General features: G+C 40.4%; 6 protein-coding genes, 1 non-coding gene and 2 pseudogenes across 11 annotated transcripts; 5 read left to right on the top strand and 4 right to left on the bottom strand.

Moving 5' to 3' along the window:
* Positions 1–20,670: 20,670 nt before the first annotated feature.
* PAQR9 (progestin and adipoQ receptor family member 9) lies at positions 20,671–30,335 on the bottom strand. Of its 2 annotated transcripts, XM_030873524.2 has the most exons (3): positions 30,198–30,335; positions 28,559–29,837; positions 20,671–22,744 (listed from the first exon to the last, which is right to left on the bottom strand). In XM_030873524.2, the coding sequence occupies exons 1-3, from the start codon at positions 30,198–30,200 to the stop codon at positions 22,710–22,712; spliced, it is 1,317 nt and encodes a 438-aa protein (XP_030729384.2). In that variant the 5' UTR covers positions 30,201–30,335; the 3' UTR covers positions 20,671–22,709. The 2 variants fall into 2 exon arrangements, 1 of the variants encoding a protein (XP_030729384.2); XR_009563815.1 differs by lacking the exons at positions 28,559–29,837; positions 30,198–30,335 and adding an exon at positions 28,154–28,474.
* A 43,178-nt stretch (positions 30,336–73,513) lies between these two features.
* U2SURP (U2 snRNP associated SURP domain containing) lies at positions 73,514–128,552 on the top strand. 3 transcript variants are annotated; one of them, XM_030873297.2, is made up of 28 exons: positions 73,514–73,604; positions 82,131–82,175; positions 83,463–83,594; positions 90,544–90,642; positions 92,721–92,835; positions 93,399–93,532; positions 96,054–96,121; positions 96,663–96,757; positions 96,841–96,873; positions 96,966–97,048; positions 98,422–98,587; positions 98,769–98,980; positions 99,922–99,965; positions 103,031–103,135; positions 104,435–104,501; positions 104,582–104,745; positions 106,072–106,234; positions 106,650–106,729; positions 107,668–107,755; positions 108,776–108,898; positions 109,961–110,117; positions 110,956–111,051; positions 111,758–111,824; positions 115,962–116,121; positions 119,004–119,114; positions 121,516–121,634; positions 122,877–123,053; positions 124,203–128,552. In XM_030873297.2, the coding sequence occupies exons 1-28, from the start codon at positions 73,560–73,562 to the stop codon at positions 124,339–124,341; spliced, it is 3,087 nt and encodes a 1,028-aa protein (XP_030729157.1). In that variant the 5' UTR covers positions 73,514–73,559; the 3' UTR covers positions 124,342–128,552. The 3 variants fall into 3 exon arrangements, with proteins under 3 accessions (XP_030729157.1, XP_030729155.1, XP_060154497.1); XM_030873295.2 differs by having other exon boundaries at positions 96,841–96,876; XM_060298514.1 differs by lacking the exons at positions 73,514–73,604; positions 82,131–82,175; positions 83,463–83,594; ... (7 more) ...; positions 98,422–98,587; positions 99,922–99,965 and having other exon boundaries at positions 98,799–98,980.
* A 43,201-nt stretch (positions 128,553–171,753) lies between these two features.
* On the top strand, positions 171,754–175,034 carry CHST2 (carbohydrate sulfotransferase 2). Its single transcript, XM_030873294.3, has 2 exons — positions 171,754–172,594; positions 172,686–175,034. Exon 2 carries the CDS (start codon positions 172,868–172,870, stop codon positions 174,458–174,460), a length of 1,593 nt encoding a protein of 530 aa, XP_030729154.1. The 5' UTR covers positions 171,754–172,594; positions 172,686–172,867; the 3' UTR covers positions 174,461–175,034.
* Positions 175,035–324,184: 149,150 nt separating this feature from the next.
* SLC9A9 (solute carrier family 9 member A9) lies at positions 324,185–862,862 on the bottom strand. The gene is made up of 16 exons (XM_030873292.2): positions 862,535–862,862; positions 846,838–847,040; positions 820,765–820,842; positions 818,293–818,369; positions 708,006–708,121; positions 675,777–675,882; positions 608,837–608,975; positions 604,398–604,503; positions 586,723–586,811; positions 537,874–537,987; positions 536,178–536,289; positions 514,672–514,825; positions 436,199–436,247; positions 423,735–423,814; positions 326,319–326,424; positions 324,185–325,049 (listed from the first exon to the last, which is right to left on the bottom strand). Exons 1-16 carry the CDS (start codon positions 862,707–862,709, stop codon positions 324,822–324,824), a joined length of 1,932 nt encoding a protein of 643 aa, XP_030729152.2. The 5' UTR covers positions 862,710–862,862; the 3' UTR covers positions 324,185–324,821.
* On the top strand, positions 493,809–493,882 carry TRNAG-UCC (transfer RNA glycine (anticodon UCC)). Its single transcript has one exon. It is a non-coding gene; the product is annotated as a tRNA-Gly (tRNA).
* Positions 551,593–572,863, bottom strand: LOC115861972 (eukaryotic translation initiation factor 4 gamma 2 pseudogene; annotated as a pseudogene).
* Positions 862,863–935,535: 72,673 nt separating the features above from the next.
* On the top strand, positions 935,536–936,276 carry LOC115862105 (cytochrome b5 domain-containing protein 1 pseudogene; annotated as a pseudogene).
* A 46,931-nt stretch (positions 936,277–983,207) lies between these two features.
* DIPK2A (divergent protein kinase domain 2A) lies at positions 983,208–1,006,014 on the top strand. Of its 2 annotated transcripts, none has more exons than XM_030873293.3 (3): positions 983,208–984,440; positions 1,000,074–1,000,377; positions 1,003,134–1,006,014. In XM_030873293.3, the coding sequence occupies exons 1-3, from the start codon at positions 983,784–983,786 to the stop codon at positions 1,003,463–1,003,465; spliced, it is 1,293 nt and encodes a 430-aa protein (XP_030729153.1). In that variant the 5' UTR covers positions 983,208–983,783; the 3' UTR covers positions 1,003,466–1,006,014. The 2 variants fall into 2 exon arrangements, with proteins under 2 accessions (XP_030729153.1, XP_060154496.1); XM_060298513.2 differs by having other exon boundaries at positions 983,210–983,311; positions 1,003,134–1,006,010.
* A 108,935-nt stretch (positions 1,006,015–1,114,949) lies between these two features.
* LOC115862127 (protein BEX2-like) lies at positions 1,114,950–1,115,310 on the bottom strand. The gene is made up of 2 exons (XM_030873523.1): positions 1,115,141–1,115,310; positions 1,114,950–1,115,097 (listed from the first exon to the last, which is right to left on the bottom strand). The coding sequence occupies exons 1-2, from the start codon at positions 1,115,308–1,115,310 to the stop codon at positions 1,114,950–1,114,952; spliced, it is 318 nt and encodes a 105-aa protein (XP_030729383.1).
* Between the last annotated feature and the right edge of the window lie 38,123 nt (positions 1,115,311–1,153,433).

Raw genomic sequence — 1,153,433 nt, 5'->3', positions numbered from 1 at the left:
CCTGGTGGTGCAGTGGTTGCGAGTCCGCCTGCCGATGCAGGGGACACGGGTTCGTGCCCCGGTCCGGGAAGATCCCACATGCCGCAGAGCGGCTGGGCCCGTGAGCCATGGCTGCAGAGCCTGTGCATCCGGAGCCTGTGCTCCGCAAGGGGAGAGGCCACAACAGTGAGAGGCCAGCGTACCACAAAAAAAAAAAAAAAAGAGAGAGAGACATGCACCCCAATGTTCATAGCAGCACTGTTTACAATAGCCAAGACATGGAAGCAACCTAAGTGTCCATTGACAGTGAATGTATAAAGAAGATGTGGTATATACACACAGTGGAATACGACTCAGCCATAAAAAAAAGAATTAAATAATGCCATTTTCATAACATGGATGGATCTAGAGATTATCATACTAAGTGAAGTAAGTCAGGCAGAGAAAGACGAATATCATATGATATCGCTTATATGTGGAATCTAAAAAAAATGGTACAAACGAACTTATTTACAAAACAGAAATAGACTTGTAGACATAGAAAACAAACTTATGGTTACCAAAGGGGAAGGGGTGGGGAGGAATAAATTAGGAGTTTGGGATTAAAATATACACACTACTGGGCTTCCCTGGTGGCGCAGTGGTTGAGAGTCCACCTACCGGTGCAAGGGACACAGGTTCGTGCCCCAGTCCGTGAGGATCCCACGTGCCGCGGAGCGGCTGGGCCCGTGGGCCATGGCCACTGAGACTGCACGTCCAGAGCCTGTGCTCCGCAATGGGAGAGGCCACAACAGTGAGAGCCTCGCATACCACAAAAAAAAAAAAAAAAAAAAAAAAAATATATATATATATATATATATATATATATATATATATACTACTATATATAAAATAGGTAACCAAGGGACTTCCCTGGTGGTCTAGTGGTGATCCCTGGTCAGGGAACTAGATCCCAAGAGTTGCAACCAAAAAAAAAAAAAAAAAAGCCCACATGCTGCAACTAAGACCCTGCCCAGCCAAATAAATAAATATGTTGAAAAAAAAAGATAACCAACAAGGATCTACCATACAGCGCAGGAAACTATACTCAACATCTTGTAATAACCTATAATGGAAAAGGTTATTACCTATATATATACATGTATGTATAACTGAATCACTTTGCTGTACACCTGAAATATCACTGATGAACATAGATGCAAAAATCCTTAACAAAATACTAGCAAACAGAATCCAACAGCACATTAAAAGGATCACACACCATGATCAAGTGGGGTTTATCCCAGGAATGCAACGATTCTTCAATATATGCAAATCCATCAACGTGATACACCATATTAATGAACCGAAGGATAAAAACCATATGATAATCTCAATAAATGCAGAGAAAGCTTTTGACAAAATTCAACACCCATTTATGATAAAAACTCTCCAGAAAGTAGGCATAGAGGGAACCTACCTAAACATAATAAAAGTTGTATATGACAAACCCACAGCCAACATCATTCTCAATGGTGAAAAACTGAAAGCATTTCCTCTAAGATCAGGAACAAGACAAGGGTGCCCACTCTCACCACTGTTATTCAACATAGTTTTGGAAGTTTTAACCACAGCAATCAGAGAAGAAAGAGAAATAAAAGGAATCTAAATTGGAAAAGAAGAACTAATACTGCCATTGATTGCAGATGACATGATATACATAGAAAATCCTAAACATGCCACCAGAAAACTACTAGAGCTAATCAATGAATTTGGTAAAGTAGCAGGATACAAAATTAATGCACAGAAATCCCTTGCATTCCTATACACCTACAACAAAAACTCAGAAAGAGAAATCAAGGACACACTCTCATTTACCATTGCAACAAAAAGAATAAAATACCTAGGAATAAACCTACCTAAGGAGGCAAAAGACCTGTATGCAGAAAACTATAAGCACTGATGAAAGAAATCAAAGATGATACAAACAGATGCAGAGATATACCATGTTCTTGGATTGGAAGAATCAACATTGTGAAAATAACTATACTACCCAAAGCAATCTACAGATTCAATGCAATCTCTATCAAATTACCAATGGCATTTTTCACAGAACTAGAACAAAAAAAAAAGTTCACAATTTGTATGGAAACACAAAAGACCCCGAATAGCCACAGCAATATTGAGAAAGAAAAACGGAGCTGGAGGAATCAGGCTCCCTGACTTCAGACTATACTACAAAACTACAGTAATCAAGACAGTATGGTACTGGTACAAAAACAGAAATATAGGTCAATGGAACAGGATAGAAAGCCCAGAGATAAACTCACACACATATGGTCACCTTATCTTTGACAAAGGAGGCAAGAATATACAATGGAGAAAAGACAGCCTCTTCAATAAGTGGAGCTGGGAAAACTAGACAGCTACATGTAAAAGAATGAAATTAGAACACTCCCTAACACCATACACAAAAATAAACTCAAAATGTAAATCAACTATATTTCAATAAAATTTAAAAATATATACATATACACACATCCTCATTTATAAGATTACATCAGCTTGAAGAACAAATATGGAAGGATGCACAATATATTTTTAACCTGGCCATATGGGCATGGAGGTAGAGGTGAGGGTGGAGAAAGAACGATGTGGGTGATGAGGAGAAGGAGGTTGCGAATAGCAAAGCAAAAAAGGAACAAAAGATGCAAAAATTTATGATTATGTTTAGGTATTTTTATAAATGTATATATGTAGAAAAAAGCTTAAAAATAAAATGCATAAACAAAGAAAAACCATATATCTCTATATAGAGATATTCAAAATAAAATAACTGGAAATTGAATCTAAAAGTGGATTGAGAAAAATGTCCTGCAGTCACATGCAAAGATGACTCAGTCTTAAGAAATATATCAACATTATTCAATATACTGCATCAACTAATTAAAAGTAAAGAATCCTATGTTAGAATAAACATACGTCCCTAGAATAGGAATTGATAAAATTCAAAAACCATTCCTAACATATAAAGAACTTCTAAAGTTGGTGAAAAAAAATATCAGCAATCAATTACAAAATAAGCCAACAACCTGAAGAGGTTAAGTGGCCAGTCTAAATATGAAAGAACAATAAATAGTCATTAAATTGTTAAGGAAACACAAGTTAGAGACCTTCAGTTGTCACATCTGCAGCAAATATTCTCTGAATCTGGTTTTCAAATGTTTTTAAAGTTGTCTTTTTATTGACATGCAGATTTTAAATGTTTCTCATGTATGCAGATTTGTCATTCTTCTTATGAGTGTGATATCATTTTTACCCTTGAGATTTGAAAAAACGGAAGAGATTATAATAACATATAGGTTATAATAACATATATAATAACATTGTCAAGGACGTGAGGAAACCAACATTCTCATCCCATGTTGTGGATGGGAATGCAAACAACAGATTTTGAAATATAATCAGCTATATGACTGCTAGCATAACTAACACCTTCTTGGACCTGTTTTAGTTCATCCTGTCCCGTCACTGATGCTACCTAGGACTATACTGTGTGGTAAATCACTTCTCTGTCGTCAAGGGCTTTGGAGTTAAGATATTGTTTAATAATTATTAGGACCAGGTGGCCTCTATGCTCTGTTAGTCTCCAAACAATGATGAAGACCTTCACTGACGTATTCCTGGTGCCCATGAGACTAGTCACCCATTCCTAAATCTTGACTTAGGAATGGATGTCCTGTTTCCAAGCACCAACCCCCATACCCTAGGTTAATTATAAAGTGGTTTCAGTGGCCCCTGGGTGGTGCTGAGTGCAGCTGCGAATGCTGGATGGTTGTCTGCCCGATCCCCATTACACCCTGTAAGTTACCCTGGAATAAATGGATCCATTGATTAGACGGAGCTGCCCGCTAATTTCTTCAGTCTCAAGATGCCTTCTCACTTTTGTGGGCACTTTTCATTCCTTCTGTCCCCCAACATCAGGTAACAAATATTAAAACATTAAATATGTTCATCTTTAGAACTTGCAATCCTGCTTTGAGGAATCCATATTGCAAAAAGAAATGAACTAGCCAATACAAGGAAGTTTCTTGCGGCACTGCTTATAATATAAAACTTTATGGGAAGTGGGGGGAGCAGAGATAGCTGAACATTCATCAGTAGTGACATGGTATACTTTATAGGAATTTACAAAAATGAGGTGGTTTTTTTCCATTATTGACATTATATTACATCGATTACTTTATATGGAGGGATGTCCATAATGTACTATTAAGTGAAGAAAGAGAGATACAGGAAGTAATGAACAATGTGCTGTTTTTGCTGACCCAGGATTCATTAACCTTTCTGGTAAATGTGGTTTTCCTTTTGGGAGTATTATGAACTGGATGTTTATGCCCATGGCTCCCACTCCGCCAAATTCATGTGTTGAAATTGTAACTACCAATGTGATGATATTAGAAGATGGGATGTTTTGGGTACTTTGGATATTAGTTCATGAGGGTGGAGCCTCACGAATGGGATCAGTGCCTTTATAAGAAGAGATATGAGAGCTTTCTCCATTTCCTCCTCCTCCCCTTCTTCCCCCTCTTCCTCCTCCTTTATCTCCATCTCTTTCTCTGTCTCTGTCAGAGACAGACTCTCTCTGAGACTCTCTCTCAGAGTCTGCAAACCAGTAAGAGTATCCTCAGCAGACACCAGATCAAATCCAACTCTTGATCTTGGATTTCCAACCTCCAGAACTGTGAGAAGTAAATACTTGTTATTCAAGCCACCCGGTCTAGTATATTTTTGTTATGGAAGTCCAAACTAAGACAGGGAGCCTATTCTCAGTCCATGTGTACCCATGACACATGACTGGAAGATCACAACGAGAGTATTCCTCTGGCCTCAGGAATGGACATTTCATCGATCCAATCAGAGGCAGTGAGTGCAAAACCTCAGGACTTTCGTTGATTCTGTTGAAAGAGAAACATACTCTTTTTTTCCCTGGTTTTGGAGCTGTGAAGATGTAAGCTATTGCCACCACAAGGGAAGATTTGCCCAAGAATGGACCAGTATAGAGAAGACCAGCACCAAGACAAAGCAAATTAAGTCCCTAGATCCAGCTATTCTTGAAACCTTCTCAGTTTAGTGAACCAATAAATCCCCCGTTTTAGTTAAACAACTTTCTGTTTCTGTTACTTGCAACCAAGAGTCCTGATTAATATGTAGAATGATGTGAATGATTTGATTCTGACTTTATAAAACGAGCCTTTACAATTATGCATTTGTGTTTGAATAAATGTACATATTTCTTTACTGAGGAGAATATACACTAAACTGTTAACATTGTGCTTCTCAGGGGGATGGAATTGGAGGCAGTGAAGGGAAGATTAATAACTTTTTCTTTATACATATCTGTAATGTTTGACTTTCACACAGGTGTTTGTATCTTTTGCAATTTTTAAAACCCTATAAATTTTCATATGTTTTGTGTTTTTTCAAATACGGGAATTTATAAAAGGGGAAATGATGCAAATTACCCAGAAAAAGAAAAAAAAGCTTAAAGTTGATACTAGAAACATTTTAAAACAAATAATCATATCAGCTGATGAAAACTTAGTAAAACTTTTCTGAGTTAATTCCTGATTCCAGAACTTAAATATAATTGATTATTGCTTTTTATATCCTTACTTTGAATGCACATGATTAAAGCTTTTTAAAAATGTCCTTATTCCTAGTTAACCTGATGCACATATGGCTTTAATCCAATATATTTAGGAATAGGAAACAGGATTTCTCCTCCACGATTAAAATATACCCACCCCTACATTAAGAAAACAAAATAATAAAGTATTTCACTATTGTCCTGGAAATTTGTCTTTCTCAGATTTGAATTCTGAGTTAAAAAACTAATTATAACTTCTTATAACTTATGAAATATGCTTTGAATGATGCCTTCTGATAATGTTTGAGACTTTTTTTCACACTGGCATCTTTTATTTCTTGATTAGAAATGTAACCAAGGGTCTGATCAACCTAAATCAAAATCCTAGATCTTGGGGCTTCCCTGGTGGCCCAGTGGTTAAGAATCCTCCTGCCAATGCAGGGGACACGGGTTCGAGCCCTGGTCCAGGAAGATCGTACATGCCACAGAGCAACTAAGCTTGTGCGCCACAACTACTGAGCCTGCACTCTAGAGCCCGCGAGCCACAACTACTGAGGCCCTCGCGCCTAGAGCCCATGCTCCACAACAAGAGAAGCCACTGCAGCGAGGAGGCCGCTCACCACAACGAAGAGAAGCCCCCACTCCCTGTATAACTAGAGAAAGCCCGCGCGCAGCAACGAAGACCCAATGCAGCCAAAAACAAATAAATAAAATACATAAATTTATTTAAAAAAAACAACTAAATCTTATAATTTTATGAAAACACAATTCGAGGCATATGTTGTTACAGTATTTACATTTGCATTATTTAGTAAGATGGTTTTTTCCCTCCTGGAAGCTAGGGAAGGGAGATCAGTGAGAACATTAATGACAGAGCCAGGAGAAAACACTGCCAGCTCTTACCTTTGAGTGGCATTTCACAGGTCTTAACCTCACAGCCTTTTTTAAACCCGCAAAGGTCATTTACTTTCTCACACAAGCCTCTAACCCACTTCAGAGATGGGTTTAGTCAAAGGTAAAGCCCCTGTGAATTGGTAACCTGGTTTTGGGAAAAGACTTACATAGTAACTAAGGTGTTGGATAAACAGACAGTTACCATTTATTTACAAAGACGCCTCATAGCTATGAGTATTATTTTGATTGTGTCTTCAGAGCACAATATAGCTGTCTTAGAGCTCCTTTTCCCAAGGAGAGGATCAGTTTAAATATAATTAAAAGTTGGTAATTATTTCCTCGAATTTGGGTATATCAGGTTATTATGTTGTATCTGCAAACCCAGTATGCCATGTTTATAGGTAGGAACTTCTAATGTACCATATATTAAATATTATCCATTAAATCCATCAAAATGAAAATCTTGACAAATGACAGTAAGTGAAATAAATAAATAATGTCCTTGGAAAAAAACACAGTAATATGTAAATAATTTTTATCTTATAAAATTAATCCCATAAGAGAGCATAATTGACTTTATTGATTTACAGTACCGTCAACGTTCTTGTAATGTAACATTTAGTAGCTAGCCTTGGACATTAAATTTTAAACTCAGAATCACCATCAATCTTTTATTTAGATCTGATAAGCTTCTGGGGTTGCTCCAGCAGTGGTATCTTAATATGGTTCTCCCACATGGAGGGACTCACCTTCAGGATATTATCTGTCCTCTTTTACAAATCTATAAGCAAAAGTATTACCTATTATAATGGAAATAAATGACTAAAATTTTTTCACTTGGCATTGGGATAAGGATTACATTGCCTTGACTAACAGCTTATATATTTTTTTTCTCAGCTTTATTAACTCTAGCCAAGTCCTTAATTTTCATGAATGGAATTGAAAATACTGTTCTTTTAATCTTCTGGGTTGAGTTCTGGATCATGCAAAGATTAAGTGAAGTGATTCCAAACCTAAACCCTATAATTATGAAATGTCTGTTTTAAGTTGATGCTGGGTCTTCTTTCTCCCTCTACTTCTAAGTTGGGAAGAGAGCTTTCTGAACTGCAAATTAAGATAGTCTTGGCTTGTTCGTCTGTGGTAAAGCAAGCAGACTTCAAGAGGCCATCTACTTAGTTACCATTTGTTTTGTTTAATCTGAGATTAGGCCTAGGTTTACAAAAAATTTACTAAATTTAGAGTAGACAGAAGGCTTTAAGACAGCATTAGTTCGTAGGAGTTTCTTCCTACAGCCTCTTCTGAGTGGTTCGTGAATGGGCAACAAAATGTAAATAAGCTTTGACAAATCGGAGGATGCAGTTTGAGAGGGAATCGAAATATCTACAAATTGATCAAATAACATATTAGAGGACTTCTAAATGCCGGCATATGCCATTTTTTAAGGAGCTGGTAATAATTCCTCTAATGATTTACTGAATGTATTTTTACCACTGACCATTACCTAAGGGAAGAAAGATCATGTGACTCTTTACTGTAATGGCTCAGATAAAGAAAACCCCGTGGGAGGAAAGACTTAGAACTACAGCCTCACTTCTTTTTAAAAAAATTTTTTTATATCTTGATTGGAGTATAATTGCTTTACAATGTTGCTTTGTTTCTGTTGTACAACAGAGTGAATCAGCTATATGTATACATATGTCCCCATATCCCCTCCCTCTTGAGCCTCCCTTCCACCCTCCCTATCCCACCCCTCTAGGTCATCACAAAGCACGGAGCTGATCTCCTTGTGCTATGCGACTGCTTCCCACTAGCTATCTATTTTACATTTGGTGGTGTATAAATGTCCATGCCACTCTCTCACTTTGTCCCAGCTTCCCCTTCCCCCTCCCCACATCCTCAAGTCCATTCTCTATGTCTGCGTCTTCTTTCCTGCCCTGCTGCTAGGTTCACCAATACCGTTTTTTTAGATTCCATATATGTGTGTTAGCATATGGTATTTGTTTTTCTCTTTCTGACTTACTTCACTCTGTATGACAGACTCTAGCTCCCCCCACCTCATTACTAATAACTTGATTTCATTCTTTTTTATGGCTGAGTAATATTCCATTGTATATATGTGCCACATCTTCTTTATCCATTCATCTGTTGACGGACATTTAGGTTGCTTCCATGTCCTGTACAGCCTCATTTCTAATTGGAGTGTGGTGAAAAAGACACTAGTTACAACTGGAACAAGGGGCCAGGACGGCTGCTTGCCTTGTCTTGCAACCAATAGTCAGCAAAGCTTTGCATCAGCATATGAGACAATTTTTGCAGTCCATTTGGGGGGTTAAATTGTAGAAACTCTCAAAGGGACCAAATTGAGGACATTTCTGAGATTTAGAATTTGACACTTGGTTTAAGAAAGACTACAATGGGTAATGTGACCTTCCACCTTAGAGATAGTATTATTAATTGATGAAGTGTATTAGTTTAGTTTTATTTTTATAACTCTAATAAACTTAAAGGAATGTCTTAGCGGTCATTTAGAGTGGGAAAACATATTTATGATACTGTGCTTTTCTGCTGTTGCTTTCTCTGCTTGAAGAGCCTGCCAGGAACAGGATGGTGAAGGAAGGAAGGAAGGAGTAAGGACTCAGGGCCAGGCAGACAGACAGATCTGTGTTCATATTTCAGCTCTACAGTTACTGGCTGGCTGGTTGCAAGTGTGAAACTGATCCTCTCTGTTTCCTCAGGGGTTCAGTGGAATCAATGATAATTATACTGAGGGGATGTGGAGATAATGAAGTAACATATGCAAAGTACCTAGCACATGGCAGATGCTCCAAAATGTTGCTTTACTTCCAGTTTCCCTATGTCTGCCCGGTAAATCACTCATCCTTCAGACTGACTCAACAAACCTCTTACCTTCCAGCTCTCACGACCCTTCTCTTATCATGAAAATGGAAAGGTTGGACTACATTTGGGATATTATTCCCAGGTAGTCTTTGGAATGCAGAGGACTGTGCTCCTTCCAAAAGACACAGAAGCAATTGTCTTCAAACAGCCAAGATTCCATCAGAAGCTGGAGTAGCAGACTACTTGGATCTGAATCAGTTAGGGAAGATTTCTTGTTCTCTTTTGTATGATCCAATCATAAATTCTGTAAAGTCAACTGACTGATAAAAAAAAAGCTCTGCCTTTATCATTGACCTCCCAACCTAGTAACATTTCACCTACTAATCTTCCCAATTGATTTGTCCTTCAGTCTAGTTTTCCACCTGCTGTTTGTCTGACTGGGAAATCTGCTATGTCTACAGAATCTGACCAGTCAGCATTCACACCAACTCAGGCTGCTACACTGGCTGTCCTTTCAAAGACTCCTCTCCTCCATCTCAGATCTTCAGAGCTATGCTCACTGCTCTGCATAGGTGTCCATCATACGACTTTGAAGAGGGACAGCTAAATCAATATTTTTGCTCTCCTTTGCTGCCAGAATTCGATGATCTGTCACAGTTCTTGCCCAATTCGTCTAATCGTTATTGTTCAAATGTTTTTAGCTTTGTTTAAAGTATTGGGTTAGGTGGTTTCATAAGCTACCTCTGAGCTAAACTTTGAAGTAGAACTTTAGCAACATTTTACTATACTTTTCCACAACCCAGAGCACATACTATTTTATGCGTAATGGTTAATCATTAATGGCATACATCTTTTGCAACTATCCTCCAAGATTTTTCCAGTATTTTCTATCTGGGAAGGTTTTTACTTATAATCATCCTATCCTGAATCATCTTACAAACGCTTCTGTCTTATATTACATTGCTCCTAACCTACAGACCAAGCACAGATTACTCTAAATAATGTTGAATAAGATGCTATGGTTCTGTAAAGTCTTTGATATTCACATCTGAATGCAATCACTTGTAGATTCATAGAATAAATCTCTCTACAATGGGAGTGTTTATAAGTTGCTTATGTTAAGCAGTTCCCCTATCATGCTTTTCACATTAAATAAAGTAACCCTTTCAAATCAATTTTCTATTGTATCTATGACGTAATCATTCGATGGTATAGGTCAGGGTTGGCCAACTTTTTGGAGGGTCAGATAGTAAATATTTGGAGGGTCAGATAGTAAATATTTTAAGCTTTGCAGGCCACGCAATCGCTGTTGCAACTACTCAGCTCTGGTGTGTAGCAGTCACAGACAATTTATAAATGGATGAGCATGGCTGTGAACAATATAACTTTACCTATAGATACTGAAATTTGCATTTCATATAATTTTCACAGGTCATAAAGTATTACTTTTCTTTTCAACCATTAAAAATGTAAAAACCATTCTTATGGCCTGTACAAAAACAGGCAGAGGGCTGGATTTGCTCTGTAGCTGTGGTTTTCTGGGACAGTATAGTTTAAAGCCAGAAGCAGATCCAGGTTTTGTGAGGAGAGAACTCTTTACAAGGGGACCTTCTTCTTCTTCTTTTTTTTTTTTTTTTAACAGTTTACCATTTTAATGTTTCAATTTGCATTTACTAAGGACAAGGATATTTTCTTAAGTAACATCAGTAAAACTAATAAATTTATGAAATTTAACAGTAATACCATACTTTCTAACCTACAACCCCCACTCCATTTTATTCAATTGTGCCAATAATGTCCTATGTAGGACTGTTTTTAGTACAGGATGCCATCCAGGTCATGTAATAAGTAAAGTCTGCACATCTCTTTAGCTTAAGGGGTCCTTCTTTTTTAAAAAAATTATATAAAATTACAAATACAAAATTAGACACAAGGCTTTGGGAGGGACACGTGCGGGTGATAGGCCCTTGAAAATGGAGTCTCCTTGGTGTCCTGGTGAATCTGCCTCTGGTGACACTTGGACAATTCTGCTGTGAGGTTCCCAGACCTGGCTCATTATTCAAGACACCAAGAGAATTTTCTAACGACAGGTTGCAAAGCCCCAACAGAGTGCCTGAATTAGAATCTCTGTCTTGTGAAACTCCCAGGCAATTCTACTGTGCAGCTAGGTTTGGAGACCACTATTTTACTAACCAATTTATAATAGCATATGAGTCCATTAGAACCAGTACCACAAACACATTTGTTGCCTTAGTTGTGTAGCCTGTCCAGAAGTAGGTTTTAACCATTGTTATTGACCCATAGCCCAAATATTTAGTTTTATCCAGAAAGCTCGTGTGTTAAATGGTCTCAGCAGAGCAGATATACATACTCTTAGGCCAGGCCATCTACTCTCTTTTCAGTGAAGGTTAACCCATCCATAGTGGATTGGCTCTTCACCATTTAGACTCAGTCTAATATTTTTATATATTAATCTTTAATTTTAAAACTCTTTTTAAAAGTCTTTGAGCTGGCATTACATTTCAGATAATCTATGAAGTAAATAAACGGCAGTTGAAGAACATCTGAAACTTATGTCTTCACAGTTGGGAGAGTTAGTTTATAACCTCAGGCACAAGGTGGTAGCTAAGTCACTTGTCATTGCCTGATGAATCGTCAGATTTATAGAAGCCTGTTTTCATATTCCTGTGAGTATAATGCATTCTTTATTCTTCAAATATAATATTATTTCCATGATGCTGAGGGATCTTCTTAGTCAGAATTGGGTAGTTCTGTCTGTAGAGGAGGTAGATACTACCACATCCAGTCATTTATTCATTTAACTCATTAACTCATACATTCAACAAGTATTAAACAACTGCCTACAGTATGCTAGGCACTGTGCTGGGTGCTGAGGACCCAAACCTGCAGCCTTGGAGCTTAGATTCTGATGGGGAGACAGAAACAGTAAACAAGGTAATTTCACATGGTGATAAATAATGTGTAGAAAATAAAATAAGGTAAAGCCATGGTGAATGTGTGTGTGTGAAGGGAGGGAGGAAACAGGGGCCACTACTTACCTAGTCAAAGGTGGTGGTGACGTTTGAGCTGAGACTCAAATAGTGACAAGGAGTCTGAGCTGTGCTGTCCAGCACATGGGAGATTGAAGCTCCTGAAATTGGGCTGGTGCCACAGGTTGAAATGATAGTACTTTGGATATAGTGGCTTAAACAAAATATATCATTAAATTTAATTTTACTTGATTTTTTGACCCTTTTAATGTGGTTATTAGAAAATTACATATATGGTTTGTGTTATATTTCTATTGGACGGCATTGATCTAGAAAGAAAGTTAATTCAATTCCATTTTTTTCCCAGACTGCACACATGCCCTCAAGGATCCTTATGGATTGGGGATGTTATGAGTTCCTAAGAGTTTGAGCTAATATAACCCTAGCTAAAATGTACTGAACAGTTAGCATGTAGCAGGCACTTAGTAAAATTGCTTTACATTCATTCCTTGAATTCTCACACTGCTAGGACATAAGAAATATTTCCAACTCGATTTTACAGATGAGGAAAGGGAGGTCTGCAGGGGCCAAGTAACTTCCTGAGATGACAACGAAATCGTGGCGTGAGAAGTCAGACCCACGTCCAGGTCTGATGAGCGAGAGGCCAGGAGTTGCAGTGGGAGGAGGCCGGAGTTCAGAGCACGAACAGGGTCGGGACCACCGCGGGTTTTCCTGCAGCCTCCCGGGTCCTCGAGTGCGGGTCCCCTGACCCCCACCGCCGTCCCACCGTCCAGCCCGCGCCCCGCGCCCCTGCGCCGGCTCCGGCCGCCCTCCCAGCAGCTCCCGCAGGCCAAGGCCAAGGGCGAGGCTCCGACCTCCCCAAGCCCACGCCGCCGCCCTCGTCCTCTGGGACCCACCCGCCCCGCGCGCCCCGATGACCCTTGGCCCTCGCCCCGCTGCCGCTCCAACCCCTGTCCCCTGGCGACTACTCCCCGAGCACACCCGGAGAGCACCCCGCATCCCTCTGGCTGCTCGAAATGTATTTCCCGAGCCAGCGTCGGCCCTGCAGGAATTCCTGCAAAAAATCCAGCGAGAGCCGATTTCCTCCCCCTTCCCCTACTGCATGCATCTCCCCATCTGCTCCGCCGGCCGTGGTTCTGAAAGAGGCCTTTGTGGGGACCTTTATCGCTCGAGGGTCATCTCGCCATCTGGAGTGACCAGGGTGTTTGGTGTGTGTATGTTTGTCCACAGCTCTTTAGATACCATTCTCTGGAGAGGCAGGATCCCCACCCCACCTCCAACTTGGGGGTCCAGCTTTTTCCTTCCGATTGTCCAGAACTTCAGGCTGCGCCTCCACAAAGTTGCCTGAGTGTGCAGTCATCCAGCTCCATGGCCGCAGCGGGGACAGTGGGGACATCGTTCCAGACACAACAAGCAGGCTGGACGCTAAGAGGCCCCAAACACCCGGGCAGCGATTCCAGAAGCGGCTTCCCGTTTTACAGGAGGGCACTGGTTTCCTCTTTGGGGCATCTTAGGAGGGGCTGTCAATAGTCACTAGCACCTCGGGGTGGGGTGGTGGAGTCAAGCAACACTAGGTGTCTTTGTCAGACCTACTTATGGCATCGAAGAGCAAGGACAGGGAGGAAAAGGTTTAGTTTTTAAAGTACTCTGCTACTCACATGACGAGCCCCGTATTGTTACGCACAGGAATAAAGGGGGAACTTCATCTTCACCAGACCTGAGTCTGACTCACAGCATAGTTGTGACTCATTCTTCCAGGACTACTTCTCCAGCCACGAAGAAGCAAATGATGGCCCCAGGGCTGAAACGATTCTGTGAACCAGTATGACGGGGAGACAGGGTAGAATTGCCACCTGGTGCTAAGAATAGCCCTCACGTTTCCTTTTTATTCTCTTTAAATCCATTTTAGCTGGATTCCATCTGTGTAACCAAATTAAAGGGAGGCACCATGATTTATATGACTTGCCCTGGATCTCCTTATGCGTTCATGGGATACATAGGCGCCTATAAATTAACAAGCTTTACATTTGGCAAGATATAGGTAACATCTGAGATCAAAATGAGGGGCTTCTGACAGGATTTCACATCTACCATTTTTTACATGTGACCCTTTCCTAGGATCTAAAAGTGACAAAAAGAAAACACCATAACCAAAAGCAAAAATTCAGATGAAAACCAAAAAAATCAAACCAAAACAAACAACAAGAGAAACTGAGGACAGGCACCTTTTTCTTACTTTATTTATACGCAAGATATGATCAGGATCTTCTTATAGTTGGTGGATTATATGCGTATATCTGTAGAAATATTTATTTCCTTAAGCTCATTTCTTTTTGTACTTTTTGAAATTTCTGTGTAACTAAAATAAGAATATGAAAGAATTCTAAACTGATATTTATAGATTACCATCAAAACAGATTTATAGATGGTAAGGATGAAATAATACAGTGAACCAGTGAATTAAGAGCAGGAGTGGGGGCTTCCCTGGTGGCGCAGTGGTTGAGAGTCCGCCTGCCGATGCAGGGGACACGGGTTCGTGCCCTAGTCTGGGAAGATCCAACATGCCGCGGAGCGGCTGGGCCCATGAGCCATGGCCGCTGAGCCTGCGCGTCCGGAGCCTGTTCTCCGCAACGGGAGAGGCCACAACAGTGAGAGGCCCGCGTACCGCAAAAAAAAAAAAAAAAAAGAGCAGGAGTAAAAACCCGCTCAGAGCACCTTTAATTAATAATGTAGCTCTCAGAGAATTACATTTTGTACCAATAAATGCTCACGTGCCTTCTCCCTACCTCTCAGTTTTCTACATATATTTTTACCATTATATAGGTTCAGGATAGGAAGGTTGGGTACTATGTGAGCAGGCAGGATATGGGACCTCTTTTATTAGTCCTATGATTTTAAGAAGTACTTATATTTGCAAAGGTAATCCAATTTCTTAAATTCTACCTTCTTTTAGGAATTCCTTCAGCTCTTGGAGAAAAAAAAAATTGGAGGTCAGAAACTGTGAGTGGACTCCTCAGACAGAAAGGAGAGAAAGAAATTATTCACAAATGCTTCAGAAGTCATCATGACTCAGCCATAAAAAAAAAAAAGAATGAAATAATGCCATTTGCAGCAACATGGATGGACCCAGAGATTGTCATACTGAGTGAAGTATAATAAGTCAGACAATCATATGATATCGCTTATATGTGGAATCTAAAAATAATGGTACAAATGGACTTATTTACAAAACAGAAATAGAGTCACGGATGTAGAAGCAAACTTATGGTTTTCGGGGGGGTGGGGGGAATAAATTGGGAGATTGGGATTGACATATATATGCTGCTATATATAAAATAGGTAACTAATAAGGACCTACTGTATAGCACAGGAAGTCGTCTCAATACTCTGTAATGGCCTATATGGGAAAAGAATCTAAAAAAGAGTGAATATATGTATATGTATAACTGATTCGCTTTGCTGTACACCTGAAACTAACATAACATTGTAAATCAACTATACTCCAATAAAAATTTTTTTTAAAAAGTCATGTCATGTCTACGTGTAGAATTTCCTTTGTACAGATTTTGCGTGGGTGTTGTATCATTCACTATGCTCTGTTCCTTTCTTTCTTTTTTCTCTGGCCTTCCTGTTACGCATATGTTATACTTTTTGTAACTGTCCCACAGTTCTTGAATATTCAGTTCCATTCTTCCCCAGTCTTTTTTCTCTTTGCGTTTCAGTTTTGGAAGTTTCTATTGATGTATCCTCAAGCTCCTTGGTTCTTTCCTGAGTGTCTAGTCTACTAATGAGTCATCAAAGTCATTCTTCATTTCTCTCACCATGTTTTTGATTTCTAGCATTTATTTTTGATTCTTTCTTAAAATTCCCATTGTTTTGCTTACAATTAGCCATCTGTTCTTGCATGTTGTCTGCTTTTTCTATTAGAGCCTTTAGCATTGTTGTCCTAAATTCCTAGTCTGATAATCCCAGTATCCCTGCCTTATCTGAGTCTGGTTCTGCTGCTTGCTCTGTCTCTTCAAACTATGTTTTTGGCCTTTTAGTAGCCTTGTAGTTTTTTATTTAAAGCTAGACGTGATGCATATCAGGTAAAAGGAACCCAGTACTTGTTCCTGCAGAGGTTTCTGCTCATGGATTCCTAACATGGCAAGTTATAATTCTCTGCATCCACCTGTCTGGATCTCTAATTTTGAGGACAATGGTTTGCTCTGTGATCTCACTTCTCTGATGGATCCAAGAAGAGTTGTTGATTTTTTGGTTTATTCAGAGTTTTAGTTGTTGTTAGGATAGAGTGACAATTTGTAAGCTTTTTACATGCCAGACCAGAAACTGGAAGTCCTCAGTCAATGTTCTTTAGTTGCAGGAAATGGAAACCTTCTGGCTAACTTAAGGGGAAAAAAATTTTAAAAAGAAGTAATATATTGAAGGCTATGGGTGCCTCATAGGATTACATAAAGTCATATGCAGGCAAGTCATGGAAAGTACAGAATCCAGAGACACTTTGGGCTCACAGGCCTACCTTGGGTCACATGCCCCACCCCCCCACTGCCAGGGAGAGCAGTCCCACCAAGGTTGAGTGGGAGGGGTTCTTCCTAAAAGGAAGTTTAGGGTACTGCTAGAAGAAGCAGGGGGATGCATTATAGGGATACAAGGAAACCAAGGGAAAGAGGAAACCAAGCACCTGCTGAAGTTCCAGCTCACTTCCGATGGCCTTTCACTGGGATAGAGGACCACAATTAATTTTTTAGATCAGAGACTCATGGAATTCCTTTCCAATGTTATAATTCTGTATATTCTTTATATTTAATGGATTTTTGGTTATTAGGAGCTGAGTCTCAATATGAAAATTATAAACACTATGCTGATACATGGGAATGTCGCTTATTATTTGTGAGTTTTGTTACTTTAGATTTCTTTCACTTGACGTATGTTCTAAGTATCCATGTTATATCTGCCTTCATCTATTTAAAGTCAACATTAAGGGAAAGAAATCTTAGGTAATTCTGTTCCTAATGTTCCTTTTTTCCTTTGCAGTAGAACCAAATCTCCGAAGAGAGTTCAGTCTCTGCCTGATCCAGAGTCTGCTTTGTCTTCCAAGGAGAATTAAGCGTGAAAAATCAGAGGCCTAATTGACTACTTGCTAATGATTGGTTTGGGGAATAAAGAGCTATGTCTTCCCATTTCCAGCACTCCTGATCACCATCTTTTTCTGCTTAGCTAGTTTATCAACTTGGAATCAGTTGCAGACAACAGAGTCCACTCAAACTAGCTGGGGCTGAAGGGGATTTGTTAACAGGCATTGGTTGGCTTAGACACCCACTGAAAGGGTTGGAGGAGTAGGCTCAAGGTTGAGCTTCCTGGAACTAGCATTACAATGCCTTGGTGAGTCAGAGACCTGACAGGAAGTGGCAGAATCAAGCCGCTAACCGAGTCCTTAACTTTTACTATACATAGTAGAGGGTCTGCATTCACACTTTAAGAACATCGACGTCAGGCGTCAACAGGGGAAGAGAAGTCAGCAAAGGAGATTACGAAAGAGTAGCCAGAGAGGTAGGAGGAAATCCAGGAAGTACAGGGTCACAGAGGCTGAGGGAAGACTTTCAGCAGAAGGTAATGGAAAAGAGGATCTAAGAAATGTCCAGGACACAATAAGGAGGTTGTTAGAAATCTTGTAAAAACCATTTTGGTGAGATTAATGAAGCCAGAATGCAGTGAGTGAAGGAGTGAGTGGGAAGTATGAAAACAAAGACAAGTGTACACCACTCTTGCAAAAAGCCTAGCTGTGAAGGAGAAGAGAGAGGGGAGTGTTCGTTAGAGTGTGACATAGTGGGGAGAGGGTGACTCTTTTTTTAGAAGATGGGAAAGACTAGTAGCACATTTTAAAATGTTCATAGGGAGAATCCTATTGAGTAGAAGTAGTTGAACATACAGGAGAACAATGTGCAATACGTGGAGTGTGGTTCCTGAAGAGATGGGAAGGGGTAGGATGAGAGATTTGAGGAAAGAGCGGAAGTGGGAAGATGAAAGACATGAAATACCTGCAATGGAGAACAGGAGGGTCACTGGGCAGCCCCGAGTCCTAACATATCAACAGAAATCTGTACTTTAAGCATATATTTCAAATACCTAACATGCAGATCCTAGAATGGGGGACTGGCTGAGTGAAGGTGGGATGGGGCTGTGCAAGTCCTATTATATAGAACTGGGACACTAGCAAACCTTATGGATCAGTTAAGATGTTTCTGATTACGTGCAATAAATACAACTTAAACTAGATTACATAATGAAGGTTTATAAGGAAAAGTCCAAAAATGTGTAGGCTTCAGGCATAGATTGATCAAGTCTCCTTTTGTGATTTACTCTATTTGACCCCACTCCATGTGCCAGCTGTACTCTTATGCTGGCTTCCCTCAGGGTTACACTTAGACTGCCAGCAGCTGCCAGGGTTAAGGATCCCAGAAGAAATTGGAACCATAAAGGAAGAGTGGGGAGGGAAAGGGAAGAAAATACCTGCCTTCTGCCGTCTCCCTTCCATCCAATCTCCCACCATTTCTCTCCTTGGCAGGACCTAACAAAAGCCAGAGAGAAGGGGGCCTAGAATCAGCTCCAATACAGAACAAATGAGGGGAGGGATGGAGAAATGGATCTGAAGGCAAACAGGCAGATATCTGGCACAGGCCCAAGGTGGACAGAAATCCTCCCAGCACACAGAACCTGAGGAACTCATCCAACAACCAGCTCATGGAGGGCTTGGCCTTCCTAGATCATGGGAGGTGACGGCTGCCAGTTACTGGTGGCACAGTATGCTATTAGAAGTGGTACAATATTGTGAGCGGGAGTTGGCCTCTCAGTGATCCAATTCTTCTCCGCCTACAGTGAGTTGGGGTGTAGCTGAGTGTCTCACTGAGAGGAACTCCTATCACATGGAGATCCTAGGTGCTGGGAGCTGGCTGCAGTTCTAAGCCAGGACTTTGGGTTGATTTGGGGAAAGGGGGCAAAAACACTTAGATTAGACATGTAACGGTTCTACTGCATAAGGCAAGCATATATGGAAAGGAGAGTGTGGGCTAGCCAGCCAGGTGCTGGGCTGTGGTTGTTATTGTTTGGGGCTGCTGGCATGCATTTTCTTCCTTCCTTCTGTAACCGGGGGCTCCAGAATTTGGACGGGAACCCCACATTGGTAAGACACTTGGCTTAGACAAGTGCCTTACATAGTGCCCATTGGCCCAAACCTTCGGTCTCCCATTGCCCTTGTCCTCACACTCCCCAGGAGTTGGGATTACAGAGGTATGCCTGTGTACCAGACAACCAAGGGACGCATGATGAGGTGGACAGCAGTTGTTTTTGTCTGCCCATCATCCCTTCCTTTGGGGAATGACTCTTCCCCTCCCTGCAGTTCTGAAAAGGGCTGTAAATCACAAGCACCATACCCTGACATCAGAAGAGTCCATGTGATCTAAGCTAAGCCAATCAGATACTCGCTCCCAGGAATCTGAACTGGGGACAGATATAACAGGGCCAGAAAACAGCTGAAGTTGCCTCTCTCTGGTAGCAGTACCCTGGAAAGACGCTGGCTTGGGGCAGGAGTTCCCAGCTGGAATCTCAAGCTCTGTCCTACTCTTTTTCCTTCCTGAGGTGTGGGTGGTCAGCTCTGTGCATTCTGGGAACTCCCTAGTATTCTTCCTACAAACCTTTTCGTGCTTAATTGATTTTTTCTGTTCCTAACAACCCCTGAAACAAGAGTCAACATGAGTTAAAGACTTAGCAGCTTAAGAACTGAAGTTGAATCTCCCTTGCTAGTATTATTTAGGACAGAGATGATGCAAAGTTACACAGATCACAGGGTTCTGGAACAGGCTGTATTTGCAGAGAAGTCCATGGACCACATGTGCCCTTGAAAAATAGTGAGGTGTAAGGAAAAACTTCATTACCTGGGTTATATGAGTATTTTCTTAGAAGATATGGTTTCAAAGTAAGTCATGAATTTTCTCTTTCTGTTGGGGGGGATGCCTTGTTGAGCTGCTTGTGGGATTTCAGGTCCCCAACCAGGGACTGAACCCAGGTCCTTGGTAGTGAAAGCACAGAGTCCTAACCACTGGACCTCCAGGGAATTCCCATGAATTTTCTTTTTCATTTAACTAAAATTGTAAATGTAATATACTAAGGGTACTTCTTCAGGACAAACTTAACATTCTTCCCTTCTGCCTGCTGATGCTTGTGTCATACATACTATTAATTTAGGGATAATCTGTTTGCTGAAGGATATCTTCTGGACATGCAGAGAGGCGTACAAATGCAGTCCTAAACACGATGCTTACAAATAATTTATTCTTATTTCATACATTTGTTTTTCAGCAAAAAATGAATAGTTATTTATACAGATGTTCACGTTCAAGATCATAGGGAACAAATGTCTCAGAAAACCCAAATCATGATACAACAGAAAAGAGTCACAATTTTGTTCAGCTACATGCACAGAACTGACCAAGTGATAGTTATTTCTATGGATTATTTTGCTTAATTTATCAGGTAACAGGGGATTATGATTAAATAATCCTTTTCTGGCAGAATACACCAATGATTTGAAACCACATCGTAGCCCCCGTCCACACATCCTGAGAAAACCTCGCCAGCTAGCTAAACACAGCTGTTTAAGATCTAGGTGGTGACTGGAGTTAAGGTAGCCTAAGAAGAATTCATTTAGCAAGCAGTGGAAAAACTAGAAACTATTAGTTTCTTTTTTCATGCCTGCATTTTCCTTTACTCCCTTCTTCCTCCATTATCACCATTAAATGAACTTAAAAAATACTGACACAACGAGGGCTCTATTTGGTCACTGTTAAATCCTCCGTGTGCCTCTGACCTGAGGAAAAAGTGAGTATGGCCCTTCAATTAATGCCCTTGACCGCAAAAGGGGACCTGCTGGTTGTACATTCTTGTAAATCTGAGCACAGTCATTGTATTTAAATCCTCAGTTTAGAAATGGATGAACCTCCTAAGGCAGATGGTTTGAGATGGCCTAAATACACATGGAATCTTTTTAGAAACCTTTTGTCTTCAAGGCTGAGTTGGGAAGTGAAGGCTTCAGGGGTGATGGCCATGGCCTGGGAGAAGGCTGATACGAAGAGAGTTCAGAGCTACCACGTGCTTTATTTAGAGAAGAGAGCGGCCACAGCGTCCTCCCCCAGCCCTGAAACACAGCCTTTTCCTGGTCTGTGGATTGATGGCATGAGGCTTTACGCTTCTTTCCGCTCCAGAGAAACTAGGAGTGGAGTGTCCAGGGCTATACATTTTACTGGCTATGTTATCCACTGTGAGTGAACCCTCATCAAACTCAACTGGGCCTCATTTCTTTACTGCCTTGGTACTCAGTTGCTTAGTTGGAACAATTTTGCTCATAGCCTCCATAAAAGACCAACCTGGTAGAAAAGTAGACCTTCTGCGCTAAGCCTTGCTGGGAGAGTGAATTTAATGATGTTTCTAACTAGAATTTTAAAAAGACTTAAATTTAGCCTTGTGACACACCTATAACATAGCTGACCTGTTTTCTTCTTTTAAAAAAATTGTTTTATCCTTTTTTAAACTATACACTATTTACATTTTTCAAGACCTTGTAGGTCTTTATCATTTGGGTAAGAGCTCCAGGTGATTAAACTCCCAGGACAAAGATGAGGCTTTCCAAAAAGCGCTGGTTCTCATCTATGTGCAAAGGCCAGTTTTTACAAACAAATTGCTATTATAAACTTTTAAAATATAAAATTAGAATTCTTCTCTAAAAATTTTGCCTATTAGTTTTCATTTTTGCATCCAGCATATTACAAACAGATCATGCTTTCTAACTGGAGATGGACCTAAAAGGAGAAATGATGTTAATGTGTCCCTGTACTCCATCTGGAAACAAGGGTTATTTACACGGGGTCCTTTCTCAATGTTGTGGTGAGCTGTGAGGGGCAGGGCCATCTCTACAGCATGGTTAAAAACCCAACCGAAGACCCCTCCACTCCTGCTTGAGTGCTTATTGCATATTTTAGGTGGAGTATAAGGCATGAGAAAGGTGGCCAGCCACTTTTACACGCTGGAGAATAACGCTGCACATTCAAGAAATGCCACGGTTGGAACAGTTTTCAGAGACTGTTCAAGAACAAAACGTATTAAAGGTCGTGCGTTACATTTAGAAGCACAATACATCGGAGAACATTTTCAAAAGCTCAAACGCAAAGCTGTGTTCCACTGAGTTCAATAGTCAATAAATGAGCATTTTGCTGCCTCTAGGTATGTGTTCAGAGCTTTCAAAAGTCACATCCTGCCACAATTAACAGCCAAATGAGCATTCCCGGCCTCTGACCTATCCGTAAACGCTAATTCTGCAACTCACTCACAGGCTCTGAAGAAGCTGTTTGGAAACAGAAGAAGCCCACGAACCCGGTTAGAAATCTGCAAACGAGAAATGCAATACATTTGTCCTTTTTTTTAACAACGACAAAAATTTGTGTTGGCTTTTGGAATAGTGACCAAGAAGAGTAGACGACCAGGGGCTTCCCCTTCCCCGGTGGTGCAGTGGTTAAGAATCCTCCTGCCAATGCAGGGGACACAGGTTCGAGCCCTGGTCCGGTGCCTCGGAGCAACTAAGCCCATGTGCCACAACTACTGAGCCTGCGCTCTAAAGCCTACGAGTCACAACTACTGAGCCCGTGAGCCACAACTACTGAAGCCTATGCGCCTAGAGCCAGTGCTCCGCAACAAGAGAAGCCACTGCCATGAGAAGCCTGCGCACCACAACAGAGTAGCCGGAGCGCTGCAACAAAGACCCCAACGCAGCCAAAAATAAATAAATAAATATTTTTTAAAAAGTGGACACCCATTTTCACAATTAAGAATAATTATTCATAATATTGAAGGAATAAAATCTTCAGTAGGAAAACATGCAGCCTATCACAACAGAATACAGCAGTACTCAGCTTCCAGCAATGATTGCTGCCTTTTTTAGTTTGTCTAGACTTGTTCGCTTTTTGTCAGGTGATATACGTCAGAGAATATTGGCAATCCTTCAAGAAAATGATCCAAAGGTGATTTACAGGGCTTCCCTGGTGGCGCACTGGTTGAGAGTCCGCCTGCCGATGCAGGGGACACGGGTTCGTGCCCCGGTCCGGGAAGATCCCACATGCCGCAAAGCGGCTGGGCCCGTGAGCCATGGCCGCTGAGCCTGCGCGTCCGGAGCCTGTACTCCGCAACGGGAGAGGCCACAACAATGAGAGGCCCGCGTACCGCAAAAAAAAAAAGGTGATTTACAATTGGCTGATGCTATCCCCTCATGCCTTTTTGCCTTATGCCCTAATTTTATGGAGACAAATTAAAGACGGTAAACCAGGAGTACATCTGCTACTCAAAATATACCTAGGCACTTGTGCTCAGGTCATAAGCTACAGGATGTGGTCATGCTGCCAAACAGAATTCCTCGCCTGCCTATCTGAGCACTAATGCCCTGGGAGTGCACACGCTTTTCTAGGGACAAAATGTAAAACTCAGGCAAAACTGTCCATAGTTCAACTTGCCCCATTCTAACTGTGTGAAGCTAATCCTCCTTGTTCTCCCTTCTCCCATGCCTGCTTCCTACCTTTTTCACATCTGGTATTTTTTCTATGTAGCTTTCTCCAGATTAATTTTTTTCTAAAACAGGTTTCATAGGTTACAACACAATGACCTGAAAAGAGGAAAAAGGCTAAAGAACATTAGGTAATCTCAGCTAATCTTTGGAGATATAAGCATTTAAGCTCACATTTTTAAAAACTTAAATATGCTATCTGTGAAATGCAGACACTTAATGATATCACGGTTTAGGCACTTTGGATGAACCTTGCTTCACAGTGGTTTAAAACCATGAAACTTCCAAAAGTGATCTTTATGAATTAGCAGTGATGATAAATTTTTCAACTCTTTGTACATACGCCTGCTCTCCCTTCACCTGGATTATGCATTAAACTTTCTAGTTATTTTTACCAAGAAAATTCACATAGGCTTAGGAGCAGACAGAAAAAAAAAAAAAAGGAATGAAATCGATTGTGGGTGAATTAGCATGTGAATTGAAATAAGATTCTATGCATGGCTCTTAGGCTAATAGGAGAAAAGAACCAAACTCAGCGGCTTGGGACAGGGATCCCTGGCCAGAGGGCCTTTCTGGTGCTCCCACCTCTGTTCCACCAGCAGATAAAAGGGTAATGGCTATAATAATATGGCTGGTTCCTTGCCCAGCATCTTACATGCAGAAGGTTGCTAATGATCACTAAACGGATTACATGAACAAGCAAGTGAAAATCAACTCAGAGAGAAGTCGGCAGCGGCAGACTTCAGCAGATGAAGAACAATCCAAGATGACAGAAAGTACTTAAGCAGCTGATAACATTTTGTTTAAAATTTTATAACCTAAATTCAAGGATAGTCATCTCTAATCTCGCTGTTTTACAATTATAAGGTAATCAATGAAAGGGGGAAAATATATAGATATCCAATTAGTGTCGGTGTGCTAGGCCAGGCATCATAGCCATGCAAACTAGTAACACTCACAATTGAGCACACAACCCTCTCCACGTTCTAATTCTGCCACCCTGGACCAACGGTATAACCTTAAAGTGGAGATAACGCCTACCTGTCTCCCACTATAGCTTTGTGCAGATTAAATCAAGCTGTGAAGAGATCTGAAGATTAAAACCCCTGTTTGTTATTGCTGTTAGCTCTCAGATTCAGCACCAAATCAGAAAAAGTTATAAAAATCACCTCCATCCTCAAATTTTGCATTCTTCAAAATGATTCCCCTGAAGTAGGATGATGAATTAAGTGAAATGGTTTTTGACTGCGATCACTTACAGGCAGGATTTATGAATGGAAACATGGGAAGGCCACTCTGGCCAGCTCTGAAGCCCTGGGCTTTCTTCCTGGGCTATTTACAGAAAGTGTATGGCCAGGGGAAAAGATCACGTTTGTTTTTACAAGCCAGTCATGACATGACTGAAGAACTCATTTCCTCTCCCTGCGAGGTCACCCTCTTCACCTGAAGGTGCAGACACAAGAATGGCAGGGAAGAAAGGAACCTCCCCTTAGCCGCCTACATCAGCCTGAGTCAATTCCACAGACCAACCCACAGGGTGACAGGCATGGAAGTCAAACACCCTCATTTCCCAGGCATGACTCTCTGATGCTGCTCCTTGAGATGTCATCCAGATCATGACTAATGAGTAAAAATAAAATGCATTACATAACGGGCTTCAAAATTCTACTGCTGAAATAGGTTGTACAGAGATAAGGGAGTGCATTCTTACTTATCATCTGTCCTACATTTCTAACAGCTGAACACAATAAACTGACTGAATTGGATGTGCCAAAATGAAGAGTGTGAAAAAATATTTTAAAAGCAATTTTATTCTGATTGTCATATTACCCCTGAAATATATAATATACCTGGAGAGTTCCAAGCAAATGTGGAGACTGAGTAAATATTTGCTGATTCTCAAATATCATCATTTATCTTGACTGAAATCCGATATCATTTAGCAAATAACATATATAGCCTCACAAATCAACCCCGGCCTTATGTAGTGTATACAGTACCTATTTGGAAACATTAGGTAAAGCCAAACCAATGTTTTCAACTAGAATGTCCTTTGTCAGTGCTGTATGTGGTATATAAAAATGAAGATGGAATGGGAAAGGGAACGTGCAGGAAGGAAGAAGCAAAGGGAAGGAAAGTCAGTCCTCACTTTGCTGAAACCTTCCAGGGAAAAAGTGTGTCATCTTACTGGGCTCATGCATCATAATCACTTGAAAATTATATGGGTATAATTTTATCCTTAAGTGGCCTCTGCTTAAGGACAAAGACACAAGGCAAGAAGAGAATTTTCTTTGAGGACCTGGAAGATCGCCAACAAAAATTTAAAATGACAAATAGAGGCTTTATTTCTTGTTCTCAAACTCATCAACCTTTTTTAGAAGGCTGTCTCTAGAGAGTTTCTTCTAGTTTACAAGGAAGATCCAAAATGCTCCTCAACCTGTTTTTCTAGCTTCCAAACCAACATTTTTGGGGGCTCTAAAAGAGACAACAATGACATGCAAATGAGTTTGCATGTGGAAATAGCCTGATTGCCACAATTGTCCTTGAATACACGTACTGAATTAAGTTACAGCTGAGGATTAACATCCGTGGCAGGCACAGCTCTCAGTCCCTGTAACCTAACAGGAATCTCCTTGCACTTTGCCAAACATGAGACACTGACACCCATCAGCAAATGCGCAAAGTGTATTTACAATCTCGTTAAGAGATCTCCTAAGTTAAATATAGACATATATAAAGTTAACTTCCGTGTGCAATTAACACACAAGGATACTGGTTCCTCCAGGGAACTGTGCCGGAGCCTCTCTGTTTACAAGTACAGTAGTGATTAAAAGCATAAACAAAAAGAGCAATTTTGGCAGGACCACCAGCCTACCAGTGCTGAGGTAAGTGTTCATCTACCTTCTGTCCTTGATCTAAATTATACCATGAAGTCAAGACTTCCCCATTCAATGACTTATCTGGCTCTTCACCCGAAGGACGTGTCAAGAAGTGTGATAAGTATTTAAATAAGCCACCTCAGTGGTGTGTGTTAGTCTAGAGCTGCTATCTCAAGTCCAGGATAACGTTTATGAGAAATGTCTTAAGTAACACTGGCCAACGTGGCTGTCAGATAGGATCTCAGGAGCGTGTTTCCCTAATTTTTCAACGATTTAGGGTGACCGCCATTCATTTCCATAGTCTGGATCCAAATGAGAATTCAGTGCTTAACTAGGCAAAGGTCATCTTATTTAACTCAAAATTTTCAGCTATAACTCAAGCAACATACTCCTGACTTTCATATTACAACTGCCATATTTACTGCTGAATACTACGATTTTAATTTTAAGCAAGGCTAGACGGGCTCAGTCTAGAACAGTGTCCTTTCACCTTCCCCGATGGCAGCATTAGGAACCACAGCCTCATTAGTAGGCTGATTTCTTCTCCTTGTAAGAGAAGCCAAATGCTCTGCATGTCCTAGGAAGCCACTACTGGTCCTACCAAAAACTTACAACCCATACCATCTTCCTTCCCTCCTGAAGAGAATGTTAAACCTTGATTTGCAATAAAGTAAGAAAAGCTTACACCTACTGCTCTCCCCATGCAAGAAACTATGTTTGAGGACCAGTCATTTGGGCATTGCTTCAAAAGGCACATTTATTCCAGTGGCAATTTGAACCAGTAGAGAAAGAGAGAATAAGATTAAAAACAAAACCGAAAAACAGGATGGGTTTTGTGGAACACATAAGTAAATAGCAATCTGGGACCTATACAAACCACTTAGCTCCTTCCCAATAGTTTAACCAGAGTCCCTAAGGTAGAATAATTCACAGTTGTATCATGACACACACAGGCCTTCAAAAAATACTGTTTAAAAAAGTAGCTGAGAACTCTCAAGCAGCTTGCCCTGATGTCCAGTTCAAGTATATGCAACGCAGAAGAGCTGCAAGTTTCCAAACTACATGATAAAGAAAATTCAGTGCAGATCACAGGCTTCGATAAATTATGAAAAATCATTGTATATATTACTATTTAACTAACATCTAAGAAACATTTTGAAATAATTAACGTGTGTTCACATTCCATGCATTTTCTAGCAGGTTAAGCCCTGGGTTAGTGTCTCTTTTAGGAAAAGTTAGCTCTTTTCCTACAAAGCTCTATTCTTTGACAAATCCAAGCATTCCTCACACTGAAACGGAAGTACCCAGGGATTCTACTTACCCTCTTTACTGCATGCCTGACCTCACAAGGGCTGCTCGTTATTACCTCTGGCAGAGAAGACGACTGGAAGATCGAACTGGTTGGGGGTTTATGTGGGGTTCTATTCGCGCTGGCTTAGAAGAATCCCTGGATGTCACAGACACCACCTGCATTTTTTCCAGGGGCAAGAACCAGCCGCCCTCTCCCTCCTGCTTGCCCCACCTCCCTCTCCCAAAGCCCTAAGTGCACTGAGTGCACTCTCCCAAAGCCCTTGTCGCACTGAACTTTTTCCCTGTGGTTTTGCAGCACCCTCCTCGAGCAAAGAAGGAAACACAACAAAACTTGAAAACAAACCAACAACAGAAACTTCAAACAAACAGGTGAGCGAGCCGGCAGCCTCCTCCAAGGCGGAGGCTCACTTTTTACCGCAGAATTCGGTGTTGTTGAGGAACTTCTTGATGACCAGCCCCAGGCAGACAACCAGCAACAACATGTAGCCCACGGTGCCCGAGAAGGTGGGCGCGTCCGGCGGCGCCTTAAGGAACTGGCGCAGGCCCTCCTCCACGTAGTACACCTGGTCGTAGATGCTGAGGAAAGTGAAGATGTGGAAGAGCTGGTGGCTGTGGCCGATGATGTCGAAGAGGCCCGGCTGGATGCGCTCGGGGATCTTGCTCACGTTGAAGAAGGCGGCCACCACCAGCCAGAAGTAGCGGCGGTAGAAGTGCACGAAGAGCGTGGGGTTCTCGCCCCGCAGGTCGAAGAGCCAGCTCTCGAGCATGATGGGGCAGGCCATGCTCAGGGGCATGACGAAGACGAAGGTGCGCAGCGCGAACGGATAAGAGCACCAGTCGGTGCGGCTCTTGCAGCAGGCCACGGTGCAGGCCACGGCCAGCAGGAAGGCCACGGGCAGCACGAGCGCGCGGTAAGCGGCAATGAGGCCCGTGCAGTCCACGTGCCAGCCCAGGCGCTGCTGCACGTACGGGGTCATCACCCTGGCGTCCAACAAGCTCAGGCCGGGCAGCAGGTAGTAGTAGTAGGCCACAGTGCTGCCAAAGCCGTAGTAGCTGATGGACGCGTAGTCCAGGTAGAAGAAGGCTGCGCGCAGGCGCAGCGACAGGCAGCTGAACACGTGCGCCGTGCAGCTCATGGCGAAGGTCAGCAGCACGCCCGAAGCGTAGCACCACAGCGGCAGTAGCCACGGATGGTGGAAGGGCACGTCGCGGCCGCTCAGGAAGAACAGGCGGCAGAACTTGCTCAGGAACAGCAGCAGTGGGATGAAGTGCGTCCAGAAGTTCAGCGTCTCGTTGGTAGGCTTCAGCACCGAGGCTAGGCACTCCTGCGCCGTGCACGGCAGCCGCCGGTAGCCCGACAGGATGAAGCACTCCACAAAGTCGTCGGGCACCTCGTCCCAGCGCAGCAGCGGCTTGGCGGAGGCCGGAGCGTCCCCGGAGGGTGAGGGGTGGGGGCGTGAGGCGGCCTCCGAAGCCGCCGCGGTCGTGCCGGGCGGGCCCTTTGTGCCCGCGCTCCGGGGCTGCAGGCGCCGCGGCATGGTGCCCGGGGCTTGGCTAGGGCGCGCACAGGCGACCTCTGGCGCCGGCTCCGGCGCGCTCGCCAGTCCCCGCCGGCTGCCGTCGGAGCCTTTGTGCACGCGCCGGGGGCGTCGCTGCAGGTTCACGAGAAGACCTGAGCCTTGGAGCAGCCGTTCCTAAAAAATAAACAAATAAGTAAATAAAAATAGTCATCGATTTCGCAGCCGCGTAGCGACCGGTAGGAGCGCACGGGGCTCGGTGGCCCCTTCCCCAGGCTCCCTGCTACCGGCTCTCGGCCGCCCGCGCTGCTGCAGCGGCGGTGGCGGCGCGGCTGACGGCGGCGCTGCTGCGGTGACTGGGCATCGCGCGGTGCGGGCGCAGCAGCAGCCGCCCCCGGCGCGGGAGGCGGGGATGTGGGAGCTGAGGCGCTGGAGGGAGGGAGGGACGGGCGCACTGGGGGAGGGCGGGGGCCTCTCTGGCTAGTGTTTCGCGGCGGCCTCGGGGGATAGAGTTGTCCCTGGGCTCGAGTTCCGTACCATCCCCCCTCCCTCGGGTCGCAGAAGCCCGAGCTGGCCCGTTAATGATTGATGCGGGGGACCAAAGGCTGCGCCCGCGACTCAGCAGCCCGCGCCGAGGGCGAGGGTCGGCGCGGGGATTCGAAACCCGACAGCCACGCGGGCGTTCGAGAGGACACTGGAGAAACGCGTCCGCTGGGGGCGGGGAGCTGCGGCCGCGGGGGGAGGGGAGAGGAGCGCAGCCGGCGCGCCTGAGCCGGGGCAGGGCGGAGGGATGCGCTGACAGTAATCTCCGGAGGGGGCGGGGGCGCTCCGGAAATCGGGGGCCTTTGAGGCCATGTCTGGATCGGGGCGTGTCATTGTCAGATACCTGGGACTGCTCCTCTCTTTCCGTGTGTGTGCGCGCGCCCGCGCGCGCGGTCCTCACTCTTAGCACCATATCAAGCATTAGTTTGTCTCCTTTCGTCTAGCGGACTTATTCAGGTGCGTCACTAACCTCCTTTCGTCCTTGTCCGGTCCAAACGAACGGTCCTCTAAACTGGCCTGTGGTCGCGCTCACCAGGCCTCGGGGGCCGCAGCTCACCCGTGCTCCTGTTCTTGTGTCTTTAACTAGGAATTTTGTTTGGAGCCCAAAGTCCTACAACTCAGAGCGGGCTGCTCAAACTCCACGTTTTAATGAAAATTTTCAGGTGAAGACCAGGCGATTCAGAAAGCCTGTAACGATCTGAGGAATTTATTAAGAAGGGGTTCCCAAGCAGAGCTGCGCCTGAGTCAAAGGCTGATCATAAGTGGGGGCCGTTGATGACGGAGGACTAAAAGGAGGAGGTGCGTTCTAGCCCTAACTGAAAAGAGAACGGAGACGAATTCGTAGAGACTCGGAGGGGTGGCTTGGAAAAAGCTTATGCATAATTTAGCAGAAGTACCTGGCAGGCTAAGTTGGGTGGCTGGAGCCCAGAAGAAAGGAAGACTGAAGAATGGAAAACAGTTGTGATGCACTGCGCTGTGAAAATATGCCCGTAAGCCTTGTGAAAAGAGGGGCTAAAAAACCTGCCTCCTGTAAAATGTTTATCATTTCACAGAAGTTTCTCTTAGTGATGCCTTGGGGATGTGACTGAGTCTGACTTGCATCACTGACCTGCTGTATAGTGTCATGGCAACAAGGGCTAACCTTTAAGGAACCAGGCACTGTTCTAAGTGCTTTAGAGTTTTAAAATTTTTTAGGTATTATTATTTTTCCCATTTTGCAGGTAAGGAGGTGGAAGCACCACAACGGTGAATAATATGCCCAGTTGGCAGAAGGGGGATTTGAACCCAGCAAGCTGCTTCTGGATCTTGTGTACTTAAAGCAGAACATCCAACAACCTGATTTGCTCAGAAGAAACTAGTAGGGAAGGATAGTCTGATTTGAGGAAAGCCTTTCATGTTCATTTTATAAGTGAAAGGCCACCTTCATCACTATAACAAACCCTGTAGGTACGTCAAGGAAGATTTACTTAGTGGTGGCTCAGAGGACTTAAGTTATGGATAAGAATTATTTATAACTAAGAAACCATTCAGTATTGTAAATGTCTAAAATTACTTAAAGGTACTAGAAACAGTCCCTTTAGAAGTTTCCGCTTTCTCTTTGAAAAAAGTGTTTTCCATTAATAACTGCTTTAGCAAACTCTTACACAACTAGACCAAAGGTACACTTGGGTCTCGAGCCTTTCTGAACTATCACAAATTCCTTATTAATGGATTTTAAATAAATGAGATTTTGCCGTAGTTACTTAACTAGTATTTTGTTTTGCCACTGTCTATAGCCTTGTTTTTGTTTTTGCGGTACGTGGGCCTCTCACTGTTGTGGCCTCTCCCGTTGCGGAGCACAGGCTCCGGATGCACAGGCTCAGCAGCCATGGCTCACAGGCCTAGCCGCTCCGCGGCATGTGATATCTTCCCGGACTCGGGTACGAACCCGTGTCCCCTGCATCGGCAGGCAGACTCTCAACCACTGCGCCACCAGGGAAGCCCAGCCTTGTTTTAAAGCAAAACCTAATTTCCTTTCACATCTGGACTAAGGATCCAGGCTAATTTGTAAAAGGGATTAAGATTCAGCCATTTATAAATCAAACCTGGGAATGATAAAACTGAATCCAGGGCAGACTGGAAAAAAAAATTTTTTTTCTATTCTCTTTGTTACTTCATAAACAACTTGAGCTGTAGAAAAATGTTGATCTTATAATAAGCCCCATATTTACCAACCTCTTAGTTGCATAATCAGCTCACTTACATAATCGGGAGAAATAATAGAAAGTTCACATCAAATGAAATAATGGAATTGACTCTAAATGAAAGTGAAAAACCTCTGGCTAGATGGAATAACATTTATCTTGATGACTAAGACTGATGAGACTGGCTATGATAAAAGATGGTGTTCTTTAAAACACTCAGTATTTTATAAAGTCAAAAGATCTGTTATAACATTCTCATGTCTTTCGGAAAGTCTTTGTGACTTCTGCTTTTCTCTTTTCTCACGCGTCTCCCACCGCACATGAGGCACAAAGTCAGCTGCTGCCTTGAAGTGGTGTTCCCGAAAGCTCTCTGATGCCAGCCAAAACAGGTGTCCTGGCTATACCTTGACAAGTCCAAGTAAAAAGGAACTAAGGAAACTGCAAAATTCACCTAACTTATTTATAAAAAAAAAAAAACCAAAAACTATGATTTTTCCTTAATTACTACCAATCTATAGAATTAATTTTTCTTAAGGTTTTTGAGATGTAAAACTGTGTTCCCCAAACCTTACAAAGGCTGGCTTTTGTAGTTTAAGTCCAGTAAATTAACTGCCTCTTGTCAGTGAGAACCACGATTCCGTCCCCTGGGCTTGGCTAAACAGATAGAAGAAGTGGGCTGGCTGCCATTCCCTGAAGGTGCACTGGGAGATAAGGCATCTCTAAGGTAACCAGAACTACCAAGTTCCTGATAGAGAAGAGTCACCAGGTATTACATTGGAAAGCCAGTGCCAGCGTTTAGAGGCAGAAACCAGCTAGTTCTCCCAATTGAAATCTTGTCAAACCAAGGCTACAAATGTGTTTTTCACAGTTCTGCGAAGGATGCTGAGGGGTCCTGGCTGCAAAATGCAGTCATAGGTAGGAATTGTAGCAAGCAGGACGAATGGCTTTTGCCCTTGTGGTTTGCTACCAACTATAAGTTTATTTGTGTTTCTCGCTGCAGTAATAAGATGAAGCATATATAAAAATTCCGCAGCAAATGTGATGTCCTCTAATAAAGGTGATGAGATATTTGTAAAGCCTGCAGAAAAAAATATGCTATGATATTTGTTAATACTACATCTGGTTTTGGAGGAAGTAATTTTTTTGCTAGTCTCATTTTTAGAAAATCAATCAACCAACCAAACGAAACCTACTATGGACCCAGTGCTTAAATGCACCCATGACTCTGTATGAAGAGAATTCTATAAGGTTTCGTCCCTCTCTTTAGAATATACAGTCTAAACAAAGTGCTTCTCTTTCCTCAAATTGAAAACAGTCGTAATGTTATCATCCAAACTCTTCCATGCTGTTTGGGATTAAAATATACACACTACTATGTATAAAATAGATAACATGGGAAAGGGACGGTGGGAGGGAGAAGCAAGAGGGAGGGGATATGGGGATATATGTATACATATAGCTGATTCACTTTGTTATACAGCAGAAACTAACACAACATTGTAAAGCACTTATACTCCAATAAAGATGTTTAAAAAAATAGATAACCAACAAGGACCTACTGTATAGCACAGGGAATTATACTCAATATCTTGTAATATGTTGTATCTTCCAATATACCTATAATGGAAAAGAGTCTAAAAAAGAAAAGATATATATATAACTGAATCACTTTGCTGTACACCTGAAACTAACACAACATTGTGAATCAACTATATTTCAATACAAATTAAAAAAAAAAACAATCACTTCCATGTCAGATGTGGTCACTACCAGATTATAGGGTCCCAGCTTCCTAATGGTGGAAAAACTTCTGGCAGCGGCATCAGGTGTATCTATGGCAACTTTTTCAGGGCAAAGTGCAATCCAAAGCCTGGGTAGAGGGCTGAAAGTGAGAGAGAGAGTGGTGGGAGATTGAGTTCTTACCTGGCACCGTTCCTGCCTGGTTACTGACATGGTGGCAGGGTTCTCTCTCTCTTTTTTTTGGCTGCACTGCAAGGCTGGTGGGATCTTAGTTCCCCGACCAGGGATTGAACCTGCGCCCTCGGCAGTGAAAGTGTGGAGTCCTAACCACTGGACCTCCAGGGAATTCCCAACAGGGGTCTCTTTTGAAGGAAAGCTAAGGGAGCCTTGTTGAGGGTGTTTTTGCCTTTTGAGGTTCTATGCCGGGAGTGACAATTCCATATGCCCCTCTCTCCACAAGTTCACCTGCTCTCTACCAGTGGTCTCCAGAGGGGGCTGCACAAGAAGACCGATGATGGTGAAGAATAAGATGTCGCAACTTCTGTTTCAATAGATCTCATCCTTCTGAATGTCCATACTCTGAGAAGGTTGTATAATACGCTTAACGTGGAACCCATGGAGGTAACTTACAAATAATACGTTGGGTCGTGGGGAGCATCTAAACACTGGCAGGTAAAGGGCACGCGATCGAAACTGTTTGACGACTTCTGCCCTGGAGTCCATTGCCCTTGTTTGTCCGGTCTGCTTCCATCCCCTGTCCCAGATCCAGGATGGACTCCCCTTTCTTGCCTCTCAGGTTGCTGGAAAGGGTGTTTCGGAGTCACCGTCTGTCGTCCTACAGTCCCTAGGCTCTGATTAGCCCTGCCCAAGCCTTCAGCCCCTCCCATAGCTTTCCTGAGCTAATGCAGTCTCCATTCTGGAGTTATTTCTCCCAATTCTGCCCTTTCTGTTTCCTGACTAGAGCCCGGATTGTCTTCCTGTAAAATCCTCGTATTTACATGTTACATTCACCCTAATTCAAAGTTATCCTTTGGGGAAGAGACTTTTTTGGTGGTGCCTTTGAGGTGGCTTCCATTCATTTAACTTCAGAAACAGTGATACAAGTGTGTAAGATAGATGACTGAGTGCCTGCTCCTGATTATTTTATTTATTTTTTTAAAAATTTATTTATTTATTTTTGGCTGTGTTGGGTCTTCGTTTCTGTGCGAGGGCTTTCTCCAGTTGTGGCAAGCGGGGGCCACTCTTCATCGCGCTGCACGGGCCTCTCACTGTCGCGGCCTCTCTTGTTGCGGAGCACAAGCTCCAGACGCGCAGGCTCAGTAGTTGTGGCTCACGGGCCTAGCTGCTCCATGGCATGTGGGATTTTCCCACACCAGGGCTCAAACCCGTGTCCCCTGCATCGGCAGGCAGACTCTCAACCACTGCGCCACCAGGGAAGCCCTGCTCCTCATTATTTATTGACAGTTTTCCTTGAGACACAGTGCTTTGCACATAGTAAGTACCCAACACGTACTTGTGATTGGGGCAATTCTTTTCAGTACTGTAGTTCTTTAAAAGGTTAGACTCTTAGAATAGGCTTGTCCTGTAACCCTTTGGTCATCTACAGAGTTGGTCATGTAGTCCACCTCTTTTCCCATTTATCATAGTTGTTTCAGTAATTGATCATACACTGTATTCAGGTACGGGGATAGGCACTTTACCTATATTATCTCTAATTCTCAGAATACTCTTTGTAAGGTAAATCCACTCTCCTCATTTTCAGACAAGAAATCAGAGGCTCAGAGATGTGAAGCAGTTGGGTGGCAGGGCCAGAGTCAAACTATTAATTCCAAACTCCCCACTCTTTCCTTTATGGGGCACTGTCCCCAGCAAGGCTATGGTGTAGCCAGCCTTGAACATCTCCAGCAAAGGCACCTATTACCTCATATGGTCTCCCCTTCCATTTCAAGCATTTTAAATGGTTGTTGTTGGAGAACTTTGTAAATAATTAAATGAGCACAACTGATGAGAAAAAAGCCACTGTTACATCTTGGCCTAAAGGTCAGCCATAAGTGTCATTGAATGTGGTCACTGGTTGGATCTGGTTAGAAAGTCCCCAAAAAGAATGATGCCAAATAAGACGTGTGTGCGTGCAGTATGTGTCAGCTGCATATTGATTATCCATGGCTGGAAGGTACATTTCATACAAAGAGCATTTTCCTGTAAACAATTAACATCTGTTGTTACCAGGGGGCTTGCCACACCCTCGATCTCTACAAAGAGGCCAATAGCAGATCCTGTGATTTCAGAGATGATCCTTGCATTTAGTACAATATTATTGACTACAGTGATTGATTAATACAGAAAGGAAAGTATTCTGCTATGGTTTCATTTAGGTTTTTTTTCTTTTTAGAAATTAAAAAAATGTTTATTTAGGCATAATGCACATGCAACATTATATTAGTTTCAGGTGCACAATGATTTGATATTTGTATCCATTGTGAAATGGTCACCACAATAAGTCTAGTTAACATCCATCACCATACATAGTTACAAAAAAATTTTTTTTCTTGCATTGAGGACTTTTAAGATCTACTCTCTTGGCAACTTTCAATATGCAATACAGCGTTATTATCTGTAGTCACCATGCTGTACATTATAGCCCCAGGACATTAATTTTTTTAACTGGAAATTTGTACTTTTTGACACCCTTCACTCATCTTGCCCACCCCCAGCCCCTGAATATGTTATTTTCTTCCTCTGACATTTTTCACTAGCATAATGTCCTCAAGGTCCATCCATGTTGTCACAAATGGGAAGATTTCACTCTTTTTTATGGCAGAATTATATTCCATTGGTGTATCCATCTATCTATCTATCTATTATCTATCTATCTATCTATCTATTATCTATCTATCTATCCATCTCTTCTTTATCTATTCATCCATCTATGGACAGTTAGGTTGTTTCCATATCTTGGCTGTTGTTAATAATGCTGGAATGAGCATGGAGGTGCAGATATCTTTTTGAATTAGCATTTCCATTTTCTCTGGATAAATACTCGGGAGTAGAATTGCTGGATTGTATGGTAATTCTATTTTTAACTTTTTGAGAAACCTCCATACTGTTTCCACAGTGGGTGTACCAATTTACATTCCAATCAACAGTACACAAGGGTTTCCTGTTCTCCAGTACAGGTTATTTCTTACCTTTTTGATAATAGCCAGTTTAACAAGTGTGAGGTGGTATCTCAGTGTGGTTTTGACTTGCATTTCCCTGATGATTAGTGATGTTGAGCATCTTTTCATGTACTTGTACATCTAGCTTTTTTTTTTTTTTTTTTCAGTACGCGGGCCTCTCACTGTTGTGGCCTCTCCTGTTGCGGAGCACAGGCTCCGGACGCACAGGCTCAGCGGCCATGGCTCACGGGCCCAGCCGCTCCACAGCATGTGGGATCTTCCCGGACTGGGGCACGAACCCGTGTCCCCTGCATCGGCAGGCGGACTCTCAACCACTGCGCCACCAGGGAAGCCCTACATCTAGCTTTTTAATGTAATGATTCTCTTTTTCTTTGAGGTACAGTGTCTATTTGTTGAAAATATTTATCAACATAATTATCTTGGGACCAATCACAAAACTAATTGAAGGTATCGTATCTTACATATATTGATTTTTTAAAGAGTGTGATCTTACATTCACCTTGTGCCCCATTCATGTGAAAACCACAAGAATGTGGGGTTACCAATAATAGGACTTTCCTCCACACACTTAATTCATTTCTATACAATGAACAAGGAGCGTTTTTTTTTTGTTTTTTTTTTTTTTTGCGGTACGCAGGCCTGTCACCGTTGTGGCCTCTCCTGTTGCCGAGCACAGGCTCCGGACGCACAGACCCAGAGGCCATGGCGCACGGGCCCAGCCGCTCCGCGGCATGCGGGATCCTCCCGGACCAGGGCACGAACCCGCGTCCCCTGCATCGGCAGGTGGACTCTCAACCACTGCACCACCAGGGAAGCCCCAACAAGGAGCGTTTTTTAAAGAACATGTGTAGTCCCTTGGTCACCCAGTGGCATGTTTCCTTTGAGCCATGTGTTCTGAGAATTCTATGGTCAAAATGCATTAGTTTTGTTTTATTCTTGGTCCCTTCCCTGCTCCTCCAAACTTCCACCAAACTCCGCTCTAGATACCTCATTCTCATACACACTTAACTCACTGATTAGAGATAACCCAGTGCTGGATAGGGATTATTGAGTAAATCTATAGTGAGCATTCAGGAGACAGGCCAGTTGTTTATTTAACAAGCAATAATAAACACCACTTATGCACATAGCTGGTACCTATTGCTCAGGGCATGGAAAGGCAGAGGAGCAAGTTGGAGCACAACAAAGAGAAGTCAGAATCATCCCTCTTCTCACTTGGAGGGGAAATGGGTCCACAATGTTTTAATGCAACCACTTTGTGATTACTTATTTAACGCAGCCATTTTGAAACAAGGAACATTTCAATGCTGCTTCAAACACCATTAAGCTTCTGATGTTTTTACTTCTAAGTAATGTGCTAGACAGACACCTGCACCCCACCCACGGAGGTCAGGGCTGGGGTGAGGGTTAAGCACCATCTGGCAAGAAAACTATGGAAAACAGAGTCATGAGTCATCCACACTTGTTCATCTCAAAGAGAACTGTCATCCCTGGATTATTTGTTTGTCTGTCCCTTGGCTTGCATCTCTGTTCTCTGATTTCTCCTTTACTGTACCAATGCCCAGGCTCACTTCTTCTTTTTCTTCTTTTTTTTAAATAGATCTTTATTGGAGTATAATTGCTTCACAATACTGTGTTAGTTTCTGTTGCACGGCAAAGCGAGAATCAGCCATATGCATACATGTGTCCCAATATCCCCTCCCTCTTGAGCCTCCCTCCCACCCTCCCTATCTCACCCCTCCAGGTCATCGCAAAGCACCGAGGAAGACCTAAATAGACATTTCACCAAGGAAGACGTACAGATGGCCAAGAGGCACATGAAAAGATGCTCAACATCACTAATTATTAGAGAAATGCAAAACAAAACTACAATGAGGTATCACCTCTGGCGGGTCAGAATGGCAGTTATCAAAAAAGCTAGAAACAATGAATGCTGGAAAGGGTGTGGTGAAAAGCGAACCCTCCTACACTGTTGGTGGGAATGTAAATTGATACAGCCACTTCTAATTAACAGCTTTGAATGCAAGAGTATGGAACTGACTTTGTTTTCCACTTTAAATTGCATGAATGTCCACTCCTATGTTTTGGAAGCTTCCTGATTATACTAACTTTATTTAATTGGGTCAGTGTTGGAAGGGAAGTGGGGTGGGAATGGAATGACTCTTCGGGTTACAATTCTATCTCATATTGCAAGCTCCAGACTGCATCGGAAATCCTCAATTAACATTTCTAACAGGTCCTTCAGTGATGTACATATATATATTCTATCTACTGGCATCAAATTCCTTTGCAATAACTTAGGGGAGACAGGCTACTCCAGGTCTGGTAGATATCAACACAACAGTTTGTTTTCTCATATTATTAAACAAAATTAAAACAAATATCGAGTAATTAGATGTGGGCTTGTCAAAACCATAAATTTGTAAGACATTTTAAACAATTCAGAAATAAAGTAGGAAATGAAAATCTCATAAAAAAGGGGATTAGAGATGGAAGAAGGGGTGAGGAAAGGCTATTTTTCTTGTTTTATTTGGTAATTTAAAAACCGGTAGTGATTTTACACTTACGTCAAGAATCTTTTGACTTTGCTGGGAAGAATGTTCTATCTCAGGAGAGACAAAGCATGGTACAAATACTATAAAAGAAGGAGTAAAATGATGGGGAGGGAGGAGAGGATTTCTCTGTGTGAGAGGGGCATGGAAATAGCCTGCCTTAGTTTCCAAATTGGAATGGTATTGTATTAGGGCTGATGTGGTTCTTAAATTCTATGTCAGCCTCATGATTGATGGCAGAAAATCATCGCCCCAGTGGGGGACGGAGGGGAGTCCCTTGTCGGGGGGAGGGGAGCTCCTAAATCCTGTCCCATGTGGTTGGTGGTTAGCTCACGGAAGGAAGGGATGTTTAATCTACACCACTCATCTTTTAAGACAGAGGTTGCTGGTTACCATGTTCCCTCATTCAATCCTCTCTCTCATCCGCTGCACCAGCCTTCCTGCTGTCCCTCTAAAAGCGTGTGCCGCCAGGAGAGGCTCCGTGTGGCTGTGCACAAGCTGTCCCCTGCACCACAGCCTGGCAGCAGGGGCAGGGAGGTATGACAGGCAGCCTGTAATCTGCCGGCCACACTCTGGGCCCAGCCGTGGGCTGTCTCCCCAGAAGAAAGGGTACCTTTCCCTGACTCACTGCTGGGCTGACAGCTGCCCCTGGGCCCTTGCACTTGCTGTTTCTCTCTGCCTCAGATGCCTTCTGCCCTGACATTGTCCCTTCATTCAGTTTTCTGATCAACATCACCGTCTCTCAGAAAACTCTGCCACCCATCCGATCTCAAATGACAGCCCCCGTCACTCTTTGCCTCCTCGCCCTGCTTTATTTTCTTCATATTCTTCTAGCTGACACTGTGTGATATATGGCATGATATATACTTCTTCATTCTTTCTCCCCTCCTGAAATATAAGCTCTGTGAGGGCAGGAACTTTGCTCTCTGCTGTATCCCCAGCACCTATCAGAGGGCCTGGCACATAGAAGGCACTTAATTAACATTTGTGAAATGTTTAAAAACACCCATTTCCAAGGCTTTCTAAGTCCAGAGTTAGGCTCAATTCAGAACATTTGTACTGACCCTGTTCAAGCAGACTCTTCTCTAATTAACTGATCTCCACAACCCAGAAAAGCTAAACCAAAAATAGAAAACACGAAAGCTGTTGGCTGAGAACCTGTGACTAGGGCTGTGGTATCTGCACTTCAGAATCAATCACTTGGGGACCTTAACAACAAAACCCCCGAATGAGGCATGCCACCCCACTCTCACCACTCCCCTCAGCTGAACCTCTGGAAAGAGCCCTGTTCACTCGGTGGACAAGTCATTTATCTGGAAAGAAACAACATATAACGTGGGCTATTATGATAGGAAGACTTACCAGTGCTTTGATTTGAATTTTAAAGGTCAATTCTAACAAAGTAGTTTGTATCAGAGAATTCCTCAAATCTCTTCTATTAATAGCATCATTTTGCACCCGGGCAGCTCTGCACAAGCTATTTAGGATTGTCTCACCATGGTTTCACCTTAACTGAGATAAAGAAGCAAATGTCAGCGTGGATATAGTGCCACAGAGATATAAAAAATTTACACCCTCTTTCCCCATGGCCTGAGCTTTTAGAACTTAACAGATCCTTTTCCTGAAAGTCTGATTTAAAATGTTTGGAGAAAAAAATAAAATAAAATAAAATAAAATAAAATAAAATGCTTGGAGGTTTGCAAATTTTAAAGAGCTTTTAGGACCACAACACTAATTAAAAATTTTTTTTTAAATTTAAGTATAGTTGATTGACAATATTATACTAGTTTCAGGTGTACAGGGTAGTGATTCAATATTTTTATAGATTATACTCCATTTAAAATTATTATAAAATATTGGCTATATCCCCTGTGCTTTACAATATATCCTTGTAACTTATTTATTTTTTATGTAATAGTTTGTACCTCCTAATTCCCTACCCATATCTTGCCCCTCCCTTCTTCCCCTCCCCACTAGTAACCACTAGTTTGTTCTCTATATTTGTGAGTCTTATTTGTTTTGTTCTATTCATTTGTTTGTTTTATTTTTCCGATTCCACATATAAGTGATAACATACAGTATTTGTCTTTCTCTCTCTGACTCATTTCACTAAGTATAATACCCTCCAGGTCCATCCACGTTGTTGCAAATGGCAGAATTTCGTTCTTTTTTATGGCTGAGTAATAGTCCATTGTGTATATATACCACATCTTCTTAAGCCATTCATCTGTTGATGGGCACTTGGGTTGTTTCCATGTCTTGGATGTTGCAAATAGTGCTATTATGAACATTGGGGTGTGTGTATCTTTTTTTTTTTTTTTTTGTGGTACGCGGGCCTCTCACTGCTGTGGCCTCTCCCGTTGCAGAACACAGTCTCCGGACGCACAGGCTCAGCGGCCATGGCTCACGGGCCCTGCCGCTCCGCGGCATGTAGGATCTTCCCAGACCGGGGCACAAACCCGTGTCCCCTGCATCGGCAGGCAGACTCTCAACCACTGTGCCACCAAGGAAGCCCCTGTGTGTATCTTTTTTAATTAAAGTTTTTATCTTTTCTGGATATATACCCAGGAGTGAAATTGCTAGATCATATGGCCTGGGCTTGCAACATGGCTTTGTTATATATCGACTGTGTGACCTTGGGCAAGTTGTTTAACCTCTCTGATCTGCAAAGGGAACCTGTAATGTTGTCTTGCAAGTTTGTTGGGAAGATTGATGCATAAAAAGTGCTAGATACAGACTAGGTATCAATAAAGTGTAGCTGTTACTGTTGTTACTATGCCCTCCCCCGAAAACCTTAGTCAAGGAAAAACAAACACAGCCACAGATATCACAAAACATTAGTTTAAGATGGTAGAGCTTTCAAGAGTGTTTATTTTTTAGTAGAAATACTTGAAAATAAAAAGCCACTGAGATATAAAGGGATGAACTTTAGTAATGGGGTGGACATCTGGGCACGGTCCAGATACATGCAGGGGGATGGGTTAAGTGTTAGGGGGACAGTTTCCCCTGACGGTGCCGGGAGGGAGCCAGTGCGAGGAGTACGCATGAACACATGAAGACAGATAAGTCCAGGCAGGCAGGCAGCCTTAGGGCAGGTAGCTAGGCATCTAACTAGCCTGAGGAGGGACATGGCACAACAACCAGAAATTTGGAGGAGTTGAGATGCACACTTGTAAGTCTGAGTAGCTGACATCAGGGCGATCCGTCAGGAGGTGGGGAGACCACAGCACCTGTTCTCATGTTCAGTCCTGGAGAGGTTGGCGGTGGGCAGACCGACAAATCCCAACAGGCAGACAACTGCTTCTGTGCTTCCCTTTTAAGTCTGGCAAGAGTAGCTTGTGTATGTCGATGTGTCAGTTACCATTTATTTTTATTTGCATAAAAGCATTTTTTTAGAAATAGAGAATTCTGGGGAAAAAAACGAATTAAATTCTAAACCGTTAGAAATAGTCTAAATGCTCTTCTAATCTTTCTCAATATTCCTACAGATGTTTCACATAATTATAATCCATGTGTGAATTCTGTCTTCTGTTCTAAATGTAGATATTTCCATGAATTAACATAGTACACATCCTTTCCATTTTTAATACCTCTGTAATCTTTCATCCAGATTATATCACAGTTCCCCACTGGAAGTATTGGGGATGCTAAGAATTTATCATAATTACCAATTGCACTATCTTGAGAATATCTTTGGCCATTTTTTTATTTTACATTGTTTCTTTGCCATAAATTCCCCAAAACAGAATTATGAGATCAAATATATGAACAGTTCGGTGGCTTCTGACATGATTGACAAATTTCTTTTGCAAAAACCTCTGAGATCTCCCTCCTCAATGCCCTGTCAACCCAAAGCCCACATAGGTCTCACCTCCCATATTCCACAGGGACATGACCCCATCTTTGCCCTGGACCCTGGATAGACACACTTCATGTGTGCGTCAAGGTTTTAGCAAGGCCGGCTTCGAGGCAGAGGTAAGAGTTGGTGCTGGGCAAGCTGGCTTATGCTGGCCTCGGCCCAAGGCTGACCTCAGCCTGAGAGAGAAGGCAGAGAAGAAATGCTGCTTCTGTTTCTATTGATTCTTAGAAAACATACGGTAGAGGGAAACAGGATACAGAACTGAACTGGAAAAGGTCTCTCCTATGTGTAGTAACAGAATTTACTGTACTATACTGTTATCAGGTCTTTTAATGATAAAAGATCCTATTTGTTCGTTTAGAAGTGGAGATAACCGATTCTTCATTCACCAACTGCTCTCCGTTTGGTTGTTCCAAAGGAAAGTGGTGAGCACATCACAATTTCATCCCAAATGTGTCTGTAAGCTCCATGAGGGTGGGTCCCTGTCCAGCTGTGCTGCCTCTCTATTCCCAGCACCTGGTACAGCACCTGAAGTGCAGGAAATACCTGTTAAATTCATAAATGAATGAATGTATTCCCAGAAATAGGAAATCAATGAGACAACCCGGCTCTTTTTCTCCAGGGGACTTTCTACCCAAGAAGCTTTCTTTCTTTCCTCTAATAGCAGTGACAGCACAACATTTAGCAGACGTAAAGTGAACATCAGCCTTGCCCTGATGTAAAGACCAGCCCAAACAAAAGGAAGTTACTTCCAGAAATTCTCTTGTGAAATGCTATTTAATCAGTACTTTTTAGGGAACCTGCAGGATTATTTTGAATTTGGCTGGTGCACGGGTTCTGGTTGAGGGAATGAAGATCTGATGAGTCAGCCGTGCAGCCAGGGCTCTATCTCTAAATGGTCTTTCGTGAATTAATCGTTAGACCACATGCAGGGCCCCACCCATGTTTACTTTCCATTTGCAAGATTATGTTTCACAAATCCCCAAATAACACAGAAAATAATTTTTCTTCCAAAAAAATCTATTAAAAACATAAAACTATGGCATGAATAGGATTTCTTTTCCATTTCCAGTTCCAACTGGTTGTTGTTAATATATAGAATAGCTATTGATTTTCGATATTATTAATTTTCGATATCTAGCCATTTTTTTCAAAATCCTTTAGTATATTTTTGTTGTTGAATCTCTTATGTCTTCTCACTATACTCACATCATTTGCTATCATCCTTTTAACACACTGCTAGATTTAATTTGCTAATATTTTATTTAGAATTGTTTATCCCCATCTTTATAAGTATAATTGTTCCATCATTTTTGTGTTGTGTATTTTGTAGTAGGTTTTGGTATTAAGGGTATGGTAAAATCATGCAGTGAAATAAAGTGCTTTCTGTCTTTTTCCATGGTCTGGGATGGTTTGGGAAGGATAGGAATAATTATGTAGTGCTTATTCCAGAATTATATCATTTTATAACATTAGGAAATATATCAACATTGTCAAGAATATTATAACATTGAAGGTTAAAATTTATGTGATTATGGTGATGTAGATGAAAAAACTTTGACAAAGTAGGTTTTCTAATAAAAATTCCAAATGTAATAGGAACAAAAGGAAGCTACTTAAATTTGCGAATAACTATGAATTACAATCGTCAACATCATATTATTGAGTGAAAAATCAAAGCTACTGTCATTAAAATCAGGGACAAAGCTGGGATAGGCACATTCACCACGATTCAACATTTTTTGAAAGTTTTAACTAATGTATTTGGGACTCTTCCATAAATTTAACAAGTGGTATAAATATTGGAAAAGAGGATAAACTTTTTGCAGTGGTGTGACTATATACCTAGAAAATTCAAGACTCTGTTAAAAACCAATTAGAACAATTAGAGATTTTAGCTCAGTTGCTGAATGCCAGGTAAATATGCCCAAATCATTGTTTCTTCTATATTAGCAATTGTCTATTAGATATGGGAGAAAAATCCCATTCAAAACAGTGACAGAAAGAGCAGATTCAATGATAAAGGCGCAAGAGTTTTATTTTTAAAAACTCTAACATTTTCTTGAAGAACCTAAATAAATGGGGCATTACACCATGTCCATGGATAGATTTAATATATGTGTCAGTTTCTGAACAAATTAATAGGCATATTTAATACAATCCAAATCAAAATGTGAAAATATATTTTCTTTGAAATTGAACAAATGATTTAAACCTTTGTATGGAATAAAAATATTTAAAATTTATTGGATAAATTTAGAAGGGTAGTAAGGGAGTACTCGCCTTACCAGAGAGAGAAAACGTGCTATAAAACAACGAAAATCAAAACAATATAGATGTGACGCAACTACAATAGAATCCAGAGATAGACTAGTCAGGCTATATTTGAGAACTTGTGCCATGAAACGTGTGTTTCAGTTAAATGGGAAGGATGTTTCTTAAATGGGATTAGCACAATTAACTGTTCATCTGGATTTTGGAAGGATAAGGTCTTGAGTGAGATTGCTTGGGTTAAAATTTCATTTTTGTGTCTTAGTAGCTGTGTAAACTTGGCTGGTTCCTTAAATTCTCTAATCCTTAATTTTCTTATCTATGTGAAGTGAATCAAGTTCTTACAGAGCTCCTGGCATATGGAAATTGCTCAGTAAATTTTAGCTGTTATTGTTGCTCATTATTATTATTTCTTCTCACTGTATAAAAATAAAGCCCAGATGGGGGCATATATTTAGAAAAGACAAAAACTCTAATTCAAAAATGTACATGCACCCCAGTGTTCATTGCAGCACTATTTACAGTAGCCAAGACATGGAAAGCAACCTAAATGTCCATCAACAGATGGATGGATAAAGAAGAGGTGGTACATATAGACAATGCAATATTACTCAGCCATAAAAAAGAGTGAAATAATGCCATTTGCAGCAACATGGATAGACCTAGAGATTCTCTAAGTGAAGTAAGCCAGATAAAGACAACTATCATATGATATCACTTATATGTGGAATCGAAAAAAGTGATACAAATGAATTTATTTACAAAACAGAAATAGACCTATAGACGTAGAAAACAAACTTACGGTTACCAAAGGGGAAGGGGGGGCAATAAATTAGGAGTTTGGGATTAACAGATATACACTACTGTATATAAAATAAACAGCAAGGACTTACTGTATAGCACAGGGGTATCTTGTAATAACCTATAATGGAAAAGAATCTGAAAAAGAATATAAATATATGTATAACTGAATCACTTTGCTGTACACCTGAAATGAACACAACATTGTAAATCAATTATACTTCAATAAAAAAGATTGTATTCTCCCCCTCAAAATAAATAAATAACAAAAAATCCCAGAGGGATTAAAGATCTGTTTCAAATGTAAAACAATAAAAATAACAGAAGGAAATATAGGAAAGTATTTGTATAATCTCAGTTTGAGGGAGACAGCCTGCAGGAAGACAGAAAACCCAGAGCCATAAAAGAAAAATCTGATGAGTTTGACAACATAAAAATTAGAAACTTCTGCCTAGGAAAAAATGGTAATCAAAGTCAGTATAGGGGCTTCCCTGGTGGCGCAGTGGTTGAGAGTCCGCCTGCCGATGCAGGGGATGCGGGTTCGTGCCCCGGTCCGGGAAGATCCCACATGCCGCGGAGCGGCTGGGCCCGTGAGCCATGGCCGCTGAGCCTGCGCATCCGGAGCCTGTGCTCCGCAATGGGAGAGGCCACAACAGTGAGAGGCCCACGTACCGGAAAAAAAAAAAAAAAAAAAAAGTCAGTATAGGACAGACAAGAAATTAATTATCTTTAAAATACAGAGAACTCCTACAATCTGATAAGAAAATAGAAAAAGAAAAAATGGGCAAAGGGTATGAATGATCAGGTCACAAATTAAGAACTTTATATAGCTGAGAAATGTCTGAAAAGATGCTCGGCTACACTAGGCCGGTGAAATGCAAATTATAATAATACTGAGTTGACTTTTTTTTTAATCCAACAGACTCACAAAAATCTGTAAATTTATCCTCCAGCTCTGGCTGGAGGATAGAGAAACAGGTGGTGCCCAGTGTTGCCGGCCAGAGTGTGTCTGCTACAACTCTTTGTAAAGTTAAATCAGTTAGCTAATTAGTTAAAATTAAACTTCCACATACCTTCTGACCCAGCAATCTCACTTTTGCAACTCTAGCCGATAGAAATGAGAGCACAAATAATTAAAGGATAGGTGTATAAGGGAATTTGGTACACCAATTTTTTAGACCATCCCCCCCCCAAAAAAAGAAAAAAAACCACTGGAAATAATCTGAAGATTTCTCAAATAGAGAAATGGATGAACAAGAGATGGACTATTATGTCTACAAAGAATACATTCCATGTTATGTATTGATCTGGAGTAACAAAAGCAAGTTCCTGAGTCATGACATGATGGCTGACATTTATTGAGCACTTACAACGTGCTAAGCCATTTAAATATGGTCTCTTCATGAAACATCGTTGTCAGGGTTCTCTCTCACCGGATCTGCATCCTCCTTCCTGGTGTATTCCGGGGTTTGGCTTTCTCTGCTCTGTTTTATCTGAATTGTCTTCCAGAAAGTATTGTCCATTGGTGACTTCCTTATCTGTTCTCTTTGTTGTTTTAATTTTACCCCTCTCCCCGCCCCACCCCCCCAATTATCTATACAGATTGTCTCTGGAACAACAGGAGACAAATGCTTGGTCCACTCTCTTGAAGCAGAATCCTTTAATTTCATGTTGTTAAACAAGGGGGAAAAGCTGCCCTGCATTTACATGCTTTGATTTACATAGATTTGTATGAGGGCAGAGGAAAGTAGGAAAGAGTACACAATTGAGTCTTAACATTTGAATTGACGCATTGGCAATCTATTGTCCTTGAGTGGAAAGCTCCCATGATTTTGTAAATAACATTATTTCACTTTACAACTGTGGATATCTGTTGTCAACGGACTGAATCTGATTCAGTTGTAAACTGATTCAGTGACCTGCATCAACTAAGGTACAATATCTATTATCATCATATTAATTGGTCAGTTTTGAATTATATACTCACAAAGAAGGTAAAACCCCGTAACTGACAAAACACATCATGTTAATTAAGGCCTCCAAGCTAAAGAAAGTCTTTTAAAATCCCAATAGCTAGGAATAACGCACCTTGTTTCAGAATTTAAGAGCACTGTTCCTCACATTTCTAGTTTAAATTTTTAAAAAATCTATAGGTAAAAACCTATAGGAAAAGGAAATTACATTTAAGAGTACCTTTGTGCCATGTTCTGAGAGCATAAGGAGATTTAAAAACTCCCTTATTCTTCTTAATGTGTATACATTTATAAAATTATTTTCTTTGCTTCTCTGCTAGTCAGTGGAGCGCACTCATTAAAAGTCAGGGGAACAGCATGTTCCATTATCAGCACACTAAACCACAGGATTAACGAATATTCTAGCAAAAGCAATCACATTTATTAATGTCCCCGTGGAGCTGTGGTCTGAAACAATAAACTTAGCCATCGTAATTTGGTATCCATTAATCAAATAAATTAATTCATCCATCCACGGTTTCGAGTATATTTACAATTTAAAAAGGATAACTTTGGGAAAAGAATAGATCCAAAGGAGGGCACACTATTAATTTGCATTACTTTGGCAGCTCCTGATTCTGGCAAACCACACGCAAAGGGTTAATGAGCTGGGTTGACTCAGTTGGTAGCCGCATTCCGTAGTTGAAGGGGGTGGCAGGAATTTAGAACCAAAATGATTGCCTGGAAAGGCAGCAGGGGCACAAGAAGACAGATGGCAGAGAAAAGGGAATGTGTTTTTTTGTGCATTTACCAAATATAATTAAGTACCTCCTTTTTACCAGTGTTAGGTGCTTTTCAAAAAGGATTGCATTTAATCCTCTGACTAACCCTTACAGATGAAGAAATCAGACGAGAGAGAAAGAGAGAGAGAGACTTGCCGAATGTAGCACAGCTAGTAAGTGGGAGAGCAGTTTTGAATGCAGTGGAGCGATCTGAGGTCAAAGCCAGAGCTCTATTCTCTGTCACACTGTGTGTGGACTGTTGTCTACCCTTGAAATTATTTGCTTAATCTCTGAATCGCTTGCTAGAGAGTAAGCTCCTTGAGGGCAGAGGCTGTGTCCCCCTGTGGATCCAGGTGTCCCTCATTGCCCTCTACAGAGTCCTCTGTTGGGAGCAGGGCACTTCCTGTTCCATTTACTTCCCATTTGGTGCAACCTGCTAGGAATTTATTCCTTCACTTTAGCCAGGCCTCTGGTGCGCCTTCTGACATTCATCCTTTCTTGGTCTTCTGCTTCCACTCTTTCCCTGGAAACCATTTTTCGTGCAGCAGCCAGACCGATCTTTTGAAATGTAAAGCAGGTAGTCTTGATCTTTGAATAAAATCCAAAATCTTACCCATGGCCTCCTGGCCCAATTACGGGCCCCTGTGAACATGTGCCCTCAGGACTCCAGCCTCGTGCCTGTGCTCCAGGCGCAGTGGCTCTCTTCCCGTTTCTCATCACTCTGAGCTTTGTTCCACCCTGGAGCCTTTGCACAGCTGCTTCCTTTGCTCTTTGTTTTAATTATCCCAGAGAAATACATGCACAAGGAAGCATGTGCAAGGACGTTTATTGAGGCAACTTTGAAATACAACAACTGAAAACAACCTAATGTCCTGCATCAGTAGAAAAGGGCCTACAATGTATATCTTCTGTACAGCCGGTGCTCCTTATCTGCGGATACCGCGAGATCATCGTCTTCAGAACATTATGCAGCAGTTGGAAACACTGAGATACATGCTGATGGGGGTATACATTGGTACAGTACCTGTGGAAGGCAATTTGACAGTATCTATCAAAATTAGCAATTAAAAAACCCTTTGTACAGTTTCCCTTTTGGAAATTAACCCTACAGGTATACTTCCACGTGGAAAGTGACACAGGTACAAAGTTCTTTATTGTAGCACTCATTGTAATAGTAAACATTGAAAACAACCCAGGACTCCATCAACATCCATCCAGGGGGCTGATTAAATTATGGCAGCCATACAGTGGAACACCATGGTGCTGAAAAAAGGATGAAGATATTCTCAATACTCTGATATGGAAGGGTTTTCAAGATATGTAAAGTCACTTCAAGGGGCAGAATAGTGCATAAAATGGGAGGAAAATAGGAATTATATTCATATTTGCTTGAAATGCATGAAGAATAACGGATGGTAATAAGAAACTAACAACAGTGATTACCTATGAAACTTGTATGGTGTAGATGAGGAGGAAGAATGGGGAGGAAAACGTCACTGTACATTTTCAAATACTTTTGGGGGGACTTCCCCAGTGGTCCAGTGGTTAAGACTCTGTGCTTCCGGGCTTCCCTGGTGGTGCAGTGGTTAAGAATCCACCTGCCAATGCAGGGGACACGAGTTCGAGCCCTGGTCCGGGAAGATCCCACATGCCGCAGAGCAACTAAGCCCGGCGCGCCACAACTACTGAGCCCACGCGCCACAACTACTGAGCCCACGCGCCACAACTACTGAAGCTCGCTCGCCTAGAGCCCGTGCTCCGCAACAAGAGAAGCCCCCACAATGAGAAGCCCGTGCACTACAACGAAGAATAGCCCCTGCTCGCTGCAACTAGGGAAAGCCTGCGCGCAGCAGCAAAGACACAACGCAGCCAATAAATAAATAAATAAATTTTATATAAAAAAAAAAAGACTCAGTGCTGCCAGTGCAGGGGGCACGGGTTTGATCCCTGGTCGGGGAGCTAAGATGCTGTATGCCACGGGGCTAAAAAATAAATAAATGAATACTTTTGGGGCTTTAACTATGTGAATATACTACCTCCCCCCGCCCCTACATACACAAAACAAGGAAGAGGTGGGTCTACCTATTCTGACATGAAAAGGTCTGCAAGACAAATTGTTAAGAAAAACAAGCGTGCTGCAAAACAACATGCAGACACTTATCAAGGTTTAGAAATATAAGGACAGGGGATTTGGAGAAGGGCGCAAGGGGGGACTTGATTTTTAGGGGTGGGCTGGCCAAAGGCAACGTTCCTTTTAGCTGTATGGGTCAATTCTTTTTTAAAAAGAAGAATGTACTATGCATTATTTATGAATTCGTTATAAATAAAGGAATAAAAAATATATCTTGGGTGGAGTACTGCCAAGTGATGACCAGATTAAGGGTTGGGTTCTGGGAGTAGGTGATTGAAATGTAGTGAAGGTGAGGGTGGAGTTAAGGAGGTACCAGACGTGTTCAGTCAAGCTGTTACCCAGAGCTACACACATGGTAAAAAGCCCCAGTGTGATGCTGGGAGCTGGGCTGGGACAGCATGGGGCAGCTCTGAAGGCTGAAAGACCCTCTGAAAGTCTTCATCAGGAGAGGCAGCTCCATGACTCCCACGAGGTCATGGCTGGAGGTTCTAGAGCTGAATGGTCTCCAAGGAGAGTTGGCTTTATCTGGTGGTGGAAGGGAAATAGAAGAGAAATACTGTCCAATATGGAAGCCACTGGCCACATGTGGCCCTTGAGCACTAGAAATGTGGCTAGTGCAACTGAGGAAATGAAGTTTTTAATTTTATTTTGATTAACTTAAATTTAGGTAGCCACATGCTTATTTGTGTTTATCACATTGGACAACACGGAGCTAGCCTGAAGCTGCATGAGGAACCGATCCTGGTAGTTTGAGGTATAAAAGAATAAGTGGCCTCTGCTAGAGACGCCCAGGGGTTGTGTAGTGGCCTTAGGAGAGGACCTGGATCCCAATGATGCAAGAAGAGGAAAAAAAGTGCTCTGGGGAAAGACTGAATATATAGGAGGTTAGAAGGTATTTATGGGAATAAGGATCTAACATTTCCATCATTGCAGAAAGCTCTACTGGACAATGTTAGTCTAGCCACATGCTGCTACTGAGCCCTTGAGATGTGCTGTGAGCATAAATACACACTGGATTACAAAGACTTAGTCCCCAAAGAAGAATATAAAATATGAATAACTTTAAATATTGATTACATAAAATTATAATATTTTGCATATATTACATCATATAAAAATATTATTTAAAGTAATTACAAAGGGGGAGGGAGGGTAGGTGAGTGATAGACTGGGAGTTTGGGATTAGCAGATGTAAACTATTATATACAGGATGGATAAACAGCAAGGTCGTAGTGTATAGCACAGGGACCTATATTCAATAGCCTGTGATAAACCATAATGGAAAGAATATGAAAAAGAATGTATATATGTATAACTGAATCACTTTGCTGTACAGCAGAAATTAACACAATATTGTAAATCAACTATACTTCAATAACATTTTAAAAAAGTAATTACAGCTGCTTCTTTTTTAAAGTAGCTCCTAGAAAATTTTAAGTTACATGTGTGGCTTGTATTATATTTCTGTTGGACGGAGTTGATCTAAAAAGTGCAGGGGAAAAGATTGAGAGGGAGGTCAGGTCAGAGCAAGGCTGAGGATTGTGGGGATAAGAGGTGCTTTAGTACATTTTGGTCCAAGGTGGTGTCTGGTCTTCTCTCAGTTTGACAGGAAGGGCCCCTACGAGACCGGCTGAGGGCCTGGGGTCCAGGCCTAGAAAGCAGTAGTATGGCTTGGGGTGATGTCGAGGGCTTTGTTTGTGGGGTCAGCTCAGGACTTTCCAGATTCTCTTTTCCCTGTGAAAGTGTACTCCCCTCTAGTCTTAACTTGAGTGATACTGTCTCCACATCCTATCCCTTTATATAGTAGAGTTCACCCTAATTGAGACTAGCCTTTCCTTAAATATGTAAAAAAGATGCTCAACTCACTTATATTAAGAGAAACACAAAGCAAAATACAAGGAGATATTTTTCACATAGCAGATTGGTCAAGATTTTAAAAAAAATTAAGTATAAACTGTGTGGGCAAGATACAGGAAAACAGGGTTATGGGAATTTAGTTAGTACAACCTTCGTAGAAGACAAATTGATAGTGTCTATCAAGACTTTAATTGTGTGGGCTGCCTGGTGGCACAGTGGTTGCGAGTCCGCCGGCCGATGCAGGGGACACGGGTTCGTGCCGCCGTCCGGGAAGATCCCACATGCCGCGGAGCGGCTGGGCCCGTGAGCCATGGCCGCTGAGCCTGCGCGTCCGGAGCCTGTGCTCCGCAACGGGAGAGGCCACAATAGTGAGAGGCCCACGTACCACCAAAAAAAACCAAAAAACAAAAAAAACCCTTTAATTGTGTATTTGCTTTGACTCAATCCTGATAGTTATTCTACAAATATACACACTGCAAAATAACCTCTGTAAAAGAGTATTCACTGCAATAATGTTTATGCAAGAAATAATTGGGAATAACTTAAATGTTCATTACTAGAGAGTGATGAAATACATGATGAGTATAATTTCAATAGGATTATAAAATAATCATGTAGCTTCAATAGCAGGCAGCCGCTAAAAATAGTAAGGCAGATATAAAGCAGATCCAAACGTACAGAGAAGGATCTCCAAGAGAATAGCATTAAGTTAAAAAAAAAAAGAAAGAAAAAAGAAAAGAAGCAAAGTGAGAACAGTGTAGGTAGCACACTGCCATTTCCGTCGGGGGTGGAGCTCAATATATTTGTTCAGCTCTATGTTTCCACATGTATAGATTTATTTGAAGGTTGTATAAGAAACTAGTAACAATGGTGGCTTCTAAGGAGGGGAACTGTATTGGGGGAAGAAGAGAGACTTAGTATTTTGTACCTTTAAGTTTTTTATGACCCATATATATTGTCAATCCAATAAAACCAAATAAAACATCTAATGACTTTTTAAGTAGGGAATTACCTCTTATCACAATACCATAGAGCATCTTTTGCCTACACTTCACAGTTTACTTCTTTCCGGGTGCTGCAACTCTCTCTTTGCTTTCTAGAGAGTTAGATTTACCCTCTTACTACTTAGCAACTGAAAGGAAAATTGTATGTATTTATTTATTTGATTGTCAAGTACAGTATCTGGATTTACCAATTTTTAGATTTCAAGGATTTTGATTTCTTTCCCTCTTATTTTGTCCCTTTCTTCATGCTTATCGTTAAGTTAATGAGGGTTTTTAAAAATATTCACATTGAACAACAGCAGCTAACACAACAATGTAAAGCAATTAGGATGCTAAAAAAAGAAATATTCACATTGAAAAATCAAAGTTCTCTTATTCTTCCTCTTATTCTTTGAGTACTCTTGAAATAAACATTTAAAATTACGTAGAAGTGAAATAAAACCAGAATACCCGATGTAGTGTGCCCTCTAGTGGTTAAAGAAAACACTCACAAACTCACCAGTCCCTTCTTTTCTCAAGAATCAAGAACTTCTGTGTTTTACTAAAAATAGAATTACCATAAAATCCAGCAATCCCACTGGCATATATCCAGACAAAACTATAGTTCAAAAAGATACATGCACCCCAATGTTCATTGCAGCACTATTCACAATAGCTAAGACATGGAAACAAGCTAAAAGTCCATCAACAGATGAACTGATAAAGAAGATGTGGTACCTATATATAATACAATGGAATACTACTCGGCCATAAAAATGAACAAAATAATGCCATTTGCAGCAACATGGATGCAACTAGAGATTATCATACTAAGTGAAGTAAGTCAGAAAGAGAAAGACAAATACATACCATATGATATCACTTATATGTGGAATCTAAAATAAGGCACAGATGAACCTATCTATGAAACAGAAACAGACTCACAGACATAGAGAACAGACTTGTGGTTGCTAAGGGGAGGGATGGACTGGAAGTTTGGGGACAGTAGATGCAAACTATTACATATAGAAAGGATAAACAATAAGGTCCTACTGTATAGTACAGGGAACTATATTCAATATCCTGGGATAAACCATAATGGTAAAGAATATGAAAAAAATGTACATATGTATAACTGAGTCACTTTGCTGTACCTCAGAAATTAACACAACATTGTAAATCAACTATACTTCAATAAAAAATAAATTAATAAAACAAGAATGTGTTTTAAAAATATGAGTGAAAACTCAGTTCTAAAGTGAAAGACAAAAAAGCTATGAGAAACATAAACATAGCAGATGTCTCAGTCTATTCAGGCTGCTACAACAAAAGCACCATAGACAGAGTGATTTAAACAACAAATGTTTATTTCTCATAGTTCTGTAGGCTGGGAATTCCAAGATCAAGGTACCGGCAGATTTGGTATCTAGTGAAGACTTGCTTCCTAGTTCACAAACAAGCGTCTCTTCACTGTGTCCTCACGTGGTGGAAGGGACGCGAGAGCTCTCTGGGGTCTCTTTTATGAGGGCACTAACTCCATTCATGAGGGCTCTACCCTCATGGCCTAACTAATCACCTTCCAAAGGTTCCACCTCCATAACCATCACATTGAAGTTTAGGATTTTAACATGTGGACTTTGGGGGGACACAGATATTCAGCCCATAACAGTAGGTACATTTCTTAAATCAGAAACAAATAGTAGCTAAGGAAGAAAACGATCAAAACATATTTAACTTGCTTTACCATCCATCTCTCTGGAGCCAAATACACAGATCAAAGGTGACCTTCCAAAGTTTTAGTTAGAAAGATAACTTAATTGGATTGGAAGCAGAAAACTAACTCTAACTTTAATTTGCCCGGGAAGGAAACAAAGGATGCATCATAAAGTAAAGCCATTGGAATTGGTTAATGAAAGAATGCCTGCTTTTAGTAAGTGATCTAAGAACAAAAGTCATAGAATTTTTTCAGAAAGTGTGTCACAGAGGGTGATTTGATGGTCAAAGCCCTTGTTTACAAAGTTTCCTTGAGTCTGGTGATGGTAAACCAGGGTCTCTTTGAAGAAGGCTGGAGACCTAAGGAGTGTTGGCATGTGGTCTTCCGAGAGCAGCTTTGTCCAACAGGATGGAAAGTTCAGCTCAGAGTGGGGGGAATGGGGGCTGTCTTGATGGAGGTGACTGACAATTCCACCCATGTCAGTGGAAGGAAAACAGAATAGATGTGGACTTCTTTTCAAGGAAGAACACCCAGTTCCAATGCCTTTACTCTGGCAAAAATGCACAGGATATTAACATGCCACATTTTCTTGGATTTACCACCTATGAAAGAGGCCCTTACATAGACTTGGTCCCTGGGCTAGCCCTTCCTTTCTCTTGGCTCTTGCCTTTTCTGAAGTTGACAATTCTTTAGTGGCAGAAAGGAACACTAGTACAGGAAGGAATGGAAGAGATGAAGGAGGTATCATGTCCATCTTTTTCATCCTGGATCTCAGATTCAGAGGTTTCAAATAATCGTACTTCTCATTTCAAGGCGCATTGTCATCGTCATCTGGGTAGGGTTCCTCTTGTGACTGACTGATTTCTTAAATGGTTTACTTACTATCTCCTCTTCCCTTATCTGCTTCCCTTTAAGCCTTCCCCCAAAGGCAACTATTATTATGTGTTTAATGTGTATCTGTGTGTATGTTTCTTGCAAAATATATATAATTGTTTTGTGTACATGTATTTTTAATTGAGTGGTACTGCAGTATATCTCTCATTCTGTTCCTTTTCTCTTGCTTCAGCAGATGTCTCTGAGATCTATTTATATTGCTGTGTGTACTTTTCATCCATTGTTTTTAACTGTTGCATAATATTCCATGATGCATATCTACCATTTTAACAATCCACTGGCCAAGAGATGGATAACCAATTGTCTCTAACTCCCTGCTACCACAGATAATGCTGTCTCTTAATGAATCTGAGTGAGAACGTCTTTGCGATATATACTGAGGGATGGAAATGCTGTGCCGTAGAATATGAATATGTTTAATTTGACTATAGTTCCAGATTGTTTTCCAGAATGGATGATCTAATCTGTACCTCCTATAGCAGAGGGCCAAAAACGTATTCACAAATTCTCATCAAAAGGTGGAAACTGTTTCTCTTCCCTTTGAATCTGATTTGACTTGTGACTTACTTTGAACTGTAGAACATGGCAGAAAATACATTATTTGAGTTCTGAGTTAGGGCCTTGAGAGTTCTTGCAACTCTTATTGCTGAGCTGGGACCTTTCCACCATCATGTGAACAAGCCCGGGCTAGCCTGCTGGAGGATGAGCGACCAGGCAGAGAGAGGACCCAGGTGCCGCAGACACTTTGGCTGAGGCCCCAGACATGGGAGTGAGTGGAGAGTAGTGGCACCAGAGAGTAGGCTGCCTGGCAGAGCCCAGTCCAGATTGCAAACCCACAGAACTGTGAGCTAAATAAAATGTTTGTTGTTTTAAGCTACTAAGTTTTGGGTGTTGTGCTATGCAGCAATAGATAAGTGATATTTCCCCCCCGACATATCTCATATTCCCACCAACACTTGACATAATCTAGCTTTCTTATTTTTATCCATCTTATAGGTATAAATAATATTTTATTTAATTTGGATTTTTAGAAGTATACTAATAAAATTGAATATTTCTGCATGTGCCTGGTGGACTTTGGGCTTCCTCTTCTTAAATTGCCTGTTCATATTCTTTGCCCCTTTTTCTTATGAAATTGCTGACTTTTCTTGATGATTTTTTGTTCTTGTATATTAGGGATATTAATCCTTTTCCATTTTTAGACACTATAAATATCTTCTACTATTCTGTAATCTATTATTTTTTATCCGTGATGGGCTTTGTTTAATAAAACTCCTTAATTTTTTTTTTTTTTTTTTTTTTGCGTTACGCGGGCCTCTCACTGTTGCCTCTCCCGTCGCGAAACACAGGCTCCGGACGCGCAGGCTCAGCGGCCATGGCCCACGGGCCCAGCCGCTCCGCGGCATGTGGGATCTTCCCGGACCGGGGCACAAACCCGTGTCCCCTGCATCGGCAGGCGGACTCTCAACCACTGCGCCACCAGGGAAGCCCCTTAATTTTTTTTTTAACATCTTTATTGGGGTATAATTGCTTTACAATGGTGTGTTAGTTTCTGCTTTATAACAAAGTGAATCAGTTATACATATACATATGTTCCCATATCTCTTCCCTCTTGCGTCTCCCTCCCTCCCACCCTCCCTATCCCACCCCTCCAGGTGGTCACAAAGCACTGAGCTGATCTCTCTATGCTATGCGGCTGCTTCCCACTAGCTATCTACCTTACGTAAAACTCCTTAATTTTTATGTAATCAAATGCCTCAAGCTTTTGCCTTATGGTTTGTGTTTGTAAATTTTTTTAATTGAAGTATAGTTGATGTACAATATTATATAAGTTACAGGTGTTACAGTATAGTGATTCACAAGTTTTAAAGGTTATACTCGATTTATAGTTATTATAAAATATTGGCTATATTCTCTGTGTTATACAATATATACTTGTAGCTTATTTTATATATAATAGTTTGTCCCTCTTAATCCCCTACCGCTATATTGCCTCTCCCCACCCACTGGTAACCACTAGTATGTTCTCTATATCTGAGTCTGTTTCTGTTTTGTTATATTCACTAGCTTGTTGTATTTTTTAGATTCCACATATAGGTGATACCATAGAGTATTTGTCTTTCTCTGCCAAGGTTTGTCAAGGTTTGTCAAGGTTTATTTAAGAAATGCTTCTTGACTCCTAGGGTCATAAAGACATCCTACTACAATTTCCCCCATTAATTTTAGAGTTCTCCCTCAGATAATTAGAACCATCATTCATCTTGAAACCACTCTGCTAGTTAAGAGGTGAAAAGGGCATTTTCCACCCTGGTCCCATGTACCAAACTGGATTTTCTTTTTCTTCATAATGAGTCAGTTCTCCTAACACCATCTGTTGAGCAATGCATTCTTTCCCCCATTGAGTTGTGGTGACACCTTTGTTGTGTATTAAGTTCTCATGTGCAAATGGCACTACGTTAGCTCTTCTAGTCCACTGGCCAATCTTTCAGTCTTGTGCTAATATAACACTGTTTTTGTTTGTTTGTTCTGTTTTGTTTTTACAATGGCAGGAGGTTTGATATTTTGTTCTTATGTTCTAGGCATTCAGCCATGTGCTTTCTTTTTTTAAATAAATTTATTTGTTTGTATTATTTTTGGCTGCGTTGGGTCTTCACTGCTGTGCATGGGCTTTCTCTAGTTGCTGTGAGCGGGGGCTACTCTTTGTTGGAGCACGGGCTTTTGGTGCACAGTCTTCAGTAGTTATGGCACGCGGGCTCAGTAGTTGTGGCTTGCAGGCTCTAGAGTGCAGGCTCAGTAGTTGTGGCACACGGGCTCAGTTGCTCCGTGGCATGTGGGATCTTCCAGGACCAGGGATCGAACCTGTGTCCCCTGCATTGGCAGGCAGATTCTTTTTTGTGGTACGCGTGCCTCTCACTATTGTGGCCTCTCCCATTGCGGAGCACAGGCTCTGGACGCGCAGGCTCAGCGGCCATGGCTCACGGGCCCAGCCACTCCGCGGCATGCGGGATCCTCCCGGACCGGGGCACGAACCCGTGTCCCCTGCATCGGCAGGCGGACTCTCAACCACTGCGCCACCAGGGAAGCCCTGGCAGGCGGATTCTTAACCATTGCACCACCAGGGAAGTCCCAGCCACGTGCTTTCACTCCAGGTTCTCACTTAATTCTCTCAGAAAGCTGCAAGGTCAGTATTATGTTTTTATTTTTTTAACTTTTGGAGGTGACTTTATTACCATGATTGTGATGATCTAGGTCAGTATTATTATCTGTATTTTACACATAAGGAAACAGAGGCCCAGAAAATTTAATTTCATTGCCTAAAGTTCATGTATATTCTTAAATGATGGAGCTAGGATTTAAACTAAGTCAATCTGGCTTGAGAGCCTGTGTTTTCCTTTCTACAACATGCCCAGCTTGTCAGCTCCTGGTCTGGTTGCTCTTTAAGCTCAATGAAGAGTCCTGACCAATTGGAAAAGGGAAAAAATTCACCATCTCAGTCTCTTGGCAAACACTGGCATGGTTCTAGGTTTAATTGCCTCATTTTTTTTTTCACTCAGTACTACCAATGCTCAAAGTTTTAAAGCTCCATATTCTGAGCTAGATTTAGGTCACTTATGTGATAATTTTAAAAGTAAAGCTCCAGGTCTTGGGAGTGATGTAGTGTTTTCTAACTATAGTATATGCAATTTAGCTCAATAGTTAAGAAAGGGCTTCCCTGGTGGCGCAGTGGTTGGGAGTCCGCCTGCCGATGCAGGGGACACGGGTTCGTGTCCCGGTCTGGGAGGATCCCACATGCCGCGGAGCAGCTGGGCCCGTGAGCCATGGCCGCTGAGCCTGCGCGTCCGGAGCCTGTGCTCCGCAGCGGGAGAGGCCACAACGGTGAGAGGCCCGTGTTCCGCAAAAAAAAAAAAAAAAAAAAAAGTTAAAAAAAAAGGCAGAAACCTAGGTCCTAACAATGTAGGAGACAGTGTTGTTATTACCCACTCTCTTCCTTTTCAGCAGAACTCAGATTTTATTCAGATGATTGCGGATTCCCTGGCAGTCCAGTGGCTAGGACTTGGTGCTTTTGCTGTGCAGGCCTGGGTTCGATCCCTGATCAGGAAACTAAGATTCTGCAAGGCGCAGGGCAGCCAAGAAAAAAAAATTTTTTTAATTCAGATAATGCACACCCTAGTCAACCAGGTGCTGCATATAAGCCAATCACGGTCATTCTACTCCCCTTGCCATCAGTTGGTTTAGGTATGAGCATCAACCCATTTCTGGCAAGTAAGACATGAAGAGAAAGTCTGATAGGGTGGCTTCTAGGAAGTTTTCTTCTTAAAAAAAATGATATACAAGCTTTCAGGAAGAAAGGAACACTTTTTCCTCTGGTGTGATGTTGGGAGCTGTGGTAGCCATTTTGTGACTGTGAGGGAAATTAGCCTGAGGAGCAGGCTGACCCACTGAAGGTGGCAGAGCAGAGTGATGGAAAGAACCTGGGACTTTGATGAGACTGAGCTGTTAAATTAACAAGTCCTGGGACAGTCTTGCCTCTGAACTTCTGGATGAGTGAAATAATAAAATTTCCTTACAGTGTAAGTCACACAAGTGACGAGGCTCCTGTCAGTTGCAGCTAAAGGTATCCTATACGTGCTTCCTAAGGTGATGTAAGTATAAGTCCTCAAATATCTCTTGTGAATTTAAGTCAAGAATGTGACCTCTGTATGGGCTAACCACATGCACTTGCCCCTGCTCGAGGTAGGGAGTAGGGGAGTGAACAGGGCATGTCGTACCACAGTTCCCATATGCCTGCCTTCTATCCCATCCCCTCTCATCTCCAAGGAGCTTACTGTCTAGTAGGGAAGACAGAAACATGACATGACAGTGGGTGAAGACCTGCCTGGGACTAAGTGTAAAGTACAGGGTAGCCCAAAGGATTGAGAGACCCACTTATCTGGGATGCATATCCAGGAACAGAATTGCTGGATTATCAGGTAAGGGCATGAGAATGGTTGGGGCAGGAGTGGGCTAAGGTGTCAGAGGAAGAGCCTTGAGTTGGGTGTTGTGCATAGGAATTATCCGGGGGAGGCCTGGGAGGAACAGTATTCCAAGTTGAGAGGAGGTGTGCGTTAAGAGATGGAGACAGGGCTTCCCAGGTGGTGCAGTGGTTGAGAGTCCGCCTGCCGATGCAGGGGACACGGGTTCGTGCCCCGGTCCGGGAGGATCCCACATGCCGCGGAGTGGCTGGGCCCGTGAGCCATGGCCGTTGAGCCTGCGCGTCCGGAGCCTGTGCTCCGCAACGGGAGAGGCCACAGCAGTGAGAGGCCCGCGTACAGCAAAAAAAAAAAAAAGAGAGATGGAGACAGAAACAGGCCCCCGAGGGGGAGCTCGAACCCTTGGTGTGGCTGGAGCACAAGGTTATCAGGACACAGAGAATGGGGCTGAAAAGAAGGCATTTTCCTGTTCCTCCAAAAAGGTGAAAGGAAAGAGTCTCTTTTTCTGTGAGAAGTGATGTGATATGAGCTCAAGTTAAACAAAGTATGAAAACGCTTCTTTGTGAGTTAGCTAATGTATGTCGACATAGAAAAAACGTTCATATGAGAATTTTAGAATGGGTCTTTGGAATGATTGTTTATTGGAGGATATTAAAAATGTCATTATTTGTCTCTTTGCTCATTTGTTGAATAAACAATAGACTGAAATAGACCAAAGGGTCTATATTAAAAAGTAAGTTTCCTCCCGCCTCTGAGCCCCAGCATCTTACATTTCCTTTCCTGATGGTGAGCACAGTGGCCAGTGTTTAAAGAACTGTATATATGCATAACAAACAAGCATTTTGTATTAGTTATCTACTGCTGTGTAACAATTTACACCACAACTTAGTGGCTTAAAACAACAAACGTTTATTGTCTCACATTTTCTGTGATCAGGAGTCCAGTGGCCTAGCTGGGCCCTCAGACTCAGGGTGTGTCACAAGGATGTCATCAAGCTGTCAGCTGGGAAGGCAGTCACCTCATAGCTCCACCCCGGAACATCTGCTGTCAAGTTCGTTCAAGGCCTTGTTGGCAGGATTTAGTTCCTCACAGGTTGTTTGGCTGATGGCCTCATTTTTTCACTGGATTTTGGCCTGAGGCCTCCCTCAGCTTCATGCCCCGTGGGCCTCTCCACTGGGCCCCTCAGAGCATGGCAGCTGACTTCATCTGAGCCAACAGTTGAGAAGAGCTAGAAAAGTCAAGGAAGACAAGAAACCAAAGATTTTTTAACCGAATCTCAGAAGTGACATCCTCTCACCCTTGTTGTATTCTGTTCATTAGAAGCACGTCAGTAGGTTGAACCCATGCTCAAGGGGAGGGGATTACACAGGGCATGGTTACCACGGGCTGGAGAGCATTGGAAGTCATCTTAGAAGCCGCCTGGCTCACATGTGTACATATTTCTATCTATTGATGGTTTTTTTTTTTTTAAGCATAAAGTTTCCTGCCTTGCTTTTGTCATGTAGCAGTGTATTTTGGAGCAATTTCCAAGTCAGTGTATAAAGATCTTCTTGGCATAGCATTTTGGCCCTGCACCACACTGAACATTCTATGGATGTGCCATAACTTATGAAACAGTCCCTTAGTGACGGACGGTCAGGGCATTTTTGATGTTTTGCTGCACATATTCTTTACTGGAGTGAGAAAGCATCCAGGAGGAAAATTCATTCTTACAAGTGGAATTGCTGGGTCAAAGGGTATGTTCACTTCACATTTTAGTAACTATGGCCAAATGGCCATCCAAACCCCAAAGCAGAAGAATTGTCTACTTCTCCACAGCTTCTTGAGGCATTTTTTTTGCCACAAGTTTTAATGAAAAGAGAAAAGAGAAATCGCAGGAGAAAAACTAGAAACCTAAGTCTAATAAGTGAGACTAATTGGAGTCATTAATTTTTAGTCACAAAAGGTGGGACACTATTTGTTTACTTTGATTTGGATTTACCAGGGTATTTTCCTAGTGTAATATACAAACAAGAGCAAGGACTCTTGAGTTGAGGTCCCAGCGTACCTGTTGATCATGTCTGGCTCTCGTCACCATAATCTTAGATAATGCTTCCCTCTCTGAGGTTTGTGTGGGTCGCTAACAGCATTCAACAGTTAGCTTCTCAGATTCCAGCTGCATCTGTGGACACGGCACTCATGAATATCGAATCAAGTTTATAATGAGTAATTATTTACTTTGGAAACTTTACAGCTTTGGCTGTTTTGTCTTCTCTACGGATGTTTCAAGCATTTGAAAGACAGGGAATGTTGGGGTAAAAGAAGTCTTAGAACCCAGATATAGCTCTCCTCCAACTGCCTTCCAAATTCTGGAACCCTTTCTACAATCAGCTTCTGTCTGTGTATTTTCATAGAGAAGTACTTATTTCATTAAGGTAGATTGTTTCACTGGTAAACAGTTCTAGAGGTTAAAAAGTATTTTGTACATTGAGTAGAAATCAGAAATTTGTTGTTTCGTGCCTCTATCCAGTGCTTCCTCATCTGTCTTAGGGAGAAACAAGGAAAAGGTCTTTGTTCCTGAGCTCCCGTAGCTTCCTTCAGTCTGCTCTCCTGCAGGCCAATGACTTTATTTTGTATCATTCCTTCTTCGCAGGAGTTGATTTCCAGATGCACCACCACACTGATCCCTCTACTCTGAACACACTCCTATTCTAAGGTTCAAAAAGATGTCAAGCATGAGGGTACCCACACTGCCAGTTTTTCTGCTGATCCCCACTTGATAGTAGGTATACTTTTAAGACCACTGATTGCTGGTATGTATAAATGACAAAGAGCTGTTGTGAATTCAAGAATGCTCTGACAGTGTCCATAGCAGCATTATTCACAACAGCCGAAAGCTGGAAGCAACCTAAATGTTTATCGATGGATAAACAGCTAAACAAACTGTGCTATAGACATACAATGGAATATTATTCAGCCTTAAAATGGAAGGAAATTCTGACACGTGCTACATCATAGCTACATTATAGGAGACATTATGCTAAGTGAAATAAGTGAGTCACAAAGGAACCAATACTGTTTGATTTCACTTATATGAGATATACAGAGTAGTCAAATTTATAGAGACAGAAAGTAGAATGGTGGTTTCCTGGTGCCGGGTGGGGGGCGGGGGGTGGGGGGAGGGGAGATGGGAAGTTAGTGTTGAACGGGTAGAGTTTCAGCTGGGGAAGATGAAAAAATTCTGGAGATGGATGAGAGTTTGCACAACAGTATGAATGTATTTAATGCCACTACGCTGCACCCTGAAAATGGTTAAAATGGCAAATTGTATGTTATGTGTATTTTACCACAGTAAACCAAATTGTATCCTAGCAGTCACAGCAGCATCTCCAAACACTTGAAAAACAAATTGTATATGTGCCTGAGATCTATTATTCATACACTCTACAGTTAGTTTTGGCCCCTCAACCCCACACCCGACATGAAATCTTCATTCGATCACACTGTAAGCCTCTGGGAGCCATTTGTACTATGTGGCCCTATTTCCCTGGGCGCGACTGATTAGACCAAGAATGAGCAGCTGATCTGAGCTGGACTATTCAGAAACTCACGGCTGTGATTTTGGAATTTGGTTTCAGGAACTTTTTGTTAGTCTCTGTGTAGGGTGAGGGGATATATGTTTGGGAGCTACAAGGTAGCCATCTTCCATGTTCATTTATTATTTATTCAACAAACGTTTATTGTTTGCTTATGGGTGCTAGGCACAGTAATAAGTTCTGGGATTCAGCCCTGTCCCTGTCCTCCTCAAGAAACAGAGCAAGCCAGACTGAAAAGGTATTACCTCTAATGTCATCTATAATATGTTTGTTATCTCTAAGATTTTGTGAACTCTTCCCTCCTCCATGAGCAATACAGTATACCATCGTTTTATCGTATTTAACTTCCCCCTCTACATTACTTCGTTAGCACTTTTTTTTTTTCAGCACTGAAGCTAGCACAACTGCTCAATGAAAGGACACTAGGAAGATTTTTTTTTTTTTTTTTTTTTTTTTTTTTGCCGTACGCGGGCCTCTCACTGCTGTGGCCTCTCCCGTCGCGGAGCACAGGCTCCAGACGCGCAGGCTCAGCGGCCATGGCTTACGGGCCCAGCCGCTCCGCAGCATGTGGGATCCTCCCAGACCGGGGCACGAACCCGTGTCCCCTGCATCGGCAGGCGGACTCTCAACCACTGCACCACCAGGGAAGCCCTCGAAAAGAGTTTTTTAAATTGAGGATGAGAAGAGATTCGTATTATTTCAAACTTTGCACAGGAAGGGAGACTTTTCAGTCTGTTTAAAATGAGCAAAATTTGCATTTTCTTAAAATGAGATAACATTGTGCTAAGGTCTCCATCCTGCTCTCCGAGAGCCTCTAGTAATTCCTGGGAGTTAGCCCCAGAAGTGACCTCTTAAGAGCAGGACAGATACCCCCAAAAGTTCTACAGATTCTTTGACGAGGCCTTCCCTGACTCCTCTTATGCAGCACCAGTCTTCTGTGTTCCCAAAAACCACCTCTGCTGTGGATTTCATTCATTAGCAAATAGTCATTGAGTGCCTGCATGATGCTTACTCTGTTTCAGGCACTGCAGACACAGCAGTAAACAAATCGGACCAAAATTTCAATCTTATTACACTTGTTGTGACACATCTGTCTCCATTATGCCCTGTAAGTCCTCTGACAACAGGGATCTGTCTCATGCCATTTCACTGGAACCATACCTTCTACCCCTTTAATTCCCCAATAACAATTTCAGAGCTCAGTTGCTTTGAGAAGACTGTATTTATTAGGACCATTCCCATGTTAGTGTTCTGGTCGGATCAAAGCTGTGCCTGCCAGCTTTCTTCTAAGATGAAGAAAGTTCATTTTAGATCCTGTGGTAGGCTGAATAATAGCCCTCCAGAGATGTCCACACCCTGATCCCTGGAAACTCCAGATACGTTAATTTACATGGCAAAGGGGCTTTGTGGACGTGATTAAGTTAAGGTTTTTGAGATGGGAAATTATCCTGGATTGCTGTGGAGGACCCAGTGTAATCATGAAGGACCTTAAAAGAGGGAGGTGGCAGACTTGGAGAGAAGATTATAAGTTTGAAACAGAGGTCAGAGAAGAGAGAGGATGCTATGCTATTGGCTTTGAGGACGGAGAAGGGGCCACAAGCCAGGGAGTGTAGGTGAACTCTAGAGGCTGGAAAAGGTAAGGAAATGGATTCTCCTCTAGAGCATCCAAAATGAACACAGGCCTGCTGGCACATTTTACACTTCTGACCTACAGAACTATAAGATAATACATTTGTGTTGCTATAAGCTGCTAACTTTGAGGTAATTGTTCTGGCAGCAACAGGAGGTTAATAGAGATTTCTACCCGTCCTCCCTCTAATCTGCTCACCCCACTGCCCATTCTCCCTGGTGCACAGAGCAGGACATTTCTACTCTGTTCCCTTACTTTCCCAAGTTATGGATGTGTCCTGGGGTTTCTTAACACAAGCCTGTAATAGTGTTTCTGTCATAGGGTTGTCTGACCATTGGCAGTCTTTGGCATATCCTCAGGGTCCCCAAGTTATCTATGAGAATTAAAAATTCTGTATTTTTAGTTCCATGCTTGGCTAAATAATTAATATATAATTAATATATATTTTAATAATTCAACTTACAACCCTAAAGTCAGCCTCATCCTCGTAAGAACACTAAAAGCATTCGCATCAAAGTCAGGAACAAGACAGGGATATCCATTAGTACCATTCTTACTTATTGTTATGCTGGATGCATGGCTAATGTTATTACACAAAAGATAGAAAAAAAAAAGTGGGACGAGAGGAGGTAAACTTATAGTTATTTGCCAATGAAATGAAAGTCCAAAAGAAAATGTGAAAATCTATACAAACAATAAAAGAATTCAGCCAAGTGGTAGGTACAACATTCATGCATGGTAATCAACATATAAAATTACCTAGGACACATATAAATAATGGAAAAACATCCTATTTGCAGTAACAAAAAATTAAAAAAACTAAGAATTAGGGTAACAAGAAATGTGCAAAGTCAATACAAAGGAAACAGAACAAAACTTAGAAAAGAAGAAAAGTATGCCATGTTCCTTAAGAGAAAGACTTACCATGATAGCACTGTGAAAAGAGTCTTATGTGCTTAAGACCACTGCAGCTGGGCTTCTGTTGTTGGCAACCAAATGAAACTGATCAGAGAAAAAGTCTTGTTTTATTTTCTCTCCCTAACTTTATTCTCCACCTAGCCTTTATATTACCTGGTGGTCCAAGCCAAGCCCCCCTTTGGACTGCCAGGCCATGCAAGTGAGTTCTCCCTAGGAGATGTTGCCCTCTGCTCGTTGTTGTGACTTGCGCTGGGCACCTTCAATCCTCCTTTGTCACACACACATACACACACACACAAACTTAGAAACACCCATTTCCACAATACCCTATCTGGACCATCCTAGGTTTTACTATATTGTTGATACAATAATTGCTACACAGTAAGGGTAATCTCCCCAGGATCAAAGCTAAAATAGCAATTTTTATTATCTTCAACATGTTACCGGACCATTCTTGGGCTATATGCTTTCTGACACTGTTTTGTTTTTTGGGTTTTTTTTTGTGGTACGCAGGCCTCTCACTCTTGTGGCCTCTCCCGTTGCGGAGCACAGGCTCCAGACGCGCAGGCCCAGCGGCCGTGGCTCACGGGCCCAGCCGCTCCGCGGCATGTGGGATCCTCCCAGACCGGGGCACGAACCCGCATCCCCTGCATCGGCAGGCGGACTCTCAACCACTACGCCACCAGGGAAGCCCCTGACACTGTTTTTTTTTTTTTGTTTGTTTGTTTGTTTTTTTTTTTTTGCGGTACGCGGGCCCCTCACTGCCGTGGCCTCTCCCGTTGCGGAGCACAGGCTCCGGACGCGCAGGCCCAGCGGCCATGGCTCACGGGCCCAGCCGCTCCGCAGCATGCGGGATCCTCCCGGACCAGGGCACGAACCCATGTCCCCTACATCGGCAGGCGGACTCCCAACCACTGCGCCACCAGGGAAGCCCGACACTGTTTTTTATATACTTCTTACCTCCCTACATCCTGGGCATTGTAGTTAAAAAAAATTCCACTGCTAATTACTATTGTCAAAGGAATTCTATATATCACCAATAAGTACATTTTTTTTGCTGGGGGGGGAGAAAAGGGAGAAGCTGTTATTGCCACTGAAATTTTACTTGTCAGGGTAGCATTGTGGGGTGGGGCAGGCGATCAGGTTAATCAGAAAGAATCTTCCAGTCCACACAGACCACAGCCTCCTTGGAGGCTGTTACCTATCCCTAGAAGCGGCTAGGATCTCTCAGCAGATAAGCTAAGTTGGATTTTTAGCTCTCCCTTCCTCCCTTTTATCTTCTTTCTGCAGAACCTGGCACATGCTAGAATTTCAGAACTGCCAAATGAACAAATGGATGGGATTGTCCTTTCACCAACCTATATCCTGAAGCCTAAAGAGCAGGGAGAGCTGCTTAAACGTTCTCTAGAAAGTGCCACCAAGTAGGAGCGGTTCATTGGCACAATAGAGGAGACGTTAGCCTGAGGGCAATCATTTTTTTTTTAACATCTTTATTGGGGTATAATTGCTTTACAATGGTGTGTTAGTTTCTGCTTTATAACAAAGTGAATCAGTTATACATATACATATGTTCCCATATCTCTTCCCTCTTGCGTCTCCCTCCCTCCCACCCTCCCTATCCCACCCCTCCAGGCTGTCACAAAGCACCAAGCCAATATCCCTGTACCATGCGGCTGCTTCCAACTAGCTATCTACCTTACTACGTTTGTTAGTGTGTATATGTCCATGACTCTCTCTCGCCCTGTCACAGCTCACCCTTCCCTCTCCCCTCAAAATGGGCAGAAGACCTAAATAGACATTTCTCCAAAGAAGATACACAGACTGCCAACAAACACATGAAAGAATGCTCAACATCATTAATCATTAGAGAAATGCAAATCAAAACTACAATGAGATATCATCTCACACCAGTCAGAATGGCCATCATCAAAAAATCTAGAAACAATAAATGCTGGAGAGGGTGTGGAGAAAAGGGAACACTCTTGCACTGCTGGTGGGAATGTGAATTGGTTCAGCCACTATGGAGAACAGTATGGAGGTTCCTTAAAAAGCTACAAATAGAACTACCATATGACCCAGCAATCCCACTACTGGGCATATACCCTGAGAAAACCGAAATTCAAAAAGGGCAATCATTTTTAAGGTCTCTACCTTTCACTGCGTGTACTGTGAAATGCTGCTATTGTTTCAGCCTCTCCACTCCATCTTTCCCTCCCCCCCCTTATTTTAAAAGAAATTAAAACATTTTGGGAGGCCCTTAAAAGTAAATGGGCCCTAGACACTGCGCCCTCTGTGCCTAACAGGTAAGTCTGTTCTTGGTGCCGGGGGACTGATTGTTAAATATTTTGATCATTACCCCTGCTGAGACTTACATTGTACATGAGAAGTAGATAACTCATAGGCCTACAAGCAGGCCTGTGTGGGGCACTTGTCCACCGTGTGTGGCGAAGCCCTGGACCCCCCTTCCCAAGAGCTCCCTGTGGCTCACCTCCACCGGATTGTTCCCAGACTTGCCCATTTTTCAAGAAAAACTGGAAATCCTGAGTAGAAAAAAGTCAAGTCTCCCAATTAAAAAATGATCAAAATTCAAAGAAAAAACCCTCCCTGCTTGAGCCAAACAAAACACCTCTGCGGACTGCATCTGGCACTACTTCGTAATCTCGGTCAAATGTAGCTTTGGGGAGAACCCTTGCAAACAGATGACAGGTGTAGTACTAGAGAACCAACACGCCAGGAAGAGAAGAATGGTATGGGTTCAGTGTGATTGTAAAAAAGTAATACTAATTGCAGTAAATTGTATGATTTTCTTACTCTTCATGTGTAGTCACTTGGCAATAATAATTGTGAATCTAATTAAAAATTTCAGGTTCTGTAAACTTCCGTTCATATTCATATTCATGCCCTTTCATCCTCCTTGATTTGTGGCTTGAGTAACAGGGCCATTTACCTGTACCTATTGAGGAGAACTCTGCTCTGAATCGTGATTGTGAGTTTTTAAGAGTACTTAATTAGGCCTTAATAAAAGCCTATGTACCATTTCTAGTCAGGTCATATTTGTTTGACTTCCTTTGGGGCTTTACTGTATGAAAAAGAAGAGAGAGAAGAAGTCTATGTTCCTTTATGTTCAAGTCTTTAGGCGTAAACATTTAATAAAAATGATTTTTACGTGAAGTAGGACTTTAGGGATCTAAATGAAAAGTATGTATATATTCACTTTACAGTGACAAAGTCAGCCTGCAGCATTGCCAGAACATGACTTGGCACGGCCAAGCCCACAATTCTCCCTTCATCTCAGCTGATGATTTCATTTTCTAATCCTAGATTGTAAACAGACAATGAAGATCTGGTGCGATGAGCATCTTGAGCGCGAAACAGGTTCCTATGGTAACAGAAGCAGTCTCTTTCTTAGGTTTGGTAGGGGAGGGAGGTCTGTAAGTCTTCCTGGAGGAAGGGATATCTTCAATAAGAGTATAAAAAGAAATCGATTAGCCTTCAATTAGCAGTCAGGACAAGGGTAGGGGGGAGAAGCCCAGAAGTGAAAAAAGCTGGGCTCGAAAATAAATTCAGCAGGACTGGAGATTCTAAAGCATCATTCCATTTCAAGTATAGCACTTGTTACTTTCTGACCATTCCTTGTTTGCTTATTTGTTTACTGTCTGTTCTTCTACCCCCATCCCCTCACACAGAACAGGAGCCCTACCTGGCCTGCTGATTCCTCAGCCTGGCACATACGACTGTTAGTCTTTCCATGTGTCAGATCCAGCTTCCCTCACCATCACGCCAACCTCCCCTCCCTCTCCCCCCCAACACCATCCAACAGACAAAATTCTACTTCCTCAGAGTTGGCTCAAATGCATCCTTCTCTGTGAAACCTCCCCCCAACTCTTTGCCCAACCCCTACCTTTACAATTAATTCTTTCAGGGTTCCCACAGCTAATGACCCTTCCTTGCAGCATAAATTGAATTCTACAGCGTTAGTTAGTTTGCTGTTCCCTTCTCTCCCCTATTCCTCATTAAATCTTTTTTTTTGGTTCCTCATTAAATCTTAAATCATATGAAGATAATGTGTTTTAGTCATCTCTGTAAGCCTCTCAACATTTCGTGCAGGCTTTTACACACAAAACGGGCTCAAAATTTTTTTTTTTAAATATTTTGAATAAATGAATTCAGGAGAAGGTCATGAACCCTTCTTCCTCCCTTCCCCCAGTGATCAGAGCAATCTTTTAAAACTTAAAATCTGACCACATCACCGCCCTACTTAACTGTGTTGAGGGCCGCTCTTCATCCTTGGAATAGAATTCTAATTCTCTAAGCACACTGGTTACCTCAGGGTCCTGTGTGAGCTTGCTCCCAACCACTTCTCCAGCCACGTCGATTCCCAAAACCTGGTCTAATAAAACGGGACTGCTTAACGTGACTGGGCTGTCCTGATTCATGCCACCAGGCTTTTATTTCAACGACTCCCTCTGCTTGGAAAGCCCTTTCCATTTTCCTTGCCTGGTTTGGCTCAGGAATGACCTCAAGCAAGCTTTCCTTCTTTGACTATAGATCCTATTAAACATTTAAAAAAACAAAACCCAAAAAGCTAAGTACAGAAAGGTTTATGGCGTTCCCCTCCATTTATGTGATTAAAAATGAAAAAACCGTAAAATGTAATTCTTAAATGACACACAACTTACATGGATGCTAGATTTAGAATACCATCTGTTTATGATTTTTCTTTCATTCACCCTCTCTCTGCATGTAGCCGTTTTGACCCAGAGTCTATCCGATAACCCCACTGCCGGAACCTCAGGTTGGGTCAAAAGCTTCCCTCCTCCGCTTCCGGACACCACTCTATTTTAAATTAACTTGAACAGACTGCAAGTTTGCCTTTCCCACTAGGGTGTGAGCGACAGAGGTGGCGCGAACACCATCTCTGTCCACGGAGCGCCGGACCCCGGTCGGCTCCAGATTTCTGAGTAGAAGTAAAGGCTCCTCCCCAGCTGACGACGCACTTCTTCTTTACGAAGACTTTCCCTCCTCGCCCAGCAAGTGCAACTGGCTCGCACCTACCAAAGGTTGGTGCTGGAAAAAGAGTGAACTATCGACCGGCCCTGAAAGCCAGGACGAGAAGATTCTCTAAATTCTCGGGCCCAATAACGCGACACGCCACAGAGACGCCCCCAAATATTCAGCGGAATGGGCGGGCCCGGGAAATGACCAGCACCGAAGTCACGTGGCGAAGCTCCTCTTCAATTTCGCCAAGTCGGCAGTCGACTATTCGGGCTTGCACGCGCCTCAGGCGGGCTCCGCTGAGATCGAGTCTTTCGGCGCTCGACTCGCCCGCGCTGCTGCCGCTGCCGAAGGAGGGGCAAAGCTGAAGATGGCGGACAAAACGCCAGGCGGCTCTCAGAAGGCCAGTTCAAAGGTAATTTCTTAGAGGACTTAGTAAGTCAGTGAGTGTATCACTGTCGTCTGGGGACTACAGACGCTTCTGGCCAGAGGGAGGAGATTGGGGTGGGGGTCCGCGTTCTGGTCGCGGTGGTAGGCCGGGCGCAGACTCACCGTGGTGCGCAGGTTGAGAGGCCTGGTATCTCCCCTTAGTCCCAGCCTGGATTCGGCTCGAGACTGGCGGGCCCAGCGCGGGTGGCGTGAGTAGTTCGGCTCCCGCTTAGAACTGGAGTGAAATCAGTGATTTAGACTGAGGTCTGAAGTCGGGAAAACGCGCCCCTGTATTTCAGCTTACTGAGCTCCGAGGCCGCGGGACAGAGCCTGGGAGAGGCGGGAATCGCTTCCCGGTGCTTAAGTGTCTGCCTCTGTTTCCTCGGCTCTTTGGGTTTGGTTCTCGCACGCTTTCGGCCTCGCTCGATTTCCTTCACGTCCTCCAGAGAATAAATAATCTCTAGGGCCGCAAATTGTGAGGGGAGGACCAATAGTGGAAGGAAGCGGGGTGGGAAGTGCAGTTCTCCTTTGCGGTGATGCCTCGCCAAGGTTAATGCTACGCTCTACACGTGGTCTTAGCTCACATAAGAGGAAGTGTAAAATGAGCCCTTCCATGGAGGGCTCGTTTTCGAGGACTCGGGGTCTTCCGCTTCTTCTGAAAGGAAAACTGTAATAGACTTGGAAGCCACCTAAGACTAGTAAATTGCTTTTGAGTTTACAGGGAACCGTGTGCACGTATTGTGAAACCACTGAGCTGTAGAAGTCGTTTAGCGTTAGTTAGGTTGTGATTAGCATCGGGTCCTAAGTTGCCGTCCTGGACGGGTCACTTAATCGTTTTTTGCTTTGAGTTTTTCATCTCCAACACGATATTAAAAGTAATAGTGCCCGAAGTAGTTGTTAAGCTTTTTGATGTTGATGCAAGAAGTGTAATACTTAAAGGTTCTAAGGACTTACGTCTTAAAGAGTGTGTATGATAGTAAGTAGGTTATGAGGAAGTTACGTTTACGGTAGAGGGGTCTAGTCTTGTGTGTACAGTTTGTTCTGGGAAACGTAAGCTATTATACACCTGCTTTCTCAGTTTCTATTAAATCATAGTCTTTATGCCATTTGGTGAATGATGTTTATAATTAGTTCGTAATTAGTAATGGATTTACCAGAAATCTTTTAGTTATGTAGAAACTGTGGTAGAGGGCCAGTCTTGGCTGCTTTACAACCTGCGTTCACTCCTTGTTTGTTTCTCCCCTCCCCAGTACATTTCTCCTTGGTGAGGAGGGGCTCACCGGGTTGGGTACATGACTGCCCGCTTCCTCAGCGGACTCTTGACAAAAACAGCCCTGCTTACTATTAGGGAACTGTTACTAAAGCTAGTGCATCCATAAAATTCATGCACAAGCCTCACTATTTTTGTTTCTACTCAAAGTAATATTTTAAGTGTCTTCTGTTTGAGGCTTTGGCTTACATTGGAAACATATTAATGTATATATATGTTCAGGCCTCCTTCTCTAGTACTACTTCTCACGGTTGTGACTGTGTGGCTGTTCCCTGTAAGTAAATTGTTGGATCTTCCAGTAATCTTTTTAGTTTATATTGCTTTAGATTATAATCAGTTGATGCTGTTAAGAGATTTCCTACCGATGTCTGTAAAATATCTCAGGAGGGTGCGTGATGTGGAGAGATTATGGATTTTGATAACAAACAAAAGGTATTTGGATTCAAATCCTGACTTGGTAATAAATTGTATTTGCGATATCAAGGCAAATTGCTTAAACTTTTCAGCCTCAATTTCCTTGTTTGTAATATGGACATAATCCCTTTTCTACAGGGTTGATGTAAGGGTTAAATGAGTGAATATCTATAAAGTACATAAAAAAACTTAGTTCCTTTCCTCTCCCCTTTGTTCTTAGAGGAAGTAAAAAGTACTTACTTTTCAAAATGTCAGGCTAAATTCTAATCCTGAGATTTAGAATCTGTTATCAGTTATCATAATGACTGCTCAGATTACTGCTTTCTATTTCTAACACAAGTCCAGAATTTATTGGAGAGAGTATAAGATCATTTTGGTTAATATGACAGTGTTTGGAATTTCTAGCCTTTGATCTCTGTTTTGATTTCTTCCTCTGGGGAGTGCAGATGAGTGACATATTCTACCATACAGATGGAGTAAAATATTCTTTAGTTTCATGTTCATTCTTACTCTTTGGTAGTTAAATTCCCATTGCTATGGGTAGGGATGCTTGTTAATCGTATTTCTAGACCCTGAGGAAAATGTTAATTTTTAAATGTACAAGAGGATGTAATGTACGGCATGGTGACTATAGTTAATAATACTGTATTGCATATTTGAAAGCTAAGAAGAGAGTAGATCTTAAAAGTTCTCATCACAAGAAGAAAAAACTCTGTAACTATGTTTAATGATGGCTATTAACTAGACTTATTGTGATGAAATTTCTGCAGTGTATACAAATACTGAATCATTATGTTGTATACCCAAAACTAATCGTGTTGTATGTCATTTATACCTCAGTAAAAAAAAGTGGAGCTAATTGAGGTAATTTAAGGTATTGAGGTAATTTAACAAATAAAATGTATAATAGGGTTTTTTGCTATTGACAATGGCAAAATTATTTGATGTGTCTTAATTACAAAATGAAGAAATTAAATTAGATAACCTCTACAGTTTCTTTTAGCTTTAAAAATTACATTTTAAGTTTGTATAGTCAAATGATTTAACGTTTATGTGTAGTTGTCCCTGATGAAGAGACCCTTTATTTTCTGTGTAATTTTGCTGTACTTTTTATTTTAAAGCCTGACAAATATAGAAATTCAGTAAATGTTTTAGGAATTAGCTAAAAATTTCCTGTGCATTTATTCTTGTATCACCAGACTAAAATGATGCTTTGGGGGAGGGGGTACCATGTTGTAGCTTTGATTTTGGGAGGAGAGGCAAAGAGCCTATAATTGTTTGCTTAGAAAAATGTTAAATTTAATATATAAACTTAGAATTTAATTTATAAAAATTAATTTATTTTGATTGTAAGAGTTGTTTGCTCAGCCAATGAGGATATGAAGAGAATGTGGTATTCTTGTTCCCTCTGCAGCTCCTGTGCTGGTAGTACTACTAATATAATGGAATTGTGTGCCCTGTTATTTCACTCTGTGACAGTGCTTATTTTTTGCCATAGTGTCAAAAATTGGGTTAGAGAGGTAAATGAGCTAAGTAGGAAATACTGCTGGCTTCCTTGGACACCCAGTGCTAAATTGGTGTGGGAACTATTTTAATTGACTGCTGATTAACAAAAGTATTTCAGTTGTACGAAATATGTATTGATATAATGATTATCCATTTAAGACTTACCATCCTTAGGTATATATTACTGCTTGTGTACATTTTTTTGGTGGTACCTGAAGGTATGTAAGAATTAAATATGATCAAAAACTCCAAACAAAACACAAACTTTGAAAAATTAGGCTCTCTTGTTCTGCATTTTAGTTTAAACTGAATCTTTATTATGATATGGATGTAAGATAAGATAACAGTCTTATCTTAAAATATAAGGTGGCTGTGTTTTGGGGTGGAGAGAGGCATTAGGAACTTTTATTTTCTTGATTGGTGTCTTTTAGAAATTCGAGTATTTGTAGCACTGGTGCTCGAATATGACTATTAATATGGTTTTAAAAATTTTCTATCTTATTGGATTGAATTATTTGTTTTCTGAAAGTCTAGCTTTTTTTTTTTTTTTTTCTCGGTACGCGGGCCTCTCACTGTTGTGGCCTCTCCCGTTGCGGAGCACAGGCTCCGGACTCACAGGCTTAGCGGCCACGGCTCAGGGGCCCAGTTGCTCCGCGGCATGTGGGATCATGTGGGATCCTCCCAGACCGGGGCACGAACCCGTGTCCCCTGCATCGGCAGGCGGACTCTCAGCCACTGTGCCACCAGGGAAGCCCTGAAAGTCTAGTTTTTATTCTCTTCTAGTTTTTATTCCTGAAGCTTTTTTCCCCTAGAAAGTATAATAAATTGACAAAAAATACTCATTTGCCAGTAAGGCAAATGAGAGGAGGGCTCATTTGGTATGCAAGTTGAAGACTCATGCCTCTCTATCACTTTTTACAAAGGACATCATTTTTGAAAAACAAAAACAAAAAAGAGCCCAAAACTTCCTACAGGATATTAAACTCAAAAATATTAATATTACAAATAATTTGCCTCTTGTACTGTTAAGTAGCTTTAACAGTTTATTGCAGATTGACCACATGCTAGATATTTTGCTGAAATAATTTTTTTTAAAAGCAAGATGCATTTGCCAATAGCAGTTGAGGCTATTTGGTACTGTTAGATGTCTCTTCCTTGAGCACTTAATTTTTTTCACCAGGCTTTCCTCATTTTAGATTACAGATCATTCAAAATGTACTTACAACTTTTCACGTGTTGGTAGTGTTTTGGATGTAATTTTAAGGATAATTTCAGGTTTATTATTTAACTCAATAGATTTGATGAATTTTTTTGAGAGGTAGACTTTGGTTTGTCTTGGAAAGTGGTATTCAGCTAGGTAGCTGTTACTTGTTGGTGAGTGGACAGCTTAGTATGTTGATAGTGAGGAGTGCAATTTTGTTGTGTAGGTACTTGTTCCAACTTGGTACGTCAGCAAGTTTATTGAGGCTCCGTCACTTGCCAGATTTTGTTTGACTCTGAGGAAGAAAAAATTAAATAAGATGATAATCAGTTTTGGGGAACATGCTGTCAAGTGGAAAAAGAGTCAACACATGATAGTTCAAAGCAGAGCCATCAGAAGCGTCTAAAACTTTAGGGAAAGAAATGACAGCTGGTTGATTGGAGGGTGGGGTGGGGAGGCTTCAGGAATAGAGGAGTTTGAGTCTTTTGAACAATGAACAGAGTTTTGAAGGGTAGACATAGAGGTATAAAAAAGAGATGGGTGAGGTAAAGAAAATAAATCACTGGCAAATGGATTGATACATGTTCTGGTTTAGCCAATGTATATAGGACATTTGCATAGGGATAAAAGTTTCTGAGACGGAAGGATAAGTTTGAGCTAAATTGTGGCGGCTTTAAAACCTATGGAATAAAATTAGAGAGCCATGGAAGATTCAAGGCAGGAAAGTCCTTTAGGAAAGCTCTTCTGGAGACATAGTTTAGGAAGAATTTGGGATTGAGGAGGATTAGTTTGAAGATTTTTGTAGTGCTGCTGATAAATATTAAAGATTGCTTCAAAATCTCACCTCAGATACTCTTTGGGAAGCTTTTCTGACATCGTCCCCACTCCCACTAAGATTTGCTTGCCCTCTGTGCTCTGGTGGTATAGCCACACTGTTTTACTTGTCTCTCTTATTTATTAGCTCCTAAGAACATTTATATCTGATGTAAGGCACAGTACCAGTAAGTGGTTGCCCAGTAAATGGGTTGAATAAAGGGAAGATCTGAACCACAATAGTGTCTTTAGTAAAAAGGGTCCCCAGAGAAGAGTTTCAGTAGAGGTGGGGTGAACAGAATTTGACTCAGTTGGTTATGGGGGAGAGGGAAGTAGTCAAGGATGACCTTGGTATAATGCTGCTGGCTAACACTCATTGAGCACTTTTATGTACCAAACACTGTTCTTAGTGCTTCACCTGTCTTTGTCCTTCACAACAATCCTATAAGGCAGGTGCTATTCAGCATTACAGGTGAAGGAACTAGGCCCAAGTTTACAAAGCTGGTAAGTGCTAAAAACAGGAAGTCTGATTCCAGAGTCTGTGCTCTTAACATTTTACTACTTCTGTATTATGACTGATTGAAAGTTACCATTCGGTGTTAGAAGTAAGAAGGTCAACAGGAGAAGCTAGTTTGGGAGGAAACTATATTTTATATATATAGGATGTGAGGAACTTGCAGATATTCAGGTGAAGATGTCCAGGAAGTTGTTTAAGAACAGATTGGAACCCAGGAGAGGCACCAAGGTTGAAGATAAGGAATTGGGAGTCATCTCAGCACAATAAAAGTGTTGATATGCTTCCTATGGGAGTGATTATTAAACTTGTGGAAATGTAAGTTGATGCTTTAGAGGATGTGAGGAGGAAGGAGGCAGATGGGAATGGAGAGCGGACTAGGCAGAGTGGAGGTGTTGGAGGCATGTTGCTGTGGTTAGCTTGCTAATTTGAAAACTCAGGTGTGGCGGTTTTTCAATTGAAGTAAAGTAGGAGCAGCTGGAAAAAAAAATTTTATGGTATCGTTTAGTTGGCTTCACCTCTATCTCCTCAGCAGCCATCAGTATGATCCTTTTTTTTTCCCTTGCTGTCCTTCCCCACATCTGTACTATATCTGCTTTCTCAAACTTGAGATAAGTTTTTCTTGTGTCTGCTTCTTTATTGCCTCAAATCTCCCTTATTTTGCCTTTTCATTTCTTGCTTTTGGGTCTTTTCATTTGGATGAGGGATTGTGCTGTGGACTTCAGAAGATCTTTAAGCATCACTAATTTACTGTTCTTCAGTAAAAACATAAAACCCAAACCCAAGACAAATAACATAGTGCAGTTCCAGGTTAAGTAGAGGGAGAGACTCTTCAGAAGTAGTGTTACGTTTACTGATTACCTGGACCATTAGCTTTAAAAGTTGGTTATTCCTTTAAAATTTTTATTTACTGCTATTTCCATCTCTTTAACTGTTCTCAAGCCTAAAATTTCATTCTGATGCTGTGTAGCGTATCAGTGGAAAATGTTTGGTTTGCACTAAATATGACCATCTTAGGTTAATTGAAATCAACTGATGCATCGTCCTAAGCCATGCTGTTATTTTTAAATCCTAGAAATGATTTGGATGTGGTGGCATAGATGAAAGAAAGGCTAGCACTTTCTTATCTGCTCTTTCGTGCTTATTCTTCTGGGTGAACTTCAGAATTATTTTTGGCAATCCCCCTTGTCCCCTTGCAGACTTCCCTTTAGGATTTTGAGCTGTGGAATGAAATTGCATTAAATGCATGAATAAATTTAGGTGTAGTTGACTTTGTCTTAATAATGAGTTTTCCCATCTAGGAATGTGATGAATCTTTTCAAAAGTTGACTTGAATAACAACCCTTTTGTGAAGTTTGTATTTTCTTCGCACAGGTGGTACATATTTCTTTAGTTGGTTTCTAGTTGTTTTATGTTTTTTCTCACTATTATGATTACCCTGTTATTTTTGTTACCTAGCAGGTTAACACTGGTATATTAGAAGGCAATTGAATTTTTTTCCCTCCTCAATTCACTCAGTCTCTTGACGGAACTTTTTCTTTCTTTCTTTTTCTTTTTTTTTTTTTTTTCCCGGTACGCGGCCCTCTCACTGTTGTGGCTTCTCCCGTTGCGGAGCACAGGCTCCGGACGCGCAGGCTCAGCGGCCATTGCTCACGGGCCCAGCTGCTCCGGGGCATGTGGGATCTTCCCGGACTGGGGCACGAACCCATGTCCCCTGCACCGGCAGGCGGACTCTCAAGCACTGCGCCACCAGGGAAGCCCCCTTTTTATCTTTTTTAAGAGGAGTTATTTATTGTCTTGTATTTTTTAAGTGTCTGCAAATGGGTGCATTTCAAACTGATTCAAAGTAGGTTTCACAGGGTTAAATTTAAATATAAAAAAATTTCTTTCATGCTACCTTGCCTTTTAGGAAAGGTTAGCAAGGAGAAGAAAGTGAAATAGGAGGGACACAGTAAAAGTTGGGGACAGAAAAAAGACGGGTAGAAAGAATGGAGATGGCTGGTGGCTCAGTGCTTGGTTGTCTTGGGCTGCTTTTGCCTAGGGTCCAGTATGGAGTTCAGAGGAATAAATTGATTCAGTATGAAAATCCGATCAGCTGTTCTTAGCCTTATGTTTCAACAAGATAAGTAAAGCAGTACTGTGTGGACCCATGGGAATCTTATTGGCTTTTTTCTACATCATACAAATCTTCAATTTTTTCTTAAAAATGAATGTATTGTCTTGTGCATTACATTTGAAATCTAGAAGTGGGAGCTAGGATCGATGAGGTACTTGTGATCTCAAGATTCTTGATTTCACTTTTAATACTTAAATATATATATAAAATAAGTAAAATCTCACTACCCAATACCTTGAAAAATAAAAACAACTCAGTGCCAGAGTTAAATTCTGGGCCTCCAATTAAAATTTCAGAAAGATACCACATATTATTTGTTTAGTTAATAGTGTTATAGCTTGGCTTCTTCATCCTTAGCTGCATAGTGAAAAATCAAATAAATTATTATATGCCATATGTAATCTGAAATTTAGATCAATTAAAACAAAATCAGGTGAAACTTTAACACTTGACCTTATTGGAAAGTGCCATTATTTGAAGACTGAACTTGACTGACACATTTATTTTGGATCACAATTTTTTTTTTGTAAGTCAGAGGTTGCCTTTGTTTGGTTTTATTAGCTGAGAAGAAATTGCTACAAGTTTGGAAAGATTGTGTAACATAAGAAATACTTGTTTTGTTAGCATAATACATTTTCTGATTATTTAAATGTTGGCTTTTATTTTTAATGCTTGCAGACCAGATCATCAGATGTTCATTCATCTGGATCTTCAGATGCCCATGTGAGTATAAAAGGCAATCGTTGTCTTTTTTCCTTAAAATTTAATTTCTTATTGTATATATCCCTACTTGATATGTCCCTTATGATTTTACTTGATAAATAAATATGATTGCGTTGTATGTGCATATTTTCTTTAACCTTTTTTGCTAGATGTTCTGTGTTTTTTTTGTGTTCTGTTATTTACGTAAGTTGGCCCCTCAAACCATGTTAGAAACCAAGTGTGTATATTTCCCTTTTTTTTTTTTTACTGTGCTTGTAAAATTTTGTACATGCATAGGTGTGTGTGCTTATACATTTTTTTTAAACAAGCTTTGCGTTATACACATTTCTTTTCACAGTGCACAGTACACCTATTGCAAATCCCTGCAAGTCAACAGATACAGCTCTAATCTAGTCTTTCTAATGGTATCTTAATGTTCCACGGGGGAGGTGCAATTATTTATTAAGCTATTTCTCTGTTGATGGGCATAGACGATTTGTTTCAAGCTTTTTGACATTTTGAATAATACTGCGATAAACTTTCCTTTACATGTGTTATTATAGCAGTGCTAAAAGTGTGGTCTTCAGACCCGTGGGGTTGCTGAGAATTTTTCAGGGTGGCTGAATTCAGAACTATTTTGTAATAACACTAAGACATCATTTGCCATCACTGTGTTGACATTTGCACTAATGGTGCAAAAACAATTGATGGGTAAATTGTTGGCACCTTAGCACGAATCAAGGCAATGTCGCCAAAATGTGCTAGTAGTCATTGTGTTCTTCCCCTCCAGACACAGTAAAAATATGCTAGTTTCACTTAAGAATGTTCTTGATGAAGCAGTAAAAATTATTAATATTAAATCTTGTCCTTGTGTATGAGTGTTTTTAACGTTCTGAGTGATGAAATGGGAGACACATATAAGGCACTTCTGCTTGCCAAAGTGTGGTGTTTGTCTTGAGGAAAAGTATAATACTTGTGGGATTGTTTAAGTTGTGGAATAAAACTGGCTCCTTCTTTCATGGAATACCATTTTTACTTGAAGGTACAACTGACAGACAAACTGTGGTTAGTCAGACTTGGGTGTTTGGCAGATATTTTCTTGAAAATGATCTTTCAAGTGCAAGTTAGAATTATTGAAAACTTCCTGTACTTAAGAACTTTTCTGATGAAATCAGAGGTATTAAGGGATAATTAGTGGAATATTTTGATAGTGTAAAATGAAGTTTGTCAATATTTGGACATTTGGGTTGATTCTAGTTTCAGTACTACATATATGATTTTTAAAAACTCGTTTTCCTTTTCTCGAAGATGGATGCATCTGGACCCTCAGATAGTGATATGCCAAGTCGGACACGACCTAAGAGCCCAAGAAAGCATAATTATAGGAATGAAAGTACCCGTGAAAACGTTTGTGACTCTCCTCATCAGAATCTCTCAAGAGTAAGTATTGATAAAGATAAGAAAGGATAGATAATGATTTTGATTTGCACTTGATTGAATTTGGTAGTTGAATATCTTGGTTTTGTGCTTGTTGTTTCATCTTGTACTATTTGAAAATAGCATTCATTATTCTATTTGGGTTAACAATAAATTCAAACTCATCTAAGGAAATGTTTTTTAGCTCATATGTAAGATATGTTTCATTTAAAAATTTTAATTTTATTTTAAAAAACCAAGGAGTGTTTTGAATATAAAATGGTTAATTTATTGTTCTCCCCTTATGCCAAACATTTACTGAACCAAGTGCCAGAGGCCAGTCACTGGAAATACACAGGTGATTAAAACACATTTCTTGTTCTCAGCTTACACATAGTCCCAGCCTGGGAAGCTAACAGGAGCAGGTGCTGTTCACTCTGGTCAGTGCAGTTCCCAGGGTGCTGCAAGCACCCAGAGAAGGAGCATCTTCACTGCCTGTATCTGCAAAGTACTCTCGTGTTCTTTTAGTCTTTTTTTAAATTTCAAATAATGTTTTCTTGTCGTGGTTAAATTTGGAAAATATAATAAGGAGGACAGTCATTACCAGCCAGTATTGATATTGATAACACTTTATTTTTCTTGTTTAATATTTTTAAGCATAAATATATTTTTACTTTGCTGAGGTCCATTTTACAGGAACACATTTTAAAAGATTCTTCAGGTCTAATTTTTTTTGATTTTAGGAAAAACTCTATAACCAAACTTTAATGGGTGATTATATTTTTTGAGTAAGTATTCCATAATTTTCTTAACCATTTCTCTCTTAGGTGTCTAAGTTTGGCTCTTAGGATATAAATAAAATTGAGGACAAAAATTTTGCTTTGTAAAATTATGTTTCTTATTGAATTTGTATGTAATTTTACCATTTGTTTAAACTTCAGCAGTTGAAATCAAAGGTGCTGAATGATGGCAGAACATTTTCCTTTCTATTTTGGGAAAAAATTTACTTTGAGTGTGTTTGTGAAACCCAGTATTGACTTTTGAGTTATGAACTGCTTTGTTTTTTTTAAAGGGATTTTAATGTAACCTTGAAGTAGTTTGCAGCAGTATTACTTTTCCATTTTGTATCTTGCCAAGGGCAAGCCTGTTTAATAACCAAGGGATTGATAGTTTAATTTCATAACTGGTTAACTTCTCATTTTGGTAGGTGAGAGAGAAACCTTCAGATTTCAACTGCAGATTAATATTTTACGCTGTATTTTTGAATTTTATTTAATTTATTGTTTTATACAGCAGGTTCTTATTAGTTATCCATTTTATACATATTAGTGTATATATGTCAATCCCAAACTCCCAATTCATCACACCACCACCACCCATCACTGCTTTCCACCCTTGGTGTCCATACGTTTGTTCTCTACATCTGTGTTTCAATTTCTGCCCTGCAAACCAGTTCACCTGCACCATTTTTCTAGGTTCCACATATATGTGTTAATATATGATATTTGTTTTTCTGTTTCTGACTTACTTCACTCTGTATGACAGTCTCTAGATCCATCCACATCTCTACGAATGACCCAGTTTTGTTCCATTTTATGGCTGAGTAATATTCCATTGTATGTATGTACCATGTCTTCTTTATCCATTCGTCTGTCGGCGGGCATTTAAGTTGCTTCCGTAACCTGGCTATTGTAAATAGTGCTGCAGTGAACATTGGGGTGCATGTGTGTTTTTGAATTGTGGTTTTCTCTGGGTATATGCCCAGTAGTGGGATTGCTGGGTCATATGGTAATTCTGTTTTTAGCTTTTTAAGGAACCTCCATACTGTTCTCCATAGTGGCTATATCAATTTACATTCCCACCAACAGTGCAAGAGGGTTCCCTTTTCTCCACACCCTCTCCAGCATTTGTTTGTAGATTTTCTGATGATGCCCATTCTAACTGGTGAGAGGTGATACCTCATTGTAGTTCTGATTTGCATTTCTCTAGTAATTAGTAATGTTGAGCAGCTTTTCATGTGCTTCTTGGCCATCTGTATGTCTTCTTTGGAGAAATGTCTATTTAGGTCTTCTGTCCGTTTTTTGATTGGGTTGTTTGTTTTTTTTAATATTGAGCTGCATGAGCTGTTTATATATTTTGGAGATTAATCCTATGTCCATTGATTTGTTTGCAAATATTTTCTCCCATTCTGAGGGTTGTCTCTTCGTCTTGTTTGTAGTTTCCTTTGCTTTGCAAAAGTTTGTAGTTTTCTTGCTTTAAGGTTCATTAGGTCCCATTTGTTTACTTTTGTTTTTATTTCCATCACTCTAGGATGTGGATCAAAAAAGATCTTGCTGTGATTTATGTCAGTGTTCTTCCTATGTTTTCCTTTAAGAGCTTTATGGTGTCTGGTCTTATATTTAGGTCTCTAATCCATTTTGAGTTTATTTTTGTGCATGGTGTTAGGGAGTATTCTAATTTCATTCTTTTACATGTAGCTGTCCAGTTTTCACAGCACCATTTATTAAAGAGACTGTCTTTTCTCCATTGTATATTGTTGCCTCCTTTGTCATAGATTAGTTGACCACAGGTGCTTGGGTTTATCTCTGGGTTTTCTATCCTGTTCCATTGATCTATGTTTCTGTTTTTGTGCCCGTACCATACTGTCTTGATTACTGTAGCTTTGTAGTACAGTCTGAAGTCAGGGAGTCTGATTCCTCCAGTTTCGTTTTTTTCCCCTCAAGACTGCTTGGGCTGTTAGGGGCCTTTTGTGTCTCCATACAAATTTTAAGATTTTTTTTTCTAGTTCTGTAAAAAATGCCATTGGTAATTTGATAGGGATTGCATTGAAGCTATAGATTGCTTTGGGTAGTATAGTCATTTTCACAATATTGATTCTTCCAATCCAAGAACATGGTATATCTCTCCATCTGTTTGTATCATCTTTAATTTCTTTCATCAGTGTCTTATAGTTTTTTGCATACAGGTCTTTTGTCTCCCTAAGTACGTTTATTCTTAAGTATTTTATTCTTTTTGTTGCAATGGTAAATGGGAGTGTTTCCTTAATTTCTCTTTCAGATTTTTCATCATTAGTGTGTAGGAATGCAAGAGATATCTGTGCATTAATTTTGTATCCTGCAACTTTACCAGATTCATTGCTTAGCTCTAGTACTTTTCTGGTGGCATCTTTAGGATTCTTTATGTATAGTATCATGTCATCTGCAAACAGTGACAGTTTTACTTCTTCTTTTCCAATTTGTATTCCTTTTATTTCTTTTTCTTCTCTGATTGCTGTGGCTAGGACTTTTAAAACTATGTTGAATAATAGTGGCGAGAGTGGACATCCTTGTCCCTGATCTTAGAGGAAATGCTTTCAGTTTTTCACCATTGAGAATGATGTTTGCTGTGGGTTTGTCATATATGGCCTTTATCATGTTGAGGTAGGTTCCCTCTATGCCCACTCTCTGGATAGTTTTTATCATAAATGGGTGTTGAATTTTGTCAGAAGCTTTTTCTGCATCTATTGAGATGATCATATGGTTTTTCTTCTTCAGTTTGTTAACATGGTGTATCACATTGATTGATTTGCGTATATTGAAGAATCCTCGCATCCCTAGGATAAACCCCACTTGACCATGGTGTATGATCCTTTTAATGTGTTGTTGGATTCTGTTTGCTAATATTTTTTTTGAAGATTTTTGCATCTATGTTCATCAGTGATATTGGTCTGTAGTTTTCTTTTTTTGTAGCATCTTTGTCTGGTTTTGGTATCAGGGTGATGGTGGCCTCCTAGAATGAGTTTGGGAGTGTTCCTTCCTCTGCAATTTTTGGAAGAGTTTGAGAAGGATGGGTGTTAGCTCTTCTCTGAATGTTGGATAGAATTCACCTGTGGAACCATCTGGTCCTGAACTGTTGTTTGTTGGAAGATTTTTAATCACAGTTTCAATTTCATTACTTGTGATTGGTCTGTTCGTGTTTTCTGTTTCTTCCTGGTTCAATCTTGGAAGGTTATACCTTTTGAAAAATTTGTCCATTTCTTCCAAGTTGTCCATTTTATAGGCATAGAGTTGTTGTAGTAGTCTCTTAGGCTGCTTCGTCTGTTGTAACTTCCCCTTTTTCATTTCTAATTTTATTGATTTGAGTTCTCTTCCTCTTTTTCTTGATGAGTCTGGCTAATGGTATATCAATTTTATTTATCTTCTCAAAGAACCAGCTTTTAGTTTTATTGATCTTTGCTATTGTTTTCTTTGTTTCTATTTCATTTATTTCTGCTCTGATCTTTATGATTTCTTTCCTTCTGCTAACTTTGGGTTTTGTTTGTTCTTCTTTCTCTAGTTCCTTTAGGTGTAACGTTAGGTTGTTTATTTGACGTTTTTCTTGTTCTTGAGGTAGGCTTGAATTGCTATAAACTTCCCTCTCAGAACTGCTTTTGCTGCATCCCATAGGTTTTGGATCGAGGTTTTTGTTGTCATTTGTCTCTAGGTATTTTCTGTTTGGATGATCTGTCCAATAGTGTAAGTGAGGTGTTAAAAGTCCCCCACTATTATTGTGTTACTCTCGATTTCCACTTTTATAGCTGTTAGCAGTTGCCTTATGTATTGAGATGCTCCTATGTTGGGTGCATATATATTTATAATTGTTATCTCTTCTTCTTGGATTGATCCCTTGATCCTTATGTAATGTCCTTCCTTGTCTCTTGTAAGATTCTTTATTTTAAAATCTATTTGGTCTGATATGAGTATTGCTACTCCAGCTTTCTTTTGATTTCCATTTGCATGAAATATCTTTTTCCATCCCCTCACTTTCAGTCTGTATGTTGTCCCTAGGTATGAAGTGGGTCTCTTGTAGACAGCATATATATGGGTCTTGTTTTTGTATCCATTCAGCAAGCCTGTGTCTTTTCGTTGGAGCATTTAATCCATTCACGTTTAAGGTGAATGGATTCACGTTTAAGGCTCTTCTTGGACTTAGGTGGCTGTTTCCTTTCCCATGTTAGGGAAGTTTTCACCTATAATCTCTTCAGATATTTTCTGGGGTCCTTTCTCTCTCTCTTCTCCTTCTGGGACCTCTGTAATCGAATGTTGTTGCATTTAACGTTGTCCCAGAGGTCTCTTAGGCTGTCTTCATTTCTTTTCATTCTTTTTTCTTTATTCTGTTCTGTGGCAGTGAATTCCACCATTCTGTCTTCCAGGTCACTTATCTGTTCTTCTGCCTCAGTTATTCTGCTATTGATTCCTTCTAGTGTATTTTTCATTTCAATTATTGTATTGTTCATCTCTGTTTGTTCGTTAATTCTTCTACGTCTTTGTTAAACATTTCCTGCATCTTCTCGATCTTTGCCTCCATTCTTTTCCCGAGGTCCTGGATCATCTTCACTATCATTATTCTGAATTCTTTTTCTGGAAGGTTGCCTATCTCCACTTCATTTAGTTGTTTTTCTGGGGTTTTATCTTGTTCCCTTCATCTGGTATATAGCCCTCTGCCTTTTCATCTTGTCTGTCTTTCTGTGAATGTGGTTTTTGTTCCACAGGCTGCAGGATTATAGTTGTTCTTGCTTCTGCTCTCTGCCCTCTGGTGGATGAGGCTATCTAAGAGGCTTGTGCAAGTTTCCTGATGAGAGGGACTGATGGTGGTTAGAGGTGGGTGTGCTCTGGTGGGCAGAGCTCAGTAAAACTTTAATCCTCTTGTCTGTTGATGGGTGGGGCTGAATTCCCTCCCTGTTGGCTTTTTGGCCTGAGGCGACCCAAAACTGGAGCCTACCTGGGCTCTTTGGTGGGGCTAATGGTGGACCCTGGGAAGTCTTACACCAAAGAGTACTTCCTAGAACTTCTGCTGCCAGTGTCCTTGTCCTCATGTGAGCCATAGCCACCCCCCACCTCTACAGGAGACCCTCCAACACAAGCAGGTAGGTCTGGTTCAGTCTTCCTTGGGGTCACTGCTCCTTCCCCTGGGTCCCGATGCGCACACTACTTTGTGCGTGCCCTCCAAGGGTGGAGTCTCTGTTTCCCCAAGTCCTGTGGAAGTCCTGCAATCAAATCCCGCTAGCCTTCAAAGTCTGATTCTCTAGGAATTCCTCCTCCCGTTGCTGGACCCCCAGGTTGGGAAGCTTGACGTGGGGCTCAGAACTTTCACGCCAGTGGGTGTTCTCCAGTTTGTGAGTGTTCTCCAGTTTGTGAGTCACCCACCCAGCAGTTATAGGATTTGATTTTATTGTGATTGTGCCCCTCCTACCGTCTCAATGTGGCTTCTCCTTTGTCTTTGGATGTGGGGTATCTTTTATGGTGAGTTCCAGTGTCTTCCTGTTGATGATTGCTCAGCAGTTAGCCTTCTACTCCACCATCTTGAAGCATTCTAGGCTGTATTTAATAAACATTCCTCTCTTTTAAAAGTTTATGACTCAGTTATCATTCAAATAAATAACTGAACAATTAAAAGTCTACAATTTGTTCAAACCATATTTACAAGGAAATTGCTTCTAAGTTACATAAATGAAGAATTCATTAAAATACTATTTTCTCATATTCAAAATTAATTGATGACTGTTTACTTGTGTGAAACCTAGAACACAGTATGTGATATTTTCCCAGCAATGAAAATGAAATTATTTTGTTCATAAACATCAGTTTTGTTGATGAAGAATTAGGTAATTTACTGAATTACAAAAGGAAGTGATGTGATTTTTGTGCCTGAATCGGGGGTTTTAGATGGTAATGATTCCTGCTACTGAACATAGATGCCTCTTTCTCCCTATTTGAATGTCTTTTTTCTATCACTGCTTCTTTTGCCCAGAAGCATCTATACTTGCCTTCCTCAAGTGCTTTTATTCTTGCCGCCAAGTAGGTTGAATGAGTTCTAAGCCTTTGTGTCTCTCTTTGTGTTGTATTTTTACTTTATGTATTTAAAAATGGCTTTTGTAAGTTATTAGCCTTGAGGTTAATAACAAGTTAAATTGAGAATGTGTATGTAAAGGTATGCTTTTTATTTCTTTTCACAGCCTCTTCTAGAAAACAAACTTAAAGCATTCAGTATTGGAAAAATGAGTACAGCTAAGCGAACTTTAAGTAAGAAGGAGCAAGAAGAATTAAAGAAGAAGGTAATGCTTAAAATGTATTTTTAGTTATCTTTATAAGTGTGTCTACGGAGGCGTTAAGTGTATGGACAGTAGAGAAATGTTTTTCAGAGATTCTTGTCCTCCAGGGTATTCTCAGCTCCCACCCCAAGTTAAGTCTATAACACAAGATATATTCGGAGAAGTCCAGCTTTATCCCTGTCCCCTCCACCATTTCCTCTCTTCTGTGTAAGTAAGAGTTTTGATTGTTTTCTGGTCTATTCTTTTTGTATAAGCAAGTTTGTATAAATGTATGTTGTGCCTGCTCTTTCTTAGATGAACAATAGCTTGCTATATTCAGTACACTTTTCTCCACCTTGCTTTTTTCACTTAACATTATATCTCAGAGATTACTGGAAGTATATTGAAATATTGCTTGTTCTTTTTTTATAGCTCTATAGATATGCCATAGTTTATTCACTAAAATCCTACATTCACTACAGTGCCTATTGAGGGCATTTGTGTTTTGGTCTTTGGCTGTTTCCGGTAGTGCACTTAGGGATAGTGTTAGGCATATGGGTTTATTCCTAGTGTATCTTTAGGGTGTATTTCTATAAGTGAGATTACTGGGTTGAATGGTAAATGCATAGCTGTAATTCTGCTAGATAGTGTTAAATTGGTCTCTCGTATATATGGGCAGGTCCATTTTGCATCCCTATAAGCAGTGTTTGAGAGGTTGGTTCCCCATAGCCTTGCCATTATTTTTGAAGGACTTTTGCCAATCTGCTAAGTGAAAAATTGTATATTGGTGCAGTTTTAAATTTGCATTTCTTTTATAAGTAAGGTTGAACAACTTTTCTTGTGTTTGATTTTGTGAACTGTCTGCTCATATCTAAACCAATATTTCTCTAAGTTAGTAGGATATCTCTGTTTTTAGAAACTTCTGTATTAAGTATATTGTAACACTTGTCTATGACATAAGGTACAGTGTTCTTATTCAGTTTGTTGACTGCCTTTTTATCTTGCTTCTGGTGTTTTTTTTCCATGCAGAAACTATTTTTTGTTATATGGTCAGATTTATTATCAGTCTTATGATTTTTTAGTTTACTTTTTTTTTTTTTCGGTATGTGGGCCTCTCACTGTTGTGGCCTCTCCCGTTGCGGAGCACAGGCTCCGGACGCGCAGGCCCAGCGGCCATGGCTCACGGGCCCAGCCGCTCTGCGGCATGCGGGATCCTCCCGGACCGGGGCACGAACCCGTGTCCCCTGCATCGGCAGGTGGACTCTCAACCACTGCGCCACCAGGGAAGCCCCTAGTTTACATTTTTTTACTCCAACCTTTTAAAGGAATTTCCTCATGTTTTTCCCAATACTTACATTAAAAAAAAATTAAATGTGATTCATTTGCAATTTCTCCTGGTATGTGATGTGAAGAATTGGTTCATTTTTATCTTTTTTTCAAATAACTATCAAATTATCCCACCATCATTCATTGAAAAGTCCATCTATTCTCCACTGTTTTGAGAGGCCCCTTTTATTGAATACTAAATTTCCACGTGCTATTGGATTTATTTCTATATTTTCTGTTCTGTTGGCCTTCCTATTCATGCATGTTTTGGGGACATTTAGAATAATTATAATTGTAATTATAATTACATATAATTATAATTTTGAGGTTTTTTTCTCGAATGCCAACTGTCTGGAGATATTGCTTCTTCAGACTTCTAATACTCATGTCTTCAGTGGTTTGTGAAGGAAATGTTTATATTCAGAGTTAAATTTTTGTGCCTTAGAAATGTCATAAACGTTAATAGAATAATATATTTTGTGTAGTCTGTTGTCATACAGTTGGACCCTTGAATTGTCTCTGAACAGATTTACTTAGTGGGTCCTTTTCTTGTTCCACAAATTACCTGTAGAGGAGCAAAGCCCCTCTTAATTCCAGTGTTAATTAGTATGTTAAATATCTACTAAGCATTAGATATTACTGCCTGTTAAGGTTGCTTAATAACCTGCTTTCCCCATTGGAGGGAGAGGTTTTGTTTACATTATTCTTGGATGAGTTTCACCGTATGTACAGTAATTTTTATATCAAGTGATGTTAATATTTTCGTGTGTATTTAGGAGGATGAAAAGGCGGCTGCTGAAATTTATGAGGAATTTCTTGCTGCCTTTGAAGGAAGTGATGGTAATAAAGTGAAAACGTTTGTGCGCGGAGGTGTTGTTAATGCAGCTAAAGGTTAGTGTGAATATTATAGTCCTTGAGCAAACCCAAAAAGTCTTGGTTGAATTGCTTTTGAGTTTCATGTTTCCTTTCTATCAGCACCCTCTAGTGGTGATAATGATTAGTAAAATTAATGGCCAAATGTGGATTAATGACAAATTGGAGCCAGATAAGTTTTAAAAATGTTTTAGTACCTTTCAGGTTTCGAGATGGCAGAGAACTTTGCAAACATTTTCAAGTATTTTATAGTTTTACTGTATATTCCTAGGAGTGGAGTTGCTACTCATATGGTAACTATTTGTTTAACCTTTTGAGAAACTGCTGTACTGTTTTCCAAAGTAGCTGTACCATTTTACAGGTTTTATAGTTTTACTATAAAATGATTAAGTTAGTAGTTCTGAGAGTAAGGCAGTAATATTTGAATAATATTTTAATTAAATTTCATATTTTGTCACTAGTGATATATCTTAATACTAAAAGCATTTTACTAAGTTGTGTTTATTTTTAATAAAAATAGTAAGTAAACAAAATCCACATAATGTGAAATTAGTTTTGAAACTTAGTATTTTAAATTTCAGAAGAACATGAAACAGATGAAAAAAGAGGTAAAATCTATAAGCCATCTTCAAGATTTGCAGATCAAAAAAATCCTCCAAATCAGTCATCCAATGAAAGACCACCATCTCTTCTTGTGATAGAAACCAAAAAACCTGTAAGTCATACTTAAATAAGTGACCATTTATGTTCAGAGATGACACTGCCAATAATATTTTCTGTACTTCCACTGTAAGCAGGACTTTGGTTTCTCGTTTCTAATTATTTTGGTAGTAGATGTTGAGTTTTGATGCTTAACCTTCCTAGATGAGAGATAATAAATTAGGACACATAGATGATACTCTTTTTATGTTTGTTGAGCAGTGAACATTTGCTGTTACAGCATACTGCAAGTTGAAAGTTAACTATAGTTTAGGCATAAATGTAAAGTAATGCGATTGTCTTTTTAAGCAATGCTGAACTTGGGTATTTAAATATCAGCATGTGTAGTATCAATTACTTTGGAAGACTGTGTACTCCAACAATGTGTCTGTTGCCTGGAACATTTTTGGAATTTATTTGGATTTACTGTCAGAACTAGTGACACTTTCCTTTAAATATTCTCAGTGTTAGAAAGTCTTTATGTTTTGAGAGTGGGAGTTTTCATGGGGGATGGTAGGTAGATGTGGGTCTTGTCATTTGGAGCCAGATTTGAGGAAATGTGATTATGCTGAATAATGAGACTGATTTTTCTTGTATGACTTTTAAAATAGCTCTGAAAGCAATTTAAAAAACAGCTTTATTAAGTGTTTTTTTAACCTATGTTGACAGTTGTGCAACAGTCACTAATCTCTAATTTTGAAACATTTTTATCATCCCAGAAGGAAACCTTATACTTAATTTCAGTCATCCCTAACCACTGGCAACCACTAATCTACTTTCTATCTCTTTGGATTTGCCTGTTCTGGACATTTCATGCACATGGAATCATACAGCATATGGCCTTTCGTGTCTAGCTTTTTAGCACAATGTTTCAAAGTTCATCTACATTTTGGTATATATATCAGTACTTTATTACTTTTTATGGTTGAATAACATTCCATTTTGCAGCTATACCTCATATTGCTGATCCGTTTATTACTTGATGGACATTTGGGCTGTTTCTGCTTTTTGGCTATTATGAGTAATGCTTCTGAAAACATTCATGTATAGGCTTCTGTGTGGACATATATTTTTAATTCTTTTATATTCCTAGGAGTGGAATTGCTGGTCATATGGTCACTAATTGTTTAACCTTGAGAAACTGCCATACTGTTTTCCAAAGTAGCTGTACCACTTTACAGTCCCATCCATCAACAGTGTATATGAGTGTTCCAATTTTTCTACATCTTCATCACCACTTGCTAAAATTATTTTAGTCAACTTAGTGGGTGTGAAGTTGTACCTAATTGTGGTTTTGATTTGCACTTGCCTAGTGATGTTGAGCATCATTTTATTTATCATCCACTTGGAGTCTTCTGTAAAGAAATGTCTTTTCAGATCCTTCACGCATTTTTTTAATTGAGTTATTTGTCTTTTTATTGTTGAGTTGTAAGAGTATTTTACAGCTTCTAGAGTCAAGTCTCTTATCAGCTATGTTGTTTTCTCCCAGTTTGTGGGTTGGCTTTGCCCTTTTTTGTTAGTGTTCTTTGAAGAACAAAAGCTTTTAATTTTAATGAAGTCTAGTTTATCAGTTTTTTGTTGTTGTTGCCTTTTCTTTTGTTTCTCATGGTGTCATATCTAAGAAACTATTGCCGAATTCAGGCTCATGATGATTCACTCCTATGTTTTTAGGTCTTATATTTAGGTCTGTGAACGATTTGAGTTAATTTTTGTATATGGTATGAGGTAGAGGTCCAACTTCATTCTTTTTTATGGGTGGATATTCAATTTCCGTACTTCCATTTGTTAAAAAGACTATTCTCCCCCATTGAATTATTCTGGCACTTTCAAAAGAGGGATTCCAAAAGCATTTTTGGAAGCAGTTTTTTTTTTTTTTTTTTTTTTTTTTGCGGTACGCGGGCCTCTCACTGTTGTGGCCTCTCCCGTTGCGGAGCACAGGCTCTGGACGCGCAGGCTCAGTGGCCATGGCTCACGGGCCCAGCCGCTCCGCGGCATATCGGACCGGGGCACGAACCCATGTCCCCTGCATCGGCAGGCGGACTCGCAACCACTGCACCACCAGGGAAGCCCTGGAAGCAGTTTTAAGAGAGGAATTCCAGCGGTGTTACTGTTTGTTTCAGTAATTCATTTCCTTCTAAGGTGATTGTTTTGAAGGGTGCATATTTTTGGTAGTTGTTCACGGCAGTTATTTACGTGGCAGTTCAGTTACCTTATGTTTATTAATTTTCCCTCCAGTACCCTTCCAACAGTATTCCGGCCTAAGTATTGTAGGCTTTGGGACAGGGGCGGGGCAGGGGATAGAGTTGGTGGCTCCTTTAAGACTGCTGCTTGTTGTTTTAATAATGTGTTAAATTCTCAGTTTTAGAAAATAGGAAGGAAAGTTCAGTGGTAACAGAAGCATTCTTTCTTTTTAATTTAAATAATTAGATCATAATTGGCACTAAAATAAAAGTTTATTTAAAGTGATCTGATTATCGAACCATTAGTTTTGTTTAACCTTGTTTTCTTTGAAGTATAACTTATCATATCCTTCGTAGCCACTGAAGAAAGGCGAGAAAGAAAAGAAAAAAAGCAATTTGGAACTCTTCAAAGAAGAATTGAAACAGTAAGTTTTATAGTGTTGAGAATGGCTCTCATAGGTATTTTGAGCTGATACTTATAGATGCAGGTATGAAGAATGTAGTCTACCAATTCGTTTTTACTAACTGGCTTACCATGAGGCTGTTTTAGATTATTTTGTGGGTTATGTTTGAAAATGAAATTAGCATTTTGTCCAGCATCTAGGTTGTTTCTGTTATGTGGATGCAATTAAATTGATTTAACTAATGTCCGGAGTCCTGTTTGCAGGGGAAACAATATAGTCACTGAGAGGAGTGGTCAACCTTTGTCTAAGAAAGAACAAATTAAGTGGTTTTAATGTTGAATTTCCTTCTCACCTTAGAAGTGGGCTTTATATTCCACTGCTTGATATATCAGAAGTTTGCTCATGACTTGTAGCTGAGGGACTCTTTAATCTTGGTTGTCAGTACTGGCATTACACACAAATATTTCAGGTTATTTCAAGATGATATCTGGATAAGTTCTGTTATTAAATGTGAACAAACAGATTTTGGCTCGTTATTAGTGATTATATATATTTTCAACAGAATTCAAGAAGAGCGTGATGAGAGACATAAAACAAAAGGCAGATTAAGTCGATTTGAGCCACCTCAGTCAGATTCTGATGGTCAGCGTCGTTCTAGTAAGTGACATTTATTTTAATGTTTGTTTTTGTGACGAACTATTCCAAAAACTAAGAATTGTTTTCTTTTCCCCCTTTTAAAGTGGATGCGCCTTCAAGAAGAAATAGATCATCTGGTGGTAATACAGTTTTTTGCTTTTTTTAATTCATAGAAATTGTCCAAACTGTGTATTTTGCAGGTTATAATTTTTTCTTCTCTTTGTCCTAGTTCTCGATGATTATGCACCTGGCTCACACGATGTTGGAGATCCAAGCACTACTAATTTATACCTTGGAAACATTAATCCACAGGTAATATTAGAAAAGTAAGATGAATGTTGGCTCATATGCTGTATACTTTTGTAGGAAAACTGCTTTGCCAGTCATTAAAAAAAATGAAGTCAAGAATCTGAAGTAAGCAGATTTGGTGGAACTAGATAAGTCTCTAAAATTATCTTGTGAAATTGAGCCTTAGCGGTATGGGCCGAATTTTCTTGCTACAATTCCTAAGGGCTTGTCTCCTCTTTTTTTCTTTTCCTTTTCTTTTTTTTTTTTTAAAAATTACATTTATTTAGCTTTTCTTTTCTTCTTCTTCTTATTTCTTTTAAAAGCTTTTGGCTGCGTTGGGTCTTCCTTGCTGTGCGCAGGCTTGCTCTAGTTGCAGTGAGCGGGGGCTACTCTTCGTGGTGGTGTGCGGGCTTCTTGTGGTGGCTTCTCTGTTGTGGAGCACGTGCTCTAGGCATGTGGTAGTTGCAGCACCTAGGCACTGTAGTTGTGGCACACAGGCTTAGTTGCTCCGCGGCATGTGGGATCTTCCCACACCAGGGCTCAAACCTGTGTTCCGTGCATTGGCAGGCAGATTCTTAACCACTGCACTGCCAGGGAAGTCCCTGTCTCCTCTTGCTGTAACTGGACTGTCCTCTGATTTTGAAATGTTTTGCTAGGTGCTGATTTTATTTATCAGGATATGACCAGTGGTAGACAATATTCTTTTGAGACTGTCCCTTTCTGATGCATAGCCTACTTCCTTATGGATTTTTTTCTTTTTTCATCTTAATAATAGCAAACTAATATTTCTGCTTTGTCTTTTATATTTTAATTCTTTCCCCTGCTTCATTCTTAATTGTTATGGGGAATGTAGTGGTTGCTCTGCATAATAAGATCTTTTAAATAATAATATATATTTTGGACCTCATTGCATACTTACCCTTTTTTGTTTTCTCTGTTCTTGATTACACTGGCAGCTGGGTGCTGGAAAAAGAAAAAGTGACCAGATCCTTTATTTCTTTCATTGCCAACAAATATTTCCTCCTTGACTTAAGTGTGGTAATCATTGCTGCCTGAAAAAGGTTGCTAAATGCTGAACAAACCATTGCTGTAGAAAGCGTATTTTAGGTGCAGGATCTCAGAAGGAGAAAGAGTGAAGGTAAAGGTGTGCTTTTGATTTCTCCAGCCACCCAGCCTCTTCACCCGGCCACTTACGTAAAACAGAATGTTTCTGGTGTGAAAAGATTTGCGCGTGCCCCATGAAGGCAGGATTTTACCCTTGTAGAGGTCCCAGTACTTGAATGGAAAGCTGTAGCATTGATAGATCTCTTCTCATTTTGCAAAAACTGCTCTGTGCTGCATAGAGTTCTTTCTTCTTTCCTCTTTGCTTACCAAAAATATCTTATGCCTTACAATAGATGAATGAAGAAATGTTGTGCCAGGAGTTTGGAAGATTTGGGCCCCTGGCCAGCGTGAAAATTATGTGGCCCAGAACTGATGAAGAAAGGGCAAGAGAGAGAAATTGTGGCTTTGTGGCCTTTATGAATAGAAGAGATGCTGAAAGAGCTTTAAAAAACTTAAATGGTAAGGAAGCCCATCTGTAGAACTCAGATATTGCTTTGGTTTTGAAAAGTATTTATAAGAACTCGAGGGGAAAAATGGACCAGAAAGGTAAAGGTTAAACATGAAAATTAATTTAAATCACCAGAGAGCCCTTATTTTCTTCTGAGAGTTACCAGGGTGACTTTTCTTTTCTTTCTTTTAGGAAAGATGATTATGTCTTTTGAAATGAAGTTAGGTTGGGGTAAAGCTGTGCCTATTCCTCCACATCCAATATACATTCCGCCTTCCATGATGGAACATACGCTTCCCCCACCTCCGTCAGGACTGCCTTTTAATGCGCAGCCTAGAGAGCGATTAAAAAACCCCAATGCTCCCATGTTACCACCACCTAAAAACAAGGAGGATTTTGAGAAGGTAATTTAAAAAATGTATATAGGGCCGCATCTAATTTGTAAATACTAAATCTGTGGTAGTATTTCTTTTCAACAATTTATAGAAAGTGTGTGTGTAATTCTGTTTGGCAACTCTTAAAGAAAATGAAATAACTTAGATGTGTTCCCTGCCTTAGCCCATGGAAACCCTGTATTGGGATGCTAGGTCATATTTTTATTTGTGGCTATCATTCCTTTTTTGACCACTTATTAAGTTTTTTTTTTTTCCTTTGTCCACTGTTGTATCCAGGTTTGCTTAAGTGTAGTATCTAAATTTACTTTGTTTTGAGAAAGTGATACTTTGTATTTGGTTAAGTGCCTTTTCAGTTAGAAAGACTCCTAAATAGTTAAATTGTTTGGATGGCAGCTAGCTAATAACTTCGTTTTCAAGATCTAAGGTATTAGAATATTTGAGAGCATATATGGTTTTTAAAAAGTTAGCTACTCTAGTAAAAGCAAAGGGTGAGTATTTTCTTTTTATTAAACATAAAACCAACTTAATTTCAAGTTATAAGAATTTGTTGGTTCTATTATGAATTAATTACACTTAAAATGACAGGGCTGGTTTTAAAGGCTTGGGAACAAAGTAGCAAACTGTATGGTCAGAGGCAAACAGTTAATGATTTCACAAATTAAAATCTTTATCTGATAATTCTCAGTGTAGTACCTATTTCAGTGCATTGATGTGCATTCTGGCAGGAATGTTCTGATTCTTTGCATTTGGTGAACGTTTACTGTTCACTGAACACATCCATTTGCATTTATGTAATTGCTTAGTGTATAATTACTTCAAATGCAGTGATTGCCTGCAAAACTTGTGATTAGATGTGTAGTATTTTCAATGCATATGTATATTTTTGCTTGTTACTTGTTAACAATACTCACATATTCTATGTTTATTATCTGATGTGACTTCATATACAGACTCTGTCGCAAGCCATAGTCAAAGTGGTTATCCCAACAGAAAGGTACATGTTTTTCTTTATTATTACTGATCTAAATATAGACAATATCCCCTTCTGAATTAAAAAAAAAAATGGTGTTGAGGAAAAGGTAGTATCTTGACTGAGCAATGGTTCCTTCCCAGTACTTTTTGGGGGGGATATGTGAAATTTAACTAACTTTAGTATACTTTGCAATTTTATGTCATTATCTTTTTTGTTTTATTGTTACCAATGTAGGGTGTTTTGTAGCTTTAGTAGTTAGAATGTGTTTAATAGATTTAATCTGGAGTTGTTAGTCTAATACCATTAGACTATTGGGATGGGAAAATAGGTGTTTTAAATGTATCTTAAATTTTAGATAATGTTACATTTTGACCCAATCTGTTATTTTTTTCCTTGGTTTCTGAATTGTCTGTGTTTAATATGCAACCTTAGTTTGAGTTTTCCTTACTGAAAGCATACCTTTATTTTTCCTAAATGATTTTAAGAAGGAATTTCTATTATTCTCATGAACACTGACCATAACTAGAAACTTTTTTCATGATAACAAAGGTGTTTGGAATTCTTTTATTTTCCTTTCTTCCTTTTTTTCTTTTTCAACATAATGTTAAAGCGGAAGAATTCATGCTGTAGGTATGCTCTTGCTCAGTCAAGCTAAGCCTTTTCCCAAACACAGGAACACAACACTGGTTGAATAATAACACAAAAGAATACCAAATTCTCTTTGACATTGGCCTTGGTGAGCAACACCAGCTGAACTGTCTGCGGCAGCGGGGGACCAGGAAAACATCATGGGATGGATTGGGAAAGTATACAGTTTTTGACCAGACATTGGTACGATCGACTCCAATAAATGTGGTTTTATTATAACTGAGAGACAATTTTTGTTGTTGTTGCCCAGAATAAGATAATTACCATTTTAAAATAAAATAATGCACTTTAAATTATACCATCTTTTTGTACTACACTGTTTCATTCTGATAGAAAAGTCACCTTTTTAAAAATAAGCACATAATCCTTAAGGAAAAAAGAGTAATTACAGTTCTTAAGAATCTTGAATTAAAGTTAATTGTCAGATTTTGATTTTAAATAATCATGAAACATATTAAAACTTCTTTTAAACTTTAAATTTTCTAAAAATAGATATATCAGTTACAAGCCTGTTTAAAACTATAGTGGGTTTTTTTTTCCACTGGTAAAGCACTCACAGGAAAGTAGTATATTGGCATCACTTAAAAAGCATATATCCAGTATTAGCTTTACATGTGGCTCAGCTTATTTCTAAACAAAATTTTGAGTGTACATTTTGCTGTAAAGTCTTGACTCACCATTACAATGAATCCTTTGTTTTAAACTTGCTAAATCATTTTTCATCTATCTTTAATATGCAAGTCAAGTTGCTTTTGACTTAATTCATACAAGTTTCTGGATGTGTAGTATTTGTCCACCTAGTCATTGATTTTATATATTATGATACATAAAATTTCCCTTTAATTTGACATATACCAGTGGGAGTTTTGGGACTGAATCAATACCATATCTCCCTTCTTTTAAAACAATGTCATTAACCACATGGATGTTGAGAATACATTCTCATTTGGTTATCAAGACCTGCATATTTGCAGACCAATTAGTACTTCTGTGAAAGAATTTTTAGATTTAAAATTGATACTTTTGGGTTTTTGCTTTAACAGTTTGAGGTTGAATTAATAATTTTAATATATAGTTTTCCCTCTGTTAAAGATTTATTAAACCTTCATATTTTTCTTTGACCTCTTTTAGGAGGTCAAAAAAATTCATTTTTTCACTATGTAGAGATTTTAGTGTCCACTTAAGTAGGTTTGTTTGAAAACTGAGAAATTTATAATCAGCATGAGATAAATTATTTTACTGTTCATGTACTCTGAAGCAGGGCTTTATAGAGCAAAAAAAATGTCTTATTCTATAACTGTATATTTATTTATATTCTAGCAGTTATATGAACTTAATTTGAGCTGGGAATGCTAAAGGTGTAATTTAGTGTGTGCCTTGTACCAAGAGCCAATATCCTTTTGCTTTTCCCATTTGTTATTTGCCAACTCTATATGGTGGAGACTGGTGAAATGAGAAATCAGAAGTAGCTGTCATAAGCTGAATCATTTTTGCCTGACACTGTAATCAATGTCTAAAATTGTGTTTGGAGCCTAATAAGGTATCAGATTTTAAAAATAAAGACTTTGTATAAGCCCAGTCAACAAAATGACGACTAAAAAGTTACATATGTTTATTTTTGGCTTAAATATTGGGAAGTAATTGTTACGAAAAATGGGAAGGGCATATCACCAATGTCCCTTATTTCAGAATATTTTGGAAACAGGACTCCATTCGTTTAAGGCTTTGGCAATATAATTGCTTTATTGATTCAGAACACACAGGCAGAATTATACATGTCATGAACTATGTGAACTAGTTTGAAGTGTGGTCCAAAGGGATGTTGCCTCATTAAAGGTCAGATTCAATAAAAACTCCATCTGCTATATGTGTACCAGAAAAGCACAGGAGTTGGATGGATTTTTTTTTTATTATTATTAACTCAGACCTTAAACTTGTTAATAGTTGTGCATTTTTATAAATTATAGTCATGTATATAACATTTCAATATCACTACAAAAGTGCTTGGTTTAGGAATGTTTTCTTTTAAAACTGAGATAGTGTGTAAGTTTTTAGATGGTTATGATAACATGTAAGCTTTAAGTTACTGATTTTATATATTTGCAGCTTTCCAGTTAGTTGTGATTCATAATTTAATGTTTTGCATTTGGAAAGTAAAATTAAGTGGGTATTTAGACATTGAAATCTTTATTACTGTGAAGCTGTGTTGTGGTTTCCCACCCTCCCTTCCCTTCCCCTCCCACTCCCTTATCCCCATTGCCCCACTCCCTCTTAATGCACAAGGTATTAACTATGCTCCAGGTTACTTTCTTGGTATAAAATTCTGTATTAGTCAGCAGAATAATCTTTTTCTGCACAATTATAGTAACTTAGGTCAAGTGTAGTTTTATTTAGTGGTAGGTCTGAATCCATTTTCTTTAACTGTGTTGTTGTTGTAGGAATTTGCTCGCCCTGATACATCGAATGATAGAGTTTGTTGTACGTGAAGGGCCAATGTTTGAAGCTATGATTATGAACAGAGAGATCAACAATCCTATGTTCAGGTGTGCATTTTTTTTTATTGTGGTAATAACATTTACATGTAACATACAACTGACCATTTATATATGTACAGTTCAGTGGCATTAAGTACATTCATGTTGTTGTGCAACCATCACCATAACTTTTCACATTTTCCATAACTGAAACTCTGTACCCCTTAAACAATAACTCCCCATTCCTTTGGTCCCTCAGCCCCTGGCAACCACCATTCTACTTTCTGTGAATTTGATTACCCTAGGTACCTCATCTAAGTGGAGTCATACCTTATTTGTGCTTTTGAGACTGGCTTATTTCACTTAGCTTAATGTCTTCAAGGTTCATCCTTGGTATATAGCATGTGTCAGAATTTCCTTATCTTTTAAGGCTGAATAATATTCCATTGCATGTATATACCACATTTTGTGTATCCTCAGATGTGCATTTTTAAAAATACTTTAAAATTAAAAATACTGAAAGAAAAAAGTCCTGAAAGTATGAGGTTATTTTCGTAATGGGGTGAGAAGGCAGTTTTAATAATTAGACTAGAATGTGCCTGGGTCAATTTTCCAGTGATTTCCATGGTTTGATTAATTAAATAGCTTTGTTTTTAGCATTCTCTAGGAGGAAAATATTTTTCATTGTGTTTTTCAATGAAAGAGTCTTTCATAAGCAAAATACGGTAGAATAAATGAGGTTTATAAGAAACTACTTACCTTCTGAATAGTTATATCTAACACTTCATTTGCAATTTACTTAAGTCATTTAAAAACCACTGCTTTTGGGCTTCCCTGGTGGCGCAGTGGTTGAGAGTCCGCCTGCCGATGCAGGGGACACGGGTTCGTGCCCCGGTCCGGGAAGATCCTGCATGCCGCGGAGCGGCTGGGCCCGTGAGCCATGGCCGCTGAGCCTGTGCGTCTGGAGCCTGTGCTCCACAAGGGGAGAGGCCGCAACAGTGAGAGGCCCGCGTACCGCAAAAAACAAAACAAAACAAAACAAAAAACACTGCTTTTGAAATTATATTTTGGGAAGATCTCTCCATTGCCCGACACAGTACCTGACACATAGTGTTCAATAAAACTGATTGTAAGACTCAGCAAGGTGCATACATACCTTCTGAGTATTAGTGTCAGTCACAAAGGCAGTCTGGGGTTGGGGTGAGGAAGGGGATAGATGGTAGTCGGTGAGGATTTCTCTTCAGGGATCTTTGCTTTTGGTTTTCTTTAGAAGTAAATAGACAAATAATATTTCTCATTCATATTTACTTGAAGATAGTTCTCCATTAAAGAATCCAATGTTTAATTTTTTGTTTGTTTTTGTTTTAGATTCTTATTTGAAAACCAGACACCAGCCCATGTTTACTATAGGTGGAAGCTTTATTCTATTCTGCAGGCAAGTATAATCAACTACTTTGTTTAATTTTGACTCTGAGGTATTAGATCTTTCTAATAACATTCTGGACACTTAACTAGGGAGATTCTCCGACTAAGTGGCGGACGGAAGATTTTCGTATGTTCAAAAATGGATCTTTTTGGAGGCCACCACCGTTAAATCCATATCTGCATGGGATGTCAGAAGAGCAGGAAACAGAAGCTTTTGTAGAGGAGCCTAGTAAAAAGGGAGCACTTAAGGAAGAGTAAGATTTTTACCTTTCTTGTTTTATATTCAGAAAAGTTGCTTTAATGGTCACTTTAATTAATGGTCTTAATAAGATGTGTTAACCCTAAAATAAAATGGTTTTTAAAATTTGTGATTGTTTAAAATAGTAACATCTCTTAACATATGCATTGTAATTTTAAAAATCTTGGCAAGTATTATAAGTGTGTGTCCTATTCAACCTGACCTCTTCCTACTGATAAAAATTATTGATGATCTCTTAAGTGATGGTACTCCAGCGGTGGAATACTTTATATATTCTTATAGGAATTATTTCATGGCCCTTAGAACTCTTGCCTCTTTGAATGCAACGTAGAGGTAAAGTTATTTTATGGCTTAGTGAAGTCAAATGGGTGACTGCAAAGCTGCTCCATGAAGTGCCGTGTGCGGCCACCATGGAAACATGTTATTATTAGTGCTCAGTCAGCACTGCTTCAGGGCAGTTAGCCTGGTTTAAGAAGCAAAAACAAATTTAACTGTTGAAATGTTTAGAGGAAATTCTGTATACCTGAAGGGGAGAAAAAGGCCAAAATAATTTTTAGCTTATAGGATTATATACTTCACTGTCAATAAATCTTAATGCTAGTTGCATTGATGCATTGTTTGTGAGAGCATTGCTGATAGAGAACTATAGCATTTGAGAGTATATTTGCTTCTGAAGATGTATGTTCATCATTACTTTTGCCCAGGGATCTGCATACTCAGCCCATAGGCTAAATCTGGCTACCTCCTATTTTTGTAAATAAATTTTTATTTGAACATGGCCATAGCCATCCTTTTACATGTACTCTGTGGTTGCTTTGGTGTTATAGCAGCAAAGCTGAGTAACTGTGACAGAGACTATGACTTTCAAAGCCTAAAATATTCACTCTGTGATCCTTCACAGAAAAAGTTTGTCAACCCTTGCTTTGTATCCTGTCCTAATCCTATGCAGAAGTGCTAAAGTAACAAACTTCCTTCAAAGGAGAGTGAAGACCATGAAGGTTCTTCAGTGTAATAGGATAATAGGAGTGGGACATTCGCGAAGACTCTTGAAAAAATGCCTATAATTTTAAATTTACTTAATTTGTAAACTAAAAGTCACTAAAATAATTTATTAGTTCCTGGGATAGTTTTCTTCCCCATATAAATTCTTTAAAAAAAGGTAACATATTTGGAATACGTAACACAAATCAGACTTAACACAATTTAGTCTTCAGAGTTTTATCTGAGTGGGTTTTAAAGAAATTAACTTGCGAGCAGAAAGTATAATGGCATTTGAAATTTGTATTTATAAATACTTATAAGTTAAAAAATTCGTATTCAGACAGAGGGACAAATTAGAAGAAATTCTGCGGGGGTTAACTCCAAGGAAAAATGATATTGGAGATGCAATGGTTTTCTGTCTTAATAATGCTGAAGCTGCTGAAGAAATAGTGGATTGCATTACCGAGTCATTGTCCATCTTAAAGACACCCCTCCCCAAAAAGGTATGGGAATACTTTCTCCTAATGGAACATTCAGTTAAGTGAAGGAGAGGTAATAGTTGACTTCTATTTGAATTGAAATTGGTTTCCTTTTTGAATGAAGAAGTTGACTGAAGAAATCTTTCTCGTGGAGTTTCATTTTCCTTCTGCCTGGGAAACTTATCTTAGTTATTAACACACAAATTATCAACAGATTGAAATGTAAATGAGTTACAACTTCTATCCCTGCCCAAGTCATGGTTGTGGTGATACTGAATTTCTTAAAACCCTTCTCATTAGTTAGGATTATTAAATTATGGCTAAACATTGGCCTTATGCTGTTGATTCAAAAAATTTCAATATGGAAATATTTTTAGTAATGTTTTTTGCTGTTGGTTTTTATTTTTAATCCATTTTATGCTATCTTTTGGTATTCTAGATTGCCAGATTATATTTGGTTTCTGATGTTTTGTACAACTCTTCAGCCAAAGTTGCCAATGCTTCCTATTATAGAAAATTGTAAGTATAGTGATGTAAGTTGATATGCCTGAACTAAAATATTTAAGGGTAAGGAGCTCAGAAAAGAGGATAGTTTAGTTAATTAATACCCTCAATAATAAGAAATAATTTGAACTTCTTCATAGTTCGTTTAATATTCTAAAAATTGGATTGTATTCATTGAAGTAAACCACTTTAAGGTAAATTATTATAATCTTTTGCAAGTTTTTCTATCAGTTTCTTGATTAACTATTAATAAAAGAACAAATAGGAAGAGTTAAAAATCACTTTATTCCTATTGTGTATTTAGCCACTTGTGTAATAAATAAGCTGAAACACTAGAAATAGTGGCCAACAAAGGAAGAAAACAAAGGAGCATTAACTATTTATAGAATCAGTGTTCTCTGATCATCATTGTATTGGTTGTAGTTCATTGTTAATGTTTTCCTAGGCAATAGGAAATTATGTTGCTGTATATTGATATATAGCTCTTCCTCAGTTCCCCACAGTTCCTTTTTGGTGTTTATTTTATGAATTAGGGAAGCTTTTCTTTAGGAACTGGCTCTGAAGGGAAATTTGGAGGTTTGGGCCCTAATCTTAGCTCTGCTATTCCTTCTTTTGCCTTGGACAGGTCACTTACCTTTTCTATTTCCTATTTTATAAAACAAAGAGGTTGGACTAGATGGCTCAAGGTATCCTAGATGTAAAAGTTCCTTGTTAATTAAGGGAACTAGTTCTTAAGGCTCTTCGTGCGATTTTGCAGAAGAAAAATTCAGAATAATAGGAGTTAAAGTTATAGTTTTAGAGTTTAAACACCTAATTCTTATTTTTAAAGATTTACTTGATTAATTTATTTATAAAATTAAAAGTCCAGAGTGGTTTTCATTGGCTAGCATGTTGAAGTAGATAAGGATTTTTAAACACATTCTATTGTAAAAAACATATTATTTGAATTTCAGTTTTGAAACAAAGTTGTGTCAGATATTTTCAGACCTCAATGCTACCTATCGTACAATTCAAGGCCATTTACAGTCTGAAAACTTTAAGGTACGTTTATTGTTTGGGTATTTTTGCCCTAGTGTTTTAAATGGGAAGTAGGCGCCGGGAAGCACATTGGTGGGCTAAAAGAGTATGTTAAGTAAGTGTAAGACATAACTTAGATGTTTCAGAAATTATTGTTTTAAAATTTACTGCCATTTTACCTTCAGTGTCAAAAAAAGTCTGAAATTTTAAAATATGTCTAGTGTTTTGTTGGGTGTCTGTTTTAGTTTTAATGGTTTTATTTAAACATTTTAAATATTGGTCTTTTCACAGAAAACACTCAGAAGATCACTTGTTTTGTAGTGGTATATATTACTTGGCTGGATTAGGAATATAGTTATTCATGTTGAAAGTATATTCAGTTGTTAATTTTTTATTAACTCTCAAGCTGTAGACCAATGTTAAGAAAAGTCAAACAGAATACCTTACTTATAGTTGAAAAAATAGATACACTTTCATGGGAAGAATACTCATTAAGGAAATTTTTAGCTTGGGAAGATGCCCAGTGACCCTACCCATTTAGGGGATTCAGACAAACAACTCCATTAAAATTTTTTTTGACCTCAAATTTTGACCATAAGACAGAGATTATAGAAAAGTTTAAGGAGGGGACAGAGAGAAGTGTTAGCCAGAATCAAGAAGTACTTCATCGGACCATAAAGGAATTCAGATCAAAATGTGGGCTACCTTGATATCCAGCTTTCATAAGTTTCTAAGCTAGTGTTTCCCAGAATGTGGCCTCATGTGTACCACCAGTGGTATGGGACCTTGATCTTAGGTGACTGAGAGCAAACAGTTACTGTTTATTTTTTTATTACATTTATTCTTAGTTTATTTCCTCTTTTAATGGGGAGGTAATATTGATTTTTTTAAAAAAATATTGTAATGATGAATAGATATTTCCCTTAAACTTTAAAAAGAATATTGGTTTAAAGGAAAATTTAGCAAATTGTGATGGTCATTATCATGAGATGACATTGGATAGTTATTGCCCTGAATGATAATTCATTGTCTTTTTCCTGTTAGCAACGGGTAATGACCTGCTTTAGAGCATGGGAAGATTGGGCAATTTATCCAGAACCATTTTTGATCAAACTACAAAATATTTTCTTAGGACTTGTAAATATTATTGAAGAAAAGGAGACAGAGGTAGGTATTCAGTGTATTTGTCCGATTATCTTAAAATTTATTTCTGGAATGCTGTGGAGGTATGATATGTTACAAATGTAACATTTCTTTGTGGAAAATGCCTACTGCTTACCACTAAACAGTGGATTTTTGTTGCTGGGATTGCTGGAGCCCAGGACTTGAAATTATATGTAACAGGAATTCTCTGTTTTGTGTCCTTATGTGAAAATTGGTGACTTTTTTATTTGATGACATAAAAGGATTTATAGTATATTAGTAGAAAAAAACCAAGTAATAGAGTAATGTATATAGCATGATTTCGTTTTGTTAAACCAAAAATAGCTGTGTAAGTAAACATATACCTGAAAAGATGCACCACAGTGGTAGCAGATTGTATTCATCACCATTCTGTGTTTTTGTATTTTTAACCTCCTCAATAGTTCTTAAATCCATCATCTTCATTTCTACCATCCTAATCCAGCTATCATATTTTCACTTTTACTGCTCCAACCACATGGTCCGTATTTCAGTTTCTTAAATATGTTTCCTCCTACCATACATCTTTGTACATGTTCTTTCCTCTTTCTGGAACATCTCTTCTTTATCTGAGACACTTCGGATCTCAGCTTGAGCATAAATTCATTGAGCCTTCTCAGACCTCTTTAGGTGGAACCTACTTATTACACATTCTGATAACACAGTGCACCTCTTTGTTATAGCAGTCATCGTGTATTGTTGTGATTATCTGATTGTCTGGCTCCTTCTCTGCCCCACTGTCCCCCCCACCCCCTAATTGTACTAAGCGCTATGACAGGAGGGACTAGGGCACCAAGGCTCATTTTTGCTCATCATTGTATCCTCAGTGCCTCACATGGTACCTGGCGTAATTAAGTACTTGGTAACTATTTGATAAATATTGCACAGATGAATGCGTCTTTGTCAGCTGGATGATAAAAATATATTCTTATTATATCCTCACATTGTACTTGGGAATGTTGGTTGGTTTATACTGGATTGCAAGTTAATCTTTTAGCAATATGACTTTAGCAAGCAAAAGAAAATGTTACAGTAGTGTTTTTATAGGATGTACCAGATGACCTTGATGGTGCCCCCATTGAGGAAGAGCTTGATGGTGCACCTCTAGAAGATGTGGATGGAATTCCTATTGATGCTACTCCCATTGATGACCTTGATGGAGTCCCTATAAAGAGCCTTGATGATGATCTTGATGGAGTGCCTTGTAAGTTCAAATTTCAAACTCATTAAATCTAGCTAATAAGTTTGATTCCAAGCCTCTTTAATTTCCACACATGCTGATATGGAAAAAGGTTATAATTTCTCAGTAAGGTTGTCAGTCATTAACTTTTTTCTGTCTTTTATTTCTGACTTTTCAGAATTGAACAACCCAGTAATACATTTGTGCCAAGAAAAAGGTTTCCTTTCTGGTCACATTTATTTGTTGGGACAGTCAGCCTCTTACAATATTAGCAGGTTTTTCCTGTCTTGTTAGGAAACTATAGGCAAAATCTTGTGTTCAATTGTATGCATAATCCCAGGTGCTTGGTTTTATCAGTTCTATTTTTATTATTAGTTTTCCTAACTTATAGATTCAGTTTTCCTATTTGCCTGAAATCATTTTTGGAAATAGGAAGTATACATAATCTTTAGTACATTTGGATTATATGTTAAAATATTGAATAATATATGAATTCTGCAGTTTAAACAATAATTAGATAAAGGTACTAAAGTTTCTTTTACTTCCTCAGCTTCTCCATTTGCTTGCAGTAACCACCTCTGTGTTCTGAGTGTGTGTGTGTGTGTGTGTGTGTGTATATACACACACACACACACACACATATGCATATGCATATGTATAAATTATATTTATACTTATATATTTAAAAATTGGACCTCAGGTGCAGAGAGTTGGATTAGTCATAATCCTTGTTCTTGACACTAGCATTATTAGTCCATGTGTGACCTTATTTAATTTTACTTTTTAATAATAAGTGAATACTCATGAGCTCCTTAAGTCATCCTCTAGTAGTCAGAATTAATGGCTCATCTTTCTTCAATAGTGGATGCGACTGAAGACTCAAAGAAGAATGAGCCTATATTTAAGGTTGCCCCATCAAAATGGGAAGCTGTAGATGAATCTGAATTGGAAGCACAGGGTAAGTAAAAATACAATAAATACAAAGCTTTAAAAACTTGAGTACTTAAAATTTTACCAAATCGTTGTGTGTGTGTACATTTTCCTTTTGTATTTTATAACATGTTTCAACCTTAAGACCCAGTGTTGTCATATTTTATGTCTAGTGGCTAAGTTTTCATTGTGGTTGCTGTTTAAATTTTCTTAGATCCTTCAGTTTGGATGCTTCAAGAGTAATCAGAGAAATCACTAAAAACCTTTTAGGTTAAGCCATTTCAGTAGAAAATGTAGATGGGAAGCTGTACCTATTTGGAAGTTTACTTAGAGGTCAGTTTCAGAAAAAACAAAGCTTTGTCTCTCTTATAATGCTTGACTTCTTAGATGCAGTTTAGACCTGTCTTTCATACTTGCTTGGACATGTATCCTAGCGCTTATAATCTGTAATTGTTAATTTAGTATTTGTAGGTTCTAATGAAATAAATCTTACCATCTAGCATAGAAATAAGGATGACAACATTAGTTGTCACCTCATGAATTTGAATAAAATTATAGTGTAGGTGTGAGGAAAGAAATACATTTAGTACATAGAAATGGCTATTCAAAGAAAAGATAAATGTAGATAACTTCTGTAATATAAACTTTCAGTTCTAAAGCTGGGCTTCTACTGTGCTGCTGCAAAAATGCTGATTTACCTTATGGAATTACATCCTTTTTTTCCTTCCATTCAGCTGTAACAACTTCTAAATGGGAGTTATTTGACCAGCATGAAGAATCAGAAGAAGAAGAAAATCAAAAGTAAGAATCTAAGTTTCGAATATACTCAGTTTCTTATTGCATATACACTCCCTTTTTCATTAAGAGGTATGCTTGAAATAATAGTGAAGAGGAAAACTTAACTCTTAAAAAAACTTGTTTTAAGAGGATCATTTTTAGTTCTTCATTGTTTTTCCAGTGAATAAAGAGCTTTTGCTTTCTGGTTTTGACGCATCTGGTTTCACTTTGCTTTTGAGTTTGTTTTCCTATGCTAGGTTATACATTCTTACTTTGTAGTTACTAAACGGTCGACTGCATTTATTTTAAATCTTTGTCATCAAGTATTGTTTTGGCTCCACAAAAAGTGTTTTTTAAAATGTGAATGGGAAGGTTATGCTCCTTTTTGGGGGGGATTGTGCATTGCTAAGAAAAATAATGCATTATGACCATTATGACCGTTATGTTATTTAAATGTTAACACCTCAGAAGAACTAAGAATAACTAAAAGAAAAAAACCATTTTACCTTTATTTTATGGAGAAATTATAGTTTCAGTTTTTGCTCTTTGGTAATTACCCCCGGTTGATTTTGAGTTTAACACTGAATGTGATTATAGGAATTCTTGCTCCCAAATTCTCCTGCAAGTTTATGCTGGTAGTTTTTTTTTTTTTTTTTAAGATAGCACTTGACACCTTTAAAAATCATTGCAAAAAAAGTTAATTTTTTTTTAATAGGGAAAGAGATGGCATCAAAGCAGAGGTTTCTGGTTTTTGGGTTTTTTTTAAAATCTTCTTTTATTGTTTTCATATGGAAGAGTGCACAAAAGGAAAAGTCCCTTTGTGTCCCAGCACAATTTGAGCATTTGTGTGGATTCAATAAGTGGGTGTTAGCATTTAGATTTAAGGCAATATGATTGATCAGCATTTGTGGAAACAGTTTGGTATGAGGAAGAAAACTTGGCAGTGGTGATGTCTTTCCAGAAACAGTGTGATCAGAACAAGTCAGCAATGATTATGACAACATGTTTACAAAATATAGATGTGGTTCGCTGATGGAAGTACCTCTCTGAGGCTGTTTAGGAGTACAGGAATTGGAAACAGTCCAGTTTGTTTTCATTTTTATGTCTGCAGTCCCATCATTAGTAACATCTCTCACCATTGTAGAATCGCTGCTTTTTAAAATGAGTATGTGTATTCATAAAATAATTATTTAAGGGAAGGGAAGGGTAGAAAAGCCATTGCAGAACCCAAATATTGTTCAAGTGGTTTTGTTTCTAAAGGTGCTAATTTTTTTGCATTGAATTTGATATTTATGTTAATGTTTGAAATGTGAAAGCATTTTTGTGTTGATGGTAATTGTACATTCATACAGTGAAGCACGGATCACTGAAAATATAATTTATATTTTTGATTTTTCCTAGGAGCTCCAAATAAGTCATGATAACATGAAAATAACTTTTTGAAAACAGGGAAAAATACTTTTTCACATATTACTGCTTTCTGGTCCTTGAAATTTTCTTGCGCCTCACTGCTGCTCTCTAGTGGCTGAATCCAAAATGCCTTTTTACCAAGGAGCTGCTTTTTTTGGGCGGGGGCGGGTCAGGGTGCTGCATTGGGTCTTCGTTGCTGTGCGCAGGCTTTCTCTAGTTGCAGTGAGCGGGGGTTACTCTTCGTTGCGGTGCACGGGCTTCTCACTGTGGTGGCTTCTCTTGTGGAGCACGGGCTCTAGGCACGCGGGCTTCAGTAGCTGTGGCTTGCGGGCTCTAGAGCACAGGCTTGGTAGCTGTGGCTCCCGGGCTTAGTTGCTCCGCGGCATGTGGGATATTCCCGGACCAGGGCTTGAACCCGTGTCCCCTGCATTGGCAGGCGGATTCCCAACCACTGTGCCACCAGGGAAGCCCTGGAGCTGCTTTTTGACACTAGTAATTATTGTCTTTGCGGCAGAAGGGTGATTAAAAAATATATATAGCACTACTAATGCTTTGGAGAAAAGTTCCAATAGTAATTTAATTCGTTTGTAATGAATTCTGTATGGGTTTAGTCTTGAATTTCCAGTTCTTTACAAGAAGAGCAAGATGAGGCTGTGATGAGATCTGAACCTAGAACTGGTAACTAAGAGCTAAAGTCAAAGCCAATTAGAACAGATCACTCAGGCCTTACAAAATTTAAATAGCAGCTGTAAAGTATGTGTGTATTTTAAATTCTCAAATTGTAGTGTAGTTCATTTTAAAAGTCTTAAATAATATGATTAGTGTTTAGTGTCTAGCCACCTATATTCTTTCTCTGTATGTATAAAAGCATGCATATCTATTTAAAGCATAAATTATGTACTATTGTACATACTATTCTGTGACCCATGTTTTTCACTCAAGTGTCATGGGTTTTGTTATTCCATGTTAGTCCATATGTTTATCTGCTCTGTATTCATCTGTGGTTGAAAGCAAGCATTCAGATAAGTGTACAAGGAAGTTTATCAAGGAATATTTCAAATTGCAAAAAATTTTTTTTGAAAAAATTGTAAATAACAGGCTGGAATTGGTTAAGTAATCTCCATTGAATAGATAACACAGTTTCATTAGCTGTGTTGCATCTTTGTTGATTAACTCTTTCCAGAATAATCCTTCAGTAAATAATCTGTATTTACACACACACACAGACACACACACACACACTTTAACCACTAAAAGCATCTGAGACACTTGTAAAACTATTTTGCACCATAAAACAAGAAATTCTCGTTCTTCTAAAAAATTAGCTAAGAACTGCATTTAGGAAGTTTCTGACAAATTAATGAGAAATATTAAGTAAAAGTTTATTTCCGAAAAGAATATGTTTTTTAATCGTTGGTTTTGACTTTTTCCTCTTTTTTTCGTCACCTGAGTATTGTATTGAGTTGTGCCTATATGTGCTACTAATGATTTGTGGGGCTCTGAGAGTATAAAGTGTGAAAAGCATTTTATTAGTATTCTGGAAAGGACCTTTAAATGAGAAATTAAAAAGCTAGTACTCTATTTTTATCTACCTTGCTTAAATTTTTCTCATTCAGTGTGTGACTCTAAAATAATTAAAATTTTATTTGGAAAGGATTTGGTTATAATTGTTTTTATATTATTATGAATAGTTTTAAATATATACTAAAAGAACTTCTCTTATTCATGGTAGAGGGTAGTTAGTACTCAAATACCAATATATAAGGGCTTATCAGGTTCAAATATTAAGGGAAAATGGCATATATTCTAGGCTGTGCCAGTAATGTTCATATCACAGTATTGTTTATGAGGAATTTTGTTTGTATATACATAAACATTTTGAGTTTGTACATGGAAGACTTGTTTTGCCCAGATCCAACATTTACACTCAAAAGGCCCAGTCCCAGAGCATACAACCTTTTTTTTTTTTAAGTCCCATCATTCTTTGTGCTTCAAGAACATTGAAGAACATTTGTTAATCCTATCCTGGCAATGATGAGCAGCTTGTCATAGTTGCTCCCCTGTCTGTTTCTACTCGATTGCTTCTGGAAGGACAGGAGAATTTTTCTTTGTTGTATCCTTAGCTATGGTAGTCACTTAGTTTATCATTTTCTTTTTATCTGACATAGAACCAATACAACTTTCATAATCAACTATGACATGAATACTAATGTGTGCTAAAATTTAAAATTAATACACTGTTTTGTTCTTAGGGTTATGTGTTAATTAGATAAGGTCTTTTACTTGCTGCATAGAAACTCTGTGACTCAAACTTACGTATTCTCTAGCTTACAGGCTCTGCTGAAGGAAGGGTAAACATTAGGCTTTTTAAACATTAACCATCATGAAATCACTCTGAACTATGAAGTATGCAGAAATCACTGATTGATTAGTCATTTCATTTAACTGTTGCAAGGAAAATTTGTGGCAGAATGAAAACCACAGAAATAACATTAACAGAAGCAGAATTTTTAGAAGTGTGATTATGTTGAAGCTCACATTTTTTCTATGGAGGAAACATAAGAGTTTTATAAAATTGTTACTTGATCAGATATTTAGTAAAAAATGTTTTAGTGATGAATTGTCCTCTTATGTTTTGTTAACATTATTTAAGCTCTAAGGCAGTGAAAAATCAAAAAGCTGTACTGTAAAATGTAATTTTTTTCCTTGCTGTTGTGACATACAACGTATTCTGCTTATTTATTTCCAAAGTCAAGAAGAAGAAAGTGAAGATGAAGAAGATACTCAAAGTTCCAAGTCTGAAGAACATCATTTGTACTCTAATCCAATCAAAGAAGAAATGACTGAGTCCAAGTTCTCTAAGTACTCTGAAATGAGTGAGGAAAAACGAGCTAAACTCCGTGAAATTGAGGTTAGTATTGCATTGAAGTTTAAACTACACTACACTGGCCTTCTTTCACTTTTCCCACCAAACTGTGCTTCCTCTTAGAATCATACCTTGGTCCATACTGTTCCCTCTCTGCCTGGAAACCTTCATACCAGCTGTCTTCCTTCAGGCCTCTTAGTTCAAGCATCTCTTCTGTCTTTCTGTTACGATTTTACATGTGTTGTGGTGTGTGTATTTTTTTTTTTTCTTGCTTGCTTGTTTAGTGTGTTCCCCACTAGGCTGTGATTTCTGCAAGAGTAAGGGACCATGTCTGTTGTCTGTTCATCATCATATCTCCAGTGCCTGGCACATAGGAGATCCTCTGCAGATATTGATGTAATGAATAGATTATATCTCGCATTATGAAATCCATCACATGTTGAGCATAAATAGTATGTAACAAAAAAAGTGAGATATTTTCTGACACGTTCAAGTTATGTATACGTGGTACTGTAGTAGGCTCATTTTCAGTGTCTGCACGAGTGATGGGGAGAGAGTAGATGTTGATTGGGGCTTAACAATAAGAAGGGGAATAACTTATTGCGGGAATCCAAACTCTCAAGACTTCTCTCTCTCCATTCCCTTTTCTATTATAGTGCCTTTTTAAAATTACCAAAGGTATTCAGACACGTCAGTGAGGGGAGGGTTGTATAATGGGAGCCTTCCTTATATCTTGCCCCAAGGTGGTAGAACATTCCCAGTAAATATTAGCAGTCGTGTAGCAGTCAGTCCAGAATCTCAAAAGTGTACGTGAGGGTGAATTTTAATACTCTGTCCGTTCATTTAACAGTATTTTATATGCCTACTGGTTGTCAGTGCTTTTCCTCTTACTAACTTATAATACCTACCACCTTAATTTCCACTTCTCCACTTACTCACTGCTGGGCTGGTACAAGTTCTTGCCCACCTCTTTCTCGATATCACCAAGCCAGAAAGTTAATAGAGAAAACGTTTTGTTTCAGCCTTACACAGAATCAGTGTGATGTCAATTTTAAGTAGAGAGGAGGGATTTTCAGAGTTAGTAAGTTGATTCATTTTTCCTGAGGTATATTCATATACATTCTTTATAAAATGGTAGGGGAATAAGATGTTGTGTTATCAGTGAATGTGCTCACCTGTGGACCTTTTTCAAGCTGCACATGGCCCTTAACTCTCAGAACTTCTCCCAGTCTTACTGAACTCTGCCTTACTGACCTGATGGATCTATTGGAGTAGAAACAAAGATTGAGTTCAATAAAAAATGTATTTTCTTGATAATTGAATTACCCTCTTATAAATGCCAAAACAGACTGTTTCTAAATGTTCTGTTTTCTTATTGACTTGAAAGAAAACCATGTGATACAACTTTTGTTAATTTGGATGGTTCTACACTGTATATGTGTATACTGATTTGTGCTATATATGCATACACAGAGGTGCACATAGCAACACACCTTATATATATACATTTCCCTACTTTATATGTTCTTTGAGAATCTGGCCTCTCTCTTTGTTAGATACTCAGCGGTGGTTCATCCTACTCTCGTAGTGGCTACCCTATCGCAATTGGGATTTGGACGTGAGCCAAATCCTGATTTTAAAATGTAGATCTTGGGTTTGTTATAGAATTATCTATTCTTCTCCCTTATTTACTCTGAGATTTAGTCGTGTGGAGTAAAGGTCCACAACTGGTGGCAAATTTGAACTAGAACTCAGGGCTCATGAGCTTTATTCATGCGCGCTCTCTTCTCTGCCCCTAAATTCAAATGTCAGTTTCTGAATTTAGAATTCAGTGAGTACCTTTTTATTGGAGAACCCTTAAATAAAGAATTAAGTTCTAATTAGTTTTATTATATACTATAGGATATATATAGTATGTATAATGTATATTTATTGTGTAGTTTTTCTTTCTAAAAGCTCTTTTTTTCCCCACATGTGTCGTAATAAAGATGTCTATAGCTGAATCTTTTTTTACCACGGGATTAATAAAAACCAAAGGATTTGTGTTATAAAATATTGACATTCTCTGCAAAGCACTTAGAAAACACGCAGCCATAAATTACAGTGTTTACTGGAAGCAAGTTCTTAATCTTTCAGATTCCGCTTAGAGCAGTGCCTAGGCTGGCATTTTCTTTTCTCATTCTGCTGTTGTCTCCGTTTCTATCAATAAGGGTTGGAGGAGTGGAACACTAGGTGGGGAGCCAGGTGAAGGGTCTTCTTTGTTGTTGAAGTAGAAAGATCCCTTTTCTGCCCTCATCCCTGAGGAAAGAGTGAATAGTTGAGGGGAAAGGTGATATACTTGGCACTGTCCCAGGGCAGCCAGGGGATAGATGGCTAACAAGCCATTCCATGGGCTACTGTCTTTTGAGTTGGGACCCTTTGTGACCTGTTTTCTGGGCGCCCTGGACTTGTGCTTGTGCCTGAGTTAGGCCACATCAGCAGGAACTGTAGCTAGGGATTTTATAATGATCTTCAAAAGGTGCTCTAGGAATGCCTTTCTTTCACCAAAGTAGCATTCAGATCTGTTGTTTGACTCTTGGATGCTTACCTCTTAAACTGATTTACCACAAATTAGAACAGTCATTTTTGTCAAGTCATCTCGTGTGGCTGTGCAGAGAGCACGTGGACCAATGTCTGATTACTTGAATTCTGCATAGTTGGGCTTGTCTGACAAGTGGCCTTCCGATGAGGGAGTTACACATTGATGTTATATTTTGACTGAGTCCTTAATCGGTTACTGTATGTTTTTATGTTTTATGTTGCTATACTTATGCTTTTCGTTTTTATACACTTGTTTCAAAGAAGAGAGTTTTTTTTAAAGGAGCAAAGCACTCCTTGAGAAGCTATAGTGATAAAAAGATTTATTTTAAATATGTGTTATTTCACAGCTCAAAGTTATGAAGTTTCAAGATGAATTGGAATCTGGAAAAAGACCTAAAAAACCAGGCCAGAGCTTTCAGGAACAAGTAGAACACTACAGAGATAAACTTCTTCAACGAGTACGGAATCAGTATACGCAGTAATATGCATTTTCCAGAGTTACTTGTTTGACTGCCTACAATATTGATATATTGGCATATTTAAGGAAAAGAATATTTAAATTATATCCTTTGTCTACATGCTGAATATTGGTAGCTAATTCGGAATGTTTGAAACTTGACGTTTTACAGTTATTTCAGCGTGGAAAGCAGTCTTAGGGCAACAGCACACTGTTTTATTCCTGATGCTACCTGTGGAGCATGAAATCCTGCTAAGAACATGCTTTCAGAACTGGAAGATACTATAGGAAGAGTCACATTTGTGACAGTGAGACACCAAGAACCCTGAGAAGTAGCACAGAGTCAGAGATGGTGTTAGGGTTTGGGAATTTCATTTAGGACTCCTTTTCCATTGTGTCCAAGGAGGGACAGCAAGTGGTAGAATATCTCATCTGTGAATTCTAAGCTTTTGAGGGACCTCGTATTCTTATACATAAAAAAGTGTTCAGGGATATACAGAGAATTTTAGAACAAGGAGGCCTACATGATAATTGTTGAAAGAACCTAGGAATTTTATCGGGACTGCTATTAATTTTTACCTATATCTTGACTGTCATTACAAATAAAAGATTATAGAGAGAAATAGAAACAACTAGAAGGGAGCTTAAAATCATACAAACCTATTAATGGTGACGGGAGCACAACAGTGTGGTAAAGCAGCTTGTTGCTGTACAACACTGTGGACCCTGGTGCCACTGTCTGCTGTGCACTCCTAGGCACGTCACTGAAACCTGCTTTTACTCTGTAAAACTGGGTTGATAAGTCCCAATTTTGCAGGATTGTGAATTAGATAATAGCTATATTAACTCTTTATTATTGAATTAAAATGTTTAAAATATCTTGAGTGTTTTAACTGTAGTCTGATTCCTATGAAAGTGTCAATCAGGAAAATGTATCCTACAGGTCACCAGAGGAAGTCAGTCTCCTCAGCATCACTTTTTAAATTTGTGCTCAGTATGTTGTATTTGGAAAAAAGATAAATGAGTTTTTTTTTTTTAAAAAAAGATGTTATGTGTCTGAACCCCATGAGTCCCTTTGGAGATGGTGGATGTTTGATGTGCATGGAAGACTACACCTTGAGATGCCCACTGGGTCTAATGTAGTAATACATGTATTACCATTTTAGTCTCCTTGCATTCCATCGTTGTAATTGGAGGGAAGAATGTACTTTTTGAAGGTACATGCTAGGGGTCAGCAGACTATGGCCATCACCTCATTTTTGTAAATAAACTTATTAAAACACAGCCATACCCCTTCACTTATTATCTGTGTATTATCTACTGTGGCGACTAAAGCGGTAGAGTAGACCGGTTGTGGCCCACAAAGAAAATATTCACCACCTGGCCCTTATGGAAAACATGTGCCAGCATCTGATGTAGGCTTTTTATCAGATATCAGTTAGCTTTCTTGATGCATACAAATCATAGAGAAATTTAATTCCTGTTAGTGGAAAGCTAAGTTGGCTTTGTGGGTTCATTGTCTATAGCCACTCCTTTAATTATCAATAGAAATCATAATTTCAAGTGAGAAGTGGCAGTTGTAGCAGTTGGGGATAAGCAAATAAGTTATTTTTTGGTTTATATAATAATATAGTCATGTAGTCAGTTTGTACTTTTATAAATTAGGATTTAACATTTCCAATATGATTGGTACTTGTTTCTCAATAGTATTAGTATTGAGTATTAATAGTATTTTAATAGTGTTTTCTGATAGTATAGTATTTTCTGATGGACGAGTATTGTGAATAGCTCTTTCTCCTTTTCAACATATTACTTTGTAAGGGCTTTCCTTTGATTAAATCAACTTGCTGTACCATTAGAATCACTATTGACCATTTTATTGCAGTCTGAGTTGGAAAGGTCATTGTTCTGTTAGCTTTTTCCAATTGTTTTTTCAAGTGGAGGGACAGCACTCTAGGTAGTAGCTAAGAGAGCCCTGGCTCTGGAGCTTTGGCTCAAATCCTGACTTCACCATCCTGTATGACCACAGGCATGGTACTTAGCCTTTCTGAGTCTCATTTTTCATCTCTAGAATGAGGATAATGCTATTCCTAGACATGTTTCGAGGAATTACATGAAATGATATATGGAAAATTGTTTATTAATTGCTTGGCCTGTGGTAGGCACTCAGAAAATGTTCAGCTGCTGTCACTGGCATCACTATTATTATTCAGTATAAGTAGAAGAGTAGAAGAAATGACTGGTTTTCTGGAAGAGTAGGTATTTTAAAAAAATAGTTATACCTTCAGTAGTAATTTAAAAAATAGTTAACTAGAAGAGGCAATATTGTTTCATAAATGAGATTAACCAGGTTGGTGTTTTTAATGGCTAAATACTTTCTCTTTAAAAAAAAAAAAAAACAGGAGAAAGAGAAAGAATTAGAAAGAGAACGAGAAAGAGATAAGAAGGATAAAGAAAAATTGGAATCTCGATCCAAAGACAAGAAGGAAAAGGATGAGTGTACTCCAACAAGGAAAGAAAGGTATAACATTTCTCATTTAATGCCTATACTGGTTTCAGGATTTGGAATCATGTTTCATTTTGTAATATTTTCATCACTGGTGCCAACAAACTGGAAAAGTATTTTTGTGTGTGTGGTAAACATGTTTGGCCTCTGCCTGCAGGAGGCAGAGTTAGCTGAGAAATGGGGCAGTCAGTTGGCACTTGGCTTAGTTATCTGGGACATCATCCCTTTACATGGTTCGTATGGTACCTTAGCCTTAGTTCGGTGCAAGAATTCAGTTACCGTATTAGGTATCAAACCTAAGGCTTAAATAACTAAACAACTTGCTAGATCTTACCTGTTGCCTCCAATATAAGCTTTTCTTCTGTGCTGAGGCTGATATCTGTAAACTTGAGTCTCCTGGTCCTGTTTGTAAAGGGAGTTTGTGTATATAGGCCATAGGGACTTGGTCCTCACTTTAAGGCTTTATTCTAATCAAAATCATTTCTCTTTTAGTTTTTATTCCTTACTTGCACAGTTCCTAAATCTCTGATTAGTAGAGAAAATTACTTCAGTTAACAGAATTGAGGTTTTCCTAATAAAAACCAAACAAATGCCAAGAAAAAAAATTTGGCTCAGTCACCCTACATATAGTTACAAATAACAGTTATACTAATTGGTTAAGTAGTAAATCTATCACTTTTTTGTTTTCTATTATTATCTTGATATAATTTCAGATTTATAGAAAAGTTGCAAAAATAGTATAAAGAATTCCCAGATATCCTTCACCCATATTTCCCCAATGTTAAAATATTTCTCCTTTTGCTTTATTTTCTTCTTCCTCTTCCTTCCCCCCTCGTCCCCAATCATTTAAGAGTAGTGTGCCTACATGATGCCCCGTTTTCATACTTAACTACAGTAAAAGTTTCAAGATCAAACAACAACAAAAGGTTTCAAGAGCAGGAAATTAACATTTTAAAAAACACGATTGTCTAATCAGAGACCTTTATGAAATTTGGTCCATTGTTCCAATAATCTTTCTTAGAGCAGGAGAAAATCTAATTTAGTTGAATTCAGTTTTTGTCTAGATCAACCTATCTTTAAGACTTATTTGTTCTTAGTATAAAAGGCTTTGAATGTTGTTGGAAAATAACATTAATAAGGTTAGTGAAAATAAAGATAGTGTAAGCTGGTAGGAATTAAAAGCTAATTTAGTAGAAGGAAAATGAATACCTGATCCTTTGCTCACTTATGGAATGTTTTGGGGGCTTTGTTCCATAGGAAAAGGCGACACAGTACGTCCCCTAGCCCATCTCGCAGTAGCAGTGGTAGACGAGTGAAATCCCCATCACCAAAATCGGAGCGATCAGAGCGTTCAGAAAGATCTCATAAAGAGAGCTCACGGTCCAGGTCATCTCACAAAGATTCTCCTAGAGATGTTAGCAAAAAGGCCAAAAGGTAAACGCAAGTCATTTTTCTGTAATATTTGAAATGCCAGTTTCCTTGTCATTCCACCAGCTTTTGAAAATAATTTGGTTGGCAGCCATTTTTTAAAGGATTTTAGAAAACCAAACAGATATACTTTCATTTTAGAATCTTCCTTCCCATCTCACCACCCCAGCCTTGTCATGACTAAAGCACAAGAAAGCTTCCAACAAGGAAAGACCAGCCAAGAATTTTAAACATCAGTTTCCTGTGGAGTAGGGATAGCTGCTTTCCTTTCCTTTCTGTTCTTTAGCTTCTATAGAATATTCTTTGATTTTTGTCAGGGCTGAAAGAAAAATACATTCTCCCTCCCCACCCAACAGTAATCTTATTAGCAAGTTCTTGGGTAGAGACTTATGGACATAGATACCATTTCTTCAGTGTTTAATTTAGTGTGTTATATACCTTTCTCCTCCTAGTTCCAGAAAGGTGGTTCAGAAATGTTTTATTTATCTAGTGTTTTATAGAAGAATTTTTCTAAGAGCTAAAACTGCTTTTTATCCTAAAACGTTTTTATTGTAACCATTTTTAGTAAAATCTTTATACAACAGATAAGTCTCTTTTTCTAAATGGTGCTTGTGCATATATTTATATACATGTTCATGAAAATTATATATATGTATATATAATTATTTGTTTTGGTAATTTTCATGAATAGCACAGAGTTATGCTGTCTTAAATGATTTCCTCAAATGATATTGCAGTAGTTGGTTCTTTCCCTTCAAGAAGATAGGCTGCAAAGCTGCTGCGTTTAAAAGTTTGTGAATGATCTTGGATGCCATTTTGAACTTTGGCTTATAATAATCTGGGGAGCTTGTTAAAATGCAAATTCCCAGTCCCTGCCTCTTGAGATTTTGATTCAGTAGAGCAGTAGTAAGGCTCAGGAGTCTGTCTTTCTAAGCATGCATACCACCAATGATCACTGATGCAGCGCCTAGGAAGTACAAAATCTGTGTGTGTGTGTGCACACGGTAGGCAAAGCATAAACTTGGAAAGTTTACATCCTTTTTTATTTCAGTGACTTTCATTGTGCTCTCTTAAAGATCACTTTAGATAATTTAAGGATAGTCAGTTTTGATCACATGAGTACTTTGGTTAAATTGTTTTTGTTTGTTTCCTCAGATCTCCATCTGGTTCAAGGACACCTAAAAGGTCTAGGCGATCACGGTCTAGATCCCCTAAAAAATCAGGGAAGAAATCCAGATCCCAGTCCCGATCTCCACACAGGTCTCATAAAAAGTCAAAGAAAAACAAACACTGACATAAATTTTTAAGATGCTGTCACTTATTGGAAATGCGATTTTGTTTTGTGCCTGAACGGTCTGTTTTTTTTAAAAAAAAACAAAAAAACAAAAAATCTAATGAAAGAGCATTCCTGGGGTTTTTCTTTGTTTGTGAATGCATGTGTAAACTCATAAGTAACTGCATCTGTAGACCTGTCGTTGTTTTATATTGTATAAATTACTTTCATTGTGGCTGTTTCTCAAGATGAGATTTTTATTGTGCTAATGAACTTCATCAAAAATGTGTATAATGGATCTGCTGGCAGTAGTAATATTTTGTTTTAGGATGTTGTGACTTAGCAAAAAATAATACAGATGTCTTCCCCCCTTTTGTAGCTTTGACAATTTGAATTAGATTTCAAATAAAATCTGAACAGAAAACTATAACGTTGTTTTTTTGCCCTATCGATGACATCAAGTCCCTTAAAGTCCTACTTAAGTGAGTTTAGCACTTCTGCTGTGTTTCTTATACCTAATGCACTTTACAAGCTCCATTGTTCAGGTAGCTAAAGTTTTATATTTACTAAGATGACTGTCAAAATTTAGGGACCTGAGACTCACATTTGGTAGGTTTGCCAACCAGTTTCTTTGGTAAGGTTCCCTTAAGTAATACTAGTACCCAGAGATCAAAAGACTAGGCAAATGTGGTGTAGTCTTTTGTTAATGCAATGCCTGGTTAGAATATTTTTTTCTTTTTTCAGAGAAGCAATATGGTTTCAATAGACTTAACCTGTGTCCTGAGCAACTACTTATTTTCAGGGAAAAATTAAATTTCCATCTCTCGATTTCATCTTCTCATTAGAAAAGTTTACTTAAAAGTTTTCTAATAATAGTTGGCCATAGAATTTTTTTTTGAAGGTTACCGTTTTACAGCCCTCTGTAGGCTGTCTTTCAAACACTGGTATCAGAATATTTCTACAAGGTTCAGTGTAAAGCACCTTTGTTGGGTTTTTTTGGTTTGTTTTTAAAGAATTTAGTTTTAGGTTTAGCTTTAAGTAAAATTTAAAAATAAAATAATTTTCAGGAAACTTAACATCCAATGGTTTGTAAATTAAAGGTGCAAAAAGTTGATTTAAACCATTTGCAGAGTTGAAATCTGTAATAGAGTGGTAATAAATTGCAGTATGAGGAAGAAATAAGAAAACTTGTGTAATGTTGAATATAATATTGCTATAATGTAATAAAGGGTTATGTAGACTTGAACTGACACTACTACTATTTGTGAATCTTGCTTTCAGTTTTTCATTTAGGCACTTTATACAATGGTTGATGTTTTTTTCCCCCTCTTAATAGAGTAGAAAACTGTTCTAATAATGGATTGTTTTGAGTTAGCTTGTTTTTTAAAAATACCTTTTCAAGTTGTTTTACTTAGTCTTGCCTAGTCACAAAATAAAAAAGCTGTACTCATGATTTGAGGAGTAGGAATATCAGCTGAGCAGTGAGGCATGTTATTGCCAAACTGGGCAGACCTACAATAGCTGTAGAAATGAGCCAATCAGATTATTTTACTTAGTGGTTCTTATCAACATGCAATATTGCTTGAAAGTTATTCCCTTATCATGCACTCTTTTGTTTGTCCGTATTGTTAGGGTGTTAATTACTAAATGTTGCTCAGAATAATTAAACATGAACATTTGGTGCTGGTTTTTAAAAACCTACAAATATAGCCATTTTTAAAGAGCATGTTTTTCTCCCCTGTTCATTGCCTGGGAGAATGGAATTTTATATAATTACCTTTCTTTGCAGAAATAACAATGTTGAATTGCTGGTGATTGCGGGCACTCTGTCATTCATTGGTATCTAGTATAGGCTTAGAAATGATAAGTCAGGAAATGATTTTGCCAGTCAAGTTGCAAGGAGTACTTCTTTTTCTCTCTTTAAAAAAATATCCTGGAGAAGCAGGAGTGTGTAGAAATTGTTAGGTCAGTTTCGGGTGCTTATATTTAGTATTTTTTCTACTGCAGTGGGACATAGCAGTTCTTTTAATCTGCGTCCAGATATAACGAACATCGTTTATCTATCTTAGAGTGGGTGAGACTGGCTTCCTTTTGGGTGATGGGTGGGGATTGCGTAGGCTTGGTAGAATATGTATTCTGTGAAGTTTGCTAATGTTCGTATTAGATTGTATTGGATTTTTTTCCCCTGGAATTGCAAATGATATTGTTAGATAGGTTATTTCCAACTTAATGAGAAAATATCCAGAGTAAGTGTGTTTAATTCTCCATGGATTCTGTGAAAGCTTAACGGTCAGAAATTGGTGAATTGTAAGGGAGGAGATATTCTCTACCATATTTTTATAATAGCATGTTATTCCTGTTTCCTGTCTAAAGAACACTTAATTAGATAGCAAAACTTCTACAGGTTGACTAAAATGTTTGTAGGTGTGGCCATCCAGTTATAGGAAATACCCTGTTTCAGCTCTGTGATAGACAGTTATCCTCACCACAGCTACATGCAGGAGGAAATCCTCTGATGGCTACTCTTTTTATAAAGGGCGTGGCTTAAACCTTTCACTCTCTAACATGCACAGGGATTCCTTACCAGGTTAATACCACTTAATCTCTCATTCTTTGACAGGTGAGAGAAAGTAAATCATGTTTGTGAATCTTTTCTTTGACTTTGTATTTCCTTATTATTGTTAATAAGCTTATGGGCACTTCTGGACTGCAACATGTTGAGAAGTTAGAGACTAAAGAACTAAAACAAAAAGCCCTGACCCAAAAGATCACTTTTATTTGGCTCAGAGTGTTCTTGGCATTTCTGCTGAAGTTTGCAGAAAGTACTATACACTGACCTAGTTTTTCTTTATTGCAGACCATTCCTGAGACTTTTATCCCAATTAAAGGAACTTAGAGGGAGGAAATACTTGCTTATGACTTTCACATTTTTTCCCACAAACTTTAATATTCTTGATCACTTGAAAATATTTTAAAGAAATTCTAATCGTGAGCTAATATAGTTTATTAGAAATATTCTGCCCATATTTGCCTCCATTGTGGTATAAGTTCTGAAAAAATTACATGGACATGATAATAGTATATGATTATTAAAAATGACATGAAATAAGTATTGTCCAAGTGACTTAACCTGTTCTGATGACCACGACAGTGTGATTTCTTTAGCAGAGAAAGTTGTTTTTAAAAATAAATAGTACCACTTTTCTAAGAAAATAAGAGCTTCTTTTTGCTTTGTTGTTTTCCTCTTCTATTATATATTAATGGAAAAGCTACAGAAAATTCAGTGCAGGTACTAATGAAGACACTAGTGTAAGTTTAAAGGAACATATGACTGTAAAAACTCATGAAGTGCTTGGTTTCTTCATATTCCACATGCATGTTTTAGAATAGATTTTAGGGAGTATTTAATTCATTTTCCTTTTGGCATTTTTCTTTATTTTGTTATCAACTTCCCAGGACTTAGATGATACACAAATACAGATCCCAGGGGATGTGTTGTGATGCTGGACTAAAAGGTGGGAATGCGCTGCTGTCCAGAGTGAGCCATGTTCCAGTGTTGAAAATTCAATGCCTCAGTGTTTATTCAGTACCACCTCATGGAGCGTCAGTGTACACGGATTATATGTATAATTGGTTATTTATATAGTTTTGTAGATCTGTAGATAAATGCCCTCATTCATTTTTATATGTAATTGTGCTTGGAGTATTTTTGTGTTTTATCCTTTGACTTCAACAGGGTCTTGTACGTTATATCTTTGGTGATTTGAAATATCAGGAAAGACAAATTTTCAGAAATGAGAATAATACAGTTGAAATCAGCTTAGCTGAAATATTCTATAGCAAGACAATTTCTTTTGGGTGAACTGATTCCATAATTAACTACTCTTGATGTAAGGATTCAGTTTATTGTGGAGTTGCTTTCCAGACTGTCACTTTATAGTTTTTCTACATAAAGATTATATAGTTGCAAACAAAGGTTGTGGAATTTCCTTTTTGTTGTTGTTTTTTGACTTTTAATTACTTTAATAAAATACGTTGTTTTCATAGCAAACTTTAGACTGTTCATGTAATTTTCTCCATACAGTTTTTCTAATGTAAGCCCAGCAAACAATATCTAGTTTTCAGCAGCGTTATCCCAAGTGAAATAAGTGATGTGTCATATTTATCAGTTATAGCTAAAATGTTACTACATTTTACATGTTTAAACCATAATAAAATATTGTCATGATAGATGATTTTTTTTGTGTGTGTGTGGTACGCGGGCCTCTCACTGCTGTGGCCTCTCCCGTTGCGGAGCACAGGCTCTGGACGCGCAGGCTCAGCGGCCATGGCTCACGGGTCCAGCCGCTCCGCGGCACATGGGATCTTCCCGGACTGGGGCACGAACCCGTGTCCCCTGCATCGGCAGGCGGACTCTTAACCACTGTGCCACCAGGGAAGCCCTAGATGATTTTTTTGATAAGGAAATTTTAGTTCCTTATTGGTTCCACTTTTTAAAGAGAGTTTGTTCTGTTTTATGGAGGCAATTTTCAAACATATATGAAAGTAGAATAATAGGATGAGCATTCCTAGTACCCATCGGTCTGCAAATACCAAGTTATTAGTCTCTAAATGTCTCTAAGTGTTTTCTTTTTTAAAACATAACCACAGTATCATTATCACATTAAAAATAATTTATTGGTTCCTTTAAAATCTTTTAAATTGTGGTAAAATACTCAACAAAATTTACCATCCTAACCATTTTTGGGTGTACAGTTTAGTCGTGTGAAGTATGTTCACATTGTTATGCAACCTGTCTCCAGAACTTTTCATGATACAAAACTGAAACTGTGTACCTATTAAACATTACTCCCCCATCCCCACACCCGGCAACCACCATTTTTTACTTTCTGTGAGTTTGACTACTTCAGATACTGCATGCAAGTAAGTGGAATCATACAGAACTTGTCTTTTTGTGACTAGCATATTTCACTTAGCATAATGTCCCTTCAGGTTCATCCATGTGGTAGCATGTGCATTGGTTCTTTTTTAAAGCCTACTTTTTCTTTTAAAATTTCTATATTTTCTTATAGAATTTGAAAAGTTTTTTCTGCAAATGGCACATTAGCATTTTCTATTTTGAGTAAAAACTTAAAAAAGAAAACAGTAATACCAAGTATATATGCCAACCACTGACTTTTTTTTATCACTTTTGTGCTGTGTTCTCTTTAAATGATTATGTATGATATGATTTCACATCAACATATCATAGCATGGGGTGCAAAATACACTTTCAAAGCATATGTGATTTTGAAATTGTAGTGTATTAATATAAATGACCATACTCAAATGCTTTTTTAGCTTATTTATTGCCTGATGAAAAGGAAACTAAAATTCTGGCATTTAGTATACTCAGTGTTTAGACAAGACACTCATTTTGCCACAAAGGGAAAAAAAAACTTTTGTTTTAATTTTTTTAAGTTATTTTTTCCTATTAGAAAACACAGAGCATGAAACTGTTTGGAATAAAGAACTTATTTTTTTTTTTCTGCGGTACGTGGGCCTCTCACTGTCGTGGCCTCTCGCGTTGTGGAGCACAGGCTCCGGACACGCAGGCTCAGCGGCCATGGCTCACGGGCCCAGCCGCTCCGCGGCATGTGGGATCTTCCCGGACCGGGGCACGAACCCGTGTCCCCTGCATCGGCAGGCGGACTCTCAACCACTGCACCACCAGGGAAGCCCTACTTTTTGATTTTTAAATGAGATGTGGCATAGCATAATGGAGGAAGAGGAAGAGGCTGGTCTGTGGCCTTATATTTGAACTTATTTGAACTTGAATACCAGCTCTTCCCCACTATTAGCTGTGTGATCCTTTGGAATCTATTCTTGCCTATAAGATGGCAATAACCTCGCCTGTTTATTTTAAGGATGAAATCACATGTAAATGACTGGCGTGTAGTTGTCATGCGGTGGTAGTTTAATAAACTTTCAGTATTCCTGGACACTAGTGATGGGAACATCTTTTAACTAAAAATAGATCAACACTACAATTCTGTAGTACTGGTACCTTTAAAAGACACATTTGTGTACTTGATTTGTATTTAGTTAACAGATTTTGTGGACTTACACTTGGGGATATGTTGCTTTGTTGCACACTGAATATCACTTCATAATTTGCTGCCAAGTCTTATAGATGACGTTTAATTCTTGATCTCCTTGGAGAAAAATTTTCATTAAGCAGGTTTTTAAAGATACTTTTTAAATTGTCATTTATTATTATGGAATTCCCCTAACCAAAGTTCCTGAAAGGAAGCTCATAAAGCAAAATCCAAATGTAAACAGCTTAAATAGGGTATATGGTGGAAAGAGCCTGGAAAATAGTATAAAATAGGATGAAGCACTCACTGGATTCTTTGACCAAGTTCAAAGTTAAAACAAAGAAAAGCTATACCAGTTACCAGAGCTGAGCAACAGTATGCGATATTCACAGAACGTGTGGACAGGGAACAGCATGAGGGAAGACCAAAAAGAGGGTTAGTGATGTGAGGGTAATTGAACTCCTGTGTTTTGTGTATATTTGCAAGTTACGATTTGTATTTTCAGATTATGCAGAAATAAGAAATGTACCCTAAAACTACTTTTAGAAAGGAGAGCTGAAACTATAGAATTTGAAAAGGAAATTACACTTTAAATTCTACTCAGAAGTAATGGCTTTGTAATAAAATACCTTTCAGGACATTTGTAATGATCTTTGGAGTTCTCAGCAGCTGCACCAACATGAATCTAGAAGAGCAAAACTTTGCTTAAAAACACTATTTCGTTCTCCATATAGCTGAAACATTGAAATCGAAACAAGTACCTCACTATCCATTGGCCACCTTAAGCAGCTTAAATAGTCCTGTTACATGAAGTTGCTATTAGATGATTTTTCTTTCAGCATATTTTGTTTCATTGCTGCAATAGCTATTGGGTGTGAGCAGTTTGTTAAACAGCATTTAGGAAGATGCTTTTCAGATGGTTTTTAGCCATGCTAAAGTTTTCGGGCCTCTCACTGCTGTGGCCTGTCCCGTTGCGGAGCACAGTCTCTGGAGGCGCAGGCTCAGCGGCCATGGCTCACGGACCCAGCCACTCCGCAGCATGTGGGATCTTCCCGGACCGGGGTGTGAACCCGTGTCCCCTGCATCGGCAGGCGGACTCTCAACCACTGCGCCACCAGGGAAGCCCCCATGCTAAAGTTTTAATAAAGGATATGTCAAACTCTTCACTCACTTCTGGGAAAGTTAGCTATCGGGGCCTAATACAGGCCTCCCTTACAGGGTGTAGTGTGGTATCAAAAACGAAAAGGTGTTCTGAGTAGGTTTTCTAATCTTCATAGTCTCTAATCAGAACATTTAGCTAATGGGAATTTCAACTCTAAATTTCAAGATCACATATGTACCTTATGTATTTCATAGGGTGCTTATCCTTAACTTCTCCTGATATATCCATCTTACTTTAAGAATGTGTCCTCTCCAGAAAAAGCAGCAGCATGTCCGAGTTTGTGCCAAATACTATATACGTGTGCCACAAAGCAGAAGTATCACTCAAGTACTTCTCAAGAGGCATCAGCGTCTACAAGTACCTGTTGAATGCTGAATTGATTGCCCTAAGAGCATGCTTAATTTTACTCAAATAGTAGGCATATGTTAGAGAACGTCTTTAAGCAGGGAATCATCTTTTTACCTGTTCTCTTGACTGACGTGGAACTTGTCAAAACCTGTCAGAATATTCTTCATTTGCATGTATTATGAAATCTAATGTATTCTTTTTCTATTACATAATAAAATGGTGACTAACAATATATGAAGAACGAGAGAAAGTTTTGGTGCTAAGATAAAGAATTACTCTGCCTGCTGTATGTTTCAGAGCTTATGGTACCATTCGCAGCAAGTTGCAGAATTCTACTAGATCTGTTTCCGTGTATTTCCAGAACAGCTTATCTTATAATAGTCTTCATGATTAACAGTCACGGCACATACACTGATACTGTCCTACTCAGTGAATAGTTCAAATGATTCTCTTCAGGTACCATAGCCTATCACAATGGAATTCAAAGTACTTAGCTACAGAGATCACATCATGGCTTTCCTTGTACCTCATACGTCCTTGGAATAAAGGAAAAAAAGCCTTCAAGTTATTTTTAGTGCCTGAGTATACTAGTACCTACCCCTCTTTATCCTAGACTTTGGCCTTTTGTCAGTTTATCTTGATGTCCTTACATGCACCCATTGGGGATCCAAAGGCCCTTGAAGACCTTGCAAAACTCCTCATGTCTGCGTGGAAGGTGTTTTACCTCTGTTGAAACAGACCCTTTTGTTGAATATGGAGGAGGATATAATGTACTTTTGGAGAAAATAGAGGACTTGCCTGACCTCCTTACCTCTTCTGATTGCCTTGTAGTGCTTTTTTTTTCCCCTCCCCACTTTCTCTGAAGTTTTTAGTTCTTTCCTTGCAGAATGTGTTGAAGACAACAAGGTAAACATGATAAAATATCTGATTGTGGCTAAAATGATATTTCTCATTGATCTGTACAGATGCTTACCTCTGACCCAAACACTGCCCAGGGCAAGAAGGAAGACTTGAGGCGAAGACACAAGATATTAGACATAATCACTTCCTTCATCTCATGTATGAATTGAGTCTAGTTGTCAGACCTCAAGACCTTAGAGCTTTTTGGATATTTTGGTGGAATGTGATTTCTAAAGAAGAATTTCTGACCTTGATCATCTTTAAGAAATCTAGATTAGCTCCTACAGGGCTTGATAGAAAGTTTACAAAAGCTGAGTGCCTCCTTGAGAACCAAGTTCTTTGTATTTTGTAGCCCAGCAGAACTTGGCCAAACAATATAATACAACACCCGGACTCCAAAGCCTCCCTTCAACTTTGCTTCGTTGCAAAACGTGGCTGCCAATCACTTCCCAGCTGTGTGGCCTTGGTCATGATGCCTCTTTCCTTATCAGCACAAGTGCACCATCCCCTTTAGAGGGTTCATCAACAAACTGAGCATTTGCTGCACACCTGGCATTGTTCTAGGCGCAGGGGGTATATGGTGATGATAGAACAAGGTCTTTCTCGTGGAATTTACATCTTAATGGGAGGAGCCAGACAGAAAATCAAACAAGATCATTTCCAGTGGTTCAAGGTCCTGAAAAACAAAAAGCCGGCAGTGAGACAGAAAGTGGATGAGAGGTGCCTATTTTAGATAGGGTAGTCAAGGAGGGCCTCGTAGTGGTGGTAATGTTTGAGCTGAGAACTGAGTAATAAGGTAGGACTGGTTGTGTGAAGATAGAGCACTGAGTGCTCCAGGCCCAGGGAGCTGCAAGTATGGCTGTGTTAAGGAACAGTGTTGGTGTGATGAGGAATGGAAAGCAGTCAGTGTGGCTCCAGTGCAGTGAGGAAAGGAAGGTGTGGAATGAGGTGAGATTAGGAAGAACTTGACAGTTTTAAGCAAGGGAGTGATGTAGTTTCAGGTCACTGGCCACTGTGCAGAGAGGCAAGAGGGGAAACGGAACTTAGGAAGTTCTTGGCTGTGAAAATTAAATGAGATCGTGTAAGTGAAGTATCTGGCATTGCCCCGAGCACATAGCAGCTCTCTAATAATTCAACCTCTCCTCTCATCATTTTCTTGGATCTTATGATTCCTTTCTTCCCAGCAGAGGCTAAGCATTCACTTTAAGATTAACTTCACTTGACCTCTCTTAAACAAATTCAACCAGATCAGGACACAGCACCCCTGTTGCTGGTATATGAGGAAATTATAAATTGTGTAGACTACATAGCATTCCTTCACTGCCACCCGCTGCTACTACTGCCTACTGCACTGCAGGGTGTTAATAGGTGCTACTTGGAAAAGGGAGTTGTGTGGTCAAATCAGTTGAGAAACACCAGGCTAAATAGGCTTCTTTACAGCAGTCCTTCTCAGAACCTTGACTATGGACTATGTATGCCCAGGCAGGAGACGTTATGTCATTTCCCAAACGTATCTGATCTCAGAGGGCTAAAGTTCCACTGAACATACTTTGGAAAACACTTTCAAACTGTGATTGGGCAACTTTATTTTTTGGAGTCTGATGAACTGATTGATGGGTTGGTTAGATTAGTCAGTGTCCTTGGGCACAAGTCAGTGAGACCATCTCTTGCTAAATTAAGCAAAAAGGAATTCAATTCAGCAGGATGTAGAGCGCAGCAGGCAAGGGAGCTGGAATCACAGTGGTGGGCAGTCTGGCCAGGCCCCCACCAGGAAGGATCACAGCTCCAGCCTTCTTCAGCCTCTTTGTTCTTCTCCTGGAGGTTTGGGTTCCAGGAAGGGGGCACCTGATGGACCTAGCTTTCCAGTCATAAGCTTTTAGAAAATGTATAACTTTAATGGCTACAAACAATCCTTTACTGTAGTTTGCCAAGACCCTGTTGTTAGAAACTTGGGTTGTTTCCACTTTTTTCTAAACAATGCTGTGATGAACATCACCATGTATATAACATTTTTGTTTTCATTCTTCAAAAAACCTTTTGGATTATTCCCAGATATGGAATAATTGGGTCAAAGAATGTAAACATTTTAAAGCTCATGTGATGCATGTTGCCAACTTTCTTTCCAAATAGGTACCATTTTAGACTTTATGTAATGTTGGGGGATGGGTATTTCACCACACATTTGCCACCACTGGGAACTTGTGACGTACAATTTAAAAAATTAATTCAAATTGGATGAAATTACTTGCTCCCAGCTGGGGAGATTTCTGGAATCCATAAAACAGAGGGTGATTTTGGCAGGCTATATAGATGAATGAGGTAACTGGTCCAGTCATCTGGAGAAACGTGTAGGTTTAAAGCAATTCCACTTGCAGGAGCCATACTGTGTGGCAGCCATATCCCTAGAGCCACACTAATTTCCTCTGACATCTGAGGCAAAAGGCCAAATACTCCTGATATGAATCAATTGTAACTCAGTTTTTTTAAAAAAAATCACTATTTTATATTATCTTTAGAAAGGAGAGAAATTATATATAATAAATGTAAGTCTTTGGGTGGCTTTAGCTGTTTTCAATTTTTTGTGTAATTTTGGCAAGTTAGTTTTCCATGTGCATACGTGTCTGAGTATGGTTATGTGTTACAGAAGGGGGCTGGGGGAGATAGAAAGGAAGACACCTCTGGTACATGAAAAAATCAAGCCAAGCAATGCTGTGTGTCCTCTTTTCCAGACCAGGGACCACCTAGGCAGGTTTCCATTTTTCTACTATATCCTGGTATGTGGTTAAGAGGAAACTTCTCCTCCCAGATGACTCAAGATGGAATACTGCGAGATCCTCCCTCACTGAGTCAATAAAAAGTTGAACCTTAAGGTTCTTATCTTCCAAATCTTGTGTTTGATTAAGCTAAAGAATAGCAATATTGAATGTTAAGCATGGTAGATAGCAAGGTGGAAAGGGGAACCATACCTCCCAAGCTTCCTACCCCCATCACCATGCACCCAGTTATGAGATACCCCCAGCTTCTGGGCCAGGAAGGAGCCAGTGCTTTTGGTGTGGGTTTGCCCCTTTAACAACAGGGGTCAGATCAGCAGTGAACCTCCCTTAAGCCTCTACCCCCATCACCAAATGTCAAGAAGAGGTCCTCACATCTCCTGTGGTCCAAAGAAAACCACAGATACCCAACTCTCCCTCTCTCCCTTTCCCTTCTCACAGCTTCTCACAACTGATTCGACCATTATTTTTCTTTCTTCCACCAAGACTGAATTTTCCCAATCCTTCAGCCCGGGTTATGTCAATTATCATGAGGAGCCCCAGACTCCCACGTCACCCTTCACCTCCAACATTCTAATACACCTCAGGCTGAATATTCCCTGTTCTGTTCAGGATTCACGGACCAACAGAAACAAAATCCCCAATGTTCTCAGTCTCCTTTCTGAATGTTCCTGCTGCCTTCTGGTTTTCATTTGAGCAGAATGTAATAGGAACATTCAGAAAAGATGTTGCAGATACAGGAGATTTTGCTACTGTTGGACTGTGAATCCAGGAGGACAAGGTTTATGACCTCTGTGTATAATCTCATTTGGAAATAACATTGGAGGTCTTTTTTTTTTTGAATTTTTGAATTTTATTTTATTTACTTTATTCTCTACATCTCTGTCTCAATTTTTGCCCTGCAAACTGGTTCATCTGTACCATTTTTCTAGGTTCCACATATATGCGTTAATATATATTTGTTTTTCTCTTTCTGACTTACTTCACTCTGTATGACAGTCTCTAGATCCATCCACGTCTCTACAAATGACCCAGTTTTGTTCCTTTTTATGGCTGAGTAATATTCCATTGTATATATGGACCACATCTTTATCCATTCATCTGTCAATGGGCATTTAGGTTACTTCCATGACCTGGCTATTGTAAGTAGTGCTGCAGTGAACATTGGGGTGCATGTGTCTTTTTGAATTATGGTTTTCTCTGGGTATATGCCCAGTAGTGGGATTTCTGGGTCATATGGTAATTCTATTTTTCGTTTTTTAAGGAATCTCCATACTGTTCTCCATAGTGGCTGTATCAATTTACATTCCCACCAGCAGTGCAAGGGGTTCCCTTTTCTCCACACCCTCTCCAGCATTTGTTGTTTGTAGATTTTCTGATGATGCCCATTCTAACTGGGGTTCGCTGATACCTCATTGTAGTTTTGATTTGCATTTCTCTAATAATTAGTGATGTTGAGTAGCTTTACATGTGCTTCTTGGCCATCTGTATGTCTTCTTTGGAGAAATGTCTATTTAGGTCTTCTGCCCAGTTTTTGATTGGGTTGTTTGTTTCTTTTAATATTGAGCTGCATGAGCTGTTTATATATTTTGGAGATTAATCCTTTGTCCATTGATTTGTTTGCAAATATTTTCTCCCATTCTGAGGGTTGTCTTTTCATCTTGTTTGTAGTTTCCTTTGCTTTGCAAAAGCTTTTAAGGTTCATTAGGTCCCATTTGTTTATTTTTGTTTTTATTTCCATTACTGTAGGAGGTGGAGCAAAAAAGATCTTGCTGTGATTTATGTCAAAGAGTGTTCTGCCGATGTTTTCCTCTAAGAGTTTTATAGTGTCTGGTCTTACATTTAGGTCTCTAATCCATTTGGAGTTTATTTTTGTGTATGCTGTTAGAGAGTATTCTAATTTCATTCTTTTACATGTAGCTCTCCAGTTTTCCCAGCACCACTTATTGAAGGGACTGTCTTTTCTCCATTGTATATAATTGCCTCCTTTGTCATAAATTAGTTGACCATAGGTGCGTGGGTTTATCTCTGGGTTTTCTATCCTGTTACATTGATCTATATTTCTGTTTTTGTGCCGGTACCATACTCTCTTGATTACTGTAGCTTTAGAGTATAGTCTGAAGTCAGGGAGCCTGATTCCTCCAGCTCCGTTTCTCTTTCTCAAGATTGCTTTGGCTATTCGGGGTCTTTTGTGTTTCCAAACAAATTGTGAAATTTTTGGTTCTAGTTCTGTGAAAAATGCCAGTGGTAGTTTGATAGGGATTGCTTTGAATCTGTAGATTGCTTTGGGTAGTATAGTCATTTTCACAATATTGATTCTTCCAATCCAAGAACATGGTATACCTCTCCATCTGTTGGTATCATCTTTAATTTCTTTCATCAGTGTCATAGTTTTCTGCATACAGGTCTTTTTTCACCTTAGGTATGTTTATTCCTAGGTATTTTATTCTTTTTGTTGCAGTGGTAAATGGGAGTGGTTCCTTAATTTCTCTTTCAGATTTTTCATCATTAGCGTATAGGAATGCAAGGGATTTCTGTGCATTAATTTTGTATCCTGCAACTTTACCAAATTCATTGATTAGCTCTAGTAGTTTTCTGGTGGCATCTTTAGGATTCTCTATGTATAGTATGATGTCATCTGCAAACAGTGACAGTTTTACTTCTTCTTTTCCAATTTGTATTCCTTTTATTTCTTTTTCTTCTCTGATTGCTGTGGCTAGGACTTCCAAAACCATGTTGAATAATAGTGGTGAGAGTGGACATCCTTGTCTTGTTCCTGATCTTAGAGGAAATGCTTTCAGTTTTTCACCATTGAGAATGATGTTTGCTGTGGGTTTGTCACATATGGCCTTTATTATGTTGAGGTAGGTTCCCTCTATGCCCCCATTCTGGAGAGTTTTTATCATAAATGGGTGTTGAATTTTGTCAAAAGCTTTTTCTGCATCTATTGAGATGATCATATGGTTTTTCTTCTTCAGTTTGTTAACATGGTGTATCACATTGATTGGTTTGCATATATTGAAGAATCCTTGCATCACGGGGATAAATCACTTGATCATGGTGTATGATCCTTTTAATGTGCTGTTGGATTCTGTTTGCTAGTATTTTGTTGAGGATTTTTGCATCTATATTCATCAGTGATATCGGTGTGTAATTTTCTTTTTTTTGTAGTATCTTTGTTTGGTTTTGGTATCAGGGTGATTGTGGCCTCCTAGAATGAGTTTGGGAGTGTTCCTTCCTCTGCAATTTTTTGGAAGAGTTTGAGAAGGATGGGTGTTAGATCTTCTCTAAAGGTTTGATAGAATTCACCTGTGAAGCCATCTGGTCATGGACTTTAGTTTGTTGGAAGATTTTTAATCACAGTTTCAATTTCATTACTTGTGATTGGTCTGTTCATATTTTCTCTTTCTTCTTGGTTCATTCTTGGAAGGTTATACCTTTCTAAGAATTTGTCCATTTCTTCCAGGTTGTCCATTTTATTGGCACAGAGTTGCTTGTAGTAGTCTCTTAAGATGCTTTGTATTTCTGTGGTGTCTGTTGTAACTTCTCCTTTTTCATTTCTAATTTTATTGATTTGAGTCCTCTCCCTCTTTTTCTTGATGAGTCTGGCTAATGGTTTATCAATTTTTTTTATCTTCTCAAAGAATCAGCTTTTAGTTTTATTGATCTTTGCTATTGTTTTCTTCATTTCTATTTCATTTATTTCTGCTCTGATCTTTATGATTTCTTTCCTTCTACTAACTTTGGGTTTTGTTTGCTGTTCTTTCTCTAGTTCCTTTAGGCATAAGATTAGAGTGTTTATTTGAGATGTTTGTTGTTTCTTGAGGTAGGATTGTATTGCTATAAACTTTCCTCTTAGAACTGCTTTTGCTGCATTCCATAGGTTTTGGATCATCGTGTTTTCATTGTCATTTGTCTCTAGGTATTTTTTGATTTCCTCTTTGATTTTTTCAGTGATCTCTTGGTTATTTAGTAATGTATTGTTTAGCCTCCATATGTTTGTGTTTTTTGTGGTTTTTTCCCTGTAATTGATTTCTAATCTCATAGCATTGTGGTCAGAAAAGATGCTTAATATGATTTCAACTTTCTTTAATTTACTGTGTCTTGATTTGTGGCCCAAGATGTGATCTATCCTGGAGAATGTTCCATGCACACTTGAGAAGAAAGTGTAATCTGCTGTTTTGGGATGGAGTGTCCTATAAATATTAATTATATCTATCTTATCTATTGTGTCATTTAAAGTTTTTGTTTCCATATTAATTTTCTGTTTGGATGATCTGTCCATTGGTGTAAGTGAGGTGTTAAAGTCTCCCACCATTATTGTGTTACTGTTGATTTCCTCTTTTATAGCTGTTAGCAGTTGCTATATGTGTTGAGGTGCTCCTATATTGGGTGCATATATAACTGTTATATCTTCTTCTTGGATTGATCCCTTGATCCTTATGTAGTGTCCTTCCTTGTCTCTTGTAACATTCTTTATTTTAAAGTCTATTTGATCTGATAGGAGTATTGCTACTCCTGCTTTCTTTTGATTTCCATTTGCATGGAATATCTTTTTCCATCCCCTCACTTTCAGTCTGTATGTGTCTCTAGGTCTGAAGTGGGTCTCTTGTAGACAGCATCTATATGGGTCTTGTTTTTGTATCCATTCAGCGAGCCTATGTCTTTTGGTTGGAGCATTTAATCCGTTCACGTTTAAGGTAATTATCGATATGTATGTTCCTATGACCATCTTCTTAATTGTTTTGGGTTTGTTTTTGTAGGTCCTTCTCTTCTCTTGTGTTTCCCACTTAGAGAAGTTCCTTTAGCATTTGTTGTAGAGCTGGTTTGGTGGTGCTGAATTCTCTTAGCTTTTGCTTGTCTGTAAAGCTTTTGATTTCTCCATCGAATCTGAATGAGATCCGTGAAGGGTAGAGTAATCTTGGTTGTAGGTTCTTCCCTTTCATCACTTTAAGTATATCATGCCACTCCCTTCTGGCTTGTAGAGTTTCTACTGAGACATCAGCTGTTAACCTTATGGGAATTCCCTTGTTGCTTTCAATAATTTTTCTTTGTCTTTAATTTTTGTCAGTTTGATTACTATGTGTCTCACTTGTTTCTCCTTGGATTTATCCTGCCTGGGACTCTCTGTGCTTCCTGGACTTTGGTGGCTATTTCCTTTCCCATGTTAGGGAAGTTTTCGACTATAATCTCTTCAAATATTTTCTCAGGTCCTTTCTGTCTCTCTTCTCCCTCTGCGACCCCTATAATGCGAATGTTCTTGCTTTCAATGTTGTCCCAGAGGTCTCTTAGGCTGACTTCATTTCTTTTCATTCTTTTTTCTTTATTCTGTTCTGCAGCAGTGAATTCCACCATTCTATCTTCCAGGTCACTTATCCGTTCTTCTGCCTCAGTTATTCTGCTCTTGATTCCTTCTAATGTATTTTTCATTTCAGTTATTGTATTATTCATCTCTTTTTGTTTGTTCTTTAATTCTTCTTGGTGTTTGTTAAACATTTCTTGCACCTTCTCAATCTTTGCCTACATTTTTTTTCCGAGGTCCTGGATCATCTTCACTATCATTATTCTGAATTCTTTTTCTGGAAGGTGCCTATCTCCACTTCATTTAGTTGTTTTTCTGGGGTTTTATCTTGTTCCTTCATCTGGTACATAGCCCTCTGCCTTTTCATCTTGTCTGTCTTTCTGTGAATGTGGTCTTTGTTCCACAGGCTGCAGGATTGTAGTTCTTTTCTCTTCTGCTGTCTGCCCTCTAACATCGGAGGTCTTAAATTTGAGTTCCTGTGTGCAGATGTGGCTCGAAAGTCCTCTTCTTCTCCATGATAGACACTGAGGTCCTCACGGATCAGGTAGCCCCATGGGACTATGATTACAGAGTGATGAAAGATCCTAGACACTTCCCAGGGTGCCTTCTGGCCACGTGTATTTAAACTGGGTCAAAGCATCATGTTGCCTAAGAGGGGAATACATTTAGGAGTGAAGGCATTTGCATTCAAGAGGCTGCCTCTTATTCTGAAAATGATCCTGGGCCAGAGTCAGGCAACTTGGGTTCTTCCATGAACCAGCTGTGTGACTTGGGCAAGAAATGTGCTGTCCTTGCGCCTCAGGGTCCTTGTGAGTCAAACCACAGTTTCCCAAACACCAGACCACAGACCAGCCACATCAGAATCACTGGGGAGATCTCAGAACTCAGATTCCAGGTCCCACCTCTGAGATCCTGGTTCAGCAGGTCTGAGGTGGGACTTAAGACCTGATATATATATATGGCTTTACTTTTAAGTTAGAAAATTCAAACATATGCAAAAGTAGAAAAAATAGTATAATGAACCCCCTGACTACGTCACCTGGCTTCAACAATTATCCCTTCACAGCCACTTTAATCTGTATAAATCCCAGACATGTTATTTTAATCATACATATTAAAAAAATTTTATTGGAGTATAGTTGCTTTACAATATTGTGTTAATTTCTACTGCATACCAAGGTGAATCAGCTATACGCATACATAAATCCCCTCTTTTTTTGGATTTCCTTCCTATTTAGGTCACCACAGAGCATTGTGTAGAGTTCCCTGTGCTATACAGTAGGTTCTCATTAGTTACCTATTTTATACATAGTACCAATGTTTCTCTACAAGATACAGACTTTAAAAATATCCACTATGCCATTATACACCAGAAAAGAAATTAACAGTAATCCCTTAATATCATTAAAAATCCTGTCAGTGTTCACAAATCCACAATTGTTTTATTAAAAAATGTGTTTTTTTCCTGTGTGTTTGAATTGAAACTCAAGTAAGGATCCTGCATTATGATTGGCTAATGTATCTCTTAAGTAACTTTTAATCCATTGGTGTCCCTCATTTTAATTTTTTTCCCCTTAAAGCTGGGTTGTTTGTCTTCAAGACTTTCCCATAGTCTGGATTTGGCTGACGGCACCTCTGCCTCCTACCAGGTTTATTCTCTGTAAAGCAGTCATTTGATCTAGAGGTTTGATGCCTTGGGTTCAAAAACTTTGGCAAGGAAACTTCATAAGAGGTGGTGTGCACTTCCATTAGGAGTACATAATGTCTACTTGTGTCTCTTTTTGTGACATTAGCCGCCACTGATGGCCATTGCCTATGTCTATTAATCCATTATGGTTGCATATGGTGATGTCCTAAATTTATCATTCCTTTTCCATTTGTTAGCTGAGATGATACAGAGAAACTTCCCCTCATCTACTGTTTGCTCAGGCCACAGAACAGTTCAGATAGGAAAGGCAGCCTAAATGCTTGATTCTTTCCCTTTATTTTCCAGTTTGCAAAATCATCTCAATGCAGGAAATATCACTACCATCCTCCAAAGTGACCATTAAAGTTTTATTATTATTATTATTAACATCATTATAACCTCATGGATTTTTAACATGTTTGATGTGCTTTTATCCATTTCTTCCTGAGTCTTTTTTGACACATGACATTGGTTTTTCATAGCTTCCTTGTTTTCTGAAATGACAGAGTCTCGAGACTCATCTTGTGCATTTTTTACCCCCAGACCTAAAACAGCCATTTCTCAAGCTTTAGTGGAACTCATATTATTAAAAGACTCCTCAGGTAATTCTGATTTGCAGCAAAGTTTGGGAACCACTGGGTTGTATGAGATTCCTTCCAGCTCCAAAATGCTATTTTTTTCTTCTTGCTAATTACAGTAGCAAAAATATATTTGAAGTGATTTTAAAATATTTATATGAAATACAAATATATTTCCATACCTGATATCCTTTTCCTTTGCTCACTGCACTTTAAATTGGTACAACTTTTTAAAATGCACTTTGACCACACCCTGAATATTGTCCTACACTTTGACCCAGAAATCCCACTTTTAGAAATCTGGTTTAAGGAAATAGTAAAAAATATATATGAATCTGGAAAAAGATGCATGCACCAACACTTTATTTGCAAACTGTAAAAAAATTTAGACATAGCTTGAACATCCAAAAATGGGGGAGCAGTTTGGTAGATTGTGGAGAATTTACTGGAAGGAGTATTATGAGGCCATTAAATAATGCCTGGGAGGACTGTGCATCTAGATGCAAAATTGTATTTATGACATTATGTTAAAATATGCATACGAAAATGTTTAAAACTGAATATATCAGAATGAGAGCAGTAGGTTAGTAGACTTACGGGTGACTTCTCTCTGCTCTCCCCCTTTTCCAAAGTTACTTAAACGCGTATTTAAAAATTCTACGAGTCTGTGATATTTCATGGTTAACTGACTTGCAGTGCCCTGTCACTTAGAAACAACAGGGCTTGGGGAAAAGGGGCACAGAGCATAAGGCACAGCCCAGAGTCGGTGGGAGGGGGGGTGTTACCTAGGGAGTGATGGGGGAGGGGACACGACCACCAGGCTGAGAAAGGCCAGTAGGGGTGAGAGTGGACGCGACTGTGGCTCGCCTTCGGTCTTACCTGAGCTTTGTCTCCATCATGCTCACGAACAGTGCAGCTACAAGCATGGGCTTGGAATCTTTCCAAGCTCCTAGTCTCCTTGGTGGACCCTCAGGCATTTCATCGGGGCTTGATGGCAGGGACGACTGTCCAGCCTCGCAGGCTGAGGAAGTTGGCTTCAATATATTCGGGTAACCAAGGGAACAAATGAACATTTGTTTGGGGTTTGCCCTTTCAATCATTTAGACTTAGAACAAGCGCCTTTGGGTTGTATTTATCGGGATGTGAAGCATCTTTTCTCAAACCACTCCTCACATCTGGAAGGCCCTCCCCTGGCTTTCTCTCTTGTTAGGAGGTGGTACCAGAGGGGAAGCTGAGGGTGAGGAAAGGGGTGAGCCCAGGCCAACGGCCAGCACCCTTTGACCCCATCTTTTGAACTCTAGTCATGTGCCCTTATAGCCCCAGGATTTCCCCCTCACGGGAGAAAAGACACAAGAGGCTGGGATGGAAAAGCAGAGAGAAGCCACGTTACCGGACTTGGAATGCCAAGCTGAGAATTTTGGACTTTCTTCTCTAGGGACTACAGGGGGTTTTGAGCAAAGAAGTGATGCAATCTGACCTATAATTTAAGAAAACCACTCTGGCAGCTGAGAAGGAAAGACACTGGCATGAGGTAAAGTCAGTGGGAGGGGAGCCAGAGCCAGGGGCCAGGTGAACAAAGGGAGCTTGGACGGACATGGCAGCAGCAGAAAGGGCAGCATGGATTTCCCACCGAGGGACAAGGCTGAGATTATTTACCAGCGTCTGTTGCCTTTTCCTCCTTGGCACACAGCTGGGCCACGTGTATTAGTCCCAGTGCTGCTGTAACAAAGGACCACAAACTTAGTGGCTTAACCCAACACAGATTTGTTCTGTTACAGTTCTGGAGGTCAGAAGTCGAAAATCCAGGTGTTGCAGAGAGACTCTGTGTCCTTGTCTTTTCCAGCTTCTAGAGGCAGCACCTTGGCTTGGGCTACTTCCTCCATCTTCAAGGACGTTACTCCAACCTCTGCTTTCATCTTCACATCTCCTTTTCCTGACTTTCACCCTCTTGCCTGTCTCTTCTTAGGACACTGTGATTACACTGGGCTCACCCATGTCATCCGGAACAATCTCTTCATAGCAGGATTTTTAACTGAATCGCACCTGCGAAGTCCTTGTGGCATGGAACATAGATCACAGGTTCTGGGGACGTCTTGGGGCCATCATCTGCCTACACACCACTCATCCCAGGCTCCCACAGTTAGGTGGGGTTATGAGGCCAAATCCCGGCCATTGGAATGTGACCAGATGATGTGATTTCTACTCTTCCCTTCCAGGCCTGGACATAAAGTCTCCCTTGTTGCCCTCCATACTCTCCCTTTTCCTGTGCTGAGGACACAAAGGAAGGAAAAGGCAGAGATGGGGACTTCCCTGGTGGCGCAGTGGTTGAGAGTCCGCCTGCCGATGCAGGGGACCCAGGTTTCGTGCCCCGGTCCGGGAAGATCCCACATGCCGCGGAGCGGCTGGGCCCGTGAGCCATGGCCGCTGAGCCTGCGCGTCCCGAGCCTGTGCTCCGCAACGGGAGAGGCCACAACAGTGAGAGGCCCGCGTACCGCAAAAAAAAAAAAAAAAAAAAAAAGGCAGAGATGTACGTACCTGGGACCCTGGATGGCCAAGCAGAAAGCCATCTGCCACCAAGGAACAGCCACATTGGACCTAGTTGAGTGAAAAATAAACCTCTGTGTTACGCCACTGAAATTTGGGAGTTTGCTGTTAGCATCACTTACCCTAATACCTCAACTGGCTGACTGTTATTCAGGATCGAGAGGGAGACAGAGGGATGGTTTAGAGTCTTAGGAGGTGGGGAGGCTGGAGGTCCTTAGTGAAGATAAAGGTTCAATTTGGGGTGTACCTTGAGACACTTTTGACTGAGGTGTCGGGTGGGTGTCCTGTTCCATATCCGAAGTCCACATGTGAAAATAAGAATGCATCCATAAACACACACGCTACCATATATAAGACAGATAACCAACAAGGACCTACTGTAGCACAAGGAACTCTACTCAATATTCTGTGACAACCTATATGGGAAAAGAATCTAAAAAAGAATGAATATATGTATATGTATAACTGGATCACTTTGCTGTACACCTGAAACCAACACAACATTGTCAATCAACTATGCTCCAATAAAATGAAAATATTAAAGAAAGAATACATCCGTATCTCAGAGTGAAAGCTAAATAAGGCAAAAGGTCTGAAAGACATTCTATAAATGCTGCTTCTCCTTTCAATATTCTCACTGGGTTTTTAGAGGAGCCCATTTCTGGGAAGTACTGCACGTATTTAGATGCAGCAGATTCAGCTGTAGTCTTGCTTCAGTCAGGCACCTGAGAGGTTTCATGGCAGCGAGTGGAGAGTTACAGGGCTGGGACGTGCAAAAGAAGAGAGAAAAGGGACAGGGCTGAAAGGAAGACGGGGGAGCGGGGAGGTAGCAGCCTGGCTGGTGGTCAAGGTTTCTGGATGAAAACAGTTCTGGTGAGGGTTTTAAGTATTTTTTTAGTTCTACATAAGCTCAGAAATAATAAAAGAAGTAACTTTAAAAGTTTAAAATTTAGAGTGTAAGAGTGAAAATTCCTGGTGGCAATGGCTAACAATGTATTGTTTCGATTTTCTGATTTTTTTTCTATTCATGTGCTAACACACACCCACCCATTTTCAACTTGCTTTTTATACTAACTAGATCTTGAATATACTTCCTTGTCATTACCTATAAATCTGCCTCATTCTTTAACTACAATTGATAAACATTTGATTCCAGACACCATATCAGTGAACATCCTTTGAGCCCCGGGAGACCACTTCAAGGAATCTATACACTGCAGGACAAATAAACCCCTTGGAGTGGGATTGCCATGTCAAAGTGTAGAAACACTTTATAACTTTCACAGGTATTTAAGTTTCCCTCCAAAAAATATACCAATATCCCCTTTGTGAGGGGCAGAAGTTGTGGAGTCAAGGAGGTGAGGCGTGGTGTGGAGGGAGGGTGGATTTTGTGTGGAGACATGAGGGAGACAGGAGGATGGGGCAGAGAAAGACTCAGGACTTGCCTGCCTGCCGCCTGGGGCCCAGGGACCAAGCCCTGGGAAGAAGGGTGCGTGCTTGGCTTGATGCTCTGTTGTCACTGTACCGAAGCTCTTAATTTTTAACAAGGGGCCCCCCGTTTTTATTTTGCTTTGGGGTCCACAAATTATGTAGCCGGTCCTGGCGAAGGAGGAAACGGGCAGAACCAGTGAGCACTTGTCCTCGTGGTGACGGGGTGCTGCATGGACAGCCCTTGGCCCTGAGGTCAAAGTGAACGGGACTTGGGCCGGTCCAGGGATGTCTGGACTCCTCAGGAGGGGGGCTCACAGTGAGCAGGGGGGCCCTGAAGAGAAGCTGGATTGGGGCGCCCCGCAGAACCTGTGTCCACTGGCCCCCTTAGAGTGTCCTAAACCAGTGACCCATCTTGGAACCCCACTGGTTCTAGACTGTGGTCCCCAGGCCAGCAGAGGCAGCATCCCTGGCGACTGGTTAAAAACGCAGATTCTATGTCCATGCCTCTCTCTTGCTTTGTCACAGCTCACCCTTCCCCCTCCCCATATATACACTACCAAAAGTAAGGTAGATAGCTAGTGGGAAGCAGCCGCATAACACAGGGATATCAGCTCGGTGCTTTGTGACCGCCTGGAGGGGTGGGATAGGGAGGGTGGGAGGGAGGGAGAGGCAAGAGGGAAGAGATATGGGAACATATGTATATGTATAACTGATTCACTTTGTTATAAAGCAGAAACTAACACACCATTGTAAAGCAATTATACTCCAATAAAGATGTAAAAAAAAAACACAGAAAACCCCCGCAGATTCTAAGGCCCCACCCCAGACGAACAGAATCAGAGACTATGGTGGGGCCCATCCATCTATGCCCCCGCCAGCCCTCCAGGGGTTCTGATGGGCCCTGAAGTATGAGAACCCCCGTCTAGACCAACTCTGGTCCTCAGGACTCCTCTTGGAGCTGGTTTCCAGAATAGCATAAATCTTCTGGCCTCTGAAAGGCAGAAGTGAGCCCAATGAGGGAACCTGCCTTTTTTCTTGCCCAGGCTGGGGCTTCTCCCTCCTGCTTCAGCCTGAGGGAAAAGGTTTGGACCATGACAAGTCTCCTGGGGTATCAGTGTGCTTTCTCTCCCTCTCCATCATGAACATAATCTATTGGGCTAATGAAATGCTATGCAGACCTCATTTCTGTGGTTCCCTCGTGGATCCAAGATAAAGTCTATAATAAGTCCTCCTCACATAGGGAGACAGAGGAAAGCTAGGCGGAGATGAATATCCTAAAAGACATATTAATTATGTGCGTTCTGCTTTGGAGAAGCTAAAAACCACTGCATTCGCTAATAGCTTTATGATCGTCTTTTAGACTCCTGGAAGTTGCACATGTCTAAGGTAAATATCTTTGTCAGGAAAGGGGCCTCTTGGGATGCACGGAATATGAGACTATTAGAATTAGAAAGGGCAGCTAGAGATGGTAATAAAGTTGTCTCTCATCGAGGAATAATATTGAAAACTGCTAGCACGAATGGTTTAAACTCTCTGAAGAGTCAGGACGGACTGTATAGAATGGAAATTACAGGCACGTATTGGGCCCTATGTTGAGTGCAGGTCTGCACGGCCCCCTCCACAGCTCCTTGGGCTAGGGAGAGCCGAAGCTATTTGAACTTGTAGAGGCTGACGCTCCGGGCTGCACATGTTTTGAGTGCAGGCGAGGGGAGTGCCCATCTCTGACTGAGTGGGGGCCTTTCACTGTGCCTGGGCGAGGGGCACTGTAGGCTGAGGACAAAGCTGGGGCTCCCGGTATCCCCTATTCTGGGAGCTGGGGCACCCCAGGCCTCTTGCACCACGTTCAGCTGATGACTTCAAAGGTGCAGGGAGAGGTTGGAGCTGGACCCTGCCACTGCCTGTCTTCCTCTTTTTTTTTTTTTTTTTGCCTGCATGTGGGATCTTAGTTCCCTGACCAGAGACCAAACCTGCACCCCCTGCATTGGAAGTGCAGAGTCTTAACCACCGAATCGCCAGGAAAGTCCCTGTCTTCCTTCCTCTTAATCCTACAAGTGCTTGTGAGTTTGTCCGTCTGCTGGGCACTCCCTCCAGGAGTGTGGAGGGATGAACAAAGTCAGCCTCTGAGGGGGAGCCCAGCGGTCCTCTCTCTGCCCCTCGGGCCCTGTGCCCGGGGTCTGGTTCTGTGCAGACAGCAGGAGGTCTGCAGATCCCTTCTGGGGGCCCGGGCCTTGACAATCTTTTGGCAGCCACCTTCCCCTAAAAGAAATCTCTCTTTGCCTCCAGCCAGCTGCTGCAGCCCCATCTGTGCCTGTTAGAGATGTGCAGAGGGTGAGCTGGTGACAGACTGATTCACAGAATTGTCCCTAAGCTGCAGGTGTGAAAAGAAGATGGGTTCAGAGCATCATAACAGAGGAACAAGGCTAAGTGGAATAGACGTGACTTTCCAAATCATTGACACCGGCAGGAAATGTTACCTCTGGTCCCAGCAGCTTGTTCTGGTCTGATGTCCCGCACTCCCTGGGGCTCCCTCCTCCCCGTGGGGTCACCCAGGGCTGCCTCTTGTTCCTTGTCTGCAACACATGTGCAGCGAGAGGGGACACGATGTCCTTGGATGGATTTGCAAATCAAAGTGTGTGATATTCTCTAAAGGTTGTGGGTACCTTGACCTTACAGGCTTTAAAAGAAAGTCTTAATGAAGCAATAGTCTCCAGATGCTCATTTCCTTTTTTATTTTTACCTGTAAGTGACCTTTTCTTCTAAGAATGGGCTTCTGATGTGCAAGGTTTTCTTGTGTTTGCTGCTTTCTTTTTTTTTTTTCCTTCTGGGCTAATTCTTCGTGACTTTGTTACCATGTCCCTAGCCTCTACCTTGGATGCTACAATTGGAGGTTACAGCTGGTGAGAAGAAAAAGCCTCCACCAGATGAATTCTTAAGAGACCGAGGTTCTGTATTTATCTCAGCAGCTTAAAAAAGATACAGGGAAGGGAAACACAGAGATGCTGTGACACACAGGTGGAATTATGGCTAGGTGGGATGCTTTTCAAAGCTTTAGATGGCTTTGTTGGGTCTGTGAAAAAAACCCGTCTCTTCTCCTAGGGGGCTCCATAAATTCTGAAGTCCAGTCAGGTAGCAGCGCGGGCTGGATTTCCACTTACTGCCTGAAGGATCTAGAGCAAGGATATTCTGTGCGGCGTTTCTGTATGGAGGCTTTTGTTTTCTCCTCTAGCTTTGAAATTTGCATTCCTTTTAATAAAACATGCTGGTACAAAAACATGTACGCGTATGTGTTTTGTCTATGTTACTTAATTTAAAAAATGTTTGCATTTTTACAAGTTATTCTTTTCAAGAATTCAGTGAAACAGAGTGGTGTTAGTAGCTCCATGTTTTAGGTGGGAAACAGAGGCACATTTGAGGTCTGGTGTCTTGTCCCAGCACAGTGTTCTCACATTCCTTGTTCAAAAATGAACGAGTCAGTTTTTTTTTTTGTTTTTAATTTTAATTTTTTTTATTGAGGTAACATTGGTTTATAATGTTATATAAATTTCATGTGTACAACTTTATGTTTCTATTTCAGGATACCCTGCAGCATACTCACCATGAGAAATTTAGTTTCCATCCATCACCTTTATCTATTCTCCCCCACCACCTCCATGGCCCCCTCCTCTCTGGTAACCACTACTCTGTTCTCTGTATCTACATGTTTATGTCTGTTTGTTTTGGCTTGTTCATTTATTTTGTTTGTTTGTTTTTTAGATCCCACATATGAGTGAAATCATATAGTATTTGTCTTTCTCCTTCTGACTTATTTCACTTAGCATAATACCCTCAAGGTCCATCCATGTTGTTGCAAATGGCAAGGTTTCATCGTTTTTATGGCTGAGTAGTATTCCATTGCATATATGTACCACATCTTCTTTATCCATTCATCTGTTGATGGACATTTAGGTTGTTTTGATGTCTTGGCTATTGTAAATAATGCTGCTATGAACATTGGAGTGCATATATCTTTTTGAATTAGTGTTTTCGTGTTCTTTGGATAAATACCCAGAGTGGAATCGCTGGATCATATGGTAGTTCTATTTTTAATTTTTTGAGGAACCGCCATACTGTTTTCCATAGTGGCTATACTAGTTTTCATTCCTACCAACAGTGTACGAGGGTTCCCTTTTCTCCACATCTTTGCCAAATAAGCCAGGGTTTTTAGTTGGATGCAACAGAAACTGACTAGTGCTGATTAGTGGGGAAAACAGTTACTGGGCACCTCCTAGAATCCCCAGGACGGCAGTGAGCCAGGCGCACAGCATGAGTGGGAATAGAGGTGCTAAGGGCACAGACAGCTGTTGGGCCGGATTCTCATCTGTTCTGCATCTGCGAGGCTGGTTAGTAGAACTGTAGCCAGAGTCCTGGGCCCTCCGTACAGAGCTGGCGAACGTGAATTTCAGCCCCCCTTTGGCTCCTCTAGTGGAATGGACTCATGTTGGGGAAGATTCTGAATATGGGAAAGGGATTTGGTTGCTGGTGAAGTATCTGTTCCTATCTTTTGCCCATTTCTTTATTGAGTTGATAACTCATTAAAAAAAAATTCTTTCTGAAAAGTTCTTCAACATCTATCTTTGGGAAATTTCTGGGAAACAATAAAAAGCTTAAGAAGCTGAGAGCTAGCTTATCCCTAAACCATACATTTATAATTACATATATTTATTTCTCAGACTAAAATATTTATTGTCAGTGGTGTATTGTATAGGGTTATTGGGGAATGTTTGGTGTGTAGAATTAATAAGGGGCCCTGAGATGCCTTGATCTCTCATTTTTCTAGTTATCAGGCACAATCCCAGGGGTGAACAAAAAATAATTAAACAACTGGAGAAAAAGAATCGCATTTGCTGTGTTTTTGATTTTCAGAAAAGGTAATGTTCTCAAGACATAACCTCAGAAAACTAAGGAACAGTTTGTTTGGAGTCCCTTCTCTGAATCTCTTAGTTTTTCTGTAATTGTAATAAAACACTTACCCCAGAGTGCATTGATCTGCTAGAATTTCATACCACTTGTTTCAACAGCACAATCCATTCTTCCTACCGCATCTATGAACATGTATCGAACATTCAGTACAACCTATCATTAAGGAGACGTAGAAACACCCGATCTCGAAGCGTTTACCAATTAGTTGAACTGAGTCGGTTCCCCGTGAGAGCCCTGCATTTAGCTACTGCAGTTCATGAAGGAGTGAGGTTGCTGAACCTCCCAGCCTTGGAGAAGTCAGGCAAGGACCTCACCACTCGATCTCCGGCTTGAGGACCTGGTCAAGAGATTTCACAGGCTTTTCTAAGGGTTATATCTTGACATTTCCCTGCTTCCTGGGCCCACCACCATTCTGCTCCTCTACTTTCTCCCTCCCCCTTTCCCTCTTCAGACTCTGTACATACCTGCCAGCCCCAGGGCAGTGCCCTCTGTCAGCATGCTGCCTGAGAAAAGGGGAGGATCTGTCCAGTCCTTCGCCTCAAAGGGCCAGTGCGCGCCCAATGCAAACAAGGGAAAACTCAGATAGCTCCCAGATCAAGAAACAAAATCTGAAGATTCCCTGGGCATCTTGGTGGAGTGGCGTTTTGCTAGATGTAGACCAATTCTCTGGTCCAGTTACAGGTAAGAGTTTTCATTTCGTTCCGTGATAGGCTTTCTCGTGGAAATCTCCGTACACTTGTATCCAGGGACCCTGGCACCGATGCTGTGTGAAGAGTTGATTCCTATGATCTCAACTCTGTGGGTTAAGATTGTGAGTTTGTGACACAAACAGACTCACAGACTTAGAATATGCCAAGCGTTCTTCCCTATCTCACTCCTGCACTCTCGCCCAGTCTGTGCTTGGCCAGCTCCACCCATCCTTCCATCTTGGTGTCCTGGACGTCCCTTGCTCAGAGACGCACCTCTGACCACTCTCCGAAATGCTCCAGCTCGTCTCATCTTCCACGGTGCCTTCATAGACTCACAGACATAGAGAACAGACCTGTGGTTGCCGAGGGGACTGGGGGATGGAGAAGGGATGGATTGGGAGTTTGGGATTAGCAGATACAAACTACTGTATAAAGAATGGATAAACAACAAGGTCCTACTGTATAGCCCAGGGAACTCTATTCAATATCCTGTAATAAAGCCTAATGGAAAAGACTATAAAAGAGAAAAACAAATAAATTACAAGAAAAAATTGATCTGAAGTTGAATAGGTAAAACCCAACTTCCTTAGTTATTTAAAATTACTGGGCTAAATCACCAAAATTAATGTATAGTCAAGGAAATAAAAAAGAACAACCGAAGCATCTTTTTCATAAAAAAACGACTGTGAGTTTCTGGTGTGTTGAGAGCGTAGGAGTGCCGAGGACTAAGAAACCACTTATTCTCTCATCTTGTCCCTTACAAGCCTCTGACTTCTTCCCATAGGAGGAGGGAGAGAAATATTCTCTCATCTCTCTAAGAGCTTTCTCCATCATCTCTCAGCTTCACCCCTTTAGTACCCTCAAGGTGGCACTGGGCTAAAGATTGCCATTTTTGAGCCCCTCTTTTGCAAGTCTTGTATGGGGGTGTCTAGTAGCAACCTGTGAAATGTGGAGAGTACTTGACACTTATTGATTTGTTCTTTTTTTTAGAATTTTATAAATTTCAGTTTTATTTGACATTTAAAAGAGCTATGTTGACAAATACTACAGTAATACACAAGCCTTCGATATCATAATGTATATTGTATTCTTCAACCTATTCATTTGTTCCTGACCATATGGAGTTTTGGCCAAACCTGAGACTGAAAGAGGCCCATCTAAACATGCTGTTGTGTGTGTATATTGTATTTGTATCTTCATCATCATCACCTCCCAGCTGGTTCTGTATCATATTTAAGGTACCCTTGAAGGATACAAAAAGCGAATAATATGGTGTAAAAGGAAGTAGGTAGAGTTTAGGAAGGAGTGATACAAACAAGAAAAACAAGCATGAATATATAAAAATGGAGTGAGGCTAAAACCAACACAGTTTCCGTCCGTGGACCAAAGTTTGGCTCTGAACTTTCTGGTTAAATGAGGAGGTCTTCGAAATGTGACCCAGAAGGAATTTCTTTTGGGTCCAGGTAATCAGTAGATTGTGATGATCAGAGTACTTTTAACCTATTTAAATCAGATTTATTTTTAAAAGCTGGACAATTATAGTGTTATTAAATATCGTCTCTGATGTAATCTTCCTCCTAAAAGACTCCAACATCAAACCAATAAACAACATAAGATTTCCCCAAAAGAACCAAGTCTGCCCAAAAGACACAAAAGTATTTCCACCTTCAGAATAAAGTTGGTGAAATACTCTACCCATGAATATTTCTGCAGAGGCAGTTTTCAGTAAAGAAGGAAATCAGAGTGGACGGTGGGTTTTTTGATGGTGCAGTACCCATCTTATCATTGCACCTGAACCAGTTGCTACGAGGTGGGCAAGGGACCCAAGCAGGATGAAAGGACTTCCCTCCCTGGAATTTGAATCACTTTTTGATTTGACCTAGGGACAGAAAATGCTTGGCGTCATTCACTCCAGCGGGGCTGTGCCTGGCGGAGGCTGGAACACAGTCTCCTGGGCACCCCCTGTCCCCTGACCAGACCGGACTGGCTCTGTCCCTTGTGAGCCTTGGACTTCCGCCTTCCTCTCTCCTGTGACACTGCCCTCCCCTCTCTCCCAACCACCCCCATAGCTTTCTAATAAAATCTCCATTCATTTATGATGGTCAGACTCTGTTCCTGTTTCTTGACTCCCAAGTATTCTGACGCTTTCTCAACGTGGCTTCAGTGTCCTCGGTCTGACCAAAAGGTTAGAAAGTTTTTATCCCGGGTTGTTCAAAATTCTGCTTATAAAACATCCCCAGCACGGAACACTTTCCCACAAAGAATCTATCTGTTTTATCTGTATGCTGAATTTCTAAGGTAGCTAATATGCCTTGCGTCTAGATGCCCAGTTATCAGGAAGAAGATGCAGCCTCTGCGCATTCTTTGGTTAATTAGATCTGCTATGAAATCATTCATTTGATGTCCACCTAATGAAGCTAATAAAAGCCTCCTCTGAAGCGGGCTATTCTTCGTACCTCAAGTACTGTATCTCACGCTCAGCCACGCTGGCAGCCGAGCTAACAGACTCATTATCTTCCAAATTCTGATGTCTATTTTCACGCTCCGTTGATTTCATTAGATACAAAATAAAATCACTACTTATTAAAATTGCATTAAAGTCCTAACTTAAACTGACAAAAGCTTAGAAACTTAGAGGCCAGGCTGTTGTTCAGCCTCCCGTATACGAGAAATTCCTGCATTTTGCAGACTGAGTGGATTGGGCCTGGCCTGTACTTTAGGGCCTAAACATTCGGTGTTTCCCCAGGCTGGATGGGGAGCCAGCAGAGCGAGCTGCCAATGAAATTACTTGGTTTCTCACCAGTCAGTGATTCAACCATATTTTAATAGGTCAGCAGTTATTTTCTGATTTCCGGAATCAAATGAGGCAAACGTGAGGATGGGAAGAAAGACCATTTTTACATGGCCAACTGCAATGCCTTCAGAAGAGATCACCAGTAGAGATGTTTCCACTGTTGATGCTTTGGAGCTGCTTATGGAGAGGCCAGTAGATTGGTTATACTTCCATATCACATCATCAATGTTACTTCCCCCAGAGAATGTCAAAAACAAAAAATAACCAAAACCAGCCTTGGTTCTTATGGAAAACAGGAACAGAGGGTTAAGCGGCCACGACTTTCCAAAACCAATGTGTAACCTGCCTGTATCCGGGGGAGAGAGGCAGAGTGGGCATCTGAGGGACGCTTGGAAGCACGAAGCTGGCGGTTGCACAGGGGAAAAGGCGTTGGCTGAGAAAAGAACTCTGTCCCGGGTGCGGATCGGGGGGAGCTTGTGACCTTCAGCCAGTTATTCTGTGGACTTTAGCGTCCTCATCTGTAAAATGGAGCTGTCGTACCACATTATACTATTACTCTCACCAGACAACTCAGTGTGTGCGTGTGTATGTGTGTGCACGTGTGTCTTTGTGCATGTGTGTGTGTGTGTGTGTGTGTGTAAATTCTAAAAGCTGCCCTCCTCAAAATTGCCCCTCCTCGAATTGAGTACCACTGTTCTAACCCATCCTTCCTGCGGCTGCCAGGGAATGTCTCCTTTGGTCCCCACATGAGGAATTTTGTTCTGATCACCTTGAAGACTGCAGTTCTGACAGCCTCTAAATCAGTGTTTAGGAGGACAGTGGCCAGTCATCACACACATCGGAGAAGGGAAAACTCTGCCTCTTCTCCTCCCCTCTTCCCACACTTCCGCATCCCCTGATTTCCATTTGAACTCTCCCAGTTGATTCCTGAAGTTGGGACCTCAAGGCAAAGATCCAGGAGGTGACAGGACACTGTCCCTGATGCACTCACTGAGATCCTGGCGGGTGCACAGCAGCTCTCTGGGTGCCGTGACATTCTAATGAAAATTGCCATGCAGTTGAAGAATGATACAAAAACGTTAAAGAAAAACTGACAACAAAGCCACTGTTTATTGACAGCTTGTTATGTCTGAGGTGCTGTGATAAAATACTTATATACACTATCTTGACTCTTATGACAACTTGGTAGACATTATTATCCCATATTACAGATGAGAACACTGAGACTCAAAGAAGTTAGGCAATTTTCCCAAGGCCTCAGAGCTCCCTAAGCGGTTGATCCAGAATTGGAGACAAGCAGAGCTCTTTGCCACCTGGCCAAAGAGGAATCATGGAGCAGACTGTTTTTTGGTCTGTGTTACAAACAATTTATGGGTCACGAAAATAATTCAGAGGTTAAGGACAGTATTAAAAAGGTAGAATAGACTAGAAAATATCAGAGGACCTCTCATGTTTCGTGAGTGGCACACATGCACAAGAGTTTGTGTGTGTGTGTGTGTCTGTGTCTGTGTACAGGGTTGTAATGGAAAATCGGTTTCCTACTGTGAGTTGTGATTTTAAAAAATGTTTGTAAAACTCTGGCTTGGAGAAGTTAATGAATGAGATGGAGTGAAAAGGGCTAGGTGTTGGGGAGTCTAGGTTTTTCCATCCAGAAATTGACCATGAATTAGTTTTTTCATTTCAAACGCTCTCATTACATCTCTCTCTTCTTTTATTATCGTTCTTTCTAGCTCTGACATTCTATGATCTTTTGAGAAGCACACACAGTTAATTTGTGTCTTAGCAGTTTAGAGCATGACCAGGTCACTGGACACCGAGGAGCTTTATGCGGGATGTCACCTGAGCAGAGAGGAGGAGGGTGTCTTTCCTGGGCAGGGCGACCAGCCGAGTCAGGGCCTGGAAGTGGGGCTCCAGGAGTACAGGAATGCAGGGGTAACACAGGAGGGGTGAGAATGCAGCACTGCCCATGCTGGGCTGAGGGGGCTGAGGCAAATCTTGGCAGTGGGGAGCGAATGAAGTCTTTGGGTCAGGAGAACGGATTGATAAAAGTGCATTTGATGCTGGGATTGCAAATTTCTCCAAAGCTAGGCAGGTACCATGAACGAATGAAGTGCACCAGGTGTGGGCTCTGGTGAGCTGTCCATCACATGGTCCCACTGAGGGGACAGCCACCCCTAAGCTCTGGAAGATTACCTTATGAGAATACAACTCCAGTGTTGCTAGATCTTCTGATTTTTGAACAGAAATCTGAATTTTTATGTGAAATCTCTGGATTGGCAATGTAGACAACTGTATTAGTTATGGTAAAAGGCAATGCTGCTGTAACAAATACATTTCAAAATACAGTGGCTTTAAGAAGACGGACATTTATTTCTCTGAGGTTGTGGCCCAGGCTGGTGGGCTGGGAGGTTGGAGGCCAGCTGAGCTCCACATGGTCATTCAGGGACCATGCTCCCTCCATCTTGCTCTGCCATCCCTTAGGGGACCACCCCTAACTGCACGATCAAAGCTGGGTCATCCGCCTGTCTGTGGTCCAGCATCTCTGCAGCTGCGGTCTTTCTGCCTTTGATGGCTCTCATTTCTCCCTCCCTCACTCCTTCTTTCCTTCTCTTCCCCTCCATCCCCCTCTCCTTTCTTTCCTTCCTTTTCTTGCTTAATCTTCTTCTCATTTTACTCCCTCTTATAAAATATACCACACATAAGAAAAGTACATAAAATATACATTATAACAAACACCCTCTATGTTAAGGAATGTAATATCGTGAGCTCCTTGAAAGCACCCCAACATGCCTTCTCAATCATCATTTGCTTTCTCCTCCACAGAGGTAACCACTACTGACTTTAGTGGAAAGTATTTTCTTGATTTAAAAAATATATAATTAAAAAATGTGTAAAGAACATAGTGTAATTTCTCCTGTTCTTGAACTTTGTAGGAATGAGACAATACTGTATGTCCTGCTTCATTTTTACTCAACAGTGTCTGTAAGATTCATGTTTTTGTTCATACTCTAGTTCATTTCTTTTCATGTCATATTCCATTGTCTGACCATATAATTTATTGATCTGTTTTGATGTTTTGGATTTTATAAACACTTCTGGCCTGTCTCCTGGTGCCCATGTCCACAGATGCTCTAGCAAATATGCCCTATGAGTAGAACTGCTGGGTCAGAGCAATGAACTTTTTCAAGTTTATTAGATAATGTCAAAACTTTTTTCCAAAGTAGCAATAGTTTATGATTCCCACCAGCAGCGAATGAGAGTTCCCTTCCTCACCAACAGTTGGCACTGCCAGATTTTTTGTTTTTAGCACTTTTGTGGTGTGTAGTAATATTGCTTTCTGGTCTTTAATTGCATCTCCTTGATTACTAATAAGATTGAGCATCTTTTCCTGTATATTGGCAATTTCAGTTTATTCCTTTGTGAAGAGCCAATTCAAATCTTTTGCAGTTTTTTCTATTAGGCCACCTGCCTTTTTCTTACTGAGCTGTGAGAATTCTTTGTGTAAAGTGGATTGAAGTCCTTTGAGACTTACATGTGTTGCAATATCTTCTCTCATTCCACGGTTTGTATTTCCATTTCCTTTATGCTATTTTTCTGCTGAACAGAAGCTCTTATTTTTAATGTAGTTAAATACATATATATATATTTTTTCTTCATGGTTAGTGCTTTTTTATGTTTACAATTTTTTTTCCTCTATTGAGATCATTAAGCTATTCTTCTATGTTATCTCCTAAGAGCATTAGTGTTTTACCTTTCACATTCAGGTTTGTAATTTAGCTGGGCTTGAATTTTATGTACTGTATGAGACAGGTGTTCAATGTCATCTTTTTCCATATGGACATTCAATTGTCCTAGCATCATTTATTGAGAGACTGTCTCTGTCCTACCCCTTTGCAGTGGCAACTACATCACAGCTCAGGTCCATATATGCATGAGTCTGTGAAGGAGCTACCTGGTCTATTCCAGTCCATGCTCGATTTTTCTGTTCCTGCACCAATATCACACTGTCTTAATAACGAGAGCTTTATACCAAGTCTTGATATCTGCAACAGCAAGTCTTCCTACTTGTTCTTCTTTGAGGTTTGCTTGGCTTTGCTTGGTCCTCTACACTGTATATCCACTGTGAATGAAAAATGGTGCTTGCCTTCTCAGTAAATAAAGGATGCTGTAGCCATCAAGTCACTACAGCCGCCCGTGAAGGTGAGCCTGGAGGGAACTCAGGATGGAGACAAACAGGCTGCCCATGAAGTCACCCCCTATGGTGCACCCTGAGGGGACTCCGGCTGGGAAAGCACAGGATAGTGACCTTACCTAGCTAGCTGAGATACATATCAAAGGAATGATTTCAATGAGCCCAGACTCTTGCATCTTCCCATACATTAGGAAAGTGCTAATTTCATTAACTTGAGGTGGCTGGTTTTCTTTAATTAGCAGTAATCTTTTGATGTTCCAACTACCTGGTGTTTTGTTGCAAAAGCCCCTATGTATCCTGGGTCCTTCCTTCCTTCCTTCCTTTATTTATTTATTTTATTTGGTTGTGCTGGGTCTTAGTTGCGGTAGGCGGACTCCTTAGTTGCAGCATGCCTGTGGGATCTCATTGCCTGACCAGGGATCTAACCCAGGCTGCCTGCATTGGGAGCGCAGAGCCTTAGCCACTGGGCTACCGGGGAAGTTCCCTCCCTTTCTTCCTCCAGTCAGTCCCTCAGAGCTATCTATTGGCTGCATCCCAGGGTTAACTCCTCAGTTTTGTCTGCCAAATAAAACATAATTCTCAACTTTTAGGCTGTGCATTTTTTTTTCAGTTGACACCACGAACTTTCAGTAAGTGGGTATGTTAATCCGAATAACCAAGTTTGTCACTAATGAAAGCAGTACCTTCTGAGTAGAACATTTATAAGGATTTACATATGTTACCCCCAAATGGCACTCTAGAAAACACGATACAAATGTGCACCCCCAAAGCAGGTCAGAACAAGATTTAGCATGGAGAAGGACCATTTATATGTTTTGTGATTTAATTTAGGTGGTGGTATAATGTTGACCTCATGCCTCTAGTAGCTGTTCAAAAAGTATGTGCTGAATATAAGAATCTTTTGTATGAATAGAAATACCGAGTGTAATGGCAAGCAGAATGTGTTTTCCCTTCTCATTGTAACTGTATGTGTGTGGTACTCATGTGGTTTTGATGTTTGAAATAATTGATTATATACTATTCTGAAAAAAAGAACGAGATACACTTAAAAGCAAATTGAGTGTTTTAAAAAGGTCTTTCTTAACTCTAAACCTTAACAACAAAAGCCAGTTGTATGTATGTATATAGTTCACAGAAGCGTTTCAATGGAATTATCAGATTTGGGGTGCATGGAGTTTGCCAGCATCTTTTGCAACACTCATGAGCCTGGAATGGAAATGTTTACTGTTAAGTTAAGAAGGAAATAGCATGAAGTTGTTCAGTGAGCTGGAGCCAGGGCTGCAGGTTGAGCATAACTGCTTTGGGTTGCACAGGCGTAAACACAAGCCCTCAGCAACGGAGAAGCTAGAAACTGGAGGATTAATATTAGACATACAATCCTAAACGAAAACCGGAACATAGAAACCAATCAGTGGCTCTCATAAACCGTGTGGTTCATGACCTAACATAAGTGAATGGGGTGATCTGGGATGCCAGATGGAAAGTGTAATAAACAAACAAAAAACCCCACTTCAGTCTCTGTTAATGAGCATTCTGACCCTAATCTAATCACATGCAAATCAGGAACTCACCACACAGGGGAAGGAATTCATGGGGTAGAATCTGCATTGTACCAGGAAGACCCTGAACTGGACCCCTAAATGTTAATGGAGTAATTAAATGGAGGAAAGTTGTAAAATCAAATTTTACAGTCAAGATGTTTGTACATTCCCTCATTCATTCACTCAACAAATATTCAATCTTTGTTCAGTGCCTCCATAAGCAAGGCACTTGTGCTAAGTCCTAAAGCAGTTTTAAAGATGTACATGATGGTATTATAAAACGTTCAGACAGATTTCTTCAGTGGCAATCTACTTTTAAATTGTTACATTTCCCATAAAATACAGTCCTTGTCTTTGAGAAACTTCAATTTCTGACATGGTGTTTCTTAAATACTAGGAACCCTACCACTCATGGTATGTCAGATTGTTTTCAGGAAAATGAGGAATAATTTTCAATTTTTGCCTGGGGCTGGTCTGTCTTTAATACTTACTAATTTCCCCCTCCTTTTAAAAACAAAACAAAAAAGCAAAAACAAAACAAAACAGGACAACAAAAACAATAAAAACACACAAAAAAAACCCAAAAAAGAAACCAAAAACAAAGGAAGGCTATAATCTAATTGAATTTAATAACTTTCTTTTGTTTTTTTGTTACATTTATATTTGGTTACTTTTCATTTGTAAAAATTGATAATGGTTTTCCATCTATAGTGGTGATATACAATTTCTCTCTAAAATAAATATAGGTTAGCTCTTGAACAGTGAATCAGATAAAATAAAATATTAAATAAACAATAAAACAGGTGGTATCTGGCCATGACAAGGAGTGAAAGTGGAAGAGGAATGAATGAGGTTTGGTAAACTGCCAGAGGAGAAGTAAGACACGCACATACATATCTGCTCAGCTAACTCAGTGGTTCAGACATGAGCTACAGACAGAAAGAGCTCTGGGCATTGGCTGCTTTTCTTCCTGTAGTAATCATGGAAGGCTCCCTGGAGGAGGCTTTTCAGCCTATCTATGGATGGGGACTAGCATTGGAGCCAAGGGCCTTGCAAAACGGGGGAAATGACTGAAAGCCTGAGGGTCAAGGCGTGTGCTGCAGTTGACAGTGGTCCCCCCATTTAAGTGCATCAGAATCAGCTGGAGAGCTTTTCCAGGACTCTGCCCTTGGAGATAGATAATGATGCTGTGGGTCGGAGGAGGGGAGTGTTTAAACCTCACTTTGAGCAGGTCCTTGGACCACAATTTGAGAGGGCCTGTGAATCTAGAGACTAAACACAGACCTGGAGGTCAGAGCCCATTGAGCACTGAGTCAGCATCCCTCTTGTGGTCATAAACTTGCAACATGGCTGGGCTGCTTCCACTTTCCTGTGTCTTCACTGCAATCCCGGCTAACATCAGTTTCAGCACTCTCACGTGGCCCATGAGGCTTATACACATATTTGCTACCGGTTTGGTGGTGTTTTTGTGGGCGAGATTGGGAGGAGAATGCTTGGATGTGGGAAGATGGAGAGAGAAGATCTGCTATGAGTTTTCTGTTCATGCTTTCTATATAAGCCTCGTGCAGGGCTAGGCATCCAGTACTGGGTCCCTGGAGGACAGGATGAAATAAGGATGCTAAAATTCTGCTGGACCTAGCTATTCATGGGTAAAATTAGTGCCTCATTTCCAGTCTTCGTGAAATTTCTATCCTTCTCTGGTGGGAGGTTATAAGGACAAGCTTCTGTAAAGTGCTTTGAAAGTGAACCATGATTATGCAAATAGATGACATTATCTACCTTCTACTGACAGCAAGAATTGGTGATGTGGGGAGTCTTGCAGGTAAATAAAGACTTTTCGAATCAGGAGGAACCATGGGATTAGACTAAACGTGAGCCCCCAAAGCACACAGTGCGTATTCAGCACTTTGACTTGAACTACCAGATGGATAGTAATCTGTTAGGCGATATTCTGAGTGGGTTATTTAAAAGGATGTAAAAGATTGCTGACCCAGGCTGGGACTGTGGGAAAGCTGTGGGCACATCTGCAGCTATTGAGTACATATTTCTAAGGGTTTCCCGCAGAATATAAGTAAACAATTGCCTGCCTGAGTGATATGGGAGTTTCATAATAGCCATAAATACTTAAGGTGATGGCCAATGTGGTTGGACATATGCAGCTGTGTGCAGAAACAATGTCGTCCAGCCAAAACATACCAAATGGCACCATCTCTCTTGGGTTCTTCTCCAACACAGCACACCAGGCAGAAGGGCAAAACTTGAGCCATGGATACCCAAGTGCTCTGATGTGGTGACACCGGCAAAAATGCTGCAAATAGGGGAAGATGTTGTGGCGTTCACGTCATTATGGACAGAGTTCAACAGGCCAGGGATCCAAAAGCTTGCAGAGCAGTGCCATGCATATTAATTGAGAAGGATTAATTTTCACCAGAAGGAGAGGGCTTTCTTCTGTCATTAGTGACCATTATTCCCACTTTGTTAGTACTGCCATTCTGTCCAGCACATCATCATATGTTATGATGCTGTCCATCATATCTTCATTCTCTGGGTACAGAGTCCAGGCAGTGGCAATGGCTGAACGTTGCGTCTCTATAATGAGTATAAAGCCATGACCACTATGGTCTGGGCAGAGGAGATCTGAGGGAAAAAGAAACAAAACATCCATCATTAAAATGATAATGGAAAAATAAATCTGGATGAACCCAGATGTTTGTCATAAAAATAAAAACAGAGAGTTTAGTATAATAAATTCCTAATTTCTTATGTTGTACTGAAATTTCATCGAGTCAATTAGATCCTGAAATAAATGAGAAGTGGGGCATTGGCTGGAGATGAAGAGAATAATGTACTTTTGTACGAAGGCTAGGAGTTTAGACATTTATTGGATTGGAATTTGACCTGTGGCATTAAAATGTAGATTGTCTCCCAAAACTGTAAGTGGGGCACGGATTTGCAGAAGAAACTTTTCTGCATAAAAAGTTGTGTCCTAACAATGAAATCTTGCATAAAAATAGACAGCTAACAAGGCGAAGGAAAAGAAACACTCAACAGATCAACAGAACATTTTGTGCTCTCAAAATGGAAGTGGCAGAAACCATACTTAAGCCAAAAGGTTGCTCCTTTGAAGGAAGTAAAGCCACTCGTGACTGAGAAAAGAGAAATCTGTCGAAAGACAAGGATATATCATCTGAAAACTAATGAGACGTTACATTCTGAGCCAAAATTGCATCCCACTTTTCAGCGTGTCACTGGGCAAGATCTGAGCCAAAGCATAAAGAGTTGACCTAAAACTTTGGGAATTCAGAACTCAGAAGCTGCCATAGAAGATGAAAGTGGGGCGTGGGGCAGGGAGGGGGGAAGACCAACTATAGACGGAGGAGATGCAGAATGAAACTATCTAGGTTAAGACCTACTTTCTTTCTCCGATATTTTCCCCGGTTGGATTTTCTATCTTGTGACTGCCAAAACAATGTATGCATGAAATTCTACATTCCCCTGCATTCAGCGACATACCATAGAAATTACTCACATAAGCGTGGAGGTGACCCATGGAAAATCACTGGCTCTCTGCATCATAGTTTTTCTATAAGTTACAAGGACGGAGATAACTTGGCCCGGAATAGAATTTGCTTTTGTGCGTGGCGCTGAGTACCCTGAGACTCACAACATGCCCAAAACACTCATCTTTCTTCAGAAAAAACTGATGTCACTATGGGTTGCTACCGTAATCAAGTGCGGGCATAGTTTCTTTTTTTTGTTTCTATTTAATGTCAGCAAAGCAGCTATTTCTATGGCTTTAGGTAAATACAGAAGTTGAGAGTGAAGGACTAGTTCTGGAAATTTGTATTAATTTTACTTATTTTTGTGCCAAGAACGTTCTCTCGTGTGGTTGTGCAGGTTGTATTCTGCACAGTTTCCTGCATCTGCTCCGCTGGCTGCGCACCCTGGCCTGGGGCTGTACCTGGGGTGGGGACGGTGGGGAGGAAGCATTTCTTATTAATATGTGTGCTAGCAAGTGCTCCAGAAGGAGCCTGTACTAGCCACCTGATAATCCTGCGCGACAGAAAAGGGAGTGAAACACCAGTCACCCACCTGCGTGACCTTAAGTTATTTATTTAGGTGTTCATTCATTAACACCAGAATGGTTGCTACCGGGCTTCCCAAACTCTAATGTGCAGACCAGTCACTCAGCGATCTTGTTAAAATGCAGATTCTGATGGAAGCCGTTGGGAGGCCTGAGATTTTGCATTTCTAACAAGCTCTCAGGTGACCTTGATTCAGCCAATCCACTGACCATATTTTGAGTAGCAAGGCCCAGGGGACGTCAAGGAGAAGATGCCCTTCACCTGGGGTGGGGGGCAGGGACTGTTATTTACTAACAGCTCGGAGCCACGCTGTGTGTCTTCCTCCTGCACTTGCCCTGGCTTTTACTAGCCATTCGAGGAGACAGCTATTATTATCCCATTACTACAGATGGAAAACTGAGGCCCAAGGAGATGACATACTTTTTCTGGGAACATAGAACCAGTAAGTAAACTTGCAGGGAATTGAATCCAGGGCTGATTTCAAATTCTGTACATGAACCACTATATCTTTTTTTTTTTTTCATTTATTTTTTTATTTTATAAATTTATTTATTTATTTTATTTTTGGCTGCGTTGGGTCTTCGTTGCTGTGCGCAGGCTTTCTCTAGTTGCAGCGAGAAGGGGCTACTCTTTGTTGTGATGCACGGGCTTCTCATTGTGGTGGCTTCTCTTGTGGAGCACGGGCTCTAGGCACGCGGGCTTCAATAGTTGTGGCTCGCGGGCTCTAGAGCGCAGGCTCAGTAGCTGTGGCACACGGGCTTAGCTGTTCCGCAACCTGTGGGATCTTCCTGGACCAGGGCTCGAACCCCTGTCCCCTGCATTGGCAGGCGGATTCTTAACCACTGCGCCACCAGGGAAGCCCCATGAGCCACTATATCTTGTTTCTCCATCTCAAGGAACTTAATTTCTTCTGTCAATAAAGAGAAGGTTTTCCAATTGACGGCCTTTTATCAGAGACTGTGTTACCTGTGGTAGAAGTCACATGGAAGGCATGGGGGTATTACACTAGACAGCTCTTTATTTGTTTTAAGCAGAATTCTATTACTGCACAGACATGTGGATGTCCCACGGAGTTTCTACCAGTGTGACATTATCTCTGCTTCCTCATGACAGTTGATTTTGGTGACTGGTTGATTATTTTTAAAGTACTTCCGATCATGGACTAAAACCCCAGTGGCAAAGCTTCTCCGGTTTTTCAAATGTTGTGTTTCAAAAATACAGTGAAAGTCATTGCTCCTGACCGACTGGGGCCAGGTGAGTGATGTGTCCAGAAGGTCCACAGTGAGGCAGCTGGCCATCTCTCAGGGCCTATAGGGAGGTCCAACTTCCAGGCATCCAACTTTTGGGGGACAGGCTCTCCATGGAGAGAACAGATTTGCTCCAAGGAGCAATTCCTGCAAACTGGAGCTCCAGCCTGGGGATGAGGGTGGTGGCTGCAGCAAGGCACGCTGCCCACTCCCAGTTCAACTCCATTTAGTGTGTTCATAGCTCACAAGTCCTGGGCAACTGAGGGGGAGAGCGGGGGTGGGGAGGGGGAAATGAAATGATTTTCCAAATGCTTCAAGACCACTTTCTAGCTGAGGATAGCACAAGACACAGCTCTTACTGCTGTTGGGAGATGTTTGGCATGGAGATGTGAAAAGAGTTGACAGAAGCTGAGTCTCTTGTTTCCAGGCAGTCATTTCTCCAAGAAGCCTCTTCCTAGAAGGGATTCATCCCTACACACTTGGGCATGAGGAATAGCTTAATGCAGCGTGCTGAGATGAGCCATCAGGCCAGACCATCAGAGTGGTAGATGTAACCCACACTAGTCTACCTTTCCTGAACTGAGCATTGATATTATGACATTAGATTGCATTGACTGGGCTTATAAGAACCAGCACCTACTGCCCCAACTCTATAGTTTTTTAAATTGTAGATCGTGGAGACATATTTAAGGACATAGTACACTTTCCATGCTGCGTAATTCCTTTTTAAGGACCCACAGTAATTAGCCAACAAATAGTTATTGAACGCTTATATGCCAGATAGGGTGCTAGTATTAGGAAAAAAGCAGTGAACAAAGAAATCACATGAATGAGTCTTACAATACAAAGAAGAGAAATTATTTTCTTAGTTCTTTATGTCAGGCAAAGCTGTCAATCTCCTGAGCAACTTTCCTTCTTTACAATGCCTACTAGGAAGCTCAGAGCCAATTTTTGGACTCACCTCTCGCAATTGCACAGGACCTCATGAAATGAATTGTTGTACAGACCATACCCCTGGCTTCATGTTATTTTCCCCTTTGATCATTTTTCTTGTGTTTATCTCTGTGGGCTACCTCACATTCCTGCTATTTTTTTTTTGAATGGGAGGTTATAATTAAATAATAATAAAAGAGCCCAGCAGATCAGGGGTTATGAGTGAGCAGCCCAATCAGTGTTAGTGTGAGATAATGAGAAATATACATATATTGGTCTCTGTCCTTGGTTCCCAGCACAGGACTCCTAAAACCCTTGCAGTTTCCTAAGTGATAAGAGTACTAGGAGCATCTTTTGTTCTAATGAGTGACTCTGGGTGGGCTTCTGAGTGGCTCCTGGATAAGGGCTGGTCACCAGAAGGACAAGCCGTATTAGAAACTTAGAATTCTCAGCCCCAGCCCCCATCTTCCAGCGAGGGAAATGGAGTTAATCATTGGTCATGACAACATGAGAAGCCTCCATACATTCCAACAGGAGGGGGTTCAAAGAACTCCTCGCCGGTGAACATGTATTGGTGCCGGGAGAGTGGTGAGCCCAGAGAGGGTGTGCAAGCTCCGTGCCCCTTCCCACATACCTTGCCCTGTGCATCTCTTCCATCGGGCTGTTCACCCATATACTTTATCGTATCCTTTTACGATAAACCGATAAACGTAAGTAAACTTCTCCTGAGTTCTGTGATCCGTTCTAGCAAATTAAGTGAACCCGAGGAGGGGGTTGTGGGAAACCTCTCACTTAGGACCGATTGGTCGGAATCCCAGGTGGCAATCTGGATTTGCGATTGGCATCAGAAGTGGGGGGCAGTCTAGTGGGACTGAGCCCTTAACCTCTGGGATCTGACACTATCTCCAGGCAAAGAGTGTCAGAATTGAGTAAAGTTGCTGGACACCCAGCGGGTGCCACAGAATTGCTTGGTGTTGGGGAAAGAATCCACACTTTTGGTGACCTGGAGTGTCAGAAGTGAAGTGAGTAGCAGAGTGTTCTGTGGAGGAGAAAGACACAGGTGGCAACCTGTGGGTTCTTCTCATCCAGCTGGTGATGAATAAGGCCAGGGAGAGGTGTGAGCGGTGAGGTCACCGGTGCTGTTTTAGAGGCTGGGCTGGAGTTCCTCAGGATGACTGGTGGCTACGTACTAGAATTTGAAGGTGGGAACTCAAAAGAGTTCCTTCACAGCCGTCAGACGATTCAGGTTATTTTCTTTTTTGACAGTTAAGGCAAGCATCTCTCCCCGCCACCCCAAACTTGACCATTTCATTTCAGCTTTTAAACTCAATTAAGCAGAGCGGTTACCTCTGGAGGTTCATGGGCTCTGCAGTGGGTTCATGAGTATTCATTATATTATTTAAAATCATATAAAAAAGAAAAGAGCCACCCTTGGACTAATGACAACAGTGTGTTTTAAATCAAGGATTATGATTAATCCAATTCTGTGTACTCAAGTTCCCCTGACAATGCATATTCGCTGAAACGATGACTGACTGAATCTATCTTGGTGCCCGGCAGGGCGGGGTGGGGGGGCAGGCATTCCCCAGAGGGGAATCTTGTGGGTCCACAGTGACACAGACAGGCCTGGATGGAAACTGGCTGGGTAACCCAGCCTTACATCTTTTCTCAACAGACTATGGAGGAAGGTCTGGGAAGATCTCTCTGCCACATCCCACAGGCTGGGCCCTGGGCCTACAGCACCTCAGAACGTTTGGCCTCCTATCTGTCCAGGATTAGGTAAATGCCACAGCAAGTTTCCAACAGCAGTTTCCTTTCCACAGCCCAGACCGCAGAGGATGGACTGAGGAGCCTCGTGGAAAAGACTCTGAATTGCAATAAACTCAACAGTGAGCTGAAATTAAGGACAGCCCTGTGGCCTGACTCCTCTGACAACAAAATTATGTGACTTCTTATAGGTCTGGGTCATTGCTATGCTAACGGGATAAGTGGCTTAAAATGAAAGGACATCCTGAACCCATGTGGGAAGACAGGCATTATCAAGTCTTTGGGTGACATTAGTTGTGACGAAGGCTGGAATTAATCATGACACTGTGCAAAACGGTTTAAACATTTGCAAGCAAGGAGAGGGTGGAGATGCTGGAACCTGTAAATTGATGCTAGCTGAGCACTCACTGTGGGGGGGGGGTGTCCAGCAAATGGATTTACTATTTTGCCAACTTCAGGAAAGTGTTACAGAATGGCAGACAAAACTGTTTCTATGCAAACAATTGTTTAGAAAAGGGTCCTTACAGCAAATAACTGCAATTCAGGGGCTTTCTGAGTAACCACAAAGCCAGGGACTAAATTTTAAATATTCGACATTATTTTTCTTGGAACCAGGCTGAATACTGACGTCGAGGTTTTCTTGCCTCCCTAACTCCGTCTCTTCCACCAGTCTTTTAATGTGTCAATATCACTTCAGTTTCGTGGGGAAAGGGTAGAGGGAAAAAGGGAGAGGGGTAGAGACAGTAGGGGGAAGGGCAGTGGGTGGGCCCAGAAATGGAGAGATGGGAAGTCACTCCATTAAACTATCATCTTCGTCTGTAAACAGGGATTAAAAACGTCTGTCTGTCCTGACACGCTCCCAGGGGAAATGCCATGCTGCTTGAGAAAGCTGTGAATAAAATTCGATCTCTACTCTCCCTCCCTCTATTTGCACAAAATCTGTCCCAGAAACGTCTCACCCTTACATTTTATCAGAACCACGGGAGGGGGGGGAAATATTACCTGAACTCTACCCGTGGCATTATGGATTTTTCTGGAAAACGAGGCTAGGTCAAGTTCTTGGAACATATTTCTACCCTGAAAACTCATATGAATTAAGTCACTTTCGGAATTAAGAATGGAATTAAGAATGGAATTAAGTGCACTCCTTGCACTCCGAAGATTCGTACTTCAGTAAGACTCACTGAAGAATAATGGCGCAAACAACATTTTTTAATTTAGAAGAATCTTGCTGAGAAAGGCTGCCCCAAATAGTACAAACATAAATTCGCAGTAACTTTGTCAAATTTCTAAAAACTCCATCAGGACAGGAGGCTGCAAAACGTCTCCAGGAGATCAGTCTGTTACCAGCGGCCCGTGAGCTTCAAGACCGGTCGCAGTTCGTAGCGATTCAGCCCAGGACTCGAGTGGGGTTTAATCATCTGGGCGTCTAGCTCCCCATCACCGTTCAATTACTGGAGGCTATTATAATTGTCCCCATTTTGCGGATAAAATTGAGCTACGGCTTAGTCTCTTTTGGTGAGAGATTGAGAGAGAAAGAGAGAGGAGGAGGGGGGGAGGGAGGGAGGGAGGGAGGGCTGTTCCTCATTATCCTAAAAAAAAAAAAGTACTTAAACCTTAACATAAAAAATGATCTACTTCCAAAAACTGCGTTTCCTTTAGGGTGAAATCGTTTGATCTCATCTCTAACACCAAGGAGCAAAACAAGTATTTTACTGTAAATTGGAACAAAGAGTTACCCCCGACCCCTCATCACCCCAATTCCTGAGGACGTCAGTCACAGCGGACGCGTCATTACGATCGGAGGTGGGGAGAGCGTCTGCTGGGGGCTAATAAAACCGAAGAGGCCCTCTCCATGGGTGGAGTAGAGCGGGGAGAAGACGCCCCGCTGGCACACACCTCCGGAAAACTGAAGCTTCTTCTTTGACCCAGGGGTCAGAAAGATTTATTACTTCCTCGGTGAGGGAGAAGCCTCAGGCCAGCTGGAAGGGACGAGCCGGGAGTGGGGAGCCTGAGAGCCGCGCTCGGCCTCCTCGGAGCGCTCCGGGGCGCGGGTGCGTCCTCGGTCCCCGAGAGGCCCGGCGGTGCCGACCCCGGGGGGAGAGCGGAGTGGGAGGCCGCTGGGGGATTTCTGCCCAAACTTTATCACCAACTCTTTTCCGAGAGCAAAACTGTGCGGTTGAGCCCGGTAGCGGCACGGAGAATCCAAGTTTCCCAGAGGTCGGGACGCCCGAGCGCTCCGAACCCCGCGCCCGTACCCTGGCGCTTGGCGCACGGATTGCTACGGCCTACGCCGCGCGGACGGCGGCCCAAGCGGCGCCGCTGTAAATCGGAACCCGCATCTCCAACCCCCAAGGTGGCGGCGGCGGGAGCTGGGCGCTGCAAGGGGGGGCGGGCGCGGGACGCGCGGAGGAGGAGGGCAGCGCGCCGAAGGGGAGGAGCCGCAGCGACAGACGGCGGCGCGCACCAACCCGGCGCCGGCTGGCAGGAGCCGCGCAGAGGCTGGACGGAGCGCGCTCCGCGTAGGGAGAGTCGGGTAGCAGCATCCTCCCCGGCGCCGGCTTTCGCGCGGCGGCGGCGGCGGCGGGGTTTTCTCTGCCCCGGTGCCTCGTTGACCTGAAGAGGCTGGTGCTGCGGGGGAGGCGGGCAAGGGAGCGCTGCGGACCTCGGCTCCTTTGCCTAGAGCTGTGTGTGTGAGTGTAGGGGGTTTCCGGGCCAGTCGGAGGCTGAGGAGCGGCGGGGGCTGCCGGCAATGCCCGCCCGGGCATCCTTCGAGTGATGGAAGAAGCAGCTGCTGCCGCCGCCGCTGCAGAGTCGCGCTGCGCCCCATCTACCACCACCAGAGAGATGGGAAGATTCGGGGAGCGGAGGCCAAGAGCAAGAGAGGCGGAGCCGCTTTGCCGGGAGCTGGGTCCCGTATAAGCCCCCTCCCCCTCCCCTCCCTCGGCCAGCTTCACCCCGCCAGAGCGAGGAAGGAAGCTACAGTCCCGAGAGGGCGGCGGAGACGCCGATGGAGCCGGGCGCACTGGACTCAGCGGAGCGCAGAGCAGGGCTTCGGGCCCGGTGAAAGTTTCCCTTCCCCAGCCGCAGGGCGCCCGCTGCCCGCAAACTCTGCCCAGGGCTTGGGCTGCCAAGTCCCTCGGCCCCCTCGGAGGCGCGCGGACCCCGGGCGGAAAACAGCGCTCGAGAAGGCGGGGAACGAGTGACAGCAGGACTGACCGCCGGGCCGTGCTCCCGGGCCGCTCCGGGGAGCGCCCGTGGCTCCAGGTTAGCGGGGTAGCCAGGCAGACCCGAGGGTGGGCGTTAATTAGGGGGAGGAGGATTGGGGCGCACGAGCTTACTCCGCTTCCCCTCGCAGGTCCTTCTCAGAGCCGCTGCCATGGGAGAGCCAACCCTGGGCGCCGGGGACCAGCCGCCGCTGCTGCCGCGCCCGCCTCGGAGTCGCGGCCCAAGTCCCAGCGCCCGAATCCGGGCCGCTGCGTCCTCCTCCCGGGTTGCAGGGCCGCCTCCGCCGCGCTGCCGGCCCGGGTTGTGCCTGTGATGAGCCGCAGCCCGCCGCGAGCCCTGCCCGCGGGCGCGCCCCCCCGGTTGCTCGCGGCCGCGCCTGCCGCCGGGCCGCGCGCCTTGCTCCCGCCGTGGCCCCGGCGCCCGGGTCGCCGCTGGCCCCCGTCCCCGCTCGGAATGAAGGTGTTCCGCAGGAAGGCGCTGGTGCTGTGCGCGGGCTACGCGCTGCTGCTGGTGCTCACCATGCTCAACCTCCTGGACTACAAGTGGCACAAGGAGCCGTTGCAGCAGTGCAGCCCCGACGGGCCGCTCGGTGCCGCGGCGGGGGCGGCTGGGGGCGGCTGGGGGCATCCGGGGCCTCCTCCGGCCGTGCAGCCCCGCGCACACACCCGCTTGGACCCCCGTACCCCATACCGCTCTCCCGTCGCCCCCGTCCGGGCGGCTCCGGCAGCTGGGGCGGGGGCGGCGGGGGCCGCAGCCCCTCCGGGTAATGGCACTCGGGGCACCGGGGATGGCGGGGACAAGAGGCAGTTGGTGTACGTGTTCACCACGTGGCGCTCGGGCTCGTCCTTCTTCGGCGAGCTTTTCAACCAGAACCCCGAAGTGTTCTTCCTCTACGAGCCAGTGTGGCACGTGTGGCAAAAACTGTACCCAGGGGACGCCGTTTCCCTGCAAGGGGCGGCACGGGACATGCTGAGCGCTCTCTACCGCTGCGACCTCTCTGTCTTCCAGCTGTACAGTCCCGCTGGCAGCGGGGGGCGCAACCTCACCACGCTGGGCATTTTCGGCGCGGCCACCAACAAGGTGGTGTGCTCGTCGCCACTTTGCCCCGCCTACCGCAAGGAGGTCGTGGGGCTGGTAGACGATCGCGTGTGCAAGAAGTGCCCCCCGCAGCGCCTGGCGCGCTTCGAGGAGGAGTGCCGCAAGTACCGCACTCTGGTCATCAAGGGCGTGCGCGTCTTCGACGTGGCCGTGTTGGCGCCACTTCTGCGCGACCCGGCCCTGGACCTCAAGGTCATTCACCTGGTGCGGGATCCCCGCGCCGTGGCCAGTTCACGCATCCGCTCGCGCCATGGTCTCATCCGTGAAAGCCTGCAGGTGGTGCGCAGCCGGGACCCCCGAGCGCACCGCATGCCCTTCCTGGAGGCCGCTGGCCATAAGCTGGGCGCCAAGAAGGAGAGCATGGGTGGGCCTGCAGACTACCACGCCCTTGGCGCCATGGAGGTCATCTGCCACAGCATGGCCAAGACGCTGCAGACGGCCCTGCAGCCCCCTGACTGGCTGCAAGGCCACTACCTGGTGGTGCGGTACGAGGACCTGGTGGGAGACCCCATCAAGACCCTACGGAGGGTGTATGACTTTGTGGGGCTATTGGTGAGCCCTGAAATGGAGCAGTTTGCCCTCAACATGACCAGTGGCTCAGGCTCCTCCTCCAAGCCTTTCGTGGTGTCAGCACGCAACGCCACGCAGGCCGCCAATGCCTGGCGGACCGCCCTCACCTTCCAGCAGATCAAACAGGTGGAGGAGTTTTGCTACCAGCCCATGGCCGTGCTGGGCTACGAGCGGGTCAGTAGCCCTGAAGAGGTCAGAGACCTCAGCAAGACCCTGCTCCGGAAACCCCGGCTCTGAGACGGGTTCCCGGGAGACCAGACTCCCTGTGGGGACACCCACAGAAGGATTGTGGTGTGTTTCAACAAAAACAGCCCAGATCCAAACTGAGGAAGCCCACACATTCTGTTATAGATACATAATATAAATAACCACACAGGCACTTACTGTCAGTGTTTTGAGTCATTGAATTTCAAGGAACAGCCACAATACACACACATCTCAGAAAAGGCAAGGCTTGAAAGTGCTGACCCGCCGCCCTTCCTCTTCTCTCCCCTGCCTTTTCTCCCTTTTCCTACCCTCTCCCCTACCTGCCTTCCATTTTGAAGTGGGATGTTGATTAAATCAAGATCCAGTAACCCAAATCTTGTTTCCAAAATTTTCGTGGTATCTGTGAACACGTAGAAGAGTCATTTGGATGTCGGGGGTAGGGTGGGAGGTGTGGGAGGGTGGAGAAAGGGGAAGTGGTCCAGGAGCAAAAGCGCCACTGGGCACGCTAAACCAAGGAGGCATTCTTCTAAGTAGACTTTTGTGTAAAAAGCAAAGGTTATATGTGAGTATTAATAAAGAAAATAATAAATAATATTCTTTTTTATATTTGCCTCCATTACTTGGATTTGCCTGTGTTCCTTGTCCTGTGCAGCTTCAGACAGAATCTGCTTCTCCTCCCCCCACCCCCTTTTCCTGTCTGTTTCCTAGAAAACAGCTAAGATGGGTGGGAGCAGCTTCAGACTCCTTGATAAGAGCCTTGGAGTTGTGTTCTCCCATGTAAATCACAGCCTGTCAGGTGCCCAGGAATGGGGACAAATCTTCAGATTCTAAAGGCAAAAACCAAGCAGGGCAGTGGGGGAAAAAGCACAGCGCTACTTTCCTGTTCCACTTGGAGCACAGAAAGGAAGAAGCAACCCCTTGAGGATCTAAAGGCATTCGGTTTTGATTACTCTTGAGTTAACACTGGGAAACCTTGAAGCAGAGACCAGTGTTTTGGTCCTGAGGTTAGTTCAGAAAAAGGATTTTTTAAAAAAGAGAAGTATGTAGTTCAAAAAACTTCTGATGATAAGAACACAAACCTCAAAAATTAGTGTGAACGTTTTGTTGGCAACGGTAGCAAGTTCTTTGGTTAGAAAAGTGACAGAAGTGTTTGAGTTTGGAGCGTTTTTCTGCCTCTGACACAGTCCACGGAGGCATATGAAAAGGGAAGTTTGATCTGGGAACTGTAAGGGCACCCACAGGTTATCCCCCTTATTCCTGGCTGCCCACCCAAATTAGTGCAAAAGAGAATGTGAATTTATAATGGTTTACTTAGGTTGCTTGTGGGGGTACATTGCTTTTCTTTTTATGTTTTCTGAAAGTAGAAAATTGCAAAGAAGCTACGTGTTGCTGACAGTATAAGTCTTCAACCAAGAGCTTCTTTTAGATATGAAAATAAATTATGGGAAAGAGGAAATGAAAATGAATTAAGAGTTTGTATGTTGGATTGTGAGATTTGGTATTTTCCAGGGAAAAAAGCATTGCAATTTTCCTGTAGTGGTAATGGTGTTGCTGCTGTCCTGAGCCCATTTGTACTGAAGCGTTCTGCAGAATGTTGTATTATGATAAGAAGTTATGAAGCTAAATAGGAAAAGGAGAGTGTAGTTGTATATTACATTAAATACGATACAAGTTCAAGTTCATCATAATTTTATTTTACTGTAATTTATTGTGAGATTTGTGCAAGCCAATCTGTATAGGTTAAATGCTGAGGATTTCATTTTAAGGCAAATATAATGAAAAGGAATATGTACATGGGAAATACTTTAAGTATAATTTTTATTACAATGTGAAATCTAACTACACTGTTAAGAATTCCGAGAGTTTAAAAGCACAGAGGTTAAAAAAAGGGATGTATTTAGCAGTGGATTTTATAACACATTCTAGAATGGTTATTTCTTAATTTACTAAAATTGTTTATAGTAATTGTGTTTATTAATCCAGATTACAGCTATAACACGTTGATCATGGTTTCTATGATATTTTCATGGTAGCGCCTATGCTGAATTATCTTCAGCAGTAGAATATTTGTAACAACTTTAATATAAGAATACTTTCAAAGTAAATGAACAAAATAAATATTAATGTTGGATGACTAGAGATGAAACAGGTTTAGCGGGAAATTAAGGCAGCATCATTAAAAGGCAACCACTCTGAATTAAAGAACCATTTAAAAACAAATTTCATGTGACATTAGAATCAACTCGTTTCACTTAATCACAGTAAAATTCATGCTTAGTGTTTGAGTGAAGGATCTTTAGGCAGTTGAATTCATTCTTCTCTCTGGATAGCTAAGGACTTTGATTGCATTAAAGTGGAATCACGATGTTTTTGGATCTTGTATTTAAAAAATGTGAGATGCCACGTAGAGGCTTTGTAGCCTGCAGCACGTTCACGGTCTCTGCTCCAATGAAATTTTAAGCTAAACACCAACAGTTCTCCCCTTGCTGTGTTTGAACGAGGCTTCCGCCCCTAATATCCTTGTTTTGTAGCAGCTGCCTTCTCTCCACTCTGCCACTCCTGGGCTCGGGAATTTGACAGGGTGAATTGTTGCTCCTGAAGATTTGTACCTCGCTGCATTCTAGGAAAGCGAGACAGGTGTAGTTCCCACAAACAGCCGAGATCGTCATATCAGTGACATTCTCCTTCTACAAGTCTGAGAAGGAGAGAAGCAATTTTGGGTGTTAATCAGCTTCTGTCAGCACCTGGAGCAAGCAGACTTGTGCCACAACAATTTGTGACAGAGCCTGTGACCATTTCTGAAGCAGCAAATGTGAAGGAGTTTCTTTCACCGTTCCCAACTTGGCAACATGTCCATCAGCAGGAGGACATATTCTTTAGAGCAGCTTATCAGAGTGATTTTTATTTTCAAATTCTGCTTGACTGATAGCACGCCTGATTTACCCCATTGACTTTGGAATCCCTTTGTTAATTAGAGAGCTCTATTTGTAAAACAAAGTCGACTCAGTGCATTTAGCCAACAAATATGAATTTGGAACAAGGGCAGCAGCTCAGGCTGGGTGCTTGAGTTTCAGGGAGCTCAGGGGCACTCAAAGGCCTCATTCAGACTGACCCGTGGGTACCCTGTGGGCGGGCATGGGGGCAAATCCTGCACCCTTCAGTGTCTACTACACAGTGGGTACTTGGTAACTATTTATTAAGTAAGTGAAATATGTAACTATCCAATTTTGAAAGTGCTCAGAAGGGAAAGAGTGGCAAAATGAGTTACCTGTTTAGAGAAAGTGCCAGGCTGTTCTTTAAAGTTTGCTGAAGAGAATGGGCCTTAGGCTCTATTTAGATGTGGGGCATAGGCACTAGGAACACCTTCAAGATTTCCAGGAGGATCTGTGTTTAGTTCAATATTTCCCGCTGATGAATTAGAATTTCTGAACACGGAGAGGTAAAAGTCTCCAAATGAGGAATTCTATTTCTATTATTTGTTTTTCCAACGGCATGAACAAGATAAAAGGCAGGGATCAGAACATGCCGGCAGAATAAATGCTGCCCTGGTACCTAAGGGATGTTGTTCATGATTGCAGAAGCCTGTGATATTTATTTATGGTTTCGAGTGCTGTGAATTTCACCCAGGCAGAGAATAGTTACTTGCAGGAAGTGAGTCCTGTTGTGGACAGTGGATGAGACAATGGCTGCCTGTCCCCATGCACCCCCTGCCTGGCGGTGGCCAGTTCTGTCCAGCATTGCTGTTGCACGCTGGAGAGCTGTGGCTGAATTACGCTGTCTGTTTGAAATTACTGTGAATCTGAGTGAGGCCGTTAAATGAATATTCCCTCCGTCTGAACAGTGAAATAAACATCATGTTGGAAGCCCAGTCTCTAGAGATGACTTCAGAAAGACTAAGAGGGAAGTAAAAAGGCGTGTCTTATCTGTAGTCGTGAATAAAGATGAGGTGTCACTTTACCACCCTCCTCTGACCTCCTTCCCTTCCCTCTCTACACACAGCACACACGCCCGCCTGCACATACAAGTGTGTTTGTGCACTGTCTTGAGGTCTGGAAGAGAGAATGTTTTTATACCAGCTAATGGGTGTGTGGGGAGGGACACTGTTTGATCGCAGGCCTCTGAGAGCTCGTGGGTGATGATTCTGTCAGAACCAGTGACAGTTCTGTGTCAGGATCCAGTGTGGACAGGTAGAAAGTGACCGTTGCAATCTGCAGAACGGCTTGAGGTAGGTGATGGGATGTCCCAAGGTAACTGCACAGCTTATAGACCCCTTTTGTCGCTCACCTTGAGAAGGACCCTTTCAAATCCGTCACGGCTAAGAACACAGTTGGTTTCCATACCTTCCCTTCTTTCTGGCAATCCAGCTGCTACTTTTGCAGTTCAAGTACAAGCCACTGAGCTGCTTGGGTATGGGCTCTGGTACAAGTGTTTAATAATTGAAATTACAGGGCTTGACTTTTATTACATCTGATACAATTCTGCACACCCTTCATCAAATTATGCTAAGGAAATGGTTCAATTCTGAATAACACATTAAGTTTGTAGAATGGGAAACTTTATGAACCAGTGTTGGGGGTGGTATTGTTTATAAACTTGAAGGAGCCTTGAAGAAATAGGGCCTGTCTGTATACCTGGCAGGATGAGAGAGGATGGCCAAGGCCGAAGCTTAACTTTTGACCAAGCCAGTTATTTGTAATCAGACATCAAATGTGTTCTGGGGCTGTTTGAACTTTCAGGTTGGTGACAGTCACCCTGCCAAGTAAATGACTGTGAAAATGATCACTGGAACCAAAAGCTATACTCAGAACCATTCAGTAATGGCTCCCATCCTGAGTGTGTAGACAGGGCTTGATAGAAATTCACCTTGAGGCAGTGAATCCTCGAGACAGGACCAGCTACATAATTTGTGGGGCTCCGTGCAAAATGAAAAGGCAGGGCCTCCTGTTAAAAAATTCTTAAGCGTTTCAATTCTGCAGCAGCAGAGGATTAAATCAAGCATGGACCCTTCTGAGTGTAGGGCCCACAAACTGTACGGGTATTTACCATGAAGCCAGTCCTGCATCCAGATACAGAAACGAAATGCTTAATTATAGGAGAGAATAAATAACAGTGGCCTACAGTTTCTTGGAAAGTGGCTGCAGGGTATCGTGTGTAACTATAATTAAAGCACAGACATCCTAGCGAGACAAGTGCACTCTGCATGATGGAGTTCTAAGGAGGTGAGTGTGCACATGACAAATAATCCTTGATGACTGTAGCAAATGATTGACAAGGCCCTCTGAGTCATCAGTTGGGCTTGAGACAACTTGGGACCAATCCTGTTCAGGGTGGATATTGCTTTATTAACTTCTGGTCCTGATTTTTCTTCCCTTGTAGCTAACTTGTTTATTCTTTTTGTTTGTTTTATTTTGTTTTCTTCCTGACTTCCAGAATTCTTTTTATGAAATATTAAAATTTCAAACTACCACAAGAACTAGTCTCTTTATGTTAATTTTGTCTAGTATTCATCAAGCCCATTTGATCTGAGTATTTACTTCTTAAGCTCAAGAAGTTATTTTCTATAACTTTATATAAATATAAATGTATAAATATATATAAATATAAATAAATAAATAAATATATAGCCTGTGCCGTCAGGGGAATCCTTCAGGCAAGAACACATCAGATAGTCTTCCATGAGGATGCAGAGCTTACCTCCTTGCCCTCAGCGTGGGGATACTAGCAACTTCTGCTGACAAGAATATTTCCTTCCTTCTGAAACGACTGTGGGACTCTCTGCATTTGCTTCGTGTATAATAGAGAGGGAGAGTCTATGCATAGAAAAGCAGCAGATCAAGTTACAGTGAACGCAAGGAGTAAAGGTGCAGGGTGTGCTAAGCCATCAGCTAAGCCTCCTTATTGTGTGCCCAGTCTGTTTGGCTAAGTTTATTTCATTATAAGTGTGGGATGTCCCGCTCTTCTCTGGGGAAATTTCTCTGCCCTCTCGTACCCTCTCCTGCCTGCCATTTCTTCTCTACTTTGTAAATTCCTACTCATTATCTAAGAGCCTAGATGTGTTTGAAGCTTTTATTTATCAGCCCTGCTCCAAGATGCAGACGTGTCTTTCTGTCTCCTATTCCCTCTGACCGCCTTGTGCATAGATCCATCGGTATGTATCCCTGCAGATTGGGATTCTTTGTTTATAATCCACTTCCTCTTCTAGTCATGGTCCTTCGAGAGGAAAGAAACTGGATCCTATCTGTGTGTGTGTCTCCCCAACACTGAAGCAGCATCTTGCTCGTAGGTCTTTAAAAAGTGAGCGCTGGGGACTCGTCTGGTGGCGCAGTGGCTAAGACTCCGATGCTCCCAAAACAGGGGGCCTGGGTTCGATCCTTGGTCAGGGGACTAGATCCCACATGCATGCTGCAACTAAGAGTTTGCATGCCACAGCTAAGGAGCCCGCCTGCCGCAACTAAGACCCGGCACAGCCAAAAAAAAAAAAAAAAAGTGGAGTGCTAAATAAAAGAGATCACCCAAGAAGCCACCGCAGCAGAAGGGATTGAGGGGAGCAGACACTGTCAGAGGCTTTTGAGTTGGGATGTGACATTCCACCATGGTCTGAGATTCATATGTGTGCCAGACAGAAGGCGGAAAAAGCCAGACAAATCAATACGGATGAAAAGGAATTCCAAAAACTCCTGTGGAAGGCCTCAAATGTGGTCTTTCCATATTAATGTTTGAAACAGAGGAACAATAAATTGGAGCCCCCCCAAAGAAAGGTAACAACTGAATTACAGTCAATAGAAATGATACAATTCTTTTGGTCCTACCCATGCACGTAATATATATGTATTCTTTTTACATATTAAAAAATTTTTAATACAATTTTTAAAGGTTACTTTCCATTTACAGTTATTACAGAATACTGGCTCTATTCCCCGTGTTGGACAATACATCCTTGAGCCTACCTTACACCTGATAGTTTGCCCCTCCCCCTCCTCCACCTCTACCTGCCCCTCCCCACTTGCCTTGCCCCACTGGTAACCACTAGTTTGTTCTCTGTATCTGTGAGTCTGCTTCTTTTTCGTTATATTCACTAGTTTGTTGTATTTCTTAGATTCCACACATAAGTGAGCTCATACGGTATTTGTCTTTGTCTGACTTACTTCACTTAACCTAATGCCCTCCAAAGTCCATCCATGTTGCTGCAAATGGCAAAACTGCATTCTTTTTTATGGCTGAGTAGTATTCCATTGTGTCTATCTACCTACCTATCTATCTATAGATATAGATATACATACAATGGAATATATATATATATACACAACAGAATCTATCTCTAATATAGATAGATATATACACAATGGAATATATATATATATATATATACCACAGTTTCTTTATCCATTCATCTGTCGATCGACACTTAGGTTCCATATCTCAGCTCTTGTAAATAGTGCTGCTATGAACATTGGGGGGTGCCTGTAGAAATGATACAATTTTTAAGGGCCCACTAGGAAAATGTATTGCGGTAATATAGGCTGAGCCCGTGTATTTATTTTGACATGTGGAGCTCATGACTGGTATGATCATCTTTTGACTTTTTCAGGGACTGGAAAGGTTTCAAGGAACAATGTGGAGGTCTGAATATTACATTTCCATTTTCAGATGTCCCAGTTACTCTGGCAAACTCTTATTCTCTCTAGGACTGAACTAGCTCCTGGGAGGAATTAAAATATTTGATGTTCTCATATTCGTGCTCAGCATCTTTAGATAAAGGAGGGTATTATGTTATTTCTTTCTAAAAGAAAAATAGAAATGAAGCACATTTTCTTTCTGAAAGAACGGGCATTCGCATTTATAGTTTTTAGCCCTGTTATTTAACCAGCCATACTTGCTGGTGAGATCAGTATCCTTCCAGGCTGTGAGCTCTGAGTGCACTTTTTTAGGTTAAGTCTTCATTTATATTTTTACATTTCCCAAGTGACTTCTCGATGTGTGGTGCTTTTTATAACTTTCTATCACCATTTTAGTTTCACTTTCAAATGCCCTAATTGTGATGGTGATAATAATACTAATACTGTCATTTACCCTTTGTAGAGCATTTGTTATGTGCTAGTCACTGTGCAAAGTACTTTACATGTATGATTCTATTTGATTCTCGTAACAATCCTGTGGAATAAGTATTACTGTCTCCATTTTTTCCTTCCCATTTTATTGAGGTGTAATTGACATATAGCACTGTATAAGTTAAATATGTACAGCACAGTGATTTGATTTACATCCATGATGGAATAATTACCACAGTAAGTTTAGTGAGCGTCCATCATCTCACATAGACACAAAGAAATAGATTTTTTTTTCATTGTGATGAGTGTCTCCACTTTACAGAAGGGAAATATAGGTTTAGATGCTTAATTTTCCTCAGGTCACGCAGCTATTTAAGTGACAGAGCCTCTTTCTTTTTGCTTGGTACATGAGAGGTCACACTATTTCCATATAAGGGATACGAACAAAATAGCAAAGCTTTTTATTCCAGCCAAATGCTTTCCGAGAAATGCTTCCTAAATGCTGGAGGCATTATGCCTTCAGCCAGGGAACAGGTGTTATCAGTATTGTTAGAGATGCGTTTTTTGCAGCAGAAAGAAAGAAGCAATTGTTGGTCAGAATTCCTCTTGGAATGACCTTTGTTTAGCAAAACATGTAATAGGCCATTTTGGTGGTGGGAAGAAGGCGTGGAAAATCTGAACAGGTAATTTGGGGATTGGGAGAAAGAGTTTGAAAGGAGAGGGGAAGAGGTGGAGGGAGGATACAAGCAACACGATGGGATGCTGGAGCCCAAGGAGGGGACCCTGCAGTGATGTTCCTGGAAGAGAAGGGAATGGCCAGTAACAGGAAGAGCCATGTTCAGCCTGGAGGTATTTGCTTTCCTCAGCTGCAGTGTGTAGTAGCCTCTGTTACTCCAAGCCTTCAGCAAGGCTGCTACATGCTTTGCCTTGAGTGGGTGGTGCTTTGCAGGCTGAAGGGATCAGAGTGGTGCCACCCAGGATGACATGGGGTGAAAAAACTACAGGAGGTGAAAGGCAGGGAGGCAATTGCAAATTCAGTGGAAGCAGGAACTCAAGCTAGAATTGACCTGTGGGAGTGTGGGCTTACCCTAGGACTCCCTGGAGGCGTTGGGCAGGGAAGGACATTTCTCTCCCACTGTGAGATGGAGCTTCTGGGCAATCTTATTTAAAATTTCAAGGATGAGGGGGTGTGAGCACTGCTCAAGGAGTAGGGATGTCCAGGAGGTGGATGTATGGCTTGTGACTCTAAGGCTTTGCAGGTAGGGACTCAGTGGGCAGGTGGAGACCTAGCGAAGTTAGGAAATACTGGCATGTCGTAAAGGTTGATGTGATAGAGACAGCTCAGTCATCTACAGGGGTGGAAATCGAGGTGCAGAGAGGCTGGAAGATGTCCTCTGTGTCTCTAGTCAGGGAAATTGCACAAACTAGAAATCACAGCTCTTGGTTTCCTGACACATCCTTGCCCTAAGACTTATTTCCTTGGCGCCTACCAGTTTTTTGGCCACTCCAGTGTTTCACAGTATCTCTATAGAATGTCTGGGAATCAGAGAAGAAGTGTCCTTTGGGATTCTGGTCAAGTTTTAGTAGGAGATGAGGTTGAATCCAAAGCAGAGAGCTGAGTTTCTGGGTGGTCTGCAAGTGTCATTCTCATAGGCACCAGTCAAGGTTCTTTGGTTGAAAAACAGACTCAATTACAGTAAGCAAAACAGGAAATTAGCTGGAAAATATATTGGGAGGCCACAGAATTGAAGAACAGCTAAAAAGCAAGGCTGGATACACTGGCTTTCTTGTTTCTTTCTTTTTTCCCTCCCTCCCTCCCTTCCTTCCTTCCTTATTTCCTCCCTCTTTCCCTCCCTCCTTCCCTCCCTCCCTCCCCTTATCCCTCCCCCACTCCCCCCCACTCCTTTTTAATCCCTCTCTCCCTCTTCTCATCCTCTCCCTCTCCCTTTCTCTCTCTTTCAGTTGCCTTGCTTCAAACATTCAGAATTCAACGTCTAGGAAGAGAGAGTTGCACTGGCTGAGGTTGGGGCACCTGAGCAGGGCACCTTGACTGACAGTCCCACTGAGGCAGGAGATAGATGGGCCCCAGGCTGAGCAGCTGAAGTCTGTCCCCTGTGGACAGATACTCCAAGGTAAAGATAATGGCGGGAGCCAGGAGGAGATGAGTCCTGCCGAGATAGAAGATAAAAGAGACGACATATTTCTCATTCTGGAGGTCAAGGAGACCTCCTGACTACACATGCGCAGAAAGGCTCCTTGGGGGTCAAAAAGGGAGGGACACCATCCCATAATAAGTGGTGTCAACCTTCCCACAGGCCTCTGTGTTGGAATCCATCTTGGCTAAGAATGTGTGTGCATGGGGTGGGGGGACCATGAGATAAACCAAATATGGACTCAGAGCCAGGCAAAGCAAGATGATTGGCCAGGGGAAACCTGGCAGAAATGCCCCATATAAGTGATTCAAACTACCACAAATCGTGACTCTCTCTCTGAGCCCGCCGGTGTGTGCCTATTCACAGGTACTTTTTCCCTCCTAATAAACACTTTACTTGTTTTACTGCTTTCTGTCCCTTTGTTGAAATTCATTTCTCCAAAGCAGACAAGCCAGGGCCTTGTCACTAGCCACTGGCCCTTATGGTCTAGTGGTTAGGATTCAGTGCTGACTCTGCTGTGGCCTGGCTTCAATCTCTGGTCGGGGCCACTGCAGGTCGAGGCCACCTGAGTTCACCACCAACCTGCACACAATGTGGGAAAGTAGTTTTCCACAAGAAAATCAGGGTGCAATGACCAAAAGTAGGTGAATAAATTCCAGGTGGCCTTAAACCAAGAAAAGTCTTCTATCTTCATTTACATACTTTCTTATTATCTCCTGTTACCTTGAATAATTGGGACCAATCTTCTTCAGAGCCCACTACACAAAAGGTGGTTCGCTCTGCATTGCCATGTTAAAATGTGGGCAGCGATATACCTTATTAGTGAATTGGGCAGCCATGCTCGTTGGATGTAAATAAGAACATTCACTTATTTAAGTGATGGGGATTAATTCAGGTAATGAAATTCATGTAGACAGTGCATTTTGTGATGTGCTTTCAATTCAGGTTTTAATAATAACGCCACCTTACACTTCTGTAATGCTTTCTAGTTTACTAAGTACGACAGATATTGCTGGTTTCCTACCCACTATCCATTATCCCCTTCTTTCTTACTCACAGAATCTTAGGAGGCAATATGCTCAGCTAAAAATATTTCCCAGTCTCCCTTGTAGGTAGGAATGATCCTGCGACAGCCAATGAGATGTAAATGGAAATCTGCTGGGGACTTTTAGGTAAGTGTCATGTTTCTGATTGAGACAGAACTTTTTCTTGCCTGCTGTGTCTTCCTACCTGCCTTCTTCCCTTTCTCCCTTCCTGCTCTCCCCCCTCCTTTCTGTCTATCCATCTGTCTGTCTTGAGTCTGGAAGGGGAGACTCTACGCTGTGGCTGAGAGGTGGCCATGAAGGTAAAGGCCACTTGCAGAAAGACAGAAGCCAGGGATGTTGATGAGATCATGAAGTCACCACACCAGTTGTGGACCAACTGTGTTGTAGGAAAAATAAACACCTAATTGTTTAAGCTGCTGCTGTCCAATTTTTTGTTACTCACAGTGAAATACAATCCTAATGAATACACTGAATATTCTCACTAATACTTTATTAGATTATTGGAAACTTGCCACCACCAGGCAGAAGTAGGATTATGACCCATCTTTTATAGGAGGAGGAACTGACTCTCAGAGAGGCTAGTGGCTTGCTCAAGGTCAAAGTACATAGAGTAAATGTCAGTTCTGAGATCCAAATGAGTACTCTTTCCACTCAGCCGCTGGTTCTCACCTGTCCTTTCAATCTACTTGGTGGGGAGGATTGAGGGCCAGCCTTTGGACAACTGTGTGTGTGTGTGTGTGTGTGTGTGTGTTTGCCATGACACTGGCATTTAGTGGGCTGGGAGCAGTATTGCTGAATATTCTGTTGTGCACAGGACTGTCCCAGGTAATGAAGCATGGTCCTGCTCCAAATGCCAACAGTGGTTCCTTTGAGAAATACTGAGCTAAAGTAAACCAAAGAGAATTATGTACTTACTGACTCAGAACCAACAGTAAAGCTGCCTGATAATGATACTCCATAAATGTTAGGTGATAAGGATATCACCACCATCATCAACATCATCGTCATCATTGCTCTTGGGGGCATTTAAGGCGGGAATGAATTTAAAGTTTGCATGTTTCTATAGCTACATTCTGCTGCTTTAGGTCAGGTGTAGAAAAGATGGCTGATTGGATGATGGGTAAAGGATAGGGAAACAGTAGCAGTCAGGAATTCTTGAATCCTATATTTCTAAGATGGTGCAGTTGTTCTCAGTCAAGGGCTAAGGTAGTTGTGTGGATTGAAGGTGAACATGTTAAGGCGATGAAAAAGTCTAGGATATCAGATAGGTTCCCAGCGTGGACACTCAAATCATGGATAACGGTGGTCTATGCCATGGTCGTTGATCTGGGCGCTCAAATCTTGCACTTATCCCTGGTGTTTGAGATTGAAACTGTCCTCTTCTACAACTTGCTTAGTCTCTTCATGTCCCAATGCACAAGTTAGCTCATTACTGCAACTCTATGTTCATGCCTGTGGAAGCTCTGTTCCAGCTTACACCAATGCCTCCTTTCTTTGAGGATAAATAAAACACAGTATTTTGTATTGGCTTTAAAATATTTGATGTGTCATTCTGGTCTATATTCCAATTTAATTCTAATCTCAGAAACAATTAAACCAGACTTTTCACTTCTCATTTCCTGCACGGAAAGTAATGAGTGAAATATTTCTGGAGTGACTGAACTACACCATTGCTGAGGTAGATGTGGAGCAGTGTTATGTTAAAGGCCCCCAAGAAACCAATCAGCAGTCTTTTCCAGATTGGGCACTGTGTGTGCTTTGCCTGTGGCTGGTGACACACACACACACACACACACACACACACGTGCGCGTGCGCATGCGTTGTCAACAGTATTTATCAGGTGCCAGTGTTCTTCTCTATGCACATGCTTCTATCACGCCTCTGTTGTGGTGACTGTGGCCTTTTGGCGGCCTGGCATCCAACCGCTGATTTTCTTTTGGGAATCCATGCGTCCTGCTCTTTTGATGCATGTGGTTCTGCTGGGGCTAACTCCACCCGAAACACTAGTGTTTGCCATGGTGGAAGTCTGACTTCCCAGGACACAGTGATCGGTTAAGTGTTGAACATGTGACCCAATTAGAGCCAATGAGATACCTTGAGATTTTTGCTGAGATTTCTGGGATAAGCGGGCACTCTCATTAAGAGGAGAAGAAATATGGACTGGTAACCACATTGCCTCCAAAAGCAAAGAGCCAAACCACAGGAAGCAGAGCGAAAAGACTGAAACCAGGTACTGGTGGAGAAAGAGAAACTAGGTATTCGTGATGTCATTTTAGCCCTGCATCAAACCAGATTTGAAGTCACCTCACCCGAGCTTTACAATTCCAGGAGCCAGTTACATTCCCTTTTCACTTGAACCACTTTGGATGGGTGTTTCTTGCTTGCCATGCAAAGAATCCAAACGACAGCTGAATTTTCCCAGAGTGTTTTAAGCTGTCTCTCTTCTGACACCAACTTCTCAAAGGAAGGGCCCCTGTCTTATCTTTGTATTTCTAGGAGAAGGCACAGTGCCTGGCGCCTGGAATGCCTCCAAACCATGTTTATTTAATTGTGAAGGGAAGTGGGGTCCTCAGGACAGTTGCATCAGCCCCTCTCTATCCTGCCGGATTGGAATCTGCATTTTAATAGGCTCCCTGGTGATCGATGTTCACACTCAAGTTTGTGGCCGACCTATAGGCAATTTCACTTTGCTAACATTCAGCCTGGAGTGGTTCTGTACGAGGAGCACCATCGCAGTTCAGTAATTCTGGCTGCACGCCAGGCATCTCGCTCACGTCCATAAATGTATAGATGAAGATGCTCAGAAAGACAGGAGCAGAATGCGTAGCTGGTCCAGTCCCATGGAGCGAGGGACGTGAAAGGCCCCCGTGGCTTCACCAGGGATACCTGGATCCCCCCCTGCACCACATCCTGGCCACCTGTCAAAGGACCAAACATTTGTTTACTTATGAATATGTTAACAGCCCACTAGATTTTTCTTGATTTGGAGAGCCTGAAGAAAGCTAATTGAAACCTGAATTCCGTCACAGTCTAGGGAATACTACACGTTAAAATGAATTCTGGGCTTCCATCCTGCAGCATCTTAGCCCTGTGGCTGACTCCAGAATTTGATTTTGACTCTCTTTGAGTGTGCATTTTCAGAAGGACCAAAGGCAAACAAGCATTGTATAAATAACAGAAAAAATGATGGATAGTCTCATTTCTTAGCATGTTTTCAGGTGATAAGAAAACTTGACATAACAGACCTGCTAAAGATTAGATGCTGGTTAAAAATGACAATGTCAATCTTGTTCTTTTTTTCTGATTTCTGCTCACCTCAGTTAATAAGAGTATATTTCTACCATAAGAGCTTTACACCCAATCATAACATGAATTTTGAGTAAATTTAGAGTCTCATCTAAGGGTCATATATGCATGCTTCATACATATGTACATGTAATGTAAATAATGTGCATAACTTTTGATTGACACAGGGCAGAAAGAATGAGTCATTTCTTTTCTGTAACTTAAGAATTTGTTTAAAAATGGCTGGTTGGAGACTTCAAGCTGGGGGTAGGCGAGGAACACAGTCATATGCTTCCTAGCTGCGGTTTGATCTCCAGGACGAGGAAGTGATGACTGACTCAGCATTATCCCCAGGGGAGACGTGGTCCTGGCATTGCCATTGGCAGTTGCTCTTCAGAAATAACTTCAGACTTTTGGCTTTCATTGCTCAGTGTAGAGTTGAGAGTCAGCTGTGGATCCGTTATCTGGGCTGCTGTGATGTGATGATGCCTGAGGCTAATAGCTAAGGACTTCCAGGAGTTCCTAATGGCCTAGAGATGATGCCCTAACCACTCTGATGAGAGCTGCCCAGTGTGGTAACTTACATTTTAATATCCAACATGTTACTCATCCTTCGTTTCTTGGTGGCAGGTTAAGTACCTTCATTTCCACAATGTTTGCCAGCCAACATTGTTTACAGCTCCAATAAATGGTAGAGAGCAAGGACACCACAACCTAAACACGACACACTGTGGAGCACACTCAACCGGCCATAGCCTGGAGGAACACTTATGGGGTAAGAGCTCAGGACAGTTGGCCACACCAGCTCTCATTGCTAAGGCTGAAGCCTCAGAGTGTGGGGAAAATCAAGATCATGGCAATAGATGGTTATGTATACATTATATCCATTTATCTATATAGATACATACATGTATATGCTTGTGTGTATACATGTATTTTAAAGGAAGCCATTTTAGGGACAGACAGCACTTTAACATAACAGAGCTGAGCAAAGAGGGGGAAAACACCCCCCTTGGGCGTGAATGCACCTCCCAGGTGGTACCTAACCTAACAGCCTAGGGCCTGAGTGTACCTATCAGCCAGCTGGTGCAGGCAATGCCTTCTTCCTACAGGAGAGGTACCAGCCCTTTTAGATTTGCCCAACTGGTGGTTGGTTGGTTCACTTTTCAAAAGCAACTTCATACTGACAGTGAACGGGTAGAAAAGATCCTCCTGCCTCTGACCTTCAGAGGATGATAATAATTTGCTGACCTCAACTGAGTGTACTGTTCTGGCCACTGTGCTATGCATACACGTCATCCACCCAGTGAGCCTCTAAGGTAGCCACTTCTCTTAGCCCCATTCACAGACAAGGCTCAGAGATACAGTAACCTGCCCGTGGTCACACAGCCAGCAACCGGGAGAGCCAGCAGTCTCAGCCCAGAGCCCAAGATCTTACCGTGCAACTCTTTTTCCCAGTTAAAGAGTTTGTAGTTGTTCTCATTTCAGACCGACATAACTACCTTCTAAGTTGAAAACCTAGAATAGACCTAACGATCTGCCACAAATAGGAAAACATCACACAACTCCTTCTTTACGTCTGGGTAATTATGGAGGGATCTTTGTTTTTTCAGGCTTTCTTTTCTTTTCTTTCTTTTTTTTTTTTTTTTAAAGAAAACTTCAAGTTGTTTATCCAGAGACCCAATTAGGATCTACTTTCCTATTTGAATCATCATCATGTATCATACCTATTTTGAATCAAATGAACAGTTTGCATGGAAATGTCCTATCTGGATGCGAGAGGAAAGCAATTATTTCTGTTTTAGTGCCATTTCGAATCAGCTGACAAGGAATGATTTAGGAGGACTTATTTATGTGTTTTCTTAATCAGAGGTGTGAGCGGGGGACTTCAGTGACCCCATTGTTAATAAAGGTGCACATTGAAAACTTAGTCACAGGTGGATGTTGGCTTTTTAGAGATTGAGTCCTCAAGTCATTACGAAAATATCCGGTGACGTTCTGAGCAGGTTGAAAAAAATATTGCCAAACCTGTCATCTTCCACAGCATTATGTACTTAAAAATAAGGATAAAGACATTGCCTGTGTGTGACAACTGTTACTGTTTCATGTCATAGCTCTGTGTTCACCGACGGGAGACGGCCATGGAGCACAGATTTGGTTATCCAGGGAGTACACACAAATCGCTCTGGCCTGTTGAACAACCAGTAAGAGGCAAGGAGGTAGGGAGATTTTATTTTATTTTATTTTATTTTTGCGGTACGCCGGCCTCTCACTGCTGTGGCCTCTCCCGTATGCGGAGCACAGGCTCCGGCCGCGCAGGCTCAGCGGCCATGGTTCACGGGCCTAGCCGCTCCGCGGCATGTGGGATCTTCCCGGACCGGGGCACGAACCCGTGTCCCCTGCATCGGCAGGCGGACTCTCAACCACTGTGCCACCAGGGAAGCCCAGTAGGGAGATTTTGATTAAGAGTGGTGTTATGGGCTGGTGACATCACAGACTAGTATGGGCTAAGGACCCAGAATGATGTATGGGCTTATTAACTTCCTCGAGAAAGAGTTCTTGGGTTTTCCTTAACTTTCCTTGAGTATTCAAAGAAAACATTGTATCTTTGGCTTCTTTTCCCAGGTGGGAGGTGTCTGATGAGAAGACATTGTCATTTACCAGCTGGGGACCATTCTGATCCCTGTTTTGTTATTGATCTTCTATCATCGGCAAGAAAATTAAAGGAGGTGAAACTTCTGCTGCAGCCCAACGTTTAGAGGGCTTGATGTCTAATACTGAAAGAACTCTTCCTCACAAGAAAAAAAAGCAAGCCCTCCATTGACAGACTCATGTTCAAAACTCTGATTTGGGGGTGAGGGAAACGGCGCTCCGTGAGGAAAGGATGGTGAGCTGGGGTTCTAAGCCCGGTAGTAGAAGGAGAGTTAGGATTAGGTTTAAGATTAGGTTTCCTTCACTGCAGCACCCTTAGCAATCGGTAACCTTCTTTATTATTTTTTTGAATACATAATTGCACGAAGGAGGAGACAGAGCAGAAGCACATTGTTCCTATCCCCAAAGCTAAAGCTAGAAACAGAAAACAGTGTTGAATCCACAATCCAAAATTTTGACTGGAGGATGTTGCTAGCTGTGTTCTTCTAGGACTTTCCTTTGGTTTCCCAGAAACCCGCAATCCCTACTCTGTTCAGAGAGATGCCCCAGACCAAGGGATGACCAGGCTTCCAATTTCCTTCTCTGTCTTGCTTCCAAAGTAGTGATTAAAGGTAGACGGCTGGGAGGAGTGAATGAAGGACCCTCCAGTGAAACCTTTAAGACACTCACAAATGGTAAGTTTTTATTCTTCCATCTGAGCTTATTATTTTTCTCTCTTCCCCTTTGTTGAAACTTGGACAGCAAACAGCCTAGAACTATTGATATATCCTTCGCTCTCCTACCTCAAACAAACCAAAACAAACATTGAATCCACACACATGTATTTAAGACACTGATTTGGGACTCACGGAAATGGTATCAAGCAAGGATGTTTAGAGTTTTGGTTGAAATGCCCTTTCTCCTTGGCTCATACAGTTTTGTGTACAGCTTGCAGGGCACCGAAGGAATTAATCTGGAAAAAAAACAGTCAAAGGCTTTTAACATGAAACAGGCTTTTCATGTTCATAAGCCATCTGTGCTGTGACCTCAACCAGCAGAGTCCTGATGTTGCCACCCGAATGCTCCTTGCCCAGGAAGCGAGCCTGTGCTGTCCTGAGCTAGAGACGGCCCCCAGTCTGGCTGATTTCACGGAGGGAGGCATTGGTGATGGGGCTCTGTCGTCCTCCAGGTCAGCCGGATGGAAACAGGAGTCGGGAGCAGGACAAACATTGCCAGGGTCCTGTGGGGCCCACAGCATCTGGATTCCTTTCTTTCTTAAGCAGTGGGTCTGATTTCACTGGTATCTTCTCTACTACCTGCCTGGGTCCAGGGTGGTTATGTTCATGCCAAGAATATTCTTCCACTGGGCAAAGCAACAGTGACTTGGAAATTCAAATATATAAAAGTATATATACTTAATAATTCAGCAGAAATTTAAAGCACTGTAATGTGCAAGGGACACAGACAAGCATATTCTCTGCCCTCTTGGAGTGTACTTTGTAGTAGGAGAGACAGACTAATAAACAGTTTAGGTACAGTGTGACAAGTGCCACTGTAGGACAAGTTCAGGGACAGTGAAAGACTTGCACGGAGGGAGGAGGACCTAATCTCTACTGGGTGGTGATGGGGGTGCTAGAAGTCTTCCAAGAGGAAGTGACGTCTCTTCAGGGGCCTGAAAGGTGAAACAGGATTTTCTAAAAGGTGTGGGGTTGAGGCCAGGCTAGGGCACCAGGCAGAGTGAACAGTGGGTGCAAAGGCCTGGGAGAAGTGGAGTGGTGCTGGCGTCTACAGTGGGAGAGATGAAGCTGGCGAGATTGGAAGTACAGCTAGTGGCTTCTGAATAGCATCATCCTCTTCATCTACAGTAATAGAACCACCAAATGCTAGCAAGGCATATGGCTGCCCAGAGTAAAGACTACATTTCCCAGCCTCCCTTGCAACTGGATGTTGCCCATGTCTAAGTTCTGGCCAGTGAGATGGAAACAGAAGTGAGTGTATATCCTGTTGGTTGTGCCCTTAAAGAGTGTGTCCTTCCTCCTGCCCTTTCCTGCTTCCTGTGGGCAGGAATGTGAATGAGGTCATGAGACTTCTGGGAACGGCCCTGCCCCAAGGGTCCTGTTCCTGGAAGCATCTTACAGTTATGGGCCACTCATACTCAGATGACTATGTGAGAGAAGAATAAACTTCTCTCTTATTTAAGTTACTGGTCTCTTGGGTCTCTGTGACAACAACTGTATTTCTGTTCAAAATAATTCCAGAGGGAAGCTGTGCCAGATGTTTCTTTCTTCCATTTGAGTAGCATGCCTTATTGAGCATCTGCTCTGTGGAGGGACCATGTAAAGCTGGAGTTACTGAGGTCACCACGCTGGACAGAGTGCCCACTCCCATGGAACTAGACCCTGGTGAGGCTGTTTGTAAGGCTTGGCAAGCAGAATCATAATAATGATGATGATGGTTAGAGCAGCTAACATTCATCAAGAGTTTTCTCTGTGCCAGACACCATGCTAAGTGCTTTTCATGTTATGTTCTGTAACCCTCACAACGGCCCTATGACCTACCTGCTATTATGGCCCCATTTTGTAGATGGAGAATGAAGAGGTTAAGTACCTTGTTCAAAGCCCCATTAAGGAGTTTGTTCTCTATTTGGAGAGCAGTTGGAAGCAGGGTGAGGGCTGAAACATACGTGGGTATAAATAGGGGTGGCCAAAGGTGTGGGTTCGGGTTAATAGGTTAGTGCAGGGTTTAGGCTTGATCTAGACCTTGCTCTTTCAGGTCACTGCTGCCTCCTGTTGGTGGCTGACTCCTTAGCTCTCTGCCAGACCACACAGTTTAGTCTATACAAAGCTAGTTGCCCCCTGCTTACCAGCTCCAACCACAACCCCAATGGGAACCATTATAAACATTTTATCTTATAATGCTTAATTTTGAAATAGTTTCAGACTTACAAAATGTCACAAGAATAGTACAAAGAATTTTCCTATCCCCTTCACTCAGATTCCCCAAATGTTAATATTTCACATAGCTACAGTAAAATGATAAAAACCAGAAAATTAACATTGATGCCATACTGTTATGTAATCTAGAGACCATATTCACATTTCTCCAATTGTCCATCTAATGTCTCTTTTCTGTTCCAGGATCCAATCCGGGATAGCATGTTGCATTTAGTTGTTATGCCTCCTAGTTTCCTTTAATTTGTGACAGCTTTCTCCTTAGTCTTTGTCATTCATGACGTTGACCTTTTGTGGAGAGTACTGGCCAGCTACTCTGTGGAATGTTCCTTAATTGGATTTGTCCAGGTTTCATGATGACTGAATACAGGCTATGCGTTTTTGACAAGAACATCACGGAAGTGGTATTGTGTCCTTCTTGTGCAACGTATCAGGAGGAACTTGAGATTGATTTGTTCCATAACTGGGGATATTAACTTTGAAAACTTGGTTCAGGTGGTGTCGGACAAATTTCTCCTTTGGGACGTTACTATGTCCCCCTCTGTAACTAGTAGATATTTTAGGGGGAGATACTCTGAGACCATGTAAACATCCTGTTTCTCATACTCGTGCCTATTAATTTTAGCACCCATTGATAACTCTTGCCAGAAACAATTATTACTGTGGTATTTGTCAAATTCTCTACTGTCATCATTCTTTCTACATTTATTCATTAGAATTCTACTGCAAGAAAGAGCTTTCCCTTCATTCTCATTTATTTGTTTATTCTCAATTGTTTATTTATATCTGTATAGATTAATGGCTTTTATTTTACTCTATGGGCAATTATCTATTACTATCTTTATTTATTTTATTGCTGAAATTGTTCCAGATTTGGCCACTAGGATCCTGTGTCATTTTGACATATCTCTATCATTTTTTGAGCATTTCTTACTCTTTGGCACCATAAGATGGTCCAGGTTCATCTTCCTCTTTTCTTTCCCTGTCCTGGAATCAGCCATTTCTCCAAGAAGCTGTGATTTCTTTTATTGGAAAATGGTGTTTAGAAGTTAATATCTGAGTGGTAGATCGGGTCATCAACTAGAACAAGTGTAAGCCTCTATACAAGGGGGCATGGTTGCATGTTGCCACTTTTCATTCTTTTCAACTTAGTTTTATGGCCTGTGAGATATTGGGATAAAAGCCACACAGAAATATCAGTGTGCATATTTATGTTTATTTACTATCTTTTGACAAATATTTATTGAATATTTACTGTTCTAACAATTCATCTTTTTACCTGTGAGCATCAAAATTTATTGCTACTAGAGCTGAAAAGCACATAGATTATGGTTAATCTAACTCTGATTATATACATGTATGTGTTGGTGTGAATAGACTAGATCTATTTAATGCCTTATCACCTGGTTAACTCAGCCCATTTGCTCAAGCTACTGGTCAATTTAGTAAAGCAAAAATCAGCTTGGCTAGTTGTTTGGCATAGTTAGATCCTAATCAGCTAACTACATTTTTCATTTTTTAAATAATTGTGCTGTTGTGTAGAGACAGCTTTAGTTCGAAATTCAATTTCCCAGTTTGTAATACATTTGCCAAGATGGTCAAATCAGCATAGCTACATGGCTGCCCAGAATAAAGACTACATTTCCCAGCCTCCCTTGCAACTGGATGTTGCCCATGTCTAAGTTCTGGCCAGTGAGATGGAAACAGAAGTGAGCATAGCTATCAAATCAGCATAGCTAATACTCTTTCTCCTGATGGATATCGTAGTTATATGCATAGTCAACAGGTAATTTATGAACTCTAAGGCCAAATCTCCCAGTGCAAAAGCTAATGCTGGTCTGTTTTGGTGAAGGATGTCTCTATTTCACTTTCGATGGATTCCTAAGCAAATTCACTCTATAGATCAAACAGAAGTGCAGTGAGGAAACCCTTGGAACACGGTTCAGACATGCTGCTTTAGCCAACAATTTCCCACATGGGTAATGCGGTTAGAGCAATCATATAAATCGAAACACCTAATTCTTCTTATCCAGAAAGTCAAAGACTTTTCTACATTGTATTTGATGTATTTGGTGGCACATAATAGATTAAGAAGGAAAAATACAAGGTTTCAAAAGAGAAGTTAGGACGAATTATATTCTTATAAAAAGACTTTGTTGTGTGGCTGTTGTCCAGAGCTAGTTCCCCAAAAGATGAGCAGTTCCTGATATGATCAAACCCAGGTTGTGATTATAAAAATAGTTGCTGTTCAAGAGATACATCTGAATAGGTCGTGTACCAGACTCGACCATGGTACCATCCTTCCAAAGAGAAGGACACCCCCAAAAGCCTTGGAAAGATCACCCAGATATCTCTATTACTTCCTGTGTGCCTCACGGGACTATTTCAACAGAACAGTGCCTTCTTATGGGTAGTTCTTCCCTTAAAGTTGTATTTTGAAAAAATAAGGTCCATTCAAGTCTTCCATCTTAGCCTTTTGAGACACACTGTGATACCATTTTGAAGCCCCTTGGGAGCATCATTTCTTCATTCAGAGCTCCTGATGGAGGGAAAGTCAACTTCTCTCACCCCAGCACAGAGACTCCTCTTCCAGCTGGCTACTGCTCCAATGGCTAGTCCTCAGCTCCAATTCTCCTTCGTAGATTACCCCCGAGGGCAGGTGTTGCTGCCATCATGAGAATCGTGGGGAAGAAGAAAACGCGAGACCGACCCAGATCAACCAGTTTGGCCACGGAATATGCTATCCCTTAGTATTTTTTAAAAACCTAACAAACAACCTGGTGCTTGTTAAACACCTTCTCAGAACCACCCCCAGCCCCACATACATTTTGAGTCCGTGTGTCGTTTCTGTTGGTAAGTGCCCCTAGAAGGTTCAGATGGGGTTCTGCAAACCAGTTCTTGCACCTTGAAAACAGCACTTATGTTCTCCTACTCTCCTGGGATTCTGTGCCCTTATGATTCTTTAACATTACATTCACTTCTTCAAAAAGGTGCTCATTTTCTATGTCAGAAACATGCACATGTTCTACCCTGGAGAGCTAGGCCATCTGTTCAAGAAATGCTGCAGTGAGAATATATGACATGACATGGACCCGTTTTGATGGTGAAAGGAAAGGAACATGGCACAGACTCACCCCAGGGCCTTTGCACTTGTGGTACCTTCTGCCCAGAATGTTGTTTCCTGAGATCTTTGCATGGCTGTTCCTCTCTGGCCATTCAGGTCTCAGCTTAAATATACCGTCCCTGGAGAGGCTTCCCTGACCACACAGGCACTCTCTTTCCTGTCCCAGTTTTATTCTCTTCATAGCACTCATCATGACCTAATATTATTTTGTTGGTTGATTTGTTTACTCGACACTTGGGGGCCTAGAATAGGAAGCCCTTGGGAGCCGGGACCTTGTCTGTTTTGGTCGTGAGCATATCCCTCTGGTTTAGAATAGGAACGGTGAAAACTTACCACATGTTCACGATGCTTGTGTCAATTTGTACACAGAACCGTCAACTTTACCTGGAAGAAACAAGTATGTACCTCTTTCATTTGTATGCTGTGGTCTCAGGTACATCCCACATTGTAAATCCACATGCCCCTGTAAGCTGCCTGTCTTTTGGAATTTTATTATTATGATCACCCTCTTTGTAAGAGATTAGAAAAGATGGATTTTGGTGGCAAGTGAAGGGTCATTTGCCTCTTACTTACTTCCAAGCCTTCTTCCCTAGCTGAACAATTACATAATGCAGTTGCAGTGTCCAGGCCAGCAAGCTGTCAGCTGCGTGCCAAGTGTACTTCACACTGGAAGTCAGTTCATAATGCAGGGGTGCCGATAGGATTTGCTTTACTCTGGCATCTGGGTCTGGCTGTGGCTTCTCAGGGGCAGAGGAGAATCTGTGCCACTGGCCACCTCCCGGAGTAAGCCAGCTCTGAGCCCTGCCATCTGATGTCTCTCTCCTAGCTCGTCTCTCCTCATCCCAATTAATATCACAAAAGGGCAACATTTATGTAAAACCACATGCCGAGCGGCCTTTCGCTCCTAATTTAAACTATTAAAATGCCATTAAGAATTGCACAGCACGTTTCAGCACTGTTTTCCTTCATTATTTCTTGTTGAAGAACAGCCACGTGGAAAGGAATGCGTTTTGTTTCTGTGCAAAGTGGAGCTCGTTTTTTTCAGGATGGTTTATGGTACCCGCTGGTGGAATTTATATCCCCAAATCCAAGCCCCCACTACCCAGAGATGGAGTTAGTAGATACACTTTCTGTCAGAGAAACTCAGGCCAATCAATACGAACATACCAGGGCATCTCTTTTAAACATTTGGCTGAATAAATCATCGTGGTCACCACGCCGAAGACAGCCTTCATTTCAACTGTGGAACGTTTTGGAGCCTGTGAAATTTCTTTCCTGTTTGCTTGCTTCTTTTCGATAAAGCGTCAGCCTTTGCTGTACCATGGCAAATCCCTCATCAGAGGTTACACCTGCTGCTCCGATGCAAAGCTGGTTATCCAAAGACCAGTTCGTATGTCACGGGAAACCCTTCATGAATATATAGTCTACCCGCAGGGCTTGTTATTTTTGAAATTTTGGCCCAATTTTCATTGTTTGGAGATTAAAACACACGCAGTTTCATCTCAGCTTTGACCTTTTAAGTTGCTACGCGTTAATCTTCGGCTAAAAGCATGGAGAGTGGGAAATATTATATTTTGTGAAGGAAGCAGCCTATGCGCACAGAAGGGGACCGCGGTTATGGAAATGTGTCTCTTACACAATGTTTCAATGCTAGAAACGGTATCAACAAAGACAGTATTTTCGTGCATTTTAAAAATTGAAAACGTGTACTTAGATTCTGGACGGCTGCTTTGCAAGCAAGCTGCTCTTGGGTGTTTTTCTTTGCCCGGCTTGTCTTCGTGGGAGAGATGGTGTCCCCGGGCAGACGCACCCGAACGGTTCATTCAGGGAGCCAGTGTGGTTGCATCTGAAGCCAGGGTCCCTTTAGGCAACGTCTTCCTGACCTTGGAAGGAAGAGCAATTTTTGCCTCCTCTGCCCTGTTAAGGACCCCACAGCTAGCTGGGTGGTAGTGGCTCCCCTGGGACCCTCCATTTCCAGCTGAAATAATGGCAAGCTTGTTCAGTGCCTGCGCTGAGCTCAAGGCTTTGCATCCTGAGTTCATCCAACCCTCATATCCACCCCTGAGAAGTGCACCATCTACCCCACTGTATTCACCTGGTGGCTGGCAGAGATGGGAATGGAACCCTGGGCCGTCTCACTCCAGAGCCCATGGCAGCCTCCATACCATCGTGTTAGGTGGCTTGTCATCTAGGGAATTCAGAAGGTCCTTCAATGCCATCATTTGCTAGACTGAGGAGATGAGCAGAAATCCTAGAACTCTCTACGCCCCGGTGTCCAGGGGAATACATTCTGCAGGGAGAGCCTGATGATACTTTCTCCCTGGGGATAAGGACCACCAAGCCTTCACGTAATGACATCTCAGGAGTTGTGACTATGAAGTAAAATCAGTGGCTTTTTAACACACATGGGGATGGCGTCCTCCACCGTCAAAGCCTGAGCCAAGATGGGCTGATTCCAATGACACCACCAGTTCTCTCTTCCTCTGTCTCCTCGGCTTCTGTATCCCGTCCTGGACCATGAAGCTCCGCTTAGAAATGGAGGAAAAGCACAGGGTTTCGTGTCCTAAGATGAGAGGTCAAGCCTGAGCTCCACTGATGACAAAATAAATGACCCGAGGCCATGGAGTCAAGCTCTGAGCCTTCACTTCCTTCCTTGTAAATTGCAGGTAATTAGAACCTCGTCATCATCTCCAGTGATGGGCCAATCTTTATCCTTTGAAGGTGGGTTTGATTTTTGGATTAGAGCTAAAAATTCTTTGCGGAAAGTGGCTGTGAATAAGGTGAGCTTTCTCTCTGGGAGAAGCTGAGCTTATATGATGAGGTGGCCAAGTCATAATGCTCCTTTCCTCGTGTGATTTGTGAATTGGCTCTATGGAAATTTCAGAAATGCCTTCCTCTTGGCATAATTACTGGAAGAAGTATAGCACCTTTTTTTTTTTTTTTTGTGATACGCGGGCCTCTCACCGCCATGGCCTCTCCCGTTGCGGAGCACAGGCTCCAGATGCGCAGGCTCAGTGGCCACGGCTCCCGGGCCCAGCTGCTCCGCGGCATGTAGGATCCTCCCGGGCCGGGGCACGAACCCGTGTCCCCTGCATCGGCAGGCGGACTCTCAACCACTGTGCCACCAGGGAAGCCCAGAAATATAGCACCTTTTAAACTAGGATGAAACTGTTCTGTTTGTTAAACTCTCTTATGGATCATATGATGCTTTCTGGATCTTTATTTCCTTTGAGACTGTGATTGAATGTTTACTGCCTCTCAGATTTTCCTGGTGAAGATCTCAGGCCTGGGAAGGCACTTAATTCTTTCACAAGATGGTGAAACTTGGTGAATAGGAATCCCAATCCTCCACCCCCTCTTGATGACACAACTTTAGACAATTCATTGAAACTCTTGAAGGCTCTGTTTCTCAATTTAAAAATGGAAAAATGCTGCCTTCTTTACAGGATTGTTGAAAGGATTAGAAATAACGTACGAACAGCATACAGCACATTGCTGGCATGAAGTAGGTACTCAAATTATATCTGTCCTTATTGAAATTGCCTGAGCAGAAAAAGATAACTATTTTCACAGTTGGCTTTAAAAATATAGGTTATTTCCAACACACGATGACTCTCCCGAGCATTTAAGGACAGTCATACAGTTTTTAATAAATGTTTACTAGTGCCTATTTTGTGCCGGATTCATGATGAGTTAAATGAGGCCTGGGGTCACTTCCAGCAGCGGGGAGAAGGGAGAAAAAGATGAAGAAGTAAGGATAACTGAAGAACTGAATGACGTCCCTGAACAGTAGACAGGCCCTGTTACAACCCATCCCACTGTGTGGTGGAAACTTCTACAAGCTGGAGGCAGAATAAAGCAGTGGCTTACGTCTTTGCTCCGGAGCCACTGTCTGGCTTTGAGTCCCAGCTCTGCCGTTTACTGTGCAACTTTAACTTCACTGAGCCTCCGTTTTCTCATCTGAACATGGGATGACAGCATTTACCTCATAGGGTTGTTGTGAAGTTTAAATGAATGAATGAATGTAAAGCACTGAGAATCATGTCTGGTAATATTTGATAAATGTTTACTTAGGAGTGATTGGACTGACATTTATTGAGCATCTTCTCTATGCCAGGCACTGGTCCAGGCACAGGAGAGAGTGTTGGCAGAATACTTGACCTCGAGGAGCTTTTAGACATGTAATAGAAGCAGCAGGCAGGAAAGTAGAGGACAAGGAAACACCACATGTATTAGGGAAGGTGGCCAGGGAAGGCCTCTCTGAACGAGTGACATTTGATGTGACATATGATGGATGTAGGGTGATCTTAGAGTCTAGATCAAGGATTGGAGGTGGAGAAAGACTAATTTTCACGAGAGTTTCACCTGTGACATAATCCTGTGGTCAGGATCTCCCTGAGATATTATGTTGTTCCACAGCCGCTCCTTTCAATGGAATTAGAAACTTGGTAATTATGGGAACACGTCATCACAAATGGTAGACTCTAGGCAGCGGCGGAGGAGAACTAAATCAGATACATGTTCCACACTGTTAGGAGGGCTATTTGCCCCTTCTCCTCAGCAGATAATTCTAACTCCGCTTAGACCCATTTCACAGATGTAGAAAACTGAGCTACTGACAAGACTAACTCATATACGACACACTTATCAGCATTATACATTAATATAAAATGCCAGTGTTCTTCAGATTACAGTTGTAATCAGCAGATTACAACACAGGAACTGTACGACAGACCCACTAATTGTCTGGGCTGGTGCCTGTGATCGCACATGGTATAATTAGCTCAACTCTTGCGGTGGCCCTGCTGTTGCCTATCCAATATGTATTTTAACTTTATTAATAGAATGGTCATTTTGTGTGGGGTTGGCAATGTGTCCCACTAGAAACGCACACCTCTCAGACTCCCTTGCAGCTAAGAGTGGTCATGGGACACTATTGTGGTCACTGAGGTGTAAGCAGAATGCTGCTAAGGGGGTTTTGGAAAAGCATTCACTTTCTGGATGCAATGCTTCCCCTTTCTGTTTCTTTCTTTTCTTCCTGCCTAGAATGTATATGTGATGACTTAAGATGCAGCAGCTATTTCGGAGCCATGTGGCAACAAGCATGAGAACGGAGACCTAAGACACAAGACTTGTGGGACAGGAAGAAGAGAAGAACCTGGAATCCTGACACCAGTGTTGCGTTTTGGCACTATTGTGAGACTGCAGACCCCCAGATTGCTTCATTCATTAGACCAATAAATCCTTATCTATTTAAGGTAGTCCCTGGTAGTCAAGATTTCTTTTATTTGCATCTGCACATATTTCTAACTGATACAAATAGCTTCCATAACAATGGGCTAGCCGACAGCAATAAATTTCCCCGTTTGGAAATTGGCACTTGATTTTATGTGAAAACAGAGGGCATATGAGCAGATAATGAAAACAGTATACAGTCTAGTTCTCTGTAGGAGAATTGGCTTTTCTAGCTACTGCTTTGTCTTAACTTATGGCTTCTGGCTTCCTATGTCTTTTGTTCCTTAACAAAATGGAAATTGAAGCAATCATTTGTGAGGACGCCGACAGGCCGCTTACATCTCCAGATCTGGCAGGGTTTCTTCTGCCCCCATTTAGCCTGATTTCTTGTCCTGACTCTTTTCCTCTGGGTCACGTTCCCCAGCATCTTCTTGACTCTTTCTGCCACCCAAATATCGCTCTCTCTGCAGTTAATGATTTCAGAGGCAGTTCTTGTCTCTTCATTTTGACCGGGAGTGACTTGACCTAAAGCCATGAGAATGGCCCGAGAGAGACCAGCGTAGTCCTAATTGCTTTTCCTGGCCCTTCAAAAAAGAAATTCAACAGCCAATACATTCGGAGGTGATTGTATTATCTCAATTAACCCCCTTGTTTTAGCTCCTGGTTTACTGGATGAGAAAGAGGAACGTGGTTTTAGGCAAAAGGCTCCTGGTGTGCAGTTACAGCTCGGAGTCTGGTGCCCCGCTACCCACTCTTCCGTGTAAAAGCGAGAAAGTGCCGGGAACAGCCTATGCCCGCTCCTTTAGCTATCAGCAAGTAGGGACTCTGATGTCTGCGAAGATGTGACCAAACCTTCAGATTCCTCTTTGTTTGTGTCCACATCTGCCCAGATTAAAGAAATTCACATATATCCTTTCCTGAAGTGATGAGGGTCACGTGGAGACAGGCTGGGGTGAAATGCAGAAGTGAGTATGGTTATTTACGAATGGCTCTTACACATGGGAAATAATCACCTTCCGAGTCCCTCCTTTTCCAATAAACGTATAATTGCATTCTAAATCAAGAAGTGCCAATACCTGCAAAAGCTGAAAGTGGTAAAAAAAAAAAAAAAAATCATATGAATGGGACTCTCCAAAGACGTTTTGCTATGCTGTGTGTGTGCTCTGGTAGCCACTGCCTACCAGAGGAGCATGCCTCATCTAAACTCCTGGTTGTGTCAAAGAGATTTTTTTCCTAGTCTCCAATTTCATTTTTTCCCTCCCTTTGTCCTTGTGTTATTTATGGGACAAGGCTGAGAGTGAGTTGCTGAGGCACTTTTCAGCATATGCTTCATAAGTTTTATGAACCTCAATTGAATTTGCTTTTCTGTCTCCCTAGTCTAGGCTGAATAATTCTTCTCTGCAGTATAACCTATCAGCCTGCTGAAGCCAGTGGATACAACCCGCCAGCCCTTGCAGCCAGCCAGCCAGCCTAGACACTTCCCAATCATTTGCCTCATTTCCTGATGCAATGGGGCACCTGAAACGGGGCTCATAGTTTCAGCTGAAGGCTGCGGGACAGGGCATCGGTCACCCCCTCTGCCCCTCAGCTCAGTAAATACTCATCTTGTGAATGCTGCCACTGATGCCATCTTCAGAAGTGAAGGCACCTCTTCTCTCTGGAGCCTCCCTCCCTCACGTGGTTTGTGAAGTGCTAAGCTGACTTGAAGCGCTGGAAAATCCGAAGCAAATAAATTTGTTAGACCAAGGCAAGTGGACCGGCAGGTGGGGCATCTCTTCCATCATCAGGCAAAATCTGAGTTGAACTACCCAAGTGTGGTTGACAGTCGTCATTGTTGGCTTTCTCAGCATCAAAGAACCCTTCTTATTTGAGACAAGCCTCTGCTCGTGGGAGTCTTGGGGATGGGCAGGGCCCAGATGCCCATGACAAAATCAAGGAGAAGGAAAGATACTCTTTACTCCTTACTCCTTGCTTGCTTGGCAGATAAGACGCTTCCCTCAAGGCTTGGAATTTCCAGGGAGTGAGGCAAGGATGGAGCTCCATGGGAGCAAGTTGTAGCAGGCAGAGGTGGGTGCTTTTGGCTCTCCTGGGGGTGACCTGACAACACCCTGCCCGGATGGGAACTTGTCTATGTTCTTGGGCTGCCCAGGCTGCCTTTTTCTGTCTGTTTTCCAAGCTTACATCTTCAGTCTTCCAATGGATTCAGAGTGCCTCCATCCTTTCAATACATCCCTTTTGGTAAGACCTACAACCATAACTGGCACGTGAAGGAAAAAGTAAATCCCCATCCCTCCCTCCACCACCCAACCCATTAGAACAAAATCAGGAGAAACGGATAGGTGTTCCCTTTCAGTCATCATTTCTACCTGAGATGGACAACAGCCCATTTCTTGTATGAGAAGAATGGCACTCCTCACCCATCCCTATCGTATCTGAATTAAGGTCAGGGTTGTTTTCTTTATTGCATTTTAAGGAGAGGTTTGGAGGAGGTGACCGATTGCTCATGTTTTTACCACACTAGTAATACATGAATGCATAGTCCTCATAAAAGACTCCAACAATGCAGGAATATTCAGAGGGAAACAATGCAGGAATATGCAGACAGCCTCCCTGAGAGCATGCCCCCAACCCTCTTGCTTCCTGCCCCAAGAGACAAGCACTGTGAGCATTGCTCTGCATTCGTTCAATCCATGCACTTTTAAACACATAAATGGGACGTACTGTGGGCTTTGCTTTGTGACTTGGTTTTCAGTTAACAGTTTGTCTGGAAGATCTTTCTATAAAGGCTCAATATTTTCTTTTAACAACTGCACAGTATTCCATACCATGCTTAATTTAACCTCTTCCATTTAGGAAGTAGGAAAAACTTTTTTTTGCTGGTAGAAAAAAATGCTGCCATGAACAACCTTGTATATCTTTGTGTTTATACATAATCTTCTTTTCTAGGATAGATTTTTCTAGAACTGAGTGTTTTCTAGAATGGATTTCCTAAATCAAATATTATATGTATATTTTCAACAAGGACCTACTATATAGGACAGGGAACTCTACTCAATATTCTGTAATAACCTATATGGGAAAAGAAACTGAAAAAGAATGGATATAAGTATATGTATAACTGAATCACTTTGTTGTACACCTGACACTAACACGACATTGTAAATCAATGATACTGTAATATAAAATAAAAATAAAAAATACTGTATACATGTACAATTTTGATAAGTGCCATCCAACAGCTTTTGAAAAAGGTTTTACCAATTTACAGCCCCTTTAATAGAATGACCTAGAGCCCAATTCTCCAGCCCTTTCAATGATTTTATAGGCACTTAATTCTCTTTCCACTTAAAATTGCCAAAGTGGTTTTGATTTCCTGCAACAGAATCCTGCCTGATATTCCATGCTATGATCACAGGACTCCACTGCTTAAACCACTTCTGTGCAAAAAAAACAAACAGGGCTTCCCTAGTGGCACAGTGGTTGAGAGTCTGCCTGCTAGTGCGGGAGACACGGGTTCGAGCCCTGGTCTGGGAGGATCCCACATGCCGCGGAGCTGCTAGGCCCGTGAGCCACAACCACTGAGCCTGCGCGTCTGGAGCCTGTGCTCTGCAACGAGAGAGGCTGCGATAGTGAGAGGCCCGCGCACCGCAATGAAGAGTGGCCCCCGCATGTCACAACTAGAGAAAGTCCTCGCACAGAAACGAAGACCCAACACAGCAAAAATAAATAAAATAAATTAATAAACTCCTACCCCCAACATCTTCTTTTAAAAAAACCCATACAAACCAATCAAAAAATGGGCAGAAGATCTAAATAGACATTTCTCCAAAGAAGACATACAGATGGCCAACAGGCACATGAAAAAATGCTCAACATTGTTAATCATTAGAGAAATGCAAATCCAAACTATACAATGAGGTATCACCTCAATCCAGTCAGAATGGCCATTATCATCAAAAAGTCTACAAGTAATAAATGCTGAGGTGTGGAGAAGAGGGAACCCTCCTGCACTGTTGGTAGGAATGTAAATTGGTGCAGCCACTATGGAAAACAGTATGGAGGTTCATTAAAAAACTAAAAATAGAGCTACAATATGATCCAGCAATCCCACTCCTGGGCATATAGCCAAAGAAAACTCTAATTCAAAAAGATACATGCACCCCAGTGTTCATGGCAGCAATATTTACAATAGCCAAGACATGGGAGCAACCTAAATGTCCATCGACAGATGTATGGAATAATGGAAAAATAAGTGAAAATGGCTGGCATCTACCCACATGTACTCCTGTCTTCCTGCCTTTGCTTCTTCCCCTTTCCAGCTCAATTGTGCCCCACAAGCCCCATCCTTTCCTGGTTGGTGCGTGCCACGGTCAGGACAGTCCCACTGCTCTTGAAGGCTGCCCAGGGGATGCTGGATCACATTTCTCCCTTCTCTACCTTTGTTGGGTTGTGCTCTGGTACACACTGTCCCACTCTCAGGTGAACGCAGCATTTGATTATATCAGAGGGTAAAGCCATTCTTTGGTCATTATTTTACACCTGTGTACATTTTGTCCCAATCTAGATTATAAGGCCCTAATGTAAAAGGGAGCACATCTTGTTTTCCTTTTGTATTGTAACATGCTTAAAACAAGAGAAAAGAAAAGAAAAATTCACTGAATACCTACTATGGATAAAGTGCTTTCTTAAGCATGACCTCATTTAATATTCAAGACAACTCTGGAAAGATCTTATTGAATTTCAGAGGTGTGAAACAACTTCCCTCTGACAAATTCCCAAAGTTCAAACTCAGATCTGAACTCAGATCAGCCCAGTGCCACAGTGCTTCCTAAATCCATTGCCTCATCAACGGCCCCTTAGGGCTTTACACTCCTAGCGGGGAGAAGTGGTGAACTCCTACTGTGAGTTACTAACTCATGAAAAATGAAAGTGTGCCTTCTTTGCCTAGAAAGACGATGTCTCAGGGACTTCCCTGGTGGCGCAGTGGTTGAGAGTCCGCCTGCCGATGCAGGGGACACGGGTTCGTGTCCGGGTCCAGGAAGATCCCACATGCCGCGGAGCAGCTGGGCCCGTGAGCCATGGCCGCTGAGCCTGCTGTCCGGAGCCTGTGCTCCACAACGGGAGAGGCCACAGCAGTGAGAGGCCCGCGTACTGCAAAAAAAAAAAAAAAAAAAAGATAATGTCTCAGGACTCTCAAAGTTTTCACTCTGTGTGCCTGTATTTTTCTTCAGATATTTAAAAAACGTTTAATTTTGAGATAATTTTAGAAGTTGCAAAAGTAGTACAGCGGGTTCCATATACCCTTTATCAGGCCATCCCTTAAAATCCTATAAAAATGTAGTATAATTATGAAAACTCAGAAATTAACATTGGCACATTACTATTAACTAAACTACAGATGATTTTAGAATTTCCTGAGTTTTTCTGAGAATGTCTTTTTCTGTTCCAGAATTCAGTGAGAATGTACTTAGGCATAATGTCCCTTTAGTCTCCTAGATCTGTGACAATCCCCCAGTCTCTCCTTGTTTTTCATGGCTTTGATAGTTTTGAAGAATACTGGTCAGAGATATTGTAGAATGTCCCTATGTTGGGGTTTGTCTGATATTTTCCCGTGAGTAGACTGGAGCTATGGGTTATTGGGACGAACACCACAGAGGCGATGTGCCCTTGTCAGTGGGACATGTTGGAGGGTACATGGTGTCATAAGGACATCACTAGTGATATTAACCTTGATCATTTGGCTAAGGTGGTTTCTCTGCTGTACAATGACCATGTTTACCTTTGAAATGAATTAATATTTGTTTGGGGGGAGATAGTTTGAGATTATGGAAATATCCTGTTTCTCCTTAAATTTTCACTCACTAATTTTAACAACTATCAGTGGGTTGTTCCTCTAGTGGGCACTATGGTGGTGTTCTAATAGTGATTTCCTATTTCTCTCATTCCTCCTACACTTATTTACTGGAATTCTTCGGTAAGGAAGTGTTGTCCCTTCTCTTCTATCTATTAATTATTTAATCATTCAATCATTTATTTATCTCACTATAGACTCAGGGAATATTTATTTTAATCTTTGGATTATGATCCAATACTTTTGCTATTTATATTGTTGCACACATTGTTCCAGCTTTAGCTATTTCAGGTTGGCTCCTGTGCTTTGTAGCATGCCTTTATCTTCTTATTTTTTTGTAAAAAAACCCTTTTTAACTTTCTGCGAGTGTGAGATGCTCCAAGTTCATCTTTTTTTTAAATAGCAGAATGGAGTTTTACTTTGATTTACTGAAAAGATAGACATTACTAAGCAGCCAGTTGATAACTAGTCACAAAACATAATTGTTGGGCATCAAATTATTCTACCTTTCATTGTAAGCTAATCAGGATTTTAGACACAATGCAGATTAATGGCCATCTTATATTCTTCCTGCTCCAGCCCTGGAATCAACCACTTCTCCAAGCGGCGTGGGTTCCTTTCATGGTAGCATGGTATTAGAAACCAAGATCAGGGTAGTAGGTGTGTTCATTGCTACTGGGTTATTACTACTCCTAGAGTTTTTTTTTTTTTTTTTTTTTTTTTGCGGTACACGGGCCTCTCACTGTTGTGGCCTCTCCCGTTGCAGAGCACAGGCTCTGGACGCACAGGCTCAGCGGCCATGGCTCACGGGCCCAGCCACTCCGCGGCATGTGGGATCTTCCCGGACCGGGGCATGGACCCGTGTCCCCTGCATTGGCAGGAGGACTCTCAACCACTGCGCCACCAGGGAAGCCCTAGAATTTTTTTTTTTTTAATTACAAAATTAAAAAAATTTTTGGCTGCACCACATGGCACATGGGATCTTAGTTCCCCAACCAGGGATCAAACCCCTGTCACCTGCATTGGAAATGTGGAGTGTTAACCATTGGACCGCCAGGGAAGTCTCTATTACTAGTTCTAGAGTCTCTCAGGAGACACACTGAGCTAGGACACACATGTGTGTTTACTAACCTATGCATACATCTATATTTCCTTCTGTATTTTTGTAGCAAAACCAAAGACACTACAATAAAAAAACAATGGGACAATAAGAAGTTGTCATTTAATGGGTACAGGGTTTCAGTCTGCGGTGATAGAAGAGTTCTGGAGACGGATAGTGGTGATGGTTGCACAACAGTGTGAATGTAGTTAATGTAGTTAATATTTTAACCACACACAGAAAAATAGCTATAAATTCACGTTGCTACCTCCCACTCCCATCTAGCAGGACAGGGATTATTCTAGCCTCCTTCTTGCCTTATTTGGAACTTTTTCCTCTAGCAGTAGGAAATTTAGCTCTCATTATCAGCAATACATGTTCTTGTATGTTCAACTCTAGCATACATAGAAAATGGTTTCAAAATTGCTAACCCAATACTCCCGTGAGAAACAAAGTTACCAACTAGAGTACATTCTTTCTGTCTTTAGCCTTGTAGTATCCAGTCAAGATATTGTTTTCCAGAGTTACTTAGCTCAGTTCCTTCCTTCCTCACCATCTTCAATGTGGTTATGTCGTTCATTTGTAATATACTTGGATTCATTTGTCCCAAGTGCTGGCTTGACGGTCAGTGAGATAGTGCATGTGAAATGCCTAATGCACTACCTGGCATGGCTCAGGGTCTTAAGAAATATGAGCTGAACCTGAATTTGTGGCAGTGATAAGTGTTGTCCATCAGCTTCATTACTCCAGCCCCGTGAAATGTCAAAAGAGCTTTGATCGGGTTTCGAGGGCCATTCTTGGCTGTGACTCAGAACTAAGGTAACCAGCCCACAAAAATCGTCAGAAGTGCTGCCCTCATTAGCATCATGCTCTAGACAGCTGAGTTACTTCTCACAGGACGATAACTCTATGGGCTTAAATGGTGAGTAACCGTAGAAGGTGTGAATCATGGAAGGGACAGAGAATTTCAGGGGTTAAAAGCTATCTAGAAACCCAACAAAATTAGAGCTTATTCCTTCATCTTCTTGTCTCTTGAAACAGCCCCATTTCTCCACTCATTTGCTGTCCAGTAACAGTCACCCTGTGATCTCTGTAGTGGATTCTAAGCTCAGACTCACCAGCGTCAAGGGATGCCTCCCCTTGGGCAACTTGATATTCAGTTAGGATTTTTTTGGTTGCAGGCAACAGGAAAAAAAACCCCTAGCTACCTTAAGCAGAAAAGGAATGTGCTGGAGGATATGAGGTTGCTCACAGAATGGAAGAGAAAGCTGCTGGACCCTGTTTCAGAACAACAGGGACTTAGAAGCTTTGGGAAACTCCATAGCAGGAACCAATTGTCACTGTGTCCAGGCCATGGCTGCCAGAATGAATCAATTCCAGAAATCTCTCTTTGTGTCTCTCTACACAAGACTCGATTTCTGGGAGTGTTCTATTGGTCTAGCCTGGGCCACATGCCCACCTTTGGTTGTGGGAAGGCAGAGCACCTTGAATAGAAACCCACCAATGGGGAGAGGGGGGTAAACAGCCAATAACAGAAGTCCAGTACTCTCTGTGATATGGTCATCTTTCTTCCATCTATTGTGAGCTCTAAGTTAATTTAGCAATAAAAAAAAAGTTGAGCAATAGGCTGTCTTTCCCCATATTCCCTACATGCATTCTCTGTAAATCCTACAAAGTTCTCCCCTCCCTGCCAGGGTAAGTGTGAGTCAGATGATGACACATGGTTGGCTTTGCTGTTGTCCAAAATGTGCTCTGGGTCATTCTTCAGGGTGGAGTGTAGCAAATGGTCAGGGTGTGTCACTTGGACGTTCACCCAGCTTCTCTTGAGACAGTCCTTTACTGTGGAATTGGGTGTTGGTTTGAAGCCCTGGGATTCCCCTGATTTCACATTTTATGAAATCCTCAAATAAAATGCAAATAGAAGTTAGGTTGGGTGTGAAAGTCAATTTACTACAATACCAAGTTGCAGAGCGTGGAAACTTGGAATTAGGATGACTGGAATTCAAGTCCTGACGTGGCCACTCACCAGCCGTGTGTTCTTTGATGTATTATCTTCTCTAGGGCTCAGTTGTCTCATCTGTAAAACGTGGGAAGGCCTTGTAGTCAAAGGCACAAGCAATGGGATCAGATCCTTGGATTGATTCCGTGCTCCACACTCCCTAGCTATATGACCATGGGAAATAGATTTAGTGTCTTTACATTTATTTAATGTCTTTAAATTCTTCCCTTGTCTGGAAAATGGGATAATGATAGTGCCTCCCTCCAAGGCTTGATCTGACAAACAAATAAAATAAGTTACATAAGTTGCCATTGTTATTATTATCACAGAATTTCTGTTTTGTTTTAGTTTTTGGCTGCGCTGCACAGCTTGTGGGATCTTAGCTCCCAGACCAGGGATTGAACCCTTGCTCCCTGCAGTGGAAGCACAGAGTCCTAACCACTGGACCTCCAGGGAAGTCCTGATTACAGAATTTCTTGAGGATTAAGTTCCTGTATGGGAGGTGCTGGGCATAGGGCCTGCCCTACTACAGTAAACATTTAATAAATGGTGGCTGTTGGTATTACGTGGCTTAATGACAGTTTGTGAATTACCTGTTCTTCCTTTCATTTGTCTGGGTAATTAGTTCCTGTGTTTGTACATATATTTTAACCAAATTGCCTTGTATCTGGGGAGAAACTCTATGTTGCTTTTGTTTTCTTCAGAGACTAATAAAAGATTACAAAGACCTCAGGATATTTTTTAGAAAAAAATGTTTATTAAACTGATTGGATTCAACAATCTAACCTTCTCTGGAGCTACTGAAATGGTAAGCCTTGTCTTTAATTGCAAGGTTCTATTTGTAGAGCTCTAAAGGTAACACTGAAGATACATTCTAATAATTCGGATGAAGAGAGCAACAGACAGCCCTTTCTTAAAAAACCTGAATCCTTTGTCCCCAGTTTCCCAGGGATGTGCTGAATTCTCTGCTTTGCTTGTGGAGACAGGAACGTTTGACTGTGTCCTGATAGTAGGAGTGGTCCACAGATCCCATGAAAGTGATTTTCTTTTCTTTCTTTTTTTAATTGGAGTATAATTTCTTTACCATGTTGTGTTAGTTTCTGCTGTACAACGAAGTGAATCAGCTATATGTATACGTATATCCCCTCCCTCTTGGACCTCCCTCCCACCCTCCACCCCTATCCCACACATCTAGGTCGTCACAGAGCACCAAACTGAGCTCCCTGTGCTATACCGCAGATTCCTACTAGCTATCTATTTTACGCATGGTAATGTATATATGTCAGTCCTAATCTCCCAATTCGTCCCACCCTCCCCTTCTCCCCACCCCCCATGTCCCCATGTCTGTTCTTTACATCTACGTCTTTATTCCTGCCCTGCAAATACGTTCATCTATACCATTTTTCTAGATTCCACATATATGTGTTAGTATACGATATTTGTTTTTCTCCCATGAAAGTGATTTTAAAGCTAAACTCTTCATTGGCTTCTGCATATGAGTGTTTCTCTTTCTACCGCTTAGATTTCATTCTTTGTCATGAGTTCTACCACTTTTTTAAAAATTAATTAATTATTTCACACACACACACTGTATTTTATTTTTACAAGAGATAAATAGACTGACACCAAGCATTGTTAGTGGATGACCACAACAAAAGCAACAATGACTGCAATTACCAAACACGAAACACACTCATACTATGTCATAATATTGACATTCAGCCCAGTAACCCTCCACTGTAACAGCTTTTACTTTGCAGTGAAAATTGATTTGTATATTTTTTGCCTCTGAGTCCTTGTGGGATTTTTTTTTTAATTCAAACAGAAAGTCACAAAAATTATAATCATCCTCATCAGTTCACTCAGTCCCATGTAATTAATTTTTTTTTCATCTTGATCTTTTGTTAGCACTTTTATGAGTTCATCAGTTTTCCATTAGAGTTCTGAAAATGCTTATTCATTCAGTTCATCTGTACAGTCAGTTACCAGAAACCTGTACTTGTCAGAGTCTTTTCCATGAATTCCTTGAAGATGAAACCCTTTTATAGGAACATATTTGCAAAAGCCTCAGAGTACATCCAGAACTGTCTGTAAATGACAAAAGAGTTAAAAATGACCATGGTCAAAGATTTGATGAAAGTTCATAATAATGTAATTGACAAGGAAATTTAGTTATTTCTGAGATATACATTTTAAAGTAATAACTAGAATTATGACTTATTATACCAGAACATATAAGATTTTTAGAAATTTCATGCAATGTCTGAAACATTTATATTAACATATTTCCATACAAATAACCCAATGAAAGTTGAGTATTAGTTGTTTTGTTTGTTTGTTTGTTTTTTTATACTGCAGGTTATTTGTCATCAGTTTTATACACATTAGAGTATACATGTCAATCCCAATCGCCCAATTCAGCACACCAACATCCCCACCCCACCGCAGTTTTCCCCTCTTGGTGTCCATATGTCTGTTCTCTACATCTGTGTCTCAACTTCTGCCTGCAATCCGGCTCATCTGTACCATTCGTCTAGGTTCCACATACATGCGTTAATATACGATATTTATTTTTCTCTTTCAGACTTACTTCACTCTGTACGACAGTCTCTAGATCCATCTACGCCTCAACCAATGACTCAATTTCGTTCCTTTTTATGGCTGAGTAATATTCCATTGTATATATGTACCACATCTTCTTTATCCATTTGTCTGTTGATGGGCATTTAGGTTGTTTCCATGACCTGACTATTGTAAATAGTGTTGCAATGAACATTGGGGTGCATGTGTCTTTTTGAATTGTGGTTTTCTCTGGGTATATGCCCAGTAGTGGGATTGCTGGATCATGTGGTAATTCTATTTTTAGTTTTTTAAGGAACCTCCATACTGTTCTCCATAGTGGCTCTATCAATTTACATTCCCACCAACAGTGCAAGAGGGTTCCCTTTTCTCCGCACCCTCTCCAGCATTTGTTGTTTGTAGATTTTCTGATGATGCCCATTCTAACTGGTGAGAGGTGATACCTCATTGTAGTTTTGATTTGCATTTCTCTAATAATTAGTGATGTTGAGTAGTTTTTCATGTGTTTTTTGGCCATCTGTATGTCTTCTTTGGAGAAATGTCTATTTAGGTCTTCTGCCCATTTTTGAATTGGGTTGTTTGTTTCTTTAATATTGAGCTGCATATATATTTTGGAGATTAATCCTTTGTCCATTGATTCATTTGCAAATATTTTCTCCCATTCTGAGGGCTGTCTTTTCGTTTTATTTATGGTTTCCTTTGCTGTGCAAAAGCGTTGAAGTTTCATTAGGTCCCATTTGTTTATTTTTGTTTTTATTTCCATTACTCTAGGAGGTAGATCAGAAAAGATCTTGCTATGATTTATGTCAAAGAGTGTTCTTCCTATTTTTTCCTCTAAGAGTTTTATAGTGTCTGGTCTTACATTTAAGTCTCTAATCCATTTTGAGTTTATTTTGGGGTATGGTGTTAGGGAGTGCTCTAATTTCTTTTTTTTGCATGTAGCTGTCCAGTTTTCCCAGCACCACTTACTGAAGAGACTGTCTTTTCTCCATTGTATATTGTTGCCTCCTTTGTCATAGATTAGTTGACCATAGGTGCATGGGTTTATCTCTGGGCTTTCTATCTTGTTCCATTGATCTATGTTTCTGTTTTTGTGCCAGTACCATATTGTCTTGAATACTGTAGCATTGTAGTATGGTCTGAAGTCAGGGAGTCTGATTCCTCCAGCTCCGTTTTTTTCCCTCAAGACTGCTTTGGCTATTTGGGGTCTTTTGTGTCTCCATGCAAATTTTAAGATGATTTGTTCTTGTTCTGTAAAAAATATCTTTGGTAATTTGATAGGGATTGCATTGAATCTGTAGGTTGCTTTGGATAGTATAGTCATTTTCACAATGTTGATTCTTCCAATCCAAGAACATGGTATATCTCTCCATCTGTTGGTATCATCTTCTTTAATTTCTTTCATCGTCTTATAGTTTTCTGCATACAGGTCTTTTGTCTCCCTAGGTAGGTTTATTCCTAGGTATTTTATTCTTTTTTGTTGCAATGGTAAATGGGAGTGTTTCCATAATTTCTCTTTCAGATTTTTCATCATTAGTGTATAGGAATGCAAGAGATTTCTGTGCATTAATTTTGTATCCTGCAACTTTACCAAATTCATTGATTAGCTCTAGTCGTTTTCTGGTGGCATCTTTAGAATTCTCTATGTATAGTATCATGTCATCTGCAACCAGTGACAGTTTTACTTCTTCTTTTCCAATTTGTATTCCTTTTATTTCTTTTTCTTCTCTAATTGCCGTGGCTAGGACTTCCAAATCTATGTTGAATAATAGTGGTGAGAGTGGACATCCTTGTCTTGTTCCTGATCTTAGAGGAAATGCTTTCAGTTTTTCACCATTGAGAATGATGTTTGCTGTGGGTTTGTCGTATATGGCCTTTATTGTGTTGAGGTAGGTTCCCTTTATGCCCACTTTCTGGAGAGTTTTTATCATAAATGGATGTTGAATTTTGTCAAAAGATTTTTCTGCATCTATTGAGATGATCATACGGTTTTTAGTCTTCAAGTTGTTAATATGGTGTATCACATTGATTGATTTGCGTATATTGAAGAATCCTTGCATCCCTGGGATAAATCCCACTTGATCGTGGTGTATGATCCTTTTAGTGTGTTGTTGGATTCTGTTTGCTAGTATTTTGTTGAGGATTTTTGCATCTATATTCATCAGTGATATTGGTGTGTAATTTTCTTTTTTTGTAGTATCTTTGTCTGGTTTTGGTATCAGGGTGACGGTGGCCTCATAGAATGAGTTTGGGAGTGTTCCTTCCTCTGCAAATTTTTGGAAGAGTTTGAGAAGTATGGGTGTTAGCTCTTCTCTAAATGTTTGATAGAATTCACCTGTGAAGCCATCTGGTCGTGGACTTTAGTTTGTTGGAAGATTTTTAATTACAGTTTCAATTTCATTACTTGTGATTGGTCTGTTCATGTTTTCTGTTTCTTCCTGGTTCAGTCTTGGAAGGTTATACCTTTCTAAGAATTTGTCCATTTCTTCCAGGTTGTCCATTTTATTGGCATAGAGTTGCTTGTAGTAGTCTCTTAGGATGCTTTGTATTTCTGTGGTGTCTGTTGTAACTTCTCCTTTTTCATTTCTAATTTTATTGATTTGAGTCCTCTCCCTCTTTTTCTTGATGAGTCTGGTTAATAGTTTATCAATTTTTTTTATCTTCTTAAAGAACCAGCTTTTAGTTTTATTGATCTTTGCTATTGTGTTCTTCTTTTTCTATTTCATTTATTTCTGCTCTGATCTTTATGATTTCTTTCCTTCTGCTAACTTTGGATTTTGTTTGCTCTTCTTTCTCTAGTTGCTTTAGGTGTAATGTTAGATTGTTTAGTTGAGATTTTTCTTGTTTCTTGACATAGGCTTGTATAGCTATTAACTTCCCTCTTTGAACTGCTTTTGCTGCATCCCATAGGTTTTGTATCGTCATGTTTCCACTGTCATTTGTCTGTAGGTATGTTTTGATTTCCTCTTTGATTTCTTTAGTGATATCTTGGTTATTTAGTAATGTATTGTTTAGCCTCCATGTGTTTGTGTTTTTTTCCCTGTAATTCATTTCTAATCTCATAGTGTTGTGGTCCGAAAAGGTGCTTGATATGATTTCAATTTTCTTAAATTTACTGAGGCTTGATTTGTGACCCAAGATGTGATCTATCCTGGAGAATGTTCCATGTGCACTTGAGAAGAAAGTGTCATCTGCTGTTTTTGGATGGAATGTCTTATAAATATCAATTAAATCTATCTGGTGTACTGTGTCATTTAAAGTTTCTCTTTCCTTATTTATTTTCATTTTGGATGATCTATCCATTGATGTAAGTGAGGTGTTAAAGTCCCCCACTATTATTGTATTACTGTTGATTTCCTCTCTTATAGCTGTTAGTAGTTGCCTTATGTATTGAGGTGCTCCTATGTTGGGTGCATATATACCAATAATTGTTATATTGGGTGCATATGTATTTATAATTGTTATATTTATAATTGTTATATATTCTTCTTGGATTGATCCCTTGATCATTATGTAGTGTCCTTCCTTGTTTCTTGTAACATTCTTTATGTTTTATTTTTTTAACGCCTTTATTGGAGTATAATTGCTTTACAATGGTGTGTTAGTTTCTGCTTTATAACAAAATGAATCAGTTATACATATATATATGTATATATGTATATGTTCCCATATCTCTTCCCTCTTGCATCTCCCTCCCTCCCACCCTCCATATCCCACCCCTCTAGGTGGTCACAAAGCACTGAGCTGATCTCCCTGTGCTATGCGGCTGCTTCACACTAACTATCTATTTTACGTTTGGTAGTGTATATATATCCCTGCTACTCTCTCACTTTGTCACAGCTTACCCTTCTCCCTCCCCATATCCTCAAGTCCATTCTCTAGTAGGTCTGTGCCTTTATTCCTGTCTTACCACTAGGTTCTTCGTGACATTTTTTTTCTGAGATTCCATATATATAACAATCTTTATTTTAAAACTATTTTATCTGATATGAGTATAGCTACTCCAGCTTTCTTTTGATTTCCATTTACATGGAATATCTTTTTCCATCCCCTCGCTTTCAGTCTGTATGTGTCCCTAGGTCTGAAGTGGGTCTCTTGTAGACAGCATATATATGGGTCTTGTTTTTGTATCCATTCAGCAAGCCTGTGTCTTTTGGTTGGAGCATTTAATCCATTCACGTTTAAGGTAATTATCAATACGTATGTTCCTATGACCATCCTTTTAATTGTTTTGGGTTTGTTTTTGTATGTCCTTTTCTTCTCTTGTGTTTCCCACTTAGAGAAGTTCCTTTAGCATTTGTTGTAGGGCTGGTTTGGTGGTGCTGAATTCTCCTAGCTTTTGCTTGTCTGTAAAGCTTTTGATTTCTCCATCGAATCTGAATGAGATCTTTGCTGGCTAGAGTAATCTTGGTTGTAGGTTCTTCTCTTTCATCACTTTAAGTATATCATGCCACTCCCTTCTGGTTTGTAGAGTTTCGCTAGGAAATCAGCTGTTAACCTTATGGGTGTTCCCTTGTATGTTATTTGTCATTTTTCTCTTGCTGCTTTCAATAGTTTTTCTTTGTCTTTTATTTTTGCCAATTTGATTACTATGTGTCTCAGCATGTTTCTCCTTGGGTTTATCCTGTATGGGACTCGCTGTGCTTCTGGCTTTGGTGGCTATTTCCTTTCCCATGTTAGGGAAGTTTTTGACTATAACCTCTTCAAATATTTTCTCTGATTCTTTCTCTCTCTCTTTTCCTTCTGGGACCCCTATAATGCGAATGTTGTTGCATTTAATGTTGTCCCAGTGGCCTCTTAGTCTGCATTTCTTTTCATTCTTTTTTCTTTAGTCTGTTCTGCAGCAGTGAATTCCACCATTTTGTCTTCCAGGTCACTTATTCTTTCTTCTGCCTCAGTTATTCTGCTATTGATTGCTTCTAGTGTAGTTTTCATTTCAGTTATTTTATTGTTCATCTCTGTTTGTTTGTTCTTTAACTCTTCTAGATCTTTGTTAAACATTTCTTGCATCTTCTCGATCTTTGCCTCCATTGTTTTTCCGAGGTCCTGGATCATCTTCACTACCATTATTCTGAACTCTTTTTCTGGAAGCTTGCCTATCTCCACTTCATTTAGTTATTTTTCTGGGGTTTTATCTTGTTCCTTCATCTGGTATATAGCCCTCTGCCTTTTCATCTTGTCTGTCTTTCTGTGAATGTGGTCTTTGTTCCACAGGCTGCAGGATTGTAGTTCTTCTTGCTTCTCTAACATTTTGTTTTTAATGTCTTTTCAATTCTTGGACAACTGGCCTTCTGTCCTCATGATTGATCACCTCTGTGTTTTTCTAGAGGCTGCTTTACCTCTTCCCTAGAAACCTTAGCCTCTAGCTCTGATTACCCCATGATTTTTTGCTGACAGTGTCTTTGGGATGGAAATTGCTCCATCATCTCTTCTGAGGGGCAGGCTGTTTTGAAGAATTAATTTGACTTCTCAGTAACCACACTCACCCCCTGTGTGGGCTGTGGCTTTTATGACCCTCAGACACCCTGCCCTACGAGGGCATGGCTTCTTAGCTGCATTTCTTGTCGCCCTTTGAGCTTCCAGTGTGGGCATCTGTGGCCAGCAGCTCAGCTCGATACCTTATATCTTTGGGACTCCTTAGAAGCTTCCTTTTCCAACAGTGCCCCATGATTCAGTCTTCAGTTTCTTTTTTAATTTCTCTGTGTTTAGTGGCACATACATGTTTCATATTTATGACAAAGCTACAGTTTTCTGGAGACTTAACTATTTTTGAAGGGAATTTACCTATTACTTTCTTTTTCTTATTGAAGCATAGTTGATTTACAATATTATATTAGTTTTGGGTGTACAGCATAGTGATTCAATGTTTTTATAGATTATACTCTATTTAAAGTTATTACAAAATAATGGCTATATTTTCCCGTGCTGTACACTATATCCTTGTTGCTTATTTATTTTATACATAGTTGTTTGTATCTCTTAATCCCCTACCCCAATATTGCCCCTCTCCCCTTCCCTCTCCCCAGTGGTAACCACTAGCTTGTTCTCTGTACCTGTGAGTGTGTTTCTGTTTTGTTATATTCACTAATTTATTTTTAAATTCCAATATAAGCGATAACATAGAGTATTTGTCTTTGTCTGACTTATTTCACTAACCATAAAACTCTGCAGGTCCAGCCATGTTGTTGCAAATGATAGAATTTATTCTTTTTATGGTTGAGTAGTATTCCCCACACACATGCACACACACACACACACACACACACATATTCTTCCTAATCTGTAAAATAGGTAAAATGCACCACAGGATTGTGAAGATTAAATATGATAACATGGTAATTGACTTATGTGCCAAGTCATTTCAATGCAAGACAAGAAATTCTTTTCAACAAACTGTTCTGGAACAATTGGATAGCGCTGCAGTGGGAAATGAGCCTCGACCTCTACAAGTCCACATTTAAAACTAATTTGAGATGAATTATAGACATAATATATAAAATCAGAGTGCTAAATCTTCTAAAAGAAAGTATAGGAGAATATCTTAGTCAAAGAGTTCTTTGTCAAGTTGTGGAAAGCACTAATCATAAAAGATAAAATTGGTAAGTTAGACCACATCAAAATTAAAAAATTTTGTTCATCAAAAGATACTGTTAAGAAAATAAACATGCAAGACACAGACTAGGAGAAAATATTTGTAATACATGTATCTGCATAGATCTGACAAAGAATTCGTATCCAGAAAATACCAAGAATTTTTACAACTCAACAGTAAGACAAACAACCAAATAAAAACATGGACAAAAGATTTGAGCAGAGAAACTCACAAAAGGAGATATACAAATGGACTAAAAATACATGAAAAGATATTCAATATCTTTATTCATCAGGAAAAGACAAACTAAAATCAGAATGAGATACCACTAGATATCCATTAAAATGACTAAAATTAAAACAACGGATAACACCAAGTTGTAGAATACCTAGAATATTCATATGCTGCTGGTTGAAATTTAAATGGTGCAACCACTATGGAGGACTGTTTGCCAATTTCTTATAAAGTTAAACATACATCTACTCTATGACCCAGTAATTAAACTTGTAGATATTTAGCTAAGAGATAAGAGATATGAAAACCTATGTTCACAAAAAGGCTTGTGCAAGCATGTTCATGGCAGTCTCATTCCTAATAGCCAGAAACCAGGAACAACCTTCATATCCATCAACAGGTTGAAAAGATAAGCAAATTATGGTATATCCATGTGATTGAATACTGCACAGCAATAAGGAAGAACAAATTATACATAACAACATGGGTGAACCTCACTATGCTGAGTGAAAGAAAACAGATACAAAAGAGAACATACAGCATGATTCCATTTATGCTAAATTCTAGGACAGAACTAGATGAATCTATAGCGATAGGAATCAAACAATCGTTGTCTTCATGGGAGGGAACTGACTTGAAAGTGACACAAAGCAACACTGGGGTGTGGTGGACATGATTTTTATCTTTACAGGACTGATGGTTGCATGAGTGCGTAGAACTGTCAGAACTCACTGAGCTGAACACTTAAGATGTGTGCATTTTACTGTATGTAAACTATTCCTGAAAAAAAAAAGGACAATGTGGTAAAGGGCACAGTATAGGGTAACTTCTCAGGAATGGTGGCTGTGGGTATTACAGGCATGGACAACAATACCAGTAGTTTTAGTTTTGGTCTGCTGCCCCAATAAGTCAGAGGCTCTGCCAGCCATCTCTTTTGCCTAGCAGGGTCCTGTGGACTCACAGGGGACTTTTAGTAGATGTTTTGATTTGATTATTGTTACCCACAATGATGCACCTGAATTCTTTTTTTTTTTATTAAGGTGTAGTTAATTTACAATGTTGTGTTAGTTTCAAGTGTACAGCAAATGATTCAGTTATTTATATATATGTATTTTTTTCAGATTCTTTTCCATTATAGGTCATTACAAGATATTGAGTACAGTTCCCTGTGTTATACAGTAAGTCCTTGTTGTTTACCTATTTTATACATAGTAGTGTGTATATGTTAATCCCAAACTCCTACTTTATCTCCCCCACACTCCGCTATCCCCTTTGGTAACTGTAAGTTTGTTTTCTATGTCTCTGAGTCCCTTTCTGTTTTGTAAATGAGTTCATTTGTAACATTTTTTAAGATTCCACATATAAACAATCTCATATGATATTTGTCTTTCTCTGTCTGACTTACTTCACTTTGTATGATAATCTCTAGTTGCATCCATGTTGCTGCAAATGGCATTATTTCATTCTTTTTAATGGCTGAGTAATAGTGCATTGTCTATATGTACCACCTCTTCTTTATCCATTCATCTGTTGATGGACATTTAGGTTGCTTCCATGTCTTGGCTATTGTAACTAGTGCTGCCATGAACACTGGGGTGCATGTATCCTTTTGAATTATGGTTTTCTCTGGGTATATGCCCAGTAGTGGGATTGTTGTGTCATATGGTCATTCTATTTTTAGTTTTTGAAGGCACTTCCATACTGTTCTCCATAGTGGCTGCACCAATTTAATTCCCACCAACAGTGTAGGAGGGTTCCCTTTTCTCCACACCATCTCCAGCATTTATTTGTGGACTTTTTAATGATGGCCATTCTGACTGGTGTGAGGTGATACCTCAGTGTAGTTTTGATGTGCATTTCTCTTATAATTAGTGATATTGAGCATCATTTCATGTGTCTGTTGGCCATCTGTGTATCTTCTTTGTAGAAATGTCTATTTAGGTCTTCTGCACATGTTTTCATTGGGTTGTTTGTTTTTTTGATATTTAGCTGTATGAGCTGTTTGTATATTTTGGAAATTAATCCCTCATCGGTAGCATGGTTTGCAAATATTTTCTCCCAGTCTGTAGGTTGTCTTTTTGTTCTGTTTATGGTTTCCTTTGCTATGCAAACACTTTTAGTTTAATAAGGTCCCATTTGCTTATTTGCACCTGAATTCTTAACTCACACACATTCTCTCTCTTTCCCCTCATCTCTCTCTCTCTCAAACACACACACACACACACAGAGAAAATCATGATCCTCCCTTTCTTTCTTCCTTTCTCCTTCTCTCCTTCCTTCCTATTCATTTCTCATCTTTATTCCACCTCATTCCAAAGTCAGTTTAATGCGGTTATAATAAGAGTCAGCTACCGGATAAAATGGTGTAGGAAACAAATGTAAACCTAAAGCCGGAAGGAAATAGACACCATTTGGTTCTCAGCCCTTGCTCGAGGTAGGCTACAAATTGGGCTCTGAGCTTCCTAGCCACAGCAACGAAAAGGGAAATATGATTAGTCACTAAACAGCCCACAGAGCAGATTCACAGATGCCCTCAAGCAGCATCTTGAGCTGGTATCTGTTATTCAGAGCCCCAGGTGTCCAAATTTGTTTGCCCGAGTGGTGGATTAGTGGTGAGGCGAGAAGGAACTAGAGGTTTATTTGCTCTTGGCTCAATTTTCCTGGCGGGGAGACACTGAAGGTTTCCTTCTGGAAGTTAGTGTCGCCAGGGCTCTCCATGCAGTGGAGATCACATTATTTGTATTCTGAACCTCTGTGGTCATCCTCTGGGTGAGCAGCCCACCCCATTGCCCAGTTCATCCTCCCACTGTTTTTCTGCAGTTTCAGTTTTGATGTTGACACCTTTTCTTGAGTGGTATTCTGGCAAGACAAGCTTGTTGCTGAATGGCCCTTCCCAGCAGAGATCTCTTTCATTCATCTTGGCTATTTTTCTTTGATTATGGTAGACTTATCTTTTCCCCTCCCCTTCTCAGAGTTATTTTAGACTTTAAAACCTCTTCTTAGGGTTTCAGCCAAGCTATCAAGTACATGGATGCAGGAATTTTTTAGACGGAGAGCCCTCTCCCATTGACCCTTTTAAGAATGAGCTTCCTAATTACAAGGAGTCACTGGCCTTGCAAGATATTACAGATCCATCTCCCTCTTGTCTTGAAGAGTTACTTTCCCTAAGAACCTGCTGTTTCGTAGCTGGAAATGAGATTTTCAGGCTGCTCACTGTAATTAAATCTTGACTTCCAAGAATGAGCAACTTGTAGTGTCAAGTACACCAGACTGGGTGTTGGCAGATGTAGATTCCAGATGAACTTCCAAGGCTGACCCGCTGTGTGATGTTAGGCAAGTGCTGTAAACTTCCTGGGCCTGCTTTCCTCATGGTGCAATGGAGGAAGTAATCTCAGAAGGTCGTTGTGATGATCAAACAAGATATAACACTTGAAAGTGTTTTGAAAATCTCAGTGCTTTAAGTTCTAAGTCTGTAATGGAGAGGAAATGAAGGAAATAGATTTTCAGTAGTATGGAATTTGCAGGTTGTATTCAGTGCCTTGGTAGGGGAACAAAAGTATTAGGAAACACAGTTCTTATCCTGAAGAGTTTTAGGCAGAGTTCGAAGGTTGTGTGTAAAATGTAAAACATTTCCTCTTGATGGCTCTCTGAAGTGTTTTTTGTTTTTGGTCTGAAGATTTTGGAGTCAGACTTGCTTCTTTAACCTCTCTTTCTCTAAATATTTAACTTCTTCCACCTCACACTGATCTCTAGGCATTACAAAAATAGCTCTTACCTCCCTTTAATAGTGTGTTTCAGATAATGAGAATTTCAGAACTCATCATGTTTCTCTTTTTGCTTTGGCTACCAGCAACCCCAAAGCTATAACTGTTGCTTAGTTTAAATAACCATGATATTCATGGTACTTGAAGCATTTCCTTTTGCTTCTTCTTTTTTCTACCTGATGTCTGACTTTTTTTTTTTTTTTTGCATTTGAATAACCTTACTGAATATATCTTTTTTTTTTTTTGCTGCAAGTTGTTATGGATTATTTTTGGCAGTATAAATAATTTATAAATTAATTTGGAAGTATAAATAATGCCAGCACATAACAACAGATAACAAGCACTGTCCAATGGGAAAAATGCATTCTGAGTTCTAATTCAGCATTCCTCCTGCTGTCTCAGTGGTTGAAAAGAGGACTCTCTTGAATTCTAAAGCATCAGCTCTGGCAGTCAGTGACTCCCACTGAAGGAACTGGGTGCCAGGTGGGAGTTACTGACCACTTGAGAATTCTCTAGATTTGTAGAGGAGAAGGACAAGTTTAGGACTGGTGCTTTCTCAGCAGCTCAGAATGGTCTGTTCAAACAGATTTCCTGGTCTCCATTTGTGGATATATGTGTAGCCAATGCTTGGCACTCAGAGCAGTTCTCCTCAAACTTTAACATGCCTATGAGTCACCTGTGGATCTTGTTAAAATGTGGATTCTAATTCACTACTTGTGGGATGGGGCCCAAGAGCCTGCATTTCTAACAAGTTCCTAGGTGATGCTGATGCTGCTGGTCTGGGGACCAGGCTTTGAGTAATGAGGACTTAGAGGTCACTCAACCCAATCTGTTGAATGGGTGAATCTGACCTGTGCATGAGTCATACTTCCTAATTTTAGAACCACTATATTGCTAGACCTGTCTTCTCTTAAGAACCCTAGTTCTTCAACGTTCCTAATTTCTTACTGTCAGTTGAGCGTCTCTTCCACTTCTTGGTGAGTTTTCGCCTTTCTTTTCTTCCCTCCTGGCCCGCGCCAAACTCAAGTCCATTCCTAAAGGGAATATACTGCGGGCTGTAGTGTCACTGGATGGGTCCAATCTCTCTAGTCTTAAAGGTAGACTAGCTTGTACTTTTCCTTAGAACTGGGGTGATAGGGGCAGGGGTGGGGTGGGCCTGCAGGGTTTTGTGCCTAGTGGGTGCTTCTTAGATATTTGTTGCTTGATTGACTTGCCTGTGACTGTAAAGGTTTTCATTAATGGAGACTGAAAACTTGACAAAAATTGGCTATCCTTTACCGACCTCTCCCTGCCTACAGAAGCAGAGGTTAATGGATGCAGTAGTGATTTAATAAATCACTGTGAAGATTAAGGCCCTCATCAGCAAGGGACCAAGGTGAGAGAATGGGTACTGGGGTCCAAACACTGGTGCATTTGGGTCAGGCTCTCAGGCTGTTCCTATAATGTTGGTTCACCACAAATTAGGCCACAGAGACCAAAGGTATTCACAACTCAGTGGCTGGAAAATGTTACAAAGTGTACTGTGAGGGCTGCATATTTGAAACCATCAATACTGCCTCTATACCACTTGCTCTCTGCCATGGTCCTTTTCCACTCTCGTGATTCTCCATCACTTTCCTCCCTGCCTCAGTCAGAGAGGTGAATCAGAAATGCAAGGTGGGGCTTCCCTGGTGGCGCAGTGGCTGAGAGTCCGCCTGCCGATGCAGGGGACACGGGTTCATGCCCCGGTCCGGGAAGATCCCACATGCCGCTGAGCCTGCGCGTCCGGAGCCCGCGCGTCAGAAGCCTGTGCTCCGCAACGGGAGAGGCCACAACAGTGAGAGGCCCGCGTACCGCGAAAACCAACCAAACAAAAAAGAAATGCAAGGTGCAATGAGCCAGGATTCCTTTACCTGCCCACATGACATGCAAATTAGTAATACAAAGTAAGACTTAACACTGGCATCTTAGAACGTACATATTTGCATAAATGACTCTCTCTCTACTGAGTCCTTCATCTTGGAATAAGATTATAGTTGTCTCCAACAAGGAAAGTTTCCATTTATGTTGCAGAACATCAGTCATGAGGTGTGTCAAAACAAACTTGTTATTAGTCATGCTTATAGCATCCAAGTTCACTAACAATGTATTTAAAAAACTAAATGAGTAGATTCAGGGATTTCTGTCTCACCATTGCATTCTCACTGACTTGCATGTGATATGGTCTCATGAATGAGTGGGAGAGAAAGGTCTTGTAACAATCAACGAGTGGTAACTTGCGTATCCACCAGGTGCTGAATGGCACTTCTGACATCTTGAAAAATTCAGCTAAAGTCCCAAAGCCAATCATGATTGGGTGATAAGTTCCTAGGGAGTTGCTGTTAGCCATGTCCCTGCAGCGCCTACTGAGAAGGAATCAGACCAGCCCAGTGAACCTCAGCCCAAGAACCACCTCCAACCTCTATGAAGAGAAGATGAGAACTTCAAAAGGATCATCAAGGAAATGAGTGACGTGGCTTTGGCTCTTCCTTCCAAGCCTGGGATGGGGGCTCCCCCAGGGCACCAACACTGAATCACAAAAGCACTGATCAGGTATGTCCACTTTGCCCCATCCCCCTTTCCCTGCTCCTACCCCAAAAGAGAACTGGGTGGAGGTGGAGGAGGTGTGAAAGGGTGGTGGAAATACAGACAGCTCTCCAGCCTCTGCAGGTCAGTGCTATGCTTGAGGGGACAGGGTATCAGTGGTTGAAGGAGAGGAGGTTGAGCCTTGAATTGCGTGGGACTGATATTTTGATTTTGAGTGGACCAGGCTTGAGAGGGAGTCTTGATGGCCCAAATGAGGCTTGTTCTTAGAAGTGGCAGAGACAGGAAAGTTATGGGATCGGTCAAGTATGGCAAGGGGTAGAGGAGGGCGGTCTGATAAGGCAGATCTGAGGGCAGCAGCTAGAGGAAAACAAAGCTGTTTCCTGTTTGAACCCTGCTTGCTTCAGACTGTTCCATGAGATGGTTTCCCACGTGAGCCTGGGTACACCCATGGGAGTATGTTCTGTCCGTGACCATCACCTGACCTGGGAGTCTCAGGGGAAAAAGTGTAGGGAGATTTGGGGCTAGAACTCCTTTATCTCCCAGCCTCAAGGAAGACCATCCTGGTGTGGAAAGGGTTGTCTGAGGACTAGTTGTGTGTGCTGTCCCAAGATACGTCCCTTGAAGATATTCTCTCATTTGACACCTATTCCTTTGCATAAGCAAACACATTTTTTTTTGCCTTTATGGAGTTTTTAAAAAAATTTTATTTTATATTGGAGTATAGTTGATTAATAATGTTGTATTAGTTTCATGTATACAGCAAAGTGATTCAGTTATACATATACATGTATCTATTCTTTTTCAAGTTCTTTTCCCATTTATGTTGTTACAGAATATTGCACAATTTGTATTGTGCTGTACAGGGGGTCCAGGAAGTTTTAAATTGAAATATAAATATTTCCAGGAGGGCAGCACCTGAGGCAATATTAATTAGTGGCTTTGGGGAATTGTTTGGTGGGATCAAGTCCCCATCCCTGCTCAGAAGCCTTCAGTGTCTCCCCAGTGCCCATGTGATTAAGTCTGAATAGTCTAGCCTGGTCCACAGGGGCTCTCAGAACTAGTGCCAGTCTACTCTTCTGGACCGGACTCCTTCTGAATTCTCCCATCCTACCCCACAAGTCAATATTACAGCTCTTCCGGAGTCCGTGCATCTTCCTGAATGTGCTACTCACTTTTCCCATGGATTCCCATCCTGCTGTCCTCCCATCACTGTCTTTAAAAAGTCTACCCATTGGGCTGTGTTCGGATGCCACCTCCTACAAAAAGTCTTCCTTGAGCTTCCTAATTCATTTTTCTCTCCCTTAGTGATCCTTAATGCATAAACCAGCACCTACTTTGATAACATCGCACATCAGGAGTTAGAGAGAGAGAAGTAAAGTTTCAGCAAAATGAAAGCTCGTGAAAATTTTATCCGACAAACACTGAGACTTTTTTCAAGTGTATCATCAGCAAATCCCCTTCCTCCCCCCCCCCCATTTTTTTCTTTACAGTTCTAGGGTTTACCCTTCCCTCTCTTATGCAGTCTAATGAGATCTCCTCTCCCCTGAGTGTCATCTGGGTCCCCTTCCCCTGCTGACCACAAGGCAATTCTCAGAGGGCTTTGCTTGCAAATTCTATGTGTTCACTGGTTAATGAGCACTTCCCTCCTCCCTTCCCTGCAGATCTTAGCACCACAAGGCTTTAAAAAAATTCCTGTGTCTGTAGCCATAATATTTACATCACCCTATAGCTTGGTCTGTACACAATTCTAGCACATAGTACTCCCTGCCAGCCTTAGAATTTTCTGTCTGCTCCCCTGACAGATTGTATACTTCTTGGCCGTCCCTTCATGCGGTACACACGTTCTACCTACTTCATGTAGAGAACTTTGTAGGGACTTAGTAAATATTTGGTGAATGACAACTCATGAGATCTAAATCTGCAGGTGAAAAACTCCAGAGAGAGGCTAAAAGAGAGCTGTTGGAGGAGGTGTAGAACTAGCCGTTCTGTGGACCAGCTTCCGTCATGCCACAATTTTGTGAGAGATTGATCTGGAATCAGGCTGCAACATCCCTATTCACATAAGGCTACAGACCTCCAGCATATAAGGAACATTACACCTTTGTCCTTGATTTATCTCTTCATGCCTGCTCAGGCACCCACGTTGGTGTGTGTGTGTGTGTGTGTGTGTGTGCGTGCGTGTGTGTGTGTGTGTGTGTGTGTGTGTGTGTGTGTGTGTGTGTGTGTGTAAGATGGGGGCAGGCAGCACATGTGGGCTTGGGAGTGAGGGAAGTTGTAGTTTTGACCACTTACTCCAGTGTTTGAGGAAGAGGGTTTGAGTTTTCAGTCTGGTCTCAAAACCAGGTCTAGGATATTTCATTCTTCCCTGGCTGGCTGGCAAAGTGCAGTACACATGTTGTACCCAGACTAAAGAGCGTGTGAGAGACACACGAGTGTTTCCAGGGTTAATTCTCCCTTCTCCATGAAGCCTGCAGAGTTTTACAGTCTACACACATCACCCCTTTACAGAAGATCCTACAGCATTTAATACTTGATACTACTCCAGCCCTTGATTATAGCCATTTTTGGTTAGTTTCTTTAATAACGTCTGTCTTTCATTTGCTTCAAAGCTCATCTCTTCCACTGCTCCCTTGCTTCCTGTCATATGAAGGAGTGTTGAACATGTAGGAGGAGCTTGGTAACTATTAACTGTTTTACTCTCTAATTAGATCCACTATGCAGTAGCTACCAGAGGGTGCTGGGTTTTAGCGGGTGTAGGAAAGTAATTTGGGGGAATCATCTCCAAAGACCAAATGTATGAATATTAACTTAGGTTGCTTCTCTGCAGGCCTCATGGGACTTAGATCAGATCAGCAGACTTTTCAAGAAATAAACCACAAGTAGCTGAAAAACACAAAAGTTCAAATTGCATCCGGTGTAACCCTGTGAGAGAATTTCTACAGCAGAGGAAGTCTGTTATTCTCGACCTGAACTTCAGTCTTCTGCGATAACATGGGGGCTGCAAAAGTGTTTCTAATCTCACTGATAAAGTTATATTCTTACCCATAAATCTAACTGAAATGAGAGGGACCAACTGACTGAGAGCAGAGAGAAAATTTCCCCAGTGACAGTACACAGTCTCTGCATATGTGTATATATATTTAAGTCTCTGCACATATATATATATATATATATGTGTAATTGGTTAATATTATGGAAACTTCATCTCGGTTTTAAGTGGTGTTTTTCTTAATTTGATGTGCATTATTTTAAAAACATGGCACAGATGTAGCCTTTAACAGCCCCCGGCCTGTGGCATTATTCATACTGAAGCTTTCAACCAGCTGAATAGGAAAGCACTTTTAACTACAGTCCACTTCATTAATGTTTCTGCTGTTTAAGCAGAAAAAATTGGGATGTGGCTCAGCAAAAGGCTGAGGAAAACATAAAATAGGAAGAGTAATATATCTATTTCTCATAGAGTTTTCCTATGTAAGGAGCATCTTAATGATTTTCTTTCAATTAACATAGTTTCACACATCTGAGAATGAGAAATGCAAGAATATACTGTTAGGATAATCCGTATTTCCCAAGATGTGTTCAGTTTGGAGTCGCTGGTCTTTATTCAGCTCTTGCTCTGCCAGTCTTCCCCTTCTGGGCCCTCACAGCTCGATGTCAGCTCCTCATCTTGCTTCTGGGCTCCAGACTGAACTTTTTAGCTCTCTAATAAACATTTCAGAAAAGTCCTATTGAAATTTCTAACTCATCAAGCTAACAGTGACCTCATGATATTATCTCCAAGCAATATTTGCATCAATACCATTGACATCCTCCACATGCCTGAGTCAACTTTGACTTACTTTTCTGTGTCCTACAATCAATCCATGGTGGCTGAGTCTTGTTGATTCTGCCTTTGAAATGTCTACAGAACACGCTCTCCAGTTTCCATTTCTACTTCCACTGCCATAGTTCCTGCTTACCTGGGTCATGACAGCAAAGAATTGTCCTAATTGGTCTCATGGGCTGCCATCAATTCCCTCTCAAAAGCACCCTCATGAGGCCTCTGGGTTGTCTTCCTAAAGAATGACTTGGGTGATGCCCTTCTTCTGCTGAAAAACTTGCGGTGGTTCCACCACTGCCTATTGAATCTGTTTCCAACCTAACTTTCAGCCTCATTTTCTGCAACTCCCCACCATCTCCCCACACTGAGCTCCAAAAGACAACTCACTTTGCTCAGTGATATGCCCGCTGTGCCTTTGCCTGGGCTGTTTTCACCCACAGGAGCCTCCAGCAAGACAACATGCAAATATCCTGCATCTTCCCCTAGCCCCTCACCCCCGTCTGGTCCAAGCATCATTTGTTCTCTGTTTTAAAAACAGCCCTTCTTGGCAGGCTTTCTGGAGACTTTGTTTACATTTCCATCTCTCCTGTGCACCAGATTTGAGTTCCTGGAGTGCAGGGACTATGTCATTTTTATCTTTTTTTTTTTATTTAAAAGATTCAAATTAGTGAGGGATATGTATTAACTGCTCAATGAATTCTTCTTGTTGAATGAATGAATAAATGAATTGTTACCTCCTTTGTGAATATCTGATCCTCTAAAGCAAAACTATTTTTCTCCTTTATGTGACAATAACATTTTGCATATTCTTCCAAGATTTTTCTCTTTGCATTTGGCTTTTAGCAGTTTCCTGTGATGTGGGTTGGTATATTTTTCTTGTATTTATCCTGTTTGGGGCTTGAGGGGCTACTTGAATCTGTAGCTTAATGTCTTTTTTCAGCTTTGGAAAATTCTTTGTTATTATTTCTTCAAATATTGCTCTACCCCTTTCTTTCCTTCTTCTCTTTGGGACTCTAATTCCATATGTTAGATTTTTCTACTGGGTCCCCTATATCTCTTTCAATGTTTTCCATCTTTTTTTTCTCTCTGTGCTTCATTCTGGATAATTTCCACTGTCTTATCTTCCAAATTATTAGTCTTTTTTCTAGCTGTGTCTAATCTATTATCTATTTATTGAGTTCTCAACTTCTGATATTAGTTTAGAATTTCCATTTGATTCTTTTTTATAGATTCTAATTTTCTGGTGAAATTCTCAATCTTACCATCTATTTTTATTAACCTATAAATCACAGGAGTTTTAAAGAATTTAAATAACTCCTTGGATTGCTGTAGGGGGTAGGTCTGTTTCTACTGTCTTTCCCCCCTCTTGGTCATCTCTCTTGGATGTCTGAAACATTTTATTGAATGCCAGATATGCATATAAAAATTTGTAGAAACTATAATAACACTTTCTTTTTCCAAAGAGAAATTTAAAAATCTTCCAGCGCTCTGGTGCTGCTGATAGCTCTGCCCAGCTTGTTATAGTCTTAGAAACCACTATCTGCCTTTCCTTAGGTGCTTCGTATGTATCAGTAAATGCCTCAGGGTAAATGCTGCTCAGATTGTTGGGTTCACCCCTCTGCTTCCCTCCTCCCTGCATCTTGGCCTTTTAACTCCTGGCTGTCTTGCTGGCTCTGAACTCCAATTTTTGTCTCCCTATCTTTGTGAGATGGTGAAAACTCTGCTCAGCCTTTTTGTGTCAGCAGTTGCTTTCTGCTTGGCTTCTCAGCCATCTCACACACACTGTGTATGAATTAGAAAATATTCCAAAGAGAAAAGTGATATGAAATATTGGGCTCACCTCAGTGAGTTTCTCCTCTCTCTGGGCTCCTGCAAATCCTGGCTTCCTTAAGAGTTTCCAATGTCTTCAAACAGATTTTTTTTTTTTTTCATTTTAGCACATCTTTGCAGTTTGTTCAGGGGGATGATTGCTCTGCTATGACATAGTCTGCTGTAGTTGGAAGTGGTACTCTGTGTATTCTTCTATTACAGCATGCTCTTACATTATACATTTTCAGGTGTGTTTCTTTCTCCTCATTTATGACTTCCCTGAGGTCAGAAACAGTATTTTCTTTCATTTATCTTTCACGAAATGCCAATTCATCCATCAATTCATTCAATGATTTTGTTTTTGAGCAGCTACTATGGTACAAATGCTGAGGATACATCAGTGAATAAAATAGACTAGGTCTCAGCTGTTATGGAGCTCATGTCCTAGTGGGGGAGAAGGTACACAAACAAACAAATGAATAGCAAACACCGCCCCCCAAACCAAGTAGTAAAAGATGTTATGTGCAGGATTAAATTAGAATGCTGGGGTCCAAGGTGGGTCACCACTGAGATCTAAATAATAAGAAAAAGTCAACCATAAGGAGATCTGGAGAATTGCAGGTAGAGAGAGGAAGCAAGGGCAAGGAAGGACCCAGCATGTTTGCTAAAGTTGATGAATTTTATGAGAGTCTAAATTAAAGATTTCAACATAAGGTTTTTCTTCTTTTTTTTTGAGAACATTAATTTATACATTTTGAAACATTTCGAATATTTGGTAAATAGCTGTCTCTGAGGTACTTTAACTTATTTAGGAATCATGAATGTTACTTATGGTTTTATTTGTTTGTTTGTTTGTTTTTGCGGTACACGGACCTCTCACCGCTGTGGCCTCTCCCGTTGCAGAGCACAGGCTCCGGACGCGCAGGCTCAGCGGCCATGGCTCACGGGTCCAGCCACTCCACGGCATGTGGGATCCTCCCGGACCGGGGCATGAACTCGTGTCCCCTGCATCGACAGGCGGGCTCTCAACCACTGTGCCACCAGGGAAGCCCACTTATGGTTTTTAAGAGTTAAAATATCCGCAATAGGCATAACTCCCTATAGGAGGGTCCCTTGCTCACCAGGGTGGCAGAACTGAGTAGAAACAATAATTGTTTTTTTCTTACCTTTGAGGTTATGTGTATCTGCAAACATGCTATTTTTGTTTAATAATTACATAAAAGTATTATATTTTTAGTACTGCGCTGTATCAGTCAGGATCCCAACAGTAAACAGAAGCCCATTCACATAGTTCAAGAGACTGAAAAGAAGAGCCTGCTTAGAATAAAAAAGAATGAAATAATGCCATTTGCAGCAACATGGATGAGCCGATTATCACACTAAGTGAAGTAAGCCAGACAGAGCAAGACAAATATCATATGATATCACTTATATGTGGAATCTAAAAAAGATGATGCAAATGAACATACTTACAAAATAGGAACAGACTCACAGACTTCAAAAACAAACTTATGGTTACCAAAGGGGAAAGGGCAGGATAAATTAGGAGTTTTGGACTGACATATACACACTATTGTATATAAAATAGATAATCAACAAGGATCTACTGTATAGCACAGGGAACTCTACTCAATACTCTGTAATAACCTATATGGGAAAAGAATCTGAAAAGGAGTAGATATATGTATATGTATAACTGATGCACTTTTCTGTACATCTGAAACTAACACAACATTGTAAATCAACTATGCTCCAATATAAAATAAAAATTAAAAAAACTTTGATAAGCAAAAAACAAACAAACAAAAAGATGAGGCTACTTACAGGGGTATAGACAGGGCTAAGGGAACAATCAGGGATGTGAGGCCCCCAGAGATGAGCAACGGCAGAGCCATTACTGCCCCAGATCTGGAGGGACACAGAGCAATACAAAGTGCATTGCTTCAGTTCCGTGCAAGCTGCAGTCAGGGAGGGATGCAGCCACTGCCAGAAAACATGGCCTGGGGCAGGGAGGGAGCAGGAAAATGTACCCTGTCTTCTCTTTCCTCCTGCCTTGCTTTAAGGTGTCTCCCTTGGCCAAACCCACCCAAGAGCCAGCTAGCAGTGGATCCTGGTTGATCCAGCCCATGGGAGTCAGTCTCCAGGACTCAGAGCTGCAGAGAGAAGGGCCAAGATGGACCCGAGGGGAGGCAGCCAACCAAACACAACACCCAAACGCTCAGTTTTGCAAGCAGTAATGAATTTGAAGAGAGTTTACAGGATTCATTTGGAGCTCCAGCCTACTAGATTTTTGTGATATAAAGTATATACATACAATGGAATACTACTCAGCCATAAAAAAGGATGAAATAATGCCATTTGCAGCAATATGGATGGACCTAGAGATTATCATACTAAGTGAAGTAAGCCAGGCAAAGACAGATACCATATGATACCACTTATATGTGGAATCTAAAAAAATCATACAAGTGAACATATCTACAAAACAGAAACAGCCTCACAGACATAGAGAACAGACCTGTGATTGCCAAGGGGGAGGGGGTGGGGGAGGGAAGGACTGGGAGTTTGGGATTAGCAGATGTAAACGATTATATATAGGATGGATAAACAACAAGGTCCTACTGCATAGCACAGGGAACTATGTTCAATATCCTGTAATAAACCATGATGGAAAAGAATAGAAATAAAAGAATATCTATATGTGTATAACTGAGTCACTTTGCTGTACAGCAGAGATCGGCACAACATTGTAAATTAACAATACTTCAATTAAAAAAATGTAAAAAATAGTGCCTTTCCCAAATCAAGGGTAGAGAACCCAAAAGATCTTCAGTCATGTCTTTAAAGACAGAAAATTATTTCGAAGCACGTTGAAACCAACTTGGGAGAATATGAGGCTATGAGACTGGAGTGCTCAGTGGAGTTTTGAAGGATTATTTTAAGGCAGAATCTTGCATTTGTGATGACGAAGGAAGAGATAGACCAGGGGAGAGCGGGCATACATTGGCAGGCCCGAGAGAGGGAAGAAGCGTCCTGCGGTGGGACACGGATTTCTCAAGGTATAGTCATCAGTATACGAAAAAACCCCAAATCTAGTCATATCCTGAAAATCTGCTTGCTCATGAAGGGTTTGTGGCATTGATATCAGTATGGTTTTATGACACAGAAGTAGTTATCATTTCAATTCAGCAATTTAAAATACCAGAATCTTAAAAATGTTATTGCCCAGGGTACACAAAAGCACCCGGACACACTTGTCTGCACACCTTCCTTGTCTGTACACCTGAAATTAACACAACATTGCAAATCAACTATACTCCAATATAAAATAAAAATTAAAAAAAAACTTTGATGAGGAAAAAACAAAATATAAATATAAATTAAAAAAATAAATATAAATGTTCCTTGGCCTGAAGACTTGGTGGACTTGGGCTAAGTCGTGTTTAATTCATGCCCCGTGTTTTTCTCTAAAATATCTCAAACTGAACAATCTCTCATTTCACATCTGAATACTGTGTAACTTTTCAGTCAATATTTTTTAAATGTCTAACTTAAATTTCCATTGTTTCTTTTTCACATTGAAAATGGGACAGTTCTTAGATGGGGTGTGGCAATGGGATAAATCTTATTGGTTCAAAGGGTATGTATACTCTTTTGTTCCTGGAAGTTTGAAACAATTTATGTCACATATTACTTTTCAAAAGCTTAGTGTTTACCATTCTAAGTACTTTATAAAATTTTAACTCATTAAATTTCCAGCAATGCTGTCAGTAGGTACTATTATTATTATCGTCCTCATTACACGTATGGGGCAGCTGAGAAGTGTGGCACAGAGGGTTTAAGTACCTAACACAAGGCTGCACAGTTAATAAATCGGATTAAAACTGGGATTCAAACCCAGGAAGTCTTGCTCCAGAGTCTGTGCCCTGAACCACTACACCAGGCTGTCTGTATTCAGTGGAGGCTTGAGTTTACAATAATTCCACTACTGTGGGGTTCAGATTTCCATACTATGAATTGAAGTGTTTATCAAACAATTAAACCAAGATTTTCAAAAGTGCCTAGTAGATGAGTCCTCACCTTAAAAAGACTGTTGATTAGACTTTTACCATTAGAGAATCCTTTAATGTTTCTTTGGGCCAAAGAAACATTAATGAATTCTCTTACAGTAAAAGGGAAAGATCTAATTAACATTTCTTAAAATGTGTTCCTTGCAGGAATGCCCTTATAGGATTCTCCCTGTAAAAAGGTTTCCATCATCAAATAAGTTTGGAGAACCTCACATGCTATATACATATATTTGAGATTCACAACACACATATTAAAGGTACGGAAAAGTCCTTCAGGAAAGACACTTTCTTAACTTTTTTCAGCCTAGAATTTACCAAGTTAAACTGACCAAAGGTTTATTTTTTCACAAAATTCTTATTAACATCCTATAGCACCAGTGTCGTACAATTTTTATCAGGTTCCTTAAAATCAAAGTGTTGGCTCTGAGGCTTCTAGAAGGCAAGCAAAAAGGGGCTGAAAAAAATGACCAAGAAGTGAAACAATGAAACAGACTATTGCCTTTTTGCTTATACTGTCTGAAATTCACCTTTTAAGTCTATGATAATCTGCTAAACTGACATTTCCCATCATGGAATAACATTGTTGGATTTCTTCCTGATCTTAGTCAGCTCTAGATGTAAGCTTGGGAAGTACTGTGGAGAAGCTCACTTGCCCTCCCCATGTGTGCTGTGGATGTCTCCTCAAATAGCCTTGCTTTGTTTGATATTTTAGAGTGATTTTTTAAATGCTCAAAAAGGGCAGATTCTAAATCCAGATCTGGTGAGAGACGCTGTTACTTATCTGAGAAGAACAGCTATGGAGTGCGCACACATATGTGAAAAGATCTTTTTAAAACAAAGAAATGAGACAGAGAGAGAGGGAGAGAGAGAGAGAGAGAGGGAGATAGAGAACTTGATATAGAGATTTGTCATGTATCAAAGACTGTATTCGTCATATCACTTCATGCTTTGTCTACATCTGGGGACTGGAATTCCCAAACACATTCTAAGAATACTGTTAAGAACATTGTATGCTCCCTTCTCTGCCAAACACTCTCTCTCTCTCAAAACAGTCAGGTTTAAGTTCACTGCATTTTGGACACCTGGTTCTGACTATGGTGTTGAGCCCCTGGCTTTGTCCTCTCTCCCTACCCTTTCCTGATGGTAGTCACCTCAACCCCAACGTTTTGGTTCCAACAATCCCAAGAGCAACATAGAGAACAATTTCCCTTTCTCATGGTCATTATTGCTCTTCCTGTTTCTCTCCCTCAACCGAGTTCCCAAAGTCCAGGACGGTCGGGAACCACTGTCTGCAGGGACCCTGGGTACTGCCCTTCAATTGTCCATGAGACTCGGGCCTGCTTGGGCAGGGAGGAAACTGCTCTCTGAAAGTGAACTTGTGACCTGTGCAAAATGAATTCACTTTTCAATGGCACTAGAGGTCTATTTAGTAAATGACTTTCCTTGCACAGAATTCCACCCTGGTGTCCTGGAAGACAAGACTGGTGTCTCACAGGTGAGCTATTTTCTCCCTGGGCAAAAGTGTTCCTACACAGAGGGCTCTGGGGGGCCCATGAGCCTGAGTCTTGTAGGTGGACTGAAGGATGTTTGGCTGAAGGTCTGCTGGGACGGGGCAAGCATGGGGATTGTGTTTGGCCCCTGAAGTTTCTAGACCTGGGTCAGAAGGGTTTTCTGAGGAGCTCTGAAAACTGAATTCTTGACCACCTTTTGCTGTGGCAACATCAGTGACGACCACAACAGTGATAACAACTCCTTATGTGGCTCCTATCAAATTCTGGCATAACTGAGGATACTTCACACACATTACGTTAATTTAGCAATAGAAATATGAGATAGGTTCTGATATCATTTTATGGATGAAGAGATGAAACTTGAGAGGGTTAAGCCCCATACTTAAGGTCATGCACATAGAATACGATGGAGTGAGGGTTCAAATTCATTCATTTATTCAACAAATATTGACATTCTAGGAATAGTTTTAAATGCCAGGGATGTAGCAGGGAACAAAATCCCAAAGTGAATATAGTCTATTAGAGGATGAGAAGACTAATGGAGAAAATCGGAGCCGGATGAGGAGATAGCATTTATGTGGATGACTGTTCTATTTCATGTGGGAAGGGGTCAGGGATGTCCTCTCTAACAAGGTGACATTTAAGGACAGAGTTGAAGGAAATGTGGAAGCAAGGCATTTACATATTCCAGAGATAAGGGAACAGTAAGTGCAAGGGCCCTGTGGTGCGTGTGTGCTTGGCCTGGTCAAGGATGGAGAAGACCAGTGTGACTGGAGCAGAAAGAGTGAGGGGGAAGTGGGTACTAATTGAAGTCAGACAGGTGGCCAGGTCATGTAAGGCCTTATAGGGCACTGTTAGGGCTTTGGTACTTACTCGGAAAGCCATTGGAGAGTTCTAGCAGAGGCATGGTATTGAGGCCTTACATTTAATTTTATTTTCATGATACAATAAAGGACATTTTAATCCAACCGTAATTCATTTCTATATTACATACTTTGAAATTTCTCTAATTTCTTAAATGTAATTAACCAATTAACCACCAGAGATTCCCAATAATGTAACAGAAAGAAGATAATTTGTAAATTTCTGTTTTTGAAACTATGAAAAATTATTAAAACATACCAGATAGAATTCTTAACATCTTTTCTTTTTCATGGTATTTGAAAGGCATTATAAAATATCATAAAAGCCCTTCAGGAAAGAAATCAAACAAAGTGACAAAGGGACTATCATACTTTACAAATGCAGTATAGTATTGTCTCTCGGGTCAGAGGCCTTACACTTGAAGAAGCTGATGTGCAGTATAGACTGTCAGGAGGCAAGGACAGAAGGTAAAATACCATTATGTATTCTTGTAATAATCCAAGCAAGAAATGATGTATTGAGGCCAGGATGGTGGCCATGGAAGTGACGAGAAGTGTTTGAAGGCAGAGGCTACAGGATTCGGTGATGGTTTGGATACAGGATGTGGGGAAAGGAGAGGAGTCAAGGATGATGCCGAGGTGTTTGTGCCGGGAAACCAAAAGGATGCCATTGTCACATACTGAGATAGGAAGACAGTAGGAGGAGCAGGTGGGGGGAAGGGTTGGGAAGGGCAGATCAAGAGCGTGGATTTGGAGGAGTTAAGTTGGAGATGTCTAGTAGACACCCAAGTGGTGAGACTGAGTAGGTTGGTGTACATATAAGTCTAGAATTCAGGGCAGAGGTCTGAGTTGGAGATCACGAATCTGGGATTCTTGCTGTTTTCTAAACCATGAATCAGAAGAGATCACAAGGGAGTGAGTGTAAATAGAGGAGAGAAGAGGTTGGAGGCCTGAGCCCCAAGTTAGGGACATGAGATGGGCATGAACACAGGAGACAGAGAAGAACCAAGGGAGGGTGAAGTCCTGGAAACCAAGTACAAAGGTGTATCAAGGAAGAGGATGTGATCTTCTGTGAAAAAATGCTGCTGACAGTTCCAGTAAGATGAGAGCTGGGAATTGACCACTGGATTCATGCATTCAACAACAACAGATGAATAAATTCAGTAGAAAGGAGCTGTTTTGGCAAAGTAGAGAGGCTGAAAACCTGTTTGGAGTAGGCTCAAGAGAGATGGGAACAAGAGGAATTGGAAGCAGTGGATAAACAAAACAAAACAAAACAAAACAAACAAAACAAAACAACCCACCAAAACTCCTTTGAGAATTTTTTCTGTGAAGTGGAATTTTGGAATGGCATGGGGAGCAGAGTTAAAAGATTTATTTTTTAAAAGATACTTGGTATTAGGGCAAGTTTATATGCAGATATAAACAATCTAGCCAAGAAAGGAAAAAAATGATGCAGAAAAGATGGGGTAAATGGTGGAGCAATATCTTTGAGTGGGCAAGAAAGGAGGGGGAAATCTTGGGCACAAGGGGAGAAATTGGTCTTAGAAGTATGGATGGTTTATCCACTGAGGGAGAAGGGAGGCACAAAATAGAGGATCACATGGGTGGGTGGTAGGAGCATGTGAAAATTCTTCTCTGATTGATTCTATATTCTCAGAGAAATTGGAAGCCAAGTCGTTAACCAAGAGGGAAGATGGGGAGGAGATGTTGGAGGGTGTAAGAGAGGAGACAGGAGAAATCTAGGAGTGAGGAGAGTGAGTGGACTCAGGAAACGAACGCGGTGGCAGCATGAAGGGCTGTAGGTAATGGTCTTGAACTTAAGTTGGGACCTGTCAGGCTGGTTGTGTGCTTTTCTCCAGCCACATCTAGCTGGAGTGTACGAGTGTGGATCAAGGAGGGTATGAGGTTAAACTAGGGCTGTGTTTTTTTCCAGATGAATAAGAAGAAAGGAGGAAAGGGCAAGAGAATGATTACAATGGTGAACCATAGAGTCTAAGCTATGTAGAGAGGGAAGTGAGAATCTGAACAATAAAAGTGGTAAGATCAATAGATTTTATCCTGGTGGGTCAAAGAGTTGTTGCAATTGGGGTACCAGAGGTAGTGATGTAATTGGTGAATGGGCAGCAGGAGATTTAAAGTGAGATTGCAGAGAGCATGTAGTTATTGATACTGACAAAATTTAGGGCGACCATGTGACTGAGCAGTTGAGGTAGGTCAGCAGTGGTGGCTGGGAAGGAGCAGATCATTGGAAGAAGGGTAGGTCTAGGAACTGGGAAGCCAGAATACTGGAAGGTTCATTTCCATGGATCTTGAAATCAGCGAGTATTAAGACAGGCAGGTGCTAGTTTGTGTACTTGTAGCTAAGAGCAGTAAATAATGAGGGAGTGTGACGAGGGTCTTGAGATCATGGCAGCAGGAGAGGTAGTGGACGTCTAGGCTGATAGCTGGCTGTGCAAAGCTGGGAGAATTTTAGGAGATGTGAGATGTCAGTGAGAAGCAAGCAAGTCACCCAGTCCACCTCCAGGCCCTGTGAAATGATGACCGTGAGACAGAAAATAGCTCTCAATGCCTGAGGGCTGAAGGGGAGGCAGCGTCCTCAGATGACAGGTGGTTTCAGATGGGGCAGGGAGGTGATGGAAATGTTTAGAAAAGATGTTGCGATGTGGGATTTTGTGGATGTTCAGTGAGCTTCAGAGGACACAGTGGGAGAGTTTCAGGAGTTGGGGAGGGATGGGAGGGAGAATCAGAGTAGAGGATGTCTGGGATGAGGGCTGGGGTATAAGGGATGACCTGGAGTAACGCGTCTGTAGAGGCTGGCACACAGGGATCCAGATGGTCTCTACAGCAGACAGCGATGTTGAGGCTGTGAGTGTTGGTGGTGGGAGGGGGCGGGAAAGGTGTGTGTGGTCTTCCCAGGGACACACAGAGCTTTGGAGCCCCCTCTTGTCTCCTGCCAATGAGGGTGTGGAGACATGGCTGGGTGGTGGTATCCAGAGCACCTGAGCTTTTGGCCTCATTTCCATTCCTGTGGGCGGAGGCCATGAACTAGGTGCCAGAGTTTGTGCTCAGCACCGAGGACCAAAGCTGGGGTCAGCGGCTCCTGTGCCACACCATGGTGAGCCTATCAGATGTGGGTATCCTGCACAGGAGAAACAAGATCATCTAGTCACCATCTCTCTTCATTTCTTCACTCTGCTCTCCACTGAGTTGTCTTCATTTTCAGGAAGATTCGCTCCATGCCATGGTAAAGTCAACCTAGCAGCTCCAGCCTTGCATCCATTCACATGACCACCCCTTCGGAAAGAAACCTCTCCCCCAGTGATTCTCCAGAAAGATACCTTGGGTTCTTCTCTCTGGCCTAGCCTGGTTCATATTCCCATTGTGGCCAAGAAGATGTGGGACTGCAACTGGCCAGGTACACCACCCCCCATCCTGGAGCTAGTTCACATGAACTGAGAGTGTGGGAGGATAGGTCCCCGAAGGAAAAAAATTAAATGATTTGCATCACGTTTATTTGGAGGAAATCTGAGTGAAGAGATTGAGGGCTGTGGGGACAGCATGTCCAGCCTTCCTCTGTTATCCTGAACAATTCAACATTGGCCCCAGTTTTGCATAGACGTTCAGCTGAACAAAAGCCCAGCAGTCCATCAGACCTATCCATTTTGGAAAGCAAGTTAGGCATCATCCATTGTTAATTACCTTTTTCCAACATCAGTCAAGATAGTCTAGGTTTTGTCACTGTTACAAATAACCACCAAAGTCTTAGTGGACTAAGCTTAATTATTGCTCATACAAAGTCCACTGTGGGTCCCGGCAGCCATCTGTCATGTGGTTCCTCAGGGACCCAGGATGTTTTGGTCTTATATGGTTTCACCATCCCAACACGAGGCCTCCCCGAGAGCATTGTACCAGGATGAGAGGAGACTGGAGAATTGGCGGGGGTGGTGGGAGTGGGGGAGCTTGTCACTGTCTCTGCTTGACATTACAGACTTCACTTCTACTCACTTCTCATTGGCCAGGACTTGTCACATGTCTGATGGGAGACACAGGGACTCCTCTTTGCTTCCATAGATACCTGTGCACTCCTTTGTCATAACACCTGCTTTACAGTGTGGGAACTAGCTGTTTAAGTGTCTGTCCTCCCCCAAAGACTGTGGGTATCTAATTCATCTCAGTGTCTTTGGTGCCCAGTACCAGCCAGACACATTACAGCGTTAAAAAAATGTATTAATTGAATTAGTCCAACCTATTCATTTGGCATATAAACCAAATAAGACCCCTAAAGATGAATGAGCTCAGAGAGGTGAAGTGATTGACTCCGGTTTGCATAATTAGAACCAACACAGGAACCCAGGGCAGCTGACGTTTAGTCTGCTTCCAGCCTATGCCACCATGTATTACGTGCAGGTTGTGCATTATAAGGGGGACACCTGGCTGAGCCCATGTCAGGCTTGGTGCCCTTGTTATAGGCTGTGCTTGCTCAGAGGAAGCAGAGGACTTTTCTTTCTATAAAGCACTGTGTGCTGGTCAAGCCAGGTACCTTGGAGGGTGCGTCTGATGGGAGAGTGTCTTTTCCTGATTTGCATTAAGGTACTGAAACATGGACTGAATGTTTGTGTGCCCTTAACATTCATATGTTGAAACCTAATCTCCAGTGTGATGGTATAGGAGGTGGGACTTTGGGAGGTGATTAGAGCACGAGGGTGGAGTCCTCATGAATGGAATTAGTGGCCTTATAAAAGAGACCTCTGAGAGCTTCCTGTTTTTTTTTTGTTTTTGTTTTTGCCATGTGAGGACACAACGAGAAGACAGCTGTTTAATTACCAGGAAGTAAGCCCTCATTAGACTCTGAATCTGCTGGTTCCTTGATCTTGGACTTCCCAGCCTCCAGAACTGCAATAAATAAGTTTCTTTTGTTTATAAGCCACCTAATCTATGGTATTTGTGTTATAGAAGCCCAAACAGACTGAGATGTACTGTAAAGACCAGTAATGGTTCCTCTTTTGCCATGGGACATGTCTAGCACCTAATACACTTTAATCACCCAGGGTCAGGTGACCTAGCCTCTAAGGCCTAGGAATAGGCCTAGGCCTAGCCTCTAAGGCCTGGGCTTCCAAGAATAGATCACAGATAGATGCTCTGATTCTTCACCCTTCCAGCCAGGGAGAGATGGGAAGACCCCCTTTATCCCCCCACCCTTGTACCTTTCAAAACTTGCATAGGAACTGAGTTGCTCAGCAGAGCAGCTCTGAGGAGGTCTCTGCCATCCCCTAGACCCACGCACCACTTTGAGCCATAAGAATGGCCAGCTTGTTCTGGATCTTTCCATATTTCTTCTTGAGAGACTTCTTGGACCAACCCCCTGTGGATCATGAATATTTTTGCCTTAATCCTTACTCCCCATCTGATAACCCCTCACTACCTGCATGTTGCCTTATCCCTACACTGCTCTGTACATCCTAAAATATGACCCTTCTTCCATGCCTTTGCATCTGTCCAAATCCTTCCACTGTGCCTTTTGGAGCTCCTGGTTTGTCTTTATCAGACATAAATTGTCATTTTTTCCCCAAAATGTTCCCTTTACCTTCTCACTCTAACTGGAACCTGGCTGTCCCTGAGGACTCTGCTTCCTCCACAGTCCTCTCAAGGAGAGACTTTGATTTCATACCCCATGGATCTGAAAGCCTGGAAAAAGGGTAAGTCTCTTCCTTTGCCCCCTTTACTGCTTCTAATTAATCATTGCTCTTGCTTCTAACTTCAAAGATCTGAGCTCCTTTGAAGCACAGCGTCAGATGTTACCACCTGCTACCCCACCTTGCTGCTGTCATTCAGCAGCAAGTCCTTGGGTCTTCCAGCATCTGCTTTGCTGTCTTTATCTCTACTGCCAATGATAATGACAATGATAGTTAGCATTTACCAAGTGCTCTCTTTTCTCCTGGAACTCTTCTAAGCTCTCTAAAAACATTATTTTATTTAACTCCTATAATACTATGAGATGGGTACTATTATCATCCTCATTCTATAGATGAGTAAGCTGAGGTGCAGAGAGAAATCAAATATCACATACAGTTAGTGACAGAGTCAGGGCTGGAAATACAGTCGGGCTCCAGAGCAAGTGCCCTTAAATACTACATTAAGCTATTTCCCTGTCGACGTTCCTGACAACCTTAACATCTCTGCAGATGACCCACTTGACACCCTGGCCGTTCTGCTGCTTAATCTCCTTGGTTTCCTTGTTCTACCACAGTTGCCCACTCCTGCGAGCTTTGCTTCAGTTACAACGGCATTATCTCCAAATATGGATTTCAAGTTCCCTCCTGTCTGGCATCAACCCCTGTTTTTCTTTCTTTCTTTCTTTTTTAAATTTTAATAAACTTTAATTAGCATACAATAGGGAATCACTGGAGTTGTTTTTAGTAGGAGCTTGGCCTGAGAACATGTTAGGAGGACCGATTTCCAATACTGAGCAGGCTGGATCAGAGAAGAAGAGGAAGAAATCAGAGAAACAATTCAGGAATGTGTCCCAATATTCCAGGAGCAGAAGTGAGGAGGACTAAACTCAGGAATGAAATACAGGGAACAAACGCAAAAGATGTGGTGACTGAAGAATCAGTGACTTGGTCTGGTGTGACAGAAGAGACTGAGGGTATCACAGGGGAAACCTAAGTTTCCCCTGAGGGTAAATGGCCCTCAGAAGAAGAGCTGATTTGAGGGACAGTGAAATATTGTCTGGCTTTGGTCAAGTTGTCAACTCCTGTTTTTCCAACCCTCTACTGTAGTGATCCCACTCCAGAAATTCCTCAGCCTCATGGAAGCCTAAAATCCAACAACTCCGTTGACTCTATTATTTCACTTATAATAACACGCCCTGAACTCCTCATTTCCTTTTGGTGGACGATGGCAACAAGCTAGGGGAGCACTTCCTGTTTCAGTTACATAATGCCGTGTAACAAATCACCCCAAAGCTTAGTGGTTCAAAACAACAAGCCTTTTATTCGCTCACAATCCTGTGGGTCAGAAATTGAGCAGGGCTTGATGGGATGGTTCTTCTGCTCCAAGTGGCATCAGCTGGAGTCTCTCATGAGGTTGTAGTCAGATGGTGACTGAGATTGGAGTGTCCACGATGGCTTCTGTCTCATGTCTGGACCCTTGGTGGTGATGGCAGGTATCTCTTCTCTCTCTCTCTCTCTCTCTCAATTCATACTGCACTTTAAGTGTCCATCCTGGACTTCTTTACATGGCAGTTGGATCTCAAGAGTGAGTATTGCAATTAACAAAGCTAGAAGCTGCAGAAGTTACACAGCATCACTTCTGCTGCATTTTCTTAGTCTGAAACAAAATGTATGGTGAGCCCAGATCCAAAGGGAGGGGAAATAGACTGTGTCTCTTGTGGTGAATGGCAAGATTACACTGCAAAAGAGCATGTGGAAAGGGGTGGGGGAAGACTGTTGACACTATCCTTGGAAACAATTTAATTATGACACAGCATTACAATTTCTCCTTCGAATGGGCTTGTACCTCCCTTATCCTCTTTCCCTTCCTTCTTGCCTGGCAATATTTTTTAAATATTCTTGCCTGGCAAGATTTTTTAAATATTTTTGCCTGGCAATATTCCTGGCAATATTCATAAAGCAACTTACTTTATTACTAGTTGGGTAAAGCCATCACTACGTGGTTAAAATCACAGTGAATTGCATCAGACTGCCTGATTCAAATGACAAACTAATTAAAGAAAGTGAGAGACAGCTTATTAAGGAGAATATCAGGCTATCTCACTCTCCTACTTAAATCCCTTTAATGACTTTTCATTGCAATTGAACAAAATCAAATGGTTAATCATGGCTGAAAAGGCTCCTGTCAAACTTTCTGAACTCAGTTCCTATATTCAACGTCCCCTTTTCCTACTCCGTTCCAACCAGCTGGCCTTTCTAGAGGCCTGAGAACATACTCCTTCCAGTCTCAGCCCTTTGAATGTGATACTTCCCACATGGCTGCTCTGAGAGCATCATTCACAACTCAGTTCAAGTCACCTCCTCCAAGAGGCCTTCTTTGATTACCGTACATAAAGGAGATTTCATGTGACCCCCTTGTAGACTCTATATCAGATTACTCCATTTTCTTCATAACAATCACTATCTAAAATTTGCTTATGCATCAAGTTCCATGTTTATTGTTAATCTTCCTCACCAGAATGTTAGTTGTTTTTTTTTGCGGTATGCGGGCCTCTCACTGCTGTGGCCTATCCCGTTGTGGAGCACAGGCTCCGGACGCGCAGGCTCAGTGGCCATGGCTCACGGGCCCAGCCGCTCCGCGGCATGCGGGATCTTCCTGGACCGGGGCACGAACCCGCGTCCCCTGCATCGGCAGGGGGACTCTCAACAACTGCGCGACCAGGCAAGCCCAGAATGTTAGTTTTTTGAGGCCAAGGACTCTCTCTTGTGATTCTCGGAACCTAGATGAGGCCTGGCACAGAGTATGTATCTAAATATTTATTAACTAACTGGACCTGTGCTTTTTAATTTATTGAATAATATGAGTAATTCAAACACATGAGAAAATTTTCAAATAGCATCAAGGCATAAAATAAGTAAAATTATCCATCTGTCTGTTCTCAGAACACCAACCCCCTCACCCCCATCCGGTTCTCACTCCCAAGAAGTAAGTTGGTTTTGGAAGTTTGTAGAATTTATCATATTACCATTACTTCTCTCCTCTTCTTTGTCCATTTTTTAAAGTTACATTATTGTTTGAAATGTCTTCTTTTGGTTAACTTTATAACCATAAATAGCACACATAAACCACTATTTCTTGTCTCCCCATTATGGAAGAGGAGAAAATATACACAGATACTTCCTTTCCCTTTTCTCTGGCCCCTCCCCTCTTAGCTTCAGTCATTACTTTCACATGATCAAGGTTTATTACATTTATATTCTGATCTGTAACTATAATTAAGTCTTCTGTGCTTCGATGATAGGTTAGTTTCTTAAAATTGAATACTATTAAATGGCAATTGGAAATTATGATTATGTAAATATTATTCAGTGTAGAACCAAGTAGTTTGATTAGACTTGTAGAGAAGGAAAAATAATCCCAAATTACCAAACCCATGACATGCAATGGAGAAAAATCCAAACTTCAAGGTCAAATTAATTCTCTGTTTTCCACTCCATACTCTTTTACTTGCTAAAGTCACCCTGCGGTTTAATTTGCTTCGACATATGACATTTCTTGACAGCTTTGTTTTGTTTCTTCCAAAATCTCTAATTGCCTTTTTTTTTCTGTTGATACGAAAATTATAACAATAAAAAACTTACTGAGGGCCAGGCACTAAATATTTTGCATGTATTATTTCATTGAATACCCACAATGACCTATGAAGTAGAAATTATTTTTATACCTATTTTTCAAACAAGAAAACTGAACCAAAGAGAATTTAAGTAACTGCTCAAGGTTACACACATAGTTTGTAATTTGAACCAAGCAGTCTAATTTTGGAGACTGAGATTTTAATCACTTTGTGATGTCTTTACCCAATTAGTAAGCATATCAAACTTCTTAATTACACTGTTATTGAAGTAAATATTTTTTTCTAAATTGAAGACCTTTTGTGGGAAGGTTTGACATCCTGTTTCAATTTAAACTTTCAGGTTTAGTACTGCTGCACAGTTGTCGTCTTGACATTTTATTTTTATTGTACTTCTGGTCTGGTCCATATCTTCCTCTTTCTTTTATTTCATTTAAATTTTTGCTGGCATGCAATGACAGGTAAGTTCTTCAGAATGGGTAACCGGAAAGTACAATTTCTGAGTCATTGTATGTTTAACAAGTTCTTGCATTATGTTGCCCTCACACTTGACTGATAGTTTGGCTGGTTATAAATTTAGGTTGGAAATAATCTATCAAAACTTTGCCAATATTGCTCCACTATCTTCCAGCATCTGATGAGGAGTTTTATGCCAGTTCTTTTGAAGATATTTTTCCCCCCTGGAAGTTTTATGTTCTTTTTATCTTTGATGTTTCAAAATTTTATAATAATATGTTTAGGTGCGGGCCTTTTTGTTCAGTATTTGGTACATCCCAGACTTGTGCTTCCTTCTACTCTAGGAAATTTTCTTCTATGATTTATTTGATGATCTTCTTCTCTCCAGTTCTTTTTTTCCCCCTCTCCTTCTAGAACTCCTGTTGGATTGGTGTTGGAATCCTCAGAATGAAGTTAAATCTACCATGTTGCTTACGTTTTTCTTAATTTTTTCCATCTTTCCTTTCTTGTTTCTTGCTTCTTTATAATGTACAATCTTTCTTTGACTTTGTCTTCTAGCCCTTCTATGATTTTTCTTTTAACAATTACTTCTTTAATTTCTGAAAGGTTGTAGTTGTCTCTGCACATGTTCAAGTGTCCTGTTCAATTTTCATGGATGTGGTGTCTTTTTGAATCTCTCCATGCGCCCTTGGTAATCAGTTACTCTGTTTACCTTAGAGTTTCTTTCATGCTGTTGATTTCCTTAACTGTTTGCTGAGGCTTGGCTGATTATTTCTCTTTGTAATAAAAGGATTAGATTTCCTACTATGGGCCACTAAAGTAAGTTTCTTCTGGAGCTGATTAGATCTGTTTCTATAACTGATATCATCCTCCTCTTTCAAAAAAAATGTCTGAGTTACTCATCCTCCGGGGTCAGTATATAACCCCTTGTATTTTTATCCAGGTGAAGCCAGAATAAAGTGAGTCTTGTGGGAAGATTTAAGAGAAAAAGACATAACAAGTTAACGTGTGGCTTGAGGGATAGATGTGCAGAAGGGGAGTCTGTCTTATAAGTGGAGTTTCTGGCATGGGTTAGTATTTAATGTGGCTGATTGTGTACAAGGGAACCTTAGAGGGTTGTTTTTGTTTGGTTTGGTTTTTTAAAGAAAATTTTTTTTAGAGCAGTTTAAGGTTCATAGCAAAATTGAGGGAGAGTTACAGAGGTTTCCCATATACCCCCCTCTCTCCTTACAAGTGTAGCCTCCTCCATGATCCACATCTCCCACCAGAGTGGTACATTTGTTACAACTGATGAACTGACACTGACACATCGTTATCACCCAAAGTCCATAGTTTACATTATGGTTCATTCTTTGTGGTGTACACTCTATGGGTTTGGACAAATGTATAATGACATGTATCCATTATTCTAGTATCATACGGAACATATTTACTGCTCTAAAAAATCCCCTGTGCTCCACGTATTCATCACTCCCTCCCCCCAACCTCTGGCAACCACTGATCTTTTTATTTTCTCCATAGTTTTGCATTTTCCAAAATGTCACGTCATTGGAATCGTATAGTAGCCTTTTCAGACTGGCCTCTTCCACTTAGTAATATGCATTTAAGGTCCCTCCATGCCTTTTCATGACTTGAGAGCTCATTTCTTTTTAGGACTGAATAATAGTCCTCATCTGGATGTCCCACAGTTTATTTATACATTCAACTATTGAAGGACATCTTGTTTGCTTCAATTTAGAGGATTTTTGGTGGTTGTGAGTTTAAACCCTTCTCAAAACTCAGAAATCAGAACCGTCTCCTCCAGCCCCTGGGCACCTACAAAGTCACTTCCCAGCCATAACCATTAAGAGCACAGCAGACCTCTAGGACTCAGAATATAGAGCCACTGTTTAAATCTATATTGTCTAGCGAAGGGGATGGGCATGCTACCCCTGGACCAGCTCTGGCCTCTTCCTAACTTGGTATTCTGTATTATTTTACTAATAACATTTTTCTCTTGTGAATATAAGATCATTGTGAAAAATTTGAAAAATTCAGAATTTAAAATATTAAATATCACTCAATATTCTACCACCCAGAAAAAAGGTTACAAATTCACTGTATACCTTTCCAGTTTTTTGAGAAATAGATAGCATACGATGTACATAGTTTTTATTTGACTTTAGAAAAATTTATAGTTTATGTCTTTAAATATTCTTCAAAACATGATCCTTGATGTTGCATGATATTTATCACATGTCTACAGTACAGTTTATTTGCCTATTCTTTACTTTTGATTTTTGGAGCATTTCTAGATTTTCTATTATGAGTCATACTATGAGAAATATCCTCGTTCATACAGCTCCCCCGGCCCCCCATCTCTTAGTTCCTTGGATTAATTCTTAGGATGGCAGATATAGGCCAAAGTGTTTCAGCACATTTTAAAGCTTTTGGTACATACTGCCAAATTGTCCATCTGTTGAGATAGTATCAATGAATACATTTTTCTGTTAGTGTGTAAGAATTCCCTAGCATCTAAACTTGATGTTATCTTTTAAAAAAAGAGAATGGGAAAAAAGATTTTCTATCAGCATGATAGAAGAACATGATTTTCAATGTTCTTTTGTGTTTTTTTGATTCTTACCGAAATTAAATATGTCTATCTATCCTATTTGCATTTCTTCTTTTTCCTGCTCAGATCTTTTTGCCTATTTTTCTGTTAGTGTGCCTCTCTTCTATTATTTATAAGACTTTTATGGATTAAGAATTCTTCTCTTCCATATACATGTATATGGAAGAGAAGAATTCTTAAATATATGTATGTGTATACATATATGTATATATATTCAAACAACTTTTTTAGTCTCTGAATTTCTTCCTAATTTTGTTTAGGACTTTTTTTTTTTTTTTTGCGGTACGTGGGCCTCTCACTGTTGTGGCCGCTCCCGTTGTGGTGCACAGGCTCCGGACGCGCAGGGTCAGCGACCATAGCTCACGGGCCTAGCTGCTCCGTGGCACGTGGGATCTTCCCAGACAGGGGCACGAGCCCGTGTCCCCTGCATCGGCAGGCGGACTCTCAACCACTGCGCCACCAGGGAAGCCCAGGACTTTTTTTTGAATAGAGAAGTTTTAAGTTTTTTGCATGAATCCTTTTTCTAATGGGTTTACTTCTTTGGCACTTTTGAAATTTAAATCTTTAAACCATCTGGAATTTACCTTTCTGCAAGCGTGATATAGAGATCTAACGTTATTGTTTTGCTAAACATATGGCCAACTGTACGAACACCATCCACCATATAATATTTTATTTATCCACCAAATAGAAATGTTATTTTTGAAATATACTTAATTCTTACATACGTTGGGATCTGCTTCAAGGATATCAATTCTTTCCTATCACTGTATCTGCTCACTGAAGTGCTACTACAGTGTTCTAATTATTGTATTTTTACAGTATATTCTTAGAAATGGTAGTGAATATTCCAATGACTTGCCTTTCTCAAATATTTAAAAGCAATTCTTGCCTACTTATTCTTTCATATGAACTTCAGAATAATTTATTCACACTCTTTCCTATCCCCAGTCTACTTAATCTAATGTGTTAAGCCTATAAATTAATTTGAAGAGAAGTAGCATCTTCTCATTACCCAGGCTTCTTTGCCCAGCATGATCTATCTTCTCATTTATTCAAATAGCTAACTTGTTGTTATATTCAGTAAATTATCTACAGTGTAATATCTTTGATAAACCCATAAAATCATGAAGAAATGTGATTTGACCCAAGCGACCCTGGAACAGAAATCAGGAAACTTGGATTCCTGCTCCAGCCCTGCCACCAATTGGCTGTGTAAACTTGGGTAATGAGCATCTTTGGGGCTCTGTGTTTTCACCTGTAAAATGAGGAAGGCTTGATAAAGACTTCTCTAAGATCTCTCCAGCAACAGCATCTGTGAGTCCCTGAATCATGATGCAAAATTTGTACAGCAAGTGGTCCCCCGCCAGGAGGAGAATGTTACTCTAGCTCCCTGCACTGGCATCACAGGCGTGCACAGAACTTTGAACACATCCACCCACCATTCCTTACATGAAAGTCAGTAAGAAAGAGAAGAACTGTGCACACTATGGAATTAGTTTCATTTCTTACATTTTCTAGCTTTCAGTGCTGTGATAAAAACAAATTTAAAACCATCTTACCAGGCCATTGTTGCTGTTCCAAAGCAGGGTTGAGATGTGAGCTCTCAGTGGGAGGAGGGGGGCCTCATGGAGGGGCCTGGAGCCGTGGGCACTGTTACCATTTTGCAAAGCTCCAGGGAAGCGAAACAAAAGAAATGGAGCTGCTTTGAAGGTCCCTGCCAAGCTCTTCTTAAGAGCAGCCGGATTAGGAGGAAAATAAGGCTTCTATTAGCATGACCAAGCATTTAATACCCCCTGGAACCCACAAAACAAAAACACAGTCATCTTCATCTCACCATTAAAAAGAAAACACGAAGGACAGTGGCTTTGCTTGATCTCATTAATTGGATTATAAAGTTTTTATGGAAATTCTGTTGCAACGAAGTGACCAAAGCTTTATGGCCAGGACAGAATAACTCAGAGCAAAGCTACAGGTCCACCCAAGATCCTTCATCCCTAGAAAAATGGGGCTTAATTTCCACATCATAAACGGTTTGAATCTGCACAACTTTTCCTATTGCTTTTGAAAACAATTCAGTTTCAAGAACAGTGGAAGATTGAACTCAGTTTGGTGATGACCATTAATAGTTCTCATTTAGAAGGATATTTTGGAAAGCTCTTTTTTTTCCCATTGTCACAAAAAAATGAACTGGTGATGCCTAAGCAAGCACTAGAAGAAGAGCTTAATATATTGGCAGATAAAAACACAGCACATACTGAAGGAATGTATTATGGACGTAAGCCATAAAAATGTTTTCAATTTCTTTTGGTGTTAAGCTACAGTGTAAGAAACGAGTCAATTTCTGGAGACTCACTTGAGGCAATTTGCATATAGAATGTTTATTGCAGGATGGCAGCTGTGACTATGAATAAATGCAGCCAGTTCTTGAGAATGTTGCCTCCCATCTCTGTCCAGGCTACCAGCATCTGGAAGTTGTGACCATGCTGCATTAAGAAAAATGATTCAAGGGACTGAGAGACAGTGTTCAAAGTTTATATAATTTTAACTTAATTTGCAGCTAATTCATGTAGCCCTTTTTGAGGTTTCTGTGAGTCCTCTTAAGGAAGTCTTCCAACATCAAGAGAAATAAATGTTTTCTCCCAACTCCAGAACCTTCCTTTTCTTTTCCTTCGTTCTGTTTTTAAAAAGATAAATTCACCTTGTCGGTACACATTAAGATCCTGTCCCTTTTCTTTTTGGAAAATAGCTTACTGAGAAGACTCCTTTACAACTGGATTCTGGGGAAGCATTTAATTACACACCAAGGGAGGAGGGTGTTCACGTGGATAAAAGAATGATGAAAATGCTATGAAAAGTGACAAGGATTGAAAGAGAGGATAATATGCCAAATTATAAAACCAAACAGACAAATGTCTTTGACTTCATTCTAGACCTAAGAAAGAGGGAGTGTTTACAAACCATCCTGCAAGTAGAAGGCTTGTTTGCCCTGGGAGCCCTGGGAAAGGAAGGGGGCGGAGGCAGCAGAGCCAGCCCACGGGTTGCAGCTCCTGGGAATTTCTCGGTCCAGATGCAGTGAGGGCAATGGACCAGCTCCACTTCCTCTTCCGGTTGCCTTTGAGGTCTGGTTCTCATGCTGAGCAGCCCGCAAGCTCCATGCCAGCCTCTCTTCCCGCTGCCCTCCACAGGCTCCCGGTGTTTCTCAAGAGCAAATGTCACCAACTGAGGGTGGCCTTCCACGACCTGCAGGTCTCACTCAGCTCTCCCACTTGTATTTGCTCGTGGCATCCTGTGGGTTTCCTTCCCGGCTCTCACACCCGTCTGTAAATGTGCATTGACTTGTGTGCTTACTGGTTTCTCTGGCCAGGTTGTACATCCCCGTCAGGGCTCCGCTGTGGCTCCCCAGCACCTGGAACAGGCTTGGCACACAGCAAGTGACCAGTACATCCTCGGTGACCAATGAGCGAACTTTGTGGTTTTCCGAGGAAGACCCATCTCCACTCCCGTCCTTGCCTTGTCTTGGCAGGATTCTCCAACAGCTTGATTTCCATCTGTCTCCTTTTTACTTTCTCACTCCCTTCCTCTGTCCTTCCCTCCTTCCCCTATTCATTTGTAACAACTTTATTGGTTTCCTTGTTTTTTCTCCCGTACAGCTCTAGAAGGAAACAGATGGGTAGAGGATTTCGGATGAATACTGAATATCACATCCCCATTGATGAGATCATTTTGGAACTTTCTAAAAGTACTCTTCATGGTTACATGGCCAGGGAGAAAATATCCCTGGGTTTTTGAGAGTGGGGATGCTGCTGCCAGGTTTAAGTCATTATTAAAGAGACAAAGACTCACCAGGATAAAGCTGCTGCAAAGTTTTCTTTCTTTCTTTAGCAGTAGAGCATATTCAATAAATAGCACTCACCTGGAGGCACGCTGGATGAGAGCTCCTTCTTTTGTGTGTGTGTGTGTTTATGTGTAATTACTTGTCACTGTATCGAAATGTCATATCTGGGAGAAATTATCTTCCTTTAGACATTTCCAGTAGCATCCACCTTGGGACTGCCAATAGGAGATGACTCGGCCCCGGAAAGAAGATTTTTTTTTTTTTTTTTTTTTTTTGCGGTACGCGGGCCTCTCACTGTTGTGGCCTCTCCCACTGCAGAGCACAGGCTCCGGACGCGCAGGCTCAGCGGCCATGGCTCACGGGCCCAGCCGCTCCTCGGCATGTGGGATCTTCCCGGACCGGGGCACGAACCCGTGTCCCCTGCATCGGCAGGCGGACTCTCAACCACTGCGCCACCAGGGAAGCCCCGGAAAGAAGATTTTTAATGGCTCATATTAATAGCATATGATTTTCCTCCTCCCTTTAAAAAATGTGGGCAAATGTGTCAGAAAGGCAATGTCATGCCTTGAGCATATGAAAGACGTTCCAGGTATTATTGCCTGCTTGTTACCTTTGATTATCTCATCCCTTACTCTCCAGAAAATGACGTGCATATGGACTTGGCTCCTTCAGAGAGGCAATCTCAACTTTGTCAGGGTTAAGCCCATCGGTTGGGTGTTGGGCCATCTCTAGCATTGATACTACAAGCTGGGTTGTTAGATTCAAAGAGCAAGTGGACACTGCCATGGTACTTGGTGGCTAAATGCCCTCTCTTCCCAGTGATGTCCACAGCAGTTTGACTCTAGGTCAACCACCTCTCTCTCCCACCTTCATCTCAGCTTGAGAAAGGCTGCCCTGGTGCAAAGCTGCAGTGAGTCTCGAGTCTCGACATTTCAGTGAAGACAGGGAGATCTGTCGGTAACCTAGCAACGTGGCAACATAAGCATCCACGTGCTGTTTAGTTTCTCAAATAATGAAATGATAGTCGCAACACTTTGCATTTAAACAGCACAGTCTCCAAGGACCTTACAGACTGTTGTAAATAGAGAACAGGGGTCACAAGAACCTGCTCCTCTGGAGATGGCTAGCTCTATTTTACAGATGGCTAAGCTAGAGCAAACACAGCACAAGAGACCATTTTACATGAGCGGCAGAACTAGCTAGGAAGCATGCAGAACTTCCAGCCAATGGAAAACGCTAAAGAAAAGGACCTGTAAACCAGCTCATTTTTTCTCATTAAACTTTTCAACTCCTAGGGAGCAGAGAATGTGTTCTTCATATATTTTGAAAAGTAGTTGCCTTACTGATTGCTAAATTGTAGATGAAGTCAGTGGGTAGGTGGTCTGCCTTGCAGCCTCACTGCTGAACAAAGAATCAGCTCTAGGAAGGGTTTGCAAGATGTTGTTAGTTTTCTAAACTTGTGGTTATTCTGGGATTATTTTCTGAAAATGAAATTTATTTCTGATCCGAAGGCAGATGCTCTTATTTATCTACTCCTTTTTTGCTAACAGTGTGGTTTTAAAAAATTGCCACAATGTTTTTAATGATACTCCTTCCGTTGAGAGATAGGGTCTTTATAATCTCTCCTTGAGTCTGGTAGCCTTATGACCGATTCAACCAATAGACTATTGTGGAAGTTATGCTAGATGACTTTCTAGGCTGACTCATACAAGGTGATACAGCTTCCCTCCTGTTCACTGGAACATGCACATTGGGAGCTCAGGAAGCCATGAAAGAAGTCCAGCTACGATGAGGCCGATATGCTGTGTGGAAACCGAAGTCGCACTATGGGGCTCTGTGTAGGCATTCTGGTTGACCCCCCCCAGCTGAGCTCAGCCTTCCAGTCATTCCCGCCTGGGCACCAGATATTTGAGTGAAGAAGCCTCCAGATAATTATGCTGTCCACCACCCAACTCTGCCATTCTCATTGTCCCATCTGAAATCCCAGACCTTGTGAGACACAATAGCCGTCCTTTCTGTACCTTTCTAAATGATCAGTAAGAATGATTAAAGCATCATTATTTTCTGCCACTACGTTTAAGGAAGTTGTTTAAGCAACAGTTATAATGCTCAGAACCCCAGTCGTCCACGTCCACGTGTATGTCCTGAAGGAGAGGCTGTGGCCCTTTCTTGACTCCTGAGGGTGAGTATGTATTTGTCTAAGGCAATTGTGGCCATCTCATTTCTCTTACTATGTGTTTAGGTTGGGTATGTTCAGGAGATGCAATTCTGGTCAATTAAGTGAGTAGAAGAGTTTGCTGGGGCTGCTTTTGGGAAAATTTCCCTTATTCTCCATAAGATTTGAAGGACAGACTGGTTCTCCATGCTACCTTTGGATGCTGTTGTCTGCACATGAAGCCTACACCCGTGGTACCCATCCTAGGACCATCAGGAGAGCAAAGAGGACAAGCCACACACTGAAGGGGCAGGTCAAAGAGAAGGATGGAGAATCTACGTCCTTGATGAGCTCAACACTGAAGATGCTCAATCCTGGAACTACATCTGCTTTTGCACTTCTTGCTATGCTAACATTTTCCTCATTGTTTAAGCCTGTTTGGGCTTTCTGAGAGCTTCAGCCATAGATTTCATATTTCAGAGCATAGGATTTTTTTTTTTTGGTACGCGGGCCTCTCAATGCCGTGGCCTCTCCCGTTGCGGAGCACAGGCTCTGGATGCGCAGGCTCAGCGGCCATGGCTCACGGGTCCAGCCGCTCCGCGGCACATGGGATCCTCCCAGACCGGGTCACGAACCCGTGTCCCCTGCATCGGCAGGCGGACTCCCAACCACTGCGCCACCAGGGAAGCCCCAGAGCATAGATTTTGGTCCTAAAGATCTAGATTCAAATTTTGGTTCTGCCACTTATTAGCTGTCAAACTTTGAGTTGTTCTCTGTTTTCTTAGGCTAAAAAAGGTTTTCATCACTGAATTCTTGTGAAAATAATATCAGTCACGCAATAGGTGCTTATTGAGGGCCTGTTGTGCGCCAGGTGCCATTCTCAGCTCTGGGGAAGTGGCTTTGTATCAGATGGATAAGCTTCCAACCCTCATTGTGGCTACATTCGTGTGAAGGAGATAGATTGTTAATGAGGACACAAACAAGATAATCTCAGCAAGCGCGATAAAGATAACATAAGATGAGGTCTGCAGAATGCTTAGCACTGGGCCTGGCACAGTGCAAGCAATCTGTGGTGGCCTCTATTACCTTTATTATTAAAGTTAATAAATAGTATTGAAATCGCCATTAGGGAAAGTAGTCGCACGAGTGAACTTTGATTTTGGTCTGAGGATTATAGAAACATGAAGCCTGTTTGTCCCCCCTCTCCCATTTCCATCCATTAGGATTAAGGGGGTAAGGCCTTCTCTGCAATGCACTGGCCTGAATTTTTACCCTTCAGGATCTTGTCATTGGCTCTTCCTGGGTGCCGCCCCTCCCCAAGTGAGCCGAGGTGAGATGTGTGGCTGGTGGGAGAGCTCCATGGACAGGTCTCCACTGGCTCTCTTCTGACCCTTGGGCAGCCGGGGCTATTGAAGCATGTCAGATGGAGGTGGCCAAATGCCAGCACGTTCCCCTCCACGGTCGTCCCCTGCCTCAGGTCTCCCAACCCTGCAAAGTGGGTAGATGGGTAACACTGGCTCCTAGAGTCCACACTGAGGCTGTGCGTTGGAAGGTGTGAGGGCCTGGCTCGTGATGAGGCTGGTTTAGCCTTCAGAGCAGCAGTTCTGTGTAAGTACCGCACGCTAACCGATTGTGCCGCTGGAGCTCCTAGAGCAGCAGTTTTCATTCTGAGTATCCCAAATACCTAGAAATTGGAGAATAATGACAAAAACAATGCACTATGGATTTTTGGTAGGGACCTATGGGCCAGGCATTTGTGAAGTATTTTTAAATTATAGTGGTGTCTAAGAAAGGTTAATGTATGAAATGTCCTGATTCCCAGCTCCAAGTGGCAGAGCAAATTCTCTCATAAGATGGCCCGCTGCTAATCCCCTTCAGTGACAGAGGCTGGACCATGTTTTATGCATTGTCTTATTTCTCTGTTAAGGCATCCAACTACTCCTGTTTGCTTTCTCCCTGATATACACAGCTTATCCATGCTAAATAGTGCTGAAAAGCAGTTTTGAAACCTACCCACACCTCCAGCTGAGAGATTTAGTTGAAGGGTTCTTTGCCCGTGTGTTTCGAAACATTGCTTATGCCATGCACTGCCTTGACCCTGGTTATCCTGAAGAATATCCCCTTCTCACATTTCAGCTTACTGAGCTGGGTTGGAATTCAATCTGGCTGGCTTGCCAGGCAGCGCTTCAGACCTGACTGAGGTCTTCAGGCTGCTGCTGTCAAGTGTGGAGAAGAAAAACAAGTCATGTCTGCCCAGCCCTGTCTGCTGGGCTCCTGAGAATGGCAGCTGTGTAGCCCTGGTGTCCTGAGTGATGGGCCACGACCACTCAACTGTGCAGAGTCTCCCCTCCAAAAATGCACATGCGGCCCTTTCATTTTGTGTGTGCATTTGCAGCGGCTCACTGAGGCATTTCCCTGGAGCTCAGGGTAGTGCATTTTTTGTTTAAAGGGGATTTTTGGTCTCAAGCGCTTCTCGCAGTCTTGTGGAGGCAACCTGTTGAATCATCGCGGGTGGCCAAATGCAGTGGCCAGAGGTGGCATCTGATGGTGTTTCTGATGGAGGGGTCACTGACAGTGCCAGCCTTAGGCCTCTGCAAAGGGGTGAGGAGGTCTTATTAAGAAGGGGTGTAGGTAAGTAGTTGCCCTCTGGGACCCTACCTGTCATCGCACATTTTCCATCTCCTTTTTTGGTTATAGAGAAAATCCCTGGGCTCTTAGACAGACCTAGGTTTGGAAGCCGAACTTGGCATCTAGATACGGTTTGACCTTAAGTAATACACTTAATCCCTCTGAGTCTGTTTTTTTTTTTTTTTTTTTTTTTGCCTATGGATATGAAAATAATGTTTAACTCACAGGATTGATGGAAGAATTAGATGAGCTCACTGCATAGCACGGGGCTCAATAAATGTCTCATTTTAGATGTCCTCTTTGAAAATACAAGTGTCACATCAAGGATTCCTACGATACAATGAGTGCTTAGCAATGAGCACTCACTCAACACTTAACGAACATTAAAACAAGGATTGGCAGGAATTAAGTGGAGAGGGTCAAAGGGGAGAGATAGAATCTTGTAGGAAATGGGTAATAGCACCAAAGACATTGATTTTCTCACCTCACAGCTTTCCTGGATGTCAGGCCTTTTATGGAAAGCTAGTATGTATGTATGTATATATATATATATATATATATATATAAAAAATATGTTATATATGTTAAAATCAGTTATAAAGTATATATATACATACTATATATAATATGTATATATATTATACATATTTTAAAATCAATTCTAAGGTACACATTTTAAAAAGTTAATATCTCTGAGTTTTGAATTCATTTGACAATCTATGGCATTTATAATTACAATTTTTTAATGGTATTTGAAATAACATCTCGTAATGGATGGCATCTGAGTTTGGACGAATAGGGTAATACTTTTTATAAACAACAATAGTTTCAGGAATCTAGGGCCTTCTTTAGGATCTCTTAGAACTGCACTGCCTAAAACTGTAGCCACTAGCCCCATGTGTGTTTTGAGCACCTGAAGTGTGGCTCGTCCAAATGGTGATGTGCTGTAGCACAAAATATTCACCAGAGTCTGAAGACTCTGGTATGGAAAAAAATAATGCTAAGATATCTCCTTAAGACTTTTCTGTTGATTACATGTTGGAATGATAATATTTTGGCTATATTGGATTAAATCAACTATATTATTAAAGTTGATTTCATCTGTTTCTTTTTCCTTTTGTAAGGCTACTAGAAACTGTAAATTTCCACACATAGCTCGCGTTTCTTTTCTCCTGGACGGTGCTGCCTTAGAACAAAGAGCTCAGAGTTGGTCTGCTGTGACCACCTGGTAGAAGCTGGATGGGCTTCAACCCCAAATTTGGTTCAGAGATTGAGACTGATTATGCCACATAAGAAGAGGGTATGAAAAGGTTTGCTACTCACGTAATGAGGCTTTCTGGGGAGAACAGTGTAGGTCCCAGGCAGTTCCAAAAATACCCTGAGAGCTGAGGGATAGGAGACTGGCTTGGGGGTTTTATGGCCGTTCGGGAATGGGACTGGGGTGAGGGTTCCCATGTGCTGGCAGAGGCTTGAGTGACTAGAAAGTCCCCGGAGGGAACATCTGGGCTTTCTTTTCAGCTTTTCCAGATGTGGCGCAGAAGGGGAAGAGGGAGGGTGAGGTTAAACGCTGTCAATTCCAACTGCTGATCATAAAAGAGTCAGATTTCTTATTACATGGTCTAATCCTGTGCCTTCATTTTACCAGTGAGGATTCAGACGCAGAAAGGGAAGGTGACTTGCCAAAGGTCACACAGCCAGCTAGAGGCAATGCTGGTGCTGGAATCCAGGCCTCTGGAGACCAGAGATTTTTCCTCCCCTTCACAGCACCTGGTGGAAAGTCTTCTTGGAGAACAAGGAAGTTCTTTCTCCGGGGGACAACAGTCTCCATGTTTTGTGGATCTGTTGGGAAGAAAGAAGTGCTGCAGGATGGCAGTTGGGCTCAGCCTCAACCACCTGGGACTCTCTCTCTCCTCTCTCTCTCTCTCTCTCTCTCTCTCTCTCTCTCTCTCTCTCTCTCTCTCTCTCTCTCTCTCTCTCTCTCCTCTCTCTCTCTCCCTCTCTCCCTCTCTCCCTTTCTCGCTAGGGCAGCTCCAGGCCAACTTTCCTGATGTTTGCTGACAAGCTGGCTCAGGAAAGTGACTTGAAAAGTAAATACTAACTCAACCTAAAATGAAAAGGAAATCAAGAGCTGAAAAGGAAAACAAAAGAGAAACCCCCCCCCCCAAAACAAACAAATCTGTGAGAACAGAGTAGGCATTGTGCACTCACTTTTTTTGATGTCCAAGTGGCTTTGAATCAAGCCAGAAAGCTCTCACACCTACATTCTATGCGGATTAAAAACTTCCACGAGAGGTTATGAGTCCAGGGACAGAGGGTTCCCATTGCAGGTGCAGAGCTTAAATGCTTCACAAAGGAAAGGAAGTAAGCTCATTGGGGTTTGTTTGAATACTTCCAGGAGAGTCGTTTCAAGTTGACAGCATGCATTTTGGAAGCCCGAGTACTTAAAAACACACTTGAGAAGGAACTGGTTTTAAAATCTGAAACTTTGCCTGGTTCTCGGTTTCTCTGAAGTGTCAGTAGTTTTGTGTTTTCTATTTATTGTTTCACACAAAAATCAGTCTGAATTTGTTTTGATTTTTCTGATTTTCTCCTACCCAGGGAAATTGAGCTACCTTCTCAGTGGACATAAGTTTGCATAGAGTCTCCAATAATTGTCAGTTCAGCTGACACTCGATGGGACCCTGGAATACACTCTCTCTGCTGCCTCTAGGAAGAACAAAGGGTAGAAGGGGTTGACTGAGAAGCAGATAAAGAGCTCCTCCTGTGTCATGGCCAACCAAGAGAATTTCATCCCTATGTGTGTGTAGGTTCAGCCCACAATTGTCAGGCAAATGAGACATGATGGATAGAAAAATGTGACAGCTGTGGATGATACCCAATTACTTATATTTAGCTTTGAACTGTCTTTTGTTGGGTTGTGTCTTTTGAATATGGGGAATTTTATGGTTATAGCAATACCAGCATATATCAAATTATATATTCTATGCCTACCCTGGGGAAATAATTTGTGATATTGTCTCTATTGATTCTATTATTTACTATCTGAAGGGCATTTTTTTGCTTGGAGAGGAATACTCGCTACTACCTAGCTTTCCTTTCATGCTCAATTTATTAACTTTTTGGACGTTATAAAACAATAAGCATTAACATAATTAAATAATTAATATTCTTCTAAATATTTGCATGCTATTCAACACAGCTAATAAGTCAAAATTTAGGAGTTTGAGAAGATATTTCCCCCCCCCACAAACTTAGAAAATTATTTGATTAAATGTTTTCACACAGTATACCTTTACAAGTCCTATGTGCCAGGATTCTCCTAAATGCTCTACACCCAAGAGGGAGGTAGAACACACAGAATATCACAACGATTGCAGCCCTTACTCTTATACTTACACTACTGATTTCACTGTTTTATTGTTTCTCTCCAAATCTGTATCCTCATTCTCATCTGTATTCTTATACCTTCCCAGGGTGGCAGTAAGTTTACCAGACCCACTTAGATGCCAGGTTCTGGGATGCATCCCCGGATTCTTGGTTTGGATGTAGGACCTGTTTTTTAAGTTCGAGATGATTTAAACCAGAACCCCGGTCAATGGCCCTGGCTGGGTCCACTTTTTAATTGCTTCTCTTGCTAGTCATGAGATTTTAGATTTCTGAGGCTTTTAGGCTTTTGATATTTGGTGTCTTTCTCACTATCCTGCCATTATTGTATATCGGCCAGGTCTTTAAATCTTATTGGAACGTAGTTATGCATTCCTAGAATCTCATTCTTATTAATAAGTGCATTTAGAAGATTAGGTTTGTGCGGTAAGTTCTCTTCTTTGGGTTACATCGTGGATGCTGTGATGTGCCTTCCAGCTCCTCCCCTGATGACTGGGGCACTCATTTCCCAGTGGGTAGGCATGTTGCTTGCTGACGGCTCAGCAGAAACTGTCCTTGGGCAAAGGGAGCTGCCTTGCCCCAAAGACAGGTTGGTGTAGTGGTACCAATGCTGATCCCCTTGCTTCAATATTCTAAATCTTCAATATGGGAGCCATTCCGGTTTTGGAGCTCCCCATGGGGTTGGCTTACGCTTTGCTTCCATGCATCACAATTCAACTCCCCCCACCCCATTCGGCTTTCCTCACTCGCTTACAGGAGTCTTTTCCAACAAGACACCCTAACAAACCTCTAGTTCAGAGTTTGTTTCCAGGAAGCCCACCTACAAATGTTTGTGCCAGGCATAGTCCTAGCAAGTGGCATCCAATGTAGAATCTTGGAGCTGGATCACTGATCAGGTGGCAATGAAGACCCCATCATTGGTGGTAGCCCCCTGATATGTGGTGCAATTGCTAAAATGTCCCTGGTGGTGAACAGGGATGGGGTACTGGTGGAAGGGAATTCACTGGAAGATGCAATACCTCAGCAGTCGAGAGGTTCAGGGAAAGTAAACTTTCTTAGGATTATGGAATTGGATGGCGGTTGGTTGGAGATCTCCAGCTACTGAGAGAAGGAAAGGCTGAGGGTGATTAATCACCAATTTCAGATGAAGTGTGAAAAGCAGAGCCAGCCCACATGTCTGGCCGCATGTGAAGAGATTCTCATTTCCTATAGCCAAAGGGCAGAAAACAGTCAGCATCAAATCTAGGACTTAATTCTAAGAGTGATGGTGCTCCAGAAGAGGTTGAATTCTTAAACATGGCAAGTCTGCCACCCCAAGTTTAGGGTTCTGAGGAGAAAGGTGTAGGACTCTGAGACTTGGAATGGGGCCCTCTGGGTTGATGTAATTAAACTCAATCCCTGGAGTCCCCCAAAGTCTCTGAGCTTGTAGAAATGGTCAGAGTCCTCACTATTAAAGACTAGTGTACTCCTGTCTTGAAGACAAGGAGGAAGTCTCTGCCTTGAAAAACAATACATCAACCATGCCCGCCATCCCCAGGATCTATCTCCACCTCTTCTCTAGACCAGTAACTAGAGTTAAGCCACAGTATAACCTGGCCAGAGAAGTGCTGTGTCTGCTAAGGGAGGAGAGGGAGTAGCAGTACCTGGCCAGCATGTGGTTCCCAGAACTGGGAGAGTATGAATGAGAGGCTGGATCAAGCGGGGGTGAAGGTGAAGAGGAGATACAAGGTTGGTTGAAGGGAAGTTTACGGCTATGGGAACACTCTCACAGGATACATGATTTAACACCTTGGCAAGGACCCTGGGGGATGAGGCTGACACGCTGCTAGCACATTGCTCTTAGAAGCTTAAAGAAGGTGATGTTCTACACTAGGTGAAGTAGAAATTCCAGAACTGTGGCAGATGGTGGAAGGGATCAAAGGCTCAGAGAATTGAGGATGCTAGAGAGAATACACTAAGTAAGGATAAAAAAGTACCAATTAACTTTCTGGCGTTCCATGAGAAAGCCAGAAGAATAAGGTCAGAAGGATACCAGCCTCACTGAGCAGTTCAGTGGTGGCTGTGTTCTGAAGGCCAGGGCTAACACAAGGTGATGCTGTTATAGCACCTATTTTGGTGACAGAAATGGGGCTGATGGGATCCACAGGGCTTCACTCTCAGAAGTGAGAGGGCACAATAATCCTAATTAATGGCAAGATCAAAGTGCCAGCCAGAAAACCTGACCCACTGAGAGCTATGGAGGTGGTTAGTAAAATGTAGCATCGCTGCAGGTGAGATAGATGGGCAGCCACAAAGTATTGCTCAATCCATACAATCAAAAACCATCAAGGCTAGATTATCAGGAAGTTGAGGGAACTAATCTAATAAAAATTCATGATGTCCCTTGTCTAGTTTCCAGGCCTGAGCCTGTTTTTGAACTTGGAATTTTTCGACTGAAAGAGAGGTAGAGTCCGTAGGAGGAAGGACCCTGCAACACCATGGCAAGTGAATATGATATAATTCCTCTGGGTAATGATGCCCCAGAGGGCATTCCAATCATTTACTCAGTTAACTGTACACTGGATAAAGGGGAATACCCAAACATTTCAAAGACTGTTGGCAACAGAGTTGATATTAATACCTGGGGTTCCTTCCTCTTCAATAGCATAGTCTAACTCACAGAGTACGTTGAGTGCATGGACTCATCCAAAGGTCTTTCCCTGGAACAGACATACTTGGTAGTTTGCAGAACCGCCATATTGATTCCTTGGTTCTAAGCTAAGAGATGCTGTAGTGGAAAAGGCCAAGTGGAAGACTTCGCTGCAGCTGCTCTCCTCCTAATGGTCAATCAGGCAGTAACTTTGGTGGCTCTGAATGCACCACACGTCCCAGTATTCACAGCTTTGAGTTGTCCCCTCCAACACTGAGTTTGAGCTTGGGAAAATGGGTATAAACAGGCATGATACAAGCAAAGGCTTGATAAGAGTTTGCACATAAGGGCTTGTCTTCTTGGAATGCTTGCTTTTGGGATTGGCTGCCATGTAAAGATGCTCTAGGTAGCTACATGAAGAGATGATGTGGACTGCCAGCCATCTCTGCTAAGATGCCAGCCATGTGAATGAAGATATCTTGGACATTCCAGCCTCAGCTGCCATCTGGTTGCATCTGCGTGAGAGACTCCAAGCAAGATCAACAGAGGGATGATCCAGTTAAGCCCCTGTTAACCCACAGAATTGTGCTAAATAATAAAATAGTTGCTGTTTTAAGCCACTACATTTTGTGGGAATTTGTTATTCAGCAAGAAATAAACAATTGTAAATAAAAAAATATAACATCCTGGGGGAAATGGCAGCAATTAGCATAACTGATAAAGACCTAGACCCTCTCAAAGGGCAGAATTTTGAGTGTTGCATCTGGTCTATACTTTTATGGAAAGAGAAATGGTTCAAGGCAGGCATACGAATGGACTCCTGGGCAGTGGCAAACGACTTGACTCGTTGGTCAGAGGCCTGGCAGGAGAAAGATTAGCAGACTGGGAACAAAGAGGTCTAAGAAAGAGGTGCCAACTAAAAATTGGCATTTGTCATCTGCCTCTACAAGGATTAAGCCACTACAGCCACTGACCTTCAACACACCCTGAAAGGAGTTCAGGGTGGAGACCAGGAAAGAGGTGCTCTGTACTCTGGGAAAAACTGGCAGAACAAGCCTGCAGTGAGTTAGATATTTTCAGGAGAAGATTTTATAAGCCCATTTTTTTGCATCTCCTTCTGTCTAGAAGAGCAATAAAATCATTCATGGTGACATCTGCTGCTTGTGACTAGCAGCAACTTCCTGCAAAACTCTGTGCTTGATTCCATGTACCCCCCTTCACCAAAATCACATGTATACTGACCTTCCCCCCTGCCTCTTCGGAGCAGTTTCTCAGAGCTATCTGAAATGCTGTCTCCTGGGCTATAGTCCTCATTTTGCCCCCAATAAAACTTAACTCACAACTCTCACGTTGTGCATTTTTTTTTCAATCTACAGAGGCGTGTGGTTGGACCTACAGGAGTGGCCACAAGGTGTATGCTGTGGGTCCTGGAGGACATTTCACTTCTCTGGTCCAAGCAGCTCTCCTCCATGCTGTATGTGAGAACTACATTCCTACGTTGAACGACTCTGTCATTTTTGTACTGGTTTATACCTTCCCAGGAGCAGGTAGGTCATTATATGCCTAAGGCTGAAATGACTTTCCTGATGGTTGGGTCTGAATGTGGTGAGAAAACGCCAAACCTTCCTTCCTGGGGGAGGGACTGGAGTTCAGATGATTGTGCAATCCCTAATGACTTTTTTCTGATCTATTGGTTTGAACTCTGAGGTTTGCACAGATTGTGGACGAGAACTGCTACGTCAGTTCTAATTCATCCTTAACTATGTAATCTGAATCTTGAATCCAAGAAACATGTCCAGAGATAGCCAGGATCACACTACAATTTATATTATTTGAGGTAGAAGGTCTTATCTTTCCTTTATTAAGAGGCCTGAGTAGGTTGTTGGCTTGGCCTTTAACTTGAGTAGGTACCTGGCTGCCTTCCCAGCTTACACTTCATGGAGAAGGACTCCTGTCCTCACAGGGGTCTTGTCCTGCCCTCCAAGTTTATTCTCCTGATGCTGTTTTTCTGGCCACGGTTGATTGGAGCCAAGGTGAGCAACTGATGCACGCTGAACCAACCATATTTTTTCTCCTTGGAACTTGGAACTGAGCTATGACACAGTTAGTCCTGGCTGCTCTATTGAAGCGCGAGGACAGAGACTTGGGAGCTGAGACATATTCACCCTTTGCTCACATACGCACAGAGACGCATCAGAGGCCCTTCAGAGGGAAAAGAGAAGTGGATTCCACAGAGCTTTCCTCCTTTTGGCTTCCAGATCCCACCTTCCTTTTGCTTCCTGAATATTCTTTTATCTTTATAAGAATTCTTATATCTTTATTCCTATATCTTATATCATTTTTTTTTTTTTTTTTTTTTTTTTGCGGTACGAGGGCCTCTCACTGTTGTGGCCTCTCCCGTTGCGGAGCACAGGCTCCGGACACTCAGGCTCAGCGGCCATGGCTCACGGGCCCAGCTGCTCCGTGGAATGTAGGATCTTCCTGGACCGGGGCACGAACCCGTGTCCCCTGCATTGGCAGGTGGACTCTCAACAACTGCACCACCAGGGAAGCCCTATCTTATATTTTTAAGCCAACTTGAGTTACTTTCTGTGACTTAAAACCAACGAGATTTAACTAGCATAGACCCATTTTCCTGAACATACTTCTGGTGCCTGGATATTGCTGCTTGATTTTCCTTTCTTCCTTCTTCCCTTCTGCTCTTCTTTCCTCTCTCCCTCCCTCCCTCCTTTCCTCCCTCCCTCCCTTTCTCCCTTCTCTCCCTCCCACGCTTTTCCTTGTTGCTTTTCATTTACCCCCAGGACTGCATTGCCATTGTGTATTCAGGTTACAGAGAATCCCTGTTCTAACCCAAAGTGGTTTTCTTGCCAGGAATCCCATAGGTACAGACCCTCAGCTTTGAAGGCTAAATTAAGCTTAAGGGTATACCTCCCAGAATATAGCTCACAACCTATTATCTGAAGAAAATAAGCAAAGTCATTGTTCTTCCCTAAAGGCAGCCTCCTCTTAGTTAAGTACGTATGTCTAGTTCCATTTGTGCGATCTTCAACAGCTCTTTGCACTGAGAAGGGAATAACCAACCCCCAGAGACAAGGGACAACAAGAGGGCCTTTCACACGAGTTTCTTCATCTTTTCTCAATGTTCTTTAGTAGAGAAGAAGAGAGACTTGACAGTCCCCTCACCTGTCAGTCCAGGAGAGGTAAAAATGAAACACATTTGTTTAAATATATTTGCTAAATCTCCACTCAAATTCAAGTACTCTTGCTTATCATGGCAAAGAGAAAACAACAAAAGACTGGAAGTAGGACTCATTTTCAGAAATAGGAGGATGGTTGGAAAAACTATGATCACCCACACTTTAGACAATTGAGCAATTATTAAAAAGATGATTGGGGGCTTCCCTGGTGGCGCAGTGGTTGGAAATCCACCTGCCAGTGCAGGGGACAGGGGTTCGAGCCCTGGTCCTGGAAGATCCCACATGCCACGGAGCAACTAAGCCTGTGTGCCACAGTTCCTGAGCCGGTGCTCTAGAGCCCGCAAACCACAGCTACTGAGGCCCGCGTGCCTAGAGCCCATGGTCCACAACAAGAGAAACCACCGCAGTGAGAATCCTGTGCACCGCAACGAAGACTAGCCCCCGCTCACAGCACCTAGAGAAAGCCTGCACGCAGCAACGAAGACCCAGCATAGCCAAAAATGAATAAATTAAATCAACAAAATTTAAAAAAAGAATGATTGGTTATTAAAAAGAATAGTTATTAAAACCAGCAATATGTATTATAGTAAGAGCTTTATCTGGGGTAAAGTCTGTGCATTACCCCCACTCCCCCACCATAAGTCTATCCCTTTCCATGAAATTTAGCCGGCCACATAGCTGCCTGGGGAAAAGACTACATTTCCCAGCTTTCCTTGTAGCAAAGTGTAGTCACATGACCAGGCCCTGGTTAATGACGTATGTGGAGAAGTGAGATAGGCAACTTCTGGGCATGTCCTTTCCTCCCTTCTTTCCTTCATCTTATTTCCTGAACGTGGCTATGATGGCAAACTTAGGTCATGTGGATGAGGGGTACTGCTTGGGGAGAATGGGTAACAAGATAGAAAATTTTGGGTGCCTGGCCCACGGTATGGGACAGAGCTCCAGAAGGCCCCTTGACCATCTACCTAGGAACTGTTAAGTCAGATAGAAAGAAACTTCTGTCTTCTTAATTTGGATCTCTGTTACCTGCAGTCAGACTTGTAGCCCAATTAATACCTCATATAAGGAGGAAAAAATTTTCAGTTGTAGAGTCATGTGTATAGTGTGATATGGTTTTAAAATATCTGTGAAAGAATTTGCCTTGTATGTATGCATATATGCTTGAAATGTTTAAATGATCTTCAAGAAAAGTGGGAAAGTATATGGCCAAGCTTCTAACTTTGATTTCCTAAGAGGTGGGGTAGAGAGAAATTGTTCACACTTTCAACATCTTTTGTTTTTTAACTTATTATAACAGTCAAAACATTTTTTTAATTTATAGAAGAAATTATTTCAAGTCTTCCTGAAATAGGAGTAGCTAACATGAAGGTGCTAATTAAAACCATGCAGTGGAAGGCTTTTGGGCTAAAAGTTCAGGAACAGAAACACAGCCTGCTGTTCTGCTGTGGCAGGATGCTATATCTGCCTGAGAGACTTATGTGTGGGGGGCTATTCTTTTTGTTTTTGGGTGCATTGGGTCTTCATTGCTGCGTGAGGACTTTCTTTAGTTGCGGTGAGCGGGGGCTACTCTTCGTTGTGGTGCGCAGGCTTCTCATTGCGGTGGCTTCTCTTGTTGCGGAGCATGGGCTCTAGGCGTGCGGGCTTCAGTAGTTGTGGCTCACGGGCTCTAGAGCACAGGCTCAGTAGTGGTGGCGCACGGGCTTAGCTGCTCCGTGACGTGAGGGATCTTCCCGAACCAGGGCATGAACCTGTGTCGCCTGCATTGGCAGGCGGATTCTTAACCATTGCACCACCCGGGAAGTCCTATATGGGGCTATTCTTACAAACTTCTTTCTAGATAGAGGTCCTGCTGGCTCTTTTATGTGGTTGAGTAAATGCTACTGAGGAGGACTGATTATTTTGTAGTAAAAAGAGAGGAACTATTGTGTTTCATACAACATTATCTCTCTATTTGCTTCTATTATGGAGCAACTGTGGGACGAGGTGGACAGAATGAGTGAGGGAAATAATTAAACTGTGGAAAGACATCTCCCTAGTGACTTCTGACCAGCTGACCACATGGCCAAAACTCAGAGTGCGAAGGGGTGTCAGAGAGCCATGAATTTACTGCCTGCAATGAATACAGCCACATCACCTGCAGGACGCAGAGAGATTTGCACATTTGTTGATACGGCCCCAGTTGGAAATGAAAATTTGGAAATCCTGGGCTTCAGAGTCAGCAACCAGCAGCAAAAGCTTTCAAATTCTTTTTCTAAGCACTTGTTGGAAGATATTGTTTCTTTTTGTACTCCGCCCTACCTCCCTATTTTTCTAAGGAAAGAATGATGCCACAAGACTATAGTTTGACAATAGTTAAAATGGCACTATTCATTGAGAAGAGATGCTAGTTAAATTTTTCCACTTGACCAAGGAAAGGGAAACTAATAGCTTCCTTTGGTTTTCCATATCTGGGTAAAATGGACAAAAATCACTGAGAAGAGAAGGATGTGGCACAGACACATTTGAAAGGACATCTTTTCCAGGACCAAAATGAAGATTATTCAAAAAGTACTAAATAAATTCTAAATGGAATTCTGAATTTGAATTTGGAGGTTGTCTGGCATAATAGAAAGAATAGGGAATTTGGAATCAGCTAGGTGTGGGTTCAAATCCTGATTTTCCACTTATAGCAGTGTAATAGGACGTTAAAATAAAACTTTTTTTTTTGGTGTCACTTTTGGCCAGGGCTTTAAGACCATGATATTAATTTACATTACAAAGTGGGGTATGACATCACCATGTAGGACTTGCAACAAAGTGTTTAACACCATTGTGGGACTCTTATCCCCTCAGCATCAAGGATATAAAAGGGTTGAATGGAGATTAGAAGATTTTTATATGGAAAGGTGGGACATTTTTCTTTTACCTCAAGCCCAGGGAGAAGGTCTTCAGTGGGACCACAAGTGAGTTTGACATGTGTCCCAATGGATTGATGTTTGAGTCACGCTGAAGACATCAGAAAGGAAAGAGACTGTTGTTGTTTCGTTTCACCAAGAGAAGAGTGAAAAGATGCTGCATAAGGATGACTTTCACTCCCCAGGCTGACTGGGGCAAAGAGCACATGTTTCCTTCTGACTAGGTGTTGCCCAGGAGGGCTGTCTTAGCTGCCAACCAGGAAGGTTGCCTGAAAGGGCAAAGTGAAGTCAGGAGAGAGTGTGGTTGGGTCCTGCTGGGTGAGGTTTGTGGGAGAAACCCAGTCTTTGAGGAGTCTCTGAAGAACCCACATAAGTGCCCCTTGAAACAAAGAGTCAGTTGTATACAGCTGCCCGTCCTAGGAAGTGCTGGTGTCACAGCACTACGGTGGCAGGTGGGGTAGGATTGCGAAAGAAGACTCAAGGGACCTCAATAGTCAGCGCTTATCAATCTACAGTTCATTGCAGGAAAAGGATGAAATAGAGCATCAGCATTAAAGCCAGGACATACATCGCAGCCAAGGGCGGCCTCACAGCAAAGGGTCAGGACAGCCCAAGTTCCAGGTGTCTTCCTCTGTAAGGGCTGAGGTGGGATGCCCCTGCTCTCTCAGCTCAGGAACCACTGATGTGTGCACAGAATACTTAGAAACCAGGGAGCCCAGAGGAGAGTCTGGGCCAGGGTTTCTCATACTCTGCTGGTCACATGGGTATAATTTTGCTATGCAGTCAGCTCCAATGTCCAAGGCTGGAGGGGGGGCTCTCACCAAGACCAGGTGCAAATCATCAGCCTCACTGTTATCCATAAAGATGCTGACAAGCTTGTACAAACCACCCCAAACTCCTCAGACACATGGTTATAAAGTGACACTATTAATCATGCCTTGGCATGTCAGCATCTCATATCTGAGTAAAACAGCTCAGCCTTCTTCCAGGCTTGCTGGCATTAATCCTCTCCATGCACCAGCTCATGACAATCTCTGTCTAATAAGAACATTTCTGCCCCTGGCTTCTCCCTGCACTCTAAGCCTAGAAGAGGTGAACGCAGCCTAGGGATTGGAGGGGAACAGAAACCCAAGATGAAGAAACAGAAAAGGAGCTGACCACAACTATTTCCTTCTCAAAGCATGTCTGACAGGAAGAAGATGTCATTCTAAACGTAATCGAATCTTGTGACTCTTCCGTAAGACTGGATATTTTAATTATTGAACTGAGACTATTTTCATGAACTATACATAGCTGGAAAATTCTCTTTTTTTTCTTACTGGTGATGATTGACCATAAAACCATGAGACTTGTCTTCAATTTCATCTAGCAAGCAGGGCAAAAATTAGGCCTCACAGGATGTGTTTGAATAGGTAGGAGGAGAAGATCAAACCACATATGAGCTTGATTCTTTTCATATATGGATTCCATGAGAATATCAAAGGTGAAATTAGACAAGTGTTAAGGAATGCCCAAGAAAAATGAGAGGTGTTAAATAAGTAAAAATTGATGGTTAAAACTCTCCCTTTCCCACTTCAAACCTAACTAGAAATAAGCACTGGAATCCTATTGCTTTCTTTTTTTTCAATTTTCAATTTCAATTTAATTTTTTTATTGAAGTATAGTTGATTTACAATGTCTCAGGTGTACAGCAAAGTGACTCAGTTATACATATATATATATATATTCTTTTCAGATTCTTTTCCATTATAGATTATTACAAGATACTGTGTACAGTTCCCTGTGCTATACAGCAGGTCTTTGTTGTTTGTCTATTTTAGGTACAGTATTGTGTATCTCTCAATCCCAAATCTCTAGTTTATTCCTCCCTCCCTTTTCTCCTTTGTAACCACAAGTTTTTTCTTTTTCTTTTTTTTTTTTTTTTTTTACTTTTATTTGCATTTATTTTTTGCGGCATTTATTCCCAGGCCGTAAGTAAGTTTTTGTTTCTTCGGTTTCTTCTGGGATATCTTTTTCTTCTGGGCAACCTCCTCTTCTGGTTTAGGAACAATCTGTTCTTTTTCTGTGAGGATTATCTCAGTGTGGCAGGGAAAGCTCATGTATGGGTTGATCCAACCATGAGCTCTGTAAGTCCTGTGCCGTATCTTGGGGGCTTTGTTCATCTGGATGTGCTCAATGACCAGAGAATCTACATCTAAGCCCTTAAGTTCAGTATTACTCTCTGCATTTTTGAGCATGTGCAGTAAAAATTCAGCACTCTTTTTGGGCCACCCACCCTGTGTCCAGCCCCATTGTTTGGCCTGGAGCACACCTACCAACTCCACCATTGTAACAACGTAATGGCACACATGACTTCCTTAAAGTGACATCCTTCAGATACTTGGCGGCTTTTCAGATATGCATACCCTTAACGGCCTGGGCAGTTTCACGAGTGTGCTTAAAGTGAACACGAAGATTTGAACCTCTTGACTTGCATGATTTTGTGGGGGTTTCTGGGCCAAGTGAATAGAGGACAGTTTTTAGAGGTCACCTCAGGCTGCTTACTGGAAAAGGAAGCACAGGTCTTTTCTTAACAAAGCAAAATGTTTACTTACATCGTTTGATTTTATGATGAAGGAAAAGGGATTAAGATACCAGTTTCATGAGTTTAAGAGCTGGTTTGCAGGATTAAGAGAGATCTTGAGCAGCTGGGAAGATTGCAGGGTTGACACATGGAACATGCTCTTTCAGGCCGTTAAGTCACGTCACCAGGAGCGGAATGATAGCTCTTTTTCCCCAGGCCCCCTTGCAGTTTTTGGTTTCTGGCCGTCTGATGAGGGCGGAAGTGGTGTAAGCCACTTGCAGTCCTGGCTCTTAAAAGCCCAACAGACTCTCCAGATTCCTCTTTCTCTGCTACTCTGAAGTTTTCTAGATGAAAACAAGACAGAGGAAGTTCTCCTGACCTGTATAGGGCTTTGTGTGAGCAAGTTCAGCCATAGAAATGTTGGGTTAACTGTAGGTTAAACCATCCTGACTAATCTATGGGAAAAGACCTAGGAAGAAAGGAAGCAGCCAAAACATAAAGCAGTTTTCCCAAAACAGATCTAAAGGTGGAATCAATATTTCTTGTACATCAATATTGGTTGAAGAGAGCAGGGATTAGGGAAAGAAAGAAGAATTGGCATTAAATAATTTTACCTTGTGGTTACACTAAAAAATGAAAAACTTCTAAAAAAGAATAATATATAAAAAGAAATGTATAAAAATCATACAATTTTCACAAACTGAATATGTCCATGTAACCGAGTGAGTAGTAATAATAATAATAGTAATAATAATAATAAATCAAGCCAGAGTATTACCAGGATCCTAGAAGCTCTCTTCATGACGCTGTCAGTCACAAGCCCACAGAAATAGCTCTGTTCCGACTTCCGACGCTGTGGTTGCACCTGAGCTCTGCTTGACCATGTGGTTACAAAAGGACCTCACTCCCCAGACCCACTTAAGTTTCCATATTACCCAGAAACTCCAGGCTTCTCGAAGTTTCTTAATTTTTTTGCTTTCATAGCTAGTAGAAAAAAAATAAGTTAAAACAATGAGGAATTGAATGAAACGATTATCAAACTGATTTTAATTCTTAGTGGATTTTATTTTCATTAATTTTAATTTCATTTTCTTGGGATAAATATCATATGTGTGTATGTCCACAAAAATTTATAAAACTCGTTATACGTTACCAAAAAAGGTCATCTTATTCCATTTTGCTTTTGTTTTTGTTTTTTTTGCGGTATGCGGGCCTCTCCCCTCTGTGGCCTCCCATTGCGGAGCACAGGCTCCGGACACGCAGGCTCAGCAGCCATGGCTCACGGGCCCAGCCGCTCCGCGGCATGTGGGATCCTCCCGGACCGGGGCATGAACCCGCGTCCCCTGCATCGGCAGGCAGACTCCCAACCACTGCGCCACCAGGGAAGCCCTACATTTTTAAAGGTAGAGATTTTACAGGCAAATTGTATGGTCGTAATTCAATACAATTAAAAACAAAGACTGGAAAGTTATCAAAATATTACTGCATGGAGAATAAAAATTAATAGAAAACACTTGGTACAATCCAAAATCAAAACTGAAGTTACAGTCTTTTCAAAACCATGAAAATAATGCTTTATCTTAAAACCTAATAGTCACTGCAAAAGCTATTCTCATAGAAAAATCCATAGCCTTAAATATCTTTATTATTATAGAAGTACTGAAAATAAACCTTGTCTATCTTAGAATAAAATACAATAAATCAAACAAAATAAGCCAGGAAGTGAGGATTACCATATTGCATCAATTCTATTTTTTTTGGTGCGGTACGCGGGCCTCGCCCGTTGCGGAGCACAGGCTCCGGACGCACAGGCTCAGCGGCCATGGCCTCACGGGCCCAGCCGCTCTGCGGCATGTGGGATCTTCCCAGACTGGGGCATGAACCCGTGTCCCCTGCATCGGCAGGCGGACTCTCAACCACTGCAGCACCAGGGAAGCCCTTGATATCTCTTAAATCAGAACATGTCCTCAATTTCTTTTGACCATGTAGCAGTGTGACCTTGTTATTACCTGTGCCTGTAAGAACTTGGCTGTTCTTCCTGGTGGCATGATTGAAATCCCTTGAGATGTCAGTCAAAAAACCATTTAAGCACTGTTTGAAGAAGGGCTATGAATACTGGTTGATGTCTGAAATACTTTGAATGACACTTCCAGTAAGAGAGAGCTAGCATCAAAACTTGAAGACTGAGTATCAGCAATTCGGAAGAAAATCTTGGAAACAGTTGTGGGACGCTCTTAGGAAATGCTGTGTCACCAGCACGGAGGACAGAATTGTGTGGAAAAATTGGAACATTGATGACTGAGTGGATGATGATTTAAAAGAGCTGGTCTCTCAATCAGAAGACATCTTAGAAGTACTTTAAGTGATTTTATGTTTTCTTTTATGGATGCATAAGAGAAATATGATTAAAATTTATGCCTAATGAGTTTCAAAGAGCTCTTCCAATAAGTAAAGAATAAACATTCTAAGTGATAAGAAAGCCTTATGTCCTAGACCTAGATAATGTCGAAGAGTTTTTTTTTTTTAGCAGTGTCCAAAATAATGATGAAATGTGGTTACACAGCCAAAAGTTAAAGTTATGAAAAATAGAAATAGAAAACTGAAAGAGTAGAATGTATATATAAATGGAAAAACGAGATTTTTGCAAAGATTGGTAATGTATAAATAAATTCTTCATGAGCCTGATTAAGGACAAAAGTGTGGGAGCAAAAATATACAGGATTAGGAGTAAGAAAAGACAGAGAACTAACAGAGAAGGTAGATTGAAACAGTAAGAGAATATTACATGCAAATCATCAGCAACCTATCTGAAAATCAAGAAATGGGGTTGGTTGGACCTAGAGTCTGTCATACAGAGTGAAGTAAGTCAGAAAGAGAAAAACAAATACCGTATGCTAACGCATATATACGGGATCTTAAAAAAAAAAAATGGTACGGTTGAACCTAGGGGCAGGGCAGGAATAAAGATGTAGACATAGAAAATGGACTTGAATGTAAAGCAATTATACACCAATAAAGAGGTTAAAAAAAAAAGAAAAGAAAATGGACTTGAGGATATGGGGTGGGAGGGTGAAGCTGGGGTGAAGTAAGAGTAGCATCGACATATATACACTACCGAATGTAAAATAGTTAGCTAGTGGGAAGCAGCCACACAGCACAGGGAGATCAGCTCGGTGCTTTGCGATGACCTGGAGGGGTGGGATAGGGAGGGTGGGAGGGAGGCTCAAGAGGGAGGGGATATGGGGACATGTGTATGCATATGACTGATTCACTTTGGTGTACAACAGAAACATAGTATTGTGAAGCAGTTATACTCCAATAAAGATCTATTAAAAAAAATACCAGGGGTTGGCAAACTTTTTCTCTAGGAGGCCGGGTAGTAAATATTTTAGGCTCTGTGAGAGGTAAATCGAGGCTATTACGTAGGTATTTAAATAACCATTTAACTATTTATAGAGAAAGATGTGGCCAAGATGGTGGAGTAGGAAAAGACCCTGAGTTCATCTCCTTCCATGGGCACACCAAAATTACAACTATTTACAGAGCAACTATTGATGAGAATGACCTGAAGGCTAGCAGAAAAGATTTTCCACAACTAAAGATACAAAGAAGAAACCACAAAGAGATGCGTAGGAGAAGCGGAGACACAGTATAGTCAAGATTCATCCCCCTGGGGCAGGCAATTCACAAACAGGAGAACAATCACAATTACAGAGGTTCTCCCCAAGGAGTGAGAGGTCTGAGTCCTGCATTAGGCTCCCCAGCCTGGGGGTCCTGCACTGGGAAGATGAGGCCCCGGAATGCCTGGCTTTGAAGGCCAGCAGGGCTTGCGTACGGGAGAGCCAGAGGGCTGTAGGAAACCAAGACTCTGCTCTTAAAGGGTAAACACAAAAATCTCACATGCTCGGAGTCCTAGCACAGAGGTAATACTTTGAAAGAAGCCTGGGTCAGACCGCCTTGCTGACCTTGGAGAGCCTCCTGGAGAGACAGGAAGCAATTTGGACACCCCCTAGGGACACAGATGCTAGCAGCAGCTATTTTGGGGGAGCTCATTCTATCTTGAGGACACTGGTGATGACAAGTGCCATTTTGGAGTCCTCCCTCTAGCCTACTAGTGCCAGAGGCTTACTGCCCACCGGCAGGCCAGCACCAGTCTTGGGATCCAGTCCCCCCCGCCCCACACACACACTTATGGGCCGTCATCAGCTCTGGACACTCTGGGCTGTGCAGCCAGCTGCACGGGGACCTGGCCTGGCCCAGCAGGAGGCTGGCAACCACCACACGAGGCAGGGCCTGGCAGCTAACTGGGTTGAGTGCCAGCTTCAGTGACCAGTGGGTCCACAGCAGTCACCCCTACCACAACAGAAAGGCCCACACAACCCAGATGAGGGGCACCTCTAGAGCATAAAGCTCTGGTGACCAGCGGGGAGTGTGCTGCTGGGTCCCACAGGAGGTCTCCTATATAAAGCCACTTCTCCAAGATCAGGAGATGTAATTGGCCTACCTAACATGTACAAATAAATACAGCAACGTACCGAGTGAATGGTATATTATAACCAAGGAGAGAAGGCAAGGGTGGTTGCCTCTAAATTATCAAGAAATTTATCAATAATTAACTATATCAGCAAATAAGAGAAAAGCAACTATGATCAGAGCAATAAATGCTAAAAAAATTTGATTAAAAACAACTGCAGCAGTTATTCCTAAAAAAAAACCCTCTAAATAACTGGCAGTTAAGAAAAGCTATTTAAATATGATTAATGAGTGAAGAGGGTCAAAATATACAAACTTCCAGTTATAAAATAAGTAAGCCATGGGGATGTAATGCACAGCATGGCGACAATAGTTAATACTGTATTGCATATTTGAACATCGCTAAGAAGTAGATCGTAACAGTCCTCATCACAAGAAAAAAAAATTGTAACTATGTACGGGGACAGATTTTACCTAGACTTATTGTGGTGATCATTTTGCAATATATACAAATATTGGATCATTATGTTGTACACCTAAAACTAATATAGTTATAGGTCAACTATACCTCAATTAAAACAAAAGACTGTTTTTAAAACAAAATAAGAAACATCACTCTATGTACTGAAATGATGAAGGCAAGTCAATGAAATTCAAAAAAGACATGCCGGGCTTCCCTGGTGCCGCAGTAGTTGAGAGTCCGCCTGCCGATGCAGGGGACACGTGTTCGTGTCCCGGTCCATGAAGATCCCACATGCCGCGGAGCGGCTGGGTCCGTGAGCCATGGCCGCTGAGCCTGCGCGTCCGGAGCCTGTATTCCACAATGGGAGAGGCCACAACAGTGAAAGGAAAAAGACGTGCCAACTATTACCTTTATCATTCTATATTATTTTGGAGGTTCTGTTGTATATACTAAGACAAAATAAAAATAAAATACAGTAAGTTCCCTACATACGAAACTTCAAGTTGCAAACTTTCGAAGCTGCGAACGTGCATTCCATCAACGTCAGGCGTGAGTGAAATTGCAGCTTGCCCTCCGTCTCCTGTTGCTGAGGATCCTTCAGCTCTACCATCTCCCACCTCCTCTCCCTCCTCCAGTCAGTAACTCTTCTTGCCTGTTCACTCGATGCCAGCCCCTGGATGCCAGCTGTTGTACTGTACTACTGTACTTTTCAAGGTACTGTACTGTAAGATTAAACATGTTTTATTTTTTGTGGGTTTTTTTTGTGTATTATTTGTGTGAAAAGTATTATAAACCTATTACAGTACTATATAGCTGATTGTGTTAGTTGGGTACCTAGATTAACTTTGTTGGACTAATGAACAAACCGGACTTATGAACGCACTCTTGGAACAGAACTCGTTCATATGTAGGGGACTTAACTTACTGTAGTAAGTGTAAGCAATGGAGAAAAAAGAGGTAAACTGATCATATGATTCTACACCTAGAAAAAGCAAGAAATTCCAGTTTTAAAAATTTCTAGGAAAAGACTTTTTCCTAGAGAATGAAGGGGAAATAAGAGAATTTGGTGATGTGGGACACAAGCTTTTCTTTATTCTAGAAATAAGACATGGAAATGGGAAAACATTTCATTGATAACATCAACAATAATTTAAAATATAGATAAGAATGGTACAGAACCTGTAAAATAAATGATAGTATGAGATGGAAGGATGTAAATCAACACCTGAATAACTGGAAAAACTTTCATGTTCTTGGATTGGAAGTGTTAATATCAAACAAAATCAATTATGTCATTACTCATGTCAATGCAATTTCAATTAGAATTCCAATGAGAGATTTCGGGGGAATGATTGATTATGATGATATTACATTTCATATGGAGGAAAAAATGCCTATGAACAGCCAGCAAAAGTATAAAAAGAAGCATAGTAAGGAGGCATCTGCTTAAACTAAAAAGCCACCATAATAAATCAGTATGATACAGGCATAGGGATGGCCATATAGATCAAAACACAGATGGACACTTCAGAAATAGATCTCATTTTATAGGATTTAAAAAATTTTTTTTATTGAAGTACAGTTAATTTACAATGTTGTGTGAATTTCTTCTGTATAGCAAAGTGATTCCGTTATACATATATATTCTTTTTCATATTCTTTTCCGTTATGGTTTATCACAGGGTATTGAATATAGTTCCCTGGGCTATATAGTAGGACCTTGTTGTTTATCCATCCTATATATAATAGTTTGCCTGTTCTAGGATGATTTTACATATGAAAATGTGGTATTTCAATTCAACGGAAGAAGAATGATTTATTTAGTAAATAATGTGTGCAACAGGCTATCTATCTGGAAGAAAATTAAAGAGGACTCGTATCTAGTATCATTTATAAAAATAAATCCCAAATAGATTAAAGGAATGAGACTTGTAGGGTCTCTTTCAATGGATGGACTTCACATTTTGAAACTCTGCTTTGGCCACTGTATCTGGAGTCAACTCTGTCCAAATTCCTCACAGGATGAAGGGGAAGCTGGCATCTTCCCATCTGCCTAGATGCAAGGGAGTGGAGGCTTTGAACACAATGAAGGAAGACAAAGAGAAGGCATACTGAGTAGGCGACTGGTGGTATCTGCTAAAGAAAGCCAACTGGAGAGAGAGAGAGCGAGAGAGAGTTTATATTGGAGTATTTTTGTCATTGGCTGGGATCCACTGCTGTTGCTGTTGCTTTCCCTTGCTTTGATTAGTTTTGGCTTCTGGCCAGGTCTTTGCTGTGGTACCTGCAGCCCCTAGGAGGACAGGAAGACTGACTTCTATCTTAGGTACCAAGGAGGAAAGAGTCCAAATATCATGTCTAGGACACCCACCACCCCCTGCCCCCAACTCTCTAGAGCCGCTCTTTTGCAGGAGGGAGAAGAAATGTAATTACCGCTGCCTCTTCCTTCATACTTAATACTCTGAAGAAAAGGGGATGAAAGCCAGGAAACTAAACAGAAGGCCAACTGCTTTCTTCACCCACTTTTAAGGGATACCCAAGACAGGTGTGGGGTCATTAACCATTTCCCCAGCATCCTGCACAGGATGAAGGCCCATCAGATAGTCGCCCTTGAAAGACGTCCTATTCCTGGTGCTTCTGCATCTGGTCCTGAGAAACAGAGGGCTCAGCATCACCTGAGGAGCGGTGGGTGTGGGGAGGAGAGAAGAGAGGCCAGCTGAGCAGAGAGCCCGGGAGAGGACAGTGCACTGTCCTCTCAGGCCTGGGGCTTGCTGGGGGAGCAGCTGACCTGAGCTGAGGACCTCAAGGAAGGGAAGGAGCCCTCTGCCATGCTGCTCACGGATGTAGAGGACGCTGAGCTCGGATCCCGAGGTGATGCATCGCTGCAGCCACAGGTAACCATCTGAACGACTAGAGGTGCTGGCGAGGGCAGGGGTGGCATTCTCCCCAGATGCCAGATTACCCTGCCCTGGCCAGAGAGCTGTTTATTTAAGGGCAGAGGCCAGGCACATCCAGAACCTTCAAGGCTTCTGTCAGGGGTTCTCTGACAGAGTCGGGGCCTGGGTGGGACCTCTGTGCCCAGGAAGTGACAAAGAGGCACAGCACTAAAGTGACCCCCCCCCCAACGTTGCCCTGTCTCTGGCTCTCACCAACAGTGCCAGCTCGGGGAACTTGCCGAGCATGCAGTGATCAGGGCAGGCTGCCCCGCAGCAAGGGTGTCTGAGGGAAGAAGTGTGGTTTTGGCGTCAGACAGACCTGGGCTTGAGTCCTGAGTGACCCACTTGCTAACCAGCTGTCTGATCTGGGGCAGGTCTCAGTTTCCTTTCTGTTCATTTGTGAATTAAGAGACCCACAGAGCTGTGGGGAGAGGTCAACAGGAATGAATGACATGGCACTCAGCACAGTCTGGCACAAAGTAGGCACTTAATCAATGTGAATTTCCTTCCTTCTCTCTGAGGACGCAAGGTGGCCTTCCACGGCAGGCATCCTGGAGGTCCTTTTGTTTTCCTCTTGTTGGGCTCACCTGGCCCTGCCTCTGGTGGGTGCAGCAGGCACAGCTTAGTGAGCTCCACCTCCCGGTACCTTACCTTACACTGCTCCCTGCTGCTCTATCTAATTTCTTTACTGTTGTATTGCTTTGCCTAGGACAGTGCCTGGCACATAGTAGGTGCTCAGTGAAAGTGTTCAGTGAATGAATGAATGAGTTCGTCTCTTTTGTCCTTAGACTGCTTTGAGTGAGACCCCCAAAATTATATAATTTGCACCTGGACAATTATTGTCACTTGGAGATCCATCTCTGTTTTTTGGTTTATAGTTTTTCACAAAGAACTGTCACATTCTAAGGTCAGTACCAGGTTTCAGACCACATTCAGACATTATACGTACTAATACACACCCAAAGCCTGCATTAGAAAGAACTATTTTGCTGTAAAATAAGCCAAAGGTTTCTTTAGAAATTATTGGCTACTGGAAACTTATTTAATTGACAATTTGCTAGGATTTCTTAGCAACCATCGTGCCTGCTCAGGAGTTTCTGCAAAGTGAGCAAATCTGACTTACAAATGGTTTTCAGATGTAATGGAATTTTTATGAATACTAAACTGAACAATTAACGAGGTTAAAATAATGTTGTATTTTGGCAATAAACATTTATTAATTTATGTTTTGCTGGTTTCTTTTCACATTTGAGAGTCAATGATTTTATTTTTTATTTTTTTTTAACTGGTGGGAGCTAGCTTTTATTTATTTATTTTACATCTTTATTGGAGTAAAATTGCTTTATAATGGTGTGTTAGTTTCTGCTTTATAACAAAGTGAATCAGTTATACATATACATATGTTCCCATATCCCTTCCTTCTTGCGTCTCCCTCCCTCCCACCCTCACTATCCCACCCCTCCAGGTGGTCACAAAGCACCGAGCTGATCTCCCTATGTGCTATGTGGCTGCTTCCCACTAGCTATCTATTTTACGTTTGGTAGTGTATATATGTCCATGCCACTCTCTCGCTTTGTCACAGCTTCCCCTTCCCCTTCCCCATATCCTCAAGTCCATTCTCTAGTAGGTTTGTGTCTTTATTCCTGTCTTACCACTAGGTTCTTCATGACATTTTTTTCCCTTAAATTCCATATATATGTGTTAGCACACGGTATTTGTCTTTCTCTCTCTGACTTACTTCACTCTGTATGACAGACTCTAGGTCCATCCACCTCACTACAAATAACTCAATTTCGTTTCTTTTTATGGCTGAGTAATATTCCATTGTGTGTATGTGCCACATCTTCTTTATCCATTCATCTGTTGATGGACACTTAGGTTGTTTCCATCTCTGGGCTATTGTAAATAGAGCTGCAATGAACATTTTGATACATGACTCTTTTTGAATTATGGTTTTCTCAGGGTATGTGCTCAGTAGTGGGATTGCTGGGTCATATGGTAGTTCTATTTGTAGTTTTTTAAGGAACCTCCATACTGTTCTCCATAGTGGCTGTATCAATTTACATTCCCAACAACAGTGCAAGAGTGTTCCCTTTTCTCCACACCCTCTCCAGCATTTATCGTTTCTAGATTTTTTGATGATGGCCATTCTGTTTGGTGTGAGATGATATGATTTTATATTCTGGTCTCAAACATTTTTGTAGGTCCCTGAAGAACTCATGTGACATGAGCACTGGGCTGAGAGCATCTGTTGGAGAAAATAGTCTCAGAGGATTGTAGACTCAGAATGTCTGTAACTTATTCTTATCTAGAGTGGGTCATGGGCTATCTTGATAAGGGGAAAGGACATCTTAGGAGATTGTCTTTTAGCTCTAGCCTCTTCGGTATTCAGCCCTGATTCTCCTTTTAGTGTCTTTTAGTATCTTACCCCCTACCTATTTCCTTTTGGTTTCCACCCTCTGCACTGAAACCTGTTGTATCATTTGCCCTCAAGGCCACAATTCTTGGCTTATCAGGCTCGCTGATCTGCATTATTAAGTTCTTGCACCGGTGGGCTGAGTCATTCATTTTTGTATTCCCTTAGAAAGGAAAGTTAGTAAATGTAAGTTGAAGGTAAGAAATAGTAGATGAAGTCTTTACATCAACTAAAAGGCATCTTCCCTTCCCAGGTAATGTGGCTGTATCCCATGGCCTCTGGTGGAGGTGCTGCTATCTGGAAATCCCCTCATTCTGTGTCCCTCTTCCTCATTCTGGCAGACGCCTCCGGTCTTTTCCCTTTTCAGAGAGAGGACAATGGGATGAGGGGGAAAGGAATGGAGAGTGAATACCTGAGAACAATTTATCAACTGCTTTATTAGATTGCTACGCAGACTATGGTCTGAGGACACGTAGCATCTGTACCCGCTGGGGGCTTGTTGGAAATGCAGAATCTCAGGCTCCACCTCAGACCTGTGGAATCAGAAGCTGCATTTTAAGAAAGTCTCTGGGTGAATGTGTGTGAACATTAAGGTTTGAGAAGCCCTGGAACCAGACATCATCACCTGGATGTCCCTAAGTACTCAATGTCCACAGGTCTGAATCTAAGCCCATCATCTGCTCCCACAACTTGCCCCCTCCTGAGCTTCTTCTCTTCTTCTACGTTTCCGGGGTGCCTGAAATTATACTTCATCATAGGACTTGTTTATTGTCCATTATGTTACTTTTTTACTGTTTTCTCCCCATTAGATTGTAAGCTTCTTGAACACAGGTATTAAGTCCGTTTATTTTCTGTCACCAACAGTGTTCGCTGAGCCTGAAACAAGTTTTGGCTTCTTTAACCTCAGTTTCCTCATCTGTAAGATGCAGCGGCTGGGCTTCATCTCAAAGACTCTGTTCAACCATCACATTCTGGGACTCTATGATGTGCTCTCAGAACTGCAAGTTTGAGAAACACCTTGGAAGTCACCTAACTCGACAACTGATCCCCAAATCCCCATATTGCTCCATGATATTCTGGCTAAAGTGGAAGCCCCTTCAGTCACATCCACATGTAATGACTGTCCCACTTAAGCATGGACATCTTTAGTGACAGAGAAGTTAGGACCTCTGCGGTCAGTACATTCCATTTTCAGAAGGCTCTACCTTTTTAGAAACTATATTTTTGAGGCTTCATAGCTAAATTAAATGAGAATAGATATTGGAATAGGATAGAAGTTGTCTCCAATTTCACGAGAGTTATTAACTGTGTCTAAGATGAGCCCATGAGCCCTGTCTCCTGGTGTTCATGCCTTTGTGTAATTCACTTTCCTTGAGTGTAGGTGAGCCCTGTGACTTATTTCTAAACAACAGAGTGTGGTAAAAGTAATGGGTTGGCACTCCTCTGGTTACATTATGCTATGTAGCCAAGGTGATGTCACTCCCATACCTACGATATATAAGACTCCATGTCCCTCGCAGACCACTCTCTATCTTCAATGCTGGCTTTGAAGAAGTAAGCTGTAATGAGTTTTACAGCCACAAAGAAATAAATTCTGTCATAGGCCTGAGAGAGCTTAGAAGTGGAACCTTCTCAAGCCCTCAGATGAGAACCCGTCTCTGACTGGCACCTTGATTTCAGCTCTGCAGAGGACCCAGCTAAGCCATTCCCGACCTCCTGACTCTCAGCAACTGCAATAATCAACGTGTGTTACTTTATGCTGCTATTTGTGTAATTTGTTACACAGCAAAGAAAATGAGTCATATACTGTATAATCTTGGGCTTGCTTCTTAACTTCATTGATTTTCTATAAAACATAATAATACCTACCACCTAGGGTTCTTGTAAGGACTGGAGACAATTTGCTTGCCGACAGTGGGTACCATCAATGGTAGCTTTTCTCCTTGTTATTGTTATTTTCTCCTTGTATCTCCTGAGACTTTTCATAGCCAACTTCATGAGAGAGTTGTCTTTGGAAGCCGTCTCCAATTCTTTGCTTCTCGTTCACTGGTCAGCCTTCTCCTATGTAGTTTTTGTCTGCGTCGGTCCATTGTCAAGATTACCAGCAACCTCTAGTTTAGAAATCCAATGTCTCCTTTATTCTGTCATCGGTTTACTGACCTCTCAGACGATTTTGTTATAGCTGACTGCTCACTCCTTCCTGAGATACCCTGTTGATGTTCATGATAGAACACTCTTCTGGCTTTGCTCTTTGATGCTTTTTTTTTTTTTTTCTATTTGGCTGATAACCCATCTCTACCCAATCTCTAAGTTCTAATACAGCATGCTCTTAAGCCCTCCATTTCCTTACATACTGCTCCCTTACATTATTCATCGGGGTTTTTTTCCATGGTTTTCATTAGCATCTGCAGGCTCCCAAATTTGTAGGTCCTTCTCTGAACAATCCTCTGAGCTCTAGACTCATATATCCAACTGCCATCTTGACTCCTCCATCTGGCTACCTCACAGGCATCTCAGATTGACATGTCCCAAACTGAACATTCTATCCTCTTTAGCCATTCCTCTGTGGATGGACACTTAGGTTAGTTCCAGGTCCTGGCTATTGTAAATAGTGCTGCAATAAACATTGGGGTGAATGTACCTTTTCAAAGTATGGTTTTCTCCAGATATGTGGCCAGGAGTGGGATTGCTGGATCATATGGTAGCTCTATTTTTAGTTTTTATAGGAACCTCCATACTGTTCTCCATAGTGGCTGCACCAATTTACATTCCCACCAACACTGTAGGAGGGTTCCCTTTTCTCCACACCCTCTCCAGCATTCGTTATTTATAGACTTTTTGATGATGGCCATTCTGATTGGTGTAAGGTGGTATCTCATTGTAGTTTTGATTTGCATTTCTGTAATAATTAACAATGTTGAGCATCTTTTCATATGCCTTTTGACCATCTGATAAAGAAGATGTGGTATATTTATACAATGGAAAATTACTCAACCATAAAAAGAATAAAATAATACCACTTGTAGCAACATGAATGGACCTAGAGATTATCGTGCTAAGTGAAGTAAGCCAGACAAAGACAAATATCAAATGATACTGTTTATATGTGGAATCTAAAAAATGATACAAATGAACTTATATGCAAAACATAAACAGACCCACAGACATAGAAAGCAAACTTATGGTTACCAAAGGGGAAAGGTGTGGGGAGGGATAAATTAGGAGCTTGGGATTAACACACACACCCTACCCTATATAAAACAGATCATCAACAAGGACCTACTGTACAGCACAGGGAATTATACTCAGTATTTTATAATAACCTTTAAGGGAAAATAATCTGAAAAATATATATGTATATATGTATAACTGAATCACTTTGCTGTACACCTGAAACTAACACAACATTGTAAATCAATTATACAAAACAAAACAAACAAACAAAAACCCCCAAACCAAAACTGAATGTTCCATTCCCCACCCTCCCAGATTATTCACCAGCCTTCTTCCTCATCTTGATAAATGGTATCACCGTCCACCAATTTGTTTCAACCAGAATCACCCTTGATTTCTTGCTTTCACTCATTCTTCCTGTCCCCCTGTAAGCAAGTCCTACCTATTACAACTAAAATAGTATGTCTTGAATGTGTCCCCTTCGCTCCCTCTATACTGCCACCACTCTGTCCAAGCCCCCAGGAGCAACCCCTTGAACAGGGACAACATCTAACTGCTCTCTGCTCTTTCCCTCAGGCCTCTCTTCAAACCATTCTTCAGGCCACAGCCAATGATCTTTTAAAAATTTAACTTGAATTATATCCCTCTACTTTTAAAAAACTTTAAAGGCTTTTCTTTTGTATTTAACATAAAATTCAGACTTTTAAATGGCCTAAAGCCCTATATAGTGTGGGTCCTCCCACCATTTTCCTGTTCTTTCTTTTCCTGTTGTTACCTCACCTTAAATATTCTTCCCCTTGTTCTCTTTATAGTGTCTTCCTTTCAGTGTTTTGGCTTCAGTTTAAACATAACTGCCTTAGAAACATCATTTCTTACTGCTCTATTTACTTTAGAATTCTGCTCCTCTTCTCTAATTCAGCACCTTGCTTCATTTCCTTCTTTGCACATTTTATACTTTGTAATAATCAATTTGTTTGCTTATCATCCATCTGTCCCACTAGCCCGTAAGTTTCATGAGGGCAAGTTCTGGCTGTTAGGTGGCAACTTGGCAGATCTTTATTAAATGAATGAATGAATGAATGAGTGACAATAGTGTATTCTATTCTTACCCTCTGGGTCCACCCAGAAACAGTGTCATCCCTCTCACGCACTCTGCCCCTTCAGTTCCTTGAAGACACACTCCTCCCCTATACGAAACAAGGCTTCCTTTTCCCTAAAATAAAATATTTTTCAGCTTTCCCTTTGTCACGTGATTTTGATGTCACTTTATAATCCTTGCTATTCATTCAATAAATCTACTCAATAAAATAACAAATATTATTCACTCTCCTTTGGACAGGTCTCAGCTCTATTTTGTCAGGTTCTTATTAATATGTGTTCCCCTGCCCCCAGTAAATGGGTATTTCCTAGAGTTGAAGAAACTCTTGTAGATGTTGACTGACTAGTCCAGCTCAGAGTTGACGAGGACTGTCATATCCCTCATTTCAGAGTCCATACTTCTATTGATTCATCCCAAGTGGGAGTTTCAAGAAGTCTAGAAGGGAAGGTGACGTCATCACAGTAGTGGGGAAGCGGGAGTGTATCAATTACATGACTTTGGGTGAAAGTAACAGAAAACTCAACTATTAACAATGGATTGAGCAATATAGGTGTTTAATATCTCATATAACCAGAAACCAGTCTTTAGGCTTGGTTAAGAAAGTGGTTCAGTGACGTCATTAAGGACCTAGGTCTTCAGTCCTTCAGTCTTAGGTCTTAGTCCTTAGACAAAGTCCTTAGTCCTTAGACTAAGTCCTTCAGTCTTAGGTCTTCTTTGTCCTTCAGTTTTCTTTCCTATTGCTTGCAAGATGGCTGCAGTAGCTCCAGACATCACCAAGCCCAGAGGTAGAAAAGGCACCTTTCTTTTCTTCTCAAGAATCTTTTTTTTTTTTTGGTCTGGTAAGTTTAGGTTGAATTTATTAAGAAACATTGGCAAGTTTATAGCAAAACTAAATTCCGAAATCATTCAGTACTCACTAATAGTGTCTGAGGACAATTCTCATTCAGAAAAAATTCAGTCTCAGTCTTAAGCTCCAAAAATTAAAATGTAACTTTACCACCATTAAGACATTAAGCTGCTATAGGGTAGGACAAGTCATTATATTCACCTTCTACTTCTGACAAAAATTCATGGAACTGATGATATTTAAGTCCATAAGAGCAAGTAAAATACCCCACGGAGAGTACTGTTTCAATAACACATAAATACTTTACACAAGTGCTGATAAATAGTAGAATGAATAAAGATAGACTTTTAGAATTTTACATTTTAATAAATTTAAAATGTAAAATTTATAAATTTCTCTAAACATTTTTCTGCCCCACATGTATTTTTATCACCATCAGTTGTAGGACATCTTAGTAGATTCCACTTCAGGTTGTAATAAGTTAGTGCTTTTTCAACTTCTTTGAAAAATATATATATATTTAAAAATTTTATTACTATTCAGAAAAGCTTAATCCAAATAGTGTTAACTGAGGCACCAATTAACTTTTGACCTAGTAGGAAAAGATGCAATAAAAAAATAGTAAAACTAGGACAAAATCAAATACACGAAGCACTTACAAACGTAAGTAACATTCAAAAGCAAGCTAATTGTAAAATGTCTCAAAATTCTACTATTACATTATAAAGTCACAACTAATATAAATCTAAAAAATGTACCTGGATGCTTTTTTTCTTTTTTTAAAAATTTTAAATTTTCTTTTATTTATATTTTTATACAGCAGGTTCTTATTAGTCAACAATTTTATACACATCAGTGTATACATGTCAATCCCAACTGCCCAATTCATCACACCACCACCTCCACCCCCCTGCTGTTTTCCCCCTTGGTCTCCATATGTTTGTTCTCTACATTTGTGTCTCAATTGCTGCCCCGCAAACCAGTTCATCTGTACTATTTTTCTAGGTTCCACATATATGCGTTAATATACGATATTTGTTTTTCACTTTCCGACTTACTTCACTCTGTATGACAGTCTCTAGATCCATCCACATCTCTACAAATGACCCAATTTCATTCCTTTTTATGGCTGAGTAATATTCCATTGTATATACGGACCACATCTTCTTTATCCATTCATCTGTCAGTGGGCATTTAGGTTGCTTCCATGACCTGGCTATTGTAAATAGTGCTGCAATGAACATTGGGGCCATGTGTCTTTTTGAATTATGGTTTTCTCTGGGTATATGCCCAGTAGTGGGATTGCTGGGTCATATGGTAGTTCTATTTTTAGTTTTTTAAGGAACCTCCATACTGTTATCCATAGTGGCTGTATCAATTTACATTCTCACCAACAGTGCAAGAGGGTTCCCTTTTCTCCACACCCTCTCCAGCATTTGTTGTTTGTAGATTTTCTGATGATGCCTATTCTAACTGGTGTGAGGTGATACCCCACTGTAGTTTTGATTTGCACTTCTGTAATAATTAGTGATGTTGAGCAGCTTTTCATGTGCTTCTTGGCCATCTGTATATCTTCTTTGGAGAAATGTCTATTTAGGTCTTCTGCCCATTTTGGATTGGGTTGTTTTTTTTAATATTGACCTGCATGAGCTGTTTATATATTTTGGAGATTAATCCTTTATCCATTGATTTGTTTGCAAATATTTTCTCCCATTCTGAGGGTTACCTTTTCATCTTGTTTATGGTTTCCTTTGCTGTGCAAAAGCTTTGAAGTTTCATTAGGTCCCATGTGTTTATTGTTGTTTTTATTTCCATTACTCTAGGAGGTGGACCCAAAAAGACATTGCTGTGATTTATGTCAAAGAGTGTTCTTCCTATGTTTTCCTCTAAGAGTTTTATAGTATCTGGTCTTACATTTAAGTCTCTAATCCATTTTGAGTTTATTTTGGGGTATGGTGTTAAGGAGTGATCTAATTTAATTCTTTTACATGTAGCTGTCCAGTTTTCCCAACACCACTTACTGAAGAGACTGTCTTTTCTCCACTGTATATCCTTGCCTCCTTTGGCATAGATTAGTTGGCCATAGGTGCATGGGTTTATGTTGGGGCTTTCTAACTTGTTCCATTGATCTATGTTTCTGTTTTTGTGCCAGTACCATATTGTCTTGATTACTGTAGCTTTATCATATAGTCTGAAGTCAGGGAGTCTGATTCCTCCAGCTCCGTTTTTTTCCCTCAAGACTGCTTTCTCTATTTGGGGTCTTTTGTGTCTGCATACAAATTTTAAGATTTTTTGTTCTAGTTCCGTAAAAAATGCCATTGGTAATTTCATAGGGATTGAATTGAACCTGTAGATTGCTTCCCATGTCATTTTCACAAGGTTGATTTCACAAGGTTGATTCTTCCAATCCAAGGACATGGTCTATCTTTCCATCTGTTGGTATCATCTTTAATTTCTTTCATCAGTGTCTTATAGTTTTCTGCATACAGGTCTTTTGTCTCCTTAGGTAGGTTTATTCCTAGGTATTTTATTCTTTTTGTTGCAATGGTAAATGGGAGTGTTTCCTTAATTTCTCTTTCAGATTTTTCATCATTAGTGTATAGGAATGTAAGAGATTTCTGTGCATTAATTTTGTATCCTGCAACTTTACCAAATTCATTGATTAGCTCTAGTAGTTTTCTGGTGGCATCTTTAGAATTCTCTATGTATAGTATCATGTCATCTGCAAACAGTGACAGTTTTACTTCTTCTTTTCCAATTTGTATTCCTTTTATTTCTTTTTCTTCTCTGATGGCCATGGCTAGGACTTCCAAAACTATGTTGAATAATGTTGATGAGAGTGGACATCCTTGTCTTGTTCCTGATCTTAGAGGAAGTGCTTTCAGTTTTTCACCATTGAGAATGATGTTTGCTGTGGGTTTGTTGCATATGGCCTTTATTATGTTGAGGTAGGTTCCTTCTATGCCCACTTTCTGGAGAGTTTTTATCATAAATAGGTGTTCAATTTTGTCAAATGCTTTTTCTGCATCTACTGAGATGATCGTATGGTTTTTAGTCTTCAATTTGTTAATATGGTGTATCACATTGATTGATTTGTGTATATTGCGGAATCCTTGCATCCCTGGGATAAATCCCACTTGATGGGATTTATGATGTATGATCCTTTTAATGTGTTGTTGGATTCTGTTTGCTAGTATTTTATTGAGGATTTGTGCATCTATATTCATCAGTAATATTGGTGTGTAATTTTCTTTTTTTGTAGTATCTTAGTCTGGTTTTGGTGTCAGGGTGATGGTGGCCTCATAGAATGAGTTTGGGAGTGGTCCTTCCTCCGTAATTTTTGGGAAGAGTTTGAGAAGGATGGGTGATAGCTCTTCTCTAAATGTTTGATAGAATTCACCTGTGAAGCCATCTAGTCCTGGACTTTTGTTGTTGGAAGAATTTTATTCACAGCTTCAATTTCATTACTTGTGATTGGTCTGTTCATATTTTCTGTTTCTTCCTGGTTCAGTCTTGGAAGGTTATACTTTTCTAAGAATTTGTCCATTTCTTCCAGGTTGTCCATTTTATTGGCATAGAGTTGCTTGTAGTAGTCTCTTAGGATGCTTTGTATTTCTGCAGTGTCTGTTGTAACTTCTCCTTTTTCATTTCTAATTTTATTGATTAGAGTCCTCTCCCTCTTTTTCTTGATGAGTCTGGCTAATGGTTTATCAATTTTTTTTATCTTCTCAAAGAACCAGCTTTTAGTTTTATTGATCTTTGCTATTGTTTTCTTTGTTTCTATTTCATATATTTCTGTTCTGATTTTTATGATTTCTTTCCTTCTGCTAACTTTGGGTTTTGTTTGCTCTTCTTTCTCTAGTTCCTTTAGGCAAAAGGTTAGAGTGTTTATTTGAGATGTTTGTTGTTTCTTGAGGTAGGATTGTATTGCTATAAACTTCCCTCTTTGAACTGCTTTTGCTGCATCCCATAGGTTTTGGGTCATCGTGTTTTCATTGTCATTTGTCTCTAGGTATTTTTAAATTTTCTCTTTGATTTCTTCAGTGATCTCTTGGTTATTTAGTAACGTATTGTTTAGCCTCAATGTGTTTCTGTTTTTTATGTTTTTTTTCGCTGTAATTGATTTCTAGTCTCATAGCATTGTGGTCAGAAAAGATGCTTGATATGATTTCAGTTTTCTTAAATTAACTGTGCCTTATTTGTGACCCACAATGTGATCTATCCTGGAGCATGTGCACTTGAGAAGAAAGTGTAATCTGCTGTTTTGGGATGGAATGTCCTATAAATATCAATTAAATCTATCTGGTCTATTGTGTCATTTAAAGCTTCTGTTTCCTTATTTATTTTCATTTTGGATGATCTGTCCATTGGTGAAAGTGAGGTGTTAAAGTCCCCCACTATTATTGTGTTACTGTTGATTTCCTCTTTTATAGCTGTTAGCAGTTGCCTTATATATTGAGGTGCTCCGATGTTGGGTGCATATATATTTATAATTGTTATATCTTCTTTTTGGATTGATCCCTTGATCCTTATGTAGCGTCCTTCCTTGTCTCTTGTAAGTTCCTTTATTTTAAAGTCTATTTGTTCTGATATGAGTATTGCTACTCCAGCTTTCTTTTGATATCCACTTGCATGGAATATCTTTTTCCATCCCCTCACTTTCAGTCTGTATGTGTCCCTAGGTCTGAAGTGAGTCTCTTGTAGACAGCATCTATATGGGTCTTGTTTTTGTATCCATTTAGCAAGCTGGTGTCTTTTGGTTGGAACAGTTAATCCATTTACATTTAAGGTAATTATCGATATCTATGTTCCTATGACCATTTTCTTAATTGTTTTGAGTTTGTTTTTGTAAGTCCTTTTCTTCTCTTGTGTTTCCCACTTAGAGAAGTTCCTTTAGCTTTTGTTGTAGAGCTGGTTTGGTGGTGCTGAATTCTCTTAGCTTTTGCTTGTCTGTAAAGGTTTTGATTTCTCCCTCGAATCTGAATGAGATCCTTGCTGGATAGAGTAATCTTGGTTGTAGGTTCTTCCCTTTCATCACTTTAAGTATATCATGCTACTCCCTTCTGGCTTGTAGAGTTTCTGCTGAGAAATCAGCTGTTAACCTTATGGGAGTTCCCTTGTATGTTATTTGTCATTTTTCCCTTGTTGCTTTCGATAATTATTCTTTGTCTTTAATTTTTGCCAATTTGATTACTATGTGTCTCAGCATGTTGCTCCTTGGGTTTATCCTGTACAGGACTGTCTTGGCTTCTTGGACTTTGGTGGCTATTTCCTTTCCCATGTTAGGGAAATTTTTGAATATAATCTCTTCAAATATTTTCTCTGGTCTTTTCTCTCTCTCTTCTCCTTCTGGGACCCCTATAATATGAATGTTGTTGTGTTTAATGTTGTCCCAGAGGACTCTTAGGCTGTCTTCATTTCTTTTCATTCTTTTTTCTTTATTTTCTTCTGCAGCCGTGAATTCCACCATTCTGTCTTCCAGGTCACTTATCTGTTCTTCTGCCTCAATTATTCTGCTATTGATTCCTTCTAGTGTAGTTTTCATTTCAGTTATTGTATTGTTCATCTCTGTTTGTTTGTTCTTTAATTCTTATTGGTCTTTTTTAAACATTTCTTCCATCTTCTCAATCTTTGCCTCCATTCTTTTCCCGAGGTCCTGGATCGTCTTCACTATCATTATTCTGAATTCTTTTTCTGGAAGGTTGCCTATCTCCATTTCATTTAGTTGTTTCTCTGGGGTTTTATCTTGTTCCTTCATCTGGTACTTAGCCCTCTGCCTTTTTATCTTGTCTCTCTTTCTGTGAATGTGTTTTTTGTTTTACAGGCTGCAGAATTGTAGTTCTTCTTGCTTCTTCTGTCTGCCGTCTCACATCTTTTTTAATCCTAGAAGTCTTCCCTCCCCTCCCACTCCCATATTTTCACATCTCATTGGTAAGAACTGGGTCACGTGTCACCGCTAAAACAACCAATGGGAAAGAGAAGCAATCATGATGTTGGGATTGATTAATGAAGCTTCTCTGGGGTGGAGAAGGAACAAGTCTCTTCTGAAGCACAAGACCCCGTCACCCTTGAATCAACTCTGGGTTCTGCTAGCAAGGAAGGCAGGGCAGGGGATGACAAGCAAGAGCAACTGCTGTAGGGCGGGTGATGCTTTTGGGTATGCAGACCTGTCTCTATCTCTCATCAATGTCTGCAGTGGCTGCCCTCTCCTGAAATGTGAACATATCTTTTTCAAATTCTCAAGCACTTTAAAGGGTTTTCTTGGGGGTGAAACTTATTCTGGACATACTATATTTCATCAAACCTAAGAAACCATAGACTACAAGATTCACCATTGTCTAGTGAACTTCTAAGATAGAAAAAGTTATTTTAAACTCTTACGTAATGTCTTAACAGTCATTCTGCATGGTCCTTGATTGGTCATACTAGCCTGTGCTGCTTTGAAATTTCTTTCATCTCTTCCGAAGGATTTGTCAATTTCTCTTGCATTCAGTTGCTTTGCTGGATGTGGGGCAAATATAACTGCTTAATTTCTTGTAGATTTCATCCTTTTTGAGGTCTTGAAAGAAGTTGATTGTTGCTTTGTGAGAAAGTATAGAATGGCGGTTTTCCTGTAGCAACAAATACTTGCTTCACAAATGTCAAATTTACAGCCCCTTCCTCTGTTTCTTTTTGCATCCACAATAGTTCATTGTTCGAATGCCAAAATATAGGATAATCTTTGGAGGGCCTTTTAAACGGCATTGAACCTCCACACCCGTCCTTGCAGCCATGCATTGAACTCAGCTGAAAGTATGATAGCATGAACAGCTGTGACCAAGTTTGCCACACAGAGGCCAAGACGACTATTCTGTGATTGCCTTGATTCTAAGGCACATTTTGATTTTAAAAGATGTTAAAATGTGGAGGGCAGGGAAGCCTGTCTTAGAATCTGTGAAACATGGCACATCTAAATAGCATGGTAGTCTGTGGCTTAATCAAAGCTGTTGATGGTTTCATGTCCCTCATTAATGGCCAACTCGGGCATGGGCCCTGTGTGGACTAAAAATGCAGAGACTGGCTGGGCAGCCATGGCCTGAGTGGTTCTAATTAGATCAGAGAGACGTGGAGCAGGGCTCTTTGCTGAGCTGGCTGTGCGACATGAATGGTCACCACTGGAGCCTGTGATTTTCTTATTGCTAATTGGACAAAGGCTTGTGTCGTCTGTCACTTCCTGCATTTGTTTTCTGCTTCACTGCACTCTCTGCCAAGGCAGTAAGATGTGGCTAGAAAGGAAGAGGGGTGTGTGTGTGGGTGTGTGTGTGAGAGAGAGAGAGAGAGAGAGAGAGAGAGAGCGAGCGAGCTTGAGTTTAGTGAAGAAAAACACTCACCTTTAAAAAATCGGTTCTGGACTTCCCTGGTGGCAGAGTGGTTAGGAATCTGCCTGCCAATGCACAGGGGACATGGGTTCAAGCCCTGGTCTGGGAAGATCCCACATGCCATGGAGCAACTAAGCCTGTGTGCCACAACTACTGAGCCTGTGCTCTAGAGCCCGCGAGCTGCAACTACTGAGCCCGAGGGCCACAACTACTGAAGCCCATGTGCCTAGAGCCCATGCTCTGCAACAAGAGAAGCCACTGAAATGATAAGCGTGCACACCACAACAAAGAGTAGCCCCCGCTCGCCACAACTAGAGAAACCCCATGCACAGCAACGAAGACCCAATGCAGCCAAAAATAAATAAATTGGATAAATAAACTTATAAAACAAAAATAAAATAAAATTAAAAAACAAACAAAAACAAAAATCGGTTCCTGAAATGATGGAATCCAAGCCCTGGGTGGGATTCTGGCAAAGGGGCTCATGGGCACAATTTTCCTCCAGGACCCCCTCTGAGGCAAGGTTGGGCTCCTGCTGTGGCTGGGTCTGGACACTGCAAATCATGGAAAACAAAACCAGACCCAAGATCAGACTGCCTTCTGATGAACCTAGGGACAGGACAGGAATAAAGATGAAGACGTAGAGAATGGACTTGAGGACACGGAGTGGGAGTGGGTGGGTTAAAGTGAGAGAGTGGAATTGACATATATACACTACCAAATGTAAAATAGATAGCTAGATAGCTAGGAAAATAGATAGCTCATGCGGCTACAGCCGCATAGCACAGGGAGATCAGTTAGGTGCTTTGTGATGACCTAGAGGGGTGGGATAGGGAGGGTGGGAGGGAGACATAAGAGGGAGGGGATATGGGGATATATGTATATGTATAGCTGCTACACTTTGTTATAAAGCAGAAAGTAACACACCATTGTAAAGCAATTATAGTCCAATAAAGATGTTAAAAAAAAGATGATCAATTAAAAAAAAAAAAAAGAAAGGAAAAATACATGTGTGAGAATCGTCTTGTCTGATGTCAAGCAAGTGAAAAGGCGCTCTCGATTCGGATGATTCGCTGAAAAAAATGTGCCCTTTCGGCCAAGCTCCCTTCTGCCTTGAAGTCTGTTGTTTTCAGCATCTCAGTCCCTGGCCCACCCACTCTGCATTGTGTTCACAAACCATCCTAACATGTCAGCGTGTGCTTGTCAGCTTCAGAAAGGAAGGACCGCACTGAGGTCTATTCCCTATGCTGCCCTTTTTGCCCCCAGCACAGGCAGGCTGGGGCAGAGGCAGTTTCTGTTTCTGCTTTAGTAATCCACGCCCTCCTTCTCAGTTCTCCTCGCCCCCAAATCATTGTTTCTTCTTCTAATGTTTGCATTGCAAAATTTCGCCTCTTGGTAAGGAGCAGAGGAAAAAAAATAGCTCTTTTCTTTCTGGAAATAGTAAGTGGGGTTTGCACCGCAGGTTAACGGTTTGTGCTCCGCACTCTGATAAAACTGGTGGCAAAACCCGGCTCCTTCCCTTATAATGCATAACCCTGGGCAAGTCCCTTAACCTCCACAAATCTAGGCTTGCTTATTTGAAAAATGAGGACAGAAATGGGAGACATGTCTCTGATTGTTTGGGGATGACGTGGGACCACTCATGCACTGCCTGGCACCTGCTAAGTGTCCAACAAATGATAGCTAGCACTGGGTATTATTTTTATGCATTTGAGGGGCTGTAAGTTTCTTATCAACTCCTCTGTTTCCAGAGAGGATTCTCGCCTTGACTACGTGTGCATCTCACAAGCACGCTTTCTGTGGGCAGTAACATCTCCCTCCATCCTGTATCCCCAGTTTTGTATTTCTATTGTGGTCAAGCCTATCATCCCAGCCCCAGATTTACACATTCACCTGCTGACAGGACCCAGCTTGCAAATAACACTAAAACTGAACTCTCCCCAAACACGCTTTCCTCCATGGTTTCTCTCTCACCACCATCTCCCAGTAACCCAGGGCAGCCATCTGCTCATCCCAGCACCCACTTTCTCTTGTCCTCACTCCTGCCTTGGTGCCCCTTGATTTCTACCATTTTCTGCAACGAGCATTCCCAACTGGCTTCCTCATTTCCATTTTCTCCATCTTCCAATCCACCCTTCACTGTGTTGGGCTTACCCATTCACAACACTGTTTAAAACCTTTGGTGACTCCATGTTACCTTCCGTGTAAAATCCAAACTCCTTGATGGGGTCCTCCAAAACCCTGTGATTTGGTCCACCCCTCCTGCTCATCCCATCTCTTTCCCTTTGTCTTTAAATTCCTCACACTCCAGCTGTGCTGGATTGCTTGAAACATTCTTCCTGATCCATGGACATGTCTTGGACTTTGCATAAACTCTTCCCTCTGCCTGGAACGCAATTTCCATAACTTTTCTTTGTGTTATTTATTTTATCTCAGTTGATACTCCCATAAAGCCTTTCCTGACTAAACCCCTCAAATCTGGCTTTCGTTCCCCTCACATTGCACATTGCATCCTAGGCATTCCTTCATTGCAGCTCTTTCTGAAATGGAGCAGGAACCTATGGTCCTTGCCCCCCTCCCCATGTCCTCCGCCTGTCTTTTGTCTGTGGAAAAACTTTAGCCAAAGAAGAAGTCTAATCAAAGAAGTGAGAAAATGCAGAAACAAAGGAAAACATCCAACAAGACTAAATAATAATAGTTTAGTCAGTAAGCAAGGTCAAGAACCTTGAGTTCCTCCTCAAGGGCTATAGATAATATTCTGAGCCGTATCCTGTGAGCTGTCTTATAGACATTAAAACCCCCGCCAGGTGGAAGATGTTAACTACATGATGACCAGACTGTAACCATGACATAAGCTGCCACAATTCCAAGAATTAGCTTCAAAGAAATGGGAAAAAACTGACCCTGGAACTGCAGATTAATTGTGCTTAAAACAATCAAGATGATGCTGATCAGACCACTGGTGACCAATTTCAAGATGACTGTCAGAGCTGACTGTGCTGTTTCTGCATGTGACCCCCTCCCTCCATCTATAAAAGCTCTTGCCCACTGATTGTTAGTGGTGGGGAGTTGGCCTTTGGACAGGAGTCCACCCTACCCCCAGTTGCTGGCATCCAAAATAAAGCAAACTTTCCTTTCGACCAACCTTGCCTCTTTAATGGCTTTTGAGTGGTGAGCAGCCAGACTCCACTTTCGGTTACATTACCATACTCCTTGAATGAAGGGAATTTTTTTTTTAAGCTTGGTATCCACCATAATTTGCATTAGGTCTGGCACACCGTACAAATATAGTATGTTTCCTGAAAGAGTGAACAGAAGAAGGAAGGAGGAGATGAATCATTTTGATGGGAATAAATCAAGAAGGTAGGGACTTCCCTGGCAGTCCAGTGGTTAAGACTTTGCCTTCCAAAGAAGGGGGTGTGGGTTCAATCCCTGGTCAGGGAGCTAAGATCCCACATGCCTCACAGCCAAAAAAACAAAACATAAAACGGAAACAATGTTGTAACACATTCAATAAAGACTTTAAAAATGGTCCACATCAAACAAACAAACAAAACTTAAAAAAAAACCCAAAAAACAAGAAGGTAGATGGTTCTCCAGGGTAGTATGTCTGCATCTTGGTGCTTGCCACAGGGGATGGCATCATGAGATGAATTGCCTGCATTCCATCTCGGTTATCTGCACACGGAGAGAACCCTAGTTGCTTCTTGTGCTCTCCAGAATCAAATGACATTGCCCACTAGGGTCAGATCCCCAGCCTGGGAGGAATTAACCAGCCGACTTCCCAAGTTCTGTCCTTCTGACAATGGCGGTCACATAAAGAGTTTAAGTCCACTTTCTCAGCTACTTGACCTTGGAGTACTGAGGACTTTGGAAGAATGAAGGCTAAGCTGCATCTGTAAGTCAGTCCTGACCCTGGTCTTTCTCACTGGATATCATTGTTTAGTTTTTGTATCGGTTTTTATTGTTAAGAAGGCTTGTCATGGTTAATAACTTTCTACCCTTATTTCCTGTTTATCTGTAACAAGAAAGAAATTTTGACAAGGCACGAATTCATCTGTAGATAGGGGGTACTCTTTGAAAGCTTGTGGGTTTTTATGCTTTTTTAAGAGATTGTTGAGACTTCTGACGCTCTGATTTACCCTGAACGTATTTCAACTCTTGAGTAGCTCTGATCAGCTTAATTTTCAAAACATTTATCTTCAGCGCACTGAGGGAGCTTTAATATGTCCTTAATCTAGTTTGGTGCATTTCCAGTAGTTTTGTCTCTTGTTTCTGTAAATAGAGAAGTAAAGCAATGGGGAGGAAGTAAAGGTAGCATTTATCAGGAGGAATTGTCCTTCTCTCCCATTAACAACTTCTGTGGCCTGTTTTTTCATTCATTCATTATAGGTCAAAAGTTACTTTTTGATGAGAGCTAATGCCTTTTGTTTCTTTAAAGGATCTTTAAAGGGCCAAGAAGGCCATGCCTATTCCTCAAGTGGGTAAACTTGACAAGGGAGGTTAATAGATTTATCCAAGGTCATATAACAAATGAGTGTCAGAGTCTGAACAAACACCCAGACCTAGACATGGTGTCACTGTGAGATTTTGCTAACTGTACCCTGGTGGTCTGATCCTTTGTAGCTTAGGGGACAGGCTTCCTTTATCTGTCAGTGTCTTCCTTTGTGAGTAGACAGTTTTTTTCCGCATAAGCACAGATTTGCCCTCCTTTAAAGCTGACCTCAGGATCCTTTAATTCTTAAGCTCATCATCCTCAGGTATTCAAGACACAATGAACGGGACACACAGTTCCTAGGACATTTGTAGATGTCTCTTCCCAGGTGACACCAGCCTACAGATGAATCAGAAATGATGATCTGGACTCATTCCTTAAGAACCCCAGCATCTTCTAAGCCAGGTGTCCCCAACCCCCTGGCCGTGGACTGGTACCGGTTGCAACCTGTTAGGAACTGGGCCGCACAGCAGGAGGTGAGCGGCAGGTGAGTGAGCGAAGCTTCGTCTATATTTACAGCCTCTCCCCATCGCTCGCATTACCGCCTGAACCATTCCCCCCAACCACTCTTGCCGGTGCCTGGTGCCGGAAAGTTTGGGGACCGCCGTTCTAAGCAGTAGTTCTTAACTTCGCTTCACATTTAAAAGAAAATTCCAGAATTTAGGCCCCAACCTCAGAGATTTGTATTTCATGGGTTTAGGGTGAGGTTCTGGCATGGTAATTTAAAAAAATCTCCTTGAATGACTTTAACGTATAACCAGGGTGAAGAACGAATATTCTTGGCTATCTTGCCGATTTGCTTGTATCCTTAAACATGGGCTTTGCTTGTAGAGCCATGGCCAAACGGGTTGGAACCTTGCTCTATTTTTAAGTTAAGCCACCTTTATTGTACTCTGCAGATGTTGAAGTAAAAATCTCATCCTTGGGAATTACAGACTGATGATATAACTTCTCTGTAACGAGGCTGAGACAGATAAAGCAAAATGAATCACTCAAGAGTCTTCTGAAGCACCTGGATGGGTAGAATTTGAATGGAACAAGCTGGCCTGAGTAAAATTATGCCTCTTGAACCTGTCAGAAGTCCTTGAAATAAAGCCATGGATAAAAGGGACTAGTGGCTATAATTTATTTAGTTTTTCCAGAAGCCATTGATAAAGTTCTTCATGAGAAGAGAACCTGGTAACTGGGGAGGGAAACTGCAGAACTGCCAGGGATTAGGACTGATTAGGAACTGGGACTCCTGGGGTCAGGAACAAATGTCTGTTTTCAGTGTAGCCAGCTTCAGCGGGGACCCGCACAATGATCTGATCAACAAACTTCGTGATATCTAAGATTCTTTTTTGTTTTTATTACCCAATTTTACAGCATCTTTTGAGAGACAAGGGTTCTCGAGCAAAGTGGTTAATGACCAGCTCTCTGCCCTCTTCCTTGCTTGTCCAGGACAGGGTGGCAAGGTTGAGTGGCTATTTGTCTGGCTTTGACCTCTGACCTTGATTCACACTCTGAAAATGTAAGATCCTCTAGAGTGCTCTAAAGAAAATGAATCATGGGTATTCCAGAGACTGGAAAGGCTGATGGGATGTGGTAATCTACTTAATCAAAGGCAGACAGGGCAAGAACTGTAAGCAGAAGAGCTGCTAGGAAGCTATGTGTCTCTCCTCCCATCTCTGGGGTCTGCTGTATTTGCTGGGGACCTTTTGTTGCTCAGTGAACCCAGGCCCCCCGTGTCTTAAGTCCCCCGGAAGGTTGTGTTTCGCCAGAGTCTACTTCTTCTTCTTTTAACCTTGGCACTTTTCACTTTCTTTGGCAAACTACTCATCACCCACTCAGTCCATGGAGCTCAGGAGGGAGCTGTGACTCACCCGCCCTCCCAGCATGCACATATATTAGCTCCAAGGTGAGCACGTTCCCTCAGCCTGGCTATTAGCATATTCCATCTCTTTGGCCTCAGTGACTTCAATAGGGTTGGTCACCTTGCCCAGGTTGGTCCAGTGAATCCCAGCCCAGGGATTTTGTTGGAACTCTCTGAAAGAGGCTCCCTCTGTCCATTGCATTTGCTAAGCTGGTGACCAGGGGCCACCCTGAAGAGGGCAGCTTCTTGAGATAGAGAAACAAAATGGAAGAAGGCAAAGCCAAGAGGTGGAACATGCCACACTTCTTGACAACACCTTTGGAGTATCCGGATCTGGGTGTATTTACGAGATATGTCCACTGGACTTTTCTATTAGTCAACAGATTTTTCATCCCACATAGTCTTTCCTTAAGCTTCTTAAAGCTGTGTTTCTGTCACTCACAGGATCCTTTCATAAGAGGTCCCTAAGTGAATACCCTCCTAACACACCTTTGTGGCCCATCCCATTAAAACTAGTCTTTCCTGTCTCCTTAGGGACAGGCTCTCTGGACAGTGGTAGTGGCAAGCTCATCTAAGAAATGAGTCTGTGTTGATGAGCCAGTCAGGGGGTTGTCTCAGGTGAAAAGTTTACATTAGAAAATAATTATTTTATTGACGTATAGTTGATTTACAGAGTTGTGTAATTTCTGTTGTACAGCAAAGTGACTCAGTCATATATATATATATATATATATATACACACACACATGCACACACATATAAATATATATTCTTTTCCATTATAGATATCGCAGGATATTGAATATAATTGCTTGTGCTATACGGTAGGACCTTATTGTTTATCCATTCTATATATGAGTTTGCATCTGCTAATCCCACATTCCCACTCCATCCCTCCCCCACCCCTGACCCTTTGCAACCACAAGTCTGTTCCCTATGTCTGTGAGTCTATTTCATAGATAAGTTCATTTGTGTCATATTTTAGATTCCACATATAAATGATATCATATGATATTTGTCTTTCTCTGTCTGACTTACTTCACTTAGTATGATAATCTCTAGGTCCATCCATGTGGCTGCAAATGGCATTATTTCATTCTTTTTTATGGCTGAGTAATATTCCATTGTATAGATATACCACATCTTCTTTATCCGTTCATCTGTCGATGGACGTTTAGGTTGTTTCCGTGTCTTGGCTATTGTGAACAGTGCTGCTGTGAACATAGGGGTGCATGTATATTTTTGAATTATAGTTTTGTCTGGATATATGCCCAGGAGTGGGACTGCTGGATCTTATAGAAACTCTATTTTTAGTGTTTTGAGGAATCTCCATACTGTGTTCCATAGTGGCAGCACCAATTTACATTCCCACTGAAAGGTTTACATTTTGACAGCATTTTTCTGGAGCCAATAGTTCTTCTTTTCAGTTAACCCAGCAGAGTGATTGTGAGGAACACAGGGAAAGAGGGGTTAGGGAATGAATTTTCACTGAACATTTTCTACACGCCGGGTCCTGTGTCAGGTGCTTAACATACTGTTACCTAATTCTTACACAAATTGTGTGTATATTATTATCTTTGTTTCACAGATGGGAAAAAAATCAATAACAATAATAAACAGCTACAATTTATTGAGTGCTATGTTCTCATGTTAGCTATAATTCTACTTTATTCATTACGATAATAACCTGCAAGGTAGAGATTAGAACCTATATTTTATAGATGATGAAGCCAAGGTTCAGAAATGTTAAGTTCACTGTCATGTAGCTAAAAAGCGGGCAAATCTGAATCCAGACAGACTCAAGTTGGAAGCCAAGCTTGATAGGAAGCAGATCTTCATTATAGGCTTGTGATGGGGCTGGATGGGGAGATATTTGGGGCTAAGGAGGGACTCTTGCCATGGACGCGCAGTCAACAGGAATAAGTCACAGATAGTGTTGACCTGAGCTACCTGACCCAAGCCCTGGCATACTGACCACAAACTTTAGTTGGGATCTCTGGTCAGCTTACTTGCTTGATGAGATCTAAAGGAGTTTTCTACTTGGGACTTTATAAAGAAAAGAAGAAAGTATAATTAAGAGCACAATGTAGAGCACAGTTGTCATCTAGCCTATATATTGTAAAATAAACCCTAAACATACTGGATACTCCTTAATTTGAGCATCAGTGTAATTACCAGTTGGTAAATGTGGAGCTGAATGGGGCTCGGGATGTCTGCCGGGAGCTGTTAGTATTCTCTCCTAGGTTGTGCCAGTCCTGGGAGTTCTTTTGGTCTGTGCTAATGTCCTGTGGTGATTTGTGTCCCACATGGATCCATGCCAGCCCCTTTCAGATGTGCAGCTCCTTTCTCAGTCAGAATCGATATCCAAGATACAAAGAGTTCTCTGTCTTCTAGAATGCAGCCCCTTGGAGCTCAGTCTTTAAGGTTTATCAATTGCATTTCAGTTGTGCCATTTACTCCTGTCCCAACTGTTACATTAATTAAACAAGGAGGCCATTAGACTGGCTCCAACACCTTGATGACCTATGTAAACCGACCAACATCTGAGCCCATAAATGCCTCCAGGTTACAAATCCAAAATGCTAAGGACAATGAGGACTTCCCTGGTGGCGCAGTGGTTGAGAGTCCGCCTGCCGATGCAGGGGATATGGGTTCATGCCCCGGTCCGGGAAGATCCCACATGCCGCGGAGCGGCTGGGCCCGTGAGCCATGGCCGCTGAGCCTGCACATCCGGAGCCTGTGCTCCGCGACAGGAGAGGCCACAACAGTGAGAGGCCTGCATACCGCAAAAAAACAAAACAAAACAAAATGCTAAGGACAACGAATCACAAACAGCCAACCAGGCTTTACGCTACAGACAATCAAATCATTTCCTTCCTTTGCTTTTGCACCTTCTCTGCACAAGTCTTTCCCACTGTGCCTGTCTGCAGAGCGCTCCTAACCACTTCTGGTTTGGTGCTGCCCCAATAGAAGAGATTTTTGATCAAACTCTTAAAATTTTAAACATCTTACTTTAAATATTTTATCTTTCAACACCACCTATGGCTATGATGCTGTTGTAGGCTGGAAATGGCTCCCACAGACATCCAGGTCCTCGCCTCATCCCTGCAACCCGTGGATGTTGCCTTACGTGATGAAAGGGATTTTGCAGGTGTGATTAAGTTAAGGCTTTTGAGATGGAGAGATTATCCTGGATTATCCAGGTGGGCCCAATTACAAGGTCCTTCTAAGAGGAACGGTCAGGCGGCTCAGAGTCAGGAGAAGGAAATCCGATCACAGAAGAGGTTGGAGTGATGCGGGCAAGGGGTGATGAACCACGGAACATGGCAGCTTCTAGCAGCAGAAAAAGCAGACAGACTCTCCTCCTGATCCTCCAGAAGCAACCAGCTCTGCCGACACCTTGACTTTAGGCCAGTGAGGCTGATTTTGGACTTCTGACCTCTAGCACTACAAGATAACAAATTTGTGTTGACTTAAGCAACTGAATTTGTGGTAGTTTACAGCAGCAATGCTCCAAACCATAGCTTAGATGCTTGAGGGACTTTTTTGTTTTCCTCCAGCAAATGCCTTTAGCAAACACATGCCACACATTGTTTTACTGGTGTTCGTGAAGGTGTACAAATGACTTCCCCTGAGCCACCTGGGGAGGGGGGTTTCAAGGGTTCTCCTGGCTTGAAGAGGGGAGAGGATAACTTTTGGTGTGTGTGCATCCTCAAAAACGCTCCCCTTCCTTACAAGGCCTCGACTCTCCACTTGCTTCCTGTGTTGCACTAACAATCGCTCCCCTTGCCACAGCAGCGGTCCGTAAAAACTGTCCCCTTGCCCTTTCACTGGGTTTTACTGTGATAGAAGAGTTTTCGTCAGTTGATGGATACAAAGTTAACCATTTAATTCACACTTACATGTTGTAATTTGAAGATAGTGGTGGAAGGCCAGGTTCTACTGGGTTACTGAAGGCCTCGGGGTGGGGGTGGTGGTGAATTCATCACGGGACTGGGCTTCAGCTGGACAGGAGGATGACTTGACTTGGGATATGACTTGGGTGTTATCGGAGCCAATTAAACTCAGAAGAGACTGATGATTCAGCTGGATTTTATACATCCATAACTGAGCGTATTGAATGCTGCCGACTGATATTGATACTTGCCATTTGGAGTCTAAGGAAGAAGAATTATCAGAAGCTTCCCTGGTAGACATGAAGTCAGAGCAAAGGGAGGTATTAATATATCAGAGTTTGGGGACATTTAATTCAGGACAGTTTTCAAAAGAAGACACTTAAAAAATGTTTGGGGAAGTCTAGTATGTGGAAGCTGGTGCATCAGGGGTGGAGGTTCCTCCACACCTGTGGTGACCCCCAAAGGCCCTCAGAAACCCACCAGGGCTCTTCCAGGGACAGGCCTGGTGTGTCAGCCCTGTGCCATGGCAGGATATGCCTCCTTGCTGATGCCAGCTTTGGGATCTCTCCCATCTAGCCTGACAGAGCTGAACAAACACTGTCAATGATGGGGTCTCTGGGCTTCCCTGCTGTGTGCTCCAGGCCATCCACGCCCCCTGAGTTCCAGAGACTGTTCTTAAACTGGGTACAATATAATTGATTAGGATTGATTTTTCTAAATTACAATTACAGTTTGGTTTTGTTTCTTTAAAATTACACTCTGGTCCCCTTGATTGGAGTTTTGAATATTCCCAATCTTTTCAGTTACACACTTACAGTCTCTGGGTTTATTTCCACAGATGGCTGAACTCATGCATTATGTATGGGTTTTACAGGTGGTGTCTCGGAGGACGAGTCTATTCTTGAATGTTTGCTGGGTCCTATGGTCAGTCGCATGTTTTATCCACATGTGTGGTGCTGTCTCCCCGTTGAGTGGGGCTGCTGATTCTCCTCATGGGAAACCGACCCCTTAGCATTGCCAGGCTACCTGTGAGGGAGTCAGGATGTGTTTTCATCTTCCCCCCAGATTCCTGTACGGGGAGGGGATTGTAAGTGTTGACATTGGATCAGAACTGTCAAAAGCGTATAAACTCAGCTTCAGAACTTGAGAAACTTGAGTTGTGGTTCTCTTTGTTCTGCAGCAGGGCTAAATCCCCCTGTTTCTCAGCAATCTAGAACAGAAAAACAAAGAAACACATGGACCCCTCAGGTGCAACTCAACTGATGAGGACACTTCCATCCCAGCATCCCTGTCTTCAGGGTGGCCGTGCTCACTCAGCTTGGGTTCGCTGAGGACCCAGATTTCTTACTCTCCTTTAATCAATTGCGATTTCAGCTGTGGTTGGGTGGGACTTCTTGTAATTGTGTTTAATTAACATTGATGTCGAAACAAGTGTTCCCCCCTACCCACAGCCCCGGGCGTCCTTCGGGGACTGCGCCTATAGTAGAGCTTCTGGTCGCCCTCTCTGCTTCCTTTTCTCTCCCACCTCCACCAGCTGTTCTCTCCCCTGGTTCAGAACTCCTGTGAAAGGCTGAATGGGAGGAACAACTACACCAGCACATGTGCTCCCTGTCCCCCATCCCCAACTCCCGTCAACACTTCAGTCACACACTGTAAGGTTCAAACTATCGTCCTGTCTCCCAGGGCATCAGTGTTTGCTCAGAGACCCTCAGGGCTGCGGCCCTCTCTCCACAGAGGGCTTGCTCTCATCTTCTGCAGCTGTGCCACCTGCCTTCCTCACTTGAACTTGACCTACTAATGCTGTCCTCCAGAGGATCAGCACAGTGTGGGAGATGCATCAATGGGCTAATTACATATGGTGGAGAAAAGTTCACCCCTCAGAGCAGGAACTCTTTTGAGGTTAAAGCCACCATAAGCGCTTATGAAATGCTGATGCCTGGACAGAGAGAGAGAATCATTCCTTCTGCCCCCTCCATCATTTCCAGGCCACAGGAGAAAGCCAAGGCTAGTGGGTGTTGGCGGGAGGAGCTGTCATTGGAATAAGTGTGATGGCCAGAGGTCACCTTAATTGAGCTGCTAAATGGAGTTGTGTGTTTTGTCTCTTTAATGTGGATGGGTCACTGTTTTTATGGCTGTACTTATGTCATCTTTCTTATAACTGGCCTGGCTTATTGGCACCGCTGGGTATTGTGGACTGAGAATTATTGGGAGTCATTTTTTTTCCTTCAAATGAAAAGCCTGCCCTACTTCTTCCGAACTTATCCATCAAAAGTACTTAGTATAACCTGACTGGTTGTAGGTGAGTGACTGAATTGGGTTTACTTGCAACTTCTTGGCATGTGTTTCGCAGAATGTTAGCCTACCAGAATACCTATCAGACATTTGACACACCCACGGACCACCGTTTTCATAGAAAAAAGATGCCACACAATTTTTAAAATAGTAAAGTGAAAACTGCATTCAAAATGGAAAACAATGTTTGTTTGTTTGTTTGTTTTCCGGTGAGAGACGTGATATAGTTTACCATCTTTCACTAATGTGTCCATATCCGAATACGTATCTGTTCAGTGGGAGAGAGTTTGAGCCACAGATGAGTTTCCCTATAATCTATTGCCTTTTGGTTTGTATTTCTCCTAAATTTCAAAATCCTTATTCATAATTATGTGTTTGGTAATGGAGGGACATATAGGGTGACTCTATCAGATAGTTCTGGATATCTGCATAGGAAGGACAAGAACCCCAGATTACGGGGTGCCTTCTCGTTATTGTCTTTCTGCCCATCAGCCCCCTTGTCAATTAACACGTCCTACTAATGGGGGTGTTTCAACAAGGAAGATGATGGTGAATGAATTCCTTATTTCTTCTTTGGTTTTATTTGTAAGTTTTCTTCGTATTCTTTTGTAATATTCAGATATGGGTTTTCAATATGCCCATTAATAAGCCATATATTTTCTCTCTATCAGAAGACAAGAGAAATTGTTTTGGAAAATAGCTACTTCCAAGGATGGAGTTGTCTGTACCACTGTTTGTTTCTTAAAAATCCAGATGTCTCATTTCCAATATTAAAAGTGATGGCATTTCAGCTCTGAAGTGAGAGTTGCAGGCTGTTTAAGACACTGAAAGTTCAAGTGTGATATGTAACTTGAACAACACAGTTGAAATGATTGGTTACAGAAATGGTTCCTACTGGAATCCAGACTCATGAAGTAAAAAATCATATTATCCATTAAAAAAAAAAAAACTATGTGAGTCCCTTTCTCCTTGACATTCAGGATATTTTGGTGAGTCAAACACAGAGGACTCCCCGTCCATGCTTTAGGTGGTACGTGGAAAAACTCTATACTTGGTGACCACAATTTGATTTGATATGCCACTTTTTATTGTTAAATCAAGATCATGGCTTAAAAGAAAACTACCATCTGTATGCCAATGATTCTCCTGAAAAGAAAATTCCAGGTCTAGCCTGCTGGTCCCAGAGGAGGATGGGGTGGGAGGCACAGCAGGGCTAGACTGGTGATCACCCCAGTGGGACCCAGCCTGGAATGACAGACATGCCCCCCGTCCCCCAACAAATGACTCATGACACATGAGCTAAGTAAATGCTTACTGTTTGTATTGCTGAGATTTTTGTATTTGTTTGTTATGTAGCAATAGTTAACCAAAATACCTTATTTCTATCATTACCTTCCTAGAGTCTATTTTCAACACAGCAGATGGAATGATCCTTTTAGAAGCCAGATTTTGTCAGTTATGGGCTGCCCATGCCATCGGTTCTCATCTCACTAAGGGTCAAACAAAAATTTTTACAAGAACCCATATGGATGACCTCTTCGCCCTACTCATTTCCTCCTGATTTCATCGTCCACAAGCCTCCTCCTTGCTAGCTGTCCTCTAGTCACACTTATTTCCTTGCTGTCCTTAAACATTCCAGACAAGACTAGAACTCTCTCCCTGCAGGTATCTCCACGGTTTTTGCTCAAATGCCATGTTCTCAGAGAGGCCACCTCTGATCATCCTACTTAAAATCTCAACTTTCATGCTACTCCTCATTCTGTAATCTCAATCTCCCTTACACTGCTCTATTTCCTTCCCCTATGGTGTTATCACTCAGTGATCTACCACTCAGCAATCTACCGGACAGTCATTGTTAAAGTCTTTCTTTTTCTGCTAGAATGTAAGTTTCAGAGGGCAGGAAACTTTGTTTTGTTCACTCAGTATCCTAAGCGCCTAGAACCCTGCCTGACATAGTGTAGGTGCTCATTAAGTATTTGTAGAATAAATAAAGGTCAAGAGGTATACTGGTGACCAGAGAGGTTCTCTCTGAATAATGCAATGTGTGGATGGACATTTCTGCTTGCTTGTCAAAGCCCTCTCTGGCCACCTAACAGTATTTTGTCAGTAGGATCCAAGCACACCTTTCCTGGTCTACCTCACCAGGTACGAAACAATTATTTCCAAAATAAAGAGTCTTTTCTGTAGCAAAGGTTTTTAGTAACAAAGAGAACAAAAACTTGCAGGGCAATTTTTACTTCATTTATTTATTTCACATAAGCCTAGAGCTGATTTATATTCTATTCAATGGTGGTATTATCCAAGTGAAAACTGAAATACCCACTCGCAAACTCACAAGATCACAAAGACGTTTCACCTTGAAAATCGTGTCCTAAAGTTTACTCTTGTTTTCCCTCTAAGCGGAGTATTTATAATTAAACTGGTTTAACAAACATTTTGGCGAAAAGTATAGTTTGACCCATTTTTTTGCTGTTAGGCGTACAACTTTGTTTTTGTTTTGCGGTACGCGGGCCTCTCACTGTTGTGACCTCTCCCGTTGCGGAGCACAGGCTCTGGATGCGCAGGCTCAGCGCCCATGGCTCACGGACCCAGCTGCTCCACGGCATGTGGGATCCTCCCGGACCGGGGCACGAACCCGTGTCCCCTGCATCGGCAGGCAGACTCCCAACCACTGTGCCACCAGGGAAGCCCAGGCATACAACTTTGAATGGTGTTTCTGTGGCTTATAACTCTTCTTCAACTTTGGGCCAAATTTGTTAATTTTGTACTGGAATGTATTATTTTGTATTTGTTGTAGAAAAATGGAAAGATTTTACCACAGAAGGAAAAGAAGTTTCCCTCTGTTCTCTGAAGTGGAGGTAAAATTTTCTGCCCTCCTCTGACAAGTTTTTTAAAGAGATGATGCTCTTCGAGGGAGGGGTGACCTGATAATTGAGTTTCAGATACTTTTCCTTTGTGTTGCTTGTGTGCAGTTGTCATTCGATGAATTCACCTGCCTGGTCAGACACCAGAACCGCAGAAGCAAGCTCTCGCTCGAGTCTTGTTTGCTACCTACGTGTATAACATTTTGAATTATAGTATTTACATGATTATTTCTATCCCTACTTTTATGCTCCAATGAACTACTTTTGAGCCATCGATCCATCTTTGGGAATGTGGTGACACCCTACTAAGGACAAAAATGCATATAGGACAAACATAGCCGTTTTGCCCAAATAAGGAGACAATGTATTAATTAAGATGAGTTGCGCCCTGGAAACTGAAGATTAGATAACTGAAGGATTAGCTAACTGAGAAATAGCTGGGGAAAACTGAGTGATACTATCCTTACCAGATACGGACACACTTTAAAAATAGAAGAATTTTTGGGAAGATCACAGTTAATATTACATTTCATATGAGTGCCCTGGCTGCGAACCAAATGGTTCTGTCACTTCATTTCTGAAGCTGCCAAGCTGCTTGCAGACCCCTGGACAGATAAAGACTGCCTGTTAATTGCATCCCAAGCCTGAGAAACACTGCTCTGGCCTCCAGCTACTTGAAGTGTGGTCCAGGGACCAGCAGATCAGCATCACCCAGGAGTGGCTGGAAATGTAGAACCTCAGGTCCCATCCGAGACCTTCAGCATCTGAATCTGTATGTAACACGGTCCTCAGAGCATCAAACGTCCTTTAAAGTTTGAGAAGTGATGCTCTAGACAGCCCTTCTTAAGATAGGTGTCAGGAGGGCGGGGTTACTCTCCTAATAAGCACAGCAGCCTTGCAGGCCTTCGAGGATGGCAACGACACCAGCTGAACGGGCAATTGAGGGGGAGCAGAATAAGCCACCCCAGAAGGCATCACTTGGGCTTGTGGATCATCTCAGCCTGAAGACAATCGGGGCCCAGCGGGCTCAGGTAGAGCTTTTTACCTCCCCTTTAACTCCTAAAAGAATTTAGAGAGGGGGTCTGTACCAGGAAGAGAGCTATTGCCAGAGAGCATTTTTATATCCAAAAGACTCATCTGCGTGGCGAGGCAAGCATTTGTTCCCAAACGTTGGCTCTTCCCATCTTCCCGTGAATTGTCTTCCTCCTCTTTGAAGCCCCAGATCCCTACTCCCTTCTCCTTAGCTCAGGATGCTATAAAAGCCTCAATTGCCTGACTGCGGGGGGGTGTCATATTTTTATGGGGCTCCCATATGTAAGAAATTTGTTTTTCTCCTGTGAATCTGTCTTACGTCAATTTAATTATTAAACCAGCCAGAGAACCTAGAAGGGAAGGAGAGAAGAGTTTTCCACCCTATGCAATCCCTGACTGTATCAAGAGTCATCTCTTGGGCTTCCCTGGTGGCGCAGTGGTTAAGAAGCCGCCTGCCAATGCAGGGGACACGGGTTCGAGCGCTGGTCCGGGAAGATCCCACATGCCGTGGGGCAACTAAGCCCGTGCGTTGCAACTACTGAGCCTGCGAGCCACAACTACTGAAGCCCGCACGCCTAGAGCCCGTGCTCCGCAACAAGAGAAGCCACCGCAATGAGAAGCCCGTGCACCGCAAGGAAGAGTAGCCCCCGCTCTCTGCAATTAGAGAAAGCCCGCGTGCAGCAACGAAGACCCAACACAGCCAAAAAAAAAAAAAAAAAAAAGAGTCATCTCTTCATTTCTAGCAGGCGCAGACTGTTGGGGGAGGGTAGGAGGGGCAGGGCTGGCTCTTGGTCAAGGTTTCACCAGGAAAAGGATGCACTTGGAGACCAAGTCCAGCTCCTGATGCAGTTCGTATCTCTGGATCCAGTGGTATGAAAAGGAGACAATTTGGAGTGATTTGGTGGGTGACGTTGCATGGTCACGGGGGCTTGGAGGGAGCAGGTATTTTTTCTTCTTTTGTTCAGGCAGCAGCTGTGGCTCCCAAATACGTTGCCTGCTGGGGATCTAGAACTTGATGATTCACAAGTTTTGTGAGTTGGTGCTTTTCGAGCTGGACCGTGGTCTCGGCCGTGCACGTGGTTATAGCCTGAGGATTGAGAATTAGGCACAAATGAGGACAGCATCCTCATCACCTCTGTTACTTCTTAGCCATTGTGTGGTTCCTTGTTGCCCCAGCAAGCAGGATGCCAGGGACGCACCCTCCGGCCCCTGCCGTCACAGCTTGCCCTTCTCTTCCCCTTCCTTAGACTGTTCCCCCCGCTCCACATTCCCAGCTTGTACTGCCCATCCCAATCACCACTTCCCCTTTGATGATTTTCTGCAACTGGGTGCTATTGCTTCCTCCTCCCAAATCCCTTTCATCTAGTGGTTTGCAACCTTGGCTACACAACAGAATCATCTGAGAAGCTTTAAGAAATCCTAACGTTCAGGCCACAGCCCAGAGCAGTTAAGTCAGGATCGCAGGGGGTGGACCCAGGCATCAGGAGCTTGTAAAGCTCTCCCGGTCCCTCCAATGTTCAGCCAGTACTAGTACCATAACACTTGTCTGATCACTGTGAACCGCATGAAGCTGAGGTACATCCGTCTGGTTTTCTGCCCCTGATGCTGGGACATCAAGGGTTCTTAGTGCATCTTGACAGACTTGTGCTAAGTCTGCCCGCAGCCTGGTATAATTGGGGAAGAAGTCATGGTCTTTGGAACTATACGGTTCTGGGTTCAAAACTCCCCTCTGCCATGAATCAACTGCGTGATCTTAGGCCAAGACTTAACTTTCTCCCAGGTCCACGCACGTAAAGCGGGAGTTGAAATGTGATGCTCCCAGGGTGGTTGTGAGGATAAAATAAGATACTGTATCTGGAAAAGCGAGGCCCATATCAAAAGGTCAACTAATATTTGTTTCCTTTTCTTCCTTTTGTCATTTTCCCTTTTTCCCTTTAGGCATGGTGCCAGGTACAACCAAGCTCTACCAAGCCATGACTGAATTCAGCTCAGTTCTGTTAAGTCAGCGTATCCCGAATGCTGGCCATCTGCAAGATAATGAGTGGACAGTGGGGTTTCAGGGAGGGGGACCTGGTGATTTTGGTTAACTGAAGGCTGCCTGTAGACCAGGAAAAGGATGGGTGAGTTTCACAGTATGACTGCATTTCTTAGGCCACATCCTGAAGTAGGGGGCATTTGAATCTGATCTCTTGTGTTTGGTCCTTGCTGAGCTGCTCTCCTCCCACTGACCAGTTCCCAGTGGGGAGGGGGCACAGAGGAGGAGGATGATCTGCAAAGAAGCTGCCTCCTGTAATGCCAAGGTGCAGATGACCCAATCCCCTCCTTTACCTCCAGGCTGGCTTGGTGGATCTCCCCTCTCCTCTGTACTCGCTGCTAAAACGAATCAGTCTGCCTGTTGAGGTGATGCAATGAACCAAGATGTCTTTGAATTCATGTGCCGTCTGGACTCATCATTAGTCATCTGTGCCATCTTGACTGAACCCATTAATGATGCTGACACTGGCAATTCCTAACCTGGATTATCAGCAGTATATTGTAAGCCTCTAATAAATGTTTGTGAAACTGAAGGAATGACAGGTTGATGGACACTATTTGGGAAGATGATGGAACCTTCCATAGGCAGGTGTCTTATCCTTGCAACCTCCCCAAACCTAGCCTAACGGCTGCCCACGCTCAAGGATAAACACACCTCAAGGCTTCTCGGCTAATCTCACAAGTACTTCAAGAGTGTGCTTCAGAATCATCCTTTGAACATCAGTTATCCTTGAACTGTGCTACGTATCTCCACACACAGGGATAAGAGATTGGGGCAGCACTATGAGTAAATGAGAATACAGCACAGAAGGTGGTTTATTCAGAAACAAATCCCTGAAGTGCTCCTTTCAAAAACATTGGAATTGATCAAATAAACTACCTGTTTCGTTTATTTTGTGTGAGCATTGCTCTTATAGCCTTTGTCCTTCTGTTCCAATCTGGAAGGAGAGGGGAAAGGAAGAGGGAGGGGAGAGAGATCAGGTGAGGGAGGGCATATCTTGGCAGGCAGGCCATCAGAGTGGGCAGTTTGGAAGTCTCTGGTATGAGCTGACACTGCGGTCACAAGCAGAACTTCTTCTCCTCAGAAACCTCGGTTCTGCTCTGAGGGCCTTTAACTGATTGAATCAGGCCCGCCCAGGTTAGCTAGCCTAGTCTCCTTTAAAGTCAACTAATGATGGATGTTAAGCATATCTACAAAATATGCATTCATAGTAACACCTAGACTAGTGTTTGAATGACTGGGGATTATATCATAGCCGAGTTGACAAGCAAAGCTATCACAGCTGAGGAGAGGTAGGGCCGTCGTACACCACCGCTAGAACAGTAACGGTAGAAATCGATGCTTCTCTGAGCTAGTTCCCTGTCCCTGGAATGCCAGAGCTTCTTGAATTCTCCGTGAGGGCTCATCCAGGCTCTTTTCACGGGTGCACAATCTGTCTATCCACTGAATGTAGCACTTAGCCTCTGTCCGATTCTCTCTTTCTTCTTAGTGTCAGTGGTTCTCCCCAGGGATTGAGTGAGAATCATCTGTGGCGCCTTTTGAGGAAAAATATGCTTGTCCTCTTGGAGATTCTGACACGGTCCTTTTGTGGGGAGGGCATATCAGAATTTCTTTGCAGGAGTTAGAGAGAGGTGATGAAGGTCCTGTGGCATTTGAGAAACTCTTCAGTGAAGCTGTGATGCACATCTCATCCCTCCAGACACACACCTCCAGCCTGGACATTTTCCTTAAAATTCAGATTCTTGTAAACCTCTGGATAGCTCCATGAAGCTCTACACGGGAACCTCAGGCTCAGCATGTCCAGAGCTGAATCCACTGGCTTTTCCTCGTTCCTCTTCCTAATACCCTCAGTGAATGGAGCCATCAACCTATTGTCACCTAAGCCTTAAACCTGGGATCGTTCTGGGCTTCCTCACCTTCCATAGCCAATCAGTTACCAGCTTCGTAGATTCTCACTCTGAAATCCATCTGGAAGATGCGCCCTCTCCGTCCTCCTTGATTCCACCTGAGTTAAGCCTCTTATCATCTCTCTCCTGGGCTAGTAAAATAGCATCCTAACTGGGTTATTGCACCAACTCCCAGTCTTACTTGCACTCTGTCTCCTCACAATACATGTAGTTTTCTTCCCTGTTTAAAATATTTCAGTAGCTCCCCATTCTCAAAGGATCATGACCCAGACTACTTCATTTGATCTACGTCTCCAGAATTATCTCTTATTCTTCCATTTTCTCACACTCAAACACATAAACAAGCCCCACGTGGAATAATTTATAGTTTCTCTAATGTGCCAGGCTGCTTCATACCCCTTTGTCTCTGCCCAGGCTCTTCCGTTTGATTGGAATGCCTTTTCCATATTCTAATGATCCACCACACCTCTTGCCCCACGGGCCAGCACCCATCATGTCTGCTTGGTCATATTCTCTCATCTTTCAAGACTTCACTCAAATGTTAGTTCCTCCTTGAAGCCTTGCTTGACCATACCTTCACTCCCCACCCCCGTCTTGAAGCCAGAGCCACTCTAAGAACAGATCATAAATGAAAATGGTATCATTGTTAAAACTAAAAGTAACGCGGATAAACCAAAAGGCTCTCTTGATTCAGTCCTCCTATTCCCACTCCTCTTTTTGTTATCAGTCTGCTGTGGATCATCCCAAACTGTTTTTTTCACTAACAATTTATCTTGAAAATATTTCCATGTGAATGCATATGTATGGGTCCATCTCTACATAGAGTATAACTAACTGCTGCAGAGTATGGGTATAATACAGTTTAGTTAACTCTTCTGCTATTTTTTTTTTAACCTTTTAAAAGGAGTTTTATTGATGGTGTGCTATGCAGGCATTAACATTTCTCAAAAAATTTCAAATAGAAAGAATTAAATTGCTTTGCTTAGCAATCTTTTTTCCACTACTTTATCTTGTTTTTTTGAATTTTATTTTATTTATTTTTGTATACAGCAGGTTCTTATTAGTCATTAATTTTATACATGTCAATCCCAATCTCCCAATTCATCACACCACCGCCTCCAACCACTACCGCTTTCCCCGCTTGGTGTCCATACGTTTGTTCTCTACATCTGTGTCTGTATTTCTGCCCTGCAAACCAGTTCATCTGTACCATTTTTCTAGGTTCCACATATATGCATTAATATACGATATTTGTTTTTCTCTTTCTGACTTACTTCACACTGTATGACAGTCTCTAGGTCCAACCACGTCTCTACAAATGACCAAATTTCACTCCTTTTTATGGCTGAGTAATATTCCATTGTATATATGTACCACGTCTTCTTTATCCATTCGTCTGTCAGTGGGCATTTAGGATGCTTCCATGACCTGGCTATTGTAAATAGTGCTGCAATGAACACTGGGGTGCATGTGTCTTTTTGAATTATGCTTTTCTCTGGGTATATGCCCAGTAGTGAGATTGCTGGATCATATGGTAATTCTATTTTTAGTTTTTTAAGGAACCTCCGTACTGTTCTCCATAGTGGCTGTATCAATTTACATTTCCACCAACAGTGCAAGAGGGTTCCCTTTTCTCCACACCCTCTCCTTTGTTGATTGTAGACATTTTGATGATGGCCATTCTAACTGGTGTGAGGTGATACCTCATTGTAGTTTTGATTTGCATTTCTCTAATAATTAGTGATGTTGAGCAGCTTTACATGTGCTTCTTGGCCATCTGTATATCTTCTTTGGAGAAATATCTATTTAGGTCTTCTGCCCATTTTTGGATTGGGTTGTTTGTTTTTTTTTAATATTGACCTGCATGAGCTGTTTATATATTTTGGAGATTAATCCTTTGTCCAACTTCTCTGCTATTGATGGACATTTTCCCCCCAGTATTTTGCAATAACAGTGTCACAATGAATATCATTTTGTACACTTTCTTATGCATAAATGCCAAGTATTTCTTTTCTACAGGGATGCCTAAAATAGAAGTCTGGATAGAAGGTATACATATTTGATTCTACATTTCTTGATATATTTTTTTATTTGGTAGTTTTTTTCTTTCTTTTCTCATGCATCAGTAAAAGTTCTTTGTATATTTTGAAGAATGATCCTTAGTCGCACAAACAAAAAGTATATATATATATATATATGTATTTCTCCACTTCATTTAAAAAATTTTGCTTATTGTGTCTTTAATTATAAGAAATTTTGTATTCTTATGTAGTCAAATGTATCATTCTTTGCTCTTGGTTTGTATCTCTCTCAGGAAGACCATCCATATGCCAAGGTTATTTACATATTCTATTTTATACTTTGTGTTATTCTGTAGCTTTATTTTTTACATTTAGCTGTTAAAGTTACTTGGAATTTAATTTTATGATGTTTGAGGGTATTACCTAATTTTCTTTCTTTTTCCAAATTGAAAGTCTACTTGGTCCATACTATTTAATGAATAATATTCTATTCATCCATGTCCCCAAGTTGAAATGACATGTTTTATGTATTAAGTTTCTAAACATATTCATGAGTCAACTTCTGTCCTTTGTAGTAGATTTTCTTGATCGCTTTGCTTATTTCCGGGTCAATACTACACTGTTTTGGTTACTATAGCTTTATCGTATGTTTTGATACCTTATAAGGAGACATTATTTTTTAGCTGTCTGTCTCTACTTGATATGGGCCGGATGGGACTGAGTCACATGTCTTTGAATTTTAAAGATCTTTTACATAGTTTGCATCCATGTGTGTTGAATGATGCAAATGATTAAACCAGAAGCTATTGGTGCTATTGTTGCTATACTTTGTATTCTCAAGGTCTCAAAGATTGCAACGTAAAATAGCTTTTCCAGTCCTTACTTCCTATTGCAACTCAGTACCTTAATGTGTTGCTTCATAGGAATCTTCTTATTATTATTTTGAATAAATAGTGCTTTTACAGTGTACAAAACCCAAAAGCTGCAAAAGTGAGAAATCTCTCTTTAATTCTTAAGAGGCAATCATACTACCAATTTCTTCTTCAACATCCAGAATGACAGCACACCATCTGTTCTGCACCTTGCTCTTTTTGTTTAACAATATATCTTGGCGATCATTCCATATTAGTACTTATGGTGCTGTTTCATGAGATAGCTGTGCCATGTTTTATTTAACCAGGATGGCAATTCAGTTGTTTTAATAAATATCCTTTATATGTATACAATTCTCAAATATCTGGAATAAAAATTTTGCTTATGAAATTGGTGAGTCAAAGGGTATTTGAATTTTCAGCTTCCATTTATATCATTAAGTTGTCCTCCAAGACGTTTCCAGAAACTTCATGAATGAAGACCGCGATGGCATTTGCCACCAGGCTTCGGACTTGCTCAGACGTGTGCCGAGTACCAGGGAGAACACTACAGAGGCGTTAGCTGGGACCTGACAGTGAAAGGAACTCTGTGTGTGTGTGTGTGTGTGTGTGTGTGTGTGTGTGTGTGTGTGTGTGTATGTGAGTGTGATGTATACACGGTAAGAAGTTCAAGGAAGAACCTTAGGTGAATTAATTAGGGTCCTGTTTAAAGCTCTAATAATGAATGCAAGCATTAATGGTTTGAATAAAGCTCCTTTGTCTTCATTATTCATTAGAAACTGGCAGTAAATAATAGGTTTGAATTCCACCATCCTGATGCTGCTAATCAAAGCACAGAGCATTTCTTAAGATCATAAATTATTATTCTTCACGACAGGAGCAGAGAGGGAATTTGGTTTTATGAATTGGTAACTGGGACACTAGCTAGCCTCTATTCTGGTCTTGGTCTGATTCAGAGGGAAAGAGGCTGGTTATCACATCTTGAAGCTGGAACCCTGTCCAATTGGGCGGGACACACGTTTCCTCAAACTCACAATATCATACCTACCTGGAGTCAGCTGGGATAAGTGGTCCAGTCCAGATTAAACAGCCCTCATTCTCCTTGTGGGTAACGGTTCATGATGTTCAGATGCAAAGAGATTTTTTTCCAAGCAGGAAGAGGGCTTTGCCTGTGGGCCAGGAGGCTATTTTTGGTCTGCCCTCTTAGCCAGTTGGTACTGGCTGTAGACGGTGTATCTTCCCCTACCCGCCCCCCCGCCCCCCGCCTCATTTCCATCCAGTGTGTCATATTTCTTTCCCTTCTCTCCACTCCTTCCCTCACTAACGTTTGTCTGTTTTGGGGGGATCTTCTCCTTCCCTGATGTGTCTTTCTCCACGCAGAGGAAAAGAAACAAAACACTGAGTTCTCATCCCTCCCTCTCACATGATAAAGGCAGAAATAAGATGAATCCTGTCTCCCGCCTTTCCTTCCGTCCTTTCTCCTCTAGCACCTCCTCCCCTGTTTTGGAAGTTTCTGGTCCCCTGCAGTGTGAAAGGAGGAGGTGCTCCCTCTGCCTGACTCCGCCTTCCCTTCTCATATCCTCCCAGCCCGCTGTGCTCTCTCCACGTGTCACTGACTAGGCCAGTAGCCCCCATGGCTCTTCCTGGTCCAGAGGACCCCAGCATCGCCCTTACATCCCTTTTCAGTCCCCCTTCACCTGGCACTTCGAGAGCAAGGGCTTAGCACTGCCAATTGGCGTAGACAGTAGAAGATGGCTTTAAATACATAAATAAAACAATTGTGCTTTTTAACAAAATTTTATTAGGATTAAGTCAAATTAGAAAACTTCCTGCTTTGCCATTTGCCATATTTACCCGGAATGACCATGTTATACTTAGCTGAGGAGAAAACAATTTATGTCCCCGGATTCTACTGTTTGGAAAGCAAGAGAATCTGCATAGTGGCATGCCCGGCACCACCATGGTTCATGTCTAAAGCCAAATAACTGGTCAGCAAAGCCTATGTTACTTCCAAGCTTTGGGCCCCAGGAAGGTGTCATTCCTACCTACCTCCAGGCACAGACTCAGCAGAGCCTGGGCACCTGTGACTGGGGTCTGCTTTTTTAGGAGTCTGATATTAACATTTGCATTTCAAGAGAAGCTGTGTTTGAGGTATCTTAATGGCTTAAAAGTTGCGCAGCTAAATTAAAAGCTATTGCGTTGGTCTCCCCGCCATGGGCCACGAGCCGTGCCTTGTAAAAATGCTCCTGATGCTGCGTCCTTGTCTCCTCCGTGTGGTCTCTGCGCATCCTCAGCCCCGATGCTCTCGCTCCTGCCCCTGCACTGCTGTCGAGCTGTGAGAGTTGGAATTGGAGGACAGGTCAGGGTTCCTGTCCCGAATCCTGCTGCGTGCAGAGGAACCTGTGCTAAGGAATCTCATCACTCAGCAGACAGAGGGACCTGCCGTGGAGCCAGGAAGTGACTCAGATGCAAGCGAGGACAGGAAGGCTGAAACATGGTATGGAGAAGAGGACCCCGCTGTCCCTGGAAGGGGTCCTACCAAGGTGAAGAGTGGCACTGCATTTAGTGCAGAGTACAACAAAGCTGTCACCCACAGCTTCAAGCGACGGGAGGAGCAACTTGAAGTGAATGCGGAGAACCGCGGGTCCCCAGGCGGCGTGGGCTCTGTGAGGCCGTCAACAGCGGTATCAAGCAAGCACTTATGTGGGCAAATATCCGTGGGTCATTCGGAGCGAGTGGGAGCCTAGGTTCTAAACATATAAAACGTCTCACTTCCTGAAGAACCGGGCATTCCCTCCAGCTTAGGAGACACACATTTAAGCTCAGAAACTCTTTTTCTGATTTTTTTTTTTTTTTTTTTTTTTTCGGTACGCGGGCCTCTCACTGCCGTGGCCTCTCCCGTTGCGGAGCACAGGCTCCGGACGCGCAGGCTCAGCGGCCATGGCTCACGGGCCCAGCCGCTCCGCGGCATGTGGGATCTTCCCGGACCGGGGCACGAACCCGTGTCCCCTGCATCGGCAGGTGGACTCTCAACCACTGCGCCACCAGGGAAGCCCTCTTTTTCTGATTTTTAAACTCTCCTTAATGAAGGGAATAGAATCCCAAATCTGAGTGAAGGGCCCAGAGAGCTGCACACAGAAAAGAAACACCCTGCAGACACAGCACATCTGTCTCATCCTCCCAGCAGCTAGACTCCTCCCTCCCTCCCCTCTGCATCCTTCCCACCCCACCCAATTCATTAATAAAAATGGCGCTATCAAAACTTAAATGCAGTTGCGTAATATAGAGGGATGATAATAAATTCTCATTTCTGCAGGCACCAGAGGATACACGTGATAAGGTTTTGAATCTCTCCAATTGATGCTCTTCGTACATCTTCCAGCCTCTCCTCCACGCAGCCTCATCGGCTTGGCTTGATCCTCAGTGATCCCTCCATTACCTGTGATTACCTCGGTGCTGTTCACGCCCATTAATTCAGCTGGGACTGACCCGGAGTTTGCTCAAGCTTGAGTCCGTAGCCTCCTAGGCCAAGGTCCCCCTCATAAATGTTTTCCTTGCTTGGAGTCTGGGGTGAAGCTTTCTGGTCCAGACCCGGCCTTGCAGGAGGGCTGCAGGGTGAGGTCGCTTGCTCCTGGTAATTCATGGCCAGTTCATCCTGGTTTACAATACATTCTACATCGTCCTCTTTGAGCTGTTCCTGGTTTTGGAAAGAAAGAGAGGTCACTTCCTGATAAAAGCAGAAAACAATAGCAGTCCTACAGTGTTAGAAACTAGGATGTTTGTTTTCCTTTTTTAACTGCCCTGTCTTGTCTCAGCTGACGTTGCTGGTATGGCAGATGTCACGTTTTCCCTCCCTGTGGGTAAGAGAACATGTGCTAATTGAGCACCTCTGTGGATAAGGAAGTTAAAATAAAATGCAGTGGATTTTTTTGAATGGATACCTAATCTGGGTGAGAGGAGTTAGGAGTTTGCAGAATCCTGTGACCTCAGAGTACGGAATGATTCTCAATGTAGGTTTTGTAACACTCCTGCCTATCACAAAATTCTTAAAACTCAATGTCTGTTATATTTTCTCTACAAAGTATATCCTCACAGCATGTTTCTTGGGATGAGTGTCACAGGGCTAAAAAGGGTTGGAAGTTACCATAGCAGATAATAGTGGAAATGAACTAGATCCGGCCACTAAAGTTTTCCTCAGACAGAAGTTCCCTTAAGGAAAGGAATTAAAATCTCAACTCTTCTTCCATTGGTTTTTGGAAGACCACACAAAATTACCTGTAGAATGAACCCTGGCTAGGTGACCTCAGCTCAGTGGTTTCCAACTTTGGCCTGTCTTGGAATCACTTGTTGAAGCACAGATGCTGGGCCCCTGAGACCAGAGTTCTGATGTAGGGCCTGAGAACTTGCAGTTCTAACAAGTTTCCAAGCGATGCTGAGGTTGCCGGTCTGAGGACATACTTTGAGAACCACTGGCTCAGGCTGTGGTGTCCTGAGCACGTCTGAGATCTGAGACGCCTTTTTCTCTGTTTAGACAAGGGGTCAGCCAGCTGGACAACCTCCAAGGGTGCCACAAACTCCAAGATTCTACTCCTCGCCAATCCCGGACACTCTGATTTACTGATAAGGATTCTAATTGCTTCTCAGCATTTTTGATTCCACCCCCTTGAGCTATAAAGCACAGGCCTGATATTCTAAATCTCAAAACACAGCACTTTGTGAGGGCACATGCCTTCTTTTATATTTTCTAAATTCATCTTATGGTTATAAATATTGGTCACAATAAAAAATTTGCATTTTTAAAAAGAAGAATGAGCCCACATTAGCAACAACTGAAAAGAGAAGAGAGATGATTCTTGGTGCCGTGAATTTTAAAAACGCTTCCTCCTCATGCTGGGAAGAAATAGCTCTGAGGTTCCCGGGCTCATCAGTATTCACCATGCCTGTCCCTCTCGGGATATTTACTCACCCCATAGGCCTGAGGACTGGTGAGCAGTCTGGAAATTGGGCCGCACCATTCAGGTAATGTTGTGGTCAGCGGAGGACCAGAGTGGGTTAAAATTGGTTTCAGATATCTGCGAGGCCTGTTAGGGAATACTTGCCAAGAGGAAGCCAGGATTTAGTTTCTTACACAGCACAAACATTTGCATGCCGCGAAAGAGACAGTTATTTTTACATTTAAATCGCCTACTCCCTCATTTAGGAGGTAATTTGGCCCGCAGAAATGCCTAGTTATATTCTTTGCTCCACACACGTTCCCAGCCCTCCTCGTGGTCTTTGATGATGGAGAAATGGCGCCTCGACCTGAATGACTTGAATAGCAGCATACGAGACTGTGTTTTCCTAAAACCGCACACACATCTTAAACCAGAGGTAATTGTCACAAAGAAGCAAGAGGTATTTCATAAAACGTTCACTCATTCTAGGACTGGGTAGTGAACAGAGATTGTTTACCAAAATACTTTATTTTCACTATTCAACACAGTCACTTTATACTTCATACATCAATGCATCTCCATACGAAATAATGTAAATAAGCTGGGTTTATTTTACTGTCTAGCACCTGTCTTCCCCCACCCCTTCATCCCAAAGTGCTCTAACAAGTTAAAAGTAAAACCTGTTCATCTAAAGCCGTGATGCTTCCCTCCAGTCTAGCAATAATGAAATCCCTAGAGGCTGCCTCAGGTCGCCTTATTTATTTATTTATTTTCCTCCAAGAAAAGTAGTGAAATTATTTCACCATTCTATCAGAAACAGCTTTTAAGCTTTGTATTATTTCCTCTTCTGGAGAATAGGTCACCTCATCAACTTTCTGAAATGCTCTAATAAATAGGGAAAGGGAAAACAAAATGGAAGGCAGTTACCATCGGCTTGTGAGGATGTACAGTCACCCCCAGGCACTGAAGACAAGAGGGAATCTAGGCGATGGCTCTACTGCAGCCCACCCACCGCTGGACGGTGACAACATTCTGTCATGCCTGGGATGCTCTGACAGTGTGGGACAGAGGGAGGATGCAGCCCACGTGGGCCGGGAATCTGGTTGCCTCTGGCTTCAAATCACTCACCACCACAGTGGGGACAAAGCAGGTGAGGCTCATGAACACAGCCTAGTTATGACGTGAGGAGAGCGACTGAAAAGATGCTTAAGAGGGTTTGTAATTGCAACTGCGAATAGAAAACTTGACGACTCTTTTCAGATGAGCAGCTGTTGTGCTCAGTTAAGGACCGGGAAGATATTAAAGCTCAGAGCCTGGCATTCTCTGCAACATCGTGTAAGTCTATCTACAACTCTGGAAAGTCCTTGATGATTTGCCATTAATTTTTATTACAGAGTGTTATTACCTTCATTTTATGGATGAAAGAATTGAAGCCTAGAGATATGATGATTTTAAATAATCCGGAGGCTCCCTTTGCTATTTGAATCCACCACTGTCATCCCCTAGTGAAAGGTAATTTATCAGAGCACAATCGTGCATGTGACCAGCTGGTTCTCTAGAGAGAAAAGCTTGCAGACAGCACCCCTGCTGGTGAGCTGCAGACCCTCTCAGGCAGGGGGCATGTGGTCTTACTAGGTTTTATGGTGTGCATAGGTCAGGGAAATTTTTTTTTTTTTTTTAGGGAGGTGAGGTGGACGATATATATATATATTATACAACTGAAGTATAAATCAAAGAAAATCCAGCCAATTTTATTTCCAGATGGAAAAGTGACAGCAAGTAAGCAACATTTTTAGCAATGTTGTGTAAATAAAAATGAGGTCTGTTGTTTAAGAGAGGCCTGGGCAACTTCCATTGTTTGAGGTTCTCAATATCATGAAAAATCACAATGCCAAAATCATGCTACAAAAGGAAAACACAAATTTAAACTTGCACAAGGCACATTTTCTTCTTTTCATCCTGATGAGGTATCTCTTCAACTTTATGTGTCTTGTTATTGGAGCTAACACTTAATGACTTCCTTTGTAGCTTTCTGTGACTGTGAGGCCTGGACCAAATGGGCTACCATCTGGCCCCTCTGGACAAGCTCTGGGATTTTCGACTCAGAAGACTTGGGCACAGCTGCCAGCTCTGCCCCTTCACCGACTCTATGACCTGTGGTCTAGTGATTGACCCCTGTGAGCCTCAAGCGTTGCCATGGATATTAACTGAAATAACATGGAAAAGAGGTGTTACACTTTCACATGCCATTCAAATGCTATTTTATTTAAAAACATTATTTTCTAAGCAATACTTTCTGGAGACAGTGGTGTGTCAATTATTGTGCAAATAACAGAGAGGAAATGATATGAGGGTAGAGGTGAGAGAGCAGCACTCCTGGCATTTGCTGCGGCATTGGGAGTCGCAGGCTAGTTAGTGGTTGGAAGATTTGAGCTGCTCCTACACCAAAAATAGCTATTTGGGTTAAACATTGTTGTATGGGGGGGCTGGCGTCAGGTAGTAGGTGAGAGGTGGGAGAATTTGCTGACATAAGACTCTTCTAGGAAACTCATGATGCCATTCTGGCTGTGCTGGAGTCTCAGTAGCGGCAAGTCAAAGGAAGGACACATACACCGCGTGGCAAAAGTGAACGGAACATGTAAGCACCATCCGCAGACACGAAAGATGTGGACCAGAGTCTACGTTCTCCAACGTCTTGGTTTGCCCAATGCTTGCCATATATAATGTGCTCAGTGGATGTTTGTTGAATTTATAGTTTAGGAAAATATTCATGGGTATTATGAGTGATGGAGGTGGATTCTGAGTAACTGTGTCAAGGGAAGAATGAAGGGAGCAGATTACAGCCAACAAATGAGGATTTCCTGAGGATAAAAGCCTAAGGAAGGTCAAGTCAGAGATGGATCTCTTGGGCCTAGGTTATTAGAGAAAGGGGACCATGTGGTAACGGCATAAAATAAAGTGGTTAGAAAACAACTTTGTGCTTCACTCATTCAATCATTCATTTGTTCCTTCATATACTCACACGTTTTTATGTTATGTGCTAAACTACTGAAGTACCCACACAAGGAAATTAACAATTACATTACAGAATGGAAAGCTCCCTTGTCTCTAGACGGTGGTCTTCTTGAGGGCAGGGCTGTCCCCTTCAGCTGGATACAATGCTCGGCACATTTTAGATGTTCAAGAAATAGTTGTTGAATTAATGATGAAAACAGGCTCAAAGAGAGGAAAAGAATTTCTCAGTGGAACACAGCCAGTTAGTTATTGGCAGAGCTGGGCCTGAGACCCCAGACATTTCCACCACATTGGGCACCTTCCTGCTGGTATAGAGAAACTGAGTAACAAGTCTCATCTAATTGGATAACTTATTTGGAATTGGGGACTCAGTGACTTTCTGAGTTCTTCATTGCTGAGCAGTATCTGGAAAGTGGCTGGATCTCCAGGATTACCTGAATTATTAAAAAGTAAAAAAACTCTTTTGATCTACAGGAAACCCCAACTGCCGATTTTGCAAAATGTGTTATTTTTCTTATCAGGTTCTAGTATATGTTCGGAGAGAGAGAGATTCCCCATTGGGTATTTCTGGTACAGCTAGTTTTGCTTTTCTAATAAGCTTGAAATGCATTGAGATGAAATGTTAAGCTCTGGGGGGGGGGGGAAACAATGACTTTTCTCATCTTTAAAGGGCATAAGTTTGGGAAGAGCAGTCTGTTTCAGGAGATGTAAGTAAAAGCTGGAACCCTACCTGGAATTTAACATGTGTGAAATAGGAAAGACAATTAACTCAGGCCAAAGGAGAAAATGCATCTGCTATCAGCAGGTCCAGAGCTAAATTTAGTGCTTAACTGAACCAACATCCAAAATAGTGGTGACATTGATTTCTCTCTTTTGTTAGTTTCTGTTTTGATTATTCTAAGTCCTCATGTTTTGTCCCTTGTAAGTTGCCAAAACCAATGGGTGCACAGCTTGCTCCTGCCTATGCCTCTCATAACACGGTCCTACATAGATTGGTCAGATGCAGAAACCCCAAGCAAAGATCCAGCTCCACAAAAAAATCTGCCCCTTTGAAGGGAGTAAGCCCCATTGCCCTGTACTATGGACTGAAAGTTTGTGTTCTCCCAAAATTCACATGTTGAAGCCCTGACCCCCACTGTGATAGTATTTGGAGATGGCACCTTTGGGAGGTAATTAGGGTTAGATGAGATCATGAGGGTGGGGCCTTCCTGAGGGGATTAGTGTCCTTATAAGAAGAGAATCCAGAGAGTTTGCTCTCCCTCTCTCCACATGTCCACAAAGGGGTCATGTGAATACACAGTGAGGTAGTGCCTGTTTGCAAGCCTGGAAGAGAGTTCTCACTAGAACCTGACCGTGCTGGCACCCTAAGCTCAGACTTCCAGTCCCCAGAACTGTGATAAAATAAGTTTCTGTTGTTTAAGCCAGCATTTTATGGTATTTTGTTATGGCAGCCTGAGAAGACTAACATGCCCCTGTTTCTGGACTTCTTGAAAAGTCTTTGATTTCAGAACCCTGAAGAGCTATGTTCTATCTTGGCTTTCTCTAAACATGCCTCATCATGAAGACCATCTTGGCATTTGTTAAAAATTCAGATGTCCAAGTCTTGCCCTGGAGATTTTGATTTGGCAGGTCTGGGAAGTTGCCCGGGACTCTGAATTTTCAATGGCCCAGGCAACTGATGATCAGGCAAGTATGGAACACAGTGGTCTCTCTCCAGAGTACTGCCCTCCATATGAGATTTAGATCTTAAATAGGAAGAAAAAGAACATGGCCTCTTATGTCCATAAAGCCATCATTTTTAGGGTGAGCATAGGTATAAGATAAGCCCATTTTGACCAGAACCCAGACCTGACTAAAGCCAATTGTTTCAACTTGTCCCTGGGGGATGGGTCAGCAACTTGGCTCAACAAGATACAGTCTTGATGATGTTACACCTGAGAGTGGAATAACGAAGCATTGCATCTTGGCTTGAGTAGGAAGACTTTGTGTCTATTGGGAGCATTTGCATGTGTTTGTATGTATAAGCTTGATAAATGGTCTTGTTATCAGGAAAAAATTCTTGTTAATTCAGAGGTGTGTAGAGAAGGAAAGCACATTTATCTTTTTAGGAATACACCCTGCATCTTTTTATTTATAAGACATTTCTCTATACCTTATTTTCTCTTTACAACTGTAGGTGGGTATTATAGTCCCATTTTAAAGATCAAGAAATGTGTAATCAGATGGCTTTTCGATTCTCTTCTAAACAATCTTTAGCTCCCTTTCCAGAGCGCATTTAACTTCCAGGGCTGACTTGCTACCAGAGATGGTCAGGGATCAATGGCAGGTGAGTAGGGAAGGGTAAGTGCATCCCAGAGTGGGAGCTGACCTTGCCCTCCAAGCCCATATGTTACTGCAGGAAACCAGGTCCCATTTGCTATGGACTTGCTGAGTCTCCACACTGGTATTTACTCAGCATCCATGAACAGAACAAGTAGAGGATAGCCCCAAATTGTACACACCCCATCATTCTTTGATTCCAATATACAAATCACACCCTTTATGCTTTATTTCACAGGAAATGTGGGCTAATAAACTGAATTGAGTGTGTTCTCCTTCTTCCTTAGGATATGTTGGATTCTGTAATTTGACACATTGTCTTGCCATCTTGTTTAAGTATGTGATGAAAAATTTTGCTGAGGTGTATTTGGGGTTCAGGTTGGAGGAAGACTTTAAGAGTCCAACCAAAAGCCCTCTTCTTTAAGCTGTTTTATCACTCTGTTCTCTCTACCTTGAGGGAGGACTTCCCATTCTGCACTGGCACACACAGAGAACGTAGAGGTGTGGTCCTGTCTTTGCAGCAGCCACTCTATTTCAAGAACAAGCTATCAAGAATATACAATGGAATATTACTCAGCCATAAAAAAGTACGAAATTGCATCATTTGTAGTGATGTGGAAGAATCTAGAGTCTGTTATACAGAGTGAAGTAAGTCAGAAAGAGAAAAACAAATATCGTATATTAATGCATACATATGGAATCTAGAAAAATGGTACTGATGAACATATTTGCAGGCCAGAAAAGAGACACAGGTGTAGAGAACGGACTTGTGGACACAGGGGGAAAGGGGAGGGTGGGACGAAGTGAGAGAGTAGCACTGACATATATACACTACCATTTGTAAAATAGATAGCTAGTGGGAAGCTGTTGTATAGCACAGGGAGCTCAGCTTGGTGCTTTGTGATGACCTAGAGGGGTGGGACGGGGGGGTGGCAGGGAGGCTCAAGAGGGAGGGGATATATATATACACATAGCTGATTCACTTCGTTCTACAGCAGAAACTAATACAACATGGTAAAGCAATTATACTTCAATTTAGAAAAAAAAAGAAAAAAAAAGAAAAACAAGGAAAACGCAGAAACCCGCTATTCACATACAAGGGTGAACATGTGTTCCCTTTTGGTTGACTATCCTAACCTTTACCATTTTAAAGGAAATTGCCCTGGACAAGTGCTAGGGCAGAAAGGAAGCCCGAATAAACACCCTGAGGGGTAAGCAGAACTGTCTGGAATAAGATAGCAAGGAGTGACTGCAAGCCCCTTCAGCCTGGTCTTTGAGCTCTGCTACTCACATGTCTGTTTGGAGAATGGCTCTCCCTTCAAGGCCAGGCTGGTTTGTCCCTTCCTCCCAATAGCCATCTTAGATCTGCCACGCTGAACTGCTTCAGCTCCATGGCAGATCCAGAGCAACATGTATAATACATACCTGCCTGACAGCAGTTATCACATTGTCTTAAAGCTGATTGTTTACATCTCCATCTTCCTCTTTAGACTCTAAGCTCCTTGAGGGAGCTTATAAAATAAAATCTTTTTATTGTAAAATGAAAAAGTGATACATCAAACATCATAAATCTAATGTGTATCTTAATCGATCATTATAACCTTCCAGATTCCAGGAAACGGAACTATGTCACCTACCCTTGAAGCCCTTTTCAGGTGTCTCATCCTAATCAAAACTTCTTCCTCTCTCCAAAAGGAACTACTATCCTGATTTTTATACAAGTCACTTCCTTGAGTTTTTAATTACAGTTTTGTCACTTAAATGTACATTCTGGCACACTACAGTTTGGTCTTGCCTATTTTTAAAAATGTGTTATGTCTTTTAATCTATAGATTCCTCTTCCACCCTTTTCTTTATAATTTATTTGCTGAAGAACCTGGGCCATTGGACCTGTGGAGTTTCCCATGGTCTGAATTGCTGATTGCAAACTCATGTGCAGCCCAGCATGTTCCTCTGCCCTTTGTATCTCCTGCAAATGGCCAGCTGGATCCAGAGACTGGATCAGATTCAGGCTTTATTCTACCCCTTCTGCAAGACTAAAGAAGGCACATCATATCTGGTTGTCTCTCTTTGTGTGATTTTAGCAGCCACTGATGTGTAATAACTATATCTATTTGCTCACTGGGGTGTGCAAACAGTGAAATTCTAATTTTATCTTTTTATTATTTTATTAGGTAGAATACTTTTATAAAGAGACACTTTTCATTTGTCCTATTGGGATATTCAGTGGAATAGTCAATACAGGAAAGGCAAGATAAATGTTTGATTTATTCCCTCTATTTACTAGTTTTCCAGATAATGATTGGTTATGACCCTCTGAAAATGACTGATTCTTTGTTTAAATATCACCATAAAGTAATGGTGAATTTAAATGAATTTGATTGCAATTTTTATCACTGTTGAAGCTCAAACTGAAGCTCTTTGGTCAATGGGAATCTTCAGATCAGCTTCTGAGTCCTATTGACATGATGCCAGTATCTTTGATAGCTTCCTTGTCATCTGCATGGCAAGTTGTAGGTTCATCTTATACATTTCTGTTTCAGACCTCAAAGAAGCTATTTCTCCAAACTTCTCTGAGTTTTAGTTTCCAGTGGGAAAGGGTACTTTAACAGCACAACCTGGGCACCAAAGGTTGCAATATAAAATGGGGTGCTGGCAAATGTATAACAACTGACTCTCGTAAAAAAAGGGCAGATTTGTAGCATTTCCTGATTTTCATGGTGTAAATACTCCCATTATGGCTGATTCCAATATACCAACATGGAGTCATTAAATGTGGAGTTGGGACAAATGTGTACAATCTGTTCTTACCAGCTCTTGTAAACCAGCTTCACCACACCACTGATTATATATCTCATGAGTTCCTATGGATACTTCCAATTCAAGTTCAAGAACTTCTGATTCTCAGGGACATAGGGGATGATAGCATTAGAATACTCCACAATGACTCATTTGTTTTATCCGTAGTATTATACTTACAGTCGTCGCATAATCATAATATACTACCACTGTAATAATTACATCATATATTAAAAATGTTTGCTTATCCTTCCTCCATTCTAACTTCTCATTAAAAAAAGAAAATCTATAGTAGAACTATTCATAGTTGTACTATATTTACATTGTCAGAATATATAACCATTACATTCTATACTCTCTCTCAGCCCTCATGTAATCTTAGCACTACAGGTAACTATACGTTTAATGTTCACCTTCAGGCCTTATGTCAATGTCTTTCTAGTCATTTTGATTCTTTGAAGCTTGTTCTTTAGTAGATTCCTTAGGAAGGACTCATGGAAACATTTGCTGAGTTCTCGAATATTGATAAGAGTTAGTGCCCTTTATATATTGAAACTGTTTTTCTGGAAATAAAATTGTTGGCTTATACTTTCTTTATTTGATTACTTAAATATGTTTCTATTTTCTTTTAACATAAGGAGTTACTCCTGAAAAGTCTAATGAAAATATAATTTCCTCTCCCTTATAAATCACATTTTTTTTCTCTAAATGTCTGAAGGACTTTTTAAAATTTTTCATTAATTTCACTAATTTTTTCCTGATGTTTGCTGTTCCTAGTTGATAGCCTCAGGTACATGGTGTGCTCTTTCAATGTGTCGTTCCCAATGTGTTAAATGTGTGTGTTGTATTTCAGGGAAGTTCTCTTGAGCTAGGACTTGTTCTGTTTCCTTGCTTTGCTCTTTTTTCAGGGATTCCTGTTTTCTAGATGTTCCATCTCCTGTGCCTATCTTCAATATTTGTCACTTTCTCTTGAATCTTTTTAATCTTTTTCTTCATTTATTTTTGACTTAAAAACTTCTCTTTCTTTTCACTTGCATTTTCTCTTAAGGTATTATCCATTGTGTTTATTTGCTTTTGTAGTCTTTCTAATTTACTATTCATTTCTGAAATAATTTTTAAAAAATTTTAAATTGTTTCCAGAGCTTTTTTCTAATTCTGATTTATTTCGTTCTTTCATAGCTTGTATCATTTTTTTTTTTTTTTGGTTTGATTTTTTTTTTTGCAGCATGCGGGCCTCTCACTGTTGTGGTCTCTCCCGTTGTGGAGCACCGGCTCTGGAGACGCAGGCCCAGCGGCCATGGCTCATGGGCCCAGCTGCTCCGTGGCATGTGGGATCCTCCCAGACCGGGGCACGAACCCGCGTCCCCTGCATCGGCAGGCGGACTCTCAACCACTGTGCCACCAGGGAAGCCTCTCGTATCATTTTTTTAAGGTCTTTTAACTTGCTTTAATATAGCATGTTATAGTTTTGATTTATTTATGGGCACATCTTTCTGGCATGTTTTCATTATTTGTGGAGATGTTATTCTGCTCCTCATCTTCTTATTTGTTTTTTTTCCCTTATAATAAGTCTCTATGGGATTTGACTTCTATTCTTTTCTGTTGTTCGTTCTTATGTAAAATTAGTTTTCCTAAAGTTATAGAATAAGATAGGGTTCAGGAAAGCTGTTCTGACTTCACAGGGTTTCCTCTTCTGTTGTTTTTATATAGTGGTAAACATGGTGGCTTGCATTCTGAGATTTCCTGCCCTGTTTCCTGTGCCCACTGCACTTCCCCCCACCCCCAACTGATCTGGACCTTGTCTTTCCTTTATCACTGTTGTCTCTATGCAGCTCAATTTTAACTCCACTCCAAGGCCATTTCTCCTGAGTGTAGGGCCTGACCTTGAAGGGAGACTTCTGAAAAAATGCCCGTGTGCTCATCACTCGTGTACAATTTTGAGAGCTCTCAGGGGTCTCGACAGCCCATTCAGTCCTTCTTCCTGGGACCTTCCACTTATTCCTCTTAGAGAAAACTACATCCCCCACTCCCTGCCCTAACACCAGGTTTAGGGATGTTTATCAAATTGGTCCAACTACACTTTCCAGGAAATACTATTGGCCATTCAGTTCTCCTGATTTCAGATGTTACCTCAGATGTTACCCTATTGCTTCCTTTTTCCTCCTGAATGGACACTTGTACTATTGGTAGTTTGTTTCCCCTCACTTTTAATTTGGAGTTTGTGAGAAAACTTGCCCCTAGTTTTGCTGTAAATGTGTCCATGGATTTTGGTTTTGTTACCTAATTGTTCTGCCTATTTTTTTTTTTAACTTAAAATTTTTTTACTTACTTTTTAAAATTGTTCTGCCTTTTTTTTGCAGTACGCGGGCCTCTCTCTCACTGTTGTGGCCTCTCCTGTTGCGGAGCACAGGCTCCGGATGCGCAGGCTCAGCGGTCATGGCTCACGGGCCCAGCCGCTCTGCAGCACGTGGGATCTTCCCGGACCGGGGCACGAACCCGTGTCCCCTGCATCGGCAGGCGGACTCTCAACTACTGCACCACCAGGGAAGCCGTGTTCTGCCTATTTTTATGTAGGGATTTGGAGAGATTGAGAGACTGCTGTTGATGCCACTGCCATCTTCCCAGAATCCTCCAGGACTGAATTTTATTTGATCTTCTATCTTTGGTGATTAGTATCTAGCACATTACCAACGAATGGGGATGTGGTCTAGTTAGATTTGTAAACTGTGCTCTGTCTGAATTGCCTAAGCTAACTGGGGGCTGTCCATAATTCAACCAATGTGGCTTAGATTTATCAATATGGACTTCCTATGTCACAGCCAGATGAGCTGATGGTACCTGGAGCCATGATTCCCAACCTTCCCTGGCCTTGGACTGGCATCTCTGAAAGAATGCCTGTGTGCTCGTCATTTGCGTAAAATTTCATGTGACATTTCAGAGAGTTCCCAGATGCCTTGAAATGCATCCATGTTCCCCTAGAGGTCCTGAGCTAGGAAACTCTGGTGATTAAGTATTAAGGACAAGGGCCGACTAAAGGCCGATAAAATGAAGTGCTTGCTATCTTATTTGTACCGGGAGTTGGTTTTATCAGCGATATCTATAAGATCTAACTATCAAATGTTAATTCTGTTGGGCTTCTCGGTTCCAGATAGACAATCCAGGGACGGAGAAAGGGCAGTGGAGTTTGCTGAAAGGTTAAAGGAAAGAAGACAGTTGTAGGATACCAAAGCAGCCAGTGTAAGTAGGGCAAGTGGACAGGAGATAAACAGGGGGAAATATTGGAATCATGAAGCTGGAGGAAACCTGAGAGTTCATCTGATCCACAGCCTTGGATCTAAATACAAAAGAAAGTCTAAACCTGGGTTTTTTCCAAGTGTGGTCACCTGCTCATCTGCGTCAGAATCATTGTGGCTTCTTAAAATGCAGATTTCCAGGCCCTGACCCCCTTAGGTGGGGGCCTAGCAATCTGCATATTAAGAACTCCCTGAAAACCACTGGTCTAAATGATGCAGAGCAGAACGGCATCCTGTCTCTTGAAGAACTCTGGATGTGGAGGTACAATATCTATGAGCTGCACAGTGCAATAATAACCATGATGACAATAGTATTACTTTCACTCTTACCACCATTGCTTCTCCTCCTACTACTGTGGCCTTAACATTTTTCCCTTTGGGCACAGGATGGGCTCACAGATTTCCAGGAATCTTTGCTGCCTATCAGACGCAGTTAAATCCATTTGCACCATATGGGAGGTTGCATCTGGCTCATTGTTTCGAGAGAAGACAGTTCTGGAGAAGAACGCTGCTGACACTCACATGGAGTGGGTCTTGGCTTTTCGTGGCCTTCTGGTTGTTAGGGGAAGTGCTGCCCCGGACCGGGGCATGAACCCGTGTCCCCTGCATCGGCAGGCGGACTCTCAACCACTGCGCCATACTTTTTTAAGCACAGGTCTGGCCACGTAATAAGCACTCAGCAAATATTAGTTAACGTTATTATTTTCACTGTGTCCTTTGAGGAGTTGTGTGTATTAGAAACATATTCCAAATATCCCCAAGTCAATTTACTCACGAAAACCCCTCCCTGTGCCCCAAGGATTTCCTAATATTTCTTCTGCTGGCTGCTGGAGCCCAGAGGAAGTTACTGCAAAGTTTCTCTCAGAAGATTCCCTTCTGTTCTTGGAGCTGTGCCCCACGTGTTGGTGCCCAGGGAGGATCTGCTCACTGTTTCATGTCAGCAGGGTTTCAATGGAGCACTTACATTCCAAGGCTCCTGACACAGGAACGACCTGTCTCCACGGGAGTGAGGCACTCGCTCAGAAGGGGGCTGTTTTCATGTTGGGCATCGGGTTTTTAAGGTCGCCCTAGAGCAGCCCTTTCTCATCATTGTATTTGTTTCTCTGGGCTCTGGTTGTCCTTGAGGCCAATCCAACTTTCCTATACTCTGAAGACACTGTCTCTTCCTGGCCATTTATCGAACTCCTTACTATTGAGAAAGACAAATCTCTGTCGCTCTGTCTCTCTCTCTCTCTCTCTCTCTCTCTCACACACACACACACACCAGCAACACTGACTGCTGTAACCCACTGAGTCAGTTACGCATATGGGAATCAGGGTATGTGACACTGGGTTATTTGAAGCTATGAAATGAAGCCCCATTCAGGACACATTAGAAACTCCTTTTCCTTTGACTGAGAGGACATAAGAGGAGAGCCCTTTGTTGTTACAGGGTCACATGTCATAAATAATCTCATTCTGCTCTCCAGGCACATTTTTCTCTCAGATGCAGTCACTTTCAAACTTTTTTCCCCCTTTAACCCCTACCTGGAAATACATTTTATAATTGCTTCTCAGTACGTGTCCTAACATCTGCCGAGTCATAAAAGTAAAAATACTGCTGTGATGCACTTGGGTCTATTCCTATTTTTATTCTTTGTCCTATTCTCCATCCTATCCTATCCTACCCTATCCTATCCTACCCTACCCTATCGTATCCTATCCCATCCCATTCAGTCTGTCTTCTATATATCTTTCTCCTGAGCATTGCTAGGATTCACCAATATCCAGGTCTCCTCGTCTTTCAGGTACATCAGCATCTTTGAAGAAGTTGCCTCGGCTTCCTTGAAGTAGGTGGGGCTATATCACTAATTCTGGCCAATGTGCTGTGGTCACGGTGACTAGTGTCACTTCTACGCTGAAACATCGGAAGCCAGCAAACCTCCAGCTCACTCTTTCCCTGATACAGTGATCCCAGGAGGCCTCAGGTTGAGGTGGTGGACGCACAGATCAAAGCTGCCTGCATCACTGAGTTGCCTCATGGAGGTCTGTTGCCCTAGAGGGTCACCTGCATCCTTAGCAGCCTTTAAGTAAGAGAGAAATAAAAATGTTTGTTGGGCCACTGAGATTTGGGAAGTGTCTGTTACCACAGGATAGTCTATCCTATTTTAATATGGTATTCTTGTGTATTTCTTTCTTTCTTTTTTTTAAGAAATGCTGGTCCTGGGTTACTGAAACGATTCCATGACCCACCATGGGTAGCCTCCTACAATTTGCAAATCTTTTTTTCAAAGCATCTGCCACATCGACAGCCCCAAAGTTTAGGTAGAGAGAGAACGCCACAGAGGAGGGCAAGCACGTACCAGTACCGTCTCTCTTCAGGGTTCCAAATACGGAGGATTGGTTGACTTAAGGACTACTTGGTTGTGTGATGTGGGACCTAGAGAGTTAGGTTACAATAGTTTTGGTGGGGAGGCACCAGGGACTAGTTCCAAAGGTGACTGAGTAGTGCATTTACCCTTTCTGTGGGACATTTTTTTGCCTTTTGGATGTACGTGGATCCAGATTCAGGCCTCATATATATTGCATTTTATCAATAGTCCTATGTGCGCTGAGAACCCAAATAAGTGGTGTATCCTGCTTATTATTAAAAGAACTTGGAGTACAATCGCATGACTGCTACTACTGTACTGTCAAGCGGTGAGATCAGAGGCCTCTATCATGGCTGCGTCCTCGACTAGATACTTGAATTTCATCATCCTCTGTTGATCCTACTTACTTTCCCAACCCTATTCCCCATACTTTTCCACAATCCTTAGTTTCTGATAAATGTAGTTGGGCACTGATTCCTGTTTTCGTATCACTGTCTCTCTGGGCCTTTGCATATGCCGTTCCCTCCATTTAAACAGCTTTTCTTTTCACCTTGGCACTTGGAAATCCTACATCCTTTCAGACACAGCTCAACTGTCACCGTCTCCGAAATCCCATTGATCTTTTATTTACTCCTCTTCTAGGACTTACCACTCTCTACCTTATGATGATTAAAGTTCAATTCTCCTCCCGCCATCCTACCTTGAGCCAGAGCTGCTCTCTTTTAGCTTTTTTGTCTTGGGGCTCCTCATAAAATTCCATCCAAATAAAAGGCTGCCCATGAACAACAATAACCACAACACATACCCTAAAGTTAGAAACTCCACTGACTTAAAAAAATAACGTTGAGGGACTTCCCTGGTGGCACGGTGGTTAAGAATCCACCTGCCAATGCGGGGGATACGGGTTTGAGCCCTGGTCCAGGAAGATCCCATGTACCGCGGAGCAACTAAGCCCGTGCACCACAACTACTGAGCCTGCGCTCTAGAGCCCGCGCGCCACAACTACTGAGCCCGCGTGCTGCAACTACTCAAGCCTGCACGCCTAGAGCCCGCGCTCTGCAACAAGAGAAGCCACTGCAATGAGAAGCCTGCGCACCACAACAAAAGAGTAGACCCCGCCCTCCACAACTAGAGAAAGCCCGTGTGTGGCAATGGAAGACCCAACGCAGCCAAAATAATAATAATAATAATAAAAAATTAAAAAAAAACCAAGGTTGATTTATTAAGACATGGAAGGCCTTTGTAGGCTACTCACTGTTCCCATATTTACCAAATACTATACGGACTTTTATCTTTGCATGCTCTGTTTCTTTTACAAGGAACGTCCTTCCTCAATATCTTTGGGGGAGGCCCATTTATTCTTTAAAGCCTATGGGATAATTGCTTTTTGCCTATCCAATGTCCAGTCTCCCTTTCTCCTCTATGATAGCAAGAGGTTCTATTTCCTCAGCAGATTAGGTGTCCAATGACATTGAAGAAGTTTGTTGGGTAGAATTTCTAGAGAAACTCTGCAAAGAGAGCTTCAATTTTGTCCTTTTTCCTTTCTTGCCCGGCACTTGTATGCGCTGTCTGAAGCTCCAGCAGCCATTTTGGAACCATAAGGTAAACTTGAGGATAGAATCTGTATACTAAGGATGGTAGAGGAGAAAGATAGGAGGACCATAGGAATACTGATGACATCATAGAACTCTGTTACCAGCTGTAGACTGTTTAATGCTGGACTTCTTTTACATGAGATGAAACCTCTATTTTGATTAAGCTATATTTTTTGGATTTTTGTTATATGCAGCAAAACATAATCCTAATGGATATACCGCTCAAATTCTTCTTTGTTACCATCCATGTATCCTAACTAGGGAATTTTTTTTCCTGGGGCTCCCACAGCCTTCACTCAACTTTCTGAGTATATTTATGTTGATATATAAGAACTATTTGACTATATATCTCCTCCCCTGTAAGACTGTGAGCTCCTTGAGGGAGGAACATTGTCTCATTCCTTTTCGTGTCTGCGGTGCTTAATGTCCAGTAGCTAGAAATGAGTCCTCTCAATTGATGTTTGTTGAGTTGAATTGAGACTTGAAAAGGATTTCAGGTTTTCTGTTAACTTGCAAATTCTTTGGGAAAGGGTATTATCTGAAACCCGAACCTTATTTGGGATTTAGTTGGCAAGACATAAAATCATGGGAAATGACACTGGACGGGGGCCTTTGGGATGAGGGTGTGAGGGATGAGTAGGGCTGAACTGGCCACAGGAGGAAAGGTGGGAAAAATCACAGCCATGGATTTCAGCCCATCTGGATCTCCCTAGGGCAGCTCTTGTTTGCTGTTATGCTTTTCTGTACACAGAACCTCGCTCCCTGGAGAGCCCTAGAGGAGGCTGCCTGCATTAGGAATGCTTTACCTCATCCCTCCTGCCTCTCTGAGAGGCAAAGCTTCTCTCCCGAGACCAGGTATCACAGATAACTGGCTCCTTGGGCATAGCTGCGAGTGCCTCCTGCATGCCCCAGCCCTGTCCCCTTGGTCCTCCCAAACCACTTTGGAAGGGTCTGTCACTCTTGAGTTGCAAGATTAAATGAATGCATGTTTGGATAAGATGCCTTTGGGCCCTAGATCAAAGTCTTACCTACCCGGGCTCTAGACCCCTTTCAGAGCGAGTATAAAACCTGCCCCCCGCCTTTCAGTGAATTACGGGTGCAGAAGGAGAGAAGTCCTACATATCCACCGTATCAACACATCTTCTCAGGAGCAGAGCTCAGGTGGCGTCCTCTGAAACCGGTGCGCTGAGAAAATGGAAAGACGCGCTTTCTATTAAAACCGTTCAAAAATTTTATTGGCGTGGACAAATACGATCTTTTGGCTAAATAAAACCACTGGGGGGCCAATTAAACCATGCCACGTGATATGATTCTTCTCTCCTTGTAAAAATAATAAAAAATGTTTCGGGAGGTTTGCTGTGCTTTTGTGTGTCTGCTTTAATAAACGGTTCCAGGGTCTTTCTGTTGTTGTTAAGTCACAGATCTGGATATAAGCCAAACCAGTGGCAGGAGCTGTCCCGCTTGCCACAGAAAAGGAAGAAAAAGCACCGAGTCGTTGTACAATTTCACTCTCCTAAATCAAACCTTCCATTTGCCACAATTATTTACCATTGCTTTGTAATTGTGAGGAGACAGCTGAGTGGAGCTGGAAGTCTATTCGTTCTTTAAAGTGACATAAAACGGCACTTGGAGTGCCAAACGATAATTGTTCTTTTCTCCCTGTTAATATCCAGCCGCTGCTAGGAGTTCTGTGAAAGGTTCATTTAATGCCAGCTCCAGAAACTTCTGTGGGATTTGGTTCTTGGCCTCTCTTTTGAAAACCAATTTGAAATCACCCTCAGGAATTGGGAAGGCTGAATTGGTTGTGACTTTCAGTCAGAATTCCTCTCTAAATATTTTAGCAGGATGGAGAAATCTCCCTCATTTACAACCCTGTCCTACTCAGTAGGGGTATGGGTGAGAAATAGTGGCAGTTTCTCAGACATACGATTACTTCAAGGACATTTCCAGCTCCACCTGAATCTTAGGAACTGGAATTTGGTAAGAAACTAGATCTTATGAGATTTTCACCTAATCTAATAGGACCTTGGTGGCGAGACAAAAACTGGAAGTCCATGGGAACCACTCTGCAAGGATGGGAGGGTCCTTGCTCTTTGGCTACGCTCTCAGGGGTTCCCGCACCCCACAACGAAGTGACCATGTATGGGTAATCTGCCAATCCAATGAAACTTTCTGCTGACAAAATGAACGATACAGGGCTTCCCTGCTGGCGCAGTGGTTGAGAGTCCGCCGGCCGATGCAGGGGATGCGGGTTCGTGCCCTGGTCTGGGAGGATCCCACATGCCGCGGAGCGGCTGGGCCTGTGAGCCATGGCCGCTGAGCCTGCGCGTCTGGAGCCTGCGCTCCGCAACGGGAGAGGTCACAACAGTGAGAGGCCCGCGTACCGCATAAAAAAAAAAAAAAGAGCGATACAGATTGGCTGCGTCCTTTGGCTCTACGTGAGTTTCCAAACACCCTTGAGATCCCTGTTGATTGACTACAGATAGGGCAGGGAAGGTAAAGACGTGCTGTTATCAATGGGCCTTTCTACTGTACGGATGAGTTCCTACTACTCCTGCCCTCCAGTTTCACATTCTATGCAACACTGTCGAGTTTCTGACCTGGGTTAGAATCAAAAGCAGCGAGCTCATGCCTCTCTGACCCTCTGGCTCAGAATTGCAATATTAATGGTGTCCAGCATTTATTAACACTAAGTATATTGGAAACTCTGTGTTAAGTGCTTTACGTGAATAATCTCCTTAAATCCTAGGAAGTAGCTTTATCATTATCCCCATTTTATGGGTGAGGAAACTGAGGCCCAGGGAGTTGAAGCCATTCAGCTAGGAGATGGTGAAGCCAGAAGGCACACTTGAGCTGCTGCACTGCCAGCCTCACTTCCCCTCGCTTTGACTCTGGAGCTCAGAGCACGACGATCACATCTCTGGCTTTGGAAAAAGTCAGCAGAGGTGCCTCTTCGAAAAGACCTTCATTTTCTGCGTTCTCTGAGCCTGCTTCAGCACCATTCATACCTGAGGCCATCAACGCAGTAGGTGACTGTGACCCAGGAACTTTGTGGCATGATAATGGGCTTAGGTTAGGAACAGAATTATTGGTGTGAAAGATTTGCCGTGGGGCAGACTTCCATTTGCAATGGTTGGAGTTTTAATAGTTTGACCCACGTATCCCTGGTTCCTTGAGTTTTGAAAAAGAAGAGAAGGAGAGGAAAGCAGAGACACCCTGGAAGAGGCACTGTCTCACCCTCCTCCCTTTCTTTCTACTACGTATAGTTTTGAGGTTCTATTCATGAGCTGTAGTGTTTTGAGCCTTTTAGGAATTGAATACACAGTTGAGGGAGTATGAGATGTGACTTAATCACCCAGAACCCGGGAGGGGTTGGATACAGAGTTTAGTAATGTCCTCAGAACTGAAAGATTCTCTTCTCTTTCAACCAAGGACATTCAAGAGTTGGTGACTTTGGAAGTTGGGGGATTTTCACCTTCCACGTGCCATCTGCTGATTGAACGGTAGTTGTTATTTTCTCCTGAGCTTCTTTTTTTGAGGCTGATTTTAAGTGTTTGCAAAGGAAGGCAAGTGTGTGCTCTGGAGGTGGTAGGGGTAGGAAGCAGCGGGGTCTCGATAAACCTTCCCAGGATCTGCCTGAGAGCTTCGGCCAGGCCCTGGCCCCATGCACACAGTGTTGCCAGACATAGCGGCTCTGCGACCTTCTTGAGGATTTGGAGGAGGCCAAGCCAGGCATTCTACGGCTCTTTCTGTTGGCTCCTTCAGGGCCAAGGGCTTCTGATGCCATTCAGAGCCCTTGGAGTAAATCTGACATTTGAAAGGAGGCCAGGGCATTCTTGGTATAGGCGGTGCCCGGTCTCGAGCCGATTACCGAGATTTATAGCCTGGTGACATTCCCTCCGGCTCCCAACTTTCCTCTCGGCCAGGGCCTCACAGGGTGTTCTTGTTCAGGCTAAGGCTGCATTGTTTTGTGCTGTGGACGGACATTCTTTTTCTCCCATTGATTCTTCCCAGTTTAGGGATGCAGCTCTGTCTGGACATAAATGGAGGTGGAAACAATCACACCAGATTTCAGTGACTTCAGATAACCATCACAGTGGCATCTTCTGGGGTTTCCCCCAGGAAGTAAATAACTCAGATTAACTCCAAACTCTTTAGAATAAAACTTCATAGTGTCTGCTAGACTGTGAAGTGCAGGTGCCAATGCAGGTCACCTTTGAGTCATCATAGCCCACGACATAAGAAGTCTTAAAGCAAAATGTGGCTCCCCTATTTCTGGACCTCACAAGGTAGGTGTCAGCAAAATTCTCCATCTCTCAACCCCTTCTCTGTCCTAGTAGCTGGGCTGGTGGGGAATGGGTGAGAACCACTGGCAAACAGGGGAGGCCCAAGAATGCCCGGCCAGGCAGCTCTAGAGGGGCCGCTGGCGTGACCTGGACGAGGCAACAAAGCAGATACCGTTTCCTAGTCTCTGTTTGACCTGAGGCTTGGCCAGCTTATACCCTAGGCAAAAGTCTTGCATTGCCAATTTAGAAGAGTGCTAATACAGCAAACTATGAATAATTGGATGACTCAGAAAATAGCGTGTTAAGGGGCAGACATCAAAGGGTGCAATGGACCAGAGGGAAAAAATTCTTTTCTCTCTTCTTTATCCTCTGGGAGCTTCTCTTCCTGTGCTTACCATTGCTAGTTCTCTTGTGATCTCGCGTCTCATTTCTGTGATTCACAGGTGACTGAAGTGGAAATACGAAGCAGGAGCAGATCGCCCATTGTTTTGAGTTATCCCTGCAAATTCACTCTCTTTGCCGACACGGTGAAGGAGCTGACTGTGTAGCTATTCCCCCTGGGTTTGGAATAATTCCCGTTGCTGCTATTCATGCAGCCCAGGACAATCATTTTCCCATTTTCTGCTCAGCACCTTGTCCTTCAGTGGCGATGGAATAATAGTGAGTTAGTTTATAGAATCGTTGTACCTATAGACCTTTGCACTTTAGTTAGGAATGGCCTGGGGTAAGAGGAGAATTTGCATGAAGTGGATGCCAAAGGGGGTTTTAGAGATTAAAAAATGTCCCAGAGGTAAACTATTTGGTTTTTCCAGAGGGCTTAAAATGATGCCAAGTGCTTACACTTAAGTATCGCTAGGGTGCTATTCTCCAGTAGATTCTGGCCTGTCCCCCCAAAATGTCTTCCTGGAAGAAAAACAAATTGAGGCTTTTGATTGATTTGTTTTTGTTCAGAAAAGCTGAAATGGAATTAACTTCATAGGTGGAGAACTGGTCTCTGCTTCTACTGCTGACAGTAAGTACTACAATAGGAAACAAATGGAACATTTCCTTCTGAACAGAGCTGTAGTGAATTGAGAACTAAAGAGCTTATGGAAAATAGCTTTCAAATGATTATTTTTGTTTGCTTAAATGCTTGATTATGATGATTGTGCTTCCAGCTATACACAGAGACAGCATGGGAAAAAAGCTAAGCCTAGACTCCTGTTATAACAAAAACCACAGAACACATCACACTTCATAAAATCCAAGTGCTCATAGGTTTCCTGGGACTGCTAAGTAAAGTATAAATACGCTGTTCAAGTTCTCCTTGTTTGCATTTTCAAGGCCAAGAATTCTTTTTAGGCTTTCTTTAAAAGGTTTACCTTGGCCTTGGGTCACTGTAACACTTATGAAATGAAACTTGAACTTGGAATTTTCTTGCTTTGCCTGCAAAGGTTGGCCCTCTGGTTTACAACATGAGGCTTTTGGGGGTGACGAATACATCCGCTGATGGCTCAGGGTTTCAGACAACAGGATCATTCCAGCCCCTGAACTGGACAGTTCTTGGTGGGATAATTTCATCACTGTTGCAGAGGCAAACCCGGCTACAGCACCACTATCAAGCAGAGCCCTATTGACAGCCATGTTCCGTGGAGTAATTTTTCTTGTTCTTTGCTTAGAAAGAGTAGGACCATTACAGGCATGCAGTCAATTTAACTTCTCAGACCATGACCAAGATGAATAATATGAATAAACCCTGAACCAAGAACCTAAAGGCAAACATGATGGGACAATCAAGTAGAGAACTTCAAATGGTCTTGGAAGATCCAAGTGCTGCCTTGGCAGTTTTAAGCTCTGATCTTCTCTGGCCAAAAGCAAACCAAATCCCCTTGCCTCTGCCCTCATCCAACATGCACAATGGCCCCAGGGATGATGAGGAAGCAGTGGCAAGAGAACTGACACTGTTGGTGGATGGTTCAGGGGGCTGGCAAATGGCTTCGAGAGCATTCCACCGTCAGCCTGTAAACCTGCCTCAGCCTGAGAAAGACTGAGATCACTTGATAACTGCTGGTTTGCTCAGTGGGGCTCTCAGTGGTAGCACAGCCTGGGAGCAGAACGTTCTGTGCTCAGGGTGAATGGGGCCAGGTGATGCTTACAGGGCCCTTGTCTACACCTGCTCTGTTTCAGAGTGAAACAGATGAGCTTGGTGTTGGAGGCTCAATTCACTGCCCCCCAGAAAACCAACAGCCAGTGACACGTTGTGCCAGTAGCAAGGCTGCTCTGGTACACTTTGACTTGGCTTTTTGTTTCATTCAGTTTCAAGAATGTTTGTGAATGTTTTTTAAAGATGCCCCCTTGTCTTTACCCTTTCAGCCCTGAAGCTCTTGAAAAGGCCAAGACACGGCAAGGACACTTCACATTTCTCCTGGCCCAAATCGACCTCCTTGTCTCCCTCTCCCTAAGACCTGTTCCTCCCCTTATACTCCCTGTCTCACTGAAGAAGACTCCATCCTCCAGTTTCATGCTCAAGCATGGGGTTGACCTTCAACTCTCTCTTCTTCCATCCCCACCACAGCCAATCAATCCATCAGTCACCAAGTTCTATCTATTCCACCTGCCAAAGACTTCCCTATACATCCATCCATCCATCCATCCATCCATCCATCATTCCATCCATCCATCCATCCACTTCTCTCCAGCCCACAGCTGCAGTCCTCACCCAGGCTGCCAGCACTTCTCCCCCGGGTGCCTGTAACAGTCTCCTCACTGGTCTAGGGGCTCTGCCGACTGACCCCAGTTCACTGCCCCACTTCCACTCCCAGTCACAGTAAGAGTGGTTCTTCTTCAATGTTGACTAGATCATGATACTTCCATGCCTACAACACCATCAAGGGCTTCCCATGGCCCTGAAAAGTCTCACCTCCTTAGCCTGATGCAACTGGACTCTTTGAGACCTGTCTCCTTCAATGTAACCACACGTGCTGAGTCCTATCTTTTCTCATCCTTTGCACGTGCTCTTTCCTCCACCTGAGTGCTGACTCCACCACTGTCCATGGCTCCTCTTCTTCCTCAGTTTTCAGGACTCAAGGGTCAGTTCCTCCCAGAAGCTTCCCCTGACCCTCCCTCCTCTGGACTTCCACAACCTGCACCCATTGTAACTAGTGGGACGTTGTAATCTAATGTCAGAACTAGGACACCTATGAAAGTGACAGGGTCACTTGTACATATTATGCACAGACAACAGGCAAACCCAGGCTGTATGGTCACCCTTATCATGGCATTTATCACACCTTCAAATTGCTTATTAACTGGCCAGGTCACTCCCCGCCCTGGCCGGCAGACGGCAAGGTCCCTGATGACAGAGAATGCCCAGTTTTCAATGTAGTTGCTTCCATAGTAGGTGCTCAATACATATTTTTTAAATGAATGAAAGAAGGGATGAAAATGACTGAAACAAATAAGAGTCTGGTCATGTGGTCCCAGACTCCAGAGTCTGATGTAAAGTCATTTGTCCCCAAACCCTGCTGGTAGGCCTTGATGTCTAATGGACCTAGATTTTCTCTCTGTTTCTCCTCTGAAGATGCCCTCAGCCATCACAAAGAGCACAGAGAAAGGATGTACTAGACTTCCTTGCTAACACTCCCAAAATTCTTAATTCCAAAGCACGTCTGGCTGAAATGAAGCAGATGGGTCGGGTCTTGAAGTGTGTTTCCTGGTGGATAAGCACCTTAGGATGTTGCGACATGTTAAATGGGTTCTGGGCCCAAATGAGTCACGGAAATTAAGCATGTCTCTTTATTGCTAAGGTTCACTGTGAAATAAGCAGTGTTTCTGAAGTTTAGATAGACACAGAACCTATCCTCCTTACCTCTCCCATCTCCCAGCCTTCATATTCCATGGAACCTGCTTTGAGAACCAATAAAATCAAGTTGCCAGGCCGTCTCTATGTAGGTGAAAGCTTTGAGTCCCTCAAGGCCAGGCCTGTACTTTACTCATCTCTCCCCATTGCCTAGACCAGTTGGCACACAGTTGACACTCAGAAAAAATGTTTGTTGCATGTGGACTGGAATGCCATGCACTCAATGGAAGACAGAAGAGCTTGGGGTTGGGGGAAGCCATGTCACCCTGCCACACTGGCCCTGCAGGTGGCCTAGGGAAGGGGAGGAGGCTGACTTGCCTGAAAATGACACGGGGAAGCGATGAGGCTGGTGAAGCTTGTCTGTCACGCTTTGAGCCGTGCCCTCCTTGACCTCATACCCTGTTCCCATCCCACCTCCCCCATGGATTTGGTTGTCATTGTCTGTTCACCAAAACACTGAGCTGGTGAAGCTTAGTCTCACTCAGTGGTGTTTGCTTAGATGGCTCCTGCTAACACCCTCTGGCCTCAAGGGAGAGCAACTCGAGTGGCAGAAGGCCAGGTGGCAGGACTGATTTCAAGCAGGCTCCTGCTGCCCCACTAAGGTATGTTGTATTTCTCGCTCTGCCCACTTGGGAGGTTGGCCCTGATCGTGCACCAAAGCCACATGTTCTGTCTATCGCCCAGAGGGGGGCCTCACGGGTCAGTGTTCAGAACGGAAGAGGATGGGGCTGTTGATGTTCCTGAGACATCAGGAAAGAAAAGCACAAACCCAACTGAAAACCTCCCAATGAGGGAGGAAAAAAAAAAGATGGTGCTCAGAAGTTAAACGCTGCTCCTTTGGAGGAGGTTTAAATGTCTGTCTTGAAGAATTTTTTGGCAGTGTAACTTCTGTTTCCTTCTGAGATGCTATTCCTTCTTCCAAATTAATTATTTATTATAGAATGACAAAATTTCATGAAGCTACAAGCTGAATCTTCTCCTTTTTCACTGTCCTTTTTCCAATCTAAAAGGGGAAAAACAGTCAGAAAATGCCATCCTGAAACTCTGCAGTTGAGCCAGTATGGGCTGCAAGTGAGTCCAGTGGGAGGGCCTGTCACCCACAGGGCTACTCTAAGCCAGTGGGGGTGAGGCCAAAGGGACTCTCCTAGGAAAGAGGAGGGTCCATCTGCAGGGAAATGAATTACTTGAAGCTTTTAGAATATGAGTCAATCTGACTTGTCCCTCTACCTTACTAAAGAATGCTTTAGACTTTTAGATTTTGCTCCTATAAAGAAGAGCCGGCCTCTTGGCCTAACCTGCTACCACCCAGAACAGCAGGCAGGAGCCGGGGGCTTAGAAACAGCAGAAGCTCTTCATTGAGCACAGGGGATGAGGACACAGAGCCTAAGGGCTTCCATTCGGCTTAGAAGCCCCTGGACTGGCCCCTGGCCTGGTGCTCGGCTGCCATGGGATTAATAATGACAATATGTAGCCTCGTCCCTTCAGGTCGGCTTTCACCTCTAAGTAAGTTCAGTCTGGGCTGACTCTGCTACCAAATGAATTAGGAAATGCTTTTGCTTCTCAGGGCAGTTTAGATTTCTGAACTACTGATGACAGCTTGTGGATTTATACTATCATTTCCATTGTAGAGGTGAGTAACCTGAGGATCAGAAAGGTTAGGGATTTGGTGCAGTTTATACATCTGTGATCTGAACACAACTTGGCCTAGGTCCAGAACCCATGTTCTTGCTACTACATTCTGCCTCCTTCTGGCCACATGGAGGTCCCCTACTTGTGTTTCCCTGTGTCTATGTGGCTGGGGGATGTCCCAGAGTTGTAAAATGAGAGCTGTGGATGGGATGATCTAGAAGGTTCCTTCTTGACCTCTCATTCCATAACTCGAAGCAAACACGTGTTCCACTGTCTACAATGGGGTATATACATCCAAGTGGATGCCTAGGAAGGGAAATCTGCCCCCTCTAAGACCTCTTTTCCAAAATGTAAGACCCTGGGCTTTTGGACCAAGTGATATATGTGAATCCCTTGATCCCTCTGTGCCTTGATGGCAGTGCTCTGGCTGCAGCATGGGTGATCTTCACTGAGACAGGGGACCCAGGCTGGTTAATGCTACACTTGCTGGGGGGCAACATAGAAGACACTTAAGTGCAATAAGGCCCCAGAGCTATAAATAAAGCTCCGATTTTTTTTTTTTTTTGGAGGAGTTGGGGGTGAAGGTGGGGGAAGAGACCCTTTAAATGGAAGAACTTGTGGGTATAAATCTCTCTTCTCATCTGTCTTTATTTTGGAGTGTGTTTAAGGATATATATAATATGCATTCCTCTTCCCATATATCTCTATGCTTATATCAATTCATAAATAAAATATACAGCTGCTCGGCTGAAATGTATTACTTGTCTGCAAGATTCCTCCTGCAGGTTAATATCTCCTGCCAGGGGAGCTGCCCTGGTTTGCATTGACTTTCAGTGACCTACTTGCATGCACTGGTTCAGGCAGGGTTTAACAAGTGGTCTGGTAGATGTGTGCATCTGCATGTATTCTTCATTTTCACGTTATTTTAGTATAAATTGGCTTCACTACGCCAAAAATCAATAGTATGTGCATAAAGTTAATCTGGCAATTGCACCTTTAGACAGGAAACCTGTCATGAACAGATACTTAAAAAAATGTATTTATTTATTTAGGCTGCATGGGCTTTCTCTAGTTGTGGCGAGCGGGGGCTACTCTTCGTTGCGGTGCGCGGGCTTCTCATTGTGGTGGCTTCTCTTGTTGCAGAGCACAGGCTCTAGGTGTGCAGGCCTCAGTAGTTGTGGCTCATGGGCTCTAGAGTGCAGCCTCAGTAGCTGTGGTGCATGGGCTTAGTTGCTCCGCTGCACGTGGGATCTTCCCTGACTAGGGCTCAAACGCATGTCCCCTGCATTGGCAGGCGGATTCTTAACCACTGCGCCACCAGGGAAGCCCTGAGCAGATACTTTTGGAAATGGCTCCGGAGGGGAGACTAATTCATGCCGTTTATCATTCTACAGCTGTTCTGTTATTGGCATAATCGGCATTTTCCCGATAAGTGCCTTCAAGATCCTCAGTGCTTATGGGAGAGAGAACCTTGAAAATGGAACCCACCTGAGGATTGCACATCATTGTGCAAGTTCCCTTTCTGTTGTTGAATGTGATCTGAGACTGAGGTTGGCGGCTGTGAATTTTAGTATGTTACTGTCAATCACGGGAGCTTATCTGAGTCTATTTGGCTTGGAATTGGAAATTCCTGAATAATGTGACACTTACGCCTTGGGTAGTCTCAGAATCAGAAGGCAGTTTGATCTCCCTGATCAGATTCTAAAATATGATTCCTACAGTATTTACTAATTCTGAAGAATTCCATCTTTGAGCACAAGTCAGTGTTTTGAATGTGCCCGTAACCCTTGCAGGAGGTATTTCTTGTTAAAGCCAGGCGTACAATTAGGGACCAGAGAGTAAAAAAAAAAAAAATTTATAAAACTCTTTTCTTACACACATCTGTAAAAACAAATAGAACAAATAATATGAGATGATGAAACGTAAATTCATATAAAATGTTGTAGAATATTCTCGGCCAAGTCAAGCACTTGGTGCGTTGTGAATAACTGTTTCTTGTAAACTAAATTACAAAAAATTGGATTAAAAAATCAATGGACTATTATTTATGTTCCATTTAATCTAGGTGCTTTAATAATGTCTATCTGGCCAAATACAATATTGATTTTTCATTGCTGTGGGATTCACTTAACCTCAAACAAAACTAAAGAAAACGAAACCCCAACTGCTTACCCTCTCTTGTAATTGTTGGTATTTACAGTGGGAAAGAACAGTTGAATTTAGGCAACTGATGGGGAAAGGGGAAGAGATGTAGGAGCCTTGGTTTTCTGCCTGTTTTCAACTGACAAACACTTAGAGATTTTTGTGTGAGATCATAGAAAAAAAAATATATATGTATTGGTCTTTGACCCTGGTTCCTGACACTGGGCTCCTGAATCCCTTGTAAATTCCTAAGTCATAAGAGTACTAGGAGTATGTTTTGTTCTAATGAGGTGACTCTGGGTCCTGAGAGGAGACAGGGGCCAGAAAGGAAGTTAAAAGTTGGTCATGACTACGTGAGGACGCCTCCATAAATTCCCTACAGTAGGGGGTTTGCAGAGCTTCCAGGTGGGTAACCACATCCGTACCTGGAGGGTGATGCATCCCAACTCCACAGGGGCAGAAACTCCTGTGCTCGGAACCCTCCCAGACCTTGCCCTATGTATGGCTCCATCTGCTGTTCATGTGCATCTTTTATCATATCCTTTAATAAACTGGTACATGTAAGTAAGTATTTGCCTGAGTTCTGGGAGCCTCTCTAATGAGTTAATCCAACCTGAGGAGGGAGTCGTTGGAACCTCCTATCTACAGCGCAGGTGATAAGCTGGGCTTGTGGCTGGCATCTGAAGTGGGGGTAAGGGTAGCCTCCTTGTGGAACTGAGCCCTTACCTGTGAGATGTGACGCTATCTCTTGGTAGGTAGTGTCAGGATTGAGCTAAATGGCAGGATACCCCGACATCTGGTGATCGGAAGTGTCAGAAGTGAAATGAGCTAGGTGAGTAGAAAAGGAGATTACCAGGAAAGAAGCACAGCAGAAAGGAACTGGGTTTCCTCTACTCTGGAAGGAAAAATCTGGTACGAGTAGGGTAAGGCTCAAATTCGTACTGTGCATTTTCAGATATATACTAAATGATAGAGCAAGACTATTGCCAAACAAGGTACCCAGTAAGTGTGTGACAAGGAAGCACAGAAATCTGGTGGAGGAGGCTGCTTCAGACAAAAGCAGAAGTTCCAGTTTCTATTTTACATTAACTTTTTGAGAAAATCCGTTGTATTCCAAGTGGGTTGTCCAAATACTGAAAGAAAAGAAATTTTCAGGTGAGGGAGGGTAGACGGGTGGAGGGTGGGCATTGGCAACCCCTAGGGCCTTGCCCAAGCTCTTTCTGACAGGCCTTGTGCCCTATAACTTCTAATAATTGCCTAATTTAAATCTTATTTCGATTTTATAATTCACATGTCAGTGTCTCCATTTTGCAGATGAAGAAACTGAATACTCAGAGAGGTTGAGTTGCTTGCTTTAAGGTCACACAGCTCTTGCTTAGCAGGACTGGGGTTCTAAACTTGATCGGACAACATGTTTTTTCTACACATGTCCCATGTAGGAAATAGATAGAAATATGTCAAAAATAACATTATCATGGGGATTAATATTTACATGTACAAGATGGAGGAGCTGATCAGAAGATCATTGATTGAAGTTCTATCTGTGATAAAGTTTAATGATTTGAGAGTGGTTTAGAAAAAGCTGAAGTCACCTCTGGAAGTCCATGAATGGAAATTAGTTTGCAGATAGGTTTTGTTTTGCCTGTTGATGAAACAGGTAAACATCTGAGGTTAAGATTTTTTTTGAGCTAACATTAAAGCAAACACTAAACCTTATATAAACTTTATATAAAAATCTGAATAATCAGCAGATGTGGCAATTGAGTCTGCACTCCTGAAAGGTAACAAACAGTTGGTTCTGAGTACCAGCTGTTCACTTTAGATGTTGTCAGCAGTTTTCCACTTTGCCATAGTCCCTAACAATCCCTAATGTCTCCCTGACACTGAAGCCATGTATCGATTGCTTTTACTTCTTTTTATCCCCTCAAACCTGGCAGCTCCCTTTATTTGTCCTGCCTGCTTTGTCCCTGTAGGCACTTTTAGGTGGGTTTCTTGATACAGAAAGCAGTAGAAGCTAAAAGAAGAGAGACTTGCATTCAAGAATCTACCATGGCACTAATCAGTTCTGTGATCTCAGGTTAATGCATTAACCACTCTGAGCCTCAGATTCCTCATCTGTTATGTGGGAATGATGAACGATTTGGGGAAGATTAAATTTAAAAGTTTATGAGGGCTTCCCTGGTGGCACAGTGGTTGAGAGTCCGCCTGCCAATGCAGGGGACATGGGTTCGTGCCCCGGTTTGGGAGGATCCCACATGACGTGGAGCGGCTGGGCCCATGAGCCATGGCCGCTGGGCCTGTGCGTCTGGAGCCTGTGTTCTGCAACGGGAGAGGCCACAACAGTGACAGGCCCGTGTACCGCAAAAAAAAAAAAAATTTATGAGATTAGGCTCAATAAATGTTAACTGACTCTAAGACATTCTTAGAAAACAGTTCTTAAAGAAATTTTGCCCTCACCACTAATTCACAGAGGATGCTAAAACTGACAGTGTACCAACAGCCTCTCACATCCATCTTATAGCTAACTTTTCAAATCACCTACACCCTTTTCTAGACCATTTTTTGCTCTCTTTCATTCTTCCTTTAGTCAAGTGATTTTTAATTGTGCTTCAGACCGTTTCCAACATTACTGTAATTACATAGCAACATCTTTTCATAATATGAAATGGAGCAATTGAGCAAAACACGCAAAGACCTCTGCCTCCCCAACACCCCTTTCACACAGCTGCTCATGATACCCCTTCTTTGCCCACTGGGAGATGAGGCGCCCACACTTTCTGGCATGTGGCTACCATTTTAGATCTTTCCATCATCACTCCTGTTTCAAGGCCCTACAATTGTTAATAATACGGTATTGCCCAATGATGTCTGAATAACTTTTTTCTTGACTTCAATCTAAGACTCAGCTACAGTGGTGGTGTATTTACTTGGAAGGTACAATGGGAAGTGGGATTTGGAGTCCCTGTAGCGACAGGTAAGCGGTAACCCTTGGGCTGGATGCAGGTTTTCAAAGAGTCCCTGACTTAACCTCAAACAAGAGGGAAAATGGCCCATGGAGGCCCTTACAGAAATAACTGACCTGCATTTTGGCAAAAACGTATAATTCAAATAAAATTACTCAGGGTGGAAAATGGCTTTCTCCTTGCATGAATGAGAAAGGTTGAAAGGCAATTTTTGTTTTGCCTGCTTATTTCTCCATAGAACTGATCTCTTTGGACCAAGTGTTGGAAGGGCTTCCCACCTCTTGGGGTTCAGGTCAACCAGTGTGTGTCCATCCTGTGGATAAACATGGCGATCGGGAAGAGGGTGCTTAGAGGTTGTTCTGGGCAGGTGCTGAGGCAAGCAGACAGCAAAGGAAGTCTGTATGGATCCACGACCCCATGCTAACCTTTAAGCAGGTGTCCATCTCATTCTGCGATTGAATTAGCCAGTGTCCTTTTTGTTCGACTCGTCAGATCATAGCTCAGAGCCTTCTTGCATTTAATGGCATGAACGTGAGCTCTTACTGGGGATGTAGGGAGGACATGGCTCACCAGCACTATCTCCCTGTGCTCCTTTCTCTTGGGAGTTCATTTCCCAGGTTCTAGGTGTGGCAAAGAGGTTCCCTGGTCTTCTGAAGAGTGAACCTCAAGGCTGCTTAGCAGGGCATTGGCAAAGCAGGACCTGCTAACTTGGAACCTTCGCTGCCGGTTAAGAATAGATTTCTAAGTGTTTCAGGGTGCTCAAGCACAGCTGAACTATTTCACTTTCCATGGCTGATCTATTCTTATGCTTTGAGAGCAGCTTCCATAGTGCAGCCAGAACACAGAAGAGGTTTGTTGAGCTCGGCATCCCGGGGCTTTGAGTAGGCGGATCTATTTTGGGAGCTTGCTGTGAGAATTCTGAAACCCAATCATTCCAGATACTGAGTGCGCCCTAAGCTCTTCACCTTTCCTGCTGGAGGGTAAGGAATACAGGAGCACAGGCTGTTGGAAAAACCCTGGAGCTACCATTGCCACTTCGTGATTTTAGGCAAGTCACATCATCTCTCTGAACCTCAGTTTCCCTATTTCTCAGACAGGGATCACTCTGTTAAATGAGATGATAGGTGAGCAGGGTATATAGGCTGTATTGCTGTATGCCTGATGCCTGGCATACAGTCGGTGCTCAAGAACTGCCAGTTCTCTTTTCTTTTTCTGATGCTCCCATGTTTCTTGCCCTAGCAGAAAGTGAGCTGAAGGCATGGAAAGAGTGCTTAATATTTAATCTGTTATCCATCATTTTCTTTCTCTTTTCTAGAGCATTACAGTTCTTTCCTGAGAGGTGAAGAAGGCCCTAAAATAGTCAATCAGCATGTAAATGTCAGGTTCGTTCCAAGCTAAGCCCCTTAAGAAATCTTTATTTTGCAGAGGGTCCCCTCCTGTGGCAGGGGCTCAAGCACAGGAGTTGTGGGCAAGCACACTGGCAGAGCCACTGGGGCTGCTTGCCTTAGTGTGCTGGCTCTCAAAAGAGCAAAATCAGGACGGCCTGGAGAGCTTGTTAAAACAGCTTGCTAGGGCTTCCCTGGTGGCACAGTGGTTGAGAGTCCGCCTGCCGATGCAGGGTTCGTGCCCCGGTCCGGGAAGATCCCACATACTGGGGAGCGGCTGGGCCCGTGAGCCATGGCCGCTGAGCCTGCGCGTCCGGAGCCTGTGCTCCGCAACGGGAGAGGCCACAACAGTGAGAGGCCCGCTGGTTGCACATTAGAATCATTTGGGGACCTTTAACAACCTCAGACCACACTCCCAGCCAATGAAATCCCAGTCTCTGGGGTGGGGTACAAACATCAGTCATGGTTGAAACTCCACGGCTGATCCCAACATGTAGTTTTGACAGTACTGGTTCTCAAAGCTGGCTACATATTGGAGAGTTTTACAACATAATGTTGCTTGGGTCCCACTCCCAGAGATTTTGATTTGGTTCAGGGTGAGGTCCGAGCATTAAGGTTTTCAAAAGCTCCCGGGTATTTTAATGAGCAGTAAAGTTTGCGAACCTCTTTCTAAAGTCCAAGGCACTCTTTAGTAAGGCAAAGGGAGAAGTTAGATTGACTTGTAGTCTAGGAGATTGAAGCAATTAATTTCCTTTCAAATGGGCCCCCTTTTCCCCAGGAGATCTGCCCTGAAATATGGCCAAAATAAGAATATTTTTTACTCTTATTTTAAAGGCAAAAAATTGTTTTAACGTCTGTATTCAGGAAGCTGTGTTGTACAGTAGCTCAGAAATAGGCTCAAGAGAGAGCATTCAGCACCTAATTCCTTCCATCACCACCTTCAGCGTGACCTTGGAAAATCTTTTCATGTTTACGTTTCCATATTTTCTCATTTGCGAAACCCGGCTAATCCTACAAAGTGACCACAAGACTGCTGTGTGGTCAGCTGCGGCTTCAAAAACACTCCTGCTACACTTCTCCCGAATTGTTCTGATTTGCTGACTACATTTGGACATTTATGCCAAATGCCTACTTCGTGTGTCTTGAAAATCTGTCACATTTAAACTATAGTATTCTATCTCTCTCTCTCTTTCAAGGGTACCAATTGCTTCCTGTTCTATTCACACAAAGTTTAGGCTTAACACACGCCAGGGATTCAGAAAAATCAGCAAGAGGGCGGAAATGGTTTTTGAAAAGCTGTGGTTTTGCAGGCTTGGCAGGGTCAGTCTTTTTCTTGACCCCCTAAGCGGAAACGTCCCACAACTTTCCAGTGGTCCACTTGGTCCCCCGGCTCGCGCTTCTTCTGGATGATTGCCTATACTTTAGCTTTATGAAACAGGCTCATACATCTTTGTTTCCCTAGCGCTTAGCATACTGCCTGGAACGTAGTAGGTGCTCAAGAAGTGCTGGTCCAACAAATGAATGAAGTGGCAGGAAGAAGTAAAATCGGACAGTACAGAGGAACCAAAGGATTCCAGGAAACAGAAAGGAAATGATATTTAATGGAAAAGTAGGTAAAAATAAGGTATTGATGCTAATAAATGTTGAAGGGAATGAAGTGAAGGGCTGAAAAAGCTCAGTAAATGAGAGGCAGGAAAGGCCAGGAGGCCTGAGTGAGGTTTGTGAGGGGCAGAGAGGATGAAGGGGCCCCCGGGACAGCTAGAGAAAAAGGGGAAAATGACCGGAGAGAAAGAAGTAAAGGTGTGACTGACAAGGGACCTCGGGCAGTTGAAGGTAGAGGAAGGGAGTGAAGGTAGGAAGAAGGAGGCAGGGGATGGGGGGAGATGTCATGGGGACAGAACCTCCCAGGACCAGGACAGCTGGTCCCCTCGCTGAGGACAGACAGGGGTGGCTCAGGTCTGACTGAGGCAGGACTGGAGGGAAAAGCCAAACCGGTGGGCATGAAGTGGGCCACTGTCAGGGTTCATCACGTTTTCTGGAATCGGATATTTTCAAACTGCATAATTCTCTTTGTTTTCAATTATCCTCTGCGAGAGAGCACAGTCCCTGCCACCTTACAAATCCACCTCGGTTAAGCCCAGACAGCCACTGCTAACACCGGGATGATTCCTTGGCCGCCTCCCGGCCCTCCCTTTCCAGCCACCGCATCCTGCCCCTCGGCCCCCAGAGCCTCCGTTGCATCTCCAGTCATTTCCCCTCCCGACTTCCAGGCACTGCCGGCCAGCGTGACACACGGACTCTTAAGCCGCCTTCCTGTCCCCATGGACCCTCGTTCCTCCAGGGTCACTGCCAGCCTATCCGCAGCCTTTGCGCAGTTTGGAAAAAGGTGCCCGTGGGGTCCTGGGCAGATGAGTTGGAGAAAAGGGCCGGTGGGATAAAGCAAGACTTGTGTCGCAGTCAGCAACTCTGCGACGATGATGTGTGTGTGTGTGTGTGTGTGTGTGTGCGCGCGCGCGCGTGCGTGCGTGTGTGTGTGTGCGGGGAGGGGTGTGTATACAGAGGTGTTCGGCGGAAGTTGCTCATAAAAAGGGATATTTGAACTGCGTTTTCAAAGATGAGCAAATGTTTTCCCTCTTCCAGATGGTTTTGCGGGGGGTGGGGGGTGGAACAAAGGGAAAGAACTGCTTTGGGGCAGGAATAGCGTGTGCAAAGGAGCAGAGGTGGGAAGCAGTGTGATTTTCAATATTGCTGGAGCGTTTGTGTGAAAGGTGGTTAAGAGGGGACCCGGTGATGGAGTTGAGGTTAGAACAGGGAGGAAGGATGGGGTCGTGAAGGAACTTGAATGCCAGGCTCAGAACCAGATATCACTTTACAGGAACTAGGTAGTGTCTGGTTCGAAGCAAGGATGAGATGTGAGATTTGCATTTGAGAATGACTACTTTGGAAAGGTATTATTATTTAGTTTTTTTTTATATATGATCAAACTCAGCCTCAGAGGGGTATTTATAAATGACATGCTCCATGTCACATAGCTGATGGCAGAACCAGAACTCGACTCCGTTTTGTTGTGCTTAAACCTGGATCTCTTTACCCAGACCTCAGGTCTGAGTGACCTGTGAGATTTTCCGTGCAGAATTTGCTAGCCCCATCTCACCTTCAAAAGCCACAAAGGACTAGATTCAGGCCAGTTCAGAGAATGCCCCTTGGGCCCCTAAAGAGATACTTTAAAAAATCTAGTTGCTTCATTTCTTAACAGAAAAACTTTATTCATACTAGTTTAGTTCTTAGAAAGCTGAACCAAAAACTGCTCCATTGGGCATTTATTGGCACTGATTTCCAGAAAATATTTATATTGTCAGCTGGAAAGAAGGAAATTGGGGGAAAGAGGACTCAGTGATCTCTTAGATTTCTGTGGGAAGACAGCAACTACAGTCAATCGTTAGTGGCCACTGGATGGTGTATCTACTGGTTTTGGTCTGTGACCTCAACATAACTTCATTCCAGGTCTGCTTATGAAAACAAAATGGAATTCCTTCAGCGTTTTTCTCCTTTTCCTGTCTCCTATACCTAGGTGAGATTTCTGCCAAAGACAGATGGCCTCAGGGAGGAGAGAAATGATAAAGAGCTTTGAAAATCCAATTTCTGGGGTTCATCTTCTGAATCACTGGTGGCCGAGGCACCCAGGAAATAGCCACCTTAATGACTGTGCCTGGGAAGTGCCTTTGTTCAACTCCAGCAGGGAGAAACTGCTTCCTGTGTCTAAGACGTGAAACTGAGAGAGGAACCCAAATTCTCTTAGTCATCTGGAGTTCTGCAAGAGAGGCACTTTGGGATTAGAGGGGATGTTTTTACCTTGTTTACACTCAGCTTCATCTTGGTGGCATTCAGGCCTCGGTTAAGAACTTGGTTTCAAGTTGACAGACTTGATAGAAGTCCAGCCAAGGCTGGCTCATGAATGAGACACCCAAGGTCTATCTTCAGACCAGCCAATAAATTACTATTATCACTGCTGATAAGGCTGAGTTCTTTGAGATTTCTCTAAATATAGATAATACGAACAATAATGAATTCCCAGAATGTTCCCACAGACATTCAAAGTACATCTTCTATTAGTAATTTTTTAAAAAGCTTTGGTTTAACATCCTCGCCTTCCTTCTAGAGTATTCCTATTAAAATTTAAGTCCAGTGACATTAAATGCGTTAGTTTTACACACAGATTTTTAAAATTTTTTTATAAGTTATCTATTTTATACATATTAGTGTATATATGTCAATCCCAATCTCCCTATTCATCCTACCACCCTCCCCACCCCTGGCTTTCTCCCCTTCGTGTCCATACGTTTGTTCTCTACATCTGTGTCTCTATTTCTGCCTTGCAAAACGGTTCATCGTACCATTTTTCTAGGTTCCACAAACATGCGTTAATATACGATGTTTGTTTTTCTCTTTCTGACTTACTTCACTCTGTTGCTGTTTCTTTTTTTTTTTTTTTTTTTTTTGCGGTACGCGGGCCTCTCACTGTTGTGGCCTCTCCCGTTGCGGAGCAACAGGCTCCGGACGCGCAGGCTCAGCGGCCATGGCTCACGGGCACAGCTGCTCCGCGGCATGTGGGATCTTCCCGGACCGGGGCACGAACCCGTGTCCCCTGCATCGGCAGGCGGACTCTCAACCACTGCGCCACCAGGGAAGCCCTTACTTCACTCTGTATGACAGTCACTAGGTCCATCCACATCTCTACAAATGACCCAATTTCGTTCCTTTTTATGGCTGAGTAATATTCCATTGTATATATGGACCACATCTTCTTTATCCATTTGTCTGTCGATGGGCATTTAGGTTGCTTCCATGACCTGCCTATTGTAAACAGTGCTGCAATGAACATTGGGGTGCATGTGTCTTTTTGAATTAACACACAGATTTTTTTTAAGGGTTGACTATTTGCAAGTCCAGGTGAAGAGCAACCCCACCCTTAGGTCACAACAACCCTGTACACACACACACACACACACACACACACACGCACCCACACACTGGCATTCTAGCTCCTCCTGCTGGTGGCCACTCAGCTCTGCTTATAATTTTATAACAGGGTTAACCAATTGATCTGGGTCTATAGATAACAGCTTTGGAGAATATTTTATATTTTGATATCTGATCCTGGACCAGATGTCAAAATTAGATTTTTGGGATTAAGAAAAAAATTCCCTTTTCCTTTGCTCAGTAAGTGACAAGGCAAAGTCACAGCTTTTTTATTAGTATCTTGGTGCTCAAGAATCCTAATGCCAACTGTTGTGGGCCATTTGGGTAGATAGGGAAAGGGAGAGTTGAGGCCAACTTTTTGAGAAGCTCCGTTAGGCTTTTTTTCTGCTGCTTCTAACTCTGTTCCAGCAGGTGACCCCTGTCTCCTCTTCTAAACCTCTGACTGAATCATGATTATTTTGTTACGCAGCAGTGGCTACCAATGGTGATGCTAATAGCGATAGATACACTGAGTGCTAAGAACCTCATATTCTTTACCTCGTTTATTCTTCTTGACAACCATATAAGGTAGGTAATGCCATTTTACAGTTGGGAAACTGAGGTTCAGAGAAGTTAAGTATATTTCCCAGTCACACAACTTGAAAATGGTGGAAACTGGTACTGGAACCAGGTCTATCTGACCTCGAAGTCTGAAAGCAATTTTGTTGTCTTCATAAAAGTTCACGACTATTTGGATTTCACTTTCTTTATGACAGGGTTGCTGGGGGGAAGTGAATTGATAGGAAGAGAAAGTCTAGGGAAGGGGCTGCAAAGGAAAATATAAATATTAGAGTGTGGATTTGTCTCAAGGAAATGTTTTGGCAAATTTGGTGGATCCGGTCAATGACGGTCAATTCTATTTAAGGCCTCTGATCAAAACTAACTGTCCATCACTCCATAAAAAAGAAATGACTGAAGATAAAAAGAAATATATTTTTGACCAGAAGTGGATTGGCAGAAAACCCAGCTCAAGTTATAGAACCATCTCCTCGGCTTCCTTCCTGGCTTGTCTCAATTTCTCAGCTGTCAGGTGGTGAAGAAGAATGTTTGCTATTTGTCAAAGTCATATTTATTTAAGAGTGAGCAAAACAGTCTAACAAAACCTCCTTTTGTGGTATATTCGGTAATTTACTCAGATTATGAACATTTGTTTTTTTGTCTTTGGCACGTATGACCTGAAAAATCATAAAAGTGGAATTCCTTAAAAACATTCTGAGACACTGACAAACATGGACATTGTTTTCCTTACTGTCCCGCTCGAGCCTTATTATTTCCTGAAAGATTTTAATGCCCCTCAGAAGCACCATCAGGGAGGCTGTGGGGAAGCGCAGCAGGGGTGCTGGACAAGAAGGCAGGTGTTTGCTGGATCCCTGGAGGACCCGGCCTCTTTCTGCCATCACACCGGCATCCCCCTGCCTTCCAGCTAAACCCAGGCACCTGCACCATGAACCTACCTGCTTTCAGTTTATGACCTAATACTTCACGCAAGGGTAACATTTAGGGCTCCCCTCTAGAATTATTTGAGAATTAATGAGGCAATGCATGTAAAATGGTACTGCATACCATGCCTGCCATGCAGTAAACACTCCAGAGTTAACTATTATTAGATCTTTTAAAACAATTTCTCCACTTGCCTAGAAGATCCATGAAGGCTGGGGCAGTATTCTCATTGATGAATCACCAGGACCTTGCACAGGTATATGTATATGGCACAAGCTCAATAAATACCTGTTAACACAAATATATAAAACCTGGCCCAGGACGCCAGCATCTTCCACCTGGGATACTGCCATGGCCCGCCTGGTCTCCCTGCTTGCCCGCTTGCCTGTAGACACATTGCCCACACTTAGCCAGAGTGATGGTTCTAAAATATAAGTACTATGTCCGTGGCTGCCTTAACACCCAGCTCTGGAAGCTGGTGAACTTGGCCCCTGCACTGTCTGACTGTCTGGTCTCTGCTTCTCCACAACCTTGTCTTTCCCTGCCCCAGCTCTTTCTCAAACATGCTTTCCTTTCTTCCTCCTTCTCTTTCCTCCTGGCCTGCAAACATGCTGTGTCCTTCCCCTGGTCATGTCTATGGTCTCACATCTATGTCTTCAGGTCTCAGTAGAAATCTTCTTCCTCAAGGAGGTCCTCCCTGCTCTCTGTCCAAAGTTATATTGTTTCCTGCTCTCCTTTTTCTTCTGTAAAACTTTCAGTGCTATAGTTTGTTCTTTCTGATAGATGGTAGCTCAGTGATATGCTGGCATAGGTTCCCTAGAGCAGATTCAGCACAACTTTTCCCAACTCTGTATTCGGTGACCTCACATTGGTAGATTGATATCAGCCATGGTGGGAATATTTATACCATGGAAATTGGCATATGTGACAAAGCAATTTTTTACTTTTTCTCCAGAAAGCTGGTTGTTAAACATTTATTAGCACACCATTGGTTAGTCCCACAAGAGCTGAAGGTACCCTAGTCCCTCCCACAGAGGTTGGCTCATAATAGGTTTCTTTAGATATTTATGGAACTAAAGTATAAATTGAGACTTTCAGGGTGACCATACTGAACTGTGCACTCTATCTATCTATCTACCTATCATCTATCTATCTATCTAATGTCTCATTTTGACAATGACCTCACGAAGTATGTACTGTGTCTCTTATTTTTCACATGAGGAGAGTTAGGCTCAGCAAAGTAAGTGATTTCCCCAATGTCACAGAGTGAGTCAGCTGAAGATCCCTTGTGCCTGCACCTTAGGGCTCTGCTCCAGCCTGTTGCCCTCTGCTCCTGGCTGTCTGCACCCACACTGTCTCGAGCCTGGCTTGGGTCTCTGAATATGGACTGAAGCCTGCCTGTTCCCAAATAGACTGGTTCCTCTGCATTCACTTGCCTGGTCCCCAGTCTCACAATGACAGCTGGTTGGTTGCCCACCCTCTGCTATGGTCTCCAGCCTGTCCTCTGGGTGAGCCCTGTCTTTGGGGACCTACATGTGGCCCAGTGGGCACAGGACATGGCACAACTGATAAGGTCTGGGAAGCCTCCAGAGTCCCATGCCTGCGACTGCATAGTAGGGTAACCAACTCATCTCGGTTTGCCCTGGACTTTCCCAGTTTTAGCACTGAAAGTCCCATGTCCTAGGAATCCCCTACAGCCCCAGGCAGCCTGGAATGGTTAGTCATCCAACTTAGGATACAGAGATGTCTGAGGCCAGCAGAGGAAGGGAAATCCCAAAGGGGCTTTGAAAGGACAGCATCCACTTAGCCAGTCCCTTTGGTCACCTTCACACTGTCTGCTGACTCTGCACATCTGTGTCCCTATCTTTGTGAGCGGCTAGGACCAAGGGCAAGGCATTTAATTTCTCTAAGTCTCTGTTGATACATCTGTAACATGGAGATAATGAGGGCCAGCTACATAATTTGTGGGGCTCAGTGTGAAATGAAAATGGGGGATCCCTTGTTCAAAAATTAAGAATTTCAAGATGGCGATCGCAGAGCCCAGGGCCCTTCTGAATGGTGTCTGTCTGCGACACCACTGGTCTCAAGCCCATGGAGCTACTGCTGGTTATCGATAACACCTATCATCCAGCGGTGTGGGGATTCCGTAGCCCAAAGCATTGACAGCATTGAGCATGGTTGCTTGGCCCAGGGACAATGTCCAGAACGTGGAGGTGATTGTTTCTGTGGTCTGGCCTGGCTACCCCTGGCCTGCTCAGCCTTTTCCAAAACAAATCCTGAATTCTTACCTTGAGGGTAATGTGAATTGGGTGATTTTTTGTGAGTCATTTCATCTTTTCTAGGCTCAGATTTTTCCCTCTATAAACCATGGGGATTGCAGGAAACCTCTAAAGAGCTCACCAGCTCTAAATCTGTTTTGGCCAACGCCGTGACATTTGTGCATACGAGCAAAGTCTTAATGTTCTTTTGAAAGCAATTTCTCCCTCCCTGGGTTTGCTGAGATTCTATTTGGCCCTCAAGTTCATTTCATATCAAAGAGTCTTTGCAACCCTGAATACATAAATCAGGGTATGTATTCTTCCTAAAGTTCCTCTAATTCAAAGGTCAACCCATCTTCCGCGTGAGCAGTCTGAGGCTTGGGATGGCTGAATGCCTCTCCTGGGGCCGTATAATGAGATGGAGGAGGGTAGGAATCAAGACCTGCTCCTCCACAGGATTATACCGTTTCTTTCCTGGCGAAGGAAACATCAGAAGACATCTTTATAATCATATTTTGCAATTATTCTCTTCTGAAAAAGTTTTCATAAAAACAAAGAAGTAGAAAAGCAAAAAAAAAAAAAAAAAGTAAATTTTCCTTTAAATTTTCCTTTTCCTTTCCTCACTGGATGATATTTTTTTCAAGTATGTTCCTACTTTCTCAAATGCAGGCCACCTGACCCAGGCTTAGTTTCATGATTTCTCCAGTAATTTCTACTTAGTAAGGATGAGGGTTTCTTCCCTTCCCACTTCAGTGTAGGATTCCCAGACCCTTTCTTCTCATGTTTCTGTACTCCAGGGTGAATAAACAGATGTTCCTTTAAAAGCACATCTTCTTTTATTTATTTAATTAATTTTTAAAAACATCTTTATTGGAGTATAGTTGCTTTACAATGTTGTGTTAGTTTCTGCTGTATAACAAAGTGAATCAGCTATATGTATACATATATCCCCATATCTCCTCCCTCTTGTGTCTCCCTCCCACCCTCCCTATCCCACCCCTCTAGGTGGTCACAGAGCACTGAGCTGATCTCCCTGTGCTATGCAGCTGCTTCCGACTAGCTATCTACCCGTCAGAATGACCATCATAAAAAATCTACAAACAATAAGTGCTGGAGAGAGTGTGGAGAAAAGGGAACCCTCTTGCACTGTTGGTGGGAATGTAAATTGATACAGCCACTATGGAGAACAGTATGAAGTTTCCTTAAAAAACTAAAAATAGAACTACCATACAACCCAGCAATCCCACCACTGGGCATATACCCTGAGAAAACCATAATTCAAAAGAGTCATGTACCAAAATGTTCATTGCAGCTCTATTTACAATAGCCAGGACATGGAAGCAACCTAAATGTCCATCAACAGATGAATGGATAAAGAAGGTGTGGCACATATATACAATGAAATATTACCCGGCCATAAAAAGAAATGAAATTGAGTTATTTGTAGTGAGGTGGATGGACCTAGAGTTTGTCATAAAAGCATATCTTCTTAACTTTTTGTTTCTCTCTATCTCACTGGTCTTTTGGGGATATCTAATCATTCCCTTAAAAGAAAAGGTTGAAAAGAAGGAAAGAATGTTCTCAGTCATTCCCTGGGTCTGGTCCATGTGAATTCCCAGTAGACTGCTCCATGGGGCATCTGGTCATGTGCCTAGTGGTTGGAAACTTTTGAGCTTTTCCCAAGGTTGAGAGTCAGAGACAAAAAAAAAAAGTCTCTGTCTCTGGAAATCCTGTTACTTCCAAAAATCATACCCACTCCCATTTGTGCTGGTTCTTTCACTGAGGGAGCCCTGGCTGGACAATGGATCCAGCTCCTTTTTGAGTGATATATTTTTAAATTTAAGGTTGTACTTTTCACATGAACTGGCTCAGGGCCAGACTAAACATGTATTGTTTTAGTGGGAGTGAAGACTGTAATTTTATCTCTTCTCTTAGTTTAATCTGCCCTTCTTCTGCTGCAGTGGTCCTGAACTGACAGATACTTCAGAGACAAAGGGAAAGGGTTTTCTGTGCCACTCTCAACTTTCATTGAGATTTAAGGCCATATGCCATTTCCTCCATTTTCAAACAGCTTAGAAAGGAAGCCCAAAGGCTCAAATTCTAAGGAACTGTGATTTGCCAACCAGTTTGAACCAGCCTGTGAATCAGGTTTGTAAACTAAGAACAGTTTCCAGTGGGCACTCTCTCCCTTCTCCATAGGCTGTGTAATAATCTCCTTTCTAGAAGAAAGTCACAGAAGTCTGGGGCTGCTATGAAATTTTCAGCTGGCATCAGGCCAGAATGAGGGCTGAGAAGCTTGGAGTGAAATGTGGAGGTGGTGTGGCCTTTACAAAACAAACCCAGAAAGTCTTGCACTTAAAAAAAAAAAAATCCCAATTTAGAATCTAGGTTTCCACCAATTTCAGAAATGGATACTTTCTGCTTCCTGCCCCCATCCTGACACAAGGGATGTTTTCTAGTTGTAGGGATTATAGAGTTGTAGGGGTAGTTATAGCTGTGCAGGCAGATGGAGCATTCCTTAGAGGAACTAAGAAAACTAGGGGGCAAATCCTGTGTATGCAGGAGAGGGAAGTGATGAGAATTGGTGTAACCACAAGAATTTGTGTCTCACAGGCTCATGAGATCATGGAGACACTAATAAGCACAGGTGGTCATAATGTTCATGAATAGAAAATCAGAAGAAAATTTCAGATCCAGAAAGATATTCTGGGCCTAAAATCCTTCAGGGCTAAGAATGTCCTCAAGTCAAACCGGGTTGTTTATTTGGGAGGACGTCAGATGTCCTTAGACCTCACATAGTTTAGAGATCAGAAAATGGGCACCCTGAAAGGTTGAGTTACCAGAGTTTGTGAAAGTTCTCTGTGTAAACGACTTGATTTCCAGAGAAATTTTCCCACCCAGTTTAGCCAAGACTAAAACTGGCTTCTTACCTACCCTTCACGGTCAGTGGGAGATGGTGGTCTTTTCTTTAAAAGCAAGTCCATCGTGCTCTAATTGGCCCCTGGTCAGCTGCCTTGTCTTTAGTGGCCAGGACTCTTCTTAGCTGCCTGGTCTCTCTCTTGTAGGAGGGGTTATACTTTGCAATAAAGGGAAGGATGTCTCAAGTGAGCTGAAAAGACAGTGAAACATTCCTGGTAGCCAGAAACAAAAATCAATACTAATGGTCCAGGTTTTGATAATCTGGGCCTACCTAGGGAAGACCTTACATGACTGGTGAAGTGAAATGGCATATTATTTTGGTTTGGGATCATAAATATTCTACATTAATAAATTAATGTGCCTGCTTTCCCTATTGGTTATGACCTTCTCTTACAGTTAGTAGGGAAATGTAATGGAAGAAAAACATTTAAATATCATTCAGTATTATACATTTGTATAGCACTTAACAGTTAATGAGAACACAGTGTTTCATCTGCTCTAAATGTCTGTTTTGTGAGGTATGTGTTCCCGTTTTCACAGATAAGGAAATTAAAAACATAGGGAAGAATTTGCTCAAGGGCAGTAATTAAGTGGCAGATGTAGGGCTTGACCCAGGAACTTTTTATTCCAATTCAAAATTTCCTTTCCATTTTAAAACAATTCAACTTTTCCAGGTTATGAGAAATTCTTCTCTAGGACCCTGGTGAAAGCAGACTTCACTCCCAGGCAGGTTAGATGCTTCTACTAACAATAACTACGTCTTTTACCCTGCAGAACTAAACAACAGTAATGGGGGAGATGAGGACAAGTAAAGTTGTATTAGAAGCAGGTGATATGTCAGGTCTTATTACATAAAATTTAAATATTGGGAAAAAATGTCTCTTCTAGTTATGTTGACATAATTAGTGGGGAGGGGAACTATGTTCCGAATGTTCTTTTGTCTCTACCTGTTGCTCTGGCTGACTTTGCTCCCCTGTGTACCGAATACCAACCCTAAACATTATGAGACTGAAGAGTGATGGTGGCCCTTCCATATTTTAGTTTCTCTGAGATCGTCCTAAGTTCAGCCTTAGAAAATAATTTGAAAATATATTATACTTCCCTGCCCCATGGGCAAAACAAAAACATTAGATGAGTTAGTCCTTTTGAGGGATGAGAGACATGCTATTTGTCTACCAGAAGGTGAAAAAAAAGCATTAAGCTCCAATCTTCACGCAGAAACAAAATCTGAATGCTGACCATTTGGCCTGTTAAATCTTATTTAAGTTACAGAGAGTCAAAACACCCCAGGAAAATACTCAGTTGCCCTCTCTCCATGTCAGAGGACACGGTGTAACCTACTTCTGTCATTTGCTGAGCAAGGATTGATGTGTGGGCATGTGGGTGAGGAATCGTGGTGGATGGTTGAAAATGTATTGCAACAGGGCTCAATCCAACAGCAGGTCAAAGGAACCGGAATGAACTTTGGAGGAAACACAGAAACGGTTGCCAAAAAGTTAACGCGCAATTGTAACGTCACAAAAGCACCCCTTCATAGGGCTTCCCTGGTGGCGCGGTGGTTGAGAGTCCGCCTGCCGATGCAGGGGACACGGGTTCGTGCCCCGGTCCGGGAAGATCCTACATGCTGCGGAGCGGCTGGGCTCGTGAGCCATGGCCGCTGAGCCTGCACGTCCGGAGCGTGTGCTCCGCAACGGGAGAGGCCACAACAGTGAGAGGCCCGCGTACTGCAAAAAAAAAAAAAAAAAAAGCACGTCTACAAAAGGTCTGGCCGTGCTGTTTCCGGAAGCACGAGCATTTGTCTGGAAAAAGACTACTCTCAAATCTCTGCTCCAACCTCCATCTGACTCTCTCTGAATCTGCCCCAAAGGAGAGAAGCAGGTTAGCTGCTTGATGTCACACCAGGGCGGAAAAGCATGGGTTTTCCAAACTGGACCGTGGCTCACCAGGCCTGAGGATGAGGTGGGACCCAGTGAAGTCATCTGTTCCATCATCCTGCCTTTCTCTAGTGGATGAACTACCCTGCTTTCCGCAGCTGGCAGAGAAGTAATATTCTACACCTGCCTTCAGGCAACTCATTCCTTGGGGTAGCAACCCCACCTTCCTAGAAGGTCTTCTCACTTTTGAAACTGAGTTCCTCATGTCGCATCTTGTTTCAGTGCAGCTGGCTACCGTTTTCTAATAATATCAGACATTTGGGGACTGACGTTATCCCCCTCTCACCTCTGATCAGTGCTCAGACCAAGATGGCATCTCATGCTCCGTGACAACCCGTGCCTTATGCTGCTGACTCAGAGAGCTCCCCAGTGAATCCTCCATCCCAGAGAACAAGCTCTTGTTAAGACTATACCTCCTCTTTTTTCAAATATCCTCTTTCAGGTCATTCTCTGGGCAAGAGAGCTAATGAATTCGTCTGGTGAGACTTCGATAAAGCTAATAATATTACATAGGAAACAGCACAAAGGGTCAGGAGGTTAAAAAAAACCTTAAAAACTAGAATTAATTGATCTTCTACTGTGGACCACATGGACCCTCACAGTTGATCCTCAGGATGGTTCTTCAAGGTGGCTTTGGCCGGTGCTAGCTTTGTGCTTGAGGAAATGGAGCCTCAGTTCCATAGTGAATAGAAAAGCTGCAGTTCAGCGTCTTACTGATTCTAAGGCTACACACTACAGGAGGGCAGGGGCCCAATGATGGGGAAGGGTTCCATGCCCAAGATTACATCCTGTCCCTGCCTCTTCTTTTTTTGTTTTTTGGGCCACACCGCGTGGCTTGTGGGATCTTAGTTCCCCAGTCAGGGATCGAACCCAGGTGAAAGCGCAGAATCCTAACCACTGGACCACCAGGGAATTCCCTGTCCCTGTCTCTCTTTGAATTTTTTGGTCCCCTCGTAGCCATAGGGACATAGCTCCACAAAACACAGCCAGGGCCCAGCTGGTTTGGGATTGGCCGAGTCCTCTAAGCTACAGCCATGCTCAGACCCAGAGCCACTACAGCCGGGACCTGCTTGCCGCCTGTCGTGAGATTCTTCATGCTCTCTCACCAGAATGCCAATACTTCTGTTTTCTCCCTGAATCCTCCCCAAATGTTCTCAGTGTTATTCCCATCCTACAGATGGAGAAACTCATGTCCTGAGAGCAATGAAGGAGTGAAAGTTCACACTCTTTTTACCTCTTGGCTTTTGGGGGCACACTTGGGTCTTTCCCTATCTTCCATTCTTGGTAGAGGCAAGGCAGCATGTCTCTCTTCTCCTGGACTGTCCTGGAGAATGGCCCTGCCTGGGAGACTGGCCTTCACAATGCACCGAGCTGACCATGCCGCCAGACCTGCTGCTTTGTGGGACTGAAGATGTGGGTGTGCTCGGGAGGGGTGGAGAGTAAGTTCAGCAACCCTCCTGGGAGCTCCCACTGCCCTTGTGCCCACCTCCATCATGGGACTTAACTCTGTGAATTATGAATTTTTAAGCCCCTGTCTCCCCATGGGACCATGAGCTCCTTGAGAACAGGAGTTGCATCTTCTCATTTCCATCCCGAGCAGGTAGCATAGTTTGTTAGCACATAGTAGCTGTTCAATAAATATGTCATGGATGAGCGGAAGGAGAAATATGGCTGCCTCCTACCTTACTGCTGAGATCACAGAGTGCTCTATTCCATATGTTGTCAGGACCCCACACTCCCCTTGCTCACCTACCTCTCCCCACATTTTGCTGGCCCTTCTCCTTCTGACCTGTCCCCATAGAGGGGCTGGCCCCGGGGAATAGAGGTAAGGAACCCAGCAGACTGAGCCACGTGCATGAGCACGATGCGTCGACTTGGGGGTGAGGAGAGAATGGTTTGAATTCTACTTTTCCAGGGTTTGAAGGGGAACTGTGTGAGTGACACACAGCAGCTGTTTCCACTTAAAATTGATTACCAAGTATCACTACAAATGGACTCAGAATTTAAAACAAAACTCTATGGAAATGAGTCATTCTCAATGGGTTGAAGGAAAGAAGTTTCTCCAGCTGAAGACCAGAGAGATCTCTGTTAGTCCTGCTTTCCCCCTACTGGACAGTCCTTCTAGAGGCTACGGTTCCCCTTACGTTACAGAGATAAAACGAATCCCAATTCTTTCTTGCTGGCTGCTTGTCACGAATTTTAACTGGTCCTGAGCAAATGCCCTGGCACTGTCGGCAAAGCTGGAAGTAAAATGTCGCCGGAGACGGAGGCGGCCAGGCTAGCCTCACTCTACTCTGGGGCAAGAGCCACACTCTTGGAGATGAACCTCAGAGCAGCCCTTGGACTCTATCACAGCCCTCAACGGTGAGTAGCTGATAGGCTGGTGGGCAGTGCCATTTCCATTAGCCCTTCAGCACCTGGGAAGTTAAACGTAAAATACTGTTTGGTTTTTGATTTGTTCTTATTAGAGAATTAAGAGTCTAATTCATAGAAACAAATAACCTCAAGGTGTGATACTCAAGGAAATTTCAGAGAGCCTGGGGTTATTAATGACCATACCATGGGCGGTCTTCGTAGAAAGCCTGATAGAGGCGGCAAATCAAATAAAGAAAATCAATTTTTGAGAATAAATTAAATTTAAAACGCATCAGCTGTAAGGCCCCAGCAAAGACAAGTTATAGTACATCTTCTGGTCATCTAACTAATGGAAGTCACATTTTATTCCCATTGTACTGGCCACACATTACCGAGCTCTGATCTCTCTCAAATTAGATCTTTGCAAAGATATAGTTGGCTCGTCTTGACAGGGCTGATGGGTGGTGAGAGCCTCTAGCAGCAACACACTCCATCTGGGAAGATTCTCTTCTGCTCAGCTCTATAAAGCATTCTTTGTGTTGCAAGAATTGATGTACGGCTGTGCGGCCTGAGAAAACAAAACCCAGCGGTCCACTCCTCTTTTCTCCGCTGCTTAGCTCATAGAGTAGGTACACGGCTGGCCCTAAACAACATCCACGTCACCTCCAAGGAGAACAGAGATGCCACTTAGTCCCTTTCCTACCTAGACTTGTTTAAAACCACGTGTGGCGATCACAAGTCAGGAACCATAAGATACTAAAGACCCAGGGGGTTGCTTGTCCTTTGGTCAAGGAGACTTGATAACACTTGTTGTCTGTACCGGTTTTAGGCTTTTATATTATCTTCCTTAATTGGAAGAATTCCCACTTGGGTAGAGCTAAAATAAACCCAGGGTTTAAAGGTTCCCTGGGGTAATACTAAAATGCGTATTCGTTGTGTGCCGGTAGAGTGAACGTGATCCCACGGCCCTGTGCTGTGGAAGGTCCTGGAGAAGACGGAGCCTGGGATCTGGATGGAGAGAAAAAGCCTCCAATGGCGGCCAGGAAGGACCTCTAGCTGATGAAAAAAGCCAGGAGGCAGCGAGGGGAGATGGTGACTCCTAAGTCCCCTCGCCCAAAGCTCTATCCAGAAGGTTCTGGGATAGGTATCTGAGTGTCTGAGCCAGACAAATTGGGTTATACTTAGCTGAGGCACCCAGCACTGAGGGATGCTGGGGCGTTGGAGGGCGTTGCAGTTTGTTGAAACTGCACAGGCGGAAACATTCCCACGTCTTTAAACATTGAAAACCACTTGCCACTCACGAGACCACAAAGGGGATTGCCAGCTTTACTTCATTTTCTTGATCGATCCACCCAACATTTACGATGTGCAATTACTGCATGTCAAGGAGCTTGCTAGGTAATTGTGACATAGTTCTTGCTCTCAGGCTTTCTCCTATTCTGGTGAGGAGACAAAAAGTAAACAGGCAACTTCAAGTCCTGTGCTCAGTGATCTGAGAGGGTCTGGATAGGAGTCTTCGGGAGCACACAGGGCTGGAAGTTATTACCAAACTCAGTGGCAAGAGGACCTCTTCTACATTCCCAGGAGAGCTGGTATGCAACAAAGTGCCTAGCAGACAATACTCCATGCAGTCAATTGCTCTGGAGCTGGGCCCTTAAGACCGCACTGATGTTGATACCACAATGATATTAATAAAATGCCTAGTTGACCCCATATCAGGTGTGTAAATACGAAGTAATGCACTCTCGACATTTGATAGAACCCTGACCATCTGACTTGGACAGGCAGTGAGAAAATCAGCCCTGCTGGGAATCAGCAGGATACAATGGATGTACTAAGGAATAGAGAAGAATGACGCTGGCAATATTAACTGCAAATTCATATTGAGCACTTAAAACAATTTACAAGTGTTACTGCATTTAATTCTCCCAGCAACCCTCCCAGGAAAGAAATGATCGTTATTTCCATCTCATAGATGAGCAAATCAAGGCTCACGGAGGTCAAGTAGCTTGCGTGGGCACTGTATCACACAAATACTAAGTGGTGAACATAGGAGTCGATTTTAATTCTGGTCTTAGGGTTGTCATGAGGACTAAGTATGTGCGAAGTGCTAGGAATGGGGCCTGAAACGTAGCCAGCACCCGATGAGAGTGAACCATTATTACCAACACAGATAAATCTCGCCTGCAGATCTCTTCCAAGAGAAAAATAAATGATCTCCCCTCAAACAACCAACTTCATGCAGACCTCTCAGTGATTAAAGGCACTGATTACCTGCGCCTAAAGGAGAAAAGAAATGAGGCGAGAGCTTGCCAGCCCCCTGTGTCCAGCCAGGGTCAGGCTTGTGGTGTGCGGTGTAGGTGACCCTCCATGGAGCCGGCTCCATGATGCTTCGTGCCCAGGTAGAGCCCAGCGGGGGCCCTGGGAGCCCAAGGCGGGGACAACTCCCACCCCATTTGTCCCTCCATTTTCTCTTGGGCTGGATGTTTCAGTGTTACTGATTAAAAGACTTTCTTCAGTCAAAATCCTCCTGATTCCCACGCCAGCAGGAGGACGTGAGGTCTTTGGTGGGGCTTGGGGAGGGGGAGGGGTGGGGACATGCGGGGAACAGGTGAGATGTGATGAACCACACTTCCCAGCAGTGTTTTCCAAGAAGTAGGCATTCTGGGCACTGGAGAAAGCAGACATCTATTTTCTTTCTTTTAAAGAAAGCAGTTTCTACCAAATTCATTATTTCTAGAGAATTGATATGTTCTGTATTTCATTTCTTCCTTCTCTTCCCATCCCAATCTCTTTATAGGCTTATGCCACCCAGCAGGATTTCGAGAAGTTTGTTACAACCGCCAGCAGTGGGGCTGGATGTTGATATCTAGTCATCTTTTTATTTTTACGTTTTATTAGACAATCTACCTTTAGAAACTCTACCTAAGGTTGTTTCTCCACTGACTAATAAATACTCCTGCATGCATTTCACCCTTCTCTCAACAAATCAAGACTGGGATATTTCAAAGGGAAGATGAGAAATCAATTAAAATTGTATTGAGAAGAAGCTGTCATTATTGCAATCTTTAAAATAAGAAAGATAAGCAGCATTTTTATATTATTTCTCTGAGGAACTCAAAGTAATGTTCAATTAGCCCTGTGAAGTACATACGAGAGAAATGTGATTAGGTGCCCTTTTCTCACGAAGAAACAAACATGGAGAGGGAAAGTGATGTGCTCGTTCAGAATACACAACCCAGTCAAGCAGAACTTGTAACTACACACAGACCTCACAATTAGCCAGTAAATGTAGTAGGCCACCTCCAGAAGCACACATTGGACCAAAGAAACCAAAACAACTCATCAGTCCCAAATGGCTGGCCTTTATGGGGCATGAGCCTTGGACTTGCCAGGGTTCCCACCCCTTCTCCCAGACATGGGGTGGAGCCTCACTTGTCATTCCTGGTCTTTACTTAGCCTGTGATACCCATTTCTGTTGCCTGCCTGAGAGTAAGGTACAAGCAGTGGACACAGGTTGGACACAGGACCAACTCAAATAATATGACAGGGAAGCAAAGGGACAGGTGAAGACTATCAGCCCATTTCAGGGTTAGGAAAATAGAAACACGTAATAGGAAGTCATTTACCCATAGTTCCTCCAGGCTTCTACTCTCTCTGCTACCATTTTGCCCTGATAATCTTGCAGATGTTTCCTGAAGATCTTAAATTTCAGTTGCAACAGAAATCCTTAGTGCTTGTTACTCTCACCACTTAGCTTTCCCCCCAGTATATCTATCCTTTAGGAATTTGTGGCTTGCAACAGACTGCAAATGTCAGATGGGGGAAAAGAAAAATGATAATAATACACTGGGAGTTGTAGCCTCTTTGCTAATTCACAGAAGCCGTTTCCAGAAAAATATTGCCTGCTAATTAAACAAACCCTTTTTTTTTCTGACAGATGAAAACATGGGAAAAATCTTATCCCATCAGTTGGAGAGCAGCCACTGCCCTGGGAGGTGGCTTCTTTTTCTAAGGGAATTGACTCCTTGGGAACAGCCGTAAAAAGCTTTTACAGTAGGTAGAGCTCTGATCTTCAAGCCACATGACAAACCTTAACTAATTAATATACCCACATATATGGGGAGGTATCATTCATTAGCACCACTGCTTCAAGGTCTTTGCCATGACGCCCTACAAACACGAGTTGTCTGTCATTGGAGGTCCACACAGTTCTCTGCCACCTGGATGGCCACTCTGTGCCTGGGACTGGCCTGGTGTATAGTAGTTGCTCAATAAATACTGCTTGAATGAATTTACTGCTTATCCTCTATACGCTACCACTTCAATGACAACAAGCTCCTGTTTAGAAGAAGAGGAAGTTCCTGTGTTTGAAGTATTGTAGTTGAATTGTATCCCCTCCAAAATACATATTCGAGTTCTGATCCCCCGTACCAGTGAATAGGACTTATTTGGAAATAGGGTCTCTGCAGATGGGATCAAGTTAAAATGAGGTCATCCTCATTGACCTCATAGGGCGGGCCCTAACTCCAATGACTGTTGTCTTTATAAGAAGAGGGGAATTTGTACCTAGAGACACAAATGCGCGGGGAGAAGACGACGTAAAGACGAAGGCAGAGATTGGAGCAAGGCATCTACAAGCCAAGGAAGCCAAAGAGTACCTGACAGCAACCACCAGAAGCTAGAAGAGGCAAGGAAGGATTCCTCCCAGGGCCTTCTGGAGGCAGCATGGCCCGGCTGACGCACTGATTTCCAAGGTCTGGCCTTCAGAACTGTGAGGGGATACATTTGTGCTGTTTTAAGCCACCCAGCTTGTGGTGCTTTGTTACAACAACCCTGGGAAACCAATCCATGAAGCTTATGACAGATCAGCAAGAGACCCTTTGGGGAATGAGACAGGAAGCTCTGCTCGCTTTTGCTTGGAAGCTCAGTTTCCTTATGGCCTCCACGGCAGGGCAAGGCAGTATCATAGCAGCTCTGTCAGAGTGGTGGTAAGAGATACGGAGGGGAAGAAAGGGAAGTGTGTGAAATTTACCGAGGCCTTCCCTTTGTGCCCAGGAGCCCTCTGACCCAGGTGGGTCTGTCTGGTCTTCAGATATGGCCCCCCTGAAGTCCTTCACGTTCCAGGAGGTGTTTCTCCCCGGGTTAGCTCCTCTTGGCATGTTCACCGTCATGGATACCACCAGCCACCTATTGAGAGGCTGCCCTTCATTTCGGAGCTGCAAGCTATTACTCTGCGTGATCTATATTCTCTGTTTCTGGTGAGACAAATGGGTCCGCTATGGGCACCGCAGTCTGTGTGTCAGGTATGTTCTAGGACATTTCCCCTCACATTAATCATGATCACTGAGGTCCAAAGGGTCAGCTGAAATAGTACATCCATTGCTCTGAAGTATATTCCTTCTTGTAACTAAGGAATATTTAGAACTTTAAGTAATTTTGGAATGTCAGTGGTTCCTGATCATGATTTTTAGCTCCTTAGGAAGACTCTGGAGCACGACTCTTAGACTTTTTAGGGGCCAGACGCTTTGAGACTCTGATGATGTTATGAAGTCTCTCTAGGTGGACATGCATACAACATCTGGATGATGCTGTAGGCCCTGGACCCCGAGCTAGGAATTCCTGCTCTGCCCTAGGTGGACCATCTTTTTCTTCATCTCAGCTTATCAAAAGGAGAAGCTGCTTGGCCCTTCCAATGACTTTTCAGAAGAGGAGTCCTGGCCTCTGGCTTTTGGGAAGTTAGTGGAGGAGCCCTGACCTTTTGGTTGATCTCAGCTGACTTTTTCCTTGATTTACATAATTCCCCAGTAGGAATGGTTAATATCACCAGAAATTTGGTCAAACATTATTCTGGGTGTATCTGTAAGAGTGTTTCTGGATGAGATTAACATTTGAATCAGCAAACGGAGTAAGGCAGATTGCTCTCCCCAGTGTGTAAATATGTATGGGTATCTCCTGCTTATTCTCTCTTTCTCTGAAGAGCCCTGACTAATATAACCAGGGCGAGAGGAGTCAGAATCTGTACCTCATTTTGCCCGTGAACTGCTTCTTCCTCAGTAGATCTAGGCCCTTCGTGTGTGTGTGTGTGTGTGTGTGTGTGTGTGTGTGTTTTCAAAGTAGAAATTCCAAGGCTTACTTTTAGGGTGTTAATTAGTGCAAAATAGATTGCCTACAGATTAACAGAAAGAAGAAGTCTTCCAGACCAGAGTGCCTGACATGGTCCTCACAAGCTGTGATCATAAAAGATGCTTGTGTTTGCTTTGTTTCCGGCACATGGATCCATTTATGATACGTATGCGCCCTGAGGAAACTAATATTTTTTAAACGGATTCTTGAAGCTGGTTTATGTTAGTCTTCAGTTTGGCAGCCTAAGAAAATGGTTACTTAATCTTCCAATTATTTAGTTGGCCCCGTATACTTGGTCCCAATGTATCCATTTCTCTTTGCATTATATTTATCAGTCTGTTTTTGGTGGTGGAGGTGACAGTCCAGGTTGAAAGTTCCTTCCTGTGCTGTTCTTTGCTGTTATCATCACTTCTCTCCTTTGCTCAACTTAAAACTCCCGCTCCCCTGGGAAAGGACAGAGACGGGGTCAGGGAAACCACAGCAGCCTTCCTTGAATGAGACTTATTGAACAAGTGGGAGCACCGTGGGGTCGTTGTAACGCTCCCCAGGCAACCGGTGAGCCCGGTCTGGGTCTTTCTCTCCATTCCCACAGCCTCCCTGCTTCCCTGAAGCTCCACCAGTATAGCCCGGTGGGAAGCACCCTGCAGTCAGACCAATCTGGACTTTAACTGCAGTCGGGGCCCTTCCTCTTACTAGTGTGTGGCCCTCGTTGGGTGAATTCCTCCATCTCTGGAAGCAATACCTGTCTCCTGGGGCTGAGTGAGGACAGTGTAAACGTAAAGGCCCTCGGGTGGTGCTGATACAGTGTGGATCTTAGTAAATAGTAGCTGCTTCTCTGTTCATCTGCATTAAGGCTCTCAGGGCAGCCTCTCAGAGGCTACTTCTCCCACCTCCAACACGGCTGTCAGCTTACTCTTCTTAATGTCATCAAAAATCTTCTATGGAAAATATGTAAAAATTCCCCAGATCCTTTACTCTGGCTGGTCAGATTATGGACGACCTGCTGTTTTCTTTCTTATGTGTTTCTGTCTCTTCTCACTGACCAGAAAATAAATAAATAAAAGCCAGGCTCTATCACTTCTCCTTTTCCCACGGTGGAGAGAACAGTTCCAAGCCTGCTCTCCATTGGCCCTGGTTGAATTTGTCCTCATTGGCTATGTCACTATGTCACTTAACCTCCCTCAACCCTAGTTTCTCCTCACTTACAAAAGACTGTTTGTGCAAGGACTGAATGGGAAAATGCACGTAAAATACCCAGCACAGGGCTTAAGCAATGAGAGCTTTGAGCGCCAGGAAGTGCCTGAAATACTGGCCTTGCTAAGGGTTTGTTAACAGATCTGCAGAATATAGTCAATTATGTCTCTCATTTCTTCACCCTCCATAACCCAAAACTTCTCCCTTGGCCTCAGTTCAGACAGAGCTTACTGTCAGATTGGGTTCTGTTCCGGCAGGGTCAGCTTGGCTGTCCTTTTCGTGTCCCCTCTGTCTCTGACTGCAGGCTCCCAAGACCAGGGACCTGCCTTATGTGCCACACGTGCAAATCAGGATCAAAAGCTTCCTTACCTTTGCTAAGGGTGAAGGTGCTGTGGGCAGGAGTAACTGAGAGGAACAGATACACCTGGACGGCCTTGGCCTGTTCCATAGGACAAGACATCCCCTTGGGCTCTGCAGTGCGTTCAAATCTTTGAAAGCCCGTGGCCTCGTGCCACTCAGGATTATCAGCAGCGGCATCAAAAGGTACAGTAATGGACTGTTTATTGGTGCCTTGTCAGCAACTGTTTAAAGCGAATCCTTCAGACCTGGTCTCTGTCTATAGGATGAGCTCAGGGCAGACACAGAGGGTGTGTCAGCCATCACTCGCGCAGGTTCTGAAATGTGCTGACATGCCCTCAGTCCGTCCTGAGGCACTGCAAATGTGTCCTGGCTTAAAGTTTTGCTTAATGTTTTCGCTTTAGGAAGGATGAATCTATTTTCTTGTAGTTGAAGCTCTGATACCACTTGGTTTTCTCTTCGTGCACGCAACTGTTCTGTGAGTGCTTTATGTATTCGCTTGCACGTGAACATTCACAGAAAATTCAATAAAAAGCTCACAATAATGAAAAGAAAAAAAACGTACAAATCTTGGATGTGCAATGAAAGGAGGTTTCGACTGTCTTTGGACCCAATTATTGGAGAGATGAATACTTTGAAGGAGCGGAGGAAGGATTAGAAGAAATTTCTCCCTACGTCCATTTCATCCTCTGTCGGCCTTTCTGGGTATCTCTTCTTCCCAGGTACCTGTGGGGCATTTGGGTTTCATTCTACAAAGAGTTTCTAGTTCTGTAGGCGTTTCTGATATGACTTAGTGTTAGCACCTGAACAGGGACACATTTTGTGGCAAGTAAAGAGGCTTCTTCTGGAGAAAGGAAAAAAGATCTTCTCTCGGAACAGTATTGGAGGAAATCATTGACCTGAGTTGTGGCAACAAACCTCAACTGGGTACTTAACTGTGCTAGATGACCCTATTGTGTGTTTTTTTTTAAGAAGATTTGCTTTCCTTCCCCGAAATGACTTGCCTTTCTCCCCTTCAGCTTCCTGCTCCACCTTCATTGTCAGCTGATGACCTCGCCATGTACTCTACTGAAAATAAAGAGGAACCAGAAGCTGTACCAGATGGGAGCCCCTCCCCTTCCCACCATCAAACTCCCACCCGTCTGGCCTGCGCTCTCCTCCTCTGCTCTTCTTTCTTCTGAGTGTTTGCCCTGCCCCCTCAAAGGCCAGTCCCTCCTCCTGGGATTGGGAGTCCATCCTCTGACACCTTTTCAGGGAAGTCTTTTTTTATTCACTCTTCAGCACTGCTGTCTCCCTCCCTCCCGAATCATTTCCATCAGCTACAGACCAATGTGATCTGGCGTCTTCCATATTTAACTTTCCTCCATATTTTGCCCCATTTCTTTGATTCCTTTTAGAGCTCCGATACTCAGAAGAGTTAATTTATGCTCACTACCTTCACTTTCTCATTTGTGTTCACTCCTCAATCTAGCCCCAGCCAACTTTTGCCTCTGTCGCTCCATTGAATTTGCTCTAGTCAAGGTCAACCAATGACTTCTGTGGTGCTAACTCCAAAGGACGCTTCTCTGTGTCCCTCAGCCCCTGGCACAGTGACCCTCCTTCTCCACACACCCTGCTACCTGACTTCTCAGGTTTCTGCACCCTCTTGCCTCCCCACCTGCCATTCATGGGCCTATCCTTTGAAGTCTTCTTTGCAGACTCCCATCCCTCTACTTAAGTCTAAAAACTGGTATTCCTGGAGGGTCTGTCCTGGGACCTCCTATCTTCCCCCAAACACCATCTCTCTAGGTGATCTCATCTATGGTTTTAAATAGTGTCTAGAGATTAACAAATCACATATAACGAATATTATATCTCCATATGTTTTCTGAGCTCTAAATGCATATATCCAGCTGGCTACTTACCTTTTCCACTGGCCAATCTCAAACTTAACTAATCTAAACCTGAACTCTGGATTCCTCCCTGCCCCCACCAGTCTTCCCTCTCTCAGTAAATGACATCACCAGTCGCATGGTGGCTGCAGTCAGAAACCTGGGAAGTCAGTCTTGATTCCTCCTTTTCCCTCACCCCACTCCCCATACCAATGCCTGAAAGTCCTGTGATTCCACCTCCAGACTAGTTTCAAGGCACCACGATTCCCTGCATCCAGGCCACCGTTGTCTCTTGCCTGGACTAATACAACTGCTTCCTAACTGGGCTCCCAGATGCCACACTCACTCCGCACAGCATAACCGGAGTGATCTGTAAGAAAGTAAATTAGATCCCAAGATTGCCCTGCTTAAAACTCTTTGATGCATGTTTATTTCACTTAGAATAAAGTCTACCCTCTTCAGCCTCCAGGCCCTGCGGGATCTGCCTTCCTCACCAGATTTCCCTGGGACCTTGTTCCTCAATCATCCTCTCTCTCAGCCACACTGGCTGCCCTTCTGTTTCTTAAACATGCTAAGCCCTTTCCCTGACAAGTCTTTGCACGTGCCGTTCCTTCTGCCTGGAACCCTCCTCTCAAAGCTCCGCAAGAGCCTGGGTCCTTCTCATTTTTAGTTTCTGAAGGAAAGCTCTTCCCCGACTGCCTGTAACGTAGCTTCTCCCCACTATGGTCCCTCTCCATCACGGTAAAAAATGACCGACTCTGTAATTATTCCACTTGTTTGATTTGTTTTATTCCCCTGCTAGATTGTTAGGCTGCAAGCTACATCGTAAGAGGGGCCGTGTCTTCTAGCCCCAGCCCAGGTACAGAGGCTGGCGCTTAGTAGGCACTAAATAAATACTCGTAGAATCAATAAGGTGTTATATGTTTGCGCACTTAAATCAACAGTCACGTGTGTCTCTGCCTCAGGGGTCCATTTTCTCTTGCCTGTGTTCACAGTTCTTACAAATGGTGATAGAGGCCACTCATCTACCTTGTGGTGAAATAAAGTAATTTTTTTTCATCAGCAGTCATGATCCCCTTGAATCTGTCAGCAGACGTGGGTTCAGAGATAAGTCTTTTTAGGATAATTTCAGTTGAAAAAGCTCAGAAAGGGTCCTTGCAAGTATTCTGAGAGTACAGTGGAGAGCTGGAAACACATTTTCCCAGGACTTCAACTAGAACTCTCACTTGCAGAAGCTCTTTCAGACAGGAAAGAAAGAGGAAGGAAGTCTAAAGTCTCCAAAAATTGCAAATGATAAATCCAAGTGAGAGCTAAACTTCCTCTCTTAAAAAATCACAACCTCCCACAATGAAAGAAAAAAATCTATAAAAGTAGACTTGTGGGTGTGAGGTAGAGTGGGGCGAATGAACAGTAAGGGAACTTGACTAGTAAATGTGGGCAATAAAGAAGAAAACCAACTTAGACACTGGATCAGACAGTGCGAAAAGAAGTTCCTCAGTACAGCGCCATATGGAACAACTATGAATTTTAATTCAAGAGAAGGAAACAGAGGTTTTGTCTCTTTAACTTTTTCCATCTCCTCTTATTATTACTAGTAGATTGATTCCATTTCTTGGGCCCTGAGGCTTTTCTTGTTTCCTGTCATTAGAACTCAGAAGTATTTTCCTCTGTTCCCCACCCCCCCCTTCATTATTCTTAGTTCTTCCACAAACACCTGTGGTCACCTACTGGAGATAGAGAAACAGCCTCTAACATGTTTCATGTTCAGTGTACTTGAGGGTAATACTCTGAATGTCACACAGGATTAACAGGACATTCTGATCACACAATTTTTGTGTTTGCACACTGCCCCAGAATGTGGTAGTAACTAGATTTTCCAAGCTATCTAGGGTAAAAATCAAGTACATGTAATAACTTTTGTGAGAAGCAGTGCCAGTTCTTCCAAATCCATTCTAAACTCTTTGAGCACTAACTAGTCCAATCCCCAGCTTTCACGTTCCACTAAACGTTGCAAACCTGGGGCTTCCCTGGTGGCGCAGTGGTTGAGGGTCCGCCTGCCAATGCGGGGGACACAGGTTCGTGCCCTGGTCCGGGAAGATCCCACAGGCCGCGGGGCGGCTGGGCCCGTGAGCCATGGCCGCTGAGCCTGTGCATCCGGAGCCTGTGCTCCGCAACGGGAGAGGCCCCAACAGTGAGAGGCCCGCGTACCGCAAAAAAGTTGCAAACCTGGATGAGCTATTCTTACTAAGAAAAGAAAGGTTCTGAAAGGCTCCTCTCTTCCTGATTGCAATGTGTGTCAACAGAGGGAGTTTTTCTACATAAACGTTTCTGCTCCTTGTACAAGTACTATCTGTTTTTCTTGCCTGCAATAATACTTATTTTAATCAATAATAGATAGATATCTAGAAATCAGAGTCTCAGCTGTCTTTAAAAAAGTAAACTATTACATATCTTACTGTAATGGTGGGTACATGTCATTCCATATTTGCCAAAACCCATAGAATGTACAGCAGAAAGAGTGGAACCCAATGTAAACTATGGACTTTAGTTAATAATAATGTATCAATATTGGCTCATCAGTTGTAACAAATGTACCACACGAATGCAAAATAATAATAGGGGAAACTGTGCAGAGAGTGGTGAAGTATATGGGAACTCTGCTCAACTCTGCTCAAAATTCTGTAAACCTAAAAACTGCTCTAAAAAGTAAAGTCTAGTAATTTAAAAAAAATACACAGTAGTTACAATCCCTCTGGTTTCAAGATCTTTCATGATATTAAAGATTGTTTCACAGAACCATTCTGAACAGCCTGAAAACACAGCAACAGTGAGCCATAAAGAATCAGGTGAACTCTGCCATCTTAAATGGGTGCTGACGTAACACTGGAGTCTAGATGCCCCGATCATGTCCGACACATGCCCCTTCCTTCATCTCCCTGATTCAAAACCCTACACAGTATTCTCAGCCCAGTTCCCTGAGATCCTCTTTTTCAGAACATCCAGTTCTCCACCTGGAAGTAATATTGTCACCGTTGCTGGAACTTTCCCAGCTTCCACAAGTTGTACACAGGGCCTCTCCTGTTTCTGGCACAAGTTAGCTTTAGCTGCTGGAGGATATCTGGGTTGTTCTCCCTGATTAGCTTGATCTGTTCCCCCATTACCATATTTGTTATGGACCCGAAAGATTGTGAGAACAGTACCTGGGTTTTTCCTTGCTGATAATGCTGTTCTTGCCTGTCTGCAAGTGTGCTTGTTTTGTGCTGTTTCAGTACTCTGCATCAACTTTGCTTGACCACATATGACCCATTTAAAGTTCTCGTCAAAAAGCCCTGAAAATATGACCTTATTGCCTGATGTGGGCCCCAAACTTTCCACTCAAGTTGATCTCTGCATGTGGCACTTGCTCTAACAGGGTCAGGAATGCCAACAGCTGACTTTCAAGAGTCCAGCCATTTAAGAACAAGGACCTGTTTCTGAGCCTCAGTATAGCTGTGACCCAAACAACACATTGCTCCATAATGCTGACAAAAAATCCTACCGTATAAGGAATGTTTCCTATTTAGGGCAACCTTTTACGGATCTAGTAATTTATTGTCCCTTGAAGTGTGTGTGTGTGTGTGTGTGTGTGTGTGTGTGTGTGTGTGTTTGCGCGCGTGCGTGCGCGCACACGTTTGGGGTGGAAGTGGCGGCAGGGGAGTTGATGCAAAAGGTGAGAAGCTGAGCCCGGGGCAGAACAGGGTACTCAGTAAAGCCAGGAGGAACAAAATAGCAAAAAGGAAAAAATGAATAACTTGCAGACTCTGTAAAGGAAACTCCCCTGTGTGTTGGCAGCAGTGGATCTCTATTGACATGAAATTTAAAATCGTTGATTAGCGAAACAATTTTGATTTCCCATCAGATTCTTGGGGGGGAGGGTGGTTACACGGGAGAAGCTGGGCACACCTGTGTGCACGACCCTCTGCCTCCCGGTGCCCGCCTGGCGGGGTCTCGGGTCTCCTCCCGGCCCAAGGAGCACCCTTTCTCTTCCATTCGTCTGCGCAGCCTCCCAGCTGTTCCCCTTCGGGAAGGGCTGATCCCGTCCTCCGCGGGAACTACGGGGTCCTCGCTGGAGGGACCTCAGGAGTCCGGGGCCCACGTCCCTGGGCACGGCTCCCTTTCCCCTCAGCTTTTCTTCGGCCCCCGTACCTGCAGGCTTGGCTCTCTGGGGTTTTTTCCTCCGTAATATAGGAGGGAGGGTAATTAGAAGGAAATCCTGAGAAAGAGCTTTCAAAATACTTTTTACAAAAATGCTGGAGGTGCAATTCTAGGAAAAGTGGAATTTGACCGGGCTATGACCCGCCACGCCAGGCTTTGAGTCCGAGGTGGAGGAAACAGATGGTGAGGTGAGGGACCGTGTGTGCCACCTGATGGGCTGGCCAGGGCCATCGGCGGGACGGCACAGCATCAGTGGGAGCCGTGTGAGCAGAGGGCAGCCCAACTGCGTTTTAAGCCAACATGAACTTGAGGGCAGGAGAAGAAAAGGATAAAGCGCTATTAATGGGAAGTCAAGACGTTTGTGAACGGAATGAGCTCAGTCATTTTATTTTAAATTCAGTGCCAAGCGGTGGGGAGTGGACTTAATTAGTTTCAAGTCTCACCTTCAACCCTGGGGACAGGTAGGTCATCAGAAGCCAAAAGGGACAGTCTCGACCGTCTTGGCCCATTTCTGACGACTGTGACCAACAGTCAACTAATCAGACCTGAGCTGTGGAATAAATGACACGTGGACATATCTCTTTTCCATTAATTTTCATCTAAACGTAGTTTGGGTATTATTTTGAGAGTGTCTCTTTAAGCACAAATTTATTATTAATGGCTAATATTTTAGGATACAGTTAGCTACATTTCCTTGGGTGTCAAGCACATGCTGTTTCCTGAAAATCATTAAAGGTCTTCCTTCTGTTCGTAGGAGTGACACATCCCATTGTCTTGTTTCCACAATGCTTAACTGTGTCACAGCAAATGCCAATAGCGAACTAACTATCCCTTTGAATGCTTCAAATGTGACTTTTAATTAAGTGTATTAACCTGATGAATCATCACTTGAGCAGCAACTAAAATAAGATTATAGGCATTTTCAACTTTTGGATGTCCACAGAACATGAAAAGCACTTTATGAGGCTGCATTAATGCATATTTCATTATAATGTAATTCTATATTAGATATTCCCCTTATGCATAGAGCCAAAATAGTTTCTGCTCTGTAGCGATGCTGATTTAAATGAGTAAACCACAAGGAATCGAGAAAGCTTAACTCTTTGTGTATCTCAGCATGGTCGTGCTTACAAAAGAATTCTCTGGGAGCAGAATTTCACCTTTAGTTAGTGGAGAGAGTACAGCATTTATGTGTCAGGTGGGATGGGGTAAGAAAGAACGGATGCAGCATTTCTTCTGCACGTTAACTGATTAAGGGTAATCCTGAGCAAACCCTGAGCACTTTCCCTTTACTCCACATAGACAGCTGATCAGTTTCGCTGCACCGAGCAGTCAGCAAGGCCAAGTTGCACACAAGAGGGTTGTGAGGGGCTGGTGGGCTGCCTTGACCACCTGGATAAGAAGAACACCTGCAACAGAAATGCATAAAGAAACCCTGGGAACTAAATGGATGGCTCTCTGCAAGGCTGCCATAAAGCACCCTGCACAATATTACTAATAGACCTTTTACAATTTTTATAGCTTCCCGAGTTATTTCTGAGCCAGTGCTAGCATTCAATTATTTCCTGTTGAATAAGGAACAAAACAGGCCTAAAGACTGAAAGGAAAAGCTGCTGAGGGGAGTGATCTCTCCAGATGGAAGTTTTCTGGCAGATCGTGATTTGTGACTCAGAATGAGCCCAGATCACTGCGCCATATGGATGGCAGCAGAGCCTTTAGACACTGACTCAGTCACTCAGCAGACTTCTGAATTCCTACTATGCGTCAGTTATTAGCTGGGCATTGGGAAACAAAGATGAGTAAGCAACGGTATCTGCCACCAAGGAGTCCGTTCATTCATTCATTCATTCATTCTTCGACATTTACTGAGCAGTAGTGATGTGCATCGTATATTGGGGGACTTGCATGTGTAAACAGAGAGTAAATTACCATATGGTACTATGACAAAATCAGTTATAAAAATAGGGGAAAATGCTTCGCAAGGATGGAGGTGGAGAGAGAGACTAATTATATCTGGCGTCGTCATAGGAAATTGATAAAGTGACCTTCAGCCTGAATTTTGAAGATGGATTAGTGGACTAAGGAGTGGTATTGGTGGGGTGGGAGGAGGGCAAGGCCCTTTCCTTTCCTAGCAAAGGAGTAGTAGGAGCAAAGTCACAGACTTAAGGATTCATGCTTGGGAGGAAAAATAAGAAAATAAGAAATTGATCGTGGATAAAGCTTGTGGCTTCATAGACAGGAAGTGGAACTAGAGAAATAACCCCTTCAGGATCTTCAATGTCATGTTAGAGTTTCAGCTTTATTCTATATACTGGGAATGGCAATCCCAGAGGTTCCCCCTTTCTACCCTCATGGCAGATGTCCCCAGTCCGCCATGAATGGCGTTCTTTCCTGCTGAGCCCAGGCCGACCCATGGAATCTTTCTCTGCACAGGGCTTTAGGAAGCCCCCTCCACCTTGCTAGGATTGGCACATAGGAAAAGTATATTCCCTCTCTTTGCTGCAGGCAAAGGAAGTATTCTGAGGTTTTTAAATCTAGGAATGACAAGGTCAGATTTGATTATTGGGAAGCCTATTTTACTAGTACACTAGAGAATGGATTGGAGTGGGCAGAATCTTGAATCAGAAAAGTCATTGGTTCTCAACCCCGGGTGCACATTGAAATACCTGAGTGCTTGTTAAAAATATCTTGTACCTAGGTCCCACCCCAAACCAATGAACCCAAATGATTCATGTGTGCCCAAGGGTTGAGATCCACTCGTCTGGGTACTAGTTAATGGGAACATTTATGAAACGTAATAGGTTTTATCTTCCTTCATGATGATCTTGGAGAGGGGAGAAGATGACTTGGGGAAGATGGGAAAGGATTTACCCTTGTTTGGCCTTTATTCAAATAGTATAACTAATAATGACTGTGCTTTCTTGGCAGTCTTCTGTGTGTTTATGTGTTTGCTAACTTATATGCAGATGTATCATTTCACTTGATCCCCACATTAATCCTGTAAATATGTATTTATTATTCCCAATTTACAGCTGAAGTAACCACATCTCAGAGACCTTAAGTAACTTGTTTATGATCACAGGGTACTCTGATGCCAAGAGTTATATTCTTTTCACTCCTCCATGTTACTTTCAGGACTTTTAATTTAAATCATATATAAAACGCAGGAAATACATTAGAAGAAATAAGAGCAGTTGAGGAGTGTATTGTTACTCTTAGGTATGATCAAGTTCACTTTCGGGAACTAAAACCTGAGCCTCTTGCTCTGTCAAGTAGGCTGGGCTGGACCTGTGGCTCAGGAAATGGGTGACTTTTAAAAAAATTTATTTTATTGAAGTATAGCTGATTTATGCTGTATAGCAAAGTGATTCAGTTATACATATATATACATTCTTTTTCATATTCTTTTCCATTATGGTTTATCACAGGATATTGAATATAGCTCCCTGTGCTATACAGTAGGACCTTGTCGTTTACCCATTCTATGTATAATAGTTTGCATCTGCTAGTCCCAAACTCCCAATCCATCCCTCCCCCAGCCCACTTCCCCCTTGGCAACCACAAGTCTGTTCTCTATATTTGTGGGTCTGTTTCATAGATACATTCATTTGTGTCATATTTTAGATTCCACATATAAGTGATATCATCTAGTATTTCCTTCTCTGTCTGAGTTACTTCACTTAGTATAATAATCTCTAGGTCCATCCATGTTGCTGCAAATGGCATTAAGGAAATGGGTTATTTTACACCTACTGTAGTCTTTTTATGGAGGACTGATGGGAACATCAGTGTTTCCCTCTGGTCCGGACAAGGTAATTCCCACCCACCAGGAACTATCTTTCACTCTGTGTCCTGGCTGGCCTAAATCCTCATTGTATGCACATCACATCATTGCCCTGACTAGCTGCGTTTGCTTGGTTGTGATTCCTGTGAACAGATAGTACAATGAAACCTCTAAAATTAAAAGACACATTAGGTCCTTTTGCAAATGTATATAAAACTTGGATTTGTCCGACCAATTGTTATTTAGCAACCAATTAATGCTCCGTGGCTACCTAACTATCCAGATCATTTCAGAACTAATAAGCTGGAAACTAGTGATTCACAGGAAGCACTAAGTTCTGACTTGGTCTGAAACTTCAATTCTATTATCTCTCTCTATACAACAGAGACAGCTAGAATAGCCAGCAGCCATGACAGGAGTTGAATTTGACAACCTGTATCTCATCTACAGTCCAGCAGGCTGCTTCCTGGCCTGGGTGATTGGCCATGAAGGTTGGGCTTGAGGAAAGCATGTTACTGCAGCTAGGTGAGCCCCATGGCTTGCCCTGGTAATAAAAGCCGCCAGCAGAGGAACACACCACAGAGTGCAGAAGTCCCTAACTTTGTCTAAAGTCTTCAATTATCAGATTGTATTAATTCCTAACAACGGAGCCAAGTAAGGGGTGTTTTATTCATTTGTTACATTTTACTCTCTTGACAAAATCTTATGCATTTCGTTAGCGTCTGTTTTTTTTTTTTTTTAATTGCAAGGAGACCCTGGGACCTTGGCTTTCTAGCTGTGTTCTGTGGAGCCCCAAGATTCCTTGCTGTATGGGAGGGACCTCAGTGGATGTCATGGGGAGGAGAAGAAGGTAGGAGAGAGGGTTGGACTCTAGGCTCTAGGATGTTCATCCCATCTTCAACCCGAGCAGTTTTGCTTTTACTAATTTTATATTTGAAAAAAAAAAAGGCTATAATTGGTGTGAAGAGCACTGAACTAGACATAAGAAATCCCTGGGTAAGCATCTGCATGTGTCGATCAATTGGACTTCTTTTAATTTTAATTGTCTGGAAATTCAATTTTGACCCTGTGCATGTCTGAAAAAGTGACCTGAACATAGCAGAAAAGAGGTGTCACAAAGCCCATGAACTTGACTCCCAGGAGAGATCTGGATCGACCTACATGCCCTTATACCATGACCATGGAGTTAAAATGGGTTTAAAGTCAAGGTTTCTGATTTAACAACCCTGGTTATTACATTTCAACAGCATATATTAGTAGAGAGCTGTTGGAAGCTGACATGTGGAAAACTAATAGAAGCCACAGCAGAGGAAGTGGCATGAGACTCAGTCACCTGCTGCACTGGAGGGACTATCTCATTGTGGGTCACAGTGTGGACTATGCAACCTAACAGATTTTGATTCATGAGCCAATTTGGCCCCTTACTTACTTTGTGACTTTGAGCCTCAGTGTTCTCTTCTGTAAAATGGGCACAGTAGTCAGGCTCTACTGGAATCTGACAGGGCAGCTCCCTCAGAGGACTTCTGGACTTTCCCAAAGCTTTCCTGTTGACCTACTCTAGCAGAATCCCCTGCAATACTGGTTAAATATACAGATCCCCTGGGCCTTACACCCAGGCTGCCTGAATCAGAATCTGCAGGGGGAGGACCAGTGATCTGAACTTTTAATCAGTGCCTCAGGGGATGCTGAGCTGCCTCCATGCTTAGAAACTACTACTTTAGAGACAGCTTGACAAACCCTGATGAAGATTCTTGTGAAACTAAAGAGTGGGAAGGGGAATCTCCAGCCTATGGAGACCCTGGCCTTGTACCCACACCCCTTTCTTCCTAGACCTACATCCTCTCTGTTGGCAGAGGAGCGGGTACTTTGAAAGTCAGAACCCACTGCTGCTTCTCGTCAGGGCCAGAGTGGAAGCAGTCATGACCCCATGAAGGAGAATCACATGCTTTTTGCTTTTCTCTCAAGCAAGGAGGGATCCTTGAACGCCAATTAAGTGACTCTTCTATATTATACAAGAGACTAATATGGATGTCTCTTTAAATAAAAAGCCCTATTAAAACATATACTCATGTGGTTTTGGAGAGGTACGGAATGTGTATTTTTTGTACCAGGCTGAAAACTGGCCACATTACCGTAGTGGTCTTGCAGAGTTCCAAGAAAGAAAAGAGCTCTCATTTTTTATTGCAATGTCAAAGTGTTACGGTTGTCAACCCAGTTGTGCCTAAATCCACTCTAAGAGGCTTCATTATAAATAAAACTGAATCCAGTTTTCTGTAATCTTTCAGTTTGCACAAAAAATGTGGCAAAGGGAAAGGCATTGTAAACATCTTTGGCCTGATTTGGTCTGTGTTTTTCTGTGTCAGACTGGAGCTCCTGACAGGGAGACAGGGCAGTGTTATATTAACAAACACCTTTGTGAAACCCATAGAGAGAGGGAGAGAGGGAGCAGGTGGGAGCCAGTCAGCTCTGTTTAATCATTTAACTCATTCCTAGCCTAGAGTGTGTGTACAGAACTTGGGACATGCATACACATATTTTTAAAAGATTCTTTAAAAATAATGGCACACCTGACTGCACCCAAACCAGGTGATGGCCTTACACAGGTGTTTGCTTCCACTTACAGCTGCCACTGGGTTGAGGAAAACAGTCAGAATGGTCCAGGGTAATCAATCACCTTTATGTTAAAAAATGACTTAAAGCAGCCTGAGGATTGTATGTCTAGGCTGCCAATTGATTAAAATAATCATGCATGTGGGTATAGTGCTTGATACTTTGCCATTATGACAATAGCTTCTTCCCGTTTTGAAGATTACGAAAGAGATTTGAAAAGTGACTTGGCCAAGTCACTCAGTTATTAAGTGAAAGAGACAGGGGTCTGAACCCATGTGTTTTGAATCCAAAGACCTTCAAAGTTCCACAAGTCACACCACCTTAGCTAATAACATAAAAGAATGCCATGTGATCTCTTCCCTATTAGGCCTTGTTGGAATTATAACCAAGGAGTGGTTAAGAATGCTGGAAACCTTCAGATTCCGTAACTTAAATCTTACTGATGCCTTCTACACAAGGCTCTGTGTCACCTGACAGCCCGAGGGACGGACTTTTGGCTTCCCTACGCCACTACCTGCCACCGAGGGCTTCACTCTCAATCATCATCGATGATTATCTGTGTGTCCCTGGAATGCCACCTTGCTCTGTCTCACAGTCTGCTCATTAGTGCCCCTCCTGGTGTGGAGGCTCATCACATGCTCCTTGGACAGGTGCCCTCAGCCTCCTTCACTGCTAGCGTGTGTTGGCTGTCATCTCTGGCTTTTGTAATTAATTACAATTTGCCGCATAGGAGCTGAGTGTCTGGAGGGAAGAAATGCAGTTTCCAGCTCTCTCGCTCACCTACTCGGCTCAAGCCTTGGATGAGGATCTTCTCCAGTTGTGTTCCAGCCTGCTTGATTCTCGCTCAGTGCACAGAATTCCTTTTCCCTCCTGCCTTCCTTTATGTCACATTCCCTCCTTCTGCACTGACATACTACTTTGTTTCTAATATGAATACATGATTCTTCAGATCCTTTTCACTGCTGTTCTTAAGGCTCTCCATCATATGGCATTGGCCCATCATTGAAAACCCTTGTTGCGCCTGGTGAATGACAGTTGTCACTAAAAGAGCAGATTGTTGAGGTGTTCTCTGGAGTTCTCAACAATCACACGACTCTGATCGTTTCCTCTCCTGTTCCAAAGCCGAGCTTGGCTGTGTTCAGTTCTGATCATTAGGTTCATGTTTACAACTGTTGCTCAATTCACTGTTTTCTCACAATTATTAATACGACTCTGGGAGTGACAACTGCTTCTGTAAAAGAATTGCGCTGGGCTTCCTTGGTGGCGCAGTGGTTGAGAGTCCGCCTGCCGATGCAGGGGACGCGGGTTCATGTCCCGGTCTGGGAAGATCCCACGTGCCGCGGAGCGGCTGGGCCCGTGAGCCATGGCCGCTGAGCCTGCGTGTCTGGAGCCTGTGCTCCGCAACGGGAGAGGCCACAACAGTGAGAGGCCCGCGTACCGCAAAAAAAAAAAAAAAAAAAAAAAAAAGAATTGTGCTGCCTGAATTATGGTGTGTGCTACATACAATTACAGCTCCCCAAAAGGTATTAACTGACATGGAAAAAAGCAATCAGGTCAAAGACGAATGCATAGGAGAACTCTAAAGCGCACTAAAGACACAACGTGAGAACTTGTGCATCGTGACACTGTAAACAAAATAATAAGGGTCTTGGAATCATGGTTGATTAAATTCCTGTTAGAAGCCCTCGGCACTATTACATCCTGCTTAGTCTCCTAGGCACCCTTGCGCATTCTCAGCCAACAAACTATAAGTTCGTGCTTGAATGGCCTAATACGGTCTTAGGTTCCAGATTCTGTGCACAACCATGCTAAGCCAGAAGAATTAAGTGCAAAGCAAATACATAAATAAAGCAGTGGGCAGAGGTCAAAAGCCAATGCCCAACACCAGCCTGAAACAGAGCAAGCCTTTTTGTGGAAAACGTTCGTGTTTTTACTATTCTTTAACTGAAGGACCTTTCTGATTACTTGCCGATTAAACATTTACTAGAACACCTGCTATGTGCCAGGCACAGTGGTAGTCCTAGAGGCTATCATGGTGAGCAAACAGTTACTGATGAGCAGCTGGGATTTCTCAGCGGAAAAGCAAGATGGGTTCCTATCTCAACCATTCTATAGCAGAGTCTGAAGAGACACTGTCAATGAGGTTTGGGTTTGGGCTTTGGCAGCTTTCCCAGGGCTCTCTGTTTGCACCCTCTTCAAGATTGCTTCTGGAAAGGGGGCACCAATCCTTTTCCAGACGCAATTCATAATAATTATTTGCCCTTACTATACTCATCTGTCTGTATTTCAGAATATACTCAGAAAAGGTCTTCTGTTCAGATCTTATCTCCACTCAGTAAAGGTTCTCTTAAGATCCCAAAACCTGTCTGCAGGTGCCCTTTCATTTGCTCTTTCTAAGATGACAGTATGAATGGCTTGGTATGAGGAATGTAAAAAAGAGAGCTGAGGAATTTATTGAAATTTGTCAGTCATCAGGACAAAAGTTTTTATTCATTTCGACATATTTTGTGCAGTTAGGATCATCTGAACTTTACCACTCTTGCTGGTAGCAGAATCATAATTAAAGCTGAAAAGGGTACTTAATTCAAAGAAAATTCTTTAAGAAATCCTTAACAAAACTCTTAGGACTGCCCCTCCCACTATCCTTTAGGCTGAAAAATCTGCCCAAATGCCTTTTGGCACTTATATTGCATATAATCAGTTCTTTTCTCTGGGTTTATCTCAGGATAGCATTAATTTGGTATGACTGGGAGGTAATTTTCCTTCATTAGGCTTTTTGTCACTGTTCTTTAGTGATTCTATCGTGCAGACCCTTTGGAGCAGAAGGCTCACAGGTGCCGAGCTCCCATGAAGTCTTGGTCATGAGAACGTATGCCTGAGATGGGACCAGTTTGGGAGCCTCCAATGCTTGAAGTTAAGGATATGTGGTCTGGGGTGGTTTGGGGGATCCAGAGTGAGATTTCAACATAACCATCAATTCATAACTGTACCAAGTGGCAAAGGAGGGCAAGAGAGTCATTCTGGGTCATTGGCTGTACAGTGCAAATTTAGACTGAAGAATGAAAGGTATTGGAGGACATCCTGGAAAAAAACATGACTGGGTACCTGTGAATTTAAGCACACTTTTCAGGAGGTGACAAGGTACTTGCCATAGTGTGATGAGCAGGAGAAGCTGTGCAAGATGGTTGGGGAGAGGTGTGGAGAGGAATAACATTAGTTTCAGATACCAAATTGAGGATTGAACTTCCTGAGGAATTTTTGAGCCCTGCGGAAGTACATTGAAAATATATTATTTTACCGAAACTGCTCCAATAATGCAGAAAATGGTGCTAAATGGGTACTAGAGATTGAAATCTTTCACAGTGATGTGACACATGTTATTACAATAAGACTCACAATAGATCGTATTTGCTGTCTTGCTTACTCAAATGAATAGGAGTGGATCCAGATTTTGTGGAGCCTGAAGGTTATCCAATCTGGGGGACCCTCCTTAACAAAGAGGATATAAACTTTGAGTATAAAATAAGGACAGATTCTTCACAAGGGGCTCCCTCGAGGGAAGGGCCCTGAGAGTCGAATGTCACCGATTCTTGACGAATCCACGTCTGGATGTAGAGCTGTGTTATGAGCCATGTCATGGGAAGGGCCCAGCTCCCCTGCCACCTTCGTAGGAGGCAGGCAAAGGTGAATGTGGAAACTGTGGTTCCAAGTTTCAGATTTTACTTAGCACATCTGAGTGCTTTGCTGACCATGTTGGAAGCTGCCTGTTGATCCCTTAGGAAGGGAACTCTCAATGAAACAAACACCAGAACGTGTGCTTCCTTATGACCAGAAGGCCCTCATCCAGAATTTACTGAGCTGGGAGATTCCTCCTGAGGCCACTTACAAAGCTTTTGGGGATGTGTTCCTGTTTAGCATTGAACTACCTTAGATTTAAAACACCCCACCCAATGCGATTATCTAGGTAGCCACCAGAGCAAATAAATAGCCACAAATAAAATAACCTTCAAGGCCACACAGCTGCCAGGAACTGGATTTGTCAAGATTAACCTGAGCAAGTTAATCTGGCAATGCTGCAGACACATGCCCCTGTGGAGACCATAGCATATCACGTTATTTCAAAAGACCAAGCAGACTGAAAATCAGCTGCAAGAATTCCTTTTGGGTGATCTGTTTAATCACTCAGGTTGGGTACAGTATGTCTAGTGCACGTTCAAGCCGGGACACATGTGCATGCACACACACAAACATGTCTCTCTTTGTGAAAAGACTCTTCCTTCTTTCTATCTGATCTCTCTTTGAACACATTGTCAAAACAATCCTCAAATGCTATATAATATAGTCCTCAAATGCTAGTAATATAAAAATGACTGTAATAATACAAGTGGTATTATTGCCATTCATGGCACTGACACTTTTGACTGTTTCTCAAATCTGCAACTATCCTATTTTCTAGTCTTTATTCTTTTATCCGCTGAAATGACTGATACAGGCAGTTTAGACACGCAGAGAAGGAGATAATGGTTTTGACCTTAATAGATGGTTTGAATGGGTAGCACATCCCATAGACTTAATACCAGAAGAGGTTATGAACGCTTTTTTTCCTTGGTTCTCTCCCTTTTTATTATGAAGGGACTAATTTTGTGTGACCAGGCTCACATGAGTACATGTGTGACAGGAAATATTAAACTCCTTTTGATTCCTCACTTTGTGGTGACAGGAACAGGAGGGCATTCTTTTAAAATTCTTCTCTTTTTCTAAGCAAAGTGTGGGAATGAAGGGCAAGAGTAAGCCAGTTTTCAGAATGAGATGTTTTAGCAAGATGTTAAGAGGGAAACAAAATAATTTTCAACAGTTAAGAGAGAACTGCCACAAGTGGTAGTCGATCAAATCAATGATATGGCTTCATAATGTGGTCTTGGATTCAGCCAAAAAAAAAAAAAAAAAAAAGGTGCTGTAAAGAGAAAACTGCAGGAGTCCCCATTGTGTCCCCACAGCATGAATTAAAAGGGTCTGCTGGAACCTGGAAGGCTGTGAAAGTGGCCTGTCTACCACTGATTCTTCTGATGGTGTCAAAGATGATTCATGTTTATATATAAAAGGAAGCACTTTTGTCTGCTATTCATAAGTTAAAAATGACAGAGGGTATACATTTTCACTAGGCTATTTACCCAACACTGCTGCCTTGGAAGCCTGGTTCTAGGTCCTATGAGTTCCCATGAGTTCTCTCTCTGTGATCTGAGCTCTGAAAAAGGTCCTGAGCTGACTACCTGAGCAACATTATATCTAAACTAACAGCCAGATGTACTGATCAATGATCTGAACAGCTCGCGAGTTATGGCTGAAGGAATGGCTTACCCATCAAACCCACATAATTCTCAGAATAATGATTCCAGCTTTGGGGCTGGAAATTATTTAAATGAAAGATTATTTACAAAGGGAACAGCAGGGAGAAGAATCATGTAAATTAGATTCATTAAGTGGACAGATTCATTCACAGTTCATTTTGGGATAATTTATGCCCGTTTTCTCTGATGTCATCTGTTGTTCAGGTTAATAATTAGTCATGCTCATTATTAACTGATGGAGGTTGTTTTGTATTTTGGCAGAGGGAGGCATATTATTTGAGAAAGCTCCTATCAACATTCCTGTGAATACTGAGCTTTCAATATAGGTAGAGGGTTTACTTGCAAAAATATACCTCTTTCATTTTTCCAAACAATGCAATATTCTGATGCATTTAGTTCTATATTCTTAGGAGGTTTTGCAGAAGAATATATCATTCTTTCCTAGTGTAAAAACAGTCAAGACCAAAAGAAAACAGGGTAAAATGTTCATTTTAAGTCTTTAGTGCTTTCTGCTTAGAACCAAAGATAATATTTTAAAATATATGAAGACATCTCTTTTACAGGCTAAGTTACAGATCTCTTGAGAAATCCAATACAATGAGGAGGCCCATTTAAAAGATTTTATGATCAGAAAATGAACTTTAATACTCTGTTTTACAATTCCTCCAAATGGAAGAAATGTATGTATCTAAGAAGATATGACAATCCATTTAGACCTCTTGAAATTCTTGGGTGTAGCTGTGAGAATGTGTCTCAGTCCTGTGTAATTTAGTGACTCTGACCTCGAGAACGTGACAAGAATGATGCCCACTATTAATGTTGTTTTTCTTTAAAAAAACAAAATATTTCCTGGCATGTAATTGTTTTTTTTTTTCCAAAAAATACTTGATCCTGTGCAGTATTTACACTTACATCATTTCCCATTTATAATTCTTGTTTCAGTGTGTTGGAGGAAAAAAAAAGGTGTTAGGTAGTTCTTCTAAAAAACTCAACCAAACAATAACAATCAGAACATTCTAAGCTATCCTGAACGTAAATTCTGAAGGTAGTAAAACTGGTGAGAGATGATTTACATAACAGCTGGATAAAGGAGAGGGAATCCAAGAAAATGCTTGAGTTTTTTGTCTGCGTTAACAGTACGGAGGGGACACTGGACATGGATTAGGTTTGCAGGGGAAATTCCTGAGTTTAAGGCATATGTGTGGGGCTATCAAGTAAGTTGCATCTACGTACCTGGAGTTTGACAGAGGTTTAAATTTGTGACTTATCTCTGTTTCCCTGTTATTTTAATACAACAGTATAGATGGACACTTAGGGATAGAGAACAGAGTGAGAAGAGGGCCTTGGATAGAATCTTGATTAATCCCGGCATTTAAAGGACAAAGAAAGATGAGCCTGAAAACGATTGGCCAGAGTGACAGGAGGAAACTCAAAGAGAGTGTTGAGTCAGGGAGGACAAGGGAAAGAGCATGACAAGCAGGGAGCCATCAACAGTACCACATGCTGTGACAAAGTGAGAGAGTGGCATGGACATATATACGCTACCAAACGTAAGGTAGATAGCTAGTGGGAAGCAGCCGCATAGCACAGGGAGATCAGCTCGGTGCTTAGTGACCACCTAGAGGGGTGGGATAGGGAGGGTGGGAGGGAGGGAGACGCAAGAGGGAAGAGATATGGGAACATATGTACATGTACAACTGATTCACTTTGTTATAAAGCAGAAACTAACACCATTGTTAAGCAATTATACTCTAATAAAGATGTAAAAAAAAAAAAAAAGACACGTCAGAAGAGAACTGAAAAATATCTGTATGGTTTAGAGATCTGGGGGTCATTGTGGACCTAACAAACTGCTTTAATAAAGTGGTTGAGATGGAAGCCAGAACTGAGTGGGATGAGGACTGAGTAGAAGGAGAATAAATGGAGACAGTGATTATAGTCATTTTTTCTGAGAATTTAGACTTTAAAATGGAAGGTGAAAGAAGATGATTGATGAAGGGGTTGTGAGGTTACTGAAAGTTTTTATTTATGTAGTTGGTGTTAAATGGTTAAGACTTCTTAAGTTTGGGGGGGGAGGGATAAACTGGGAGTTTGGGATCGACATATACACACTACTATATTTAAAATAGATAACCAACAAGGACTTACTGTATAGCACAGGGAACTCTGCTCAATATTCTGTAATAACCTAAATGGGAAAAGAATTTGAAAAAGAATACATACATGTATATGTATAACTGAATCACTTTGCTGTACACCTGAAACTAATACAACATTGTTAATCAACTATACTCCAAAATAAACATTTTTAACAAGTCATTTCAAAAGATTTAGTTGAGAAGGAGTGGTTGACAATATAAGAAAAGAGAAAGTGTGGAAGTAGGTTGTTTTGAACGTTTGACAGATAGATGAGAGGAGTTCCCATCTAATGGCTTCTATTCTCCATTAGCCTCCTCTCTCTATTAGGAGGGGAGCTCATCTGTTGAGAGCAAGATGGGAAAGTTGGGGCTTCTCTGGTGGCACAGTTGTTGAGAGTCCGCCTGCCGATGCAGGGGACACGGGTTCGTGACCCGGTCCGGGAAGATCCCACATGCCGCGGAGTGGCTGGGCCCGTAAGCCATGGCCGCTGAGCCTGCGCGTCCGGAGCCTGTGCTCCGCAACGGGAGAGGCCACAACAGTGAGAGGCCCGCGTACCACAAAAAAAAAAAAAAAGGATGGGAAAGTTGGAGAGTTGAAGTTTCAGGAGAGCAGACATAGGTTTGAAAGAGTAATTAAAGATCAAAGTTATGAGAGTTGTGAAGTAGGAGAGTTGAGCAGTACAGATCCATTTGAGGTTGGTATTCAACAGTTTAATAGAGACGAAGTCTTCCCAGGTGTGTAACTCTAACAGGGCTCAGCGACTCAGGCGCAGTTTCCCCCAAAAGCAGAGAGTTGGGTCCACCACGGCTTGGGGTTTTGTCAGATGGGTGTACCAAAAGGATAGTGGACAAAGGAATCTAGAGTGCTTGGAAAGGTGTTATTGAAATGGTGGAGCATGGATTCCAATCTAGGTAAGTAGAAAAGTGGGGAAAGGATAGACCTTAGTGAACTGGAGTCTCTGTCACATGAAAGAATCGTCTCATCTATGCATATGCCCCCCTTAATATAGCTTGTCTACAGAAGGAGGAAAAATAATGTCTTATTTAAAGTTATAGATATTTAAGTTCACTGAATATAAAGAATTTCTTTTTGATTAAACTAAAGGGCAAAAGAGAACTAAATCCAATTTTAACTACTCCCTCTCCCTTCAAATTTGTAGGAAGGTCCAAGCACAGACAAAACGGATTTCAAAGACAAGCTCAGACTTGTATAAATTCTTATCTGAATATAGATTTCTCCCTATATGCCAGTTAAAACTCTCTCAGCATAATAAATTTGTGGGAAAAATGTTCTCTTTTCATTTGGCTAAGGGTAAAGGAACACCACTGTGTACAAAGAACTGGAGACCAGACGAGGAAAAAAAGTGGAGAGAGAGGATGAAAAGCATAACTTTACTCAAAGGGGAACCTCATTTAATTTTTCCATTATTCTCATCAAAATGAGTGCTGAGCCAATTGCAAGAGAAAACTGATACTTGATGTTGTAAAAAATACACTTAAAAATAATCATACTAAAGTCTCATTTCTTTCTCAGCACTCTGTGGCCTTTTTGTATTATATTATTTTTATTAAAACCTTTGGATAAAATGAAAAGAAAAAGAAAACACTAGCTATTAGAAAACAAGAGAAAAATCGTGAGGAAAAAACATTACATTCAATCTCCACAAAACTTTTCAGATGACTGTTGTCAATTTCCTTCACCAAATAATAAGTAATATCACAGCCAAGGGCAAGTCTAACTTTTCTTTTTTTCCAGAAAGGAAAATGACTAGTTATTCCGGAAAAGCAAATGAAAGGAAACGGAATTTCTCCTCACCAGCTAAACCTCAAATAAACAAAAAGCATCTAACAATCCAAGGACATGAACTTGGACCTGGTAGGGGACATAACTGAAGCAATTGCTAGAACCGCAGAATGTGCCCATCTGTGAGCCTATGAGATAATGGATAGCGTTTTTCTCAGCAAGGAGCATTGAAGATATATTTCATCATTGAATTTGGTCATGTACTGGTTCAAGAACGTTCCCAAGCATGGCAACTAATTTAGGGCTTTAATAGAGAAGCAACTTTATGTATGGTTTAATCAGATGGCTGCATGGGAAAGGAGCATTTGTTTGCGTTAACAAATGGAATGATGAGACAGATAAAAGGGGAAATCAAGAAACTCACTCAAGGAAACAGATACATGAAGGAATAAAAGTGAAGTTCAAAATTCCTCCAAAGAGAATTTGTTATAAGCACTTGTAGGTGTTTTCGGCTAAACCAGAAATCAAACGGCAGCTACTCCCAGCTGAAGTCCAGAGCGATAAAACACAGATAGGGAAAGAGCCCCTGGATGGGGGTGTCCCATGCCCAGGGTTTCAGTCTCAGCTCTGCTGAGCCTCAGTTTCCCTACGTGTAAAGAGAGAGGAGCCTCCTGCTCTGTGCGAGAACGAAGAGGCCACCACCGTTGTCATCTGCCCACTTTTTTTTTTTTTTTTTTTTGCGGTACGCGGGCCTCTCACTGCTGTGGCCTCTCCCGTTGCAGAGCACAGGCTCCGGACGTGCAGGCTCAGCGGCTATGGCTCACGGGCCCAGCCGCTCCGCGGCATGTGGGATCTTCCCGGACCGGGTCACGAACCCGTGTCCCCTGCATCGGCAGGCGGACTCTCAACCACTGCGCCACCAGGGAAGCCCATCTGCCCACTCTTATCCACAGCCAGACGTAGCAGGGCAGCTATTTCTAACTCTGTCTTGAAAGAATTATTTCGAAACCAAGATGATGAAGAGGATCCAGTTAGAAAAAAAAAGGTGAGTTCATGGCTTGTCAAAAGGGATTAAGATTTCTTCCTTTGTTTCTAGCAGAAATAGGGTAAAACCAGGTCTTGCTGGAAGCTGGATGAGACGGTAAGCAGCTATTGATGGCAGCGTATTGGACTTTATTTCATTTCTTTCTTTCATTTTCACATATGCTTCCTCTGATTGAATCATAGAAAGTCACTATGTCAATTATTTACTTCCTGGGAGTCTAAGAAAGTACCTTTATTTACTACATGCCATCCAAATGGGATGGTACATCTTGTTAAGTCTGCAAGGATAAAAACATGACAAGTGTGCCCTATTTCTGAAAAATAGATTCCAAGTTTGCCACAGAGAGCCAGGAATGTCTTTCCTTTCTTCACTCAAAACCACGGGAGAATAAATACTCCTTTTCATAAAGGTGGCTTTTGGGGGGGCCAAATTCTCACAGAAGAATTTGTTTTAAGCACTTTCTTTGTGCAGTATGGTGTTGGTTGGAAGCATAAATAGACATACAAGACTGAAAAAATAAGCTCTAATTTCCAAGCCTATAAAGATAGTGGGGGTACTGTGTGGGAATCATGGGTTATCAAAGCTCCGGGTTCCTGAACTTGCACGAGGAGTGCTCTGTGTTGGGGTAGTGGTCTCCTTGTTAAAGAACAGGCAGGGGCATTCCAGGTTCTCACAGCTAAGGAGACTGGGGCTGGGAGGGGTTGCCTCAAGCTCACATGGCCTGCAAAGCCAGGACCCATATTTTTCCTGCTTTGTGACCTCTGGGGCCCAACTGCATACTCTCTGATTTCTGGTTTAGCTGACTTTCTCAGAAGGAGCACTCTATTCACATCAATAATTGCTTGGATGTAATGCTTGCAATCATATTTTATGATAGAAAAACAGGCACGTTATTTTCATGGCCAGATGGGATTCCCCAAAGATTATTCTGATCATGCGGCAGGAGGAAGCCAGCTGCCCCAGGTCTCAGCTGACTGCAGCCATGGGAATCCTGTCTTCCCCCAACCCCTGGCTACTGGGTGACTTGAGTGGTACACATGTAGGAGTCCTATTTCTGTTCGCTTACTCCCAGTGAGGGACACCTGGCATTTTTGGACCACTGTTGAGCTGGAACAAAGTAATTTTGCCTAAAGAGCCTGTAGGTGGGCTTAAAGCAGAGGGGCAGTGATAGCTTTTTTCTCCTGCAGACATAGGTGCTGCCAGGTCAGTCCCGGAAGCCCCTCTCTTTGAGCAGAGGCTGGGTAAGCCTCATCTTGTGGAACTAGGGAAAAGCTGTAGTGTGTGGTTAGGAAGGAGCGTGGAACACATCCATTCATATCCTTGAGTAAGAATAACAATAGCAGCCCTTTACTGAGGGCCTATTTTTTTAAGACCTTATTCTAGGTGTGTGTTTAACATTTTGAATCTTACAACAATCCTGAAAGATAGGTATTATTGTCATGGTCATCATCACCATTTTACAGATTAGGAAATTAAGGTTCAGAGAATTCAAGTAGATTCTGCAGTGTCACACAGCTAGTAAGTGGCAAAGATCTAAACCCAGCTGTTTGACTCATCCTCCATGCTGCTCCAACCTAATGAGTTTGAACTTGACTTGGTAGGATATGGTATCAGGGCTGTATTCATAACATAAGTTAACCTGAGGTTTAATTTAAGCAAAGTCTACAAATAGAAGACAGATTGATGAGACCGAATTTTCACAAAATACTATAATAAGTGTTTTCCCTCTTTTTGAGTAGAATTTTTTTTAAACATCTCTATTGGCGTATAATTGCTTTACAATGGTGTGTTAGTTTCTGCTTTATAACAAAGTGAATCAGTTATACATATACATATGTCCCCATATTCTTCCCTCTTGCATCTCCCTCCCTCCCTCCCTTCCTATCCCACCCCTCTAGGTGGTCACAAAGTACTGAGCTGATCTCCCTGTGCTATGCGGCTGCTTCCCACTAGCTATCTATTTTACGTTTGGTAGTGTATATACATGATGCCACTCTCTCATTTTGTCACAGCTTACCCTTCCCCCTCCCCGTATCCTCAAGTCCATTCTCTAGTAGGTCTGTATCTTTATTCCCGTCTTGCCCCTAGGTTCTTCATGACCATTTTTTTTGTCTGTTTTTTTTAGATTCCATATATATGTGTTAGCATACGGTATTTATCTTTCTCTTTCTGACTTACTTCACTCTGTATGACAGACATCCACTTCACTACAAATCCACTACAGACATCCACTTCACTACAAATAACTCAATTTCGTTTCTTTTTATGGCTGAGTAATATTCCATTGTATATATGTGCCACATCTTCTGTATCCATTCATCTGTTGATGGACACCTAGGTTGTGTCCATGTCCTGGCTATTGTATATAGAGCTGCAATGAACATTTTGGTAGATGATTCTTTTTGAATTATGGTTTTCTCAGGGTGTATGCCCAGTGGTGGGATTGCTGGGTCGTATGGTAGTTCTATTTTTAGTTTTTTAAGGAACCTCCGTACTGTTCTCCATAGTGGCTGTATCAATTTACATTCCTACCAGCAGTGCAAGAGGGTTCCCTTTTCTCCACACCCTCTCCAGCATTTATTGTTTGTAGATTTTTTGATTATGGCCATTCTGACTGGTATGAGAGGATATGCCATTGTAGTTTTGATTTGCATTTCTCTAATGATTAATGATGTTGAGCATTCTTTCATGTGTTTGTTGGCAATCTGTATATCTCCTTTGGAGAAATGTCTATTTAGGTCTTCTCCCCATTTTTGGATTGGGCTGTTTGTGTTTTTGATATTGAGCTGCATGAGCTGCTTGTAAATTTTGGAGATTAATCCTTTGTCAGTTGCTTCATTTGCAAATATTTTCTCCCATTCTGAGGGTTGTCTTTTGGTCTTGTTTATGGTTTCTTTTGCTGTGCAAAAGCTTTGAAGTTTCATTAGGTCCCATTTGTTTATTTTTGTTTTTATTTCCATTTCTCTAGGAGGTGGGTCAAAAAGGATCTTGCTGTGATTTATGTCATAGAGTGTTCTCCCTATGTGTTCCTCTAAGAGTTTGATAGTGTCTGGCCTTACATTTAGGTCTTTAATCCATTTTGAGTTTATTTTTGTGTATGGTGTTAGGGAGTGTTCTAATTTCATTATTTTCCATGTAGCTGTCCAGTTTTCCCAGCACCACTTATTGAAGAGGCTGTCTTTTCTCCACTGTATATTCTTGCCTCCTTTACCAAAGATAAAGTAACCATATGTGTGTGAGTTTATCTCTGGGCTTTCTATCCTGTTCCATTGATCTATCTTTCTGTTTTTGTGCCAGTACCATACTGTCTTGATTAGTGTAGCTTTGTAGTATAGTCTGAAGTCAGGGAGCCTGATTCCACCAGCTCCATTTTTCTTTCTCAAGATTGCTTTGGCTATTCGGGGTCTTTTGTGTTTCCATACAAATTGTGAATTTTTTTGTTCTAGTTCTGTGAAAAATGGCAGTGGTAGTTTGATAGGGATTGCATTGAATCTGTAGATTGCTTTGGGTAGTATAGTCATTTTCACAATGTTGATTCTTCCAATCCAAGAACATGCTACATCTCTCCGTCTATTTGTATCATCTTTAATTTCTTTCATCAGTGTCGTATAATTTTCTGCATACAGGTCTTTTGTCTCCTTAGGTAGGTTTATTCCTAGATATTTTATTCTTTTTGTTGCAGTGGTAAATGGAAGTGTTTTCTTAATTTCACTTTCAGATTTTTTATCATTAGTGTATAGGAATGCCGGAGATTTCTTTGCATTAATTTTGTATCCTGCTACTTTACCAAATTCATTGATTAGCTCTAGTAGTTTTCTGGTAGCATCTTTAGGATTCTCTATGTATAGTATCATGTCATCTGCAAACAGTGAAAGCTTTACTTCTTCTTTTCCAAATTGGATTCCTTTTATTTCTTTTTCTTCTCTGATTGCTGTGGCTAAAACTTCCAAAACTATGTTGAATAAGTGTAGAATTTTAATTGCAGAGCATCTCCCTGTGAGAGAGCAGCTCGGGAGAAAAAACTAAGTTCACTCAGAGGTCAAGAGAACTGTATTTGCAAGGCAAGACTGGGCCAGTGGCTTGTTTTTCCCAAAGAACAGGCTCAGCAAGAACACAGAGCAGGTTCATATAAATAGGTTTCCACCTGTGGGGTTGTCAACCGCTTCTCCCCATGAGACTAGTCTTCCTGCCTCCTGTTTCTGTGACTGGCAGAAGCAGAGGGTTGGAACACCCCCAGCTACCCACAGCCCACCACTCCCTAATAACTGCACCTCCTGGCCCTTCCTCTCTGCAGCCCCAGTACCCCCAGTACCACGGCATCAGATTCTATGGATTTGGGGCCAGGGTTTTCTAGCATCTGTCCCTTTTCTTTCTAGTCCCGTTGCCACTAGTCTCATTTAGGCCCTTGTGACTTCTCCCTAATCAATGCTGTTAAACCAATCTTTCTGAAACAGGATTCTCTCACTCCTGTGTCTACAAATCATCCGCTTCCCCATTATCTACTGAATCAAATCCAGACACCTTCACCTGATACTCAAAAGCTTTACAGATTTCCCTAAACACAGCTTTTTAGCCCCTTCCTCTCTCATGGCCAGCCCTACATGTGCCAAGCTGCCATCCTCCGTCTATCCCAGGCACAGTCTCACCTTCACGTGTGACCTTTGCTTTGCCTGGAAAAACTTACTAAGCATATCTTGCATTTGTTTGATATTTCCTAGTTTTCAAAGTGGTTTCACTTACCTTATTCCATTGGAAAATTGTAATTACTAAGCAGGGCAGATAGCAGATTAGAAAATATTGGCTCTGAGCAGGCCTAGAGCCTGAGGTTCCACAGCCGAGAGGCAGGCCTAGGAGCCAGATCTTCAAATTCCCTCTCTCCACAGCTCTGGGTTGCTTTTCTCTCTCCTCCTTCTGCCTTTCCTCTGGCTCCCTCCAGTTTCTACTTGTCAAGTTCTGCCTTCTTTCCAAGTCCAGCTCAAATCCACTAGCACCATGAACTCTTCCAAAATAACCCGTAAGAGTCAATGGCTCTCCTTTCCATATGCTCTTACAGCTCCTCACCCAACTACCCTGGCACTTAAAGCAATTAGGTGAAAAGGCCTGAGAGTTCCAGGATAAGGGTTTGAGGCCAGCATAGATCAAGGTTTCAAGTCTTTTTGATTAGGATTTCCATTAAGAAACACATTTTATATCACAAAGTAGAGTACACACACACACACACACACACCCCTGAAACAAGTTTCATGAAACAGTATTTCTAATCCTGCAACGCATTAACATATTTCTCTAGTCTATTTTTTTTTTATTATTATTAAAAAGTACTAGTTAGGAACCCAGTAAATTGATTTTGAGGACTAATGAGTCCTGGTCAGCAGTTTAGAAAACTGATTTAAATTTAATCTGTCATTCTAAATGGCCTAGACAACATTTTCAAAGATTTGTAAAAGACTGAGCTAGCAAGAGAACTATGTTCATTGGGGGTTTAATCTGTGATTCTTATCAGGAACACAAACATCTCTCACAAAGGCTAGGCCAGGAAGGAAGGGCCTCAGCTGGAGAGCACCAGCTTCTACTTGCTGGAAGGTCAAGAACAGGGATTTTTTTCCCCAGCTTTATTCAGGTATAGTTGACAAATAAAAATAGTATATATTTAAGATGTACAACGTGATGTTTTGATGTATGTATATATTGTGAAATGATTACCACAATCAAGCTAATTAACAAATCCATCACCCCATACATTTACATTTTTTTTTTTTTTTTGGTGGTGAGAACACTTAAGATCTACTCTCAGCACATTTCAAGTATAGAATGCAGAATTATTAACTATAATCACCATACTGTACATTAGATCTCCAGAACTTACTCATCCTGCATAACTGGAACTTTGTACCCTTTGACCAACACCTCTTCATTTCCCCCAATTCTGCCCCTGGTAAACACCATTCTACTCTCTGCTTTTATGAGTTTGACTTTTTTGGCTTCCACATGCACGTGAGATTATGCAAGGAGAGGCTTCCTAACAGGGGCTAATTGATGGAAGAACGGGATGCATCCATTTCACAGTGGATCATCTTCAAAAGAGAGTGTCAGAGATCTGGGGAGAAAGATTTCTCAACGAGGCACATCTGTAGACTGAGAGCAGATTTTTGTGCTCGTCATAATCTTGACTAGAGCAGGAAATCAGCTAGAATTTAAAAATAGTAAAAATGTAATAAAATTTTTTGTTTATATCTGCATAGTGAGTCTGAGGGCCTTCAGGCCTATAAACCCGTCAATGAAGTTAGTATCTTTTCAACTTTATGAAGCACTTGACGTTTGCAAAGTGCTTGTACAATTACCAATTACCATAATGTTCATCTTCCAAACATTACAGCTCAGAGAAGGCCTGAGGACTTCAGACTGAGAGTAAAAATTTAAAACAAAAAAAGTAAAGGGAAAAGAATTGGTCAAGCCAAAGACCAGGCTTCTGGGCTTATGCTGCCAGAGCTGTTCAAGATGTGGTGTACCTGCTTCTGAGTAGGGTCCCCTCTTGCTGCAGTGCATGCAGCCAGCCTTGGTACGCTGCTCTTGGAAGCTCCAAGCATGATCTGCGTGTACATGAAGCAGGGGAGGGAAAGGCAAAGGGCTTGGCACCTGCAACCCAAGTGCTCCTGGTGTTGAGGGATGTAGGAAGAGGTGTTTGCGACTGCTGGGAAAGGGTAGTGAGGAAACGGACAAAGGAGTTATGGCCTTTCCTGTTCCAGCTATTAAAGGCTGTATGTATAAGCTGGAAAGCAGCTCTGGCTATGTTTACAAGCAACAGGTCAGTGAAACTCAACACACTGGTTTACTTCCAGGAATTCCAAGGAAATGGCTTTAAGGAATGTCAAAGGCAATGCTTTGAGGATGTGTCTGTTTCCTCTGGAGAAAGGTTAGCTCTCCTGTGCTTCTTCCCCTCCATTTAAAATCATCAGTTACCACTGGCAAGTGGCTGACCCCAGGGCTGAGCGTAGCCTGAGGGCTGGTGGTGTTCGAGTTTATCAGTTTAGGAACAAAAAGCAGCCTTTTCTTTGGAAGTGATTTTTAATCCAACATTTTCTGCTAGATTAGTTCAAACCTCTGTCAGAAGTGCTCCCTTTCCTGACCATGGTTAGGTAACTGCAGTACCAGAAGCTGAGCTGAAAGACTGAGTTGGCTTTTGAACCAGAAAACGTCCTGGTAGACCCTAATCGTTTCACCACCGGATTTTCCTTAGTGGAAGTTAAAATAAAATCAATCTCTTAATGAAACGATACCTTTCTATGTTAATACGCTTGTGTTTCGAAACACATATTGAGCGTTCCCAAATGCTTTTCAAAGGAGAATGAGGACATTCCTGTCCTCATTTTTACCCACATAGAAAACGGGTGGGTGATTTTGAGAGCAACTGTCCAGAATCATCCTAAGTTTATTGTTCTCTCAGCCGCCCCCTTCCACACAGCCACGAGTTCTCTTCATTATAACAAGCCGGACTGTGTGACTCCGTGCTTAAAGCGCGGCATTGGTATCCTGCTGTCAGTAAGATAAAATCCATTTTCTTGACCGTGACACACGTGGTCCAGCCCAATCTGTCCACATGAGAACTCTTTAGTTTCACCTCCCACTGATCTAGCTGCACTGAATCTCTTACCATTTTCCAAATACCTCACACCCTGTTTGTGTCTCTGCCTGAGCTGTTGTTTTTTTTTTTTTGCGGTACGCGGGCCTCTCACTGTTGTGGCCTCTCCCGTTGCGGAGCACAGGCTCCGGACGCGCAGGCTCAGTGGCCATGGCTCACGGGCCCAGCCGCTCCGCAGCATGTGGAATCTTCCCGGACCGGGGCACGAACCCACGTCCCCTGCATCGGCAGGCGGACTCCCAACCACTGCACCACCAGGGAAGCTCTGCCTGAGCTGTTTTATTGCCAAAATGCCATTCACATCCTCAGCCCAGTTCTTTACGGATTCTTACTTTTTTTCTCCACCTGGTTTCTAAGTTACTTCTGTGTGGCTTCTCTGATTCTCCAAAGCTGGTGAGTGCGTTGGCTACACCCGCCTCTGGCTTCCATAATGCTTTTTGCTCATAACTTTTATATAGTTCTTAGTGCATTGGTGGCTGCTGTCTCTACCTCGTTAGGTTACTGGCATCTTGAGGGCAACCACCATTTCTTATTTATCTCTGTGACTTCAGAAGCCAGAAGACAGGCTCATATTTTTTTTCTAGGAAAGAAGTATTAAAACTAAAGTCATTTAAAACAATTAATGAAAATTTAAGCAAAATACTTGTTTTATTCCAGATTTAATATTAATAAATTAAATATTTAATTTATTAATATTAAATATTAATATAATATTTAGATTAAATGTTAATTCTGGACACATTAAATGTGTAGGTACCTGACAAATGACCGTCAGACAGATGAATCAGATTTGCGACAGAAAGGAAACTTTAAAGGCTCTTCAGCCTGTGACACGCTGCCCTACCTTTAGCCATCTGAGTGACCAAAACAAAGAAATAAAATGAATCCCAGTGGGAGAGAATTCTGATTGTGCTAGGTGTCGGGAATAAGAGTCTCCTCCTTTCTTCAAAGGCTGACACTATAGTTCTCTGGAGATCACCTGCTTTCTCTTCTCCCAGTTCTGTGCCTTACAGGAAGCCTTACTCAGGCTTCTCTGAGCTATTCGTGCCACACTTGTCATGGGACCATCCTCCATGGTATTCCCTCCATGCGGAACGCTTTCTTCACTTCCCATTGTTTAATTTCATGTTAGGAAATCCCAGTTCCTCCATGGACTCTTTCCCACATGATTAGAAGAAGAGTAGTGATTTCTCCTGTAATCCCTTCTTCCATTCACCGCCAGCGCAGGTACCTCTTTGCCTGCTCTTATTTATGCATTGAGAAGGTGTTATTATGCGTTGAGAAGGTGTTATCACCATCCACCTTGTGGAGTGAACTTTAATCAGGGTGGGGTCATGTCTGCCCACATGCCTTGTACTGTGTCTACCACAGCTTCACAATCAGACAAGGGCTGAGGACTGCTGTCCACGAGATAGACTTGGCCTCTGTCTCCCTGTCAGGTGAGAATATGTGAGACCGGCAGCCAAGGCTCCTGCTGCTAAGGTGTCTCTGGTAGCTCCCAAATTTGTTGGCAGCCTGTAAATGCCTTGTCTCCTACGGCTGAGAAGGAATGACCAAGTAGCAATTAAAGACAATTTAAGCAAAATACTCTTTTTTTCCCATGGGGAAGAAATATTGAAACTAAATTCAAAACTGGCAACATTAAGGTAATACATATGTTTTTGTCAGTCTTAACATTATTTCCTTCTCCTTTATTTCTAATAAAATGATTCAGTATGTACTGACCTAGAAACCTTCAAATGTAACATCACACTGCTAATGACAAAACATGATGGCTTCACCTGAAAGGTGCAATTAAAAGATTTCCTTTATCACAAGAATGTGCAAGAGGAATAATTATCATCAAAGGCTTGTATTGCTTCCATTGCTGGACAGGAAAACGGTTGCACTTTTCTATCAAGCGAAAATTGCTTTCTGTGGTGTAATTTCCAGAAAAATACTATGGGACGAAGTACTGTAACTTAGGAAAATTGTAAATGAAACAATCCCATGTGCAGAACAGGAGACACAAGGAAGTGCCGAACACCCAGCTACTTCCATCTACTCAAGATCAAATCAGAAGAATTGTGTCTGATTTATAGCCTGAGTGGAATCTTTTGTTTCTGGAGACTGAAGACTTTCCTATGGTATTAAAATAGGGCTGTTACAACAAAAAATTATTACAAGCATATAAGACCATAGATATTTTGGTCACTCAGAAATAATAAATGACAACGAACACCAAATACATTACATGATGCTACCCTTTAAGAGAAGCAGACATCAACAGGTAATAATGACAATAATAAAGCTCACATTTTTGAGCACTTATCTGAGTGCTTTAACTCATTTAATCCTCAAAACAAACCTATGACGTAGGGACTTGTATTATCCCCATTTTGCAGCTGAGAGACTGAGGCACAGAGAGGGTAAATAACTTTCCTAAAGTTACACAACTAGTAAGTGGGTAGGCTACAGTAGCAAATCAGTAAATCCTGACCACTGAGCCAGATTTCCCTCTATTTGATGAAAACCAGTACTGGAATGTCTAAGTGTATCTTTCTTTATACCAAAGTCATTTCCTGAAAAGACATCTGTAAGTCAGAAACTCAAAGACAGAACCAGATTGGAATGTAAGCTCTGTGAGGGTTTGTCAACAGCTGTATCCCTACTGCCTAGTATAGTACATGGCCCGTGGTAGCCTCTTGATAAACATGTGATGAATACGTGAATAAATAGAGAAAAGAGGAGAGTCTAATACAGTGCTTTGCAATGAGAAAGTGCTCAACAGATTTTTAAAATTGGATTTAAAGGAATTTGTTTTATGAATCCATTCGAGAAGTGGAGGATTCATCTTCTGATTTCCTGTTTGTGTAAATCCAGATTTTCATATTGTTTGCTTACAGTGAAGATGAAATGAGAAAGCATTCTCATTTAAGAGACATATTATTAAAACTTTTACAGGGGAAAAGGCAAAACAAATCAGGGATGCCAAAACTCTTGGAGAATCCTAGGATTATTGTAGAAAACTCAGTTATTGTCTTGGGAGCCACAACTTTTCACATTCATAGCAGAGTATCTACCATGTTTGGGCAACAATTCACAATGCCATGCTTGTAGTCACTTGTCAGGACTCCAGAAGAGCTTAAGTCCAGTTATGGAATGTTTCAACATATTTAGGCCACAGGGTCTTAAGAAAATTGCACTATTTAACTGGTTTAAACATGTTTTGGCTCTGAGAGATAAGTGAACAAGGTACCATCAGTAGGAAGCTGTTTTAAGAAATAGCTAAATTTTCCAATGGATTTAGCCAAAACAGAAGATAATATTTATTGTTCCCATTATACGGATGAAGAAACCATGGAAGACCCAAGTTATGACCTGAACAAAAGACAGCTCATGTTTCAAGGCACGGATACCACTCCCTACATTGGTTCTCACCAAACAGTCAAGGAATATAAGGATCCAGGAAGCTAGTGTTTTCTTTTAGTGAATTTTAATTTCATTTCACTTAGGTGCTAAGTCAAGGGCTGTCTACAAGGTCTTTCTACACTAGCATTTGTGAAGACAAGGAAGACCAAAAGTCAAGCTGCAAACGCAATGGATTAACCACCCAGGGGGGAGTGCCGGCTGCACTACTGCCCCATGCAAGCTCAGCTCCTCCCTATAGCCAGCTTCCCAGGAGGGAAGCAGTTATAATGCCACATACATCCTCACGTGGGATACCACTGGGGATGTATTTAGAGAGAGTCTTTAGAAAGCTGATTGCTTATGTTTCTTTCAAATATTTTGAAATATTGGTGCTTTCTGAAACCGCTTGTGGAGTTATCTGGTTACATTTTGCAAGTGAGGGTTACAAATTATTTTAATTCACGGCTCTCTAAAGAGTTCCCCCATTAAACTCTGGAGATGCCAAGGTCTCTCTTTCCTACACTAAGGGCCACCTGCCATTTCAAGGGGTTTTGGGGTCATGACTCATCTGAATGAATCAAATAAGCACGACTTCATGAGAGTCAGCCGTGCCTACCTTGTTTGCTGTTCGCCTCAGTACCTCCTGTATTGCTTGGCGCATAGTAGGTACTCAATAAGTTGAACAAAAGGCATCTTACTTACATCCTCTGCTATCCCTCTGGCTTTCTACTTAAAGTAAAACACACCCTGCCTCCGGACTGGTGAAGATTTTGATGAGCCTCCCAAGAAGCTATCACTTCGAACTATCAATTGTATGCCAGGCACACTTACCAATAAGCGCATCACACACATATTAATGCCACCAGAGCTCACTGGATGGACTACCCGAACCACAACCCGTGGATTCTTCAGGTGGACACAGCCCAGTCTTTGTTGATTACGAATGCTGCCTCCAAGTCCATCACTGACCTTGGGTGTGTCTTTTCCCTCCTTGGGGCTCAGTTGCCTCATCGATAAAACAGGAATCACAGAACTAACATTCCCTGTTCCTCTGAGAGTTTTTTTGCTAAGTGAACTCAAGTCATTCACAAGGCCACAGTACCAACCCAACAACTAATTCATAGATGCTTCAGCTAGTCAGAATAAGAAAAAGCGGCAATGCAGTGATCATCATTTAAAATGGAAATTGCCGCTCACAATATTCATACCTATGATTTAAAATAAGCATGACTGTGTGGGATATAACGAATTCTGTCAAGTTTTAGGAGGAAAGGGTTCTTTTCCCTTGTTTTTTTTTTGTTGTTGTTGTTTAAAGACTACGATGCCGTTACATTTAAATCCATGAAATACTTGTTTCCAAGGATCATTCTGAGTGATCTGGATGTTCACGTTTATTTTTCCTGGAATGCAATCTGTCACACTTTGGTTCAGGAAGGGGTCTGGCATCTGCCACTTTCCTTGCCAGACTTTTTAATGGAAAACTCAAGAGCTGCAACATCTACACGTCTGCCATGGCCTTTCATTTTCTTGGTAACATCTCAGTGCACAATTCATTTCAAGCCAGTGATGGGAAGGAAGTCTCCATCCATGTGACTTTGTAATTCTGTTACTGTGTCAACTTGCCAGTCCATTGTTATCTTTACACTTCTGTAAAATGTTGGCAACCACAGGATAACTCCTTATTTTCAGTTGATGTCGGCATACAGGAAGCGCTAAAAATGATTTTAGGCTGCCTTTTTTATTTTGGAAGAAGTCATTCTTATCCTCTGTCATTCACATTTGTAGAACTAATATATAAACATGCTTTTTGTTTGTTTGTTTTGTTTTATTTGCGGTATGCGGGCCTCTCACTGTTGTGGCCTCTCCCATTGTGGAGCACAGGCTACGGACGCGCAGGCTCAGTGGCCATGGCTCACGGGCCCAGCTGCTCCGCGGCATGTGGGGTCTTCCCGGACCGGGGCACGAACCCGTGTCCCCTGCATCGGCAGGCGGACTCTCAACCACTGCGCCACCAGGGAAGCATGCTTAAGGGGAGAGATGATAAATGATAGAATGGATAGAGACTGTAGAAAGTAGACAGTCCAGCAGCATCATTAGTCATCTACGAATAAGGCAACCTACGATTCCTATACCAGCTGCAACACTGCGAATCCAAGCAAACCGTTTTATCTGATGTCTTAAAATCTGAATAAGGGGACATCAATTTCTAACCTTCTCATTAAAAGAGATTGTTAGTGAGGATGATAGGTGGCTCTAAATTCTGATTTCTATATACAAATAAAATCAACACACAATCGGTGAGATAAGATACAGTCACCCAGACAGAGAATGGCTTCTAAGCCAGAGCCAGGCTTGAATATATGAGATCAGGTGTACGAATTAAACCTAAGGAAGGATGGACCAACCATAGGAAGGAGGTCAGTGAGGCAACAGGGATCCAGCTCTGCCGTGGTGGCTGTCCCTGCCCAGGGAGAGGGACCCTGCCGCTGAGGGAGGGGTGGGTGTGCACCCGGGGTGTGCCTTTTGGTGTCGAAGGGCAGCCTGGATGAAAAACACTAAGATTATCCCCTCTGCCTTGCTCTGCTTTCAGACTCACTTAGCAACCCTCAGATAATTCATTGGATTTTTCTGCTATATCAACGTTTTAGAGTAAATGTGCCCTGGATAGAAAATATTGCTTTCTTGCTTGATTCATTCATTCAGTGAATATTTATTGAGTGTCCACTATATGCCAAACACTGTTGTATGCTTTGATTACAGAGCCAAATCCCTGTCCGCAGGAAGCATACATCCTGGTTGGGGGAGAATATTATAACAAATGCAAAAAGTACATACAGTGTCAGATGGTGATAAGCATAATGGTGACAAATGAAGCGGGGAAGGGGAGAGGGAGTGCTCCTGTTGGGACGGCTAATTTAAATATGGAGCCAGGGGGCTTCCCTGGTGACGCAGTGGTTGAGAGTACGCCTGCCGATGCAGGGGACGCGGGTTCGTGCCCCGGTCCGGGAAGATCCCACATGCCGCGGAGCGGCTGGGCCCGTGAGCCACGGCCGCTGAGCCTGCGCGTCCGGAGCCTGTGCTCCGCAACGGGAGAGGCCACAGCAGTGAGAGGCCCGCGTACCGCAAAAGAAAAAAAAAATGTATATATATATATATATATATATGGAGCCAGGAAAGTCTCACTGCCAAGTTGGATGAAAGAGGTGAAGGAGGGAGGCCTGCGAATGTCTGAGAGAAGAGCATCCCAAGCAGGGGGAAGAGGAAACAGTGCGAAGGCTCTGAAGCAGGAATGTGCTTGGTGTCTCTCAGGAAGGCCGGGGTGCTGAAGCAGGGTGAGCCAGCGAGCGACAGGGAGAGAAGGGGCCGGAGGGACACTGGGGACCAGACTGCGACTTGACCCTTCTAAGGGCTGGGAGAGAATATCCCTCCCCATGAGGACACATATGATGATTTAGGAATTTGATGTCTGGTTTCTACTTGTGCCTCCCTGAGCTTGGCTAGAGTCCATCCGTTTCTATGAAACGAAGCCATTCTCGGATTCTTTGGCATATTGAACTTTCTGCCTTTGAAAAGTTGAGAACGTGATTCAGAAACTTGGAGACTCCTTTATGGTGGTGTTCTTAGGGTGACCGACCAGGACCCCTAACCTTATCACCTCCTATATCTTCAACAGCTGCTTGGGATGTGAACTCTGTAGGACATAATGTAAGCAGTCATAACAGTCATTGCTTTAAGAGTGACATTCTGGACGTATGGAAATGGGGTATATGTGTAGATAAGAGCTATCATGGACATAGAGCTGTCAGTGAGAGCGTTCATTTAAGTATATTTATGGATTTTATCGTTATGTGATGCCTTTCTTTGTCATTACGGTCTTTGTTTTGAAGTGTTTCGAAGTCTATTTATTTATTTAATTTTTGGTTGCATCGTGCAGCATGTGGGATCTTAGTTCCCTGACCAGGGATTGAATCCAAGCCCCCTGCAGTGGGAGCGCAGGGTCCTAACCGCTGGACTGCCGGGTAAGTCCCTAATTTAGATTTTGACAGATCCGGGCTTGGATCATGGAATTGACATTAGCTATGGAAACCTAAGAAAGTTATTTAAGTTCTTGGAGACTTTGTTTCTTCCATCTCAAAGAGAGTCTTTGTGAGAATGAAACCAAAAGGGTGGTTATTAGGATTAAATGAAAGAATGTTCTCGATGGCAAAGCACTGGTGCTCAGTAACGTGGTTCCCTTTCTCATAGCCCCCTTCTCAATTTCTGCTTTGCACCGCAAGACTCAGAATTGCTGCCCACAGGGAATCATAGTGAAATCTTAACTAATCGTCAATTTTGGCACCATAGGCTTCCGGCTTATTTATTTGTACTTGTTGCGGTGCGTGGGCTTCTCATTGCAGTGGCTTCTCTTGTTGCTGAGCACGGGCTCTAGAGCGCAGGCTCAGTAGTTGTGGCACACAGGCTTAGTTGTTCTGCGGCATGTGGGATTTTCCCGGACCAGGGCTCGAACCCGTGTCCCCTGCCTTGGCAGGCGGATTCTTAACCACTGCGCCACCAGGGCAGCCCGCACAGGCTGTTTTGTCAGAGGCCTAGACAATCAGCAGTCCATTTGTGTGGTACTCTACCCTTGGAGCCACCCTCTTACAGAGCTGTGGAGGTGACATGAAATTATAACGTAAAGCACTCAACACGGTACTTGGCCATGGTTCATCCTTATGGAATGTTAATTTTTATTATTTTTATTTTTCCGTAGGTTTTGGGAAATTTTTATGGGAACGCATATGTATTAATTATGCTATGAAAAAAAGAAAACAAGACTATATGAGCCATAGTGACTTGTTTTATTGATACCGATGGTGAGTTAAGAGCATCTTTGTATCCTTGGGTCTGAATATTGGGCATAAGTTCAATGTGAATATGTGAACACAGTGTCAATACTGTGACACTTAGTTTTACATGTTTACTTGACTAGGCTACCTCGTTATTCAATCAGACCCTAATCTAGGTGTTGCTGTGAAGGTATTTTCTAGGTGTGGTTAGCATCTACAGTCAGTTGACTTTAAAGAGATGATCCTCAATAAGGTGGGTGGGCCTCATCTGATCAGTTGAGTGGACTTAAGAGCAAAACTGAGGCTTCCCTGAGGAAGAAGAAGTTTTGTCTTAAGATTGCAGCATCTCAGCTCCTACTGGCGAGTTTCTAGACTGAGAGCCTGCCCTGCACATTCTGAACTTGCCACCTTCACAAACAAATAAGCCAATCCCTTGAAGTAAACCTATGTGTATGTGTATTATATGTATATGTATGTATGCATGTGTGTGTGTGTGTGTGCGTGTGTGTGTGTACTCCTGACTGGTCTGTGTCTGTTTCTCTGGAGAATCCTGACTTACAAAGGTGCATATGAAGGCTCATTTATTCTTCTTTTTCTTTTGTCGGTAATTCTTTATGATGCCTCATTTGCATGATGCAATTTTACTAAAATGAAACTTGAACAGCTCCAAACTGCATAATCCATTTCTTTCAGCCTCACGCTTTCTTTTTGGCCTCAGCCAGGCAATCTGACCCCAGAGTTGGGGGGATCATCCCTACATTGACAGCAGCTGGCATAGTCTACCCATGAGGTCCATGGGGCACATCGCCTGGGTTCTAGGTGGCCAACAGGATGACGGTAAATGCCAAGGGGATAATTTTTCTCTAAAAATATGGATAAATCAAGAGTTTACAGAGTGGAAACTGGTTGGTTTGCTACACTCTGGGTATGAATTCAGAGCATAACTAGGATATAAAAACTCTGTTGTCTAAGTGAAAATATATTTATGCAGTGATGGTAGCCCCGCAATTTCTAGGATGAATGCACAGGAGGACAAATTACCATGAGAAGAGATATTACTGAGAGTGTAAGCCTGCTTTCATTTTTTGCTAGTTTGTCCATAATCATATGGAAATAACCCCCCGGTAAAATGTGAGACAAAAACTATGACATCATCTGAATTTAGTGTCACTGCTCTAAGCTAAAAATTTGGGTGGGTTCCTACGTACATTTCCTTGTCTCCAAGTTATCTTTTCCATTTTGCAATGCAATGCAAAGCATTCCTTACAACACTGTCAGAATTTGAACAAAACATCTTTTATCTAATTTCTGATTTGCCATTTTGTGATATTGTGATTTATAATAAAAAATAGAAATTTGGTCTTCATCCCCAGTTTTGGCAGAGAGCTCTTAAAACCCTTGAATTTCCTAAGTGATGAAAGCAAAAAGGCATCCTTCTGTTATGTTAATGATGACGTTTGGACCCTAACTAAGGTTGGGTGCCGGATGCCAGGAGAACCCACCATTAGATTAGAGGGTTGGAACTTTCAGTTCTCACCCTCACCACCTCTGGGGAAGAGGAGAGAGGCTGGAGATGGAGTTCAGTCACCAATGGTTAATTATTCATCAGTTGTGCCTATGCAATGAAGCCTCCATAAAACCCCAAAAGGATGGAGTTTAGGAGAATTTCCAGGTTGGTGAACAGGTGGAGATTCGAGGAGAGTGGTGCACTCAGAGAGGGCATGGAAGCTCCATGTCCTTTCCCCGTACCTTGCCCTATGCACCTCCTCCATCTGGCTGTTCCTGAGTTATATCCTTTTATAATAAACCAATGATCTAGTAAGTAATGAGGTCTTCTAGCAAATCAATCAAACCCAAGGAGAAGGTCACGGGAACCTCCAACATGTAGCCGATAGATCAGAAGCATAGGTAACAACCTGGGCTTGTGGCTGGCTTCTGAAGTGGTGGTGGTAGGGGCAGCCTTGTGGGACTGACCTTACCTGTGAGATCTGACTCTGTCTCCAGGGACATAGTGTCAGAATTGAGTTGAGTTGTAGGACACTGACCTGGCGCATTGCTTGGATGGGTGGGGAAGCCCCCCTTCCACAAGTTGGAAATGGGGTCCTGGAACCCCAAAAGACACTTTCTTACTGAACATCTTGTCATAACCAAGCAGCCTTTATATGTACTCTTTAGCCACATTTTTATAACTTCCTACAAATTTGGTTATCAGATACTTTAAGCAACGGCAGGAGAAAATTGTGTTTCCAGAAGAGAAACAAACTGGAACACAAAGCAGCGTAACCTGCTAAGAACTGGCTTCCCTCAGAGAGACCAGTGACTGGTGAGTGAGGTACCAGAACCTCCAAGAGGCAGGTAATGGCCAAGATGGACCACTTTTAGGGTGGTGGCAACCTACACTGTCCATGAAAGCGCAAGATTGAGTGAGGCAAGGTATTTGCCCATAGATAACAGAAGTATGGAAAAGCAAAACTGTAGCCTCAAAAAGCCTCTACCTTCCACATCTCATTTCATAATTCTTGGAATGTTCTACTATTTCAGAATTGCTTTCTAATTTTAACCTTGTTTTACTTTTGCTTATCTCTGCAATCTTCAATGGGCTTCTCTTCACTTCACTCTTACTTATTTTTTTTTTCTACAGTCATTCCTCGAATTTGCTTTCCTTTCCTTCCTGCTGTGAATTTCCTGTATTTCTCTTGCTTCTTCTCCCCTTTCCATTTTTACCTCCTCTTCATCTTATTCTTTGAATTTCTTTCCCCTGTTCTTAATTCTTCTTCCTTTCCCTCTGATCTGTTGTGGCTTTAATCATTGCTGAGCTGCTTTAAAATCGCCCAGTGACTGACATTTTCTCCCTGAAAGGAGAGGGATTTGTGACTGTGGAAAACTAACTACAAAGACCCAACACATTCAATTTTCAGCACAGTTCTTTCCTTTCTTCTGTGGCGCTTTTGCCTGGGATTAGAGGTGGACCGCTTACTGCAACTCACAATGGCAAAGCCCTTCAGGCCTGACTTCTCAGCTCTGTGAGTCGCATGGCAAGGTGTATCTGAGCCGCTCTGTTTACACTGATTGCTAGAATTTTAAAATTGCCCGTCACTAGAAAAAGCTTACTCAAGTGTTTCCTGGAAAACAAAGTAGTATTATTTCACAATGTGATGACCGGACTTATTCTTCTCCTTGGACTATTCATCCTCCCTCCCCCCTCCCCCTTCATTTTTTACAGCATGAAACAAAAACAGACAAATGTGTTCCTGGCAGAAGGGTGAAGGAGCTTTGTCACCCTAGCCGACTCCACCAGAAGTGAGATTTTTACAAAGGGATGAACAGTAAAATTAGTAAAATAGATCAGTTTTTCAGGACTCTATGATTTTATCATAGGGCATTAGGAAATAGTAGATTGCCACAAGCACACCAGATTCATTTGCCTCTGAGAGATTTCACTTTAGCTCTTTGCAACACTTAAGTATGGACTACACAGCTTTTTATGTTTTGAAATCATTCTTTTGGCTAAATTTGCTCGTGAATTCGCTTTACCTTTCTGCGTTTCTTGAAGAGCAGCAGCGCAGACCTCAATGATTAAGTGCTCGAAGTCAGTGTCTGCCATGTAGCAGGACCTGGGAGATTATCATTATCAAAGGATACTTGTGGTCAAAGCTGTACCACATTCTGAAGAGCCAGGCAGTCTCTGTTTTCGTCGTGCTTTTGCCAGAGTTGTTTGCTTCCTAGCGAGTGACAACAGAAAAAGGCATTGGATAAATGATCACTATAAATATTGAGATATAATATCAACATTAATACATAGTATTAATTATTAATACATTAATAATGTATTAATGTATTAATACATGTATATAATATTAATATATTTTAACTATAAGAATATGCGTCAAGCTAAATTAAACTTAACCACTTTTAAAAAATCTTTCCAGATACAGGTATTTTCATCTAAATGTTGAACCTGCTGCCAAGCAGATTAGCTCACGGATCTTGCCATATGGGTGAGGTTCTTGTGGCATAATTCAACGTTTACTTTTTTTCATAATTCCTATTTTATTAAACAGCTAAGAAATGCCACTTTGTTGACACCAGTGAACATGATATTTCTGTCAGATTGCTGTTGTGGGGATTTTGCAGTTATTTCTGTCAGATTTGGATGGTATTTATTTACGATTTACCAAAAGGTCAAGACTAAAGGGATAACAGTCTAATAATTGTTAAACTAGTTTTCATTCATTTTATTTTTGATAGATCACTACCAAAGCCTATGGTTAATTTTTGATATCTTCCCCCTTCGATTCTTAAGTTTTGAAATAGATATTCCGGTTAAGAAGCCTGTAATAATTTAATAACTGAATGAATGTGTTTGTCTCCCCCAACCCCATGCTCACTCACTCTTTTTTTTTTTTTCCTCAAAGGACCACAGTGGGAAGGAGGAAGAAAAGGACAAAAGAGATAGGTGTTTATGTAACAGTAGAGGATGAAAATGTGAGAAAAAGGTGAAAAATTTTTGTGAACTTTAGAGAGATGATAATGGACATTGCAATGTGGTGTGAAGGAGATTCCGGGACATTTTTACCTCTTTTGTGTATCTCATTTTGCATATTAAGAGAATTCCAGACTTCAATCAGTTGTAATTATCTTCATCATTAAAAGCATTTATATCTTAACATGGACTTCATTGCTTTGTTTGGGCCCTCGGTTTCCATGCCCAAATTGTATCAGGAGTTCACAGTCCAGTAATAATGTGAACATTCTCAAGAAATCATGAGGCATGGAAGACAGTGAGAAACCACTGGCTGCTCCAAAGCTAGCCCTTAGTTGAAACCAAGGTGATTTACTTTACTTTGTTTATTTACTTTTTTGCCCCTTTCCAGACAGTTCCACTGATGGGTAATGATAAATAACTGAACACAAAAGGCTGTATTCTGCTCTCTGAAACACATGTAGAAGCAGACGCTGCAGGTCCATGCCCCACAAACAGAAGGGGAACACAAGGATGCTAAGTGTGGTCCCTCCCTTTCTAGGCCGCCACTTATCCTTTGTCTAAAATGGTTGAAGCAGACACTCCACAATAAAATGAAAACCCAGACTGGCAGCCTTTCTCATTGGTTGTTTTAAGATCTCTGATTTCCAACACTGAACAGTTTCCTGAAAGGCGTTCCTAAGTATGCCACTGTCCTACGTGATGTTGATGGAAATTCTGTGCCGATCGTTCAGGAAGGGATGGGTTTGAGAGTGTTAACCAGGTTTGTTACATTCAGAAATTTTTGGAATCTTTCGTTTGTAAATGAGCATTGTAAATCTTTGAGAGGGAAGCCTTTCTCAAACTTACCTGGTCATGGACCACATGCCCCATTCCCAAGTCCCACAATGGGACATCTATTATCTTTTCATGGATGATGTCAGAGTTTCATAGATCCGTTTTCTGATAGACCCAGAGTGCCATGCCCTGTTATCTAGAGCTAGAATGTACCCATGGCATTTCCACAGAAGGGAAACCAAGGTGTCCAGTTCAATTTCCATCTGTCCCTGAACCTTTCTCTAGCTATTTCTACCCCAAGAAAGGTGTCAGATTTGCAAAGTCACTGCTATACTTAGTGTTTTCTTCATCATCTTGCAACATTTGCAAGTCGTTTCTGAGTCACTGTCTCTCAAACAGGTCAGCACGTTGGGGCTCAGCTGGCAGAGTAAAACTGTTATCCCTGAACTAAACTAGGTAGTAACGCTCTGGGCTAGCCCTGGGGAGTTCTCTCTCTCTTTTCTTTTCTCTTCTTTTCTTTTTTCTTTCCTTAAGAACAATAAGCAGTTACACATTTTAACCATGCAGAGGCACAGGTAATTTTGATAGCTGACAATATCTATGGATGACAAGACAGTCACTGAAGAAAATTAATAGAAAGGAGTGTAAGCAAATTTCTGTTTTTCTGTTTGGTTGTTTGTTTCTAAGTTAAGGTGGGCTGTGTAGTGTTGAGATTGGCTGGCAGTCAGGGGCCCAGGATTCTAGCACCCACTCCACAGCAGCCCGGCTGAATGACATTTGTAATAACATTCTCCAGCTGTGGAATGCTCATTCATTCCTAGGCAAGGCGCTGGTCACATTATCCAGTCACTAACTTTTTCAGTCATTGTTTTTCAGTTTTCACAACAAACCCTCAAGGTAGGTTGCATTATACCTATTTTACAGGTGAGGACCTAGAGAGGCCCAGAGAAGGGAAGAGCTGAGTCCAAAGTCACATAGCTAGCAAGCTATAGAGCTGGAATTTGAACGTAGGACTAAAGGACTCCAAAGGTGCTGTTCTTTCTGCTGGTATCTCACGCAGCCTTTGAACTTCGGAAAGCACACACACCGTATGATAGGCTATTGGGCTGCAGTCTCCTCGCCTGTAAAATGAATTGAGGAAATTGGATTGGCTGGTCTCTGAGGTCCTAATCGTATGGAAAATACTGTTTTTTCATTAATGACAACAACAACAATAACGGCTGGCACTCCTTGAATAGATGCCATGTGCCAGGCACTGTTCTAAGTGCTCTTCATATATTATTATTTCTATTTTACAGATGAGGAAACTGAGGCAACTGGAGCACAGAGAGGTTTCCAAGCACAGTTGTGGCCTCTCAGCAGCAGCCTTGATTCCTGTCATCTAGGTGGGTGTAAGTGGAGAGCAAACTAGGGCAAATGGGTATCTGAATAGATGAGGTCGGGATACTGAAGGTTGAGATGCAGCAGCTATATATCCCCCCAAACGTAATGAAAATGCATGGCTCCCCTCAGCTGGGTGAACGCTAATGGGTTGGAAAGTGTCCCTGAAGAAACTTAACTTCAGTGTTAGAAATTTCTCTAGACTCCTAAATACTGGTTTCAGGGATTTCTGAAGGTCTTGGAAAACCTCCCTGCCTTTTACCCCCTTTTTCCTCTCCTTTTTATTTTATTTCCTGAGGGGAATAGATCAGAACGTACAGGCACTCCTGAAAGAGCTTATACTCTATTTCTGGGAAATCTTCCAAGGTTATTTTTTGCCAGCTGATGAGAGCAACACATACTAGGTAGCATTTTGGAAAAAATGTTAACACTTGTAATCTATTTTTCAAACTTTAATTTACTTGGGATACTGGAGATGTTATTCATTTTACTGCTTTGTAGAGAAATAAACTGGGCTCCAATTAGAATGAAACATAGAAAATGTTTTTCCAGGTAAGGGAAATACCATGGATGATCCAGCATTGACGTTTCTGCTGATCTGAGATAAAATGTTCAGTGTATGTCTTAAATAGCTGTTGGCCCAATTCTGGATCCATTCATTTATTTCTCTGAAGTTATTGATGACTTAATAACTGGGTTATGAAAGGCCATCAATAAATGAGTAGAAATAAATGAGTTAGTCCACTGTGTGCTCTGCTTGTTCACTGGGGGCTGAGGATAAATGTGCCAAGGGAAGGCCAGCCTTTGCAGTCACCCTGGAACAGGGAAGGTATCCAATGAGGCAGCGCAGAGGGCAAGCCCCTGGGAGGGCCCAGATGGGCAGAGGACAGCAGGTAGCATCAATTTACCTGGATTATTCTGAAGCAGTGATCAGATCACACCCAAGGACAAGGGATATAAGCAGTCATCAGAAGAAGAATCTGGAACTTGGTGATAGTCCCTTTATTGCTAGCAATATGTCTTCTTTTTTTGAGTTCTTTGATGCCAGAGGGGCAGTGGCATCCATGTTGGAACAAGCAGAGGATCCAGAAACTGAAGACCAAGATTTGAGTTCTGACTCTCTACTGTCTACCATTGAATAATAATGATACACTCTCCAGAGCTGAGCCTCATGTTTCACAGCTGTAAATGGGAACTGGAGATCCAAGGGCATGAATGTTAGCTTTTATTTGCCCTTGCTACTTCTAAGAAGCAGAGTGTTTGATATATGCGTAATTTCTGTTTCCTTTATTATCCTCCATTTCTGGGAAAATGTAAAAATGACTGGGGCATTTGATATCTTTCCTTTTTCTCCTGAAACAAGGGAATAGATCAGAGGTTGGGAAGTGGCTGAGCACGATAAGGAGTGAGTAGTTGTCTTTTTTTTTTTTTTTTTGCGGTACGCGGGCCTCTCACTGTTGTGGCCTCTCCCATTGCAGAGCTCAGGCTCAGAGGCCATGGCTCACGGGCCCAGCCGCTCCGCGGCATGTGGGATCTTCCCGGACCTGGGCACGAACCTGTGTCCCCTGCATCGGCAGGTGGACTCTCAACCACTGCGCCACCAGGGAAGCCCAGTAGGGAGATTTTGATTAAGAGTGGTGTTATGGGCTGGTGACATCACAGACTAGTATGGGCTAAGGACCCAGAATGATGTATGGACTTATGAACTTCCTCGAGAAAGAGTTCTTGGGTTTTCCTTAACTTTCCTTGAGTATTCAAAGAAAACATTGTATCTTTGGCTTCTTTTCCCAGGTGGGAGGTGTCTGATGAGAAGACATTGTCATTTACCAGCTGAGATTCCTCAATCCTACCCACCAGGGAAGCCCAGTAGTTGTCTTTTAAGTGACCCCTCTAGCACCACCCTAGAGAGGGAGCAACAGGAAAATTAGGAAGGTACTCTTTGTTTTATGCTTATTTGGATCCCTGAAAGAAAACAAAGGCTCTGGCCAGAAATCTTTAAAAAACAGACACTGAAGCAAGAGGGAATTGCTTGCTGTATTAACCTTAATGAAAAAGAGCTAAGCAAATGTAAATACATTCCTCTATCAATATTCAAAGGAGGGGCCTTTGCTAAGTGAACCGGAGGAACTCTGCTCTGGGCTAGTCATATGGGATTGCTTCTCACTTCACGGGGATTCAATGGATTAAGAGAGAGAAGATTTTCCTATTTCTAAGATTTCATATTCAATACTAATGTCAGTGGAGGTTGTACAGAATGATGACAAAGACAGATAATTATCATAACAAATCTGTAGAGTCCCTTCTGGGTTCCAGGGCACTTTTTCAAGTAGTCAGTGTGAATGGGATTTGACAGCAGTCCTTTTGCCCTGCCACCTCCCAGTGTGGAATGTATTCATGTAATAATTTCAAGTTTATTGCCCTGATTTTCTGATTACCAAGGAGAAGACCGGATTCTCTGTCCCTAAAGAGAACGATTTCTAGATTCTGAAGAAGGGGGACATGACACAATTGGGAGTCAATAGGAAATTTTTTTCAAATTTATGTTTTAAAAGGTAAAATTAACTCTTAGCCTCCACATAGAGAGTATTTTATACAAATATTTTCACCTTCCTCACACTATGATAAATTCATAAACGTTCCCAAGAAGGTATAGTCACAAAATACATGCTTAGGGAGAAAGAATGAAGGAAACAACTAGATAAGGATGGGTAAAAATGCCAAGAGGAAACGTAGACATCACAGATACACTACCAGATGGGCTAAACTCATGGTTTAGCTACCAAAAAAAAAAAAAGGTCTGCTTCAAATAACTTTGTCCGTACAAGAGATTCAAGTTAATCCAGGGAAAAATAAATTGTTTGGTTCCGGTAAATATAATATTTTGGTGAGTTAAAAATGTATATTCGGGGCTTCCCTGGTGGCACGGTGGTTGAGAGTCGGCCTGCCGATGCAGGGGACACGGGTTCGTGCCCCGGTCTGGGAGGATCCCACATGCCGCGGAGAGGCTGGACCCGTGAGCCATGGCCTCTGAGCCTGGCGTCCGGAGCCTGTGCTCCGCAACGGGAGAGGCCACAACAGTGAGAGGCCCGCGTACCGCAAAAAAAAAAAAAAAAAAATGTATATTCACAAATTCTTTGGTACTTGTCCCTTTAAAAGATGGAGACTAATTTCCCTTCCTATTGAGTGTGGACGATATATAATGACTCATTTTTAATCAATGGAATGGAGCAGAAGGGATGGTGATATACAAGGCTAGGTCATAAAAAAACATTGTGGTTTCCTCCTTTCTGTCTGTGTTGAACCACTTGAGGGAAGTTAGTTACCATACTGTGAGGACTCAAGCCACTCTATGGAGAGATCCATGTGGTAAGCATCCGAGTCTCCCTGCCAATAGTCAGCAAGGCACTGAGGCCTCCTGCCAACATGGAAGTGAACCTTTCAGACCCAGTCAAGCCTTCAGATGACTAGCTCTGGCTGACATCCTGACTGCAACGTCATGAGAGACCCTGAGCCAGAAACACTCAGCTAATTTGCTTTCAAATTCCTGACACTTAGAAACTGTGAGATAATAAACATTTGTTATTTTAAGCCACTAAGTTTTGGGATAATTTGTTCAGCAGCAACAGAAGGCTGATACAATTACATATTGGAATTATAAATTCTAGATGTAAAAGGCACTGGAGTAGAAAATGCACCTTGGAACAAGAAGATCCCAGCTCATGCTGTTTCCCAGTGACACTGCCCCAAACCACAAACACCATAGCAAAGATAAGGGTTCTACATTTAGGCCTGTGATTTGAGTATACAGTATTATATTTTTGTCTGAAAACAAAACAAAACAATGTTTCCCCCTACAAAACTACTTGCAAAATACATAATGGCTGGTAAGAATAACTGGTATCATAGATACATGATAGAATTCAGATATTGGGCAACAGGCAGCAAAGGACAAATGAGGTAAGCCCTAAATTCTCTTTTCTTTCTGCCCTTTCCCAATTGTAGTACAAGGAGCTAGAGTCCAAGCACAGAACAATTCAAGCTGAGAGCAACAGTCTCACTGAGTTGAAGAACTACAAATTGGAGATTGGGTGTTATTGAAGCGGCTGGAATTTTTTTGTTGTTGTTGTCTTGGGAAAGTTACTTTAATTCTTTGAACTTCAATTTCATCATTTATAAAACGGGGTTTATAATATGTGTCTCGATTGGTCAAGGTAAAGATTAAATGTGATTTTACATACAGCACCTAATTGCTAAATTGAAGCTATCATCTTCCTGCACTTCCTCTTCCTCATTATTTCTGTTTTCTAGAGCATGTAATTATAGAATCTGTAAATATAGATTCTATATTCTATTCTATATATATATATATATATAGAATTTAGTCTTAAGCAGTAAAAATGTAGTGGGGAGGGTGTATACTTTTGGGTGTATAAGCCGTAAGTAAAACCAAAATAAATTCAGTGTTGGCCAAGGGAAAACCCAAGATACTTGCTCTGAAATAGTCATTTTGTTTTTCTCAAAGTACTGTTAGTTACAATAACATAAAAAAAACCTTCATCTGGGTTAGGTCAGTTTTAGAGCTTACTGTTCTATTTCTGAAATATTTGTTGGTATAGCATGGAATTTACATTCTGTGAGGCCAGCTCCAACAGCATGGGGACATAGTATGGAAAAATATTGATAATTGTTAGATCCGAGGAACATATACGTGGGAATCTTTATTCCGTTTTCTGTAGGTTTGTTAGCAATATCTAGAAAATATTCACAAGGCAAAATTAAATTTTATTTCATGACTAGATGACCCTACCATCTGCTAATCTCCTTCCCTCTTGAACCTACTTATATCTCCAGCATTTAAGTATCAATTGTGCAGAAGAACACATACTTTTATTCTTCTCCAAATGAGCTCTTTCAGTTTTAAGGGTGTTTTAAGTTATGGTTTTCTGGGATTTGGCAAACAAGTCTTTGTTCACCTGACTCATACCCTCCATATTTTTACAGACACTTTGTTGTGTCCCTTCTTAGTGGTAGTCGTTCTGCTGGAGAAATCGTAATTCGTTTAATCTCCCTCTGCTCATTGAAGCTGCTCTTCTCTGGACCTTTCTCAGCTCTGCTTTGACTTTCTTGAGCTGTGGTGACCAGAACTTATCCACCCAGGTTACACACAAGCATAAATGACAACCAAAACCAGAATTCAATGAAGGGACTTCTCGAAGCAAAAATAAAAGTGGAAGTTAGCATTAAGAGAGCACATAGAGAAGCCAGCATAGTGTTCAAAATAAAATTATGTTAGAAAAGATGAAAATTAGCCTCACTGTAACAGTTGGCAGAGTCGGAAATGGAAGAAAAATGAGTTTTTAAAAAAGTTGATTCCATTACTTTTAAGTTCCAAACCTGCAAGTTTTTGCTGCCATCACACATAGAATGAAATCAAAATCACCACCGTGGCCGGTGATCTGGCCCCTCTCGGTCTCTCCGAATCCACCTGCACTGGCTCCCACCTTGCCCACTGGGATCCAGCCACACTGGCCTTCTTGCTGCGCGTGGAGCGCACCATAACCCGCTGTGAGGCCAGGGCCTTCATCCTTGCAGTTCCCTCTGGCTGGACTGTTTCCCCCCAGAGCCCACATACACATCTCACTTCTGCACATCGTTCAGGACTCTGATCAAATGCCACTTCTTCAGAGAGGCCTGCCCTGGCCAGCCATAGCCTCTCCTCCATTGTTCTCCATCCTTGTACCTGCTCTACTGTTCCCAGTCTCTGAACATATAGTATGTAGCTGTTTACCTTTTTGTTCCCAGTGTCCCCCATTAGAGCGTAAGCTCTGTGAGGGTGAAGACTTTGAATTGGTAACTGCTGCATCTTCCTCACACTTAGATTCGTGCCTGACACGGGTGGGTTGTATGAATGAATAAATGATTGAACGAATAGATGCACGCACACCAATTAAGAGTGGAAGTTCTAGAACCAGATTCTGGGGTTGAATTTCACAATGTGTCCTTTGGTACGTTATTTAACTTCTCTGTATACAGTTTCCTTATTTAAAATAGAAGCATAATAACAGTACCCACTCATAGGTTTATCTTGGAAGATAAATGAGTTAACACAGATAAAGTGCTTAGAACAGTATTAATAACAAGAGTCAGTACTCCACAAATATTAGGATGATCATGAAAAAGGGCAAGAAGGGAAAAAGAGAAGCAATCGTGGCAGCCCTTCTTGGGTAGCGGGAATTTTCTATTGAAAGATTAAGGGGGGCGTGGCGCTCCAGCATGGCTCACCTTTGGAATGCTGGGCTGCCAAGGACACAGAATCAATTACAAGGACAACTCCTTGTTGGGGCGAGGGTGGGGTGGTGGAATTTTGTCTGAGGGCTTTTTTTTTTTAACATTTAAGAGACATAAAATCACAACTGCGATACCTTCCATTTCTCAAAGTGGCACATTTGCATAGACTATATATTTAAAGTTTAATACTTGCTTGTGGAACATTCTTTTTAAAGCTTCTGGGTCTGGTATGAGTAAGAGTGTAACACCATTCACACTTTCAAGGTACTACAAGGCAAAAAGGAAAATTGTGACATTGCTGGTTAGTCACAGCCACAAGTTCATATTTCCCAAAGGTTATTTTACTCTCCAGAAACAGAGAAAAAGGAAATTCCTTCAAAAATAGGTACATGACGGGCTTCCCTGGTGGTGCAATGGTTGAGAGTCCGCCTGCCGATGCAGGGGACACGGGTTCGTGCCCCGGTCCGGGAAGATCCCACATGCCGCGGAGCGGCTGCGCCCGTGAGCCATGGCCGCTGAGCCTGCGCGTCCGGAGCCTGTGCTCCGCAACGGGAGAGGCCACAGCAGTGAGAGGCCCGCGTACCGCAAAAAAAAAAAAAAAAAAAAAGTATATGTCATTACATATGCTTATTATTGATTTTGAGAGTATATGATCAGTAATTGCCACAATTATCTGAAAGTTTTAGCTTTGGGCAAGTAAGAGTAAGGTCTTTTTTTCAGAAGTTGACCAGTGCAAAGATTATCCTATTTGTTAATGCAAGACCAATTTAATAAGTGCAAGCTGAGTGGAAAAATGCAATCCACCTAAGAATTAGGTTTCTGGTCTTTAGTCAGAGCAACAGGTGTTGATAATAAGCGAAGAGTCGTCAGGCAAAATGAGGGCTGACAGGTTCTTGACACATAGTTTGGAAAGTACCAAAAAACCCCCTCGGTCCAGGTCAAGTGGCAGCTGCATGGACGCTGTGGTTTGTTACTTCTGGCCTGACCCCACCATTTCCCGTACTTGACATTGAACATAAGAATTATTCCAAGGGTGGAAAAAGCCTTTTTCTGAAACGTAGTTACCTCGGTAGTCAACCATCATGAATAAGAACACTTCCAGGACACTTTTAAAAAACAATAGCGGCAGAAGATCAGTAGGAACCATGTAAATTATACCAGGGTTAGTTAGATAACTCTTTATGTGTCCTCTACAGGAAGCCCCAAGCGAGAAATTGTGGCCTGTGAACTTCTGTACAGCTTGAGGACAGAGTATAATTTTCCCCTCTAATTATAGTAATTTAGTATATTACTGGTTATCATTTCCTTTCCCCCCCTTTGGTTACCAGAAAGCTCACTTGTGGTTCAACTTTAGCAAGTACATAGGACCTTATGATCTGCTTACTCATGATTCTTTTTACTCCTCTGGTTTTGTTTCTGCTTTCGTTAATTTTTTTAACTGAGTTTTAAAGTTTTTAAAAAATATTTTACTATTATTTTATCATATGTGGTGGTGTAAGTTGCTTCATCAAATCCTTCACGAGATAAGATGGTTTTAATGAAATTGATTAAGTTAGGTCGTTTTCATAAATATAATTCTAACAACCTGGAGAAGTAGACATTATTATCATGCACGTTTTACAGTTAGGAAAATTGTGATTCAAAGTGTAAAAAACTTGCCCAAGATCCAAATACCACGTAGTTTTCACTGTACTATGTTGTACTATCTCATTTCTCTAATAACAACAGCAACAAAAATACTTTCTACTGGTTTAAGTATCTTCAGGTAAGAGTAATTACTAAATTGACAATGGTATGAATGAGCTAAAATAAAGTACATTTAAATTACAAAAGAAAAAAGTTAAACTAGCAGGTAACCTTACCAATAATTATATGTAATTGTAAAATATTAGGCAGTTAGAGGAAGATGAAGAATTTTCTTTGATGAATTTTCTTATTCTATCACTTTTCTTTTAAAGAAAAAGATATGAGAAGGACAAAATTTAGATAAAAGTTCTACGTGAAAGTAGAAGAATGGATTAGTTGATCTATATGAGATAAAATGCTTTGTGAACATCTGTACCAGCCCTTCCTAAGGACTCATTACAGCCCACCAGTGTAAGGAGATGGACGGGCTTTGATCCCCTTTCGAAGGTCACCACTCTGGCCCTAATCCCAGTACGCTGACACCCTGCTGGGCTCAGTCCTGCAGTTAAGTGTCTTTCCTGGGCAATAAAGTCTGTGAAAACAGCACCAGCATGGGCTTGGAACACATGTGACAAAAAAATTCAAAGTACATATGAGCCAGGATCATTGCCAACTTCATTTTCCAGCCCTTTGTGTAGAGCATAGGATCCTTCCCTCTTTACATGAACCAGGAAAGCAGCAGCATCTTGCCTGGCGGCACTAACCAGCTGTGCCTCACTGATGGGACTGTAGGAAAAAAACCCATGAAATAAAAGAGAGATGGACCCTCTTCAGATCCAGATATGATCAGGACACAATTCATTAAGCAGCACCGCTTATTTAAGATGTTATTCTGTCATGTCTGTCTACCTGCAATTTCAGCAAGAGGTGCAACATTTCTACACAATTGTTTGCTTTAAGTACTGAGTTAAAAATGACCAAAGCAAAATTGCCAATGACAGGTTTTACTCTGATGTTAGATTCAAGTCCAGAATTTGCGGAGACTACGCTTCCCTTACTCAAGGCGAAAGCACGTTGTTCTGAATAATTTTCCCTAAGAATTTTCAGGCTGTGCTTTTGCAGATTTTCAACATTTCTGTATTTCTGTATACCTGGACCTGGTAAATGAGAAATCATGCAGGAGAAGCAGGCCCATCTGTTGTGTGCCCAACATGCATCGAACATGCATCAAGTACATTTCACTGAGATGACGGCGCTAGCAAGTTGCTGGGCAGGGATTTGAACTCCAGGCTGCCTGATTCCAAGAGCTGTGCTCTTGCTCATACACTGCAGTTTCCAGGCTTCCTGTAGCCACAAAGAAGGCATGAGTGTATGCTAGTTCTAAGCACTCTAGAGGTTATGCAAAGGTTATCGACACCCTGAATGCCTGCGTATTTTATAGTCATCTGATTTATTTTATCTGCGGGGCCAGCCCCCTTTAGAACGAGTCTCCTGGCTATGGAACACAAGACCTCATATCGCTGTACTCTATGCATCGGCTTCTTTGACTTGCCTGGTGTGAAGAGGGCTCCTTCGGATCCTCATCCAGGTCCACACCAACCCTGTTAAAGAGAACAGAGAACTGGTAAGGGCCTTGCTGCAGATGAGATGACACAGTCTCTTGGGTCAGATCACGTGAACCAAAGACAATATGAATCAGACGAAAGGTTTACCAGAAAACCCTCCTACCTCTCCCTGAATCGAAAGAACTTCAAATAGATTTATGGCAAGAGGAGAACTTGTACAGCTGGGCCTCTGCACAGCTGGTGAGATCGGGCATCCACAGCTGTTCCCTGCTGCTGTCTTTCCCAGCAAGAGCAGAAGCCTGAGAACCTGGGACAGGAGCGCTCAGGAAAAGACCTCCATGGCCCCCAAAACAGGGATCCTAGAAGGAAGGCCATCTGTTCTTCCTGCAGGACTCACTGACAAAACTGCTCTGGGAATGTGGTGGCCCAGGCTGCAGCAGGCTCCCCAGGACAGAAGAAAAACAGATCCTTTGTCCAGATGCTCATGGAGGCTGGCAGTAGGGAGGATCCAGGTTTGTGGGGCCTGAGACTTATACAATTTGGGGGGCTCTCTTTAAGCAAATTAATACAAAAATACAAATACAAAATTAGGGATGAAAGTGACTCTTTAAAGAGAAAATAAATTATAACACATTTTATAATCTTAAAATTGGCAAATGCAACAGACATCTCAACATCTATAAAATACATAATATTCGAATTAATTTACTGCCTGACATACCTCTAAAATAACCTTTTCCTCCTAAGTTTTGCCTGCATACTTTGTTACTCTCTTTATATGATATAATGATTTTGTATAAGACAGTATAGGAGGGGGCTTCCCTGGTGGCTCAGTGGTTGAGAGTCCGCCTGCCGATGAAGGGGACACGGGTTCGTGCCCCCGTCCGGGAAGATCCCACATGCCGCGGAGCGGCTGGGCCCGTGAGCCATGGCCGCTGAGCCTGCACATCTGGAGCCTGTGCTCCACAACGGGAGAGGCCACGGCGGTGAGAGGCCCGCGTACCGCAAAAAAAAAAAAAAAAAATAGAGAGAGAATAGGAGGACAAGGTAGTCTCTCCTCTAGCAGAGTCATCACAATTATTAATAATTGGGAGGCATTAAAACATGGTTCCTTACAGACATGCTTGCTGTGTGCAGTACTGCTAAAGGTTTATACCCCGAAAAGACAAGATTTCTGATAAATTTCACTGCATGCAATTCTCGTCAACAATACCCAGTACGCTTATCAGTGTATACGCTGCATCACTGAATGTATTCCTGAATTTCCGTTTTGACAGGGCCTCAATGAGAACAGAATCCTCCACTTTGAATTGTACACATCTCATGACTGGAAGAATTTTCCACAGACTAGCTTCTGGCTCAGTGCATTTGAAGCCTTGTTTTTCCTCCACTACCCCCAGACTTGTGAAGCCAGTCACCATAGGACATGTTCATCTTCCATCCAGCCTCGTGACACGCTGCCTGTAAGCCGGCGCTGCAGGAGGCTGGCCAGCAGTGACTTGCCCTTGCACAGAAGTGACTGCAGACCACACAGCCTCATCCCACTAAATACAATCTAAATGCGCTCCCAATTCGGCTTCCCCTTGGTCGGACCCCACAGCTGCCCAGGGCCACTCCAGAGCCATCTGACCAGGCGAGAAGCATGACGGAGGGGAAACTGTAGCACAAAGAAACAGTGATCAAACCCAACAGTGGTTAAAATATATTCCTTTTGCAAATCTTACGAAAACATAGGACCATGGGAACACAATGCTGGGGCTCTTCCCAGGGCCTTGGAAGGGCCGGAGCGTGTGAGGGCCTGGAGCTTGAACTTCCTCAGCTCTGGAGGGTGGGCCTCTGCCTGTGGTGGGCGGCACGGGGGTGCAGCTCAGGGCCTCAGCCACCTGGCTGGGGCTCCGCCAGAGCCTTTCCCGAGAACGTCACAATTTCTAGAGCTTTAGCGTCTTTCCTTCCACTCCGGCCCCTGTAAACACTTCTGCAGTGCCCTTGTTCTGGTCCCTAGATATGGGGAGGGGAGGCAGGTTAGAAGCTACCAGGCCTGCAGATGTGTTAGCCTGTGAAAGGAAAGCCACTGGTGGAGAGGTGGTTTGTTTAAAATACCTCTGATTCTTCAAAAATTAGTGTCCTCTGGGCATGAATAGCCCCTTTTCTCTAACCCAGAGGGTGAAATGGGCGACTATTTATTGTGTGCTGAACCTTTTGGCCTTTAGGTAACTAGAAAGGGCCTCTGCTGGGGACTAACCTTTGATTTTCTTAGAGTAGAAAGAGCTATTTGATCTATTTCGTTGAAGTTGGAGGGAGAGAAGGACAGGACGAGGAGGTGGGGGGAAAGGGGGTCAGGAAGGAGAAAGGAGGAGGGGGAAGGAAAGAGAAGAGAGAAGGGAGGGAGGGGGCAGTGTAGGGATGGGGGGAGGAAGGAGGGGCAGGGGGGAGAGGACTGGGAGAGTTGAAGGGGGGAGGGGGGGAGGATAGACAAGAAGAGAGGGGGAGGGAAAGGAGGAAAGGGTTGGGGAGAGAGAATGGAGGGGAGTTAAGGCCCAGCCTCTCAAGGTGGGTCTAGACAGTGACCTTGGGGTATGGGTGGCCTGAGTCCAACCTCTATGAATAGTGGGGTCCCAGTTGGAGGCACCCTGGCCCCCTTTCTCGTGGGGCTGGGCCACCTTCAAGCCTCTGGTGGATCTGAGCTCTCTGGCGGATGCTGGGAGCCCCTAGGAGCCTTTATTATTGAGCCCTAACCCCTTTCCCAACACCAGAAGCTACAGGCACCCATGCAGGCTGTGAATTGAACTGAGGGTCCTGAAGTTCCCACTGCTGCATTTGCTTAGGGCCTTTTTTTTTTTAAGTCCTCTGTCTAGAAAACTAGAGAGAACAGAAATCAAATTTCACAAGAAACCCAACATTTAAAGTTTGAGGCAGCACTGAGGCCTTTCTCCCCAGCAGCAGTCATAGCAGACATTTCTAGTTTCAATTATTCTAGAAGCCAGATGGAGCAGAGGAACGGTAGCAGTGGATTAAGTGCTTCAGTTTTATGTGGGACTCGGTGAAAATCATCTCAGGGGCCCGAGAGATCGGCTGTTTTCCTCGGAGCAAGAATACATCTCCTCCCTCCTGCCGTTTCAGGGAAGCTCAGGGTCTGCTCCTGGGGCCAGGCCTGCAGCCCTCTTGCCTAGAGCAGACGAAACATCTCAAGAGGCTTGAAGAAAGAGAGACTGCATATGAGTTATTCCCTCCTGGGGCAGCGGTGGGGAACAAAGCAGATGTGGTCCCTGCCCTCACAGGGCATAACGGTTAGGTACGTTTAATTAGAAAAATCTGAAAAGTTTCTTATAATTGTTTTGGTTTTATTTTTTTAATTAATTTTTATTGGAGTATAGTTGCTTTACCATGTTGTGTTAGTTTCTACTGTACAGCAAAGTGAATCAGCCATACATATACATATATCCCCTCGCTTTTGGATTTCCTTCCCATTTAAGTCACCAAAGTGCATTAAGTAGAGTTCCCTGTGCTGTACAGTAGGTTCTCATTAGATCTCTACTTTATACATAGTATCAATAGTGTATATGTGTCAATCCCAATCTCCCAATTCCTCCCACCTCCCCCTTCCTCCCTTAACCCCTTGGTATCCATACATTTGTTCTCTATGCTATAATAATTGAGGTGCTATGAAGGAAAGGCACCTAAGAATGACACCTTCTTTCTCTTACGATTTTGCCTGCTTTTCATAGCAATCTTGCTAAAATATATTACCTGGCCCCCTGCTTCCTTAAACAGAGTGTGATGGGGTTACTCGGAACTTTACTGGAGGTTTCAGTATCGCCACTGGCCCCATAAAATCTAACACTCACTTGTTATAATGATTTCCAAGAGGTATGTGAACCTCTTTATGCCCATATTAAATGGTCCCTGGCTACTATTCTTTTTCTTTTTGAAATTCTTGTATCTGCCATTTAGATTGCCTTGATTTTCTACCTGCAACAATATGTTAGAATATTGTCTCTATGCTTGCCCCCTACTTGTTTTTTTTTTTAACATCTTTATTTGAGTATAATTGCTTTACAATGGTGTGTTAGTTTCTGCTGTATAACGAAGTGAATCAGTTATACATATACATATGTTCCCATATCCCTTCCCTCTTGCGTCTCCCTCCTTCCCACACTCCCTATCCCACCCCTCTAGGTGGTCACAAAGCACCGAGCTGATCTCCCTGTGCTATGTGGCTGCTTCCCACTAGCTATCTATTTTACATTTGGTAGTGTATATATGTCCATGCCACTCTCTCACTTTGTCACAGCTTACCCTTCCCCCTCCTCATGTCCTCAGGTCCATTCTTATGTCTGTGTCTTTATTTCTGTCCTGCCCCTAGGTTCTTCAGAACCATTTTTTTTTTTTAGATTCCATATATATGTGTTAGCATACGGTATTTGTTTTTCTCTTTCTGACCTACTTCACTCTAGGTCCATTCACCTCACTGCAAATAGCTCAATTTCATTCCTTTTTATGGCTGAGTAATATTCCATTGTATATATGTGCCACATCTTCTTTATCCATTCATCTGTTGATGGACACTTATGTTGCTTCCATGTCCTGGCTATTGTAAATAGAGCTGCAATGAATGTTGTGGTACATGACATTTTTTTTTTTTTTTTTTTTGCGGTACGCGGGCCTCTCACTGTTGTGGCCTCTCCTGTTGCGGAGCACAGGCTCCAGACGCGCAGGCTCAGCGGCCATGGCTCACGGGCCCAGCCGCTCCGCGGCATGTGGGATCTTCCTGGACCGGGGCATGAACCTGTGTCCCCTGCATTGGCAGGCGGACTCTCAACCACTGCGCCACCAGGGAAGCCCCATGATTCTTTTTGAATTATGGTTTTCTCAGGGAATATGCCTGAGATATTGGGATTGCTGGGTCGTATGGTAGTTCTATTTTTAGTTTCTCAAGGAACCTCCATACTGTTCTCCATAGTGGCTGTATCAATTTTTATTCCCACCAGCAGTGCAAGAGGGTTCCCTTTTCTCCACACCCTCTCCAGCATTTATTGCTTGTAGACTTTTTGATGATGGCCATTCTGACTGGTGTGAGGTGATACCTCATTGTAGTTTTGATTTGCATTTCTCTAATGATTAATGATGTCGAGCATTCTTTCATGTGTTTGTTGGCAGTCTGTATATCTTCTTTGGAGAAATGTCTATTTAGGTCTTCTGCCCATTTTTGGATTGTCACCCCCTACTTTTTAATTTAGTGTGGGACCAATAGCCTGAGAGTCAAATTTAGTACATGTTTTTTCTTTTCAAGTTTATAATACACACACAGATACGTAACAAAATAATACAGTTGAAACATTACAGAAGGGCTTACAAGACAACACAGTAGTCTCCTGCCACACCCTGCACACCCACATACCGACTCCCCTCCTCTGAGGGCAATTTTCTGCCTTTTCTCCACTGTGATGTATAAACTGGCATCACCATGCATGGCACCTTCACACAGCATTCCCAGGGTTAAGCAAACATGCCAGCTGCGTCTGTGTCTCTTACTCTCCTCTTCAAGAAAGCAAGTCAGAGTGTGAAAGTAACCCCCTAAAGGGTTAACCTTGAATCCACTCACTTTTATGCATAAGAGATCATTTACACACGGTGGGTTCTTGAGAGGTTATTAGAAAGAAGACACAATGAACCCTGGCATGTGGCACCACAGGTGTACACATACAGCAGCTCCCAGGTGAGATCACAGGTGTATGGGATGACGTGCACCCTCCTTAGGTGTTATCCAAGGCTCTTCAGCACCTTTCCCACAGCCTCGCACCACCCTTTCTGCTCATCTGATCTAGACGCAGTGTTCCAGGACTGGCAAATGGACCTGTCCTTGTTTCTGAGCCTCAGTACCCAACTGGGCCCCTGAGCTCTGGTCCTGCCTGGATCAGTTCCTCTTCCGTCGACTGAATCCCCTCTCTCCAAACTCTAGTTGGTGGTTGGGCCATGCTGGCCATCACTGGCCATCTGTGATGCCCCGCCTCCTATCCTGAAATTCCCTCTCCTGCCCTTCCTCTTCTGATCACCACCGTGGACCATGCATTTTGTTGCCCTGACTTGGTTCAGATGCCCCATCACTTAAAGTGTTCACTGACTTGGATGGCAAGTAGCCATACACCTTCGACTCTGTTCTCTGCTTCCCGACAGAACCCCTTCCAGGGTGTCTGTGATTGTCCTGCTGTGTCCCTGGCCCACCCTGTGTTCACCTCTTTGGTGCCAGCCAGACGAGTGGGGCTAGCCAGGGCTCTTCAGGATACGCCAGCCCTGGCTGGAATCCCGGGACTCAGGATCACCCTGTGGTTGTTGAGGGGTGAGTGAAACCCCACTGTGAAGAGCCTGTCACTACTGTGTGACCTGCATCACTCACTGCCTTGGTTTCCTTGTTAGTACAGTGGGGATAATGACAGAACCTGCTTCTTATAGTTGTGGCGAGGATTAAATGAGAAAATACTTGTAAAGTGTTAGCTTAGGGCCTGGTACCCACTGAGCTCTCAAGACACGTTAGCAGCTATTGTCCATGTTATTATTTTTATTATTATCAGTACTTTTTTAAAAATCAATGGGGCCAGAGCTCAGTACTGCCGTGCTCCCTGCTCAACCCTTCTAGTCCCTGGTTCTGCATTGGACAACCCTCAGGTATAAACTAACAGGTACAGCTGAGCCATAGGGAGTGGCCAGTGCACAGCAGGAATTTCCAGTTTCACAGTAAAACATCATTTCTATTTACAGAGGGCCAAGCTTCCCAGATTGGAATTCATTTACAATTTACTGGTAGGCTAGGGAGGTAAGAGGGCAACAAAGAAGGAAAGGAAGGTGTCTAGAGAGCAAGGGGAAGGAAGGAAAGCGTAGAACTGAGCAGAAAGAGAGCAAAGAGAAGGCAGGTGCAAAGGAAACAGTATCTTACTATAAAGAATAGGTACAGGGGGTGGATAAATAACCACAAAGGTGCGTGCAACTTTAGAAAGGGAAGCCAAGGCTGGGTGGAGGAGCAACTGCACAGCCCAGGAAAAGCTCTAAAAATATAGAGAATTGAAGAGCCAGTAAAGGAGTAAAAAGCAATGGAAGAGTCTGGTTAAAATTTTATACCATGTTTTGCATTTTTGATGTACCTTTTAATTTTAAACAAGTCGAGGCCGCCTCTGTGGTATTCAGATGAAAATGAAAACGAGCTTTGCACATATTCCCAGCTGTGCCCTCCAATGCCTCCCTCCGGGTTCCTCATTTACGGCGAGCAGCCAGCGCCGTTTTCAGAGCCAAACACAACTCTGTGCACCGTCGTGCACCTCAACTCCATGGCACCTCCATTCTTTGGTGAGTTTTATTAGACATATTAAAGTCTCAGGATGCTCCCATAACCAACCACGGCAAAAAGAATGCTCCAAAGTTGGGGGTTTTCATAGAGGGGAAGCAAGGTAAGTAACTAACAAAAGGCTCGCTTTTCCCATTAAAGCCAACAAAATCCATTCTGATCCTTATCACTTAGCACCTCCGGAAAGGGAGTGAAATATTACCAGGGCTTAGTCTCATTGTGTGAATTCCAATAGTCTTACGTTCGGTTTGGTTCTTTTTGACGCCGCCCCCCCTCCCCCCGCTGACAGGGGCCAGGTGGTGAGGGAGGAGAAACCATTTCCTCTAAGAACTGTATTTGATGGCTAAATGTAAAAAATGACATTTTCAGTAAGGGAAGAGCGACTGGATATTGAGTGCAATAAATACAGCAGGACAATGGAGGAGTCTGAAAGACACCCGCTGAGGTTTGCGGACTATTGTGTAGCCATGAGAACATCCCACAGGGGCCCAATTCCGGTACTTTACCCCATTTTCACCCTATATTATTTGAATAAATAGTAGTGGGGCTTGTGTATGACCCAAATCAATCTAATATAATCACTCAAATATTTTCAATTTATTTTGGGGAATTAAGAAAATGGACTAACGTAATTGGAAAGACTCACCTCAGTTCAGTTTGTAGTTCCGGCGCGGCGCGGTAGCTAGATGAGTTAGGAGCCTGCAGCCAGGCTGTATGGGTTCAAGTCTCACTTCTATGATTTACTACACTTGTAACTTTGGGACAAATTACGTAATCTCTCTAAACCTCAGCTTTCCCAATTGTAAATGGGGATATATATATATGAATGTAGGGGTTATTATAAGGATAAAATGAGTTAATACATATAAAGTGTGTAAAATATTGGCTGCCACTTAGGAAACACTCATGAAACATTAACTGATATTCTTGGTGTGATTAGCAAGAAACGGATGTACCCCAAATTGAGTGGTAAATAGGTTAAAGCCAAGAGTAGATTGTCTATAAATGATAGATGCTAAGCTATAAAGAGCAATGACAGGATTGCTGCCATCAATGACTCCAGATCTAACGGCAAAGACAGACATTGGAAGCAAAGAACTCGAGTACAGTGAGGTAGGCACTGTACACAGAATTATTGGAACACACACACAAAGCGCCCAACCAAGATGGGTTCTGGAGGGATTGGGCACATTTCAAAGAGGAGCTGGGTAAAAAAAAAAAAAAATCATCCCCAAACCATATTCCACAGCCAGGCTAATGAACTTTCATTCTTTGTACACTGCAATATAAATTGAAGAGTGTAATTCAACTACCTAATTGAATATAAGTTGGAGTTTAGAATAGTATTAAAATTTAAATAGCTTCATCAAGTTAAAACAACAAAACAAAAAACCCAAAAATGAAGAGGAGCTGGGTACTGAAAAGGGAGTATAGTGTATGTGCTTGACATTAAGATCTGATTGCTGAGGCATCCGTTTCTAAAGACATCCATCTTCTATAAACACATTGCCTGCTATATGGTACAGCTCCTAGCATAACAACCAGACTAGGAATTAAGCTGCCCCACCCATAAAGTTCCCTCTTTCAGAAAGCCCTGGGTAACCCGATGACTGACTGCTTGCGTGACCCAGGTTCTCCTTTCCCATCCTCAAATTCCTACTCTTATGCTTTAAATTAGCCAATAAAGAGTGAGCACCCGAAAACCTAGACACCCCACCCTCAGACCTAGTAAAGGCAGAGACCCAGGTCCATTCTCTCTCTCCCCCCGCCCCCATGACCTTGTTGTGTGGCCTCAGGGGTGTTGAGTTCACTCTGTGAGCAATGAAACTTGTTCCTGAAAGTTCCCTGATGGTTTTTGGAAGTGTGTCATGCAATCATAACAAAAACCACAAGGGCTGGTCCAGCCAAAACATTGGCCCCAGTGGGAGAAATGTCTGTGGGGTCTCTCTACGAGGAATATGGGTGAGTGAGTGCCTCAGGCATTCCTAACTCAGAGCATCACTATCAATAGACTGGGACCCACACCACATGAGGATTTAATGAAAGAGAGGTTGGGAGAGTGTACTCCAGGCTGAGGGCACAGCATGGGCAAAAGGGCTAGAAATTTAAAAGAATGAAGTAGACTTAGGACATGGTAAATAATTGTGTGAGTAGATTGTGAGGGCTATGCATGTTGAGGTGGGCAGAATTGCTCTGGGTGAGATCAGAAAGTAATTTGAGGCCAAATTATAAAGGATCTTGAATGCTATGCTTATGAGAGTGTTTTTTGTTTTGTTCTGTTTTCCTGTAGGCAGTAGGAGTTGAAATAACTAGATTTATGTTCTAGAAAAACAACTGGTGGCAAAATTGTGATATTAAGAAACTGGAGGCATGGAAGTCATTTAGTAGACGACTGCAAGAGTCCAGCCAAGAGTCTAAGCTAAGACACTGGTGGTGGAGAAGAGATGGATTTGAGAGAGGTGTACATGGAGGGGCGGGGGTGGTGGTGGTGGTATGTGATGGACTGACTGTGGAGGGAAGGAGAGGAAACTACCGAGATGATTCTGAGTTTTTAACTCAGCACACCTGAATGGTTCACCCCTGCTATTAACCATATACAGGAGGCATATGTGTGGATTTTCTTTCTTTCTTTTTTTATAAAATTTTTATTGGCGTATAGTTGACTTACAATGTTGTGTTAGTTTCAGGTGTACAGCAAAGTGAATCATATATATATATATATATATATATATATATATATATATCCATTCTTTTTCAGATTCTTTTCCCATATAGGTTATTATAGAACATTGAGTAGAGTTCCCTGTGGTACACAGTAGGTCCTTATTAGTTATTTATTTTATATATAGTAGTGTGTATATGTTAATCCCAGTCTCCTAATTTATCACTTCCTCCCATATTTCTCCAAGGTCAGCCCGCTACATTCGTATCAGCTCAAGAAAAGTAGCCCCTCCTCCTTAAGAGTTTTAGCTATTTGCTTGTCTGAAGTGGAGGTTGAGACTAAATGGAAAATCCAAGGAATAAGGTAGGGAAAATGGGTGTTTCAAGGCCAAGATCAGTGGACTGGGAATGTTCACAGAAGCTGGAGAAGGGTGTATCACAATCTGTATTTGAAGACAGTTTGGACATCTTATTTAAGAAAGGCTACAGAGAGGCTAAGGAAAGAGGCTCAGGAGAGTAATTTATCATAGTCTTGAAGAGAGGTGAACATTTTCTGGATGAAGGCTGTGGCAATAGAGGTAGAAAAATTTCCGTTTGGATTAACATCTGTTACATGAGACAGACAGTACCACATGGGAATTACCCAAATGTAGACAATGTGGGCTCAGAATCAAGAAAAGCACCCCACCTCCCCATTTCTTGTTTGCTTTTAAGCAAAGAATGATGGATCATGTCAGAGGCGTGATAGTGAGTCCCTTGGTCAGTAACTGGTAGATGGTTTAAGCAAAGAATGATGGATCATGTCAGAGGTGTGATAGTGAGTCCCTTGGTCAGTAACTGGTAGACGGTTTACACTTCTATCAGAAGACTGGATTTAGAGTGCACAGTGGCATTGAATTTGAGGAGTGATAAGATATCTGCCAATGAAGTGAAGGGAGAAAGGGAGGTTCCATAATTTAGGGACATGAAGCATTTGACATGACTGTGAACTCCATAGACAAGTAAGATACTGGTGAGTCTGGGGATACTGCAGGGAGAGCAGAGCTGGGGATACTGCAGGGAGAGCAGAGCTGTCCCTCTGGGTTTCCACCAGTGCATGGACACACTGTCATCTGTTGGTCTCCTGTATGCTCTGCTAGATTATACTTTCCCACCCTTGGGACCTGGCTGATCACTAAATTGAAAATGGCTAGATCAAGTGTTCACGTGACATTCCTGTCCTGGTGTCCTGTGGCTTCCCGCATGATTTTTGTTTTTTTAGGAGATTATGGATGTGGAACAGATTCCTTGGGTCACTGTCACGCTGATCAGACTAGAGAAGGGTCTGATCTCTCTTTAACTCTTTGCTGATACAGTTTACTAAAAATACTAGGTAACAGCTAACATGGCATATAGCCTAATCATTAGGACTTAGACACCCTGACAAGCTGGTCCCACCATTTACCTGTGTGGCTATAGGCAAGAAGCTGTGCCTCGCTTTCCCTTTCCATAAAATGGAATATGAATAGTAACTATCCATGAGGTTGTTGTGAGTTGGTGGATGTAAGGGGCTCAGCAGGACTTCACCAAGAAGTCCTCAGGAGTGGTAGCTGCTGTTATTGTTGTGTTTCTTTTTGATGTTATCCTTGCTGCTTAGGCCTTCTGGATAGAGATTTAACTGTGAGTGTCTCCAGCATGGGAGTTACGTTTCACCCTTCGTCACCTGGCCTTAAAGTCCCTTTTCCATGTAACTCCCGGTTCCAGCAGAGGCTTATTTACAGGGTAAACACTGAGAAGAGGAGGTGCTTTCTGGATGCATAGATGAGCCATTGGGCTCGTGTTTATAATCTCTGACAATTTAGAAATACATTTGGGAACATATAAGTATGCTGGAAACGTTATTTTCTTTGAAAAATAAACACCAATAAACAAGTACATGTCACAGACACAAACCAGATCTATATCCTATTCTTTAAGTTTGGCAAAACGTCCCTTGAGTTTGGAGTGTTTAGTTTTGCCAGGATGTAAGCTAATTTCAGGCTACAGATAAGAGCCAATTAGAAAAGGGACTGAGACTGAATACACGGACTAATTTCTTTTGACCTAAGCTGCAAGCGCACTGACACACTTTGGTGGCAAGACAGATGTAATAACTTAGCAAGGCATCTGGTCTTTCTTCCCTAAGGCTTCACTCTGGGTGCCCTGTCTGGGCAATTAGGGATTTATCAGAGCCAAGTGCTCATCCCCTTTCAAGAAAAGCCATCCTTTCAAGTGGATTAGCTTGTTTAAATTCTAGTGTGTTACCAGGTGAGGCGTCTTCTCAATGTCAAACTGAAGACGTTTTATGAGAAAAAAGAGAGACATTTTATTACCGGATATAAAGAGGTTGTAGGAGCCTGCTTTAAATGTTGGTGTGAAACCAAAAGTGGTTGAAAATAAATCCCAGACTGTCAGCTGTCTGAGTGAGAAGTGGAAAATTTAAAACTTGGAAACTGTTGTGGTTCCTTCACAGTCAAATAGCCTCCCATGGCAATACCAGAATTGCAACTCCTTCCCTCACTCCAAACCACCCCAGCCTCTAAGGAACTCAAGGTGGAACTGTGGCCTAATCCCTGCTCTCCAGGAAAGACCACACTTGGTATGTAGCCTTGGTCTAGAGGCCATCTCAGAGTAAGACTTCACACTGCTGTTCTCTGATGTGCTCAGACTTCAGTGGGAAGGAGCCTGGATGGAGATGTGTCCTCTTGATGCAAGGAGCATATTATCCCCATGAGAAATCACCCACAAAAATCAAGAATGGACTTTGACGATAAGGGGGAAATACATGAAACATACATTTAGGGAACCATTAAATTTCTTTAAGCAATAACCCAGGAGAAAAGTTGACCCAGCCAAAGTAAATGATGGCCAGGAGACATTTATGTGGAATGATGTCCTGGAAATTATCCTAAGAGGAGAACAACAAAGCTTTGCAAAATTGATGGATGTTTACCTATAGTACAGCTGTTGCAGGAGGTATAATTCCAGTGGCTGGTTCTGAATTCTCCAACCGAAGTTGGCTTTACCTGTTGGTAGGGCAGGTAATCTACAAGGTGTTTTGAGAAGGCTACCTCCCCAAATCGTGACCTTCTCTAACTTCTAATGTCTGAACTTCCTTAACATGAGATAAAGTGCTTCATTCACAGTTGAAGATTAGACCTAAAGGCAAGGACTTGGTAGAGGCCATATTTGGACTTGTATTCACACAATGTACAAGTGACTGGATTAGGCTTATCCCTGAGAGCAGGAAGAGGTGAGAACAAAAGCCCAAAGGGCACCAAGGTATTGAGAGAGGGCATCATGGAACGTGGAAGTAAGGGCGGCAGAGTGTGAAAAGGCACCTGGAAAGGTAAACTTAACAGTAGCAACTAATATATATTGAGTGCTTAAGGAGTGTTAGAATAAGCATTCGGTAATATTCCTGTTTTATCTAAAGCATATGGAGGTGGGGAAGAGGATCGTAAGTTATCATTGTAATACCATGTATTTTAATAATAATAATTAAAAAAAAGATTTATAACCCATTTCTTTAAGTTAGCCATTAAAAAGCACTTGCAACTGGGTCCTATGATAATTTTGCACCAGTAAATCTGTTGCTTTTGGCTATCCATCACCAACATCCTGCAGATAGTACAGAATTATTAAACATGTGGACGTAAACCATGAAAAAATAGAAAATTGTTTCACCAACACTAATAAATCACTAAAATTGAAATTAAAACAGCTTTGGGGTAAATAATGGTTGCCCAAATCATTACTTAAGCCCCAAATTGGAAGTAGATTGTGATCCACAATCTCTGCAAACAACTGAAATCTTATTCTCCTTTGGGGTGGTTAACACTTTTTAAGGCCATGTGATGCTATTAACAATTAATACTCAGCCTTCCGATATACATATTTAATTTTTTAATGAGAAAACTTCTTCCTTATCCTCAGAAGAGAGTTAAGTCAGAAATACCAGTCTCAATATAGCATTATAAATGAGTAAATGTCAATTTTAAAAGGGAAATTCACAGGAAGAGGTAATGGCTAAGCTAGGAAGCTGTTACTGCATGACTCATCAAAAAGAAGAAAATAATGTTAGTTTCTTGCAGAGAGGGATTAAAGTAAATCGCTAGAAAAATAATGTTTTCTCTGGCCAAACCAGCTTCTATTAACCATGAGACTGAGGTGCATGCCTGCATGCAGGACTGTTAAAATGAAATGAAAATTTTAAACTTTAAAGTAAAAGAATTCATGGTTAATGCTAGAATTACACTGAAAACTGCACTTTGATTTCAGAATCAAAGGCTTAAAATCAGGGATGTGAATTGAGAATTAATGAAATGCCATTGGGAAGAAGTTATCTTAGAGCAGATGAGAAAGAGGAAGATGAGAAGAGTGAGTGAAAATCTGCTGTAAAACGGTTTCAGATTGTCGTGAAGACTACAGAAAGTGCCCAGCATGGACACAGAATTAGTGTCAACTTGGCAGAAAATGAAACAATGAGAGTTAAGTGAATGCTCATGGTGAATGCAACATTCAGGCTTTTTTAGCCTATCATTGCAGAAGATCGTGATGATAGCTTAAACTTTTGTATACGAGCTAGTATTTTTCCTAACACCACACTATCCAAGCCCTAAAAGGACGTATCAGCTGGAACAGGAGGACTCTCTCATTCATTCCCACCTTCACTCACTTATTCATCCATTCATTCATGAAATCCTGGTTGAAGATATACCATGGCCATTATTACACCCTAAGTTTGTGTTAAATCCAGATACATGCTCGAAGTATTTACACTGAATTTCATCAAATCAAAGATGCCATCAATTATACGGCACACTATTACTCTGTATACCTCTAAGAAGAAAAATGCTGCGAATTGTACTTCTGACGTCATTGATTATAAGACAAGATTGACTTCAGCAACGTTAAGATGTGAAAAACTGTGCAGTTGGAATCAATGACACACCCCCACAAAATAATCAAAATGCAGGGCTCAATGCCAATGCCAGGCCGTTAATCACACTAGCCTCTGGACATTTCATGTATGAATAGTGTATTATTTGCCTGGACCTCGGGGTGGGGGGGGTGGAAAGTCTAAAGAGATATTTTTTAAATCTCTAAAGAGATATTTTAAAATCTTTTAACAAGAGCTCTTCTTATACTTACAGATTAAAAGGTAGAACATTCCCTCTCTTAATTGTATTGCAAACAACTCTAAGTCCCTGGGTGAATCAGGCCTGGGTCTAGGCGACCCCTCTTTCCAGGTCAGGAAAGTGCTGAACCTTAGCCTGATCCTGAGACTCAGCACCTTCTTAAATTTTGCATCCTAGGTACCTTTCTTGCTTCACTCTTGTCTTGATCTTGGATAAAATAACCTCACAATTGTTTTCGCTGCCCTACCCCTGGATTTGGGAAATGTGTGACTTTTTCCATTTGCCCTTCTACCTTCTCCACGCTGTCCTGGGCTCCGGGATGCTCACCATTGTGAACAACATTAACTGTGTTCTCTCGCCCTCTGACGTTAGATTGGTTTTGGCCAAAGGGAAGCACCGGCAGGATATTGGAAGGAGGGAGGAGAGTGAAGACAGGGTATTTATTCCTTAAGCTCCCTCCTTGCTAGGTCACCACGGCTGTCTGTGTCCCTCTCCCAAAGCCTCAGCTCCTCATTGGCAGCCTTGTCTATATAGCTTCTCTCTCTAGGTCCTGGTCAATACTCCTCTCCCTATCCATTTGGGTGGTTACTTCTCTCCACTGCTTCGAGTCCTGGGGTACTGCACTATTCCTGGTTGGTTTTCTTAGGCCAGCCCATATCTTTGTAAACATTCCCTTTATTAACTTTCTTTAAATGAGTCAGTTTGAACGTGCTACTTGTTTTCTGCCTAAACTCGGGCTAGTATAAAATATTCCACATCTGTAAGCATGCAGCTGCATGCTTACTTTGAACTGGGAATTTTGTAGGCACTTGAAATTTCTTAAGGAATTCATGAATATAATAAACAAATCTTAAACAGAGTTTTGTTTCCAGCCTTAAAAGTTAAAATTGCGTTTTTAACTGTTTCTCTAGGGCACCTGCATATTCATGCCCGGCTTGCCATAAACTGCTCTCAGCCCTAGGCTGGCTTAGATTTTTCACTAGGGAAATGTGCTGACTGCAGATATTAGGAGTGCATATCATACCACAGACAGGACCTAAACAGGAGGAACTGGGAGTTTCGGATTGACAATAAACACTGCTGTACTTAAAATAGATAACCAACAAGGACGTATTGTTTAGCACAGGGAACTCTGCTCGATATTCTGTAATAACCTAAATGGGAAAAGAATTTGGAAAACAATAGATACATGCATATGTATAACTTAATCACTTTGCTGTACACCTGAAACTAACACCATGTTGTAAATCAACTATACTCCAATAGAAAATAAAAATTTAAAAAAAAGTGTTTCGGAACCGAATCCACTTATTACAACCAAAGGCAAAGTGTGCTTTATTAAATCTGCATAAACTACTGAATTCTGTAGAAATGCTAAGAGTTTGCAGAAGTCTTTCTAGAAGCTGAAATTGTAACCCAGTGAAGCAGTGAGGTGGACCTCACCAACTCAGCAATCAGGATCCTGCTGACCTCCTAATGGTAAGCTTGGTGAAACAGTTCACACCAGGCTCAGAAGAGACCTCAGATGGTCTCATTCTACCACATCGTTTAAAAGATGAGAATGCCAAGACCCATAGAGATTACTTGGCAGAGGCAATTAGGTTGTAAGTAATAGAAACAAGATTTAGATCAGTTTTTAAATTTAGGTTGTTTCAACTTTGTATGTTGCCTACCTTAAATAAGCAAATGAACAATGATGGGGGAGATTATAAAATCTTTTTTATCTTTTGGTGAGAATGGACTTTTAGGAGAGGGAAAGATTAAAATGAAAAGATTAGTGGAAGATACTTATTGTCTGAGACGTCAGGATATAACAATGCAGAGTGAACTTGAAATTTGAGAACAATATAGACTTAATGTGGCGTGAGGTGGTATTTCTCAAACTCTAGTAATTTGCTTAGTCCCTTTGTGATTTTTTTACATTACTGAAAGCCACTTGTACACTTATTTCTTTAAATTAACTTTTCTTTCTTCCATTCTGTCAGTTTTGCTTCATGTATTTTGGGGCCTTATTGTTCAGAACGTGTGTTTATAATTGTTATATCTTCCTAACAAATTGACCCTTTTTATCATTATAAAGGAGTCCTCTAGCAACGTGTGTGTGTGTGTGTGTGAGACAGTCCATTTTGTCTGCTATTAGTATACTTCTCCAGTTCTCTTACAGTTACTCTTTCCATAGTGTATCTTTTTCCATCTTTTGCCTTTTAGCCTATTTGTATCTTTGAATCTAGTAGGATCTTGTCTTTTTAAAATCTAGTTCAATAATCTCTGCCTTTTGATTCGATTGTTTAGTTCATTCAGATTTAATTATTGATATAGTCAGATTTACCTCTGCCATTTTGGTACTTTTTTCTATATCTTTCATGTGTTTTTTATTCTTCTGTTCTTAATTTATTGCTTTCTTTTGTATTAAATGGATATTTTCTGTGTACCATTTTAATTCCTCTAATAACTTTTAAAATATTTTTGAGTAATTTTCTTAGTGGTTGCTCTGGGGATTACAATATGCATTTTAACTTATCAGACTCTATGTCAGGTTTATACTAAATTAATTCCAGTGAGATATAGAAAGTTTGTTCTACTCTATTCCCTCTCCCCTCTTGTGTATTATTAATACAATATATATCACATCTATATATGTTACAAGCACAAAAATATAGCATTATACTTGGTGCTTTATATAATCTTACGTCTTTTTAAGAAACTAAGAAAGCAGAAAAATATATTTATAAAGTTGTTTATTAATCTTCTGATTTACCATTTCTGGTATGCTTCATTTCTTCCCGTGGACTCGAGTTATCATCTCATGTTACTTCCTTGCTCACTATAGGTAGCTTCCTTTCTTCCTTTCCCCTTTGTATGATTATTATGCTATAGGCCCCATAATTCAATTTTATATTGTTTAATCTTGTTGTCTTTTAATTAAGAGAAGAAAGGAAAATAAATATGTAATTATGTTGTCTTTTATGCTTAATACATGATTTCCTCTGCCAGCACTTTTTGTTTTTCATATGGATTAACTTACAGTCTAGCCTTAACTTCTTTTCAGCTTAGAGAATTCCTTTAGTAATTTTTGTAAGGCAGGTCTGCTGGCTACAAATTATCTTAGTCTTTGTTTATCTTGGAATGTTTTTATGTTTTCCCCACTTTTGAAAGATATAGTGTTCTTGGCTAACAGGTTTCTTCTTGAAGCACTTTAAATATGCTATCCATTGCTGTTTGCACTCTACCATTTCTGATAAGAAGCTGTAATGTCATTGAGATTCTCTCCTATGTGATGACATTTTTCTCTGCTGCTTTCAAGATTTTCTCTGTCTTTTACTTTCAACATTTTGACTATGATATGTCTAGATATGGCTCTTTTTTGTTTTTCCAATTTGGAGTTCATTGAACATGAATGTGTAGATCAATGTTTTTCATCATACCTGGGAAGTTTTCAGCTGTTATTTCTTTGAATATTTTTTCTGTCCCTTTCTTTCCTCTCTTTCTGGTACTCTCACTACATGCATGTTTGTGTGCTTAATGGTGTCTCAGAGGATCATTCATTTTTCCTCATTCTTTTTTCTTTAGGTTTTAAGATTGTATAATTTCTAATGACCTATCTTCAAGTTTGCTGATTCTTTTTCCAGTTCAAATCTTCAGTTGAACCCCTGTAGTGAATTTTCCATTTCAGCAAGTGTACTTTTCAACTCCAGAATTTCCATTTTTCAATCTCCTTATTGATATTCCCTATTTGATGAGTCATGGTCATCATACTTTCCTTTAATTTTTAAAAAATGGTTTCATGGTTTTAGTTGTTTGAACATATTTATAATAGCTGCTTTGAAATCTTTGCCTCCTTCACCTGGGCTCCCTCAAATGCAGCTTTTATTGCTTACTTGTTGTTGTTTTCCTGTACAAGGGTCACAATATCCTGTTTCTTTCCATATTTTATAATATTTTGTCAAAAACTGGACATTATATTGTACCAATTCTGGATTGTGATCAGCCCTCTTTCCCACCCCCAGGGCATGATGATGTTGCTATTTTGTATTAGTTTATCTGTTTAGTGGATTGCCTGGACAAATTATGTAAAGTCTGTTTCCATTTTGGAAGTCCTGCTCAATTGATGTTTTACAAGCTTAGTCTATCTTAAGCAATAATATCTATGAAATTATGGTTTGATATGCTAGCTATGTATTTTATATATCCCTTTACCCTCAGTATGCCATCAGCATTCATTGGATCTAATTTTAGTTTTTGAGTTTATTTTTTCAGTAGTTCTATTCGTAAGTATTGCTATTTCATGATATTTTCCTTCTTTCTTATAAGTCTTCCAAAGCTCAAGGAGAAATCATACATATTAAAAAAATAAAATAATACCAATTTTTCTCTTATAATTCTAACATAGGTCCCCTGGACCCTTTTAAAAAGCTAAAATATATTTTAAAATCTTAGTGATCTTATTTTTCTTATCTTGAAAAATTTTGCTATTCTGTCATCCTACAAATTATGTCCTCATCACTCATTATTCCAAATGATGCTATAAAATACTAAATTAAGAAGAAAACAAGAAAACTGATGGGATCACCTAGATACACTAGTGATATGAGTCATCATTATTTTATTATCCTTTAGCTTTCTTATTATGTTGTCTAAAGTATTGCATTACCTGTTGAAAAGGTGTAAGGGAAGATAGAAGACACTCTCTTTGTAGTTGTAGTCTGCTTTTAGTTTTCTTTGGACACAACTGAGAATTCAGAATTTTTTCATTTCTCACCCATAATGATAAAAAGAGTAGAATTTACAACAGAAGACATTTCACAATTATTAGACAAATGAGAAAACAAATGCAAAGAGACAGCAAAACTCTATTCTCTAAGGATGATGGTCAAATTGATTGTATTAGCAAAATCTTAGACCATAATTCTTCCAATAACAATATCCTAGATGAATTGTTTTAAACTCCAGAATCCATGAATGACGAATATAATTCTAAGAGCACAAAGGAAATATGGCATTTTCATCAATTTAGTCATTGAACAGGAAGAACTTTATCATGTAATATTTTGCAACAAGAACTTGAATTATCCCATGTTTCTAAAAGGACATATCCATTATTTTTTTATCTTTTATGATGCATTTGTGGCAAAATTATTTGATATGATTTGTAAGTAGACAAATGCTGAATCAGATATATATACAAAGATGAATGAAAGAAAATTAAAACAATTCAATAGACATTATTATTTTAATTGCTGTTTGTAAATCTAAAATGGAAATGTTTTGTAATGTGGAATTAAAAATATGGCCTCTTCAACGAAATTATGATTAATCAAAATTTTAAAAACTCTTTACATTTTCCATTTTCATAATGCAAATGCAAAAAGAAGACCCATAAGTAATGATAAGCTAGATCCTCTTAGTGATATGTTTGAAATCTGTAATATGTTCTAGGTGCATGCATGACAGTTGACAAGCAATTAATTGAACTAAGAGAATGTTGCCCAGTTCAGATTTCTCTCTCTCTGATTTATGTACCTAGAGAGAGAAAGGGAGGAAAAATATATAACAAAAATTGTGTTTTATGTGTTTGTATTCTTAATAAAATTTTGAATAAAGTTGCTTTTCACTATCCTTTTTTTAAATATCTTTATTGGAGTATAATTGCTTTACAATGTTGTGTTAGTTTCTGCTGTACAACAAAGTGAATCAGTTATATGTATACGTATATCCCCATATCCTCTCCATCTTAAGCCTCCCTTCTACCCTTCCTATCCCACCCCTCTAGGTTGTCACAAAGCATCGAGCTGACCTCCCTGTGCTATGCAGCAGCTACTCACTAGCCATCCCTTTTACATTTGGTAGTGTATATATGTCAATGCTACTCTCTCACTTCGTCCCAGCTTCCCCTTCCCCCAGTGTGCCCTTAAGTCCATTCTCTACGTCTGTATCTTTATTACTGCCCTGCCACTATGTTCATCAGTACCATTTTTTTAGATTCCATGTATGTGCGGTAGCATATGGTATCCTTTATTTTTCTGAAAATTATTTATAAAATGTTTTAAAATATAAAAAACAAAAGCATATTTATCTAGATAGTAAATGGTGATGAATATTTTTCCTATTGTACTAGGGATTAAACACAAATGTGTAACTTAAAAAAATTTAAAGTTCGTCATTGTACCTCTTAAAATACTCCTGCATGCATGTGTATCACACTTTAGGCAAAGGGATGTGCTAGGATGCCTAATGGTTTTAGAACCAGGATGACCCAGGTTTGAATTTTGGCCCCACTCCTTTTAGCTGTGTGACCATGGACAAGAAACATCCCTTCTATAAATTCTAGTTTATTCATCTATAAAAAGAGGATAATAGAACCTGCTCTGCAGAATTAACATCATATTCAGAGATGAAGACAAAATACCCAATGTATTTACTAGGAAACATTAGGTGCTCAATAAATACTCTCTTCTTCCTTCTTTCCTTTTGGTATTAATAATCTTTGTTGAGGAAGATTCATGACTAGACTAAGACTAATGGAAAAATAGGTCTGGCTCAAAAGAAACATTATAAATAGAGGAATGGCACTGTGTGTGTGTGTTTAAAGCATATAATTAAGTGAAAATAAACAAATCTTAGTGGAAAAATGAGATGAAGAGTGTTTCTGCATGGATGAAAGAGAAGTGGAAGGATTATATCCTGGGAGTATTACACAAACTTCGAGGCCAGGTAAAGGCCTTGACATACCCTCTTAGTATTGTATACAGACCCGTACAGAGAAGAGCTCCTACAGCTAGATCTTCAGTCCTCCAGATATCTGTTGGAAGTTTAAGGTTTTTTTTAACTATAAGGCATCTGATTATTTCTTGGTTTTCCCTGCTGACAATTTCATTATCATTACTGAGAAGAAAAGGAAAGTAACAAGAGGGATTTCTATTTTGCTGTTAATACTGACCAAGAAATCAGAACAGTGATGACAAAGAAAGAATGGAAAATTTAGGGAAGGTTTGGCACATTATCCTGAACTTTATTAATGTGAAGGGAAAAAAATGATAGGCTCAATTAGGTACATCTCTGGCTTTAGGAAGGCATACTTCATAACACTCAGGAAAGACATGGCGAAACAGTCAGTGGTATTAGAAATTGCTACAGCTCTTTTGTAGAACAATTAGGCAATATGTAAAAGTCATAATACTGTTTGGCACCAAAAGCCTACTCCCGGGAATTGATTTTATTTCAAATGCCCAACTGACATTTCAAATAAAACCTAATCTAAAAGCATAATCATGTTCACCATAGATTATCACCGACTGTCCAAAAACCTATCTAGAAACAACTTAGGTTTTGTCCCTTGACCTCCACTCCAATTCCCCTAGAACTGCAGTCAGCAAATGCTTTCTGTAAGAGGCCAGTAGTGATTTAGGCCATACTCTGTTGCAACTACTCAACTCTATCATTGAAGCATGAACCCGCTCATAGACAATATATAAACGAATAAGTGTGGCTGTGTTCCAATACTTTATTGCTAACTCTGAAATTTTAGTTTCCAATAATTTTCACATGTCAAGAAATATTATTCTTTAAGAAATGTTTCTTCAACCATTTAAAAATATAAAAATCATTATTAGCTCATGAGCCATACAAAAACACGTGGCACATCTGCCCAAGGATGCTCCCACTACTGTGGTAGAAGAGAGTCTTGGAGAGGGTGGAGCCCTTCTTTCCTCCCACTCCAGAATTGGGTCTGGATTTTTCTGGTACCATCCTGTAGTAACATGTATCTCTTGCTCATTTGTCACTTGAGATGCCAATTCCTATTTGTAATGTTCTTTTTGAGAAAGACACATTTGTCCAATGATAATGTTCTTCTGGTCATGCATCCTATCTCATCAAATATTACTGATACCAAGGAGAAAGAAGGAAGAAACAAGTATTTATTGATTACCTTCTATAATGGAAAAATATTCAGATTTCTGAAAGGGAGTAAATGTGATTCCAAACAACATAGCCCTGTAAACGTGATGGACCCCCCAAATAGACTGAAAAGCAGACTGATGCCACATAAAAATAAATGTACCTGTAGGATGGGAAGCCTCTGGTATAATCTAAAGAATTGTGCTATTGGTTCAATTTTGCACCATACAATCCCTCCTGACTCTCTTTTAGGGTCCTCCTGAAAAAGGACTGTAGCTTTCTGTGCTCACAGATGTGTAGGGTTTTTCAAGGAGCACCTCTTCCCTCTTAACCAGAGAACCAGGATTCTCTTCATTTCAGAGATTACGTGGCAAATTGAGGCTGGCAGGAGTCTTTAGAATCAAAGAGTCAGGGCCTAACCAAGCCTGAGGCTCATTTCAAAGTCCATCCCAGTCCGTGACTCAAGTTCTTTCCATAGGAAAAAGACAGAACAGGGAATGGGCTTAAATAACATCTTGATCAAGGTTAACTAAGCAGTGTCTTTCTCATAATTTAATATGCATACTCATCATCTGAAGATATTGTTAGGATGAAGAATCTGATTCAGAGGGGTTTTAGTCAGCTTGGGCTGCCATGACAAAATGCCATAGACTGGGTGGCTTAAACTACAGACATTTATTTCTTACAGTTTTGGAGTCTGGGATACCCCAGATAAAAGTAGTGACTGATTTGGTTACTAGTAAGATCTCTCTTCCTGGATTGCAGATAGCTGCCTTCTCACTATGTTCTCACATGACCTCTTCTTTGTGTGTATGGCAAGAAAGAACACAAGCTCTCTGGTGTCTCTTCTTATAAGGACACTAATTTGATTAGATCAGGGCCCCACCCTTACAACGTCATTTAACCTTTATTACCTCCTAATAGGCCCTATCTCCAAATACAGTCACATTGAGGGTTAGAGCTTCAAAATATGAATTTGGGGTGGTGACACAATTTAGTCCATAGTAGTAGGTGTGTGGGGGGCCTGAGATTCTCTATTTCTAACAAGCTCTCAGGTGATATGGATGCTATCTGCCTTTGGACCACATTTTGGGTATCAGAGAACCAAAGTTAAAGGTCCCAGGTCTTGCTTTAGGACAGAATCAGGGTGCTCAATGATAAATGGGATGACATGGCTAATCATGTTAGTAAAGCTTGTTCAGGAATGATGCCAATGAGAATAACGGCACTGTATCCTATTGATGTGTAAAATGTCATCAAAGAAAGCACAAAGACATGAACAGATTAGCACAATGGCAGTCAATTCTTCAACAAATGACCCTAAGTGAAACTGCCTTGAACGGTATCTTTCAGATTTCTGGATTTTTTCTAAGACATGTGAAGTTCTCCCGATGAAATGTTTTATACCTCCAAATCTGAAAGCTTCTTACCAAAGACCCCTTCTCTGGAGCATTATTAAATTTTCAGCAAAGAGACAAAAACACCATTACTATATGAGAAAAATAATCTTGGCACATAGAGGGGAAAGAAGACTCCGCCTGAATTTCCAAATTTGTACTACTAGTAACTCTACAGAGACAGGTGCAACTTAGAAAAAGATGAAGAATCAGGCCATTTTGCCATCATTTTATTTGGGCTGCTGATAAGCATCACCAGCCAGGAGAAATGAGGACTGACTTTACAAAAGAGCTGCACACACACACACACACAAAAAAGGAAAAGAAAAAGAAAAGAGAATGCCTGCCCAGATGTATTTTGACAGTTTCCTACAAATGAGGCAAGTTAATTCTGGGCTCAGGAATACCATTTTTCTCTAGTGACATGTCAGTGGTTCTCAGAACTCCTTTGGGTATCTGTGCCTTTATTTTCCTTGGGCATGAATCAGGCTCATTTGGATGTGAGGTCAGGCCACTGTGCCCATTAATGTTCTTAACTCAAAGACAAACTTTAGAGACTTCAACTGTAAATAGTGTGATATCCTGCTATTTCTTCTGACTGAAAAGTGGTGGGTAAAAATAATTATCTGACCTTCCATGGCCTGAACATGGAAGAACACTTCTTGGGATACTGCACAGATATTCTCAGATACAGGTTCATGGCTGGAGGACCAAACTGAGTTCTCCATGTTTTAAGCATCTCTGGGAGTCCAGAATAGTGACTTAGCCTCTCAGCGACAAAGCACAGCCTCAAACGAAGGACCAGAAAGGTTTGATTAAAATCAGCTGCCAAAGCACTATTCACAACAGCCAGGACATGGAAGCAACCTAAATGTCCATCGACAGAGGAATGGATAAAGAAGGTGTGGTACCTATATACAGTGCAATATCACTCAGCCATAAAAAGGAAAGAAATAGTGCCATTTGCAGAGACATGGATGGACTTAGAGATTGTCATGCAGAAGGAAGTCAGAAAGAGAAAAACAAATATCGTATGATATCTCTTCTATGTGGAATCCAGAAAAATGGTACAGATGAACTTATCTGCAAAGCAGAAATAGAGTCACGGATGTAGAGAACAAACTTACGGTTACCAAGGGGTGAAGGGTAGGGTGTGACGAATTGGGAGAGTCGGATTGACATATATACACTACTATGTATAAAACAGATAACTAATGAGAACCTACTGTATAGCACAGGGAACTCTACTCAATGATCTGTGGTGACCTAAATGGGAAGGAAAGAGGGGATATATGTATACGTATAGCTGATTCACTTTGCTGTACAGCAGAAACTAACACAACATTGTAAAGCAACTATACGCCAATAAAAAAAATAAACAGCAAAAATAAAGTCAGCTGCCAATATTCAATGTTTCCATTTCATTCACAGGTTAAACCTCACCAAAAGACTAAATTAACGTGGCACAAATCAGTGGTAGAGAATTAAGCAAATATACTTTGCCTGAACCTATCCTTCTCCATCAAAGAGAAAAATCAAGCTGGCCTAAGTAGAGGCACAGAACAGAAGAGTCTTTCCTGGATGCTTAACTGCCTGACTCTTTATTTTCACCCAAGCAAATATCATCATCGACTTGCTGCTTTTCTAGAAGCTATGCGGGAAGATTGACTTGGATGGAATCCAGAACGTTTGTTACCAGTTTTGTTTGAAAGAGTTATCTGAATATTAAGAGATCTTGACCAGTGATTCTTTGATTTGATTCCCAAGATCTAGATTTCTCAGTGATGTGTTGTTAGGGTTCTGGACTGCAGGGGCAGAAGGAAAGAAGGACAAAGAAAACATAAATTGAGCTGAAGTACTAAAGCTGTATTAATAGTCATTGAGTTACAACTGTGAAGTTGTGTTTAATTACTTTAGGAAGAAGTCTCTTGAGCAGCTCAGTTGTTCCCTAAGTAGGACATTAGAGCTGAGTAAAGAGGCCTTGAGGAATAATAATGAGGAAATGCTGACCTTGCTTGTTTCTCTCTGTCCCCACCCTCCATCCCCAGTCCCCTAGGATGAGCCCTCTGAACTGTAGCAGAGAGGGCTGGAGAGGACGGAGCTCTCTTCTCTCTCACTCCAGAGCTTGGCTGGGCATTTCTGGAATCAGTCTATATTAAACATATATATTTTTGATTATTTATCACCTTTATATGCTAACTGCATCCCTGGACTGGTGACAGAGGCATCTGGGTGAGCAGGGGCATATTCAGACTTACGGTGAGTACAGCGCCTCATAAAGTGCCTTGCCCATCACAGGCACCTCAAACGCTATGTATTTGAAATTGAACTTCATGTCTTCCCTCTCCAACTTATTCTTCCTTCTCCATTTTCTGTCTTACTAATAGTATCACCTTCACCTGATGACCCAATCTCCAACTCTCACTCCTCTTTGACTCCTTTTACTTCCTATTTTCTGCTTCCAAATGCCAGGATCATTTCATTCCAGAACAGCTTCTCAATCCAGCTCTTCTTTCTGATCCTGCTGCTTCGGTATTTTAGGCTTTCATCACTTTGCTGCAGAATTATCTCCACCCTTATCTCAGGGCATTGCTGCCAGAATTATCTTCTTCTGCACTTTGCTATCCCTCTTCTAATTTCTTAAGTTGAATAGGTACAGTTTATTTATCTTCAGTCTTTCTTTCTTTCTTTTTTTTTTTGCGGTACGCGGGCCTCTCACTACTGTGGCCTCTCCCTCCGCGGAGCACAGGCTCCGGACGCGCAGGCTCAGCGGCCATGGCTCACGGGCCCAGCCGCTCCACGGCATGTGGGATCTTCCCGGACCGGGGCACGAACCCGTGTCCCCTGCATCGGTAGGCGGACTCTCAACCACTGAGCCACCAGGGAAGCCCTCTTCAGTCTCTCTTTACTTTCATTTTAATTTTTCTAATATACTAAAAGCATTTAAAGCTTTACATTTTCCTTTTGAATACAGTTTTAGCTGCGTCCTGTACTCTTTGGTATGAAATGTATACTTTTTTGTTACTCTCTAGATAACGTCACATTTTTGCTAGGACTTGCCTATTATGCCAAAGAACGTTTCTTAATTTGCAGGTAATTATACTTGTTTTGGGTAAGCATTTGTTGTTGATTTACATTATACAGTAGACCCTTGAACAACATGGGTTTGAACTGCATGGGTCTACTTATATGCAGATTTTTTTCTTTCAGTAGTAAATACTACAGTACTATATAATTCATCCGTGTTTGGTTGAATCCCTGATGCAGAATTGCGTATATGGAAGAACCTTGAATACGGAAGGTAGACTACAAGTTATAGGAAGATTTTCAACTGCACTGAAGGTCAGCACCCCTAACCTCCATGTTGTTCAAGGATGGGGACTATGATATTCTTTCCTTTCCCTCAGGTGAATGGTACTTAGGCTGGATAAGATTTTAGGATCAGAATCTGCTTTTATTAATAATCTTTCTTTCTTGGGGCTTCCCTGGTGGCGCAGTGGTTGAGAGTCCGCCTGCCGATGCTGCGGACACGGGTTCGTGCCCCGGTCCGGGAGGATCCCACATGCCGCGGAGTGGCTGGGCCCGTAAGCCATGGCCGCTGAGCCTGCGCGTCCGGAGCCTGTGCTCCGCAACGGGAGAGGCCACAACAGTGAGAGGCCCACGTACCGCAAAAAAAAAAAAATAAATAATAATAATAATCTTTCTTTCTCTATACAGGTGTTATTTCAGTGTTCTTTAGATTCTAGTATTTCAGGTGATGAGGAAGTGACCTGTTCTTTCTGTCCGAAGGTCTGTAATATTTCCTCCTTATCTTTGAAAGGTAGAAATTTCACTAGAGTATGTCTCAGGTTTTTATTGTTGTTGCTTTCCCCTCTTAATTCGTCTTCTCTAGGACTCAGTGGAGCTTTCAGTCTGAAGGAACAAGTATTTCTTCAGTTTAGGGAATATTTTCTTCCATTATTGGCTCATTGTTCTGCACACGTTACTTCATATGTTAACACGGTAGGTCCTCTGGATGTGTCTTCTAGGGCTCTTTTCTCATTCCACATGACTTATACTTTGGGGACTAGTTCTCTGTGTCTTGAGATATTTCTTTAACTTGATCTCCCAGAACATGAATTCTATTCTCAGCAGTGAGCATTCATTTTTTTTCAATTTGTCTACTGAACTTTTAAAATTCAGAAATATCATTCTTGTTTCCAGAAAGTCTTTCTGTGCTCTAATTAGATCTTGCTCTAATTACTGTTATTAATGTCCTCTCTCTCTCTTCCATTAGTTCTAATGTAAATGAAGTTGCCAGCTTTACTGCTCAGCCTTGTCTTTCTCCCTCTGTCTACAGAGTCCCCTTAAGTGGGTTGTAATTTTTCATTACCTACTGATGTTGTGTGCTCCCTCAACCCGTGTCCCCATCAGCCCGTTGGGGAATTCTATCAGTGATGGCAGAGCACGGGGCAGGAGGCACGCCGGTGCCCATTTTTAGCGACTGGCGGCCAGCAAGCCGGTAAAGTGTTACGTTCCGCTGAGGTGCTGATCGAACTCTCTCTATTTAGAACAGATCCAGCCCATCAGGGAAGCCCCACGTAGGTCCAAGAGGGTGAGCATAAATCGGTGACCTCTTCGAATTCCACATCTGTAGCCGGGAGAGACACGGCCCCCTTCCAAGGGCACAGACAGACATCTGCCAGATGGGCTTCTCTGGGGAGTCGCAAAATCCAAGGTCCTCACTTTATGCCTCCTGGTCTGCCACTGGTCACCAGGCCTTGCTGGTGGCTGCCAACTACAAATTGGCACTTGACATCTGCCTCTACCAGGGTTAAAGTATGAGCCGCTGCAGCTGCTGACCTTCAACACCCCCTGAAAGGAGTTCAGGGTAGAGATCAGGAATGAGGCCCTCTGTGCTCTGGGAAAAAACTGGCAGAACAAGCCTTCGGGTACTTAGATATTTTCAGGAGAAGAATTTATGAGCTCAAATTCCTGCATCTCCTCATATCTAGAAAAGCATTAAAATCCTTCACGGTGACGTCTGCTCCTTGTGACTAGCAGTAACCTTCACGAGATTAGAAGCAACCTTCTGCCAAAAATGTGCCCTTGGTCGCACATTTTTGTGCGATCGCATTTATCCCCCTTCACCAAAATCACGTATACACTGATCTCCCCACCACTTCTTTGGAGCAGTTCCTCAGAGCTCTCTGAGATGCCATCTCTCTGGCTATAGTCTTCATTTTGTCCCCAATAAAACTTTAACTCACAGCTCTCACGTTGTGCATTTCTTTTCCAGTCAACACTGCCATGGAGCCTGAAGTCCCCAGCATGCTCTCCCTCATTGTGTCCTCTGGACTCTGGCTCTAGTCTCACTGCTATTGAGAAGGACAGGGGACAAGGCCATGCTTTCTCTCTGGCAGTCCCCTTCTCAGATTCCAAGCTATCTTCCTAAAGTGTAGGCAATACTAAGACCTTCCAGTGGCTCCCCTCTCCTATAGCACAATATCCAAGCCCTAGGCCCTACGAGCCGAACCTTCCTTAAATTGGATGCACTGAACCAGGCCACACCCCCTCTGTTTTCTTTCATACCTGACTCCTCGCTTTCTCCAGACCCATGCCGTGTATTCCCTTTCTGTGTTGACGTGCACGTTCCCTTCATCAGGAAGTCCCACCACTTCCCCTTGCTCTGACTTCCGGCAATCTCTTCATTCTCTGATTCAGATACCACCTTTTACAGGAAGCCTCAGTTGGAATTTATTCTTCCCTCCTCTGTGACCCTATCATTCCTAGTTGTTCCTCAGTGGCGGCACTTCATACAACCAGCCTTTTCTTTTCATTTGGCCGTGCCGCGTGGCTTGTGGGATCTTAGTTCCCCAACCAGGGATCGAACCCGGGCCCTCAGTAGTGAGAGCGCCGAGTCCTAACCACTGGACTGCAGGGAAGTCCCAACCAGCCTTTTCTTAAATGACCCTCTCTCCCTCTCCCACCCCAGACCCTAAATAACATGAGGGCAGGTTCTAGGTCTGTCTTATTTGATCTCTTCTCACAGTGTCTTCCATGAAATGGATGCCCAATATTTGTAGTGCTGAATTGACAATGGAAAACGATTAAACTAGACATTGGTGGAGCAACCCTGAGCTTTTTTTTTTTTTTTTTAACTACTGGTGAAAGATAGTGTCCTTAAGATCTACTGGAGTTTAACAGAGGGACTGATGTCCTCAGCATCAGTTTACAGACTTGCACCTTCAGAAAAGGCCTCTGAATCTCATGGGAAGGACTTCCAATTATTTTCTCCTACCCCACCGAGGTGTTATTGTAAAGAGAGAGATGGGACGCGGGTAACAGGGTTTGTGGTCAGTCACAGCCACTGCATGTCACGCAAAGCCTCTCCTCGGTTGCCTGGAAGTATGCAGCTTAGTCAGGTAGAAGATGGCCGGCGAAAGACCAGAGGTTCATGCTTTTCAGAAGACCTGTCTGTCGTCCATGAACCATTGCAAAGATAAGCTTTGAGGGGGAAATGCCTCTGACACTTCAGGAAGTTTGAAAAGATTCATGATGTTAAGAAGGCCTACAGAATGTACAAGAAGAGTTGGGAGGTGCCTTTCCCAAGGCAGCTGATTATAAGGAAGCAGGACTCACCCTACTTCCACCTGCTTGCAGACTCCCACTTCAGAGAGAACCATAACTTTCTGAAGAACACTTCACCTGTCACCAGACCTCTGTGTGACTTGGGAATGAGCAAAGATGACACAATTGGATAATCAACAGTCTAACCTTGACTAGTTTAACCATTTTCCTGCCTGGGGCTCCTTGAAGTAGCTGGTCTCATGGTACCACTTTCTTGCTCTAGTTTAGAAAGCCAAGTTGAAGGTACTAAAATACAGAGACCTGTATTATTAACTGAGTGTGTGTTTATTGTAAAGATGTATTCTCTTGGTGAGAATATATTGCAGCTCTTCCTGGAAAGGAGCCTATTGGCCCCTTTAAGAATCCCATTAAGCACACTGTCACTTTAAATGCACCATTTAAAGGCAAGGGCCAGTGCCTCATCCAGGGCCAGACACATAGCAGACTCTTGAAAAATGTGCTGAAAATGGAATAGTCAGCATTCAGCGGAAAGGCAGAGATTCAGTCTGATCTTTCCTTTCTTTTTGGCCTTTACACCATTTGTTTTTATAATTGCATTCCAATTTCTCCTTTCCTCTTCACAACCTCTTCAAGACTACATGTGTGTGTTTGTATGTGTACGTGTATATGTGCTTATGTGGGTAAAGTTGTATATGCTTTTATATATGTGTGTATATGTGTATATCTGCATATATGTCTGTGTATATGTGAGTATCTTTTTGTGTGGAGGAGTATATGTGTGTAAATCTGTACATATCTGTGTATGTGTATATACTTGTATATAGCTACATGTGTTTATGTATGTTGGTATGTATATATGTGTGTGCATGCACACATTTAATTTTATATTTTATAATATTTTATAAATAAAAAATGTGTATATCAGATACCCACTACAGTTGATGATCAAGCCATTTCTTCATAGAAGCTAGCCTGAAAAAAGAGTCTAAATGACATCTTGCTTAAGTTTACTCCTTGACTCTTGTAGCATTACTGGAGGAGGACAGGCGAATGGGGTATAGGAGAACATTTGGGATGCTGATATTAGCCTTCCAGTCTAAAGGGAGATATTGATGGTACAGGAAAAAGGGAGAGGAGGACTGAAGGAGGGAAGATCTGAGAAGTGAGAGAGGATAGAATCCAGAGCTCAGGGGAGAGGTTGCTTTAGATAGGAGAAGGGGCAAGCCTTCTACTGGGTTAGGAGGCTCCTTCCAAGCTGCGTGACCCTGTTTCTGTGCTCTCAGGGCAGTAGCAACTGTAGCAGAAGGCTCTGAAATTCTCCTTGCCATGCACTGAATTGGATCCCCTAAAATTCATATTGAAGCCCTAACCCCCATGTGATTGTATTTGAAGATAAGGCTTTTAGGAGGTAATTCAGGTTTAAATAAGGACATAAGGGTGAGGTCCTAATCCCATAGGATTAGTGGCCTTATAAGAAGAGGAAGAGAGATAAAGGTCTCTCTCTCTACCTGCACACACTGAAGAAAGGCCATGTGAGGACATAGTCAGAAGACAGTCATCTGCAAGGCAGGAATAAGGTCCTCAATTGGAACTGAATCTGCTGGGACCTTGATCTTGGAATTCTCAGCCTCCAGAACTGTGAGAAATAAATTTCTATGGTTTAAGCAACCCAGTCTCTTGTATTTTGTTCTGGCAGCCTGAGCAGACTAAGATGCCCCTCCTAAGGACTCTTACCACACAGCCATTGACCTGTGAAAGAGTAGCTTCCAAGGCCCAGAGGGACTCTAGCTTTGGAAAGAGCACATCTTTGCTTTGTGTGATGGTCACAGAGGCTGGGACAATGGGAGACTCTCAGAGGAAGGAGTATCAGGATTCTGTAGCCTTACTCTCCAGTGCAAGGAGCTTCATTACATGCATTTCTTGTGCTCCTCTACCATGGCATTCTATTTGGTTAATTCCTACTCAATACCCTCAAGAAGGAAGCAGACCCAGCAGGAGGGTCTGTTCTGAGCACAAAAAGGTTGACATAAAAATTCATGATTTATTGCCTCTTCTTCCCACTTCTGCTACCCATGCTTCATGGTGAGGCTGTACTGGTTTAAGAATTCAGTCTCTGGAGCCGGACGCCTGGGTTCATCACTTTACTGGTATCGTGACCTAGGGCAGATTGCTTAACCGCTCTGTGCCTTTGTTTTCTTATGTGTAACGTGGGGACAATAACACCATCCACGTTGTAGGCTTGCTGTGGAGAGTCAAGAAAGTTAATATGTGTAAAAAATCTTAGCACGTGGTAAATACTTAATGTTGGCTCTTATTATTTTTTTCTGTTCTTCTTCCTTGAGTTCATTAGCAGGGGACCCATGGCAGTTCCTGGAGCTGAAGCATGGCCAGCTCAGTTAGTCCAAGGCATGTGCTTCTAAAGGAAAATGGTCTTGACTGTATCGGGAGAAGAAGATGGGAGCAAGTGAAGTTGCGGTGGCAGGTTTGGTAGTGGAGGGTGAGAGGGTGTGTGCCTGCTGGCGGCTGTTTTCTCAGTGAAGCGTGAAACAAGGTCATCAGCTGATGGGCAGCGTGGAGGAGGGGCCGTGGGAGGCTTGTGAAGGCTGGAGAAGGAATGAGTTAGATGTCTAAGAGAGGGGGAAAATGAACCTTCTAGAGAAACCTAGCAAGCTTGCTGAGGAATATTGAGTGCCAATTTGAGTCTTGAGATCATGAATTTAAAGTGAAAACAGAGGCTTGATTGTGTGAGTTTCTTCCAACATCCAGCAACCCGGGTGATGCAGGGAGAAGGCGTGGAGCTGCCTTCTGATCGACTGTCCTCGTTTGCAGGGCTGTGTGTCCACTGTGCACTAACACCTGCTTTTATACATGACGATTTTGCTGGTTTTGTTTATAACATACTATGTTAATGATGAAGGGAAATATTCTAGAATCTTCTCACCTTCTTGTAGCTTCATTTTCATTTCCTTGTCCCTTTCCCCTGAGACCACATGTGTAAATTACCAGTTTATGGTAATTTAATTTGTAGAATGCTTTGGACAAAGAACTCATTTTCTTAGTTCATGTGGCTTTGGGTACTGTATTTTCTTTTTATTACCCTATCAGGGTCTTAATCTCTTCTTGCCAAAGCAACAAAGGCACAAGATGACAACAAAATCTCATACTTCTATAGCACTTACTATGTGCCAGGCACTGTTCTAAGCACTTTACAGATATGAACTCATTCATTTTTCAGGTAGGGCACAGAGAGCTTAAGTAACTTGCATGAGGTCACACAGCGAGGAAGTATCAGAGCTAAGATTCAACCAGGCAGCCTTGCTCTGGACTCCATGCTTTGTACCTCTATGCTTCTCTAGGGCACCCTTGAAAAGAAGTTTAAAAATTTGTGTCTCTTTAAAATATTTACTTTCCGAGAAAATTTATAATAGATCTACCCGCCTCTAACTAGGCTCTTTCCTTACCTTCCTCTCACATTGCATGTACCTCCCTGCTGTTGACATCATTAAGGATAAAGATGACCAGTACCATCTCTCCAACCAGCCAACATATATTTATGAAAGGCCTACCTTGTTTTAGCACGAATGAGATAAAGATGACCAAAACACTCTCCTTGCATCCCCAGAACTCAGTCTAGCTGGGGATCAGAAAAATGGACAGGGAAAGTACAACAAAGGATACAGGGAAACCCCCAGAGACACAAGATCCTGTGAAAAACAAACTACATAAGGAAAAAGAACAGGTCAATGGTGCTGAATTTATTTCATTCTCAATGGCAGCCTTTTTAGTCCCTGAGCAGATGCCAACTCTTCTGGTTGTGTTACAGAAATACTCTGGCAACAAGATGCCAAAAACTTTAGTCACTGTGCTCTTGAATTTCCGGAACAAGGGGAATGTGGAATGCTGGGAACTGGAGGTGGTGTTCTGAGCTCATTGTTAGCAATTTTAATTTGCCTCTTTGGCCAAGTGGGGCATGGTCAGAGTTCCACAAATCAACTGGATGGGGTCACGTCCTGGGCATATTTCTCTTGACGAGTAATGTGACAGTGGGCTGAACAGAAGGTGGGTCTGGAGCCCCTCACACATTGGATCCAATCTGGACGCAGTCATTTACTGGCTGTGCAGCCTTGGGAAGACATTTAAGTTGTCCTAACTGCAGTTTTCTAATCTATGAAATGGACCTTCCTTGCAGGGATGTTGTAAGGATTAGCAATGAGTTTGCAAATTTCCTAGTATTATATGCATTCAATCAACCCAAAGCCATCATTATTTATTATTACACAGAGTTAAAACTCTATGGTAAAATTGTCTTAAATGCATCCTTTATTGCTGGAGCAGTCATCTCTTCCTCCGAGTTCTATCGCACCTTGGAAATATTCAGAGAGGGTGAAAATGCCATAAAAATGCAACTTATTATACTCAATTGCTCTTTTAGAAGGTTATCTCACTAGACCATACTTAAGAAATTACGTGATCATTTTAACTTCGTTGCCCATTTTTTAACTCTATATAGGTATAATTATAGTTGTATTATTTTTGTTATTATTATTATTACTTAACATTGTGGTGAGGGGAAAGGTGAAGGGAATAATTATTTATTAATTGTTTCTATCTACCAGGCACTCTGCCAAATAGTTTTGCATACAATTAAATATCACAACCACTTGGGAGCTTGGTGGTAGCATTATTTACATTTTAAAAATGAAGTAACAAGGCTCAGAGAAGTTGCGTCACTTTTTCAAGTTCACACAGCCAGTGGGTGTCAGAGCCAGTCTGGCCACAGGCCTTTTACTCTGACCTCCATCCTGTGTGTCCTCCTGAAACAGGTATTATGGTCACAGCTATTTTACAGATGAAGAATGGCAAACCGGAACAGTTAAGTGACTTGTTCAAGATCATACAGCTATTGAAGAGGAGGCCCGGGACTCAGTCCCAAGTTTCAGTGCAGTTTTCTTCCTTTTCCTTGAACCCCGGGGGGCAGACAATAGAGTAGAATGGTTAAGAGCACAGGCTGTTAGGTTTCTTGCTGTCAGAGATGGAAATATGGAAAGGGAGAAACTAGAACGGTATTAGACTAGTTTTGAAGGCATTGGTATGAACTCATATATAAAGGTATATGTAGCCACACCAGAATAGAAACGAACGTGTATGTAAATCTCTCTTTCTTCACGTATACACATAATGCCTAATTCTTTCTACCTAGAGGGCCAGCTTTGAAGCAGCAATGAGCACACCAACACCACATCTTGGTTTCTAAATACCGTTCTTCATTAAAAGAAACCAGGGATCCTGGGAGAAATGGTTGATGCCAGGGCTGGAGCAGGGAAGGTACAAGATGAGCCTGGAATATCTTATTGTGCCAATTCGCAAGGAAGTGCTCTAAAAATGATAGGAAAATTAAAAAAGACGAAGCAGACAGGTTGAAGGCGCTCCCAATAGGCAAACTGAAGACAACTGGAATATCAAAATAAAAAATAGTAATACATTATAATCCACTGAATAAGTAGAAAAGCACAAGTCTATGCTGGTATTCATAAAGAAATGAATGACTTGAAAATTGATAAGAACTGGAATATTTACATAGCTTCAAAATACCCCCCCACACACAAAAATACTTGTTAATTATGGAGGGTAAAATGCAATGTGATAAGTCCAAATCATGAGCCCCCGATAGCATGCAATGAGAGGAACTCAGCATCACTTCTGTGATATTCCCGCTAAAGATGAAAATCTGAATCTAATCATGAGGAAATATCAGATACCCACCAAAGGAAGGATCTCTACAAAAGATCTGGCCTGTAATCTTCAAAGGTATCAAGGTCATGAAAGTTAAAAGATTGAGGAACTGTTCCAGATTAAATGAGACCAATGAAATGTGACAAATAAATGTAACACATGATTTTGCTTTAAGGGACGTTAGTGGTAAACTGGTAAAATGTGAATGGGATGTGAGAATTAGATGGAAGAAATGTTTTGAATGTTAAATTCCTGACCTTGGTGGTTGTGTTGTGGTTGTGTAGGAGAATATCTGGTTTATTGGAATTACATGCTAATATATTTCAAGGTAAGATGTATCAGGTGAACGACTTACTCTCAGATGGTTCAGGAAAAAAGAGATCTGTGTATTGTATTTGTTTTCAAGATAAAAAGTTATCTCCCCCAACAATAAAAATCTCAGAACAAAAACAACAATAAAATGGAACACAGGTGGTACATGCAGAAGTTATAGTAAAGTGGTTAAAAACATTCTTTAGGCTCTGGATTTGAATTCCAGCTTTGCCACTTACTAGCTATGTGAACTTAGGCCTAAGTTATCTGTGACTTACTTTCTTGGTCTGTAAAATGGGGATAATAAAAGTACCAACATAGATTCTTTGTGGATTTAAATGAGTTAGTAACCATAAAGTACTTGATATCATGAGGTCTATAATCAGTGCTTAATACCACTGGTTGTTCTTCTTACATGGTAGGCAATGATATGGTTCTCTGTGATCCATGTTCCCTTCAAGGTGTATGCCAGGGAGAGAGATCTGGTGTACTCCTTCTGACTTATGCAGCTAGAAATAGAATTCAGCTAGAAAGCATGTGCTATGTGGTCAATCCTATTATACAGGCAGATGGCTGTAGATTTCACAGACTGAGAAAGTTTAAAATAACACAGATGTGTTTGTAATCTTTGGATATATACTTTTTGATGTAGGGCCCAATGGGGATTAGTTTTTATTTTAACTATACATAATTATCCTATCAGGCCAAGATATTGTGTTAGGAATAATCTAGGCATTACTATGAAGAAAAAGTGATTATCACATTGACAAGATGTTTCTTAAGCAGTTTAAAAAATATACATGCATGGCCTATTATGAAGGATTAAAATGTATCCACTACCAACAGCGGCTAATTCAGTTAAAAATGGAAATAAAAAATGGAAATTAAAACAATGTTCTGGTTGGGAAGGAAGCACAGATTGCACTTTGATGTTGATTCTTTGAAATTATTCCTTTTCGGCCCTTTGGATACTTAATACTGAGCAGGAATAACACAATATGAGAAGCTGAGTGTGGGCGTGGGGAGTAAGACTAGTATTTTGCTAGTTATCTTCAATGCATATTTTTTTTGGGTCCGTCTCCACTAATGAAATTGAGTTTTAAGAACCCTGAGTTTTTTTTCAGTTAGCTTTGGTTGACATGAGAGCCGATGGGCTCTGACAAAGCCTCTTTGCTCTCTCATTTGGCAGTCTTTTAAAATGTTACTTTAAAACATTTTAGAGGTTCACAATGACCACTGCTAACAGGACAAAATGGGATCCACCTCACCCCTTGGAAAAGAGTGAAAACCTCCAGCTGGGCTGAACTCTAACCTTGACCCTGGGATGTCCACTTGAATATGCCCGTGTTCTGAACTAAAGAGCCACATTGGCTTTTTTATTTTCTTCTTCTCAAAAGGCAGAGAATTATTATTATTATTTTTTAGTTTTTAGTTTTTGCGGTACGCGGGTCTCTCACTGTTGTGGCCTCTCCCGCTGTGGAGCACAGGCTCCGGACGCGCAGGCTCAGCGGCCATGGCTCACGGGCCCAGCCGCTCTGCGGCATGTGGGAACTTCCCGGACCGGGGCACGAACCCGTGTCCCCTGCATCGGCAGGCGGACTCTCAACCACTGCGCTACCAGGGAAGCCCCAAGGCAGAGAATTTTTGACGCACCTTCAAGATTCCATTTATATCAGTGACATAATAGCGTCAGTTCTTTGAAGGAAGACAGAAGAACAGGCAGCAACTGGTATTATATTGTTAAGTGCCCAAGAATCAATTACATCCTTGCTGAGACAAGAGGCAATTTTCCCATTTAAACTTCACAGATGCACGGACTGGCAAATTATTGTTGGGTTGTTGCTTCTTTTATTATAATTAACAATTAAAAAACACACTTTATAATGTAATTAGCTGTTTACTGGCTGTTACTGGCTCAGGTCATAGCCGGGACTTTACTTTCAAGGATATGAACTACTAAAAAAGTATTTTAATCAACTCTTTTAAATTCAGTCACTAGTGTGGAACCATTTTGGTCCCTCACAATTAAGCCACCGGAAATTTCCAAGCTGATCTGGGTTTATAAGAAGCATCTTGTGGAAACCTATCAGTTTCCTTTCTTAAAACATTCAGCTGGGAGTTCACTGATTCTTCATTTCTGGGAAATGTAGCAGCAGTTTTCTTGCCTTCCCCTTCCCCCAACCTTTTTCCTCTTGTTCATCCTTAAATAAATTCTTTTATCTCAATGTAGGCTCATATTCTTAATATTTTTCAAATACACACATACATGCAGAACACACAAGAAGCTAATTTTGTTCAAGGTCAAATAGAAATTTTATGATTACCCTTACACGGACAACCTGTTTGAAAGAAGCTAATAATTTAGATAATAAGCAATGCCATGTTGGAAAACGGCACTAGAAATGGAAACTGTTAAGTGTAACAATGGATGACTGTTCATAATTATAAAAGCTAACACTTATAGGGCACTGATTATGTACCAGGCACTGTTTAAAGTACTGTATACACTGTCCACAATTCAATTCAGTTAATGACCTCACAATGACCCTCTGAGGTGGTTTCTATTATAGTCCCCAGTTTAGAAACAGAAAAGGGAGATGCTATGGAACGTGCAAGTGGCAGAGCTGCATTCAAACCCAGGCAGCTGGCCCCAGAGCCCATGCTTTCAGCCACTACAGTCTACTAGTAACTACAAAACATGATGACTGTTGAAGCAAGGTCGAAGCTTTTTGTTTGTTTGTTTGTTTTTAAATCCATAAAAATGAAGTAAAAGAGATTTGAGAAGCAATGTCTTCATATACTGATTGACAATCCACACTGATGAGATTCCTGGGGAATACACATTTGCTTACCATGGACCAGGCTAAAGCATGAAGTGGGTTAAATGTCCAGGAAATATCCACGGAAATAATGGCAAAAGTTATGCTTGTGTAACACACTCGTGCACATAAGGTTATTGAAGTTACCCATACCTCCTTATGTGGCCTCATACTCTAAGAAAAGAAACCACCAAATGTTGCCGCATATTTAAAACTATTATTGTTATTATTTACAAATTTAGGCTACTTTTTAGGTATTGAAATCTATTCTTGGATCTTCTTCCTGTTGCATCAGGGCATCTTGTGTCGAGTAAATGGTCTCTAATAATGATCAAGTAAGGTACTTCTTACCCACACCCTATCCTTTTACAAAATAGGAGTTGAGGCCACTTACGATAGGAGGTCACGTAGTTGGACAAGGACAAGTGTTATGTCATGATGATGGGGATGGAGGGAGGGGTGGGTAGAAAATGATGGTTTTAGAAAACTTAGGGCTGGAAATAGTTACTACAGCTGAGCCCAGCATTTCGTGCTTAATTGGCACAAAGCAATGGTGTGATGTTGGTGAAATGTGTCTTAGCTCCTGATATTCCACCTTTTATCTTCGTTCCCTGCCCGGCTACTGGTACTTAACGCTGATATTTCTCTCCACATGTCTCCTGAGGCACCTTCCTCCCAGGGTCTCTCAGCTGGCTGTCAGCTCATCTCTTAGAAGTCACGGCTTGATGTCGGTTTGAGAAACTACCTCTCCCAAGAGAGCGGGGTAGAATAAATGAGGACACTTGGAAAACTTGAAAAGCTGTTAGAGGTATTTATTGTTATTATTAATGGGACAGTCAAAGGAATAATACCTTTAAATTAGGGGACCGATTCAAGTGGTGACTCGGGCAGCTGTATAGGCTGGGAGGATGTCTGGGTGATGTTTGGGGTAAGGGGTCAACTTGGGACTCCCTAATAAGGCTGTATGTAAAGCAGGCATTGACTTGTATTAGGAAGAGAGGAGAGAAGGCAGGTAAAGGTAGAATTCAAAGCTGCACTGAGTCTATCTGCACGGAGAGGAGTGGAGGAAGAGGTCTATCCCTGCTACCTTTCTAACCACAATTAGGGCAGTTCATCTTTACAACATTTGTTGAATGCCTCCTGTGTGTCAGCACTGGGTTGGATGCTGCGGTACCATGGTGACCCAGACACATCCCTGCCCTCAACAGGTGGATGGTCTAGTGGATGACACTAAGAGGCAGCTCCTCTCCATGGCTGTCCACACCAAGATACTTACTTTCAGAGGAAGTCAGACAGAGGTCTGGGAGGAAGGGCTTGCACACCTGGCTGGAGATCTCCCCTGAAGAAGGAGAAGCAGAGTATCTGTGGTCCTGGTCGTCAGAGAGTTGTAGGACAAAGCCTGCATCCACGATGGCCACTAAGGCCCAGCGGAGGCCAGAGTCACGGTGTCCTGGGTTCATTACTTGGCTGTATTGGCCTTAGAGGTCATCTCCTCCAAATCTGTTATTTTACAGATGAGGCAACTGAAGCCCGCAAGATATACTGATGGACTGGGCAGTGAGTGGCAGAGCTAGAAATAGAAACCAGATGCTCTGATGCCCTATTCATGCCACACTTAGGTCTGAGCCACAGGGGCTTGGCAGTTACGAAAATAAGGACACACTTAGGGGAGGGGCTATTTTCTGTCTTATGAGTCATTTATACTCCAGGGCTAGTGACTTCATCAGAGCCTCTAGGAGAATAGATTTGGAAAGAGGGTGAAGAGAGATAGGCAGCAGTCCCCTGGGTTCGGGGAGAGCTGGTTGCGGCCGTTGAGATCAAGTTTTGCAGACTCATAACGTGGCTCAGTCACACACAGCCACCGGTGCCCTCACACGGGCGCCTTCCTGCTACATCACTTAGGCTGACAGGACAGAAGCCTCTTCTGACAAAACACAAGCGAGCTCTGCAGGCTTAGGGAAATTTTGAGTGTTATATACACGCATATATCCCTCTTCTCTACTGAGAGGCAGACCCCAAAGGCAGCATAGGAGTCCAACCCACGGCTGAGTCAGTGATGCTCACAGACACACAGGAAAGGCAGGACTTGGAAGCCCCAGCTGGCCCACCTGGGCCCCTGTGGAGGGGGCGGGGCAACGACAGCCAAGGCGGGGAGTGGGTGCTTCTAGGCAACTCTCCTTTCACTGAACCTGCCTACAAGGGGTGCAGAGGACGTGCAGCTGCACGTGGCCTTCTGGGAAAGCATCCTCTTCACTTGCATCAGCTGCATGAAGAGCTCGTGGCAGCGCTGTTAGTCATGGACGCACCTGGTCCACCCGCCCTTCTGCTCAACTGTCTTCCAGGTAGGGATGGTCATGTGACCCAGTTGGGCCAAAGATCCATAAGCAGAAGCTGTTGGATGGGGCTTCTAGGGGATCTGCTCTCCTGGTTAAATAAAGGAGGTGACAGACTCATGTGCTATACACGCTCTCTTCCCCCCTCTTCCTTCTGAGGACACAAATCTGTGGCAGCCTCTTATGACTGCGACAAACTAACACGACAGAGATGATGGAAAGAGCCTGAGTCACCATTGTCATCATCGATTTTCTGCACTAGTTCTGGACAGATCCTCGGATTTCTTAATATGTGAGAAAAAGAAGACCCTATTGGTGTAACCCTATTGGTGTAAGCTACGTAGTTGGGTATTTTCCTGGTCTCAAAACAAGTAACAACCTTGGGATTCAAGGCCTTTCACAATCCGATGCCACAAAACCTTTCGCGTCTCACCTGCTGCCACCTCCCTCCCTTCTCAAAACCCCATTCCTCTGATCCAAATATCACAGCCCTGAGAAGTCCTCCGGGGAACTGGTCGCACACCCTGCTATACACTCTAACCTTGTTCGTACCATCGCCACGACACACAAAACCATGTATTATTGGCTGATTTGCTTAGATTCTTTCAACTCCCTCCTAACTTGACTCCCAGCCTCCACCTTTGCCTCCCTACAGTGTATTCTCAGGATGAGAGGTTCCTTTGAAACACCAGTCAGATATATCCCTCTTCTTTGTAAAATCCGCCAGTGACTCCTCGTTCTTTCAAAGTAAAAGGCAAAGTCCTTACAATGGCTTGTAAGGCCCCGTACGACCTTCCTGCCCCCATTTTTTCTCCAGGGTCTCCTTCTAACTCTAATTCTTCACCCACACTGGCCCGTAGACACTGCCCCAACGTGTCAGGCTCACTCTCACCTACAGTCTGCATAAGCAGCTCCCTTTGCCAGAGCTCTCTTCCTTCTCTCCCTCCTTCAAGTGTTTGCTCAAGAGAGACCTTCTCGTTAGACCTACCTGGACCACCCTAACTCACACTGCAATCCAACCCCATCCCCTGTATCCAGTCCTCCAGTTTCCCTTACTCTGCTCTATTTTTCTCTATAGCACTCAGCCCCTTCTAATATACTGTACCTATTTATTGTGCTAATTGCTTATGGTTTACTTCCTCTTGCCAGAAGGAAAGCTCCCTGAGGGCAGGCATTTTTGTCTTTTTTCGATAGCTGACTTATTTCAAGTGCCCAGAATTGTGCTTTGCCCATAAATATTTGTTGAGTGTATGAATAAATTGATTCGTTTACGATTAATATGGCACTGAGGACCTACCATGTGTCACACCCTCTCAGGTCCTAGGGATGTGGTGGGAATGAGCTACGGTCCTGGCTCCTGCAGAGTCTGCAGCTAGATGATTGTTTACCATCCCAGTTACCCTACTTAGACTAGTCTCACTAATAGGTAGAGGGTATATTTATCATATCAAGGAAGAATAAGAATTAAAACATTAATTTCTGGAGGGCTCCTTCATTACAATCCCATCCATAATTCATACAGAAAGGGAGACAGATTGGGTCCAGGTTTTGAGGAACTTCACAAAGAAAGATGTTATTACAATGAGCAGGCTGCCCAGGAATCAGTATTTGAAGGGCTTTTATTCCTTGAGATGGAGGCCAGCTGGCTGGTCTTGCCCACATTTTATCTCATCTGAAGGCACTCTCGCCTTTTTGCCTATGGCTGGAAATCGGCATCTAGGACATAATCTGATTGGAGCGACAGCATCAACCAACTCCCTTGGGAATGAAGGTACAGCCCTGGTAATTTCTTTGAACTTAACAATGAAAAGGAGACTTTAAATAAAACCCTTGAGACAGCATTCCTTTTCATGCACGTCTAACTGGACTTGATCATAGGATTCCGTCTTGATAAGTCTGCTCTTGATTCCCTGGAAAGGTGGACAGCTCCCGTAATGACGGCAGAGGTTTCCTCCCTTTACTCAAATGTGTCAGGGCAACAAGAGCACCTCTTGGTTTTGACTTTATGGCTTTTTTAAACGAGAGGGTCACTTGGTCTTTTTTGGGGGGTGGGGGGATTATAGCACAAGCATCATGGAGATTTATTTACTTGTATTCAAAAACACTGTGGTGAATAATTTGTATTGTGTGTTTTGACTCTGCTTACCTCTTTGATGGAAAAGTACTTTATAACTGATAGGCATTTCAGCAGATCAAGGAGATTCATTACCCTGGCGGTTTTTCATTTTCAGATAGGAATGAGTAGAAATTATCCAATTTCTCTTTTTATAATAACGTCCAATACATTTAGTGTCCAATTTCACACTGCCCCTTGATTTATAGCATTTGCCAGATTAATCAAGATCTGCTGATATTATAAAAGGTTGGTGTCTCTTAACCCTATGAAGCCCAGGAGGCAGGCATATAGAACCACACAAGGATTAAACCTGTCTGACTCTCATACACGCTCCAGAAAGCAATTCATTTATACTCTGTTTACTCGTGTGTTTCTATCTTGTCCTACCCTGCCCCACATCTTGAGGAAATGTGCAGATTCTTGGCAGCAGCAGCAGTTTCTCAGAAACCTTGATTAAAACCACCCATAAAGTAAAGTAAGTGGGGAGTTGCATACCAAACCTTTAGTGTTTCAATGGTTTTGAAGTTTAGATAGCCTGTGTCTTCCTTATCTTTGCACATCAGGTTTTCATTTAGGTGTCTTCCTACCTGATCTCTGCCTCACTAGAGGGCGATGTGCTGCAGAGGGCCTTCGGGGCAGGCTCTCCTGGCTCTGCCAGAAGACATGCGGATGGCCAGCACACACATGAAAGGATGCTCAACATCGCTAATCATTAGAGAAACGCAAATCAAAACTACAATGAGGTATCACCTCACACAGGTCAGAATGGCCATCATCAAAAAATCTGCAAACAGTAAATGCTGGAGAGGGTGTGGAGAAAAGGGAACCCTCTTGCACTGTTGGTGGGAATGTATATTGATACAGCCACTATGGAGAACAGTATGGAGGTTCCTTGAAAAACTAAAAATAGAACTACCATCTGACCCAGCAATCCACTACAGGGCATATACCCTGAGAAAACCGTAATTCAGAAAGACACATGCACCCCAATGTTCACTGTGGCACTATTTACAATAGCCAGGTCATGGAAGCAACATAAGCGTCCACCAACAGATGAATGGATAAAGGAGATGTGGTACATATATACAATGGGATATTACTCGGCCATAAAAAGGAACGAAATTGGGTCATTTGTAGAGACGTGGATGGATCTAGAGACTGTCATACAGAGTGAAGTAAGTCAGAAAAAGAAAAACAAATATCGTATATTAGCTCATATATCTGGAATCTGAAAAAATTGGTATAGATATCTTATTTACAAAGCAGAAATAGAGACACAGACTTAGAGATAGAGAACAAATGTATGGATACCAAGGGGGAAAGGGGGGGTGGTGGGATGAATTAGGAGATTGGGAATGACATATATACACTATTGATACTATGTATAAAATAGATAACTAATGAGAACCTACTGTATAGCACAGGGCACTCTACTCAATGCTCTGTGGTGAGCTAAATGAGGAGGAAGTCCAAAAAAGAGGGGATATATGTATACGTATAGCTGATTCACTTTGCTGTACAGTATAAACTAATACAATATTGTAAAGCAACTGTACTCCAATTTAAAAAAATGGGCACAATAATAAGATAAAAAGCATATGGCACATAGTAGCACTACACTATGATACATGCATTCCTCTCCCCAACACACACATACTTAGTTTCTTCTAATTTATGTAATGTTTCAAGTTTGCTTCAAGTTCCAGCATCTTTTTCAAGGTGGCCTTTATCATGAACTATAGTATATGATGCTATGTTGACATGTGGATGTGGTTCTATCTCTGCAAATATATTGAGAGTCATCTGAGAACAGGAACTAGGTGTTAAGTTGTGTTTCTTTGAATAATGTGACTGCTTTATAGATATTTAGTGACTGATGACTTAAAAGAGAGAGAGAGGCAAGAAAGGAAAGTGAAAGAGAAGTTTTATAGGTTATCTTTCTTGCTTATTTGGAAATCCTATGTTTAGCTTTCATTATGCTGGCATCTCCTCTAGCACCTCTGAACTGGAGAAGTTCTCATGGAAGAACATCCTGTAATTTTTCCTTTCCAGCCTCTGTGTTGTGCTGTAATTTTCCTTTCCAGTGTTCTATTGCAACTACTAACCACCTTGGCCTCCTCTTGCTGGCCCCATCCAATCTGAGGGCACAGGTTGGAAGAAAAATCCTTATTTCTCCAGAATCTACTGGTTCTGTCTTGAAAATGCCTCTTGTGCCTGCCCCTTCTCCCTATCCCCACAGCTACTCCCCTAGGTCAGGTATTCATCTCATCTCATTTGGATTCAGTTCCATAACCTTCCATCTCTCCCCACCCCAATCCATAACCTCTGCTGCTGGACCAGTTGGATATGGGTAGAGTCCTTATCATCTCAATGCCTCTGATGGTAGAATCATCTCCCTCAGTCTGGTCCCCAGCACCCTCCATGACCTCTCCACACCCAGCTCTCTCAGCCTTACACCCATCTCTTTATGTCTCCTGGGCTTCATGTGGTCCATCCCATGAGCCTCTTCTGACCTCTCTCCTACCGTTCATGTTAACCCCTTTTGTGGTCACCCAATATTGCCCTTGACTACGGCTCTGGACCCTGTTTTCTTTCAGGCATGGCTCCTGTGCTTCTTCATCATCAAGCTTTCCCAACCTTCAGCTGGAATAAACACCTCCTACTGGCATCCCTTAGACCTTATCAAGATACCTTTTAAAATATTTATCCCTCTCAACCTTGTCTTATGTTTAATATAATATTTCATATATTTTGCATTATAAAAAATTCTATTTGGGGATGTCTTTTCTCTCCTACCTTTTTTTTTTAAACATCTTTATTGGAGTATAATTGCTTTACAGTGTTGTGTTAGTTTCTGCTGTATAACAAAGTGAATCAGCTATATGTATACATATATCCCCATATCCCCTCCCTCTTGCGTCTCCCTCCCACCCTCCCTATCCCATCCCTCTAGGTGGACACAAAGCATTGAGCTGACCTCCCTGTGCTATGTGGCTGCTTCCCACTAGCTATCTGTTTTACATTTGGTAGTGTATATGCGTCCATGCCACGCTCTCACTTCATCCCAGCTCACCCTTCTCCCTCCCCATGTCCTCAAGTCCATTCTCTACTTCAGTGTCTTTATTCCTGACTATCTTGTAAGCATCTTGAGGACAGAAGGCATGACTGTGTCTTTGCTTTTTAAAGAAGTTTTTTGGGTTTTTTTCCCATTATAAACCCAATGCACCTGATTCTCTGAGTTGGAGGAAAGGCATTGTAGATAATGAGAAAGTTGGAGTCCAATAACCTTGTATTTTCTTGATGAAGAAGACAGTAAAGTCAAGGTTTTAAAGTAAGAGTTTCAAGTAATTTTTTAAAAAAAGTAATAATTTGCTTATGTATCTAATAACTGCTTAGCTTACATATCCATTTTCAATTATAATTCTACAGCAAATCCTACTGTCCAAAAAACTTTGCAGACTCATTACAGAAAATTTGGGAAATTCAGAAGTCAAAGCAAGGGAAAATGTCTTCACTTTGAGTCTAACACATTGCCTGACACCTTAGACTTGCAGTAAATTATCTTTAAGTAATTAATCAATGAAATCAAGCTTTCCAGGGGATAAGGGCTTTGGAATGAGAGGGCCAGGGACATGAAAGCCTAGGGCAGATTTCAGAGCAGCCAGTAGAGTGGCAGGATCTGAGGGGTGACAGAAAGCCCCACTTAGATCTCTCCCAAAGGGCCCCAGCTTGAGTGCCACTCAGTCTGAAATGGCACACGAGAATCCATCTCTCTACTCCGCTTAGTCAAACCACTAATACACCTGGAGGACTACCATAATTATATACAAAACAGGATTGCTCCACACATGTTACATCCTTTCTTCCCTCGAGGGACATAGTGGGGCTGGAGATAGGACCGGAAGGAATCGTGTAGAAAGAGAAGTCACAGACCCTGACGCTAAACGTTTAAGATGATTGTGCCAGCCTTTATGTCACTGTAATCAACCCCCTAGGCCCTTTTTCCTTACCCTCCCTCATCCTCAAGGCAGGCCTTTCCTGCTTTACCTCTAGTCTCTCTTTGCCCTTCTCGTGCTCCAAGCTCCTGTCAATCAGCCCTCACAGCACCTCTTCAGACACAGGGGCCATGGGGGCTCCCTCCTCCATGGGGAGAAGTAGGTTCAAGTCTGCAAGAGGCTCACACTCGGTGTCTGTGGTGAGAGACTGGTGGGCACAGGGTCTGGTCTTAGCTGACAGGCTCAGCTCATTACCCCATCCCGGGCATGCCCCTCTCCCACCCCAGGTGACTAAAGAGCCAGACCCTGGCCTGTGAACATTTAATATGAGAGCACTTAGCATTCATGTGACACCCTGTTACCTGTCATGCTCACAAAACATCTTGAGGTCTTCAGGTGGAAAGTGCTATAAATGCAAACAGCCTCAGTCAGACCTTATTCAGTCCATCAGCAAATGAGAGGTGAGTTACTGTCCTGTTCTGTCGAGCCCCTTGCGATTTGGTCAGATGATTTGTGAAAATCAGAGCAGAAGCAAGGGCCTCTCCCTTGCTTTCTTCACGGCGCGGATGGGAGAGGCAACAGTGAGAAGTACAGCTGCCCTGACTCTTGTCTAATATAGCAAAATAAAATATTTCCTCTTCATGGACAGTAATTTGTGACTAATTAGGCATCAGTGCTTTCTGGCTGACCAGCTCCAATGCAGAGGTCAGCTGGTGTGTTTCCTAACACATCAAAAAGAGAGAAGGCAAATGCTTGTCACGGGGAAATGAGCTTCCTTAGCTGGGATGCTTGGCCGAGTCTGTGGTAGCATTGCTGCTCTGTCTGCATGGGTCTGCCTGAGCCACCTTCCTCCTAGTTAACTCACCTTTTATGGGTTCACTCAGAAGTCACTCCCTTCCAAAGGCCTTCCTCCACTCCCTGGTTTATGTATAGCCAGGCACCTAGCTAGGTCCTCCGGTTATGTTTCATGGTCTTGTGTGCCCTTTGTGTACAGCTCTAATCAGAGTATTATCATCTCACACTTGATTCCGCTTGTTCCTCCCACCAGACTCGGAGCTTCCTGATGGCAGGACTGGGTCTGACTCGGTTCCCCACTATTGCTCCAGCCACAGAGGCTGCCGCTTAGCAGATGCTCAATAAAACTGAATGAAGGAATTGCAGACTGTTAGCACTGGAAGGGACACTGAAGCCCCCAGAGGTGACATAATGCGTCCAAAGACACAGTGTCCCTTATAGCAATCACATTTTCCTGATTTCGAATTCCAGGTTCCTTCCCACATTCACTTGTGAGGCCCCCTGCCTTCAGAATGAAACGGGTCACTTCCAGAGCTACCCTGGTCCTTGGCCTCAGGCTCAGGTTTCAGGATGGTAATCAGTGGACATAGGGTGGCTAGAGGAAGGGGATGCCCAGTGCGGGTCCTGTCATATTCAGCACCTTCAGATGGTTAGTGCAACCTGCTTCCTTTGAGGACTTGGGATACTGTATTGAGCTAAAGATCTAAGACTTTAACCCAGAAAAACAGCTGATCTCTATTAGAAGAACATTTGAGGCCCGAGGCAACTCAACAGGCAGAAAAGTAGGTCAAGTTAAATTCTGTACACAGGGAGATCTGTGGCTAAATGATGGGAGGCGTGTTATGATCCCACTGATACGGTCTCAGGGAAAGAAAGATTCCCCACCCCCTAGTCACCAAATTGGAGGAGGAAAAAATGAAAGGGTTTTACTTACTAGAAACATCTTTTCTGTCCAGGGAAGAAAAATAGCTCTTAAGAGTGTTCAAGAAATAATTTCAATCAAGAGCAAGGCCATAAACATAACAGCATGAACAGTACAGAAGGATGTAAGAGCCAGGTGCACCAGGAAACACACTGTCTTTAAGTTAAACGGCTGGGTTCCCTCTTATGGTCAGTAGAAAATCATAGAGGGGAACTGTTAGCTTGGCATTTCTTTTTTCAATAGTAAATCAATGGATCCTTCATTTTCACTAAATTGTTTTCCTGCCCTCCAGGGAAAATATGACACAAGCATAATGCAGATGAGGAAAGGAAAGGCCAGGCTGGGACAAAACCCCCTTTTATAAAAGAACCTTCCTTCAGCTTGACAAATGGATGAAGCAAAATCTGCTTATACAAGCAAAACAATTAAACAGGTCCATATGGTTTAGAACTCGCATGGATCAGTCGCAGGTGGTAATTCAGCCCATTGCTCGTCAGGTGTGCGCTGTGGGGAGGGGCCGGGGGCAGGAGGCCCAGTCTCTGCAGAATGGTGGCTTCAGAGCAGCAACTCTGCACTCCCTTCACAGAGCAGAGGTTTATGTGGGATTTGGCAGTGCCCAAGTTTCTGTGTTTCTAGAGCAGGGTGGAAACGGATTCTACCAAGTGTCCCCCTGGTGCGCATGTGTGTGTGTGTGTGTGTGTGTGTGTGTGTGTACGCATGCGCATGCACACGCGAGGTAGGGGCTGGGAGGGAGTGTGGTGGAATTCTGCAAAAGAAGTACACTCCAGGGTACAGCCCGAAAGCCATCTCTGCCTTCCAGCCTGAGAAATCATCTAGCTTAGTTGTTCAGAAACATGTGTCTGAGATTCACAAACACATGAGATTTAAAACCTGGGGAGTTTTTAAAAATGCAGATCCCCAGCCCCACTCGAGACAGCAGAATTGGTCTCCCAGGGAAGAGTAAGAACACTATCTTACAAGCCCTTAGTCTGGAATGACCCACAGGGTTTGGGGCCCTTTGGTCCGTCCAGCACCTGCCTTTGGCAGCTGAGGAAACCAAAGTTGAGATTGTTGGAGCAACACGGATCTTGAACCTCTGATCAGGGAGTGGACCCCAGTCTTCAGAGCCACAACCCACCGCCTTTCTTCAGCAACGCGGTTGCTGGAGGACTCAGGGGCTCATTTGACTGAGGAAGGTCACACTGCCGCTGGCTGAACTCAGGCTTCCCCGTTCCAAGCCCAGGGCTATTGCTACAAGATGCTGCTTCCTTTGTCCTTGCTAAGGTCCTTTTGCTTGTTGATTCAGTCATTTATGCAGTTGTTCAATTTGTACAGTGTTAACCTTGTGTGATTGCCCACTCTGTGCCACTCACAGCTGCAAGGGGTGGGGATATAAAGTTAAATGAGCAGTGTCTATATCCTAGGGAATAACACAGCCTAACACGAGTGACAGCAGTAATAATGCACAACAATTATAGGAACTTATTACTTGCAGGGCACTGTTTGGAGCCTTTTCTGTTTACTTAGTTAATCCCTCACAATAACCCTGTGCAGTAGGTGCTGTTATCCCATTTTGCAGATGAGAAAACAGAGGCACAGAAAGACTTGCTTCAAGTCACACAGCTAAAGAGACCTAAGATTTAGTACCTTGGTAGTTGGGCCTCCGAGCCCATCTTCCTAGCTAGCCACAGCCTCGCACTGCCTCTGGTTAAGCTCGCTGTACCTTGAGAGTCCAGTGGAGGCACAGGGTCAGTTCTCCGTGGGATCAGGAAAGGTTCACAGATGAGAAGTCACCACAATCAGCACCAGGTGGAAAGTGGAGTAGGAAGAAGAATTAAGGCGAGAAAGGCAGCCTGAGCTCTGGGGGTTCAGGAGCAGAGGATAGAGGAAGGACCTCGCAGTAGGTTACCTGTCACTTCCTGGTTTGTGGAGTCATGTGGCATTCATGTGTAATCTGTCCCCCTAGTAAGGGGCCACCTTTTGGGACCATGCCATTCCTCTGTGTCGCCCACCCAGAGCCCCCAATAAATACCAGGTGAATGAAAAGGAGAGGGTGGGGCAGAGAATGCAGGGACCCTGGCTCTGAGGAGAGGAGACAGTTCAGGGGCAGCTGTGGCCACAAGGACGAAGCAGAAGCCAGTCCTGCTAGGGGCAGAGGTGGCTCTTCTAAAGCTCTGGCACCTACGTCTGGGCTTTAAAGGTAAGCCCACAGTGGCTCTATGGGTTCAGGAGTTCAGAGGCTACCCTGGTGCCAAATTCAGCCTGCCCCTGACCTTACGGGCTTCCCAGGGCAGCAGAATTAGCCAATGCAAGTTGCTTTGTCTTCATGCTCACTTAAGCCACATTCAAACTGTGCTTAGAGCAGGAAAGGGACCGTTAAGATGGAGTGAATGGTGCAGGAAACAAGGGGAACACAGGCTGATGCTAGTGGAGAGTGTGTTTGACCTTGGTTTGCCGCTTTCCTCGGCAGGGGAGACCCACCTAAGGATTTTACGAGCTCTGAGAACACAGCGACTTCACATTTCCTGTGAAATCAAAAGGTCCTTTAAGGCATTCTAATGATCTCTTTAATCGCCACCATGCTAATGTGGTTTGAATTCTGGGAGACTTCCCTACTGTTTATTGTTGACAGAGTGGGGACACATCCCAATGGGTACATGAAGTTCTTTATGAAATGAGCCCTAGGAACCCGGAGGGGTTCGCCAAGGGCCTCAGCAAGCCTCTGCTTCCCAAGGCAGGGTCTTCACTGAACATCGAGATGCTCTTTCTCTCTTTGATGAGAACTCCCAGAATGATCACAGAGGGCTTTGTGGTAGAAAACTACTTGAACGGTACATCCCCCAAAGGAGCTTTGCTGGCAAAATGGAAACTGTTTAAATATGTTCATACAGAAGACACTTTAAATTAAGCCTGGCATAACTTTTGTGGGTTGGTATTCTACAGAGCTTGGTCCAGAACTATAGATTTAAAGATGCTGTTACTGGGAATTCTGTTCACTGAATTGAGCATCCTGAGAGGTTTGGCCCCGCTAGAGTGAGAGAAGGTGGGAGGGTGGAACCGGAGCCAGGGCTGCAGAGGCAGGCGCTGGCACAGTGGAACGCTGCCTTTTCAGTACCATATGAACCAAAATGGACATGCAGTGACAATTTCACACAAACAGCAAGTTGGACTTCCTACAGAGCAGTTTCTGAAAGGACTCAGTGTGTTGTTGGAGAACAGCCTCTTGGCGCCCTGGTTCAACATAACGGAGATAATGTACTTTCAACTCCCCAGTTGGGAATGTTCACCGAGCTTTCACATGCCTAACAGCCAGACAATGGCGGCGTGATCAGCTTTTGTAAACTGCTTGCTACCCACGCAAATCCTAACTTCTAAAAGCCACGTCTTTCAAGTATCCTTCATTAACAGGGGAAAGCGAAACAGGCTGGGTGAGGCCAGTTAGTCGGCTGGGTTAGGTGTGTGACGGGCTGCGAGGGCCCGCGGGGTCGTGTAAGGAAACTGGGTGGGTTTGTGGGACCCGGTGAGGTAGGAGCTGGTGGTGAAGGACAAGGCTTTTCCTATTTCAGTTGGTAGAATGTTCTCTGAGGTTATAATCCTTTGTTTCCAGTACTTAAGCATCATCAACGGCCCTTTAAGCCGTGTAAAGTATGACTGAGGACTCCGGTTACAGCCTCTGGGAAAGAAAGGAGTTTCTGAACCCTCTGTAACCCTTTCTGGCTGAACAGACACGTGAAAGCACAGTGTACAGCAAGCCACCCTCTAGGTGAACAGAGTAGGGCAGAGGTGGGGAGGGATGGAAAATTACATTTTGAAGCAAGATTTAGGATAATTTTATCATCATGTGCTTCCCATGTATGATTTCTCAAAGCCACCCCAAGTCTCCTGTGCACTGCTTGCGTAGGTGCCTCCTATACTGATGAGGGGAGCATTGTGTTCAGGTTTTAAGCATAATAGTGTTTTAAGATGTAACCTTATTTGCTGCTCTTTTCATTGCTGCTTTGCAGTGTTTTCTCTATTTTAATTACTGTTTTAATGTGCTGCCTGTATCCCAAGATGCTTCTGTGAAGGGTACCATTTTAAGAAGTGAAGAACTAGATCAATAAATCCACATAAGGATAAGATGACATTAGTCAAACCTGTGTCTAAATGAGCGTTTTTTAATTTGCCCAGTGTTGAGTGCTAATGAGCGATAGTCTCTCTTTCAAGTGTAAGGACTGAGGTGTGATATCCAAGGTCAGACATGGAGCATGGGTAGAACTGGGAGTGGAAGGCAATATTCCCAAGGGCTCTCTTCGTTTCCAATAACTAGAATCCATGCTATCATGTTTGAGTTTGAGCTTCTGTTCTCAACAAGTCTTTAGAAGTAACAATAGCTCTAATGAAGGCAAAAGTATATATTTTCCACTTAACTCTAGCAGCAATTGAATTGTAGTTCTCTTGGCCAGGAAACAAATTCCACAGACCCAGTTCTTAACCTGAATCATGTTACCCTTGGTCACACACTCGACTGCGTTCCTTCGCTTAGTAAAGTAGGAAACGGATGGTGGGTTCAGAGTTTCCTGAACCTGAAGTAGGTGCTGTAATGACATAACGCCTCTCCACTCCCCCACGGCCACACCAAGCTTTGTATTTCTGGATTTAAGCACAGGCAAGATGAAAACAATAGCTGAAATTTCATAAAACAGTAGTAGTTACGCCTAAATGTTTTTACTGACTTCCTAAAAACACGTTGGAATCAGCTCCAACTGTGTTTATAAATGAAAAAGGAAATGAAGTTCAACACCCCCACTGCAAAATTCTTTGGTCCTGAATTGGCCAGATGCCTAGATTTCCTTTACGTAAACGGGGTCAAGTGTGAGGGCAGCCAATTGTAAACTAAGGTTCTGGCCTCCTGGAGCCTCATGATCAAAGATGTCAGTGAAGACACCATGAAGTCGTGATGTAACTTCTTAGTATGGAGAAAACCCAGGCCGGTGGAAGCAACGAGCCCAGGGGTCAAGAGCCCTTGGAGCGAATGTGGCTCATGCAGCAAGAAAGAAAACAGCTTTCTCAGGCCTCTCTCCCCTCCACCCAACACACACACACACACACACACACACACACACACCTCTGCTTCTACAGACTCCTTCTGTGGGGCTGGTCCTATGACTTTTTATTACTCTCAGATAGCTTAAAAAATGGTCCTCTGATCAAAACAATGAGGTGTCACCTCACTCTGGGCAGAATGGCCATCATTAAAAAGTCTACAAATAACAAATGCTGGAGAGGGTGTGGAGAAAAGGGAACCCTCCTACACTGCTGGTGGGAATGTAAATTCGTGCAGCCACTACAGAAAACAGTATGAAGGTTCCTCAGGAAACTAAAAATGGTGTTGCCATATGATCCAGCAATCCCACTCCTGGGCATATATCCAGACAAAACTATAATTCAAAAAGATACATGCACCCCTATGTTCATAGCAGCACTATTGACAATAGCCAAGACATGGAATCAACCTAAATGTCCATTGACCCATGAATGGATAAAGAAAATGTGGTACTATATATATATATATATATACACACACACACACACACACACACACACACACACAGTGGAATAGTACTCAGCCATAAAAAGAATGAAAATTGCCATTTGTAGCAACATGGATGGCCCTAGAGATTATTATACTAAGCGAAGTAAGTCAGAAAAAGAAAGACAAATACCATATGATATCACTTATATGTGGAATCTAAAATACAACACAAATGAACTTATCTATGAAACAGACTCACAGACATAGAGAACAGACTTGTGGTTGCCAAGGCAGGAGGGTGGGGGAGGGATGGATTGGGAGTTGGGATTAGCAGATGCAAACTAGTGTATATTGGATAGATAGACAACAAGGTCCTACTGTATAGCACAGGGAACTATATTCAATATCCTGTGATAAACTATAATGGAAAAGAATGTAAAAAAGAAGGTATATATATGAAGCACTTTGCTGTACAGCAGAAATTAACACAATGTTGTAAATCAACTCTACTTGAAGAAAATACACTATAAAGAGAGTGTGTCTAGTATGTTATACATATGGGTGGGGCAGACTTACTTTTCATTATTTACTCTTTTGTATCTTTCAAATTTTGTACTTTATATATGCATTTCCTATTCAAAAAGAAATAAAATAATTTAAAAAAGAGTCCTCTGGTCACTTGTAATCACAGAAATAGTCTCAGGTAATAACTATGTTCAGTCACATGTAATAATATCAGAATCTGAGTTTCATTCCAAGTGAGTTCCCTTCACCAGCTTGGGCCTGCTGCAAGGATCCATCTTTCTTTTGATCCTCCTGATGTTTCCCACTCCACTCCTACTTGCTAGCTTGTCTTCTCCAAGGTTAGGGGACAGGAGAAGGAGGAGAAGTAAATAGGCAAGAAAGGTTTCATTTGTCTGGCACAACTAAGGTGCCATTTCCTTTGGCTGTGACAGATGTTGGAAGTTGACCGGTGTGGGCATTTGTGAGGGCTCTTCAGGAAGCCCAGAGGGCTCTCTAACCTGTGGTTTCCTACATGGTTTGTGCGTTTCATCCACCCCTCCTTTGGCCCCTGAACAACCAGCTGTATAGCCCTGGCTTTCTTCCGCTGTGATCTCTGGCCTCTCCGGGTGACATTCTAGGGCCAGGTCTACGACAACTCAACACAACAGGATCAGCCTATTATACCACATGATCCGTCAACAGGAAACATGCTCCTTAGATGCGTTCTCAGTGGAAACACATCAGCTTCCTAAACTGTGGCTCTCACTCTGTTGCAGGCTGTTTCAGCCAGCTCCTGGCTCTTCAGATTTCTCCAGGTGAGTCAGGCAGCAGGTCTGACACTGGGTCTCTCAATCCTCTGGGGACATTCATCAAGCCTGTCAACGGTCTCAATGAACCTCGTCTCAGGGGCTTAAGGGGAGGGGCAAGCTTCATGTGTGTTATCCCTTTCTTATACATGATGTGACCCACAGATTTACTTTGCCCAGTGGAATGTGAGTAAACATGATACACACTACGTCCAAGTGGAAGCTTTTAGAGACTTTGGAAGTTTCAGCCCTTTCTCCTGTCGTGGGAGAGAAGCATGTTCCAGATAAGGCTGCTCCTTAGCCTGGGTTTTAGGATGAGAAAACAGATGGCAGAGCTCCAGCCAACCGGCAGCCAAGAGGAGTGAAGCCCAGCCGAGCTGCAGCTAAGTAGAGCCCAGTAGAGTCAGACAGGTAGGTGACTCCTAGCCTTTACATAACTTGCACAACAAACATCAAACATCAGCAAACATCTTTGTGGTTGCAGATCACTGAGATATTTGGGCTACTGTCCCTGCTGCAAAAACTGACTAGCTAAGTAGTGGCACAGTAGGTATTAGGAAAATTAGAGGGAGTATGTCCTAGAATCCAAGTGAAGAAGGAGGTTTCAAGTAAAAAGGAGGATCAATTGAGTTAAATGTTGTTGATCGTACAATAAAATGAAAAGTGAGGCTTGACCATTGGATTTAGCAACATGCAGGGGAGCATCAAGACTGGTAAGAACAGGGACTTCCCTGGTGGTCCAGTGGTCCAGGACTCCGCATTTCCACTGCAGGGGACCCAGGTTCGATCCCTGGTCAGGGAACTACTGCAAGCCCCGCAGCCAAAAAAAGAAAAGAAAAAAGAGTGGTAAGGACAGTTTGGCAGAATGATGCGGGCCACTGCAATATCAGAGTACATTCAAGAGAGATCGGGAGGAGAGGATTTGTAGATACTGTGATTTGAAAACGCTTTTGAGGGATTTTGCTATAAAGGACAGCAAAGAATGAGGTTATAGCTGGAGGGGGATGTGTGGGCAGGAAAGGTTTTCTGTTTTTACTTAAGATGAGAGTGATAACACTAGGTTTTTAAATTATTCAGGGAAGGGGGCAGATGGGGGCAAATGATGATATGAGAGAGAAGAGAGATAAATGCTGGAGTGATGTCTTCCGGTAAGTGAGAGAGGATGAGAGTAACACACGAACAGGAGGATGAGCCTTAATTGGAGCAAGATTAGTTTGCCCCTTGTAATACAACAAGGTGGAGTTTAAGGGCGTTGATACAGGGAAGTAGGTAGATAAAGGGGGAGCTTGTGAAAATGATCTTCTGATTGCTTCTGTTTTCTTAGTGAATCGAGAAGATCATCAAAGGAAAGAGAAAGCTGGGGAAGAGGTGATGGGGGCTTGTGGGCAGGAGAGAAGGTACGAATGAGCTTGTCTAGCAGAGTGGAGTTGTTCATGGGTTAGGGAACTTTAGGAGTATCTCTGCACAGCCCTCAAAGGCCCTGAGTGCCTTCTGAGTGCCAAGCATGATGCTAAAAGCTAGGAGACAAAGGGAAGTCTCACGGTCTAAGGTAGAGAATGCTGCCATCAGCAACATTCTGCCTTTTCCCCATTTCCATTTGATGTGCGTCACATGCTTGAAACTACCTCTGTATCCCTCCCCCAAGCCCCACCTATCACAAATACACTTGGCAGAAGACAAAATTACGATGTTGCTATTTATTTTTATAGCATGTATTAGAAGTTATGAGACACACTGAAAAATCCAAAGAGCAGTTAACTGTAGGATGTAAACACAGGCCAGATTTTCATTTCACCTTAGTATCCTACTGAGTTAGACAGGATTTGGCTCAGTGACAGAAAAAAACAAAATCACAGCCAGATGTTTGTGTTCAGGATTGGAGGCAAAAATATTAAGTAAAACAAAAAAATCAAAACTATACTATCAATAATCATCAGTAGCTTTACAAAATATATTTATTCCTATACTTTTGTGCTACTTTTGCTGTGTTGCCAACAAAAAATTTCTGCGAAAATGATTGCCTCAAAGTTTACCTTGAATAAAGGAAACAGAGCAAGTCGAAATTTGCAAATGCCTTGTGTGACTTCTGTTTCAAATGGTTTCACGTTAGCAGTCCCTAATGGTACCCCTCCTGGTTTCCTACTAAACTGCTTTTGAAGGCCCAGAAAAGGCAAACAACTCCAATACCATTGAAAACCTAAAATAACGGGCAGGCTAGTGCTAGAATCTCACAGGAGTTTTCAGTAATCATAAGCTGGAGGAGGGACCTTCAATACGGTGGAGGGGTAAGACGTGGAGATCACCTTCCTACCCACAAATACATCAAAACTACATCTACATGTGGAACAACTCCTACAGAACACCTACTGAACACTGGCAGAAGATCTCAGATTTCCCAAAAGAGGCCTAAGGGTGACCTACATGCAGAGGCGGGGCCAAATCCAAAGCTGAACCCCAGGCGCTGTGTGAACAAAGAAGAGAAAGGAAAATTTCTCCCTGCAGCCTTGGAAGCAGTGGATTAAATCCCCTTGATGTACCCTGCATCTGTGGAATACCTGAATAGACAATGAATCATCCCAAAATGGAGGTGGTGGACTTTGGGAGCAAATGTAGACTTGGGTTTTGCAGTCTGTGACTGATTTCCTTCTGAGTTTTATGTTTATCTTAGTTTACTTTTTAGCACTTGTTATCATTGGTGGATTTGTTTATTGGTTTGGCTGCTCTCTTCTTTTTTTATTCTTTTATTTTAAAAATTAAAAAAAAATTAATTTATTATTAAAAAATTTTTTTTTCTTTCTTTTTTTCTCCCTTTTCTTCTGATCTGTGTGGCTGACAGGGTCTTGGTGCTCTGGCCTGGTGTCAGGCCTGAATCTCTGAGGTGGGAGAGCCAAGTTCAAGACATTGGACTACCAGAGATCTCCCGGCCCCACATAACATCAATCAGAGAGAGCTCACCCAGAGATCTCCATCTCTCCTTCATCTGGACGCCCCATGCCAAACAACTAGCAAGACAGGAACACTACCCCATCCATTAGCAGAGAGGATGCCTAAAATCATACTAAGTTCACAGACACCCCAAAGCCCACCACAGGATGCAGCTCTGCCCACCAGAAAGACAAGATCTAGTCCCACCCACGAGAACACAGGCACCAGTCCCCTCCACAGGAAGCCTACACAACGCACTGAACCAACCTTACCCACTGGGGGCAAACACCAAAACCAATGGGAACTATGAACCTGCGGCCTGCAAAAAGAAGACCCCAAACACAGTAAGTTAAACAAAATGAGAAGACAGAGATACACACAGCAGATGAAGGAGCAAGGTAAAACCCATCAGACTAAACAAATGAAGAGGAAATAGGCAGTCTACCTGAAAAAGAATTCAGAGTAATGATAGTAAACATGATCCAAAATTTTGGCAATAGAATGGAGAAAGAACAAGAAACATTTAACAAGGACCTAGAAGAACTAAAGAGCAAACAAACAATGATGAAAAACACAATAAATGAAATTAAAAATTCTCCAGAAGGAAGCAATAGCAGAATAACTGAGGTACAAGAACAGATAAGTGACCTGGAAGATACAATAGTGGAAATAACTACCACAGAGCAGAATAAAGAAAAAAGAATGAAAAGAATTGAAGACAGTCTCAGAGACCTCTGGGACAACATTAAACGCATGAACATTCAAATTATAGGGGTCCCAAAGAACAAGAGAAAAAGAAAGGGACTGAGAAAATATTTGAAGAGATTATAGTTGAAAAATTCCCTAACATGGGAAAGGAAATAGTCAAGTCCAGAGAGTCCCATACAGGATAAATCTAAGGAGAAACACACCAAGACACATATTAACCAAACTATCAAAAATTAAATACAAAGAAAAAATATTAAAAGCAGCAAGGGAAAAGCAACAAATAACATACAAAGGAATCCCCATAAGGTTAACAGCTGATCTTTCAGCAGAAACTCTGCAAGCCAGAAGGGGGTGGGAGGACATACTTAAAGTGATGAAAGGGAAAAACCTAAAACCAAGATTACTCTACCCAGCAAGGATACCATGCAGATTCAATGGAGAAATTAAAACTTTTACAGACAAGCAAAAGTTAAGAGAATTCAGCACCACCAAACCAGCTTTACAACAAATACTAAAGGAACTTCTTTAGGCAGGAAACACAAGAGAAGAAAAAGACCTACAAAAGCAAACTCAAAATAATTAAGAAAATGGTAACAGGAACATACATATCTATAACTACCTTAAATGTAAATGGATTTAATGCTCCAACCAAAAGACACAGACTGGCTGAATGGATACAAAAACAAGACCTGTATATATGCTGTCTACAAGAGACCCACTTCAGACCTAGGGACACATACAGACTGAAAGTGGGGGGATGGATAAAGATATTCCATGCAAATGAAAATCAAAAGAAAGCTGGAGTAACAATCTGGTTTTTTTTTTTTTTTTTTTTGTGGTACGTGGGCCTCTCACTGCTGTGGTCTCTCCCACTGCGGAGCACAGGCTCCGGACGCGCAGGCTCAGCGGCCATGGCTCACGGGCCCAGCTGCTCCACGGCACGCAGGATCCTCCCAGACCGGGGCACGAACCCGTGTCCCCCGCATCGGCAGGCGGACTCCCAACCACTGCGCCACCAGGGAAGCCCTGGTGTAACAATTCTTATATCAGACAAAATAGACTTCAAAATAAAGACTATTACAAGAGACAAAGCAGGACACTACATAATGATCAAGGGATCAATCCAAGAAGAAGATATAACAATTGTAAATATTTATGCACTCAACATAGGAGCACCTCAATATATAAGGCATATGTTATCTGCCATAAAAGGGGAAATCAACAGTCACACAATCATAGTAGGAGACTTTAACACCCTACTTTCACCAATGGACAGATCATCCAAAATGAAAATAAATAAGGAAACACAAGCTATAAATGACACATTAAATAAGATGGACTTAATTGATACTTATAGGACATTCCATCCAGAAACAACAGAGTACACTTTCTTCTCAAGTGCTCATGGAACATTCTCCAGGATAGATCATATGTTAGGTCACAAATCAAGCCTTGGTAAATTTAAGAAAATTGAAATCATATGAAGTACCTTCTCTGATCACAATGCTCTGAGACTAGACATCAATTACAGAGAAAAAAAACTGTAAAAAATATAAACACATGGAGGCTAAACAATACACTACTAAATAACCAAGAAGTCACTGAAGAAATCAAAGAGGAAATCAAAAAAAACCTAGAAACAAATGACAGTGAAAACATGACCACCCAAAACCTATGGGATACAGCAAAAGCAGTTCTAAGAGGGAATTTTATAGCAATACAACCCTACCTCAAGAAACAGGAAACATTTCAAATAAACAACCTAACCTTACACCTAAAGCAATTAGAGAAAGAAGAACAAAAATACCCCAAAGTTAGCAGAAGGAAAGAAACCATAAAGATCAGATCAGAAATAAAGGAAAAAGAAATGAAGGAAACAACAGCAAAGAACAATAAAACTAAAATCTGGTTCTTTGAGAAGATAAACAAAATTGATAAAACATTAGCCAGAGACATCAAGGAAAAAAGGAGAAGACTCAAATCCACAGAATCAGAAATGTAAAAGGAGAAGTAACAACTGACACTGCAGAAATACAAACGATCAGGAGACTTTACTACAAGCAACTCTATGCCAATAAAGTGGACGACCTGGAAGAAATGGACAAATTCTTTGAAAAGCACAACCTTCCAAGCCTGAACCAGGAATAAATAGAAAATATAAACAGACCAATCACAAGCACTGAAATTGAAACTGTGATTAAAAATCTTCCAACAAACAAAAGCCCAGGACCAGATGGCTTCATAGGCGAATTCTATCAAACATTTAGGTAAGAGCTAACACTTATCCTTCTCAAACTCTTCTAAAATATAGCTGAGGGAGGAACACTCCTAAACTCATTCTACTAGGCCACCATCACCTTGATACCAAAACCAGACAAAGATGTCACAAAAAAAGAAAACAACAGGCTGATAACACTGATGAACATAGATGCAAAAATTCTCAGCAAAATACTAGCAAACAGAATCCAACATCACATTAAAGGGTTCATACACCATGATCAAGTGGAGTTTATCCCAGGAATGCAAGGATTCTTCAATATATGCAAATCAATCAATGTGATACACCATATTAACAGACTGAAGGATAAAAACCATATGATAATCTCAAAAGATGCAGAAGAAGCTTTCCACAAAATTCAGCACACATTTATGCTAAAAACTCTCCAGAAAATGGGCATAGAGGGAACCTACCTCAACATAATAAAGGCCATATATGACAAACCCACAGCCAATGTCATTCTCAACAGAAACCATTTCCTCTAAGATCAGGAACAAGACAAGGTTGTCCACTCTCACGACTATTATTCCACAAAGTTTTGGAAGTTTTAGCCAGAGCAATCAGAGAAGAAAAAGAAATAAAAGGAATCCAAATCAGAAAAGAAGAAGTAAAGCTGTCACTGTTTGCAGATGACATGATACCATACATAGAGAATCCTAAAGATGCCACCAGAAAACTACTAGAGCTAATCAATGAATTTGGTAAAGAAGCAGGATACAAAATTAATGCATAGAAATCTCTTGCATTCCTATACACTAATGATGAAAAATCTGAAAGAGAAATTAAGGAAACATTCCCATTTACCACTGCAACAAAAAGAATAAAATACCTATGAATAAACCTACCTAAGGAGAAAAAAGACCTGTATGCAAAAAACTATAAGACACTGATGAAAGAAATTAAAGATGATACAAACAAATGGAGAGGTATACCAGGTTCTTGGATAGGGAGAATCAACACTGTGAAAAGGACTATATTACCCAAAGCAATCTACAGATTGAATGCAATCCTTATAAAGCTACCAATGGCATTTTTCACAGAACTAGGACAAAAAATTTCACAATTTGTATGGAAACACAAAAGACCCCAAATAGCCAAAGCAATCTTGAGGGAGAAAAATAGAGCTGGCGGAATCAGGCTCCCTGACTTCAGACTATACTACAAAGCTACAGTAATCAAGACAGTATGGTACTGACACGAAAACAGAAATATAGATCAATGGAACAGGATAGAAAGCCCAGAGATAAACCCATGCACATATGGTCACTTTATCTTTGATAAAGTAGGCAAGAATATACAATGGAGAAAAAACAGCCTCTTCAATAACTGGTGCTGGGAAAACTGGACAGCTACATGTTAAAGAATGAAATTAGAACACTCCCTCAGACCATACACAAAAATAAACTCAAAATGGATTAAAAACCTGAATGTAAGGTCAGACACTGTCAAACTCTTAGAGGAAAACATAGGCAGAATACTCTATGACATAAATCACAGCAAGGTCCTTTTTGACCCACCACATAGAGAAATGGAAATAAAAACAAAATAAACAACTGGGACCTAATGAAACTTCACAGCTTTTGCACAGCAAAGGAAACCATAAACAAGACAAAAATACAACCCTCAGAATAGGAGAAAATATTCACAAACGAATCAACAGACAAAGGATTAATCTCCAAAATATACAAGCAGCTCATGTGGCTCAATATCAAAAAAATAATCAACCCAATCCAAAAATGAGTAGAAGACCTAAATAGACTTTTCTCCAAAGAAGATATACAGGTTGCCAACAAACACATGAAAGGATGCTCAACATCACTAATCATCAGAGAAATGCAAATCAAAACTACAATGAGGTATCACCTCACACCAGTCAAAATAGCCATCATCAAAAAATCTACAAACAATAAATTCTGGAGAGGGTGTGGAGAAAAGGGAACACTCTTGCACTGCTGGTCGGAATGTGAATTGGTACAGCCACTATGGAGAACAGTATGGAAGTTCCTTAAAAAACTACAAATATAACTACCATATGACCCAGCAATCCCACTACTGGGCATATACCCTGAGAAAACCATAATTCAAAAAGAGTCATGTACCAAAATGTTCATTGCAGCTCTATTTACAATACCCAGGAAATGGAAGCAACCTAAGTGTCCATCATCAGATGAATGGATAAAGAAGATGTGGTACATATACACAATGGAATATTACTCAGCCATAAAAAGAAATGAAATTGAGTTAATTGTAGTGAGGTGGATGGACATAGAGTCTGTCATACAGAGTGAAGTAAGTCAGAAAGAGAAAGACAAATACCGTATGCTAACACGCGTATATGGAATCTAAAAAATATATATATGGTTCTTATGAACCTGGGGGCAGAACAGGAATAAAGATTCAGATGCAGAGAATGGACTTGAAGACACGGGGGGGGGGGGAAGGGTAAGCTGGGACAAAGTGAGACAGTGGCATGGATATGTATACACTACCAAATATAAAATAGATAACTAGTGGGAAGTAGCCGCATAGCACAGGGAGATTAGCTCGGTGCTTTGTGACCACTGAGAGGGGTGGGATAGGGAGGGTGGGAGGGAGACACAAGAGGGAAGGGATATAGGCATCTATGTATACATATAGCTGATTCACTTTGTTACACAGCAGAAACTAACACAACATTATAAAGCAATCATATTCCAATAAAGATGTTGAAAAAAATAATAATCATAAGCTATTTTGAGAAGAGCAACCAGTGGCCTATCCCTACCCCTACCCCACTTCATGGAATACAGCATCCTTGCCTGTCTGCAAGACAGCTGAAACACACTATGTTCTTCGCCCCACTATCTGCCCCAACCTAGAGAACTTGTATCAACCAAACCACCTAGAGAAGAAAGTCATAGGGTGGGATACAAGGTGGCAGTTGGGGGTGTTGTGTCACCCTCACAAAGGCAGGGACTGTGGTTTCTTGTATTCTATGCTTTATCTGGTGGCTGGCACAGAATAGAAGCTCAATAGATATTTGCTGAATGACTGTGAATGAGTGAAGGAAAGGATGGGGGACAGAGGTCAGCATTTGCAATGGCACATTGCATTCCAGGGGTATAAGTGTCCCATAAGTAAAGTGGTAGCCAAGGGTGCAGGTGGGGAGATGCCAGGAGCAAAGTGTGTAGCATTGGTTCAGAGGGCCTCAAGACTGAGAAGTGAGGATGACAGAAAATTCTACACATAGGTCATAGCTTCAAAGAGGAATATTTGCTTGATCCTAGAGCCTAGGTTACAGATGTTGCAAATTGACTTGCTTGCTATGGCTCCCAGAAAATAATGTGATGAACAACCAGATGGCTGTTTAGGGGAGCCTGGGGCAATCCACATACCTGTCTGTTGGCAAATACCAGGTCTGGAAATCTTTCTCCATATTCAAATACTACTGGAGGCAAGAAAAATCACACAGAGCTTACCAAGATGTTTTATAGAATGAAGAAAAAGGAACATCTTCCTGAAGACCTAGAAGAAATGAGCTTCTGGAATCAGGATAAAATTTTAGAAAACTGTTAGGCATCCTCAAAACATGCAGTAATCCTGGACTATAAGAAACAGGTTGGAAAGTCACCAAGGAGAGAATAGATTACATTGTTCGTGTTTAAATTAACCTGACCTTACTAGAAACAATTTGGCAAAATATATTTTGAGCTGTAGAAAATATTCTACCCTTGATTCCTTAATTTCATTTTTATTCTAAAACAAATCAGAGACACTAAAAGTTTTATGCAAGTATGTATGAAATAATTACATCATTTATAACAGTTTAAAATAAATCTAGTCTAATCTAATGCCGATGTAGATAAATAATTTTGGCATATTCATATGATTTTGTTATTCAGTCCTTGAAAACATAATTTCAAAGGATAGCTAATAAAATTGGAAAGTTATCATGCTATATTTTAAGTAAAAAAATAACAGATCTGAGTTTTGTTTTAAAAAAATTGATTTCCATAAAAAAGTCTATAGAAAAATGTACTACTGTTAGTAATTATCTCTGTATAGAAGGACTTCAGATGAATTTCATTTTTTAAAATAATTTTTTAGTTTTCTAATTTTATATAATAAGCATATATTAGTTTATATTCATAAAATTTAAACACCTGCTTAAATGCCTGGTAATGGCTCATGAAAAATAGAATTAAGATTACTGTTTCAAACATTTGTATTTTCTCCCCTTTCTCTGAGAATCCCTTTGAAATGCTAAGAGTGCTGTATAAAAATGAGTAGATCCATGGCGACAGTAAAATTTAAAAAAAAGAGAAGGGTGGGATTATTTTGCTGGCTAGACCAGAATAAACTGCAACCCACGTGGACAGAGGCTGCAGGCAGGCAGCTGCACTCCCTGGCAGAGCCCCAGGAGGGCCACGCAGAGGGGCAGGTGAGGAAACCCAGGCTGTGGTAGCCCCAGAATGGACTGAACCAAACCCATTCCCAGCATTTTAGCTGGAACTTTCCAAACAAAGATGATCATTTGCTTGGTTGGGACTCATGTGTGGGTGCTGTGCCCAAGGAGAAAGAGCGACAAAGAACCTCAGGGGGACATGCAGTGACCTTTGAGGTACGTTTTGAATCCTGCAGAAAATAAGAAATAAGCAGCCAGTGCCACTGAGAAGTCAACTGTTGAGATGCTTTTCACCCTCATCTCCAAACATGAGTGTTGCTTCATAACTGGCCAGTTATACTCTGCACTACAGATCTAGCACTGGGAAGCATAGAACACTCTGCCCATTAAGAAAAAGAAGAAAAAGAAAAGAAAACAACAGCTAAGACTCTTCCAAACATTCCTTGTACCGAATACAATGAAATCTGCATGAAAGCATATTTTGCCTCTAATGGGCAATTCCCTGTCTTAAGCAATTTCTTCCAAGTGACTCTGTGTGATAGAATTCAACACTTATTTTTAAAAACTCCAGTTAAAATCCCATATTTTGGCTTGCAATTGATCTCCAGGGTAGATGCTAAATGGGAGCTTTATTGTAATTCTTTGGATTTTACACATTTTAAACCATAAGGTTTAAAGTGCATACTAGCAGGTAAAAGATTATAATAGATTAAAAAAAATAAGACTTTATTTTCTGAAGAGAAGTTAAGGACTTCAGGGAATGAAATGATGTTGATCAAAACACTGAAATCTACTAGCTCACTGCTTACTTATAGCCAGAATGAAATGGAGGAAATAGGGAGTCCCCACTGTCTAGTGCTAATGAAAATGACTTTGCTGTATTACTTTTTAAGATTCCACATTATGAGAACTAGAGGATAGAAGAGGGGCATGAACATATAAGAAGGATACAACCATTTTAAGTTTCATTTCTGGGATGAGAAAGACATACCAGGCAATTTGAAGATTCCCTATCATAAAATGGTGTACTACACACAACACATCAGAAATATGTGAAAGACTGTATAAAATTAGAATGCAAAACCTTGACTACAAAAAAAAAATATAGTGGGAAATTTAATGTACCTCTTTCAGAATCTGACATCTAGTAAAAATATAGATAAGGATATAGGGAATTTGAGTAACATAACCAAGAAACTCAATACATATGTGCATAACTTTTTTCTTAAAAATAGCAAATATACTTCTTTTCATGTCCATGGAATATACACCCAAATCAGTCATGTACTTGATCACAAAGAAAACTTATATTTTGTTATTTAAAAAATCCTTTTTGATGTGGACCATTTTTTTAAAGTCTTTATTGAATTTGTTACAATATTGCTTCTGTTTTATGTTTTGGTTTTTTGGCTGCGAGGCATGCGGGATCCTAGCTCCCTGACCAGGGATCGAACCCACACCCCCTGCATTGGAAGGCAAAGTCTTAACCACTGGACCACCAGGGAAGTCCCGAAAATCTTACATTTTAAAAGTAGAATTATTACTGATAACATTCTCATAATTTGATAAATTAGGAATAAATTTTTAAAAAGGTGATCAAAACTGTGATCATTTGGTAAACTAAGAAATTGTCAAAAAATTACCTATCAAAGGAAGTCAGAACTGAATCATCTCAAATGTAATCACTGAATCAGAAAAGGATCATCAATGGATGCTAAAAACAGTGGCTTACAGAGAGATTGGAGGCAGGAGATTCACACAGTGCTCAAGTATTGCCCCATAGGTTAAAAACTAATTCCAAAGGTAAAACTATACTTTTACAATGGGGGTTAGCGCTGTAACCATATGAACAAACTTAGCATCACCGAGAGTGGGACAACTTGACCTTACGTGCCTGTTGATATGAAATACGCATTATTAATTTTTTTTTTTGAAATACACATTATTAAGCATAAAGCATTACCAATGAATATTCTTTTCTTTTTGGCTTAAACAACAGACATTTAATTTCGTCACAGTTCTAGAGGCTAGAAGTCTACGATCAAGGTCCCAGAATGGCTAAGTTCTACTGAGGGCATTCGTCCTGGTTTGCAGACAGCCACCTTCTCCCTGTGTCCTCATTGCATTCCATGGAGCATGTATGCAGAGAGACAGCGATTGATCTCGATCTCTCTTCTTACAAGTCCACCAGCCCTGTCAGCTAGGACCCTACCCTCATGATATCATTTAACCTTCATTACCTCCTAAAAGCCCTGTCTCCAAGTATACTCACACTGGGGATTAGGGCTTCAATATGTGAATTTTGAGAGGACACAGTTCACTACACAGCAGGGTAAGTCTCAGTTCGGACTAGCCGCATCCACATGGTCAAAAGACATGGGGCTACCAGGTACCGTGTGGAATAGTACAGTCCAACAGTTGTACTTGAAACATACCCCTAACGAGTAAGAAAGACTTGTGCATTTGCCAATGAATATACTTGTCTAAAAGGTTCAACCTGAATTTCGAGCCTTGACCTAATTTCTAGTTTACAGGAAATATAGCAGAGAGAAGAACATATTAATGGATGCTGGGAGGAAACAAACAAGTCCAGAATGTGGAATAGTGTGCAAAACAACTGACCTGGTTTCTTCTAAAAATCAATGTCATGGGGAAGAAAACGAGAGAAACTGGTTTAAAGAGACTAAAAAAAACCCAACATTGGCCAAATATAATACATAATCTTGATTTGATCATGAATTAAGAAACATCTATACATAATTTTTTTTGCAATAACTGGGGAAATTTGTGTATGTACTGATAAAATTATTAATTGTTTTTAATATTTTTAGACACAGTAATGGTATTTTGGTTACCTAATAGAATGTCCTTGTTTTTCAAAGTTGTATCCTTTAGTATTTAGATAAGAAGTGTATGTCTGTTTTTACATTGAAATGATTCAGTGAAAAAGAAAAGAATAAATAAAAACACATTTAATATATGTGATATATATATATGTATATATGTGATATATATTTATATATAAAGGCAAGAAAGCAAAACAGGCATATTATTAACAGTGGATAAAACTAGGTAAATTGTATATGGATATCCTTTTTAGTTGAACTATATGAAATTGACAATACTTGACCATTTTTGAGTTTAAAGAAATGACAATTTTACATTTGAATACACCAATTACCATAGGAGACACTAGAAGGGTGATTAAAAACCCACCATTAAAAGAACTCCAGGAACCAGATGGTTTTACAGCTGACTTCTAACTAGCCTTTAAAAATCTGATCATTTCTATGCTATGCTATTTCAGGCCATGAAAAAATAGAAAAGTCTTTAGCTCATGCTATGAATGTAGTACATCCTTAACACTATTTAAACCCAATTAAGACAGCCCCCTCAACCCCTCAAAAGAAAAAGAAAAGTATAGACTAACCTCAGTTATTGTTATAGATAGCAGAACTGTAGGAAAATATCAATACCAGGATATCTATCAATATATTTCATCACATCAATAACGTAGAGGAAAAAACTATGTGATTATCTCAATATATGCTGAAAATACTATTAAAATTTATCTGACATTTCTAATAAAAGCTGTGAGTAAAATAAGGTTACTAATGAGTGCTTAGTTCTGCTTAATGGACTTTAACATGTATTTTCTTATTTAATGTTCACACATTTAATCTTCAGAGACAGATCCTGTTATCCCCATTTTGCTCTCTAGGCTAAATGTCTAGAAGAGGGAATGTTGAGTCCTATAATAATTGTATGTTGAACTTTATAAGAAACTGCTAAAGTGATTTACAGATTGGCCATACCATTTTGCATTCCCACCAGCAATGCATTCTCTTTAAGTGTGAGTATGTAGCTTGTATTTTCATTCTCTTAACAGTGTCTTTTGCAAACCGAAAAATATTCATTTTGATGAAGTCCAGCTTATCATTTTTTTCTTTTGTACATGATGCTTTTGGTACAATATTTAAGACTCCTTTGCCTAATTTACGGTCATGAAGATTATTCTCTTATGTTTCCTTTTAGAAGTTTTATATTTTACATTTTGATCTATGATCCACACATGTCCTGCATCCAGTATATGTCCTGTGCCATCCAGTATATAGTCTGGGACCTGAGTGATGCTCTGTCTTGTAGCTCATGTCTCACACTTTGGTGTGCTGTTTAGGCTTACATAGCTTGGAAGCGAGCCCAAAAGTTTATACACAATTTTATCGGATCACTTTCTTGTGCTCCCTCTACTCCACAATGTCTTCCACGTTTTCTGGCTTCCCAAAGCCCAGGGCTTTCGTTTCCCTACACTGCTACATGTTTCCCATGATTTTTCCATAATATTGGGCCTGTTTCCAAGCTCAAGCAATGATAAGATTAGGAGAGAAAAAAATGCAGTGGGACTTCTTCCCAAGGCCTCTGGACCTCAGTTCCTCTGGTTGGGAATTTGGGGTCCACCCAATTGTTGCTGCCATCATTACCACTGCTGCCTTAGGTTTGCCTGGTATTGGGATGAGAATGGAGTAAATGATAATAACAAACAAAACAGGGGATTTCCCCGACTCTTTTGCCCCACAACAGTCCTCTGTCCTGTTCCTTATGTCCAAAACAGATAATTTCTTTTGCAGTTCTTCCTTGTTGTGCAGTTCTGGCTTTTAAACTGCCTTTGAGTTCAGGTCAAGAGATTCCAGAGAGGAAAAAAAAAAAGGGAAATTCATCACTGTTTTAATAGTACTCTGAATTCTGGTTTCCTTCCCCAATCTATCTGCTACCACTTTCTTTTAAGAGTCCTTAGATGACTGCTACATTCATTCTGGCCAGGGATTTTAATTGCATTCGTTGGAAGAGACAGAGGGGAGTAAGTGTGCGTACACCATCTTGACCAGAACTGGAACCCCTCCATAGTCTTTTGGATCACAATTTCCATCTATTGCATTTAAAATATTTTTTTTTCAGACTACACCTATTACCCAAAGTAAAGATACATCTATTACTTAAAGTAAGGCACCTATATTTGATCATACTTTATGGTAGCGAGCTAATAAGTTCTCTTTGATAGAGCAGAATGTTCACTGTTTGGTAAACTTAATAAATGGGTGAAGCTTATTAACATCGATGTTCTCAAGAGCATGTTGGAGAAGATAAATAAGAACACGCCTAGTGGAGGATAGCTGGCAGTTATGAACATAAAGACTATTATCTCTGAAACCGGCAAGATTCAGTACATAGAAAGAAAGCATATTAAAGAACCCAGATGGCATTGGAGGCAAATTTAGGAGCTGCTAATCCCTGCTTGTTAAAAACCTAGGATATATTTAGGTTAACAATAGGTTACTAGAGTTATACAATAGCTTTAATAAAATATGTCAAACTAGATGGATTTAAGCAATAAATATTTGGAGTTGTGAAACATTTTTTAGAAGAGCCTATGGAAAGTAGAACATAATTTTAAATGGGGGTCAGAGGTAGGGGATATTAAGTACAAGTTTACATTCAAATGAGTAAACTGGTTTTCCATGTTTCTTGACAAAGGGTATTTCTCGGACCTGCCAATGAATAAAAATTGAGACAAAATGTACAAATTGGTACACAGTCAATGCAAAATAATGAATTGATACACACTGATGAAGCGGTGCAAATGAAATATCTGAAGAGATCCTAAGCAAAGATTATCATGTTCAGAAGGAAATAAAGCATGTTCTAGAAAGAATCTTTCTGAGCTGTTGGATGAATATAACGCTTTTTGTGAGCATTTTTCCTTAAGAGGTTTATCATTTTGAATGCAGAAATAGGAGCTGCCTGTAAAACTGATGAATCTAATCATTACAAAAAATGAACTAAGCTCCTCAGAGGCTATTTCTTTCTATTCCCCATGTAAACCATGCTTTCATAAATACAATTAATTAATAACACTTTATGTGTATGTATGTGTGTGTGTATATATATTCCATAGGCAGAAGAAGAGTGTTTGGATAAGAAAAGGCTCATAGGTGGTCTTTTTGGTAGTGTTACAGCAACATTTATTGAGCGCTTACTCTGTGCCCTAAATTTATACATGCAATACTTAATCCATATAAAAATCTAAAGAGGTAGGTATTATTATTGTTCCAAGTTTACAAATAAGAAAACTGAACCATAGAGAGGTTGAATTTCTTGCTCAAGGTCCCACAGCTAGTAAGAGAGGGAGGCATGGTTGGGCCCCATACCGTCTGCCTCCAGAATGTGTGCACTGATCTACTATGTTAATACACCAGTGAAGTAAATTGTTAAGCATGCATGAGACTTTGGATGCTAGAAAGAAAACCAGGCAGAACACAGTTGGATATGAAGGGAACTTGATTATATGTATTCTTCCATTATATAAAATTGACATTGCCTCACCTCAGCAATAAAGGAAGTCTGTATGTAAGCAGGTGTATTTAACTCTACTGTTAAGATTAAAAAATATTACTAAAGACAGTTCTCTCCTTACCACTGTTTGCATTCCCATGGTGGCTGTTATAAACTTTGTAGCCAGTGGGTATATATGATAAAGGAATCATTCTAGGATGACATAAAATAGGATGGGCCATAAACCCAAAATAAGTTTTAAATATTTAACTAAAATAATGGTAGTGGAGACGTTGCACTAGTTAAAAGTTATTCACTCTGCAATGGACACAGGGCAGTATGTGTGATTTTTTGTTTGATCTGAGGAAGGGGCTGACAGCAGGCTGACTTGGGATCCCAAATGGGGTTGGGAAATGAGCCTGAGGATAACACATTCTTCTAATTCCAAATTCCTATAATTGAGGAAGGCAAACGTCCCTGCTTGGCTACCTGAGATCAGGGCTGGCCTTGTTTACCTTTAACTTTTCTAGGTCAAGGAAAAAAATCTGCAGCAAGAAACTTCTGTGCGGCACTAGCAGGTCAACCCCATCACTCGTGAGGGATGAAGATTTCCTGTGTTTGTTTTTAACTGGCCTGTCTTGCTTATAAAAGTACATCTCTTTTTCCCCAGAGAATTTGTTAATCAAGGTAGCTTGCAGGCTTCAGGAATTAGCTCATTTATTTGGGGCAGCAGAAGAATGAACCAGTTGGGAGTGCAGGCCCTGGGCTCAGGCTGCCTGCCCTTGTAGTCTGACTCTGTAGCCGGACAGTGGGGTGACCCTGGGCCACTTTGCAAGGCCTCACCCACCCTAGGAGGTAGCTACTGCTATCGTCCCCGTTTTATAGATTAGAGGCTGAGTCACAGGGAGGTCTTATGCCTGGCACTTTATTTTCTAACTATCTGGCACAGAGTAAATAGTCAATAAAAGCCAGTTGTTACTCTTTGAGATGTTCGAAGCAAAAATCTGGAAACTGTAGAAGTCATCTTGCTGGGGGGCACTTTCTCATATTGTCTGGAATACAAGTTCTGAATTGCTCTTGTGTGCAAGGCTTTCTGCACTGTGGTTGAGGTATTTCGAAGAGATGGGTCCAGCATTCCTATCTGGGAGAAGCCAGGAAAGGTTTGCACTGTGGTATGGGCTCCATTCTCATGAGTTCTGTTAACTCCATGTGACACCCTACCCTAAACTAAGGATGGGGTGACCATCCCAGATTACTTACCACTGCCGGAGAGCTCTGCCTCACTGGTTCCTGAGGTGTATTTGTAGGCATGTGTAATTATTTGGTGGACAATACTGTTTACTGGCCTCTGTAGGGCAAAGCCTGACACCTTTGATCTCTTGTTTCTTGGCTAAAAGCAGAGCTAGTCCTCGGAGACTGGGAGCTGGGTTTTCCTCACCACCAGTATTAATGTAATTCACAGAACGGAGGAGATCTGGATTCTAATCGAGAAACCATTCTGCTTTCTTTTACATGAAAACCTCCAAAATAATACTGGGGGGAGTCTTTTCTTTTTCTCTAGAATTTTAAGAAACAAAGGTTCGTGATTTATTTCAAATGCTGCATTAAAAATATTTGTTATTATTAAAAAAACAACAGCTTTAGGACAAGAAATTTGAATGTGCTTAGGATAAAACTTAACCAATGGAGAATTTGTTTCATATGTTAAGATCATGCTGAGTCTCTTTAAGCACGAAGTCATTGCTGTTTTAACGTTTTTCTATCAAAGTGTAATTCATATTAATATTATCAATTTTTACCTTACATAAAACGTTTAATCTGCATCTTACTGTGGTAGTTTTCAGCTGAATGGCAAATTTTATAGGGATTAAAAAATAAATAAATAAACTCAAGTACATACCTAATAACTTAAGAGAAAAAAAATGTAGAAATTTAAAACAATCAAAAAAGGGGGCTTCCCTGGTGGCTCAGTGGTTGGGAGTCTGCCTGCCGATGCAGGGGACATGGGTTCGTGTCCCAGTCCGGGAAGATCCCACATGCCATGGAGCGGCTGGGCCCATGAGCCATGGCCGCTGAGCCTGCGCGTCCGGAGCCTGTGTGCCGCAACGGGAGAGACCACAACAGTGAGAGGCCCGCGTACCGCAAAAAAAAAATGATGGACAACTACCATTTAAAAGCGATAATGAAATGAAGGATTTCTTTGATAGCATTACAAACCACAGTGGAAGTGGAGCATATGCTGGTATCACTATAACATGGTCAAACCAAATTTATGTCGTGCTTGTGTGTGTGTTTGAACACACACTAACTTATGATCCTATTCTTTTATGTTTATTCTATTGTGCTCTAGTGCCTTCTCGTTGATCAATGCACAATGAATTTTTCTCTTCAAGTTAGCCCCTGCTTCCCTCCAGCATAGGTGCTAAAATTTTTAAACTTGAGGCTCAGGTGTGGGGCCCTGGGCAACCCCAGCCAGATCTGACAGTATTTAATATTAGCCCCATCTCTATGTGGGGTTATAAGTCTAAACCAGTGATTCTCAAAATGTGGTCCTAGAGCAAGCAGCATCAGCATTGCCTGGAGTGTGGTTAAAATGCAAATACTTAGGCCCTGAACCAGACCTACTTGATCAGAAACTCTGGGGCAGGGGCCCAGCAATGTGGGCGTTTAATGAGCCCTCCAGTTGGTTCTGATGTTCATTAAAGATTGAGAGCCTTTTGTCTTAACTTGGTCTTGCTGCCCTGTATCCTGTCTACCTGGGTTGACTTCCTAGATACACACATACCTATAAAGCTCAGTTATCCCCTCTGATTTCCTAATGACTGGGTCTCTGTCTCTCTGACTGGGTTTATGCCCTGATTTCAGATTAACACTCTAGCTCCCAGCTGGGATTTCCACCTGGCCTGCTGGACCAGAGCCCTGTCAGCTCATTTCCTTAAATATATCACGGTCCTGCTTTTACTCTTCTCCCCTCCTGGCTGGTGGACAAGTCTGGCATGGAATCAGTTGGGCCATTTGGAGCCAATTCGCACTGGGGCATCTCCATGACCTGGGAACTCCACGCTGTGCCTCCCAGCAGGCCATAATAGCACTGGCCTAAGATGACCTCCAGGCCCCTCACCTGTGGACGTTATAGTTGACATTACTATCCTTCTTTATTAGTCCCTGTCCTATAACCTGATAAACGTTCTAACCTGCCTAAGGCCCCATTTTCTATTACCTTGTCCCTACTGATCTGGATATCAAGAGACTGCATGAGCTGTAACATCTATCTGAAGTCAGTGGATACCTTTGGAAAACACTACAGTAGAGTTAGGTAAACATTTTAGGGTAAAACATGTATTGATTTGGGACAAATCCTTCAGAGTAAAGAAAGACAATAGTAGAAAGTAAGTTATATTTGAATTACTTTAAGAAAATGTTGCCACTTTATGTTCTGAAATAAAGCACCACTTTATGTTCTGAATATTCTAATTTACCTGATAGAGCATTCAATACATTTATCTTGTGAGGATTGGTATCCTCTAACTTCTGCTTTCCAAGTCCTAATTGTTCCACGCATGGATCCACCTACTGAATTTATTTTCCCGAAACCTGAACACACCATTATCTTACTATCAGTTTACAGGAGACTCAACACCATAGCGTTTAATAAAATATTCGTGCTCATCCAGAGGAGCCTATAAGCAGCTACCACCGTGAAAGAAACTGAAGGTCACATTTATATGCCTAGAAAATAGTTCAACAAGTATTTCAAAACATTCTCCGTTTCAACCTTTGCTCAAAGCCCTTTTATGTTTTAGCAATATTCACAATACTTGAAGAGGTCCTTTTTTCCTTGAATTGCATTTAATGCGTAACCACTTGGCCCAGTTTAGACATAAGCTTTCTTACCCTAAACTCATGAGTCCTGCTTCTGCTTCTATTTGTCAGATGGATAGAAATTTGTCAGTAAAGCCTTAACAAAAGGAATTTACATGCGTGGTTATATTCATTCAATTTTTCATGGAGCAATTATTTATTCCATTCTACAACGTGCCAAGCACTACATTGGTGCTGGAATAACAGAGTCCTTGCCTGAAAAAAAATCTTCTTGGAAATCCCCTCCCAGTCAGATGGATCTTTTCTTGTCAGAGATGGTGGGTATAGATTTGCCTCACAGAGAATGGGCGGGGACCAGGGAGGGGCTGCATGATCATCAAGATGTATGGCTTTGGAAAGTAAAATGTGACTTATGAAAGCACTGTTACATTCTGGGATGTGAAAATGAGGACCCAGATCAAAGAAACAAAGACAACAACATTTTACTTTTTCACAATTGGTACAAGCTATTCATTTTTCATCAAATCTTCTACTACCTGCATACTTTGGGTTAATAGCAATCATCTTCCAAGCACGGCTTACTGGATGGCCCCTAACTGAAGTCTTGACCAGATTTTCCTTTAAGAAATTGTCTAATCTGTGTCTATAGCATCCCTCTGGCCAAACATATGGTTGAATAATCAAATACATTTAAGCATTTCCTGTGTCTCTAATTCTATCCTAAGTGCTGTGACAAATTAAAAACAAAGCAAATTCATTTTCTTCTTGGTATTATAGATTTTTCTCTATAAATTCTACTGTATCATAAGTATCTTGAGGACAAGACTCATGTCTCACTCATTTTTGTGAACTCCATAGATTACCACATTATACTCAGTAAATATGATTGAATGGAAAAATTCATAAAGAAATTCATTTCTAGGGACTGTAGACTATAAACATCATCCTGAGATTTCTAGAACTCTTGGAAAAGTCAGTTCTGTTGGTGATAGGTCATACTGTTTCACCTTGTGAATGAAGGTCAACTTGACCCCAGGGAAAGTTAGTGTACAGACATGCCATTGTACTCTTGACCAGTCAGCAACATCAGAAACAGTGCAGCCATGCCTCATAATGATTTCCTTTGTTAAGCAGTGTCACTCACCTGATCTGAAGCCAAGTCAGCATGGGGGTTGTTCCTCCTCCGAATACCCAGACTGTGAAGAACACGAGGAGCAGAGTAGTGGTAAACATCATTTGCTTGGGCTGAGATTCTGTGTTCCGAATAGCTAAGGCAAAAGCTATCGCTCCTCGCAAACCTGATGGAGAAAAACCAAAGAAGGAAAAGAAACATCTGCACGAGTGTCATTCTCATTTCATTGAATTTATCTTTACAATTTACTGACAAACACAATTATATTTTAAAATTAAACTTTTAATTTTGAGATAACTGTAGACTCACATGCAGTTTTAAGAAATAATAGGGACTTACTGTGTGCCCTTTCCCCATTTTCTCCCCAGCGGTGATGTCTCGTCTTGCAAAACTGTCTAGTACAACATCACACCCAGGATTTTGACGCTGATATAGTCAAGATTCAGTACATTCCCAACACCATAAAGATCCCTCATGTTGTCCTTTATACTCACACCTACTTCTCTCCCACAAACTCCTTAACATCTGGCAGCCAGTAATCAATCATCCATTTCTATAATTTTGCCGATTCAGGAATGTTATATAAATGGAATCATGAAATATGTAGCCTTTTGTAATTGGCTTTTTTTCACCCAGCGTAATTTTTGGATACTCATCCAGGTTGCCAAATGTATTGATAGTTTGTTCCTTTTTATTGTTGAGTAGTATTTCCATGGTATGGATATTCCACAGTTTGTTTAACCGTCATCTGTTAAAGGACACCTGGGTAGTTTCCAGTTTTTGGCTATTACAAATAAGACTGCTGTGTGAATGAATGTAAGTTTTCAGCTCTCTGAGATAAATGCCCAGGAGTGCAATCACTGAGTTATATGGTATTTGCATGTTTTTTTAAATTAATTGATTTTAATTAAAAATTTTATTGAAGTAACATTATTTAAATTTATATGTATAACATTGTATATATTATAACATGTTTCACGTGTCCAACATTATATTTCTTTTTTTAATTTTATTTTATTTATTTTTTTATATAACGTGTTTTTATTTTATTTTATTTATTTATTTATTTATTTTTTGCGGTACGTGGGCCTCTCACTGTTGCGGCCTCTCCCGTTGCGGAGCACAGGCTCCGGACGCACAGGCTCAGTGGCCATGGCTCACGGGCCCAGCCGCTCCGCGGCATGTGGGATCTTCCCAGACCGGGGCATGAACCTGTGTCCCCTGCATCGGCAGGCGGACTCTCAACCACTGCGCCACCAGGGAAGCCCCTATAGCATGTTTTTAAAAGAAATTACTACCAAACTTTTCCAGAATGGCTCTAGTATTTTACATTCCCAGCAGCAATAGATAAGTCATCCAGTTTCTCCGCCTTTACCAGCCTTTAGTGTTGTCATTATTTTATATTTTAGCCATTTTGATAGCTTATTGGCGTTATAATTTCCATTTTCCTAATGGCATTGTACATTTTTTAATGTGCTCATTTGTGATCTATCTACCTGCTTGGGTGAAATGGCTCTTTGTGTCTTTATCTCATTTTCTAATTGAATTGTTAGATGTTTGTTAAATTTTGAGAGTTCTTTATATATTCTAGATAATAGTCCTTTGTTGGATATATAGTTTGCAAATATTTCCTCCCACTTTGTAGCTTTTTATTGATAAAGTCTAATCTGTTGATCTTTCCTTTTATAAATCATCTATTTGGAGCCAAGTCTAAGAACTCTTTACTTAGCTCTAGGTCCCAAAGATTTTCCCTTATATTTTAAATTTTTTTCTAAAACTTATTTAGCTTTACATTTTACCTTTAAGCCCATGCTCATCTTGAGTTAATTTTGGTATAAGCGGTGAGTTTCAGGCTGAGGATCTTTTTTTTTTTTTTTTTTTTTTTTTTTTGCCTATGGATGTTTAATTGCTCTATTGAATTGCTTTGGTACCTTTGTCAAAAACCAATTGGGTGTATTTGCGTGGCTCTGTTCCTGGGTTCTCAATTCTGTTCCATTGATCTATGTGTCTATTCCTGTTCTGATGGTACACTGTCATGATTACTGTAGGTATATGGTAGGACTTAGTATTGGGTAGACCTCCTGCACTGTTGGTGGGAATGTAAATTGATACAACCACTATGGAAAATATTATGGAGGTTCCTTAAAAAACTAAAAATAGAACTACCACATGACCCAGCAATCCCATTACTCGGCATATATACCCTGAGAAAACCATAATTCAAAAAAACAGATGTACCACAATGTTCATTGCAGCACTATATTTACAATAGCCAGGACATGGAAGCAACCTAAATGTCCATTGACAGATGAATGGATAAAGAAGATGTGGCACATATATACAATGGAATATTACTCAGCCATAAAAAGAAATGAAACTGAGTTATTTGTAGTGAGGTGGATGGATCTAGAGTCTGTCATACAGAGTGAAGTAAGTCAGAAAGAGAAAAACAAATACCTTATGCTAACACATACATATGGAATTTAAAAAAAGAAATGGTACTGATGAACCTAGTGGGAGTGTAGAAATAAAGACGTAGACATAGAGAATGGACTTGAGGACACTGGGTGGGTGGGGAAGGGGGAAGCTGGGGCAAAGTGAGAGTAGCATCGATATATATACACTACCAAATGTAAAATAGTTAGCTAGTGGGAAGCAGCCGCATAGCACAGAGAGATCAGCTTGGTGCTTTGCTATGACCTAGAGGGGTGGGATAGGGAGGGTAGGAGGGAGGCTCAAGAGGGAGGAGATATGGGGATATATGTATGCATATGGCTGATTCACTTTGTTGTACAACAGAAAATAACACAGTACTGTGAAGCAATTATACTCCAATAAGGATCTATTTAAAAAAAAAATCGGGTAGAGTGATTCTTATTTTTCATTTCCAAAAGTCTTTTAAATATTCTAGATCTTTTGCCTTTCCATAAAACTTTAAAAGAATATTGTCTGTATTTACAAAAAAAATCTTTCTGGGCACAAATACTTTTAGAAAATCAAGTGTGTTAGACAACAAGGAAAACCAAGCTTATGGACCATTGAAAATTAATAAACGATTAAATGACATTTAAGAGTTATTCCAGCCTGAGAACATACTTTGACAAAGTCTATAATCTAAACTGACCTATTAAAACCTGCTTTTTTGTCTATTTTTCTTCTTTAATAATAATATGTTAATTGAATTTTTATGAAGCCATATTAAATATATTTGCAAGAAGATGTTAAAGAAGATTAAATGCTACCATTTCAAATCAAAGTGTGATGACATTATAAAAACAGATGTAGACTTTGAAGATAAGTAAATAAAAGCACAAGTAGTAAAATAAAAAAGTTAAAATTGAAAATCTCTCTTGGGTAACACAAGACTTATAAGACATTTACAGGCTCTGTTACACCACGTAACAGGGCAAATAAACATTTATAATGACAGCAAGTATAAGTCAAAGGTAGTGATTTTTGCTACTTTTATAGGAAGGTTTAAGTCACATACATAAAATTTCAATGGTCCATTTTTTATAATATTTATTGTAGTAATATCATCTAGGTTTCTAATTTTCTAAATCTTTATTCATACATTAAGAGACTTTTAGAAATTGGATACAGGTCAGGATGAGAAAAACTATAACTACTTTGGTCTTTATCCTTGGCTTTGCAACTTAGAATATAATGCTCCTTTCTCATCTTTACACTGAGAATATACAAGAGACAAGTGGCATAACACAAGATCCAGGGGATTAGAATAGAGAGACTTAATATATTTTGCCTGAAAGAAGGAAGCCTCAGAAAGAGAAAGGAACATGCACTCTGATTATAAAATTACCTTCAAGGAACAAAATGTAATGGAGGAAGAAAATTATTCTAAATCTCCATGTAGACAAGGAAATGGCCTGAAGATAAGAAAGATAACATTTGAAGTAGATATTAATAAAGAAAAAAAATTTTTTCATCAGAAATTCTGAACACTTAGATGGCTGTACTCAAGAAGAGTACACCAGAGACGTTCATGCACTTAGACCCAGCTGGGGACAAGAGAGTGGGGATATTAATAACCCTTATTACTGGAGAATATTTCAATAATGTTCTCTCCAGGAAATACAAATGGTGTCATTAGGGAATGAGAACTGAAAGAAACAGTTTTCCAACAGCCTTCTATATCTGAGGAGAAAATGTATAGGTTAAGGTAAAGCTCCTAGCAGTGTTTAATCAGGACAAGATTGGAGATAGAAAGTGATCTTTTCTTTTTCTCTTTTCCTCAAGCTCACATTTCCAGAAGTGTCCATAAAGAAGCATTATTCCAGTTAAGTGGTGTGTATTAGAAATATTAAGTGATAAGACTCTTAGTATTTGTTTTCATTATATTGAATATTTGTGTGTGTGTGTGTGTTTGGCTTTGTTTTTTCATTTTTTGTTTTTACTTTGAATTTTGTGAGAAAGAGAAAAATAGAGACTGGAATAAAAGTTAAAACTTGCTACGTCATGTTTATTGTAAAGTTCATGTTAGTTATCAAGGGCAAGGAAGGACATAATCATTTATCTTCCTGAATATGTTTTATAATGTATTGTTATTATGTTAAACTAGCATAACTAGGCTCTTAAATCTAAATTATCTATACAGGAGCAGTTCTTAGTTTAAAAATATACTCAAAAGATATATGTTATTCTGACTTCTAAAAAAATCTGTATCCTATAAATAAAGCTCTATATTTACAGGAGATGCAATGTAGAGATCTCTTTAAAAAAAAGAAGAAAGAAAAATGCAGCCACTGCCTTGTACTTGTACTTGTGGAATATTAAGAAACATTGATATTTAGAACCAACTTCAAGATGGCTCTATAAGAGGAGCCCTCCCCCATATAATGGTCACCTAAAAAAACACAGAAACAGTGTGTTTTTGGAGAAGAGAGTATCTGTCTGTAGCCCTGGCCACTTTTCGCAAATATGGCTCATGCCACGTGTGAGATGGCCTAGTAGCATGGGAAGCATGGAACTGAGAAAGGTGAGGTCACTAAGTAGACAAAGTGAAGCTCATTTAGAACTCTAGATGAGAACAACTGCCTACATACCATTCATCCTTTATGATGCCAAAGTTATTGATCACACATTTGGCACCTAGACAATTGTCAAATCAATGGCCATTCATTGCTTCATTCAGCACATATGTGTCTTAGCCTGACATAACAAAATACCACTGTCTGGGTGGCTCCAACAACAGAAACTATTTCTCACGGTGTGGAAGCTGAGATGTCTAAGATCAGGGTGTCAGCATGGCCAGGTCTGGTGAGAGCTTTCTCTCTGGCTTGCAGAAAGCTACCTGCTTGCCAGGCAAGAGCAAGCTCAGTGGTGTCTCTTCTTAATTCTATCATAGGGCACCCCACCCTCATAACCTCATCTAAACCTAATTGTCTCCCAAAGGCTCCATCTCCAAATAACATCATATTGGAAGTTAGGGCTTCAACTTATGGATTTGAAGGGGACACTATGTGAGGGGAGTCCATAGCAATATGTACTGATTATCTGTTATGTGGAGGCTCTGGGCACACTTATCCTATCTCCCTCACACCATGGATTTGGGAAACAGAGGACTTTAGGACTGAAATAAATTACTTAGGCTACCAGCAAAATACTAGAAATTAAAGATTAGTATTGACTTAGGAGTTTCTTTTAGCAAAACACTATTTTCCAAGAACACATTGCCACTTTGCTTACAAACCAGGAAATTCAGAACTCATTACCAAAACTTGTGTTTTATTTTGTTTAATGGGTACTTTGATTCTTTGGATTTACCTTTCTTTTTCTCTTTGTCTTGGCCAACTAATGGACATAATTTTATACTTTGGGGGGTTATAGACTATTCCATCTCATTTTAGATGGGTTTATTGTTCAGAGACTTGACATATTTCACATACTCAGTTGGAAAGTTAGCATCATCTTGTGGAATAAAAGAATTACCTGAAATTAAATGTGGTTTCATTTAAAATTGGCCTCTAAGGGATTCTTATGTTAATTATGTCGATGTTCTATTCATAACAATAGAAGACTATTGAACCAAGGAAAGCTTTCAGTCAAGGACCCCTGCTGCAGAAAAAGTGCAGCTTCCTGTTTATCTTTAAACAGCAAAAGTGAAACTTAATCTGTTATAAATTTGCAAATGTGTTCTGAACAGGGTGAAGGTCTATTACAGCTACATTTAAATCACAAGAATACAAGTACCCCCTAAGGCATCTGCATTGAAGGTGCAAAGCAAGAGTCTAAACCTAAACGTTTATTGAGCACTCACTCTGTGCTACCTGTTACCCAAGGCACGGTGGGGGGATGCAATGGTGAGGAAGCTTGGGCTCCTCTATTTTAGGGCTCATGGTTCTACAAAAATGAGTCTCTTAACAGGTAAATTATGATAAAGTATATTAGAGGTATAAAGAGTATGCTTTGCATGTATAGTCTGTTGAAGAAAAAGGTAAGATTGTTAAATTGCATGAGGGCCCAAATCACGGCCAACAAATGTGCAATGTTTAAGGCACTGAAATCAATGGTGGGGTGAAAGAGCTCTTTGCACATGTGGTTTTCTATGCTTGAATCATTTTTCTCCCATTCAAATTTTCTCTAGTTCTTTCTTCTATAACCCTCGCCCAAATTTCACCTAATTCCAATGATCTTCAGAGCTCTGCTGAGCCTCTGATTTCTCTATGAAGCCTCCACTGAGGTCTGGGCCTGGGTTAGGCTAACTGACATTCCCAGTACAAACTGTGCTTGGCCTATCAGGTGACTTATGACATTACACTGTAATTGGCTGGCTCTTTGTTTATCCACACACGTAGAGCAATGCCAAGCACATAAAAGGTCAATGAACAGATGAATGTTCTGATTCTTCATGATTCTTGATTACAAATGGAAGAGTGATTGATATCTCTTAGTTCAATGGAATGGTTGAGTAATTGTTTCTTCAAGTTTGGCTTTTGCCCTTTTATTATTTATTGAGACCCTTATAGCCTCGTACTGAGAGTCAAGAGACCTGGGATCTGTTTTCAGGCCTGCCCGACAGGATGCACGATCATTAGCCTCATCTGAATCTGTGTTGTCTCATCACTAAATGGAGGTTTTAAGACTAGCTTGTGGTCTTTACCCAGAAGTGCACATCAGCATCAACTGTGAAACTTAAAAATGTATGAGTTACTCATGCTAGTGTCCTGACTCTAGAGATTTGGATTCAGCAGAGAATGAGTTACCTGAAAGCTCGGGCTCCTCTCTCTTCCCTCTGTACCACCTTGGTCCGAGGCCCATCACCTCACACTCTGACTGTGCCCCTGACCAACACCCTGGTCTCTTGGCCTAACAGCCTCCATCCTTTCTTCCTTCCAGACTATCAACGTCCCTCTGAACAGTTTCCTCAGAATCTAGCTTTTTGAGGTGGTGATCTGACCCAGAAACCATAAGTGGCTTCCTACAGCCCACAGAAACACTTCAATCAGAATTTTGCTCCCCTTTCCGGGTCTACCTCCTCTTGTCCACTGAGAGCTTTCTATACCAACAAGGTGGTCTTCTTTCTCTCAGTAAACAATTGTTATCCTTGCCCCTACGCCATGATCCCACTGTTAAGCCTGTGTTTCACTTCTTTCTGCCTCTATTCCAACCCCATGAAGTTTTCCTGAAATACTCCAGTCCACATTGCTTTTTCTTGGAAATCCTATAAAACACATTGCTCATGTCACTCATATTATTAAATGATAGTCTGAGATGAATCAGTAGTTTAATATGATCTATTCTTTACTCTCAATTATTAATCTTTTAAAAGGTTGGAATTACAACTTCTTTACACAACTTAATATCTCTCATAGTATCCAAAACATGAAACTCAGTAAACGCTTTTGAATGAATGATTACAGTGGCTTCAGGCTCTCGAGATATGAGGTGGTGACGTTCATGTGTTCCTTCATTCATTCGGGCTCTAGGGGACAGCAGAAAACAAGAGATAGTTTCTGCCTTAAAGGGGCTTCCAGATTAGTTTAAAAAAGAAAAAAAAAGTAATATGTAAGTTGTTGTGAAGAAAACAAAAATAGGATAAGAAGATAGAGGATATATTTATGTGAAGGGTTGGAGTGTTTAGGGTGGTTAGGAAAGCCACTTTGGTTAGGTGACATTTGAGCATAGACTCTAATGAGGGAGAAGCCATGTGGGTGTCCGGAAGAAAAGCACTCCAGGCTTCTGGAACAGTAGGCGCAAAGGCCCTGAGGCAAGGATATGCCTGATATGTTCGCATAGCAGCAAAGGGGCTGGTGTGGCTAGAATGGAATCAATGGGGGGCGGGAGGTGGGGGGTGAGTGGAAGGAGATAATGCTCAAGAGGTAACCGAGCCAGATCATGCTGGGCTCTTGAACAGCAAGCCTTTTGAATTTTATTTTGAGATGGAAAACTTCAGGAAGGTTTTTGGCAGGGTAGCGCTAGGATCTATTCTATGATTAAAGGGATCACTCTGGCTCTGTTATGAAAAACAGATCTCCAGGCTGGAGGCAGGAGGTCAGTGAGAAGCCTGCTGCATAATCCAGGCAAGAAGTGGAAGTGGATCAGAACAGGATGGTAGCATGGTAAGTACTGGAATAATGTCAAAGGTCGACAATATTTGCTGATGGGTTGGATGACGGGTATGAGAAGAAGAGAGAACTCCAAGAACTTATGGCCTGAACAACTGGAAGAATTGGGGGAAACTGTGGGAAGAGCATATTGGGGTGTCTGGGGGAGATCAAGGGTTATATTCCAGCCATGTGGAATCTATGATCCCTAGTAGTCACACAAGCGCAGAGGTTGAGTGGGTGGTTGGAGCTAAGGGTCTGGAATTCAGGGGAGAGGTTAGAGTCATTTTTACTGGAGACAGTGGGGAGTTGGGAGGAAAGTTAGGAGTTTGAAAAGTGTGGGAAGATAAAGTTGATTTTAAACCATGTTTTCTCTTGCTTTAAGGACTTTGTGCTGCTTCTCCCACCTCCAGTGCTCTTCCCAGGCTTCCCCTCGCCCCCTTCCCCAGTCTCCCCCCTGCCGGCCCCCAGCCCTGGCTGCTCCTCATTCATTTCAGTCCTCAGAAAGGCTGCCCTGACCATGCCATCTAAGTGCCCTCCACTCGAACCCAGGCCTTTTTTACATGTCATTTATTACACTGATCACCATCTGAAATTATATGTTTGTTTTTTAGCCTTTAAGACCTGTGTCCCTCCGCAAGACAGTGAGCTCAGTGACAGCAGGCCCAGTGCTAGGATGGTGCCTCTCATATAGCAGGCACTCCTTAAGCATTGGATAAATGCATGAGTGAATGGATGAGGGAAAGATCATATTTTGCCTTTGAAACACAATTGGAATCCAAAGGAAAATGAACAGTAGTTGGACAGGGATGCAGAAATGTCTGTGAGAAACTGACCCATTCTTTAAAAGAAATATCCCTTAGATAAGTTATTTTGCTGCCTTTCTTTTCATTTGGGATATAATCCATTGCAATACCTTTTTTTCCTTTCATTTCAAGTACTGTGAGGGGGTTGATTTCAAAGATTTAACACATTCTCATCAGTCTGATAAATCAAACCCTAGTTTGAGTCTACAATAGAATTATGTATTGCTTTTACCTTTGCTGAAGTCCCATGACCTTGCAAAAGGTAACTACTTTCAGCAAAAACGTCAGCCTGATTTCAAAATACATTTTCCAGGACAGTACAACCTTGTTATACAGTCCCATTTTCAGTTCAACGTCGTTTTATCGCATGGAAGCGAAGCCAACAGATTGTTTCAGTGAAAAAGCCTCTGCATTCAAAAATAAATTGAGTTTTTCTCGAAACTAAGTCTGTGTTAGACAAGCAGAACTTTCTTTCCTTCATCTCTCTTCCTGAACTTGAATCATTTAAACCTAAGCCCACTGAGAAGGAATGCGACATAACTTCAATGTATTTTTGCATAAAATGAAGTTTGTTTTTGGACACCTTAGGCAGCCAGGAAGGGTAATTGTACATAGGATTAGCTCTGTCACAGCTCTGAGTCAACATGCGTAGATGCCTCTGTCTTTGGAAGTTTATTTTTACGTAGGGAAGGTAGATGCGGTAGGAAACTGTGGAATAATCCTTGCCACTAGCTGAAATCTCCAATGGAGGGTTTCAAGAGAAAGGCTAAGAGAGATCAGAAGAAAGTCAACTTTCTGTGAGCAGTACCCAACTTATGGCCAGCTTGTGTTTCAAAGGTCAACTTATAAGTTTCCTATTTGACCAGTGGTTCTCAACTTGGGTGAGTTTGTCCCCCAGGGACTATTTGGCAATGTCTGAGGACATTTGTGATTGTCCACAACTGGAAGGTGAGAGGCGCTAATGTTAATCTAGTGGGTAGAGACCAGGGGTGCTGCTAAATATTCTACCATGTACAAGACAGACCCCACAAAAAGGAATTATCAGTCCCCAAATATCAATAGTTGCTGGTTTGAGAAACCCTAGTTTAGACACTGGATTGCTTTTTTTCCCATAGGATCAACGCTAAAAATATTCCTACTGCAGAGGGCTATTTTGGCAAAGATGGCTATCTGTCCACCGGAACCTATTTTTATCATCCATGCTATGCTGTTATAACTGCATAAACTGCATTTCCTAGCATCTCTTGCAGCTAGGAATACAGCTGGTTCTCACCAGAGAAATGAGAGCAGAGGTGATACATGTCATTTCTGGGCCCAGGCTTTTAAGAAAAGCTACCTACCCCAGTCTCTCTTTCCCATTGTTCCACCAGCCAGTTATAAATCATTATGAATCCCTATAGCAGTGGTTCCCAGACTTTAGCTCCATCAAAATTACCTGGAGTACCCGTTCAACCTTAGATTGTTGGGCTCCACCCCCAGAGTGTCTGATTTCAGTCGGTCTGTGGTGGGGCTTGAGGATTTGCATGTCTAACAAGTTTCCAGGTGTTGCTGATACTGCTGGTCTGGGGACCACGCTTTTAGAACCCTTGACTTAGGGGATTATGATGCCACAAGATGGAAGGAGCCTGGTGATATCTGAATCGCCACCTGGAGGAGAGGCATCTTTCCCCCACCCTCATGTTAATATCAACCCTACCTGTGACTTGAATGAGAGCGGATTTATACTGTGGTTCAACAACTGAATTTTAGGAGTCTGTGTGTCCTAGTAGCTTAGCCTATCATAAGGCTGTCTACATCTACCAAACCTACATCTCTCTCCCTTACATGTCCCTGTAGAATCACAGAATATTTTCTTAACAGATGAGGGAATATGGGCTGGGAAGGATGGGGTAGCCAAGGTTACACAGTAAATGGTATGGCTTGTTATTCAATCTGTTTCATTCCCCCCATTGAATATATAACCCATAACAAAGATTAAAAAAATCATGATTATCTTAATAATTTGAATTTTTAGGAAAGATGCGAAGAAGAAAATTTTCTTCCCCTTTCCCAGGCGGACGATCAACCTGAGGCAACATTTTGAAAAAGATGTTTTGCCTTTTGCTCTCCCTCCCCAATTCTTTCTGCACCTTCTCTCTCTGTGTCTCGGTGTCTCTGTCTCTCTCCCCCTTTCCGGGCATTACTGCCATCATGCTGCCCTCCCCATCCCAGTCCCAGACACCCGACTCTAAAATGATCGGTTTTTGACTCTCCAGTCAAAACCCCCATTTCCGCACGCAGCCAAAATGAGCTTCCTGCCGGGAAGAAAACAATTGGAAGGAAGAAATCTGCTGGGGAAGGGTAGCACACAATTCTCCTGAAGGGCGTGCTTTTTAAAATAGTTAACATGCGTGCTTTCACGTTTACTTGTGGAATTTAAAACAGCTCCAGGAAGGTCTAGTGACATTTTTCAGGCACTGAGGGAAGTGGACGGTGAGTGGGACTGAGGATCCTGTAAAGGGAGAGCAAGGCTGTTATTCCCAGGCAGGGCACCTCTGGTGTCTCCTTCTGCCCTCAAGTGCCATCACAGGTCTCTAACTTTTGGAAGAGGGTCAGTGGGAGGCTGGGCAGTGCGGCTGGGACCCAGCCCTACTCACAGAGGTTTGGTCTGTCTGTGAAGGATTTGGTTGCCCAAACAGCACTGCAATGTCCCCAGTATATTAGAGCAAGTGCCGATAATTCCTAAATGATGTAATGGCCCTATGGAAATGTAGCACAAGGCATTTTTAAATGTAAATGCTTCTTGCTCATTTGCACATAGAACTTACTAGAGTCAATCCTATTGACTTCTTCTGAACTCTATCCACAGAACCTGAGGGCAGAATTAGAGGGATTTATGCATGGTACAGACAGACTTATTTTTTGAGCCTGGTTCGTGTGTATTGATAGTTTTCTAAGGTTATGTCTACCTAATGCCCAAAACAAGCAAGCAATTAGTAAGCAAATTCAGGCAGAAAACAGGGAAAAACAATGTGGTCCTTTTGTTTGCCTCAGCGGACAGGTTAGCTTGGTTAAAACTATCAGTCAGATATTTGTGACATCTGTGACACTCCTGAAAAACTGAAGTGCACACAGAAAGTTCCCAAATTAAATAAGATTATTTATTTTTCTGTATCTAAGACCTTATCCTTGAAACACAGGGAGAGGTGACACGTATTCTGGGTTGTCCCCTTTCATTACTCAGTGTCTCTCAGGGGCTAGAGTGTTCTTATTGGCTACTCTCTCTCTATAGTGCGGCTGGGTAATCTACAAGGCCTTGCCACTTTTTCACACTCAATAAATGTCTAAGTAGATGGTGGCATTTTGCATGTGTCCACTTGTCCCAGAGGGGGCTCCAATATATTTTCCTCACAAAAACTGGTATTTTGAGTTTCACTTTGAGTTGACAACGTTTCACATCTTAGTGCGAGGAGTAGGTCACTGCTGCAACTAAAAGTAGAGTATCAGCAATTGTCCTTAAATGAAGGGGAGGGGGTGGAGCCTCGGATCTCGCCTTCCACAGGTATGTCACTAGCACTTAGCATTGGCCTCAGACTAGGTCCTCAGCAGTGATCTGAAGGTCAAACCTTACTTAGAATAAAAACCTTAATCTCCGATAGGAGGTTTTTCCGAGAGCAGTTGTGAGTTTATGTGAATCATGTCTCTGTGAAGCACTAACGGCTATCGCCTCTCGGGTGGTTAAAGGGAGTGATGGAAACTCCCAACTGTCGAATGTGGTCTAAGTGGCGGTCCCTGTGCCAGGCATTTTATATACACTTTCTACTCTGGTTTTCAACACTGACCGTCTAACGTAAGTACCATTTTATAGCCACGGGAGCTGAGGTTTAGAGAGAGTTAACCATATAGCGCCCCATGGCTGAGACTGCTTCAAAGCCTGAGCCCTCTGCATTTCACCAAAATGGTAGTTCCTATTTAGAAAATATGTGGGGTGCCCAATAGAATCTAATATGCTGCTTAAAAATGCAAGAGCTAATAACTTTTACTATAAATTTATTTTGGAACTAAGTGAAGAATAGGCTATTTTGACCTAATCATAGGAGAACATTATGGGGCTGTCTGTAGCTCAAAGCTAGTTCTCAGATGTTCTGAATTTGTCATCATCACATAAACTTTTCTCAGCATTTGAAACTATGAGGACTTAATGGGATCTTCAGTTCATCCGGACCTGCCGTGCTTGTCTACTTTGTCACAGCAACGCGGCACGTGGTTACTTGTTATTCAAGATGTCTTTTTTCTGACTGTTTGACACACTGGTTAGAACATTTTCATGACTCATTTCCTGCATAAGCTGGTTAACCCTGTCCCGTTTGAAGACCTCAGAAGACCTTCACCGGTCAGCCACCTGCTCACTAATGCCTTCCCCGGGCCACAGTGGGTGTCACGTGAGAGAGGTGGGGACTTGGTAGATGTTCATCCACTCTAATGGAGAAAATGTTCTCAGCCTATGTCCCATTAGCTGGTTAGTGACCTTGTACTGGTAAGGAAGAGACAGTGGCCTAATTAACTGCACAAGATACACCCAGAGCAGGAAGGAGATATACCACCACGGGAGCGGGAGGGAACCCTGGACTCCGGGGGAGGGGCTGAGAAGAGGAAGGCTTGGCAAGGAATGCTTGACAACGTGATGGCGTCATCTGGGCTGTCGCTCTCTGGAAGGATGAACAAAGGAAGAGACGAGGAGAGAAAGAGTCCTGTCGGGAATTCCCTGGCGGTCCAGGGGTTAGGACCTGGTGCTTTCACTGCCAAGCCCGGGGTTCGATCCTTGGTCGGGGAACTAAGATCCCCGCAAGCCAAGAAAAGAAACAGTCCTGTTGCTTAGAAGACTCAGACTCTCAGACAACCCTTCGACATACATTTAAAGAAATCTTTTTCCTGAGCTGAAGTCAAGCCTGATTCTTTTTTCTTTTTTCTTTTTTTTTTTTTTTTTTTTTTTGCGGTACACGGGCCTCTCACTGTTGTGGCCTCTCCCGTTGCGGAGCACAGGCTCCGGACGCGCAGGCTCAGCGGCCATGGTTCGCGGGCCCAGCCGCTCTGCGGCATGTGGGATCTTCCCGGACCGGGGCACGAATCCGTGTCCCCTGCATCGGCAGGCGGACTCTCAACCACTGCGCCACCAGGGAAGCCCCAAGCCTGATTCTTGATTCAAATCATTTGGCTCATATAAAAGTCCCAGGGTTTTTAATGAGATCTTAGGTCTTTAACTGGAAATCATAAACATCCATCCAACACAAAGCAAGCAAAGCTTTGAAAAATAGTTTCATATCCGAATGCTACTGTTGAGGAAGTATTAACAATGTTTACTGTTATGAATGCTCAGGGAAGGGTTTTTTAGCCAGAAGTGAGTAGGTAAAAAATATTTTCTTTTATTTCAAAAACAAAAGTCTTTATTTGTTGATCTCTTTCCTTAAATTTATTGTTGCTTAGCTCCCACCTGGGCAAACATGGTCTGAGAGCTGCCTTTGGGGTCAATTCTGGATTCAGAAGTTCCCAGGCTGATAAAACAGGAATGGATAGTCCTTAAGTGAAATTTTAGTGAAATGTACAATTTTAGTTGCATAGACATTGTTGTAGGTTGTTCATTCATTTGCCTATTCATCCGTTAATTATTTGTGGAAGGTTCAAGTAGTGGGCTGGGTGCTGAGGTACAGAGTGAATGAAACAGATAAGTATTTGGCCTCACAAAGCTCCCTGTCTAGAGGGGCACACAGGCAGGCAAACCGAAAATCATGGTAGAATGTGATGGGTGCTAGGAGAGGAGAAGTATTGGGTGTTACGGAAACAGAGGAGAGGGACATCAACCCAGACTTGAGGAGTTACAAGGTTTCCTACAGGAAGTGATGTCTAAGCCAAGATCTGAAGGATAAAAGGTATTAGCTGAGTAAAAGAGTGAGGGGTGGGGGGGGTGTGTGTGTGGAAAGGGGTCCAGACAGATGGAGAGCCTGCGTGAACAGGGAAAGAATTCCACATACTCGAGGAACTGGAGGAGATTCTGTAACTGGGTAAACATTGCTGTGCTGATCAGACGGCAAGGGGAAGGACAAGAAGCAATGGACTTGAGGATATGGGGAGGGGGAAGGGTAAGCTGTGACAAAGTGCGAGAGTGGCACGGACATATATACACTACCAAACGTAAAATAGATAGCTAGTGGGAAGCAGCCACATAGCACAGGGAGATCAGCTCGGTGCTTTGTGACCACCTAGAGGAGTGGGATAGGGAGGGTGGGAAGGAGGGGGAAGGGGAAGGGATATGGGAACATATATGTGTGTGTGACTGATTCACTTTGTTATGAAGCAGAAACTAGCACACCACTGTAAAGCAATTAGACTCCAATAAAGATGTAAAAAAACAACACCACAAAATAAAAATTGAAGTTCTTCAACTTGAATGCTAAAAAAAATAAAAAAAAAAAAGCAAGCCTGGCACCCAAGGGGGTCCAAAGCAAAACAGAATAAGGTGGGAGGGAGGGATTGAAGAGAGAGGTTCAGAACAGAAACCACGAATTTTGATTACGTTCTGGGATGCACTTCTCAAAGTTTCACATGCATGCGAATTGCCTGGGGATTTTGTTAGAAAGCAGATTCGGATTCAGCATTTCTAAAGAGACCCCAAGTGATGTCCTAGCTGCTGGTCCCTGGACCACACTTTTGGGTTTGAAGGATCAATGAAGCATGGAAGTGTCCCTTTTACATGGTGGCTGGTCGTTATTGTGGGACAGTCCTGGTGGCTTAACAGCGTTCCATTAATTTGGGTGGTCATGGACACAGAGTCCTGTTCCTAGGCACTGCTGAAAAAACAACCTGGACTCTTCACTTTCATGAATTCCACTTATGTTTTCTTCCTGGGTATAACTGATAAATCAAGAAGCCCACTTCTTGGTCAAAGTCTCAGACTGGCTCTGACAATGGCCTGATTGGTGGCTCACCAAAAAGACACTGAGAAAGGCTGTCACCTACACCTGGGCAGTGGTCCTTAAGCTGTCCTTCTGTAGAACACTGAGGTTCTATACACTATTTCCCAGAACTTGAATAGTAATGGCAGTCTTTTTACCATTAAGGGGGAAAAAAACGGAATGCTAATGGGAAAGTTTTCCTAAAGTTTTCCTTCCAGGCCTTTCTCTCAGTTCTTTGGTGCCAGCAGCTGTCTGAATGCCAATGAGTGCTGGGGACGATCAAATGAGCGACAAGCAACATTAGCAGCAAAGCCTGGCCACCCTTGGTGCTGTTGTCTTTATGGCTATGTAAACTCTTGGATGAGGTTTTATATTATATCCATACACTGAGGTCACATTTCCCCGGGTAAAAACCCTTCCTAGTTTATGCAATAGGACACATCAGGGGTGCAATGTCTCTTCAAAGTGCAACAGAAATGGACAAATTGGAGAATTATGTCCTGTGACCCACCGTTGGGGCCCTTGAACCTGCCCGGGTGCTTCAGGGCCTCCGTTCCATCCGGATCAGCACAGCAGCTCTGCATGGAGCCTCTGAAGCCCAGTAGGCTAAAGTCCCCAGCCACAGTGGTTTCAGGAAGGCTGCCGGGGCTCAACTGGGCTTGGTTTTTCCTCTCCTTCAAGCAATTGCCAGCTCTTATTTAGTTTTAAATTAAATCAAAATTGCAGCACATGGATTTGAATTAAAACAAGAGGCCCGATCTTTGTAATATGCACCACATCAATAGGAAAGCTAATTTGTGCAAAGCACATCTCCTCCTTTAATTTAAACCACAGAGCTCCGCTTCTCCGGTTTCAAGGGAGCTGAGAACTGGGCAGGGCAGCTCACCCCAGGCACTAACTAGGGCTGTGCTGAGAGGGACAGGAACAGTTTCAGGGGAGCTTAGCGGTCCTCTTAAGCCCTTTGTTCCGGGTGTCACATGATACAGCAGAGCAGTTGTGAACTCCTGGCCTTGAATTTAAAGAAGGTCTGAAAATGTCTCAGGGTAGACTCCCGCAACTGACTCTTAACTGAAACCTAGCTACCAAAAACAGAAATTGCATTATTAAAAGCTTCTCAGGGCAAATGAGGCAGAGAGACCACACTGCTCCTGACCTTGAGACCTCATTTTAAGGTTCCAAGGCTGCATGTGTGTGGATTACTAGACTACACAAAACCAATCGGGTAGGGTCTGTGCTAGGTGAGAAATTCAATCTGGGTCCTGACAGTTGCTTCGCTCAGTTTAACTGGCTCTAGAGGCCAAAGGTGGAGACGGTGGAGGGGCGGGGGGGGGAGGGCACAGGGTGGTGGAAGTGGCAGTAAGGTCATCAATGAACAATGTGTGCTTTGCTCAAAAACACTGCTGTACCCCAGCCATCGACACAGCTCCACGCCTTGCTCCAATGCTCACTGCCGGTAGTGTGTGCTCCCCAACAGGAGGTAAGTAATAAGCAGCTGGATCCCTCTGCAAACTGTCTCCTCCAGGTGCATCCAGATTTGGAAACAGGTCTGATTCAGGTTTTATGGGGCCTGAAACTTACACATTTTTGAATCCTCTTTAAGAAAAATGATACAAAAACACCTTTCACAAATTTTATATACCATTAGGACACACTGCTAGCGCCCATCCCAGGGTCTTGGAAGGGGGACACGGGGAGCTTAAAACTGAAGCTTCTTTAACTTTACAAGTAAATCCACTTCTGCTTGAAATACATCACCAGTTCTCTACCTGCCCAGTGCAAAAAGGCATGCACAAGGTGAGGGTAAAGGTGATGGAAAAGGCTTTGTCAAATAGTAGGTGTAATTGACTAAGACAGAAGTTCTGGTTCTTATTTGATTGGTCTTTGAAACATCTGTGGTGCAGCGGCTTAGGGAACCAAGCTTGGCCCAAAGCCAAGTTCTCTCTCTTAGGCTGCAAGCCACCTTAAGGGCAGGGTTCTCATCGCTGTCTTTGTTCACCCAAATACCTACCAAAGAGAGCCTGTCAGGGAGTGTCTGCTGAATGAGTAGCTGGGTGACTGATTGAGGGATTGTGTAAATAAATTCACGCTCCCATTTTAGATCGAGGGTCATTGTTGTTTATCTTCTCCAGAGGACTCTGAAAAATGTTTTAAGTTATGTAAAGAAAGGCTCCATCTAAATTTATTAGTGAAGCATGGACAAGTGGTTTCCACCAGAGAGCTTCCAAACTTATCCTTCTTACTGGATGACCAAAACCACAATAGACATAATTAAGAACATTAAGCTACATTATAATGCAAATATTCTTTAAGGGGTTTGGCTGTTTCTTCTGGTTTCAGCAGCTGTTGTGCCCACACACTCAGAAAAGGCTAGACAGTGTGTTTTTTGATCTGCTTTTTCACTTCCTCCTCAGGCTTACATTACCTTACGTTGACCTTTTAAATTCTGTACTTCCTGGCAAATATATTTAAAACTTTAGGTCCTGAGTGAGGTATGGCATATCAGAATTCATGCAGAAAATCAAAGCCCAGTCTGGACCATTCTCTTTTGAAGAAAAAATACTGCGCCGCACATGGTAAACTCCATTGGTCCTTCCTACACTCTGAAGGGGGTCAGTGGGTGCAGTGTAGAACCTGAGCCTATGGCTGGGAGGGGTGTCACCCACGTGTGTGGTTTACTGTGAACAGGATCGGGGTCAGGTTTGCATGAGAGGCATGTTAAGACATGCTGGAGTTGGCCTGGGCTAGGAAGGGCACGGTTTTGATTTAACTTTTGTTCTCATGACCTTGAGGGTAAATCTGAAGTTGTGTCAAGACAGATGAGAAGGCTCTAAATTCAAAGTCAAGAGGCCTGGGTTCAAGTCTCAATTTCATCTCTTATGAGTTGTCAGATCGTGAGCAAGATACTCAAAAACTCTCCATGTCTTTCTCTCTCTGTTTCTTTTTTTTAATCTGCAGGAAGAGACCAAGAGCGCCTATCTTATCTTGCCCTGGCTATGAGTCTCAAAACATTACCCACAAAAGGTCTTAGAAAGGTATAAAGTGACTTTGGAGTTGAGCATCTATGATTCCATTACCTAACCCTATAACATTACAATCTCCTCATTTTTAAGAAGACAGCTTTTTGGTGGAAAATCCAATGTTCTTAATGCTAGGAACTAGCAGATGGATATTCCCTTGAATTAAACTATTAATGTCAATCCCATTAAAGTGATGGGGTTATTATTTTTCTTCTAGAGGATGAAGATGATCTAGAACAGGGCCAGATAGTAAATATTTTAGGTTTTGTGGGCCATACAATTTCTGTGGCAACATTCGCCTCTTCTCTTATAGCACAAAAGGCAGCCACAGACAATATGTCAACAGAGGGGTATAGCTGTGTTCCAACTTTAGTTACAAAATTCCTGTGGGCTAGATTTGGTTCAAAGGCCATAGTTTGCTGACTCTCTGATTTAGGATATCATAAAGGTATCACCGAATTCTGGGCTTCCGCACATCCCCTGGTCATACACACCATACTGCTGGCCTCGGTTTTTAATGCAGCTCCAATCCAACAGCTAAGCAAACACAGAAGGTGCCAAATCCAGAAAGCCACGAGGTTATTTGGGCAGACGCTTCACATCCCAACATGGCTATCTAAACCTTGCACTTCTCTCACAATCTTCTTTGGGAAAAAAAGCATTGTTTAAAATATAATCTCCAAGTTTTAAAAATAAACCACCATTCTCCAGAGTAAAGCTACTGATACTTTGATGGGAACGAAGGAAAAGTGCTTCCCACCTCCTAGAAATGCTTTGCAAAAGTGCAACCCAGTGCCGACTTCTTATTTATGTGATCCAATTTGCCTTTTGCTTTCCCACAATGGAGTCAATCATTACCAAAGTTCATCACTGCTCTAAGTCAAAGATCACCTATCGGTACGAATTATCCTCTGTATGACTCCCTCTCTCACCCCGCCGGCATGTCTGGAAATGTAGAGAAGCACTGTCAGAGGCCTACAGAAGGGCATTTTTAAACTCTGGGTCTCCATTTGCCAGTACTTGATTAAATGACTCATTCTCAGCCTGAGAGCTCCCACCCTTTACTGTGTGGAACAGGCTGGGAGGGACCTGAAGGTGAAACAAGCCTTTTATTCCTACTACTACTTCTAGAAATGTGGATTTGGGACACTTAGTTGGGTTTGAGGTGAAGTCTCACAGACCTGGGTTTAAGGATGAGTTCATCCTTGGCCAAGTTACTTGACCTCTTTGAGATCCTGAACCTCAGTTTTTCCATATACAAAATGGGTTAATATCTGCTTTATAGGATTGATATATAGTGAGTGGCAAACAGCAGATATTCAATAAATGATAGTTTTCCTCACTCTTTCCATATCTCCCTGAATACCCCAAATTTTGTTTGCTCTATTCTGAAGCAGTTTTGTTTTACTCTCATGCATCTTCCAATGAACTACCTCTGAGTGTAATATAAGTGCATAAATACATAGAAGGCATGTAAGGGGAAAGGTCTCCAAACAAGAAAAGGCTGATGGTAGGAAAATTAATTGAACAGAGAGAAACAGAATCCCCAGGGTAGTTCAGGGTCAGCAAATTCATTTTGTTTATTTTCTTTGGGAAAAAAAGAGCCTTCAGGTATGGTTTGAGAGCAGAGATCCTGTCGATCTCATCCACCTGTGCCTAGAACGGCTCTTGGCATTTGGTGAGAGTGCAATTAATACTTGTTTTCTCAACTAATAACTGATCACACTTAGATATGATTTGCTTTTGTATTAACCATAAGAAGTTGCTGGAGCTTGGCATTAGGGAAGGAGCAGGGGTTCTAAAGAGAAGGAGCTTTAACACTGAACAAAAATGGTACCATTTACACACTATTTACCTGCAAGTATGCAATTTATGAAATTATTAAATTATGCAAATTCTCCCAAGTGAAAATTGATCTGAAATAAGTCAGGGGAAAGTCCAATGCCTATTCCAGCCCAGTTTCCGGCAGATACTGAACCTTGAGGCCATTCCAACAAGATTCCCTTTAATTTCATTTCCCTTCTGGAAAAAAAAAAAATCCCATTGTTGTTCAGAACTTATGGATATCCACATGGCAGTATGTTCAATGGGATAAAGAGAAGTTATGCTTCCCCAGAAGGTCTCTAAGTATCCTCATGGTTTTCCAAGTACTGGGAAATTACGAGAGAAGACGTGCACTAACACACAATGTAGTTCACATACCTGAAAACATCATCATGTGCTGAAAGTTCCAGGGGATCTTGTGTTTCCGGCCCAGATTCAGGAGGAAGGAGAGGGGATATATGTTGCATGCTCTGGCTACAAAAATTGCTAGCTGTGGATAAGCACAGGGAAACATTGAGGAAAATGTTGCTGCAATAAGGGTGAGAGTTCTTGAGCTTTAAATATTATGTCCTTAAGCTTCTCTATATTAGGACCCAGAAAACAGGAATAAACATGTCAATACATGTATGTCCAACTTGCTTCCAAAATTCATTTTTCAATGTCAGTTCCTGTCCAGAAACAGTAGAGAACTCTGTCTTCTTTGAACATATACTCGGTTTAAAATTGTTAACCCAATACCATTTCAATCACTGTAAATTTTCTCATCATATTTATGCTGCTGATAACTGACTCTACACTCAGTTCTGCTGCAAAATGTGAGGCAGAGACCATTCTGAGGCTGTGGCATCATCCTCTCAAGCAGCACTTTAGAAAGGATAAATGTGCTTCAGCTCACGATTATCATCTTACTTTCCATCAGTTTATACTCCTTAAACCTAGCAAGTTTCACTTATTTTTTTTCTTTTAGTGGATTTAATTTTGAGAGGAACTGCCTGTCTAAATGTATAACACAACTTCTGCTTTAAGAGATGTTTCACTAAACTCCAAGCTTTCTAGGTTAAAAATCTGTGAAAATATTTGTGGTAGTCATCTCTCCTCTTTTGACATCTTGGACTCCTTCCCTGATAGTCTGTCTATTCTAGTTTGTCCTCAAATGGGATGGAGTTATTTGGGAAGAGGGAGCTTCCTTCTAGGATCCAGGTTTCGGATGGAATTTGAAAATTCACTTGACTGCTCAGTGAAAAGAGAACAAGAGGTAGGTGCAGGTGCTTAGTTGGACGCTGGCTTCCAGAGAGGAGTCGGCTCTCTTGGCTGTTACAATCGTCTGCCTGTGATCCTAGGGGGCATCTGCCCATTTTCCAGGTGGGAACAAGGACAACAGCTGCTGACTGTCCTTGGGGACATGCGCAGTGGCTCAGTATCCTTTCTGATAGACATCCCTTCCTACTGGGAATGCTTATACCCCAGACCTAGAGCTAGAAAAGCCCTCTGCATTAAAACTGAAGTCTAGATTTCACCTGTCCTTTTACTTACAGGAAAGGGGCTAGCTTATTAAAATAAACTTACATGTGCACAGAGCTTAAGACATTAAAAGCACATCTATCATGTTAATTTCACTTGATCTTTACTATCTTTTTTTCAAAGTCCTCACTGGAAAAAAAGATTTTACCATCTTGCACTGAAAGTATTTCTGAAGTTCTAAATCTTGGCTGTCTTCTGATACATTCTAATGCAGATTAAATATAAAAAATGGATTGACATACTCTTTATATAAATGATTCATAATTTGAGTTAAACATATTTTGAATCTTCAAAAAATGTCATTTTCTTTTAGTTTTTCCCCCTTACTTCCCTCAGTATTTTCCAAACTTTTTATCCTGAACCATAACATTTAATAAAGGCCCCAATTTCTTAGGATAATTTCCACCCCTAATTAGAATTACTTGTCTGCCTTGAATTTGAGCTTTGCAGTAAACCTGAGGAAATTACTTTAACAATTTAACAGAATAATCACTAAAGGTAAGTAGTTTGTTCTCTTTTCTCATCACCCATTGTTCTGTATTTCAAAGGATACAAAGGCTCCAAGTATGAAAAGAGCATTAAAGATATGATTCTGGAACGTGAACAGCGCCAGGCCCATGTAACAGAAGATGACGTTCTCAGCCAAGAAGTTCATAAATTCAAACAACTGAAAACAAAACAGAAAACAAAACCCATGAATTACGACTCAGCTTTGAGTCCATTTAATTTCTTGTGACTTTATTTGGTGACTGAAGGGTCCTCCTGTAACTGGCAAGGCCATCCTTTGGCCTTTTGCTCAGCCTCTGGCGGGGTGCAGGGGCCCTGCCTATCCTGCCAGGTCAGCTGACTCTACCCTGGCTCTCTACCCAGTGACAGATGCTGCAGCCGTGTCAACATCCCACCCTCCTTTCCAACGGCAAGGCTGCCAGAGGTACCCCAGGGTGAGATTAACTGGCATGATCCTCCATGGAACAATTCCTACTAGGACGAAAGAACAGTCCCTGTTACAGAAATTGAAACTACACGATTTGCTTAACGTGTACCATAGTGAACGATGCAAGAATTGTTTAGTAGATACACGTGAGTTCCCAGACCCTGAAGAACTAAATAAAAAAAGGAAAAAAAAAGCTTTAGCTAAATTACCTTCCTCAGGCAGGCAGGAAGGGCAAACCTGGAAAACTTAGAAACCTGTAGTGAGGACGAATGTCGATTATATTTCAAATTAGAATAATCAGTATATTTCAAACTTCAGACAATGCGACTCATTAAACTGACTGACGTAGGTATATCCATTAAATGTCTACAATCTCTAGCTGGTAAAAAGGAAATGATTAATCCCAGGGATCAGTTAATTCAGCAAGAACACAATCAAGACATCACATTCAGTCAGAGGGATAGAGTAATAACATGTTATGCTGAGGGATGGCCCCAAGAGTTATTCTTAGACCATTAACTAAACAATTGAAGTTGAACAAGAAAAACATTCTCCAACTTCCAGATTAGAAGTGAAAGGGAAATGTGTCCAAGGGCTACAGCAAAGGCAGATTTAGAAGAGATTTTAGTTTATGATCCAGACTATTCATTTGGAAGTTCTGAAACTTCTTTCCCAGACCTACATAAATCACCATGTTAGGTAGACGTCTCCAGAGACATTTCTCTTGATTTTTTAAGGACTCATTATTTTTTCATGTAATTTATTTACAGCTCCACAAATAATGCCCAATACCTGTTCACCGACAGCTGACAGAAAGAAAAGCAGAATCTTGTCAGACGCATTATTTAAAACCAGTAATAGAAAGGATGGATTAAAAAAAAAATCACAGCTCTTTTGGTACAGGATGGTCTTTCTGCAGGGGTTAGCGATCGTCAATTACCCTGAGTACTCACTTTACATTCTAGGCCAGCCCATCAAAACAAACACCGTCACTCAAATAACCACAGACAGCTTGAAAATATAGGGGGAAATGTAGGAGATGGGGGACACTTTTCTATCTCATTATGTCTTTACTTTTTCAAAAAGTGAGATTTGGCTGCTGTCTTAATCTGCCATAACATGTCAGGCTGCTATAATAAAATACTATAGACTGGGTGCCTTGAACAACAGAAATTTATTTCTCATAGTTCTGGGTCTGGGAAGTCCAAGATCCAGGTGCTGGCTGATTTAGTTCTGGTGAGGGTCCTCTTCCTGGTTTGCAAACAGCAGCCTACTTGCTGTATCCTTACATGGCAGAGAGAAAGAGAGATCTTCTCTCTTGTGTGTCTTTTTCTGAAGGCACTAATTCCACTCATGAGCACTTCACCCTCATGACCTAATTACCTCCCAAAGGCCCCACCTCCAAATGCCATCACACTGGGGATTAGGACTTCAACAAATGAATTTGAAGGGGGTTAAGGGGAGACATTCAGTCCAGAGCAGCTATCCAGTTTTTGACATTAATAATCACGTATCAAGGTTAAATTCATAGGGCTTCTCCTTCTCCGGTCCCCATCCCAAGTGTCTTTTACTCTAGAGGGGACATTTTGCTGATTAGGATCCATTCAGCCTCTTGTTAGTGGTCATACCCCAATTTGCCTCTGGGGTCCACCTCTTTCCCCACGCTCAGCCCAGCGTGTTTGGTTCAGAAATGTGTGTGATGAATTCAGCAGTTATTAGCTGGAGTTAGGACTTCTGATTGTGAGACATTAAAAAAAAAAAGTAAGTTAAGGAAACAAAGGATATGTCTGTACACGTATGAATCCATCGTGTATTAACATATACATATACACATAACTTGCACTCCACTTTACAGACGTTTGACATTCCTATTAAATTTTGTTTTTTACCATGAACATGTTACTTTCATAGCTTAAAAAACTGAATTAAATTATAACAAAAATTTTAAAGTGGAATAAAATACTTCCCAAATGTTTTCCTTCTTTAGCCTTGCTTAAGCTCCAACTCTTTATCTTTTTACTTTCAGGAAGTTATCAAGCATTCTTATCTAATATTTTTCTTATTTTCTTTAAAAGTTGTTCTTGAGTGCAGGAAAATACAAACAACCACCAAAAAAAGCACTTATCTTTTTGTGGAACATCTTTTTCAGTGATCTCTTTATTCACAGATCTATAGATTATATAGACGACATGCATAATGTTACATAAATCTGACTGTATTTTTATATAATTTACTTTAATTAACTCAGTAATATTTCACAAGCCTCTTTCCATGGCAATAAATCTCAATCTACTGAACAATTTTTAATGGCAGCACAATATCCCTTTGTATCTTCATACCCAATTTTATTTCACTGTATCTATTATTACCCATTATTAGACATTTGGTTGTTTCAGATTTTCCCCTTATAAACAGTGCTGCACTGAGCATCTTTATACAAATCTCTCTCCCTAGCTGAGTGATTACTCCTTAGGTGAAATTCCTAGATCTGGGCTACTTCTGTCAAAGGATATATATTAATTTTTCTTTTTCAACATACTACCAGCCTGCCCTTCAGAAAGATTATACCAATTTACATCTCTAATAATGGTGTAGAGGCCGCCCTTTCCTCACACTCTTGCCAAAATTAATTTTTATCAATTTTAAAAAAACCTTTGACAATCTAATAGACTCACTTATTTTAAATTGTAGATGGTTGTTAGCATTTTAAAAAAGATTCCCTTCATAGCAAGGCAGCAGCACTGATTAGCACTCCTTTGTCTACTTATATCATGTAACAACATTCCTCTGAATGAATAGGCTTCATAATAACTTCCTTCTCAGGGCACTTAATGAAAATGTGTGGGCAAATTCAACTTTGTGTTTCACATGCAAAAATCTCCTGAAGACGTGTTTCAGAAAGAGAATGTACCTTAAGGCCAAGCTGACAGAAGCAACCAATTTGACCATTAAACCTTCATTGCCTGAGTCTGGCCCAGAGTAGTCAATTACTGAGGGAATAGATTTACTGGTCAATTTCGGAAAAAAGAAAAAAGAACAAACTCCACCCCCAAACCAATAATAATAATAAATGTCTAACTAGTTAATTCAGTATTTAATATGAATAACCTCGAATCTACTTCCTTCCCACTCAGGGTCAATGAAAAATAACTTGAGTCAACATTTTATTTATCCAGTACAGTAAGCAACATTTGTTTTATTTCCCTTAATTCACAGTTTGGGAGCCTGTGGAGGGGACCCAGGTTAAAAGTAATATTTGCTTAGCAGAGCTTTTCTTTAGGACAAAAAAGCACGTTTAATAGGGCAAGCAAGACTAGGGAAATATTTAAACTGCATAAGAGGACAATCTGTGTTTAAAAACTCAGAAAGTTCATGGTAACAACTTACATGTTAAACAACATAATCTGGTCAGCAAACCGTGTTCTCTAAAGACTTATTTGATACTATGTTTTTCAGTTGGTGTTACTCACTGTACTTACCAGAAAGTAAGAAAAAGTCATATCTGTTTCATAAAATATGTTTATTACTAATTCTGATTGACTTTTTCTCCTATTAGTAAAAGAATGAAACAACCATATTACTGTGGTTCATGTACAGAAATATTACAGCAGTTCACTATACCCTGCTTTACTAATACTAATTAAATTCACATGAACTCCTCAGTATGGCTTTTATTTGACTTACAGTTTGTTTCAACATATTGACTTTCATTTACTTGGCCAAGTAATGCACTGAAATTCATTTTAATTGGGATGTTAAAGAACCTACAAAACTATAATAAAAGTGAAAGGAAAGAAAGAACTAACTATATTCTTTTATTTTCCCCATAATTTTGTCCTGGGATTGATTTTTTGTTTGTTTGTTAATAAAATTTACCCTTATTCCTAACTGGGAGCCTTCTTTAGAGAATATCTCAGATTTCATTTTTTTACACATTATTGGGTATATCTATAACTATTCTGAACAAACTGGAGTACAAGTAAACAATTTTTATTCCTATATTGGGGGATTTGCAAACAAACATTACAATATATTCTATTAAAATTATAAACTTTTGCTCCTGGGATTCTAACATTTGCTTAGTCCCAAGTCCTGAGGAAATCTGTTCAAGGTGAACCCAATAATTCCTGTGGGCTCTACAGGTAGCATAGGACTTGAATTGTGCTGAAGACCTGTGACCTTTACCACCAGGACATAAGGGATCTGAAAGCTTTGTTGCCAGTCAAGGTCATGGTTCCCAGAGTGAAGCCTCTCCTTACAAAGCCGAAGATCTATAGTTACAAATAAGTACAAGTGCAATCCTTTGAGATCCTCTTCTAGATTTAGGACACTGTCATAATATCAGTATTACTACTTCTAAAATAGTAATAATGCTAATGGGACTCATTTTTTTAGGACTTAACTTGTGCTAGGGAACGAGTTAAAGGCTTTTGCTTACTTTAAACATTTTTAGCAATTCATGTCATTATGAAAAGAAAACTCATAAATTGATAATATTATTTCTATTTTACAGTTGGGGAAATTGCACTCAACCATGGTAATGCATTTGCCCACGTAAAGCTCAATAAAGGGAAGAACTGAGTTGTCCTGAGTTTTGTCCAAGGCACATGCCACTTCTGCCAGACTAGGCTGCCTCTCCGTTAGACAAGATTCAGGTTCAGGGACAGCGAGAAGTTTGTAATAATAGTATTGGTGAATATTTGTAACACATTACAGTCTGCAAAGTATAGTTTCATACATATATACATCCTGTTTGATCATCAGAGCAACTCTTCCCTAGATATCTTCTAGGGAAGATATCTGTGACTCTGACCACATTGTTTTTCAAGTAAAGAAACCCGAAAGGTAAATTTCCTCGTACCCAACTAGTGGATGCAGGGGGTGACTTGAGGTAGGGGATACTTATCCCCCCCGCAATGTCTATTACCATCTGCTCACCCAAGCTGATTCTTCCAACACTCTCCCTCCTCTCAAAGTACAAAAAGTAAAAACAAAGGTCTTGCCATGCATTTGTAACTTCAAGACAAATCTCCTTCCCATTCACCCCTTTCCCCTTAGAGAAATTCTGGACTTTTCACTGTGCCTTATATAATGATTGTATATGGTTTTATATGTATATTACGATACATATATATATCTTGATATCTCTATGTATCTAGGTATCTATGTATCTATCTATGGCCTAAAATAAGACAAACTTCATGCAATGTCTCTGCCCCATTTGCAGGAGGTGGACTGCAAATCCAAGATCAGATTCTTCAAGGTTAGGACTATACAGGCCCTGAAGTAAAGGAGGTTCAGAGACCTCCTTTACTGAGCTAACCAAGCTGGTGCAAATGATTTTCAATACTTGATTTGGGTATTTTGAGCATGTCGGCTATCTCCCGCGTGGTATAACATCGATTGCTCTCAAGTAATGTCTCGATTTTGTCGCGATCAACTTCAACTGGTCTACCCAACCATGGGGCATCATCGAGCGAGAAATCTCCAGTGCGAAACTTTGCAAACCACTTTGGACACGCTCAATCAGTCACAGCACCTTCTCCATACACTGCACAAATCTTTTTTTGCATCTCAGTTGCGTTTTTACCTTTCTTGAAATAAGAAAGCATAATATGCTGAAAGTGTTGCTATTTTTCTTCCACCTTCAATATTAAAATGGCTACACAAAAATTCACCAATTTTGATGTCTTTTTAAAATGCATGCTGTCACATACAATCTAACAAAACTGACATGATATGACAGCTGTCACATACAATCTAACAAAATTGTTTCGAATGAAGTTAAAGACAGCTAAGTGCTACTAGAGCCATCTTACAGGAAAAAAAACAAATGAAACTTTTGGCCCACTCAATATTTCTTTGTTTGAGAATTCTTGGGTTCCTTATGCACTCCTGGCTGCTACCCAGCTCTCTCCTGTCCCCTGCATCTTTCATTGTTTTCTTTTAAACTTAATTAGACTTTTTAAAAACATGAGAATTTCAAAAGCACAGCCTATAAAAACACAACAGAACACATTTTATGAAGATGAATAGGCATCATTAAGTAAGTAAAGCTAATATAGGAAATAAATGTAGTTACAGCTACAAGGAACTGAGCTTCATTAAACTGAATACATACTATAGCCAGATTTTCTTGAAATCCTTAAGCTTATAACTTAAGGGGAAGGTTATTTTCTATGAATTTGCTAAATTACTTTAGCCAGTAAACACTGATAATAGTGTTCTTATTTCTGGAGGTTTTCCAGTTTTGATTCTTCCTTTTTGGGGGGCTATTAAGGTAAAAGTGTAGAGTTTTGTAAGGTTGCATTTAAGTTAATACACTATTACGTTAAGAATAACTTCTCAAGTCTGCAACTTCAAAGTTCTTATTATCATGATATTGATCAGGAATATTGGTTCACCAAATGAGACTGGCCTTAGATCTATTTTGATGAATTTAAACACACACACACACACACATGCACATACACAGGCACACCAGAATATAGGAACACAAATTTCAAAGGTAGAGTCACCTTGTGATGTATGTAGTCCAGACATCTAGCCAATGCTTGATTGCTCCAACACTCTTGTTAACGGTCTCTCCAGCTTATAACTGAACACAGCCAAAGGCAGAAACCTCACCACTTACCAAGGAAGCAAATGGCATTTTTAGACATCTGTAACTGTAAGAAAATCTTTCCTTATGTTGAGCTGAAATTTCATTCTCTATCACTTTCAACTACTTCTCCTACTTCTACTTCTTTAGCTCATAAAAAAAATAAGTCAAATAGGGTATCATTTTATTCCATACTGCTTTGCTCTAACAGCAGAAAGGGGATTTCCACCAGAAGAGTTGCAGTTTAGGCAATTTTACAGTGTAGGCAGCAAATGCCATTTTTCATCCTACAGTCTTGTTAGTCTTGAAAGTAAACATTTTGCTAGGAGTTTGTGGTTGGCATGTGGAGCCTCTAGTCTAGAATACCTGCAAAGGCTTGGGGGGCTAGAGTAACCAGAATTATGTTCAAATAAGTGTTCTCCAGAAGGATCTTCTCAGCAAATCTAATAGTACTGGCCTTTAGGGAAAAAAAAAAAAAAAAAGGAGACGGCATAACATAATTTCTCCGTGGTTTGGCCAACAAATAAATTAGCTAGTTGAAACAATATATTTTCTTTGAAGAAATTAAAACCATGCTTTAAAAAAATCTCTTAATGAAAAAACCAAGAGAAACATCGATATTGTTAAGCATTGGTATAAAAAAATTCACACTTCACACATTATCAAAAATTTTAAAGGTCAATATCCCATTTCTTCTACTTTTTCATTTAGCTATTCTTAATCTGTTTTCTTATTCATCTTGTGTCTTTTTATCTTTATAATTAGCCTATGCTGAATTCTTTCTTGAGCGGGAGTGTGAAGAATGTACACAAAAAGGAAGATTTCTAATGATGTCATTTCTTTAGGTCTCTGAGTTGAATACCAATACCCCAGCCCTTGCCACTGATCTGAGTGACAACCACCCACAACATGGCTGAGGATATATTGCTCCATCCACCATGAGAATATTGTGCTCTTTCTACATGAAGATTTGGCACTGGCAACATACAGTATATTGAGCCCCAAACACTGTGAGCTGTGTTCAACTTCTTCCTGCCATCCCATTTTCTTGATGAAAGTGTTACAAATGCCTAGGATTAAGGACATTACTCAGTGTTGTTTTATGATCAGCTATTTCACAATGTAATGCATAGAATATCAGGACAAATGCAAAACACTAGAACCAAACCAGTATTCACTGAGAAAGGCTTTGCCTCAGTATTTCAGATTGAGAAGTTGAAGCATGTGTTTGGAATAACACTTAGTTGTAAAGCTAGCTTGAAAATTTCCAGAGATTCTTTGCTTCATGTTATGTTACACCTAATAAACACTGGCATTTATGTTAGTGCATCTATCATGTTTGAATTCCTTTGATAAACTTTCTGAATTAGATAATTTTGAATAATTTACTGTAATGGTACGACAGTAACCAGAACTTCTCAGAAAAAACTATTTTACCACCCTTACCCCATCTCCTATTTTTGAGGGAAAGTAATTTGAAGACTAATCCAACTGATTTGCTATCTAACCTGACCAAACTCTTTGTTCAACTTTTCCTTTTGCTTTGAGGTCATCTCTTGTACAATACATGGAGGTAGGTTTTTCACAATTTAGAATGTAAAGAGGTATATATTTTTTCTTATGTATTTCAATCTGATTTTAAGTCTGATACAAGTATGTAACACAACTTTATATTATACGTAAATAGTAATATTCAAACTCTTAATTTTTTGTTTTCCAGATGGTTAAAGAGTTCATTGATTTGACTGACAAAGAAAATATCACAACGAAGGGTTAAAAAGCATTTTAATTAGGAAGAAGATTTTGAATTCAATTTCTGAACTACGGTGGATTAGATTATGGAAAGGCATTCAACAGAAGGTTTGAAGCTTAGAGTAGAACATTGTGCTAAACATGATAAGAAATTGGAACATGCGAAAGAGTCTTTATAAATCAGAGAGATCAATGAAAATGAGACAAAAATATATGACAATTGAATAACGCCATGTAATTAGAAAACAGCTGCAAATGATTTTTATGAAGGCACGAATATCACTAAATCAATAGCTGATGAAAATTAAGTTTGCTTGCCTTGTTTCTTTGTAATGGAGAGTTAAAATGTAGTGAATGTAGATTGTCAGTGCTTGTACTGAACTCCAGAAAACTCTTATTTTACACCGATTAACTTTGTTGAGCTTCTTTTTCAGCAAGATTTATAAAGCCCCCCTCCCTGAAGCCTCTTTGTATTGAAGCTACTGCACACCCTTGACAATATAAGTAAAATGTCAAAAACTATGAATGATTACAGTACGTGCATGTATTTCTATTTGTTTCCAAGGAAGGCAATTATATTTTCACGTAAAAACCAGGCATGCCTAAATCGATTCTGTATGAGAGTTTTAGCTTTGACTTACTTTGGTGGTTTGGAGCTAATTTTATTTTTGTTCCAAACTCTTTGGGTATTTCAGAGTTACCACACAAAGATCCCTCAGAAAGTTCTCTTGGGCTACATGTGTATTTTCGATGATGTTCAGAATGAGTTTGTATGCAAAACAAATCATATTCAAATACCGAGGGAAAGACTCAGCTGTAGATATGCACTAGAAGATCTTAATCAGTCTCTACTCTCTAGTTTAACCCTCCATTCCTTCTTACCACATAAATTTTTAGGCTTAATGAGAGTCAGTTCCACTTGTTCCAAAGTCTGTTTATCTTTGCTTTAAATTGGTATTTGTAATTGCTAATTTAACTACGTAGATTAAGTGTGACTATGAAAGAAAGAGTTGATGTTTTTCAAAACTAAGTTAAATATGTAGAAAAAACTTGGTAAAATTTAGTTGCATAGAAAATGATACTAAATTAGTGGTGAGCGGGACAACTATAAAACGTTTAAATACAGAAAAATTCTTAACGTATATGCTTTGCTGATGTCTTTAATTCTTGGCTCTGAACTAAAGACACAGAAATAGAAACTGGAAGTTCTGGTAGATATATTTTGGGTGTGCTTTGTGCAAGAAAGGCATCCTAGAACCCTAAGATTCAAAGAAAAGGCATTGAATCTTTATCAAAAGATTGGCAAATTAATATGCATTTATGTAAGTGATGATTAAATGTTGGAGGTATTTGTGTCATTTTAAAATGATTCCTTGCTTTAACTGACTTTTCCATTAATTGACTGATGCTAATTTTGTTTTAGATAAAAGTGGTGCCTGTTTTTCTCTCTTTTAACACTTTTCTGTATTTAATATTTCCATTTGATTATTTTTTCCAACCTCTTGTACCTGTTCCAAATGACTAATATTCTTCTTTATCTCTTTAAGGATACTAATTATACGTATTTTAAATTGTTGGCTTGCCGTTTCCAATAGTTTTGCTTCTTGTGGTCTATGTCCAGACTTTGGTCTCTGTTTTAAGTGGTTGTGCTTTTCTGGGCATTTTGTTATTTTGGCCTGTGAGCCCATATCTTCCTGGGGTCAATCCTGTCTGCCAATGTTATGAGGAAATGTTACGAGGGACACACACTAGAGTTCCTTCAGTGATTTTTAGGAGATGCGCGGGGATGAGCTCCAGGGTGGAGGAAGCCCTCAGCACCATCAAACTTTTGATCACCCCCCAAAACTGAATTGGTTTCACTCCTCTGGCAATTCGTCTGTCAGGGATTCACCCTTAAACCCTTAGAACATAGCAACACTGGGAAGAGGCAGAGTCTCTCTAGGTCATTTTCCATCATCCTGAGGGTTTGGAGGCACAGGAGATGGAGGACAGAGGATGTTCAAAGGCAGGGCAACTGGTCATCCTGCACTTTTATCAACTTCTTCACTGCCCAGATGCTACTTCCAGGGCTACCATGATGGATGCTCTAGGCTATTGCAATGAGGCGGGCGAAGATCATCCCAAAACAATAAGGGCAAGAGGCAGATGCAGAAGTTAAAATCTCTAACTGATTCTCTCTTCCGACTTCTGCTTTCGCTGCTGTGCAGGTGTGGCCATCCTTCATACCACTTTGACCACCTCTGGCCTCTCCAGGTGTTCTTATAGTTTTTATTACTTGCTTGGTTCCATGTTTTCTCTCAATCATGTAGTTTCTCCAGGTTTCATTTGGGAAGAAGGAGCCAGCAGCTGAAGCTAGTTTGCTATTTTGTCATCACTGAGTTTTGTATTATTTTTAAAGTTAAAGTTGCTGATTGAGAATGATAAATGGTATTGAAGTGTTCTCCTCCATAGGGGTTTCTGAGTTTAATTTGAGTCAAACTACTGAAAAGCCTGCTCAAGGCAAAACTGGGGATATGAGGTTGTCTATGGCCTATGCCCTCGGCCTCTTTGCGTGTGGAAATTCCTCCCTTTCCATGGGTGAGGAAATCATATATTTCAGACTTTTGAGGACCGACCTATTTTCAGACACTTTGTTCTTTTGTCCCCATCTAAGTACTATTGTGCTTTTCTATCCTCTATTCTATTTTTGGTTTGGAAAACAAAGTTACTGTACCCCAAGAGATTTCACTCCTTGTACCCCTTATACTTCAGATGCCAAATATCCTAGAATTTTGACTTCTGGAATATCAAACCAAAAATTCAGAAAAATAGATAAGTCACAAACAAGCAATTTCTTAAAGAAGATATACAGAGCTTCCCTGGTGGTGCAGTGGTTGAGAGTCCGCCTGCCGGTGCAGGGGGCGCGGGTTCGAGCCCTGGTCCGGGAGGATCCCACATGCCGTGGAGTAGCTAGGCCCGTGCGCCACAACTGCTGAGCCTGCTCTCTAGAGCCCGTGAGCCACAGCTCCTGAGCCCATGCGCCTAGAGCCTGTGCTCCGCAACGGGAGAGGCCACCGCAATGAGAGGCCCATGCACCGCCATGAATAGTAGCCCCTGCTCGCCGCAACTAGAGAAAGCCCGAGCACAGCAATGAAGACCCAAATAAACGTAGCCAAAAATAAATAAAATAAATAAATTTTAAGAAGATATACAGATGACCCCAAAACTAATCTGTAAGTTTCAGAAGGGCGCCTAGCACACTTGTTGTGTTTGTCACTGAACACCAACTCCCAGCAGAGAGCTTAGCATATCATAATGCTCGATAAATATCTACTGAATAAACAAAGTGAATAAAAAGGGAACTCTAAGGAATTGCCTGTGTCACTGTAAGTTTGCACAATCTTCCTTCATGGAAATTTAGGAAAAATATAATAAAATTTATAAGACGTAAAACCTTGATCTGAACAATTCTACTTCTTGGAATTTTTCCTAAGCAAATAATGTGACAAGTATACAGAGATTACATCAAGATGTTCATTCCTTAAAATAAAAAGATATGGAAGACAACCAAAACATACATCAAAAGAAGAATACTTAAACAATTTAAAAGGGATTACACTTCTGAAGGTTCACTGCCATGTATGATGTTTCCTATGGCTTTTTACCAGATACATTTTATCAGATAAAGGAAATTCTTCCCTTCTATACTTTGCCAGGAATTTTTTAAATAAATATTTGTTGAATCTTTCATATCCAATGCTTTTTTTAAATCTACTGAGATATTTTCTTTTCATTTGTTTATGTGGTAAATTATACTTACAATATTTTAATATTAGAGCATACTTACATTCCTGGGACAAACCCAGCTCAGTCATAACGTACTTTTGTTTTACACTGATGAATTTGGATTGCTGATATTGCTTTCACAATCTTTGTATCAATGTCCATAAGTGAGATTGGCATACACGTTTCATTTTTATTACTGCCATTGACTGGTTTTTATTTCAGGAGTATTATAATAGTGTCATTAAATGACTTGGGAAGCATTCCTCCTTTATCTTTTTTCTTAAAAGGTAAGTATAAAATTGAATGATCTGTTTCTTGAAAGTTAGATAGAACTCACCTATGAAACAATCTGGGCCTTGTTTTTTTTTTTGGTGAATGGATTTTTAGCAACTGATTCAATTTCTTTAATGATGATAGGTCTACTTAATTCTTTTTCCCCTTCAGACAGTTTTTTTTTTTTTTCGAGTATCACAATGTTTACTGACAGATACAAGTATATAAAATCAGGGCATGAACAGGACTTGATAAATTAAGTAGACTTAATTTCAATACTATAATAAGAGGGACCAATTCAAATTCTCACCATTTGTTTCACACCCACAAAGACCACGTCAAGGGCATTTATGATCTCTCAAAACAGACCAGTTTTGTGCAAGTAAACCATGTTTCTTTTAAAAAGACTTGTGCACTTGCCCAGGCTCAAGGATATTAAAATCTAGCAAATAAAGCCCATTACTAGAGGTAGAAATACAGGCAATATACTATTACGGCAGCAACCATCAATTACAGTTAAGAATTTTTCTGTAACAACCAGATGGATAATCAAATATTGCAACAACTCAAGTATTACTGAGCAGAGTGCATTTCTACAGTATTCAGTGTTGCTATTCAGTTTTCTAACTTAAAACAGCCTATGATAACTGGCAGCAAAGAAGGTCCTTGCAATAGACTGCCTCTGCTTGAGAACTTGATGTAATTATTGCATGCTGCTAATATACTATCTAAACATTAAAGATACTCCTAAAATATTTGACGGTAGACTATGATTAAGACATTACACTACAAAAAGACCTTATGCAGAAAGAAATCCTAACTGACGTGCTTCTGCTTTAAATATTGTGAAAATGCTACAGCAGAATGAATTTTCGTAGTGGTTAGGTCAAATGGAGTTACATCATAGCAACAGTATGTTTTGCATGATTTAAGGCTTTGGCTGGTTTTTTTAGTCAGCTTCTTCCTCTGATTCTTCTTCAGCAGTTTCTAGCCAGGTTAGCCACTGATTCACCTGGAACAAAGCTTTGCGTTTCCCTGGAAACTCATGGGTTATATCTTCTTTCCAAGCCAAGAAAGCTTCTTCTTCAATAATCTCCATGTCATAGAAGTGAACAAAAAAGTGAAGTAACATGGCTTTCGGGAAGTTGCTATTGTAGCAGTGTACCTGAAGAGCACAGAGGGCACTGACTTGTAGATCAACGTGATCATGAAGGAATTTCTGCATTACTGGCTTGGAGGAAAGAAACAGTTGTTTTTCCTGCTCTAAGTATTCTTTGGAAGGAGCAGAGGAAGAATCTGTTTCATCACTGGGTGGGTTTACTTCACTAGAAACGTACTGTAAGAAGCTAGTCGTTAAGATGTTCACAAATCCTTTATCTACATGAAGTTTGGGAGAGATGTTATCTTTAATCCACTTATATATGGTTTGAGGAGATGGATCCAACTTTATTTAGCTTTAACAGTTCCTTCTCCAATTGGAGGAGTGGGAGTAAGAAACTGTCCCTTTCCTTCCAAGATCTCCAATATGTGGTCCTTATTCTGATCAATTTCTGGGAGCATTTTTTGCATATTGACTTGCTTTGTTGGAAAAGCTCTGTTGACCATTCTCGATCTTGTAATTTAGTTAAATGCTGAAGACAAAGTAAGAAGAGAGGAAAACGGGTGCCACTTTCCAGTGGTTGAGCTAGTTCTGAAATGCTCACCAGCGCCAAAATGATAGCATGAGCTGCAAACTGTGCTAAATATGATTTCACCAAGGGGATGTGAACCTCCAGTTTGGGGCACTGGTCCAGTACATTCAGGAAAGCCTGCATGAAGTTGTCACTTGTGGTTATCCCTTTCTGTTTGAGGAAACTGATCAAAGAACTTGCTTTTTCTTTATCTTCATCACTTCTCTCTAGTGACAGGATGATTACTTTGCTTAACATCTCGGGGAGAAAATGTTTAGGAGCCCTCATCTCTCTTACACCATTGACAGCTTCGTTTACATTTCCACTATTCAAATATTCGGTTACAACAGTTTCGGTTAATTTAAGCAGCTCTTCCTTTGATGGTGGTGGCTTTTTACTGGTCTTGGCAGGTTTTTCCTGAATAAGTGGTGGATTAGTTTTGAGACCAAGCTGAGGTGTCTGTCCCAGAGGTGGTGTCTGAGTGCGTGGTGGTTGTGCACTATAGGAGGAATCACAGTTATCTGGCACTGGATTTTTATTCATTAGGAAAGACTGAGCAGGCCTCAGGCTAATCTCATCTGCATTAAGCTGTCCTTAGAAAACCGAGGTGGTATATCCTTCGACTGTCCTTGCAGCTGGGATAAGAGTCCCTGACTCTCATTACGGTAGAGCTGGCTTAGCCCCTGGTTTTCATAAACTTGCCTCCCATCTCCCCAAACTGCGATTGTGTGGGAGGCATGATGTGTCCCCCGTGGCCACTGAAGAGTTGATTTGAACGATGACGCCCCAGGGTGGGTGAAAATCTATCCTGGATAACTCCTGGACCAGTACCAACTCCACTACCTGGCATTTGTCCAAACATATCAGCAAGTCCTCCAAGTGCATCCCTATCCATTTTCATCCTGGGTGGCATGAACCGTCCCTCCAACAAGAAGTCACTTCTCATCCCTTGAGCCACAGGAGCAGGAATAAACACTCCTAGATCTTTTAATGCATCTTGACGGATTTGATTGATCATCTTTAGTCCATTGTCAAGAAAAGCCTTGCGAGGAACTCAGCGGTGTTCTCTCAACTCTACAGTATCCTGCAGCGGCAATTCCTTACTTAACATCAAGGAGCATATTTGGACAAAGTACTGATCCATTAAGGACTTGGCTCGTTCATGGTCTAACCTAGGTCCCACTGTCCTCATTACCTGACAGAGGCACTCTAAATCCTCTCCCATATCTTTGAGTTGGAATCTCTTCTTTTTTTCCAAAAGTGTTTTGATGCACATATAAGGATAGATTCATGAATAAGATCAAGCTTTCCAAGTTCTCCAGTGAATTTGATGTTCCCCAGCATCTTGGTCTTAGCAATGGCTCTCTGTTCCTCCTCCGCGGGGAGGAGGGGATTTTCATGCTTATCACAGACATCAACGTTTCTGGCTCGGTTGTCAAATTTATCTTGTAATTTGGAAATTAGGAGGTGTCTGAATGTTGTGCTTTGCTTCTGTCCTGGTTGACCCTCTGCTGCTGGACCATCAAAGTTTGGTGCATCTTCTGCCAGTCGCACACATAGCTGAGCATACAGTGAGCTATATTTTGGCTCTTCTAGGGCTTTGTCCACCGTCAGCAGTATGACCCCTTTAAGGATGAGTTTAGGCTCTACACCCACATTGAGGAACTCAAGGCATAGGTTGTTGAACTTCTCAGGAGTAAGCTTATTCAGTATGCCTCTTACTTTCCTGAAGATTGCATCATGTCGTTCTTTTTCATTTGCAGAGTTGTTTGCTGCGGAGTTGTCATCTCGTCTAGTGCTTGATGCAGGAATCCATTTCTGAGTGTTTTGCCCTGGGGTTTTCCCCAGGAACTGGCTGTTGCCAGCAGTCTTGGGGTAGTGCTGAGGTGCACCTTTACTTCTCCTCCGCCCGAAGAAGCACTGAAACGAGAAGCAGCCGCTTCTACCATCGCACTCTCCACTTTGGCAGCTTGACAATGAAGAATCTTCAAAAGAATAATATTAATGGATGGGGTGGGGAGAGAAGGGGATGGGAGAAATGAAAACCCTTCACCGAGAACTCAGCAGCTGCCTCTGCAGCTGTCTCCTCAGGATCCGGTCTTCCGGGACGGGGAAGGGAGGGGGAGGGGAACGGAAAACAAAAAACGGGGAGCCCCTTCAAACAGTTTTGGTAAGTTATATGGTTCTAGGAGATTGTTCTTTTCACCTAAGTTTTTAGGTTTATTTGCATCGATTGTGCATGACATCTTCTTATCTTTTTAACCTCCACAGCACCTATGGTAATATTCTCCTTTTCTTTTTTAACATTGTTAATTTTGGGGTTTTTTTGCCTTATCCAGATTGTCCATTTTATTGGCTTTTTCAAAGAAACAATTTTTGGCTTTGTTGATCCTCTCTATTGTAGTTTTGCTTTCCATTTATTTTCTTTCCTTTTTACTGCTTTTACCTTTATTTTTTACTTAATTTTGTTCTTCGGACTTGTTCTGCTTGTTCCTTTTCTTAACTCTTAAGCTGATATTTTTACTCATTAAATTTAAATTCTTTGTAGTTTTTTTTTTTTGCGGTACGTGGGCCTCTCACTGTTGTGGCCTCTCCCGTTGCGGAGCACAGGCTCCGGACGCGCAGGCTCAGCGGCCATGGCTCACGGGCCAAGCCCCTTTGTAGTTTTTAACATAAACATTAAAGGATATAAATGCTCTAATTTCATTTCAATACTACATTTAATTAGTTGCAAATTTTGATGTGCAGCTTTAATTGTATTTCTTTGGTAAAATTAAATACAATTAAACAAACAATACATAAATATGCTTAGAAATAATTAGAACATTTCAGATGATAGAGTCCCCTTTGACTATTCCTCCTGGTCCCTCCCACATCCATCCCATGTAGTCTATTTTTTATCTAGAAAGGTATTCTCATTAAAATATATTTTTTGTACATGTTTTTCAAAAACAGTATTATTTTGAAAATATGCTGAAGGAAAATATAGCATCATTTTAAAAATTTGCTGGTTGTAGGTTTACATATGACTAATTTAATAGATACTACAAAATAGCCCTCTAAATTAGTATATTTTTTACCTTTTCATGAGTAGTTTATTGGAATATCTGGTTCCCTAAAACCTTAAAACACCTAGCCTGGTCAACTTTTAAAAATTTTGTCAATCTTATGAATATTATATTATTATCGTTTTATTTGTAGCCCTGATTAATAGAGAGTTTGGGCAACTTCTCATGTTTATTGACCAATTGGAATTACTGTTCAATGAATAGCCTATCTTTTTCCTTAACCATTTTCTTTAGATTTTTGTTTAAAATTATTCTTGTTATATATTGAGTAGACAATGTGGAATACTTATAACTATAAAATATAAAAATAGATAATATAACATATGTCTACACATTCCCCATACTGTTAAAGAAAAAGAACATGGCCTTTATACTTCAGAATTGCTCTCTGCTCCTCTGATCCCATCCCTTCCTTTCTGTCTGTGTGGTAATCACTATCCTAAATTTTGTGTACCTTATGGCCTTGTTCTTTATACTTTTTCTGCAAATCTTAATATCTCTAAACAATATATTATTTTGTTGTTATGTTTTTCAAATTTATTGTTATGTTTTTCAAATTTATATAAATGAAATCACATGGAATATATTGCTCAATATTTTGTTTTTGAGATTCATCGTGTTGTTTTGCTAGAGTTCTGATTCATTCATTTTCCCAGCTGTATGATATAAGAAATGGAAATGCAGTTATCCATTCTACTGTTGATGAACATTTGGGTTGTTTCTAGTTCTTTGCTTTTATAAACGGTGGAGCTTTGACTATTCTTGTACCTGTCTCCTGATGCAGGTATGAAGCACTTAACCAGAGAGTATCTACTTGGAGTGGAACTACTAGGTCAGAAGGGACATCGATCTTTTGCTCTATGGGTACTGTCAAATTGCTTCTCAAATTTACCCTCCCACCAGCAATGTGTAAATGTTCCAGTTGCTCCACACTCTTGCCCAAACTAGGCATTCACTGATTCATTCATTCATTTATACATTCACTCAACAAAAAGTTATTGAGGACTTACTATGTACCAGCCACTATTCTAGGTGCTGGAAATGCAGTAGTGAACACAACTGACAAAAACACTTGCCTTTTGGAACTTCAATTCTGTAGAGGAGACATTAAACAAGATAAACAACTAAAATATATAGCATATTAGTGATATGAACTAAGGTTAAAAAAATAAAGCAGGAAGAGAGATATAAAATAGCAAGGTTTTTTTTCCCTTCCAAGGAGTTCACTCTGCTGCCAGGGAGATGAGAGCCACAGCTGTTAGACCGAAGTCCTGATACTCTTGCCTGCAAGAATGAAGGCTAGAGTTAACGAACACCCCTCCCCCCAGGAGAGGGCAAAACCTGATGGAGAAATATTGAGAGTGAAAGTGCAGAGGTCAGAAATGATCTGACGTGCCACGTGGCCAAGACAGGAAGCTAAGTAGGAAAAAGTGGGGTTATTCAGTGTGTTGGCTGAACCACCCCCTTCTTCTCACTGACTTTGTCCCAGAAATTTCAATAGCTCTGGATTATTTTTGGCTTTTGGTTTCCCCTCACTGGAGGCTGAAAAATAATTATCAAGGTGGATGTTGAAATTTTAGATAGTGTCCAATGAAACTATTACTGACTTAAAGTAAAGACAAAGTAAAGATCTAAAAACAAAGTGAAGATGCAAGCCAGGTAGACATCTGGGAGAGAGACAGCCCGATTAGAGCTAGCAGCAACACAAAGGCTCTGAAGAATATCAAGGAACCCAGTGTGGTTGGAACAGAGAAGCAGAATGCAAGAGATCAGAATGAGAGCCATGAACACGGTGCTCTAGGAACTTGAAGGACTTAGTGAAGGATTTTGGCTTTTACTGGGGAAGATGAGAGGCACTGGAGGGTTTTGAGCAACAGAGTGACATGGTTCTGATTATGCTTTAACACCATCATTCTTGCTACTGTGTTGCAAATAGAAGCCAGTGATGAAGTAGAAGGGCCAGTCTGATGGTTATTGTAATAGTCCAGGTGGGAGATGTCAGTGAACCTGGACTACAGTGGCAGTGATGGGGCTGGTGAGAGGAGAGAATATTCTGAATATATTTTTAAAATAGAAGTGAGATGATTTGCTGAAGGCCAAAGATGAAGTCAAAGATGACACAAAGATTTTGGCCTAAACAAATAAAATAATCCTAATGAGGTTAATGTCCCTACGAGGTAGGAAGAATTAATAGCCTCATTTAATAAATGAGGAAACCAAAGCCCAAAGAAGTACAGTAACTTGCCCAAGACCAAATAACTATGTATGTGGATCTGGGATTTGAACCCAGCTAGGCTGACTCCAGAATCTGCACTCTTAATCACTCAATTATATATGTTAATTTTTTTCAACCTGGTAGAATGGTTTGAATTCCTTATGTGACCACTGATTTGAACATTTTGTGATATATTGATGACTATTACGATTTCTTCTCATATGAAATATCTAATATCTTTGTCTAGTTTTCAAATCAATGGGTAGTTTATCTTTTTCTTATTGATCTGTAGGAATTCTTTATATATTCTGGAATATATGATCCTTTGGTAGTTATATGTCAAATTGCAAATATTTCCTCTTGTTTATCACTAGCCTTTCTCCTGTTTTTATGATGTCTTTTGATGAACAAATGTTCTTTATTTTAGTGAAGTCAAATAGATCGAACTTTTCCTTTATTTATTTTTTGTACTTTAGAAGTCTTCTGAAATAAAAGGAAAAATTAATCTATGCTGTTAGAGTCAAGATAGTGGTTACTCTTTTGGGGAAGGGCAGGGAGGTGACTGTAAGGGGCATTAGAGAGGCTTTTGAGGTGCTGATAATGCTTCTTGACCTGGGTGCTGTTTACACAGTTGAGTTCAGTTCACAAAAATTCAGCAAGTTGTGCACTTATATGTATTTAGCCTATGTATACTATAATACTTCAATTAAAAAATTTTTAAGTTAAATCTGACAGTCCCTTCCTTTTAACTCATGAGTTTAGTCCATTTACAGTTTTGTTCACTATTAATGTATTTGATTTTATTTCTACTGTCTGCTTTCAAATTACTCTGACTTTTCTATGCTTTGGGGGTTTTGTTGTTGTTGTTGTTCCCATTTCCTGCCTGCTTTTGTATTGATTGACTTTTTTCCTTCTTTATTTCCCACTGGGTTGGAAGTTATGCATTCTATTATAACATACATATCTTATGTAAAGTGAATTTCTGTTAGTACGCCCTTTCAATAACTTAAATTAAAATGCTTTGATCTGTTTGTGCCTCATTTTAATAATTTACTTTGGGGCTTCCCTGGTGGCACAGTGGTTGAGAGTCCACCTGCCGATGCAGGGGACACGGGTTCGTGCCCCGGTCTGGGAAGATTCCACATGCTGTGGAGTGCCTGGGCCCGTGAGCCATGGCCGCTGAGCCTGCGCGTCCGGAGCCTGTGCTCCACAACGGGAGAGGCCACAACAGTGAGAGGCCCACATACCGCAAAAAAAAAAAGATGGAAGCAAAAATGAGAAAATAAAGTAAATTTTTTTTTTTTTTTTTTTGGTGACATCTTTGTGGCCTTTGTCTAGAATGTGGCTTGCCAAAGATGCTTTGTTTTTGCCAGTTGTTCCACGCATATTTCCAACCTGGACCACATTTTAATTTATATTTTAAGTTTGGGTATTGTGGATATCATACGCAGTATAAATTTAAACCATAAACTCTCATAAGGTCAAGCCTGATGTCTAAATTTCTCAGGGGATACATCTTTCCCCACCTAGAACCCACCAATGTTTTCTGAGATATTGTAGATATAGTAGCTCACATGTAAGAACTATTTAGGAGACAAGTCTAGCCCGGAAATTAGACTTGAAAATAGTTTAAAATCATTATTTGTATCCTCTTAATTCAATTCCCATTTATTTCCAAATATTGGTTGACTGTTTGCCTTATGTTAAAGATGTGCTAGTCACTGGGGATACAATAAGAAATAAAACATAATTCTTATTTTCAAGGAAATAATAGTTGGATAGAGAAATTTACAGTCTTGTTACATAGAAATGGTCAAAACCTAGTAGGTACACCACAAGTTCTCCCTGGTATGCCCATGACAGGTATTTAATTGGTCCCAGCTTTCGTGTCCATTGATTTTGGAAACAGCCATAAAACTCCACCTCTACATCATATTGTCAGTTCATCTGAGTCTTCATATATCATCCTTTCTTGCCTTTCCTGACCTAGAAGAAAGACCTGAAGCATCTAGTATTCCCTCCAATTATAACCAGCTTCCAAGGTCAGAAAAGACTGGGCACCAGGGTGGCATAGAAACAACCAGATCTAACAAGGATTTCCCTGTGCTACTTCAACACTGCCCTGGATATTTACCTACACTGTGGCACAACCTTGCCACTTCATGCCATTATATTCACTATATTAGAAACTTATAAGAATATAAGAAAGCATAAGTGAAAATATGCTTAAAAATTCAGTAAAACACAACCTAAAAGATTACCCTGAAAAATAGAAAAAAGGTCATAGAAAGAAACAGGATCTGTAAAGTTTCTCATTAGGCCAACTGCCTGCCTCTCGTTACCCACACCTGATTCTCATTGGGCCTGCCCGGATTTCATTTGGTTCTCAGGTCATTGCTTATATTCATATGGGGGCTACATAACAGGGTCTCTTCCAGTCCCAGAATTCCATGGAGAGAAAAAGAGAAAATGTCAATAATTAATGAACTGTCAGGGAGACACAGCTTCAACACATCCTGAATCATGTAAAAATTCCTACTCTACAGCTCTTAGGCGTGACCAGCGAAAGGCCAGCATTTAACTTTTCTGAATGTATTTTAATATAATGCTTATCTTTGCTTCCAAAATGCACAATTTCATAAGGTAGGAAAAAACTGATATCTAAATTAAAATGAAAAATGTGGATAGGAGTGACTTATTTTTACTTTTCACAAAACTCAAACTTTGCAGAACTTCATATTTTTCTTAATTTTTAGAAAAACAAATGAATAAAATTAAAAAACCCATATAATTAATTTTATCAAAACGCAAAGCTAACCCCAGTAATCACCCCTCCTAATAATTTGTACCTCTTAGGAACTGTTACACTTAACATTGAGTCATAAAAAGAAAGTGTTGGGTTATAAAGACACAGCTTGAATCCCAGCTCTTTGGTTGCAAGCTGTGTGAAGTTGAAAACTTGAAGCCTCAACATTATTCCATGTAGAATTGGAGAATTTAATACTTACTGTGCAACATTGTTGTTATGTAAACCTTCCGGCAAATATGAGGGGCTCAATGAAGGGTAACTGTTATCATTATATTTTTCTGTAATCCCCTCAATGTCTAGCACATAGGGATTCTCAATTATTCATCGTTGAAAGACAAACAATCATGACAAGATTGTGTGTATTGTGTATAGCTAGGGTAAGAAGGTAATGAGAAAGAAACAAAATATTTATGGTACATATATTTATTTTGACTTCTGCCGCATAAGCTATGTAAAAAGAAGAAAGAGTTGAATATAGATGTCTCCTTTACCCAAGTAAAACAATGAAATCTAACAATAATGTTACATTTCTTTGATATGATGAAAGGACATGACATTGAGGGGGTCCTTTTTTTTTTTTTCTTCTGTTTTTGGCCTCACTGTGTGGCTTCTGGGATCTTAGCTCCCCGACCAGGGATGGAACCCTGGGCCCACAGCAGTGAAAGTGCCAGGTCCTAACCACTGGACCACCAGGGAATTCCCTGGGTGGTCCAGGGAATGGATGCCTTAGCAGAGCAGATGGAAGACTGAAAAGGGAAGACCAGAAAGAAGGAGGAAGACCGGGAGGGGACTGACTGTCTCAGAGAAACCAAGTAAAGAGGTGGATTGAAGAATGTATCTGTTGTCTATGATGAAAAACCCTAGGCTGAAGAGAAATAGCTAGAAGGGATCGAGAGGCTGAAGACACAGGGGGGGAGGAAGATAACTGAAGTCCCTTAGGAGATCCAAGTCCCTGCTCTCACAGGAGAGGAAAAGGATAGAGGCTGAACTGAGATGAGGGATCAAGGTTAATAGATTCCCCATCCAACTAACAGTCTCAGGTATCAAAGTCAAGCTGAAGGCAAGGGTGGCATGGGATTGGAGAATGTGCAGAAAGAGGAAAAAGTGTATCAGCTTTAATAATCAGGGAAGAATGTGTGGTGGCCACATTGTTTCTTCATACGTATATAGTTGCTTCGAAAATACTTGACTGTACTAAAATCAGTTTTTGCATATATTTTCTGAAACAAGACCCTAGAATTCTATCTATACTAATCGCTTGGGTTTCCAGAGTGCCCGTCATTATGACCAATGAATGGAATTAGATTTCTTGAGACCTATATCCATACTCAACCAAGATGAACAAAGTATACTGAATGCTATACAGATGTCAAAAGAAATTGTCAGCCTAGACAAAAAATGGCTACCTCTTCTAAAAAATGCTGGCTAAAGGAGGATGCAGTTAAGGAACTGGTTCTTATGTTTTTAAGGCTTTTGAAAATGTCATTTGTCTATTTTTATATTGTTTAAATTCACACAAATCCATTATGAAAAAGACCTCATCTTGCATAGTAAGGACAGAGCTCCAACAAGCGTCGATTACATGCTAAATAGTGTCCCTGCGTGAGGTAAGTATTATTTCTCCCATTTCCCAGATGAAGCCTCTGTGGCTCAGATTGTTGAGTGACATATTTAAGATCACACAGCAAGTGACAAGTAAGGACCCTGGCTCTGTCAGATGAGTGGTGGATGCTTTCTCTAGAATGCTGAAGTAGCATATGAATCTCATCCTTCAAATCTCCCTACCACCTTCTCTTTGCTCTGTGAGTCTCTTGGGGAACCGTTTCTTCTTTTACTTTAGGAATTAGCATTCAAATGTCACTACAACCTTAAGAGCATATTTCTGGGTCTATAATGAAGAACAATTTTATCCCTTTAAAACATACCCTTTCACTTAGATGGTACCAATAAATTGTTGTGGCATCTGATTTAATCTGATATATAAATAAGAAAGAATGAAATGATAAAAATCCACAGGTTGTAAGAGCAGAAAAGTAGATGGATCTAGATACATCTCTTTGGCCAGTAATGACAAAACAAAGAAGAAGACTTAAAATTAATGGGAGATACTTAGTTTGTAACTGTCAAGTAGATGGTGCAGGATACAAAATTGTACACACACAGTTTAGTCTTGGCTAAATTAAAATAGCTACGAAATACTAGCAGAAAAAAATACCAAGTTCAGGTAATATGCAATGAATTCTTAGCATACATTTGTAAATCCTGGAATTGTGGGTAAATACTAGTTTAAATATTAGTTGTTCTGATCAGGAATAGAGACACTGTGTTGGTTCTTTGGGAATATAATGATATTCTAAAAGGCAAAGAGAAGTGATGATTTGAAAGAAAAGCAGCTTGCAACAGATCAGCATTAAAAAAAAAAAAAGAAAAAAAAAGCCAAAGTATTAGCAGTTACAGTGGTTGCTTTTAGGCAGTAAGATTTTCTTTTACTCTCATTATTCTGTTTTATATTTACTGGTATACTACAAGAATTATGTTATTTTTATAAATAGAAAAAATAACAAAGTCAAAGCCATTACCAAAAGCTTTTGGCAGGTGGCTTTGAAGTCTGGGTCTTTTAAGTCCACAGGGGGAACGGCACCAAACCATCAAACCACAGAATCCCTGCTTGTATGGGTCAGGGAGTGACAAAGCAGTCGTCAGAAGCACCACAAGGAAATGTCTCTTAGGCTTGTTGTCTTGTTCCAAGGAATAGCCCGAATGCAGGTCTACACAGGATTGTTTCAATTCACCTGTCATAGTGGCGAGGACGTGAGCAACAACCCAGAAATGCTTGGGAGCAGGCTGCTCTGTGGGCACGCAGTAATCAAAGAAAATAGGCAGTAATCGTCCAGCAGTTCCAGCTGTCTTTAATGTAACTCCAAGCTAATATACTTACTTCCTGTATTTTAGCATCTACACTGGGTTTAAAGAAACCGATCTGCCAATAATTTAAGAGAACAAAGGCCCCTCTGAGCCCACACACACCCCTCCCCAGCATTGCATGCTGCCCCCTCCCAGCCGTGCTCACCTCCAGCAATCAGTTCCATTTCTAAGGAGACGGAGAACAATTTATTCAGCTTCAATTTGCTGAGAGGAAAACCTCTTATTCTCTAATATTAATTCTTGAAGCAGATTCAAAAACAATTTTTGTTCCTTGCCAAGGTTTGGGGCTTTGAAAGATATTAATGTAGACAGTCTTTGAAATATTAGGAGTTGGCAGCCATTGTAAGGATCTTGAACTTAGCAAGGAAGTCTCAGTGCAAAGTATAAGTTATCTTATGTGTTGAAATATATATCAAGCTTCCTGTGCAGTGAAGGGCTTGGGCACCCTTGCGGAACTATGGACGTGGACATGGACAATCGTTGCATTCATTTCAAGCAGATCTACCCCGTATTAGGGACCAGGGTTATTTGGGGAGATATTTTCTTATTTTAAAGTAGTGTTTTACATTTCCAGTTCTGAAACTCCTTCCATGCAGTTTTAGGCAAATCTACTTGGAATCCACAAATATACCCAGAACAGTGATGACCTGTTTCCTCTTCACAGATTTAACATTTTCATTTTTGCTTTTCACCATTTTTCATAGATAGCATGAAATATGTTCTGTCATTCCTTTTTACGCCTTAACATAAGATGAATAGACTATCATTTTAACTAAACATATTAGCCGTATTGGAGCACAGGAGGATCCAGTACAGCGAAAAGTATTTAATTGACCCTTGACAAAACTTGACAACTTGTGTCTTTTCATCGTTAGCATTTTCTATCGGTTTAGGAGAGTGGAAATCAGGGGACATGATCACAAGGCTGATGTAACTGGATTAGGATGATTTTTTTCATCTAATTGACTAGTTGTCTTGGTGCCACACAGTATACGCTGAGCGCTATTGCATCAGAATTCGCCGGCTCTCATATAATGAAAGCAATCCTAGAGACTCCCTGCCCCAGTCCACCTTCTGACTTATCTTTCTAAAACACTGTGTGCTTCTGCCGTTGCCCGTCAACTTTAGCTGCCTCCTTACTGCCTGTCAAATAAAAGCCAAACTGCTTAGCATGACTTTGAAGACTCAACACTCTCCAAGATCTAGCGCCAGGCCCATCTCCTGATGCTTAGCCCTCCTCCCCTCTGCCCCTTAGTAGCGGGAGCAGAGCCAAGGGGTGGTGTGGGCCACATATGAAACTGTTTTGTAGGGAGTGGTGGTCCAGGCAGAGGTGAGGGACAGGCTTAGTGGACAGAGGGTGGCACCTCATGTTAAGAGCCGGGCGTGTGCACCTGGGACAAGGTGACGAGAATGCTACCAGGTTGGGGCTAGGCAGTAGCGTGACCAAGGCTAAGCGGCTGTAACGAAAGTAAATATCCAGGGTGTGGAAGTGGGAGGGAAAAAAAGAAGACTAAAGCTGGAGAGGGATGGAGAAAACTATATCCATTCCTTTTCCTCAGAAACCACTTTCATCAGCAGACTTTGCAGAAACCATAAGACACCCAAGGAAGGGAGAAGTGAATATTTCTCCTTTGAGCACTAACTTTGAATTCAGATTCTTTGCGCTCAGCTCCCTGCTCCACCACTGCAAGCTCTGTGACCCCAGTCAGGCAACTTTGCTTTTCTGTGCCTCCTTTCACCCACTGGTAAAATGGAGATAAGAAGAGTTCCTACCTCATAGAATTATTGGAAGGATTAAACAAATTAACTGAGGTGTCTGCGCATGGTGGGTCTTCAATAAGTCTTACTGATGATTATATTTTTATGATAAATTTGGAAATGTTTTTCTTTACACATTTCGGAAATAAGAAATCACAGAAAGCAGAATTTGACTGTAGTATACCGACTAGGGTGACCAACTAGTCTCAGTTTGCTGACATCTTTTCCTGTTGTAGCACTGAAATCTCATATCCTGGGAGCCCCTCAGTGCTGGGCTAACCAGGACCATTGGTTGGTCACCTAGTAATGAGCGTGGGAACTCTTTGCAAACAGAATGCCCAGCTGCTTAGCAGCATGGTGTTAGTTGAATCATATGAAATTGCCATTTCTGTAGTTGAAAACATCAAATAGCCACAGTTTCATGTCGTCCAACAGAGTAAAAAGTCGTAACATGGCTAGGAGTGGGTAAGGAGAAGAAGGTGCCTTCTTTACTTGTCCCTTTAGCTTAAAAGAAATAAAAGTCAACAAAGGTTTCTTGAGTATTTACTATGTGGTAAATCAGGACTTTATCTTGACTTTGGTTAATCTTCACGATTCATAAGTGGGGAAAATCAACAACATGAAACAATGGAAATATAAAGCCACCAAGAGCATTAACTCGAAAGGAAAAGAAAAAAAGCCTGAAGGAGAACACGTGCATCCTCAAGATGAGGAGAGAGCCAGGGCCGTGGTGGGAGGAGAGAGGGCGTCTGAACAGGGTGCAGTGACCCTTGGGGGAACCTAACTCCTTGAAGTTCTGATCCAGAAGCCTCTGGAGCAACAATCACAGTATCTCACTTCAGGGTGGGAAATGCCTTTCTGGAAGGAAGTCAACCTTCCATGGCCTAAACCACAACACTGAGATAGTTAAGAAAAACATAAGTTAAACTTAAAAAATTTTTTTTTATAAAAACACAGGAGGGAGAAAAAGTCCAAGTTCATTGGCTTTTGGAAAAGACCTAGAGGATTTCTTATTCATCTGAAGCATTTTGGCCCCATTTCTACTAAAAAGTTTTAATTGTCTTTGATATGTAATCCTCTCTAGGGGTTTGGATAAAACAAGGGCATTCTGAAGTTTTGTTTGGGGAATGTCATCCCATAAAAGGATCTGTGAGTGGATTTTGGAAGGATCCAACACTGTTTTGTTGGATAGTTTTATATGTTGGATGAACTGAACACACTAGAGCAGGGATTTTTAACTCTTAAGAAAACTCGAAGTACATTTTAACAGAGAAGAAAACAGAAGTCGTAGCTTTCAATTCCAAGGACTCTGTGACCTATGAATGGTTACTGGCTTCAAGGGAGAGATTGAGATTTATATAAAGTATTTGATATTTATATAAATTTGCATAGTATTTATAAAGTATAAAGTAGTTGATATATATTAAAAAGTGAAGAATCCAAAAATCCAAAAATATATTAAAAAGTGAAGAATCCAAAAAAGTGAAGAAGCCTAAAAAAAAATGGACGCTATATCTGATGCTGTACTTTTAGCTAATTTCTCAAAAGCAAAGTCTGTCCAAGGAGTGCCTTACTTCGTTTTAAATTTATTATGGGAGGAAGGGATGCCACCCCCCATGACTCCAGGATGGAGGTGTGAGAATGAGAAATCTGGGGTCGTGCTTGCCAAGAGTCTAGCCTGAGTATCACCTGTTCTTAGAGCCTGGAAGGCAGCTGCAGCCTCGTTTAAGCTTTATGGTTTATTTCAGCCTGCATTTATTGAGTCTGTGACACACACTGTGCAAGCAGAAGGGAAGGAATACCTGCCTTTGAGGAATGGAGAGGTTTGTGGCTAATAAACAAGAAGTGGCCACTAAGCAACTGAATTATCATGGTTGGTAGAATATCCAAGTTATTTTATCTGGTCAAGGTTTTCCCTTACTGACCAGATGGAAAAATGCCCATGCATTTTCTCAAGTCTGTCAGAAGTCTTGAAAACACTATCCAAATAGTTGTTGCAGCACACGGCAAACAGAGACAAGAATCAGGCAGCTAAAGGGCAGATATGGTCTCTCACTGCTCTGTCAAGACATGCGTTCCCCACTACCTGTTTTCTGATCTAACCAGCTTCAGATTGGTTGCTGCTCTACCTAAGTTCATTGAAAAAATTGCTATAATGTGATCCATGATTTGCCTATGTCAACTGAGCTTCTTCTAGCATTTTAAATTTGATTTCATGGAATAAGATAATTCTATTACAGATCAGAAGCTTGAACTGCAAGATGTAAATACGAGTCCTAATTCTAGCACTCAGAAAACAAATAAGACAAAACAAAAACAAAATAACCAAAACCAAACCTAACATTCATATAAGTGCCACAAACGCTGTAAAAACGAGTGTGTGAAAACTTATTTAAACCTCCCCACAATTCTATTCATTCGTCAACAGCTATTTGGTGAACTCTGTTACCGATTCTGATGCCGTGAAGTAGAAGCTATCATTATCCCCAGTCATGAATGAACCTGATTCACCCCCTCAGGCCTCCTTTTGGGTATCCTGGCCTCACCGACCTCTTGAGATTTTGAATGCTCTCTTGGCAAGGAAAGCAAACTGCAATCCCCAAACTTCCTCTTTTCCTGAGAGTTCTGCTCTGGACTCTCCTGAGCCCACAGTGAATTCAGCTGAGTTTTACTTATTTGATTCTCTTCAAAAGAGTAGTAAGGGCACCTTTTCTTGTCCTTGGGGACTGGGACTCAGATGAGGGGATGAAAGAACCCACACTACAAGTGGTCCACAGTCCGTCCTCCTGCTGGAAGTGCAGTAAACCAGGGAGGACATGACATGTGGGAAGCTTGTCTGAAAAATCTTTAGAGAAGAGGCAGTCTATGCAAACCTTCCTTCACTGGGTTCCTTCTCATTTCCTCTTTATAGCTTAACTCTCTATAAAATACAAAATGTGGGTGTAGATGATGAGAAATGGTAGGAAAAAACAAGACCAAATGATCTAGGTAATTGTTGCTCAACATATATCCACAAGCCTCATTTTAATGAAGGATATCTATATCGTGGCCTGGAACATCGCCCATGACATAGTAAGTTAAAAAATAGTAAGAAGTAAAAGAAAGGGCTTCCCTGGTGGCGCAGTGGTTGAGAGTCTGCCTGCCGATGCAGAGAACACGGGTTCGTGCCCCAGTCCGGGAAGATCCCACATGCCGCGGAGCGGCTGGGCCCGTGAACCATGGCTGCTGGGCCTGTGCGTCTGGAGCCTGTGCTCCACAACAGGAGAGGCCACAACAGTGAGAGGCCCATGTACCACACACACACACACACACAAAATAAAAGTAAAAGAAAGAATCTTTGGTATAGGGAGATACCACAAGTGCACGAGCAGACCCATGGGTCTCCCATGTCCAGTGTCAGTTGCCCTACCTTCTCTGCTTCCCAGATGCCAAGATTGTGTGAAGACTGACTTGGAGACACACAGGATAATTCAGTACCTGTATTCTCTCGCTTCTGGGAGGCATTGTGCAGATGTTAATAATTCAAAAAGTCATGGCTCTAACCCAGCAGAGGATGCTTTGTAAAGAACAAACACACTGGAATCTGGGAAGGTGCAGTAAGTGAGGCTAAACAGGTAGAAGTAGTCAGATATACGAGCATATCACATGCAAAACATAGCAAAGCTGACCTTTGTTGTGTTACTGATGCATAACCATGAAAAAACCCTACATATTTAAACATCATATATCTTCGAATCATCTGGAGGTAGAGGTATTTTAAAAATGTATCTGAGAGAGAGAGAAAAATATTTCAAACAGACCATTGTAGCCAATGTCCCATTGTCAAGGAAAGGTCTTTGTAGCTAAAGTGAAATGGCATTTCTTTTTTAATGAGGTGAACATTTGTGAAGAGCTATTATGCATATTTTTCAAAAAATAATAGTGTAGATCTCTCCTATAAAGCAATAAATGTCTGGGTTTAGTCCACCTAACCTATTGTCTAAAATATAATGGAATTTTTAACATAAGCATCTACAAATAAATTGGGTTATATACTGCAAGTTGGAACAATTCACAAAGCTACAGCAAAAAGCTTTTCTTATTACAGATTTCATTTGGTAAAAACTGAGTGTAATAATTATCTTGCCCAGATTTCACTTAAAAAAAAAAACAGTTATGTTTGTGGGAAGAAAGCCCATATTTTACACATTGAAAATTAAATCAGTTGTCAGATGATACTTTGAAACTCAAGACCAGCTCATAGTAATTAAAAGATAATAATGTTTCAAGAATCAAGTAAATCTGAAAGTCAATAAAACACAAAAATAATTTATGGGTGCTTTTAAACATTTGAAAATAAATTCTAAAAAATTATTTTAAATGATGTGTAACTTCTGTGCAGCAGAACCACAAATCAAATCATCTCTCTGTTCACCTAGTTCAAAGTTTGAAAGGGAAAGCGTGACTTTTTGAAGTTGACTGACCGTAAAATGTGAATTTTTTAACTGGATTTCTCAATATTCCTGTGGTAACAGATTTCTCCAGGAGCCCACTGCATTTGGGCACCTCTCCCAGAACCCTGGAACTACACCCCCAGGGTCAGGCAATGATGTTTTTTGGATGCAGGTGCTGGGCATGTTTTAGCAGGAGGATCATTTGTTCACGTTAAAGATCATGGGTTCATTTAGGGACCCCAGACTCTTTTGGTCCACAGAGCTCGGGTTTACTCCTAGGGCGGAGCTAGGGGTCCTGGCGTCCCTCTGAGTCTTTTGTGCTGACCAGCAGGGTAGATTTAAGTGTTTCTTTATCAACCCTAGTGGTTGTTTGTCTTGACATTTGGAAACTGGTGGAAGAGTTGGGATGCTGGACGGTGGGATCAGAAAAACATATTTGGAATAAATAAGTTTGGCATGAGGTTTTCTTTGAACTGCAACCCTTAAGTCATTGGGAAACTAATGGTGCAACTAACATTTTACTTAAAAAAAAAAAGGCTTAAAAAAGTCACTTTTGTGTTCTGTGGCATAAGCTGAAGCTTCTGTTGCAATTTAAAATCAAAAAGCATTTTCTTTTCAAATGGAATTTCTAGGTTGAGGGAGGCCTTTTAAAAAATGATAGAAAAAGGCGCTTTGATTGCATAAATCATTAAATCCTTAGAATATTCGGATGAACAATAGAAATGGAATCATCTCTCTTTTAAAAGCAGATCTGAAGTTTAACTCCTGTAGGTCACCACTTAAATCATCATAATAAATCACAACCAAGGAAAACACTTAGGAAAGAATCACTTAAAAGCACTTAAAAGTTCTGAGAAGGCATAGAATATATACATTCAAGTCAAAGTAAAATTAAGATATTGACGAGCATAGAGATTGGAGCAAGTCAGTCTTAAGGCAGCTTAGAAGACTTTAGTGTTCTGTCATATAAGTTTCTATATCACAAAATCAACTAGCACATACTGTTTCTGAACAAAAGATTCATGTTAGAAGCAGAACCTGGAGTCAGCTTCAATCCTATCACTTTCTGCCAATGATACCTGGGTGTTTTTATTTTCATGTCCAGTTGAACACTGTCAATGAATTTACTTTTTTTTTTTTTTTTTTTGCTTAACTCTGAAAAACATGGTGTAAATTGCTTGAAATTAAGTACTAATGTACACTTTTGGAAACAGCATTTTTTTCTATCTATTTCCAAGTAGTTGAGTATGTTCCTTATGGTGATATGAGCTTTCAGAGTACTGATAACTTATGACACAAATGTGTTTTTTTGTGGGGGGAGGATTCAGTGAATAGAATAAGGTTTTCTAAGATGAAAGCTCTTGAGAATGTTAAAGAATCCAAAATTCTTGGGACTTCCCTGGTGGTCCAGTTGTTAAGACTCCACGCGTCCAATGCAGAGGGCACGGGTTAGATCCCTAGTTGGGGATCTAAAATTCTTAACCATGTACAATAATTGCACATAGATTATAACTTTAGACACACGTTTGATTCTTCTTTACGCGTCTACCTCATCATATAGAAAACATTAAACTTTCTTTCGTACGGTTCTGAAAATTATCAACGTGTGCCTTAGCCACAGGTTCTGAGAAATAGACATGGCAAGTTTTCTCTCAATTCATACATGGTAGAGCACAGTAATTAGAATCACTGTCATTTAAAAATACCACCTCCTTAGCTGAAGAAATTAGAGATTTGATTTCAACATTCTCAAGAGTATTGACTCTAAAAAGATATTATTTATTGAGGCTTCAAATAATTTTAGGTGGAAAAAAATTCTCTATCCCAGAATTACCTATAGTATGGGATACTGTAGGTACGTCTAGATTCAGATGGATCGTACACTTAGCAACTTTCCAAAGGTATTTCATGAAATTCATCACAAATTAGTGCTCCTATGAAACTAAAACTGGAAATGAAAGTTAACTTGTGGGATACTCTTAAGTCAATAAGTAGGGGTGGAAGAAAGGCAGCTTGGTGAGGTGGGAAAAAAACCCTGAACTTGGAATCTGTCCTAAACCCATCCAGGTCTATTTGTTGTATGACCCCAGGTAAATGAGTTAGCTCTCTGTGTGCCAGTTTCCTCCTCAGTAAAATAGCTGCTCTTAAGACCTAACTGACCAGTTGTTGTCATGAAGATTAAATATACTAATTTTCAGTAAACCACCTTCGACAGTGATTGGTACCTATTAGATATTCGATAAATATTCATCAAATCTGCATTCTCCCAAGTTAAAGATGAAAGAAGTGAAAATAAATACCCCTAAATAGCTCATTCTAGTTGAAGGACCATTTTTTATGTAGTGCAACAGTTGTGCAATCTGTGATCACTACAGTGAATCTGTGAATCTTAAAGTGAAACCTCCATTTGTCTGCTTCGGACAGCTGAGCAACTCACCCTACCAGGGGGTCTGTCAATTGTTCTCTTTGGCTTGTCAGTCTGACTGCCTTCCCAGATCCAAGAACTGTGGAAATACTTATCTGGGTAATGTCCCCGAAACATCCTGACTGCAAATATAAAGGCATTTGTACAAACATCTAAACCCTGATGGCTCTGAACCTCCACCTACTCACACAGAATGTAAGATCCCTTCCAGAGTTTCCTTTTCTCTTGAATGTTTAAGGGAATCCCAAAGGGGAACCTCATGAGTGATGTTAATGTCCCCCAGGTCACTGGCTCTCAAGCGTTGCTGTACATTAAAGCCACCCAAGGAGATTTAAAGAGCTCTGCTGCCTGGTCCATCCCACCCCATGCCAATTAAGTCAGAATCCCCGGGGGAGGCACCGGGCACAACTCCTGGGTAATTCCAGCGTGCAGCCTGGTTGGAGAAGGGCCTCAAGCCCACCGGCGTGCAGTTCCCACCCCACGTGAAGTCACCTGGACAGTTTGGCTTCTATCTGCTGGATCAAAACCCCACCTGCCAAATGACAGAACCTCAGCCCTTCCCCGTCCAGTGTCTTTCTAGAGTCCCAGGTTTGGTCACTCATTCGAATCACTTAGGTAGAGTTAACAAATACATATTGCAGCCCAAAGCCCTATACCACAGAGTAACTAAATCAGAGCTCCCAGGCATCTGGGATTTGTATAAGCTCCTCAGTCATTCTAACAGAGTCCAGGGTTGAGAACGCCTGCTCTGAGGGCTTTCAGGAGGAGGGAGCGGGGGTGGCACGTGTGACCAGAGTCTGGGACTTGCCACGCCTCAGCTCCAGCTGCCCACGTGCTTGCTCAGCTCAGCCACAGCCATGCTACCTGCGCCCACCTACTCTCGCTGTACTCCGCGCTGCTGACTGTGCTCTCCATGCCGCCTGCACTGCAGCTGCCTGCTGCCTGCAATTCTAGGACAGCCCCATTCCTGAGGGCCCCTGTTATTTTTGCCACCAGCACCTGAAGCTCTATTTCTGCCTGCCTCCTGGTCTTTGCCGCTTATCTCTCCCTCCAACTTCATTTCCTTGTGTCCAGTTCTTTTAGAGATGGTCCCTTAGTAGAGGTATTTGGACACCCACTTAAATTCTTTCTAGTTTACCAGCCAGCATTCTGGGAAGAGAGGAGGGCCCCAGCAGGGACACAATGCTGCCTCCCCCTCTCCCCATTTTACCAATTAGTGCTCTTGTCCTCAGAGTATAGGCAGGCCAGCGGGCGGGTGGGTTAGGAGGGCCACGTCCATTCTCACAAAGTCCCACAAAAAGATGCTGACCCTCAGGCTGTACTAGACCCCTTCCCATTTATAGGAATTTCCCACTTAAGGGTTTGGTTATTCCTCTCTGTGTCTGGCTTCTGTCATTAACCCCTTCCTCATACATATATCACTACATGCCTGAAGCCCAATCAGGGATAAAATTCAAGCTCCTTCCCTTGGGTTGTCTGGACCTTGGACAAATCAGGAACTAGGGCTAGATGCCTGTATTAGTGCCTGGGAACATTCTAGAGCCTTTAATAAGGTACTTTTTTGCCCAGAACATAGGGAAGACCCTTAAGGAATGGTGCTTTATTCCACAGGCCAGTGTATCTGAGTCCTAGCAACAGTTCAGCCATTACATGAAACATTCAGTAGGGCCAAACAAGCCAGAAATGTTCCTTTAAAATCAGACTACTTTTCCCTGGAAGGTTAGATGGTTTCAAACTCTTTTGTCTCTAATAAACTTGGATGAAGCAAAAGACCCCTGTAGACTACCTGCCCCCACTTGGTACTATAAAAGCAAGCCAAAAACCAAACAACAGATTAGCACAAAGGGGAAGAATGGTGGTGTTTTCCCTAAGAGGGTGGTGTACATCATTAATTTATGCCAGCACTGAGTACAGGCAGTGTCATAAAATTGAATCATTATCACACTAGCCTACAAACCACCATTGGGAACACCTGCAGAAGGAATAAACAGCTGAGATATAGTTCGCCTTGTGACCCTAGGAAAGAACCCAGAGGCTGCTCATAGAACTTCACAGTAACTCTCCAGAAACCTGCTGTGTCAGAACTCATGATAGTGCAACTCAGCTTGTTCTCATCTCATCCCACGTGCTACCTGGAGCGCTTCTCTGCCTGTCTGTTTCTAGTTGGCCAAGAGATCTACCTCGGCCCTATGTTGTAGGTCCCTGTGCTATCATCAGAGCAGCATCTTTAGACAAGAAAAGCAAGTCAGAGGATGACTAGTGCTGAGGTCTGAAGTCATTGTCCTAGAAACCCAAAATAACATTTTTTCCAGATCTGAGTCCCAAGGACCACATTTTCACAGATCTCTGGGGAACAGAAGAGTTGTGTAAATTCAGTTACCTATTATGTCAGAAAAGATTAGACGTTCTTTCTCAACAGAAGAATTCCTTTATTTTTCCATCAGGCATCTTTGCCCCTCTAGTTTGTCCTTGAAAATTTAATTGGAATGGAACAAGGCACAGTACGAAAAGGGAAAAGAAGTATGTTTTCAAGCATAATTTTTAACATCTTGGAACCAATGGAAAAATACATCAGGAATAGTTTGCTGTTTGGGTGTTCACTGCTAAAGCAGTCCATAATAAGGGACATTCTCTTCTCCCTCAAGAACAGATCGGTCACTGCTGACTCCAATCAAGTTCTTTCTCAATGCAACCCAGAACAATTGCATTAAGTGACTTTCCTAAAACCAAAGTCTTATGCTCATTTATTAGATTTTCCTTTCGGGTAATTTGGAGTTCTGTATCATCTCTCCACTGATGAGATTTTTTGGATTTTTGAGCTGTGCCTCCAGAAGCAATTCAATTTCTCTTCTGAAGGAATTGCACAAAGACTTAACATTTTATTAAATCCATTTGCTGCATCTTTCAAGACCTTCAAGAAAATGGCATCCTTAAATTTGGCAGATTCTTTAACAAACACACGCTCTGGTGCGTGTATCCAGCCTTGATGTTTTCTGTGCTGCATCAATCAAATTTAATTAAAATGAGTAGAAAGATTACAGTAATTTCCATTTATCATCCCAAAATGCCATTATGAGACTGAAGCCCTTCATACCTGCACCTGTCAAGCAGGGTGATAAAACTATAATGGGCTGTTCAAGGGGGTTATGTCATTGCCATCCTTAGAAATTTTAAGGTAATAATGAGCAACCATCTGTCTTGAATGTCATCAAAATGGGGACCAGGCCAGCTGATCTCTTAAAACCTATTGAGATAAATTTTTCCCATTAAGCAGTGAATCAGACTCATACATAGAAGGACATGGATCATATATATTTATATGTTAATACTTAAGCATTAATAATGATTTTTTTTCTTGTTTTCTAAAGGTGAAAGAAATGAGAGAAAAAATTGAGACAAAGGGCAAGAGAAAGAGAGAGAGAGAGGACCATCTCTCTGAAAGACTGAAGCTCTACATAGTGGTAAAGAATACAAAGCCATTATTTTGGGGAAAACGTAGTAAAAAATTAAATTTTAGAAAATGCCGAATGAGGTAAGTATACTTTCTTAGGGTTAAGATAAGACAAAAATTAAGAGAAGGCTTTGAATCTTGTTGGCAAGAAATGTCATGGTGAATTAATATGGATCCCCAAAATGTTGCCTATTGGGTAGAGATAGACAGTCCTGGCAGGTGACTCAGATATAGAACTGATGAATCCTGAAGAAAGAGGAAAACAACAGCAGCAAAATGGAATAAAATATCTGTCACAGGATAAAGAGGTGAATAGGATAGGAGATGTGACAGCATCGATACTTTGGTGGAAAAAGAAAAGTCATTCTTGGTTCTACCTATCAAGGCCATCTCTGGTTAGTGTTAAGGCTGAGAAAGGAAAAGAAGAGAAAAGGGAGGAGTGTTGGTCGGCAAGGACAGGGTTACTTGGGTTCATTGTCATCTACAAAGGGGACAGGGAGGAAGAAGCGAAGCCCAAGGAGAGGAAGAAAATGACAGTGATAAAAGGAGAAAGGAATGAATTAGAGAACATGGTAGTAGAATAGATAAACAAATCCAAGTGCTATTTCTTAAAATGATCAGTATAATATGCAGTTTCATAAATTAAAGAAGGGGGAAAATACATACACATCACTGTCTACTGGAAAAGTCTACAATCAAATATATGAAAAAGACATTAAAATAATAATGGGTTATGGTGCACAGCTCTATCCTTTGGGTGACCTTTTTAACTTCTCTAAGGCTTGTAAAATATGACTAATATTATTATTTACCTCCTGAATTTTTTGGTGAATTTTAATTGGAATAATTTATGTGAAATATATATTTATAATGCCAGGTAATAGTGTTCAACAATTGTTGTTATTAAAATTTTTGAAAAGCTGGAGAGAACAGATGGTTTACTAGGAAAGTAAAGTTGACTGAGGAAGTAGAAAACCTAAGTATTCAATCATATAAGAAATTGAAACCATAATCAAAAAATCACTTCCCAAAATGGCATCAGGTTCCACGGTAGTTTTAAAATATATTCACAATTCTTTGAAACTCCTCCTTCCAAGAGGGGGAGCTTAATTCCCCTCCCACTGAGTGTGGACTGGTCTTAGTGACTTGCTTCTAGCAAACAGAATATGGCAGAAGTGACAGTGTGTGACTTCAGAGAGCAGTTAATAAAGAGCATTGCTGCTTTCTTCTTGCTCTGGGGGAAAGTTACTTTCACACCATGAGGACACCCAAGCAGCCCTATGGAAGGCGCATGGTGAAGAACTGAGGCTTTCTGCCAATGGCTATGTGAGTGAGCTATGTTGGAGTGGATCCTCCAGGCCCAGCTGAGTCTTCAGATACTGCAGCCATGGCCAACAGCTTGTCTGCAACCTCATGTGAGACCCTGAGCTAGAACTACCCAGCTAAGCTGATGCTCCTAGGCTCTGATTCCTCAAAAACAATACAAAATAGTACAAGTTTGTTGTTTTAACTGATACATTTTAGGGTAATTCATTACACAGCAATAGATAAGTAATACACCAAAGGTTGCTTTTTGGAGGTGGGTATTTTTAGCTTGCAGGGCATATCCCTTGAGCATTGGTCTATGCCCAGGTTGGCCCCTGGGTTGCAGAACTGACTCTACCCCTCAGGCCATCGAACTTCCTTGGGCTTCAGTTTCCTCCAATATAATTCTGGGTTTAAAAGTTTATCTTTATATTCCCACCTTGCTCTGAACTTCTTAGATTTTATGACTTAAAATTCTCAACTGCAATTATATACTATGATAAACAAACACAGATGTGTGGTTAAAAGAGTAGCTAAAATTTAATCGAGAAGTTACGGTACCTTTATGTTACAACTTTATCAGACAAGAAAACTTACATGAAAAATTTTCAAGGGAAAGCACATCTCATGTCTTACTTGGCTTTATTTCTCCCTGGGCCCTAGTACCTGGCATATAGGAGATATCTACTACGGAGGGCGCCTAAGGGTCATTTGTGGCCCCTACTCTAATCCAAGTTGGTTGTGGCATACGGCTTCTTAACTAGGGGTTCACAGACAATAATTCTTTCTGGGCACCGAAAGTACAGTGTGTTCCTGCCATTATGTGGGAGCTCCACTCTCATTAGCATTTAAAAGAAAACACTTATTAGCTGAACTACTAAATGTCCTTTATACAATATAATGAGTTTCACTGGAAAGAATCACCAGCTTAGCTAAGGAGAAATTTAAGCCCTTTGCCATCATTTATGAATTCAACCCTTCTAGGATGGTATTTTTAAACGTACTTTGAATGAAGGGAAGAAGAAAAGTGGTAGAAATCTTGACAAAAGAAATGTAATTAGAGTTTTTTAAAAATGGCAATTCTATGCTTTATGAAGATATCTTTGATCTTACTTCTCAGAAGCCAGGGAGACAGGGGCATTGTTGCCCCCGACTTTCTCTCTACTCTGTGCCTCAGAACAGGTAACTGGGATGAAACGAGCTTGCTTTTGTTAAAAGTGATGGAGAAAAATTGCACAAAACCATAATCAAAAACCACTGTAATGCAAATCAATAAGGCAGAGGCACACTGCAGGAAACAAGCAATGGAATTACACTTGATCTTTCTTTCAATATCTCAAGATTACCCTAGACATTTGCTTTGTACATCCAACTCATTACATTTAAATTAATGCATCATATCAGAATTAAATAAAACTATTAATTAGCATACATTGTTTCCCCTCTCTATTTTTTATCTTGGAATGTTAAAGGTCATAATTCATTCACTCATTCATTTATTTATTTATTAATTCAGCAACTCCTAAGTTCAAGACAAAACTAAATGGTAAATTTCCATAAACTTTTCATATAGACCACAACATCCTAAGAGATCAGACAGGACAAAAGTATACCTAGAGCCACAGAAGGTTAAGATAAATTTAGACGTTACATATGTAAGCATTTATCAAAAGGAAGTGTGGTGAGCAGGGAGATTGATATCATGGGTTGATGTCATTTTCTTCATGATCCTACCTTCATTATCTTTGTAAGGCACAAATCTGATTATTATCATCATCTCTATGTCTAAAAGCCTTAAGCAAGTATGAGCCTTATAGAATATAGTTCTCCTGGGCTTCCCTGGTGGCGCAGTGGTTGAGAGTCCGCCTGCTGATGCAGGGGAAACGGGTTCGTGCCCCCGTCCGGGAAGATCCCACGTGCCGCGGAGCGGCTGGGCCCGTGAGCCATGGCCGCTGAGCCTGCGCGTCCGGAGCCTGTGCTCCGCAACAGGAGAGGTCACAACAGTGAGAGGCCCGCGTACCGCAAAAAAAAAAAAAGAATATAGTTCTCCTAAACGCAGCACAATGAGACACTAAAATGTCCACCTGAACTCACCTCTCCATTTTAATCCTCAACCTTCTCCCACACCTTTCCCTTTCCTGCTCCACAACCTACACCAGCAGCCCAAACCCACCCCTATCTACTTCCCCAAGGGAACCTGAGCTCCAGGCAGAGTGCGCTATCTCTTTGTCTCTAGGACTTGTCAAGATCATTCTTAGTTTTCTGCTTTTGCATACTCTTTTCTCTTTGTTTTCATTTCCTATGAAATCTGCATGATAATCTCCTAATTATCTTTATAGCCATCTCTAAAACTCCCAACCCACAATCACATTGCCTCCAGGGAGCAATTCAGTCTCCTGGTTGCCTTTTTTTTGCCTTTGTCTCCCTGGATTCTAGCATGGTGCCTGCCATGCAACCAGGTGGTGCTTAGTCCACACTCAGACCATGCTTGAAATGAAAAGCTGGGAAGCCCTTCAGTCAGACCCTGACACTGAGTGGTAGCAATGTAAGCTTTGTTCTCTCCACCCCAAGGAAGCAGGCAGTCTTTGAAGAACCCATTACAATCACTCAGGTAGGAACAGAGAATTTTTCCAGGAAAAAGTACCCAGCCGTCAGTGAAACTTTTCACTCCAGGAAAAATCAAGGACTTTGATGTTCTACAGCTTCATCCTTGGATTTGATTTGACAGCTTATTAAAATGGTCTGCCCAACAATTTGTCAACAAGAGCAATGGCAAACTTTGACTGCTTCTCTCATCTTTATGCATTGCACTGTAATCAAGTGATCCCTGCCCATTCCAGTCTGGAAGAGGGAACCAGATGCGTGTTTTATGCTCTATGTCAAGTCAGAGAATTATTAGGTTTACAGCATCCTCCTTAAAACCCAATCATGTAGTTCAATCATTCATTTCACAAATGAGAAAACTGAAGCTCACAGGTGTTAAATTAATTATCCAAGGCCCCACCATTAGTTGTAGAGATAATGAGCAAACTAGCTTTCTGGACTCTCGCTTAAGTGTTCTTTTCACCATATCACCTGGATTCCCCCACATTCCTGTTCTTTTTCTTGAATTTTCTTTTTACAAACTCATGCACAGCACATCTAATTTGGCTCCCATTGTCTTTTTTTTTTTATTGGAAATTTAAATTTGGATTTGCATTGCTGCTTTTCCATTCAATGGTGATAAACACTCAAAATATCATCTGGGGGGAATGGAAATAAAATAAGCATCTGGAAAGAATGTGCTGTAATGAAGATGTCATTGTTTGCCAATAAATGCTAGGCAAAGAATCTGGCTTTTCAAAAATAAATGCACGAAAACATCTATGTCCATCTCGATCTATATTTTAATAAAAAAATTAAAATGCACTGAAAGACTTTCAAAGATGACAGAATTAAATATAAGATAAATGACTAAGTAGCTAAAAGGATAATAAAGATAGCCAAACATTCATTCATTCACTCACTCATTCATTTATCCATCCACTCAAGGTTTTCTGAATAAATGATGCTAAGCCCCCCAATTGCTACTAAACCCATTTACTAATCAAAGAATAGTAAAAGGCAAAATAGTTTGAATACAAGTCAAAAAATCTAAGTTAAAAATTTCCCTCTGCCACTCATAAGTCTTGGCAAACCCTCTAACACACGGCCTTCTACTCTGTATTATTCCCATCAGCATACAAAAGTACTGTTATTTCTCCCATCTTAAAAATAAAACGGGGCCTCCCTGGTGGCGCAGTGGTTGAGAGTCCGCCTGCCGATGCAGGGGACACGGGTTCGTACCCCGGTCCAGGAAGATCCCACATGCCGCGGAGCGGCTGGGCCCGTGAGCCATGACCGCTGAGCTTGCGCGTCCGGAGCCTGTGCTCCACAACGGGAGAGGCCACAACAGTGAGAGGCCCGTGTACCGCAAATAAATATAAATAAATAAATAAATAAATAAATAAATAAATAAAATGATTTGTCTTTCGGCCTCACTTTTCCCTCCAGCTATCATCTCATTTCTTTGCTCCCCATCCTTTGAAAGACTCGTCTATACACACAGTTTCCAATTTCTTTCCTTCCATTCTCTCTTGAACCCATTATATTCAGGCTTTTACCCTGACACTCCACCGACAGGGTTCTTATCAATGTCATCAATGATGTTCATGTTCTTCACATTACTTGACCTTTCAGCAGTATTTGGCACCATTCATCATGCTCCTTCTGGAGACTCTTCATCTGACTCTCAGGACACCATACTTTCTTGGTTTTCCTTCTTCCTACTGGCTTCTCCCTCTAGGTCTCCTTTGCTGGTTCCTGACTCTTCTTATCACCATTGGAGTGCCTCAAGGCTTGGTTCTTGGATCTCTCCTCTAGTATTTCCTTAGAGATCTCATCCAGCCTCATGTTTTCAATATCATCTCTATCCTGGTGACTTCTAAAATTATACTTGTAGCCTAAACTTTGCTCCTGAACTCCAGAATTCTTTGTCCAACTGGCTATCCACAGCTTTGCTTTGTGGACTAACACACATCTCAAATGTAACAAATCAGCACTTGGTTGTCGATTGTCCCTCAAACGTGCTATCTTGCAATCTTCTCCAGCTAATACATGACACCTCCCTCCTTTTAAAATTTAAATCGTATCATGCCATGCCTGAACTTAAAAGCCTCTGGTGTTTTCCCACCTTGTTCAGGCTTTCCAGGACCCGTCCCTTGTCACTGCTCTGATATTGTCTTTCATGCTCTCCCCTGGTACACTCCACCTCAGCCACATTGGTCACCTTTTTCCAGGGTGCCATTGTGTACGTGGTTCCCAATTTCTGGGTAGCTCTGCCCCAAATGTCCACATAGCTCCCTCTTTTCTTTCTTTCAAGGATCACCTTCTTTTTGAGGCCTTCCTTGGCCACGTTGTTTAAAGTAGCAACCCTGCCTTCCCATATACACACACTCCTTCCTCCCTTCCCTGTTGTATCATTGGCCTTATAACTTACCGTGAATGCGCTGTATGTTTTGCTTATTTATTTTGATTACTCCAAACTCCTCTACTAGCAATTCTTTTTGATTCACTCTTGTATCCCAGCACCTTGAAGAGCGGCTGGCACAAAATAGGCTCTCACAAAATGTTAGATGAATGAATGAAGGTAATCAGTGATAATAAGAAGAGCTACCACTTAGGTAGAGAAGTAAGTAAAAATTAAATAAGTATTTTGTACACATTAATGCATAATAGATGTTAATTATTTAAATTAACATTGTACACCCATGTGTATCTGTAGAAGTAATTTTTAGGTGGAAACTGCAGGAAGGGAAGGAGAAATTCTAATTAAAAGGGATGGTAGATCTGTGATAAACCATAATGGAAAAGAATATGAAAAAGAATGTACATATATGTATTACTGAATCACTGTGTGGTACAGCAGAAATTAACACAACGTTGTAAATCAAATATACTTGAATAAAATAAATTTAAAAAAAAATACCCAAAACCTTGGAGAAAAAATTAAAGGATACCCTTTAATCTTTAAAAAAAAAAAAAAAGGATGGTAGAGAAGTACATGGGTTTGCAAGTTAGCTTCAGGCCAGGAAGAGACAGCTGATGGAAACACCCTGGAATCTGGCCCAGATTATCAGCTCCCAGGCCTGCCTAGCGGGTGAGGGCATGAGGGAGGAAGGGGTTGGGAGGCAGGCCTGGACATGTGTGAGTGGGGTCAGGAGGTTGGTATGCGGTCTTCTGGACGCTTCAGGGTGAGACCTCTAGGCTCACAGACTGTCGTGTGCTGATGTCCATCTCGAGTATCTCTAATGGTTCTCAGTTTCTAGGTCAAGAGTCAGGGCTTGCAGTATTTGTCTGTCTCTAGAGCTAGATGTGCACACCCTAAAGTAAGCAAACGGCTTTGAGTCCAGGGAAAGGGTTGCCACGTATGTTCATATACTCTTTACTAGAGGGCTTTGCTATGAAAATAGAAGTCCTCATGGTGGGTAACAGCACAAGAACGTCTCTATTATGCTGCTTTGTGCCTAACACACAGCGATGCTACATGTTTCTTCATGGATTGGAGTGAAAATCAATTCACCGGCATCTAGATGGTCATTATCAGTTACAAGACATATTTTAATGTAAATCTGCAGTTTAAAAAAGGACTCTAATTCTTGAAGCTACAAAGGATATATTAATTCTCAAAAGTCTTTGTATCCAGACATAGCCGTTTCATTAGCTGATCTAGGCACAGTCCAGGAATAAAATTCTTTAGTAAATCATATTACCTAAGGATTTTTTTTTAATATATACATTTATTTATTTATTTATTTTTGGTTGAGTTGGGCCTTCCTTGCTGCACACAGGATTTCTCTAGTTGCGGTGAGCGGGGGCTACTCTTCGTTGCGGTGCGCGGGCTTCTCATTGCTCAGTAGTTGTGGAGCAGGGGCTTAGCTGCTCCGCGGCATGTGGGATCTTCCCAGACCAGGGCTCGAACCTGTGTCCCCTGCATTGGCAGGCCGATTCTCAACCACTGCGCCACCAGGGAAGCCCATAACTAAGGATTTTATAACACAAAGTTGATTTTCATTGATTTTTTCCTACACTTCACTAATTGACTTCCTTCACTCCCATTAAACAGTCCTGGGGACAGAGGCAAAGAGGCGATTTCTCCCACTGACAATGAACACAACTCAGGGAGATGCAGAGGAAGATAATGTATTCTGTAACCATGTGTTGTCATATAATACTTTCTAAACCTTTGTCCGTTTCAAAAGGAAACAGTGGCAATCTCTATAATACCTGCCTCAGCTTTTCTTTACAATTTATAATTGGTTTCCCACATGGAGTTTAAACTTTGCTTGCTACATTGGTGCAGATGTGGCCAAGGGCTTTTGATCTGTGAAGTTCATTAAAGTACTTGATCTCATTGTTTTTTTAAAATGGTGACCTCGGACTCTATATGCTAGAGTGGGGAATATATGTGTAGATGTATGCATATATATTCATGTATAAATATGCACAGTTGCTATGTATGCATATATCGCGAGAAAAAATAAATAGAAAATGAGAGATCCTGAAAGAAAAAAAGTGAGAAAGGTATGAGAAGGGAAGGGAAGGGAATTAGCATTCATTAAGCTCCTACTATGAACCAGACACCCAGGAAAGAAGGCGATGGGAAGAGCAAAGATGGAGGGATGCAATTATCTGGATGTTAAAGAATGAACTTGTAAAAATCTCCTTCCCTAAAGGAGACTGCTGTAAAAATGGATGCTGGCAGCCCATCAGGGAGTGCTTGTCAAGCCATTCAGAGGAGAACAGAAGGCTGTGGGGCACTGATTTTGGCTTTGTCTCCCCTAGGTGCTGGGCTGCTGTCTCGCCATGAGATGAGTTATCTTTGAAGTTCTGCTGAGTAGTCTAGATAGCGTGACTTAAAAGTGCAAGTCTCTAAACAGAGTTCAGCCTTTCAGAATATAAATGCTCAGAGAACCATATGAGGTCAGGAAAAACCAGCCCAGGATATTTCCCTTTAAGTTCTAGAGAATGCTAGCAGTCTCCATAATTAAAAGGATCCTAGGAGACTATGTATAGGAAGTTTCTACGTACTGGTATCAGTTTTTTGGTTCATTTTTTGAAATTGGGGCTCCTTAAAATGTCTGTAATTGCATCTTCTGTGTCCTCTGATGGGCAGAGATAAGGGTGACCTTGCAGAATCCCTGCTGGGTAGGTAGGAGATGGGCTCAGGTCCAGCTGAGCTTGGGACATGACAAAGAGAGAAGGATGAAAACAATAGCCATTTTACAGAGCTTTAAGGTAAGTCTTCGAAAACTGTTTAGGAATGCCTAGCCAATCACAGGTTTGCTTAGATGTCTTTTTGGGTTTTTTCCACTCCCACTGCCCCAACATCAGATGTTCTCAGCATCACTGGGCTTATTATAGGAGCCTATCTACCTCCATTTGCATTTTGGGATAGATTGCAATAATTTGGTTCTATTCTTCATAATTTTCTATATCCATGTTCCTTGTCATGTAACTTTACAGTGCTCTCCCACTGTGAGCTAGTGACCTGCTCAGCCCCTTGACCCTGGGCTCAGCCATGTGATTTTCTTTACCTATAGGATGTTTAGGAAATGTGATGCAAGCAGAAGCTTGAAATGAACTGGCACACGGGGGTTTGTTCTTCTGCCAGGAGAAGAATGACAGACACGGGGCACTGGTTAAGGTGCTCCAGACAAGCCCACTCTAGCATAGAGCCCCACCAAACCCACAGACAGTGAATCATCCTAGTTGAGACAAGTAGAGCCACCCAGATCAACCCAGAACAAAAGAGCTAAGCCCTGCAGATGCACGATAAATAAGTGTTTATTGTTAAATGCCAGTGGGGTTGCTTGTTATACAGCACAAGCTAGTTGATACAAGTGCCATTTGATCCATGCTCTTCTTGTCTGTCAGTTGATATTTCTAAAATGGAACTTCAATTATCCGAAAATTACTCTACCTACGACACTTCAATGACTTCCTGTTATGGGCTGAGTGATGTCGTTCTAAATTCACATGTTGAATTCCTAACCCCCAGTACCTCAGGATCTGACCTTATTTGGAAATAGGGTCCTTGAAAATGTAATTAGTTAAGTTGAGATGAGGTCATACTGGAGTATGGTGGGTCCCTATTCTAGTATGGTTGGTATCCTTATAAAAAGGGTAAATTTAGAGACAGACATGCTCACAAGGAGAATGCCATGTGAACATGAAGGCAGAGATTAGGATAATGTGTCTACAAGCCAAAGAACACCAAAGATCGTCAGAAAACCACCAGAAGGTAAAAACAAGGAATAGAACAGATTCTCTCTCAGAACCCTCAGAAGGAACTAATCCTACCTATACCTTGATCTCAGACTTCTACCGTCTAGAAGTGTAACACAATAAATTTCTGTTGTTAGAGCCACTCCCCATTACCTTTAGGTTAAAGTCTAAGCTTCTTCACAAGGTATGAAAGTCCTTCAATAAGCTGGTCTCTAGCTGTGTGTGCAGTCTCATCACATACTATATTCCACTAACTTCAGCCTTACCCCATTCACTAGCCACATAGAACTATTTCAAGTGCTCCAGTAAACTGCTTCAGAGCTTTTGTCCATGCTACAACCTTGGCTTCGAATGCCCTTCCTGCTACCTTCTCATCCCCCACTGGATCCCACATCTTTACCTAATTAACTTCTATTTGTATTTCAAGCTCCAGATTGGGCTATCATCTCTGGAAACTTTCTCTTCACCTTCCCAGGCCTAACCATGGGAGGAGGCCCTATTGAATTCTCCCCAAACAACCTATATAGACATTTCTATCTCAGTACTTATCACACTGTGGATAATTAATTGCTCACTGCACATCTTTATTCTCCTCAACAGACTTGATAATGAAGCACTTAAAGGCAGGTTCATATATTATCTGCCCTTTTATTCCTTGTACCAAGCACAGTGCTTGGCACACAGGGGTGATGCAGCAAATGTTTGTGGAAGGAATCTGTGAGTGTTTATGCGCCAATATCAAAACAGATGTGTTCCTGGCATATGGGAGACACATTCTGCTTATGTGACAACTGGCAGATGAGTTTACTTGAAAGCAAAAGCACCCAATTAAAGACCAAACATTACTTCCTTATCCTTCTTCATTTCCTTCTTTCTATAAAACTACCCAATCTCACATGCTTTATAATGCTTTGACATGTAAGTGACTGCGAATTATTACTGACGGTGGGCCTTTCATCTTCAAGACTGACAGTCTACGTTCCACATTTTTCAGGAGGGAGAGACTATTATAACTATATTTTTGCTTACCAAGAGAATTGTTAATAGTTATCCTGAAGAAAAAAAAAATCTATAAATATCCAACCTATAACGAAGCCTTCAGCTTACTGCCTTCCTTTACTAATGAAATTCTTTCCAAGTGCCCGGCCAGAATTGCCACATAACCATTACACTGAGAAAAGAGACAAAGCCTGTAGTGAGTTTTTTCTTTTACCTGTTTAGTTCTCATTTTGGAATCCAACGACAGATTGTTGTAGGTGTAATGTGCCTGTGTGACTCCACAGAAGAGAACAGCAACTATCCCTGAAATTTAAAAACATACCAGTCAAAATCAATTTTCTTTCCCATCTAAGTCAAAGGGGTAGGGCTATCCCAGCTGGAAAACAGACTTGGCATCAGTAGAGTTAAAATTGCTAATAATTATGGTGATGAAACCTTTGGTAAACCTGGCTGCTTACTTTAAACATGGAACTTAACAGGATTAAAGTTAAAGAAAAGCGTTAAGAAATAGATTCTTCCTGGGGAATAAAGGATTCTCTGGTCATGTGTTAGGAAAGTTATACTTGGAAACCCATGAACAAAAGACTGTATAGTCAATTCCAGGCCTCTCACAGCTAGTGCCAACCACTCGGCTGCATTTTATACTAAATGCTGGCATATTTGCTTAGACATTTGCTTTCCACTGTGTACCTTCAGGAGCCTGAGAAGTTCCTATCATTCCATAACTTAGTATTAAAAACCACGAGTCATAAACCTAAGACATCTACAAGGGTTCAGTTGCCTCTGCCAATACTCCTACTTGCCAAGCCCGGAAAGAGATCCTTGTTTGCCTCTACACCTCCTTGGCAAAGCTGGGGGCTTTGTCTTTCTAATGCTGGATAATCTCGTGAACATATCCAAGGCACACACTCCTCGAAGGTAAGCTGGTCTGTTCCTGTGTGCTTCTTATCCACAGTGGGCCCCCAGCTGCCTCTCGGCTGGTTGCAGGATTTATTTCTTAAGCCATCATTATACCCAGTTTCAAATGCTACATGAAGCCAAACATACACTAGATGCTGCCTGGGGACAGAGGAGGAACAACCATGGGACAAATGTGTTATTTGTCCCTGCGCTCTGTTATTCTCTGTGTTATTGCCCCTGAGCTGGGGTGGGGAAGTGGTAGGGGCTGCATTCTACCTTGGATTAAAGATTTGATTAGCTATGGGAAATTGGGCATAGAGGAGGGCTTTGGGAAAAACACAAGATGTAAGTAGTCTTCAACCCAAACCGAGGGGATTGAATTGAATTTTAAACAGCAGACTCTTTCCAACTAAAAACACTCATAAATTAAATGCTGATGATTCTTAAGAGCATAGAGATATGTGAACTGAATACTGACATTTCAAATGAAATAAAAATTCTGCAGTAAAGAATTTTAAAGAACCAAGCATATTTTTTATATGTACACTGTATGCTTCTATTTATGTGTTGGTTATTTTGGGCGTTGGCTTTGGATAAAATATTGCTAAGACATATTTGTCTAATACATTTACATCACTTATTTCCTTTTAATATTATGCTTCAAACTTTTAGGCAAAAGAATAAAAACAGCTAGGAAATTGTGCCAAGAAATAATATATGCAGTAAGCATTTATATAGTTGCTTTGGGTAACTTTTCAGTTTTCTAGCCTCTCTTCAGAAATTCAAAGAAAAAACTGCTTATGAAATACTATATTTCTCTCTTCACAGAATTTCTATTAAAAAACAACCAGTACCAGGGAAACTTTGGGGGTACTGAAGTACTTCAAGGACTTCGAGGAACTAGAAGGATTGCCATGCATGTTGTTTTGTCATCAAGTAGTTTTCTTTCTTTCTTTAAAAATGCAATTTATGTACCTCTGCTGATTCAGCAGTCTGTTGGAAGCTTTTCTGGGTGAGGTTTAGCCGACCTCCCACTGTTGTGGAAATGTTTTGACTATATATTGATCTGCAGAGAAGTAGTGAATAAAAAGGGAGGGGCATGTGGGTAGTGCACAAATGCATTCCGAGAACAAAAAGAAGTAACAAAGAATAAAGGATAGGTAAGGGCCGTAAGATTGGCTGAATGCTTATGGTGGGCAAGGAACACACTAGTTTTATTCACATCATCTCATTTATTTCATTGATTTATTATCTCACAACAGGCTTCACACGATTCACCAGCCCTTCCCGCTCTCTTCCCCTTCTCAGTAATAGTATCTCCATTCTTCCTGCCATCCAGGCAAAAAACTCTGGAAAGGCCTTCCCTGGTGGCGCAGTGGTTGGGAGTCCGCCTGCCGATGCAGGGGACACGGGTTCGTGCCCCGGTCCGGGAAGATCCCACATGCCGCGGAGCGGCTGGGCCCGTGAGCCATGGCCGCTGAGCCTGCACGTCCGGAGCCTGTGCTCCGCAACGGGAGAGGCCACGACAGTGAGAGGCCCGTGTACCAAAAAACAAAACAAAACAAAACAAAACACTCTGGCAACACTCTTTACTTCTCCCCTCTCTGTACATCAGCAATGTTGTTGACTGGTCCTTCAAAACCTACCCGGCATGCCATCACCTCTCAACACCTTCACACTGACACCCTTTTCTAAGTCACCATCATTTTCTGCCTGGATTACAGCAAGAGCTTCCTAATTGCACCTCCGACCCCGTCTCCCTTGTTGACTCTCCACAGTCTACCTTCCACCCAGCAGCGCTAGTGAATCTTTTAAGACAGGTCAGATCATGTTAGTCCTCTGCTCCCAGCTCTGTAATGGAAACACATAACAAACAGGCCCTGTAGGATCTAGTCCTGCCTCCTCCTCCCCTCCCCGCGGCTCCCTGACCTCCGCTTTTCCCATGACCCCCCGCCCCCCGGCCCTCACCTCGTCACACACCCTCTTCGTCTTCGCTAAGCAGGTTCCACTGCAGGGCCCTTGCATGTCTGGTTCCCACTGTTTGGAAAAGTCTTCTCCAGACACCCACATGGCTCCCTCCTTTCCTTAAGATGTTACATTATCAGACTGGCCTCTGCTATGCACTCTATAAAACTAATCCCTCTCGTCGTTCTCTACTTGCCTACCTTGACCTATTTTTGTAATATTATTTACTGCCACCTAACATTTTATATATTTATAGGTTTATTTTCTGCCTTTCTGCACTGCAGTGGAAAGCTCAGGGAGTGCAGAGTGATTCACTGGTCCCCAGCCATTAGAGCAATGTCAGGCGCATGGTAGGCACTCCACATATTTGCTGAATAAATAAATGAACATTCCTATCACCAGGTAACAAGAAACCAAAGTAATTTACTCAAGGTCACCTTGAAAGTGGCAGAGCTAAGATTCAAAATTCCACAGACTCCCTGTACTTTTCTGCCTGTATTAGACCCTCCGGGAATGTTTTAAGGTAATCTTAAGCCATCTAAAAAATATCATTTCTGATGTCCCAGGGAAAGAGTCAGAGATTTGATGATGAAGATTATATACCTGAGTTGGCTGGACATCTCCTTTGAGGATATTTTCTCCAGTAGCTCCATTGGTTTTCCCATTAGAACACTAATAGGCAAAGTTTCTGCTAATACTTTTTGACTTTTGTCTACAGATATGTCACACAAGCAGCAAACAATGGAGAGTCTGCCTACATTACCAGAGTCTTGGTGTTGTAATTAAAATAAAACAACAAAGCTGATCTGACCCTTAGTATTAGCATACATAATCATAATTCTATAGCTTGGTAATTAATTCACTCACACAAATTAACAGTTGCCAGTTTTCTACCTTACAAAAGTATATTTTAATTGCCACTATATTTTTACATACCTGTGCCTGCTAGCCCTAGTTGTACCACTGTTATGTGAGGCCCTAGACCACTCTCTTGCATGCTCTGGATCTCAGACTCTCAGTTGTAAAAAGGACGGGGAGGGGCACTAAGTGTTCCTTGTGCCAGGCTGTGAGCTAGTGTCTCAGCCCCAAGCCCACCCTCCTGTGCTGGTCTGTGATCCCGAGGCTGGGGCTCCCCAGAATACATCTTCCTTTGCCTGATGGGCTCTGTCAGTATAGAGCCCCAGGAGGAGAGTAGGACGCAGGAGGGGAGAGAAGGCCTTGCTCCCTCCTGTTTGCCTGCTGGTCCTGTCAGCTGCATCTCAGCAATGGTTCTTCACCACAGCTTTGGCAGTTGGTCCCAGCCTTCTGTTCTCTTTTTGTTTTTTGTTGTTTTCCTTCACTTGCAGACCAGCCTCCTGGGACCCCCTCAGAGAAAGCAGCAGCAGTCAGGCAGTGTCCTCAGAGGTCTGAGTCCCAGCTCCGTGGTTCCTTCTTAGGAGCTTCTAGATTCTCTTCCCTTTGCTCCTCTAGTCCAAGGGGTCACACTTGCTTCTTGCAGTGACTACCTCTGTGTTGCCTCAGTGCCCCTTTTTTACTTTCGCAGCTCTTGCTAAGTATAAAAATGTTTTTAATTATATTTTTGTGTCTTATTCTCCATTTCTTCTTTCTGTGACTTTCTAGAATTGACATGATTCCATGAAATAATTTTAGGGTCATGGAACAATTATCTATTAAGAGTGTTTGAGGAGTTACAATTTTTTTTCTTTATTTTAAAATTATTTTTTAATCCGAGCAACACTAGAATATAAAAGAAATTAGTTAACATGGAATAAATTGATGATATATTTTACTATCAAATAGTTCAAAAATTCTTTCCCCCTCTAAAAATCAAAACAAAACAAAACAAACAAATTGCATCCTTTGATCAAAATGTTATAAAACTGGAAATTAACAAAAAGCACAGCTACATAAATGTATCCATTAGAGATTTTTAACTGTATTCTTTTCAATAAAATTGGAGTTGAAGACGAAACCAAATTTGAAATTTTAGCTTATGTAGAGATAAATGACAGTAAGTGTATAGTACATTTCTTATCAAAACCAATGGGATAAAACCAAAGGATTATTCAGAGGAAAGGTTATAGTCTTACATGCATTCTATTAGAAAGAAAAAGGGAAATAATGGACTATTTACCTAAAGAATCTAGACAAAAGACATAAAAATGGAACCAAAGACAGTAGAATTAAAAACTTAATAAATAAAAATGAAAAAATACAGCCAAAGAGAACATTCCTAATAAGCATATGGTTCATGCCTCTCAGGCCTTGGGGTCCCTCAGGTGTCCATCCTCCCCAGGCTGCCGTTCTTTGGCCGTGGCTGCAGGTATGTAATGGGTGATGTTGGCCAAGGGCTTCACCCACCTAAGACTCAGTTTTCTCATTTGGATAGGGCCCACCTGTCTCACAGGTCTGTTCTAAGTATAAAGCAATACAATGGATTTTAACATGATTTGTAAACTAAACGCTAAGAAGTAAATATAAGGTTTTGCTATAATTACTAGAAGTAGGTGAAAGGAGGAAGCCATGAAGAGAAGGAATGACTCAGAGAAGCTCATTACAGGTCTAAACACAACAACATTTCCTATTCAACAAGTTGCTGGGGGAAGAAATACAAAACATCTAGCACGTCTCACACCTTTTATGTCCTTAATCATTATTTGTTGCCTTCTCTTCCACATCAACTCCTGCAACAAGGAAAAGCAGGAGAAAATGTGTGCCTCACTCCTAGAAATCCAAACTTAGACCATTCTCAGTAATCCTACAGTTAAGGTATCCGATTTTTGCAAGTTCTATCTACTGAGATATTCAATGAGGAAAGCATGGGTTATGGATATGGGGAATGCAAGGATGAATAAACCCAGTCCTAGACCTCAAGTAGCTTTATGTCTCCTACCAGAGACAACATATACACAGAGATATCTAAAAGCAGGTAGAAGTAGGGGATAAGAAAATGGGAATTCTGAGGGAGTGATTTCTTTTGGGCTGGGGAAAGTGGGAGAGAGATGGGGAAAGTTTTCTTAAAGGACACAGAGGCATTTAGGTCTTGGAAGATAAGAAGAATTTGGAGGTGCAGGGTCGGGGGTAGGGAATTCAATGTGAGTGAAGGGTGAAGGCTAGGAAACTATGTGGCATGTCCCAGGAACATGCAGTTTACCTGCACACTTTGGGTTTGCATCTGTTATAGGTTAGGGAATAAATACACGTTGAATTAATTAATTACATTTTTCCAAATATTTCAAAACTTAGAAGAAACATCTAATATGATCTATGTTTAAAATGATCAAACTAATTATTATAAGTATGAAAGTATTTCTCTTACATGCTGTATTAGTCCTAGTATCCATAAAATAGAACTATGAAACATCTAATATGTTGATCTTCTGCTGGCAAACATTACTGCATTTTCTTTCCTAACTGAGGTAAAATCTGATCATTCTGCTTCCACCTCTTCTGAAAAACACAAGCGGTCATTAGATGCAACTACGAGGGTTGCATGTCTAAGGTTTGGGTTTCAAGTTGTATTTATGGGGCCCTGTAGCAATGACAAGTGGAACCAAGTACATACATCCAGATCCACAGGGAGGGAGCATGCTCAAAAATATCTGAGAACTAAAATAGATAAGGAGCTCTGAAAGAAATTAAGAAGTGGCTTAGAGAAAATAATAATAAGAGTTTCTGACTCACGTGTGTGCTCAAAATTGCCTATCAGTTTGCACAGTGAGCTTTCAGTGGTGGACAAGATCGCTGAAGAGCTGTCTGCAAGGACCCATTTGTGCAATTTTGAATAAGAACTAGAACCGATACTTCATGACACTAACTAAAAGAGCTGTATGAGAAACCACAAAGAGGTATACAGTTAAATTCAAATTATTGGCAGGCAAAGAAGTTTAGGAAACAGCATGAGGAGGTCTGTAATTCTTTGGGAAGAATAATGATTCTGCTGGCAAGTAAATTCTTTCCAGAGAGATCAATTTTTTTTTTAATAAACTTATTTTATTTATTTTTATTTTTGGCTGCATTGGGTCTTTGTTGCGGTGCGCGGGCTTCTCGTTGCAGTGGCTTCTCTTATTGCGGAGCACGGCACGCGGGCTTCAGTAGTTGTGGCGCACGGGCTTAGTTGCTCTGCGGCATGTGGGATCTGCCCGGGCCAGGGCTCGAACCCGTGTCCCCTGCACTGGCAGGCAGACTCCCAACCACTGCGCCACCAGGGAAGCCCCAGAGAGATCAATTTTGAGAGGACAATTAGCTCCTTTTGGTTAACAGAACACCATTTACACTGTTCTCCATGATTCCCACTTCTGGACCTTCTCAGAAAGCATTAGTGTTACTAATGCTTGTGTATATACAATATTTAGTAACATTAACCTATGCTTACACACATCACACACAAACCTATGCTTACATGACATCAAGGTGCATTGTGTGGTTGTAAATTATGTAAGAAAAAATGTACTACAATGGGTGTCAGGAGACCTGGGTTCTATCTGGCATAGTTCAGACACTTAACTAGTTGAATGACTAATGCAATTCAAATTCATTGCCTGGTCCATTGTTTTCTTCTCAAAGAACTAAAGAAGATGGTCTGCATTAGTGTTCTTTAGATTGGGGTACGCAAGAAACCCACTGAAGCGTAGAAGAAAATATAAGAACTTCATAAATTTTTTAAAACTTTTTATTTTATATTGGAGTACAGTTGATTAATAATGTGATAGCTTCAGGTTCATAACTTTTAATTAGAACTTTTGTGTATTTTAAGGTAAGTAAGTACCATTGTGGGCAAAAAAATATGCTCATGTGCATATAAGTGCATGATAAAACTCTTATTTTTTTATGATAAGGGTCAAGAAACTGTGGTAAATACTGCTCTAGATGATCTCTAAGCACCTTCCCGTCTTAAGTGTCTGTGATCTGAACTGCTGTTTTTACATTTGCTTCAAGGACTGCATATATGGAATTGAAGAATTACATGGTACCCCCACGGCCTCATGTGGACTTCCTGGCAACTAGATTACCTTCTCGACCTAGATTTCCTCAAGGGCTGGGTCTATGACCTCCTTCTTTTTATTGCTCCCAATCCCATAACAGTGCCCAGTAGACATCAGACACTCAAATGCAGGTTTGTCAAAGTAATGAGTCTCTATTTCAAGAAATATTTAGCTGCTCTAAAAAGAGAACGAAGGAGAAATTATTTTTGATCCTCACATACAAATAGATGTTTATCTGGATTCATTAGTGGCAGAGTCTATTTTCTTCTAACATTTAAATTTTCTTATTCAAGACTATTGTCACGTACCGTCTCTGCTACTGATAACATTATTCAGTGGTTCTTTTCTCATTAAAAGTTGATGAAGACTTCAGATACAGAAGCTGAAAAATAAACATCTGTCACATGGAGGATGATTTTCTTTGACATTAAATGCAGACTTGAGGGGTTTCTAAGACTGGAGAATATTGCGTTTTTGGACAGGAAATATTGATTATATCATCGGAACACAGAAAAAGAGCGAGTGAGAAAGAAAAAAATGTGTCTTGCTCTCAGGCAGCACTCTGAGGGGTTTTAAGGTTGATGGGTTATTTTTCCATGCCACACTTTTATTTGTTTTTGATCTAGTAAAACGAGACATTTCTGACAGGTTTCCTACCACCACTGCTGAACGTGAACCTGGAACTGAGAAGTCAAAGATTTAACGAAATGGAAAACTCCTTCAGGGAATATGAAGGATTCTAAGTTTGCAAATAATACAATTACTGTCTAGTTTACTATATTTGGCAATGCTACGGTTGGCAGATGAATGATGAGTCTGTGGGATACAAGAATATCAATATAGAAAACAGCACAAATCTATGTTCTTCTTTCTAGATCCTCCAGTGCAGAGGGTAGGCATGCATTTAAGATTACTTCCTGTCTGTGTTGCAAGGTTTATAAATTTCCATTTAAAACAAAAAATTCCTTAAATAATGTAGTAGTGAGTACTTATGCAAATTAACTTGAGGTCTGGAGGAGAAGAAAAATATCCTTTTGTTTAGATCCCTGGCTTTCCACCTCAAATGTTGGTACTGTCAGGTTTACTCCTTCTTTTCAGTTTTCATTTCCTTGGAGTCGCTTAATACATGTACACCAATGTCACCTAAATCTCTAGTCAGCAGTCTCATCCCAGATATCCATGTCCAGTTGACCACTGTACCTTTCCATGTAGAAGTTCCACACGTGTATAGAATCCAGAAGACTTTCAAATGGACTAATTTTTTTTTTTTTTTTTTTTTTTCCGGTACGCGGGCCTCTCATTGTTTTCTACACGCCTGTGCAGGACATGAGCAACTTTCTCTTTTCCCTATGGCTGCTGGCACCGTGAGGAGATGTTAGGTAAAGACAGAAAACATTTACAGTGAAGAAAGCAGAGGTAAATTTGTCCACTACTCAAGTTACATGTGCAAGATTGTTTGAATATTGAAATGATGAGCTATTTGGTTCAAGAAAGTGCAGGTGTGAGTTAATGAGTTATCATGCTAGGAGATGTATTTTACACCTGTGTTTATTGAGATGGCATCTTTGCGTGTTTGCCCTTGGTTCAGCAAGCTAGTTAATAAATCCCCTTGAGAATTTTGGGTGTCTATTGCTACAGCTTGAATGCCTAGTATTTTGAGCCTCTGGCTCTATTTCTGGCTTGGAAAACACTCAGTGCACCTCATTTGTTGGTGAATTGTTGGCTAATTAAGTTGGATTCATATGGTCCTGTCAATATGAAAGCAAGAACAGTTTGAAGCTGAGATGTCAGCTAATGACATGTATTTAGAAGCTAAAACCGGCCAGATTTGATTTGAGAAACAATTTAAACTAAGTCCCTCCTGGTGATTTGTTTTATTTACTGAGATCTAGAAATATATTTCCCATCCAGTCATGCAATGCATCAGTGGTAAGCCAAATGGAACACATTTATCTCTGAACTAGAAGCCTTCTTAAGAGTTTCAGACAAGTATTCGCCAAGTCGAGAGATGGTGGAGATGAGAAGTAATGAGCCAGCTTACTTACTCAGATCAAGTAAAGTCTCAACGTGTCCAGTAATAGTCATTTCATTTGGAAATCTTTCCTCGTCTGTTGCCAAAAAGAAAGACATTCCCAGTTTCCCCTTTTCCCAACTACTTATTCTACAAAAGCCTTTCAAGAGCTGACCGGACAGATAAGCAGGACCTGAGCTTTCAGGTGTCAGCTTTTCCTTATCATGACAATGTAATTAGGCCCTTGCCATTTGAGACCAATGGGGGAATAAGGCTGGGTGACGTCATTGAGGTGAATTGACTGTTTATGTTGTGCTTCATGTTTGTGTGTGCTGAGCTCTTCTCTCGTTCAGACATGTTGGTCAATTCCTTAGTGAATGAGCCAGAGCGGCATTTGTTTTTACCCTTCTACATTCAAAATTTTTTTCAGAGTTTCTTACTCTCTAGAGTCAGACTACAAAGCCCAATAGCATTGCTTAGTACAGTAATCAGGACTTTTTTTCTTTCAGATTTTTACACGTTTGTTTTCTTAGATGGAAACTATTCTAAGTTGAGTAAATAGTGGGCTATACAGTTTAACTTTTTGTATGAGAAAGTGAGGGATGCCAACGGCCTCCCTCCTCCTCCTTCACTTCCAGCTGACATAAAATATGCCCCAGGAACCTAAAAATGGAAGCTGCCTTTATTACAACAGTGCCTGGAAGCAGAGAATTCATTAGATGCAGTGTCAATGTTGCCATTAGAAATCTTACTCTTTGGGTGTTTAATGACAGTCCCTGAAAGTTTGCCTCTGGCAAAAACCTGACGTCCAGGGCTTCCCTGGTGGCGCAGTGGTTGAGAGTCCGCCTGTCGAGGCAGGGGACACGGGTTCGTGCCCCGGTCCAGGAAGATCCCACATGCCGCGGAGCGGCTGGACCTGTGAGCCATGGCCGCTGAGCTTGCGCATCCGGAACCTGTGCTCCGCAACGGGAGAGGCCACAACAGTGAGTGGCCCGCGTACCGCAAAAAAAAAAAAAACAAAAAAAAAACCTGACCCCCAAAGTCTCAGCTGGGAAACAAATTATAAAAATGAATTTTCAAACCACCTGTCCAGCTGTGCTTTTTGGTTATCTTTATAAACTGAAAAGCAGCTTCTATGACAGGATTCAATGCCACCAGAGATTATGCTATAAATAATACTGCTGAATTATTTTCAATATTCAATTTAAAATAATGGCTCAGTAACCTAATGACTTTTAGAAAACAGGCCAAGAAAAATTCTACGTGATCAGAAATCAGGTATGCATGTGTACCAGGTACCTGACAGAGAGAATACCTCAGGTCATGTATTTATTCAAAAGCCACATTTTGTATGTGTGCCATGTCCTTCCACTACAAAATAATAAAATCTTTTTACCTCAGCAGTAAAGAAAACTGAGATACCAATTAACAGGGTGACATTCCTATCCCTCAGCAAGTTAGCAGAAGAACTAGAAATCTGAGACATACCCCTTAGTGGCTGATTTTGTAATTAGGGCAGAAACTTCCATATACATTCTCTTCCTTCTATGCTCTCCCAGCTTGTAAGGACTCCCTAAAGTCCATTTCTGTCTACACACCCTTATCTTCTAGAAAGACTTCTCACTTGCATTTGATATTCTGCCCAGTCTTCGTAAATAAAAGTTTTCTCAGACAGCACTTGTACATTTCCAGTAGCAGAGCATCAGACCTTTGGGTAATAGAAATGCCAACCTTCATTTGCATGTCTAAAAGCCACTTGTTTCCATAAAACTAAGTGCTTCTGTGTGACTATTGAACATTTGCAGGTGCAATTTCTAAGAGACTGAGATGAGGCGGCTGCAAATGTGGCCCTTGAAGTAAAAGATGATCAAAATAAATCAAATGATCATCATCAAATTAGTAACAACTAAAAGTGAAAGCAGCAAATGTGGTCATGAGCAAGCCCCGCCCACCACACTGAAGTGTGCATGATGAATCTTATAAGGAGGCGAATCGAAAAAGAATTATGAAGACTGTGCAAACGGTCTCTGTAAGCTTGGTTCTTTTTGTTTGTCTATCAGTATGCACCTGGCATGAGATGGTCCCAAGCTTCCTAGCCTAGAGGCTGTGCTGTCTGTGAGCCTCTCTTCCCTTCTGAATTGTCACCAAGTTATGCAGCTTCTTTTGTTGAAATACCTCATAGATTATTCCTTCCCTGGTACTATTTAGATTTCTTTGTTTGCAAGCAATAAACACTGATTCTGGCAACTGTAATCAGAAAGGAATTTATTGGAGGGAAGAGGCATAAAGGCAGCTCCAGGGATCTGTGGCAGGAATAAGGAGAGGGTCCCAATAGGGTTTTGCTGTTGGAAAGTCTGGATGCCAACAGTTGTATATACTTCTAACTCCCTCCTAAAAGTTCATATCACAGGGAAGGAGTGTCTGTTAGACCTAGCTTCGGTTGCCCCTATTCTCTTTGGCAGGGGAGAGTGGGGTACCTTGGTTAAGAAGATGGTACCTGATGGAGGAGGGGTAGTTCCCCAAACAACATCAGGATGCTATTCTCAGTGAAAGGGAGAACGGGTGCTGGGCAGCCAAAGCCGACATATGCCCACCATATTCTTTTAGATTAGGCTCTTGTTTCCCAAGGTCTCCACGTCTCCATTTTAACCTAAGAGTTAGGGAAGTGAAATTGCAGATCAATGTAATTTATGATATATCCTTTAGTTGATGTATGAATCTGCTCTGAAATACCCTGACCAGTGGACATAAAGAATCTACGACGGCTTCCCTGGTGGCGCAGTGGTTGAGAGTCCGCTTGCCGATGCAGGGGAGGTGGGTTCTGTGCCCCGGTCCGGGAAGATCCCACACGCCACGGAGCCGCTGGGCCCGTGAGCTATGGCCGCTGAGCCTGCGCGTCCGGAGCCTGTGCTCCGCAACGGGAGAGGCCACAGCAGTGAGAGGTCCGCGTACGGCAAAAAAAAAAAAAAAAAAAAAAGTAGAATCTACAAGAATATTATCAGGCATAAGGCACTCACTAACTCATAAAACAGTCTGTTATTCAGATTTTAGAAAATTTTCATTTTGTTAAGCTAAAATCATTCATTCCATTGCTCAAAAGATATTGAATGCCTAGCATGCTTCAGCCACACTGCTGGTGTTGATATAGTCCTCACAAACCTGATAGTCTAATATAATTTTGGCCCATCAATCCAAATTCTACACATCAGCTATGGTTCTATATTTCAGAACTGCAGAGAGTAAATCAAATAGCATGGTGAGGTCTAGATGCACATAAACAAACAATAGCCTTCCAGAAACTATAATGGAAGAAGTTTCCATTCATCATAGTATGCCAAAATATAAAATAGCTTAAAAAGTACTTAACAAGAAATTTGTAGGTCTAATGTGAAGACACCTATAAAAATTTACTAAGGGCCATAAAGGATGAGTTGAATAAATGGAGAGACATAACATATTCCTCTGTGGGAAGACTCAACACTGTAAAAACACCATTCCTCGTCAAATTAATCTAAAAATTTAATACAACCCCAATCATAATCCTAAAGTTATTTTCTGCTTGAAACATAAGAAAGTTATTTTAAGTCATTCTGGAATATAAATATGTGAGTATAGCAAAGAATCTCTTGAAATTGCTATTAAAAGGAACCATGGAGTTGAAATGATGAAAACAGTAAAGACCAAGAGATCAGTGGAACAACAGAAAGCCCAGAACATATATACACATATATATACCTACATACATGGACATTATATTGTAAATTCATAGGTTAAGTTTGAAGGGTGTTAGGATGAGTGAATAACAATCTAGGAAGAAAATCAAATCCCTACTATATCTCGCACCTCATAGCAAGACAAATTCCAGATGGATTCCAATGCAAAAATAAAACCAGACGAATATTAAAAAAAGTATACATTATTATTAATAACAGTGGGCTTTATAAGTAGAAGTCAATAAAATCTTGGGCTTTCGAAGGAAGAAATAAAATTAACCACATGAAACTTGAAAATGTCTATACCAACATTTCCCTTACATAAACAAATAAAGCATAACATATTTAAAAGTTAAAGCCGTGAATTGGAAAATATTTATAGCCTACATGACAGTCAAAAGGTTAATATTTTTTAATAGATAAAGAGCTTCTAAAATTTAACGTGACAAAAATAAGCACTTCAATAAGAAAAAAGGACAAAGGTCATAAACAGGTAGTTCACCAAGGGAGAACTACAAATTGCCAATGACATATAATTAAAATGATTTCCTCAGTAAAAATATAATGAATTTAAATCAGAATAAGACGGAACTTGATTATCAAATTAGCAGGGGTGAATATGAGTTCGGGTGATGAAGATGTGAGTGAATGAGCTCTCTCTTACATCGTTGGTGGACGTATAAAGGAATGCAAATTTTCTGGAGGATAACTTGGATTCATTTTTCCAAGACATTAAAATGTTAGCATTCTTATTAACCCAGGAATTTTATTTTTAGTCAGTTATATAAGTAGAAGTTCATACATCAAGCTATAAGGATTACCATTGCAATCATATTAACAATGTTGAAAGCTATAAACAATCAAAAGGTTAGTATAATAAATTATGGCAAGTTAATATGATATAGTACTAGGCAGCAATTAAAAATAATAATATAGAAGAATATTTAATGCCATGAAAAACATTCACTATAAATTGTTAAGTGAAAAAAAGCAAGTTACTTAAAAATAAAAATGTAATTACATATATGTATGCATGTATATATTTAATTACGTATATGTATTTGCATATAATTAGATCAATTCAGACAAATACTAACAATAGTTATTAATAGGCAGTGAGAATACAGGTAACTCTAATTTTATTTCCTTCTGTAAATCTACATTTTCCACATTTTCTACAATGTATATGCCTTACCTTGGTAGTAAGAAAAAATAAAAAATATATTCTTAAAACAGATATATTTTGTTTAAAGCAACAGAAATCCTTTTTTTTAAATGAAATCTTAGGTGAAAACCCAATCTATGGAACCAATAAGAGGGGTGAAGTAGGGGTGGTAGGCCTAGAGGCCTGCTCCCTTGATGGGCACCCTTGAGCCCTCACCTAGCAATGTCAGGGCTGGGGGAATTCTGCTGAGAACCCATTGTGTGTAAACACCATTTCTAGGGTCCTACATGATTTGTTCTCAGTGAACCCATACACGGCCCCAGGATGGCTGGTTACCACTACAGTTACTCATAAACTATTTAATAGCTCATTTCATTTAATTCACTACATTCATTGTCATATGTTCATTCGTTAAGCACTTTCTGAAAATTTTTCTAGATTTTAGCTTTGCGTTATATTAGTTTATTTGTGGATTAGAGATAAAAAGATTTTCTTACTGCATGAAATATCCTCAGAGAATATAATTTAATTCCACACCATCAGATTTTATTGAAGGTTGATATGAGAAATGATTACATGAAGAATGAATCTCCATCTTCCCTAAAACAATACATTGTCTGTTATGATGCTCAAAGGCCCTTACATAAAGATGTGTGTGATAAATTCCCCTAAAGTTTTAGAAAAAAAGGTTGCCCATTTTTATAAATAATTGTGACTTCCTTTTATAGTACTGTATTATTCCTATATAACTCATCATGTTTCCCTTTTGGCTTTGGCTGCCAGAAAGCTCAGAGCTATATTTATTGCCAAACCACAGCAATGAACAGCTGCCTCATTTTGCAGAAAAACTCTATCCCAAAGCACTTGAGTGTCTAGCCTCAACTAAATGGTCCCATGATATGCATGGCTCAGGTTATGAGTTGTCTCAAAGCCAATTTAGAAATAGGCAAGGATTAAATAATAAACAAACAAACACATAAGTAATTTGGACTTAGCAGGCTTGGTCTTGGGCGGTACAAAACGCTCACACCTGAAGTTTGATTTGTATCAAATGCCTTTCGGGCACGTTGCTTAATCTGGAGTACTGTTCTGGATGAGCGCTCCCCTGGGTGCAGACGTGGACACTTGGGTCTTTCTGCTACCAAGGCCCACACATGCGTCCACCCACCCCATGATGCTGGCTCCTTAGAAGTGATCTGCATGGTATCCAATAAGGATATCAGGTCAAAAGCATAGCAAAAGCGCAAGGCACAGATAAACTAAGAGTTTATACGTGGACCATAACCCTAAAAACATTTAAGAAAACAAGATATTGCTGAATTGATCAGGAAATAGACAATCTTCACAAACAGAAACAATCTTAAGCATTGGGATATGTGCGCATAAGTGTGTGTCTGTGTGTTTATTACAATGATCAACAGTAGACTAAAACATATCAGGTGAGTTAAGGTACTTCTTTACCTTTCCAGAAGGTCAAATATGTATTCTTATTGTTAACATTACTCACATCATTTTACAATATGGTAAGTGCTGAAAAGGGCATGGAATGTGGAGGAAAGGGGACCACAATTTTCTGAATGACGTATGTAAATTGTTTCCTCCATTATTTCATTTAAGAGACACCAGTATCCTTTTTCTTTGTAATGCATAAGCTCTTTAGCAACCTTTCTAATAACACAGTAAGGCTCTAATATAATGGATGTTGTGTTAGAATGGTTTGGAATGATACTGGGCCTGGTAGGGTGGACTCTGGTAATGCAGTCTTGATTATAGTGTGATAATAACTGGCAGGTGGCTGTCTGTATCAGCAACAGACACCCTCAAAGCCTGTGGAAATAGCTTGGTTCCCATGGCTATGAAGTAAGGTGGGTCAGCTGCCCAGAGCAACAGATTATCATTACAAAAAAGATTTGCCATGGCTTTCACAGGAGAGGCCAAACCAGCCTAGAAGCAAATGGACGAGGCAGGCTTCTGGGGCCCCAAATATCTTCCTGCTCCTGCGGGCCTGCCTCATATTCTATAGATAGAATTTCATCCAGGGTAGCAATGCTTGGTACCCATGAGCCCAGGCTCTAGAATCAGATCTCCTTATTTGAAATCCCAGCTCCACCACTTACTGTTGGCTGAGTAAACTGGGCATAGTCCCTAACTTTGGGTCCTTCTGTAAATGAATGAGAAAATCCATGAAAGGCAGTTAGCCAGCACCTGGCTCATGGTCTGCTTTCACTATATATCAACTTTTATTATTATTTACACTTAAAGTACCACCTTTTAAAATGCAAGTACCCAGGGAGGCATACCTTATTCCCAGTTAGTACTTCGGAGGGGGGCGGGGGAATCTCACTTGAAAGTCAATTAAGATGTAGTGAGCAGCAAGGGATCCAGGACTGAAACCCAGGAGAAGCAAGGAACTAAGCCAAGGGAGAGAAACAGCTTTGAAATTTTGCTCAGAGCCACACTGATTCTTCTACATGGAAAAGTACCCAATCGTTGCAGCTAGCCAAGCACAAACCCTCGCTGTTGCAGAAAGGCAATCCAGATACAGGATGCCTGGCACCTGGGACCTTAGGGACTGCCTCTCTCTATCAACTGGTCCATCTCAGAGGACTCTACATACAGACTTTCTACAGTAAGAGACATTAATTAAACCGTGAAGCCACCAAGTTAGTGCCTTGTTTTCTGGCCTGCCATGGAGTGTATGCAAAGATTTATAAATACGGTCCGTGTGTGGAGATGAGCACACCAGGAGAGGCTGCCTTCGTGGGCGTTGCTGTTAACAGCCAATGGAAAGTCACCACCCTTTCCCACAAAGCGGCTGTGCATCCCTTCACACTCTGAGCAGAGACTCTTATTTGTAAAGTCATCCATCACCTCAGTATACCAGTCATTCATAGATTTCAACATCCCCTTCCTGACCAGCAAGGAGAGGAGAGGAAACGGCAGTTTGGAGACTTCCAGTTGAGCTGTTGGATAAATGGATGATAGTTTTTCTTCTCCCCAGGGTGCCCAGGAGAGGCTGATTCTGACACAAACCCATAGAAAAGGGCCTCCATTTCACCTCCGGCTGGGTCAGGGAGGGGGGCATGGGGAGAGGTGGGGGGAACACATGTGTTCACACATCCAGTTTGCTGCGCTGGACGAAACACTGACCTGTTAGGCCAGCGGCCTCGGCAGACAGGAAGGCGCTCCAAGACAGGAGGAAAAACAGGCCCGTTTCCAGCATAGGGAACTCACACAGTTTGGTAAATTTGGTCAAGTGACAAAGACGCGTTAAGGGAAATAACAACTGCTTTTATGAATAAATCTCCTTTTTGGCTGTGAAAAAATCTGGTTGTGTTTTAGATGAGAGAACTAATTTTCGGAGCTGGCTGTAACTGACTGAGACTTGACTTTGAAGGCCAGCAGGAATCATGCTTCATTGCGGGCTGAACACTCCTATAAAAATGCAAACTGGTGTTCAGATAAAAAAGATGTCTTACTAAGAGGATAAAATCAGCTCAGTGTAGACACAAAACTTCTTAAATTTGGACTCAGCCCTTGGGGTGTGCCCCTCAGAATACTGGCAGATCTGGGAAAACAAAGCCAAGGGGAGTGAGGCTGGGTGAGATGCTGCCAGTGTGTCAACACTGAAGGAGGCCACTGCTCCCCAGGGAGTGCTGGTCTGTGGACAGATCACCTTGAAGAGCCTTCTCTCTTGGGGATAGAAATTGAATCAGGAGGAGCATGTATGTTCCATGAGAGGGAAGCTGCCCGGACTCTCTGTAAAAGTAGGATGGAGGAAAATGGGTGTTGCTTCTAGGTCAAGCAAGATACCCTTTGGCGGGCAGTGGTTCATTTTGGCCAGGATGACACTTCGTCAATAGTCTATAAATTGCAAATAGAACAAAGGCACAGTGATCTGAGTCAGGCAGAGAATGGGCTATGGGGAGATGATTAGGAGTTAGTGATGGATGGGAAAGGGCTACCTTGTAATTGTGTCCACCACTAGGCGGAAAATGCCCTGACAGGTAAAGAGATGTTAATGATGTTGCATTTTTATGTTTCTACAACAAAGTGTAAGGAAGATTCCATATTAAGAGATGTTTGGCAGCAGGGCAAGGAAGCAAAAAGTATGACCTCTGCGTTAGTAGATCTGGGTTTGAGTCTTGGCTCTGCTAGTCACTGGCTGTGTGATTTCTGAGCAGTATGTTAACCTCTGTGAGCCTTATTTGTATCCTAGGTGAACTGGCAATGAGAATAATACCTACTTATACAATGTGCAGAGTAACATGCAATGAAGATATTAAAAATGTTTTGTAAAGTCTTAGAAAGCACAAAATACTAAGGATCATGTCATGGTTGGGAGTGTGGCCTCTGGAAGGCAACTCTACCTGGGCCCATATTCATGGTATCAGCTTAGACGGGTCACTCTGCGCTTTGGTTTCCATGTCTGAAAATGGGCATAATAGTGCAACCTACCTCCTAGGTATATAAACCACTTACAATATGTTAAGCACTCAGAAGAGTGCCTGGTATATAACAAAGGATGTATAAGTTTTTCAATTAGTGTGATTTAAATAAATTTGTTTTGTAAAACATCTTTTCTGGAAAGAGATTCAGTAAGGGTCTGGAAGCAATTCTTTATCTGGAGGAAAACATGGGCTGCCCTTTGACCCTTTTCCAATGTCCCCTCTTCTTACTTGGAGGGAAGGCTTTGTTTCTAATGGGGTTTGTTCCTCTGAATTCCCTCTTCTAGTTTGTTGTAAAGAGAAGGCTCAGGCCGATTTGAGTAGCAGAATACCAACTGGGCGTAAAGTGTTCTTCTCTTTCCATGGCCTCCAGAAAGTTGTTAGTTCTGAGTCAAGCCCTAAGCTTGTCCAGAGCCCAGGGGCCCACAATCTGAGGAGCCTCTGCCTCGTTGTGGACAAGGTATCCAGGTGGTTATGGTGGAGGAATGGACTGTGCCCCTGTCTCCTTCACAGCCTGAGTTTGTGACCCAAGGCCATCAGGTGTTGCCACTATTACTGAGGCCCTGTCTCTTCCTTTTCTCCACCCCTTTCCCCAGATCTGATCCAATATCAGAGCAGACTTCCAACCTCCAGGAATTTTTACCTTCCTTATCAATTTGTTTACTTATGTGTCCATATATTCCTTGCACACTGGGCAGAAAAAAGTTCCAATCTCAGCCCTTCCACCTCGTGCCGTCCCTGGGACCAAAGGCCTGGTTTTAAACCCCTGCCCTGAAATGTCCTAGCTGTGTGGACTTAGACAAGTTGCCTAACCTTATATGTCAGTTTCTTCAGCTGAAAATTGGGGGAATAACAGTATCTCCCTGCCAGGGTTCTTATAAAAACTATCTGAGATAATCTATGCAAAATACTAAGGACAATGGCTGGCACGTGGTACAGTTCTGAACATATGTAAGATGACATAATTAATATCATGTCCATTATTACTGATATGTGACTCAGAGTGAGCTACTTAACCTTTTTGAGCCTCGATTTCCTCCTGTGTAACCCGGTGTCTTACAGGGTTAATTCGAATAAGAAGATATATATAAAGGCCCATGCTAGACATTCACTAAATGTTGTGATCATTACTATTACTCTACTCCAAACAACATGTGATCTCCATCGTCATTCCACTTAATAATTAAGAGGCAACAGGGAGTAGTGATCAAGAGCATGGTCTGTCTCTCGGTTTCACTCCTTGGGTTTGATCTTGGCTCTACTTCCAAGCTGTATGACCTTGGGCAATAGCTTACCCTTTCTAAGCTCCAGTGTCCAGTAAAAAAAGATATGACCATTGTGAAGGTTAAATGAGTTATTGCATGTAAAACAAGTAGTAGGGGGCCTGACATGTCTCCAGTACTGGGTAGATCGTTAATCATTATTTTTAGTTGGAAGTCAGCCCTATCTTTTCCGACTTACTTTTGTCAACGGAGTTGACATTCTCCAGGGTTTCCAGGACATGACTTTGGGGTGGTCTTTTGATTCTCTCCTCTTCCTTATCTCTTAGTACCAACCAATCACTAAGTCCTAGAGCTTCTTCTAAACATTGGCCTCCTTCCCGATTTCCACCCCCCACAAGTTATCATCACAGTTTTCCTTGATCTTAATCTTCCTTCTCTCATTCACCCTACATACCAGTTCCTTATTTATGTTTTAAAAGCAGGACTTTCATTGTGTCCCTCTCTGTGGACTATAGAAAGATGCCCAGGCTCCTTTGAATAACACTCCAAGATACTCCACAAGCTGACTCCATCCCACCTGTGTCCCCTCATCTTCCACCGCTCACCAGCCTGAGCCCTCAGGTCCTTTCAGGCACAACTGCCATGTGCCACGGCAGTGCCCCCTCCGCCACACCTTCATGAATGCTGGCCTTCTCCTGAATCTCTTATCATGTGGCTTTTGCCTGTATCCTACCCATTTTTCAGGTCAAGCCCAGGTCCTACTCTGCATGTAAATACTGCTTTTCAGATGATTTTCCGGAATCATAAGATTGGCCAAGAGTCTATTGGACTATCCCAGACACAGTGGCCTCATCAGCATTTGAATTTTTATAATCTTACTAAGGTGGCTCTGCAGCTTTAGCACTCACTTTCCATCCAACTCTTACTGTAGAGCTTGTCTTTCCAAGTTCGTCATTAGTTGAAGGCAGAGTCCATGTTTTATTCATCTTCTGACTTATCTTAGAAAACTTTAGTAGAACCTAGCCTTTTAGCAGTTGTTCAGTGAACTGTTAGGCTAGTCCTCATGAAAAGAGACCCCAACATTTTGCTTTCCTTGCCTTGATCCCTGACCCTTCTTGTATCTTTCTCCTTTCTTACTTCTCTTTCCCCCGCAAGGTCTCTGGTCCTTTGTTCTGCCTCTTCTCTGTAGCCTCAGTTAACACTTGACATTAGCCTTCTGGCTTTCCTCTTCAAATCTGACTTATTTTTGCCCCCATCCAACTGCTGTGAGTGAAGAGCTCACCAGACCAGCTTCTTTCCCCGGCTCAAATCCTCTAGGAATTTTACCCATCCTCCCACCTCTCTGCTGAAAAAGAGGGAGTAAGATGACACACTTGCCTGGATATGGCAAACATTTCTGCTTGGCTTGCTGTTCCCCTTCCATAAAAGAGCTATGCATGCTCGTTTAAACTCACAGTCATCTTTGGCTTGGCCAACCCTGTGAACTAGTGCTTGCTACAAGTTTGAAAAGGAGGCAGAGAACACTTAGTTTATCATTCCCAGTCAATCATGCTTTATTCTTGACCTTAGATCTTCAGTTCTTCCTCTTGACCTTAATATATCCAAGCCTGATACGCTCTGGTCACCTATATTCCTAGGTGGGAATTTTTTTAAGACTGTTGCTATCCTAGGGTCAGACAGTATGAGCAGTGCTAGAACTGGCCTTGGACAGGAAAAGAGCCTGGGCCCCTCTTCCACTGGTACCGACCTGTGCTTCGAGGGGTGGCTCGGAACCAAGATGGCTCCAGTGGTGCCGTACTGCGCTCGAACGAGACTATCTAACCATTTCCTAGCCTGGAATTTGTCAGTCCTCAGAAACATTCCGGGGAAGTTGACTGCTCTGAACAGTCCCCAGCTTTCCACACAGGACAAAGGATATCAGTGCCGTGACAACAGCATACGCAGACCCCATTGCAAATGAGCCGGCGAAGATTCCCAGGAAATTCCCCACGGACTGGAAGAATGCTGCAGCATCAAATGCGTTCGGATTCTCCTTGGGACTGTAAATGGATATAGAACTGAAACGAGAAGAGGGTGACGGTTAGTCAGCGACTCCCATCTCATGGCCCAAACACCAGAAGTCAGAATTTAGCACCCACTTTTGGGAAGGGCACGTTTTCCTATGAGGTTAGGTGCTGGTTGGAAGCTTTCAGGGGAAATGGATGAGGACAGAGAGAGGTGGAGAAGGCAGAAAGCTTTCCGCTTCCTTACAACCCAATCCCATGGTATCTATATATTGCTGCCCTTCAGTAAACATTTTTATATAGGAAGGATCGTAAGGAATATTGTTTCTGAGCAAACTAGGCATTAAAACATGGTAGGCGTATAAGGAATCTGCTGAGGAGATAGATAACTGTGAATTATTTAGTGGCCATATGTCTTCAGTGCTGTTAAATATTCACAAATGTTCCTGATAAAAAGTGCGCTTTTATGGCCTGTGCACAAATGGATGATACAAATCACAGCATGCACAAAATATTCTGCTGTGATCTTGTCATAAACCACAAAACATTGCTCCTCTCCAGTGTAACCCTTCAGAAACAGAGCCCAGAGGACGTTCAGAGCATCACAGTATTAACCCCTGGGGAGAGACAAACCCCTCATTTTCCCCCTGAAACAAATGGCAGCAGCTGCCTAAGGTCATCTTTTATACCCCAGTTCTGATGGCTGCCAATAGATTTATATCCACAGAGAAAAATCAATCCACCAATAGGCAGTCTGTTCACTTAAATAGTTTTGAGGATGTCATATTTGCTATTTTCTTTTTGTAACCAGGGCCTCAAATCCCACAGTGTTAATGTAAGGGACAAGGTGTGTCCTATTTTAGGAAACATGAGCTCCGTATTGTAGCATCAAAATGAACAGATGTGCTAGAACCAGTAGCTTTTGGGAGACTAATGAAGTAACTTTTCAGATTTTTTTTTTTTGCAGTTTTTATTTTAATACAAGGTCTTTAAAGCTAATCAGACAAAATCAATAGTTCCTCAGCGGCTGCTGGGAGGGACCTTGTAGCTCTTAGAGAGCAAACAGTACACCAGACACACTGACTTGAGATTAGATAGGATTTTACAGAGATGTAACTGAATCTCTTGTGACTTGGATGACGAGAGTACGTTAACTCTCTGACCTGACGTTTTGTGTCTAAAGACTAGTTAAGAGAGAACAGGGGGAGTGGGTTCCAATTCTCCTCCAGGAAAATGTGTGGCATAAAAAAGGTAGTTTTAAATGTTTCTAGTTTTTCCCTGGATATCTTTAAACCCCCAAAGTAGGCCAAACACTTCTGCTTTTTTTTTTTTTTGAATTTTATTTATTTTTTTATACAGCAGGTTCTTATTAGTTACCCATTTTATACATATTAGTGTATATATGTCAATCCCAATCTCCCAATTCATCACAACACCACTTTCGCCCCTTGGTGTCCATACGTTTGTTCTCTACATCTGTGTCTCTATTTCTGCCCTGCAAACCGGTTCATCTGTACCATTTTTCTAGGTTCCACATATAGGCGTTAATATACGATATTTGTTTTTCTCTTTCTGACTTATTTCACTCTGTATGACAGTCTCTAGATCCATCCACATCTCTACAAAGGACCCAATTTCATTCCTTTTTATGGCTGAGTAATAGTCCACTGTATATGTGGACCACATCTTCTTTATCCATTTGTCTGTCGATGGGCATTTAGGTTTCTTCCATGACCCGGCTATTGTAAGTAGTGCTGCAATGAACATTGGGGTGCATGTGTCTTTTTGAATTATGGTTTTCTCTGGGTATATGCCCAGTAGTGGGATTGCTGGGTCATATGGTGATTCTATGTTTAGTTTTTTAAGGAACCTCCATACTGTTCTCATTGTGGCTGTATCAATTTACATTGCCACCAACAGTGCAAGAGGGTTCCCTTTTCTCCACACCCTCTCCAGCATTTGTTGTTTGCAGATTTTCTGATGATGCCCATTCAAACTGGTGTGAGGTGATACCTCATTGTAGTTTTGATTTGCATTTCTCTAGTAATTAGTAATGCTGAGCAGCTTTTCATGTGCCTGTTGGCCATCTGTATGTCTTCTTTGGAGAAATGTCTACTTAGGTCTTCTGCCCATTTTTTGATTAGGTTGTTTCAAACACTTCTGCTTTGATCATGTAATTGGATAAGGAAGATGAATGTGGATCTCAAATGGAGCCCTGTTATGTATATGAGAAAGGGATTGCCTTTGAAGTGTTCTTCTTTTTGTAAAGTGTTGTGCTTTGCAGAAAAAAAAGGAAAAGCAAACCCATATTTGGGTCCTTTGTAGCTGACAGTCCTGGGAAAGGGTGTAAAACCCCATGGCCATTCGGAAACTTGGTGCCCATGGCTGCGTGTGTAAAAAAACACAGTAGTGATGAGGAAACATTCCAGTTGCTATCTGTCTTTCAAACAAAGGTTTTTGCACAGTAACACAGTTTTGTAAATAATTCTGTTAATTCCTAAGGCTGCTCCCAGCAGATCTGATCCTTAGAACAGGCATCTCTTCAACCCCATCTTCACCTTTGCACTCGCTGGAAGTGTTTTCTCTGTCCCGATGCTTCCCTAGCTTGAAGCACCACCGTCACTTCTTTTGGCCATATTCCGTATCATTACTTATGTAATGTTTGTTCTTAAATCAACTCATTTTTATTCAAATGCAAAAGCTTTTATTAAATAATATTTACGAAATCATAGTTTTGAGTTGCTTCATATATCGCTTTTTAATACACATGAGATTATGTAATTATTAAATTTGAGAAACAAAGTTCCCCTTTGTGTCACCTAAAATCATCTGGGTATCTCCACTGGTTCATAGTCTGCGTTTTGGGAGATGCTGTTTTCTTCCTGGGCTCTGATCCCCACCCAAAAGGGTGCAGTCAAATTTCATACTTTCCCTGTGAGATCTGATTGAACTGAAGGGAAGAGCTTACTTAATTCTCCTTGACCTATGGAGACTCGTTCATTGATTTGCCAGCCCTAAAGCACTTCAGGATGTTAGTCGAGATGCATGGGGTACCTGCTATGTACCAGGTGATGGATTCGATGCAGGGAGTGGCGGGCGGGCAGGGAAGGGCATGGAAAGGAGAAGCAGAACTTGAGTCAACAAACATTTTACTGACCATATGCAAGGCATAGGCGGAGAAGCCTAAGATAGAGAAGACAGCTAGCTCATGTCAGTCACAGTGCTGAGAGTGATTGTGAGAGATGTGCAACATTTAATGGGGCAAATGAGGAAAGGGGCACTAGTTTAGAATAGAGGGGATGGCATTTGATCAAGTCAACAGTCAGTGATGGGCAGCAGGCATTCCAGGTAGTGGAAAGGGTGGAAGCAAAGGCAAGGAGGCAGGAGAGTTGAGGGCACTTCAACTTGGAACTATATAGTGATGGCTGGAGCCTGACAGCACATATGTGGGCACTGGCGGAGGGGCAAAGGCAGGTAGCTGGCATCACTCAGAGCTTTAAATTCCACCTTAAGAATATACAAAAGCCCTCACATTTATGTAATATTTAGTCCTCTTATGCCTGCATTATAACTGTATTTGATCCTATAACATCTCTGCCAGGTAATTAGGGCAGGTATATGGTCATCCGTCTTTTTCTTTCTTTTCTCCCCCCTCCTTTTTAAAAATAAAATACAGAAACGAAGAGTCAGAGAAATGAAGATCATATAGCTACTAAGTTCAAAATGTAGATTTCTTGTTTCTCCCTTGAAAAAGTGATCTTGTTGGGAGGCAAACATGAACCCACATCAGGACCGTTGAGTGAGTGTGGTTCTGATTCGAAGGGCAATAGGAGTTCAGGCACCAGAACCTTGGATTCCATGTGTGGATGGAACACGAGAAGCACTCTCCCATGTGCCAGGAGAGTGTGGAGCACCTTGCATGGGGTGACAGAGCCCTCCTCTCCCATCCCACTAGCAGGTGAGACGCAGGGCTCCTCCTGGAAACCTGCTTTCGTGCCTGCCTTCTGCTCCTGGACTTCAGCTTTGCTAGGCCTGGCCTGGGTCTTTGTCCTGCTTCTATGCCCAGGACACAGCCTGACGCCCGGCCCGTGGCAGGCTATATACAGGTTGAGGGAACGAGGGCAGGCTGACTGGAAAGCAGGAAGGAAATAGGAAGAAATGCAGGAGGAGAAGCGGCTTGCAAAAGCTAGTCATCTTTCAAATGGATCGTCATCTACAAGAGTTTTTATTAGGCATTGACTATATGTAGTCATGTCGTGGGTAATTTTAGGGTTATCAGTGCAAGCTTGAAGTCAACACTTGAGACTCAGCTTGAGCCTCAAAGGTCTCATCCTTATTGGCTGTATGGCCTTGGTTAAGTTACTCCATCACTCAGGCTCAGTTTCAAAGTCTATAAAATGGCCATAACATTACGTATCCCACAGAAATGTGTGAGAATATGAGGTACATTTAAAAACCTATAAAAAAAAATAAGAGGGACTTCTCTGGCAGTCCAGTGGTTAAGACTCCATGCTTCCATTGCAGGGGGCACGGTTTCGATCCCTGGTTGGGGAACTAAGATCCAGCATGCTTCAGGATGTGGCCAAAAAAAACCGATTAAGATTAAAAAAACCCCCACAAAGCCTATATATTTATCTTATAGGTTGTAGGGCCATTCATTGAGTGCTGATTATGTGCACAAAAAATAGGCTCTCAATGAATGCTGGCCATCATCACCATCACTGCCATGATCATCATCATTCTGCTAAGAACTTCCACAGGCTCACAATGAAAGAGGGCAGAGCGCTGTGGCTGAACAAGGCCTTGGTTCCAACTACGGACCGATGGGGTGTGGGTCCCCTCCCAGCACACTGTGCTTCTAGGTTGCTGCAGAGGGAAAAGTCACTTTTGCATGGGAACATCAGGGTCTCCAGGGAGGAAACGGCCATAGAAGTGACGCCAGTAGGTTGTCACGTTTTGCGCGGAGCTCTTGGGTCCGTGGATTAAGGAGGAAAGGAGCGTCCTCAGCAGCCTGGACAGGGATGTGCTCCAGGACAAGAACAGGCCAGGAGACTGAACTTGAGTTACATCTCCCCAAGTTTAGCAGAGGACATTCTGCAGGCAAAGCCCGCTGGCTGCTGGTGAGGAGTGAGGCAAAGAAAGCAGGGGCCTTATGTCCCAGAGACATTGTATCTCTCCTGACTGCCAGGATTTTAGGAAGTTGTTCCTCCAGGCTCTAAGCCCTGGAAAGGAGGCATCTCTCTGGGCTCTGGTTTTCAGCTTCAACACTAAGCCTCTGGATTATGGAGCAGCAGTTGCAGCGGGTGTTTTCAGAAATGACCAAGGGTCTGGGTAGCATCTGTAGAGTTCTCTAACTTCAACCTGAGAAAGGACGGAAGATCATGTTCTAACGGTTTCAGCACTTTGGACTTAAAAAGGAAATACCTCCTCCCGTGCACCAAGGGAGATGCTTGAACCATTCGCGGATGCAAATATCAGAGCGGGGAGAGGCAGGGAAGAGGAACTGGACTTTCTGCTAATCTGTGTGGTGCTTGCTCTTTGGGACACCACTCTGAAGAGGCACTGTTTACAGCACATGCTGGTGAAGATAGATCTGTGATCTGCAGATTTCTGGAAAACAATGTTTGAGTTGGATAGAACCGATATCCTTGAAAATGACATGACCGGAAATACACAGTGGTGTTTAAATATTCATCTTATAAATTGGATATAAGTCCAGGTTATTGATTCTGAATCATTCTGTTCAGGAACAGATTATTCACCAAAAACTGTTTTGATGGTAGTGTATTGCATACAGTCTCAGAAATAAATATGCGTATCTTTTATTCAAAATTTTTGAAATGGATGAAATATCCTAAATTCCTTTGATGATAGCCACATGAATAAGGATCACACTGCTCGTTGTATCTTTTTTTTCTTTTTTTCTTTGCGTTACGCAGGCCTCTCAGTGTTGTGGCCTCTCCCGTTGCGGAGCACAGGCTCCGGACGCGCAGGCTCAGTGGCCATGGCTCACGGGCCCAGCTGCTCCGCAGCATGTGGGATCTTCCCGGACCGGGGCACGAACCCGCGTCCCCTGCATCGGCAGGCGGACTCTCAACCACTGCGCCACCAGGGAAGCCCTTCGCTGTATCGTTTAAGACTCACAGACACCATCGAAACTCCAGTGTTTCTCAACAACCCATCTTTTCATCTTTACGATGTTCCTACAGGAACCCCCCTGGCAACTTAGGTAGCGTTAAGGGCATAGTATCTGAATCTGAGATCTGGGTTGAAATCTCAGCTCTGCCACTTACCGGCTGTGTGAACTTGACCAAGTTACTTAGACTATATGCACCTCAGTTTCCTATGATGATGATAATTTAAAAAATGATACTAAAATGAGGATGATAATAATAGTACATATCACAGAAGGTTGCTATGAGAAGTCAATCAGTTAATGTTTATAAAGCATTCAAAATGGTACCTGGCACATAGTAAGAACTACATAAGCATTTCTTAAGTTAATCATCCTTCTTCAAATAACCCATCTTCCTCCCCCTCCCCCTTCCTCTTCTTCTCCTTCTTCTTCGTCATTGTGTTGTTTGTCTGTCTTTCCGTCTCTTTCTCAAACTGAGAGATTGGTTTAGTTCTAAAAGAAGTATCCCAAACTAGATGTCTAATGACTACCTCAACCAAAACAGAACTGAGATGTCATCACCTGTCTCTCTCACACTCTGACTGGTCCTTGGTCTAGAATCTCTTGGTATCAGGGATCATTTGATCATACAAATTGTTTTGTGTAGAATGGCATGTGGCACATATGCTCAATAAATGCCAGCCATGAGGAAGAAGGAGAAGGAGGGCGAGGAGGAAACGAAAGAAGAGGAAGTAGGGAAGAAGTTATTGCAATCATGCTGAGAGTGAAGATGAGATCATGTATAGAAAGTATTCTATAAATGGAACCACCATCACTGCCGCCAATGCCATCCCTTCCAAAACTCTGGCCATCTTCCCATTCTGGACCCTACAGAGTCATCGCTCTCCTGATTCTTACAATCTTTCTCAAGACCACCCAGCTTCCATCACCACCCACTCCTGTTACTCTTTACTGCTACTGCTAAAATATTTTCCCCATTATTTTCCCTCACAGAAACTACTCAACAACCTCAAGCTCCTGGGCAGCCTTCCTTCATAATGATGTTCGCCTCTGACAGGTCCTCCCAACTCCCACAATCTACTCAATATTCTGGGTGCCTGATTGGGACAACCTGCTTCTCTTATCTGCCAGTCCAGTCTCACTTCTCTTGTTAACATGAATCAATGCCACTTTAAAATTTTAAAAGGAAAGTTTTAAGCATATACATCACATCCCTTTTTGAATTTCTATGAATGTAATCAAGAAAAAGATGGGAAGATGATTACTATAGCCAAAGATATACAAAAAGGACCTTCCATTTTCTCTGCCAAATCTTTAATCCCTAACAAAAAAATTTAAACTACTAGCACCAGTTTATTACAGAGCTCTTGATTCTTCCAACTGTACTATATTGAATCCTTCTTTGTGCTGGGTGTATAGTTTCATCAATGATGTCTTGGTCAAATTCCATTATTCAGTTCCTTTCGGTTATCACAACTTAGTGCTGTCCAGCTTAAAACCTAAATCTTCAAAGCAAGCTTCTTCTTCTCCCTGCAGAATATTCTAGAGCAGCAGGCAGGATGACTTGAAAGGGAGGAGTGGCACACTTGGTGGCACAGTGGTTAAGAATCTGCCTGCCAATGCAGGGGACGTGGGTTCAAGCCCTGGTCCAGGAAGATCCCACATGCCGCGGAGCAACTAAGCCCGTGCACCACAACTACTGAGCCTGTGCTCTAGAGCCCGCGTGCCACAACTACTGAAGCCCGTGAGTCTAGAGCCCATGCTCCGCAGCAAGAGAAGCCACCGTAATGAGAAGCCCGCGCACCACAAGGAAGAGTAGCCCCGCTCACAGCAACTAGAGAAAGCCCACGCACAGCAACAAAAACCCGACGCAGCCAAAAAAAACAAAGCAAAGAAAGTGCTCAGGAATGCTCCCCTCCACCTCCCTCCTGAGCACCAGCTCCCCCTGGTGTTAGAGGCATGGGGGAGTGATGGGGAGCCAAGCTCTCCACCTTTTGTGGCCAATTGTTTGGCCACAATGGACAGGGTCCCTGGCCTCACTCTTGTCCCTGCTTGGTCCGTTTCTTGGAAGCCCCTGCTGACATGGTGGCACCTCCAATTTATGAAGAATCTCCTCACAGGGACCATTCAGTTTTCCTTCTGCCCTGCCAGCTGTATATATTCCCAGCCCTTTTCTATGGCTTGGATCAGGGTCCACTTGGGGAATTCGGTGGCTCTCACACCTCCCTTGATCTCCAGTCCCCTTTAGTTGGGGCACCCCTGAGCACCCTCCATGGACCATGGAGCACTCTTCTAGGAGGGCTCACCTTGCCCACTCCCCAAAGACAGCAAACTAGGGAGCCTTCAGGTCCTGCTGACACAGAGGACTCCAGCTGACTCCTTCCAGAAATCTGTAGGCCAGTCCCTGTGTTCTTCTGCTCTCTCACTCCAAGAAGACACATCCAAGAACCTCCTTCCCTGCTCTGTTTTGAGAGGGGCTCAGCCCCTCTGCAGTTCCTCCCCTGGGGACAAGCTGGCAGCCTTCCTCTTGCAGGCAGCCTCCATCTATTGGGGTGATTCCAGTGGCGTTCCTTCCACTTGACTTAGGGGAGAGGAAGCTCCCTCACGGGGAGGGGTGAGAGCTTCACACCTCAAACACTGCAGTCTCTCCAAGGAGGACCCCCTTTCTTTCCCACTCCTTTCATACACTGTTTTGAGACCAAGGAGATGGGGTAGGAATTGGAGGAAATGAGGCTGATGCTGTTGCCAATTAAGCCTGTTGGGAGGTGTGTGGTTCTAAGTGCTGGGGAGCGCTGATGCTCCTTTTAGTAGGGAGGCATTTAGCAACTTTTGTTTCAGGTCTGCTTCCTAAACCCAGTTTGGAAAACAGGCAAAAACCCACAGGATGATGCATCTTGTGATCTTTATGTCCGGATGCTTCTAGTTTCTTTTCTCCCCATCTATCTAGAGTTGCCTTGTCATTCCGCTCTGAAGGATACATTTTAAGGAGAAATGCAACATAGAGGGGTGATGGAAACTTGTAAAAGCTGCTCTGTTTGGTTGGCCCTGAGTTTCACAGGGAAGAAAGTAGAAGAAAAACTAATTACAGTGCTATTTTGTGTTTAAAATTGTTTATCTCCCTCCCGAAAAAGAAACAAGTGGATTCTTATTTATTATTTACCCTTTAATAACTCTACCAACCTGCGCTTTCTCAAGAAGTTGCTTAATTATGAATAAGGAATTGATTTTATGGGGCCAAGAATTGTGTGAACACGTTGGAATTCATTCTGGCATCTGCTTGCCCATTATTCTGGCTTATGTCCTGCCAAAGGCTGATGAAGTTCTGTCAAGAGAACCTGCTGTAAAGCATAATGACTTCAGGAATTGGGGGCATTCCAGGCACCCTGGGAAGTTAGAAAAGTTGCCTTTTAATAGTAAGTGGTTCTGGCCAGAAGTTCACTGAGCTTGAGTTAGAACCACAGGGTCTCACCTTCCCAAGGGCAACAGCCCTGCAGGGTCAAGGGCTGTGTTTCAGGAGGCACATTAATGAACTCTTGCGGCTGCTGAAGGACTGTTTAGTTAATGACCGCTCCCTTAGGGTCCAAATTCACACCAAACAGTGATTTTTCCAAATCCTTGACAAATATCACTTTGCCATTTTGACGTCTGGCACCACAAGACACGGAGAATTTTGTGGGAAGTATGAGTTAGTATATCATGGCTGCCCCCAGAATAATATGATCTCAGGCTGAATTAATGGATTCATTCTAACAACAAATGTTTCTTGAGCACCTACTATGTGCAGACATTTTTCTAGACACTAAAGATCCAGCAGGGAACACAACAAACCTTCTGACCTCATGTTCCTTACGTTCCAGTGGAGAAATCAACATAATAAATAGCTAAGCAAGTAAACATACGATTTAAGGGCAGAGGAGACAGAAAAGAAAAAGAAAGCAGCGTGAAGGGATGGAATAGAGAGTGATGAGGGTGCTGTTTTACTTAGGATGGTCAGGAAAGGCTTCTCTGAGAAACATTATTAAGTGGAGTCCTGCATGAAAAGAGTGGGGAGAGTTTTCTAGTCCTTGAAGCAGAGGCAGTGTGGCTGGAGGGGAATGGGCAAGGGGAAAGTGGTAGGAGACAGGGCTGGAGACTGGGCTGGGGCCAGGTCTGGTGGAAGTTTTCGGGACTTTCTTAGGACTTAGGATTTTCCTCTAGGGGTGAAAGGGCATCCACTGGAGGGTTTGGGGTAGGGGAGCATGGTATAGAACATTCCAGGTGAAGGCTATGTTAATAACAGTAGAGGAAACTGGACAGGAGTCAGCATGGTCCCGTTGTCCTCCCCCATGGCTGGATCAGACGGGGCTTTCTTCTTTGGTCTGGGTGGCACCATCTGAACGAAGCCTGACAAACCATAGCAGACCACAGGAGAAAGAGTAGGGTGGTGGGGAAGAAGAAGTAAGGAAGGAGGGGAGTTTAAAGGATAGATGAGTTTAGCAGAAACAGCTACAGTGAGCATTTGAAAGGCGGTCATGCAGAGGAAGGACTGGCCTCGTTCTTTGTGTTTCCAGAAGGCAAAGTAAAGTCCACGAGTGAAACATCAGAGGGAGAAAGATTTCAGCTTTATATTCTATTTCAGAATTTCCTAATTCTTAGATCTGATGGAAAACGAAATGAGATCTATAAAAGTCAAGTTCTCTGTCGCTGGAGATACTTAAACATAGAATGAAAGAGTTACCTGTCATGGTGTTATGGAGAAAATTCATGGACTAGACAGTTGGGTAATGTGGCCTCGAGAAACCTCCCGCCCCCAGGGTCATTGACTCCCTACCTATTTCCAGCTTCCTCCAGGACTATCAAGAGAGGGGTGGAGGGTACTTGGCTTTCTGGGCTACCCAAATCCTGCCATTGGAAATGGCTGAGTATTCAGCGAGCAAGGGGCAGTACTTCAGTGGGGATGCAATGAAGGCGCCGATGATTTAGGTGGGAGCCATGTTGATAATGACATCAAGAACAGTTACAAATTTCAGCACGGAATAAAGTCTTTGACAGATTCCTAAGTGGCTCTGGTCCATTAAGTTCCAACTTTAAAGTGACAAAGAGAGCTCTGAGCTTAAAATTGGTTAAAAGGGAAGAAGAGTTAAAGGAGGTTTGTTATGAATTATATGTACATTTTCTTTGAAAGGACATCTTAAATTACTTTGCGATTCAGCCTGAAAAGTCTTGTCAGAATTGTATTAGTCTGCGGGCTTTGAGAAATTTTCTCCTGCACCTAATATTGAGAGGAAAGTGAATCAGAGATAGTCCTAAAGATAAAATAACTCGCAAATACTCTTCTTATTTGGTTTGCTCTCTTTCTTTTCTGAAGCAGAAACAGGAATTTGAATCCCACCACTGTGAACCTATTTAAAAGAGAGAGAGAGACACTAATTCTCATGATCTAATGGGAACTTCAACCCTTTCTCCAACTTTTCAGTTCCTTTAATCCTCACTAATGAAATCTTAGCTCCAAAGAGTACTGTAATATGTGAAACTTTTAGTCATAATAGATATAAAAAGATGTAGAAAAGTAGGTTAATTGCCACTAAAGACGGAAATCTAGTTAAAATTAAAATACAATCATTAACAGGTGTAAGAAAGACCAAATATTAATCCCCAAGGTTGAAATGGAGAAGGGGGTCAGGTGCTCCAACATTTACTGAGAACTCAAAATACAGATTATTCGCTGTATTTGTTACTATGGAGCATTCACTATGTGTCAAGCTCTATGTTAAGCATTTTTATAAACATTATCTCACTGAACCCTCACAGTGACCCCCTGAAGTAGGTGCTATTATGATTTCCATTTTATAGATGAGGAATCTATGGCTTAGAGAAATGAAGTAACTTTATATATCTCACCTCATTTAATCCTTCCAAAAATGTAATGAAGAAGAAAGTATTTGCATTTTAGAGATAAACAGACTCAGGGATGGTAAATCATTTGCCCCAAGTAACTCACTAGTAACTGGAGCGGCAGCCATTCAACTCAGGTCTCACTAGTGAAAGCCCATGTGCAACGTAGACTGGGAAGGGAAAACACTAGGATCCGTCGCCTGAGTGTACACACAGATAAATAACTCAACAAACGTTTCACGTTCATAGGATAGAGGCAAAGACTACTCACAGAAGGTTAAGATTTTAGGACTTCTGGTACTAATTTGTAAGAAAAAAACTGCATTAATGAATCTATTCATTTCGATATGAGGAGTTTTGCTGACCACCTACTGCTGCTTGGAGGCCAGGATTTCTTCATGGAGGGCTCTTCTCCACATCGAATGAGTTTGTTATGAAACTATGTACACTTCATGTCTCTTGATGTTCATGGCAGCACCGACTCAGGCCTCACATCACCTCATGCAGGTGTTCACGCTGTGCTGCCATGTGGTGACTACTGTCTCTTTATAGTAATTACTTACTTGTGTCACAGTGTCTTCATCTAAAAAATGATGATAATAACAATTGTGCCTCCTTCATAGAGTGGGGATTAACTGGGTTAATACGTGTACAGTGCTTCTACTTGGAACACAGAAAGCACTCCATAAATGTGAGCTGTTATTATTGTTGTTACTGTTATTTATATCAATATTACTGTTGGAATGATTATCGTTCACCATTTGCTCAAAAGAAATCAATAAAAACTGAGCTCTTCTTCTAAGAATATAGAGGCATTCAGGAATTCCAATTAAGGTGTCAGAACATTATAAGAGTCTTCTGAGGTGGAATGAGTAATACATTTAGAGTTAGATCATGTACTGAATTCATCTTTTTCTTAATGAGGTCTGTAAAGCAGAAGGTTATTGGGATAGTATCAAAAAAGAAGATGCATGTAAATTGTTAATAACAGTTAAGACCAAAAGATCCACGGATTTTACAAATCCAGCAGAGTTTAACTTCCAGCAGCCTTGCTGGAGAAGGGGACACCACGATAGACATACCACAGAAATCCCGTTGCTATACCTGAAGCAAAAATGTTCATGAACAGAAAGTATCTAATGAAGTTGTATAGAATTGTGGGTCAGCAACAATCAAGAAAAAATCATGAAATCGATGGAGCTGCTTTCATGGCGATCACCAATTCACAGCTCACTGCACGCTACATAGAGATAAAAAGAATCCGAAAACAGGCACTTGCTTTCATTGGGGCCTGCAGTGCTTCACAGATGCTGTGGGCTGAGGACAGAGAGATGAGGGGCTGAATGACACACTAGCTTCCTCTGGCTGGGTCAAAGGACTTTTCATAGACAATGTCCTATGAAAAGCTTTCCTAATCTGGGTGCCTTTCATTCCTGTGTTAAACAAAACTCACTCCTGTTATAAACAGCTTCCTCAGACAGCCTGATGGAGTTTCACCTGGTGACAAGCCAACTCCCAGAAAATATTTGCACTGATCAACTCATATTCCCAGATCCTTCTCCTGTGCTTCTATTTATTAGCAATTAAGTGAGCATCTGGGCCCCAAATCACAACCTAATTGAGAATCTGCATCCCTAAATAGAGCTGCAACTAAATAGAGTTGCAGATAATTTTGCTTGAGTACAAGTTTATCTTTGGGAGCAAAGCACATAGGTATGTTGCCTCCCCTCTACAGATTTTGATTTTATGTTTGAAGCATGGGAGCTGTGGACCAACAAATCTTACCAAAGTGGGTTTTGCTTTCACATAATGCTTTTAAATTACATTATATGTGTCTAGCAGTTGCTATAAAGTATATATTGCAGAATGCTAAAGTTCCACAGTAGAGTCGTCTCTGATACTGCATCTTCAGGATACAGCTTTATCTAGAATAACAATGTAGACTTCACAGTATATTTGAATCTCAAACGAATACAATTTGTAAAAATCGAGAGATTTCTAACTCAAGCAATTAATAGGTTTTTCCCACCCATGTAATAAAGATAGTTACTAAGACTTGGAGTCAGATGCCAAGCACCAGGATGAACACTTCATTTACCAAGGCCATTGCTGAGCCGTGAAGGAGCACAAGCTCCTAGGGCTAGAGCCCTGAGCCCTGGGCCCTGAAGCAGTCTTAAAGGTTCAAGAAGATAGGTTTTGCACATCTAGGTGGACAATAGGTCAGAGGCTGGGGAAAATGCAGACTGGAAGGCTTGGTGGAGGACTGGGGTGGAGGCAGGTGAGTACAACACTTCAAGTTAGACCCAGGTGAGCAAGCCACAATGAGTATATATACAACCAGCAAGGCAGCCAGGGAATCAATGATTCAGGGAGTCCAGGGATGGATGTGAACCCAACTTAAATGCACACAAGCGCTTTGCTGGAAGGAGAGTCCTTAACTTTCATACACCTTCACCATTTATTCCATGACCTCAAAAAGGTTAAATACCACTGAAGTAGGCGTACACAAATTCTGATGGCACAACAAGGAGGGAGTGGTCAGAAGCTGAGGCGAACAGTGATCTACAGAAGGGGAGATAAGAGACAAAATCAGATAACCAGACCAAGGTACAAGAAACAGGAGTGGGGTCATGGAGGAAACCCCGTGCTTAAGCCATGGCCTTTCACTCACTGCCTGCTCGGGTAGGGGTCGTATATGGCAGCTGTGGGCTAGCAGGCAATGCACGGGAGAATGTCAGTAAATAATGACATCTAAGTATATCTGGAGAGAAAGGGGATGTTTTGAGAGTTGTATTTATACAGGAATAAATGACAGAGGAAGTATAGCAGATAACATCGTGAAGCATAAATTAACTGTGGCCTGAATCAATCCTACTCTCTCTTCAGGGTTTAGCTTATGTCAACTTTATTGATTCAAAACATCCAAAGTCACTCACCATCACCACCACCACTACCAGGGCTTGGCTCTCCTTAGGTCAATCAGAATGTGTGAGACACAACAGCTCCCAGGCCTTGTTCAGCGCACGCATGGCAAGATCTTCGAAAGATCTACTGTCTTTATTTATATGTCATGAGAGCACATGGGAGAAACAGGGAATTTGGGAGAGAAATGTTCCTTGATGGCTCAATTATGAAATAAGTAACATGTTGGTAATAAAAAGCATTTGGGATATAGATGTCTCTCTGTAAGATGGGTTAAAAACTAGTGAATTGTTCATATTGTTTGCAAGGGAAGAAACTGGTAGCCAGGGTGGGTCAGAAGGAGGTGCTGGAGATGCGGCCCCTCCTATTTGGAGGGCAAGTGGCAGGTGGGGAAGGCTGCTTTGGGATAATTCCCCTCTGCTCCTTTTATGGTAGGGGGTCTCTCTCGCTCTCTCATTTTGTTTTTTTGTTTTTTGGATTTCTTTGGTCAGGTCTATTTTGTATTACCATTCTACCCACCACTAACTGGGTATGCTACCAGCTAGTGTTGAACTTTACTACTTAAATGGGACTAAGGTTATACAGAAATTACAAAGTCTTTGAGATAAAGGGTGAAATTCAATAATTATACCTCACTGTCTCCTCTGGATTAAGTGTATTCATTAGATTTTTATTCAAACCTATTGCAAGGAATCCAAATCGGAAAAGAAGAAGTAAAGCTGTCACTGTTTGCAGATGACATGATACTATACATAGAGAATCCTAAAGATGCTACCAGAAAACTACTAGAGCTAATCAATGAATTTGGTACAGTGGCAGGATACAAAATTAATGCACAGAAATCTCTGGCATTCCTATATACTAATGATGAAAAATCTGAAAGTGAAATCAAGAAAACACTGCCATTTACCACTGCAACAAAAAGAATAAAATATCTAGGAATAAACCTACCTAAGAAGACAAAAGACCTGTATGCAGAAAATTATAAGACACTGATGAAAGAAATTAAAGATGATACAAATAGATGGAGAGATATACCATGTTCTTGGATTGGAAGAATCAACATTGTGAAAATGACTATACTACCCAAAGCAATCTACAGATTCAATGCAATCCTTATCAAACTACCACTGGCATTTTTCACAGAACTAGAACAAAAAATTTCGCAATTTGTATGGAAACACAAAAGACCCCAAATAGCCAAAGCAATCTTGAGAACGAAAAAAGGAACTGGAGGAATCAGGCTCCCTGACTTCAGACTATACTACAAAGCTACAGTAATCAAGACAGTATGGTACTGGCACAAAAACAGAAAGATCAATGGAACAGGATAGAAAGCCCAGAGACAAATCCATGCACATATGGACACCTTATCTTTGATAAAGGTGGCAGGAATGTACAGTGGAGAAAGGACAGCCTCTTCAATAAGTGGTGCTGGGAAAACTGGACAGGTACATGTAAAAGTATGAGATTAGATCACTCCCTAACACCATACACAAAAATAAGCTCAAAATGGATTAAAGACCTAAATATAAGGCCAGAAACTATCAAACTCTTAGAGGAAAACATAGGCAGAATACTCTATGACATAAATCACAGCAAGATCCTTTTTGACCCACCTCCTAGAGTAATGGAAATAAAAACAAAAATAAACAAATGGGACCTAATGAAACTTCAAAGCTTTTGCACAGCAAAGGAAACCATAAACAAGACGAAAAGACAGCCCTCAGAATGGGAGAAAATATTTGCAAATGAAGCAACTGACAAAGGATTAATCTCCAAAATTTACAAGCAGTTCATGCAGCTCAATAACAAAAAAACAAACAACCCAATCCAAAAATGGGCAGAAGACCTAAATAGACATTTCTCCAAAGAAGATATACAGACTGCCAACAAACACATGAAAAAATGCTCAACATCATTAATCATTAGAGAAATGCAAATCAAAACTACAATGAGATATCATCTCACACCAGTCAGAATGGCCATCATCAAAAAATCTAGAAACAATAAATGCTGGAGAGGGTGTGGAGAAAAGGGAACACTCTTGCACTGCTGGTGGGAATGTGAATTGGTTCAGCCACTATGGAGAACAGTATGGAGGTTCCTTAAAAAACTACAAATAGAACTACCATATGACCCAGCAATCCCACTACTGGGCATATACCCTGAGAAAACCAAAACTCAAAAAAAGTCATGTACCAAAATGTTCATTGCAGCTCTATTTACAATAGCCCGGAGATGGAAACAACCTAAGTGCCCATCATCGGATGAATGGAAAAGAAGATGTGGCACATATATACAATGGAATATTACTCAGCCATAAAAAGAAACGAAATTGAGCTATTTGTAATGAGGTGGATAGACCTAGAGTCTGTCATACAGAGTGAAGTAAGTCAGAAAGAAAAAGACAAATACCATATGCTAACACATATATATGGAATTTAAGGAAAAAAATGTCATGAAGAACCTAGGGGTAAGGCAGGAATAAAGACGCAGACCTACTAGAGAACGGACTTGAGGTTATGGCGGGGGGAAGGGTGAGCTGTGACAGGGCGAGAGAGAGTCATGGACATATACACACTAACAAACGTAGTAAGGTAGATAGCTAGTGGGAAGCAGCCGCATAGCACAGGGAGATCAGCTCGGTGCTTTGTGACCATCTAGAGGGGTGGGATAGGGAGGGTGGGAAGGAGACGCAAGAGGGAGGAGATATGGGAACATATGTATATGTATAGCTGATTCACTTTGTTATAAAGCAGAAACTAACACACCATTGTAAAGCAATTATACCCCAATAAAGATGTTAAAAAAAAAAAAAAAAACCTATTACCACCTTCTTGGAAAATCCAGTTTTTGAAAACATGCCTCAGGGCCATTGCTAGAAAGCATCCAAATGGAAACAGAGGTGAGCCAGTGATAGAAGAGGAGAATGCCATTCAGATGAAAACAACAGAGGATTGTACTGCTTTCATATCCATTTTGTGTGTGTGTGCGTGTGTGCGTGTGTGTGTGTTAGAGAAAGAGAGCGAGAGTGATAGCAAGAGCAAGAGAGAGAGAGAAGCTCTAAAAAATCTTATGCAGAGAAATAGCAAAATCCATGTTTTTGCGTGTGAAAAGCCTGCTTTATCACTTAATGCTAATGAAACATCGTCAGGAGGAGGTCAGTGCATAATTAGAGATTACAGCACCATGGATGCGTATGGAGTGTAATGGTGAAGCCCCAGGTAACTTCATCACAGGAAAAGTATGATAATCCCCACAAACTTAATGCCAGAATTTGGGGAATGTAATGAAATGGAAGGTCTCAGAGAACCAGACAAGCACCTCTACCATCTTCTGCCTTGGATTGCCTGACAATCTTTGGCCCTGGCACCAACCGGTCTGTGTAGGTGGCAGTGGAGAGGAAAGAGAACGCTGCTTCTATTAAATTATTTACTTTGAAAACGTTTTGCCTTCAAACTTCTGGATTTAAAAAAAAAAAAGGACTCAGTAAATTACCAAAATGACGACCGAGAAAAAAAATAATAATTTCTGGCTTTTCAAACCATAATAAAATAAACTAGTAAGATATAAAAAGATAGTTTGGGGGCTTCCCTGGTGGCACAGTGGTTGAGAATCTGCCTGCTAATGCAGGGGACACAGGTTCAAGCCCTGGTCTGGGAGGATCCCACATGCCGCGGGCCTGTGAGCCACAACTACTGAGCCTGCGCGTCTGGAGTCTGTGCTCCGCAACAGGAGAGGCTGCGATAGTGAGAGGTCCGCGCACTGCAATGAAGAGTGGCCCCTGCTTGCCACAACTAGAGAAAGCCCTCGCACAGAAACAAAGACCCAACACAGCAAAAATAAATAAATTAATAAACTCCTACCCCCAACATCTTCTTAAAAAAAAAAAAAAAAAGTTTGTTGGTAAATTGAGTGATCAGTCCGTGCAATGCCAGCTTAATTTTAGAGTCTTAAATACTGAATTTGGAAAGCATATATGGTATGTTCCTGCAAAATATTCAGTGTTAAAATCCTCTTGGACTTTGTGCTTTCCACATTGCAATGCTAATAGCTGCCACTTATTGAAGCCCTCTTGCAAGCCAGAACTGTCATCAGCATTTTGTATACATTATTTGTAATCGTTCCCACAACCCCACAGGAGAGATAATATTATCTACATATTACAAGGAGAAACTGACGACATTGAGGAAGGTTAAGCTACGTGGCCAAAGACACGTGGCAAGTAAATGGTACGACCAGCGTTAGAACCCAGTTCTAAACCTCCTGTGTTGCCTCTCCCTTACGGCCCCCTCCCGAGTAAACTGTCCTCAAGTGTGCATCAACAAAAGGGTAGCTATATGTGCTGGTCCCAGTAGGTAAGTCCTTCCCTTTGGTAATCTCTACTGGTGAGGTGAGGTCTTTAAAGTATCTATCTGCATATTTCTTTAGTTCTCCCTTTGTGTGTTTATTTAATAGCAAACCAGCAGATAAAAAAAAAAAAAAAAGGTCCACAGGGCTACTGAAACTGAAGTTGAACAGGGTCAGCTCTCCTCCAGACTTTCCCCTAGGCTTAGCAAAATGTTTGTGTTTGAAAGGTACAATGTTTTGCCTGTTATCGGGCAGGAAGTAGCATATCTGTCCTTGGCTGCTGCTAAATTCTATGGATAATCAAAACATTATTTTTCTATCAGAATGGAATGTAGTACCAAACGGAGTACCCAGTGATGGAAGCCTACACCACCAAAGCAGACTTGAAGACAGATGTCACCCAAAAATGCAACCCTTGATGAGTTCTCCTTTGAACACACCAGGTTTGGGGGTAGTGGTTCCTTGTGACCTAAGCACAGCAGCAAATGTGGATCTGATCCACCTTTCAGATCCAAGATCCTCCCAACAGAATCATATTCCTTTGGCTTCAGGGTGGTCCAGCAAAATGGAATACATTTATTAAATGAGAAATTAATTATACTAAGATGCATTTCATGCCAGATGGTGATTCCTTCTCAACCAACAACTCTTATCAAACATCTGCCTGAGGCTACCAGATCCAGGAAAATGTATTGACTTCTTATGAAGAGAATGATTATCTCCCTTCTTTACTGCTGCATTCCTCTCAGTGTTCCCTTTCCTGCATCAGGATTAAATCAGCACGTCCTCCCTTTTTGCCTAGTTCAGTGAAAATAAAACTGTTAGAGTCACCTTCCTCTTGAGTCTCTCAAGTAAGATATGATGCAATGCCATGAATGCACGGGTTCGCGTGGTATGGGTGGAGTGTAGAAATAAGGGGAGGGGTAAATCACAAGCACTGAAGATTTCTCTGGAGAGAGTCCATCAAATGGTGTTCTAATCCCAAATTCTGGCTTACTATGTGTAACAGTTGCTTGGTTGGCTTGAATGGGAAACAAACTTGGCAGCAGAAAGGAGAGAGATGGGACATACGGCTTGCTGCACGATAGATTCTAATATGCTGCCTTGTCTTCTAATAAACATAAAACAATCCCTAGTGGCTGGGCTTAACAGGGGAAAAGTTTTTGTTTTTCAGTCTCGTTTCCTGGAATAGGATGAGATGGGGCCTTTTTGCAATGTTGCCTATAGCCCAGGGCAAAAACTTTCTCCATGGGCTTCTCTGTTTCTTCCTAGTGATGGGAGGTAAACAAACCATGGCACAACACAGTTTAACCAAGTTCAGATGAAGTATAACTTTGGTGGTGAAATATACACTCTAAAACTTTAGGGTCCAACAACCAGAAAAATATATGGAATAACTTTTATCTAAGGGATTTGAACTTTGTGAGAGAGTGAGCAGATCATATAAATCCTAATCTTTTCTCAACACACACACACATAGACACACACATTCAGAGACATAAGTAGCCACACCCCCCTGCACAACTGAAGCACCTCATCACGTGTCAGAGTTCTTTGGAAGTGAGCGAAGGATTTGGGTTTTGACGGATGTTTGTGCTATGCTCAAGGCTTATTTATCTGTAGTCTTAGAGACCACAGCTTTTGGAGGTTTTATTATTTCCATGAGGTACCCCAAATTGGTATTGCTTTTCTGTTTCCTTAGAATTAAACACTTCCTGTCGAATTATCTGGCTGCTTCCATCAAGAACATGGTCTATGGGATCATTAAAATGATGTGACATCATGCTTAGGGAATATGAAACACTTGTTCAAAACTCAGCATGCAGATGCTCCCCCCATAACGTACAAAGTCTTGAACATATGTCGTGGCAATCTTCTTTGCTAGCTTCCCTTTCTCTACTTCTTAATGCTTAGCATAGAGAAAGTGCCAGAACATGTAGCATGAGCCTATGAAATATGTCACTAATCTCAGAGCTGAGTTAAAAGAAAACCGAAACTTACTCTTAAACTACTTTACACTTATTGGCTGAGATGGAGCACATTGGGTCCTACAGCCCCAAATTCAGAGGTTCCTCAAAGTTCTAAGGAAGGTGTGGTGCTAAAAGAAGCAGAAAACTGGCTTCAATTAATTCTAATCATCACTATCATTGCTATTAAGCAATTCTATTTAGAGTACCATATTTAGGTACCATGGAGCTAAAAACAAATAATGAGCACTGCTCTCCCTAGAATCCCATTTTTGGGAGCTAGCAACAAACAGCTGGACTTTAACTCAGGGGCCACAGATGAAAGCCTCCATTCTTGCTTACCAATTCCCTGAGCTCTCCAGTTCCCTGCTAAATTTCTTTTGAACACACTCTCATACTTTTGTATTTTTTAAAAATGGAAATGTTAGCAGGAAAAATCCACTCCACTGTAAGAGGCACATTATTCTGAGAGCATAGCTTTCCTCAGAAATACCAGCAACACTTCCACTGCTCTGTAATAAGTGGCTGCAGCTGTTGCCATGGTGATTTTCATTTTTAAAAAACTGTATCCACACAAAGACAGGCAACACAGCTGTTTCCAGGAGGAATCATAAAACACGTCCAGATGTAATGATGCTACTGTCTTTTGCTGTGATAAGAGGGACATGCGTATAAGTCTAAGCAGAACTAAAGATGGGGCTGTAGCTATGTTCCCATCAGGGCCTATCGGAGGGTAACTTAAAGCTGATGAGAGTTCAACTTATACCCAGTTTTCTCAGGCAGATACCTAGCACCAGGTTTACATAATTTTCTCCAGTAGCTGCCTTTCCAAAACATACCCTCATCCCCCAAATCTCAACGTTACCCCAGAACATTCCAGAAGCAAGCTCAACTGACACTCACTCAGTCCTTGTTTATCTGAAGTTCCATGGCCTCCTACCTATGTGTTATTAAAAGGCTGCAAGAAAGTCAACACAATGTATTTAAAATCATTCCCCACTTTCCAGTTGGGGAGAGTGTGCTGCCTGCTGCTGTCCTGGTCCTTCAAGAGCCAAAAAGTTTGGTCTTCTCTGTGTGGGGTGCAGTAGGCATCAATAAAGACACATAGATACGTGTGGAGCTGCCATTTCTTTAACAATGACATTATGTTTCTCAGGGAGCAGGACCCTTTTGCTTGTTGTTTTGTTTTTTGTTTTTAAGGCCTTGATTTGCTTAGCAAATCAGATGCTGAAAATTATGTGAGTAGATTCAAAATGTTGGTGGCCTCAATCCCTCATTCTAAACAAGATTCAAACTAGTTATCCCTTCATTAACCTGAAGGGACAGTTCTTGTTGTCACACAGGCGCAGTGGGACTCTGGCAGAAAAGTAGGAAAGGAAAGCTTACCATATGCCTCACAGGAAAAGAGTTAGAAAAGAAATTATATTCCCTGTCTCATATCACTATTTAACTCTTAAAAAACATAATTATGTTTCTGGAATCCTCTGTATTTTATCAAGCAGTTGGTTACAGCTATTTTGTTATCACTAAGAGCATTGAATTATAAATGGTATAAGTCACCAAATGCCCAGGAATCTAATAATAAAAGGACCTTACTTGGAAAGCATAATTGGTCCTTTTATTCTGTGAGGAGGGCCTTTGTTTGCAAAGAAATACGGCTGTGCTTAACATCTGAGTAATCAGCAATCTTTGTGGCGGTTATTGTTATTAAACATAAGGTTCAGATGCAACCCACAAATAATCCACGGGAAGCTGTGGGGCTTTATGAGCTAAACAATTGCCTGTGTTTGGTCCTAACTTGTCACTGACATTCTCTGTGACCCAGCAAAATATCACTTCTCTCCTTTGTACTACTGCAATACAAATGGCGCTGAGGCTGACCACAGACAAGGCTGTGAGGAATAAGGAGTCCAAGTTCCTTCACAGTGCCCTGAAGGGTTCAGTGTCATCCATAATGAAGTGTATAATAAAATAGAAATCAGACAAACTCGTCTGGGTCCCTCGAGACCTATAAGAAATCAGTGTCGCAAAATATTCCATTTGTCTTCTCACGATGTCACAAAGTAGGAAATCAGTGGCTCTTTCCATTTTTTTTTTAAACTCAGAAACCAAAGGAATGATGGAGAATGAAGTCACTTGTCAAGGGTCATGCAGCTAATCAATAACTGTCCCAACTATCATTTTCTTGGCCTCTTACCTATCAGTCCAGTGCTACCTGCAGATAGCCTGCTGCCCTGAAAGGCAGCAAAAACAGAGAAGTTTCCTCTAGACAGATTAGAATTCTTTAAGCGTGCAAAAAATAAACAAAAGTAGAACTCATTCACTTATCAGATTTAAATATTAACCTTGGTAAGTCAATCCTTAAAGCTAATAAATATTATTAGCTTTTAAAATATTAATGATGTACAGAGATTGGTGCCTTTCCTGTTCCTCAGTGGATTTGAGATGACTGTCCCCAGACTCAACTCCCAGCAAATCAAAAAAACTGATCAGTATGGAAACACGTATGTTGATCAGCAACCACGGCTAAGGAAAGAATTGGGAAATTATTTCATAGTCGTCGAGAGGAGCTAAGGTCATGAAATACGGGCGATACAGGTTGTCAAATAGACCAGAAGGCTGAAATATTTTTTTTCACAAGGGCTTTCAACTACTTCAAATCCTCTTTTTCACTGTGCCCAAGGCTGAGAGAAGAGACCCACTGGGCTGTCCCTCTAGCTCTTGGCAGAGCTTGGTGAAGATCAGAAAACAATATGGGGAGGAAGCTCTGTGTGATTTATTTTAACTGAGCACAAGAAAGTGGCAATTGGGGATGTAAGTGTAAATGCTGCAAGTGTGTATTTGTTTAGGTACACATTTCATTTCCCCTAGACATGGGACGCTGAGGGGAGAAACAGTCTCAATAATGATAGTAGGGGAGTTATTTTTCAAAATTTCTTCTCTTTAATTAAATTCCAGTATGATTATTTCTACTGGTTTTCATGTTTATTCATTCAATGAATATTTGCTGAGGGCTTACTAAGTGCCTGGCACTATTGTAGATGCCACAGGTGAATATAGAGGGGGGAGGCAAAGAGACAGAAAATAAATATGAAAATCAACAATCAATCTTTTGAGATGGGGAATGATCTGTGACCCTCCCCACACAAAGATTAGAATTTAGAATTATAAAGTGGCTTCATAGACAATGTCTTATCTGAGTTTCATCATATTCTAGTGATATAAGTTTTGTGGCGAAAGCTCCATTTTGTAGATTTGGGGATTGAAATTAAGAAGTGACTTGGTCAAATCCATTTAAACAGTGAATGTTACGGGCTGGGGGGGTGGGGGGGTATGGTGAGGGGGAGGGATAGGTTGGGAGTCTAGGATTGACATGTACACACACTACTATATATAAAATAGATAACCAAGAAGGACCTACTGTATAGCATAGGGAACTCTGCTCAATATTCTGTAATAACCTAAATGGGAAAAGGATTTGGAAAAGAATAGATACATGTATATGTATAACTGAATCACTTTCCTGTACGTCTGAAACTAACACAACATTGCTCATCATCTATGCTCCAACATAAAATAAAAATTAAAAAAAATACATAAAAAACAATTATCAAAAACAGTGAATGGGGAAGCCAGGGTTTAAATTCAGGACACCTTTCTTCAAAACCTCTGCTCTTTTACTGTATCATACCACCTCCAAGGATTGATTTAAAATTTTATGTACCTATGTACAGTTTCCAAATCCAGTATTAAATAATTCTCCAAATTCATGTATTTAACCCTCCCACTCCGTACTGCTAATTTATAGCTTTGCAGTTTAACCATTGCTTTCAAATTTCACTGTGCAGAGATAGGAGGGCTGGTGCCAGACTCTCTGGGTTTGAGAGTAAGTTCTATCACCCTGGAGGCAGCAATTTACTGGGCACGTCACTCAAGCTCTCCAAGTACAGTAACTTACAGGACTGCAGTAAGGATTCAATGGGATACGAGGCAATGCATAGCACATGCAACATGATGGTTACAGATGTAACCCTGGGGAGTTACCACTACTTTTCTTTGCCTCTGTTGGCTCACTGGAAAAAAGGGAACGATAATTACGTTAGTTTACCTTATTAATCTCTTAGGGTGGTCATAAGAAACATATTGTACAACAGACGTAGGAAGCCTTTGTGAATGGTGAAATGTAATTATCGCTAAAGGAATCCTCTAAATCAGATGCCCGACAGAAGACACGTAGCTAGACTAGGCTTCTCGTTATTTCCATTCATGAAGAGGACCCAAGTGGTCTGCTGAAGTTTGGGGCCAATGCCATGGTGTGAGCAAAACTCCAGCTAACAGACCAGGTGGTCTAATTCCTAGGTTCTCAAGCCCAGAGGGCTGCAAGGTACACCTTTTGGGGGGCTATTTAATGAGCCCATTATCTAGCTCTCATATGAAGTCACCCAGAAGGAAGACCTAGCTCTACATATTCTGAAAAATGCCTGAACTCGATGGGATGTGTCCACGTGTTTGCACAGGAGCACTGCTCCCTCTGTAGACTCTTCTGGAGGAAACACCCTCGCTGGGCCCCAGACCCTCTCACTCGCCCTCCCCTCATCCCGCACGGCTCCCACACTCATCCCCACCTCCTGCACCCCGAACACTTACCACCATCCCTCTGAGCTCTCATACTCCCCTGGCTAAGACTTGAGGCCCTGCTGGGGAGACTTCCTGGAGAAATTCTCCTCTATTACATTTCCAGCCTGTATATAACAGCTTTCCAGTGTTCTCTTTCCTATTTATTTTAAATTTTTCGACAATGCCTTTCTTCAATTTTTAAAAACTTATTACTCCTGCAGGCTTTATTCGTCCTTAACACTATCATATAAAAAATTAACTTTGCTGTTGTATTATTCAATGTTTCAAAGCAGCCAAGAGTCAGGGGAGAGAGAAGCCCTGTTGGACCAGTTTGCTTTGAAAAATCGCTGGCTTGCTCATTGTGGGACCAGTGGTACGTAGCCAGCCCCATAGTCATGGGCCTCCTTGCCGTGCATGCTCCTGACCCGGGCTGGAGGCTCTGACGCAGATCCAAAGACTCTAGGTCAACACTTCTCAAGATCTCAATGGTGAGATCTTAGCTAAAGTCTGCCCCTTAAGAAGTTCTTGCCCGTGAGGAAAGCCAGCTGTGTATCATGTCAGTTGCTACAAACATTTACTAGTTGCCTATAAAAGGAATTAAAGCAATTTTTTTACACGCTAGAAATTCTTAATATTCAAATACATTACTTTAACTCTATTTAATACTAGCTTTTGTGCTTCTTTTAATTAATATTTCATTCATTTTTAATGGGTTAATAAATCCTTTTAAAAGGCTAAAGGAGATATGGATATGAGTGGGACAATTCTGCATGTAGTCTAAAATGAGAGCACTTAATCTTTTTTCCTGGCTGAATATATCTGATGCTTAGCTCTGTAATATTGGGTAAATTACTTAATCCCCCTGTACAATAGGGGTAACAGTACCTGGCTTTCTCCAAGAGTCCCTTTCACATTTTAAGACAGTTCCCTTCTTTAGCTCTGTCCCTGAGGACCATTTAAGATGCAGTCCTACTGAAAGTCAAGCATGTGAACTGGCATTTCTAAGACCTGTGGCTGAGAATGCCTGTGACCACACATGGCTTAAAAGTTTTAAAGCCAAGAGTTTTTCTTCCATATTTTACATGCAGAAATCTATGTGCAGCCTTTTTGAGTAATTAAACATAATCAGATTTCTTTCAAGGAACCTGTTGGCTTTATCACTGCAGGGGTAGGAAAGAAATATGAGCATCAGGTCTGCACATTTTCACCCCGTACCAGGTACATTAATCTCCTGAGACTGGAAGTACATAAATCTCTCATTAATTGCAACCTCAGAAGTCAATTCTGAATGGTCTTCATGCACTACTTATAAGTGCTCACATGTGAGATTCCAGAAGGACCATCTAAAGTACATGAGAACCAAACATTCTTCGGTTGCTTTGGCAGCCATCCTTTGAGATGGCCTCCAATGACCCCTGACACTTGGTATCCGCACCCTTGTGTAGTCCCCTCTCCCATTGTACCAGGGCTGATCTGTGTGATCAACAGAAGTGACAATATGTCGTTTCCGAGACTAGACTGAAATAGTCACCACGGCTTCCATTTTGGTTGCTCTTTCTTTCTCTCACATGTGCTACATCATAATCTTTCAATCTTTCTCTTGGATTGCTCTCTGTCAGGGAAGTCAAGTCATGCCCAGCCCTGTGAAGGAGAATGTGCGGCATGGAAGTTAAACATTCTGCTGACAGCCACGTGAATGTGCTTGCAAGTGGAGCCTTCAGTTCCAGTTGAGTCTTCAGAGACTGCAGCTCTGGTCAACAGCTTAACTGCAAAGTCACAAGAGACCTCGAAACAGAACACCTGGCCTCAACAGCCCTTCAGGAATGGTGAGATGAATGTTTGCCATATTAAGCAGCAAAGCTGTGGGGCAATTTGCTCCCCAGCAATGGATAACTAACAGTCACTTAAGCTCTAACTTTGTTTCACATCAGATCATCAGGAAACAACTTTAAAGAGCTATTATAGTAGTGGCTTTATTTAGTTAGGGATTATTGCTCTACTTTTAGCTTTGGCAGAGGGCGGATCTGAGAAGGTCAATATGAAGAATAATTTTGTGTCTTTCATAAGACTGTAGTCAAGAACATTGTCTACTGTGTCACCCTATGCCCTATTTCTCATGGAGTTCAATAACAAACAACACTGGCAGATGATCTGTGTGTTTTCTCTAGCTGGCTCGAAGAACTATATAAACTGATGTACTTCCCTTTTCACTTTGTCGCCAGGAGGCTCTGAACAAAATTTAGTGCTAAATTAAGTAACTAAGTGGTGCCAGATACTCATTTTCTTGTTTCCTTTAAGAGACATCTTTTCATCTTTTACTTATTATCCTTTTTGAAAGTAAATATTCCTTAGTCCCGTAAACTAACTCAACTCCTTTCTGGACATAATTAAGTCTAATTCAAGATACTGTGAGTTTGTTGAGTAACTCTTAGGTGCCAAGCAGGGTACCAGGCCCTAGAAATACAAAGATGAATAAGACAAGAAGTAAGGCTTGCTTTTACGAAGCTCAAAATCTGGTACTGAACAGCTATGTGGAGAACCAGTCATAAAACCAAATGACGGTCATGCTCATCACAGAGTGAATGAAGCAGGATGAAAGTGTTAGCCAGAGAAAATGACTCCTGACTTGAGACAAAATCAAAACTGGGCCTGACAAAGAGGGAGAGGCTGGCGTTATGTTTCGGGGAAAATAAGAGTCATCTAGGATATGGTGAGGAGCTTAGTGCGGCTCAAGTGGGGGTGAAGTGGAGGTGGAAGTGTATGGGGTACAAATAAAAATAAGTAATATGCTTCTGAGTATCTGGGAACACAGTTTATATGGAAGAGGTTGTAACACAATAGAGCCTATTTTTTCCACATGAGTACTGACCAAATTAATAAATAGCTAACCTACCAGGAAATAATAAAGCTATTTCATAACAGTTTACAGCACCCCTACTTGGCTGTGATACTGCTGAATTCTTGCAAAACTAGAAAGAAGGAATAATTTAAAATTGGAAACATGTCCAATTATTATTAATTACCCACAGATTCTATCAAGTTTCCAACAAGGGGCCCACTGGTTGAAACAAGAGTTAGAGAAAGTTCTGGAGGCTCTGCTTCCAAAGAAACCACGAAACCTCACAAAGATACAAATGCACAAATACAAAGCAAAAATGAACGATTTTCTGCTCTTTTCTGCTTGTCTGAATCACACTGGAACCCATTTTGTTTATATTTACTAAAATTAGTGTCTGTGTTTTCTTTACAGGACCTCGGATTACTCCCCCAAATAAATATGCTTCCCTTGGAGTATGTCAAAAGAGCAGATCATCTTTCTGACCTTAGCGAGTTAAAGTGCCTACATACTAAAGCGAACTAACCAGATTAATCATCCCTTTACATATTTATTAGGAGCTGAATGGTGACGTATTTTGTGGCACTCCACAAATTTTTTACTTCCTTAGACCAGAAGTTACAAACTCAGGCGCTTGCAAGGCCATACTTAAAATGTAAAGGAACTAACTGTCTATGGAAACAAGGGAGAGGGGTGAGAACTCCATCTTTCAGTACTGGCACAGGCATGCAGGAGGACCTGCATTTTTTTGGTTACTTTGTTTGTAAGAGACACTAAAAATCTTAACCGTTATATAAAATTGGCCAATTTTTAAATGTTGGAAACTAATACAAACTTTTAAACATTGTGTGGACTAAACAAAATGTGTCTGAAGATGGGATATGAGCAGTGGACCATGTGTTTGTAACTTCAGCCTTAGAAAAATATATTAGCAGGTATTATCTTTAGCACATATTAAAAAATTGTTCAGAAACCACTTTTAAGATTTGTATTTGTTTTCAATAACTTTATGACATCACTGAGTGCTGACAGGAGTACAGAGCAGTGTTAAGGAAGTTAAGTGTCCTCAGAAAGTCATTAATAGGGGGTTCATGCAACCAGTAGAACTAAACTAATGTAGAGTTTCTTCCCGTATTAGTGTATATAGACTTAAACGTGAATTATAACAACTTTTTGAACTCATAGCTGAATGTGAAATAAAGAAGTGGAAATCCCTAGGAGTAAGAAACAAAAGGAAAACTGAAGGCAAGAATCAGCTCCACTTGATGCTACTAAAAAAAACAAAACCTTCACAAAAGACAAGTTTGTATGCTTTCTTTAACCTACTTGGAGGACAATTTAAATCAATATCCTTCACTTTTCATTCTAACTTGGTTTAACAAAAAAATTTGAAAATATATACATAGTGTAAAAAGAGAAACCACTATGAGGGAGAGGCAGAAAACTAAAAAATTAAAAAAGGGAGAACTAGAACCATAAGAAATAGAAATAGGGCTTCCCTGGTGGCACAGTGGTTGAGAGTCCGCCTGCCGATGCAGGGGACACGGGTTCGTGCCCCGGTCCGGGAAGATCCTGCATGCCGCAGAGCGGCTGGGTCCGTGAGCCATGGCTGCTGAGCCTGCGCGTCCGGAGCCTGTGCTCCGCAACGGGAGAGGCCACAACAGTGAGAGGCCCGCGTACCGCAAAAAAAAAAAGAAATAGAAATAGCAGCACAGTCTGAAAAACCCTTCAAAATAGTTACATTTAAAACGATTAACGGTAAGTTAAATATAAAACATAATGAAAGAACATAGCCAAATTTAAAAAGAAACAGACCAAAATCTAGAAAGTAAACTGTAGACAATGAAATTAAAAACTCAGTTGGCACAGCTCAAAAGAGATTTAGAGAACAAGATCTGAGGAAATCACTCAAGTAACATAAAGAGAGAAAAAATTTTAAAAAATAAGACACATGGAGAATAAATTGAAAAGATCCAATATATATCTAATAGCAGTTTCAGATGAAAGAAAAGAGATGAGGGAGAGACAATATTCTAGGAGAATTTTTATATAATTGAATAATCATTATTCTGAGTGGAATAAAGTAAAATTAATGCATACTTAGACTTGCTGCAGTGAAACTGCACAATTACAGTATATAAGGAGAAAACCAAAAATCAACCAGACAGAAAAGATAGATTCGTTTTAAAAAGATAACGCTTATAGAGCATATTGTTAATCAATACCAACAAAGTCCAAAATACAATTTTCTAACATGTCTAAAGTTCTGAGGGAAAATATTTGTCAACTTTGAATTCTATAACTGGATAAACTATATTTCAAAAGTGAGGACAAAATAAAGAAAATTTTAAGCCAAAGGCTAATAATTTACTGCTAAATTACCATTACTGAGATAATCTGCTAATCTAACATCTTTAGTAAAAGAATCATTACAGAAGAAGCTTCAGAAAGAAGAAAACTGGACACACAAGAAAGAGTAGGTTCATGAAGCAATGTTAATTAAAGAAACTATTAAACATGAAGATGAACCAAAATAAGCATTAATTGTAACAACAATAATTATTATTGAATGGTTAAAAATGAGGTGGAATTAAAATACTAGCCAATTAATAACATGAATGATGGGAGAAGCAAGAAGAGTTAAGGCATTTTAATTTCTTCGTATTATCCAGGATGATGCTAGAGATATTTATTTATTTCAGACTTTGTTAATTATGAATGCTATGTGAATTATATATTTAAAATTTAAGGATAATGACTAAGGTAACAAAAAGAACTGAAATGAATCACTCCACAGTAGTGTAACAACGACAATATAAAAGGGACATAGAGCAGTCACTATTCCAAATGAAAAAGCAAAGGAGAAAAGAAGAGACATAGAAAAGCATTTACATTGAAAGCACAAAGTAAGGTATGTGTATGCACACACGTGTGTGTGTGATCAGAGATGAAAATGACATGATCTATTGTCCTATTTCACTATTTAAAGATATATTTTATATGTATTCAATAATAATATATAGTATACTATATATAATATAGTATGTAATATATGTATTATATATTACATCTTTATGTAATCTCTATGTATTATATATACAATTATCACATGAGTACAAAGATAGATAGATATATATATATACATACAAGGATTTCATTTTTGAAATAGTGAAAATATGGCAACAACTTAAAGGTCCATCGATAGGAAAATACTCAAATAAATGTTGATATATTTATATAATGAACTATTACTCAGTAGTTAACATGAATGGATTATATCTAGAATTACCTATATCGATAAGCTGAAAAAAAACAGGATGGCAAATGGAAAAAGCAACTTTTAAAAAAATAACCTAGCAGACATTATGACTAGCTACTTAAAAGTTAATAACTCCCCCTTTTCCCAGTGACTTTCTCTACTAAGAAAGCTGCTGCAAAGCTAAAAATATTCAATACTTTGCCCTCTCTTGTAGTGAAGGGTGTATCAGTTCTAGCAAATGAGATGTAGTGAAATTCTCTGGGTGTCTTTTCCTTCCCAAATAAAATGACAAAACTTAACAAGGAAAAGGCTGTTGCCTTCCCTCTTTGTCCTCCCTGGAATGTGAAGTCCTGAGGTTTCGTAGCCAACTCACCAGCAGGTGAAGAGTTACCCACTGCGACAGTGGGGCAGGATGACAGATAACATCACTATCATCTCAGATGACATCACTGAGCCACTGGATCACCACAGGACCACCTTTCCTTAGACTTCTTGTTTTGTGAGACAAATAATACTCAATTATTTACTACCTTATAGTGTATTTTTCTGTTACTTGCAGCTGAATGCAATCTAATTGAAATAAATAAGTATAATACCATTTATGTAAATTTTTACATAAAATTTACAGAAATGTTATATGTTGTATACAGATACATACAGACATAGGGCATAATAAAAAATGGTCGGGGAGGGTAAACACTGACTTTAGGGTGGTTAGTGGTTACCTTCGGGGAGAAGGGAGCTGGGGGAAGAAAGAGAATAGGAAGGAACAGGACTACAATAGTAGCTGTATTTTTATTCCTTTAAAAAGAGTTCTAAGGTAATATCAATCTTTTGAAAAAAAATCTGAGTAATGCGTATATTTTTTTTCTGTATACTTTTACATAGTTGAATCATTTTAAACATTTTCTCTAAAACAAAAGAAATGTGAAATCATGTAAAATCTCTGGTTATCTATGCTGGAACATGGTTTGTTGTATCCCTTGTAGGTGGTGATCTATAACTCCATTATCTGACCTATTTCCACACTCCAGGGAGTTAAAGCAGGGGAGAAGATAAGTCTATTCTCAGTCTGTTCCAGGTACAGATCTGCTACAACTGTAGCAAATGACCTAAGAGAACAGGTGTCTGGGAAACTTTTATGTTGCAACAGAGTAAGCAAATAAAAATTGTGGAGAGAGTGTTCTAAGAAGCAAGCAAGAAAGCATGATGATTGGCAGCTGGAGTTGGCGTAGGCAAAAATATGGGATGATGACAAGCCTGAAGAAATCCCAGCTCGTGGGCCAATTTGTTACAGGGCAAGCCAGCCTAGAATCAATATTTTTTCAATTACATTTAAAAACTGTTTCACAATCTAGTATTTGGACAGCAAGCTAGCAATGTTGTAGTTATTAATTTTTAACAAAATTTTAGCTATACAAGATATGTATTCTCATGGGAAAAAAACTGAAAAAAAAATTCAAAGAGTGCAGAGGGTGTAAAATGAAAAGTGAAAGACTTTTCCTTCCTCTCCAGGCCCCAATTCCCACTCCCAGAAGTACTATTAATATTTCTTCTGCTTCTAAAACTTTTATGTATGGATTAGCAATATATACCCTCTCTTATTTTTAGAAAAAATATGAGAAAATACCATACGTATTATTCAATAAATTGCTTTTTAACTTAAGTGATATATTGGATATCTTCCAAATCAGCTCACATATAATGATTTCATTCTTTTGAACAGTTGCAAATATTGTATGAAGTGATCACGTTTATTAAACTAATTCCATATTGGTGGACAATTAGGTTGTTTTTAATTTTTTGTTTTTATAAACAATGTTTATAATGCAATGCAATAAACATCCTGTTATTCACCTTTTCCCTACAGATATGAGCAGCCACTTTTATCATATCTAAAATTCCCACATGTGTTTGTTTGGATTTTTTCTAACTCTAGTCTTCCATTAAGGCTGCCAGCCTTTTCCTTCACAGCACCAAACTTTGATGGCTATAGCCTCACAATACATTTTAGGATCTGGTAGATCATGTACCTCAGCATTACTCAGGACTTTCAGAATTTTCCTTGAATGTTTATTTTTCCAGATGAACTTTAGCATCATTTTGTTAAGTTTAAAATATCCAATCTGGGGCTTCCCTGGTGGTGCAGTGGTTGAGAATATGCCTGCCAATGCAGGGGACACGGGTTCGAGCCCTGGTCTGGGAAGATCCCACATGCTGCGGAGCAACTGGGCCCGTGAGCCACAGCTACTGAGCCTGCGCGTCTGGAGCCTGTGTTCCGCAACAAGAGAGGCAGCAACAGTGAGAAGCCCGCGCACCGCAATGAAGAGTGGCCCCCGCTCGCCGCAACTAGAGAAAGCCCTCGCACAGAAATGAAGACCCAACACAGCCAAAATGAATAAATAAATAAATAAATAAATTTATTTAAAAAAAAATCCAATCTGTTTCTCTGAGCTGTCAGTCATTATTGTGCACTCCATCTCCAGAGGATTTACTTAAGAAATTGAGGCTGGGAGGGTCTGGACTGGGGACAGCAGGCACAGGGGAGGAAGACTGGGATACAGAACTGAATAGAGGTGGGTTAAATAAGAGTCCATACCATAAACTGTGAGAACTCCTAGATCCTTTTCCATGCAGTACTCTCAGCATGTTGGCAATCTACTTACACCTCCCATTAGAAGGACTATTTGTAGACGCTGACTGGTTCACAGGTACTTAGATTTGGAGGTGCCCCCAAATAAAGGCCAGGTTCCCCAATTACCCTACAATGAGGCTCACCAGTTGACAGTCAAGACTTGCCCCTAGCCCACATCCTGTGCCTTCTTAGGCTTTTTCTCCCCACTTTACTCTTAAATATAGATATTCAGCCAAGCCTCTCCAGAGAGATGAGAAAAACTGAGAACAAAATTGAAAAGACAGGAAAAAAAAAAAAAAAAAGAATTTTCAGAAAACAGACACAACTTAAGGTACTGAAAAAAATCTTCCAAAACCTATTATCAGTATTTTGAGGCAAGAGAAAATATTGCATTCATGAAGCAAGCATAGGACTCTAGAAAAAGAAGCAATCAGAAAACAAGAAAGGACTTTTAGAAAGAAAAATACAAGGACTGAAATGAAAATTTCAAAACTGGAACATAAAGTTGAGTAAATCTCTTCGAAAATGTTTATATTAATAGATAGATGTTTAGCTAGATATGATAAAGAACTGAAAAGTACAAGAGAAAAGATGAGAAAATGAGATGATCAGGTCAACATTACAAAATGGGCTCCATAAAAAGAAAGGAGAGAGAAAAGATGAAATTATGAGAGAAAATGTATGAGAAAATTTCCCAGACTGCAGAGTATGTTTCTAAATTGTAGGGCTCACCAAATATGAAGCGCAATGAATGGAAAAGAGCACTATACTCAGATACATTATTGTGGTATTTCAAATAAAAGGAATAAAGAGAATGTTTAAGTAATTCTTTGAGAGCCAAAAGAAAGAGCACAAACGAGTGGGTGGAAGTCACACAGCAGTGGATTTCTGAAAGCAGCAGTTGGAAGACAATGAAACATGTCTTGAAAATTTTGAAGTAATATGACTTCTAACCTAAAATTCCATAGTCAGCCAAAGAATCATCCCAAGCATGAGAGAGGAATACAGTTGAAACTGGGTATCTGCAAGGGATCGGTTTCAGGACCCACTGTGGATACCAAAACCTACGGAAGCTCAAGTCCCTCACATAAAATGGATAGTATTTGTATAATAACTGTTTATTTTATTTATTTTTAACATCTTTATTGGAGGATAATTGCTTTACAATGTTGTTTAGTTTCTGACGTATAACAAAGTGAATCAGCTATACGTATACTTATATCCCCATATCCCCTCCCTCTTGCATCTCCCTCTCACCTTCCCTATCCCACCCCATAACTGTATATTTTAAATCATCTCTAGATTGCTTATGATACTTAATACAATGTAAATGTGATGTAAATAGTTGCCAGCTTGCAGCAAATTCAAATTTTGCTTTTTGGACCTTTTCGAAAGTTTCTTTTCCCCAAATATTTTCCATCTGCAGATGTGAAATCCGTGGATGTGGAGGGCCAACTGTAAAGCCATGTTTACTATGCAGTGATGCAATATCTCAGAATAATTGCTCTTTATGTTCCCTTTGCAGAAGCATACTGAAGGATATGCTCCATGAAAATATAAGGGAAAGATGAAATAGAGCAAGGATGTGAAACTATGAGAAGAGATAAGTTATTGAAGGGAGTAAATGCCAAGAGAGAAATGGAGGTGAGGACAGAGACTTAAGCCTCATAAACTTGGGACCAGGAGAAAGATGCAGTTAAGACAAAACAAAAGGTGGTTTAGAGAAAGACAGATGGAAAGCTAGGTTAGTTCAGAGTTGAGAATGGACGGAAGTGGAGAGAGTCCTAAAAACTAGGTGGTTAAACAGTTTTTGAGGCTTCAGAGAAGAAGTCTGAATTCTTGGAAAGCACAGTTTGAATAGGCACTAAAGGAATGGAGAAGCAGGTTTGTTGAGTCAATGGGATGGAAGTCAGTTTACAGGGGTTAAGGAGGGATATGAGAAAGTAGAGTAGAACAATTCATTTACTAGATTGGTGATGCAAGGAAGAAGAAAAATATATTCGTAGTAAAAATAGTAGAGACAAGCAAAAGTACTATTTAAGGAGGGGAAAATAATGGCATAGCTGAAAGAAAAAAATAAAGGAGATGATACAGAAGCAGAGCTACAGCAAAACAGAGGAAGAGATGAGCTAAGAAACAAAGTCTTAAAAGGGACACAAAGGGATGAGAATCCAAGTGAAGTCAGTCACTCTAACAAGAAGGAGAGTTTATCTGAGACACATGAAAAGATTAAGAAGGTAAAGGCAGGAACGATGATATGTTAAGGTCTGGTTGACTGTGTAAAAGTTAATTTATACGCAGTGACTTGGGTATTACTATAAATCAATGCCTGAAGGAGAAACTCAGCAGGAGGGTAAAAGAATCAGAGGTTTAAGGAGCAAGGAATAGATCTGAAACGTTAAATGGCAGAACACTTGGGGCTCAGGAAGAACCACTCTCCTCATGAGAGACAGCCTTGCAGCAAAAAACTTTAATGGGAACCAATAAAGGGACTTGATGATAGGAAATAACTAGTTCACGAGAAATTTGTTATACAAGATAATTTAGTCAAAAGAATGAATTGCTGAAAATAACTATCAAAAACACTTTTTTCCCTCACAAATAGGTAACTTGGGTGCTCCTTCAGTTTTATTTATAATGTTTCACTGTGAAATATTTTTGTCAATTTCCAGAATATTTTTTCCTTTTTCCCTTCTTAAGTTTTCAATATCTATTTCTATAATTATTACTGTACTTATTTGTAATAGTAAAAATTTACCAAAAGACACACACTCACAAATAAAACTAATATCCAACAATAGATGATTGGTTAAATGTTCTCAAACACTAAGTATGGTATGAGATAATTTCTGAATAAGGTATATATGTATATGTTATTCATATGTATGAGCAAAGAAATGGTATATCTATAATAGTGGTTGTCTCTAGGTTGGATCATGGTGGGGTTTCTGATGTACGTCTTTTTGCTTGTCTGCAATTTATGATTTTCTTCTGTAGTGCCTAAATTACTTTTATTTATAGGTGAAAAGAAAAACACAGAAAAGGACAAATACTAAAATTTTTCAGACTTAGGCCTTTTAGATATTTTTCTTTAATTTATAAAGTTTGAGTTAATTCTTAGTCAAGTGTGTCTACTCAGCTGTTAGGCCTGTTCTGTGGTCTCCTCATATACTGCCTCATGACCTTTATACAAAAAGTTATAAAGTCTTGACATAGTGAAGGGAAACATTCACTTTTTTACCCTCAATCCGTTAAAAATTTTTCCAAACAATTATGGCGGGTGTAACCCCCAACTGTTGAGTATTTAGGTTTTTTCAACTTATCAATAATACATTTTTTTGAACATTTAGTTCCCCTTGTATTCTGGGGGATATAGGGGTGGGGTGGGGAGACTTGGAGGAAACAGTAAAAAATCAAAAAGAGATGATCAGAGGAGAACAAAGCATTTTTTTTAATAAATTTATTTTATTTATTTTTATTTTTGGCTGCGTTGGGTCTTCGTTGCGGTGCGCGGGCTTTTCATTGCAGTGGCTTCTCTTATTGCAGAGCACAGCGCGCGGGCTTCAGTAGTTGTGGCGCACGGGCTTAGTTGCTCTGCAGCATGTGGGATCTGCCCGGGCCAGGGCTCGAACCCGTGTCTCCGTGCACAAGACAGTGATTACCATTGACAGAGCAAGCTTGAAGAGAGGTAGGTATCACTATATATAGCAGCACAGCAGTTAAACTTTGCATTTTTGGCCTGTTTCAAAGTCTCAAACCCTGAACCCATGTGAATTTGCATGAGCGCAGCCCAGTTAAATGAAATATTGTCTGCAAGGTGGAAGCAAATCCTATGCAATCCTATTGCCTTCAGACAGTCTGTCTCACTCATGGGCTACTCTTACATAAATGAGCAAGGATCTGGCTTGGCTTGCAATCACACTGACCTTCAGGGCGGTGCCCTTGTGCTCTGACAGGTTGGCAAGAGGAACGTTGTTAGGATGCCAGACCACCAGTATGCAAGCCGATTGAATACAGAGGTAAATAATTTCTTCCCTGAGGTGATTTCAAGGTTCTCCGACAGAACTGTCTGTTTATCAAACCTCCATTTCATAGTATTCTTTTGTTTATAGAAAAACAGACCAAAATGCCTGCAACTGTCCTGAGCGGATTTTAAATGACATGCCGGGGAATTCCCAGCTAATTTGCACCAATTACATTTTCATACATCCCTGAGGGCAAACTCTGTGACACCTGGCACTGAAATGTTCCAGCTGACACTTAGAGAGGATGACTGTGATTTCAGTTTGAATATTACATGTAAACAAAAGGAATTACCTCAATAGCAACTTACTTAAAGAACTGCCTTAGAAACCTGAAGCACTTTAAGAAAGCTAAATCAAACCAATATGGATTTTTTTTCCTAATGTAGAAAAAAAGAAAAAAAACTAACACAGCAGGGGCTGAAATATGTGACAAACAATTTGGAAACAGCTGTGCGGATCGCAATAGTCTCCCAATAATATACTACTTGTATTTTCTTCTCAGTTTGATTCCTTGACTCCTGGAAGTACTGAAAAGTTAACAAAACATTTTCTTACGGCAAGGTGTTTTACTGTGATCAATTACCTTTCCTTCTGTGTGCTGTGCTGTCCTTAGTCACATGATTAATGTCTAAGGGGGCAGAAGGGCGGGGCCGCAAGGTATGCTTGTTTTTTTTCTTTTTTTCTTTCTTTTCAAAAAACATCTTAAAATTGAAAAGTGTGTAAAAAGAATTCCAAATGTCAATAGCAAATGATTAATCTTCTGGCAGTTATGGATAATAACTTACTAAAAAGAAAATTAAGCATGGAATTATAAAGAATTTGTGAAACTTTCTGTAATTTTAATATGTTTGAAGACTTGGCAACCAGTCTTCAGAATATATCAAAACCTCTCAAAGTCTGCAATTAAATCTTATGGCCACAAAATCTTCCACAAATATATTTATGAAGTGCTACTAGCTAGTATTAAGTTGTAGTAAACCTAGTATTTCTGGTGATTTTACGTACATTTTTTTACATGCCATCTGGAATTTGTTTTCATGTAAGGTATGACAGTAGAGTTATAATCTTTTCCTCTTGTCTTTTTATAATTAGCCAGCAAAATGTCCCAACTTCATCTTCTTTTTCATTTTTCACTGAATTGTAATGTTACTTTAAACATAAAACAAGTGTGCATACGTGTCCACAGACACACCTCTGTTTATTTCTGAGTGTTCTATTTTTTTTATTTGACTTGTCTATTCCTGTACTGGTACCATATTGCAATAATTATAATTGTATCATTCCATTAGGCTTTCTTTTTCAGGATTGTTTTAGACATTACTGTAACTCATTTATTCTCCTATACAAAATTTAAATAATTTTATCCAGTTTTAGTAGAAGTGGTCATGTTACTTTTGGGAATTGCATTACATTTTAAAACTAATTTGGGGAGAATTAACGTTTTTAATAATGAGTTTCTTATGCAATAGTATATCTTTCCCCTCTTCAAATTTTATAATTCTCCTCCTATAGTTTCTGAGCATTACCTCTGCTTGTGTTTTCCGTCGCCCATCTGCTCCAGAGCAGCACCCAATAGCTTGAATGAGTCTGGGTTATTCCACTGTTTGCTTTGGGGGAGTCTTCAGCGAGTCATGTGATGAGTATGTCATTTCTGAGGAATAACACTATAGTTTCCTAGGCTCAGTTTCTCTCTAAAAAAAGTCATTCTACTCATTTGCGGTATGCTTGTATCAGTTTCTGATCCCCTTTCCCCCTCCCTCCACTCTTGCTACGTATCATTTGGCAAGCTGTATATTTAGTTCTTTGATCAGTCTTTCTGGCTCTCAATCATTTCTAACTCTCCTTTCTAATGAACCACAAAACTTATTCAGAGACACCTCTAGCTTGGGAGAAAATAGACTATGCAGAGCTCTCTTCTGATTCCAGGCACTTTAATTCACAGTCCTCCAACAGACAATGAGAGTACATCTTACTGATTGCCTAATAAAACCAGGAGAAATTGCTCTCTCAATGTGCTATAATTGGATCATGTCTTTGCTCACGTGGCATTCAATAGGGATCCAGGACAATTTAAGGCTTTTGGGTTTTTTGGGGTTTTTTTTGGTTTCTTTGTTAGCATAAGAAAGATATAAACCATGGTTAGGACATTGAAAACTTTCCACTCCCATGATGGGTGGTGGAACTATCAATTCAGATTCTACATTCATGGGATCTTTTTATGTGTCAGATGGGGTACTTCTTCCCTCAGATACTATCTGGCTTTATGACAATCTCAGTTTTTCAAAAGGTAGCTGTAAGCCCAGACATTTGAAATAAAAAATAATAGGTTACGAAAGCTTAAGTCCATGTATTAAAATGATCACAGGAGATAAGTCAGAGCCAATAGTAATAGTAAAATAAATGTAGCAGGCATCACTTGTTGAGTTTTTATTATGTATTAGATGCTGTAAATAATTTATCATCATTGTTACAACAACTGCATGAGATATGTAAAATTAGCCCCATTCTATAGATGAGGAAAACATCTCAGAGAGATTAGGTACCTTCCCCAAGGCTGTACGTTGTGAGTGAAAGAAGGAAGAATCTTCATCTGACTAATGTTTGTGTTCTTTTCAGTACAGTATTTTGCTTCCATTCATCCTTACTATCTACACAATTCTAAGAAGTTTAGAGAAGTTGATTGTCCAGTTTTATACTGTAAAACATATTAGAAATGGCAAATTGGAAAGAGTTTGAGACACTTTTGGAAGTACAAAAGATTACACTGTACAACAATGACAGAGTTAAGTTGCCACAGAGACCATATGGCATATAAACCTAAAATATTTATCATCTGACAATCTACAGGAAAAAGTTTGCAGAACCCTGGATTAGAGTAGATGGAAGCAGGGGAGCAGATTATTCACTGATGGCCTATGGGCTTCAATTGATTGCCATGTTTTATTTGGACTATACATTGTTCTTTTGTTTGTTTAAAAGAAAATATGAAATCTTTTCAACATTTAAAATTGAGATCACACATAAAAATATCCAGATTCCTAGCTACTCTTGAAAAATCAGAAGTTCTAACAATTTTGGATGTAATTTTCTGCATAGCAAGAATTAGAGCTGAGGGCTTCCCTGGTGGCATAGTGGTTGAGAGTCTGCCTGCCGATGCAGAGGACACGAGTTCGTGCCCCGGTCCGGGAGGATCCCACATGCCGCGGAGCGGCTGGGCCCGTGAGCCATGGCCGCTGAGCCTGTGCATCCGGAGCCTGTGCTCCGCAACGGGAGAGGCCACAACAGTGAGAGGCCCGTGTACCGCAAAAAAAAAAAAAAAAAAAAGAATTAGAGCTGAGTAGGGGCAACTCCCTGCATGGGCATGAGCTCTCCATTTTCCCATTGTCCTTCCACTCCCAGCCTAATCCACTCGTGTATCTACCTCTGCCCTGCAGGAATCTAAGTGTACAAACTCCAAAAGAAGCTGGAGATAAAGGTAGTAGTGATTCAGTAAAGAGCTAGGAATGCCCTGTTGAGGAGTTTGAACTTGATCTTGAGGTTCCAGGGAGCCACTGAAAGGTTTGAAAGAGACAACTGACTTGAGGAGACTGGCCTTTAAAAGAACAATACTCTGATAGCACCATGAAGAATGAACTAATGGAAACAGTGACTGGAGGCAGTAAGACCAGTTAAGAAGCTTTTGAAGAAGACCAGTAAAGAGTTGAGGGAGGCCTTAACTTGGTGTCAGAGGGAAAGTAAAGAGGCAATGGGTATTAGGAATATTTACAAGGCAACCAAGAGTACAGCTGGGACTGAGCTACAAAGAGGAGATATTAGATTGACAAAAGCCCACCACTGCTACTTGTACTAGAATGGTGTGGGGAAAAGCGTTAGCATTGACCATTTTTTGAACACCCACTTGGGGATTGTCAACAAACTCTTAAAGTCAATAAGGCATAGGGCTTCCTTTGTATGGTTGACTGATCGACCTTGGGTCAAGACAGCTTATGTATCAGGAGTTTTGGGGATGACAGGCGTTGAGGTGGGGCAGAGAAACTCTTCAGAAGAGACTATAAAAAAAATATCTGGGGCCAGTGGCCTTCCATTATAGGTAGGTGTAGAATATTAGAGTAGTTGAAGGGAGAAATGGCTTTGTTGGGAGCCTTGGGGTCCAATGTACATCCTGGATTTGGAAAGTCTGGTAGATACAGATAGATATAGAGACCTCACAGGGGCTCAAAGATAATATCAAATCCACGTGCCTCTTTCTACTCCTTCCTAATTCTGCCTCCAAAACCAAGCATGGTTTCTGATGGTGGAAGAGCAGCTGCTTCAGGACCAACCTAGGACTATGAAAGGAGACTTACCATTCCTCTCAGCCTCCTTAGATGCACAGCAGACGAGTCACTTCTTGCCTGCTGGAAAGACCCTCACGAGCTTTCCAATAAGGATCTATTCCCACCTAACAGTAAGGAGAACTGAAATGCTACTTTCACTTGTGAATGGAGAGATAATCTCAAAACAGTTATTTATTTGAAGAAAAAACAAGTACTCAATAGCATTTTCTAAAGATTTTGACCAAAAGGAGAATGAAAGACACAGAGGGTTTAAGCCGTTTCTCTGAGGAGAGAAGACATGGCAGTTTCCATGGAGCATCACATCAAAGGAACTCAAACCACAGCATCCTGAATTTTGAAAATAATGGTAGCTTCCCCAATCAAGTTCATCATTAACAGTGAACTGAATCTTACAGAAGAGAAAGGATTTTTCCTTAACAACCCACACACCTCTGTCGAATTCATTCAGAAGAGTAGCTGAGGCAATTTTCTAAGCCCTATATTTTACCAGTATTATACAGAGGTGCTGAAGAAAGTCCACAAGGAGTAACTGGAAGACAAGGGGAAAAGCAAAGAGGTTGAAAAGGAAACCTAGAAAATGCTGTCACTGTAAAGATGACAGTTTCTGAAGCAAAATCTCAGACAATGCTCCCTGTTGGAGAGAACTTGTGATAACTGCTCTAAGCAGAGTAATTTTGTTTGTGTATGGAGAAAAAAGAAAGAAAACACATTTTGAAACAGTAACTGATATTTAGAAAGGAAACTTACTGGAAGCAAACTAGAACCATTATGCTTGTCTGATTAAAAATGGGATTTTCAAATTTGCAAAAATTTTCATTTTATACATAATGCACACACATTTTCCATGCACAGCATTCAAATATTAAAATCTTTACAGAGCCTTTTATTTAGTGTCATGCATGTGTGTGACATTTTGCACTGCCCCAGATCAAAATTCATCTCGCGGTGCCATGCTGTGTCGATCCCGAGGAAAGGCACACAGACCCTCATTTTAACAGGGCAATAGCTTTGGGTAAGAGGAGAGACGAGTCCTCCTTAATCTCACTACCCTGCAGCTGACTCTGGAGGGCCACCCACATGGCCAGAGATCTGAGGAAGAACTGAGGTGAAGCACTTCTAAGAATGGCCTTTTCTTTCTCAGTATCTCAACAACTTCTGGACCCACTAAAAGAAGAGACCAAATAATAAATCCCACTTTCATGGTGTTTTACAGTCAACAGAAAGCCCATCTCATTAAGTTTTCATAAAAGTTGCTGTTGATGACAACAATGCTGGTCAAATAGATTGAATAATTGTCCTGTATCATTAGGAGGTGGCAGATGTGGGGCTTCAACCCAGGCAGTGTTTGGGTTGTCACAGCTGTGCCTTGGCCATGGAACAGCAGCAAGAGTGGGGGAACCCCTCTTCCTTTCAGTGGCCCCTGTGTCTGGGAGTCATGACACGATACTTCAGTTCATTTTCAGGGAGGGTCCTTCTCTTGCAGGTCCTCTTTCTTTTGACATTTATTCTATAATATTTATAACACTTCAAATTGTACCAACTAACTATCTGTGCAGTGGCTCCATTACTAAGTTCTGCCACTTTCTAATTAAGGAGTTTTAGGCAAGTAGCTTAACATCCCTGAGCCTAGGTTTTTTTTAATCTATTAAATGGGGATAAGAAGTATCTATCACATAGCATTGTTGGGAGGATTAAGTGTAATGGTGTATGCAAATCACTTATGAATACATAACATGTACTAAACACTCAATAGATAAGAAAAAAAATTCTTTTTAATTAGCAGGAAGCTGGTAATATGCAAGTTCAGTGGAGAACGTTTACTTCTCCAGTTAAACTGTGAGCTGTCAGGAGGACCGGCCATTATTTATTTAATGTATGTGTATTTTATTTATTTTATTTAATGTAGTCTGTATTCTACCCTGGGGCTCTCCCTAAGAATATGTTAATCCTTCCTACACACTCTTAGGAAAACACTACTTTCTCACCTCTTAGAAGGAAGATGGTCTTGTTTAGAATGTGAGAGCCTAGGGGGCAGAAGCTATTTCCCTAAGGGACAGATGGATGGGGATGGAGAGATGGAAGGATAAAAGGGTAGAGAGAATAACATAATAGCTCACTCTTTAATATTCATCGTTAGTTAGATGGAATATAGAGACCTATTTGAGTCACTTAAATTGATTATTTCTGTGAGAACAATCATTTTCTGAACTAAGTTATCTCCTGAACTATACTTTGGGATGTCAGAGTTCCACCACATAAAATAAGAGGCATTTCATTAACAGTCATTTTGCAGATGACGTAAATCAGGCCCAAAGAGTATGTTCAAATATGTCTTTGAAATGTCGTAGTTAAACCACCTTATTTTCTTCAAGATTAATGTATTCCAAATTTCTTCTTGTGCAAAAACAAAAAAGTAAAATACATTTAAAAATTTAAAATGTAGCTTAGGGAATTCCCTGGTGGTCCAGTGATTAGGACACGTGCTTTCACTGCTGTGGGCCTGGGTTCGAGCCCTGGTGGGGGAACTAAGATCCCACGAGCCGTGCGGTGCAGCCAAAACAAAACAAAACAAAACAAAATGTAGCTTAGTTAAGTATTTTTCTTTTGCTAACAAGATTAAAACAGACACAAATACCAGCATCAGAGGAGCTTCAGTATCAGTGGTTTACTAATCCAAATCTCTTTTGGGTAAGTTCATGACCATTTCTGTTTCCTCTGGATCACCTGCACTTAGGCCACTTTTTTGGTGATGTCATCAAAAAAACAGGTAATATTCTTTTTAACATCTTTATTGGGGTATAATTGCTTTACAATGGTGTGTTAGTTTCTGCTGTATAACAAAGTGAATCAGTTATACATATACATATGTTCCCATATGTCTTCCCTCTTGCGTCTCCCTGGTAATATTCTTTTAATGTAACTGACTGCAGTCACCATGTGGTGGGGGGAAGCACTAAGCAATAAACGGTCTGTCTACGCAACTCACCAATCAATTAATGAAAAATCATTTATTAAGCTTGATAGCTCATCTGATCTCCAATCAACTCACTCAACAAATACGTATTAGGCATCTACTAGTGCAAGGAAATGTGTTGAGTGATAATGACATGTTGGTAAGGAAAACAGACATGGTCCTTGCCCCCATGGAGTTTACATCATAGTAGGGGATAAGAGACAATAAATGAGTAAATAAATGAATATATAATTGCAAATCATGATAAGTGCTATGATCAGGGCACCATACTTAGGGTTGCCATTATTAAACTTACATATACTAAAAGAAATTTTCATTGCTGATCTGAAGTCCAAATTTAACTGGGAATCCTACATGTTCATTTGCTAAATCTGGCAACTCTACCAGTATAGAAAATAAATGTGTGTGTGTGCATGTGTGTGTGTGTGCACGCATGTGTGCGTGTGTGTGTGTGAGTCAGGGGAGAGATACATTAGATAGGATAATCAAGCAAAGTTCACTCTAGACACTCTATTTAAATTGAGACGGAACAGATGAAAAGGAGCCAGCCAGGAAAGGAATAGGGTGGCATATGGTGGGATGTTGTTGCAGGTATGGGTGGGGGGTACAGAATTCCAGACAAAAAGGGGTTCATAGAGGGTTCAAAGGGGTTCAAAGGCCCCGAGATGTTCATTCATTCAGCAAGTATTCACTGAGTGTCTATTATGAGCCAGGCCCTGTGCACTGGGGGTACAATGGTGAGCAGGACAGAAGCATTCTCTACTCTCATGGACCTACAAGTCTATAGTACCAACTGAGGACGACAGGGCACAGCAGCAGTGAAATCATATTTAGCATGGGGATGGAAGAAAATTCAACTATACCATTTTTATTCCCTTAGCTGCTAATATGAGGCTCAATGAAAAAACAAAAATGTGTATTTGTTGAATTCAATAACCATTTATCCTGAACTTGGCCACGGTAAAAAAAAAGAAAAAAAAAAAGAAATTGACAGACAACCTTTTGTTATCCTTTAGGATAATTGTCTTTGGGCTGCTCATCAATAAAATGCCTCAAAATTAATGAGAAGTAAAATAAACTCTCTAGAGAAAATTCATACTCATTTAAATAACTCCCTAAGCCAATCAACTCAAGTGGAGAAAAAAGGCAAAAGGCACAAAGACATGAACACAAAACAACCACTTGGTTGATCCAGTGTGCCTCAAGAATAGCAAAGATGCTCTGGATGCGAGAAAGGACCAAAAAAAAAGATAAATTCTAGAAATGTAACCATCTGGAAAGTTCCAGGATAACCACAAATATCTTTTACTCCAGTGAATTGTGTTTTTGCTCTGAAGATCAGTTCATCTGGGGGAAAGGAGTGATTCTTGTGGGTAAGAGCACAGAGACATCCCTCTCATCATAGAAGCTAAGGCAAACTTTTTCTGCCTTGACAATTATCTGAGATTTTTCAGATAATATCCATTGTATTAATGGTAATGCAGTTCAGGAAAAATGATCAGAGATTAGCTTTCAAGCCATGAGTTGAGTTCACTATGTGAAAATCTAAGGGGAAGAAATAGAATCCGATTTAAGGCTCAATTTTTAATTTGCTTATCTGAGCAAATTAAAAAACGAATTCATATTCCAATGTATTTTATGAATATTACAGACCTTTGCTTAAAGTATATTTCTTTGGAAATGCTCTTACCTAGGTGTATTCATCAATTAATAGCCCAAAACAAAACAATCTGATAGGATGATTATGATATGATAATAATTCAGAGACTAGTTACGTCAAACTAACCTTAAATACATAGGGTAGTCTATTTCTCCAGCCTGCTGTTCTCTCTTGGAATCTCAATATCATATTCAGTCTATTTGCTATACCTCTTAGAGTCATATCAATTGCAAATTTGACAAGTCTGCAATCTGTCCTTCCATGTCAGTCACCGATAAAAATGTTAAACAGAATAAATCCCTCAATCGAGCCCTCTGCCAAGCTACTAGAAATACGGACTTTTATCGCTACTTAAATCAATACTCAATTATTCAATTTTGTTTCTTACTAACTCTAACTTCTCCATATTATTCCACAAGTTTCTGATGAGAGGCCAAGTGCCTTGCATAAATCCAGACGAAATTTAGTAGGGATTAAAAATAATCCCTGCATTTGGGTCAAAAATTCTAATGCACTTTTGAAAACATAGCAGCAAACTCGTTCACAGTAGAGCAACTAGGATGATGAATGAAATCAGAACTATGTCGTATGTAGAACAGAAATAGGGATTTGCAGAGAAGACATTGAATTTTTTTTGATAGGTTTTTTTTTTCTCTAACGTATAAATGGCTTTCATATGAAAAAGAAGGTGTTCGTCTTCATTGCTAAGGTGGCAAATTCAAACTTCCACAGAGGTCTGGCAGGCAATGTGAGTGAGGGAGGACAGCCTTACTTTTCCTTTTCCTCCCTTGATAGAGACAGAAGCACAAGAAATAATGCCTTTCCTCTTAACTCTCCTGTAAAAAGACACTGTGTAAACTCAATAGCCCATGGCAGAGGATCCCTGGGCTCAGTTTAGGGGCAACATGGAATGGTGGGAACTGTGACTAACTGGGGTATTCTGCGCGGATTAAAAGCGGGGGCAGTCATTTCCTAATGCCAGCTAATTGTTGTCAGGGGAGATGTTATCTATGCACTCCCAATATTCGTACAGCTAACAGCTTTTTCAAAAGTAATCAGAAATCTGGGTTTTTATGTTAATTCTCGTGATTTTTAAATCTGGGCAATAAATTCAGAGTTTAAAAAGAAAACAAAAAACTTTGCCAGTCAACACTGGGGAAGCCCAACAAAACCAAGCTTCTAGTTACTATAGGATTCCCAGAGGTGAGACCAGGACCGATGATTTGCAGATACAGGGAATCAGGTAGGAGGTGAGTGGAGAGAAGCACTTGCTGCTCCCGGGAGTTGCCCTGCTTTCCCTCCAGATCACCAGCTCTGGGTGGAGTGACCTCCTGCTGGTCACGACGGAAGGCAGCCTTATCTGAAACTGCACTGATTGAATTTTAATGCCCAGTCTCACTCTGAGAGGCTATGGTTCCAAATAAAACTTTCCCTGGGGGTTCAGAGAAAGGAATCTATGGCTGGAAGGTTCTTGATAGTGTTTGTTGGAGAGGTAGGATGTAATCTCAGCTCTGCAAAACAATAACCATTTGGACACAGAAGACTTGGGAGGGAATTCCTAACTGATAAAAGAGCAGGCACAAAAGAATTAAGGTAGAAATGAGGATAGCCTGAAACGCAGATGGCAATGAGAAGATTCTAATGGAAGTGGATTGCTTATGTCGCTTACACCTAGGGTCACAAACTGGCCCCCTCCAGCTAGGCTTGGCTATCACAATGCTTAAAATTAAAATTGAACCGAAAGTACTTTTGGAGGGCATGCATCCTCCACTTAGTCACTGGCCCCACCACTTTTTGTTGTCTTGTGTCCTGGACCATCACAAATTCGTATTACCTGCTTTGTTCACAAACTCCTTAGAGCTGTATTATCATTAATACAAAGGCAAATTTTTTTTGATTTTATGTGAATATATTTTCCTGAGTCAAGTTCATGATGCATACATCCAATACGTCTTAAACATTCTTATATGGTTAGGAATTTGGAACTTCGAAAATGATCTAAATGAATTGGCCAAAGATTTCAACTTTCAATCAACTGTTCTGGCATCCGAGACACACACATTTCTAGGGTTTCACTCTTATAATTTAAAATCAGGTTTTTGCTGTCACACAAATACCCGTGCTTGTATAAGCCTTTTACAACCATCCTCCCATTGGATTCTCACCAAATCCCTATTCATTCATTCATTCAACAGAGGCCTACTAACTACAGATGGCCAACTATTCTGCCAGTTGTAGGTGCTCAGAATGTAGCAATAAACACAACTTAAAACCTCTACTAAGTAAGCAGGTAAGGCACTTTTTTTCCCACTAAAAATGCATTTACTACAGAAGTAAAACAGAAATACGCCCTCTGTATTGAAGATTAAGTCAATGCAGAAGTGTACAGAGCAAAATGTGAAAGCCACTCCCTTACGTTTATATGCATTTATATACAAATGTCATTTTTGCATAAATGCTATTATACAATATGCACTTTTCAGAAACATTATTTTGTAACTAAAAATGTTGGTTTTTCCATGTCTTCTACTTTTTATAGGCTCCAAAGTCTTCCCTAGTTTGTATGTAGTACTATATATATATATATATATATATATATATATATATTTAATCCTTATTGGAGAATAATTGCTTTACAATGTTGTGTTAGTTTCTGCTATATAACAAAGTGAATCAGCTATACATATACATATATCCCCATATCCCCTCCCTCTTGAGCCTCCCTCCCACCCTCCCTATCCCAACCCTCTAGGTGGTCACAGAGCACTGAGCTGATCTCCCTGTGCTATGCAGCTGCTTCCCACTAGCTATCTGTTTTACATTTGGTAGTGTATGTATGTCAATGCTGTATATAGTACAATATATTTAATCTCTTCCTTATCAAGAGACATTTTGGGCTGTTTACATGTTTGTTGTCATTATACTGATGACTATATAGGTATCTTTGTCTGCATAAGGAAATATTTCTTGAGGTATATTACTAGAAGCAGCTTAACTGAGTACATTTAAAATGTTCAGTGATACTGACAAAAATGTGTATAAGAACACCTGATTCTCCTCATTCTTGCCAACACTGAACTGAACATGACAAAACTCTTTAAATCTTGCTAATCAGATGGATGTAAAATGTCTCATTTGAATTTGTATTTTCTCCATTTGTAAATAAACATCATTTTACTTGGCTATATACGTGTGTGTGTGTGTGTGTGTATACACACACATACAGAGATCTGCAAATTATTTTTTCATATTTTTATTCAACTTTGTATTGAAAATTTTTCATATTGATTTGTAGGTGTTCTTTGTGTATTTAAAATATTAAGACTGTAAAGATGTTGCAAATATTTTCTTCTAGTCTGTTATTTGTCTCCTATTTATGCTATTTACTTTTAAAAATTTGTGTATAAATTGGTTAATTTTTAATTTTACTGTTTTTAAGTTTTGAGTGGTTTTTTTTTTTTTTTGAGTGTTATTTAGGAAGACCATCAACATTCCAAAATTATAGAAATAGCTCCTGGTATTTTTATAGTTATTTCTTAACATTTTGTTCTGTAACCCCTCTAGAGTTTCTTTTTTAGGAATAATATGAATTAGGCATTTAACTTTGTCTCCCAAAGGAATAGCCCATTGACCCACACTATTTATTAAAACACCTAATCTGTTGCCTTTATATTGGAAGAACAATTTGGCTTGGGTTTCACATTCTGTCCCTCAGAAGTAAAAATGTGCTGCCTTTCCATCTTCTGAAATTGAATGTCACTTGGCCCTTGGTCAAGTCCCAGGCCAACCTGATTATTCCTGCTTTTGTAAGTGACTTGGATTTTCTGCTTAGATGTCCTCATAATTCTTTCTTTAAACTTGAAATTCAATAACTTTGCCAGATTGTCTCATCGTGTTGATGATTCCAAATGAAATTTTCCTGGCATCTGGTGGGTCCTTTAAGTCTTTCCATCCACTTATTACATCATTTCAGGAGAATATTGTTTTATTATGTTTTAAAATAATTTCCATGTGCTTTCTTCTTCAAAGATACTCAACTATCTGTCATTCACTTCTACCGTATTCCCTATAGTCATTACTATAACTTTGTTCTTTTCTACTTTGCTTCATGTTATTTCCTCAAATCTATCTTCTATGTCCCTAACAGTGCTTTCAGAGAAGTTCATTCTATTTTTGTTGCTTCTAAAGTCTTTTTTATCTCTTAAGTGATTTTATTTATCTCTCCAACTTTTCTCTTGAGCTCTGCTGGCACAGTTTTAATCTCCCTTGATTTTTTTATGTCTCTTCTGTGAAATCTTTAATGATATATCTATATCTATCTATATCTACATCTAGAGAGAGAGAGAGAGAAAATTCACGCTGTCCTTCATAATAATGGAGAATTCTTTGTCTAAACTTTTCTTTAATACTTTGGTAAATTTGTTTGGGGGATTGTGGGCTCTTCTTTGGCTTAAGTTAAAAAAAATATTTTGCAGTTTTGATGAACATGTCCCACTCCCTCCTTTTTGATTATTACTCATCTTTAAAAGAGACTGGCTACTTATTAAATAATAGTATAGTGCAGGGATACAGGGAAATGGGTGGAATAGAGTTGAGTAAGCGGAAGCCAATTGCAGTTCTAATTTGGATTTTGTTCTGGTTATCTATCATTGCAAAACAAACCACCCCAGAACTTAGCGGTTTAAAACAACAATCAGTTGCTTCGTTTACAAATCTGCAAATTGGGCGGAGCTCAGCAGGTTCACCTCATTTCTGCTGCATGTGGTATCAGGGGGGCAGCTCTAAAGAGGTTGAAGGATCCGCTTCAAGGATGGACCACCCAAAGGTCTGGGAAGTCAGGCTGGCTGTCATTCTCTCCCCAGGTGTCATTCTCTCCCCAGCCTCTCCCCAGAGAGGCTTGACTTCACAGTAAGGTCGCGGCGTTCCAATGGGGAGTGTCACAAGGAACAGGAAGTGGAAGCTGCTAGTTTCTTAAGGCCTGGGCCTGGAAACTGGCACAGCATCCCTTCCTCTGCATTTTATAGATTTACGGGGACAAGGGGAGGGAATATAGACTTCACCTCCCCATGGGAGGACTGTCAAAGAATTTGGGAGTCATGTTTGAAAAACTGCCCCAAGTTGTCGGTCTCAAGCATTTGTTGCTAAATCTGTTTTCTTTCTTTTGGGAACACATCTTTTTGCAGTCCATGGCATTCAAATTGAGTGCCATAGAGAAAAGATCCATAAGTTACAGATAAAGTATGTTTTGGTTTGGAAATTTTTGCCTCCCTCCCTCCTGCCCGCCCCCATGCAAACAGCCTCCTGCAATGCCCTAGCTGGGAAACTAGAGTGTAGGTCAGCATGATTTCTACTCATCTTGGCATTTTGAAGGGTCAGATTATTTTCCTCCATTTCTTCCTTGGCCCATCCAGCCTGATCTTATCTGTGTTCTAAACAACAGAATGTTAGCTAGGCCTGTCAGTGATGTGATATGCTGTCAAATCTGAGAGGAATTGACCTGGCTCAGCATCTTTCCATCTCTTGTTCAAGATTTTACATTATTTGGCAGCAATACTTCATACGTAAATATTTCATAGTTTGTGGTTTGGAGCTGTGACTGTTTCTATGTTTCATTTGCTATGAAAATTTCCTATTTTTCAATGTTTTTAATAATTTTAGTTTGTTTTGAGGGCATCTAGTAGAATAAATATCTTATCCTCCTGTTTTAAGCAGAAGCTCCATGTGAACTTTAGAATCACCTTAAAAAAATCTGTTGGGATTTGAGGAGGCAGATTATTCTGAAGGTACAGATTACTTGGGGGAAGGGCTGACTATTTTACAATATTGAATCTTCCCATCCTATTTTGTAGTAGGGCTCCTCATTTATTGAGATTGTCTTTTTTGTCCTTCGCTAAAGTTAAGACTTTTCTTCTCACATATCTTATAGGTTTATTATTTAGGGCTATTCTAATTATTTTAGATTTTAAAATGTTATCATGAACAAAATAATTTTCCCATGACATTTTATCATCAATTGTTACTGAAGTCTAGAAAAGCTATTGATTTTTGTGCATCAGTCTTCTGTCCAGCCAGATTTCTGAGCTCTCTAAATTTTTCCATTTGAGTCGGTTGTATTTTTAAGTAGACAATCATATCAGCTCATCTATTAAGTATTTAATTTTAATATTTTAAATCTGTATGATTTTACTTTTAAAATTTCAGCTTATCCCTGTCTTCAGGATATAGTCTTTTACCCCATCTTAGTAAATAATTATACATGTTTTGGGCTTTGGTTTTCTAGAGTTTTGTTTTCCCACGACACTGATCTTATTGCTTTCATAATCTATATCTTCAGTGCAATCTCACTTCTAAAATCCCAACAGATTTTTATATTTCAAATTGGGATAGATGTGTATACTGAGGCTGCATCTTGATGAAATTAGAAAGCAGACTTGCAGAAACTGACTGACTTGCTCAATGGGATAAAGCTAGTAAATGATAGAGTCATCATCCAGACTCCCAGCCCGGCCTTCGCTTCTTCGTGGAAAAAGTAAAACACACAATCCACACATGAGGTGTGTTCTAAGATTAAAATTCTTCCACCAAAACTTTTACCAGAACTCCTAATAAAACGAAATTGAATGCATACGTGTGTATATTTTTTATTTTTCATAACTTATTCTTATAAACATGCTGATGAAAAGGCTAAAAGCAGACTGCTGTTAGAACAATAGGCAATGTCTAAAAATCTAAATGTTCAATAGTCACATAATGAAAAATTAACTCTGCTTTGAAGATATTCTGACGTCCATAAAAACAAAGTAGGCAGATGAGGGTGGGGATGGGGTTAAAGATAAAAAAGGATAAACCTCCAAATATATTGGGGTCAGGATTTAATGTAATGGCATCAGGGATAGCATACTCAATCAATGGCATTAGATCAAAGTTGACAATTTAGCTGTCATTCTGGAAATAAGTTAATTGGCACAGGCTCCAGAATTTGACTTTCATATACTGAGTTGAATTAAGTACCTTTAGAAAACTCAGATGGAATTACATAACGATTCTGACACTATAGGATAATGCCAGCAAGCATGTGGTCTGGATTTTATGTGTTTCACTTCATAAAAGAATTCACTGGGCACTCACTCCACTATCTTTTGAAATGAGAAACTCTTGATGTTAACCCATGAAGAGCAACGTAAATACTGGAAGAATTTATTCCTTTTCCCTTCAACACTGCCTGTCATTCTGGCAATGAAAAAAAATGATGTATTTGAGGACCCCCGGGACAGGAAAATTGATAAGAGCCCCCAACTTCTTTTCCATACACAACCGATCTTTTAAAGCTATTAACACAGGAGCTGGGCATTCAAAGACAGTTCATTTATCATCTAATAGCAGGCCAGGGTATCAGCCATTATGGTCATGTTCTGAAAAATGGGTCCTGAGTTCACCCACTATATAGCAGCTGAACAGCTGCTCCTTCCCAAAGTTTTAATCAGATTCCCAGAGCATTACATGCCCCAGGAATGCAGAGCCCACATAAAATCTGCAACAAGCCTGCCATGTAAATTCATTATGGAGCCCAAATAACATGAACAGATTATATTCTCCAGCCCAAGAGAGAGCTTTTAATTTAGACTAAAATTATGATCGCATACTGATTTGACCCCTTGTTCTCTGGAAAGGTTTTTCTTGGGAAAAAACTCAGAATTGATCACCTAAAATAAAAGGCATTTTCTTGGTTGTTCAGAATGAGAAGTCAAGCTTAAACACATTGGAAAGAAATATGCTTTAGGACAAAAAAAAATCTTAACCCAGAGCTCCTGAAATATAAAGTTTTGTCTTTTTTTGTTTAGATACACTTCCCTCTCTCTGACATGAGAGCCATAGCTTTCTACAGATTTTAAAAAGAAGTTTATGACCTCCTCTCCAAAAGTTTAATGTGTACTGTTTTAGATCTTGTAATGAACAGAAGCTAGTTTGGCAATGTTGGAAATCTTATCTCACGTGAAGCCAAAGCCATGATTGGTTCTTCTCATAGATGTCCCTGATACCTAGTTATGAACTATCCTCCATCACTAGGCCACTGTCTTGTGAATGTATGTCACTGGTCACAACACAGAGAAGGAGAGACAATCACTATTAATTCCCCTACCAGGTATTAAAGGACATTAAACAGAGACAAAGGCATTCATGTGTAGTGACAAAAGTGCAATGTATCAATCAGAAAAAGGACAGACTAGTCATAGAAGAATTGAGAATCACAGAATCAAACACTGCAACTGACCATCCCAGGTTTATCTAGTGGGGAGAGAGCAAGGTTTAGTTATCCTAACAAATGTAGAATAGCTTTAAATGTCTTAAACGTTGGTATGGATTTGGGGAGTGGTTGCCATTGCCTACCACTTCAAAATTCCAAGTTCTGTTGGGAAAAAAATACCTTTTGTGTGAAAGATGCAGATAAACATTTGATTCATCAATCTACCCTTCTTCTGTCCCCATGCAGAGCATACAACCCTTTGGATATTATTTGTCTTTATATGCAGGTCAGCGCACAGGAAATACTGCTTTTATCATGTGATCTTTGGGGTACTTGAAATCCCGGTGACAGTAATTTCCTGTGGTGAATTAATAAAGTGGATGCTGATTATGATTCAGCTTCCTAAGTAGCTTGACTACAGAAAGAAAACGAGCTGATCATGCTAGCATGGAGAGTCTGGTCCATGGGTCAGTAACTTCTTGGTGTTTATTATAGCAGCACCCTGGTGTCCACCTCTGCCTCATGCATACTTGGCTTAGTGCAAGTCATTCTCTTAGTACATGGCTGGTCATGCCAGGCCTAAACAAGAGAACATCACCAGGTTCTTCAGTGTAGAGAGAGAGCCAAAATTTCAAACAGGGGCCAAAATAAATAAGGCACTACTATGACTTGGTGACAATGTACATCAAAAGACAGAACTACCTCTTTCAACTCTCTCTCAAGACTGGCTTTTTGCCTAAAACATTAGCTCACAGTCATTTGTGCACATAAAGAACAACTTTTAAAAGAATCTCCATCACACAGCATATCAAGAACTGGTGTGGTAGAAAACGTCCCCTGCTTTCCACCCATGGAAGTAATCTCTTCTCAGGAATTGGCAAGAACTGAATAGATGAATTCCTAGTGTGGATCATAAATCTGACAGTAAGAGAACATGAAGAAATCAGAACAGAGAGTAAGCAAAAGTAGGAAGACAATGAGAAAGATGAAGGACAGCCTCCAGAGAGAACACGACGAGTCCCACACTTGAGACACTAGAGGTACAAAGGATACAGCCTATAATCTTCAACAGAAAAGTGGAGGGATCCCAGGGAAGATACTTTACCAGCTTCCTAATGTATAGAAATACCTCGTAGAGTTTGAAATTGTTAAAGACTATCTAAAGTTTCAGAGCAAGTATAAATTGATTGCAGCATTTCTAAACCAAACTGAAAAAGATTATTTGTTGTCAGACTCTTGCACCATTTTGAGAAACATTTCGATAAATACGGCTACTTGAGTGAAAATTGGATTGCTTTAAAACAGCTCTTTTGCTGTATCTCCACTTCTTCTGCATACCATCCATCATCTCTCAGTTCACTATCATTCAGTGTTCACTATCTCTGAATATTGTAGTGGATAATATAGTGCTTGTTTCTTCCATAATTTACCCCTCCTCATTAATCATCATTATTGTCATCACAGTCATTGCTTATTAGATTTATGATTGTTTCACCAATATCTTTGCTCACCACTCCTCGTCTCCCAAGTCTTTGTGAGTTCAGTTTCTTATTTCTATAATTGATTATCTATGAGTGGTAAACTCTATTTACCTGAAAATGTCTTTATTTCATTCTTTCCCTTGAATAGCATTTTAGTTGAATTTAGAACCTCGTTTGTAGGTTATTTTCCCTCATAACTTTGTACATATTATTCTACTGTCCAAATTGTTTTCCACTGTAAGTAATTCATCTTTCCTCTCTGGTTAATTTTAAGATTTCCACTCTGTCTTTGATGATCTCATATTTCATTATAATATATTTGGCTGTGGGTTAGTTTTAATTTTTCCAGCTCTGGACATAATATGATGTTTCAGTTTTTCTCTTCAACTCTGGAAAATTATCATCCATTATCTCTTCAAATATTGCCACAGATTAATTCTGCTCTGCATTCTGGGTCATTTGCAAACTTTACTTCTGTTTAACCAGCTGCATTTAATAGGACATTTATCTCATCCGTTTAGTTTTTAATGTCGATATCTGCATTATTCTTTCCTAACTTGTTTTCTGTTCCTCCATTTATCTCTTTAGTCATTTTAATATGCTTATTTTATAACATATCTCAAGATTTTATAATTTTTGTTTAGTTCCTTAGGGTGCTTGTTCTTCTGATTTACTTTTATCTTCTGACTTTTCTTCACCGTGGAGTTATTTCCTTTTGTGGCTTGTAAATTTTTATTGTGAATTTACTTTCAGGAAGGGTTGTTTTTTTTTCTGTGGGATTTCCATGAGTCTGGGTTGAGATAGTATCACTTCAGAGAAGTTTAGCATATTGAGAAGTAAGGAAAGGGAAATAATGCTGGGGCAGATGTTTCAATAGTCCTAAAATCTTTTAATCTTAATTCATTGGCTTGTATTTCCTACACACAACTTCCCAGGCCAGGGATTCTGATGCAAAATCCAGATAAATGACAAGTGTCCTCAACATTTTTTAAGGCTGATGGACAGAGTCTGTGACGGAGGGATCACTTTGAGAATCCAGGCTTTATTCAAAGAGCTTTGCTCAAGTTTATTATCATGAGTGAGGCTACAAGAGAAAGCGCTCTGATTTCCACATGGAAGTGGGACTCCAGCTCCAAAACCTCTGAGTTTATATCCTATACAAAATCATGTGGCTACTGACAGTGGTATCTTCCCACTCTTGCCTTGTACACCTGGGGAATTTCCTTTTCTCTCCTTCAAATTAATTCTACATTTAGCAAAGATTTTTTGCCTTTTTAGATAAAACTTTTTTTTTAACATCTTTATTGGAGTATAATTGTTCTACAATGGTGTGTTAGTTTCTGCTATATAACAAAGTGAATCAGCTATACATATACATATATCCCCATATCTCCTCCCTATTGCGTCTCCCTCCCACCCTCCCTATCCCTTCCCTCTAGGTGGTCACAAAGCACCGAGCTGATCTCCCTATGCTATGTGGCTGCTTCCCACTAGCTATCGATTTTACATTTGGTAGTGTACACATGTCCTAGAGAAATGGAAATAAAACAAAAATAGATAGATAAAGCATTTTTTAAAGTTTGTAAATGCATAGGGCCTATGTGCTTCATTTCAATTCATTATGTTCTGAACATTCCATTATTGTGAAATATGGTAGTTGTTGTTCTGGGATTAAACTTGACTTCCAATCACTTTCTTCTAATAAAAGATTCCATGCCACTGGCCACAAGGATGGGGATATCATTCAGATCTGGCCGATCACCATGTTTAATTTCCATAGAGTACTATGTGATTGGCCTAGAGGTGATCTTCTGATACAAGCAGAGCCAATAGGAGTCCTTCTCTATGGCTGATATGCAAATATTGGGAGAATTAAGTGTTATTTTGAACTCGAACAATATAAGCCTGGAGATGCCATAGGTCACTCTCTCCTACTTCGTAGTCATCTATCTGTGCAGTCATCTGTCTGTACTAGGAAAGAATGACACTAGCACTCAGAGGGAATCAGAGCCAAGAAAGAAAAAGAAAGAGTAGACAACCACATTTGAATCCTTAAATCCTGGCATGCCCAGAGTCAGCCCAACTCGTGTTAAATAGGCCAGTGAATTCGTTTTGCTTAAGCTAACTTGAATTGGGTTTCTGGCACTTACATCTGGCACTTACATCACTTACACTTACATATACTTCAATAAATTAAAGTATAAATGGAATTGAGATAAGAAACCATCAATATGGATTTCTTTTTTATTCTTTTTTTAAAAATTTTAATTTATTTATTTATTAAGTTTATTTATTGATTTATTTATTTTTTCGCTGCGTTGGGTCTTCATTGCTGCGCACAGGCTTTTCCCTAGTTGTGGCGAACGGCGGCTACTCTTCATTGCCGTGCACGGTCTTCTCATTGCGGTGGCTTCCCTGTTGTGGAGCACAGGCTCTAGGCATGCGGGCTTCAGTAGTTGTGGCTCGTGGGCTCTAGAGCACAGGCTCAGTAGTTGTGGTGCATGGGCTTAGTTGCTCCGTAGCATGTGGGATCTTCCCTGAGCAGGGCTCGAACCTGTGTCCCCTGCATTGGCAGGCGGATTTTTAACCACTGCGCAACCGGGGAAGTCCCAATATGGATTTCTTTTATTTAGTTATTTTTGGCAGTTCAGTCTGTAGTGTGTGGTTTGAAATGAAGCAAAGCAAGTTCTGAGTTCCCGAGAAGCAGTGAGTAAACGTCAGATCTAATCTGAGAGGCAAGGGATTGGAGTCACAGGATAAAGTCAATGTCAATTCCCAGTAATCTGAACAGGGACATGAAAAGATAGGGTAGGGGAGATGCCAGAGTCATAGCCAGGAAACAGGAACCAGGGATCAGGAACAAGGAAAAGCAAACAAGGCCGCAGCAGCAGGCAGGGGTGTGGGCAGCAAACGCTGGGCGTTCTGAGCTATGCTGGAGGTCAGCTGAGCTTTGCCTCCCAGTAGCTTCTTAAAGATGCCAGGACGCTGTCCCATTCCTGCTAGGTGGTGCCACCTGGTGTCCAAAAAATGAAGTTGGCTTGGATTGACTGTTAGGGCAAGGAGTCCTTAAGCAGAAAGGACCATAATTCTTTTTTTTTTTCCTAATTATGTATCCCAGCAGTATCTAGACAGGCATCAAAATAAATGTATTTTATGCTGATTATCAGTTTCCAAGGCAAATATCAAAGTGACTTACCCTCAGAAAGATGTGTCAAGATATAAGAAATTTGTTTTTAAGTTAAGCAGATTCATGAGAAATATTATACTTTCCAGTGGTAATAACAGTTTTGGTTCATTCTCATCAAAAGGAGACATCTCCTTATCACCTCTATGTTTACAGCTACGGGTAAAATGGGAGAAGTAGCGCTAGTGAGGATAACTAATAAGGCGTTTCATATATTTAGAAGAAGCAGTATGAAGAATATTAAACATCCATCCTCTGGAATGTATTTTAATGAGAGGATTAGTAAAATGTCCCCACCTGTGTTTGAAAGGTTGAGAAACTTCCAGATAATTAGCTGCATGTCATGGTGGATGGAGAAAAGTATGTCTTTCGTTCAAGGAGCTTGTAATCTACTTAGAGATGATGGTACCAAGAGAATAATAGATTTCCTTAACGAAATATGTTCAGAACCAATCCCTACATAGCTATTTTCTGGGATAATTTATAGAGCAAGTTTTTGTTGCACATATTAAATCCTGCTTTAGCTATCATTTGCCTCGTTTCGGTGAGGAGCTGTTGAGAGTAGGGATGAGTGACTGTGCCCATCCATCTACATTACCAACGCTCAGCATAGAGTCTGGCACATACAGGTCCTCAGTACATTTTTGTCAAATGGCTGGATGACATCTCAAGGTTCCTGTTAGTCACATGGTACTTGGAGTCTCACAGCCATCCCATTAATTTCCATGTTAAATTTCCCTTAAGATGCATCGACTATAAGAAATGTGGTCTTTCAAAATGTCACTCACTCTTAAGTGCCAAGCATTCACCAGTATCACACTTGAAATGACATTTTCTAGTAAGAGCCTCTAAGCAGCATAATACTCTTATTTGAAATGAGAAAATGGTGTCCCTTTCTCCATCTCTTTCAATAATCTATATTAAATTTCCTTGTAAGCATTTGCTTAACAGAAAATAAAGGCACCTAGTACGTGTTTATTATCATCCAGGAGCCAGCTGTTTAATGAGGTTCTTATTTTATCTCTAAGAAAATCTGGAGGCATTTGTATACTGTGGAATTATTTTACAAGAAGATGTTTCAGTACAATACTGGCAATATTTCAGTTTCGCAGATAAATGGCTGAGAACAAATCATCATCCTCTTTCTCACCTTTCATGGGTAGAAAAAAATTTCAAACTTAAACCTCTGTAGAATCTGCATTTAAATGAAGATTGCCAATTATCAAGTATGTTAATGGGGGATTCTTTGGACCAGAGTCGATCATAAGTAGTTTAATCTATTTCCAATACATATATACAAGTAAACAGAAGAAATTAAAAATCACCTGTGATCCCACCTAACACTCTGATTTTGTATATAAATAATAATGTGTTCTAATTATACACCCACATGCCTACACACACATGAATTTGGCTGTGATTTTTTTAAACCAAAATAGATCTTAGAGTATACAACATTTAACATTTTTCCTATTTTCTTAAAAAATATATTGTGAGTATCTTTTAACATCAACACTCCTTTTCTATCATTTTTCAAATGTCTGCGTAGGATTTCATGATCTTAATATATTATAATTTACTCAACCAACTAGTAACATTTATGGTTTTATTTCTTCCGATGGCTGCCCCATGACTCTAAATAATATGTATATACTTCCATTTCTTGATTTATCAACTCCACACATATATATTGATTTCTTACTGTGAGAGATGTGACATTTTAGGTAACTTAGCCCTGCCTTTCTCTCTCTCCTCCTCCAATTAACTTCCACAAGTAGTATCCATTTTGGTTGTGAGTACCTGTATAACTTTAAGTAATATACTTCAACCTCTAGTTCTTTAGACAGTGTACCTTAACTAAGTGGTTCATTCTTAATGGGGGAAATCACATGTAAAAATGGTTATTCTCTCTATTCCTTGGATCATAAAATGCCATATTTATGAAGGAATGCTTCCCTAGAAGCAGGTCTATCTTTAGTCATAACAATGAAACCAGAGAGATCTGTGTAAGTACAATGAAAGATACGGATATACGTGACTATATAAATTATAATAAGTATATATATTTATAAGCATAGATTATGTAGATTATATAGATTATAGAGCCTTTCCAAATATATTGCTTTATTTATTGCCCAGAATAATTTTGTAATGTATACAGAACAACTATTCTTACATATTATAGGTAAGGAAACAAGCATGAAGAGTTTATGGCCATTTGAAGTCACTGTCGTGGTCTTTTAGGTTCTGTTCTGTTTTGTTTTGGTTCTGACCAGCATCCACTTTTCCTTTTCTGTGGCAGTATTACTCTGAGCAAGAATCCCATATTTCCCCAGTCTCAGTTCATGTGCTTCCAAGTAAAACCAATTACTGCCCTGAATTTATGAACAATGTGACTTAGACCTGAGACAGTAAAGGAAGCACATTTCCCTGGCCACAAGTGGGTCTGGAACAGCGTCAGAATCTATAAGGTGTACTAAGATTGATGTTGGGAATAATGGGACAAAGATTCTTGCTCTAACCTCCTGAAGAAAGAGGCAGCCCTGGGACTCGCTGGCAACTATCTAGTGACCGGGTGAGGGAGATAACCCTGAAGAAGCTGAGCGAGGTGAGAGTTCAGCTCATTTCACTGGATCCTTTCCTGAGCCATTTCTATTCCTGCTGTTCAGTTACATCAGCCAACACAGACTCCCCTTGTGTTGACTCCAGTTTGGGTGGATTTCATGTCAACTGTAATAATTGTACAGTTAATTCGTGACAATCCTGACACCACCACTTTTGACTTCAACCTAGGGCTCTTTCTACCCTACCATGGTGCCTCTGAAAGTAATGTCTTTGTTCAGGATTCAAAAACACACACCTTTCAAGATGTCTTCATTGTATCTTTTGCCTTCCTTCACAGTCTATTACACAATCTTTAGAAGTGCAAATCCATCCCATGGAATTCATTCATGAACCAATACACATACATATTTGGGTATGACATTCCCCATATACTTGAAATAATAGCATGGATCAGAGAAAAGCTAATTTCAAAACTTTTTCGTTAAATAAAGTTACTTTTATCTTAAGATAATTCTGGATCATTTTAAGCCTTAGGGACACCACCCACCACATGCCGCTGTGTACAAGAGTTATGGTCATCAAATTCAATGATAAATTAGTTGTCTGAAATTCAGAGCACATTTAACCTAAGAAAAAGTATTATAATTAGTTCGCTTCTTAGATTAGCACAGAAAAGCTGATTTAATCTAAAATGTGGCTAAATTACTTTGTATTTGAATGAGGAATACTAGAGCACATTACTGTCAAAAAACTAACAATAAAACTTTTTTAAATACTAAGAGGATGGTTCTTAAGCAAGGAGATTTGCTTGTAGAAGATGGAAAGACAAATGAAAGTGTGTGGCTATTCCAAAGAGGCTCCGGAGTCACTGCCAAGGCCATAGGGGCTGATGATTTAGGTCATTTACTGTACTTGATTTCACATCAAAATGTGTCTTTTCCTTTCCATGGTACAATAAAAGCTCTACCTCTATTCTTGAACTTCAAAACCACACGAAGATGGAACTGAGAAAGGGAAAATACAAAGGAGGTTTTCATTTTAATATACGTTTCAAGTGCAAAGTCTCCATCTTCAGAAAGTTACTATCTAGAAAAGCAAATATACGTGTAAAGCCAAGATTTCATGGCTGAGCTAGCAAGGAATCGGTGGGGGGCACATACGGAGGTGGAGGAGGGACTTTAGCATGTGAGCTAGTGGTTCCCAGACGAGGAGACTGAGGTACATGGTGAAAGACTTGATGGGGCAGAAGCAGGACCTGGGAAGAGAGAGCTTTGCGCCTGTGAAGAAAGGCATGAGGCTACAAGCCAGAGAGATGTGTCTGGCTACTATGTGAAGTTAGAGTGAAGGAAGAGAAGAATGGAGAGACAAATGTTTGAACTCCTGGTCTGAAAGTCATGGAAAACTGTTAAATAGGGTTCTTCCATAGGAACTAGAAGATAGTTGGAAGATAGTTGGGGATGCAGCATTAAAGGAGAGGGAATGTGTGTGTAAGTAGATGTATAAAAAGAGATTGACACGTCGCACAGGGAGATCAGCTCTGTGCTTTGTGACCACCTAGAGGGGTGGGATAGGGAGGGTGGGAGGGAGACATAAGAGGGAGGAGATATATGCATACGTATAGCTGATTCACTTTGTTATACAGCAGAGCTAACACAACAATGTAAAACAATTATACTCCAATAAAGATGTTAAAAAAAAAAAAGATTGTCATACATGCTGCAAACTAAGTTTAAGAAGCAAGTGAGAAAAGTGAAGAGTAAAACACATGGAGGATTGTGTAAGGTGAAAGAAGGAGTGGTCAACAGACGGCACAGGGGGACAGAGAGCTAGACCCAGGGTAGCCTAGTTACAGGAGGCCCTCCGTATTCGCGGGTTCCTCATCGAACAATCCGAGGTTTAGTTAGTTGACTCAGCAGACATGGGGCCCACGGATAGAGAGGGCTGACTGTACTACGCCATTTCATATAAGGGACTTGAGCACCTGTGGATTTTGGTATCCACAGGGGGCCTGGAACCCATTCCCTGTGGATACAGAGGGACAGCTGTACATTAACGCTAAGTAGAGCTCCTGGAAGAGGCTCGTGGAGTCCAAATGCACCAGGTGGAAGAACGAGCTTGCAGGTTTGAATGTGTGGAAGTTTCCGTGTCAAGTATTCCTAATTTAGAATTATCTTTATTTTAAAGTTGAAACTCACTGGGGTCACTCTGCACAATACCTGAAATGCCAAAGCTGGGAAGCACAAGATTTCAGCTAGACTGGCAAGTGTCTGGTGCCTAGAAAGGAAAGGATCTTGCCATGGTGGGAAACACATTTTATTAAGACATGCAACGCACAGATAGGGGAGTAGAAGAGGCGCTACCAGTAATAACCACATACTGACCTGGGGAGATCTTAAACGGACTGTTTCAAATGCCCCCCAGGCTTGTGCTCAACAGTGTCAACATTCATCCTTGGAGTCTGCATTTTGAATGGAAAACTACTGTGCACGGTAGTGCTGAAAGTAGAAAGGCCAAACCTTTCCTTGGCTGTAGCTGCATGATTCTTTCCCAAGGCTCATTTGTGCTTTAGTCGTTTTGCTTTGCTTGGCCTTTTTACAACATGGCAGCTCAGGAAGTGAAGATGAGGGACTCAGCAGATTTTTAAAAATTTTTCCTCCAAATGTTCCTTTAATACTAGTATATCTTGGACAAAGATCCCTGATGTTTTAATTAATTGTTCTTGGTGTTTCTTTAAAAGCATCCTTTGGCATTTGTGAATCTGCCATGGCTTTTGCTCTTAATTTGCACTCACTGGTATTTTCCTTTAATGCAGGAGAGGCACTTCTCAGTAGCCAGGTAAAATATAAGTTTTTTTTGGAGACTCTTTCTTGAAAGTTGCTGAATTCAGTGGTAACTTTAGGGTGGCAGCCTTAAGAAATGTCAGCTGGCAGAAAAAAAGAATAGTGCTGCCCTGTTGTTTCCTACTCCCCTCTGGGCGATCTGACTTTTAAAAATCCTTTGTTACTTTGCAATACATTTTCAAATGCATTTGAAGTAATTAAAACCCTGAATTGAATCTTGTTGTCACATTTAATTATTAGATAGCTACATTCCTCTAGGGTATCTGACTGCTGCCCAAAATGTTGGTCTTAATCTAAAACCAAGAAGAGACCTCTGACATAGTGAAAGCCACCAAAGTGTCATTTATTAAATATAAATGGTAAGCATCTAAAGGGGAAAAGATGAAGGGAAAATTACATTAACTCTTAGCAGACAAAGCTGCATCATTTTGACTTGTCACATGATGATTTTAAAATGTGTGTGTTTCTATAATGTGTTACATTTGCACTGATAAATAAAGAATATTCTGACTCTCAACGTCTATCTCCAATTTGCCAAAATTAGTATAAATACAACGGTTTCTATTAGTCTATTATCTGGAAAGTGACTTAAGGAAAAAAATTAAATGATATTGATTTGAAATGAAGAAAGCTTATTTATGTGCATTTTAGGAAGCCTAAGTGAATCAGCTAAATACATACACCGAGAAAAAAAATATTACCCTTTGAGTAGTATCTTGTAATAAGCTGGAAACATGAAGCTTATTAAGGTGTTAGAAATTAAGCGGCTAATGAAATGTTCCTACTCTTGGCGCTCTTCTGTGATAGTAATTCCTTTAAAGTTAGAAATTGACTGTATCTCTATGACATAACAGAAAAGACACTCTTAAAGCCACTAGGAATTATCACCAAGTAGAAGCATATTTTACATGGTCAAAGAAGCACAGGCCAAGTTCTGGTACTTACTATGTAAGGACTATGGCAACTGCATCATTCAACACACTCTCCCCAAACAAGAGTGTGTACAGGTCGGGGTCGACATGCAGTTCATGGAAAATGGCCAACACCGTCACTAGGGAAGACACACAGATACGCAGAGTTAGCTGGGACGTAGCCAGGGACTTGTCCTTGGTTGTGGTCACCTGTATAAAGCACTCATTAAATGTTCATCTTCTCAAATCCATCACTATACACGCACCGAACCTTTAATCAAAGAACGATCTGACTGTTCACTTCCCTGCTTAGAGATTTCTCTGGGCTCGCTCCTCCCTGCTTACAAGAGAAAGTCAGCTCCTTGGTACGAGTCTTCTATAATCTTCATGCTCTTTACCTTCCAGTATCTCTTCCTGCACCACTCCCACCCCCTAACCACCCTTTGCTGCCTCCCTCAAGCCACAAGGAACTTGCCATAATTTCCCAAACTCGTGTCATTTTTTAATTACCTTGGCATTTTGATTCACTTTACCAGAGCAGCTATTTGTTTCCCATCCAAGTGCTACTGTTCCCCTCCTTCCTTAAATACGTAAACACAGACACACACAGGCACACACACATGCACACACACACACACACACACACTTCTTGCTCTCCAAAAAAACCAAACCAAACCAAAACAAAAAACCTTTATTCAATCTTTAAAAGCCTTTCAAATTTCCCCTCCACACCCCTAATCCCTCAGCAAAGACCTGGGTCACTCCTGTTTGATGCATGAACGACTAAGTGAATGAATGAATGAATGTTGTTGCAGCGACTTATTCCTGTGAAGGGAGAGGTAGTCGGCACCTGGCTCTCATTCTCTCGAGATCACACTCATCTATAAAGATGGACTCAATGTTCCTGAAAGCAAGACCTAAGGATTCATTTTTGGCAGCCTGCTGCATGGCTACTATATACCTCATATCTGTATGGAGCCTTTGGGAGTACACCAGGGCAGTAAATAATCACACACTGATTAGCTGTGGTCATCAAAACTATTCAGTGCCTTGATACTTGAAGCAGTCATGCAAAGTGTGAACAGCAATCATTAGGAAAATGATCCACTGAGTTGACTGCCAAAGGGGAAAAGAGGGTGGTTGAAAATGACACTGACGGTAAATTTTTAAGGCAGAGTGGGCATTTTCATTTCTGCTCTTTCTTTTCCTATTTCATGGGCCGTGAGGTTAGTAACTGTGTTGTATAAAAGAGTGCTGGGGGGAGAAAAAGCTGAGTTGGACTGTTTTGTAAGTAGAATCAAGAAGTTTGGCACTTGTCCTGCTATAATGGAAGGGTTTTAGTCAGACAATGACACAATCTGATTTAAACTTTGGAAATTAAGTTCAGGCAGCAGGGCAGAGGGCAGAATGGACGTGTGGCTAGAAGCTTTCCTAAATGTTCTGGCAAGAGATGAGTTGTACCAAGACAGGAAGAGTCCTAGATTCAGTCTCCCAAATTCTTGCACATCCTGCTCTGCCCTGAACATCCACCACCCTGGGTTCTGATAGGTCAGTGGCCACCGTGATTTGCATTTTACTTACTCGTTGGTTCTCATCTTCCCTCTGTGTCACTAGCCCTTAGCACAGTGCTAGAATATAGTAAGCCTTTAGTGAGTGAATGAATAAAAGATAACGTCAGGGAGGATAGAGCAGAGGGGACAATACCCACAAGATATTTGGGATGGAGAATTGGTGGGTCTTGGTGCTTGAGAGACAGCAAGGAGTGATCTTGGTTTCAACCCTGGGCAGTTGGTAGATGGGCTGCATAAGAGAAATTAGTTTGTAGACAGGGGTATTTTGTAAGTTTGGTTTTTGACATGTTGACTTAAATAGCCAGGTAGAATTTCCAATGGAGATTTCAATAAGAAAGCTGGAAATAAAAGGCTGTAAGCCGAGTTGGACAGAGTTAAAGCAGAAGAAAGATTTTAAGTGTTATAAGCATGTAGATGGAACATAAAGCCACAGGAGTGGCTGAGATTGCCTGGGCAAAGTATATAGAAAGAGAAAAGAGTTCATGAGAGATCCTTGGGGAACACTTACAGCTAAGGGGTACGTGGAGAAAAAAAGGCATGAAACATACGCGTGGGATATTTGCCAAACCTGACCCTAAGCATGAACAAGTTGGCTGAAAACCATATTCATCATGCATAGAGTTTTATTTACTAAAAATTATCCTGGGGAAAGGAGAATTGAATTCAACAACTAGCTCTGAGGTAAAGAGATAACAGATATAAAATGTCATGAATTGGCATGACAATTAGCCGGCTCCCATTTTACTAGGCATAGAGTCAATTTCATTATTCTAGCTGAGTAGATCCTTAATCACGACAGGCAGAACGGCAGAGATGTCCTCTCTACTAGCATGTAGCTGTTCACATTTGCCACCACCCTTAGCCTTTGCAGGCGGTCGTAGGAGGGGCTAACAATTACCTCTGCTAAGTAACCTCTGTCTACTGCTAGGATAGTCAAGACCCTGCATCTAATCAAAACAAAGAGACTTCCATTGGGGGTTTTAATTAGCAACATTTTCCTTTTGCTAGGTTTTTGTGGAATAAAAGTAATTTTTAAATTAGAAAATTCTATCATGGAAGCTCTATTGAATATTGGATGTTGTTTTATTGTGATTGTTGATTTTCCAAGCTTTGAAGATGACTCCCAGACACACAGGTTTCCTAGGCTCACAAATAGGGATGTAAGGCCCAGGGTTTCTTTCCCCACATCCCCAGTTATGAAGTCCACCCTGGGCTGGGATGGACTCTGCACTTTTCCAGTGAGAGCTCTGGGCCTTAGAAGGGAAAGGCTCTTAGTTGAATATCCAGTTTTGTTCAAAACTGTTCTGACATTCCCACAATTCCTTTTTTTTTTTTTTTTTTTTTGTGGTACGCGGGCCTCTCACTGTTGTGGCCTCTCCCATTGCGGAGCACAGGCTCTGGACGCGCAGGCTCAGTGGCCATGGCTCACGGGCCCAGCCGCTCTGCGGCATGTGGGATCTGCACGGACCAGGGCACGAACCAGTGTCCCCTGCATCGGCAGGCGGACTCTCAACCACTGCGCCACCAGGGAAGCCCCCACAATTCCTTTTGCACAAAGAACTGAACTCCACTTCATAAACGTTATCCCACACAAGAGAGAAAGCTATTACTCTGTGCATTCCTATTTACCCTGTGAAGAAATGGAACGGCTTGGAAACAGAGCCAGGCAGTGTGTCCTACAAGAGGAAGTATTTGCTAGGACCACAAATGAGTTGAATAGGTGAGTCAGGAAATTAGCCGCCCACTCTCGCTGCTAAGCTTAGAGCTTTTAAAAAACACATTTAATTAGCTCGTTGGCAGGGCTCAATCTCACACACAATGTCCAAGACTCTGTGTCACCTTCCCAGGAGGGAGTCTCTTGGAACAGCTGTGGACATGCTCACACAAGCTCTGCCCACGTGTTGCTGGGTTTGTAAGGACAGCCTAGATCCGAGGCTGGGCTGAAAAGCAATGCATAGTTAGATAAGCCTTCTTGTGACAGTATGAGGAGAACATTCTAGACCCCATGTGGATAAGAAGGGGAGAAGACACAATCCAATTTCTTAAGCCTCTGATTTTATCAGGGGATTCAGTCATATTTGCCTTTGTCATGCTGTAGTTGCACCCATCGCTTAGTGATGGGTTGGAAGCTCCGCTTGGGGCTCAGGACCCCTCCCTCCCCAACACATCCTCTTTCTACTTGACTTTTTAGCTGGAGAAATATCTGCTTTGTCTCCCAAATTGGTAGTAAGGAATACAAGCACACATAACTTTATGCCCAAACACACATACACACACACACACACACACACACACATAACTACCCCCAGGTAAGAGCAGTGGATGGTTGAGAAATGTCACTGACTCACTGGAGATATCTGAGAAAATAGTTTCAGAAATCAAACAGCGAGGGGTCTTGGGGGAATGAATGAGGCAGTGGAGTGGACAGCACTTCTGAGAAGCTGGTGATCAAGTGAAGCCTATGGAGCAGAAAGCCAAGAGAGGCTTTCTCTTCAATTTCTAAATTACAGGTTGAGCAGAATAAGCGGATAAAGAAGTTGAAGAGAGAGGAAAAAGAGGGGAACCCCTTTAAAGCATTGAAACTATTATTGTCTCATCTCAAGTGTAAAAACCATACTTGGAGATAAAAATTCAGATAATGACTGGCTGACCCCATCAGTACCTCAATGTGTTGACTCTTAAATGATGTTTTGCTTTTTTTCTTTTTTTACTGCTAGCTTTTGAACTAACCTCTTTCCTAATGCTCTTTCAGTCACTTTTTTTTTTTTTTTTTTTTGCGGTACACAGGCCTCTCACCGCTGTGGCCTCTCCCATTGTGGAGCGCAGGCTCCGGACACACAGGCTCAGCCGCCATGGCCCACAGGCCCAGCCGCTCCGCGGCATGCGGGATCCCCCCAGACCGGGGCACGAACCCGCGTCCCCTGCATCGGCAGGCGGACTCCCAACCACTGCGCCACCAGGGAAGCCCTCTTTCAGTCACTTTTAAGTCTTCAGGGTGATTTAGTGACAGTCCCTTCCCTAGACTCTCCATTAGCAGCTCTCTGACCCATATTTTCTTGGTGTTTTACAAGGAATTTAAATTTCAAATGATATGGGTCTATGGACAACATCACACCATAGTTCCTACCCCTGTTGCTCTAAGTCATCACTGAGCCTTGTCAAAATGCTGGCTTTCCCTGGAGAGTGCTCTCTGTGGTTTTCTGTGCAAATCAGTATGTGTGACACTTGTCCCTGACACATGGAGAATCAAAAGTGTCTCTGGCCTGTGCAGCTGAACCATGTCAAGCCTGACAGGTGGAGAACCCTGGTAGTCTCATAAATAAGGTAGCATTTTTGCATTTCCACAAGTGATTATTGGGGAAATGTGGGATTTCTTGTTACTCATGTGATTCCTATAGAAAAAATTCTCCTGTAACTCTTCCCACTTTTCTGAAATATTATACAGAGTGAGATTTCAAGGAGAGGCTTCCAAAAAAGTTGAGGTATCCTAGTACAGGCTCGAATACTGGAATTATTTTGAGCCTAAACCTTCTCAGTGAAGCCTTGGCAGCAGAATCAGTGCATGTACTGGTTTGGCCGGTCAAGCTTTGCCAATCATATCCTAGAATTACAACTAGAAAACCTAACCCTTCTGAAATAAGTCAGAGAAACTATGCCAGATCTAGAAAGCTAACCACTAGATTTACTTCTTTGAGGTTATTCTAAATCAGAAGGTACACAAATCATCATGGATGATTTAACCCTAAAACGCTGCAATTTTATTTTGGCCATCAATAGGATATGTTATTTTGGTACCGAGTTAGGAGTGGAGAAAGTACCATAGGCAAGCACACTATTGAAGCCCTCTTCACCAGGGATCCTTGGGAGAAACAAGCCCTAATATCCCAAGGCAATGGTTTCAAAGTATGGTCCAGGGTCCTTTGGGAGTTCCTGAGACCTATCCAGGAAGATTCCCCAAGGTCAAAACCATTTTCAGATTAATAGGACAATGTCACTTGAGTTTTTCCTTCTTATTATGTCATCTGTGTACAGTGGAATTTTCCAGAAGCTATATGATGTGTGCGAGTGCAACTGAATGCAGAAGCAGATGTGAGAATCCAGCTGTCTTCTACTACACCACATATTAAGGAGATTTGAAAAGATGTAGAACAATGTCCCTCTTCTCAGTAAATTTTTTTGTTTTGGAAATAAATTTATTTTTATAAAAATATGTCATTTAGCTTATAAATGGTTTATGATGGCTATTTTAAATAGATCGATGAAAATATGTTAAAAAATTTAAAGTTCTAACATGGTAAGAATTGATAGATGTAACACCCATAAACAAAAAGCTCCTTGAGGTCTTTCCTAATTTTGAAGAATTGTAAAGTGGTTGTGACACCAAAAAGTTTGAGAACCATTGTCCAAAGACACTTGTTGTACGTAATGAATTAATTTACATCCTCTGCACTCAGAATGATACTGGCTAAGCATCGTCTTTGAGAGAAATGAGAAAATAGTTGCTCAAATCATTTTCTGTAGAATTTAGCTCTCTTGGATTCCTGTTGAGAAAGCCACCCTAGATCTTAATATCTTTTGCCACACTATAACCAGCTGGCATATAGGTAGAGGATTTCTAAAACTCCCACATGAGGAAAATTATTCTTTTCATATTAATTCCACTGGCACATTTCTGGAATCACAGTTCTGTCGTGAGTGTTTCTGTTTGTTTAAGTCCGTTTTTGGAATGTAAGTGCTTTGTGGACAGAGATTATTTCTTCAATATATGAATAATAAAAACACTGACAATCCTACATCCTTTCCTCGACTTCGAACATGGCTGAATGTTATTCCAGAAGAATCTACTTCCTCTTTTGCTTTAAAACCAGGAGTACAGTCCTTAGCAGTTACTGAGAATATAAAAAGGTAATCAGAAGATCACAAGGTTTGGTATTAAGAAAAAAAAGATATTTAAAGATTAGGAAGGGAGAAACCTGAGAATAAATACAGGGGTCGGGGGGATGTTTCCCAGATTCCATATTTGGGAACTTATGGGCTGAAATCTGTTGGCACTTTAGCTGGTGCTTTAAAAAATTTTCCCAAAGGTACCTGCAACAGAAATATTCTAAACTTAACATTAGCACGGGACATAAACATTTAAAATAAGGCCCAGTTTTCTCACCAATGGGGTTTAATGAGCCATGGTGCAGTTTAATGGGGAATCTCTGCAGTATGCTCAATATCTGAGTGAAGATGACTCACCCTGTCATCAACAAGCGTTCTCCAATCAGGATTACGACAAGCATTTTGCCATTTTAAAAATGAACACAGTAGGCAAGGGTTTGCCTACAAATCATGAAATAAATTCAGAGAAAAGCTCAGTGGAGCCATAAGGCAGACAAAGCTTGGATGGGTCATCAATGGAAGGTAAAAATATCACTGTGACCCATGAAAAGTAACAATTGTAGGAAAAAAGATGGTAGTGTTAGTCATGATCCTAAGATAAGTGGATTTCACAAATAAATTTTTCTCTTGCTACAAAAAGATATGAAACAAGCAGGTATCTTATACCATCATTGCCCAATCTGTGGATCAAGACCCTGAGGGACATTACAGAAAGGTGTCAAAGTAGAGGGTGCATATTCCTGCTTTCTAAGCAGTTTAGACAAGCTGCTAAGGGTGAACAAGAGTAATATCGAGACGAGTCCACACTGGGTCTATGTGAGAGAGAGGGGAAAAGGGACAGGAGGAGAGGGATCATACCACGTGTCCAATCATTCATGTCATCACTCTGTGAGGTAGCCTGGATAATGCCTGCCCTCCCCACCCCCACCACCAAAGATGTCCATGCACTAACCCCTGGAACCTGTGCATATATAACCTTACATGGCAAAAGGGATTTTGCAGATGTAATTAAGGTTCCCTTAAAATGGGCAGATTATGTTGGATTATTCAGGTGGGTCCAACCTAATCACACAGGCTCTTAAAAGCAGAGAAATTTCTTTGCCTGGTCAGAGATGCAGTTGAAGGCAAGGCAGAAGAGAGACTGCAAAAAAGAGGGAGTCAGGAAGATTCCAAGGGTGCAAAGGATTGAACACTCCATTGCTAACTCTGAGATGTAGGGACTCACTTGCAAGGGCCAGAGGGAGATCTCTAGAAGCCAAGGTATTCCCAGCTTTCAGCCAGCAAGGAAACAGGAACCTCAGCCCTATAACTGCAAGGAACTGGATTTTACCAACAAACAGAATGACCCTGAGAGAGGATTCTTCCTAGAGCTTCCCTGTAAGAGCCCTACTAGCCAACACCTTGATTTTGGCCTTGTGAAACCTGGAGTAGAGACCCCAGTTGAGCCAACCTGGACTACTGACCTATAGAACTATAAAATAATAAATTTGTGTTGTCTTAAGCTGCAACATTTCTGGTAATTTGTTATAGCAGCCCTAGCAAACGAATACACTCTGCTACCCTCTCACCATAGGAACTACAAAATGGCTAAACTTCCAGGCATTTGATTTTTCAATATATGAGTTACTGAGTGGGGATGTAGCTAGAACGGCCCTTCAGTCCTCCCGGCCCCTACCCCACCATGGGTAGAAACGAAGTCACTTAGACAAATCTTTTAGCTCATGCTTAGCAAGGGAAAACCTGGACCAATGAGAAGGCTGTGGGTTTGAAAATCTTTGTGCGTATGGGGCCCTCTGTGCTAATTAATTACCCATGCGAGTTACCCTTGGTACGATCATCACACACAACAGATCACTCGTTTACTCAGAATGTATTACTTTATAGCTCATCAGATCACTTTATTTTCCAGTGTTTATTTTATATGACCTACACTGTGAAGAATTGGTGCTGAAGTGGGAATGATGACTTCCAAACCAGGGTGGAAAGTTAACACAACTGGGTAAGCCAAGTCTAAAGCGAGCAAGCCAAAAGTCATAAAGCAGCTCTCAGGATAATTTTTATTTTTCTTCTTTGAACTTTGTTTTGTATTTTATAATTTTTTTTACAATAAGCATGCACTATTTTTAGAATAAGAAAGGTAAAAATCATCTTAAAAACTGGCCAAACTTAATAAGGAGATACAGCATGGAACCCGAAGTCTCTTCCCACGGCCCAGGATGCCATATGTGAGGACCCCTCACCTCCTCCCTTTCTCTCAGAACTTCCTCCCTGGGCTTCCAGATTGTTGAGCCCTCTGTGTGACATGACACTGTGGACACTTCTTGTCTTTCCAAGTGCTCTCCTTTGTGCTGGGGCTACAAGCTTCACCTAATTTCCCTTCAACCCCTCTTGTCTCTTTTTCTCTCTCTCCTGGGTAAACTCAAGCAGATGCTGCCCAGGAACTCCTCCTCGGTTCCCTTCTCACTCGACCAGCTCTCCCTGAGCAATCTCATCCACACTAAGTGATCTCAATCTCCAGCCCATCTCTTCCTCTCCCTCAGCTACAGACTCCCGTATCTAGCCACTGCCAAGACAACTCCACCTGGAGTTCTTCTACTGGAACAAATACTTGTTAAGCATCACTGTGTGCCTGGCACTGGGCATGGATGTGCTATAGATCCCCTATCCCCCAACCAGCCTTTGTCAATCGGCTGCTCTTGCCCTTGAACTACCAATCTCAAGGAATGGCATCATCACCTACCCAGAAACACTTTGTTTGTGTTAAAAAATGTGACTTATCTTATTTACAATGGAAAAATCTCTGGCATTATAGGATATAATTTCAAGAGACAAGCCACACTTTGCAGTTCAGTGGTTTACAAGGTCAGTCAAGGAAAGAAAAAGAAACCAGTTCAAGAGGTGCTATATTACATCAGATACTGCAGTGTGAACTAGCTTTGTCATCTCTGAAATTTTAGTCCTCTACAGTAATCCTTTCTGGATTGGAAAATAATATAAGCGGGCAGAAGTTCAGGTGCAGGTAAATGTTTTTTCTTATGTGAAAGCAGTATTAAAAAACAAACAAACAAACAAAAACACCTCCCAAAAAACAGCCTGCAAGCATTTTTACTTTTCTTTAAATTGGTCCCCTTGGATAAAATGTTGGTCATCACTGGTATCGGTTATTCATCTATATATTTGTTGATGCCTTTGATCATTTTGGCAAGCAACAGGCAGTTAATTCTGTTGACCTAATGAGTGAACAAATGAATGAAACTTGAAGGTCATGCGCCATATGGCTAACTCCTTGAAGATCAGACCGGCTCCTGCCTCTCTTGTGTCCTCCCATTGTGGTCAATGACTTCTTTGCCCACTCACTGACCTGATAGCACTTGTTATAAAAAGCTGTTTTTGTTTCAGTTCAAAATAATACATTGAACACTACAATGTGTTTTTTTTATAGTACCCAGGTAAAAGTTCAGTCCCTGTCCTTTCTTGGCTGTGTTCTAGAAGGAGGGAAACCACTTTTCAAGGAATCCTAACCCCAGGAGCCTCTGAGAGGCTTCGTAGAGCAAAGGCACTCAACCCAGGCTGCTACTTGGGGTGCTCTCCTGGCTCCTTAGGCATCTCACCCTTCAGGAGGTGCTCATTTTCAGGTTGTGCAAGTGCTGACGCTGCATTTATGTGACTCTGAGAGTGAGTGCTGCCTTCAGTGTGACTCAGTAGTTGCCTCATTGCCCCATGGTTTTGACCTCAGTCAGTCAAGCCAAACCCTAAAGGGAGCCAGAGGGTGCTCTTGTTCAAGGAAACACTCTCCAAGAAATTTCTGAATCCAATTTCCCCCCATATGCAATATCTTCTTTAACACATAATTGGAAAGTGTGGGCTGGCCACTGACTTTCAAAACTTCTGTTCTGCAGGTCTGTCTTTGAGCGCTGCTGAGAATGAACTGCTTTCGTTTAAGCAGAGCCATTCTGTTCCCCAAAGCAGTGAGCCAGAGAGGTCTGTCAGCCACAGCTGTTTCCCAGCTGTCCACGGAGCTGTTGAATTGCTTCAAATGGTTTTTCAGTGTATTCTTGAAACCCCATCCTCAGAACACCTGGAGTCTTGCTTTATCCACTCTCAATATCCCGGGCATTTATATAGTTGGTTGTCACCCACTATCTTTTCTAATTCTGTTCTGTGGAGCTGACTTTCCATAACTAGGCTTCCAATTGCTGAAGCAAGACCTTTGCACCAAGACCTTGCTATTCACAACTCTGTTCTGAGGTAGACATCATGGTTGGGAACTTGACTCTGACGTCAAACCAACCTCTGTTCGGATCCCAGCTACAATGCAAATGAACTTGGTGATCTTGAGCCAGTTACTTAACCTCACTAAGCTTTCAGTAAGCTTCACTGGCAAAAGGGAGATAAAAATATTCCCTCCCTCGTAGGTTTTTGGAGAATGATTAAGTGGGATAATTTATGTAAAGTGTCTGGCATATTGTATTTCAGTAAATGGTGGTTACCATTAATGCTATTATTCATGTCATCAAAACCATCAGAGGGTTTGTCCATTATAAAATGGAATGACACCTTCTACTTGTGTGTTTCCCCTTTGATACTCAAAAATGCCTTCAAGAGACGTAAATAGATATTATCAAGCAGAGAAGTGACGAAAACTCTTCTCTGCCTCCTTCCATTTCTCACAAATTACCCCTTGAATTTCTGCATTTGGAAAGAACACCTACTCCTACCCAACGTACATTTACTTTCTCTTTCTGAGTCTCAAGGTCCCTGTCTAAAAAAGAGATTGAGAGAGCTTGTCTTTAAGGTCCTTCCAAAACTAAAATTCTATGGCTCTCAGACCTAAACTCCAAACTGTAGACTCTGGGTGTGGAGAGTGCATATTTTCCTAATTATGCCAATGGAGCCTGGGTGGGAACTGAGATCAGGGGTTGCAGAGCAACAGGTGCATAATAGTGTCAAAGACAAATGATCATGAGCTTGACTCTTCTGCATAAGTGAGGAGAGAGCTGTTATAATAGCAAGAGTGTGTGCTCTCGATTTGACCCTGGCCCCCAGAATTATCAAGCCAGGACACCCCCAAAGGGAGTCTGAGCCTAGGAAGATCTTGCTAGTATTGAGCAGGTCATGCCATCTGTGGCCTGAATGGGGATTTTTTTTAAAAACCTACTCATACGGCCATCTCTTATAGGAGAGAAACATGGTTTGTGGTTCCTCCAACTGACATGTTGTCTTCTTCAATCAAGCAAAATACTGTCTTGAAGGAGGTCCTATGCCTTCCCAGGACCCTCTTCTCACCAGAGTGATACAAGAGTTCATGGGGCCCTTCCTCCGAGCTCACAAAGCTGCCTGACTACCTCTGTCTCATCTTTTAAACTTACTGCCAGTTGTCATATTTATATCCCCCTTTAGACTGGAGTTTCCTGAGGGCAGGATCAGTATTTTGCTTCTCACTCCCTCCCTCAGTCACTCCTTTAATACCTAGTGCATAGCAGGTGCCGAATAAATGTTTGTTAAATGAAATCAACAATAAAATGAGAACTTGACTATTAGGTTTCATTTTGTGCTAAGCCTAATGGGCACATCACTGTTCTATAATATTTTGAGAAATAACAGTGGTGTAGGACAAAGAATGTTGGATACACTTTGTCTCCCATCTCTGCCACTTATGACCCTTGCAGACTTAAATAAACCACTTAAGTATTTATAATCTTAAGTTTCTTAAAATGGAGATAATTGACTGGCTGTGGTGATGATCAAATTATATGATATATGTGTACACACTTAGTTAATTGTTGTTATCACTAAATGGGATACTCTCCAGGTAGAAAAATTCAGATGGAGGTTTTCGTTTGCTACCAATTGGTGGCTTTGGGTTCTAAATTTTGACTTAATAGACTCTTTGATGGTTAGAATAAGGACATTACTGATTTTAGAGCTGGCTGCACGTTAGCTGAAGTCAATAATACACTTTGATCATACAGATGTTAATGTCTTACAGAAAACATAGTCTAATCATCTAAGAAAATAGAAGTCCTGGCTTTTGTGTCAATCTTTCATGGACTTACTATAAAATCTTAAGAAAAACCCAACATTTTTCTGTGCCTCAATTATTTCATCTAAGAAATGGATCCTCTCTACCCAAGAAAACTACATGAAAGTAATTGAAATACTGCGAGTGGAAGCTATTTCAGTTCACTGAAAGAGATACATAATATAAATTCAACCTGTTCTTTTTATTTCTGGGTAAGTTAGCTCAAGAAAAGAATCTGGGTTTATATGATGGTGTTTTATAGACCTGGGTTTATGTAGAGACTTTTAAACTGATGCTATCCCAGTGTGTTTAACATGGAATTGGACAGACACACAAAAATGCAACCGAATACTATTAAATGACACTGTGTACAGGTTTGAAGCACAGATTGCCTCGTAAAAATGGCTGGTCTGTCTGCAGTCTCTAGAAGCCTGCTACCTTCTATGGGAAGTACGCTGGTCTAATATCCTCTGACTTCCTCGGAGGTTTAATTTTTTTCTACCTAGAATTCAATGAAAACATATGAAAAGACCCCGAATGATCCCTCACTGCTTGCCTTCTTCCACAGCAATACTAATACAGTACTTCTCTACCAAATATTACACAATAGAAGTAGAGTCACCCAAGTTTCTCTACAGATAACTAGGCAAATGATTTAGGGACATAACCTTATGCTGTAGGTGAGCTTTTTTTTTTTTTTTTTTTGAATATGGGAATAAAACCATCTCAATCTCTTCCTATGCTGCTTAAGAGATATTAAATGAATGTTGTCTTTGTTCTCAAAGCCAGTCCTGGTGCTGAAGAGACTGCTTTGTAAATTACATCTTATTTTTTTTGTCTGCAGATAGAAAGTTATTCAGTTTTCTCTTGAATTTCTGTGTAGAATGCTGCTAACACCAGTGCTGAGAAACCACAAACTTGGTGTATTCTGAAACTCTGAAATGCAGAGGCAGAGAGGACCAAAGAAGAAAAAGAACAATATATATGACTGTAAAAAAAGAAGCTATAGGGCTTCCCTGGTAGCGCAGTGGTTGAGAGTCCACCTGCTGACGCAGGGGACACGGGTTCGTGCCCCAGTTCGGGAAGATCCCACATGCTGAGGAGCGGCTGGGCTTGTGAGCCATGGCCGCTGAGCAAACATTGTCATAATCAGAAGACTTTTCATTGTTTAGTTCTGTTTTTCTAGGTCCCTTTGATCACACATGCTCTTCACTATTGTTTTTCAATATTTAATTGTGGTCTTCATTCATTTCTTTTGTTTGTATTATAGCTTTTTTTGCGGTACGCGGGCCTCTCACTGTTGTGGCCTCTCCCGTTGCGGAGCACAGGCTCTGGACGCGCAGGCTCATTGGCCATGGCTCACGGGCCCAGCCGCTCCGCGGCATGTTGGATCTTCCCAGACCAGGGCACGAACCCGTGTCCCCTGCATCGGCAGGCGGACTCTCAACCACTGCGCCACCAGGGAAGCCCGACAATGTTAATAATCATTCCTCCAATATTAAAAAAAAAAAAAATCAGGGCTTCCCTGGTGGTGCAGTGGTTAAGAATCCCCCTGCAAATTCAGGGGACACGGGTTCGAGCCCTGGTCCAGGAGGATCCCACATGCTGCGGAGCAACTAAGCCTGTGTGCCACAACTATTGAGCCTGTGCTCTAGAGCCTGCGAGCCACAACTACTGAGCCTGCGCCCACAGCTATTGAGCCTGCGTGGCACAACTACTGAAGCCTTGCACCTAGAGCCCATGCTGCACAAGAGAAGCCACTGCAATGAGAAGCCCACGCACCGCAACGAAGAGTAGCCCTTGCTCGCTGCAACTAAAGCCCACGCACAGCAATGAAGACCCAAAGCAGCCAAAAATTAATTAATAAATTAATTTAAAAAAATCAAAATTCTAACCAGAGAGTTCAATGACAAATGAAAAAATATGAGAGACAGCCCGATTAAGTCACCCTTACCGGAGAGGCTTTTCTCCAAAAATAACAGTTCTGCTTTTAATTATAGATTCTTGGGTCTATTAATCAGCCGTCTTCCTCAAGGCTAAGCTTGGTGCAAATAACAGAGAAGGATTCAGCAAAATGCCTTGTTTAATTAAAAAGAATTTAATTAAAAATATTTTTATACACATGACCAATCACCATTATTTATGCAGATGTTCCTTCGTGCTTTGGAAAGGCTTTTTTTCTTTCTTTTCCTCCTTTGTCAAAAAAATATGCTGTTCTTCTGCAAGAACTACTGTGAAATGAGAAGCACTATGATTGGTAGTTAATACCTATTTTTATCAAAACAGCAGTGTAGCTCACACATCACCCGTGCAGCCGTAACCATAGTAACCCCAAATAGAAAGGGTCTTCTTCGGATTATCAACATGATCAAAGGTAAGATAGTTCATGTGCCTCTGGAATAGTTACACTGCAGCAAACTTTAAAGGATAAAGGTGGCATTTTTCCCCTTACAACTTAAATGTTAAATGAAAATAGTGACTTGCAAGTATGGTATATAAAACCACCTTTCATTTTTGAAGACTCTTATTTCCTCAAAGTGTTAATAATAGAAAAGATGAAAACTCAATGCTATTCATTTGTGCAGTGCTTCCATCTGATTATGCTGAGGAGACAATAATAATCATTTTGCCAAGCTGGAGAATTTGTTACAGGTAAAACCCTACCCTTGGGCACCCTGTAGGATGAGAAGTCACATTTTGTGCCCATGTACTCAGAGGGTGGCTTTGGTCAGTGGTGATTGTAGACACACATTACGTGGGATAAGCTACAGTCAGTGACTCAAGGTGTGGACTGGCAGTCAAATTATGAAGAAAAGGAGCCTTTAATTAGAGAAGTGGAACTCGTTTGAAAGAGCAGTGAAGTACCAACCCAAACACAGATCTGAATTTGGCTTTATAATTTGTGGTAGTATTAGAATGGGGTGAGGAGGGGATAAAAGGCTAGAGCACTCATTCTTAATTATTCCATGATCTATATAATCCAAAACAGAGGCTGGTATTCAAGCCTTTCTACTACATTTTGCAATGCCTGATATGACTCCAGGAGCAGCATCTGGAAGCACAGGGAAACTACTCTGAATTTTAAATATTCAAATAACGTACACGGGGAAACCATCCACAAAATGAAAAGACAATCTACAGAATGGGAGAAAATATTTGCAAATGATGGGACCGACAAGGGCTTAATTTCCAAAATATACAAATAGCTCATACAACTCAACAACAAAAAAACAAAAAATCCAATCCCAAAATGGGCAGAAAACCTAAACAGACATTTCTCCTAAGAAGAAATACGGATGACCAATAAGCACATGAAAGGATGCTCAGCATCACTAATTATTAGAGAAATGCAAATCCAAACTACAATGAGGTACCACTTCATACCAGTCAGAATCACCATCACCAAAAAGTCTACAAACTATAAATGCTGGAGAGGGTGTGAAGAAAAGGGAACCCTCCTACACTGTTGGTGGGAACGTAAGTTGGTGCAGCCACTGTGGAAAACAAGAGGTTCCTCAGAAAACTAAAAATAGAATTACCATATGATCCAGCAATCCCAATCCTGGGTATATATCCAGACAAAACCATAATTCAAAAAGATACTTGCACCCCTATGTTCATAGCAGCACTATTCACAGTAGCCAAGACATGGAAACAACCTAAATATCCTTCAACAGATGAATGGATAAAGAAGATGTGGTACATATATACAATGGAATACTACTCAGCCATAAAAAAGAACAAAATAATGCCATTTGCAGCAACATGGATGCAACTAGAGATTATTATACTAAGTGAAGTATGTCAGAAAGAGAAAGACAAATACCATATGATATCACTTATATGTGGAGTCTAAAATATGACACAAATGAACCTATCTATGAAACAGAAACAGAATCACAAACAGAGAGAACAGACTGGTGGTTGCCAAGGAGGAGAGGTTTGGGGGAGGGATGGAGTGGGAGGCTGGGGTTAGCAGATGTAAGCTTTTACTTATAGAATGGATGAAAAACAAGGTCCTACTGTATAGCACAGAGAACTATACTCAATATCCTGTGATAAACCATAATGGAAAGCAGTATCAAAAAAGAATGTATACATATGTATAACTGAATCCCTTTGCTGTACAGCAGTAATTACCACAACACGGTAAATCAACTCTACTTCAATAAAAATAAATAAATAAATAATGTACGCTGGATGCTACAAAAAGTAGATAATCCACACAAAGATATATACAATTTAATTGTTGTTTCTCTTTAATCCTTTTACATTTGGGATTTACCTTGAAAGCGGATGGGGAAGTAATGAAATATCATGAGACAACAACTGTTTCCTCATGGTTACTGAAGAAAAGAGTGGATACTTGGCAATTTCACGTTCAATTATAAACAAATGTTTTGGCAGTGTCATCTAAAAAGTCAATAAAGTGATTTAGAACAACTCATTGTGAGTAAAAATTTGTTTAAAAATAATACCTAGCAATTTACAAATAACAACATTTCTTTTGATCTCACAAGAATTCTGTGAAGAAATTGAAGGTACTTGATGTTTTGTTTTTACAGTATCTATTTTAAGGACATGGAAAATGAAGTTCAGAGAAGTTAAATCACTAAAATGTGGCTATCCATTCACCCATGACACTAATCTTGCCTTAATGAACATATACTTTCAATATCCAGGATAATTTGGCCACTGAAAGGCCCCGTCCTGACCTCATTTTTAGGTAACTCTCCTACACCATCACACACCTATTTTATTTTTAGTGGCAATTCCTCTTGGGATTGAAAGTTTATGATCCATCCCTAACTGTGATCCTTTTATGTGGAGAATTTCCTAGACGATCTCTTAAATGCTTTAACCCACAAACATAGGCGTTGGTAATGTATTCTCCAGTGCCCTGGCTCACTCTAGCTTTCCACTTGAGACCAGCTAGTCCCAGAATTAGAGTGACACCTAGCTGTGATTTTAGGTAGCACATGCTGGGAAAGCTGGGCAATGGATGCTGCCCTGCCAGGAGACAGTCAGGTGTGTCTCAGGAGGGAGGTCACCACCTCCCAGAGGTGGAAGTCTCCGAGGTTTTCTATACTTCTGCAATCTCCTGGGAACTAGGACATTTATAGTTCACATTCCCTGAGGAGGGAACACATATGGTGGTGAGAATTTATCTTTACTACAATTATCCTAAAAAGTTCATTTTTGCCACCCTTGAAATTACATACATATCCTATAAGTGCGTAAACCGATATTTACCTCAACCTAAAAACATCAGTACTGAGCCTACTTCACTCTCTATGATTCACCATGTTTACTCAGGATTGCAAATATTTCACTCATCAGTTCTTAGATTCATCAGGCTTCTTTCTGGACTAGCATCATTAGCGTCAGTTGGACATTTGTCAGAATTGAAGTACTGGACTCCACCTGGACTTACTGAATCAGAATCTCTGGAAGGAGAGCCCAGTAATCTGCACTTTAACAAACTCTCCAAATGAGATTTACATACGCTCAAGTTGGAGAATCACTAATGGAGAACAGGAAGTGAGTGACCTCAGCAATCATCTAATTCCTCTAGGAATATATGAGGAAACTAAGCCTAGAAAGGTTAAGTGGCCACCCGAATTTGCCCTGTGAGTTAGTAGCAGGAACTGAACTAGACCTTAGATCTCCCAATGCCCAGTTACAAAAATAACATGGTGCTACAACACTTGTCAAGAAGATGGTTGGGCTCAGTATTAGCAAAGCAGAGACTTAGGCTTTGTATCTATATTCCTCTTGGCTTCTAATTTCAATAGATGAATTATCCATGCATTTAATTTGGGCTCCAGACAGGATAATGCCAGAGTGAATATTGTAAATTCAATTAACATGAGCCAGTAGTCTCCTTATGAAAGCCAACACCCAGGGTCCAGGGCTTCATCAAGCACTTGGGATCCTTAGCACACTTCAGCTGCCAGATCAAGTCAAGATGTGTGACTTACATGTAATATGCAAAGTCGCTGAATTTTTTTTTTTACTCCATAGTATGCATAATATCATATCGAGTTTGAAGATTTTCTTTTAAGATGTTCTAATTACACTTTATAGTGGTTTAATAACATGACATTAAAAAATGCATCAATTTTCCCATTTCTATGAAATTTTGAAGTTTTCTTTTTGCATACATAGATGTGCTTCCATATAAATGCATAAATATGTAAATGTCACATTATATTTATACACTTTTTGTTTGCTTTGTTTTAATAGTCTTTTTTTTTCTTTTCCTTTTTGACATGTCTCCCTTTTCCCCATCTCTTCTTTTCCTTCCAAAGTAACCTAACTTTACAATAAGTACATGTCCCACCAATGTCTCTTCATACGAAAATTCTCTTTATATTAATCACATACACACACATTTGTAACAGATTAAATCAGAAGTTTAAACTGAGGAGAAAAGAAAAAAATAACATTTTCCATAGTGAGATGCACAATTTTAAAGTACTTATCCAAAACCCAGTTACATGATTCCTTTAAACCTCTCACCTACCTTAAGAATGTGAAAGGGTCTCTAGACTCTAGCCTAGCAAGTTAAGATTTGTGAATGGTGTTCCGCTACTTGTGAATTGTGAATCTCACACTCCCTCATCTCAAGCCTATGAAAAGGATCTTTGCCTAGACCGTCAGACAGCTTAAGATGTGACCCCTGGAGTTGGGAAACACAGTGGAATATTGGTTGACTCTCGCCTGAGAAATCTAATGGGATGTGGCTGTCCAGCTGCTCTAATGGTGGCTTACTGTTAATCAAATAAAAAATTTCCTTACTTCATCTCTGCCTCCGTCTTGTAGGAGTCAGGAACTGCATCTAGCAAGGGGTAGATGAGGCATGTGAGAAAGAAGACCCCAACCAACCTGCCTTCAACGGGCTGGGAGATATGGGGCAAAGTCTTAAATTAAATTGAAAACATGCAATATTACATGATACTGGACATATTCATTGCTGAATTGAGACTCTGATTGCAACTTAAAGACCAAAAGTTTTCATCCACGTGGGAAAGGAGTAGTCTTTTAAAAGAATACGTTTAAAAGAGCAATGGGAGAAAAAAAGCAGTTTCTACAGTTATACCCCATGAGTCCTGCTTTATACATATATATGTATATGTAAATACAAATACAGGCATTCCCATGTATTTATGTATGTACATTATGTATATAAATACATTTATATACACAAATATACATAAATACATGGGAATGATTGTTGTTTTTAAAAAATTTGAATCATATATATACTGTTCTGCATTTTGCTTTACATAGTCAACAGTGCCTCCAGGAAAGCCTTCAAGTCAGCTGGAAGAGCACTGATTTTCTTTTTTAATGGCTACATGACATCGTGTAGATGTCCTGCAACCTATCCAACAATTCCCTTATGGATAGGATTCACTTTGCTTCTTTTTTCTTTTCCCCTCCACTTAAAAAGATGTTGCAATAAACATCCCTGCCCATATATCCTTAAGAACCAGTCTTTCTACTTGTGTGGGATAACTTCCCAGGAGTCAGATGGCTGGGAGAAGGGGCTATGTATTTTAAATTCTAATAGCTGTTGCAAAATTGATTTCCAAAAGTCTGTTGATGATTTAAATTTCCACTAGAAATGTGTAAGAGTCCACTTTTCCCTGCCTCCCTGACAGCAATGACTGTTACTTGGTGTTAACAGTTGTTGCCAAACTGCTAGGGGTAAAATGATATGCTGTTACTTTATTTTACATTTCTATGGTTTCTGATGAGTTTGAATAACTTTTCACATTTGAGGCCCAAGAGGATTTGCACTTCTATGAATTGTCTCTTTATTGTCTTTGTCCATTTTTCTGTTATTTATTGCCAGATTGTCCTTTTTAAGTGTCTTTGTATATTAGAGAAAATAATACTCTGTTCTCTATATTTAAATGTTTTTTCCCTAACAATTTAAAAATTGTTTTAAAACAATTTTATATAGTCAAGTATGTCTATTCTTTATTTGTAGATTCCAGGTTTCCATTCCTTGTTAAGAAGAATTTCCTTATCTATAATCTGCAAATATAAATGTACAGATTTTTTGTTTTTTTGTTTTTTGTTTTTTTTAGCTACGCGGGCCTCTCACTGTTGCGGCCTCTCCCGTTGCGGAGCACAGGCTCCAGACGCGCAGGCTCAGTGGCCATAGCTCACGGGCCCAGCCGCTCCGCGGCATGTGGGATCTTCCCAGACCGGGGCACGAACCCGTGTCCCCTGCATTGGCAGGCGGACTCTCAACCACTGCGCCACCAGGGAAGCCCTCTTCTTTATTTTTATTTTATTTTATTTTTTTAACATCTTTATTGGAGTATAATTGCTTTACAATGGTGTGTTAGTTTCTGCTTTATAACGAAGTGAATCAGTTATACATATACATATGTCTGCATACCTCTTCCCTCTTGCATCTCCCTCCCTCCCACCCTTCCTATCCCACCCCTCTAGGTGGTCACAAAGCACGGAGCTGATCTCCCTGTGCTATGCGGCTGCTTCCCACTAGCTATCTATTTTACGTTTGGTAGTGTATATATTATTTAACTCAATATTCAATTAATATTATTATTTCAAAATGTAGTCAGTATAAAAATTATCAGTGAGATATTTTACTTTTTTCACATTATGTCTTTGAAATCTAGGGTGTATTTGATACATACAGCCCATCAATTTTGACTAGCTACACTTCAATAGCTACGTGTGGCTCATAGCCATCACATTGGACAGAGCAATGCTCAAGTAAGCCCTATTTGAGGTTGCCTAAGACAGGACAACCTGGATTAATTTTCTTGAGACAAAACAGGACAAGTCTACACAGTAAGAATTATTTTCTAGTTTTAAATACTGGACTAATACTTCTGGAGCTCAAAATAGCACAGCTGTATTTGAGTCTCAAAGTAGCTGCATCACATAAAATGAAAACATTTTAATCCAAATAGGAAACAGGGAAGTTGATGAAGTGAGAAAATGCACAGCCCACTGTGCATTTTCCTGAATGAATGGCTTCCTTGAGACCTTGGAAGAAATGTCAGTCCTGTAAATACCAGGATGAGTTTCTGTCATCTTCTGGGTGATTAATATTTAATGTATTGTGCTGAGTTCTTCCTTTTCCTAAAGGAACCTCCTATTTTGGACATCTTTCAACCTGAAAAAAAACCCCACACTGTTATAACTGCTTCTGCAAGTCTACAATCTATGGCTTGGTGCTCTCTGGAAAGTGTTAAGCTACTGACCACCGATGAAAAGGGGGAAAGAAATATTGGCTGCATGGTTGAACAAAAAGAAAGACACATTTATTTTTGTTTTAGCTGAATATATCTTTTTTTTTGGAGGACAGAAACTAATATTTGCACTCAGCTTGTGCTGGAAGTTCAGCTATGTGCAAGGAGTTCCACCTTCATCTTGAGTCACTGTCCTTCCTGGGGCCATGAGACTCCTTATCTCCAAGGGTGAGCTGGGATATTCAGCTGCTTCACATTTCACATTTGAGAATAGATACCCTTTCAAGCTCCACACTTTGCTCTAGCAGTTTCTTCCACAAATTTATTAATTCATTAATTTAACAAGCATTTATTGAAAACCTACTGTTTTAGATACGAGAAATATAAGAGTGAAAAGATAGGAAAAAAACCCAGAAAAAATAGAAAAAAAAAGCTCCTCTTTCAGAGGGACAAAGAACTAAGGAACAATAAGGAAATAAAATAAATAGTAGATCAATAGTGATTAGTGCTGTACAAGAATGTAAGTCAAGGAAAAAGGATGGGAAGCACAGTGATTTGGGGCGAACTGTGTTGGGGGGAAGAAGGGTGTGATTTTTGATAGGATAGTTAGGGAAGGTCTGATTGAGGTGACATTTGAGAAAAGACCTGAAGAAGGTGAGGATGGAGAAACAACAAATGCAAATGCCTGGAGGCAGCAGCAAGACTGGTGTGTTCCAGCTAACATCATACTCAGTGGTGAAAAGCTTAAAGCCTTTCCTTTAAAATCAGGAATAAGACTAGGATGCCTACCCTCACCACTTCTATTTAACACAGTATTGGAAGTCCTAGCCACAGCAACCAGACAAGAAAAATAAATAAAAGGCATCCAAATTGGAAGGGAAGAAATAAAACTGTCACTATTTGCAGATGACATGATACTCTATACAGAAAATCCTAAAGTCTCCAAACAGTCTTCATGTATTATTAGAACTAATACATGAATTCAGTAAAGTTGTAGGATACAAGATTAATATACAGAAATCTGTTGCTTTTCCATATACTAATAATGAACTATCAGAAAGAGAAAGCAAGAAAACACTCCTGTTTAAAATCACATCAAAAAGAATAAAATACCTAGGAATAAATTAAACCAAGGAGGTGAAAAACCCATACTCTGAAAACTTTAAAACACTGATGAAGGAATCTGAAAATGACACAAGTAAATGGAAAGATATCTCATGTTCTTAGAGGATTAGAAGAATTAATATTGTTAAAATATCCATACTACTTAAAGCAATCTACAGATGTAATGCAATCCCTATTAAAATACCCATGACATTTTTCACAGAACTAGAACAAATAATCCTAAAGTTTATATGGAACCACAAAGACCCAGAATTGCCAAAGCAATCTTGAGAAAAAAGAGCAAAGCTGGAGGTATCACACTCCAGCTTTCAGACTATACAAAACGACAGTAATCAAAACAGCATGGTACTGGCACAAAAACAGAAACATAGATCAATGGAACAGAATAGAGATTCCAGAAATAAACCCATACACTTATGGTCAATCAATCTATGACAAAGGAGGCAAGAGTATACAGTGGAGAAAAGACAGTCTCTTCAGTAAGTGGTTCTGGGAAAACTGAACAGCTGCATGTAAAGCAATGAGATTAAACATTTCCTCACACCATATACAAAAATAAACTCAAAATGAATTAAAGAACTACATATAAGACTGGAAAGCAGGAAACTTCTAGAAAAGAATATAGGCAGAACACTCTTTGACATAATTCTTAGCAATATTTTTTTGTATCTGTCTTCTAAGGCAAAACAAATAAAAGCAAAAATAAAAAAATGGGACCTAATTAAACTTAAAAGCTTTTGTACAGCAAAGGTAAACATTGACAAAATGAACAGACAACCTACTGAATGGGAGAAAATATTTGCAAATGATATGGCTAATAAGGGGTTAATACCCAAAATGTATAAACAATTCATACAACTGAGCATCTAAAAACAATCAACCAATTAAAAAATGGGCAGAAGACCTGAATAGACATTTTTTCAAAGAAGATGTACAGGTGGCCAATAGGCACATGAAAAAATGCTCAATGTTGCTAATCACCAGAGAAGTGCAAGTCAAAACCACAATAAGATATCACCTCACACCTGTCAAAATGACTATCATCAAAAATTCTACAAATAACAAATGTTGGCAAGGATGTGGTGAAAAGCGAACTCTAGTACACTGCCGGTGGGATTGTAAATTGTTGCAGCCACTATGGAAAACAGTACGGAGGATCCCCCCAAAACTAAAAATAGAACCATCACATGATCCAGCAATCCCACTGCTGGGTACATATCCAAAGAAAATGAAAACGCTAATTCCGAAAGATACATGTACGCCGATGTTCACAGCAGCATTATTTACAATAGCCAAGATATGGAAGCAACCTAAGTGTCCATCAACATACAAATGGATAAAGATGTGGTATATATACACAATGGAATATTGCTTGGCCATAAAAAAAGAATAAAATTCTGCCATTTGCAACAATGTGGATGGACCTAGAGGGTATCATGCTTAGTGAAATGTCAGACAGAGAAAGACAAATACACCATGTTATCACTTATATGTGGACTCTATAAAATAAAACAGATGAACGTATATAAAAAAACAGAAACAGACTCAGATATAGAGAACAAGCTAGTGTTTACCAGTAGGGAGAAAAGGGGGAGGGGCAAGATAGGGGTATGGTATTAAGAGATACAAACTAATATGTATAAAATAAATAAGAAACAAGGATATATTGTACAGCACAGGGAACTATAACTATTATTTTATAATAACTTTAAATGGAGTATATTAAAATATTGAATCACGATGGTGTACACCTGAAACTAATATTGTAAATTGACTATACTTGAATAATAATAATAAAAAAAAGACTGGTGTGTTTAAGGAATAGCACATGGGTATAGTGGGATTCCCAAGTATCTTTACATACCTTAAGGACCTCTCTATGTCACTCACTCCATATAAAGGGATATTTCAGTCTTAATAATAAAAATCGTTATCTTGGATAATCTAAATATACCAAACTGGGACCCAAGTCAGTGATGAAAGAGACAGGAGGATAGTATGAAGTCGGAGAGACTCCTAATGGGCTTTGGCCATTTGTAAAAAGAGGGATATTAACTATAGCATCTATTTCCAGTCGTTGGGTCTCTTACTCTATTACCATTTTGTTGATTGTTTCTCTCCCCTCCCCCATTCTCCTATTTTTCCTTGTCTAAACACACCTGAAGATGTGTGTTTATCGATCAAGCCCTGCAAGTACTTCTCTCTTCCCATACCCTGCAGTTTATCATACATGGTCTCTTTGGGGGCTCTGCCTTTAGTTATCCACTCTTTCTGTTAAGGGATGCTGATGACGTTTACATCAGCAGCAAGATCTTCATCAGTGAGGAAAGGAGGAAACTAAATCAATCAAATAATATCTAAATCACCCTAACTGGAGGTAAACTGAAAACTGGCTGAAGAGAGTCTGAAACGTGCAGGAAGAATTAGATTTAAGTCTAAATATGTAACTGTAAAAGAAAAATATGAATAGTTAATAATACCTCGCTGAGATTTAGCTAAGGCTAAATGGGAGAGAATTAATTTAAAGAAGGCCATGAAAAATCAGACCTGGAGAGCACAGGTTCTCTTTCATAAATTAGTGAGTCACAATAACTTAGGCAATAAATGAATAATTGTAGGGTAAGATTAACTAGGTGTTTAAAGGTTGTTGAAGATCTTAAATAGCACCAATTTAGCAGAGAGTAGGTTCAGTGTGTTTTAATATAACAATTAGCTCCCAGAAGAAAAGGGTGCTTAAGTATTCCTGTTCACGTGTGGGTCTCTGCTATGTGAGACCTTCTCTAACATTTGCTGAGTTGGTGTAAGAACCCCCAAATGTCTGGGTGGAGGGCTTTGGGTTCACTTTTAACTACTTTGAAACAAAAACTTGTTTAAAAATAAAATTAAAAACAAAAAAACAAAAAACAGTCTCACAGAAATAAGCACCAAATGTTAGAGCTGGAAAGGCCTCTAGTCGAAACTTTTCATTTTACAGATGAAGAGTCAGTTTCTTCATCTGTAAAATGAAGGGGTTGGAAAAGATGAGATCACATATCTTCCACTTTCAGTAACCCATAAAATCTAGAGAGGCTAAGTGGTGCCCAAAGTTGTACAGCTGGTCTGTGCCAGAGTTGGAAAGTGGACTTGGTTCCCAGGATTCTCGTTATGGCTGTGAGTCAATTCTGCATTTCAAAAAATTCAGTCAGCTCAGTTGTTTGATACAATGTAGATAAATAACCATCTTACTGAGCTAGATTATTTTTTTTCTATTTCAGTCAGTTTTCCTGTGTCATGTAAACATAACCTCAGGAATATCACTAGTCACAGAAGGAGCAAAGCTTGAACACCACACACTTGGAGCTGGCTGAATCACTCCATAAAATGCAACAACTTGGCCATTAGCATGGGGACCAAGAAACAATGGATGCAGTGCTTTTCAAAATGCAGATTTGTGCACAGGTGACCTAAAATGGGACCTGACCATGAAAAGCAAAGTATCCATATATGGCAGAAGAGAACAACCTGAACTAACTAGAAATCACTGATGGATTGAAAATAATTTACTTGAGGCCCCATTTCCGTGGATGCCAAGGGACTTCTGCATTTCCCTGGGTTTGGGGGATGGTAGCATGAAATGTTCCAGCAATGATTTAGCGGCCAGGTCTTCTCTAGGCCTGGAGATGGAACAGTCTCTCCCTGTACACCACTCTGGGACTCTGATCTTCTAATCGACACCACAGGTTCTAAATCTGAGACATACTTTCATTTCATCCTCTTCCAGAGAGCAGGTCAACATCATACATTAAAAACTGCTTTTTCCTCCCCCATCCCATAAGCAAAATAAGACAGACAAAAATGTGCAAAATATATTTGTAACTTATATTACAGACAAAGGGTTAATATCCCTAGTATATTAAGGACTTCAGAAGCATGAACAATAAAAGATCAACAACCCTACTGGAAAAGGGCATCTTATAAACATCTGCTTTTCAGAAAAAAAATGCATATGTTCCCTAAACATATATTACTCATATTAAGAGAAATATTAAGTCAAGCCACAGAGAGATACAAATCCTCACTTATTGTATGGGCAAAAACCCAAAACTGTAACAGAATTCTGCATTGGCAAGGCTGTACAGAACAGATACTGTCATACATTGCTGGTGTGAAGGCGAAATGGTACAAACTTTATGGGGAGGAAATTGGCATCTAGGAAATTACAAATACCTTTTAACCCGTTTCTACAAATCTATCCCAAAGAAACAGGAGCAAAATGTGGAAAGCTATTAATTTTAAAGTTATTAACTGTAACATCATTCATAATTGCAAAAGACAAAAAACCCAAATGTCCATTAACAGGCAACTGGTTGAATAAACTATGGAATACTCTGCAGCTATAAAAGAAAATGAGAAAACTCTTAATATGTTGCTATGGATTACTCTTCAAAATACTGTTAATTAAAGAAGAGCAAGGTGATGAACCATGTGTGCTGTAGTATATAGTCGAGCGTGTTCATGTTTGTTTGCTTAGAGTTAAAAATAGAAGCATACCAAATGTAAGGCCAGACACTATCAAACTCTTAGAGGAAAACATAGGCAGAACACTCTACGACATAAATCACAGCAGGATCCTTTTTGACCCACCTCCTAGAGAAATGGAAATAAAAACAAAAATAAACCAATGGGACCTAATGAAACTTCAAAGCTTTTGCACAGCAAAGGAAACCATAAACAAGACAAAAAGACAACCCTCAGAATGGGAGAAAATATTTGCAAACAAAGCAACTGACAAAGGATTAATCTCCAAAATATACAAGCAGCTCATGCAGCTCAATAACAAAAAAACAAACAACCCAATCTAAAATGGGCAGAAGACCTAAATAGATTTTTCTCCAAAGAAGATATACAGGTTTCCAATAAACACATGAAAAGATGCTCAACATCACCAATCATTAGAGAAATGAAAATCAAAACTACAACGAGGTATCACCTCACACCAGTCAGAATGGCCATCATCAAAAAATCTACAAACAATAAATACTGGAGAGGGTGTGGAGAAAAGGGAACCCTTTTGCACTATTGGTGGGAATGTCAATTGATACAGCTACTATGGAGAAGAGTATGGAGGTTCCTTAAAAAATTAAAAATAGGGCTTCCCTGGTGGCGCAGTGGTTGAGAGTCCGCCTGCCGATGCAGGGGACACGGGTTCGTGCCCTGGTCTAGGAAGATCCCACATGCCGCGGAGCGGCTGGGCCCGTGAGCCATGGCTGCTGAGCCTGCGCGTCCAGAGCCTGTGCTCCGCAACGGGAGAGGCCACAACAGTGAGAGGCCCGCGAACCCCGCAAAAAAAAAAAAAAAATTAAAAATAGAACTACCATATGACCCAGCAATCCCACTGCTAGGCATATACCCTGAGAAAACCATAATTCAAAAAGAGACATGTACCACAATGTTCACGGCAGCACTATTTACAATAGCCAGGATGTTGAAGCAACCTAAGTGTCTATCGACAGGTGAATGGATAAAGAAGATGTGGCACATATATACAATAGAATATTACTCAGCCATACAAAGAAGCGAAATTGAGTTATTTGTAGTGAGGTGGATGGACCTAGAGTCTGTCATACAGAGTGAAGTAAATCAGAAAGAGAAAAACAAATACCGTATGCTAACACATATATATGGAATCTAAAAAAAAAAAATGGTTCTGATGAACCTAGGGGCAGAACAGGAATAAAGATGCAGACGTAGAGAATGGACTTGAGGACATGGGGAGAGGAAGGATAAGCTGGGGTGAGGTGAGAGAGTGGCATGGACATATATACACTACCAAATGTAAAATAGATAGCTAGTGGGAAGCAGCCGCATAGCACAGGGCGGTCAGCTTGGTGCTTTGTGACCACCTAGAGGGGTGGGATAGGGAGGGTGGGAGTCAGACGCAAGAGGGAAGGGGTATGGGGATATATGTATACGTATAGCTGATTAACTTTGTTATACAGCAGAAACTAACACAACATTGTAAAGCAATTTTACTCTAATAAAGATGTTAAAAAAATAAAAATAGAAGCGTAAACTAAAAACCAACCAAAATGGTTGAAAAATTAGGATAGAGAGGACAGGTCTAGAAGTTAGATTTCTCTTCTTTTGTCCTATGGTTTTCATTTTGGAATTCTGTAGATATTTAATCTAAGTTTAAAACAACAATTAAAAGCAAAATGAAACAAATGAACATTATTGTATAATTGACTTGTGGCTTACCCACACAGAGGATTATTTCAAGAGCTCTTAAAACAGAGTAATTTTTAACTGTTCATCCTAGTGGCATATACACAAAGGTTAAAAAGAACCACAATGTAATCTAAGCAGTTTTCAATAATCATATTTTTAGTAATAATATGTGCACTGTAAATTTGAAAATATACATTTAAAGGAAGTAAGAAATTATATTAATGTAATAGAAAGAAGAAAAGTAGGCAGAAGAAAAATTTAAATGCAAAATAAATTCAAGGCAGTTAAGTAAAATTTCTATAATCCTAAATTGGAAGTAACAAGATTAATATGAATTTGTGATATTATTTCTCCTTCAAAACAAATAAAAATATGTAGAAACAATGACCAATACAATAGTAATGAAAACACCCAGTGTCCACATTTTGTTCTCTAAATAAATTTCCCGCTTAGAAAGAACCAAGCCTTCTTAGAGAAACGTCTGGTTCTAAGTCAGGGTACAGGAAACATACAAAAGAAGGTTGGAACATCTCGTCCTGCTCCAAAACAAGAAATCTACGAGAGACTATTGGGTTTGTGCCAAAAGGATATAGGAGAAACTTGAAGAGGCTCCCAGTTGTCAAAGATGGAATATTTTGTTCAAAAAGTATAATTACAATAGTAGATTGAAACATATCAACTATGTTTAAATCCATGTGTTGATATGATACTTTAGAAAAGCCCCAAACCACCTCCCTGATCATATGTGGGAGATGATAAACAACTCATTATTTTGAAAATTAGAACATTAGTAAGTAAACAAAAAGAATAAATAATTTATCCTGATTTTTTGTTCAAATAATTATCACAGGGTACTCAAAAAGTTGATCTGGAAAACTGCTTCTTTCAGGAGAGTACCAGCTAATACATGCAAAATGCAGGACAGAATTAGCATACCACTAGTTTGTAAGCCCTAACAAATTCTAGACTAAGCATAACCATCAACAGGTACTAAAGCCATTAGCTAAAATGGGGAAGTCTAACATTAAGAGCTTCTCAAACTTTACTGTGCATATAAACCACTCAGGATATTCAATTCTAGAACCTGATTCAGTAGTTCTGGAGTTGAGCCTGAGATTCTGCATTTAAAACAAGCTACCACATGGTGCCAATACTGCTGGTCAGAGGGCCATTCTAAGAAAGAGAAGAGCAGCCCCTAGTATCCGGGAGCTGGCCTGGTACTATCAGCTGGGCTTTGTTGTTCTCTTGTTGAATGTAAACAATTTCACAGAAAACATCAGACAGGTTTACTCTGTGACCATGATGGATCAAGACAAAAACAAGCCTACTGTGTAATCACATCTAAACACAAAAAATGAACACTGTCCAAACCACAACATCCCTATCTTGGCTATTATAAGTGGCCCGGCTTCTTTACAAATTGTAGCCTTAGTCTCTATTCAGTCTTTCCTCCTGCCGGATAAGACTTACTAAAATGCTCAATCACTCATGCTTTCTGACAGCATCTAATCCAGAGCAAAGACCCAATTCCTTAAGTCTTCCCTAAAATCACCAAGCATAAGCCCAAGTCCTATAACAAGTCCTTTCTAACACTCTCTGAGATGTCCCATGGTTCCTCTGGTGAGCATTCTCTTCATTACAACATGTAATAAACACATCTTGTTCAACTACAGGTGTGTTCTGGTGGTCTTTGCCGGAGTAGCAATTCAGTAGTGTGATGGATCAGGCTGACAGGTGAGTCACTAAACAGTATGTGCTTCCTGATGTGATGCTATAGAGATTCATAGCAAGCAAGTAATCTCTCTTTTTTTTTTTTTTTTTTTTTTTTTTTTTTTTTGCGGTACACGGGCCTCTCACTGTTGTGGCCTCTCCCGTTGCGGAGCACTGGCTCCGGACGCGCAGGCTCAGCGGCCGTGGCTCACGGGCCCAGCCGCTCTGCGGCATGTGGGATCTTCCCGGACCGGGGCACGAACCCGCGTCCCTTGCATCGGCAGGCGGACTCTCAACCACTGCGCCACCAGGGAAGCCCCAAGCAAGTAATCTTGCCAAAAAAGATGAACGCTGATCTGATTAAACCTCTAGATTTAACCATCAGTTTACAAGAAATACAGAAGCTAGAGGAACATTTTAAGCAACCATATTTAATTCAACCATGAGACAATTTGCCTTTTTTTCCAACAAATAAGTGACAAGAAAAATAGAAGATGGAAGGGGAACATATAGATGAAAAGAAACTCAATAGTCATATCCACCAATTGTAATGTGTAGCCCTTATTTGGGTCCTAATTTGTACAAACTACTACACAAACTAATAATGACAATGACAAAAAGACAATTGGGGCTATTTGAACAGAGCCTAGCTCTCTGATAATATTAAAAAAGATTATTAATATTTTTAGGTTTCATTATGACAATGGTCATTTTTCAAAACATTTACAAATAAAATGATATGCTGTCTAGGATTTGCTTTAACATAATTCAGTCATAGTGAGAAGGAGTGTAGAAGGGTATACATAAAAACATTGGCCATATTTGATAATCATCATAATTTGCTAATTTTAAGGGTATATGACAATTCTTTTTATTATTCTCCCTATGTTTAATATGTTTAAAACGTTACATAGTAAACAATTTTAAAAATTATTTTTTACCATTTAATTCAATAGAGCTTTTTTTTTTTTTTTTTTTTTTTTTGCGGTACGCAGGCCTCTCACTGTTGTGGCCTCTCCCGCTGCGGAGCACCAGGCTCCGGACGCGCAGGCTCAGCAGCCATGGCTCACGGACCCAGCCGCTCTGTGGCATGTGGGATCTTCCCGGACCTGGGCACGAACCCGTGTCTCCTGCATTGGCAGGCGGACTCTCAACCACTGCACCACCAGGGAAGCCCCAATAGAGCATTTTTGAAAGAAGAAAGTTAAATAGAGAGAAATTAAGGACCACAGCTCAAAATGGCTACATATTCTACAGAAATAAACAGTAATGAATTTTAAAGAGTCTTTCCCATTACTGAAATTGATTTCAGAACTATTTTTTGAGAGGTGTTAGAATATTCACCTGTTTCTTTTCTTTTTTTTTGTAATCACTAACAGATATGTCAACTGCAAGTGAAAAGGAATAAGGAATATTATGTAGACTCGGGTGATGGTCATCAGAGAAAAATTCAATTTAAATGTTTGAGTCTTAGAAAGAAGGCAACATATCATTTGGGCAATTACCTGGATCTGTAGCAGACATCAGTGAACCAAAAAACAAACAGTCAGTGAAATGAAAGTCTCCATTTTTCAGCTGGTCAGCATATACCATGGCCTTCACAAAGCCATACATAATTAACCTGTTGAAGAGAAAAATATGATCTTCAAACATCAACATAGCTGACATTCTAATGGGCTTCCTGAATAAGCATGAGGCACAAATTACCACTATTCTGCCTATTTGTAGCCATGCTAGTCCTCACTACACTGTACCAAATATCACAGTTTATTCACCTGGCAAAAGGTGAAAGAACATTTTATAGTGTACTTCAGTGAAAACAAATCTCAAGGATATAAAAAATTATCTGTGAAATATGGCATAGCAAATCATACCCACAAATATAGTGGCTGGGTTGACATCTGTAAATGGATTGCTTTTCAGTTTTACTGTTTTGTCTGCTAGGGTGTCTGCAAAGGGTTCAAGTTTCAAGTCTGTCACTGTGATGAGAAGGATACTGGCCACTCACAGGGCACTCAGTCAACCAGTTACTTTACAATAGATGAGTCTCTACTACTGGTGGTGTCACGACACTTCCACACCAGGTAGAGAAAACACTGTTAGGTTTAGAGCGCCTGTAACTTCAACACATAGTTGAAAATGAATCTTGAAATGGTTACATTTTGATCTTGCAAAGAAAGCCATTCTTTTCATGAGATTATGTTTACCAAACCCATGGAATGCAAATTATCTGTTTTGGTCATCATTTGCCACCCTATAGCTTTTAAATTGTATTTAATTAACTGATTTTTCTAAATCCTAGTGGAGGAAACACAAAAATTGGTGAACTGGACCACGGTAGAATCACTGAAAGTGACTGTAAGAGTCCTTAGAAACCACTGACTCTCAGACCGATAGACTGTTGCTTAGATATTCACACGTATTTAAATTAGTTTCTTGAAAAATGTTCTAGGGTTGTGAGCATGACTAAAAAGACTAGAAATCAGATATTTGAAATTTTAATGACAATGAGAATGTGGATATTTCAAATTCTCTTATGAAAAATTTCTCTATGAGAGAATATTTCAGACACACTTGCATTTAAATCCAGTTTCTACCACTTACTAGTTATGTGATTTTAGGGCATTACTAAAACCTTCTGAGGTAGGGAAAAGAATTATGGTTAGTCTACAGAGCTGTTTTAAGGATTATCTGAGGTAATATAAATTTGGGTTTTGACACATAGTAAAGTCTCAATGAGATTATGACTGCTAATAGTAATTATCAAAATAGGTAATATTCACTTTCTATATCTATTTCTTCACATGTTTTAACTCATTTCATCCACATATTGATCCTACAAGGTAGGTACTATTTGCATTTTACAGATGAGAAAACTGAACACTGTGTGATCAAGTAACTTGCTCAAGGTGACACAGCTATTAAATTGTGGAACCCAGACTTGAACTGAGAAATTTGACTCCAGATCCCAGGTTTTTAATTCCTACATCATATTGCCTACATGAACAGTTCCATATTGTACATTATATGTTATCTCATACAGTATACTCTTAACTAGTCCATAAGGTGGTTGTTCTATATAGGACAAAGGTGCAGCAACGGAGTATCCCCAAGAACTTGGAGATAATACTACCCATGAGCTGAACTATTAAGACAACCACATGGGTTCGAGCAGGGACCCAATATTGCTGTGAAGTGTGTGGATTCTAGCAGGGGAGGCTGAAGCTTAACTAGGCTGCAAGTGTTAACATATCTGAGAAAGCCTGTGTCATGCGACACAGCAATTGTTTCTGGGAAGAGGCCTCAATCATGGCAGCTCACCTACACTTATCTTGGGGAGGGCATTCTGCTGGTATGCAGCCTCTGGACAGGTTAAGAGTAGAGTCATTCAGCTTGTTTATTCAATAGATATTTATTACTGAACCCCTACTATTGTCAGGCTCTGTGCTAGGTGTTTAGAATACATCAGTGAACAAGACAAAGATCCCTGTCCTTATGGAGCATGTCGTTTACAGCAAGGCAGATGGCAATAAATATAATCATAGATTTTAATTATATATGTTATCCGCATCACCCTCTGTCTGATGAACACTGAGACTTTCTGGACAGTCACAACATTACCAGGGAAATGCTCTCCGAGAGTCATCCCTTCAGCCTCACTTGGTGTTAACCTGACTTCACCACAGTTCTTCCTCATTTGAGCTACACTTCCAATATGGGGCATGGATAGGCTCTGGAATCAGTATCAACTTTATGACCTACGACTATATTTCTGAATTCTATACCCATTAGTTAATTTTACAAGTTAGGAATCTGAGCCTCAGAATTAAAATGACTTGCCCCATATTGCCCTACAGAAGCCAGGGTAAGATTGGGTAAGATAAAAAAAATATATGCATGCATATATATTACCCAGGCTTGGGAAGATTACTTGGAAACTAGAAGCCTCATATACTATTGATGAAAATAAAATTAAAGTCTTTATAAAAGCCAATTTGACAATTTATTTTTAAAGTATTAAATTTTTTATATTCTGTAGCTTATTAAATGATTTTCTATGAATTTTTGCCAAGAAATTAATCTGAATACACACCAGAAGTTATTTAGTTTATTTCAGATTATTACTATTCATGAGTGAAAAATTCAAAGCAATCTAAATGTCCAGTGAATAAATTACAGAACACACATATAACGAACTAATATGCAACTATTAATACTATATACAAGAGTGTATATTAGGCATAGAAAAGTAAATTGATAAAGCAAATTATAAAGTGGTAATATATAATAATTTCTAATTTTATAAAAATTGAATATATTTAAGCACACATATAAACAGAAAAAGGTCAGAAGCATATAGTCTGGGATGTTAATAGTGGTTATAAAGTGACATGTGCCTATTTTCTTTTTTCCTATTCTGCATTTTCAGTTCTTTCTAAATAACAGTCATAATAAAAAAGTAACAATGTACATTAGTGAGTGCTATTATGTGACATGACATTCATTATGTCATTTAATCTTCATAATACTTGAGTTAGGTACTATAATTATTCCTTTTTACAAAGGTGAAAATCAGGATTCAGAGAGGGTAAATAAGTTGCCTTAGGTCACAGAAGTTAGCTTATGACAGAGCTGGATTTGAACCCAGGCAGTTGGATGTCAAAACCTGCATACACAACCACCATTCTATAGAGATTCGGAATTGTTTTGAAATCAAGAGAAACACATGTGCATGTACACACACACACACACATGCACACACATATACACATACCCCTATACACACAGCTTGTTTTTTTAAAAAAAGAAAGTAAATGATTTGTTTACTCCAAGTCAACCCCTGGACACAAAATAACTATAATTCCAATATCTTCCTTGAGATAATACCTTAAAAAGCAAGAAAAACAGAAAAAGCCCAGTGTAGTATGAGCTCAGTATGATCATTTTGTTATTATTACCAATAACAATGGTCATTGTCACTGATAATTATAATGTCAATAATTAGTGTGTATCTATTATGTGACAGGCACTTTTTTTAAATAACTAGCTATTGTTATTGTTGCTACATTATTGTAACTAACTAATTATAACTGTATTAACTGGGAGGATAAATAAATGAACCCATTAGCAACCACCACATTCTCACAGGGTGGTATGTTCTATCAGCACTTCACAGAAACTATTTCAGATGGCTCAGGATACAGGAAAGATGTGGTCTGATGGGGAGAGGGAAGCCAGTGAATTCCAGTGCACGCAATGCTGTGAAGATGGTGGACCCAAGTGAGATGTCCTTCTGGGGTCAGCCTGTGCTTAGGGACAGCCCAGGTCACAGGGATGGGCAGAAGCAGAACTGCCATATAAAAAGCAAAATTGCTGATAACATTGATTTCAACAAATATCCACTTAGTGCTATTCTTTAAAAAGCAGAGTGCTTATGCTACAGAGGATACAAAGGTGCAAATCCATGACCCGCCTTCAAAGAGTAGAGTTTCACAGGATGGCAGTCATGTCACTTATAGAAGGCATTGGGTAAAAGAGAATTTGAAGAAATGTCCTACACAATGCTCCACATACTCACTTTATTGAGTGTTTGTGACACACGTACTGATTTTAAATTTCATGAGCTTGTTTCACACTATTAAAGTTCCACACCTAAAGGCATGTTGCAAAAATGTTTCAAAACAAAAAGTTCCAGAAGGCTCAATTGCTTGGATGATTTTTAAGTATGCCATCTTAGTCTCTCTCAGTATTTTTTAAAAAGAATACATCTTCTTTTTTAAAAATAGTCTTGATCAAGCTATGAATAGATCTACTGGAAAAAGCAGTTTTTTTGAATTGCTAGAGATACGCAAGGGGAATTGCTGTCAGTTTGGAAACAGCTGTGTGGACCAGGCCTCTTAACTGTCAGAAGAGCCACATTCCTGCCTGTGAAAGCTTGTGAAACAGACCATTACATGGACCTCACTCTGCAGTGGGAAAGCCCAGCACCAACAGGCTCTGATAGCAAAACAAAGATTATAATCTGCACCTAAATTTCTGATTTCTATACTCAAACATTTCCTCTGGATAAGCATCTTTATTTATTTGTTCACATTTTACGGATAGTTTCAATCTCACAGTTTCTTTTTTTTTCTGGGGCATGCATTCAAGAGCAATACCCCACTAGAGAAGTCATAAATTCTTTTATTTTTGGCGGTACGCGGGCCTCTCACTGCTGCGGCCCCTCCCGTCGCAGAGCACAGGCTCTGGACGCGCAGGCCCAGCGGCCATGGCTCATGTGCCCAGCCGCTCCCCGGCATGCGGGATCCTCCCGGACTGGGGCACGAACCCGCGTCCCCTGCATCGGCAGGTGGACTCCCAACCACTGCACCACCAGGGAAGCCCCATAAATTCTTTTTCTTTACAGCTTTACTGAGATACAATTCACATATAACATTGTGTCAGTTTAAGTTATACAATATGATGATTTGATATTTGTATGTATTGCAAAATAATTACCACAATAAGGTTAGTTAGCATATCCATCACCCCACAGTTATCATACTTTTGTATGTGGCGAGAACTTTTAAGACCTACTCTCTTAGCAACTTTCAAATATACAAGATAGCATTATTAACGATAGTCACCATGATATACATTACATCCCCAGTCATCTTATAACAGGAAGTTTGCACCCTTTGACCATCTTCACTCACTTCTCCCACCTCCCCCTTGCCCCCTGCCCCTGGCAGCCACCTATCTGCTCTCTGTTTCCATGAGAGAACTCATAATTTATTAATGTTGGGGTGGATGGAATTGGGAAGGTCTCCTAGCCAAATTCATTCACTCATGCATTCATTAATTTGCTCATTAACTCATTCATTCAACAAATAAGTATCAACAGACATAATTCCTCCGCTCAGGGAGCTTATATTTTATTGGGGGAGCCAGATGTTTACTAGCTAATTTATAATTTATTATTTTAACAGTATTGTGGTTAAGTCCTATGGAGAGAAGTACAGATTGCACATGTCCACACTTCTATTAGCTGGGAACAATAAAGGGGGACTTTATTTTATAGGAAAGATTACACGTTCAACTTGAGAAATGTTGAGATTGAGAAGCTGGTGAGCCTGTTGGGTATTCAGAGTTGGGTGTGAACGAAAATGTGAAGAGAACATAAAGTGGACGAGGGCCCACGATTGATGCCTGGGAACTCCAGCATTTGAAGATGAGGTAGAGATGATGAGGAAAAGAGGATACAAAGAATCGGTCAACAGAGACATGAGTGGAAATCTGGTAGAGTGTCACAAGAGTCAAGAGAAGAGTGTTTCCAGAAGGAGGGTATGATACATAGGATTGAATATTGCCAAACGAGCCCATTCATTTAATGTCATTAGGAATGTGGGAGCTAAAGCGAGATTAGAATGGGTTGAAGAGCCCATGGAAAAAATGAGGAAATTGAGACAGGCAACATACCCATCCTTTTGGGAGGTCTGGCTATGAGGGAAATCAGGTCTGTCTCCAGAAGGGGGTTTAGGGTGAGACTTGAGTTGATCTTAAATATGTGGGGAAGAAGCTGTGAAGAAGCTCACATCTCATGGGTGCTCACAAACAGGAGATACAAAATAAGAATTCTGCTTTGTCAAGAGTAGTGGCATGAGATGGTGAGTCTGATTTTAGGGGAAACGATATGGGCCTTAAAGGGTCTGTAGGATCATTTGCTCCTAGGTATCAAAGAAATGATTCTCCTCTTTTGTCACTGTTTTTCAGTTTGTGTGTGTGTGTGTGTGTATACACACACACATATGTTAATATATATATAAACTCATACATATATATGATAGTAAATTCTCTCTATATATATATATTTATATATATAGTATTTAATATCATAAAAGCCTTTACTAAGGCTTATGAGAAATGCAAAGATAAGTCAGGCATGATTTCCATCCTCAGGAGGGTGAGACAAGTCACCTACAAAAGCAGAATACGTGATAGAAAGTGTTACGTGTCCTAGGTGAGTTGCAGATCAAATGCACTGAGTTCGCAGAGGAGAAGCAGCTCTCTTGGGGACTCAGGAAAGGCTTTGAGAGGAAGGTGGCATATTTGATGAATCTGAAATATACACTCAAGGAAGGAGACTGCCAGCAATATCGTATCTATATGTGAGATGCCCAAACTACTGATTTTCTTCCCCTAGAATGCAAAACTGTTCCTACTGAAGGTGGTTTCTTCTTGGATCAATAAAAATACAATGGCCAAAAAATGAAATCTCTCCTTTAGCAATCCAGGAAACCACATGCCATCTGCCACCCACTACAGAGATGGCGGGGAAAGGCTTGTCCTGACTGAACTGTGACTCTATTTATGGCCTTTATCTCAGCACCCAGAGTGGGCTGCTCGGCCCAAGAAGCCCACGAAGCCTGTGGGTCCTGCTGTAGCTGAGTCAGGTGCTAAGATTTCATACACTAGATGACCCCTTGGCCCATTCTAGTTTTCCCACCAGTCCCAAGACTTTGTTCCTTCTGTTTTAGTGAAAGCTGAGGAGAGGAGGATGAAGGAATCAACTGGGTGGCTTGTGGGCATGTTAAAAGAAAATAGGGGATCGGGTGAAGCCCCACTCAGCTTTGTTATGGTGACAAGTGAGCTCCTGTCCAGTTCCTCTATCAGATTATCTTGTACCAGCAACTAGGAAGAGTGCAGACTGCCTGTCCTTAATCCTCTTTCCTCTGAAAGGGGTAGAGGGAGAGAGGATTAGAGGAAGGGAAAGGTTGTATCCAACTTTTCTGTCCCTAAGTGGAAAGAGGAGGCTGGTTAGGGAAGGGGGTGGGGGTAGGAGGAAGAGGAGAGATGAGGGGAGGGTTCACTGTCAGGGGCATAAATGCATGTGTCAGGGCTGGGAAATTCTATGCCGGAACATTTGACCGCTCAAAAACTTTGTTTGCGACAGCCATCAGCAAGACAACTGTACCCCCATGGCTTCTACTCTCCTACTTTCTTCTTGGCTGCCAACCCCATGGAACTTTAATTCTTTTCAAGGTGCTGAACTGTCATTGGGTAGGTGGCTCTCTGGCCCTGAAATTTTAAGGAATAAAAGTATTAGGAATAAAAATGGGGGAAGGAGGAAGGCAATGAACATATGAACATTTGAGTTCCTACTCTGTAGAGCTCCCATGTGAGTGCATTTTCTATATTTTTTAAATCTTCACACACACACACACACACACACACACACCACACACACCAGTTGGGCAGCCATCAGGAATCTTATATTACAGACAAGGAAATCCAGCTAAGGATAGAAATGAGATTTAAATGTATGTTCCTTTCTACTTTTTAGTATAGGACACTGTGTAGAAAATTTAAGATATCTTTGCCTTGGCTTCCCAAATTTTAAAAGTCAATTACTATATTCTTTGTTTCTGAAAGAATGTTTTTAGCATGATACATAATGGGACCAGCTTTTTAAGTGTTAGAAATGCCTTGAAGACCTTGCTTTTCGGCATCAAATTTGGCTGTAAGAGGGTTTGGAAAGCACCATGCCTTCCATGATTTTCCCTTTAAGTCAGTTCTATATCAGGCTTCCTATGGGCCTAGAAGAAAACATGGTCACCATGTCTTTTCAAGAATGGAAAGGGTGCAGAGAGGAGGTTGTGATGAAATACACTGTTTTTTAACCATGGCTGGGGTCTGAGGCTTTGCGACCTTGGGATCCTTGGAACAAAGTTAAGTGAGTCCATTTTTCCACATACTCTACTGCTCACTTGCCTGTCAACTTGTCACTTTCTTGGACCTCCCCAGAGGCCCTATAGCAACCTACATAGTTGCCTGCAGGGAAACAAGCTTCCCTCCTGTTAAGTGCTTCATAGTTCTTGGAGGAAATGTGGTATAAATCCCAAGCATGAATTTGGAATGAGCAGAAGTCACAATGCTGAAATGCAGTAAGATGTTGAGATCTACTGAAAGGTGAACTAGACACAGGTGAGAACTTGACCAGGCATCCTAATTGTGTGTCTACTCAGATCCACTTTCTGGCAGTATGCTGGCTCATCCAGGGGTGAAATAAGATTGCTTTTGAGAAGACTGAGAGGAACAACGAAGGCAGTGTGGGAGTCAGTCACACTCACTAAAAGCATCAGGTACCCTAAATGACAACCTCCCTTGCAGTTTGTCAGCCTACGCCAGCAGCCAGGGATGCGTGGCCCTTACAGTGCTCTGAGTCATCTCAGCTCTCTCTACAACCTGGGCACTCTGCCTTCTCCTTTCAGAAAACCATGCCTAATACTTACTGGATATAATCACTGCTCTCTTGCTGCCATTCCTCTTTCAACTTGTATCCCCACTGTCCACCCTTTGATGTGGTTAACAAACCTCTCTTCTTTATTTCATCCAGATCCTACATTCCACTCACGCATTCTTTGTGTGCCTATCTTACCTGACTAATTTGAAGAAAGACAGCGCATCTGGACTGTTCTGCCTTCTCCCCTCTCTGTTCCCATCTCCATTATGCACACATTACCCAACCTTGCTAGATACTAAAGGTTACAAAGATGAATCTGATACGGCTTCTGCCCTCTAGGAGCTAATAGCTCCTAGAGAAGGGACAAGCTAAGTGTGTAAATAACTGGACTACTAAGTAAAAAATAACAAGTTTGGTAAGACAGCTAAAGGGATAGCTCAGGGGAGGAAAGGAGAACTACGGTCTGGGGGAAGAAAGCACTGGAGGTGCATATTTCTTGAAGGACCAATGGGGTCAGACGCGAGTTGTAGTCATGTAAAGGGGTGGTCACTAAGGAAAAGTTAACATGGGCCACCAAAGCAAGTGGGTGGCAACACACGAGGTGTGGACAATGAAAGTTGGGTAATTTAGTGTGATGGATTCTTCCACTATGAATTACTACATAGTCTAATTCAACAGTTCTCCAATTTTGGTGCATATTAGAATCACATAGGGAGCTTTGAAAATCATGATGCCCAGGCTACATCCCAGACCAAGTATATCAGAATCTCTGTAGGTGGGACATGGGCATTAGTATTTTTTTAAGTTCTTCCACTGTTCCACTATGCAGCCAGATCTAGAACAAGTGTTCTACATCACATCATGTCTCTAGTGTCCAGACCAGTCACCTAAGGATCAGCCAGTAGAGTGTGGCCTGCCTTCTGCCTTTCTGATGAGCTCCCAGATGCTGATACTGCTGGTCCCATGGCACACTTTGAGTAGGAGACCCTAAAGGAGGATGCTGCTAACTAAGCAAAATCACTGAGACACTTGTATACATTCTGGCTCTAATGGTAAACCCTAGGCAGCACTCTGAATTCACACATGGAGCTTGCCTGAGATGCAATTAATACAGGTTCACATACAGATAAGCACCTAATACTTACTACCCACTGCCTGGTGACTTGGTCTCCCTGCTGATTTGTGGATGAGTGAAGAGGCTTATTGAATAACATATGAAGGTTCAAGTTACTGTTACCTCTCAGTTCCAATCTGGAGCTCTTTGTAGAATAAAATTTAAAAAGAGGTGGGGAAGAGGGAGTGAAAGAATGTCTCTCCCAGTAAAATGTAAAATTGAACAGACTTCCATTATGCCTTTGATTTACAACTCCGGAGACTTCTGTCCTAGGTACAGAGACCCACCCTTCACTGACACAGGGAAAGAGCTGGGTGACTGCTTTGGTCTCATCACATCTGAGGCTGGTCACTGCAAAGTTTTACTGAGTCTTCAAAAGTGATAAAGCGTATCTTCAAGCTTTTCTTTTAAAATTTTTTTTTTACTCTTAGCAGAAATTTGCATGTCTGTTAAAGGAATACTATGCCTGTTAAATAAAAAAAACCATTTCTTTGCTTTGGGCTGAACTATATCAACTCAGAAGCTCTGATTGGCAGTACAAATACGTGTATGTACGTGTGTGTGCATCTGTAATGCACACATGCACACACACATATATGTATACACATATATACATATAATCTTTGATTAATAACAAATGAGCCTGTACAAAATATCTCTAACTATGAAATTCATCCCGGCTAAAGCAGCAAGAGAAGAGCCTGCTGCCCTGTATAATTAGGCCCTTAGCCACTACTTTTCATCTTTAAAAACACATGCATGACTGTTGCCTCACTTGCTCTCACCCTTCCTGAGAGGTGGATAAAGTCAAGCTCCATTATCCTACTTTCACAGATAAGGTAACCGTCCCAAGGAGCTTAGCAGCCTATTACCACCTCACAGCATTTGCTCCACCATTTTTCCTCAGATGTGAAACTGAAACACTTTGGAACCAGTTGTTTAGATCTTGGAAAAAAAGAAAAAAAAAACTTAAAAAATTATTCAACTCAGAATCCCTATTTAAAAATATAAAAACCACGACTCACCTAGGTTAGTGGCTTGGTCAAAGTCACACTGAACTCGGCTGGTAGGGGAGCCAGGACTGGAACGCCAGTTTTCTCCTAAAGAGGTTTTACCAGAACTGGCAGATACCACAGATGCTCTGCTGCCTAGGATCTCAGCAAAGGGAATAGAACCTGTGATTTGAATATAATTTGCCTAATCTATTATTCCCAGAAAACTTCTCATCCCTTTTCATATTCCCTAAAGCATATTTATGTTCTTCAGCTGTACCATTTGGAACCCTAAAGCCAACTGCTGGTTGCAACAGAATGTAAATAACCAGAAAATGCAACTCTCAGGATTTTCCCCAATCAGATGAATTTTCCAGCAAGTAGGAAGCTCATAAATAATGTAGATGTTTAAAACATATTTAGCCCAAAGTAGGATGTTACACTATTCACTGTTTGACTGATGGCTTTAAAATATATTATCATTATTGGTGACAAGATAGAATGAACAATACATCTTGTGAGTGACGAAAATCAAACATTAATTCCTTGCCCTGATTCTTCTTTTCCAACCATGTCAATATATTTTTGAAAAATTTTTGATCTAGAATGGAGAGTTTCCAATGGTCTGTTTTGCTTCTGATGCATGTAATACAACTTCTTACTTGAAATTCCTTTGTAGTTGTAAAGTGAATTTCTTTTGGAATATTTCAAATCAATTATCAGAGCCCCGAGACAGATTGTTCTCATGGGCTTCTCTACTAATAACAGAGTTTACCAACTAATCAAATATAGAAAAAAAATCACCCAAATGATTTAGGGAACAAGAAAACAATAGAATACTTAGTGCCATAAAGAAATTATGTATTCCCCTATAGATCCTGAGCCTTGAGATCACTACTGCTGTTCCCCATCAACCCAGCAACACAAGCATTTCAAAAAAAGGCCATTTGATTTGTTAAATCTTGTTACTCCCAAGTGTCCCTGTCATAATATTAAATGACCAGACTCCAGGGCTAGATCTACCTGGGGCCAGCCTGACCAACCTATAGGAACATTTCTGACAATTACCCACCTATCTGGTCTACACAGCACCAGACAATTGATATAACTACTCTTCATCTATGCCCCTACTTATTGTCTACTAACCCCCATCCTACCTGACATACAGACTGCTTTACACTATTAGGCACTGAACTGAAATGTAGACAGTTGGGCATGTCCCCATGTGATTTGAATTGAATGGGCTTTTAATTCAGCTGTAAGACAGACATGGTGGTATGAACCATCTGCAGAGGACTCACCCAAGTAAATGGGCCAATAGTTAATGATTTAATTTCTTAACAACTCTATACCTCTGAAGAACAAAGCACCTGCTATTATCAAGCATAATTTCATCTTTAAAAACTCAACATATCAATAGAAGGAGTAAATGCTTTCTTCTTTATAGAAAATGAGGCTCAGAGGGAGAGGTAAGAATCAAGTTTATTTATTAAGCCATACAGTACATTTTTAATTGAGTGCCTACTATATACCCAGAACCCTGCTAGGTGCTAGGCATAAAATGGAAAAAAAAGATAATGAGGAGTCTACTCAGGTATGTAGAGAAGTAAACGGATTGTTAAAGTCTGTTATGGTAGATGCCTCTGCTGCTTTCTAGCTCTTTGACTTTAGGCAACTTGTCTATCTCATCCTTTCCTCAGTTTCCTTGTCCATAAAATGGGTATAATAGTAGTCCTCCTTTTGTACAATATTATTACCAGAGAACCACTACTGAATGACCCAAGGGCTTGTTTAGTTATTCCAGCTCTTACTTTTGTTGAGAAACACAAAAGGCCATTTAGCCTATGAGACCACCTCCCTCAAAGAATCAGCAAATTGAGAAAGGCTCAGATTTGGAGTTATCAAGAGAAGCCGTTAATAGGTTGTTTTCAACATAGAAACATACATTTTCAACTAATTTCATTATAGACATTTGCCAAGACCTCATTGGCAAAGAGATTACTCCTTTAAATGATTCTTCAACCGGATCTAGTGTTGTCAGCACAGCACACAACTGAGAGACCACCTCCCCTGACCCCACCGCATCCAATTTTGGGCGCCCCTGAAGAAAGCAGGCAAGTAGCCACACAGAAGATGGTGAAGAGAAGCTTGCCAGGAGGTCACGAATAGCTTAATAGGTTTATTCACCCACATAATGAAAATATTCAAACAAATATCACAAAATTCCCAAAGCTAGTGACGTGACAAGAGAAGATGATAAGAGAAGACAGATCTATGGCAAAAGAAGTAGTGGAGGGGAAAGATATCTGTATCGATGAAAGTATATTTGTGCAGACCTTGAGACATACTAATTCCACTGTATTCAAAATTGGTCTGATCTCAGCTAAAATATTTTCTTATTCAAAATACCCCATTGGAAAATGGCTCTTAAGATACTGAGGGGTTAGAGACATGTTAGATGGGCAGGAGATGTAGAGCTGGGTTTGCCACCTGAGAGAAGGCCAAGAAGCAACATGGTACCCAGAGTTTAGAATTGGAGGATGGTCATTGGAAGGGAGAAAGAGAATTTAATCCATGTTCCTCCAGACAACCAGGACATTACAAAGAGTCAGATCAGCCTATTGAAGAACTGTCCACAGTGTGGTAGGAATCCACTCTGGTGGGAAGCAATGAGTTTCCTTCCCTGTAGGAATTTAAGCATCCCTTAAGTATTCTACAAAAAGGATGCTGGCTTATTATATGAAAAGGATACAGGTGTACTTGAGGGAGTGAATTTAGGGGGTGGAGCTAAATAAATTTTAAGGTGATTTCAAACTCTAAAATTTCATGATTTTATAAAAATCTGAAGAATAAAATAAAAGCAAAGACCAAGAGAGGAAGATGGGAAACTTCGTAATTGACAATACTTTCCAGCATTCAGTCAGTTATCAAAGTAAAAATAAAGACAGATTTGACAGGACCTAAAGTCTGGCACCAGGAACTGATTTTATTAACCAGCACTCTTTTCCTAACTTGACAGTAGCTCCTTCACAAATGCTTATTTTGGAATAGAATGCAAACAGATGAAGTTATCCTTGCCTGTGTCAAATACTTCAACCTTCCCAGGAGATGGGAGGAGACATTCACAAAACTCATTGAATTCCCCAAGACTGGGGAACAACTCATTTTTATTTCCCAGATGACACTGAACAGAATGTCTAGCAGCCTCTCTACCTTATCTAATACCCAGGCTCCTGTTCTGGCTTCTAGGAGGACCTGTAGGCACCTCAAACTCACTAGCTTTGAGTCTGAACATAGGATCTTCTCCAGAACCCTGGGGTTATTCCAGTGACTTTTTTCTTCTTTTTTCTTCAGCAAAGGCAGCAACTCCTACCCAGAAGACTGGAGGTCATCTTAGACGTATCTCCACCTCCTCCCCATGCCCCTCCCTGTAGGCAATCTATCACTAAACTGCTCTTTTGCCTCTTGAGTTGGTTTCAAATACCTCTGTCTAGCCTAGGCCACATCTCCTCCAGATATCTCTATGCTTGCTGAAACTGTCTCCCTGTATCCCTTCACTTCCCACCAATGTGTAGCCAGAATCATTGTAAAACACACATCTGACCATATAGCTCCATGTTCAAAGCCTTTTCGTGACTTCCCATTGCTCTTAGATTAAATGCCAGAATACTTGTGGTGGCTATTCCTTTCCAGGTCCATTCTCCATGCTTTCCACCCTGCTCTGTGCTCCAGGAGGCTGACGTGTATGAGCTCTATCAGTGAGCTCTCCTATTCTCTGGATTTTGGTTCGATTTGACCAACAGGTCAAAGGGGTGAAGGGACACTGGCAGGAGATCAGAGTGGCAGACAAGCATAAGGTTGGGGTATTTATTCTTTATGCTTTCAGTTCTCTCCCTTCAGGGTCTATATGTGCTCTTTGTCCTTCAATAAAGGTCACACCTAAATTCAGTTTGTCCTGTCCACACAGATCTCTTCAGATTCTAATACCTCTCCATCACTTCCCCCCTCAGATAATTGTGCCCCACTATCACCAGCCCTAGGAAAACAGACTACCCCTTATGTCTTTTCTTTGCCCCGCCCACATCTTTTAAATAGTCCTCAAACATCACTCTTTCAATGAAACTATTCTGGACCATCCTGCAAGAGTCTGATCTGCCTAATAGAAGCTTTTGTCATGCCTTCTCTTCTTCATAGCACTCATCATAGAATTAAATGATTAATTGTATAATAGACTGTCTAATACCTGTCTTTCCTGCTAGAATGAGGGTAAGGACCATCCTGTATTAGCCATCCCCAAATCCCTAGGACACTTACACATAGGTGCTCAATAATTATTTATCAAATAAGAAGGTTGGTGAGAGTGCGGAAGAGGGATAGGTGGAAAGGAAGGCCAAGCCAGGAATGAAAGAGCCCCAGTCAGACCAGAGCCATCACAAACCAAAAACTTCCACACTACAAGGCCAAGAAGTGAGGGCAGCATTGACTGTTCTCTAATTGTCATAGAAAATCTGGGGAAGGTATGACATCAAAAAATTTTTTATGACATCAAAAAATTGTTTGTAACTCCTTTTCACAAGGAGATTGTCAAAGAGAATATCTTCAGTTAAATGCATTTTCAAAATGTGAGGTTTATACCCCAAAGAGTAAGTCATTTTCTGTTACTGCACACAAAGCCACCACATGGCAGCTTGGCTGGAGGTGACATAGGTGTTGCTTTGAGTTATTTTCAAAAGAGAAATGGTGTTTTTCCTTCAAGACCCAAATATCAATATTTTTCAGAAAACAAAAAACCCACATACTTAATTTCTTATTAAGCATTGCTTGTTAATTATCAGTTCATATCAAAGAAGAGATTAGGGCTTCCCTGGTGGCGCAGTGGTTGGGGGTCTGCCTGCCGATGCAGGGGACATGGGTTCGTGCCCCGGTCCGGGAAGATCCCACATGCCGCGGAGCGGCTGGGCCCGTGAGCCATGGCCGCTGAGCCTGCGCGTCCGGAGCCTGTGCTCCATAACGGGAGAGGCCACAACAGGGAGAGGCCACAACATTGAGAGGCCCGCCTACCGCAAAAAAAAAAAAAATAATAAGAGATTAATTAAAGTGTCTCATTCCAGACTCCTGCCAAGTAGCGAAGAGTGGCCACGGTTAGCCCCAGAGCCTATGCTGAACTCTGGCAAGTTTCTCCTGTTATGTGGCTGTGAGAGGAGAAAGTACACTCAGAAGAAGCATCATCAGAGAGCACAAGGTCGAGGTTAGGAAATCAGTCCAGCATGCGGTTGTCAGCTCAAAGGGTGATGGACAAAGGCTGAGGCGAAACGAAACAAAACAAAATCAAACAAACAAAACCAAGCAAGATGATGACCAAGGGAGAGATGGTACGTGAGGCAATGTGCAGCAGGCAGAGGGAGAAAAAGGAGAGATAATTACAGAGTGGAAGTGGAGGAGGTTGCTAAAGCCCTTTATGTGGCTCTTTTGCTGTTGGCTCGGATGTCTGGGAGATCTATGGGGAGCAACAGCCATGCTTCCTCCAACCACAACGGGTGAGACCCGGAATGGGGCAAAGGAGGACGAGCAAGAGGATGAGGGAGAGAGGACTGCAAAGGAACCACAGCCTTCAGCTGCTTTACCGGCTGTAGCTCCTTGAGCTTAATAAGCCTCTTCCGGTGCCTCCCATGGTGGGTGAACATGGTAGAGCCCCTTTCCAGAACATCAAAGTTGTCTTTACACTAACCATCACCTTACACAGATATCAATGCTTCTTAATCTGTAATGCACAGATCGATCACTTAGGGACCTAGTTAAAATGCAGATTCTGATTCAGTAGGTCTCAGGTGGGGCCTGAGATTCTGAATTCTAATGCATTCCTATTTGAATACAGGTGATAGGAATACTGCTGATCAATGGACCACACTTAAGGAGCAAGGTCCCAAACTACACACATGATAGGCATTTTCCAGTGAGTGGCACTATCTCAGCATGGCACCTCTATTTCATTCCTCACCTACCACAGAGACTGTAATCTGGCTGCTGAGAGGCAGTGGAATGCCTTGAAAATTGTTAGGATTAGTGGCTAACAGTAAAAGATCACACATAAAAATTCAGACTATGAGCTTCTCTTGGAAAATAAGAAGATCTAGCAACGTTGGACCATGTTTCCCTCGTGGAAGCAACCCATTGGAACTGAGCGGTGGCTGCCTGCTTCCCTACCTGACCACAGTCTGAGCTACTCTTACATCTAGCTGGCTTCAATCTTTACATCCCCTGCTGCATCCCCCTCTGCATTTGTGTCTGTGAATTCTGCTATATTAGTCTGAACTGAGATGCACCCCGTATTTTTAAAGAGAATTTTGCTTCCAGTCAAGTCTTTTTAGTCATCAACACGTTTCTCCATTTTAGAAAGCTATATCCCTAGTATTAAGGATGCAGACAAGTTCAGAAAGAACACGTTTTCTATGGCAAGGTGGCCTTATCCACTTGCAGATAAAGACAGAAAAATGATTACTTGAATAAACAGTGGCGGGTTACTAGGTCCACATGTCACAGTGTGGATGTAACATTCTCAAGGGGTAAGAATTAAGCAGCTAATCATGTTCAGTGATGACTGAAGGATCCAGATGGTGATGGAAAGTTCAAGTCACAGAAGTTGAACATCAAATAGGTTATGGGGAGTTAAACAGGGGAGAAGAGAATGACTGAAGCTAAGAAGAAGGAAACAAAAGATAGCGCAGTCCAGCTGAGCCATTTCTTAGGAATTGGCAAGTTTACAAGTCTCTGACTTGAGAACATTAAGAACAAAAAAGAAACATTCAGAGAGAACAATATAAAGCTGAAATAACTCCTTTTTGCTCCTTGCCATCTTGGGATGTGCAGGCTCGCCTACTGGTTTGATTTGCACTGTTTACTTACATTTTTCTGTTCTTCTCACATATTTCTCTCTCCCACATATACACACATATTTGAGGAGAAACTCAGGGGAAAATGTTTTCCTTGCATAATGCTTTCTTGTTTTTGTTGAAATGGTATCCAACAGAGTGCCTGCAGAGTGAACATTTCTGCCCCTGCTAGGGAATCAAGAGCTTTGAATGAAAAGCACAGGCAGCAAAGTGCCAGTGAGACTGGATCAGGCTCAGTTACGTCCCTGCTGGACCAGCACCTCTCACCTGGAGCTGAACCCCTCATGGGGTGAAATACCTGGGCTCCACTCCTTCCCAGCCCATTCCCACTTACCACCTGGACAGGCAGGTTCTGCTATGGCTCTCCAGCCCTTCATAGCTCTCCTACAAGTGGCCCATGCCCAGCCCTGCAGCAGCTCACCTGGGTCAGCCCACCCTGGTGGTATCTCATGGATTAAAAATGTCCTTATCACTCCTCGTCTTATAAAAATGATTTAATCTTGAATTCCATTCCTTAGGATCCTGCTTTCTGAGTTTAAAGGTGAGAACTGAATATAGGGGAAAGAGCATTTGACTCGTCATAAACTCTGGGTTCAACTCCAAGCGCTGCTATTTAGTAGCTGTTTAAACTAGGACAGCTCAGCTTCTCAGAAACTCAGTCTCCTTCTCTGTAAGATGAGGATAACCACACCGACTTGGAAGGCTGTTACACAGCAGGTAGCCAAACAAATGGCTGTTGAATCTTAAACAGAGTTTTGAAAATCCATGCTAATGTGTTCATGGACATTAATTTCTTAATGTGTTCTTTCAATTCGCATTTGCTTCTTTATAGAACGTAGTGCACGTTACTGAGAGGCTCTAACTGTGGAAATTTGTATTCCATGGCGGATAAAGGGCTCAGAGTTTCCTCCTACAGACAGGTGACTTGCCACCTTCTATTTTACAAGATCTTGGGCAGGACTCGTAGCTCCCTCAAGGCACCTCCATTCCTATGGGGAGACATCTGGGCTGCAGCAGCCCAGGGGCACCAGATGCACAGGCATGATGCTTGATGATGATGAAGTAAATTGTAAATTTAAACCCTGTTTTTACTTGGGAAAAAAGTCCCTTTTCTTGTGTCTTTAATAAAAACACAGGCAACCAAAACATATCCTTTAGCTTTCAAATAAGCCCTTTCAGGAATGGGAGAAATTAGTTTACAAGACAGTTTTGGATCTTCAGCTTTTAATTATCTTTGCCCTAATTAATCTAGTCACTATTTTATTTGAGTATTGGCTTGTTTTTCCTAATAGGGAGATGGTGAGAGTCTTAACAATGTGGAAGACGTGGTACTGGAGAAATACGAGTCCCTATTTTTACTTGAAAATAAAGTATATGCAAATATGTGTGTGATGTTCCTTGTTGAATAACATGTCAGGCTGATAAAATTGCACCTTGGTACTTGCTGTTTCTTTCACATGGAATACCCTCTACCTCCACCACTCCCACCCTTGGACAGCCCCTGAAGTAGTGCTACTCATTCTTCAAGTTTTAATTCAGGGGCTGCTATCTTTGGGAAGCCATCTGGACCTGTCCACCGTTTACACTGGGTCTTCCAAGGTAGTGTTCTCTCCTTCTTTCTCCTATCCGTGATTCCATGGTAGATGTAGCTTATCTTGTCGTTTGGTAACATTTGTTTACTTGTTGTTTCTAGGCTGTGTATGCCCTCTGCAGGCACCATATTTAATTCTTCTCTTATCTTCAATACTTAGCACAGTACCTGGCCTTTAACAGGTGCTGAATAATTGCTTGTTGAAAACACATATGATAAATGAAAAAAACGGAATACTCTGGTAGCTGTATTGAACTATCTCCAATCCTAGTCCTGTGTATGCCCTCTTGTCATTCTGGGATATCACCTTCCATTTTTCACTCAGCCACCCGTATGTGTGTAGGTCAAACATGGTAATACTTTCAATCAGAGGATCAGAGGCCCTCCTACATGGAGACTCCTTGAAGTTCCCTCCTGAAAAACTGCTTCTACTATTGCTCCTACTGTAGAGTAGACGCCCAATAATTATACAATTAAATAAATAATCTACTTTTCTTCTCATGCTTGGCTGTAATTCCTAACCCTAAATGACTGGCAGTATTTTTAAAAGGCTTCCAAATGAATGTTCTAAATTAAACCCAATTGATATTTGTAAAGATTCTGATACACACACACACCAACGTGCCACATTTGGGTTCTCTACTGGAATTACGAGGCAGATATTCCAAGGGTTCTATCCATATAGCTATAAACATGACAAATGACTTGAAAAAACAAAAGAGATTTCTACCTAGGCCCAGGGTTTTTCTTTGCTGTTCTTTGCCCAGCAATCAAAGTCAAGACTAACTGTGAGGCTGGAGGCCATCTGAGGAGGATGCATTTGGCTGCCAACGACTCGGGTCTCACTTGCTGAGGAAAGAACAAATGAGCAGGTGAGGAGTTTTACTTTTTTAAATTCAAGTCAGACATACAGAGATGTCAGGAAATCAGGCTCTCCTGCCAGTATAAGCCTCCTCAAAAGGTTTAGGCCTAGGTCTCCTAGGCCTATGGGTGTCCGTTCACACCCTTGCAGGGATAACTGCAAAGAGCCAGTATCCCTTTCTACCTCCACCTTCTGTTGCTTCCAACAGCCTCAGTTTCCCCCTCATTTCCACCCCTGTCTCTGAGGAACATATGTAGCCTTCAACGGGAAAATGTGCAGAGCATTAAAAAGTGCCTTCTTAGGTTCTCATGTTCAAGTCTTTTCTAGGTCCAGTTTAGGAAGGCAAAAGAATGGGTAAATGAAAATGTTAGCTGTCTAGGTACAGGAAGAATTGATTTAATATTTTGAGGCTATAACCCATGTATAGTTCAGTCCTTAAGTATTTTCCTTAAGCTTTATCTTTGTTACAAGAACAAAGTCCAGGTCATCAGACATAATTTTTGAACCTAAAAATGTCCCAACAATACCTCTTCAAAATCCTCCCTTACATCTCCCACCTGCTGCAATCACGTGCCACATCCTCAGAGCTTGTGGGAGGAAGCTATAGGAGAGGCCCAAGTCAGAAACTCCTCATGTGGAGGAGGGACAGAGAAAGGAGAAATGCTAGCAACTTCCATTCATTAATCCTCTTAATGGCATGGTGTAAAGAAACAGAAGTGGTGAGTTCTTTCTTTAGATATCAGTTCAATTACCACTTTTTTGGAAAAGCTATCTTTTACTCCCTGACTATATAAATTCCCACTATTAGATTCTTCTCAGCACTTATCAGTGTTATGATTCTACATTTATTTGAGTAGGTCTTTTATTAATGTCTCTCATTGAATTCAAGTTCCATGAGGAGAGGAAATATGCTCTTTTATTTTTTGTCCTCATCAATGTATCCCCAGCACCTACACAATACTGAGCATCTAAAATGAGTTCAACATGTTATCATGTTATCAACAATCAACATGTTACCAACAGAAGACTGTTAAATGAATTAGAATTCATCCACAAAGACTTTAAATAGAAGGAGGAAGCTCTTCTTCATACACTAATATGGAAAGATCTCTAAGCTATGTTGTTGAGTTAGAAACAAAAGAGGAGGCGGAAAAGGTATGTTCTACTATAAAATAAATAAACCAATGTCTAACTGAAAAAAAAAAAAGAAGTGGTGAGTTTCCACTCTCTGAATCTGAGGATGCCTGTGAAAGTGTAGGAAGGGAATCTCTGGAGAAGGAGGTAGTTAATAAGAAGAGAGTGGAGGGGGGCTTCCCTGGTGGTGCAGTGGTTGAGAACCCGCCTGCCAATGCAGAGGACATGGGTTCGAGCCCTGGTCCGGGAAGATCCTGCATGCCACGGAGCAACTAAGCCCGTGCACCACAGCTACTGAGCCTGCGTGCCACAACTACTGAAGCCCGTGCGCCTAGAGCCCGTGCTCTGCAACAAGAGAAGCCACAGCAGTGAGAAGTCCGCGCACAGCAATGAAGAATAGCCCCCGCTCGACACAACTAGAGAAAGCCCGCGGGCAGCAACGAAGACCCAACGCAGCCAAAAATAAATAAATAAATAAAAAGAAGAGAGTGGAGGGGAAGAGCTGAAAGTGTGTCTCAATCATCCATCCCAGGTCCCGGGGAGAGGCCTTGTTACGGTGGCTGTGGAGGTAGGTAACTCCCCTCCAGCCGCATCCCCCTAACTTCTTCCCAGCAGCCCAGGCTTTATAGAGTCCCTTGGGTAGAAGTGAGGCACTGAATCACTGGTGGTTGTGGTTGTACGGCTCAGCGGTGGTGGAGACTGAGGAGAAGGGAGGAGGGCGAGAAATCCCCACACAGTAGCAGCTCAGCACAAGGAGAGAAAGTGGCAAGCCCTTTCTGAGGTGACCTTTAACACCGAGGGTTGGATGGACATCAGACAAAGACCAGATGAAGAAGAGCCCAGAAAAACATTTTTTAAACAGAACGTTTGCTTTTATGTCTCAGCAATCTGACAAGTCAGTGTCTAAAACAAAAGTATTATTGAAAACATGGCCTTTACGAAGATTTTTGTGAGCCAAAACAATTTTTTTAAGTGAACGAAGAAAAGCAGTATCATGTTAAGTTTTAAAGAATCTGATGAATGGAGGGGTGGGGGGTATGATGGGGAAATAAGGTGCAATTTTGCCAGGTGTAAATCTGGTAACACTCTCCTTCCTCCTGAATTCAACAGTTTTCTGCAGGCTAAAATGAGTCGTAGTCATCAATAAAACTGATGGCACACCCTAGGGCCAAGCCAGTGTACCGAAGGTCTGGCTTCCTGGAGTCTCACACAAACTGCAGAACCACGTAGAATGCAGGTTCCCCTCTCTCTCTCCTTGGTCAAAAATTCTCTGGCCTTAACTTCTTTTTCCTTTTGTTCCCCTTCTTTGGGAAGAGGACATTTTCTTTTCACTCCCCAACTCCCCTCCAATTTCCTTTGCATTTTTGGTCAATTTTGTCTTCAGTGGCCAGTAAATAGTCTCTGTGTTATGTTTCCAAGACCATTTTCTGTTTATTTATCCATTCTCTATTCCTAAGGACCAATTATTTTTGAAAATTGGTATTTTAATATTTGCTGAGTACAAACAGGGCTCAGAACACCAATAACTTCACTGTCTCCTAACTTTCTCCCCAGCCTCCTCACTATATAGTTTGACGATTACTGTCCACTTCACTCCTAGCTAGTCAACCCTGCAGGCTGGTTGAGTTCCGGTACCCCTACAGATAAATAAACCCAACAACACATAAATCTGCTCTGAGTTTCAGTATCTGCCTTCTTTATGTGATAAAAATAATATGTCTTCCTGGTATGTGATTGATGGAACAAAGATTGCTTTTAGAAATCAACAAACCAATAAGCAGAAAACAAAGCAAAACAAAACAAAAAAACCCTGTGTTCCTGAAAACCACAGTCAGGAGAAAAAATTGGTCAGACTCTTGCACACAGAGAATTAGAAGCTAAACTCCAAAAACAAGTGTCCTGGGTAGAGAGACCCAAACCTGCCATTGCCTCAAGTTTAAGTCCATCAGAAGGCCAGGATGGTGATGGATGGGGCCTCTATTTCCTGTATACAGGTCCCTGGGGTTTTAGGGAGGAGATAATGTTCATATTTTTCATGTTAATCCAAAGAATGAAACATTTTCTAGTCAGAAGACTAGACTAATGGGTTGGTTGCCCAATGGAAAATGTGTGCTTCAATGACATTTTCAGAGGGCTGCCTCTATATTGGACTCAACTCTCTATATTGGACTCGACTCACAGGAAGAATATTCCCTGAATAAGTTGACATTTCTAAATTATGCACCTTTTATAACATAAATAACTTGAAGTAGAGCAGTCGGTAGGTCAGTTATCCAGGAAAGGTGACCCATCTAACACTTTACCACCTCAGTCACCTGTCCAAGTGTGTCCTTGGTCCAAAAGCACCCACACCACCTGGGAGTGTGTTAGAAATGCAGAATCTCAGGCCCCTCCCCAGACCTGCTGGCTTGGAATCTGCATTTTAACAACATTCACAGGCGATTAGAATTTGAGAAGTTTAACCTGTGAAAGTATGTGAAGCCTAATGAAGAAAAATAAAACACCCTTAATGGTCAGAGAAGCTAGAATAATGTCTAAATAATTGCCCAATTCTTTACTGGAGATGGAAGCTTTACCCTTGCTGGAATTGAAGACCACAGTGGAGATCTCTTTTCCTCTGTCTTCACTTGCTGTCTCATTTCCTGTTTGAGTTGTAACTTTCTGGAGATTTAACTTTTTGGAAAGCCACCTTTGAGTAAAGGAGACCGGCCAGCAGGGGAGATGATGGACAACTGAGGACAGTCTCTTGCAGCTATACCCTGGCTAGAAAACATCAATTAACATATTTCTCAAACTGAACCAAAAAGTAGCTCCTTCAAATTATTTCAAATTATTTAAATAGACTGAAATAAAACTCCATTGATTGCTTTTGATGAGAAGATCCTAATATGCTAAACACCAAAAACATTAACTTTTATGAAAATGTGTTTGGTGAGTGAAGTCAGACATTTTACGTACCACAGAGTAATTACAGACTTCCACACCAGTGGTGGTCCCATGGACTTGAGCACTCACTCCTCACAAGTAAAATATAAAGGCAAGACACCAGAAGGGCCTTTAGAGGTCAGGTGGTTCAAGCTCCTCATGTTATAGTTGGGAAAACCAAGACAGAGGGTTAGAAATAGAGTCCATACAAGAAAGAGCCCAGGCCTTGTATGTATTGCTTAATCCACGCCTCTTCTCACCCCAGCACTGCCTGCCCCCAACCCCCGTGATTCTTGAGTATGTTACTATCTTGCCGCTGAATTTCTTCAGTGTCCATTTTCCCCTCTCCCATTATGGCATAAGGGCTTTGAAGGCAGGAGATGTGTCTTGTCCTTTATCCTGCCCAGTGATTAGGAGAAAGTTAGAAATACAGAGCTAATCAATGTTGCCTATGGTGAGGATGAGGGTGACTGACTGCAGAGGGACACCATGGAAACTTTTGGGATGATGGACACATCCTTCATAGTGATTGAGGTGGTGTTTAAATGAGCATACATTTGTTAAAGGTTATCTGACTGTACACTTAAAATGGGTGCCTTTTATTGTATGAAAATTACACCTTGATAAAGTTCATTTTAAAAGGTAAAAGAAAAGATCATCAGACATAGATATCACACATAATGATACCACATCATTAGATTTGTGCTTGCCCCTGAATACAATCTGTGACATGTCTTTTCAGTGGATAAGCTACTTGTCCATGAATAAACTATAATAAAAGTTTATTCAGATAGGAGGCAAGGAGAGGTGAACTCTGGCTTTTGTAGTCAGAATTTAAAAAAGTATCGACCCAGTTAATTGAATAAGGTCTTCAGAGACGGAAAAAAAATCCACCTCCTTTCTAAAATGCCTAAGGAAAATACTCTGGGAGAATATGGTTGACTGGAAATATAATAACAAAGATAGCAGTTATCTTTACTTAATTCTCAAGGAATCCATCTTTCCAGCATAAAGTATAAAGGACTCATCCCAGTGCCTCAAAATTGGACTTACTGCATCAGTTGGACTATTTAATAATCACTTGAGGATTGAGATGAGTCACAGAAGATTTTAAACATAAAAGACCCCGACCCCAAAAAAACTCCTGAGTAATTGTAAAAAAGAAAATGAATAATAAAAAAAGAAGATCCACTAGAGGGCAGACAGCAGAAGCAAGAAGAACTATAATCCTGCAGCCTGTGGAACAAAAACCACCTTCACAGAAAGATAGAAAAGACGAAAAGGCAGAGGGCTATGTACAGGATGAAGGAACAAGATAAAACCCCAGGAAAACAACTAAATGAAGTGGAGATAGGCAACCCTCCAGGAAAAGAATTCAGAATAATGATAGTGACGATAATCCAGGACCTTGGAAAGAGACAAAGATCGAGAAGATGCAAGAAATGTTTAACAAAGACCTAGAAGAACTAAAGAACAAACACCCAGAAGAATTAAAGAACAAACAACTAGAGATGAACAATATAATAACTGAAATGAAAAATACACTAGAAGGAATCAATAGCAGAATAACTGAGGCAGAAGAACGGATAAATGACCTGGAAGACAGAATGGTGGAATTCACTGCTGCAGAACAGAATAAAGAAAAAAGAATGATAAGAAATGAAGACAGCCTAAGAGACCTCTGGGACAACATTAAATGTAACAACATTCGCATTATAGAGGTCCCAGAAGGAGAAGAGAGAGAGGAAGGACCCGAGAAAATATTTGAAGAGATTATAGTCGAAAACTTCCCTAAAATGGGAAAGGAAATAGCCACCCAAGTCCAGGAAGTGCAGCGAGTCCCATATAGGATAAACCTAAGGAGAACCACACTGAGACACATGGTAATCAAATTGGCAAAAATTAAAGACAAAAAAATATTGGAAGAAGCAAGAGAAAAATGACAAATAATATACAAGGGAACCCCACCTAAGGTTAACAGCTGATTTCTCAGCAGAAACTCGACAAGCCAGAAGGGAGCGGCATGATATATTTAAAGTGATGAAAGGGAAGAACCTACAACCAAGATTACTCTACCCGGCAAGGATCTCATTCAGATTCGAGGGAGAAATCAAAAGCTTTACAGACAAGCAAAAGCTAAGAGAATTAAGCACCACCAAACCAGCTCTACAACAAATGCTAAAGGAACTTCTCTAAGTGGGAAACACAAGAGAAGAAAAGGACATACAAAAACAAACTGAAAACAATTAAGAAAATGGTCATAGGAACATACATATCGATAATTACCTTAAACGTGAATAGATTAAATGCTCCAACCAAAAGACACAGGCTTGCTGAATGGATACAAAAACAAGACCCATATAGATGCTGTCTACAAGAGACCCACTTCACACCTAGGCACACATTCAGACTGAAAGTGCGGGGATGGAAAAAGATATTCCATGCAAATGGAAATCAAAAGAAAGCTGGAGTAACAATACTCATATCAGATAAAATAGACTTTAAAATAAAGAAGGTTACAAGAGACAAGGAAGGACACTACATAATGATCAAGGGATCAATCCAAGAAGAAGATATAACAATTATAAATATATATGCAACCAACATACGAGCACCTCAATATATAAGGCAACTGCTAACAGCTATAAAAGAGGAAATCGACAGTAACACAATAATAGTGGGGGACTTTAACACCTCACTTACACCAATGGACAGATCATCCAAACAGAAAATTACTAAGGAAACACAAGCTTTAAATGACACAATAGACCAGATAGATTTAATTGATATTTATAGAATATTCCATCCAAAAACGGCCGATTACACTTTCTTCTCAAGTGCACATGGAACATTCTCGAGGATAGATCATATATTGGGTCACAAATCAAGCCTCAGTAAAGTTAAGAAAATTTAAATCATATCAAGTATCTTTTCAGACCACAATGCTATGAGATTAGAAATCAATTACAGGGAAAAAAATGTAAAAAACACAAACACATGGAGGCTAAAAAATATGTTACTAAATAACCAAGAGATCACTGAGGAAATCAAAAAATACCTAGAGACAAATGACAATGAAAACATGACGATCCAAAACCTATGGGATGCAGCAAAAGCAGTTCTAAGAGGGAAGTTTATAGAAATACAAGCCTACCTCAAGAAATAAGAAAAATCTCAAATAACAATCTAACCTTACACCTAAAGGAACTAGAGAAAGAAGAACAAACAAAACCCTAAGTTAGTAGAAGGAAAGAAATCATAAAGATCACAGCAGAAATAAATGAAATAGAAACAAAGAAAACAATAGCAAAGATCAATAAAACCAAAAGGTGGTTCTTTGAGAAGATAAATAAAATTGATAAACCATTAGCCAGACTCATTAGGCAAAAGAGGGAGAAGACTCAAATCAATAAAATTAGAAATGAAAAAGGAGAAGTTACAACAGACACCGCAGAAATACAAAGCATCCTAAGAGACTACTACAAGCAACTTTATGCCAATAAAATGGACAACCTGGAAGAAATGGACAAATTCTTACAAAGGTATAACCTTCCAAGACTGAACCAGGAAGAAATAGAAAATTTGAACAGACCAATCACAAGTAATGAAATTGAAACTGTGATTAAAAATCTTCCAACAAACAAAAGTCCAGGACCAGATGGCTTCACAGGTGAATTCTATCAAACATTTAGAGAAGGGCTAACACCCATCCTTCTCAAATTCTTCCAAAAAATTGCAGAGGGAGGAACACTCCCAAACTCATTCTATGAGGCCACCATCACCCTGATACCAAAACCAGACAAAGATGTCACCAAAAAAAGAAAACTACAGTCTAATATCACTGATGAGCATAGATGCAAAAATCCTCAACCAAATACTAGCAAACAGAATCCAACAACACATTAGAAGGATCATACACCATGATCAAGTGGGATTTATCCCAGGGATGCAAGGATTCTTCAATATACGCAAATCAATCAATGTGATACACCATATTAACAAATTGAAGAATAAAAACCATATGATCATCTCAACAGATGCAGAAAAAGCTTTTGACAAAATTCAACATCGATTTATGATAAAAACTCTCCCGAAAGTGGGCATAGAAGGAACCTACCTCAACATAATAAAGGCCATATATGACAAACCCACAGCAGATATCATTCTCAATGGTGAAAAACTGAAACCATTTCCTCTAAGGTCAGGAAAAAGACAAGGATGTCCTAGCCATGGCAATCAGAGAAGAAAAAGAAATAAAAGGAATACAAATTGGAAAAGAAGAAGTAAAACTGTCACTGTTTGCAGATGACATAATATTATACTGAGAGAATCCTAAAGATGCCACCAGAAAACTACTAGAGCTCATCAATGAATTTGGTAAAGTTGCAGGATACAAAATTAATGCACAGAAATCTCTGGCGTTCCTATACACTAAAGATGAAAACATCCGAAAGAGAAATTAAGGAAACACCCCCATTTACCACTGTAACAAAAAGAATAAAATACCTAGGAATAAACCTACCTAGGGAGACAAAAGCCCTGTATGCAGAAAACTATAAGACATTGATGAAAGAAATTAAAGATTATACAAACAGATGTAGAGATATACCATGTTCCTGGATTGGAAGAATCAACATTGTGAAAATGACTATACTACCCAAAACAATCTACAGATTCAATGCAATCCTTATCAAATTACCAATGGCATTTTTTACAGAACTAGAACAAAAAATCTTAAGATTTGTATGGAGACACAAAAGGCCCCGAATAGCCAAAGCAGTCTTGAGGGAAAAAAACGGAGCTGGAGGAATCAGATTCCCTGACTTCACACTACTGCAAACCTACAGTAATCAAGACAATATGGTACTGGCACAAAAACAGAGATATATAGATCAATGGAATAGCATAGAAAGCCCAGAGGTAAACCCATGTGCCTATGGTCAACTAATCTATGACAAAGGAGGCAAGGATATACAATGGAGAAAAGACAGCCTCTTTAATAAGTGCTGCTGGGAAAACTGGACAGCTACATGTAAAAGAATGAAATTGGAACACTCCCTAGCACCATACACAAAAATAAACTCAAAATGGATGAGAGACCTAAATGTAAGACCGGACACTATAAAACTCTTAGAGGAAAACATAGGAAGAACACTCTTTGACATAAATCACAGCAAGATCTGTTTTGATCCACCTCCTAGAGTAATGGAAATAAAAACAAAAATAAACAAATGGGACCTATTGAAACTTTAAAGCTTTTGCACAGCAAAGGAAACTACAAACAAGACGAAAAGACAACCCTCAGAATGGGAGAAAATATTTGCAAACGAATCAACGGACAAAGGATTAATCTCCAAAATATATAAACAGCTCATGCAGCTCAATATTAAAGAAACAAACAATCCAATCCAAAAACAGGCAGAAGACCTAAATAGACATTTCTCCAAAGAAGACATACAGATGGCCAAGAAGCACATGAAAAGCTGCTCAACATCACTAATTATTAGAGAAATGAAAATCAAAACTACAATGAGGTATCACCTCACACCATTTAGAATGGGCATCATCAGAAAATCTACAAACAACAAATGCTGGAGAGGGTGTAGAGAAAAAGGAACTCTCTTGCACTGTTGGTGGGAATGTAAATTGATACAGCCACTATGGAGAACAATATGGAGGTTCCTTAAAAAACTAAAAATAGAATTACCATATGACCCAGCAATCCCACTACTGGGCATATACCCAGAGAAAACCATAATTCAAAAAGACACATACACCCCAGTGTTCACTGCAGCACTACTTACAATAGCCAGGTCATGGAAGCCACCTAAAATGCCCATCAACAGATGAATGGATAAAGAAGATATGGTACATATATACAATGGAATATTACTCAGCCATTAAAAGGAACAAAACTGGGTCATTTGTAGAGACGTGGATGGATCTAGAGACTGTCATACAGAGTGAAGTAAGTCAGAAAGAGAAAAACAAATATCGTATATTAATGCATATATGTGGAACCTAGAAAAATGGTACAGATGAACCAGTTTGCAGGGCAGAAATAGAGACACAGTTGTAGAGAACAAACATGGACACCAAGGTGGGAAAGTGGCAGGGGGGTGGTGGTGGTTGTGGTGGGATGAACTGGGAGATTGGGATTGACATGTATACACTAATATGTATAAAATGGATAACTAATAAGAACCTGCTGTATAAAAAAATAAATTCAAAGAAAAAAAAGTAGAAGCTGCCTCCCTAATTATAGTGCAAACAACAAAAAAAGGTCTAGAGTTTTAACATGACAAAGGAGCAACAAACTTTAATTAACACTGTCGGGTACATAGCAGATATTCAATAAATATTTGTTGTCTGATAAGCAGGAATAAAAAAAACAATTTCTGAGTACTTTGAGAAGAGGATACAACTGTCTAAAATCTTATCTTTATTTCTAACCAAGGTAGCTCAAACATAGACTGCGTATTATCCAAATATAAAAGGTGAACAGTAAAGAAAATCTGCGTTATTAAATGCTTTCTCTATAAGTGCTACTTGGGGCATCAGTGGAACCATTGTTACGTTTTAAAATCCAACTTCAGTGATTGGATTGGTATGTTGGGCTGTTTGTTTGTTTGCGGTACGCGGGCCTCTCACTGTTGTGGCCTTTCCCGTTGCAGAGCACAGGCTCTGGACGCGCAGGCTCAGCGGCCATGGCCCACGGGCCCAGCCGCTCCGCGGCATGTGGGATCTTCCCGGACCGGGGCACGAACCCGTGTCCCCTGCATCGGCAGGCGGACTCTCAACCACTGTGCCACCAGGGAAGCCCTGTTGTGCTGTTTGAATTATAAAATTTAGAGTTAAAATATATCCCTATCCATGCATTAGCCTATGCGGACCAAAGATTCTCTGGCCACTCTTTAGCCTTGACACTTGTTTCTCTCACTATTTTTAGATTACTCTTAGTGAATCATATTTTATTTACTACCATGGGAAAAGGCTTCTGCTTCTCTCCTGCCAAAATTTTATGGCTAGCAGGCTCATCTTCCGTAACAAATTATATCTTGGCTTCAAATTTGTATAGTAAAGAAAAAAAGACAGCTGAGAAAATAAAACAGATTAATTCACTGAGTGCTTTCCCTTCACAGATGAAGAAAATGCTTTAGACAGTGACCCACCTTGGGCTATTACTTCTACTTGCCTCTATGAGGTCTGTTAGTATTGGATTATTCATCTATGTCAATAGATTCAATTATTTAGCTAATATTAATTTATTTAACAAATACTTATTGATGACTATTTTGTGCCAGGCGCTGTCCAGAGGAGTTACCATGTCCCCATGCCTCCTAAATTGAATTTATCCTCATGCTTTCCTATATTTCCTGCACAAATTTTTATTTCTTCTCCATATTCCTCTATATCTCATACTGTCCCTTAGAGTTGTTTTTAAGTCTTCAGTTATTAGTTGATGGAGCTGTTATTAAACAATTAATGGGAGACAGCCACATTTCTAAGGACTGTGGCTATTCTGGGCCAGGCATTCAGGGTAAGGTGTGAGCAAACCAACATGGTGCTGTCCTCTTGCAAGTTTACAGAACAAAAGAAGAGACAGATATTTAATGAGCAAATAGCATGGTGACTTCTTGTGGTGAGGATGCTACGAAAACCACAATATCAATGATGGAGAACAAATCAAAGTAGGATGGAGAAGAATAGATAGAGGAATCAAATAAAGCACTGTTTAAGCTGAAATCTGAAGGATGGAAAGGAGGAAGTCATGTAAAGATCTGGAAGGTGATCATTGCAGGCAGGAGGACCAGCACGGACAAAGACCTCGAGGCAAGGGATATAGCGTATTCTAGGACCTTGAAGGAAGTGGAGCAAAATGGATGAAGGGGACAGAGGGGTGCGGTAAGCTTGGAGAGGAAAGCAGAGCCTTTACAGCCATGGTAAGGTATTTGGATTTCATCTGAAATACAGGAGAATCCACAGGAGGATTTCAAGCAGGGATGAGGAGGTAGGTGGTCTAACATTTTTAGAACGTTGCTGTGGCTGCTAAGCAGAAGTGCAAGGTCATGAAGGAGGCCCTCACCATATCCAGGTGACGAATGATTTGCTCAGAGTTGGGAAGTGGCAGTGAGGATGGAGCGGGGAGAATATTAGAGATATATTTAGAAGGAAGAAATGGCCTCAATTTACTCTTGATTCATTGGATAAGTGGGTAGAGGTATGGAAAAATCAAGGAGGACTATCAAGGTCTAGTCTTAATCGAGTAGATTATGGTTCCAATAACTGACGTGGTGAAGATATTTTGCAGGAAGCTGATGATCGTGGCATGGTTGAAAAATGTTTTTTGGTCAATGTCCTATCCTTATAATATAAAGGCATCCATAATCTGGTCGCTGCTTACATATTTAGACTCATCTCCTTCCCCTCTTGCCTCATAACGTATGTGACACCAACACCTAATTCCCTCTACCACCAGGCAGTTCCTTACCTCCACACCCTTGTTCATGCTCTTCCCTCTGCCTGGAATGTCCTTCCTTCATCACCTAGACAACTCCTTCTACTTTTTAAAACTTAGCTTATACATCATCTCCCTAAGGAAGACTTCCTTGATCCTCAGTCTAAGTGCCGCTCTATTGAGCTTCCAAATTTATACATTATTGTGTTGGCTCTGGAATACAACAGACCTGAGTCTGAATCCACACTACTTGTTATTTTAGCTGTGAGGTCTTGGAAAAGTTACGTGACCTCTCTGTGCCTCAGTTCCTCTTCTGTAAAATCAGAATAATAATATTCTATTATTGGTATGTTGTGAGGCATACATCATATAATTGAGGTAGAGTGCTAGCACAAGGTCAAGGCTCTTCAAACATTAACTCTCCTCACTCCTGTCCATGCGTCTATCTCTTCCACTGGTCCAGGCCTACTGGAGAGTAGGGATTAAAACTTGAAATTGTATCTGTGGATCCTAAAACTCCTGGGCACATGGGAGACACTCAACATACATATAATCAATGAAATTCAAACTCCTCAAGACTGCATACAATACCTTTATTGGTCCATAAGCCTTCTCCATCTTGTCACCTCACACCGCTCTCTCATCCACTTCTCTGTGCCACCCCCGCAATTCACCTCATTGTACCTTCTTGCACCCTAGAAGATTCTCACCTTAGATGCCCTCTTCTTCTGGGGTTCCCTCTTTTTGTTGGTCCTTCTATCTGAAAGTACCTTCCCAACTTGGAAACTCCTACTATTACTTACCATTCAGAATCAACAGAAATACTATCTACTCTCTATACGTGGCCAAGCTCCCCCCATTGTATCCCTCAAGGATTTCACCTGTGTACATACTTTCATGGTAATGTTTTCTATTGTATGACAGGTATGTGTTATGTGTGTGTTTTCTCTTCTATCCTGTGGGTTCCTTAGGTACGAATCCTGGTATTTATCTCCGTATCTTGTTCTTCAAACTGTGTCACATTTAGTAAGTGGTTGATTACATAAATGTTTTCAGAATCGAAGTGCACATGTTAAGGCCAAGTGTGGTGGCCTTATATAATTCCGACAATCACAACCAGAAAGAGGATCACAAAAACTTCAGGGAGCATACTCACTGTTGGACCACCTTTGAAAGGGAGGTACTTTGGAGACTTTGGCATGACTGTGTAACTCAAGAGCAAGGATTAGTCTTATAACCCATCATCCATCATTCCTCAAACCTACCTTCTTTCCCTTGCAGCATCTAAATAAGTAAACTGTCTTCCTTTTTTGTTCACCATTCTCTGAGATTCTCTTATGATGCAGACAGTCCATTTCTACGTAGCCTGCCTTTCTGAATGGATTTACATCTAGGGGTGAAGCAGTTGGGCTTTCCTTACTACCTCTCTTCGCTTTTTCAGTTCCTACTCCCTGAAACATACTTTCTGCTGGGCAAGTTCTAATCAGTCTCTGTATGTCCTACTCTACGTCCGACCTGGAGATTAGAGCTCATCACTACCCACTCTGGACTACCAAGACATTTTGTACATTCCTATCTTACAAGACATATCATACCATCTGTTAATAGGGTTATGAGCACTGCAAGGGAAGGGGCTATTTCCAATTCATCTTCATACCTTCAATGCTCATCGAAATGCCTGGTATACTGTAAGCACATAATAAATGATGGATGGATGGATGGATGGATAGATGGGTGGATGGACAGAGCAGAAGATAGAGCCTTGCAGACTAAGCCACCTCCCCTCCCCCAGACCTCTACTAAACTTTCAGAAAAGTTAGCATGACTTAAAAAAAAATCTGTCACTTAAGATGATATAGGTTGCAAGTGACAAAAAAACCCCACAAACCTTGATTCCTATTGGCAATTTTCCAGCTCAGCCACTTTCACCTGATCAACATAGACCGTTTCCTTGTGGTCACAGCATGGCTGCAATTTCTTGTTCCAACCCTTATATATAGACACAATTACTTTCAGAGATGAAAGGGCTATCTCCCCTTAGGAGAGAGGAAACCTTTCCCGGAAACCCCTCAGAGGCTTTCCCCACAAGCCATGGGCCAGAACTAGTTCACATGCCCACCAGTCTCTGGCAAGGGGCCTAGTCATGCCTACAGAGATTTACTCTTGAACTAGGGAAGAGATCACCATCCTCAGAGCCATGTGGATAATGGGTAGATGCCTAAACAAAATAGGAGTTCTGGTAGCAAGGGTAGGAAGAGAGGATGCTGGGTAGATATCTGTTCCTCAGGCCGAAGTTCCCAATTGATTCCCTTATTCAATATGCATACCCAAACAAGTTTGAGTTTGAATTCTACTGCTCCTTCCTGGCCTGTGCAAGGTCTAGAAAGGGATGAGGACAGTGTTCCTGCTTGTTGTCGGCCCTCACTTCATTCCCTCAGTGTCTTGATTCTCATACTCCACAGTTGGTTCTCACTCATCTTCCCACCTGTAGGCTCAACCACATAATGTGTCCTCAGACATACTTCTGAGCTAGGAAGTGCTTGAATATACCTGTCCTCCTGGAATATCAAGCATTCTTACTGTTAAGATGACTTGTGATGCAGAGCCCCACAATGAATATAATACCCTTAAGATACGAAAAAGTCCCCTTTGCTACACTCCTGACCCAGGATAGGTCCTTGGTGCCCAAGCTGCAGTCACCTCTCCATATCACCTTGCCCTTTTCTGAGGAGATCCTACTGTGTATTTTGCTCCAGTCATCTTTGAATGAAATCATTCCTTTCCAAGTGGTAACACATCCCCATGATCTGTTTGCTTCTATCACTCTCCAACTGTCAAAGGATGTGAGACATCACTTGAAAGTGTGCTCCAGTGGCTCCTTTAAGCACTTCTCTTGCCTGCCATCTGTTCAGCTATAGCAATATGCCCAGGAATTGCCTTGATGTCTTAGTCTGGTTCCCTCTCAGTGCATGACCTGCTGAACAGAGTTTATTTACATGGCTTCTGTTCTTGAGGATTGGATCTGCTCCAGGAACCCTGTGTTGGTTAGTGACTGGGAGCTGTAACTTGATGTTTACTGGAGCATGTGCCACTGATTCAGAGGGTGAACTTGACGACAACAGAAGGCCCAGATCTCACACTTCAAAAGATAAGCACACGGTGCCATGAATTTAAAATATTTCACTTTGTCTGAAACTTGGTGGCGGTTTATGCCTCTCTGTCAAAAATCCACAAGTCCCTTAATCTGGCCTCCTAAATTCTATTTCGCATATTATCTGTAAATATCTTAATTTGCATGTAATCTGTGATCTAATCATGGACAATGTAGAGAGTTTACAAAGTGGGGCAGCTCTTCATCATTCTCTCCTTATGTGACAGAGATCCCTCAGGTACCATTAATGACCCTTTTCTCATAAATGAAAGTGTGTGTTTATGGTGTTAACCTCAAAGAAAGAGCTTTAGGCAACACTGCCTTCAGCTGCATGTGTGAATGTCTCAGAGAGACACATGGGAATTGTGAATGGGGATTTAAGGACAGCCTCTGACCCCTTTAACTTCTCATTAACAAAGCCTTTGCTTAAATGTTTAATGTCCAATTTTACAATAGACAAATCCATGCTTCACTAGAGTCCATCTAAATACTTCATGAACCTCCTCCCTTGCCACACCTCCTGGGAATTCAAGGCACCGCTGAGTTATCTCCTCTAAAGGAATTTTGTTGCTCACAGAAAATAACAATGACCAGTTTGTGAACTCCAGAGAAAGGAAATTTGGATCAGAGATAAGAAAAGTGGTAGAATATGACATGATAATCACTAGAACCAGTGCAGTCGGACCACATGGCTGTCTTCGACTGAATATGCTGAGCGGTAACTAGCACTTGGAATGGTGAAACGGAGCTAAAAAGTTATCAAAACCCTCAACTGACCTATCAGTTAGTAAAGACAATACTTTGCCATACTCTCTACATCAACTGGATATTTTATTTTTTCCCTAATTGTCTGTTCCATGAACTATTATTACTTCTTTCAGGTTTCACTTTGGCTCAGCTTTTGGCTTTATAATTCTCAGATTCTGAACTTTAAAATCGACAAACGTTGGAGAGAAAATGTCTTTTGAGTTTTTCTCAAAAGCTTAGGTTTGGAATGTCAAAAGCAAAGGCCTTGAAGGCTTCAGTCATAATGAATAGATATGGAAGGATATGATTTCAATCATATGCCAGGTTTTCCAATCCCTCTACCCTCAGCACCAAATCCAGATGAGGGACAGTTTTCCAGACTAAACGAGAGAAGAGATGGGGATGGGAGGAGGGGAAAGAAAAGACTTTACACATTGGTTCGTCCCTGGCTGCATGTTGGGAGTGGGGATGGGAGGATAGATGCCACTCCTCGGGTAGACTTGGGGTATTTGAGAGCATAGGCTGTATGGATTGTTTTCTAGGTAGGTCCCAGTGAGGGCACCTACCTCACCTTGGTCACTGGTGGAGCATGCCTTGAGAGATGTCAGGTAGAAACAGAGGTGTGAGGTATCCACACACACAGGCCTAAGGCAACTCTTCCTAGATACCGTGGTGTGATTCTTGGCAAACAGGCAGATAGCCAGCAGAGCCAAGAGGTCTCGCTATACAAACAATGAGGACATGGTCATCAACTATTTGAACCAAAGATGAGAAACTACGCAGGATTCAGATCTAGCCATGGACTGCGGACAGAGGACAATGAAATAAAAAATGTCCTGACTTTCCATTTTTCTCCTAAATTCCAGGAGTCCAACACTGTGACTCCTGGAATTTAGAGAATCCCCAAGAAAAGAGAAAGAGAACATCTTGAACTGACTGAGGATAACTCGGATTGACTAATTAAAACCTTGAATTGATTTGAGATTAATGTAACTAGTCAAGATTTTGGTTTTGCCCCCAGGCATAATGGTGATTTGAATTATGGAAAACATCAAGTTACATGGCTTATATAACTGAGATTTTGACAGATTATATATATCTATAATTTATGGAAAAAGAAAAGAAATATACAAAATAAACCCCAGGATAGTAGAATTATGTCTTATTTTTATTTCTTCTTCATATATTTTTTATTTTAAACATGTTTCAAGAGGCATGCGAACTTCAATATTGGAAATAAAACTATTAGTTACAAAAGAAAGAAGAATTTGACGTAAGTAACCAGTTTGTGAGCATCAGAGAAATGAAACATCAATAAGAGAAGATCCTATCTAAGCCCTTCCTACTCTGCAAGCTGTTTAGAAACCCTGTGAGCACTTCTGTCCCAGGATGTAACGGGATGCGGTTGCTCACCTTAGGCCCTTTCCTTCCCACCTTTCTTGCTAGCAGAACCCTGAGTTTGTTCAGGTAGCCTCCCTTGGTACACTCTGGGTGAGAGGCCGCATGCCAGGCCCAGGGATGAAGCAGGACAATCTAAGCCAATGAAACACGAGGGGAAATCTGCTAGGGGTGGTGGGTATTGTGGGAAATGTTCCTTAGCTCTTAAAAGGAGACTCAAGATGGATAGAGTCCCCCTCTCAGCTCTGGTCACTTGTGTGTGAGAAAAGGCTGCCTGGAACTGTTTCAGCTATTGTCCAACCTCACAGCTATTGCGAGGAGGGGAGTTAGCTTGGTGGGAAGAGACTGAAGATAGCAGAGCAAAAAGATGAGAGGACACTGGCCTGGATTTAAGTTGCTCAGTTAACCAACTGTGAGAACTCCAGATGTCTGGTTATTTGAGACAGTAAATCCACTTATTGTTCAAGGCATTCTGAACTGTTGTTGTTGTTTTTTTTTCTTTTACTTGCAGCCCTGTTACATGGTGCACATACTTAGCACATGGTACGATCAATGATGACTGATTTACTTGTTTGTTTTCCACTTTCCAGGAGTCCTTCCCTCATCCTGCCCTGCATCATGACCATCTTGAGAACACAGATTATGTATAATTTATTTCTTTGTATGGCTGACCCAGGACTATGAAAATGTAGCTTATGCTATACAAAAATTATTCAGTCATAAAAAGGAGTGAAGTTCTAACACGTGCTACAACATGAATGAACCCTGAAAACTTATGCTAAGTGAAATAAGCCAGACACCAAAGAACAAAGATTGTATGATTCCACTTACACGAAATATCTAGAATAGGCAGATTTAGAGACAGAAGGTAGATTAGAGGTTACCAGGGGCTTGGAGGAGGGAAGGATGGAGAGTTATTACTTAATGGTTACAAAGTTTCTATTTGGTATGTTGAAAAAGTTTTGAAAATAAATAGTGATAATGGTTGTACAACATTGGAAATTCAATTAATGCCACTGAATTAGATACTTAAAAATGTTTAAAATGGTGTTTTACGTTACAAATTTTTTTCACAATTAAAAAATAAAGAATGAAGGAACACTGTCCCTACTACCTACCACTCATGGGTCTTACACTCAGGATGGCCACAAGGAGGATTTTGACAGGGATCGGGGGCGGAGGGGAGGGGAGTGCAAGCTAATGGTCACAAGGCTGTAGGAAGCCTTCTTTAGGGGCTCACAATTCAGAGGAAGGAATGAAGGGGGATAATTTGTCTCTTCTTTGTCCTCCATTTGTAAGGGCCCAGGAATCCCACAGTAACCACCTGTGATTTACAGGCATTTTGACCACTGGGCAGATCATTCCAAATAGGTACTCTGAGAGAAGGACCAAATTGGAACCAAAGGTGGAAGCAACTGCCCAGTGGAAACAGAGAGAGGAAAGTCTGTCTACTTGAGTCAATAATACTCAAAACTGTTAATTGTTCATATTTCTTTACAGTTTTATTTTTCAGCATTTGGAAAGATGCCCTATTTTCATTCACTCAACACTTAACCACCTCTGAGCACTAGTTTAAATTTGTGCTAAGATAATAGAAAAACACATAGAAGCATGATGGTAGCTGTCACCACTACCGACTGCCAAGGGGAAAGCCTGAGGTCGCAGCCTGTCATGTTACATGCTCAGAACTAGCCCAGCTTCTCCTGGGCCCACCTCAGGAGCTATGAGCAGCAGAATACCCTTCTCTCCTGCTTTGCTGCAGCCTCGATTCCAGGGCAACTACCACAGGGCAGTGGAACAATGTATATCTGGGGCCCAGCCCCCTGCATGCTGAATCCTGGGTAGCTAGTACAGCAAATTCCACAGGTGCCGTCAAAACGAGCATTTTGGTATCCTTTTCTCCTGTTATTCCTTCTCATCACTAAGCCTCATTGCCAAAGAATTTCATCCTCTGAGACATCTGAATCTATTTTAGTGGGTGTGGTTATTTTAAAATTTATTATGCAATATTTAACATATTCAGAAAAGTAAGGAATAAATCAACGTACAACTATAGTAACTACATACCCCCCCAGCTCAGAAATAACATGTTATCAAGACAGTTGAAGGCCCCTCTTTAATTACATCTCCATTCTTTTCATTTCACCAGATAAAAGAGTTTTTCAACCCCTCTCAGTAATAACCCAATGTTCAAGAAACATAAATACTAGGAAATGATTCCACATTTGCTCATTAATTCATGTATGTTTTCATCCAACTAGTGCATCAAGAGTCTAGTGTGTGCAAATATCACGGGAACAACTTACTTGTCCCCTACTCACCATTCTGTATCGTAGGCTCCAATTATCCTACTTTGTATTCAGTTAAATGGCAAACAGCCAATTGCCATCTTTGGGATAATAACCATATTGCTCAACACCATTAAAAACTTGTCTCCCTCCTTCTCATCTCTAATATCATGAACCTCAGTCTCTATAGTCTTCCATTCCAAAGCTCATTCTTCAACCTTCAAATTAATCTTGTGGTTCTTCTCTAACCCTTTTCCAATGTTCTCATGTGCTCCCATGTACATGTGCTGTTACACTGATGAGTAAAACATCTATGGTTCCTGGAAAATAATGTCAGCACTTACTGATTACTGATTATGTTCTGGTTACTTTACATATAGCTACTATCTTTTATCTTCATAAATACCCTTCATAAAAAAACCTGGGGAGGTTTGTGGATGAGCAGACTCTATTATGGAGAGATTCAGTAATGTGTTCAAGGTCACAGAGGTGCCAGAGTTGGGAGGTGAACTAAGGTGGAGTAACATGGCCATGCTCTGTCCTCTACTCTCCCTCTCTAAATGGCTAAAGAAAATCCCTGGTGAAGTATCTTGTGGTTAAGTCATAATAAAGATGATCAGATTGTGAATTGTGTTGTCACATGCACTTTAGTAAAGATGCATCAGTCAGTCTGGCTACAGTTCAATCAGATCCATTTAACAAATGACAATAATTAGTGTACTCAGAGTCACACACTTGCTTTATGTAGAAGGAAGGGCCTGTTCACTAGAACACAGAATGCAATCCCTGACAAAATAAACACTAATACATGTGAGAGCCACACTTCCTGTCTTGTTGGTAAAATAAAATTCCCCATTCCTCAAAGAGAAAGCAATCACTAGAATGGCTTTTGAGGACCAACTACCAAAATGAAAAGCTTAATAATGATTAAAGCTTCTGCAATCAATAATGTGAAGCAGAAAAGTAGACAACAGACCTCTAAAGGCCTCAAATAAAAGAACTCCTACCCTTTGGGGAATCCCAGGAATTACTCAAGTAATATTTTGTTCAACCTTGGAATCCTAGATTTAAAAGATATGCTATCTGTAAAATTAGATTTGCAGGAACACTCCAGTGAGCCTGAGAAAGTAAAGTTGGAAATTAAGACCTTCTCATGGTCTGTCCCACAAAGCCCAAGGTAAGGAGTGTTATAGAGTCAATGCTCAGCACAGTGCCTGGCATACATGAGCTATGAACTGCTGACTGAATGAATGAAGCAATGAACCTGCGAAAAGCTGAAGGGAAAGTAAGACTCTGTAAAAACATTCAAACTATAGGCTTCCTTCTTTAAGACTTCATGCTCACCAAATAGGGCTTTGAATAACTAATCTAATTTCTCAGGTATAATAATTCAAGGAAAAAATTAACTAAGTGGATGCCTCACAGATACTGCCAAGAGTTAGTGTGTAAGATCATGGGTTGTAAAGAGGGATGAATTCAAATCCCTGATCTCCCATTTGCTACTTGTCTAACGTTGAGCAAGTTACTTAGCCCTCTCTGAGCCTTAGTTTCTTCAACAATGATTTTAATGTGCCTCTTTCAGACTCTCCTGGCAACTTATTTGTTCTTTCCCATACCTTGTCATTTTTCTTTTTGAAAATCACGACATGAAATCTCAAAAGTTAGTGGGTTATGCAGACAACTTTCCTTGAGATATTTTTAATAGAGGATGCTCTTCCAGGAATCCATACCTTTATATATGTTGTGTTCTTTCTCTGGAACCTTTCATTGGGCTTGTGGAGTTCCTAACGATTCTTTAAAGTCTATGCATCTCCATCCTTGGAAAGTTTGCTCTGCTCCTACCCCACCCCCCGCTCTTGACACAAAACTTAGTCTCTCCCTGACTCATGTTCTTCCTTGCACCTGTATTATAATAGTTCATCACCCACTACCGTATAGCTATTTGCTTATGTGTCTGTTTCTCCTCTAGCCTGGGAGTTCCCTAAAGGTAAGAACAATGTTCTCTTTGCCATTATGCACGAGCATCCTGTCAAGTGTTCATTTGCTCATTTACTCATGTTTACTGAGCATCGACTACATCTCAGCATGTGGATTCCAAGGTGATCAAGGTAAAAATCCTACCCTCTTAGAAGTTATGTGCTAGAGGAAGTGGATATTCAATAAATGTTGAAGAGACACAGAGTACACCCTAAATAGGGGGCTCTGTGGAAGTAACTATTTACTCCCTCTTTCAAGTTTTATCTAAATTTCTGGGGTTTGTTTTAACCAATAGCAAGAAGGTCTAAGACTGAGAAATCTCTGTCTGATTTGCTCTTAATTCTCAGGATATTCACAATAAATGACTATGGTAGGTGACATCTGTAAAAGACAAACACACCACAATTCTACGCTCCTGCACACTAAGGAGAAGGTAGTTAATTGGCTCACTAATCAGTTTTTGAGCAAAGGGCTAACAGGATAATGGGCCAGTAATGAGATGACTCTTCCAAGCCAGGCTGCCAGCTAATCACATCTGGTTTGTAAAGTATTAATCAGCTCTGAGTCAGTGGGTAGGGAACATTAAGAATGCGGTTACTTCCTAAACAAATTATTTTCCACTTACTCTGACAATCATAATTGGAGCATTTGAAAGAATTATTTTTAATACACTAAGTAGAGAAAAGCTCAGATATTGAGTCATTCTAATAATATTCTTTGATTAAAAAACCAAGTTATAATATTTTATATTATTAAAGATTTATGGTAATAATAACTCAATAGACTTCATGCCACATTAAAAATGTCAAGGCAGTATGTCGCATTTTAAGATTTGCTCTGGAAGTACCAAGTGTTCTAATCTAAGTCTTTACATCATTTCATCATGAAAACAACATTTTCTGCCCCAGTATTTTAATTAGTCCTTTAACTGGAATTGTCTCCCTGGGTTCACTGAAAAATTAGCTCTTTTCATTTTCCTATTACTCTTTATGTTCCAGGTACATTTGACGTTCTTCCTGTTAGTCATTTGCCTTTTCGAATTTTTACCAAGATATTCTCACAGGAATTGGATGCACTTTTATTTTTGGAAGACAGCAGGTAGAATAATTAAGTTTGAATCACAGAAATAAAGGCTTGATTCAGAATTCACTCAATACCTAAAATAAGAACCCCACTAAAGGGAGTTTTAAAACTCCCATGAATGGCAAAGCTAGTGAAGACTGTGCTGATGGCATGTTTCAATCTCAAGTTTCAAACATGTGCAGGATGAAGGTCAATGTATTTCGTTTGTGCAGAAAACATATTTTGCTTATGAGTTTATATACGATTTCTTCTAATATGCTGTCCTATACTAATATTTTTATATACACCTACAGAAAATATGATTTCCTAGCATTTATGTTGACATTTAGTTTTCTTCTAAATATATAATAAGCTTTTACTGTAGAAAATTTGAAAGTGGGGGAAAAGTATAGAGCAAGACATTATCCATCTTCTCCCTCACCCTCTAAGACCTTATCATCATCATCATCAAGAATGTTTACACTAACTCAATACTTAAAATGTGTTCACATGCTCTGTTAATGCTTTACATGAATTTCTCACTTAATCCCCACAAAATCCTATGAGATAGTATGCTGGATTTTTAAAACTATTTTAAGTGATTAGTTTATAATATTCCCATGCTTCTTTGTGCCTTTCCTTTATCACAGGGGCTGGAAGACCAAGAACTACATGTCCTAGACTCCATTACCACTTAGGTTCTGCATGTACTTTATATTTTGCTGTTTACTGAAATACTCTAGCACTAGATCTGGGAGACAAGAGGGAGTCAGAATTCATTCTTCTTTCTCCTGCAGTGGCAGATATGTGGGCCTTAGGAGAAATCAGTCTTCAGGGGCTTCTGAGTCCCCTTCCAGTCACATGCCATAGGAGACACAGGCATAACTGGGATAACAGCAAGGTGTCCTATAGTCCCTCACCACTGGATGGGATCTCTGGGACACAGTTGTAAAATCTAATGGCCACCCTCTTGACTTCCCTCTCCAGCCCTACCAACAGTATTGTAAACCCCCAAATATTATGACATAGTTTCTGCTTGAAATACCTAGAGTGGATCTGTTTTCTCAACTGAACCGTTAGTGTTATAGCTAAATAATAATATGACTCCTGGGGCATTTTACAACATCAATAACCAATTCTCCAATTATTTGGACACCAACTAGATGTCCAATAATTTAATTTAATTCTGACACTATCTACTTGGAGTTAGCATCAAATTCTACAAGTTAAAGGGCTCAGTTCCACAAGACTGCCCTCAATTCAAATTCCAGTTACAAGTCCTGAAACACTTTTAGTTCTGACCCACCAGCTATAAATCGGGAGTTTCCACAGCCCCTTCTTGGTTCAGTAACATGCTAGAATAGCTCAGAGAACATGTAAAAACTTTTTACTCACTATTACCAGCTTATTATAAAAGATACAACTTGGGAACTGCCAAATGGAAGAGATGTATAAAGCAAGGTATAGTGGCAGTGGGTCGGCAGGGGCAGGGGGTGGGGTGGAAAGGCACACCACCCTCCCAGCCCTTTGATGTGATCACCAACCTGGAACACATCTTTGAACCCCATCATTTAGGGCTTGCATAGAGGTTCTATTATATAGGCATTGTTGATTAAATCATTGGCCATTGATGGCTGACTTAATCTCTAGCCCTTCTTGCTTCCCTGGAGGTCATGGGGTAGGGCTGAAAGTTCCAGCCTTCTTTCTGATCATGTCTTGGTCTTTCTGGCAATCAACCCCTGTCCTGAAGCTATCTAGAGGCCTGCAACAGTCACCTCATAAGCATAAATGCAGGTATAGTTGAAGGGAGCTTATCACAAATAATGAAAGACACTCCTATCACTCTGAAAATTCCAAAGATTTTAGGAGCTGTGTGCCAGGAAGCCAGGAAAAAGACCAAATATATATTCCCCATTGTACGACAACTCCCATTTCACAGTGCAGAACAAAAAGAGACTAACAAACTCATTCAAGGCCACACGACTAGAAGGTGTTAGAGCTGAGGTTTATGTCCATTCAGTCTGCATCCAGAGGCAGTACTTTTCAGTCCTATGATAAATTGTATATAACTTTAGCACATTTTATGCCAATCTAACTTTTATGCATTTTAACCCATTTGTGACCCATACCTTTTATAAAATGTTGCAAATTGCTATTTTTCAAATAGTACATGATTTTCTTTCTCGTTTACACACTTATAAGAGTCATACAACATTTCATTTTACTTAACATAATATATTAAACAGTCTTTTAATATTGGACATTGAGACAAATTCCAGTTTTTACTCTTAAATAATGCTCTCAAGCTTTACCTGCATTTCACATTGTACCATAAAGAGAGACTCCTAAAAATTCGGTTACTGTATTTCAGGCTACAGATTTCTTTAAGATTTTTATACTTATATTTTAAAATAATGAGCAAATGAGCAAATGAAACATGAAGCAAATTTGAGGTATATTTCCAAACTAAACAAAGTAAAAGAAATTTCTTGGTGCCCAAACCTCTTGCTCCTATTAACCGCCACCCCCCAAAAAACAACAAAATGTTCCTGATTAGAAAGGTCAAACCCAAAGAGAATAGTTATTTAATACTTACTTAAAATCTGCCATGAAAGGAAACAAAGATGATGATGTTGATAATTGTCACGTTTATTAAATTTTCAGGTTTAATATTTCCTTACTAACCTTACCTGATCTTGTGATCAGTGACCACAATAAAATTTAAGGAAGCTCCAAAGTTCAAGTTTAATTTCATTTAGATACTTAAAGTGGCATTTGCCTTCAAGCAATGATATTTTCTATAATAACATATACAGGGTTAATCTGTTCTTTTGCTTCTGTTAAGCCACTGCCTGAACACCTGAACCAATGGTTCTCACAGTGTGGTCCCTGTACCCCAAACTTCAGTATCTCCTGGGAATTTGTTAAAAATGCAAATTCTTGGGACCCACCTTTACCTACTGAATTAGAAACTTTGGGGTGGCACCTAGAAATCTGTGTTTAATAAATCCTCTAAGATTGTTTTGTCTATTTTTTAAATCTCTATCCCTATCCTTGTCCAGGTATCTTGGTCTCACCTATGCTCCGTCTGAGATGCTATTTCTCTTGGTTGGGTGTCTGTAAGGTGAGTTAGAGCATTAGTGTTGTCAACCAGGACTGTCTTATTTAAGATCTGACAAAATCCAGCTTCCTCCATTTGGAGATCCTGGAATTCTCTAGAGTATAGCATTTGAAGAAGTTGTGAACTTAGTGAGAAGTTGGCCAAGGTTATGAATTGACTGTTGCCTCATGTGTTGTAAAATTAAATGAGACTAGATCAGAGAGAACACCAGATTATTTTGAACTGTTGAGAATGTTGTCGGTTGAGGATCTGAAGTTGAAGCAGGATTCTCAGTCGGCTATGCATTAAAAGTAGATATAGGTATGATTTTGATGGGCCTTGTGCATAAATTAATTCAGTTTTTCCCACACTTCAGCCTTTCCCCGTCACTGCCAATTTTCATTAATATGACCCAGTTTTAAAATTAAATATATTTACCTTTGTCCTAATCAATAATTGTCACGAAATCATAGTTTTGTTAGTCTAGTTATATACTTTTTTCTAGTACAAATTAAAATAAATGCATATCAGTGATATGTTTGGTAAATATGAGATTAATTAATTTATTAAATTATCACATCTCCTCATTAGAGAATCTCTGGAAAGAATGCAGACTTTGACAAGAGTATCTAGCTATATCACAAATGTAAGAAACAACTCACTAAAGGAGGAAGGAGGAAAAGGCTGACCTAAAACTAAAGGTAAAAGGAACTGCACATAAATACTTTAATTGATAAAATTGTTTTCCATGGAGGTAGAGGTTAAAAACTCTGATACTGCTATACATGTATATTAAAATTAAATAAGTAAATGGTTCTCCCCTTTGGAGAGAAAATTTATAGGTCAGCAAGGGGAGGAGGCTAGAACAACCCTTGTGGTAATAGAGTTGGAGACTCGGTAAGAATTCATGTTTAAGTTAATATAGATTCAGAAGGTTACATATAGAGATATTTATAGATATATGCATGTAGACAGTATACACACATGTATTTCCTTGCTCTGTCAGCCGAGAGGCCTAAAAGAGAGGACCCTGTAGCAATGAGTACACATAGCCCTCAGATTTGGTTTCTAACATCATTCTCCAACAAAAGAAACCAGTGTTCCCTAGAGAAATGGCTGAGTCTAGCTCTGGACAGGAAATATACAATCTGAGCCTGGAGCATGTTGTAGCCCCAGAAAGTAAGGAAGTGACCCACCCCCACTCAAGGAATCCCACAGTGATGGGAATATGTCAACAGGGTATAGGTGCCAACTGAAAGAGCTCCCAGTGGCCAAAGCTAAAGTAATTTGAGCAATAAAATAAAGTAGTATTAGATTATCAACCAAAATATTAAATAAATATCCATGAGTCCATACTGAAATAAATAAATCATTGAACAAATGAATAAATGGGGGAGAAGAGACAAATCTCTCCATGTAGAATTCCAAAAATCGATGCAGATACTCCATGGAAAGGAAAAGGAACATAACTCTCTATGCCGTAAGTGTGGGCTGTACATAGTGACTCCCTTCCAAAGAGTAATTGGAAGGAGGGGAAAAGAGTAACTTTACAGTGGAGAAACCTGACAAACACTAATTCAGGCAGGTGACCGAGGTCAACATCAATAGTCAAAAATCATGTTGAAACTTTGTACCCTTGATATGATATGATGAAAATGACAATTTACCTTTGTGATCTTTCTCCCTAAAACATATAACCCCAGTCTTAATCATGAGAAAAATATCAAACAAATTCCAGTAGAGGGGCATTCTATGATATATTTGACCAGTACTGGAAATTGTCAGTCATGAAAATCAAGAAAAGTCTGAGAAACTGTCACAATTAAGAGTAGCCTAAGGAGACATTATAACTAAATGTAATGTGATATTCTGGATGGGATCCTGGAACAGAAAAAGGACACTAGGTAAAAACTAAGGAAATCTGAATGAAAGCATGAACTTTAGTTAATAATAATGTATCAATATTGGGTCATTTGTTGTAACAAACGTACCCAACAGTTAAAAAGGAAACAACAGGACCAAATAGAGTCACTTGTGGTATGCCTCATGTCAGCAAATCAAGACTTAATACCTACCCTAAATGCAGCTACAACCTCTCCCAGGAATGTCGTCTTAGCCAGCCCGTCTGGAGTTCTAGTCAGGACCAATGCGGTAATCTGCCACATGTGCCCTTCCATCCCCCATAGGGAGGAGGGACCTAAGCCTGAAACCTACTGTTCCTCCCCCTCTGCCTATAAAAGGCTTCCACTTTGTACAACTCCTCAGAGATCCTTTCTACTTGCTAGAGGGGTTGCTGCCCGATTCATGAATCGTTCAGTAAAGTCAATTAGGTCTTTAAAATTTACTCAGTTGAATTTTTGTTATTTAACAAAACTAATGTAAGACGTTAATTATAAGGGAAACTGCATGGGTGGGGGGTATGGGGAGACATAATGAGAACACTCTGTACCAGCTGCTCAATTTTTCTGTAAATCTGTAACTTCTAAAATATAGCCTATTATTTAAAGAGTTAAGATAAATGTATCACAGCTCTCCAAGAGAGCCTGCTGCCTGTTCCCAGGAGGTTCTCTTCATCTCCTGCCAATTTATGCCAATTTAGGAGGGTGATTGGGGGCTGAAGCCCAACTCCCACTCTGCTTACACAGCCCATGGCCCAGGTAATAGACTGCACCCCTTCAGAGGGGTCAACTTTGTGTAATTTGTAGAAAGGCATTGGTATATGCGTGTAATTTGCATAGATGCCTTGGTATGTGCTAGTTCCTGTGTTAGTTTCCTGTGGCATTCCTAATTATTTCGGGAATGAAAGCATGAGGGTGAGGAGAATATTTTTTCTGCTGAACAATTCTTTAGACATGAATGCAAGTGAGAAGTTCAACTTTAATATATTCTGACACTTTTAAGCCCCTAAAGGCAGAAGTCTGGACCAGATGACCATCTAGGCTTTAGATGGTCTGAAGAATTCTGATTCTGTGGATGCAGGTAGTGAGTAGCTAATATGATCAATAGTAATAATAGTAGCACCATCAGTTAAATACTTAACCACATCCCAGGCACCAGCAGTATAGAGTTCAAAGTAATTTTTGAAAGGTCCAGAGTCTTTAATGCCTCCAGGTTAATGCCAGTTCTCGGTTTTGCTTTAGAGCATCACAATGTTCCCGTTGTGCCCTAGGCTCCGGTGTCCCCAAACGTCGGCTCAGCTGGTAGAAACCTGTTGCTGCCCCAGTCCTCTTCAGGAACACTGGCAAAGGCTACTTCACACCCGCCAAAGACATCCCTCATGGCACCTCTTGCCTGGGGAGACCGAATCTCTAACAGGCCCTGAATGCGTCTCCCTCATCACGGGACTCCAGGCTGTGCTACTCAGAAATGACAGTTACCTGTACATAGTTATTTCCCACACAGGTGTCCCTAACTCAAAACCGCTTCAGAGCTGAGCCACAATAATAGAAAACTTGACTCCCCCCTCCCCAGGGCCCCATCCACTCACTCCCCAGCCTACCCAGGCCCTCCCTGCATGTGTTCCTCTCACCATTAAAAAGAACTTCCTGTTTCCTTTTTTTTTCCCCTGTCTTATTTAGATAATAATTAGAATTCACCATTTTATGCTCTAAAGGTTTTAAAAGGCTTAAAAAAATCTCCACTGGTCTTGTAGCTTTTTTAGTCAAAATGATTAAGTGAAAAACAGCTTTAAATGTTTCCTGAATTAGGCAAATGAATAATGATTAAGTCTGATTAAGTGGAGAATCAGAGGAAAGGGGTGTGAGCCAGGGGTAGCTTTTTATACCAGGTATTTACTGTGCCAGTATCCAGAGGAAGTCTTTAATGAGAAAGGAATTAGAAGATACTTATCTGCAGTGAGCCCACTAAGAGGAATTACCTTAGGTTTGGTGGATACCCAGAATGCAGAGTTAGGCATTCGTTTTTAAATCAGTCCAAGTCTAATGGCCAGTTAAGCCCCATTGGTTCAACTCTGCCATCGTCTTTTGTTGTTTACTGCTTCGACTTTGAATGCCAAAAGCTTTTTAAAGAGAGCTTGACCTTTACACAAAGGAGATTTTTCTGTTTAACTTCTAATTTAATATGACTGGCATACAAAATATACTAGTTTGATGCTCAGGCAATAACTCACAGGAGAGAGAAAGAGATGGAGCTTCCAGACAAAACACGGCATAGAGACTGATAAATGAAAAATACTGACCAGTGAGCATTTTCAAGCAACCAAGATATGTTTTTATAATAAGCTTCTTTGATTGCAAAGCATTTATAGATATTTTTATTGTTACAGTACAGAAAAAAGCCTCCAGAAAAAGAAAAAAAGAGAGATTTTCAAATAACTAATTCAAATCTTCACAATTGTATCTCCTGGATTGTTCTCATTTTAAAGTGATACTGTTATTTTTTAAGACCATTTTTACTCCTGTGTCATAATTCTAGCTCAATGACTAGCCTAGAAGTCTGCAAAGAACACTAAAATCATCCTTCATGAAAACTTTACAGCTGTGCAACACTGCCTTTATGGGATTAACTCTTAAGCCTACTTAAAGGATTGGGATAACAATGTCACCAATACTTAGAACACTAGGGCTTGCTGTACATTTTTCTGGAAATTCTCTTCATTAAGGTCCTGACTTTGGGCAGTGTAGATTTAGAGTTTTCATATCATGGCAGGCGTCAAAGTTTACATCTAGCTTGAGACAACCAATAGGGATAAAATGTGTAAGATTAACAACATCCTGCCTCATGGAAATTGCATTTCAATTGAAAAGAGATAAAATAAACACAGGAAATCACTTTGGAAATTGATACTTGCTGTGTGTGATCAGACGAATTCCTCTATCAGGGGGACGCCTGAGCAGAGACTGGATGAAAAGAGAAGTTAAGGTAGAACAAGGGAAACTGCAAGAGCAAAGGTCCTGAGGCAGGAATAAGCTCAGACTTTCCAGGAAGAGAAAGAAGGCCAACGTGGCTGGAGAAAGTTGACCATAAGCAATACTCTAAAGGTAGGCAGATGCAAACTGGTATATACAGGATGGGTAAACAACGAGGTCCTACTGTATAGCACGGGGAACTGTACTCAATATCCTGTGATACACCATAATGGAAAATAATATGAAAAAGAATGTATACATATGTATAACTGAGTCACTTTGCTGTAGAGCAGTAATTAACACAACATTGTAATTCAGCTATATTTCAATAAAAAATTTAAAAAAAAAAAGGTAGGCAAGGTAGGCAGAGGGTAAACCATGTCACTTAGGCCATAGCAAGCAGGTGGAATCTCATTCCCAATATGCTGAGAAACAATTAGAGGTCTTAGGCAGAGAAGACATGGATTTCCTGCATGAAGAATAGATCTGGTGGGCTAGTTTGTAAGGTCTGAGAGTGATTCAAGCAAGAAATGGTGGCTTGAACTCGGAGCAGGTGCAGGAGGTGTTAGGGAGGAGACAGCAGTGGCCATTCATTCAAGTATTTACTGAGTGCTCCTTGAATGTCCAATAGTTTCCTATGTTCTCTTTTTTCTCCTCCTGAACCTTCAGCCTCAGCACTTCCATCATATCCCTCTCATAGCACGTACCACATTGTACTTTCATTTTCTTAACTGTTTGTCTCTGTGTCTCTTCTCACATGCTGAATTGTGAGTTCTTGAAGGACATGTATGGAATATAATTTACCTTTCTATTTCCAAAGCCCAGGGCCTGGCATCTAGCGGTGTCTCAATAAATGTTTTTGTGTTTAATTAATATGTTGAATTGAATTCAAGACTCCTATCTCAAATTCTCAGGAAAAAAGCTTGTCATCAAGCCCTGACTATCTGAGTACATTCACCAATATTTTAAAGTGCTCAAGTAATTTCCTTCCAAGGTAGCGTGGTTTGCCACCTGTCCATTCCAAATAAAAATAGTGCTGATTAATATAAACAAAATAGGAAAACAGTTGGCTAGAAATCTTTGCTTTCTTCTTCATCTGCTATTAGTTTTCCTCCATAACCATGGAAAAAGATGACCAAATAGAAATTTTTGTCTTCACTGGTGATGGTGTTGACAACACCCAAGATGAAAATACTTATTTCTCTATATTAAATCATGTGACAAAGCTAATTGCTTTTTCCCTCAAGAGTAATATTTTTAATTCTTTTGGACCAAATATTATAACTTGAACCATCAGACAAAGACAGTGCAGTGGTAGGCTGAACAGTGAGCCCAGAAAATGTCAGGTCCTAATCACCAGAACCTGTAAACGTTACTTTATACAGACACAAGGATTTTGCAGCTATGATTAAGTTAAAAATCTTGAAGTGGGGAGATTATCCTAGATTATTCAAGTGGGTCCTAAATGCCATTACATATATCCTTATAAAACAGAGGAAGAGAGAGATCTGAACACACAGAGAAAAGGACAGGTGAAGATGGAGCAGAGAGATTTGAAGATGCTGGTCTTGAATATCAGAGCGAGGCAGCCACAAGCCAAGACTGCCAGCAGCCCGCAGGAGCTGCAGGAAGCAAAGAATGGATTCCCCATTAGAACTTCCAGAGGAGACGCAGCCCTGCTAAGACCTTGATTTTAGACCAGTGAAACTGATTTCAGATTCTGGCCTCCATAACTGTGAGAAAATACATTTCTGTTATTTTATGCTTCTAAGTTTGTGGTAATTCATACAGCAGCCATAGGAAACCAATACAGCAATGTTAGGCTTTGAGTTATTTTTTTAAGAATTCTCCTTGGGGATCTGGTCTGCTTTCTGTCCTCTGCAGCATCCCACTTTACCTCTCAGCTCACTGGACAGACAGCACTGCTCTCAGACCTGGTGAAATGACCACCTGTCCAAGATCCTGTGCCCTAGAGACCCAACTATCGACCTTGTCCAGATGTTCCCTCTCCCCAGGGTGGAATGTGTATGGGCCAATGAGATGTGGCCGCCCTGAACCCATAATCCTGCTATCCAGGCCACACTCTTGTTCTGAGACTCCAGGATCCCCTGCCACTAATGGTGCCAAGCCAGCTCCTGGGATTCTATGGGCCTTTTTCCTAAGGCTGAGATGAGCCAAAGTGGGTGGCAGCCAGGGACCAGAGACTCACACTCTCACTGCCCCTATGTTCTGGCACTGAACTTGGCGTCTTGAGAATTCCAAATTGGAGCTGGCCTTCCAGGTCATTATAAAGGTGTATTTGTCAAGGTATAAGCATGAACATATTTATTTAGCAGTCTTCGGGCCTGCCTTTTACCTTTAAATATGTAGGCTTATGATATGTGGGTGTCCGTCTATGCTCTTGTCCTGGTCCCCACAAATGTTATAGACCCAGGAATAGGTCTGGGCTTACCAAGCTGACATCTTGTGATTTCCTCTTCCTTGCCCAAGTCCTAGCGTCTGGTAGCTAGTTTAAAGAGCATTCCATGTTCTTGAGCTCCTCGATCAGAGTTCTTGTATAATACAAGTTCCTGGCACATTACTATAACCAACAGGGGAGAGGATCCAATAACAGAAAGAATTGGGGCTTTGGAATCAGACTTGGCATCAAATCTGTGCTCCACCACTGGTGGCACATTCTTTAAGTTCATGGGGCTTCAGCTGCCTGTCACTTGCCCCACTGCAGTGACCTCAGAGTCTCTACTCTTACCCCCCAAAGCCCATTCCCCACCCAGGAGCTGGAGAGATATTTTTAATAAGACAATCAGATCATGTCACTGGCAAAGACTCTCACCTTTGTCAAACTTAGTCAGGCTCTTGCCCCTTTTCGATTAGGCCCTGTTTGGGGTCCTTGTCCTCAAGAGCAAGAATCCTTCTAAGTCAATTTATGGAGAATCCTTCACCCTCAATATCTGATCACCCTGGCCTGCCTTCAACAAGAAGCCTGTTGAGTTAGTTTAGCCAGAATCCCCGCTTCAGCCCTAATGTTTCCTCTAATAATATTTTTGTCCACTGACCCTCACCCTGCTCATTGGTTGTAAATCCCCTCTTGTCCTTGTATTCGGAATTGAGCCCAGTTCTATACTGAGGTCTCTTTCCCCCATTACAATAGTTCCTGGTTAAAATCAGTTTTGACCGCTTTACTGTGCAGCTCTGGTTTTTCTTTGGCATCAGTCCTCTGCAGAAAACTACCTAAGGACTTCCCACCACACTTAGAAGAGTCAAACTCTCCAGGACAGCCCACAGTTGGGGTGTGGCTCCTGTCTGACTTCCTCTCCTCCCTGCTTCTCCTTGCTCACCTTTCTGTAGACCCACCTTCCTTCCTTTGTTCCTTGAAGATGCTCTATTCATTTCCATTTTAGGGTCCTTTGTATCTGCCTGGAATGTTCTGCCTTCACATTGCCTCAGGACTGGACCCCTTCTTCCAAGTACCTCCCAGCTCAACTATCACTTCCTGAGTGCCACTCCCAGGCTCATTCTATCACATGTTCACTTGTTTGTTTCTGTATTAGCTGTCTGTTTCTCCTAATGGAGTGGAAGCCCCGTGTGGGCAGGGATTTGCTGACTGTTTCCGTGCTGTATTCTCAGTGCCTAGCATAGTGTTTGCTCTGTAACTATATCCTGAATGAACACTTGTCAAGGGCTTGCTCTGAGGGTTCAATGAATCCGTCACCCATCTTACATGAGATTTTTTTTTTTTTTTTTGCGGTACGCGGGCCTCTCACTGCTGTGGCCTCTCCCGTTGCGGAGCACAGGCTCCGGACGTGCAGGCTCAGCGGCCATGGCTCACAAGCCCAGCCGCTCCACGGCATGTGGGATCTTCCCGGACCGGGGCACGAACCCGTGTCCCCTGCATCGGCAGGCGGACTCTCAACCACTGCGCCACCAGGGAAGCCCTCACATGAGATTTTTAATAAATGTCAGTCTTCCTCACCCCCTTCCCTTTGACAGGATGTGTGATTTATTATCCCCTGGGCTCACTACCTCTTACTTGTTTCAGGAATGTTCATGCTTTATCTGGTACCCCAGTGCTTCTCTTTCCCATCATAAACAGAAAGAACCTATTCCTTCAATGAAGCTCCAAGAGTTGATTATTTTACTCTTGCTGCTTTGCATTTTGTTGCCTTGATAACAGAGAGGACCTTTCTCATGGAGAGTTCCTATTCTTTCTTCAGGCCTAAGCACAAGTATTTCCAGAACTTATCTCATGGAACAGTGATAGCTTGTACACTATTCTGTCCTTTCCATGACCACAAGCTGACTTAAAGCAAGGGTCACATCTTCTCAATCATTTCTTTCTTGCAAGTGAGAAGCATATCCAAAAATCCCAATGAATATGTAAGTTAATTACATACATTTAATATATATATGAAGTCTAAGAACAGCTTTCTTCCTGATTGCATTCATTTGTTTATTCAAGTACAGCCGTGTAAGAGGTGCAGGGCCATGTATGCCTCTCTCTCTCTCTCTCTCTCTCTCTCTATATATATATATATATATATTTTTAAGATGTCTTTGTTTATTTACTTCCTTGCTTGCTACCACTATCCTCTTTCCCAAACACACACACATGCACACATATATATATACACACTTTCTTTATAAAAAAAAGATTTCAGAAGTCTTAAAGGGGTAATGTAAAATATGAAAGATTTATTTCAACTATATAAAATAGTTGAAAGAAGGGTAAAAGAAGATATAAAAAAAGGATGGTACTAACTGAAGACAGGAATAAAACTAAAATTGCACACCAAATAAACCCAAACATAATAAAGATGTGCATAATAGAATTATACAAGCATGTGAATAATAAAACTGTCATTTTTTATAGAAAACAGTTAAATATGGAATATATATTTTCTAACTAAACTTAATTTTTAAAATATTTTTTTCTAGACTTTCAAGCATTTTATGGATGCAAGTACAGACTATTTAAAAATTTAAAGCATTTTATTACTATAAATATTGTGAACACATGGTTTTACTCATTTGCTTGTTCTTTTAAATTGATATTCATAAAGCCTACATAAATCTCTTTGCCTTGTTTTGCAGGAATTGAAACTGTTAGGAGGTTTAGAACAGACAGCTATGGTGTCATTCTTTATCTCACACAATCAAGATGCTTTCTTCCTTTATTCTTTGTTTTTTCCTTTTAGAAAAAATGAATCCATGGTTCAAGTTAAGAAGAAAATTAACTGCAACATCACATTTTAGAAACACTACAGTAATTTGAAAGACAACGCACAGCAAAATGCTGCAGCATTAAAGAGCTAGGCTAAAAACTCTACGTCTGGAGACTTAGCTGGAATTCCTTTTATCCCACTTAGGAAAACATTCCTAGATGCCAAAGATTAAGCATGCTACTTTATGGGACTAATGTTTAATGTTCTCTACTTCATTCAAAAGTGAAAAGCAAATCATTCGTAAAGCTTAACAGTTTATCAGAAGCCTAATATTTGTGTTACATCTTAAAGCTAGAGTTGAGGAGAATGGCATTTTGGGACAACACTTTTGATGTTTAGTTGATTTCAAGGCCTAAGTGGCTCAATAGTTGATTTGCTTCTTCTTATAATTCTCAGATAGCCAAAATTGCCCTTGAACGCCCCTTATTGGTCCATGAGGTATAACTATCCTGGCTTCAAGAACATATTTCTGTACAGTAATCCTTGAGTATACCATTAAAGTTTCAGAACCACTGGTCAGACTAAAATAGGGAACAAAAGGAAAATCTATATGCCGATGCTTAGGCATCTAAATTATTCTGCCTTTCAGATATGATTAAACCCTAGCAGTGAGTAGGGGGAGAAATGGAAATTATGCAGGCTCCTCTGTAGGTGCTACTCCATTCTTTGGTAAGACTAAGCCTTCATGATCTTAATATTTGTTGGTAGATTTATCGTTGTAAGGATAAAAGTAAGTCAGCTTATGGTTAACTGCATGATACTGTATTGTCTTGATTTTGCAGTTAAAAGTGGCCCTAAATTCAAATAGAAGACAATTAGTGCATCAATACCATTTTCAGTTATATCCATTTATTTTGAACTTTGTTCTAACTTTCAATTGAGCCTTTAATGGCTTAGTAAATGACAATGTGTTTAAATTTTCACTGACATTTTCTATTTTCACAAGCTTCACGTTTCTTCAAAGAGCCCCAAACTCAGTGGCATGTTTTTTGTAATACCTGTAATCAAGGCCTTCACCCAGGTCCTAAGCAAAGCTAACAAATAATTATTCTTCACAATAGAGCTAAAAACAGGAGTCTAATTAATTAAAGTACTAATTGAACTTCCCCATTACTGATGCATTAGTTCCTGCTCTGACATAAACATTAATCAAAGTCGTTGAATAATTCAGCTCTCCACTTCCCCCACTTGTGTAGACAAATCTACCTGCTATCCTATAATGATAACATAGAAGAAAATGTTTCATAATGTTGTTTGGTAATGTCTTTGTTAAGTACCAATAACCGATAACTACTCTACAGAAAAGTGGGAAGAAGGTACAGGGTAAAAGCAAATTGTAGTCATATATATGACTACATATGGCATGTAAAATATATAGTTAAATAAAATATATTTCTTATTTAAATAAAATATATTAATATTACATATAAATATATTTATATATTTCCTCTTTAAAAAAATAAATCCATGGAGGAAAGAGTCTTTTCAGGAAATATTTTTAAGTATTTCACAAAACTTTTGCATTTTAATGAAGTGGGCCATTTAGACTGCAACTGTACAGGGAGGGACAGTGGATTTCCTTTAATTATGTGATTAGATAAATATTTATATGTTTTTCTCTGTGTTGAAATTCAGACTTCCTGTTGAGTCTAGCTGTTGGCTCTCTCCTCTCCAACTGGCAGAACCAGTTTCCAGGGCTGCTGGAGGAGATGCACATCAGATGCTGCTTCGATAAGATCGGAAGTCACCATTATGGAAAGTTCTGCTTTTGAAGCCAGGCTGGCGGGGACCCCAGTCTGGCATTGCAGGATGAGTTGTGGTGGCTGCTCTTGCCACACCTCCCTCAGCTTCTTGATATGTGGACAGGAGGATGCGCACTCTCAGAGGGCACCCTCCTTTCTAAGCATCTATCACCTTAAAATCACTAGTAGGATGTTCCTAGAAGGACCACCTAATAGTTTAACATGGAGACTGTAGTACATGATATGATGCATGGTCTCATCTCCCTTCAGGAATGCAGGACTTATTCCCCTGCTGCTGTCAGCTCCTTATAGGGATTGCCCTGGTTGAAGAGACTCACCTTGTATAAGGTCATACTTCCTTCCAAAGGCAGCTTACATCCAGTGCTGTAAAGGGTATAAAGGCCTGGCCTCCTTGTGTCAGTTTGGGGCAACTCTGACGGGTGGTCCTGGCTCGAGGGTCTCCCATCCCCTTGGGGTCAGCTAGGGCCTTCCTTGGGACTGCGTTGTAGCTCAGTTTCTCACTCTGCCCCATCCTACCTCCTTCCACAGGCCTGTATCATGAGAACACTTCCTAATCTCTGCATACTAACCTCTGCTTCAGAGTTGGCTTCCTAAGGAATTGGCCTGTGACAGAAACGACAGGAAGTTCCCTTCCAGAAGAATTAAATGGTTTTTATTCTTCACTTTGTTAATATGGTTTATCACATTGATTGATTTGCGTATATTGAAGAATCCTTGCATCCCTGGGATAAACCCTGCTTGATCATGGTGTATGATCCTTTTAATGTGCTGTTGGATTCTGTTTGCTAGTATTTTGTAGAGGATTTTTGCGTCTATGTTCATCAGTGATTCTGGCCTATGATTTTCTTTTTTTGTAATATCTTTGTCTGGTTTTGGTATCAGGGTGATGGTAGCCTAATAGAATGAGTTTAGGAGTGTTCCACCCTCTGCAAGTTTTTGGAAGAGTTTGAGAAGGACAGGTGTTAGCTCTTCTCTAAAAGTTTGATAGAATTCACTTGTGAAACCATCTGGTCCTGGACTTTTGTTTGTTGGAAGATTTTAAATCACAGTTTCAATTTCATTACTTGTGATTGGTCGGTTCATATTTTATATTTCTTCCTGGCTCAACATCACTAATTATTAGAGAAATTCAAATCAAAACTACAATGAGGTATCACCTCACACCGGTCAGAATGGCCATCATCAAAAAATCTACAAACAATAAATGCTGGAGAAGGTGTGGAGAAAAGGGAACCCTCTTGCACTGTTGGTGGAAATGTAAATTGATACAGCCGCTATGGAGAACAGTATGGAGGTACCTTAAACAACTAGAAACAGAGCTACCATATGACCCAGCAATCTCACTACTGGGCACATACCCTGAGAAAACCATAATTCAAAAAGACACATGCACTCCAGTGTTCACTGCAGCACTATTTACAATAGCCAGGTCATGGAAGCAACCTAAATGTCCACTGACAGACAAATGGATAAAGAAGATGTGGTACATATATACCATGGAATATTACTCAGCCATTAAAAGGAACAAAATTGGGTCATTTGTAGAGACGTGGATGGGCCTAGAGACTGTCATACAGAGTTAAGTAAGTCAGAAAGAGACAAACAAATATCGTATATTAACACATCTATGTGGAATCTAGAAAAATGATATAGATGATCTTATTTGCAAAGCAGAAATAGAGACACAGATGTAGAGAACAAATGTATGGATGCTGAGGGGGAAAGGGGGGAGGAATTGGGAGATAGGGATTGACACATACACACTATTGATACTATGTATAAAATAGACAACTAATGAGAACATACTGTATAGCACAGGGAACTCTACTTAATGCACTGTGGTGACCTAAATGGGAAGGAAATCCAAAAAAGAGGGGACATATTATATGTATAGTTGATTCATCTTGCTGTGCAGTAGAAACTAACAGCATTGTAGAGCAACTATACTCCAATAAAAATGAATTAAAAAAGAAAAAGAAGTTAAATGGTATGACACTGATCACAGTCATTAACAAGGTGGGCATGGCGTCAATAGGCAAATGATAAAAGGATGTGAAAGAAAGTAGTTGGAGGTACGGGGGAGAAGTAGGTCACACTGGAGACTAAAATGAAATAGGCAATGTTTTCCTTTCTCCTCAGGCTGAGTTTAGTCAAGCGGATTCTGGACCAGAGCCTGGGGCCTCCTCAGTGAGTCTCACTATTGAAAAATCTGTTCTCACCAACGTGGCCCGCTGTTGAGAGGAAAGGACAACTAGGTCTGGGAGGAGAGACTATTCCTCCATCCACAGTCTATTTAATCACCTCTCAGACACTCATCGAACTCTTCAGAATCAGCTTCAGAGTTACTTCAAAGAACCCTTACTTCAAAGTGATGTTCAGAGATTTGCAAATAAACTCCAGAGTTCTCAGAAATCTCCTCAGCAGCAGCAGCAGAGTGGGCACCTCTCCTGCCCTTACTGTGGATGGGAGATGGCAGTCCAGGGATCTGTCTCCTTAGCAGAGAGAACAGCAGCCCACCTTTAGCCCTGCTGATATGGACACAAACCGTTCACAGGTTTCTAGCAGAATCTGGCCACCATCCCGTCTGTTTTGAATTCTCCTTTTTATCACCTTCACCATAGGTGGTCTAGTAAGTCTCCAGATGAGACCATGGACTTTAGACACCACTACGTGATGAAGGTGAGACATGATTTAACACAGGAGATCCTCACTGGGCTTTACTGACCAACATGCAAAGAAAAACCATCATAGCTGCCGGCATAGGCCTACCCACCTCGGGGGAGTGAGGGTGGGTGTTGTAGGAAGGCAGAAGGTAGAGGCAAGGGTATGGCAGCAACTTTAAAGAAGAATAAGTGCAGACCTAATACTTGGTGATGTCTTTATCCCCAAAAGCCTGGCTGTCTGCACACATGAAAAGGCACTGGGAGAGCTGTGTGAAAAGGTTCCGTTTCTGTTCTTTTTTTTTTTTTTAAGTTGTCTACCAGATGCTCTGAAAAGAGCTTTTGGTGTTGAGCTTAAGGCAGTTTAACTAGCAGTAGGCAGAGCATTGTTAAAATGGATAAAAATGGGAGATAAGCGTTGCTCCCACAATCTGCTTCCAATGGATATGGAAAAGAAAAGAAGTGGCTCCTTGGAGGCACATTGTTGCTGCACTTCCTGGGCTCAAAGGCCTTCCTCTAAAATTAATATTTACCTCCAATTACAGTTTCCTGGGGTAAGGAGTCCCCACTGATGATCCTGTTCTGAAAAGCTTTGATTTGTTGAAGGGGTAGGCAAATCTACTCACTTAGGTACCCCCTCACAGAAAGCGGCCAATGAAAAAGATTAAAATCAGAGCAGGAGGAATGTGTTATTTACATTTCTTTGAAGTTCAGGCCTTCATTCCTTCTCTTTCCCCACTCCCTTGAGCAGAATGGCTCCAATAAGTTTTGCTCTGCTTTTAGAAAGCTCACATCTGCCCCTTGGCTGTAGTTTTGCTTTGTATTTTGCCACATTTGGAAGGCTTTTCTGTCTCCTTGAAATTAGGATTTGGGCCATGTGGAAAAAAAAAAAGAAAGATGTAGATGTATGACTTTGCTGACTCCACATGCATGCAAACCGGGAAGTAGCAGACTAGCTGAACTTTGCAGACATACCAAACGTCATTTGAAAGCTTGCTTTCCCCTGCCCACCAGCCCCATTTTCTGTTAACTGCAGCCATACAGAGCTCCAATCCCTTCTTTGGATGGGTGAAAAAAACGAGGTGGAATTTTTCCTCCAAGAGAGGAAAAGAAAGGAAGCCGACGGAGGCCGTCCCCTGGGCCTGATGAAGCACCGGCCTTTGCTCCTTCCTGGTGCCCTCCAGGACCCTAACAGGTTATTACAGCTGAGTTTTGGAGTGGTGGCCATCCATGGCAACACTAGAGGATTTCCAGGGATGATGCTGTACTCCACTGCAGCAGTCCCGGCAGCTTTTCAAACCCCTGTGGCCCCTCGCTGTAGACGGACATGGCTGAGTGTGGAGGGGATTTAGTCCTCTCAGGCCTTCAGCCTTGCTGAGACCACTTGCATATCTACCGGGGCTGCCCAGAATGGTGTGTAGTTATAACAGATATAAGAAAGTATCTTGAAACTAATCTTTTTTTCTTTCAGGAGTCAGTCGTTTTTTAAAATTTTATTGAAGTATAGTTGATTTACAATGTTGTATTAATTTCTTCTGTACAGCAAAGTGACTCAGTTATACATATATATGTATATATATATATATATGTTATTTTTCATATTCTTTTCCACTGTGGTTTATTTATCACAGGATATTCAATATAGTTCCCTGAGCTATACAGTAGGTCCTTGTTGTTTATCCATTCTATATATAATCGTTTGCCTCTGCTAATCCCAAACTCCCAATCCTTCCCTCCCCTAACCTCCCTCTCCCTTGGCAACCACAAATCTGTTCTCTATATCAGAGTCTGTTTTTGTTTCATGGATATGTTGATTTGTATCGTGTTTTACCTTCCACATATAAGTGATATCATATGGTATTTGTCTTTCTGACTTACTTCGCTTAGTATGATAGATCTCTAAGTTCATCCATGTTGCTGCAAATGACATTATTCTTTTTGATGGCTAACATTCCATTGTATATATATATATACCACATCTTTATCCATTCAACTGTCAATAGACATTTAGGTTGTTTCCATGTCTTGGCTATTGTAAATAGTGCTGCTATGAACATAGGGGTGCATGTATCTTTTCGAAGTATAGTTTTGTCTAGGTAGATGCCCTAATTCTTTATGTGGAGAGAGGAAGGAAAAAGGGATACTGAAGAAGAAAGATTTTTGATAAAGAGAAAAAGTAAATAACTTACCAGATATTGTCTGCCAACAGGGAACAGACCAAGACATGTGCTGAATCTTTCCCTATAATCTGGTATGTCTGGATGTCTCAGGATTTCTCTTTCTCCTCCTAGGAGCCAGGAACCCAACCATCCTCCACAGTTTTGGATAGACCTTTCAGAGATCACGTCTGAGAGACTCTTAAGACAAAGGTATGGAAAAGAGATGGCCAGCTGTCAGGATTAGCCACCTGAATCCAGAATAGGGGAAAAGTGAGACAGAAGAAATAGAAAATACAGAAAAATGTAACCACTGAGCTGATAAAATAAGGGAAAGTGTTCTTGCAGCCACCCTGTCTCAGTAAAATTTAGTTCCAATGTGGGAACCCCAGGGTCAGGTTATCATGCTTTGGGATTTTTTCCTGCTCTTATCCCTCTGAACAGGAGTTAAGGTCTATGGCCAGGAAGCTCCTGCCAATGAATATTTTCTATTCTTCCTTTGTCAGGTTTTCCTTTTCAACCTCCCAACAAGATCATTTTGCCAGGGGAGTGTTTTTTTCTTGTGTGTGAAGGGTTTGGGGGACTGTTTGTTCTGAAAAGCATCTGCAGACAATAATTGGGAAATGTGTTAAAGCTGCCATCAATTTGTTTTATTGATATGGAAGCCTCAGTGGGTCCCCGAGGAGAACAGACTTTTTCCCCATGTGAGCAAGCGACTGAAAAGGCCGAGCCACTGAAAAGGACGAGTCAGAGGCAGGAGCCAGGAGAGGAAAGGGACAAGGGGAGACAGAGGGGCGGAAACTGAGCCAGCAGTCCTAAGACAAAGCCCGCGATGAAAACAAAACCTTCTTGAGATGTTCAAAAGGAAAGCTGGTTATCACAGAAGCTCCTCCAGAAAAAGGAATTTTCAGGGATTAAGACAAGGGTGGGTGGAGACAAGAGATGAGGGAATATGTGTATCAAAAGAACCTCAACTGGATGGCACGGTTCCCGTCTGTTAAGCAGTTTAGTTTTTACAAAAGCTTTCTCCCCCCATTACAGCATAGTGTTTAGTTCTGCCATAGAGAAATCCAAAGTCTCTTGACTTGTTGTTTATGGCACCTGGACAAATGGTAATTATCAGCCTATAATTCCCTTGAGGGGAACGGATGTTTCAATAAATTATAACAGCGGAGTCTGAGTGGTTTACAGCAACATCAAAACCTTGCTATGGACGTATAATCTTATAACCACAACTTGCTAGTGAACAGGTGTTTGCGCAATGGGTGATCTAGGAGCTTCCGGCCCTTCTCAGGGAGCAGTGTGGGCTGCCGGGCTCTCTCCAGCTGCCCCCAAGGCACCCTAGAATGAGCTGAAGACACTTCCCCTCTCAGTAGGTTGCCAAGGCTCACTGCCTTGGCTTCTCCAAGGTGAACACGTTTGGATCCGCACTGGTATACACATCTATAAGATTTGTTGATTCCCTCAAAAGAGTACTCCCCAAAATGACCACAAGTGTGTTCTCCAGCATTTAACATGTTCACAGGTATCTCAGAGCAAGGAAGAGCTCTACAGATTATATTCGAGGACAGAGCGAAAGAGGGACTGCCTAAATCAGTATGCAACCTTGCTCGTGGTGATTTAATAGTAAAACTTATAAGACCTGTTTTGAAAATGTGTTAGAGCCGTATTAGAAGCATTGGGTTCAAGATGTTCAAGAAATATTTATTGTGAGGCTCCTACGTGGACAGGACATAGAAGTGTCCTGTTAAACGGTCAGGCGTAAGATAGAAATATGGCAGGATTGCTGAAAAGCACTAAAAAAAATCATAATTCATTTTCATAGTGTTTCATTTTCATAATGTTTCATTCATTTTCATAATTCATAGTGTATTTAAAGTATATACTCCTGTGACTTCCAAAAATAGTTTGAAGTTGCTTAGAATATAATGTCATAATATATATTATGCCAAATATATCTATTATATATGCAAATATGCATGCATGTGTGTGTATGTAATTTTTTAAACATACCAAGGAAAGAGTGGGAGAGAATTGTATTGGATATTAAAAACTAAGTTAAAGCAATTTGGCTCTAAGTTTCTCTTTGAACTTCCTTGAACAAGAAAAGAAATGGGGAAAAAAAGAAAAGGAAAGAAAAAAGAAAAGATGATGGATATAACTGTTGAGGAAACTGAGGTTCCAGTAAGAAACCTGATCAGTGGCGCCTCTTAGGTAATGCAGTGGGGACTCCAGGGCCCAAGTCTCTAAAACACCATGGCAGGTGGAGCACCATTTCTTACCAATCGGGTCTTCTTCCTCCTCTCTGCACACACACAAAAGCAAACAAATCACTTTTCAACCATCACACTGTCTCATAAAAAGAAAATATCTACAGGCCTTTCTGCACCTATGGTCACAAAACATGAAGGCCACAATCCCACAATTAGACCTCAGTATTCAGGAAAGAAAAGCTCTTCTTCACAGAATAGTGGCAGTATCCAGCCCTTATAAATCCTTGGAATAAACCAATTAAAGCCACTGACTCACCAGGCAAGGGCTTTAGCATGAAAAGAGAGTTATTGCTGTCATTTCCATATACTATCTCATTTTAGTACCGTATTTTTAGTGTGCTTTCTTAAAAATATCTATGCTCCAAATTGCCTGACAAATTTTAGCACAAACATCCATTTGCCTTATAATCTTTGCCCTACGTATGTTAAGCCGCCAAAGATTTTCAAAAGTACTTATTTTCAAAAGCACTCATTGGTCCTCCACACCTTCACACTTCAGAAACTAAGGCACTCTGGGGAGAGTGTTGGTTTATTGAATGGATAATCCATTTTTGTAACAATAAATAGAGACAGGTTGAACATATTAATAGGAATTATCGCACTATAAGAACTTCTGCAATGAAATATTTTCAGACTTCAATGTCAGTTCAAGAGGTCTGTCCTTCCAAACAAAGGTGTATATGCTTCCATTAACTGGGCAAGAGAACTCTATAGTCTATTCTTTGATTAATCCAAAGCACAGAGTTAAATGTCTGAGTGAAGTAACAAATTAATCCTGGTAGTTCTACTCCTTTTAATTGATCTCTTAAATGGTTCTGTTTCTATTTTTAATTGTCCTGTTACTGTAAGCTGCCTCAAAGTCTTTTTTAAAAAGGTGTAAATCATGTATAAGCAAATGTAATAAAACACAAATGCTTTCTACAGGAACTTAGGTAAAATGCAGGATGAACCAAAAGATGCATATCAGGGTACAAGACAAATGAGGATAAAGTTTCCTTGTGATATCCCAGAAACTGTCCCCTGGAACAATATCAGGTCCACAGAGCCAAACAGTTTACATGTGCTCGAGGAAGAAAAAAACCAAACCAATAACAGGGAGAACTCAGGGTTCTCTTTTCAAAGATATAGATTTGTGACACCTGAACCAAAATCACTGGGCAAATTTAAATGCCTTCAGGTTGGAAGTGTGGGTATAAATGAATGAAGTGGTGAAAAACCACAGAGGGTGGGCCTTATGGGGAAATGGAGAATGTGCCTTCCCACCATTCAAATGTAAATTTTTATAAAACATGCCTCAAGACAGACAAAATATTGTACATCTGTTGACCACAGTTGTTGGCTCAGTGGCTATGTTGTGACCCCTGATCTAAATAATCAATATATTTCACGCCACTAAAGTTTCTCAACAGTGGAACTACTGGCACTTGGAGTGGAACCAACTTTCACTGTGCAGCACTTTGCTGTGCATTGCAAGTCTACGGTCCTCCGGGTCTCCCAGGAACCAAAAGTTATAGCACCATTCAGGCAACTGAAAGTGTTCCCACCACCCCACAAATTTCAAATGTGTGTTTCCCACCCCTCCCCCACCCCAAGGTGGGAACTAGTGTCTAGTTCCATGCCTAAACTATTCTGCCTCTTGGTATGTTCATATCTCACCTTGTATTTTTCCTTCTTCACCAAATGATTTTCAGGATTTAAGAAGAACAGTATAGGGCTTCCCTGGTGGCATAGTGGTTGAGAGTCTGCCTGCCGAGGCAGGGGACATGGGTTCGTGCCCCGATCCGGGAAGATCCAACATGCCGCGGAGCGGCTGGGCCCCTGAGCCATGGCCGCTGAGCCTGCGCGTCCAGAGCCTGTGCTCCGCAACGGGAGAGGCCACAACAGTGAGAGGGCAGCGTACCGCAAAAAACAAACAAACAAACAAAAAACAGTATAATAGCAGGCCCTTTCCTTTGTCTTACAGCGAATTAGAAAGGGTGCTATGAAGGGGTTGGCAGGAAATATGAAGATAATGAGATGAGGAGGAAGAGAAAATGATCAAGGGCAAGTCAATACAGTCACTAGGCAAAGGAAACAGCAGGGAAAGTATGTGGAGATGGAGGCTGGACTAGTGATTTTTCTTATTGCTACCACCACACAGTTTTTCAAAGCTGCTCTCTTTCATCCTCTTCCATCACCTTGGAACTTTCCCAGAATGCCCAATTTGAGAAACTTTGCATTTATATCTTTGGCCCCTAAATTAAGTTAGAATCCTGTCTTAATGACCACCATTTATAACATCCAGTTCTACATAATGAGGCCATTGCCAACTCATGGTCAACAGCCCACAGTAACTCAAGGTTGCTGTTATGGATATAATTAGCTTCCTTAAATGAAAAACTCATGTAAGACAGATGTATTCCCAAGTCATTGTTCATTTACCAGTCAACCTAGTTAATACACCTATTGATATAGTGTTTCATTCATAAATAGAAATTACTTTTGGATGATTGCATGTTATAATATCCTGTGTAAATCTGGCATCAGTTCTCAAAGTTCAGTTTTTTGTTTCCTCTGAGTGGAGAATGTTGTAAACTATAAGGACTTGATGACTGTAGGGTTCCCCCCGATGGAGAAATGGCCCTCGCATTTTTAAAAATGGTGGAAAAAAAAAAAAAAAAGGTCTCAGGGATATGCAGATTTGAAGATGTTTGGAATAAAACTGTTAACAGAGAAGAGAAAATGAACCAAGGTGGGGGTGGGAATATAGGTGTCAGACAATTTCAAAAGTTCAGAATAGAAGAGTGTCAGACATAGGTAAAGCAGGATGGAAGAACCAGTGTAAGGAAAGGTCAGGAGGTATAACTGACACAGCTTGGTTCTAGCAGAGAAGCAAAGACTAGCAGACTGGGCCTGTGTTGCAGGGGAGAGAGGGGATACGGGGGAGGGGGTGGGTTGGGGGGAGGAAGGCGTCCTCTAAGCCTTGGTATAAAGCTGGGCTTTTAAATGTAATGTCCACGCTTATTGACAAGGAAGGGAGGATTACAAAATAAGAGGTCACTAACAAGTTCCTACAGCCTCAGAAACTGATTCAAAGTAACTCTTGATATGTTTTTAAAACATCTGTACTTTTTAATAATCATGATAATATCAACAACTAGTTGATAGTTCATTCGTTAAGCTGTAGGCAATGTTCTATTAACTTTACGTGGATTAGCTTCTTTCAGCTCAACACTATGGGCATCCTCATTGTGCAGCTGAAGAAACTAAGGGGGAGAGGGTTAAATAACTGGCTCGACTCTGTCACATGGGCACTAAGGGGAATTTGAAGGCAGACATCTGGTTCCAAATCCCTGCTTTTAACTGTCAAGTGACACTGCCTCTTTTCACATCTGACACTCTCTGTTATTCCCAGGATGACAGACCCCTTGGGAACTATCCCTACCCCACCAAGAGTGGACCCCAGAAGCCCTGCATGCACTATCCCCTCCTCAGGACAGAATTGTTCAAATCAAGGTAGGCACCTTGCCCCAAACTAATCCCTTCAGATTCTCCCCCACCCCAATAGTTTGGAATTGGGATAGAAATAACCAGTGAGTTTGGTCCTTTATGCTGAGAAATGTCAGTGTAGGGGCTACCATGTATCTGCCTCCTTCCCTTCAGGTCTACTGAGAGACAGAAGATGAGGAATGAGTGGAAGGACACAGAAAAGAGATAGAAAGGGAGCATTTCCTAGGTCCTTAGTGAGTGTCCAGCTCCTTTTTTCCAGGCCAAACTGAGGCCAGCTCTTTTCCTGCCATCAGATTCAGTAAAATGCCCTCTATCCTCATAGTAAGAATCCCTTTTTGCTTATCCTGCTCTGAGTTGGTTTCTGTCACTTACAACCAGAGATGTAACTAAAATAACATAGAGACCTCCAATCTGTAGTTTCTATCTCTTCTTCTGTATTTTACTGTCTTAAGCATTTATCCCTTTCATCAACATTTTCTGTCTTCTTTCAGATAAGAAACCCTTTCCTAAATCCCTCTGAGATTTAGTCTTAGAACAATAATAATATTGCAGACATCAGCAGACCTCCATCTCCTACTAGAAAGACTGAGAACAAAATAACCACAGAGTGTACAGTACATATTTGCTTTATGGAAATGATTTTTAAAATGATAACAATAGCAGCCACCACTACCACATCTGATATCATAAATACCCTTTTTATTTGTAGAGTAGACATTAATTTTAATGGTATTTGGGTTCTTTTGATAGTCTACCAATTTCATTAAAATGGAATTCTACTGTAATCCCTGATAAATAATTAAAATAGCCCCTGATAGAAGCTTAACTTTTATACTCGCAAATAAAACTTTGCAATGGATTGCTTTAATAGCGTGATGATCTCCAAAGCAACTTTCCCACATCAACTATGTTTTTATGAGGGGGATGGAGGCAAGGATACTGCCTATGGTTATTTTCTCAAGTTGACCTGAACTGGCCTGAGCAATTAGTATGCCTGTGACTAAACACAGATAGAACGGATAGACCTTCTCCATCATTCTCATTTTGCAGATGAGGATGCTGAGGCCTAAAGAGCAAGGTCACACAATTTAGTGGCAGTGTTGGCACTGGATCCTGAGTCAGCTAATATTCCTGATTTAAAGCTCTTTATATTTCACCTCTTTGAGAAGGCTTTGTGGCTTTTACAAGTTTCAAAACATTAAGAGGCGACCTAAGGTTGAGGAACTCAGATCCATTCACATGAGAAGTATCCAGTAGAATGGCCAGGCACTGGATGGGGAGTTCTGGTCCAGGCTCTGCCATTTACAGAGCTGTGCTTTTGGGTCCCATTTGAGAGAAAAAAAAAGGTGAGGAGACAGAACTAGTTCCAATGGTTTCTTGACATTTTGGAGCGTCCTCAGGTGCCTCTAGAAAACCTGGCTAGCCTCCCATTGGGGCTTTTGGTGGCAGCTTCTACTGGCTTTCCTATACAGTGATCAGAACTGGAAATTCACAGAGTCTTCTTGTGAGCCAAGGGAGTTCCCCACCCTCTTCCTTCAGAACCCAGATAATGTGCGTGAGATTCAACCCGCAATGACATTCAGATATCTGTGTCAGTCACTAACGTCAGAGCCATTTAGTTTACAAGCTTTGGAAATTTACATCCATCTACTTCTTTTGTTTAACTTGACTTTATCTTACTAGTTTCTTTACTGAACAAAGAAATCTTGAGTTCAAAAAAAAATCTCTTAATCTGACTTAAGGTAAATGTCTTTATAAACAGATAAGTTCAAATAATAGACGTGGGATTTGGTTACTGTGGTTCTAAAACAAAGCACAAACCCCTGCACTTCTCTTTTATAAAAAAATACCATCATGGATTTTGTACTCCTAGTTTCTGGTATCAATTCAGCCTCCTGCGATATGTGTTACTAAAAATCTTTGGAGTGCTTGTTTGTACATGCCAGATTTTCTTTAATATATCAACCAATAAATAGTTCCACTCCGCAATCTTTCAGAAGAAAAAAAGCTGTGAAAAATGAAGTAAAAAGCAAAATAAAATATTTTTCACATTTCTTCATATTTGTCCTAAAGCATGGAGTGTGGCTCAGGATCTCCACCTAGTGGAATCTTTAAGGTGATAACTCTGTTGTAAAACCTCTAAAACTTAAGAAATTTGAGGATGGGACCATCAAGTCAGACGAGTGATTTTTTTCCTACACAAAATGTATTTATTGAGAGTCTGATATGATAAGTCAATATTGCTTCTTTTTTTTTTTTTTTTTTTTTTTTGCGATACGCGGGCCTCTCACTGTTGTGGCCTCTCCCGTCGTGGAGCACAGGCTCCGGACGCGCAGGCTCAGCGGCCATGGCTCACGGGCCTAGCCGCTCCGCGGCATGTGGGATCCTCCCGAACCTGGGCACGAACCCGTGTTCCCTGCATCGGCAGGCGGACTCTCAACCACTGCGCCACCAGGGAAGCCCTAATATTGCTTCTTTTTAAGTGGGAGGGTTCACATTTCCTAGGTTACTATTAAGAGATCTTTTTCACCTAAGATCTCTGACCCATGAAAGCCATCCTTTGTCATATCATAAGCAGGGTACTTGGGTTCTTCCTCTTTCCCTTTGCCAAGCTCATATCAGAAGACACTGCTTTATAAAAAATCCACTCTGAATGGGTAGGGAAAAGAAAGGGACTGTTGCTCAGGAAAGGACATTTTTTCCTAGTTATTAATTCTTATCAAAAGGTTGATGGAGAAAGTTGCTGATAAGGTATCTAACAAGGTGATGTGAGTGCTCTCAGATAGATTAAAGGGACATAATATATCATGGGGCTCTCATCTACTTCTCAGGATGAATACAGATTATATCTGTGTAGACAACTGAATGAATTTCAATGATAGCATGTAATTTTCGAGATAGACCACTTCTGATCATTTTTCCCTTTGAAAGGTAAAACATATGCAATGCAAGTTCCACTTCCACAAGCAGTGCTAACTGCTGCTCTCAGAGTAACTTCTGGAAAATCTTGAGGTGCACAGTCACCACCTCATGTGTCCACCTCAGTGATCTGGAAAGGCTAAGACTTCCTTTGCTGAATTTTCCATCTTCTCTTCATCACGTCTGGTATTTTGTTTCTGGCACCTGTGTTCATTACCAATGATCCCTGAGAGATCACTGAACCAAGAGGGATCCCTGAGTTCATATCCTATGAGTCTGTCCCACTATCCATATGCTGCCTAGAAAGATGCGGGGCATTTGGGGTTCAGTAGGGATCTTGTTATAATTATGCTGTTCAATAGACTAGCTGTTTATTCATGGCCAACACATAATTTATACAATAATTGTCCTTTACTCCAAAAACAAAAAGCATCCGTGGTCAATTGGTATAAAGACTGCTACCTATGAAAAATATAAGCCTGTGATTGCTGATATAAATCACTGACATAAATCTGTTTCATGGTCACCCTGAGCTCTGTGCAGCCAAATTCAAATTACTTTCCTGTCATATTTTGGTGTAATGATTGCATTAATGGCCCCAATTCCTCACCCTTCCATCTATTTGCCACGTCTGTTGTCATTGAGGCAATAGATAACTGATAGAGGATGCACACTAAATTTTGGGATGGCTTAGGGGTTAACCAGAGGAAGTTCTTATTGAAAAATAGTCATCTGAGAGCAAAGAAGAACTGTAGTTTGGGATTTTGAAAAATGAGAGCTACAGGGAACAAAAGTGAAAAAGTACTTCATGGTGAAAATAAGCAGACATTTAAGAAAGTTGAAAAGGATATAGTATCAGGCAACAAGGCCAGAACCAATATGACCATGCTTAGTGAATGTGTATGGGAGGAAGGGATTCTGATGGAAGAGAATGGCTACCACACAGGATTTGACCTCACCACATATTTAAAAATAGCGGGGTGAACATAGGCAGAACACTCTCTGACATATATCGCAGCAAGATCATTTTTGATCCACCTCCTAAAGTAACAAAAGTAAAAACAAAAATAAACAAATGGGACCTAATTAAACTTAAAAGCTTTTGCACAGCAAAGGAAACCATAAACAAAACAAAAAGACAACCCACGGAATGGGAGAAAATATTTGCAAATGAAGTGACTGACAAGGGACTAATCTCCAAAGTATACAAACAGCTCATGCAGCTCAATATCAAAAAAACAAAAACCCAATCAAAAAATGGGTGGAAGATCTAAGTGGACATTTCTTCAAAGAAGACATACAAGTGGCCAAAAAGCATATGAAAAGATGCTCAACATCCCTAATTATTAGAAAGATGCAAATCAAAACTACAATGAGGTATCATCTCACACTGGTCAGAATGACCATCATCAAAAAAATCTATAAACAATAAATGCTACACTGCTGGTGGGAATGTAAATTGTTACAGCCACTATGGAGAGAAGTATGGAGGATCCTTAAAAAAACTAAAAATAGAGCTACCATATATCCACAATCTCATCCTGGGCATGTATCCAGAGAAAACCATATTTGTAACGGTACATGCACCCCAATGTTCATTGCAGCACTATTTACAATAGCCGGGACATGGAAGCAACCTAAATGTCCATCGACAAAGGAATGGATAAAGAAGATGTGGCACATATATACAGTGAAATATTAGCCATAAAAAAGAATGAAATAATGCCATTTGCAGCAACATGGATGGACCTAGAGACTGTCATACTGAGTCACACAGAGAAAGACAAATATCATATGATATTGCTTATATGTGGAATCTAAAAAAAATGGTACAAATGAACTTATTTATCAAACAGAAATAGAGTCACAGATGTAGAAAACAAACTTATGGTTTCCAAGGGGGAAAGTTGCGGGAGGAATAAATTGGGAGATTGAGACTGACATATACACACTATTATATATAAAATAGATAACTAATAAGAACCTACAGTATAGCACAGGGAACTCTATTCAATACTCTGTAATGACCTATATGGGAAAAGAATCTAAAAAAGAGTGGATATATATATATGTATAACTGATTCACTTTGCTGTACAGCAGAAACGAACACAACATTGTAAATCAACTATACTCCAATAAAAATTAATTTTAAAAATAAAATAAAAAACAAAACCAAAAAACATAAAAATAAAAATAGCGGCATGATTGCTTTAACCATTAAGGAATTGCAAATTGCATTTCTACAAGTAGGTCTTGGTTTTTTTTAGCTGTAAGTGGAGGGATAGACTAGAAGAGTTCCAAAGCTCCTTCCACATGTCCCATAACCCTATTATCTCAGTATACCAATTCATTGTTTTGAGAAACAATGCATGGTAGTCATGCCCACAATTACTGTATGCAATTAGAAAGCAGTATCTGTAGCATTAATACCACTATGATTTGAGTGTGTCTGAGTTGAAGAATACTTCATGAGAATTATGCTAATAAGATGGTTAGGGGTTTAGAGCATATGTCTCATTCAGGAGGTAAGCCCCTTGATTGGATCTCCAGAAGTTTCTGCAGGGGACAGAGTGAAAGAATTGATGTTTGACTACAATAACAAGGCCAAACTTCATGCATGTTATTCATGCCTTCATGCCAGGGTACCTTCAGACAGGATTGGGCAATAAGACCTCTGAAGATGTGGATGATCTCCCAGCTACAAGCAATTTTCCATACTGAGTAAAGCTATTTACTCCTTCCCTATGATATACACACATGAGCTGGCATGGCCCTTCATATGATTTGGTTACTGAAACAGAAACAGAAAAAGAGAGAGAGAGTGCAAGAAAGTGAAAAAATAAATTGACTTCAAAGGCTACCTTAACTGACTATCGTGTTTTGGGAGAGGAAGGATAGTTTCATGGGCAAATATCTCATTAACCTCAACTAGAAAGCTCCCTGTGGCCAGGGACTCATCACACTCTTAAATACCTGTAGCATTCAACCCCATTGGAATGAACATTGTAGACCCTCAACAAATATGTTCTATTTTTTCTCCTCTTTTGTACTAGGGGACTTTTAGTGCAGCCTTGTTTTTTTGTTTTTGTTTTGTTTTGTTTACAACTTTATTGGAGTATAATTGCTCCACAGTGTTGTGTTAGTTTCTGCTGTATAAAAAAGTGAATCAGCTATATGTATACATGTATCCCCATATATCCTCCCTCTTGTATCTCCCGCCCACACTCCCTATCCCACCCTTCTAAGTGGTCACAAAGCCCCAAGCTGATCTCCCTGTGCTATGCAGCTGCTTCCAACTAGCTATCTATTTTACATTTGGTAGTGTACATATGTCCATGCCACTCTCTCACTTAGTCCCAGCTTACCCTTCCCCAACCCCTGTGTCCTCAAGTCCATTCTGTACATCTGCGTCTTTATTCTTGTCCTGCCCCTAGGTTCATCAGAACCATTTTTTTTTTAAGATTCCATATATATATGTTAGCATACGGTATTTGTTTTTCTCTTTCTGACTTACTTCACTCTGTAGGACAGACTCTAGGTCCATCCATCTCACTACAAATAACTCAATTTTGTTTCTTTTTATGGCTGAGTAATATTCCATTATATACATGTGCCACATCTTCTTTATCCATTCATCTGTCGATGGACACTTAGGTTGCTCCCATGTCCTGGCTATTGGAAATAGTGCTGCAATGAACATTGTGGTACATGTCTCTTTTTGAATTATGGTATTCTCAGGGTATATGCCCAGTAGTGGAATTGCTGGGTCATATGGTAGTTCTATTTTTAGTTCTTTAAGGAAACTCCATACTGTTCTCCATAGTGACCGTATCAACTTACATTCCCACCAAGAGAGCAAGAGTGTTCCCTTTTCTCCACAGCCTCTCTAGCATTTACTGTTTGTAGATTTTTGATGATGGCCACTCTGACCAGTGTGAGGTGATACCTCATTGTAGTTTTGATTTCCATTTCTCTAATGATTAGTGATGTTGAGCATCCTTTAATGTGTTTGTTGGCAATCTGTATATCTTCTTTGGAGAAATGTCTATTTAGATCTTCTGCCCATTTCTGGATTGTGCTGTTTGTTTTTTTGATATTGAGCTGCATGAGCTGCTTGTATATTTTGGAGATTAATCCTTTGTCAGTTGCTTCATTTGCAAATATTTTCTCCCATTCTGAGGATTGTCTTTTTGTCTTGTTTATGGTTTCCTTTGCTGTGCAAAAGCTTTAAAGTTTCATTAGGCCCCATTTGTTTATTTTTGTTTTTATTTCCATTTCTCTAGAAGGTGGGTCAAAAAGATCTTGCTGTGATTTATGTCACAGAGTGTTCTGCCTGTGTTTTCCTCTAAGAGTTTTATAGTGTCTGGCCTTACATTTAGGTTTTTAATCCATTTTGAGTTTATTTTTGTGTATGGTGTTAGGAAGTGTTCTAAAGTCATTCTTTTACGTGTAGCTGTCTATTTTCCCAGCACCACTTATTGAAGAGGTTGACTTTTCTCCATTTTATATTCTTGCCTCCTTTGCCAAAGATAAGGTGAACATATGTGCATGGGTTTGTCTCTGGGCTTTCTATCCTGTTCCATTGATCTATATTTCTGTTTTTGTGCCAGTACTATACTGTCTTGATTACTGTAGCTTTGTAGTATAGTCTGAAGTCAGGGAGGCTGATTCCTCCAGCTCCATTTTTCTTTCTCAAGATTGCTTTGGCTCTTCAGGGTCTTTTGTGCTTCCATACAAATTGTAAAATTTTTTGTTCTAGTTCTGTGAAAAATGCCATTGGTAGTTTGATAGGATTGCATTGGATCTGTAGATTGCTTTGGGTAGTATAGTCATTTTCACAATGTTGATTCTTCCAATCCAAGAACATGGTATATATCACCATCTGTTTGTATCATCTTTGATTTCTTTCATCCGTGTCTTATAGTTTTATGCATACAGGTCTTTTGTCTCCTTAGGTAGGTTTATTCCTAGGTATTTTATTCTTTTTGTTGCAATGGTAAATGGCAGTGATCCCTTAATTTCGCTTTCAGATATTTTTTTTTAGTCTATAGGAATGCAAGAGATTTCTGTGCATTAATTTTGTATACTGCTACTTAACAAAATTCATTGATTAGCTCTAAGAGTTTTCTGGTGGCATCTTTAGGATTCTCTCAGTATAATATCATGTCATCTGCAAACAGTGACAGTTTCACATCTTCTTTTCCGATTTGGATTCCTTTTATTTCTTTTTCTTCTCTGATTGCTTGGCTAAAACTACCAAAGCTTGTTGGATAATAGTGGTGAGGGTGGGCACCCTTGTCTTGTTCTTGATCTTAGAGGAAATGGTTTCAGTTTTTCACCATTGAGAACAATGTTGGCTGTGGGTTTGTCATATATGGCCTTTATTATGTTGAGGTAAGTTCCCTCTATGCCTACTTTCTGGAGAGGTTTAATCATAAATTGGTGTTGAATTTTGTCAAAAGCTTTCTCTGCGTCTATTGAGATGATCATATGGTTTTTATCCTTCAATTTGTTAATATGGTGTATCACATTGATTGATTTGCATATATTGAAGAATCCTTGCATTCCTGGGAAAAACCCTATTTGATCATGGTGTATGATCCTTTTAATGTGCTGTTGGATTCTGTTTGCTAGTATTTTGTTGAGGATTTTTGCATGTATGTTCATCAGTGATATTGGCCTGTAGTTTTCTTTTTTTGGTGACATCTTTGTCTGGTTTTGGTAACAGGGTGATGGTGGCCTCATAGAATGAGTTTGGGAGTGTTCCTCCCTCTGCTATATTTTGGAAGAATTTGAGAAGCATAGGTGTTAGCTCTTCTCTAAATGTTTGACGGAATTCACCGGTGAAGTAATCTGGTCCTGGGTTTTTGTTTGTTGGAAGAGTTTTAATCACAGGTTTAATTTCAGTGCTTGTGATTGTTCTGTTCATATTTTCTATTTCTTCCTGGTTCAGTCTTGGAAGGTTGTACTTTTCTAAGAATCTGTCCATTTCTTCCAGGTTGTCCATTTTACTGGCATATAGTTGCTTGTACTAGTCTCTCATGATCCTTTGTATTTCTGCAGTGTCAGTTGTTACTTCTCGTTTTTCATTTCTAATTCTACTGATCTGAGTCTTCTCCTTTTTTTTCTTGATGAGTCTGGCTAATGGTTTATCAATTTTGTTTATCTTCTCAAAGAACCAGCTGTTAGTTTTATTGACCTTTGCTATTGTTTCCTTCATTTCTTTTTCATTTATTTCTGATCTAATCTTTATGATTTCTTTCTTCTTCTCACTTTGGGTTTCTTTTTTTTGTTGTTTTTCTTTCTCTAATTGCTTTAGGTATAAGGTTAGGTTGTTTATTTGAGATGTTTCTTGTTTCTTGAGGTAGGACTGTATTGCTATAAACTTCTCTCTTAGAACTGCTTTTGCTGCATCCCATAGGTTTTGGGTCGTCATGATTTCATTGTCATTTGTTTGTAGGTATTTTTTGATTTCCTATTTGATTTCTTCAGTGATCTCTTGGTTATTTAGTAGTGTATTGTTTAGCCTCCATGTGTTTGTATTTTTTACAGTTTATTTTCCTGTAATTGATATCTAGTCTCATAGCGTTGTGGTCACAAAAGATACTTGATATGATTTCAATTTTCTTAAATTTACCAAGGCTTGATTTGTGACTCAAGATATGATTTATAGTGGAGAATGTTCCATGAGAGCTTGAGAAGAAAGTGTATTCTGTTGTTTTTGGATGGAATGTCCTATAAATATCAATTAAGTTTCTCTCCTCTAATGTGTCTTTTAAAGCTTGTGTTTCCTTATTTATTTTCATTTTGGATGATCTGTCCATTGGTGAAAGTGGGGTGTCCCCTACTATGATTAGTTATAAGATAGAGAGGTATGATAGTCCCCTACTATGATTGTGTTACTGTCGATTTCCCCATATATGGTTGTTAGCATTTGCCGTATGGGTTGAGGTGCTCCTATGTTGGGGGTATAAATATTTACAATTGTTATATCTTATTCTTGGATTGATCCCTTGATCATTATGTAGTGTCCTTCTTTGTCGCTTGTAATAGTCTTTATTTTAAACTCTATTCTGTCTGATATGAGAATTGCTTCTCCAGTTTTCTTTTGATTTCCATTTGCATGGAATTTCTTTTTTCATCCCCTCACTTTTGGTCTGTATGTGTCCATAGGTCTGAAGTGGGTCTCTTGTAGACAGCATATAACAGGTCTTGTTTTGTATCCATTCAGCCTGTCTATGTCTTTTGGTTGGATCATTTAATCCATTTACATTTAAGGTAATTTTCGATATGTATATTCCTATTACCATTTTCTTAATTGTTTTGGGTTTGTTTTTGTAAGTCTTTTTCTTCTCTTGTATTTCCTGCCTACAGAAGTTCTTTTAGCATTTGTTGTAGAGCTGGTTTGGTGGTGCTGAATTCTCTTAGCTTTGGCTTGTCTGTAAAGCTTTTAATTTCTCTTTCCAATCTGAATGAGAACCTTGCTGGGTAGAGTAATTTTGGTTGTAGGTTTTTCCCTTTCCTCACTTTAAATATGCCCTGCCACTCACTTCTGGCTTGCAGAGTTTCTGCTGAAAGATCTGCTGTTAACCTTATGGGGATTCCCTTGTATGTTATTTGTTGATTTTCCCTTGCTGCTTTTAGTATTTTTTCTTTGTATTTAATTTTTGATAGGTTGATTAATATGTGTCTTGGTGTGTTTCTCCTTGAATTTATACTGCATGGGACTCTGCATTTCCTGGACTTGATGGACTATTTCCTTTCCCATGTTAGGGAAGTTTTCAACTATAATCTCTTCAAATATTTTCTCAGCCCCTTTCTTTTTCTCTTATTCTTCTGGGACCCCTATAATTCGAATGTTGGTAAGTTTAATGTTGTCCCAGAGGTCTCTGAGACTGTCCTCAATTCTTTTCATTCTCTTTTCTTTATTCTGCTCTGTGGCAGTTATTTCCACTCTTCTATCTTCCAGGTCATTTATCCGGTCTTCTGCCTCAGTTATTCTGCTATTGATTCCTTCTAGAATATTTTTAATTTTATTTATTGTGTTGTTCATCATTGTTTGTTTGCTCTTTAGATCTTCTAGGTCCTTGTTAAACATTTTTTGTATTTTCTCCATTCTATTTCCAAGATTTTGGATCATGTTTACTATCATTACTCTGAATTCTTTTTCAGGTAGACTGCCTATTTCCTCTTCATTTGTTTGGTCTGGTGGGTTTTTACTTTGCTCCTTCATCTGCTGCATATTTCTCTGTCTTCTCATTTTGTTTAACTTACTGTGTTTGGGGTGTCCTTTTCCCAGACTGCAGGTTCACAGTTCCTCTTATTTTTGGTGTCTGCCCCCAGTGGGTGAGGTTGGTTCAGTGGTTTGTGTAGGCTTCCTGGTGGAGGGGACTGGTGCCTGTGTTATGGAAGGTGGGGCTGGATCTTGTCCCTCTAGTGGGCAGGGCCATGTCTGGTGGTGTGTTTTGGGGTGTCTGTGAACTTAGTATGACTTAGGCAGCCTCTCTGCTAATTGGTAGGGTTGTGCTCCTATCCTGCTAGTTGTTTGGCATGGGGTGTCCAGCACTGGAGCTTGCTGGCCATTGGGTGGAGCTGAGTCTTAGTGTTGAGACAGAGATCTCTGGGAGAGCTCTCACCAGTTAATATTCCATGGGGCTGGGAGGTCTCTGTTGGTCCAATGTCCTGGACTCAGCCCTCCCACCTCGGAGGCTCAGGCCTGACACCTGGCCAGAGCACCAACACCCTGCCAGCTGCACAGCACAGAAGAAGAAGAAGAAGAAGGAGGAGAAGGAGAAGGAGAAGAAGAAGAAGAAGAAAAATGAACATACATAACCCCAAAACAAACGTTAAAAGCAAAACTAAACAGACAAAATCACACACACGCACGCATGCACACACACACACAAACACACTCACAAAAAGAGAAAAAGAAAAGGAAGAGAGCAACCAAACCAATAAGCAAACCCACCAATTAAAACAAGCACTAACAACTAAACTAAGATAAACATAAAACCAAAAACAAATCAAATGCCGAAAGAAACCCCAAGTCTACAGTTGCTCCCAAAGTCCACCCCCTCAATTTTGGGAACTTTTGTTGTCTATTCAGATCTTCTTAAAATGCAGGGTTTATCAAGTTGATTGTGAGGATTTAATCTGCTGCTCCTGAGGCTGAACAGAGAAGTTTCCCTTTCTTTTCTTTGTTTGCACAGCTCCTGGGATTCAGCTTTGGTTTTGCCCCCACCTCTCCATGTAGTTCATCCTCAGGAGTCCGTTCCTTGCTCAGACAGGAGGGGGTTAAAGCAGCAGCTGATAAGGCTCTCTTGCTCACTGAGGCTGGGGAGAGGGACGGGTATGGTAGTCATAATTGGAACACAGGGTATGCCTGCAGTGGCACAGGCTGGCATGATGCTGCAACAGCCTGAGGCATGCTGTGTGTTCTCCTGGGAAAGTTGTCCCTGGATGATAGGACCCTGGCAGTGGTGTGTTACACAGCCTCCTGGGGGAGTGTGGGTAGTGACTTGAGCTTGCACACAGGATTCTTGCTGGCAGTGGTGGCAGCGGTAGTGGTCTATGCCTGCCTCTGGGGTTCAAGATGATAGCCGTGGCTCACACCTGTCTCTGGAGCTTGTTTAAGCAGTGTTCTGCTGTCTGTGGGCACACAGAGCAGGAATCCCCTCTCCTTGCGCACCCCGAAACAATGGTCTCTTTCCTCTCTGGCAGGTCCAGACTTTTTCACAGACTCCCTCCCAGCTAGCTGTGGCGCACTAGCCCCCTTCAGGCTGTGTTCACGCAGCCACCCCCAGTCCTCTGCCTGGGATCCGAACTCTGAAGCCCAAGCCTCAGCTCCCAGCCCCCATGCGCCCTGGCGGGTGAGCAGACAAGCCTCTCGGGCTGGTGAGTGCCGGTTGGCCCTGATCCTCTGTGCAGGAATCTCTCTGCTTTGCCCTCCGCACCCCTGTTGCTGCGCTCTCCTCAGTGGCTCCGAAGCTTCCCCCCTCCGCCACCTGCAGTCTCTGCCTGAGAAGGGATTTCTAGTGTGTGGAAACCTTTCCTCCTTCACAGCTCCCTCCCAGAGGTGCAGGTCCTGTCCCTATTCTTTTGTCTCTGTTTTTTCTTTTTTCTTTTGCCCTATCCAGGTACATGGGGAGTTTCTTGCCTTTTGGGAGGTCTGAGGTCTTCTTCCAGCGTTCAGTAGGTGTTCTGTAGGAGTTGTTCCACATATAGATGTTTTGGTGATGTATTTGTGGGGAGGAAGGTGATCTCCACGTCTCATTCCTCCACCATCTTGAAGGTCTCCTTCAAGAACCACGCTTTGAGAACCACCATCCTTCTGGTCTTGGAGAGTCTCTGGGAGAGCAGAGGGCGTGCAGCTGTGGCTCACCCTGGTAATGTGAACACTGGTGGAGGACACACTGAGGAACATTCAGCTGCAGGAACACTGCTGCTGGAAGCTAATTTCTTGGCTCATTTGCACTGAGACCTGGCAGCACCCAACAGCCCGGAGGCAACAGTGCTGGGACACCTCCAGCCAAACAACTAGCTGATTGTTTTTATAAAGGTGAAAAGCTTTAGAATTTTTTCAACAGTAAGTATGAATCTTCCTTCGTCCTTTACAGGATGATTTTTTTTTTAAAAAATCATGGAATGTTTAAAAGTAACCGCCTATTTCCTTAATGAAATGGCCATTTAGATGTCTGGTTTCCCAATCATCTTTATCACTTCATGCATTTTTGTGACGCCTCTCTATCTTATAACTAAATGATTCTAAAGGAGAAGCCTAATGATTTAGAATTAACTACACAGACAGTAATTATATCTTTCCAGTCTCTCACTTCCTCAGAATTTTTTAAAGATCAAAATACATTCACTTGAAGAGAGCTGGTATGAATTCTCATGTTTGCTCTGTTTGTTGCAAAGTTTGTACCAGGCAATTAAAGGTAAGTAGATGACAGCTATAGAGATACTCTCCATAACCACCCTGTTTGCTCTACCCCCTCCAGCTGGACTTTTCCACATTTCTTATCATTTCCTTTCCCCTCTTATTCTTCACACCACCCCCTCTTCTTGCTTGCATGCAATATTCACCCATTAACTGCTATACACTAAGTTTACACACCTGAAGGGCTCCTCTCTCAATGATTCTCAGGAGGAAAAATCATATAAACATTTCTACCTATATATAACAGTGATGGCTGTGATAATAAGCAATCAGAACACTACTGACTGAGGGGACAAAATGTATCTGGCATTGTTCTAAGAACTTCTTATATATTAATTCATTTAATCTTGACAACACCCTGCCCTATATTTTGTCCCTAAGTTATAGATGCTGAAAAAGGTTGTTCTATTTTTTTTAAGGAATGAAACATGGTTCTCTTGGAATCAGATGCACCACATTCCTCTGAGCATGTGAATCTAGTAATAGAACACGATTTAATGAGGTATTGAAACTGGATGGAGTGTACCTCATCTAACCAAACACAGGAGGAACTGTGTTTAAGATACCAAAGGGCTACTTCAGGTGAAAGAACTCCTACTCATGTGTACAAAAAGACACAGAGGGCTTCCCTGGTGGCGCAGTGGTTGAGAGTCCGCCTGCAGATGCAGGGAACACGGGTTCGTGCCCCGGTCCGGGAAGATCCCACATGCCGCGGAGCCGCTGGGCCCATGAGCCATGGCCACTGAGCCTGCGCGTCCGGAGCCTGTGCTCCGCAACGGGAGAGGCCACAACAGTGAGAGGCCCGCGTACAGCAAAAAAAAAAAAAAGACACAGATTGTTTATAGTGAGGTTACTAAGATATCCAGTGCTATATACATAATAGGTGCTTTAAAAGTAATTGCTGAATAAATGGTATGGCATGTTAATGCTCTATGAATGTGTCTCCATTCAGTAAAATGTGGTAAATAAAGGGAAATGGTATTTCTTGGTAAAGTTTCCAATTCCAAAGTACTAACGCTATTTAAAACAAGATTATATACCTCTATGCAACATTTAGTACAAATGTTTATATTTTGTCACTTTGAGTAAATGTTTCACATTAAAATATGAATAATTTAAAATAATAAGGTTTTTTAGTCTGTTATAAAAGGTTAAGCATGGATTAGTGGTTAAGTGTTTAAACATTCACTCAAGTTCCAAATTATTTAACTTTTTCAAGCCTAGATTTCCTCATCTACAGAGTGGAAAGAAACAACATGATAGAGTTATCAGATTAAAGGAGAAAATGTAAGTAAAATACTTAGCAACTGGCACATAGTAGATAGTAAATGTTGTTACTACCAGTAATTAAAGGTGAGGCAAGGAGCTGTCAAATTAAATGAAAATAAATTGTATTTTATAATCTTAAAAATACAGGAGTGGCTTCTTCAACTCTTACTACAACCTGAACTTGCTTTGGCCCCTGCTCTGCATCAAGCTTATCCTATGCCCAGAAACCAACACTTCTCTTTATTCCCCTCAGTGGATTTATACAATCCTTATCCATGTTAACATTAGTGAAAACAAGCCCATGTTGAATTCAGTTGCTGATACCAGCCTAGTCTTTTTAATGTTTTATTCTTCAGTACCTAAGGTATTCCTCTGAAACAAAAGCAAAATCAGAAGAAAACACTAGAAACTGAGAACGCTTTCTTTTCCACACTATTACAAATGTTCTTTTTTGCTATCTTCTAAGAGTAGCCTTGCGGCCACCAAATTTCCAGCAAGCTGTGCTAACTTGTAATTCCATGTAAGCTAATGAATAACAAGTACAAACAAACACACAAAAACTAAAAATATAGCAGCGAGTTAGGCCAATACTGATCTGAAAAGGTAGCACTCCAGGAAAAGGTCAAGAAAGCACAGCAATCTCTGTTAGATAAGGAGCATAGGCTCTGGCTAAAATTCAAAACCTTTTTCCTCCCAGTGTGACACAAGGATGGATGATATTTACATGAAGAATACACACCCTTGAGTACAGAGATAAGATATGCCAAGAGATGAGTGGAATTCCTAGGGAGCTAGCTGCAAGCTTGGTTTCTTTTTCCCCAATTCAAGAGAAGATATAGCTGCATGCAAGTAAACATGAATGTTTATGGATAGCCTGAGAGTCATTCTAACTATATAAAGCATATAAATTATTTCCTCTATGGATACTTTATCATTCAGAATAAATTACTTGCAACATATCTTGTTTCTCGAATAGGAGGACTCAACCACATAAATATACAAATTTTTCACAAGTTAATTTATAAATTTAATGCAATCCTAGTAAAAACACCTAGTTCTGGATGATTTTGGTGCAAGATTATACTGGTGATTCATAAGTTAATATTGAAAATAAACAAACAGGAATAGTAAGAAAAATTCTGGGGAAAAAAGGAAGAGACACTAGCCCTTTCATATATGCAAACGTATTTTACAGCCATAATAATTAAGAAGAAGAAGAAGAAAAAGATAGTGAGGTACTGGTGGTGCTTAAAAAAAACAATCAATAAAACAGACTATACTGTTCAGGAATAGACCCAAATAAATGTATAAATATAGTATATGACAAAAATAGTGTTTAAAATAAGTGGGCAAAAGATGAGGTGTTCAACAAATACTATAGGAATAAATATTTATTGGGGGGTGGTTGGATGGAGGGTGGATAAAGTTAGAGCCTTACATCATAACTTTTATGCCAGATATTGAAGATATACCAAATAATTACTACAAATACAAACAGGCATGAAAGCACTTGAAGAAAATGCGGGAAAAAATTAATAAAATTTAGATTGGGAAAGGCCTTTGTGAGAAAAATCTAAATGCCACAAAATAAAGGATTGATAACAACAATTATATGGGAAAAAAATTTCCTGAAAATAAAAATGAAATGACAAACTGGGAAAAATATTTGCAACTCACATCACAGTAGACTAATCTCACTAATGTATAAAGAGCTCCTACAACTCAATAGAAGACAAAATAAATAAAAATTATGAAGAAGACGATTCACTGAAAGGAAATATAAATGGCTCTTAAACAAATATAAGATGCTCAGCCTTACTCACAGTAAGAGAAATGTAAATGAAAACTATAAGCTTTTTTTTTTTCCACCTATCAAAATGGCAAAGATCAGATCAAAAGGTCTGTAGAAGGGAAAATGCCTCCCCTGTTATGTTCCACTTAGTGCCCTGATTCTAAGCACACACTATATAATATTCCAGCTTGGCTGCTATAACAAAATGCCATACACTGGGTTGCTTAAGCAATAGATATTTATTTCTCATAGTTCTGGAGGCTGGGAAGTCTAAGATCAAGGTGCCAGCAGATTACATTCCTGATGTAAGCCCTGTTTCTGGCTGGCAGATAGCTGCTTTCTTGCTGTGTCCTCACATTGGTAGAGAGACAGACAGCTCTGGCCTCTCTTCTTCTTATTATAAGGACACAAATTCCATCATTGGATCCTACCTTTCTGTTCTCATCTAAATTTAACTACCTCCTAAAGGCCCCACCTCCAAATATCATCACTTTGGGGTGTTAGGGCTTCAACATATTAATTTTAGGAAGGGGACACAAATATTCAGTTCATACAACACAACAATGCAAAGAAGCAAAGGGATCTCATAACAGGGCTGAATTGAAATGGCTGATGAGAGCATCTGTAGGGAACTGGGAAAGGAGTCTCCTCTACACAGAACCAATGTTCATTGAGTGCCAACCATGTTAAGGAGGAGGAGGTATTCTTTATGACATTTATTTCTTTCTTATGACGTGTTGGGTGGGATTCTGATTCAACTGCAAGTGGTGCATGGCATGTACCAAAGAAGGGAAGTGATGGAGTGACTAGACTGAGTGAAGCTTGCTTTTTCAGATTAACACTGTCATTATTAGTCACACACACATACACATAGACAGACACCCTGACCTTGCAGAGAGTAGGTGTCATGGGGGAAAGGCTGAGATCTCAAGCTCAAGGATAAAGAGACTGAATGGGAATTTATCCTCTACACTGAACTGTCCACTTTTAGGCTAACTTGTCATTGAAAACCCAGGAAACTCCTTAATTATAAACAGGAATTTTATTGACATTGGGGTGGACTTGGTTAATAAGACATTATGATTTCCTCTCTACTCCTGTTGCCATTCCTTGTCATATTTTTGGCTGTGGAAGTAGTGGAAACCACTCAGACTCTTTTCTCTTCTTGTCATCACTTGGAGAAGTGACCACTTCCCCTTCTTGAATTGACAGAGAGGAAGAAGCAGCCTTCTTTCCAGACTACCCTCCAGTCTGGGTAGCAGAAACAGAAGAAGAAGTGCTCAAGGATGGCCAGATGGTCAGCTGAGCCACAGGTGGGCTTCCAGCCTAGGCAGATGGGTCCAAGGCAGACTCAGAGGAGCTCCCGAATGTGTGTGTGGAGGGGCAGCAGAATGTTTCTCATGGGTCCCAGAGTGGCACACTCATGACTCAGACTGCCGGAAGCCCTGGCGAGACTTTGCTGCCAGGACAAGGAAGGGTATACAAACGAAATGTGTAGACCAATGCCTGAAGTCCAGACTATGGTGTCTCTGTGAATGCCAGCATGCCCTGATAACATCCAGGAAGCCCCCCACGCTGACACCTTGGGGCTCCAAAGTCTCCTAGTATTGGACATGATCCCAGGGAGAGAGATTTCGTTTCAGCCACCCAGACAGAATATTAAAGCCTCAAAACAGAAACTAATTTTAGTTACAGAAAAAAAAGTAAAGAAAAGTTTCTTTCTGGTACACTCAAGCTTGTGGATTAAAGGACAGTCAGTATAATCAAATATAGATATTTGAGAAGGAGGGTTCTAGTTAGAAGGGCCTCAAACTCCAGGTTGGGTCATATGTAGTTTATCCTGTAAGCCCAGGGACTCCATGGTTGTTTCCGAGCATTCTCTCTGCCTAGTTGTAACCTGAAGTGAAAGCAGGTTCTGGAAGGAACTGTAGCACTTAACCCCTATTAGTTAAATACTACAAACAGCCTTTTCACTTCAAAAGAAGAGTTGTGACCACTTTTGTGAAGTGCTAATTAGCAAGCTTATTGGTTGCCCCAAAGTCCAGTTTGTGGAAAACTGTCAGATTGGAGCTGTGACTGGAAACATTTATAGAGACACCACTGCCGCCAAGAGGTCCTGCCCAACTGATTCCAATTTCAGAAGTGTGGCAGCAGTTCTGTATTTCCACCTGCAAATTCCAGAGAAATATGGAAATGAAGTTGATTTTAACTATGTTGAAAGGTAATACTTTAAAATTATCATTGTTGGAGACCATGGTGGGTTTTGGTGTTTGTTTTGTTCAGCTTTTTTTTTTTTAACATTTTGAGTGTGTGTATTGCTCAAACAACTAGTTCCATTAGACCAAGAATTCTTTTTTTAGTTGTATATTAATCTTCACTGTATCTAGTGGTGTGCTGCTACATGTTCAAAAACTAGCTCTTTAAGAAGAAAAGCCCTGATTTATAGCCTTTGCCAATTTCTATGATGTAAATACACAATAGCCAATTTCAAGCTACCAATGTGAGATCTCTGAAGTAGAGTTGGGAAAAAATGCACAGTTGCTAGCACATTCTTACACTGTATTTCTACCATACAGATACACTTGTAAATAACCTCAAAAGTACGAATCATAAAATGTAGCAAAAATTAAGAAGTGATGTTTTTACTATTAACTTTGTTTTAATATAATTTATATATTTGCATATTCACATAATTTAATGATTTTTAATAATGGATGTGTTTGACAACTGACTCACAAAAGTCCTGAAACATTAACCATTGGCTCTTGTGAGCCAGTACAAGCCACTTCAGTGTGGCACTGATCGTCACACTGTCCCTAGCATGGTGATTGCCACCTAGTAGGTGTTTTACATATGTTTTGTTAATTACTTTGTTCATTAGTTAATGAGTAACTCTCTGAGCCTAAAAGTCTTCCAAATGTAAATGCAATAAAAGATTCAGGTCTGTTTAAAATCAAGTAAGGGGTGGAGGGGTTGACCCCCGCATATAAGGCAAAAATTCTGTTTTCTTGGCTTTAATAAATAATAAATCAACTAGTAAACTTCTACTTTTGCTACCATGTAGCATCCATATAAACTCAACGGCTGAGTGTTAAACTCAGCGAGATATAATAACCAACTGTGGGACAGTCACTTAGCCTTTCTAAGAAAGGAACCTTCACTGGTTGAGGGCCTCACTGGTACCAGTGATGCCTTTCACTTCTAAGGTTGAGCTAAGGGTTTATAGGTGCTTGATTTATTATTATGCTTCATAATAGGCATGGCATATTGGTTAGGAGCATAGGTTGAAGCCGGCTGGCCTGGGTTTGAACCTCAGCTCTTCACACGTACTGTCCATGTGACATCTGTCATGGTTCCTGTTCCCGTTGAGCTGTGGTCTCCTCACCAGCAAATTGAGGACAACACCACCATCCACTCCATGAGGTGTTTGTGAGGACTGAATGGACTAAGATATATGAAAGGCTTGGAACAAAATACATACATAAAAGATGGCCTATAAGGTTAGCTATTATATTATTATTATGTGTATCATGTATCATATTATAAAGAAGGAAAGAAGACAACCTTTAAAAAACCGAAAGTTGAACTACATATTGTTGCAACATTTTCTAATTCTAAAAATGTTCATATTATGTACATATTTGCCAACTCTGAGCCTTTCAAACGGACCTAGCTTATGTGGACAAGCCCAAGGCTGGGTGAAAATGCCCCATCGTGTTCCAGCCATCCCCTACCCCTACCCCTACCCCAGGACTCTCCTCTCCCCTGCCTCCTTGGTTCATTTTCACCTCAGCTTTTTCAGCTTCACAAGCCTTACTGTGGCCCACTGCCATGGACTTCTGTCCCCACCTGGCCCCAGATAGGTGACCTGGAGTTGGATTTCCCAGTCCCACTGCTGACTTGTGTGAAGGACCCCAGGTCTCACTAGTCAAAAGAGAGCAGCACCTCCTGGGACCCACCCCTACCCTGCTGGTCTTGCCCCTCCTTGGCCCTCTCTGAAAGGGGAGAGGAAGCAAATAACATTTAAAACCTGTATTTGCAAATATGAGTAGACTGGAGATGAGGTTTTAGCTCTGGGAAGGCCTTAAGGTAACAGGGAAATGAAGAGGGAAAGATTGGACTGAATTCAGAGTTAATGAGGTTAAATGAAATGATGATTATATAGTGTCTGGCACTTAAGAGGTATTCAATAATTAATACTTTCCTGGGACAAAGGAGAACTGAATAATAAATAGTTCACTTTTTTTTAAGCCTGACTAAATTATTTATCATCTCCAGGTAAAACCGGGAGGTTGGATTAGTTGATGCCATAGGCAGCTCTGCCTCAAAAAAATCAGTACATATTCTCCCTTAGGTTAAAGTTTGATTATACATAAAGCCCAGAAATAAGAAATAATAAACCTTGTTGAGTCAGTTCGAAACTGTTAAAATTGTGATTTATAAATTTTCCCACCAGAGGGCACAGTATAAAAGCCAATGGCTGCTGAGCTACAGCTGGTGTATCGTTTACTGTGTATAATTATTTCATTCTGTTGATTTTGGAATGGAGTTTCAGCTTCCTAGGTGGTGATAGTTGCCCCCTCCTGTTTAACATCCATTTTAATATAATCCACACTCCATTCTTCACATATTTAGGGTTTGCCTTGAGTCTGAAATCCACAAATAATTTTACCGAAATGGCTTTTCACATCTGCTTATTGAAACAGACTTTTTTGAAGTTCCAACTTTTCTTTCCAATAGGCAAAAGATTGTAACTTTGAAATGATCTTGAAATGTAAACTTATGATAACACTCTACGGTGCCTTGAAACACTGCTAAAATCTGGCTTCAACTCTGTGTGGGTGTTAGTGGTTAAAAAGCAAGGGGTGTAGCTTTATCAATCTGTTTTGTGCTCTGAATCTAGTTTACATGCAAATTCTCGGGACACTGAGAAAATATACACATCCTTATCATGTTCTAAATAAAATCTATCACCTTCAAAATTTAAATGTATGTTCTTTAAATCTAAAACATCACAATTTAAAAAACTAATTTACTATTCTGCTTTCTCAAAACATGTGTTTATTTAATATAATGGCAGTTTGAAAGGATTTTAATACATGTAATAATAAGCTATATATTATTCCTATCCTTCAAAAGGAATAGGTATAAAGATTATATTAGATCTTTTATTTATACCTTTGTGGCAATTGTATAATTTTTCTCCATCTCTTCAAACCAGATTTTGTTAAGGGAATTTCCCCCTATTGAGATGTTCTTCATAGTGATTTAATGGACTTATCCAGTGAAGTTGTAAACTAGTAAGAAAACATGTGAACATCTGAAAAAATCTGAACAGCAAGGCAGGTGATGAAAACAAACTCTAAAGCATTATAAAGTCAACTCTTCCATTCTAAGGAATATAATTTGTAATGTTTTCTCCCCCCCTTTATTTTATTTTTATTTATTTTTAAAATATATAATTATTGGGCTTCCCTGGTGGCGCAGTGGTTGAGAGTCCGTCTGCCGATGCAGGGGACACGGGTTCGTGCCCCGGTCCGGGAAGATCCCACATGCCGCAGAGCGGCTGGGCCCGTGAGCCATGGCCACTGAGCCTGCGCGTCCAGAGCCTGTGCTCCGCAACGGGAGAGGCCACAACAGTGAGAGGCCCGCGTACCACAAAATATATATATATATATATATATATATATATATATATATATATATATATATATATATAATTATTTATTTATTTTCTCCCCATTTTTTAAAAAGGATAAAGCAGGAATATGCCATGTAAAATAAAAGCTATTTCCCATAACTATAACTTCTTCTACAGACTTATGGACTTTTAAAAACCGTGTAACTGGAGGGAAAAAAAAGACTAAAATTCAAATTAATAAAACAAAAAGTCTTACAAATATTATTAGATGTTAAAATTTGAAAATATGAGGGGGGGATATTTTTCTAGATCAGAATTCTTTTCAATTATAAGTAATGTTTTGAAGCAATATTTTACCAATACTTTCCCCTTCAACATGAATGAATTTCACACCATGGTAGGAATGTTGCTTCAACTGAGGAAAATCTATCCCTACATATGTTTGTTATTTTAGAAAGACTGCAAATTTTGAACATTTCCCATCATAAGAATTTTGTAAACTCACTTAAGAGAATGCTAAGATATATTTTCAATATAAAATTTTTCTTCTGGGGAAGCAACTCACAACATTCAGGAATTGAATATCTATCTGGTGAAAGATGCATTAGTTTAGTTCTTTGGGGGACTAAGGAGGCCACCAAAAGGCATTTTTATCACCTCTTCCTTGGCCCCATTCTCTCTTAAAAATACTAGGCTGGTGTTGGTGTACCCATCACAGAGATCATGCCTGAATCTCAGTTCTACTGGACCATCTTGGAAAACAGCCATTTTTATTAAAAACTAGATAGCCAGAGTTACTTGAAGTCCAGCTGCCTCAAAGAAATTTACTCAATATGGAAAGTTTACATCAGGAAGAAACGTAGTCAGGTTAGATTTCAAGTATACAACTGAACTGCCTGCCTTTCCTCCCTGACTCCAATAAAAGAAAATTTGAAGCAAAGTTTATCTGAGTTATATTTTTATATATATCTTAAATTAAAAATCTCCTTCTTGAAAAACTGTCATCTCATAAAAATGCTTAAGCAATTTTCCAATGAACTTTAATGGAATTAAGATTTGTTCTGAGAAACTAGTTACCCACCTAGTGGACTTTAACCAAACTTTTTTTAAACCATAACCTAGCCATTTAAACCATAACCTAACCATTTTCTTTTCCTCTATGAAATACCCCTACCATAAGGACATTTTTGAATTGACCTCCTTGAGCACTGCTTCTCAAACTCTCTGTGGTGAAGGAGCATTAATCAATTATTAATTATTATTATTATTAATTCCAAACTACTGCCACTGATACTTTTGTAAAATGCAATAAAAATGAAATGCTGCATAAATTGTATTTTTACATTACACAAAATGCAAGTCCAAATATTTTATTATTAAATTCAACAGATATCAAATGACTGTGGATATTCCTAAATGCTTATTCTCAGTTTTTGTAATTATTTTTCCAAATCTAATAGAACCCAGCTCACAGACCAGCACCAGTCTGCAGATAACACTCTCAGTAGCATTGTGCTCATGGCCTTTCCTCTTACAGCAGGTTGTAAAAAACTTGACATGTTCTCATAGCTACATTGCCTGAAGAGTACTAACATTGCTCAAAATACGTTTCAAAGTATCTAAATAGCTATGAATAACTCAAGGTTTAAGTAAAGTCCCTTTTATTTGTAAAACTTTAAAACAAAAATCCCATAACTATTACTGAATGCTGAAATTCTTCAAAATGGGAGGAATGGAGTCAGAGAATGGCTTTTGGAACTGTATATCCGTGCTTAACTATGTCCCTTGTAAACGTATCCATCTGGGAGGCAGGGAGGAAGAGAAAAAGGAGGGTTGGAAATCATCTGGCAACTATGTAAGAAAATATCTTTAAAAATAGCTGTATTTTCATAACCTGATATATGGAAAGTTAGTTAAATTTAGAAGGAAAGAGAGAAAAACCTTTGGGGAAACTTCTGTACTTTTTCCCAACAGGAAAATCGATTTCCTTACAAAGAATTATTCATTAGAAGTAGCCAAGCTAAACTGAACATCAGTGGAAGTAATAGAACAGTTGAATCTAAGATTAGAGACACAGCTCTTAAAAAGTATAATTTGGGCTGCCATTGAGTGAGTTAATGCTGGTTGACTTGCATGCCCTGTGTATGTAATTTCCTCTAGAGATCAACTAAATACAGTTCTCCAAAATTCTGTGAACACAGCACTATTTCTAATGTAGGACTCTTGCAATGACATGAAATTACACCTCCAGTGTCCTAAACAATCTCACTGGATTTATGTTCATTTCTGGATCTAGCTCAGGGATGTCTTTGGGGGGAAATCTCACATCCCTGCTGTCTTGATAGGCAGTTAAAATAATAGATATAAAAAAATTTAATTAAAAATGGAAAGTGGTGTGTCTGTGTGTGCGTGTGTGTGCATGCGTAGGTATGTATATATATATATTATGTACATATGTGTATGTATTATACATATGTATATATGTATACCTGCAGTGTACGTAATACACTGTTATTATTTATCATGTCTATTATAAGTCTCAAATTTCACTTGTTGTATTGAATGATCAGCAAGAGAATAGATTTCAAGAGTGGGATAGCCCTTAACCAAGGATGTAAAGCATTTGAAGAGATCTAGGAATTAGAAAAAATAGATATTATTTCCAGTTTTGACAAATACTAATGAACAAAAGTATCTTAGAAAGTAATTTAACTTCTCTAATATTCAGTTTTCTTATGTATAAAGTAGGATAATTTCTGCCTCTGCCTGTCTGGTACGGTTGTGGTAAAATGCAAATGAATACACTTTGTGAGGAGGGCAAGGGACTACGAGAATAGTACACTTTGCTCGTATTTCTAACATGAGTATCATTTCTATGAAAATGGGCCATTTGAAAGTAAAATGTTTTCCTAAGGCATGTGCCATCCACAATAACCACTTACATTCTCCCAAATGAGTCTCCATCTACCTTCCACCCTTAGAGGATAATGCTTACCTTTTCCTATACTCTTAATTTCTCTCTGCTGGGATAAGGCTGTAATTGTATTTAGCCCTGTGAAGCACAGTGGATGACTTGTTAAATAATCAGGTTATTGATTCCTGTAGAACTCTTAAATTTGTGACCTAGAAGAGATATATTTTTGCTGCAAATTAAAAGCAATGCCTTCACAATCATGTAAGCAATTTATCTATTACATATACATATACATATGTTAGAAGCCACAGGTCACCTGGATAGGGGACAGCTCAATAACAGAAGCCAAGCTATACAAAATCAACAGGAAAAACTAAACACATAAGTAAACTTTGAAACAGAAGTGGCAGGTATTACGCAGAGAGAAAGAATCAATTAGTAACAAATGACTAAATTATGGTTAGTACTTTGGAGGGAAGAAAATGTTGGCACATTACATGCAACCAAAAAACATAATGAAGATATTATGATCATAGCCATGGAGAAAATGATCTTGCGAAATGTGATTAGTGAATCACAGCCAATTAGGGATTGATGATACATTATGATCACTCTCATGAAAAGTTTTGTTCAATCATGACTTTGTCAATAGTGCAGTTTGGACACTGAAAGAGGAGAAGCAAGAAACTCACAAGTGCTAATGTCCATTCTGTAAAATAGAAGAAATATGATTTAACTTGGGCAATTAAGAAAGCATCATCCTCATAACACCTATTCTAAGGGATTGGGGAGGTGGCCACCATATAATGGAGGCTAACCAGAGGGAAAGTTTCCCATCAGCCATAAAGAGTTCAGCTTCTAGTTCTATTATTCTTAGGACTCCTGGTACTATGATAGAGACGAAGTGTAGTAGGGCCATTGCCAAACTGGTCAACTAAGGTGCTACCACTAAAACAGGCTAAGTGGACTTTGGGAGTCCATGAGCCCAAGAGTTACAGTCCTAGGTTTAGATAAGGATAAGAACCTCTAGTTTTCATCCAATATCAGACCACTAGGGCCATAGGAAATATCTGGTATATTCTATATGTTATCAAAGAAAGAGGTTGTGTAAAAGATTTTATAGAGTGGACATTCTTTTTTTAATTAATAGACTATTTTTTGAGTGGTTTACAGAAAGATTGAGTAGAAAGTATTCAAAATCTCAAGATAGTTACCCATATACCCCTTCACTCTCCTCCAGTTTCATCTACCATAATCCAATATTGATACATTATTATTAATTAGTCTGTAGATTACATTGGGGTTCATTGTTTGTCTTTGTGGACATTCTTACTTAAGAACCCTAAGCTTCTACTGTATATTAACAAAATTCCAGCAAGAGTCTGTTCCATAAGTAAGAATGTTTATGAAAGTATTTTGCAAAACTTTTTAACATTCTAAGGAAAAATTAAAAATTGTTTTAGTAAAAAATATGGAAATGTATATTCTTATGATGAGAACAATCTTTAAATGGAGGGTTATGATAATGAATGAATTTAATGTGTGTAAAGTGCATGTCAGTGGCTGGCACAAAGTACATGCTCAATAAATGCTAGCAATTATCATCATTAGAGTTGATAGTTCTCATAGTTGTACACCTTATTTGAAGAGGGGGACCAAGTGATATGGTATCCTTGAGAAGCTAAAGAAAAGATTGAGTAATCCACTTCACCAAGCACTAGAACAGAGTTGCCAAGAAAAATCCAGTCAAAAGCAGGTCAAATTCATATAGATGTTGAAATCACAAGGAGGAAGGAGATGCAACCACAGGGCAAATAGTCAAGAATCATATAAAAATAGATAGTAGGTACCTATCATCCAGTAGCATGACCTTCAAGTTTAAACTTGCTCATTGATGCTAAAAAAATGATGTCATCATTCATATTCATGATTCTGTTGATAATGTAGCTTACCTATTGGAAACCTTTATAGCTGCCTCTCACGTGGAGGAAATTAGTAAGTAAGGGTGAAGTAGAGCAATAAAGCATCTCAGAGCTGTGGTTAAGATTGACTTCTATTCCTTTTATTGGGGCCATTTCATTTTAATGACACCAGAGCGTAATTGCTAAATCAGGTAGAGTACCTCCCACACTGATACTGCTGAAACACTTAGACCAGAACTTTGGGCATTTCTCACTGAGATGGCTCTATGTGCCCCACTAACAGTAAACTACCAATTACCTTCTACGTAACACACATACAATATTTGACTCAGATATGTGCACAGACACAGATAGCTATATAAATCTTGTGGATATAAATTCTGAAATTAATTGATTTGGTTTCGTTTCAGTGATGCCTGGGTAATATGAATTAAACGCAAGTTAAAATCATCTTGATTCCTATAGTCTGTTCTTACTAAATCCCTAAGTAAGGTATTAAATCTCACTACCAGTTTGGAAGTGCAGCATAGTAAATTTACCTAGGGCTTTTGTTAATATGCAGATTAGGACTCAGGAGGTCTGGGATGAGACCCAAGACTCCACATTTCTAAGAAACTCCAGGTGTTGCTGCAGGTACAAAGATGCAACTTAAGTTGTAAGGATGCGTTTAGCGTAGGAGCTCTGGAGTCAGTCACGCCTTGGAAAAATTACTTAAGCAATATGAGCTTCATACCTCTCACTTACCAAAAGGGAACAACAGAAATTATCCATCTCTGCTGTTAGTTGTGAGGATTAAATGAGATAGTAAATGCAGAATGGTCAGTTCAAGGCCAGGAACCAAAAAAATGAACCAAAAATCTAGCTTCTGTTGAAATTTTTGTTACTTCTACTACCTCTTTGTCAACCAAAGGATATACATTTCTCAGATCTTTTCATTAATTCATTGATTCACTTGGCAATATAGTTATTGACTTTTACTAAAAGTAAGGGCATGATTACCAAGAGGTTAATTCTTTATTTTTTTTTTGTGGTACGCGGGCCTCTCACTGTTGTGGCCTCTCCCGTTGCGGAGCACAGGCTCTGGACGCACAGGCTCAGCGGCCCCACGGCTCACGGGAGCGTGGGATCTTCCTGGACCGGGGCACGAACCCGTGTCCCCTGCATCGGCAGGCGGACTCTCAACCACTGTGCCACGAGGGAAGCCCCCAAGAGGTTAATTCTATTAGGGAACATAAGACAAGGATGGAAGGGGATAGCACATAAGGTCCAAACTGCTAGATTTGACAGTCAAATTCAGAGTGAGCTTATGGTTGAAGCCAGAAAATTGAGTTACCCATGATGTCCTTTATTTCTCTAAATCTGACGAATGGCCATGTCCTGTCAGTTCCATCTCCCAGTCAGCTCTCAAATCCAACCAAGTAGTCTCCAGCTTTAAAGTAGCATCACCTCCTAGCTGCTCTCTTGTTTCCCACCTTGACTTTCTCTCATCCATTTTCATATTCCAATTGGAGTGAAATTTTAAAAGTGCTTATCTCCTGTTGAGCACTCTACAGCCTACAGAGTTATGTCCAAACTCCAGAACAAGGTCTCAAGTTCCCAGAAAAAATTTTGCCCTCACCCTGTGTATCTCCTACTGCTTCCTGTCCATACTCTGGCCCTGGACAAAAGCCAGAACTCAAGTTTCACCTTGCTGCTGGCCTCCCACGTGCTATACTCTCTGCCTGAAATGTCTTCTCTCAGATCTTTTCCTGGGTTCCTCCTTTGAAATAAATGTAAGATCTCAGGTTAGAAGTCATTTCCCTGGAAGCCTCTCCTGGCTTCCTTACTGTGCTCCCACATCTCCCTCTACCTACCCCGTCAGAGCTCTTATCACTCCAGACCCAAGCCTCAAGCAGATCCTCCAAGTCTCTGATCTCTTTGCAGCATTCACTTCTCCTTGCTCACACTCTCTGTAGCTGTGCTTTTCCATGTGTTTATGTGATTCCCTCATGAATGCCTCCCTTGTAGACTGTAAGCTCCAGGCCAGCTAGAAGTGGGCCATTTTATTGCTTTTCAAAGACTGCTAAATTGCAACACTAAGAAAATGAAATGTTGAAAATAAAACCATTTATAATATAATATAATATTCCTAGGAATAAATTTAGTAAAATTTGTGCAAGACTGTTATTGGAAGACTTAAAGAAAACGTAAGTAAAAAGAGATATCAGATTTTAAGAATAGAAAGGCAATATCATAAATATGTCAGCTTTCCCTAAACTGATCTATAGATTTGATGCAATTCTAATCAAAATACCAGCACAGTGAGTCAAAGAACCTGATGAGATGATTCTAAAATTTTTACAGTAAAATAAAGCGATCCAAAGAGCTATGACACTCATAAGGAATATTGTAGGGTGTGTGCGGTGGGGAGGAGGGTAAGGTTGTTCCTATTAAATATTGAGTTAATTACTAGAAGGCAACAATGATTAAAGTAGTGTGATACTGTCACAGGGCTAGACAAATTGATCATGAAGTCTGACAATACTAAGCACTGGTGAGGATGTGGTGCAATGGAAACACACCAGCTGGTAGGGATACCACTTTGGAAAACAATGTGGTATCACACATTCCATTTCAAGTTCACTGTTTAAAGAATCTTTTACAAGAGCCGCAGGTGACTTGTACAAGAATATTCATAGATGGGACTTCCCTGGTGGCGCAGTGGTTAAGAATCCGCCTGCCAATGCAGGGGACACAGTTTCGATCCCTGGTCTGGGAAGATCCCACATGCCGCAGAGCAACTAAGCCCGTGCGCCACAACTACTGAGACTGCGTGCCACAACTACTGAAGCCCGTGCGCCTAGAGCCCATGCTCTGCAACAAGAGGAGCCACCACAATAAGAAGCCCGCACAGCAAAATGAAGAGTAGACCCTGCTCGCCGCAACTAAAGCCCACGTGCAGCAACGAAGACCCAACGCAGCCAAAACTAAATAAATTAATTAAAAACAACAAACAAACAAAAATAAATGCAGCTTTATAAAAAAAAAAGAATATTCATAGATAGAAGCAACTCCATCAATAAGAGAATAAGTAAAGCGTGGAATATTCTCACATTTGCATGTTACCAATGACAGTGAATAAGCTACAGCTAAAAGCCATAACGTGGATGAATCTTAGAAAAGTCATGAGTGGGGGGAATAAAGAAAATGGCTTGATGACATAAAGTATAATACTGTTTTTATAAAGTTCGAAAGCTCATGGAAAGACTATAAATAAAAATTCAGCATAAGATTTACCTCTGGGGATGGGGGGGAAGGAGAATGGGGAGGAGCACACAGGTAAGTTGGACAGTTTTGGCAATGTAGCTTATAGTTTAGTGAAAGATTCATGGGTTTCCATTTTTAAGGTAATTTTCAAGGCCCTGAAAACATGCAATAAAGGCCATGTGGCATAACTCCTCAACCTTATTTCTTCTTAAACTGTTCAAGCAAAATGAATAAGCTGCCAAGATCAAGCTTTAGTCGTCTCCAAAGCTCCACCCTTTCCCAAAGCACCACAATCAGTCAGACAATAGTGGATGCAAATCAGGTTTGTTATGACAGCCATTGGCAAGGGATGTGCAGTCGTGAAAGAAACCTCCTCAGCAAGGATGTTGTTGCCTTTACAGCTAACATGGCCACACCTTTGCTTCCACATTCTCAGCATCACTGGTGGGAAACAGAGCAACTGAAATTCTCAAATGAAATAAAACTCTTCCATAATTCTCCACTCTAGCTGAGCAGGGCTCAATTTTCCACGAATGTTATTTGCTTTGGTAGCATAAAATCTTAGTGAGCCATGCTCTCTACTTTATTTCCTTTGAACTTTTGTATATTTTTGCATAAAATTTTATATCCAAACATAGAATGTTATAAGATACTTCTTCGAAAGTCACAAGTCATCAGGGTACAGATTCATTATTACTCTTTTCAGAACATCGGGAAGTCTAACAGAGAAGGCTGGTGAGTTAGCCTTTCTAAGGTCAACTTGATTCTCCATCATGTTTTCCTTTCGTAGCCATAGGTTTCACACCAAGTTTTGAGTCCCATTTTTCAATGCCAGCTCTTACCTTGATATCTCTGAAGATATTTTATAGTTCCTTCCTGTGGTAGAATATTTGCAAGGATGACCACAATAATTTTCCCATCCCTGTATGCATACCACTTTGTAATGTGACTTTATCACAACCTGCATCAAGAGCTGAAGCCTATTTCCCCATGCCTTGAATCTTGGCTGCTCTTGTGATAATTTGACCAATAGAATGCAGTGAAAGTGATATTGCAAGACTTCTGGGACCAAGCCTTAAGAGTCTTGCACTTCGGTTCTCATCATCTTGGAATGCTGCCCTGAGACCATCATGGAAAAAAGCCAGGGCTAGCCTACTGGTGGGTGAGAGGTTACATGGAACAGAACTGAGTCCCCAGACCAACCAGCTAATAATCAGAATCAGCCACCAGACATTTGAGTGAACCCATGTTAGACCACCCAATCCCTGTCAAGCCCCAGATGATTGTGGTCACATGAGTGACCTCAGATGAGAACCACAGAACTGCTCATCTGAGTCCAACCTAAATTGTTGAGCTACAGAATTGTGAACTAATAAAATAGCTGTTTTAAGCCACTAAGTTTGGGGAGTGGTTTGTTACACAGCAACAGATAACTGATCTATTTTCCTTACTTTTTTTTACCTTTTGTCTGCAAGGGTTGTGGTGTGTGTGTGTGCATGTAGAAGTGGAGCCACATTTAAATCTTCTCCATCAGATTTTGGTCAAATTGAGAAAAATGTTTGACTTTGTGTCCAAGGGTAGTGAAGAATGAAGAAAAACTAGGTAATTCCAAGACTTGAATATTTCATTTAAAAGGAATCCCATAGTTAGAATCTTTAGAATACATTATTTAATAATAAGACTTATCAGGTAAATTCTTTTTCAGAATAGATTGTTTCAATTATTTTTATACTTTTTTTATTATTACATATTTCTCTTTTTCCATGTCAACAATCTCACATATTTTGTTCGTTCTACATGATTTTCAGCATTTCTCTTCCTAATTTGGAGTTAGGTTTTATTTGCTTTCCTTTTTGAATCTTTCAGAATTTGTTTACTTTTCTCTGTCCTGTGCTGTCATTCTTATTCCTGACATCTTCAAGGCTGTGATAGAAGGAGTAACGTGGTAACTAATGCATAGATCCATATGGCGCTCTGACAGCTTCACCTCCTTTACCTCCAAACTACATCTCTGATGTTCTCCACAGTCCCTCCCTCCCTCCCTTTTGTTTCTTTTCCTCATAAACTTCACTCTCCTCTTTGCTGCCAGAAATACAGCCCGTGCCTGCTGTGATATGGATATGAGAAACCACACTGCTAAGCAGCTCGGGCTGTACTTGACAGATTAGAGATTATTTTTTTCTCATTTGGCTGTGTCAGGGCAGCAGCACATTTATTTTTCTCTTTGACATCAGTGACAGCTATTACTGTGCCAGCTCCGTATCTAGAGAGTAAATGAATGCACTGAGGAGGCATGGGGCCTTCTAGGCTGACTCAACACAGCCTCCCGAGCTCTGCTGTGTTGCAGCCTACTGAAAATGGAGTCTCAGAGAGCAGCAGCCCAGACAGAGTCTCAGGGGACAGTGAGAAAAACACGGTTGGGATGGAGGGGAAGAGAGTGGGGAGAAAGAAGAGAAAAGGTGAAGATAGATAAGGGAAGAGAGAGGAAAAACAGAGGGCTTTGTGGTTGATAAGAATTAACCAGGGGATGCGGGCAAATACACTCTTGGCACCTTTGCATCTCTGCTACTGCCTGCCAACCAGAGTTGCTCTTATTAAAACACACACAAAGAGAAACAACAGAAGAGTCTGAGTTTCCCACAAATGGAAGTAAGCAACGTAATCAAGCTGCTTATATTTATAAATCTATTAAATAGCTCCTTCAACTTGTTTTCCCTTTTATTTTCTTTTTAATACAATTGACACATGCAAGAGAATATATAGAAGATATATGCAAGTTATAAATTATAGTAGTATATTGAATACCTGGAAACCCACTCCAGCCCATGAGCCAGAATATCACCAATAACTTATTTCTTCTACGTGTTTCTTTCCATTCCATTCTTTTCCCTGTTTCCCAGAAATTACCACTTGGCTGAATTTTGTGTTCTTAATTCCCTTATTTACTACACATATGCATATATGCATTCTCACCTATATGCATGTATGCTTATGCAACATTGTTTAATCTTGGTCATTCATGAACATTATAAAAAAGGTCTTACGGGACTTGATTTACTGATCTTACCTTATGCTTCCAAGATTCACCTCCATTGTCATTAGCAATTTTATTTCATTGCTTTTCACTGCTGTATAATATTAAATATATTTATTTCTCTTTTCTCCTTTTAATGAAATATGAGTTATTTACAAGTTTTTGCTATCATATAATATATATATTAATAATATATATAACTATATATGATAATATATATATTATTATATAAAATTGCTACAAATATTTTTATGCATGGTGCACAGGTACAAGGGGGTCCCTAAGGAAAACACTCAGAAATAGAGTTATAAGTTATACAAATATGTACAAAGTATATACAAATGTATTTATAAATGTTAAAATATATACTCATAAATATATACATTGGAATAAATTTATATTCAAGAGTAAAGAAATAATAATAGACAAGGTACTCATGAAGAAGAGTTTCTTTTTAAGACATAAAGACTTATTATAAAGCCATCATAATTAGGACAGTGTGGTACTTGTGCAGGGATAGATTAGAGACCAATAAGATAGAATTAATGGTCTAGAAACAGAAACCACAACATATGGTACAGAAGGAACTGTAGATACTGGGGAAAAGTGAGACTAGACAATAAATGATGTTAGAATAATTGGCTGTCCCTCTGAGAAAGAAAAATTTAATTGGATGTCAACTTCATATTATACACAAAAATCGATTCTGGAAAATGGACTTACGGCAAAAGGCAAAACTTTAAAACACTTTAGAAGAAAATGTCTTTCTGATTCTGGGGTAAGGAAGGATTTTTTAAATAAAATACAAAAATGTTAACCATAAAAGAAAAAAATATAAATTTAACTACATTAAATTTAAGAAATTCTGTTCATTAAGAGACATCATGGAAAAGTAAAAGCACAAGACACAAACTGGAAGAAAATATTTGAGGCATATGTAACTGAATACAGACTACCATGCAGAACATACAAAGAAATCAGGCAAATTAATGAACATATGGTAAAACAACTCATTAGAAAAATGGACAAAAAGTTTGGTGAGGTATCATATGAACATACAGTCAACTTCATTAACAATCAGAGAAATACAAATAAAGACCACAGTATAATTTCACCTCACACCTATTAGATTGCCAAAAATTAAGAGGAAAAATTGGTACTAGTGCTTTGGAAATGATTTTGCATTATTTTGTAAAAATGAGTAGCATTTTGCAGACCCTACCACCTGGCACTTCCACTCTTAGGCATGGATACAGAATGGCCACCAAGTCGGGGACCATGGACAAATACGTAATAGTTAGTTTATTGTTATTACATTATAGTACATGATAAGATAATAGCATGCATATTTCCAGACTTTATGGCCACACTGAATGCAGTCTAGAGAATTCTTCAGTTCTAATTAAATATGGAGATATGTGAAATCCTTCCTTTCTCAACCTTCTCTTTCCTTAGGCTCTTGAAAAACATACTTGTTCTTTGTCAACTTCAATCTCTTAGCAAAGCTGATGAAACAGTGAAATCTATGCAGACTCTCTCCCATGAAAAATTCATGGACAATTTAAGGGGGTTGAATGCCCCACCCTGAAGTCCTTTTATGAACCATTTAAGGGTCTGTGTTTCCTGGATTAAGAACTGGATTAGGAATTAAGAACTGCTCTAAATCATTCTCTTCCCAGTGTTAGAGCTTAAGGCACTGAGGTATCACTCGGCCTCCATTTATGAACTAAACCTCTTCAGGTTTTGGTTCTAGACCCTTGTTCCTTCTTCCAGGCTTAGAAGTCAGCCTTTTGAGACTTCTGAACCTCAGCATACAGTATCTCATTTAAGGACAGAGCAACAGCAATTCTAGAACCAGCGCCATGGGCACTTAGACCTACAGGTCCCCAGCTCAGCAGGCATGATGACACAAGAGGGCAGTGTCAGGCATGCTTCTGTGGTATATTAAGGAGCCCAGCAGGAAAATCAACATTCCTGAGGAATGTTGATATGAATAATATAAACAACCTCACATTTCTGAATCCAAGTTTTCCAGAGTGAGTTACACAGAGTCCAGCAATTCTAAGCAAGTCAAATGGATTCATACCATCCCTCCAACTACCTCCAGTAAGAAAAGACAGGTTCCATTTCTACTTTGCAATTATATTCACAGCTCATTCTTTTTTTTTTTTTTTTTGTGGTACACGGGCCTCTCACTGCTGTGGCCTCTCCCGTTGCGGAGCACAGGCTCCAGATGCGCGGGCTCAGGGGCCATGGCTCACGGGCCCAGCCGCTCCACGGCATGTGGGATCTTCCCAGACCGGGGCACGAACCCGTGTCCCCTGCATCGGCAGGTGGACTCTCAACCACTGTGCCACCAGGGAAGTCCCACAGCTCATTCTTAAACATTCAGATTTTTCATAATTGCTAGTCATAATGATAAATACAAGAATCTGAAATTATTGAGGACTTGGTTTGTCTGGCATGTATAGTTATTAATTGCAAAACACTACAGGAAATGTAACGCGTCATCTTAGGAGGAGGAAGAGGACAAGGAGATTCTAAGTGTGTCTGTTCTAAAGTCAGACTGGCTATGCCATTTAATACCATTTACTTACTGTGTAACCTTGAACAAGTCTCAACCTCAGCATCCTTGTATGTGAAATAAGGATAATAATAGTACCTGTCTCATAGGGGCATTATGAGAATAAAATGAGATAGAAGCATAGGTCAGTGTGTGGCACATGGGATGCGATTTAAAAAGTGAGCTAGTTTTAACATTAACACCCCATTCTTCATTTAGATCCATGTCCCCTTTGTTTGTTTGTTTGTTTGTTTCTTTCTAACTAAATTATTATTTGTTTATTTATTTTTGGCTGTGTTGGGTCTTCATTGCTGCGCACAGGCTTTCTCTAGCTGCGGAGAGCGGGGGCTACTCTTCGTTGCGGTGTGCAGGCTTCTCATTGCAGTGGCTTCTCTTGTTGTAAGTATGGGCTCTAGGTGTGTGGGCTTCAGTAGTTGTGGCACGCCACGGGCTCAGCAGTTGTGGCTCATGGGCTCTAGAGTGGAGGCTCAGTAGTTGTGGCTCATGGGCTTAGTTGCTCTGCAGCATGTGGGATCTTCCCAGACCAGGGCCCGAACCCGTGTCCCCTGCATTGGCAGGTGGATTCTTAACCACTGAGCCACCAGGGAAGTCTTCCATGTCCCTTTTTTCCAAATATTTTTGAAACTGTGGCATTTGTTTTAATTCCTCATTAACAGAGAAGCTAAAAGGGTATCATTTTCATTGCTCTTGAAAAAGAAGCACTTCATGGGTACTAATGAGTTCTTAAAACAAAAATGTATGTGCTGACAGTAAGCATTAGGTAGGTAGTCATTGTGATGACACATCTGTGTGGCCATAGACTGGAAACATGAAGTCAAAGATAAAGGAATAGTCCCCAAAGATGAAGGAGATGAATAGCAAAATAATTCAAACACATGGGTTTTATTTAAAAACAGATATGTATTTAAAATATTTCTTAAGTGATAAAATGGGGGAGAAAACTAGAAAAGATGGTTTGATCCTTTAAGAACAATCCATCCTATAAAAAAATGGTTAAAGGTTTCTTTGACTTTATTGCCAGGAGGATACTGTTAAAATTTCCCATGTAATATGAAAGATGATTTACATCTAATTTTTGAAACAAAATGAAGTTAATAAAGGTTAAGAACTCTTTCATTTAAATGGACCCAATGATCTAAATTACTAAAGTCTCTGAATCCAGCTCTAAAACCAACCTGTAGTTTGATTACAGTGTTTACCTAAAGAAGACCACGACCCACTAGCTGAGTTTTCATTCATATTCCAAAATCACTCTTTGTGACCTTCACATTCTCATAAATTTCTGATCCTGGGGCTTTCCTGGTGGTGCAGTGGTTAAGAATCCACCTGCCAATGCAGGGGACACGGGTTTGAGTCCTGGTCCGGGAAGATCCCACATGCCGTGAAGACACTAAGCCCGTGAGCCACAACTACTGAGCCTGCGCTCTAGAGCCCAGGAGCCACAACTACTGAGCCTGCGTGCCACAACTACTGAAGCCCGTGTGCCTAGAGCCCATGCTCTGCAACAAGAGAAGCCACCGCAATGAGAAGCCCGCGCACTGCAACAAAGAGTAGCCCCCGCTTGCTGCAACTGGAGAAAGTCCGCATGCAGCAACGAAGACCCAGCACAGCCAAAAATAAATAAATAAAATAAACAAATTTAAAAAATAAAAATATAATATATTTCTGACCCTGGGCTTCATGGCCATCTGCCAGTTGACCCTCCAGTATTTTAGTTCCCACATTCTCTTACATTGCTCAGTGAGACTTACTCTCTAACTTGGAAACTTGCACAATATTCCCCATACCCACCAGGACTAGTGCACTTGAGAGTATGGAAAATCCAACTACCTCATCCCTCTTCACTAAATAACTACCCAGAATCTGCCTCCTTTATAAAATTATTCTCAGAGTCCAATCTAACTGACTGTCCTGAATCCCTCCTCTTGCCCATTTTATAAACAGAACTGCATAAACTCAGGCCTCCCCCTTCTTCCCCTTAAAAATGTGGATTTCTTTTAGATAGGGTTCCCTAATAAAAATCTCTCATGTCTGTGAGAACTTTTAAGGGGATAAATGAAGAAACAAGGGGCATGTTAGTAAATATTGACTGATTTACACCATTTTTTCTTTAGCTTAATATTCTAAATGCTATTTTTTAGTGATACCAATACATAGAAGTAAAGCACATTTTTTGGCATGAAGAATTTGACTCTGGAGCCAAATTCTTTGGTTACTAATACCAGCCCTATTACTTACACTGTGTTATTCTCTCTGAACCTCAGCTGTCTCAACTGTTAAGTGAGGATAATAACATTATCTACTTAATAGGATTATTTGGAGGATTAAATGAAATAATCCATGTAAAGTACTTTTAAAAAGGGCATGGCACATATTAAGCACTGAATAAATGTTTGTTGCGTTGTTCTTACCACCATTAATTTATCAGAAAATGTAACTGGTCATTTTCTAAGACTTAAGTGTAAGTCTGAGTGACTCACAACAGGAGTCACCAAATTATGAAAGTGTCTGTTTGGTCTGAATTTAAGTGTGTGCCTTTCTTTCAAAATTTCTGATTGTATCTGGAGAACAGCATCAAAATAAATGATTGTTTCTCATTGTACAGTACCCCAAACAACTGAAGCTACCAATACTCTTCCTCTATTTCTGCCCATAGCATAAGTGTGGAGTCGCCCATCATTTCCTAGAGGTTGAATCCAATGGACCTACGCCTATCCCACTTGACCTCTCCTGTGTTAGACACTGTCCACCCTCCATCTACCTTTTCCTTTAACTTCCAGATACATTCCCTGCTGGTTTGCTTCCTGTTTCTTGGGCCCAGTACTTAGTCCTTTGTGGGCACCTCTTCCTTTCTTCAACTAGTGCTGTTGTATAAGTACCTTCCTTTCTCACTCCACCTACTTTCCCCGGATGACCTCATTCTCTCAAGATTTCCACAAGTTGATAGCTCATATCCACCTTTACTGCCACTGCCTAAGACTAGGCCCTCATCACTTCCAACCTAGCCTGGAAATTGCCTCTAAAATGGTCCCCCTGCTGCCTTTTTCCTACTTCACATGGCCACCAGAATGTCCTTCCTAAAGGATAAATCTGACCTTGTCACGCTCAAGCTAAAGCTCTTCAAGGGTTTGCCTTACCTTGCTGGATAAGATCCTAAAACCTTTAAACTATCTAACCCTTCTGCACTTTAACCTAATGACCCACATTAGGAAGGCACCCTACAAGTTTTTGTTGTTCAAACAAGGAACATGGTTCTAAAAGTTTTGCCAGGGCTGTGCTTTTTATTCAAATCACTTTTCATTATAAATTATTGATCACAGCCTTAAAAATCAATTAGAAGAGTTTCTCAACTCCAGTAAATACATATCACTAGATCTCTTGAATTGAAAATTTTAAGAACAAGTCAATTATATACAATACGCAAGTGCAAGCATACACACACACACACACACACACACACACTATACATTATTGTGCTTTAAAACTAGATGTATAGATTTTTAATAATAGTAAAGTGTATTATATCAATGCATACACTTATATATACTTAAAATCAGTTATGCAAAGGAAACAGAATAATAATGAAACAGATTATGCCATAATTTGACAGCATTGTCCACAAGTTTAGAATTTGCATCTACTGTAAATCTCAGATTTCCATATTATAGAACTGCTAAAGATCAATCTTGCTATAAACTGATAATCAATCATTTGTAGATGTAGACATCTCAGAGTCTTGTGTCAATGTATAGGAATAATATTAGGTATGTATAGAAATTCAAGATAAATTGCTAAATGAAGAGGTAGGTGATGGAAAGAGCTACTGGATCAAGAGAAGAAGTTCTGAATTTTGTCCTGACCAAGGTCCTACTTCTCATAGATGGTGAGACTGAAACAATTAATTAGCCTTTCAAGATGTTACATTCCTCCATCTCCAGAAGGAGGGGTTTTAATTACACAGATCTCTGAGGCCCTTGCCAGCTTTGAAATTTGGATATTTAGCTATGGCATACCCACAGAACAGAGAAGCCTGCCCTTGAACAAGCTTTGAGAAAGATCAAATCCACTGTGACTCTCAATCACAAACAGTTGATAGATCTCTTAGCTGTCCAGATTTTATAAGGCTCCCCAGTCTACATCTCTGCAAGCCTCCACCTTCAGGTGCTAAAATCTTCAGCTTCCTCACCGCCTTAACCATGCTGGACATTTTCATATAATGTAGCCTGAGTTGTTCTAGGCTTGAATCAATAAAAATTTAACAGAGAATTCAAAATACCCCCCCCCCCGCTCCCCACTTTCAGGTCCAAGTAATGAGAGCTCCTTAGCCTTCCAGTGACACACACTAAATGTTTCGTAAGGAAAAGGCTGGATGAGTGACTAATGTGTGTTTTTAGCCTCAGTTTCTTGTGTTAGGGATATAACAGCTGTGTGCAGTAAAATTCCAGGGTAGAACTGGCTGTATCGACAATTTAAGACATCCATGCCTTTGTAGTCATAGCAGCTGTACATGTTTTCTGCAGTGGAGATTTAACGTATTGGATAGGATTATGAGTGAATTGGAGTGGCTTCACTATTTTGTACCACATTTTGTTTTATGATGAGCTGCAAGCCAGAGTCTGTATAGTTAGACTTGGGGCTTAGCAGCATAACCAATAAAATATAATGAGAAAAAAAAATACACTGTGTCCTACAGTGTATCCCAGCAGTAAACAACTCTGCTAATATTTAGAGATGTCTGTCTCAGACTGCTCTCTTGTAAACTTTCCCTTAGAAAGAAAACTCTTAATGTATAGCTACTATTTTACTCCTATCAACTATATATAGGTAAGGTTCTGCCAAGAAGAAGGAAAACGAATGCAATGTGCATATCTGCGTTATTTAAGCCAAAAAAGTCAACGTGCTTCATATAACTCAAACCAAATTATCCATAGTCCCTAAGTCAGAAGTTCAAAACTCACAGAGAAAATCCAACAGTCTAATTCTAGTTTGCTTTGATTTGAAGACTTGTGTTTGTCAGAAGACATGCAAGCCTTGGAATTGAGTCAGAAAAATATGTAAAGAGGTGATATACTGAAAAAAATAGACAATTCACCCAGTCAGTGTGAGTCCAGGAAATGTGAGATTGCTCCCACATTTCGAGAGCACCGGCCCTACAGCCTTCTGGAACTTGAGCTCCGAATGTCACTTACCCTATGACGATACAGGAGATGGCAGTTCCCAAGAAGGCATATGTTAAAATAGATCCTAAGTTCTGAAAAAAGTGTCTCTGGGGAGAAAAAGATACATTTTATATAGTACGTCAGCATTTTTCTTCTTAGTGTTAACAGGAAATAAAAATAAATGCAATAAATTGCCCCACCCTTCCCTCACTGTTTAGGCAAATTTTGTTTTTGGAGCATCAGTTCCTGGCCCTATTGTACAAATAAGGCTTAACTGATTTACACAGAAAAGGACAGAGGTTTCCAAAAAATAGAGGAAAAAATACACCTGGAAGGTGACAGGGTAGAGATGAGAGAAACTACTGCCAGAACTGGCTGGACCTGAGAGAGAGGGAAGGGACTGGAGCAATGGCCATGCAGGATTCTGGGATGATTAAAGGAAGACAGAGTTTTTCAGAAGTTTTGTTGTCACTGAAACCCCTTTAGCACTTTAAATATACTATTCTAAAAGATTTAAGTTGGGCTTCCCTGGTGGCGCAGTAGATGAGAGTCCGCCTGCCGATGCAAGGGACACGGGTTCGTGCCCCGGTCCGATATGCCGCGGAGCAGCTGGGCCCGTGAGCCACGGCCGCTGAGGCTGCGCGTCCGGAGCCTGTGCTCCGCAACGGGAGAGGCCACAACAGTGAGAGGCCCGCGTACCGCAAAAAAAAAAAAAAAAAAAAAAAAAAAAAATTTAAGTTGTCTTTTGACTTTTATTGGATCTCTGATTTACAGTTCTTCTGAATGTGGTGAAACAAAACCTTAATCACCTACAACAGTTTATTCTAATGAATCACACAAAATGATACCTAGTCTTGGGGCTGGGGATGAGGAAGGATGACTGGAATAAGTCTAGCTTTCTAAATCTTTTCAAATGCTTGCTTGGGAAAACTCCCTTCCAGTTCTGTAAGTGGCATCTAAGTAGCCAGAACTGACAGAAAGAGGGAGCCTGGAGTACACAAGAAAATCAGGTCTGTGCTGAAAAAGCAAAGGCTGCTGGAGCCCATAGGCCAAAGGAGGAGAGCCCTAGGAATCTCTGGAGTGGGTGGTGGGCAGCAGAAAAGCAACTGCACTACCTCTGCATCTCAAAACTCATTCAGGCCAGAACCTCACTCTGCAGCACTTGGGATGCTAGCATCTAAACTTCTATGTGAATTACTAATTTAGGAAATGTGAGCATTCAGGCTGCACCTAAGTAATGTTTTGCAAGTGCATAGAAACTGCAAAACCAGACTTTGTCTCTATCAGCATCAACAGCTGAGTATTAGCAAAACAATCTTAAGTTTTCACCCAATGGGTGATGGGTAAACCCAATGTAATTAACAGCAAACTCTTTGGTTATAATCATCTAGAATAATATTGCCCAGTAGAAATATAATGTAAACCATATATGTCATTTAAAATTTTTCTAGTAGCCACATTAAAATAAGTTTTTAAAAAGTAAAATGAGGGCTTCCCTGTTGGCACAGTGGTTGAGAGTCCGCCTGCCGATGCAGGGGACATGGGTTCGTGCCCCGGTCCGGGAAGATCCCCCATGCCGCAGAGCGGCTGGGCTCGTGAGCCATGGCCACTGAGCCTGCGCGCCTCTCCGCAACAGGAGAGGCCACAGCAGTGAGAGGCCCGCGTACCGCAAAAAAAAAGTAAAATGAATGTTGATAATAAAATGTTTTATTTAATCCAATATATTCAAACATTATCATTTCTGTATGAAATCAATATAAAACATTATTGAAATAATTTACATTATTTTTTGATACTGAGTCTGTAAAATCCAGTGCATATTGTACACTTAAAGCACGTTTTCAGGGGCTTCCCTGGTGGTGCAGAGGTTAAGAATCAGCTTGCCAATGCAGGGGACATGGGTTCGAGCCCTGGTCTGGGAAGATTCCACATGCCATGGAGCAACTAAGCCCGGGTGCCACAACTACTGAGTCCGAGCACCACAACTACTGAAGCCTGCGTGCCTAGAGCCCATGCTCCACAACAAGAGGCCACCGCAATGAGAAGCCCATGCACCTCAATAAAGAGTAGCCCCTGCTCTGCGCAACTAGAGAAAGCCCGCGCACAGCAATGAAGACCCAACACAGCCAAAAATAAATAAATAGCCAAAAACCACAAAAAAACTATTTCTATGATAACTGTAGAAAAACGACTGATTAAAACGCCCCAAATATTAATAAATAAATAAATAAATAAAAGTTAAAAAAACAAACAAAAAAGAAAAAGCACACCATTCAGACTAGTCACATTTCAATGGCACGTGGCTATCGGTTAGTATACTGGACATAGCAGGATTTAGAAGAATTCTAAGCATGTCAGATTTGAATCTGTATCACATATGATCTAAGATAATGATATTCTTACCAAATAGGCAAACCCATAAAATAAAATAATTGTTTTCATTAGTGCTGGCAAAATACTCTACTTAATGATACAAGAAGAAAACAATCACTGTATATTTACCTTCTTTAGGCTATATCCGGCATGAAATATAATTGGTGGCAGTAAAACATTGAAGAAGATTTCTGGATCAAATGTCATCTGCCAGAAAAGACAAAAGTATAGTTAAGAAGATGCTCCTTTGGGCTACTAAAAATAAGTTTAAAAAAATTGTTACAGTCACCCTTGCTAAGGTTGTCTGAGGCATATTAACATGATATTAAATTAGCAAAGATGAAAATAAGAGAAAATGCAAACTTAGAAATTCATAATTGAATACAACTATAAATATTTTAAATGTAAAACTTTATTCTGCAGCTAATAAGAACATCAAAAAAACCTCAATGAAACCTCTCTAGGCAAAGAAAACCTTTTCCTTTTACTTTGATTAGTTATTCATTCCTCATATTTTCAATGTTTTTATTCTATTTTATTTTTTTCTGGTTGAGGAGATTGGTAGTGTTCCAACATTTTAGCTCTGACAAGGATTTATCTAAGGTTTTCCCAAATAAAACATTTTTAGAAATTTAGTCTTACTTTTCCCACTTTATCCCACTCTGAAGTTCAAAATATTTTCTGGACTCTGGAAAAACACATTTGAAAGTGAAACTGGATTTTTCTAGTATTTGTTTATTGGCTTTTACTTAAATGTTAAAATAAACTTGGCAAAAAATTCCTTGGTGTGAAATGCAATGAAATGAGATGGAGAAATTCTTGAATCCAATATCTGCTATTTGCTGGGTAGTCTGAAAATGTTAACTCATTTAATCTTTAAAACCTTCCTTAGGCTCATTCTCTTCTTCCACACTTTCCCTCTCTCTCAATCTCTCTCTCTCTCAATCTCTCTCTCTCTCTCTCTCACACACACACACACACACACACACACACACTCACTGCCATTCATTATTTCACCACTAAGCCTTCTTACCATTACAGCACTCATCAAAATCTTTGAGATGTATGGGTTTCACAACTATACTTTCTAATTTCCTCCCCCTTTTTGCCTGAATTCTTACTCATCTCTGAAACTGGATCTCAAAAGCTACTCCTCTCTGAAACATGCTTTGATTTCCCAAGTCAAAACTGACTATTCTTTCTTCTATGCTCTTTCAGCACTTTGTACCCTCCCTTGAAGGATATGTGTTTCATAACATATTTTACACAATTATTGGTTTCCGTTTGACTGTTTTCCCAGTTAAATTGGGAAGCCATCAAGGATCACAATGATGCCTTAGTCAATTCTGTGTTGCTTTCATCCCTCCCAGTGCTAGCCCATTGCTCAATATATATTTGCTAAATTGGAAAAAAAATTAATTGCCTTTGAGAGACAAATCTATTAAAATGGAATGAATTATATATATCCCTAACAACCTTACACATTACAGGTAAGAATTACTTAAGTAAAAATTAAGAAAAGCCTTTCTTAACTCCCATTTTTTACTTTGGGCCTAATTGAGCATTGCCAGAGTCCCTCTTCGCTTTTCTGCATACTGGCCCCTCAACTCTACTCTTCTAATATTTGGAAAGGGGAAGCGGGGGAAGTAGGAGCCACCTAACTCAGCTGGGCACCCTCTCATAAACCTAGTTATTCCCTCATTGATGCTACAACTTCTTGTACCAGTGAGCATTCAGATAGATCAGCTTGGCCTATCCCCAACTCTCTGTGCCAGTTTCTTCATCTTGAAAATGAATACAATAATCTGGTACCTAATTTTAAGGTGGTTATAAAAATTAAATGAATTAATACTTACAAAGCCCTTGCAGCATTGCCTAACATCTAATAAGCACCTTTAAGTATTTATTACTAAAGAAAATGAAATATCTGAATTAATATTTTGAAGTTATACTATTTGAAGAAGTTGCCCTATTGTTAGGAACTCTTGAGTGTTACAACTGTGTAACATTTGGGCAAAGATATTACTTTTCCTTCTAAGTTTACTCTTTTTTCTAAGATTATCTGAAACACCATTATTGATCTATTTTTGAGGCCTGTTTGAGAGTGTATCAACTGCATATTTGAAAGTTTTTAGCAAAGAGATGTATTTCTGAGTTCTGGAGGAGAGAAGCAATGCAGCCGTGATCATCTGGAAGAGAGAATTACAGTGGCACAACATCTTGGACAGAAATATCCCTCGTCTCGGCAGTTTTTCTGCAAAAATCAGGTTAATCACTCAACCAGAACATTTCAATAATCAGAATGCCCCATTCCCTGCATGCAGGTTAACTAATGTGTTATTGAATTATATTTTCTGGAGCAGCCAGATGAAACTGGCAGGCTGAGAATGGCATGCAGCGTACGAGGATTTATTTGTATATACAAAACAGATTTGTGTTCCTTTCAGACTTGCTATAAGCTTAGGAACTGCTAAATCAGAGTTCTGGGAGTAACTCCAAACCCAGACAATTTCTCAGAAATGGCTGGATCTGCCGCTGCACCGACCTCCAGATGGCGATTCCACATGTCATTTTCCTCAGACTTTGTGTTCAAATCATGGCCTTGGAGGTGAGACTGTTTTTAAGGCCCAAACTATTAAAATTTTTCATTATAGTAGGAGGGGGGAAAAAACCTAAGACAGGTGTGAAAGGGAAGAGCAGAAAGTTAAAAATCTTTCAGCTAAATACATTAGTCTTAAGATACAAATTTTATAGACCAGCACTGTCCAGTAGGACTTTGTGTGATGTGAAAATATTCTATTACTGTCCTGCCCAATACAGGAGCCATGGGTCACATGATCTACTGAGCAATTGAATTGCAAGCTACTGGAACTGAGGGACTGAAATTTTTTTTTCTATGGCTAGTAACTGTTGGACTGTACATTTATAGACAGTTACTAGAATTAAAAAATTCAGACCATTCAATTCTTAGATGGTTTACTGTCCCATATAAGGAGTGGCTAATTTGGAGCAACTGACCTGAGACTCAGGTGGTAGAATTATGGATGCTTCATGAAAACTGTGAGATTTTTAAATACTGAGATTCAATTCTTAAAATACCAGACAATATGAGACAGAAAAATACCAATATGTTCAACTACTACAAGGATGCAGTAGTTTTACCTATTAACTCAAACATGCACCGGTATTTGGCTAGGAATGGCCTGGACACGTTGATAGAGATAATCAACTTGAAAACTTCCAAAAGCAGAAAGCAAAGGTACCAAGTTTAATTCTCATCAGAAGGTTATAGATACGGAAATTCTGTTTGGGGCTTCCCTGGTGGCACAGTGGTTGAGAATCTGCCTGCCAATGCAGGGGACACAGGTTTGGGCCCTGGTTTGGGAGGGTTCCACATGCCGCGGAGCAACTAGGCACGTGAGCCACAACTACTGAGCCTGCGCATCTGGAGCCTGTGCTCCGCAACAAGAGAGGCCGCGATACTGAGAGGCCCACGCACCGCGATGAAGAGTGGCCCCCGCTTGCCACAACTAGAGAAAGCCCTCGCATAGAAACAAGACCCAACACACCCAAAAATAAATTAAAAAAAAAAAAATTCTGTTTGATCCCGAGTATTAAGGCTTCCAGCAACTCAATATGAACTATCTAGGAAGAAATATCAGTGTTCTAGCAACTACTAAATAAATAAGCACTAAAAGAACCACTTTAATAGGGGACTGTGATTTATGTGGCATATTACTCCCAAAGAGGCCTTTTAAAAACATAGTTTCATCAACTCTGACAGCATTCCTGCGTGGTAACTGGCAAATGCAATTATCCCCTTTTTCCAGAGACAGGAGAAGAAATGAATGGCGTGCCCAGTGTCAATGAATGTGTCAGGGATACTGCTGGGAATTGAGTATATCTACATGGTAAAGCTAAATGTGTGATCTCCAAGGGAGAACCAGGCTAACATAACTACTTAAAGCAAGACTTAGGAGTGTTGAAGAGAAGTTGGGACTCAGAAGTAGGCTTTCATTATTTTGGCAATTCCCAATTCCTTTGGAAAAGTGTTAACACAATAATGCGTTCACTTATCTTCAATGCTTTGTTCATTAGAAATCTAACAAGCCTCTTCTCTGTTGCAAAGTTCTTGAAGATATATGATAGATGGACTGAATCCATGAAGGTTATAGTCAAAAGAAAGACGCTGTGTACTTTCAGTACAAGGCACAGGGTTACGTTGTAGTTCATGGTTCTCTAGAACAGAGACACCACTCTGGGCTTGCTAACCCTGCAGGGAGGCTTGATATTGAAGCAGCGTATGAGCTGGGTTTTGAAGGTTGGGTAGGAGCCTCTCCATGGGACACCAACATACAGAACCATGATCCTTTGTCTGCCCTGGAAGCAGTGGGCCAGGGTTCACCAAGCCACAAGGGAAACTGGCAGCTTCCTGGAGTTTCAGTTATACTTGATAGCAAGCAGTTTGAAATATTTTAAATATTTTTAAAATGCAGATATATTTAAAAGGGAAAATCAAAACCTGTATGCATTTTTAATGTAAATATGAGAATTCAAAGAAAACTTGGCTTGCTCGGGGGAGACAGCTTTGGGATATACATAGAGACAACTCAAGGGTGTGTGTTTCCTTTCCTCTGCCCTAAGTTTTGGTATGAAAAGCACCAGAGGGGGAGAATGCAGAACAAATTCAGAATATCTGATGAAAATATACCGCCTACTAATTAGATAAGCTTAGTCCACTTAATCTCTCTGAGGCTCAGTTTCATCATTTGTAATATGGGCATGCAAATGCCTACTTCCTAGACTTGCTTTTGAGGATTAGATGTAATAAGAGGTGTAAAGTGTTCTACTTGGTACCTGACATTGATTGTTTCTCAAGAAAGGCTCACTATACCTGAATTGAAATGGAAGAAATCGCTGAAGGAATGGGTTAAGGATTGGAGGCACAAGGCGCACTTGGGGAACAGAAGTAGAAAATGTAGACCTCCTGAGTGATGTGGGAGGAGGTTAAGGCCTGGCTATGCATACTGCCCAGACTATTTACCTCTCTAACCCAGCGGTAATGAACTGAAACTATATTCATTCAAACACGGAAGAAAGTAGAGATATTTTTGCACAGCAGGATTAAACAACAAAATGGCTATTGGGAGTATAAATTTGTATAACCTTTTAGTAGAGTAATTTAGCAAAAGGCATCAAAATGTCAAATATCCATAACATTTGTTTTGTTTTTGAAATTTATTTATTTATTTATTTTTGGCTGCGCTGGGTCTTCGTTGCTGCACGCAGGCTTTCTCTAGTTGCAGGGAGCGGGGGCTACTCTTCGTTGAGGTGCGCAGGCTTCTCATTGCGGTGGCTTCTCTTGTTGCGGAGCACGGGCTCTAGGCGTGCGGGCTTCAATAGCTGTGGCTCGCAGGCTCTAGAGTGTAGGCTCTGCAGTTTTGGCACATGGGCTTAGTTGCTCCGCGGCATGTGGGATCTTCCTGGACCAGGGCTCGAACCCGTGTCCCCTGCATTGGCATGTGGATTCTTAACCACTGCACCACCAGGAAAGCCCAGATATCCATACCATTTGATTCAGCAACACCTCATCTGAGAATTTATCCTGCAGATATGCTTGCACATGTGTAGAATGACATGAGGGCAAGAGTATTCATTGCAGATGAATAAATGGGAAGAAAGAAAGCATTGAGGATGATTGAAAAATGGACTGGTTAAATAAATCACAATATTCAGCTGACCCTTGACCAAGGTAGAGGTTAGCGGTGCTGACCCTCCATGCAGTCGAAAACTGGGTATAACTCACAGTTGGCCCTCTGTATACGAGGTTCTTCCCTTTCTGCAGTTCCTGCTTATCCACGGTTCTGCATCCGCAGATTCAACCAACTATAGATCATCTAGTACTGCAGTACTTGTTATTGAAAAACATCTGCATATAAGTGGACCCACGCAGTTCAAACTTGTGTTGTTCAAGGGTCAACTATAATCTGTAAAACTGAATACTATGCAACTGTTAGAAAGGCTGAGGAAACTGTCTGTGAACTGATATGGCTGCTTTCTAAAATTTGCTGTCAAGCTCAAAAAGCAAGGTGTGGAACAGTCTGTCTGGCATGTGTAACAAACACTGCTATGGCCTCACCACACCCCATTTTCTTTTTGTCCTGGCCAGACACTTAGACCACATTTCCTTGTAGTCACGTGGGGCCATATGACAAAGGTCTGGCCAATTGAATATGGATAGAAGTAATATAAATCATTTCCAACCCTGGTCTCTAAAAATCCCCTAAATCTTCCATGTTCTCTGTCTTTCTGCCTTTGTTAGCTCCTGTAGAACATCTGGCAGAGGTCCCAAATACTAGCGACTGGCAGAACCACTAGATTAAAGGAAGTTGGGAATGATTAATGGCCCCTGGAGAAGACTACAGTGGTCCCCTCATGGCCCAAAGGTCACACTGGATTGGAACACAAGCAAGAAATAAACCTTTATTGTGTTAAGTCATAGAGATTTGGGGGTAGTTTGTTAAAGCATTTGGCCTATTCCATGATTTGTGTGGAAAAGGAGGACGTGTAGAATATTTACCTGCATATTATAAATATGTGTGTGTATATATGCATATATATATACTATCGTCTATTGCATATTATATATACAAGTTATATATATATATACACAATCAGTTGCTTCTGGGGAGGCCAGGGAGGAGAACTTGGTGGCAGGAAGTACGGGGGTTGGGAGAAGGGTTTTCTGTATGTACTTAGTGAGGGACGACTTTCTTTGCCCTGGCTTCATATCTATGGATATAGAGAGGACTGCTGCTTAGAGCAGGGCATCCCAGCATTTTTGCCATCACGACACACACAAAATGAGTATATTGGGTCAATGGGGTAAACTGTGGGGAAATTAGGGTCCTGATGAGACTACTCAGGGATGAAAAGATGAGACTAGGACTCTGACCATCCTCAGCCTGAGGATGAAGGGATTGATACCTCATGGCACACCTGTAACCCATCAGCACACCAGTTGGGGAGCACTGTACAGGATTTAACACTCCTGGCCCTGGTCCCACCTTTCACTCACTCTCCCTAGGAAACAGAGAGTGACTAGCCTAATTGGTAAGCTGGAGTAAACGAACTGAGGGTGTGCATCTCAGCTCCCTCTCTCTCCGTGTTGGAACCGGCCTGCTTGCTCAAAGTGGATGCCCCCCGCTCCTCCCAGACCTAGGGAAGGCTCATGCTGTCCAGCTGGGTCCGTGGCTGGGTGGGTCAGTCTTTCTAATTCTGGGGTGAAAGACGAGCAAGCCAGCTTACAGACTGAGACTCATTATTTTACCTAGCTTTTGCTCTCTGTCTTTCTCATTCCTGTACCTATGTCTCAACTAGCTATAAAATCAGATGGGCAACTATACTGCAACAACAAAACGTCTTTTTTTAATAAATACTATCAAGTTAAAAATCAGATGGGCAAAAGAAATGATATTGAATAATGTCTTCAAGATTCCAACCCACCTTTTTGGTACCTTTTGAACGTTAAGCCACATGAATGTATTACTTACTTAAAAAATAAAGTCATTTAAAAAAAAAGGTGTCTCATGTAGATTAGTTTGAAGGGACCTCAAGTTTAGCCTGGATGAAGGGAAACCATTGTCAAGAACCAAAATGAGCACAAGGTAAGGACAATGTGAATGAAGGTAACTGTGACAGAATGGAAAGAAAGGACCAAACCAAGGAGACATCCATTCATTCAACAATATTTACTTAGAGTAAGTAAGATCAGGACAAAGAATGGTAAGGATATAAGTTTAGGCAGGTAAGGAAGCCATACAAGCAGCAAAAAGATAATGAATTACTGTTTTTTAAAAATGGGGAGAAATCCTGCTCTTGACATTCAAATCTGTGGAATGGCCAGTTTAGGAGATAGTTATTCACAGTGAAAAGCATTCTTCCATTTTTCCAGATGGTTTCCTACAGAGCTCTTATATGTGGCAGGGACTCATCAGAGAAATAGGCTTTACCTCCTGTAGGCTGTTGTTTAAGAAATACAGAGTGCCACAGATACATAGGCTGTCAGAAGGAGAAGCTGCCTGAGACGTCACCCAACTTAAGGGTCTGCAAACTGATTTCTGCCAATGCCTGGGCTCCACGGAGGGAGTGGTGGTGATGGGAAATGGAGACAACTGCGCTGCGTCCACCCTGGCTCTGCTCTCCAGGTTCTGCCTGAGCAGTTTTGATTTCACCTGTTTCACACATTGTGAAGGATTTTCAGATTTTCTTTGAATGAAGTGTTCCTCTGCTAAAAAATGTTTGAAACCCTGACCTAATGTTGTCCCCCAGAAAGTTCAAGGGACATGTGGAAAATCACAGGATCACTCAGAGGCACCACTGAACTTTGAAATCCTAAACCAGAGCTGTTTCTCTTTTTACTATATTTATATTCTTCATTTTGCTTCAAACAAGTTTTAAATGATGTGTCAGAGTTGAAGACCCTTCCCCAGAAGTGACCAATACCCTGAAGTTAGAAAGTGCTTTCCTTCCATGACTGTATTCTTGTACTTCATATACATGTATCCATAGAAATAATTAGTATTATTTGTGTATTTTTAAATTTTACAGAAATTTAGCCATAACTAGCCTTTTGTATCCTGCTTTATACATTCAGAAGCGTTCTTACAATTTATCTACATTAATACATGTGGATCTTGTCTATTCGCTTAAACTGCTGTATAGCCTTCTGTTGGATGAATATATCACGATTGTTTTTTCCCTTCTCTGATAAGAGAATTAGGGCAATTAGGTATTTTCCTATTTTCACTATGACTAAAAATAATGCAATAGATATTCTTGTACTTAAGCCTTTGCATACATGTGTAAATTTCTCTAAAAGAGGAAAATACATAGCAGTAGAACTGCTGGATGATAAGGTATACGAATCTTCAACCGTAGTAGGTTGAAGTAACTTTAAAGTGGTTACACCATTTACACTCCACGGGAAAGTATAGGAGGATTTCTCTACCTTCTAGCCAACACTTAGTATTGACAGATTTCTAATTTTTACCAGTAAGATATATATGAGTTGCTACCACATTACTGTTTTCTTTGCATTTCCCATTACTAATGAAATAAGCATATTTTCCTTGTTTATTGGTCTTTTGTGACATCACTTTAGTGATTTTTTTGGATCATACCTTTTACCCAGTATGACTTTTTCTTGTTTATTAGTTCTTCACACAACCTGATTACTATTCTGTTTTGGTTATTTACACTTCAAATACATTCTTCTATTCTCTCACCCCCTTAAACTTTTTAACATTGTTTTTTAAATTTGTCAGTGGTGTCTTTTCATGCAAAAGTTTTTCATTTTAATGTAGTAAAACTTATCCCATTTTTACTTTGATTCAGCTTTTGGTAACTTCTTTAAAAAAATCTTCTCTTATCTTGATGTCATAAATATATTTTCTCCTAAAGTTTTATAATTGGCTGTTTACCCTAAACTTTTAAAAGCCTGAGGAAAGGTAAGGGTATAATAATAAATAAATAAAGCAAGTTGCAAAGTTTGAGAGACCATCTGATTTAAATCACATAGAAAAATATGTAAAATATATGTAAATATATTTTATTTGTAATAATAATTATAAATTATCATTGAGAAATTGTGAGATTTCTCACAAAACTATGATGACTTTTCAAGTAATTAAAATTCTAGAAATACATTATTGTGAACATTATACATGCAAAAATGACAGATATAAGCACTGGTATTTCATTGGAGGTAGGTAATGTTTATAAACCCAGGCAAACTTAAGTGGAGAATTGAGAACAAAACATTCATATAATTCTAAATATTTAGCTTGGCAACACGGAGTTGTGGAAACAACACTGAACTCAAAGTCAGAAGACTTGGTCCTAAGACCATTTGGGCCACAGATTAATCTTGACCAAGTCACATAAGCTTTCAGAGCCTCAGTTTCTGAAACACAGGGGCGATATCTGATCACCTCTTGGAATAATGGTGAGACTGAAATGGAAATAACTACCATGGAAAAGGGAATGCACAGTCATTATAATTCAGGCAGGGCTGAAGCTCAGGGTCTGTCTTCCTTACTTATAGACTACTACAGTTACCACTTGTCAATTAATTACAATAATAAGTAATAATTTTTAAAAACCCTGACATTTCCATAAGGCTCTTACAGTTTTAAAAGTGCCTTCATACATAGACTCTCATTTTTTCTTTAAAACAACCTTTTGAGGTAAGTACTGTGAACACCCCACGTTTACAGAGGTGGAACCGAGGCTCAGAGAGATACGTGGCTTTCACAGAGTCACACCTTGTAAGTAGTAAGACTTGGACTCAAACCTTAGCTTCTGATTGTGAGTCCATTGCTTTGTTGATAACAATAAAGATAACAAAACTAACAGTTAATATACCTTGAACACTTACTATGAACCGGGCACTATTCTAAGTGCTTTACATGTATGTTCTCATTTGCAACTCACAATGACCCTACAAAGTATTGATAGTTAGGAATATCCCATTTTACAAATGGGGAAATTGAAGCATAGGAAAACTAATCATCTCATCCAGCATCACACAGCTGGTAAGCAGCATTTGAACCAAGTAATATGACGCCAGGGACCACCTTCTTAACTAAAGTAGTCCATCTGCCATCCACCTATGGTTTCAGGTTATCCACTCCACTATTGGATGTGTCCTCATGAGCTTCAAATACATAAAGACCACCCACATTTTCCAGATCATTGCCACAGCACCTAGACACCGATGGGCAGACAGTCTCCTATGTTTCTGCATAAGATTCTTGACATATGAACTTACCTCTGTTACCTTTGTGACCCTTTACTAAGGTAACCATACCTTCTGGTTTGACCAGAACAGTCCCAGGTAATACCTGTTGTCCTGGCCTAATTATTTATCATGCCTCACTTAGCTCTCAAGAGTTCCAGTTTGAAAATCAAATGATATGGTCTCCTACTCCCGACCCTAGACACCCAGACTCCTGAACTTTTAACTCCCTACATATAGCTTGGATTGGCTGCTGGTGCCCTTTGCTGTGTGGGTTGCCTACCCGTCTTTACCTCCACTAGCTGTGGTATTAACACAACAGGGGGACTCCCTGGCTACAGATCAGCAGGGGAAGAGAAAATAATAGGTGTGTGTGAGAAGGGCCTGGTCCCCCATCTCACCAAGAGTATTCATTCCTCAGTACCCAGGGGAGGGTTGCAAAAGGAAAGACATCCAACAGAACTGAAAACCTGTGCCTCAAGAATGATTTCCCCCCTAATCTGGAATTGATCTTAATCTTGGCCAATTTTTTATATTATAAGCCAAAGAAACTGTGCTTTCCAACCCTCGGAATACACAGGAGCATCACAGTCCCACAGAGTTTCTTTTTTGCCTTACAATTTTTCTGAGTTTGCATTATCTTTTTGGTCCTTAGTTTTGAAGTGTGCTTGCAGCTTCCCCGTCACAAGACCTCACCACAGAGCAACTGGCCTGGGGAAGCTGGACAGGAAAGGGCTGAGTCAGCAAGGACTACAGTCATAGCAGGCATGCTTGAAGGGATTTGGGGGAAGTGGGGTGGGGGGGAGGTGCTGAAGTCAGCAGAAAAGGATACCATACATCTTGATTTAAAATTAAAATGATGTATTTTTCAAACAGTGCATTCACCTTAAAAATGATGCATTAAAAAAACAACACCAAACTTCCTTCAACATGCCTACTTCAAACTTTGTCCCAAGGAGGAAAGCCATGCTTGCCAAGAGCCGATGTTAAGGAAGCAGAGTAACATTTACAGCACACCTAACACTAAATAACTTTTTCTCCTTTATTTTGTAAACCTAAAGTGGGTATCACTGATCCCTGTTTTATAGATAAAGAAAAATATGAGAAGTTAACTTCTCCAAGTCTCAATGCTGAAAGTGGCAGAGGTAGAATTCAGCCCTAGGTGTAACTGCAAAACTGCAATGGACTGAATATTTGCATCTCTTCAAAATTCATATGTTGAAATCCAACCCCTAAGTTGTTGGTATTAGGAGGTGGTGCCTTTGGGAGGTGATTAGGTTGTGAGGGTAGAGCCCTCATATTTTGAGGGTAGAGCCCTCATACATGGGATTAATGTCCTTACAAAAGAAAACTGAGAGAGCTCTCTCATTCTTTCTATCACATAAGGACACACAGCAGGAAGATAGCCATCTATGAATCAGAAGGCTAGCTCTCACCAGATACCAAATATGCTGGTGACCTGATCTTGGGCTTGCCACCTTCTAAAACTGTGAGAAATAAATATTTGTTGTTTAAGTCATCCAGGCTATGGTATTTTCGTTATAGCTGCCCAAAAGGACAAAGACATAAACCTTACGCATTTCTCTATATCACCTTAGAGGTAGTCAGTTCAAGCTGAAGATATGAAGCTCTAATAGTGAAATTTTAAGACAATCACCATGTGAGAAAGAACTTTTTTGTGAGATGAAACATGTGGTGTGTGGATATTTTCAGTTCTCCTAAAAATGCAATGGTATAGGCATATATTCAGTGGTGTGCTAGTAAATCATCTCTCTGGAGTAAAAAAAGCCTACAAGCCCCGATTTGCAGCAGTTGACAATTTCTGTAGTCTAAATACTCCTACCAAGGCCCATTTCAAGTTGCCAATGTTTGATCAACTGGCTTGCAGATTCCTGGATATTTAATAAATAATCAGCTCTCAGAGCACAGATTCTCAGTACTCCACTGCATTATTTTACTTCAACTATGTTTTAACTCATCATTTGGGTACTCTTCTTGCACACATAACCTATATAAAGCTTCTCAGACTATTGAAGGTATAGGAGACCAGAATATATTATATCCCCCAAAATATGCCTTTTTGGCCTTAGAATTATTTTGATCTGATTATTTTGAGAAACAGCAGACACAGGAGAAGCTCTGAAAACAGACTAGAAGTTACCCTTTTGTAAGGGAAACTTACATTAGGAAACCTCCATTTGTAAGGGTGTTTCCTTCTAGGAAGAGAAGGATGACTCTAAATCATATGAAACTTATCAATAAAAAAGGCACAGACTTAAATCTGCATAATAACCTTACCCTCTTTACCATACATGTCCTAGTCACCTTCCTAAAACTTGCCTCCCCTACACACTTCGTTATTTTAGCTAAAGATGGTACTGAAGCCTGAATTCTAAGCCATCTCTTTGGGTTACTCATTCCCTAGATTTCTCCCAGGTATACATGAAATAAATACATTAATAAACTTCTGTTTGTCTTTCTCTTGTTAATCTGTCTTCTGTTACAAGGGCCCTAGTCAAAAACCTAGACAGGCAGAAAGAAAGATTTTTCTCCCCTTCAAGGGTCAATGTGTTAGACACGGGGATTTTCCTTCATTGAAGGCTTTGTCACCTCTGCTGCTTAGAATACTGTCAGCCCCTTCAGAGATTGCCAAGACTGAAAAAAGCCAGCTCACGCAGAGTCACGCCCTTCCCAGAGTAGCCCACATCCAAAGACAAAATGATTTGGTATTTTAGAGTCCAGGTCATCTCAGTTCAACTGCGGATGACTCTGAAGAGCCAGTCTAACTCCAGAGCTTCCCAGGGAGTTAGACAAAATTGTTGGGCCTGCATCACAGCTTAACTTCTCCCTTGGCCCTCTCAGGCTTTCTTCCTCTTCCATTCATAAGGTGTTGATCTCAAGGGCACTTAACCATCCCACTAAACTCCACCTCTGAGTCCTCTAGGAATCCAATAGTCAGAAAGAATGGTGAAGGGGGGACTTCCCTGGTGGTCCAGTGGTTAGGACTCTGTGCTTCCACTGCAGGGGGCACGGGTTCTACCTCTGGTTGGGGAACTAATATCCTGCATGCCATGCGGCATGGCCAAAAAACCAAAACAAAACAAAACATAAAAGGAGCAGTGAAGAGAACCTGAATTTGTAGACATTCTCGATTCAAACACCTCCACCTCAGGCAGAACTCTGTAAATCAGACCATGTCTAGTTAGCCTTATAATTAAAAATGGATCTGAGAGGAGCAGCTGAGAGACTCCTAACACAAGACAGGCTCACATGGCATCAGGAGACAAGCCAGTTAAATGCACAGCTTCCTTAAGGTTCTCACCTCTCTTGATGGTCCCCACCCTTCCTGTGCCACTGATGCCTATCCTGCCTTCAGGCTGTATAAGCTACCAATGAGGAGCTTCTTAATGACCTTTGGGAGGAACCAGGAAATGCAGTTGGATGGAACCTTATGTAACTACTCACTGCAGCCCAGCAATGATAAATGTGCACTCTCGCCACAGTTTAACGTTTTAGAAGGAATAAAGCAAAGAGGAAAGAAATTGAAAGATCCATGTTAAGTTTTATCTACTGAGACTATAAGCCTTATGAGAAATCTCTCTTTCTTCCTCCCTCCTTCTCTCTCCCTCTGTTTGTCTCTCCTGTACCCAGCCTCCTTTTCTCCCTCTCCCTCTATCCTTACTTAATTATTTGGAGATGAGACTGCCAGCAATTCAACCCTCTGAGTAGCAAAAAGCCATCACAAAGCCCTGGTACTTCACTCTGAGGAGAAATCTGTGATAAATCCTTGGGTATAAAATGGCTGACAACTAAGACAGGACAGTAGCAGTGAGAAGTTGCAACTGAAAAGCAGAGAAGAATACTTCATTATATCACCCACTCACTTGCCAGGGTCCACAGAGTATCAACCATGTGCCAGGCACCAGCACACATGTGCTGTCAGCTGGGAATACAGTGTGACCACAGACAGACCTGGTCCCTCCTCCTTTCCTGGGGCCTAGAGTCTGGTGAGGAGACAGACATTAATCCAACATCATCGATATAAATCTTAATTTACAACTCAGCTAAGATACAGTAGGAGAACACCCGCTGGAGCTTTGAGACGACAGAACTAGGTACTGAAGTATGGCAGTGTGGGATCACTTAGGGTGGGACTGAATGTTCTCACAAAGCTAACAGCCCCTAAGAGCATCCCTACCTCAGGCCAAGAGCCCGTGTACGTACTGGTGCTGCTGAGACTCAGAATATAGTAAGATTTCAGAGAAGAGCAGAATTTTTCAGGAAACATCAAAAATAGTTAAAATAAAAATAAACTTTTAATAAAATATGAACTATTCTATTGGTCCTTATGTTGAGGTGTACATATGTTAGGAAGTAAACAAGGTGATCCACCTGAGTGTGCAAAAAACTTTTTATATTTTATTTTTATCTCATCCTTTAAAAAATTCTAGTTTGATACTGCTTTTTAATATACACAGTACATTGGTACAATAGTACTTTCATCTCATTTGTAAATAAATAGGCATATATTAGGTACACATAATAGTGTTTTACTGATGCACATATCAAAGTATGGAAATCAGTGTTTTAAAGTACTTAGCAGTTAGCTGGTGCCTAATAATAACAATTAATATTTACTGAGGACTTATTAATGCTGTAACATATTATCTGGTTACATGAATTATTTAATTTAGTCCTCATAATAACCTTTTGAGTTTGGTACTAGTATTGCCTCATTTGACGAAACAAAGGCACCAACAGTCAGGTCACATGCTAAAGATCAGGTTAAAGGTAGACCAGGGGGCTTCCCTGGTGGCGCAGTGGTTGAGAGTCCGCCTGCCGATGCAGGGGACGCGGGTTCATGCCCCGGTCCGGGAAGATCCCACATGCCGCAGAGTGGCTGGGCCCGTGAGCCATGGCCGCTGAGCCTGCACGTCCGGAGCCTGTGCTCCTCAACGGGAGAGGCCACAACAGTGAAAGGCCCGCGTACCGCAAAAAAAAAAAAAAAAAAAAAAGGTAGACCAGGGATTTAAACCCAGGTATTCTGATTGCAGCGTGGGGCTCTAACCATATTATGCTGCCTCATACACGCCAGTTCCCAGCACGTATGTGTTGATGTTTAAAAGAATAACATTTTGGTGTTTTTTGGAAAGATCACCTAGGAGGAATATTTTGTTCTAACACACAATAAATACAAGACATTAATAATTACAGAAAATAGAATCAAATAACAAGGTATAAGTCATTCTTTTAAGATTGGCCTCCCATGGAATATATTTCACCATGATCTTGAACTGAGTAGGATAGGGAAGTGGAGAGAATAGCTTCAGAGCCCTCAGCCACCCCCATCCCCCCAAAATAGCTTTGAAAACCTGTCCTTTGATAGCTAAGTGGATGGCTACACGGCACCCCAAAATGCTAGTCCACAGTGTGGTCTGCCATGCTGGCTCCCATATTTCCTAAAACTGTGTCTGTGCTACCACTTTAAGTCCCTTCTGGAACCAGGCAAATGGATGACCAAATGGACGTGCTAAGATGGTCCAAGACCAGGCAATAGTCAGAAGGCAGAGGTGATTGGAAGATGGGTGGGCATCTCAGTTGTTTCTCTCCATGGTGGTCTGGGATATTTTCTCAGGCTTGAAGCCAGGAATCTGAGAAGCTATCCCTTTACTCCATAGCTGCTCTCCTCTTATCAAATTTTGTCATGTTAGAAAGAGCACCATGCCAGTGTTCATCCTACTCATACACTTTCACATGACTTCTTTCCTTTCCCAGCGAAGAGTGAGTATGAGAGATATCAGTCCAATCTGTGCTCTAATCACATGACACTCCAAGAGACCATTGCCACCAACAGTTTTTACATTATTTTGAGTAGCTAGGCTTTTTGTTAAGAAATAAAATCAGACAGCTGGTTGGAATGCAATCCCCGCCACAAATAAATGTTCCAGTGGTCAGTTTCCTTAGAACATGAGTCCTGAGTGATGATCTGTGAAGCAGAAGAAAGGAAGTCCTAAGAGTTTTTGAGTGCTGCCTCCATAGCCCTGTGTTAGAAAGCCGAGCTGCCTTCCAGGTGGCAAGGGCTTAATCCAAACTCTACCACATAGATCTGTCTAGGGTAATTCCTAACCCTGCATTAGGGGTGCTCCAAGTTACAATCAAACTGTAGTAGAAGAACTCCTTCGTGTCTGGACTGTGCCTTCTGAAGGCCAGACTGCAAAAGTTGCCAGGATGCTAGGCAGAGCCTGCCTGTCTTTGGGGCACAGTGTTCTGTTATTTCTACATTTTCTGCATTTTCACTGCCCAGTCCAAGTGGACGTCTCTCTTCTTCTCCTCCACCCTTCTCAACCACAACAAATAGAATTTTTCCAGAACTTTTTGTATAGACAAAAATGGTCTTGGATGTTGATGAAAAATATAGCAAAGAACTGGCAAGGGAAGAAAATGACCTCCAGAAAGCAAAGGCATCTAGTCTTATTTAGTTTTGCCCTCTGTTTTGAAATTCTCTGCTTACAGATCTCTGCGTGGCTCACTCCAACTTCATTCAGATCTTGGCTCCAGCTTCACCTCCTCAATGAGACCTTCCCTGCAGGACATACCTAAATACACTTCTCTCACCATCCCCTCATTTTGTTAACCTTTCTTTATAGCACGTGTCTCCACCTGGCATTAGATTATGAATGCTTATGTTGAACTGTACTTCATCTATCTCTCCCCTAGAACCTAAGCTCCATGAGACTGAGGACTTTGTTTTGTTCACTACTGTATTTGCATCATCTAAAACAAACTGGCAATATGATTAGTGTCCAATCAATAAATATTTGTTGAATGACTAAATGACTAAAGAAAATCTATGTTGTTCAATGACTAAATTAAAACCAAATGGAACTAATCACCAGGGAAATGCAAATCAAAATCACAAGGACACAGGAGATATCATCTCACACCTGTTAGAATGGCTATTATCAGAAAGACAAAAGGTAACAAGTGTTGACCATGATGTAGAGAAAAAAGAACACTTTTCACACTGTTTGTGGGAATGAAAATTGGTGCAGCCAGCATGGAAAACAATATGGAGGTTTCTCAAAAAATTAAAAAATAGATCTACCATATGATCCAGCAATCCCACTTCTGAGAATATATCCAAAGGAACTGAAGTTAGGATCTTCGAGAGGTAGCCACACACCCATGTTCATTGTCTCATTATTTACAATAGCCAAGACATGGAAATGACCTAAGTGTCCACTGATGGATAATTGGATTAAGAAAATGTGGTGTATATATAGAGATATATGCAACTGAATTATTCGACCGTACAAAAGCAGGAAACCCTGCCATTTGCAACAACATGGATGGACCTTGAGAACATTATGCTAAGTGACATAAGACAGGGAAAGGCAACTACTGTATGATCTCACTAACTTGGAATCTAAAAAGAAGAAAAACAACGAACTCATGGAAACAGAGAACAGATTGGTCGCTGTGAGACCTGAGAGATGAGGAGTGTGAAAAATGGTTGAAAGTGGTCCAAAGATACAAAGTTCCAGTTATAAGGTAAATAAATCCTGGGGATATAATGGACAGCATGGTGACTCTAGTTAATAACATTGTATTGTATATTCGAAAGTTGTTACAAAGTTAAAAGTCCTCATCACAAAAAAATTTTGTAACTACATGAGGTGATGAATGTTAACTAAACTTATTGTGATCATCATTTTGCATTTGATATAGATATATAGATATCTATATAAAATCATTATGTTGTACACGTTAAACTAATATAATTTTATATGTTAATTTTATCTCAATAAAATTGGGAAAAAAATTTAATGGAATATTTGGAGTCGAGACATTTCTGAAATCATTTCTCAGGCCAACGTTCTACAAAGAAAGTTGAACAAAGGTGGAAGAAAACAGATAAAGCAAATTTAAAATGTCAGCTTTCTTTATTAACGACAGATCTCTTAACTAAGATTTATGATGAAAGTAGCTAAGTCTATCCAAACAGCCTCATCCCATGCTCTGCCAAGCTTGAGATCCTCCAGGACAATCTCATGTGTAAGAGTCAAGACTTGTCATGATAAAGAAACATAAATCACGAATCCCTGTTCTCTACAGAATGGAGAAATAATTGATAGTGTCCTACAAATGTTTCTCCAAACCCAAAGTGCTGATTTATCGTGATGCTTGCTTCTCTCATTGTGCCTAGAACAGTTTTAGAGATTTCTTTCCTGTCTTTTCTTTATCTTCTCCAAAAGTGTCCCAGCACTAACTGCACATATTTATCTCATGGTCTGATGACTCCTTCTGATCAAGCTGTTCCTGTTACTAGAAGAGCTTGCCTCTGAGCCAGAATAATCAAGCAAAAAGAAAGACTGGAAAGAACAGAAATAATTTACAAATAAATATGTGAGTATTAAGACTGAACGACAAACAGTCAAAATCACCATCAGAAAAAGTTGGACAGTGAGAAAAATATTAAGACACTGATGTTTTGATACTGCAAATACAAAATTATTTTTTAAAGTCATATAATTAGCTGTGGCTATAAGGACTTCCTTAAAATACCTCAAAAATATACAGTATTATCAACACAATTGATAATAGCTTCAGTCTGACCTATTTGCCTGGTAATTCTCTTTACTGCAACAATAGGACAGATTACTCAGCAGTGTAACTTACTCCTTACCAAATGGTAACTTTCCTTACCAAATGATAGTGTCATTTGTCACACAGGAAGTGAAGACTTGGCAAACATTTCACTGGGTAGTTTCCTTCGATTTTTCACATTACAGTCAACTGACTTATAAATTATAGGAAGTATAAATTTAACCGTGCTGACAACTTTTTGAAAACCTACTGGGTCTGCAAGACTTTTCCAGCCAAATGGTCTGCTGACCTTTCCAACTCAATGTGGAAAAACATAATGTGTTAAGTCAATGATAAATAAATTAATGATGAGACAAATTAATTCATTCATCAGTTTTAAACTATACTTATGATTTTCACCTACAAACCAGCTCCTTCCCTTAACTTTTAAGGTCTCCATTTCTGTCCTGCCACTCTCTGTGAACCCACAAGAGAGGGTAGCAGAACTAGCTATACTCTCTTCCTCCTTGTGCCCAATTGGCCCAAACTCTACAGCGCCTTCCTTCCTTGCTTCTCTTCCATCTGCCTCTTGGTTACCATTCAAGCTTAGCCTCATCTGTCTCTCTGCTTTCATTCTCTACTTTGTACACAGGAGCCTAACTATTTCTTTCCTTTTGTCAACATTGCACTCTTCCACTGACTACCAATAGAGTAGGCATTACTCAGCCTGGCATTTAAGGGATTCCGTAACCAAGATCTGCCTTTATTCCCACACTATGTTTCACTGGTCTTCCGTACTTCAAATTATCGGAAATGTTTTTCTTTCTTGGAATACTCTCTACCCCTTTTTCTACCTCCACATCATGCTTTTATCTCTGCTTGGAATGACTCTCCTACCTTCACACACTACATATATCACCACCAGAGTTAATCAGCTATCCTTCTTTGAAATCTTTCCTGTCACCCTAACAAGAAATAATATTGCCCCCTCTGAATGTCTGTGGTATCTGACCCACTCCTTTGATAGCTGTCTTGTGGTGTATTTGTTCATTTATTCATATGATGTGTTTTCCCCAATTTACTAATAAACTCTTTGAGATCGTTCTTTATTTCAGAATTGAAACGGATGAGACTCACTCAGTTCACTTGTGTTGAAAGAATGAATGAATGAATGAGTGATGGAGAAAGTTCTTTTATCTCCTGCTCTTCAAGAGCAAGATTTAAACTTCCTATTGATATGAAATTCAGAAATGCTTAGTAGACATTTTAGTATGCCTAAATACTCTGTAACAAATTAATGTCTGTAAAGCCACTGTGTAATAGAATATAGGCCCCACTCAGTTAAAACTACTTAAGGATACATTAGATCCACAGAACAGTGTGACAAACAGTGTTGGAAACATTAACTGGATAGATACAAAGCAACACGATCTAGTTTTATTCTCTCAGAAGGTTGTTTTGAGATCATCAGCTGCTCCTAACATATAGAAAAATACTGTTTTCACATATCTTTAAGCGAAAATATTTTTTCCTTATCTGCATTGAGCATGACCAAAAGAAGCTTGGCATATGGTATTTCCTGAAATTTTTATATGTTTATAATGTGGCATAAAAGCACAGTACACTGCTGCATATATACGTGCCAACAGCTCTCACATTTTCCAGTTTTATACCTTCTTATTGGAAGAAACTCAGGGAGCCATCAAGCCCAGAGCTGTTTCCAAACACATCAAGGCCTAACCGTTTCAGAAATGCACGTGCTCTTACAAGTACTCCAAGAGATGATTCTATAGCACAGGAATTTATTTCAGCCTCTTCAAATCCTGAAGTCAGAAATTTCATCCAAGCCCTTAAACTACATTCTTCTGAGAGTAAAACTCATCTCCTCATCCTGTAACTTTTGGAAACAAAGGCCAAATACTCCCTTAAATCTGTACCACAAAGAAAAAGGTCCCAGTGGAGCCGCACCAATGGCTTCTGTAACACCATGGTGCTAGACCTCTTTCTGTAATTCTGACCATCCTCTTCTCTTTCCAGCACTGGTCCTCACCTCCTTCCACCCATCTCAGCGTAAGATAGCCCAGGCCTCAGTCCTTCTCTGTCCACAGGGCCACTCAAGAGCCTGTCCAATGGTGTGGGATATGATACATCACTCAGGACTCAGAGTAAAGTGCTATGGGTCTCCGTTCTGCCTCTGACCAGTAGTGGGGCCCTGGACCTACCATGTAATTTCTCTGGATATGAATTTCTATCTATATGTACACAACTAAGATTAGATAATATCTTAATCTCTTCAACCATTAAGTGTGCAGGACACTATTCTACCAACTCCAAGATGATAACTTCCAAATAGTCTAGCTGTATATACTCCACCAAGCTCTCAGATTCTTCCATTTACTCATTCATTCATTCACAAGCTACTTATTTAGCAGCAGTATGCATCGGGCACCGTGGTAATCTTTGGGGATACACTGGTCAATAAAAAAGGCATGATCCCTGCCTTTGTGAAGTTTACAGTCTAGTGGACATCAAACAATGTAAGAATGATAATTAATAAGCAAGAAAATACATATAAAATTTCATATGGTGCTAAGTACTTTGAAACAAAAGAGAGGGCAGGAGAGAAAGAGAGAGAGGGGATACAGTGTGAGAAAATCACAGCGCAAGCCCTCTCTGAAGGGATGGCATTTCAAGATTCTAGGGATAAGAAGGAGGCTGACACCCAAAGAGAAGGAGTAAAACCATTTTAGGCAAAAAGAATAACATGTGTAGAGGTCCAGAAGCAAGAAAAGTACTTTGTGTATAAAAGGGGCTGATAGATCTGCAGCAGTGGAGGTGAGGAGAAGAAGCAGAAAAGTGGCATTTCTCTCCTCACTATATTCACCTGAACACAACACAGGACCAAAATCAGTGTTTCCCAAACTTGTCTGCACATTAGAATCACCTGGTGAAAGGGGGAAAAGCAGGGGCGGGGAGGGGGTTGAACTGAGAGATTGGGATTGACATTTATACACTAATATGTACAAAATAGATAAGTAATAAGAACCTGCTGTATATAAAAAAAAAAAAGAATCACCTGGTGATCTTCGAAAAGTTCCAAAGCTCAGGTGGCACCCCAAACCAGTAAAATGACAAACTCCAGGGGTGGAACACAAGCATCAGGATTTTTTGCAGCTTCAAATGATTCCAAAATTCAGACAAGTTTGAAAATCACTGACTTAAATCAATTTTAGGGCTTAAGTTCTTCTTTTACTCTTCTCTAAAATGATGGAGTTCAACTTAATCAAGTCAGGGCTCTTTCTTTTTTTTTTTTTTTTTTTTTTTTTTTTTTGCGGTACGCGGGCTTTTCACTGCTGCGGCCTCGGGACGCGCAGGCTCAGCAGCCATGGCTGACGGGCCCAGCCGCTCCGCGGCATGTGGGATCTTCCCAGACCGGGGCACGAACCCGCATCCCCTGCATCGGCAGGCGGACTCTCAACCACTGCGCCACCAGGGAAGCCCAGGGCTCTTTCTTGCTCTAAATTAGATGATCTCTCTCCAGATGCAGATCCACAGTCATTTTCACCCATCCTCTTCCACAAATCTTCCTTCCCTCCCTTGCCTCTATCCTAGGACTCCCACATTCTCCCAGCCAGACCTGAAGCCTTAGAATCTTAGATTCTTCTCTTCACAGTGTTCCTATAAATCAAGCAGGTTCTGTTGATCCAAAGCGTTGATGAAGCCCTTCTTCCCTTTTCACCTAGATAATCACTTCCTGCAGCCTCACCCTCCAGTCCTGCCCACATCTTTCTGAACTCAATCCTGCTGCCTATTCAAGCCATAGCCACATTTCCAAGCCCTTCTCAAGTTCCACGTCCTCCAGGAAGACTCCCTAACAAACTCAAGTATCTATGACAACTAATCCGTAAAGTTTCATAATTCTCATTGTCTATATGATACAATTTAGAACTGAATTATATACTAATGTATATTATACATTGGTCTTATCTCCTCAAGGGATGTTAAATAAATGGAAAAAAATCCACATATTTTATTAATCCCTGGCATATATTAAGCATTCAAATATTAGTAGCAGCAATGGTAGCACTGGTCTTGGAGGTAGTGCAGTGGTGATGGTGTTGGCAGTGGTATTAGAAGTGGCAGTGGAAGTAGGAGTAGAGGCAGTGACAGCAACATAAAGGGCCTTACGACAGGTACTTTATATACATCATCTCATTTAAACATTAAAACAATCCTACAAAATAGTTCTAATCTCCCCACTTTACAAATAAAAAAGTTGGAGATTAGGAAGTTCAAGGAATTTACTCAGGATAGATGGCAGATCTATCTGGTCCTGAATTTTTTTCCCATTACTCCATGTTACCTCCCTATAAGCCTTCCAATAAACAGGCCCTTTTTTGGAATTCTTTTGCATCTGACATAAATTAATTGTTCGATTGATATGAATACTTGCATGCAGTGGACAATTCCCAGTAACAAATACAGACTATGGGCATTTCATTTTTGCAGACTAACTAGGGTCCCCCAAAATTGGCACTTAAGCAACAAATGTGTGTTAAGATATACTCTGGCCATTTATAAAAATGATCCTTTCCACCTAAAGTTGTCTAATATGGTAAGTGTACCAGTGGATGCCCCTTTCTCCACCAGCAAGGAGCTGGAGGATTTACCCTGGGTACTGAGCTGCCTATTGCCAACCTGGGATGCCACGAGGAACAAATGTTAATTGTGAGTCAATAAGTCACACAATTTAGAAGGTAGTCTATAAAATACTTGAGCCTTCAAGGTCATTGAAACATTTCATGTGCAGAACTCATAATCCACCCAATGAAAAGATCAAGAAGGCCCCAGAAACTTAGACATTTTCTCCATCTCTTGCCTTAATTTTTCAAAAGCAAACATTGGAGTTTGGCTGCTAATAAAAACAAATCAATAGGTGAACAACACAGTAACAAAATGTCTGATCAGGTGTTTGTAGGCTCTCCTGTTAGAGAACAATTTGCTATAAATAAAACAGAGATAATTATCAGCATCTTTGGGACGGGGGGTGGTGGTGGCCAACCTGTTTGGAGAAATAGTGCTGCTTAGAAATGCAGATTAAATAGGTAAGAGAATGAGGAGGGAAATAATTTATGTTCTGATACTAAGCAAAGTAAAACTGAAGACAGTGTTTAAATTATGCCGCTGACAAGGTCACTTTAAAAAATTATTTCAAGATAGATAGTTTTCTATTATTCATGTAAATAGAAACAATCTCATGGAAGAGATCATCCAAAATAGCAGATCTAGAAGTTGCTCCTATTTACTTAAGAAATACATTATTTAATTTGCTTTTTTGTGCTTCACTTCACTTTACTAAGTCTGATTTAGGCTAGTAGTATAATCAGTTTGACTTTCCTGAGCCCTCACCAAGTGCTAGGAGGAAGTTAATCTAGAATGTGCTAGTGGAAGATAATGTGAAAAAAAACCACTAGAAATTACTCATCTTGAATGAAGAAAAATCCAGATCATGTATCTCCCCTCCTGTCTCAAATCTCTTGAAATGAAAAAAAAATGTGTATTTTAAAAGAAAACTAAATTTATATGGGATAAAATTGATAAAGTGCACTTCCGTAATAGCAAGGAAGTTCTCGGCTCTGACACAAAACGATCTAGAATAAATCTCATAAGATCCTGATTCTTAGCATGTACTTGTGTTGTTAAACACAAATTCACTTATTCCAAAGACTGATCCACACACAAGACACCACAGAAGGTAATCTCACCTGTTTTCTGACCCAGAGTCCTGATAGTAGAAGAAAGTTTCCCTCCTAATAACTGAAGCAATTCACGCATTTGCAATAATAAAAACATTTTTAAAAGATGAGTAACTTCACAATTCTTTTTTCAATCTAAGATTCCCTAACTAAACTGATGGAGTCAAGATCTCTTGAGATTGACTGTGTGTCAGTGTATTTATAAACAGCCAAGTGGCCAATGTTTTGTGTTGGCAGCTAAAAGTCAGCCATTCTAGATCAAGGCTTGCAAGTGAAAATTTTTTTATTCTCCTCCATTTTCCTTTTGACTTAAGGGAGATTTAAACTGCATAGCCAGCTGGTAATACATACAACAACACTTAAAACACACATGTGGGACTTCCCTGGTAGTGCAGCGGTTAAGAATCCGCCTGCCAATGCAGGGGACACAGGTTCCATCCTTGGTCTGGGAAGATCCCACATGCCGTGGAGCAACTAAGCCCGTGCGCCACAACTACTGAGCCTGTGCTTGAGAGCCCGCGAGCCACAACGACTAAGCCCAACTACTGAGCCCAAGCACCGCAACTACTAAGCCCGTATACCACAACTATTGAAGCCTGCGCGCCTAGAGCCTGTGCTTTGCAACAAGAGAAGCCACTGCAAGAAGCCCGCGCACCACAACAAAGAGTAGCCCCTGCTCACTGCAACTAGAGGAAGCCCATGTGCAGCAACCAACGCAACCAAAAATTAAAAAAAAAAAAAATGTGAAAACTTGAATCAAGTAACATGAAAGGCAGAGTCAGCTTAATTACTATTATCTTTTTACCTAATGTAACTGTGGCTTGCAAAACAGTTATAATAAAAAGCATTATTTTTCCAACTTCTAGAAAAAAAATACAGACAACCGAGCTTAAAATCAGAGTATATCAAGGCATTAACCACTTAGCTAAATCACCCCATTAGTGTGGTGTTGAAAAAGGGCATATGTATGTGTATGGATGCGTTACTTATGGTGGCTCATATATGATGCAATTATTTATACTGGAAAACAAAAATATGTGACCAGAGAGGGAGGATCCTTACCTTTTCAAGTATAGCGTTGCCTTGATGAGGATTGATGTTGTGCCGGCTTATTTCTCTCTTGTATTTATATTCATAAACTTGGTCAGTGATATTAATCAGCAGAGTTGAAGGGCTGAAGACCAGTTTTCCACAATCATACACAGTTCCACTTTCAATATCAGTTGGTGCTGTAGCGTATCGTAAAATTAATCCCATTACAAGGCCTAAAATAAAGAATAAATAATTGCACTGGAGAAATGTAATCTAAAATGTTCATCACTAGATGCTTTCAAATATATGATTTGTAACTTGTGTAGGTGGCAGGAGAAAGGGTCGTTGCCTGGTTTAGAAAATTGTTCACTCTTCCATAGATACCAGCTCAACAGACTGTATTGTTAAAATATTTGCGATGGACACTGTTAATACTTCTCCTTTTTTCCTTCCTAATGGATCCACAGGTTTTGGAGAGAAGAGCTACCCACCTCTTCTATCCATCCAAGTGCTCAAGAAAACCTTGGCTCCATGAGAGATACTGTAATCTAATCAGTCAGGAGATGGAATTCCCCTGGAGAAAGTTTCTGGTCCACAGATCAGCACATATCTGAGACAGCCCCATCAGACTAAAAGGTTGCACTTATATACTGTGGTTAGGGGACAAGTGTTCTTATTCTCTCCCTCAGGATATGATCAAGACAATATGTTTCTCTATTTTTTGCTGGCAGGTATCTTGTGACCTTGAGGGGATATAGTCCAAGGACACAGTCAATATCCTGAGGATGGTTGGACTGAGATATAGACAGAACCCAGGTCCTGGATGCCTTCACTGAGCCCTGGATCAACCTATCCTGGAGCTACCCTAATTCTAGACTTCCTGTTATGTGACATAATACATTTTCTAATTTTTCAAACAATGTAAAATCAAGTTTCTGCTTACCTGCAGCCAAATGCATTCTAATGATACAATATTCCCTTAGCAAAGAGTTGAACTCAAGTGACAATCCTTGACTTTTGAGTTTACAGACTCTGTTAGGATGCTCATGATAATCTGATAAATGTGAACTCTCTTAATATTGTGGATTTATTAACAAAATCACAAAGAAACTTTAGAGGTCCACACATTCCTCAATTTAAAATTAGGATTGATGTATTTGTTTTAGGATAAATCCACAGTTCACTCATTAAAACATCAAAGTTTGGAGGTTTTAACCACTCTTTTGTAAATCTAGTCATCTAATGGCCTTTCATTTATTCAATAAAACATTTGTTGGGTGCATATTTTGTTTCAGACATTTATAGACTTAAAATAAAAATACAGTCCCAGTCCTACAGGAGCTGAAGTTTATAAAGTGAAGATCCATAAGCAAACAACTATAATACAACGTGACGTGTGCTATGACCGCTGGTAAGTGCCCTGTGTTATACGAGTATAAAGAGGAGACACTCCAAGGCTCTGTGAATGATGCAAAGCTTTAGATGAATCTTAGAAGGTCACATAAGATTTGTCCAGATGACCTGAATCAAGGAATGAGTTGGGATCCAGGCTGCACGTGTGGGTGGCAGCACGTGAGTTACGGCAGAGACAGATAAATGTTCCCTAGGATTTTTGTTTGCCAGTGTGTAGAATAGTTGTCAGGAAGTGGCTGCTTGGCCAGAGATTGTGTTTCCAGCTCTCTGGCGTTTGGTTGGGTTCTCATCGATGGAATATAAGCAAAAGTGATGTGTGCCACAGCCCTGAAGAAGTAGGTGAGTTTTCTCCCTTCTCTTTCCCATTTATCATATGGATGGGGCAGAAACAAAGGCCCTATAGGTATAGGTAGACAGAGTCACCACATTGAAGAAATCTGCGTCCCTGAGACACCAGGTAGGGGAAAGCCATCCGCCAACCAGGAAAACCTGCACTGGACTGTTACTTGAGTGAAAAGTTAACTTCACTTGTGTAGTCACTGAAATGTGAGTGGTTCTGTGTTAACAGTCACTAGGATAACCTAATAATATAATGTATAAATACAGAGGAATTTAAGAAATCTGATGGATTTAGGGAATCAGCAGTGGAGTAAGAAGAGAATAGGTGGAGAGAGACAGAGACAGAGACAAAGAGAGAGAAAAACTCTAGACCACAGGGGCCAGGTCATAAAGAGACTCCTCTGTCATGCTAAGAAGTTTTTATTTTTAACCCAATGGTAATATAGAACTATTGAAAAATTTTAGGCAGGACAGTAAAACAGTCAGATTTTCATATAAGATCTATCACTTTGGCAGTAATGTAGAGAGCTAGAGTAATAGGTGAGAATGAAAGCAGATTTCTGTCAAAAATATTTTTACCTTACTTGTTCCTGCTTCAGTATTTGGCCCACTCCCCCATAATAGTGAGAAATATTTTATCTTAACCTTTGCCAGCAAGAAAAAATAAGTGATGGGTATGTAACCACCACGAGCACTTGACCCATCATAGAACAGTGGGCAGCCTTCCATGTGCAGTGTCAAATGACTACAATAAAACAAGTCAGGAAAGAGAAGGGAAGACACACCACATACACTGCACATGGTTTAGGGTGCCTGTGTAAGAACATCACTTTTCCAACACTCTAGTGGAATCCTAGGAAGGACTCGTTTTCTAAAAGTTACTTGGCAATTACCATGGATGATGCTATGACCTCTGCTTTCTGCTAAGTGGAATATAAAGAAGGGAAACAAGGTACTACATGCATAGGGCCTGAATGGAGAGAACCTGTATTGGTAATATCTGAAATTCCCAAAGGGTGAGCCGTGAGCCGCTTATTTTTGCAATATGCTTTCAGTGCGGTAGCAAGAAGTAAACATGTAGTGTCCACCATTTTTTCTCAAGCAGGGGAAACAAGTATTTGTCATAATAACAAGTGCTCAGTACCTGGGTTTCTGTGGTTAAATTCATACAATGCCTCAAAAGCTAAATGGCTGTGCCTGGCCCTCTGTACCATCTCTGGTTCCAGCGTTCGAGAACGGCACACTGGAGTAAGTGGAGTAATCTCCTCGCTGCCAGAGGTGACCAGATGTAATAGCCATGAAAATGCACCTTGCAGATAGATCTCCCACCACGAGGAGTGTGTAGTCTGACCAATGGTCTGGAATTCATGACTGCAGTCATCCTGAACCCAGCCAATGACTGATCGCAGCAGGGGCACTAAGACAGGGATATGGGACTCCTCTGAAGGGTCACCATGGCTCAAAGACTCCGCATCAGCTTTGCCCAACCTTTCTTAGAACTGCACCGCAGCCTAAACCTTTTCCTACGCAGCCTCCCCTCCTTCCCTCTCTCCACAGGGTTTGGTTGGGCTGCTCCAAGACCTGATAGCTGGCCCAGCATCCGCAGTCTCCCTCCCCATTTTTCCTCAAAGGGATTTTCCCCCAATAAACATTTTGCACAGCTAATCTCTCTCCAGCATCTGCTTCTTGGAGGACCCAAATTAACACACTAGACAGAAGGCCCTGGCCCTCCTTCTTCCCAATCCCAAGAGTTGAGAGGAATCAACATCTTGGCACAGTACAAGGGCCAGTGGGGAAGTTGCAGCCTCACCATGCACTCGGTTAAGAAATGCATCCAGCATTTGTGTGCAGTAGCAGCAACGAGAAAATCCTTAATGTTGGAGGCCAGACACCTACTCATAGAGCCTCATAATGCTTTTGACAGCCACTCAGAGCTTTAGCTGTATGCTGACACAAATGCAGAATGTTGAGTTAACACACTCCAGCCCAGTATTGCAGGACAGCAGGTGACAGATAAAGTAGGATTGCTAGTAGGAAGAAAATGCTAATGAAAAGGGGTTATTGTTATACTCCCACAAAGATACAGGGTAAACAGAGCATCAACCACTTGTGCACAGAAGAAGAAAAGAGGGGACTGTCTACCATGACTTATGGACACAAACCAGTACTCTCTTTGGTAAGCCACGAACCAGAACCCTACCTGCCCGAGGAGAAAAGGAGGCAGCCTGTCCCAGCAAAGCAATACCACAAACACATGTGTGCATAGCCCTGACCCCAGGTTGTATCCTCACAAGCATGACACTTTGCTGAGCTCTGTCACTTGGCCGGCTGGTGGCATTACCTTCTCCAAGCAGAAACTCTAGTCCAGATGCATCCCCTGGGTCTACAAGTTTGAGCATCTGGGCAACTAGGGTGACAGCAGTGGGAACTTGCTTTCTAGTGAACGCTGACCTTGCCCCAGAAGCACACAAACCCCCAAGACAGATCTTGGAAAACAGACCTCATCCCTAAGGTCCTCACAATCCTACAAAGTCCATCTCAAGTCCCAGCTGGGGGACCTGTGCTCTGATGCAGCCTGTACTCACTAAGTTCCCTAATCTTTGAGTACTTATAGTTTGCACCACACCCTTTCTGGCCCCATTTCATATAAAGATATATATTGTTCAGCACTGCTCTGTAGAGTTTGGCTTTGTCACCCCCATTGGATAATGAGACTGTTTAGGGCAGAAGCTGTGCTATTCTTCATCTCTTTTTTCTCTAGAAAAGCCAAACACTTTAGGCAGTTATAACCCAACTTTCTCCAAGTCCACAAACTCCCTTGGATTCAAGAAGAAAAGGATCCTCTGAGTTTATGTAGTTAGTCAGTGACCGACATTTTAAAATGTCACATGTAAGGAGCATCACACCAAATGTTGTGATGTTCCTGTCCTTACAGAGCTTGCAATATAACTCTCATAGCGGATGCCTGACATACAGTTGACATGGTGATGTCTGTGGGAGAGGAAAGGAGGGACGCAGGAAGGAAGGAGGAAAGAGCCTCACGAGCACTCAAATGCGAAACATTTAGAAATATGAGCCTCCTCTTTCTGGACTGGCCCTCCATTCTCCACTTTGAAAATATGAGAAAACCCCACTCCCTTCCTCCCTCCTTCTGCTTTCATGCTACAGACATGGAAGGCGTTGCTCTAGGACTTGTGGGAATTATAAAAATGAATAAAATATGGCCCTGATCATAAAATATTAAAGTATTTTAATCCTACCAGGCGTCTTCCTTCTGCCCAATCCTATGATCCTGATTTCCAGTGAGAATAAGGTACAAGGGTTTCCTAAGTGTCTTCTTATATTAAGCCTGCATTTCATAACCAGTTCCCCTGCATCTTATTTAGTCATTCTACATGATGCTGAAATGTTATCTTAAAGAGAATTTTCTCAGAGGAATATAGATGGGGATTTACTTTTATATATAATGACCATATTTATATATAACGAAATGGATAACAGTATGGTTTTTAAAACACAACATGTTGAAATCTCTTTGGCTATGTTCAGACCAGTGATTGTGTGCACACACTATCACGCACACTGCCACACTGCATGGCACACTCCAGCGGGCTCCTTTCAGATTCTCTTCCTATACACATGCATCAGACTATCACACAGGTATATTTAAATGCCACGTGACATTGGAGAGAATTTAGGAGCCTCAAGAAAATGTAGTTAATACATGAAGATTGAAGAACTGAGTTTTGTAGTTCTTTCACTCTCTATGCACAGAGTGGCTACCAAGAATAATCTAAATAAATGAGGTATTGTCTCTTACTGAAAAAACAAGATAAATCCTTAAACTACGTAAAATGATATTTCAACTTAATAAGGGTATCAGACACTGCTGATTGGCAACTCAGCATCTATCCCCTCTTTTTCCCAACAAAACCCTGATTTCTTCCGCTAACCATCCCTCCCCACATGTGCTCGGGGTAAGGTGACCTCTCTCTCAGTTCCAAGGGTGTTTCTATTCCCCTTGCTGATAATTGGTACTAGAAGGCATGTAACTCTATTCCTGTCAATAAAATGTGAAGAGAAGCTTGCTAGGAGGCTTCTTAGAAAAGTTTTGACATCCTAAAAGAGGGGACGAGGAGAGATGAGCTCTCTTCTTCCTCAGGCTATTATTGTGCCTGGTCAGGACACCAGGAACTGCCATGCCCACCTTGCTCCCAGCCCGGCATTGAAGTCAGCACTGGGAATGGCAGAGCGGAGAAAAGGAAAAGAAACCTGCATCCTTGAAAACAACAGCAGTTGCTGAATCAGCCAGCCCTGAAGACTACTCTTCTCTGGACTTCTAGTTATGGGAGATAATAAATTGCCATGTTGCTTAAGTCTGTCTGAGTCAGGGTTCCTGTGACTAGCAGTGGAACACATCCTAACAGATACCGTTTTTTTTTTTTAACAAGTGAATGTACAAAGTCCCAAAGAACCCTAAAGGAGAGATCAACTAACTCCACCCCCTAACGTGTTAAGGAAGGCTTCGCAGAGGATCTTCCTAAGGATGCACTGGATTTGCAAGGGAGAGAAGAGGGCGTGGACTTTATAGGGAGAAGCACATGGAAATAAATAAGTGGGGTGCTAATCGGGAACATCGAGCAGTTTGGGTGGCCCACTAGGGCACCTGAGATCAAGGACCCCAGTGAGGGTGTTCAAGAGGGAGAGATGGTTGCCAAGAAGATCCTGAGGAAGAACAGAGTGAGCTCCTTTTGAAGAGGCAGATTTGTTCTGTTTCGGGGCAGAGGAAAGAGCGTTTGGAGAAAATTATCCGAAGAGAGAAAAGAGAATTGAGAAACAGTGGGAACATGGAGAGGAAGTTAACATCAGAAAGAGTGTCTATTTATGTGAAAAAGAATTTAACAAAGGAATTTGAGAAGAGGAATTTCAAGATGACAGGAATAAAATAAAGCCAAGGAAGAGTGTTCTTTACCACTCTTAAGACTTTTTATAGTGGGAGACTCTTTAAGGCAGGGAATCTAAGATGTTATTTCAGTCACTCAGATTAAAAAATATGAACTAGGGATCCAAATGTGGAAATGAAGAAGGAAAGGGTGTGATAAATATTCGAAGGAAGCCAAATCGCTGGACACCATTTAACTGTAAGATAGTATTCACAAATATTAGATATTACGTGTTATCGCTACAATTTTTAACTGTTTACTTGATATTTATCCACCTCTACCGTCTTATCAAAGCCTTTGTCAGAACACTGATTTACAGGGATGATATGGGTTTGAGTTTCAAATGCTAAATGCATTCCCTAACATTTTCCTTTAGCAGTTTAGTTTTACACTGAGATTAGTCAGGGATAGAACCAAAAGTAAAAATATACAATGCCTTCTGGCTATTTAGGACTTTTGTTCTCTCTCTGCCCTCCCACCAACCTTCTAAATTCAAAGGACTAAAGGAAGGTGTGGGTGTTGCTAAAAGGGACATAATTTATTGCTTTGTGCTGGCTCACTACCAACTTGCTTTGCTGAAGAAAAGCATCCCATAACGATTTCAGAACAGGTCTGTCTGGGGCATCTGCCCACAAGAGTATCCCATGATATTCCAAGGTGGAAAGTGGTCCATGAAGCTGTTCCACCTTGGGATGCTTCATCCATTCAAAGTTCTATCTTCTCACAGGTTAGAGTCATATGTGAAATGACAGAGTCCCAACCATGAGATCTTCCACCATGGTAGGCTGCCCGATGTGCACAACCATCCTTGGTGCATACCAGACAACACACACATGCACACACTTGTGCATACAACACACACAAACACACACATTTCACAGCACTCCGGGATTCCTAACATAACACTATAGGTAACTTTTCTCTAGAAACTATCTCAGCCACAGCTTATATGTAGCTAATACCCTTCCTTGAAATCATCTTAGAAAGTTTACAAAAGAAATATAGAGATATCTACCTAGATAAATACTGACTAAAACAAAATGATTTCTTTTATAATGTTTACACAGAACAGTCTATTTTTTCTCAAACCAGAGGTGGAAATGTCACGAAGTATTCTAGATAGTGAAAGAGGAAGGGACTCTCCAATACATGGAGATTGTCTCCCAAACTCTCTCTTCATCACAGCAGGGTAATGAAGTGAGAAAGAAAAAAGATAGGAGAAAAGGAGACAAAACTAGAAACTGGATGTTTCATTTTCCTAGTGGAGTAGTTCTCAGACTTTAGTGCATCAGAAACCTCTGAAAGTTTCATTAAAACACTGCTTTGCTGGACTCCAAGTTTTTGACTTAATAAGGCTGGGTTGGGGGCTACATATATACATATCTAACAAGTTTTCAGGTGATGCTGATGCTTCTGGAACCCTACTGTGAGAAGCACTGTCTTGTAAGACAGCAGTTTCTACCAATACGACTGCCATCACAGTCATAGAACTCCATCAAAATCCATGTCACCTCAGGTTCATGCACACAGGTTTCATCAAGCTTGGAGAGCCCAGAGGTATAAGTAATTTTATCTTCAGTCTCTTCCAAAAATTTAATTCCATTAAACTAAGGTGAGATGAAAGCCTAGTTTTGCACACTCCACCTGAATAAGGCATTTGTAGTTCCTTCCCCACCCATCCTGACAATCACAGGCATTTAAAACCAGAATCACCGTGGACTTGCAACACCGCCTTCCCTGATGCTGGGGCAGGTGTTTCCGGGGCAGCCTCATCACTCTCACTGCGACATTTCAACCCAGCTGCTTGGCGTGGATGTGCTTTCACCATATTGCCCCCACTGTCTTTCCCATGCTGGGCTTTTGGCTATGGACAGTATAATGTTTCTGAGGCCTCAAGGTAAAAAGAAAACTTAACGATCCACCTCCCTTTCCCAACCTCTCCGCACTCCTAACTTCCTGGGAGAGTTAAATACCAACAGCAGACTTTGACGAGAGGACAACTGTGGCCAGAATTTGAGAGCACTAGCTTCCAAAAATGGTGTTTCTCCCAATTATTGCGGGCAGCCTTGGCCATAGTTGTAAATTTTTTGTTTCTGTTTCCTTAGATACAAACTGAAGATCCTCAGACCTTTTCTGCATGGATATGGTGATGATTAGCCATGAGGGTTAATGTGTAGTTAGATCTTTCAATCTCTTTCTTTTATAAACTTTCTAAAGTACTATCACCTGGCACAAAATAGACATTTATTAAGTAACGGCAACACTTCTAGGGCTAAATGTGTGATACAGGTGAAAGAATATGGGTTTTATGATCGTGGGTTTGAAGTTCAGCCCTGGTGGTTACCAGCAAGTCACTTTATGTCTCTGAGTGTTGGTTTCATCATCTGTAACATAAAAATGACAATATCTCCCCCGTGCAACACACACATGCACACACAAACACACCCATGTTTGTGATACCCAGTGGCCTTATGGAGCCAAACTGCCAAGGTATGAGTCCCAGCTTAGGTACCTAGTACGTGTGACCTTAAGCAGGTTACTTAATTTTTGGTGCCTCAGTTTCCCCACATAAAAAATGGTGGTTGGGCTTCCCTGGTGGCACAGTGGTTGAGAGTCCGCCTGCCAATGCAGGGGACACGGGTTCGTGCCCCGGTCCGGGAAGATCCCACATGCCGCGGAGCAGCTGGGCCCGTGAGCCATGGCCATTGAGCCTGCGCGTCCGGAGCCTGTGCTCCGCAACGGGAGAGGCCACAACAGTGAGAGGCCCACATACCGCAAAAAAAAAAAAAAAGGTTGTTGTGAGGATTAAATGAGTTAATATATGTAAAGTACTTATGACAGCATAATTCATACTGTAAATGCTATTTGTGTTAGCTATTTTTATTATTGTTACTTGTTATATTGTTATTTTTATTATATGTTATTTTGACATAATAAATGTTTAGCAAATATTAGTTTATCATGTTACCACTTGCCTAACCATTTAGACTATATATAATATCTCCATAAACAGTTTAAATCAAAAATTCATTTTCTTGATGTGCACACTCATTAGCCTTTAGAGTCTGAGATGGGATCCTTTGAGGCAACACAGTAGTTTGCTCTACGGGCTTCCTCTGTAGCTCCTTAGTGATTCAGAAGCACAGCAGGATACATAGGAGGTTATTTTCTTAAAATCAACTTTGAAAAACCTACACAGAGCTATACATCTTTGATTTTTTTCCACTTTTTCGAACTTTCCTTGGCTAACACTTTACAGCATGGAAAACCTGGCCCTGATCTCCGAAGCTTCTTAAACCCAACCTCTTTTTCCCCCAAGAGGGAAAGCAAGTTTAATTCATTAGGTTCTTAACCCTAATTACCTTTCCTGCAGATCCTTTCAAATTAAATCAGAGCCACTCCGGTTTTCATATGACATGCATCCACAGATCCCCAAACCCACAGCCAGACCTCACTGTTCGGATGGTACAACTTTCTCTCTTTGCCTTGCTAACAGGAATTCAACAGGATTTACTGAGCATTCCATATAAAATCAGAGCAGAACTGGAAGAACTAAGAATGGTAAAATAACACTAATTAAAATCCCATCTGGGAGAAAGACTCCGATGTCATTATAGGCTGGTAGGGTTCTGGGAAAAAAAGCTATTGGTTTGAGTTGGAGTGGCTGAGAGTTGCCTGATGGCTAATGTCAGTCTTAGCCTGAATTTTGAAGGACTTTTTTTTTTTTTTTTTTGCGGTATGTGGGCCTCTCACAGCTGCGGCCCCTCCCGCCGCGGAGCACAGGCTCCGGACGCGCAGGTCCAGCGGCCAAGGGCCACGGCCCACGGGCCCAGCCGCTCTGCGGCACGTGGGACTCTCCCGGACCGGGGCATGAACCCGCACCCCCTGCATCAGCAGGCGTACTCCCAACCACTGCGCCACCAGGGAAGCCCTTGAAGGACTTTTGAAGCTGGAAGGAAGGTTAGTGAAATCTATTTCATTTCTTCCTCATTTTATAGATAAGAAAACTAGGGCTAGAGATTAAATTGCTTGCCCAAAGTAATGCATCTAGCTACTGAAAAAAAAGAAAATCATAAGGATTTAAAAACCCAAATCCCCAAGAGAGCATCCAATGCTTTCTCCATAAAGCATGCTACATTTGCATAAGTAAAAAGCCTCAGGAGGGCCTTCCAGGCAGGGAGAAGGGTGTGAAGTCAACATCTCCTATGGGCCTGGCAGTCAAGGAGGCAGGGCTGGACTGAAGCAGAGTAAAATGCATCAGCAGGGGAGAGCCACACCATGTCCACCAAGACAATTTTATCCTGAGGAACCTCCAAGCAGTGCTAGGATAAAATTAATGCCTTATGATTTTTTAAGAAAAATAGCTTTTAAAACCTTAGTGCTTGACTAGGTAACTATGTTTTCTTTAAATCTTGAAAAACAGGCCGTTGAGTGAACTCAGCTGGCCTTATGAAACCGCTAAATATATTCTTAGAGCATCAGACATAGTCTAATAGGTTAATATAATATAGTTTAATGAATTCAAAATCTAAACTTTGTGGCTTAAAATTTCCCTTCAGCCCACTAAACAGTGAGCAAGATTTCCCCTTGTATTTGGAGACTGTCCCTCATATTATAAGCCTGTGAAATCAAAGGTAGAATTCTAAGAGATTTAAATTGTTCTGTCCCTAAACTCAGATCCCAACCCTCAAATGCATGGCATTATGAATGTCCTACAAAGGGAGCCCCCAGTGATGTGTAATGGAATTGTTAATGCTATCAGGGAACAAGGAGCAATTTTTCTTTTATGAACAACGAGCAATGGATACAGGGCCCTAAGTGAGCAGCACTAAGTGCACCATCTGCTGCCAGTCAATATTTTGACCATTAATAGTCTCTTAAGCTTTTAGTCCAATTTAAGTGAATATCATCATGGCTTATACTTTAAGCCAGTTATGGAATCTAATCCTTTGATTTTGAAATAATGAGAGCTGTAGAATGTCATGAGACACAATTACCAACCACTGTTCCTGGTGAAGCAAAAATATTGTTAAAATGCTGCCACTAATTTTTAAAAGCATCCTAGGACGCTTGATACCAAGAAAGATAGATTATTTGTATCTGGAGTATCAGAATTATCTCCAAGGAACTCCAGAGTCAAACCAGACACCACCCATGATTTTTCTTGGCCTCTACAACACTTCATATAATATAAGGTTAACAACTTGGAAATTGTTCCTAACAATAACTATAAAAGAGCAGTTAAATGTTCTGTTTGATCACTTTTCTCCTCACTTTTATTTAATTGCTCATTTCCTAAGACCCTGCTCCCTAAAATTTTTTAATTGGATTTCCCCATATACAGATAAAATGCGTCAACATCTAGTGTGTCTTCTAAAGGATAACTGACACATATCGGCAGAATAGTGACAGAAAGCAAAAGGCTGGCTGGGCTGAAACAGGAAATCCAGGGCCTTAGAGAAATATTTATGGTCCTAGATGCAGAGGAAAATGAAACGTTATATAAATAGTTGACGAGAGTAAGAGCAGTAGTCAGTCTAGTAGGGGAACTGTTAGTCAAATTCACTGATAAGCGTCAGGTACAGGACCAAGCAATTTTAGAAGATGTTTCATTACAAGCATATCTGTCTGTAAGATGGAGATGACTGAAGTACAGTTTACTTTCAAGTGTTCATCTTCTTTAAGATAAAAAAAAACTTTTAAAAGTTCAACGTGAACCATAGTTTTGTTTCTTTTCTTCCCCATTGATTATCACCAGGCCCCTGGCAGAACTCTCACAAGAGCCATGGCTTCCATCCTCTGGTGATGAAGGGGTTTATTTGGTCTTACTCTGAAATTTCATTCTTTTGGACTTTCTGGAAAATAGAATCTATCTGACTAATCTTGAAAGCATAAACAATATGAGGATGCATCTGGATCTCACAGATACATCTTCTCTCTACGACAATCATTGAAAGAATTTATTTATTTTAAAATATCTTCAGCATCTCTTAATAGAGATAGCCCAGCTCGGTGGCTAATTACATGACCTTCATATCTCTAAGTCTTCATTTCCTTACCTGTGAGATGAGGAAGCTGGACTTACAATCTCTGACTCCTTCCCAATATATGAATTTCAAATTCAGTTACAGCTACTGGGAGATTCATTCACTTGGCATCTCCCTTCCCCTTACCATGCTAGTGGGAACCTGCTGTATAGCGCAGGGAGCTCAGCTTGGTGCTCTGTGGTGACCTAGATGAGTGGGTTGGGGGGGGGGAGGTGGGAGGGAGGTCCAAGAGGGAGGGGATATATGTATACATATAGCTGATTCACTTCGTTGTACAGCAGGAACTAACACAACATTGTAAAGCTACGATACTCCAATAAAACAACAACAACAAAAGGTTTATCTGAATGTCCCTCTTATTTCTCTGTTGTAGTTTCAGATGATTTTATTACATCACTGACAGAAAGTCCCTAATAAATATTTCAGACATAACATTTAGATCATCCCTGAAGAAGACATATGAGATGTCACCAGTGCTATCCATATGGACTATTTTCAGAGATTGTCAGTGAGAACTCTTTTGAGATGAACATGAACCTTATTAGACCTGTGGATGAGTCAAATCACATGGACGCCGCCATGAGTAGCTATTCAGTTTAGGGCAAGTTCACTTCTTTGAGATTTAGTTTCTTCCTCTGTATAATGAGGTGGCTAGAGAAAATAACCTTTAAGATCTCCTTAAATTCCAACAATTATAATTCTATGCCAATAAAAAAAAACTAAACAACACTAAAATAAAAGTCTTTTCACTGATTTATACAGCTCAAGATAACTCAAGGATACTAAAAATTCTAGTAATGGGATAGTTATACATATCTGTGGATGTCTCCATAATTTTTATAATCCTTATACATTGCAGTGTTTCAGAACTTGTTTTCAATAACTCCCATATAAAAAAATTTATAAAAGAAGGACAGAAATCAGACAGCTCAACTTAATCCCACACAAACCTTAAGCTTAAACTGCCTTAAGAATAGCAATTTAGAGAAACACTATCTCAACTATTGCTCAATGTGCTAATATTTTTTCTTCTTTATTGAAGTATAGTCGATTTACAATATTGCATTAGTTTCAGGAGTACAGCAAAGTGATTTGGTTTTACATATACACACACACACACACACACACACACATATATAAAACCGAATCTTTTTAAAATTCTTTTCCAGTATAGTTTACGACAAGATATTGAATATAGTTCCCTGTGCTACACAGTAAATGTACTAATATTTTATGACTTCAACCACAACTTAAAAGTATTTCCTGCAGTTTTTAAGGATTAAAAGTTAATCTGGGAATTTTCATGTTAAAAAGTAAAAGTTACATTTATGTGTCGTGAGTACAAAGTATGTCTGAATTTTAATAGGTCAGCAAAATTTAATCAAAAGTTTTACAAAACAGTGTCTCCATCATAGATAAGCTGAAATTGGTAAATAAGTCATAGTTCAATCAAATTCAGGGCTGTGAAGAAATCTTCCCCTCTAAGAAAGGGTCATAATTTTAAAACCAGTGTTGTTTTGCTAAACTATATATAGCCCTTTAATTTAATGCCAAGAATTACATTGTTTCTGGCTTCTCAGATTACATCCTATATCCTCTTTGATTATTTATTAGAAGAGTCAGTAGAAAGCCTGGTCCACTGATGGTGGAGAAGGGCAGTGACTGGCGCCGAGGGCTTTACATCAGCTGGTGTCACTTCCCTTCTCTCTGACCATTTCTCTTTAACCTGATTGTAAGTTTTTCCCCTCAAATGAGAGTTTTGTTATGTTTTTTAAGTCCCTCAATGGAAAGGAACTTAACTGTGCTCTGAATGGACCAGCACATCAGTCTCCTGAAAGAAATTACACTGCTTAGCCTAAAACTTCTGCCTTCTAGCTCAAGTATCTCACAGTGGGATCCAGCTAAGGCATCCGATTTCTTATGGTCTCAAATCATGACTGTACATTGTTATCATCAGGACATCATATGGTTAGCATATAAAATGTGCACGGATCCTGTTCCCTGAACCTCGGGGGTATAAAAGGCTTTAGGACCTCCAAAATAAGGGAAGTGAAATATAAAAGTATATTCTTTACTATGACTTATAACAATGCCTCAGCTGTTTCCACTGTGTTCAAAGTTCCTATCCATTATCAGGCTAAGAGTGGTAAAGCAAACTATTTCATAAATCAGATCAGTTTTAAAACCACCAGTGTCTTACACTTTACTTTAAAAGATGAGAGTACATACTGGAAAATCTCTGTCACATTTTATTAAGCTTTCTGAAAGGAATGACATGGTAAGTTGCACAGAAAGAGCAATACTTGGGAGCTTAAAAGGTTAAATTCTTTTCCACACCTTGTCCCTCCCTCCAAAAAAGACGATACATAGTAAATCATACTAATAATAACTATAAACTAGAAATTATGAAATCAGGCTAAGAAATGAAGAGCACTGCATAAAGAAACTTGTGTATTATAAGAAAATAAAACATGCTCATATAATTAAAATAGATTTGAACAAAATTACTCCAATAGTAGGGGTGGAATACATACGTTCTGCAAGTTTTCTTCTTGAAACTAGTTGATGTAAGAGGATTTACTCAATACATGTTTAAGTGATGTTATTTCTAGAACTTTATAAAGCCCATCAGCCCCTCCAGTGAAAGAAGGCTGCTCTCTGTGACTTCCCAATGTCTATCATTACAAAAACAAACAGCTAGCCCTGTTTGTCTCCCCACATGACAATGGACCTGCATCTGTCGACAGGCTCGCATTATGTGCTGCGTGAGAACATGACTGTGACATTTACTCTTGTGACAAGGCAAATTTTGGCAGCTCATCTGGATAGAGATGAGCATTCATTATGCTGCAGCACCTTTCATCAAGCTAATGACATTTCAATCAGCATGTTTTCTCCAGTTTCGGTACTTTGCCATCTGAGCACAAGTCTCTAATTACGCCCAAGCAACAAGTTTCACATCAATCCTACAGTTTCTGCACTCACCGTACACCATCGCTCCTCCGGTTTCATGCAAGAAGCGAAATCGATGATTTTTAAATAACCAGATTGTCAAAATGGTAAGGATGAGCAAAAAATTAAAGACAAGCAGCTCCACCGCTCCCTGATGTTGAAACTGATACTCGTCCCTCTCTGACATGAACCTTTGCTGTCTCTCCATTCTCCAGTCTACTCGGGATTCCTTAGATAAAAACCTGGATAAGGACTGTTTTATCAAGGTTTGCCTAAGACGGTCTGGCTGCCTGAGGATTTCAGGATAACACTGCCACTTAAGTTGCTACTTCATGAGCATTCTGCCTTGGCTTAGTATTCAGATGGCTTCTAGTTACAACTTCCTGTTTCTCTCTTAAAGCAGCCTCGTCTCTTTTCAAACTCCAGAGTGTGGTTTCATCATCAACTCTTACTGTCTTTAAATGATTCATTCCATGAAATTAACTTTCATATCGGACAAACCTGCTATCAGTCATTCTGAGATCTTGAGTCATGATCTTATCGTTTAGAACAAGTCTTCTTAAGCTGCATAACAGGTGAATTGTAGATTAATAATAAAGCAGATCACCTTACATCACCAACATTTTCTAAATTCAAAAAGCCAATTCCTGAATCATAACCTCACTCACATGCGAGATTTTTCCTTTCCAACCAAAGCCTAGCAATGTGATGGGGACAGACTGAAAATGATTTCACAAGGATTTTTTTTTTTAAGTTTAGAAGCAAGAAATAATTTTGTCTATGAATGTCCCTCTGGTTTTATATAACTGGTAGTCACAAGAGCAGTATTTAAACTCTGAATCAATTGCTTTTCTTTTAACAAGAATAAATGAAAGCACAAGACAAAAAGAATTTTGTCCTATCTCTACAGCTGTGTGCTGTTTTTATATGTTGAGTCAAAAAAGAAAAGAAACTAAAGACGTGTCTTTGAAGGAAGAAACCATACAGCCATTCCCAGTAATGCCACATTTGTGGATTTCTCTTTGTAAAGCTCCTGGTCCAGACATTCAGGACCCACAGAATCTGCCACAGATCACAAACCTCCTCTGTCCTATATGCAAAACAATGTGGTTCACTGAGGAATAGTCTGCCACCAATAATGAAGCTTCCAGAATTCCAGGGCACAGACAGTGATGATTCTTCAGATCATCTTGCATTTGGCAGGTTAGTTCTGTTTGAATTAAGATTCTTAATGCTTTTTGAAAAAGATCAAGATAACGCTACCACAGGCTCTGCTGTTTTCTTAGTAATTGTTATGATTTGTTTGCCTTATTGGTCTTATGATACAATTAGATACAGGGTTAAGTGAGGTTCTTCATCATTTCATGATATTATTATAACTCAGGGGTTGTAATAATCATCTAGTATACCCATACTTGACGGAATTAGTATTCAATTTATATGGTGTAAGTGATTCATTGAGTAGGAGGAGTCCAAATAGAGCCTCAGAATATCTTGTCACCAAAAGCTAGAGGTCAAACACATGATATATTGGGGGCTAAACTAGCTCCTCAATAACAGTTTTACCCACAGAGAAAGTCTATCAACCACTTAATATAAAATTCTGCTGTTTCAGCTTCTTTGCCTTCTGCAACTTTTGAAGCTGATTTCCTGAGTTTAAGTCAGCAGGGGGTATTTATGTGGGTTGCAGATGTTCTTTTAACACACTACCCTTTTTGGCAGACATATCCATGATGACTAATATTCAAACTGTTTTGAAATCTGTCAGATAATGCTTGCAAGCATTTCATGAAGCTTTGCTAGCAGGTTCTACCTTTACAGTTTTGCAACCCCACAGGTTTAGTCTCGAGTTGTTAGATTTACAAGATAACCCAACTTCAAAACGTGGCAATTTCCTATCTTTTTTTTCTTTTTCTTTTCAGTCACCATTTAATTACTTTGGTTTCCTTTTAATAATGATGATTATTCCATCTGGCCAGAATAAACTTTCTTCGGTTGTCTTATTACGACATCCAATTTCACGCTCTTACCCAATGAAGCAACTCAGTGAGAGGATTAAAGACCTATGGAATGTTTTGATTGGCTAATACACTGTTTTTAAAAGTCCTAAACTTGATGTCAACATATGAAAAAAGGTATATTTCACATAAAAATATCAGACACATGGTTTCTCTAGAAAAAAACTGGTAAGATCTGGCACACTGGACCCTCTTCCCATGTGGCCACAACCTGTGAAGGCTGAGGGGGTTCCTGTTTGCCACAAGTCCCATTCATTCTATTTCACTCATTTATGTTCCCTGCATGACCCCTACAGTCATTTGAACATGTGGCCCCTGGTTCACTCCAGGAATGGAATACATTCACCATTCTATTGTCCAGTCCTGATACTGTTTAACATTAGGATGGGAAGCTGAAAAGAAAAGGGGGTTTAGGAAACTTTTCCAATTCTTCCATTCAGAAAAGTATTTCAATTCCTCCTATCTTGTGTTTTCTTCTCAGAATATCATTTAATATTCTTAGGTACCAAGAAAAATAAGAAAACTAAGTAGAAGCACATATTACTTTGGTATCTACTATAAACCAGGAAATATGCTGGGAAATTTAATTTAATGTAATAGTCATAAAAACCCTACATGTGAGGCACTTAAGGCTCAGAGAGGGTTGGTAATATATCCAAGGTTGCACAGCCAGTAAGGGTTAAATTCACACACAGGGTTTAGTGGCATTAAGATGGCATTTTAGCTGGGGTGATCAATTCACCTTGCCTTGTTAGAGACTTTCGTGGTTTTAGGACTGAAAGTCCTGTATCCCAGAAACTCCTCAGTCACAGGCAAACCAGCACAACTGGTCACCCTAATAGCCAAGGTTCTCCAAATTTACAAATCCTGTACTATCAAAAATGACTGCTCTTTATGAGATTCCTGAGGGAGATATCCACAAAAAGAAGAATATCTATTAAAAATTAAGGCAATATTTTATTAGCTGGTGACATAAACCTTAGTACTAGGGCTCTGACGAAGTTGGGATCTCAAAACTTAAATACAAAACTTAAATACTCCCAAAGAAGAATTCTTGATTGTCCCTTAATTCAGATCTTAACACCTATTGGCCACTGAGTCAAAGGTTCTTGCTGAAAGATACAACATGCCAGTAAGAGGAAGGAAGTAAAGAGAAAAACAGGATGGCCGAGCTTATGCAGTGAAATTCCCCTGACTCAGCTTGCCCATCTAGTCTCATGGAAGGAAAAACTTGAAGAGAAGAGACTTCCAAGCCAAATAACGTGGTGTAGCATAATAACCCCACCCTTAGTGAATGTGACCAGTTAGAACCCATAGACTGTGTTTCATAATCTAGCCAATCATTTGAGAGTTCCTTGCTCTTGGAGAGGACAGTGGAGATTGTGGGCTCAGAGGATTGAGAAGGGAAACTTTCCTGGGGTGAGGAGAGATGCTGAGGGTTCCTCTTCCCTGTTCCCTAGAGCCCCCACTCTGACCAGTCTTAGTTCTCTCTCAACCATCGGGCTTAACGGAAAATACTTAAGTCAATTCAGGCCCTGGGTTAGAGGAAGATCCCATTTCCTCATTCACTTGGCCTTTCTCCTGACACGTATCCCTCTCTGAGACCAGTGAGATGGCCGTTTCATATTTTGCCCCCAAAGGTTCTAAAATAGACCAGGACAGGACTGTAATTAAGTTTACTTGAAGGTCACACAATGCACTAAACTGAAGATTCACCCCCTATTCTATTTTCAAACTTGCCATAAATCCATCTGTTAAAGTAATTACATGAGGCAACTATTAGACTGGGGTGACGCTAATGCCTTGGTCACCTATGCAAGCAAACCAAACCTAAGCCAGAGTCAATGTGCTCAAATCCAAGAAAATGAAATTTAAGAACAACTAATCACAAACGGCCAACTAAGATTTCCCAAATAAGGCAACCATGAAAGCTACAGCAAATCAGATACTGCCCTTGCTTTGTTTCCCTATCTTTTCTACAAAAACTTCTCTCTAAGCTTCTGTTGGTGGAGTGATCCTAATCACTTTCAGTTTGGTGCTGCCCCAGTTTGAATGGACGTATGCCCAAATAAACTCTTGAAAATGTTAATGTGCTTCAGTTTATCTTTTAACACATCTTAGCTTTCCCTACCCTCCAAAAGTCACATGTTAGCATAAAAATGTCCCTGATTTGAACAATATGAACTGCTCCCATTAGTAGATTCCCACAGAGAAATGAAAGTTCAAAAATTTCACAGAAAGTTAAATTCCATGTAAACACTTGGACAGTATTAAGTCCCAAAGACATTCACTGCCTAATACCTGGTTTTCCTCTTCAGACTCTGAGTCTATGGGACCAAGGACCATGAACCCAGGACATGACCCCCAAGTGCATGTTTTTTCCACTGCTCTTCATTATGGCGGCAAAGTGAAATAAAGTTCACTGAAGACTAGTGAGAATGAGAGGGCTTGTGTAATTGCATTAAACAACTCATATATAGAAACACGTGTGCATGAATGAGGATCTCGTCCTTCTTCTGCCCCACCAAGTTCCAGCCATGCTCTGAGGAAGGAAAACTGGGGTACAGACCTTACTGTTTTCCAAGGTGAGGTCTTATCTCTAGATTGATCATCCTTGATGTACACAAGTACATAATGAGGACCCCAAACCAGTGATGACCAGAGAAAAGGGGAATCGCCTTACACTTGCACCAGATGCCACTTGCTGGCTTTGTCCCAGCAAACATATACTGGATCCCACTTTTTTTATTTAAGCATTGCTTCATTGAAGGCTGTACAGAGCTGAAGAGAGGCAAGGCTGGCATTCAAGAGCATTGAAAGCTGTACAGAGCTGAAGAGAGGCAAGGCTGGCATTTTGCCTGTGATCTAGCCATGTCATCCCTGTGCCATCAAAGGGCCTCACAGCTAAAGCCTCAGAGTGACGAGGGTCCCAGATGAATATTCCTTGATTCCTAATTCTGCCTCTTCTCTTTCTTTGTTCCTAGACTTCTATCCATAGCATATCACCCTTTTTCTTTTGTAGAGGGTACCACTGTAAGAAATAATAAATGTTACCTGTCAATTATATCTCAGTTTTTAAAAAATTAAAGAAAAAGTAACAAGCTTCGGTCCATTGGTCCTCTCTTCTGTCTTGAACATACTGAAGGGTAAGTTGTGAGAAAAATTTCACTCACTGCCTTTTCATTTTGTTCAGTCAGTTCTTCACGAGGCAGGGTCAGTGCAGGCTGGCCACAGTGGCTGAAACCTCCCCACAACCCCAGATGGAGACTTCAGAGCCGGAAAGAAGTATGAGCTCTGGAGCCAAGGACAGGGAGGATGAGATGGAGAACTGACACTCCAAGCTGCATCTACTGATACTTTTAATGCAAAGTTTCTGTGATCAAAGACCTGAGAAAATTCATTCCTTTGATCTCCTAAGTGTCTACAAGATAAATTCACATTCCTCTTAGGATATAACTTCTCTTCTGTGTCTTACAAACTAATAACTCTGACCTCATTAGCTGAAATATATTGATAGTTTGCCCTATCACTTCTCCATTAAATTATTAAAATTTTATATAAACTAACGAAGAAAGGCACCATGCCCCTCACCTCTCCCTGGTCTCTGCATATTTCTCCAGTTAGAGAAATGTACATAGGAGGAGAGAAGACAGAGTTCCCAACAACATGAAGTTGTATAAACTTGGAAATATTTTTCTGAAATGAAGTACATAAATGCCAAGCAGATTTTGACAGAAATGTCTCTTAGACACTGGGTGGTGGAAGAACTAGTCCCCAAAATATCATCAGGGCTTATAAATCTCAATTAAGCTGTAACAGAGAACATTATGTTACAGCAGGTCTTCCAGGTTCCCAGATTCTTCAAACTTACTTTTAAAAGAATAGATAACTTTGAATATTTATTCACTCTTAGTATCCTTGTTAAAAGAAGAATTTTTCTTCAGTACATTTGGGCTTCAAAATTGAGGGACTATAAATTATATAAGTTTTTAAATGTTAAATGAAGACCCTTTTTTTTAAAACAAAAATGCCTTTCTAACTCTACTTTCAACTTAAACCTTGTCTGTTAAGGCACTCTAATTAAGAAATATTGAATTTGGAAAGAGCAGAATCAATTGGTTGTCAGCAATTTGAGATAGAAACAGTATTGGATTCCACCAAAATCTACTATAATAGCTAGATTCATCTCCATGTGAAAAATGGAATTGTTCTGCTGGAATTGTTAGGCTCCATGAGCAGCCTAACCTCACAGCTCCTCCCTGCCACCATCTTAACCAAAGGAGAATACATGTAAAACAAATAAATGAACAAAACAGTCACATCCGAAATATAAAATTTTTGTGAACTATGTTTGAGAAGGTGGCTTAGACCACAAGTCTCCCACCTCATCCCAAATCTACAAAGAGGCTGAGGAGAGCACATTCAGAGACACACCTAATGATGTAAGACCTTATCAGCAGAGCAGAATCCACATCCATGCACCCAGCCTGTTTTAAGGAGGTCTCCTGCAGAGACACACCAGGAAAAAGAAAGAAAGAATGTTAGGGCTTCAACCACCCCTTAACCTTCTGGGCTCACCTTGACTGTAGTAGTCAGAGAAAGAAACGGTTCAGACTTCTCTGCTCCTAAGCCCAGGAAACTCCCCTCTAATAAGGTGTGGCCCAGCCCATGTGATGCCTAGATCACCCACTGACCATTCTTGTTCCAAGGGATCAAGAGTGAAGCAGAAGCTCCTTCATGGCACTTGCAAAAGGTCAGAAGCATAGGTAGAAGTTTTCTCCTGCATGAACCAGTGTGGAAATGTGGTGACAGGAGCAGAAATGTTCCCCATAAACTCTCCCCAGGTATTTGTTAGACTTCACTGCCAGGCGTGTGATCAACCAGGAGCAGACTGACCCACTCCAGAATGGAAATCAGCATTGTACCTAAGCAATCATGCTCCTGTGTTCAAGAGGATGCTTCTTTTGAATACACCTGGGACAGTGTGTTGAGTGGTCTAACTATTGCTCCCAAAACCTGTGAGGAAGGATAAGAACTCATTAAATTTGCCTTAACTCCACCACACACCAAAGGAAAAAAACTCACTCCTATACAATTCTTTTTTTTTTTTTTTTTTTTGGTAAGTTGTGTTGATCCACATTGTGCAACTCACAGCTTAAAAAAAGTATAAAAGTTCCATGTGCCAACATAAAACTACTCAAAAAAAAATCATACAAACAACACTCAAATACCCCAAATTTGAATATTAATTATTTGATTGTTAAATTATGAGAGAAAGTACTAATATTCTAAATCAAATTCCCCTTCTTGTAAACTAAATTCAAATTTTTTTTCTGTCTCTTTCTGGTTTTAATGGATTCATCTCACTCTGATGTGGCCAGCTTTCTTTTAGCAGCTGCAGTGTTTTGCGCCATCTCTGAAGCACTGGAATAATTATAGCTTCTTCAGCAGCTACAAAGCTGAATTTACCCAATTACAAATTACTCATGCATTCTGCTGTGCCTGAGAATCACAGAACCAGACTTATTCTAACAAAGTTTAGAAAATACAAGCAAGCAACTCCTGTGCCACCAGAGCATTATCCCAAGCAAAATTATCTGTCCAGAGTTTTGTAGACAGTACAGTCTAGTTCTGTATTTTTGTTATCTGCAGAACATTGCTGAGAGTTTTATCCTAGGGAAAGACAGGCACATGAAGAAAACACAGTTATAGATAAAATATTTTGGTTTCAGGCTAACTGACAGACATCAATCTGGGCATGTGGTCCAGAGGCCATTTCCAGCAAATTTAAACCCACAAGGGAGAAATTGCCCATTAACGGTCATACCGTGTTTCCTGCAACGATGGGAAAATTCACTCGGATATATTGTCTCACCATTAGAGAGAGGCATTTAAAATGCTATCTTCTTGCAGAAAAAGCATTTGATAAAATTCAACGTTCATTCATGATAAAAACTCTCACCAAAGAGGGTATAGAGGGAATATATCTCAACATAATCAAAGCCATTTATTACAAACTCACAGCCAATATAATACTCAACAAAGAAAAACTGAAAGCCTTCCCACTAAATTCTGAAACAAGCCAAGGAGACCACTCTCACCACTACTATTCAACATAGTATTGGAAGTCCTAGCCACAGCAATCAGACAAGATTAATAAGAGGTATCCAAATTGGAAGAGAAGAGGTAAAATTGTCATTATATGCAGATGACTTGATACTTTATATAGAAAACCCTAAAGACTCCACACAAAAACTATTAGAACTAATAAATGAATTCAGCAAGGTACCAAGATACAAGACTAATATACAGAAATCTGTTGCATTTCTTTACACTAACAATGAAATATCAGAAAGAGAAAGTAAAAAAAAATCCTGTTTAAAATCACATCAAAAGAAAACACCAAAAACTAGGAATAAACCTAACCAAGGAAGTGAAAGACCTATATGCTGAGAACTATAAAACATTCATAAAAGAAATCGAAGATGACTCAAAGAAATGGAAAGATATCCCATGCTCTTGGATTGGAAGAATTAATATTGCTAAAATGGCCATATTATCCAAAGCAATCTACCGATTTAATGCAATCCTTATCAAATTACCCACTGACATTTTTCACAGAACCGGAACAAATAATCCAAAAATTTGTATGGAACCACAAAAGACCCAGAATTGCCAAAGCAATCCTGAGGAAAAAGAACAAACCTGGAGACATAATCCTCCCAGACTTCAGACAATACTTCAAAGCTAAAGCAATCAAAACAGCATGATACTGGCACAAAAACAGACATATAGATCAATGGAACAGAATAGAGAGCCCAAAAATAAACCCACACACCTATGGTCAATTAAGTTTTGACAAAAGAGGCAAGACTACACAATGGAGAAAAGACAGTCTCTTCAGCAAGTAGTGCTGGGAAAGCTAGACAGCCTCATGTAAATCAGTGAAGTTAGAACACGCCCTCACACCATACACAAAAATAAACCCAAAAAGACTTAAATATAAGACATGACACTATAAAACTCCTAGAAGAGAATATAGGGAAAATGTTCTCTGACATAAATCATAGCAATATTTTCTTAACTCAGTCTCCCAAGGTCAAAGAAGTAAAAGTAAAAATAAAGAAATGGGACCTAATCAAACTTACAAGCTTTTGCACAGCAAAGGAAACCATAAGCAAAACAAAAAGACAGCCTACAGACTGGGAGAAAATATTTGCAAATGATGCAACTGACAAGGGATTAATTTACAAAATATACAAACAATTCATATAACTCAATATCAAAAAAACAAACAACCCAATCAAAAAATGGGCAGAAGACCCAAATAGGCATTTCTCCAAAGAAGACATACAGATGGCCAACAGACACATGAAAAGATGCTCAACATCACTAATTATTAAAGCAATGCAAATCAAAATTACAATGAGGTATCACCTCACACCAGTCAGAATGGCCATCTTCAAAAAGTCTACAAATAATAAATGTTGGAGAAGGTGTACAGAAAAGGGAACATTCCTAAACTGTTGGTGGGAATGTAAATCGGTACAGAAAACAGTCTGGAGATTCCTTTAAAAACTAAAAATAGAACCATAAGACCCAGCAATACCACTCCTAGGCATATATCCAGAAAAGATGAAAACTCAAATTCAAAAAGATACGTGCACCCCTATGTTTATAACAGCACTATTTACAATAGTCAAGACGTGGAAGCAACCTAAGTATCCATCAAGAGATGAATGATAAAGAAGATGTGGTATATATACACAATGGAATATTACTCAGCTATAAAAAAGAATGAAATAATGCCGTTTGCAGCAACATGGATGGACCTAGGGACTGTCATATTGAGTGAAGTAAGTCAGACAGAGAAAGACAAATATCATATGATATTGCTTATATGGGGAATCTAAAAAATAGTACAAATGAATTTATTTAAAAACAGAAACAGACTCATAAACATAGAAAGCAAACTTACGGTTACCAAAGGGGAAAGGGTGGGGAGGGATAAATTGAGAATTTGGCATTAACAGATATACACTACTATACATAAAATAGATAAACAACAAGGATTTCCTGTATAGCATAGGGAACTAGATTCAGTATCTTATAATAATCTATAATGGAAAGGAATCTGAAAAAGAGTGTGTGTATATATAGATAGATAGATAGATAGATAGATATCACATATATATAATTCATCACTTTGCTGTGCACCTGAAACTAACACAATATTGTAAATCAACTATAGTTCAATAAAAAAAATTAAAAATAAAATAAAATGGTATCTTCTTCTAAAAGTTTGAAATGTGCAAGGGTGACACCTCTAGTCTAGTACTGTGGGTTAACCCAAGGCTTCATTGGTCCGCTCTGTGTCTGTCCTGTATGTTGAAAACCTCTTAATTATTTATTAATGAAATAATAAACATCTGGACCTTTCATGTACTCCACCATAAAATCATGTGAAGGAATAGTTAAAATAAGAATGGCAACAATTTTATGGTTGCTGTGACTGCATAATGGGAATGTTATATTATTCTATTTTTATGTGTAATTCAAAATTTCCACAATAAAAAAATTTAACTATATTTTTATTTCCTTCTTGATTGCTGCTTTTGGAGGATCCAGTTCCTCCCAGAGCCTGAACTCTGTCTAGTGATACTGCCTCCATCCCCTTCTAAGCACATTCATGACCTAACATTCTATGTAAACTCAACCTCTTTCCTTCTCTATTTCTGCATCCCCAGTAGAAACTCAAAAGGATTTTAGCCTGTGCTGGAGCAGATTTGGAGCTGGAATTCCTTTAACCTTAATCTAAGGAACCATATCTTATAGATGCAGTTCCCTCTTATCACTTGAGGGATGGCCTCATTTAAAGAATTATCCTCAGTACACCCCTAACTGAATTCTCTGTGGATAGTTCTAAATAAGCACCATCGTGTTCTTTTTCACGTCCTTTCCCCCCAAACCTTGCCTTTCCTTGGCTTTTGGACTTTTCAGACCTTGAACGTCTCTCTTCCCACATCATTGGTAGCAGAACTATTCATTCAGCTTCATCTTTTCCTACAGCAGTTTAATATCCCCTAATGTTCCATTTCCTTCTCTTCTTCCATGAACTCTGCAGGCTCAGCAGAGCTTTGAATTTTCTTTCCTCCTGGGTAGCACTTATTGCTGGATCAGAGTTCCTGAGTTTTTTTTTTTTTAAACCAGACAGTTGTTCTGGGATCCCCTACATGGAATCAGTCAGTTCTGGGTCAGCCAAATGTGTTCACTGTTCAAACATATCCAATTACCTTCACCATCCCAAGCTTGATAATTCTAACCATACCCATAAGTACCTTCCATCAGCCTAGCACCTGACCCTGGCCTGGAATTGATCTCTTTTAAACCTACCAGGCTCGCCTTCACTGTACCTCATCTTCCCTAAATCTTTGTTCAGAGTCCTAACCCTATGATTTTCTTGGACATCTTCCCCCAGACAATGGCCATATGAGTTTGCCACCTGAAATGACTATGTTACCTTCGGACTCATCAAACAATGTTTAATGTATTCTCTGCTAATCTTTCCAGTCCTTCTATCATAAATGTCCACTTTTTCTTTCTTTTTTAAAATATTTATTTGTTTTTGGCTACATTGGGTCTTCGTTGCTGCGTGCGGGCTTTCTCTAGTTGTGGCGAGCGGGGGCTACTCTTTGTTGCAGTGTGCGGACTTCTCATTGTGGTGGCTTCTCTTGTTTCGGAGCACAGGCTCTAGGCGTGTGGGCTTCATTAGTTGTAGCTTGCAGGCTCTAGAGCGCAGGCTCAATAGTTGTGGCTCACGGGCTTAGTTGCTCCGCAGCATGTGGGATCTTCCTGGACCAGGGCTCAAACCCGTGTCCCCTGCATTGGCAGGTGGATTCTTAACCACTGCACCACCAAGGAAGTCCCCGTACCCAATTTTTCTGCAACCACCCAATACAGCACTTCCATGAAATGTCCATGAATATATGGATAATAATATACACATAATATAAGGAAATTATTGTTAATATTTTTAAAGACAGTTTTTAGAACAGTTTTAGGTGTTACAAAAAAATTAAAAGGAAGGTGCAGAGATATACAGTTTGCCCCCCCACACAGGCATAGCCTCCCTATTATCAACATCACTCATCAGAATGGTATAATTTTTACCAAGTATGAACCTACATTGACACATCATAGTCACCCACATCATAATCACCCAAAGTCCATAGTTTACCTTAATGTTCACTTATGGAGTTGTCCATTCCACGGGTTTGGACAAATGTATGATGGCATATATCCATCATTATAATATCATACAGAATTTTTTCACTGCTCTAAAAATCCTCTGTTCTCTGCCTATTCTTATTTCCCCTCTCCTCACCCCCTGCCCCTCACTAGCAATCACTGATCTTTTTATTATCTCCATAATTTTGCTTTTCCTATAATGTCATATAGTTGGCTCATACAGTTGGCTTCTTTCACTTACTAATATGCACTTAAGATTCCTCCATGTCTTTTCATGGCTTGATAGCTTATTTCTTTTTCGCACTGAATAATATTCCATTGTCTGGATGTACCACGGTTTATTTATTTATTCACCTACTGAAGGACATCTTGGTGCTTCCAAGTTTTGACAATTATGAATAAAGCTGCTATAAGCATCCATGTGCAAGTTTTCGTGTGACGTAAGTTTTCACCTTCTTTGGATAAATACCAAGAAGAAGGATTGCTGGATCATATGGTAAAAATATGTTTAGTTTTCTAAAAAACTGCCAAACTGTCTTCCAAAGTAGCTGCACCAACAATAAATGAGAGTTCCTATTACTCCACATTCTCCTCAGCATTTGGTGTTGTCAGTGTTCCAAATTTTGACCATTCTAATAAGTGTGTAGTATCTCATTGCTGTTTTAATTTGCATTTCCCTGATGACATATGACATGGAGCAACTTTTCATATGCTCATAGTACTAAGCATATAGTCATACTGATGGCTAAGATTTATTAGAGCAAAACCAGCAAAGGGAAAAGGCACATGGGACAAAGTCTAGAGGAAACCAGGTGCAAGCTTCCTAGAGCTCTCTCCTGGTAGAGTCACTCAGGTGAGCTTAATTCCACCATGGTTGAATTGTGACATGTGAACTGTTGTCTCCGGGGGAACTCGTTCGAGATTCAGTCCTCAGACTTTTAACTGGGAGTCGGTCATATGGCAGCCTCTGCATAGCATGTACCAAAATTCCAGACTCCCAGAAGGAAAGCAGGTATTGAACACAAACCACGTGGTTTACCCAGACAGTTTAGGTGCAGTGAGCAGCTCTCATCAATTAGGGAATGGCAGGAATGCTCCCCAAATCCAGGTTCTGATGCCAGCTAAGGGCCAGCCTTGTAAGCAGGCCTTTCTAAGGAGAACAGTGTCAGGCCTGCCATGGTAACTCTTTTCTGCACATGGACACAGTAAAAGTTATTATGTATTTAATAACTTTATAATAATTATGTGTTCAACCAAAGTTATTATGTATGCATATTGGGCCTGATGTCATGCTAGTGGCATCTGTCAGTCACAAGTACAGCTGAATGATTTTTAAAACAACTGAGCGAAGTATATGATATGGTCATTATTCATTGACTTAGTGGTTCTCAGTTACATTTATTAATTCACACTTCTGTTGTAGGACTTAATGATTGTCTTGACTTATTGGTCTTGTTTCTAAATAATGGCAATTTTGTAACAAAATTATCTATAGTCGGACATCAGTACTCTTGAATAAAATGGCTAGTTCTTATTTTACGAAGGAAGGTGCAGTATGTTTTAGTTTTAGAAGTTAAGCTAAATCTTTAAATGACTAAATTAGCAGGGAATATTGTCAGAGCAGATGAATCTAGTATTTTTAACAACTGATTTATGCAGCTCATCTCGGAAGGTATGAGTGAAAAGTCTACATTTGAACATAAAACCAAAAAATTACATGGCTTGAAACTTAGAAATATTGTTAAGATGAATAAATATTATTAATAAAAATGTGAGTTATAACTTCAAAAAAAAATCAGTTGACTGTATTTATGAGTGGCCTTTCTGGGCTTTATGTTCTTTTCTATTAATCTGTTATTTGCCAATACCAAATTATTTTTTTTAATTGAAGTACAGTTTCTGTACTATATTATGTAAGTTATAGGTTTACAATATAGTGATTCAGAATTTTTAAAGGTTATACTCCATTTATAGTTATTATAAAATATTGGTTATATTCCCCATATTGTACAATATCAAACCATCTTGATTACTGTAGCTTTACAGCAAGTGTTGAAGTTGGGTTGGGTAGTGTCAGTTCCCCAACTTTGTTCCTTTCCTTCGGTACTGTTTTGGCTATTCTGGGACTTTTTCCTCTCCATATTAACTTTAGAATGAGCATGGCCATATCCATTAAATAACTTGCTGGAATTTTGGTTAAATCTACAGATCAAGTTGGGAAGAACTGACATCTTGACAATATTGAGTCTTCCCACTCATGAACATGGAATATATCTCCATTTATTTAGTTCTTCTTTGATTTTATTCATCAGAGTTTTATAGTTCTCTTCATATAGGTCTTATACATTTTTTTTTTAGATTTATACCTAAGTAGTTCTTTTAGTGGGGGGTGCTAATGTTAATGATATTGCATTTTTTATTTCAAATTTCACTTGTTCATTGTTTGTGTGTAGGACAGCAATTGACTTTTGCATATTAACATTGTATCCTGGAACTTTGGTATAATAGGTTATTAGCTCCTAGAATTATTATCAATATTTTTAGATATGAAAGAACCTCGTGGTTCAATTTTGCTTTTTAAATCCTTATTTCTTTAAGACAATACAAATGAAATTATATGGTGTCTGAAATTAACTTTAAAATAATCCAGCAGGGGATAAGGGGCTGGGGGAGGAATGGAGAGGTATAGATGAAATGAGAATGACCATATGTTTATAACTGCTGGAGCTGAGAGATGAACTCATGGAGGTTCATCATATTATTCTCTCTTCTTTTGTGTTTGTTAGGAAATTTCTGTAATTAAAATGTTTTTTTTTAAATATGAAGGAAGAGGATGAGAAAAGAAAGGGAAAGGAAAAGAAGAGAAGAGAAGGGAAGGGATGGGGAGGCAGGGGAGGGGAGGAAGGGAAAGTTTCACTCTCAACAGTATTCTCTATCTGGGCTCTCACTGGGAGAATTAACCCAGTTAGCTCTCTCAATCTCATTTCCTTTACTTGGTTTCATGAGCTCCCCAAACTCCTTGATTGAGTAACAACTAAAACATTTCCCTTTTTCCCAGTTACATCTTTTTTCAAGAATTCAACCTTTCTTCACAGGTAGAAGTTCATTCTCCATCTCTATCTATACTCTCAGCATGTATGCCTTCATTTTGCTTTTACGTTTTCTCATTGATGTTTTGATTTTAAGATCAAACCTCTTTCCAGTTTTCTTTCCTCAGTATATCACTAAGCAAACCAAATTCCAAATGACAGAGTTTCCTGGAAGGAAATCTTGAAATTGTTCCTACTAGCCTTCGGTTCATAATGAGGTTGGTTTTGTTTTGAACTCTACTCCAGCTTAAAAATGTGACATAGCTCCTTTGGAGAAATTCCATATTCCTCTTTGCCTGTTGCAGTACCCTTCCATGGTTGAAGCTGTAGTTGGGATAAATCCACACCGATGAGCAGAATTGCTAAAATACCCATTTCAGAGCCAATTTACCACCCAAAGGTAGAGGTTGTATATTTCCAAAATCCTATAATGGAGCCTTATGAGCCCCAGAGACTATTTGTAAGATTTGGAACTCATCTAGAGCTTCTACTCAGGCCTGATGCTACCAAACTGCAGGTCAGAATGAACACATTAGTGTCCTGTGCCCCAAGCACTATATGGAGAAAAAAGACACTATGAAAGTAGCAATCATTGTTTCTACAAATGTCTAAAAAGGCCTCACAGAGTGAAGACCACATGTTTTGAGGTGGCATTTAACCAGAACTCTGCTTCTGAGCATCCCGTGCCTTATGTACCAGCTATGGCTGTACAATAAACCACTGTGAGCTGCCCCAGCCCAAGCGGACCACTGAGTCTTACCTTGAGATCCTCAGTCTCCCTAGGTTGCCTTTTGCTGCCCACATGCCCATCTTATGTATATACTTGCTTCCCAGCCTATTTTAGAGGTCTTTTAGATCTAAAATCCTATTCTGCTCCCCTTCAGAGTGCTGACTGATAAAGCAAACACTTAAAGAACAGATAGCCAATTGTATGAATGGTTTAGCAGGGCTTCTGCTAAAACATGTTGGAGACTACAGCTTTGACCTGAAGTTTTCTTGATCTAGGATCTGCACATTTACCCTGGGGCTGTGTCCAGGTTGCAGATAGGACTCTGTGTCCACTTACCCAGTCAGCTGCAAGGACCAGGCTACACTGTGTAATGTCTCCAGCAGGGACTGATGCCCATGGAAGGGCACTACCCAGGTGGGCTTACTGCTTGGCCACAGAAGTGCAGGTAAGCCTGTTTGCACCTGAGAGCCCAGGGGGGTCACAGAGATTAAGGTGGCCCCCTCTTCTTTTTATGGGCACAGTCCTCACAACCAATATGGCCCAGTGAGTATCACGCTCTGTCCATAGCAGGTGGAGGGAGGGGCACAAGCTTTCTCACCAGAACTATTCTGAGAGGACAGAAATATTGGTGAATGCGTCCTTCTCTCTGGGCCAAGATGGGATCATGTGAAGAAGAGGAGAAATTTTTCTTTACAACTTTTTGGTTTTAATTGAAGTATAATTGGTTTACAATATTGTGTTAGTTTCAGGTGTAATACTTCCTTCACAACTCTTAAGTTTGAGGTTTTAAAATTGAGGAAACTACAGTGGGAAGGCCAGAATTTCAAGTGAGTCATCTAATCAGAGAAAGTCACAAATTCAGAAACTTTCCTGAAAAAAGTCATAGAACTCTTTGATTTTACTATTGATAAAATAATATAATTGATAGTTTTGTATAGTAATGCTTCTCACAGTTTTTCTGAACTCTAAACGTTCCATCCTTGGAAATACAATCTTGTATTTTAATATCTCTGCAGTAATAGAATTTGCACCCAGTAGGAACACTCTATTATTTATCAAATACTGTGGTTCTCTAAGCAAGGTCTGGACCAGCATGGCCTGGAAACTTGTTAGAAATGAAAATTCTTCCACTCCAGACCACTGCATACGTAAGAAACTCTGAAGGGTTTGAGCCCAGAAATCTATGTTTAACAAGCCCTCCAGATGGTTCTGATGCTCATTATAGTTTGAGAACGACTGGTCCAAGAGGTATCTTGATAGATGTATGAATTGATAGAGTAATAAATGACTCATCTCATAAAGTAAAAGGAGCAAATATACAAATGAAAAAGTGCCAAAGCCTGGTTTAAAACTCGTAAAATAACTGGTATGGAACATCCCATGTAAGTAATAACACACATGCCAGATTCTCAAGGCGACACCCAATCTCAGATAAATTGGACGCCAATATGTTCTTCTTTAAGAAACAGTTGTGTGTAGCCAGTGCTATCATTTTTTTTCTTTTTTTTTTTAAATTGTGCAGAAAGATAGTAAACATCCTGCTAATTTTCACAGGCATTGCATCACTTTCATTTCCAGGGGTTCAGCATTAGCGTCTCCCTGTGGTGTCTTGCAGGACTGGCTTCCTATCTCTTCTTTCATCATTCATCCAATTTCTCCTCTCCTTCATACACTCTGCTTCACCAAAAACCATCATTATTCTGAAACAGTATTGGATGTGGTTCTGCCCACAATGTCACTAAGAGCTTTGACACAATAGACATAAAGATGATTATTAATCCAGACATCTAGGATAACACACAGTGTTTTCTTATTCCTCTAACCTCATTTTCTCCTACCTCCTCTACTCTCAAGAAGTTCCTCCTGACACAGTGTCTCCTCTCTCCATTCCTGTGTCCGATTCTAGCTCAACACTCCAGTCCAAGCATCCTAGTGATGTCTCTGTGATTCCATGCTTGTCCCATTCTCATGCTTTCATCTCTTTCTTCTTCATATTATCTCACTTTCTTCCTTCTTTTCCTTTCTCTTTCCCTTCTTAACTTTCCCTTGCTCCTCTGTATTCTTCATTGGTTCCCTCTTTTTCCTTGTTGTCTTCTCTTCCTCACCCTTCTTTCATCGTATTTCCCCTTTCAGTGTAGCTTACTCACGAGAGACTGAGCCACCTGGGAGGCAGACAGGAAACACTAGAGGTGCTCTTGGAACACTGAGGACACTTGGTGAAGGGCCCTGCCCTGTGCTCGGTGCTCTTGGCAGTAACAATATTTAGAAGTCAGGGTTGGCCTGACAAGTATGTTATGCACATTTCTTTCCTGGAGTTTACCCAGTTTAATTCTTTCAGTTTCAAGCACTTGACTTCTCTGGCTTCATTTTCCTATCTCTCCCGCAATCCAATTACACTACATCCTGAAAATATCTCTTTTCTAAAACAGGCAAGATTGTTACCTCACTCCCCTGTTCTAATTATCATAAAACTGTTGCAGAAGGGGTAGTTAACAGGGACTTCCCTGGCGGTCAAGTAGTTAGGACTCCATACATCCATGACAGGGGGCACGGGTTCAATCCCTGGTCAGGAAACTAAGATCCTGCATGCCACATGGCACGGTCCAAAACATAACAGTAATAAAAAAAAATAATTTAAAAATAAAATTTAAAAAACTTATTTGTTAAAAAAAGAAAAAGAGGTAGTTAACAAATGAAATGTACATATACAACAGCCTTTAGAACATCAGGTGGCAGAGATTTAAATATCTTACAAAATTCTCATTTTCCCAGGGTGTGTGCTCTTCCCATAAATTCATAAGCCTCAACAAGAATCCAGAGGGTTTCTCAGAGTTCCACTATTTAGGCTTTCTGGGAAGCCATCTGCTCCTTGTTGTGACCAGTAATAATCCGTTAATAATTTGTGATAATTTTCTCCCATTTACAGTGGATTTCTGCTCAGGAACATCCCTGTTTCTTGCTGAACACCACCTTCTTCATTCCTCAAATTCAGCTATGTCCCCTTGAATCCAGTGACCATTGTTGCCCTTAGGAATAGCAGAACTGGACAAAAGTGTGCTCTTTGTCACCTCTCAACAATCTACCCTTTAGTATTTTACAAAATGTATTTGACATAGGTCCTGCAACTTTGTAGTATGTGTCGTAGGTGTCCCTGACTTAGTTGTGCTTATTGTTTCCTGGTTTTTACAGACAATACTAATAGCTAACATTACTGTTACAATACCATTTCATACAATCCGCTTAACCACCCAATGAAGTAGGTACTATCATTAGGTCCATTTACCACTTGAGGACATTAAACACAGAGAGAGCCACTTGCCCAAAGTCCCATGGCTAGGAAGTAGTAGAGCTGGGGAAGGAAATCTCTATATCATCCATCTCTGGATTTGAAAATAAAGATAGTAATAATATAGACTTAATTAAGGCCTTTTTGTATTTCTGTTTGAGCTTTTTTTTTCCTTTTCCTCTCTTTGATCTCATGTCATGTAAATCTTACTAAGTCGGAATTTGGATAAAAGGCTTTGAAATGGATAAATTTTTTCTTGAAAATAACACCATTAATTAAGGGCCAAGTTTCTTTTCATTGAACATAACATTATTAAAATTGCCAGAACATTTTCTTGGGTTGAAGGTGGAGGGAGATTCTCAGCAGCACAATTCTGAATGAAGTTTTGATCACCGATGATTTTTCTTCACTTCCTTTTTAAAGCATGAATCCACTTCCTGTTTAGGCAGTTAGATATTCTCCTTACTTTGCCCCTGTTTTTTTCAACATGTAGTATCAAAAGAACCCCCTTTTTACTGCTTATAACAATGTACATCAGGAAAATAACAAAGTAATATGACCTCATTTCTTTTATGCCAGGATAGGATGATGCTTTCAGTGTGCGTCTTAGTTTGGGTAGCTATAACAAATTGTCATAGACTGGGTGATTTATAAACAACAGAAATTCATAGCTCTGGAGGCTGGAAAACCCAAGGTCAGGGCACCAGCGGATTCAGTATCTAGGGAGACCTCCTTCCGGTTCAAAAACCGCCATCTTGCTGTATTCACGTGGTAGAAGGGACTAAAGAGCTCTCTGGGGTCTCTCTTTTTAGGGCTCTAATCCCATTCATGAAGTCTTCACCCTCATGACCTAACCACCTCACAGATGCTCCACTTCCAAATATCATCGCATTAGGGATTAGGTCCAACGTATGAATGTGGGGGGCACACAAAATTATTACACAGTAGAGAGCAGTGTGTAAATAGACTTAAGTTCATTACTGGTAGAGAATAGTATTTCCTTGTTCTCTTCTAATGTTGTGCATAAAGGCATCTTATTCACAAGGATAAAGAGGATAAAGTACATGGTTAGCTGGATCTTAGTTTGAATATACATATACTATGAAACTTTAAATGCTTAGGGCTTAGGGCTCCCTTGGGCTGTGTCATGTCCTGCATATCAAACTTACATGAGAAAGCCAATTACACACCGGACTGTTAGATTCTTTGATTTTTAGTTCTGAGTCTGCCACAGGCATATGTGTCTCTGAGAAAGTCTTTGAAAAGCCTTGTTTTCACTTCTACCCTTGTAAAATGAGATTTTACAATCTGCTAGGGAAATTCTGAGGATTAAATATCAAATGATAGCAAAGCACTTTGAAAGTACTAAATGGGGTTATTAATAATTTAAGAGAGAAGCAAGCCTTCATCTGAGTTGTTGAAAGGAATATGTGGCATATTTATTTCAATCACTTATCATTTCATTGAAATTTCCTCTACCTTGAGCTACACAGAAAACATCTGATTCCCTTAAAAACAGGACTTTAAAATTAGTTCTCTTTTTCTTTTTTGGGGGGGCACGCGGGCCTCTCACTGCTGTGGCCCCTCCCACCGCAGAACACAGGCTCCGGACGCACAGGCCCAGTGGCCATGGCTCAGGGGCCCAGCTGCTCCGCGGCATGCGGGATCCTCCCAGACCGGGGCACGACCCCACGTCCCCTGCATCGGCAGGCGGACTCTCAACCACTGTGCCACCAGGGAAACCCTAAAATTAGTTCTTTTTTTATAGTTTTTCAAAGTACTGTCACACCAGTTACCTTGTTGGATCCCCACAAAACTCCAGGAGATATAAATAACACCTTGTATAGAAATTTTATAGACTACGAGGAATAGAATACCCTACAAATACTTGTTTAAATAAATAGAAGTTTATTATTCTCACTTAAGGAAAAGCCCAGGGGTAAGAAATTCAGGGCAAATGCAGAGACTCAATTGTGTGACCAAAGATCTTAACTCCTGTCTTTTTCCCTCTATGGTCTTTGGTGAATTGACTTGTCACCTCATGTTTACAAAATGGCTGCTATATGACTCCAGGCACCATATTTATTTTTAAGGTAGGAGAGAAGGAAGGAGGGAGTCCTGTTAATCATATCTTTTTTTTTTTAAATAAGGAAAACAAAAGCTTTTCTAGAAGCTACTCCAGAGTTCTACTAGAACTGGATCATATGATCCCTGCTAGGGCGAGAGAAGGGAGGGCAGTAAGTGTATGGCTTTCTATGCTCTGTGGCAAGGAAGAAAGGGGCTGAGAACATTTGGGGAACCCAATGCTAGTGTTGATGAAAAATGACAGGCATTAAAAAGTCAGTTTCTCAAGGTGGCACAGCAGAGGAGATTAAAACAGATCCGAATAGCTCTGCTCAAGTGGAAAAATCTAACAATAAATTGTAAAATCAACTGAAATTCTTTTGGGGGCAATCACACAGAGGACTACTCCAGGTACCCTCACTACATGACCCCAGTGCACTCCCATAACAGTGCAGCAGCAGAGGAATGGCTTTCTCCCTTGGGCACATGATGAACTTGTCTGTTATTTTTTGAGGAATCATCCTTTATCAGCAATCCAACTCCTTAGCCCGCAGCCTCCTTTTCTTGTTCTCCTCCATTAGCTCAGCAAGGTCACATGGAATAAGTTGGAAAAATTAATCACTTGACAGAGGACTACCATGGGGAAGATAACTTCTGTGGCTTCCTGTCTGAATCAGTCAGAGTGTGGTTGCAAGAAAAGGAGCTGAAAGGATACAGTGTAGGAAATTGGGTGCTTCCGTTAGTGGTGGAGGAATTACTCCCAAACAACGTCATGCAACAAGCCCTCCAAGACAGCTGCAACCTCTGACACGTTTGGAAATGTGGGGCTTCAGGAGTTGACGTTTGGGTTGGTTGACCTCAAAACCCACTGCCACCTACTGCGATCCAGGGATCAAGAAGCTGCAGCCACTGCCCTCCACATCACAGCTGCCTCTCAACACACATGGAGCTAGTGAAGGGATCCAGAAAAATCTCAAAATCCTCACAATGATGTTAGCCAGCAAGATCCAAAGCAACAGGAAGATGGCACCCGTCTCACGTCCACCTTAAAGACTCTGCATAAGTGCGTCAGATTAAAGAGTTAATCTGTACCCAGAATACCAGCTGTGTGGAAGTTTAGGAAAGGTAGGTTTCAGTATGCCAGTCTCTGCGTAACTCCAAGCACGTGCGGAGGAGTTTGGAACTAAGGCTGAAGGCCAATCTACCATATCCGTAACATCCCACCACTCCCAAATATCGACGGAGACAGGAACCAAAGGGCGATAGAAAGGAGTCTCCCATTAGCATCTAAGTTTTGGCTGGGACTTGCTCACACTTGATGAATTCAACTTGATTGTAAGTTCCAGTGACAAAGACTTAATTTAGGATAAATTCTACAGGATATCTGATCTGATGTCTGGAATATAAAAGCATTATTCATTGAGGACTCATTTTGTGCCAGCCACTATTATTAGTGCTTAGCATGTAATTTATTAAAACCCACAATAACCCCGTATGGCAGGAAATGTTGTTAGCGCCGGTGTTCGGACGAGAAAACTGAGGCACAGAGAGACTACTTGCTAAATGTCATAAAGATGCCAGTGGTGGAGCCACATTGAGCAGAGCCATCCGGCTCCAGAGGCCAGGTTTCTAACAACTATAATGTATTGCTGCTCCATAAAATTAGTTTACATTTAAAGCCATACTGGATAAATTTGCCCTTCACAGTCTCGCCTTCGATTAACTATTAACATCCTGCTGGCTCCCTAATCAATTGATCTTGATGATTTTTATTGAAGATCCAAGATGGTACCATTAGAAGAATTCCTGTTCAGCTAATCCTATTTGACACTGATTCCCATCATAAAATTAGACCTACCTTTTGCTTGAGATTCTGAGATTTAAACTCACGCAGAAAGCAATTTATTATTTTCCTAAGAGTTCCCCCAAAGTCAAAAGTGAGGACTACTCGTTTTGCAATTCTCTCTTCTCAAAAAATAGCCCCAATTCTCTGGAGGAGCCCCTAGGGCCAAACATTATAGAACCCTCCCTTTAGGCACATTTGATTGGTCCAAAGTTGTTTATAGGATATTGAACCCTGTAACTAAGAAAAGAGGCTTAGTTCTTCTTAAAGGGCCAAGTTAGGAATTGGGAATTGGGGAAGCATACCATGCAAATGAAGCCAAAAGACCTAAGAGAATGATATCCAGGAAAAAAGAAGCAGCAATGACCAACGGGTGGGGAGAAACTGATATAGAGAGAGGAAATTGTGGAAGTGACCAATCTGATTCTAGCTGTGCCCGACACCAAGCTGTATCCCTGCCTTTATTTCATGAAAGTGCCGCAGAGGTCTTCTCAAAGGCTTCCAACAACTTCCCCTCTGTTCTAGTTATTCATTCATTGCTGTGTGACAATAAACCATCCAAAACTTAGTGGCCTAAAACAACGTATCATTTATTTTGCTTATAAATCTGCAGTTTGGGCAGAGCTGGGAGGGGACAGTCTGTCTCTGCTCTAGTCAACACCAGTTGAGGTGGCTTGAAGGCTGGGGGCTGGCTCACTTAATCCCAAGTCTGGCAGTCGGTACTGGCTGCCACCTGGACCTCAGTTGGGGCTGGGGTGGAAACACCTTTACAAAATCTTTCTAAGGTGCTACTTGACTTCCTCACAACAATGTAGCTAGATTCCAGGGGCAAGCGTCTGTACAGAGAAAGAGAGACTTGAGCAGCTATATCACCTTTTATGAGTTAACCTTGATATTCAAATAGTCATCACATGGTTCCAGGCCCACCCAGATTCAAGAGGAGTGGCAGCATCATATTGTAAGAAGACCTCGTGAGATGGGATACATTGATGTAGCGACCTTTGGAAAATATAATCTGCCACATCCTCTGTAAAGTGATATCGTGTTACTGTGATGGAATAAATATATGTTTGGTCTTTGTCTGTGGTTCCTGGCACACAGCTCCTAAAACCTTTAGAATCTCTGGAGCCAAAGGGTGTCTCTTGTATGCTAATGAGATGACTGCTGACTGAGGGCCCCTAGATAGCTTCGGGATGGGGTCTGGTTGCCAGAAAGACCAAGGCACTACTTGAGGGTTGGAAATTTCAGTGCCATTGCCTAACCTACAGGAAAGGGACAGGGGCCAATGACTGAGTGATTCCTGAGTTACACCCTTTATAATAAACCAGTAATCGTAAGTAAAGTGTTTTCCTGAGTATTGTGAGCTGTTCTAGCAGATTATCAAACCTGAGGAGGGAGTCATGGGAACCCCCAATTTATAACTGGTTGGTCAGAAGTAAGGTGATCCGGAACTTATCAATACAATTGGTGTCTGAAGTGGGGGCAGTACTACCCTGAGAATGAGCCCTTAATCTATGGGGTCTGTGCTAACGCTGGGTAGTTAGTGTCAGAATTAAAATGAATTGTAGAACACCCAGTTGATGGCTGAAGAGTTGGAGAATTTGTTGGTGCTGGAAGAACACCATGCATTTTATGTCAGAAGTGTTGTAAGCAGAAACAGCTCACAGTTACTTAAAAGTGTTTGCTACTTATAAACAAAAGTGTGTGTAAGATTTAAATAGATAATATATTTGTGTGGTCCAAAATTCAAACAAAAATTAATTTGTGTATTTATACACAATAGTATAGTGAAAAATGTCACTCCCTCTCCACACCCGAGACCTCCAGGTGACAACATATGCCATCAGTTTCCTGAGCTATTTTTTGCTACTATAAGAAAATGCTGTACATAAATAAAGACCTCCCCTTCAACTATTCTATACATATAGTAGCCCCCTTTCAATACTTTGCCCTTTTAACTTATATTTAGAGATCATTATGTATCTATGTACATTTTCTCAGTCTTCTTTTTAACATCTTTATTGAAGTATAATTGCTTAACAGTGTTATGTTCGTTTCTGCTGTATAACAAAGTGAATTAGTTATATGTATATATATATCCCCATGTCTCCTTCTTCTTATACCTCCCTCCCACCCTCCCTATCCCACTCCTCTAGGTGTTCAAAAACCACTGAGCTGATCTCCCTGTGCTCCGTAGATGCTTCCCACTAGCTATCTATTTTACATTTGATAGTGTATATATGTCAATGCTACTCTCTCACTTCATCCCAGCTTACCCTTCCCCCTCCCCATGTCCTCAAGTCCATTCTCTACACCTGCATCTTTATTCCTATCCTGCCCCTAGGTTCACAAGAATCACTTTTTGTTTTTTTTAAGTTCCATATATATGTGTTAGCACACAGTATTTGTTCTTCTCTTTCTGACATACTTCACTCGGTATGACAGACTCTAGGTCCATCCACCTCACTACAAGTAACTCAATTTTGTTTCTTTTTGTGGCTGAGTAATATTCCATTGTACATATGTGCCACATCTTTATCCATTCATCTGTCAGTGGACACTTAGGTTGCTTCCATGTCCTGGGTATTGTAAATAGTGCTGCTGTAAATAGTGCAACATTGTGGTACATGCCTCTTTTTGAATTATGGTTTTCTCAGGGTATAATGCCCAGTAGTGGGATTGCTGGGTCATATGGTAGTTCTATTTTTAGTTTTTTAAGGAACCTCCATACTGTTCTCCATAGTGGCTATATCAATTTATATTCCTACTAACAGTGCAAGAGGGTTCCCTTTTCTCCACACCCTGTCCAGCATTTATTGTTTGTAGATTTTTTTGATGATGGCCATTCTGACCGGTGTGAGGTGATACCTCATAGCGGTTTTGATTTGCATTTCTCTAATGATTAGTGATGTTGAGCATCCTTTCATGTGATGGTTGGCAATCTGGATATCTTCTTTGGAGAAATGTCTATTTAGGTCGTCTGCCCACTTTTGGATTGGGTTTTTTGGGTTTTTTGATATTGAGCTGCATGAGCTGCTTGTATATTTTGGAGATTAAGCCTTTGTCAGTTGCTTTGTTTGCAAATATTTTCTCCCATTCTGAGGGTTGTCTTTTTGTCTTGTTTATGGTTTCCTTTGCCATGCAAAAGCTTTTAAGTTTCAGTAGGTCCTATTTGTTTATTTTTGTCTTTATTTCCATTACTCTAGGAGGTGGGTCAAAAAAGATCTTGCTGTGATATATGTCAAAGGGTGCTCTTCCTAGGTTTCCCTCTAAGAGTTTTATAGTGTCCAGTATTACATTTAGGTCTTTAATCCATTTTGAGTTTAGTTTTGTGTATGGTGTTAGGGAGTGTTCTAATTTCATTCTTTTACATTTTTCATTCTTTGTAGTATAGTGTGAAGTCAGGGAGGCTGATTCCTCCAGCTCCATTTTTCTTTCTCAAGATTGCTTTGGGTATTTGGGGTCTTTTGTGTTTCCATACAAATTGTAAAATTTTTTGTTCTAGTTCTGTGAAATATGCCACAGGTAGCTTGACAGGGATTGCACTGAATCTGCAGATTGCTATAGGTAGTAGAGTCATTTTCACAATGTTGATTCTTCCAATCCAAGAACATGGTATATCTCTCCATATGTTTGTATTGTCTTTAATTACTTTCGTCAGCGTCTTATAGTTTTCTGCATACAGATCTTTTGTCTTCTTAGGTAGGCTTCTTCCTAGGTATTTTATTCTTTTTGTTGAAATTGTAAATGGGAGTCTTTCCTTAATTTCTTTTTCAGGTCTTTCATCATTACAGTATAGGAACACAAGAGATTTCTGTGCATGAATTTTTATCCTGCTACTTTACCAAATTCATTGATTAGCTCTAGTAGTTTTCTGGTGGCATCTTTAGGATTCTCTATGTACAGTATCATGTCATCTGCAAACGGTGACAGTTTCACTTCTTCTTTTCCGATTTGGATTCCTTTTATTTTTTTCTTCTCTGATTGCTGTGGCTAAAACTTCCAAAACTACATTGAATAATAGAGGTGAGAGTGAAAAACCTTGTCTCATTCCTGATATTAGCGGAAATGGTTTCAGTTTTTCACCATTGAGAACGATGTTGGCTGAGGGTTTGTCATATATGGCCTTTATTAAGTTGAGGTAGCTTCCCTCTATGCCCACTTTCTGGAGAGCTTTTATCATAAATGGGTGTTGATTTTGTAGAAAAGTTTTTCTGCATTTATTGAGATTATCATATGGTTTTTATCCTTCAGTTTGATAATATGGTGTATCACATTGATTGATTTGTGTATAGTGAAGAATCCTTGCATTCCTGTGATAAACCCCACTTGATCATGGTGTATGATCCTTTAATATGCTGTCGGATTCTGTTTGCTAGTATTTTGTTGAGGATTTGTGCATCTATGTTCATCGGTGATATTGGCCTGTAGTTTTCTTTTTTTCTGACATCTTTGTCTGGTACTGGTATCAGAGTGATGGTGGCCTCGTAGAATGAGTTTGGGAATGTTCCTCTCTCTGCTATATTTTGGAAGAATTTGAGAAGGTTAGGTATTAGTTGTACTCTAAATGTTGGACAGAATTCGCCCATGAAGCCATCTGGTCCTGGGCTTTGGTTTGTTGGAAGATTTTTAATCACAGTCTCACTTTCAGTGCTTGTGATTGGTCTGTTCATATTTTCTATTTCTTCCTGGTTTAGTCTCAGAAGGTTGTACTTTTCTAAGAATTTGTCCATTTCTTCCAGGTTGTCCATTTCATTGGCATATAGTTGCTTGTAGTAGCCTCTCATGATCCTTTGTATTTCTGCAGTATCAGTTGTTACTTCTCCTTTTTCTTTTCTACTTCTGTTGATTTGAGACTTCTTCTTTTTTTTCTTGATGAGTCTGGCTAATGGTTTATCAATTTTGTTTATCTTCTCAAAGAACCAGCTTTAACTTTTATTTATATTTGCTATTGTTTCCTTCATTTCTTTTTCATTTATTTCTGATCTGATCATTATGATTTTTCCTCCTGCTAACTTTGGTTTTTTTTGTTCTTCTTTCTCTAATTGCTTTAGGTGTAAGATTAGGTTGTTTATTTGAGATTTTTCTTGTTTCTTTAGGTAGGATTGTATTGCTATAAACTTCTCTCTTAGAACTGCTTTTGCTGCATCCCATAGGTTTTGGGTCGTCATGTTTTCATTGTCATTTGTTTGTAGGTATTTTTTGATTTCTTCAGTGATCTCTTGGTTATTTAGTAGTGTATTGTTTAGCCTCCATGTGTTTGCATTTTTTACACATTTTTTCCTGTATTTGATATCTAGTCTCATAGTGTTGTGCTAAGAAAATGTACTTGATACGATTTCAATTGTATTAAATTTACTGCGGCTTGATTTGTGACCTTATATATGACCTATCCTGGATAATGTTCCATGAGCACTTGAGAAGAAAGTGTTGTTTTTGTCTTCTGTTGTTTTTGGATGGAATGTCCTATAAATATCAATTAAGTCTATCTGGTCTAATGTGTGTTTTAAAGCTTATGTTTCCATATTTATTTTCATTTTGCATGATCTGTCCTTGGTGAAAGTGGGGTGTTAAAGTCCCCTACTATTATTGTTACTGTCAATTTCCCCTTTTATGGCAGTTAGCATTTGCCTTATGTATTGAGATGCTCCTATTTTGGGTGCACAAATATTTACAATTTTTGTATCTTCTTGGATTAATCCCTTGATCACTGTGTAGTGTCCTTCTTTGTCTCTTATAATAGTCTTTATTTTAAAGTCTATATTGTCTGATATAAGCATTGCTGCTCCAGCTTTTTTTTGATTTCCATTTGCATGGAATATCTTTTTCCATCCCCTCATTTTCAGTCTGTATGTGTCCCTAGGTCTGAAGTGGGTCTCCTGTAGACAGCATATATATGGGTTTTGTTTTTGTATCCATTCAGCCAGTCTGCATCTTTTGGTTGGAGCCTTTAATCCATTTACATTTAAGGTAATTATTGATATGTATGTTTCTATTCCCATTTTCTTAGTTGTTTTGGGTTTGTTATTGTAGGTCATTTCATTCTCTTGTGTTTCCCGCCTAGAGAAGTTCCTTTAGCATTTGTTGATTTGAGGAAGAGAGGAACCAAACCAATAAACAAATCCACCAATGATAATAAGCACTAAATACTAAGCTAAGATAAACATAAAACCAGAAACAAATTAGATGCAGAAAGCAAACCCCAAGTCTGCAGTTGCTCCCAAAGTCCACCACCTCAATTTTGGGAACTTTTGTTGTTTATTCAGGTATTCTTAAAATGCATGTTTTATCAAGTTCATTGTGGGGATTTAATCTGCTGCTCCTGATGCTGCATGGAGAAATTTCCCTTTCTCTTCTTTGTTTGTACAGCTCCTGGGGTTCAGCTATGGTTTTGTCCCCGCCTCTGTATGTAGGCCACCTTCAGGCATCTATTCCCCACCCAGACAGGAGCGGGTTAAAGCAGTGGCTGATTAGGGCTCTCCTGCCCACTGAGGCTGGGGAAGGGGAGGGGTACGGTAGTCATGATTGGAATGCGGGGCAAGCCTGAGGAGGCAGAGGCTGGCACGATGTTGCAACAGCCTGAGGAACGCCATGTGTTCTCCTAGGGAAGCTGGACCTGGATCATGGGACCCTGGCAGTGGCGGGCTGCACAGGCTCCCAGGGGTGTGTGGATAGTGACCTGTGCTTGCACACAGGATTCTTGGTGGCAGCAGCCTTAGCGGTTCATGCCCGTCTCTGGGGTCTGAGCTGATAACCACGGCTGGCGCCTGTCCCTGAAGCTCGCTTAGGCGGTGCTCTGACTTATGTGGGCACCATGGGAAGGAATCCCCTCTCCTTGTGAGCCCCGAAACAAAGGTCTCCTGCCTCTCTAGCAGGTCCAGACTTTTTCCCAGACTCCCTCCTGGCAAGCTGTGGTGCTCCAGCCCCCCTCAGGCTGTCTTCACACAGCCAACCCCTGTCCTCTCCCTGGGGTCTGATCTCCAAAGCCCAAGCCTAAGCTCCCAGCCCCCACCCATCCTGGTGGGTGAGCAGACAAGCCTCTCAGGTTGGTGAGTGCTGGTCAGCACCGATCTTTCGTGAGGGAATCTGTCCACTTTTCCCTCCGCACCTCTGTTGCTACGCTCTCCTCCATGTCTCCGAAGCTTCCCCTCTGCCCACCCCACGTCCCCGCCAGTGAAGGGGCTTCCTAGTGTGTGGAAATGTTTCCTCCTTCACAGCTCCCTCCCCGAGGTGCAGGTGTCATCTCTATTCTTTTGTCTCTGTTTTTTCTTTTTTTTTTTTTTTGCCCTACCCAGATATGTGAGGAGTTTCTTGCCTTTTGGGAAGTCTGAGGTCTTCTGCCAGCTTTCAGTAGGTGTTCTGTAAGAGTTGTTCACATGTAGATTTATTTTTAATGTATTTATGGGGAGGAAGATGATCTCCACATCTTATTCCTCCGCCATCTCGAAGGTGTCCCCCTTCTCAGTCTTTTTAAGGCTGCTTAGTATTCCAATGTAGGGATGTAGTATAATTTATCCAGCCCCTGATCTATTAATAAACATTTAAGATTGTTTCCAATAAAGCTATTAAGAGCAACTCTACAATAAACTTCTACATCTGTCTAAACCATTAGCCAGATTTATCAAGAAAAAAAGGGAGAAGATTCAAATCAATAGAATTAGAAATGAAAAAGGAGGAGTAACAACTGACACTACAGAAATACAAAGGATAATGAGAGATTACTACAAGCAACTCTATGCCAATAAAATGGACAACCTGGAAGAAATGGACAAATACTTAGAAATGCACAACCTTCTGAGACTGAACCAGGAAGAAATAGAAAATATGAACAGAACAATCACAAGCACTGAAATTGAAACTGTGATTAAAAGTCTTCCAACAAACAAAAGCCCAGGACCAGATGGCTTCACAGGCAAATTCTGTCAAACATTTAGAGAAGAGCTAACACCTATCCTTCTCAAATTCTTCCAAAATATAGCAGAGGGAGGAACACTCCCAAACTCATTCTACGAGGCCACCATCACTCTGATACCAAAACCAGACAAAGATGTCAGAAAAAAAGAAAACTACAGGCCAATATCACTGATGAACATAGATGCAAAAATCCTCAACAAAATACTAGCAAACAGAATCCAACAACACATCAAAAGGATCATACACTATGATCAAGTGGGGTGTATCACAGGAATGCAAGGATTCTTCAATATACGCAAATCAATCAACGTGATACACCATATTAACAAATTGAAGGAGAAAAACCATATGATCATCTCAATAGATGCAGAGAAAGCTTTCGACAAAATTCAACACCCATTTATGATAATAACCCTCCAGAAAGTAGGAATACAGGGAACTTTCCTCAACATAATAAAGGCCATATATGACAAACCCACAGCCAACATGTGTTCAACGTTGAAAAACTGAAAACATTTCCACTAAGATCAGGAGCAAGACAAGGTTGCCCACTCTCACCACTCTTATTCAACATAGTTTTGGAAGTTTCAGCCACAGCAATCAGAGAAGAAAAGGAAATAAAAGGAATCCAAATCGGAAAAGAAGAACTAAAGCTGTCACTGTTTGCAGATGACATGATACTATACATAGAGAATCCTAAAGATGCTACCAGAAAAGTACTAGAGATAATCAATGAATTTGGTAAAGTAGCAGGATACAAAATTAATGCACAGAAATCTCTTTCATTCCTATACACTAATGATGAAAAATCTGCAAGTTAAATTAAGAAAACACTCCCATTTACCACTGCAACAAAAAGAATAAAATATCTAGGAATAAACCTACCTAAGAAGACAAAAGAACTGTATGCAGAAAATTATAAGACACAGATGAAAGAAATTAAAGATGATAGAAATAGATGGAGAGATATACCATGTTCTTGGATTGGAAGAATCAACATTGTGAAAATGACTCTACTACCCAAAGCAATCTACAGATTCAATGCAATCCCTATCCAACTACCACTGGTATTTTTCACAGAACTAGAACAAAAAATTTCACAATTTGTATGGAAACACAAAAGACCCCGAATAGCCAAAGCAATCTTGAGAAAGGAAGACGGAGCTGGAGGATTCAGCATCCCTGATCTCAGACTATTTTATTCCCCCAAATACTGTCTAAATTTACATGTCCTCAAGCAGTATATGAGAGTGCCCTTAACAACTAGCCAATGATGAATTGTATCCTTTCTTTAAAAAAAATTCTTCATAATTCAGTGGTCTCTTTTCTTCTAGTCATCCATCCATTAATTCATTCATTCAAAAAAAATTTAGTGACGGTCCGCTCTGTGCTAAGCACTGTTCTGAGTGATAGCGATAAAGTTCCTGCTCTCACAGAGGGCTAGGGTGTGAATAAGGTCAGAAATGCATCCAGAACCAGATGGCATGAGGCTTTCTGCACCATGGCGTGTACGGCCTTTGGATTTCATTTTTAAATGTAAGGAAAGCCATAAAGAAAATTCAGGTAGAGCAATGACATGATCTTGTTTACATTTTTAAAGGATCATTCTACTGCTGGTAGTGAATAGCACATAGGCAGACAAGAGAGGCGTCCATTAGCCTAAATTGCTATGCTTTTGGGCCCAGAAATTGGTAAGTGGTTTGTACAGGGGAGGTGGGGTACAGGCGGTGAGAGGTGGACTCTGGATTATTATTTGTAAAAGTGTTTTTTTTTTTACATAATTATGTTTATTAGCTTCTTATTTGTTATTTTGTTGGAGATATATTCCTGGTTGTCATTTAACTTTTAAATTTGTATACAGTTTTTGATGTACAGATACTTAACAATTCCATGTTATCAAATCAATTATTTTAATGCTTCATAATCCTCTCTTGCCCTGAAATTTTCTTTTTTTCTGGTTTATGAAACATGATATTAAAACTCTAACTCTTTTTATCACAGTTTCTTCTGAAGCCTAAAAAGCTCATGACAAAAGAAAGTGCATGGCAGGTGCTTCTACATTCCAAAGTGGGATGCCTAAACTTCAGTGACTCAGCAGCACTGCAAAGAAATGACAAACACCAGTGTGTGGCCCCTAGCCAACTGTAGAGAAAGGCCTACAAGGACAGACGATGAAAAAGCCAAGGGAGGGTAGCTTTCTTTAGAGAGAGTTGTCAGTGTGGGTCCCACACCTAGTCTGAAGGGAGAAACTGGGGACTCTTCCCTTTCACCACAATCCCAGTTGGGGGCTTCTAGGAGGCCACTGTGAGAGCCTGGTGCATAGTTCCCTGGTATTTGGGAACACAGTGGTCCAGAGTAAGACTCAGGTCACTTACCAGTAGTGATCCATGGCCTCAGAAGGCTGTGTTTGGGACGTTATTACAAACAAAAGGGCTTATTTCTTAGGAGCCGATGCAGACAGGCACGGTCGTACAGAAGTGTTTAAAAGGCACCTTTGACAGTGACCAATCATCCTGATTTGTCCAGGCCTGTCGAAGTTTTAGCGCTGAAAGTCTCATATCCTGGGAAAGCCCTCAGTCCCAGGCAAACCAGGGTGGCTGGTCACCTTACACATTGCCCAAGAGTTATGAAAAAAGAGGCAAAACAGCCCTCAGGAGAGGCTAAGGTGGGAGGCAAGAACCAGGCCAGGAGGAACTCTGCCCCTCAGGGGATCTGCAGTGGAATGGATCCAGCAGGGGCCTGTTAGGGTAACCACCCCCCACCCCAAAAACTTTTGCATAATAAGAATCCAACTTTAAACGTCTGTGACAGCCAGGGGGAGCGAATATCAGAGGACCTCTGCCTGTCAGTTAGAACTTTCTGCCCCTTACCACTCCTACTTCTATGACTGCATGTGACTAGAGGACTTATTACCTAAAAATGGTTGAATAAATGATGGGACCTATCTGCCTAGGGCAGCTCTCAAGTACACAGGAGAAAAAGGGGCTGATGTGGCAGGTTTCCCAGGATGGCAGTGAGAAAGTATGCAAGTGATGTCGCCTCCCCTCTTCCAACGTCACAGTCACAGTGAGTCACAGGGAGATGGGGGTCTCACTGGATTCTTCCCCACCCAGAAGCCAGTTTTGCAAGGGTGCATTTGTCAAGTTCTAGATCTTCTTTTCTACGTTTGTATATTAAGCTCTGTTTAGAGCTATATTTGATTCCTTGTTGATCCTTATGGAAATGTGCTATTTCAATTATTGGAATTTTATTGTATGTAGTCGCATGTTTAGGCTTCAAGAAAAGCTTTGGAAAAATCTTACAAATTCTCAATACTCAGCTCATTGGGATTTTACCTGAGATTGTATTAAGATACATTAATCTTATGAGAACTGACATTTTATTTATTTTTTAAAATATTTATTTATTTATTTGGCTGTACTGGGTCTTAGTTGCAGCACGCAGGATGTTCGTTGCTGCGTGTGGGATCTTCGTTGTGGCATGTGGGATCTAGTTCCCTGACTGGGGATTGAACCCTGGTTCCCTGCATTGGGAGAGTGGCATCTTAACCACTGGACCACCAGGGAAGTCCCTGACGAGACCCGACATTTTAAAAAGCACGGTCTTTCCAAACTGTCCAGATTTAAATGATAGCTTTACCACTTGCAAGTTATGTGGCCACCGGCAAGCTAGTCTCAAGGCTCAGTTTCCTCATTTATAAAATAAGGCTAATAATCATACCTACTTCAGAGAGTTGTGGTGAGAGTTAAAATGAGTTAATAAATGTAAAATGCTTAGAAAAGTGTCTAACATGTAGTTAATGGTATATATTTGCTATATTATTATTGTTGTTATTATTATTATCATCATCACCATCATCATCACCAATATCATCATCATTCAGAGACAAAGTATGTATGGTTGCTTTATACAGGGTCAACTTAGCTAAGCTGGAACTATGCTTCACTTTCCTCTCCTGTATGGTTCTGCTAGCGTTGGCCAAGAGAAATGTGTACAAGATTTGAAGAGAAGAAATGAAGCAGCATCTGGACCTATGGCTCTACCAGTTAATGCTGGACCTCCTCCTCCAGCTCTCAGAATCAGCTTCATGTGCCAGGTTCACATTGAGGTTGGAGGTGATAAGAAGAAGAAATGCAATTTCCAGTCTTTCCCTGCTCTCCCCCACTTAAGACCATCTTTCTTTCCCATTTGCCAGCTCTGCTGACATGAGGCCAGCACCAGATGCAGAAACAACTGCTGTACATTGATTTCTCAACTAGTTCCCACAGTTGTGTAAGGTCCAATCCTTGAATAAATCCCTGACTCTCATCACTCGTAATGGTTCTGCTTCATTGACAGAACCCTGACTGGTAAAATGTCTCTCCATTTATTCAATTTTTTCTTTATACCTCTCAGTAAAATATTGTAGTTTTCATCATGTATGCTTTACACATTTCTTGATAGCCTTATTCTTAGCTATTTTATGTCTTTTGTTGACATTGAGAATGGGATCCTTTGTTTCCATATCGTGTCTTCTAATAGGTAAACTTAGAGAAATTAATGTTTTGTATATTTTATATGATATCTGGGCACTGTAGCAAACTCTTATCAGTTCTAGAAGTTTTTTCAGATACTCTTTACACCACTTAGGAAAGGAGAAAGTATTGGAAGTACTATAACTATGCCCTTCACCCTTAGGCATATTTCAGCCTGTTCCACCATAACTCCTTTATGTTCCTTTTCCATTCTTCCTTCTTTTTCACCCTGGCAGGAAGTGTTTCTCCCTCCTCTGTTCTTCAGCAAAAATCTCAAGCTTTTTTCAGTTGTTCTTTGGAAAATGTTTATAAAACTCTCCCATGATATTCCCCTGTTGAGAGATAAAAAGCAACTACCCTCCAGACTCCCAATTTCTCCCAGTTTTACCCAGCCCTTGGAATGGATTATCCAGTTCAGCCCACATTAAAAAGCCCTTAGTGTTTCTTTTCAGCCAGTGATAATCAGATCAAATTGCAGACTTGAAATGTAAATGACCCTGAATCTGAATGAACTCACCCCTGGTGAAATTTCAGCCCCACAGAAAATTGGGTCTGCTTCAGTCGGAAGATCCAGTACCGAGCCGAAAGAAGACAAGAAGGCTAAAAAAGGGGACAAAGATTAAATAAGCAAATCATAAACACTTAAGAAAAAGAATAATTTTCCTCAGTCCATGAGCCTATTAAAAATTCAGTTCTTAATGACTGGAACACAACAGCACTGCTTACATAAAAAGGGCTATTCTTCATACACAGCTCCTCTTAGCTGAATCACTGAATCACACAACACAAATCATACTGTAAAATGTTGTAAGTTAAAAAAAAAAAAAAAGAATAAATGGTTTTGCTGAATGAAAGTACTGTGCTTCCTTTAAAAGAGATGGAAGCAAAAACCTTTCTATTCACTGGGACCATGGGCCAAATCAGGCCCAATACTTTTTATTGTATGGGTTGCAGGCTAGAAATGGTTTTTCTTTTATATTTTTAAATTGTTGAAAAAGAAAAACATCAAATGAAGAATCATATTTTATGACATATGAAAATTATATGAAATTCAAATTTCAATGTTATTAAAAGATAAACTGATTCATATTAAAAACTTTAAGAGTTTATTCGAACAAAAATTGATTCAAATGGGGCACTGCCAAACCAGAAGTGGTAAGGACAGCTCTGCTGACAGGAGCTCAGGAAAGACTTTTATAGAAAAGAACGCGGAAGCAAAGAAAGGAAATTATTGATGGGTACAGCTTAAAGCCTAGTTGGCTGTTTGTGATTGGTTGGCCTTAGGTTTCAGTTTTGTACATTTGTGGTATTTATAGGCTTAGATTTGGGTTTGCTTGTGCAGGCAGTCACAGCATTAGGGCTACCTCAGCCTAGTGGCTTCCTTGCTTAATTAATTTAACAGTGTTCATAATACAATTTCATTCAACACAGCCACACTCATTTATTTACATGTTGTCTATGGCTAGTTTCACGTTACAACCGGAGTTGAGTTGTTGCAACGGAGTATGGCCTAAAATGCTTACTAACTGGTCCTTTACAGACAAAGTTTGCTGACCCCTGGGTAGACTAGTTTCAAAACCTTGGCACTATTGATATTTTGGACCACTCCCTAACCACCCTTCCATCCCTTATGAAAAAACATCTCCAGACATTGCCAAATGTCCCCTATAGGGCAAAAATCCCTCCTGGTTGAGAACTGTCACAGACCAAGCCCACTGGGGACTGAGGTGGGGGGAATAAGATGGAATCTAGGGGATAAAATCTTACACCTAAGTTATGGATTAGCATCCCCAGCACAGAACCACTGCGCCCCATACCCCAACTTGGCAGACCACGTGCAGAAGCACTGCCCACAACACTGCAGTTCAAGGTGGCCACTGCATGCTGTGTGCAGAGATGCTGTGCCCAATACTTCAGTCTGGAGCACTGTGAGCAACATGACTGCAAGGACCCATAGAAACTCCATCCATCCCTCCCTCCATAGCAAAGAACCCTATAAAGAAGCCCTGCCAACATGTACTCTAGCGAACACGTACTCTAGAGTCAAGCTCGCACCTCTCCATTCTTTGGTCAAAGGATAAAGCTTTCCTTTGCTTCTGAATGGAGCTTGATCTCATTCTATTTACTTGATTGACACTGGGCAGAATGCTTCTTGGGGGCCGACTCAGACTCAGACAGGTCAGTAACAGAACCACTGCTGTAAATGATGAAAACACCACCCCCACCCCAGTAATTTTCACAAGGCTATAAGGATGATTCAGGTTGCTAAAGACAAAAAGGAGGAAGGAAGGGAAGGGAAAGAAAAAGGAAAATGTTACTTTATCTCTTGCTGAGTTTTTTGAATACTATTTTTAACTTTAAAACTCCCCAAGCAAAAAATGTATAATAGTATTTAAAAATACAACTCACATGGACTCTAGGTATGCAGAGATTGTAAAGTTACTTTTGGTTCTCAAGACATCAGCCTTCCTCTCAGCAGCCCCATCAATATAATGTAGCACCTCCTACTTTCAAAGACTCCTTACATGTTAATTTTCTGATAAACTTTCAGTTGTATGTGGAAGTTGCTACACATTTATTTTGCTACAGGCCCTGGGCCTTATTTCTTTAGGTTCCAGAAAGTTCTATTATGAAAGAGAATTTCCCCAGTCCCTTCAGTGAGAATTCACTCTGTGGAGAGTCTTTTCTCTCAGATTCTTTTTGGTTTAACTTTGTTGAAACTTTCCTGACTTCAGCTAACCCTTGCTGTGACCTCAAAGACCAGCTTCCCACCTGTCTCTTGGGGTCCCAGATTGAGTTTAGCCTGGCATTTCTGGAAATTGTGCAGTGGGCTCAGTAGCAGCCTGTTTCCCTGAGGACTAAGAGCCTCCTGAGGGAGAACCCATGCTGAGGGAAGTAGATGCCAGACACAGGGGGCTTAGCCAGGAACACCTGAAGGGAGAGAAGACTGTGAACACAGTGAGTCGTCTGCCATGCACATTTGTCTCTGGGTCCAGTCCCCACTTGACTGGGAGGGACTCATGTCCCTAAAATAAACTCAGAAGAGCTACCACCCTAAACCGTCATAAGACACTGGGCACTTGTCTATCTAAATAACAAATTTTGACACCTAAAAAGGGTTCAATTTTCTATTTTAATTTTCAAAAAGCTAAAAACATAATTCTTATACCAATATAGTGAGCATGTGTCAAATAATTTTTTAATTCCGTAATGAAGGAACTAACATCTGTTTTGAAAACCTGGTTCAAAATAGAACATGAGAAACTAATACAATAGACCCTCATTACTCACAGATTCCATATTTGCATATCTACTCACTAAAATTTATTTGTAATCCCAAAATCAAGCCTTGCAGCACTTTCGTGGTCATTTGTGGAGTGTTCAAGGCCACACAGAGGTCATGTGCAGAGAGGCAAAAAATTTGAGTCTCCCAACATATAAGCTCCCAGCCAAGGTCAAATAACTGCATGCTCTGCCTTCTTGTTTCAGCTCTCATACTGTAAGTAAGTGTCCTTTTTGAGGTCTATTTATTGCCACTTTTTTTGCATTTTTGCATTTTTCTTGGTGATTTTACTGTTCAAAATAAGTCCTACATGCAGTGTTGCGATTCTATCTATTGCTTCTAAGCTCAAGAAAGCTGTGATATGCCTCACAGAGAAACTCCGTGTGTTACATAAGCTTCGTTCAAGCACGAATTATGGTGCTGCTGGCTGTGAGCTCAATGTTAATGAATCAACAGCATATACCAAATAAGTTGCCCTTTAAGCAGAAACACATATAAATCAAGGTTAAATACTGATTAAAATGTGACCAGAAGCTTGAAGGAACCTAACCCTGTACTCCCTCTAGGAGCAATGGTTCAGTATTCACTAATTCAGAGTTCAGAGTGACCTTATAGAACATAACTACCACAAACAATGAACATCAATTGTATATATATTCAGAGGAAAAAAAAGAATGCTGGAATAAATTTCAAAGTTAGATTTTAAAAAATGGTCAGTGACTACTAGGACAATAAAACTTTTGTACTAGACAGAAATCATTGGCAGTTTATCAATCTTCTGTAAGTTAACATCCAACTTTACATAGTCTAAGAAAATCAACAGTAAATAGAAAGTCAAACGAAGTTATAGTCCCCTGGAGCAACAGCTGACCCTTAGTCAGGCTTGGTAGACAATGCTCTAGAGTACAGGGTTCCTCAGCCTTGGCACTACTGGCACTTTGGGCTGCATAATTTGGATAACTGTCATGGGGGGGTTATTCTGTGGTCTGCTTAATGTTCTGCAGAATCTCTGCCTCTTCCTACTGGACACCAGTAGCACCTTCCCTCCCAGTCATAACAATTAAAAGTGTTTCCAGATATTGCCAAATAACCCTGGGGGACAAAATTGCCCATGGTTGAGAATCACTTGTCTAGTATGATTTTGAATAAAGCACACAGTTACCTGTTGCCTTTTCTTCTGTTTTAGATTTTTTTCTTAATATATTCATAAAAAGAGGGAGAAAGATATACTTTTCCCCCTGTAACACACAGGTTTGAAACTTTAAAACATGTACCATAATTTGTAGTTATGTATATAATACTTCACTAGTTATATTCTGTCTCACCCATTGTGGTAAATGAAGCACAGTGCCAGGAACACAGAAGACATTCAATAAACATTTCCAGTAGGAAGTCATGAAGTTTGAAGGTTCCAGGATCTAAGCTTGGTGTGAAGTATAGTATTTGGGAATGGAGAGGACAGGTACCTTAGGAGAGACAGTCTTACTGAAGCTGAATTATAGTTGCCCATAGGAGGTATCTGCTTGCCATCTCCCAGAAGCACTGGAGGGCTGCAATCTGAAAGGGATGAGACCCTGAATGAGCAGGAAAGGAGAGATCTAGTGGAAATTTAACTTCATTTATAGAACAAGCTGCTAAGGCCTGGGGGATTAGGTGATACTGACATCAGCCAGTGATACTGTCCCAAGGATGGCTCTATGAAAGTCATATGGTCTTCCAGAGATCAGAATTTGGAAATGGAATGGGTACAATTCCTGGCTCCTCCACTGATTAACTGAACCTCTCAGAGATTGATTTCTCCATCTATAAAATGGAAATAATAATAGTGCTGCTATGAACTGAAATGTTGTCTTTCAAAATTCATATATTGAAACCCTAATGCCCAGTGTGATTGTATTAGAAGATGGGGCCTTTGGGAGATAATTAGGTTAGATGAGGTCATAGGGGTGGGGCCCTCATAATGGGATTAGTGCCCTTATAAGAAGAGATACCAGAGAACTTGCTCATTCTCCCTATCCAAATGCACCAAAGAAAGGCCATGTGAGGACACAGGGAGAAGGTGGCTGTCTGCAACCCAAAGAGAGAGCTCTCATCAAACATCAACCCTGATGGCACCTTGATTTTGTACTTACAGCCTCCAGAACTGTGAGAAATAAATTCTTGTTTAAGCCACCCAGTTTATTGTATTTTGTTATGCCAGTCTGAGTTAAAACAAGTATCAACCTCATAGCATTACTGTAGGGATTAAATGAGAAATATATGCACATTTCCTAGCACAGTGTCTAAGAATTCTCTACATCTTAGCAAATGGCAAATATAAGAACTCTCTACAGTTTAACCAAAAAAAGACAGAACCTGAAATGACAGTGGATAGAGGCTGACTTGGAATTGCCCCCTATACACAGTATCCCTTTCCTGTTTTGGATCCCATGGTGCATTTACAGCAGCAAAAGCTGATATTTTTACTAATTTATTTTGAAATTAGAACTGTGAAGCAATACCAGTCCCCAGTATGCAGCTGGATTATTTTTATAGCTATCAATTTCTATAACTACCAAAAATGTATCAGGCCCAATCTATAATAATAGATAAATAATAATCTAGTGTTGCATTTTTGAAGGGGTGCTGCATGTTGTATTCCATTTATGCCACACCTAATAGAACACCCAGTAGAGCCATATATTATGTGACTTGACAGAGTTCATCTATGTGCAGAAAGTGAGGAGCTGGGGCCACTGCACAAATAATGTAAAGCTAAGTCTTAGACTAAACTTGGCAAGCTCTGTGTCAAATAGTTGTGTGGTCTGGACACAGCAGGATATGAATTAATGATCCAGTGTGAACACCACACTTTAATAATAGGGACATTTTCCACTTTCTTTCACAGTGGTTTATCTCACTGTCAATACCTGATAAGTATTTATAAACCTTATTTATGTCACCTTCTCTTTCTACTCTCAGGTCCTTTAAGTATAATGACCAACTCCTTTCATGTTTCTGTGAAAATGGCCAGAAAATAATTCAGAAAACAGACATTATTCTTGGCTATGCTTAGAACTTCAGTCGATAAAGAACAGGCCAAAGCCAAAATGAAGGGTAATTTTGAATGGACAAAGTAGAGCATTATATGAAATAGTCCAGATACTCTGGAGATTTCCCTGACAAGTTTCTCAGAAGACACTTTGTCCCAATAAACACGTTATTTGGGTAAGTGTATGGAAAAAAAGTTTGTTTATAACATTTGGAGAGTAAACATTTCTGATTGAGAACTTTTGTTTTAAACATCTCGGCCATTTATACAAAATGGCCTTTTGTTTGGGAGAATTGAGGAACAACAGTAATTTTTGCAAAAGTTTTCCACTGTTGCTTAAATGAAAACATGTTTATAGAAGTGCAGCAGCTCAGTGTAGCCCTGAGGTCTAGATAAAATGGAGGTCAGCTGAACTGGGGTACCAGGTCCCCTCGCTCATAACCTCAAAACAGCTGTGCTGGCAGTGCTGGATGGGCAGAGTCGTGGGCATGATCTTGGCCTCCTGCCCCAGTCCTCTTCCAGAGCTAAATCACAGGGCTTGTAAGTGACCTTTTGAAGTACTCTCCCTGTGGCCTTGGAAAGATGTACAGGTATAAAGAGAAGGGTTAGTGCCCTAAGCCAATCCCTGAAAGCAACTTAGTCAATGAAGCATGTTGGAATTTTACCCTGTAGCCCCAGATGTGCAAGAATGTCATTTTCTTTATTCAAATCATAATTCAATCTCCATCTTGATTGGTCAGAGCTGTTGGAAAATTCAATCTCAGCATTATTAGGTCCACTCACCAGGGTCATGGGAAAGTCCTGGGGATCTTACACAGAGAGGAACATTTCAAAGGGTGAGAAGCAGCCAGGAGTTCGGTCCCTCTTTGTTATGTGCGTTAGCAAAGCCCACGTGTCCTTTGAGGGCAGGGGCACTGCTCCTCTTTGGGAGAAGGCAGGAGGCTCTGATGCAAGCCATTGTCTGACATCTAGTAGGTCTCAGGTCCCTGGGGCCTCTGACGCCTTCTCAGCCTGAGGAAATTGTTTTCCTTTCTTATGCTGCTTCTGAAGTATTCTTAGGACACTCTCCTTCCTACCTTACCTCTCTCACGGGGGTTCTCTAAGTATGATTTTGAGAGCAGCAGCAGCAGTACTGGGGGAGCTTGTTAGAAATGGAAATTATCAGAATCTCGATGTAGACGACCAGAAGGAAGTGTTTTAACAAATCCTCCACGTGACTCTGATTTGAGGCTACATTTTGAGAAAGACTGACCTAGCACAATGCATTCAATTAACTCAAAGTTTTGAAAGCAAGAACTTAGGTAATTTCTGGTTTTAGCCTTCAATATAGCACCCCACTCCAACTCAAGGCCACGGAAGGAACAGGCCTGGCTATAACCAAAAAATAAACACTCAACATAACACATAAGTGTCTTGCACAGCAAAGGATCTGAATAGACATTTTTCCAAAGAAGACATACGGATGGCCAACAGCCATATGAAAAGACATTCATCATCATTAATCATCAGGGAAATACTAATCAAAGCCACAGTAAGACATCACCTCACACCTATTAGAATGGCTATTATTAAAAAGACAAAAGGTAACAAGTGTTGGCAAGGAGGTGGAGAAAAGGGAACACTTGTGCACTGTTGGTGGGAACGTAAATTGGTGCAGCCACTATGGAAAACAGTATGGAGATCCCTCAAAAAATTAGAAATAGAACTACCATATGATCCAGCAATTCCACTTCTGGGTATTTATCCAAAGAAAATTGAAAACACTAACTCAAAGAAATATATGGGGCTTTCCTGGTGGCGCAGTGGTTGGGAGTCCGCCTGCCGATGCAGGGGACACGGGTTCGTGCCCCGGTCCGGGAAGATCCCACGTGCCGTGGAGCGGCTGGCCCGTGAGCCATGGCCGCTGAGCCTGCGCGTCCAGAGCCTGTGCTCCACAACGGGAGAGGCCATGACAGTGAGAGGCCCGCGTACCACAAAAAAAAAAAAAAAAAAAAAAATATGCATCCCCATATTCACTGCAGCATTACTTACAATAGCCAAGATGTGGAAACAAACTAACTGTTCATCTGTCGATGGATGAATGGATAAAGAAAATGTGGTATATATAAAAGAGACAGTATTCAAGCATAAAAAAGAATAACATCTTATCCTGAAGGCATTATACTAAGTGAAATAAGTCAGACAGAGAAAGACAAATCCTGTGTGATCTCAATTATATGTGGAATCTAAAAACAAGTGAGCTCATAGATACAGATTTCAGATTGGTGATTACCAGAGGTGGGGCATGGGAGGTGGGCAAAATTGGTGAAGGGAGTTAAAAGGTACAAACTTCTAGTTATAAAGTAAAAAACTCATGGGTATGTAACACAAAATATGGTGACCATAGTTTGATATACCATATTACACATTTGAAAGTTGCTAAGAGAGTAGATCTTAAAAGTTCTCATCACAGGGAAAAAAACCCTCTGTAACAATGTATGGTAAAGGATGGTAACTAAGCTTAATGTGGTGATCATTTCCCAATACATACAGACATTGAATCATGCTGTACATCTGAAACTAATAAAATATTATATTTCAATTATATCTCAATTAAATAAATAGATGCTCAAAAACTTTTAGAGAATAAAAAACAAAAACATAAGCACCTCTCTGATTTTTCTGAAATTGGAAAACAAAACCACAAATGAATATCTCAGTAAATATTTTAATAAATTATCTGGCCACAAGGATTAACTTTAATGATAATAGATTTCTGAGCAAGCAAGTTCCAGGAACAATGAGATGTGGTAGAGTTGGGGTGATCTGGGGTCAGGAAGAGTCTAGGAAAGTGAGATAATAGATGAAGGAAAGGTGCTACATCAACTATGGGGAAGAAAAATGTCATTTTCCTGGACCAGCATGAAATTCTAGAGAAGCTGGTCATCAAAACCTTTATTTCCGGGCTTCCCTGGTGGCGCAGCGGTTGAGAGTCCGCCTGCCGATGCAGGGGACACGGGTTCGTGCCCCGGTCTGGGAAGATCCCGCATGCCGCGGAGCGGCTGGGCCCGTGAGCCATGGCCGCTGAGCCTGCGTGTCCGGAGCCTGTGCTCCGCAGTGGGAGAGGCCACAACAGTGAGAGGCCCACGTACCGCAAAAAAAAAACAAACCTTTATTTCCAAAAGTGAGGCCTCAGGATAGCTCTGCAGTTGTGATCATAAAAAGGCAGTGACGTACACTGCTCAAAAACAAAGTGCAAAGCATAAGAAGCCCTGACTGTCCTGAGGCTGTAACAGACAAATTTCCACTCTTCCCTTTCTGCATGTGAATGCAGTTGTACCTGCATATGTGGCCACTTAGCTATGGGCTACTGAGTCCCAGGCCTCTTTGCATCCAGGTGTGACAATGGAGTGTGAACAGAAATGATGTCACTCCAGACCTGGGCCTTATAAATAGCCTCCTTCCCACTTCTCCTTTCTGTGAACTGGAACAGGTTGGTGCTTGTGATCCACCTTTGACCATGCAAATGAGGGTGACAACCTACAGTGGAAGCCAGAGGGAAGGAAGCTGGGTCCCTGAATAGCCATATGGTGCATAGCAGCTCAGCAACACACCCTGGGCCACTAGATAAGAGAAATAATTTTCTTTACTCCTCTAGTTTATTGGCTTCTTTGTTATAGCAACTTAGATTTTCATGTAACTAATAGAAAAATCAAGGTCCCATGTGAAAAATCAAGGCAATGCTTAGAATTCACTGAAGCCCAATAACACCAAAGCCCACACAGCAGGTGCTTCATAAATAGTTACTAAATGAACGAGTGTGGCACCATGAGGAGCTGTTGGGGCAAGAGATGCCAACCGTCTCATAAAATAATCTGCCTGAAAGTAAATCTAAGTGGTGGGTTGCCATCTACAGTGAGAAGAACAAACAGCACACAAACAGCAGCAGTGGGTTAAAACCAAGTGGGCATCTTTGTGTGTACAATGTAGAAATGATTGCTAATTATACAGTAGTCACTTAAGTGATTTGCAGAGAGTAATCACAGTCACTGTCATTTTCCAAAACAAAAGAGTTATACACGCACAGACATATACAGACAGGTAAACGCTCCTTTTAACAAGTTTGATGAGACATCAAGATTGCTATTCTGTTCATGGTCCATAAAATAATGAAAAGCCATTGCTACAATATGCAGATTGAATACAAAGTAGCTTTTTACGTACTCTGTAAAGGCAGTTTTTGGTAGTATATGGCATATAACTCCAACTCCATTTGCTGAACCTTTGGAGGGCCTACTATGTTAGAAGTATTGCAAAGAAAAATTCAAAGATACCAACAAAAACATTAATAAAGATATCAGAGGGAGAGAAAGTTATATAAAACAGAGGTTTACATTTCTAAGAAATGGCAATTAAGGAGTGCCTGAACCACTCTGGCTATGTCGAAACTTTCTGTGGTGTCTGTGATTAATGCCTATCATAGAAGTTGTTCCGACACTTAAATAAAATAACATACATAAGGTACACGGTGAATTAAATGAGCTCCAGAAAATGTTAGTTCCTTTCTTCATACCCTGTAATATAGTTTTTTTTAAAAAAAAAATAAATTTATTTATTTATTTTTGGCTGTGTTGGGTCTTTGCTTCTGTGCGCGGGCTTTCTCTAGTTCCGGCGAGCAGGGGCTACTCTGTCGCGGTGTGCAGACTTCTCATTGCGGTGGCTTCTCGAGCACATGCTCTAGGCATGTGGGCTTCAGTAGTTGTGGCACACGGGCTCAGTTGTTGTGGCTCGCAGGCTCTAGAACACAGGCTCAGTAGCTGTGGTGCACAGGCTTAGATGCTCCACGGCATGTGGGATCTTCCCAGACCAGGGCTGGAACCCGTGTCCCCTGCATTGGCAGGCAGATTCTTAACTACTGCGCCACCAGCGAAGTCCCATACCCTATAATGTAGTATCTTAAAAACTTGAAATAATTTTCAAAATGTTTCATTGGTGATTTGTTCTAGAGCCATAAAATTAGTTTTACCTATCTCAAGCCCAACATATATGCTTATGTTAACACACACGCTCCATCCAGAGCAAGTAAAGAGTAATGCATTTTGCAAACCAAAGGATAATTGGCTACGATGGATATCAAGGTTTTCTGATGTAAGCCAGGAAACTCCACTCTGGTTATTTATGCTGACAGCTGACTTACTGGAAGGAAATCTGGTATCTTAAGGATCCACAGCAAGCTACAAAATGATTGCGTATTTACATTTTTGCCTAATCATGGGGACAGTTGTTATAGTGTCACTGTTGGCATGGCCACCTTGGGACACGAGATATGGCCTTAAATAATCTTCAGTGGTTTCCTTGACTACTTCCTAGTGCCAGAGCCACTTTCTGTAACACACCAGAGCTGCTGGGCCCTCATGCTCTCAGGCCTGAGCCACTTGCCTGGCTTCCTAGACACATAGCTCCAGAGACAGAGCATGCTGTTTCTATGGTGCTAAACCTTTGCTGCAAACATCATCACATCTCCTATTACCATCTACCTTATCAGTCTCCGCTGAGATGGGATTAGGTGTTGTATGTCCAAAGCAGCTCCAGGGCCAGTCCAATCTGTCCACACATACTGAGCCTTCCCCAGAGCTGCCCCTGAGGGCAGGTTATCACAAAAAGTGCAGGAGATTTAACACCCAAATGAGGAGGACTTTGATCTACAGGAGATGGAAGATAGGAAGAAGCTGACAGGTAATTCTTCCTCTTCTCTGCTGCTGCTGGGCTGTTCTGAGACAGACCTCCGTGCACATACTGTGGTCATGTCTCACATAACTGAGCTACCAATGGTGTCTTCTTGAAAAGCTGTGGCCAGATCTGTAATGCATCACTTTGTATTTTCTTTCCCTCCTGCTCTGCTTCACTTCCCTTTTCCTTCTCACTCTTGTTTCCCTGGCAAGCAAAAAAACTTGGCATCTAAGGTTTTCTTCCAGGCCCTTTTATTGAGGGAACAAGTGTTATGTCAGTGTCACAACCTTAACTTTCAAATTTCCAGGCTGGAGCAGTCGGTTGGTTGATATTGGGCTACAATGCTCATGTCCCACGCCAGTGAGCTGGGAAAAGGCACTTCTGCCTCACCTATGATGCTGTGGTGAGAGGTGGGGGTCCTGCTTCTCATCTATTTGGAATTAACCCCAAACAGGAAAAGTGTTTGGATTCTGAACAGTCACAGAGGTGACACATTTCCCCTCTGAACCGGCTTGGCCTTTGTAGTTCCCTCCCCTCCCCTGGGTTTCCCCATGTGGGGTGTCTTCCCTCTATGCAGCATCACCCCGAGGTATCTCCTCCACTTTCACCTCCTGACCCTGCCAAATCAGTTTTCACCTGTTCTAGACTCTCTGCTTCTGATACGCTTGTTGTTCCCATTTTCCTCATTAGACCAAATATTCCAGATTGACCCATTCTTACTAGCTTCCCTCATTCCCAGATTCAGAATTCATTTCTCCTTTGCATTTCATAGTCCACAGGCCAACCAGCTATCTCTCACACGTAGCCCTGGCATTGGTCCCTTGTCTCGGTTAGCATTCCAGTTCTTTGCTGCCTGAAAAGTAGGAGTAGATGGTTTCAGGTATAAATAGAAAATGCTGGACATCTAACATCTTTCAGGACAGAGGAAGATTAAGCCAGATTCAGCAAGGATCCAATTCTTTGGATTTGCACAAGGTGACCAGACATCTCATCCTTTTTTTTAAAAGAAGTGTCTGGGGAAAAGTCTTGGACTGCTTTCAAAGGGGACTTTCTAGTAACTGTAGATGCACTAGACTATAGTGTCTATGTAGTCATCTATATTGCTGTCCAGTATGGTGAAAATATACACTGTGTGTGATTGTTTAAAAACATCATTCATTCATGCAAACAAGTGGTAATGTTCTCTTTAGCCAATCCTAACCTGTGCTGATTAGCAGGTTCTCACTCTCAAATACTTCTGGGGATTTCCAAGGTATGCTAATGTACTGCATCTTTCTCTCGTGACCACAGATGCTGTGTACGGTTACGCAGGTCTGTAATGTATAGGGGAACCACACACAAAGGGGAATCATTCCCACTGCGGACACCACAGAGTTATTACAACACTTCTTCTGGCAGATAGACATAAAGTGTTTTGTTTTAACTAACTAAGGTATCAAGAGTTTAGCTAAGCTACTCCACAGCATTGTTGCCTCGGCATCCGTTTTGTTCAGCCAAGCAGCCTGCAGTAACCTTAAATGGACACTAGCCCTGGCATACAAGTACATGCCCCAGATAGCAGCCAGTAGAATCAGAAGCGGAAGTCAGTTCCCGATAAGACTTCCCCAACAGCCCACGTGATCAAGCCCCCTGCCTCCCAGTGCCTGCTTGCCTTATGCACCCCTTAGATAAGACCCTCATGGACTCACAAAAACGCAGCTCTTTTGGTTTGAATTGGTCAATCTGTCCCTTACTTGGGAACCCCAAAGCACTCCACCAGTGCTTAATAAAGGCATGTGCCCAAGGTCCTGTCTCTTTCTCTCTGACTTGACCTCCCCATGTGGCCCCTTGAGATGTCCTGGGCACTTCCTCCAGGACCTATGAGTAATAACTTCTCTATTTCAGTTTCTCTTGGGTCTGTTGTTGAACTGCAACTCATCATCCAGAACCCTGGGCTGCACTTAACAAATGTTCATTTGTTTACGTAAGTAAACAAATTAGATTAGATCAATTTCCTGGCAAAGGTAAGTAAGGGGTACTGAAAAATGGGCACCTTCTTCTAATTTTTACAAGGGTGCCGTAAGAGCTAGTGGCAGCTCTTCTTTTTCCCCATACAATTTATTTGGGCTGGTTTAGACATTCTCTTTAAAAAAAAATTATTCCAGCAGGGGTCTCTCTACGCATATGGTACAAAAAATTCTTAGATGTTGGAATGGAATATTTTCATTTTGCTTACCAATCTTACAATGTAAATGGATGTGGTTGCAAAATATATCAAAACTCTTTTCTTACACTATTAGAAAACCATTGAAAATAATACAGTAAAATTTATTCCACTATATTATAATATAGTGTATTATAATATATAATATAGTGTTCCATATCGTGATTTGGATGATTAAACAGGTATGTTCACTATGTGATAATTCATCAAGCAATGCATTTACAATATGATTTTTAGGTAGTTTTCTGTTTATATGTTATACTTCACAAAAAGTTTTATTTTTTTAAGATATAATCCATAATTTGACTTCTATTTGCATGTTCTCTCACTTTTTTGTTTCATTTCTTAAGTATCTAGAATATTAGAAATTGGCTATTTTATTTATTCATTTAATTGAATTTTATACATATTTTATAAATTATGATGCTTGGTGTATGTGTTGGTAGAAAAATATGGAAAAATTAAAACATAGCTGTAATATTAAAAAGAAAAATGCAACTTGTTTGAGAGTATTATCCAGGAAAAAGCTTTGCATTGGTTTTTGAATCACAGACTTTGACAAAGAGGCATAATCGCTGTTGGCATCCAAGCTTTTGGGAAGGATCCCAAAGACCAGATGGATATTTGTCCTGTGATATGCTCTGGGGCTTGGTCTGTACTTCTGGTGGGAACAGGTCAGAAGGGGTCAATGGCTACTGAAAATGTGGACCTTCCTGAAGAGTTTTGCTCATCTCTGGTGTCAACCAGTTGACTTTTTCTGAGCAGAAGAGAAATGGCCACAAACCACCCCTTGCCAAGTTAGCAAATGACACCTGAAATACAGTGCTTGAGAGAAATACTTGTCATTAAAATAGAAAACAGAAAAAATTAAAATTCTATTTAAATTCTTAAGTACAGATTTATGCAAAGTACCCAGACTGCTGGTTTTATTTCTATGTTTTAATTTCAAGCTTTTGTTATTTTTCTTTTGCTTTATTTCTTTATGACTGCACCTATCACATCTTTCCCTGTCTCTATTTTCATTCCTTCTTTAATCTCTCATTTCTCAAAATCTTCTCTTAATTCTAAAAAAATGTAACAACATTTTAGTGGCATCTTTTCATAAAGTAGATATTTTCCATTTACAAAAATTAATATTGGTCCATGAGAAACTTCAATCTGTCCGAGCACTAATAAAACAGAAAACATTAAGTGAAAATGTTTTATTCCAAATGGCATTGCCACTTACTTTTTAAAGTATTAGAGTAATTACCTTAATTCTCTCTTGGAAGAAAACATCCATTAAGATACTTTAATGAAGGAAATATATATTTGTAATGGACCAAATGGCAACATGCCCTTGTCTGAAGCAATCACACTGTCCAATAAAGGAAGCTCCATATTTAAATGTGGTGCCTCTGAACACCAAGTATTACAAGAATTCCGAGTCAGAAGGATTCTATGCCAAAAGCACTCCATAAATTTTTATTTATTTATTTATTTATTTATTTATTTATTTATTTTTGCAGTACGCGGGCCTCTCACTGTTGTGGACTCTCCTGTGCGGAGCACAGGCTTCCTGACACGCAGGCTCAGCGGCCATGGCTCACGGGTCCAGCCGCTCCGCGGCATGTGGGATCTTCCTGGACCGGGGCACGAACCCGTGTGCCCTGCATCAGCAGGCAGACTCTCAACCACTGTGCCACCAGGGAAGCCCAGCACTCCATAAATTGGTTTACCCTTTCTTACTATCTTGTGGCCTCATTCTAAATATTTATTAGTAATGGTAGTGTGTTGGATAGTTCCAACAATATAGACCTTAATATCCTATGTTTATCTCTGGGCTATTCAAATCAATAAATATTACAAATCCTTCACTGGAAACACTTTTTCACCATTTTATCTTTACCATTTTATGTTTCTTCCTGCCTTCCTATTTCTTATGTGAGCCATGTCTCTGCCCTCTGTTGTTTTTTTTTTAATTTATTTATTTTATTTATTTACTTTTGGCTGAGTTGGGTCTTCGTTGCCGTGCATGGGCTTTCTCTAGTTGCGGTGAGCGGGGGCTACTCTTTGTTGCTGTGCATGGGCTTCTCATTGCGGTGGCTTCTCTTGTTGTGGACCACGGGCTCTAGGTGTGCGGGCTGCACTAGTTGTGGCATGCAGGCTCAGTAGTTGTGGCTCACGGGCTCTAGAGCACAGGCTCAGTACTGGTGGCCCACGGGCTTAGTTGCTCCACGGCATGTGGGATCTTCCCCGACCAGGGATTGAACCCGTGTCCCCTGCATTGGCAAGCGGATTCTCAACCCCTGTGCTGCCAGGGAAGCCCCTCTGCCCTCTGTTTTGCTTATTGTTTCCTTGCTCTCTTGTTTGTTCGGCATCTGTACAATCATTTCTCTTCGCTCTGCCCCTTCCTTCAGCCTCATGTTCACTTCAGCCTCCACATTTTTTCCTTCACAAACCTCTTTGATTCCAGCTGACAGTTTAAGGGGTTTTTTTTCTTTTACTTTCCAGAGGCTCCTGTTGCCATAGTGATACTTGGTGATGAAGACCATGACTGCTTCCATTGGCACTCTGGTTGCTATAACAATGCCAGTTGGCCGATAATTCTGCGGAAACTTGTGAGAAGGATGCTAGCTTATACCTTTGTGTGGGACAGCCTGCCCGGAAATGTTTCTTAGTTAATGGTTGTTTGTAGCATAAACTTAAGGGCACCCCTTTCAGGAACTGAAAAACCAAGACACCAATGTTTGTATCTTCACACCCTGAAAAATTTCTCTCCCTTCCCTGTCTTTGTTTGTCCTCCCTTCCTATTCTAATTATTCTTGATATTAAAAACATACCTGCTATGGACTGAACTGTGCCCCCACAAAATTCATAAAATTGAATCCCAGTCCTCAGTGTGACTGTATTTGGAGATAGAGATTTTAGGAAGTAACTAAGGTTAAATGAGATTGTAAGGGTGAGGCCCTGATCCAATAGGATTGGTAGCCCTAAAGAAGAGGAAGAGAAAGAGATCCTTCGGCTCTCTTTCTACCATGTGAGGACACAGCTAGAAGGCAGCTGTCTGCAATCCAGGAAGAGAGTCCTCACCAGGAACTGAATTTACCTGCACCTTGTTCTTGGACTTCCCAACCTCCAGAACTGTGAAAAATTAATTTCTGTTGTTTAAGCCACCCAGTCTATGGTATTTGTTATGGTGGCCTGAGCTGACTTATACAATACTTTAATATTAACATTTATAGATCTTGTTAAGTGCTTTTGCTTTCAGAGACATCAACTTCTGGAAATATAACCAAATAAGAAGTTATAGAATATCGCAATGTACATTATCAATATTTCATTCTTGAATACTAGATGAACAAGAATAAAAAGATGACAACATTTATTGCCACTTTTGTGATCCTTTTTGTTGTTGTTACAACTTTCTTATTCTCAAGAAAATATAAAGAAATGTGTAATTATCTTTGTCTTTATACACACTATAACTCATGAAAAGCTAGACAAAGTATTTCTTTTATTTTGTTGCAATTGTGTCACCTCCCTAGGCTGTAAAGCTAAGCAGCTTACAAGCATTCACACTGGTCTTCTCATTTGTGCCAACTCGTGTGGAGGACAGAAGCAACTATAGCATCAAAGCTTCCTCAAAGCCTCCTCAGGACTGATGTCAAAACAGCTAAAACTGCTTTAAAAAAAATAAGGTCTATAAAAAAATATCTTTCAAGTGACAGGTGTTCCAGTACACAAAATGCCAGAAGAATGTCAAAAACTGACCATACACAACCAGTTATGTAATTCATGATGTCCCTTTGGGAGAAAGTATTACTTCTGATTAATTTTTAAATAATATCCCTACAAATTTTAATAGATAAAAAGTTGCTCTGGGGAATCAAGTAACCCATCATCCTGATGACTGTCAGTCAAAAGTTTGATAAAATTTTACCAAATATTCTTTTCTTTTTGATCTGATTCAACAATAACTACCCAATCATTCTTTTGACTATAAAATTCCTTACCAAGAAAGAATCTTTAACCAGCATACACACTCATAGACTTTTTCCTTGCAGCAAAGTTGTGATGAAACTTTGACACATACTCATTACTAAATTGGCTGAAAAGTAGCACCAGGTGCCCATCAACAGATAACTGGATTAAGAAGATGTGGTGTATATGCACAATGAAATATTACTCAGCCATAAAAAGAGTGAAATACTGCCTTTTGCAGCAATATGGATGGACCTGGAGAATATTATGTTTAGTGAAATAAGTCAGACAGAGAAAGACAAATACTCTCTGATATCACTTTTATGTGTCTAAAAAATAATACAAATGGATATATATGCAAAACAGAAACAGACTCACAGATATAGAAAACAAACTTGTGGTTTGTTTTCTATAAAAGAGATAGAGACAAAGATCCAAACTACTATGTATGAAATAGATAAGCAACAAGGATATACTATATAGCACAGGGAATTATAATCATTATCTTGTATAATCTGCAAAAATACTGAATCACTATGCTGTACACCTGAAACTAACACAATATTGTAAATCAACTATACTTCAGTTAAAAATAAAAAAAGAAGGGCTTCCCTGGTGGCGCAGTGGTTGAGAGTCCGCCTGCCGATGCAGGGGACACGGGTTCGTGCCCCGGTCCGGGAAGATCCCACATGTCGCGGAGCGGCTGGGCCCGTGAGCCATGGCCGCTGAGTCTGTGCGTCCGGAGCCTGTGCCCAGCAATGGGAGAGGCCATGGCGGTGAGAGGCCCGCGTAACACACACACAAAAAAAAAAAAAGAAAAAAAAGAAAAGAAAATTACTAAGAGTTGTAATAGAAGTTAGCACACGGATATGGGGAGTATTTGAATTTTGGGTTTAAGAGTGGGTGGGCATGGGGGTGGGAAAAATTCCTCCAGAAGTGACATCTAGATTAAATACTACAGAGGGAATAGGACAAAAGGCGTTGGGGAGATGAGAGGAGTCTAAGAGTAGCAAAGAAAAGAGACCTAGAAGAGGAAAAGCACTATCTGTACAGCAGGGCTGTGGCTGCCTTGTCTATGTCCCTTGGCTTGAAAATTGCCTTGTTCTCAGGGCACTTTCACCTGCCTATATCTGCATCTCCACCTGATAGTTTTCCTCCAGGGCAGCAGAAGGCCATTCTTCCCTCTCTTGGGAAATGCTGGTAAAAAGCTTGAGAGGACTAATACCCCCTAGAGCAGCCCTCAACCAATGACAGAGTGGTGCAGCTAATATGAAAACACCCCAGTTCCTTCTTCCCTCAGGTGGGATAATTCTAAGTGTGTTTTATGTTTCCCAGAATTTCCCCAGGGATTTAGCTCCAATCCCCCACTGTGGGCAGTGGCTTCCTTTTCCTGTGTCATTTACCCACTCCTTACCAGTGTTTTCTCTGCTTCTCTGATAAAGTGCTTTCCCTCCAGTCCTTGTCACAGGGTCTGCTCTGGGGAATCCAGACTAAGCAGCCTTATTGGGTGAGTTGGAAACAGCTGAGCAACAGAGAAAACTTGTAATATTCAAAGTCCAAAGAGGTTAAAGCAAGGTTAGGCCAGAGTATGCAGGGCACTGAGCTGCCAAATTTAGCATATAAAAATACAGAATGCTCAGGTAAGCTTTCATTTCAGATAACTAACAAGTAACACTGTCGCATAAGTATGTTCCAAGTATTGAAAAAACTATTCTTTGTTTATCTGAAATTTAAATTTAACTGGGCATCCTGTATTTTATCTGGCATTGCTACATGATATAGAAAGGATTTGGAGCTTTATCTATAGGACACTTTGATTGCAGTGTGAAGCATGGATTTGAGAAAGGCTGGGGAGACCAGTGAGGAAGCCTGGGTCTGGGACTGTCAAGGAGATGGGAAAAATAGACAGAAAGCATAAGAGCATTTAGAAAGCTACCTGCACATCTCAGACTAGCTGCCAGGGCAACAGAACTATCTCACTGGATACAATGGGAAAAGACTTCCAAAAACAAGTTCAAGATGTCCTGAAAATACCCTCACGCTGTTTACAGAAAGACATCAAAGTAGCAGTACAAGGCCTCCTTTCCCCGCCTCCCCCATGTGCTTATGCCCATGGAGTGAAACACTCTTCCTCAGGCCCAAACACCTCTCCCTCACCCTCGAATTCAGGGTGCAGGGGCCCTTTGGGCCTGACCACTCCTCCTAAGCTGTTCTGAAGACCTACATTAGAATGGACTCAGCTCAGCCCTGTCCCCAGACAAGCCTCTGACCAGAGCTTCCGGGAATTACCAGCTCTGCATGGCAAAGGGCACTAAGGAAAAGCAAATTCTCTTGTTGGTCATTTTCTCTTTGTTGTTGTTTTTCCTTGAGATGGACCTTGCCCTATTTGATAACCCCAGCCGTTATGCCCACATTTCTCAGTGATGTCACAGAAAATTCATCCTCATTATGGAGATGAATGGAAACCATATTTGGAATCACACAGCCTTCTCTTTGTGAAGAGCTCTTCAGTTTCATTTCAACTTTCATGAAGGAAATTCTATTCCTGGGGGGATCTACTTCAAAAACAATATGTTAAAAGAGAAAGAAGAAAAATGAAAACTATTATACCAATGGTAGATTCTTTCTTCTGTTTCATTCTGTTTCTTCAATTTGTAAACTGCACACCAAAGACCATTAGGGAACATAATTTGAATTGCTTTACTCCAAAGTTAAAGTGTCGAAAGATTAAGAAAAACAAAAAACTGCACCAAAGTGAAAACAGGCTTTCCTTCATTTTCTAACACCTGAATTTGACTGCAACTTTCATTTCTGAAATTGTATAGGGTTTTTTTTCAAACTAAATTATAAATACTTGTGTCAGACACTAGAAAGGCACATACATGAATGGTTATTTAATGGTGAACTTTTTTTGTTTGTTTGTTTGGCTGCGTTGGGTCTTTGTTGCGGTGTGCCAGCTTTCTCTAGTTGCGGCAAGCGGGGGCTACTCTTCGTTGTGGTGCGTGGGTTTCTCATTGCAGTGGCTTCTCTTGTTGCAGAGTACGGGCTCTAGGCACAAGGGCTTCAGTAGTTGTGGCTCGCGGGCTCTAGAGCGCAGGCTCAGTCGTTGTGGCACACAGGCTCAGTTGCTCCACGGCGTGTGGGATCTTCCCAGACTAGGGCTCAAACCCGTGTCCCCTGCATTGGCAGGCAGATTCTTAACCACTGCACCACCAGGGAAGCCCATAAGTGGGTATTTAGAAGTCATGTGTTTTCTACCCATATTCACATATACACACACAGGCACCATAGTATGAGTGATTTGAATTAGCGGAGTTGTTAATCACACATTCAGGCACCCCACAGTAGTCAAGCTGGCATCCCAGGGTCTCTGGAATGCCAAGGATCATTTTGGTTATTTACATATACTATATGTTTAATTCTCATAATAACTTCATAGGGTGGTTATGCCTTTCTCCACTTTATAACTGTAGAAACTGAGACTTAGAAAGATTGAATAACTTTTCCAAGGTCACACAGTCAATAAGTGACAGTTATGGGCTGAATTGCATCCCCTCCAAAGTTTATATATGTTTAAGTCCTAACCTCTAATACGTCAGAATGTAACTGTATTAGGATATATGATCTTTAAAGAAGTAATTAAGTGAAAATTAAATCATTAGGGTGGATGTTAATCCAATATGACTGCTGTCTTTATAAGAGAAAGATACCAGGGATGGGGGCCCACAGAGGAAAGACACTGTGAGAAGACAGCCATCTGCAAGCCAAGGAGAAAGGCCTCAGGAAAAACCAACCCTGCCAACTCTCCTTTATCTTGAATTTCTAGCTGCCAAAATTTTGAGAAAATAAATTTCTATTGTTTAAGCTACCCAGTCTATGGTACTTTGCTATGGTAGCCCCAGAAAAATAACTACAGTGACTAACCCACAGTTTTCACCTGGCCTGAAATCTTTTTTCACCAGGGAATCAGGCCTAGGAGGAAATGGGGTTAAGGGAGAATTGATTTTACTTAATATCCAACATCCCAAGGCAAACTGGGGATTAGCTCAGGCTAACTAAGTTATCCAAGATGACCCAACGTGGTAGCTGTGGTGGTGATGTTATGATGGTGGGTATTCTAGGGAGGAAGGACATCGCAGCATAAGTTCCTAGGCAACTCAGCTCAAACCCAGAAGAGCAGGGAGTAGCACTGTCCTTCCAGATAATCAGTTTACTGAGTAAGATCCCAGACCATGACCTGATTCTCAGAAGCAGAATCCAATCCCCCTCATGTAACCCAGCACAAGGGACTGGCAAAAGTGTAGTGTGTGGTCCACATTCTCTTCCAAGGCACCTCCTCTCCCACCGGTATCCCAGGTATTACCCTAGAGCCTTGACGGCTGAAGGATGAGGCCTCTCTCCTGGTCCAGCACAGATTAGCTGGGGTGGGGCAGGGCAGTGCAGAAACTGGGCCCAGGCCCAGTGATCCAGAAAAGATCCCCAGAATGTTGAAGGGGGCCCAGTTCTCCTTCCCACAATGAACTTTTTCTTCTCAGAATTTTTAGCATTTCCCAAAAAAGAAGGAGGGAGTACAGTTATCTATGGAATCCAGTTTGCATAGATGCCACTTTGAATAAATAGCAGCCAGCTTCAAATAAAAAGCAGCTACTCCCTCTCCCTGGTTCCCCAAGGCAGAGGCTGTGATTTTATTCTACCCACCCCTTCCCACCCTCACCACCACATTTACAGGCGAGGGTTCTCAGCCCTGCATCTTCTGGGCTGGATGGACGCCCAGTTCAGCTCATAAATTCCTCTCTTATAACTCCCATTTGTTCCATCAGTTACCAAACATCCAAAAAACATTCTCATAATCTTTGCAGTTTGATATGTCTGATATTCAGGCTGTCCAGAGTTCAGGGCTCAGGGTGGGGGCCCTTTCTGCCCAGGTTTAAGGGCTATACTGGAGTATATAGGCCCCTAGAGAATTGGAAAGCTGAACAGAAAATTGAGGCAGAAAAAGTACTGACTTTGACCAGACCCTTAGTGCAGGGACTGACCAGCATGGAAGGCCAGAGCTTTCAGTACGTGGAGGCCCAAGGCTTGCTGAATCCTGAACCTAAAACTACGTCCAATCCAACTCCACCCACCACTGGCAAGACAAAAGTTCCTAATGCCTCTGTTCAGTCCTACCATCATCAGAATCAGCCAGAGTGGGACTCCCCAGATCCATCAATGATGGCCTTTTTGCCTCACAGGAGTGGGTCTGGGGGTGAGCAGTACTTGCCATGGTTAATATAATCAATAGGGTCCTCTCATTTCCAGAAGAGTCTAATCTTGGAGTGGGGGACTCTCTGGAAAAAAACCCCAAAGAACTGAGATATTGAAACTACTCCCTAAAAGCTCCTGGTGGGTCAGATGTACAGTGACAGTGTAACATCCATGGCCTTGATGTACTAAGTGGAATCTAACTTCTCTTAGAGTTGTTACGAATTACAAATGTAGAGCCATTTCCATTAATACGCGCACCTCCCTCCATCACACATACATTCCTGAGGGGTGAGGTCTCTAGGTGGGTAGCTGCATTGGTCCATTGGTTCATTGGGTCATTGTAGGTATGAATGCTTTCTCTCTCCCAGGAAATTGTCTGGCTGTTGTCATGGAGCAAATTGTATTGTCAGAGTCAAGTGGGATCCAGAGCCTCAACTTTCAAGTGTGTGGAAAACAGAGCAATGGCTCCCTGCTGAGGAAGCAAGGCCATCCAGCCATGGAAGCCTGGGGTTCTGCTCTCTGTGGTGAGGTGCTCCTATTCTGTGACTATTTCACCCAGAATTACTTCTCTTCACACTCTCGGTATTATTGGATATATGCAAATTAGGCTAACCTAATACGTTACGTGTTGGAAAGCTAAGGTGGCCCTCACTGACAGTAGGCAGCCTTTGTGTGTTGGTATTGATGAATTTCTGTGGCCAGAACTGGCACTTACAGTCATAACTCATATAATCTTATACTCTACATACTCAATATTGTTTTCCTCAACTGCTTCTCTATATTTCAGTTGCCTGTGGTCTCTGTCCCCTGCTAAGATGTCATACAGAACCAGAAGATCCATGAATGTTAGAGTTATAATGAACAGTCAGATGTCATTTGAGCCAAAGTAGAGGAGAACTCTACTGACATGTCTCTAGAAGTTGCACCCACCCCTTCTTCAATACTTACAGTGTCAGGAATTTCACTGCTTTGTGAAGGAACCTATTCCATTGTTACACAGCTCTAAATGGGATGTTTCTATTTCTTTTTCTTTCATTTTCCAGATTATTGCCTAGTCTCATAAAGCACACAGAGAGACTGTCCTGATCTTGCACAGTCTTTGAGCACATGCGATGGGTATCCACTCTCTAGGAAAGCCTGACATGGCAAGCTTAACCTGGCCCATTCCCACAAGGTAATTTACATAAGTGAAAACAAGGGGCAAAGAGCAAAAGCATAATATGCTTTATAGCTTGTCCTTTGTTCAGCAATTTTGCATGCTTCTGACCTTGTAAATTTGTCAGAGAGAAAAGAAAGGTGGCCTCTCATTACCACAAATGAGAACAGGAAAGTTACTGATGATTTCCTCACTGTCAATTATCTTTCTTGGGTCTGAAAGGGAGAGATACCTCTTCTGAAGCAGGAGGAAGAGTGACCAGACTGTGCCATGGATCTTGACCATGGATGACCCCCTTTGGATCTCTCCTTCCTAGGATAGGTTTCTCAGATCTTTGAAACAGTTGGAAGAAGCAAAGCCTCATCTGTCAGGGCTGTGAAACCAGTGCAGGTGACATCTGACTATTACCTCACCTTTTCTTAAGTATATAAATAAGCAACTTTATTCAAAACCTTGACTGATGACTGTCTCTTGGCATTTTGAACTTTTTTATCTATTGCTGTATAAAAAGAGTTTATTAATTTATTTGAGGCCTGGCATAGAGAAGGGAATCTTCCCTAATCTTTAGCCAAATGTTCCCTTAAAACATCCTAGAGGAAAGAGAAGAAGTTGGGGCAGAGGAAGAAAGTGGAGAAAGAGAAGACAAAGAAGGGGAAGAGGGGACAGGGAAGTGGAGGGGTGGGGAATAGGAAAGGAGGGAAATTTTCCAGCTCTTTGTGACTAATGGACTAAACTGCTTCAGCCGTCTGTTAGAGGTGAGTGGTCTGTTTGACTGAAGCTCTACTTAGATAATATCTGTTGTGCTTTGATATGGCAGCCCTAACAGACTAAGACAAAAGAGCAAAACATATGCTTGTTTCACAGTTTTTCAAAGAAAACATAAAAATAACACTGACTTCCATGTGTATATCATCAGACATTTTACAAAGGTTGTCACATCCAGTATTAAATCAGATTCTAACTGCAGACTTAACTGGTACATTATGATAGCCATTTTCCAAAAGGGAAAAGCAGACAGACGAAGGAAGGTAATTTGTGCAGTGTCACACAGAAAGGTCAAAGTCTGGACTTGTACCCAGACCACTGTTCTTTGCACAACACTAAACTGCTCTCATAACAATCAATCTTCACACCATGACATCATTTATAAATCTAACAAGAAGGTTTCAGTGTTTTCACACAAACATCAATAAAAGCGTTTAAAAGGGAATTGTCAGTCATACCTTCTAAACTAAAGATGACATATGGATTTTATCTTGCAAGCCAACTATGATCGCTTGGGAGGGGCTGCCAATCCTGTTTACTGATGAGGATTCTGAGGTCATGAGGATTCTAATACCCAAATTAACTAACAATGTCAGCCATAGGCACAGGAAATGGGGTGTGAAACAGGTGAAACTGGGATTACAAATGCTACTCCAACCCCGAGAACAATATGGGGTCCTCAGGGATGAACAAATGAGTTTCCCAGTGGGAAGAACAAAAATATAAACAAGGTTGGCCAAGGACATTTTTGTTTTTAATTCTTTTTTGAGTTGCTTCTGTCGAGTTGCCTCTCTCTGACCTCTCATTTTCTTTCAGTATGGAAAGTTGGAACCTCAGAACTAAAGTCTAAAAGAAACTCCTCACATGAAGCTTTACATGTATGGAAGATAATGAGTTTCTGAGAGACAAGGTCTTCAAGATTTTACAGTAAATGCAGAAGCAGATTTTATGAAGGACTGATAAGGAGAAGCAAAATTGGTTCTCAAGAACATTCCTAGCAACTGTTTCATGGTTGGTAGAACAATTGGATATATAATCAGGGAGTACACAGCTTTGATTATAGTGGATTATACCAAAAGACATAATAATACTGCTATAATTACATATCAGCAGTTAGGCCTCAAATTCTTTTTTAGAAAATAGTTACAAGTTTTATAAAGCTACAAGTTTTACAGAAATAGATCCAAGATAACAAGAAACACAAGGATCACAGTAAAAATCCTTTGTGACTAAAAAAGTGGCATCCTGTTCCTCCCCACTCCTCCATCTTAAACATCCTCAAAAATAAGTCCTTACTGCACAGGACAGTAAACTGCAAAGCATATTCAGATTTTAACTTAATTTTTTTTCAAGGATAAGCTAGATGCCTGCTTTCAAAACAGATAACACACTTAAAATGATGTAAGAAGTTAAATGGCTCAAACAAGACTGACCAATTTAGCAAAATTTACTAACAGAAGTAACTTCATATAACTGCTTTCCTTACCAAAGCCTATAAAATGCCACTTTCATATAACAAAAAGGATGAAAGCTTTTTTATTGTTATGGAAACCAGAAATATATGAAGATCATTTTAGAATAAAATTAGAACATACTTTAATTCAATCTTGTTGACTTTTAAAAAGTTATGATTCTTGAAGCTAAGGCTTTTCCCATTAATTTTTTTTTTTTTTTTTTTTTTTTTGCAGTACGCGGGCCTCTCACTGTTGTGGCCTCTCCCGTTGCGGAGCACAGGCTCCGGAAGCGCAGGCTCAGCGGCCATGGCTCACGGGCCCAGCCGCTCCGCGGCATGTGGGATCTTCCTGGACCGGGGCACGAACCCGTGTCCCCTGCATCGGCAGGTGGACTCTCAACCACTGCGCCACCAGGGAAACCCCCCATTAATTTTTAAAAGTAATTTTCCTAAAGGTCTTTTTTTTTCAATATTTATTTATTTTGGCTGCGCTGGGTCTTAGATGCAGCACGCGGGATCTTCACTGTGGCATGCAGAATCTTTTTTTTGTTTGTTTTTTAGTTGCGGCATGAGGGATCTTTAGTTGTAGCATGCTGACTTCTTAGTTGCCACATGCTGACTTCAGTTGGGGCATGCATGTGGACTTCAGTTGCAGAATGCATGCGGGATCTAGTTCCCTGACCAGGGATCAAACCCGGGACCCCTGCATTGGGAGCGTGGAATCTTACCCAACCGGACCACCAGGGAAGTCCCCTCAAGGTCTCATCTGAGCTATGAGCCAGATATTTGCTACTCCTAGTAATTATATTCTTGAGAAAAGCTCTCTGGTAACATAAATAATAAAGCTGAACTTCTAACGTGGTTCTTTGTAAAATGAAGGTAATAACTAAATTACAAAATCAAATACAGAAAAATTGAGCAACTGTGTGACTCTAGCAAGAACACTTACATTTCATGTAAAAACAAAGTGAGGAAGATTCAAACTCACTCAGTGACAGGTTTTACTTCAATAAAAACATGGATTCTTATTTAATAAAGTACTTATTTCCAAGTTAACAATCGATTACTCAAATATATTTTTTCTTTGAAAATAGGCCTCAAATGAGATAAAAGAAAATTAATCTGAGTTATAAAAATACAAAGGGTCTGAAACATTATATTTTTAAGTCAGAGTAGGACACTTAAAATACTCCATTGTATTTGTATCAGAAGTAGTTAAATTTTTGATACAAGTTGCTCGATACAAAGTAATAATAATTAAATTAAATAATAACATAGTCTTAACTTTATGAAGTGCATTAGTGTTGCCAACTCTCATGCTTATGGTCCACATGTCATCTGGGCCCCCTTCCCATGGAGTCTGGGAGAGACTGATCTGACCTCTGCTTGGTGCCATCTCTGAGCCTTCCTCAAGTTTCCCAAAAGTACAAGGCAAGAGAACAAGGAATAATCTATATTCTTAAGGGCATGTTGGCCTCCAGGTTCCTTCTGACCCAGTCCCAGTGTTAACTCAGATGAAAAACATGCCCCTCTTGAGTCGCCCAGAAAATTTTGCTCTCCCAAAGCATGTGAAAGTGTATAGAATTTTCTGAAGATTATGCCTGATGGAAGATTTGGAAGGGCTTATCTTGAAGCACACAAGTAATTTCATATGAACATATTCCTCTCTGCTTCTTTCCTGTCCTTCAGTCTCTCCATTACTGGGAATGTGCACTGGCTCTTCTCCCCATGGAGATTCTTTTTTTTTTTTTTTTTTAACATCTTTATTGGAGTATAATTGCTTTACAATGGTGTGTTAGTTTCTGCTGTAATAACAAAGTGAGTCAGCTATACATATACATATATCCCCATATCCCCTCCCTGTTGTGTCTCCCTCCCACCCTCCCTATCCCACCGCTCTAGGTGGTCACAAAGGACGGAGCTGATCTCCCTGTGCTATGCGACTACTTGCCACTAGCTATCTATTTTACATTTGGTACTGTATACATACCCATGCCAGGACATGGGGAGGGGGAAGGGTAAGCTGGGATGAAGTGAGAGAGTGTCCTAAAGTCCATTCTCTACATCTGCGTCTTTATTCCTGTCTTGACCCTAGGTTCTGCAGAACCATTTTTTTTCTTTAGATTCTATATATATGTGCTAGCATACAGTATTTGTTATTTTCCTTTCTGACTTACTTCACTCTGTATGACAGACTCTAGGTCCATCCACCTCACTAAAAATAACTCAATTTCGTTTTTTATTATGGCTGAGTAATATTCCATTGTATATATGTGCCACATCTTCTTTATCTATTCATCTATCAATGGACACTTAGGTTGCTTCCATGTCCTGGCTATTGTAAATAGAGCTGCAGTGAACATTGTGGTACATGACTCTTTTTGAATTATGGTTTTCTCAGGGTATATGCCCAGTAGTGGGATTGCTACGCTGTATGGTAGTTCTGTTTTTAGATTTTAAGGAACCTCCATACTGTTCTCCATAGTGGCTGTATCAATTTACATTCCCACCAACAGTGCAAGAGGGTAATATGTTCTCCACATCCTCTCCAGCATTTATTGTTTGTAATTTTTTGATGATGGCCATTCTGACCGGTGTGAGGTTATACCTCATCATGGTTTTGATTTTGCATTTGATTTGCATTTCTCTAATGATCAGTGATGTTGAGCATCCTTTCATGTGTTTGTTGGCAATCTGTATATCTTCTTTGCAGAAATGTCTGTTTAGGCCTTCTGCCCATTTTTGGATTAGGTTTTTTGGTTTTTTTGATATTGAGCTGCATGAGCTGCTTGTATATTTTGGAGATTAATCCTTTGTCAGTTGCTTCGTTTGCAAATATTTTCTCCCATTCTGGTGGTTGTCTTTTCATCTTGTTTATGCTTTCCTTTGCTGTGCAAAACATTTTAAGTTTCATTAGGTCCCATTTATTTATTTTTGTTTTTATTTTCATTTCTCTAGGAGGTGGGTCAAAAAGGATCTTGCTGTGGTTTATGTCACAGAGTGTTCTGCCTATGTTTTTCTCTAAGAGTTTTATAGTGTCTGGCCTTACCTTTAGGTCTTTAATACACGTTGAGTTTATTTTTGTATACAGTGTTAAGGAGTGTTCTAATTTTATTCTTTGTTATGTAGCTGTCCAGTTTTCCCAGCAGCACTTATTGAAGATGCGGTCTTTTCTCCATTGTATATTCTTGCCTCCTTTATCAAAGATAAGGTAACCATATGTGCAGGGGTTTATCTCTGGGCTTCCTACCTTGTTCCATTGATCTATAGTTCTGTTTTTGTGCCAGGACCATACTGTCTTCATTACTGTAGCTTTGTAGTATACTCTGAAGTCAGGAGCCTGATTCCTCCAGCTCCGTTTTTCTCTCTCAAGTTTACTTTGGCTATTCGGGGTCTTTTGTGTTTCCATACAAATTGTGAAATTTTTTGTTCTAGTTCTGTGAAAAATGCCATTGGTAGTCTGATAGAGATTGCATTGAATCTGCGAATTGCTTTGGGTAGTAGAGTCATTTTCACAATGTTGATTCTTCCAATCCAAGAACATGGTATATCTCTCCATCTGTTTGTATCATCTTTAATTTCTTTCATCCGTGTCTTATAGTTTTATGCATACAGGTCTTTTGTCTCCTTAGGTAGGTTTATTCCTAGGTATTTTATTCTTTTTGTTGCAATGCTAAATGGGAGTGCTTCCTTAATTTCACTTTCAGATTTTTCATCATTAGTGTATAGGAATGAAAGAGATTTCTGTGCATTAATTTTGTATCCTGCTACTTTACCAAATTCATTGATTATCTCTAGTACTTTTCTGGTAGCATCTTTAGGATTCTCTATGTATAGTATCATGTCATCCGCAAACAGTAACAGTTTTACTTCTTCTTTTCCAATTTGGATTCTTTTTACTTCTTTTTCTTCTCTGATTGCTGTGGCAAAAACTTCCAAAACTATGTTGAATAAGAGTGGTGAGAGTGGGCAACCTTGTCTTATTCCTGATCTTAGTGGAAAAACTTTCAGTTTTTCACCACTGAGAATGATGTTGGCTGTGGGTTTGTCATATATGGCCTTTATTGTGTTGAGGTAAGTTCCCTCTATGCATACTTTCTGGAGGGTTTTTATCATAAATAAGTGTTGAATTTCATTGAAAGCTTTTTCTGCATCTATTGAGATGATCATATGGTTTTTCTCCTTCAATTTGTTAATATGGTTTATCACATTGATTGATTTGTGTATACTGAAGAATCCTGGCATTCCTGAGATAAGCCCCACTTGTTCATGGTGTATGATCCTTTTAATATGCTGTTGGATTCTGTTTGCTAGTATTTTGTTGAGAATTTTTGCATCTATGCTCTTCAGTGATATTGGCCTGTAGTTTTCCTTTTTGTGTGCCATTTTTGTCTGGTTTTGGTAACAGGGTGATGGTGGCCTTGTAGAATGAGTTTGGGAGTGTTCCTCCCTCTGCTATATTTTGGAAGAGTTTGAGAAGGATAGGTGTTAGCTCTTCTCTAAATGTTGGACAGAATTCGCCTATGAAGCCATCTGGTCCTGGGCTTTTGTTTGTTGGAAGGTTTTTAATCACAGTCTCAACTTCAATGCTTGTGATTGCTCTGTTTATATTTTCTATTTCTTCCTGGTTCACTCTCATAAAGTTGTGCTTTTCTAAGAATTTGTCCATTTCTTCCAAGTTGTCTATTTTATTGGCATATAGTTGATTGTAGTAATCTCCCATGATCCTTAGTATTTCTGCAGTGTCAGTTGTTACTTCTCCTTTTTCATTTCTAATTCTATTGGTTTGAGTCTTTTCCCTTTTTTTCTTGATGAGTCTGGCTAATGGCTTACCAATTTTGTTTATCTTCTCAAAGAACCAGCTTTTAGTTTTATTGATCTTTGTTATTGTTTCCTTCATTTCTTTTTCCTTTATTTATGATCTGAGCATTATGTTTTCTTTACTTCTGCTAACTTTGGGGTTTTTTGTTCTTTTTTCTCTAGTTGCTTTAGGTGTAAGGTTAGGTTGTTTATTTGAGATTTTTCTTGTTTCTTGAGGTAGGATTGTATTGCTATATACTTCTCTCTTAGAACTGCTTTTGCTGCATCCCATAAGTTCTGGGTCATTGTGTTTTCATTGTCATTTGTTTCCAGGTATTTTCTGATGTCCTCTTTGGTTTCTTCAGTGATCTCTTGGTTATTTAGTAGTATATTATTTAGCCTCCATATATTTGTAATTTTTACACTTTTTTTCCTGTAATTGATATCTAGTCTTATAACGTTGTGGTCGGAAAAGATACTTGATATGATTTCAACTTTCTTAAATTTACCAAGGTTTGATTTGTGACCCAAGATATGATCTATCCTGGAGAATGTTCCACGAGCACTTGAGAAGAAAGTGTATTCTGTTGTTTTTGGATGGAATGTCCTATAAATATCAGTTAAACCCATCTTGTCTGATGTGTCACTTAAAGCTTGTGTTCCTTATTTATTTTCATTTTGGATGATCTGTCCATTGGTGAAAGTGGGGTGTTAAAGTCCCCTACTATGATTGCGCTGTCAATTTCCCCTTTTATGGCTGTTAGCATTTGCCTTATGTATTGAGATGTTCCTATGTTGGGGGCATAAATATTTACAATTGTTATATCTTCTTCTTGGATTGATCCCTTGATCATTATGTAGTGTCCTTCTTTGTCGCTTGTAATAGTCTTTAAAGTCTATTTTGTCTGATATGAGAATCGCTACGCCAGCTTTCTTTTGATTTCCATTTGCATGGAATAACTTTTTCCATCCCCTCACTTTCAGTCTGTATGTGTTCCTGGGTCTGACGTGGGTCTCTTGTAGACAGCATACATACAGGTCTTGTTTTGGGATCCATTCTGCCAGTCTATGTCTTTTGGTTGGAGCCTTTAATCCATTTACATATAAGGTAATTATCAATATGTATGTTCCTATTACCATTTTCTTAGTTGTTTTGGGTTTGTTATTGTAGGTCTTTTCATTCTCTTGTGTTTCCCGCCTAGAGAAGTTCCTTTAGCATTTGTTGTACAGCTGGTTTGGTGGTGCTGAATTCTCTTAGCTTTTGCTTGTCTGTAAAGCTTTTGATTTCTCCGTTGAATCTGAATGAGATCCTTGCTGGGTAGAGTAATCTTGGTTGTAGGTTTTTCCCTTTCATCACTTTAAATATGCCCTGCTACACCCTTCTGGCTTGCAGAGTTTCTGCTGAAAGATCAGCTGTTAACTTTATGGGGATTACCTTGCTGCTTTTAATATTTTTTCTTTGTATTTAATTTTTGATAGTTTGATTAATATGTGTCTTGGCGTGTTTATCCTTGGATTTATCCTGCATGGGACTCTCTATTATTCCTGGATTTGATTGACTATTTCCTTTCCCATATTAAGGAAGTTTTCAACTATAATCTCTTAAAATATTTTCTCAGTCCCTTTCTTTTTCTCCCCTTCTTCTGGGACCCCTATAATTTGAATGTTGGTGTGTTTAATGTTGTCCCAGAGTTCTCAGAGCCTGTCCTCAGTTCTTTTCATTCTTTTTTCTTTATTCTGCTCTGCAGTAGTTATTTCCACTATTTTATCTTCCAGGTTGTTTATCAGTTCTTCTGCCTCCGTTATTCTGCTATTGATCCCTTCTAGAGAATTTTACATTTCATTTATTGTGAACAATAGTTCTTCTAGGTCCTTGTTAAACGTTTGTTGTATTTTCTCCATTCTATTTCCAAGATTTTGGATCATCTTTACTATCATTACTCTGAATTCTTTTGCAGGTAGACTGCCTATTTCCTTTTCATTTGTTTGGTCTGGTGGGTTTTTACCTTGCTGCTTCATCTGCTGTGTATTTTTCTGTCTTCTTATTTTGCTTATCTTATGTGTTTGGGGTCTCCTTTTCACAGGCTGCAGGTTCGTAGTTTCCATTGTTTTTGGTGTCTGCCCCCAATGGGTAAGGTTGGTTCAGTGGGTTGTGTAGGCTTTCTGGTGGAGGGGACTAGTGCCTGTGTTCTGGTGGATGAGCCTGGATCTTGTGTTTTTGGTGGGCAGGACCACGTCCAGTGCTGTGTTTTGGGGTGTCTGTGAACTGATTATGATTTTAGGCAGCCTCTGCGCTAATGGGTGGGGTAGTGTTCCTGTCTTGCTAGTTGTTTGGCATGGGGTGTCCAGCACTGAAGCTTTCTGGGTGTTGAGTGGAGCTGGGTGTTAGCGTTGAGATGGAGATCTCTGGGAGAGCTTTCGCTGATTGATATTACGAGGGGCCAGGAGGTCTCTGGTGGACCAATGTCCTGATCTTGACTCTCCCACCTCAGAGGCTCAGGCCTAACACCTGGCTGGAGCACCAAGACCCTGTCAGCCACACGACCAGGTACATGGTTGTTTCTTGCCTTTTGTAAAGTCTGAGGTCTTCTGCCAGCGTTCAGTAGATGTTCTGTAGGAGTTGTTCCACATGTAGATGTATTTTTGACGTATTTGTGGGGAGGAAGGTGATCTCTATGTCTTACTCCTCTGCCATCCAGAAGGTCCTCCCCAAGGAGATTCTTGCCCCATACTTTCAGTAGGTTCTAGCTTCCTGCTTCTGTCTCTTCCTGCCTCATTCCCTCAGGGGTAAACAAACTTGTCTCTCCATCTCCAGAGTCACAAGTTCTCCAACAAGATGCTCACCAAGATACTAAATATGCCTGAACATAAGAGACCCAAGAATGTATTTTCCAAAAGAGAAGATCCCCTTTAAAGAGTTTTTAGCCAACTTAAATATGTATATAAATGATTGATATAGAAGAACCCGTCATATGTCTTCTTACATTATTGAATTTACCAATTTAATCACACAATCATACTTAAAAGAATGCATTATAGAGGACCTATATTGCTTTTTTTCTAATTGGAGTATAGTTGATTTACAGTGTTGTGTTAGTTTCAGGTGTACAGCAAAGTGATTCAGTTATACATGTACATATATTAATTCTTTCTAAGATTCTTTTCTCATATAGCTTATCACAGAATACTGAGTAGAGTTCCCTGTGCTACACAGTAGGTCTTTGTTGGTTATCTATGTTATATATAGTAGTGTGTGTATATGTTCATCCCAGGCTTCTGATTCATCTCTCCCTGCAACATTTCCCCTTTGGTAACCATACGTTTCTTTTCAATACCTGTAAGTCCGTTTCTGTTTTGTAAATAAGTTCATTTGTTTCTTTTCTTTCTAAAAAAAATTAGATTCCACATATGAGTGACATCATATGATATTTGTCTTTCTCTGTCTGACTTACTTCACTTAGTATTGTAATCTCTAGGTCCATTCATGTTGTTGCAAATGGCATTATTTCATTCTTTTTTATGACTGAGTAATATTCCATTGTATATATGTACCACACCTTCTTTATCCATTCACTGTCAATGGACATTTAGGTCGCTTCCACATCCTGGCTATTGTAAATAGCACTGCAATGAACATTAGGGTGCAGGTACCTTTTCAAAGTATGGTTTTCTCCAGATGTATGCCCAGGAGTGGGATTGCTAGATAATACGGTAGTTCTATTTTTAGCTTTTATAGGAACCTCCACACAGTTCTTCATAGTGGCTGCACCGATTTACATTCCCACCAACAGTGTAGGAGGGTTCCCTTTTCTCCATACCCTTTCCAGCATTTATTGTTCATAGACTTTTTGATGATGGCCATTCGGACCCATGTGAGGTGATACCTCATTGTAGTTCTGATTTGAATTTCTCTGTTAATTAGTGACATTGAGCATCTTTTCATGTGCTTTTTGGCCATCTGTATGCCTTCTTTGGAGAAGTGTCTATTTAGATCTGCCCACTTTTTGATTGGGTTGTTTGTTTTTTTGATATTCAGCTGCATGAGCTGCTTGTATATTTTGGAGATTAATCCTTTGCTGGTCGCTTCGCTTGCAAATATTTTCTCTCATCCTGTGGGTTGTCTTTTCATTTTGTTTGTGGTTTCCTTTGCTGTGCAGAAGATTTTGTTTAATTAGGTCCCATTTGTTTATTTTTGTTTTTATCTTCATTACTCTAGGAGGTGGAACAAAAAAGATATTGCTGCAATTTTATGTCAAAGAGTGTTCTGCCTATGTTTTCCTCTAAGAGTTTTATGTGTCTGGCCTTACATTTAAGTCTTTAATCCATTTTGAGTTTATTTTTTTGTATGGTGTTAGGGAGTGTTCTAATTTCATTCTTTTACATGTAGCTGTCCAGTTTTCCCAGCACCATTTATTGAAGAGACTGCAGAGGTTCTCCCACAAAAGTGAGAGTCCTGAGCCCCACATCAGGCTCCCCAGTCTGAGGGTCTGGCATCCGGAGGAGGAATCCCCAAAGCAGTTGCATTTGAAGGCCAGCAGGGCTTGAGTGCAGGAGCTCCACAGAACTGGGGGAAACAAATTCTTCATATTTGACATAGGTGTCTTTGCCATCAATAGAGCCATTGTTGAGTCATCTAACACAGTTCTCTAAAACACATGAAGTTCATTTCTTTCTAACTAATTTGAAGTACAGCATACTGAATCCAGTCAGCCCAAGCCATAAAAATCAACCTGTTATTTATGTTCTCCATAATGTAACCACTTAATTTTCTGCTTTTTAAATTGACCTTTAAGCCTTATTTACAATGACATTCAACACTTGCAAGTGAGAGCTTGTACTGGGGAATAATGATTACAGCTGGGTTAAACTTCCTTGTGTCCTTTTTTGTAACCAATTCTCTTGAGTGACCTTTATAAACAACTGAAATTAACATTGATTGAAGTGGTTTCAGGCTGATCTTCCCCGCAAATAGTTTTTGTCCTCCAACATGATACTACTGAAATAATGTCCTATGAGATTTGAATGTAAGGTTGCTGTCTTTTTTGGAGGGATAAATAATTTTGAGGGTAAAAAAACACAAACTCTCACCTTATGTTCTAGCATATAGGCAACTGTCCCTTAACTTTCTCCCTAGGAAGGACTGTGGTATCAGTTGTTAAAATTTTCTTTATTACACATATATTAATAATATCATTTAATCTCCATAGCAGGGCAAATATTAATCCTACATTACAGATGAAGAAAATGAAGTTCCAAGAAATGTAGCATCACATGGCTTGACATTGGGCCAAGTCTAGCCAAGTGGTTTTCCCCAGAATACGATAAAAACAAAATACAAGGACCTCTGCAAGTTGCTAAGAGAGTAAATCTTAAGTATTCTCACCACAAAACAGAAATGGTAATTATGTAATGTGATGAAGCTGTTAGCTAATGCTATGGGGTAATCATTTTGCAATATATACATGTATCTCCAAGTCCATATGTCAATTATATCTCTAAAGTTGGGGGGAAAATTGTGTACAATGAACTCATAGTACAGTTATAATGTCAGAAATATAAAAGACCTCCAAATTAAATATATTTTTAAAAAATACAGTAACCTGGAGTGGATAAACGCGCTCACCTTAGCTCCTGGACGAGAGGGAGGATGCAGCAGTGACTGCATGCTGAAAAGCGAAGAAGCTACTAAAGGAGTCGGTGACAGATAGAGCAAGAGCCATGCCACGCCGGGGCCTAGTGGCCGGGCCAGACTTTGACTATTTTCAGCGTCACTCTTTCACGCCAGCAGAGGTGGCCCAACATAACCAGCCGGAAGACCTCTGGGTTGTCTTACCTGGGAAACATGTACGACCTAACGCCGTTATTACAGGAGTACAAGGGAGACCTGCTGCCGAAACCCATCGTGGAAGTTGCGGGCCAGGACATCAGCCACTGGTTTGATCCAGACACCAGAGACATCGGCAAAGCACACAGATCCACTGACCGGTTCCCTGAGATACCACACCCCCCGGGGCTACTTTCTGCACGTGCCGCCTCAGCTGCCCCTTGCGGACTGGGCCAATGATTTCGGGAAGCCTTGGTGGCAGGGGTCGCGTTACGAGGTGGGGCGGCTGTCCGCCAAGACCCGGAATACCTGCATCATTAACACGCTCACATCGCAAGAGCACACACCGGAGGTGGGGGCCCGGGAATCAATGTGGGAAATCCTACACAGCTATCTCCCCTATGCTGCACATGCTGCCAGCTACACATGGAAATATGAAGGGGAGAACCTGACATGGATTATACCCTGGAAGAGAATGGCATCCGGAATGAGGAGGAAGAATTTGATTATCTCAATATGGATAGTACACTCTACACACCTGCAGTACTGCTGTACTTCAATGATGACCTCACAGAGCTACAGAAAGGGAGATGTATGCTCACGTAGGCTCAAGAGATATTTTGAGTTTAGCTGTTTCTGTGCCCTGTAGGAAAAGAGGTGGGGATGGGGCGGGGAGGGCAGTACCTGGACCTAGACCTCCATTCTGCTCTGGGAGCTGGCCTGAGGTTCCCATGCCCAACTGAAGTGTAAAGGTCCTATTCCTCGGGTTAATTACAATTTAGTCTGAGAAAGTTAGGAAGAATGCTAGAAGTGAATTAATTTTTAGAACTGATACAAGAAAATAAAGTATCTTAGATCAGGGAGATGTAGAAGAGGATAGTCAGAGAGAGCTCAGGCAGAACTTTTCAATAGTAAGAGAAAGAGAAGTCCAACACAGGGATGAGGGATGGAAGAACTTTTCTGGCAATGATGGAAATGGGGTGGCTGCAGGAAGACGGGATTTACAAAGACAGGAATAGGAAATGTCTATCACTGGCCATATAAAACTGGCTAATCTCTCTTCTGAATAGTATTTGGCAGCTGAAACCCAAGAGGAATGAAGGAAGTGAATGGTCACCAGGTAATTCAGGCTAGATATTATGCTATGTGCTTTATATACCTCATTTAATACAACTACCCATAAGACAGATACCATTGCCACTATTTTACAGATAAATATTCTGAAGCTTAGTAAGATATAATAGCACAAAAGGCACACCAGTTAGTAACCAGATTGCAAACCCAGGTCTTCCCAATTCCAAAGTCTATGTTCTTCTCAATGCCCTGGCTCACTGCACAATGGGAACCTACAGGCCTATTGTGTAGTCAGCTGTGGTGTTGTGCTTTTTTGTTTTGTTTTTTTAGTTATTGTCTTTGCAAGGGACATAGCAGAGTTCTGCAGTGGCAGAGAGGACACAGGGAAGGCTATGTGTCAGCTGAGTCACAGCTATTGAGGCTACTTCGTGGTTAATCCCATAGCAAAACTTTCCTCTGACTTTTCTGAGGCCAAGAGGTGGGTATATACTGACTCCAGGAAAATTAGAGTGGGAAAGGGCTTTTGGATTGGGACCATTTAGAAGGGGGAGCAAAAAGGAGGCAACAGCATGTATATTCATGATGAGCCTGGGCCTCTGAAGGGAAGATGAGGAAGACAGGGTTGACTTTGCCAGATGGTGACTCTACAAGGAGGGGCTTGACAGAGGTGATGTAAAGAGAAGTGCTAATTAAGTCAGAAAACTTCTGGTGTTCAAAAGAGGACAACCATGGAGGGCAGTGGCCAGATTTGGTCCCCTATGACCTAAGCAGGGAAGGGGAATGAGAATCACAGGTGAATTTCTTGACAGTAGCAGGCAAAAAAGCAGGGAGATGTAAGCGCACCTTTGTGGAAGGTGGCCCCCTATGAGACACTGGGTAGGCTGCAGAGGAGTGTGCTGAGGGGCTGACTATGAACGGCATGGACAGAGGTGGAGACATCTGTATCCACCTGCAGTTGTTTCATGTGTATCTCGTTTGCTCAACTAAACCCTAAACTATTTGAGAACCAAATATGCTATTGCTGTAACCCCAGCCACAGGGCCTGTGCCTATGGGACCTGCCCAAACTCATCCCTCTTCCAGAGTTTCCTACCTTAATACCTCTTGCTAGAAACACATCCCTCTCCTCACACACCCAGTCACTCTCCAAGTAGATTCTATGTCCTAAACATCTCTGGAATCCATCTTCTTTTCTCGAAGCTGTTATCATCACCTCTGGTCTGGGACTGCTGCAATAACTTCCTAACCAGTCCTCCCAACTCCACTCTGTCCTCCACACACAGCAGAGTGAGCTCTGAAAAACAAACCTAAACACCTAACTTTCCTCCTTCAGATTCTTCAGTGGCTTCCAGTTGCTTTTGGAATAAAGTCCTAAATACAAAGACCTTGCATAAATCAGCCTCTATCTTGCATCATCCCTCTTTTTTCCCTGGCTTTCTGTTCACTAAAGGTTTTCTTGCCTCAGAGCCGGCACACAGGCTGTTCTCCCTGCTTACAACACTCTTCCATTTCCCACCTTGCTGATCCTAAGTGTTTCTTCCTCAAAGAGACCTTTTCTGATTTCTTGATGCAGGTCAAGACTTTCTGTTAAATCTTCTCTTAGCACCATGCCTATTTCAGAGCACTTATTACAATAATAATGTTAAAATTATGGATGTAATTGGCTGGCTGGCTGCTAGACTGTAAGTTCATGAGGGCAGAGATCGTGTCCATCTTGTTCACTGCTGTATTCCCAATGTTGGGCACACAGCTGCTGCTCAGTAAATTTTGACTGAATGAACTCAAAAAAATAAAAATTAAAAATAAAAAAATAAAACTACAGTAACCTGGGTAATGGCTTGAGATTAAGAGGAAGGTTTTTCTAGCAATTACCTCTGTAATATCAAAAATAAACACAATTCTGGGTTTCCCTGGTGGCGCAGTGGTTGAGAGTCCGCCGGCCGATGCAGGGGACATGGGTTCGTGCCCCAGCCCGGGAAGATCCCACATGCCACGGAGTGGTTGGGCCCGTGAGCCGTGGCCACTGAGCCTGCGTGTCTGGAGCCTGTGCTCCGCAACGGGAGAGGCCACAACAGTGAGAGGCCTGCGTACTGCAAAAAGAAAAAAATACAATTCTTTTATTTCTTCATTAGTAAATACTTTCAAATATCCCTTGGAATTCTTTTCAAAGCCCTTTTCTTTTTTCCTGTGATAGGGTCATTTGTTACCAAATTCAAAGGTTTGAATAATCAATCTCTCAATATGCTATTTTCATATTTTTAAAGAATTTGTGCCTATGCTAAGGTAAGAAATCATCCATCTGATACTTGCTTATTTTTAACACAAAAGTGACACATCATGTCAAAGACTATTTCTAAGGAGGTTTTTGTTTTCACTGCTGAGCTGAGGTAAAAGGTTTTTTTCTCCAGCATCTCAGGGGGACTGCTCAGCGTGAGGAATGCACTATTCTCAGGAGAGGGCAAGCCAGATGTTAGGTGGGATTTTGGAAGGGTCTGGGCTGAGGACTGAAATTCAGGCTATGTGGGTGATAGAACTACTTGCAGAGAAAGGCTGGGGAGAGAAACTCATTTTTAAATAGCTGCTCAAGGGTGAAAACGTGGAGAAGAAGAGCTGCTAATAGATATGTGTGTGGGGGGGTGGCTTGCTATATGATGCACAGTGTGAAATAACTGTGCCACCCTTTTAAGAAAACTCATAACACATGTCCAAGTTATTCTTAAAGTTTTTTGTAGTTTCTTTGTTCTTTTACACAGAGGTGAAAGGACTCGGTGCTTTGTGTTCAAATTCCTTCCCGGGTAAGGGAGAGAGAGCACAGAAGAGGTAGCCAAGCTAAGTTCTTTAAGCAAAGGCTGGTTCATCGGACAGACAAATCCTGGATTCAGTCCAGCCTTTCAACATTTTGCAATGCCAAATATTTCACTTTTATCCTCACTGAGGAATGATAAGACCTGAGCAAGATTCATGGTTCCTAAAATGAATGTGAACTAGAAGAAGACACCAGTTCATGCAGAGTAAGAACTCTCTTAGATTGGACTGCTGGGCTCTTCAGCATGGTCACCTTCTCAGCTTGAACCCCAAACATCATCAGAAGCCACTTAATTAGTTTAAGAAACCACTATCACAGGAATCAGGAAAAACCCAAATTCATAGAATCAGTATATTTTTCTCCTTGTAAGTGAGCCCTTGTGAGCAGCCAAATCAGAAAAAGGACTTTTGTTCAGAAGGCTCCTTGTTGGGATGAAATCAGATCAGGCAGAAACACTAACTTGAACCTCAGAAGGGGGAAGGTCTTGCTTTAAAAAAAAAAAAAAAAAAGCAAAAACACACCCTTTAAAGTTCACTGGTAATATTCCCTGCATCCGTAACTATACCAGGACTCACTGGAGATCAAACACTACGAAGTCCAGCTGCTAGGTCAGCGGGTGCTCCTTGACTGAACAGCCCCACCTTATTGGCAAGCCTTTCTTTGGACATGGTGATTCATTCAGTCTGGGGACAGCCAAGACTCCTGTCTTTCTAGTTACTTTGCATATGTCCTCTGCTTTGATCATCAAGTTTAACTGTACATAAGCAATCTTATTTCCTTCCTTTCCTACACCTTGCTGAGGACCACAGTGCAGGTGCCTGAGAAAATACTCGCATTCCCTCCTAAACAGCAGGGCTATAATTTCTGTATGAGAAGCTATGCAGTCACTCATTCCTTTCTAAAAAGAACTCTCCCCTAAATTTCTATTTCTCCGTATTACTTAATTTTAAAGACTCTAAGAAACCTATATAAACTTAAAGGTATAAAGATCTATAACAAATTTAAATTATATTCCTTCTTAAGGTTTAGGCTTTGAACATTAGCAGAAGATATGGTTTTCTATCTGTGTCAACACCTCATTTTGCTCCCTTACCACATTTTTAGAGTCAATAGTAAATTCTTCCCTAATCTCCTCTTCATTAAGTCCAAACGGAATTCTAGCCTATCAACCACTTATGTTTATTTATTTGTTTTTATTTTTGTTCTTATTCTGCATAAAGTTTAAAAATGGGGGGGAATGCGTTTTAGAAGGCTCTGTGCTTCCTGGGGCAATGCAGTATCACAGCAATCACTAAGTCTAAGTGTCCTGAAAAAAAGGTCTGGAAAACATTTACTCTGGGCTTCCCTGGTGGCGCAGTGGTTGAGAGTCCGCCTGCCGATGCAGGGGACATGGGTTCGTGCCCTGGTCTGGGAAGATCCCACATGCCGCGGAGCGGCTGGGCCCGTGAGCCATGGCCGCTGAGCCTGCGCGTCCGGAGCCTGTGCTCCGCAACGGGAGAGGCCACAACAGTGAGAGGCCCGCGTACCACAAAAAAAAAAAAAAAAAAAAAAAAACATTTACTCTGCCTACTTATATATTGGGCCTGTTTCCATGGCATTCCCAGATTTAAGTAATGCATGGGGCCCTTCTCTACCCATTCTGATTAATTATTCATTCACAAATATTTACTGAGCATCTCTACTCTGTCAAGCACTGTATGAGGTAAAAGTCATACAAAAGAGAACAATGAAGTTTATATCTAGAGACAGTGTCTACAAAATTTTTAAACTGAGCAATACTATTAGGAAAAAAGAAGCAGTACATCCATTATTTATTTATAAGTAACATACATGTGTTCCTGTACTAATATTGTATATATTATAAGAATTCTTAAAAATAGCCATTTTAAATGGATCAGATTTTCAAAAGTTAACAAGAAATATATGTTCTAACATTTTCTCCCCACATACCACTGGACCAATTTGCATAGCAATTAAGGTGTGGCGGTGCCCTACTTTGAAGACCATTGAAACTGTTGACCAATGTTCAATGCATCTGTCATTGACATTGAAATAGTGAATTTGTAAAGTGGAAGTATATGTTTTGAACTATTTTACAGATGAATAGACCTCTTTCAAAATGCTATGTGAATTTAAGAATTATATGTCAATGTAGGAAAACAACTTAAGAAGAAATATATTTTTCTTCAAACTTCTGCAATTTCCCAGACATAAAATTATGCTACGTTATGATTTCTGATCGGTAACAAATAATACATGGCATGAAATGAGTATCTCAACTTGGAATTCAGACAGATAATATAAATATTTTATTTTACAGTTCTACTTCTTTACCTCTGTATTAATATGAATTAAATTTAATGACATGCCAATACAATATATAATATAGTCATTACACAGAATCTTGTAAACAAATAAGACATTAACTGATTAATAATTGTGATTCTTTACTAAATTTTTCTTTAGCAAATACTGGAGGTATTGTTACTTGTTGTCATAACTCATCTTATTGCTGCACTAATAACTGTTTTAAGAAAGACTTTTCAGAAGATGAATAAAAAAGGCAACAGCCATAGGCCTAATTGCTAAGGATGTGTTGGGTAAAGGGAAACTTCTTGTCATTTTTTAAATATACTAAAATCTTAAAATTTAAAATTATATACATATTTGTAAATAAATGTATATTTGTGTATGTTTGTATCTATAAACCATAGGATTTGTAAAGAGAATGAAGTGATGCTACATGGGAAATTCCCTTAGTAGGAAAGCAAATCTTCGAGATTAAGTATGAAAATAAAATAGTGGAGGTCAACAGGGAGAAAACAGCTCCTTGAGAAACTTTAGTAATCAATCCCCAAAGCTTTTAAAAGCCTCACTTTAGATCTGATGTGGAATCGGAATATTTTAAATGGAAAAAACATTACTTCAAGTGAAAATTTTTAGCTGGACTATTAAAAAAGGGGATGGCTATATTTGAGCTCTCTTGATCTCAAGGAAACTGAAATTCATATTACTACGTGAAAGAAGCTTTACCTAGAAAGGTTACATACTGTATGTTTCCGATTATATGACATTCTGGAAAAGGCAAAACTATGTAGACAGTAAAAAGATCAGTGGTTGCCAGGGGTAGGAGGGTGGCAGGGATGAACAGGCAGAGTGCAGAGGATTTTTAGGGCAGTGAAACTATTCTGTATGATACCACAATAGTGGATACTTGTCATTACACATATGTTGAAACCTGTAGAATGTACAACACCAAGAACAAACCCTAATATAAAGTATGGACTTTGGGTGCTTATAATGTGTCACTGCAGGGTAATCAATTGCAACAAATGTACTACTCTGGTGGGGGATATTGATAAAGAGGGAGGCCATGCATGTGTGGGAGCAGGGAGTATATGGGAACTCCGGACTTTCCTCTCAACTTTGCTGTAAATCTACAATTACTCTAAAAAAATAAAATCTTAAAAAAAATAAAGCCTACTTAAAAAATCTATAAGCTCTTGGATGCTACCATTTTTTAAAAGGAAGTAAATTTTTTCAAGTAAAATTGTAATATTGTTTCCTCAGGTTTTAACTAAAACATTCCACTCTTGTGATTTTTAAATGAAATTATATTACTAAAATGAGCCATTTTACACATAGATGGCCCAAAGAGTGTAAAAAATATTGACCAACTTTTGGTTGGTTGAAGTACCTTTCTATAAATGCCATTGACTTTTTCCGTACTCTTGTTTGAACAAATAAAAGCAACAATTAATTGGAAAACATTTTTAGTTTTGTATGGGCTCAGAAAGACAACTCAAAATATTCAATAAAAGACCATTTTGGAGACTGTACTTTGAAGTAAAGCAGAAAACTGAATGAAAAGCAGGTAACAGACCAGGATAGAGGGAACTGTGAGACAAAGGATCAAATAAAAATTATTGGACATCCCCAAGAACCTTCTAATGGCTTACATGTGCCCTACAAATAGTTTCATAGATCTGTAATTTTTATCCTTAAAGCAAGACCTAAGGGGGGAAAAATGCTTTGCTTTTTGTGTTTCTATAGTATTTACCTCACTACATAAAAATGTTAACATGAATTTCTCCTCTTATCATAATGATGTCTCAGAAGTTTTGATGTTGTAACAGAAAACTAGATGTAAACCGTGTGACACACTGCTAGTTGTCTCCTAAATCTATCTCCCCCTTCTTGCTTAGTAATCAAGTTTTAGCTAGGCATGCAGATAGAGACTACAGTTCCCAGTCTGCTTTGTAGCTTGATAGGACCATGTGATTAAATTTAGACCAATATGTGAATAGAAATAACGTTTGCCATTTCTAGGCTTTGGTCTTGAAAACACTGGGGATATATCTCTCCAGCTTCTCTTTCCCCTTTTCCTATAGGCTGGGGTATAGACATGGCAGTGACCCAGCTTCAACTATTCCCCAAAAAGAGGTAATCCTAGTGATAGCAGAGGAATAAAATGGAGAGTTCTTGGTCCCTGGACAGCCTCATGGAGCAGAGCTGCTTCCTCAGCCTTAGATGGTCAAGTCAAACTATAACACAAGAAAGAAATAAACTACCATCTTATTTTAGCAACTAATTCTGGGTTTCTTTTTTTTTTTTTGGTCTATTTGTTATAGCAGCTTAATATTTACCCTAAGACAGAACAAATTTAAAAATAAAAGGGATTTACTGACTAATGAAACTAGAAAGTCTAGGGTTTCTGTGGGCTTCAGGATTGGTTTGATCAAGGAGTCATTCCTTTCTAGGTCTCAGTCTTCAATGTATTAGCCTCATTCTGAGTCTGGCTTTCCTACAGTGGTACAACCATTAACCAATCACTGAGATCCAAACATGAGAATATAAAATCTACTTTAAGCCTGAACTTCATGCCTCACCCTAGAGCCAGGGGTGTATGAAGTCGTTGTGTCTACCAAAATGAAAATTCAGGGAAGTTTCTAAGAAAAGAAAAATAGAGGCTGGAGAGAAAGTCACACCACAATATTCACCACATGTGATTCTCAAAATTCTCATTCACTGGGAATTTTTTTAAAAAAAGAAAGAAAAGAAAAATGTTCCCAGGTCTGCCCTTTCTCTGTAACCCCAGCCACTCTGAGAACCTCTGCCTAATAAACTGTGAGCTTCTTATTTGTTGTTGCTTCCCCAAGACTCAGGATATGTGCCAGGCACACAATAGAACCCAAGAGATATTTGTTTAATTGAGTTCATTTAAATTAAGTTTGAAAGAATAATTAGGAGAAAAGAGAAATTGTATTTAGGCAAAATTTCAGATTAAATTTTTTTAACTTCAGTTTTAAGTTTGGGATATTAGGGGACTAGGCTGAATGAAATATCTTTGAAGGAAAACAGGAGTCTCTTGGATAGATTAATAATTTTTTTTTAAATGTAAAGGGAAGATATAGAAATCATTAACCTTTCTTTCATGAGGCTTTTGTTACACTCCACCAGGGGAATAGTGAGGTGGGATGCTGACTGCCAACAGCAATAGGCAGTATGGAATATTTGCTGAAGGGATTAAAGTTGCAGAGGGTATAGTCCATCTCTAGCCAGGACCCCAGCTGACAATTATACACAGAATTGTGTTCAGAGTTGGAGAGCAGGCCAGGAAAGCAGCACCATAAGAATGCTGTCTTGAGGAACCTATTCCATTCACATTCTGCCCCTTCTCAAAAGCAACTTGGAGGGCTTCCCTGGTGGTGCAGTGGTTGAGAGTCCACCTGCCGATGCAGGGGACACGGGTTCGTGCCCTGGTCCGGGAAGATCCCACATGCCGCGGAGCGGCTGGGCCCGTGAGCCATGGCCGCTGAGCCTGCGCTTCCGGAGCCTGTGCTCCGCAGTGGGAGAGGCCACAACAGTGAGAGGCCCGCATACCACAAAAAAAAAAAAAAAAAAGGCAACTTGGAAAGCAAGAAAACTCTAGACCATACAAAGTATAATTATTATCATTCCAGCCTCTGAAGTCCATCTTGTCTGCGCAGACACATTACAGAAAATCACACCCTTCAGGCTTCTCCCAGAAACCATATGTTCAGGGCCTACAATGTTCCACTTGAGCAAGAGCATTTGGCTTTGTGGCTACATCCCTGTGGCCCACTGTGAAAGGAAACATCTTTTCTTTTTCTTTTGACTAGGCTGAGCTAACCATAGGGTAAGTGTTGTGGAGAACCAGATTCCAATCCTCAGCTGGCTTTAAACATACTACTTAGGAGAGAAAGCCTAATAAAGCAAGCAGTGGTGAATGATGAAAGATATGTACATCCTATAGACATTAGATCATAAACTTCTTGACAGAATTGTCTGTCTAATTTGGTCTCTTGGTCCTCTAACAATGAGCTCAAAGAATAAAAAATGTTTCTTTTTATGAAAAGTTCTTCATACAGAATGGCTATGCTGTTTAAGTGAACTGTAGGCAGAGTAAATAAAATTGTAGTAGCTAACTACTGACAAGTCCTAAGAGGTTCCTAAAGATATTTTAAAAATCACCTTAAGAAAGCATGGCTAGATGCCTGAAAGTGATATCTAATCATTATTATTAATAAATATATAATCACTAATCTGTTTTATATTCATTTGCCCCAAACTAGTCCTCAAATAGTAATCATTCCATTTTATGTATTTGTTAACAATAAAAAAATAGACATAAAATATGTCTTTTACAGGCAAAATTAATCTATTGTGGTAGAAGTCATAAAGATAATATGAGAAGGATGGGTATCAACAGGGAAGGGGCAGAAGAGAACTTTCTGGCAGGGTGGAAATGCCTATATCTTGATCTGGTGATGGTAACAGCGGTTTATATGTTTGTGAAAATTCATCAAGCTTTCCTTTTAGGATTTGTATATTTTACTGTATGTAAAAGATATCTTATTTTTAAAATATTTTTAGAATATGTATTTTGCTTAGGTGAAATCCTAGATTTAGATGCTTTTGGCTTCAAAGATTCATTTTATCTGTAACAGCATGAGCAGAAATACTACATGGTACATTGCAGAGGCAGCATTTTCTTCACGTATGGTCTAAAACTCCTGTTGAAATTCTCATCACATTCCACACAATAAATTAGTTCCTGAGCTTGATTAATATCACTGGAAATTAACAGTCTTTTAAGGTAGTTTTTTTTTAAATGGTAAATAAGGAAATCCTGCAACTCCAGCTAATTTTGCTGCAGTTTTGCAGCAGTGAAAATACATCTTTGTCTGTAGTCCAACCACCATAAAATCCTGTATCCCTGAGATTATAAACTTGTGGCTATGATTATGTCACTGGTTTTAATATAACTCTTTCAATATAGTTAAATTTTGAGAATAAATACAAAATCACAAGGAAAAAATAATATATGGTACACCCAAAATTCTGAACACAAAATTCAGTGTTAGGATCAACTCAAAACATGATTTTGTTTTTTTCATTCCTTTTTGACACTCCCACTGCTACTCCTCAAAACACAAAGCCTGTTTAGGACATCAATCCTTCCACATACAATTATTTATTCAGTGCTTATAAGTTCCTAGGCACTGGGGCAATAAAGGTAAAGAAAGTAATGGCCCTTTCCCCAGATAATTTGCAATCTAAATGAGGAGACAGAACAACTCATTTAAAAATCATTACTTTTAAAACGTTTAAAATTTATTTTATTTTATTATTATTAAATTACCATTTAATGAAAAAAATGATAAAAGATATCATATATAGTGGTATGCTGGTAAATGTTTAACAACTGGCTCTCCAAGAAAATGAAAAAGCCTTGATTTGTAGCTTTTGCCAATTTCTATGTTGTAAATACTCTCACCATGGCCTGATATCAAGGTACTAATATGAAATCAAGTGGCTGGCAAAATTCCTCCAGTTTTGACCACCTGCTCTCATGAGTTGGTATATACCAGTTCTGGCACACCACTGCTTCAATATCTAGTGAGAATGCAAATTATTTCTATAGCAGCTTCAAACCATGTAGAATTATCAAAAAATCCACTTTATTAAGCATCTACTAAAAATCAAGTACTGTGTTAGATATTAGGAACAAAGAAGATTAATTATAGTCTCTACCCTCAAGGATTTTATAATCCATGAGAGTGGGATTAGATAAGTAAGCCACAGACTATAAATACGATTAGTAAATGCCATGGTAAGGGAAACGCAAAGGAGGGAGCAAGTAACCGTGGTAAGGGAAATGCAAAGGAGGAAGCAAGTAACCGGATCATGGGTCAGAAATGCTTCCAAGTGGAGGTGATACTTGAGTTGAACGTTGGACACAGGTAAGATGTACTTCCTCTCAAGCACTATTGGTGACCTGACTTCAGCAGATCTAACACTTTGAGGCAGGCAGAAGTTATTTACCAGAAAATTTGGGAAATGCCTTATTATTTTTTCCTTATAAATCTGTTCAAAGGTAATAATTTTAAATAAATATTCAAATCAATTGATAGATGACAAAAATAATCAAGTGAAATAGTAGCAGTTTTCCTAGTGATTAAGCCCAAATATCTTAATACCTTTTACCAGCATTTCCTAAAGTAAGTTCCATGGGGTGTTAATAAATCATGTTCAAAATAAAATGTCATGGTTAAGTAAGCTTGGGAAACATTTAGTGAAGAAAGTTAAACAGGTTAGTTACTGCCAATACTTCCCAGAGGCTTTAATCTTCTCCTGTGCATTGTGATCCTTTAAGAGCAGGTTATAACATGACTCTTTTGCAGAGACTCATAGGAATTAGTGTTCCAGGAAGTGGACTTCAGGAATTATAAAAGTACAAGTGGCTCATTAAAAGAGTTTTAAAGAGATTTTTTCCCAACAGATTCTTTGTAGACACATACCTAGTCAAAACAGTAATATCTCTAAATGTCATTAAGATACCATGAAAAAAATCACCTCTTTAGTTCTACTTCATCATCTCTCAATTATATCATGGGTAGTATAACACCTGACAATTGAGAATAATTTAAAATATCTCTAGAATTGGAACTTCCCTGGCAGTCCAGTGGTTGGGACTTCGTCTTCCAGTGTGGGGGGATGCGAGTTCGAACTCTGGTTGGGGAGCTGGGATCCCACATGCCTTGGGGCCAAGAGACCGGGACATAGAGCAGAAGCAATATTGTAACAAATTCAACAAAGACATTTAAAAAAAAAATGGTCCACATCAAAAAAAAAAAAATCTTAAAAGAAAAAAATAAAGTATCTCTAGAATGGTAGTAAAGGTGGTACCAAACGTGAATAAAAACTACACCACTTGTTAAGCCCTAATGGCATTTGGTGAGATGACACAACAAACCTGTGCCTCCAAGTCTTGGTTCATTGCCAGTATCAAGGCTGAACTTACGAATAATGAATTTTCTCTATGGTAGGAATTGCCAGAATGGCTCTTTTGCCCTCATTTTCCACAGGGCAGCTTTTGGTACCATCTTTATAAATTCCTTTCTTATTTACTTTTTAAGGTATTTCTTGGAGTCCTCTAATAAAGAGACATCCACCACCCACACATCCTAGGTTTAGTCAATACTTAGCAGATTTATCAGCTGTTTTCTAAGTGACAATCAGCAGGAAGCTTGCCCTGAGAGAATATATAGAGAAGCAAGACACTTGTGTTTGGAGGAGAGGGGAAAGATTTGTGCACAGTATGGGTTTCCCTTAGAACACAGCAGTCAGGTTTGGTAGGCAGTGAATTATCTGTGTCTGGGAGAGGCACTCCAAAGTTGCAAGAATTTCTCCCTACTTCTAGCTTCTCATCTCCTATTGGTGTCACCCAAATGTCCAGTGGTGATGTAGTCTGTTAAGGTCAGCCTCCCAGGAGACAGAAGAGGGCAGAGAAGGGAGAACAAGGAAGTGAGGGAAGATGAAGCATAATCAGCACATCTTCAAGGCCAACTAAACAGTGATAGATGCTACCATTTTGAAATTTCTTCTCCTGAATTTATGTTGACAGATGTTTACTTATTACCCAAAACAGAATATATCTAGTATCTTCGGTGTGTTTAGACCTAGGCCAAACAAATGCAGCCCACTGTTGCTTGCTTTGGTAAATAAATCTATGTTGGAATCCAACCACGCCTATCAACTCTACAAAAGGCAGAGCTGTATAGTTTCAAGAATGATTTTAGGCTTGCAAAGTCTAAAATATTTACTATCTGGTCTTTGACAGAAAAAGTTTGCCAATCTTTCCACTCAAATTTTCTAAAGTGTTTCCAAAGTGACTTAATGTTTATATTTTTGAAATCAGATTTTCTCTGTGAAAAGATTCAGGTTATTTTACACTAAAAAGCAAATTATAGTTAAGTCTGATAATAGCTAGGCTAGCACATGCAGCTGAAAAGTGGGAAAATAAAATGTTTGTTTTGAAAATATCCTTTTTTAAGATCACAAACATCTGGATATTCCCCCAAACATCTGGAGCACCAACTGATTGACTCATTATGTTTAGCCAGGCGCATTTTGTAAACACTAGCAGTCAAAACTAAGCATTAGAGGTAAAAAATAATAATTTCATATAACACCCTTATACAAAATACTTCACATTGGCTTTCTTGTTCTTTTAAAATGCACCAAGAAGTACAAAGACGTCTATAATTCTGTCAGAGATTTTGGAGAATTTAAAGAATATGATATTGTCTTTTTCTTTATATCTTATTCGGTTATGAAATCTCTGTAATCTCATTGTCTGAATGATAGAAGATAATATCATTATGATGTTTTTTAAAAAGGCCTCAAAACTTAGAGTAAACAATGTACTTTTCAGTAACTATATAGTAGAGTATCAGCAAAGTGGTGTGAGGAATTTACCATCTCTGAACAATTAAATTGAAATAAAACTTGTTCCTTGGTTGCTCAATGTCAGCTCTTTTGATGTCAGAATAGCCATTGGTTAGAGCCAAATAGATTGTCATGAAAGTGTCTGGGGCTTTGGAACCAGCCTGGGGTTTGACTGCTGGCTCGAATTCCTTTTAGGCTGTTTGGGCCAAAGTTTCTACTTAATAAAATGGGGATAATATTTTTATTGGTGACAGATATAGTGTATATGGTACCTGAAAAAAGAATAATAATAACAATAAAACAATCGCTCCCATTTATTGACTTGCTTACTATGTGCAGGCCACTAAACTCAGTATGTCATATACTTTACATCATTTAATCCTCACAAAAGCCATAAAGGTAACTACTGTTGTTATCTGTCCTTCAGAGATGAGTTCATTGAAATGTTAACTTCCAGTTTACAAATTCTACCCTTAGAAGAGCAGCTACCAACCATCTACTGCCTACTACATGCTGGAGACTTGGCATTTATTTTCTCTTAAGGTTTAGAGAGATTAAATAGTTTGCCAAAGTTACACAGCTAATCAGAGACAGAGCTAGGGTCAGAGCCCAAGAAGAAAACCCCTCAGGGCCATTGCCTTTAACCTTTACTGTACTACCTCAGCAAAAAGTAGCTATTATTATTATTACCATAGGTATCAGTTTAAAAAAATAAACATAAAATCAATGTACTAAAAAGATACACCTATGCATATGTTTGAAACTTGACAAATGTAATTAGGGAATCAAATAGTTTCAGGTATAACCTATTGAATTGAGAGCATCTATCTTTGTACTGAATTGCAAAATAAATATGAGGACAACTTGTAAAAGTCAAAATAGAGCTAAGCACGAAGCACTCCACACCTGAATCTACTTTCCCAGGACAATCCTTCTAAGAAACAGAATTTGAAATTTTGAATTCCAAAGTTATGTTCACATCTGCATCAGATATCTTAAATCGTGTGTGTTGCTGAAAAGTGATAAAGCCTGCAATTATGTCATCTCAAGCTCTGAGAAAGTAAGGTGCAGTAATGTTTGTGAAAGAGCATAGTGCCATATGCAGTCCATGTCAGAAAAATCAACTTGAGTTCCTATGTTCTTGTATCCTCACTTCAGATTGTCAGCCAGAGCGATATGCAGAAAATATATAGCTTGTCTGAGTTTGCCCTTGCCGAAATAGTCTCAGACTTGTGGGATAAACAGGTTAAAACTTCTATCTGAGAGAGACCTTTTCCCCTCCTGATTTTTTAGTTTTGTTTTTTTTAATCCATCATTGGATTTAGGGATGGCTGCCTGCTAACATATCTGCAAAGAAATGGCATATAACCAAGAAAAGTGCAGCAAAAGTTTGGTTTTTATTACAACATTTGGGCAAGTTTTGAAGAAGATGTCTTCAAACAATAAAAGGTAGTGTTCCAAGAAAATAAAAAATTTTGACCACCTAACTCTCAGCAAGCCATTTTCTGCAAATTCTGCAGGAAGCATAGAAACCAGTCCACACTGTGCACTTCAGTTGGGGACAGAAAACATTACAAATGTGAACAGCCTTTTCTGTTCTGTCTTTTCATCATTCTATTCTTTCCACACTGATAATCAAACAGTAATTGATCCTTTTTTGGGTCACCCATTCATTGGAGAGTTTCTGAACATATGGGCATGCCACCTTCTGGTGAAAGGTGTTTATCTGCCATTTACAAAGGATTGGAACTTTCACGGATCCTTCAAGAAAAAGGCAATGTCCTTGATACTTCTGCTTGCATGACAAATTATTCAACTGATTTGTTTCAATAATTTTCTTTTTCCAGAATTAAAGTCAAGTATTATTCATTATTATCATTTAATCTTAGTTTTAGCTAGTCAGTATAATGAGCAGAAAATAGCTAGAGAGAAATAAAGTCTATAGCCTGAAGGATTCCTCTCTTTCTCACACTTCCTAGGGACCTGTGGAGAATTCAAGACACAGCACCTTAATGTAGCCCCTGATTTAGAAGTCATGCTGAGAATGTACTTCATAGGTCTTAAAAAGTGTCTGAATTTTGCTTTTCTTACTCTATGGTACAAGATTTGATAGCTTGAAAATAGATACTGAAGAATTTAAATTCTAAGTTCATTTGGAAAATCTATAATGCACAAGAACTCACCTCATTTTTATGATTATTCTATCAATAGCTTAACAGTGCAAAATTAAGTTTATTCCTAAGGATAATAGACTGTTTCTATGGTAGCTTTTTATAGCTGAAGATAGGAGAGATTAAATTACCACTTTAACAGTGAATTGTTGGGCTTCCCTGCTGGCACAGTGGTTAAGAATCCACCTGCCAATGCAGGGGACACGGGTTTGAGCCCGTGTCTTTATTTTTGCAATACCGGCACCTGCCACCAGGTGTGTCCATTAATGCTTGATTCACTCAGCATATCAACTCTTTTCATAGAAGCAAACTGCATACAATTTTAACTAATTGAGATTTTTCCAAAGCAATATAACTTTTTTAAGCAAGCACTATACATTTTTAAATTAAACTATTTTGCCTCAATTTTAAAACTATGAGTATTTAAATAAATGCATTTATACATTCATTCAAAAATAGTTATTTCTGTCTAAGCATTGGGCATTGTACCAGGCACTGGGGATGAAGCCATGAAAAAGACAAAGCTACTCTTCTTACAGGAGGGACAGACAATTAATATGGAAACAAAAAATAAATACTTCCTCTGAAGAAAAAGAACCAAGGAATACAAAAAAAAAAAAATTGAGTAGTGGAGAAGGGTAGCATTGTACAATAAAGCAATCAGGAAAAGCTTCTCAGGGGTACATTTAATCAGACACCTGAATGAGGTGAAGGACTGAATCTGCAAAAATATCCAGTGAAAGGTAAAAGAAATAGCAGGTAGGAAGGTCCTGAAGCCAGAGAAAGCTTGGTGTATTTGTAGGAAGAGTTGGAAGGATAGTGTGGCTGAAGCAATGGTATGGGGAGAGTGATATCAAATGAGGCTAGACAAGGGTATGTAGGCCCTTAGGCCAAGGTAAAGACACTGGGCCATATTCTGGGCTATGGGGCAACATATATGTTCTAATTTACAATGTAAAAATATCACCCTGGCTTCCGTGTAGAGACTGGATGGTAGGGTAATGGTCTGGCAGGAGCAGGCAGACATTTAGGAGACTACTGCTGTGGTTTGAATAAGAGATAATGGCAACTTGGACTAGGATGGCAGGGGTAGTGGTTTCAAGAAGTGGTCGGACTCAGGATATATTCTGAAAATAAACCAACAGTTCTTGCAGATAGGTTGGATGTAAGGTGTGAAGGAAAGAGGAAATAAGACTGTCTGAGATTTTAGCCATCTACAAAGATGGGGCTTAAAAGGCTGACACAAGAGTTCTGTTAGGGCCAGGTTAAACTTGAGGTGCCTAATGCTCATCCCAGTGGATAGGTCATAATGGCAGATATGTGTGTATGGGGCTCAGAGAAGCAATCAAGGCTGCAGATATAAATTAGATCATCACCAGTACTTGCAAGTGTACCATTTTTCTCAAGTTTAACACATTGTACTGTTTTTAAACAAAGTGGTGCAGTCATTTCCTTTCAAAGTGAAATACTTTTTCTAGGAGTTATACCCATGACCTTCTCAACTACACTGGCACCTGATGACTTATAATCCTTTACTACAGAAAGTGTATATAAAAGGAAACATTGCCCCCATAACTTTTTAAATGTCCCTGGGATGAACACAAGAAGTAATTGTGAAAATTATATTGGATGATGCATGAGGCCTTTTTAGACTATAACTAAAAAAACCTCTCATGACTAAGAAATGATAATTTTCAGCTGTAACTGCTTTTTTCTTGAAATTGTTTTATCACACATTTTAATATTCAAACAATCCAGTGGTATTTTTAAAATAGTAAGTAAATTATAAATAAAAATTAGATTTTTTATACCATTATATCTTTTAGAATGGGGTTCATACAAGTAGCATAATTTTTGATAGATTAAAAGGAGAATTTTAATATACCAACTAATCTTTATTATAATATTCACTAGAGAATATTCAGTTTGTAATGTTGTTGGAAAACTGAATTTAGTAGAAAAAAAGGATTTTGAGTTTCTTATTTGCCACTAAACTAGTTATATGACTGAACACAAATTGTTTAGCTGCCTGGAAACTTAGTTTTCTTATTTGAAAAAAAGGCTACTTCTAAATCTACTTCTAAGGGCTTTTGATTAGGTGAAATAGTGTGTGTAAAAATATTTCATAAATAATAAAATTATACATGAAAGAAACTGTAAATAAATCATGGACTACTGTCCACATTCTTTTCTATTAATAAATATCACACATCTAGTACTTAAGAACTCAAGGCAGATGGCAATGACGATAACATTGCTGTGAAAAATTAGTCACAAAGTGTTTTAAACTCAAAAATATAAGTCTAAAAATCTTACCTCTTTTTTTCTTAACTTCTCTCGTGTTATTAGTTTACTTCTTTTTCTTGAGTTGTTAAGGTGACTGAGTTTATCTTTTTTTTTCCTCTCTATCGTTGATAAGGATAAATGAGGAATTTGAGATGGTAAGATTAAGGAGTCAACACTGACAGATGGAGAAAGGAGAAAACTATGAAGAATTCAGATAAGGCACAAATAAACTTCAACTCAGCTCTCTTTCAAAATTTATAGTATAAGCAATATATAATTATGTGTTTACATTAGTGATTAAAATATTGCTAAAAGCTTTTTTAAGAGAGTTAATTTTAATTAATCATCAAAACACTATTATTGGTCAACTTAGTATGGAAACAGTTGTATTAAACAGCAATAGGATTCATTCCCATTTCTACCTCTGATACCTGGCCCTGTGAATACTGGCTATGGAAGAAACAATACCATATATTGGATGCTGATTCAGACGTAAATAGCCTCCTGAAGAATATGAGAGTGGCACCACTTACTATTACTCCTAGTGATCCACTAGCAAAATTTTTGCTCCCTATACCTGCAACCTTACACTCTGATCTACAGGTCTGAGTTTCAAAGGGAGGAATGCTTCCAACAGCAGACACAGGTAGAAAACTATGTGAAGACAGAGAACTGGAGCAACACATCTCCAAGCCAAAGAATGCTAAAAATTGCTGTAAACTACCAGAAGCGAGGAAGAGGCAGGGGAGGATCCCCCTGTATGTTTCAGAGAGAGCATAGCCCTGCAGACACCTTGATTTTGGACTTCTAGCCTCTAGATCTGTGACACAATAGATTTTTGGGTAATTTTTTTAAGCCACCTAGTTTGTGGTACTTTATTATGGCAGGCTTAGAAAAGTGAGACAGCCACTGTTTTAATAAATCTTCTAGATTTAACAGGGCGCAGAACTTGTTTAGAAAGATTTACTATTTTCTAGGAACTATTAGCTAAGGGGCTATGTCTCCTGTCTTTCATAAGCAGTTAAGAAGGAACAAGAAGGTAAATCGAATCAGGTAGTACAATCTTTAAGTAAAAAAAAATGTTCATGCTCTCCACAATAAAGCACATTTTATTTTTCTCAAGACAACATTAGAAGATTCTAATGTTTTTAAGACATTAGACAACATTAGAAGATTTAAGACAACATTTAAGACAACATTAGAAGATTCTAGATATGTAACAACATTGGCAAGTAGACGTGGAGAACATGAGCCAGTTTTATAAGTAACAGAGGATGATTTAACGTCCAAGGATGTACTTTTAAACTTTATGCAAGCCAAGGGTCTACAAGACAGGAGAGGTCATTTATGTTGTCTCAACTCCTAGAGCAATATTTGATTTGGGCCAAAGAAGTACAGACACTCCAGATAGATGGGAAAAGGGAAACGGGAAATTTTAAATAATATCAGAAGGAAACTTTTAAAGGAGTATAACATCCATCATTTTGTCAACAGTGATCTGGTTAAGGCTGAGATTTTAGAGCAGTTCAATTGGACTTTGAAATCTAAAATGTGGTGTTATTTTACTGCTCAAAACACATTTTAATACATTGATATAATACAGTACTTTATCACTAGTTAACAACCACCAGAAAATCTGAAAAAAAATCTATAAATATCATAGTCAGAAATTCTTTAGAACTTCAAGAGAAAAAACAAAATTCCATTTTGTGAGAAAGAAAATCATGGCATCTGAGTTAAAGGAGAGATTCGAAAAGTGGTTCCAGGAGATAGTAACAAGAAAGATATATTCAGTAACAAAAGTGGTAACCAGAAGCTAGCAACAACTTTTTAGTTAAAAGATCATGAAAAGGCTGCTGGAAGAACCAAAAATCATAACCATATGTCAAGAGTAAGTACACAACATAAAAAAAGAAATTATTTAGACAAAGGGACATGCTAGGAATTAGATCATTCTCATCAAATGGTTGGACTGACTTGAAAATATTAATAGTTGGACAAAGCTTTGATGATTTAGAACCTTTACATGGTGGAAAGTAGGTGAATAAAAACGGTTTTTATACATATGGTTACCAAAGGGGAAAGGCGGGGGAGGGATGAATTGGGTATTTGGCATTAAGAGATGCACACTACTATATATAAAACTGATAAACAACAATGGCCTACTGTATAGCACAGGGAACTATATTCAATATTTTCTAATAACCTATCATGGAAAAGAATCTGTATATTATATATGTATAACTGTATAACTGAATCACTTTGCTGTACACCTGAAGCACTGTAAATCAGCTATAGTTCCATTAAAAACAATGGTTTTTATATTGCACTACCCAGCAATATTTCAACATTACCTTTCCCTTGAAGCTTAAGGATATCTGATAGTTGGGATTTGAGCAGATCAAGGCCCCAGAACTAGGAAATCACCCCCAGAGATGCTATCTTCTGGTGTGGAGGACCATATTTTCTAGAGGAATAAGTATAAACTATCATCTTTATATATTTATATTTAGAAAAGAGTAAATTAGTTCAAGCCACCTACTATGACCCTCTCAGAATTTTATGCTGGATCTTTTGCTTTTAGCTGGCTAAGAGAAAAAGTGAGAAGGCTGCATGAAACATTTTGCTGTCAACCCTGGAAGTGGATGTATCCCATCTACCACACTACTTTGTCTAGAATCCAGTCACAAGGCCATATTCATATTGCAGTTTGGGCCAGGAAAGGCAGTATTCCTATGTGGAAGGAGAAGTGGGATTGATAAACACCTAGCAATTTCTGCAAAAAAAACTGATACATGCACAAATATCCCCTATTTTCATTTTGTTGGCATTTGCAGGTATGTCTGTGCCCAACTATTAGTTTTCAGCCTTTCTGGATTAGATTGGCTTTAGATGAATCTCTTGAATCTACAGTTTATACTTGGTTTTAGCTCTATGATTTGACCTAAGAGTTTCCTCTTTCACTAGGTGAGTTTTTTAATTTAAATTTATTGATCTGATAGCTATGTTTGTTCTTAGTTTTGTCAAATTGTTTTGTTTTCTTCTTTTAACTTGTTAATGTTTACTATAAGGTTATCTTTTTTCTTTGGTTTAGTTTTAAGCTTATTTTCTTCCTAAAATTTCAACGGTTTTCTTTTTAAAATGAATATAATCTATCCTCTGATTTTTTAGGCTTGAAAACTCTGTTTGTTGGCTTTAAACATGTATAATAATTTGGTTTTGTAGTAAATTCTTCTGATGTTCTTTCTTTTCCTGAGGAAAATGTAAATAATGTTGTATCATCTTCTAGCACTGATTGTAACTGGGATGAATTTCTATATAATTTTCTCTTTATTTTTGGAATAAGGTAATTCAGGCTATTTATTTCTGTTGCTTCAAATCCTTGCCAACTCTTGTTATTTCTAGTTATTTTAATCTTAGCCATGTGAAACGATGTGTAGTAATAACTCATTTGCATTTCAGTTTGTATTTTTCTGACAACTATTGATAGTGAGCATTCTTTCATGTGTTTGTTGACTACCTATATTTTTACATATTTATGTAATACATATAGTTTTATATAAAATATAATATAAATATATATTATGTGTATTATACATGTATAATTATACACACATATATAAAATTTGATAGATATAACATTTTCTCCCAATATGGCTTACCTTTTCATTTTCTTAATCGTGTGTTTGAAAGAGCAGAGGTTATCCTAAAAAAGAAGAATAAAGTGGGAGGCATCACTTCCTGATTTCAAGCTATCTTATAAAGCTAAAGTAAGTAAAACAGTATGATACTAGCATAAAAACAGACACATGACCAAGGGAACAGAATCGAGAGCCTAGAAACATAATAAATCCACACGTATATGGTCAACAAATATTTGACAAGGGAGCCAAGAATACTCAATGGAGATGACAGTCTCTTCAATAAATATCACAGGGAAAATCGAATATTTCTAAGAATGAAATTATACCCCTAACTTATACCTCTCACAAAAATTAACTCAAAATGGATGAAAGACTTCAAAATGAGACCAGAAGCCATAAAACTTCTAGAAGAAAACATAAGAAAAAAACTCCTTGACATATGTCTTGGCAATAATTTTTTGGATATGACATCTAAAGCACAAGCAACAAAATCAAAGATAAACAAGTGGGGCTACGTCACTAAAAAGCTTCTGTACAGCAAAAGAAATGATCAACAAAGTAAAAGGACAACTTACAGAATGGGGAAAAGTATTTGCAAACTGTATATTTGATAAGGGGCTAATATCCAAAATATATAAAGAACTCATACAACTCAAGAGTAAAAAAAGCACATAATCCAATTAAAAATGGGCAAAAGACCTGAATAGACATTTTCCCAAAGAAGATATACAAATGGCCAACAGGTACATGGAAAGGTGCTCAACATCACTAATCATCAGGGAAATGCAAATTAAAACCACAATGAGATAGCACATCATGCCTGTTAGAATGGCTATCATCAAAAAGATAAAAGATAAATGCTGGTGAGGATGTAGAGAAAAGGGAACGCCTGCACACTATTGGAGGAATTGTAAATTGGTATAGCCACTATGGAAAGCAGTATAGAGTTTTCTAAAAATATTAAAAATAGAGCTATCATATGATCTAGCGATTCCACTTCTGGAAATATATCTGAAGGAAATGAAAATGCTAATTCTAAAAGATACATGCACCCCAATGTTCATTGCAACATTATTTACAATAGTTAAGGCATGAAAACGACCAAAGTGTCCATTGACAGATGAACGGATAAAGAAGTTATGATATATATATACACACACACACATATATATATATATGATAGAATATTATTCAGCCATAAAAAGAAGGAAATCCTGCCATTTGTGACAACATGGATGGACTTTGAGGCATTTATGTTAAGTGAAATAAGTCAGACAGACAAAGACAAATACTATATGATCTCGCTTATATGTGGAACTAAAAACAAAAACAAAAAACAAATTCATAGTAAAAGAGATCAGATTTGTGGTTACCAGAGGTGGGGCTGTGAGGGTAATTGGATAAACAAGTAATAGGGATGTAATATACAACATGATGACTATAGTTAACACTGCTCTGTGGCACATTTGAAAGTTGTTGAGAGTAAATCCTAAGAATTCTCATCACACACACACACACAATTTTTTTTTTGTATCTATATGAGATGATGGATGTTAATTAAATTCATTGCAGTAATCATTTCACAAACATGTAAGTCAAATCATTATGCTGTACACCTTAAACTTATGCAGTGCTGTATGTCAGTTATATGTCAATAAAACTGGAAAAATATAACAAAGATACTATTACAAAATCTAAAAATAACTCATTTATTAAAACCACTCCAAAAGGAACCAAGACTGTGACTGTGTCATAACAAAACACATAGTAATACAGGTTTACACCTAGAAAATGGATAATAAAACAACCCTGGGTGGGAAGCACAGGAGAAAAGAAGAGGGGCAGTTATCACCATGAGATCTTTTGGCATCTTTACATGTCATTTAAGGAAGAAAAAACATCAAGCAAGGAAAAACAAGTAAGGATAAACTGGGTGAGTATTGTAAACCAACAGCTAATAATTAAGAAGAAACTGGAATAGAGAAAAGGAGTAGGAAAGTCAGAATCATAGAATAAATGTTAAAAAAAGAATATTAGTAGATTTCAAACTAGTCTTAAAACATATAGCTGCTCTCACATTCTACCCTGGGATGAAGTGTGGTCTTACCCTGCCAAATAGTTTTAAAAGCTGCAGTAATTTCCTGGTATGAAGAATTACTTCAGGATGTTAACGGAGTCAGGATGCTCTCCTCATTAGTACCTGCAATTTATATTCAGACAATTAGATCTCAGAATCCACATGCCCACTCTCTCAATAACCTTTGTAACCAGTTCTCCAGTTACTTTAGTTCCTTACCTCATAAAATATATTTTATTAAATAATTTGTTAAACTATAAAATTTACAATAAAAGCATTTAAAACAAAGTTTTTAACTTTGATAAAATAAATTTAGCCTTTTTCTTTTTTTTTTTTTTTTTGGCCGCACCTTGCATCTTGTGGGATTTTAGTTCCCCAACCAGGGATTGAACCTGGGGCCACAGCAGTGAAAGCACCAAGTACTAACCACTGGACCACCAGGGAATTCCCCAAATTTATCATTGTTTTTGATTTCATGATGAGAACTTTTGGTGTTTTATCTCAAAAACTTTTTTCTACTCCAGTTCTGTGAAGATTTTTCTCCTAAGTTTACTTCCAGAAGTTCTATGATGTCTTAGCTTTTATGTTTAGATCAATGACCCATTTCAAATTAAGTATCTGTAGTTTTTGAAAATTAAATCAATCTTGCATTTCTAGAATAAGTTCCACTTAGTTATGATGTATTATTTTTATATATTGCTGAATTTATAATATTTTGATAAGAATTTTTGAATCTATGTTCCTAAGGGATATTGGTCTGTAGTTCTGTTTACTTACAATGTCTCTGTCTGGTTTTAGGGTATTAGGATAATGTTGGCATCATAAAATGAATTGGATATTGGTAATAGTTTCATTACCACTATTTTCTGAAGGAGTCTGTATAAGATTAGTGATGTTTTCCTTTTAATATTTGTTTTAATCTACCAATCCAACCGTGTGGGACTGCTGTTTCCTTTGTAAAAGGGAAGTTTTAAAATAATCGATTTCAATTTTTTAAATAGGAGACTTAACATGTTTTTCCCCCCATGCCAGTTTTAATTTGGCCTTTCAGAGTATTATATTTTATCTAAGTAGTCATAGTTTTTAACAAAATATGTCTTTACTATTTTTTTAATGTATGTAGGCTCCATAGCGTTTTCTCCTCTTTCATTCCTGTCTTTGGTAATTTTTGTCTTTTTTCATTCTTTCCCGATCAGTCTAGCAAGAGGTTTATCAATTTTATTGATCCTTTCAAAGAAGTAGCTCTTTGTTCAACTGATTTTCTCTATCATTTATTTTCCACTTAATTTATTATTCTATTCCTTATTTCATTCCTCCTACTTATGGTGGGTTTAATTTTTTGTTTGTTTGTTTTACTTTTTAAAATAGAAGCTTAGATCATTGGTTTTTAAATGTTTCCTCTTTTCTAGTATCAGCACTTCAAGCTATAAATTTCCCTGTAAGTTACTGTAGTTGCACCCTACAAATTTTGATGTGTTATTTTCATTATAGTTCAAAAATAATATCATTTCATTCAGTTCAACATTTTTTCTAATTTACCATGTTATTTATTCATTGACCAATGGGGTATGTAGAACTGTGTACTTTAATTCTAAAATATTTAGATATTTATTTCAAGATAAATGTTGTCATTGTTTTCTAAATTAATTTCATGTGGTCACAGAATACATGCTGTATGACTTTGATTATTTTACATTTATTGGAACTTCTTTTATGGCTCAACATATGATCTATCTTGATGAATATTTCCTGCCCATTCAAAAATAAGATGTATTCTGTGTTGGGTGTAGTTTTCTATAAGTCCAGTTAGGACAATCAGGGTGCTATTGTTATTCATGTTTTCTATAATCTTAGAGAAATTTTCTGGCAACTTATTTTATGAATTACTAAACTGTGTTGAAATCTTCAACAACATTTATGGATTAATTTATTTTTCCTTTCAGTTCTCTTAGTTTTTGCTTCTTGCATTTTGAAGCTCATTATTAGGCACACACACATTTAGAATTATGTCTTCTTGATTAAATGATCCTTTAATTATTATGAGATGACATTCTTCACTTTGGTAATATTGTTTGACCTGAAATTGATTTTGTCCTATATTAATATAGCCACTTTATCTTTTTTACGACTAAAGACCTATAATTGTCTTTATATTTAAAGTGATTATTGTGGACACCATAAAGTTTGGCCTTGCCTTTTTATCCAGTCTGAAAATCTCTACCTTTTAATTGGACTGTAAGAATATTTGTGTAGATCCAAATTTCCATCTAAATTTTTATTTAGCCAAAAATAACTTCCTTTATTTTTGTAGTGCTTGTAGTGCTGGACTGTTAATGATATATTTTCTTAGCTTTGTCTGAAAATGTCTTTATTTTTGCCTTTATTTTTGAAGGATATTTTAACTAGATATGGAATCTGATCAATAGTTTTCCTTTTCTTTCATTATTTTGAAGATTTTTTCCATTGCCCTCCAGCTGATATTGTTTCTAATGAGAAGTCAATTTTAACTCTTATTAATTCCAAAGCATGGAAAAGGCCCCCCCCCCTTTTTTAATCTTTGGTTCACTAAAATTTTTCTCTTTATCACTGATTTTCAACAATTCGATTTTATGTCCCTTGGTATGGTTTCTTGTGTTTGCTCTACTTGGGGCTTATTGAGCTTCATGGGATTGTGAGTTTATAATTTTCTTAAAATTTGAAAAAATATTTGACTGTTATTTCATCAAAAAAATTTCTGCTCCCCTCATTTGGAACACCATTTGTACTTAAGTTGGATCATTTGATATAGTCCCATAGCTCACAGAGTGAATATGTTCATTTATATTCAGCCCTTTTGCTCTCTGTGTTTTAGTTTAAACAATTGTTAATTGCTATATCTTTAAGTTCATTGTTTCTTTATTTTACACTGGACAATCTGCCATTAAGCCCATTTATTGTTTCCTGTATTTTTTTTTTCTTTCATATTGGATATATTTTTCAGGTCTCAAAAGTTCATTTTAGTTCTCTTTTCATAACTTTCTTTCCTCATTATAATTCCTTAAAAATATTTCTAATTGCTATTTTAAAGAATGTGTCTGCTAATATTATTTTATTTATGGGTTTGTTTCTATTAACTAATTGCATTCCTAGTTATTACTTGCTTTTTCCTGCATGTCTAGTAATTTTTGATTCAATGCTGAATATGATAATTTTCATGTTGTTGAGTCTGGATTTTTAGTTTTCCTCTAAAGAATGCTGACATTTTTTATGTAACACAATTATTCATCCATGTGAGGTTGTTTAAAAAGTTTTGTTTGTGAGGTGCTAGACTAGCCTTAATGTGGATGTAATTTAGCCTTGTTACTAAGGTAGTACCCTTTTGGGGTCTCTGCTGAATGCCTGGACTGTTCACTAATGTTACTACACTTTGGCTGGTCTGAACTCAAATATATCCCAGGTCTGTCTATGCTCTACCTTCCTGCTTTTCATTCTGGAAAGTGCCTCCAGTTAGAAAGGGAGAATGATTGCTGGACTCACTTAAGTACTTTCCCTTCTCTTTAGAATCACAGCCTTGTGCTGCCTGTTTTCTGAAGTCTGAAAACAGTTGTTTCCTATACTTTGTCCAGTTTTTTAGTTGTATGCCAGTCTAGTACTTTTTACTTACTTTTTTTGTGTGTCTTTTTATTGTAAAATAAAATAAAATTACAGAAAAAAAACACAAAAGAAAATGAATCTTAGTGGATTATTATAAGGTTAAATACCTGCTATGGTCTGAATTTTTGTGTCCCCCCCAAATTCATATGTTAAAATCCTAATCACCAAAGGTGATGGTATTAGTAGGCGGGGCCTTTGGGAGGTGCTTAAGTCATGAGGGTAGAACCCTCACAAATGGGACTGTGCCTTATAAAAGAGGCAAAAGAGAGCTCCCTAGCCCTTTCTGCCTACTGAGAATACAAGAAAAATTCTGTGACCTGGAGGAAGGCCCTCATCCAGCCATGCCAGTGCTGTGATCATGGACTTCTGGCCTCTAATACAGTGAGAAATAAACTTCTGTTGTTTATAAGCTATCCAGTTGTGGTATTTTGTTAGAGCAGCCCAAACAGTCTAAGACTATACCTTTGTAACTACTGCTCTCGCCAAGAAACAGAAATTGACCAGCCATCCTAGAAGCTTCTCTGTGTGCTGTTTCCCTCTCACAGCCCCCTCCCACCCACATCTAGTTTCCCAACTTTTAAAATACTCATTTCCTTGGAGTTTTTATGGTTTTCAATCACTGAAGTGGGCACCCCTAGACCCTTACCCATTTTTGTTAACTTGAATTGTCTTATAAGTCTCTTTTTATATACAGGTGTTCCCTTCATTCCTTTCTATTCTTTACTATTTATCTGTTGAAGAACTGGGCTGTTTGTCCCGTCCAGTTTCTCACAGTATGAATTTTGTTGATTACGTATTCATGGTGTAATTCAAATATTCTATTTTTTTCTATTTCTTGCAAACTGTCTTCGGGATCCAGAAGCTTGATAAAACTACCTTTTTATCCCTTTGGTAAGACTATAATTTTCATCTGAAGGCACTTATAGATTGTTTTCACTCGGTTTTGATGTGTGCAGCCATTTGTGTTCAATGCCTAGATTCATTAATTCATTGGTGTTTGTGAAATAGTGATAGCCTAATGTTTTTATTAGCTGAAATAAGTTTATAAGAAGACACAAACTTATTTACTATTTACCAAGTGGTATGGTTCACTTAGGTAGGGTGACATGAATGCTTGCTGTTTTCCTTTCATTGGTTTTTAAGATAATGATTTGCGACTATAATAGTTTCCTATGGCTGCTGTAACAAATTACCACAAACTTGATGATTTAAAACAACATATATTTGTTCCCTTACAATACTGGAGGCCAGAAGCCTGAAATGAGTATTATGGGGCTAAGATCAAGGTTTCAGTGGGGCCACACTCACTTCAAAGACTCTAGGTGAGAATCCCATGTCCAGGTGCTTCCTCCGTCTTCGCTCTTTGACAATGTTTCCATCATAGGGCCTTCTTATTTTCTGTCTGTAGTCAAATCTCTGTCTCCCTCATAAGAATACTTGTGATTATGTTTAAGACCCACCTGGATAATTGAGAATAATCTCCCCATCTAACTATTCTTTTTTTTTTTTTTAATATTTATTTGGTTGTGCTGGGTCTTTAGATGAGGAAGGCGGGCTCCTTAGTTGTGGCTCAAGGGCTCCTTAGTTGCGGCATGCATGTGGGATCTAGTTTCCTGACCAGGAATCGAACCCGGGCCCCCTGGATTGGGAGCGTGGAGCCTTAACCACTGTGCCACCAGGGAAGTCCCACCATCTAACTATTCTTAATCACATCTGCAAAGACCCTTTTTCCATATACAGTAAAAACTGTGTATCTCTGGAGGCCTACCACAGTGACCAATGAAATCTTTAAAAAATATTATTTAATATTATTATGAACTCACAAGTTTAAACATATCTGATTGGCTTCAATCTACTGCAATTTTTATACAAACTATGGCCAATTAGAGCCTCAATTTGACTTCTGAATCCTTGTGACATGACCCTTGTAATTTCTGATTGTTTTTCTGCTATATAATACTTCAAGATGTTCTAGCATATTTTCTGCTGTAGACCTGGAATCAATCATATCTTGAAGAAGCCTTTATGGTTTCCTTCAAAAGAAAATGATATGTCAAAAGAGTAGTCTGGAAGCTAGGGTTGCTATAAAAAATCACTGGTTGGTGATTTTTTTTTTCTAGGATTTTTCAAATTCAGGACTACAGGGTTTTTAATTAACCTTTTTTATTTTGCATCTTTCTTTTCACACTGAGGATCCCCATTCTCAAGGTCATTTAGAATATATCACAATTGCTCATTTATTTTATCCTTATTTTTTATCCCATATTTAAGTATCTTAAATATGTTGTTCCATTTCTTCCTGCATAAAGCATTGCTGTTAAAAAATCTGATAATTTTGATGCCCTTCTGAAATATGTACTCTTTTGCCTAGATTCCCAATGATTTTTTTTTCTTTTCCTTTAAAGTCCAATACCTTTACTAGAATATTTCTTGGTCTTAGTTCTTCTGGATATTCTCATGTAAAAGTGTGCTCTTTTAATGTGTATTTCACAGTAATATTTTTCAGCAAGTTTTTTTTTTTTTTGCTGTACGCGGGCCTCTCACTCCTGTGGCCTCTCCCATTGTGGAGCACAGGCTCCGGACGCGCAGGCTCAGCGGCCATGGCTCACGGGCGCAGCCGCTCCGCGGCATGTGGTATCTTCCCGGACCGGGGCACAAACCCGTGTCCCCTGCACTGGCAGGCAGACTCTCAACCACTGCGACACCAGGGAAGCCCCAGCAAGTTTTTAATATTTGTTCTATTCCCTAGATGTTCTTGTTTCTTTTTTTAGGGACTCCTATATCCGTATGCTGAATCTTCTTTTTAAAGCTTCAATATTTGTCATTTTCCCTCAAATCTTTTTTTATTTCTTAATTTTTTTTTTAAAAACTCCCTCCCTTTAATTTACTATTTCTTGTAAGGCATTATTTGTTGTATTTGTGTGTGTGTGTGTGTTAAGTGTTTTTCTTCTAATTTATTCTTCAGTTCTGAAATATTTTTTCTTTTGTTTTTTGAGCTTTATTAGCTAATTTCTGAGTTTTTCTAATTTTTGTTTTCATATCTTGTATCTTTTCATTAAGCAACATTAAGTCTCTTAGCTCATTTTGAAATGGTATGTTTCAGTTTGCATACACGTTGAGCATGTCTTTCTAGTATGTTTTCTTTGCCTGCAGGGTTATTCTGTTCCTTGTTGTCATCTTTTCTTATAGTTACTTGTATGTTATTTGACTTCAGTAGTTTTCCAATGTTCATTTTTACATGGATTTAATTTGCATAATTTCTTAGATTTGGTTCAGATAGCTTTTCTAACTTCTCATGAGCTCCCTTTTCTATAGTTTATTATATTAGTAAAACTATAAGTGCTTGCTTGGTGCAGTTACCAGCTCCGTTTCCTTCTCCCTTTTCTCTGGATCTTCTTTTTCCTTTGTCTTAGTTGTTCCCATGCTTAACAATTTTGTGTCATCCCAGCAGTTTCTCTTCAGTATGAGACCTTGTACTTGAAGCAAGCCCTAGTCTCAGGTATGAGAATTTATGGGAATGAACCAACTCTAAGACTTAGGTCTGATTACTGGAATATGCTACACCTCTCCCAGTTTTAGCTGCTGTTCTCAAATTGAATTGCCATGATTTCCAGTGAATACTTTTAGTTTATGTGGGGTTTTTCTGTTCTCAGCTCTGTCAGATGTCCCTTGGCTTCACACTGCTTTCCGCTACATAGACATTGATAAGACACAGGTCTTATGACTATTGTCCCACCTGATTGTATTCTGGGGTTTGTGAGGACAGCCAGCCTGTTGTTTGTTTGTTTTTGGCTTTGTCATCTAGTTGCAATGTCTTTTTATATGGGGATTCAAAAGATCTCAAACATATGCTACCATCTCCATTACCACCTTCTCAGAATCTCACAGTTATTTAAGTGAGATGACTTAATATAAAAAAGTTATTTAGATGTTAAAGAACCAAAAAGCATAAAAAGAACTCTTTGTGACAGCCTGGAGGGGTGGGATAGGGAGGGTGGGAGGGAGGGAGACGCAAGAGGGAAGACATATGGGAACATATGTATATGTATAACTGATTCACTTTGTTATAAAGCAGAAACTAACACACCATTGTAAAGCAATTATACCCCAATAAAGATGTTAAAAAAAAAAAAAAAGAACTCTTGAATATCACAGAGCTAGAAACTGCAGGAAGCAACTACCATATCTAGAACTGGGAAACTGGAGAAGTGTTTATTGCTTGGCTGGTGCTGGCATTTCTGAGTTCAGATGAGGGGACTCATGGAGTTGGGATCCAGCTCTAAGAGAAGCTGGAGCAACATTCGTGTTGGTTTCCCTGAGGGGGCATAATCAGCATGATATGTTACAGTCACTGTACAGTATGTTACAGTCTGTTACAGTCAACTGCTGCTGCTGAAAGGAAATGTTAGTGCCACAGTGAAGTTTTATTGGGGTGATGCTAATAGGAACAAGAAGAAAATAGTGAGAAAAAGAAGAGCTTCTTTCCTCTTCCTTCTGGCCTATGATCACCCTATACTTCTCCCTATCGCCAGAGCTTAACAGGGAGCAAGCTGACAAATCAGAAGTGCAATTTCCAGAGGTCTAGTTCCAGCATCACAAAGCAAAATATACAAGGGTCAATTTGAAGCTGAGAGATAATACCTTAAAAACTGGCTTATAACTGTTATATTCTTTGTAAACTGTGACTTTTATCACTGCATCATCTTTATCTTAGTACTTTTAACCTTTTTATTTGATCTGACATGAATGTTGCCTTTCCTCCATTTTTTTTGTATGCTGTTGCTTATCTCTTTTCCTATTTTTTATTTCCAATATTTCTTCACTGCTTTAAGTGTGTGTGTGTGTGTGTGTGTGTGTGTGTGTGTGTGTTTAGGAATACACTGATAGGTTTTGTTTTTATCAACTCAATCTGAGAATCTGTTTTACACAATAGGGAATTTAAACATTTGTTAGGATTTGTTCCTTTCACCTTATACTTTGTTTGCATTCTTATTTTTTGTTGTTGTTTGCGGTACGCGGGCCTCTCACTGTTGGGGCCTCTCCCGTTGCGGAGCACAGGCTCCAGACGCGCAGGCTCAGTGGCCATGGCTCACGGGCCCAACCACTCCACGGCATGTGGGATCTTCCTGGACTGGGGCACGAACCCGTGTCCCCTGCATCGGCAGGTGGACTCTCAACCACTGCGCCACCAGGGAAGCCCTGTTTGCATTTTTAAACATTTTCCTTTTTTCCTTCTAAATATTTCCCTTACTAGTTCCCTCTCTGATCATTACTATTACTTATATTTTTCCTCTTTATAATCAGCAAATTTTATTATACTTTTCCGTTCAACTGGTGATTATCATTTTCATATACTCAAAAGGAAACCCATATGAAAGGGTTATATGAAAATAAGAAACCAATTAATTCTGTTTTTAGGTGCTCTGCTCCTTCACTGGATGAGCCCTTTAGAATACTTTTACTTCCCCTCTCCCCACCCCCAAGGATTTATTAGCATATTTTATTGATAATTACCTTTAGTTAGTCTATTATCAGGGATTCCTCACATATGCCACTTCTATTTCAAGAATCAACAGTCTGTACTCATATTATACATACTCAGCCTGCATCTCTGTTTAGATTTCTCTTCAGGTAACAGATGTGTCAGAGCTCATCACTCTTTCATCTAGTCCATCTTCCCATGTCTTGAGGGCTGTATTTTCTTTCATTTGTTTGTGGTTTGATTACAGTCCTTTCCTTTACTATTTCTTCAGTTGTACTACTGAGTGATATATTCTATCAATCTTCACATATTTCCAAACAACTTTCTTTGAAATTGACAATTAAATGATATCTTAGTTATATTAGCATTATTGGGTCATAGTCCTTTTTTTCAATATAAATGATACTAAATTTTCCTCTTGCTTCTCCTATTGTAAGTAAACGGTGGTCTGATTATTTTTCCTTCATGATTTATTCTTTTACCAAGGAAGACAGACTTTTTTCTTTATCCTTGGAACTTAGAAATTTAAGATTATTTCTAATATGTCCATAACAAGATAGTATTAAAAGTCAGCATGTGAATAAAGAAAGTTGAAACCTCAACAAAATGACAGGTCCTTAAGATATTAATGAATAGATTCTATGACCTTTTCTAATTGCATGATATGGGCATATCTTTCAGGTAGTCATTTTTGTTTGCTCATTTGTGACTGCTGATATTTCCTTTCTCATTGTCACTGAGGTCCTTTCTTCTCTTTTGCCTATAATGCAATTCTTGGAATTGGGCTTTCATTGTACTGCTGTGTAATATAAACCATGATAATTTTGATGTATTAAGACATTAGTTATGGTTGCTTTGCTATAGCTGATGGGAACTCCCCTCCTTTTCTGCAATGTCATTCTTAGTAAATAACAAAGTCTTATTTAAAATTTGGAGTCTGCGGTCTTATTTTCCACAACAATGTTTTCATTCATCAATCCTGCCTGACTGAGATCTTTTATTCTGCAGATGAATGTCTTTCTCTAGTTCAGGAACATTTTTTCTATATTTTTTTATATGAAATGCTACTCCATCTTTTACTCTTCCTCCCTTTGGAACTCCTGTTACTCACTGTTGGGTCTTCTGTATTTGTCTTTCAGTTCCCTGGTCTTTTTTTTTTTTTTTTTTTGCGGTACGTGGGCCTCTCACTATTGTGGCCTCTCCTGTTGCGGAGCACAGGCTCTGGACGTGCAGGCTCAGCTGCCACGGCTCACAGGCCCAGCAGCTCCAGGGCATGTGGGATCTTCCCGGACCGGGGCACGAACCCGCGTCCCCTGCATCGGCAGGCGGACTCTCAACCACTGCGCCACCAGGGAAGCCCTGATCTTGTCTTTTATGCTTTCCATCCACTTGTATTTTTGTTCTGTGCTCTCAATTTTCCACCATTTGATGTTTCATACTATTAATTCTGATATATGATTTACGTGCTGAGTTTTTGGCTTTTTATGTGCTGAGCTTTAAAGCTCAAAAATTATGATTCAAATCCTTGGGTTGGGACAGCGTGAGATAGGGATAGTAGTTAATGTGCTCCTAAAATTTCCAGGCTAAAGATTCAGGCCTGAAATAAGCATATAAAATCAGCAGAAATGAAGAAGGAGTAATAAATTGTGTTAGTTCGCTGGGGCTGCCATAATAAAATACCACAGACTGGGTGGCTTAAACAACAGATATTTATTTTCTCAAAGTTCTGGAGGCTGGACGTCTAAGATCAAGTGCCAACAGTATTGATTTCCTCTGAGGCCTCTCTCCTTGGTTTGCACATGGCTGCATTCTTGCTGCCTCTTCACACGGTCTTTTCTCTGTGTGTGCACACCCCCTGGTGTCAGTTTTTGTGTCCAAATTTCCTCTTCTATAAAAGCAAATGACTAAGGCCAAAAATAGCTTCTCTTATGTCAAGAAAGCCATGCCTGTTTAGGCCCAAAATAGCTTCTCTTATGTCAAGAAAGCCATGCCTGGTTCTCTTTCTCCAAGGATTTCCCCCCTACACTATCTGCTTCACTTTCAGTCTTACCTCCCCAGCACACCAGTCAGATTGGATTAGGACCCACACTAATGGCCTCATTTTAACTTAATTACCTCTTTAGAGACCTTATTTCCAACTATGATTATACTCTGAGATACTGGGGATTAGGATTTCAACAGATGAATTTTGGGGAAACACAATTCAGCCCATAACAATTGTCACTGTAAAAGTAAATACTTGCTGTTTATTCACATCAACTAATTCCTGTATCAACTAGGTTTCCAACAATTCAATTCAATTCTGACACCAACTCCCAGAGTTAGCATCAGGATCCACAAGTGTCTCAGTTCCACAAGAGTGCCCCCACTAGAAACACTGGCCACAAATGGGGTGCCAAAATAGTTACATTTCTGCTCAGCAGACTAAACATTCAAGGGTTCCCTCAACCCTCTCAATAGGTTTGGTAACTCACTAGAACAACTCACAGAACTTAGGAAAGCATTTACTTATGACTACTGGTTTATTATAGAAGATATCATTCAGGAACAGTCAAATGGAAGAGGTGTGTAGGGCAAGGTATGGAGGTAGTTGTGTGAAGCTTTCATGCCTTTTCTGGATGTGTTACCCTCCCAGCACCTCAATGAGCTTACCAACTGAAAAACTCTCCAAACTCCATTGATGAGGGTTTTTAAAGGAGGTTTCATTAAGTAGGCATGATTGATTAAATTATTGATAATCGGTAAATAACTCAATCACCAGCCCCTCTCCCTTCCTGGAGGTTGGAGGGTAGGGCTGAAAGTGTAAGCAGATAGGGTAGGAGGTCCCAGAGAAAGAGAACCAGGCATGGCTTTTTAGACATAAAAGAAACCATTTTTGGCCTAAGTCCTTTTGTGATCCAAGCCTGGCCACACTGTTTGCCCTTGAACAGGTCTCAGTAATTAATGATCTTAAGAGAAGTGAGGCAATGTAGGTACAAAGGAAAAGCAGTCAAGAAACAATAGTTCAGCGATAAAAGAGTCCTAGTTCCTCCTCAAGGGATATGCAGAACACTGTTACATTTCTTTGAGTTCCACAGGAACTAAGGCCCACACCCAGGTGGAGGATAGTAACTACATGCTGAGACCTCAGACTGGTGGAACCTAAGGAATGATGATGTTGACCTCTTCTGACCCTCAGGACTTTAATCAACTAAAGCTTGGACTTGGTTGACCTTTGCTTCAATTCAATGTTAAATTCTCCTCTGCTTAAGCCCCTTCATGAATATGCATACACTGCCCAAGCCCCTTCATGAATATGAATGTACCCTTAGCTTAAAACTTCCCCAGTTTTGCTGTTTGGGGAAGAATGCTTTGGGAAGGATCCCTGGTGTTCTCGTTACTTGCTGCAAGTAATAAATCCTTACCCCGCTCTTTGGCTTGTTTGTTTCTTTTGGCACTCACTAAAAGGCGAACCTGTTTTCAGATAACAAAAGTTCCAAGCTTCTAATCATGGATTGCTCTTTCTGGTGACCAGAACCCATCCAGAAGCCATCTAAGGGCCTGCCTTACCACTAAGGAAGTTCCAGAAATTTTGGATTTGTATGAGAAACTGGGGACAAAGACCAAATATTTTTCTATTACACCACATTTATGCAAAAAGGTGACACACTGGACTACAAGATGCTTTTGAATCCTTGATGAATACAGACTGAGAAAAATGCCATTTAAATGTTATAAGTATGTCTGCCTTTTAAGAGGTTAACTTTACCTTTAGATTGTTTCTTTGTTCTAAGAAAGCCACAAAGTGGGCCTGTAAACTAAATCAAGTCATCTATCTATTGTTCCTGAGAAAACCACAAGAATCTTGAATGTAAATATCTTAGAGCAGCTAAGAGTTTTGTTTTGTAAATTAAACGTACCTAGGTATCAGGTTTCTACAAGTTTTGTGGCTTCCTTGGCAAAAGTATCCTTTTCTGTTTGGATCTAGATTGCCCTGTGTATTATTTTTGTCCTTTTTCTTTGAACAGTTGTAGGAACTCTAGTGGTGTAAAAGAAGAAAACTCTAAGAAGAGAAAGCTGACTGGAAAGGTGACACAGAAATCAGTTGCAAACTCAGCCAACTTTAGAGACCAAGCAGGTGACATAAATGTGTGTGAAACTGTTCATTCTGAAACTATATTTAGTGGTGAGTAGTTTAGGGGTAAAACTGGAAAGTTTGTGCCTTCTCAAGGAATTTAATTTCAAAAAAGTTTTTGAAACACTCTGAAGTAAGTTTAGTTTCCAGCTATGGTGGAGTAAGAGGGACCAGATTTTATCCTCCTGCCATAACAAATAGAAAATTGGACAAAATATATGAAACAATGGTTTTCAGACTCTGGGCAATGTCAGCACAGGACAGTGATCAATGACCCTTTTAAAAAGGAAATAAGGAAGGTAAGCCCTATTTTGCCCAAGCTTATTTCTGGAGTTTCCAGGTTGCATCATATGAAAGGGTACCCAAACAGAAATCAGCAGTCACACTAAATTAGGGAATTGGAATTTGGTGTTTAAGGATGCCAAGTTTTCTATAATTTGCAAGATATAATGATGTTGAGGAGATATAATAATGTATAGAAAGCACTGCCGAGATCTGTAGAAGGCTGACCTAGAGTCTTGCTGAGGATTAACCTGCACATTGAACTGTGACTTTTAAAAATACCTGTGGAATTTGAAAGTAATTTTTAAAATAAATTTTTTCTTAGTATTTTCTCTGAAATTACTTCCAGTTTTAAGAGAGGAAACAATGTAAAGAAAATGTAATTCACTGGTAGTCATTTTGGTAGAAACAAACATTCCAAAAAATGAATAAATGTACATGTTACGATTTAATGATTTTTATAGGAAAGTTTTTACTATTTACTGTTGGTCATTGCTTTGGTATTTAAGACTTTAACACTGAACTAGTTTTTCTCTCTTGATATTGAAGATTACTTAACTGTTTTTTAAATTGTCTTTCATTATCTACAGTTCCATACTAAGTACTAGTGTCTTAAAGACTTGGGAATCAAAACCAAGTCCAAAAAAGCATTAAAATCTGCCCTTGGGAATTCCCTGATGGTCCAGTGGTTAAGACTTTCACTGCCAGGACCCAAGTTCGATCCCTGGCGGGGGAACTAAGATCCCACCAGCCACGCAGTGTGGCCAAAAATAAAATAAAATAAAATCTGCCCTTATATAGAGTTTAAAGCTTCTTTTAAAATACATTCTAGAACGTCAATTACTGTATTTACTACTGAGTCTGCAAACTAATAGCTGCAACTAGGTACTACCTTATGTTAGAATGATATAACATTTATAAATATATAAATTATTTTTACATTTCAGTTTAATCCACTAAGTTGCTATTTTTACTTTGTCAACAAGTTCTAATAATTTTTTTTTTTTTGCGGTATGCGGGCCTCTCACTGTTGTGGCCTCTCCCATTGCGGAGCACAGGCTCCAGACGCGCAGGCTCAGCGGCCATGGCGCGTGGGCCCAGCAGCCCCGCGGCACGTGGGATCCCCCCGGACCGGGACACGAACCCGCGTCCCCTGCAGCGGCAGGCGGACTCTCAACCACTGCGCCACCAGGGAAGCCCAAGTTCTAATAATTTTTTATCATTAATTAGATCACTACACATGTTTTACTTATACAATTATTTCAGTCCTATTTTCTAAGTATCAGGCAAATCTTAAAGGAAGCTTAGTTATATTAAAGGATTATGTAATATTTCTAATCCCTTTGATGTGATTTAAGATTTTAATCCCTGACTTTGAAACTGAGCAGGATCCTTCCGGCCCCTCCCAGGTACAAAAACCCCTCCATGTCTCCTGGTTCTTGTTTGCAGAAAAAGACTTTAGTCTCCTAGGCCTTCCCTGAGTTCCAAAGAACAGACTCAAATAGTTACTAATTAGGGAAGTTAGGGGACACAGAAACAAAGGAAAAAGAGTAAAGTAAGAAAAGTAATGATAACCTAAACCAGTGGTCCCCAACCTTTTTGGCACCAGCGACCGGTTTTGTGGAAGACAATTTTTCCATGGACCGGGGTAGGGGGATGGTTCCGGCAGTAATGTGAGCAATGGGGGGGATGGTTCAGGAGGTAATGCGAGCGATGGGGAGTGGCAGATGAAGCTTCCCTTGCTTGCCCCCTGCTCACCTCCTGCTGTGCAGCCCCAGTTCCTAACAGACTGCGGACAGGTATCGCCTGCGGGTTGGGGACCCCTGGCCTAAACAATAGTTCAGTGAAAAAAAAAGAGTTCTAGTTCCTTCTCCAGGGAGATACATAACCATCTGATGCATATCTTCCAGTTGTTCTGCAGAAACTAAGACCCCCTACCCAGATGGAAGAAGGTGGACTACATGCTGACCACGAGCACATAGACCCCAGACTGGCTGGAACCAGACGGCTGACGGTTAAGATTCCTGAAAGGTCATGCTGTTACCTCACCACCAACCAATTAGAAGAAAATCCCTGAGCTGCAACCCTCATCCCAAATGCTGCCTTTAAAAACCCTTCCATGAGAGCCATTGGGGAGTTTGGGTCTTTTGAACATGAGCTGCCATTTCTCCTTGCTTGGGCCCCTGAAAATAAATGCTGTAGTTTCCTTAACCACAACCTAGTGTCAGTAGATTGGCTTTGCTACAAGGCAGGCAAGCAGACTCAAATTCAGTTCAGTAGCAACTTCTCAAAAAATAACCAGAGCTTTACTATTTCCTGGAAGAAAAAAAAAAAAAAAAAAGGAAAAAAAGGGAAAAAGCATCAGTTTGTTATGTATATCCTTTGAGGAGGAACTAGGACTCCTTTTTTTCACTGAACTATTGTTTAGGTTATCATTACTTTTCTTGCTATACTGTTTTTCCTTTGTTTCTGCATCCCCTCTACTTTCTACAGAAAGTATAAGGCAGCATAAGAAGTACAGAAAAGTAGTAAATGATCTGTCAAATTGGATAGACCAGTGAATCAAGTATATCTCTATTGTGAACTCAGTTCTATTGGCCATACTCTGTAATTAGATTATACTGGATAATAAGACATCTCTACAGTTAGTTCCTGTGACATAGTGATTTATAATAAAAAAATACATATTTGCCTTTGGTTCCTGGCCCATAGTTCCAAACCCTTGTAATTTCTTGAGCAGAGAGCAATGTGAGCACCTTTTGTTATAATATTTGGTCTTTTGTCCTCAGTTCCTTAAATCACTTCAGAGCCATCAAGGTGAAGTGGGTATCTTGTTATTCATAACAAGCCCCCTTCCACCACAGCTGGCTTTTGTTAATGAGGAGACTTTTGGAGAGCACCTAAGGATGCAGCTGGTTGCCAGGGGAAACAATTAGAATACAGGATTGGAACTTTCAGTCCCTCTCCGTGATGAGGGGAGAGGCAAGAGGAAAGGGACTGGAGGTGGAATCAATCACCTATGGCCAATAATTTAATCAACTGTGCCTATGTAATGAAGCCTCCATAAAACTCCAAAAGGATGGGATTCAGAGAACTCCTGGGTTGGTGAACATGTAGAGAGTCGGGAGAGGGGCACACTTGGGGAGGGCATGGAACCTCTGAGCCCTTTGCCCATACCTTGCCCTACGCATCTCTTCTATGTGGCTGTTCCTGAGTAATATCCTTTTATAATAAACCAGTAATCTGGTGAGTAAAACGTTTCTCTGAGTTTTGTGAGCCACTCTCACAAATTAACCCAACCCAAGGAGAGCATATGGTAAGAAGCATAGGTGATAACCTGGACTTACACGACCGGCTTCTGAAGTGGGAAGGGGAGTCTTGTAGGATGGACCCCTTAACCTGAAACCCAAAGAGGGGGTCGAGGGAACCTCTGATTTGTAGCTGGTTATCAGAAGCACAGGTAACAACCTGGGCTCACAAATTTCTTCTGAAGTAAACAGCAGTCTTGTGGGACTAAGTCCTTAACCTGTGGAATCTGATGCTCTCTCCAGACGTACAGTGTCAGAATTGAGTCAAATTGTAGGATATCCAGCCGGTGTCAGATAATTGCTTATTTATGTGGGGAATGCCCTCCCATACACATACACCCCACACACAGGAATTGGTGACCAGAATCTTTAGGTCCCCAAAATGGGATTCTTAATTATTTACCTACAGGGTTTATAAACCCTTTTATAAGGAAAAAACCAAAAATGTCGATATACATCAACAACATAATTCTGAATACTAAATACACACTACATTTGATATCCAAGTGCAAAACATAAATGGCCTTCCTCAGCTGTGGCTGACCTTTATGACGGGCACAGCCATTAGGCTGAAGACTACGGCAGATCTTTTACCTATACATGTGGTTTCCGTGAAGGGATCCTTACTTAGAAAGTAGTCCGAGCGGTAGCTACCCAGAAGATTCTGTTGTTCTGAAAAGGGCAGTTGTGGTTCTCCCAGCTTTCTGTCATGCTTGCTTAAGAGGAGCAATGGGCTGCAGCTGCCAGCATCCAGCAGAGGTGGCAGGAACATCAGGTGCATAAGCCAGTAGATTCAGAGGGGTAGGAGACATAAAATGTGAGGCTTATGAGGAAAAGAGACTGTCAAGGGAAAAAGAAGCAAAATTATCCTAGTGCACAAATTCATAAATAAGGAATTTCTTCCTTATTTATGAATCTTTAATATTTACTTATATCTCAATATTTCTCAAACATGTAATAAAGTTAATATGTATGTACCTGTCTCTCCACTGGACTCTGAAAACCCAAACCCTCAGAATCTTGTACTTGGGTGGAATTGAATAAGAGGCACTTCCAGTATGTATGCCAACTCATAAAGTAGATAATAAAAACGCTAATTTACATAAGTTTTGGTTTAACTTTTCAAAAGTTCTTGACAACTGGGTGTGTAAGTGATCTCTCATTGAAATGGTATTAATTTTTTTTGTCTTTGCATATCTTACTTTCTTTGCTGAAAAAAGCTGGGAAAAAAACAGAAGTACTAAAAATTTACTAAGAGAAAATGTGCCTCTCTGGATTAGCGTAGTCAAGGTAGAAAACTCTTATGTAACACTACATGTTAATCTGAATTAATATACATCAATAATTATAAATTGCAGTTGAGCTAATTTGAATTATTCTGACTAAGTCAGAAAACTATGATTCAGTTATCTCAAACAAAGTCATGGTTTTGAGGTTTATTAGTTTGAGAAGTCTATTTTTTACATCCAATGAAGCCAACTGTTTGATATTAAACTTGTCCTAAAAACACCTGTGTATAGTGTCATTGATTTAAAATACAATAAAATGTGCTTAAAATTCTATTGAAACATTGAACAGCTTTTAACTACAAAACCTGTTCTTATGGTACATCTAATACACATAAATGAGATAATTAACATTACTTAGTAGAAGAGTTACAGTTAACATTGTCAAGTGTTTGAATTTTAGGTATTGGAGTTGGAAACAGGGAAAAGACCCCATCATTTTGTGGGAAAATGACAGGTCTTTTAATTAGACTGAAAGTAATATATATTATTATTATTCATATTTTGATAGGTAGCTACAGGTTTCAACAGCTAAATTAAGCTTAGAAACACAAATGTGGCACTGAGGTAAATGGACATGGAAAATTTTACTTGTATCTTCCTCATTCTTTTCCTCTCAATCTCCCCCATCTCAGTAAATGGTACCTCTTCCAGTAGTTTGGGACAAAAACTATGCAGTGATAGCTGATGCTTCTCCTTCTCTCACATCCAAACCTTGAGTAAATTCTGTTACATCTGTCTTCGGAATATAACCAGAATGTTCTTACCAGCTTCCTTGCTATCAGCTGTCATTTCTAGTTTGGATTATTACAATAATATTTAATCCTAAAGTGTTCATTGCTTCAACTGTTCATCTATCCACCCATCCAACAACTACTAATAAACAACCACTTATATCAGACACCGTTTGGGGTACTTATGTACACAGAGAATTGCCCCTTTGGCCTTTACAAAAGGAATACCTCTTTTGCATCCTAAATTTACTATGATGCATTGTCCCAGGACATAACTACCAGGGGACTAAACAGTCAATAATGAGAAAGTTAATGACTCAGTAAGGAATCACTTTCCAAGTCGAGATTCCAATGCTTTGCTTCTTAACCAGACTAAACTGGAGAACCTAATTGATATGTCATTAAGAATATTCTGATAGATCACTGTCAGTAATGATTTTTGGCACACAACATTGAAGGAATATAAAGAATTGAATGACATTACTTTATAATATTCTTTTACTCCTCTCAGCTTAAATGAACAAGATGTTTTGGCCTTTATATCTCTAAAACTGAAAAAGAGAAAAAGAATGTATGTTGAACTCTGTCAGATTACAGCAATAAATAATACTCATCCATGAAAACTTTACCTAAATGATAAAAAAACCCAATCTCCTAAGAAATATATTTCAATAAAATATTACTTTTTATAATACTCAAAATTGTGACATTTATACTTTGATCAGCTGTATACTAATAGCAGTTGTAATGATAAAAAATTTCTCTGAATTGACAACGTTCAGAACATTATGATCACAAGATACGCAATAAATGTAAATATACACACTTTTTTTGCTGCAGAAAACAATAACCAATAAAACTTCCATACGTAAAACCTTACTACCTAACAGTGGCATTTTGTAGGTTAAGAGTTTCTCAATAGTACAGCACTATTGACATTCTGGGCTGGATAATTCTTTGTTGTTGGGAATTGCCTTGTGCAATGTAGGATGTTTTGCAATATCCCTGGCCTCTCCCCACTAGATACCAATAGCCCCTACTCCCTAGTTATGACACCAAAAATGTTTCCAGATATTGCCACATGTCCCCCCACCCCACTGAGAGGCAATATTCCCTAATTGAGTGCCACTGCTGTAGGGAATATAACAGCAATGCAATGTAAAACTTTATCAAAGAGCTAGTTCATTTTTTAAAAATATATGATGGGTATCAAAATACTATATTTAATCCCATTGCATACATTTAAAAGAGTGAGTGATTGTAAAATTACATTTTATGATATACTGGAAATTACATTATTTATCATTATCTGAACTTATGGGGAGGAACTTTGGATGTTAGCTCACAATCCATTAGCCAAAGGCATTCAGTAGTTCATAGGATAGGTGGGTAATGTACATTAACATTCATTTACAGATCTTTTCCCAAACCCTAATAGGTACCTTAGAACACTCTTGAGTTTATCTCATATAGCTCTAAGCCTTCTTTTTTTTCCCCTTGAGGAATGTAATAAGTTCTTGAAGACTATCTTTCTTTGTAAAAGTCTAGAAAACTGAACTGAAAGAGTATCAAGGCTTTTGAACACATGTAATATATTTAGATACAAATATTTTTCAAAATTCAACTTATATAGGCTAGTAATCTTTTTCACTTCCATTCTTCAAATGATGCCTATACAATTGCAAAGATTTGGAGACTGAAAATAGCTTAAGAACTCCAAAGATCTTTTCTATACATAGAAGCAGTATTTCCTTAATCCTGTTACAAGGCCCGTAAATAGTGTCTCACTGCGCCTCAATCCTCTCAGCTTAATCACTGGCAAAAGTGCCAATGGAATCATTCATTCTAAATAAAATTATAAAAATGTATGTAGTGCTTTTATTGTTTTAAAGCAATTCCACATAAATTATCTACTATTAATTGAACACATCTAAATGACAGGTAGAAAAGATGTTAGGGATAAGAAATTTGCATTTAGTAATAACTTGCCTAGACAATTCAGCAGAGCTGACATCTCCAGACCAATCGCACCAAACTCTTTTCTTACGAAATCCTGATTTGAGATATTGCTCATTTTACATTTTATGAAGTTTTGGGATGCTTTGAAGGTAAGTTAAATCCAATTACTGCCAAAGGCTTCAAAAAGTCCTTAGCTTTATCACATTTCTTAAGCACTTTGTACAGGCTTTGTACAAATTGGAAGACCAAATTGTCCAACTTGTCTGTAGTCAATGTAACACCATTTAAAAGTCGATTCTGTGTTGAATACATTTATTAAATTGTACAAAGGTTTTTTGTTTTGTTTTGTTTTTTTGCGGTACGCGGGCCTCTCACTGCTGTGGCCTTTCCCGTTGCGGAGCACAGGCTCCGGACGCGCAGGCTCAGCGGCTGTGGCTCACGGGCCCAGCCGCTCCGCGGCATGTGGGAACTTCCCGGACCAGGGTACGAACCAGTGTTCCCTGCATCGGCAGGCGGACTCTCAACCACTGCGCCACCAGGGAAGCCCAAAGGTGTTTATTTTTTCTTTTTCAAAGTTTGAATTCTTATATCATGAAGGTCAAAACACTGACTTCAACAGTACTTCTCAAAAGAATGGCTCTGCCTTTTACAATTAAACAGCTATTGAGAACAACATGGAGAAATAAATTTGATAATCCAGTATAGATGTTTCTCATTAAGCCTTCCAGAGTTCATGTATACAGGCCAGTTAATGGTTCTTCTAAAAATCATTGTCCAATCCCTATCATTAACTCAGTTAAAACCCAGATATTTAATGTCACATCAGGAATCACTTGTCCATCAGAAAAACAACTAGTCCTCATTTTAATTATTCTAGCGCTAAAACTGAAAAGCATATTCCAGCTACTTTAGAGTCTGGGTCCCCTAAAACGTCCACCAAAACAAGGCGCTGTAGTTCAGCATTTCCGAGTTATTTTTGCAGTTGTTACGTGAATCTGAGCCAAGGTGCCCGTGTGGCGCACCAGGCGGCCCCGGGTCCCCATGGCTACCGCCACAGCAACGCGTCGCGCGTCCCGCAAGGCAGGCCCCAGCTCGCGGGGAGGGGCGAGGGCGCCCGCCAGCGCCTCAGAGATGCTCAGGGGAGGCGCCGGGACACTGTCTTCCCCGAGTTGAAGGAAACGGCTAGGGCTGGGAAAGCTGGCGGGGAGCAAGCCAAAAGCTCGTCCCTGCTTCTTCGCAATGGCTAGGGCAGACCTCCCAGCGACACCAGGACGCGTCAGTTCCCTCTACATTCTTCTTTCCCTTTTTTATCATGGTGCCTTGCAGACTTCGTTTTTTCCGTGCCCACGCAGGATAATTTAAGCTGCCTCCACAAACGTGACAGACGCCAAAGGTGAAGCCCCCAAACAGTCCCGCCAAAACTCACGCCTTTTCCCACGTTTTCTCCGCAGGGCCGCCCGCGAGTGAGAGGTGTGCGGGCACAGGGGGAACTCGAGCTCCCGCCGCGGCCTCGCTTCGCCCCGCCCCCGGGCGCGCGCCCCACCCGCATAAGGTTCGGGGGACACGCCGCTCCGCCCACCTTGCCTCCAGCCCGCGCGCGCGCGCCGGGCGGAGGCAAGGGGTTGCAATAGGTTTCCGCAGTTCCTTTCTTTTTTTTTTTTTTACCCCTTAGAAGACTGTTTCCACAATGGCAAAAAACAGGCCCCAGTAAAAGTCAACAATCATAAAAGAGTAACTGTTGCTAAAAGTAATTACAGCACAGGAGCTCGCGAGTTTACCCCGCCTCCAAAAAAGCTTGAGCTCCGCCCCCATAGGGTCGGGCCCCGCCCCCCCCAAAGCCGCCCCTGGGAGCCCGCGCTTACGTTTTCCGGGCGGTGCACGACGCGCTCGCTCCGCCCCGCCAGCCCCGCCCTCCGGCCCCCCTCTCCCTCCCTCAGGAGAGCCTTCGCGCACGAACTAGGGCATACGGCGTCAGAAACGTGCGGGCACCTCATCCTTCCCACCTTCCTACACAGTTGCTACTTTTCGATGTGAGACATTCCAGCTTCTCATCCCCTTCCGTGAGTCCCTCTTTTCCTCTTATTAGACCCCATTCGCTCGACGGGCGGCCACCAGCGCAACAGCTTTCGCGCCCCAAGCAACAAGAGCGCGTGCGCGCACACGGGCGGACGCGGCCGCGCGGCCGTCAGGTCCCCGAGCTCCCTCCCCCTCCCGCTGCTGTATAACTTGACTGGCTTGGAGGAGGCGCCGCCGGAGTCGGAGGGCGGGGAGCTCGGAGGAGGGAGCTCGAGAGTTGTGGAGACTAGTGACTGGGAGAAGTCGCAGCCTGCTCTGGTCGGCTCCTTCCCGCTCCCCGTCTCTCTCTCTTTCTCTCTTTCTTAACACACCTACTCCGCCTTCCGCCCCAGCCTGCGCCCTCGCTCCTTTTCTCGCCCGGGGGCCCCTGCCAGTCACTCTCCGGGTTTCGGCGCGGCGGGGGCGCCCCGGGGGTGCCCTCGCCCTCCGGGAGCGGGCGGACGGGCGGCGGGCGGGATGTGGCGCCTGGTGCCTCCGAAGCTGGGCCGCCTGTCCCGCTCGCTGAAGCTGGCGGCGCTGGGCAGCCTGTTGGTGCTGATGGTGCTGCACTCGCCGTCGCTGCTCGCCTCTTGGCAGCGCAACGAGCTGGCCGACCGGCGCTTCCTGCAGCTCAATAAGTGCCCGGCGTGCTTCGGCACGAGCTGGTGCCGCCGCTTCCTCAACGGGCAGGTGGTGTTCGAGGCGTGGGGCCGCCTGCGCCTGCTGGACTTCCTCAACGTGAAGAACGTCTACTTCGCGCAGTACGGCGAGCCCCGTGAGGGCGGCCGCCGCCGAGTGGTCCTCAAGCGCCTCGGCTCGCAGCGCGAGCTGGCGCAGCTCGACCAGAGCATCTGCAAGCGGGCCACCGGCCGGCCCCGCTGCGACCTGCTCCAGGCCATGCCCCGCACCGAGTTCGCGCGCCTCAACGGCGACGTGCGGCTGCTCACGCCGGAGGCGGTGGAGGGCTGGTCCGACCTGGTGCACTGCCCCTCGCAGCGTTTGCTCGACCGCCTGGTGCGCCGCTACGCCGAGACCAAGGACTCGGGCAGCTTCCTGCTCCGCAACCTCAAGGACTCGGAGCGCATGCAGCTGCTGCTGACCCTGGCCTTCAACCCCGAGCCGCTGGTGCTACAGGTAGGCGCGGAGCCCGGGCCGGGGGCGTCCTGCCGGGAGGGCCGCCCGGGGAACGGGAGTCCGGAGAAGCGGCCCCTCCCAAGCCCGTCGCCGGGTCAGGACCCGGTGCGGCGCGGCGAGGCGAGGCGAGGCGGCGGGCGTGGGGAGGGGGCGGCGCTTGGGGGACCCCTGGCGCTGTGAGGGATCGCGGAGTGCGACCCGGCTGCTGGAGAGTCTGCTCTTCTCAGCTGGGCGCGGGCGCATCTCGGGTCTGACTGCGGATCCTTCAACGCCAGAGGGAGCGCGTCTTGTACGCTCGCAAAATGTCTCTCCGCCGAGTTTCTTTCGGCTCTCCTCCCTGCCTTTCTGCTTTGATCCGCCGGAGCTTGCGCTTCCGCGGCGCAGTGTGTTCACGAGCCCTTGGACCTTTCTTAGTTCTCCAGTGTTTCAGTATCGCGTTTGGTCTCGTCTTCAGCACCCCGCGCGGCTGGCCTCACTTCGGCCCCAAAGTCTGTCTTTGTTTTATTCCTTAGCTCATTCACCTGGCACATCATTGGGGCCGCCAATTTGGGGACAGACTCGGGAGGATGAGGTCAGAGAATGGACACCGGGGTCCGGGGTGGGGTCAGTCTGCGAGCCGTGCTTTGGGTGGAATTAGAAAGAGGAAAAAGTAAGGCCCGTTGGACTTGGGGCTGCGAGGCTTTAAGGCCAAGACGGACATTCTCATCCTGATCCTGTGACCTGCTCTATTCATGCGGTAATTTGGCTGCAGGAAGGTGAAATGTTAGGCCAGGGTTAGAAAACAGGGAAAGGAGAGTCATCTCTCTTCTAGCTGACTTATTGGTTCTCTCGTGACTTTATTTTGAAACCAAACGAGCCGTTTAGGGGAGTAGGTTGGGATCTTTTTACTGGTGGTGACAGCCAAAAAGAAAACAGAACCTCTCAAAACTGTGTTTACCTTGGGAAAAGTTGCTGAGTTTATCCACATTCCCACTCGCCTTTAGTGCAGTGTCCTTGGATAGTGGTTACAACTGTTGGGGTTTTGATCTAGCCCGATAACCGCAGGGAAAGTTACCTTGCTCATTTTCCATAACAGTTGTGCTGTATTTCAAATACAAAGGGGAAAAAACATGACGTAGAATTAATCACAAGTAATTTTGAGTACTTCACGCCCTTTCGGCGCTGCTAAGAATGTCACTGATGGCTGGGGGGTTTTTACAGGGTTACATTTTTTTAAATTCTAAAGTGCATCAGTAGGAATGTGCAGTATTCATTTCTATTGCTGGCTTTTCTCAAGTTCTCCGCTGCCCAGCTTAACTAAGAGAAGCCAGCATCGTTTGATTAGTTCAGCCAAATAATTTTAACACAAAATAAATACTTTGCCTCCAACAAAACCGTAGTAAATTTTAATTCGTCCTAGGATGTATGTAACGGGTCATTTAAAGTACAGATTGTATATTAAATGCTTCTCTTTAACAGTGAATGGTATATAAAACTGGTTAAGAAATTACATTATTCGGTAGTTCCAAAACTAGTCAGCCTCTAAATTTTAAGTCCATACTTATGATACGCACATTTGATTTGAAAGTTTTTTTTCCATTTAAGCTGCTTTTTCTCTGTGAGAAATAGATGTTTATGTTAGCAAGGCTAGTCCCTGGAGAAAGCTCTAGCAGTATGGTTTGCTTAGCAGATAGTCTCTCAAATTCTCTGGGACCCAACAATTTAGTAAAGAGCTATCTTAGTAATACACATTTTCTGCAACTAAAATAGTGGCTTCATATTGAAAGGTTTTTATCAGTTAACTCTACTTATATTAGAACCAATATTTTAAGAACGTTGTATATCCAGTTCTATAAATGTATGCATTTTAATATGAGAAACGTTGACATTTGATTTGCACTAAAGTAAATCTGCTTTATTTGGGAAACTTACATGTTTTTGAAGCTTGAAGTTGTCTTGGTATATTCAGTTTACTTTATAGTTGAGACAGTCAAGTGTACGTATATCTTGTTTTCTGATGAACTCTTCGCTTAAACTTTTCTTCTGTTTTCATCTTTAGTGATAAAAAACTTTTAAAAAATCAGTTATATTTTTGTAATTTAAGCTTACTTGACACAATTGCAGTGAGCAGGTGGCTAGGTGGGTTATAGGATAAGAGTTTGTTTTCAGTATGTGAGGAAATATCTGTATCAACATTGTTGACTGTGGTATTTGTAACTTGAAATTTTAATTTAGTTTTATAGCTGTTTACATGCTGTGTGAAATACAAATTTGGGGTCTTTAATACCAGTCAGTCATTGGTATTTTTTTTAAACTGTTGAGCAAACAAGTAGAATAAGAAGACTTATTTTAAATAGAAGGTCTTCATAGAGCTGCTACTTACTTTATAGAACCACTTAATCTTTGGTAAAAACTAATGAGTTAAGTATGAACAGTATAATTAAAATTTGATGACAGTATAAAACCAGTGAAGTGAAAGGAATCTCAAAATTCTTTGGTCAAGTACAAAGATTGTTAAACACTAAGTCACATCATGATGTTCATTACTTTTTGTTAGCTAGACAGACATACACAATTTTAGTATTTATACAGGTTTCTGTGAAACTGTTAACAGCTGTTTATGGTAGTATTGGGATAGTAATTGATAATGGTAGAAAAACTCAGATTTGGCTCTCTGTATATTTTGGGGTTCATGTATTTTTAAAAACTATTTTTAAGGGTACAAGTGTGTGTTTTATAGCTTGAAGAGGAACTTGCTTTTTTTTTTTTTCTGTTTTTTTTTTTTTCCAGGAGAGGGAGCTACTTATTGAATTTTTGGACAGTTGATAACAAACTAGATTTTTCTTATATTGCCCCCAGATTAACTACTTGAGAGAAAAAGTCTTTTGGATCGGATTCATCAAGCTATTCTTAAGAAAAGTTCCCATGTAGGAAACATGCTTCCAAAAATAAACATTTAAGAATCTCTTTTGATAAGGTACTAAAGAAAAAAATGAAAAGTATATATTAATTTAACCCATTAGACATGCATCTTCTGATTTTAAGAAACAGTAACAAACTGAAGTTTCTATTATGCCTTGAAAGGAGACATGAATGGTATTAAATGTCTGCAAGATATGTTTTGGACATACCTTACCTATGTAAGGCTATACAGATTTGTAGTATAGATTTCCCAATATGAAATGATACAGAAGTACAACTCTCTTCCCATTGTTAGATAGTTTTACTAGCCTTCAGCAGCTTATCTAATTCTAAGGAAAGTTGTTCTGCCATAGAATTATCTTCTAAAAAATTTTTATAAGCATCAAGCAACAAGATAATGCTAGAATCTTTATTTTCTACTTTTTCTCTTCACATTTTTACTTCACCCAGAGGTATATTTTAATTACAAGTATGCTAATCTTACTGGAAAAAAATGTGGAGAGGAACTTTGTAATATTCGTATGGCATTTTTGGAATAGTCAGAAATTGAGGTGTTGAAGTATTTGGCAAGATAGTAGGATATTTTCTGTTATTGATAAAATTTCTACCAGTATTTGTACTTACTTATCCTTGAATTTATAAAAATTGTGTGTATAAGGGAGAAAAATGCTGTCTGGATTTCCTGAGGCCCAAATTGTCTCTCTGACGTTATGACTTGGAGATAGTGAAGATGGTCTTGTTTATAGAAATAAGAAAGCTCTTGGTTGTTTGGGGCAAGGAGGTGGGAATTTGTCTTATTATATTTATAGAACTTTGTCTTAAATTTTCTGAATCATGGTTTTAATGGGATTTCTTTAATATTTACAGTGTGTAACTATCATTGTTTAAGCTATAGATTTTAAACTTTTCATTTCTATTCTTATAAATGACATAATACATTGAAAGCATTTTATGTAGTGCCTCATGCATAGTAAGCACTCAATAATTAGAGTGCTTAGATATTAAATAAGTAAGTGACTTAATTATCCAATGCATTTGATTAGTGGTTTTGAAGCTTGTTTGGAATATGAATCACCTTAAAAATAGTTTTGCTTCTGATTATCAACCATATCTTTAATTACACTGATTTATTCCATTCCTACAAGATGAATTTTATAATTAAACTTTGAGTGAATGTTGTTTTTGTCCTTAAAAATAATTTCTATAGGAAAAGAATGTACTTTTAAGATGCAGTTTTTGATGTAAACAAAACATTATGGCCATTTATCTAATTGTCTTACTTTGGACCAGTTGATAAACTTTTTATGGGACTCCCTTTACTTAGCTATAAAGTAAGACTATTGGATTAAATTCTTTTCAGCCCCAACATCCTGTGACTCTCAAACTCTCGACTTGAGAAATTATTCTTCTGAGCTTGACTTTAAACTGGTGGGTTTAAGCTCTTATAAAAGGGAGTTAGGCGTTTTTGTACTTGATCCCTGCTATGGGTTGGAGGCCAGGATAGATAGTCCTTTTAAAGGCTTGTCTTCCTAGCCTCAAATTTTTACACACATGAAATCAGATTAAAACAAATCAAAATTCGAGACTGCCTTTAAAGGAAACAAATCTGGAGCTAAAGGTAGCTAAGGGTCTTGTGGGGTATTGGCACCTGGAAAGGATGTTCCAGACTTTGTCACGGGAATTTCTTTTCAAGCAACAGTTTAAGGGGCTACCCCCTTCTCTCCTCCTGGCTGCTGCTGTAGTAACCACACTCCTGCACTCCCCTATTTAGGCTTCAGAGATGGTTTTGACTAGGTAGTTCTGAGTAGAGCACTTTTTATCTAATAAATGAATGAGCTTAACTCTAGAGGGGTTTTTTTTTTCCTGTTTTTCTTGCTTTTTATCTGAGGTTTCATTGACACTTGATTGTGCTTCCTGACAAAGCAAACAAAAATAATAAAACCTGTGTAACTCAGGTCCAAAAAAGAAGGAGACTTTTATTTTGGAAATATTATAGAAACAGACAGTCACCCATAGGAAAGCACCACTTCCAGATCAGTGGAGCAAAATCATTTGACACCCTAGCCTATTTTCTGGATATGTTCATATCATTTGACTATTATTAGTTCTGAGATCCTTTCTGTACTTTTGTCTAATCTTTGAACTATTTTCCCTCATATTTCCATTGCTTGCATCAGCACATATTCTTCACGTATGTTGGTGGGGGGTAGAAAGCTTACTTTTGGGGGATCTACTTTCTGGACATAGGTGGTCAGTTTCTCAGTGGCTCATCAGGCTGGTTTTTATTCTGATTTTCTGGCTTATGTCTCTGGTCTACTTCCTATATTGCAGTTATTGCTGCTGACTCTTCACAGAATGCTGACACGTTTTCTTTCTTTACTCACTCATTTTGTATATATTAAACTAACATGGGCTTAGAATATAAGCCCTGCATTTTTCCTATACATGCAGTGAACTTTAGTACATGATCGTAAACTGTCTTGAGACTGTAAATTATTGGTGTAAGATGAGGATAGTTATTCATCCTGGTCATAGACTTTTAAAGGTTTTAAATTATGTAATCAAATTTTTTATCCAATTTTTATGTCTTTTTGTAGATTATAGGAGGAAGTTATCTGTAAAATACCCAGAAGCTCTTTGGACTTATATAGCCCTGGACTTAGAGTCAGAAGAACTGAATTTTGTTTCCTCATTTGCTAAATAGTCTGTTATAAGGCATTTGGATTGAAACCTTTCTAGGCAGCTACTAAGTAGCTTAGCTGTGTAGGAGGTAGGTATATAAATGACTAATTACCATTAATTATTATGCTATCATAATAAACCCTACAAAAAAAAAGGATATTGTGCACCCTGTCAGATGACTTATTTAGGGAGGGACATCTGGGTGTATCTTCATAAGAATGGATACCAGGGAAGATTTCACAGAGGAATTGAATTCTGAGGATAAATGGGATTTTGCCCATAGATTTGGGAGGTGGGGGTTTGGGGGGGCCCAGGAGGTGTGGTGAGGACAGTATTGAGATAACGTTCTGTACTACCACAAAGCTGTTGGGTGGCAATGAACAAGTCCCTTAATGTTTCAGAGCCTGAGTTTTTTTAATCAGTAAAATGGGAATGTTAATACTGATCGAAAGGATTATTTTATTTATTTATTTATTTATTTATTTTTTTGCGGTACGTGGGCCTCTCACTGTTGTGGCCTCTCCCGTTGCGGAGCACAGGCTCCGGACGCGCAGGCTCAGTGGCCATGGCTCACAGGCCCAGCCGCTCCGCGGCATGTGGGATCCTCCCAGACCGGGGCACGAACCCATGTCCCCTGCATCAGCAGGCAGACTCTCAACCACTGCGCCACCAGGGAAGCCCCAAAAGGATTATTTTACAGGAGATAGGATTATTCAGATAATATACGCAAAATATCCTTATTTGTGAAGTTTTTTACAGTATGTTATTACTTTGCAAATAAGCTTATTCCAGTTTTAGACATCTATAGTAAACTTCCTTAGTACACTGTGTTGATATCTTAGAAATATGAAAATTTTACTCTTCCTGTGGCAAATGTTCAAATGTCACCACCCTTACATACACATACACACATCATAAATACCTATGTAGCTGCTGCTTCAGGCTATAGTTTTTTTGGAATAGTAATTAAAAGGGGGTTAAGGATTTGTCCCATATGATGAATAGAGTGAATATTGTACGAAACATGGTTTTTCGTAAGGATTCACCAATACAAAGCAAGTAGTTTAATTTTTCTCTGTAAATCATTATTAAGCTTAATAATTTTGTTTAGTACATTGATGAATGATAATTTTAAAACTAGAGGTTAAGTCTGGGTTATTTCTAGACATTCTTAGACTCTGAGACAGAATGTTAGATTTATCATTTGAGGTAAGTTTGATGTTTAAGGGTCTTCATAATTAAGGTGCTTATTTGGAATTTTAACTATGAACTGAAAAGATCTGACAGGAATTCCGTAGCATTGCTCTGTAGTACTGGGAACTGACCTGTATGCCCTTAGGATGCAGTAAAGATGACATGCCAGGGCACAGTTTGTGCCGTCTTTGCTTTCTGGGGCATTAGATGTGGGCAGCAAATAGAGAACAAGGTAATCTTAGATTTTACATGCTATGAAAAGAACAAAGCAGATTCCTATGATGGAGAATTGGATTGGGGATAGAATTTTAAATTTGGTGGTCAGAATTTAGTGACATTTTAGCTGAGGTGCGAATGATGAGAAAACGCCAGTGGTGCAAAGTTCTGAGGGCAGAGTGATTTTAAGCAAGAGGTATGACAAAATTCAGAGGCCCCAACAGGATCAAGCATGGGAGTAGCAAAGCATGGTAGAACACAAGATCATAGAAGTAGGCAAGGTCCATATCCCGTAGGGCCTTGGAAACATGCTTAATGAGTTTAGAATTTTGTTTTCAGAGCGCTGGGAAACAGTAGAAGTGTTTTTAGTAGGGCCTGATCTGTGGAGAATGGATTATAAGAAATAAGACAGGAATCAATAAGAAAGGCTTTTGCACTGGTTTGTAGCAGAAAGCTTGGTGGTTTGTATTAAGGTGGTTCCAACTGAGGTTATGAAAAGCTGTTAGACCCAATATGTTTTGGAGAAATAGCTGACAGGACTTGATGATTGGGATTGGTTACAGTATGAGGGAAAGAGAAAAATAAGATACCTCCAGGGTTTTTGGTCCGAGCGACTGTTGATGAGGAAGCCCAGAGATGGAATGGCTGTTGGAGTAGGGGGAACCAAGAGTTTTGTTTTGGCTATGATATAGTTAAGACAACGGGAATACAAATCTAAAACCAGGCACCAAGTGTTTAATGCAGAGATAGTATGTTCCTAGCAGGTATTTTGCTTTACTTCTGAAGGGCTGTGTTAATTCAGTTAAAGGGAATGGGGGAAGTTAGTATTGTTCTATTGGCAGACTTTTTAAAGAAATCAGGTCTTGACTAAAGAAAGTAATGTAGGTTATTGGGTTCAAAAGAAGCTGCTTATATCTTTTTTTCTTTCTTTCTTTATTTGACATTTTGTTTTACTGAAAGTAAATATTTGAGTATAGTGTTTCTAGGTATATCTTTCAACTTAGAAACATGGATCACAGTTGCTGGTTCTCATGAGGTAAGAAAGGGTCAGTTGAGACTAGTTAAATATTTAAAATTTTACATTTAAAATTTGTGGCCAAGTGATTTTTTTTGGTGTGGGAGAGCATTTCTTAAGCTAGTCATTCTAAAAGATGAGTTATTTCTGTTAAACTTAGTAGATTTTTTGTTTTTGATGTGTTTTGACGTTAGTTTCCAATTTTAGATACAGCTGTTGGACATGATATTCAGTGAAATAACACAACCATGCTATTTTCAAGGCATTGCTTAATATTGTTGGAATTCTAGGTGGGTGGAAATGGCATTCAGAAAATTATTTAATGAAATAAATGGAACATATCCTGTGACTTGAAAATCTTGAGATTATTAAGATTCTACAGTGTTTGCGATGTATAAATTAAGTATAAATTAAGAAGCTGAGGTCTTAGAGAAATTTTATCAAAAATTAGGTAACCATTAAATCATCCCAGTAATTTTACTATATTTTCCCTCCAGACAGTTCACAAAACTGTGAACACATTAGTCTGTCACCAGTGCATTTGAATAATCTCTATGAACAGCTGTTACAACATGCGTTACTACAATGGGATTTTGTTCAAATTTTGGCTTTTAAAAATAATTTTGAAGCTCAAATGGAACCTTTAAGCATTTTCTATGCTTTTGTTAATTTACTTTCTAAAAATGTTCTCAAGTTTAAATTTGCGTGTACGTGTAGAAATGCCAGTTCTTTAGAAAACCTATTAACTAGATTTTAGATTGCATGTTTTGACTATTAATGGATTTTTTTTTTCAAGTCAGTGTCTTTTTACTAGGAATTTTCTCCTTTAAAAAAAAGGAGCCATTCTTGTAACACATTTCCTTCTTAGGCGAACTGCAAAGTTATATTCCTTTTAATGGAATGTTGTGAGATAATAAATGGCTATAAAATATTCTATGTTTTTTGTATAAAAGGAATTCAGATCTTTTAAACTTAGTATGCAAACTACTTTTGGTCATGTAAGGAGAGAAAAAGATAATAGAACACAAACTCTTTAGAGCTGACCTTACTTTGTTCTATCAGTTTTTCTTATACATCCCATATCTCCTTTTTTAGGACTGTGTTCTGACATAATAGAATAAAATGATGTAATTAATCTGGTAGGACAATCAATGGCTGTTGATTAAAGGATATTGTGATATTGTAAAAACTTGTTTTTCGGAATGATGTTACCACAGGATATTGACTAACTCCAGTAAGTAAGATGTTTCTGAATGTTAAGGCTTGGACACATACTTTGTTTTTTTATGGCATGTGGACCATGTTGAGGAATTTGTGTTTTGTTCTGTAAGTTCCAACTTACAGAAGTCTGATCCCTACCTCGCTCTCCAGACTCCATTACCTCAAGCAATTCCCTCCTCATTTCACTGCAGCTGCTTTGGACTTTTTTTCAGTTCTGAGAGGGCAGTTTCTGGCTCTAACATATGCCTCCAACATTCTAAACTGCCTCATCCCCAGTCTACGTAGTATTATACTTATCCTTTAGATCTCTCCCTAAGTGGCACTTCCTTAGAGAGGCTGCCCTTTACCACACCATCTAAAATAGATCCCTACTCTTCTTTCCCAACATATTGTATACTTTTCTGTGATTTGCAACAAATTCCATAATTTATTACTTACACATGTTTAATAATCATCTTCCTAACTCAGGCTAAAAAGCCTTCCTTAGAATAGGGACTATGTTTTATTTACAGCTCTTTACTTAGCATTTCGTGATGGAGTTAGGCTAGATCTAGGATTTTTTAATTCAAGATTTGTATTTTTTCATTCTACAGTAACTGTCTCACTACCTTTACTCCAGCTGCTTGTAGTACTCAATGAAATGTGGGTTGACCTACAATCCCTTATCTGTAATTCCAAATTTAAAAATCTGAAGAAAAGTAGGTTTCATCAAATTAAAAACAAACAAATGTGAAAACACAAGGTAATTTATGTGCTTTATCCCACTTAGGATGAATAAGCTTATAGTATTTTTGCAGTGTAATATGTTTTCTTGTGAGGTGCTACCCCAGACTCTCCTTGAGGCATTGCATAATATGAGTATGAAATATACGTACTGTCACCTTTCCAAAATCTGAAAACTTCTGAAACAGGGATATTGGATTGAGGGGTTGTATTAGCCTGAGTTCACCTCTTAACTACCTGTGTGACTTGAGGCAAATCACTTAAACTATGCTGATAAAGTTGAACTGTACTTACAACTCAGGTACCCTCCAAATCTAGAATTCTTAGATTTCACATCCCATTTATTGGTCACATAAAGTGTCATGACATTTGGTTTTGATCAATAGATATGTGATAGTTATGTCAGCTTTTAGAATTTAAAAAAAAAGAGCCAGTCTTGTAACACATTTCCTTCTTAGGCGAACTGGAAAGTTATATTCCTTTTAATGGAATGTTGTGAGATAATAAATGGCTATAAAATAGCCATTTTGTGGTGCTTACCTATTATAAATGAAAATCAAATTACAATGCTGTGTTTATACATATTACCAAGTTTTAAATTTTTTATATTTTTAGTCCTTGTGGATGCCTTATACATTTCTCATAGCATTGAGCCTTTTTAAAGTTTGGTAACTAATTTATACATTCCTTTGTAAATTAAAAACTACTAGAGGACAGTGAAGATAGATTTCTAGTTCAGTGGTTCTTGGCTACGTTTGGAAGGTGTTGATTATTTATAGATGCCTTTTCAATAGGCAGTTTGCAAACAAGCACCTCTATTGATGAACATCTGGACTTATATAAATAGGAAGATTTAAACAGGCAGTATAAAAATGTTTTGGTAAGCAATTCTTTATAAAGCAGTAGTAAATTGTACATTTCATACTTTTTTCTTTGATCTTACATTGCCCTGATGAATATGGGGCAAATATTATTCCAGTTTTACAGAGGAAGAGACTAAAGCTCTAAAAAGTTTTGGCTTTGCCACCATCACACAGCTAGTGAGATGCAGAGGTGAAGGTGAAACTCAAAAGCTAGACTTGTGATATCAAGTCCATTATTCTGTTCATATACTGTTTTACACTTTAAATATAGAAGTTTTATGAAATATTATGTACCTTAAAGAGTATAAAATAAATTTTCTCTTTATTGATACATGTTTTATGTCACCTTCATTTTATTTTCTCATAAAATGAAGATGATCCTAGTGGTTTTGTTTGTTTCCGAAACCTTGGCTTTAAGCTAAAAGATACCTAGACATGATGATTTATCTTAGGTTTCATATTCACAGTACCTTTTATTATGTAAATTAACAGTGAAGACATTTAATGTTGCTTTAAATCCTAGAGTTAAGCATGTTTGACGTGATACTTAAATTTCCATTTTTAATTTTTAAATTGGTAATAATACTCTGTAGACTTTCTTTGGGTAGTCACCCACCCAATATAAAAAAAAACAGTAATAGAGTAGTAAATACATTGTTTGTAACTATTATGTGCCTTTGTGTAATCTTAGACTAATAGTTATAAAAACTTCACATACTACACTTTATGTCATATACATTCAAGCCTGATGAAAAGCCCTGAACAGTTAATCGGAGTGCCTCCAATCCAATTAGAATTTAAAACATTCCAGGTTGAAAGTCTCTTTTCTTCACATGAAAAGTGTTTGTACACATTTTTTCAGTAGTAAATAATCCTGTAAAATACACACATTTTCTTACACAGCTCAATATCAGAAAAAAACAACCCAATAAAAAATGGACAGAAGATCTAAGTAGACATTTCTCCAAAGAAGACATACAGATGGTCAAAAGGCACATGAAAAGATGCTCAACATGACTAATTATTAGAGAAATGCAAATCAAAACTGTAATGAAGTACCACCTCACACCAGTCAGAATGACCATCATCAAAAAATCTGCAAACGATAAATGCTGGAGAAGGTGTGGAGAAAAGGGAACCCTCCTACACTGTTGGTGGGAATGTAAATTGGTGCAGCCACTATGGAGAACAGTATGGAGGTTCTTTAAAAAACTAATAAGAGTTACCATATGATCCTGCAATCCTACTCCTGGGCATATATCCAGAGAAAACCATAAAGTCAAAAAGATACATGTACCCCTCGTTGCAGCACTATTTACAATAGCTGAGATGTGGAAGCAACCTAAATGTCCCCCAATAGATGAATGGATAAAGAAGATGTATATATATACACAGTGGAATATTACTCAGCCATAAAAAAGAATGAAATAATGCCATTTGCAGCAACATGGATGGACCTAGAGATTATCATACTAAGTGAAGTAAGCCAGACAGAGAAAGACAAATGTCATATTGATATTGCTTGTATGTGGAATCTTTAAAAAAAAGAAAAAGATACAAATGAACTTATTTCCAAAACAGAAGGAGACTCACAGACTTCGAAAGCAAACTTATGGTTACCAAAGGGGAAGGGGGGGGCGAGGGATAAATTAGGAGGTTCGGATTAACATGTGTACACTACTATATATAAAATAGATAACCAACAAGGACCTACTGTATAGCATTGGGAAATGTGTGCAATATTTTGTAATAACCTATAAGGGAAAAGAATCTGAAAAAGGATATATATGTATAACTGAATCACTGTGCTTTACAATTGAAACTAACACAATATTGTAAATCAACTATACTTCAATAAAAAAAAAAGTAAAAATAGAAATAAAAATGAAATACACGCATTTTATTTCAGGTTACTTTAAATTGTGTGCCTGTTGTGCTAGGCAGTTTGAAAATCTGATTTTAAGATTTTGTTTAAAGAAAAAAAATGTGGACCTCAGCAGTATACTTCTTATCTTAGCTACTGTGGTTTTGTGCACCGTGCGAGTTGGGTAGTCAGGAAGTCAGAAGTTGTGTTTCTTATTGCTTGATATATTTAATAAATCCAAGCAGTAACATCTTAAAAGTTTGTCTCTCAAACTCTCCTTCATCATGGTAATTTGATCCTAAGCCAGAATTGTTTTAAATACAAATTATAAATATTTTGGCTTCCTTGAAGCATTTTCAATAGAATGCTCAATAGAATTCTGTTCTCATTAATGAAGTCTGACTATTTTGACTACACAATGAACATTCTTCTCATGAGCAAGTGATGTGAATTCATTTGTTAAAGTTCTTCCAAAAGATTAGGTAGCAAACTGTATGAAAGAATTGTAGTGCTCTTCTTAAAATGAGGTATAACAGGATTTCCGTTAACGTTGTCAGAAATTACTGTATGAATGTAAAGTTGCTCAGTATGACATTTGTTCATATATTTTATCGTCTTCCATGAGGGACTTGAGTAATGAAGTGTATATCTGACTGTCGTTTGCCAGTTGGAAAGCCTCCAAAAACAAGGAGGCATTTGTACATGTGCAGAGGTTGGCAGGGTTCCCTTTTCTCCTGTTGTCAAAGACCATTTTATTTTCACAAAGATAAGTTTGTATCTGTTCTACAATATGGCATGTGAATAATATACCAATAGTGTATGGAGGAGTTTTTTCATTTACTTTTTGCATGACAAAACTATGTAATCTCACATATTTATGTATTTTCAGTGCTTTCATTTATATGTCAGGTTTTATACATGAATACTGGGAAATAGTTAAATCTTTTGTAATCATTTTGTCTAAATAAATTTTCAAGTTTGTGGAGGTATTTTAAGTTGGGAGGAAAGGTTGAAAATAACATGTGGTTAGCAGTTTTTGCATGTCACATTGGACATGAGCAATCTGTCACTCTTCCCATTGCCCACAAGAAATTTTAAAATCTCAGGTAATAAGATTAAAAACGCATTTTCCTCTAATTATTAAAGAATCAGTAGATATCGTCTCTGAACAAAATTGAATCAATTCATTTACTATATTTAAAGATTCATGCTATCATATCTAAATTTTTAATTTACATAATTAGTATTTTATCACAAAACTCCAGATCTTAAAATTTAAAAGAAAAAAAGGTATATGTACCAAGAACAAATACAGTTATTGTACATTGATAGTGTTGAAAGGAAACACAAATGAACATAGGTAATTATGGATGAAGTTTGGTTCTAAAAATCTTTTTTGTTTTAAAGTTGATAAAAGTTTTAATGTAAGGGTATTGAGTTTTGTCAATTTTATAAAAGCTCAGGGTAAAAGTACTTACTTTTCTTGAGAGGCCCAAGAAGAGCCTCATCTCCAGCTCTTGTATGCAGATTGTTCAATTTTTAGCAATAGAAGTAGGCTACATTTATATTCTGTAGTGTTTTGCTTTGTTTCCCCTGAAGTTTGTGTAAACATCATCTTTATATAATTTCTTCCCCCAACTTAAGGAAAGGTACTAGACTGAAAAATTTCTCTTAAAAAACGCCTCTGGTCATGTGATCTTCCAAAAAGTTGTTTAAAACAATACTTATCACCCTTTTGCACTGCATTGCTCATCTTGTAGTTGGGTGTTTTAGCTTTGGAGAGTGAGTACCTTAGAATAAGCCTGCCATTTTACTTAGGTTGAAAATGACTTGTTGATGATCCTGGAAGATTTTTGTTTTAGGATGTTAATCTTCCTAGTAGTTATAAAATCCATTAGAAAATCTTGCCCAGATTAGGAGAACAAATAATTTTGTATTTGGGTTAAGGTGAATAGACAATGTGATGGCATTGGAAAGGGAAGCAAGACTTAACTTGGGACCAGAGGTACTTGGAGTAGAGATTGTATTGATAGGTTATCAGATTGCTCTTTACCAACCTTTGGGTATAGATAGAAGATACTTCCCAAGAATCCTTCTTGAATTCCACCCCTGCTTTCCTCTGGACTAGATAAGGCCCCTATTAAAGACTTTCTTAGGACCTGTACCACCTTTTAGTAACTAACACTTATCACACATAATTATTTGTTTGTTACACGTCTTTTCTTCTAAAATTTTTATTTTAGAGACTGTGTAGTTCACTCTTCCAGCATAACACAGTGCCTGGTGCCTGGTAAACACTTGCTGGCTAATAGGCCTACAGTAGTCCTGTTCATTCAGAAGAAAGGATTGGTTGATTGTACTTAACAGGAGTCAAAAAGATAAAGGAAAGCATACATACTTTTAGATCTGGTAATAAAGAAGGTGTCTTGTGTCTTGTTGATCAATTTGGTTCTGAGATTTTGATAAGAAAGACTTACTTTATTTTAGCTTTATAGTGTAATCTGTTAAAAAATTTTCACATCCATGGTAACGGTATGAGTTAAAGAAGAAATAAAGTTACTCACAGACATTGGGAACAGACATGTGGTTGCCAAGGGGAAGGGAAGGAGTGGGGGAGAGATGGACTGGAAGTTTGGGGTTAGCAGATGCAAACTATTACATATAGAATGGATAAACAGCAAGATCCTACTGTATAGCACAGGGAGCTATATTCAGTATCCTAAGATAAACCATAATGGAAAATAATATTTAAAAAAAGAATGTGTATATATGTATAACTGAATGTAAATCAAATATACTTCAAGAAAGAAAGAAAAAAAAGTTGATCTCTATTGAACTATTGAATATAAAAAGAAAATCCAAGCTCATACCTAGTAGAAATCCCTACGGAGGATCTGGGCTAGACCTAGGATATCTTCATCAGAATCTCTTATAATAAGATAATTCTTTTGTAGAGTTTTCCATCTGATGAAGGTTGGCCATTTGCAAAATATCTTGGAGCTTGTGGAAGAATGGTGGCTGTAAATTATGTTGGAGAAGAACTGTGGAGTTACTTTAATGCACCATGGGAGAAACGAGTTGACCTCGCTTGGCAATTAATGGAAATAGCAGAGCAGCTGACAAACAATGACTTTGAATTTGCACTCTACCTCCTGGACGTCAGCTTTGACAATTTTGCAGTTGGTCCTAGAGATGGGAAGGTGATCATTGTGGATGCTGAAAATGTTTTGGTTGCTGACAAAAGGTTAATTAGACAAAGTAAGTATTATAACTTTTAGATTTTCTCTGTGTCAAAATAATGTTTACCTTTATGTGAAGCAAACTTTTAATTTTCTCCTTAGAGGGCAACCTTGCATCTTTCTTTGTTTTATTTGACCAGTATCAGTAAACAAATACTGATTTATTATACTTACGCTTGTACTCTTAGTCACAGTTTGTCCTTATTTAGAAAATATCCTTCAGGTTCAAATGGACGCAGATATACCGTGTGTGTGTATGTGTGTGTATACACGTCTTTTTCATGCTTTATGCTGTGGTTTAGGATCTAATGCAGAATTAAGTTTTTATATAGTTAAAGGCCACCAGAGAGACTATACTGCTTTTGTGGAGTCCATATTTTTCTGTGGAGTCTCTTACAGAGTTACTCTGTGTTTCATTGTTCTGTGAGGTCCCTTCAGTGATTTTTTTTTCTTTTTAACCATTTAGATGATTCCTAGCACTGCAGAACTCTTAACTTTGGTTTGACATTATTACGTCTCATCCAAAACTTTGCTCTCCGTTCATTTATGAGCTCTTCAAAGGATAGGTGGGCACAATGGCTGAAGTGTTTTGAAAATTAAGTGTCATAGGAATTTTAAAGTTTCAGGGACAAAGCCTGTAGTTCTATAACTAATGTACTTAGTAAAAAAAAATCCCGAAGGGTTGTTATTCCATGGTGAAGGTCTTGTATTCTTAATCCCCTCATGTCATGTGGGGGTCTGTTGATAAAGAGACCAAAAATTTGTGTCACCTACGGAATGCAGTGAATGTAACAGCAGTCTATTAGGTTTATACTTTTTACATCAGCTTGATCTTGTTAAATACTTAATTTTTCTCAGTGCCTTGATCTGATTCCGTACTCACCAAACTACTTTCTGATTATTTCTTGACCTGCCATGTACATCCTTTCATGGAGAGTGGATACCGTGCTCTGGAGTGCTTCATTTCCTACTTATCTCTTCCTACATTTGTGAATGTTGTAGCAGCTTACACCATGCTTTTCTTTTTCAAAGTGTACAATTCAGTGGTTTTATTATATTCAGAGTTGTGCAACTTGCCTAAACTTTAAAACACTTTTATTCCAGTATTCATAAAAATAATATTTTTGAAATTTTTTTTTCTTTTTGATGTGAGCATTCCTGGAATACATGTTACAGTTTTATACCAACTAATTCCTGACCTTGAATGAATACAATATAGCTTCTGTATTCTCGCATTTCATACAGTGAGCTCCAGTGCTACTTTAGCTCTGGCTAATTCTTTTCAAATGTCTCATGGTAGGGCTGTCTAAACAGACACTTTGCAAAAGGCCATATTTAGTTATTCACCCTCTTTTCTGAACTCTTGTAAATGACCTTTACAGGGAAATTGTGATTTTGTTGTGGCAACTCCCTCAATGTCCTTCCCTTTATCATCTAAACTAGTAAAAACAATACACATTCATTTTTTTCAAACAGAATAGATCCTTCCTTGAGAAACTGTTGCATCAGTTATCTTCTTCAACTTTCTACCCTCCTCCTTAAAATCCAATTTTTCTTACCTTCCCCAAAACAAGTATGCATAAGATTCTTTTCTGCTTTCCCAGCATTTTTAAAAGTACTGCTTACTGCCTGTCTCTGCTTCCTCAGCCTCCATTCATTTCTCAACCCATTAAACCTGACTGCATTACCATCTGCAACCACCCAGTTGGCAAATTCGTGAAGTGACTGATTAGTAACAACTTTCTGAAATTCTTTCCTCCTTTGGTTTCCTTCTATTCAGGTAGTTCCTTTTTTAAAACATAAATCTGATCTTAGCACTTCTTTGCTTAATGCTTTTAATGACTTCCCATGGTTCTTCGAGTAAAATTCGAACTCCTTACCAGAGAATAATGTGTATGACTTGGAGCTGTTCTGCTTCATTTTTAACATCCCTCCACTGCACTTAATGCTTCAGCTACAGTGGCCTTTTAGTTTCTTGAATGAACCTTTCCACTGAATACCTTACAGCTACTTTATATTACTCTGTATTTATGTATAAAATATTAACATTATGTTAATAGTGTCTATCTTGTCATCTAGTTAGAACCTCAGACTTTACTCATACACTTCCCTGTTAATTTTTTTCTCAAATGTTTCTACAGTCTGGCTTTTTTTCCTAGACCATCTTAGTCCCTCCAGTCTTCAGCCCAGATTTACATTTCTATTAGACAAATCATGGTCATGACCATCCAAGGTACAAACTATTCTCTAGCCTTATCTGTACCTCCTCCCTAGTTATCTGTCTCATGCTCTAGCCACAGTGAATTTACTGTTTCCTGAACCAGCCGGACCAATCCCTTAAATCCATGCCTTCGTACATACTGTACCCTGGGCCTAGCATGCTGTATCCCCTCTTTGCTTTTCAGACTTGCTTATCTTTCAAGACCTAAATCAGTTGTTCTCCTCTGTGCAGCTTTCTGCAGCCTCAGGCACAGGTACTGCATCCTCTGTACTCACGTCGCACTATGTCATACTTCTGTGTGGCACTTTCTCTGTATCATGGAGAGTTTCACTCTACGCTGAACATTTTAGTAGCAGGGACCTTTTCTGATCCTTCTGCCTGGCATTGGTGGACTCCTAATAAACGTTTGTATATAAATTAATATATTTAAGTGTTTAATGTTATACAATTTTAAGAACAAATACTGTGTTAATTAGTCAAATGTTATATTTTGGGAAACAATGAAAACTCTCTTAAAATGTATTTTTCTCTTTCTCCTTTTTCGCTTTTCACAGATAAACCTGAAAATTGGGATGTATGGTATGAAAGCAAATTTGATGACTGTGATAAGGAAGCTTGCTTATCATTTTCAAAAGAAATTCTTTGTGCTCGTGCCACTGTGGACCACAATTATTATGCTGTTTGTCAGAACCTATTATCTAGACATGCCACCTGGCGTGGCACCTCTGGAGGACTGCTTCATGATCCACCAAGTGAAATTGCCAAAGATGGCCGACTAGAGGCCTTGCTGGATGAGTGCGCCAACCCAAAGAAGCGCTATGGCAGATTCCAGGCTGCAAAAGAACTGCGTGAATATCTAGCACAATTAAGTAACAATGTGAGGTAGTCTATGGTGAAGTTTTCTTTGCTTTTCTTCATTTAAATAGCACTGGCTAAAACGAAACCACCAAAAATTATCTGGAAAAATGAAATTTGGAAGTAATACATTCAGAGGATGATAAACTTGCACTGATAGATCTTAATGTTAACATCCATCAAAGTAAGACATAATTTCAAAAAATCACATGTTGCTTCTGCAAATAAGTTTGTTCTTACACTTTGGAGGCTTGAGCTATCGTTAACCGCTTTACCCCCTGAATGCCTGACTGGATTAATGAGTATTGTTAAGCTATTGGAAATGAGTCTGATAGTTATATTGGCTTGTGTATCAAAGGGTACTTGGTACTTGACTTAGTTTGCGTTATGATCATGATTTTGTGAATCTCTTGTATTTACTTTGAATGTCAAGTTAGATTGGCCTGTTTTATAGGCTACTTTTTCCTTCTCACGTGTAGGTTTGTTTTTTTTTTCCCCATTTTTATGTTTTTAATTAAATTTTACACATTCAGGTTACTATAGGTATTCATTTATGTCTGGGCTAGTTTTCATTCAGTGCTGTAAGGTACACATTTACCGTTAGGGCAGGATTCCCAGGTTTACTGTTTTTTCAGAAAGCTGAATATTTTATTATGTAAATACATTTCTTCCCACTTTCTGTGGTTTCACCATTGCATGAGATCATTTAAGGTTGTTTAACAGTTACATCCCTCTATGCCAATAAATTATAAGTGTACTCTAAACATGAACTTTGGCATATGTTGCAAAATGTCATTTTTGTCCCTTAAAAGGCTAGCAATCTATACCTTGATGTTAATTTGATTGAGGGGAAAAAAAAAAACAGTATTTTTTAAATGCTAACTATTTCAGGATAGTAATGCATATGCCAAAGAAATATTAGACCTAGTCCTATGGTTAGATTTTAAAATTGGTCATCTACCTATTTTTACTATCCTACTTCCAGTACTTCGACTCTGTCATTATTAAATTCATATCTTCCTGATTATTCTTTTACATTGAAAAGTTAAGCTACTGCTTGCAAACATATGTAAAAGATGTACCTCTTATTCATTGGTAGTTTTGCAAAAGTCAGTGTGGTAGTCATTGTTTGAGTTTAATATGGCGTCATAACTTTTTATTTATTGATGGACTAATAATTCTTACTATAAAGCAGACAGGTTTAGGCAGTCTGTCCAACTTGATCTTCATTACCCAATTGTTAACCATAAAAAACATCAAATTTAAGTCTATGGGTAAAAGTTAAACGTGTGAGATTTCTGTGGGCTGTTTTTAAAGTTACAATATATATATAAATTGGCTATCACTAACGTAGGTGATATTTTCCTGTTTGAAATTACAACTTTTGTTTACCGCAAAGTTTGGTGTAGTGTGCGGTATTTAGTTCTAGACTGACCTTACTCTAATCAGAAAGTGATTAAATATGCACAACCAAAGCCAAGTTTTTCTTTTCTTTTTCATTCATTCAGCAACTATTTATTGAGCATCAACTCTGTGCCAGGTACATTACTAGCTGCTACACACTGTCTGAACGTGACATACGGTTAAGTAACTTTAAAATGATTATCAAAGACTTCGATGTGGGTATTTCTTAAGTTGAAAGAGCATTCATTAAATTGGGATCATGCTTTCATGTTATTTTACTGTTGTGATGGACATTCTACCTGTACCATCTACAACTGGGTTGCTACAAAAAGAGCAGGAGGAAATCAATAAAGTTAATCCCAGTTTAAAAACTGGAAGAAGGGTAAGATCTCTTCGTTGTAAAGTTAATTTTTATACATCAGTACATTACATACTAAGCTGACTTTACAACTTTGGAAAACTTTTGAGGGGAGTAGGTAAAGTTACGTGTCAAACATTCGCCTCTTACTCAAAACTTCAAATAAAATACACATTTTCAAAATGGAGCACCTTTTATATTTGATAAGTATTCATTACAAACCTTAGAATGCCAGTCATTAGAGGAGTTGTCTTTCTGTGGTTTAGCAGACATTTATCTTACTTTTGGGAAGAGTGATTGTGATTGCAGAACAGGAAGTGAGAAAACACTGCCAGCAGTGATTGCAACTTGAGGTCGTTTTTTATAACTACCATTTCCCCCTTGAGATTACGTGTAATTTCTTTTATCTTTGGAAAAGTTGAGGAGAAGATAGTAAAAGAATTAGGAATTTAAAATTACAGGGAAAAATATGTATGTGAAAAGCAATAAATATTTTGTTCACTTTGCTATCAAGATGTTCACTATCAGATATTTATTATACAGCAGCAATTTATATTTTTAATCATTGCCCATTAATAGACGCAGTAAAATATTTTTGAATCAGACATTTGGGGTTTGTATGTGCATTAAAATTGTCTTTTGTACTGTAAGTTACTGCTTAATTTGAATATTTTATCAGAACTGTCTCCCTGTGCCTTTATAATATAAAGTTGTTTCTACAACTTTTAATGATCTTAATAAAGAATACTTTAAGAATCACACTTTTCAGACTATCTCTTAACTTCAAATATACAACTTTTTCTTGAATGGAAAGTGGGGTTATATAGATAAGTTTTTTTTTTTTCTCTTGCATATATTTTGATATAATTTTCAGAAACTATCTGGTTGGGTGTGATCCGAACTTAAGGTGTTTGTTTTCTTCTGTTTTTCTGTAGTAGTTGGTGACTTTTTAAACTTTTACTACTAAAATGGGATAGAGAACTTAATTATGGAATTTTTCAGATGTATACAAGAGAATAATATAATGAACAATAATAAACTGTGGTTATAGTAATTTCAAAAGTGAGCAACGGGTGGCCAAACTTGTTTCCTCTGTACCCCAGCCTACTTGCCCCAGCTTATTTTGCGAGAGATATCATTTGATTCAGCCATGCACATTAGGCATTTTCTCCTCAACAAAAATTTCACATCTAAAAACTTAATACCTCAATATCACCAAAGCAAGAGAGCTTTCGGAAACTCAAAGATGTTTTCTCAGAAGCTCAAGATCCGACTGCAGGGACTTTAAACCACTGGCGATATATACGTGGAGTAATATGATAAATAAGGATAATAACTGAAATGCAGTGAAATTCATTAAATATGTAACCTATGCATTCAAAATGATAAACGTGAACAAAAACAAAACAACTCAGTTACCTTTGGAAAGATGTTGAGGAATTATTCTGAAAACTGGAAACCTGGAGAGAAAGAAGCATTTATCCTGCCTTACCCCCAGGATAATCAAATAACTGAGGGGAAGAATTTGTAGAATTGTTCTAGTTAGTATGCAGAAGGAGTATTGTTAGAATATCACCGTTTTTAAATTCCTAATGAATTGGCAAGAGCTAGGCAATGCACATCAGTGGCAGCTGAAGCTATTAATTGAAAAGCTGATGAGGAACTTTGGATGAATGGATCTGAATGGCAGCACCTGATGAACTCATTGGTTAATCTTAATGATGTGTCTTCTAATACAGCTCAATGAAAAAGTACCCAGCACCACCTATGAAGTGTCTTGACAGGGAAAAAAAAAAAAAAAAGCCTGAATCTGATCAAGCCCCTAGATCTACCCATTAATGGGAAGAACACAGCACAAAAGAACATGTTACAGAACACCATGGGAATACAATCAACAAAATCCAGAACACGGGGAATTCTACAGGATAAATGACTTGGCTTTGTTTAACAAATTGCAAGGAAAAGGAGGGGGACCCTATACATTAAAAGAGACTTTAGTAACAAAGTAAATGCAAATGTCACCTTTGTATCCCGATTTGAACAAATGTACTTTAAAACCAAGTGGAAACAGAAATTTCAACAATTAAACAAAAAGGTGGATGTCTTGAGTAACCTCATCTACTTTAATTTTGCACTTGCCTTAATATGTGGAAAAACCATAAAACTACCTATACTAGGTCTAAATTTTGTCTAAATTTGTCTATATGTCTAAATTTTGGATAAAGACATTTTAGTTCTTTTTTTTTGAAAAGTTATTTGCCCATGGTCACAAAAATAGGTAGTGGCAGACCTGTGGCTCAACATTGATTTTCTGGTTGACTTCAACACTCTTTCTCCTATACCATGTGGCAACTTTTAAGAACCAGAAGCATATAGTTGAGGACAAGAGCATATGAATATAATTGCATAAAACGTTTACATCCATATTCTCAATTTTTAATAAATTAGTGGAGGGGAAGATTTGTGAGGGCAAGAAGTAGAAAAATCCCAATTAAGATACAACGTAGGGGAGGGGAAAGGGGAAGCTGGGAGGAGGTGAGAGAGTGGCATGGACATACATACACTACCAAATGTAAAATAGATAGCTAGTGGGAAGCAGCCGCAGAGCACAGGGAGATTAGCTCGGTGCTTTGTGACCACCTAGAGGGGTGGGATAGGGAGTGTGGGAGGGAGACGCGAGAGGGAGGGGAAATGGGGATGTATGTATATGTATAGCTGATTCACTTTGTTATAAAGCAGAAACTAACACCATTGTAAAGCAATTATACTCCAATAAAGATGTTAAAAAAAATTTTTAAAAAATACAAGATAAAAAAAGTCAGGAGAGAGTTGTGGGGAGAAGAGTAGAGAGTGAGAGAAATACAAGGATAAGATCTTTTCTACTTTGACCTTGAAATGTTAGGCCTCATAGATCTATATAGATTAGATTACTCTTCCCAACATGAGTTTACTAATATATTCTGTCTCTAGGGATCTACCTCAGCCTTTCAAGTTTTTTTTTCCCTTTCACCTTTATTTATCCTACAGATAACTTGAAGCTGTACATCATGCCTTATACTCCCAAGTTCTAAGACTATATAGACCTATAAGAAAGTCGGCCTTGTAAGGTGATAGACCATTAAAATAAGCTCAACATTTATGCAGTCAGGCTTGGGATTTTGTTAATTTCTTTTCCTTTTAGTTGTATATCTCTGGTGTTCCGGTGACTCAGAATACTGAAAGAGGCCACCTGTAGGCTGTTAGATGAAGATAGGACAAGCAGAAGCAATGCTCTCTGTATTTCACTTTAATCCTGAAACAAAACCAGTGGCTCTCCAATGACATTGAGTGGTCTCACCATTTTTCCATTTTTTTTATACTTAAAGACATTGATTATTGGTTTTAGTTTCTTGTAATATGTATTCATTTTTTTTTTTAGCTACGCAAATTACTTAATTATACTTACAGTCTCCTAAGGACTTCTCATGTAGGTTATCTTTACGTTTTTTAAGTAATCACTTCGTAATATTGGGTTACCCAAATTATTTCCTGAGACTTGCTTTGAAAGGTGTTTTCAGTTGTCTCGTTAACAATTCTAAAAGTCAACCTTCTAGAATTTTTTTTTTTAATCAACTCCTGTATTTTTGAGTTTCTTTGATTTTTTTTTCCCCACTATTACTGGGACACTATATTTTTGTGGTCCTTTTATGTAATGATTTTCAGACATAACTTATTTTCAAATATTGTGGAAGTAGAATAAGGTAAGAATTAGAAGTTACAGGCAGATGTTGGTCTCATGAAACTAGTAATGATACTGGTGTACTCAGATGTAATGAAGGTTTTTTTGGTTTTTTTTGCGGTACGCAGGCCTCTCACTGTTGTGGCCTCTCCCGTTGCAGAGCACAGGCTCCGGACGCGCAGGCTTAGTGGCCAAGGCTCACGGGCCCAGCTGCTCCGCGGAATGTTGGATCTCCCGGACCGGGGCACAAACCCATGTCCCCTGCATCGGCAGGCGGACTCTCAACCACTGCCCCACCAGGGAAGCCCTGTAATGAAGTTTTGAGTATAGTTCTTTTCTATCTTCCTCTGAAACTAATATTCTCTTTTAAAAGTCATTTTTTGTTGTTAAAGCCACAAATAGAAATCTCAAACACTTAATACTCACATGTCCCCCATGGAAAAATGTTTCTCTGATGTCATTTGAGAAAAGGCAGTGAAAAAGAGAAGAAAGACATCTTTGAATTATTAAAAATGTACACTTAAATGTTTCTGAGAGAGTTTGAATCTCTTCTTTGACACTTGCCAGTTGTTCCCCTAGACAAATCATTTAACATCTGTGAGATAGTGTTCACATTAAAGTAACACAGAATTTCCTCTTTTGACTCTTACTACAAGTTTACTGGCCAGATGCAGTAATGTATGGGAAAACACTTTGTAAGCTGTGAAGTGCTATACAAGTACATGGTAATAACAAATAAACATTGATGGTTTGCCCAGAGAGAAAGAAGAGGCTTCATTCAAGGATTAAATAATTGGCTTCTTGCTAGCTGGAAGTGCACAGGCACCCATGACTTTTACCTCTTTATAACTTAAGGCTCTAAACTAGTTTTAGCAGGAGGAAAGGCAGTAGATATTTTTAGAAAACTTCCTGTGGTTTAGATGAAATTGCCAAAGATATGATTCAGCATGAGAATTTTAAGTTTCCAGGTTCTTGTGCTTCACAGGATAATAATTTATAATCCGCAGGGGGAAAAAAAAATCACAAACTTCTTTCGGGGAGGGGACTGTTCCAAGACTTTTGTCAAATTAATGATCAGTTTTGAAGCTAAATTTTTGCATCTTTTGTTGAAATATCAAAAGGTAAAAAATATCAGTTACCATGATACTTAAAGTACGGCTATTTATTTTCAGCTCATGGTTTTACTTAGAATCTTTTTTGATCAAAAATAATGAAACCAGTATAGTATATGTAACTTAAGTCTTAACAGTTCTGAAAAGAGGAAACATAATGGGACTGACATGGCAAAATATGCAAACTTATTCATAATCAAATAATAAGCCACTTTTCCACACCCTCCTCATTGGAAGGAAACAGTACCAGTAAAAATGGTACAGAAGAAGATGAAGAGTTTTTCTTCTTGGCTTGGCAGAACATGGGTCTAGAGCAAGGATTTAGTAAAGGGCTAGGGAGGCTAGAAGGCAAAGAGAGAAATCCCTGGATGGATCCAGACATTTTCTTTGCCCTTTTTGATGCCTGTATAAGAATTCCAAAAGTAACACATGAATATATACCTATTAAAATCACCCCTCTTCCCCTACCCCAGCTCTTCTCCTTCAAATAAGTAACTGCTGTTCATACTGTTTGTGTTGGATTGCATTTATGTAGCCATACAAACATATTTTACATAATGGAGATCACATTAACTACATAATAGGCATCATACTAGTCTTAAACTGGATTTTTTTTTGGTAGAACTCAGAGCCTATCAGTCTAAATCTACTTCATTTTTCTAAATCGGGTTGGCAAACATTTTCTTTAAGACTTTGCAGGCTATGTGGTCTTTGTTGGAATTCCTGAACTCTGTCGTTGTATAGCAGTTGTATAGCACAAAAGCAGCCGTAGATAATACAAAAACTCAGGAGCGTGGTTGTGTTCCAATAAAGCTCTATTTGCAAAAATAGCCAAGTTTGGCCCATGGGTCACAGTTTGCCAACTCCTGTTCTAAATTGTTACATAGTATTTCTGCATAAAAATAACCATACTTTGGGCTTCCCTGGTGGTGCAGTGGTTGAGAGTCCGCCTGCCGATGCAGGGGACACGGGTTCGTGCCCCGGTCTGGGAGGATCCCACATGCTGGGGAGCGGCTGAGCCTGTGAGCCGTGGCTGCTGAGCCTGCGCGTCCGGAGCCTGTGCTCCGCAACGGGAGAGGCCACAACAGTGAGAGGCCCGCGTACCAAAATTAAAAAATTAAAAAAAAAAACAACATACTTTATTTTTGTAATCATGTCCAATTTTTCACTATTAAACACAGTTGTTTTGACTATCCTTATACAAATAACACTATACATATATGAGTACTTCTGTAGGACGTGAATGCCAGGTCAAAGGTATGCATATTTAAATATGGCAATATAGCTTCCAAACTCTCCAAAGGCTTGCCAACTTATTCTCCCCAAAACTGTACGAGAATATGCTTCTTACTGCCTGCCAACACTGACTATAACATATATATATATATATATATATGTATATAGGCTGTGCTGTACACCTTGTGGGCTCATAGTTCCCCACCCAGGGATTGAACCCGGGCCCTGGCAGTGAAAGTGCCGAGTCCTAACCACTGGACCACCAGGGAATTCCCTATTTATTTTTATTTTTACGCATATTATATGCAAAATACTATTCCCCTTATTCCTAATAATTAGTTGATGAAGCTTGAGAGAACTAATAACACCCTCTTACCTTCCTGCCTGATTTAGAATAAATTGAGAGGCAGATGCAGGAATCAAGAAGATGGAGAACATCACCTATGCTATTTATCAATATAAAGCTGTTGGACAGCACGGCCTATATCCGTGATAACAATAGTCTTCTGGATACTATATCCTAGAATTAATCTTCCCCACTTTTATCACAGGCAGAGTTGAAAAATGACAGACCTTCTGCCATTGTTAGTCTCTCCTTGGAAAACATACATGGAGAAGCAGAGAGTTTGTGATTCAGAAGACAGTCATACTCCTTAAGGAAAGAGAAAGTGTCTGACCACACATGTCCAGTTCCCTTTCCCAACTCACCAGTTAGATGAGTCACTGGAGAAGGGGGGAAGACAGATCGGGAGTGCCCCTCTCAGGCAGTCCTTCCACTTGGAAACATGAGTTAATGTCTTCCCCCAGCACCCCAGCTCCAGCCTTAGTGAGGTTAACCATCTTTCCAATAAGTTTGATAACCATTTAATTTTTTTGTGAGTGAACTGCTTGCTGTTATCCTTTGACCACTTTTAAAAGCTGGTTGATATTTTCCTATTGATTTGTAGGAGTACTTCATCTTATTAAGAATATTAATCTTTGGTTATTTACCACAATTACTGCATTGATTAAATCTAAGTGCCATTGCTTGTGAGATACCATTATTTTATATACTCCTAAGGGGAGTAAGCTTAAAAAACAAAATAAAACGCTATTAGTGAAGCTATGTCACAGTGAGTCTTATCACTTACAATTTTTATTTTATATGTACTGAAAGAGCTTGCTTAGACTTTTTGAGGGTATACTTAAGAGGGAAAATATAAGCAAAATAGATTGGCTAAGGTATTTGCAAAACATTTTATATTCAGAATTCATCCATTCTCTTGACTCACTTTTCAGAGCCCTTGCTGTACACATTTTTCCACACTATATGTCATCCTCTGTGTCACCAAGAACATGGGTGCAGCCACATTTCTCCAAAGAGTGCTTCGGTGCTGTCTCCAGAATTTTCTTCCAAGCCATAGCCACCAATTCTTTAAGTTTTGATGCTGGGACTTTCTTGAATTTACCAATAGAAGTAACAGGGTTTCAGACAAAAAAAAACTAGAAGTCTCATTCTTCTCCATAAATGGTTCTTGAATAGTATGTCAACCCTAGTGTTTTGAGGTTGCACCTTTCCAATAACAATGGGAGTATCAACCACATTTGAACATGTGCAGGCAATGGCTTCATTTCACAACTACAGCCTGGTAGACAGCACACATAAGACGCTGAGATTGTAAAACAAATGTTGGTTTCAGATATATTAAAATTTGAAGAAATGTTTGTGTTCTAACTGATGAATTAGAGTGCTTTTTTTCCAATGTGCCATGACTCTTCTTTTCTTTCTATGGTAAAATATATAAAACAAAATTTGTCATTTGACCATTTTTAAGTGTACAGTTCAATGGTATCAATTACATTCACAATATTGTACAGCCATCACCACTGTCTAGTTCCAAACTGTTGCATCACCTCACACAAAACTCTGTATATATTAATCAACAGCTCTGCGCTACCCCTTTCCCCAGCCCCAGGCTTCTAATTTACTTTCTGTCTCTATGAATTTGCCTATTCTAAATATTTTATGTAAGTGGAGTCATACAACATTTGCCCTTTTGTGTCTGGCTTCCTTCACTTGTTTTCAAGGTTCACTCATGTTGTAGCACGTACCAGAATTGTATTCCTCATTAAGAATATTGTATTTTATGTCTATACCACATTGTGTTCATCCACTCATTTCTTTTTATTTCTTTCTTTTTTTTTGCCTCACTGCATGGTTTGTGAGATCTTAGTTCCCCGACCAGGGATCGAACCCGGGCCCTCAGCAGTGAAAGCGCAAAGTCCTAACCACTAGACTACCAGGGAATTCCCCATCCATTTATTTCTTGTTGGATGCTTGGATTATTTCCATCTCTTGACTATTGAGAATAATGCTGAAAGTAATGTTAGCCTACAGGTGACTGTTTGAGTCCCTGATTTCAATTTTGGGGGTATATATATGAGTGGAATTGCTGGGTTACATGGGAATTTTATTTTTAACCTTTTCAGAAATTGCCAAACAGTCACATATCTTTTAACTTTAACATCTGATTGACACCATGGAGATGAACAGAAATTTGTCCATTGTTGTCCCAGACTTGGTAAGGGTGCAGCAACAGCCGTGAGGGAACTGGGAGCAAGAGTGTCCACACAGGTGTCTGTCTTATGAAGTGCAAGAGCAGCCAGAGGTTCTTTAATTGTATCTTTAGAAACAAAGATATTAGCCGTTGTAAATAAATCTAAGGAGTAAGCCTATGCCCAGAGTTACTGAACAATTCATCTTTTTAAATTTGGAAAAGCAGGTGGAAAGAGCTCAATGGCTCTGCCTAAGAAAGGAGAGACTGAGAAACCACAGAAATGACCTGGAGCTTGGGGAGTGAAGAAGCTACCAAAAGGAGACAGACAGAGAGAGAAGAAGCAAATGATTTAGGTCTATTAACAACATTTTAAATACCACTCCCCTTGAGCACACACTAAGTGATAGGCATTGTGCTTAACACTTTATATCTAATCTTTAAAGAAAGAGAGGTATGCTATTTCCATTTTACATACTGGAAACTATGGTCCTAGAGGTTAAGTGTCTGCCCAAGGCCACAGAGCTAGTGAACTTCAAAGATGGGATGTGCCCCCTCCCCCAGCCCTCTTCACTGTGCCGCTCTGGCCCTAAAAGTTTCACATTTGAAATGCTTTCTTTAACTACCACCCTTTCCTGCCTACCGTTGTCAGAAAGAGCGAGGTCCCTCTTCCTTGCAGGCTTGCCTTGCCCTTCCTGGGACTGGCTGTTGTTCTGTTGTGATCCTGCCGGGAGCTGTGCGATTCTTCCACTGTGTCTGGTGTCTGGTTAGTGACGTACAAGGCTTCATTCCCAAACTTAAACCATCCCTTGTGCTGCTGGTATGAATTTACTTTCTTATAACCTCCTCTGTCGACTTAGTGCATATTTCAACATCAAACTCCTGTCTCTTCCTGCATAACGGGGCCTCCTATTTTCACAGGAGAAAAAAAAGGTAGCTTGTGGGGGTACCTTTCTAAAGTGTACGCACCCACATACCCTATCCCTGCCCTCTCAGCAGACCCTCTATTTCCTATTTATTTATTTACTTATAGCTCAAAGATTGTGTCTCCTAAGAGCCATGTCAAGGGATCCTATGCCCCTGGGGTTGCAACTGCTACTGTCACAGTTTCTCTTTTTCCTGTTACTCTGAGAGTTACATTTGCAAAGCACACACACACCATACTGATTTGTTGATAAAATGATTGTCATAATAACAGTCTCCAAACACAGCTTCCTCTCACTGACCTCCTTCTCAAGAACTTGCACTTATATCCTGTGGTCCCAAATTTACTCCCAGTTCTCCCCTCAAGACGTTTAGGGGCCAGGGGCACCAAGGACGGGAACACTAGCTAGGAGCCTGGATTGAGCGCGGGGCTTCAGGGCTCAGAGGAAGCATTTTAGAGAGACGCTAACTCAACACCCAAGCGCAGATACTGAGTGATAATTCCAAAGAGTTAGAAAAGCTAGACATCTCTTTAAGGGATTAATTGAAAAAAGGATGGTCCGTCCATGCAGTCAAATACTATGATGCTTTCTGGCACTTAAAATGATAATGCAGAGATACACTTATTCACATGGAAGTGAGTGAATCCAGGTATGTAGGGCCTGAGGTTTACACAATTTCTTTAAGAAGAAGATAGATTCAGATACCTGGAAGGGGTCTATGCTTATGTGGGGCTTTAAAGCTTAAACTTCATAAATACACATTGTGAAGAAAGTAGTTTTCTCAGTAGCATGTGAAACTTTGTTCTTATTTCAGAAAAGCCTAATAGGCTATGCAGAGGGCTGCTAGAAGTGGTTATTTGTTGTATTTTTACTTTGGGTATATTTCTATTTTGTATCTCTGCAATGTGATTATATATGTGTGTATATGCATATATGTATGTGTGTGTGCATTTCACATGTATATGTGTATATATATATATGTATATTTAAACATATATATATATATATATATGTTTTTCACTTGAAAATCAATGGGTCATCCAGACTTCAACCCAAAGGGCTAGGCAGATTAAGAGACTCCAGGTCCAAGATGGTAGGATGGAAAGTTGGGAAAGCAGATGTAAGTAAGGTTTAAACCAGAGAGTAGGAGCCAGGTTTGTTTTTTAATAAGCTTTTTATTAAGCCTTTTAGAGTTACAGAAAAGTTGCAAAGGCAGTACAGAGAGTTCCTGTATAACTCTCACTTGGTTTCCCTATCTTCAGCATCTTTCATTACAATGGTAAATTTGTCACAGCTAAGGACCTAACGCTGCTACATTATTAGTTGGACTCCATACTTTTTTGGATTTCACTAGTTTTTGCCTAATGTCCCTTTTCTGTTCCAGGATATCACATTACATTTAGTCCTCATGTCTCCCCAGCCTCCTCTAGTCTATGACAGTTTCTCAAACTTTCTTTGATTTTAAAGATCTTGGCAGTTTTGAGGGGTACCGTGTGATGTTTTTATCATGGTTATACAGGGATTTGGGGATTTGGGGAAGTATGACCACACGGGTGAAGTGCCATTCTCATCTCATTAAGGTTCCTGTTCATACCAAGGGTTCATGTTACTAGCATGACTTATCATTGTAGGTGTTAACCTTGATCACCAGCCTGAGGTAGTTTTTGACAGGTTTTTCCACTGTAAAGTTACTTTTTTTCCCTTTCCTATTCTGTTCTTTGGAAGCAAGTCACTAAGCACAGCCTATACTTGAGGGGTGGGGAGTTAAGCTGTGTCTTTCAGAGAAGTATCTATATAAATTATTTGGCATTCTCATGTATGAGAGATTTGTGTCTTCTCCCCCATTTATTTATTTATTCAATCATTCATTTATATCAGCACAGACTCTTGAATATTTATTTTATATTTTGGGCTATAACCCAATACCATATTATTTGTTTTATTGCTTGAATTATTTCAGCTTTGGCCATTGGGAGCTCTTCAGATTGGCTCCTGTGTTCCTTTGACATGACCACATCATTTATTTTTTCAGCGTTTCCTTACTTTCTGGCACTACAAAACACTCCAGGTTCATCTGGTATATTCCCTGCCCCAGCCCTAGAATCAGCCATTTCTCCAGAGAACACTGGTTCTTTAATTGGAGAATGGTACAGAAAGCAACATGTGGGCCCTTGGTGTGCCTGTTGCTACGGGAGTGTCATTGCTCCTAAGACTTTTCAGTGCAGAGAGCTAGGAAATACATGTATGTGTATTAACATACATGTACACATATGTGTACACACATATCTATAGTTATTCATATATCTATCCATCTGTATCTATACTAAGCTAAACATGAGTTCATGCTGATGTCGCCAAATTTAATCCAAGCCCACACGGTTCATTCTAGCCTGCCGCTCTTGTTAGCCTGTAGCCTTCTTCTCCAACAGGGAGAAACCTGGCTCCCACCACCTGTCCTGCCTTTACTTATTTGCTCAATCTCAGTATATATGTAGAGTTCTTTCAGAAATGTTAACCTCCACAGGAAACAACTTTATCAATCTAAGTACAGTATTTATGCACCTTTCCTTTCGTCTTTAGTCTTAACAGTTTCCAGACAAAACATATTCCAAAGTTACTAAGGTCAGCATCATTTATTTAAATGCCAGGTTCCCTTCCCTTCCCTTCTCTTCCCTATCCTTTCCTTTTCTTTCTATATTGGGAGCTGTCCCTCCAGGTATGAGTGAGGAAAAATGCATTAAAGACATTGTGGAAGATAATCCATCCCACTTGTACACAAGCTCCTTTGCAGTGTGGCTTTTCTCCTCTTCCCATGAAGAGGTAGATTCTGTTCCCCCATTCTTTGAATCTGGGACTGGCTTTGTTACTTGCTTTGGCTGATGGGTTATGGCAGAATGGTGTAATCTTGAACCTAGGCCTCAAGACGGCTTACAGTTTTTGCTCTTGCCCTCCTGGTGCACAGCTGCTGTTCTGTGAAGGAGCCTGGGAACACAGCCTGAAGACATGTGACTCAGCTGACAGGCAGTACCCGCTGCCAGTTATGTCTGTGAAATAAAATTCACATGTTATGGCAAGACAAGAAGAATTTAAACATAAAAGATTTTCTCTCCCCTTTGGCCTCCTGTCTACCACCTACTGTGCATTGTGGATCTGTGCATTGACCAAACCTCCCTCATTGTCAGAAATACCTGATCAACCATAGGAGCAACATTCTCCTAGCATCAAAAATACAACTCCTTAAAAGATAACATTCCTTCTTGATCTTGTAAGGGGACACCATGACGCTTAGATCTGGATTATGTAAACTGCCCATAATATGTCATTTAACGTACAACCCTTTGTCTCAAAAAACCTTCTATAACTGTACCTTGACTTCTAATGGGCAGAAACAGTTCTCGGAGCCTTCTGAGATGCTGTTCCCGGGTTATAATGCTCAGTTTGGCTTGAATAAACTTTCTCATTTCTTTCTTAGATCGACTGATTAATTTTTCATCAACATGCCCGTGAGGTCATCATAGACCATCCTGTCTCAGTTGAGCCACCTAATACCTGCAGCCACATGAGTGACCTGGCCAAAGCAACAGAAAAACTGCTCAGCTGAGCCCAGCCTAAACTGACTCACTGACTCATGAGCAAATAATTGATTTATGCTTATTTTTTAAAGTCATTAAGTGTTAGATACTTTTGTTTAACAGCAATAGATAAATGATCCAGACACTGATACAGCCTGAGTATTTTTTAACATTCAAGGAGGTTCTACACCTTACCCCACCTAAGTTTTTTTTTTTTAACATCTTCATTGGAGTATAATTGCTTTACAATGGTGTGTTAGTTTCTTCTTTATAACAGTGAATCAGCTATACGTATACATATATCCCCATATCTCCTCCCTCTTGCGTCTCCCTCCCACCCTCCCTATCCCACCCCTCTAGGTGGTCACAGAGCACCGAGCTGATCTCCCTGTGCTATGCGGCTGCTTCCCACTAGCTAGCTATTTTACATTTGGTAGTGTATATATGTCCATGCCACTCTCTCACTTCGTCCCAGCTTACCCTTCCCCCTCCCCCTGTCCTCAAGTCCATTCTCTACATCTGAGTCTTTATTTCTGTCCTGCCCCTAGGTTCTTCAGAACCATTTTTTTTTTTTAGATTCCATATATGTGTGTTAGCCTACAGTATTTGTTTTTCTCTTTCTGACTTACTTCACTCTGTATGACAGACTGTAGGTCCATCCACCTCACTACAAATAACTCAATTTCGTTTCTCTTCATGGCTGAGTAATATTCCATTGTATATATGTGCCACATCTTCTTTATCCATTCGTCTGTCGATGGACACTTAGGTTGCTTCCATGTCCTGGTTATTGTAAATTGAGCTGCAATGAACATTTTGGTACATGACTCTTTTTGAATTATGGTTTTCTCAGGGTATATGCCCAGTAGTACCCCACCTAAGTTTTTAGACTGTTCCCAGTAGGCTGTGTAAACTGAAAGGAAAACACAGAACGTAGAAGTTGTTAGTTAAGTTTTATTCAGGGACCTTACTGAGGACTATAGCCCAGGAGACAGCCTCTCAGACAGCTCTGAGAAACTGTTCTTAAGAGGTAAGTGAGGAGCCAGCATATATATACAATTTTGCTGGGAAAAAAAAAAAATGTCAAACATCAAGAGATTACTGCTAATCACAAAGAATGGACATCTCAAGTTAAAGATTTTAGTGCTTTTCTATGTATGGGAAGATGCAAGAATCTGGGGTCATTGAAATTTTTCCTTAAATATGTATCTTAACTATCTAGAGGCCCATCAGTCCAAAGCACAGAATACTTCCTGTTTTTCTCCATCCTGAATTGCCCTCAGGGTGCACTGTCAATGGGTGACTGCAGTGGCTAATAATTTGATTCTTGTAGAACTGTTATGGCAGGCAAAATTTTTTCTTTACAGCTATATCATATCAGCCAAATTAAATCATTGCAGGTCACATGATAAATAGCACTACTATTTCTATAAACAAATATTGTGAAATCAAGCCATTGATTTCACATTTCTCCATCATGTATGACTTTCATAAGGACTCCCAGTGTTGGATCTTTAGAACATCAAAAGATTGCTAGAGGTTCCATTTGTGTACATACATGGCTAGGTAGAGCTTCTAACTCACAGCACCTCCTCAGCCATCATAGCTTCTCTGCTATCCCTTAGTAACTTTATTTTTAACTTCTGGATTCAGCTTTAAAATTGAAAGCTTTCAACACTTTCTGATTATTCCCATCTTTTCTGTTCTTTTTCACCTTAGTTTGTATGTAGATGATGATGGTGATGATACTGATGACTGCGCCTTTACATATAATGCTTATGCTACTTCTCTCCAGTATCAGCCTGGACAGCTGGGACCTGCTAGGTCAGATTGGCTAGGACAGTGCTGACACAGAGCTTCTCATTTGATCTGCTCCCACTCAATAATCTTTCATGATTTAAGTCCATATCACCAATATTTCAGGGTCTCTTACTCATATTACTTTGTTAAGATTTATTTAAAATGGATGTGCTTTTTATGCGCATCATGGTAGGATGATAAATATTAAAAAGGAGTAGAGGGCTTCCCTGGTGGCGCAGTGGTTGTGAGTCCGCCTGCCGATGCAGGGGACACGGGTTCGTGCCCCGGTCCAGGAAGATCCCACATGCCGCGGAGCGGCTGGGCCCATGAGCCATGGCCGCTGAGCCTGCGCGTCCGGAGCCTGTGCTCCGCAACGGGAGAGGCCGCAACAGTGAGAGGCCCGCGTACCAAAAAAAAAAAAAAAAAAAAGGAGTAGAAAATAAAATAAAGGCATGAGGCAATACCTTTAAAAAAAGGATTCATGGGGCTTCCCTGGTGGCGCAGTGGTTGAGAGTCTGCCTGCCGATGCCGGGAACACGGGTTCGTGCCCTGGTCCGGGAGGAACCCACATGCCGCGGAGCGGCTGGGCCTGTGAGCCATGGCCGCTGAGCCTGCGCGTCCGGAGCCTGTGCTCCACAATGGGACAGGCCACAATAGTGAGAAGACCACGTACCGCAAAAAAAAAAAAAAAAAAAAAAAGGATTCATTTTATTTTTAATGGTAACCACAATAAAAATTTAAAGTAAAAATGTATAGAAGCATCTTTAAATTTCTCACTTGACTCTAATTTTTTCTTGTGATGCACACTTTTTCAAGTACAGGTACTTCAGTCTGATTTTGAGAAAATGATCTGTTTACTCTGACTGAATTCATAAAATTAACTTCTGAATTATAAGAGTGCTGTTACCGTCTCTAAAATCTAGATGAATCTTGGCAATCATGGGGAAAATTGTTAAGGTCTCTAGATCTTTAGCAATGCTTTTGTTATTCTGACAAGCTGTCCAGACTGTCAAAAACGTATCTAGGTGATGCAGTCCCTGAAGAAAAATTTATTTATGTCATACCTTTGGATGAAGAACCCCCTTAAGAAAACAGTTTAGTCATTTGGGTCCCATTTGAAATTCCCAGCAATTCTTTCCCCATAGTGTTTTTACTAATTAAGAAGCATTTACTTACTGTCTTTTTTGTGCATTCTCTAAGGATAAAAAGAGTGATTAAAAAAACTGAATTCAAGACGTCAGTTTTTTATTTACCCTGCATGTCTGGTTTTAACAAAAATTCTGAGTTTTGACAACTGCTAAAAGTAATGTTCATATCTGTTTTGTGTTCCTTTTTAAAATACTCTCAAGTCACATGTTAGGAGATGACCCATCACATGAGATTAGCTTTTGAGTTTACATGTCACCTCAGGTTATACTTAGTGCTACTGGCAAAAGATTTTATGGGTCTGCAGATCTTTCAACTTTGTTCAAGTTTTTGGCAAGATTTTTTTCTGTGTGTGTGATATTTGTTTCCTCTTGGCAAGTTTCTGACAGCTTGATGCTTTTAAAAATATATGCCTGTGATGTGATCTTCAATACTTGCCTTGCACTATTTTATATTTTGACACGAAAAAGTTAGCTTGTACCAGGCCTTGAGCTCAACAAAATATATGCTCATACGTGTTCCCACATTTTAAAAGGTTGTCCTTTCTTTGGAGGGCATTTCTATTTGTGGATGTACCTAGAGTTACATGTATAAGAAACGAAAAAGAAGAAGAGTTGTGGCCATGGAAACTCATCCTTCACCTACTCGCCACGCTCTTCAACAAGACCAAGAAGAAATGACGGAACAATTTTCAGCCTGACTGTTTTCAAACAGGGTACTGTTGAAAAATCATTCTTAAAGGAGGGAAAAGCTTAATCTGAAAAAGTAGGATACAATCATTAATTTTTTTTCTGTCTGTTTACATTTGAAGTCTTTAGGAGAGCAGGTTCATCTTTACCACTTTATACATTTATTTATTTATTTTTGGCTGTGTTGGGTCTTCGTTTCTGTGCGAGGGCTTTCTCTGGTTGCGGCAAGCAGGGGCCACTCTTCATCGCGGTGCGCGGGCCTCTCACTGTCGCGGCCTCTCTTGTTGCGGAGCACAGGCTCCAGACGCGCAGGCTCAGTAGATGTGGCTCATGGGCCCAGTTGCTCCGCGGTATGTGGGATCTTCCCAGATCAGGGTCGAACCCGTGTCCCCTGTATTGGCAGGCAGATTTTCAACCACTGCGCCACCAGGGAAGCCGCACGTTTACCACTTTAAAGTGATATAAAGGGACATCAGAATGGGCTGTCTCATCACAGTTAACCACTAGTCCCTTAGTTTACTGTAAGTTAAAATTTTTGGAAACTGCTGAGTTTCCTCCTTTTTCCTCTGAGCAGCTGCCTTGTAAATAAATGTGCGTGTCTGGTCAGCACTGAGGTTGGTTGAAGAATGTTTAGGACATTTTCTTTGATCTCTACTGAGGGAAAAAAAAATCTTAATTGTGTGCTTTACTCTGTAGGATGCAAGGAGGCAGTCCTAGACAAAAGCCTTCAATGTAATTTCCATATGGAAAGCATGGCCCTAAAAGAACGCTTTCTGTCTTATAATGTTCCAGATTTGAATTCCATCTGTACCCACTTTTTAGTTCCTTTGCTGCCACTCCAGAGCTGAGTCACTGTGAATAATCAATCTCTTTGTCTTTGAGGCTAGGTCAAACCTGAAGGATAACATAAGAAAATGCCTCATCCTTAAGGTTGAATTAGCTCTTTGGAATTGCGAGTAGATGCTCTTTGCTGAGAGCTACTACAATGTCTACCTAAATGTCTTCATCTTAGACCATGGGGCACCAAGGTCAGGATGGCTGCAACCTCAAGGCAAAGGCTGTATATTTTTCCATTAAATATCATTTGGCAGAGAAGACTTAAATGCTGCTGTTTTGCTATGATGAAGCTAGTGGTGTCTATGGGTAAATTTAAGGATATACATTCTCAGAGCATATTTAAGCATTTTAAGGATATTTTACCCAATAGTTTAAAAAATGCCGCTTGCTGAATTATAATTCAGAGTATTAACTTTTAAGTTTGAGGACATTTGCCAAGTTTTAGAGAAAGAAGATAAGATTTAGATGCCAGAATATTTTTGATTGAGGCCTCTCCTTACCACTAGTGAGCTGAATAATCAGCTCACTAGTGGATGGGAAATGATGGGAAGGTATTTCTATCTATTGCGAGTTCTGAACTACGCACTCAGTGATTTAATATAATGATGTGTGCCAATACTTTCTCAGGCATTATGTAAACATGACAGAATCAGGAAAATAAACACATTATTATCAAAGTGCAGATGGGAAAATCACTTTTTTCTCTTTGATTTTCAACTCTTTCCTCTTAAAGGGAAATAGGATTAAATTATTCCTAAGGATAGTTTCAGCTGCAGTTTTCTATAATTTCAAGTTGATATAAATTGACTGTGGTCTTCATTATACACTTATACATCATATCTTGAGTTCTCAAAAAGTCCTGTCTAAAATAACAACTACTCTGTGTTCTGAAATAATATCTACTATATCATTGGATAAGTCATATTCAACAAGTTACTAAAAAGTTGTTAAATATTTAAAAATATTCTTTCAATAAATATTACACCGTTAAGGAACTGGAAGTCTGTCAGTATGATGGGAAGTGAACACGAATAACTAGAGTGTGAGGCAAAGTGGATTGTATTAAAAGCTTGCTGGAGAATTAGATGTGTTTTGTAAACTGTAATAGGTCTTAGCAGACTTTGCGTGAGAAACAGGTTGGTGCATAAAGTAATAAGACCAAGGGATAAAGTTTTTCTTAGACCTATTTTTCCATGCTTTCTTGTGAGTGATTTTAGTACCTTAATGAAATATATTTGCTTTCATAGACATTCATGTGTGTGTGGCCTGTTCTTTGTTGGGATGATGTGTGGTATTGATGGAGATGAATGTGGAGGATGATCTTGTTGCTAAATAAGTGCTATTCTCTGGAATTTGGTAAAACTTTTTTATTTATAGGAACTGTTTTTTTGTTTTGTTTTGTTTTTGCGGTACGCGGGCCTCTCACTGCCGCGGCCTCTCCCATCGCGGAGCACAGGCTCCGGACGCGCAGCCCCAGCGGCCATGGCCCTCGGGCCCAGCCGCTCCGCGGCATGCGGGATCCTCCCGGACCGGGGCACGAACCCGCGCCTCCTGCATCGGCAGGCGGACTCTCAACCACTGCGCCACCAGGGAAGCCCTATAGGAACTGTTTTTAAAGCATTATAAACTTGCGTTCCATTGACACTTTTTTTTTTTTGCGGTACGCAGGCCTCTCACTGTTGTGGCCTCTCCCGTTGCGGAGCACAGGCTCTGGACGTGCAGGCTTAGCGGCCATGGCTCACGGGCCCAGCCGCTCCGCGGCATGTGGGATCTTCCCGGACCAGGGCACGAACCCGTGTCCTCTGCATCAGAAGGCGGACTCTCAACCACTGCGCCACCAGGGTAGCCCCCCATTGACACGTTTTTTAAGTCTCTAAATAGCTATGTATTCTATTAGGTCCTAAATATTAAGAGTCTCATCAAATTTCTCTTAACTATCTGTAAAACAAAATCGTATTTACATTTGAAATAGAACATGAATGTGCCCCTGTGGAAAAGATGCATTGAATATGACTGAGCCCCTTCCTTGGTTTATTTTTCTCCATGGCACTTTTTATCATTTAAGTACTATATATTTTAGTTGTTTATTTTCTTATTTCCACTTGCAAAAATGGCTGCCAGGGTTTCAGCCCAGTGTGTCAGGGGGCATTTCAAAGAGAATGGGGTAAATGGGCTGGTCTAATGCTTTGAAAATATATCTATTATACCTAAATAGGGTTGCCTATTTACTAGATTGTTCTATTACATACCCACTATGGGCTTCGAACACCAAAATACGAACACATCACATCTCCAATGTCTCTTTCTATACAATTGAAATTAGAGTTTCCATTAGACATCACTTATCTAAGTGTGGTTTATCTTTTAATTAAAATATTTATTGGCATAATTAAATCAATTGTAGATGGATTACTAAAATCATCTTAGAAATAGTAACTAAGGATCATTTGTTTATACTAAGAAAAAAAGTGACTTAAATGTCTGAATCTTTCCAATAATTGTTTCCAACAATTCTTTGTTCTATTGGAATTATTCCTTATAAGTATTATAAAAATGGTGATGGCTACTAAAAAACAGAATTTGTGTTCTCAGGAAAACTTGTTCTTATTGGGAACAGATTCTAAGTTATTTTTTGTGAAATAGTTTCCAGTGCTTCTTTTCCTGATTAGCATCTATTCCTGATTTTGCTTTTATTATGTATTTGTACATGAGAGTAGAATTGATGTAGTCTATAATACCTAACAAATATACTGAACTAAATTAACAAGTGAGAAGACTTAGAGAACAAATTTATGGTTACCAGGGGGGAAGCATGGGGGGAAGGGATAGTTAGGGATTTTGGGATCAACATGTCCACACTGCTATATTTAAAAATGGATAACCAATAAGGACCTAATGTATAGCACAGGGAACTCTGTCCAATATTATGTGGCAACCTGGATGGGAGGGGAGTTTGGGGGAGAATGGATACATCTATATGTATGGCTGAGTCCCTTTGCTGTGCAGCTGAAACGATCACAACATTGTTAATCGGCTATACTCCAATATAAAATAAAGAGTTAAAAAAATAAATTAACAAGTGAGAAGGAAAACGTGATATTTCTTTTACACATAATTACTGATCAAAGAATAGAGCATGGGTGTTTTGCTACAATAGAACCCATTTTGAAACTTTCAGTGATATCAAGGCAAATATTATAAGAAGATTTCTTAAAATATTTATAGGAAAAAATAAGACTCTAATGTCAAAGTGAATATTAAGAAAAATATGTAAACATGACAAAATCAGGAAAATGAACACATTATTATCAAAGTGCATAGCCATCAGATGAAAGATATGAAATAAGTAGCAGCTGGGCAATTTGAAGGCTAGATGCAACCAGTATTATATTTGGAAAACAGTACAAGCCACTAGCATCTAAGAAATGACAGTCTAGTGAAACTTCTCTACCATCAGGATGAAAATGCCTGAGAAAGTGTGGTCACACATCATTATATTAAATCACTGGGTGCATAGTTCAGAACTTGCATTAGATAGAAATACTTGCATGGTAGAGGGAAAAATGGAGAGAGCATTATGGTTAATATTCTTTGATTGTAAGTAATAGAGAGTAACTCAAGCTAGCTTGTGTTTTTAAAAATGTATTTATTATAAGTGTCTCATATGCCGACAGCATAACTGTGGTCAGGCTTTAGGAAGGGAGTGACTCCAGGAACTGGAAAACATCAATTTCTCCCCATCTCTTATGTCTGCTTCTTTCCTGTAAGTGTGCTTTGAGCACAGATCTAACACCTGGCTGGGAAGACACCCAAAGACTATGTCTACATAGACTTGTAGGGTAAAGCTAATGCAATTCTTGGAGTGTTGATCATAAGCAGAAGGTTGGACCTGGAATGGTGACTGTTTTGATAGAGCTGGGAATCTTTAGTGCTTGTGCTCAACATGAAAGGAGTTTGGGGGTAGGACAGGTGTGTCATAGTAGGGCAGGTCAGAAAGTAAGTGTTTATGAGCTCTGATGTCTGGGAGGTAGGGGCTCCAGAAAAGGACCACAAGCTTGGTTAGGATCTTACCGGGCCTTCCTTGCCCTTCCTGCCCTTTTACTTGAGAGAAGGTTCTTCCCTGGGCTCTTGCTTGGCTTGCCTGCCGTCTCAACCCAAGTGTCACCTAATCAGAGAGACCTTCCCTGACCACTCTATTTAATGAAACCCCTATATCACATTTAAAGTACTCTTTCATAATTACCCTGTTTTATCTCCTTAAGCATTTATTTTTCTGAAATTGTCTTGTTTGTTTACTCATCTATTATCTGTTCTCACCTTCGTCCACTCTTTGTGACATCAGAGGCCTTTTGTGAGTTGTTCTCCTTTGTGCCTCTATCATCTAGCACAATGCCTAGCACATAACAGGTGCACAATAGATATCTGTTGGATAAATGACTAGGAGCATATATTGCTACTGTAGAATTGGAGCTAGGAGCAGTATGTAGTGCTAGAGCTGGGGATTGTATGATAGCTTGATTCTGTAGCAGAGTGAAGATTTTTCTTGTCCTAGCAGAGGAGGATCTGCCCTCCCACCTATTGGAGGCTTAAGGTACTTATTTATTATACCTATGCTTCAGTAAGATTAGGAAATCAAGACTTCTCAGCTGGTTTGGGGCTCAATCTTAGTATAGGAGAGGGGATTATGAGCTCAGAGTGTAAAGGGCCCTTGGGCACATCAGATACCTCTATGCTCTGTGAGGAAGGGCTCAGCCAACTCTTACATATTATTGTTTTAGAGCTATTGCCTATCTCCCAGATTCAAGGAAAGACAAATGGTGGTTTGGGGAAAGAAAGAAGTGGCTGCAGCTATTACACTGAATTTCTAATAGAGACCTTGGCGGGGCGGGGTGGGGGGTACGGTGTGTTAATGAAGCAAGAATTTATTTTAAATCACCTCTATACATTTGAAAGCTTTGAATTAGATTCTATGAAAAGGTAGGATATCTGAAGGCAAGCTTGAGTTTTGGTGTTAGGATACTATGGTTTTCCTTGTAAAGTTTATCGATATCTTTAATATCATAGGACTCAAACAAGGTCCTATGCTCTTCCTTTTGGACTGTCATTCTGAGGAATGAACTTCATGAAAGGATAAGATGTATGTCCACATAAGCAAGAGGAGTTTCTCCAAGAAGGAAGTTGGAGTGAAATTTGGAAGAAGGCAGGGAAGCTGGTCACTCTTGAGGATTAACTTTTTCACTAGAACTTCAACTCAAATGGCAGGTTTTGGTAACATTACATTGAAAATAAGTTGCAAGTTTGTCTATATTATATGCTGAAAATCATTTTTTATGTATTGATCATTTCTTTAATTGTTTTTGTCTAAGAATAAACTTGTTTTTGCACAGCCAGGAAACTTTGCTCTCTGAATGTCAGTTTCAGCAATCTCAAACTAAACAAATGAGTCTAACTTTAGTAACCTGTGGCTTTCACCATAGTCTCTTCTCCCTATATTTATGAATCTATTATTTATATTCTTTCTTGGGGAAATTAAGTAATGCAATTAAGATTTGCTTATTCTAGAATGTGTTAGAAAAGGGGAAATTTTAGCTTAGTCCCTCCTGTGTTCTCCCCTTAGAGTAATTTGCACCTTCGGATCATGTGTGCTTCTCAGGGCTGGTGTGAAAACACATTCAAAAAGTTCAGGCCTTCACAGGTTAAATGCCATGTGCTAATCTCAAGTTTGCATCCTCTGTTCCAAGTTCTGCTGAAACTGTGCTGGGTGAATCTCCACTGACTTTTCAGAAAAACTCAACTCCTATACAGAGGAGTAGGATCTAGGTCCAGTATATATCCCCCATTCCTAAGAGCACATTTCCCTAAGGCTGAGGTATTCTGAGAATTGGTGAAGGTGGGGTCTAGGGAGACAAGAAAATTTAGTTAATGGTGACTATCAGAACACCAAATCCCACTGAAGAGTAGAAGGGAGTAGGCAGATACAGGTTCCTTTCTCTTCTGACTGTACAATTCCCAAATCTAGTTTCTTTCAAGATATTCTCACCAGACTTCTGCTTCTAGCTAAGAGAGAATACAGAGATTGAATTTAACCCCCTGCTTTAAACAAATATGACAAAAATATATGAAAAAATAGTTTTTAAGGCACTGGACATAAACAATGAAAGATAGTGATCCTTGAAAGATGGGAAACACATGAAGTTAGCCCTACCATTGCCTCTTTTATTGCCTGAGAGAGTTTTTAGGCCTTGGCACAGAAAACAGAAATGGAGGCAGAGAACGGTGGACTCCCTGAGTTAAGGAGATGCTGCCGGGAGTTCAGAGAGATTATGGTAGGTAGTGTTCACAGGGCTGAGTGTTGAAAGAAGAGAGTTGCACAGAGAGAGAATCTTGGAAATCTGCTGAGGATCCTTCTCTAGTATTCAGTAGAGTACTAATCAACATCTACATGGGAGGAAGCTACCTAAGGTCAAGGAAAGAACTGTTCAAAAAAAAAAAAATAATAAGATTAGAGGTAATAGAACCTGGTATTCACATACTGCCAGGAAGAGGGCCTGATTTCACCAGCTGCACTGGAAAAATCTCACAATTCAGGGCACTGAGTAGAGTACTCAGAAAGGTTTCCACAGTGGAGAATAATTAATCAGCCCTAAACTAAATGTTACGCTAGTCCTACTTAACAAATCTTAAAAGCAAAATCTAAAAAGATCAAACTTTTCCCAAATAACTTAACTGTGTTGAAGAAGAAAACTCAAGAATATTTACACAAAAGCATGCAGCCATCAATAATATAAAAATCATAATGCCTGGTATCCAATCAAAGATTGCCAGGAATTTAAAGAAGCAGAGATATATGACCCATAATGATGAGAAAAATCAATCAACTGAAGCTGACCCAGAACTGGATTAATAAAAGGACATTAAAACAGATTAAACTATATTCAAAAAGCTAAATAGAATATCTTTAAAAGACCCAAATCAAACTTCTGGAGATGACAGCCACAGTGACTGAGATTTTAAAATGTACTGAATAGGATAAACAATAGATAAGACATTACAGGAAAGAAAAAGATTAGTATACTCGAAGACATAACAATAAAATATATCCAAAACGAATGGTTGAGAGACAAAAGAACATAAAAGAAAAGAAAAGGGCATCAGTGAGCTTTGGGACAACTTCAAGCAGCCTCATATGACTGTAATTGGAGTCTCTGAAGAAAGGGAGTGGGGTATAGAAAAATATTTGAATGAATAATGGCTGAAAAATTTTCAGAGTTGTTGAAATTTTAAACCCACAGATCCTGGAAGCTCAATGAATCCTATTTATAAGAAACATGAAGAAAACTACACCAAATAACGTTATGATTAAATTACCTAGAAGGAGTGATGAAAGGAAAATCTTAAAACCAACTAAAGGAGAAAAGAAAAAAAAACACACTATAGATTAATAAAGATAAGATTTGAGAGGAACCAAGATGGCGGAGTAGAAGGACGTGCTCTCACTCCCTCTTGCGAGAACACCAGAATCACAACTAGCTGCTGGACAATCATCAACAGGAAGACACTGGAACTCAACAAAAAAGACACCCCACATCCAAAGACAGAGGAGAAGCCACAGTGAGATGGTAGGAGGGGCGCAATTACAGTAAAATCAAATCCCATAACTGCTGGGTGGATGACTCACAGACTGGAGAGCACTTATACCACAGAAGTCCACTCACTGGAGTGAAGATTCTGAGCCCCACTTCAGGTTCCCAACCTGGGGGTCCGGCAACAGGAGAAGGAGTTCATAGAGAATCAGAATTTGAAGGCTAGTGGGATTTGATTGCAGGCCATCTACAGGACTGGGGGAAACAGAGATTCCACTCCTGGAGGGCACACACAGAGTAGTGTGCACATCGGGACCCAGGGAAAGGAGCAGTGACCCCAGGGGAGACTGAACCAGACCTACCTGCTAGTGTTGGAGTGTCTTCTGCAGAGGCGGGCAGTGGCTCACCGTGGGGACAAGGACACTGGGAGCAGAAGTTCTGGGAAGTACTCCCTGTCGTGAGCCCTCCCAGACTCTGTCATTAGCCCCACAAAAGAGCCCAGGCTGCTCCAGTGTTGGGTTGCCTCAGGCCAAACAACCAACAGGGAGGGAACCTAGCGCAACCCATCAGCAGTCAAGCGGATTAAAGTTTTACTGAGCTCTGCCCACCAGAGTAACAGTCAGCTCTACCCACCACCAGTCCCTCCCACCAGAAAACTTGCACAAGCCTCTTAGATAGCCTCATCCACCAGAGGGAAGACAGCAGAAGCAAGAAGAACTACAATCCTGCAGCCTGTGGAACAAAAACCACATTCACAGAAAGATAGACAAGATGAAAAGGCAGAAGGCTATGTACCAGATGAAGGAACAAGATAAAACCCCAGAAAAACAACTAAATGAAGTGGAGATAGGCAACCTGCCAGGAAAAGAATTCATAATAACGATAGTGAAGATGATCCAGGACCTCAGAAAAAAAATGGAGGCAAAGATCGAGAAGATGCAAGAAATGTTTAACAAAGATCTAGAAGAATTAACAAACAAACAAACAGAGATGAACAATACAATAAATGAAATGAAAACCACACTAGAAGGAATCAATAACAGAATAACTGAGGCAGAAGAATGGATAAGTGACCTCGAAAACAGAATGGTGGAATTCACTGCTGTGGAACAGAATAAAGAAAAAAGAATGAAAAGAAATGAAGACAGCCTAAGAGAACTCTAGGACAACATTAAATGGAAAAACTTCGCATTATAGGGGTGCCAGAAGGAGAAGAGAGAGAAAAAGGACTGAGAAAATATTTGAAGAGATTGAAAACTTCCTTAACATGGGAAAGGAAATAGCCACCCAAGTCCAGGAAGTACAGGGAGTCCCATGCAGGATAAACCCAAAGACAAACATGGTGAGACATATAGTAATCAAACTGGCAAAAAATTAAAGACAAAGAAAAATTATAGAAAGCAGTAAGGGAAAAACGTCAAATAACACACAAGGGAACTCCCATAAGGATAACAGCTGATTTCTCAGCAGAAACTCTACAAGCCAGAAGGGAGTGTCATGATATACTTAAAGTGATGAAAGGGAAGAAAGTACAACCAAGATTACTGTACCCAGCAAGGATCTCATTCAGATTTGATGGAGAAATCAAAAGCTTTACAGACAAGCAAAAGCTAAGAGAATTCAACACCACCAAACCAGCTCTACAACAAATGCTAAAGGAACTTCTCCAAGTGGAAAACACAAGAGAAGAAAAGTACCTACAAAATCAAACCCAAAACACTTAAGAAAATTGTCATAGGAACATACATATCAATAATTACCTTAAACGTGAATGGATTAAAGGCTCCAACCAAAATACACAGGCTTACTAAATGGATACAAAAACAAGACCCATGTATATGCTGTCTACAAGAGACCCACTTCAGACCTAAGGACACATACAGACTGAAAGTGAGGGGATGAAAAAAGATATTCCATGCAAATAGAAATCAAAACAAAGCTGGAATAGCAATACTCATATCAGATAAAATAGACTTGAAAATAAAGAATGTTACAAGAGGCAAGGAAGGATACTACATAATGATCAAGGGATCAATCCAAGAAGAAGATATAACAATTATAAATATATATGCACCCAACATAAAAGCACCTCAATACATAAGGCAACTGCTAACAGCTGTAAAAGAGGAAACTGATAGTAACACAATAATAGTGGGGGACTTTAACACCTCACTTACACCACTGAACAGATCATCCAAACTGAAAATAAATAAGGAAACAGAAGCTTTAAATGACACAATAGACCAGATAGATTTAATTGATATTTATAGAACATTCCATCCAAAAACAGCAGATTACACTTTCTTCTCAAGTGCGCACGGAACATTCTCCAGGGTAGATCACATCTTGGGTCACAAATCAAGCCACAGTAAATTTAAGAAAATTGAAATCATATCAAGCATCTTTTCTGACCACAATGCTATGAGATTAGAAATGAATTACAGGGAAAAAAACGTAAAAAACACAAACACATGGAGGCTAAACAATACGTTACTAAATAACCAAAAGATCACTGAAGAAATCAAAGAGGAAATCAAAAAATACCTGGAGACAAATGACAATGAAAACACGACAATGCAAAACCTATGGGATGCAGCAAAAGCAGTTCTAAGAGGGAAGTTTACAGCTATACAAGCCTACCTCAAGAAACAAGAAAAATCTCAAATAAATAATCTAACCTTACATCTAAAGGAACTAGAGAAAGAAGAATGAAGAAGACCCAAAGTTAGCAGAAGGAAAGAAATCATAAAGATCAGAGCAGAAATAAATGAAATAGAAACAAAGAAAACAATAGCAAAGATCAATAAAACTAAAAACTGGTTCTTTGAGAAGATAAACAAAATTGATAAACCGTTAGGCCGACTCATCAAGAAAAAGAGGGAGAGGACTCAAATCAATAAAATTAGGAATGAAAAACGAGAAGTTACAACAGACACTGCAGAAATACAAAGCATCCTAAGAGACTAGTACAAGCAACTCTATTCCGATAAAATGGACAACCTAGAAGAAATGGACAAACTCTTAGAAAGGTATAACCTTCCAAGACTGAACCAGGAAGAAATAGAAACTATGAAGAGACCAATCACAAGTAATGAAATTGAAACTGTGATTAAAAATCTTCCAAGAAACAAAAGTCCAGGACCAGATGGCTTCACAGGTGAATTCTATCAAACACTTAGAGAAGGGCTAACACCCATACTTCTCAAACTCTTCCAAAAACTTGCAGAGGAAGGAACTCCCAAACTCATTCTATGAGGCCACCATCACCCTGTTACCAAAACTAGACGAAGATACTACAAAAAAAGAAAATTACAGACCAGTATCACTGATGAATATAGATGCAAAAATCCTCAACAAAATACTAGGAAGCAGAATCCAACAACACTTTAAAAGGATTATACGCCATGATCAAGTGGGATTTATGCCAGGGATGCAAAGATTCTTCAATATACAGAAATTAATCAGTGTGATACACCACGTTAACAAGTTGAAGAATAAAAACCATATGATCATCTCAATAGATGCAGAAAAAGCTTTTGAAAAAATTCAACACCCATTTATGATAAAAACTCTCCAGAAAGTGGGCATAGAGGGAACCTACCTCAACATAATAAAGGCCATATATGGCAAACCCACAGCAAACATCATTCTTAATGGTGAAAAACTGAAACCATTTCCTCTAAGGTCGGGAACAAGACAAGGATGTCCACTCTCACCACTATTATTCAACGTAGTTTTGGAAGTCCTAGCCACAGCAATCAGAGAAGAAAAAGAAATATAAGGAATACAACTTGGAAAAGAAGAAGTAAAACTGTCACTGTTTGCAGATGGCATGATACTATACATAGAGAATCCTAAAGATGCCACCAGAAAGCTACTAGAGCTAATCAATGAATTTGGTAAAATAGCAGGATACAAAATTAATGCACAGTAATCTCTTGCATTCCTATACACTAATGATGAAAAATCTGAAAGAGAAATTAAGGAAACACTCTCATTTACCATTGCAACATAAGAATAAAATACCTAGGAATAATCCTACCTAGGGAGACAAAAGACCTGTATGCAGAAAACTATAAGACACTGATGAAAGAAATTAAAGATGATACCAACAGATGGAGAGATATACCATGTTCTTGGATTAGAAGAATCAATATTGTGAAAATGACTATAGTACCCAAAGCAATCTTCAGATTCAATGCAATCCCTATCAAATTACCAATGGCATATTTTATGGAAGTAGAACAAAAAATCTTAAAATTTGTATGGAGACACAAAAGACCCCGAGTAGCCAAAGCAGTCTTGAGGGGAAAAAATGGAGCTGAAGGAATCAGACTCCTTGACTTCAGACTATACTACAAAGCAACAATAATCAAGACAATATGGTACTGACACAAAAACAGAAACATAGATCAATGGAACAAGATAGAAAGCCCAGAGATAAACCCACGCACCTATGGTCAACCAATCTATGACAATGGAGGCAAGGATATACAATGGAGAAAAGACAGTCTCTTCAATAAGTGGTGTTGGGAAAACTGGACAGCTATATGTAAAAGAATGAAGTTAGAACACTCCCTAACACCATACACAAAAATAAACTCAAAATGGATTCAAGACCTAAATGTAACACCAGACACTATAAAATTCTTAGAGGAAAACATAGGAAGAACACTCTTTGACATAAATCACAGCAAGATCTTTTATGATTCGCCTCCTAAAGTAATGGAAATAAAAAGGAAAATAAATGGGACCTAATGAAACTTAAACACTTTTGCACAGCAAAGGAAACCATAAACGAGACGAAAAGACAGCCCTCAGAATAAGAGAAAATATTTGCAAATGAATCAAAAGACAAAGGCTTAATCTCCAAAATATATAAACAGCTCATGCAGCTCAATATTAAAGAAACAAACAACCCATTCCAAAAATGGGCAGAAGTCCTAAATAGACATTTCTCCAAAGAAGACATACAGATGGCCAAGAAGCACATGAAAAGCTGCTCAACATCACTAATTATTAGAGAAATGCAAATCAACTTTAAAAAATTATTGTTTTTATTTAAAAAATAAAGTGTTAGTATTTATTCTATTAAGATTATATAGTACAGTTTTAACTTTGTTGTTTTAGACATAACTGTCTTTGTACTGTTCACAGTTTGAATGTTTATTCAATATTTTATAACACCTCCCAGAAATTTTTAACTAGCATCAAGATGTTTTGTTTATTTGATTTGTTTTATCGTTTGGAAATTAGTATTGAAAAATTACATTATTTCTGAAAATAAAATAAATTTCAAAGATTTGACAGCAGATTTTTCAGAAACGATTTAAGGCAAGGATGTCCTCTCTGGTATGGAGGTTTTTGCTTCCTACTTTACTTTCTTTAATGCTACCACAGAGAGGGTTTGGGGCAGCTCATTACAGCCTCACTAGTGTGGGTCCCTTGTCTAGCCTCTCCACTCCACCTTTGAAAGTTCGTGGCAACCCTACGTCACAAGCAAGTTTCTCTGCACCATTTTTCCAACAGCATTATTTCTTTTTTTTTTTTAAATTTACTTATTTTATTTATTTTTGACTGCATTGGGTCTTTGTTGCTGCGTGTGGGCTTTCTCTAGTGCGGCGAATGGGGGCTACTCTTCATTGCGGTGCACGGGCTTCTCATTGCAGTGGCTTCTCTTGTTGCGGGGCACAGGCTGTAGGCATGCGGGCTTCAGTAGTTGTGGTGCCCGGGCTCAGTAGTTGTGGCTCATGAGCTCTAGAGCGCAGTCTCAGTAGTTGTGGCGCACGGGCTTAGTTGCTCTGCAGCATGTGAGATCTTCCCAGACTAGGGCTCGAACCTTTGTCCCCTGCATTGGCAGGCAGGCTCTTAACCACTGAGCCACCAGGGAACCCCCAAACAACAGCATTATTTCTTAATTAAGTTATGTACATTGTTTTTTTAGACATAATGTTATTGGACACTTACAAGACTAAAGTATAGTGTAAACACAACTTTTACATGCACTGGGAAACCAAAAAATTCGTGTAACTTGCTTTATTGCATTATTCACTTTATTGCAGCAGTCTGCAACCAAACCCACAATATCTTTGAGATCTGTCTGTATAATAAAAAAAAGATCTAAAGTAACATGAACTCTACCAATAAAAATTTATATGTGTTAAACATGATTCATCGGGTTCATATTAAACTCCTAAAATTGTCCTGAAAATGGAATTTATTTTATGTGTCCTTGTTTTAAAATGATTGTTTCAGCCCATATTGGACATTAGCCCTCAGTGAAATTTATGATTTGGAATTAATTATATTGCTCTCTAGTGCCGCAGATATCACACCCTTCGCCTTTCCCGTGGGAGCACAGGATCTAAGGCCTCTGAGGATAAGCTTCTTGTGTTTGCTTCCACAGCCTTCTCTTTTTTCTTTATATGTTCACTCTAAAATATGTGCCAAGAATGGATGGGATACAAATATGTGATTCCTGGAAAATAATTCCTCTTTATTATTTTCCTTTGGCATTGAGATTTTCATTTCTACCAATTGAAGAACAGTGAAAACTAATCTTTTTTAATAATATTCTTCAAATTACATTTTTACAATATTTCAGGAGTTCCGTTTGTGTTGAGAAGTCCATATTAAGCATTTGTATAATTTTGTTATAAACTCTCTCATAAAGTATTATTAACTGCTAATCTATACTTCTGAAACATTTTCTTTTGGATTCAGAGAATTCTTTATGTCCCTGGGAAAGTCCACTCAGAGGACAAGGCTGCAGGAAATCTTTGTGGCAATTGGTATAGTTTAAATGGATTTGTTGGGGCTGGCAGTGACTGAAAATTGGTGGGATTGGAAACATATCACATGAAAAGCTGCACACAGATGTTTATAGCGGCTTTATTCATATCTGCCAAAACGTGGAAGCAGCTAAGATGGCTTCCTTCAGTAGGTAAATGGATAAATAAATGGTGGTACCACCAGACAATGGAATATTATTCAGTGTTGAAAAGGAATGAACTATCAAGCCATGAAAAGACACAGAGTAGACTTAAATGCATATTACCAAGTGAAAGAAGACAATCTGAAAGGCTACGTAGTGTATGATTCCAACTATACAACACTTTGGAAAAGGCAAAGCAACATGGAGACAGTAAAAGTAATAGTGGTTGCCAGGGGTAGGAGGGTGTCAGGGATGAATAGGTAGAGCACAGAGGATTTTTAGGGCAGTAAAACTATTCTGTATGATACCACAGTTGCGTGTACTTGAATTGCATGTATATCAAAGCCCATTAAATGTATGACCTCAAGAGTGAGTCGACTGAAAGAAATATACTGCTCCAGTGGGATATTGATAGTGGGGAAGCTCTGCATCTGAGGGGGTAGGGGGTATGAGGGAAGTCTGTACTTTTGGTTCAGTTTCTGTTCAGTTTTGCTGTGAATCTAAAATTGCTCTTAAAAAAAGAAAAGGCTTTTAATTAAAAAAAAATTGTTGGTGGGAATTTAGAATTAAGAATCCATTTGATGCAATGAAAATTACATGATGGACCTTGAATCAGACAGACATTATTTGACTCTTGACCTTACCAATCATTAGTCTGAAAACTTTGTGAAATTTAACTTCTCTGGGCCTCAGTTTTCTTGGGAATAAATTAAGTGAAAAATTTTTACCATGCAGAATTGATATGAGGACTAACTTAGATAACTTCCTCCATGCTCAATAAATAGTAGCTATTATTTGTAATACATTTCAGATTTGGGACTAATTCTTCATACCAGTGGGACTAATTCTTCATACCAGTGGGAGAACAAGGAAGGCAATAGATACAACTACACCCTTTCAGAAGCAGTTTATGGGAGACAGAGAGAAGATTCAATCTGACCAGACTCAAGCATATTGTGTTTAAAATGTTTACCTTTTACTCTAGCAGTGATAATGTGAGATCTCTTTTGATAAATTGCTGGTGTCTTAAAAATACCACGCATACTCCCACCCCGAAATAGTACTCAAATGATCTAGTATTGGAAGTGATACACAGAAAATCTTTATTTCTTGATGAGTTTTCCCTCAAGTATTAGAAACTTGACTAATATTTCTAAAAATAGAAGAAAGAAAAATACATACGTGAAAAAAATTACTAGGAAGAAGAAGTCCCAGTATATTGGATCCTAGTCACTAATCTTATTGAGAAATTAAACTTGCTATTAGGCTAATAAATGGGGGGCAATGACAGGGCAAAGTATCTTGAAAAATTCAAAAGAAAAATTGAGGCAATTGGGAGGAGTGGGTAACCATGAGAACTGGCAAATAGCTTCTGGTCCATTTTCTTTTTTACCTCACACCAAAAATTCCCTACCTAAAAATAATAATAATAATAATGTCCAGTGGCAGAGCTTTTGGTCTGTTAGAGCATCCATTTCTTCCTAACAATCCCCCTCCCCCGCCTTTTTTTTTTTTTTTTGCTTGCGTTGGGTCTTCATTGCTGTGCACAGGCTTTCTCTAGTTGGTGTGAGCGGGGGCTACTCTTTTTTGTGGTGCGCAAGTTTCTCATTGCCTCTCTTGTTGTGGAGTACGGGCTCTAGGTGTGCAGACTTCAGTAATTGCAATACGTGGGCTCAGTAGTTGTGGCATGTGGGCCCTAGAGAGCATGGGCTTCAGTAGTTGTGGCATGTGGGCTCAGTAGTTGTTGTGCGTGGGTTCAGTAGTTGTGGCTCCTGGGCTCTAGAGCGCAGGCTCAGTAGTTGGGGCGCATGGGCTTAGTTGCTCCGCGGCATTTGGGATCTTCCCGGACCAGGGCTCGAACCCATGTCTCCTGCTTTGGCAGGAGGATTCTTAACCACTGAGCCACCAGGGAAGTCCCTCCCCTGCCTTTTTTGTTAATATCTCCCCTTTGTCCCCCTGCAGCCCACGGGCTTCGGGTAAGAAGACCCTTTTTCTCAGTTCTGGGGATTCGTATCACTGACAAAAATAATCCCTCTTCTTTGCCAGTGATTGCTTCAGAAATGGACATGTGATGTGACCCAGTTTGTGCCAGTGAGATGTAAAGAAAGGTTTGCTAAGTGCTTCAGGGAAAGAAATTTTCTTGCTCTTAAGAAAGAGCCACTCAAAAGGGATATTCTTGCTTTCTCTGGTCATCATGGTGGTGCAGATAAAAAGCTCAGAACTGCCACAGCCCTTTTTCCACTATGCAGAAGCTAATCTATGGATGAAATTAATTCACAGTGGAGGATTTAGTGGAGTGAATTACAGAGAAATAGGACTGGAGTTTATTGGCTTGTTCCAAACCTTCACTGTGTCTTCCTCTGGAATTCTAGGTTTATGAGCCCATACATACCCTTATCCTAGACGCTTAAATCATATTTTTATTTGCAGCTGAAAGCATTCCAGCTAATATCAGCTGACTAACGACCTATATTAGAAATGGTTATTTCTGACATATTGGTTTTTTATTAACATTATGCACAAAAATATTAAAGATATGGTAAGACCTTTAGACCATGGCATAGTATAAAGAAAATCAGGAATTTGATACCCTGGGAAAGAGCTCTGAAAAGGCATTTGACTTGCTCATCTAGCTACCACCACTCATTTTTGAATGATTAAGCCCTTATGCTAATGTCCTTTTGATTCACTTTTTTTTTGACAGTTTTGTGAATTATATGACCTCATACCTATGTGGGTTAGAGACATAGCAGAAACACCATGAATAACTATGTAAGAGAATTGGAATAGACTCAGTGGGACTTAATCATATCGTGGATAATGGGAACTGAGTAATATTGACAGTTATAGCAAAGATCATGGCAGGGAATTTTTTATAAGTGGGTTTAATATAACTTTGACTCCAGATGTAATAGCCTTTTAAGACTAAGTTTGCTAACAAGTATTTTTAAAAGGATGAATGTGTTATCAAATTGTGGAGATAGAGTCACACGGATAAATTCTATGATATGAAAACAACCCGTCTCAATTTTTCAATACACAAGTAATTGCCAACATAGAGGAGGACAGCACACATTCCCTAGTTATCCTGAATTGACTTTAATGTACCTTGAATTTTACTTGTAAACCTTCCTAATGGGAATGGGATTAGAATGTCACTGATGAAGAGTAAATGTAGTATGCCATTCATGATGAAAATAAGTGTGTATTTGTTGAATAAATGAGTGAATGAAGACTATTTTTCACTTTTGTTTCAGTCACCACTTAAGTAACTGGCCTGTACAAGGAGTCCTATATAGCTAGTTAAGATGCCAGATTCTACAATCCACTCATGAAACTCTTCACATTACTTTACTGTCAGAGTTTTACTCTTCGCTCTAGGTCCAGGTTCATCTTTCCAGAGGCCTATAGAGCATTTTCATATGCATGTCCCACTATCAGCTCAAACTCTCATATCCTGAGTCAAGCCTCCCTCTTATCTGGCTCTTCTTCCCATCTCCCCACCCCTCTTTTCCATCGGTGGCATACCTCTCTCCCAGTCACTAAGGGATACGTCCATGAGTCATCGTTCACTTTTTCCTCTCCATTATCTCTCTTATTTAATTAGCCATGGAATCTTGCTTACTCTTCCTTTGCAGTGTCCCTTCCTTCCTAGTGCCATGGCTACAGCCCTCTGCTGACTCATTTTTGTTACCAGCACGTCACTCTTTCCCAGCTTTTATTTACCTCCAGGTCAAACCATACTGCACATTTTGGCCAGATTAATCTAACTAGAACATTGCTTTTATTGTGTCTCTCTTTGGCTTGAGAACTCACAGCAACTCTATATGACTTGAAGTTTGAAATCCAATTGAACTTGACTGTCATTCAAGGTCTTTTATCATCAGTCTAATAGTACTTATAGAAATTGTCTTTTAAATCTCCTCAAACTATACTCTCTGCTATAGCTTGGTTTCTGATACAAACTCAGCACATCCCCACGTCTTTGCTTATGTTGTCTTTGCCAGAGATGCCCATTTTCAAACGCTTCTCCGATTCAATCCCTTCTCTTGCTTTTTTACCTTCACCCTGACTCTCAGTCCAAATAGCCATGCCATGCTTTCTTCCAGGTCCAGCTAAGTCTTCTATAAATATTTCTATCTCAGTTCAGTTATTCCGTTCTGAAAGAGCATATCCCCAAGGCTATATTGCCTCAAGTTGTTTAAAGTTATGAAATTGGATGTCAGTATTATGCAGCTTTGAATGGAATGAGTCTCTGCCCCCATCTCTGACTGAATGTAGGCAGTGGGGAGCCCTGGGGCTGTGATCTAGTCATAATATAGCTTGATGGTTGTCTGCTAACTGTGGTTTTCCTCTTTGTGGCTTCTTTAATAGGACTTTCTCTAATGGAAAAGATAATTAAATGTTGACTTAAAAAATTCTTCCTTATGCATAGGTGCACTGTAGTTATAAAATCTACCCTGTGTTGGGAAATTGCTTTAAGAAAATTTAAAGTAATATTTAGAAAAAGACCAATACCTGGACTCTGTTACAATATATGTAAAAAGCAGAATAAACATTTGGATATATTAATATCTTTAGTATATCAAAATATATGGTACTCTAAAAAAAGACTGGAATATTAATATTAGCCGTGGCCATTTTTGGATGATGGTATTGAGTGACATGCTATCTTTTAAAATACTTTATTTTTTTAACTTGTATTTTGGAGGAGTAGAATAAGATATGCTCTTAAGTGTTCTATAAAATTTACTGAATTAAGGCCCAGAAACCTGCTGCTTTTTTGAAAAGCATTAAAGAGTGTGAATAAATAGAAGATCAAAAATTATTCATTAGGACTTATGGGACAGGGAGATAGTTAAATGCAATATAGTGACTATTTTGCTTTGAATTTCTAAAGTTAATAAAGTAACAGAAGTAACTTTAAAAAGATAAATAACTGTTTTGTTTCATTTATATTTATTATTATTAAAAATTTAAAACATACTGAAAAGTATAGAGAATACCACATATAAACACCCATACACCCCTTGCTGGGATTTTACAATTGTTAAAACTTTTCCCATATTTCTATTTTTTCTGAAATCTTTTAAAATAAATTATAGGCATCATGACATTTTATCTCTAAATAGTTCAGAATGAATTTCTTAGAAAATGAAGGCAGTTTCCCTCATAATTACAATTCTACTATCACAGCTAAAGATATAATAATAATTGCCTTACACTATTTAGTACTGAGCCCATATTCAAATTTTCTGTCTTGTCCCTAACATGTCTATTATAGCCAGTTACTGAAACCAGGATCCTAATGAAGGACACACAGTGCTTTTGGTTACTATGTCTTTTGTTTGTTTTTATCTACAACCCCCACTTTTTCCTCCCTCCCTCCCTTACTTCCTTCCCTCTCCATGATATTAACTTGTTGATGAGACTAGGCCAGTTGTCTTGTAAAACCACCTGCTTTTTGAATTTGTTTAATTGCTTCCTGGTGATGCTGCTTTAGCTTGTTCTTCCAGCACCTGTTTTTCTATAATCCAGAAGTTTGATCTTTAGGAGTGATTTGATTCAGGTTGTATTGATACATTTTTGACACAAATGCTTTATGAGTAATGTCACCTAGTTCCTAATGCATCCCACCACCCCTCTACCATCTTGCCAAGACTGATTCCCTGAGTCCAAGAGGCCCATCCAGGTCGTTCCCTACAAACCTACATTCCTCCCCTCCAGCCATCAGTCTCTACAGTGATGCCTCAGCACCACCAAGTAGTTGAACTTTAAGACTGATTACTTTTTTTTAAAATAAAGTCCTCTAATTAAATAGTTAATATTTAAATACACTTGATTTTTTAGAAATCCCTTGGAGGATGTGAAAAATATATATGACTTTGAAATATGGCCATCCAAAATCTACATCCTATAATAAGTGCTATAAACACTGTATTAGACCAAATGACTTAACAGATGAATTCATTTTTCTTCAAGCATAAGCTCAGTTCTTTTAAAACTCTCACGTTCTGCTAAATAAAAATATTGGTATGTTTCATGCATGCCACAGAACTGATGGCTTCTGCTGTGTAAGCATCCTGGGGTCCTTACACTGCCTCTTTTCTGGGGCTCACAGGAGCCAGAATACAAGTGCCCTTGTGTGTGCTTTGCTGTGCCTCTCAACGCACGCCTTCTGCCAATCAAAACTGACTGTTCCCGCTGTGCCAACCTTCCTGGGCTTTTGCCAGTTCCTAAACTTGGCAAGAGAACTTGTGCTGCAAAAGTTTGTGTTGCTATATTTCCCGCTTTACTTTAAATGCTGGGCAAAAATACAGCTCTTTAATTTTTCTTTGGGAGGGTACTTAAATGCTCCTTTTGAACTTCGGGCTCTCGGCACATGCACTTTGTGAAAGGTGCTAAAATTTATGCAATTTAAATAAAAATTTAAATGAATGCCTATAACCATAATTGGTTGTGTATATTTGCAGTCATTATCATAGGGCATCATTTGCCTAATTAATGGAATATACACTTGATTCATTGACATTTTAGCAACACTTCAGAATTGCATCTAGGATGTGGCCACTGAGTTGCTCTTGAACTTTATAATATTCTTAATGACATTATCATTGGAAGTTATGTGCTCAAAACAAGTCGGGGGATGGATTGATCACTTACTTGGTCTTTAATTTAGCAGATTTAAATCTCAGGATGCTTTGTCCTTGGGGTGTTTTGGGTTTTTTTTTAATTTATTTTTGGCTGTGTTGGGTCTTCGTTGCTGCACGCGGCTTTCTCTAGTTGAGGTGAGAGAGGGCTACTCTTCGTTGCAGTGAGTGGGCTTCTCGTTGCGGTGGCTTCTCTTGTAGTGGAGCACGGGCTCTAGGCACGCGGACTCAGTAGTTGTGGCTCTCGGGCTTAGTTGCTCCACGGCATGTGGGATCTTCCCGGACCAGGTCTCAAACCCGTGTCCCCTGTATTGGCAGGCAGATTCTTAACCACTGCACCACCAGGGAAGTCCCCCTTGGGTTATTTTTGTATTACAGAAAATATACTTTTTTAAACATGGATTGTCAGAAAATGTGTAAGTTAGAAATACTAGTAAGGTAGACGAAGACGTAGGTAGAAACATTTATTTTTCACAATTATGAATAATCTGCTTTCCTTTTTAGAAATGCCTTTGACTGGAAAGGATTATATAATGTATGTTCTTCAAACTATTATGTAAAATTTTATTTCTCCATGAGTTCTTAAGCTAGAAGCCAAAACAATGTTTTTCCAGGCCTAAGTGCTTTGCTTGATCTTGCCAAGCCTATTTCATGGTCTGCTAGATTCTAATGGAGATGGTTGGTAATGAGATAATATTTATTTATATATAAAATAAATTTACAACAGAGTGCAAAAAGCATGTAACCAAGCAGTACCAGCTTTAAAAAATTCCTAGTGAGACCATATGAATGTTTCTAGTTTTTCCAAGAGAACAGTTTCTCCACACACACTATATAGCTACCTCATGCACATACCTATAAACATATATATGTTCCTCTTACTCAGAGGTACGTGAATACCTTGGGGTATCATTGTGGGTGATTCTTGCTATCTAATTTAAGCTCTAGAATTCTTACTATCCCAAGAACTATTCATCAGCTGCTGCTTTCCTTGAAATCGATTAATAGCAAATGTTGAATTTGTTTAAAGCAAGTTCTGTGCACCAGTTAAGTGATTTATGTATTTCACCATCTAAAAACAGTAAAAGAAGCTTCTATACTGTCTTTTGGTGACCTTAGTAGCTGATGTGTTAATAACATTTCGGACTGACAATTTGCGGCAGGCTCCTTGCCCAAAGCTCTGTGGTGAATTATTGCCGCATTGCAGATTACAGTTTAATTCCTAAAATAAAAATGCCTTGTTGATGTTCGGGCTGCAGAATCCAAAACCACACTCAGTCTGCTGCATCTCGGAAAAATCATCCTTATAGATGGAACTTAATGTGATTCATAAATACGCTTCGTGCCAAAAACCATAATGTGATACCTTGATTAGTGAAAACTCTGGGAACTGGTCTCCTTTATCACGAAACTGGCAGTATTAAAACTGTGGGAAGTAAAACTTTGTATGTGGTTAACCGGCTTGACAGATGGCACTACACGGCTTCCACTTGTCCCCTCTATATACGGGTGGCCAGAGCTACAAGGAGCAAAATTGTGAGGCCGTCAAAATATGCCTCACCCCGTTAAACCAATGCCCTCCTGTGCTCTTTACTCTCAACTTTGCCAAAAGAGGAAGCTCTAATAACTCTCACTTCCACTAGCTTTCCTCCTTGACTGAATGCCTCTTGATGAGCAAATTACAAAATGGCAATCTATATCCTGCGTTTGGCTGGCAAAACTTTTGTTTGCCCTCACAGAGTATTTTGTTTTGTTGGCTCGAATGAATTAGTTACCAATGTTTTGAAAATACAAACGTTTTACATAAAAATAGGGGTCAGCATCTCTCTTGAAATATAAGAAGCTCTTGCAACATTTGTAACCATCCAGACTTTCCCTTGGCCACCCAAAGTTGAAGCTGGGGGATGTCTGTCCCCTGCAGACAAGACGTGCCCTCTACAGCAACTCCATCATTCTCCCTCCTCAGCTGCTTCACTCATTTATGTCACCTGCTGGCCCTTGTGGACATTTCTTTTGACTCCTGTATTTAATGATTATTTTACCCTCAATAGCACTTATGTTTTACGAACTTAAGTTTTATACCTATACATTCTAATTGTGAAGGGAGAGATTTGGTTTCCTCTTAAAAGAATATCAGACCTTGGGAAGCAGGTATGTAAGCAACTCAAATCATGTGGTCTCTAGATTGTGAAAGTAGTGTTACTCCTACTAAAGATGGTGGGGGGGTGGAGGAAAGAAATAGATGAAGGAGATTAAAAGGTACAAACTTCCAGTTGCAAAATAAACAAGTTACAGGTATGAAGTGTACTCTGTGGGAACTATAGTCAATAACTATGTAATATCTATGTGTAGTGACATATCGACTAGACATATCATGGTGATCATTTGGAAATGTATAGAAATATTGAATCACTATATTGTGTAACTAACATAGTGTTGTAGGTCAATTATACTTCAAAAACAAACCCATAGAAAAAGAGATAAGATCTGTTGTTACCAGAAGCGAAAGAGTGGGGAGTAGGGGAATTGGATGAAGGTGGTCAAGAGGTACAAACTTCCAGTTGTAGGATAGATAGGTACTAGGGATGTAATGTACAACATGATAAATGTAACAGTGCTGTAAGTTATATGTGAAAGTTGTTAACTCTTAGTAAATCCTTAGAGTTCTCATCACAGGAAATTTTTATTTTTCTGTTTCTTTAATTTTGTTATCTATATGAGATGACGGATGCTCACTAAACATTGTGACAATCCTTTCATGATTTATGTAACTCAAATCATTGTGCTGTGCACCTTAAACTTATATAGTGCTGTGTATCAATCATATCTGAATAAAACTGGGAAAAAATGAAAAAAATAAATAAATACAAATAGGAGGGGAGGAATGATACTTCAATGTTTTCCCTAGACTACTCCTCCCTGTCTCTCCCCCTCCCTCCACTGGGTCACCAATGGCACTTACTGGGGTGGCTGAAGCTGGATGAAATTGTGTCTTTTGCTACAGGGTCTTACTGAAACCTGGGCTGTCCTGCCCTTCAACAGATCACCTGGTGAAACTTTTCCAATCAACTTTTCCCCAAACCTTCCACCTTTCTTAACTACAGGGTTAATATTGGGTTTCTTTCCTAAAATCCTTTAGCATGATTTCTCATCATTTATTTCAACATTGACTCATAGGAGGTCTGTTTTATGTTTTTCCACAGATTTGATGCTATTTTCTTTAGTATTTTGTCATATTCTCCTGTATTATATGTCATATTTTTACCCCCCTACATGAAGATCTGAAGCTAATACCTAGATCTTTTGTAGTTTTTCTGTCTTGCTTGTGAAATATCTGATGAATAAGTGTGTCATTGGAACACATCCTCTTCATTAATAGAGGTATTACTGCAAGCCTGTGTTAATGTCCCACTGGAAATAAGCCTGCAGGAACGCTCATATTTTCAACAGGTTTTATTTGCTGAATTTCTCCCTGGTGCATCCTTTCAGAGTAAAGTAAGAAAAATGCACTTTTATGCCTGACATTTGGATTTTATTTTAAAACTGCCCATTGTTTTTAGACACACTTGTATATATTGCTGCCTAAGGCTGCTTTGTAAAATTGCTTGTTCTTGAAACCTGTTGATCATAAAGTGATCACTTTGGGGTTTTCTGTTCTGCCCCAAGCTGGGTCTGCTGGGGAGCAATGAATGTAGTCAGACCAGGCTGAGAGCGTTCCTTCAGTCTACCCAGGACAGGATCATGTATGATGCTTTCCTTTCTATCCATTGGGATGTATGGTAATGGGATTTTACTAATCTAATATTCGTCAGGGGCATTGGTAGTATAAAAATAATGTCCTGAGAGGGGGAGTATTTCTTTCTCATATGAGCTTAGAGACAAAGGCTTAGTATGAAAGCATGTCAGAATATGGTGTGCTCAGAGTTAGGCCTGGCCTTCTGTGCCCAGTGACTATACAGATGCCAGTGTAGGTGCAGGAATGTGAACTGGGAGGTCAAGGAAAAGCATGTGTAGGACCAGGGAGAAGACATGGGATGGGAAAAGAGGGTTTTTTTTAAAGCAAAAACCTCAAAGGAAATTTGACAGATATTCCTGTAAGTAATCCACTTTTTCTTCCCATTTTGTCTACTTCCTAAATACATAGACATTCCCAAGAGTTTTATCTACAGTCACAGTGTCAGTGGAAAACTAAGTTGATCCAGCCGGGGCGTTGGGTCCCAAAGGTTCTGAGAGGCCCACTTTAGTAAAATTTTCAATAGTATTGATTGTGGTAACTAACTAGACCGTTACATTTAGAGAGCATTGTGATACCAATAAAATTGCATCTGAGTAAAATTTAATTTTTTGGCTTCATTTTCTTAAACTGCATAGAAGTCTCAATATGGTATCCAAGGCCACCTATGGTTTGACCCTAATTTATTTCTCCAGACTCATCTCTCACTTAAGATTCTTGTATGCTGTGTGCCACTGGACTGCTTTTTTTTGTCCTTTCCCTTCACCAGTGAGTGTGAAATAATATAAAAAATATATGATAAAAATATAAATCTCTCGGGCTTCCCTGGTGGCGCAGTGGTTGAGAGTCCGCCTGCCGATGCAGGGGACACGGGTTCGTGCCCCGGTCCGGGAAGATCCCACATGCCGCGGAGCCTGCGCGTCCGGAGCCTGTGCTCCGCAACGGGAGAGGCCACAACAGTGAGAGGCCCACGTACCGCAAAAAAAAAAATATATATATATATATATAAATCTCTCTTTAAAAAACAAACAAACAAAAAACTTTGGCCCTGATTCCTGGCACAGAGCTCCTAAAACACTTGTAATTTCCTAAGTGATAAGAGCACTAGGAGCATCTTTTGTTCTTATGTTTGGTCTTTGACCCCAGTTCCTGATCTTAAACACCTTGGAATTTCCTGGGTGATAGGAGTATCTTTTGTTCTAATGAGGTAACTCTTGGTGGGCTCCTGCATGGGAGGCTGGTCACCAGAAAGACCAAGCTGTGATTGGGAGCTTGGAATTTTCAGCCCCACCCTCCATTCTCTGGCAGAGACAGGGGCTGGATATTGAGTTAATGTTCCATTATGCCTACGTGATGAAGCCTCCATAAAAATCCCAGTACTACACGGTTTGAAGAGCTTTGGGTTTGGTGAACACAACTGCGTGTCAGGAGGGTGGCACATCCCAACCCCACGGGGACAGAAGCTCCTGCACTGGGGACCCTTCTGGACATCACCCTGTATGTCTCTTCATCTGGCTGTTCATCCTTATCCTTTATTATAACCTTTGTAATAAACCAGTAAATGTTAAGAAAGTGTTCCCCTGAGTTCCGTTAAGTTATTCTAACAAATTATGGAACCCAAGGTGGGGCGGTGGGAACCCCGACCTATAGACAGTGAGTCAGAAGTACAGGTGACAACCTGAGACTTGCAATGGATGTCTGAAGTGGGAGCAGTCTTGTGGGACTGAGCCCTTAACTTGTGGGATATGATGCTAACTTCAGGTAGACAGCATCAGAATTGAATTGGGTTATAGAGACTCAGCTGGTGTTGCAGGGAGTTGCTTGATGTGTGGAAAACCCACACATATAGTGTCAGAAGTGTGGTAAGTGTGAGAAAAAAGGAAAACACAGGAGTGTTTTTCCTAGAAATGGGAGAAATATCCTTCTATACACTTTTGCTTGTTATATGCCACTTACTTTTGAAGACCCAGGTCAAATGTAACCAACTCCATGAGGATTCCAAGAGCATCTCATCAGAAGTAATCTCTCCCTCCTTTATTTTCCCCACAGTATTTTAACATCTCCATTTTATCACATTCCATTTGCCTTATGTTTGTAGTTGCTTGTGTCGCTGTCATAATTTTCACAAAAGAGAGATACAGGGCTTCCCTGGTGGCGCAGTTGTTGAGAGTCCGCCTGCCGATGCAGGGGACACGGGTTTGTGCCCCGATCCAGGAAGATCCCACATGCCATGGAGCGGCTGGGCCCGTGAGCCATGGTCGCTGAGCCTGCGCGTCCGGAGCCTGTGCTCCACAACGAGAGAGGCCACAGCAGTGAGAGGCCCGCGTACCGCAAAAAAAAAAAAAAAAAAAAAAAGAGAGATACATATATGTGTGTGTGTGTGTATATATATATATATATATGAAGTCTCACACAATGTATATTACGTATAATATCACAAAAGATTATATATATACATATATATTGGTTTGGCCAATATATATAAACATATAAAATGTTACAAAAGATTATATATATGTAGAGGCAGGACTGCCATGTCGTTCATCTTTTTTATTTCCTGTAGTACTCAGCACAGTATTTTAAACCCAATAGATGTTCAATAAATGTTTGTAAATTTGTAGATCTTTGGAATTTCAACTTGCCAAAAGAATTAATTTGATACCTGAAATATGAAGTAGCAGGAAAAGATTTTATTCTGGGCCAAAAAATTATAATTTGACTTTTGAGAATGTGGTATTTTAGAGTAAATCATGAAGAAAGTATACATTTGAAAGCAGTTAGAACAATATCAACGTGATATTCAGGGAACAAGAGAGAACTGCGGCTGAAAGTGTTAGTCCCTAGCAGGTTTCTGATTGGCCCAGTAATTCTCAACTTGTATGTGTTTCAGTTCAGGGATATCTACCAATTTGAGGAGTGTAATTTCAGCATGATGATTCAACTGTTATCTCAGGCATTATGGATATTTGTGCAAAATGAAAGAAAAAATCTCTTACATCATATATACCCACTGTGGGAGGAAAAGAAATATATATATATACAATACAGATAAGCAGAAAAGTTTTAAAGCATTCTTTCAGAATCATGTAGTCTTAGTCCATTCTGACTGCTGTAAGAAAAATACCATCAACTGGATGACTTACAAACAATAAAAGTTTATTTTTTATAGTTGCATAGGCTGGGAAATGTCAGATCAAGGTGCCAGCAGACTCAGTGTTTGTTGCTTCCTGGTATATAGACAGCCACCTTCTTGCTGTAACCTCACCTGACTGAAGGGGCAGGAGAGCCCTCTGGGTCCTCTTTTATAAGGGCACTAATCACATTCATGAGGGCTACACCTTCATGATCTAATCACCTCCTAAATGTCCCATCTCTAAACACCATCACATTGGGCATTAGGTTTTAATATATGACTTCTGAGGGGATACAAACACTCAGTCTAAAGCACATACCATATGCATATAGTCACTATTAATATTTTGGCATTTTATTTCCAATTATATCTTCATATATACATATCCATAAACACACATTTGGAAGAAGACAAAATTATCTCATTTTTGTTACATAATATCAAGGCTCAGAAGGAACAGATGCTCAAAATCTTTATTAATTTTAAAAAAATTTTTTTATGACAAATTTCAAAATATATGTTAAAGGAGTCAGAATAGTATTATGAATCTCTCCATCCTCAGCTTCTACAATTATGTCATGACCAATCTTGTTTCATCTATGTCTTCACTCTTTTCCCCCTCCTGTATTATTTGAAGCAAATCCTAGATAGTAGTTTGTGCATCTAAAAGATAAGGATACTTTTTTTTTTATGTATAGCCACAAAACATTATCACAAACAAATATAATTAACAATATTCCTTCTTGCCATCGAAATCCAGTCAGTGTTCAAATTTCCAAGGATCTCATAAATGCCAACTTTTATGTATTTATTTATATTTTTACTTGAATTTGTTTAAATTATTTAAATCAAGCTCACACATTGTGATTAGTATGATTTCAAGCCTCTCTTATTCTTATAGGTTTAATATCATTTCTCTTTTTTTCTTTGTAATTCATTTGTTGAAGAAACCATGTCATCTGTCCTGTACTTTCCTGCAGCAAGTTCTTTATTAATTTTGATTCAATTAAAACCTCAGAGCTTACAGCTACCTCTGATCTAACATGAGAAGAAAAGGAATTAGAACTTATGGGCAGATATATATGTAAATGGACAAGCCATATGGATAACTTTTGTTTATTGAAGTTTCATTAGCATTAAAACGATACCCTTATGATCATGAAATTCCAAACACAAATTTGTGAGTTTTTTTCAGAAATTAACTTCTAAGAAGGGTATAGTCCTTGAATGGTGTAATTATATTACTGTATCAAATCTCTAGAGGTACAATACTTGCTAAGATAATCCAATGCCATGGGTTTGAAGTCAATTAAAGCATAGTTCACTGTCTTTTCTGTAATAAGCTTGCATAAAGACAAAACAAAGCAGTGTACAACAAATAAACTCATGCTGATTCAGGTGACAGAGGTTTTATTTTCAGAATACATGTGAAAGAGTGGAGGAATAGAGAGCTCCCTGTGCAATCCTGGAAGACCAGGAACAGCTGAATGGTCAGGATTCATTGGGCAAACCGGTGGTCCTGCAGTTGACCTCCAGCACTCTTGGAGATACGATGGCAGCTCTAGAAATTATACATCCTTACTTTGGAGGAGCTTCACATGACAGCAACCCATCGAGCACCATCTCTGCCTTTATTGCTCCTGCCTTTATTAGTTGAATTCTTTCCACTCTCCTTCTCTTGGTGGCATGGTTTTTGACACCCTGTGGCTTCTACCACCTCATGACTTCTACAGACGTATAGCTTCTTCTAAGTGCTTTCACTCTGGGTGTCTCTCTGCTTCTGATTCTGCTACCTACTCCTATCTTTCTGTGCTTTGCATTCAAACACCCACTTCAGAGACTCTGATTCAGTTACTCCTCATTGTCCTTTTCTGGCAGAGCATGAGTACCAGGTATGTTTTCAGTTTTTACTTTCTGATTAAATCTTTCTCTTTTTATACTCTCTACTTTAATGATCCAGACCACACACCTGTGTGTCATCCTTTTTCTCATCTCAACTAATCAAATGGTCATCAACTCCCACTGATTCTGTTAATATGTCATGCAGTGCTTTTTTTTTTTTTTAGATTTTTTGATGTGGACCATTTTTAAAGTCTTTATTGAATTTGTTACAATATTGCTTCTATTTTATGTTTTGGTTTTTTGGCCCCGAGGCATGTGGGATCTTAGCTCCCCAACCAGGGATCGAACCCACACCCCCTGCATTGGAAGGCGAAGTCTTAACCACTGGACCGCCAGGGAAGTCCCCTCATGAGGTGCTTTCAAATCATCTTTTTTTTTTTAAATTTTAATTAATTAATTTATTTATTTTTGGCTGTGTTGGGTCTTCGTTTCTGTGCGAGGGCTTTCTCCAGTTGCGGCGAGCAGGGGCCACTCTTCATCGCGGTGCGCGTGCCTCTCACTGTCGCGGCCTCTCCCGTTGCGGAGCACAGGCTCCAGACGCGCAAGCTCAGTAGTTGTGGCTCACGGGGCTAGTTGCTCCGTGGCATGTGGGATCTTCCCAGACCAGGGCTCGAACCCATGTCCCCTGCATTGGCAGGCAGATTCCCAACCACTGCGCCACCAGGGAAGCCCTCAAATCATCTTTTTGATCTCCTTGGCTACTGTCTTATTATCTTCCATTAGGATTATCCCAATACTCCTCTAGCAGTGTTCCCACCTCTAATTTCTTCCTTTTCTCTAACCTCCACATTACAACAAGAGTGATGTTTCAAAACCACAGTTCTTTTTTTAGAAATGTTACTTGGCTTACTTTTAAGCAAAACAAACAAACAAACAAACAAAATTCTCCTATTTGTCTATGGGGATAAAATGTAAACTCCTTAAAATGCCCTCCAAGGTTCTTCACAAATCACCCCCATACTCCTCAGCAGCCTCATTTCTCACCAGCCTTCTCCCATGGGTGCTGTTCTCTAGCCACTAAGAATTATCATCAGTTCCACAAACAAATTATTGCCTTTGATCCCTCTAGCACTTTTTCATACTGTTCCTTCTTCTTGAAATATGGACACCTTCTGCCTCCCTTCTCCACCTATTAAAACCTATTGCCCTTCAAAGCAAAACTAAAGGTCATCCCATCATTGCTTGCCTAGGATGATGGAGCTGTTCACCTGCAGTGTTTCCACAATATTTTATCTGCCTGTGTCAGACCACAAATCACATTACTCTGTCATTATTTACTCCTCTGACTGCTTCCACCACTGCTATGGGACCTCTTTTAGGACATGTTCCATGACTTACATTGGTCTCCCCGATGAGTGCAGGACGTCACACATAGTAGGCATTTACCACCAGGAGTGTTTGTTGTATAAAAATAACTGTGATTACTCTTTCTGCTGCAGTGTTTAAAGCTCTTTGTTTCTGTTAAGGATACAAGATACTGAGGCATCATTTCTGAAATATTACCTTGCTGAAATATGTGTAAAACGGAATTGCAGCCAGTGGCAACTCTAGCTGAAGAGGAAATCCATTGTTACTAAACTTCGCTAAATACCTTACCTGTAGCAATCAGTAAAACTTCTGCTGGGGAAGAAGGGTCTCCTTTTATTTGTTTATGAGTAAAAGTTATGCTTTCTGATTAGAAAAGAAAAAAAGAGAACCCAGAAATTTATGTTATCTGAGAAGCATTTTTCTGCCCCCCCTTTTTTTTCTCCCATGTAGAACAGACAAAAGAGAGACTGGGGGTCCTGAATCTGTGGGAAATGATTCAGCAACAGGTCTTGAATGAGGAAAATCACAAATATTATTCTTTGACCCTTAAATACTCATGAACAGCAGTTACAAGATCCTTCAAGAATGTCAGTGCTAAGCTGTTCTGAAGTCTAACTCCAGAAACTTTCCTCTCTATCCCTATGCCATATGCCTCTCAAGTGGGTGTCTTATTATTATTACCCAAGGTGGGGAGAGAAGAGTTGATTTTTAAAAATTGAGATTTTTAAGGTTCAGTTTATTTTTTTTAATTTTATTTTTTCTGTAAAATTACAATTGGGGGTCTTCAAATAGCTGACTTTATTTTTCATGTGACTTTGTATAACTGCTAAAAACTCAAAAGCAAACAACAAACAAAAACTGCATCATGATTCACTTTATTTTCATTAGAGACCGTTTCCTGTGGTAGGTAAGAAGTCGTAGTGTAGTAGGTTTATATTTTAATTCTTCGACTCATCTTCCTGTGTGACCTTGAGCAAGTTACATGACCTCTCTGTGCCTCAGTTTCCTTATCTGTAAAATAGACATTATAAGGATGCCGACTTCATAGGGAGTTGTGGATTCAATGAGTTGTTATTTCCAAATTGCTTAGAAGGGTGCCTGGAACAGAGGAAGTGTTGTTTGAATGTTTGTAAAATATATAAATATTCCCATAGGAGTGGATAGTGTATGTCAACATCATCTATCATGTACTCTTTGGTAGTGTCAACAAAAATTAATCAGTCGATCTAAGAAAGAAATGGAAAATTTTATTTGAGTCAAACTGAGGGTTATAACCTGGGAACAGCATCTCAGAGAGGTCTGAGAACTGTTCTGCCCTTTAGAAGTCAAGGCACAGTTATTTAAGTTTTTTGAGACAGAGGACTGTGCATTAAGTGACAGTTTGCACAATCCAGAGCTAAGATCAAAAAAGGAATGTTATCTTTTAAGGAGTTGTCTTGTTGATGCTAGGAGAATAAGGCTAGAAGAATGCTTTTTATGGTTGAGCCAGTATTTCTGCTGTTGGGGGAGGTTTGGTGAATGCATAATGCAGGTACACAACGCACAGTAGAGGGGAAAGAGGAGGCCAAAGGGCAGAGAAAATTTTTTATGTTTAAATTTTTTTGTCTTGCCATAAAATACAAATTTTATTTCACAGTAGAAAAAAGGTTGACAACTGTAGCCTTATTTATTTGCTTTTAACTTTTTTGAAGCATTGTCAAGTATATTTTCTTCATTGATCTTTACTACAGTACTCTGAAGAAAAGGAACAATAGATAAAGGTATTAACATCTGAGTTACTTGCCCACAGATAATTAACAGCATGAAAAGAGGTAGAACTAGAGTCTTTTGACTTTCCAAAGGCATCTGCAGTTTTAAGAAATTGGACTGCATGATTAGAAATCAATATGTGTTAAGTTTAAAGATATTTTATTGATAAAATGACAGGCTTTAGCCTGTTTATTTTTAAACTGCATACAAAGGTAGCTTTAAAAAATCACTGTGTCCAGCTTTATCTACAAAACACAAAGTCTGAGTTCTCATTATTAATTTTGAGCTAGTAAGTAAGAATATTAATGTTTATAAAGAACAGACTTGGGGTTGCCAAGGGGGAAGTGGGTGGGGGAGGGATGAATTGGGAGTTTGGGGTTAGCAGATGCAAACTATTGTACATAGAATGGATAAACAACAAGGTCCTACTGTATAGCACAGGGAACTATATTCAATACTCTGTGATAAACCATAATGGAAAAGAATTTTAAAAAGTATATATATGCATAACTGAATCACTTTGCTGTACAGCAGAAATTAACACAACATTGTAAATCAACTATATTTCAATAAAAAATAATATTAATGTTTCATATAGTGAAATAGCCTTGTGCTATGACAAGAGCTGTTCAGCAGTTGCTAAGTTCTTTCCGTAAATATCAGGAGCTTCTGGTGATTCAGGATCTTTTAGTCCATATCTATCTCTTACCACCCTGTCTGAGGGGTATATTAGAATTAAAGTAAGTCTTTGGCCAAATTCTATGAAGCAAGGCATTACTTATTAGCAAAGAGATACCATAGAACCTATTCTTGAATCTTAATTAAACATCCTACTTCCTGTCATCAGACACTTGATCAATGAGATACTAGGTTTTATCCCCAGGCTCTGCCTTGGATAGGGGAAAAGAGTATAGAAGGCTTTTGGAAAAAAGACTTCTTATTTGTATAAACTTTACATGCAGGAAGAAACAAGGGAACATCTATCAGTCAGAAGTCAGACACTTCAATTCTTAGGACATTAAAAGTGACTCAAGTATATATTTTGAAAATGGGAATATCAACAGTAAAGAACAAATGTGAATTTTTAAAAAATGAAATATACATTTGAAACAAGTGAGACATAGTAAACAAAGTAAATACAGTACTGAAAAGAAATTCAGATATCTATTGCAAAGAATGGGGGGGGGGTCAAGTTTTATTTTGGAAGAGCAAAGAGCGATGTGATATTGAAGCGTTCATGAAGTTGCTTCCAGACAGAAAAATTAAGGATTTTTAAAAATGAATTGAGATTTAAAATTTTAGAACATATACTAAACTTCTGTTGATTATAGAGGTTCTGATTCTGTCATCATTTTCTCTCTTTTCTGGGTATAAAAATCCACACATTTATACCTACATATTTTTTATTAACTCTGTTAACTCTGCCTTTCCAAGCACTCTTATTGTTCACTGTGACAGATGCTTGGGGAAGGTGAAGTCTGAGAGATGGGTTAGAAGGAACGTCTTGTAGGGGAGCAGCAAACTACAACTGTAAGTGAGGTAAAGAAGGAATGAATCCTATAGCCACTATTAGTGTAATGGCTTTTCAAATTCATAACACAGTCCTGAGGTTATTTGTCCTGTGTCTCCATGCAGTTCTTTCAGACTTCCTTGTTGTAGCGTGGTATTACTAAGGGTACTGCAGAGAAACAGAGTCAATATAAAGAGACTTATTTTAAGGAATTGGCTCATACAATTATGGAGGCTGCCAAGTCCCACAATCTGCCATGCATAAGCTGGAGACCCAGGAAAGCCAGTGGTGTGGTTCCAGTCTGACTCCAAAGCCCTGACAACCAGGAGGACCGATGGTGTAAGTTCTAGTCCAAGTCTAAGACTTGAGAACCAGAGGGCCGATGGTGTAAATCCCAGTCTGAGGGCAGGAGAAGACTGATGCCTCTGCTCAAGCAATCAGACAAAAAATTCTGCCTTCCTCATCTTTTTGTTCTATTCAGGTCCTCAACCAATTGGATGATGCCTACCCACAATGAGGAGGACCATCTGCTTAACTCAGTTCACCATTTCAAATGTTAATCTCTTCTGGAAGTACCACCCCCCTTCCCCAACCACACACACATCCAGAAGTAATGTTTTAACCAGGTATCTGGGTACCTGTGACACAGTCAAGTTGACACATAAAATTAACCATCACTGTATACTGTGGTACACCAACCAGGTAGGCTTTGTAGGAGTATGCTGAGTCCCACTTATGGTTTTCATGTCAATTATCCTCTGTCTTCAAGAGGGTGGTGATCCTGTAGCCCGTTCTCCTGCATTCCAGTTCTTCCTATTGCCTGATTCTTCTATGTCCCCATAGAACTCTGCAGCTCCCACTCAGGTCAGTCTCCTCGCTCTGGTATCCTGAGAAATGTAAAGTCTTGGGACCTGGTGAAATTGTGTATTCTTTTACATGTTTCAGATCATACAATTCTTAAAAATATTTAACATTATTTTAGTTGAATGTGTACATTGTATGTGGCTTTATCTGTCCCCAAGTCATACCTTATGGAGTCTTTTATTGCTATTTTCCATAATCAGAAAATGCCTTTTACCTATGTTTTTACGTTTATTTGCTTCATTATAATTATAATGATTATAGTAAATCATTATAATTAATAATGATTAATTATTTATTAATCATTTGATATAATAAATGATTCAGTAAGACCATCTTGATTGAGTACAAAACGATAGAAATATATTTTTTAGTTCTTCTCTCTCAGGTTATTTTACATTAGCCTTTTCCCCACACATGTATCATTATGGATTTATGGCTCTTCAGATTTAAAGTATGAGTCAACTTCAGCCAGTTTTCTCCTTTTGATGCCCAGACGATTACAATTTTGGCCAATGGGAGCTCCGTTATGATTGGCCCTGGTGTAATTTTGACACAACCTCATAAGCTTCCTTACTTTTTGGCCTATTGTCAACTAGGAGAGAGAAAGATCTGCTCTACTTGAGATAAAATGCAAATAGCTCAGTTTTCAAAATTCTGTACATTGTCTATAACATCATCATCCCTAATAACATCATCATCACTAATAAAAACATAAAAGTAAATCATATATTAAAATATTACTAAGTATTCTTGAATTTCTAGAATATCAGAATCTATATATTTTATGTATTTAGTTATATATATTTTAAACTCTGCTAAATCATCTCCTGATCTTATTTTGCTTCCTTTTCTGAGCTACAAATTCCTATTTTATTTTACAATATATAACATCCCGTTAAGGGCTCAGCATCTCATGACTTACGTTGTTATACCAAATTTACGGTATCCAAATCCAAATCTCCCAACTAAGATCGTATTGACCCAGTACCATCAAAGTCTTCCATTTTGTTCCAGGAATATCAAGGCAACACCGCATATGTTACAACTCATGTGATTATCAAAGAACGAAACATGGATATATAGGTTTCTCAGGCCTTGTCTGGAATAAAGGGTCAAAAATACTTACTACACGTATATTACTGGTATCCTTAGTTTAATAATGATTCTAATAAACACAGCCATTTTTTCAGAAGCCTTTGGATAAACACAGTTAGATATTATGTTAGGATTTATGAATTCAGACTTCTAAAACTCAACTAAGAATGTTAAAATCTGTCAAGAGTATATCCAAATAAAATGAAATTGATTTTAAAATAATTGGAAAATGTGGAAGATTTTATACTCAAGAAATTCAAGTGGAAACTTTTCCATGGATTCATATAATTTTCAGATTCTCTCAGGGTCTTGTTAGAATGGTACTTGTAAAGAATACCCAGGTTTATAATTATAACACATTTCAATTGCACTTCGTTCCAAATGAAAGAAATGTCATATTTTACATAAAACGTTAGCTCTTCAGATTTAGTGCAGAAATTCAAATTCTTGAATGGAAACAAAGATGCTATGCCTGAGATTTCCAATTTCATATCTCATAGTAATTGCTCTTGTAACTAGAGTACAATATAAAATTATATTCCTTACAATTCATGTACACCAATAGAAATTTCATTTTTATTATTCAATGTTTTTAAAACTTATGGTTTGATAAAGATGTCAAAGTATAATAAATAGGTAGATAGTTAAAAACATAATTCTCATATAAATATAGAATGAGTCAAAGATATATTTAACTCATTAAAGAGGAAACCAACAGGGTGGCAAAGCTGGATCAAAGGAGTATTCAGAAAAAGAATGCTGAAATAAGAGCACTAAATTAGGTGCAAAACAGGACAATATATATATAAAGCTTTAATCTCTGGGGTTGTATTTTCTATAGGGCAGTCATTATTTACATCTCTACCAGATCAAAATCATTTGCAACTTATATGTATTCTGCAAGTTAATAGCTAACTTTACACTGTCTGAACTTTAATCAACAGTAAATAGTAAGTCAAACAAAGGAATACTCCCCTAGTCCACTGACTCTTATTAGACAATGTTCCAGGAAGGAGGACAATGAAAGGACACACACTCATCCTTTTGCCTATTTCCATATATTAGATATATTTTTCCGAACAGGGATGTTTAAAACAGCAACAACAACAACAAAACCTCCACAAAATTGAATGTTTTGGAAAGAAAAGTGAGATAAAATATGAATATTTTATTAAAGAAAAGGGTGTAATGAGGTCACCTCTTTCCCAGTTTTCTAGAACTGAAGTCCGGCATATGGGAGGATCTTAGTTCTCCAACCAAGGATGGAACCCATGCCCCCTGCAGTGGAAGCATGGAGTCTTAACCACTCGACCTCCAGGGAAGTCATCCTCCCTCTCTTTTTATTCACTTTCAAAGGTTGGCCTCAGGCTCAAGCCTAGTATCAGTTACTTGGCTTGTTGCTGGCCTTTATCAGACCACAGATAGCTTTTTCTTTTCGAGTGTTAGACTCTTCTTGTAAATGTGAGGTCGGATCTTAACAAACGGCACCGCGAAACAGAGGAAAGCTTCAAGTGAGCTTTATTAGGGAGCGCTCCCGGGCGAGGTTCACTGGTTCACTGGTCCGAGAGAAAGGGGCCAGAGAAGTCGCACCCGGGCGAGGGTTGGGCAAGATTTTATAGGGGAAGAAGGGAAAGGGGTGTGGTGAATCTGGGAGGGCGCAGGGTATTCCTTATTTGGTGGTCTTTTCGGGTATCCTGGGGGACCGTTAGTCCCGCCCCTCGAAAGGCGGGAAGGCTGGGCTGCGTTCAAAGTCCCCAGGTCAGTTCCTGGAACTGGGTGGTCCGGAATGTCTCCAGGGCAGTTTCAGGAACTGGGTGGTCCGGAGAATTTCCGTCTGATGCAACCTGTGAATCTGATTGTGTTCCCCTGCCTCGGGCCAGTTGGCCTTACAGTAAACAAATAAAAATTATTTAAGACTACTTTTAAATTTTCGTACACAAACTTTCAGTGTCATCCTGTCCTTCTGGTTAAAAAAAATCAACTGTCATATTCAGTCAAAATATTCTACTTTACATTCAATACATTTTATACTTTTTTAAAATAGACATTTTATATGGTAAATATATTTGGAGTGCTCCTTTTCAAACAGTTTTTAAGATTCTTAAAGAATTCTCAACATCATTTGTAATTCAACAAGTTTATGTTTGTAATTATCCAAACAGGCTTTTAGTTTTTTTTAGGATAAAATTCTTTTAGGATAATATTTTTTAGGATAATAATTCTCATCTATGGAAGAGAGATTACATTACAACCTAAAACAGAATTGCTTACAATATACCTGTTTGAATTTCAACATCTACTCACTGCTTCCTGCTAGACTAATAATTTTTCTATTCTACTGTTCTTTGTAATTTAGGCTTGCTTGAGAGAGGTTATTTTGATCCACTTCCTACCATTTAAAAGTGAAGGAATGGACAGCAGAGGAAAGCTTTTTCTGGGAATTCGTTTTTGTTCCATTTACTGTAAGTGGAATGGCCACCACTGGCCATTATTTCCAAGCTGTGACCTCCTCAGGGTTTAGGAACTTCAATAAAAATGCTTTGAATATTTAATCTTATACCGAAGTAATTGTTCAGAAACTTTCCTACCATCCTTGAGGGAGGAAATCTGGAAGCTGGTAGGGGCTCACTGTATGGGTGGTTATAAGCCTAGGAGCAAAGTATGAAGGTTATTGAAGTTATTGGACACTCCTCTTGTTAACACGAGTTCATGTGCCCAACTCACAGTGAGGCCAAACAAACACCAGAGTTTGGAGCAGAGAAAGGTTTATCGTAAGGCCATGCAAGGAGACGAGGTGGCTCATGCCCTAAAAAGCCCTGAGCTCGCTGAAGAGTTTCGACAAAGCACTTTTAAAAGTCAGGTGAGGGAGGGGGGCTCGCAGGGTATGTGATCAGCTTGTGCACAATTCTCTGATTGGCTGATGGTGAGGCAGCAGGGTGGTGTCACAGGGGTTAACATGATCAATCCTTAGGCTCTAGGAGGCTTGGGGCTATGTGCTCAAGGTTGTCAAGTAGTTAACATTTGTGCATTTGTTGGAGAGGGGGGTTTTTTACATCTGCAAAACAACTCAGGAAATGTGCAATCAAATACTATTATCTAGGTACTTCAGAGAGGAGCCACAGCAGAGGATGGGGGAAGGCCTGTCCCGGGAAGGCCTTTAAAATATAGGACATAATACACTTCCATGGGTTAGGAGGGCTTCTTGCATTATCATCACTGATTGGCAGTGAGACCTGCGGTGAGTTATGTAACCTCTCTGTGCCTCTGTTTCTTCATCTGTGCTACATAGCTCTGCGTATCTTAGGGGGGTTCAGAGAGACTGCATGAGTTTCTGTGTGTATGAAGCTTAGAACAATGCCCGACTCACAGTAAGTGATCAATAAATCTTAGTTCTTCCTACTTTGAAGATTCACTCTGACATGGACACAAACCATGTTCCACCGTTTTAGTGGCCCAACATTAACTCTGGAGTGGTCAGGCCACAGGCCACCTGCGAAGTGGGAAGAACCCAGAACCCCACGTGTTGCAGGAAGGGAGACCCCTTCCAGGGTATGAGAGTGGGCTCTTGTCTAACACTCGGAAATGAATTGTCCAAGGAGACATGTGATGACAAAGCAAGAGACTTTATCGGGAAGGGGCATCTGGGCGGAGAGCAGCAGGGTGAGGGAAACCAGGAGAACTGCTCTGCCATGTGGCTCACAGTCTCACATTTTATGGTAATGGGGTTCGTTTACAGGTTGTCTCTGGCCAATCATTCTGACTCAGAGTCCTTTCTGGTGGTGTGCATTGTTCAGCTAAGATAAATTCCAGCGAGAAGGATTCTGGGAAGTTGGTAGGACATATGGACTGGAATCTCCTCTCTCCTTTTGACGTTTCCTGAATTCTTTCAGTTGGTGGTAGCTTGTCAGTTCTGTGTTCCTTACCAGGACCTCCTGTTGTAAGATAACTCATGCAAGTGGTTACTATCATGCCTGGCCAGGGCGGGTGGTTTTTGTCAGTGGTTCCCCTAACGAACGGAGCAGTAGGTTTAGAGTGTGGGGCTTGCTGGCTTTTTGTGCTCACTTCATTCAAGGGTGGTGGAATCTGTATAATCATTTTAGTCCAGGTAAACACCATGGAACACAATTTATTTTGCGCATGAAAATTATTTTCTAAATACCTTCTATATTAATTAACAAATATCCTGGAGCATATTTCAATAAAGGCATTTGAAGGGCTTACTAATCACCTCTGTCCTGTAGATTTCTGACTGGGGTCTTTCAACCACTAATGAGCTGCCTGGGAATATAAAGTTAATTTACACATGTATATCATACTATTTATACTTAAAAATGACCACACAGATAACTTGATCTCTCAGTAAGTATGGGATAAAGTTTAAGACACAAATCAGTTCTGACCGCCAGATTACCTGTTAGATTCCTCTGTCACCCTAGACTATACTGGAATGTTTATAAAGCAGGGCCCACATTTAATATTTTTACCATTTCTTTCCTTACCAATACAGCTGCATTGATTTAACTGAGGCATTAGGGTGGTATTCATAAAATAAAATATTATTACAGAAGATAGTTTATGTGATAGGAAATAAATCATGCGAGCCGTATGAAGAATTTTAAGTCTCATTATATCAAAGTTACAGTTTTTCATACTTGTGCAGAGGATTCTCTTAAAGGAAATGATTAAGGAGATATTGGAGAAATTTGTGGTGTGATGCATATAGAAGTATTCTCTTTTTGAGAAAAGAGACTTTGAGACTTGAGATGGCAGCTTTGAAAATATAGAAGCATAAATTCACAAAATATGCCTTCCTCATTTAAAGTGAATATGCCTTCACTTTATGAAGGGGAAACATGGATGAAAATTTTTGAAGAGATTGAAGTGAAAAAATAATGATACAAAAAATAGAGACTCATAAATCTCAAAAAAGTTTAATGTAAGTTTTATTTTAAAACAATTTTATCTTTACAGAAAAATTTGTGAAATAGTTCAGAGAGTTCCAATATGTCCAACATGCAAGTTTCCCCTATTACGAACATCTTACACTAATATGATACATTTATTAAGATTAATGAACCAATTTTGATAGACTACTATTAATGAAAGTCTGTTCTTCATTCAGATTTCCTCAGGGTTTTTTTTCTTTTTTTTTTTTTTGCACAGCGTAGCATGCAGGAACTTAGTTCCCCCACCAGGGATCAAACCCACACCCCCTGCAGTGGAGGCACGGAGTCTTAACCAGTGGACTGCCAGGGAAGTCCCCAGATTTCCTTAGTTTTTAACCTGATGTCCTTTTTTGTTCCAGGATATCATATTTAGTTGTCATGTCTTCTTTAGCCTACTCTGGGATGTGACAGTTTCTCAGACTTTCCTTCTTTTTGATGATCTCAACAATTTTGAGTAGTACAATTCCAGGATTTTGTAGAATGTCTCTCAATTTGGATTTCTCTGAAATTTTTCTCATGATTAGACGGGGGCGATGGGTTTTTGGGAGGAACACCACAGAGGTAAAGTGACATTTCATCACATCATATTAAGTGTATATAGTGTCAACATGAATGAATGATCACTGTTGTTACTGACCTTGATTACCGGGCTGAGGTAGTGTTTGTCAGGTGTCTTCACTGTAAAGTTATTTTCTCCTCTCTTTCCATACTGTGCTCTTTGGAAAAACGTTATTATGCACAGACCACATTTAAGGAATACGGAGAGAACCTTAAACTTTAAAAGCTATAAAAGTAATGCAAAAAAACAGGAAAATACACACACAGAAAGAAGTGCCTATGCACATTGTTCAGTAGCTTAATTTTTTTCACCTGTGAATAAACTATGAAAATATTTTCATGCCAGAAAATGTTTCTCCAACATGATGGCAACAGCTGCAGTTATTCTATGGTGCTAATATCCCATCCTCCATTCAGCTGTCCGTTGTTGGCCATGTGAATACAGACTCTGGGAACAGTAAAGCCCAAGGACACGGGTGTGCAGTCCTCACAACCAAGGGCTTAGTGCGGAACAGCTTGGGAGAAGGCTGTTTGTTGTCATAATTTTTTTGAGTCTCCATCGTGCTATGATGCAGAGAAGCTCACCTTTTTCCTAATTGTATCCTCTACTCTTATAGCAAAACAAAAAATGAGACAACAAGGTAATACATAGAATTTATTTAATACATTTTAAGATATTTTATACATTCAGAGTAGATATAGGCTGATCTCCAATATTGCCAGAAAAATCATTTGAAACTTGGAAATAGGCAAAAGAGATTACTGGGTATTCTTTCAGTGTAGTGCTAGGCTTCTATTAACTTGGCCATATATAATTCTGTGGGACAAAGTTTAACTTGTAAATTTATGTCAGGTAATATGCAAATAATTTCTGTCCAGTGGAATAGATAACCTCAGTTTTGGTCAATTAACCAGTTTTAAATCTAGCCCAGTAATCTTATCCTAATATTTTCTTCTTAAATTGCCGATGTATACCTTTTCAAATGTTCCTTGAACCTGTTCTCTCATTCAATAATGAGTTAAATAAAATCTTTAGCATGTGTTTATGTTTGCTTGAGAGCCACGATTTTCTTTTTTGAAATTATATTTTAACAATGTTATATAATGAAGTTTGTTTATATATACATTTCAGCACTACTTTAAGATCCTGAAAGGTGCTTTGATTATGATGTTTTAGCAGAATACTATTTGCTTTTCATGCAATTTTTCTATATAATCTAGTATTAGCACAATATTATGTGACACGTTCTAGTTTAATGAATACTTATACATTGAAAAAAATGTTAACCTGATTATATACTTACTCAGAATTTTTCATTTTCTGCATACTTGTGGAAATATGAGTTTAGTACAGTTAGAAAATGCAGTTGAAATAAATGCCAAATACTAGAAATATTAGGTAAAATTTGACATTGTTGGATCCGATTTTTACAGTGGGGTTTGGCTTTACTCAGGTGTTAACAAACTATGTTCTGTTGGTCAAATTGAGTCTGTTACTTGTTTTAGTTAATAAAGTTTTATTGGCTCAGTGCCATATTCATTCTTCAATGTATTGTCTATGGCTGCTTTTATGCTGTAGCTGCAGAGCTGGGTAATTGTAACAGAGACTAAGTGGCCTGCAAGCCTAAAATATTTATTGTATGACTTCTTACAGAATAAGTTTGTCGACTCTTGGCTTTACCTGTTCTAGGATAGGACTTGCCATCATACTTGGGTAATGTTTTACTTTACTAACAGAGAATGCTGAACAGCAAAACATATATGATAGCAAGAGCTACTTTTCTGTTTTGCAATGGAAATACTTAAAAAACAAAAATCTAATCTACCTCTAATATTTTATTGGTCAACATACATATTTATTGCATTTATTTTTTTAAGTTTATTTTTTAATTTATTTTATGCAGCAGGTTCTTATTATCTATTTTATACATATTAGTGTATATATGTCAATCCCTGTCTCGCAATTCATCCCACCCCCACCTTCTCCCCCTTGGTGTCCATACGTTTTTTTCTCTATATCTGTGTCTCTATTTTGGCCTTGAAAACTGGTTCATCTGTACTATTTTTCTAGATTCCATATATATGACATTTGTTTTTCTCTTTCTGACTTACTTCACTCTGTATGACAGTCGCTAGGTCCATCCACATCTCCACATATGACCCAATTTCATTCCTTTTTATGGCTGAGTAATATTCCATTGTATATATGTACCATATCTTCTTTATCCATTCATCTGTCACTGGGCATTTAGGTTGCTTCCATGCCCTGGCTGTTATAAATAGTGCTGCAATGAACATTGGGGTGCATGTGTCTTTCTGAATTATGTTTTTCTCCAGGTATTTGCTCAGTAGTGGGATTGCTGGGTCATATGGTAATTCTATTTTTAGTTTCTTAAGGAACCTCCATACTGTTCTCCATACTGGCTGTATCAATTTACATTCCCACCAACAGTGCAAGAAGATTCCCTTTTCTCCACACCCTCTCCAGCATTTGTTGTTTGTAGGCTTTCTGATGATGCCCATTCTAACTGGTGTGAGGTGATACCTCATTGTAGTTTTGATCTGCATTTCTCTAATAATTAGTGATGTTGAGCAGTTTTTCATGTGCCTCTTGGCTATCTGTATGCCTTCTTTGGAGAAATGTCTATTTAGGTCTTCTGCCCATTTTTGAATTGGGTTGTTTGTTTTTATAATATTGAGCTGTTTATATATTTTGGAGATTAATCCTTTGTCCATTGATTCATCTGCAAATACTTTCTCCCATTCTGAGAGTTTATAGTTTCCTTTGCTGTGCACGCTTTTAAGTTTCATTAGGTTCCATTTGTTTATTTTTGTTTTTATTTCCATTACTCTAGGAGGTAGGTCAAAAAAGATCTTGCTGTGATTTATGTCAAAGAGTGTTCTTCCTATGTTTTCCACTAAGAGTTTTATACTGTCCAGTCTTACATTTAGGTCTCTAATCCATTTTGAGTTTATTTTTGTGTATGACGTTAGGGAGCGTTCTAATTTAATTCTTTTACATGTAGCTGTCCACTTTTCCCAGCACCACTTATTGAAGAGACTGTCTTTTCTCCATTGTATATCCTTGCCTCCTTTGTCATAGATTAGTTGACCATAGGTGCATTGGTTTATCTCTGGGCTTTCTATCCTGTTCCATTGATCTATATTTCTGTTTTTGTGCCAGTACCATATTATCTTGCTTACTGTAGCTTTGTAGTATAGTCTGATTCCTCCAGCTCCGTTTTTTTCCCTCAAGATTGCTTTGGCTATTTGGGATCTTTTGTGTCTCTATACAAATATTAAGAATTTTTGTTCTAGTTCTGTAAACAATGCCATTGGTAATTTGATAGGGATTGCATTGAATCTCTAAGCTGCTTTGGGTAGTGTAGTCATTTTCACAATATTGTTTCATCCAGTACAAGAACATAGTATATCTCTCCATCTGCTTATGTCATCTTTGAGTTCTTTCATCAGTGTCTTATAGTTTTCTGCATACAGGTCTTTTACCTCCTTAGGTAGGTTTATTCCTAGGTATTTTATTATTTTTGGTGCAATGGTGAATGGGATTATTTCCTTAATTTCTATTTCTGATCTTTTGTTATTACTATATAGGAATGCAAGAGATTTCTGTGCATTAATTTTGTATCCTGTAACTTTACCAAATTCATTGATTAGCTCTAGTAGTTTTCTGGTGGCATCATTAGGATACTCTATTTATAGTATCATGTCATCTGCAAACAGTAACAGTTTTACTTCTTCTTTTCCGATTTGGATTCCTTTTATTTTTTTTTCTTCTCTGATTGCCATGGCTAGAACTTCCAAAACACTGTTAAATAACAGTGGTGAGAGTGGACATCCTTGTCTTTTTCCTGATCTTAGAGGAAGTGCTTTCAGTTTTTCACCATTGAGAATGATGTTGGCTGCGGGTTTGTCATATATGCCCTTTATTATGTTCAGGTAGGTTCTCTCTATGCCCACTTTCTGGAGAGTTTTTATCATAAATGGGTGTTGAATGTTGTCAAAAGCCTTTTCTACATCTATGACGATGATCATATGATTTTTATTCTTCAATTTGTTAATATGGTGTATCACATTTGATTGATATGCATATATGGAAGAGTCCTTGCATCCTGGGATAAATCATACTTGATCATGGTGTATGATCCTTTTAATGTGTTGTTAGATCCTGTTTGCTAGTGTTTTGTTGAGGGTTTCTGCATCTATATTCATTAGTGATATTGGTGTGTAATTTTCTTTTTTTGTAGTATCTTTGTCTGGTTTTGGTATCAGGGTGATAGTGGCCTCGTAAACTGAGTTTGGGAGTGTTCCTTCCTCTGCAGTTTTGTTGGAAGAGTTTGAGAAGGATGGCTGTTAGCTCTTCTCTAAATGTTTGATAGAATTCACCTGTGGAGCCATCTGGTCCTGGACTTCTGTGTGTTGGAAGATTTTTAATCACAGTTTCAATTTAATTCCTTGTGATTTGTCTGCTCATTTTTTCTGTTTCTTCCTGGTTCAATCTTGGATGGTTATACCTTTCTAAGAATTTGTCCATTTCTTCTAGATTGCCCGTTTTGTTGGCATAGAGTTGCTTGTAGTAGTCTCTTATGATGCTTTATATTTTTGTGGTGTCCGTTGTAACATCTTTTACATTTCTAGTTTTATTGATTTGAGTCCTCTCCCTCTTTTTCTTGATGAGTCTTGCTAAAGTTTTATCAATTTTGTTTATCATCTCAAAGAACCAGCTTTCAGTTTTTTTGACCTTTGCTATTTTTTTCTTGTTTCTATTTCATTTATTTCTTCTCTGATCTTTATGATTTCTTTCCTTCTACTAACTTTGGGTTTTGTTTGTTCTCCTTTCTCTAGTTCCTTTAGGTATTAAGTTAGATTATTCATTTTGAGACTTTTCTTGTTTCTTGAGGTAGGATTTTATTGCTATAAACTTCCCTCTTAGAACAACTTTTGCTGCATCCCATAGGTTTTGAATCATCGTGTTTTCAACGTCATTTGTCTCTAGGTATTTTTTCATTTCCTCTTTGATTTCTTCAGTGATCTCTTGGTTATTTAGTAACATATTGTTTAGTATCCATGTGTTTGTGTTTTTTACTTTTTATTCCCTGTAATTTATTTCTAATCTCATAGTGTTGTGGTAAGGAATGATGCTTGATATGATTTCAATTTTCTTAAAGTTACCAAGGTTTGATTTGTGACCCAAGATGTGATCTCTCCTGGAGAATGTTCCATGTGCACGTGAGAAGAAAGTGTAATGTGCTGTTTTTGGATGGAATGTCCTACAAATATCAATTAAATCTATCTGGTCTATTGTGTCATTTAAAGCTTTTCGTTCCATATTAATTTTCTGTCTGGATGATCAGTCTACTGGTGTAAGTGAGGTTTTAAAGTCCCCCACTATTATTGTGTTACTCTCAGTTTCCTCTTTTTTATCTATTAGCATTTGCCTTATGTATTGAGGTGCTCCTGTCTTAGGTGCATATATATTTATAATTGTTTTATCTTCTTCTTGGATTGATCCCTTTATCATTATGTAGTGTCCTTCCTTGTCTCTTACAACTTTCTTTATTTTGAATTCTATTTGATCTGATATGAGTATTGCTACTCCAGCTTTCCTTTGATTTCCATTGCATGGAATATCTTTTGCCATCCCCTCATATTCAGTCTATGTGTGTTCCTAGGTCTGAAGTGGGTCTCTTGTAGATAGCATATATGCAGGTCTTTTTTTGAATCCATTCAGCAAGCCTGTGTATTTTGGTTGGAGCATTTAATCCATTAATGTTTAAGGTAATTATCGATATGTATGTTCCTATTACCATTTTCTTAATTGTTTTGGGTTTTTTTAATTTTAATCTTTATTGGAGTATAATTGCTTTACAATGGTGTTAGTTTTTGCTTTATAACAAAGTGAATCAGTTGTACATATACATATGTTCCCATATCTCTTCCCTCTTGCGTCTCCCTCCCTGCCACCCTCCCTATCCCAACCCTCTAGGTGGTCACAAAGCACTAACCTGATCTCCCGGTGCTATGCGGCTGCTTCCCACCAGCTATCTACCTTACGTTTGGTAGTGTATATATGTCCATGCCACTCTCTCACTTCGTCCCAGCTTACCCTTCCCCCTCCTCATATCCTCAAGTCCATTCTCTAGTAGGTCTGTGTCTTTATTCCTGTCTTACCCCTAGGTTCTTCATGACATTTTTTTTCTTAAATTCCATATATATGTGTTAGCATACGGTATTTGTCTTTCTTCTTCTGACTTACTTCACTCTGTGTGACAGACTCTAGGTCCATCCAACTCGTTACAAATAGTTCAGTTTTGTTTCTTTTTATGGCTGAGTAATATTCCATTGTATATATGTGCCACATCTTCTTTATCCATTCATCTGTCGATGGACACTTAGGTTGCTTCCATGTCCTGGCTATTGTAAATAGAGCTGCAATGAACATTTTGGTACATGTCTCTTTTTGAATTATGGTTTTCTCAGGGTATATGCCCAGTAGTGGGATTGCTGGGTCATATGGTAGTTCTATTTGCAGTTTTTTAAGGAACCTCCGTACTGTCCTCCATAGTGGCTGTACCAGTTCACATTCCCACGAGCAGTGCAAGAGTGTTCCCTTTTCTCCACACCCTCTCCAGCATTTATTGTTTGTAGATTATTTGATGATGGCCATTCTGCCTGTTGTGAGATGATATCTCATTGTAGTCTTGATTTGCATTTCTCTACTGATTAATGATGTTGAGCATTCTTTCATGTGTTAGCAGGCAGTCTGTATATCTTCTTTGGAGAAATGTCTATTTAGGTCTTCTGCCCATTTTTGGATTGGGTTGTTTGCTTTTTTGTTATTGAGCTGCATGAGCTGCTTGTAAATTTTGGAGATTAATCCTTTGTCAGTTGCTTCATTTGCAAATATTTTCTCCCATTCTGAGGGTTGTCTTTTGGTCTTGTTTATGGTTTCCTTTACTGTGCAAAAGCTTTGAAGTTTCATTGGGTCCCATTTGTTTATTTTTGTTTTTATTTCCATTCCTCTAGGAGGTGGGTCAAAAAGGATCGTGCTGTGATTGATGTCATAGAGTGTTCTGCCTATGTTTTCCTCTAAGAGTTTGATAGTTTCTGGCCTTACATTTAGGTCTTTAATCCATTTTGAGCTAATTTTTGTGTATGGTGTTAGGGAGTGATCTAATCTCATACTTTTACATGTACCTGTCCAGATTTCCCAGCACCATTTATTGAATAGGCTGTCCTTTCTCCACTGTACATTCCTGCCTCCTTTATCAAAGATAAGGTGACCATATGTGCGTGGGCTTATCTCTGGGCTTTCTATCCTGTTCCATTGATCTATCTTTCTGTTTTTGTGCCGGTACCATACTGTCTTGATTACTGTAGCTTTGTAGTATCGTCTGAAGTCAGGGAGCCTGATTCCTCCAGGTCCATTTTTCGTTCTCAAGATTGCTTTGGCTATTCGGGGTCTTTTGTGTTTCCATACAAATTGTGAAATTTTTTGTTCCAGTTCCATGAAAAATGCTAGAGGTAGTTTGATAGGGATTGCATTGAATCTGTAGATTGCTTTGAGTAGTAGAGTCATTTTCACAATGTTGATTCTTCCAATCCAAGAACATGGTATATCTCTCCATCTGTTTGTATCATGTTTAATTTCTTTTATCAGTGTCTTACAATTTTCTGCATACAGGTCTTTTGTCTCCTTAGGTAGGTTTATTGCTAGATACTTTATTCTTTTCGTGGCAATGGTAAATGGGAGTGTTTTCTTGATTTCACTTTTAGGTTTTTCATCATTAGTCTATAAGAATGCCAGATATTTCTGTGCATTAATTTTGTATCCTGCTACTTTACCAAATACATTGATTAGCTCTAGTAGTTTTCTGGTAGCATCTTCAGGATTCTCTATGTATAGTATCATGTCATCTGCAAACAGTGACAGCTTTACTTCTTCTTTTCCGATTTGGATTCCTTTTATTTCCTTTTCTTCTCTCATTTCTGTAGCTAAAACTTCCAAAACTCTGTTGAGTAAGACTGGTGAGAGTGGGCAACCTTGTCTTGTTCCTGATCTTGGTGGAAATGCTTTCAGTTTTTCACCTTTGAGGATGATGTTGGCTGTGGGTTTGTCATATATGGCCTTTATTGTGTAGAGTAAAGTTCCCTCTATGCCTACTTTCTGGAGGGTTTTTATAATAAATGGGTGTTGAATTTTTTTCGAAAGCTTTTTCTGCATATATTGAGATGACCATAAGATTTTTCTCCTTCAATTTTTTAATATGGTGTATCACATTGATTGATTTGCATATATTGAAGAATCCTTGCATTCCTGGAATAAACCCCACTTGATCATGGTGTATGATCCTTTTAATGTGCTTTTGGATTCTGTTTGCTAGTATTTTGTTGAGGATTTTTGTTGAGGATTCTGTTCATCAGTGATATTGGCCTGTAGTTTTCTTTCTTTGTGACATCCTTGTCTGGTTTTGGTATCAGGGTGATGGTGGCCTTGTAGAATGAGTTTGGGAGTGTTCCTCCCTCTGCTATATTTTGGAAGAGTTTGAGACGGATAGATTTTAGCTCTTCTCTAATTGTTTGAAAGAATTTGCCTGTGAAGCCATCTGGTCCTCGGCTTTTGTTTGTTGGAAGATTTTTCATCACAGTTTCAATTTCAGTGCTTGTGATTGGTCTGTTCATATTTTCTATTTCTTCCTGATTCAGTCTTGGCAGGTTGTGCATTTCTAGGAATTTGTCCATTTCTTCCAGGTTGTCTATTTTGTTGGCATAGATTGCTTGTAGTAATGTCTCCTGATCTTTTGTATTTCTGCAGTGTCAGTTGTTACTTCTCCTTTTTTCTTTCTAATCCTATTGATTTGAGTCTTCTCCCTCTTTTTCTTGTTGAGTCTGGCTAATGGTTTATCAATTTTGTTTATCTTCTCAAAGCAACAGCTTTTACTTTTATTGATCTTTGCTATTGTTTCCTTCATTCCTTTTTCATTTATTTTTCTTCTGATTTTTATGATTTCTTTCCTTCTGGTAACTTTGGGGTTTTTTTGTTCTTCTTTCTCTAGTTGCTTTAGGTGCAAGGTTAGGTTGTTTATTCGAGATGTATCCTGCTTCTTAAGGTAGGATTGTATTGCTATAATCTTCCCTCTTAGAACTGCTTTTGCTGCATCCCATAGGTTTTGGGTCATCGTGTCTCCATTGTCATTTGTTTGTAGGTATTTTTTGATTTCCTCTTTGATTTCTTCAGTGATCACTTTGTTATTAAGTAGTGTATTGTTTAGCCTCCATGTGTTTGTATTTTTTACAGATCTTTTCGTGTAATTGATATCTAGTCTCATAGCATTGTGGTCGGAAAAGATACTTGCTAGAATTCCAATTTTCTTAAATTTACCAAGGCTTGATTTGTGACCCAAGATATGATCTATCCTGGAGAATGTTCCATGAGCACTTGTGAAAAATGTGTATTCTATTGTTTTTGGATGGAATGTCCTATAAATATCAATTAAGTCCATCCTATTTAATGTATCATTTAAAGCCTGTGTATCCTTATTTATTTTCATTTTAGTTGATCTGTCCATTGGTGAAAGTGGGGTGTTAAAGTCCTCTACTATGAATGTGTTACTGTCGATTTCCCCTTTTATGGCTGTTAGTATTTGCCTTATGTATTGAGGTGTTCCTATGTTGGGTGCATAAATATTTACAATTGTTATATCTTCTTCTTGGATCGATCCCTTGATCATTATGTAGTGTCCTTCTTTGTCTCTTCTAATAGTCTTTATTTTAAAGTCTATTTTGTCTGATATGAGAATTGCTACTACAGATTTCTTTTGGTTTCCATTTGCATGGAACATCTTTTTCCATCCCCTTACTTTCAGTCTGTATGTGTCTCTAGGTCTGCAGTGGGTCTCTTGTAGAGAGCATATATATACGTCTTGTTTTTGTATGCATTCAGCCAGTCTGTGTCTTTTGGTGGGAGCATTTAATTCATTTACATTTTTTTAAATGTATTTATTTATTTATTTATGGATGTGTTGGGTCTTCGTTTCTGTGCATGGGCTTTCTCAAGTGGTGGCAAGCGGGGGTCACTCTTCATCACAGAGCGCAGGCCTCTCACTATCGCGGCCTCTGTTGTTGCGGAGCACAGGCTCCAGATGCGCAGGCTCAGTAATTGTGGCTCACGGGCCCAGTTGCTCCGCAGCATGTGGGATCTTCCCAGACCAGGGCTCAAACCCGTGTGCCCTGCATTGGCAGGCCGATTCTCAACCACTGTGCCACCAGGGGAGCCTCTAACCCATTTACTTTTAAGGTAATTACCGATATGTATGTTCCTATTCCCATTTTCTTAATTGTTTTGGGTTTGTTATTATAGGTCTTTTCCTTCTCTTGTGTTTCTTGCCTAGAGAAGTTCCTTTAGCATTTGTTGTAAAGTTTGCTTTGTGGTGCTGAATTCTCTCAGCTTTTGCTTGTCTGTAAAAGTTTTAATTTCTCCATGAAATCTGAATGAGATCCTTTCTGGGTAGAGTAATCTTGGTTGTATGTTTCTCTCCTTCATCACTTTAAATATGTCCTGCCAGTCCCTTCTGGCTTGCAGAGTTTCTGCTGAAAGATCAGCTGTTAACCTTATGGGGATTCTCTTGTGTGTTATTTGTTGTTTTTCCCTTGCTGCTTTTAATATGTTTTCTTTGTATTTAATTTTTGACAGTTTGATTAATATGTGTCTCGGTGTGTTTCTCATTGGATTTATCCTGTATGGGACTCTCTGTGCTTCCTGGACTTGATTAACTATTTCCTTCCGCATATTAGGGAAGTTTTCAACTATAATCTCTTAAAATATTTTCTTAGTCCCTTTCCTTTTCTCTTCTTTTTCTGGAACCCCTATAATTTGAATGTTGGTGCATTTAATGTTGTCCCAGAGGTCTCTGAGACTGTTCTCAGTTCTTTTCATTCTTTTCTCTTTATTCTGCTCTGCAGTAGTTATTTCCACTACTTTATCTTCCAGCTCACTTATCCATTCTTCTCCCTCAGTTATTCTGCTATTGACCCCTTCTAGAGTATTTTTAATTTCATTTATTGTGTTGTTCATCATTGCTTGTTTCATCTTTAGTTCTTCTACGTCCTTGTTAAATGTTTCTTGCATTTTCTCTATTCTATTTCCAAGATTTTGGATCATCTTTACTATCATTATTCTGAATTCTTTTTCAGGTAGACTGCCTATTTCCTCTTCATTTGTTAGGTCTGGTGCGTTTTTATCTTGCTCCTTCATCTGCTGTGTGTTTTTCTGTCTTCTCATTTTGCTTATCTTACTGTGTTTGGGGTCTCCTTTTTGCAGGCTGCACGTTCGTAGTTCCCATTGTTTTTGGTGTCTCTCCCCAGTGGCTAAAGTTGGTTCAGTGAGTTGTGTAGGCTTCCTGGTGGAGGGGACTAGTGCCTGTGTTCTGGTGGATGAGGCTGGATCTTGTCTTTCTGGTGGGCAGGTCCACATCTGGTGGTGCGTTTTGGGGTGTCTGTGGACTTATTATGATTTTCGGCAGCCTCTCTGCTAATGGGTGGTGTTGTGTTCCTGTCTTGCTAGTTGTTTGGCATAGGGTGTCTCGCACTGTAGCTTGCTGGTCGTTGAGTGAAGCTGGCTGTTGGTGTTGAGATGGAGATCTCTGGGAGATTTTCGCCATTTGATATTACGTGGAGCTGGGAGGTGTCTTGTGTACCAGTGTTCTGAACTTGGCTCTCCCACTTCAGAGGCACAGCAGTGACTCCTGGCTGCAGCACCAAGAGCCTTTTATCCACACGGCTCAGAATAAAAGGGAGAAAAAAGAAAGAAAGAAAGAAAGAGAGAAAGAGAGAAAGAGAGAGAGAGGGAGAGGGAGAGGGAGAGAGAGAGAGAGAGAAAGAAAGAAAAGAAAGAAAGGAAAAAAGAAAGAGGATAAAGGACAATAAAATAAAGGAAGGTAAAATAAAGTTATTAAAATAAAAAATAATTATTAAGGAAAAAAAATTTTTTAAGTAAAAAAAAAAAAAAAGGAAGGATTGAACCCTAGGACAAATGGTGAAAGCAAAGCTATACAGACAAAATCTCACATGGAAGCATACACATACACACAAAAAGAGCAAATGGGGAAAAAATAATAAATCTTGCTCTCAAAGTCCACCTCCTCAATTTGGGATGATTCGTTGTATATTCAGGTATTCCACAGATGCAGGTACATCAAGTTGATTGTGGAGATTTAATCAGCTGCTCCTGAGGCTGCTGGCAGAGATTTCCCTTTCTCTTTTTTGTTTGCACAGCTCCCAGGGGCTCAGCTTTGTATTTGGCCCCGCCTCAGCGTGTAGGTCGCCGCAGGGCGTCTGTTCTTCGCTCAGACAGGACGGGGTTAAAGGAGCCGCTGATTCAGGGACTCCGGCTCACTCAGGCCGGGGGGCGGGGGAGGGAGGGGCACGGAGTGCGGGGCGAGCCTGCGGCAGCAGAGGCCGTTGTGACGTTGTACCAGCGTAAGGTGTGCCGTGCATTCTCGCGAGCAAGTTGTCCCTGGATCCCAGGACCCTGGCAGTGGCGGGCTGCACAGGTTCCCGGGAGGGAGGTGTGGAGAGTGACCTGTGCTAGCATACAGGCTTCTTGGTGGCGGCAGCAGCAGCCTTAGCGTCTCATGCCCGTCTCTGGGGTCCGCGCTGTTAGCCGCGGCTTGCGCCCGTCTCTGGAGCTCCTTTAAGCAGCGCTCTTAATCCCCTCTCCTCGTGCACCAGGAAACAAAGAGGGAAGAAAAAGTCTCTTGCCTCTTCGGCAAGTCCAGACTTTTCCCTGGACTCCCTCCCGGCTAGCCGTGGTGCACTAACCCCCTGCAGGCTGTGTTCACGCCGCCAGTCCTCTCCCTGCGCTCTGACCTAAGCCGGAGCCTCAGCTCCCAGCCCCGCCCGCCCCGGCGGGTGAGCAGACAAGCCTCTCGGGCTGTTGTGTGCCGGTCGGCACCGATCCTCTATGCGGGAATCTCCCCAGTTTGCCCTCCGCACCCCTGTTGCTGTGCTCTCCTCCGCGGCTCCGAAGCTTTCCCCCTCCGCCACCGGCAGTCTCTGCCCGCAAAGGGGCTTCTAGTGTGTTGAAACGTTTCCTCCTTCACGGCTCCGTCCCCCTGGTGCAGGTCCCATCCCTATTCTTTTGTCTCTGTTTATTCTTTTTTCTGTTGCCCTACCCAAGTACGTGGGGAGTTTCTTGCCTTTTGGGAAGTCTGAGGTTTTCTGCCAGCGTTCAGTAGGCGTTCTGTAGGAGTTGTTCCACGTGTAGATGTATTTCTGGTGTATCTGTGGGGAGGAAGGTGATCTCTGCGTCTTACTCTTCCGCCATCTTCCCCCTCTCCTTGTGTTTGTTTTTGTAGGTCCTTTTCTTCTCTTGTTTTTCTCACTTAAAGAAGTTCCTTTAGCATTTGTTGTAGAGCTGGTTTGGTGGTGCTGAATTCTCTTAGCTTTTGCTTGTCTGGAAAGCTTTTGATTTCTCCATCCAATCTGAATGAGATCCTTGCTGGGTAGAGTAATCTTGGTTGTAGGTTCTTCCCTTTCATCACTTTAAATATATCATACCACTCACTTCTGGCTTGTAGAGTTTCTGCTGTGAAATCAGCTGTTAACCTTATGGGAGTTCCCTTGTATGTTATTTGTCATTTTTCCCTTGTTGTTTTTAATAATTTTTCTTTGTCTTTAATTTTCATCAGTTGGATTACTATGTGTCTTGGTATGTTTCTCCTTGTGTTTATCCTGCCTGGAACTCTCTGTGCTTCCTGGACTTGAGTGGCTATTTCCTTTCCCATGTTAGGGAAGTTTTCGACTATAATCTCTTCAAATATCGTCTCGGGTCCTTTCTCTCTCTCTTCTCCTTCTCGGACCCCTATAATGTGAATGTCAGTGTGTTTAATGTTGTCCCAGAGGTCTCTTAGGCTGTCTTCATTTCTTTTCATTCTTTTTTCTTTATTCTGTTCCGTGGCAGTGATTTCCACCATTCTGTCTTCCAAGTCACTTTTCTCCCTCAGTTATTCTGCTATTGGTTCCTTCTAGTGTATTTTTCATTTCAGTTATTGTATTGTTCATCTCTGTCTGTTTGTTCTTTAATTCTTCTAGGTCTTTGTTAAACATTTCTTGCCTCTTCTTGATCTTTGCCCCCATTGTTTTTCCGATGTCCTGGATCGTCTTCACTATCATTATTCTGAATTCTTTTGCTGGAATATTGCCTATTTCCACTTTATTTAGTTTTTTTTCTGGGGTTTTATCTTGTTCCTTCATATGGTACATAGCCCTCTGCCTTTTCATCTTGTCTATCTTTCTGTGAATGTGGTTTTCATTCCACAAGCTAAAGGATTATGGTTCTTCTTGCTTCTTCTGTCCGCACTCTGGTGGATGAAGCTATCTATGAGGCTTGTGGAAGCTTCCTGATGGGAGGAACTGGTGGTGGGTAGAGCTGACTGTTACTCTGGTGGACAGAGCTCAATAAAACTTTAATCCACTTGTCTGCTGATGGGTGGGGCTGAGTTCCCTCCCTGTGATTGTTTGGCCTGAGGGCAACCCAGCACTGGAGCCTACAGGCTCTTTGGTGTGGCTAATGGCGGACTCCATGAGGGTTCATACCAAGGAGTACTTCCCAGAGCTTCTGTTGCCAGTGTCCTCGTCCCTGCAGTGAGCCACAACCATTCCCCGCCTCTGCCGGAGACCCTCCAACACTAGCAGGTAGGTCTGGTTCAGTCTCCTATGAGGTCACTGCTCCTTTCCTGTGGGTCCTGATGCACACACTACTTTGTGTGTGCCCTCCAAGAGTGGAGTCTCTGTTTCCCTCAGTCCTATCAATGTCCTACAATCAAATCCCACTAGCCTTCAAAGTCTGATTCTCTGGAAATTCCTCCTCTCGTTGCCGGACCCCCAGGTGGGGAAGCCTGACGTCGGGCTCAGAACCTTCACTCCAGTGGGTGGACTTCTGTGGTATAATGTTCTCCAGTTTGTGAGTCACCCACCCTATGGTTATGGGATTTGATTTTATTGTGATTGCTCCCCTCCTACCGTCTCATTGCGGCTTCTCCTTTGTCTTTGGATGTGGGGTATCTTTTATGGTGAGTTCCAGTGTCTTCCTGTCGATGATTGTTCAGCAGTTAGTTGTGATTCTGGTGTTCTCGCAAGAGCTTATTACATTTATTAAATAAATATACTTTGAACTTCTCATTCGTGAGCTAGTCTTATGTAATCAAACCTTCTAAAATATTTGTGTTATGCTGTTGACAATTGATTGAGTCATAAAATAGTTTAATAGTTTACTCTGGCAAATAATTTCTTGCCTTGGGTATATAATGGCCTTTTCTCACTGAGAAATATAGAAGATTTCTGTTATTTTACTCTATGCCCGCTTTCTGGTGAAGTGATATAAAGTAAAACATTTTGGTAATATCTGTAAAGCTGCATTTTGGTAACTGTGTTTTCAAACAGAAGAAGCCAGATTTCATGTTAGTGCAAGAGTAGAGGAGAAATACATGTTTTCATTCATAACATTTAGAACATCTTTTATTTCATGAATTGGTAATTTTCAGAAAGGAAAACTTGGGCATTATATAATTAACAGATGGCAAGTTCTGAAAATGCCAGGTCTTTAAAATCCAGATGATACTGATGGTAGTTTGATTAGTTTCCAAACTCACTAAGCCAACCTCGGTCTACAACTCTTTCTTCCCATTTTTTTCTTTTTAATTTATAAGTGAATCTGTTGGCTCCTGTCCTTTAATCTCTTGAAATGTTCCCATTCTCAGTTCTGGGCTATGTGCCTTTTCAACAGATGCTCACTGAGGATTTCCTGTGGGCCAAGGGTTTGAGTGGTGTTTATGGATAAAGTAAACAAGGGCATAACAGGGAAAGGACCTTGCTGTACACATTTTTCTTTCTGTCTGACCAAACCGTGAACGTGACAGACACCTCACAGGCACTTATTAAGGATGATAAGTGGGCACCTGCAGAAAACTAACACTTAGTAGAAACTGCTGCTGACTCTGGGATTACATTTTCTATCTGCTATGCCATCAGCCGCAGGCTTCTACCATAGAGCTATCTCTCCAGCTTCAAGGTCGCTGAGGAATCCATCACAGTAGATTTACAACCTGCACTGGCTCCATTGTTCCTTTTTTTCATACCCTACCAAGGCTGCTGGTGGGAGGCTAAGAGGCCCTCCCAGGATTATAGCTCTCACTCGGGAACTTAAGAGTTAGTTGGATTTATATAACTTCCCAGCACGTGCTTGCTGTGTGTGCTTCATAACTAATGATTTCCTGCTTATTTCTTCTAAGTCAGAGCCTAGACGTTAGCTGGGGGTTTTCTTGGTAAATCAGAGTCACATAGGTGATAGGGGTTTTGTGAGGTTGAACATACCAGCTTTTAAGGCCGTTCAGCTTTAGACACATTCAGGATTACGGGAGGACCCCTCACATTGCTCTGCCTTGCCCAGTGTATGCCCTTTCAGACAGATTTTTAGTGTCAGGCTTTTCTGTACTCAAAGAGAAGGAAACAATGAGTTCCAAAATAGGAAATGCTAGGAAACACTACATGTACCTTTAGGAGTTCAGGAGAGGAAGCTCTTGGTCTGTGTCTGTCAATACTCTGCTCTGCTGACCCTGGGTTGTGGCTGCTTCATTCTGTCAATTCTGTAAAATCAGATCCTATTTTTGTTTGCCTAGTGCCTAATTGGGAAAGTAAGGCAGTGCTTTTCTAAGTGATTGTAGAAAAAATCATTAGGATAACTAGGATAGTCTTTGTTTAAAGAAGCAAATACAGGAGCTGTAATGAGAATCATGCTAGTGGGTTAAGGAGGAAATCCAAGACAAATATCTTCCTGTCTCTGATTTCCATTCTGGTAATCCTCTTGTTTTTCATCACCTAATGATATGCTTCGCCTCTTGTTGACTTGACCTCTCCTTTCTGTTTCTGTTGTTGGTTAATCTATAAAAGAGACAGGGCACATTCATCCAGCTTACAGACAACCCAACCTTCACCTCTGCTTAAAAACATTTCTCAGGGACAAATACACCTAAAATTGGGGGCTGGTGGTTCATCTTTGTTGGTACAGGAGCAGTTGATCGTGAATATTTAAAAATTTTTCAACTTTAAAATCTCTTCTCATTCTCACCCATGGGCATGTATGCTTATGGAGGTTAAAATAATGACCGTAAAGAATCTTAATATTATGTTGTAAATGATACTTCAAGTTGACTATAACAAAACCTAAATTACACAAGAAGCAAAAATGGAATGACAGGTAATTTTCTAAAGTCAATGATATAGGCCAGCCCTAAACTGAAGGTTATTCAGATTAGGGGACCTTGGCAGGCTTGCAGACACTATGTTTGAGTTTTGTTCCTGTTGGAGAACTCTCTGAAAGGTGCCAGGCTTAATGGAATTTAGATACAGACATTCTCATTTCAGCTGAAAGTTGAACATACCTCTGTGTCTGATTCATCCCTGTAATATTGCCAAGTCTGATAGGCTTTCAGAAGCACTTCAACAATTTTTACAGTCTCAGCTCTTGAGTAAGCTGTCACAGCATCTCCACTTGGGGGTTAGGAGAAGATAAGGAGAATCAGAGTCACTCTAGGCAGGTGAACTTGAGCCGTACCAAACAATGGAAAATTCTAGTATAGTAATAACATTCAAGAGCAGAAGTGAGCCAGCTGACACAGGTGAGTTTAGGTAGCTTCAATGGTTTGGGATTTAAGGAGTCTAGAGAAAGCCCCCACCCTTGCTCTAGAATCTTCCTCTCACTGCTCTTAGATGAAGTAGAGATTTGTAAAATAAAGCATAGATCAGAAAGCAGCTATTAACATTTCACGTGAGTCAGTTGACTAGCTTTCTCTTGCAATGTTGCAGCCTGCTTAGGGCAGGTCCCTATAGGAATCGCACAGAGAGTAATGAGGGACTGGGGTGGGCCAGTCAGTACAGACTTGTGTGGGTTATTGCAGTGTGACCAAGAGTAGGTGTAGAAACTGGGTGGGCGCTTTGGAGAAAAGGAAAAGTGAAAAAGTGTCAGAGGAAGAGTTCAAAAGGCACCTTGTCTGGATCCTTGGTACTCAGGGTGCAGTCAGTGTGGACTGTAAGACCCAGAATGGGCATTTAACCAGATCCCCAAGTAATTCATATGAACACCAAAGTTTGAGAAGCACTGGTTTTCTTTTGTCAAGGGCCTGTTCAAGCAAGATAGGTTTGCGTTCTCCTGAGATCCCCGATAGACTTTCGGGACGCCCACTTGAGCATGTGGATTCACCAGCCAAATGGAGAATCGAATCACATTCACTTTTCGGCAATGCCATTTCTCTTAGCTATTCTAGCAGAGAGAAAGGAAATTAAACCTTGTCTATTGCTGTAAGGATGAAGGTGTCTTTGAACTGTCAGAAAGAAGAGTCAATACTGATTAAGGAACAAATCATGCCCTAAGAGAGAGTTAAATAATAGTTCTGAAGAGGCAGGAATTTGCAATACTAGGAACTTCAGAGGTAAATTGACAGAGTTCAAGTCTTCATCATCATAAAGTCTTAGGAAGGTTATTGACTACATTAAGATAGTTTTCAGGTTTCATAAGAGGTTGGGAGAATTTTGTGTCAGGAATAATTTGTAAAATGTGAAGGAAAAGCTAGTTTTTAAAAGACCATTTTCAATACCAAGACACAAAGTTAGAGCCAGCATAAGGTTATTATGAAAAGCAAACTTTGTAAACAGTTTCTGGATGACAGATTCTGTTGGGAGAAGTGAGATGGTTCTTGATAAGACTGGCAGCAGAGCCAGATAAGAAGGTAGAGCAGATGTTCACTGGGGAATAGTTGAAGAAGAGGGAGCTACCAGGAAGCAATAGGGAAACACCATCATCCATTAGACTCACGTCAAAGTTTATGGAGCTGCTGTTTTCTACCAGGGCCCCTGCTAGGTATGTTAGTGGTAATAACATAACCTTTTCCTGTTCTCCAGCTGTTCAAGTAAAGACAGTTAATCACAGTATCAATACAAGCCAGCTTACGGTAAGTGCCATAATGAAGGAGCATGAGAATATTGTGCATCATCAGAAGAAACAAAAGAGTGAACATGGTCAGAATAGAGGTAATTGACGTGTGAGGTGTTTTGGTCTCGTGGTACTTGGGATATGTAATTTAGAACCTGGCTGTGCACTTACCTCAATATTTGGCCCTCTTTTGAATCCTATGAGAACTTTCTAGTTTGCTACCCAACACCTATAAACAAATTGGTTTTCAAGAAACACCAGCTGCTGTACTATTACTATTCCTCTTTTGCTTTGATTTCTTGTTGTGTCTTGGTTGCCAGGACTTGGTGGTGGTTTAATAATATGATTCTTAAATGTTTGAATGCTTTGCATAATGTTTAATTTTAGCATGGTGGATGAAAAAAGTTAGCAACTCTTCCCCTGTACTGTACTTAGTCAGTTGATTGATTGATTCGGGGCTTATTACACTAAATTGCCAATAGAAATAGTTGTTTGAGAACAGAGCTGGCCTCTTCCAACTTTTAGAAATCGCTGAAGCTTTTGCAGCCGCATCCCTATTCCTTGGGACTCTTGCAGAGCCTTTAGCCTTTAGCCTTGCATTAAAAAAATCCCTGACCATTGCTTCATCTACATCGAGGCTTTCTCATGCTACAATCCATTGCAGTTTTCATTTTTTTAATTAATTAATTAATTTTGGCTGTGCCAGGTTTTAGTTGTGGCACACAGGATCTTCCTTGCAGCATGCATGCAAGGTCTAGTTCCCCGACCAGGATCAAACCCCGGCCCCCTGCTTTGGGAGCGCGGAGTCTTACCCACTGGACCACCAGGGAAGTCCCTCATTTCTGTTAGTTTTAGATTAATTTTTTTCTGATTTTATAAACTAAGACTATTATTAATATTTTTCCTTTCAGATAGTATAATTACATTTAAACAGGAGAATTTATACCTTTAAAGGAGCAGGTACAGAGGGACTTGCACTTCTTGTAGGGATTTCCTATGCCAGAAGTAACAAAATGGTGGCTGGATATGGGCCACAAACATTTTTTATTTGTTTTATTTAATTCTCAGAGTTGTTTTTTTTTTTAAACATTAGTTGCTAATGGATATATAAATCCAAATTTCTGGCTTCCTTTGATGAATCAAAAGCTCTGTTTCATCTGGTCAATATTCTCTCCTAGCAAAAGTTGGCTAGTGCTGAGGGGCAGCTGTCTGCTCTGAATGGGTCATATCCTCTTACTGTGCAGGGCACTTCTGCTTTTCTCATATATTCTCAACTTTCTTGACACTGGTAGGCATTTGTGTTTGGAAATCCTGGTCTAGTTAGTCTGTGTATGGGAGCTAGTCTATATTTAGTGAGCAAGTGAAACAAAAAAATAAATATTCTCCCTCTTAGACATCAAACTAAAGTTTTAAATATCTATCAGGTCTTGAACGATACGAAAAAATTCTTTTGGATCTAATAAGTTGGCAAAGACTTCTAAAATTGCAGATAAGTTTTTATTTTTATTTATTTTTATTTTTTTATCTTTATTGGAGTATGATTGCTTTACAATGGTGTGTTAGTTTCTGCTTTATAACAAAGGGAATCAGTTATACATATACATATGTTCCCATATCTCTTCCCTCTTGCATCTCCCTCGCAGATAAATTCTTGTATTACTATGGTCGAAATTAAAAATTATGCAGAAAATAAGCAATTTTGTCTGTTGAGAAGGTTATCATACTTTGCAGATATAATTTAGAAGACTATTTGGAAACTGAGCCCATAGTAATAAAGAGAGATGCTGAGTAAATTATTTTAACAAAGCTCTGCTAACAGTACACTTTAATGAAAACTTCTGAAACTCTGAAAGTTGGAAGTTAGCAAAATTAATCTGTCAAAATGGAAGGTAGATTTTTAATCTCTCTTAAGGATTGAGGCAGAAAGTCAAGCATAGCTAAAAAATGATAGGCTTTTAATAAAGGAGGCAGTAAGATTACTAAGCAAGATACTCTAACACATTTCAAACTTAGTTGTGCTAATAGATGCTTTCCATTAAAAAGCTGATTTTCCTTATTAATCTTTATGTTCAAAGTTATTAAAGATTAACTTATAGCTGTGGATTATTTTTTTCTTTGTTTCAATGAAGAATTTCTTTTAAAGCAAGTAAAGCAGATTTTAAAGAAAGGATAACCTTAGTTTAAAGTAGGTTGAAGTAGAAACAAGATGTTTGTATTGTAATAAGTAGTGTTAGAGAACATTTGAGGGCATACAGCTCAATGGAAAAGAGAAAAGTACATGAGAATGTGCTCCAAAAATATGGCATTTGTAAATCCTTCTTATTCTCAGAAACAAAATATTGGGTTTTCTCACCTCAAAATTTGTCTGTATACCTGCAGTAACTTTTGCCACCGAGATTTCGATGTTTCTTTAGTCCTCAATGAAAAGGTAGGCATCCCTTTGAGGGGTGTATGTGTCTTGTGGGAGCAGTGCAGTGGAGACTTATTTTCTATAACTGTTTTACTATACTTTTTTTTTTTTGCAAGTAGGTATTGTCTTTCATCACAAACTTTAAATTCTGATTTTGAAAGCATGGTAACATTGTGAGGAACAGACTTTTTTTTTTTTTTTTAAGCAGAGTGACTTGCTCCAGGACAGGAACTCAATGACCCATTCAAAACCTACTGTGCTGCTCTTTCATTTTTTAGTTGGAAGCTATTATCTACATGTCTAAGCCTCCTCCCCAAGTGTCATTTTGATGGGTGATGGATTTGAACGTTGAGTTCTGAAACCAAGAATCTAGATCAATTATTGTCCTTTTCTGTCTGTTGTTATTGTTGTTTTAGTTTCATTTATATCACTTTAGAAAGAAAGGGATATAGAATTTTAACTTTTGGGAGGGAATTTTGGGTCTCTTTTTTATCCAGTTAGCAGTGTCAGCAGCATAATCTGCTAAAGAAATAGAGATGCAGGTGTCTTGGCTTTAGAAGAAGTGAAACTTCACCATCTCTCTGCAGCTCTTCCTACAAGGGGCTGGCCTTTCTGAGCCTAGGGTTTGGTACTTGTAAGAAATCTTGGAGATCATTTATTTTCTAGTATTCCTCCTTGATTGTCCCATGGCTCATTCATTCTCTCCCGTCTTTTCCCTGTAACCTAAATTTATTTTGTATGTTCAATACAAAATGGAGACCAGACTTGAGACTTTCCCAAGCAGACAAAACCATTTAAGCCACATAAGCAAAACTAAATCTAGCTTGCTTTATGAACATAAGCAAAACTTAACTTAGGTCATTTCTTGTAAATGCCTCTGACCATCATAAAAACAACAAGTCATCTTCCTTAAAAAGGTATGAGATAATTACTTTTCACCAATACCCTGCTGCCTGAAAACCCTCACTATAATAATCAATCATTGTAAAGGTTAACAACTTTCTCATTTTCACTTTACAGTCCATCTTGTAACTTCATGCTCCTGAGCTTCATATCAGTCTTGGAATTAGGAAGTTCCCAGCTTGCAAAATGTTCTTACATACACAATCAACTCTTACTATTTACTATTTATTGATTTGGTGGCTTTAATTTTGCTATTTCTGGATTTTTGACATGTGAAAAAAAATTTTGGATCAATATTTTCCACCTTTATTATAAAAATAAAAAACATCTTCGATTGGTTAGATATATTATTTGAAACATTTGAATTGTGAAAAATGGTTTTTCTATCACTAAAAACTATAGGGTGCTCAGAGGTGCATAGGCAACCTCTTATTAAAACATGTGTATAATTTATAGTTTCTTCTCTATTAAAGTAATACACAGTCACAGGAGAAATATTGGGAAAACTAAAAAACATAATAGAAATCATCCATAACTTTGCACAGGGATGAATTTGATATATTGTCTTCAAAAATATTTTGTGTGGAATCCTATGTTTGTGATTTTTTTTACAAAATTTGAAATCATGCTATGTATTTTTGTATTCTGCTTTTTAAAAAATATCCTGAAAGATTTCCTGTATACTTACTTATACATTCTTCAAAAACATTTAAAATGACTTAATAGCATTCTATTTATAGAAGAAACATAATTTAATCAATTATTTTCAGTCATTTAGATTGTTTTCCTATTATAAAGAATTCTGTGACAATTTTTTACCTAATGTCATCTGTGCTCCTCTAATTATTTCCTTAGAATAATTTCCTAGAAATAGAGTGGTTGAAACGGTTTTAATAAAATACCAATCCCAAAGATACTTTTCATTCTTGTATTTACCTGACTTCTCAGAAGTATTGCACCCACAAAACTCTTTTTCTCCACGACTCAGCAGTTTCAACAGCAATATCCCATTCTCCTTCTGTCCTTTTTTCTTAGCCTATCTTACCTACTACAATGGCTTTAAATGTAAACTCTATGTGGACAATTCACTAATTTCTATTTCCCATACAGATCTCTTTTCTAATCTGTTTCCTCACATCTTTGGATGTTTCTCAGGCATGTCACACCCAACATCTTCACACCTGATCACCTTTTCCCCTTCCCAGCCTGTTCCTCCTTTGCCCCTACTAGTGAAAAAGCCACCATCTACCCAGTTGTATAGTTGAGCACTTGCTCATGCTAGAAACCTGTTCTTGATAGCAGGTACCTCACATCTCACATCAAGGTCTATGACTTCTACATCCAAAATAGATTTCAAGTCCATTTCCTTCTTCCAGTCATCATCTCACACCATTACTACATTACTGCAGCTATTTGTAAAACAATTTAATGCTAGTTTCCCCCACCAGATCATAAGGAAATTTTTTCATGTCTTGCTTTCTCCAGTCTGCAGCAGAGTATCTGAGTTTTATTGGCACTCAGCAAATTTATCTTAAACAAGTGAAATAATTTATACGGACAAAGGACCTTTCAGAAATGCTATAACAAATTAAATTCCCATCAGCCATTTATAGTCGTGCTGGCCTTCTTGAAATCTTCATCAAGTTGATAGGAGAAAAATGATTATGCTTTATTTTAACTTACAGATTTTGTTATGGTGAAAATTGACCTTTAAAAGATAGGTTTATTGACTATATTCTTTTGTGAACTGTCATAGCAAATTTTTGACTGTAATCTTTATATTAATTGATTTTGAGTTATTTATATGTTAAGTATACCAATCCTTTGTTAACATGTTATAGATATTTTCCCAGTTTGTCATTTTAATTTTTGTTTCTGGTATTGTTCTAATATGCATAAAGTTTTAATTTTTATTATTAAATTTTATCAGTGATTTATTTATGGTTTTTACCTGTGCTTTTATGCTTTGGAAGTTTTTCCTCTTCATATAAGTGATTAGTCACAATATTTTTCTGGTTGGTTTAAATTTCAAAATTCATTCTTTTGGTCACATAGATTTAATTTTGGTGAACGGTATATGGTAAGGTTCTAACTTTATTATTTTTTCTCATACACGCATATTTAAGAAGAAATAGTTTATCTACTGAAATCATATTAAATATTAACAGAAAACACAGATTTTTATTCTTTAATGAGTTAAAGATGTCTTTAATGTGCTCTTAAATATTATTATTTCTGGGCTTCCCTGGTGGCGCAGTGGTTGAGAGTCCGCCTGATGATGCAGGGGACATGGGTTTGTGCCCCGGTTCAGGAAGATCCCACATGCCGCGGAGCGGCTAGGCCCGTGAGCCAGGGCCGCTGAGCCTGCGCGTACGGAGCCTGTGCTCCGCAACGGGAGAGGCCACAACAGTGAGAGGCCCGTGTACTGCAAAAAATAACAAAACAAAACAAAATATTATTTCTTTTATCACCCAAGTTGTTCTTCATAGCTGGCTTTGATAAGGGATGGTTTGTATGTGTGTGTGTGTTTGCGGGCAGAGGGAGACAGAGAGAGAGAGAGGGCATTCTATCTGACATTGCTGAGGAGTAGAAATTCACATTGCTATATTTCCCATGTGCTATACATTAATAATTTGGAAGTAATAATCATTTTTACTTTAAGTAATGCTTCATGATATTCAAAGCACTTTTATGCCATTTTCTTATTCAAATCTCAAATAATTCCTTTAGGTTGACAGGGCAGGTATTATTAAACCCATTTTGTAGATGAGGAAACTGACAAAGTTCAGTTTGCTTGCTGTAATTAGTACAGCTGGTAGAGGGTGAATCTGAGATTAGAACTTGGCTTTCTTTAATTCTCAGTCCAATATTGTTATATTACATGTGAATAATTAATATAGAACATTATAATAATGATCTGCTTTATTTTTGCCATTGTTGCTCTGTATTGTGAAATGAGATCGCTTACATTTCAAGTCCTGTTGGTTTTGTGTAACTAAAGCATTTACCTTTTTTTTTTAATATACTAATTTGAGACTGAGAACACTAGTGAAATTCATAGCAATGCATAAAAGATTACTTGGTTCCTCCAAAATAGTCTCTGTATTTTCCAGATTTATTTCCCTTCTCACAAAATCAAATGGCTCTCACCATTCACTGAGAGCTACCTAGACACAGCAGTCTTGGTCCAGTGTATTATAGCAAGAGCTTAAAGCTGGAGATTTTGGCCCAGAGATCTGTATTTCAAACTGAATACTGTGTAATCTTTTTTTTTTTTTTTTTGCGGTACGTGGGCCTCTCACTGTTGTGGCCTCTCCTGTTGCGGAGCACAGGCTCAGTGGCCATGGCTCACGGGCCCAGCCGCTCTACGGCATGTGGGATCCTCCTGGACCGGGGCACGAACCTGCGTCCCCAGCATCGGCTGGCGGACTCTCAACCACTGCGCCACCAGGGAAGCCCTACTTTTTATCTTTTAGGTACAGGCTTATGCCACATCTGACTTTATTGATGTGGGCAAAAATAGCAGCCAGGGTGAAGGGATGAGTTTTTATGAAGAAGACCAAGAAGGAAAAAAAAAAACCAATGGTGTAGTGGAAAGGGAACTGAAGTGCACCTCAGGCACAGAGATCACTGCCCCTAAATTTTCTTTCAAGAATTATGTTGAATTTAAATATCTTTTCAGTGTAAATGAGCGTTGGGGGCATATTTATTCTTGTATTTAAGAGAGTGGTTTTTCATAGTTTATAGCACAGTTTGTAAGGGTGAGCTCTTAAACCTGGTTTTAATAGTAAGACTTATGAGAACATATACATAGAGCTGCAGAGTGATGATTCAGATAATCTAGGAGATTCAACACTATATGTGGATCTTTCTAGATTTAAGAAAATATCATAGCAATTCTTACTTTTATTTTAATTCCCATGACAACACACTAAAAGAGTCTAACCAAGGTCTCTGATACTAGAAAGTAATCTTTTCTTATCTGCCTCAAAGAATTTAGTTCTTTCTATAGGTAGCCTCAAAAAATAGACATCTTACTCATTACCAAAATGTTTGTTTCAGAAATTTTGGATAATTAAAAAATATCACGAAGAGAGTAAACATGGAAAATTACTCATAATTCTAACCCATAATTCATAATTTCTACCTCTCAGAAATCAACATTAATTTTTTTTGGTTGTTATTTTCTTTTAGTCTTTTCTCTCTCTTTGTACATAAATACATTTAAAATATTTGGGGAAACCTTAAAGTTTTAACTTTGTTTTTGTTCCCTTAGTATTATACAATGTTTATTTTTATATGATATTTCTCTATAAAAAGTTTACTGAACCAAGGCCAGGTGATAAATACATAATACAAAATCACAGAGCCTTGGAAAACAACTATAACCAAGAAATCCTTTGTGGTATTTGATTTCAATTACTCTATGGATCATTGTATAAGTTCTCAAAAATATTTGCTGGGTGAATGTTGAATTTCAATGAAAAAAAATGAAACTAGGCTAAAGGAATAAGGAGCATTATTTTCATCTCTTTTCCTCTATTTATTATTTTGGATCTTCTGAGAAGCAGATACCAAGATGGGATTAGATTGCAAGAAATTTATTGGAGAAAACACCTGTGTTTTAATTTGTTTGGGTTGCTATAACAGAATACAATAGACTACGTAGCTTATAAACAAGAGAAGTTTATTTCTCACAGTTCTGGAGGCTGAGAACTCCAAGATCAGAGTGCCGATAGATTTGTTGTCCGATGAGGATCCACTTCCTAGCTCATAGATGACTTACTTCTCATCGTCCTCACATGGCTGCAGGGGCAAAGGAAACTCTCTGGGTTGTCTTCTATGAGGCCACGGATCTCCTTTTGAGAGCTTTGCCCTTATGACCTAATCACCTTTCAAAGGGCCCCCACTTCTAATACCATCATACGGGGGTTAATATTTCAACATATGAATTTTGGGGGTACACATACATTTAATCTACAACATTCCACTGCTGGTCCCCCAAAATTCATGTCCACGCAAAATACGTTCATTCCATTTCAACAGCTCCAAAAGTCTTAATTCGGTCCAGCATCAACTGAAGTATAAAGTTCAAAGTCTTGTCAGAGTATCATCTAAATCACAGTCTTGTCAGAGTATCATCTAAATCAGATATGGGTGAGACTCAAGGTACAGTCATTATGAGGCCAATTCCTCTCCAGCTGTGAACCTGTGAAACCAAACAAGTTGTGTACTTCCAAAATATGAAGGTGGGACAAGCACAGGATAGACTGGTTCCAAGTTAAGTCCAAACTCCACAGCAAACGCTATGAGGACTTAAGGTTTGTGAATAATTCTCTTTGGCTCAGTGCTCTGCCTTCCAGGCCCAGCTATGATGGCATTGTTGCCCCATGGCTCAGGGGGATGGCCCTGTAGCAGCTTTCTGCCCAGACCCTGGGGCTCTCCCAGGTTGGGGTCCTGTGCCAGAGGCTCTGCTAGACAAGTCTCATCCTTTGAAATCCAGGTGGAGGCAACCATGTCCCTCAGGCCCACATGGAAACTGCCCAAATTGGCTGCCTGTGTCCTCCAGAGGGGCAGCGAAAGCAGCCCATGCTGCACCAGGGCCCACAGACGCCAGTCTTTTGACTTTGAAATCATGTCGTCCCTTCTGCTCCCCGACCCTCCTTCCTTCCTCTGGGCTTGTGGTCGACTGGCAACTCTGATGCTCTCTGAATTGACTTTGAGGTCATTCTTCCCCTGGCTTGGAGAATAGCACCTGGCTTCTGTTGAGATAGCTGACTAAGTCCATGGTTCACACTCAGACTAAAATCTTCATCAGATGGTCACTTGGCCACACCCTAGTGTTCCCTTCCCAACACGCTCTCATGTTTTGCAATATCCACAGGCGGAGAGTTTTCCAGATCTTAAAACTAGAACTTAAACTAGCTTCTTTTTGCTTAACAATTCTTTTGTAAAGTCATTTCTCCTTTCTCACATTTTACTATAAGCAGTCAGGGGGAGCCAAGCTGCACCTTCAACACTTTGCTTAGGAATCACTTCAGCTAACTATCCAACTTCATTGCGCACAAATTCTACCTTCCACGATTGAGCCAAGTTCTTTGCCACTTTATAACAAGGATCACCTTTCATCCATTGTCCAATAGCATGTTCCTCATTTCCATCTGAGACCTCGTTAGGATGGCCTTGACTGTCCACCTTTCTGCCAACACTCTGTTCATGGCTAGTTAGGTCATCTCTAAGAAGACTGAGGCTTTCCCTGGAGCTCTCCTCTCCTTTATAAGCTCTCAGCACCATTGCCCTTAACAGTCTCCTTGTGGCAATGGAGGCTTTTTCTAGCATGCACCTCAAAGCTCTTCCAGATTCTACCGGTTGCAAAGATGCTTCCACACTTTCAGGTATTGGTTAAAGCAGCACCTCCGCCTCTCAGTACCAGCTCCTGTCCTAGTCAGTGTGAGCCGCTGTAACAGAACACCAAAGCCTGGGTGGCTTATGAGCAACAGAGGTTTATTACAGTTCTAGAGGCTGGAAGTCTGAGATCAGGTTGCCCGCACGGTTGGGTTCTGGTAAGAAATGTCTTCTGGGTTGCAGATGGCTGTCTTTTCACTGAATTGTCACATGCAGGAAGGGGTGAGGGAGGTCACTGGGTTTTTCTTTTGTAAGGGCACTAATCCCATTCATGATGGCTTCACCCTCATGCTCTAATCTTCCTGTTGGGAGACAGAGATATTGAGTAATATTCTCTGAACTGAGAAGGAACTTTGAGACTGAAAAACTGAGTGTGCAACTCCATAAAGAGCAATTATGAAGTTTGTTGTGGGTAAGTTACATACAGGCAGGAAAAATGGGGCAGGCAGACAGAAGATCCAGAGGCATTCGCAGCTGCACTGCACATCACTGAAAGGGGTACAGGGAGTTTTAAAGGGACCAACACTAAAAATAGTATTTGACTATCAAGTGAGAAGCCTGTCTGTACTGACTGGAACTGGGATTTTTTCCTTCCTCACCAGGGGTCTCACGACCATTAACCATCTGTATCAGAAAAAGACACTCTTCCAGTTTTCATATCAGATAAAGGCAAGGGTAAAAGTTGATGGGGAATTTATCTGCCTTGGGCACATTCCTTGTGAGTAGGCTAAAGTTCAGTTACATAGAGAAGGGAGTGGATAGGACTGTGGGTCTAAGATGGAGCTGACAAAATGGAGTTAGTCATACCCCTAAAGATCTTTTTTTTTTTTTAAACTGAAGTATAGTTGATTTACAATGTTGTGTTAATTTCTGCTGTACAGCAAAGTGATTCAGTTACAGATATATATAGAATTTTTTTATATTCTTTTCCATTATGGTTTATCACAGGATATTTGTGATAGTATCCTGTGCTATACAGTTCCCTGTGCTATACAGTTGGACCTTGTTATTTATCCATCCTATATATATTAGTTTGCATCTGTTAATCGCAAACTCCCAGTCCACCCCTCCCTCCCCTCCCCTCCCCCATGGCAACCACAAGTCTGTTCTCTATATCTGTCAGTCTATTTCTGTTTTGTAGATGAGTTTGTTTGGGTCATATTTTAGATTCCACATGTAAGTGATATTATATGGTATTTGTCTTTCTCTTTCTGATTTACTTCACTTAGTATGATCATCTCTAGTTCCATCCATGTTGCTACAAATAGCATTATTTCATTCTTTTTTTATGGCTGAGTAGTATTCCATTGTATATATACACCACATTTTCTTTATTCATTCATCTGTTGATGGACATTTAGGTTGATTCCATGTCTTGGCTATGGTGAACAGTGGGGTGCAGCACACACCCTCAAAAGTCCTGACTCCTAATACCATCATATTGGGGCTTAAGATTTTAACATATGAATTTTGGAGAGACATAAACATTCAGTCTAGAGTAACCTGTAAGGGAAAAATGGGAGGGAGCTGGAAGAGACTGAGAGAGCTGTCAGAGACATGCAGGTCAGACCCTGGTGAAGGGGAGAGGGAGCCTCATACTGCAGCACCATTCGTTTCAGTAAGAAGTCCTTGAGTTAAATTTGCCTCTCAGAGTAGGACCACATTTTGCAGGAAGGGACCTGCCTTAGTGCTCCTACCACATCAGTCATTGGCTGAGAGCACCCCAGGGGAAGCACAGCCTTGGTGCTAACACATTGGTGAATTCAGGGCACCTGAGCCTTCAGTCCTTATGCCCCTGCAGCAGGAGATCCCACTGGTGCATTTTCATGGACACTGCATCCCAAGTTTGCTGGCTTTTACTATAAAGGGTAAAACTGCTAACAGCATCTACTTATTCTCCCAACCTAGAAATCTTAGCATCATAAGTGACTTTTTTGGTCTTTTCGAGTTTTTGTTACTAGCTTTCAAATATTTTCCCTCTCGTCCATCTTCACTACTATCACGTGTCGGGTCCTTGACAGGTCTCATGAAGATGATCATAGCCACCCTCCAGCTGGTCTCTCTTGCCTCCAGTCACTACCTCAACAATTCACTCCACACTGCCAGACAAATATTCTTAAAATATGACTCACTCTCTTGCTTAAAAACATTTCATGGTTCTCAGTTACCTTCAGGGCAAACTCAGAATTTGATGCAAATTCCAAAGATGAAAACCCCTTTCCAGCCTCAGCTCTTACCACTTCATACTTTCCATACCCTTCTAGGACCATACTGGGTTTCTCACTAATCCCTCAATACAACATGCTCTTTAATGCCTCCGTGCCTTGGACCACGTTCTTCTCTACCCTGGAGTTCGATTCCCTTGCTGTCCTCTGATGAACTTAAACTTACTCCCCAACCCCCAAAAGGATTAAGAAACATTAGAATTTTGTCATATTTCCTTCAGAACTTTTTTATAGCTATATTGAGATGTAATTTACATTTCATAAAATCTACCTATTAAAAGTGTTCAATGCAATGGCCTTTAATTTATTCATAATCAATTTTAGAATATTTTCATCACTCCAAAAAGAAACCTCATATCCACTGGCAGTTATTCTCCATTTCTCCTCTCTCCAGCTCCTGGCAACCACTAATCTACTTTCTGTCTCTACAGATTTGCCTATTATGCACATTTCATATAAATGGAATCATTCATGTGTGGCATTTTGTGACTTGCCTCTTTCACTTTGCATAATATTTTCAAGATCCATCCGTGTTGTAGTATGTATCAGTGCTTCATTTTATTACCAAATAATATTCCACTGTATAGACAGACGTACCACATTTTATTTATGCATTCATCAGTTGAGGGACATTTGGGTTATTTCTATTAGGGGCTATTATTAACATTGGTATACAGGTTTTTGTGTGCACATATGCTCTCATTTCTTTTTGCTATATACTTACGAGGGACATTGCTGTGTCATATGGTAACTCTACTTTTTAACTTTTTGAGGAAGTATCAAACTGTATCTAAAGTATCTGTAGATCTAAAGATCTACAGATCTTTAGTATCTACTGTATCTAAAGTATCTACTGTATCTAAAGAATCTAAAATTCTGATCAGCAGTGTTCAAGGGTTCCAATTTCTCAACATCCTCACCAAAACTTGTCATTATCTGTCTTTCTTTATCAGCCATCCTAGTATGTGTGAAGTGGTATCTCAAGGTTTTACGTTACATTTCCTTGGTGTCTTAACAGGATTGTTAAAAATGAAATCCAGCTATCGTCTCCTCTCTTAGGCCTTCCCTGATTCCATGGATCATCCCCTTCCTTATATTTCCATGGCTCACTACATGTTACTCTTACTCCATCTATTATATTGGACAGTTGCCATTTGTTGGTGATCAATTCCTTCCTAAACTTTGAGTTTCTTGAGGGCAGAGATTGGTCAGTTATTCATTCTTTACTTCTACCTAGGTCTCATTTCTCCAATGTGATTGAGAATAGGCTGATCTCAAACCACATGGAGCACATCCTTTATTTTGCCCATTATCTGTATGGCATAGACCTGCTCTTTTCATTTCTGCCGGGAAGCTTCCTGGTCACAGTGTTCAATGGGGTATGTGTCAGAAAGAAATACTGCACAAAACTGAGATCTATGTGTTTCTACCCACATCTTCTCAGAACTAATCTCTTCATATGGTTCCATTTGCCCTGGGGAAACTGAGGCATCCCATAGTAGGGATGCACTGTAGTTTGTTTATCCATTCATCAGTTGAAGGGTATTTGAGTTTTTGCAATTATGAATAGTCATGGATAGGTTTTTGTGTGAATATAAATTTTTTAGGAGTTTATCTTTCTTTTTTTTTAACATCTTTATTGGAGTACAATTGCTTTACAATGGTGTGTTAGTTTCTGCTGTATAACAAAGTGAATCAGCTATATGTATACATATATCCCCATATCCCCTCCCCCTTGCGTCTCCCTCCCACCCTCCCTATCCCACCCTTCTAGGTGGACACAAAGCACCGAGCTGATCTCCCTGTGCTATGCAGCTGCTTCCCACTAGCTATCTATTTTACATTCGGTAGTGTATATATGTCAGTGCTACTCTACAATGGAGTATTTTCTTTTTAAAATTGAAGTATAGTTGATTTACAGTATTATATTAGTTTCAGGCGTACAGCATAGTGATTCAGTATATTTACAGATTATATTCCATTAAAAGTTATCACAAGATAATGGCTATAATTCCCTGTGCTGTACAATGTATCCATGTTGCTTACCTATTTTATAAGAGTAGTTTGTATCTCTTAATCCCATACCCGTAACTTGCCCCTCCACCCTTCCCTCTCTGGTAATCACTAGTTTGTTTTCTATGTCTGTGAGTCTGTTTCTGTTTTGCTATATACATTTGCTTGTTTTATTTTTTAGATTCCACATATAACTGATGGCATACAGTATTTGTCTTTCTCTGTCTTATTTCACTAAGCATAATATTCTCTAGGTCCATCCATGTTGCCACAAATGACATAATTTAATTACTTTTTATGGTTGAGTAGTATTCCATGATGTATATGTATATATCTATACATATGTATCACATCTTCTTTATCCATTTGTCTGTGATGGACACTTGGCATTGCTTCCATATCTTGGCTATTGTAAATACTGCTGCTATGAACATGATGGTGCACCTGTCTTTTTGAATTAGCATTTTCCTTTTTTTCCAGATATATACCCAGGAGTAGAATTGCTGGGTCATATGGAATTTCTATATTTAATTTTTTGAGGCCCACCATACTGTTTTCCACAGTAGCTGCATCATCTTACATTCCTACCAACTATACACAAGTGTTCCAGTTTTTCCACATCCTTGTCAACACTTGTTATCTTTTGCTTTTTTTTTTTTGGTATTAGCCATCTCAGTGGGTATGCGGTGGTTATTTCATTACGGTTTTAATGTGCATTTTCCTAATGATTAGTTTTGCTTTTTTTTTTGGTATTAGCCATCTCAGTGGGTATGCGGTGGTTATTTCATTATGGTTTTAATGTGCATTTCCCTAATGATTAGTGATATTAAGCATCTTTTCATATGCTTGCTGGCCATTTGTATATGTTCTTTGGAGAAGTGTCTATTCAAGTCTTTTGCCCATGTTAAAAATAAGTGTGATTATTTTTTGTTGTTGTTGAATGAGAATTATTTTTAATTGTTCCTTAAAGTAGAAATTCTCAATTCTTTTGACAAGAGTGGGGTGCACTTCTGATAAAGTACAAAATTCTCATGCCCCTAAATTATGACACCTACCACAAGTTGGCTTGTACTGTGGCTAATTATCTTCACTTGAACAAACTGAAAGCAAGAAAAGGTCATATCATTGATTCTTACTTGATAAATCTCAAGTTCCTGGGAAGGTAAGTAGCACATCAGGGTCCAAGAGAGTAAATTAGGGATGCATGGGTATTTCAGAAAAGCTCTCAGGTGTTTCAGGTATTTATTTCTCTAACAAACCAATCCCAAACTGAATGGTTTAAAGCAACAACCATTTAATTTCTCATGATTGGTGGATTGGCACAGTGGTTCTTCTGCTAGTCTTCCCTGGCCTCACTTAGGTTGCTGCATTCAGCTGGCAGCTGGGGGGTGGGAAGGTCCAAGATGGCTTCACCCACACCATCATGTCTGGGGCCTTCTTGAGGATGCCTAGGGGGCTAGGAGCATTCTCTGTCCACATGATAATTCATCATTCACCCCAGCTTCTTTACGTGGTGACTGGCTTCCAAGAAGGTAAAAACAGAAGTTGTAAGTTCTCTTACGATGGAGATCCAAAACTCAAAAAGCACCAAAGTCAAAATAAGTCACAGGGCCAGCCCGGCTTTAAGTGGAGGGGAAATAGACACCACCTCTTGATGAGAAAAAGGCACAATTACATTAGTGAAAGAACGTGGGGATGTGAGGGATCATTGCCATCATCTGGGGACAGTCTATCATGCCAGGTGATTTTGAGGTCTCCTTAGGGACAGGACTCCTCTGGTTTGAGAATCTCCAGTGTGTAAGCTCAACTACTCTAATGACTGTTCCATTATATTTCTCTCTGTCCTCCACAGCTGCTCTGATTCTGTGTCTATTCATCATAGTAGCAACAAGACCCATACATGTAGGAAACTGTTGTGCGAATGCATGAAACTATAGCAACAGATTTGTAAACATGGTATCAAGGCTGTGGGAACAGAAATGGTTCCAAAGAATGCTGGGGTTTTTTTTTTTTGTTTTATTTTTGTTTTTTTAGTTGACTGTCTATAATAGAATTTATAAGTACATTTTTCATGTAATAAGATAGGTAGATAGTTCCTGACCCAACACTGGTAGAGCATTCATTTTAAATTGTTCTTATTGATTCACTCACAGCCTTTCACTGATAGGCCTCGCGACCCACAAAACACATTTACGAGACAGCTGCCTGGAGCAGGTGCAGATTGACTGAGAAACCATGTGGCACATATATACAATGGAATATTATTCAGCCACAAAAAGGAAGGAAATTGAGTTATTTGTAGTGAGGTGGATGGACCTAGAGTCTGTCGTAAAGAGCCTGTAAGTCAGAAAGAGAAAAACAAATACCATATGCTAACACGTATATATGGAGTCTAAAAAAAAAGAAAATGGTTCTGAAGAACCTAGGGGCAGGACAGGAATAAAGATGCAGACGTAGAGAATGGACTTGAAGACATGGGGAGGGGGAAGGGTAAGCTGGGACAAAGTGAGAGAATGGCATGGACATATATACACTACCAAATGTAAAATAGATAGCTAGTGGGAAGCAGCTGCATCGCACAGGGAGATCAGCTCGGTGCTTTGTGACCATCTAGAGGGGTGGGATAGGGCGGGTGGGAGAGACACACAAGAGGGAGGAGATATGGGGATGTATGTATATGTATAGCTGATTCCCTTTGTTATACAGCAGCAACTAACACACCATTGTAAAGCAATTATACTCCAATAAAGATGTTAAAAAAAAGCAATCTTATCCATGCAAGGTTTGCACTCATTACCCACTTTATGAGAAGCAGAGCAGTGGGGGAGAAGCAGAAAGAACCCAAGATCTAGACCTGTTTTGGGTGCCAAGTTGTGGTATAACCTTGGCCGTGTCAACGAAGGGGGCCCGAGCTTCATTGTCCTCATTTGTCAATTTACAATACATGTCTCAGTGTTGGGAAATCTGAATAAGATGACCCGTATAACAGCTGGCAGTTGCATCTCTTGCTAGCACAAGTGTCGAAACTAGCATGCAGAGCAACTAAACCAGACACAAAGGTTCTGTTGATCTATTAGTGTACATTGAGCTCTGATACTGGTCTGTTCCACTTAAAAGCAATTTCCGGGTGGTTTTTCTGTTTGTACTTGGCCTCTACTCACTCTAAGTCATGGCTGTGATTGCTGCTGTGGTTGCTCAAGCACGTCAAGTTTGGTTGCACTGATAAATGTATAATTAAAATCAAAAGTAAATGGAAGAATGTACTTCAGTTTATAAAATTCTATCTCACTATTCATCGTAATACTATCTCACATTGTATGTGTCCAGTTTCTCACAGATTGGTTAGCTTTTGAGGGCAGAATTTGGGTGCTTTTGCTATTGGGATCTCCTGTATCTGCAACAGTTTCTGATAAAAATTTGGTGGTGATCAAAATCAGTAACTTACTGCATAAAACGTGACACAGTTCTCCTAAACTGTGCATGATATTTAGGTAGCAGTGTCTTGTTATGGGCTGAACTGTGTCCACTCCAAATTCATATGTTGAAGTCCTAACCTCCAGTATCTCAGAATGTGGCCTTATGTGAAGATAGCATGTTTACAGAGATAATTAAGTTAAAATGAGCTCATTAGGGTGGGCCCTAATCCAACATGACTGGTGTCCTCATAAGAAGGGGAAATTTGGACATGGAGATGCACACAGATGTAAGAGAATATGAAGAGACATAGGGAGCATACAGCCGTCTACAAGCCAAGGAAAGAGGCCTGGGACCGATACTTCCCTTCTAGCCCTCAGATGGAACCAACCCTGGTGATACCTTGATTTTGGATTTATAACCTCCATAACTGTGAGACAATAAATTTCTGTAGTTTAAGCCACCTAATCTGTAGTACTTTGTTATGGCATCCCTAGCAAACTAACTCATGTCTTAGGAAAATGGACAGGGTTTTGCCCAGCACCACATGTTACATGTAGCGGGGAGCTGTGTATTACCCGTGAACTCATTGGTGATAAGCACAATGATAAATATAAATCAGAGAGGTTCCTCTTGTGAGGCATCTATGCAGCTTTTCCCTGATGTCCTATTTGATAGGTGTCTGGAAGAGAAGTAATAAAGATAGTTCTAAATTCATATTTTTTTCATCTAAGAGAAGAGTTGGAGACTCAGTGATGGTTCTCATTTCCAATTTGGATTACATTTCTTTTTCTAAGAATCCTTTTTAATCACGGGGACAGCTTTTGGGCAAAGGGATGGAATATGTGTTTTATAGTAAGAGCAAACATTACTTGATGAGTTGATACCAGTGTGGGTAATATGCATTGATGTGATCTTCTACATGATAATAAGATAAAATAACAAGTGGTGAAAATCTTGTTTTACTCATATGATAACCTGTACAAAGGTGTAGTTAACCAGGCTTTGAGGCAGTAAATGGTTACATTTGGACACCATAAAAAGGCCTCTTACTCCAGGTAAATCTGATCCACAACAGCGGGGCCACAACTGTGCATTTGGGTAGATCTTAGTGTCATTTTACTTTTATTTGAGACTCTGAGGATATCTCTTTCCATCCCTTTGCCCTTGGTGCAGTGAATATCTATTAAATGCCATGAAAATTTATGCTTGAGCTGGCTAAGGACATGTTGAATAATATGAGTACCTGTGTAACCTCCTAAGGCTAACTTCATTATCAAATTCAGAGTCTAATTACTAGTCTAGTTATGTTTAAAGGCATGGACAGCAGTAATTTTTTTTTTTCTATATAACTGTATGTGTTGCTTTACTCACTAGTTTTTAAGGAAAGAAAATTGTGAGAAATTCAAAGCTTGTGGAATCCTAGTGAAAATGACACAAATTCTTCTTGCCTGGGCTTGCAGAATCACCAGCCTTTAGTAAGGAAAGACATCTTATTGTAGCTTTTCTAATAAGTAAATAAATAAAAAGGTATGTGCATGCATGCACATGTGTGTCTGCATTGTATGTTGTGAGAATGATGGAGAAATTTACCTATGACTCTAGAATCTGTCCAGATTTTCTTTGAGGGAAAGGAGAGAGCAGGCAGCAGTGAGAGAATGGAAGGAAGCACTTTGTGAAAAGCTAGTGGGCTATAGGTATTGGTTAGAATTACATTCAACTAGAACAAATACTCTCCATTCTTCAGTTGTTTTTTTTGGTTTTTTTTGCGGGGGTTCGCGGGCCTCTCACTGTTGTGGCCTCTCCCGTTGCGGAGCACAGGCTCCGGACGCGCAGGCTCAGCAGCCATAGCTCACGGGCCCAGCCGCTCCGCGGCATGTGGGATCTTCCTGGGCCGGGGCACGAACCCGCGTCTCCTGAATCGGCAGGCGGACTCTCAACCACTGCGCCACCAGGGAAGCCCCAGTTGTTTTTATTTAGGAAAAACCTGTGCTAAGGCTAAGACAATGAAATAAATCTTTCTCTCCTCCTGTAGTTTCTTTGGATGAGCTAGTTTAGAAATAGCAGTCTTTGGAAACTATGACTAATCATGAAATGTGGTAATTAGGTTTTATAGAAAGGTGTTATAAGGAATGAGATGATAAATATGAAGACACTGTAAATTCTTAAGGAGAAAGTTATTACTAGAGTGGATTTCTTTATACATCTGGGTAAGTCACTTTGCCTGGTTTTAAAAATTTTGTGGGTGCATGATTCATTAAGGACGTGTGGCTTTGTTGGATTTGTTTTCAGAGGAAAAAAGTTGTGTTCGGTTTTAAATATTTAAAAAATGCCCACAATGTAAAGTCAAATCAAGAGTAAAGGATTAATCTTGTATGAGATAACAGGAGTGTCTGGAGGAATTCTATTTTATTTCATCACTGTTGAGATGAAAACAAGACTGGAGCATTCAGGATATCAGCAGGTTGTCCACAGTCTAGCATGATATAGTGAGCTTTGGGGTAAACAGACATTGGTCATTGCTAGCTATCTGGATTTGGGCAAGTTATTTTACTTTTTTTGAGCCTCAATTTACTCAGCTATAAAAAGGGGATAATGCTGTCTTATCCACACTCAGATGACCTCCCTGAGATCACGTGGCTGTTAGTAGGGGCTCAAAATCTGGCTTTGGGCATTCCTTGCTCTGAGTCTTAGGTGGGAAACACTGTAGAATGAGAAAAAAAGCCATATAACTGCTCCTGTGAAGGAAAAAAACTTCCCCAATCCACTTTATTCGCCAGGAGATTGTCCAGCAAGCAGCCTTTCTTACAGAGAACATTTGATTGTGGAGTTTCCTTAAGCAAACCATTACATGAAGGAAAAAAAATTAAGGATTCTATTTTCATCCTGCTGAATACACATTAAAATGTACACTTTACTTTCTGTCAAAGTAATAAATATTGGGAAGTTAGAAGGTTGCTTTGTGAAACTAGAGCATTTGAACTTTTTCTTTTGTATTGGAACTGCGTCAATCTCTGATAAGAATGCTTATTTCCAGGAAGGCAACTAGATCTAATTCAAGAGATAAAAGGCAGATCTCTGACAGAAAATTGCCATCTGAGGGTAGAATTTTCTATTTATTCAGTATAACTTATTTCAGTCTTTCACATTAGTGTGGGCTTTGAAACATCAGAGTCTGACAAAACCCCAAGAGGTGATTTTTAGATACAATGTGTGTCTGGCAGAACGATTTACATGATATATTTAATTATATAAATAAAAGTTATTTCTTTGAAAATGGAAATTTTCAGCTATTCTAAGAAACAGTCTCTCCTCCCCTAACCCCAACGCTCCTTTATTTGTCTTTTCCTATAATAGCATTTTTGTAATTTAATCAAGTTGCATCCATTCCCTGACAGGAACAGACCAGAACAAATAAATATATGACTTGGTTCTTATTGCATCACCCGTTAGCCTTAGATTGATTGTCTTTATCTCTCCCTAGAGACTCTACCACAGAGGTAGGCTTCATAGGGAAACAGTTGGGAATTTATTACACAGTATGTTTACAGGGGAGTTGCTGAAGGATGGTACCTCTTACAACCCTTAACTGTGTTTGGACCTAGCCACATCCTTACTCACCTCTGGGCATCATTTGCTTGTTTACTGAGGAATGCAGAGAAGAAGGAACAGCTTTTGGATTTTTTTCTCAGTCTCAGACTAGTTCAAGTAACTATTTTTCAAGGTTTTTATATAATATAAATCTTTGAATATACACAATATAACTTTTTTTTAGAAAAAAAAGTATAAGCAGTCTTTATTTAGATGGGTATAGCTGCAGTGTTATTCATAATTATCCATTCCATGCTTCTCTAATAGTTGGTACAAAAGGGACTCAGAGGGCTGGATTGACTTGTGCAAAGGCATGAAGTTAAGCCAGTAAAAGGGCTGAAACTCAAATCCCGAAGTCTCACGCCAGTGCCCTTTCCTAGGAACCATTTCATCTTAGAGTGGAGATTTGAGTGTTATGGCGGCAAGTCAGATTCATTTCATGAGAAAATTCAGATTATTTGAGGAAAGAATGTAAGGCCCGATGTGTTCTTTTCTTTAATTTTTTTTTTTTTTCCCTGATGTGCTCTTGACAAAAGATATTTTTCTGGAGTTAGAGAAGTACAACAAAGGCTTGGCTCTGATCTTTTCCTAAAAAGTCAGCTCCATCATCCATTGTTCATCTTACAAGCCTCAATTCCATGCCTAGCATGGTCCAGGTCTGGGCTCAGTCTCAAAGAGTTAAAGGCAAATAAGACACTGTTGAGGACCTCAAGGAGCTTATGATTCAGCACTGGTCTCTAACTACCCTTGCTCCCACCTGGAGGTGGAGGAAAAGATACTAAAACTTCTAATTAAGTTTGTTTCCTGAAAACAAGAAAAACATTAGCTTTATGAAAACTTTAGCATATGGATCAAAATAGTCCATGTAAATAATGTATAAATCAATATACTTGCTTTGGAGATGGATATGCAAAATTTTTTACTAATAGGAATGTCAGACCAGAAATGTCCGGAGTTACTGTATGGTGAGAACAGTAAATAAGCCTAGTGAATTTGGAGACTGGTATAGGGGAGATAATTTTCATGAACTAATTTTAATACTATAAAGGATTGATTTTCAAACTGGGAGGGGAACACTGCCATAGAGAGTCATATTATATATATATATATATATATATATATATATATATATATATGCTTTTTTTTTTCTTTTTTAAGGGAAGAATATAGTTTGAAAAACCTGGTGTTTTGTCCTCTTGCTTCAATTTATTTTTGAAATATAATACCCAATATAGCTATGGAATGGTGAGAAATTTTCTTTATCACTAAGAGTCATAGACAAAAGAATGAGAAAGAGCTATTAAGTGAGGTTTAGAGGAAAGATGGACTTTGAAATCAACCATTAGGAATTTCACATCTTTGCTGACAACCCTGGTCGGGTCCTTGTGGTTAACACATTTTTTTTCAATCTGTAAAGTAGAAATAACAGTAACAATTTGGTAAGGTTGTGGTGAGAATTAAAGTGAAATAAAGTGAGCACATATCCATACAGGGCCTGATAGATCCTAGAAGAGGCAATAAATGTAGTGATCTTCCTTTGAAATAAGACATCTTAAGGGTTAAATACCCATCTTCCTGTTAAACATTGGCTTCTAAGGATTAAAATTCCACATGAACCCTTCAGTTCTTTATGAGTGGTTTTCATGTTGCCTCAAGTAACTGTGACTCTTGATATCTTGATAAGATCTTCATATTTGTTCCATAAAGAAGTACACAAAGAAACTGGCAGCATTGTAGTGAGACTTAAAATTCTATCATGGATTTAAAAATGAGTTGAGAGATTAGCAAAACAAGGAAGAGAAAAAGGCAAGTCACAGCATGAAAAGAAATTAATTGTACAACATCCATGCCTTCTACACTGGGACTTGAAATGTTCATATTTTCAAAGAAGTTTCTGACAAGCTGGGCTGAATGGCCCGACGGTTAACGTGCCAGATGATAAATTACTTGGTCAGGGCAAAGATGAGAAAGGAGCTTTAAAGGCTCTCAGTACATACTAAATAGATTAGATAATTGTGGAACAAGCATAGTTAATTGAGCAAAATAACAGCAGGTGAAATTTGAAACAGGCAAGTAGGACACACTGAAGAATAGGATGTAAATTACTTATACACACTGTACATTCCTAAATGATAGTAAAACTTCTCAGGGCAATGAACTAAAAGGTACTGTGGGTCAGTTAAGGAAGCATCTTGCCTGGTATGTGAAACTTTCCATAGAGTGAAAGAGCATTTTCTTATTAATAGCATTATCTTAATTCTTTAAAACATTATATTTGTATTCAATGTAGAACATTGCATAGAGGAATGGGAAAATTCTTGGAAAACAGCAAGTGGAACTGGGGTGGAGGGAGTGGGAAAGGCACACAAATAAAATTTTTTGACTAACATGTGCCTGGCATGGGTTATCATAGTAAATTGTATTATTTGCCCACAGTTTTTGCCATTCTCTGTATTCAAGCCCTTTGTTCTGTGGCTTTGCAGTTTCTCCTACCAGAGGTGGGTATATTTTCATGTTCTATAAATGTTGGATTTGCTATGTGGCTTGCTTTAGTTAATCTGATGTTAACAGACATGATGTGAACAGATGCTTAAATGTGCTTGTACATGAAATGGACATGTTCTCATGCATGTCCGCCATTGTTGTGAGATCATGCGTGGGGTAGCCACTGGTCTAAGGGGGATGAATTCCTCTTGTAAACCACTAAGATTTTGTAGTGATGGTTAACTTCATGTGTCGACTTGAGTAGGCCACGGGGTGCCCTGATATTTGGTCAAGAATTATTCTGGGTATGTGTGTGAAGGTATTTCTGGATGAGATTAACATTTGAATCATTGGACTGTGTTAAGGAGATTGTCCTCCCATTGTGGGTGGGCCTCGTCCAATCAGTTGAAGGCCTGAATCAAACAAAAAGGCTAACACCCTGGCAAGTAAGATAGATCACTTTCTACCTGGCTACTTGTGCTGGAACATCAGTCTTTTCCTACCTTTGGAGTCAAACTGAAATATTGGTTCTTCTTGAGTCTGAAGTCTGTTGGCTTTTGGACTGGAACTGTATCATCAGCTCTTCTGGGTATCCAGCTTGCTTGCTTTAGATCTTGGGACTTCTCAGCTTTAATAATCTCTCTCTCTCTCTCTCTCTCTCCATGTATCTATCTGCTTATATATTTATCTATGTATCTGTATGTATGTATATATATATATATATCATCTGTCTCATGTTGGTATGTTGGTTCTGCTTCTGTGGAGAACCTGACTAATACAAGAGTTCTTTGTTACAAGGCAATTTGCTATATTAGCATTGAGTTGATACAGTTACTGTATTTGTAGGTGGTTATCTCAATTATCATGATTATCCCCTGTAAAATTTTCTCCCCCCATTTTCACAGATGCAAAAACTCAGGCTCCAAGTGGTTAAATGACTAGTCTAAGGTCATATGGTAAGTGTCACATGGTGGCACTGGAATTTAAATCCAGGTCTTTGTAGTTTCAAAACCTGTGTTCCTTTCAATATGCTATGTTGTTTTCTGGTACCCTAGTGAGATCATAAGCAGAGGATATTAGAAAGTCATTTATGGTTCAACTATAGTTCTTTCTGGAGGTTTGCTCTAAGCTAGATTCAGTCCTCAGCTGGACATTACTCTCTAGCGCTCCAGATGTGGGATCAGCAGTCTAGGCTGACCCAGTGATCGCTCCCATTGGGCTAAGAAATTGCAGATGAGCACCTAGCACCTTAACTACCTCCCACCTAAATGATACATAAGGGATGACCTCTCTTTTGTTCCTGTCACTGTCTGTTCTTTTTATTCATGACATCACATGGGTCAGTTATGTTTTTATCCTTATCCAAGTGGCCCTAGGAGAATTCTCATTAGGAGAAATGAATGTCTCAGGCCACTTGGTGTAACCCAAATAGCTCCCTTCCAGATAGCTAGGAAGGAAAAATACTAACCAATTTCAGAGGAATCCTGGAATCTTGTATCTTGTTGATTATCTGCTATATTCTGCTCTAGGCTAATTATAGTTAATGTTAGCATAAATGTGAGTTTCTGAGTAGACAAAGCCAATATATTTACTTTTTTTTTATACTTTGGTTACATCAGACCCAACAAATTAGATTGCTTAATTCTAGATTTAATAACAGTGTCTCTTTTTCAGTTAAGACTCCTCCTATATTTGATACAGTTTTTTGTCGGGGGTTAAGAGAAAAGATGCTGCCAACATGTATTAACCATAAAATTAAAACTGAAGTCTTGGTTTTAATGCTTGGTGATAGAGTGATTTGAATGGGGCAGTCCTGTATTGTTGAAGCTCAAGTTTTCTACCTTGACACTTAGAGTTATCTTTTCTCCCTCAAAGGTTTTCTCCATGTCCAGATATATTTCCATTTCTCTTTTAAGAATACAGATGCCTGTTATGGAAGAAGACAGGTAGAATGTGCCTGATTCTACTAGGAATGTGAGAATAAATAGCCCATTGTTTATAACTGGAACCATGTAGTCTTGAGAAAATTAATTCTTGCCTTGTGTCCCACTGGACTTTCGTGAACTGTGATTTTTAGTCAGCATAAGCACTTCTGAGACAGATCTTTTTTTCAGAGACATTTGTGTTAAAAATCTGATCAAGGTTTAATAGAAACTTTTTGATCATCACTTTTATTTTTGCATTTCTTTTTTTACTGTTTTTCTTTTCTGTTTATAAGAATAATGTATGTTCATTATAGAACACTGGGAGAAAACAGTATAAAGAATAAAATTCGCTTACATATTCATAATGTAGACTGAATAATAATACTTTGATTATTTTGGTTTTACCTTTTATCTGTGAACCTATATATACATACATTGCAACCAAAATGTATATATTGTTTTCTTTTCCCCCTTGAGAATATTTCCTGAGCATTTTCCTATGTCTTTATAAACTCTTTGGAAACATTTATTTATAATTTTGATCTTGAATTTTCCCTTTCTGGGGGGATGACTCTCAAATCTATCATGTCAATTTAACAACTCCTTGCTGGAGATTTTGACCCAGACAATCTCCTACCTACTGAATAGGCTGCAAGCTGTCCTCACCTCCTACTTCTAGAATATTTTCCTTTTCAAATCCCAATCCCTCTGTTAATGGTGCTGAAATTGTCTTGATAATGTAGGCTAACAATTTTTTAATCCTCTTGCATTTCTCTCTCCTGTCCCCCTGTTTCCAATTACTCACTATGCCCCAGGGTAAGATCTTGGCAATGTCATTCATATTCTTTCTTCCTTTCCAGTCTTATTTGGACAATTTCTTAAGTAAAGCCTGTAGCAGGGCAGTCCTTGTTCCACTGTTGTGGACACCATTGCCACCTCCCTAGTGTAGACCACCATTACCTGCCTCTGGATTATTATGATATACTTTTAACCAGATCCCAGCTTATGCTAAGGCAAGCTCAAAGGTCCTTGAGGAATTATAGAATATCAGTGATGAAAGAAGCTTTCATCTAGGAAAGAAAATGAGGTTTAGAGAGATTAATTTTCTTGATATCAGATAACTGTAAGTAGCACTAGAACCAGGTGTCCTAACTTATTTTAGAATTCTTTCAATTCCATTACATCTTCTTCAGAGCTTTCTTAATGAGTGTTAAGTAAACACCCAAATCCTTAGCCAGCAATTCAAGGTCCTCCACAGTCTGACTCCCGGTTCACACTTCCAGCTCACCTCTCCTTGCTCTTTTTTTTTTTTTTTTTACGGTACATGGGCCTCTCACTGTTGTGGCCTCTCCCGTTGCGGAGCAGAGGCTCCGGACGCGCAGGCTCAGCGGCCATGGCTCACGGGCCCAGCCGCTCCACGGCATGTGGGATCTTCACGGACCGGGGCACAAACCCGTGTCCCCTGCATCGGCAGGCGGACTCTCAACCACTGCGCCACCAGGGAAGCCCTCTCCTTGCTCTTTGAGCACCCCTCATCGTTCTACCATATTGCTTCTGCCTTTCTCCCCATGTAGAATGGCATGGCAGCCTACCATGACCCGCCCACACCCACCTCCACTGGTTGAAATGCTTCTTGTGATTCAAAGCCAAGATGTAACCTAGCCTCTTCAGTCATGTCTTTCTTGAAGATTCCTGTTGAAATGCCCTTTAATCTTCCCTCTAAACTGCAAATCATTTGAGTATATAATAGTTATCAGTTCCTGGTAATGCAGATTTTACATAAAAACATGGATTGCAACATCCCTACTAAGTTCTCTGCTCCTTAAGGACAAGGATAAGGAGTTCTTAATCATTATTTCATTTAAAACATGTAGGACACAGCCTTCTGTGTAGTTCAGGATCATGAAATCTTTTTTTTTTTGGATAAATAAGTCATCTTATTGGTTCAGATACAGATATTAATTATAATTACATTCACAAACAAAAGTTCTAACAGTATGAAAATTCTGACAAAATTACTGAATTATTTAATTTTGATATTCTGTTAGGGTGTGTGCACCAGAAGGAGAACATGATGCTGGACTGTAGGAAGGAAATATTAAAACTTTTATATATATTTATCTCTTGATCTTTAAAATTATTGCTGTTTCTTGGGCTTCCCTGGTGGCATTGTGGTTGAGAGTCTGCCTGCCGATGCAGGGGACACGGGTTCGTGCCCCGGTCCGGGAAGATCCCACATGCCGCGGAGTGGCTGGGCCCATGAGCCATGGCCGCTGGGCCTGCGCGTCCAGAGCCAGTGCTCTGCAGTGGGAGAGGCCACAACAGTGAGAGGCCCGCGTACCGCAAAAAAAAATAAAAAAAATTGCTGTTTCTTGTGTAGGTTTTATATATAATTTATTACTAAAGAAGTCAATGTAGATAATTTACAAATGAATTTATTTGTAAATAGGATATGAAAGATGTAAAGGAGGCTCTGAAGTCAAAAAATTGTATTGCTGGGATGCACTCAGAAATGTACAAAGAGGAGTTTTGTTTCTGGCGGTGGCTGGCTAGACTATTCTGGACAGTACTCCCACTATTATAGTTTCCCCAAATAGCTTGCTATAGTTCAAATCAGGGAAGTTTCTTATTGCCCAGTGTTCAAAATAGATATGTGCACTTGCTTAAAATGTGGTCCTGATTCTCATCTTTAAAGAAAATCCAATCTCCATAATGATACAGGTGAAGCTGAGGGTTGATCTTTATCATGGGTCTAGTCATGTTTTGCTGGTTTGTGGCAGATGAACAAGGAAATAAGGAAATGTATTGGCTCCTCTCCTGCCCTGAGGGGGCTCCTAGTGAGTGAATTACATGGCTACCACAGCAGCTGATGGCAGGATACCAAAGTTTGGATTTCTATACACAATCAATTTCTAGATGCTCACTGTTATAAACCAACTTCAACCACCCCACAGGCATCGTTTTTAGGAACAGTCAATAATCAATGAGCAAATACTGTTCTTAAGTCTTCTTATATATTCTTTTAAATTAAAAAATGTACTTTTTCCTGAATAGAAATTTATATTGTAGGAGTTTTTTTCCAGCTTATGATGATTATTGTTACATTTTGTGAGATAGATGTTGAAGCAAACTTTTTAGTTTTATGAGGCATCTATCATAATAATTTTAAAGTGTTTTATTTAACTTTGAATAGGCAATGTACCCATATAGTTAAGTACTCAAAAAATATAAAATGATTTACAGTGAAAACATTTTTTTCTCCCAACTCTGTCTCCCAGTTGTCAAGTTTTCTTCCACACGGGGAATCAATGTGATTAGTTTCTAAGCAATTCATGAGATAGTTAAATACGAGCAAAAATAGTATATATTTTTCCACTTTTCTTGAGCAAATATTATCATACTATGTGCGTTCTCTTGGTCTGTGGGTCTTTGAGATTTTTCACATCAGTATATGTATGACCACCTCAGTCTTCCTTTTTTTTTTGCTTTTCCTCAGACATACTATTTCTCTGTATGTATGCAGTATACTACTTAATTTTTTTAAACCAATCCTCTATTGACAGATATTGAGATGTTTCCAGTATTTTGTTTTAAAAAATAACTTTGCGGTGAATTATCTTGTTACCAGAGATACAATATAGGACAATCTTTTAAAATTGGCTTTGCTGGCTCAGAGGGCATGTGCATTTGTCATGTGGAGAGCTATCAGCTACTTACCCTGCAGAGGAGTCTCCCCATCTCCAATTTTATAGGAGACACACGCGGCTCCTGCTTTCTTGAAGTTTTGCCCATGGAGGGCATTACCAAACTTTTGGACCTTTTCCAGTCTAACAGGTGAAAAATGGTTTTGCGGTGTAGTTTTAATGTGACTGTTTCTCACTATAACTGAACTGTGTCATTTTCAGATACCTAAGAATCATTTGTATTTCTTCTTTCAGGATCTGTTTCTTTATGAACTTCACCCATTTTTTAATTTGATTTTTTTCTTTCCCATTTGAAGGAACCTTCTTTCTTATATGTCTATATATATAAAATCAGCCCTTTTTCTGTATGAATTGCAAATTTTTTCTACCACTTTTTTTCTGTTCATCTCAATTTTATCTGAAATGCCTTTGCAGCATTAAACCACCGGCTTCCTAAATTTCAGTCAAAAACAAGACATACAACTAAAGAGAAGAAAATTTGGAAGAGAAAGATAACATTTCATGAAAGATAATTAACAGGAAGTTGAAAAGTAACATGTGGAATTGATGAAATTTCTTATTTTACAAATGAGGATGTCGTGGCTCAGAGATGTTAAAGGTCATACACAGTCATCCAGCATGTAGTGGGAGGCTATACAGCAGGCATTGTTGGTTGCCAACCCGAGGCCGTTTACTCTTCCTTGGTGGCTGATCCTAATTGTTGAGGTTTTTACCCTTGACTCACTGACCCAGAGCTAATCCTGATTAGTCTCAGCCTTCAGAATAGACATGTGAACTCTTCCTGGCAACTAGCCAGTGAAATGAGAGGAAAAGTCTGTTCAAGGGGCTTCTTGTAAAAGTTCTCTGGCTCATGAAAGCACACACACAGGACTGATGCCCTCCTTTTTTCAGCTGGACTTTACCGATTGAGATTTGCTGCCTAGAACTGAGGCAGCCACCTTGTCACCACGAGGGGAGCTAGCCCTATGGCGAGTGGCATGCTGAGGATGGCGGAGCAGAAAGGGAAATCGCTGGGGTTCTGGATCATGTTGCTGAGTTGCTGAATTAACCAATTTTGGAAACTTTCTGCCTTGGATTTCTAGTTCTATGAGGCAGTAATTCTTATTTATTTGTTTGTTTAGTTTTTATCTTTGCAAGCATTTCTTTTATTGTTTCCACTCTTTTCTTGATGTCCCTCAATGGAAGCAGTGAGGATAACCCAACTGCTCTCGTGAGTTTAAGATTGTCAGTGTCACCTTCTCCTGCCCCCTTAATTAGTCTCTCCTTCCCTCTCCTCTCCCCTCCTCTCAGCCCATGACTTTGGTTATCTTCTCAGGTGTGGGGAAACTCAACATGCAAACATATACCTGAGTCGTTAACCAATGGCTTTTTGGCTTAAGAGTGATTATTTTCTTCATTTGTTTCTGGTTTTTCAGTGTGCAGCCAACTCATCTGTATTTTAAAAATTTAGTTTAATTTTTTAAAATTGCAGTATAGTTGATTTATAATATTGTGTTAGTTTCAGGTGTACAGCACAGTGATTCAGATATATATATATATTCTTTTTCATATTCTTTTACCCTTGTAGATTATTATAAAATATTGAATATAGTTCCCTGTGTTATACAGTAGTTCCTTGTTGGTCTTATTTATTTATTTATTTATTTATTTATTTTTGCGGTACGCGGGCCTCTCACTGCTGCGGCCTCTCCCGCTGCGGAGCACAGGCTCCGGACGCGCAGGCTCAGCGGCCCAGCCGCTCCGCGGCACGCGGGATCCTCCCAGACCGGGGCACGAATCCGTGTCCCCTGCATTGGCAGGTGGACTCCCAACCACTGTGCCACCAGGGAAGCCCCTACTTTTTTTTTTTAAACTGCTTTATTAACTTCACAGTATATAATGAACATCTCTCCATGCAATAAGTAAAACTCTCCTGCTGACAGAAACTTACAGATTGGGTCAAAAACACAATATTCAATTAGAAGCTGGAAATAGGAGACCCGCAAGAAACAAGTAACACCAAAAGGTTTACAACAAAGGTACGTCACAAACATGTAAGTTAAGGAAGCAGGTGTGTCTCCCTATTAACTTCAGGGAAAAACATCAGGATTCAAGGCATAAGGCAAAACTCATCACGATGGTCATGGTGAGGGAGGTCCGTGCTAACTGCCCACAGACTGCTTTTCCCTCAGCTTTTCCATCAGCTCCCTCACCTCCTCGCCAATCCTTTCCATATTCTCCTCTCTCATCCTTGCCTGTGGTTCTCCAAGCCTCTGAGTCATGTCCCGTATACACTGCAGGATGGGCTGCCTAACATGCAACTGCGTAGGAACTGCCTAGGAAATATCTATGCCTAACATGGAACTTTCCTCTAGGTACACGATATTCACCAGCTTCCAAAGGGAGGACCAAAGGCTCTCTTTTATTAGCATCTTGTTCCTTTTCATCCTTTTTTTCATCCTCCTGGTTGGCATTTTCCATGCTGAGATTTTTTTTTACTGCTTGTTCCTCTTGCGACACCATTGCTTCTGGACTGTCCTTGCTGTCTCCTCCTCCCGATTCTCTCGCTGCTTCACTGAAACCTACAGACCTGCAGAAGGTTGGGGTTGGGGCAGCGGGGTGCTGCAGCCAGGCGGTTGGCCCCTTCCCGGCCCCTTGTTTATTTTTTAAGCTAGTTGAGTTGACGTTTCCTATCACGTGCAGCTTAGAGCTTTGATATTGATACAATCCAGGACTTAAATCTCCCACTCCAAGCTAAGTGAAGTTTTGAATATGTTGTGTTCTTTACAGATAGACACCAGATGTGAAAATCTTATCATTTTCATGGAGAAGGATATTGGAGAACTTTTTTCCCCCAGATTAAAAGCGAGTGGAGAAATACGTATTTATAAAGCTAAATGAAATGCAAAATTCTTTACCGTGATCCCACTTCAGGCAGGCTAAGTCACTTGTTCTTTATGGTAATGATTTTTTCAAAATGTGTGGAAAGGTTTTGCTTCTTTGTGACACTGAAGTCAAAGTTGATACTGATATTTTCATTTGGGCCTCACTTACTGTAAAATCACACACCTTCCATTTTTTTCATCATCCTCCTGTTCCTGTCAGTTGGGTGTACGATATAAAATAAGACGCTTCTGTGTAGCACTTGAGACCCTCCATATCCAGCCTCAATTTACCCCTCTGACCCCATTTCTCACTATATCTCTTGATTTATCCTTTGTGCCAGTGAGGCTGAATTAATGTTCTTCCCACCCATGACCTCCCCATGTCTTTGCTACTTTGTTCACCTTCCTTCACTTTGCAGGGCATGACTTATCCTGTGCTTGAAGTTCAAATTCTGTACCTCCTATCTCCAATTCCACCTTCCCTGTGAAGTTTTCCATGTTACCCCTTTCTCTGCTCTCAACTCAGGTGGCAGTAGTACTCCTTATTCTGAACTCCCGTAGCATTTTATCTTTGCCTCTTTAATACGTTGATGCCTTGTATTTATCTTTTTTTTTTTTTTTTTTTTTTTGCAGTACGCGGGCCTCTCACTGTTGTGGCCTCTCCCGTTGCGGAGCACAGGCTCCGGACGTGCAGGCTCAGTGGCCACGGCTCACGGGCCCAGCCGCTCTGCGGCATGTGGGATCTTCCCAGACCGGGGCACGAACCCGTGTCCCCTGAATCGGCAGGCGGACTCTCAACCAGTGCGCCACCAGGGAAGCCCCCAATAAGTATCTATTAACATATTTATTTTGGGTTCAGGCTTGGCCTTTAGAAACTCTCTTAATGGTGATTTTTATTTAAGGAAAAGATGTTGCTAAAGTTGTTTAATTCTAGCATGTCTCTCAGGAAGGCACTCAAGACTTTGCAGCTCCATTCCCCTGCATCTAGTTGCTTTACTGCTTTTAGGCTGCCAATGTTGTCTACAGTCAAAAGTCCCATTTTGTAGAGACTGAGGTGTAGAGAGAATGAGTAACTTACAAAGTAGGGTCTTCTGTTTGTTACTAAATGTGGCCTTTCTCTTTCTTTGCCTCTTTCCTTTAATATCAAGTTTTGTGGGTATTATGAGTTTAGCCATGTATCAGTGGACTTGAAGGAGTAGAGAAAATTCAGAAGCTCATCAGAAGGTATACATGGGAAGTAGGAGCAAGGGTGTGAGGTATTTTTTTCTTTTTCTTGCATCTCAAGAGATTCTTTAGAAGTTCCAGGTTTTTCTCACATTTGATTTTTGGTTTGTGGTAATGACCCAGGTTGCTGAGTATCAGGAAGAACTTGCTTTAGGCAGTCACTTGTCCACACTTGTTTAAGGAAGATGAAAGACATCTAGAGTGGATCTGGTCCCAACGTGCATTCTAGAGCCAACCCCCAGCCTAGAGCAGTCATGGCTGCAAAGCTAAAGACTTGTGCACAAGAAAAAGCAATGCTCATGGTGTAGTCCCCTGAGTTCTGGGGTGCTTTGTCATGTCATTACATGTCTGTCATTACATATGTAATGTCATTACAACCGTGGCTGATTGATACAACCTCCTTCTGTCCGCATTCTACTTTCTCTTGTGAAACAACATAATTTCTCCACCTCTAGCTCTGTCTTCATTTATCTGGATCACTTGGGACACCATAAAGGGTCTAACATCTCTTTTTCTCTTTGGGAACCTTGTCATGAAGCTGGGAAACAACACAGGCCTTTTAGGAAGTAAAATATTCTTAGCCTGAGGATATAGGAAACTGAATGTTGTCTGGGTGTAATCTCAGATGCCAAGCTATAAAGCTACAATGTTTGCCCTATGCTCTAAGAACATTCCTTCCACTATTGTTTCATGTTCTTTGGAAAATCAGAAATAGTCACTGGTACTTCTCAGGACTGGTACAATAAACAGGCTGATTACCCAGGTATTCAATGGAGTGCTGCCTTTGTTCCCCTCTAGAGGGCTAAACACTCCAGACATGGCAAGATCCATTTAACCAGATCTGAGTAGCCATTGAAATCAGTATGTGGCATTTTATAGTTTTCACTTTAGAATTTCTCTACCAGTAAGAATGGAAAGAATGTATTGAAGATGATCTGGCTTAGTCCATACATCTCTACTGTGAATTACCTAAGTGATCTAGAAACATTGCAATGGAAAAAATAACAATCTGAATAATTTTCATGATGCCTTTGGCCATGAAATTATAAGGAACAATTCCATTTCAAGTAGGTTCTTACTTAACTATATTAGATTATGAAAAGAGAAAGCCACGAAAAACATAGAGTTGAAAAATGACATTATTCCTTACTGGCCCCACAAATTCAAAATTGATACCATCATCTGAGCCTTAACTCTGTATTCCCTCTGCTTTGAACATCTCTTCTTTTAATCCACATTTCACTAGTTCTTCTTGTCTATCCTAAGTCCCACAACCTCCCATCTTTCCTGAGTCATTTTGCTTTTTTTCTTAAAGCATGCAGGTCCTGCACCCATAGGTGCAAGATCCTTATTCCAAGGTGTTCTTGAATTCATCTACACATATATACGTATATTCTCAATCAATAGAGATTAAAAGTATAATCACAATCATATGATCATATACCTTCCATTGCCCTACACACACACACACACACACACACACACACACACACATTGGTATGTAAAACAAAGATCCTTACAGTCTGCCATGTAGCACTACAGAGCTTGTGCACAATAAACTGTACTTGGCCTTAGATCCTCATGTCCAGGATGGGAATCACTTGTCAATACTGCACACTCTCGCACTTGTGTTAGTGGTGTTCTCTAATTATTTTATATCTGTAGGGCTTGTCTCCTAGACAGTGCAAGCTCCTTGAGGGATATATCCTCAGAAAGGTCTTTTTTATAGCTACCAGAGTGAGGCATATAATAATAGAAGCAAAATGAGCATGTCTTGATGTATTTACTCTCTCAGCCATCCCCCCAGCCCCTACTATCCACCTGCACAGCCACTTATTCAGGTTCCATCTCGTGCATCTCCTTTGTGAAGCCTATTTTGAGGGGAGTTGGGAAGAAACACGGTACCCTTTTCTCTAAAGAGTAATCAGTCTCTTTTTTTCAATTATTAAAAAAAAAAAAAAAACTGTCATCAGTTCATACAAGTAAAGTGTGTGTGTCCGTGTGCTTAGTTTTAGGATATAAAAGTTCAGAAAGACAAGATTATAAATCATCTACCTTTATTAAAACTCACCCCCCACACACACCTCCTCAGCACCATCACTAACAGTAGTAATGACCTGGACCAACAGATGGTACACAAGCCCTGGCATCGACAACCTGGTTTTTGCCACTCACGCAGAGGGAGGTACATGAGCACAGAGGACAAGCCTGTGTGCTCAGCATGTGGTCTGGCTGGGTTCCCCGCTTTCCTACCGCTTCCTGTGCATGCTCGTGCAATCTTGGCTAAGCCATGGGGCCTCTTGGTGCCCCATGCCCTCACTGGGTAATTACTGTACCTTCCTGTCAGGGTTGTCATGAGCATTAAGTGGGTTCACACACCTAAACACTAAGAGCAGTGTCTGCACATCATAAACACCCCATTCAGTCTTAAATATTTTGTGTTATCTCCTTTCTCTGAGCTTCAGCTTCCAGAAGACAATACCTGTAAGATTCAAAAAGATCAGATGAGGTAAACATGGGAAAGTGCTTGTAATGTGTAAAGAACTGTACAAACATAGGGCATTATGTCTTTTAAAGTGGCAGTTTGAAACATAGTACTGATTTTTGTGCTGCTTCTTGGAAATTCCTCCCCCAGCACTGAGTTCTTCGCTTGTGTGATTTGATAGCAGAGTTATGGTGCCTTTAGACACTATTACTTTAGACACTATTACAAAGTAAGAGATGTCAGACCAGACCTTTGAAAGTTAACTCGGGAACAAGGTGGAGCGTGAAGGAAGGAAAGGAAGTGAGGCTGTGAGATGTGCCGGGCTGGGGGGGTGAGGCTGAAATCATTGAAGAAGCAAAATTGGGATGTGATCAGCAGCAGAGCACACATGAATGCTCCTTTCATGGCAAAACTGTGAAACCCTTGAATCTCCTGACAGACGAGGCACACGAGTCACAGGTACTACCCCTTCCCAGACAGAATCCTGTGGCTGCTTTCAGCAACACCTCCCGCCCTTGACTTCACTTCCTGCTCCCACACGAGGCATCAGGGTCCATTGAGAGCACCCCACGGTGTGCAGGACACTATTGTCTCATTTCACAGAGGCTTGTTCTGGTTCTCTGCTAGTTGACCTCTAATTCACTGAACTGATCAATGCTGATGTGTAGATGGCCTTACTACATCTGTGTTATTTGAAATTGCTTGAGGCAGGGCACAAGGTTTACCTACAGTGGTGAATTACTTACACCTCAGCTCACTGCCTGTCTTTAAAACACATTGGGCTTAGGCAAACACTGGTACCTGAATGAAGAAGGTGAAGTTTAAGGATGAAGGTTCTCAGAGTGCCTGAATTCTTCTCTGCAGCCCTGCAGGTTCCACGGCTTTGTGTTCTTAACCCCACTTGCAGGTTTAGTCCTGGGCCCCTGTTTGTTAGCCCTCTCCTCCTTGCTCCCTCCCCCTCCCCCGTTCCTTCCCTCTTCCTGCAAATACTTTATTTTTTTTTCCACATCTTTATTGGAGTATAATTGCTTTACAATGGTGTGTTAGTTTCTGCTTTACAACAAAATGAATCAGTTATATATATACATATGTTCCCATATCTCTTCCCTCTTGCATCTCCCTCCCTCCCACCCTCCCTATCCCACCCCTCCAGGCGATCACAAAGCACTGAGCTGATCTCCCTGTGCTATGCAGCTGCTTCCCACTAGCTATCTACCTTACATTTGATAGTGTATATATGTCCATGCCTCTCTCTCGCTTTGTCACAGCTTACCCTTCCCCCTCCCCATGTCCTCAAGTCCATTCTCTAGTAGGTCTGTGTCTTTATTCCTGTCTTACCCCTAGGTTCTTCATGACAATTTTTTTCCTGCAATTCCATATATATGTGTTAGCATACGGTATTTGTCTCTCTCTTTCTGACTTACTTCACTCTGTATGACAGACTCTGAGTCTATCCACCTCATTACAAATAGCTCAATTTCGTTTTTTTTTTATGGCTGAGTAATATTCCATTGTATATATGTGCCACATCTTCTTTATCCATTCATCCGATGATGGACACTTAGTTTGTTTCCATCTCCGGGCTATTGTAAATAGAGCTGCAATGAACATTTTGGTACATGACTCTTTTTGAATTATGGTTTTCTCAGGGTATATGCCCAGTAGTGGGATTGCTAGGTCATATGGTACTTCCATTTGTAGGTTTTTAAGGAACCTCCATACTGTTCTCCACAGTGGCTGTATCAGTTTACATTCCCACCAACAGTGCAAGAGGGTTCCCTTTTCTCCACACCCTCTCCAGCATTTGTTGTTTGTAGATTTTCTGATGATGCCCATTCTAACTGGTGTGAGGTGATACCTCATTGTAGTTTTGATTTGTGTTTCTCTTATAATTAGTGATGTTGAGCAGCTTTTCATGTGCCTCTTGGCCATCTGTATGCCTTCTTTGGAGAAATGTCTATTTAGGTCTTCAGCCCATTTTTGGATTGGGTTGTTTGTTTGTTTGTTTTTTTGCAGTACGTGGGCCTCTCACTGTTGTGGCCTCTCCCGTTGTGGAGCACAGGCTCTGGATGCACAGGCTCAGCGGCCATGGCTCACAGGCCCAGCCGCTCCGTGGCATGTGGGATCTTCCCGGACCGGGGCACGAACCCGTGTCCCCTGCATCGGCAGGCGGACTCTCAACCACTGCGCCACCAGGGAAGCCCTGGGTTGTTTGTTTTTTTAATATTGAGCTGCATGTGCTGTTTATATATTTTGGAGATTAATGCTTTATCCGTTGATTCGTTTGCAAATATTTTCTCCCAGTCTGAGGGTTGTCTTTTGCTTTGTTTATGGTTTCCTTTGCTGTGCAAAAGCTTTGAAGTTTCATTAGGTCCCACTTGTTTATTTTTATTTCCATTACTCTAGGAGGTGGATTAAAAAAAATCTTGCTGGGATTTATGTCAAAGAGTGTTCTTCCTATGTTTTCCACTAAGAGTTTTATACTGTCCAGTCTTACATTTACATCTCTAATCCATTTTGAGTTTATTTTTGTGTATGGTGATAGGGAGTGTTCTAATTTCATTCTTTTACATGTAGCTGTCCAGTTTTCCCAGCACCACTTATTGAAGAGACTGTCTTTTCTCCATTGTATATCCTTGCCTCGTTTGTCATAGATTAGTTGACCATAGGTGCGTGGGTTTATCTCTGGGCTTTCTGTCTTGTTCCATTGATCTATGTTTCTGTTTTTGTGCCAGTACCATATTGTCTTGATTACTGTAGCTTTGTAGTATACTCTGAAGTCAGGGAGTCTGATTCCTCCAGCTCCATTTTTTCCCCTCAAGACTGCTTTGGCTATTCTGGGTCTTTTGTGTCTCCATACAAATTTTAAGATTTTTTGTTCTAGTTCCATAAAAACTGCCATTGGTAATTAGATAGGGATTGCATTGAATCTGTAGACTGCTTTGGGTAATATAGTCATTTTCACAATATTGATTCTTCTAATCCAAGAACATGGTATATCTCTCCAACTGTTGGTATCATCTTTAACTTCTTTCATCAGTGTCTTATAGTTCTCTGCATAGAAATCTTTTGTCTCCCTAGGTAGGATTATTCCTAGGAATTTTATTCTTTTTGTTGCAGTGGTAAATGGGATTGTTTCCTTAATTTCTCTTTCAGATTTTTCATCATTAGTGTATAGGAATGCAAGAGATTTCTGTGCATTAATTTTGATTCCTGCAACTTTACCAAATTCATTGATTAGCTCTAGTAGCTTTCTGGTGGCATCTTTAGGATTCTCTATGTATAGTACCATGTCATCTGCAAACAGTGACAGTTTTACTTCTTCTTTTCCAATTTGGATTCCTTTTCTTTCTTCTTCCTCTCTGATTGCCGTGGATAGGACTTCCAAAACTCTGTTGAATAATAGTGGTGAGAGTGGACATCCTTGTCTTGTTCCTGATCTTAGAGGAAATGCTTTCAGTTTTTTACCATTGAGAATGATGTTTGCTGTGGGTTTTTCGTATATGGCTTTTATTATGTTGAGGTAGGTTCCCTCTTTGCCCACTTTCTGGAGAGTTTTAATCATAAATCGGTGTTAAATTTTTTCAAAAGCTTTTTCTGCATCTATTGAGATGATCATATGGTTTTTATTCTTCAATTTGTTAATATGGTATATCACATTGATTGTTTTGCGTATATGGAAGAATCCTTGCATCCCTGGCATAAATCCCACTTGATCATATGGTATGATCCTTTTAATGTGTTGTTGGATTCTGTTTCCTAGTATTTTGTTGAGGATTTTTGCATCTATATTCATCAGTGATATTGGTCTGTAATTTTCTTTTTTTGTAGTATCTTTGTCTGGTTTTAGTAACAGGGTGATGGTGGCCTCATAGAATGAGTTTGGGAGTGTTCCTTCCTCTGCAATTTTTTGGAAGAGTTTGAGAAGGATGTGTGTTAGCCCTTCTCTAAATGTTTGATAGAATTCACCTGTGAAGCCATCTGGTCCTGGACTTTGGTTTGTTGGAAGATTTTTAATCACAGTTTCAATTTCATTACTTGTGATTGGTCTGTTCATATTTTCTATTTCTTCCTGTTTCAGTCTTGGAAGATTATACCTTTCTAAGAATTTGTCCATTTCTTCCAGGTTGTCCATTTTATTGGCATAGAGTTGCTTGTACTAGTCTCTTAGGATGCTTTGTATTTCTGTGGTGTCTGTTGTAACTTCTCCTTTTTCCTTTCTAATTTTATTGATTTGAGTCCTCTCCCTCTTTTTCTTGATGAGTCGGCCCAATGGTTTATCAATTTTATTTATCTTCTCAAAGAACCAGTTTTCAGTTTTATTGATCTTTGCTATTGTTTTCTTTGTTTCTATTTCATATATTTCTGCTCTGATCTTTATGATTTCTTTCCTTCTGCTAACTTTGGGTCTTCTTTGTTCTTCTTTTCTAGTTCCTTTAGGTGTAAGTGTAGATTGTTTATTTGAGATTTTTCTTGTTTCTTGAGGTAGGCTTGTATAGCTATAAACTTCTCTCTTAGAACTGCTTTTGCTGCATCCCATAGGTTTTGCATTGTCGTGTTTTCATTGTCATTTGTCTCCAGGTATTTTTTGAAATCCTCTTTGATTTCTTCCGGGATCTCTTGGTTATTTAGTAACATATTGTTTAGCCTCCATGTGTTTGTGTTTTTTACATTTTTTTCCCTGTAATTCATTTCTAATCTCATAGTGTTGTGGTCAGAAAAGATGCTTGATATGATTTCAATTTTCTTAAATTTACTGTGGCTTGATTTGTGACCCAAGATGTGATCTATCCTGGAGAATGTTCCGTGCGCCCTTGAGAAGAAAGTGTAATCTGCTGTTTTTGGAAGGAATGTTCTATAAATATCAATTAAATCTATCTGGTCTATTGTGTCATTTAAAGCTTCTGTTTCCTTATTTATTTTCAGTTTGGATGATCTGTTCATTGGTGTAAGTGAGGTGTTAAAGTCCCCCACTATTACTGTGTTACTGTCAATTTCCTCTTTTATAGCTGTTAGCAGTTGCCTTATGTATTGAGGTGCTCCCATGTTGGGTGCATATATATTTATAATTGTTATATCTTCTTTTTGGATTGATCCCTTGATCCTTATGTAGTGTCCTTCCTTGTCTCTTGTAAGATTCTTTATTTTAAAGTCTATTTGTTCTGATATGAGTATTGCTACTCCAGCTTTCTTTTGATATCCATTTGCATGGAATATCTTTTTCCATCCCCTCACTTTCAGTCTGTATGTGTCCCTAGGTCTGAAGTGGGTCTCTTGTAGACAGCATCTATATGGGTCTTGTTTTTGTATCCATTTAGCAAGCCGGTGTCTTTTGGTTGGATCATTTAATCCATTTACACTTAAGGTAATTATCGATATCTATGTTCCTATGACCACTTTCTTAATTGTTTTGTGTTTGTTTTTGTAAGTCCTTTTCTTCTCTTGTGTTTCCCACTTAGAGAAGTTCCTTTAGCATTTGTTGTAGAGCTGGTTTGGTGGTGCTGAATTCTCTTAGCTTTTGCTTGTATGTGAAGCTTTTGATTTCTCCATCAAATCTGAATGAGATCCTTGCTGGGTAGAGTAATCTTGGTTTTAGGTTCTTCCCTTTCATCAATTTAAGTATATCGTGCCCCTCCCTTCTGGCTTGTAGAGTTTCTGCTGACAAATCAGCTGTTAACCTTATGGGAGTTCGCTTTTATGTTATTTGTCGTTTTTCCCTTGCTCCTTTCAATAATTTTTCTTTATCTTTAATTTTTGCCAATTTGATTACTATGTGTCTTGGTGTGTTACTCCTTGGGTTTATCCTCTGTGGGACTTGCTGCACTTCCTGCACTTGGGTGGCTATTTCCTTTCACATGTTAGGGAAGTTTTCGACTATAATCTCTTCAAATATTTTCTCAAGTCCTTTCTCTCTCTCTCCTTCTTCTGGGACCCCTATATTGCGAATGTTGTTGCGTTTAATATTGTCCCAGAGGTCTCTTAGGCTGTCTTCATTTCTCTTCATTCTCTTTTCTTTAGTCTGTTTCGCAGCAGTGAATTCTACCATTCTGTCTTACAGGTCACTTATCCATTCTTCTCCCTCAGTTATTCTGCTATTGATTCCTTCTAGTGTAGTTTTCATTTCAGTTATTTTATTGTTCATCTCTGTTTGTTTGTTCTTTAATTCTTCTAGGTCTTTATTAAACATTTCTTACATCTTCTCAATCTTTGTCTCCATTCTTTTTCCAAGGTCCTGGGTCATCTTCACTATCATTATTCTGAATTCTTTTTCTGGAAGGTTGCCTATCTCCACTTCATTTAGTTGTTTTTCTGGGGTTTTATCTTGTTCCTTCATCTGGTACATAGCCCTCTGCCTTTTCATCTTGTCTATCTTTCTGTGAATGTGGTTTTTGTTCCACAGGTTGCAGGATTGTAGTTCCTCTTGCTTCTGCTGTCTGCCCTCTGGTGGATGAGGCTATCTAAGAGGCTTGATGGGAGGGACTGGTTTTGGGTAGAGCTGACTGTTGCTCTGGTAAGGCAGAGCTCAGTAAAACTTTACTCCACTTGACTGTTGATGGGTGGGGCTGGGTTCCCTCCCTGTTGGTTGTTTGGCCTGAGGCAACCCAACACTGGAGCCTACCTGGGCTCTTTTGTGGGGATAATGGCGGACTCTGGGAGGGCTCACACCAAGGAGTACTTCCCAGAACTTCTGCTGCCAGTGTCCTTGTCCCCATGGTGAGCCACAGCCACCCCCCGCCTCTGCAAGAGACCCTCCAACACTAGCAGGTAGGTCTGGTTCAGTGTCCCCTGGGGTCAGTGCCCCTTCCCCTTGGTCCCGATGCGCACACTACTCTGTGTGTGCCATCCAAGAGTGAAATCTCTGTTTCCCCCAGTCCTGTGGAAGTCCTGCAATCAAATCCCACTAGACTTCAAAGTCTGATTCTCTAGGAATTCCTCCTCCTGTTGCCGGCCCCCCAGGTTGGGAAACCTGATGTGGGGCTCAGAACCTTCACTCCAGTGGGTGGACGTCTGCGGTATGTCTTCTCCAGTCTGTGAGTCATCCACCCAGCAGTTATGGGATTTGATTTTACTGTGATTGCACCCCTCCTCCCGTCTTATTGTGGCTTCTTCTTTTCTTTGGATTTGGGGTCTCTATTTTGGTGAGTTCCAGTGTCTTCCTGTCGATGATTGTCCAGCAGCTAGTTGTGATTCTCGTGTTCTCGCAAGAGGGAGTGAGAGACCATCCTTCTACTCCGCCATCTTTGTTCCTAATCCCCCAAGTGTTGTTAACATTTAAAGCTGAGATCCCTCCCCTCAAAATAAAAGATCAATGTTAATATTAGCCTATATTAGACACAATTAGAAAGGAAAATCTGCAAGAAATAAAAATACTGTGCTTTGCAAAAAAATTAAAAAATAAAAAATAAATTAATAAAGCTGAGATCCCATTCACATTTCTTCAGTTGCCCTAATAATGTAATTAGGGCAAAAGGATCCAGTTCAGACTCATATGTTGCATTCAGTTGTCATGTCTCTTTAGTTTCTTTCAGTCAATAACTGTTTCTTGGTCTTCCCTTGAGTTTCATGCCTTTAATAATCAGTTATTTTGTAGAACACCCTGAGTTTGGGTTTGTCTTTTTTTTTTTTTCCGCATGCAGGCCTCTCACTGTTGTGGCCTCTCCCATTGTGGAGCACAGGCTCTGGACGCACAGGCTCAGCAGCCATGGCTCACAGGCCCAGCCACTCCGTGGCCTGTGGGATCTTCCTGGACCCGGGGCACAAACCCATGTCCCCTGCATCGGTAGGCGGACTCTCAACCAGTGCGCCACCAGGGAAGCCCTTTTTTTTTTAATGATGAGATTCAAGCATCTTTTTTTTTTTTTTTTTTTTTTTTTTGGCGGTATGCGGGTCTTTCACTGTTGTGGCCTCTCCCGTTGCGGAGCACAGACTCCGGACGCGCAGGCTCAGCAGCCATGGCTCACGGGCCCAGTCACTTCACGGCATGTGGGATCTTCCTGGACCGGGGCACGAACCTGCATCCCCTGCATCGGCAGGTGGACTCTCAACCACTGCGCCACCAGGAAAGCCCAAGATTCAAGCATCTTTGAGGGGCTCTCTCAGATGTGATATGGTGTTCTCATTACATCCTGTCAGGAGGCTTGTGATTTTGAATTGTCCTATGTCTGATGATCTTCAGTTTTATCACTTGATTAAGGTGGTGTCTGCTAGGCTTCTCTACCATAAAATTATTCTTCTTTTCTTGCAGTTTATAAGTAATTTATGCAAAGGTAATTTGAGACTCTGAAATATTCTTTCTTATCAAACTTTCCATCTATTTTTTTATTTATGTAGTTTTGAACTCATGGATTTCTATTCTATTTAATGGGCTATTTTCCATCACCATTATTCTTTATTTAGATCCTCAAATGTCCCAGGTGGGATCAGCGGGAGCCCTGTCATGCCCAGAGCTAAAACTCCTCAACCTACCATGTATTGCCCTCCTCTCTCTAAGTGTAACACATTCTTTAAGTAGTTAATATATTCTTCTGTTATCAGCTTGCTAGCTAAGGGTGCTTTGTCACCACTGAAAACTTTTATGGATTTCCACCCCAGAAAATTTGGGTAAATTACTGCAGCTAGGCACTGAATGTCAGAGTAGCCATACTTTTGGCTCATATCAATATTTATTCCTGCATATTTTTATAGTATATACATTAAGTTACTTTAAGAATAACTAAAATCTTTTAGTCTCTGAGAACTAACATCCCTTAATTATGATGCCATCTGCTATGAAATAATCAGCTTTCCATTTGTTGTTTCCAACTTAGAAATATTTATGTGCATGTTTGATTCCAGCTACCTCAAAAAAAGAATTTGAGGGCTTCCCTGGTGGCGCAGTGGTTGAGAGTCCGCCTGCCGATGCAGGGGACACGGGTTCGTACCCCGGTCCGGGAAGATCCCACATGCCGGGAGCGGCTGGGCCCGTGCACCGTGGCCGCTGGGCCTGCGCGTCCAGAGCCTGTGCTTCGCAACGGGAGAGGCCACAACAGTGAGAGGCCCGCGTACCACAAAAAAATAGAAAAAAAAAAAAAAAGAATTTTAATTTTCCTATAAAAGTAACACGTTTATGAAACAGGAGAGTTAAAATAAGAAAGTAGGAATATAAACCATTACCAGAGGAGAATCAGTGATCCCTCCTCCCTGCACCCCTCATCCCCCACCCCTGGCCTCTAGAAACCACGAGTTTGTTTTCTGTTTCTATGAGTTTGGTTTTTTTAGGTTCCACACATAATTCAGATCATGCAGAATTTGTCTTTCTCTGTCTGACTTATTTCATTTAGCATAATGCCCTCAAGGTCCATGCATGTTGTCACAAGGTCAGGATTTCCTTTTCTTTTATAGCTGAATGATATTCCAGTATAAACGTATACACCACATTTTCTTTATCCAATCATCTGTTAATGGACTCTTAGGTTGTTTCCATGTCTTGGCTAATGTAAATAATACTGCAGTGATCATGGGGGTGCAGATATCTTTTCGAGATAGTGGTTTCATTTCCTTTGGATATGTACCCAGAAGTAGAATTGTTGGATCACATAGTAGTTCTATTTTTAAATTTTTGAGGAACCTCCATACTGTTCTCCACAGTGGCTGCTCCAATTTTATTCCCACCAACAGTGCACAAGGATTCCTTTTTCTCCACATCCTTGACAACACTTGTTATCCTTTGCCTTTTTGATAATAGCCAGTCTAACAGCTATGAGATACTATCTCATTGTGGTTTTGATTTGCATTTCCCTGATGATTAGTGATGTTGAGCTCCTCTTCATGTATTTCTCAGCCATTTGAATATCTTCTTTGGAAGAATTTACATTTTTAACAAGTTTCTATATAATGCTGATACTGCTGGTTCAGGAACCACACTTTGTTAACCACTGCTCCAAACAAATTGCCAATTCCATGTACTTAAAACTCACTATTATTTGTTATTGTTATTATTAATTTTTAGCCATTGCCCCTTTGCCTGGAACTATTCCTCACTATCCCTACCTGTCAAAACTTAATGCTCTTCCTACTTCATAGCTCATTTCAAAGATGCTTCATCAATAAAACATCTACTCTTAATCCTAGCTATATGGGCTTCATCCTTCCCTGAGCCCCCATTACTGCTTTGATCATAGAATGGGCTTTCTTTATTACTCTACCAGACAACACACTCCTTGAAGAAAAAAGACTGAATCTTAATCTTTTTTTTTTTTAATCCTTCTAGATTGGTTCCCTAAGAGCTTACAGCAGATCTCTTAAATAGGATTCAAGGATATAATTATATCTATGGTGCATTCTGGCTATTTCTTCCACCCTCATTTATACAAAATCTAATGTTAACTATGGTTAGACCCAGTATGTACATTTCCCAGGTTTTTCTATACTGGGAGCCAGGCTCGTATTTGACCTATTATACTAAAAGGGTGCTGTTTGTTCAACGGTTTGGAACCCCAGATCTCTTCTTTAGCATCATGCTTAATCCTTTCTAAAACAGTTTGTGATGGGAAAGGGAATGTCTTTGAAATAATCCAAATTTAATTAGAAACACTGGGTGCTAAAATTTGATTTTTATTTTATTTTTTTAGGTGAGAGAAGCTTTGCTCCATTCTTTCCGCAACTGGTTCTGCCTTTTCCTCAATGCCCTCTCTCTTTTTGACCATTTCTCCCTTCCAGCCTTTAAATCCAAGGGCTAAATTCCTAGAGATTTCATTCTTTGTGGTAGCATGTGTCTTTGGGCAGTTACACAGACATCTAATTACAAGAAGTCGAATAAGCTAGTGCCTGCCTGAAGCATTCGCTGAGGAGGGGTTTTGGACACCCCTTCTCTGAAAGCTCTTTCTGCCTGTCACCTGCCTAGACATGGAGAGTCCTGCCCTCACACAATTTCCCCGAAGAAGGGTAAACATGGGGGTTTCCTAGGAGATGGCTTTTCCCAGAATTTGAATACTTGCTTTTCCCACCCTTGTCCAGAGAGGCAAACTGCCAGAATGTTGTACAGGGTTAGCTTCTTGGTTATCTAACAAGAGAAAATGTCCCCAGACTGTTAACTGTGGGAAAATATTAGAAATAATATTTTTCAAACTCTGCTTAAAATTTTGTCACTCATATTGTTGTTAATTTCTTTAAGGCAGGCAAAATATACATTTTATTTGGAAGTTAGCCATACATTTTTTTCTTTAAGAAAGAAAAATAAATTATTTAAAATAGTCTCATAAATTTTTTTACAGAAAGATTAGTAATCTAATAAAGATTAGATTAACTAAATAAAGTTAATACTAGCCCCCAACCCCTTACCCCAGCAAATCATACTGAATGGCAGGTTTTTTTCTTTGACGCAGAAACTCGAATTGGTTTACTGTACATCAAACCTTTTGGATCTGAGCTGTGGCCTCATAAAACGTTCCCAGAGTCTGAAAGCCCAATTTGGAAGACCTCGGCTGCCTTCTCAGTTTAATAAGATTATTTCTACCTATATTGGTGTCAGATATTTTTCAACCTCTTAATCTATTCTTCAATGACTTAGGGATTGTTTATGCAAAGAAAATAAGGAAATAACATGGCTGGATTCTAAGAAGATTTTAAAAGTTTGTTGACAAAGATATAATGAAAACGACCTACACATAGAAGTGACTAATTGAATAATGATGAAGAGTATAATTTGGAAGAAAAATAGGGGTCTGAAAGGTTACATTCTCGAAGTCAGAAAAGTACATTGAGACAACTCATAGACCTGATCATCGTCTAGGATTTAACTTTCCAAGCTACACAATTCCTGAGACAATGTTCGAGTTAGAATTTGAAAGTGTTGTTGGAATGAACCACTAAGTAAAGAGGCTGGAGGAAGAAAGTATGTAAATAAAGCTCCTATAGACCCAGACAACCAACGTGGGTTACTTATCCACAAAGAAGAAACAAACTTCAACGAAAGCTATGTAATAAAGTATTAATTAAATGTAGGAGTGACCAGTCACTGGGACAGTGTGATGCTGAGGCCTTTGGGTGATAAGCCAACCCATGATGATGATAAGCACCACGTGATGTGGCTGGTGGGGACAGGAGGTGGAGGTGGGAGTAGACATGTGTGGAGAGGGATGTAACCCCCACATGGGCGGTGTGTGTGCTATGCTGGTTTCTGCTTTTACTGGGCATTCCCTAGTGATGCTCTGTTTAACTAGATCCCTTTTGGCTTTTCCAGGGTGGCAACTTGATGGGAGCAACCTTACAAAGTATGTTGGGTTCTTTCCTCTGATGAGGTCACATGGAGATTCTATTAGCCGTTTGCTCATCAGTTTGTACTAGAAACTGGTTCTCCTGGAGGCTAAGCAAGCAGAAAAGAAGCAGAAACACTCTGCTTTTTAAGGGGCAGACTAAGTGTTACATGCCACTTCTGGGATGCAAATTAAAGTTCCAAGAACGGTTAAGCTCTGGGTACCTGAAACAGATATCTTTATCATTTCCTAGGCTTCACACGTGTGTATTTGTGTGTGTGTGTGTGTGTGTGTAATTCGTACATCATGGTCACTAAAGGAATAATAATAATAAATTCTAATTATAGGCTCCATTCGCCCATCCAATTTTTTAAAAACTTTAATGGCTATTCACAAGAAAACTTTACGTAATTTAGGACTAAACTTCAAGATCGGATGAAGGCTGAATTTGAATGAGAGGCAGATTTGGATAGTGCAAAAAGTATGAACTCAGGAGCTGGGCAACCACAGGATTCAAAACTTGGTTTTGTTTTGGTTTGTTTGTTTCTAACATCTTTATTGGAGTATAATTGCTTTACAATGGTGTGTTAGTTTCTGCTTTATAACAAAGTGAATCAGTTATACATATACATATGTTCCCATATCACTTCCCTCTTGTGTCTCCCTCCCTCCCACCCCTCTAGGTGGTCACAAAGCACTGAGCTGATCTCCCTGTACTATGTGGCTGCTTCCCGCTACCTCTCTATTTTACATTTGGTAGTGTATATATGTCCATGCCACTCTCTCACTTTGTCACAGCTCACCCTTCCCCCTCCCCATATCCTCAAGTCCATTCCCTAGTAGGTCTGTGTCTTTATTCCCGTCTTGCCCCTAGGTTCTTCATGACTTTTTTTTTTTTTTTTTTAGATTCCATATATATGTGTTAGCATACGGTATTTGTCTTTCTCTTTCTGACTTCACTCTGTATGACAGACTCTAGGTCCATCCACCTCACTACAAATAACTCAATTTCGTTTCTTTTTATGGCTGAGTAATATTTCATTGTATATATGTGCCACATCTTCTTTATCCATTCATCTGTTGATGGACACTTAGGTTGCTTCCATGTCCTGGCTATTGTAAATAGAGCTGCAATGAACATTTTGGTACATGGCTCTTTTTGAATTATGGTTTTCGCAGGGTATATGCCCAGTAGTGGGATTGCTGGGTCATATGGTAGTTCTATTTTTAGTTTTTTAAGGAACCTCCATACTGTTCTCCACAGTGGCTGTATCAATTTACATTCTCACCAACAGTGCAAGGGATTTCCTTTTCTCCACACCCTCTCCAGCATTTATTGTTTGTAGATTTTTTGATGATGGCCATTCTGACTGGTGTGAGGTGATACCTCATTGTAGTTTTGATTTGCATTTCTCTAATGATTAATGATGTTGAGCATTCTTTCATGTGTTTGCTGACAATCTGTATATCTTCTTTGGAGAAAGGTCTATTTAGGTCTTCTGCCCATTTTTGGATTGGATTGTTTGTTTTTCTGTTATTGAGCTGCATGAGCTGCTTGTAAATTTTGGAGATTAATCCTTTGTCAGTTGCTTCATTTGCAAATATTTTCTCCCAGTCTGAGGTTGTCTTTTTGCCTTGTTTATGGTTTCCTTTGCTGTGCAAAAGCTTTTAAGTTTCATTAGGTCCCAATTGTTTATTTTTGTTTTTATTTCCATTTCTCTTGGAGATGGGTCAAAAAGGATCTTGCTGTGATGTATGTCATAGAGTGTTCTGCCTATGTTTTCCTCTAAGGGTTTGATAGTGTCTGACCTTACAATTAGGTCTTTAATCCATTTTGAGTTTATTTTTGTGTATGGTGTTAGGGAGTGTTCTAATTTCATACTTTTACATGTACCTGTCCAGTTTTTCCAGCACTGCTTATTGAAGAGGCTGTCTTTTCTGCACTGTATAGTCTTGCCTCCTTTATCAAAGATAAGGTGACCATATGTGTGTGGGTTTACCTCTGGACTTTCTATCCTGTTCCATTGACCTATATTTCTGTTTTTGTGCCAATACCATACTGTCTGGATTACTGTAGCTTTGTAGTATAGTCTGAAGTCAGGGAGCCTGATTCCTCCAGCTCCGTTTTCCGTTCTCAAGATTGCTTTGGCTATTCTGGGTCTTTTGTGTTTCCATACAAATTGTGAAATTTTTTGTTCTAGCTCTGTGAAAAATGCCAGTGGTAGTTTGAGAGAGATTGCATTGAATCTGTAGATTGCTTTGGGTAGTATAGTCATTTTCACAATGTTGATTCTTCCAATCCAGGAACATGGTATATTTCTCCATCTGTTTGTTTCATCTTTCATTTCTTTCATCAGTGTCTTATAATTTTCTGCATACAGGTCTTTTGTCTCCTTAGGTAGGTTTATTCATAGATATTCTTTTGTTGTTGTTGCAATGGTAAATGGGAGTGTTTTCTTAATTTCATTTTTAGAATTTTCATCATTAGTGTATAGGGATGCAAGAGATTTCTATGCATTAATTTTGTATCCTGCTACTTTACAAAATTCATTTATTAGCTCTAATAGTTTTCTGGTAGTATCTTTAGGATTCTCTATGTATGGTATTATGTCATCTGCAAACAGTGACAGCTTTACTTCTTCTTTTCCAATTTGGATTCCTTTTATTTCTTTTTCTTCTCTGATTGCTCTGGATAAAACTTCCAAAACTATATTGAATAATAGTGGTGAGAGTGGGCAACCTTGTCTTTTTCCTGATCTTAGTGGAAATGGTTTCAGTTTTTCACCATTGAGGATGATGTTGGCTCTGGGTCTGTCATTTATGGCCTTTATTATGTTCAGGAAAGTTCCCTCTATGCCTACTTTCTGGAGGGTTTTAATCATAAATGGGTGTTGAATTTTGTCAAAAGCTTTCTCTGCATCGATTGAGATGATCATATAGTCTTTCTCCTTCAATTTGTTAATATGGTGTATCACATTGATTGATTTGTGTATATTGAAGAATCCTTGCATTCCTGGGATAAACTCCACTTGATCATGGCATATGATCCTCTTAATGTGCTGTTGGGTTCTGTTTGCTAGTATTTTGTTGAGGATTTTTGCATTTGTGTTCAACAGTGATATTAGCTTGTACTTTTCTTTGTGACATCTTTGTCTGGTTTTGGTATCAGGGTGATGTTGGCTTATACAATGAGTTTGGGAGTGTTCCTCCCTCTGGTATATTTTGGAAGAGTTTGAGACGGATAGGTGTTACCTCTTCTGTAAATGTTTGATAGAATTCGCCTGTGAAGCCATCTGGTCCTGGGCTTTTGTTTGTTGGAAGATTTTTAATCACAGTTTCAATTTCAATGCTTGTGATTGGTCTGTTCATATTTTCTATTTCTTCCTGGTTCCATCTCAGAAGGTTGTGCATTTCTAAGTATTTGTCCATTTTTTCCAGGTTGTCTATTTTATTGGCACATAGTTGCTTGTAGTAATCTCTCCTGATCTTTTGTATTTCTGCAGTGTCAGTTGTTACTTCTCCTTTTTCATTTCTAATTTTATTGATTTGAGTCTTCTCCCTTTTTTTCTTGATGAGTCTGGCTAATGGTTTATGAATTTTGTTTATCTTCTCAAAGAACCAGCTTTTAGTTTTATTGATGTTTGCTATAATTTCCTTCATTTCTTTTTCATTTATTTCTGATCTGATCTTTATAATTTCTTTCCTTCTGCTAACTTTGGGGTTTTTTTTGTTCTTCTTTCTCTAATATCTTTAGGTGTAATGTTAGGTTGTTTATTTGATATGTTTCTTGTTTCTTAAGGTAGGTTTTTATTGCTATAAGCTTCCCTCTTAGAATTGCTTTTGCTGCATCCCATAGGTTTTGGGTCATCGTGTTTTCATTGTCATTTGTTTCTAGGTATTTTTTTTATTTCCTCTTTGATTTCTTCAGTGATCTCTTGGTTATTAAGTAGTGTATTGTTTAGCCTCCTTGTGTTTGTATTTTTTACATATTTTTACCTGTAATTGATATCTAGTCTCATAGTGTTGTGGTTGGAAAAGGTACTTGATACGATTTTAATTTTCTTAAATTTACCAAGGCTTGATTTGTGACCCAAGGTATGATCTATCCTGGAGAATGTTCCATGAGCAGTTGAGAAGAAAGTGTATTCTGTTGTTTTTGGATGGAATGTCCTATAAATATCAATTAAGTCCGTCTTGTTTAATGTATCATCATTTAAAGCTTGTGTTTCCTTATTTATTTTCATTTTGGATGATCTGTCCATTGGTGAAAGTGGGGTGTTAAAGTCTCCTACTATGATTGTGTTACTGTCGATTTCCCCTTTCATGGCTTTTAGTATTTGCCTCGTGTATTGAGGTGCTCCTATGTTGGGTGCATAAATATTTACAATTGTTATATCTTCTTCTTGGATCAATCCCTTGATCATTATGTAGTGTCCTTCTTTGTCTCTTGTAATAGTCTATTTTAAAGTTCATTTTGTCTGATATGAGTATTGCTGCTCCAGCTTTCTTTTGAATTCCACTTGCATGGAATATCTTTTTCCATCCCCTTCTTTCAGTCTGTATGTGTCTCTAGGTCTGAAGTGGGTCTCTTGTAGACAGCATATATACGGGTCTTGTTTTTGTATCCATTCAGCCAGTCTGTGTCTTTTGGTGGGAGCATTTATTCCATTTACATTTAAGGTGATTATCAATATGTATGTTTCTAATACCATTTTCTTAATTGTTTTGGGTTTGTTATTGTAGGTCTTTTCCTTCTCTTGTGTTGCCTAGAGAAGTTCCTTTAACATTTGTTGTAAAGCTGGTTTGGTGGTGCTGAATTCTCTTAGCTTTTGCATGTATGTAAATGTTTTAATTTGTCCATCAAATCTGAATGAGATTCTTGCTGGATAGAGTAATCTTGGTTGTAGGTTTTTCTCCTTCATCACTTTAAATATGTCCTGGCACTCCCTTCTTGCTTGCAGAGTTTCTGCTGAAAAATCAGCTGTTAACCTTATGTGGATTCCCTTGTGTGTTATTTGTTTTTTTTCCCTTGCTGCTTTTAATATTTTTTCTTTGTATTTAATTTTTGACAGTTTGATTAATATGTGGCTTGGCATGTTTCTCCTTGAATTTATCCTGTATGGGCCTCTCTGTGCTTCCTGGACTTGATTAACTATTTTGTTTCCCATATTAGGGAAGTTTTCAACTATAATCTCTTCAAATATTTTCTCAGTCCCTTTGTTTTTCTCTTCTTCTTCTGGGACCCCTATAATTTGAACATTGGTATGTTTAATGTTGTTCCAGAGGTCTGTAAGACTGTCCTCCATTCTTTTCATTGTTTTTTCTTTATTCTTCTCTGCAGTAGTTATTTCCACTATTTTATATTTCAGGTCACTTATCCATTCTTCTGCCTCAGTTATTCTGCTATTGATCCCTTCTAGAGAATTTTTAATTTCATTTATTGTGTTGTTCATCACTGTTTGTTTTCTCTTTAGTTCTTCTAGGTCCTTGTTAAGCGTTCCTTGCATTTTCTCTATGATTTTGGATCATTTTTACTATCATTACTCTGAATTCTTTTTCAGGTAGACTGCCTATTTCCTCTTCATTTGTTTGGTCTGGTGGGTTTTTACTTTGCTCCTTCATCTGCTGCATATTTCTCTTTCTTCTCATTTTGCTGAACTTACTGTGTTTGGGTCTCCTTTTCGCAGACTGCAGGTTCGTTGTTCCCATTGTTTTTTGTGTCTGTCCCCAGTGGCTAAGGTTGGTTCAGTGGGTTGTGTAGGCTTCCTGGGGGAGGGAACTAGTGCCTGTGTTCTGGTGCATGAGGCTGGATCTTGTCTTTCTGGTGGGCAGGTCCACGTCTGGTGGTGTGTTTTGGGGTGTCTGTCACCTTATTATGATTTTAGGAAACCTCTCTGCTAATGGATATTGTGTTCCTGTCTTGGTAGTTGTTTGGCATAAGGTGTCTAGCACTGTAGCTTGTTGATCGTTGAGTGAAGCTGGGTCTTGGCGTTGAGATGGAGATCTCTGGGAGATTTTCGCCATTTGATATTACATGGAGCTGGGAGGTGTCTTGTGGAGCAGTGTTCTGAACTTGGTCTCCCACCTGAGAGGCACAGCCATGACGCCTGGCTGGTGCACCAAGAGCCTATCATCCATACGGCCTAGAATAAAAGGGAGAAAAAAAAGAAAGAAAAAAGAACGAAGATAAAATAAAATAAAATTAAGTTATTAAAATAAAAAATAAAATATAATTAAGAAAAAATTAAAAAATAAAAATATAAAACAAAAAATGGACAGACAGAACACTAGGACAAATGGTAAAAGCAAAGCTATACAGGTAAAATCACACACAGAAGCATACACATACAGTCTTTCAAAAAGTAAAAAAGGGAAAAAAATACATGTATCATTGCTCCCAAAGTCAACCTCCTCAATTTGGGATGATTCCTTGTCTATTCAGGTATTCCACGGATGCAGGGTACATCAAGTTCAATGTGGAGTTTTAGTCCGCTGCTCCTGAGGCTGCTGGGAGAGATATCCCTTTCTCTTCTTTGTTTGCAGAGCTCCCAGGGTTCAGCTTTGGATGAAGCTGCCTCTGCGTGTAGGTCGCCTGAGGGCATCTGTTCTTCGTTCAGACAGGACGGGGTTAAAGGAGCCGCTGATTCGGGGGCTCTGGATCACTCAGGCTGGGGGGAGGGAGGGGTACGGAGTGAGGGGCGAGCCTGTGGCGACAGAGGCCCGTGTGACGTTGCATCAGCCTGAGGTGTGCCGTGCATTCTCCTGGGGAAGTTGTCCCTGGATCCCGGGACCCTGGCAGTGGCGGGCTGCACAGGCTTCCAGGAGGGGAGGTGTGAATAGTGACCTGTGCTCGCACACAGGCTTCTTGGTGACGGCACCAGCAGCCGTAGTGTCTCATGCCTGTCTCTGGAGTCCGCGCTGTTATCTGCAGCTCGCGCCCGTCTCTGGAGCTCCTTTAAGTGGTGCTCTTAATCCCCTCTCCTCGCGCACCAGAAAACACGGAGGCAAGGAAAAGTCTCTTGCCTCTTTGGCAGCTCCAGACTTTTTCCCAGACTCCCTCCCGGCTAGCCGTGGCACACTAGCCCCCTTCAGGCTGTGTTCATGCAGCCAGCCCAACTCCTCTCCCTGGGATCCGACCTCCGAAGCCCGAGCCTCAGCTCTCAGCCCCACCCGACCCGGCGGGTGAGCAGACAAGCCTCTCGGGCTGGTGAGTGCCGGTTGGCCCTAACCCTCTGTGCGGGAATCTCTCCGCTTTGCCCTCCGCACCCCTGTTGCTGTGGTCTCCTCCGCGGCGCCGAAGCTTTCCCCCTCCGCCACCCGCAGTCTCCGCCCGCGAAGAGGCTTCCTAGTGTGTGGAAACCTTTTCTTCTTCACAGCTCCCTCCCACTGGTGTGGTCCCGTCCCTGTTCTTTTGTCTGTTTTTTCTTTTTTCTTTTGCCCTACCCAGGTACGTGGGGAGTTTCTTGCCTTTTGGGAGGTCTAAGGTCTTCTGCCAGCATTCAGTAGCTGTTCTGTAAGAGCTGTTCCACAGGTAGATATATTTCTGACGTATTTGTGGAGAGGAAGGTGATCTCCGTGTCTTACTCTTCCGCCATCTTGAAGCTCCTCCCCGAAGCTCTGTTTTAATGGCACATCTATTAGGCCAATTCTTTGGCACCACCCTAGTCTCAGAGCTCCCGCCCCTTCTCCTCAGGCCGTGTCCCCATGGGAGGCAGGGCTGCTTGCTCTCTTGGTTTTGTTTTTGAAACCTGTGTGACCTTGGGCAAGGTAACATAACTCGTTGACCTGTAGCTTCCTCGTTTGTAAAGTTGCGATAATCACATCTACCTCGCGAAGTGGTACCTCAGATTAAATGCAGCATGAATGCTCAGCATTTAACATAGTGCCTGGTTCATAAACAGCCTACAGTCAATATTAGTTTCCTTTCCCCTTTGTCAGTGGCAAAAGCTAAACGATTAATTTTTTTCATCTTTGGCCATTAGGAGGTCTTTTAGTTAGCTCATATATCCTTTTGACATATACTCATTTATTTTTGAGCACTTTCTTCCTTTCATGCTCCAGGTTTTATTTCCTGCCCTAGTCCAAGGATCAGCCACTTCTCCAAGGAGTCTTTGGTACTAGAAACCAAGATCCGGGTGCTAGATGTGCTCGCATGTATTATTATTTTTTTAAAAATATACTTTATCTTTTATAATAGTTTTAGGTTTATAGAAAAATTGAGAAAATGGTTCAGAAAGTACCCCCATACCCCACAGTTTTCCCTATTATTAACATATTAGTATGGTGTATTCTTTATAATTCATGAACCAACATTGATATTTTATTAACTAAAGTCCATATTTTTTTTTCAGATTTCCTTAGTTTTTACTTAATGTCTTTTTTCTGTTCCAGGAATCCATCCAGGATACCATATTACACTTAGTAGTCATGTCTCCTTAGGGTCCTCTTGGTTGTGACAGTTTCTCAGACTTTTGTTGTTTTTGATGACCTTAATGGTTTTGAGGAATACTGCTCAGGTGTTTTGTAGGATGCCCCTCTAGTGGAATTTGGCTGGTGTTTTTCTCATTAGACTGTGATTATGTGTTCGGAGGAGTAATATCCAGAGCTGAAGTACCATTCTCATCACATCATATCAAGGGTAATACTATCAACATGAGTTACACCGTTGATACTGACTGTGATCCCCTGGTTGAGGTGGTGTTTGTCAAGTTTCTCGACTTTAAAGTTACTCTCTTGTTCCCCCTTGTTCCTGGAAAATACTGTGCTCTTTGGAAGAAGTTACTATGTGCAGCCCATACTTAAGCAATGGGTATGGTGTTCCCCCTTGAGGACAGAGTATCTACATAAATTATTTGGAATTCTTTGCATGGCATCTTTAATCATTTTTTTATTTGTTTGTTTGTTTTCTGATCTTTGTTTTTCAATGCTAGAAGTGAGGTGTCTGTTTATATTGGGCAAATTTTTTTTAAAATTTATTTATTTTTGGCCACATTGGTTCTTTGCTGTGTGCGGGCTTTTTCTAGTTGTGGTGAGTGGTGACTGCTCTTCGTTGTGGTGCAGGCTTCTCATTTCGGTGACTTCTCTTGTGGCGGAGCATGGGCTCTAGGCATGCCGGCTCAGTAGTTGTGGCGCACAGGCTTAGTTGCTCCACGGCATGTGGGATCTTCCCGGACCAGAGCTCGAACCCGTGTCCTCTGCGTTGGCAGGCAGATTCTTAACCACTGCGCCACCAGGGAAGTCCCTGGGCAAATTTTAATTAAGCAAATATATAGGCCTTCACTCATTAATATTCAGAACAATTGATGATAGATAAACACTTTTAATCTAACATTACTCACTCCTCAGTTATTAAATCTATGGGAATATAGTGAGCTTGGCTCTGTTTTTCCTACTTGAACACCCATTTCTTAAATCTTTCTTTCAGCTTAAAGATATCAGAAATATCCCTACTAATGAAAAGTTGCTTTTCATTTTTAATGTATCTCCGAATTTCTACATTACTGAGTTTCCTGATGGTTGACCATGAAAAATTAGGCTTTGATCTTATTTTAAAGAATAATTGGCCACTAAAAACATGAGGCAAACTAGACATACTGTGAAGAGCACATTTCTCACAATAATTACTAGGTTGTTTCCCAGTAAATGGCAGACCTGTGCAGCATCACATTTAGTATGAGAATACATGGAAGCTAAGAGGAGTTTAAGGTTAAAAGGAAAACAAAATACTCCCTGGGGTTTTAATCACTAATTACAGGTCTATAAATAGCCATTTCTTGGATTCAGAAGGCATTTGGTCTCCTGGATATGATTTAGTTTGGCATATGGTCTTGCCAGGTTTTTTTCCTTCTTCTCTTTGTGAACTGCTTGAAATGACTGGACAGGTCAGACATGAAGACAGGTGGTGCAAATGTTTGGGGGAAAAATACAAAAAGTAATTATCTGGATTTGCCAGCAGTTCTATTTAGTGACCTACAGGAGTTGACCCTGCCCTATATTTAGATGTTGCAAGATGATATACCACAACATACTGTTTATAGGCTCTCATTTTCTGAGTAACTATCGTGTTTTCACTGAAACGGTTTATACTGGTTTGTGTAGCACCTGGTCCATGCAATGTATAAGGAAATTACAAATAGTTGATGAGAAATACTGAAAAAGAAAATTCAAACCAAGAGAGAAGTATAGCTATTTCCTCCCCTTTTGAACAAAGATTTCCTTTGTATTTCAAAGTCAGCAAAACTTTAATGTGTCTGTAATAACAAGCATGGGTTCATTTGGAAAAAGCAATATTTTAAAATTGAATTTGCATAACTGGAATAAAGTGTTGTATGGCTAGCTGCCGATACTTTTGCTCCTTGTTTTATGTACCATTATTCTGTGTAATTTAGGATTATGTCTGTTTTTACGGCCCTGCTGGCTCTGGGATTATAATCTGTTTCCTACCATTTGAAAGAAAATTAACACCCAGATGCTAGTTCTGTCACCTATTTTGATAGAATCTAAATTCTTGTAAAACATAATTGGTTTCAAGGCACTTCCTGAGGAATCAGAAAATCTCATCTTGTACTTCAAAGGGAGAGTTGGTTGAATGTGAGTTAAAAGTTCCACTCCAATCAGAAAATAATACAGTTCTGGGACTTCCCTGGTGGCACAGTGGTTAAGAATCTGCCTGCTAACACGGGGGACACAGGTTCAAGCTCTGGTCCGAGAAGATCCCACATGCTGTGGAGCAACTAAGCCTGTGCGCCACAACTACTGAGCCGGCGTGCCTAGGGTCCACGAGCCACAACTACTGAAGCCTGTGCACCTAGAGCCCGTGTTCTGCAACAAGAGAAGCCACTGCAATGATAAGCCTGCGCACCGCAACGAAGAGTAGCCCCCTCTCACTGCAAGTAGTGAAAGCCCACATGCAGCAGCGAAGACCCAACGCAGCCAAAAATAAATAAATAAGTAAATAAAGTTATAAACAAAAAGTATAACTTTAAAAAAAGAAAGAAAGAAAGAAAATAATACAGTTCCTTTCCTTCATAAAGTTCAGTTTTCCCCTCAATATACTCAGTGTTTTACATATATAATTTCACACTTTTTGAAGGTGGACGAGAGTTTAATTTTTTATTTTTACATGATTTAGTAGAAAAAAGAGCTTGAGGCACTGAGAGGTTTAAGTTGATGGGTTTGCCATAGACTAAGCATTTTGAATTTTAATCTAGGACTCATTCTACTGGGATCTCACACTGAGATTCTGAAAACCTTACAGTAATAGGGATAGGATAGTAATCTTCCATGAGACTCTCTTTGCTTCTTTCTCCCTTTCTCCCAATGTATTCTGAGCCTTTAACACTACAAGAAAACGTGAAAAAAAACTGCTGATCAAGAACAGCTGAGTTTATTAGATCTCTGTAGTGAATAAGAAGATCATCTTGACATTTTAGCAATGTCTCTGAAGTCAGGGAGGATATTTACAGGATTTTAGGGCGTGGACTGAGTAACTTTTAAGGTGAATCTTCTAAGGCAAGAAACTCGTTGAGATTAGATAGAGTTTATAACATAATTTTGGTTTGGTAGCTATGTCAAGGCTATAGTTTTGAAGCTGTTAGTCTTTTTTTTGTATTTTATTTTATTTTTTTATATAGCAGGTTTTTATTAGTTATCTATTTTATACATATGTGTATATATGTCGTATTTATACATATTAGTGTATATATGTCCCAATCTCCCAATTCATCCCACCACCATCCCCCCACCCTGAAGCTGTTAGTCTTGACGAGTAAGCTATTTAGTTGGTTCTATAGTCTTGTCTTTAAGAAGCTAGTATTTCCTCAAGCAGTTAGCTGTTACTTTATGCTTGTTCTCATTACTATTTAACATGGAGAAAAGAAATTATGCCTGTTCCAGGATCCTTTAACACAGGGGCAGAGATTATGTTGGTTTCAGTCCCCAGTATATACACATCCAAACTCTCAGCAACTCTTGCTGGCTTCACTTCTTCTGTCCCTACTGCTACACCTGTAGTTTCATCACCATCATCTCTCACCTTATAATTTCCAAATTTTTCTTCTTTTTCTTATATTTTTCTCAAAACTCTTTACACAATTGTCAACTGATCACTCTTGTCTCCTACTTAAAATCTTCCAAAAGTTTCACATTGCATTTTTTGAGCAAGTGGTATCTGTTGCACTTCTGCCTTGGCATCTTGGTAGCAGAGTCCAGGGAAAACAACACTGTCAGGCACTGGATGAAACAACGCTTTACTCACTTAGAGGGGAGACAGAGCAAGATCAGCTTCAGTGATGAGTGTCATACCCCCATGGCCAGCAGGTTCCTCCTAGCAGCTCATGCAGGGCAATTGGCCTGCACGCACCCTTCTTGTGCTACAGAGGAAGGACCCTGCCCTCCCCCTGCAGGTAACAGATATAGTAGTGGGGCTGACTGGGTGTCATATGACACCCAAGCAGAACAAAGCAGTACATGACTGAGTCTGAAACAGGGAAAGATATTCTCACATAAGGTCATAAGCCCATCGAGAGCTGTGAGGTTGTGAGGACTCTTGCTTTTGGTAAGGCAGGTCTGCAAGTTCATGGCCCATTGTTATGTGGCTGAGAGGGGGTTGCAGACAACATGCATATGCATGAGACTGCCTTCTCCAACACTCAGCATGAAACCCAAACTTCTTGCATTGACATAGAAAGCCCCAGCTGTCTTCTCTGGCTTGAACTTGAGATATTCTCCCCCTTGGTCCAGCACTGTGTTTTGGCCATAGTGACCTTCCTTCTGTTTGGGCCTTGAGGCCTATGGATGGTTCCATTACGTCTATCTAGTAGGCCTGTGCCTCCAGTCTTGGGGTAGTTGTCTCCTTGTAATTCAGATCTCATCTCAAAGATCATTTGATCAGAGAGAACTTCCTTGACTATCGAATCCAAAATAGTCCTCTTTGCCCCCATATATTATGTGATCTTATTTTACTTTCTTCTTATGATTTATCATTATTTTAAACTTTTTTGTTCACTTATTTACTTATTTTTTCCCTGCCTTCCTTCAAACAGAATATAAGCAGGAACCCTTTGCCTTGTTTAACACTCTATGGCCAGTGCCTAGAATATTACCTTGTACATAGTAAATTTTTAAAAATATTTGTTTCACTGTGTTTGTGGGGATTTAAGGAAACACTCACATACACTGGCGGTGCAAGTGTAGATTGGTACAGCTCAGCAGTATCTATCAGGATTAGAAATGTTATTTATGCTCTTTGATGCAGCGTTTCTACATCTAGGCATTTATCCTACAGATATACTTGCACATCCGAAAATTCAGGTACGTGAAAAGATATTCATGGTGCAGAAAAGAATTAACATAGCAAGCCTGAGGCTGCTGTCTTAGAAGGACTTGCTTACAAGGTGGCCCTTGGTTGGCATCTGAGAACCCAGCTGGTAAATAGTTACCTGCACTGATGCAAAACTTTTCCTAAGTGATAAGGCTGTTATACCCACTTGGGACATTAATCAACTGCTTTCCTTCTAGAAATTTGGAATTTTGGTAGTGGCTAGGCAGGGGGTACGTATGTGATCAGTCCCCAGTGAAAATCTTGTACTGAGTGTCTAATGGGTTTCTCTGGGCAGAAACACTGCATGCATGTTACTACATTTTTTGCTGCTGAAGGAAGGAACACACTCTGTGTGTCCCCTCGCAGGAGGAAGAGAACATAGGAAGCCTATGCATGGATTTCTCCAGACTCTGCTTGTGTCTTTTTCCCTTGCTGAGCCTTTTGCTGTAATAAACCTTGGTTGTGAGAACCACCATATTCAGAGAGCTGAGAGTCCTTCTAGTGAATCATGGAATATGCGGATGGCCTTGGGGCCGTGTGAAACATTTATTATAAATTGCCTTCACAGAAAAATATTAAAACAAGTAAAATGTCCATGAAAAGAGAACTAGCTATGGCACAGTCACAAAAAGGAATCCTGTACAGTACTCCTATATGAGGCAATCCTATATTCTGATGTGGAAATGTTAGTAAAATATCTAAAGGGAAAAACCAGAATTCCAAGTGGTTTGTATAACTTTCTATGCTGCTATTTGTGCACATTCACATCTATATGTGTTTGTAAACGTGTAGAGTATCACTGGAAATACGTTCAAAAATCTGATAATAATGGATTCCTTTGAGGAGAGGAACTTGGCGGCTGAGGGGAAACATTGGGAAAGAGAGGTTTTACTATCTATTTTTCACTAATACGTTGTCCACTAGTCACATGTGGCTATTTACATTTAACTTAATTAAAATATAAAATATTCGGTTCCTCATCTGTACTAGCCACATTTCAAGGCTTCATAGTATCATGTGGATAGTGGCTACAATATTGGATAACACAGAAATAGAATATTTCCATCTTTGCAGAGCGATGTTTTGTATAGCACTGATCTATATATTTTTTTTACCATTTAGTATTCATACCATGTTCATGTTATATTTTTTCAAAAAATTAACTAAAATGAAACAAAATATTAGTTCAATGAATGAATGAATAATGAATGTTGACAAAAAGTTCTTTATTAACAGACTGTTTTGAGAATCTCAGGAAAGTAAGATCGGGTCACCCGTTTTTGTGGTAGAAGTTTACATCTAGTTAAAGTAGGTAGGATAAACAGCAGCTTAAATTCTCTCTACCTATTAATAAAAGCAAATTTTCAGCCTAGGGGCTGAAGCCAAATCCAGATCTTGGAAACCCTAGCAAATGCACCAAGGAGAGTGCCAAGGAGCACAGAGTGGGGCTGTTGGCCTCTCCCCTTCACCAGCTCCAGCAATTTATGCCGTGGGCGCTTGGCTAGCTCCAACGTACTAGAGTAAAGCAGACCTCCTTGCTGAGTTCTTCCTCACTCCCTCAGTAAACGGTGCTTGTAATTTCATGTCCCCCAATAAATTATAATCAATTTTATATGCTTAAGTCGAGAGATGTCAGGAATGGTACTACTAGTATTTTTACAGCTCAGTTCAATATTTATTAAGTGCTTACTGAATAGTAAATGGCCTTTACCCTTAAGGTTCTTATGGTCTATTATGGGAGATGGAAAAAGGGAACAGACTATGTTGATATAATAATACACGGTGCCAATGTAAAGGTTTGCCCAAAATGCACTGGGATGTCGTGGAGCAAGGCTGCCTGATCCAGTCATGGAGGATGCATAAGGCATTTTAGGCACAGAGAGTGGGAAGTGTGCTCTAGGCAGAGGCAAAAACAAGAGGCTGTGAAGGAGCCTGTCTTATTAGGAGTCCCATAGTAGCTGAGTCCTAGAGTCCAAAACTACAGATGGAGACCAGAGCAAGAAGCGATAAGAAGGGCAAATAACAGTGAAGTGTTGGGAGGCCTTGTGCCGAATGCTAAGCAGCTGGATTTTATCTGGTAGGGATCTGGAAAGCTGAAAAGGGAGGGGTGTCCGTTTGGGTAAATTTCCTTGAATGCATGTTGAGATGGATTTAGAAAAGCAAAACCCAGGCAAGGTGACCCATTAGGGGACTGCTGTCACAGTCCAGGTGAAAATGAAGCTGATGATGGCCTTTTTAAATGAATGCCTTTCTGTTAGCATCTCTCTCCTCCCCGTCTCACTTTTTTTCTGTTGATACTTCCTCAATTGTGTTTCTGGAGATCATCTTCCAAATAAACTTCTTGAACCCAAGTTCTTGTCTTAGGGTCTGCGACTGAGAGAATCCAAAGTAAGAAAAGAAGTGCATGGTCAATAGGGTCAGATACTGCCCAGAGGACCAGTGAGAGGACTGACGGTCTCCCCTGGTTTCCTCAATATGGAAGCCATTGGTTACTTTTGTAAAAGCAGTTTCAGCGAAGCCATGGCAGCCCAATCCAGATCGCAGAGAACCATGGAGGGGTTTTGAGGTGAGGAAGAAGGAAATGAGTATAGATGGAGCTTCCAAAATGCGTGGCAAGTAATAAGGAGACAAAGATTCAAGGGTGGGATTTTCCAGAATAAGAGAGGTTTTTATAAGGAATATGTCTAACAATATTGTGACCCTACCTCTCATATAACGGCTTCTCAAATAATTTTACAGTGGCTGAAAAGACACCAACATATAAAAGAAAGGCAGAGAGAGAGAAAAAAGTAGATTCCTGACAGCATAATTTGAGCTTCTGGATCCAGTTTTGCCTGAGGCTTCCAGATTCCCCACCTCTGTAGCGAGACTTTTGAGTTAAGTGAGGAATTCTCCATTTTGCTTGAGTCAGATTGAGTTAGGTCTTTGTAACTTGCAAATGGTGAGTAGTCCAAACCTTTCTTCTATAAGACTAATTGGAATACATTTGTTTTTACAAAACACACGCACACAATCTATTCAAAGTGTTGAAATCAAGTTAAGAACCAGTAGGGAGAAAATGAGAAAGTGGTATAAGATAGACCAAAAGTACTTCATAATTGATGAAACAAGGCCCTCGAGAGGATGGTAGCTGATGAAACCAAGAACCTGAGTAAAGTGGTTAGTTATAAAAGTACTTTTTACAACATCTTAGTACGAAATTTTAAAACATGCAGAAAAGTTGAAAAATTATAAAGTTAGCAATCATATATCTATCACCTAGTTTCTAGCATTAACATTTTGCTACATTTTCTACTTTTGCTTTATTACGTATCTCATTTATCCATCCTTCTATCCATCGAACAAAACATCTAATATTTTTGATGCATTTCAAAAGAGTTTGCAGATATCAGTACTTTTCATTCCTAAATAATTCAGGAAGCATATCATTAACTTGACTTCCAAACTGGTTTACAGTTAAAAGTACCTAATATTTAGAAAAAAATTATCTATAATACTCCTGTTATTCTAATGAGCTATCTCTTTGATCTTTTAAAATTCAAGCACTGTTATTATCTTTGTGCTTTACTATAATTTTAAAGGATATTTTTACATTTTCCTCATATTTCAGAGTGTGATTCATTAGAAAAATTTCTGCAAAATATAAATTAGACTTACTCAAGTAGGTTTCTAATATGTTGCCTTACAGAGGAATCAGAAATAGTCATGCATAAGACTGTGAGGTTTGACATATGTTTACTGTCGTCTTAAAAATCAATTGCATACCAGTGGCTCTTTCATTACTGTATTACCAACAGCCTTGCAAGTGATCATGCCTGAGTTTCAATTAATATCTTCCTTGATAGAATGCTGACCCTGGAAGGCATTGTGAGCCTGGGCTTCCTAAGGGCTTTGGCTTTGTAACAGAGCCTGGGAGAATATTTTTTTGGCAAATATAGAAACTTAAATATTCCATACTGGTAAATATTTCATGCAAGAATTCCCACCTTGGTTCTTGTCCTAGCCTTTCACTGCATCTAAATATATCCTTTGTTCTCTTTATATTATAAAGCCTTGCTCTCTGAGTTTAATTTCTGGACACATGAATATTATTTCTTGGTCTGGCATCATTTGCTAAATTGCTGCTGAATCCTCCTGGCTGCTCAATAGTCCGTCATTGTCCCCTCGTCTTGACCTCACAAGGACTCTTTGAACAGTGACCTAATGTGGCTGTGTCAGTGACATCCAGAGGACCAGGGTACAGTCTGGCAATGAGGGGCTTAAAAGAAACTACAGTCCTGCTTCATTCACTTTGCTCACATTATGTGATTTTTTATCTTGAGTCATACGTGCCATGTATGTTAGTGTCCTCTTTTCTGTGATAAGATTGAACAAAAATGTTCTGTTGATTGCCCATATGTAAACAGTTTGTCTGAAAAACAGTATAGCTAGTCTTTCCGAATTTGAAAGAGTGTTCTTCTCTTTCCTCTGTGGCTCATTCCTCCAGCTGTGCTCTGGATCTCAATTTTGCTCTCCTTCCTATGGGACTTGTACCATCACATATGCCCTTTCTCTCCTGAAACTTCAATGTCACCCTTTCTATTTTTCTATTTCCTATCAGCACTTAATTATACACAGATATCATCTTAAAATTTTTGGTTTTAAAAGTCCTTATTTTGCCTCTTATTCCTCCTTCTTCCAAGACTTATCCACACTCGCCATCTCTTTCTTTATCTCTTTTACTCCTTAAGTCACTGCAAGATGACATCAGTCTTTGCCCTCCAATGATATAGAGTTATTTTACCCAAAGTCAATAAGTTAATGGATACTTTCAGTCCTAATCCTGCTTAATATCATTTGCAACCTAATAGCTAATATTTATTGGGAGATTACTATGTGTTAGGCCTTAATGGAACTGGTAACCTCACAACAATCTATCAGGTAAGTACTACTTTTATCTCTATTTGTTACATGAGGAAACTATTGTGAAAGAAGTTGGGGAAGGTCCTCAAGGTCACCAATAGTAAATCATGAAGCCAGGCTCCTAAGCCAGGCAGGTGAGCCCAGAGCCATTGGAGGGATGTCCTTGATTGTAGTTCCCATCCTCTCACCTGTGGACATTCTCTTGATTCTCTTGTCTTTCTCTCAAACTGTTCAATTTTCTCCACCTTACTGCCACTGTCCTAGTTTACCGAACTAGAATTACTTAAAATGCTTCCCAGTCATGCACTCTGCTTCCAGGCTTGTCCTGTCCAATCCATTTTCTAGACCATAGTCAGGATGACCTTGCTGAAACTCAGATTCCATTACAGCAATCTCTGCTTAAAATCCTTCAATGGTTCTCTGGTTTTTAACCAAAGACACAGGTCCCTTCATGTGGTCTAAAAGGAGCTTCAAGATCTGAATCCTGTCAAATTTACCTCTTTGGTTTCAAATGTCCATTTTCCATTTGCCTTTGAGGACACCAATCTTTTGACCAAGGGCCCATGCTCTCTCTTGCTTCAGGTTTTTTTTTTTTTTAAAGCCTTTCTCTTGTCTTGCTCTTCCTCAGCCCCCTGTAGTCCAATCTCATTTTATGCATCACCAATAGGAAAGCTTCCTCTGCCCCCGCTCACCTGTGTTACATGCCCTTTGTTTACCCCCACAGCTCCCTCGCTGTACTTCAAGCTGGGACGTTCCATTCTGTTTTTTACTTACTCATTGATGGTTGCCTTCCCAATTAGAGTGTGTCCTGCGCACCTAACCCAGTGTGTGATTCCTGGGAGGGTCCCATTAGATATTTATTGAATGACCAAGTGAATGTCAAGTCCTTAGAAACTTCAAATAATACTAAAAAGTGGACTCCTAAATTCATGTTAGTTTGCTTTATAATGTTTCTGAGCCTCCCTTTCTTCATTTATGAAATGGGGATAGCGTACGTATCATAGTTCAAATATGCTTTTATGATGAAGGCACATAACTTAAGTAGCACACATTTTATTTATCAAAATCAACAGAGAATTTTTGTTGTTAACAAGGAAAAGCAGAATTAAATGTTTTATGGACATTTATATAATCTATTTTCTTACTTTATTTTTTAAATCTCATTTTTTTGAGAAATAAGTTGGTTTAGGATGAAAGATTAATTTGTTGCCAGTGTGTTTATATTGTCTATATAATAAAAGCATGAGCCTTTAGCTTTTCAATTGCTGATTCACAGGCAAAAATGACAGTGTTATCAGAATAATGGAATGGTGCATTTTATGTATAGGACAATGTACCAAAAGCAAGGAAATTATTTACAAGTGCTTATGATAAGAAATGATTCTATGAATTACTTTTACTTTGCTTGAAGAACTGTAGCAAACACAAGGAAAATTTTATTTATGAGGATTATTCTTGTAGCTCTTGATTCACTGCTTCCCTCCAATTATTTTTTTCCCTGAAATATACTTGTTCAAGTCTGCTTTGCTGCACATTTTACATTGTTCACTTCTAACCATTCTAGGATATTTATGGCCTTTGTGTCTTTTTATGACTTTTATGATTTATATCTGATTTCTTGAAAGACCATTAAAAGCTTTATCATTAGGCCAAATCCACTTGGAAGTCACATATGTCTCAGTCAGAATATTGGGTTATGCTGAGGTAACAAACAACTCCAAATATCTGTGGTTTCAAATAACCCAAATTTATTTCTCATTCAATAATGTGTATTGTAGGTCTAGAGTGGGTTGGATTCATCATCTCTTTAGGATCTCAGACTGAGAGAGTGGCTGCCCACCTTGAATGCAGCTAGCCACCATGCCAGATGGAAAAAAGAAAGCTTGAGTGTTTCCCACTGGCTATTAAATGCTCTGATTTGGAAATGACATACTTCATTTGAGCTTATGACTCATTGACCAAAATAGTCATATGACTCCACCCATAGGAACACCTGGAGATTCCTGGAACATGGAAAACTGGACATACTTGGCGAACTATGCTGACTACCTCGGTATGTCTCTGATACCTTCATTTCCCCAATAACTTGACTTCCAAGAATTCTTTTTAACTGCCTTCTCAGCATTTTCAAGAGCAATCATTAATATCATGCTAGATTCCAATACAACCTATTTATCATATGCTCTTTGTCTAATGCTCCTACACAAAGGCACAGGGTCATTGTGCTGTTCATTAGCATGTTCCTACCACTGCCTGGCTCCTGCAGTATCACTGCTACACCACCCTGCAGCACTGGCCTGGGACTTGTTTTTCTGTTTCTGAGCATCAAGACGTCACTTATGCATCAGACATACTTCCTTCTTTCCTTTGAGAACACCAGCATCTGAAAGAAATGGGAAATGTCCTATTCCAGAGTCAATGGATTTAAACTCTTATAAAAGAACTTTTGGATCACATAGACTCCTACATTGCTTACACTGTAACAGAGAAGAACAAACCTGACTCCATAGTGGATCTATTCCTTTAGCTGTAACCTTTGTGCTCTGTTGCCCATGCTTAGTCATGCTGGCTCTGCACCTTTGTAAAGGATTGTTGCCTGTAGGCTGAAATATACGTAATAGCCCTTTCTCAAGGCTCTGCCTCCCAGTCCTGGCCTTTAAAGGTATAGCACTTTTCATTCATATAGAGATAAAAAGTTACAGAACAGAGAATAGCATTTGTCTTGGAGGTTTACAGGAACATTGTGACCAGACCTACATGGACAGGTGCAAGTACAAAGGACTATCACATCCCTTCTGGAGTCTGGCCGGAATCAAGAAGTTTGCAACAGCCAGCACCCCCAAACACACACACAGACACACACACACACACACACACACACATTTTTATTATAAAAGAAGCCTGAATGCTAACTCAGGTAAAATGGTGCTTTGGGACACTAGTCCACCATCTTCTCGGTCTGCTGGTTTTCTGAATAAAGTCGCTATTCCTTGCCCCAACACCTCGCCTCTCAATTTATGGGCCTGTTGTGCGGTGAGCAGTATGTGCTTGGAGTTAGTAACAACACTACTTAAAAAAGAAATGTCTCTTAAACCTGGCTCCCCGTATCCTAAAATTCTAACTAGAGAACAGCAAATGCTGGGACTTCCCTTGTGGTCCAGTGGGTAAGACTCCCCGCTCCCAATGCAGGAGGCCTGGCTTCAATCCCTGGTCAGGGAACTAGATCCCGCATGCATGCCGCAACTAAGAATCTGCATGCTGCAACTAAAAGATCCCACGTGCCACAACTAAGACCTGGTGCAGCCTAAATGAATAAATAAATATTTTTTAAAAAAGAAAACAGCAAATGTCAGAGGAGCACAAAAGGTATGGTACTGTAATTAGAATAGGAGAATAGCACCTCACTCTAGAGGTTCACCACAGATAGGACCACCCATGCATATAGTATTGTCACAGTGCACTGTATTTGTCTGTTTTCTTGTTTGTGTGTTTATTCATGAATATATGGCTGTATCAGCTGTGATAAATTTTCATTACAGGAATTTTAAGATGTTTTCTGTCATGGTTATCTCACCTTTTTTTTTTGGCATCCAACA

The sequence above is a fragment of the Globicephala melas genome, chromosome 4, assembly GCF_963455315.2.
Source record: "Globicephala melas chromosome 4, mGloMel1.2, whole genome shotgun sequence".
Lineage (NCBI taxonomy): Eukaryota > Metazoa > Chordata > Mammalia > Artiodactyla > Delphinidae > Globicephala > Globicephala melas.
The sequence above is the reverse complement of the archived record's forward strand: the minus strand, read 5'-3'. Positions and strand labels throughout refer to the sequence as shown.

What these genes read in the sequence shown, in the direction of transcription:
- PAQR9 (XM_030873524.2), bottom strand. An exon ending in CAACAACACCGAATTCTGCG is followed by an intron (nt 22,745 to 28,558) that starts GTAAAAAGTGAG and finishes GTTTCCAAACAG; the next exon opens with CTTCTTCAGAGCCTGTGAGT.
- U2SURP (XM_030873295.2), top strand. Translation starts at nt 73,560, where the DNA reads ATGGCGGACAAAACGCCAGGCGGCTCTCAGAAGGCCAGTTCAAAG. An exon ending in AGCTTTATTCTATTCTGCAG is followed by an intron (nt 104,502 to 104,581) that starts GCAAGTATAATC and finishes ACACTTAACTAG; the next exon opens with GGAGATTCTCCGACTAAGTG. An exon ending in CTAAACTCCGTGAAATTGAG is followed by an intron (nt 116,122 to 119,003) that starts GTTAGTATTGCA and finishes GTTATTTCACAG; the next exon opens with CTCAAAGTTATGAAGTTTCA.
- CHST2 (XM_030873294.3), top strand. Translation starts at nt 172,868, where the DNA reads ATGAGCCGCAGCCCGCCGCGAGCCCTGCCCGCGGGCGCGCCCCCCCGG.
- SLC9A9 (XM_030873292.2), bottom strand. Translation starts at nt 862,709, where the DNA reads ATGGAGAGACAGCAAAGGTTCATGTCAGAGAGGGACGAGTATCAGTTT. An exon ending in GATGTCTGCTACAGATCCAG is followed by an intron (nt 675,883 to 708,005) that starts GTAATTGCCCAA and finishes TGTCTTCCCTAG; the next exon opens with TGACGGTGTTGGCCATTTTC. An exon ending in AGGAGCCCTCTTCACACCAG is followed by an intron (nt 423,815 to 436,198) that starts GCAAGTCAAAGA and finishes GTCACTCGCTAG; the next exon opens with GAAGCAAACAACTCTGGCAA.
- DIPK2A (XM_030873293.3), top strand. Translation starts at nt 983,784, where the DNA reads ATGTGGCGCCTGGTGCCTCCGAAGCTGGGCCGCCTGTCCCGCTCGCTG. An exon ending in CCGAGCCGCTGGTGCTACAG is followed by an intron (nt 984,441 to 1,000,073) that starts GTAGGCGCGGAG and finishes ATTCTTTTGTAG; the next exon opens with AGTTTTCCATCTGATGAAGG. An exon ending in CAAAAGGTTAATTAGACAAA is followed by an intron (nt 1,000,378 to 1,003,133) that starts GTAAGTATTATA and finishes CGCTTTTCACAG; the next exon opens with ATAAACCTGAAAATTGGGAT.
- LOC115862127 (XM_030873523.1), bottom strand. Translation starts at nt 1,115,310, where the DNA reads ATGGTGTCGCAAGAGGAACAAGCAGTAAAAAAAAATCTCAGCATGGAA. An exon ending in AGAGGAAAGTTCCATGTTAG is followed by an intron (nt 1,115,098 to 1,115,140) that starts GCATAGATATTT and finishes GTTGCATGTTAG; the next exon opens with GCAGCCCATCCTGCAGTGTA.